At 40.1% G+C, this 935,507-nt stretch overlaps 4 protein-coding genes across 22 annotated transcripts; all 4 read left to right on the forward strand.

Annotated features, from left to right (window-relative positions):
• Nucleotides 1–46,581: 46,581 nt before the first annotated feature.
• On the forward strand, nt 46,582–572,464 carry FHIT (fragile histidine triad diadenosine triphosphatase). Of its 5 annotated transcripts, none has more exons than XM_053989336.1 (9): nt 46,612–46,661; nt 108,109–108,229; nt 110,274–110,336; nt 181,778–181,899; nt 435,152–435,297; nt 436,178–436,207; nt 488,577–488,645; nt 564,486–564,589; nt 571,948–572,464. In XM_053989336.1, the coding sequence occupies exons 4-8, from the start codon at nt 181,800–181,802 to the stop codon at nt 564,585–564,587; spliced, it is 447 nt and encodes a 148-aa protein (XP_053845311.1). In that variant the 5' UTR covers nt 46,612–46,661; nt 108,109–108,229; nt 110,274–110,336; nt 181,778–181,799; the 3' UTR covers nt 564,588–564,589; nt 571,948–572,464. The 5 variants fall into 5 exon arrangements, with proteins under 5 accessions (XP_053845313.1, XP_053845311.1, XP_053845310.1 ...); XM_053989335.1 differs by lacking the exon at nt 108,109–108,229 and adding an exon at nt 95,175–95,270 and having other exon boundaries at nt 46,619–46,661; XM_053989337.1 differs by lacking the exons at nt 108,109–108,229; nt 110,274–110,336 and adding an exon at nt 95,175–95,270 and having other exon boundaries at nt 46,619–46,661.
• A 235,649-nt stretch (nt 572,465–808,113) lies between these two features.
• Nucleotides 808,114–876,675, forward strand: CFAP20DC (CFAP20 domain containing). Of its 11 annotated transcripts, none has more exons than XM_053989328.1 (18): nt 808,114–808,276; nt 809,217–809,432; nt 812,655–812,742; nt 814,978–815,067; nt 815,535–815,628; nt 817,539–817,611; nt 827,418–827,532; nt 829,375–829,531; nt 833,067–833,225; nt 836,877–837,007; nt 838,148–838,322; nt 838,844–838,990; nt 843,215–843,546; nt 845,284–845,697; nt 851,083–851,286; nt 857,476–857,537; nt 870,675–870,766; nt 876,048–876,675. In XM_053989328.1, the coding sequence occupies exons 3-18, from the start codon at nt 812,707–812,709 to the stop codon at nt 876,149–876,151; spliced, it is 2,385 nt and encodes a 794-aa protein (XP_053845303.1). In that variant the 5' UTR covers nt 808,114–808,276; nt 809,217–809,432; nt 812,655–812,706; the 3' UTR covers nt 876,152–876,675. The 11 variants fall into 11 exon arrangements, with proteins under 11 accessions (XP_053845303.1, XP_053845292.1, XP_053845297.1 ...); XM_053989317.1 differs by lacking the exon at nt 876,048–876,675 and adding an exon at nt 872,214–872,541; XM_053989322.1 differs by lacking the exon at nt 876,048–876,675 and adding an exon at nt 872,214–872,541 and having other exon boundaries at nt 829,375–829,471.
• A 21,134-nt stretch (nt 876,676–897,809) lies between these two features.
• FAM3D (FAM3 metabolism regulating signaling molecule D) lies at nt 897,810–903,116 on the forward strand. The gene is made up of 10 exons (XM_053989057.1): nt 897,810–897,874; nt 898,601–898,663; nt 899,402–899,509; nt 899,826–899,846; nt 900,324–900,447; nt 900,703–900,761; nt 901,137–901,187; nt 902,187–902,271; nt 902,414–902,540; nt 902,749–903,116. Exons 2-10 carry the CDS (start codon nt 898,651–898,653, stop codon nt 902,836–902,838), a joined length of 678 nt encoding a protein of 225 aa, XP_053845032.1. The 5' UTR covers nt 897,810–897,874; nt 898,601–898,650; the 3' UTR covers nt 902,839–903,116.
• A 3,392-nt stretch (nt 903,117–906,508) lies between these two features.
• FAM107A (family with sequence similarity 107 member A) lies at nt 906,509–934,263 on the forward strand. Of its 5 annotated transcripts, none has more exons than XM_053989060.1 (5): nt 906,509–906,747; nt 917,535–917,598; nt 927,087–927,261; nt 930,366–930,522; nt 930,952–934,263. In XM_053989060.1, exons 1-5 carry the CDS (start codon nt 906,724–906,726, stop codon nt 931,057–931,059), a joined length of 528 nt encoding a protein of 175 aa, XP_053845035.1. In that variant the 5' UTR covers nt 906,509–906,723; the 3' UTR covers nt 931,060–934,263. The 5 variants fall into 5 exon arrangements, with proteins under 5 accessions (XP_053845035.1, XP_053845034.1, XP_053845036.1 ...); XM_053989059.1 differs by lacking the exon at nt 906,509–906,747 and adding an exon at nt 917,235–917,258; XM_053989061.1 differs by lacking the exons at nt 906,509–906,747; nt 917,535–917,598 and adding an exon at nt 918,203–918,958.
• The last annotated feature ends 1,244 nt before the right edge of the window (nt 934,264–935,507 follow it).

Raw genomic sequence — 935,507 nt, forward strand, 5'->3', positions numbered from 1 at the left:
CATTAAACTTTGTCTCAAAATCTGAGTATATTTACCAAAAAGAAACCTTTTAGTCATGCATAGAGTACCAGCCATCTATTCCTTATATCTGAAAGGAAAGTAATCCAGCATCCCTCTACATGTGGTAAGAATTTCTGTCACTATTTTAAGACCAATGGCAAAACTCATGTTGACCTTAGAATGGACAGACTGACTTCTGAATTGTTAAATGCTCTCTTTTGGTTCCAGTCCTGCAGTGTCAGTGCAGGTAAATCAGTTTCTGGAATTAGTCACCTGAGATCAGATCAAGTAGAGATTATGGATTTTCAGATCTTTGATTATGAACATTTTTCAAGTAGGCTGAGAAAAATTCTCTTTGGAGGCTTCAGAGAAACCATCATGTCAAAGGTATTTTGTTTTAGTGAAAGGCTGAGGATTTATCTAATCAAACCTGGGAATCATTCTCTTTTGTTTTGGTGGGTTGGTTTTCCTGAGCTGTTCAGTGTTCCCTCCTCTTAGATCCTTTCATTCAAGTTAATAGTTTCCTTATATTGGCCGATCTTTATTTCTGCTTTTAATATTCTCTATTGATTTTATTGTAGGGCACTTACATGCTGTTCAACAGTTGCCTATTACTGTAAATAAAATGAGATAAATAACTTGGCTTTCTTTCTGCATGCGAAATATTTGGCAGCAGCCATCCCCACCCTTAACTGAGCACTTGACAGTGTCGCTGTCAGTATGTGTGAGGGCAGCTCTGCGTGCCCTCACATGTCACCAGTGCCCATGCTGCTTAAATAAAGCTGGCTTGGGGTCTGCTGATATTACTGGCTGGCTTTATCTACCAAGCAGAGGTACCAGTGGCATCTGTGCATCTGCTGGATGTGCAGATGGAGGCAGCTGCCCTCTTAGACACTGGCAGCAATAGCAGTGTTAACACGGGCATCTGTGACCAGGCAAGATATTGCTTATCTGCAGTGTATGGCAAAGTCACTGAGGCTCCTGTTTTCAGATCAGGCAGGTGTTTTTTCTATCTATCACTGACAGACTCGGGCTTAACCGGTCACTTAAATAACAACGATAAGATCCAAACCACAGCTTCATCTCTTTTCCCCTTGTGACTCTGCAGACTCTCGCTGTCCTCAGGGAAATAACCAGCACAGTCAGAGGACAGGAGGTGCATTCCTTTGGCCAGCAAGAGTCTGTATGGCATTCCCAGCAGCTGCACTCCCTCCAGAGCCCTTGGTGTTGGCTCTGTGTCAGCTGGAGGTCCAAGGCCCTGCTGAAGGGCTGGGGCAGCTCCAGGGCAGCACCTGGCACTGATCCTCAGCCTGTGCTGGGCTGGGCTCTGGAGCTGTGCCTGAGCCTGGGCCTGCCCTGGGAGCACACACAGCTTATCCTGGCTGCTTGGGGCACTGACAGCAGCTGACTTGAGTGCTTTACTGAATGCCAGGATCTGCTGGAGGCTCTGCAAGGAGGCCAACTTCATTGTTATTTCCCCCTGCCCCAGAGAGATTGGGCTAGGTGCTGCTCCAACAGTGCCCAAGACTGGCTGCACCATCAATGGTACTGATGTCCTCTGCCCAGGCTACAGATCTCAGTCTTATTGCAGGTGATGCTTATTCCCCTTAAAGTCCTGTAGGTTTATTTCCTGTTATTGTCTGTAAGCCAGCTCTGAAGATCAAACCTGGGTGGAGGTTCAGATCAGCACTGCCAATAGGCATCTGTATTTGTTCTCCATGAACATACAGATGTATCTTCCTGCTGTACTTGTGTGGCTGCAGCCCAGATAGCCTCTAAAACAGACCTTCACACGGGGTATGTTCGCATCCAGACATGCTGAAACAATGCCAACATTTTATCTGATGTCTCAAATTTTAAAGTATGGAGTTACTGGTTTTGACTGATTTTTATTTAAATACATACTTGAGATCTAAAAAGATTGTATTCTTTTAATTTTGTTATTGCAAAAGGAAATCTATTCCAGTTAGTTAATGCAAACTGCTTTGAAAAGAGCTGCGGAATATCCTTGTAAATATTGTCTGGAAGCAAGTAATTAAAATAATCAAAATAAAAAGTAAAAATCACATGACTTTAAGAAAGCACATAAAGAGTAATCAAGCAGAGTAAAACCAAATAAGATTAATTGAAGTTACAGACTCAGTATATGGTGTATTGTATTCTTTGGACTGAACAGAATTGCATGCTGTGCAAGGGTGTTCTGAACTCCATTAAAGAGTAATCTTTGTACACAACAGTAGTGCTGTGCAAATAAATGTTGTGAGGGAAAATAAATAAGTTTTGAGAGATGAATGACTCTAGAAGGAGTTTGTCAATTAATTAGAACAAAGAGGGAAGTCTAGCAAGCAACACAAAGAGATAAACAGGGAAGAGTTCAAGTTGCCATAACAGCTTTTGCTATTTTCTTACTTTACTTTTTGCTAATTCTCCCTCTCAAAAGCTTTGTGGGATTTTCTTTGAAGGGGAAGGGGGCCAAGAGGATGCGGTGGCAATTTTGCTCACTCCTGAAATGCTATCTTTGGGTTTTTCCTCAAAAAAGGTTAATTGTAACTTGATCATTTTGTTTTAACAGGGCAAAGGAGTGTGAACTAGAATAGAGAAAGAATTACAGAAGATTTAGTTAAGTTACATGTATTGTAGACAGCAAGACCTGTTCCCCCTGAAGTGGTTAAGGAGTTAATCAGTGCAATTGTGGAGGGTAGGTCAAGTCCCAGAAAACTAGAGAAGGACAGATATAGTACCTGCTTTCAAGAAAATGGAAAAAGGAACTCTCAAGAAACCATGTATTTCTCAGCCTAACTATAAGCAGGTTAAAACTGGAAATAATAAATTAGATATTGTAACATTTGTAAATGACAGCATTTTGGAAGGAACTGGAAATACTAGAGCACTACAATTAGAACTAGTGCTCTTGGTAAACCAGGGAAATTACTCCAATTTAACAAGGTCACATTCACTCAAGTGAAATGAAAAGAGCTATATATAGGCAGGAGAAGCCAAATCTCTGCACACCAAAAAGGCAGGAGAAGCCTGGAAGATCTGAAGGTGATAACATCCACAGTAAATGAGAAGTGAGATGTACTCATAAGAAAGCAAATCTTGTAAAATGTACTAACAGTAGCATTGCTTGTAACATGACAAACATCATTACTCTGCTCTGCTCAGAAGTATTGGAGGTTTACCAGTTTACCCAGAATGTGGTTTAAGTACCATATTTTTAAATAAAAGGTTCAGTCCCACTGGACAGGGACAGGAATAAATAGAAACCTATAAACTATGAGAAAAGGTTGGAGAAACTGAGTTTGTTTCCTGTACACGATTGAAGAGGGTTTGATAACAGAGTTCCAGCATATAAGAAGCCACTAAAAGGAGGTACAAATCCATTGTCCTCTGAGGTTAGGGCAAGAAATATTGCTTTAATTTCCAAGAAAGGAGATTTGGGTTATCTTTCTAACTATAAACCTAGGTAAACACTGGAACAGGCTGCTAGAGTGTCTGTAGAATCTCTATTACTTGGGGTCTTAAAAACCAGATCAGATAAAAGAGCTGTCAGCCTTGTTGGATATATTTGATCCACATTCCTCAGCAGAGGTGGGCTACACCAAACATCCTCTAAGCTCCTTGTCAGCCCTACCTTCCTCAGCTCCTGAAATGCTGTGGTTGCGCTTTTGTTGCACTCACACACAAATTTTAATAAAAAACAAACATACAATCTATCAATGTAAAAAGGAACTTGAGAAGGTGGTTCTTGGCATTGGAAAGATCAGAGGTGAGTAAAAACAAGTCAGTATCTTTTTGCTAATTCTGATTATTCCAAATCCAGCTGAGTTTTAACAGAAGTACAGGACTTAAGCAAAGAAGGAGGATGCTGAAGGTGGAGAAGGCAGAATTGGGAAATAGCAATAACTATTCTGCTACCCATCCTTTAAGACTGTATTGTATCTCCTGGAAGAGAGGGGAAGCTGTGGTTTCCTTTTTTTCTTCTCTCTGCTTTTGCAGAGTCCAGGCAGAGTTGCATGACCAAGAACTCAATTGGAGCTGAAAGGAGCACACCAAGGGGTCACTGTGAACATCGTGGCCAGCATTTCCATGTTCTTGTCCAGCCCCACACAGCCTGTGGATTGAGACAGAGGTCCCCAGAATGGAGCCCAGGGGATGTGGGGAGGCAGCAACAGAGGAAAGCAAGAAAGTGGTTCATGCAGATTCCTCCCCCACACTGTGGAAGCTCGTTCCCCACACTTGGGTGTCCCAACTCGGAAATTTGCTGGGACAAAAGTGGCAGATTCAGCAAACACTGGGGGGTAGTTTAATATTTCTTTAACTATCCTCAGGCACTATTTTTTTTTTTCTGTATGTTCAATTAGACTGTGGATTTATTGATAAATAAATCAAGTCTCTGCTTTCAATTTTTGCACTGAGGGAAGCCACAGCTGAGTAGCAGAATTTCAGGAATACATTCATCTAAGCATGTGAAATTCTCTTTGGTCTTTGAATCCTCTTGCAGATAAACTACTCTTACCATATGTATGGAGTACCAGCTTTTCAACACTTATTTTATAATCCATAGTCCCCTGCCCTTTTGCAAATAACTTCTGTTTTGTCCAGAAAGGCAGCCTCTCTCAGCTCACACAGCCTATGTGTTCGTGCCAGTCTGCATTATTTATATCTCCACTAAAGCCATTCCTCTTTTCCATGTTCTTATAATGCTGCCTATCATGTAATGTTTGGGCAACTATTTGTTGTTGCTGATGAGACTTTGGCCCCTGCTCCCACCTTTATGGTACAAGCTTTCAGCAGAGTTTTGAATTGTTGGGCATCCAGCAGAGTCTCAGTAGCAGCAGATGTCCATTTCACAAGTGAGTTATCAGAGGTATCTAAGGATGTTTGGAGTTTGATCTCTGCTTTTCTGAATGATGCCTTTTCATTTTGAAAACTCATGGTGTTGATGCTTGCTTCTAAGCCATCATAGCTTTTAAGTTTCATCCAGCAAGACATCAAAGTCAGAGCCCACACTATATATTTCTTACTCAATTACACCAAGAGCGGCGTAGGTTTTCTTTGGACAAGTTGCAAGCAGTGGTTCCTACAGATTAAGTCCCTGTTTGAAAATATCTGTATTTCACAGCTGAGGGATGAAGAGACCAATACTGTCCTCTTTTTCTTCCTGGTGTAAATGCCTTTAACTAGGAAAGATCCCTCCCAATCTTACCCATGCTGAGGCTCAGAGAAGTGCACTGTGACATCAGGCCAGCCTTGATTCACTGATTCATGTGGATTCACCACCATTCAGGCCATTCCCTGATTCATGTGGATTCACCATTGCTTCCATCCCCTCCCAGCCCTCAGCAGCTCTGTGCTGCTGGCTCCACATGGGAAGCACAGGCTCTCTCAGGGACTGGGCTGGCAGGACGCGATAGCTGCGAGTCCTCCCAGAGCAGCTCATTCTGTCGTGCCTGCAGAGGGATTTCAGATTTCTAGCACAGCACCTTCTGCTGAGCTACTTACACATTAAAGGAATGCCCTATCCCTGCAGTGGGATACACCTGGGAAATGATCTGTTCCCAGGAGTTGCAAAGGAAAGGCTTCTGGGTTTTCAATATCAATATTTTATCAAGCTTTACACCCCCAGAGGAGGTGTTTGCTCCCCACTTCAGTCTGTTGATACTTTTGTCTGAACTAACCAACTCTGTCAATTGTAATTACAATCTATAAATATTTTATATTACTTTAAAATCAGGTTTTAAAATATTTAAATTAATTTGGGCTGATGAATTAGATACCCAGGAATTTGAAACTGAGCTTGTTTAATCCTCTGTGCTTCTCTTTTCAGCTTTTAGCTGTAGCCCAAACACTCCCACTTTCTGTGGGATAAACCAATGGGAGAAAATTTTACTTGCAATGTAGGAATGGTTTGACTCAGTTATCCACATTCTGTGTTTTCTTGCAGCTATTTCAGCTCACTGAAACCAGATTGAGTATCTGCATTGCCAAAGTACGAATTTGGATGGATGGGCACCACAGAGGGTCTGCCTGAGCCTTGTAAAATTTTACAGTATAACTGGGATTGATCTGTAAAATGTAAGCCTGTTTTGATCTATCCTGTAGTCATGCTGTGTGCTGTGCCCTGTGCAGCACGCCCTGGATTTCCTAACCTGTGCTTCAGCAACAAAAAGGCTCAGTGAACTGTCCCAAGATATCCTTTTCCACACTGTATCCAGTGACCCTATCAGTGAATTGTCCCAAGATATCCTTTTCCACACTGTATCCACTGACCCTATCAGGGTCTACAAAGGATATTTTCAAAATATTATGTGTCACAGATATGTCATCGTAATTGCCAGTATATCCCAGAAATGTGCTAAGTTCTATAGTGACTACTTGTAGGAATAATCCTACAGACTATATGCTCAAAATTTAGTTTATAATTTGGCAGTTGTGATAGATATAAAGGAAACTTCAAGAGCTGAATGTTACTAGTGTGATGGTTCATTTAACCAGAGGCTTTGCTAGTGTCCTGTTTGAAGTGAATTACCATTGAAGACAATGCTGAGGCCCTGAATTAAAAAGGCAAGGGAAATTATTATGTTTATCAGAATTGATTTTTAGGAAGGTTTCCTTACATTAAGAAGCTCAGACAAACTGTTATCTTTAATAACTAGATCCTAGTATAAATTTCAAATCAAACAATGTCAGTTTTATTCATCTACCAGTTTGTGCAGTGAATGCACCTTTCAGGAGAAAAAGAGAAAGAAGCAATCATGGATGAAGGAACATTTCTGTAAACTCCATTACCAATTATGGAGTTACTCACCTCTCACTCTTTGACCATAAAATGAAAAATTATATTTAAGAAACTTTTCTTGTGTGAAGCTCAAGATACTGAATAGTAAAGCACAAAGTACTGAAGACAAAGCTGTGTGCATGAAACTGTGTCAAGGAAGGTTTAGGTTAGATATCAGGAAAAGGTTTTTCACCCAGGGAGTTGTCAGGCACTGGAATAGGCTCCCCAGGACAGTGGTCACAGCACAAATCCTTCCAGAGCTCATAGAACACTTGGACAATGCTCTCAGGCCCATGGTGGGATTGTTGGGGTGTCCTGTGCAGGGCCAGGAGAGGGACTTCGATGATCCTTGTGGGTCCCTTCCAATTCAGGATATTCTGTGAGTCTTTGATTAACTGATACCTTTCAAATATTACAGCAGAGTTTAGGGAGGTGTCTTGCCAGTGTCTTGCCTCACACACTTGGAACTCCTAGAAAAAGTAGGAAGTTTTGGATAAGCATATATTTAGGATCTTTTCCTTAAATCTAGATCTTGCTCTAGATTATTACCTTGTGTATTATCCATAGGCTGAAGCAAACTACATTTTCCCCTATTATCCTACTTAAACCCTAGAAATAGGGTTTATTTCACACACAGTGACTAGGTGGGAGCAGTGTGATTGATTTTTGCTGTGACAAAAGCCACCTGGTTCTCCTGGAGAGAGGACAGGGAGGGGGAACCAGACACCCTCTGATGAGCTCTTCATGTGTTTCTGCTCTACTAAAGTTTATCTAAGGCCATTTTCCCCACTTTGATTCTTGGCAAGCCATACTTTGCATTCAAAGGAAATCTGTCCCAGGACTGTAATCAGGGAATTAATAGACCTATGCAGGGCTTCCCTGAATCTGCATTCACTGAAAAACCCCGTACCCAGCAGGTCTGTGAGGAGCCATTCAAGCAGCTGCCTAAGTGCATAAAGCATTTGAAAACACTGGCCTTATCTCCTCGAGAGGCGACAGCAAAATGTACGGCCATGTTGAGGTTTCTGGCAGTTCTAGAAATAGTGCCTGCTGAGCAAATAAGGTCAGAGTGGGTGGGTGAAAATAGATTGTTCTCAAAATTTGGCACATAAAACTTTAAAAGTGCTTTATGAACAGAAATCATTCTCTCAGGTCTTGATCCTGCAAAAGCTCATGTGGGTAGACTTCTCAAGATCATAAATTTAAAGATCTGTTTATGTTTTTGCAGGGTGGGGTTTTAGGCTAAATAAAAATGTGAAAGATTAGCCACAGGAGGCTTCACCTGGAAAGGAAGATATCCCTGCCTTTCTCTTTATTAGTTCTCCTGTGAGAAAAATACTTGACTAACTTATTTTTTTTTAATTTGCCTACTCTTTCAAAACTTAAGAAGCAGTTCCTCTAAGGCACTTGTTTTGATTTTTTCACTTAGGTATTCTAGGAACTCGCTTAAATCATTTGATGTTTGTGTTAATAACATAAAATCTTACTGATCTGAAATCTTTATGTAATTAAGCAAAATAATACAGCTCCCTACATGGAACTAAAGTAGTTGGGGGCAATTCTCAGTGGAAATAAGGATGAGTCATTCCTCAAGCAAGACCAAGAATAACATATATATATGCTGTAAGTTTCCAATTGGAAAATAAAAATGGGGACATTTATATAATAAAGGGCTTTCTTAATCTGCATGGAAAGATGACAAGGTATTTGTGCTGCTGAGACTTTATTCAGGAATGTGTTTACCAGTACCCAAATTTATTCTCAAGGGCAACATCCAGTGAATAAGACTATACTTGTAATTTTAAGTCTCACATGCATGTAAAGTCATTATGCTGTCAGTCCTTTCTGATACCAAAGTCTGCATGCTGTGCATTAAAGGGTTTAGGATGAAGGACAGAAAAACAATTTCTACATTTAGGCATTTGGAACCAAATAAGAGTTGGGCTTTGAGAAAAATCCAAAGAAAGAAAACCTTCTAATGAAAAAGCAGCCTTAGGTGCTATTAAATCACTACCTTCCTGATAGAGATATTTGATTTTGAAACTCTATCTGCAATTCCGAGTCTTCCTCTGGCATCAGCATCCCCACTTCATTTGTGGTCTAATCACAGCCACACCATTTCATGACTTGTGCCAGGTGATGGACATCGTAAAGCAGCAAGGCAAGCCCTTGGATGCATTTAGATCACCTCTGCCATTTGGGGTTTTTGCCTGTCTTGCTGACAGAGAGATCCCTGTGTGGAGGCACCCAACAACTTCTAATGTCATGAGGAGTCTGTTCTGAATTAATCATGTATTGGCACCTGTCTCTGCTCCAGCCCAAAGAGAATCAGTGTCCTTGCTGAAGGCTATGTGGGCCCTTAATAATCATAGGTAAGTGTCAGTGATATTGGCAACACTGTTTGGTGTCCCATAGCCATGTTTTCCTCAGCCCAGAGCAATTTGGAATCCCACATTATTTATCTCTTGTGGCATTAGACCCTGTTTCCCACTGAAATCTCATGTTCTTGTCAAGAGGTGGGGAACCAAGGCTGTGAGGAGAGACAGCCAGAGCCACAGGGAAGGCTGTGAGGGCAGGAACAGTCCTTTCCCAGAGCTCCCGTGGGCACAGCATGGCAGCACAGTGTGCCACTGCAGGGCAGTGTGAGGGGACACACAGCACTCAGGGCATGGCAGCACAGTGTGCCACTGCAGGGCAGTGTGAGGGGACACACAGCACTCAGGGCATGGCAGCACAGTGTGCCACTGCAGGGCAGTGTGAGGGGACACACAGCACTCAGGGGCATGGCAGCACAGTGTGCCACTGCAGGGCAGTGTGAGGGGACACACAGCACTCAGGGATTCTCAGGTGCCACAGGGGTGGGACTGCACAGTGATCAGAGCCAGGCAGCTCTGGGTGAGCTCTCCCCTTCCATGTAAGAACTGCTCAGCTGGTAACAACAACAGCTTTACTGAGCCCACGGCTTTATCAGCACCAGCACTTCATTCCTGCTTTCATCCCCTGTCCTCCCAGAGCTTCTCAGGAAGCCCAGTGTCCATTTTCCACAGATGAGCCTCTTCTGACAGTGAACTTCACTCCCTGTGTGTTTCTGCTTACACAACACACCCAGCTACCCTGCTTCCCTCCTAAGGAGTGGGATGTCCTTTAAACTGATACAAGCTTTGATCCACCGTGTTTATAGCGCATATTGGATGAACACTAAATTGCAGGAAGTTTTTGCAAGTGGAAAACCTTGCTAAAACACATATTATTGAATGGACATCTTGCTGTGCTTGGATCAATGAAGCTTATACTGTGGCTTAGGTCTAAGCTTACGACAATTCAGCAATTGAATCCACTTATGTTAGGCTACTGGCAATGTTGCAGGATGTATTTTGTATCTACTGATTAACTGTGTTCAGTTTGTGCTGAAAATGAAAAAGAAATCAATGAAAACACTTAGAAAACCAAAACAGAGAAAGACATGAACATATAAAAAACCAAAAATGAGAAACAGCCCTGTAAATTCTGTGGTAATGTTGACGATTTCTCTGAATTAATATATTTTTCTTTGTATCCTGGAATGATTCTGAGGAAATTTAATTTTTAAACATTTAGTGCTTAAACTCTTAAAATAACAGCAGCTCTGGACATGTGGTGACTTAATGTGGGACCACTGCAAGATGTCCACTGGCAAACCATTGACCAACACACAGGACTGCGATGTTTAAAACATAGTGAAGAAATGTTTCAGACTGCTTTCCTGGAATCATGCAGCTGTGGGAATTGGCACAGGGATGGAGGTCTTTAAGACTTTTCTACACAGTTTGTAGGCAGTGAGTAAAAGAGGTGATCCTAATGTTTCTGTTTAGGAGGAAAAAACTTCTATTACATCTCATGCCTTATTAGATATTAGGAACTACACGGAGGCAATCTGTGCATACTCCACAGAAAACCAGGCAACATTGGTTTGCTTGGGGAGATCCTCGTTATTAACACAGATCTGAGAATTCAGTTCTCCCAATTTAAGTGTTTTGGAAGTGATTTTCACCATTGGATTAATCTCCAAATGGGAAAAAATGTAGACATAACAGTCTAGGTTTTGATCTTGCAAAGCATTCCCAGGGTCTGTCATTTGGTTCTTGCTAAGTGGCTTCATGCAGCTAGGGATATATCTTAGCATGTGTATTTAATGCTTTTGAAAGGTGCTTAGCTGACAGTCTCAGAGGATGACTCCTGGGCACATTCTGCCTTCAGTTATGTGCAAGCTACTTCTCTCGATATCAGTGAGAACTGCCTTTTGCTTATGAGAGATAGAGGCAACTCACATTTTCCTCCTGTTTCTCCCCTGCTACTCTGATATATTTGTAACCTTGAACCTTCCCTTTTTTAATTTTCACTTTTAATTCTTACATGATTCTTAAATCTTACGTGATTGATCAAAGTTTTCCTACTGGAAGTCAGTGCTGGAACTGCAGCTCTACAAATGCTCTCAAGTTTGCTTCATCATTTTAATCCTTAGACAAGTCTCAGCATCCCTTGATGATTTCTGTAATTCTCCCCCAAACACCTGTGCTGAATACATTATTCTGTATTTGTCAATGTTCTTACACCTTGATCTGATGCAGAGTTATCTCACATTGGATCTGTGTTCTGGTGTCTGTTTTTGTATGTGCATCTCTTCCACTGCTTTCTAAATGTGTCTGAATTGTTAAATTCCTGTTCAGACATTATTGCTTCCCCTCTCAAAGGTCTAAATTTGCTTTCATTTCTTTGATCTTTGACTACTATTTTGGCCCACAGATCTAGCTTCCAGGTTCACTCTGTTTTATTCTGGTATCCAGTGGTGCTCACAGCACCATCCAGATTGGGCTTGGGCAAAAAAAAAAAAACAAGTATCTTGAGTGGCAGACCATCATTGCTGTCAAAATTGCCAGGCCTTGGCTGTGGGACATCTCGATTGTGCTCACCCCAGAGCCACACTGACAGCTCCTTCTGGTGCCACAGCAGAGGACAGGGCAGGCAGGATGTGGGGTGAGGCAGCAGCACCATCCTCCTGCTCCTCCCATGAAAGCAGAAGGTGCTGCCTTACTGTCTGCAAATCTCCTCTTGCTCCTCAGTAATTTCCTTCAGAAGACCAAGAACTAAATTTGTAAGTGCTTCTGAGAAACAAGGAGCTTTTCTTGATAAGATTGAAGCATTGTGTGCTCCACACTTTGCTTAATATTCCCCCTGCCACCTTCTGTTCCCATTGCTTAGGCTTTGTCATGATTTGAATCATCTGCTTTCTGAGAGTAATCAGATTAAAATATTAGTTTTCTATATCTCAGATTTTCTTTCCTGAAACAGAAAAATACTGCAAGATGAGGTGGTTCTTCAAAAAGTGCTATCACAAAGTTGTGTATTTCAACTACATTGAAATTCACATTGTCTGTACTCTAAACATCACTTCCACAGATTATTTTACCATTACCATTAAAAGACAACGTCAAGTTCTTCTTATGCTGTACTGATTTTCAACTTCTTTTCCATTTTAATTTAAGCTAAAAGCTAACTACATGTCCTAGTTTAAAGGACAGGTGTCTGCCAAGGAAGACACCTCTGCCCTTCCCAAGAGAAAAGCTCCTGCTAAGAGGCTGCAGCCAACTGCACCCCTTTCCCCCACCTTGGACACTTCTTTTGTCTGTCTTAAGTACCAGTTGTTATCATCTCTTAGGCAACAAATAGGACAAAATTTCCTGAGAGAAGGAAGAACAAAAAAAAAGGAAAAGTACCAACCTCCAGCACCATAGCATTCCCACTGTTCAATCTATTGCTTCTCTGACAGAAAATCATCTGCTGCAAGTGCTGTATTTGTTACTTAACAGAACGCAAATCAGAAAGGAATTTTTGGTTTTCAGAGTTATGCCCACAGGTTAACAACTACTGATTGTACTGCCAAATACTTTTCTCTGTGATGTTACTGTGAGCATGCAAGCAAGCCCCACTTTTCTTTCTAGTGGGAAAAAAAAAATCAGATAACTCCAAGTGAAAATTGTATTAAATCTGAAAAGATGCTAATGTGCTAAGAAGCTGGTGAAGTCATAGATGAGATGACAAAAGGCTGCCATTTCCTAAGAAATAGATTCAGGTGAAGAAGATGAATAAGGTCCTGTGGATAAAATGGAAAGTAAAGATCTGTCTCTTGTTTCCAATAAAGTGCTGCTAGAGGTTCTCCCAAGAGATTTCTGTTAGTCTGTATATTTTAGATTGCTGAAGTTTAGCTGTTTCAGCAGAAAAACAGTGAAATAATATAAACTCATGTCACAGCATATCCTTTTGCTTTGGTATCAACTGTCTGAAGACTTTAATGTTGACCAAGATACTGCATCTCATTATTTGTAGTTTAGTTTAGGTTCATTTTTCATGGAGCTAATGGATTCTTTGAGGCTTGCAAGCCTGAGTGAGCAGGACAGGTGAGGGCTGGCAAAGATCCATGACATTGGTATAACTCAACAGCTTTCCTATAGTTTGATTTTGAATATCATAAAAGCCCAACTTTGATAACAGATTAGTGCATCATTACTTAGTGTAATATTGTACAAACTCTGATTAATGCATTTACATTTTATCAGTAAATGTAGCCACATATACACAAAACTCATACATTAAACAATGCTGACATGAGTATGGTTATGTGTGCGCATATGCCTTTCCTTTGGTGCATAAAGAGTAATTTTTATTCTGTTTAATTGCAACAGCCACATTTTTATTAGCTGGTTATAAATTTCCTTAGCACAGGACTTCTCAATCCTCAAAGAAACAACACCATTAGGCTCAAGAGCTGTCTCCTTACCCCTGTACATGGATTGAGGCTGGGGAATGGCTCAGCAGCACTCAGACAGGTACAGGCAGCCCAGGGTCCCCCTCCATGGTCAAATTTATAACCAAAAAGCCAACACCTAAAAGATAAAAGGGTAGCAGAAGATTTCCTCCAGGGCTGCATCTAAACTTCAAACCACATCCGTGGTGGGGCCTTCCTCTTCTGTTCCCCAGGCAGCTGTTTCACACATCTGGAATTGTGTGAGGACATTTGATGTGCAGGGGTTGTACTAAGTGAGAGCTGGGCTGCAGCCTGGCTTCCTGCCCTGCTGAGGAATGCCCTGGTGCAGAAGAGAGAGGGCATTTGTCCCTGCTTGTGGAAACAGGAGTTCTTGGGTGCACACGGGAAAATACTCTTGCTCAGGCATCATAAGATTATAGGTCCCTGACAGCCCTGCTTTTTATCTCAAAGATGATAATTTTCAGAAATTGTCCAATAAGCAAGAAACATTCCTGAATTTTTGGAATTAGGTTTAGGTGATTTTTGTAATTCTTGCCTTTCAACTATTGGTTTAAACTTTGCCTTTCATTCTTTCAAGTTGCTCCTTGTCATGTTCTAGTTCAGAAAACATTAAAAGTAACCTTTTCCTAATGTTACAAGATATCAGGAGAGTTGTCTGCCTCAGTAATGGAAGTGTTTAATTTCAAGAGGGGGGCAAGTTATCATTTGACTAATACAAAGGAAAGGAATTATGTCTGGAGGCAAGGTCCCTGGACTGGGACTCAGGGACTGTGTTTTTAGCTCAACTTTGTGCACTTCTTTCTGCTGTATTCTGTTTTGAGCTTTCTATATCTCATTTACGTAGGCTTTAAGTTCTTTAGAGTTGAGGCTTTACCATGTACCATGAAACTATGGGGTCCTGATTTTCACTTGGAATGTCTGGGTACTCTAAGAAAAGAAAAAAAAAAAAGCTCACATCACTGGCTTAGTGTAGGAAACAGGCAAGTCACAGGGCTTCTGATGCAGACTCACTCCTAAAGGCACTCTGTTCATCATCTCAACCTTTTACCACCATCTGAAGTTGTTCTTTATATGTTTCTGCACCAATAAAGTGTATGCTGAAATTTGCATCTCCCTCCTAGGGGTGTTATTAGGTTTAACACATTACCATTTATAAGCACTTTTCTATGCCTGGATGACAGCAGCTATAGATATACAGTAATGCTCTGCATTAATGGCAAGGCTCAGCATTAATGGACTATGGAGAGGGAAAGGGGCCCTGCATACAAGATACAGCCCCTCTGAGGGCAGCACAAACCAAAGGACATCCCATCCCAGGGATGTGATGCTGGGCAAAGCTTGTATCCCTTGAGCTGGATGAGACAAGAACATGCTGGTGGTCAAGGCACACCATGGTGGGGACCGTGAGAGCCAGAAACACCCCCTGACTGTCCTTCCAAAGCACAGAACACAATCAGACAGCTCCTGAACTTCTGCAGCAAGAAGTCTAAAGAGATTTAATTGCTCCACTTTTAGAACTGGGTAATTGTAGCTGGTCAAAGTGTTTCAGCACTGCAGTAATTAACCATGTAGTGCACTGGTTCTCCTGACAGCCCTCATGTCGCGCTCTGCAAAATTGATTTCCTTCTTCTCTATTAATATGCATTTACAGCAAAATCTATGCCACTGACCTTGTATCTTAATTATCATTTGGTTATAGGAAAAGATGCAAGTCAGAACCCCAGAGGTTAAATGTACAGCAAAAAATACCAGTTGGTCTGGGAACTAATTTCAGTTCCTATGAGGAAGAAAAACCTTCATTGTCTCAGATGATTTTTAAATGCCAAGAACATCTATTTAGAAAACTCATTAAAAAGATTTTGTATATCTGAGATCCTAGTTTGGTATGGTGAACCTTTTTTCTTGTAAAAACCACTTAAAGTAGACACTAAATATATGATATGAATCTATTCAAATTTCAGATTTCTAAAAATATTCTTGAGAGAACTATGTAACTACAAGTCCCTGTGAATAAATTCCTAGTGTAGAATAAGAGTCCAGTTCCTTGAGGATTGGAAGATGCAGCAATGACCTTGGGTAGATGTGGAGCTATGATGTTTTTGAATAACATGGCTTTGAGAGAACAAAAAGAAAGAGAGAAAGGCAGATCTCATGAAGCTGCTCGGCTGTTTGGGACAAATCCTGCAGACACAAGACATTTAAAAGATGCTTTTGGGTTATGCTGTGTGGAGCCATAGTTGAGTTCAATTAGATTAAGTACTTGGAATCATCCAAGCCATTGTGAGGCACCTGACAAGTGTGTGTGGTCTATGTGCCTCCAGGAAGCATTTGGAAAGCACAGAAAGATCAAGCTGGGCACGTTTTTGCTAATGGGATTCATTTATTCAGCAGTGTCATCTGTGTTTCATAAGAGAAAGAGACTGCTCTGAAGAAGGTGGCAGATTAGATAAGTCAGAGTTTGAGCTGACCTTAGGAGTTTATGTCTTTCATAACATTATACTCTCATTTATTTTATTTCAATTCATGTGAGTCAGCATGCATAGGAAGAAATCTGCCACAAAAAAAAAAAAAAAAAAAAAAGAGTTCTACAGCAGTTGTTAGGTCTTCTGCATCATTTAGAATCCCTTCAACAGCAGACCTGGGCCAATCCCAACCTTTTTTGTTCTTGTTTGGGTCTCTAGAAGTTTGTCATGAAAAGGGCAATTGTTCTTATTTCAGCAAATAACCCAAACCCACACTGAAACCCTCCTCCAGGGAAAGACCAGGCCCTGCTTCCTCCAGGGGAAGACACTTCTGATGGAGAGTCACCTGAGGCTGCTCACCTTTGGTGGCAGTTCTCCTTTGGCAGATCTGCCAATTAAAGATGGCATTCACACTCTGTTATTGCCATTAGCAGACAATTAATATTAAAAAAGTTTGTTTCCTATATGCAGTTGTCCAGAACTCAAAGTATCATGAAATATGACAATGAAGTAAAAGCTACAGAGTTAAAACATTCTTGAAAAGGCTATGTAATGCAAATATATATACAGAGATTTTGCACAAGTTCCATCCCAGCACTGCATGTTGCACTTCTGCTTGCAAAAGAACTACTAATTTGGAAAAAGAGAACAGGAAATATCACTATATTCAGAGAACTGTTCTGCTGAGGAAAAATAATTTATTTAATTAAAGTGAATTGACTAATTTGAAGATATCTGGAGGTACCCCTGGGCAATACTAAGGTGAAGGACAAAATGTATAGTTTATAAGAAACATGGAAAATGATATTTTCTCTGATGATTGTCTAAAAGTATTAGATGTGAAATGTCTCTTAATGATTTTTTTCCCCAAAATAATGATTACAAGGAGCTTCAGGAAATATTTAAGTCTATTTTACTTTTATTTCTGGTGTTTTAGGTTAATGAAAAGCATTCCCTAGGCATCTGCACATTGCCTGCTGTGTTTTTTCTTACTATGAATCTCATGACATGAAGCATAAGAATATTAAAAAATATATACATGCTACAAGGTCAAAATGCACTTACAAGCAGGTGGAACACAGAACAACCTGGCTACTCCTCTCTGATGTCTGTGACATTAGCAGCAGGAAACAACTACATTTATTTGAGAAGCATTATCTGTGGTCTTTGTTTTAGAAAGGAAAAAAGCAGTGAAACATCCCAGTTAAGGTCCTGAATCACTGGAGAGCCATTTACCACCCTAACTCCTTCCTAGTGGAGACTTTGCTTGAAATACAGCACACTGCATTGCCCGTGCACTTTTCAAGGAACACCTCCAAAGAGATCTGTAATGCAAAGGTATCTGCATGCATTGATATGGTAATCAAGTGTAAATGTCATAGTAGGTTACTCGAGATTATGTATTTTACAACACAATTACATTCCCATTAAATTAATACAAGAATCTTGCATTAGCAAGTCACATCTGCTGGCAAATACCTACTAAATGGTTGTCGGTTACAATGCAGAAAAATGCAAATTTTGACTGATGTTGAAGTACGCGACTTCATTGCAATAGACAAACAATAGCTGATCCACTTCTCAGCCGTTTGTGGGTTTCTTTTTCCTTATCCAACTGCTGTGTCCACAACCAGGGTACCTGATACAGTGACCTGTATTTCAATACGTGTTTAGAAAAAACCCCAACTAACCCCCAGACGTAATCACTGTGAGAATTGATACGTTTTCATGTCCGAGGGGGGAATATTCAAATTATTAACGTGTCTAATGCTATGCCCTCTTTATCTTCAGCACACGCCTGTAAGTTCCAAACTTAAGTAGTTTCCTGACTTGGGATTTTGTGTTGCAAATTTAAAGGTGGCACAACTGATTGTCCTGTTTATAGCCTTGAGTATGCTGGCATGTTACAAGGTTCCTTCATTAATGATTTGTTCCTTCCAGTTGACAGTGTAGAGCTCTGAGTATTTGGCAGTGAGCACACCACCTGTGCTGGGTTACTTTGATACCAAGAGCTGGAATCCTTTATTTTTTTCTTGCTGCAGCAATGGAAATCCCTACTTGCAGCTTCCTGATTTGCCAGGAAAGACAGAGAAAACTCCAGAAGGAATTTGCCTTCTAAAGAATTCCACCCAGAAGCTGTGTTCTTTTCTCATAACTCTCCAGGATAAATTGGTCATTTGTTTAAGCTGGGCTCTTTGATATACACTGGGAGACATTGTCACTGTCTAATTTGATATGCTTCCATAAGAATTGCTGGATGCAAGGATCACATCTTCCTCCAGTGACTGAAAAGAGGCTGCTGAAAGTCATGGAGGCCACTGCAAAATAAAAACAATGTGATGGAAAGTTGGAGCCATTTCCTTGGCTGTGGTAGCTTACAATAACTTTCAAAAAGTCAATACTGCTACACTTAATTACTCTGAGTAAAAAATTTTGCTCCATATTTTCATCAGCCTTTCAGAGCAATAGAATCTTAGTCACCCACAGCACAGCCTTCATGGTGGCATGGACCAGAATTAACTCTGGCTATGGAACCGGCCCAGATCGATTGCTGAAGTAAAAAGCCTTGTTACTTACAAAGACAGACTTGCATTAAGTATGCACAAATCATAGGCTCAGACAGAAGAGTCTTTCCTGTAGCTGTTGTCAAAGTCAATGAAACAAAGTATTTGTGTAGATTCAGTTCTCATCAGAGATATTAATGCATGCAAAATCTTTCTGGATTCCTTTCTACATCCACAAACCTTAGCTCAATCCTTAATCTCATGATTTGGCCTCAAACTTACAAAAAAAAAAAAAAACAGTCATGTAGCTTTTGCAGCTGTCTGCAACATAATTCATAGTGGAAAATTCATTTCAGCTTGATTTATTGAGGGTGCTCACTTAAATCTTCTGTAGCACGATAGATTGCATCTCAGTAAAAGGGGCCAAACCAAATGGTATTTGGATGAAGTATAAAGCTTCAGACCCTGACCTGAGCACATTCCTAAGGCTCGATGACTTCATCATCCAGCCATTGCTAAATTAAAGATGAAGAGCGTAGGAAGTTGTGCGTAGCAGATGCAAATCTGTTTTATATAGAATATGCTAACTTTGACTATTTTTTGGTATTGTTTGCACACCCAAGGAACATAACATGAATTTGTACAGATTCTCTGTGGGTGTAGGAATGCACACTCATCTAATAAAGGAAACTATATATATGAAAATTCAATTTTCTTGGAATTTAACCAAATTAATCTATGTGAAGTAGACAGTATTTTTCACACACACACACACACACATATATATATATATTTTTTTTTTTTTTCTTCCAAGCACTAAAAATAATCCATCTTCATCATGAATACATTTTAAGAGATCCATTATATGAGCTCAGTAGTACCAAAATGCATAGATTACATGAAAAGTTCTGTGGTGATGTTCTTGTAGGACAAAGACTGAAAGTTTGCAAAGCCTAAGCTGAATATGTTTATAAAGAAAAGAAGTTTTAGTGTCTGCTCTTGAACTGAAAAGAATTGGGAGAAAATCTCCTGTATGCTTAGAAAGAGGCAAAATGGAAAGAAAACTTGAAAGCTGCCTCATACAGCAAGTAACACTCTCTGTGATCTGCATTTTAAGACCATCTTCAGAAAGAACTAAGTCAAAACAAGGATTATCAATACAAAAGTATCATCAGCAAGGATAGAATTTTATGGGCCTTTTCCCATGCTTAGACAAATAGAAATAAATGTGCAAGTAGGAGGCTAAGAGAGGATTATGACTTTACATGGAATGACTATGCTTTTATTTCCATAGGTAATCAAATGGAGAAACAATTGAGTCAAACTCAAGATATCCTTGCATCATTTTGCCCTTTGTCACTCCAAAGAGGAAATTACAAATTTACAAGTGAAGAAAAATAAGGATTCACAAGATATTCCTCCATCCAGTGTCAGAACTGCCAATCTCTGCCTGCTTGTGTAGGGATTGTGAACAACCCGAACACAGACCTTGAGCATGGTTTAGATTTATGAACAGACACAAAGGGCCTCGTCTCAGAGAAATGGGAACATATAAAGAATGGCTGCTAGAAGGGTAAAACATATGTGCAAATGGTCATTCATGAAAAGCAACATTCAGTGGTGAAATAGCATTGTAGTTACCCTGGCAGTGAATGGCACAGCTCTCATCTTTCTCCACATACTGCTTTTAACCCAATCTTATTTCAAGTGTCATTGTCAAAAACGCCCTGACCAACTGTTTCAAGGTGACACTGGAATGCTTGAGACAGCTTTTCCACTTTTATTTTTTTGATGTATATGTGTTAAATAATTCTTAACTGTTGCTAACAAAGAGTTGGTATTTTTTCTATTTCTGTATGAAGGCCTAGCTCTCCTTTTTTTTATACAAGCACATACACTTATTGTATTTCACCTAAACCTTCTATTTTTTTAAAAAAAATATTCATGTATAAAATTTACTATATCAAGATATTACAAGTCAGTAGAAGAAGCAGCTACATTCATGCAGCTATTTCAACCTGACTGATCTTGTTACAGCTTGTCATTCAGTTTCTTAATTAAAAGATGCAATTTTGTTTCTATAGAGCACCCAAAGAAAATGAAATTCTGAGACAAAAATAAACCAAACCTCTTCTGGAACTTAAAAAGAAATGTCTTATCATACTCCAGTGTGAAAGGTCATTGATTTACTGCCTCTGACTAATTATAATAATTTGAAAAACAAAATGTTTCTTACCTTCATTAATATTTTTCTTTACGATAGGGATAGAGGTCTGGGACTTGGACAAAACAAGAAAGGTCGCAATTAGAGCGACCTTTCAGCCCTTTGAGAATCTACTGAAGTCTTCAGAGAGGCAAGTTATTTAAGAATGTGCTTAAATGTCCCTTGTCACTAAAGAACATCAGCACATCCTTCTCTTTGCTTGGAGATTTAGGTATCTTTTTATTGTACTTGGTTGAATTGAGGAATCATTCTAAATTCAGAGATAGAGCAAGTTTGTACTGTAAGATGGAAATATAAACACAAATTCCGACTTCCTCATAAAAAGGAATCTTAGGATTATTTGTTGACTTCATGTAGCAGGGATGAAAGAAGATTTTATACAAGAATACTGCTTTGACAATGGTGCTTTGCAATGCAGATTGCTTCTTGAGCTTTTCTTTCCAGAGTCTGATACCTATGAAGACCCCACCTTTATGGTGGTAAGTTCTGAAAAGCAGCTGTCAGGGTTCCTATCAAAATGGTTTTGGGATCAGCATTTCAAGGAGCAAAGGATAAGCTACAGCTGTTTTACCTAATCCAGCCAAGCCCAGCAGTGTTCAGCAGGTGACGCCAAAGAGGTGTTGCAGATGTTGTGACCAGTTATATTGTTAAGTGTTATTACTTTCTACATAATTTTATAATCACTTTACAGACATTAATGCAAGACATTAAATCAAGCATTGCAGTTGAAGTTTAAAAATAAACTCAGGACTGTAAATGTTTACATGTGTTAATAATAATGTTGCCAAACCAAACTAAGCACAAGCAAGTGTAACATCACCTGGAATATGAAATTCCCAATCTGAATGAAAGCCCTCAGAAATCAATGTCAGTAAGTCTGTCTGCTGACATCAGCAAGCTTGCCAAACACCAAACCAAATGTGGGTCATTCTGAAAGCTGGTTTTGTCTGGTTTCTCCTGGAAAACTGCATTGTGGCACTTTTAATTTTTCCCCAAGAGTCAATTAAAAAATGAGTGCAGGAGGAAGGACTTTTTTGCTGAGAGAAGTATCTTCTTGAGCTTAGATGATTATAGATTTAATGGCTCATTTCATCAGCTGACACTGCTCCGAATGGCTTTTGTTAAGAAACTATCAATCACTGCTGGAAATTCAGCTTCAAGTATTTGCAAACAGCTAACAGCCAAGATGGATGACAGGAGATGGAGAGGAAGGACATGGCAGGAGATGCTATGGTGTTGTACAGCCTGTTGTCTGCAACCAGATGTCCATTGTTCAGCCCATTCCACAGGCTCTCTGCAGTGATTTCCTGCAGAGCACAAACCAAGGACGGGACCTTTGCCTTGGGGCTGCACCTACAAAGTTGTGAACTCTCCAATATCGAGCATTTCGTTCCAGCAAAGGGACACCTGTCACTGTCACTGAATGACATCCAATTCATCCTTGCCACTAGATGACAGCACAGCAACACACATCTAGGAAGGAACCTGTATTTTGCTATGGGTTAAGAATTCCTGGGGACACAGGTTTCAGGACTTTTAGGATTAGCCTCATGGAGGCAAGAGATGACATGGAATTTCTGTGTCTTTGGACTTCTCCATCCAACATGAATGATGAGAAGGAACTTGCATGATGTCTGTGCTGCTGAGCAGGACAAAAGCCTCACCAGCCCTGGAATGCTCTGCAGCTGGATGGTTTCCTGGTGTTTGTACAGGTAAAGCAGAAAGTAGGAGAACATAGAGGCCAGCAACCCTCAATGCCAAAACACGAACCTGGCTACTAAATCCAAATGTCTAAGGAAGGTATTTGGTACAAGAAGAAATTAGGACCCTTTTGAAATCAGATGTCTTCTGATGTTTTAGTTTCACAAGTCTTTTCTCAGTGCTGATCTGGAAACTTCAGGAATAGAGCAGACATTTACATATTGGAAGACTAGAGAACACTGCTACTGATGGATGCTTTGGGATGGAAAACACCAGTAATTCTGTCATTATTTCATGTACACTTCTTGACACACTCAGGATTTCTGGTAAAATACTTTTGTCAGATGTTCTGATGAGAAATTAATGATAACAAAGGGAAAAAACCTATGAGTTCAATTTCATGAGCATTAACTGGAGAGTTGATGCAAACAACAATCTTCCTTTTTGCTCTTTTTGTCTACTCTAAGTTACACTATTCTTCCAAAAAGAGAAAGAAGAGGGCTACTACACAAACAGGTCCCTGCTCCAAACTTCTATAATCCAGTCCACTTCCTGTGCACAGTGCAGGGAGGTGGAATACATAATCTATTGAGATCCTCTTCAATCCCAGCTTTCTTCCTTAAGTCATTGTAGTCCTTGAGTTTGAATTAATACAATATTTAGTTATATTAATTCTTCACCCCCTAAGAAGGAAGATCTAGGACTAGGTCAATATTCCCATGCCACAAGACAGGGCTCTACACCAGACTCTAAGGAGAAGGGTCTCTCATGGTAGAATAATCTAGAAGTAATTAACTGTTCCTTCAAATGACATCTTGGAATGGTCTCCCATATTTGTGCAAGTACTCTACCTTCAGGATATTCTGAGATTGATCCCAGTCTCTTTCCACTCCTCTGCCCTTTCCCATAGATTTCTGAACATAAGACTTTTTTTTTTTTTTGCTTGGCAAAAAAAAAAGTGGTACATTCCTGTGAAAACTTTTGCTTTTGAAAACCCTGCTTTTCCAAGAAACAGTCTTGTTTCCAAATTTTTTCCAATCAACAGATGGGGAGAAAGTTTATGGTTTTTTGTGTGGCAAAAAAGAAAAGAGGAAAAACTGTAGATTTAATTTCAGTGTAACATTTTAAACCACCCCCACCCCCCCCCAAAAAATATCCTGTCCTGCTTATCTGTCCTTTCTTAAAGGTGTACATGCCTAGTCCTCAATTATTAGAGTGTTTTCCTCCACGTTTGGTCAGTCCCTGATAATTAGTGCTATTGCATATATGTAGCTATTCACCACATACCGGTGGTGACACAACAGGGCAGCAATATATTAGCATTTTGTGACCAATTCTTTAACATGTTTACCATTTTTCTTTTAATTCTGCTTTCTTTTAAAGGGTAAGGAGAAATTACAACCCACTGAGAAAAGGAGGAGAGAGTAGTTGTGTGTGGGCAGAGAATAAGTGTATTACAGGATTTTGTGATTTTCTTTCATCTATTTCTTTCTATTTGATAATAGAGCTGGTTGATACCATACAGGGCGTACTTTATCATTGGCAAAAAATGTGTAGGAGAAAAAACCCCAAGCATGCCATTAATTGCTTATAAATATATGCTCTCAACACTAGCAATCAGCCTTCAGGATTTCTAACCTCTAAATTCTCTTCAATTCCTTCATTTGAATACAATTATCAACTTGTATATTTTCTAGCATGATTAAACACACTGCTTGCAGGCAGGTTATGATTAAATAGGAAAGATTTGCATTTGTGGAAGTGCAGTCTCTGTGTCTCTCTGTAGGTGTGTCTGTGCATATCCACGTCCCAGTATAAACTTGCACATGTGTGGATACACACATGAATGTGTGTGCAAGTAAATAGGGGAGTGAGGAGCAGGAAAGAGGAACCAAAGCTAAGTTACATGGAATGATCTAGATGCTCAGGCCAGATTCTTCAGTCTTCTGCACCCCGTTCCATCCAATGTGACATTCATAAGAATTCAGTACTGGTTTCTCAGGGAAGTTTAAGACCCAAGATGCTGAGCCTTTCTCATTCTTCCAACCACATAGCTTGAGGAGCTCAGCTGGAGGTTGTTATTTCTTTCCTAGAAGACCTCTGTTTTAAAAGCAAGTAGGAATAAAAAAGAAATTCTCTCAGCTTGCTGAAAGCTTTTTCTTTAGACAGTCATGACTTGCATGCATATGGTTTGCACCTGCAAACACTATAGGAATATTTGTGCAGGCCTGTTGAAAAGCTGGCCATAAAAGTAATTTTCCCCAAAGCCATGGCTATAAAAAAAATTTCCTTACCAAAATTTTACATGCTTTCAAATATGTTTTTATTTCCCTTACTTATTATTATTTACTGTCATTCTGGCTCCCCCCTGCCCTACAGAGCACCAAGGCTGTGCTTGAAAGAGACACAAACATTCTCTTGTGTTATGATCTGATGTTATAATGTGTTCTAATACTGCCATAATAAATGAGAAAATTAGTGCCAGTAGTAAAAAATATGAGTATATAACAGGAAAAACCACATGAGTGATGGCAGAAAGGAAAGTATCTCATGTCTGCTCAGTGGTAATTGGGAATAAGGTGGGCACTTCTGCTGATCACGTGCCTGCCCATGGCCACTGAGTCTGAACTTCACTTTTCCATCACTTGGCTGGTTTAACACTAATACAGCACCACTGTGGCATTAAGACCAACTGACATTGGTAAAATCGAGGGCAAAGTTATGCCTCCTCTACCTAAATATCATCCAGTTGATCTTCTTTTCCTCACAGTCTCTACCTTTTCTCTTCCTGTGGCAAATTAAGTAGGAGGCTTCTTGTCCTTCTAGGGCAGGACATTTAATTTATTGTTGCTGCTCATCTTGCAGTTACAGCTGTCAATCAGCTTCAAGCTGATTAAATGTCAGTTATGGTCCCAGAGGGCCAAAACACAGAGAAAGGCCAAGTTACCATTTGCACTTACATTTCCATCATGAGAATCAGGAGTTTATCACATGAATAAGGTAAGAAGAATGCTATCTAAGCATGACAAATTCTAATGTCTTAGGATCCACACTGTTGGACAGTACAGCCTTTGTCTTCATTCACGGACTTGCTTTACAGCACTGCTGACAGACTCTACTGTACTCCTCAGCAGAGACACTTGCAATGTAAATAGCAGGACAGACAAAAGAAAGGAAAAAGCAGAATCTTCATTCTAGTCAGGCCTTCTGGGTCTCCATGAGATTAAATGAACTGTCCAAGGCTGCACAAGTACTCTGTGGCAGTGACAGTTTTCTGTATTTCATAGTAATTTGTAAATCTCTGTGCTACACAACCAACAGGTTTTCAAGTTGCCTTTTGATCTGTATTTCATACCAAGATCTTTTGCCTCGAAATAAGATTACGACTACTCAACTCTGAGGAAGTTTGATGCCTTTTACAGTAGTTATCACACATGGGAAATGCTGAGCAGTTTCATTTTCTGATTCATCTTCCTCACAGTTCTGCCCATGTGGACTGCAGCACAGTGATGGGACACCAATTTACCCTTCATGCATTCTCCCTGGCTCTGTAACCTATTGGTGCAAATGGGATTCTGCCTTTTTTCTTCTGGCATTTGTGATTCTGATACTACTCAAGAGGAGTCAATGATCCTTTGTAGCAAAAAAAAAAAAAAAAAAAAAAATTAACCTCATCTATAACAAGACTTTTACAAAGATAGGAAGACTGATAAAGTTAAGGACTAAGAGTAGCTTTGAAAATTTATTTGGTAGACACAAAGCAAAAAAATTTCAGAAAAGTTACGTATGCTGAAACACTACTGATTTCATGAAAATTGTGCCAAGTAAATTTGACCCATTCGCTTCTCTCTCATGTGAGGAATAAAGGATACTCAAAATTGACAAAGTCAGAAAGGACTAAAACAATCCCAGATAATTCAGATGAAAGGAGCTTAACCATACAGTTGACTAGGAAGTAGAAATGACTGTAGTTGGACAAGAAAAATCCAGAATTATTTTGGTAGTTACATGGACTACACTTAGAATGTTTGGGAATAGCATCCATAAGGTGCTAAAATTCTCTAATAAGCCAAATGTGTATTTGGGTATGTCGGAAAATCAGTTGAAAAGACTAAGAAAAGGTGGTTACACATATGGGGCAATGCTAGCATGACAGATGGTATTTGTTTTATTTATGTCTTCACAACTGTGTTTATGTTCTTTCAAGAAGCCTGTCTGGGTGGAGTCTTGCAGAGAGGTTGTACAGGCTCCTTCCTCAGGGAAGCTGTTGAGAGTGTTGAGACAGAAACAATTCCAGGCTTCATGGGGCCAGCAGAAGAGATACAGAATGAAGATGATGGCTTGAAGCTCATGCAAAGACACTGCAGAGATGAGGAGGGTGAAACCAGGCAAATCTCACAATAGATGTTCCTTTCCAAGGAACAAGAGAACAGAATTGGCTCAGTGACTTAGGAAGTCATGGAGTTAACTGGGAACAACCAGCCACCTGCAAGGACAGAAGGACATGGGACAGATACGTACGAAACATTGTCGTGCAGTTCTGTCTCTCCCACCTGTCTTAAACGGTATTTAATAAAAAAGTTTCATTTCCAGTTATTCTTCAAGTAAATGTTGGCTTTTCTGAATTTAAAACCATTCTGTCTGCACTAGGTTGAAGGTCTAGGCACATCAAGTGTAGAGCTTGGTTGACTCACTGTCCTCACAACAGTCAAAATATAAAAAGCATCAAGACAACCTAATTTAATGCATTAACCTATTAAACATTTTCTGATTTCTTGGGAAAACAGAAAGTATTGGAAATTCTCAATGATAATGAATCCTTGAATTACAATTTTGGTCTTTAAACCTTTCTTTCAAGTACAACAAATTCTATTTAGAAAAGTATATATAGTAAGTAATATGCTTTAGGAAAAGACACACTCTCCTAACAGAAATTTGGTTTTTTTGCCAGATGTTGAGCTTTGGTTCAAATAAAGTTTCTCTTAGAACACAGTTCCATCGCCAGGTAAGTTTCTGAGCACATCACTAAGATATTGCTTTTTCTTTTCAGTTCTTCAGATAAATGCTTCAGGTGCTTTTGGCTAGTGTAAAATAGAGCTCCTCTACGGTGAAAAGATTTTGGTTTTATTTTTCAAGCCATTCCCAGGAGAATGGGATCATTCAGATGTCAGTTCCTGTTAGGTAAACAGCACATCTTGGACCTTAGTGCAGAAGCCTCTCATTGCTACCACTGCATAGAGGATAATGCAAGCAATTTATACTTTCCATTTATGTTAATAGTGACTTATTAAAAATTCATCTGAACAACTGAAGCTGGTAGAATCCCCCTGAACACTAAATAATTAATGTCTTCCACAAAGGTAACTTAGGCTCAGCATGCAATATGTATTTTTTTGGCTTAGCATGGGAATTTCTTGTTCCCTACAAGAGGAAATAACCAGTGTCCCTATGCCAGTGCCAGGGAATAACTAGGAATCTTCCAAAGCTATATTATTGAATAAGACACTGCCAAATGTAACTGATGGCAAATGCCAAGGAAAGAAAAAAGTATTTCTTAATCTCTATTCTCTTCTGACACTTCCCCCCCTCAGAACATTGCAGATGTCAGGGGCTGGCTCTCTGCTTCAAATCCCTTTGCACAAAATAGAGTGAGAAGCAGCAGTGGTGTTGCTACTACCTTCTATCTGGTGATCAAGGGTTAGAGCAGGAAGGATATGAAAAATACAGACTCAAATCTCATTTTAGCTTCAGCAGATTTTAAGACAGATCTTCATCCTTCTGTTTTCCTAAAGCCTGGTTGATTTTGAGAGTCAATGAGTTGATTTCAGCTTTGATTGCTATAATTTCTATTTAATTAATATACTTATTTCAGAATTATAAAGTCAGTGGAGAAAGAATCCAAGATTCCTCATTTACCAAGTAAAAAGAGAGATTTTATTTGCAGTGACTTTTTAAATCTCTCTCTAAATACAAATATATTGAATTTTCAGTTAATAATCTTTTTTTTTTCCGTGCAGTGTGCTATGAGTTCAAGAGATGAGCATTCTCTCTTAGAATAATCAATAATTGGGTTTTGAGGACAACATGATGGAATTTGCAGGGTCGAGTCATTCAATATGGATCTGTCACATCTCCAATTTATGCATTCAAATATTTCAGCAAAATTGAGACAAACTCTGAACTCTTCAGCACTGGCAAAAGGAATTTCTGATCATGATCAATTACTTCTTGGCTGTTTATGATCATGATCAATTACTGCTGGACAAGTTTTACAGTTGTAGACTCCAAGTGGTAACTGAAGAGTGAATCTGAGGATTAAATGTGGTGTGAGTCTAAGCTCTCTCTTAGTCACCTCTAAAGAGGTGTCTAAGGCCAGTGTAAGCACTTTAGAAGACCTTGTTCTTACTGAATTGCTCTCAGGTGAAAAATTAGGTCTGTAAAAAAGTGTCATTCTGTGCTTTTCATAAGCCATGTATGAGTAAATCCAATAATTCCACTTGTACCAGCTGATAAAAGAGGATACCTTCAATTCAATTCTATAGAATGGGAATTATAAATTATTGAACTTTTTAATATATTATAATTAGAACAATGACTAAAAATGCAGTAATTTTAATGAGCAATGCAGGTCTGAAGTCTGTTAAAACAATACAAAACAATACTGACTTTTATAGCTGTGAAAGTTAAATTATTTGTGCAAGTGAGATTCTAAGGTACTGATCAGCAAATCCAGTCCTCCAGTGTGTTACCTTTTCTCATTCCATAAAACTTAAGTATCCATAGTCCTTTTACAGTAATTTAAAAAATGAACATGGAAATGTATTTCCCCTTCAAAGAAGCTTCAGTTACTAATTCTGCTGGTTTGATAGAGCAAGGATGGTGAAGAAACTCAGTGATGAATCTGAGCCTGCCACAACAATCAGGGTTTTTGGACTGCCAAACAAATCAGTCCTAACAGCATATGTTCATTCCAGAGTCTTGACAAGTCTACAACGATGCAATACATATTTTCTTACTGTTACCAACTTCATGTCGATCACCAAACACATGAAATTGTAATGGTTATGTATTTGAGAGGACATATATCCAGCTAAGGAGGATTAGAATATTAAATAAAAAAAATTGTTAGCATAGGAAATTATGGCACAAAAAAAATCTGTTGGGCTGAGGGCTGTTAGAAATAGACAAAAAGAGGCCACTGGTGAGATTTTAACATTCAGACTAGCAGACTCCCCTATTATGACTTATTTATTAGGCACAGAAAGAATTTATCTGCTTAGCAAAGGAAAATAATTCTTATTTGTTCCTCATATAACCTGTTTTTTTAAATGCCTCTGTCTCCTGGCCTTGCTCCTATATAGCAATCAAAAAAAAAATTATATAAAACTATAGAACTTATATATTGACAGTGTACTGTTTCTATAATGGGAATTGCTTTGAGTGACTTTAATGGTCCCTTAGAGCTCCCTTCATCAGTAGAGTGGCCAATGGAGCTACACAGCCCAAGGGAGACCAGACAGTAACCTGGGTCCCCAAAAGAGAGGGACAGCTCCTGTGGACATGAGGAAGTTGCTCTCGTGCTCCCCACTTCAGCCCCTCTTTTAGACTGTGATCATTAGCTATGTGCTTCTCAGAGGAGTCTGGTTGTCTCTAGCTGAGTACAAAGGTAACTTTAATACCTCTGCCTCACCTGGAATTCTATTCTATTACAGTGTCCTTGAAACCTATCAGGGAAAACAAGCCTAATTCCTCATAATTGCTCTGCATCAAAGCATCTCTCATAAGCAGGAACTACCCTGACTTCCTGCACTGCACCCTTCCAGGAGTGATAGCATCCCATATCTGATAAGGTAATCAAAGCTGACTGTAATACTGCAGGTGGAACTAGATTTTATACATTATGTCTTTTCATTAGTATTCTCTGTGTTGGCATTTTCCTCTTCCTATGGACGCATTTCAGCAAGTGTATGTTTTTTTCCAATTCACTGGGATGATTACTTCAGGTAGTTATTGAAAATAGCCCTTATCTATTCTTTTTCTGGTCAGTATTCTGTACAAATTCTCTTTTTAATAGGTACTTCCTACTTCCTTCTATGAGTCCAAATTACCTGTATTGTTGGAGACCCTGAATGTCAGTTGCTCCTAATTCAAATACAGTTCATATCCCTTGGTAAAAGACTGTGAATGCCCTGTGGCTCTCCAGCTATGCAGCCTTCCATTATATACCCATGGACTCAGAAGAGTTGCACATCCTCATACTCCTGGCTGATGAGCAAGGAGACAAAGAGGAAATCATTTTACTTTGTCAGACAATGTCTAGGTCTCGGAGTTATTATTACTGAGCCCACACTCTTTCTTTCTTGCTGTGAGAGGCAACACTTTTCTTTAAAGAAACTAACATCTAAACAGATGAGATAAAGGATGGAGAAAGGAATAATATATTATCCATTTTATAGATAAGTAACAAAGGTACAGGGAAAGTAAGACACACTCCTGTGGACACACAGGAGGTCTTTGGCACAGGCATGTTCCAAACAAAGCCTTCACTCTTTGGTGAGGAGTCTATGAACTGTGAGTTGCAAGAATGTTAAAGCTCTTTTGTTAAACCACAATTTCTCTTTTAAGCAACTTACAGCAGGGCTTTTAATGGGAATCTTCTATGATTTAATTAATCATCTCCAGACTCATCATTGCAGATTCAGTACCTGTATTTTTATCAGTTTGGGAATTCAGTTTGGGATTTTTTGGGTTTGTGAATGATTAACCCTACCTGAATTCCTCCATGTTCTTTGTTTTGTTTTTATTAAACTTCCTTGCCTCCCAGTTGCTGGTCAATGTCCTTATTTACATTAATATCAGATTATTGTTCTCTGTTCCCCATATGCAGCAGGTGCTTGTGCACACAGTGAGCAGAGTAAATGCTGCAGGTGCAGACTGGCTGTGCCTGCACTAAATCTGGGATGAGCTGCGAGTGTGGACTGAGTTCCCACTGAGCTCTGTATTGTGTGGAAGGAGTAAAATTTACCCCAGCCTACACTGAGTCTACACAGTGTAACACTGCCCTTTAATCTATATTAGGGTCTCCCTGTCCAGCAAATGAATTGGTTTTCTCCAGGATGGGGTTAGGTAAGAAATGAGTGTGAAAATGGTGGGGACAATGAGGAAGCTTTGACTGAGATGAACCAACACAACAGTGCAGCTAATGCTAATTGAATCCTTGCCCTCAGCACAGGATTACTTTCAATTGGTTCTAGAATGGCCTTTTCCCCGACATACTCACAGATGTCACCAGAAATATTAGGAAAGGACAACCATGAAAAGCTGTCTAATGGCATAATTCCTCTTGCATTCCCTTCCTAGTTTGTCCCAACTTTAGAGCATGGCCTGAAATTACCTTTAGGCAGGACAAACAAATTCCCAAACACCTTCAACAATTTGCATTGTTAGACATGATCTGAGTCTCCAGGGATTTCTCTGGTCCAGAGGCCAATGCTACCAGGGTCAGAAGCAAACGTGGATCTGCTTCAGAATAGTTTTATTTGGGAAAAGGGAGAGTCAGAGATAACTGGCAACATTTGATATGAAAGAGACAAATCCATGACTGCACTTCTCAGGGAACAGTTTCTCTCTTGGATGTATGGTTAAAAATGGGACCGAATTTGCATGTGTGCTTATGATCCCCTGAGTGGGTCAGGGTCTTTCTGTACTAAACAACAGAAAAGCAGCCACAAAAACCCTACATCAGAGACAGAAATTACTTTTCTGCTTCAGGATTAAGTGTATTCATCACATCATCTTAGCTAGAATTTTTGTGGCTTGGTTTCCTTTGTTTGGCTGCTTTGGGTGAATATTAAAGGATGATTTGGGGAGGAAGAAAAAGTGTCCCTTAAGAAACAGAAACACAAAGAAAAAACCCTTTTGTTTGCAAGTGCACCAGACCTTAGAAAAGTATATAATCCATGGACCATTGGCACGATCAACTGTAATAGCTCCAAAAGAGCCATTGTGTTAATGTGGCTGATGAGCAGGAGTATTGCCTCTGCATACTAGAAATTCTCATGAAAATTTAAGAAATATGCAGATAGTAGATAAGTGAAGCATATAGTTCTTTGTAAAAATTGAGAACATAGCACTGTAAGTTTCATCAGAATGCAGAACAAACCACCAAGCAAAATGTAACTTTAGCAGCATCTGATATTTTTTTCTCTGATACAGTAACTGATTTTTTGACAAAGGAAATGAAGCAGGTCTCATTCATCTGGACTTCATAAAGGGTTTTGATATAATACCATTTGGGAAATTGCCAGTTAAGCAAGAGAAGTTGGGGAATAGTAGAGGAAATCTAAAGTAGGCAAGGAAGCATCTAAAGGAGAGATAACAATTTAAAGGAAAAGCATTGCAATGAAAAGAGCATGCTAATGGAGTTCTTCAAAGACTCATCTAATATTTTCATTAATGAGCATGACACAGAAAGGGAAATGTGGTAATGAAATTTCCTCAAAACAGAAAACTAGGAGAGATAATCAATGCAGAAGAGAACTAGAATAACATGTGGGACAACTTAGATGACTTGATGATCTCAGAAATACAAATAGAAGGGCATTTGATATTGCATACTGCAAAGTCATGAGTTCAGAGATGAAAAAGAGGATTTTTGCTTTTAATTGGTGAAGGTCTACAAAGGACACTGCAAGACAACTGTAACAACTAATGCAAAATAGAAGAGCGAAAGCTTCATCTTGGGAATGTATGGGAAACAGTATTGCATTTAGACAGTGATGTAAGACCTGATCTTGAATATGACTGAGAATCACAGGCTGAAAGAACAGGATTAGTAATGTGATTAAAGAAAATGTATAGAATTTCACTTGCCTAGTCAAAAAACCAAAGACTGGGAAAGGTTCTGTTTAATGTCTGCCAAAACCAAAGAGAGATAAACACCTGACATAGAGGGTAACTATTTCAATTAAAAGTATTGCCAATAATGGGAAGTTTCACACTGGCAATGCATTTGTTGTAGCTGAAAATTAGGAGATTTTGGCCATTGCAGGAGTGACATACTGGAACAACTTCCAATAGGAATAAGTGTTAAACACCCAGTGGTCTCTAATACAGGGCATGAACAGTTTGTCAGTGGGATGTACAGGAGATAGTGGTGGCAGCTCCCAAGATGGGAATCCACTTGCATCCCAGATGTGATCCTGGGCAATAATAAACTTTGATCAGTAATTTTACTAACTAACCTCTGAGTGACTGGTCCACGATCCTGGCATATGGTTGTGTGATTCAGACAGACTTATTGACATAAGTATCATCTTGTATCATTTTGCATGAGAACTGGTATTGCTTTCCATCTTATCGAGTTATACTGGGGCTGAACTTTTGCATACCAGGACTTCTGTGCTTTAAAACAAATGTGTAATTCTAAGTAATTTTATTTGTACCCCTCTTGATTGTTTCTTTTTATAATCTTTGTTCTTTAACTTTTCAGTTTCTACAAATTTGTAGCTAAATATTCTGTTTTATAGTGCAAATAATCTGTTTACTTCCAAATCTTAATCTGGGTTCAGTTTTTTGACACCCATTAACTTTTGATTTTATTCAGCAATGACTAAGACTGAATGACACTAACAAAGTAGACAGAGGTGGACAGAGACAGAATTTAGAGCCTCAAAAGAGTATTCTGATGTTGCTGTGCTTTAAATGATACACTATTAGTTACATTATGTACTGTCATGTCCTGTATGGCAGCAAAAAGTGGGCTTGCTTGAAATTCTCTGTTTTTTACCTTTTCCTGCTTCCTAGGATTTATCCCTCTTCAGTCCTTTGGTACCTAACCTTTTTTTGCAGAGGTCTCAAAGACGTCTGTCAGATCCATCTCAGTCAGTTCCTTAAGATCCTTTGGTTGAATATGATTTAGATCTTCTGAATAATAAATATTTAAATTATCTAAATATTCTTTTACTTGCTTTTTATTAATTCTGCTGCTAGATATTCCCAAACCTCATTAATATTTATCTCACTGAGCTCCATGCACTTCTTTTCTTTTCCATTAAATATAGCGAAAAAATGTAAACGTTGAGCAATCCTTTTTCTCTCTGGCCAGTATCAGTTGACCTTCCTTTTGATTTAGGAGATATTTGTTTTCTTTTATCCATGGTGTATTTATTTTCTTCATGTCTTCTCCCAGGTTACTCCATTAACTTGAATTCTATTTTGTCCTCTTCCATCCTTATTATTTCTATATTTCTGTATTACAAATGTAGCTGCTTGTATTTTTAGCTCTCATTTATTGTGTTCTTTGCCTTCTGTCAGTTTGTAAATGGACAGTGTTGCCATATTTACGACTAAGGGATTTTTCTATGTAGAACTTGCAGACTGCCTCATAAAAATATTAAAATATGTGCTTTATGTATTTGTCATATATGCAGCTATAGAAGAATAATGCCTTTTCAATTTTGCTAATTTGAAATAGTGGTATTAGAAGTAGCAATTTAAGGAGGGCTGTTGGATGCAGGTGTTTGAATATGAAAACTGTGTGATTAAATACTGGCATCATTGTAGCCTGTGGGAATATTGCCATTGGCTTCAGCTGGGTTAGGATTTTACTTTGATTCTGCATTTGTACATAGCTTTAACTTCAAGCCTAGAACTAGACTGATGCCTTTAGCAGAGGTTGCAACACAGTAACATTATTCCTCTGCTTAAGAGCTTGCTAAATTGGGCAGTATTTTTCAGGTAAGAAATGTTTTCACACAAAAAACAAATCCATGTAGAATGAAGATGTTTCTATTTTAGAGGTAATGAACAACTTGAGTGAATCCTTCATCTGCATTTGCTCTTAAAACAGTATCAAAATATTTATGGACAATGTGTTATTTAAAAATATCTGATATAGTCACAGTCCCATTTGCTAAGTGTTTTCCCGCAGTGTTCCATCCACAATACTCTTCAAAGAACAATTGAAACAATATTTTATTAACTATCATTAAGTAATAAAAACATCCTTAAATTGTGACATTATGCAATCCTAATTCAAAACTGGAAGGACTTCAGTTTTTATTGTTGACATGACTTGATACAGGTTGCTATGTTTGAAGTTTGGGATAATGTCTAACAAAAATGCCTAAAAATATTACTGCTAGGCTATGACTACTCCAACAGTATGGGTGTGTATGTACATAAGTGGTTTTTAAACAATGATTACTGCACAGAATCAAAACATGAATCATGGAGACATTTGGAGTATCATTAAAAATTTAGGGCTTGAGGAGGTTTTCTAATAGTAGGGAATTCTGCAGGACATGCAGCTGATGTTGATGCATGTTTGTGAGTGTGGCTGAAAGCTGTGGGGGGATTATGGCACACTACGTGGCTGCAGGCTTGGCACTTAAAGGCTGGTCTAGAAATACAGGCACCTTTTCCTCATCTGACTTCTATTTATTGGGTGTGATCAGTTCTTTGAGCTGCATCATGAGTTTTTAAGGAATTTGCTTTCTTATGTTGTGCAGTTAGAAGTCACTCTATAGCAACAACAGGAAAGTACTCACCCTTTCAAGTTCTTTGTGCAGTTTCTTATTGTCAACTCAATAGATACGGAAATTTTTAATTTCTTAAAAATTAAGGCTTGCATGGAAAAAAGGACACTATTTTAACTGCACTGAAGCCACAGTTAGTTGTAAATATCAGGGCTCTAGCTGCAGCTTTTTTATTGTAAAAGCTATCTTAATTATTTCATTTAGAATCAATAATGACAAATAAAACAAGCTCTTCAGACACTACATAAAAGGACAATATGCAGACTACATTTCAAAAAAGTCTGGTTTTACAGGTTATTAATATGGATTGAGATTACTGTATTTTTGTAATTCACATTCCATCTGGTTTTAACTTATGCTCTAAAAAATCAAAGTTTAGATAGAGATCTTGAGTATCTGTCTTACTGGCTAGAGCTGCTCGGAGCTGTAGTGCCAAAAGAATGAATATGAAAAAACTGACATGCAATGAAGGCTGATAAATAGAGATGCAATAGCATGAAAATTATAGTTATGAATAAAAGATTTATCCTCAACCCCATGATTTTTTGTATTATTTATATCATCATAGTATACAATTTTCCATCGTCATTTACTCCACGCTTCCGAGATTCTTCACAGGAAAGTAACTGATACTTTCAAGTCAGAAATACCAGCAATTGTTCAATAGCTAAAACAGGCAGTTGCAGGAGAAATGGTCATAACAATGAGCTGGAGCTGCTCATCCGGGATCATTTTGTTTATATTGATCTCTTGCCAGTGTTTGCACAGAATAAAATATCTTAGCTGGTTTGTAGTTTGGAAATAAACATAAATGTCTAAGGATGTATTGCCTTTATCCTTTCCCAAATGCTGGCGTGCCAGCAGGACACTTTCCAATTTGTTTGTCTTCTTTCTTAAGTATATAAAAGCCATTTCATACCAAGAATAATTAAAGTAATAAACAGATATTACTGGGTCCAACTAAATAGAAAATGAATATTCCTAAATATTTACTAAAGGCTTGTTGCAAAATGGCACCATTATTCAAGTAAGTCAATCAATATGGCCCCCACCATTAACAAATAAACATGTATGAAAAATGAACAGAATCCCCATTACTTTTCCACTGTTGTGCAGCTTTAACTCCATCATTGTCTCCAGTGTGGCAATGCATTAATGTTGAATTTCAAGCCTGGCAGCTGCCAGAGGTTCTCTGCTCCCATAAGGGGAAGGAGTGGAAACAGAATGCCTGCACTACTGGGTACTCCTCTGTCAGGGGCTCTTTTTCAGAGTATAATGTTTAAAACCTCAAATCAAATACTGTGCTCTGGTTCTGGACCATAATTTCTTCACCTCACATCCATCCATTTCTCTCTGGAAGTGAGATGTCTCATTGCTAAGCAAAGAGGAAAGAAACTGATGCAGGTGAATTCTTACACACCTTCTCTTGCAGACTCATATTGTATCTTACTGAATACTCAATACAAAGCAGATGCAATTTATGCTATGCAGTAAAATTGCACTAAGCACCATATTTATTGTATGTTTATTTGAAAGTGGAAAATTTCACCATGATAACCATTCTCTGATATTTAATACTATTCATGTTTGATAACAGAAACAGAGCATGTATTTCAAAGGTAAAACCCTCATTGCACTTGAGGTGTTACACACAGCTTGTTATGTGAGACACTGAACACAATTTTGCACAAAATTATGAAAATCTCCTTCCTGCATGAAATTCTTCCATTTTTTCTAAGTCATGGGGGACCATATTGGATATCTCAGAGAAAAGTGATTTTTCTAAAGCAAGTTGCAACGCATGTTTTAAAAGCCTTCCTCATATTCAAAGTACAAGTCCAAAAAAGCTAAAAGTGAATTTAACATGAAAATTCAGGTCAAATTTATCCCTCAGACTCCAACAATCTCTTTTCACTGGCTTATTTTACTGAAGACAGGTACAAATATATTAACTTACTCTAAATCTTGAAAATTATCATCAGATTCTATTTGATTAAGTAAAATTTGTTCTGCACTGCTTATGTTGATGTCAGTGTACAAATATTCACATATCTTAATATTCTTCAGGTATAATCCCCCATAGCATTCAAGTGGAATGTCTGCAGTTTTGTAATAGGGAAAATACCTGCACAGGAATAGGCTTTACATTTTATGCTAAATATATTAAAATTCAAATGATGTCTTATGGAAAAGTGACTGAAACCAGGAGCCACTTGTTAAATATCACATAAAAATTTTAGAGCAGCCAGAGCCAGATTCTGCTCCCTGTGGAGACAGATCATAACACAAGGTAGAACTGAGAATGTAGGTATTAGGAAAAAACATGGCAACCTTCTTTTTCAGTACAATAAGATGGTTATAAGTTCACCTCAGTGCCGATGTTGCGCTCCTTCAAACACTGCAGCTACAAGATGGATTAGTCTTTTCCTCAGTTTCTAGATATCCTATTATCTGTATCCTCTTCCCAACCTATCCATTGTACTGTGCTATGGTGTTACCAGATCCAACTGCTTCCTACTTTGCTTTTAAGCAGAGAGTGCATTTTGGAGACTGAGTGAGGACTAGAGAATCCTTCCCCATCTTACAGGAATCATAAAACACATCAGCTAAGTCAAGCCTTTTTGCCTACTCACTGTGTGAGTGGAATGCCAATCTAGGTTAAGATTCTGCCTATAGCTTATAGTCATTCTCCTCTACCAAATATAAAACTCTCCTCTACCAAAATAAAGGGATTTTTTCCCACCACTTATTTAGGGAAGCATACTACATTGCATTTAAATGTTCCTGTGTGGCCTCATGTCTGCGAGACTGGAATTTATCTGAATGTTTTTGTTGCCATTCTGTTGGCAATCAGTCCAGGCTTGCTGTCTTGCCAACTAAGGGATCTTAACAGCACTATCTGTTTCTTCAGTAGCACCATTTTTCTCTGTATGCTCTGTATTGCTCTATTTGCTTCATGCTAATTTTGCTTTGCTTAGAAGTTTCTTGTGATAGGAATGCAGTTTTGCTTTGCAGTCTAATATTTTTAAAAAGTATGAAAGCAAAACAACAGTTTACAGATCTTTGTGTTTCTCTATTGAATTATTATGTTCTAGAAGACAAGCGGTTTCATAATGAATCCAATTGGGAGGCATATAAAGGACTAATTTGAAACCTCAACTATCTTGGTCTTCCCCTGGAATTTAGCAATATAGCTTTTGACTCATTCATGCAGCTTGTATTTTTATAAGGTTAGTCTCAGCTGGTTCGGCTCACTTCTAAACACTTGTTAGGGAGCCCACAGCAGCCAGAGCCACGGAGTACTGATGAAGGAGAAAGCAGAGTAGCAGCCTTCAGTTACTTACTGTGAATCATCCATAAACCCAGACCCCTTTAGATTCTCCCTCTCTCCAACGAGAAGTAGTGGCACTTCACTGATACCCCAGTTTGGAATACCTTCCTTTCCCCAAAGGAGTGGTACAGCTAAGAATAAAGTGACAAGACTGTGAGACTGTGAGACAGTGAGACTGAGTGCTGTGAATTTTTGTCAGTGTTTGCAGAGGACCATGCCTGCTTCTAGTGCTGCCTTCCTACTTGCAGACTATATTCCCAGATTAATGCCAGAGAAAACTGGTCATGGTCTTCTGTTAGTCAACGAACACATATTCAAAACTCCATGGGTTTCTTATTGAAAGAAATGTAAGACAGGGTCATATGTGCTTTATTAAACCTCCCAAATATGAACAAGAAGACATATTAAAACTACTAGTAATCCTAAACCAATGTCAGCAAACAAAAATCATACTGACATCCAGTTATGCTTAAAGTAATAGTTTTGACACATTCTGAACAGGGTCGAGAAAACTGTTTGGCTATAGCTGACAAATAAAGAATTTTCCAGGCCATATTTGTGATTTATATTGGTTAAGAAATGGCACCAAACCCAAGTTTCTTAATGTCCGAATCATAATTGTGATATCTGATGTGAAGCTTCCTCCTGCAGAAGTCACTTACACAAAGTTTGAATTTGCACTGGGTATTTGGCATTTCCATTGTGGAGGCTCACTCTGCCCTCTTAGCAGTGACAGGAGATTTATAGAGACAGCCTGGCAGGTCAGAAGGGGAGGATCACTGCTGTTAGTTGTTCCCAGTGCCTTATCTTACATGGGCAGCATGGCACGGGACCAGGAGAGACTGTGCACTCCTTCCCCACGTGCAGCTCCAGAGATCAACTGTCCTTGCAACCGCTCCCAATGATCTTGAGGAACAGTGGTTTGATGACTCCCATTTACCAAAAGTACTGTAATAATACCAGTTCCTTATGACTTAAAAGGTCAGAATATGCTGCAATAAAAATTACTATGAGAGAGTATTTTAGAACAGTTTAAAACTTGTTCCTGTGTTTTCTAGCTCTTCTCCTTTGCTGACTGCATAGGTGCTCACAGAGGTAGGTGCAGACACAGTTTATGAAACCTACAGTCACTTTCAAACCCCCTTATCCCCCTGAAAAAAGCATTTTCCAGAGAAACAAACAAACAAAAAAATCTAAAACCATCAGAATATCCCTTACCTACTCAAAATAGAGCACAAAACCACAAAATATTTAAGCTATCGGGAGTGTGGAAATTCTTCAGCTTTCTGAATTTTCTGTGGCCTAGTCAAGATTGCAACTGCATTTAAGTAGCTGCTGGCACAACTGTTTCAACCACTGAATGTTTTTCACAAGCACAAGAATTGTCAAAAGATAAGTTACATTTTTGTCAATACTTTATCATAGTGTTCTCAAGGTAAATTTCCTTCGGGTAATCTATGGATTCAAAGGACAAGCTCTAAGATAGGCCAGCAGAATTTGATTTAAAACAGTAACTGATTTAAATCAGTTTTATGTGATTTAGGAAAAAAAGCTCCTTAAATGACATTATGTAAATGACACATGGAAATTTTAGAAACATTACTCCATAGCTATACTGAGTCCTTCAACCTTAGTCCACCAACCAATTTAAAATACATTTGAGCATATCTGTGATTGGTTTTGTTACTTCCAGTGAGATGCTTACAAGAGAAATTTGGTCTCTTTTTCTCTGTAAAACAGAGCTCTAATCAACTTACCTTATCAAATCTTCAGAAGAAAAAGACAATTTCAAGCTTCTCAAAAAAGCTTCATGTAAAAAAGCTTCATGTAAAAAATTTTGAATTTTCTGTAAGTTCCGTAGATCCATATGAACCATATTTCTGATCCCGAGCTTGTCTGTAAGACTAGGCCTAGTTTGTCAAAGACCAAAGATTGTAACCATGCTTACCTATGCTGCTTTAAGGGCTGTGTGTGTCTTGCAACTTTCCTGCCTTTTGTTTCTTCCTTCCTAGTAAAGCACAGTATTTTAAAAGTAATATACTCAGTGTATCTTGAAAACACTTTATCATTTCTTTGGACATGACATGTCAAACCAAGTGCCAAAACAAAAGCAATTTTTCCTTGACTTTGCAAAAATGTACTCCACTTTGATGTACGTCTTTGATAGTATAACAATATGAATATTCTTTGCATTAATATTCCCATGTATTTTTTAACAACTTCTGTAGGTAACATATGTGATGCTCAACCTTTTCCTTCATATTTAATTATTGTAATATGTATTTTAGTTGTTCTGGTTCCTCAAAAATCTGCCCAGCAGATTTTGAAGGTTAAATAAGTTTTCTGCTGTACATGAAAGTTTGGGGGTTTTTAATGATAAAGTTCTAATTCTTTTTATATTAAAATACTCTTAAGGTTTTTGTTGTGCCTTTAGTTAAACAGAAACCATATACCATCCTTTTTTTCAAGCATTGCAGAAAGAATGAAAATAAAACCTGAAACAAAGTGAAAAGCTTTACTGTTGTTTTTAGAAACAGTGATCATAAGAGTAAAATAAATACTGAAGTATTTGTGTATAAACCTGTTTGCTTTTCTGCCTTTAAAATTTTAACACTTTGTGTCCCTTGTGTAAACAGAATATCTTCAGTTACCAAAAATATTTGGTTAAACAACACATTAAGGAATTTCACTGCTCCTTAGTTCCAAATCACAAAATTATTTACTTGACAGAGAAGCTTTCCAGCATCAGAAGACAAAGATTGGTCTTCATTCAAAAGTACAATGTTAACAATCTAAGGAATTACCTAATTTATTTAGTCTATACTGATTAACTTCGTTCTTGATGGAGACAGCTGCTATTGCATGTGATGACAAATGAAACTCCCTGCTATGCTGCAAAGTTTTCTGACTAAATGGGCTGGTTTCCTACTAGTCTCAATGGCCACAGGGAGCATGAAAAAGGAAAGAGATGAAGGACTTGTGGTGTTTTTTTTTTTTTTTTTCTGTTCTTAAAATTTGAATTCAAACTATCAAGCTGTGTTGATTTGAAAATTGTTGTTTATATTTTATTAATTGTATTGTGTGCTGTGACATGCCTGTGAACCTACAACAATTAACCAGCTTATTTTTCCAAGATATGAGTGTTGTTTCAATTATTCTTTTGAATTTTTATTTGCAGTATGCTGTAATTATACCTTGCACATACATTTTGTAAAGTTTCCCATTGAACTGACAAACTGTGCATTGTGTTGACAAACCCCAGCTTGTTGTGTTTGCTGTTTTAAGCGTGCTGTGAAAGCTGGTCCCTTGTGCTCCAAATGTAAATTGGACACAGCTAATTGCACCTACAGCTGGTGGGCAGGTTCAGGGAGTGCTGATTTCTGGAGGGAAATGTGCCTCCACTCCTCATGCTTAGAAACAGCTTTGAGTCCTCCTTTAGATGTGCTTCATTATTGGCAGGGGTAGGCTTCACTGCCACTGCTTCTTATGGGAAAACAGAACATTCTGTACTTTACTTGTTGATATAAACCTGGAAATGTTTTTCTGTTTTGAATGTAGACTATTTCTCATTACTATCTGTGCAGAACTCACTTCTCAAAACCCTGAGTGATGAAACTTATTCCAAAGTAAAAGCAATCTTACACTCTTGTGCTGTTTGTAGAGTCCTTCACTCCAGAGAGAGGTACAACACCTAACACAAAGAGGCTGCAGTTCTGTGGTGAGCTGCAGCTGCCGAGGTAGGGAAGAGGAGAGTTCAAAAAAAGGATGTGGTGCTATTATTGAAAATTCAGTCACTTGTGAATGCCTTGTGGGTGCAGTTATGGGAAATGCACAGGGTGTAAACTCAGCAGACATCTGGTGGTGACAAGCTACCAGAGAGGAATTAATGACTGGCTTCACAGAAGGGGCTGTTTTGGGTAGATGCAGTATCATTTTTACTCTGCCAGATACATGACTATTGTTCATGATTTTGAGGAAAAATAACCAAAAGCAAGTCAGAAGGAAGAGCCAGTTGGTCTTAAGTAGCTGATGTGTTGACCAGTGGAAAATACATTGTGGCTTGAAGAAAATAGTTAGTGAGAGTAAGCCTGCATCAGTAATAAAGAAGTTGCCATGAAAATGAAACTGTGCATGAACGCCCAAGGCCCAGGCTCCTTAGAGCAGTGCTAATCCAACACATTACAATCTCTGTATGCCAGCTAAATAAAACCAACAAAAGATAGCTTTAGAACTGAATACTAAAGAAAGGAGTGACAACTTCTTTAAAAAGTCCTATGATAGTTTGCTGATTTTCTGATGGCTACACACTAAGATCTCACAGAAGCTTTTGGATTGTGAATTACATCATTTCACACAAAAGAAGAAGTAAACACACACTTTAAATTGCACAAGCCAGCAGAAAGAGACCATGAGAAGAATCACCTTGTTATATGACAAAACTGCAGGATTTTAATTTACTTATACAATTTTTACTTCTTCAGAATGACTATGTTCCTAATTCTTGGATACACAACAAATATTGAGGCAAAAAACAATGGAAAGTTTGTTTGAAAATATATGCTATGTAACATCACAGATCTAAGGCTTGTACTTTAACATAATATAAGACAGTTCCATATTGGAAACCCCAGCATTCACTGAAAAATAAATACAATTACCATGCATCACAGAGGAAGAGAGATTCTCATGTGTCATTTTGCAGGTAAAACATCTTTTATAAGAACTTGACTTACTGAAACTTTGAAATTGGCAAAGTCAAGATATTAAGGGTTTGTGCTCCTCTTAGGATTAGAGGGAGGAAAAATACTTCCTGTGTAAGTATAAAGTAGCTCAGTGTAAAGAACAAAGTGAACTGCCCCATTGAACAAAGAAGCAGCAGTGAGCTAAAGGAATGTTTTCCTGGGATCTCTATCAGGCTTTTCTTCAAGAGATTTCATGCTCAGCTGAATGTTAGAAGCAGATTATCTACAAATACACTTCACTTCTGCTTATGTATTATATTTTCCTGTTAATAATAGAATATTAAAGCTGTTTTCTTGGTAAGCCACAGCTTCTGATGTAGCAGTAGCCCACCTCTTTGTGTGTCTCTCACATATTTTAGCAGTTGCAAGTACTTACTTAATACATAATCTCTGGTTACAGACAGGGGGTGCAGAGGTAGAAGTGGAGAATTATGGCTGGAGCTATTCAAAGAGATTAGAATTTGCAGTTTGTTTTCACCAGTGTTGAATAACATTCAGGATTGTTTGCTGGTGTTGTTTTTTTGTTGGTTTTAAAACTTTGTGACATATTTAAGCAGATTTTCTGATGTGCTGCTTTACTGAAGTGTCTGCTTTCTCAGCATATATTTCAGTACAGTGTTTTCACAGTATCATGAGCATGTGCTTGGCACAACAAAACTGTCTTAAATTTTTATCTTTTCTTGCCGACCTTAAAAGAGGAAATGTTTTTCATTCCTTTTTAAAAATATGATTCAACAAGAGACAACTCACATAAAAGGAGTGTATTTTCATGAGGGTGTGATGGGCACATCAACTCACACAGCATCCCTTAATTTGGATGGATTTCCATCTGCAAATGGCAGTGAAATTGTCCATGTACAAGTCTGGTGGTCTTTGCTTTTGCTAATGATATGGTCTCCTTAACAATTAATGACAGTATATCATGTCAGGAAGGGAAAAGCGTGATCACTAATAAAGAAAGTGACCCTGTGATGGCAAAACACTTCATTTGTACTAGGTAAGGGAATTGCTCCCACTGTGTTTGCTTTTGTAAACAAAATGAGTGGTCAGGATGTTTCTCAGGATCGAGTGCATACAGGAGAAGCAGCCACTGCTAGATTCTCAGTTGCTTAATTCTAGAAGACAGGTGTACACACTGTAAAAGGGACATATCTAGGGTCGCTTTGCTGACAAATGTCTCAAGGGACCTGTTGCTGTGCAGTGTCACAAAGGGCTGACAAAATGTGTAACAGCAGGGGGAATTGATGCTGTCACTTCAGCACAGAGCGGTTTTTGGGATTAGACAAGGCACTTTGCTGTATGGGAAGTACAGACACTGAGACATAATGCACAGCACTGGCATCAAAAGGCAGTCTTGGTATTCTATTGGCATTCAGTAGTAATGACACTTGATACCACATTCATGGGCTGGTGATAACAATGTCTTCAGTGTGAGTTTACAGGATAAACTATGACAACTGGAGTATTGCTCATTATTTGTGGCAGTGTTCATTAATATAGCAGTAGGAGTGTCTTGTCAGTAGGAGTGTCTTCTTAGGGGTACTGGCTCCAGCAAATACATCAAACATGTCTTTCATACTAATGTTCTTTAGCATATAAAATAAAGTTCAAGGTTTGGGCTTGAGCCCAGTATATCTGATTGCTCGAAGTGCTGGAGTAACAGTAATGTTCAGCAACTTCATTGCCCTACAGTGGATATATACAAAAGAAACTATGTAAGAGAGATTTCTTGGGTACCAAACAAAACTCTCTACAACCCAAAGACCCATTGGAAACCTGGCTTTCTGCTGTAAGAGCTTGTCTTCACCAAAAAAAGCTCAGTCCAACTGAACGAAAGCAAGGCACTAACCATGCTTTTTTCCTTTAGGAAAAGAGTGGAAGGAGAATTACTTAATGGCAGAAGCTGATGATGGTGCTGGATGTGCTGCTCTGGAAGGAGCTGCTGCTACAGAGCCCTGCGTGACTCCAATACTGAACTGAAGGAGCTCCTACATCCGTGTCTGTGCCAGGGAATTCAGCAGGGACATCACTGCCTGCACGTAAGCACGGACTGTTGCTACACAGAACTAAAATTTAAGGCAAATATGAGAATAGAATGGAAGGTAGCATCGCAACTCGTCTCCAGTAGGGTGTAAACCAGATACGCGGGGCAGCAGCACAAGCACAGCAAACACTGTAACATCACTTTCCCCACTTGAAATATGAGCCAAGGGAAGCGTCCACACAGTTAGTGAGGCTTCTCCCTGCGGGCTCACCTCGGGCACGGCTGGCCCTGAGCACGGCGCTCCTGCACTGCCCAGCTGTCCCTCACCCCCGGGAGGGCTGGCACCTGCGGGCCGGCCACCGCGGCGAGCAGCCGCTCGCCCCACGATCGTCCTGTGCCCGCCACAAGCGGGGATATCGGCGACAGGCAGGAAAATCGGCGATAGGGACGAAAATCGGCGATAGGCACCAAATCAGCCGCAGCCGCTCAGCCACCCAGCCACCGTCCCGGCTGGCCCCGGTAGCGCGGCGACCCCGCCTCCGGGCCGTGCGCCGCCACAGGCGGGGCCGCGCACGCGTGTCACAGCGGGACTGTAAGTCTCCATTTTGTGTTAATTTCCCCCCTTCTCCCTGTCCCCGCTGCGGTCGCAGCAGGAGCAGTGGGCGGCGGGCGCTGGCGCTGGCGCGGAGCCCGAGGGCAGCGCTGCCCGCTCCGTGAGGCGGTGCCGCTCCCGCGCCCTCCGCGCCCGCCGCCCCCTCACGGCCCCACCATCCTCCTGTCCCTCCCCGCCGGATATGGAAATGCCCTCGTGGGGACGTTTCGCGCGAATTAAAATTGTTTTATTTGCCCCTCGTGGGCGCTGCTGTGGTCCCCCGGTGAGCGGCGGGCATCCGGTGTGTTACAGAGATCCATAAATTCCCATGCTCCAGCAAGGCAGTCGTTGCAGCAGCCAACCCATGCTTGCATCACTGAGACTGAGCTGTCGCTGAAGTTTAAATTTCTGTGTAAGGCAGTAACGCTTAAAACCATTTCAGAAACTTTACATGCTTCGTCGAAGTGATTGATCAAGTGCTTTTATACCAGTTCCTAAATGATTTTAGCTCAACATGGGTAGGCTGCCTGACAATACCGTATACTAGATAAAGGTCGCTATGTTTTTCCGAGGATACCATGTATCCAAGGGGTAGGTTTATATTGTAGTAACTCATTTCAGAAATTAATAAAATCAAGATGAAGGACAAGAAAAAGCCCCACTCCCTATCCCCTCCCTAAAATAGTCCTCTTGCTCTTGGCTGTAGGATGGAACCTAAAATGTGAGCACAGAGATTTTCAGCTAAAAGTTTTGAGACAAAAAAATATTTTAGGTTTAAATTATTTTTTGGGGGTGTAGTGTAATTAAAAATCTTACATAATTTCATAATCTTGAAAAGAGGAAAATACAAAGTTCAGTTCCAAGAGCAATTGCGCAGTATGTCCGCCCGTAAGCAGTTTTTAAAGTATTAATTTTTGAATGTTGGATTTTGGTGATTCAGATAAGGCATTACAGAACATGTACTAAGATCTTAATTTTAAATTGAATCACTGAAATGTCTAATGGAAAAATGGCATTAAATATTTTGTCTTTTTCCTCAGGCTTATCTCCAATAAATAGCAGGTCCCCTGATTTTATAACCTGCATTCACATTTCTTTTCAAATGCACTTTTAGACATTCTGAATAGTTTTAAATCTTTGAATGACAGGAAAGTACTTTTCCTATCTTTAAAAGTTACATTCTGTGTGCTGAAAAATTCTACACACACACACACACACACACACACACACACACACACTGCTTTTATCCTGTGTTAGGCAAAGTGCTGGCAAAAGCTGAGTTTAGTTTGCTTGTCAATTTCACCACTTACTACGAAACCTTTAGTTTATTTCTTGCGGCTTGTTTTTCTTTTTTTTCCCTTGTGAGACATTTCGTCAGAGGTGCTGCTAATTTCATTCAATGGGAGCTGTTACTTTTCCAAGTATAGCACTTCTAATGCAAGTTCTAATTCAATCTCTTCAAAATATGCCTTTATAATAATGCTAATTTAATTGGTATTGTAGTATTGAGAAAACTTAGAAGAATTAAGGCAGCAATATGTGAAAGCTGTGGAGCGTACTTATTTTCATTCACTTATTTATTAAACATTTAATCCTTTATTCGGATGCTTTTATTCAGCTTATAATTTCGTTTTCTTTGTTATGGTTTATGTCTCAGTCTTAGAGTGCAATGAGAAGAATGTGTTACACAAAGCCTGTAGTCATAGTAAAGTATTTTAGTTTGACAGTATTTAATAGTATTTAGTTTTGACATTTTAGTTTGAACTGTGTGTTTGCAGTTTCCATTGACTTTGCTGGTGACCAAGTGAATACTTTCACATGCTGGGAAAATTGGAGAATATAGAGATGCTATTGGAAACAATGGGTCAACTCATATAACTTAACATTGCACATGGGATTATCCCCTTGTCTTGCATATTACAACTCTGTATGTACTTTATAGGATTTGCCTTTTTATAGTTACAATGTATAATCCTCTCATTCGTTTTGTCATCTGTCACATGAATCCTATTGTGAATTTGCAGAAAATTGAATTACTCAGTTTTATACATGTCAGTCATTCTTTCTTCTCCAGTCTCTGCAGCTTCAATTATGTCAATTACATTTATTTATATTATAATTTTGCTTGTTTCTGCAAAAGTTAAAAATATTGTCACTTTTCAACTTTGTCAGCTGATCTGTGTATAGAATGTCTTTAGTGTGTAAATAAACAACTTCAGACAAATTGGCCATGCTTACTACAGAGAGCCAAATGTTGATATATTAAGTCTCCAAGAAAAATGTTGTTGATTTCTGTAACTCAGATCCTAACAGGAGAATTATTACAAACTGCAAATTGATTACTTTCAGATATTTTGGTGCTGTGTAGGCATTGTTTTATTTTGTGCATCAATCTAAGTTGACCAGTATCATCCATATTTTCTCCTTATTAAAATAATATCTCAAGTGTCTTTTTTGCCTTCCTATAGATTTTTTCTCACTTAGATTTAAGTTATTCTTACAGGGCTACATGGTTTTGTTGCTTTGTTATTTCCATAAGCTCTAGGGGGAGATGGACGCTTTAAAGAACGTCTTAATAAATTACATTCATTCTTCTTGTCTTTCTCCACTCCACCAGTAATTTATCAAGTAAAACTCTCAGACATGTTTGATGCAACGTGTTCCTTGTGCATCCTTGCAGTTTATAACTCATGTTTTCCAAGTGCAGTGTTCAAATGTGTATATAATTGTGATTTTTTTTTGTTTGCTTGTTTGGTTTTTATTTATTTATTTATTTAAAGCCTAACCAAATCTCAGTTTGTTTTGTTTGCTGATAAAATGCCTGCTGGGTTCCTTTGGGTACCAGCGAGGGAAATATGATTGTCCCTAAAGCAGCAGGATAATTCTGAGTATCCATGGTAAACAGTCAATGTCAGAATTTGGAGCCTTTCACTTTTGCATGTAAGTTTTTGTAGTGAAGAATTACCTCTCCACATAATAATGTGCACACTACGGATAAAATTGGCTTGTGTGGGAAAAGCAGCTTCATAATCAGCATTTAGAAAGCTTTACTGGTAAAAAGGAAACTTGCATTAGTTGAATGTGGTTCCTGTTGGAAAGGGTTGGATCTGGCCCTGATTGTGCCTAACCCAGCGCCCTCAGTGTCCCTGCAGTGTCACTGGGGACTGTGCAATTAGATTTCATTGGTGCTCTCAGTGACTCAGCTGTTGAAAGGGTTTCGCAGAAGCCCTTAATTAAGACTAGCTCCTCCTTCCTTCCCTTAAATTCCAAGGCAGTCTGCTAACTGTATTCCTACATGGAACAGACTGGAAAAGTGCTGAAAGGGCTCTCCTCCCCCAGTGCTTGGACTGTGAGGGGGAATCCCAAGCTGTAAAGGGCCCCAGAGTGGAGGTTCCTAAGACTGTAATCCCTGAGGGGGATATGTCAGGGTGGGAGGGCTGAGGGTACCTGCAGAGGGGAGTGGGTGTGTGCATAAGGCCCTGCAGATTGTTACAGTAACAGGGTTAGAATTATTCAAATTTAGAGAGCGCTTCTGAAGGCCTGCTCCTCTTGGAAGTGGCATGGCTGTTCTAGTAGCAAACTTGAAAAATTGTAAAGAGGTCTTGGGAAAAAGAAGCTAGTTTTAATCTTTTGGACAATGCTAAAGAAAATGTCCTTATTGTGAGATTTAAATAAGCCTTTTTATTTTATTCAGACTATGTGCTTCTCCTCTCATCAATCTCCACTGCAATACTGAATATTCCCAGTGTAGCTCATCAGATTTGCATTGTAACACATAACAACAGCTGCATTTTTCTGCTTCACATTTGTAGCTACTCCAAAGTACAGAATTTCTGTATTGGCACTGCAGTGATGTCTGTTACTTTATCAAAATAATGCTCTGTCTTACTGCATGAGGAGCCAAAAACATTTGTATCAATTCTTCTGAATGTAAAGGTTTTTTAGTATTAATGTTTGCAGAGATTTAGCAAGGTCTTAAGTCACTGAAAATCTGATGTGTCTGGTAGGTATTGGCCTTGGCAGGTGTTTTGTTGTTCAGAAGTCATTGTATACTGAATTGTTGGAATACTTTATATATGTCATTTAATTTGCTTTCAAAGTTATTTCTGAAATGTTAAAGAATAAGGCTTTAAATTGGCATAGTGTTGATGCTTGGCACTAAGTAAACATATTATTTATCCTGTTATGCAAATACTGAAAATTAAGTACGTTCTAAACTGTTTTGCTGGATTTGTGCATGAGTCTTAACTGAGAACTAAGAGATAATGAAGGCCTGTTAGAAAGCAGTAGGTAACACATGAGGCTTAAATTTGCATTTAGTTGGCATTAGGAAAGAACATCAGTGTTCTGTTAGTGAAAACAAAATAATGATTCCTTAATTCGGTAGGAAGTAAAGTGTTTCATAGAGACTTTGGATTTTGAAATAGCTTTTAAATAGCATTAATGCAGTAATGTTTTTCTAGATGGTCACTAAAATGAAAAGGTGCTTGATTTTGTTGTTTTCTGTTGTCTTTGTTGTCACTACTTTTGATGCTTTACCTGTCTTTTGCTACCTTCCCGATACTTCCCTTTCAAAAAGAAAAAAAGGAAAGAAAGGAAAAATCATTAACGTTGTGTACTTTATCCATGATCTTTTTGTCATTTTTATGAATCAAACCCAATAGCTTCATTACTTGCTCGTTTAATATACAGTAGCAGAGCAACCTAGATGACAGTCTTTAGATCCCTCTGTGAAAGGACTTTGAAATTACACTTGCAGAGAAATGTATGCCTCCTTTTTATTTCTTGTGACGGGACATCTAATGATTTCAGGCTTTCAGTCTTTTTTTAGTGCATGTTGTGTTATTGAATATTTAAGAATCATATGGTTGTGATGAATCCTATTTCAGAAGAGTAGAATTTGGTTCATTGCAGAGAAATTTTCAGGTGATACTTGTTTTTAAAACATTCAATATTAGATAAAGAGAGGGAAAGGACAGAAGAGAGCTTGCCTAAATCTGAGGTTTATGAGTCTCTTAAGTCTTATTTTTGATTAGGCAGATGTTTTGCTGAAGAAAATGTATAGGCTTCTTTAAAAATATGGTTAGGTTCACATATTTATTGGAAAACCAAAATGCAGACAGACAGAGCTTGAATGAAGACCTAATGGTCTACCTAATATTTTCCTAGAAAATTTTAGGACCCTGGACTTCAGCTTCCATTGCTTTGCAAACTATTATCAATTAAAGTGTTCAGTTATCATTATAGACTGGTGCAAGACTGGTTATTTGCCTCTTAAAAACGATTGTGAAATGTTGGTAGTGAAATATTTATATTATAAATGTAAGAAGTTTTTATAAGTGCAGCTATCATGAGTTGTCCTACTAAGGGCTGAATTGGAAAAGGGAGAATACAGAGAGTATTCTTGGCAGTCCCACTGTAGCAATGCAGCTGTTCAGTGGGGGATAGTAAATAGCTGTGGGGTGAGAATACCTGCTTGTCTGCAGCTTTGTAACAAAAATGAGGATTAGTGTTTGAAGTTCTATGAGAGGATTTGAATCAGGAAAGAGGTGTTTGGATATTGAAGCGAAACAGTGCAAAGAATCTTGGGCAGGATACAATTTGAGGTACTTGAAGGTTAGACAAAACAGTGCAGTTGAGTATAGGTATTTTGATAGGAGTAATCAAATAAATGAAAATTACTTTCTCGGGAAAACAAGTTTTTTTAAAGGTGTTTGTTTGCCTAAAGATGTAGAATATTGCTTAAAAATTTGAAAGGAAAATATGAAACTAAAAGTTCTATTCCATTTGGCAGCTGTTTTTCCTTTATTTTTCTAGTGTAATGTTAGTTTTTGATTGTGTATGTGAACATTCATTGAATATTGAAAATAGGAATACAAAGGCAGCATTAGAAATTATAAAATCATTCTACATTATTTCTTAAATGTTTTATAGTTGTTATAACACATTGTAACAGGTTCTGTTGTGTGTTGAGTCTGGATGATGTAGTTATCAATAATATTTGCCAATATTGTAAGGAGCCACCCACTGCACTCAGTGTGATTTATTTCCAGGTGCCAGGGTCTCTGTAACTCTGTTTGCAAGGTCAGAATGCTTCACACTGACTGACTGTGCAAGTGTCTGTGCACAGTGATCAGCTCCCTTCTCAGCCTTCCTGATAAGCTGAATAAATTAAACTCCTTAATAGGAATAGATGAGGATATCAGATAGCTGTTGCAGACAAGCTGTAAAATTCTCTGTGAGCAAAGGAGAGAGGAGAAGACCAGAATAGTGTGGCAGAAGAGAAATGTGGTTTTTGCCATAATCTGAAAGGGTTGGCTGGTCTGCAGCAGTTTCAGAGAATGAACCAGTGACACGCAAATGGAGGAATGCTGTTCTGGAAAGCTGTGTTGTTCATGATCCCACCTCTACGTGTGTTAACTCTCAGCAGAGCTGGTTTTCAGAACGCTGTTTCTTGCTTATTGTCTCAGAGGCCACGTCAAATAGTACCAGGTGAGCTCACAATGATCTGAGTCTGGATAAGGGGATCAAATTCTTTAAAACACGTTTGACTCATCTTACTGCTCATAAGAATTACAAGGGTAGTGCAGTCTACAAGGAAACAGCCAATACAGAAAATTCATTTGTGAGCCATGAATGCTTATAAATTCATGTAGTTAATAGTATTTACTTTATGTTTCCTTTCCAGCTGTTCTAAGTGGTTTATTAAACTGAACATCTCTTTGTAAATGCTAAGAAGTGAAGCTTTAAAAGCACCCAGGCCAGGAGTAATTTGGACTGCTGCTGTTAGATAAAGTGCATTATTTGACAAAGCTATGTTGTCCTATCACATCCCTCAACTGGGCAAATAATTAATGAGGCTCTCTGTCCTGCTCACTGTTGCTTTTTCTCAAAAGTACCAAACCCAAACTTCAGCTTTTAAAGTGTCTTTGTTTAGTTGCATTTTGCTCTCATGCTATCTCTTCCAACTTGGGCAGAATCCTCTTGTTGCTGTTGGCATGGAAGTTCTAATTCGATGGAGGTTGAAAATTGTCAACCTAAACAGGGCATTCAGCTCCCCATGCTAATAATGCTTATTTCATCAGGCACAAGTAATAGAACCACTTGCAGTGACCTGTTTTGGGGCTTGTATAAAGTGTAAGGTCTCTTTCCTTGTTTTTTCCAATCATTACAAGCAATGGTGAGCTTTGGTGGCTCTAAATGCTGTTTAACTCCTGGTGTAACATCTGTCCTTCCACAAAGGAAGGTGCTGCCAGCTAGTTCAGCTAAGGCTCATTTGTTTTTATTTCTGAGAACTTCTGCTCTTTGTAACTAGAGATTTTTTTACTAGTCAGCGCTGCTTGTCAGGTTATTTATGCTGCAGATCTTGATATTTTTTAGTCATTACTCTGAAAAATCTAAGGTAATCAATGTAATTGAGAAGCTTTAAGCAACCGCTGCATGCTAGGTGATCAAGGAGGCAACTACAGGCCGCTCCTACAAAACCTAATTTTTAAAATATTTCTGTAAATTACCTTTTTTTTTTTCCTTTTGTTGTCAAGTCTTCATCTTAACTGAGACAGAAACGTGGATAACTGGCAGAAGGGACTTTTCTGTCTAGAGCTGAGTTATGCACCTTAGCCTGATATTGAGGGAGTAGAATTTAAAATAATATTTAAAGATGGTTTTATTTTGGTAAAATGTTGTCTTTTTCTTTCCTTAAGTAGTTTTGTCATCTTTGTGTTACTACAAGGAACCTGAGACAGACTAACATTGTGGAAATCTGATTAAAATTATCTGTGCTGTTTCAAAGGTCAGGCACACTCAGTGAATTTGCTTTCAAATTATTTTGTTTATTCTGTGTACGTATGCATCTTGAGCTCTATAAAGGTCAGGAGAGGAGATTCATTTTGGAATTTAAAATAAGTTGGGTTTTTACTGCTGATAGCCCTGGTTAGTTTCATTTGAACTAATGAAAATTGTTTCCCTTTGTTGGTTTTGTTTTGCTGTCAGTTCTGTTTTTCTAGTGAAACTTGTTTGCAACTATGAAGTCTACTTGAAAATAAGACAGTATTAGTAATGCATTTTTAAAAAAAATATTTTATGTGATCTTAAAAATTAAGTACTGTTTGTACAAATTAAATAGTAGTCTTACTTGGTTTTTGGTTTCTTGACTTCTTTAATTCATCTGATAGACGAACTGTTTTCTCAACTAGAATAATATATTTAAAGGATACACAGCGTTTAACTGTCTCTTGCCACAAATGGTTTAATAAAACAGGCGTGGTGATGCAATTCCTCTAGAATTTATAAGAGTCCTGCTATTCATGTTCAGGTTGAATAATATAACCACAAAAGGATTCGTGTGTGTGTTGTGAAGCATAACTAATTGCAGTTTTTGGTCACAGAAACAGTGACAATTAGTAAGGAAGTGGGCTTCTATTAAATACAAAACGAACTGCTTTGTAAGAGCCTAATTTTTGTCCTAAACCAGGCTGTTCTACAAGCCCCCTTGCATTCCAGTTCTGTCTCTAGAATGGTTGAAATATTTGGGGTCATTTGACACACAAAAAAAATTTAATGATACTTGTAGGAATGAAGAAATTTTCAAAACAACAATAATGATTTTCACTAAAAAATGAGTACATGTTTCAAAGTTTACATTCATTTGAGAAGTCTTGAGCTGTTTAACCAAATCAGATTTTCCTGCCAAGAGCATTCTGACATACTCTTTTCTGACTTGAGGTGAAATCTGAATGAGGCAGAACATGCTGATTGAATGAATTTAGTACTAAAACTTAACAAAACTCTGTGTTTCAATGCACATTTTACTGGAAGGATGGACAAATTTTGCAGTTATATCAGAGGCTAAGAAAATTTTTCTAAGTCTTTTTATGTGTAGAAGAATGTAAATCTCATGTGGGCAGCTGTGGTGCTTTCAGAAGTAAGAAATGGATGTCGTTGTAAGCAGAGCACTCATCTACCTTTCCAAAGATTGGTTCAGTGTGTATTTAACCTGCAGCTGCTTCAGTCTGTGTGGATGTAACCAAGCTTGGCCATTAGTAGCAACACACTGGTTTCTTTTTAGTTTATGAAAAAAAAAAGTTTAAAAAATTGCTTTAGTAAGTCAGGTGTTTGCCCAGGCTGGTTGGCTCTAATTGCATAGAGCAGACTTTGGACTGCTGGGTGCCTCCTTTGAAGGACACAGAAAATAGTGTGGCCTCAACTGGGTGCCTTTGCTTCTGGGGGTTTTGCCAAGATGCTGCTCCTGATTTGAGGCTTTTCTTTTTCTTGCCTGCTTCTTACTAATTAGTATAATTTGCAATCTTCCCTCCACTGATTCATTATATTTGGTAGCAGGCACTATCATTTTTATTTACCTAAGTGTTTTCAATGAGAAAGATTTCTGTGTTAGCTTTTCCTGTTTTGCTGTTTGAATCCTAGTCCATTAATTAACTTCATTGTTTTATACCTGTTGTGAGATGTAGCCTTCTCAGTGCTGCAACTGAAGTTGTAGCTGTTAGGCCTTGACAGTATGATTTAAGAAAAATTTTAAAAAATTAAAATTGGGAATTGTAGGATACTTGAATTAGAATATATTTTATAACATTATACTCCAAAACCCCAAGCATTGTGTATACTTGATTTTCTTGGAAAAATTGCTGTTAAATAATATGTTATCCTGTTTTTCGCTTTCCCAGGTGCCAGGGAAAAAAAATGGCTTCTAGTATTGTGATATTAACACTTTCCATGTCATGATAGTTCTGATGTGTGGCTGGTTTTGGGAAGACTTGCTTAGATGGGATAAAATCCCAGTGTGATGGATGCTGTGATGGCACATCTCTGAGAGGAGAGCTTGAGGGTAAGAGTTACAGACCAAGTATCAGGATCTGAATGCAGGGGAATAGAGAAGAACAGAAAGGAAGAAATGGTGGAAATATTGTTCTTTAGAGGAAGATTAATAACACTTAACTTTGGGACCGCTATGTAAGGGGACATAATCAGGATTCTGGTTTATATAAATACTTTGGATGCTACTTGGAGCTTCTAAAATTACTCTATTATTTTCTTCCAGAACTGTGTTATAGCAGCAGCATCTAACTGTGATATAGAACCACATTCATATTCATATACTTACATGTAATAAAACATTTGTACCAGTGGAGATCTTTGATATACAAAAGAAACTCTTTTGAAAAGTTTGGGGTTGGTAGTAGATTCTGAGGTATTAGGTACTAAGCATCCTGTGAGATTGGAATCCTAGAATTAGAAATACCTAGTCTTTGAACTTTTTGTTATTATTTGATACTGAGACCAGAGCAGTGGCTTTCTGTGTATGGAAATCTGGTGTATGGTGTGACTGTGCTATTGTGGGCACTGCATAATCATGTACTTTGCTGCGTTTGCAGGTTTATTTTATTCTCATTAGGAAGCTTATAATGGCTATTTCTCTTGCAGTGTAGGAGTAACTTCCTAGATAAAATTCTCTAATGGATGGTTTCAAACTGGTGTAGCTTTATCTGAAAAAAAGATATATGTATGTATTAATTTTGATGTATTGAATCTGTTTGCTGCCATGTTGTGGTGGATTGCTTCGGTTCCCTTGGGTGCTTCTTATTTATGCTGTGTGTGCCATGCAGGCGATTCTGGGCAGCATTCTGGGACTCTTCCTTTCACATTCCTGTGGATATGGACTGCAAACAATAGAATCTCAATCTGAGCACAGCTGATGTTTTCTGAAATACAAAGCACACAAGTGCCTCGCTGTTCCTGCAGTTGTGTGTGCACCTGGGATGGCAAATATCAGTGGCTGCTCTTGTCTTCTGGTGACAGCACTGCTGCTTTTGTGCCTGTAAACTCCTGAGGCTGAAAAGTTGTGGCTGGATTCTTCCTTTGAGCATTATTCATTCTGTCCACATATATCATGTGTTTCTCTTGTTATCTGCTTAGGGTTCCATGCTCAAAATCAGCTGAATTAGTTATGCATTTGTTGAATTCCCTTTTGTTTTGGGGAATGTGTACCATGTCTTCAGGAAGTTTGAAGAAAAAGCTGGAGAATACAGAGAACTAAGTATTGTCGGTGTTGATGAAAAACATAAGTCAGAAAAAGAATTGAAAGCATTGTTTAAATAACTTCCCATAAATGTGTAAGATTCTCATTAGTCCAACATCAGAAGTCTAATGAATATTAATGAATGAGATCAAAGACATTTAGAAATCAAAGCAAGTAAACAACAATTATTTTTAACAATTATATTAGTTTTTAACTGCACAAAAATACAAATCATCTTAACAGGATGACTCCATGAGGTTTTTCTTGAAAATATTTTTCCTGAAAATTTTTGTGTTGAACTAGAAAGGCAAGTATGTAACATAAACTAGAAAAATAGATACATCAAAACCTGAAATATATAAAATGTCTTCATTATGCTGTATCGAAGTACCTAAATTAAACTGTGGAGTCTAACAGGCTGGGAATTTTTATTTGGCCTGAGTCCATGATTTGAGCTTGACTCAGACTGTCAACACAAATTGGTAAATATTGAGAAGAAAATTACTTTTGGATATCTGAGACCTTTACTGTTTCCTTCTACATTTCTAGTACTTTTGGACTAAATGTATCCGTGCTGAAACATGTACATAGTGTAATTCTGTTAAAAAAGATGGGTTTACACATCATTTAATACATTCAAGATTTTGATCATCAAATATCAGAGTATGACCAGAACTATCTTCATCTCATTATCTGCTTTTCCAAATCTTATCTAGAACCAGCATGTGGTGTGACCTGTACACAACAGTTATTTAATCTTTGAACAGTACATGCTTGTAATGTAGCATGGGGTATTCCAGCATCCCAGTATGATGTGAGTAAATCTTCCATGACTGAGGAAAATAATTGGAACAATTTATTAAATATTACTTTTCATTTATCTTTACATTTTTACTATCGTTCATTTAATAATTCTTTTATTTCACTAAAAATAAAAAGTTAATTTTTATATGAGATGGTGATCTAAACAAAATAATAGGTATAGGCATGAGTTCTGGCATCTTTTATTTTTATTCCTGCAATTAAAGAAAGCATTTTATATCTGTATAGTTTTCTTTAGAAGTCTGTGATGATTTTAATGCATTTAACCCACAAAGGCCATAATGGTGCTAAAACTCCAAAGGCCCCACTCCCCTGGTACAACATGGAGAGTGTTGTGCTCATAAAGCACCCACTTGCTCTGGGCAATAGTGACATTATTTGACAGTTTGTGATTTCTACGAACTTTAATGGCAAAGAGGATCCTTCAAATACTGTCAGAGAAACAGTTTCATTTTGAACTTGGATATAAAGCTAATGGTACCTAACAGCTTTTAGTGTCACTGAATCAAATTCCTCAAGTAGAAAGAACGGGTGACATTCTGTTTTAAAGTGACCGTATGTTTGACCCAGTTTGGCGATGGTGGTGTCATCACAATTGTATCTTGCTGCTGTAGGCCCTTGCAGCCTGACAGGCGGAACAAGTTGCTTTAGCTCACAGAGCTCATCTGTCAAACTGAGCAGCTTGCAGGTTTCTGTTATCTGAATGAAATGTGGAGCCAGGACTTCTCCCTGATCCCTGCCTATCAGCCTAGTCAGCAACCTGCTCACACCCCATTCACATGAAATTAAATGGTAGAAGAAGAGAGAATTAAAAAAAACTCTTTCCAGAGATGCAAATGTAACCCACATTTAATAATTAAATGACATGAGGTTCAAAAATAATAATTAAAAAAAAATGTCCAGGAACTAGATGGAAAGTTAATTTCCAAAGAAGAATTGCAATTTCCTTATCTGAAATGAGAGATGGAAAGCTTTTAATTGTATATTTAAAAACTAAAACTCGGAACAGTTTCATAATTCGGTAGGGCAGTGACAGGCATCTCTTTTTTTCATCACAAACACTTACTTAGCATTGAAGTGTTCAAGCCTTTATCGAGATTTTATTATATTTTCCCAAAATAGTGCATCTAGAATTTTGTACCTTAGGCCAAATCTTGCCGTAATGTCTACACTCTTTGTAGTTCTGTGATAGGAGCAATGTTAGGGCACTGAGTTTGTGCTGGTTGCTCTTTGAAGTTCATATGTGACTGACTTGACTGCTTTGTTGTTGCAATGACCAATTTTTACTTGTTTTGAGAATATTGGCAAAAGGTGCACAAACCATAATTCTTAGTAAATGCTGATTTTCCTATGTTAAGCATAGGAAGAAATTTTTCTAGTCTATGTCTAGTTTTAAAAATGTTTTTACTAGAGTAAAATTTCCAAATAAAACGTCAGCTAGTAACAACCACCAACAGATTTATGTTTGTTATTATAATAATGATTGTGGCAGTCGACAAACAAAATGATTCATATGTGACACATGTCAGAAATGGCTTCTGGTTTTCAAGAATGAGATAGATTATAGTTGGGGAGAAACCTGTTAATAATGGTTTGTTCAGAGTGATGCTGTACAACATTATCCAAAAGGAATACACCAGTTGGTATTTTCATCATGGAAATGATGAGCTGAATCACCCCAATCTAATACAAATATGGAATGTGTGGTGTATGCATGAATTAGGAACATATTTGTATCTTTGGGTTTCACAGCTTCAGTGGAATAGAAGGGGTCATTCTGTGATCGATGGATTTGTGGTGAATTGGACAAGATCTGAGAAAATGAGGATTGTATTTATCACATCTAAGGGAATGTCAAAGTGTGTGTCTGCCCATAACCCCATCAGAGGTAAAATGATGACACTGTGCCTTTGGGAGATACCAATCAATATGATTGTTGTGAAGCTCAACAATGACTGATGCCATTCTATCTGATGAGCTCTGGGGGTGGCTTAGAGGGCTATGGAAAGAGAAAACAAAAAAAAAAAACCCATCAGGTTTGTACCCAAGACCTGCTTGGCAAAAGTTTGAAATAAGTCTCATGAAAATTAAATGCAACATAATGTTCTAGGTTTGAAAAATTAGATAAAGATGTTCAGCTGAATTCTGTTCACCTGGTCGTTATAGACAGCATGTACACACTGTATAATCATTGAGAGCATGACACAGAACCAGAATGAGTGTGTAAGGAACTTTCCAGAGTGCAGTTAGTTGGGAAAACCAGTAGTTCTTGGAAGTTAAAAAAAAAAAAAAGAAAGAAGTTGATGATAATTCATTCAGGAACCTCACTGGTTTGCTCCACAGAAATAAATCCTATGATTTCTGACCAGAATAAATCACTGGCAATGTCACAGATGAAGAATATCCAAAACAAACTCAGAAGTAAAATGTAAGTGAACAGGAACATTTTAAACAGTAGAAAGCTGCTGCTTCTGTCACAAAACCTGTAACATATAAAGGCTAAAATATATTAGCCTTTAGTTCTTTCTTTTCCCAGTAAGAACTCTAAAACCTGAATCAGATTTTTTGTGGATAAGAGTGAGAGATTTCTGAGGGAATAACCCAAATGCATGCTGATAAAAACATGCATATATAATATATATAGGCACACTTAAAATCTCTCTATATATTTTCAGCAGTGGTAAAGACAAAAGCACCTGAAATCTGTGGTGTTATTTCCTAACTCTGAAATTCCTAGCAAAAAGATACACAGCTTTATTCCTTGACTTGACCTGGTTTTGTTGGAATGGGTATCTTACTCCTTATGTAGCCAGCTCTTGCTAGTCTAAATAATTTGAAGAATCATTATATTTTATGTGCAATTCTGAAATTAAAAGAGGGGAGAGGGTAGAAGTGGGAGTTTTTTTGGGAGCAGTAATGAGGTGCAGGCAGGAAATAACTCTCCATCAATTTTTCCAGGAAAACTAAGGAAAGACTCGAACAATATTGGTTTTGCAGAAATTTGTGTTTCTTTTTGTGCTAAACTTAGATAAAAATTGTACCTAGGGTTATGAGGTAGAGATTCATAGTTGTAGAGATCAGAAGAGATCACTGAAGTTTTTCCTTTGAACTCTTGCATGGGGAATGTAAATTTCTCTCATTTCCCTCGATGGAGGCTGGTACCGTGCTCAGCTGAAGTGGATCTGCTGGAAAGCTTGCCTTTATTTGCAGAGGCTGAGAGGGAATGAGTGACCACTTCCTTTGGTAGTTAGTTCTACCTGTTTGTTACTCATCTTCCAGATTAAACTTGGGGTTGTACAAATTGATCTTTTGTCTGTGTTGAGTTGTCTCGCTCACGTGCAGGGCAATCCCTTTTAATTTCTGTGGCAAATTGTCATTGGCCAAAATTGCTTCAGCCTTGGCTCCCCTCTCCATGTACAGAACTGCTGGATAAGTTCCGTGTTAGTGACCAAACAATGATGTCATTAAAGGAGTAGAGGGAAGCAACATCTCTTTGCTTTTTCCATAAAGTACTAGCTGTACAAAGTAAACATGACTATTAGTGTATAGAGGATACTCTAAAGGTAGTGTATTTCTTATATTGCAGTGACCAAGCATTGCCTTACATCCTTTGTGTTACATTCACATATCTGCATGCAGAGATTAAAGATAAAACTGACAGGACAACTTCTTTAGCTACCTGGCTTACCTATCAGACAAAAGGGCTGAGTGATAGAGGGAAAATATAAAGAAAGTTGATATGCTGAGGGTCTCCAAATCTTAGAGAATAACTGCTGACTTCTACTTTGTTCACAGTGGTTAAGTTGTGCTGGTGTAATTATGTTTGCAAAGATTAATGCCAGTGTATTTAAAAATAAATGCACTGGTCCTGTGTCTGCTCCCTAGATTAATAATGCCAGGTGGGAAAAACAAGAAAATTGAAAGTGACTTTTTAATGGTTCTTCTGAATTTGCATATCTTGCTTATGTGTGCATCAAGGATTTCGATGGAAAGCAGGAAATTAAGATCGATAAGGCTGCATAACTGTGGATTTTCACTGTGTATTGAGTGGATAAATACCTAAAATTTAGGTAGCAGAGCATAATAGTGTGTATAATATCACAATAACTTTAGTCTTTTAAGATAGTTCAGCATTCTGTACTTGCTCATAAACGTGTAACAGGATTGTTCTTTGATTAATAGCTAAAGTAGAAATAGGGTGGTCTTTTTGCTAAAAAGTGGCTGGATATTATATCAGGCAGCCTGACAAAGACCCATTTTCATCAATATGCTATTTTGCTGAGATTCAGGTATGTCATAAACTTATATTTGTTTCAGCAACTTCATCTTTTCATTTTTCACTTCATCTTCACCTTTTTCTGTTGTCACATTCAGAAAGTTGATCTGGGATAATTAAAGCAGCCTGCAACATAAAATAAAGATGTAGAAATTCAAGATAGTCACATTATGCAGTGAAATTTAAATTTATATGAATTTGTATTGTTGTAAATGACTGTGATGAAGTGCTTAAAAACTGGTTAAATACCAGATTTGTATAGCCCAGAAGAAGCAAATGTATGCTATGCTGTGGTAGGAGTTTGCTTTTTTTTTTCTGATCATGTTTGCCTTTTATGACATGGTACATTAATTTTTAATATATAGGCAGTTGAGCTGTTAATAGGTAAAAAAACATAGAAGAAAAAAGAGATTGGAGCAAGCAAATATTTCTAATAAATAAAAGTATTTTCAAAGGAAAACATTTAAGAGAAGCTAGAAAGTGGAGGTCTGTATGTGGCAGCAGCACTCTGTAGGTTTACAGCTATTTGTACCTGTCTAATCTTTTTATCTAAAGTTATTATTGTGTTAACTGTGGTGTTGCCTGCCATAGTTGTCCTTGAACCAAATAACCTCCTTATAATTATCTTTAATTTAGATAGATTTGGCTTCCGTTTCATACTCATACATGCATACGCCCAGTTCTTTCTCCTGTCTTTATTTGGGAACAGGCTGAAAATGTCCATTCTATCCCTCGCAATACCTGCGTCCTTTAGGTGGCACGTCTGCACAGCTGCTGTCAGGTGCTGTTTCCTGCATTAATTGTCAGACTTGCTTTTCCTTGGAGAGATCCTGGCAAGAGGAAAATTCTCTGGAGAGGCGGTGGCTAATTCTGCCCTAGTATGAGCACATTTCCTAGATGCTCTAGTCATGTAGATAGAAACTCACCACACCTTTGTAGTGAGCAGTGAATACAAGCCAGCTCTGTCCTGAAGCTGCTGTCTCACCCCTTTAGCTCTGAGTTCAACTCAAGCTGCTATGATTTGCCCCTTAGCATTGGCTACTGATCTGGGTTTGATATCAAATTAAGAGAATCGTGCAGCTTTTCTTTGGATTGAAGAGGCAGTTTAGGTCTGTCCTTAGTGTGTTAGTGGGATGTTAAGCACACAGGCTGGGTGAGCAGAAAATGGCAGTGAAGCGTCTGGACTGCAGAACCTTGTCCTTGGCTGTAACAGAATTGCACGTGGTGATCTCTGTGTCTCGTTGAGAGCCTGATTGCTTTGCTTTTGAGCCCTGAGCAGCCCTGGTGAACTGAATCAATTTATCTTTTTGTGAGAATGTGTGGCTTGAATTCCTGATTCTCTGGGCATATTTGTGTTTGAGCTGATATTAGTCTGGCTCCAGACAGAGGAAACAGGAGCTCTGAAGGGAACTTAGAGAAGAAAGGAATGAAGGGTCTTTCCTTCTGTAATTCTATGCTCAGTTCAAGTAATCAGCAGAGTTAAGAATTACAGCAGTTCTCTGTCTTGTTGGTCGTTTTTATAATGTGGAATGTGTATTTAGAATTGTTTAGGTTGGAAGGACCTTTAAGATCATTGAGTCCCAACATTAGCCAAGCACTGTCACTAAACCATGTCCCTAAGTGCTTCATCTGCAGTTTCTGTATTTGAATATAGAATGCTGGTGTAACCTAGAATGTATGAAATGTAGGACTTGCTTATCATGTCATTGAGAATTAATTTTATGTACTGTCAGTTTTAAAATAGTCTCAGATTTTCCAGATGGAGGAACAGTGAATAAAGTAAAAAAAAAACAAAACAAAACAAAACAAAAAAAACCCTTAATCACTGGCACATCACTATCTGGCAATAACAGTACTATTTATTAGGCATAAAGATGGAAAAATTCCATTTGCAAAGCAGCACACTATGTATTCACATTTTTTTACTGCTTGCACTGCAGTGGATCTAAATTTGACCAAGTATCTTTGTCATTGAGAGGCAATAAATGTATCCCCACTAATTGTTTCTAATGCATTTCTTTTAATTTATTGTGGACATAAGAGTTGGAAACACTGAAAGTTGCTCAGATTTCATGAAAGAGCTGGAGAAATCTTGCCTTGAAACAAAACAGGAGTGTCAAGTTCCTAGAGGAAGAAGGATGCATTTTTATAGATAGTTTTGAAAATATAATCAAAAGACTTTGAACATATAATTGCATTGACCAGCATAGATTTAATTTGTTAAAGTAACCAGCATAGATTTAATTTTTTAAAGTAAATCTGAATTTGGAAGCGGATAACTTTGGAAACCTGCTATGTCCTGTAGAAAGAAGCATGGTAGAATGGGAGTGTGTCGTTAATGTGTCCTTTTTAAAGAGAGAATATTTGTAGTACCAGAATACCAATTACGTTATTGGCCCTGCAGAAGAACTGAAAGGTGATTGCCTGAATTAAGGTGACATTGGGCGTGAGTGTGATTGAATTTAAGTTCCCTCTTACCAAACACAATTGGTAAGCCCTTAGAATCTCCAAATAAATACTTGTGCTTTAAGGTCAGTCCAGACCTCATGGATTGCTTTTCCTTTCCCTGATAAAAGCAGATGCAAGCATGCCAAATTGCTTTGCTCCGGCTTAACCCCAGCACTGTTTGAATTCATAAATGCTACAAAAGGAAAGCTTATTACCACATACGACGGTGAAGTGGGGAAATGTCATGCCTACCTAATCTATTTCCTGGGAAGGGTTGAAAAATCTTTTTATTCTTTTACTAAGACCTAGAGAATAAAGTAAGGACTGGATGTGATGCTGATAATCAAAGATTGTCTTTCATATTTTAAATTGATATCAACCTTGTATTTTCTGTTGTCTCTGATATATTTTCTCAGAAATGAGACAGTAAAGGAACTTTTTTCTGTATTGAATTATACTGATATACTGTATTTAAATGGCTTTTATTTTTTTAACTTATTTTACTTATTTTTTTACTATTAAGCAGCTGTTTCTCTGAAGCTCTTGGTTTAAGGATAAATTGTTCAAACACTGGCACATCGTTTAGCAGATGAAACAAAGCAGTGCTGCATTTGGGTTTTATATGGTTACTATAGCAGTATTAGAAAGGGCATCAATGGGAGCTTTGCTCTGAATTGATAACAAGTACATAGTTTTAAATAACTTAGACAAGAACAAAACACTCCTAAAATAGAGTGCTTGAGGGGAAAGTGGGTTTTCACACTGTAAACAGTGTTCTTTGAAAGCTGGGAGAAGGAAAAAATACTGTAGCAAAGTACAGTAAGTTAAATCATTACATTAATTGAACATTTGTCTATTTGCAGTGTTTTTGCTTTGTGGATGTCAGTAAGATGAATGGCTGAGAAAGGAAGTGAAAGGGAAGTAGTAGTGGGTAAGGTTCAAAACAAAGTAATTAACATTCATAGGGTGTAATTGTGGGTAATGTGTTAAGTTCACTGTCCTGAAGATGGTTTAGTGGTGTTGTAAACTGCTACCTGTAATTGACTTAGTAAAGCTACAAACACAAATTTTGTGAATAATATGTTCCTCAAGTTTTAAGTGAAGATGTCTAACATCTTGTATTATATCCATGAATCTTATTTTATTTCATCATAAATGTTTTGCAAAATTTTACTTCATTGTAAAGTTGAAATTCTGCATCTAACAGGTCTTGAATCCTTTTCTTTTGGAAGGTAATGCTTAAACCTGAATGCCTCTCATTGTAGTTCTAAGCCTAAAATAGGGCAGATATTTCTTAAGCTATTTGGTAGACAGTCTGTCAGCCAATGAGATATTGACAGGATTTTATAGGATGCAGATGATGGAGGAAAACGTAGTATTTCACTGTTAGCATTTTGTTTCTGATGACAATCCAGTTATTAGGTTGCTGGTTTTCTCACAAAACATAGCATGTGGCTACCTAATTAGATTGCTTTAAAGCCTGTTGGAAATGCTGATAAGTTTCTTATAATCCTTTTGCCTTGGGTTGCTGTTGTTAAAGGCTAACTTGTCAGTCTTCGGGGAAAAAGGCTTGTTCACTGGCCTAAACATGAAAAATGCATTATGCTTGATGTTCTGCTTGATGCTCTTGGTTAAAGTGTAATGTGCAACAGAATTCTTTCTATGCTGTGGCTCTTGAAGCTGTAGCTGCTGGGCAATAATGGCAAAAAGGTGCTCAGACTACAATTATAAGGACTCAATCATAGTTGGTAAGAGATTAAACTTTAATCATTCAATTAAAGCTTTTGGTGCAATTTTTTAAAAAAGAATATCAGTAATGAAAAAACTTGGTCTGGGTAGGAGTGTGTTATTTGACACTGCAAACAGCATTGTCTTTGTACAGCATACTGCACATATATTGCACTGGAAGGGTTTGCATTTAATGAGCTCCTTGAAGAAAGTGGAAGGACTTTAGTTTTTTAATATGCTTTAAATTGTCCACGAATGAAACCTACATGTCCAAGGCTTCACTGTACACTTTTAGCTATTAAAAAGGGAACCCACATTTCTGTGTGAGAGCAATAGGACTGGAATATGGTTTTAGGGAATTGCTCATTTAAAGGTACTCAAAGGCAATTGCAGAGAAATGAAGTCACCAAGAAGATTTAGTGAAGAGCTTTGAATACTTAACAGGAAAACTTGGCACATTCGAGCCCCTCCAGTTCATGTAGCCCCAAGGTAAATACAAAATTAAAGTTTGAAGCTATTCAGTTGTCTTGTGAGCAAAAGCAGATCCAAAACTGGCATGTATTTATTGTTTTATTGATAATACTTCTGAAGAAAAGCTACTGAAATGCATCTTTAACCCCACACCACATTTTTGTATCTCAATCTATTCTCCATTTTCAAATTATTCAAAGAATTTCTTGGAATCTCCGCCAATCTTCTCAAAGAAAAGATGTGAGCAAAGAAGGTGGAAAATAGCTTGTTTGTTCCAGCTGCTCTCCTGGAATACCCTGTCTGAAGGATGTCTCAGTCCCAGGTGAGCTGAGCTGAGTGCTTGCAGTGAGTGGTCAGGAGTGGCTTCACTGTGCAGAAACTCAAACTTGGGTTCAGTGCCACAAAGTGAGGATGACTTTTGGCCACGTTCTTGTTATGGAATGTTGTAGTCTTTTTGGCCTTTCAAATGTTCGTACTAATGGTTAGAACACAGAAGCTGCAGTAGCCAACTGATTCTTTTTTCCCAATATCACCATTCTGTACTCTGTGTGGGGAGCATAAATCCTTACTGTAATTCACAAGAACAGTTTAAAATAATAGGCAAACCTGTTAACCTGCAGGTAGGTAAACCTCCTTATTCTTGTTATCATGAAAATGAGATGCTGAATAAGACAGCAGCAGTCTCAACCTATTATGTTTTATGCTATTTGAGTCAATGCTTTATAAACATTTGTTTCAATAGATTCCTCTAGTAATACTAATCATTGCTGCTGTCACTGTTTAAATAATTTTGCAAACTGGATTTCTTCCAGGAAAATCTTTGCTGACTTCCAAGCCTGGGCAATGGTGAAAGGTCCTAAAAAGGACTTGCCTATTTCTTATGTGTTTAAAGACTCATTATAAGAATAAAAATTTAGTGATGAATACAGAATTCTAATTTAATTGGAGAGTAGTAGAATGCAATTTTTTCCCTCTTCTAACCTAGAAACTGAATTTTTTTTTTCATTTTTTTTCCTACCTGACAAAAGCTAATTTAAGCCAACCAGATTGCACATCCAAAATGTACAGAAAATTGGTCCTATTTACAGAGTATTGCTCCCTGGGTATATCTCTACTTCCCCTCACAGGACTGACAGATGCCTAAATGTAAGAGATTGTTCTTGTCATGGGAGGCACTGACACAAATTCAGTTGTGTGGGTTGTTGGCTCTGTCTGATGTTGTCCCTTCTAATGCTACTGAACAAATCACCTTGCACAAGGTAAGCAGCATGCCCTGTCTGCCTTTTATTGAAAGCTGTTTCTTCTGATCTGTCATGTCATGATATGCTGTTTGAACAGTGTTCTTGAACAGTCTTGTGTTCAAGCCAAACTTTCACAGCAGTTTTCCATTGCAGAGTGATCTCATATGCAGCATTTGACTGTGGATGAGTATCAAAGGGCCTATTCACTGCAACATGAAAGGCTTTTACCTGCTGTGACTAAACCATGTTAAGTTGTTACAGACGTGCAGGTGTATCGTGTGTTGGCAGGAGAGTTCAAGCATAAATACCTTTGTTCAATCACCAGGTAATGAAACCAACAAACTTGATTTGTCTCCTTCGTGTGAATTAAAGAAACAGATTGACTAAGGGACATCTTGCTGAAGGAGCATTTGCTTCTAAGGAAGTTCCATCTTTCCTTTAAACTATACTTTGTTCACTATATTTTGTGGGTCTTATAATCGCATGTTGTTCAGAAGAGGTTTACTGTAAACACTGCATAGCGTGCTCACAGTTGTATTGAAAGAGAATGTCATAAGCTACAGCTCTGTTGAACTAATTAAGTACTTCCCGGCTTTGTTAGTGTTCAGAAGACTTGACAAGAGTAGTGTTCTACTTTCTCCTGTATGTTTTGAAAAAGCTGCATTGTAAATGATACAAGGACAAATTTTTTGCTAGAGTGGTACTTTCTGTTGCACTGCTGACCCTGATGAAAAAGATAAAAAAGTCAGTTCTGGTCATTTTTCTCATTATCAGCTGCCTAATTAAGTATTTCCCTATGCACATTGTACAATAAAGTCATTTTGTAAAAGTAAGGGAAGGAAGACGTTCCTGTTGACACCAACACACAAGGTGTTGGTACAGAAATATGCTCTCCAAAGGAGGAAGAAGCATTAACAGTCTTCAAGAGAGCTTTTGGAACAAATAAAGGTATGGGCAGCCCTCTTTCTTGGGAGGGGACAGTGTGAATGAAAATTTAAAACCCCATAATGGATTCTCTGTACACTGGAGTGTCCATACTGCAGAGTGCCATGTTTTGAGCTTGAATTCTCAGAACAAGTTGGCATGGGTAGGGATGAGATGTTCACTTTTATTAGAGCTGTATTCTAGTTAAGGCTTTCCCTAGGTTTTCTAGAATAAGTAGGATGTACTTGGGGTGTGAAAATGAGATGCTGGTTTGCTTGAGAAGGCAACAATTCAGAGCATCCTGGAGGTTTTTTTTTTGTTACAATGATGATGTTTTCATGTTTTGGTAGACACAAAGAGGTGGAAGGATCAGTGGCAAAATACAGTTGTCTTCAGTAAGATGAAGTAGAGTTAATAATGTATTCCTCTACTTGAAAAACTTCTGAGAAATTTTTCAGAAGATATTTTGATGAGTTCAGAGAGAAGTTGGTAGTATCATTAAATAAGTTGACAACTTCGGTAATCAGCTTTTTGGTATTATAGCTCAAGGGAAAGTCAATAAACTTTGATTCCCAGCATTAATGTAATTATTTTTCCCCTTTTTTTTTTTCTTTTCTGGCTCCTTCTGCAGAAGACTGCAGTAATGTAATATCAGATGGCCAAAAGCAATTCAGTGTTCAGAAAGTCAGTGTCCCCTAGGATGACGTACAAATGTAGGAAGACTGGGGGTGGAATAAATCATTTTCTCTGATCTTGTTGGGGATGAAATTATTATAGAAAAGCAAACGTAATTCACTGAATATTCTGTGAGATAGAGAAGTATGAATCTCCTTTGATTATCAAAGGTCTTTTTAAAAAGTTTGTTTTCCCCTTCCCTACAGTATTTTCCTTACACAGTATACAAAAGTGTGTTCTCATTGCCACTTGTTTTGGTAGTTGTAATATACTACTTTAAGTCAGCTGCTATGCTACTTTAAGTCAGCTGCTATATTTTGGTTGATTGGGCTAATTGGACTTTAATTTTCATCTTCTCCTGACCTTGGCCTAGTAAGAAATTACTTTAAATGTTTCAGTAAGAAAACTTGCATTGTATTTCATATTATTTAATTATACTGATATTAATGTACTCAATTTCATTCTCATAAGAGAATATAGGACATTTGAGATGAGTGAATCATTATAATATAAATGCCCTGGTGAATAGTATAGGCCTAAACCCACAAAAGCTTGATCAACCTCCTGTGAAAATATTCTTTTCTATTAAAAAAAAAAAAAAGAATATTAAAGGTGATGCACTGAATCTTTAAAATGAAACCTTTCCATAGGTTTATCATCAGTGTGGTTGTTTGAGGCTGATAACAACATTCAGTTGGAAGTGTCAGGTGCAGCATTAAAGGTGTGATTTCAGGTGTAATGTAGCAGCTGTGGTCATGTAAATCTGCTTTCAGGCACATAAACAGCCAGCAACTAGTAGCCAGCAGAGCAGACTGGCTTTAGTGCTTGTCTCAATACAAGTCTGCCCTGAAGAGTCCAGCACTAAGAACTTTAACTGGGCAAGTACAGCTTTATGTAATTCTTTAATTTTTATAATCTGGGGTTTGAGATGCATTGCTTTTCAGTTTAAGCCTGAAGTTGCTTAGAATTATCGGTTATTGTTGTGAAGGAATAATGCCCCAAGTGCTTAAATATGAGGGTAAAAAAAGATATCCCCAACTGACTTAAGTGTTTATGTTCCAATTTGGGGAGAGACTTGCCTTTGAATAAGGTGGACACTTTTTTATCTCATGAATTAAATGAACAGTGAGAGACACTGAATTTACTGCTTGGTGGTTACTCTGTAGTTATTCCCTGGGTAAATATTTGTAGAGCACAACTAATCCAAGATGCTTTTTTCTGCACTTCCTCAGCTTACACTTACAGACACCCAGAGAATCAGTAGATTGTGTCATGGTTGTTCTCCCTTTTGTCTATCTTGGTAACTTCCCCAGAAAAACAGTCTTAGAGCCGTGTTAGTACAGAGGAACAAGTTTCACAAAGCAGGTACAGATTTGGATGATGCAGCTGAGCGTGTCTTATAAATTTCACTATGTGCATTATCAGACAGTGAGAGTTTGGTGACCTGTGGTAATTAGATTGTGTGATCTTGCAAAAGAAGAACCAAGCTCACATAACTGGCTTAGGTACTTTGAAAAATGGTACTTTTTGATGTTTATCTTATACAACTGATATTTTCTGGCATTTAATAGGGAAAATATTTTATTATGTCTAAAACTAAACCTGAACAAAGTAATCTAAATGTTTCTTCCTTGTGGTTTTGCCTTTTTTTTTTTTTTTCTTATTTCCCTTTTGGAAGAAACTGGTAATCAAAGTAGCAGACCTCTAGCTGATATGACCTGTTTTGTGTAGCTCTAAGTAGTGGTACACTTTGAAATGCTGGCAGGCCTTGCATAAACCAAGAGCTGATTTTTCTTGTCCCCTGGCAAGAAAGCAAGATCACGATGCTTTATTATTGAGGCAGGTCCTTGAGTAGTGTAGCTAGACCTTAACAAAATTTATCAAATGGAAACTTAATTTCTGCAGGTAGTAAAACTGTGTTGAACTTCTATTATTGTTGTGTATGCTTTGTTTTTCTTGTGTCACTTTCTTAAAGTGGTTGGTTTATTTGTTTTTTTCTGAATGCATAATTTCACCTTTCCCGAGCATTTTACCCTTTGAAGTTATCATTAGAGTATTTCCTTTGGCAGTATATTTTATTGGAGCATTAGCAATGCAGTTGAGTCACTGAAAAATGTGGAAGCCATAGGCACATGAGGCTTGCCTGGTAGTTTTGTGTTAGTAATAGGATTTTTTTAGTGGTCTTTAGTAGAGACAACTGTCAGTAACGTTTACCTTGGCAAAAACAAGGCATTGGAAGTAGAATAAGCCATAAAGAGAATATGTAGGTAACACATGATGATGGTGCTTATTAGCAGATGACACATTTGCATGTGAAACAGATTGGATAAAGAGCTGTCCTGTACACTCTAGTTCTGGAACAGCCAGTGCCAGTTGATAAATATGTATTTAATGGGCTTAATGACTTTTTGCTTGATTTCTTGAAGAAAGTCTGTGGTTACAGTTAATGATAGCATCACAGTATTATCTTGCATGGTGACTCCTATTTTCTACTTAGGTATGTGTATATAGAGATCATTAAATTTCTATTCATGGTGCAAGCATTTACATAGGTACAAAATCCTGAATGACCAAGCAAATTTTATAGTTTGAAGTAATCTTCCACAGGCAGTTGACTGTATGACTAATAGAATTACATATGCGTAAAATTGCTTTTACTGGAGAAGCCAAAATGCAGAATAATAGCTTGTCAAACTGTCATTTGCCAGTGAGAGCGTAGATTTTGTAGTCCAAATTAGGTTGTGTTCTTTTTCTTTTTGTCAGGTCACATTCTAATAACCATATTGTGCATTAAACCCTGTGATTATCTGAACACTTGACAGATGGTAGGATGTTAATTTATATGTAAGAGACAGTGATTGCCTGTGCAGTAATGGCATTCAACAAAATATGAAATGTCAAAATTCCCTTTTTTTGTTATGTCTTCACTTATTTCAGCAAGGTAATTCTAACAGAGGAGTATTTTGTGTAGCTAAACATATGCTTCATTTACTAGTATTAACAGGTTTTGGAGTTTTGAATCTTAATTTTTATATTGAGAGGTATTTACATGACGGTCTAGTGTACAAGAAAATTGTAGAGTACAATGAAAGTGAAAGAGGTTATTACATTTATGAATCTAAAGTTTTTAATATGCACATGTTTTAAGGAAAATGAGTTTACTTTTAGCCTCACTTAAGAGTTACTATGATACCCATGAGTTGGCTTTATGATAACACAATTGTCCTATCTTATACCAGAAATCCATTAATTGTTATCAAAATAAGTAGTTAGTTGCTCCTAATATCTTATTTAATTGTAATCTTAACTTTTGTAAAATGTCACGGGAAAAATGTGTTTGAACCCGAAGGATTTTGCCTTTTTTCTGGATTTGAGACAGTTGGGGCTGTAACATAGAGCTGAGAAAGAAGTGTAAAATGTGGCACAGTTCAGCACCACACACTTGATGAAACTTGAAATAACTTTCTAAAGCACATTCAAATACCCAAAGAAACAAGCTAAGGTTACAGTTTCCTTTAACAGTGCTGTTTTCACAAAAATCTTCCTACCTTTAAATCTTGTCAAGGCATTCCTTATTCCCTTCAGTTTATTGTATACAATTCCTCTCTACCTGTGGTTCACAGAATTTCTTATCTGTTACCTATTGCTTATCACTGTTACTCATGTTATCTGCTTCAACTAAATGGTAACACCTTTGAGTTGAAAAACTTTACTTTTTATGAGTCAAAATCCCCAAAATTCTTGGCTTTTGAACAAAGAGTTTAAGTTTGTTGTTTTTTAGTACTGATGAAAAGAAAAAGAGGAGGTCAAGTATTTAATTTGCTTGAAACAGTTTTCCAGCAGAAGGGAGTTGAGGTAGAAAATCCCAAGTCTTAATGATGTATTTTTGCAGTTCAATTGTCTTTGGCTTAGACATCGTGATTATGCATTTATAATAAATCACTGCTGTATTTAGGTGTTTAGTAACTCTTGACTTGTGAAAGAATATGTTCCTTATTAATGTTCCTCAATCACTAAGAAAATTAGTTTTCTGTAAACTGTTTCAGTACACCAAGAAAGGAGTCATCAAGCCCTAGAGAGTGGCAATTACTTTGCTTGTGCCACAGCACCATTGTGTTGTTTTCAGTGTGTGGGAAGTCTGAAAGGCTGTGAATTGGTACTTCCAGAGTGCAAACAGCAAAGATAATTTCTGTGGAGTGTATAAGTTATAGAAATTCCTCGTTGGCTTCCGGGCTTGGGGAAAAACGTGGTCATCAGTGTAGTCAATATGTGTTATGTAAATACTTACTATAGAAATATTAGCTCTAAAGCAAAATATTCTTTAGGAAGAACAACATGTACAAGAATTTCACAAACAAAAGAGGTTGTATTTCATAGGCTGCTATTTTAAGCTGAATGTTGTAATCTGTCAGGCATTATGAAGATATGTTCAGTCATGAATGCTTGTGAGATTTTGAAGGATTGCAGAACAGGGCAGTGTATGATTACCTGTATTTTATGTTATAATGATACTTCATATAAACTTTTCCAGACTTATGGAAAAGCATTGTTTTTCTATTCCAATAATAATCCAAGTATGTACTGCTAAAGTGAGAAATTAAAATGTAAGTACCAGCATTTTTGCAGTCATTACATTTGTCTGCAGTTTTGCCTGCAGTTTCCTATAACAGCCCTATTAAAGTGCATTTAAAATAGAAAATATAATTAAGATGAGCTTTTTCTGTACTAAATAGTAGGGGAAAATCTACAAGGCCTGTCTGTGAAGCTGAGCTGCTGTTTATGTCTTTTTTGAAAATATATTCCTTAACTTTGGAGTAAGGTAATAGCTTCTTTTTGCATATATTATTTATTGATTTTTCTATGGTGATCTTAATAATTGGGCTTGAAGATGTTGGCACACAGTCAGACAATTATTTGTATATCTGTCATTTCTGGATAAAAGTTATTCAGCTGAGCATTATGACCTCTTAAAAGAATTTTCTAATGGTTTTGTTGTCTCAGTTAATTCTTCTCAGGCTTTCTGTTGTACTGAAAAGCATTAAGAAAAAAAGAGTCCCCACTGTAGGGTAAAGAGTAACTGTATGAAACACACTAGCTAAAGCCTTAAGGTGGTGTTATAATGTGATTTTAACATAGTTGTCAATGCAGTTATTCCAATTTCATTTACAGGTGTTGTATCTAGTTTGAGTTTTGTTACCTGTTTTCTGTAGGATTGGATAAATTTAGGGGCATTATTTAAAGCCTCTTGCAGTAGCTGTAAGGTGGTATTGCAGTATTTAACTAATGGATGTATTTATATACAAGTGACAAAGGATTGCCCTGAGTGTTTTTTTTTTGTTGTTGTTGTGTGTGTTTCTTTTTTTTGTTGTTGTTGCTTGCTGTTGCTGAAACCTTTGATAGATGGAATTGTAATCAGAAGATTAAAACTTTTAACAGAGGCCAAACTACCAAGTCCCCCTGGAGTCTCCTTTGAAAAGAAAAACTTGAACAAAATTATTTTAATTTAAATAATTTTAATTTCAATAATGAATCATTCTAAATGCACTCTTCTTTATGTGAAAGCCTCTTCCATTAAATTGGTTTTTATAAAGATGTGAAATGAAGCCTTAAAAATGCACTGAATAATTCACATGCAATATCTCTGTTAGCAACTGTTTGAGGGGTGTGTGGGGAACTAGCATACCTCATGATTTAGAGACTTTTTTCCAGACCTAAATATGTTAGAAATTGTGGCTCAGTCAAACACTAGAGTTGTTAAAATAGATAAATCACACAATAAAGGAGAGAAAAATAATTGTTTTTACTGTGAATATGAAAGGAATGAACCAAACTGTGAACAAGTGAAGGCATTGGTGACTTCAGAAGTAAAAGAGCGTGTTTTAATTTAAGAGAGCAAACTTTTCTGAAAGCAATGAGGTACAAACCTTCAGGTTCCAGGGAAGCCTGGACCTGCTTTTAAATGCTATATTTTGAAGAACTTTTTGTGACATAAAGCCTGTTTCCCTTTGAGAGAGCAGCGTGGTCAGTTGAGAATTTGCCAACCATGCTAGCTGAAGGAAAGAATGTTGGTGCTCAGAACTCTCAAACTCTGCATTTTCTCAAATTCCACCTTCATTCTGAATAACCTTGGTAACCCTTTGAGTGGCCAGTTACCTCATCCACCCTGGTTTCATCTCTCACCTTGTAGGTTTTTGCAATGAACTCCTTCCTGTTGCAATCTTTTCTTGAAGGCAGATAATTAGGGAGCAAAATAATAAAAAGTACAGTGAAATATTTCAATATTTGCACTGGAGCTACACTGGAAATGAAGTTTACAGCTTTGCAATCAGAAGTAGGTTCTGTGTTGACGATTCCAGTGCACTGGCAGACTCTGAGGAACTCTTCAAAGTTGATTGTAATGTTTGTGACTGCTGGTGATGAGAATCTGAGTTCTGTAAATGCATAGAGATAATGCTGTATGTAGCTGAAAGAAGAGATGTAATATGTGACCTTTTTTTGTTATTTTTCGTGTGATTTTTAATATGTTGTGGAATATACTTTCAGTGCACCTAAAGTTGCTTGAGTACTGCTTATGAAGTGACATTTTACTTGACTGTGAGGTGTGTTTTCAAATAGGAATTATGTTTCAAAGTACTGTTCGAAATACTGAGCTTGTTTCTATTTCTACAGTATATCCATCTAAGGATCTCTCAGCATTTTGTAAGCTTTAATGAAATAAGCCTCACTGCAAACCAGGTATTATCCCAATTTCACAGATTGTAGGGAGGTTAATTAACTTGCCCAGAGTCACCCAGTGGTCTGTGATGAAAATTGGTTTCTATTTAAAAATGGATTTGCCATCTCATGCTTCAACCATGAGGCTGTGTTTCCAAAATAATATTTGTGGTTGAAAATAATGTTTGGCTTATTATGAAGTTACAATAAGCTTTGTCTATGCACAAAGTTGAGTTGAAGTGACCAAATTGGTTTTAACTCTACCTTCTTACATTCTAACTGAATGGAGTTGGGTTTGAGCTGGATTTAATCTAAAAGAAATTGAAACCAGGTGAATCGAGACATTGACCTGGCATTAAGTCCATTTGATATGCAAATTTGTAGTAGTGTGTGTCAAAGGATCAAGTAAAACTAATGTTCCTTATTGGTCTGAGTTTTTAATAGAAATATTATAATTTCACTTAATCTGGTTTAACAGAAATAGCATAATTTGAAAAGTGAGGGGAAAAGACATTTTTCAAATAACTTTAAAACTCTATCAGGCATGTGACCTGTTCAATTATTTAAGTTGTATAATCACCACTTCTAATTTAAAAAAATATAAAAAATAGTTTCCTGTTAAGTGTTTTCACTTTCATTAATGAAACATACAAATTCAGCTGGAGAAACATATTAGTTTTAAAATATAAAATGCTATTTCTGGGAGAATCCTTCTCTGTAGTTTTGTTGACTTGGTAGGAAAGAAGGTAATTTAGGAGAGAGAGCTTTATTTTTCTTGATTTATAGCTCCATTTTCCCTGCTCCTTTACTCAAGTATGCAAATCTGGTTGTAAAAGTGATGCTTGGGTCTTAAGAAACCTGCAAATTCTTCACACTCCCACTGTTGATTCTGTATGTATCCTCTGACAGCTTATTTCAACTGGTTTTGATATAGTTTCTGGATTTACAAAATTGGCATAATGCTTGTGAAATGCTTTGAAAATTTGAAATCTGTTTTGATAGGGAAAATATTAATTTTATAATAAAGTATAGGAAGGTTTTTGAAATGGAATGATCTTTGTCTTTGACTTTAGAATTAATCTAGTAAATCCCAGCTAAATGCAGTTCTGTTTAATGAAAAAGACGGGAATTCATCACCTAATTAACAGCACTTGACTTTATGCACCAAAAAGCCTGATTTTAGAGTTGTTATTCCTTTCAGTTTTTTTTTTTTTTAAGTATTTTAGTATATAAAGGTTTTTTTAAAATGCCACATAAATGTCTCCATATAATTGCTGATTACCTACAATGCAACACCTATATAGAGCATGTAATTGTGGATCTTTTCTGTGAGCATTGCTGCATCTGAGGTACTGCAGTAATACATATGTGACTGCTAAATTTAAACTAATTTTTTGCATATTCAAATGCAGTATATTTTTAATATCTAAGTTAATACATTCAGAGATTTTTCTTTTTTTTTTTTTTTAGAAATAAGATGTTCAATGAGCCTTTTGGTCCTTCCTCCTCATTATCCCTACTTTCACATTCCTTGATTTTGTTTGCAGGCCCGCATACATTTGTAGTTCACCAACTGAAGTTTCCCTCAGTTTCTTTTTTTACTTTTTTGTCCAAGCAATGAGAAAGTTTCTAAGACTGTTCTGAATGTAGTGGTCTACTTAGTGCTGACAGTAAAAATCTGTCTCTTCACTTGTGTCTAATTTCCATCAGGACACTGTGGCCTGTAAGTGCAATATAATATAAATAATGCAACATGCCAACTAGGAAAAAGAGTTTGATTTAATTAATGTTCCTCCAACACATTAGTCCTTCATTACATATAATTACTTGGGGACTCAAAGTAGGCACAGCTGTAATATGGCTGATGTTAAAGTTGAGATTTCTCAATAATGCATCTCATAGGTTACTTCTTCATGTTCCCTTCTCTTAGTGTTGTGCAGAAAATGACTTCAGTCAGGATTGGATTGACCAGGGAACGTTTAGTCTTGCTGCCACTCAGATGTCTGGGACAGCAGACCAGATTGTTCAGTTACAGGGATGTTAAATTTATAGCAGGTAAAAGCTTTCTGTGTTTGTCAGACTATTCCTTGAACACAAAGTGATTGCACCCTCGAGGCAAAGAGACTCACTGAAAAGTGGCTGTACATAAATAAAAACTAAATTCCTAGCTAAACAACTCCTAAACTTCAAGAATGTGTTGCAAAGGAGAATGCCAGCCAAAGGCATATGTCAAGATTTGTCTAATTATATTTGTACTGTACTAAAAAGAACAAAGTTTTACATTTCACCAGAGTATTTGACTTCATAGTATTTGTAGTCTTGATCTTAAACTGCATTGTTGAAAGCATAAATGTATCACTTTTTGTACATTTGGATACTCTAGCAAAGGGACTTAATGATTTGCACTTGCACTCACATTCAGCTAATGCTCTTCATTGTAAAAGAAACATTGTCCAGTCAGGTAGAAAAATGTTCTGAAGTACCTGGCCATGCTGAGAACAGAACTTGCTGACAGTAGTACCCAGATTTTCTGTGAATGGAAGTTCAGTCTCTTCTGTTGATTTATTCCTGAACAGAAATAAATTTCATGTGATATTCTCAAAAAAAAAAAAAAAAAAAAAAGGTGCCATTGCTGAGGGAATAGATATTCAGGTAACACTGTTAACAGGGTCAGGTTTGTTGTAGGCAATATTTTCTCTTAATATTGCCTTCAAATATTTTGAACATTGAGTTGGTGTTGTCTATGCCCCAGAAATATGGCATTGTGTCCCAGGTCAGTTAGATGCTGTTGAGTATATACTTCAGGTTTGTGTAGATATGTTTGAATGTCTTGTCAAAGTTGGAAATGAAAGGGTTCATTATTATTATTGATAGATATTGGTAACTTATTTCATCTTTCTTTGTATTTGCTGGTTAAATACCTTCAGTCCCAGTTTGCTGGGATTTATGGACAGACAGTTCCAGGCAGGGATGTGGGAGTTTCCTTTTCCCCCATATTTGCTACAGCCCTCAGGGTTTTCACAGGTATTTGAGCCTTTCCATATTTTCCCTCGTGTTAAAGCCTTTTGGTTGGTAAATAAGCCTTAGTAAGAGTAGTAATGTAGTTCCTCTGAGCACTTGGGCTTGGGAAAGCTAATACCTGCTGCCAGGGGAGTGAGCATCAAAAGAGACTATGGATCAATGCTTACTCTAAAAGTTTTTCTTTTCTCATTTCATCTTATTTCTAACACATGCCTGTGGCATGTCAAGAGCATAAGAATTCTTCCCTTCAAAAGTCTTGCATATAGTAAATGGATTTGTTTTATTAATACTCAAATTTGTTGTAGTTGTCTAGTGACTCTGAAATGATTTTATGAAAGATTTAAAAAGCATAAAAAATCTACTAAGAGGACATCTTGACAAGTGAAAATTTTGGAGGAAAACTGACTTCCTTTTGTCTTTATAAGAATAACAAGGAAAATAGCCTCATTCAAGTTAAGTGCTGAAGGAGTGCCTGATCAAATGACTGTTGAAGATAGTAATTTATGAACAGCAAAAATGTTTAGAAGATTTTTTTCACTGACTTGCTTTGAGCATAATGTACAGAAATCTGTAATATCAGAGACAGAGCATGTTATTAGCTGACTTAAGAGAAAAAATGAAGTTGTAGCAACAGGTTGGTTTCTCTTTTTGTGTGTCTGTGTTCAACCTTTTTTTCACCATAGCCCTGCTTTCCACTTTCCTATTACACTTTTTCATTAAATACTTCCGTGCAGGTCTCTGAAAGCTGAAGACAAAAACAGTCTGGATTTAGAACTAAATAATGAAAATCGGGGATGGGAAACATCTGACTCCTATTTATGTTTATAGTTGGAGTACAAGAAACATGTATCAGCAACAGACACTTGAAAGTAAAAATGAACAAAAAAGTTGTTATTCCTGTGCTTTGGCAGCACATGTAGCTTAATGTGGGAGTTACTTTGTGCTAGTAAGATTGTGTTTCATGCCTAAGAGTGATGTTAAACACAAATGAAAACCTTTTCTAGCTATTATAACAACTATGTGCTTCAAATTAATGTTGGTTTATACCTGCTGTGGCTGCTTTAACATAACAGCCTTCACAGTGGAATGCCTCACCTGGATCAAGTTGAGTATATGCATAAATCTTAGCAAGACTGGAGCATTTCATTAAATGCAAAACAGCAAACTTTTTATGGTTCTACACTTATGCTTTTGTAAACCAATCTATAATTTAATTATGGCAAGAGAAATTGTGTGAGTTTTATGATAAGCTGTCTAAACAATGACATTTTCTAAGTTTTTTTGAAGGAAGGGGATAAAATAAATTTAGCTTTTTAGCTTTTGCTAGCACTAAAGTAGGTTTTTTTTTTTTTTTTTTTTTTTTTTTTTTGCTGTGGTTCTTTTTTTTTGACAGAGCTGGGTGTGTCCCCACAAACCCTGTAGTTAGAGAATGTTTGTTTAATTAAGATCTCCTATACCTTGCTGCTTCTCCCTCCCTGTACCCCTGGCTCAAAGGAGACTGGCCAAAAAGCTTGTATGCTTACAGGGTCTTGGTAAAAGACTCTAATTACATTTCTCTTATCAATGTTCTTACTTTGCTATGTGATGGTTTTGGTACTCTCATCTATCATGTCATGTCTTTTGATCAAGACTCTTAACACTTCTGCCTCTTTCTAGGCACAATTCTTAACCTGGGAGAGTTTACTAATTGTCCTTGGCTCCCTTCACATTCAGGAGGGGGAGAAGCTGCTGCAGAGTGTGACTTTGAGCACCTCCAGCACAGCTCGCCAGGCTCTGCTGCCTCCGGGGACTATAAAAGGAGCCGTGCGTGACTAAAGACACACAGGTTGCTGTCATACTTTAATGTCCCAGACTTGATTTTTGTTGTAAAGCAAGGCAAATGAGATTTTTAAGAGCAGGCTCATAAGATTTTATAATGGTTCAACACTTGTTTTATAAAATATTTTTGTTCTAGTTAGAGAAACTGCTCATCAGCTGTGGGGTTTGAGGTCACTTCTGCCCAGATTTGCAGCATGTCCCAACTTAATATATTCACATAATAAGCATGATCTAAGATTTTGCATACCTGAGAAGGTCAGAACTTGTGACTTGAACTTGAGTTCTGGCAGTTCAGAGAATGTGATATTCATACTTGTTCTGAATGTGGTGGATTGTGGATTTTTTTCTGGTTTGGTTTTTCTTTTTCCTCTGGAGAACAGCAGTAAATAGCAAAGTATGTCTTTTCAGTGATTGCTGAAGTTCTTGGTCTCAAGTAAAGATGAAAATTCTCCAAACTTTGAATCAAATAACTGATGTTAATAGCCTTTCTTTTGATTGGCAGGAAATACTTTGATCATAACTTGATTGAAAAACTTAAGACTCAAAATGCTATTCTAAATGTTACTGTTTCTTTCTGCAAGGAATGAATGACTGGTGATAGAATATACTAATTATTTATTTTGAGAAAAGAAAATTATTTTTTTTGTTAAATTTTATTGGGACTAAATTTACTTGAAGTTGTGATACATGCAATTTTCTAAGACATATGTAAATGAGCTCATTAGTGCACAGTCATATTGAAATCTATTTTGGCCCTGGGATAATTTGTCTTTTCAAAGCACAACATGCCATTAGTGATTCAGAATTTTTTTTTTTCTATTTCTTTAAATGTGATATTAATTCTATTTCTTCGTTCCATCTTGAATATATATATATAGCACCCAACATAAGGGAGATGTTTTCTGTCCCCTCCTTTATATTTTCAAATAGATGTTCAAACAGACTTCAGAGTTAATCTTGCAGTAAGGCCAGTGGAGAGAGCAGAGTAATCTGTGGTGACAGGCAAAGGGATAAGGGTGGAAAGGGCCCTTCTGAGATGTTGCTAGGATAGCATTTATGGACTTATCCCAGGGGAACTGCTTGCTATCCAAAGCAAGTATGAAAGTGCGTGCAGAATTGGCAGCTGAGTGCAAATAGAATATTTTATGCGGTGCTTCAAATATTGTGATAAATTTGCTCAAAATAAATCTATGCTTCCTACAGTCATTTTAGATTTTGTTGTTGCTAAAATAAAATCTTAGTGTACTCGGAAATTTGTATTTAGCATGTAACACGTAGAGTTCATTTTCTACACTTGTAATTCTTTTTCTGATCTGATTGTACAGAAATAGTTGTATTAAAGTAGAAAAACTTGGTTGTGCTATTACTCTGCTACAGTATTTGGTTGGAGTCTTTGTTCTGGTCTTTTTTAGTTTTGTTTTTTGTTTCAAGAAAAGTATCTGAGTGGCTTAAAAAGCCAAACTTGGTACAAGTGAATTGATTCACAGCATGTTTTGGATCCTGCTAATGCCCTTCAGGGCATTGGATTTGTACCATATTTGTTAATGGTTGGGAGTGGATCTTCAGTAACAGATTAATGTCGTTAACAAAAGCAGGGTTTGAAGTTTCAAGTTGTTTATGTGGCTGTAAACAATATTGTGGTTTTCACATTTCTTTTGGTAATTGTTTAGTGTACTCTTCTCTCTCCTCCTCTGAAATGTGTTTGTGAGATAATCTGATGGATGTAATCAGAGCTCACCAAAACATTTGCTGTTTTCTGCTTAGAATCTCGTTGTGGGGGCTTTCGAGAGGCCTGAGGCTGATCTGCACTGAGCTTTTTGTTGACAGACCTTGAATTGAGTTTGCTATTCTATGACTTTCTTCTTTAGCACTTAGCTACAGGGATCGCTTTAAAAAACAGTGGCAACCAAGCCCAACAGAAACAACCCCTCAAACAAAGCCTTATGAAGTCATTCTAATCCAACATCAGAAAAAATCCCAAACAACGATGGAAATAATTAAATATTTGAGGTCACTGTAAATAACCTGTCTCTGAATATGGAGGCCTTTTATCTGCTACATGTGTTTATATAATAATATATATATATGATATATCTAGTGTTCTGATTTACAATTATAAATAGGTATTTTGGCTTTAGAGAACTCCCAAGACTATATATTTTCTTGAAACTTTAGTTTACTGAATGTGCCCTACCTTCTAAAATTAATCAGTGCTGTCATTTGAATGCAATTACTAGAAAGTGTGTTGGATGTTCTGGAGCTACTTTCTGAAAAATAACTCCACACACCCTCAACCATCAACTCCACCCTCCAAAACCAAAGTGAAATAAATCCAATTCAAACCTATTATTAACTAATTTATTTGGAAAGAAAAAGACCATTGAAGTATATACTGTAATGTATTTCATTTTGCCAGAGATCTTGACCTCTCTGACATACCTCAGGTAACAGATGCAAGATTCTTAATGAGCAGAAAAAAAATGAAAATCAAATGGATTATATAGATTATGGTTTAAGAAATTATACTGACAGATGTTAAAAATATTCCTTGGAGTGTACAATTTGGTTAATGTAAATTATTTTTGTGGGTTTAATGATCCATGGATAGTAAATGTTTCTCATTTGTTATAAATATCCTGTGTCAAATCAAGACTAAGCTGCTGTTTTGCTTTGCTTCGTATTTACACGATCAATTTAGCTCCTTTAACCCTGCTTAAAGAAATTATGAAGAACAAGTTGCCAATGGTGTTCATAAATTGTCAGAATTTCTACTTTGTGTCCTTGAAATTTCTGTTTAAGTCTCCCTTCTTTAAATTGCTTATTAAAGTTACATTGGAAGCCCAGCAAATGTGACACAAAGAAATAGACTCTGTCTGGATCCTTTTTTCCTTTTCCAAGGTATATAAGGAAAAAGAAAAAAACCTTTGTGCCAAATATAATTTTGGGAACGGATGCAATTTGAAATGGCTTGAAATGCTCCTCTTTTTTGGGAAAAAAAATCAATTAGGCTTGCTTTAGAGTACACAGTATTTTGATTATTGCAAATGGGATGTGATCTCGTGTTCACAATCTCTTAAACAGGATGAGTAGACAGAGCTGGTTCCTGGTAGTTGTTCTGTCATCCTGACCTTACCACTACTTTTGTTTAATTCTGGAAATATAATTGACTCCTTAAAGGCAATTTGATTTAAAAAAAATGTTGGAATCAAAACTGGGCCATTGAAAACCAGTTCCTGGTTGTGGTTCATGTTCCTTGTAACCTTGATGTGAAGGCCAAATTCAGTTGTTTCAGTGTCTTTTAATATGTGGTAATAGATGTTTTAGAACAGTAATTTACAGAAGTATGAATTAAATGAAAAGTACAGGGGTTTTTCTTTTTTTTTATTAAGTACATCTAAAGTGAAGTGCAGGGATTGAAAGTGCTTTATAAGATGAAATATTCACATAAATATTTGAATATTTCCATTTTGCCAAAACCTTTTTATTTCCTTATTTGCAATAGAAATGTGCTGCTGCTGACAGTGGTGACTGAACCATCCTTATGTGCCCTCTTTTGCAGCTTCACAGTGGGAAGTCTTGCAGCCCTTCCCATTTGGGCAGGGTGGCCAGTTTGAGGGAACAAGCTTTTTAGCTCCATTTTGTAGTTATCACTCTGGCCTTGATTGCTTCTGGTTGTTTGATTGCTTCCAACTCTCTTCAAGGCAACTTGCCTCTAAGCACACAAAATTGAGCAAAAAGAGTTGCATGTGAATATATTGAGGTGGCATATTGATAAATCAGTGCTACCTTAGCAACCATTGGTGCTCAAGTGGTTTAAATTAAAAAAATAGTCATTAAACCTCCAAGTAGCCTGTGGCCAACTTAAAAGCACTGGTGGAGGAAAAATAAGTTAAATGAATTAATGACTTATTTGGTGTTACTTGATAACTTTTCAGTGTTAGAAATCTCTCCCAGTGGTGACTGGAACTGGAGGACTCTGCTCATCCTGGAACAAGGTGACACATGGCCTCCTCCTTTGTGGCCATGCTTACTGCCTAAAGAATGTCTCTTTATGTGATGAAGTATAGAAAATACCACCACAGAATGGTTTGGGTTGCAAAGGACTTGAAAGATCATCTCGTTCCAGCAGCCCTGCCATGGGCAGGGGCACCTTTCCCTGGACCTGGTCATTCAGTGTCCCATCCAACCTTCCAGGGATAGGGCATCCACATCGTCTCTCAGCAGCCTGTTCCAGCTCCTCAGCACCCTCACAGGAGTAAGGTACTGGGACAGGCTTCCCCAGGAAGGATTCTATGGTAAGAGTTGGGTATTTTCCAGGGGCTTCAAAAAATACATTTATTAACTGATTGGGAGAGGAGGAAATATAAAATAGAGATATATTTCATAATATTTTTTGGTTTGGAATTTTTCTGTGGATTTTTAAAATGTTTTCCTGATGTACAGACATTTTACTTACCACTTAAGAGATGATGGATGATGTGCTTTGCATTGAGGAACAGTATACTTTTAATGTAATGGGAATCAGTTTATAATAAAGCTTTTTTCCTCCCACAGGAGAATTCTTAGCCTTCAACAAACTTGTACTCAAATGCTGACTTTTTTATAGTACAATTTAGGTTAAGCTGTTTAAAATGAGGGTTAAAAATAACATTTTTGGTTTTTATACATGTCATGGTTTAACTCCAGCTGGTGTCTCAGTACCACATAGCCCCCTTGCTTCAGAATCAATTGGAGACAAAATATAAAACTCCTGTGTTAAGAAGGGGTTAATAACGGAAACAACAAAAATATAATCATAGTGATGATGATAATAACAGCGATAATAATAATAGTAGTAATAATTGTGACGAAAAGGAGACAGTGAGGACTAAAACTGAAGAGACACAAGTGATGCTCAGTACAATTGTTGAGCACCTGCTGATGCCCAGCCTGTCCCTGAGCAACCATTGGCAGCTCAGTCTATACCAAGATGAAGCAGATTGGGTTTTTCCCTCAAAGGTAGAAGAGCATCCTTGTATGTGAAGTTTATTGAAGAAGTGATAATAGATTAAAGTGTGTGCTAGGGCATTTGGTGTGTAGAATTTCTAAAGCTGTATCCCATCTAAACCAGCTATGTTCAGGACTCAATTATTGGCATTTTAGATTCTCTTATGTGACCGTTACACTCTGTTTTAGAGTTACCTACATTTATTGATTTGGGACATATGCCAGTCCCTAATTGTTTCTTTCAAGTAGCATTTGTTGAGAGTTCTGACTCCATTATACAAATTGAGACTGTACAGTCCTTTGCCATATTGTGACAATATCCCTGAGCAATTTTAGGAACTGTGGACTTGATCAATCCTAGTCTTTGTCTTGCCAAATTCTGTCTTTCATACTTAAAGCATTTCGAAACTACTTGTCTGTTGCTAGTTGCTGTATTTCTTTCTTCTGTGTGTTAGTTTGTGTAGTTATATTGTGGATATCAGTCAGTATCTCTGCCAGGTGGAAGCATTCTGTGTGTGCCTTTACCTCCGAATCCTCCTGTGTACCATTTTCTCTCTGCATTCAAGCAGCCCCTCAATCTTTTGGACAGATTTATGCAGCTCTTCTCCCTGGAGGAAATTTCAGTTGTATTTTTTGCTGGTTGCTTATTTTCATGTGACTGTGCCCCAAGCTCCCAAAATTAAAAAAGTGCTTATTCCCCAATCCCTCGGTTTTCTTTCATTGCAGCTCAGACATTTCTGTTTTGATTCTTCTTTCATTCCATTATTTGCAAATAGTTGGGGAGGAGGAAGTTTTCTTATATAATATATATATATATGCACACATTATATACACATATGGTTTGTTAGAAGAAATAAAGGATGTCTTGCCTATTAGCAATAGTGTTAATGGAAGGTTTTTGGGGTGGTGGTTCATTCCCCTCCCCCTGATTATAATTCTGATAAATTTTTTCCTGAAATGTTTTAAATCAAATGCAGAGAAATTTCTTCTTTGGTTAAGTCTAACCTGGATTTTGGAATACATTTCTCTAATTGAATGACAGACACCTGTTTGAAAATGAAGATTATTTCTAGTCTTCAAATTAGTCCTGGAGCTGTAAATATCACAGTAGTGCTGAAGAATAAAGGAAAGCTTGGGGTGAAAGCAGTTGAATTAAGCTCAGCAAATAGGAGTTCAGTTCCTGACTCTTGCTCCTTCCTGACTTCATTCCTGGCAGTGGTAAAATAATTTTGGTTTTGCCGAGTATTTTGAGGATTGTCTTCATTATTCCTACTGACTTACAGTGTAAAAGGAATGTACATGTGAACGTAAATTATTTAGAAAAATTTTGCCTTTCATTCTTTGCTTCCATCTGAGAGATGACAGGGTTATGTGTCTGGATCTGGACAGATGATGATAACTCTGTTCCTTATCTTAGCTTATGTTATCTTCATTGAACAGAGGAACTGGTCTCCTGTACATGAGCAGCCACCATCCCAGTAGGACAGGGACATTCTAAGAGTTCCAGAACTCATAGATGGCTGTAGGGGATTCATTCATGGAAGTGCACTATGCTGTGTTGAAGAGTCTTCAAGGTCTTGAAAACTGCAAGTGAAAGGCACTTTTCTTAGTGCATTTGTACAGAAATACAGTAAAAGTTTCCATTGTGTCAGCAGATTTCTTAGCTAGGCTGATGTTCAGCATACCTCCAAAAAAAGCAGTGTAATACAGTTTAGGTGGATATGGATTCTTTATGCAAAATATCCGTGCCACTGTAGTCTCTGCATTAAAATTCTAAGGAGGAATATTTTATTTTAGCTCTCCAGTAAGAAAATTAAAACAACAAAATGCAAAGCAGCAACAAGAATTCAACTTCTCAGATAAAAAAAGTATGAGAAGAGTTTTTCTAAGTATTTGGTTGTCTTGAATGCCTTGTCAAGGGACTGGCCAGAATTGGATTTCAGTCCAAGTTAATGGCAGAACTGATAATAAGAGCTGTCAGCAAGGAGCAATAGGAGTAACTCTGATTTCTTGGCATGTCAAGAGTTCCAGGAAGTACTGTGTTTCCCTGAGACAGAGTGACTCCTACAGTTGTGTGGGAATGTATTCAGTGTCTGCAGAAGACAAATAGGTTCCAATCAAAATTAACCTGGATGATGGATAAAAAACTGGGGACTGAAATAGGCAGTTGTTTGTGCTGACTGGAAGGGTACAATTTCAGTCACATCTTTGCCCACCAACCTGTGCTGCTCTGTTTCAGAAGATGCCTTCCCAGCCACTTTCTTTTTAGAACAAAATAAAGATGTACTTTGCTTGTTGACACCTATAGAATAATTTATTTTTCAGTGTAGAAGTTACTAAATTTAGAGAAGAGATATAAAGTTTTTAATAGTTGATGAAGAGATTTAAAGCATGACATGAAGGCTTTTAGCAACAGAATAAGTAGGAACCTTATTTATGGTGATGCAGAAGAATTTTGTTTTGTCCTGTGTTGGCTGTTTCTTAGGAAAGCTGTAGTTTAGAGCTGTAGCTCTGTCTAGGTCATTTGTGCAAAAATTAGAAATGCTGCTGGATAATGCTCAAGCCTTTTGGGAATAAGTCTGAAAACCTTTTAGAGGATTTCAACATGGGAACCTGTTAATGGTGTCAGGTAATAGAATTACTGTAGTACTTCCAGGAACTCTGTATTGGTAGAATTATTAGAAAATACACATTCAATCAATCTAGTTCAAATGTTTGAAATACCATAGATGTCACAAGAAATTGAAGGTTACAAAGGTTTTCATTTGGAGAGTAGATAGAACAAGACTCTGCTGAACTTCTGAGTGTGTAGATTCTCTTCCCCTTTAACTGTTATATACAATGGGCAGTTAAACAAGTTGTAGTGGCTGTGCAGCTTTGCTGCCTGATTCATTGTGCATTTTATTTAATTCACTGAAGGTGACCCTTTTGTATTTCAGTACATTGACACAAACTTTGCTGGCTCTGATTCCCCAGGCTTACATTGGGACTTCCCATGTTAGAAAGGACATGATAACTGCGATCTGGCCTTTGAGTGTTTATTTAACTGATTTGACACAATTTGAATTTCCTCATCAGAGTTGCTCACTTTTAGGGGGCTGGCTAAAAATGTATCTCAGCCATGTCCTTACCAATTATGTGCAAGCTACCCCAAGTAGCAGCTGCTTCAGCACAGTGCAGAAAACATTTTGGACTCTTGATTGTTGAGTGTTCGGGCCTCTGATCTGGAGAGGAATAACTTTGTTATATCTGTACACGTAGACACACTCTGATACCTTTGAAGATACAATGTGTTACCTATTGTCTCCAAAGAAATGGTGAAATTATGACTTGTAAGAGGGCTTGTGTTTTTGTTTTTGTTTTTTTTTTTTTCCCCCAAGTACTTTTTTTGGAGGGGGATGGTAGTTGTAGGTGGCTGTAGTTGTGTTTTTCCATGCAGGTATCTTTTGGAAGACCTGGGAATTGATAGCTGCAGAAGGTTTCCCGAGGGATTGAATAATTGCTTAGACAAGGAGGACAAGGCTTTACTCTTTTGCCACCTCTCATATTTAAGGTTGTAAGAAAATAATTGAATGCCTGATAAGCCTTTCACTGGGACATATCTCCTGTCCAGCTCTGGATTTTCTTTGTCCTTCCTGGAAGTCACAGGTCTTAAGTCAGTTTTATAGGGAAGTCTTAATCAGTAAAATTCCGAGTTACTTTTCCTCAGTATTAAATTCCAAAAGTAAATCTAGGCATTTACTGTGAAATACAGATTTTTACTCTGCCTCTTTTTTGTTTCTTAATAAAATGTGTTAGAGTAGCAGTATTTTTTTCTGTGTTCAGCTCCAATTTAATGCTAGAATTCAATCTAATTGACGTATTTCAGTTTTCCAATAGAAGTTTGACTCTAATTTGATGTTTAGACACAGGTTGAATCTTGTATTTGCATATTAATAAATATTCTAGAAAGGTATCTGATTTTCACAGCAGTAAATTTCAACAATTTCTGGTTTTACAGTATTAGAAAACATCTGGTGTTACCAAAACCCAGACAAAATGAACTTGCTTTAGAGAAGACTCTGCTTTTCTGCTCATAATGGCCTCAGCTGTTTATTTTGCCCCTAAATAAAAAAAACAAATTTGTGTGCATGGAATAATATCAAGGCTCTTGCATTAATAGATTTTGATACTATTTAAAGCCTGGGGAGCTGTTTTTGCTTACACAATGATTTGTAATGTAGCATTTTTGGTTTGTGAGAAAGTGCAGTAAAAGTGTTTTCTTTGAACTTGTAGAGAAATGTGTGTTTTTGTAGCTCTGATGCTTCAGTTTGTCTTGTAAAACTTACCCAAGGAGCAGAGTAGTATACTGTGTAAAGGTTTTTGAAAATGCCATGGATTTTAGAAAGCTGCTATGCATGTTTGCACCTGTGCAATCCACCTGTAGGAAGGAGAAGTTATTCTCTTGAGGTTGACATTTTGTTCACACTTCTATGTGCACCAGATTTATTGTATTAACTCTTCATTAATACAGACTCTTTCTAGGTGAACTCACATTTGTTAATCTGGTTTCTACCTCTATTTAACTTTTTAAGTATGTAGTAATATTTAAAGGAGCAGGAAATAGAACATTATCTAATTTCAGGGACTATTCATGATGTGTGCCTGATCCTCAGTGTATAGAGGATGACTGATTTCTTTTTTTTTTTTTTTTTTTTCCTTCTTCTTCCTATGAAGTATGAGGATTATAGTGCAAATTCAGATGAAAAGCAGGACGGTTGTCAATAGGGTTTAATCTTCTTGAAATCCACCTAGAATAGAAGAGACTGTTATTCTACCTGAATGGAAGTGACCCCAAGGCCCAGAAGTAAAAGATATCAGGTCTGGAGCTACACACCTCTGCAGAATGGCACTCCTCATGGTAGTTCTTTCACAGAGTCATTGCAGCTTTTCAGAGCAGCAGTGACTTCGGCATTATGGAAACTTCTCAAGCAAAATGATATCCCAGTTATTAGATTTTCTTCTCTGTTGCAAAAACAAAAATCCCAAAAGGTTGTTTAGGACAGCAGCAATTTGGCTGTTGGAAGTTGAGTGGTTTGGGTTGGATCTTATCTATCTTATCTATCTTATCTGGGTGTTTATATGCAATATGTGTGTTTAAGTGTAATTTGAAGAGAACTGTGAATTGAAAGATTTTGCATCAATTGCCAAAGCTGGGAACACGTGTGGCTGTCTCCAAGGGTGTATGTTCTGGAGGGCAATATTGTAATAATAATGCAATAGTGAGTCCTGTGTAATTTAAAACAACCAAGAAGTCTTCTCCCAGTTTGCTATCTTATGCATAAGAAGATTTCCAAGTAAATTGTCTTCCAGTGTTAAAACACACTGCTGAAGTGGGTCCAAAGGGGGGCCACAAAAATTATCAGAGGAGTGGAATATCTGTCCTGTGATAAAAGGCTGAGAACTGGGGTGGTTCAGCCTGGAGATGAAAAGGCTCCAGGAGTTGTTCTTGTGGCCTTTCACTACTTAAAAGGGGCTTATAAGAGAGAACAGGGATGAACTATTTCACAGAACCTGTTGTGATAGGACAAGGGGTAATGGTTTTAGGCGAAGGGAATGTGGGTTCCAACTGGATTTAAGGAAGACATTTTTTATTATGAGGGCAGTAAAACACTGGCACAGATTTCCCAGAGGTGGAGATGTTCCACCCCTGGAAACCTTCTGGGTCAGGTTGGATGGGGCTCTGTGCAACCTGATTTAGTTGAGGGTATTTCTACTCACTGCAGGCCAGTTGGAGTGGATAACTTTCAAAGGTCCCTTCCTACTAAAACTCTGCTTTTATGATTTTCAAATATAATTTTTTTAAGATGGGGCACTGAAAGTAGATATTTATATGAAAGAAGAAATCACACAGAGTTTGTGATCATTCATATGGATGATATATGACAGTGATAAATACTACCCTAAGTTATGCTTGAACACAGCTAGTGAAGCCAAATTTCTGTTTAAAAATGTTTCCTCTTGCATTTGTTGATTTCATCCGTTGAATCATTTAATAAGTTCTTTTCTTCAGATGATATTATAGAAGTAGTCAATGGTTAATTATCATAAATCAATAGTTTGTCTGGTTCTTGAAATGTCTACCATAAAACAGCATTAGTCTTGAATCTGTGAACAAGGGGATAAATTCATTTTGGGAATTTGCACAGAAGCATGATAAAATACAAGTTATGTATGGTGAGGCAGAGGGAAGGAGGCTCCTAACTTAAAGCTGATGTGTCTGTCTCCTTTTGACAGAAGTAATGACACACCATTGTGCTGTGTTTTGGGGCTGAATGCTGAAAATAACAGCAGGGAGCAGGAGCAACTCATTCCTGAACAATGGTTTTGGTATAATTTACACTGCTGTATAATTTACATTTGATTGGACTTTTTCTCAGGAAACTGCTGATATTAATTGATTACTAAGCTAAGGAAGATACTGTTTGAACAATAGTATTTGGTGTGTAATTTGTGGAAAAGACATTCTCTTAAGGTCTTATTAAGCTTACTGCTGTGGCATCTGAGGATTTTCCAAGGTTGAGAAAAACTTCAGTTAGTTAGCTAGGTCCATCAAATAATCAACATGAAGTGGCAAGAAAAGAAATCATTGTTTCCTAGTTTTAATTTATTAGGAGCAAAAACTCTAGTTATGTTCTTTTATGTGATGTTTTGTATGCAAAATTTAAATGCTGTGTCAGGAACAAAATGTTCATTGCAGTTTAGTGTCATTACTGCTAACGATGATTTTAATTAGAATAAATTTTTTTAAAAGGAAACAAGGAAAAGTGTTTTGAGGAATAATTGAAAAGTTGCATTATTGAAACTACAAGTTATATTTTGATCTTAATTTTAAGAACCGTTCATTACCTCTTTCAGCATAGGTTTATTAGATAGACAAAATTCCTTTATATTATATTCTTTATTTTTTTAACTGATTTTGAAGAATATGTTTAAACTGTCTCCTTGGCTATAGTATGTGGAGTTTTCTTTTTGTTTTGTGGAGTTAACACTACTATATTACAGAACTTTATTTTAACTTTAGAATGATTTTGCTTTATTGCAGTAGAAGGGTAAACATCAGTCCCTAACATCAAATGTCTTGTGAAATGTTTAGTCATAGATGGAAAATACTGCAGTATCCTACAACTGTTATCTTCAAATTTTCATAATAAATGTAGTAAAGTTATGAAGGTTCATTTGCTCAGTGCAATGGTGTCAGTATTTGCAGGGGAGCAACCTAGCCATCTCCAGTCAGCTCCTCTTTTTCCTACCAATTTCCTTTCCTTTCTCTAAATTCCCCCTCTTTCCTCCCTAAAGTTTCAGAGAAACGGAACTATTCCAGTACAATTATTCCTTGTGTTCACATATTGCATTGTAGAGTCACATTAGCTCATGTTCTGTATTTCCAAATGAATGGAGTTGCTTAAATATTTCAGTAAGGTGGAATTTCATTTATCTGGAAACATGGCAAAAAGCAGGTGTGAGAGCTGAAGCTTTTTCAAAAGAGTTTAGTTTTCCTATCCAGTTTGAAAAGAAACATGTTGGACAAGCTCTTATCTGTGTCTCACTATTCCCTTAAATCTGAAGTTCTAGTAGACTCTCTGTGGAGTTCTTTTTTTCCAGATTTGATTAGTGTTGCTCACCACAGTCTTTTGTTAGCAGCTAATTATTGGGCTGGTAGAGCCACAAGAACCAGAATAAGATAAATATCAGACGTTTTCTCTCTGTAATGTTTCTGTTTGCCTTTCAGAAGTCCTGAGCTTAGCCAGGAGTTGGGGTGCTCTGAGCTGGAGCATTGTCTCCTTGTAGGAGATCAGACAAATATGTTCACTCATCCACTGACACCTTTTCAGGTGCATTATTTGCATCATGCCACACAGGTGAAACTGCCAAAGATGTTCGTTGCCATTTTTTTGCTGCTTTTGCAATTTTAGGGATTCCTCAACAGATTAAAACTGGTAATGGTCCTGCTTACGCTTCTCAATGACTTTCCTCCTTTCTCGCCCTATGGGGAATCTCTCATATCACTGGCATCCCTCACTCCCCCACAGGACGAGCAATTATTGAACGTGCTCATTCAACGCTTAAGTGTCTTTTAGCTCAACAGAAAGGGGAAATGTGGGGATGTACACCAATGGAATGACTACACAAAGCTATGTGTGTTTTCAATTTTTTAAATTGCTATGCTGATAAAAGTTCCCCCTATAATAAAGCACTTTTCTACTTCTAAAGAAATGTTATTAGACATAGGGCAAAAAGCGCGAGTCCTTGTAAAAGACCCAGAAAGTGGAAAAATCACAGGCCCATTTTCCCTCATGTGTGGCTTGTTTCCACAGATACCAGTCCTCATCGAGATCCAGTCAAGAACATCAAGCCCTTCATTGAACAACCAGCTGATCAAAATACAGAAAAGTATTAATGCCCTTGAAGAGGTGGTTTGCGTTTCCTAGAGACGTCAAAGTCATAAAAGATAAATCTTCTGTCCTTGGGGAACCAGTCGATCATATGTCCAGAGGTGGTCGGTACTGTGCTCCCTTTCCTTTTGATGACATTCTTCTTGCTCTAGACTGGCAACACCCAGACCCCAGCCAGTTTGTAACATCTTTTGAACGTGAGCTTTCTGCAGGTCTGTTAATTTCCTTTCCCTGCTTGGCCTGTCACACAGGGCATCATCAAGCATGGACTCTGTGTGAGTGTCAAAGGTGTGGGTGCCTTTGGTATTGTGCATCTCATAAAAGAAGAGCTGATTGTCGGCACTGTGACCCTTTAAGGAGCAGTCGGAATAATATACAAATTAAACAGCTGGTGTGTGGGCATCAATATGGTTTGCCCGAACATCAGGAGTTATCAAGTGAGCAATGGCTTGCCATTGTTAATAAGTTTTGTAGTGTTAGTTCTAACTCCTCCCACAGCAGCAATGGGGAGTCCTCTATCACCATTGCCTCAAGGTAGTATTTGGCTTACACTAGCAATGGCTTTTTTAGTATTAGTACTTCCTCCTAGTACTTTTACTTGGCCCGTTAATCAGCCAAAACCAAATGTATGGATAACTTTAGCCAATTTAAAAGGACAAGATACTTTATGCTTGGCTATGGCCTCTCCTGGAAAGCCATTTACTACTTGTCTCATTGGTTTACCTTTAGATATGCGGCCACATCCCCCTTCCACTCATGTTCTTCATTTTGAGAACAATGCAAATGCGTGGAACCAATGGATCCCATACCTCCCTCGTGCAGCCCTTGAGCCGCAGGAATTAGGACTTTCAGAATCTGTAAAAATGGGCCTTAGTGTTAAATGAATTATTCTGGGGCCAGCCAGTCTAAAACATGGGATGTTTCTCATTTTCAAGAATGAAAGTGCCTGGTGTAATTACACTTCCACCAACATCTCTCACTCTACTAATGCTCCATTATCATTACCAGCAGGAGTGTTTTTTATTTGTGGAGACAGAGCTTGGGCTGCTATTCCATCACATATAGAGGAAGGCCCCTGCAGTTTAGGGCAACTCTTGCTGTTGACACCCAACACATCCATGATTTTACAATATAAATTTCCACGGAGAGGGAAGCACAGTATTCATGTGTTTACCCCTGATTGCGATTATAATCTCGACTTTTGGTAACTACAACAGTGTCCGGCTGTCTCCTTTCTGCTCCAGGAGTAGCAGCTGGAAAGACTGGGATTGTTAAACAAGCTAGGCTGCTGGTTAGCTCAACAAACTAATGCTGCTTCACTCACTTTAACAGGATTGTTAACCAATATTGATTTGATAGACGTTACATTGCAGAATCGAGCTGCTACTGATTTTTTGCTCTTAGCTCATGGACATGGACATGAAGATTTTGATGGAATGTGTTATATGAACCTTTCTGATCACTCACAATAGATTTATGTGAGTATTAAAGCTTTGCAAGATAACGTAACCAAATTAAAAATAGTAGATGGACCTGATTGGTTTAACAACCTTTTTGGAGATGGGGGGGATCACTGGATGGGTTGAAAACTTGAGATAGGAATGTTTATATTAGGGATGCTATTAATTATAGTGATATACCTGCCTTGCTTGATTCACTGTATTCAGAGATTGATTAATAAATCAATAAAACAAATAATGATTGTAGAACAGAAAGGAGGAAATGTAGGAGATCACACAGCTCCAGAAGCTGAGTTGGGTAGCACCACAGACCTCCTGGCTCTGGTACAGTGGAAGCTGTGGGAGAGAGAAACTCAAGGCAAGAAGTGAAGACATCGCGTGTGATTGCTCTGGTGCAAGAGGATGTTAACAAGGACTTGATAACTGAAAAGATTATGTTGCTAAGGGAACAGGGGCAAGGGGGTCTGAGTGGAAAGTTTTGTGTGGAAGTTACAGAACTCTAAATTCTGGTGATTAGTGTAATAAACTGGCTTTGCTTGCATACAGCATGGTCTGTCTCTCTCAATTGCTGAATCTCCTGACTCAGGGGTTGGCCATGGGCTGCCCTTTGTGTTCTGACAGGAGAAAATCCTGATATAAGGCACAGGTTCCATGGTTCCAGGAAAATATTCATGCTTCCTTCTCCAGCTCTGAGTGTAAATAGCTTTGCTAAGGAAACCTTGCTCACTTCTTCCAGCCCTAGCTCTCTAAGTCACTCTTGTTTTCTGCTTTCTCAGGATTAAACTCATAATTGGTTCTTGGCCTTCTAAAGTTTTTTCCTTCTGGCACCTCTGCCGAGCTGGGGTGAGGTCGTGGGGGTTAAATCAGTGGAATGCCCCAGGCTTTGCAAAAGCATTTCTACTTCTTCAAGGTTGATTATTTCCCAAAAGGAGCTTCTAACAGAGGCCTTTAGGAGAGATCCAGTGACTTGGTAAACAGCTTCTGCCGTTTCAGCTCCGTGAATATTTTAAAAGCTTAAGTGCTTATATAATTTAGCCAAAAAAAGGATTTAGGATATTGAAATAAAAATAATGATTGCAAATTTCACAAACTACTTTCAGAGTCCAGTTAGTAACTTTTTTGTGCTAAATATCTGCCCAATTGAAACAAAGCAGCTGCTGTTTGCAGAGAAGTGGACGTTTGGACATTTGGTCTAGTTTTGTGAAAACCACCAGTACCTTTTATGAAATATATGGAAAAATAGAGGAAAATGGTAATTTTCAGAAGAAAATCCAAATGGTAATTTTCATTATTTACATATTTTGAACTTTATAATAAGATATTCCATAGTAGTTTTTTTTTTTTTTTTCATAGAGGAAGATCTAGCATTTTATTAAATACAACTTATGCTAAAAGCATTTAATTCAAGGTGGTTTTCATGGTTGTTATTGAGCACTTAGACTAACGATCCTTAGCTATTGTTAGTGCTAGATTACATTTCATTTTGACAGTTTTTACTTTTCCAGAGACTATTTTCTTTTGGAGTGAATGTGACATAAGGAGAATGGTTTGTTTGTGAATATTGTTCTGTGTAGATTTTTTGTTCCTACAAAGATGCTGTAACAGGCTTCAAGATTCCTGGGAAGAGTGCTGAAAGCATAGATTTTCATTGATTAATGTAGCCTTTGAGATTCTCACCCTGAAGATTCTGGTGTGGTTTTTTTTTGGGTTTGTTTTTTTTGGTTTTTTTTTTTGTTTGTTTGTTTTTTTTTTTTTTTTTTTTTTTTTTTTTCCCTTTGCTTCCCAACACCTTCCTCCTTTTCCCTCCAAGATACAGAGGAGTAAAAAGGTATCTATCTGCCAGGGAAAAATACGCTTGAGCATAGCAAGGGGAATTAGTCTTATTCCTAGCTTTAAAACTGAAATTGTTCCTGAGTTATTGTACAGACATAAGGCATACTGGAAAGGATCTGTGAAAACAATGTGACATAACAGATTCCATTTCCTGATAGAGCCTTATGAGGTGAAGACCCTCATTGAGGATGGGGCTTTTTGTGTGTTTTGTGTGCACAAATGTATATTTAATTCACCTTAAGGTGTACGATAAAAATTCCTCAACACTTTCCTTTGTTTGTAAGGTTCCAGCATAGACAGCTACTTCTACAAAAATATAAAAGGGCGTGAAAAATTGTATTTGGAACTTCTGGAAACTAGTAGAAGAATATGAAAAGCAGTAGGCTTAAGAGCAGGCTAAGTATGTCTTCTACTTGTATCTCAAGTTATTGTAGCTGTTGACGATCAATTTCTTACCAAACAGTTCTAGGAAATCAAAAGGTATTGCAAGATCTGGTATGTAAAATATCAGCTCTGAAACAATGATCTGAATCATTGGCTTTCCCAGGCTTTGTAGATGATTGTGGCTGATCAGTAGGTTTTCTCTTAGCAGAGAATGTGGTGAACCCTCCTCTCTTGGTCTCATTCCAGTGTTGGATAATAAGAATGTAACTGATTAATCATCTCTCTATAGTTTGCCAGTAATCTGTTATTAATGCTTGTATTGAAGTAAATAAAACTAAACCTGACAGATGTAAAAACTGTTGCATTCACATCCCAATGATGCAGTGAGGTGTAAAAAATTGGCTAGGAACTGAAAAGTATAGCTTTTCATGAAACCTAATGACAGTGTCTAACTTCCTGATGAAAACACATTTGTGTGAATGTCAGTGCACAGAGAATTGTTTAGACAGACTGTAATGATGATTGCTAAAGAAATATTGAAAGCAATAAAATATAAAATAACAACCTTCCATTGGTTTTGTTATAATTCAAATACGTTATCACTTGTGTGGTATCATTTCATATGAAGAGTCACATAGAGTGTGACAGCTGATCCTTGAAAAGGAAGTCATGGGGAAAAAGATTTTCTTCTAATATCTTGAAGACTTAATATGGATGTTGTCATGTGTTTCTTGTCTAAAGCCCAATATTATGGAAATTTGAGAGGGAAGAAACTTTGAATTAAACTTTTTTTTCTTGTGGGTGGTATTTGAGGCTCCAATTAACTTTCATTAGTAATTAAAAGATCTGCTTCTGAAGAGAATTGATTTGGAGCATAATCATACTCACTGGAAATACTTTGTTGAAGGGAGCATCTGGTTGCATCCTTTTTACCTCTGTAAATCAAGCCAGCCAAAGGAGGCTGCTCTCTAATGGTATCCAATACAAAAGGTTACATTTATGAAAGGTGATTGTTTCCTTAGGATTGTTTATGCATTGCATTTATGCTGAAGGACTGCTTATCTAATAATTGCAATACTTAGTTGTATAATTACTTTTTTAGAAAGGAAAAGTTTTTATCCTTTTAAAATAATGGGTCACTATATACATGAGTTAGTAAAACCCTTTGAGTTCCCTTGACATTGGAAATAAATTGCGAATCTTTGATCTCATTCATCTAAATTATACCTCTGCTAGGAAATCTCAATTAGAGGTTAGCAGGGTGCAGGCAGTTGAGCTGCACTGCTTTAGGTTCTTACAACGGAAAGAAGCCTTGAGGGGCGTCGTGTGTGCGTGTGCTCTGCCTAATCCCTGGCTCTCCTGAAGCCTGGAATGCAGGGCTGTGTCTGCTGCATCAGGCATTTGGAGACAAGGCCACATCCTCTGAATGAGCTCAGTAATTTGGCTGTTTTGGGGTAACTCTTAGTCCCCCATTATCTGCTGCTTAGACAAGAGGTGCTTATCCCGTTACTGTGTCAGTGTCTCCTCGAGGAGTCAGGGGCATCCTCATTCAAAACCAGAAAGTAGAACTCCTGGTTCAGATGATTGCTCAGAGCAGAAAAAATTTGCCCTGAATTTACAATGTTTATAATAATATATTCACTAGCTTTTTGTAAAATCTTCACAATTCTGGAGTCTTTCTGCCTTAGCTCCACACACCCTGTCCTTTCTGAATGATTTAGGTTGTCTTTAAAGCAAATGAAAATATTGCATTCTTAATTTGTCTGCTCCACTATAGAAAATGAATTATTTACATGATCAGCAAAAAAATGCTTTAGGATACAAACTTTTACACTATTTTTCTTTTTTATTTTAAAACAGTTGCTTTTAAAATCTTCATTCAGTATTGGTTTATGGTGTCATGGGAGGGAAACAAAAATGAAATTTGAAAGAATTGAATTTTATTTTCTTGTAAGAGATTAAAATAATGTACCTGTAGACTGTTTTGTTGTAACATTATTTATCAGAGTAGAGTCAATTTAAGCTTTTGCTCTGTTGCATTTATGGAGAGACAGATGGCTGAAAAGAATATAAAGAATGTAGTATTTTTTCAGTTCTTTCTGTTTTCAGTGCTCATTGGGTCCCTTGCCTGCCTGAATACAGATGCAGAAAACAGGAAGAGATATAGTGCAAGAAAAATTTGTATATGAAATTTTATCCAGTGAAATACAGAAAAGCTCGCCATCTTCTCCACTCCTTCAAAACAAAATTACTGAAAGCTAAATAACAACAAAATCCTAAAAATTCATATCTTAACTGAGTTTTTACATTGGTGATGTTGTGTGCTGGTACTTGGCACTGGTGAGGTTGCACCTTGAGTGCTGTGTCCAGTTCTGGCCCCTCAGTTTGGGAAGGACGTTGAGATGCTTGAGCGTGTCCAGAACAGGCAACGAGGCTGCTGAGGGGCTTGGAACAAGTACAAGAACAAGAGTACATAGCCAGGTGATGGGAAGCTGTGGGAAATAAAAGAGGGATATCTGGGAACAAGAGATGTTAAGGAATATGAGGGAAGTTCTAGACTAAAGGGATGTATTGGAATCTGCAGAAGAAATGCATTTGATATAGGAGATATGGTAAAATATGGAGTGCAGGGATGATGAGATACTATTTCTAATAAGCAGCTTGTACTTACATTCATCACTGCATTTCAATCATTGAAAAATCAAAACTTTATTTAAGGAAAAAAAATGTTCAGAAATAGCCCTTTATATAGTTAATAACCTGTCTGGTCAGTGGGCTGCCAAATATATGCCGAGCTTAGTATTCCCACTGTGATTTCTTTTTCCATAATGGAAAGAGCAGGAATGGTTTTCATAAAGACTATTTGTCATCTTTTAAAGGATGTATTGAATTTTTTATTTTTTTTCATTCTAAAAACATGGCCTTTGGCATTCACAACATGCATTTTTCATAAATGCAATTCTTTGGCAGAGCGAACTATTCTGATGTTTGTAAGAAGTAGGATTGTGTCAGGAAAAAACTTTAAGTAATTGAATGCAGCATACTATAGACTTTTCATAATGCAAAAAATGTGTTTCCTAGACAAAAAAAAATCATCAGATTGTTTTAAAGTTTTAATGAAAATATTTTTCTTTGAAAACTTAAATTATATTTGATCTCTTAAAATTTTGTGCTTTTTCCTACATTCCTACTTAAATTATGATTAGAATGTTAGTTCAAAGATACAGTTCCTAATGGCGCCTACTCACATAATTGTTGGAAAATTATGTTAGAATTGTTGGAAAATTGTTGGAAAAATTAAGTTTCCGTAACTCTGGTAATTTACTAAAGATAAACTGAATTAGAGTAAAACCACAATTCTCTTTCTTTTTCCCTTTCCCTCAAAAAACCCCAAGCCCAAACAACCAACCCCAAACTTCACCTGTCCTGTTGCTTTCAGGTATTATTTATAGGTAAACCTTTTGGTGTTAGAATATGAAGTGTTAGATTTCAGTTTAGCAGAAAATAATGCTGACCACCTCTCCTGTTGGCCTTGGTACAATTTTTGCCATTTGATGTGAAAGGAAGGAATCTGAAAAATGAACAATAACTGCCAGCAGTATGAAAGAGTATATTTTAAATTACTCTATTAAAGCTGTTTAGTTCACTAGCTTGGATAGTGATAGATAGCTTAGATATCTTAGATATTGAATAATTGCCCAATTTCTGTTACTGTAGTTGAAAAATGGTAAATCTTTTTGCCTTCTCAAAAATCTCCAATGTCTTCTGAAAAACATATTTGCAATAGTTTTTAAACAGCCTTCTTAAGTCCCCAACTGTTACCAACAGCAGTGAGACTTTAGTGGCTGTTGACTACTGAAACTGTATTTGACTTCAGTATTAAATGTTCTGTTTTACAAGGACATTTATGGAGTAAAAAGAATTCTGTGCCTCCTTCCCTCCCCATAATTAATAATTTTGTCACGTGTCTTCTCTGTGCCTCTTCTGTAACCATGACTCACCTTAATACCAGTGTTTGACATTAGAAGCCTCTCCAGAGAGGAAGAAAATCATTCAGAAATGAGCTGTATAAAGGTTATTAAACCAACACTTAAGATTCTAGTCCTGCACATTTTCCTTTGCCCCTAATTACATTCCAAGAACAGCAATGTAGAATTTTCACTATATATATATCTTTATCAGTGGAAAAGTACCTACAGGGAACTGAAAGTTTACTCCCAGCAGTCACATATATTGCTTATATATATTTGGAATGCTGTTTTTTTCAAGAATGGGGAGGAAGTCTTGGGGGTTGAGTATCCTAAAAGTACACATTGAAGTACATATGTAGTAGGATTCTTTTCTTACCCATTGTTGTATGGGTCAGGATTTTGGCTAAAGTTGTTTTATTGACTGCACTGTTACTCTTTCTTCTAAAAGTAAAGGCAAATTGCACAAGAAAGTTTGGAACATTGCGTTGATGCTGTGTAAATACATCCCTGCTTGCAAACATCTCATTTGTCACCTCCCAGAAAGCTCCAGGTCTAACCTGAATATCAATAGCCACAATACATGGAACAGTGTATTAATTTTCTAAATAACTTTGAAATGTAGGCAAAAAACCCACTTACATTAAGTTTTTCTGTTTCTAAAGCTTCTACAATCAATGTAGACTGGGAAAAAGTTAATTTTTAATCACCAGAATGTGTCATGCTCAGTTACACTGCCTTCACAGGTAGCAGGGAGTGGCAGCAGCAAAGCAGTGATGATTTGCAGTGTGGCTGTTCCAGCTTGCAGTGATCCTGGTGAGGTCGGGTCCTTTCACTTAGCAGGATGAGGCAGCGAACTCCCCTGCCATTATGTTCTTGTTGCCAGGGTCTGCTGCTGCTTTAGAGTATTGCATAGGTTGCCCATTAAAGTCTAATTCCTTCAATAACAATTTAACACAAACTTCCTTTCCTAATTTATAAAACCATCTGTGTCTTTTTCTAACCAACTTTTTCAACCTTGTGCGTTTCAAATTAATGATTTGAGACTATAAAAGTTCTCTAGATGTTTATTTTTTGTTGGCTTTTTCAGTAAAGTTTGCCTAATACTGGATAAAATTATTTTGCCCTCATGAGGGGTAAAGAGGTAATACAGCTTAGCTGAGCAAAGGTGCAATTTTTAATATTTAGTGCTTACTGAAAAAAATTCAAGTAATTGTAGCATTTATAAAAGCTTTAGAATTCCCAACCTGATCAGGCTGCTGCTGCTAATTAATAATAATAATAAGGCACTAGAAAGGCAGGTTTTAGCCAAAATGAGAATTTCCTAAATTGATAGAACTTTTAATAGAGTCTTTTCAAGAAAAAGAAAAGACAGTGCTAGAAAAAAAGAAGTTGTGAATTACGAAAATCTGGAAATTACATTTTATCCATAGACATGGTTTATAAAATAGCATAGATATTGTAGAATTATGCTGCACGTGTATGTAATTTTATTTTTTGTCTTGTTCATTGTTCACTTTTCAATTAAATACCTATTAAAAAAGGCAGTTAAACTGGGCAGGAACAATTATCAGGGGTCATGTCTTTAATTGTTGTTTTCCCACTTTAACATCTATGAATACAAATGTTGTTTTCTTAACAAAATGTACAGGGTTTTTTTTTAAGCTTTCCCTCTTTCTTCATTTCAAGAATACATCCCCATTTGTTTTGCTATTCTAAGCACATTATAGTCCTAATTTGTAAATCAAATAATTCTGTTTATTTTGAAACACTTTCCCCAAGTGAAGTTACGATGTTCTGGCCCTTGTGTCATTATTGATGTTCAGGGCAATGGGAATGGGGCAGCATTGCTGCTGCTCCTTGGCTCTTAAAATTCATGTTGTTTGCTTAAAAAATTAACTTTCATGGTGCACAAGCAGTGAGGGCATCTGTTAAGAAAAACTTCTTAATATTATTTTTAGATATGCTTCATTTCAATATGTGTTGCTTTTAATATTCTATTTCTTGGTCAAATGATGAGGAAACAGCTACACTGCAGTGTTATCACTATTGATACCTTAGGAGTGTTTATACTCAATTAAAATATGCAAAATTGAGAAATAAGTTTTCATTAAAAACTCATTTTACTTAGCTGATATGAAGTTTGATAAAGGTTTGGAATCTCTGAACTAGCATTCATGTTAATGCACCAGCATCTGTGCTGTGTTCCAGATTTCTTTCTGATATTGCCTTCAAAAGGAGTATCATGTCTCCTTATAGTTCTCTGCTGGATATTTTCTGGTTTGCCAGAAGGTGTTTAATTACAAACTAAGCTTATGCAAATATTTGATTCAAACTGAAAAAATGTTATTCTGATTTTTTGATATAATCCTTTGTGATATTTTTACTTATATAGATTGTAATATGCCTATTTTAGTAATTTAAAAATGTTTAGGTACTTTACATTTACTTTCAGGGTTGTCAAAATTTTCGTGTGATGCAGTCTGAATTCCTCACTGTTACTGGTGTGGCTTCTGTCTTGCTCACACACAGGTTCTGTGCACATGTTTGTATTTTTATACTTGTGAGTATTTCCCTATGTACCTGACTGTCTGTCTTCTATCTTGAAAAGTAATTTGGGAACATGCAATTATCAATATGTACCAAAAAATTCTTAATTGAAGAATCCTGACTGCTGCTGCTTTGTCAGAATCTGTTGTTCTGTTGTAAAATGAATAAGTAGCTTTAATTAGCAGAGTTGGAAGGAATATTACTGGAGAGAAGGAAGCATTTTGGTGCATGATTGGTGCTAATTCAGGTATTTTAGGTACAACTTTTGACCAAATGATTCCTGCCTCAACACCTGGAGGATGCATTGTTGTTTGTGTGTTGAGGGGAGGAACTGTAGGGTCACTCTTTATCTGCAGCTGGCCAGGGGATTGCAGCCGTTCATTTCCTGATGGTGGTTTTATTATCTGCTTGTTTGTAGGTTTCACTGTTTCAATCTTGTTTGAGGTGCAAGTGAGCAAAGTTCCTGCTACCAGCCAGTCAAAGCACAAGTCATGTCATGGCCCGCAGGGGTTGCCTGGTTCTCGAGCCTCAGTAGGGACTTTAAGTTCCTCTCTTGATACTTGGTCTGGAATTTAGTTATTTAAGAGTCTGACTTTTATCTTAAAACTCTATGAAATGAGATTTGTTGGAAAACATGCACAGCTTGAACTTCAGTCAAAAGCCTTCATTTAGGGAACACATTCCCTTTCATGGTCACCCACAGAGCAAACATTTAGAAATGCTTTGCAGACAATTGATTTGCTTAATCCTTTGTCAAGTTATGTTTTGGATCTCAGTTTTTAAGAGCTAATTTTGTAACACATTTTTTGTGATAACTGCATTATTGATACCTGCAGAAATACGTATTCTATTTCTTGTGTTATCCCAGGCTTTTTCCTACTGTAGTTAATTCACTGTATGTTATATCCCTTCCACAAAAAGTCAGGTGGAAGTAGTTCCCATATTTGCTTTCATCATGGGCATTATGGCATACAGGAGTGAATCAGTTCTACATTAGACCAGTAACTCAGTAACCAGCACTGAATCACTTTCTTGAATAAAATCCTGACCTCTAAAAGGTCTGATCAAATGTGATGTGTTTTGTGCACTGAGTGCGTGTCTCCCCTCCAACCATGGCAATAGGAATGGCAAACTGATAGATATTCTGGCAAGGTACAGATCAGATTGATTTACTTGGTGTACAGTTGCTTTGAGCCTGTTTGCAATGGAGACTTGTGTTACTAATGAAGGTCTTTTCTCTTGGAATATTTTCACTCTCTTAATCCTCATTTCCTCTTTTTCCTTTTTTTTTTTTTTTTTTGGTACTGTTGCACCTTCTTATTGCACAATAAATTCTGAATTTGTTATAAAGCTATAGTGTTCCATTAAAACTATTGTAACTGCTTCCTTAAATCCAGTTTTGATAAAGCAAAAAATTAATTCAGTTTCTAAACCAAGTAAATCTCTACCAACCTGTCTCATTTTATCAGTGAGAAATTGTGAGATTTTGTAGTTTCAGGAATATTCCTCCATTACTGGTATAGATCAGTGGAACTGGAGCAACTTAATATTTATGCTGAAATGGGGATGAAGACTTTCCTATGCTGAGCAACAGGGCTGACTGTTGCCTGTGGAAAAGTTGATTATAAGACTTTTTTTTTTATTGCAATGCTAATAAAACCAGGCTGTCCTGGTGTATAGTATGCATGGACACCTCCCTCGTATTGATTTATAGCAGTTCCATAATTTTTAGAAAAGGAACTTTTAAATTTCTTGTAATAAGAATTTCTTGTATTTTCTTTTTCTGTGTGATTTATAAGAAGTCTATTTCTCTTTTATACATTGGCCTGATTTGTAGGAAGATTTTGTAAATGTTCCTAATCACCAGTTTGCACACAAATCAGAATTACTGATTGCTTTGGGCCAATTTATAACACATCTCATATAACTGTACTGAGTTTAGGAATTACAATATCACAATATAGTTCTAATAGAGGCTGAACTGCCTTTTTTTTTTTTTTTCCTCATATTTATCATTACCACTCAGATAACTCACTCCAAAGTGTCTGTTGGTGTGCTGCCTCATGAGTGTTTAATGATGACTTTCATTCAGTCTAAGCTGTCAGTAGGTCAGAGATGCCTCATATCTTGGATGGAGTTATGAAATATCCTGAGTTTATTACCCTATTAAAATTCATTTTAAATGTCAAAGTTTCTAATTTGAGCAAGGAAATTTAGTTTAGGAGCATCTTCAAAGTAGCACAGTTTTCTCCTTGAGTATCAAGTGAAGTATCAGAGAAAAATAAAAAGAATTTTACAGCATATGATATTTAATTATTTCTGTGTTTTAACTTCAGGTCGTTTGCAGAGGGGACTATAAGAAATAATCATTCTGTGGTCTTTTATGATTTACTTTTTACATTAAAAGCAGTTTGCAGAAAAGGACTGTCTAACCAAAGATACTGATTTTAATAAAACAAGCCCCAACATTCTTAGCAAAGCCCACTGCAATTTTTCCTTTAGAAAATTCTGTGCTTTGCCATCCCTGGAATGCCTCATTGTTTGCTTTGACCCAGTTTGTTGTCTGTTCTGTGATGATAATTTAATTTTTCTCCCTTGCCAAGCTGTGGCCTGTCTGCACCAGGCCTGGTCCTCTTCTCATGGTCATGTTTTCCTGCTTAGGGGGCTGCAGCTTCAACAACCTGAACGTTCTACAGCAGCTGAAACATTACAGGGCAAATAGATGGCCAAGCTAGATGGTAGTGCAGTCTAAAACTGCCCAGATGAGCATGAAGATTATCAGGTAATGACCAAAAGAAATGTTTTTCTGAGCCCTTTCAGTGTGGTTCTGTTTCTGAAGCTGGACCCACAATTGTTCTGTCAGCTGCTTGTAAAACCTGAAGCTGGAGCTTTGATAAATAGTCTCTTTTCTTGTTAATAAAGAAATGTCATTAATGATATCAGAGGTACTGGCATGTTGCTCTCTGATTAATTCCTTGTGTGGAAGTATGAGATTAACAATGGAGGACAAAAGACATGATAAATTCATTTAGTGATAAGGACTTAGAGTAATCAGGAAGTAGTTTGCTGGTTTATGAAGCTCAAATGTTAAATTCCCTCGCAAAAAAAAAGTTGTGGCATTCATTTCAGTATCACTAGATCACTGTTGAGTTTTGAGGATGGCTCACGTGAAGCTCAATGAGGCAAATAGCATGTGTAATGTATCTCAAATTCTGTCAAATAGATATCATGTGGTATCACACAGGAATTTTAATTTCAAAAGGAAATTATAGAAGCATGCGAGAAAATAACTGTATTTTTTTTTTCTAATGGTAATGAATTTTGTTTGAAACAAGCCTCTTAGTTTTTGATACCTCCATCATAATGGTGTGTAACACTCTCCAGAATCCCCCCATTACTGTAACTTTCTCTCCAGGCTAATTTACATATTTGCATATGCAGAGTCTGTACAAAGAGGTATCGTTTTCAGAGATGCTGGGCTGCATCTTGAATTGATCATTGCTATACCTGTGGGGCTGAGTAGCTATCCCTGAGGTCAATAGTCTGTTTTGAATGTTAGAAGTCCTTAATGTATGCCAAAATACTTACTAAAGCAGCCTTAAATTGCTTATATTAAAAAAAGAGAATCACATTAATGGCAGTAAAAACTTAGATTTTCGTGACTTGAACTTCAAAAGTTTTGATGACATCCTACATTTATTTAGAATGTAAGTCACAGTTATTCAGTTGTTTATTGAATGTTAGCCTTCTCAGCTGAATCGGTTTCTCTGAAAAAATTTGCAAAAAATACTTGTTTCTTGTGGCCCCACAGAAAAGAGACTCTTGGTTTTGTTCTATAACATGAACAAAAATGCAACCTGTGTTAAATTCTGGTATTGATGTAAGAAGAGTTAATATTGGGAAATTGAATTACTTTCATGTGCTCTAAATATAAGTTTCAAGACAGTTAATTTCAGAATGGTGTTTCTCAGCAGATGTGTGGAATTTATAATAGATCTCATCTTCACTATGAGCCTTAATATACAATTATATAAAAATTCTAGAAATGTCAAGTAGGGGAAAAGTCTTAATGCAAATCAATAACAATTTGGCCGTATTGCTGGATCAGTTGTATTCTGTGGTTTGTAATTTTTCAGTGAATAGACAATAATGTTTTACATAAGCATCGTAATTTCTTTTTATATTGATTTGTCTTGATAGTTCCTTCTAGTTATTAGCAGGACTATTATTTGTTTGACACTACCACCTAGCGAATGTTGTTCTTGTCATAAGCTGCAGTGCAACTTCCTGCCCACACATAGAAGATACCTTGCCAATAATACCAAAAGCAGGACAAAATATTATCTCCCTTTTACAGATGGTCCGCTTAGTGTGAGTACTTACCTTGGCTTCTGGGCAGAATTGTACAATGCATGCTGGAAACTTTGCTGCCACAACCACATTGTCACTGGTTCTTTTGGGATTCAAATTGAAGCTATTTGGATTCTCTGTGTATAAACTGCAAAAAAATTCTCAGTGTATAAGCTTGCTTTGAGCTGTTGTGTACCGTGCACCTCAACGGGCGGTCATCAGTTCTCCGTTATTAAGAGCTAATAATGAGTCATCCAAGCTGTGTTTATTTAATCCTCCATTCAAAACAGCCCAGTTTCTTGGCTAATTAGAGCCTTGCTTTGGTGGGGGGCTCATGTATTCAGGGTGTTTTGTGTTAAGGTCCAGAAAAGAGTTGAGTGGAGAAATCAAGTTGCTGCAGAAGCCTGAGTCCCTGTGGTTGGAGCAGCTCATCCTTCCATCTTCTCATGCTTCTCTCTGTTGTTTCTTTGCCACAGGATTTGGGAATCTCATCACTGCTTTCTTCATTCAGGTCCAGAGGTCCCTCTTCTGCTGCACTTGTGAGTTGGTGGTAGTTTCCAGAGTAATGCAGTGATTGGATTTGGGTGGGGGGGCTGTGCTTGGTGGTGTATTTTCAGTGGTTCTTCCCTACCCTTGTGCATTGCTGGGTTCTTTACTCATGTGCATTCACACAGATGAGGACAGACTGCAAAGAATGTTCTGGTCATTCTGACCACTCCTGTGATCCTCTGAATTTTATTGATGCAAATTATCATATCTTGATATTGAAGGGCATGTATCATGTGCTAACTCAAAAAGTTCATTTGGTTTGCTCAGTTTGTGTGTTTTAATATTGTTTAGTACAGGTACTGTTGAGTGAGCACATATACTCTTAGGGGTGACACAAATTAATTCCACTCCCATCACAGAATCCCTCCCTGGATTTATCACAAATTGCTGCAGTTGTGAGTGATTCCATGCTCTCATGAGAAGCATGAGATTAAATTCTGTCACTACTGTACTGTTTTTAATTAATTTAACCTCCAAACGAATAATTTCCCAGTGTCAGTTTCTCTCTCTTTGGTCAGTAGATAAATTAGTTAATGGCAAATTAATTAGTTAATGCAGTCAATATTTAAAAGCTCCACAAAAGAGATAAGAATGACTGGTGCAGATTCTGGAAATGTTGCAGAAGTAGGGGATCATGTCTTGAACAGGAAAAACGGAAGTTGCATTTTTGCATTAGTTGTTTGCCTACTACTGTTGAATTAACTGTGGAACGTGGTCAGCTACAAAACAAGAGTGGAAGCTGAAATACTGTAGCGCCAATATCTAGATCCTGAAGTGATGTTTTTGTGATAATTTGGAGAATAGCAAAACCAAACAGGAATAACTGTGAATGAGCTGAAAAGAATCGAACTGAGCTGTGTGCTGAGGAATGGGCTTTTTTTTTCCTTTGGAACAGTAATTAAGATATATCAAGAATGAACATAATTTTTTTGAGTGTTTTGAAAGAGTCTGAAGTCCTTAACATTATCTATTCATTCATTGCTTTGTTTAGTCTGTGCATTCTTACTGAAAAATGTCTTTATGTGGTGAATAACGGGGAAACGAATACAATGAACAGAGGACTGTTGCACTTTTACTGTTCCAATGTAGAATGCTCATGCATTTGGGTTTCCTGGGAGATAAGCCTTACAAGGAAGGCTTAAATAGGCAGCAGAGCAGTGACCCTTGAAGAGCCCCATGACCTGAGTAGGCAATGTCTTCTCATCCTCAAGTCCTGGCTCTCAGCTTTGCTGAAAGTGAGGAGCTGGAGCTCATTGCAGTGTGTGAACCTGAAAAAGACAGAGGGCAGTGCTGGGGTACAGCCAGTCACCACAGTCCCATTTAGCAGTATCTCTGTTCTGAAGGAAGGTATTTTTAACTCGCTACTGGTAGGACACAGGGGGTTAAGACAGAGCTGTGTCTGCCCAGGGGATTGGGGAAATCACCATGCACAGGTCAGACAGGATGCAAACCTCTCTGGGTTGGAGAAGTTGAATATACTTGAAACAAATGGCTTCTTGTGTCCGTCCAAACAGGTGGAACCCTGGTCTCTCATATATCAATCAGGTTGTTTCTGCCTTCTGCAGGGGCTGGCACCTACTGATTGTTAACAACACAGACAAGTTGGATTTCTGGATTCTTCCAAAGAAGCCAAGATTGAGTCTGAGTGTTTCTGCTGATAATAATGACTACTGAACTGGACTTAGGAAATGTTTGCCTGCAATATTTTCCACTAAATGTGTTAGTGTAATAGTTGGGAAAATTGCATGTTGCTGTATCAAAATTAATTTTAAATCTCATTAATTATTTGAAGTAGTCTGACAATCAAATGTACACTTTGCCCTCTGTACACTGTCAGTTACCATATTAAGAATTTCAACATTTGAGTTTAATTAAAACTTGTTTTAAATTGGATTTACTGCCTTTAATATAGATACTGGCTCAATAGGGAGGATGCAATGCATGTTTTGCAAGTTTAATGAACCATTTCAAATTACACTTTGTTATTAGTTTCAAAAGTGACATTGTGTTTTGTTAAGACTTTTTCTAAATTAAATGTAAATGGGAAAAAACAGTGGAAGTTATCCTGAAGGTGCTCAGATAGGAGACAACAAAAGCTGTTTAAACTATTAATATATAGCAAATGGAATTACTTAGTGGTTGAATCCTTGCCAGTTAAATGGGTGTCAGAACAGATAATGCTTAACATGATTGGAAAAGAGGTAATTTCTTCAAAATACAGTGGCTCATATGAAACAATTACATACACAAAACTCAGTAACAATTTTGGAAAACTCCTGTTGCGCTGCCTTTGAACAGATTTAGTGTTTGTCACTATTTAGAGATACAGACTTGGACTTATTCTAACGTTCAGGGAAGACTTTCTAGTTTCAGGAGAGCAGAGGCTGGAGAAAGTCTTCTCTTAATACATTATTTGTGTGAGTGTTTTGTGTGTTCTAGGAGACTTTAGTGAAGATTTATGCCCTGTTGGGTGTATATGAGGCTAATTCTACTGTAGTTTGTGTTTAATACTTCATGGCATGCTCTGTGTCTCAGGTCAGTGTGCATAATTCGAAGGCTAATATGCTTGCTCAGTCCTTTCAGGAATCTACTCTTTGAAACTTGAACTATTTTTTTGTATTGTTTTGGGTTTTTTCTGGTTCCCCCCAACCCCCCTATGCTGCTTGCTCTTTAAGAAATAATGGTATTTCTCCTGTGATGACTCAGGTGTACTTTGAATTTTATTGGTGTTTCTTGTGTTTCATGCTTAATCTTTTCAAATGCAATTATCCATGTGATGTATTATAAGCTTCTGGGGAGAACAGAACATTACAGTTTCTACATGAATAGCTTATAAGAAAATGACTAAGTGGACCTGTTTATAGACCTAATGCACCAGGATTCAACTCCAAAAAGAATGTAAGAACAACAGGCCCTGGTTAACATTCTGTGGAAGCCAGCAGCTTTGATGTATGTATTTGTAGATGTGTGCAGAATACAGATAATCAGTATTTGAAGTGTGCAAATTAAAGATCTACTTGACCAGTCATAATTACAGCACTGTAAGGGCAGAATGGCAGTGAGAAGTAATAAAATGGTCTTTAATCTCTTCCACTGTAAATTATAATCTGTTTGTGGTCAAGAGAAAATGTTTTGGTGGCTGCAGCATCCCATTCATGTGGCTGCTAGGGGGGATTTCTTACCTTCCAGATTTTACTTTGAGCAGGTATTGCTCAGGAATTTCCTCAAAGAGGAAAAGGCACTAAAAATGTGCTTTATTTATTGATTAAAGGTTCATCTGTCATGGGGGTTTCACTGTTATTCTGACTTCCTTTTTTAGTATTGAAAGACAGTTGGGGTTTATTTTATGATGTTTTAGCTGCCTGCATTTTATTGAGATTCTGTGAGATCTTAGCATTTTGAAATTTAACATATCTGTCTTCTAGTTTGAGGAAAGTATCTCCATTTGATTGTTGTGTCAGTTTTACCCAATTATTAGTCAGAGTTTTGAGGTGCAGTACCTTTACTGTATTTTCTAACACTGCTTTTTTATTTAGTTTTTATATCCCCCCACTAAATTTTAATTAATTATACTGAATAGAAATACAAGTGTTTCTTGTACGTAGGCTCTCTATTCTATCAACAGAAAGCAAGAAATATCAGATTAAATGTTCAGAAGAAAGAAGAACAGACTGAAGTCCTACACTGCTCACTGTGCTGGAGAAAATGTACAATGAATGCAAAGTGTGGGGAAGGTCCTGGTAGATCCCAAGGAAAAGGCTGGCATTGCTGGGGCTGGCACGCAGGGACAGGTGCTCTGCTTTCATACAGAAATGTTGTACTGAGCATGCTGTACTTCACTTCTTGTGCCAGGAGTTTCTCTTGCTTTGAGCTGGGATCCAGCCTTAGGAAACTGTACTTAGGCTACTTGGACCACTTCCATAGTTCAGCAGGAGTAGGAGCCATAATTTCCACTACAGTGAGTACAAGTAAAGTTAAGTAGAAAAGATGGTCTGTCCAGAAGGCTGCAAGAGTTAATTGCACATATCTGATAACACAGTTCAGTAATTTTGGTCTGCTGGGTGCTCTAGTTACTATTACTATTTTCTCTCTATTATGAGAATAAATAATTGTTTTGATGATTGTTCTGTGAACACTTGAACAATAATTTTGTCTTGAAGAGTATTTTCAGCAGCTATCTGCATTTGTAACAATTTTGGTAACATATCTAACAACTTCAGTACTGATGAAAAGAATAAAGTTCCTGAGGTCTTAATAGTTGCACTTTAATTGCATTGATAGTAAATGAGGAATATTGTGAATTTGGAGTTAGAAACTTGGCAAGATTGAGAATTGCTGGTGTGTTTTTTCTTCTCTCACATGAAGAATGACTTTTCCATTAGTCTGCTTCATTTCTAGCTTGGCCAAATACACTGAAAATTAGGATACAGTGCAATGCATCTTGCTTGTAGGTTTGCAGTTCAGGCTATTAAACATAAGCTATATTTAAAACCTCACACAATTTTAGTAGCTTTCCCAGGAATGTTAACAGAATTGTCTCAACCTTTGCTATGTTGTTTAAAGTGCTGACAAAAAAGGAAGCCTGAACTATAGCAAATACAGATTTTTTTTTTCCTATACAGAACTGCCATTCTCTTGTTTCTATCATACTTTGATCATTATAGTCAAATAGTTTCAAGCATATTCCTTTCAATGACTTCTTTTTCTTTCAGCTAGAGTTAGTGCTGTTGCACTATTCAGGAGAAGATGAACTGATAGTAACTCTGCTGTGTCTCTCTTGTGACCACACCAAAGTACTTTAGACCTTCCTAATCTTGCACTGTGTGATAAAAGCTTTAATGTCCTTTGCTGTTGCCCTGATACCAGTGCAGCTGCCTCACCTGTGGTTCTTGTTATGCCATTACTAACATTACATTCCTTATATTGGCTAACTTGAAAAATCTGCTAAAAAAACTTCCAGTGATAACTGGCAGGAGAGGCAGCACTGTTTCACAGCAAGTGCATGTGAATAATTTAAAACAAACTCACATCTGTCTTCTATTTAAGTGAGAGTGTGTATCTGTGATTCTTAAGTGTCTTTCTTCATCTGAAGCAGGCACCTGAAGTCCAAGGAGTAGTTAGAATGGAATAAATGTTTTAAATTGGAGAGAAGGATTTATTTGCCTCCAAGTAGAATTTTACAATCTGTGAACAGATACTTTCTCACAGTTAATTCTCTCCAATGTAAACACTTCATCTGACAGTCTGGATATATTTTTTGTTGTCAGATGATCTTCCTCTGTACATTGAAGCTTCTTGACACTCTGCCTTGCTGGGAAGTGTAACTCTAGCAGGAAAGCAAGATGGAAAAAAAATAACAGCAAAGAAAATGCAGGATTCCCTTAGGGCAATAAGTTTTGCTTTTATGTAGGAGCCATTTTCTGACAGGACATATAACAAGTTACTTGTATTTTTTCCTTGTGTGACTCTCCATGTTCCACACAAGGCATACAGAGGTGTTTATGCCTTTTTCTACTTCATTAAAGCACTTCCTGGAGGAACAGTTCCTTTCCTCTCTATGGCTTTGCATGGCTTGTTTTGTATACAAGTACAGAGATGGGGGAGGTTAATGCTGTTTCTTTTTTCAACAGGAACAAAATATGGTTTTTTAAAGTACTGTATAGAAGCAGGCTTGCAGGCAGGATGAGAGAATGTAAGCAAATACAGCTCTTACAGGCATCTGGTTTATAGACAGTAAGTATTTATCAAGCAAGGCAAAAGCCATATTTATATGAATATAAATGATATCCTGAAATTTGATCACTTGTAAATGTGTACTGATCTGAACCATTCTTCAAAATTGTAGAAATTATTTATTCCTGTCTTTTGTAATGCCTATGTTTTCATCAGAATATCTCTGAGTAGAATTCTCTTCACTTTGACATAATAACATGGAAATCAGGAATTTCACTGGCAGAAGTGATGGACCTACAGTGTTTTAAAGATTTATATATATACACCATATATATTTGTTTTAAAAAACAGACTCCCCTCAAGAGACTATCAGTAAAGATTTGATGAATTTTATCCTTTGGGGTGGTGAAGTTTGAAAAAAAATGGTGAAGGGTTGATTCAAAAGACACTAAACAGTAGTAATTAGCTTAGAATTTTATGCTAACAAACCACTTTAGCATGGTTCTTTTCAGCTTTTGTGAGACAGGTACCTTGTGAATAGTATTGAAAAATATGTTAGTCTAAAGATGATTTTTATGCTGTTTTGTTTTAGATAGAGCAGTGACAGATGTCCCATATTGCTCTGTCATATAGAGAGCAGTTGAATAAACACAATTAGAAACTTGCTTTTTTTTTTTTTTTTTTTTTTTTTCCTCTTTAGATGGTTCTCTTTATTGTCCCAGAAGAAACATGGAGAATGCTTTTTAGGTTAATGTTTCTGTGAAGCTCTCATTTATGGAGTTTCAGATGGTTCAGATGTCATTCCCATGTACGAGAGATGGGTCCAGACCACTGCTGCTCTTCCTTTCAAAGCCAGATTTCCCTGGACTAAAGAGGAGATGTGGGGCACTGATGTATAACAGGCAGATAACAGAATGTAGACATCATGGTATGTGTAATGAAAATTTACTGAACAATGAAATAGATACTGACAACACAGATTTCTTAGAGAAAGACAAATGACACATGACATAATAGAAACATGAAGTGTAATGCTTTATGTTACAAATAAACAACTCCCTTGAGAAACTTGAAGCATCTTGTTAAATGGAGACATTACTTCCACTGGATTGAAATGCACATTTTTACTACTTCTGTTTTTCTTATAACAGTATATTTATATTAGGAAAAAGCTTTCTTTGATTCTTCTGAATGCAAATGCACCACTGAAAGTTCTCATGTTGGCATAATTATTCTTCCTTAGCAGTTACTATCCTGCAACTCTGATTTGTATCAGTAAAACGTATCTGTTCTATGGCTTTTATTAGTGGATCAAGTGAATACTACAGCATTAGTTAAGGTATTTCACTTTAGAAAACTCTAAATTCTTCTATTGGTGGGTCTGGATAACAGAAAGTTTGCTGTAGTATCACCCTTAGGATAAATGCAACCAAGCACTGTACTGCTGCTGCTAACATTTATCTATCACACATAGAGTGTATTGTTAGTGAAAAGAGAAATTTCCCCATAAAATTGTCTCTGCTGAAAAGTTTAATCAACAATTGCACCTTATTTATCATTACTAATGTAGCTGGGCCAGTGCAGACCTTATCTTATGTAGATACAGATTATATGATTTTGAATTCTAGTCAAAACCAAGCTTTTACACATCAATTATCTGTGTTCTTTTTTTAAGCCAGACCTCTAAGCCTAGTAATGCTTAGAAAGTATTATTTATGATATAAGAGGGTAGTTGAGAGAAAAGACTTTGGACATAAAGGTTAATAAATATAAATACTCAATATTGGTCTAATATGCTTAATTTTGAGATGATATGTAAAAGCTTTCTCCCAGTGTTTTCTGAACAGGTGGAAAAAGATTTCTGAAAGAATTTTGAAATTATTCTCACTAGTGTGAAATACCTGCTATTTCATTCTTACTCAGTTTGGCTGTGCCAAACCTCTATGAATCCTGTACTAATACACACATGCCTAATGTAGATTGTGGGTTATGTGAAAAGGTATTGGTTTTTATGGGAACTTATGAAAATATCTTAGGATAATTTTGCATTTTCTTCAAGTTTCTGGAGCTTAAGATCTTGTCCTTGGAAGAATCTTCAAGAGCTGGAGGATTCCTGAAACCCTTTGCCATTATGTTCCAAGGAAAAGGGAGAGCACTGTTATAATCTCCAAAGACAATTCAGCTGTGACTGTTGGGGTGGCTGGAGCATCCCAAACATAATCTGTAAAACGATTTGTGCGAATCCTATTCATGTAGGTACTTAAATATCTGATTGAAAAGTGTGATCTGATAATTTTCTTGGAAATATTTGGATTGAGAGAGATGCTAAAAGCAGGGAAACAGAAAATAAAGGCAGCAGTGTTGGCCTTTATTGGTGGCTCCTAGAACCATCAGGGGAGGTGATGAGGGTGGCTGGGGGTCTTGACTTCAGAGTGCAGGACATGGCAGGGATGGTTTAACATTGCTCTGAGCACCTGTCATTGTTTTGGGGGACCAAATATCTCCCTGCTAAGTGGGTAAGACCTTTTTGTCTCGTCTTAGTAACAGCACGTTTCCTTCTTTCAAACTTAAATTTTGAATACTTTCATATACTTCTTTGTAAATTATTTTTCAAACTACAAATAACATCAATAAGAAGGTTCACTAAATAGTTTGAAATTGTGTAACACCTGATCATACTACCTTGTTACCCACAGGTAGCTTGCAAGGGTGAGTGCCACTGCTGCAGACTGTTGTGAGGAAGAGTGTTGGCTTTAGCTGATGTGGAGGGAAAGGTGTGTGGAGTTACAGCCTCTTCAGTGTGTTGAGAAACCAGCCAGAAACCTCTGGTCTATGAAAAGAATGGATGTGGTAACCAGTGGGAAACTATGGCATTTCTGAGGTGAGGAGGAGAATATATTTGTGAAGGATCCTAAAATCCTGATCTTATTTTCAGTGGCTGTCCACGTACATCATTGATATCTATAAAGACTGTCAAGATCAGACCTGTTGCCTTGACCCTTAAGGTAGATCTGGAAAATCTCTGCTTCTTTAATGTGCTTTTGTTTGGATGGTTGTTGTTGGGGTTTTTGTCTGGGATTTTTTATTAGTTGTGGCAACTTTGTGTGAGGTATTTCTCAAGAGGAAATCTTTTTCTCAAGCTTATCTTGTACAACACAGTAAATGGACCCGCTCTTCTCTTTATCTGCATGTTTTCAAATGGCAAAAATATAACCAGGTAGTAACTTCTGCTCCAGGTGCTCAAAATGTCAATTTGATGGTATCTTCCCACTGGCCAATTCTGAATATATTTCCAAAATAAGTGACACAAGTAGGTGGTGCTGATGTGGTTAAAGCAGAAGAGTAGGACACCTTTTCTATGTGTAGATGTTGTCTTGCTCAGTAAGTGATAATGCTGTGTTTTCCTCACAGGTCCTTTTTGCTGGATGTAACAGCTATTATTGTTACAAAGCTTATAACATGAGTTATGACAAATTCTTAACACCTTGTACTTGCAATGGATACCCCCTTTGAAAAAGTGCATGGTATAATGTCTGTAATCTGACTATTCATTTAATGTACATTACAAATACAAGGAGCTTAGAATTATACAGCACTGATTCACAGCAATGACCATCTTAAACATGCACTCAGAAGTTGGATTCAGTTTAAATTTGTGTTTGCATTTTATCCGTGACCTACACAACACCAGCAAATATTTTTGGATAATCTGTGCAACTGAGGAATTACTTTCTTTTTCATCTATGAAACTTATTTTAGATTATTGTAATGAAGTACAAAATTCAGCTTTTGATGCATTCAAATCAAGCTGATGCCAATTCAGTGGATAATAAATGATTGGAATGTATGGGTTTTTGCTAAACTTTGATATTAAAATTAATAGTACAGTTTCATACTTAGCTGGTTTACTTTTGCATTGGAGGGAGGAGGTTATTTTAGGCTTTTTCTTGTGCAAAGCCCTGGAAGTTCTCAAGTGGGCATTCAAACCTTATTTTTGAAAACCTCTATGCTTGCAGATATTAATACAACTTTGTATTCTGTATGTTTTATGAAAAATAGTCATTGCTGACTTGGACTTGCAATAATGTTCTGAATTTTCAAGCTCTGGTAATATTCACAGGCATTTAGTGAACTGAGGACATCCCTGGTTTTATCTTTTTTCCTTCATTCCTCATATTGATATCTGAATGCTCCACAGACATCAATGAACTGGCCCTCATTAGGGCCACAGAAGTTGAAGTGATGTGTGAAAAACTGTTCTGTGACAGAGCAAAATACTGAACTCAGGTATCACAAGTCTCAATCTGCCAAAGACATTACATAAATTTGCTTTCTGAATAAAATTTGGAAAGGAATTTAATGTGAAGTGTAAATTAAACAAAATAAAAGTTCTAATTTTTATTAACAATTAATAAGTAATTTAAACAATTTCAAACCTCAGGGTTATCTGTAGGCTAAATTGAACTTACTTCAGGAAAAGGGATGGTTCAGGAAGCAAGCCTCTCCAGGGATGCTTTAAATAAAAACAGGAAGTGTTTGGTGGTTTTGTTCCCTCTGTTTTTCAAAAAATTCTATATTTGAATTATTTTTGGCATTAAATAAGGGAATTAGAAGAAGAGGAAAGGCAAAAAGGAAAAAATAAAGACTGCCCTAGAGCAGTCACTGGGGACACTATCATTTTTATTTAAGATAATTGTGGAAGGTGGTAAAAAAGAGTTTTAAAAGATTTGATGTTACTGCCTGTTTTCTCAGACTTCCTGCTGTCTGCTGATGACAGCTGCTTCATTGAGATTATTGGTTGTGGCCTTTACTTTAAGAGTTTGGAAACTGTTAAATAATGTATGAATAGACCAAATGGAAGCATATCCATGTCTGCTTCATTAGTAAACAGAATTACAGGAATATACCAACTTTTTGAACTTGCAATACCTAAAGTCAGTCTTTAATGCCAATACGTGCAACAAATTTCTTTTATGCTTTTGTCCCCAAATGACACCTCTATACTCCTAGGAGTGACTTTTCAATGGGAAGCTTTGCATGAAAATAATGGCAAATAGGTGATATGGCAAGAATCTCCAAATTCATTGGGTAATTAAAAAAATAATTATTTATCAAGTGAATATAATTTTATTTCAACTTGTAATTAACTGGTAATTCCTGTACTTTTTGGTAAGATACTGAAGACAAGAACAGTGTATGACCTCAAAATAATCATTATGTTACCTATGGCTGCATTGCTGTCTTTGTATGTGGGCTACTTGACTAGTTTTTGTTTGACTTAATATATTTATTTCCACTCTTTGTACATGTTTATGTTTTTGTTGTGTCACCTATTTGTGTATTTCTACACCTTCAGTTCATTGATGTTCTTTATGGATTTGTTTTTTACAGCAAATTGCCTTGTGTAAGGCTTAGGTCTTTCCTGCAGCGGACTGAACCATTGGAAATCCTTTTTTTCAGATGCAAATTCTTGTGTGTGATAAGTTTTTGCTTCAGTTACAAATCCATTGGATTTATAAAACTTAACCTCTTCATCAGCAGTTAACAATGTTGAATCACTGTGGGTTACCTTCCTGTTAGTAGGCTGGGAAGAGTCTATTTAGGACTAGATTTAGGTCTATTTTCTAAAATGTAAGTAACCCTTGGTGCCTTATTTATATATTTGATTCCATATCTGTTAAATGCAAAGGATGCAATTAGCTGTGATTGTTGTTGTTGCTGTTGCACTATGAAAGGCATATAATTCCCCTCTCTCCTTTCCAGCCCTGGCCCCCTAGGCCCTTCCAAAAAAACTCATAAAAACATCCCCAGACAAACTCCAAACTCCCAAGAAGGTAAAAGGACCTTGGGTTTTGGGCTGACTTTTAGAAAAACTTATTCTCAGTATCTTTTCTGAAGTTACGTGCAATCACCTGTACTGTATCATCTCCTATTTGCCTACTACTGCACAGTTCCACTGATGTGGAAACGTCTCATGGGAAAGAAATTCAAGATTGTTATCTTTTTACTGCACTGAAAAAATATCTAGAGTTTTGCAAAGCTTTCAGTAAATTATTTGCAGTCCATTTAAGGAAGCTGGCTGAGCTATCAATAGATAAGTCAGGTTTTTGCTTGTCTGAGGTATCCTTAAAAGCCTGAATTTTCTACTTGAATTTAACAGTGGCAGTTGTTCCAGAGTAAGCACTGAAAAAAAACCTGCATATTTTTATCCAGCTCTTCCTTGCTGAAATTGTAATGAAGGCTGCTGACAGCATTTATTTTTGATAATATAAAATTTTTATTTTACTTTTAAAGTAACACTCTGGTTTAGAGACCACTTTCAGATCTGAGACTTCATTTGTTACTCTGCTACAAAAATAATAGTATTTTCAGCTTTTGAGACTGAAGGTAGTTTACATCTTGCCTTTCTACTTTTATGGTTCATAATCAGGTCTTAAATTCCCTGTGGCCCTGCAGGGAAGGGAGCATCTCAAACTCTTGGTGTACAAGTTCTGTGGACCTTGTGGTTAGCCCCGCTGTGGGGAATGCAGTGTTTGTATAGGTGTGTGCTCAGGCAGGCCTAGGTCTTACTGTGCTGGTTAGGGCTGGGGTTCAGTTGATTTTCTTCACAGTAGCTGCTCAGGAGCTGGTTTGGATTTGTGCTGGAAACACTGTTGATAACATCAGGGATATTTTGGGATGTTTTAGTTATTGCTGTGCCATCAAGACCTTTACGCATTAAACTGACTTTACCTCAACACATGAATTTTCACACTTCTACTCCTCTAATTTCCTCTCCCATCCCACCAGGGAAGGAGTGAGCAAGTGCCTGTGAGGGTCTGGGTTCTGGCTGGGGTTAAACCACAATAGTCAGATGTTGTTCCTGCCCTCTGGAGGGCCCATTATCCAGATTTGGTGTTGTATAGTGAGAAAGGAAAGCTTGAGAGTTTTGTGCTGCACTGTGCACTTGACAGTTGGACTTGATGATCCTAAAGGACTTTTCTGACCTGTTTCCATGATTCTATGATTTATTGCTTGCATATGTTATTTTTCATTCCTAGGTATAAAAGGCATTGATAACAGATTCTTCTCATGAGTGATTTCTCCCCAGCTGTTATATTATTTACTTGGCTGATGGCTTTTTAAAGGCTCTAGATTTTACTAATGTCCAGAGACTGCTTTGAGGTAGAAGTGCTTCAAACCATTTTGCCTTTCCCATGCTCTGATCCAAAGAGAATAGTGAAGTGGATGAAGTCTGAAAGTGGGTCTGTGCACAACAGCAGTGTTCCCAAGGCTTTTACAGAGTTCCAGGAAAAGGCAGGATTTTTATAGTGCAAAACAGTGAATGACTTGGAGTATTCTCCTAACCTGAATCTTTTGGAGTGAATAGGATGGCTTGAAGGATGGGATGTGGCAGATGTAACATTTCTTGTGTTATCTGTTTCTCAAATAGGATCCTAGCAGTGATGTGCTTAACCTGTTGGCAGTTTGTATTCTTAAAGTAACCAACCGACACTGACATTACAATTTTGGTACTTGTTTTATGTTGGTAGAAAGAAAAAGGATCAGCTATATAATAAGTTTGCCTTTTTGCTCCATGAGATGTATATTTTTGGTATATTTTTTGTGCTCTGCTGTTGGTCCCTTTAGGTGTTGGACTTTTTATTCATGTCTGCTCTGATTTTTTTTCCCTGGTTTTCATTTTTTTTTTTTTAATCTTCCTCTGCTTTCTTTTATACTGGTTGTTCCTAGCTGTAAAATACTTAAAGATTGTTAAAGTTCAGGATAACTTTGATTGGCAATATCAATGTAAAGTGCTAACTAAGTTCAGGCAATAATAAAGAAAATACTGTGGGTGCACCCTTTTCTATTCTGGTTGATGGCATTCCCACTGAGAAAATAAAGATACACTGATAACTCTATTTAGATATTAGAAGTAATCAGGTGTTTACGAGCATCTCTGGTATTAGAAGTATGGGGAGGAGAGGGGTTCTTCAAGTTCCTTCTTCTCTTTGTATAGAGATCTAATGACCTCTCTCACTTTTGGGTTTGTGGTCACTGAGAGAAGAAAGTGATGTGCACTTCATCTAGAAGCTCTCAAAGTACAGTTATAATTCAGCATTTTTTATGATTATTTCAATGTCTATGCTCTTGTATTTGTGCTTTTTAAACTATGAATGAGAGACTTTGAGAAACAACACTGATGATTTAAAGAATCACTTATGATAAAATATCTCTTTCTGGGCATTTAGGTTCCAGTAGATTAGCATTATTGATCATTCTCTTCTCATGTACTCTCCAGATCATTTTAGAGGTCTGAAATTATTCTTTTCTTGTCTTTTGTAACTACCAGTAAAAGGAATAACTGAACTAGAAGACAACAAGGATGCATTCTAATTGTTCTAATAAATTACGTTAGTGATTTATGCTTGCAGTCATCTTTATTGAGAACTTGTTTGACAAAGTGACACCTTTTTTTATAGTGCAAGCAAATATAACTTCAGTTTTCTCAGACTGAAGACAATCTCCTTAATGGTAGTAGATTTGAAACCCTGTATTAGAGGATTTGGGGTCTCCAGGTGCATTGCAGGTTCTTAAGCATCTTTTCCCACCAGGTAGTGCCAGTAAAGTGTTCTGTGTTTGTTGCTGGGAAAATGAGGTGACTTGCTAACTTGCCCAAAGCAGTTCTTAAATAGTGCAGGAGGACAGGAGAGAGTCCTTCAGACAATCAGAACACTTCTGAAGGGTTTGGTACTGAACTATTTACTGCTGGCCCAGCCTGTCCACTGAGTCATTCCCACAGTGCCTGGGACAAAATGCACTTGGATAGTGTGCAGATGTTCAACATCTGTATAGCTAGTTTTTGTCCTTTTCATGTGTTAGAGCAGCTCTAGGCTGCTCTGCAGGGCTGTAGCGTTGTAATGACACCATGCAGGCTTCTGATGCCTGTGGAAAACTGTTAATGGCCTCGCCATTGGGATTGCATTGGGTTGGGATGGCATTGCAAGGCTCTCAAGGTGCTTACAGACCTGCCAGGCTGTGGGTAATTAACCAGGGACTGAGTTCTTTGCTTAAAATTAATAAGATCACGCTTTGGCAACATGAATGACCAATGTCCATTAAAACCAATGAAACAGAGCAATTCATAGTGGGAATGTGGAAGGGGAAAGAAGATGCCACGTGGGTTTTAAGTATATTTTACTCAAAGCAACCTCTGAATACCCCTTTTTATCAACAGATTTCCTTCTGCTGACAAAATACGTCTGACCACTTAAATCTAACAGGTGATCTTTCTCCAGAAAGAGATGGAGTAGTTCTCACTAAATTAGTCTTTGCATTAACTCTTAATTAGAAGAAATACTGAAGGTGGCATTATGGCATTATGTTTTGTGAGGAGTGCTTGCATGATCTATACTTAATGTCGTTATTGGGCTATTATAGTTGGTAACAAAGGATAATAAGAACTAAACTATTAATAAATTCTTTATTATATGACATAGAAGTATTTCCCTAGACTTTCCTCTGCACATCTATTATTGGTAATTTTTTTAAGTGGAACACAAGGCCCAGGCAGAATGATTTGAGCCATGCCTGAGCTGCTTAGGGTTGCTAAATATGCAATAAATAATTTAAGAATAATAAGATCAATTAAGACCAGTAAGAGCTTTTAAGATCATTCAAATTCCATATAAACATTTTGCATTCAAACTTTAGGCTTTACAGTTGGAAGGCCCAACCTGCATAATAAAAAAACAAATTTAAATAAACAGACTTATAGCTTTTGAGGCACTGTTACACACAGAGGGCTTGTAAAAGGATGTACTTGAAATATTTAAGTACAGACAATATTTGTAAAAGATACATCCATCCTTCTCCTGGATAAATGAAATTGCAGTGGCTTGCTGTTTGTTTTTATATGCTGTGTTGTATCTGGCTGTTAAGTCGATTTCTAACTGTGTGTGTAAAGAAATACCTTGCCCTTCATTAGTTCAATCTAAAATTCAAATTCTTAGAGTAGTGTGTAACGGCATTAGAAGTACTCAGACAAATTAAATGATTCAGTATGGTAACTTTGAAGAATCTAATTTCCATGCAGGGAATCATTTTTATCATCTGGCAAAAAGACAAAACTGTCAATTCTACAATGACTGCTTTCTTTTGTAACATTTTCTTGCATGGAGTTTGCTTTACTGTTAAATGCTCAAATCTAAACTCATAAATGCTTATCTAATGTTACAGACTTTTAATGCACAGATTTTAATCTGCCTATTCTTCTCTTTTGCACATGTTACTGTGGTCTCTGCTGGAGCAATTATTGTTCTGATGCAGTTTTGAATCATGACTTTATTTGGGATTTGTACCTACCTGTCTGTGTAGCACCATTATAATTTGTAGCATAATTATGCATGTAAGGCATTTAAAAATATATATGTGGTGAATACGATGCCTGGAAGATACCTGTGGTGTATTCAGTTTGTCAGTATTTTAATCATCTTTTGTTGCTGTGAATGTTTATAAACCAGATTAATTTATCCCTTGAAAAATTTTAGTCTCTTTCCAGTAGCAAATGTCAGGACTCTGATAACCTTTATTAATATTTGTTCTGAAATACTGAAAACTCACCAACTTGAAAATGGCATCCAGGCTGTGTGTCCAGCTGTCAATAGCTGGTATTGACTCATTGAGTTTGGGTAAAGTTGCTTCCAGGATTGAAGAGAATTCCGTGCCTGGCTGACAGCAGGTCACTGCCTCAGGCTGCCAGGGGGATGAACTGAAGTTGGAGCTACGCTTTGGAAGGAAAGTTGGAGAGAGCTGCTGGGTAAAAGAACTTTCCACTGTGCTCATATTTTCTGTCTAACCTTGAGAGCCTCAGATGTCTTTCTTCTGGTGCATTCCTTTTGGAGAAATCTGGGCTGCTTTGAAGTTACTGGTATTTCACTGATTTTAGATCTGCAGTTCCCAGCTATGTATTCCCATTTAGCTGATGAATTTGGATTGCAGAACACTATGTTTTTTGCCCATTTTTTGGTCTTCTTTTTGGTTTGGATTTTTTTAAACTTTAAAAAAAATTTTATTTTTATTATAAGGCAATAAGGAAAAGGTTAAAAATTACTCTGCTTAAGGCATCTCTCAATCTGAAGATTTTTGTAGACGTGCAGGAAGGCAATCAGGGCATTGCCAACAATCTGTTGTAAATCCTTTACATGTTCTTAGAAAGCTTGTGCATAACCAACTTTTGCTTGAAATTATTCTAAGCAGGGAAGAAACCTCCCCAGATAAGCATGAAAAATACAGTGGATCTTTCTAGGTGCTTCTTTCCTGAACATTTCATGGCTTATTCCCAAGTGAAATAGAAAACCACCAGGTCAGCAGCTGGCTGCCCTGGCAGGGACCTAGCTGATCAGACTGTTTGAGAGCTTGGGAATTCTTATAGCCTTAGATTTCACACTGGGACAAAAGTATGCTTGCTGCTTTATCACGTGTAGCAAAACATGGTCTGAAATCTGACATGGACATGCTCTTAGAGAAAATAAAAAGAAACATGAAAGTCAAAATCCATTAGGCAGATTAGGGTTATGCTCACATAAACTATGCGTATGTGAGGTTATCAAATCAAATATTGGCTTGATACTTCAGTTGTAGCCTTTGGGCAAATATTCATCGAAACCTAAAGGTTTTTTTGGCCTGGTTCCTTTTGGCTGATTCTAGTCTTTGTTTCTCTTCTGGTGATTTATAAGCTATTAGACTTTCAGGTGTTGTTAAAGCATGACTCTGGACTTACTGAAAGCCACCCTAAGTACAGGAGAAAGTGACTCATTGAAGTTTTTACCTTATTTGGCCAGAATTCTGAGCATTCATCTTTTTGGAAAATTCCCATTTCTCTCTGCTAGCTGAGGTATTTATCTTATTCTGAGGTAGACTCAGAAGGAGTCCTGGGAGCTACAAGTTCAAGGTTCAGCCTACTAAGTTGTGGTAGAGAAACTTTGTCCTCTGGGTATGCTTAGGGATGTATTGTGTGAGTTTGTTTGTTTGTTTTTGTGGTGGTGCTTTTGCACATTCTAAAAATGTGTATAAAAATGGTGACAAAGTAGTTAGAGGAACTATTTTAAAGAGAATAAATGGAGTTCCAGACCTTTCAAATGAGAAGCAAGGCATTCCCCCAAAATTGAGGGAGCATGAGAAAATGGGGCATGGATATGTCTCAAGTTGCTAAATATTTAATGTTTTTTCTTTTCTTTGGGTTTACTCTGTTTCCTGACAGTTGGCCTTGCAGCAGATCTGAGGATATGAGTCTCCTTTAGTCATCTGTCTACTTTTGGGAGAAAATGTTCTTCAAGTACAGTCTCCTTGTAAAATGCTGCAGTTTGATATCCTACCTGTTTGGAAAATAATGACCTGGGAAGTACAAGCTAAGTCCTGTCTTGCTCTAAAAAAGAGGAAGGCTGGTTGTTTTCACAGGCCAAGCTTTGTCATCCTCACACATCAGTGCTGTGAATAGGGGGGTAAATTCAGTAGGCTGTTTTGTGTTGTTGACTTTTCTTTAGAGAAACTTCTGAAATGCAAGAATTTTAGATAAAAATGTAAAATAACTGTGCCATGGTCAAGGCAAGGATCAGACCAGTTCACTGTCCCTCTAATTTGTTACTACAAGAGAGATGGAAAGAGACTACTTACAAGGGCATTTAGTATCAGGAGTAGGGGAAATGGCTTCAAACTGAGAGAAGCTTTAGATTTGGTATAAGGAAGAAATCCTTCCCTGTGAAGGTGAGGAGGCCCTGGCACAAGGTGCCCAGAGAAGCTGTGGCTGCCCCATGCCTGAAAGTGTTCAAGGCCAGGTTGGACAGGGCTTGGAGCAACCTGGAATAGGGGAAAGTGTCCCTGCCCGTGGCAGGGGGTGGAATTAGATGATCTTTAAAGGTCTCTTCCAACCCAAAACATTACATGATTCTATGACTGGAAAAATGATTAAGGCTGAAAACATTTTTTGCTTTTCTCCTGCAGATCTCTGCATTCTGGATACAAAGTGGTTCCCAAAACTTAATTGTTTTGATATTCCTCTCTTCATGGCATTCCCTAAAATTTCAGTTTCTGAAGTTTTTGTATTATCTTCAAGAATCAGAATTTTAGGATGGTTTCATAGTGACCAAATATAGTCATGTTATAAAAAGTCTTATCTTAAAGCATTGCAATAAATTATTATGAAGTCCTTCGAAATGTTTTTGAAATTTTTATATCTCCTAGCATTCCAAAATTTTCCCCAGATGTCTGATAAACACAAGATTTCAAGCAGTATAGGAGATGTGGCAGACACTAAATTCTGCAGAATGTAAATTACAGTCAATGTGCCTATAAATCTTCTTGGTGTTTTTCTCCTGTAGGCTCAGCACAGTGTAACTCCAGTGAGTTCCATTTACCAGGAGGCTGGAGTTTAACTGCATGAGATACCAGTTAAACAATCTCAAGCAGGTCACTAGAAACTCTTAATGTTACAAAATTTACTTGCTACTTTAGGTCTTCGATTTTCTCATTTGATTTTGTGTTATGGTTTGTTCTGATGTCACCAAACTCTAGAGGTAGATGTTAAAAAAAGTGTCCATCCTAAAGTCTGTTCTAGTGGAAGCTGCTCTTAAATGACTGGTTTTTTTAGCAACAGCCACTTGAAAGCTTGTGCATATGGGTTTTTAGAAAATAAGGGATTTCAATTTTCAAACAACTTCTCTGTGTTTTCAAATGACTATTCTGTGTTTTCAAATTGGTCCAAGCTCCTCGTACTCCCACGCAATGGTAGAATTTTATAAGTATTTGAATTTCTCAAGGTATTTTCATTTTTCACATTTTATAGGTTTGACAGGCCACATTCCTATAAATTCAATTACTTTAGGAAGGAGTGATCAAGCTACAAATCAGGAGCCCCTTTGAGAGCTGCCTACAGGGAGGAATTTCTCTGATCCAGGGAGCTTAAGGCCTGTAAGAGGAAGCCTGGAAACAGCCAGTATGGGCAAATAGATGTGAGTGTGGAACTGACTGAGAGGACAAATTCAGGAACCTCCCCCCATACACCCTGATAAAGGAATGCCTCCTTCTCTCTTCAACATTGCAAATGCCAAATCCCTATAAAAACTTCCTGCTAGATATATAAAATTTATACTTTCTGCTCTGACTTTCCTGTATTTCTCTTTGTGTTTGCTTCATCCTCAAATCTATGTGGTAATTTATGATAATTACTAATTTACTGCTTTAGGTTATAATGAAAAGCCCTCCAAAACTATCAAGTTTCTTGCTGCTCCTTGTTTAAAAGGCTGTCCTAGGTCCTGCCCTGTAAACCTGAGCCTATAGTTCTGAGATTTAGATTGTGTCCTCTATCCCAAGGAATCAAAATGGTGGAACTTCTAGTCAAACCACAGTATAAACCTTCCTGGAACTGAGAACTGATGGAGTTTTAATGTAATGAGCTGAAATCCTGCCTGTAACCTTTGACAGTTATTTTAAAGTATCTTTCATGTGTCAGTCTGCTTTAGTCTTAAATAATGATTCTAAGAGAGACGCTGAGGAGTGAATGTGTGTGATGTCAAGGAAGGTCAAATTACTGAAATATTGGTATAGTTCTAAAAAATACCTGAAATATGTTCAAGAATAAAGCTTCCTAATTAGTAGATGTCTGAGCTTTTTGTTAACGTTGCATCTGTCAGTCTCTTCAAAGTGTTGGCTTGAAAACTCATGCTTATACTCATATATGTATGAATAAATTTATCTAAATTGGCCTCTAGTGTTACCTTTGTGCTGTCAAAGTGCTTGGCTCAAAAATAGGGGTAGGGTCCTTTTGCAGGCTAAAGAGTGGAAGGTTTTAGCACCAGTCCTAGAGTGACCATCCTAGTGTGGTCACTAACAGTCAAGTTTACCTTTAGGAGTCCTTAAGGTAGATATTTTTAAATCCCATGTCCCTTCCTTTAAACCTTTCTTTCCCATGTTAACTTCTTGTAATACCTAATGCTGTGCTTTTTGTTGTTAACTTTTTGTTTACCATTGAGAATGATGTTTTGGAAGAATAGAAGACAAAGTATGAATTTCTCCATTTTTTCTGATTCAACAATTGATCCCAATTTACAGAATTACATTTCTGGAACAAAATATTTCCTCTTCATAAAGGCTTATGCTACTTCTGTGAAACCAAAAGGGTTTTATTGGATGACAAAAATTGTATGGTTGGCAACTAAACACTAGATAAATTACTGGCAAGCACAGAGTGGGCACCTGGATAAGAGGGATTTAATAAAATCATTAAATAGCCTTAATTTAATGGAACTACTACTTAGATCACTTTCCAGTGTTTTTAAACTCTCTGTAGACTGACAAAATGCCACATTAGGTTAGTTCTGTTCATGGTGGCTTTTTATTTACACTGAGAGAAATCTTCATGTCACTAATTTGCAATAACTCTGGATTGTTGCAGAATCTTGTCTCCTAAACACTGGCATATTTCTTACCCCAGCTTGTATTTCCTAATAACTCATTATCAAATCACATTTGGAGAAGGGACTGCTGAATTACTTAGCTAGAATGCAGTCATAGATTTGGCCTTACTCATGACCTTCACCAAATAATAAGAGGCAGCTGCATAGATCTTGTGCATGACAGGAATGTTAATCTCCATTCTCCTATATCACACCAGTGTAATTGATGGTGAAATGCATAGGGGCATATTGTCCCTTCCTTACACACTGCAAAATCACTCTAATCATGCTCTGCACTGAGCTATATGGTATGGATTTTTTTTTTCCCAGGCTTGGAGCTAAGATACTTGGGTGGCTAAAATAGGTCCTAACAAGGAGCTCCTGGCAGTGTGCAAGAATGAGAAATATCTTTGCTTTTCCTTCTCTTCAGACCATGCATTGCTTTACTGTATAGGTTTGGGAAGTTAATGTCAACATAATCCAGTCAGAATTCTGATTAGCTGTAGCTGTGTGATCTGTAAGGATAGAGTTGGGACTTGTTCTAAAGCAGATCTAATGAAAACCTGGAATTCATAATATTTGGAGTGAGGCTTAAAAGAAAACCTGAATGAAAAGAGGTAATGTTGAAGCTTCTCACCAAAGAAACATTAGGTTTTTCAAGATTTGCTTTATGACAGAATTTATATTTGGTGCTTATCCTTAAATACATTATATTGGTGGTAATGTTTTCCAATCATGATAATTTTTGCTAAACTGTCAATTTGGCCACTGGTTCTTCAACAGATAGCAGATGATTGATGCTCTAAATATTAGTGATTATTGAATAAATTTTGATGGTTTTGTGGCAAAAAAAGTCAAATACCAATTGAGTTCTCCCAAACGGAACTGTTCTGTTCTGAGGAATTCAGTAAGGCTTCCACTGAGAGTATATCTCTTCCCACACAACAAACATTTCTTGAATTTCTCACTGAATAATATTGTAACCCTCTCTAGTAATGCTCTCCAAGTTGTGTTTCTTTCAGGTGATTGAATAATACATAGAAGAGGCCTCCTGCAACCTCCTGATGTGTGCATTTCTCATATGAGCATTCTGCTCTGGTTGCTGAAACACAAATAAGACCCATCTATGATTTCTTTAAAAGGTTGTGCAGCAATCAACAAAGAAATGAATACCAAAATCCATGTGACACATATTCATTGAGTCCTTATTTAAACAGTGATTGCAAACATCTTTGGGGAAAAAAAACCACCCCAAATCAGTTAAATCATGTAACACCGACCTCTGTGAGTCTCTTAATCTACATGCCTTGTCTTGGAACTGGGAGCACAATATTGTTCATCAGAATGTTTTGGAAAGAAAATCAGGATTATTATAGATCCAGTAATGCAAAACAGCTTTAGGTACTCTGGACAGAAACTACATATAAGGCTCTTTTGAATGTGAAATGAGGCTGGACAGTGCAACCCCAGCAGGCAGAGCTGGGGTGATGGTTATTTCATGATCTCTGATTGAGCTTATTCCTCTATAGCTCTTGCAAAAATTTTTTAATCCGATCACAAGAGCTGATTTTATGAAGCTAAGAGGCTTGGCATTGGTAAACAGAGTGCCCAGCTGTACACCCTAACCCCTGGAGAGGGATTGACTTTCTGCTGAAATATGTTGTTCTCCTGCTCTCTTCTGCCTTCCTGCTTGTAGCCGTCTGCATCTTCTAATTCTTCACTAAGCTAATGTTATTTAATGGGGATCTGAATTGTGCAGCTGGTGTGCCTATGAGAATTCTGAAATTAAAGTTTCATCAAGCCGGGATATCTCCAGACATTGAAGCCTTTGGTGTTTCCCATTCAAATGCATGAGGCAATAATGGAACCCCAAGTGATCGCGCAAGTGAGCCGGTAACTGTAACCGTAATTCCCTGGAGGAATTATCTAATAAAATCAAAACCTTTCAATACTGAACTGTTAGTTTTACAGGGAGGAAACCTCACTGGTTTTAAAGCTAAAAGAAAAATCTTACTATAAATCTCCACTTCTTATAAGGAAGCTACCATGATACTCTGATTTGGAAAGTGGAGGTTTGTACATTAGAATGCTGAAGGTTCGTACATTTAGGCTTCATTGTCTTGTTATGGTGCCCCTCTTTGACAGGGTTGTGGGTTTGTTTTGGTAAATTGCAGTGGAGTGCAATGGAAATGATCCAAGAAAGCATGACACAGAGTATGTGGGTGGCACAAAATGTATTGAAGTATCAAAGACTTGGGTTTACTATAAATTAATCATCTGTGGTCTCAGCTCTTGGAGGCGGAGGGAAGTGTGATCTATTCCCACTCTGTAAATAAACTTCTTGGCTAACATAGGGGTGTCTGATTGAAGAGGAGTCTTTCTTGGTTTGTCATTTCTTGAGTACTTCTCAGCTTCTAAGTTCCCAAGAACTGAGGTTGTTAAGTTGTTTAGCACACAAGTGATAATTGCAAAGAAGGGAAATATTATTTTCCTTTTTTTTTTTTTTTTTTTTTTTGTTCCTTAGGCATAAACAGAACAGCTGAAACAGAACTGAAATTTGAACTAACTTTGAGGTTGGATAAGAAATACAAGGCTGGTTGAGCATGCAAATGGATCAGAAACCCAATAATCATCTCAATATGAATAGGTTAGGAAAAAACTTGTGTCAGGCTAACCTTGCAGCTCCTGGGTTCTTTGATCACCTTTGCAGAGTAAAATGGCAAATACAGACCTGACCTGGGTTTATCCTGCCAAAAGTGAAAATATGAATTAGATCATATGCAGGGTTGTTTGCTTGCACTTACTAAGTGGCAGAAAATGTACACGCTGCAGGAAAGTGCATTTGTATTTTTATGAAGACAAAGAATTATCATCAGTCATTTTGAGAAAAAACTAATTATTAAATATGTAATGTGAAAAAAAAAAACCTAACCTGTTACTTGAAAAGCACTGGCTACATTAATTGTTAATTTGCATTCTGTATAAAAATATTTTGAAATTGCTACTTATGCAACAGTTTAGCTCTCGAACAAACAACTCTAGCAACTGATGTATTGGCAGATATATAAAACAAATTTACTAGGTATGTTATTCACTGTTAACCAGCAGCTATTACATATGTGATATTCATCCCTCTTCTCTTGAATAAGCTGTGGATGGTCATTATTAACTCTTTATGGAAGTAACTATTGCTTTTTGATGATAGGGGAAAGGATTTGCTCTTTAATTTTGTACTTTATTGGAGGAATTTCTACTTCCTTATCTATATCAGATTTTTTTTCTTTTTGTAAACATGTCACTTGCAATAGGGAAATAAAATATAAAGTTTTAGACTTTTAACATAAATATTTTTCTTGCTTTTCTGCCATGACCTCTGCTTTTCTCCAGCAACATGAGGTCTTATCCAGCAGGAGGTTACTCAAAGCTGACCAAATAGCAGGAGACATTTTCATTCTAGTGACAGAAAGGAACAAATAGATGTGTCTTCCCCTATCCCAGCTTTGCATTTAGGATCAGAAGGAGGCAGAAAAAACCAGACTGAGTCTGTTAGAGACAGCTTGTTCTTCAAAGGAAAAAAAAAATTAGACAGTGGAGTGCTGAGAACAGTGGGGGTTTTTCTCCCCTCCAGTTTGTTTTGTTGTGGATGTTTTTTTTTGCCCCCATTCCACTTCTCTCATGGACAGGGGGTGGAAGGTGATGCAAGCACAACTCAAACGTGTTTTCCCAGGGTGCAGCAAGGTGACACTGATGGTTGTGAGCACTGTCCTTACACTGGAGGTGAGCAAGGTCAGGGCTTCTCTGTGAGATGAGCAGCAGCAGGTAGTCAGGGAGCATCAGGATTGGCTTGCCTAAAATATACAGAAAATTCCGGATAGCCAAGTATGTTTGTTTTAGTCTCTGGTTTGGGTGTGTGGAAATGAATGTTCAAATGCAGTGGCCTAGTTTGTAGTCCATTCAAATTATTCTCTTCAACCATCTTGATCTTCAAAGGTCTCTTGACAGATAAGAAATGTGCTGTTCCTCATAACCAGATCACCAGGGTACACCTGGAGTAGTATATATTTTTCTTCCATTTAAATAAATTTAAAAATTGATATTAAACTTCTAATGTTTTTTAAAATCTGAAAATAATGGTTGTATAATTTTGGATTTTTGCAGAATCATGTACATAGTATACTGCTTTTGAGACAAAAAAGTTATAAATGAACATTAGAGATTTTAGTGCATGATGTATTTGACTTTGGTTTAGTATCTCAGATAAAAGATGTTTGTGACTGTCTGCTCCCTGAGAGCAAACCAGCTGCTATTTATTTAAGAAATATTCAGAAAACACCTTCTTGTTAATGATTCATTGCATGATCTGACATCTGGTAAAGTAATATATTTAGTTTATGGTGAAAATCACCAAAAATCATTAAAGAACTATTCAACTTCTTTATGCTTTCTAAAATACAGTAATTATGGTAAAAATTGTTCTTATTAGCAACATTACCAAATGATGGCAAGCCAAGATCAATCTCACAGTAGAATCTGTTATTACAGATAATAAAAAATGTTAATTCCAGAGGTAGTTTCCCTCTTCAGCAAGCAGGTGGCTGTGGTTAGTGGAGCTTCTTTTCTGTTTTGCATATGGTAGAATACAGTGAAGTTAATTTTTAAAGGATTCTTGTCATTTTTAGCTGTTTTCTTGATCCTTTCTCTGAAGAACTGAGCATCTGGAGCTATCTTGATTTGATTATATTTGTTTTGATGAGATTTTTTATGATCAGTTATTTTTTAGTTTTGAAACTTTGTGTGCTCTTGAATGGGTAATGAAGATGATGTCAAGTTCCTTTTTGAACCTTCCTGAGAACACAGTTCCAAATGCAGCCTGGATTTCCCCAGAGGCTTGTCTGCTTTATTAAAGTCTCCCTTGTCTATTCTGCAGCTGAACTTAAGAAATATTCAACTATAGTATTAAAAAGTAGTATTCAACTTGATATTTCATAGCATGGTTTAAAAAAAGGGATTTTTCTGACATTTAAAGATGTGGGATTCAGAGTGATATCCAGATGACAGAAGATAAATTTTCAAGGTTTTTTAATATGTAACTTGACTGTATTTTTAATGGAAGTCACTTAAGATTATGCGTTTGGTTTATAAAACGCAAATGATTGAATCAAAACTTGTTAAAATGAAGACTCATTACACGAGAAATGAAGGCTCTGAAATAGATAGGGCAAGATTTATTCCTTCACTGAAACGAGTAAGTTCAGGCAATAACATTTGTAGATGGAATCTCTAAGACCCATTTCAACTGTCAGGATCTTCTTGTTAGATCCTTCAGTTCAGTTTGGTGTCAATTTTCTCTTTTAGTGAACTTCTGAGGCAGCAGATAGGGCTGAAATGCTGGTGATTTAAAGACGGATGGATGCAAAGTCTATTTTTGAAAAGGCCAGACAGCTCTCTCTCCCTCTTTCTATATTTGCACAATAACTGTCTCTCCCATGCTTGTCACCCTTTAAAGTTTATATCACTTGTTGCAAAGGTTGTCATAGCGGTTTATTTTCCATCGCAACCGCTCACTGTGTAAAACCTTTCTTCCAGCACTCCCTTTGAAGATGACCCTTCCTTAGCTTAAGTTCATGCCCTTTGTTGTTATATTTGGCACAATTTTTTATAGCCTTATAAACTATATCTTTTGTTCTTTTACAAAATTCTTGTGCAACTTCGCAAAATCTGCTGTTAGTTTATTTTTCTAAGGGTAGATCTCATTCCGCTGAGGATGTTTTTATGATCACAGATCTTCCAGCACCTACACGATTCAGTGATATCTTTATTTTTTGCATTCTTGTCCTAAAACAGTGATTGAAAATGTAGGTGTTGTTCAACATGTGCTTTCAGTCTTGTATCTGTGCAACAGATAATGTTCCTCTGCCTAACAGCACCTTCATACGTGAAACCACTCAAAATTGTATAAATAAGTAATCATTGCATTTTAACCCACAATAGTATAGGATTAAATGTTCTTTTTCTTTTTTTTCAGGATAGCTTTTACTCAAAAAATCGTTTTGTGTAATAGACAACTAAAGAAGTAACCCCATTTTTATGGGCATAATCTGCACTAGCAAAAGTCTGTTACCAACCAAAAGCAATGTAGCTTTTTATCAACTGAATTGCTGTAAAAAATCATACACCTGCTTTAAAAGTATCTGCACAGAATGGAAATTTATCAAGGCAAATCTGTAATTGGTTTAAGCTATTTTGAGTTCTGTAGGAATAAATTCACCATTCAAAAGGGAATTGAAAAAAGAATAAAAAAAGGCTAAAAAGAGTCTTCAAACAATTCCTTTTATGTGCCCCAGAATGCTATTTGTAGCTTCATTGTTTATGTTCTGAGACTGACTCAAAATTTAAAATTTTCTTGATTTTGATTCTGTTTTCCTGCATGGCTCATTGCAAGCATCTGTTGATTTCTTTTGCCTTCCTGTAAAGGAAGGGACCAATTTAGTAATTATCACATAAAATTCAGTTTTGCACTGTGCAGTATGATAGAAAACAGGCTTTCTAAGGAAACTATCAGCAAGGTTGATTAGATAATAATATTTTCTTTAGAATTCTGTAATATTTAAAATTAGCTGCATGTGGAAGGATTATGAGCTTTGTTATAAATGATTTTGTATCTTTTCATAGAGCAGCATTGGTGATGTCTATAACACATGCTGGTTTGTCAGTATTATTATTAATGACCCAGGATTATTAAATACTGTAGGATTGTGGCAGGTTGACCCTGGCTGGATGTCAGGTGGACACCAAAGCCTCTCCATCATCCCCCCTGCTCAGCTGGACAGGGGAGAGACAATAGAATGAAGGGCTCGTGTGTCAAGAGATCACTCACAAATTACCATCCCTGGTCAGAGACCTGACTTGGGAAAATTAGTTTAATTTATTACCAATCAAGTCAGAACAAGGTAAAGAGAAATAAAACCGAATGTTAAACCTACCTTCCTCTCTCTCCCACCCCTTCCCCCCTTCCAGTGCTCAACCCTCACTCCTGCCTTTCATATGGGAAGTATCCCTAAAATTTTGTTTATTTTCCAGTGTATAATAAACTTAACTAATTTTGATTATAGCTTCTTAGTTTTTCCTTATCAAAAGAAAAGTTTTTTCAGAGTATTTTAATATTAAAAAAATTTCACTCTCTATGTCTGAAACCATACTTACCTGAAATCTGCTCCCTCTGGCACAGATTGTTTTTGCAGTTGCTCACAAATAGCTGGCAGCACCTTTCTGAGAAAAACAGGCTATGAATACAAAATATTAATAAACCAGAAACATACAGTTCCAAGACAAAGAGTTTTTAAAAATTGCATTATGTATACTTAATGCCTAACTGACCTTTTCTGCTGTTTCTTAAATCTCTTAAAAATTCATCTAATTTCAAAGCCACAGTATTAGCCCATTTATATGTAAATTGCCTTTAATTCATGCATTGATTTGAAAGACTAATCCAAAAGATCCTTTACCACAGGTGACCTTTTTGACACTGTACTTCTGGGAAGACTGTAAAGTGGTTTCTTACGACCTCACATCCACCTGTAGCATAAAACATGTGCCTACTTCAGTCTGTATAAATCAATCATAAGAGAGTGGTTTTCAAGCAACATTGAATTATTAACACTGTAACTGTCTTGGTTAGTCATAGTAAAAATAAATCCTATTTAAACCAATTATTATTTTCTGTTGGCATTCTTGCATATTTTAGATGTTAAACACTTAAGGCATTCACTGATTATGCCCCTTAAATAATAAATAGTAGTATTATTATCTAGCTTTTAATGATGATCTCCAAAGATTGTAAATTTCAAAAAACATTCAATATTTATTATTTGTCAAAATTTCATTCATCACAAGAGCTGCTAGAAGAAATATGCTAAAGCTGACTTCTAAGCCCTTCCTCTTTGCAGAGGAGAATATACAAAATTGGAATGATAAAGTATTAGGATTTATAAATATATGTTTTCATCCATTTGTGCTCCAGAAAGTGACTTTTGATCCACACCTGCTGCAGAGTACATTTCATTGCACTGTGAAGGCTCATCTGGCTTGATGGACAGTCTATTATTTATTATTTTCTCCCTGTGACAGGTTTTTACTGGGGAGCTCCATAATAATTCTGCTTGAATTACTACAGGTTTTTTATTAATAATACATAATGTTGAAGAAGATAAATGCTGTATTTTCTTCTGATTTCTTTTTGAAAATAAAATTAGTTTTTTCAATCAGTTAATGCTTCAGAAGATAGATGGTACAAAGAGCTAACATTAAAGATCATTGCCTACTTGCATAGTCATCAATAAAACAAGAAATTATTTGATGTTCTGAAAATGCATTTTAGTTCAGAAATGAAGAATTCTTTGGACTAAGGAAACCCAAAATCTACCTTTTAAAATCCATTTGGGCAATGAAGTGTACCAGACAGTGCATGCCTATATTATTGTTATATAATAATTGAGGATTATTTGTGTTGAATGCTTCATATGAGAAGACAAAATATGTTACCAGTTATAATAAAGGAATAATCCCTTACCAAGGTACATACAGTCTTGGAAAAATGCAGTAACTGAAAAAGCTGTGGAGATAATGAGATCCAAATTGGTCTCTGTCTAGAATTACCACTTCTCTGTTTTATCAGGATAAATAAATACAAATGGTCTTTGTGGGGGGACAGGCCTGTCTGCTCTCTGATTAAGCAGATTTTTTTTTAGAAGAATAAGAACAAGGTGACAGAAGTAATGTTTTATCGTTTTCTCTTAACATACATGCACAAAAAAAAATTCCCCAAATTCATATGGCATTGTTTGCAGAATAAGATAAATTGTTTTAAGAAGAAGAAGAATTATAAACCCCTAAAAAAGAAGTAGCTGCTGAAAACAAAACATTTCCTAGCAGATGTTTTTAGTAATGAAGCTATCTGCTTACCTGTTGTTTTAGCCATAAGTTGTTAATTATATCCTAATGTGGCTTGTTGAGATTTCCTACCATTAATAAGCTGCCCATAGATATTGGTTATAGTATTTTCCCTTCTGAAATACTGATCAAGTGTAGCTACCATGTTAAATAGTGTTGTCTTGGCATATAAGGATCAAAAGGGATTTTATGCAGGAACACTGGCAGAATACATTTTGGTGACAAAAGAAATTGGCATTTTGATGAGACCGGGAAAGTTTGGTGAATTGAACAAATACAAGTTGAAAATGTTTCTTTCTTAAAAAACTCCACCAAAACACCTCCCCCAATCTGTTGCTGATTGTGGGAGGGCATCCTTGTGATATTTTTTACTGATGGCCTGAATGGCTGCAGCTGTGAAAATCACACACACAAGGGACAGGAATAGATATCAGTATCCTTCTCTGGTCTGTTTATGCATGTGATTGATTATCCTTGTTATTTGCTATGGTAATACAGTTGTCTGCTCAAAAATTAGATATAATTAGGAAATTGAAGGAATAGATGTCAGACAGGGTACTGAAAATTAGCTGCTCATGCCAACAACTGTGATGGTGTTTTTGGCTGCGCTAAGACCAAGCTGTGGCTGAGCTAAGACCAAGAACCAAGATGTCTAGCATGAGGTAGATAATTCTGAAAGTTTTTCTGGGTTTGAAGATGCACATGAATAGCATGAAATGGAAATATTTAATTACCAAACCCAGCAGGCAGTTTCCATATAAGGGCCAATCGATTTTCCTGTTATCATGGAGTAATATGATAAAGAGTAGGACATTGTTTCCTGTTACAGACTTTGTCAGCTTCTGGATGGTTGAGAGGAAAAAAAAAAAAAATTCAGTTTGTCTTACACTGGTGTAAATACAGACAGAAATACCTATGTATATTTGTTTGTGGACATGAGCTTATTACCCAGAGAACAAAATGCAAAAGTTGTAGTGTTAACAAGTGAATAGGAATGAGAGGGAAAGAAGTTTTGATTAGTACTAGTATTTAAATATTCTCATTATCTGTTTTCCCTGGCTGATAACTACAGTCGATATGATATGTTCTGGAGTGTACACAAGCAGGATGGAGGAAACAAAGCACAGAAAGACCCCAACTTTCAAGTGTTTTCTGAATTGGACAAAAATATGTTGCACTATGTGGAGTGCTAATACTCTTATAGCATTACTATAGTTTATTACAGCAGTGAATCTGTGCCAGTAATGACAGTGTAAAGCTGTGCATTATCCTCCTCCTGACTTGGGACTGGGGTTCTGGTTAACAGATATGAAGAATGCTGGATTTTGATACTGGGTAGTAGTGCAGAGGAAATATGCTTCAATTTTCAGCTGTTTTAAATGGTAAGGATTCTGCTTCATGATGTATGCATTCAAAGGTCTCACTGTTGTGCATACAAATATTTGTCTTATACTAACTGTGTGCTAAGGGTATAAAATTAAGAACTATTTTTTTCCTGTAAGTGTTTAATCAGTATTTTTATAAAAGTATAAAGAGGTGCTCTAGTGTGTGGGGGAGGTGATGCTGCATTAGGTTGAATGGCACTTTGTGTGGGTGTGAAAAATTAGATGGAGCTTCCAGGGTCCATGTTTTTACTCCTGTTGTTACTAAATGGTTTTCTTCACCACAGAATACAACAAATATGTCTCTCAGCAGTGCTGCTTTCAAGTAAAGCCTCTGTTGCAGCAAGTAGCGTTTAATGGGGTGGGACTTATGACTTTATGGAAGTCAATTCCTGAGAGGTGAATTTATGTACAAACCTGGGAGGATCAGGGAGATTGATAATGATATATTCACAGGGTAGCTGTCAGGAAGAACAGGACTGCAGTACCAGGGATAAATGAAGATCTTGACTCAGCAATATAATACCTCACAGAGCGACAGCGAAAATAAAATGACAGAAAAGATTTATATTGATCAAAAGAAATACTGGCCTTGGGCTAAAGGACTAAAGTGATCAACAAAAAGTGATGCAACTGGCATTCCATGTGTAAGTTTTGACAGGATTCAGTGATCACACCTTGGAATTCACATGTGGGGAGAGGCTCTGATGGCTCTCTTAGTTCTGAAGTATTCTTCAACTGGATGCAAACATAAAAAAGGATAAAGGGGCATGTGCAATGGTACCCTCAATGTCAGGAGTTGAGGAAGGGCTGCATTAACCTCTGAGTGCCACAGAGACAGCCCTGTCTGTGAGTGAGTGGGTGCATGCAGGATGGGCTGATTTACTGCCCAACAAAGGGATAACAGGACTGGCCTTCATAAAGGATGTTCCAGTTCACCAGGTTTAATGTGCTGTGTTAGTGTGCTTGTGTTTTATGAGAGTTACACATGTTAAAAGGAGAATGGGGGCCCTTTCTGTAAAGAGAGAAGGTTCCCATTATTCCCTACTGTGATTTCCATGCCTGGAGTTGCACTATGCTATAGTGATGCAATCTTAATAAAACAGGAAATTAATTTTCCTGTTGGAGGAAAGGGGCAATCCCACCTGCCACGTCCCATGGGTGTTCTGTGTTCAGCATAAATATCAGCTGCTGAGGGATGGGCTCACTGCTCTCTTTGGTCCTCTAGTAAACGGGGTAGTGCTCTGTGCTCCCTGTGAACTTGTGAAATACAGGGCTCAGGCCTCTGTGAACCATTCTGTCTGACTTCTGCTGTGCCCCAGAGGAGCAGCAGCATTGCAGTAAATAACTGTATCAAAGATAAGGTTTAGCTGAATCCAGGGAGGGGAGCTGAACAGTGCCATGGGATAACTGAGCCTGAACTGTGACAGGGAGGAGGAACACATCCATATGGAGGTAAGGAGTAGAAGGACAAGTGTGTTTGAAGTAATCTTGCCTTCCACAGAGGATACTCTGCAGTGGTTCTCAGGATGTATACATCAGAAAATACATGCAAAGTGAGATTTGCCTCTAAGCTTCTATTGCACTGGAATTTCTCTCCTTTTTAATTATATTTTTAGGATACTCTGATTGATATGGAGAGAAGCTTAGATTTTTCCATGGAATTTTCAAAGAATGGCTGTTATACCTTCTAAGGACTGAACCTCCACTATTTTCTAAACCAGTTTCAATACAAGTAAATGAATGAAACCCTATCAGTATTGCCTGAAGAGATCTCCTCTTGCAGAGGACAAGTCTCCTGAGATAGTGATGCTCTTCCAAATCCTTTCTAACCCAAGCCATTCTATGATTCTGTGACATTTGCATCTTCAGTATCAGTTTTGTTTGCATATCAGGCAGATGGAAATGTGGAGTGGAGCTGACCCACAGCTTCTTGAGTCCTATGCAAAAAATATTTCTGAGGTGAGATAATCAAAAAACATGACAACAAGCACTGACTATGAAATTTTGTTGAGAGAAATGTTTCATGTTTTGACTGTCCCACTTTTGTTTCCTTTTAGAGTATTTAAGTTGAAAATATCCCTGCTGGGATTTTTTTCCTTCCTGTGGTGTAACAGCTTCCAGAGTCTTCTGTACTCACTTTGCTTAATCCAGTTCTTAATTTCTTTAACACCTTTCTCTTTCTGTTCAAAAGGAATCACAGATCACAGGTAGGACTCCTAGCAATCCTTTACAGTCCCTTTGTTAGATGCTGATTGATGTTCTGGTATTTCTGGTCCTTACTGCACACAAATATTCAGCAAAGAACCCATGAAAATTTATATTTCTAATTTACAAGAAATAGTCTGAGAACCTTTATATCTTGCATTTCTTTTCCCATTTGAATTTTGATACTAGACCAATTGCATTGGGTATTTTTTTGATGAAGTTCAATTTGGAGCCTCTTTTATTGTTCCTCACAAACTCTCTTTCCATGAAAAGTGGATCTGATTTTCAAGATGTTTAATTTTTTGCCTCTTGATATAGATAATCCAAATACCATGAAATATTGGGAGAACATCTTTAGCCTTCTGCAAATAGCATTTTCTTGTGTGAATGCTGAAAAGCAAATTGTTTTGCTTGTCCAATTTGTCTTGTGTAATGTGCAGTTAAATTAAAGGTTAAGGGTCACTTGTTCTTCCTATCTGCAGACTATTTTATAGTTTTGATATAGTAGCTAGTTTTTGGGCTAATTCTCTGTATGTACAGAGCCGTATCCATGAGGCATACTGTGTCTTATGTTTTGTTTCATTTCTGGAAATGAAACAAAATGGAATATTTACTTGTTTATACCTCCAGCTGATTATTTCAATATCTTTACTTTGTGCTGCAGCATCTCTTTGTCATACTTGTAAGTGGTGTGCTGGTTTTGCTGGAGAAGAAAACCTTATCTAATACAAATAACTTGAACCTATTTCAATCTCAGCCCAAAGGTGTTTCATGTTACCAGGCTGTACATTCAGCATTACGTCTTGTTAGGAGATCTGGAGTATGTTACAAGTGTTAAAGATGTGCTCTGGCTGAGGAATGGTTTCGATTCCTCAGTCTTGGATTTGGATTAAAGGCACTGTAACTGTCACTATCACAGAGTGAATAAACCTATTTGGGATTGAGACAAACTCCTTTCTTCTAGCCCCCCCCCCCCTTTTTTTTTTTTTTTTGTGTTAATTACATGTTTCAGTATCAGTTTGTTTTAATAATAAATGTCTAATTTCTCCTTGATATGACAACAAAAAGAAACCTCCTTTTCTGGTTACACATCATTCCTGAAAAATTAACTTAAAACCTTTTTTCCCCCACCTTAAATAGTAAAGCAAATATCTCTTTACTTGAATTATTTCTCAGTTTTCTTTTCCTGAAGGCAGAAATAGATTTGTTTCCAAATTAAGTTAGAATTACTTAATCAGAAAAATTACTTTTATGCATGAACACCCATAATTTACTATCATTGCTTTATTATTAATAGTTAGAACAAAGCCACAGAGGTCAGTTTGCCAATGGCATGAATGTTATAGATTCTCATGTTTTTATTAGCATTAAAGGTAATTAAAGCCAGCTTTCCTATTCTAATGAAAGGTGCAGTTGGTCTCACATGCCTTCATGGTTGGCTGGCACCAAGTGCTGCACATTCCTCCCGCCTGCTGCTGCTCCAGCTTCACCTGAGGGACTGTTCAGTTCCTTCCTCTGCCTGGCTGAGTGCTGGGGGCTCAGAGAAGGCACTGCAATGTCCATAGGACCTGATTTCTGCTGATAAACCAGATGTTTTGAGCAAGGAACAAAGTTCCAGCAGGTTTGGTCATCACCTTGGAGTGTTACTCCTGTCAGGGACTATCCCTGGCTATTTTTGTCTGTGCTGGAGCTCGGAGTGGATGTGTACAGGGATGGCTGCAGAGCCACTGAGGCTTCCCCAAGCAGAGAAGTTCATACCTTTGCCTATGTTCAGGACCAAAAATAGGGAAAGATTACAACACTAGGTATTTTTATCTATCTACAGATACTGTTACTGTTTTGCTTGTTGGGTATGTTAATATATCACAGATATATTAACACATCTGTATCACACTTGATACAGATAACATGTTGTAAATAATGGTTCTGAAAAATAAAAAATAGTATAGACTGTAAATAAAACAAGGTCACTTTATGTGAAATATCCTTCTGTAGGGTTTCCCTTTGGAAAATTTCTTAGTTTTCATGAAAAAGGCTGTTCTCAGATCCTGTTCTGTGGAAAATTGGTTGGTATGCACTCCTGTGAACTGGTAGAGCCCAGCATGGTGATAATAAACCAGCTTAAATCTTCAGTGTGTTAACTAATAATCACATATTCTAACATCACACTGAGTGACTTTCTGAAGAGCCAGCCTGATTGCATTGTGATTCTGTGAAGGTCAGGACCTTGGTTTAGAAGGATCACAGAACTTGCTGTTCTCTTCAAATGGTGAACAAGAATAAACCCACTAGATCATGCAAATACTTGACATTTTTCTTCCTGAGCTAGAGGACTCTTATCCAAAACCACATCTGCCTTCATACAGTCTGAAGCATACGAAGGCTCTCTTCATATTGATTATGGTTTTTTTCTCTCTTGTTACTGATTACAGAATTTGTTTCTTGAGGAAAAGAAAATCATAAACTTCCCACGCTATTTACTGCCTGAACAACTAGACTTCTCAGAATTTTCCCTTCCAGAGGATCCTTCAGAGCACTTTTGGAAATAAATATCTAATCACTTTGGTAGTCTTCTTGCAGTAAGTGTGATGTAAATAATGGCCCAGGTTTTATTGACTTCAAAAGAACAACAGCAAAAGGAAAATTCAACAATGTCCTCACTTTGCAATTACAATTTTTAAACAAAATTATTTCAAAGGCCTTTGATTTATTTATTTGGAAATCAGTGAACTTTGGATCAAACAGAAAATTATTTCCCCTTCATCTCTTCTTACCTCCTGTCTAACAAACCTGTTTGTTTCCACAAACTCCTGATGATTTTTATGTGATTATATATATATATATATATACACATTCCACCCTATTTAAACAAAGACCAGAGCCACTCATAATGCTGCCTAGGGAAATTTTATCAGCATCAAGATAATATTAAGAGGACAAATCAAGCAATTAATTTTTTTCAAGGTAAGATCCACATATCTGACTAGATATTATAATACTATGTGTAGCAAAATTTCAAAGTTAATTTAGACTATGTGAAGTAAAGTCATCCTTTTTCAAATGCATGAGATGATTAAATTCCAGATTTCAGCGTAAATTAGCTTCTAAACATACAGGTTTGCAGCTTGAATTGAATCAAGGAGTGTTTCAGAGGTTCAAAGTGTTAACTATTTGCTGATGGCTTTGCTCAATTCATTTTTGGAAAGGATATCTCACTGGGCTTGTCCAATTCTCGGTATATAATGGATTAATGGCTTGGAACTTTATCTATAATTCCTTGGTTTTATGTTTAAACACTTCATAAACTCTTGCTATCATTTTTTCCCTCTTGAGTTCATTAAGAAAATACCATAAAGGAAAGCTAGCTCTTTCTATTCTTTGTATTTAATTATTTAGAAAATGCATGGTGATATCAATATTCTAAACCACTGTAATGTAATAATTTAAGGACTTTGGGAAAAGTAAAAGACAAACTTCAGATTTTTGTTGAGTCTTCTCTGTTAAGAAGAGCTGTAATGAACAAATTCATCAAATGTCTGATGGGTGGAGTGGTTACTTTTATAAAGCTTAGAAAGCCAATATGCCTTTTCTGCTCAGCTTTTGCAAGCTGAGTGACCATGTGTAAGGCAGTGACCATGTGTAAGGCAGGAGCTTGAATAGAAACCACTGGTTTTATTTTCTGCTTATTTCATTAACTCTTTTAACACAAACCCTAATTCTAAAATGTGTAATCTGCATTCCCTTGCAAAGGTTTAATCATTGAGTATAAAGAAACATTTTGAAGCATTTTTGATATTTCATATTTTCATGTTCCTTTCATTACTGTTTCTTACCTCTTCCATTAAAGGAAACAAAGTAAAAACAAACAACAACAACCAAAAAAACCCAACAACCTCCCCCTGCAGAAAAGCGCACTCCCCAAAACCCCCAAACCAATAAAAAGCCCAAGACCCACAGGGAGCTGACTTTGTCCAATATATACAATATATATACACCATGTTTCCAACATCAACAAGCCCTGCAACTGTGGAAGCAATTCTCCTTGAAGTGTTCAGCCCTTGGTGCCTAAGTACAGCTGATTCAAGTCAAGGAGGCAAAGGGCAAAGTGTGGTTTCTCAACATTTCCAGAAGCATAAACTCTTGCAAGGCAGTATTTTTTGGTTTGGTAATGCCAAGTATGAGCTATTCAGTGGCTTCTCTCATCTTAGTTTTCAGTTCTGGAATTTATACTTCAGCAAAGGACCCATATTATTTAAAAATTGAGAGAAAGGAATCAAGATGGATTTGTTTTTCTTGGTTCCAAATGTATTTAGCCAAATTCTCTGTACAGAGATATCTGCATTTCACCGAATAGGTTTTGCTCTTTGCACAAAAGTAGTATAGCTTTTTCTGTGCTTCTTGAGATTCTAAACTGCTGGGAAGCAATGTGAATAATTGATACCTTTTATTACTCATTACTCATTGCTCTTGCATAAAGAACAAAAAATGTCCTTTATAGTTTGCTCTCCTGTGTACTAAACTGGCTTTAGGCATGGAGAAATTAGCAGCTATAGAGACTACTATTTCTGAAGAGGTTTTCCATTTTGTCACTAGCTTGATGGACTTGCACTTTTAATTAACAAATCAACAAGCACTAATGTGGTAGCAGTAGAACTTAGGTCAAACATAATCAGCCAAACCCGTTCTAATGAGTGAAATTACTCTAGGGATTAATCTGACGATGCAAAATGAAAGGGCTAGGAAAAGAGCTGCTATTCCACTTTTATGTTTTCCTTCCAAAATATTTTAGAAACACGTAGATTTTGGATGTTACACACTCCTATGCTGGGAGCTAGTCAATATTTGAGGTTTATGTGCTGCTTGCATTTGTTGTCAAATGAAGTATAAAATAGGATATTGCAATTGTGTTAAAATGTATTGACTAATTCTAGTCCTAGCTAAATTCATCTGAAAAGAACAAGGAATTAATTTTACAGGTCAGCTTGAGTTGTTCTCACTGGTGTATACTAGAAGCAGGTTTAGAGAAGGTTTTGCAGGCTGCTGTCATGGTATTTTAATACATTTTAACTTTCCTTTGGCACAAAGATACTCTAATGCTAGTAGGCTTTGTATTTTCATGTAAATTATAGGATAAATGTGAAGCTCTGTAGCCTTGCAAGGAGGATAAGGAACAGGATGTCATATCTAAATTCTGTCTCCAGCTTTTTCACTGTTAAGACATTTGCCATGTTACTTATCCTTTTGTGCCTTGTTCAATAAAAAAGGGATAATGATGCTAGCTTAATATTGTAAAGTGTTTTCAGGATGAGAAGAACTTGCAGTTTGGCAGCATTGCTTTTCTCAGTGTGTTGCTGGTGAACTTCAGTTCTAAAAACCACTTTGATCCTTTGGGAGAGAACATTCTGTAAAGTGCTGGTACCACAAATGCAGAGGGTGATCTCTCACTATATCGCAGTGAATTAGTGACTGTTCTGGGGGGAGGGGGGTGGGGGGGTGGGTTTGTGTGTTTTTGTGGGTTTTTAAGAAATTTTTTTGGGGTTTTCTGTTGTTGTTGTTTTTGGGTTTTTTGTACTTGTATTTAGTACCCGCAGAAAAACCATATTGGACTCAGGTAAAAGAACAGAAAGCAGGAATTCAGGAATGAGCCATTTTGCAGTACAGTTCCGTCTTGTTTTCCCCACGTTATGACTTTGTAGAATGATGAAATAAAGCACAAATACTTAGCTATGATGCATTAGAAATAAGACATATGCACAAAAAGGAAAATGAACAAATTCAATACAGCATAAGCACAATGTTTTCCTTATCACAAAATGCACTTTTTTATGTCACATACTTTCCCAGTTTATTCTTGTCGTGGGAGCACAATGCTGTTATCGACATAGCATTCCCTAGCCTGCTTTCCAGAACATCTCAAGTTCATTATTCTCTGTTAAGATATTTAGGAGCTAAATTGAGCAATGCCATTTCATTACGAAATATAATGATTGGAAAGAGGACAAATGGTTGTATCCTGAATCTTGTTTATCAGTTAATTCTTTATTATAGTACAGCAGCAATTGCATATGCAAAATGGAATTCTAATTACATTCTGCATAACAGTGTAGTAGTTTTATCAATGCTATTTAGTTGCATAATGCACAGAGCACAAACTATGGTACAGCAATATAAATAATTGGTTTAATTTGCTATTAATGAATCTACAAAATGAAATTATACTAGGATTTTCAGAACAAGTGGTTAATTACAAACATCGTTTGCATATTACCCTCTGTTGCTGCTGGATGTATTTTTTGACATTGGTTATAATTATTTTGTGGAGAATTTCTCATAGTGGGACGTGCCAGGAGGTTTGTGCCAAGCTGTCTAAATTTTGGCCCAGACATCTCCCTTTAGGCTCCTGCACTAAGCTGATAGTGAAGGTATTCTAGGGGTTTGAGTGGTTTTGGTAATGGGCAAATAGAAGAAAGTGGAGGAGACATGATGGGAGGCTGCTTTTGCTCATGCACCATAGGCACGGTTTCATCTACCTTCTAGCCATAAAACAGATTAGGTCTGAAAATGTGATTTATCATTCATCCTTTGTTTTTTTTTTGCAAAGAATTTTGCTGTCAGAAGGTCACGGTGTTTCTGACTGCAGCAGTTCAGCAGTTTACTCACATGGGCAGTGTTTTATGGCTGCTCTTGCAGGAGGAGCAAAATGTAATTACCCAGTACGTGTGGTTTTTAGGAAAAGAAACTAGGGGTAGTTAAATACACCTGAAAGACTGGCCCCAGAAAGCTCCCTCCTCCAGTTCAATCAATATCTTATTACATAATAAACCATGATAGAGAGGTGAGAATTATGCATTCATGGCCAAGGCTTTGTTCTGCAAAGGTTGCTGGAATCAGATAATCAATATAATTGTTATTGCCAGATGTTATCTTGTTAGGGGAAAGTAGCACTGATTACATCTCCTTTGTGGACAAGGTAATATTTATTGCTAACTGTGGGGAAAAATTATTAAGTTTTAAGGCTGAAGTTCAGTTATGTTGACTGTCATTTGAAAATAAGTGTTTGAATGTGTTTTTGTCTGCCTTTGAGCAGGCATTCCTTTCACTGTAATCTCAAAATTCCTATTGTTGTCCTGCTTTTATTAAACTAGCTGGCATTCTGTGTTGATCATCATCTTCAGTAAACTTCAGTAACGCTGAAAGAGCAACAAGCACATTTCCTTTTCATCTTTTAGCTCTAAGTGGTTCAGTATCTTTATTTTTTAAAACTACATTGTGTTGACAATAAACTTCTAATCTAAATAACTGTTTGCTCAAAGGAGCTGAGCACCTAAATTATCCAGCTGCTTGCACATCTGTCTCTTCATTGATGTCTGAACATGAGCTGCCTGAAGGTAGATGCTGCATATCTGGGCTACCTGCATTTCTCCCTCTCCTGTTGTCTCTGGACTGAAAGTGGCATCCTATTAAACTTTCAGTCTCCACCTCTCCTGGCCTTCAATAGGTGTAGTTTTTTTCCTGTGCTGTGGCTGCTTCTAGGGATAGAGGAATTTTAGTACTTACCACAGTTGTTTGAGGTATTTGTCTCTGCAGGTCTCTTTTGATAGCTAGAGAAAAAGGTATAGAAAAAAACAACATAACCTGCTAGTGGAACTAAGAGAACAATTCAGTGTGTATCAGCTTCAACTCAAGGGACAAGCCCAACTTGCCTTGGGTACTGTTTCCTGTTCATCTATTTGAAAATGCCATCACTTCTTTTCTGGTCTAAAGCTGTTCCTTTCCTTTGTTTTCTACCAAGTGATGTTTTTGGTTGGTGATTTCAAAAATAATCCAACAGCTATCTGAAATGTTACACTTTAAACTGCTGCAGGCTATTAGCTAGCTGCTCTATTAATGTTTTGTTTAGAGTAATAATGTGTCCTGCCCATGCCCACGATGCCTCACATCTTCCATCAAGAGGAATATGCAGCAGCACTGGTATGAGCCCATGGTCTTAATGGTTCTTTCCTCAGCATCACTCATCAGTTTGCTTCTGACACTGGCCCTCTCTCAATGGAGTCAGCAAGGCATGATTTCAGATATTTTAATTCTTTGTCTGTATTTCTTGCTCCTTGATCACTCTTTTTCATCTTAGAGAGGAGTTGCAGTAGCCTGGGGATTTCAGTTTCTTCACATGAGAAGTATATGTTTGAGGGGGAGGTGAACAAGATGCTGAAACCTCTGCCCCTGCTTTTCTCTTGATTCTTACAGACTCTATCATGTAATTGTACTGAAGTTGTACTTCACTGCATTCAGAACTTTGTTCACTTAACTGAAATTTCTTTGGTTTTCCACCCTGCTTTTTCTACTCTAATAAGCAGAATAAGGATTGTTGCTGTTGAAACATGTACACCTTCTGTTAAGCCACATGAACCTGCAAATCTTTTTGCTAAGATTTGAAAAGTCAGACATTAAGGGGAATCATGGAAAGGGTACTGACTGGTCAACAGCAAGTTTATTCAATTCAATATCACAGATAGACTTATTAGGCTTCATGGTTGCTTCTCTGGAAACAGAACTGTAATTTCTTTTTATCTTCTGTGGCCGCAGACTTACAGAGTACATGGATTAACCAGGGCAAATTGTCTGTAGTTAGTTTAAGAATTTAATCTAAAACAAATCGGGAGATTTACCCTTCTTCCTGGTTTATCAGTCTTGTTTCCTGCTGTGTTCACAGTTCTTGGCTTTCCTTTCCAGCTGGGACATTGCTGCTGCCCTGGGAAGGTTGGATGAAAGTTGAGCCAGTTTGTGTAGCACCACTGCCTGCAGTTAGTGCTCTTGGGCATTCCTGATCCATGTCCTTGTGAATTTCCTGGCATTCATATCCATGCCTCTGTCTGATCAAGGCTCTTCCCTTGCTTCCAGAAAAAATTCTCCAGCCAGGATCTTGCCTTTTTTTTTTTCCTAGATCACTTTTTCTGAGACTACTGCTTCTGTTTGGGAACACTAAGCTCTCTGGTTTTCCCAAGCTAAACAGTCGATGTGCAAAAACACAACATGTCTTCATCCTCCAGGGTGGCTGTTCTCATGTGACAGGTCAATCCCCTGCTCCCTGGTGGCATTCTCAGTGTAAACTATTTTTTCCACATGCCAGAGTTCTGTAGTCAAATTGGTAAAATCAGATCTTTCCAAGAGCAAGTTATCTCTTAATAAGTTTTCTCTTATTGTTTTGTTGTTGGTATTTTTGCTTCCAGCAGAGCAGGTTTCTTAATGTGGCATCATTTTCCAAACAGTTTGTAGTGGAGGGCAAAATTTTCACCTGCACTTTGATGAATGAATGATAAAATATCTACACAGCCCCCACTGCGTGAAGAGGGTCTGTGTCACTGTGTGACAGGAGGTTTGTTCCTTTTTGGCTGAAGTATTAACTGCTTAGGCCCAGGGGCCTTGTACAATATTGATTTTTAACTTTGCAAAAAAGATATCAGTGCTTGTATTTAAGAAAAAGGAATTGGGAAGAGCTGTATCAGAGGCAGTGGAACCATAGGAGAAAGATTAATATTAGCTGCATCTGACTACTTGTAATTCTATCTCAGCATTTCATTAACATTGTAAGGTTGTTTTGCACTTGGTTTCCCAGGGAATATGAAGCTTAATGTTGAAAGACATCTGGTCTGGCAGTTCTGCCCTCTGGAGGGCTTAGAAAGGGCTTTTTCAGAGGACTTACCCCTTTCAGGGCCTCTGTTGTTGGTCCTGTGCTAATTACTCATACAAAACTTGCTTTTCCTTCAGCAGACATCAAAGGAAATTTTGCTAATTTATTTTTGAGGATTTGTCCTGGAAATAGAGATGACCACTTAGAAAGTAAGAGCTTTTTGAATTTCATCAAAGCAGTCCTGCATAAGGCCATCCTGAAAAAATGAGTCTTTCAATTATAAATATGAAATGGACATACCAGAAATTATCAATATTAAACATTTATTAACTGATGTATTCCAATATTTGAATAGTCTGATATTTCTTCTTGGGCTGCTCAGTAGATATGTGAGATTTAACTTCAATTCCACATAATGGATTTGACATTATAATGTGGATAATAGTAACTACTGAAAGTATATATTCTAGAATTCTTTAAAATATTTTAACTTGCACTTTGTTTTCCAAAATATTTTACCCTACAGGTTAAAATGTAGCATCCACAAAGTTTTCTGAAAATGCTATAGAGTATTCTACTGCATTTTAAAAAAGTAAATCTCAAAAATATGAAGAATTTGTGAAATACAGACAAGTTAATATTCTTGTTCTAATATTCCTATTTGCTAATATTGTTGATGTTTGTGCCTTCACTCCTTATGCTGAGTCCATAATTTATCTTTGCATTAATGCAACTTTTGCACTTCATTGTGAGTACAGTGGCCAAGTTTTTGTGTTGCCAAAGCCTGCTAACATTGGTAGCACTTCTATATTTCTGAAGACAGGGAATTGGATGATGCCGTAGGTGATCCAGTTCAGTGCGGGCTGAGCAGAATCATAACTCTGAAATACTTTAGAAGCAAAAGCATTTTCTGAAATCTGAGTGTCTCTTTTCTCTGTTAAATAGAAGGTTTACAAAATTTAATTCACAACGTACTTTAACGTTTGTGTTCTTAACTCATTATCTCAGAAAAATGAGAGAAGTTAAAGAAATCCAGTTTATTTGGCAACATATATAGCCCAATTTGCAGAATACTAGTATAAGGATCCTCAGATTGAATGATTTTATTTTTTTGGAAAAATAAATTTTTATCTGAATATTTTGAAAGTATAGCAAGGACTTCCTGCTGTGCATTTATTTGGTACTTGTTAGTGCTGAGTTTTGAACCAACAGTGTGTATCCTTTGTCTTCCTTTCACCTGGTGGTATTTTTACAAGGTAGTGGTATTTCTGATTTTCTTCTCAAGCAATAATCAAGGTAGAGAGCTCACTGGGTCAGGAGTTTATAACAGAAATTCTTCATCATGTTTGTAGATTCTGAATCCTTTAAAGAATCTCGAGAGTGAGAAGGAATTGTTGCTAAGGAGTCACTCCAGTCCCTCTCCTGGGAGCCACATTTTGCTCCCTCAGTGGAAACAGTGGATCAGCTCTGATCAGCTCTGACTTCGGTCCACAGTCAGAGGAGTGAGGGCTTGTGCTTTGTGGCAACCTGGGGTCAGCTTGTAGCTCCTTATTCCCAGCAGTTAAATTTCATTAAAGGACAAGCAAATCATATTGGAGAGCTTGCTAAAAATACTGTCCAGTAGTTTCACTTGAAAATGTTTATATACAAGGGTGAGCTGTGTTTACTCTGTAAGTAGTGGCAATTTTAAAATAAATTGGCTATTTGTGTTTTTGATTATTGTTGCTTGCACTAGGCAGCGTCAAGCAATTTGTGTCTCAGGTACTGTTTATAAAGTACGTACTTTCAGGTAGTATTCTATGATAGTCATCAATTGACCATGACTCCACAAGCTCATAAAATAAGAATCTTTCAGTTTGAAAAGCAGTAACTTTTTCAGCTCAGGAAGTTTGATTTGGATGTCTGAGCAGGTACAGACTTTAAAGCAGTTGACAATGACTGAAGAATTCAGATTTGACATGCTCTTTCTAATTACTGATACATGAAAACACACAGCAAGGGGGGCAAACTGGGAGAATTAGAAGTGTGTGCAGAATTTCAGTAGCTTGTTTGGTTGGTGGAGGTTGGTAGTGGGGCAGTCTCCTGGCTGGAGTGCTGGAATGTGTGGATCCAGCATTAAGAGGCTGGGAATGGTTTGAATGCAGGGAGCTCTGCTTTGAAACAGGAGATGAGTCCATGGAGAGCTCTTTGGGTAAAGATCATTAAGTAAAATGATCATCAGGAAAAATCTTTCTCCCTTACAGTGTTCTAGTTTGAATACTAAGGACTGGAAATTCTTGGCATCAGTTATTGTTTCCTAAGAACCTTTTGTCTCAGCCCCTTTGAGACTGGCAAACTTTAAGGGGAAATATATAAATATATTATGAAGTATTTGCATATAATATTGAGCAACCAGCATACTAAAATTTGGAAAACTAATGTAAGGTTTTCCTTCCTTGTCATTGCTAAAGGAAAGGCAAGAAAGAGTAAAATCATAGAGATGGGTAAAAGCAGATTCCATTCTAAGAAGGAGAGATGAGAAAAAGTAGCTTTTTTGGGCTGTGTTTTTTTAGTCAAAGATCAGTGGTGCCAGGAGGATCATAAAGTGACAAATGTGCTGTAGTATTATTGGGAAGTCCTCTTGTCCTTTGTGAGCACAGGACACAATTTCCACAGAGACATTCTTCCCATTTTGAAGCATCCAGAGGCTAATTGGTATAAAAAATAAATTTTACCTCATGATGAAAGATCACAGGGTTGAAAAGGTCTACCACAGTTTTCTAAGCATGGAATAAGCTGGGTTTGATTGCTTAATACTTTCACTTTTGGGCCAGGCTTAAAAAAAAAAAAAGAAAATTCTATGACTAAACCTCCTACTGTTCCTGTGAGTTGAATGCACTTTTCTGAAGTGTTCAGTATCCAGTAATTCTCATTAATGTTTATACAGGTCTCTTTCAAAAAAAACCACATGAAGATGATCTGTACTCTGGAATGCAACAAGCTGGAAATAAAATAGATTTTTAGCATGTTCCTTAGTAATGAGATACACTTGCTTTATCAAAATAAACAAAGCAGAAGAATAGAGGCATGTCTAGGCTTTAAAAGAAATCATAGGCCTGCCTGATAATGAAGAACTGTTCAAGAGCAATTCATCTTTGGGAAATTATTTCCTCTGTCATCCAGCCAAGGTCACTGACACATTCAGTTAACAGCTACATCAAAGGCAGAAGCATAAATTAAAAGAATTCCATAACTCCAAGTCAGTTTGAGCATAAAATCTAAAATACCCTGCAGTTTGAAGGGTCTCCCTTAGTCTTTTCAATTTTTGCATTAGCTTTTGTTGTATTTTCTGTGGTATTTTTTGTTGTTAATAATTCTCTACTGAATTGCTTCCAGAAGAGCCCAGGAAAATCAAATCTTGGTTGTGCTCTGGTACTGCCAGGATGCTGTAGACAGTAGACAATTCTCTAGGTGCCCACAGTCAGTATGTTGGTGAACCTGGAAGTCATCCTACTAAAATGAACTTGACTACTAATAGTTGTCACTAAGTAAAAGAGGAAATTTCTGTCCTCAAAGTAGAACATTTCCAGTGCTGGGGGCATGGGGCATGCCCATGCCCTGGCACTCAGACTCCACAAGTAAAGCTGTCACAGCCAATATTTGTGTATACATGAGGGTGGTTATTTTATTTGTGTCAAACACAGATGTTTTGAAAGTTAAAATATAAATTTGAAGGATTTAAATTATGCTGTCTCATTTTGTGCCCTACTGCCCCAACAGTCTACCAGAATCCCTTATCACTTCTTTTCCTGCAGCTTGATTTAAAGGTTATAAATAATTCTTCTCAATAGGTTTTGCTTTGGAGTCCAACTTTTGAACTTTAATATACACCACTATACTATATTGTTACATTGGCAAACAGTTGGCTGAGACTAGGTAATGTGATTATAAAGCTGTTTGCTCTTGCCTACTTTAATAAAAAAAAGAAAAATAACAACAGAAAATGTGACTTAAATAGGCCTGAATGGTGTTAGGGCAAGATGATTCTGTTACCACATGAGAAACCTTGTTTGGTGTCACATGGGAGTATTGGGGATGCTCTGTAGCCTTTGAAGGAAAACAAGCTGAGTGTTGTCTAAAGTTTTGTGTTCCCTTCCACTTCTTTCTATGTATCCCCCAGTCTATCTGTTGCAGGTTTTCACACTGGGGGGTGGTCTGAGGCAGAGATCACGTTGCTTTTTCTGTCTGGATGCCATTTAGTGACTCTGGGTACTTGTTTGAGAACTTAATGTAATGATAGTTAATTGCACAGTATTGGCAGGGGCTTCTTCCTAGGTATAGACCCTTCCACTTGATGTAGCATGACCTGTGGGAGTAAGGCTTTAGTTTATTTCCTCTTTGCTTTGACTTTACAAATAGCTGTTTTTAGAAGTTTCCTGCGCTTTAAGAAGAAGGTTGTATTTATTTTTTAAATTACAATGGCTGTGATGCAGCAATAGGAAGGAAATGTAGCTATGTTAATCAAAGGTGTCAACTCTTGTTACTGGAGCACTCTTTGTATCAATTTTTAAAGTGTTTAATAAAACATAGGGACCGTTTCTCCTCTTTCTAGTCTGTAGTCATCTGACTACACTGAAGTCAAAAGAAGGTACTTTTCATGTGCAGTGCAGTAATGAGAAGAGAATGATAGATTCTTTGCTGCTGAAGATTTTAGCATCTGGTTAGCAGTTTCTTTTTCTAGATTGGAAAAGAAAGCAGCAGTAGGTAGCGGCCTCTGTTTAAAACTCTTGATGCACTGTTGGCAGCTTTTCCTGGCTAGCTCTCATGTACTGGTTATCTTCCATATGAATTTTGGGTCAAATTCTAAGTAAATTTACTTCTGTAAATCAAATACAGCTCTAATTCATTTTGCTGGTGGAAGGACTGAGAGGATAATTTCGTCTCTTGGTTTTATTACATATTCTGATTTTGCAATTTCATCCATGTGTATTAAAAATATCTGAGAGTGCTTGATTTTTCATGAGGCCCAGAAATGCAGTGCCATCCTTTCTGAAGACTCCAAAGTCTATGTTGTGTGCTAAGGGCATCAGTAGTTCTGCTGGGTTTCCAGGGTGCAGTCATTCCTGAGGCAGACTTTGGCAGCCACATAATTAAGACAGGACAGAATGCACCAGTTTAGCTCTGGAAACAAGCAAGAGTTTTACACTGAATTTAGATGGAAATTATGAGGGTGCACCTCAGTCAGCTCAGGCTATCCAGCTGCTATAACTACAGGAGGGAAAGGAACTCTGCACTTCTTGCTGATGAAAAATAAAACTTGTTTCACTGTGATTCTGTAAGAGAAGACATTGAGTAAAGGCATTTCTGTAAAAGTTAGTGCTGAAAACTTTGCAGAAGGAAATAGAAAAGTATTTACAAGAATCATTTACAAACGTATTAGAATGTAAAATAGTTGTAGGTCTGACATAGTGGTGTGATGACTTTAATTTTTTTCTTCCTTCTTTTCCCATTTATCAGATTTTCATCATATTTTACATCTGCAGCTATCAGAACAAATTCTGGCAAGAGTATTCAGTGTCAGGTTTTCCCACCCCTCCTCAAATCTGTTTTCCCAGAGGCCCCACCCTTGCTGTTGATGGGCTCAGCCTTGGCCAGTTGTGGATCCATCCTGGAGCTGCAGAAATTGGCTCCACTGGACATGGGGGAAGCTTCTGGCAGCTTCTCACAGAAGCCACCCCTGTGGCCCCCTGTTACAAAAACCTGGCCACACAAACCCAACACATTCACCATGAGGGTGAGGTGTTTCCTCAGGACAGAAAAAAAAAGTCAGGTCCTATGAATTCCTGTTTCTCATACAGAGAGATGCCTTGAACACTCTATAATGAAATTTTTATATGTGAAAGAGATTGTCAACATCATCCTATACTGTTCTTTGATGTGCCCCAAAAATACTGCAGCAGAAGGTATTAAAGAATAAATCATGCATAGCCCCCCCAGCACAGTTTGTCTCTTTACTCTTAACCAGTTTGTGTCAGGGTGAATTTCCTCCTTCCCTGGGCTTATTGAATTCCCCTAGGGTTTTCTGTTTGTGTCACGGGTGTGTTAGTACCTTCTTGCTCAGCATTCATTTTCACATTATTTCATCATTTCAGGGGGAAAAGTAAACCAGTAACAATCTCGTGTCAATCTCCTCTACACAGTGGAAGCAAACCTCCTTCACCCTTTAGATGCAATGAAATGCTTTGCACGGTGGTTGTGTTTTAGTATCACTGAGCTGGTAACTGTGTGAAAAACATTAGCTCCGAGTCTTTAAGTATCAGCTGTTGCCAGTCTCTAGAGAATTTGCTGTGACCTGTGAGTATATTAGATGTAAGAAAATCCAGAAGTGTACTCATCTCAGTGCACATGACCCCCCTACCCACACAATTGCATTAAAAATTAAAGAGCCATTTCTTTTCAGTGCTGCTGTAGTTGGTCTGTGTTCCCCTCATACTGGGATGAATATTAAGATCAATGATTTCCCCTGTTTCTCACTGAAAAACCCTAAACTCCATTTCTGGATCCAAGACTTATGTCCAATATATTTAAATTTTAAAATTTGAATAATTAGAATTTTATCCTCTCCCTTAAAGACTGTTGTACCTTTCTAATTTTTAGTAATGGAGAAATGTAAATTAAACAGAGCTCACTCTAGTCTTTTTTACTGGTTTTTGTTCTTGCCTTTTTATAAATAAGATCAAGGTTCCAGCCTTGCCTAAAGGGCTGCTAATCTATTTGTTCTTGATCTTTTAAACTTCTTTCTAAGAGGCCACAATACTGACTCTAAGGTTTCTGGGTTGTTCTTTTCTTTGCTTTTCAATCCCTAAAGACTACAGGGCCTCCTGCTAAGACAGTTATTTTTATGTTCTTTCCTGTAGTAAAAAGTGTGCTGCATTTTAACAAGACTTGCTGTTTTTAAACAAGTGAAGAGGTGTCCTGAGCAGAGGTATTTGTACAACACTGTAACCATTAAAATGGTTCTCTTCAGGTAAAGTGAGACACAGTAAATAAGGTCCTTTCTTATCCTGACTCTGGAATCATTAGAGTGGGAGGCTAATAAAGTACAATTGTAAATCCTGAAGGAGTGGGGGCTTTGTGGGTGTGTGTGTGTTTGTGTTAGGACTCTTTGCTGTTTCGCCTGTTGAATGTGGACAAAGCTTTTTCCTGAGAGACCTGGCCCTCTCTTATCACTGGAGTGGTATTTGGCATTCTTGGGCCTCTGTTTATGAATCCATCGCTTCAGCTTTTGAAATTACATGGCAAATCCTTTTTCTTTCTTCATGCTGGAGCTGCTGCCTAGCATTACTGATTTTAGGATCTTAGTTTTGCTGTAGTGCTGAGAAATGACTTCCTTGTCTCCACATCCCAATGAAAGGAGCATAAAGAAAGAATGATCCACACAGCATTCTGATGGAGATGCCTCTCTGCACTAGAAAAATTTTTACTTTTCCCTCAAAAACCCAAGGCTGAAAGCAGTGGGTAGGTGAAAATAGAGACATGTAGATAATAAGAAAATCTGCAGTCTGCTAAGCGATGGTTTCATGCCAGAGATTTAGTAGTGGTACTTCTGCAACCCCTGGAAGGGGTTTGGAGCCCAGAAGCCTCTGTTACTGCTCATCCCTGCCAGCTGAAGATACTGGCAGTTCTGGACTGGTGGTGTAACTGCCATATCTTATACAAAGATGGCTATGTTTCTGGAATCAGAGAAATTACTCCCATATAAGTAACCTCTAAATTGAATTTTACAGTTTGTCAAAAGGGGTTTGGCTATTTGGAGTAAATAGCCTCTGTTTAAAACTGTCTTTCTTGTTGGAAGAGTTCCTCTTGGGTGAAGTTAGCTGGAATTGGTATGCAGGCTAATTTTCTTTTGTGAAACTTGATATTCCTTTTATAGTTGTTAGACTTACCTTGGAATGCATTGGCTTATGCAGGTCTGTAAGAATTGCATCCACCTTTCATCCAGACTAGGGCAGGATGTGGTTAGAATGTGCTAGCAGAACGTTGCAGTCAGCTCCAGTTTCAGAGGAACTTTCTCTTGGGATTCTGGGAGACCTTTAGTAGGCTTTTGGCCTTGCACCAGCCCTGTAGGATGTAGATATGCATTTCAGATATTGGAGGAAGTACACTTTTATTGGTTTGCCTCCCTCCTTCCCCCCTCCACATTCCCTCCACCCCCAAATCATACAGCTTTGATCTACATTAAGGATCAAAAAAAAATGCTGCATTTCACTGTTTGTTCTGAGTTGTCCTTCCCTAAAATTTTCAAAGGTTTTCTGTTTAGAGTAGTGCTTATAATTCAGATGCCATCAAAATACATCAGAAATTTCGACACCCTTTTGAGTGTTGTTTGGAATAGGAATAGTCTCCCCACCCCTTCTTTAAAAAAAGAAAAAAAAAAAACCTGTGCATATGTGTATTTCTGAATAAATCAAACATACAGACATATTGTGGTAGCAGTGACAGCTGAATTGCTCTGAAAATTTTGGGTCATGTTGTATGAATTTCAGCAGGAATCTCATCTTGAAAAAGACCACTGGACACAAAAGACCACTTTTCCATGTGCTGGTTCATAGAACTTCCCAAGGATTACTTACTTTTTCTGCTACTGGTTATGAGCCGTTGTATCTTGTGGTAATCTGGTAGCTGGAAGTTGATGGAATTCTAGACCATACAGACATTTAACCATCTGCCTTGTTTGTTTTCTCTTGATTTAGCTTTGCCCAGTTCAAGCTAAACAATTTTGGAATAAGGGACTGCAGAGAGAAAAAGCCAAATGTTTGTTTACTTTTTGCAAATGAAAATATTGTGCTTAGTTCACTGCAAATTTAAACTTTATTTTTCTACCTGATTGAAAATAGAAACATATGTGTGATTAGCGACAACCAGCCTTCAAACTGTCATCCTAAACTCTTTAAGTTATATTTTGAAAGTAAATGTAAATCACTCTTTTTCTTCTTGTGATGACAGTCTTTTTTGGCACTTAGAAAAGAGACTGCATACCAAGTTTTTAAAAAGGTTCAAAGATAATGTTGATTAATGTGGGTTATTTTGTAAATACTGGACCAGAATTCATAACAGAATCAAAGGTGTAATAGAAATTAAACTTCCATTTAATTTTAATTATGGATTACCTAATTTACCTAATTACTCAGCCCCCTACCACACTGCTCAAAGATCATTATCATGACACAAAAAAGCATCACAGTATTGCAGTGAGCCTGCGATGTGCAGCAGTAAGATTCCTTAAAGGAACTTATTTCTAGTTCCGAGGGGCTGGCACTAGTGTAGTCACCTTAGAGTGCCTTCCACTGTTAATGAACAAAGCCATGTGACTTTCCCAAATAAATTAATGTTGGAATTAGCTATTTCAGATCATCCTATCTTTATTTGTTAAAAATTACTCTTGATGAAAGATTCTGACCTGGGTAATTTGTTCATATAATAAGTTATCCTTAAGTGAAATGCACCAAACAAAAATGCACTTTATTTCTGAGCTCATCTCTTTTAATAGTTGTCATTTTCCATCAATAGAAGCTTTTATACATTTTTGTTTCTAAATTGCTAAGCTCTGCATGGCTTGTAGCTACTTTTGCACTCAAGACACTCCTCAAACTTCCCTTCAACAAGAGAGATAGATGGAATTCAGTGCCTTTTGGCAAAGTATGTTTTTTAATTGATTTGTTGTTTTGTGTTGCTTGAATATTCTCCAATGTATCTGCCTGATTAAAAAAAATTTATAAGTCCTTGCATGAGGCCTTATTCCAGCTCTGGCTGCACCGGTGCCAAGTGCAGAAAGTAATTTAGCATCCATTAGTGTGCTTGGGACTTCCCTGTGTGCATGTCCAGTGATGAGGCTGAACCTTTGCTGCAAAGTCTCTGACATTGATCCCAGAGACTCCACAGCACTTCTAAACTCCTGATTCTCAGTGTGTGTTCTTGATATGCAAATATGGCACTTGATAACTTGATGCTTAGCACAGCCTCTGCTTCTCTTTGCTCAGCTTTCTCAGTCAAATGATTTTCTTGCTGGGCATTTATGTTCTACTCTATATCACAGCATTCTTCAGTCTGTTATGCAAAAGGCTTATCTGCAATGATTTGAATTTCCTTTCAAATACCAGTAACAACGTTAATATGGAATTCAATGCCAAATTCTGCAGTGTTCATCTAAACCCAGATTATTCTAATTTACAGTTATTTTTAGTGTCTATTACCGATTTTAAAAAATGTATCTTGTGTATGTCCTGTTGAATTGTTCTAGTTCTTAATGAAAATGTCCTATGATGTTGTTTTTTGAAAATGTACCCTTTTGAAGGGTACCCTAATTTTGAAGATGTACCTTTTTTTATCAGTCAAGCTTTCTAATGCATTTAGAGAGAAAAAAAAAAAAGGTTAATTCCAGGTAGCTAACTTTATTTCCCATAAATCCATCTCATATGGCATTAATTTTGCCTTATTTTACTTGCTTATTAGTAAAGTCATACATCAACCATTCCAGTGTTTTGCCTGACTTGCCCAATTTATGGATATTGGTTTTGCTTGTTTGTTTTTTAAAGCTTAGCAATGTAATCTCTTTTTGACACTCTTGTTGCTGCTTGGCTAGCTGTCTCAAAATTTTGGGATGCAAATTATCCAGATCTATTTAATTTCAGCAACTATTAATTAACTTTCTCTAATAATTGTTGTAGAAAGCACTCACCCTGCAATGGCATCATCTCACTTTTTCCTGAAGACCAATACTTAGTGAATGCTTTTGTCTTTTTTCTGTATTATTACTTCTATTAATACTTCTGCCACAAACCATGCATATATACAGCACAGTTATAAATCCTGTGTTCTTAATGAAAGCTCTTTGTGTACTCTGCTGCCCCCTTTTTAAATATATTTTTTCCTTTATCAGTTATGCAATTGCTTAGTCCTGACTCATTTGCATTGCTGGGAATGGCTTTACATTCTTTCATTCATTATGTGCCTTTCACTACTGATCTATATCATGTTGGTTGTTTTGACTTTTTTTAACCAATATTACCTAATTTCTGTTTGAGTTAGGACCATCCATGAGCTTGGAACTTGTTTTTAGACAGTGCCCAACTTTATACAACCCAAATCACTTTTTCTCTGTTGACTTCTATAGTGAACAATTCACAAGTTTTTTAAATTCAGATTTCCATAATTGCAAAGTTCATTGAAGGTTGGCTTAGTTTGCTGTCACTTCACTTTGATGGTTCTTTTGCATCTTGGGGAGTTTTATTTTGTACACTTGATCTTACAGTTCGGAAGAAGGGGGAAGCAAAGGCAAGAGGGTGATGTGTTCTAAATGTTCTTCCAAGAACTGAGCCATCACAGCTTTTTTTTTTAGTCTAGGATTGGTAGCTCAATCTGGAAATCTACAAATTTGATTGTAAGAAGACACATCTGTTAGATGAAGTGTACAAGTGCTCTCATCTGGAATAGAGCTTTTGAGGCAGAAGTTGATAGATTGAATACGGAAATAAAACCATCCACAGATTGTGAGTTTAAGCTTGGTAAACACAATCATTGTATTATTATTCTGCCTCCTCACTTGAATATTTGCCTGAGAAAAAACAGCTCCTGAATCATCTTGATACAAAAGGACATTTAAGTATAGCAAGTTTTTGGATTTAGAACATTTTTTGAATATTTTTCTCCAACTGATACTTATAAAAGCAAAAATTGTGCTTTGGTTTGGTTTTGCTCTTGTATATTAACATTTGTCTTCTATAAAGCAACATAAAATATGCTCGCTGTAACAGTGAAAAAGTATATGAACTGCTGGAAGTTAATCAGAAGACACAGAAAATTAACTTGTATCATCTTAAGGTTACCTTTGATTGCAGAAATCACTCTTTGCCCTGAGTAGGTGGTTCAAATAAATTGTGCAAATAGACAATGAGTTAATGGAATAAATTAGAAGGGGATTAGTAGTAATGTACTTTATTCATCAGAGAAATGTCAGAATACTGTATATACACCATTGAAGAAATAAATTTTCCAGGTCCATATTATTTCATATTATTGTTTTGATATGAAATAATAGGCTGAATCTTGAGTGTTCTTGAGTGGATTAGGCATACCCATTTATAATCCACTTTTTATTCCTCTTCAAGTTTGGGTAACTTGATGTTATAAAAGTCAGTTAAATATGGGTCAAATATGAGTCTCACATCTGGGAGACCCATACCACTGACTGATGAAATGGGCATATAGGCTATAAATTCTTTCAAAGAGTAAAATAAATTATGGAAAATTTACCTACATTAACTTTCTGTAAGTGAAGAGGCACTAAACAACTGCAGGGAAGACTGAACCTACAATATTGGTGTGATAAGTACCATTTCTAGAAGATACTTTAAGTCAATTGAAGTGTTATGGTAATTTTTCCTTCCTGTGAAAAGGCTTTAGATTGTGCCTTTAGTAAATTAAACCACAATAAAATGAGACATTAATTTAAAATTATTTTAGGGCATATCTCAAACTTTGATTAAGTACCAAATATTTTGCTGTTGAAACTGTAATGTCCCAACTTATATCATCAATGAACTAGTTAAATAAAAAGCTAAAAAAAAATCTGAAATGATGCACAACAGTGTGAAAATCTCTGGAGACCTTCTGTAAGCAAAGTGAAATAAAAATCACTACCCTTGCAAGTACTGATAACACACAGAGAGGTTTGTCTTCATCACTAGCTGAGAATGTGGTATATCACTATGTAAATTTGATTTGAGTCCTAATTAAGTATTTAAAAGATGTTGGCTTTCTGTTGCTTTTTTGAGAAGATGGCATATTCTAGGTAGAAAACCTTCTGGCTTCTTATTCCTATATATTTATTATATTATGAAAGATTTGTTCACAAAGTAAAATGAATTTAGTGTTGATTTGAACAAAAAATGTTTGATAATTACTCTCTGAAGAGAGATATTTTAGCTGGAATATAACAGGTTTTACTTCTCTTGGGGACGCTTAAGAGCACTGATCATACATAAATGATATTAATGAGATGGGAGTATTATTTTCTGAAGGGTTTGTGCAAGTAGTCTCTGGGAAATCTACTTTATTTTTTCATACTATTTTGTATTAACAAAATTAGTTCTAGTTTGAATACATTATGTTGTTTTAGTACTTGAGTTCTAGAAAACATTTTGAGCTGCTGGGTCTGTGTCCAGTCTTCCATTTTTGTGTGTAACTCTTCTGGATTTTAAGGAGCAACTTAGATGTCAGCAGGATGAAGTCAGGGAATTGTCCATGTTCCTGGAGTCTGCTGGCTTGGTCAGGTGGCAGAGCTGTTTGTGTAGGGCTCTTTGTGGGAGGGCTGTGCTCTCCCAGGGCACTCACAGTGGCATCCATTGCCTTGAGTGTGTTTGTGCAGTCTGGAGCAGGAGGTTGTCAGCAGAAAAGCACCATCACCTACTTCTGCAAGTGCAGAGGGGATTTTTTGGATGAGGAAGAAGGCACTGGAGAGCATGTTGGGGAGATACTATTACTCTGTGATTCCCAAGTGCAGTTCTAGCTTAATTTCTGCCTGATTTACTCCCACAGGAACTAGCAAGGGGAACATGTCAGCTGCTGTTGCTGTTGAGAATTAAAATTTAATGCCTTGGATTAATTTGAAAGGACAATGCCTTGATATGTTTTCCCTTCCCAAGTTTCTTATGGCAATGCACAGTAAGTGTGAACAGAAGTTACACTTGGACCATTCCAAGCAACTGAAGAGGAAATTCAGTGGAAGCCCTGCTGAATTTACCAAGCCTAGGCAAGAGTGGTATTTTATTTTTCTAATGAAATTTTTTTAAACCAAGATTTCTTTCATTACCACTTGTGCATGGAAATCAGAGATTCACAATGAGATCTTAATTCTTTTTTATATAAATGTTACGTGCATAAACTTCATGAGGAGAGCTTTATTAAGAATGCAAAGGCAAGCGGGCACAAGAAGAGAGTGTTAAGGCTGGCATTGCAACAGAAATTCAACTTCTGTTATGCATATACATTCTGATGAAGTAATCAGAATTACCTAAAACATGTAATATTTTTAAGAAAACTTCTTCCTTGCTCAGTGCACAAGATGGACAGTGCTCAATTAATGAGCTGCCATTCGAGGTGTTGTTTTATCCTGAGTGTTTGATATGTTGCCCTAAGCCTTATTTCCAGCACATTGTTCAGACCCTGCTCAGACGTCAGAATTATTAATTTCCTGATAGGCTTTTTCTGTGCTGCTCATCAGTACTGTATCCAAGTGCTACACAGGTTTTAAATTAAATTTATCTCCACAAAGCCCCAGTGAGGGATGTGTTATTATCTCTGTTTTACAGATGGGGAGCTGACAGAGATTAAGGTCAGAAAAATTCACCAAATTTGGATGTACATTTCAGAACATAAGATTGGATTTTAGCGCCCTTCAGATCGCACAGGATGTTCTGTGTTCAGAAAACACCACTTGCTACTTCAGCATCAGGTGTGTTCTTCTTGTGGTTGGATAACTTCCCCAGCAGCTCAAGGCTGCAAACTGAACATTTACACGGCACTACTTATCACTGAAGAAAACTTTGTATTTGATATCTTGGGCAGCATCACACAGGAACTCGGAGCTTTCTCTGAAATCTTCAGTGAATCACCTGCAGAAATGAGGCACTGGGGCTTGCTGAAAACTCTAATATGACTTCATTATTAAAGACTGTTCCTTAATGCTTGCACGTAAATTGGCTTTACACACGCCATCTGAATTCTCATCCTTGTCAATTTGGCTCTTTGATTTTTGCAATGGAGAAAGATTAATTTGGAATATTGCAATTTGTGATCCAGTTAATTTGGGGAATGAGTATTAATTGAGAAACCATATTGCCTCAAAGATGGTACTGTCTTCTTTGTTATAAACATGAAGAGGATCTTGCCAAATTAATTTTTATTTATTCTCATTGTATATTCAGATTTCTTACCTCTATGAAGATATTCTACATACAGGAAGATTTGTGAGCAAGTCTAGCAAAATACTGTTTCTCTCTTTGGGAAAACTTTAATGGGTGTTTTTTATATGTTGTGTCCACATTTTGTATACTGAGTACATTTACATGATTTTCCTTGCATTCATTTTCTCCACTGGCAGTTTATTCTGTGCTAGTTTTTTGTTTTACACCTGCTGATTCTTATAGAATAGCACAGAGAATTCAAGGTAAGCCCTCAGTTCCTCATAGTTCTTTAAAAGTAGCAGCACACATTTGCACCAAGGCTAAACATAGTGATTTGTGAGTCTTTCTGTTAATTTTTGAGAACCTTGGTTGTTAATTTGACCAGGGAAAAAAGATTTCACTGTATCATTTTGTGCTCCTCAAAGTGTATCTCTGCTTTTTCTTATCTGTTAGCTAAATATTTTTTTTGTATTTTCCCAAAGCTCTTTGAAATTTTTAGCTGACAATGATTAGAGAAGTGAAATGCTTCTTACATTCATCAAGAAAGGTACCAGGATAGTGGCTTGTATTATAGAATCATGTAAATAGATAGAGAACCCCTTTCTTAAAATGCCTTTTGAATGTTAACCTACAATGCTTCTTATTAGACTACATTCCTCATGCCAAGTTCCTATCTTTTGTGGAACTGGGAGGCTACCCTGGGTGTATGGAGTTGGAGAATTTTCTTCTAGCTATGAAGTGCACTCAGGGAAGCCAAAATGTCTCTTATAACAACACAAGAAAATGAATTTTTCAGTAGTTTCAAAGTCTCTTTTGTTTACAGTTGTATTCATTTCCAGACTGCTGAGAGCCAGCTATTCCCAGAGCTTTATGGTATTGCTGTGGCATTACTTACAGAACAACTGCTTGCTATTGAGGAAAAAACGAAAGTTAGTGAGAACTTTACTTGACTAAGTATGATTTCCTACTGGGCAGCTTGGGTAGTACATGTGTATTGTGCAAATCACCTTTTAAATAATAAATTGCATCCATTATTTAAGAAGCGCAATGGTAGTCCAAAGTTTTCATTGGAAATAAACCGTTTATGCCTACCTTCTATAAAATATACTGGTACTGGGGCAGTCAGGGCTGTGGGTGCAGGGCTGTGGCACTGAGCTGCCAGCCCAATTTATGAATTACCTGTCCAGGGGAGTCGGAGGAATTCAGAAATAAATCAGAGTTTCAGCTTTGACAAATGCCAGCCAAATTCTTGGAGCTACAGAGGGGTCCCTGGTTGAGGTCTCTGCCAGTTTGCCATACTTCAGCCTAAATTTTTATCCTGCAGATTGCAGATTAAGATTTAATCATGCCTATAGATTTCTAATTACTCATGAGCATCTTATTAGAAACCCTGGCTGGCAAGGAGCTCCAAAGACCTTTCAGTAAATCATACAAAAATTTGTTCCCCAATTAGTTGCAGAACAGTCATCTGGCACCCAATTCTTGTTTAAAATGTTAGCAAGTTTACAGAAAAATGAGAACATAATGCTGTCAGCTATTCCAATCCACCATGTGACCATAAACACTTTTTAATCTTGAAAAGTTAAAAACAGGAGCACTAAAACATTTTTTGTTGATGCCTGAAGTGATACAGCATTGGAAAGCGAGCCAGAAATACAGCAAAACCATACAAAACTATTTGCTTGGTTTATGGCTTGATTATGTGACTCATGCAGTTCTCTATGGTGAGTCTAGGTTAAAAACTAATCATATAGATTGTTTTCTAAAAGGAAAAAACATGAAGAATCTTATGGTAGCTATAGATAGATGAAAATGCATATTTTTCAGGATATTTGGCAATCATGAAGCAAAAGGAACCAGGAGAATGATGTGCAGATACAGTAATTAGATGAATAAGAAAATTAAAATAATACATTTGTAAAAATAATGAGCACTTAAACAATTTCCTATGTTTATATAATTTTTTAAACATTTCTTAATCTTTTACCGAGGACAATGCAGGCCAGCATATTGAAAATGGAGGTTTAGGCTCTTTATCACATTTAGTTTTCATTTCTCTGTAATTCTCCTTCTAGTATTACAGTGGAGAAAATGCTTTATTACATCAGTGATTTTGAAATTTGACTTTAATAATATTGACAAGATCATCTTTAACTTCTCTTACTTGTGGAAATCAGTCAAAGGAGTTGATGGACTTGTCTTAAGGCCTGATTCTGAAAGTAACCCAGTGAAGCCAAAAGACTGTTTAATAGATTTTAGTGATTAATTTGCTAAGAGCACCTGTCTAGTGGGAAAGGATTCCTGAGGAGCAACTTGAGGTGAAAATGTAACCCCAAACTTCTCAGGCTTAGTATCCTACTGGAATAAATCTAATGCCTGTATGTATTACATAACAGGAACTGCAAGCCACTTTCTCTCGGCAGAAAACATCTTATGAAAAGAAGTCATATTCAGTAAATAGTTGTATTTTAATATAACTATGTTTTCTACTACCAGATATGAAACTTCTCACAAAAAAAAAAAAAAAAAAAAAAAATATCAAAGACTGTCTGTATTTGCCTAAATTTTTTGAAGTCATAGTGTTCAGAATTAATCTAACCAAAAATCTGTAAGTAGGTTCCTGTCATGCTTTAATGCTGATTTGACAGTGAGTGTTCCTTTTTCAAAATTTGCTTATTCTTTCAGTTGATTTGCAACCCAGCTATCATGCAACATTACCTTGTTCAGCAAGGACCCTCATAGAGCTCTGTACAAAAATGCAGAAAGCTCTGGTTTCTGCCACAGGTTTCTTTGAGAACGATAGGGAAGCGACCAGAAAATGGTATTGCCATGACCAGGAATGGTATTTACCATTTTCCAAACATATGGTCAAGTAAATAGAAAGCATTTGGGGAAAATCAGAGGGAAAACCTGTGCAGAGGGGGAAAGTTAAACCTAGAAAAGTGTTCTTTGCGTGCAGTCCACAATTTGACTGGTTTAAATGAACCAGAAATAGTAAGAACATGTCACACCAGATTGCATTTTTCCAGTGAGTGCAGTATAAACTTTTTCAAAAATATCTGTCAAATTTCAGCATTAGAGCAGCACTTCTACTTTGTGTAAATACAGAATTAGATATGTATGTGTACCATGGTAGTTCTGTAATTAGACTGTACAGTTGTAACAGTTCACTTTTTGGCCAGTGGCCCTGACCTGCTTTGCATGGTGAGAGCCTCTTTTCCCTCCCTGCTGCTCCCCAGGGTGCAGCCCCGGGCTGGCAGCTCCCACATGGATAACCCTGGGATCCCTGCTGGAATCACCTGCCTGGGATACACTCAGGGCTGTGGCAGAGGTCTCTTGTTCTGTGGGGGACAAAAGGAGGTGGGGGAAAGTTGTGGACATAAATCCTTTGAAATGATGCTTCATTAATTCCAATGTTCATGGAGCAATCTGGTTTAAGTGGTTTTATTTTGGAGAGCAAGCACATATATGAAGTGATAAAATGAGAACTAATGGGATTTGTCTTAAAGATTCCAACATCTAGAAATAAACATAAATGTGCTGTACATAAATGTAAAGGAGCCACTATCTAGTATTATTAGCTATATATAAATGTAAATCTGACAATAAATTTTCATTAAAAGTCTATTTTCATTCATATGCCCGAGGAATTGTTAGACTAAGTCTGGTGTCTGCATTTTCCTCTGAATGTTTGTGTTACATTTATTAATTCAGCAAGCTGAAATGCTTGCAGAGATACTCAGGTCTCGCAGGAATTGTTCTAAATATAATAAATTCAGATTCATAGTATTACCAAATAGCCATGGTCTAATAATAATAAGTTTGCATTCAGAATGAAATTCTGGGCAAAAGGACAAAAGAACAAAATACAGGAAATAAATCTTTAAAAGTGTTTACTGATTCAGGAGAGCTTTTGGAAGTGATGTAGCTGGTTTCTCAGTGAAGAAATTATAAAATTCTGGACTGTAACTAGAAACTCATCATCCAATATTTCTGGCTCATACCACACTTCTTTTTGTCTGGACTTGTTCTGGCCTTGAGTTGTGTGGGCCAGCCTTTTGCCATAGCACACCCTGTGCTCTCTCTCTCTTTCTCGGAGTGTGCTTTGGTTTATACCACCGTAAAGGTTTGGGAAGAACCATTACTCTTTTCTCCCAGTTGACTTCTTTATTCCTTGAATCTTTTCACTTAACTCCTTGCAGCTTGTCTCCTGCAGCTCTCTTTGCCCCATCTCTGCTGTCCAACACCATAGATGTCCAAATTTTGTTCACTCAGAGGAAATAGGAAGCCACTTCAGGGGAAGGCTTAGTCTTGTGGATTTCTAAAGCCTGTAAAGTGACTTTATGTATTGCAATATAAGTAATAATAATAAAAGCTAAAACAGAACAACTTTTTCTTCACTCCCTGTTTCTAAAGCCACCTTTTTTTTCCACTGAAGGGTTCAGCAAAAGAACATTCCTAGTTGTTCCATCATGTCAGCTCTCTTGGTCTGTAGCTTCAAAAGGAATGAACTTCCTCCCCCATCCCTCCTTTTGCTGGGGTAGAGTTTTCCTTGTATTTATATATCTCAAGAGATGCCACAATTTTTTATTGCTCCTCTACCATGTAATGTAGCCCTAGGTAGCCACACTAGGAAAAAGGATTTTCATGGTATAATTTCTGCCATTTAATGCATACCGTAAAGCATTCTCTTAATTTTTTCCTTTTCTGCCTTTCACCTCTCTGCTTTAAAAAATAGCATGATTGATATTAATATTTTTCCCTAATAAAAATGTATTTTCCCTTGATCTTAGTGTTGGTAATACATTATTCAGTGTTCCTTCTTAATAAAAACCATTGGTTGTTCCATTACTCACAGCAGTTATTACAACACTAAAGGTCTCGTTCATCAGAATGACTTGCAGAGGCAAAATCAAACCCCTGAGTTCTCCATGCATCAGGATAATAGCTATGGTATTTGTTTTGTTTTGCCTTTTTTTTTTTCTTTTTCCATCCTCCCTCTCGAGAAGATTAACACTAAAGAAGGATTTGTGAATATCATTTATTTTATTGCATATGTGTGGTTTTGTTTGTATTTTGTTCTTTTGGTAGAAGTTGTTGAGAGTGAATGGTTGATTTTGGTTGATTTTATCCTGTTTCACAAAACATCCTCCAAATCACAGGTATAGTCTATGGGTTTTGAGTTGTTCATAATTATCAGACTTGTCTTTGAATTCCTGCAGAATTTTTTTTTGGATAATGATAGAAGGAGGTGTAATCTTAGATAACCTCTGCTAATATCAGTAAAAATGGGCACCGTTTTTGAGCAGAGAGATTGTGAGAAGTTCTAGATCAAGTTTGGGACTGGAATTCTGTTTGAAAGATAACTTCTGTAACATTGTGGTGCATTGAGTTTGTGCATTCTGGCATAAAATGGACATAAACCTACTGCAGGATAATGCAAGACACCAATCTTATTTCATTCTCGTAATTGTAAAAGGTTTTTTAAAAAAAATAAAGTTGCAGGTCTAGCTAGGATGTCAAAACAACAACAACAACAAAGTGATGTTTGGAAATAAATCCTCATATTTGAAGTTGGCTGTTACTTCAGCACAGAGGCAAACAAGGGCTTCCACTGCCAGACTGATTTTCTCAGCATGGTTAAATGGTGTATGAGTCATCTTCTGAGGCACACAGTGTACACATGGACACTTGAAGAATGTCGAGCCTGTTTAGTGCTTTCACCACTCTTCTAAACCCTCATTTTTCTACAAGTTTAATGTATTATACAACTCTTTTGCCTCTACAAACCTTTTCATTTATTGTTTATAACTTTGCACTCTTTACCTGAATTATAAGAAAAAACCAAGTTGGCCTAATTTGTATTCCAAAATGCTTGCTGTAGAAATGAATTTGACAACTACATCTACATCATTTAAAAATATTTATGCCCTCTCCATGTATTATGGATGTTATATCGCCTTTGATGTCTAGCTTGATTCTGCATTTGCTGATTAACTTGTCAAAGTTGCAATTGCTTTACAGTGTTGCTACAAGTTTGCTCACTTGCTTTTTGGTGTCTAGATTGTTTTTGGTCAACAGAGTTCTGGGTGTCTGAAGTTTGAGCTGTTTTTCGAGGTGGTTGTGAGGATTTTGGGAGCAGGGGAGAGGTCTTTAAAACTTTTGTTTTGATGATGGACCAGAAAACTGGTAAAGAGGATATTGAGGACAGACTTAGGTACATGTTGCCTATGTGTACCCACACATTGCCTGACCAGGTGCAGTAGACAAGACGTGTATTGCCAGAAGAGGGATAATTTTGATAAGTAATGTGTATGCTAGTAGACAAAAAAAATGAGAATGCTTGTATTTGACCTGTAGCTTTTAAATAGGCTACAGTGCTTTGTTTGAATTTTGTGTGTTTTCTGCTTTAGGTAAGTTGATGGGACAGCTGGACTGGTTGCACAAAGTATTTTGAGACAGGTTTGGGGGCAATGCTGCTTTCCTGTCAGGAGCCAAATGTGAAGATGTACATCAGCTCACTGGTGATGGGCAGAATGGAGACAAAGAGAAAGCCTTGTACAGCACTAGCCAAAATATTGGTGTCTTATCAGCACTGATTTGGTTAAATAAATAAACCAAACTGCAGGACCATACCGGCTCCTGTGAACAAAAGCCCATCCCAGTCACACCCAGTACTAGGAACTGTCTGGTTTTTCTCAGGACCTCAGAACTCCCTCAGGTCACTGCTCATCACGCTGTCCATGTCCTGGTGCTGTGCTCAGGGCTGCTGCTCCCTCAGGGAGCTTTGTGCAGTCTCCTCCTTGGGCCCACTGGTGCAACCCAAAAGCCACAGCCAGGCAGGAGAAAGGACAGTTCTCATGATGGTCACAGTCATGCCCTAGGAAAACCCACTATAACAACAACATTGGGATTTTCAGGGGTGAGACTGAGAAGCAGAAAGGAAAATCCTGTCCCAGAGGGGTTGGGAAATGCTGATGCAGCTCAGGGGAAAGGGAACAGAGCTGCAAGGCAAAGGCTGTGGGATTGCAGATGGATGTCTGTGGCATCACACATGGGAAGGTGCTGAGGTGCTATGCAGCAGGCCACAGTCTATTTTCATTCTAAGTGTAGATAATTTAGCTTGATTGACCATGATAAGAAAATGGCTATCTATTTAAACAGTAATAATTTTGATGTTTTCTTCCCTGCTAGATTTAGCAGGGGAAGCCATGTGTAGTGGATTGGAGTCCATCATAATCTGTCTATGATGAGAGGAATGGGTCCTTGTCAACACCACAGGATTGGTTACATGCTTCACATTTAATGGGCTTGCTGTTCAGTAGCTCCTGTGGGTGGTGAAAATGAAAAATAATCCACACAAGCTTTTCCCTTCAACATCGTGTAGAGCATTAAATACCATCCCCATGGAGAGAATCTAGGCTATGGCTGTCAAAGATACAGGAGCACCTTTTCTAGTTTTGTAATTCTTCTTGGCTTTTTCAGAACAGAAAAGGCATAGCATGTGATGTTTTGGCTCACTGAGAGGGAGAGGAATTTTTAATTAGAGGCCATTTTCTGGAACTGGAAGAACACAAAATATGTAGTTAAATTTTGTGCAAGAGTGGGAGTGAAGGGTGCTGAGAGATAAAGCTGTTCTAGGGACATAGAGCCAGTAGAAAAACTAAGTGATTTTAGAATAAAATAATTTCTTTCTATTATTGTTTTTAGGTATTTCTTGATGAAAATGTCAAATCCTGGCTGCTAGCAACAAGCACATTTATTGCTAAGTGCTTGAGTTAAATAAGTAATATTCTGATTTGTGTGGATTTCATCCTTACAAAGTGGCAGTGAGAGGAGAGAATAAGTAAAAAATTGCAGCACATGAAAAGAGGAAAGGTAGCCTGCAGTGCAGGTCTTCATTGCACATTACTTCTTGAATATGGTGCAGAATTCAGATGTCTAAGTAGGACTATCACTTTCCCCATAACCTTTGAGAAGGAACAATGCCAAATATGAATTTAAGGATACAGGTACTTTGTTCCCTTAACTACAGTGTGTAACACAAGTTTTCTTATCTTGGTGAATTAAAAAAAAATTTTTTTGTAAGGCCTTAAAGAAAATTAGAAAGGAGGAAGTTTTTGTTTTGCCACATAAATTTGCAGTGTTTTTACAGTGAAATTGAGTATTGGAATCAGGACTGTCAACATTCATGAAGAGGTGATGCTAATATGGTAAAATAAACTTTAAAATTTAAAAATACTCCTGGGATTATTTCTAAAGCAGTCCTTTCTATTAGCACAGAGAGATAATGGTATTGTAATTGGTTTCCTTTAATACGCACATTTGAAGTTAGCAGCCCATTTTGCATTCTCGTCTTCTCCCTTTACAACCAGATGTGCAGCTTTCCTAAAACAGTGCTCAGGGGATTCTCAGCAAAAGCCTTGAGCTTGGTTCCCAGCAGGTGCTGATCTCAACACCTTGTTCTAAGGAGGAGTAATTGTATTAAAAAAAAAAGAGGCATTTAGGAGTACCAACACCATCTCAATTAAGCATCCAATGGGGAGGTCTGTGGCGGCAGGAAGAGAACATTAAAGAATTGCTGCCATCACTCCTTGTAGTCAGCAAACTTCCAGCACTTTTCCAGGTCTCTGATTTTAGCAATGACATGTTACAAGCAGGCACCCATCTGGATGTCCTATGGACCTGTTTTTAGATGAACTTACCTTCTGCCCAGAAGAGAGCTTATTTTCTGTTCAGAGTTCTTGCTGTGTACTTGACACAAATGATTCTACAGCTTATGCTGTTTAAAAACTGAAGCACAAACCAAAGCCCATAACCCCGAAACCGAATAAATCTGGAAAACTGAGTAGTGTATAGATTTCCGTTCAAAAATACATTTAATATATGAGTAGTACTTATACAGGCTGGGGAAATGCCATGTGCCTATGATGCCTTTTTCTTGGATCTAAAATGGAGCGCCAGGCATGGTTAAGGGATAAAAGGCTTTTATTTTGGCATTTAATAAGGATCCTTATGGTGCAACATTTGGCCAGGGTGGAATGCACCGAAATGCACATTCAGGGTAGATCGTGCTTACAATTTTATAGACCTTGAAAATTAGCATATTCAACAAAGATGCCCCAATGAGAGGCTTGAATGACTAGCATGATATTTTCCTATCCCAAAGTATTCCCTTCTAGATGGGCTTAATTTTAGTTTACAGGATATATTCTAGAGGGGACCTTGGTTTCTCAAGATAGCATAAGGCTTTCTGGCCCCCAGTTGCAAGGCCTTTAGGATGTTTGGTCTCTTGGCCTACAGAATAGCAGGACTATGCTAAGTTATCAGACTTAAGGAATTACAAATATATATGCTAAAGACACTGAGAATACATAAAAGTTGTATAACAGAAAAGACAAAAAATCGTCATGGCATCACCTACTGAAATTTTACAGAACTATAAAAATATTTGAAAACGTTTCAGTGTATCTGAAGATTTTTTTTTTTTTTAATTTTAACACTTTTTTTTCAGGGTATAATGTAGGTTTCCAGTGTCTTTTTTTTTTTTTTTAATTTTTTCCTAGTATGGATTATACAGATTTGAGGTCTGTTGTGGCTGTAAAATTAGTCTACTTGCTGTGTTAGCCTTTAATACTGTATTCCCACCTACAACTGCAGTAACACAGCTTGAAGGGAATTTAATTAGGAAAATGGGGCAGATGAAATAGGCAATGTAATGTATATCTGCAATATGAAGAAGAGTAAATACACTTTTCATCTGAATAGTCAGAATAGAAACTGTGTTAAACTGGGCTGAAATTTAATCAGAAATGGATTTCTTTCATTTTCTAACATTACTGTGTAATTGTCCTCCTTATTACTGGGGATTAGAAAGGCTACCATCATTAAAGAGGAAACATCTTTAACCAATTATGTATGGTTTCTAGTTTGTCTGGCACTGACCTCCTCTTTATGTGAAAAATGGAAATCCCTGGAGGAACAGACTTAGCGTGGTCATTCCAGTCTGGGAATTAGGAAGCCTTGTGAACACACCTCTGCTCTTTTGATTCCTGCTGCTTTACAGACCATGCAAGCAATAAGTGGTAGAGTTCAGATGACTAAAAACTTGCTCTGCCAGTAGCAGTTTCCTGCCTGGCAGCACTCTGGAATTTTCCAGCCTTGCTGTAGTGTGTTGCTGCACAGTCATGGATATTTCACTTGAACCCATTACTTATTTCCCTAATGCATTTTTTAGCATTTGTGTTGGTTCTGAGCACAGATGATTGTACTGTGCAGAAAAACACAGAGCATCACTAGGGCAGAAGGCAGCTGAAGTAATATATGATAGATTGTGAATAATTGTTTAAGAAAAAGTCTCTCATAATCCCTTTGCAGAATTGGAGAGAGTAGCACTGGTAAGTCTGCAATATTACACAGCACAACCGGTACAACTGACACATTACTTTGAAACACATTTATTTAGTCTGAATCAAGAGATAGAAATACATTATTCAGATACATTTTTGCATAGTAAACAAATAGAAAGAGTTTTAATACATGCTTTAATTCTATGCATGAGATTTTTTTAATGTTCTGGTAATTCTGGATCAGCCCACTTGGGCTGTAGTGTGATTTTTCAAACTATTGCAAGGAGAGGTACGATATTAGTACTTCTACTTTACTGATTTTTCTCGGTATTTTAAAAACAAGACAGGTAGTAAAGTATGTAAATATCATGTGGTAGGCTCATGATGAAAACACAGTACAGGCAACCTAATGTCACCAATCTTATTTTGCTACTCTTTGCTGGTTTTTGCTTATGGCAGCAATCAGCCAGAGGACTTCTCCAGTTAATTACCAAATCTCAGATTCTCTCCCTCCTTTAGTCAATTTTCAAATGACCATATTTTACATTTAGCATTTGTGATTTTGAAGCCTTGTTTCTGTGCTTAAGTCTGTCCTGTGCCTCTGGACAGTACCTTTATTTATCAGTGTCCTGGAAGACACAACAAGAAGTCATCAGTAGTACTTTGATTTTTGTCCATAGCATTTCCAGGTGCAAGGGCAGGTGGTACATTTGATTTTTCAGCTTCTGGAGACACCAGTTTACCATTTCCTCACCAGAGGGTAGTCCTGGCTATGGAATGTGTTTCTCTCCTTTGTCAGAAGCATTTCCTTGATCGCAGAGAGAACCATGTCTCTTTGCTGAAGTGTGTAAAAACATTCTTGCATGTTTTAATCAGAATGAAAATCCCCCATGGGAGGTTGCTGATGGACTGCTTAAGAGAAATGAGGCAGATTGATTGAAGGTCCTAATAGTTATTTTTTCAAGCATCAGCACAAGATAGCAGGTGTTTTCTCTGCTAAGCAGTTCTTCTAGTAGCTAAAGAGACTTGATTTTTGTATGTTGTCAACTTTCAAGTTTAATATATGCTAAGGGACACATCTCAGACACTTAATCTTCTGTTGTCTTTGTGTGGAAAAAAACATAGGACCTTTTCAAATCTTTGAAACAGGCATAGTTAAAATCTTCACTTTTCCATGGTCTGCTCAAGCATTTCCTTTCATCTGTGATTTTCAAAAATAAAACAAGACATGGTGCCTGCTTAGAAAATGTTTATTACATGGAAATGGAGTAATCTTATTTGTTACTGTATCTTATCTAAATATTAAGATTTATACATGTTTTTCTGGTGCAAACCCTGATTAGATGCAACTGCTGCCCTTAAATCAAGTTCTTCTGTGGAATCAGACCGCTACAAAGCCAGAAGTTCCTTTAGAAGAACAAGTATTTCTCAAAGACATTTACGAAGAGTGTGCACTTGGAGGGGGTTGTTATGTGTACTTTTTTTATGGGAGCAGGTACAAGTGTGTAGGCACAGTTTGTGGGGATTGGGAGTGGGGCTGGCCCAGCCTCACCCCCAATGGGTCCAGCTGTGAGAAGCAGGTGAGCAGCACTGACAGCAATGAGCCATGGAGTGCCCAGGGGCACTGACCAATCCCAAAGGGAACAGAGGGCACACAGGTGCCATGCATCAACATGAGGGTATAAAAGGTTCTGCTGAAGAACAAGGAGGGCAGATGCTTGCAGCCTTCTGAAGTGGTGTGCTGTTACTCTGTAAGGGTGGGTGCTTGAAGCCTTCAGATGAGGTGTGGTGTTACTCTGGGGGAATGCTTAAAGCTTTCTGAAATTGTGTGGTGATACTCTGTGTATTGTGGCTGTCTCAACAGTGATATATGCTGCAACATGAGTGGGATGATAAATCAGGATAAATCTCTTATATTAAGAACCAAGTTTAGGCCTTACTGTACATAGTAATCTTGCAAGAGAAGAACTGCAACAGAAGACCCTCCATGACTGTAGCAGTAGATTTCCCCGTCTCAGACAACATATGAAACTGAATTTCCTGATTAAGTCACTTGGTTCAGGCTGGGTAATGTGAGTATAATGCTTCCGATGCGTCTGGAGTATTGTCACATGAAATTTGTCATTTCTTCATTTTTCACCCTGCGGTACCTTAGATATTTCTGATTGAATTAAATACTTTAAATACTCTAGGGCTTAAAGACCTAAAATAGACACAGCTGGGACTGTGCCGTAGCTATTTAAGAGGGATTTTCATTCTTGTCACGAAGAGAGAAAATTTTAGTGAATGAAAGTGGAATTCTTTGAATTTCTATATGAGAAAATGTGGCAGTGATTGTCTTCACATTCCAGTTGTTCAAGCTAGAAAGTGTGGATGGAAAATGGCTAAATAAACTTTCTTCAATTTGCTAGTATTTCTTCAGTTGAGGTATTTAATGGAGAGACTAAGAAAATGTGGTTTTATTTCAAAAGTCCTGTGTGTACTGATTTGCATTGTGGCAGAAAAAATGTGAAATCCTATTTGTGCTTTTTGAAGAACATATGAACCAAATGTTTACAATGCAGGACAAATAAAAATGGGAGGAAGAAATTGCATTCCCTAGAATTTTGAAGCCCTGTGAAGATGATGAAAGAAGAGTTTAAGAAATTATATGTAAATTTTTTGCTTTGGAAAGAAGCCTTTTTCACCACTCCTTCAAAGACATGATCATTTTAAGGAAGATGAACAACCATTCCAAGACACCCAAAGCTTTGATGAGCCCAGGAGGCACTTTCTGCTAGAAGCTGCGTAGGCAGTTTGATTGTTTTATTCCTGTTCCTTGGAAAGGCAGAGTCAGTCCCTTAATTATCTTAACTATTGTCTCTTTCAGACCCTGAGGATCAACCCTGACCATGCTGAGATTCGGGCAGCACCTCATCAAGCCCTCGGTGGTGTTCCTGAGGACGGAGCTGTGCTTTGCCCTGGTGAACCGCAGGCCGGTGGTGCCAGGACGTATCCTTTCCATGGCGCTGCGCTCCTGGGAAAAGCAGGACACGCTCAGGGCGCGTGGAAGGCCGGGTAGGACGCGACACGGGTTTATTCCAAATCCAGGCACTGATGCTTGATCAGAAGATACTTGATCAGTGTTGCAGAACTGCCGAAAACAGTTGCTTAGCAACTGTGACCTTCGAGGTGAATTTCTATTGACCTTTTCACCATAGAAGATACATAAACAACCAGGTGCTACTAAAAGCATTTAAAAAGTCCATCGGAGGTGGTACTGTTTAAATTCCATATTATGCTAAATAACACATCCCGCTTCCCTTTTAATAATGTCACTTATTTCTAGATGTAACTTCTTTATGGAGGATTTTCAACTTTTCCTGGCTAAATGTACACCATTTGTCAAATGCCAGTAGAATTCTGTATGAAGTCTTTGAAGACTTTTTTTGGGGGGGGACAGATTGCTTTGATCAATTTAGGTGGGAATGGATTAAATAAACCATCTGTACAGTGCACACATTTCACAATGAAAATATGAAGCCTCACAGTGTAAGTAAAATTTTTGAGTTTGAAACTGTATTGTAACTTGATTATACAAGATGCTCAATGTACCTATTTGTCGTGCAGTGTGTTATTTTCCAGTCAAAATTCTCCTGCTCTGTGACTTGTGCTGATTTTAGTGGCTGAAAGTGCAATTTTTCAGAAATAATCAAGACTGATCACGTCTTCCATAGAGGTTCATGATAAAATTTTAGTAGGAGCTCAGGCAAAGAATGACTGTGTTTGGGAGAAAAAGGAAATTGTCTGGAGTTTATTGAAAATTTTCTTGTTAGTTTTGTAGTTTTATGTTGTTTCTTTCATAATTTAAAATCAAGTGAATTTTAATATATATTTTTAAACCCAAAAATGTATTTCCTCTAAAATATGGAATCTTCCTTTCCTCCCATCACTTCTGTAGATTATAATTGTTCAATATTGAATTTTCCTCTCCACCTATTTTGAATGGTGTTTGTGTGTACCAGAAGTCAGATCATGCAACGATGCACAGACTTCATACAAACTTTGAAGGTGTTATTGTCTCACCAATATATTTTAATGAATTTAATTAACAGGTTTTCTGATCATCAAGTTTCTGAAATTCCTGATGTAAATCCAAGGTGATTTACAGATTTGTCAGAACAAAAACCATTTTCAAAACTATATGAAGACAGTGCCACATCGATCACTGTGTGATGCAGGGCCTCTAAGTGCCTGAGCAGTTGCTGTATGCATTGTGTGGATCAGAGCATAAATAAACTGTTATCTGTTCTGTGAGTGCAGGTTTTAAAAACAATATTTGGCTATTTTTTAAAATTAATCAGTTAAGTGAACAATTGCATCTGTTGTTAAAAATAGAATATTTCAGATGAAGCATTCTTGTTTTAAAGTTTTGTGAGCACCTAGTAATGACAAGTTAAGGAGCCTATAAAACTTAATTATTACAAGATTCTTTTCTTCTTAAATAATTAAAGATTATAAACTCTTGTTGTATAATTATTGCAGACTTCTGGCAGATACATTTATTTGCTCAGGGTTTAGCTTTGTTATCCCATAATGAGTATTGCAGTGTATTTTATAGTGTCACATTGTTTTAATAGCTTGTGTTGTAATATATAATGTAGTCTTTGTTTCTCCATTGAATAAATGTTCAGGTAATAAAAACCCAACCCTTTTCCTGTCTCATTATAATAAGAAGAAATTAGGAGAGATCTTGATGTAAAGGCTAAAATACAGTATGTAAAATAGAGCAATTTGCAGTTGTAAGCCTTTTAAAGTGTCTGTATAATGCAGCATTCATCTTGAGACCTGGCAGTAAGAAGTGTATTCTCTTTGTTTTATTGCAATAATTTTATCTGCCTTGTCTTTGGCACACGTGTGACTTTTTTTTCTCAGTAGAAAATAAAATATTAATGTATGTGAATTAGAGAGACAAAGAAAATCAGTTTGAAAGCCAGATCACTCCAGGTGGTGGCTTTAATTAACTAGTAAGGTTGAAATTCCATCTTGAAACAGAACATAGGGTTGGAACTATGAATTTGCAGTAATAGTTTTAAAATAAAACAATTCTTCAGGAAAAAGTCTGCCACAATGGCCTTGTGGAGTTCAGTGTGACTTGAACAGACTTGTTCACTTAACACATTGCAAAGTTTTGTTTTGTTTATTTTGAGCTGCCAATCCTGTGAATTTAGCTTGGCATTTGAAAGGCAAATTGTGCTAACAGTCCAAAATTAGGTAGAGTAAGAATACAGTATTTATGGTAAGGAAAGGGTTCTCCTGTTCCTGGACAGATGTGCCTCATTTTCCCCAGCATTAGGCTTCTGCCCAGTGTGGGAGCACTGAGTTCACAGACTCAGGAACCTGTTTGTACTGGGGCCCGTTTGAGTGATTACTGCAGATTCTTGGATAGGAAGGTGCTGGGTACTTATTATTGAGTAAGGGATATCCAGCATTAAACTGGAATCTTCAGTGTGCAAGCCACAATGTGCACATTTGTGGGCCAGTGGGAAACATTGACCTCTTCTGGCACAAGGAGACAGAGGAGAGCTGGTGGGTGGTCAGGGTGCAGGATTAGTGCCTGTTCCCCTCAGGACATCCAGTCCCTTTGCTGTCACCTAGCAGGCAAAGACTCGGAGCTGTCGGACCACAGGCTGTCTGGAGACATTGTCACTTAACACCTGTAATAACAAGGGGTCTGTATTTACTCTGCTCTTGCCTTCTCCTCGTCTGATATCAGAGCAGAAGGCACCTGGCATTGGGGACGGTGTTGATTAATGAGATGCTGGGTTTTGGGGTGTACTTTTATGATGACTTTCTGGCATTGTTGCAGAGCCAAGAGTCTGAGTGGGAGCACAAATACTGTTATTCAGTGCACATCTGGGCTGTCAGCTTGGGAGTGGGGAGGAGGTAGCTGGGTATTCTGGAAGCTTGCTGGGATACCCTTATACAGGCACCCATCTCCTTTTTTACAAGGGTCCTTGTTTCCTCTCTGTTCTGTCAGCTTGCTGCCTTGCAGAGGGTGATTGTGAAAAGCAGTCACTTGTGGCTCCCTTGAACAGCTCTGTGGTTGTTTTGGAGGAGGCAGCTATTCAATAGCTGGGGCAGTGCAGGGATGTGTCTGCAGTCAGCAAATGCATTGTTTCTGTCACACAAAAGGCACAAGATGAACTGAATCAGCTCATGCAAACAGCATGAGCTCAGCTTCTCCTTGGCTTCTTGCTTGAATTACTTCATTCAGAACCTTGCTGCTTCCATAGTTCCATAGAGCAGAACTGTGATGCTGTTTTAAACAAATTCCATCTGCTCTTTGACATGGACTTTTTGTGCTTTAATACGGCAACAAATACCTGGTGACTGACCTACCATTTTATTGATGTTTTCTTAGCCCTTCACCAGAGCTTTACATGATTTTGCTCACATCTTCAATAAATACGAACTGGTTTTTATCACTGCCTTTCTCATGGTGTTGTGCAGGGTACTTGTTTTCATCTTGTGTTAAATATGAAAAATGAATTTCAACATTAGCAAAATCCATTTGAGGAGTAGGACTTTTTATTATAAATAAAATTATTCATTAGTTATGTCCATTTTTTTTCAGCAGACAAGGTATTGATCTTTAGATTTGTGTTCAGGATGCCATAAGAGCTAGCACAAAAGGAACACAGCAACATTTGTAAATTGATTGAATGCAATATGTAATGACAGAGACAAACAGCAGATCTATGGCAATACTACATTATACAAAGCATTTTTCAGCAGTTTATTGAATTGGTTTTTAAAAGGAACAGTCTTTCCAGCTGGGAACAGCAAACTGAGGGTTATTGGGACCAAGTAATTTTATAGAAATTTGTGGACACTTTGGCTCCCTTACTAAGGACACGTGTGTGTGTAATAAATTAGAATAAACACTTTACAACAACTTTTCATATGGGATTGATATTGAAAAGGTTTTTCCATCTGAAAAAAACCAACAAAACGGAAACAAAGAAAGAAGGCTGTTTAACTGTTATATACTGAATTTTGCTGGACTATTTTGTACTGCTCTTTTCATAGATATCTAAGTTTTCCCACCAGGAACTATTCTGTTTGTGGGGAATAGACAATGTATAAACCCCCAAAGCATATGATGTTTTCTGGCACCTTCATCCCTACATGGAGGTAATGGTCATTATTTGTTGCTGAGGCCGTGTGCTGTTCTGTGAGTTGCTGCTGCTTGTTCCTGTTATTAATGAGCAGAGAAAACATTCGTTGAACCAGATGCTCCCTTCAAAGCCTGCTTACACCCCGAGCTGCAGTGTAATTGGTCTGCTGCAGGGGTGGGACGGGATCCAGGGTCAGGCAATGTGAGAGCAGCATCTGCTCTGCTGCACAGTTTGTCTGGCATGGAGCTCCCTGTCATCTGCTGTCACAACGGCTCTATTGCTTCAGACTGATGTTTTCTGTAGTGCCACAAATATTTTCCTAATGCTTTCCTTAAAAGTTTTGCAGTTAAAAAGAAATGGTCTTTTAGAATTATTATTGTTACTTAATATATTTTCAAAGTAATTTTCATTTAGTTACAGACCTGACAGAATTTTCACTGAAGGTAGCACACTAGAAAGAAGAGTAGTCTCTCACAAGTTTGGTTGAAAACCATGGTATTTATCTTGTACATGAAATTTTAATTCTTCATAAACTTACAGAATTGCTGTTATGATTTTATTTGTACATTACACACTTATCTATATCTATGCTCTGTAAGTATGAATTTTATGGGTTTCAGCCTAAGTAAATGTTAATATTTACCATAAAACTAAGATTAAGAAAATAAAATTCAGTTATATTGCAGAATATATGTTTATATCTACATATTCCAATAATGTACACTGCATGTTTGCAACAACTTTGTTTGAGATATCTAATCTTGTAGGAAAGTACTCTTTTCTTTAGTGCTCATTACAGAAGCTTCCTATACATTACTACTGTTATTAGTTTGTTTAGCACAATTCTAAGGAGCAGTCATGTTCCATTTAGCTCTTTAGCAAAGAGTTAAAAATAAAAGGGTTTGGTAAAGACTTTGTAATTTAAATAGGAGACTGGAGATGCAAGGGAATCACAATGGAGACGTCAAAATGTTGTTTGGTACAATAAGGCCTGGACTACTTACCTGAATTTTTCAAAATGTGTAATAACTCTAGAAGAGGAGGGCATTAGGAAGAGGATGCAGTTCCTTTGCTGGTGCAGCAAAGACCTCCTGAGTGGGAAGAACTGATATAAATGATGCATCTTATTTGCAAATGGGGGAAAGTATAGAATATACCTCTTCATCAGAAATGCAGAGGAAATTCAGACTTTGTGTATTGTAAGTATCTGGAGCTGTTGTGTATTGGTGAAAATTCCTGATTTTTTTTACCCCAGATCCCAAATAAAGCTGTTCCCTGGCTCTTCCTTACTGATCCCTCAAGTAGGATTTATAAAAGCCTTATAATGTTTACTTGCACAAATGAGTGTAAGAAAAACAGTTCCTATGCTTAATAACTTTCAGCAAAATTCAGCTGTGTTGTAAAGAGGACAAGGAGTGGGACTGTGCCCTTGGCAGCACCAAGCCAACAGAGCAGCTTTGCTGTACTCTCCAGGTCCCTTCTGGGAAAAGGGCTCTCCTCCAACAGCCCAAAGAACGGCTGATCCGCTCTGTGTATGCAAACCACTTGAACTTGCTGGTGATAGAGGCCAGTTAATTATCTCAGGGCTGGAGTCATTTTGTTTGCAGTCTACAAACAAAAGGATGGTGTTTGACTCGCATTAAGAAACGCTGCTTCTGAAGATAAGAGATTCAGGGCTCTGTGCACAAAGGCTTGTCTGTATGACTTATTTGTGGGGATGGAGTTCAACTGTCTCATTTGGTCTGATAAAAATGCTTTCTCTCCCTTCAAATCTTGTCTTGCTTGGAAGGTGCTGACTGTTGAAAGAGGATGTCCTTCACCATAAGGATATACAATTCTGTTTGCATTGTTATAGTTGCATTAATATACCGGTACTGATGAAAATCCCATTTTAAATATTTTGTGCCAGTATTGTAAATAGAAAGGAAAAAAAATGAAAGCAGTGTGATCAGAAGTATTTTTTGCCTATTTGCAAATGTAGTAAATTACCAGTTAAATCACTTATTTACATGTATTCACCAGATTAGTGGTAAGAATTTCTCAGGCTGTAGCACAACCTACGTTGGAAGAGGTGTTAGAAAAGCTGTGTAAGGCCACATAAGGGAGAGCCAGAGGCTCCTAGGTTGGAGCCTGTGGCATCTTACCAGGGCTGTGGAGAGCAAGGAATCTCTTATTAGCACGTGTTGAACCAACCTTCAACCCTGACTGTGTGGAGACTGAGATCTCTGGGCTTGGAAGCAGTGAGATAGTAGGTTGGATTTATACAACTAAATTTCTTGACTACATTACTAACAAATACTAAAATTCAGCTGAAAAATTCCAATTCCATTTTTGTCTAATGGCTTTTATTCACCTGTTTTTCATCATCATTGATTGGAACTTATAAATGGCTTAGACCACATTATGCATTAACCTCTCTACTGCTTTGTGTGTTTTGGGGACACTCACTGTCCAGTTCTGAAGGTGTGTTAGTAATGTGTGTCTTCTAAAAGTGAAACTGCTTGTCCTTATGAGCTCCAGGGACATGAAGAAGGGCTCCTGTTTTGTCATGTTTACCCTCGTTATCAATTTTCAAAGCATACTACAACTGTAACTTCAAAGTAACGGGAGTGAATCTCCTTTGAGGTTTCTGTCATTGGGGTGACAGAAATGCTTGGTAAAAGACTTCATTTTAGCATAGCAAGAACCTGGCTAGATGTTTAGTGAGAGAAGCCTCAATCTAAGGAGCTGGAAGAAGTCAAGCTTAAAAAGAAGAGCAAAGCAATGTGGAAGGATATGAAATTAAGTGGTAGCAAACTTTTGTATGAAAAGTGGCAGGGATACTAAGGAAGGACTCAGGAAACATTAAATGTTTCCTTTGAGGTTTAACACAGTAATGGGCATTCTTGTTTAAAAAACTGTGAAGTCCTGTGTATCTTGCCACTCTCTGCAACTACCTGAAAGGAGGTTGTAGGGAGGTGGAGATCAGTGTCTTCTCCCAAGGAGCAAGAAATAGGACAGAGTAGTGGCCTGAAGTTGTTCTGAGGGGGGGTTACATTGGACATTAGGAAAAAAGTATTTGTCAGACGGGTTGCCCAGCCCTGGCACAGCTGCCCGGTGCAGTGGAGGGGTCGCCATCCCTGGGGGGATTTAAATGACGTGTGGATGTGGCACTTGGGTACATGGGTTAGTGGTGGCCTTGGCAGTGTTGAGTAAAGGGTTGGACTTCAAGGGCTTTCCCAACCTAACCCATTCTATGATCCTAAAAATAATGAATGCTTTTAGTCCAGCAGTTACTTGCTAGTCTAGTAGAGAGCAAATTTGTAATTGGTGTGTTTATTGAACAAACATGTAATTTTATCTCTTTTATCATATCAGTAAAACCCAAGTAAACAAATGGATGATAGATAACAAATATGAAGGAGGTGTCTGCTGCTGTTGCACTTTTGACACTACAGAAAATTTATGTACTTGCATAAGTAGCAGATAACCACAAGCTTTGCATTCAAATTCCACTTACTGTGAACTTCAGAAAAGAAAGGAGTACAAAAAAGTTTTTTTCCTCAGTATATAACTGGATTTAAGTTCAGGTTTTTTTACTTGTTTAAGTGGTTTCTGACTAATGAAGGAGATGACAGTTACAAGTACTCCTGTTACAGTTTGTGCACCTTCTGTCCTCAATATAGCCATTGCAAAGTGATATGCAGCACACACACAGTTAACCAAGTCTGGGCAAGCTATTGCATGACTTGCTCCTACAGCAGAATATAATTAAAAGAGATGATTGGAATACATGGTTATTCATAATAGATGTCACACAATTACCATAAGTAATGCAATACATGCAAAATCTCCATTTGTAATGAGAATAGATTTGCTGGAAAGTCAATTGGAAATTTCATTTATTGCTTATTGTTTCCAGCATATTGGGCTATTTTGTGCTACTCAGTGTAATACAACTATGTGCTTTCTTCAGGAACACATTTTTGAGAGGAATCTGGCATGAACTTCCTATTGCAACTCCTGAGAGGAGATCCAGTGATCCAATGTTAATCTGTCATCTCTTCTTGCTGTGAAGATTTTTCTGTTGAAACATACATTAATATTCCTTGATGTACCATAATTATAATCTAAAGAAGATTTTTTTTTGTACTTCTTATATTTTGAGGACTTCTATCATGGTTTAACCCTAGTCAACAACTTATCACCACATAGCCACCTTCTTGTTCCCCTGCAGCAGGAAGAGAGAGAGAATTGGAAGGATAAAAATAAGAAAACAGTGTTAGGTATAAAGACAGTTTAACATGTAAAGCACAAGCTGCTTACATGAGCAAAACAAACCAAGAAATTAACTCTCTGCTTCCCATGGCCATCCCCAGGAGAGCAGGGCCCCATCACATGGAACAGTTTGAACACCCCTTTGCTTCCTTCTTCCTCCCATACTTTCTTCAGTTTCCTTCTCCTTCCCTTAGCTCTATATGCTGACCATGACACCTCATGGCCTGGGATATCCTGTGGGTCAGTTGGGATCAGCTGTGTCCTCTCCCAGCTCCTTGTGCCACCCCCACAAGGTGGGGTGAGGAGCAGCAAAGCAACAGTGAAAACATCCCTGAGTTGTCAATGCTGTTTCCAGCACAAATCCCAAACTGCCCCATAGCACCCCAGCCCAAAGCGGTAAAACCTTCAGCAGCCAAGAGGGGAGTAAAGGACGTGCCATGTACATGAGAAATAAGCAGGAATGCTCCCTAAACATACCGGAATGAAGGAACAGGCCACTGTGCTGTGCCATCCTAGTGCCTTCTCCAGGGCATAGAGTGATCTATATTTCTTCAGACTGCCTGGTGTAGGGGTTAGTCTTTTGAGGGTAAAGCCAATTTACTGTGTTCCCTCAATGAGTGCAGGTGTAGAGATCTGGAGAGAGTCCAGTTACCAATACAGATTTCTTCAGATGCTACTTAAGGAAAATCTTGAGCACAATTGCTTTGCTTTGATACAATACTAGACTTCCACATGCCTGTGTAAAATAGCTTGAGTTTTGAGATGCAATGCCTCAAGTCTGTGGGGCTTCAGCTCTTCTGGCTTCTATTGTGTTTAGGTAGGGTGAAGTCCTTCCCTCCCTGGTGTCCTCCTCTCTACTGCACAGCACAGGTAACTCATACCCAATGCTGTGCTTTCCCCCACTGGCTGCTCCAGAGGGGAGCGCGTACAGGGTCTCCCACCTTCTGTGTGTCCAAAGGTGCTCACCTGTGCTCCTTCTTTTGTTCAGGGAATGTTTTCCTCTGTGGATTGAAGTGATAATTGAGACTATCAAGTACAGTGATTCCAAAAGGCACCATAATTGCTTTGCAGAGCTTCAGCGGAGGGTCAAGCACCTTCTCTGAGCAGGTAATTGGGTAAATTATGTTTTAGTAAGTTGTCTTGAGTTAAGTTAGATACCAACATAGCAGACAATGGAGGCTTTGTTGTAAAATGAGGCTACAGTAGGAACTGGAGTGCATAATTCATGGATACAGATGTATTTCACTTTATCACTCATACCATATCTGGGTTTCTAAGGCTGCACAAGTGTGCATAGTCTGCTATTCATTTGCTAATGTGTTTTACTTGTGCTGCTCCTTGTAACCTGCTGACTTCCACTGCTTCTAATCAAAACATGAAACCCTCAGCATCTCCCAGTGATCTCTCTTGAGAAAATGTTCGTATTGTACAATAAAAGTTGAATATTCTCCTTCTGATGCTCCAGTGTAACATTGTACTGCATTTAGATGAGTGATCTCTCTAAGAGGCTGCCTAAGAGCTGTTGCTTTTAGTTCAGGATTCGATGATCTTTTCCTGTTAGTAATTGGGAATGTATTGAGGTGGCTTGTTGCTGTTTGCTTCATAGAATTAGAAATTGTGTGCAATGAGTATGAGTTTAAGTAGGTAAATTTGGAAATTCTGCTTTTTGTTGGTCTGATGAACTTTGTGTATCAGAATACAAGATTTTGCTCCAATGTGTATGCAAAAATGGAACTATTTACGAACATATTTTAAAAATGTGTCATTGTTTCATTCAGTATTTCTTTTTCTGTCACTCCCACGTAGAATTTGCCTGGTTGTTGAGAAAATATATGATACAGATTATATATTTAAATTATGTTATAGAAATGAACATTGCTAGAACTCAGGCACTGTGAGCACATATTGCAGGAATGCTTTCTTAGGCTCAGTTTAGTTAATGATGTTTTAGTTGGGTAAAGCATAACTAATTTGGGATTTAATTCACTTTGCTACCTTCATACACCAAAGATAAAGGTGAGGAAAAAATACTGTGAGCACATTGCTCAGTAAATAAACTGCATTCCTGGCTGAGAAGAATCCTAGAGCACAACTGTGGAGACATTACATTTCTGGTGACACTATTGAGTTCAAAATCATGTGTGATTTGGGGAGCGAGAGGAAGAAGGGAGAATTAGAAAAAGGGGAAACAGGTTTATATATATGGGAACAAATTTTTCAGTAATAAAAGTCTTAGATTAACAATGGCATTAATAAGAGCTATAGCTGTAAATCTGAATCTGGTTTTTTTTTTTTTTAATATTTAGAGTAAACTTTGTGACTGAAACAAATTGCTGGAGATGAGGAACATTTGTTATCTGGTACTTTGAAATCAAGATTGAAATTCTCTTTAAGATTAATAAGAATCTAATATCTGTATGGAGGAATGATAATGGAATCTGGGTTGACATGGAGGAATTGAGAATAATTTCTCTTTTTCTCTCACTCACTGACTGATGTGGACTGTTAGTGGGACAACAATGAGCTGTGACAATTTTTGCCATTCTCAAGCCTTCAAAATGGAATTTCATCTTCTTTAAAAGAAAGATTGATATAAAAAGGAAGGGAAAAAGGTGTGTTAGGAAATGAAGTCAAGATAATTGGATAAGCTTTCAAAGGAGAGGTGCATCTTACTGCTGAAGGGGTATCATTTAAATTTGAAAATAGGAATGGAGAATTACAAATAAAGCAGCTTTAATAACCTCTTAACCTCATATTTCTGCCAGAAGCTTGAAAGGGAATGTAAAGTTACTCTGTTTCTAAATATCTGTTAATAGCTAATTAGAATTTGTTAAAATTCTGCATAACTCATATATTAGTGATTGTATTTCTATACATTTTAACACTTAACTTCTGTGAATTGCATTCATTTTAGGGCAAAATTCAATTAATTTGAACTGCACCTGAAAAAAAAGTCTGATGTTTTGGGTTTTTAACTGCCTGATCATGAGAACATAGCAGGGCACCTCTGCCAAGCTTTACCTGCCTGTTGAGTGTTTGGTGCAAGCACCACTAGCAATGCTGCAAACAATCTAATGCTTTCTTGTTAGAGCCAATTACCTCCTGTCTCGGTGTTCTGTAGAAAACTTTGGCATATTTGCAAAATGAAATTGCGTGTTCTTCCCCCTGCCAATTACTTTAGCTCCAGGTAGTGCAAATTAAAGACAAAATGAAGGCAAACTTTTAAATTCAATTTGCATAGCTCTGTTATGGTGGGGAGAAATTATGTTGAGAGTGAAAACTGTAAACATTTTGAAACAGGTAAAATGTATTTTTCAGATGACTCTCCTTAAGAAATTTTAGTGTGATTCTTGAGACATGGCTGCTTACACTGAGAAGCAGAGGAACTAGTAGAGTATTGCAAAAAAAGTGGGTTTTTTTGGCTGTGGTTTTTTTTCTGCAGTCATTTTGAGTGAATGCAAAACATGGAATTGCCACCCTTCTTAGGTAATGAGAAGATTTTCAGGATAAAAAAAGGAAAGCTACTTAATTAGTATCCAGTCATGTGGAAGGATACTAATGACATTTCTGCTCAATTAATGTTTGCTTACTATGACCCTATCAATATTAATAAAATAAGTTCTACTTGCTTGTCTTTCAAAAAAACCCTGAATTTGACCTGGAGAAAATTCATCAAAAAAATATTGCGGAGTTGTAAATTTCTATTTTTATCAGCAATGTTAATGGAGTGCTGCTGACTTAACATAATATTTTGCTGAGGCTATTTTAGCTTAGAAAACAATGCTTTTTTGCTCATGTTCCTTAACAAAATAAAATTAAATGCATCTAGTATCAATTATGACTTATTTATATATACCTGTGGTATTGAATGAATTTTTTAATGTGGAGAAACATCCTTCCTACATGAAAGTTTGATGTTAAAAGAAAGGACACGATGGTTTTACAACAATGATTACGTCTTTATATGCAAATCTTAAGCTTGTTTGACCCATTTTTAAACTGGAGGGACACAAAATGTCAAGAGGAGGGGTTTTTTTCTGTGTATGTGAATGATAATCTTAATCCAAACCTCCAGCAAAAGTCCAGGTCAGGATTTATTCATCCTTAAACAAGAAAAATCTCATCCATTTATTTGGCATTCATAGCAGCATTGCTTGTTTTACTGGAACCTTGATGTGTGGTGTGGATTATTTATTCTTGTTGAGGACTGGTTTTTAACATTCCTTGGTGTTTTAGAAGCCCATGGATTTATCTGCTCATTTGTATCTGTCCAGTGCTTACAGTGTAGCAGACAGTCTGCAAAACTGACTGCTAAAACCAGGGGTATTTTTGTGTTCAAATTAAACAGGTGATTTTATGTACCCGCCATAGGTAAGAATTGAGAGAATGATATGTGGGATCTATTTGGAAATATAATGGGGTTTGATCTTCCTAATTCAAACACCAGCACACATAATAATGAGTATTTTGCTATGAAACAGATGGAAAGAATCTGTCAATACTAAATGAAAGGCTAAAAGAAATACTATTTTAAATAAGCAGTAAAAATGCAAGGTCCTCTTCTGTGCAATGGTTAGATGGCTGTTGCACCTATGTATTCCAAAAATCTACTGCTTTTAGAGATATTGTTCTATTTATTCTACATGGGGGCATGGTGAGGGAGCAGGGGAAAGGCAGTGGTGTGCAATCCAGCTTTGAGTCTCTTCTCAGATCCCCCTTGATCTTTAACCATCACAGTGATGGTACCTGAATGAATTTAACTTTGTACCTCAGCTAAAGTGTTGTCCATAGGGGATCATTTTATATTGCCTGCAAGATATCAGAGTAAAGAAAATAATGTGATTTGATACCTGTGTTTTGTCACGATTGAAAAGGCACAGAGAGATGCTCTATTTGTCTTTTTAAATAATGGAAGTTGAACCAAGATTGTCGTCTGATCTGTCAGAGGATTCAGCAGCAATAACTATCTACCACCTTATTACTTCTCCTTCCCTTTTTAAACTTTTTAATCTTTGCAAGAAAAATTGTCAACTGTGGTAGATCTCCAGTGTTTGTTGTGCCCATTTACTGCATGACATAAGGATAGGTTCTTACTTCTAAAGCCTATTTCCTGGGTTGGTGATTTTGTGAGGAGATGACAGTGTTCTCACCGGTCAGACACCTCCTGTGTTCCTTATCCGTTCAGGTTTGAGGAGAAAAAACAGTAATTTACCAAATCCATGCTCTTTATCCCTGTGGGTTTGAAGAGAGAAAAATCATGATTTATCTAATCTGATTCTGGTTTTAATTTGTATTTTGGTTTAAAATGGTATTTAAGGCTTTTTCTGCCATATGTATTTGGTGGCTTTGATTTTTCAAAGCCATTGCTGAGATGATGTGTTGTAGGATGTTGTGGGTCTCCTTTGATAATTGTTTCCACTCGTAGGCAGGAGCCATTTCATTAACTCTAAAAGATCTATATTTGTCCTGCCTAGAAAGATGTGCATACTTGTTATTCTTAACACTGTACCAGTTATCAGTAGTCACAGACTGACCAAAATTGTTAATTTCTATGTACAAGGGGTAGAAGATAGCTTTAAGAGTAAGATACTCTGAAACGTAAGGAATTTGAGAATATTTCCCATCTGGAATTCACATATTTGGGAACATGTGACCATTAAAAATATGCATTTGCAAATGTTTTATTTAAAAACTAAAAATACCACTACAAATACTGAACAGAAAAGGAAGAGAAACTGTGGAGGTTCTGTGTTTCTCATGACAGACAGTGGACCTTTGACTGTCCCACTATTGCAGGGCTGAGGAGGTTCCCTGTGAGTTCCTTGTCCCATTGTCCTTATTCCTTGTATTGGAGTGCAGTGAAAGCCAGCAGACTCATCTAAAACTAATGTTATTCCAAATCTTGAATCTAATTTTTGTTGTTTGTCAGTTGTGCTGCTGCACTCTGCAAAGCCTCTGCTGTCAGAGCCACAGAATTCTGAATATCTGTTTAAGAAGGTCCTTTGTGATATCCTAATTATAGTCCATGACAGCCTTGTTTTATTCAGTAAAATAATGAAACGGAAAACTTCCAAAATTAGTTTTAATATAAACACATATTATATGCAACACAGTGATAAACCTCATGAAAGTGCCATTCCCATTGAGTAATTAAATATCATTACCTGTAGTGACTGCTGGATTGTCTGTTGTTTGTTAAGGAAAGGGAAGCATAAGTGTGCTGCCTATACTGAAAGCAATTCAATTTGCCCAGTTAGCAGCAAGGTTTAAGATTGATTTCAATTTCATGATTCATCTCATGATATTAGTTGTTTTGTGCGTTTTGATGTAAAAATATTAGCCCTAAAATGTTTTTTATTTTATATTGTTGAGGCTTAAATTAACTCTAAAAGTTGCTATGCAAATTCAGTTGAAAATTAAGTTTAAAATATCCGTTCCATATGAAAAAAAAAAAGGCAGTCATCATCTTTCTGTCCTCCTCCTTGGAGTTCTGGGCACACTGAATGCTGAGGATGTGACACAGGCTGCTGCTTTCTTTAGGGCTTCAAATCTGCTCTGTTAGACACTGAATCCCAGGGCCTGGCCTTCACCACTCTGCAGGATTTGGTAATAAGGATGTGATGATGCATTTGGCACTAACAAAAGGAAGTAGAGAAGTAATTAATTAGGTTTGACTCTGCAGATGACAGTGTAGCTCAGATCACTTCAGACTATAAAAATACCACAAAGGAAAGACATTTGGAAGTAGTTTCCAATAAGTGGGAAAATGTCTTCTTTAGTGGAAAATAATTTTAATGAAGCTGGAGAAACAGTAGGGAGTAACTCAGAAACTGGTAGACTCTTTATTCCCAGTTCCCTCCAATATCTTTTGGCGGCTATCAGAGATTTGGAACAGTGAAGAATAGGTAATGTGAAGGAAAACAATATTTTTTCCCAGTTCTTCAGAAAGCAAAGAAAGATAATTAAACTCTTTAGATCAGCTAGTCGTATATGATGGCAGTTCTTTACTCAATTAAAATGTCTCTATTTATTGTCCAAAGCTGTACTGGTTTAGTTGTTTCAGCTGTAAGTTAGGGATGCCAACAGACACACATTGCTCTGTGAACAATGATGGACTCATATGGAGAAGGAAACCCTATAATTTACTCAGGTACTGTTCAACAGGATTCTTGAATTTTGCTGAACTTCTCCAGTTTCATACATGACTGAGTTGATTTTGATTACTTAAAAGCACATTGCCCATCAGTGGTTCAAGCTAGATGAAGAACTGAAGAACATAACTGCTGTAATCTAATGAATTCTTTTCTTTTCCCATATGTAAAATACTGTAATAAATTAACAACAATCTGATAAAAAGGCTGGTTTAGTCTTTTAATATTAGACTAAGAGACTCTTTTCAGAAGTAGCCAATTTGTAGCTAAGAGGAAAGCTGGATTTTAGTAAGGCTTTTGTAATCTGGTAAAATATAATAATCAAAAAAAGATTTTGTCCTTACTTGTACTTTTTGCAGATTTTAAACATACCTTTCCTGGTATTAATCTTCCCATTTCTTTGCCTATTGTGTATGTGTCGCATTTAGAAGATTGTGGTGGAAAGGGGATTCTTAATAAAGTCACAAGGACTATGATTTCTTAAAGGGTCCACTTAAATCAATAAATAGCTACTGATAACTGCTTAATGGCTGTCTAAGAACCTCTTACTGTTTTTCTTGGCAATTGTTTTTTGGGAGAAAAAAAAGTTGTATTCATGAAAAGCAAGTCTTTTAGATTACTTCCTGTAGTAGTTTGGTAGTAAGTGTTTACACTGATAAGCTGGGCTGCGTGTAGTGTTTTGTAATGTTAGGTATCAATAAAATAGAACTCTTTTAACTCCACAGCTGAATATGGTTCTTTCATTTTTCTGATGTTGGTTTTTATCCACTGCAGCAGATTTTGAGTTGTGTTCAGGTAAACTTTAAATCATTGCTTTCAAGAAAAGGAAAATATTACTGATAACAAATTTCCTTGCATAAATGCTACATTTTTATTTTGGATCCAGACACCTTTAGTCAGCAGTTTCCTGGGTCAATTATGTCTCAGTGTTTGAGCCCTTGTTAGGATCACTAAGTAACCCATAGGACCAGCAGATAATAAGATAAACTTTGTGAGCAAAGAATGTGGTGTTTTTAGGTGTATCAGGTGAACTTGTCTTCACATCAGGATTTGCTAGAGCTGAAGAACTACTGTTTGAAGTTTCAATATATTTCTTTGTCACAAGCAAATATTTAAAATCACGATCTTTCTTTTAAATGGAGATGCATCACACAGACTCTAAAATCTAAATGATATGTGCTAGTTTAATTTGGAAGTATAATTAAGGTGTATAATGTCATTTAACTGTTTAATGAACTCTGTATAATATAATGGAATACAAATATTTGACCTTCCTGACAGTGACTGATGGATTGAAGTTGCACAGCATGATATCATTAGAATGTCAAATAACATCATTATTCATGATTATCAGGAATTATTCAGGTGAAATGGCAAATGTAATAGAAAGCTATTATTTTTGTGGGGGCCGCAGATTGACTTTCTTTGTCAGTATCAGTCTTTTGATGATACAGGGGGAAGATACTCAGATTTATTGAGCTACAAAGAATTAATGTAATAGGTTAAACAAATGTCAGTAATATCAGAAAAGTACTTTCCGTAGGTCATGTCATGTATTAAGTGCCTAAGAGTAACTACTAGAGGTAATGTTTTAAGTTCTGCTTTTACTTCTGCTACAAATTAAAGCCATCTTTAGATTACAGGTGTTTGCAGTATAAAAATATATCAATAACCACTATTTTCTGGCTGATATTTTTGATCAGCAGAAAGGAAAAATGCCATACAGCCTTTACAGTAGAACTGCAATTTCACCCTCTGTTCTCAGAGGCCTACATTTGAAGCCCAGACTTTTGTTCTCAGAGAATTTAAGCTGAAATCACAACAAGGTGTTTTTCCGTCACTTACACGCTCAGGGAGTTGATGGCCTGGGTCAGGAAGTACCATGAACTTGGAACACTCAAGTGCCTAAAGCTGAGCACACACTTCTGCAGTTTGTTGAATTATGGCCTATAGAAATAAATGCTGAGTAACCTCTTTTAATTTTGGATAATTAAGATTTTAAACCTGAGACATGAGTGTGCTGTGAAAGTGCATTTTGCCTGTTGGGACAAAAACTGTAACAATGTTTAATGATGGGCTTTCTGCTGAATGTGAGTCATGCCAAAGGTTATGTTTTGGCCCTGACCTGCAGATACCAACCATGCTGTTCTCTCCAGTGGGAAGTGGCTCAAGAAGGAGCTGAAGGAGCAGCTGCTGTTTGCAGTGAAAACAGGATGAAGTTGCAAATTATTTAACTGACTACACAGAACAGGCAATTTTCTCAGGACTCCTGGAATTTCTGTAGAGTTTGGGTGGTGGTGGTGCCTACAATGAGTATTTAATTTATAACTTGGCTTTTATTCCTAAGAGGTGATCCAGGGACAGGTCATGGTATGGGCAAGGGCAGAGAAAACAGTGATCAGGGAAGCTGTGTGGTGCTGGCTGCATGATGTGCTGTAAAAGCTCACACATTAATGTCATTTTAGTGTTGAGACAGTCATTTAGTGTTGAGCCTTGCCTTGGGGTTAGATGTTAGGTGTTGGTAGTTTAGTTAGGGATAGGTGGCCCTACTCACTTCCTAGCACAAGCACTTCTGTGCTCTGAAGCTTTAAAAATATGAATGACCATTGTGGATGGCTAAGACTAACCACCCTCCTGATTTCTATAGCTGCCTAGGTAAACACATGCTGTCCAAAGATATTAAAACTACTGCCTTTGTGAGGTACTCCTACAGATTAACCACAAACAATAGACTTTAACATGGAATTTAGTACAATTGGCTTTTATTTTACTTCCCTGTTGAATTTTGCAATTTCTGTTAAGTTCTATACAGCCTCAGGGGAAGCAGCCTCAGGGGAAGCATCCCTTCTTTTTACCCTCTTTTTCCCCCTCTGTAGATACACTGATAGTAATTTGGAGTGCTTCTTGATTTGTATATTAAACCTAAATCACAATCCTAATGCTCTAATTTTCTTTTTGTTCATGATGTGCAAGTCATAAAACCCATCTGAAGTTGGTATCTTGGGAATTTATGTAGAAGAATGTTTTCTCTTAAGTGCCTGTGCAATGTAAATGTGCTTGAATGGGCTGACAGAAGGCCAGGTGATTTCCAGTACCTATTTTAGGGTGTTAAAATCTTCTGAATATTCTTTTGCTCCTTGCTGCTCTGGGCTTCTACCTCAGTCAACAGGTTTTCAATCTCACCAGAACTCCCACTTCACAAGTTGTCAAAGAACTGCTCAAGCAGGAAATGGGAACCTTGAACACGGTGTGTATGATTTGAGGTGTGTGGTGTTATCAGGGAGTTGAAAAGTAGCCTATCCTTGGATATGCAAAAGATGGTGAGATATAACCCTGTACTGATTAGGAAAGTCTGGCAATGAGAAGGAAGTTATTGTTGTCATATTTTTTTTCTTTTTAAAGCACTGGAATACAATTACAAGACTTTGTTGGGGTTTGCCAGCTGTTTGTCCCCCAGCAGCTGGGTGGGCAGTGCCTTACATGCCAGGGGGCTGCAGCAGTGCCATGGCTTGGGGGCAGAATGGGGACAGAGTTTATCAGATGCTTCCTAGTTGAACGTTGTGCATATACAGAGTGTGTTGCTCCTCTGAATACAGAGGATCCTGGTTTGCAAAGCAGTTCCACAAGAAAAATCCCTGTGCCAGCAAGCTGCAGGCCAGAGCCAAGGGTGCTGACCAAGTCATGTGTACAACATAAACAAATTCCTTTGTGATTTTCATCATCATGTTCTGTTATGTTATTGCACTTAGCTTACAGAACAGAATAAAACAAACAGAAGACCAGTCAAAGTGGAACTGATTTGACCTCGGTGTATCTCTGTGAATAGTCCTTATTAATTTAAGGTCTTTGTACTTATTCAAATGAGGCCATTTAATAAAACTAGCTTTGAATAGAACTTTCTAGGAGCAGATGCTGTATTTATAGAGCAAAACCATAATTTTAAAGCTTTATGAAATCATAATAAAAAAGAAAATATTATTGCATATCACTATCTTTGATTACTCATAATTTATTCTAAACAAAAGGAATGATATATATGTGGGGTCAATGCATTGTTTTTTCATAGATTCAACTGTCTTTCCTAACTGACCTTGCCAGTTTGGGCTGAATTCACAAGGAAAGAAGTATAAAGGATTTTGGGTATGAACATTTATCATGTGTGTCGCATGATAACATTTACATTTTGTACTTTATCTTTAGGCTGGAAAAGTTAATTCCCTGCCAGATTTGGCAGAGGGGCAGATCGTATGTCAAAAGTAAGTAGGCAGCAGAGTGGAGGAGAGATACTAATGGTGACCCAAAATGAAGATTTTACAGGGTTTTGCCTTTTATTAGAGAGCAGAGAAATTACACTAAACTGATTACCTGAGGCATAGATCCATATGAAAACAGTTTGAGTTTGGGTGGGTTCTTAAATTGTTTTCACTGTTTTTGAAGCCCTTTGTTTATTGTATCATTAGTAAAATAGAAATGAAGAATGTCTTCCTATTTAAGAATCACATTTCTCTTGAAGCCTTTGAAATATTTTACTAAGCATATGATATTGTAATCACACTATAGCTTAAAATACATCTGAGAATGTAATTTGTATATCCAGATACTCCTGACCATTGATCAGGCATGTGTTTTATTTTCAAGAAGCTGCAGCACTAGTACAATATAATTTAGCTGAGTCCATTCTCAGGTTAGTTTGTTACTTTAGTCCAATGCTTGTGCATATGTTATCTTGCTTGATGACATAGGAAAAATTGAAATGGATTAAAATGCTTTTTAATGAATTATAATTATCTGTATTCATAAGATATATTGAAGTAAAAATAGCTTTGTGAGCCATTACAGTTACAGGAGGAGATCTAAATTCTGTAACAGTTATATTTATCTCAAACTGATGGAAAGAGAAACTGAGTTATCATATGGAAAATAAACAGGAGATTTAGGCTTTTATCCTTTCCAGTGCAGGTGACTGAGGTTTTCCATAGGAGGATACATTTGCTATAGATTTTACTTGAAAGAGGGCTAATTATGCATATATGGTGTCCTTGATCTCTTTGTGTAGAGTCTCTCAGCTCCTTTTCCTTTGACTATACAGGCCAAACAAACAGCAAACAATTAGAAAAGCCCTAATTTAATGATTGTTAGTTGCCTCAAAAAACAGTAGGGTGAAAATTGCATCTCATCAATTTTTTATGGCTGTTATTGGAGTCAGAGACTGTGTTCAGCACATACTTTGCACTTCGATTGTAAACAGCTACTATGCTCCATCTTGGAGTCTCAGTATTTTCTGCTGGCTTGTAGGGATTCTCAGGTCCCTTATAGTGAGTTTAATGTATCAATAATCAGATTTGAGCTAAAAGATACTGTTTTCCTTTATAATAAAGAAAATCTCCAGTCTCCTAGGACTTGCTTTCTTTAGTTTTCCATCCTGTCCAACCATGGATCCAAGCAGAAGTTTCACATACTTATTATAAGGCTGTTTATATTCACGGCTATTTCTATATAGAAGCAACAAAAGGAACTTTTGAGTAATACCTTCATTAAAATTAAAAAAAGCTTTTAAGAAGTCTGTTTTGATGTAAATATGGAGTAAGGAGAACATTGCTTCATCTTAAAGATACTGGTATTTGAATTCCATGTTTTTTCTTCATCTTCAGGGAATGTTGATTTTCCATCAATGTAGGGCTATGCACTGTGAACATAAGGAGATATTAGAATGATTACACATAGAGTACTTCTCATAAATATTTTTTAGTTTAGTTTAGGCACTGGAACAAGTACTGTTGTAATGGTACATGTAGTTCTCTTCCTGGTGTAGTAAATTTTAAGGGATCAATATCAGCTTAAAGACAGAATTAGTAGCTACCTCTCATGTCTCCGTATGAATGTAATGGCTGTCTTATCTGTGAGGAGCTGATGGCTATAAAATGAAATGCATTTAAATAAATGCCTAAAGATGATTAAAATATCATACAGAACCAAAGCACTTCAGCTGTAGATAGTCATTAAATTGACCATTAATAACTTACAATATAAGGGAATATTACTGTATTCATAAATTTTGTATGCAGATTTTATTAAGCTGGCATATTATATGAATTGATTCCCTGACACCTTCTGGCTGTGGCTGTATAGATAATAGTGTCTTGTAGGAGTTTTCTGTAATCTGGGAATTCTGATTGACTGTTTCCAGCTAGAAATCAGAGTTTTGTTCTGGGTGGCAATTTTTTCAACCAGCTGTTAATCAAAGAATGTGATTATAGAGTTGTCTTTAGAATGGCCATAATGCTTTGTCAGCATTTCTGTCACAAACTCCCTTTCGTCAATATTTGTAACTTAACATGAAAACATTCTCAGACCTGGCAGTTACGGGTACAATGTTTTTAACCTGCTCTGAAGAGCAGCTGTGCTGACACCTTGTATCCAGCCAGGGTCACCCCGCCACAGTTCTGTACTTGCAGAAAGTGTGCTCACATGCACAAAGGAACACAGCCTTTATATTTGTAATACCTGCCCAGCGTAGCCAGACCTTCAGTGACATTTCTTATACATGAATTAAGAGCAAATATCCCAAATTATAGAATAAGGTATATCTTTAGCATGTGATAATCATTGTAGAATGCTTTTTAATGCAGTTCAGTGACAGAACTTGGTAGGACATAGCAATAATAACCTGTAAAATTTCTCTTTATTAAAAAATTAAAAAGTAGTTGGAAATAAATCAGAATTAAAAGTTTGAATCTGATTTTTTCCACAACATAAACTTAGGTTGATTTTAAAGGCATTCAGGGAAATGCAAGATGTGGATCATAAGGAAAATGTAATTTCTGAGGTTTGAAAATGTAATTTCTCTAGTATGAAAATATCTCCTGCTGATGAATTTCATCTTTCATGCAAAGTATGTGTTTTTCTCAACTGGAATATGTTTTAGTTTTTAGAAGCATTAAAGTAAAATTAACCAAAAGGATAAAGTTGAAATGTGTTAAGCTTATCATAAGGTGAGAATTCATTTAAAAATTCACCTGTAGGAAATGTTACTTTAAGCAACCTCTTCTTGCAATATGTTTCCATTTTAATATGAGGTCTTTTTTCTGTAGAAACAAGTTTCTAAACAAAATCAGGTTGTTAAGATTTGCTTAGAAATAGCAGATTGCCAGAAAAGTGGTGAGGAAACTCCAGTTCTTTGCAAAATGCCTTTCTCACAGTGTCCCTGTGTGAAAATTTTCTGCTTACACTTTCTTCTGTAAGAAATATTCTGACTTGTTTAGATGCAAAGACTTGTTAAAAGAACAACTTTTAATGTGCAAGGTAGTGCTTATTTATCTCAACCCACAGGTAAAAGTTAAATTCATACTTCGTTCAGAACTACAACGCAGAGCAGGGCTGTTTTAGAGGGCTGGAACAAAAAAGTATGGTAAGAGAATTCTGCATTAAGGAGCTTTCTACACGTCAGCTCTTTGAAAGGCAGTAGTTTTTGTTTTCCCATTTTACACTTGTATTAGTCCTGGGGCCGAGGCTGCGCTCCTGGTCAGTGCTGCGAGCGCTCGGAGCTCCGCTGGGCGCTGAGCACACAGAGCCCAGCCAGGCTGGGACTCAGCACCAGCCAGAGGCTGCTCTGGCTGCGGGAGGGTGGCACGGTGCTTTGGCTGGGTGAGGGTGGCACCGTGCTTTGGCTGGGTGAGGGTGGCACTGTGCTTTGGCTGGGTGAGGGTGGCACTGTGCTTTGCCTGGGTGAGGGTGGCACCGTGCTTTGGCTGGGTGAGGGTGACACGGTGCTTTGGCTGGGTGAGGGTGGCACGGTGCTTTTGGCTTTATGCCTCAGTTGTTCATAGGTGTAAGATGCTCAGGGGAATTTAAAGACATTCCTAGCATCAGCTTCCTCGCACAATTTGGCTGTGGGATGCAGGCTTTTTCTCCAAGCTTCTTCAGCCTAAAGCCAACTCCTTATCTGCTAAATTTGCCCAATGCAGAATTTTTTGACACTCAAATACACTCAGAGGAATGCTCACAGACAAATTTCCATGGCAACCCTGAAGTCACCTCTCAACAGACTTTATGCTGCTTTTCTATCCAGCTCTTTTGCAGTACTATTACCAATAAATAAACTGAGATTTTAAAGTTTCTTTCAAAGCATATGTTTGGCAGGTATTTGTATGACACACAGTGACCTCCGTAAGAATCTGCTGGACTCTGAATTGTTTACCTAACTTCTTATTTTAAGTGCATTACAGTGTAGTTGTTTAATGAGATTAACTAAGAGAAATTAATGAGAAACTAACAGAGAACATTTTTGGTTTGTATTCCAACAAGCAAAAATTTAGTCAAAATTCAGTTAAGAATGCTTGAAGTTAAAAGTTTATGAAAACAAATCCCAAATACTCTCATTGTAATTCATAAAAGGAAGTAAATCACAAATGATTGGGAACCTACACCACCATAAGATGCTTCCATATATTTTTCATCTCTCTGCTAGATAGTGCCTCACCTTGCTAAGGTTAAAGTATTTATTGTTGATAATATGTGCATTGCCATAGTCCTGGTAGGAGAGTGAATGAGGTTTGAACACACAGGTTTTGGAACATAGGCAGTATTTTCAGGCTTGTGTAAGGGATAGGGGAGTTGCATATAGGGTTCTACAGGAAGGGACTTAAGAAGATTAGCCTAGGAATATTTCTTGCTTTTTTGATTCTCTAAAACAACTAGAGAATCTATGTAGTCAGTGATACATTAAAAAAAAAAGAAAATATAAGTAACTAATAAAAGGTTTGGAGTGTAACTGAATTTAGAAAAAGCTGCCTTGGCCTAAAAAACTGATTTGGTGTTACAAGCTTTTCCCCTTAGCTGTATTCTTACTTGGATATATTTCCTTTTGCTTCTTTTTCCCTGGATGAAACATTCCCACACTTGACAGACAATAACAAACCAGTCCCAGTGAGCCCAGCGGGGTTAGTCAGGGCTTGGGAGTTATATACTGAGTTTTATATCTTACACTGCCTGTGGTATATATATTTTTTCCTGATGTTGTTGTGAATGCTTGTTGTGTAGCAGCTCCACTGGAAAGGTTTAGATTGTGCTACTTTGGAACTGGTCAACCCTGCAGCTCTCTGAGCTGTTTGGGTTTGCTTCCTGCCTGGGATGCTGGGAGAGCCGAGCCCAGCAGCACTGGAGGGTGTCCTGGAGCAGCGCAGGAACAGCGCAGAGGGACAGACCAAGCTGGTGTGACTGGGGGGCTGAATCCCATGAACTTTCCTTTTGCAGTGCTGAATATTAATCAGGGAAAGGATGGATTATGAAGATTTCCAAAAAGTGCAAGAGATACATGTGTATGAAGTATGTTAGATTGAGAAGCTGATAAATATTACAAAAGACATCTGTAACTTATTTCCCTTTGATGTGCCAGAATGCTTCCTGCCATACACATAATCTTGATACATTGAACTGATATTAGAAAGTCTTATCTCTAATCCTTTCACTTATGTTGAGCTTTAGAACTTAAAACACTGAAGTTTAATTTAAATTAACTCTTTATATTCTCTTAAAAAATACACTTAACTAACTGATCAGAAATTACATTTTTGCCAGTCAAATTTATGCTTGCCTTTGAAAAATTCTTTCTTATCAACAAACCATATTGGTGTCAGAAAGGAAAAGTTTGTAGTTGCTTGATGATCTTTTTTTGTTCAATATGTTGAATTGAAATTGTGGAAACATAAGCATAAAAATGCTGGGGAGCCTGTCACATAGGGTGCTGCCTTCTCTTGCTTGCTTATTTTTGGTGCTTCAGCTGTTCCCTTGATGCCCTGTATCCCTGCTGGCAAAGCTAAGGCTGAAAAGCCAGAAGATGTTGGACACTTAAAAGAGACCTAGTAAAATATCCAAGTAGAGAAATCTGGTGACTGAAAAAATCAGGAACTAAGACAAAGCTAGCAAAATTCCTGGTCAAACCTTAGAAGGTAATGTTGGGTGGTGAGCTTAACAACGATAACCATGTGTGCTGCTTAAGCCAATTGAGTAGAAACAATATTTTCCTTCTTTTTTTTTTTTTTCCTGAGAACAGAATGAAAATTTCCCAAATATTTTTGTTTCTATTCAATCAAAAGGGTTTGTTCTATTCTTGAACATAAAAGAATATTTGAAGTATTAACACAAATATAATTTTGGTTTAAGAGCTGACAGTTATTAAAACGTTTCTTTCTGAAAAATAAGAAACATTATGTTAATAAACACTGTTTTAGTATATCTTTTTAAGGGATGCTTAAACCAACTTTTTCTTGAACTTTTTCTTCTTCAAGGGCAAGTGTTCATCTCCTTCCTTTGCTGACAGACTTCTCCAGTTAGCCATCTGCATTGAATTTCTATTCCTATGTCCTTGTGCTCTTCTTTTTTAGCATTCAAGTCTGTAAACAACTGTCTTATTGCTGTTGCATCTCTTCTGTACAGGCTGTAAGAACATTGCCCCATGTTCTCTGTAAATACTGGTGGGGAAGGGGAGAAAAAACGTACACATCACTCCTTAGTATCACTCAATATCACTCCTTGTGCAGTGGGAGGAGAGGAAGAGATTTGCTCTCCCGTGCAGTGTCCCTGTTTTCCCTTCTCTTTCTTCAAGCCCATTAATGAAAGACAGATGCATTTCCTAGACGTTGGAAGGGCAGTGAGTCTCCAGAAGAGCAGAAGCCAGAAGAATGAGAATCTCCAAGTTGTTTTTCGCCTTCCCAAGCAATTCATAATGCTCAGAGTGTGTCTTTGAGCATTTCAGCTGGAAGAGCTTGTTTTAGTGTCATTAAGTTGAATTGTGCTAAATCCATTGTTGCCTCCCAGCAGATCGCAAAAGGCTTTGTGGAAAATTTGTCCAACATTGCTGTGTATGCTTCCAGCAGGTTGTTACATGGCTTTGATGGATAGGATACAGGTAGGAAAAATCACCACAACATCTGGGAAAGCAAGAATGCAGGCAGAGATATTCTTCTGGAAGGTGACTACCTAGAGGTGCTGACAGATGGTGAATAAACAAACTTGTCATGTGATTTGATCAACTAATTATAGGTTTGGACCACAAAATGGAGTGATTTCAAGCCAAAACCAGTCTATATTTGTTGCTGATTTGAGAGTACCTGACACTGACTGAACTTAATCTCTGTTGTGTAACTTCTTCCACCTCAGCAATTATGATGGAGGAGAACATTGTTCTGTCCCTGACACTGCTGTCATAAATAGTGTCACGATGATATCAACGTGAATGTTGCTATCAAAGGAGGCACAGAGGTTATTCTTTGTGGAGAGGATATAACTTACACCCATTCTGCCTTAGACAATGATGGATTGCTATGCAATGTTCAAATAGAAAAGAAACTTTTATCAAGTCATGAAAAGTAATGTGCTGGAGATTAAGACACAATAGGGAGGGAGAAAAAGCAGCAGCAAGAAGCCTTGACTATCAGAAAGTTCCTGAGAGTAAGATGTGTAATTAATATATTTCTAGTCTGTTATGCATTGTATTTTTAAAATTTAGGGGTTAAAACCAACACCACATTATAGGACAAGGTTTCTGTGCTTGTGGAAAAGTACTATGAGATGATTTATAACTATTATTGAAATTCCTAAGAGTCTTTGACATCTGGGATATTAAGGCCTGAGGGACTTCATTGCTGAGCTTTGCAATTCTAAAAAGTATGCAGCATTTTTTACTTGTCTTATTGATGGTAACAAATTAGACTTAATCCTGATTTATCTACTTTTCCTGAAAAATCAAGACTTAACTGAGTTTTTTAATAATATGCATATATTACTAATGAAACTTGATCTACTTAATTTAACATGAAGAATAAAAGCAGACTTTTCTCTTGTATGCTTTAGCATTCAATGAGGCAAATGGTAGATGCCAGTTTTTGGGAGGAAGGAAGTAATGTTTATTCAAGCCACTTGATTTTCCTGTAATTTATGGGATATGATAATTGCTGCAATTTTAAGATCAAAAAGCCATTTCTATTCATTTGAACACTAATGTCTTTAGGGGTTTGGGACTTTCTATTAATCCAAAATGTACAAAGGCTTAAAAAAAATCCCAGATTTTAGCAATGAGTTTCAAGGAGTGCATGAAATATGATTGTTCTCTGTGTGAAATGAATATCATGGAAAGTTTTATCAGTAGGGGTGAATTAAACAAACTAGAAATCCAGGAATTGCCAATGTTGTAGTAAATAAATCTATGTGCTGTGCTTCAATATAATGGATTGGAAATGGAGGGGATGTATGTACATGTATACAGATATGCAGTTAGAGAATTTAAAAAGCTGTTATTGAGAAAAAAGTATTAGAGTATTATAAGAAAGTTTCTAATTCTAATGAATGAACTATTTAACATGCTGGTAATGCTGCTGCATTTAAATTGAAAATAAAAGATGATATGAAAATAATATTCCCCAAATGGCATCCATGGACTAGAAATAAATGCTTCTGCAGTCGGCAGAAGCGCTGTACTTTAATCCTTGTACTTTCAAGAGTCTGTGTTATAAAATGTCTCTTCATTTGTGTGTGTCACACTGGAGCACTGCCTTCAGCCTGTTCCTGAGTGAGGCTGTGCCCAGTGGGGCCACATTGGGTGACAGGATGAGGGCAGGCTGGTCACACTTGCACTGTCTGATTTGGTGGCAATAGCTATGAAAAATCCTTTCTCCTCGAGATGGTTCTGAAGTTTTGTCAAGCTGTGGCTTGTGCTCAGGACAGCTCATGCATCCTTCTTGGAAAACTGCTGTTATGCTGTGTTTGATCCAGTCTTCTCTTCCACAGTGGTTTGCTGTGTGATCTGTTTGCTGTTGGCACGGGGCAAACAGACTCTTCAGGTTGCAAATTGGATCCATATTGTGCCACTTCCTGGCACCTTCCAAAGGCTTTGTAAAAGCCAGTGATAGATTTGCCAAGGTGAGGTAGTTGGGACTGAAGTCCCTGCTCCAGGCTGCTGGGGACCATAAATACTGTATTTTATCATGAACATAGCTGCATGATAGGGCTTTAATATCTGCAGGCTTTTGTATCTATTTTTAGACAATCTCTTTTTTGGTAATAAAAATCACTGTGGTGAAACCATAGGGCATTTAATAGTTGATAAGCTTTGCCCTGGGGCGTGCTTTTGCTAATGACTGGGTCCATGGGCTCTTATCCTAGATTGTGTACCTGTTATTGTCAAAAATGGACCTCACTCAGCACAACCAGCTGGATTAGAACAATGAACTGTAATCTTACAAGAGTGAAAGCATGTGCATCCAAGTCCTTCTAGAGAGGGAATTGATACTGCAGGAGTGTACAAACTGTGTAAGTTCAAATATGACAAATTAGCAACCTAAATTTAAATCCAGTTTGTTGACTGCAGTTAACTACGAATTTTCTGCAGTATTACCTCAGAATCACAGATCATTTGCCACTGCACACAGATGCCTTTTGCACCGGCCCCTGGTACTACTGAGAGGCTCAAACATTCCTTACAGGAAGTGGTCTGGACAGACGTGTCCTTTTTGGCAGGTTCTGTTTGGGTTGGAACACTTTACTGGCTATTTACTTTTGATTGTTTGGCAACCATTGCAGGAAAAAACCCAAAACCAACCAACCAACCAAACCCCAGCACAAAATAAAAACCCCACTAGCAGGAGGATGAGTGCAACCCTTCCTGCACAAAGTGCCGCGCCCCACCCTCAGAGCCAGGCCACTCCCCTTCACCACGCTCCCCAGAACCTTCTGTTAATTGCACCTCCCTGTGCCTGGATGGCTAACGAGAGGGCCTCATCCCCATCTGCCCATTTGCCAGCATATTAAAATATCAATCATGTGAAAATTGTAATTTTCTGGTGTCCTTAAGCAGGAAGGCTACAGAACTCAAATGCCGTTCATGTTTTCTCTGAATTGGTGGTAAAACCTGAAAAGGTGCTCTAGACTGAAGAGCATTAGAAAAATTAGCCAGGGCTAATTTGGGACAAACGACATGACAAAAATTTGCCTCTCACTGTAATGACAGCATAGGACCCAAAGGGTTCAGGGGACTGGGTACCTAAATATTTTAATATGCAAGATCTCACATTTTGCAGTTATCTGAGTCATTTTTTAGTGCCATAAGATTGGGGGGGAAAAAAAGGAAATCCTTGGAAAAAACCCTGAGAGGAAGAGAAACATATCTGCTAGGCAATTGGAAAGGCTTCCTACTGAGAAGCAACATCTGGCAGGTGCCATACTTTTGATAAATTTTCTAGGAAGCTGTGTCATTACAAAACAATGGCAAATGGGCTTTCCTAGGTGTAAGAACTTCCTTTCCAGCTTAAGATAAAGCCTTATACTCCAAACCGAGGAAAGAAAGAACAGCTGGTAAGGTTTAAAATTTGATTAACACCAAAAAAAAGAGGAAGGAATGGGTTCACTTCTGACAGAATGCATCCAGGGGTTTTGGCTGGTATGTAATGCCATTTTTTCTGGAGCACGTGCAAGAATTCAATGAACACATATTTACATTTTATAATCTCAAGTTACTGGTCCATGTTTCCTTGGTCACTCTGAGTTAAGAGGGTTACAGATGGCTGATATTTAAAGACAGTGAAGCACAAGAAGAACCAAATAAACATGTGATTCTGTGGTTGGCATTAATTTTTATTATAGAACCCAAAATAAGAGTTTGGAACCTAGAAGGAAAGGCAGATAAAATGTTGTTTTTATAATTGAATTCTCTCCAAAGAACTGTGCCAATCATGCAAATGATAAATTGCTATTACCTAAGATGAGAATTCAAGTTCAGTGGCTTATTGAATTATCTCAGTTGACTGAACGATTAACTTCCCTGTTTTGTTACCAGTGCATGGTGTAAAGAGAGTATACAAATAAAAAATCAAAGATGCCATAGAGTTGATACATTTCCTCATTTCTCTTTTGTGAACTTTATTGTTTAGAGAATTAAGTAATTTTAACTTGGAAGCTGTAGTGGAGATTTTTGGGAAGAGTTAGAGTGTTTCACTTGAGTGCAAACAATTTTTATTCTCTGGTAGAAGGCAGCTGTTCTTTAGAAAACTAACACAGAAACTTTACCCAGTAGGCTTCTTGCTTTCACTCCCCCTTTAGCATGCAAAGATGTACAAAAAATAAGTCTAGGAGTTATTTTTGTTGCTACTGCCTTATATATGAAATAATGACACCTTACCTTAGACTCCTTAGCAAAGTTGTGATCAAGTAAAGGTTGTGCTGCAGGGTGTGAAGAAATGAAGGAGTGATGAAGTCAGGAGGTAAGTCACAGCCCAGATTTCTTGCTGCCTTGTGGTTTCCTTACATGCTTGTTCTCAGTGAATTCCTGCACAGGTATCGAACTGAAAAGCTGCAGGTATAGAAGCCATAAAGTACTTAATGGGTTTTGAAATTGGGAGACATTTAAAATCAGTTTTATTACCTTCTGTGATTCACTTTAGAACATATTTCTGTAGTGTCATATAAATATTTGAAAAATATCAAATGGAAATGAAGAACTACTGGTGCTTGATTTTGCAATGTGTATTTTCTAGAAGTTGAAAACAACTCAGCACTGGCTGTTCATGGCATTCTTTTGGGGAGCCAAGATAATGAGAAACACATAAGGAACAGTCTGGAAATTCTGCCTTTGGATGTTTTGAAAGATACTTCAAGGGAGTTTTTTGATCTTGTGTCATTTAGAAAGATGTGTGGCATTGGTTTCCTGTCTTCTCTAACCCTCTACACCCCTCAAAAATTTTAAACAATAAAACACACAGCAAAAATAGAATTTTCAAGAGCTGACTGACCAAAGAAGAGATTTTTTAATTGGAGATGTTTCTATATGGTGTTTTAAGAAAATAGAATATATCCCAATAAAGATAATTTTATAAACTGCTGGGAAGTGATCACAGATATCCTTTTTGAGTTTGTTCTTTTCTTTCTTTTTTTTTTTTTTTAAATTATGGTTCTAGCATACTTCCATGTACTATCAATTAAAAGGAGGAAGATTTACTGGAATTTCCAGGGCTGCAACAGGGATGAAGGAATCAATACTTCTGCTGTTTGCAAGAAGTCTTAAATCTGAACATTTCAGGTGAAGTCACATCCTTCAAAATTAAACGTAGAAACCTTTCATCTCCTTAGGAGCCATAAATCCATTCGGAAAGCTCTTCCTTTGTGAGCAGGGTTGAAGACACCTGCTCCACACCAGCAGCACAGGCAGTGAGTGGGATTACAGACTTATAATGTAATGGCCTAAGAGACTTATTTTAATATGGCTAAGAAAAAAAGTAAAGTATAATTTCTTTTTATCCTCTCATAAGAGTTTAATTAAAGGTTTTGTTTTCTTGAGGCAATTCTACTCCTGGCAGTACTGTAGGAGTAGAATAAGTTGGTGTGAAACTTGCATGGTAAAAAGGGCAAAATCTTATACATTTTAAAAATGTTTAGGTTTTGGTGTTTTTTCTCTGGAGTTGTTAAAACAAATTTCACTATAAAAGTTGTAAAGTATTAGAAACTCAAAATATCTCAAAATCTGCCATCTTTCTTAAAACCAAATTACAGAAATCTCATTTGGGGAAAGGAAATCCCATCTATCACAATACTTATTTTGATTAAATGTGTAGATATTAATGGAAATCTGAAATAAAGAAAATAAAAAAAATTGATGATGTAAATAATGTGATAGCAAATTACACCGCACTTTATTTTTAGACTGTTTTTTTTTTTTTTCTTTTTTTGAGTAGTGTTATTTGCATTAGTGTTGAATTTAAAGCAAGCAAACAGTTTGGTACTTTGAGCTCTGAGTTGTGCTGCATCTGGAATGAGTAGGTTCAGGGAAAGTGTTGTTTTGGCTGATTCTGTGGAAAGCCACACATTTTTGATCAAAACTCCATTAATTTACTGCTGTTTCCCAGCAGTACAAATATATGATGAACTCACCTTTTATAGGTTTCTGTTTGAAACTGCTGAGGTCATTTTGCTGTTGGTAGGGGAGTCCTCAAAGCATCATTACATTCAAGCACAACTGTTGTGTTACTGCAAAAGGGAAAATCCTGGGCCCAAGTGATCAGCTCGGTGTTTTGGCCAGCAGTAAGGTCTGCAGAAGGCTGGATTCACTTCCCAGCTCTGCCAGTAACTTTCCTATTCTTTTATTGTCTCAGAAGCTCAGGAATGGCAGTACTGTTCCCACAAGGCTGAGCAGATATTTTGTGATTCCAAAATGTCTGGCATTTGACACTGCAAATAGAATAGGAATGTAAATGTAAGATGCTCTGACATGCTCATTGCCACCTATGACATCATCATCATCAACATTCTTAAATACTGGGAAAAACCATGATGCATTTAAAAAGAGCACGGCAGACGGGACACTCTTTTCTCCAGCCAAAATAAGATCAGAGAGATGCAGATTTTTAACTACCTTGTGATTCATCCCCAAAGCCTAATATTAATAGTACCAGATATTTCATAATTTGTTCAAACTTTGCTTTTAGAGAAGAGAAAATTATGTGTGGGTGCCAGATAGGTTCTGCTGCTCGCTGCAAAAGTGGAGTGCTCTGCTTTGTATTGCTCTGGTTAGGTCATTCCTTCTTAGATCCATATGGTACTCTTTAAAAATTAAAAATCTTCCTGAAGAATAACTTTTAAAGTAAACTTTCACAGATGGGTTTTGGTAAGATGTCAACAAACATGACCTTTCAATCTCTAGTGCAAATGGCAATAAAACCCAAGCCTATCTAATCTGCCTGCAAATAGCTGTAGCTTCACTGATCTAGTCTAATCAAAGGAACAAGCCCACAGGGGTTTAAAGGATTTCTTGCTGTTGCTGCAGCCATTAATTTAATTGCTAGAGTACGGTGAACTCTCAGAGTACAGTAAATGTTTGGATCTGCAGGGGGATAAACAGCTGAACCCTTGGAAATAAAATCTAAAGCAAATAGGGTTTTCTCTGCAATTAGTGTTGTCTTAAAGTATGTTTTAAAAGCAGGCCCCAGTAGAGCTGACATGAGTTATCATCTGCATTTCCATGTGATGTACCACTGGTTATTCCAACATGTCCTGCAGTAACTCCAGTGAATTGCCTGCAACTGCCAAGTGAAATGCTGAGCAATAACAAGTGGCAGGAGTGCACGTGGGGGTGGTAACACTTATTCCATCATCTGCCTGGCTGCTGCCATCCTCGTCCTCTTAAAATTATAGTCTCCATTTTGAGATGCTTTCCCCCCAAGGATGAATCTTCAAGGTGCTACTGTACTTTTTAATTACATTTAGAGGTAATTACTATACAGGGCAGAGATTAAATTATTAGTGGAATGTAAAAAGCTGATGATATAGATGAAAAGGACTTCTTGAACAGACTCTCAACTGTGCAGGTCTAAAGTGATTCCAGATTGAGGAAGGTGTCTGAATTCTAATTTTATGTGGTGCTTCTCAGGGCAGAGTTGCCTTCCTTTCAATCTCAAAGATATTTTGCTTTTGGTATTAATAGAAGCATGGTTTTAGCAATTGTTGTATAAGGTGTCTTTTTGTTTTAATCAAGAACAGAAAATGAATGTTTTTTCCAGGAAAAATTGTTTCTCTGTAAAAGTCTGAGCAATTTACTGGTCAGCAAAGTTGGGTGCTTTCCCTTTTGGCAATGCATATTCCCACTTATGGAATGATGAATCGATTTCATTTAATAATGAGAATTGGCTTGAGGCAAAGCCAAGCTTAGAATAAAACAAAAGAGATCCTTATTGGGTTAGAGTTGAAATTGTCCTCTACCCACTCTCCATCCCAGCTCTAACTCAGCTCCTTTAGCTGCCCTCTCGCTGGCAGAGGAAAGTCACTGTCCAGCCTGTGGAGGTCATGGGGCAGAGGAGGGTTGTATGAAGATGCAAATGTTCATATAAAAGAATAGAATTTAAAATCACTTGTAGCTGGAAATGCAGAATCCCAAGTACAGCTTCTTAAGATGTTTGTGTGAGATTTTCAGATATTTTGATGAGCAAGGACTTACATTCATGACTCTGAATTCTAATTAATTGGTGAGCAATAACTACTAAAGATTTAAGTGTAACTTCCAGTGCTGCCAAATGTTTAGGAGAAACATAGCTTTTCGTGTTATCTTTTTAGTGAGGAGTGTAAGAGTACAAGATGTATTAAGGAATTTATGTGTATGCTTTCTTTTTAATGGAAAATTTAAGACCCCCTTTTGGTTTCCCATTGACAACCACAAACCCCACTGGAATTTCATCATAATGAAGGACAGGCAGTTTAGTGCTTCCTCCCAGCTTCACAGTGTCATGTGGGTCATCCCTTGTCATCCCTTGCCATGTACCTTAAGCAATTTTATGAAATGTATTTCTCACTGGGCTTGGGTAATCCAGCAGAATTATTAATGAGAAGGTTAAAAAAAAACCCTCTACAAGTTGGCAAATTTATTTATAGATCAAATGTGACCACTGAAATGCAGGAAATCTCTAGGGAGAACTGTTATTACCTACCTCTAACAATGTGATCCAAATTGGGGTCTTTTATAAATGTACAATTGAAACAAGCCCTGCCTTGCCAGTAGAACCTCCCCTGTGTGGAGCCCTCCATTGATTCAGGCACGTTTTTCTTTAACGCAAATGGCTTTCCAGTGTAGTTATTCAATGAGCAGCATTGCATCAGCAGGTCCCAAAATGGGGCTTGGCAGCTTTTTTTGCAGTACTGTGCAGTTCTCAGGGGCACACACTTTGTGCATCAGATGTGTGACACTATCTGTTAGCAATGTAAGAGCCAAGGACAGGCTTTAAGCAGTGCTTAGGCACTGAAGATGCAGCTGACTATCCAACAATTTCAAAATTACTTTGGTGGATATTAATTTTTAATAAAAACCTTTTGTAGCTCTGTCTGACCACAGCCAGTATTTCTAAGAAGAGAAACAAACACAAAGTATAATTTAATGCCAATTGGTAACTTTTGATCCATGGAGTGCATGAGCTTTTTGTTTGTGTTGTGCTGCTCCAGAAGGGAATGAATTTCTATATGGTGGTATTGTAATCTAGGACTACAGCATCAATGTACTTAAAATCAGTCAGGTATAGAAGTAAGAAAATTCCAACAGTGCCCTAATTTTTTTAAAAAAAGGTTTGCCCAGGCATGTGGTAATTAAACTGTCCATGACTGCATGTAATTACATCATTATGTACACAGTCCTGTTTCTGTAATTTGGATGATTGGAGGGCAAAGTGTCAAAATCTCTCTAATGATGTTTAATTCCATTCTAATATTTCCTAGAGGAATTGCTTTGAGTTTATTTTCAAACCACAAAACTTAGGAAACCCCTTGAAGTTTGTGGGAATTATGTAAGTTACAGCTGCTTTTCTGAACTGGTTTGATCATGCAATCACGAGTTGCCATACCTTCTGATCTGTCTCTTTGATTCTAACAAACAGGCAACATCTAGAGTAACCCAGTTCTCCCAGATTTTCTCAGTACTTTTAGGAGCCTGAATATGGGTTGAAGAGATTTCATTTTAACACAAAAAACATACTGGTTTTTTTTTAGTTTTTAATCACTTTGCAGAACTTTTATGTGTTAGTATGACTTTTTGAAGTGAAGTACAGTATAGGAATTGCCACTGGACTCTTTATTGAAATCTACAAAATAATCTAGATGGATTTTATTGTTTATGCTGTGCTCTCATTTGTTCTGTTTAAAAAATGAGAAGGGTGTGTTTCAAAAAAAGGGTGTACCTTGAGAGCTATAAATATAAATGTGGGGTTTTCCCCCTCAGTTAAGACTTTTTCACTTTGCAGAAATGTTTTCAAAGTAATTATATTCCTAGAATAATTATTCTGAAGGTTTGTGATTAATTACTACTGTTCTGCCATTAAATTTCAAGATATTTAAAGACACTCTTTCTTATAGTTGGATTCATCATATGAAATGAGTAACCACAAGGTGTTGTAATAAAAGATTTAATCTTGGTTGCTCCTAAGAGTCTGACCATTGAATTCAGTAGGTTTTGAATCAAGATGTAGAATAGGATAAAGAGCTGCACTGAATCTTACTGGATGTGAGGTCAACTGGTCTTTTAGTGACCAGCTTTGGTGCTGAAACAATTTTTGCCTCTTCCTCTCTCATTTTCTCTGTTTCAGCAATAGTGACACTATAATCACAGTCACTGAAAGCTCCAAGAACTCAGAGTACTTTCTGAAATGATGTTGTGGAAGAAGTGGCAGTTTCTCCATGGATGATAGAGTGTGCCTAAAGCAGCAGGAGGGCTAATTAGGCAGAATCTAAGTCCCTGTGTCTCTGTTTCTCCGTGTACGAGAGCAGAATAATTGTTCCACTTCCCACCCATGTTTTTAAAAATGCACTCATTAAAATGTAACCTTTTTGAGACAGACTCTCCCTTGTTATGCATGAAGCATTATAAGGAGCTATTTTTAGTATAAATTAATAGATAAATCAAAAAATATTTTGAGTTTAAGAAAGGAATAAAATTAGTTAATTTCTTAAGCAGACACATGCTTACTTGGGAAGCCAGAGAGATATTTTAAAATTTTTATACAAATGTTTTATTTTTAAAAGTGCATAAAATATCAGTAGTAGTTTGCATCGAGAAGAAAAGTTATCTAATATCAGGTAGTTTGATTCCTTCAAGAAGACTGGTAGCTCTCCAGAGGTCTGTCTATAATTGGCCTCTTGGGATGTCTGCTTTGTTTTTTGTGTACTGGACAGGGTGAGCATGATGCCCAATTATTAACTAGCACAAGCCAACAGAGTAATCACGTTTTAAAAAATCTTGATCTTTTCCCAGACTTAATAATAGCGTCTGTTTGTTATGTGTTGGCTCCTAGGGACACAACCTGGAAATCAGGAGTGCTATTAAACTAATTACAACACATACCAAAACATGTTCTTGCCCCAAAAGGATGAGAGTGCAGAATGTACACAAATTGCATATGGTTCCTTTAATAGTGGCATGTATGAACAGCAAATACCATTTGTCCCTGCCCTTTCTATTTATGGAGCTTTGCACATATAGAGACAAGATCTGAAAGAAAATTACTTTCCCCTACCAGATTTGAAAGGTAGGGACAAACCAGTGCTTATGGAAAGACAATTAATTGTTTAATACCAGGAAGATGTATTCATTTACTAGAACTCAGCATCAAAGTGGACAAGAGACAATGCTTGACAAACAAGGCTTCCCAGATTCCTTGTAAACACTGTAAAATGTCCTAGCAACTTGTTAGATGAGAGAGGATGGCAGCTTTCAAATGCCAAGGAATCACTGAAATGCCTATTGGCTACAGGAAGAAAAATGAGATAGCATGGGCTTTTAAAACTTGGAAAGGTTTCGACTGCCAGGCTTGGAATAATCAAAGAATTTATTTCATAGTGAACATATTAGACATATAAGAAGGCAAGAAAGCTTACGAAGACTTTATAAGGAATATTTAGCACAAAATGAGGAGTAGATAAGCCAAGTATCCCAGGAAGAGAATAATTAGAAGAAAGACAGCAGTCTAAAGACAAAATATTAGAAACTGGCATACATCCAGCTGCTATAAAGTCAGATTATTTTGGGGCAAGAAATATACCACTGTATACTGAAATTACAGTCAGCTTATCTTAAGCAGCAGCTTGTATCCAGGCAGTGTGTAGTGTTCTGTTCTGAACAAACAGAAGCCATATCTCATTGGCAAAAGAATCAAAAATAAATTTGTGTGCGGAGGTGCTACTCATCGGGAATTATGAATCTGAACAGACAAATTCTTCAGGATGCTGATATTGTGTGTATAGGGGGAGCAGGAGAGAATTTTGGGGTTAGACAAACACCATACAGCTACTTCAAGAGTGCACTTCGTAAAAATCTTAAAATGCTCTCTGAGAGAAGATCTTGTTTTCAGCAGTGTTACCTGGCATAGAGTGAGGTCTGAGCTTTTGGGGGAGCTGTCAGTAAACTTACACTGTTTCAAACTGTACCTAATGAAATAAGTACTCTTAGTACTTTCAAGTTCATTATTGACTTGAAGAACAAATTCAACAACGTGAAAGCACCTTTGTCCTTCTCTCCTGTTTCCAAAGTGAGCTTCTGGTATGATTTTATTCCAAATATATTTGGCCTCAGAGTAAGATTGACATGGCTCTTCATATTGTCAATACCTTCTTGTAGGCTGTGGGGAAGGTGAAGAGTTATAAGCATGTGATTTCAGCTGTGTCTTACAGGTAATAAAGGCTAACATGCTGCCCTAGTAATGTTTCATAGGCTTGTTCTGGATTTTTATTATATCAGTTCTTAAAATACAAATATCAGTGTACAATATACAGGGGGTGGCTGAAACAATCGATACAGGAGCTGCCTGGCAGTGATGGTTTAAAAGAATGGGTCAGCTCATGATGGATGGGAGGAAGCTGAAGAGAACATGATGGTTTAGAAACTTCCTAAGAGGCATGGCAGGTTTGAAAAAAAGTGAAAACCACATATTTTCCTCTCTTCACTTCATGCTGAATATCCATATCCACAGCCTTTCCTCTAGACTTTGACCTGAATGCTGCATATGGTGTTCCTGGAATTTCTCCTCACACAGCATTTCAGAGCATTAAAAAATCCACACTATGCATTCCCTGTTCCCTCCACCCTCCCCCTCGTCCTTCTGTGTCTGTTCTTTGAAGTAACACCAATGACAACATTTTTAACAAAAGGTCTAAAATAGAATTGTTCCAGTGGTATATTTTTCTCTTCCCCTACCTGCTCCTCTGAAAAGGAGTTGCTTCCTGAAAAGCATGTCAGGAGCAACAAGCTTGCTGTCAGGTACCAGCATTCCCTGGCTTTGTGAGTTCTGCAGCCACAGACAGCACATATTGGAAAAGCACATGCCACATCACCAAACTGCCTTCCCTCAGGGCCAGCTGCAAGCCACTTTTACATATCTGAGCTTGTTTTCAACTTATTTTCCATTCTTGTCATGGTTATTTGTATTTCACATGATATCCTTGCAGGTAATACTTTCATATCTAATAAAGAAATGGGCCATTCTCAGAAATTATTCCTGTATTTAAGAGTGTTTTATTTAAATACGACAATCTTATCATTGTTTTCCAAAAATGACAACTCTACAGAGTCCTTTCTCCCAGGTCAATCTTGAAAGTTTTAATGGTAATCTCAGCAGCAGGAAACTTGTTCCAATGCAATCAATGGAAGAATATCTGTTATTCTGTAAATCACTTTAATAACAGGGGCCTTTCCATCTTCAGTAAGTAAAGCCATTATTATTACCAGAAAAATAACACCTCTTTTTTACTGGACACAGCTTGTCATGCTGTGTGAAGTCCAAACACAACCTATGAAGACTGCAAGGAAGAGGAGTGCCATCCTCTCAGGATAACTCAACCTTGTTTGTCTCTCTATAAATACAGAAAACCTAGAACAAGACCGATATTGCAAAGTCAGTCAGGAGTTAGGAAATATCAGAATTAAAATATTTTTACAGGTTTTTTTTGTTCCTGTGTATACATACCAACTCTAATTACATCATCTAACTATTTCTTGCTTTCAGATCTCTGCATCTTTCAGTATGCAGAGACAGTGGTGAAAGCTTCAGAAGCACCTGTTGTGAGTTTTGCTTCCTTGCATAATTGAGTATATTGCCCTGGTTTTTATACACTGTTCTAGGACTACCTGCAGTATCATTTGCTTTATAGACTTTCCTGTGACACTTATCAAATCATAGGTACTTCACAGAAGTAGTGAACCTCTGCTCACGCTCTGCTGAGAAACCACGTGATGGTTTTTATGCTCATTTGTCTTCATAGAGAAACAGTGAGCGTAAACATCAGCTAATTTGGGAAACTCAATCTGAGTCATTATTTTTCAAAGCTCTGTTTCATGCAAAGTTCCTATCTTCCTTTATTTGCAGCTATGAGAAATCTGAACCACACAATTCAATAAATCAATATTTATGACAATTCAATAATTGCACCACAACATGCAGGGTTTATTTCTGTAGCCCTTTTCTAGATAGGGCACAATCCTCCTATGCCATTCACTTCAGATGGTGTCTGTCCTTCTCTCTCATGTCACTTGGCTATCTGACCAGATTTTCCCTCACTCAATCCTTTTCTAAGTCTTCAGACTTTGTTTTCCTTTCTTCACCTCTTTTTCTCTTGGTCTCTGAGCTCTTAACAGGATGAAGAAGCTTAACTGCTTATATTTTTGTGCTGCAAGGTGTACTCTGACCACTTAGTTGAATTCTCCCCCATGGTTTGGGACAGTTTTTAGTGGCAGCAGAACCAAGAAGTTCCTCCATGAGAGGTGTGGTGGGGATAATGTACAAGCAGTTGCATCTCATGAGAAATGTATGAGCAAAAGAAGGGAAAGCAGAGGTGGTCCTATAATTTAGCACTAGGAGCTGTGAAAGCACCAAACCTCAACAGAAGGAGGCTGTGAGGTGATGTATTTATTAGACTGAGGGTGTTGGAATGGCAGTCTCCAGCTTTATTGCACATCCAAATGGAGAGGGATTTTTGGCAGATGCCCAGTGAGTTCATTCTTCCCACTATTCATGCCTAAAGTGCAGGAGGGTAATCAAGGAAAAGGTCACCAAACCTTTATAATAGGTAAAAGAAAATTATCCACTGTAGAGCCCACTGACCAAAATAGCCCCAAAGGTTGGTGAAATGCCATCTGCTTGGAAACAGTGGTGTTAGGCATTCAAAGAGGATTTAGCTGGATAATGAGCCACATGCAGAAGTGCAGCACATTTTTAACAGCTCTTTGCTGAAAAGCAAATGTCCCAATGTTTTTAATTTTCTTTTTTTTTTGTGGGTTTTTTTTTGCAGTGGGGTTGGTGGGCAGTGCAAGTTCCTTTGGGTTTGAGACTGGAAAGGTCTGGTCCATTAATTCAGGGACTACTGAATAATAAAGAATGCCTGCATTTCCAGTGAAGTATCAGGACTGTAAAGTTAAATATTTTATTACAGTGTAAAATCGAGAAATTGGTAGTTTGAGGAACATGACTGAGTCAAGCATTTTAATATAGGCTTAATGTCATAACCATTAATTTGTTAAAAGTGATAGATCTTTGTAAGCACAGTTCTGCTGGATGTGTTGTGTAGTACTGTAATTGTACATGCTTCTTTAGAATTGGGATGTGAATCATATTTACCTGTAGAATAAAATAATTTGATTAGTGAATGTATACAAATAGTCCATTTTGCAAAACAATCTATACAACAACGCTTGGATTTAACCTCTTTGTTGCAGAAGGCACATTCTAGTTTGTCAGTGCATATTGGACAGTAAATCAATCTTCAGTAAAGATCTGCTTAGGATTTTTATTCCTTAGCAAATTCCTGCAGTCACTATGATATTTTACACCAGGATGGGCAGAGCAGGCAGCCAGAGTCACCTGGCAGGGCAGCATTATTTTATTAAGGGAAAAGCTTCTGGAAAAGTATCAGTATGGTGCTTGGTTTCTAAAGTGCACTCCCAAGACCTTAAATTATATCACTTAGGGTTTTGGTGCTTGGCTTTTTCCATTTTTAATTGAGGATTAGTTCTAATACTCTTGTTGCTTTGCATATTAGTTATTTAACTCATCACGATACATGGAAAATCTAAAACTTTGATTTTATTTTCTGATTCCATAATTGTGGGAAACAAATCATACTGGGCATAAAAAAGTAAGACACTGTTTAAAATAAGTTTAAAGTGAAATTTCTTATCTTGAGTGTCACGAAAATACCTGGTGCCTTTACAGGATGATGCTGTGGAGATGAGATGTAAAGTCCATTGCTTTGGGAATGATGGGAGGTGATTGACAGTCAAACCCAAAGTTCTGCCCTTCCCTCTGTCCTTTTCTCAGTGTTGCCAGAAGGCTCTTCTAGGAACCATTTTGTTAGATTGTAACCAGGAGATTGCTCTCCGTGTTGTATATCTTTGGTAAGAGAAACAGAGCATTAATCAAATATTTTTTGCAATTGACTGGTCATAGTGGGAATACTGAAGGAATAACTGGGTTTGGGAGGAAATTTAGATGATAAATTAGCTGAATGCTCATATTGTGTCTTCTAGCCCTGTTTTAATCACTGTTCTAAGTGACTCTGTGTGGGTTTTTTTTCATCTTAAATGAGGTAGGATTGTTTTTACTCTCTGCAGATGCAATTGTCTTTGGGAAGAGCATCTGCATTTATTTCTTACAAATTGCTAGTCACAAATTTTATCTGCTGCTCTATTTTTGCATATAAATAACTTTGGATTTTCTTTCTATAAAAACACAATAATGTGAAACAACTTTTTGAACTGTATTGTACAAAGAAACAGATCTTTCTGAGGTTTAAACAGGACAAATTAAATAAATTACTTTGTCATGAGGAATTTTGAGACAGTCTTAATTGTATTAGCAAAAACATGTCAGAGGCATTTTTAAGTCCTCATGTTTTATGTGCCCAAAATGCTGAACTACCACACATAAAAGCTTTATTTTAAAAATAGCCAGTTATCAAATTTGACTTCATTTGAACGAATGAATAGATGCAAGACAGAAATTAGTTTCCTACTTCTAGAACTTGATTTATTTTCAGAAGATATGTGCAGTAATATTTTCCTTCTATGTGTTTTCTGAGTTAGAGCTTCTCAGTGTAAGTAAATATGTATGTTATTCTTATTACTTGTTTTTCAGTGTATGAATATATTTAGAAATGTATATTTATATATATTAAAATATATATATTTATAAATAAATATATATATTTCATAAATATATATTCTTGCAGTTTCTCAACTTTTTCAATAATGGCACAAAAAAACATTGCTAGTAAGTAAATCTATATAGAGCAATATTTTACTTCTTTTGCTTTAATAAGATTGTGTACACTCTTATTGAAAATCCCTCCAGGATAAATTTGGTCTTTGAGTATCTGCAAGCACTGCAGAGCATTTCAGGGAATAGCTTTACACGACCTCTGCAAGAGAAACCCAAGTCCCTTCCTTGGGCTAAGTGCAATCATGATTAAGCTGAAATCCTGCTTGGATAAAGGCTGCAACTATTTTAGCACCTTTGTTTCATTCCAGAGCTGTTCTGTGTGGCTGAACATACTGAGTAATCATTTAAGGAGGGGGAAGGAGTAAATTCTTACTCTGTGGAGGACTCCTGGAGGAGCAGTCTGGCTCCAGAGAATGGAGTAGAGCAGCACGAACTGTGAGACTGACAGGACTCCACCAGCCAAGGGGTCTGTGATGCATCTCAAGGGAGTAAAGAGAGGCAAGTGAACGTGGATTTCTGGGCTTAGGGAAGGGCATTTTAAGTTGGAGCTGTATCTTTAAAAGGGAATTGGCTCTAACTTCAACTTTTTGGAAGCAGGTTCTTGTTTTCTCTTTGCCTTTCTTATAGGCATCCACAATAAATATTTGATGTCAGATTGAATTAACCATGTTGTGCTGAACTGAGAAAATGTTGTGCCACTTCATTGCAGTCTGTTGGGGAAAAATAAGATAAATAATGAAATAACTTAATAAAAGCAGTTTGGGGTTTTAGTGTGTTGTTTGCTTGGTGTTTGGAAACAATTAGTTGAAACTAATTTCTAGTTTCAACTTTCAGCTGGAAAACCATTTATTGACACTATTCCTCAATAGTGTCAAGAACTGATTTGTGACCCAGCTCACCTGCAAAGAATCCACTGCAATACTGAAATCCAAGATGGTTTCAGAAGTGGTGCCAAACTATTTTTTTCAGTGCTGTGTATCAGACAGTATTGAAGCCATTAAAAAAATAAAAAAGGGTGAAACTTGTGTATTTTGTATATTGACCATAACAAAATCTGTTGCTGTCAGGAAAAAAAGAAAAAATAATTCAGTGTATGAGGATGTGCAGTCACTTACTGTATTTCAAAAGCATTCGCTATATCTTCATTTATCATCATTAGAATGCACTTCCAAAAGAGTGAATTTACCTTTATCAAGTTGTGAAAGGCATTTGCCTTCATGCATCCTTACCCATTTAAACTAAAATGTTTTATGTTTATATTTTTGATAAATTAACATGTGCATTACTCTTCATAAAAGTCTACATGACAAAATATGGATGCAGTTTTTTAAACTAAAAATATAATAAGCAAAATTGAAAGTTTTTTATAAGAAGATTGAAGCCAAAGGAAAAAAATCAAATATTGGACATGGAACACTAAATAGAGAATAATAGTTTGTTCTATGCACTAGAGTTCAGCAGTAGGAAATGATGCATTATAGCTTTCAAATAATTTGTACAGTTTAAGACTTCATTTTAAGTAAAGTCAGTATCCAGAGTCCCAGCAGGTATGAATAATTGTGCTTCCATTTACCTTGAGGTATTTTTGTCATCTGTTAAAATGGCTGTGGAAGAGGAGAGCTGGTCTCAAGTAGAATGTTTTCCAATGCAGGGCTGGATGTGCTGGAGATAATCTCCAGAGCTGTGCAGCATCTGATGTGTGGCTGCAGACTGGAATTGTTTAACCTACCAGTTTACCCTAAAATCTATCACAGTAAAGAAATGTGTCTACAAGAATTGAAAACTCTTTCCTCATATTCTGTATGTTAAGTTTGGTGCTGAGCAGCAGAAGGTGTTTGTGGTTTGCATGTCAGTCTCTCGTGGGCCTGGCAAGAAGCCACATGCAAGCTGATGCATCCTGAGCCTCAACAGAAGTGATAAACAATCAAAATAAACCAAAAAGTGCCTCTGTCTGCACAAGCAGCTTCTTCATGCAGAAGGCAACTGATGAGTGGTGACATTTCTCCTCAGTGTGTTTTTGCAGCAGTTCCATTGGTTATAACCAGGCACAAGCTGTGATAGGTATCGAGTACATTCCTTGTTTTCATGTCCTGGGGATGCCTGTGGGCTAAAGAGAATATTTTCTATTTTTGAGTTTGATTGCTCTTTTGCTGCTTTGGGAATATGAATTGCAACTGCAAAATGAGGATGCTGTTAAGATGAGCAGGTACATCGCTGAAAAAGTGCTGGAAGTTTAAAGGGAGCAGGCTGGTTCTATAAATTAGTTGAAAATTTTGATTGTCTTTTGTGGATAGCTGCAATGGGGTAACCATATTCTCCTGGGTTTTTTTCATGTCTTTGTAACTAGTTTTCCTTTTTATTGTCTTCCCAGTTTTGTCAACTTTGCTCTCAGTCTATGACTTTTCTAACTCTATGATCCATTCAGTAAAATCTCTATTTTCCCTGACAGATTTTTATCCCATTTAGAATTTATCTATCTTCTACAGAACGGAGAAATACCCTTTGTTTTCTGTAACATAGGTGCACATAACAAATGCTATGTTTATTTATCTTGTCTTGTAACACTCAGGTGTTCCAGTGATGTTAGAGGCAGGTTGTGTCTGTTCTGCAGTGGGGAACTGCTGCTTCTGCCTCATGGAACAGTTCTATTTCATTGCCTGTTTTCAGTTTGGGGTTTGGTTGTTTTCTGGTTATTTTTTAATAGCTCCTTTGCTTGCCACTTCCTATTCATAGCCAGGTTAATACCTTGTACATTTTCTGTGCTTGGTATGCACATGATTTTGACTCAGGTAAAGTAAACAAACTTGATTTTCCTTAGCTTGCAATTCCTCTCCTGTTGGCCCCTCTGAAACCCAAGCTTTGAAGAAATGACGTGAAGGATACACAGTGCCAGTGACATCTGGGTCTTTTCAAAGACTGAGATTGAGGCTGGGGAGCAGCAGGCCATCTTCTTCACTTCTCATATTTGTTCCTTTTTTTCCTCTCCTTAGCAACATTTGCAGTCCATTTTATTCTATTTTTTCTACCTCTTTTTCTTTGCTCTATGTCCTGTAAGGCTGAACCAGCCTGTCCAATAGGTTCCAGTAGAGCTTCAGAGTTCCCATTGCATTGCAAAGCTGTGTGAGATGAGCTGTGAAAAGCTTCCAGCGTTCCCCTGGCTGCCAAAATGAGTCAGGTAACTCTGATACTCCATGAATTATGACTTTCAAAACTGTGAAAGGCAATGAGGGTTCTTTTTCTGAAAATTAAAACCTTGACAACATGAAACCATATTTCAGACCATCCTTGTAATTTTTTTTCTTGCTTTATAATTAGATGTATTTACTAATGAACTGTGCTCTCTTTCTACTAGTTCTGTCCTCCAACTAAATCAGCATGGTCCTTATTAGTCTTTACTTTCTTTGAAAGCAACATCTATATTCTACTTTTTGCCATTTTCCCTTTGTTGTGTCACATCTACAAGTGCATAAACTTGTCATGCTCCCTAATCAAAAGCAAAATTTAAAACATTCTCATTTAGTGGAATATATAAAGTTATTTTTCTCTCTTTTTTAAAAATTCAAAATATGTCTATTTCAACTAATGTGGAAAAATGAAATTCAGGATTAAAAGACAACTTTTCTGGCACAACCAATTCTTGCTTGTTTCTGATATGAATTCAAGTTAAATATTGCCCATAAAATTGCTGCCTTATGTTTCTCTTACAGATGATGAAAAAGAGCTTTCTCTATTTCTGTATTACCACTATGGACTGTTTCACATCTGTGTATTTATAGAGACATACCTGCTGTGCAACAATTATTATTTTCATAAACATGAGAATAGAAACAAGAGTTTGCCATTATTCTGAATCAGGGATAATGAGTGGATGCTTGGCAGCTTTTTTTGAAGTAGCAAATGAAGAAGACAATGACTGCTGATCCCTTGGTCAGGCTGGCTCCTGCAGGTGTCTGAATGGGAATCTGGGAGTAGCACGTGAAATAAAGATTACATTTAGGCTGACGACATTATAATTTCACTTCTTCCACTAGAGCTTGAAATTGCATCTTTTTATGTTTCTATGATCCATTATTTCTGAAAGGAACACATGTCTTGGAGCATCCTGCACTGTCACAAAGATCTTGCTGTAGGTGTGAAATGAATCTGTGCAATCTCTGTGTTTACAGACAAACTATTTCTTCCCTTTACTAACTGTGAGCTGTAAGCATGGGAAAAATGGTTCAGGTTTTGAAAGGAACAGCGAATTTTCTGTAATTGAGGTTGCTAATATTATAATAGTATAATAATAACAATGTAATTTTTAATCACAATTCTATATCTTGATGTGATACAAGAAAGGGAAAATTAGAAATATGCTGGAGTAAAGAAGTTGCCTTTGAGGGACAAGAATGATAACAAGTACAGTGTTGATATAGCTGGGGGACAGAAGTGTTTGCAGAGTTGTCAGTAAATATGTGTATATATAATGTACTATGGAAAGGGGGAAAATATAAAGCTGAAAATGACAGTCTGAAGAAAAGAAAAATATTTTGATGACTTTTAATATTGGCTGCTGTTAGTAAGTCTAGAAGAAATACAAATACATATGGCTTTATAATAGTAGTGTGATTTATTTTGTTTCCTGTGTTATATCCTTGCATATGCAGTTCTTACAGGAAAAAAAAACAAAGTAGAAAAAAAAGATCAAATACAAGTAATGATTTTGAATTTATAGAATAAATTAATTTTTAAACTATTTTCAGTTTAGCTGGTTTAAAAATGTCTATTTTCAGAAAAATATTTTTCTTTAAAACAGAAAAATTAAGTATGACTGTAGCAGCTTTATTCTTTTATCCTTCCTTATAGTCTATTCTGACCAGTTATTTCATAGCCTGAAAAAGGCATGAAGAAAGGAAGAACAGACAGTACTGATTGTGGCTGGGTAGATTCCAGTGGTATCAAGGGGATGGAATACATAAAAGGAGTAAGAAGAGATAAAAATGATTGGATATGACATTTAGGAGACTAAAGAAATACGGGAATAATCATAAGCAGTGTAATGGTTGCAAGAAGTGAAGCCTTTCATTAGATCAACTTATATTGCTGGGAAAAGAAAAACATATTTTGAGACAGAAGCATGTTTTCAGCTCTTTAGTTGTGGTCCACTTACTCTCACTGTGTCCTGACAGACTCTGCATGCCCTTCTTCCTTATTTTTTGCATGGTATCACTCAACTTTCAGTTTTGTTTAGAACCTGTCTTCAGTTTCAGGCTTAGGAACTATGGTGGCTGGTTGGAATAAATATAACAAGGTGAATTGGCTGCACAATACCTGATTTGGTAGACATTTATTTATTTATTTTTAATCAATTTTGCATGTGATGTCTTAAAGTTCACATGAATGGTTTGTGAAATTTCTTGTCAAATGCAGAAATTTTTTCTATCATTAGAGTGAGACAAGAAGTTTTGTCTTTAGAAGTTCTGTGGCCCACTAACCCTAAATGATAGCAATAATGGAATTCTAAACCTCTCCTTTCCATATGAGGTACACTTGTATAAAATGCTGCTGAAACATCACACCTTTAGTCTTATTTAGGCTGTGGCTTCAGTGATTTTAGTGTGCAGTGTCCCAGTGTTGGTAAAAATACAAGTATGGTAGACTTGCATGTGAAATAAAGCACGTGGTACCCAGACACTTTTGCATTTTGGATCTGTAGGAAATCCCTTTGCAGTTTGAAGGAATGCAGGTGCAGGCATTTGTGCAGAATGCAAGGAGCTGCATGCACTTGTGATGTGGGTGAGATGCACTTGTGATACTTCCATTAAACATTTGCATTGTACAGCATAAGAAAGTTTTCAATATGAATCTTTAGCAAATAATCCATGGATCCTAATGTCCAACTGCCCCTGCAGGGCAGTGGAGGTGCCCTGGCACGGGGACAGCTGGGGAGGAGCAGTGGGTGCTGCTGATGCTCCTGAACCTGTGTCCTGAGGCACCAATACCAGACAAAAGATGTGGAACACCTCATCTCATGGCCCATCACCTCGGGTGCTTATAAGATGTAAGGCAATGTGTGGGGCATCTCTTGTGATCAGGAGTTCAGACTACTTAACAGAAATCATTGTGTTTGTTAGGAATTGGTGTTCCAGAAAATGTAGTAACCACCAGAATCTCTTAGTTCATGGACTGTGGGGGTTATTGGTAGCAAAGTGTGGCATAAGATTATTTTTACATCTTGAACAGTACTAAAATTGGTGTGAAAGCTGTTAGTCTAAATAGTGAGAGTGTCAAGTTTGCCTTGCTAACAGCAGAATTTATATTATGGATCTCTATTGCACTCAGCACTGGGAAATATCACGTCTTTTGGTTTATGTTAGGGAGATCATGCTTGCCAAAGCACAGAATTTTGAATTTGAAATTAGAACATTTTTTGTTTGACTGCCATGACATCTGCTTCAGCTGCTTCAGTGCACATGGCTCTAGTTTATTGCACATTCTCTGGAAACAGTTTTAAATTGCAGGACAGGTGTGTATTTTGAGCATTTTATGTCCTGTAGTAAGGCTTTCCCTGCACACATCTGACGCTAGAAAGCGGGTCATATACAGGTGGCACTGGTATTTTGGATAAAAGATTTAGACCCTTGTTTTCTGGAAGATATTTTTTGGTGATGCTTAACTAAGACCTTGCGAGAGGAGACAAGCATGTAAATGAAGTCAACTTTCAGACCTCTGGGATCTGTTACAGCATGAGTTACTCTTAACAGTTAATTAGCTGGGGCTGTTAATCAAGTTTAACAGGTGTTGAGTAATGAATCGAGACAGGGCATCTGCTGTGACCCACCTCTCACTCTAATCTGGTTAGGGAACCTAATGCCAGTTGGAGCCCAGAATGCTTTGTAGTGACATCCAGCATTGCATTTTCCTGATGCTTCCATCAGTGCTGTGACATCAAAGAATGGTGACTTTGCAACAGGAATACATAAGGAATCAGTCCAAAGTTCCCAAAGTGGAAGCTATTAATGAATAGGTTCCTTTTCTTTACTTTGAAAGCATTTCTTTGCTTAAGTTGAATGAGCAGTTGAACTTTTCTCCATGTTTATATCTGTTTGCCTTCCAAAATGTAATGAAATCCACTTTAGACTGCTGCTTAACTAGGATCATATAGAGCACTGTTGTCAAAGTGGTAGGAAATTATAGTTTCAGCACGTCATTTCCAAGGCTTCTTTGCAATAAGAACTTTGCAACTTCCTATTATGTATTAAATGATTTTGCATATTTAAGAGATCCAGGCTTTGCAATCCATTGTCACTGAGTAGCCACCACAACACTTTGACTTTTCTAAAAGCTCCTGCCTGGACCATTAAGCTGCCTGTTTTTCCCAGCATTCTGTCCACAAAGTGGGCAGTGCCAGCTTGGAGCGTGAGGCCACATTTGGAGCTGGCTGACAGGATTGATTGTTAGGAGCACCCTTGGGGCTCACTTTGGGTCAATCAAATTGTTCAGGGAAGGGGAATCCAGTATGTTCTCTGTGTGTTGTGTCAGAATACAGAGTAATTTTCTATGTTTTCATATTTTTTTTTAATATCACCTAGCCTCAGCTTATTTGCTGTACCCTTTACATCTCTTTCCAACTTTTGCCCAAAAGTAAAAAGTAACTCAAACTTTAATTTCCTTCCTCTTACTAGATTAATCAGAGATGCTTCAAGCAGAAATGAAGGCTGAGTCATGTTGTGAATACTGCAATTCTGTGATTCTAACCAAGTCTGAGACTTTTAGATCTGTTTTGCCATTAAATGGCAAAACCAGTGTAATGTTGTGTCCGTGGCTATTTTGCTCCAGAGCTCTTTCATAATCTACTTTACTTATGCTGGTCATTTTGTATCTCTGTGATCAAATTCAGAGAAATGTTTCCAGCTATTCACTTTTTCAGCACAGCATGGACTTGTGTATCCAATCATTAGCATAATGCATAGAATAAGTGTGTTTATAGCAAGTGGATAATTCAAAGTTGTAACTAACATTCCTGGCAGAAGAAACAGCAATATTTCTGCTGTTGGCAGTGTTTGACATGTGTCTTTTGATTGGTGTGAGAGATTATGGTGCTCTCATTTATACAGGACTTAAAAGTCTGAGATTTTGATTATAGATTCCTGAAATGATCACAGGAATTAGAAAACCCTCTGCAATATTTCCTTACATGAAAAGTAAAATTCTCATCCAGTGGGCTTGGCAGGCAGCTCCCACTGAGCTCAGGAGATTTAGGTTATCGCCCAGGAAGTCAGGAAAAGCTCAGTAGAATTGATACACTATAAAGCAAAAAGTGAGGCAAGAAACAAGCTGAGAATAACTACATAACTACATTCTGAATTCCCATTCAGAATGAGGGAGATGAAGATATCACACAGCTACAGAGAGAGCAGGAGGAAAATTGAATATAATCAGAAATTGTGCTTGAAGGAGAAGGAGGATCACACAGACTGTGAATTTTAGGTGAGCAGAGTCTGGAGATCAGGAGAGGAATATGGACCAGCTGGTAACCTGGGGATGGGGAGAAAGCATCCCCAGTGTAGTAATGGAGGAGCAGAGTCAGAGCCAGGAGGCCAGAGAACCTGTGCCTTGCTGCTTCCTTTTCAGGAACAGATGTGTTTAAAGTCTCATGTAATTTTTCTTCTGAAAGGTTGTCAGTATGGAGTTGTGCTTGGCTGTTTAATTAGGTATATCCTTTCTGGTTTTTTTTTTTTTTTTTAGGATAAGTAATTCTCCCTAATGTTCCTGTCTATTATGTACATTAAAAATTATGGTAAAATTCCTTTGGAAAGCTCTTAATATATGTGCAAAGTAGCCATAATCCAAAGTAGCCATATTTCATACATGGATATTTGATATTTCATTTCCCCTATCCTGAAAAGTATGAAAAGTGATTAGACCCTATTAAGGACTTATCCAATTTTATTTAAAAATTCTGGTTTGTAGTGCTGTGATCCTCAAGACCCTCAGGGAAATTGCATGGAGTCTCATGACAAGAGTGATATTAACCTGTGCCATTATTGCAAGTAACAATTTTTAGAGCTTCTGGATGTGGTTTTCTCTTTCTCTTACTCATTTTGAGACCTTGTTCATCTCTTCTGCATGGTCTGTCTAACCTTAGGGAGTATTATGATTCTGCTTAACTGTTTGCCATCTTAAGCCATCTGGATAATGATGCCATCCTTTCATTGTGGTAGTAAGACACCTTTAACTTTCAGAAAGAGCAAAATTAAATTTTAGCTCTTTGTTTCTCCTCTGGATAAAAGAAAAGAAAGAATAGGTGTCAAATCTTGGGATTTCTCCCTTGATGTTAGTTTTGCCAACATATATAGTACTGGCTCCCTAGACTCCTTTCCTGCATTCAAAATTAACCTGTCTGCTCCTCTGAGCCTTTAACCTTTGCTCCAAAAGATAAATCACTTCCTGGAAATGTCTGAAAACTGTTTGAATGGTTTTTCCCCCTCAGCAATGTCTTTTCTACAAATGCTTTTGTTAAGTGAAGTATTAGTACTTTAGTAGTTCATAGTTCTGTGACTCTTTAGCAAGTTTTAAATTACTTTTAAGTGATATTTTCTTTCCCTTTTTAGATTTTTTGCACTTCACATTTTTGTTGGTTTCAGAGTGCTTTAACAACAGGCAGTACTATGTGATTTTTGTCTTTTTGTGAGTGCATAGTGAAATTGCTTTTGTAAGTAGTCAGAGTGTTCTGTTCATCTCATTTCATACATTAAAACAAATGGTCCCTTTGAAGTTAGATGGTCCTGTGTGTCACATCCCTGGAAGTTTTGTAGGCTCCAGAAAGTAGTTTTTGTTGTCCAGTCCTTGCTGCTGATTAACTTGCAGATAGAATAGAATATTTAATACTGTAGCATTAAATATAGCTGCAGAAGGCAGCTATAGCTGTGGTGTATCACCTTCAAATTCTTTTTAGTGGCAAAGACAGAGCTTTGCAGACTTTTGCAAGTTTCTCCAGAAGGACTTTGACTTTATTAATTTGACTTTGATATCTTCTGAGAAGTATGTAATGGACACAGTAGAAATTATATGGATGTGTGGCAGTAGGCTGTCATTCTCTGATCCCAAAATGCACACTGCAGTGTACATAAGGATAATGTCTTGGTCTATCAGTGCCAGGAATAGAAACTGAAGTTCTTTTGTATTTCCCCTGGATTTCTGCAACATACATTTTTGATTATACCAGTTCTACCAGGGAATCAGAACAATGACAAGAAACTCGATGTCAAAAGTACTTCCATATAAACTTTTCAAGATTATTTGAATAATTTTAGGAGTCTTCCACTATTTCCACTCTATTTTGGGGGTGCAGAGCTGCCCAGTATTATTAATGAATCAAAGGAGCAACAAAATATAAACTAGTATTAGGATAAATTAAAAGTACAAGTTTATTTATATAATAGTATAAATTTACAGTTGTTTCATTCAACAGTTACAACACTGTATAACCATGAAGCTTGTCTGTATGAATTGATCTCCTATATAGATATGGGTGCAGAGATCAACTGTCCAAAAATCACTTTCTTCTTTCCTACCAGGATCTGTTGCTGAAAATAATAAATTTTAATTTCTAAACTTGGTCTGTTTGAAGATTCGAATTTTTTTCCAAAGGTAACAGTTTCTGTGCAAACTGGGACCCAGCCACTCCATCAATTATGGTAAGAGCGTGTGCTAATTTTTATGGCCCAGTCTAAAACTTCTGCACTGCCTTGATTATATTGATATCTGACAGACAACTGGAAGCAGCGAACACCCCAGACTTAGTTGCCAGCAAGTGTTCTGGCTTTTGGTGTGGAGGAGAACAGTGCAATGGCTGTATTTTGGTTAGGATGCTGCTTCTGAGACTCTGGGAAGGAATTCTCTTTGATTAAACCAGGACTGAGAAAAAGGTTCTTATTTTCTGTCTGTATGTTGGTGTGCATCTGACAGGCGTCAGCTTCAAAGCCAAGACAAAGACATAAAAGATGTATTTTGGAAAGTCTTTTGCGAGAGCAATTCTCGAAATAAATATTGGATAGAAAAAATAGTTGTGGTGCTTCAGCCAGACGAGAATTCATAGAGCTTGACGGGGAGAAGTTGGAGGTGGCTCAGTCTGTGTTACTGAGCCTATTTCAAAGCCACTGTATTTGGCAGAGAGGCACAGGATGCTGACTGCTGTTGCAGGAATCAAGAAGCTGCCTCCACTCTTTTACTATTTGCTTCTCAGTGTGCTTATGGCACTCATGGTCTTTGGCAGTGATTTGTTTCAGAATGGTTCTTGGGACTGTCTCGAGCTCAGTGTCAGCAGCCTCAGAAGCTCTTTCCTACATGGCTGTATCTGAGTGCAGCCTTTTGCAGTGGTTACTACAATGCCCACAGCAACACTGACCCTGCACCACATTCTCCTTATTTGTACTCAAAAAATGAGTTTATAGTATGCTTACTTGCCTTCCCATTCCACTCCCACGCATCCACCAAATCACTTGTAACTGATTTGTTTTTGAAGCCAAGCAGAATCATAAATATTTAAAAACAATATTTTAGTATTTTGAGACCTTGTTCAGGTTATGAGAAGAGCAAGTGAAATTTGGAATGTAGGAACTACTGTTAATGACTGCAACAGTAGTGTAGGTTTGTTTATTTTTTTTTACATGCCAGACTTTGTTTGTTTTAGTGAAGTGAACCATATTATATTTTCCAACAGGAAGGAAGCTTCCGTGGATCTTGGTTTTTATAATTCTTATAATAGCATCAAACTGAACATTCTTACAGCAGAGACATCTGTTTTCACAGTTGCCTTCTGTAGGAAGAGACTTTGTTTTGTTTTGAAATTCATAGTTCATGTATTTTAGCAGATGATCATATTTAAGCCAGATTCTGATTGTCATCAGTACAAATTGGGAATTAACTCAGTGTATTTCACTTCATCTCTCCCAATTTATGTTAGTGTAAAGGAAAACTGAATCTAATGAATTGGCTGTTCTAGTTCTGTGTTTAATTGTGCTGACAAGTATTATTTTTAGAGAAATGAGACAATGAAATTGCAGATAGCTCAGAAAGCCCCAGTATTCTGGCAGCTTATCACATTTATTTTGTCCAATAGAGTGATTAGAAGACTTCGTTTGGGTTTGACAAACAGTGTGTGATACTCCAGCTTTCCATATGAAGCTTTGAGCATGCTGACACATTCTTCCAATCTAAAAAGATTTTGTAAATTTTACTGGAAGATTTTGTATTTGTTCTCTCAGATGCTCCATTCTGTATAGATGTTATAAAACCTTTAGATTTTGGTGTTAGGTGGAAAAGGCTCACTTTCCAGCATATTGCAGCTACTGCAGTACATTTTCTAAAACACGAATATCTGTTGTGCTCTGAAGGAGCACTGTGTGAACTCTTTCAAATTATACTTCTAAATCTGTGCAGGCAAATGTTCTGACTTCTGGACTTCTTCAAGGCAAATTGGAGAGCCATACTTGGTTTCAGTGTGTGGAAATTCAACTATAAACCCAAGTACGTTGGGCTCAAATGGATCTATTTTTCTTCCTGGTTTTATTTAGCTCTTGGAATGGAAATAGATGTCCTTAGTAAATCCTGAAGCTTTTATAGCTCTAGTTTTATCTCAGACAAATTATTGGAAAATGCATAATGCCATTGATCTGACTAGAACTAATAGGAGTTTTAAATAGCAAAGAAAATAAGACCTTTAATGCTGAAAACCTCTTCCTCTCTTTTCTTTCTTCCTTCCTTCCTTCCTTCCCCAAAACATCAGCAAAAGGAGCTAATAAATGCAATTGATTTATTTTGAAGTGCTGTCTGTCTTTTTCACTTTTCTTTTGAATAGCAGAGTCTGTGCCAGCCCTGGCTCCAGATGTCTGCGAGACAAGCTGTAATATGTTTCAGAAATCCCTGTTTGATGGCAATTGTCTGGGGAGAAAAATGAAATAAGCTTTGTCTTTGCTACAGTAACACTTGGCTCCTGAGAACAGCCTCACAAGGAGAGAGGGCATTTCTGATCTAGGATTAAAAAACCTCTGTTTGCAGTTGTTTTGGCATATTTGTAGTAAGCACAAACAGTGGTGGTGTTTTTCTGCAGCACATGCAGATTAACATCCTGCAGTTGTACCTTTCTTCTGCAACTGCTGGGGCAATATAGCAGAATGCAGTGAGCCACTCTGGAGTCTGTGGCTTGAAGAACTTTGTCCCAGACATGTTACGTAAGAGCTGTGATGTTTTGCTCACACAGAGCAAATATTTTAAGCATGAACTATTTACTTGGTGGGCCTTACATTCCTGAGAACTTGGAATACTGCACCTATCTTTCTTGGAGATGGCCTCAAATATTTCATTAGAGCAGAAAAGGCCAGAAGTCAAGGTGCTCCCATGCTGTGTTTGCTTTTCAGTTCATGTAACACTTTGCTGGAACCACAGGTTTTTCTCTGCCATCAGCACTGGTTAGTAGTCAGTTCAAACTCTGCATGTACTCTGGTGAAAAAATTCAAGACATGTATTTTCCATGCGGAGAAATTTGGGCAGCATGACTTGCGTGCTTCTCTTGCTGGCAGCATCCTTCAAAGCATTTAAAATGGAAAGAAAATGCAAGGAATTCCACCTGTGCCCAATTTTTAAAGTAAGGACAGTAACAGAATAAATTCTCTAACATCACCAATCTTGACTTCACAAAGGGATAATTTATTAATAATGTTTTTTAAGGTTAAAGTTGTTCATGTATGTCAGATATAATCTAACAATTATTAATAATTCCGTGTTCTTGGCTTATGTGCCACATTTAATTGCAGCAATTGGAATGGATTTCAGGAAACCATATTCCCAGTGTCAAATGGGTTACATTTTCTTGTTTGTTAAATATGAAAAATTCTTGGAGTTGGATCTTGGCTCTAAGAGAATCAGTTCTATTTCTCCTGAAGTGTGAGTTTATTTCCAAGTTGGTTCATTTTATTTGTCCTTTATTCAATTTTCAGTGGAAACATAGTCAGCTGTAGCCAGAAAAATGAAGCTAAAATTTCCTTAGGAGATTTTATGCATATTTGATAAGATTCTGGAAGAGATGTCTGTGTGGATTTGCTTTGGTGAAGAGCAGTTACTGAGTGCTAAATCTCCAAACAGGTTGGAAAAGTATGATACAAGATTTGGTAGACTTGCTTTCCTAGGAGAAGAGTTTGCTCATTGAATGTGGCTTTTCTCATTGATGTTTTTAGTCTGTGTATTAAATGCAGAGATGCTTCATCTTTGTTTATGGAATGCCCAGATAACATTTAGACAGGGATAGGAATGTAATCATGCTCTACTCCTGAGCTGTGTCATAGGGATAGTACAAGAAAATTAAGTCTTATGTTTGCTACTAGTGTTTGTTACTACCCTATTTACCTATTGTATTAAAATCTATTTTAAATAGATTTGGTTTTTTTTTGTTTTTTTTTTTTTTTTTTTTTTTTTTTTGGTTTTTTTTTTTGTTGTTTTTTTTTTAATCTGTGTAATAGCATTCTTTGCTGGTTTAGAAATAACAGGTTTTGAATCATATTAGACACTGGGTCTCAACCTATGCTCACCTGAATGCAGTTTCTCAAATAAAAGTGGGCATGAATTTTGTACTTAATGTAAGAAGAAATATTCTCCTTGCTGGTCAAGGAGTCTTGTTTGAGTAGTTATTGTTAATTGGAAACTCCTTCTATTCTGCTTGTCTTTGTTTTTTGCACTGTAGTTTTACTCTGTTACCTCCCTTCCAATCCAGATATGAATGTGGATCATCTGGCAGCACTGTGAGTTAGGGATGTGTAACTTTCACCACTCTGTACCTTGTTTCTGCCTCCTCTTCTAGAAGGCTTCCCAAGGGTCTTGTTAGAATTTTCTGGTTTAGTGAAATCAGTGTATGATTACAGTCACTGGTCTGTTCTGTTCTTTTCTTTACTAAAGGAAACTTGATGTCCACCCTTCTGGATCCTGAGGCCTTGGAGAACCCATTTTCCTGATACTTCTTTTGTTCTCCTCTCTAAATAATGTCTTGTATTAAATGTAAGTACAGAGACGAAATGAAAGTGTTGTAAGAGAAAGCTGGCCTGTTACAGCCCCTGATTGCTGCTGGAAGTGAAATACTGCAGAATAGACCAAATCAAAGTATTAGGAGGTGAGATATGGAGAGAAAACATTTCCTGGCTTATAAAATATCAAGGGAAGTAAACAAATGCACTCTATTTTCCTTGCTATTGAAAGCCAGAATGTCCTTTTTCCATTAGGAGTGTTTTGCTATTCTTTTGGAAATCTCTTTTAATTAAGGCTGTATAATATGTTTCCAAGGATATGAAAGAAGTAATTCACCATGGCTCCAGCAGCCACTGTTCCTTCCTGATGAAGAAAAGCAAATATTTCTTATCACTTGGAGAGGCAGCAATGATTAGAAATAGTCTATAGTCAGGAATCAATTAATCTTTCTCTGGACAGCTTCAAAATATTGTTGACCATTTTGCTGTGTAATTCTACAATACTGCAGCAAGGTGTTGTGATCCTCACTGTGCTGGGACATTGCTGGCAGTAGCTCTCCAGCAGATGAACTTGGCTGAACCCATTTAAAAATTACTGGGGTGATACAGAATGTTTGCAATATCATCACAGAAGCTACTACAGTGGATTTGACACAGAGTAAGGGCATCCAAACAGGACCAGAATTCCTCTGAGCTCCCCAGCTCATAAAGCTGCCTGCCAGCCTGGAGGTGCTGTCAGGGCACTTTTATCCAGAATGAACACAGTCCTGTTTCTGCAGTGTTAGGTGGACAAAGAAGAATGTTTTATTAGCTTCCTATACTAACACAGAACTTGCTCAGAGTAACTCTTGGTTGTCCCAAAAAGAGCAGGAGGTGAAGAGGGAGCACTGACCACTGCGCCAGTGACCCTGGAACTGAAGAAGGATCTCATGTGTGCTCCTCAGAAGTACAGCAGGGTTTCAGCTCCTGCCCATGCTGCTCCAGGACCTGTTAATGCCTGCTCAGGCACAGTCTCCCCCTTCCCTCACCTTCACAACCCGACCTGAATTCCTCTGTCTGCTTTTTGGTGATTAGCTTAGTCTCCTTCACAATGTAGGTTCATCATAGGGAAAAGCTGCCTGAGAAGGGGGAAGGTGAGCTGCTAAATATGACAGTGCTAGAAAGTCAAAGAAAGAGAATCTATCTTTCTGTATTGCTAAAGGTGATGTCCTTGTAAAAGGCTTCAGTCTGCTTTTTGTTCAACATTTTGCTGAAGAACTGTCCGTCTCATTTACTTCCTCACTGCTAACAAAGAGGAGCACTGACAGCACTGGCTCCAGGTGTCTGTCAGGAGAGCAATAAAAGTTTCAGCCATGCCCAGTGAGATTGTGTTTGATAGGTAAAAACAGACAGATGCTAATTTCAAAACTCAACTTTCAAGCAGACAATTCTCTGTATGTCAGGTAAGGAAATGAGAAGTATATGTGACTTATAGAAACAAGTGACTGAGTTTTTTTTGTGATTAAAAATATTAAATTAATCTTTCTTTTCATAGTGCTGATCATAATTTTTTACCAATAAGGCATGTGCATTTATTTTCTGCAGACACTGCAGTTTTACTGTCTTCTTTCAGAACAGAGATGTTGGAAATGAATCAAATGTGATTCACTGGCCATACAATGACTATCTTTGAACAGCACTAATGGCTCCAAGAGCAGGATGTATCTGGTATCATCTCTGATGTACAAGCCCTGTAGTCAGTGGGGTTAAAGTAGACAAAAGCCAGGCCCCCCCATATCTTTTTCTGTCTTTTCCTTTGCTTTCTCCTGCTATTCTCCCTTTTACATTTTATTTTTAACTTCCATTTTAGGTGTGTTATGAAAGTGCTTTTGTCAAATTATTACTTTATTTATACAAAGGTTAAAGGGTTGGCACGGGACTGAACAGCAGTTTTTGCTTTCCCTTCAGGGCTCCAGGAAAGCTCTGTTAGGAATTGCTGAAGGACTGCTGGACCTGTCAATTCAACAATTGTTTGGTGTGAATATGGCATCTACTTGGACATTTGAGATACCGCATTTGTAGTACAAGTAGTAAACATTTTATGAGCATGCTCAAGTGGCAGAATTAACTTGATGTGGCCTTCAAGTTCTCAATGGACCACTCTCAATGGTGATAATTTAAATAACACATCTCAACATACAAGTAAGCAGCCTCTATATAATTAGATGAAATGGTTTACTTGTAAGGGTATTAAGGCTTACATATGAGAAAGGGCAGTATTTATTTCCGGAATGCACCCTTTTCACCCTCCACTAGGTGAATTTATTGTCAATATGCTATTCTGTACCATGTAATTGAATGAAAATTTCAAGTTTTTATCTGGAAATTGCATTGATTTCCTTTTTGCTCCTTGGATATTCTTCAAAGAATTTGCTTGTGGCAAATGTCACTTTATCAACAGTCACACAATTTTCAGCTACAAAGCACCATGAAAATACTCAGAGAAGCAAATAAAAGCTCTGAAGGATTGTTAGGATGGACAACTGCAGTACCATCGCCACCAGAATTACCTTAAATTCATTGCATACTCTGTGTATTTTAATTAGTGTGTTGGTGAAATAAATGGGGACATATGTTACCACAGGAAAGTAGCAGGAGATGACAATCCATTAAGTCCTGACAGATATTGTAGGCTTGAGAATGAATAATGAAAAAAACTGACAGTAATTAAAACATGTTTACTTAAGATGACAATTACTTGAAATACAGTTGCATAGTAAAGACCTCATTATGAGCTAGACTCTGTACGTAAAAATTATCCTTATGCCAAGGGGTAATTAATTTGTTCTGGTAGGTGAGTGATAGGTCACTTGTGGTTCTGTCTCACCTTGTTTACATTTGATGGTAATTGAAATGGTATTGTACTTTGATCTCTCATATACTTTAAGGTTCAGCATGATGGTTTTATTTCTGCTTTTAAATGGAAGTATCTTTATGGATTCTGAGTGAAGACATGGTCAAGGTCTTGAAAAGTATGTGGACTTCCAAACAATGTGTTCTCCATAACAAGATTTCCTGTTGCTGAAATAGTTGTTGCAGTCTATTTTGCATCTTGTATCTCCCAGGTTTACTTTGGCAGAGTGGAACTAAGAACTGTAATTGAACGGGTATCAGAAACATCTCCCCTCCTCAGTGTGTAGTGTTGTCTCATTTTTCTTGTATGTATTAATTGTTAATCAGTCATGGCAGTGTGAAGTCTGATAAACAAATTGTGCTTTCACTGCTTCAGTGAAGAACTAACAGAGCCTTTTAATGTGTCTCGGGAATGCAAGAATTGCTTTACAGCATCATGCTACTGGTCTGTTGTGTCCATTATCTTGTTTCTCTAACAGTGCTGAAAATCAAATGCTGCAAGGAAAAGGAAACTACTAAAGCACGATGGATTGACGTGGTACTTGGGAGAGGCTGGGAAGAAAAATTCCTACACTGTGAGCTTCAGAAACACCTTATCTGATTTTTGCTTCCACCAAGTTGCTGTACCAAAATTCTGACACTGTGTCCCTCTTATGCTATGGATGAGGGGAGAGGAATTGAGGAAAGTTCTCTTCTAACTATTGCCCTTTAACAGGGAGAACATTAGACATATCTTTGCTACATTTTATGACGTCTTACTTTTGTCTTAATTAGTGGTATCTGAATGTCTGTACTCTTTTAGATAAATTTTGGCTAAAGATCATACTTCTCATCCCTATGTACTTATTTTCCTAAATAGTCTTTGGCATGGAACTTTGAGGAAAGAAATTATTTTCAAGTAATTTTTTCAAACCATATTACTTCATGCTGGAATTCATGTTGCAGCTTCATAGCAGATTAGTAGTACATTTACTCAAGTTTTTTGCTGACATGAGAATAACTTGATAAACAGATGCAATTGCCTCCATATCATGACTTTCATAAATACAAATGTTAAGTTCTGACTTCTTCTGTTCAGGCATTTGATTGCTGATTTCCTGCTGTACTGTTCACTTGTTGCAGAGAAAAACAGACTTTTCCTTCAAACCCTGGCCATCTGAAGAAGCCTCTGACTTCTAAATTGAAAGAAAAAATTGATCCCAGGGTAAAAGATAACATTCATGGTTTCCAGGTCTGCGAGGCTGACTGTAAAAAATTGGGAGGAAAGGTGCTGTCACCTTTGGTCTCTTCTGGGAGATGCACAAAATACAGGATAAGGATGGGGTAAATCAAACCTGTAGGAAATATATTTTAGTTTCAGAATATGGATTATGAATTTTGTAAACCTTTGATATAAGCTTGGATATCAGCTTTTCCACTAGGTGAGATTATTTGACCTTACTAATACTTCTAACACGAAACCATTTTTTCTGTATATTTACAGATATTTTTTCTGCATTTTTAGGATTAACAAAAGCCAGCATACATATATAATTTCTAGTCTGGAAATAATTTTAACAGTTAATGGAACAGGCTAAGCTTTTGTATTTTGTTCTGTGATTTTGCAAAACACTTTTCTTACTAAACTATTGCTCTTTTGAAAGAATTTTATATTTTCTACCTCAAAGTGTCAGATTTAGTATATACGAATCTCACTCTACTGTTATAGATAAAGGAACAATAACCTTGATCTTAATATGACAGATTTTTTGAGAAGTTTGTTGCTGGTATAGATCACATTGATTAAACTCACAGTGAATTTTCTACCACTTTGTGTAATTTCAAGCTAATATTTAGTAGAGCTCATTCTTAGCTGGGAGTGAGCCCGTTGTGGTCAGTACTTACCCTCTTTCTGCATTCACTCCTATTGATTCCCGTAATTTAGTTCAGAGATTTTGAATTCCCACAACTACTTCTTGACCTGCTATTGAAGAATAGGGTGGATTTGTCTTGGCAACACAGAGTTGGAGTTCCTTAAATACCCATTAGCTTTAAGTTTATCCTTGTTTCACTTAGACACACACACGCACATGGAGTCATTTGTTCGCTCTTAGCTTACATTTTCTGGATCACATCTACTTATAAAGACATCCTTGCAGAGAGCAAATGCTCATTACTAGCTCAGTAATTCCCCACTAAGGTCTAATTGATTGGCTTGTAGTCCCCAAGTCTACACTGGAGAAGGTTTTATCCTATTAGAATAGCTGGCAAATTGCTTAACTCCCATTGCATGACAGGCAAAACTGTCCTTCATGAAAGTAAAATTATTCTGTGACATGCAAAACTGGCTTTAATAGGAGATTTATCTATCTGTGATTCCTTTTGTCCTGTGATTCCTTTTCTTTTGGTTTGCATAATTTTTTTTTTTTTTTTTTTTTTTTTTTTTTTTTTTTTTTTTTTTTTTTTTTTTTTTTTTTGTGTTGGTTATTTTGGGTTTCCCCACTGGAGGGTAAATTCTTCATGACAATGCTAAGAATTGATAAAATTTAGTAAGCTTGATTTGAAATGAAAAAGTGCCAAATCTGTCATTGAACATTTTTCTTAGTGTTAGAAAAGTAAAATTTGACTGCAGGCAAAATCAGACACTTGGCCCAAAGTAAAATTTTGCTTTTCTCAAAGGGATTCTTCATTTAAGCAGTCAGACTGTGGCTTCTGAGAGAGAGTAAGAAAAAAAGGAAATTTGAGATAAAATTGGTATGAACCATGATTTTCATTTAGCATTTTTGAAAGCAGTTGGATTTGGTTTTGATGGTTTTTTTTCTTATAGCTTCACCAGTCATTTAAATTTCTTATTTGAATAAAGACTCTCGTGGGCATATTCGGATCTTGGTCTGTGTCTGAGATTCCCACTGACAGCGGTGGGAGATCTGTGTGTGAGCCAATGATGGTTTGTGGCCCATAGTTATTGTGCCTTAAAGGCACAATACACTTCTGCCACAAAAGATTTCATTTACATATTCATTTTACTTGGGGCCACCCAGTTCTTTCCCACAACAGTTCTTCAAAACATGCAGGAAAGGAGATTTGCTGCTGTTACAGTGCCCTATTGACCAAATCTACAGAGTGACTTGGACTTTGGATGCTGAATTGTCCCAGGGCAGAACTGGCCTTTGGAACTGATGCTGAGTTAATGTGCAGGCTCCTACAGTGAAACTTGTGGGGAGTGGGATGTGACAGCCACTGTCTCTGTGACCCGAGCTTATTCACACTGAACTCGGAAGAGTAAGTGATGTTCAAATTCAGGCCTGGGAAGGAACTTCCACATTATCTCAGGTGTGGGGTAAAGTGCTTCTGGCAGAGACCAGGACCTCTGGAGAGTGGGCACCTGTATCATCAAAAGCTGAACCAGGAATGTCCTTTTCTTAGAAAGCAGACTGGAAAGGGGATAGTGATGGTGCCTCCTCCACACAGCAGATGAGGAAGGGCTCCCTTGGTCAGGGTGGTCCATCCTCAGCTCTCGTGGGTCAGGACAGGCTCTGTGGCACTGCAGAGGGATGTTTCATCTTCTCAGGGTAGTCCATGCCTTTTGCAAATGAAAAAAGAAGTGAGAATGTGCTTATATATTTATGAATATTTTCAAGCTTCAGTCAACCAGGGAGAGGGAAGGGGGAGACTGATGCAATGACCTAGAGATTGGGGAACTTAGGGGAAATTAGTTATAGTCAGAAATCCCAGGATCCAGTTTCTGCTCCAAGGTCTTCCTATGCATTTTACATTAACTGAGCACTGCAGAAAGTGAAACTTCAGGTGATATTGCCTGTAACAGTTAGCAGCATCTGCTTTTGCTGATTCACAGGGATTTGATTGATGTGTTTTAAAATTGCTTTGAGGTAGCAAAATCCACATGGAGTAGGAACTCAATATTTATTAAACAGAAATTTGCGGCCAGCTTCACATGATGGCTCCTAGCTCTGCAAATAGCATTCAAAACTATTCTAAAATTACAAATTGCCATTTTATACATGATACTGATGTAGAGATATCCAAACCCATGATATCCCATTCAAATGTCTTGTTTTCATCTGCTTTTAGATCTTCCAGATATTATTTCCAGGGCTAAACTCTGATACAAACACATTTTAGATCTTAGGCTGAATCGTTTCATCATGTTTGCACTTTTTTGTTGATAATATTGCAAAGTTTAGGTGAAGTTATTAATCTATTTCCAAAAAGAAAATTTAGGAAAATGTTGTTTTTCAAAATGTTCTTGTGGTGTTCCCTTTGAAAATGTTTTCTAGGTTTCATGGAATTCTGATCCTGAGCTGTGTCAGCATTTCCTAAGGGACAGAGTGTTGCAGAGCAGTCTGTACTTCAAGCATTCACACTCCTCATTCTCTTTGAAAATAAAGGTGAAAAAACAGGGAGAGGAAGAGAGAACACTGAAATTAAGGGCAAGAGGAGTTGAAAACTCAAATCATGCCTTTGGACTGATGCATGAGGAGAGCATTTCTCACTGATGAAAATGCTAGAGTAGCAAAAAAGCTATAAGCTTTTTTCATAAAGCTGGTTTAAGTTTTATCCAGGCCTTGCTTTATCTATTGTATTTTTCTGCAATTTCTGTGTGCTCTCAATGTCTCCTAATAAGATAACTTTCAGACCCCAAGTGATGCTTCTATGTACAGCCTTTGGGAAAAAATCCCAAACTGGTTAATGGATTTGTCTGTGAAAGTCACAGAATTATGGAAAACTGGAATATTTATAGACAAAATTGCCAGAGAATTTGCTAAATAATAATGGAAAATTACAGACAGCAAGGTGGTCCCATATTTGGTACAGAATTAAATCAAGCAACAAGCAGAATTTGTTTAACCTTTCTGTGAAATTGTAATGAATTGCATCAGGCAGCAGCAACTCCTCTGCAGACCCTGTGGGTTTTTTTGGTTTTTTTTTAAACATAGTTCTAAAAGTTCATGGTGAAGTTTCCTGTAGACAAATACTGCTTTTAAAACAAATAACCAACCTGTTTCAAAAAACTGTAGGAAGTTTTCTCTCTCTATTTTAATTACAGAAGCCCTACTGGCATACCCCTAGTACTACAAATGAGCAGGAATTCCTTTTGCAGAGGAAAATGAGAAGTGGCATCTTTGCATTTGAAATCCTAAGTGGGGAAGGGGATGGATGGAAGGAAGCCCTATCAGTTAGTGACTGATTTCTTTTTTTTTTTTTTTTTGGTTTTGTCTGTTCAGAATACTAAATGTTGTTCATTAAATATACCCCTGTAGCCACAGATACAGTCACTTTTATGACTGTACTCAGAGATGGTTGGAGTTGTGCTTCTTTAATGAATGAGAGTCTTCAGTGCTTTAAAAATATACACACTATTAAGGAAGGTAGAAAGTTTTACACTTACTTTTTATTCTCTGCAATCACTGCAATCACTGCCTGAATGAGTTCAGTTTAATGAGAAATTGATATTGTACTATTCCAAATATATTTAAAAAAACCCTGAAGTCATCCTGAGTTCAAGTCAACTCTAATTTTTCCCTGTAGAAGACTGATGAAAGGCAATGACATCAGCCTTGATAATAGCCCTTCCTTTAGCTTATTGCTAATGATCACCATCGAATCAAATGCAGACTTGGTGGAATTCCAAGGGCTTAAATGGAGCTACACCAGAGATAAATTTTGCCCAGTTTAGATATGAGGAATATAAAGATTGAGGCCGTGTCATGCCCAATGAGCCACTTACTGCACTAACAGATGCTTGTTCTTCTTAGGGCAATGGGAATTTAGTAACTCTGTCTTTGCCTCTTAGAAACAATTGCACAAATCTGCACATTTTAATAACTTCCCTCAGCAAGAGTAGTCCATCTGTATCATGGCTTTTTTTACCTCCTTTTCAGTGTTTTGCCTATGTCAAGAGACACCCACATTTTGCAGGAATTATCACCATGCCAAGTGCATATTGTCAAAGGAACTTCCTGCTGGGACACATCTGTTGGCTTGATAAGAAAGCAGATACAGAATAATACCTATTCTACTGCAGCATGCTGTAAGGAGGTAACACAATTAACATAGGCTAATTAGTTGTATTTTACTCATGATATTTTATCATAAACATAAAACTGACTAAACTTGTGGAAAGCTTACTACAGGAGCATCCCTGGAACAAAAAACATTTATTTTTTTCTGATTCGTCTTCCTCCTTTTCCTGTTTTAAAATGCAGGGAGAAGATACTTCCTTGGCTATTTAAAACATGGTTAGTTTCATCAGCTGGAATTGTTTTTTATGATGTTATTGCTCCAGTTCCACTGGTTATTATCACCTGAATATATTCCCTTTTAGTCACATTAATATTTGCTAGAAACTGAAGATTAATCAGACGAACTCCACAAGCAGCTATTATTTACAGTTTGAAAGTACGAGGAATTGTTTGCGAGAAAGGTTATTCTGTAGCCTAAGTCTGTATTGCAGTACAGGAATAGAATGTGTAGAGCTAAGGGATCCTGAACTCTGGAATTTCCTCATCTAAGAATGCTTCACTTTATGATATTCACAATTTGAGGTGAATTTCTGCAAAATCTTAGAAGTTGTGGGTGGGAAGGGAAAGTTTTTTCAGCTCGTACTGGTGAATTGGGATTGAAGAGTTTTATTGTTTCAATGTAGAGTTTACAGTACTCCAAATTCAATTAGGTGTAATTTTTTTTTGCTGTAGTGCTCAGCTCTTCAAGTCTTTGTGTCTATTTGATGACAGTGCACTGATTAAACAGAGGAATCATGAAGATTACAATGACAAAGCCAAACTTTCTGTAAATTGAGGTGCTTACATAATGACCACAACTTACAAGTAGATTTCACACCTGTATATTAAATAATTATCTACATGACTTAGCAATTACTGCAGTTATTTGACTGTAGTGCTTTGGATAAGGAAAAGGAATGCTGAGAACTACAGTAAATGGGTTCTTTACATATCTTAATTGACAAACATTTTTGAAGTTCAATAACCTTTCAGAAAAACCTTCTTTCAGTTGATTTCGTGCTCTGCTTTTTAAGTTGTTTAAGTTTAGAACTTATGCATAATTTTGTTTCTGTGCAAAGGTTTTTTTTTAACAAATGACATGGATTTCATATTTGACAAAATAAATGTGTAGCTTTTGGAGTATTTTTGAGAACTAAATGTCATTATTATGCTTTTCCCTTTTCTTTTTTTTTGTAACACCATCTGTTTAGTAAACATCAAAATGGATTGATATGAAACTTAAAAAGTTTATAACAACAACAAAATAATGCATGACAGATTATATAAGAACAAGTCATTAAAATGGCCTATAAAAGGACAACCATCTGTAGCACTAAAATAATCTTTCTATTGAAGGCAGTAATAACTTTCTAAGTCAATGACAATTTTGGATTTACAGCATAAATAGTAATAATGTGAACCAAATAATTGGAATGTATTTTTTGTAATTAATGAACTCATTTTCCCCCCATCACTGTTGTGAAGAAGCAGAAATAACACAAAATGCACATATATGCTTAATAATGATTTGTATATTTTCTCCCCAAGCTCACGTAACACAATTAAAAGTTCATGAAATATATTATATGTAACTCTTAGTCTGAATAAAATAAGTATGTGTTTATGGAAAAAGTTTCTGATATCCTCTGTCACTCTGAAAATCTTGGCAGTAGGCAAGAAGAGTGGAAAATGCTGAGGATGCAACTTCAGTAAAGATTCAGATGCACATAGATCCCCTCTTGAAGAGGCCAGTGGGTGTTTTCTGAACAGAGAACAGCCAGCAGATGTCCCAAGAGGAGAATATCTGTGAATTATTTTAATTTAAAAAGTACCTGTTCATAATGGTTTGATTTTTTTGACCTGTTCAAGGGCATTTTATAGGGAAATGTCTACTTTTAGTTGCACACAACCTCTGCCTGGGAACCTGGCAGCTGCCTCTCACACCAGGATGCCGTGGTCACCTCTGATGATTTGTGTCTTGCTGGAGGTCTCCACCCTCTAACAGATTGATCCTGTTGGGAGTTGATTTAATTCCTTGTACATGAAAATTTATGTTCTTGGACTTAAAGCAACCCTTGTAATTCACTTTCAATGCAAAAAGGAATCCACTGAATAGAAGGTATTACCTTTACTTCTTTTATTAGGCATATAGTTAAAGCTTTTAATCTCCAAAGTACTTTAAAAATGCTAATTAACCTTCACAAAATTTCCCTCCCCTTAATGGTAGGTGGCACACGAATGACTCCCTGCTACATTATAATCCAGCCATTTCAGTAATTAGTTTTGAAGTACAGCACATGAACTAATTAGGAAATTGTGCAACTACCAGGTACCTGTTGGCCACAAATGTCTGGGAACTATCCAAAAATGTCACGTACTTTCAAGTGATGCTGTAGCTGTGTACCTCATGGAGTAATTAATTTTCTGTATGCCTCAAGTTGGGTCTCTGAGAGTCAGCACTATGGGAGCTTTCCTCCTTCCCAGCACCCCACTGGCTCTGTGGGACTCTCTCGGTGTTGGAGAGCTCTGAGGACCCTGGAGGGCTATGCCAGGGAGCTCTAATTTTTTTATTTACACGTTTTATTAATCATGTGTATTGTGCACAGGCAGAGCTGTGGCCAGGAGCCTTTCCTGACTGGGGGCAGAACAGGCTGGGGCACAGCTGGGTGGTGTCACTAAGCAGGGGGGGCAGATCACCCCCAGTTTTCAAGGAAACCTAAAGCCATCACAAGGCATGTGGAAAAGGAAGCTTGGCCAGATGCTTCAGCTTTGTCTCCTGTGAGGGAGGTTTTACATTCCTGCTAAAGGAGAGGCACAGTAGGTCCATGTTGAGTGCTTTTAGCCTCTAAAGTTCTTTTTCTTCTGCATTCTCAACTGTAAAGTAGAAATGAAACTTGCAACAAATACTGAGTACTTGGAGTGGTCATTACCTGTGTATGTAAGGGTTGGTTATAAAAACACTTCACCCTGTCCATTCTTGCTGCTGGGTCTGCTCTTCTGAAATAAAGTTTCTTGGTGTTTCTCAAAGCCTGTTTTGCTGCCAAACAACAGAGCTCTAATTTCAGTTCAGAAGTCTTTCTGAATTGAATAAACAATAGCCATGTTTCTATGACATAAATTTAATTAAAAAAAACTATCTCCAGTCAAACAGTTCTTGCCCCAGAAGATGGAGAAAGCAAACCTGGCTTCATCTGGGGGTCAGAGCTCTCAAGGACAACAATCTGCTGCTTTGTGCTTTTCGTGTTTGCTGTTCAATGCACAGCCAAGCAGGACAGCCTGGAAGTGGAAATGGAGTGTTTCACTTCTGGTTCGCTGCAGTGGCACAGTCCTCACGTCTTACTGACACCTTCAGTGCTGGTGATGCTCTGATTTTTAATAGCATCTAAGACAAACTCTGTTGTTCAGATAAACACAGCTGAATTCCAGTTACTTCCCCTGGTAGGGTAGTGAAGTTGGTTGCTTTCATCCATGTTATGGTATTGTGTACAGCCTAGGATAAATCCATTTATAGCATGGGTTGTGACATGTGGAAATGTCATATCACTGTTTTTTGTCTGAGTTGAAGTTTAAAAAGTTCCTCTGATATTCTGTCCTTTGAAGATATATCTGATTTTCTCCATTTTAAATTCAAACAGTTTTGTGTGATCATGGTTGTTATTGCTGTGTTAGTTTTCCATAATTCAACATCCAGCTGCATACAGTGTACAATGATCACTTCCAACATTTTGGCATTTCCCTTTTCTCTGCTGCCCAAACATCTCTCCAAAACTCAGTGGCAAAACAACATAAACAATATTATTTCACACTAAAACCAAAATTTTTGCTTCTGTTGAATACAGGGCTCAACTGTTTTTCCAGAATTAGTCATGTCAACTTTCAATGAATTTGTTCCGTTTTTTTTCCAAGATTAAATAATTTGACTAGTTTTGCACATTCTACAGTCCTAGCTGTGGACTTTGTATCCTTTCAGGCATATGCTGAATCTGTTATTTAATTTTGGAATTCTTAAAAAATTTTGTTAATTTTTTTTTTTTTTTTCAGTGAGAGAAGAGTCCCCATTCTTCTATGCTGGCAGAATTATGTTGGTGCCAGTTTGTGTAGAAAGATTTTGTTGTCCTGAAATTCACTACTTCACAATCAGGCTATTTCTCTGCCTTCCAGCATCTCCAGCAGGAGTTACTGGGTTTCAGGAGCTGCCCAAACTGGTCAAATCAGGCTGCCTGGAGCAGTGCTTACCCTGAGGGTAGAAGGGTTTGCTGTTGTTGTCTGCTGTGGGTTTTTCTCAATTACAGGGATTTTCTTTTCTTAAGACGGTGATTTTTCTATCTGAGAGGGTTGAGATTTCCTGTAGATGTTACATAAACTTGATACAAAATTAAGCCTTTGAAACTTAATATTTCTGTGCTTTTACTTTCCATACCTTCAAAGGAAAGAACGATTTTTTTTTTTGCCAGGAAATCACAGAGACTCTCATGTGCATTCCCTTTAATCATTTACTCTCAAACTTCTTCCTCAAATTAATGTTGTCCTCATCCCCAAGAAATAAGAATCAAAATAAATATTGAAGATAGATTTTTTTTTTTAACTTGAAATTGTATTTACCCCCATGCAGCTGTGTTTATCCACATTTGTTTTTCTATATAATGTTGAGTACCTCCAAGGTTTTGTGGACCTCAGTGTAAGACTTCTTGTTGATCAGTAGTTTTGAAAATATAATATTTTCCTTAAGTAGGCATTAGATACATATATTAGACTAACATATACTTAAATAATTAAGTAGTTTTTAATCTTTTCAGTACCAATAATCAACTATGGAGCATATTAGACATGTGTCACAATAACAGCCTTTTTAAAGTTTTTTTTCTACTTGTTTAGTAACCATAATTTTTAATTCTCACCTGCTGTGCTGCACTAATTTAATATTGTTGAATTGTGGTTGATTGAAACTGTAAACTTTAGCAGAGAATTTAGTGCTTTAATATTATTAATGAATTCAGTATTGGATTTTCTAAGCACTCACTGGATGAATGAAACAATAAATTTAGTTTAGTTCTTCAGCATTGGCTTTGCAGGGGGTTCACTGGAGGTGATTTTATGGAAAAAGGTTCTGAGCAACTAAGGTGGATTTTCTCCCTTTCATGTTTCCCCTTTTCCTTAGACAAGCTGAATTGTTTAGGGTGTTGGTCAAATAGAGGGCAGGATGATAGCAGTGGCTGTTCCTTAGGGAAGTAAAAGAATTTGAGAAGCTGTAAACCTGCTGGAACTACTGTTAATTCAGGATGTGAGTTACCATAGTCACCTTGCTACCTCTATGTCCTCATCTTGGTTGCCCAAGGAAAGTTGGGGGTTTTCATTCATGCCTGAGCTTCAGTAATGGTTGTGATAGCAAAGATTTTGAAATTTGTTTCATATTATTTATAGGGTTGATCCATCTAGTATTTAATGGATATTTGCCTGTTTAATGAGTTTTTCAGGGTGACAACTGCAGTAAAAAAGATAGTGCATTTGATTTTGTGAGAATCTGCATCCTATCAAAGTGATATACACTTTTCTTGATAGCCTCATCTGATTTCTAAATTCACGTGATCCATGAGAGAATTTATATAATACTGGTGGCTCCCAGCACTTTTGTTTATAATAATACTTGGTAAAATACTTTCTTAGGTATTCGCTGCACAAAAATAGATGTAGTGCTTGGTGACACTTGCAGACAGCACTACTCCTGTCATCTCAAGGCATACTCAGACTTTTCTAATGCTTTGTGTGATGTGTGATTCTCACCAGCTTCTCCTCATGACTGACTGGGTATCAGGACTGCAGATACTTTGGGTAAGGTAGGTCTTGAAAGTTCAAGAGCAAAAGTTGGCTGATTCATGTGTGATGAGTAATCCTCTAGCATTTGTCATCACAAGTAAAGGTTACAGGTGCCTTTTACTAATTCACAGTCTGCAGTATATTTGCCATATGAAGCTCATTAAATTTTAGCTTATCGTTTGGGTGACAGGGAAATTAATGTAAAAAATATTAATTTTTTCACCTGCAATAAGCCTGTAACTAATTAACAAATTTATTGCTTGCCTCGTGTCGTTTTCATGGTGTCTTGCAGTCTGAGAGTTCCTTTGTCAAATGTGTTCAGGCAGAGATGAGCACAGAGGTCACTGTGCCATGTGTTGCACACTGGCCTGGATTTGCTTTCTCCAGCAAATGACATCTGTGCAAATATGCAGGTGCTGACACTCCACACATTCTTGAGAACTTTATTTATTTTCTTTAATGATGTTGTTAATCAGAGAAAAAGATTAATCTGCAATAGCCTGAGGGCAGACTCAGTGAAAATGACACGACCACACTGGGTCACTCACTTGTTTTATCTCCTCCATGGTTTATTTATGCAGAAACCCTTGGGTGTTCCTGCACAGGCTGAGGCCCCACTTGCTCCCAGGATGCCCCACTTGTTCTGAGATGAGGAACATCAGCTCTGGAGCCTCGGGCAGCTGCATGCAAAGCTGGCTGTGCTGAGCAGGGCTTTCCTTGCCCCAGGCAGGAGCTGCCCTCACCCACAGCATCTCCTGGCCAACACTTGCATCACCTGGTGGCACTTGTATCATTCTGTTCTTGACTAAGTAATGTTCAGTTCTTGGCTGGCTTTTTTTTTTTCCCTTTTTTTGTAATACTCAAAAAACAAACAAATAACCACTTACTAATTTATTCTCTTACCTTACACTTACCTTTTTTTCCTGTATTGTCCTTTAGCTTAAAGGTTCTTGCCTCCTTTTGTCATTTCCTATCCCATCTCAATCCCTTATGGCAGAGATATTACAACAACTGAGATTTCTTTGTCAGCTCTTCCTCTAGTACACTGAACAAGTCCGAGTTTTCCAATAATGAGATATATTGAATAAACACTTAAGGATATGGCAATAAATTAAAAAATGAGCATTGCTTTTCTCTAGCCCAGTTAATATTATCTTGTATATATCTTGGCAAGTCACCTAGATGTACTTAAGTACAATGTAAAATGCTATAACCTCTTCCCTTGCTGCTTTCCTAAAAAAACGGAGATAACATTTTTATTTGATTAAGCAGACATCTTGGCTAAGATAAAAATGGAAATACAACTTTCCAGGCTGTGGAAGTTTTTTAGGATTCTACACTAGTTTAAGAAGCTGGTAATAGAAGATAACTTGAGCTCCACCTACTTTGGTTTTCCCTTGGTTTTGATTGAGTTCTTAGAATTTTTTTTTTTTGTCTCTCAGAAGAAAGTAAATGGTAATGCTCCCAGATATCTCAGATATGATCCAAACTATTCATAGCAAGAATACATAGGCATCCTGTTAACTGCTGTTGCTTACCATGGTGTACAGTGAGTGCTCACCTGCCCAAGGAGTGCTAAGTACTGTAAGGCTGCAAGATTCAGGGGTGCTGGAGAAAGGTTTTCGTTTTTGTTTGTTTGTTTGTTTGTTTGTTTGTTGTTTTTTGTTTTTTTTTTTTAAGATAGAATGGGACTAAGTAATAAGACAGGTGTCTTTGAAAGCTGACAATATTTTAACAGGCTAGAATGAAATCCTGTTTAAGCTCTCCCTTCTGCTTTTACATAAATCTGACCATTTTTGAGCTGAGCACCTTTTCCAATCTAGATCTGATTACAGATCTGCTAAAAGAGAGCTTTGTAATAGGAATTGATTGCAACTTTAACTCGGGAGCTGTTACTTCCTTTCCATAATGTTCTTTTCTCCCTCCTTCAGTTTACTCTTTATTAAATCATTCTCTCATGCTGCCTGTTTGACGCAGGCACAGTTGTGTAGCTGCTGGCCCATAACAAAACCTGTGTTTGTGGCACAGGTGGTTTGGGGAGAACAAGAACTCCTCTCAGTCCATCAGCTGCTTGGTGCTTTGATATCTGGAAGACAGCTTTCTTAATTTCATTAGCTAGAAGGTGGTCCAGAAAATTAACTGTGCTGACAATTATAAGCAGCTGGTTATCAGTCCTTGTAGTTTCCTGACAGCAATAATTGTTCACATTTTTTTAAAACTTAAACATTCAGAAAAGCAATGAAAATCAGGTGGAGCATTTAATATGTAATGAGATGAGGGCAGCTTTTATGCTAATATTCTGAATTTATTTTCCCTCTAGTTAGGCTAAATTTTGTTCAAAAATCCTCACCATCCCTGTCCCTTTTTAGAAAGAAGAGGAATATATTAAAATGGAGTGGGTTTTATACTTTTTTGCTTTGTCCTTCTCCAAAATTTTTCTAATATAAATCTGCCTTGGTTGCATTTATCCAGCATGATTTCAGTATTGGCCTTTTTTACCTTTATGCTTCAACAAGCCTATTTCCCTCCATTTCAGTTTCCTGCTTTTCTGCTAATAGCTGTTTCAGTAAATGAGTGTCATGCTCAAGAACCTTCACTCCTGTTTCTTTGACTGAATTTACCGTAAGCCAGACTTATGATTCCCTAACTGTCACAGCAGCACAGTCCTTAGAACCTTTGCCTGATGTACTGGAAATGCTTTTATTTCACCATGGTAGCCTGTAAGCATAAGGATGTTCTTTGATTCTGCAGTAGTATAGGGAGTCTTTTTTGATTGTGGCTTTTTTTGTTCTTGCTGTTGTTGTGTTTTTTTTTTTTTTTTTTTTTTTTTTTAATACACACTAGGAGGTGGCAATGTCTGTAGTTTTCTGCCTTTAGTCTAAGGAACTGTTACTCATAACCTTACCTTTACTGTGCTTTATATACTGAACTTCTGTATTCCCTGTGTTCAGGCACATTCTCCTTAGCACAGCATACTGACCAAAGGTTTGGGAGCCCTTGATTCAAAACTAGTTGTCACTTTTGCTTTGTGTAATAAGTTGCATGAACAGCAGTCTCTAAGCTTCATGCCTTCCTTTCTTTATGGTGCACTATATTTGTAAACATGTTTCTTAACTTACTTCAGAACATGTTTGTTCTGCCTCATTTATTTGCAGATAACTTACTGTCTCTTGGATCTTTAGCTTCTAGTTCTAATGATTGCTTTGAAATATTATTTTAATGAACCTATGTAACACATCATTGTATTCTTTTTTTGTGGTTGGACTGCTAATGATACCCATCCATTAAGTAAATGGTTTTGTAAGCAATACAAATGTAATAAATAAAGTTAGTCGGCTCTTTTTTACCACTTCTGTGCTGATAGGCATGCCACATGCTGGGGAGGTAATGTTTCATGACCAGAATATTTCAGGCTCTAGGCAGCTTGCGAATCTTTGTGTTTAGGTTCAGTCAAAGAGCTTCAGAGAACTTCCTGAACTATGATTTTTATACACTAGAGTTTATAATTTTGAATCTGGTTGCAATGTCCCTTGGGAGGTGATCCTGAAGGGCGGAGAGGTCCAGGAAGGTTAGACATTGTTCAAGAAGGAAATCTTGGATGCACGGGATCGGGCTGTTTCCATGTGCTGGAAGAGGAGCCGGCAGGCAACGAGACCAGCCTGGCTGAACTGAGAGCTTTGGCTGGAACTCAGGAAAAAAAAAAGGAGAGTTTATGAATGTTGGAAAAAGGAACAAACAATGCAGGAGGTATATAAGGGTGTCATGAGTTTATACAGGGAGAAAATTTAAAGGGTCAAAGCCCAGCTAGAACTTAATTAGGTTACTACTTTAAAAGGCAATAAAAATATTTCTGTGAATATGTTAGCAACTAAAGGAGGCTCTGGGAGAATCTCCATCCTTTGTTGGATGGCAGGCAAAACATCATGACAAAGGGTGAGGAAAAGGCTGAGATACTTAGTGACTTCTTTGCTGCAGTCTTTAAGAGTGACAGCAATTGTTCTGTGGGTACCCAGCCCCCTGAGCTGGAAGGCTGGAACAGGGAGTTGAATGAAGCCCCCCTAACCCAAGGTCAGTGACCTGCTCCATGCACCATTTGGACTCACACAACTCTGTGGGGATGGATGGGATCCACCCAGAGGCACTGAGGGACCGCTGGAAGTGCTCACTGAGCCACTTTCCATCGTTTACCAGCAGTCCGGGCTAACTGGGGAGGTCCCAATCAACTGGAAACTGGCAAATGTCACACCCATCTACCAGAAGGGCTGGAAGGAGGATCCAGGGAATTGTCAACCTGATCTTGACTTTGGTGACTACACTTTATGTAAATGGCTATAAATAACATCATTTCTTTAACCAGCAAGGGTTATCATTATGACAAGCTATCTCTTATTTTTAATATTTCTAACATGAGCACTTACAGTGATAACTCAAGGTGGATAGCAGGGGTTAATGTTTAGAATAAAGTCATTGCCCCTGCCATCCTAAATGAAGAATTTTCTAAATGAAAAGAGGTGTTTCCTTTGAGTTCTTGAGAGATCAATAACAAATGTCACTGTAAAACTTCTAGGGATGTGCCAACAGCATAAAAAAATCAAGCTGCTTATAAGTTATAAATGAGACCTTTGCTTGAACTACTAGAGATGATTCCCTAATGAGATTCACATCACTTGATTTATTTTTTAATATATTTTAATTCTCTAAGGATTTCAAAAATCTGTAAATTACAGTTCTGGAATGTAATCAGACTTAGTCATGAGAAGGCAAGGTTTAACCACGCATATGGAAATGTCATAATATTTTACCAGGTAATTATAACTGGAAAATTTAGGTTGAAAGGATGGGTCAGAAGTCTTCTTTGAAATGTTGTTAATTTACTGAAGAAATAAAAGTTACTATAAAAACTATTATTTTATCTCTTTTGGAGAAAATAGTGGCTTTGCACTACTTCCAGTGATTTAGTAAGATTTAAGTGAGATTGCACAAGCAAGTATTCACTTTCTCTAGAATTTTGAAGGTACCTGCCACTAAAGATGAAAACTGAATTTTATTTTATGAAGTCTTCTACAATCACTACTAATTTTGGGGCAGGTGTAGGGCAAGCATTGTCAGCAAGAATGCTTCTACTGCCCCTCCTTCTTTTTTTTTCTTTTTTCTTTTTTTTTTTTGAATAGCATTTTAACATGATTGCCTCAGGCATTCATTCAGGGAAAGCATAGGAGTGATGAAAAATGGCAATTTTTATGTATTCCACACATTAGGATGATTTGGGAAAATTATCCCATTTTCTAAATGTCATACCATCATGAATTGCACAGAAGATTAGGGTTTGCTTTGATGGAATGGCATTTTTCTTAGGTTTTGACTGTTCTGAACTCTAGTGTCCTCTTGACTGGGAATTGAAATATAGGGCAGGCTGAAAATTCTGGGTTAAAGTATTTGACTAGTGAAATTTTTTTTTTTTCAAACATCCTTCTACAATGTACTTCTTAAAGGCAAATACAAATTCAGGTGGCATTTCAGGTTGATGCAAATTAGATTGAAATGTTATCCTAAAACTTCTGCATTTTGGTGAAGATAGAAATTAAGGTGAAGTTAAGAAGTTAAAACAGAGTTGATAATTGTCTTGCATACTGCATGGAGATATTAGGTCCTGGGCGTATCCTGAAAGAAGAAATCATTCAGGATCTTATCTATGGTACAGAGATACAGATTAAGCACACAATGCAGAAGTTTTGGGTTGGTTAGGAGATGCTTGCTTTCTGAATTGACTTTTCTGAACCTCTGAATTCCTAAGTTGTTTTCTTGCAATCCATGAAACTCAGATTTTTATTTATTTATGTCTAAATACAATACATCCTACAGTTTCAAAGATACTATCCCAGGAGATGCATTAATAATAGAGATGTGTCCTACTCTCCAGACATCAGATTCAAACATCTCAGGAAGAAAAAAAAAAAGCCCTGAAACTATTGGGAAATCCTAAGATACTTTTAAGGACTTTTTGCTTTGAGTTTTAGAATGACCATATTTTTCTGATTCAGTTCAAAGCTACTAACTTAGAATTGCCATCAGTATAGGGATGTGTGCAGAAAAAATTGGTGTTTGCTGATAAGCTGGAATGTATGGTTAAAAGACAAAAAATACAGTTCATTGAGGACCTTTCCTAAATGACATTTAATTACTCTTTTAAGGTTTTTTTGGTTTTTTCCCCAGAGAAATGCTGAACTATTTTACAGTAATTTGGAGTTGGCAGACCATGGACAGTTTCCTGTCTGCCCTCCTTCTGCTGGCTGACTTTTGTTGGAACATTGCAGGTTTCCCATTTGGAAGTGGAGTGGGAAATGTTGTCCTTTAAATTTTAGCTGTCGTGTCAAATTAGGTCAGAGTTTACAGCGTGCCACAGCACAAAGTGATGCAGTGTTATGAACAGAGCCTGCTAAACGTGTGTGCCTTCTGCTGCCAGTTGTACATTATTTGAGAATGAAGTGACTTTCTGCTTATAAATCTTCATTGGATTCATAGCTCTCCTGAAAAGATGAATAGTGGGAATTACTGGGTCCTGCAATGTTGCAAATCACTTGTGTTTGACTGTTCTGTTGAAAAATCTATTGCAGTCAACAGCTCCAGTTTTCTGGAGGGTGGAGGTCTGTGCAGAGCACTGAATCACTTAATAAAATCATTTCTGCGCAGGAAAGTTAAGCACAACACAATTTGAAGCCCCAGAGATTTTGCAGGTGGCTTTACTGATTTACTGATCTACAGAAATGATTGAATTGCTATCAAAAAGGTGAAGAAAAGGTAGGCTTTGTACTTGCATGTAAGCAGAAGATTGTGGAGGAGAACTCCACCCATTAGAAAAACGGAGCTCTTCTGTTACCAGTCCATTGAACCAATCTGTTAAACATGCTGGCAAGAGAAATCCATAATATTGCCTTTTTTAGGCTGCTGGTTCTGTGACTGGAAAGGTCATTCCCTGTGTCAAACCTGGACAAAGGAATTCATGAGGGAAAAAAAAAAATTAAAATACATCCTGATCTACCCTCCCTGAAGCATTCATAAGATGAGAAAAATTGATTGATGTGCATTATCTAGAACTGTTTTGGCCAGACTCTCCACTGCCCTGGATATGAATTGAAAATATCCAGAAAAAGTACTGAATGGCATAATGTACTTCAGGCACAATGTCCTGGTGGAGGTCTTATGTTAGATATAGAAAATCAGTTCAGTATCCCAGTGCTGGCTGTACTAGCTGGGATATTTTAATTTGCCATACATGGTGCCAGGTGTGATATTGTCACAGGTGTTTCCTGCCACCACTGGCCGATCAGGAATTGCACAGTGCAGGAGACAACAACTCAACACAGGGATGCAGAGAAGTGCCAAGGCCAATGGAAGAGCCTTGGAAATTGAAAAGCCTATGGCTTTTCTGAGCCATATTCCTCACAAGCCAGAGTTATTGGTTAACCTGATTCCTGGTGCTTGTTGTGTGCTCAAAATAGAGAGTGTGTAACAACAGGTGTCATAAAAAATGTGATGAATGTGAGATTGCACTTCAGTGCTCCTGACCTGCCTGGGGGACAATGACCCAGCCACATTCCTTATCTTGTGTCAGGCAAAACCACTGCAAAGCTCTGGATTAAGCTCCTTGAGGTGCCAGTGAAAACTGAGAACTTGTCTGCTTGTTTGTCATGGTAGTTTAGATAAATTTGAAAGATAGCATGACAGGATTCAGAATAAGAGCAGATAAAGAAGTTCTGGCTAACAGCCTGTCGATCACTTAATACTCTGATAAACCAGCAGCACTGACTTTCACGGCTGTAGGTGAGGCTGCTGAGTGCATAATGGCTGCTGTGTTTATTTGGCAACAAGAAGCATTTTGCTCTCCTTTAGCATGCCACCTGCTGCTAAAGGCTTTGCTGTCTCTTTCTCTAATACATCCATGGCAATTCTATACCTCAAAAAGGCTATTATTACTGTTAAAGAGAAATGGAAATGTGTGTATACAGACCAGAAAAGCCTGTGTGTGCACACTTATGTTGTAGATGTTTATCATTCTACACCATGGACTAAGAAACTGCTTTTTAATTACACTGCTTTTTAATTTTTTTTCCAATTAGCACTTAGTTTCTCTGCATCCCTCTTTAAAAAGGGATGTTAAAAAAACTGACCGTGGAAATGAATATTGTTATTTATATCATGATGAAATGTAATGGTCCAAACCAAGTATTTGAATTTCATCACATTTAAGTATCTGGAAAGAGATTATCTCCTGCTCTGAAAGTCATCCCATCAGAAAGGGCAAAGTCCATGAATGACTGTGAGAGCAAAAGACCTAAGATCTAAAGGGTCAACAGATTTGGTCAAGGTTAAAGATCAGCCTCAAGACCTTCATGGCTTAAGTGAAAAGAAAATTATTCTCCCAATAATAGTGAATTTCTTTGATTTGCATGCAAATCAAGAGAATTAGAAGGGATATTTTGAACTTGATTCATTTGGCTAAGATATGCTTGGTTCCCAGTTGCTGTTTCCATTGAATTTTCAGCTGCTTCCACAGAGTGAAAAGCCTCCAGGGCAGTCATCCGGGCTCCCCTCTGCCAGGAAACCACTGACTGCTGACAACAACCACGAGTTTCCTTTGGCAGCTTTGTGATTTTAGCCTTTAGCACCTCCTGCGTGCAGGTGATACTGGTATTAGATGTGTTTTCTCTGTACGTGCAAAATGTATGGCAGGGGCTTGAACAGCATTGCTCAGCACATTCACCACAAACAATTCCCTGGAGCTGTCCTTTGACAAGACCTGACAGGTAGGGAGGATCAACAGGCTGGGAAGATAACAGCAGGTCAGCTTAGCCTGCTAGGGGCTGCTCTCCATTGTTTTTCTTGGCCAAACACAGATGGCTAAAGATTCCCAGCATTTCTCGCTCTGACACTTCCGAGGAGACTCAGTCTGTTTTGTAATTTTATATACTAATATGTTATTTAATAGATTCACTGATGAACAAGTAAATAATTCAGCATTATGTTGTGTTTGTGGAACCACAACTGCTTAAGAAGGATGTTTCTACGTCCAGTAAGCCAAAACCAAAAGATTTTGAAATATTAGCCCTGCTTTAACTGAAATTAGAATATTTGCATGTCGAGTCACCCCAAGGAGCATAATCCAGCTGTTTAGATCATGCTTGCTGTGACTGATTGACAGTGTATTGCTCTGCCTTTTTTTTTTTTTTTTTTCAATTAGGAGAAAGTCCACTAACCACAGGGAAATCCCTGTTCTTAGACATGCCAGAGTAGCAATTTGATGAAGTTAAGAACAATAATGAATAACAAGAGATGTGAATGTAGAACATCCCCCCCACTCGAGGTAATTTACCAGGTGGATGAAAGCAAAGGTCTCAAGGCCTTTCTGGGCATATCTGTCAGGCAACACAATGCAGATAATTTCAGCTACTCATGTGATTTACTGCTCTTAAGAAACAAAGAATCATCCATTGCTGGGTTGGGTTCAGATAAGTGTTTTTTATTATGTTGGTTTTGTGGTTTTTTTTGTTGTTGTGGTTTTTTTTTTTGGGTTTTTTTTTTTGTTTTTTTTTTTTTTTTTTTGTTTGTTTTTTGTTTTTAATGATTCTGATAGGATTTTTTGTCTTATTGTGAGCCGTAAAGACAGAAAAGAGCATTATAAGGCTCTGGGAGAAATGTTGTGGGGTTTGGGAGGTTAGATAATGCAGACAGAGCAGCAGACCTAGTAGGGCTTCAAATCTGGGGTTTTGAGTGCCTGACAGAGAGGTCACAAGTATTGTGTTCTCTTCAGCTAAAGGATAGGGAGGGACATTGGAACCCACTGGCTTTAGACACATCTTGATTCAATTTTCTGTCTAAATATGATGATTCAGAAGAGCATTTGCTTTAACAATTTTGCAATTGTTAATTGCAAAAGTCAGCAAAGTTTATGCTGACTTAGATTTTCTGATTTTCTAGTGAGGTGTCAGATACGTAAGTGGATTACTTACTCTTCTTCCTGGCCCTAAGCAACTGCTTATCAGCCAATGTGATCCAATTTTTTATGAACCATATTCCTCACAAGCCAGAGTTATTTGCCTTACATGTGCATGCAGTACCAAGCTGAACCTAGGCTTTCATTCTTTCCTACTTTATAGCCTTTCTATGTAGAGCATTTTATGCATGTTTTAACCCCAGAATTGGTGTCATATCTGAATCAGATATTTCAATGTAATTATTACATTTTTAAGCTATTCCATTTATCACATTATGGGGTCACAGACCAGTTCAAAGCATCCTAATTTCCAAAGGCTGCTGCCCTGGAGCGTTCATAGCTCACCACATCTAAAATAGTGTACCCAGAAAAATGACTGTATTTCTTTTTCATTTCCTCAGGATCTGAGATACAGCGATGATGTGTGATTCTGAGACTGAAATGAACACAAAAGAGGCGTTTAAGAGGTGTTAAAAGGTGTTTAACACAATTAGAAGTGTTTAATAAACCCATCTGAGCCCCATAGAGAAGGGCAGACATTAGGCAGAAGACAGTTTTTGTCTTGCAACCTGTGATGTAGGATGGCATTATCCAATTGCAAAGCTGTCGAGAAAGGCTATCCTTGAACATGCAGCTTGTAGACAGAATCTTGTAATACCCAAGAATAGCTGAATCATAGAGTCACAGAATGGTTTGGGACCATTCTGGAAGGGACCTTTAAAGATCATCCAATTCCAACCCCCTACCATGGCCAGGAGCACCTTCCACTGGACCAGGTTGCTCCAAGCCCTGTCCAACCTGGCCTTGAACACTTCCAGAGATGGGGCATCTACAGCTTGTGTGGGCAATCTGTGCCAGGGCCTCCCCAAATTCTCTCTCAAGGAGAGAATTTCTTCTTCCTATCAGATGTAAATCCACCCTCTTTCAGTTTAGAGCCATTAGCCCTCGCCCTATGGCTCCATGCCCATGTAAAAAGTCCCTCTCTCTCTCTACCTCTCTTGTGGCCCCTTCAAGTGCTGTAAGGTGCTGTAAGGTCTCCCCAGAGCCCTCTTTCCTCCAGGCTGAACAACCCCAGCTCTCCCAGTCTGACTGTAGAGCAGAGGTGCTCCAGCCTCCTCTGGACCCACTGCAACAGGACCATGTCCTTCTTATGTTGGGGGCCCCAGAGCTGGATGCAGTGCTCCAGGTGGGACCTTATGGGAGCTGAGTAGAGGGGGAGAAGGAAAGACTCTTCTAAAAGCTTGGAGTTTCATAAGGGGAACGATACCTTTCATCATGCATTTGATTTGAGCAATTTTAAGCTGATATTGATGAAGAATCCAAGGCTTCCGTAATAAAATAATGGGGAGGATGAAATAAAATATTTAATCATTCCTTTAGTTCCTCAAGTTATTTGGTTAGTGAAATTTTGTGTCATATTTAACTTGGAACTTAGATTAAAACTGAACTACATCCCTATAAACATAACACTACATATCCCAATCATAGTCTCTATCAATAAAACACCGAAGAGTTTTCAGCTGGAAGCCATTGCTGGTTTTTACCATGTTTTTAGTGCAGATACAAATGCACAGATTGCTGCTGATTTAAAGCATGTGGAAAAAGCCCATGGAGATTTATATTTCTTTCATGATTGAATGCTGGTACTTGGTGTTATGTGGAAAAGCAGTCACTTGGTTTAATAGTTGCACAGCTGGTGTTATCTGAAAAATAATCATTATGATAGAAAGCACACATTTTTCATGTTTTTTGTCAGGTCTGTCAGAATATGTTCTGTGCTAAGTCTACACACTCCATCTGACATTCCTTAAATTAATATATTAACATATAATACTTTTAAGAATGTCAGTTATAAAATGTGACTGTAATTGAAACATAACAGAGTATGGCTGTGTGAAACAAAGCAATTTGCAGGACCCATAAAGTGAGAAAGTCACTATGATCCGTGTTTAGAAACAACATAACATTATTGTCTGGAAAGCAAGTGACAAATTGCAAGAATTAAAATTATGCATAACCAGTTCAGCTTGGTAATATGTACTGATTTGAACATCGTTAAATTACAGCAAATATGAAAATATTAATTTGAAGTACAAAACAGCTTGATTACAAAATCTGGATTTCTCTTTGCTCCTCTGTACCTTATCAGGGCTTTTCAGCAAGTGAGGAGAGGCAGATCAATTCAGGCTTTAAATGAGCACATGATGTCACTCATGAGGAGCTGGGGACTTGCTGGATGTCCATTATTTCTATCTTTGGTAACTGGACAGCTGAACTTTTTATCTTCTTGCTGCCAGAGGCAGCGGTCAGCCTGGGAAAAAGAAGCTTATTTACCCAATCTTCTCTCTTTTTTATATGTTAATGGACAACCCACGGACACATAATTCTGTCCCGTGTGGACTCTAGCAGCAGGAGGAAGGATAAGGAGGGGGTAGAATGTGAATGCAAAATGATCTGCAGCAGCACAAATTATAGGGAGCTCCTCCTCTTGTCACTTTGTCAAATGGCAGAGGTTTAATCTCCCAAATAAAGGGATTGTGTGAGCTCCAGAAGGAAATGTTTCTAGTTCTGAATTTGAATTATCTGCTTTTAAACTCCTGAATGGAATGTGAGTGGCCCCCATGCTGAATTGAAACTCCTCACTGTTACAGGTGATTCTGTGCCAGGAAGGAAAGCTGGTGAGTTTAGTTCCATGTGCTGGGTCTGGTGCCTTTTCCTTGGCTATTCCAAATGTGCAGTTCCTACAGAAAACTGAAGATTTGGTGGAGGAAGAGGTTCTGTAATGGCAGAAGTAGCACACTAATTCTGTACTCAAAAAGACCTGTAGAATTTCCCTGAAGCATAAACCTTAATGTGCAAATGATATTGAATGTAATTTGCTGCTATCAGAAAATCCAAAGATTTGACTTAGGAAAATTCATAATATTTATATTGCTTGCTTTTACATTGCCATGACATTTAAAAACTCTTCATAGTATTTAAAAGCTTAACCCCACACTAAAGAGGTTTCTCTTTTTTGCCATGAATATTTCATTCCAAAGAAGAATACAGTAAGCTCAATTCAAATAGAAAAATTCAGGATTTACATGGACGTGCTCCAGCATATGTTATTGTTCTAGTTAGCTGCTTCAGGAAAAATCCTATAGAAAATTCACCTTTCCTAACATTAGTAGAACTTTCCAGGCACTCATAGCCAGGGTTCATTTGATGAAGTAGCAATGACTGCCCACTTTCACTTTTCATAGAGGTAGCAAATATAAGGATAATAGCAGAAAATATAACCTGCAAGTCACAAGAGTGTCAGCAATCCTCAGTTCCCTACAGTGCAGGCAGAAAAGAAAAAGTGTTTATGATCCAAAATGGAAGAAATCTTGAATATGTCCTTAATACTGAGGACAAATGCGCTTACTCAAATGTCGTATTCAAGAAGTTCAGTTCACAGAGATGGCTCTTTTATTTTAGTGATTGAGTGTTTCTTTGTAAAGATAAAAAGTGTTCTGCACTACTGAAAAAGTGAGGTTCAGTTGCCATGGTGGCTTTGAGATGGGTGGTAAAAGGCTGTTTGTTTGCAAATGTAACTGTTACCTCTCCCTCTGCCCTTGCTGCAATACTTGGCAATTTCCAAAGTGAATCTGACTCTTGAGCTAATTGTTGATATTGCATCAGTGGTTTTTTTCACCATGTCTACTTCACCCTCAGAAACACAATGGACACAAAAGGAAATAGTTTGAAAGAGAAGGAAAGTCCATCAGAATGAATTCTGATGTTTAAGCAGCACTTATTAGCAGTGTTGACCCCTATTGTGCTGTTTTCATTAATTAATTTGCCTTTTCACGGCATTTTTTCAGTGCCCTTCAGACCCATTTTTGTCAGAGTCTTAATTGAATTCACCAAGTCCTGATGAGTCTGTGCAACTGCTCTGACAGAAGGAGCTGCTCTGGTGCAACAAGGGAAAGGGAAACACTGTGGTTGTGTTTGTCACTAATTGTCATCTCTACTTGTTGGTGAGGGGGATGAATTGGCTGCCACTTAAATGGGCTGCACTGTGCCAGGCCCTCCGGTAGCACAGGACTATTGCTGTGAACTCCAAAAAAGAGCCTGAAGGAGCTGATCCCAAGCAAATGCGTGTTGAGTGTTGAGTTACAGTAGAGACACCAAGGGAACAGACCTCATGTTTAAATAAATGGATAGTTTTGAACAGCTGCCTCATTCCTGTATTAGTTTTAGTGCTTGTGTTTTAAAACATTCTTATTTCATGTGTTTTTGCAACACAGCGATATCCTGCTATGTGTGGATCAGTCCAAAATATTGTAATTAGTCAAGAGAAGTTTGACTTGTTTCTGAAAAGATACTTGTAAATCGAATGTGCTGTTTTTTCTTTGCAGTTAGAAATTTACTAAATACTATTCTGGTGACACAATGAAGTGCATGCTCACTCTTAGTTTTTCAGTAAAATCTCAATCAAGCATATTCCATTTCTTTATTTTCGGGACATGAGAATTTAAATACATGGAAAATAAAGAGCCAGTGTTGTTGTTTCGTATCATAAGCAATGGGAAAAACCCAGGGTAGAAAAAGCCTTTGTCATTTTAAAATGAGGTGAACCCTACTACTGTGTGTTCTGGTTATGGTTTCATGTACAGAATTCTTCTAGAATTTTCCAGGATGAGCCCACACTTCCCACCTTCTCAGCTGTTCACAGATGTGTTCAGCCAGCATGGATCCAGCTGGAAAGTTGCTTTTGCTTTGATCTGCAAGGATACTGGCGAGTACACTTCCCATGACACGAAGCAGCAGTAAGGATGTCCCCTTGCTGCCTGCTTGGCAGCAGCAGGGATGGGCTTCCCTCTCCCCATCCCATCCAGGACCTCAGGCCTCCCTTTGATCCTGACACTGGGCTTTGCACTAAAGCCTTTAATGCTTTTGAAGTGAAAGCTCTTCTCTCCCTCTGTGTTTGGGGCCTTGCACACACTAAAGAAAGAGCAGAATTTTGCCCTTTTATGTTTATATGATGGATTTTGTCTTTATAGATCCCAAATCACTTCACAAAATTTGTAGGCTGCAAGGAGACCTTGAGAGTTTATCCAGTTTATCCCTCTGCCAAAAGGGAGCCCAAATTATACCTTATTGATTCTCAGCCAACTTAAACTTTTGCAATATTTCTAGGATTCTTATCACTGGACTATTACAGTTTTTTTCAAATATGAGTGGGTTTTTGTTTGATTGCTTTAAATTTCTTCTGCATTTGGTGAAGATATTTTTATAAGGATCATCTTTCTACTCCTCCCTGTACTGGTTTAGGAATTGAAGCTCCAGATTAGAATCAAAGAGAATTATGTGCTCAGATTTACTCTAATAAGTAGTTGTTTTTCAGTAAGCGGGGTTACTCAAATATGATGTAAGTCAATCCAAAGTTTGTATACTTTGCTGGACAAGACTTCAATTTTTATTGTAATTTTTTTTCTATGCTTATAAAATTTTTAGTTGTTTATGATTAACTGTATATTATTTTCAAAGCTTTCTGGTGTCACTATGTATATAACATTATTATCTTTTATCAAATAAGGTCACTGGATCTGTTCAGACTAATCTGTCCTGAGTATTGTAAAAAGGTTTCAGATTGCTTTGGGGTTATGTGTTTCTTGTTTCACATGCAATAGTTTATTTATTTTTCATAAAGTATGGGGGATTGAAAACAGATTGATTTCCAGGCCTATTTAGTTATGGGTATTGATCAGGTTCTAAGTTTTAGAAGAAAAGTGTCAAGAAGTTTTGGATAGAGAACCTTATATAATAACAGCCATGGCCATGGGAGCCTTATCCTGCTGCTGTATTAGTGCTAAAAACAGTACAAGGATCTTGTAAACCCCCATTATTGAAATACAGCTTCTGCTTTGGTTTATCTTGCTAAATACTATGATTTATGCTTTAATATTTTGGAATATAGTCAGAAGATTTTCAACTTAAAACAGTTTTACATTAGGAAAATATATTTTATCCACTTGCTATGTAGAAATGTTTCATATATTCCTGAATTGCTTGATAAATATGCATTGTGAGAGAAATTTGGTTTGGAAGCGATGTGATAGGAATAACTTGCCTGTTTCCAAACACAGAAGACAAAACCTCTAAGGGATACATGTGTGTTTGAAAGGGACTGGTGGGTGCTAAACACAGCTCTCTGATGTGAAAGCAGTTTTGGGCTCATGGGACTGTCAGCCATCCCTCAGGAGGGCCAGGCAGGAATGATGGTTTTCTGTGGGAAACACAGCTGGAGCCAGAGGTGCTCCATGGAGCTGCCAGAGCCGGGCACTGCGGAAGATCTGGGGCTGTGCAGGTGAGCTGGGCATCCCAGAGATGCAGAGGCAGAGCTGCCTGGTTTATTGGCTTGCACCGGTGTGTACCTGAGAATATCTGCACAGGAATTCCCCAGGAAGCCAAGAGAAAACTCTCAGATAATGAGGGAAGTGCAGTTGCAAGGCAGAGCAGAGACAGGGATTGTGTAGGGATCAGACCCAGCTGGAAAGGCAAAGTTGGAAACTGATTTGCTTTTTTTTTTCTTTTTCAGTAAGTTTTTTATGTTGTAGCAGAAGAACACTTGATTTATATCACTGGCTTTTTTTTTGTCCTCCTGGGAACATGACATCATGTTACATTGGCTGACTCCTTTGCTGGGGATATAAAAAGATCCAGTCTCAAATGTACACCTGTGTATGTGCAGCTGAATGAGCAAGGAGTTCATTCTGCATGTTACAGCAACCCAAGAAATTAATTATCATGTGTTCAGCCTTTCTCCAAAACATGAGGTGAACATAAAAGCTTTAGCTGTTTATAGCAGTGCAGAGAATCTGAGCTAGATTAACTTTGGGACTGTATGAGTGTGGAATTGTGTGGTTGTAGGATGGTGTAGAGAAAGGGAGCAAACCTTTTGTGGAAGATTTTACTGAGCCAGCCAAGCCTAGCATTAGATTATCACAACACCTTTCTAGAGTATAACAGTGGGATTTTTTTTCTCTCTCTTTTTTCCTTTTTTTTTTTTTTTTTTTTTCCCCACATAGGAGCATAATTAGATATGAAAACAGTACAATCAAAGCATTGTGTCCCAAGCTGCCAGGATTGTGTTGGGTTTTCATTTCACGCTTGTAGTTTATTGTAGCTGCCTTGGTTATATGCCAGGTTATCTGAACTGTTGCAAAAGCAAATGTTTTGGGCTATTCTGAGCACTTTGAGTTTTTTGAAGAGCTCTTTCCTTTTTGTGTGCCTAATTTGGGCATGGCGCCCTGACCTGGGTTTTGAATGAAATATTTCTAACATTCAGGAGTGCTCTGCCACACTTCCACTTTCTGTGCTCAGGGGTACTCTGGCACCCCTTTCTTCTCAGTGCATTTATCTTGAAGAGCTTAAATCCAAATGGCAGAGCCTGATTTCAGCACCCAGTTTTGGAAATCTGAATCTACATTAAAAAGCAGTCTTAGTATAAGGACCACCGGCAGAGTTTTGAGAGTGTCTTAAATTACCGTCATGGCAGTTATGATTAATATATTTGTCTCTTTAGGGCTTTTGTGGCACTGATAATATTTGCTGTTCTCACTAAGTCTCGATTAAATGAGTGCCTGAGACTGACGGGCAGTTTGTCTGTAATGACAAGTGCTTTACTGTAGCAGAAAAGGATGAGCTGCCCCAGGGAGACATCACCACCCACTTGAGCGAGATCCATGAAGGGTTTATGACCCGTTTGAATCCTGATTGAGCATCACTGTCTTGACCCTCAGGGAGCCAATTGTCTGGAATACTTGCTCTGTCAGTCTGAGCGATGTGCTCAGAATCCCTCTGAAACCTGTATGTCTTGATTGTGTGTAATACACACAGTGAATTATCAAAATGGTATAAAAGATAGGGAAATATTTTGTCACTGGGTATCTGGGTGTCATTATTTAGAGAGCACGCTGTTTTACTTGCCAAGTAAAATGTACTGTGAGCTTAACCCTTTCAGGAGTAAATTATTTCAGGTCTGACATTTGATGTATGAAGGGTTTCCTTTGAGGCAAATGTGTCTGATAGGTGATTACTGAATAAAATTAAACTCCTTGAGGCAGAGAGAGTCTGTGCCTGGAGCTCTGGAGAAGCCTGGGGCCAAATCCAATTGCAGGGATGGTCAGTGCCCCTCCATGGGAGCCCAGGTGGGCACAGGCTGGTCACAAAGTCTGGCAAGTAGAGCAGCTCTAAGTGAAAGCACTTAGCACAGACATGGCTTCTGTGCTTCTTCTGGTCATGAAAGTTTTGTAAGTCCACAGCAAGAGTGGAACTGGAATCCTGTCTCTTCAGTGGGGAGTGTTGGGAAAGGGCAGTTCAGGAGGGTGTTGCAGGTCTTTTTCTCTTATTGGTGTCATTGGCCTTTTAAATCTCAAGTGCTCTTGTACCAAACTCAGGATGGTCAAGTCCGTAACCCTCTGTGGAACAGGAAAGGGGTGCTCCTAGTAATAAATAAACTGTGCTTCATCTGCTGGACAGCCTTTAGACTGTGTGTATACATAGTAGGGAAGGAGATAGTTGACTGTTGCTGCAAAAATTTTAGAAGAAAAAAAGCTTCACAGAAAATCAAAACCAGAACTCAAACAACAAGATCACAAAAAGAACCCTTCCTCCATTTTACCCTCATCCTGAAAAAGCAGAAAAAACCACCCAGTACCAGAAATGGGAAAAAAAATTCTTCTTTAAGTGTTTCACAGCCAGCTAATCTTTATTATTATGGCTATTGAAGCAATTAAACAGATTAAACAGAATTAACTGTTGTTTTCCTACTAACATAAAGATGGCCTCTTAATCCCAAATGCCCTTTTTTCTAAGTAAATTGTACTTTCAGTCCTAATTCCAAGAAGATTGTGGTGTGGGGTATGTATTTTTATCTATGCAGGTACTGTTGCTGTTAGCAACATTTTTTAAAATGACCAACTAGCATATGTAACTAAAACCTTGTTAAAAAACTCATTAAATCTTAAAAATGGTTAGATAAATTAAAGGAAGTAGTAGCAGACTCCTGTATAACTCAGTACAAGAGAACATCAATATTGTTCATTGAACAGTCTATTCTTCTAATTTTAAAACAACTATTTGTCATGGTTCCTGTCCTTGGGCTGGCAGTTATCTAATTAAATGCATATGAAATTCAAAAGCCTTTACTGAGGGACAGTAATTTTCCTTGGTTGTTTTTAAAGTCACCAAGAGGAAAGAAGAATTACATTGAACAGATAATGGATAAATTTCTCCATTGTGCATTAAGGTCTTGGATTGACTAATCATCCCATGGTTATTAATCAGTGTGTTATCTTATAGTTTGAAATTAGAGGTTCCGTTCTCATTATTGCTGACTCCAGGTAATAATACTTCCAGTCCTTGATTACCACGACAGTCCAATGTACTGCCTTGCAAAATTCCACAAAACTAATCAAAACCAGCTCAGATCTATAAGGAGCATCCTCAGTGCATTATGTTTACATGATTCTTCAGCAGGGTATTTTTCAGGTTAGGTTTTCCAGAATGCCCTCTGTGCCTTTTTAACATTGATGTGTGGCTGCCCCTTTTCCCTTATCACCATCCAAATGTGATGTGCTGGTTTATATTTGATGGTATTGGAAGATAGAGACACTGCTTGAGATTTTTGCCTAAAGGAGATGGTTCCCTCAGTCATGCCAGAAAAATTCCAAAGGAATTGGTGCATTGTTCCAGGTGCCCAGTAAGTACATGTGCAACATAGACAGAAAATAGCTTTTTAAAGTTGTGATTTCTGTACTAAATATATAGCAGTGCTCAAAGGGAATTTGTAGACACAACTAGCCCTGACTGCACCTTGTGAAGGTAGCCTGGCAAATTAGAAGGCACAGCAGTATGTAAATATATATATTTTAGGACAATTAGGCATATATTCTGCTGTTTCTGGAGACCTGTTTTTGACCACTGATTGTATCTAAAGATGAAAAGATATTAAAGCAGCAGATATGAGGATGAATTCATGGGAAGGTTTTGTTAATTTTGCCCCTGTAGTGGTTTCCTATTTCTTTACTTCTCCCCTAGGTCAGAAATCCTCAGGCTTAGTGCACTTGAGGACTTTCTCTCCTATGGCTCATACTGAAGTTATATTATTTAGAGAGAAAAATAGTTCCTGATTCTGTAATTGAAGCTTTTAAGGGCATGATACAGACGCAAAGATCTGACTATTCATGTGCAGCTGTGGAATTGGGATATTAGAACTAGATATTAGAATTGGAACAATCAAGTTAAACAAGTCTTGATCTGTACCACAATTATAGTGAACAATCCAGAGGGTGATGTTGGTTTCTTAACAGATCTGTGGTATTATGTAGTTTGAATTCAGCATTAAAAAATACACTGTAAAATGTTTCTCATCAATGTCAAAGACAGTGCACTGTTTAAGGAGCAGAATGCTGCTTCTAACCCAAATTATCATTTAGTGAACTGCCAATAATGATCTCGGCTCAGGAATTTCCAGTATTGAACCCTTTTGATGGCAGAATAATGATGCTGTGAACAGACTCCTATTTCTGGTTTTGTCTACATCAGTGTCATGTTCAAAGGCAGTTAAATAATTCTAATTTTTGGGCTTGTTGCTGTGTGAATGCACACTTCTATTCCTTTTTTAAATACTGGAAAAAGGCACTAAAAAGTCATTTCATGAATAGTGGATGTGGTTTAAAGCTAAATATTTTAGAGGTCTAGCATTCAACAGAGGTGAATAATGATAGACTTCACATTTAAAAAGTAAGGTATCCATTGTATTGGAGGAAGTCTGAGAAAGAGCAAGTCATTATGCACAAATGAAACAACCTTTCTGTGGTGTGTTGGGATTCATATCATCTACTTTAGCAGATAAGCTACGACATAGCAGAGATTAATCAGTTATTTGCTGTAATTAAATCACAAAAGTGCTTCATCAGCTTCCTGATTTCAGTGCTCTTGCACTTACTTATATCCTGGCTGTGCTTGAGCCAACATAAACACGAAAAAAAGATGAACTCTTAGAAAGAAATTATATCCCAACATGTCAGAGCTAAAACCTCCACAGTATTAAAATTATACCCTGCTGAAACTTATAATGTCCTGGAGAGATTTCATTATGCTACGTACACTGAAGTTTGTGCTGAACTCCAAAATACAGTTCACACATCTGATAAAATATTAAAGAAGGACAAATGTAGGTCTTGCCAACCTGAGGTGCTGTACACTTGTCCGTGCATATTTGGCCTTTCATGACTTCTCGTGCATCTTTATTTATTGTTTCCAAACGAAGTGTATTGTCACGAAAATGACATTGTACTTGGAAAAATCCTATCAGGCAAAGTCAACCCCTAAAATAAGTGTTATAATAAATATGCAGAAATGTCATTCTTTACATTAGCCCAAAGGTTTTGTATAGCTTAAGGATATGTGCAGTAAGCTAACTATAAAAATAGAAGCTTGACAGTGGGGATGAATGTGTGTGTCAAAATAATATTACTCTTTCTGGGAGGATGGCAGAAAAAATGACACTACATCCACCAGCATGATTTTTATAGATCTGCCTCTTTGCCAGATGTCACCTTTTATAAACTACTTTATAAAAACATGACAGCGTAGTGAAGTAGTGTGTTTATAGCTTGATAAACTTTTGTTATAAAGTTAAGATTGGCTGAAAATTAAAACCTTAGAGCCTACTCATTAAGCATTTTAGAAGCTTGCTCAGATTTAAAAAGGAAAATATTAAAGAAATATGCAGAATGAGTCACAGGGAGTAAGTGGTCTTTTTCAAGAGAGAATGGCTTATGGTTGTGTTTACCAGTATGCCATGCAATAACCTTTCCAGATATATTACTGGGATTTTAGAGAATAAAGTTTGCATTACTTTAAATGTAAACACACAGAGACAAAATATACAGTGTGTATTAAATTATATGTTTCCAAAGAGTGCTATGAGGACATACGGGATTATACTATAAATATCACCCCAGCACACAATTGTTTTATTACATAATAAAGGTCTGTATATTACCCTCTGCTGCACCATGCGACACATAATTCAGATTTTTCATGACATGTCTAATTTATACAAGTCTCTGGCTCTGGAAGTCATACAGGAAAAATATCTAATACTCAAACTGTTACTAGCCTGAAAGACTTCAACACTGGAATTGCTATCCCAGAACAAACACTGGTCTGTGGAGGCTGGGGTCACCTCTCTGTGTGCTTCACTAACTGCAGTGCAGGGAGAAAAGTCCCCTCTGGTCTGTAGGAAGGTTTGACAGACACCTTGAAGGCAGAGATGCAGAGATCTCCTGTATACCCTCTTGCCTCTTAGAGAATTCCTGTCATACCTCCCTCCTTTCTTCTTCACCCAGAGAAACTTTTGAAACTATTCCGGCAGACTTTATTCCATCCATATTAATAACTGGTGAGGAGAGACCATGGGCAGTGCAGGGTCCTGGGCATCAGCTGCCATCACAGGGAGGCTCTCCTGGACAGTATGAGCTGAAATCCTCTGTGTGCACATGGACTGCTCATAACTGGAACTGCTGGTCTGCTGAGAAGTAGAAATGCCACCACTTGAAGAAACCCACGTTTATTTGCTCAGCCACCTCTTTTTGACAGACACAACTGGAAGTCAAAATAATCTTCTAATATACAGGCTCTTCTGTACAGGAAGAACCATAAGCAAGCTGCTTTTTCACAAATCATTTCTATATCTGAGAGTTTTCTAGCAATGTGAAACATATTCAAACCAATGTTGAAAATATTATTATCCTTTTGGCTGTGTTTGAAGTTCTTAACCTTTCCCACTTCTACCCCCCCAGAGATGCACTTTCTTGTATAACTTCAAACTAAACACAGTCTTTCTCTTGGGCTATGTAGGTTTGCATTTTGTGGGGAAAAACATACACAAACACAATTTAGAATCATAGGAAAATAGGCTTGGAAGTCTCCCAAGAGGCAGTCAGTGCACTCTGCTATCCCATGGCAGTACCAGCCTGTGTTGGTTTATGCTGATGCTCTGCCTCTCAAATGTTTATTTAATCCTTTTTCCCCTCAGATCTTTGGTGATGGAAGCTCCACAATATCTCCAGGAAAATCCATTCCAGTATTATACTATTAATTTGGGGGGAGGGTTTTTTCCCAGGTGTCTAACCCAGCCCTGTCAAATTTCCAGAAGCAAACTTTTTGGGGGTTTCTTGGGTTTTCTCAAGGGTTTGGTTGTTTTTTTTTTTTTTTTTTGGTTGTACTAGGGTTTTTGGTTTTTTTTGGGTTTTTTTTTTTGTTTCTTTTTTTTTTTTTTTTGGGGGGGGGGGTGGGTGGGAGAGGCAGGTGTTTGGGTTTTTTTTAATAAGCCTAGTTAAAAAAAAGAGAAAACTGTTCTATCAAATTTCAGCAAGCCTCTTTTGTAGTCCTTGTGTATCCCAAGAAAATGGTGCAGTACAACAGCAAAAGCACGAAATTGCAGGACAACATGAAGCTGAGCTTTACTTTAGTATTGAGTATGGAAATCAATCTAAAAGAACCTTTTGTTCTATAATGCATCTAATGGATGGGAGTTCTGCTTTGGATGGCATAACAGGAAAAGTGCCTTGCTCATGTAATTAATGGTCTCTTGCAGGTATAGTCACAGTGGGTGCCTCTCTAAGTGTGAAAGCTCCCACAACAATCTGGAGGGCACAGGATACTGGGTTTTTCTGGGAATTGTTCCTAATAGCTGAGCACACATGAGCACAGGCCACTACTGGGAGGCATCTCCTGTACTGCCTGCAAGATCCCAAGTGACACCAATCCCAAAACCCCCGAGACCCACCAGGTAACAGAGCAGTAGAGGAGTCACCTCGTTGCATTACAATGCCCAAGAGGCAGGGAGGGCTCCTTGGGAGGGAGAACATGGCAAAAGCTTGAAATGAAGGAGTCTCACAGACAATAGCAGAGGATATTTGTTCAGAAAATAGCGCAGACTTCCCTCAGCCCATTCTCTCAGTAAGGAGCAGCCACAAAGGAGGTGCTTCCAGGGCATGTCCTTCCTGTGCCCATCTCCTGGATCCCAGTCTGGTGATAGCTGATGTGTGTCTGAGCACTGCTGACTATCCCCCATCTCAGGAAAAATGTAGGTTATGCTAGAGACAGATCTGCTCTTTAAATTCTCTGCCCTATGAAGCTTGACCGCGCAGATTTTGACAATGCTAATAGATTTTTGGGGAAGATATCTGACTGTTTGGGGCCAAGTGTCCCTTACATGTCCCTGAATATGTCCTATTATTTATGCAGTGCTCTAACTGCTCATGGTACTTATCAGACTGTTAAGTAGCACAGTCCTTGCCTTAGAGAGGCAAGGGAATGCTCTAATGGAGGAATATGAGGTGCTCTGGTAAATATCTCATGATTGGCTGAAATGAAAATAAAGGAAAATTACATTATGCCATTAGAGTGGGTTAGATCTTATGATATATTTTTCGTGTGATGAGGATTAGTTTTGTTCCTCTAAGACTCCATATAGCTTTAAACATGGGATCTTAGAAAACACTGGTTTTACTGCTGATCCTGCTCTCCGTGGTTTAAGTAAACAAGTTTCACTTTGTTCCCTGTGCTGAGCTTTGTGCTACTGCAGCTAAATGCAACTATCCTGAAACTAAATAGTTCAGACTTGAGGCTCTTTGGCTCGACTGCTTTTCTGCTGATTTTGTAGACTGAGTCGACTCCCCAAGGAGTCACATGAGCAGTGGAGTCAAGTGCACTGTAGTTTGTCCGGACAATTTTTTGACTGTGCAATTATTTGCAGGTTCTAATACACCTGTAAATTTCTATATTCAGGTGTTGATATTTGTAAATTAAGGAATTTCCAGATGCATGTGTTGTACTGATGGAAGTTCTTATGCTACAAGTGGAGACCTTAAACAGCACTGCCTATTTTCCTCTAACACTCTGGCTTTTTCTTGGTCTTTCTCCTGTCATGTTGCTTGTTGTTTTTTTTAGAGTCTTGGCAAAATGAAATCCTTTGTGGCAAATGTCATTTTTCTATGCCTGATTCCAAAGGGACGGGACTGTTTAGACTTTTATCTTTGCTTTGCTTACTTCTAAAGAAAAAATAGGAGTGAAACCCCTCTCCCATGTTATACTTGTGAAAACAGATCAAACTTGCTGTTACAGCACCAAAAAGCCACTGTGAATTGTGCAGCCATATCATGCATTCTCTATGTTATGAATTGTGCAGCCATTTCATGCATTCTCTGTATGTTATGTGTATTAATTTGCATGAAAGTCAGTCTAAGTGCCCTTGGAAAGGTGTAGGTGCTCCCATGTGCACAAAGTTTAACTCTGGCTGTGTGTGCTCCACGGGCTCCCAGCTCAACCTGTGCAAGTCCTTCACAGAATGTCCCAGGAGGGGCCTTGACCTAGTGGGTTTGTATCCAAAGCTGGATTTAAAGCCCAGAGGAATGCAGCAGTGTTTTGTTTGGCTCATTTCTGTGGAAGGTGCTCCCTCCCTGCCAGCACTGAATGTCAGCTGTAAAGGGATGAGGTGATTCTGCATCACACACAATGCACTGCCTTGTTCCATTCCATTTATTCAATACTTTTTCCTTTATGTTTTCACTCTCTGGTCCTTGATGGTTCTTGAGAAAACACAAAGTGAGGTTTTGTAGCTGATTTGGAAATAGAATTATGAAAAGTTCTGTCAGGTATATAATATGGTGATTTGATCTTTTGCCATATCTGCTACTTCATTTCTTCATGTTATTTTTGAAAAAAATATGAGATTTCTTCAAATTCTACTTGCAAGCTATTTTTAAATTGCTTATACACAAAATATGAAGTAAGTATAAAATGAAATAAAGTGAAAGGATTACAGAACCTTCCATTGTATGCCTAAGCATTAGGAATGAAACTAAATATGTATCTGGCCATTTCCTTGTTTGAATGCTGATTTTTTTTAATGGAATTTTATTGTACTTCTCTTGAAGTAACTTTTGGAAGCAGTAGTTTTACATGACTTGTTGCCAGTGAGAACTCTCTGAATCATTGTCAGGTCTTTGGGCTCCTCAGCTGGGGTTTCTTATGCTGAGTAAGTTCCTTCTGAAATTTAATGTCACAGTCTACCTTCTTCTGTTCCATTTGGAATATGCTGCAAAGACAAATGGAATTCAATTAGTTTTAACCCACAAGCCTCACTTCTTTTGCTCAGCAGAAAATCTCTCACCCTCTTTATCTTCTCTTGGTTTTGGAGATTTGGCAGGGAGAGGCTGAGCATGAAGGCATGGAAGCAAGGCAGCAATGAGGAAATGTAACTAATTTTCCTTCTCAGAGAAGGAAAGATGCTAGAAAAACTGTACTTTTTGTAGGAGAAAGGTGTTTGATTAACACCTTTATTGGACTTAGTATCTGACTCAAAGTAGGTCAGCAGTGAGATACTGTGTGACGGTGTGATGAGATTGGAAAGAATTATTCCAAAAGCAGGATAATCTGTGAATTAGAAAAAGCACATGGAGGAATGGATTAAGAATGGGTGTAAGTAGAGTGTTTTCCAGAATATTAATAATAAAACTTTTTAGATTATGGTTTCCGGTAAAACACACAATGTTCTTAAAACTGAATGTGGTTTTTCTGGATGAGTACTTAGTACTTTGTGGCAATAAATCATTACTTAGTTGAGAAACTCCTGTCAGAAAAAAAGAGGGATAGTGTGATAGAAGGAAAGCTTTTACAAGTGATTCATTCACGTTTTTAACTTCAAGGTGGGTAGTTATGAAGTTCATCCCAGGGATGTTGTTGTCTGGCATTGTCATTTTGGTAAATACTTGAGTGAGACTTACAGAGATGAATACAGGATTATGCAGGTGCCATTTAGTATCCATCATTTTTTCTTACTAGTTTGGTAAATAATATTTAATTATATTTAAAAATTAAAAATACAACCAGCAAAATACTTCATCTTTCTGTCTTAATATTAGCTGAAATAAATAATTTTTTTGTGCGTTATGAAGATTTAGGCCCTTCTGTTTCTGCAGTCTTTGGCAGATGCAAAGTAGGCTTATTTTAAATAAAACTTCTTAAAACCAAGAAAAAATATGTCCAGAAACTAAAAGAGGCCATGTAAATCATGGCCAATTACAATTTCAGAATTTGAGGTTCTTGGTAAATGACTTCTTTTGACTTTTGGGTTTTTACCTGTGCATGTGGTTGTTTTCTTTTACAAAGAAAATTAAGTGAAAAGATCAAAGCACCAATTTTCATTACTCTTGTTTTCCTGACTGCCCCCAAATGATGATGATTGATGTTTGTATTTTAACAGCTTCAGCTGAAGGGTCCACTTAACTGCATCTGTTTTCAATTTTATGATGGGCCAGGGTAAATAATCTTTTTTTTATATGTACAGTCTACCTTTGTTGGTTTTTTTTTGTGGGCAGAAGAAATCTACTTAAAATTCCATTAGTTCCTAAGAGTTGGTTCTTGAGACCATATAAAACCTCTCCAAAAATGTGAACCATGAACATACCAGAACTATTCACCACAGCTGTCAGAGGAATAAGTGTTATTGCTCTGTGTGTCATGGTTTAAAATACTTCATGGTCTCCATTTCTGCAGTTTCTGGCTACCCTGGAAGTGTTGTTGATCTTGGCCACATGATATGAAGACAATAATTGTTTTCCACAAGGTAATAATTATTTTCTGTTAATGTTATTGAAGTTGATTAAGTATTTTACTTGTGGAACTTTGCTTTTCCAAGTAACAGTAACTATTCCTCTGGAAATATAATATTTTAAATTTGTGTGGTAAAAATATCAAGCTCCAGTATAGGTGATATCAATTTTTTGACAGGCTTCTAAAGACAGCAACAGGGTTCACCTTGTGGAGTTGTAATTTCAGGAATGTCAGTTACTGAAATTAGTTTTCAGATAAATCCAAAAGAAATATAGACAGAGGGAAACTTTGGGATTGATTAAAAGAGTTTGTAGTTCATCCCAGTAACAGGAACTAGGCAGCCAGCTGGTTTGAACATTTAAAAAGAAATTTCAGTTCAGATTTTGATTAAGAGTCCTCTTCTCAGTCTGCAATTCAAGGACCTGTTCATATAAAAGCTCTGGAATTTCGTTGCAAACAGATTTGAAAGGGAGAGTTAAACCTCAACTTCAACCTCAGCCAGAATGGATCTTCTTAATCATTATGAACCTGTGCCATTAGTGCTGAGGTGGGTGATAAATAGCCTGCCTGATGGCTCCATCCAGCCATCCTCCTTTGTAGCTGTGGTATTACAACACTTTAAACTTCCACTTCTTTCTGGTGAGCTAGGAGACCATAGATAATCACTTAAGTTGAGTTCATATTAATTATATTGACAGCAAAATGAAGTATCTTAATTTCCCACAATCGATCAGAAGATTCTTTGTGAGGCTGCTGGGCTTAGATAGCTGTCTCTTGGACCTGGTCTTTGTGCCAGAGGTCTGCAAAGTGTCTCATATGCAGCCTTTTGCTATCCTCCATAAAATCTAATTTCTCATTTGATAGATGCTTTGTGTACTGACCAACACTGGGATATGACTTTGTGCATTAAAGGGGTCAGTCTGTAAGGCACAAAATAAAAAGTAACCCATTTTTATCAACCTGGAATGTCAGCTAAAATCTCATGAGAAGCCAGTGCAGCTGAATGTGTGTGAAACACTGCAGATGGAGCTCTGGAAAGCATCCCGGCCATGTGAACAGCAGAATTCTTTTGGTGAAGGTGGGAGGTTTTGTAACAGCCCATTGTTAGCAAAGTTCTTCGTCTATTTGTAATTAACCATGTGCTGCTCTTTGACAGCAATCACTTACTAGAAAGCAATCACTTACAACAGGAAGCAACTGTCAATTAATACACTAATACACTAATGAATCAAGTTTACCAAAGGTGAAGTGATGGGAAAAATGAAACACTGAGCTTCTGTGTGCAGAAAATTCATCCTTTAGCATTTCAGATCTCTTTTGGTGGTTTTACGACAGTGGCTCCTCCTTGTCCTTGCAGTGTTCGAGTTGGTTCACGCTAATGCTGAACTTGCACAGGTTTAAACTTCCAACGTGATTAAATCTCACCTCTATAGCTCAGAAAACCTCTGTATTTATTTCAGTGAAAATATGAGAAGGCTCTGAAGCCAGTGCTCAGTTTGATTCAGCAATGTTTTTATTATTATTCAGGTAGTCATTGTTTTCAGAAGAGTGAGTCACATAATAAATGTGGTGTTGTACCAGACATTACCTGTAGTAGGTATTCCTAATATTTGACAGCCAGACAGATTTATTGATTTGGGGACTTTTTTTCCGATATGGCATATCACTGGTACTTGCACAGAGAGTCCAAAATGTGCTGGGATACTTCTGTTTGCAATTCTGCATACTCTGCCCCAGGTAGGTGAAAACAAAAGCCTGAGACAATTCCATTTAAGAAACAGACTCCTGGCAATTTGGTATTGTGTCTCAAGGTTTCAGTAACCCACATTTCAGATTTCATTACAATGTGTTCTGTGATATTGTTCTACATTATTTTTGTTTCCTGTTTAAAAAAAGAAAAAAGAAAAAAAATGCAGTGATTTTGTGAGCCTTAAGATGTCTTTGCAGTAAGAGCTGGCAAATCTCAGCACCCTCCCCTGGAATCTAGGCATGGATACCTATCTTTTGGAAATAAATCCTGTTGAATTGGCATCAGATGCACTGTGAAAGGGATGCAAACAATGAATCTGTGAAGCTGTCAGCACTGTATATTGCCTCCTGGGCTGGGCTGTCCAGCAGTGCACAGTTCTTTCCATCTCCATGAAGGAGCAAGGCTGTGGAATGCCATATATATGGATTAATCTCAAACATGCAATTTATGGATTTGAAAGCTGTTGTAAATTTACCCCAGTGTTTTGCATTGAGGTGATTTGTATCTTCAAGCAGGAAACTGTGTGTATTTCCTGGGCAAATCATTGTGATATTTTAAGTGTCCTGGAAGCAGTCTGGCATAAAGGAATGCTGCAGGAGTTCTGCTAATGGTGTTTGCCAGCTGTGGACACTGTGGTCAGCAGTGACACCCTGGGTGTGGTGTAATTATGGTTTTGGGTTTATTTTACTGATTTAAATTCATATAGGCACCCGTGGTACTTTGGTTTTTTTTATTCTTTTGATGCAAAATAAATTTAGATGACATGCAATTATGTTTGAAGTAAAATGGACACAACCTTTTAAATTGGCTTGTAATGTTATTGCAGGAAGGGGTGTTCCTTGGGAAGGTGACATGTGGTTTGAAAATGTCAGCAAACTAGCTCTTTTTTCAGATTGCCACTGTGTGTAGTGTACATTAAAATATTTGGAATTAGCTTTTGATTTATGTAAAAAATCAAGTAAGGTTTGGCTCTATATTGTATATTTTTGAGTAGTATGTTTTAAATATTTTGCTTTGTACCTGCTTTAAAAGTAGCAAATGCAGCAAAAATCTATTTTATTATAAAATTTTGTTTAATTATCTATGCTGAACAAGTCAGCAACACAGCATAAACAGGAAATAATATTGCTTTTATACTTTAATATATATATATAAGTAGCCAAGTAGCCTTGTAAGTGGTTCTCCTGCTAAAGGCATTTGGCAGTTTACTTCTTATGTCCTGAATATTTCAAGATGTAAGCTTTTTAATGTTCAAAAGAAGCAGGGCCATAAAGCAAATTGTTTTGAAACTCCAAGATGAATGGACGATTGCAGACATCGTTCCTTTAAAGCACCAGCTGGGAGACTCCATTAAGCTGTGGCAGCAGCACACGGACCCACATGGAGATTTCTGCAGCCTGAAATATTGTTATTGGCAGGTTTCTGAATAATTTCACAAAGGCACTTCAGGCCAGGAATCTTGTTAGTGGAACCCAGTCTTTATATCTCCAGCATGTAAAACTCAGCTGTATCCTCCTAAGACTCCGAGTATTATTTTTTTATTCAATTCACTGGCTGTGATTGACAAGGACCTCTTCATGAATATGTTAAGAAAGAACTGTTTCCTGGATATTATGTCCTTTCATATCTGTCATAACTAGAATATTCATGATGCTGTTTTTAACAGGCCTTCTATTGTAAAAGAAATATCACGGAAACATATTCTAGTTTTTATAAAGTCCAGGGAAAAATGAATGCCTTTGGGGCTGATAGGTAAGGGTTTTTTTTTAACAATTTAGAAATACAATGTGACAGCTGGCAGAATATATATCAGTGAGCAGAAAACTCTTAAATATCGCAGTCACTGGCCTAGAATTGATAAACTGGTAGGGGTTGTATATGGATTTTTTGTATTTTCTGTTGGCTGTAATTACATAATAATTTCTTGTACATATCTCCACTTAAAGATGCAATTATGAATAAATTTCTTTACAACTTTTATTTCTGGTTGCTGAGAGCCTTTTTTTTTCTCTAAAATCCTGCCAAAACTTCAACATGCACAGCCATATGTCTTTGCTATACAGGAACATTGGGCTGGTGAATGCCAGCTGCCCTTTGAGGTTCAGTGCTGGCATCTCCAATGGAGGGATTCTGTGACAGAGAAGAGGGCAGCAAAACTGAAAGCCATGAAGAGCAGCCACCTCTTCCCTGAAGAAACAGGCAGATGCAACCCCCCCAAGTTTTAAAGCAGGCTGAATTAGTTGTGGGTGAGATTTTTGAAGCAAAAATATGATATTGTCAAAATAAATTTTCTGTTTAATAGAAAATATTTATTTGGTCAAAAGGCTTCTTTCAACAATAAATAGAAGAGAACATTCTAGTGAAGGTGTCCCTGCCCATAGCAGGGGGTTTGGAACTAGATGATCTTTAAGATCCCTTCCAACCCAAACTATTCCATGTTTCTATGATTTTATATTTTGATCTAACTTTGTTTTGACTTGCAAAGGTAGTCTAACATCAGTTTTTGAGATTAAAAGACAAATAAGATCCTTTTCTGTAGTCAGAATTGCAATTCTGATTTACAGTATCATGTGACTTTGATCTCAGAGGTAAACACATTTGCTTTTTAGATGAGTTAAATATTTCCCATGAACAAATCCAACTTACTTGTCTTCCCTCAGAAACATTAAAGCTTCTTCTAGGGAAAAGAAGTGTTTTTCTAGCTAATTCTAATGATTTCTAGTCCAAGAGGCATTATGTGTTGCTGAACAGCTCAGGTGTGTTACATAACTTTGTTAATGTTGATCCTGGGCACTTGTAGCATATTTCCAAATTAGTGATGGAGACACTTAGAAATGTGCTATGCACTTTAATGCAGATGAGGGGATTTCCACCACTCTACCTGAGGCTGGAATTGTTAGAATTCAGTTCATTATTTCCTGGGAAAAGATTGGTCTAAGTATTGCATATATGCAAGTAACTTTTCCCTAACTGCTGGATGCCATCAATTTATTCAAAATACATTGTTATGCTTCTATAGGGAAAGAAAAAAAAAAGAAGCATAATGTTTGTAGAAAGCCCAGAATTGTGTTTTGGAGAACCACTGTATTTTCTGTGGCTGTTCATAGCATCCTTTTGGCTGGATGTGCCATGGGCCGTGTGCTGGGGGCAGATCCCTGCGGGCTGCAGAGGCGGTGAAGGCCCTGTGCATGCCTGGTGAAAATGCATCTGTTACCGCAATTCCGCGCAACCAGTGGGGCAGCCCCGTGTTTTCTTTTATTAATGTAAGAGGAACAAAGCTGACAAGAGCACTGTGTTCCACCTGGGTGTCAGTGCAGCACGATCGACTTTCCGTCAGCAGGAGCTGGCTGCTCCCGGGGCTGAGCGCTCCCGTCCCCGCCGGAGCTCGGAGCATCCCCCGGTGCTGCGGAGCCGCCGCGGTCCCTGCGGAGCTCAAACTCCATAAACTGCGCTGAAACTGAGCACGCTGACCTGCAGGGGAAAGGCTCTTGTTTCCTGTCAGACATCTTAGTGTCGTGCAATGCCCCAAAGTAAATAAGTCCGCATCAAAAAGCAGGCAAGCAGCCCTGCTTAGAAGCAAGTGCAAACTTATTGTGTGGATCAGTGTGCTTGGGGAGGTCGTGCCCGCCTCTCTATGGGAGTGAGTACAGCTGGGTATTTGCTCTGTCAGAAGGAAAAAGTTGTCTTTCACTAGGAAGAGTGAGATGTTTGTTCCCTGCCTTTTTGGTTTCTCTTCAGATGTTTTCTCAGGGCTTTTGTTTTTGTAGGAAAGTTGTGTGGCAGTGAGAGAAGTTCCAGTTCACTTTGAATGAGCAGTGATCCCAGGGCAATGGGAGCTACTGGAAGAACTAAAAGGCACTGGGTTTTGCTGTGTCTCCAAAGAGCTTTCAGCTGGCACTGCTCTTACACCTGCCCATAAAATAAACACAACACAAGTAGTGGAGGCTTCATTTTGCTTAATGCCAGTGATCCAGGCAGCACAAGGGAAATTAGGGGTGCTCATTTTTGTTGTATTGCCTGTGTGGATGGGTTTCCCACCTTTATGTTCAGTGGGATCTGTACTAGCATAAACTGGATAAGATTGACCCAGGCCTGCAATTCACTGTTCATGTCTTAAAGATGCTCATAATAGAGATATTAATATTTTATTTCTAATAGCTAATGGAGTCCTGAAGACTTTATGGACATTTTACCCCTTTATGTCACTGGTTTTGCATTGTAAGTCACTGGTGATTCATTGAGATCTCAGCACAGGTCCACAAGATTCTTCCACAGGCATCGTTGAACTAAATATTAAATTACCTTTTTCTTGCTCTTTCTAACCTCGGTCTGTAACTCTTACGGCTAAAGGCAAAAAGAGACAACAGAGTTGGGATGAGTTAAACCTGGATGCTGTCTGCCTAAAACATGATTAAGTAGGAAAAAAGAAAAGCAATCAAAGTGGTGTTTTTATGCCAAAAAGCAGTGAATAAAGAATGCTGCTGGCTTCTGTCTTAATCCATAAAAATCCCACAGCCAGAATGTCTATGGAATAATCCTGTAAGAAAGAAACACAGGAAGAGAGAGAAGTCACATTGACTTGTTACAATCCATGGGTGTTAAACTGTGCTCATCAGCACAATGAAACAAATACAGCACCTCAAAACCAAACAAACAAAATCCTCAGCCAGACAGGTTGGCATCTTTAGTGCTTGTGGTACTTAGTTCATGTGTGGGTTTCTCTTTAGGTGTGCTGCAGCTACATTTCTGGCTCTTGATTGAAGTGGCAAAATTATGATAAATGAAAGAAATTATGATCTTTTGTGCTTTGCTTTTTGTCACCTTTGGGTTATAAATTTTTTCCTGCTTTGAATAATTAATACAAGCTAGTATTTACTGTTGCATAGTGATGAAAGAAACAAGGATGATGAGGAACTGTATGTTTCCAGTGAAGAAATTCTTGATTTCTATGTAGGTTCCCTAATTTGATTTGTTAGATATATGTAGGGATAAAACAATCTGGCCAGCTTCATAATGCTTGTGAAAGATAATGCACATCCCAGGTTATACAGGCAAATGCCCTTTTGCTGTGTCTGTAATGCACAATAATGTCTGTATGGAATGTTAATATTCTGAGATTTGTATTTATTTCCTCTTAGACCCCTGGTTTTGTGAAGCTGCAGACACCTGATGCAGTATCAATACAAAGACATGTGAGGTAATTAGAGCTCTGCTTGACAAGCAAGTCTGTGTTCAAAGTATGCAGAGCCTGGGTGGATGGGAAGTGCTGACATGAAGGGGGAAGGGGGAGTAGCTGAAATAGCAGAGAATGAGTGACCTCATTGAGATAGTGAAATGGTGAAACAGGAAAACTGGGAGCTGGGAAGAAGGGAAAAGGTATTGAGAGCTTTTGGGCAGAGGGTGATGAAACGGAAAATTCACATTCAAATGATCTTGAAAGATAAAGCTTGAAAGGCTTCTTGGGGTGGGAGCTGTTTTATTGTAGAGCAGCTTTTACTGCATCTTGCAGACCCAGTGGGGCCATGTCCCTCTCCTGTTCCCAAGGTGTCCCCTGCCTGCAGTGTGGCTGCTGTTGGAGAAATGCTGGATGCATTTACAGCTGATGTCCTTCTCCATTTTGGAGCTGAAGGTGTGACCAGAGTGATGGCAGAATGTTCATGTGGGATAGAAAACAAATAGTTGGGGATGCCAGTGCCTTGCTGACAGGTCAGCTGGGCCTCAGTTCCCACTAATGTCCTGTGTCCATCCTGAGCCTGACTCTGGGAAGTATTCTAGTGGTACATTTCTGAAAAGAGATGGTAACTTTTATTTTATTTTATTTTATTTTATTTTATTTTATTTTATTTTATTTTATTTTATTTTATTTTATTTTATTTTATTTTAAATTTTATTTTACATACTGTAGTATTTTCCTAAAAATAATGATGTGAGATTATTGGGGCAGAATGTGGGTGCAATGTAGAACACAGTGACATCTCCCCCATGTCTCTGAACAGAAAACAGGAAAACAAATCACCAAGTAACTTTTTAATCAAATGGTGTGGAGCTCATCCACAATAACAACCATCCCATAAACTGTTCACCTTAAGTCTGTGTTTTCCTGGCCACCATTTTAGGACATGTTTAACAAAGAACAGCACCTCCAATACTGAATAATTAGAATAGGAAGACTTTCAAGTTGGCTTCAAGTTTTAGGTTGTTATATAAATAAGTTCACAGGAATCTCAAATGCTTTACATAAATCTGACAGCAACTATAAAAGGCTTTTGAACATTTTTGTTGCCAAAGTCCCAGGGATTGCTGGAATCTTAAATAGCCTGTTTTAAGCTTCAATTCAGAAGCTTTTTGTCATGTTTAATAATGTGGTGAATAATTCCTTTTCTGTTCTTAGTTTTCACATTCATAATCCACAAGGATCTTTGAGGCATGGAATAGATGCTTTCCAGATCCATAAGTGTGAGGGGTCTTTCCTACCCCAAACAAAAACTTGCTTTCAAGCTCTCTTTGTATTAGTCTTTGTCTGTGTCTGGCTTCTTCTAAAGGGCTGTCATTAGAAGCTGCTAAAATCAGAAGTTGTTAGTAGTCTGCAGAATTATGTTTGAGATATCAAAGTAAGAGAGACTAACCCTGATGATAAATACTTTGTAAAACCAGCTGTGCAACATGCAGCTGCATTAGGGAAAGCTGAACAGCAAAGGGGTGGGATCATGGCTTAGGCTCAGTCCAGGGAGTCCAGCTCCACCAAGCTGCACCAATGCAGTTTTAGAGAGAATTGCACTGCAGTGCAACAAGACAATTAAAAGCAAAGAACGTGCTGGAAACACGAGGCACAGACATTCACAGAGGCTCAGAAATGCCAGCACCTGTCATCCCTGGATGACACGGCGTGTTGTTCCTGCTGTCACTGTCAGCCTGGGAGCTCCTAGAGCTGCAGGGTCAGAATTTCATTTCAGTGTAGTAGAAATGAGTAGAGCTTTGCCTGGTTTAGCTGTATTTAATGGCAGTCTGAATATGAATTATACTCTTCCCATCCACCAGCCAGGTCAAGTTTTAAAAGTGGCCTCATGCTAGCTATTGTAGTTCCTTCAGCTTTTGTGCAGGCTCTGAAATTGCACCAGTGTGTGTGTGTTGCTTTCCCAAACCTGGTTGTTAGTTTCAGGGGCAAGCAGGTAGGATCTCTATTTAATTTTCCTTTTGAAATTTGATTTCAAAAGATAGAATTGTTAGAGTATGCCTGATTTTGTGCCTTGTGAATAAGTCTTGGGAATATTCGGATTTAAGACAGTGTTTATGAAAATACATCTGTATCTGAGCTAAACAGTTTTCTTTGAAGTTCCACTTCTTCCTCTTCATCATCACCGTGAGAAAACACTATTTCTCAATGCACTGTGAAGGAATCATTATTTAGCAAAATCATTTCAGAAAGTATCTTGCTATGTAAATATGTGTAATGGCAAATGTTCTTAAAAGCATATATTTTTAGGGCTGAACATACCAAATGGTGGCTTATTTGAGACAGTTTAAGTCCACACGAAAGCTATCTACAAACTTTAGAAATATCATTCTAGCACACATGAGTATTCTGAATAGCTCTTTTGATCTATGGAATCTTCTAAACCATGGAATTTGTCACAGGCATTCATTTTGTAATCAAAACTTTAAGATTTTTTAGGAAAATGAAACAGATTTTTAAATTGCTCTAAAATGAAACTTATTTAATTAGAGAGCATGGTGTAAATTGGATTTTCATTTTGTGATCAAATAAAAAAGGTTTATCTGCCTGTTTTCATACCTTTTACTGATTCTGCCTCAATGATATTAATGCCCCACATTGTTGAGCTTTCATCAAAAGATGCAATAAAATGGTTTTCTTTTTGTGAATAGCTCTGCTGTTTTGCAATCAAACATCTCTCTGCCATTTGTCATTGTATTTACCACCCTCCACTTTCACTCTTTAATAAGCTTCTTGTATTTGCTCTTGTACATTTTCTGAGAATATTTTTCTGTTTCAGAATAGAGGTTTGGTTTACTGTAGTTTTTCTAATCTCATTTGATTTTACAGACTCATAGAGTGAGATTGTCTTTCTTTTCTCCCCATTTTATTGTATGGCCTTCTTATTACATGGTTCCTACTATTTTATGACACACTCTCCTACTTCACTTTGCAGTTATTTCCAACAGATTTAGCATTTAGCTGTCCACATCCACTTTATGGCTATGTATAATGTATGGATGGCAGTACAGTGCCATTAATTTTTAATGAATTGGCTCTTTATCTAGTGCTATCTAATAAAGATGATCATCAGAGTGCATTGTCATACTGCAGGGCCCAAGAAACTTTTTAATATTCCTTATTGCATATGCATATTCCCAGATCCTCTCTTACTCTCATTTGGTTTACTGTGGCTCAATCACATTTCCATTATTTAGTTGAAAATCTGCATGTTTCTCTCCTAATACCTTGCAGCTCGTGTTGAGCAGTAAATTGGCAGAGGATGTGCAGAAATATTAAAAGTTCCAGTGAGCACTGACTTCTCACTATAGTTTTATTCTCTGCTTTTCTGGAACTGAGAATTATTAACTTAAACTGGAAATTAAACCTAATGAATGCATCTGTGCTGATTCATTAAAGACTTGGTGTTTCCAATTGCTTGGCTTTCTTTCTGAAATTTCTCTGATGTCTCCCAGGTAACTCAAATCGGACACTGTGGTGAGGCTGGGCAGTGGAGGAGGCAGAGTTACATCTGCTGAGTTAATTGTGGCTCTGCAGATGCCCTGGCAGAGAAACCCTGAGCTCAGAGTAAATAAGTATTTATTCACAAAATTATTTTATTCTGTCTGAAAGCTCACTACATCTGCCAGCAGTGAATGAGCTGGATTTTTCCTTAGAAAAGCAATATTTCCAGTTCTCAAAGTGCATAACCTGTTCTTTGTGCCATGCAGAATGCTTTTTCCCACTGCCTCTGTACCTGTCTGTGCTGTGCCTGTGCAGGTGTGGATTTAGCACTTTTAGAGGTGTCAGTGAGCAGTTCCAGAGGAGGAGCTCAGTGCAGCCCGAACCAACCTGCACAACTCATTACAAGCTCACGTTTTCCTCATTCCAGAACCATTTCCATGAATCTTGCTTAGCCATGGAACTGCCTAAATGGCAAGAGATTGCAACTGTGCTGTGACAGCTGTCCATAAAAACATGGAGTGAAGCAGGGAGTTAATTTAACAGGGGTCATGTGAATGCCCCCAGATGGTCACAACCTTCAGTCACTCCTGAATTTGAACCAAAGATGGGAATGGAAGCATTTGTATTACAAGTGTTTGATTTCTGCACAGGTTTATACAGTAAATGTAAATACTCCATTCAGGTTTCATGTTGAGGATAGGTCACCTTTTATAATTGACAATGAGTATTTAGTATTAAAATGTAATGGGCTGATGTTGAAGTCCCTGAAGTCAATTTTACATCATCTCTCTCCATTCTGGTGTTGGTGAGAATAGTAAAAGACTTCAAATCTAAGGCTTTAATTTCCATCATTAAATGTGAACCAACCTGCTGCATCAGTTCTTGGACTGTTCTGCTGATAACTCTCATGTCTCCCATTATTTCTCAGACTTCCTCCTTGGCTGATCCAGAGGCAATGTCCCCTTGCCTCCCTGCTGTGTGGCCTGTGGAGCCATGTCTCACCTCCTCTTTGCATGTTTCTGAGGCACCCTGCACTTCTGAGCAGCAAAAGTAAATGAGACAGTACCTGAGGCATGCCCAGAGGGTCATCACCCCCTCTGTGCTCATGGCAGCACCTCTGCATGTCCCAGTGGAGGTGTAGGGCCACAGGACACAGTGCTGGCTCCTGAAACCCTCCTTTGGCCTCCAGTGAACATGTTAAGGCACCAGTGCTATTTTATTACTGTAAATGCTAGATGTTATCATGTTCTGATAGTCACATAAGTTAATAATTGATCTTCAGACACAGAGAATTCTCTTGGGAATATACTAAAAGTGTCATTTGGGCTCTGAGTGTTTCTGTAAGTATTTGAATTTGTTTCTTTTGCTAGAACTAAAGTGCCATCTGTGTGTCAGTGCATATATAAAGTCCCTTTCTGTTAAGTAAGTGGCTCTTAAAACCCAGGAGATAATATTTAATTGCTGCCTTGAATGGATGCTGTCATTATTATTAATGTTGACTGGATTTGTAGTGTTATTTGAAACATTGGAAAACAGGTTTTGTTGCTTAAACAAAGGCACTTCAGTTCTAATTTGCTAAAAGACTTTTTAATTTTAAGCCTTCTTTATAAAGAAAATAATAAGACTATTACTCTACTGGTATATTTTCTATAAGTATATCCATACCAGATCCAGCTGAAGTTGAGAACAAAGGTAGCTGTGTTCATTTACACACATGGTATGTGGGGAAGCCCTTTGGTCCTTGCTCAGGCTGTAAGATTTTGAAATACTTTTGGTTTTCTCTTATGTTCAGAGGGCTTTATGCTTTTTCAAGACATTGTAAGATGCTATGGAATGCTGCCGACTTTTTGGTATATGCTCTTAAAATAGATGTTGTGGAATAACATTTGGCTTCAAAGAAGCACTTTGTAAGTGAATCTTTACTGCTGGAACGAGACAATGGCAGCTGAAGAAAGAAAAACACTGAAATAGTTAATGGATTTCTGGCCTTCAAGAAACACAGTTTCTCTGGGAACATCTATATTGTAGTCACTTCTGTAGCTTGCATCAGACCTATGCTGGCTTCAGACTGTTTAAAGAGACCTGTGGTTGGCATGGCTGGGACAGGAGTGCCATAAATCCCAGGAGCACTGGTGGGCAGCCCCTGCTGGGCATCAGGGCACTGCAGCACCCAGCCCAGGCAGGGCTGAACAAGCTGCAATTCCTGCTGGTGATTCACAGCATCTCCCTTTACATTTGTACTTTCACAGCTACTGAGCATGTTGCTTGTGTGGTTTTATCTGGCATCTGCTGTTTCTCATCTTGGTCTCTGTTCCTGCATATAAATCATTTAGGGGGCAGTCAGAGGGAGTGGGGAACTCCTGCAGTGGTGTTGAATTACAGCTGTGTCTAAAATCACAGCCAGCCCAACAACCGGAATTTCAAAGCAAATCTAATATCTTCTTTTTTATCTATAGTTTGTCTTAGTTGTTTTAGAATGAAAAAGAACAATCACAGTTATTGAATATTGGCTTTCACAAAGATAGAGTTCTTTCCAGCAAAGCAGATAAAAGAACACTCCCCAAACCCACTGGAATACATCTCCCCCTCCTACGCAGCATTGTTATGCTATCATTATCCTCCCTTGTCTTTCCCCTTTTGCCTAATAAGGATGTTTTTATATGGCAAAAAAATGAATGCATGGTCTGTCATAATAGTAAAAAACTTACTTGGTACATGCCTGTATATTAGAGTGAATAAGAATGCTTTGAAATAGCATTTTTTTCAGTGAAATTTTGTTTCAATGGTCAAGGAACTGGCAGTCATAAAGACTCTGAGGTGATAGTGAAGCTCTGATAATGCAGCTATTGATTTCAGTGGGGCTAGGATTCCACTCCAGGAAAGAATTATTTGGCTATCGTTCTCCAAATGGGAGGAACACGTGATATTCTCCTGCTGCTGAGTATAAAATATGTTCATTTTCAATAAATAAAACCTTGTCTTGAGGTTTATATTGCTGTGTGTTATATTAATTATCTGAACATTTTCCACAGAAAGTCTAAGGCAGCATGTTCTCAGATTTCATGGATTATCTGCAATGTCTGTTTTCAGGCTGAAAGTGTTTCAGGGACCAGGAACTTAGTTAGTTTTTTTGGTACTTTGGATGTAGGCTTCTGGTGTTCTGGGAAATAAGTGGCATTATTTCTGTTTCAGAGCAATCTGCTTGGTAAATACGTGCTGTCGCATTTGTGTGGAATTCTTGCTTCCTAGGGTTATCCCTTTAGCTCAGCTGTTATCCCATCAGAAGGAAAAGGGCAGTTATTGTAGGAAGCTATGTGGAGGTTTTATCTCTCTTTAGCAAAGAACAAGTATTGAGCGAGAAAGGGGGAGAAATTCCTGAGAATGCATAGGAGCCATTTCTGACTGTGCACTGTGCCCAAGGGCAGAAACCTTGATCCAATCCTTTTTAACTCACTCCCAGAGGACACATCTACCTTCCTAGAAAAAATAAAATTAAAAGGCATAATTGTGTCACCACCTGGACAATTTTCAAAGTGAAAATAGATGATTTCATGAGAGATGTAAAAATCTCTGTTGCATGTGCTTATTTGTGTGCCTGATGCCTTCTGTCTTATCCTCTCCATTCCCTGATCTCCAACAGCAGTGACATTATCCCAGCCAGCACTCATCTGACATTTCCAAATTAGTGTAAGGAACAGCCTACATTACTGTTTTCCTAAATGTACTTTTTAGTATGCCCCATCATCCTAAAAACAACAACAGGTTATGCAAATTCTTAAAAAAAAAAAAAAAAAAAGGAAATAAGTTCATTTTCTCTGGGGTCAAGTTTCCCAAACCTGATTACTGAGGGTTTTGTGTGTAATTTGCACTCACAGAAGCTACTTTTATAGGAAAATATGTCATTAGTCCCCTTAGACTTGCAGCCAGTAGTGGCCAGCCAACTTTTAACTCAAATATGTTCTTCTTGAAAAGAATGGCACACCTCCCATTCAATCTCCCAAGGGCACAGGCTGGACTCTGTAAGGCTCAGCCAAGGTTTGTCCCTGGCTCCAAAGGCCACCTGGCTGCCAGCAGGTCCTTGGGGTGGGAGCTTTGTTCTGGGCTCCAGGGGGGCTGTAAACATCTGCCTGCACACATCAGCTTATGCTGGTTCAGTCTGAATTAGTACACTTTTCAAATGAGCTGGCAGTGTGTTTGATCAGAACAGCTGTGATTTTTCTTTTTTCTTTTGCTGTCACATATACAGACATTTCTCTTTGCTCCAGAACTTTGTCTTAGTTTGTAAATTCCCAGGAGACAAGCAAACCCAGAAACTTCTAGAGCAAGGATGTGTTGAACCAGAAAAAACAGGACTTGCAGCTTTGAGACACTGAATCTCTCTCTTGTTAAGAGCTGAAGCCCTGGGGCATACATATATATATAGCCAAACCCACAATAAATATCAATGCACAAAATGTGTCACCAGGAAAAGAACTGAGAATTCACTCTGGGAACAAAGATCTGCAAATCAATAAAAAGGGGGGAAAGAGAGATTTAATAAGAAAACATACTGTGTTTCAACAATACCACCACCTGCCCCACCCAGTGACCAAGAACAGGACTTTGTGTTAAAAGCTGTGCAGAGATAAGTTGTCCTGTGATTTGCTCACACTACTGCTGTTTTTCAAACTGTTTAGATACTGTGACTATAAAATTATCCTGATGAAAGATAATTCTATGTGAGCCTGGATACACTTACTGCAAGGCAAGCACAGTGGCAGAAATGTGTTTCTCTTACAGATAGGTACCTTCAGCACTGTGCTGAGCTTTCCTTCCTTCAGCGGCGCTGCCTGTTGTGGAAATCACGGCACATCTGATGTCAGGACCTCCCATGGTATTTTAATGGTATTATTTACAACTTGCATGCAGTTGAAGGCTTGACAAACAAGCTGCTTCACAAACAAGAATGTTGGGAGGATTGCAGGCACATGTAGCTTATCACACAGAAGGCATGGTTAAGCCAGGGCAAACAAATTCAGTGGCAATATTTGCCTGTTGGTCTTAGTTCCAAATTGTTGGGTTTATTAGTTGGGACAGGAAAGGAACCTAACTAGATGCCTTTAAGTAGAGGAGCTCTGCTCAGGAAGATATGGAAAAACTGGGGATATCTGTGTATATATATAAAAGATAGGCATGAGTGGGAGAAAGTAGAGACCTTCCTGAGTATGGAGCTGAATTATTTGGGCTTAGGAGGATGGGAGGGTGAGAGGAAATGTGTGAAGGGAGGGAGGTGATATTTGAGGGAGCAGAGTGACCCATCACACTGAGCAAATCCAAGTGTGGAAGTGTAATAGAGGGAAGGCAAGTATGTGTGTGGAAATGAACAGGTCTGTTGGGGAGCTCTGAGATCAAAACATGCAGTGTTTCTTATAGACTATCTAAAATTAGGCATATATGTAAAATGGAAGAAAAGAGCTGGAACTGACAAATACCAAACTAAGACATTTTGCTGTTAGTTGTCCTAGCAGAAGTATTCCAGATATCTGTAACCTGGTCTCCTGCCCACAAAGAATTTCCTTCCAGGTAACAAAATGTTACCTTGTTATTTGGGATCAGGAACCCACTGGAGGAGCTCACTTTTAGGGCCAGGCTCCTTACACCAAGTTAGTCTGGTTTTCCTATGGGTGATAAGCTTGCAATTTGTAACTGCTCTTGGAAGTGCCCTGGCTTTGTCAGCAGGAGAAGTGACCACAATGGACAAGTGATCTTGGCATCTTCCCCCTCTCCTTCCCCTGTGTCTGTCTTTCAGAATCATTGACAAAAACAAACAAAAAAGCACATTAAAATTGCATACTACTTTACATTTACACTTTAAAAAAATCAGATATGCCAAAATGTTAAACTAATTACAGACAACTCCTGTGCTTATCAGGATCTCTTATCAGGTTATTCATTCTTCTCTGACCTCTGCCTATGTGACCTGAATGTGCAGCCTGAGTTGGCCAAGTTCTGCACAGATCATTTGTGTAACGCTGACTTCACAAAGGAAACAGGGGTTCTGCCTTGTTTAAACACTCTTCTATATCAGTAAAATACTATCAGAGATCTAATATAACCTGATTCAGGATTTCTTTTGGTCATTGTAACCCTAGATTAAAGCTAATTATTTGATAGTATCAGTCAGTCAATCAAACAAGCCTTGTAAAAATCAATATAGCTCGTAACATAATAATATCCTTTGTCCAGGCTCTTTATACATCATCTGCCACCTTAATTGGTACTGATGTCAAGCCACACAATGGTTCAAATCTGGGCTGATTTGTTTTAGCAGTTACATGTTACCCAGCTAATGCAGGATCATTAACATCATTTTTCCAGTTACTGACCTTGGAGCAGCTGTTGATAGATTGCTTATGAAAATTGTTCATTACTCTTTACTTGTTTTTATTCTTCTACTTCTTTCTGGATTACTCTTGACAAGAAGAGTCCAGAGCTAAGTTTCAGCTGATTGCTGAACTTATTTTTTCTAGCTGAGATGAATTATTTTGCAGCAATGAAGTTCTTATGATAACTAAGCAAAATGAAATCTCTTCAGACTGTGACCTCCAAAATGATGATGCTACACATCATAAGGCTTATGGATCAGCAGCAAGAGCCTGGAAGGAGCCTATTGCTTAACTTATTCACATCTTTGCCCCTATAATGCATATTAATATAGAAGCTGACAGTTGTTGTATGGACATTTAAAAGGATGGAGGAGAAATTGTTTAAAAAAATTCTTACGAAGCCCTTTGGATTAACCAGTTTCCTGTCACCCAGTGTGCCAGATGACTGCTCAGACTATAGAAATTGCATCCTCCAAACTTTTCTGTGCTTGAGAAATTTATCAACTCTGTCACATTTAAGAAATTTCTTTCCCTGCGATATGAACATTTCTCCAGGGATTTACAAATTTAGCAAAAGCTTTGCAAATAAATGGGATAAATTCCCTAGGCCAAATCCAAGTCTTGCTGAAATCAAAGGAAATTGTGACAATAATTTTTAGAGACCAAAATGAGGTTTAACATGTAGCTGTACATACACTGGAAGCTGATGGCTACTGGGAGACAGTAAATAAGATTACCAAGAAAAATGAACATAGATAGAATTTATGTTGCTGCATGAAGATTACATGATATCTGCCAAATACTGATAAGGGTGAGCAGCAATCAAAATATGTACTGTAGGATATGACCTGAAATAAGATACATCATGCTCAGTGAAAACTCTCTGCCAGTTGTTACCTTAGAAGGTGCCATGATAGCAGGCAAAAAGTTGTTGTTGTTATTATTATTATTATTATTATTATTATTATCATCATCATCATCATCATCATCATTATCGTTGTTGTTGTTGTTGTTGTTGCTGTTATTATTATCTGGAAATATTTGTTTCAGTTCAGCTAAATGATCCTCCAGACAGAGTTACTCATTTAATACCACAATCTTTTGGGAAGCTTTTGGTTGTGTTTTAGGTTTTGATGGCTTTATTTTCTAAATAAAGACATGTATGTCATATTAAAGTGACAGTGTCTTACAGAACCTATTGAGGGTTGAAGTACTCTGCTTGTTGTTAATAGGGATAGGGTTTATACGAGATACGTGAAACATGATTTAAATATAGATATACATGAAGGAATTTTCCCTTTAGATTTCTTAAAATATTTATGCCTGCCAGCTAAACAGTAATACTATAAATAATAATAAAACAGTAGCAAGGACCATACTGGGAACATGTGACCCTCAGATCTGTTCAGGTCCAAAGTGAATGCAGTGCTCATGGGCCTCATTTTCAGCACTGCTTCCAGCACCTTGTTCCGTGCCCTCAGGCAGAAGAGCTCCCAATGTACTCCCATAAAATGATGCTGATTCTCCTTCAAAACACTCCTTAAATATCTCATTTTCAATGGTATATACACACAAATGTACTGGTTATTGGCAGAGGTTGTTTAGGAGCTAGAGACTGCTGTGGGGGTGCTGGGCAGCAGGTTTTTGTTGTGTGTTTCTGTTAGGGTTCCCTGTATTCTGCTGGATTATGAGGTTTTCAAGGAAGAGGGCTTTATATCCTCCCTGGACTGCGCTCACTCTGGGGGTTGTGGTCTGAGGCTTGTGACTTGTTTCCCATGTTCTATGTTAATGTAAATTATGAGGGTGGTGACAATCTTGGGTCCGTCCCTTCAGGGCCTCACCTGCCCCAGCCTTTGCAAAGGATGGGGCAGGAAACCTGCTGACCTCCTTGGGAGGAGCACAGCTCTGCTGTGCTGCTCTCTGCAAATGCTGCCAGGTTGCATTAGGACCTTGCTCAGCCTCAGAGAGTCACAGTGAGGAGGTTTTGCTGCGAATCTGTGAAAAGATTAAAAATTACAGCACTGACAGGGTGGCCATCATTGGTCCTTCACACTTACTTGGTGGAAGAAACCAAGGGAATTTGTTTAGATATGCATAACACAGTCCCAGGATTTAATCATGACACATAACTGAAAAATCCCATTAGATCCAAATCTGAAGAAATACAGGTATCTTACTTCATCAGTGATTAGATGTCTATTAATTAGATGCAATTTACAGGCTTTAAAAGAGAAGTAAATGTAGCTGGCATTAGTTTAACATTTAGCTGTCATAAGTAAAGAAATACAACCTCAAAATAACCTTCCTTTAAGTCTCCCCAGGCTTGTCTACCACGTTTCATTCTCATATTCACAGAGGATGGAAAAAAATAAAAGAAGGCTGAAAGAGAATATTGCAATGATTCAAACCCCTTTCATCTGAGCCTCTCTCAGCATGTTGTTCACCATATCACAACAGAAATGATCACACCCCTCAGATTTAATTGGCAAATCCCATTGTTATGAGGCCTCAACATATACTAAAGTGTCTCTATTTTGCAGTGCGCTTGCAATGTGCTATTCTCCACTGAACACAATGAATATTTATATTCTTCCACTCTGGGAGATTCAGAATTGTTTTGCAGTAGCTGCATCCTTCAGGACTCTTTCATTTTGTTTCCCATTTCAAGCCTGAGTATTTTCAGTGATTGTGAAAGTGCCTTGCCATTTCCTTCTGTCACTGTCAGGTCTTGGTTCTTTGACTGATGCTTATGGTATCTTTTTGAAAAAAAAAACAGTTTTTCTTTGATATTGTTATTTAACATAATGAGAAACTGGAAGATGAGTTGTGACAACAGTAAAAACCATCTTAGAAAAATTTTTGTTCTATGCAAAGGATATTGCCTCCTCCTCCCTGTGGTCCTAATAGTGAATTATCACAAGGATAATTTAGAATCTCACCATCAGTGTGTGATTTGTGAAACTACTTTGTTAGAGGAGATTCAAAGAGAAGGTAAGTATTTTACCTTTAACTAATCCCAAGAATTCTTAACTTTCCTTTGACCATGGGAAAAAGAAAAAAAGTGTCATGTACATGATAACATACAAAAAATATCCACAATTACAGCTTAAAGACCCTCTGTATTGTGCTTGGGAATATGATTATCTCAGAAGGCATGTTAAATACTGTACTCGTGCTGGAATAATCCCAAAGCTACCTGCTACAGACAATTTCAATTTTATTCAAATTTGTATTTTCATATGGATATCACTGTCCTTTCTGAGGGATACAAGGTTTTACTATTGATTTTATGGGTGGGGTTGTCAAGAGTATCTGTAAAGCTTGAATTGATTTAACGTCAAATCCAAATACCACATTACTCCTCTGGAAATCTAATTAATTGTAATATATGCCATTTTAACATATTTCTAGTGAATGCTGTTCACCAACACTTGTAACAAATAGTTTAGCTTCATTTCCCAAGGGAAGAGAAATGAGGTTTTCTTGGTAGGGGTAAGGAACACTTTCTAATTTGCCTCAGGATTTGCAGTGCATAGAAGTTTTATTCATGTGACTACCTATGGATGGAACTACATCAGGACACTCCAGTGTCCCTTCTCACATGGAGTGCCCAGCATGTCTTGCTGGGCTGGTTATGATGTATTATACCCATGTACTAAACCCTCTCTCCAAACAACTAAAATGGAAGCAGAAGATAATTGGTGAATGTTTTTGATAAAGTCAGTTCTGATGGAAAACTCTCAAAACTGAACAAAAATAAAAATAAAATAGTTGGCAGGCATCAGTGTCTCTGCATTGCTGTTGTGAAATCTGGTGATACAGGGACTGGAACCCTGATTCTATGTCAAACAACACTATATGTTATTGCATACCTATCTATACCTTATTTGCATTCCATAACGGATTTTTGAGACTTATTAGAAGGAAAAAGTGCAATAAGACTTAATTTATGTCAGAATCCTTGTTTCACAGTGAAACCCGGAAATTAGTGCCTCAGTAGAAACTTTTAGCTCAATAATTTTTGTGATGGCAGTTGTCTAAGGACATTTGATGTGTAATAATAACATGGTTGGAAACTGAAATGGAAATTTTTGAGATCCCTGTTCCTGGAACTCTTTGCCATTGTAGACTATGTGTCACTGTACTTTCTGAGGTATCCAAGTTATCTTTCAAATTATCTCTTTTTAGTCTTCAAGATTTCCTTTCTGCACAAAGTTAATTGGGAGAACATTTCTAATTACACTGAATGATATAATTTTAAATACTCAAAGCAGAATATACCATGCTTAAAAAAATAAGATGTTTAGAAGTTTTAGATATGTTTTTTCAGGCTGTTGCATCTAAATAGCAATCCCACAGGCAATTATTGGTGTTGTCTGTCTGCTTCTCATGGGATGCTTTGAAAAGGTACACCCCTGGCATAATGATGCAGAGATACAATAGCATGCTGTCATCATCAATAATACTTATTTTTCCTTCAGAGCTGATCATCCATACTGACAATTTAATGATTTTTTCTTGGAGACTCCAGACGGGTGGAAACTATGTATGTATTGTTTAGTTACCTCATTTGGAAGATGGCTACAAACATCAATATTCATTACCCTGAATGCAGCAGACACCCAACATTAGTTTTAGTTGGAAAAAGTGGATAGTTTCCTTTTCTGACCAACGTAAATGACAGCAGTTGGAGGGGACAGCCGGGAGAGAGCAATGCTTGGTTGCAGTGTGGTTATTTTGAGCTGTGCTCAGATGTGGCTACACTCTGGCATGCACTGCTCTGCTCCCACAGCTCTCAGCAGGAGCTGGTGCTGCTGCCCAAGGTGTGCTGGGGGCAGTGGAGCTGCACTGCTGCAGCACCACTGCTCTGCACGTGCCTGGCAACTCACTCGTGGCTTCCACAGATGGTTTCACTTCTTGGCCAATGGGAACTTTGTGAACCAACTTTTCTCTTTCTGATAACAAATAAGAAAGTAGAAACAGCTGAAGCAGCTTTTTTCTTTCTGTGAAATACAAGTGACTTTATATTACCGTGGCCACACATGCCACAGCCTTTTGTTTCTCTGTGGTTTTAATATCTTTTTCCAAATAACAGACCCATCAAAGTATTTTTATTTTTCTCCATATTGAAACAAGGTGGCTTTAAAATAGTGCATATGGAATTTCAAATGAAATGTAGATCTCATTTCCATATCACTGTTTTCTTTACTTTTTTTTTTTTCTTCAGAAAACAGTTAAGGAGTCATTATATTTTCCAGCAAGCTGTCTTGTACACCCTGAAGGGAATATTATAAGATTAAATGCAGAGTAGCATTCCTCTAGCAAGGTGAATGTTTCTCATTATAGAGATCCCTAGTTGATCTCCTAAATATAATTCCCTGTAATAATGTGAAACTTCTGAATTATTTATTTTTTCATATTAGATCAGGAGTATAATTTCTGAAAATAAATTTATTGTCATGAGCAAATCAGCTTATGAAGGTTATCCATAACCATGGAATGAAAGAGAACAGATGCTGTATTTTGCAAGACTATCTATTGTAGCCACTTTTTGGCTTTCAGGAGCAAGCTCTAAATGTGGACTTAAAAACTGATGAACCATGATTCTGTTAATGTGCGGGCTCAGAGTCATGGCACTTCGTGTCTTTACTATTGTATTTGATTGAATGAAAACATCTCAGAGTGAAGGTGTGTGCTTGGCTGTGACCCCCTCTGCCTGCCCAGCCCCAGGGACTGCCTGGGCACTCGGGGATGTGACAGTGCAGACACTTCACTGAGCACAGGGCTCGGCTCCCAAAGGGCACAAACCACGAGAGACTCAGCAATGCCACCACTTCCCAAACCAGGGAGGGGGCCACGAACTTTTAATCGAGTCTTTCCAGAAGTTACAGGTGCCTTTTATTCACACAGTCCCCACTCCTCCAGAGTGGGTTGGATCAGTGTGTCCCAAGCTCCAGCTCCATCAGGTATTGCCTTGCCTTCTGCCAGGTTCTTGAAGTGGTCTTTGATGGCCGTTCCTCACAGTGATTTCTGGCACTGCTGGATCTCTTTCAGGTTCAGTGAAAATAACAAAGGGGAAATATTGCTGAGTGTCAGGGCATGCCAGCCAAGAGCCCTGCTCTTGGTAAAGATGGACTTTGGCTCACATTGAGCTTCTCCTGGATATAGCACTCAAGGTGCTTGGGGAAAATTGAGCATTGAAGGGAGTATTTTCATGATGAGTGAAAATTTCTCTCTTGTTTTTCCAGTGCTTCTGGGTTTTTTTTTTCCCCATATGTTCACCCTCTGTTTGTGTTTGGGTGTACATTTTCAGTCTCCCCATAGTTGAGGAGTAGATGAGGAAACAAGATCTGTGCCTACTAATAGGAGACAGACTAGGACAAGTTTTGGGTTCTCCTGGCAGAGACAGAGCCCTCTTTCTGTACAGGTCTTGGCACTGGCAGCTTGCATCGCATTTCATTTTCTCAGGGGTTAAAAAGCTGCTTGTTGACAAATCACAAGTACAACTGTGTGTCAGCTCATTAGTAAAATAAACACTGGTGTGCAAAATCAAACTGGTTTTTCGTCTGACAGACAGCACTGAGAAGCCTATAAAAAACACTTCCACAGAATGATTTCTTCTGCAAATCCTGGCCTGTTTTGCAGAGCAGGCATTTACTGTTCTATATCCGATCAGACACTTAGGAAAAATGTTGCCCATGTTAGGCTGAAGGACTCAGCAGGTAAAGTGTCTGTCTCCTGTCTGGGACAGAGGTTTAAGTCACAGTTGAAGTTTCAATTAACAGGACCTCATGGTTTCCTGCTGTGACTCTAATGGATAATGGCTCACATTAAAAAGAACTAAACATAATTTAGCACATTTTGGTGCAGATGGCTGTCGATGTTGAAGAGATGGCCACCTGGTGACTGTATTATTTTTCACCCCTGAAGAATGGCTGCTGAGGTCAAGTTTTCAATCATTGGCAGGGACGTGGAGGGGAACTTGTGCTGTGACTCTGTGTGCCACCTGGCCTCTCTAATTAAGGACTACCATTGCCTGCTTTGATATCCCCTCTGCCTTGGCGTACACAAAATTCAGAATGATTACAGGCATCTCAAACTAATGAATGCTCTCTGGATCTGAGGAGGAAAAAATAGTGACTTTTTTCTTTGTTCGTTCTGTTTTGTAATTAAAAATATAGAAGTGGAGAAAAAATGTTTTGTTCTGCGCCTGCCTTGAAGTATCCTTCTGGGAATTGATAAAAAGTTGAAATCATGCCTGAATCATTGCAGTGAGAGAGAGCAGGCAACTGCAGACCTCCCAGCAGTTTCCTTAGCTGACTGTTACATTGCAAGAAATTCTTCCAGGCCATTTATGCAAGAATTTTGTTACAAAATGTTTTAATTATGAACAATTAAGTAGTTGCCTAAGAGTCAAAAATTGCATTTCTTCTATCCTTGTGCATCTATTTTATCACTCTGGTAAAGCTTTGAATACAAATTCCAGCAGAGGAGTTTACATAATGCATGTGAAAGACCTTTCTTTTTAATATTAAAAAACAAGAATTATAATTTCAGCACCAAGCTGGGAAATGATTCATTACTTGGATAATCAGAGAAACAAAGATGAGCTGGCTCAGATGTATTATGATCCCTTTTGTGAGATTCATTAAATGGAGCCCCTGACTTCCAGAATCCATATCAGTGTTCTCTGTCTTAGGGGGATTAAACTCTGTTATAGATTATATTTCATTCAACCATAGTGGATTAGTTGCAGTTTCTACCTTTTAATTAAACAGCTGCTGTAACTAAACACAAATTTGAATTATTTAAAAGTCCACAGAATTTTAGTCAACTTACAGTGCTTGGATTTTTTAATTATATGAAGCTATGCATTTTTTATGATGAAGGCTTTAGTCAGATCAATCGACAGTCACTAATAACTCATCCTTTCTAGAAGGCTACAGTGTTTTCCCAGTGCATGAAAGTATTTCAATTAAATTAAAAATATAAAGCTATCTAAGAAAAGGCTATGTCACCTAAATTTTCTTTGTGGCTTTTGATGAGATGTTTATGGTGTCTTTATTGTTTTCAAAACTATTCTATTGCCCTGGTGCGTTGTCTAATTTACAATGTCTGTCTCATTATATCCAAGTGTAAACACTGCAGCAAGGGTTGAAAGGTGCTTGTTGTGCTAGATTGATGAGCATCATGCTCAGATCAAAACGTCATGATGCTGGGAGTGTGTCAAAGCAAATATCCCTTTGGTAGTTTTGTTTGTACCAATAGCTGCTGTGAATGCCAGACTACTTCTTTATTACATACACAGGGCAAATCAGTCAAGTAACTGTTATCAACAATCATTTGTACAGCTGAAGTAATCCCTTATACATGGTTAACTTTTTACATCTAAGTCATTGCTTACTTTTTACTTTCTTGGAATAAAAACGCCTGAATAATTCAGAGTATCCATGAACCCTATATATTCTAAAAAGAGTTTTGGAGCAATTATAGAAAAACTCACTGAAGGCAAGAATGTCAAACTTCTAGGTAGCAGTGATGTGAAGGGCAGGTGTGAATCCCTTTGACCAATAAGAGAAAAATATAGTGAACCATGTGAAAATACTATTAACAAAATATAATTAAGACCATTAAAGCCAAACAAATTCCAGGTGCATGAAGGGTGCATATGAGTTAGAGAAAAAATCTGAAAACTCAGTGCTGAAGTGGCCTGATGTATAAATACTGATATGGCCAGATTTGGAAACAATGTGAAGTTTTTTGTCTACAAAGTAATTTTGTTAGGAAAAAACCTCTTATTTGATATTTGATTTTATTAATAGTCTCAAATGGTCCAAATGTTTTTCCATGTTAGTTTGTTGATCAATCAGAAAGGAAATGCAGAGATTTATTAAATCAACACTAGAAAAAAAAAATTAAACTGTTTCAAAATAATTTATGTTAAGAATAATAAAACTCATTAAAATCTGAATATTTATATGAAAATTATAATAATTTTAAATCGAGATTACCTTGTGGTTGGGATGAGAAAACCTGGAGTTTGAGAGCTGAGCAATTTATAGAATTTCCTGGCTGATCCTCCTTGTAACTACAGACAAATGAAACCCAGGATCCAGAGTCTCAGTTCAGATGTATCAATTCACTTTGCCCTTTGGGGTGACTCTGCACACCTGGAAGTTTCTGATTTCCAAGCTCAAGAACCTCAACATGTGGGTGGCTTATTACAGAAATGTGAAGTTCAATGCTTGGATTTTTCCTCATGTTGAAAAATTAACACAACAGAATTCAGGGAGTAGGATAGTCAGTCACTCCTTTTTTATCTACCAAAAGGGTTTCCACTTGCCATAGACCTCAAGGGAAGGAATTGGCTTTCCACTTAAAACACACGTCTTCCTCTGAAACTAGAAAGGTCATTATTAAAGGATAACAATACAGAGAACTGAAAAAAAAGATAGAAGTTGCCTTGGTAAGGATAACTAGAAATTCAACCAGACTCTCTGTGTCTTCTTGAAAGTGCATTGTCCTCTGACCCTCTGATACAGAGGTTGCACAGAACAGATGCATCAACTGTGACCAAGCAAAATTATTTCTGTCATCTTGTCCTTGCATGATTTCCTGCATTTCTTCTAGTTGAACCTAACACCATGTATGTGCACTTCTATGAAATGCCCTTTGCAGGCATAAACTGGTGGTTTAAGTCCTCAGGAGGTCACAGGCTGCTAATTCACCCTGGTTTTTAAGGGACATGTTGCACTGAGGTGCTTGTGTCCTCGAGGAGGATTTGTCCTGTACTGTAGCCTAATCCTTGTGGATTTTGATTGCCCAAACTCTGAGCATTCCCACAGCAAAAATGTGAATGTGCCATGATCGTTGTGGAAAGCAGAATAAGCCTGAAGCTGTGTTAACTGTACCTTGGAAAGTGTGGCAGTTTTTTGGTCTCCAGCCTTTCCAGCTGGGTATGACCAGGTCCTGTTGACTGCAGTCCTTGACTGAACTGGGCTGATTTCCACTGCAGTGTGGGTTCACTGGTGTTGGAGAGGCTGTGGGGCTGGGAACAGCTGCTGGGGCTGAACCAGCTGCCTCTCTTGTCCTTTAGCTTGGCAGTTCTGCCAGGGAAAGCACTTGGTCAAGTGACCATTAGAGGTTTGTTTATTCAGACTTTGCCTGAGAATATGTACCTCAATTCCCTCCTTGGAATCCAGCTTGGGAATCTGTTCTTGTACAATGAAAAGGGTGTTTGGGGCAGCAGTGACCTTCAGAGTGTGGGGTCTGTGTATGATCTTGGTGTCTGTTTTGGCTGAGCAGGTTATTTAGCCTTTAGGAAGGTAGCTTCTATCAATGTAGTGTTTTCCCTTGATACCAAAAAGCAGCATGAGTGTTTGTGTCTGTACTTTTGGATATAAAATCCCCATAGAGTACAATCAATGCACAATCTATGGATTATTATTTATGTATTTTTCTTTAAAACCAGTGTGCTGAGGCTCCTCAGGGCTGTAAGACTGCTGATGTTCAAGTTACATGTTCAGTTGTAGTTTAGTTAGGGTTAACCTAATGTATTACCACAACGAGTGTATTCTGAAAGGAATGCAAGAAATAAAAATAAGAAAGAAAGATGACTAAATATTGTTGGCAGTTGAATAAAGCAAAAAACATAGAGTAATAATTTCCACAGTCCCTGCAGTCATTCCTGAATTTTTAATATTGCTTTATTTATTGTACCTTTACATTGCAGTCATGTTGTTTACCAAATAATTTCAGGTCATTGTAGCTGGAGAGTGATGGCTTCCCAGAGTCACATTTTCTAGATGTCAATATGTGGTAGAAGCTCCTGGCTGGGTTCTGTTCCTATTTGATTTATTTGATTGTAGGCTGTCAAGTTTGGGGGATTTTTAAATAATTTTTTCAATTGTGAGGTTACAAATGAGTCATACTGAAGTGTTTCCCTTTCAGTGTTTTTAATGTTTGGGAAAAATAAATCTAAAAAGGTCTCCATGTTTTTTCCTCACTCTTTTATTACCACATCTTAGAAGTAAAAGTCCTTGTTACAATTACTTTCAAGATGTAATTACAGCCCCATACATATATTTAATAAAAAAATTTAAAATTCATATGAAGTTCAAGCTGCACAGACATTTCAACTGCAATATTATTGCATTAGAGTTATACTCCCTTATTTTGGCAGCGGGACCCAGAGAAGTTCATTTTAGGCTCTCTTCTGCCTGAAGGAGCACAGATAACCCTGGTGCAGAAATCACAGGCTCCAAAAGGGAGCAGCAGAACCGGGCAGGCAAATAGACACTTCCCCTGAAGTAATTTCCAGTTTCCAACATGGGGCTTTTTGCAGGATAGTGACTGAGCTGTTAATGCTGTTGAAGGAGCAAACAGTAAGGGCCATGCACTACACCTACACCTCTGAGAAAAAGGTGTTCACAGGAGGAGATGCCAGACCAAAGTCACAGACTGTACTTTTAATTTGGCTCCATTGCCTTGATGGGAGACACGGTGTTTCCATTTGTGTCTGTATGAGACATGCTTTTCCCTCAGTTGCTTTTGACACTTTCTGCTGTATTTCAGCAGTGCAGTGTGGGCAGTTTGTGTTTTATGCTCCTGCAGCCGTGTCCTTTGCTAAGAGGGATCTGAGCACGGTGGAGATGGAGAGCTAAACAGTGTAATCTCCCAGTGGCATCCTGCATCCTGCTCCTTGTGTACCAGCTCCTCTGTTCCTTGCTCAATTTTCACAGTCTTTACAGAAGCAATTTTCCTTTGACCTATATAGGTGTTTGCTTGACTGAAAAAGGAGTTCAGATGTGAGAATCAGCTCACTTGTGGCTGAGATGACAAATAGAGAATGCTGTTACATTTGGGGTTACCATGTGGGAAAGGGTGAGTCTGATTTTGCTTACACATTTAATTTGTATGCACTCACATCTAATTTTTAGAGAAATGGATATATGTTAGCCATAAGGAAAATGAGAATTGATACCCATTCTTTTCCCAGGGTATACACAGGACTGTGAAAATTATTCTACTCCAGTGAGTCTTCTGTTGCATCCATAGGTCAGGATAATTTGCTGGAATGTTTTTTGACCAGCTATGTCAAGAACCTCCAGGCTCTTGTGTCTCAGCTGAGCATCCTTTTATAATGGTGACAATGTAGAGGGCTATGCTGCAATAGTAGTTGATTCTTGGATTTTCAGACTAGAAAGGACCTTGAAGATAAGATGGGCTGTTCTTTCGAGCAACACAGGCAGTGGATGGATCACAGAATATCCTAAGCTGGAAATGACCCACAAGGATCATTGACTCCAACTCAATACCCATGGTAGCCCCTTCAGACAGAAATTGCTTGGTCTGAGCCTGTTTGCTAGGCTGGAGCACGATACCAATATCTCTTTAAAGAATGCTTTGGGCAATTTGTATTTAAACTTTGGTGAAAGAAATTGTGCATGCAAGCAGAAATCTATACCCTAGGCCTATGTAATTGGAACAGTAACATAAAGTTACACTAAAGGAGGAAATTCATTATCATGCAATGTAATCAGGTACAGCAAGCCCCTGGTCATTAGTTTTAACAAGTAAGAAGGGGAAACCACAGTTCAGGAAGATGCACAGAAAGAGTAGTCTCAAAAAGAGCTAAAATGTACTTACAATTAATCTAGTACAAATAATTAAGTATTTCTCAAAAGATAATGTATATTAAAAAAATGAGCACTGCGGGGGAGTGGTGGACAGCAACCAGGCATGAAAGTCCATCACGAATCCTCATGATAGCAGAGAATCACCCCCAAAAGAACTGGAAAATTTATTGATAAAAATCTTAAAAATCAATTTCTTAAGCATCATGGAATAACTGAAGGAAAATCAAAGTGTGCTTAATATGCTGAGGTTGCTTAGCACAAGATACGGCTGTTGCACCTGAATATAAAGTGTGCTGAAGTCTGACAGAGGAATATTCCTGTAAACCTGCAAATACATATTTAATAATCAAGACATGATGTTATACATTTACCGTATGAACAAACAGCTGCCACATAATGTCCTCACACTGCTGAAGGGAGCCTATGAATTCTTCTTCATCTTTCTGATTAAAGTGAAGCCAGACATAGCCATGAGAGCTGTCTGCAAATGAAACCTTTTAAATATACCTGCTCCTTCTCTGGCTCAAATCTTCTCTGGCTTATTTTAACCTTTATCCACATCTTGGTCAGGCAGAATAAGGATATATTTTTTATGTTATAGTTCACAGGTACTGGGGAGCCTTTCAGCTTAAGGAGGAAAAACTGACCTAGTTTATAGGATGTTATTTATCTCTAAAGTATTTCTTCTTATTTGGTATCTGCCACATAATGAAGAATTTTGCCATACATGTTATACTTTGATCAGAAGTCACAAAAGGAGCCTTAAATTTACTGTCTTTCAGGGAGATATTGGAACTTTTATTCTTGTGAATAAGGTAGGTGGTTAATACTACAATAAAAAATTACTGCGTACAGCTAGGAACTAATGCAGAGTGTAGGAAAAATAATCTGAAAGGAAGGAATAAAAGGAAGACTCTTAGCATCTTTCTTTTAGCATCTCTAGGCATTTTTAAGCCTCAGTTCATCATTTCATACTGCTTAAATAAAGGTAACTTCCAGTTAGAAGGGGGGCAGCCATTAAAAAAGCATAAGCAATGTTTTGTTGTATCTCCTTTGTAATATTTTATGTGCTTTCCCTAGGACAGTAGAAATGCATTGTATAAAATCTCATTTGACCCCAAACATGATCACTTTTAAAACTTAGAAAAGGAGAGATTTATGTGCTACCTTATTGTTTCAGTTGAATTCCAGCTGGAAATGCAAAGAGGAGCAGGTACAATCAGATATTGTCCTTATGATTTTCAAACTTATTTTTCAGAACTTGCTCTCCCTTAGGTTTTTTTGAGCCAACCTTCACCACTTTAGATAACCCACTCTTTTATTTTGCAGAACTATCAGAACAAAGAGCTTCAGGTCCAGCTGGGGAATGGTGCAGTAAGCAATTATTTTGATGTCATTCTGAATAGGCTCCATTCATAATCCTGTGTTGAGCCTCCTGCTTGGTGAGGGGCAGACAGGTCTGTGGAGAAACATATGAGTGGTTGTTGTGCCACAGATGTTTTTCCCTTATTCTGTGTGTGTTGGGGAAGAGGTATTTCTAGGTAGGAAGCTTCCTTTTTTTTTACTGAACATGTTAGCTGGGTGTTTGAGCCACACATAAATGTGAAGTTTGCTCCTGGGAGAATGTGTGCCCAATTTACTTTTTGTGTGCCCAAGCATCAAAGCTATTGAGAAGTTAATGGAATACAGTGTCAGCAGCACCTTTAGGAATGGGGAGTTTAGGAACAGCAATGACTTTACTGATGCATGTTCTCCTTCTCTCTTCAGCTAGAACGTGCTTCAAATGAAAAATTGCTGTAGGGGAATTAGGAAAGGCTATTTTTTACCCACCAGTGCATTTAAGAATATGTGTGGAGGGTCACACGTGTGGGAGGTTTCCATAAAATTTATAATAAAATACCATACCTATCAGGAAACAGTTACTATTAAAATGCTTGATTCAGTCTTTGATGTTCCTCCTAACACACAAGTCCTCAAATACGTAAGATATGGAAAGAATTGAAAGAAAGCAAAACAAAACACTACTCCATTAGAACATGTAACAGAGAGGGAAAGTTATACTTTTGTATTCACCTGCAACCTTATCAGGGGATGCCAGACAGTAATTCCTCTCTAGCTGCCACATAAAAATATCTTCAACAAACATACTGATAGCTTCCCAGGAAAAGACTAATCTTTAATACAACAATAAAAAGGGCAGGGAAGAGAGAGAGGATGGTTGATGTATGAGTAATGTGTAATATATTGTACCTGCTCAAATTTAAAACCAGTTAGGCCACAAAAGGCACATGTGCCCCATGTCCTGGGCTGCATGCAGAACAGCAGGTTAGGGAGGGGATCCTGCCCCTCTGCCCTGCTCTGGTGGGACCCCACCTGCAGAGCTGCTTCCAGCTCTGGACTCCCAACAGGAAGGACCTGGACCTGTTGGAGAAAGTCCAGAAGAGGCCACCAAAAAAAAAATCAGAGGGATGGAGCAGCCCTGCCATGAGGAAAGGCTGAGGGAATTGGGATTGTTCAGTCTGGAAAAGGCTTCAGGGAGTCCTGATTGTGTCTTTCAGTACTGAAGGGAACTTGTGGGAAAAATAGAGAGAGACTATTTAAATAGGCAAGAGGGAATGGTTTAAAACTGAGAGGGGCTTTAGATTAGAAATTAGGAAGGAATTCTTTCATGTGAGGGTGTTGCCCCACAAAGATAAGTGCCTTAATCTTCCCACTGTCACTGGGAAGCCAAGAACTATTGGCACCCTGACATTTTTCTAGCAGCTAAAACCACAATAACCATCAGTGTTCTTCCTTGACATTCTGCGCTAACAACAGTGCCCCACAGGTGGAGGGTGGAGGAAACTCTAATTCACTGTGGCCTGATTTGCACTGTCCTATCAACTGTGCACTAGAATCCCTAAATTTCTCCCTACTATTCCCTGTGATCATGGAAGCAGAAGTGCTGACCAGAGCAGGGTCTCTTAAGAGGCTGTGGTGCAGGTGTTGCATTCGTGCTTTTACTGATCTAGACTCTTCTGTGGCTTCTCAGTCTCCTGTTTTTACCACTGATATTAAAAATGCTGTTATTGCTGTGCCCAAGGTTTCACTCAGAGCAACACAACACCATTTTAATTATGTGATATTATCATAAAGTGACCCAGTGCAGAGGCTGTGGAAGAGCCTGATTTCTCTCTGATCCCTGCTCAAAACCAGATGAGGTGTCGCTGGAGCTGCCTCTCCACAAACTTAGAGACTTTTCCAGAACTAATGTTCTATTTTAAGGTTTTGAAAGTGCATTAACTTAAGGATTTGTACCTAACACTGCTTTCTTTTTCTCTAAGCACCTGTAGAAATGCTTTTATGAAGGAGAAATCTAATGATCTTATTGCAGAACTTTGAAAGATAATTGAGTTGTCTCCCATAAACTAATGTCTCTTATTCACTCCTGTTGAAAGATCACAAATCTTACTTTGGTGTGAGCTAGTTCTTATGTAAATTGTAGTAAATAATATATGTATGCATGGGCCAGCTAATGTAGGACTGTACACTGTTTGGTTTTGAAGAATTGTACACACTTGGCAGTGCAAAGGCAGAGAGGAGGGAGGAGGAGCAGTTAGTATTTCATATCCATGCATTCCAGGAAATAAAAGTTAACAGCTCTAGTAAAATTCATATGCTAGACAACTGTAGAGCTGAGGAGACAGTGAATCCCAGAGGGTTAACTCCTCCTCACCTAAGCAAAGTAAATTATTTGACTTTTTGAAATGTCTTCTGAAATGTAATAAAATCTGAAGGGGGTGAGGATCTTCATCTCATTAATACAGGGTCCCAGCAAATGTCATTTTCTAAGCTGCTTTGGGAAATGGGATTCTTTTCAGATTTCAGCGAATAGTTCACAGTCACAGTGTATTACTTTAGCAGCACATTTCTCTTCCTTACACATTACATGCAGCACAGTTTAAACAGTAGAGTGAGCTTATTTTGGCTTCATTCCTTTATATGAACAGAGAGAATTTTGATTTGCTATATATTTCACTGCCACTGTAGATTCCCTCTCCATCTTAAATGGTAGTTTATTAAGATTAAGTGCTTTCTTATGTAGATGTATTGAAAGGACCTTTGATTTGGTTTAAATTAAATTTGATTCAATTAAAATGTAAGATAGATTGAAGCACATTTGTGAAGAGAAAATGAAAAAGGCTCCATTAAAGAGACCCAAAGCCATAATAGACATGGAATCAGGAGGTTGCTCTCAGGTATGCAGGTTGTGAAAATTGGATACCAGAACATTACTTTCAATGAAGAGTCCAACCTTGTGGTACCTAGGTGGGTATACAAAGAGCAAATCACATGGTTCATGCCCTAAGAAATTATCCAAAGGACTAACTGGCTGGGTCAGGTCTTGTTAGCATTCAGCACCACTGCTTGGGCATGAAGAGAGAAAGAAGAAAAGAAACATGAAAGGAGACATTAAAGGAGGGGAATGAGAAAGGAAAAAAAGAAGGATTTGTGAAGGCATTATGAACCCAATCCTTTTTTCTTTGTACTCTTCTCCACCCATGTTAAATCCAGGCTCTAGGATGTCCTCTGGACAGGGCAAAAGAGGATTGTGTGTAGCTCATCTGCACTCAAATGATCTGCACTCAAATCACTGCTTGAGACCTCTCAGAAGTTTGCCTTGGTACCGAACCTTTGAGTGGGCTTTCACCCTCACCTGGTTGGGTTTGTGAGTTCAGGGCCACGGTGAGCAGTGGTTTTGGAGCCCAAGCAGTTCTGTCAAACACTTGTTCACTAAAACATGAGTGTCAGGCACCCCAGCTGTGCCTGAGAGGGTTTGCAGCCTGGAGAAAAGAGCTGAGCCTCTCCTGGGAGCTGGCCCTGACATCCTGCCTGGTGAGAAAACTTTCCAAGGTGGAGACCTTATCCACTCCTGCAAAGCCACTGATTTTTTCCACACAGACCATGTCACATTTAAGCAGCTTTTGGTCATTTCCAACACAGATGAAATTTAAATCTGAAGCCTTGAAATAGGAACTATTTTATTTTATTGTGAGCAACCAGAGCTGCTTAGCCCTTTGCATAAAGTTTAGAAAAGCTTTCTTTTTATCCCCTTTTTTTCTTTGCATATGTATGCTTCATTTCAGACCTGGAAATGCAAAAAGGCTTTTGCATTCAGTAGCATTATATATAGATAAGATATTTTACCATTAAGTCATTGTATGGTTATAAGTCACTATGATCAATGTAGCAGAGATGTTGGTTTAGCCATTTCAATACTAATAGGCCACCAAAGAAACCGTTCATTTTGTCAGTTATGTATAAACTCTCTTCTCATTTGCATAATTGAAATTCTTTAAAATGGTTGGATATTTTTTTCAGACTGTCAAAGTTAAATATTTAAATTCTCAGTACTGCTTTGAAGATTTTATTTTTTGCTTTCTGAGACAGTCACAAATATAGTTTAATGTTAGAATATTGATTTTAGAAACAGTCATCTATAAAAACGCCAATTTCAGCATTTGTCTTGATTAGTGAACTGCATTTAGATATTTTTCAGTCTGTTTATTGAATAATATTACACATCAGATATACTTCATTTGTCATGTTGACTTAGATCTGATACTTTTCACACGTATAAAGTTTTTTGAACTTGAAAAAGTTTTTTTCTCTGTACTGCTTGGTACCAGTTAATGAGGGTTTGTCCCTAACTTGGCATTAATATCCTAGTTTTTTAAAAAATATATTTTAAAGGAAACACATTGGGATTTGGATGTTGCAAAAGGAAAGAATATAGTAAAATTTGATTTTAAAAAGGAGTCACTAGATTCAGATAAATGTCCATATGCCTGGTGTTCTTGGAGTAAGTGCATAGATACATGACTTTCTTAGCAAATCTAACTCATAGTGTGTGTTCTGGGTGCACATTAGGAAGAAAAAATAGACTGTGGAAAAATGTATTAGGTATTAAATAGGTCGATAATATACAATGTGCATTTCTGTTAATTGATGTAGCCAATGTACAGTGTAATAGCTGCAGAGGAGCTGTTGTAGTGCATGCTGTGAAGACATATTAAAACAATACACAATAGTAATTTAAATTCTAATAAGTCCTTTAACACACAGCAGTATTGGATCCAAGAGTATCTCTATGATTTCCCTGTCTCAAAGGGACAAGCTATATGGTTTCATTTCTACAATGTTAATAGAAAAGAAATTATGAGCCCAGCTACTTCTAGTATATGGACTAAATGATGTGTGTATATCATGTTTTGATGTTGTGTAACCCGAGTTTATGTTAGGTTAAAGAAGATTGAATAATCTTTGTGCTTTCAGTAGGAGCATTTAAATAGCAGTTCCTGATAGTACAGTGCTGATAACTACTTTAAAGGGTCTTTGCTGATTAAAAAGAAGTTGTGCATGATTCTTTTAAGTCACTCTATACTTACTTGCCCATGTAATCTAATGCACTTCAAACATGTGAGATGTTCATGGTTTTTGACCTCAGTAAATGTGATAGCCATGGATAAAGAATTTTTCAATTACCAGAAAACAAAGCTTTGTGGCTAAGAAAATACAGTGATACAGTAAGATACAGTATTTGTGGCACAGAAGAAAAAATGGGCACTGAACAAGGAGAAAGGATAATAAAGGTAAACACAAAGGATGTTATTTCCCATGTATAATTCTCTGGACAATACTGTATCTTTAAGAACATGATGCCCAGAAGCAGTGATCACAAATTAATCAAATATCACCTGAACTAGGGCTGAAAAGGATCGAGTTAATAAAATAGAGGGGGAGCTAAAAGTAAAGATAGCATGGGAAGTGTTGTTTGTCTACCAGAATACAGCCATAAAGATGAGTGTTTTAAAAACTGCAGTAAATTCATATCTCACAAAGAAATACTATGATATTTTTGTAGTTCATATATTAAAAAAATAAAATAAAGATCTGCCTTTAGGGATTTATACTGTAAAACCATAGAACTAATCCTTTTATAGTAGCACCATAAAGAAAACCTCCTAATCCTTGTCAATGACTGTGTATCCAGCTATTGCATCAGTTCAGAAATTTTTGACAAATTTCCTTGCAACCAGGCTTGTCTTGGAGCAAGATATTCTTGGATGTCGTGAAACAGGCTGTAGAAAAGCTGCCTTTTCAGTATGAGACACTGTATAGACACCTTTTGAAATTTCATCTAATGAATTTTTTTTATACTAAAGAACTGTTGCTACTTAGCTGTCACCTCCCATTTGTCTTGAACGTACCACTGCAAGACTGAAAGTTCAAAGGTGTGTATCAGAATTTAGAGCAGTGACAATTGTCAGAGCTGAGTTTAAGGCAGACCTCCTGGCAAGATTTACAAACATGTCCTGGAACTCACTTTTCACACCCTTTAAATCATTAATAATTAGAGATGTTGTCTGGGAAAAGCTTAACTTAAGAATAATTTGTGCAGCAGATGATCTTTGCTGTATTTGATCCCATTTGCTTTTACTGAATGGGAAGAGTTCAGCTGGCTGAATCAATTTTAAGGAGACAAAAGATAATTTGTGCTGCAGCCAGTCCAAGGTGACAATTATAGTCCTACTCCAAAACTAAACCCTATGTCCATATTTGATTTCACAGGAAAAGAGACCCACAGCTGCTGGAAACATGCCCTGGTAATAGCAAGCCTGGACAAGAATTTTCTAGTTTGCACAAGCTAATTTTCAAGCTGCGATACTTCAGTTTGGAGGGAAGGGAAGGGACTTTGCTGCTCTGTGGCAGTGCTTGTCTCTTTTGGCCCAATAGAGGTTTTCTGCTTTCTGCAGCCCTGCTGATCTGCAAGCTGCCAAGCATTACCACCTCTGTCTCTTTTTAAAAAAGTGCTAATATCACATGTGAAGGGGAACAAGCAAGTGCCTTCTACCCAGAGAGCAGCAGAATGGAAGAGATCACCATGGCAGCAGTGTTATTAAGTGCAAAACCACTTTTCAATCATTTTCATTATATACCAGCTCCCCAGCTGGATTCTTTTCCCCTAAAGGTGGCAACTCTATTGCAGGCTGGCTGCCAGGTCCAGGTGCCCGGTTCAGAAATGCCTCACTGAGGTAGCTTTGAACCCAATAAAAACACTGCCTTGTAGGAGCTCTGCCACGGGCTCCAGGCTGCTGCAGGGACAGATGTGGACATGGTTTATGACAGTGGTGTCAGTTCACAGGACTGATATATTGCCTTCCCCTTGCTGGTAACAGGGTGTGGGTTTTTTTGCCTTGTCAGTGCCTCTTCTTTTCAGTGAGACACAGCAGGGGAGTGAGCTCATGAGTGAGACACCTTAGGAGCTAGCTACATGAAATGCACTTAGGTTCCTCATAAAGTCCTGGAACTGCAATAGGTTTGAGATAATTACACCACTATTATGCTTGATTGCTTAAATATACTTTAAGAATTCATAAACAAGCATAGACTCCTCATGAAATAATAATGAAATAAACATGGCAGATGCAAATTTCTATTTCAAATTTAGATGAGGTGCCTCTGAGTTCAGTTTGTTATTAATTTTACTGAAAATACAGTGTATGTAATTTGGCTATTTAGATGCAACATTCTTCCCTGTAGCCTCTGGCCTGCTCTGTATACATTGCCTGAATGTTACACTGAACCCTCTGCATCTCATGGCATATTTCAGGAAGGTTCTGCTGTGTCTGTATCTGTTACACTGGGGCATAGTGGTGGCTGCCCCGTCCCTGGAAGTTTCCAAGGCCAGCTTGGATGGGGCTTGGAGCAATCTGGGATAGTGGAAGGTGGCAGGAACTGGAATGAGATGATCTTTAAGGTCTCTTCCAACCCAAATAATTCTGTGATTCCACGAGGTGCTACCAAATCTGCAGGGAAGTGATGGGTCTCATTCTGCCCATGCCTTCAAAGCAAATGGGCTGTTGCTGTGGCCTTTGCTTGGTAATGAACTTTCTGTTTTAGCTCAAATAATGATGGAGTAACAGGAACTCACCTGTGCTTTTTATCCTCTTCAACAGGTTTTACATCTGTCTCTGCTTTCTGATTTCTTCTGTGGCAGTGAGTACAGTGGGCTGGCACTGGAATTTAATTTCTTCACTGCTCTCTGGACAGCAGGATTAAGTCTCTTGGGGGCTATAAAAAGAATGTAAAATGCCCTGTCTGTTGGTCTAGGAGTGCCATGCCTTCTACTGGCTGGGGCTCATCTTTCACCTTCAAATGTCTTTAAGGATAGCACCATTTTGAGCAAAAAAGGCAAAAAAATGGCATCATAACAATACCAGAAGGAAAGCAAGCACAACACTGATCAAAGAAAGTTCAAATTGAGTATTTCCATGTGAGTCTTTCTAATATCTGAGCTGAAGCAGGTAGAGAAAATGCACTGTTCTTTCTGTTTAAAAATGAACAGTACTGTAACTATTCCTTTTTATTTCAAGGAAGGAATAATTACAATGACTTAGTGTTTGAGAGCTCTTGGCAAAAGCTATTTCCTTAAAACAGTAACTGTATTGCCCAAGGAAAATAAAAAGGTTAAGTTTCTCAGAGAAACTCAATTGAAATGTGTCTTTGCTCTGACAAGCTTTCTGCATACTGGTGAGCAGAACAAACTTATTGGTTGAAATTTCCTATAAAGGACGTGGTGATGGGATGAGCAGGTATCCATCACCAGTGAGTTATTTTAGTAACTCAGTGTGCTTTGCCTCTGCCGGAAACACAAGACATGGAGTTCACCCAGGGATTCTTTAGATTTACCAGTGGTTGAGAACAAAAATTATAGGTAATTTTCCTTTCATCTCTTCTTTCCCATTTATATTTCAAGGTCATCATCATCCCCTTAATATCAGGACCCCTCCCTGGAGCAATATGCGAAGATTACTCTTATTTTCTTGGAGGTAATGCTATGAAATTACCTATAGTCTTCGGGTAATTTACACAGTCATGTGGATGAAATCATATTTTTCCTAGAGAGATTGCCATCTGCTAGTAGACTGCTTTGCTGCCATGTTGCACCAGGTTTACTGAAAACTCTTGACAAACATTTCTTAATCTTCTCTAAATTCAGTATTTTTTAATGTATTTTCATGTCTCCTTGATGTGTAGTAGTGAGCTGTATTTAGTTGTCAAGAATGAGGGCTGACTTCACTCCATGAGGATTGTGAGATCTTTTAAAAAGTTACACTAGGTTTAAAAAAGGAAAAAAGACAACTGCTATCTTTTTTAGTAAAATTTGCTAACTGTAGTTTCACGTTTTAATAGAACATTTATATCTACTTTTTTACCCTCACAATCAAAACAAACTGGTGCCAGTATTCACCTGGCAAGTATTTATATAGCAATTAGAAACTGATAGACAAAACTCTCCTCTTGCTAACCAAAGGAGTGCTATTAGATTATAGAAAATATTATCTCTGTGCAGTACATTTTGCATCTATTTACCTTCAGATTTTTTTTTTCTATTTTATCATTTCTGATTTCCTGCACTGATTTCAGGAGAAGTATGCATAACCTCATGAATGAAATGGGTATTCATGTTTAATAATGGTTCTGAGGCTATGTATAGCCCCAGCAGTGTGAAACACCATTAACAGGAAAGGTTAATAAAGGCACAGAGGAACAAATTTGTTTGCTGATGCTGCATTGCTAAGTTTAGGACAGAAGAAAGAAGTTGAAGTAAGATTGCTTCACTTTCTGTCAAATATCTTCATAATGGGATTCTCTCTTTTATGTAGGGATGTAACATAGAATACATTGCATTAACATTTCTAGGTATTGACTGTAAGGCCTCTGAACTCAACACGGTCCATAACTAAAAGCATTCAGTGGGACAGAGCCTAATACCAATATTTGTAATTAGAACAGGGCTTGTTCAGTCAAAGAGAAATGTGAAAGCCAAATAACACTGATTCATTGTCCATCAGGAACTGGACATCAATGTTCATTCAAAAAATTCTGCAAAACTTGGCAAAGAGGCCTTATTTAGTCACATTTTATTGTGGGCACCGATGCTGAGTTCTGCTGAGTGAAAGTCATTGCACATTTTTACTTTCTTATTTTAATATTTGTAACCCATGGCATGGATTGACACTAATAATGTTCATTTCTAGTGTATGTTGTCTATATTGTACATTATCTATCTCTTTTGCACACACACCCACACCCCCCTCTAGTTTTGGTTTCCATTAGCTGCCCAACCTGCCCATTGCAAGAAATCGGGATGGATGGAAATCGGTGTGATGCTGTGTAGAGGCTGTCTTGGTCAGCCCAGGCACATGGAGGATGTGCTGGCTTCATTTTAACATCCTGACCCTGCAAATCTGGTGATGGAAGAGCCTCACTAACTGAGCCAGATGTGTGGGAGGGGAAGGGGAGTTAAACAAAGTGGTAGGTAGCAGCTTCCCATGCTGTGTTACAGGTTTTTGTAACATTGGGCTTTCCCCAGTTCTAATGTAACACCCTGGGTGGGTGTGCAGGAAGTTTGTTTTATGGCTGTATTTTGCTATGTCTAAGGAAGCCTCTTATTTATTTTTTTTTAACAAGAGAATATTAAGGCCCTATTTCAGTTTTCAAGGCATTTTGAAATCTCTGAAAAGGACCAACTGAGAAAAGTCCCTAGCAGTTCAAGTTAAAAGAAGTGAAGACTGTAATTTCTGTGCCCTTACTGCTTTAGATGACTCCTTATTTCAATAGATTTAGGTATTAACAGGCTTTTGCGATACCCTTTCAGATTTTGAATTTCACTCTAGGCTTATATAAAATTTTTGAAAGTGAATTTACAAATAAAGTTTTGTGATTCCAGGGCATCCTTGGCTCAATTCACACTGGGCAAGACATCAAAGAAATTGGTCACGTTTCCAGCAATGGCACACATATATATCACTTTCCCTATAAGAATGTGATTAAAGTAATAATAATGGGGTTTTGCCCAAAGCACTCTGAATTTCTTTGATTTAGCATATCTTCACAGTGACATATTTGGCTTTCTCATCATGTCCTTTATGCAGATTGAAGGTAAATATGTCCTGAATGATTGATCAGATGGAATCTATACTCTTTAAATGTGTAATTTTAGCAGCTATAATTTAGCAACCTCTGCACGTGTATATTGATACACGTACAGGTAATTATAGATAGCACACACTTCTGCTTTTCTGTATGCCCTCCTGATGCACACATGGTAGATTCTGTATATATCCTGTCTCTCTGGACACTCTCCAACCTTCTGTCTGGTAGCAGACTGTGTCAGGTTTCTTTTGAAAATATCAGTGTACCACAGAGATTTCATCATTCCCAGCCAAGTGAGGGATTTCACTGCTCCAATGTAGTACTGAAACCCAGGTCAGGGACCAATTTAAGGTGCAGTGTTTTCCAACACACCCAAATCTTACCTTGAGTTTTTCATCACTTGAGCAGAAATTTCTAACAGTCTTTCTGTACCTGACAGGTGTGGAGAAAATTAAATTGTGTCATTTCCATGTAAAGAGATCACTTTGTGTCATTTCCTCACAACCAAGCATGTGAGATTGAAATAGTTACCAAGAGCTTTATTCACAGAGGCTCCTGTTTCTAGAGGAAGGGCCCAAAACAGCTCTGGCTGAACATCAGATCAACCTTACCAAAATCAGAGAAAGAGATTTATCAGCTGCATTGCTGTAAGGTGAAGAATACAAAACAAAGTAAAGCAAATTGATGAATAGCTGTTGTGAGTTACTCATTTCAGGAGCTTCTGCCAAATCCTCCAGCCAGCTGTGGAGGTGGGAGATTGTGCAAACCCTTTGTCCCTGAGGGATTTCCAGCTGGTGGTGCTTCTGTGAAGACCCCTGGATGCTGCATGCGTTCCCCAGGACTGGCCTCTCTGGGGCCCACTTCACAAATGCTATTGAAGGCTGTCAGAGGACCGTGTGATGGCAGCAAGAACTTCAATACTAAAAAACCTTTCCCAGATTTTTGAAGCAATGCATTTATGGGTGCTCAGTGCACTTTTTGACCAAGAGGTGCAATTCTCCTTTGGATGGAGTCACACTGGCTTAAAACCTTGGAGGTGTTGTTTGATAACTCTGTATCTCCTCCTTATATGGAAAATGTGATGTCTAAAAACACAAACTGTAGAGATACAGTGGAGTTTTATTTACTTTCCTTGAGCTACCAATGAACCCACAGTCAGAACAGTCAAAGTTTCTGATAGTAAGCAAGGCCTAGTGGAGCAATGCAGTAGTTTGAAGCTTTTTTGTGACGAAGCATCATCCTTTCATCTTTCTTTATTAGCTTCCTGAATCCCTGTAATTTGCAATGCGTTTACAGAAGAATTGGGGTTACATGATCATGGTTGGAAGCTCTGAAAATTAATTGTGCTGAGCAATCTCTGCATTTGTTTTCCTTTTGAGCCTATCATACAATGTTCTGCTTGGGTCCTCTGAACACGGCTGCAGTTGACTTTTAAAACAAATCTGCCGCCCCTCTTATCACTGTAACACATAACTGTTCAAAAGGAAGCTGACAGAACTAATTTGAGCTTTTTCCCTAGGAGGTGTCAGCTGGCAATCTTTGTTTAAACACTGTGAATGTTATTAAACTTAGTCTTTATTTCATTTTTAATGTTAAAATTAGGCAGTCCAGCTTTGAATCCATTCCTAACGAGAAGTGAAGATTAGGTCTATGTCTTGAGCAATCAAACAGATTTGTAACTTGCTGTGTGGCTTTTAATGCAGTCCAAGTTCTGTGTCGTTATTAACCATCTGAATCAAAATTAGTAACTCTGAACATAAATATACATAATATATACTAGATGTGTAATTTGTACTTCGTAGATAAAATTCAGCCAATGAAGATAGCATTTGTACTGCTAACAGTTTTAGGAGGCTATATTGTCAATTATCATAGAAATATGTGACTCTTACACATAAGATTCAAGGCAGCAATGGGGTACATGTTCTCACTTAGCAATGGAAATTCAGTATCACAGGGGTCTTGCAGTGTCATTTTAAAGAGGCAGGAATTTTCATCCTGTGTCTAGTTCATGTAATGGTGTAAGCAAAGATTAATTTGACATGTCAGAAGTTGAAAGGATAGCTACATTTAGGACTATAATCTTCCCTTATAACATATTAATGACAGTTTTATATCTCTGTCAAAAGGAAAATGTACCTCTTATTACCCTTAGTAGTAGAGTATAATTTATTTATTTTATTGGTAAGACAAAGGACACAAGATGTGAATTGGTATTTCAGCCAATTGTCTTAAAAATTACAGAGTGTAAGGGTGTAATTTCTATCTTCCAAAATGCTGGCTGGATTTCTTAATGATGCCTAAAGGTTGTGGTGCCACATGGAGCAATTACTGTTATGTCTCTCATTTCTGCCCTTTAGCATGACTGAAGCCAGAAGCCTAACTGCAAAAGTCAGAAAAAAATACCAATCCATTAAATTGACTATTCTGTTATAACTACTGGAGATTTAACTGATGTCTTTACTTCTTTGTTGAAAATAATTGATTTTCTGTAGTACCTCAACTTCTTGCAATAGAAGATAAAGGCAGAATGCTGAGATAAATTCAGTTATTAAAGAAATATTTACTTTACACTTTAATGAATCAAACCATATTTGAGTATTTCAGATGAAGGCTATTGAGAAAATTAATCCCGAATTATCTTCAAGTTTTTTGAGAAGATTTCATTTATTCTTGAATGAAGACATGTAGAATGTTAATATGACTGGCAGGAAGTCTCCAGTTCCAAGGTGCAGAAAAACATGATACTGTGAAATCAGCTTCATTTTCACTGGAACAAAAAGATCTTTTGAGATATTTTACAAAATACAAGTAATCTGCTGCACTCCAAAGTTACTAAGTGCTTCAGGCATTCCTTTGGCAGGAACCAGGTTCAAGCTACTGAGAGAAACAGCAAAGGGATTTGCAGTTAGGTTTTCTGCATCCTAAATGAGTGCTCTGGTCTTTTTTTTTTTTTTTTTTTTTTAATTTTCCTTCATTTCAGTATGTTGACTGCTGAATACATTTGTTCTACACACGGGGTACAGACCATTAAAGTTGTGGTGGTTTCCTGTGGTCCCTTGGTAACATTCAGACAAGTTTTTCAAAGTGAAGTGTGTTCACATGAACAGTTTTGCCCATCCCTTGAGGTCTTCCCTAGCTGACTTTGTTTAGAAGACTTTAATTGCCATGTGCTATGTTACAGCCACATGTGCAGCTCCCTAACAAGAGTGGCTTTGGTGGGGAGGTATTGGCTCCCTTTAGCTCATTCAGCTTCCTCACAAAGCTGCTCTGGGATAATTTGTCTTCTGGCACGTCCAAGCTGCAAATCCATGGAATCAGCTGGAGTACTGCCTCTTTCCTCTTTTGGCCTTGAACCTCTGTTTCCAAGCTTTAAGGAAAAGAGCCCCAGGGATGGGATTTTTTGGAACTTGTCAGGACACAAAAATTGCCTCTCAGGTCTCATGCTCACTCTGTGTTTTTGTGGGGAATGAGGAACCTTCTGCAATGGATGGTGCTGGAAGCTGGGCAGTTCTTGAGTAGCAAGCCAGTAATAACAAGTAAGCTGGAGAATATTTGTGTATTAGAAATGCTCACGGTAACTCAGAAATGCTTTCAGGTAACTCAGAAAGGTGATGACACCCTGATGTGAGCTAGGGTTTTTTCCCCCCTTTCTTTGTGCTACTGCCTTATTTGAAAGGAGAAAAGTGTCCCTTGTAAATACATGTTCTAAAATTCTTTCTCTGCTCTGGTCCCTTTCAAAATTGAATAGGAAATAGTTAGTAGAACACTTGATAAAATTTTAGGTTTTCTATTCTAAAAGCTTTCCTTAGGCTGCCTTATGATTTCTTAAGTGGCACATTTCAGTGACTGATTGTGCTACTGTTATGCAGTACATAACTTGCAACAGAAAAAAATCTACTATATGGCTGTAAAAATGCATATGGGCACTGCCCTTAGCTGCCATATCCATTGCAGCCATGCAACATCATTTGATATTAAAATCCTGGTAGTTTTATATTCTGTGGATTAGGTGCTGATAGTAGAGAAATGCTGAGGTTATCCAGGTTTTTTGGTTTTTTTTTTGCTTTATGGACATCATATAATCTGTGAAGAAGGAAAAACAATAGGTCAGTAAGAACCAGGACTGGCCCAAGACCTGTTTTCTGAAGTGGGCAGTGTCCAGTTTGCTGGTGCTGAGGGGCAGAGCCAGCGTGGGACAAAGTGGCACAGGACATCACCCCTCCATCAGAGCTGCAACCGCGCTCTCTGACCTAAATCAAAGCTGGAACCCCACCAAGTTACAGGCTGCACAAACACAAAAGTGATTTAGAAAAGACTGAAAGCTAAGTAAGTATAAGAAGCAAGTATGGCAGGAGAACAGGGCAGGGGTAAGATGTTGTTTGGAGAAGATGGTGAATGAATGGCAGAGCTCAAATAGACTCAGGCATCCTGACACCCACACTAACATTCTGTCCCCTTCACTGCATTGCTTGTGAAAACATCCTGCCCTGAAAAATGGCAGTAGGTGCATACTGAAGTAACCTGTGTCAAGCTAGATGTTTCATTTTATTTTCATTTATAATTCAGGAAACACATTTTGCAGAAAAATGTCTCAGTGGTTATAGTCATTACAAACAGTGTGTGCTGCAAGAGGCTCATTCTGGGCAGAGAAATATTGTGCTTGCCCTCTGAGTCTTTACTGCAGCAAACAACTATCTTAAGGTCTGAATTGAATATTTGTGGTTAAAGATACGTTTAAAACTGGAACAGGCCAGGTAAATAGAATAAATATTTCCTTTGAGCCGGACAGGTGATGCCAGTGCCATCTAAATATTTAGCATTCCTTTTCTGACATGTTCTTCTGACTGCAGTGACACCTACTGAGATGATATTGGATTCTTATTTTACAATACCCTTTTTCCAAATTAATTGCCTATCCGTAATCAGTCAACCATGGCTGCTGTTTGCAAGCAACATCTTCTGTACAACTCTGAACAAGTGAATTAATGCCAATTAATTTCCAGTTATTATTCAAGAAACAGAATGATAGTTGGGGCAGTAGTGTCTCTTGCTGTCTTTTTGAATAGTCTCTCGAGAGCCTAACGTCCAGTGAAATAAAAAGAAGCAGATAGGAGGAGAGCACCATCATATGCTTTGTGAAAAATGGTGTTTGGTGATTAAATGTCCTTCTCATGAAGGGAAACTGGAGTGCTGGGTGTCAAGAGGAAAGTATAAAGCAATAATCCCACAGGCTGAAAAAGGAGTATGACACTGCACAACATGCAAAGGCTCCCCTTTGAAAACAGAGTTCTATTAATAGCCACATAGTGATGTTGTCCCTTACTACAGGTGACCTTTTCTTTTAGGAAGATATTCCGATATTTTGAAGTTTCACATATAGATTAAAAAACAGTTATTACTTGCAGGGATTTTTATTCCTACCAGGAGATAGTCCAGTTTGCAGAGCTTTTTTTGTTGCCACTTCAGAATAGAGATGGAGTTTTAAATGGAGAATTTTTTATCTAATAAGTCTAAAATGTGATCTGTTTGGACATGAGTGGATGGTGGAAGAGAATTGTAGCCAGACCAGCCAAAAAATGATTCTGTGAGAGGGCTCAAACCAGGATGGCAAAGGCAGGAGAAGCTTTGGGATGTGTTGTGTTGGGAGCACTGCTAAGGATGGAGCAGTCTTGGGATGGGGAGGAAAATCAGTGAGAAACAAAGTCTTACTGCTGAGGATACAGAAATAATGGAAAGTGACAACATAAGGTGATGAAAATGAATATATGTACATAGGAATGTATAATTGCAAAAAGCCTTGTTAATATATTGGAATTTATTCTCATGCTGCCACTAAAAAGCACACTTAGCATTCAGAACAGTCCTCTTGCCATCAGAGATGAACTGGCTCTGGAACAATTAGACTATGCTTTTGTCTTTAGTATTTACAAGGCTGAATTAAGCCACAAAATTAATACAGCTAAAATCATTGCTGGGTCTATACTTTTTAAATATAATTTTTCTTCTGTCTGGGTGAAAACTAAGTGAGAGATTTATTTTGTAAATGCTGGTGTTCCTATATACTTACTTTCATTATTGCCCAACAGGGCATTTAAGACTGGAAAAACATCAGAATCACCCTTTGAGACCAGTGCTGAGTCATGTAGGGTTGGTTCCTTTGGATGCATTTTCCTATCTTGGCTTCAGAGACACTCTGTATTTACCTCTTTTCATGTGCTTTAAACATCCTGCTGGTTCTCTGTGACTTGTGGAATGTTTTGTACAAAACGGTCCAGAAATATGATCCTCTGACTAGAACCCATTGATAGAAACATACAAACTTGTGCAAAAATTTGGTTTTATTTCTTGTGACTCACTTGAGCTGTGATATTAAGTGGATTCCTATTTATTATAAAAGTAAAGAATACAAGAGGGATATGAGTCTTTCCCTGAAAAAGATGAAATGTAAGATGAACTGATCCAAACAAACTGAGAATAAGGCTAATATCCTTTCTGTTTCTCATTTAAATAAAAAATAATTATTGGGAAACAAATTTTGAAATGAACTATTGTTCATTCAAATGTAGAGACAGAATTTTGTGTCATTTGTTTTATTCATAGATAATAAATTACTCCTGTAAATTTAATGATTTTTAATGTAATACCTACATTCATTTAAAAATAATTTTAAAGAAAATGTTTTAGACATGTTTTGAGTTATGTGCATCTTTTTAGAGGGGTGTATAAATATATTGCTGTGTGTATTTTCCTAGGCAGACCTATTTCCTAGTTTATTGACAAGGTATTCTTTTTCATCAGGCTTTAATTTGCTGACACATCTGTATCTGTTGCTCTATGCAGCAGCTGAGTTGTTCTATCAAAATGTAAAGAGTTTTCCTGGCTCGGATGCAGAGTACAGGATGAGCAAAGTCTCTGGGGTCTTGCTCACAATCATAAGCTGACACTGAGAGCATTTTGCAGATGGTGCTTGGGTGGCCAAAAGAAGTGAACATATACAGATCTAATGAACGTGCTGAATTGGTTTCTGTTCAACATTTCTCACTGGACTACCAGAGAAAGGAAATTAAATCAACTCACGACAGCTATCTTGCACATCTCACCTGGGAAGGTATGCATGAGGTAGGACAGGCACTGCTTAACATTAATCAGTCTCCTGAAGTCATTACATTCATGAGGAAATGTAATTCACATGTGATTACTTTTTAATTTACTCTGTAATCACATTCCAAGTGAACAGGGCAAGCTTAAAATGAAATTTAAAAGTCAAATACTGCTTTGTATTAAGAATTCACAATTTTTATATGCACTTAGGTTAATAAAGATTTTACAATAACCATTTGTGACTGAACATATAATTTTTTTTGATGGAAGCTTGTGCCATATTTTGGGTAAAATGTATTTGAATTTTGTCCAAGCATTGTAGTGGACCCTAGGACTTTAAGGATTATATTTCATACCAAATTTTCCTCTTGTTTAAACTTTCTTATTTTAATAATAGAACAAAACAAAACAGATATATCCCAGATCTCATTTTGCATGAATTAACGCATTTTTAATTTCTGCTTTGTCTCTGAGGTAAATTATACACTTGTTATATCCATCATCAGGAAAGGCAGGCAGGATTTCCTAGAAACAGAACTGATTTTATAGAATTAAAAATGGGGATGTACAGTCACTTCACACTTTCTTTAAAAGTTTCTTACAATTTTGTTTTGGTCCTAATTTCAGTGAATCAGCGAAATTCCTGTTTGTCATAAGCTTGGTGCTTTTCAGAATAACAACCCTTAAATCATCTAAACTTTTCATCACTTTTAGCTCTAAGCTTATCACTTCCAAGGAATTGTTGTTTGAAGTGAGGTGGTCAGAAGATAATTCAGTGTTTCTGCAGCTGAGTATTGGAAGGGAAGGTGAGTGCTGGAGCAATGTCTGGGGTAAATTAAAACCAACTTACCTTGGTTTAGTTTAAAAGGCAAAGTGAACTCTTTCATGTAACACCAGATTTTTTGTTCTGTTGGTGCAAATCCAGCCCTCCCTGTGGGGCGTGAATGACCTTGTTATGCTTTCCCAGAGTGCAGAGCACAATGGTGTGTCCCAGAGAGCCCTGATCCCAATTTCTCTTGCCTGGGATAGGGGCTTTTTCAGCAATAGAGGGAGGACAGCACCATGAATTCACCTCTACACACTCATCAAGCTGAGGATGGAGAGCCAGATATCATACTGGCTGTCACTGGGGATTTGCTTCTCTGAGTTTTTGGGTCCAGAAAGTTGAGTGGGGCACTCTCCTTTGAGCTGGACTGCCCAACCTCTGGATGAGGAGAGGGTTGGAAGGGTGCTTAGTGGTGAAAAAGGGTTGCAATTATTTTATTCTGGTTCTGTCCCTTACAGGAATGAGAAAAAAACTTTTTTTTTTTTTTTTTTCTCATTCACAGTTGGCTCTGTGAAAGTGTTGATTTGATACATATGTTGTAAATGATCTCTTGGCAAAGAAACATTATGATTAAAAAAGGTAGCAGCCACCTACATACAAATACATGCAGTTTAGGATTTTGGTTCATTTTCTACTGCTTATGGCAGAACACTCCCTGCACTCTTTATTTCTGCACAGAGCGAAAGGGACACTATGAATTAAGATGGAGAAATTCCTGTTGCCTCCACCCTTCATCAAGCAAGAAAGCATATTCTGCCACTAGAGCTCTGCTCTCTGAGTCTCCCCGAAGTCTTGTGCCCTTTGGTTTGCTTTGCAGCATCTTCCAGAGTGAGAAAACAAACAGGCAAAACTCACCTGTGGGTCTTGGCACGTTTGGTGCAGTCCCTGTCTTCAAAGCTCTCTGGCTCTCTCAGAATGTCCCTTGCTTCAAGGGCAATTTGCATGCCCTGTGTCACTTGGGACTGTGATTTTATGTCCCTCTACCTTCCCACGTGCCCCTTGTGAGAGAGGAACCAGGGGAATTTGGGATGTTGCTTTCCACTGACACCTTTTCATAGGAGGGAGATATCTGAATCTGAAGTTTCCTCTGCTGTTCTGCTTGTGGCTCACTACTGGCTTGGGGATTCCTGTTCCCAGAGGCTGGAAGTCATCTGCAGGAAGGAGACCACGCTACTAATATGTAAAATGTGAACAGAAATTTTTAGCTTGTGAAGTATTTTCATCTTTGCCAACATCAGTATGAAATAGATGTTTTGGTAGCATTTCTTAGTTGACTAGCAAAAGCCTGGTTTTTCAGTTTGAAGGCTCATGGTGTCATGTGGTCAAACATGGCTAAGAACTGGTTTAAACTAAGGTCCTCAGTCTCCTAAAATGCAAAATAAACATCTAAAAATCTTTTTTAAAAAAGAGAACTGAAACCATGGTTGCATGATCCTTCCTGGACTCTTTAAGTCTTTGACTCCTTCATGTTTAACAACACAAAATGTTGTTAGATGAGCCTTCAGGTCAACTTCTGGATCTAAGCTGCTTGGGAAGTTTTACCTTCAAAGCAGAGATTGTCAGTTAAACCAGGCTTTGTTGTGTCCCTTGCTGTTTGTGTGACTTAAGCTATGATGATGTGTTTCAAGCTTCAGTAGTGAAAAACTTCTGTAAAAGGACAAGTAGAGGCTTTATATATTTCTAAGGCAGATAACCTTCATAAATAAGGGCACTGAGCATGCTGTTGCTAAATTACATCTAAAATATGGTGAGATAGTTGGAATTAGGTTTCCCATGTGCTTGATCTGTGCCCAGCTCTTCGTATGGGTTTATGGAGCATGAATAATGAAAGAGACTTTGTACACTAACATCTGGAAAGTCATAAAAGTGTATTTATCATGACCCAAGATAGCAAAGCTGAAAAGTGCTGCAGACCTTGTATGGGTTGCAATAGTAACTGAGGAGGTGACTTTAATTGATAAAGCTCTCCTGAGTATATTCTGAGCTATGTCTCTTGTCAGATTATTAGAATTGCAATTATGATCAAGATAATTATTGCCTTTTATTGTCAAAGACTGGGTGAAATGCAGGTCATATTCTGCTAGCCTTGGTCAGGACAGCATCTCAGCAGCTGAAGGTGGGCTGTGAAGCATGCCAGAGGTTGTGCTGTAGTTGCTTTGCTCATCCTTTCTAGGGAAAGATGTGGAAATCTTTCAGCAGTGCCAAGCAATATGTAAGACCTGGAAAAAAAATCCATCTTTCAGGATTCAACAATAAAGTCTGTAAGGAGTTGTGGTCAAAATGTAGCTGAAAATCACCTACAATGGCAAGTTGCCCATTCCTGAGAGTATACAAACAAATCACCATAGGAATAAAGAACACCAAGGCTTCAGGTCCAATTTTTTGGTGCCAGATCTTGCTCCTCAGATTTACTCCTCAGCCCCCACCTGTCCTTGCAGTGAGATCCTGCCTCTGTAATATTTCAGGGGGATGCAAGAGCAATCACCTACTCAATCACCAGAGCTTCCCTGGGCTTTACCTGGTACTGCTGCATTGGAGACCTTCCATGGGATCTCTCCTGTTCCTACATGTGCATTTCACTTCAAGTGAAATGGGCTTAATATTTTTAATCAGTTTTCTGGGGAATTGGTATCTAGAATTCAGTTTGAAAATATTAACCTGTTAACTTCAGGTGACAAACTGCAGTTTGTATGACCACAGCACCTTTTGTTTTGATGAAATTGAAGCAGTCTTTGCTCTCAGTGGAGCTGCTGAAATGATTTCCAAAGCCTTTCACTTTCTCACTCATCACATCAGGGGGCCAGTGCTAGGATACCATGCTCAGCTCTGGTGCTCACAGGACACTGAAAAACAGTGAGACTGCAGGAAAGAACAATAACAGTGAATCAAGAAATGAAGAAAATACCTGCAAGTGTAAGAGAGTAATATGTATATAAGAATAAGGCAGAAAGAGCCCTCAAGGACCAGCTTCAGGTGGGGTTGCTCATGTCTTAAGCTGTGAGTAACAAAAGCCAAAGTTTGTCCCACAATTAGTTAAGAGACAGAAGCAACAACCAAATAGTTTCATGCCACTTTAAGCAAAGATACAGAGGCTTCTACTGGATTTGTTGGGTGGTTTTTTTTGCACAAAGAACTTATCTACTGCTTAAAATGGTCAATGAAAAATATGTTTCTATGTTAGCGTGCACAGCTGTAGGAAAATATTCCTTAGATTTGATGTGTTATAAATAAATAATTTGAATTTTTTTTCAGAATAGTGTTTTCTTCTGAGGTCAGTCTGTTTAACTAATTAAGCAAGTTCCATCCTCACACATGCATCCTAACCTGGAAATAATTTAGTAGGACTTGAAGGGACATCTCTGGTTAACCTGGAATAAAAATGTGGTGTCTTATCAGATGGTTTGGCTGGTTTCTTTTTGCTTTTGTTTTAATTTTAAAAATTCCCACATTTTATATATTTTGACATTCTGAAGTTATAGGTTCTCTGCTTGTTTTTATTTTTTCTCCTGTTTAGACATTAGACAATTATCTCAAGAAGAAATTATTTAATAGGTCTAGACCTCCTTTTCCTGTTCCTTTTTTTTTGGTTGTACAAAAGATTAGCAGAGTAGCAGACAAACGTGAATATCAGCATTTTCTGTAAGACTTTCATAGTAATTGAAAATGTTGCCTTCCTGTTTTCTTTGGCCTGTCCAGGCTGCACCAGCCGGGTTTTGCTCTTTCCAATGAGCTTCAATAACTGCATTTCTTTTGGGAGCAGAAGACAGCATTCTCTAATAAAACACATCTGGTATAGCTGAAGGATCAGTCATGAGCTGACCTAAATGTGGGCTGGAAGTGCTCCTGAGGGGACACTTCTTTCTTCAGTCCTTTTAATCTTTTTAAAATCCTTAGAAGTGGCAGCCCAGCTCTATAAGTAGTTCCCAGTCCTAATTAACAGCCCTACCTTGCGGATGTGGTCGTATATAGAATTTGCTAAGTCACTCTTCAATGAGACTGATTCGTGTTTACCTTTCATTAGGTCAGTGTCTCTTCCATCACAGAAACCCTTTTCTTGGAGGGAGCAGTCACAGATAAATGTCACACAGTTTTTAAAGGAGACTCTCTTCATGCATTCAAGTTTAATTAACCCAAATCTGCTTTGAAAGAGTGTTTTCAGAGATTTCTCTGCAGCTTGGCAAGGTGTCCCCAGCAATAGGTCACTCCCAGCAGTGTGACTTGGCTGAATCCTATCAGATTTATATGCAACCTACCTACATAGGTGCTGGAATAGAGAGGGGAGCAAAGTTGTGCTGCTCAGCAGAACTGTCCAGAACTAGGAAACAAAAGCTGAAGTGATTGATTGGGTGAAGATTTCTGCAAATGGTACCAAAATTAAAACATTAAGCTAATGACTTTAAAGAAAATTACATTGCCACGTGCAATTTATTCACAAGAGAGAAAGCAAATGTGGTTTTACTTTCACAAAAAAAAAAAAAAAAAAAGAAAAAGACTTAAATAAAACTGAGCAAAGGAACCTTATTTCTCTCCTTCTTTCTCTGTCTGCTTCCCCCTGGAACTTCAAAACTGAGTGGCTGTCAGAATTTTTCATCCGTTTGACCTGTCACAGGAGAGGTCAGCAGTGATCAGTGACTATACTTTTTAACAGATGGAGGGCTGTAATTGAGAATAATTCCTCTGCAATCTGGTAGGCAGGAGTTGTTTCAAACTGGCTTTCAAAGGCAGTGCCAGAATGGAAATGTTAGAAACTGTAGGTGAATCAGATTTTATTTGTGGGGCTGCAAATTTCTTTTTCACTTTGTTTCTGGGTGTTTTTTTTTTTTTTTTTCTTTGGGTTTCCTGGGGGGGAGAGAGGGGCTGGGTTTTGTTGTTATTTTTTGGTTTGGGGTTTTTTTGTTTGTTTTTGATTTGGGGGTTGTTTTGGGGTTTTGGGGGGCTTTTTTGTTTGTTTGGTTGGTTGGTTTGGTTTGGTTTGGTTTTATCTCTAATGAAAAAACTGCAGAATGGGAGCACATTTTAAACAGCCATGTATTTTCCAGAAATTACTTGAAGTGTAATCAATTTTTACCATCTCCTGGGGTGCCCTGCAGCTAAGATGAAAAGGAGCCCAGAAATGCAGTGACAAAGAGCTGACTGGGAGGGCTCAGATGCCCTGGGCTGGACATGTGGCCCAGACAGCTGATGCACAAATGCCCAAGCAGCTGCTGCACCGTGGGTTCATGCTCAGCAAGAGAGGCACGGCTGCCAAAGAAGAATTTTAGAGCTTCTCTGAAGTACTACTTGGAATAAATGAGTTTATCTGTTGAGCACTGTCAGTCTTGATGAGAGCTAGGGAGCCCAGGTAAAGCTTTTGGAGCACAAAAATGGGTTAAGAACTGCACAGGATGGGGGGAACTGTGGCACTTCTCTGCTGGCCTTTGTCCAAGGGTGAGGCAGTGAGCACAGGGAGAAGTTTCCCAACCCAAGATTTATAGGAATTGTAAGTGAAATGCACAGATCAGTGCTGGGGGCAATGTCCAAACCCAGCAGGTTGATGTCAGCTGTGCCAGAGTTCCATGGGGGCTGATAAGGAGCCCAGGTTTGTGCTCACTCCATTCATCTCCTCAGGCAGAGCAGCCCTTGAATCTGAGCCACTCCTGTCCCTCTGCCACCACCTGCAGCCAGGGGCACACAGCTGTAGTGACCTGGATATTGCTGTGATTTTTGGGTGGCTTTTTAGATGATGAGGTTACAGTACCTTGAACAGTGCTAAAGGACACATTCTGCTAAATGCCACAATCTATGACATTTTTTCTCACTTTCTGAAAGTAACAGTTGGTTCTTTAGTTAGAAATCTGTGAAGCTTTGATGGGTATAAGCATTTGGATGGCTCAATAGTGCAACATCTCTAAAGTCCTTTCCTATTTTTTTACTTAAAGTACTGCATATGTTTGTGGGTTTTATGTTTGGGTTTTCCACAGCAGCTTGGTTCCTTGTAAGAATCCTGCTTGGAGTTGTCACAGATGTTGAAGTGCCTGTTCATTAGGTGCTGACAGGTCAGACATGTAAGAATTTTAAAAAAATAAAAATTGTAATATTTGCTTTTCTTTAATCTTTCTCCCAACCCCACCTTATTCAGCGAAGTAAATCCCTTTCTTTGTCTTGCTAACATTGTATAGAAATTTTTAAAACTTCAGGTCATTTGAATACGACTAATAGACTGCAAATCCTGAATGGGAAATGTATGTTAGTGCTGCAGTTCCATACCTTTCCTGTACTTAGACCTGATTATGTAAATGAATATGTTCAGCTTGGTTATGTAAATTGAGTTGATTTAGATCACAGCCTAGGCTGAGCACAATGACTATTTGGGGTTATTGGGCACAATACAATATTATTGCCTTCCTCTCCACTGCATATGACTGCATACTCCCAACAGGCCACAGCACAATTAATTTAGAAACATGATCAAATTCTGCAATCATTACTGGATGTTGTCCACAGTCTCCAGAGACCACTGATAAGAACAACAATAGACTAAGACATGCTAGTCCTCTCATCCAAAGTCTAATTACAAAGTTACACACTTCAGTTCTCAAAGGACAGCCTTTTAGCACAACTTCAGCATCTTTTGATTATCTTTTTGCATTATATCTATAATTTGAGCCACCTTTCTTTCTTTCCTTTACAAATCTTAAGAAACAGGGCTTAAATGTGACTCTGGTGTGTCAGAACTAAGGACACTGTCCCTTATGGATTTGCTGCTGTGATTTCTGTATGTGAGTGACTGAGAAATCTTTATTTTATCATCTGTAAAGAGACACAGAGAGAACAGGGAAGTGGTTCAGAATTCCTACCATTTCATTTCTTGTGGTGGTCCTGGGACAGCAAAACATTTATTTGACCTTGTCTCGGTTTTACTTGCTTTCTGTAAACTCTAATTATAAATTTTTATTTATTTATTTATTTAATCATCATTATTAATAATAACAATATAAGTAATAATAATAGTAATAGTAATAATGTAAAGGAGCCAAGAGCTCTGGGGCAGATAGACCAAAATGTTCTACAGAGGGATAAATATTTGCTAGGGAATAAAGGGAAAAGCTTTACTTATTGTGAAATGAGATGAAATCACCATTTAAATATCACCTCTGAATCATTAAGTCTCAGGCAGACTTTAAACTAAAAAAAAACCTGCTAACATAATTAAAGATATCTTATTGATATCTGATACATTTGTTTTCCTTAAAGTTTAGTGTTCTGAATATAAGATAGAATTTCTAATCTTTGTTATCTCCAAATTCCCAAATATGAATCGATAAAAAATTTCTTACCACTAAGTTTGCATTTCTTCATCCAGATGCAGCAATGCCTTGAAAAACAACATGGATACACATACTGCTACATTCTGATCTGTGAAAACAATTTTACTGGTTCCTGCATTCAGAATTTATACATTTTTTCTGGAATTCAGAGGTCTAATATGAACAAGTCTAATCACACAGCAAAGGCATCTAACAAATATTGATCTGCTTGACTTGAGCTCCACCTGCCCTGGTTGGCAGATTGGACCCAGAGCTGCACGTGTGCTTTTCCATGAGGCACTTCCAGAAAGGAATTCCAAAGGAATAGGATAGCCTGGGAAGCCCAAATTCCCAAGGCAGTACCTGAGTTACATTAAATGGACATTGAGGATAAATACAGCAAATCTTGACTCAGGCTTTTATCAGTTCAGGAGTAGAGGAATCCTTATCTGTATAGAATAAGTTACTCTACTGTTCTTGTATTCCAGCTGTGTTTTGAGCTTCAAAATACCCAATTAAAAAAAAAAAAAAAAAGATTAATGTCAGTGAATGTAATGATGGGACTTTTTTCAGTGAGAAAGTAAAATTTACTCTTTTTTTCTTGCTGTTTTTTCTAAGGTTTTTGGGGAGGATTAGTTGGAATTACTGTGGGGTATAATGACACATCCCAGCTAATTCTCTCTGCATTCATAGCAGGCAGTTCTGCTGTAATGCAGACTCTTAGCACACATTTTGATTGATGTGAATATAGAAACAATTGGGTTACCTGAAACAGATGTAGTGGAGAAGAGCTTCATTTGGCACAAACAGCAATTAGTGAATATTTCCATTTTGGCATGTAAAACAAAATAATTTTAAACATTTACTTTTGTCAGTTTCTAAAATAAAATATTTTCCATTTTCAGAATAAGGTTTCTTTCAAACCATCTGCTTAAAAGTTAGCACTTTACTTAATTTTTTTTTTTTTTTTAAGTTTTAGACTGAAATGTAACATTTAAATTTTGTTACAGAGAAACCTTTTTTCCATTATTTCTGATCTGCCAGTTTTAATAATTGGGGTTTTTTTTGTTTGGTTGTTTCTTGGGGTTATTTTTTTGTTTTGGGGGTTTTTTGTGTTTTTTTTTTTTTCCAATTTTGCGTGATCTAAATATCTGGCTTGATTTTTCCCTCTTACTTCTAATGTATGAGAGTTTATTTTAGTATAGACAGAAAGGATATTAATTCTAATTATGTTTTTCTCAATAGCTTTATATCTAGAATAAAATTTCACTAGGGCTTTTAAAAACACAAACCCCATGGAAACCTGGTTCTGAGGTCCTGCTGTCATGGCAAAAATATTGGTAAATATAAAACATACCATTTGGCCCATCAATATCTCCAGAAGGCAGGGAGACAAATGTGTGGGATGTCAAATCATCCTTGGGATTTTGCACTGCAACTTCATCTAAAGCTCTGTTACTTGTTCTAAGTATTTTTAATGGTAAGCTGTATGCTGAAGTTTTATTTATAGTTTCATCATCTTTATGCTGAAGTGCTAAGGGACACAGACTCAAAGATGTCATGTTAATCTTCATAAAAATCCTAGCCCGTATGGCCATACCCCTGATCTGGATTTTTAAGAGGGCTTTGGTTTGATTATTCTGGTTTTTTCACATCCCCAAAAAGAGGCACCAGTAAGAAATGACTGCTTTTTCTTTTTGCTTTTTTCATTCTCTTGTTTTTGTAAACATAAATTTTAGGGGAAAAAAATTCTGAAGTCTCATTGCCACTAAACTGACTTTACAAGTTAAGCTGGAAAAGAGCTCAAGATACCACTTGAGCCATAAATGCAGTCACTCCTTTAATGCTATTAAAAAGTCTCTGCCTAAAGAAATCCATTGATGCTCTATATTTTAATTTACAGTTCTGCGACTCACATTTGTAGCTATCAGCACCAGCTGCCTACACAGTCAATTCCAGCAATTCAGAGTATACTGATTTATGATAAGATTCCCCTGGAAGGAAGCTCAGAAAAACAGGTACTGGGAAAAAAATAAATGTTATTGTATGTTGCAAAATGATCTTGTGTTCATTCCGTTTTCCAAATAAGATTACCAAACAGGCAGGAAAATGATGTCAAGATCATCTGATTAAAATGACTATTAAAAGTTGGAGGTGCCAAAGTACCTCCTGTAATTTTTCCCTGCTGTTTGTAATAGCACCCTGTGAGGCTTGAAATTGGAATTGGATTGTCATCTGCAGCGTTACTGTCCAGTGTTGCTTTGCAACTTCTCAGCATCCTGCCTGGGCGTGCTGGTGCTGAGAATGGTTTGAAAGAAACACATTGCCCTAAAAGCTGCTCCTCTGCAGTGCCACGGGCAGCAAGGCAAAGGCACAGGCTGTGAGTTCTTCTTGCTGAGGTTCCTCAGGTGGACCTGTTGCTAAACTCCAAGAAACAAATCTTTACAAGCACCTGTTTTACAGCTGAAGCACCTGTGGAGGTTTTGTGAGCACAGTCGTTATAGAATTGTTTCCTACATACAAGAGGAGGAAACAGTGGCCATGGAAGGTCAGGTGAGCAGAGCCCTGTGTCCTGAGCAGGGTAATGCACAGCAGGAATCAGGAGTTCAAGGCACCTTGGCCTTGCACTTTAAAGAATTCCTTCTACTCAAACAGCCTTCATTTCTTCTAACTGAAGCACTTGTAGTGGTGAGATACCCTGAGATATTGAAAAGTTTATAGGATAGGAGTGGAGATAGAGTGAACCAGCCCCTTCCAGAATTGCTATTGCTCATGGCTGTCAGTGGCCAGTGGTGAGGAGGTGCACATTCCAGATCTTTTAATTTTGGGATGAATTGCTGTATCAGTAAAACCAAGGCTGGTTTTGTCCTCTGCTTCCCACTCCATATCCCCGGTCAACCTGTTCTCATGATGCTGTTTGAAAGGGTTATTCAACTTTTGCTCATTCTGATATCTTGTTTCCAGTTTAAATCTGTTTTCTGATGAGTTGTTTTGGTGAGCCTTTCTGAAACCATGTTTACTGAAAGAATATGCAGCTGTTGGGCAAGATTTGTCCTTCCCTCTTATTTCCTGCTGCAAGGTAGTTTCATATATCTCCCTTAGTCACATCCATTGTATTGTACTGGGGGAGTTACTTCCCTTCTCCACATTTTATACTAAAAAGTTGCAATACTCATATATGGGATTAAAGGCTCTGCATGTGGGAAAAGCTTTTCAGCAGGGCTCTGATTCTGATTGAGGGCTGTCTGCTGCTGTCCTGTGAACAGGGAATTCAACACTGTCACTGTTCAGCAGTGAATAATAGCTGTGTTATGGACCCATGTTTGTGGCTCTAATTCTGCAGAAATTGAGATAAACACTCCAACCCACAGTGGTGTGAGTTGTGGTAGTGCCAGTGTTCACCACCTTTGACTCACTTGTTGCTGGATTCCTGCCAGTAAGTCATTTGGGACCCAACCTGTATCAGAGGTACTCATGTGGGAGCATTTGCAGGATCAGATTTTGTGTTTACACTCTGAAGTCATAAATCTCCCAGGGAAGAGTGTCATTTTTACATGGTATTTTAGATATAAAATCTGTTTGATGTTTAGGGTAGAAAATTTGATTAAAATTTAAAATTAAAAATTTTAGTACCTCATCGTTTGATGGTACCTGTCAACTTCCAGCCCAGGCTATGCATCTCAAATTCATGGGATATTTACTTGAAAATAAATTATAAAATTATGTTGTGTTGTGGGGTTTTTTAACTTCAGAATGTAGCTTGTGCATCCCATTATAGAATATTTTTACCATCTCCTGTTAACCATCAAAAATGGATTTGTGTGTAATTGGTATAACTGGAAAATAATATGCTAAGATGCAAGTTGTTGTTTTTTGTGGTAATAGCTCAGTTAAATCGCTTTCGGTTATTCCTGCTGTTTACAGAGTACTTCAAACCCCCTGCCTGACTCTGGTTTCTGAACTTCTTTTTTTTCTTTTTATGCTCTATGCATCATTTAAATTCTGTTTTATGCTTTGTAAGCGAACACTAATATTTTTTATTTTGCAAAAGACAGCTGTGAGGCTCCTTATTTTTCTCTTCAAGGCTTTTTACAGTTTCTTTACACACATAGTGTTAGAATACTTCCCTTGTCTTCTTCACCATTGAAATGCTTCTGCTTCCAGTCTGACAATTTTAAGCTCAACTGGGCTGTTTTCCCTTTCATCAATTAATTTGTCAGGAAAACCTGTTTGTTTCCCACTGCACCTCATGAGAGATTGGTGAAGTGACTGGCCAGGAATAAAACCAGACAGATTTTGGTACATTTAGTGGTGCTAGAACCTCCCTGCACTCCATCATTAGCCACACTGATCCTAGTATCATACAACAAACGGTAGCACAACAGGGTCCAGGTGGAATAATTTCAGCTGAGACACTGCCCTTGAGCTTGCCTGAAGAGAAGCCAGTTGTCTCAATCTTTCTGTGTTACAGCTGAGGATGGATTCACATCCTTTTCTGAAAAAGTGCAACCATGTGAAAATACACATTGGGGCAGATCACAGCCACAGCTGGGAACTGCTGCTCTCCTCATAAAGGGAGTCATAAGCCTGCCTGGGCTCTTCCAGTGCAAATCACAGCAAGGCGGCCTTAAGTAATTGAAGGTGGTTTAAGTAGAAGTGTTTTCCTTTTGCTCTGAGTTAGAACTGGTTGCCTCACATGCCTGGTCACTGTCTCAGCTGAAGGGACATAGCTTAAGGTTGGGCTGCAGCTTCTCAAACTCTGCCTGAACAAGGTTATTGCCCCAAGAGAGAGGCTGCTGCAGTGTCTCAGGGGAAAGAGAAGCCTGTAGAGGAAAAAGGTTCAGCATCACTGAAGTGCTGAAGATGTGGCTTACCAAATACCAGTATTTTAAAAGTTCTCATATTAAGGTGGTTTTAAGCAGAATGACCTGATGCCTGCAGTGATGATTTACAAAGTAGCAGAAGTTCTTATAGCCCTGGTCACTTTCTGCTGTAACCTGTAGCACTTGTAGTTCTTCCTTCTACATTTTCTCAAGTCACACAATGGTAAGGAAATGAGAAAGGAGCAAATGTGTCCTTAACCTGGGCAAACCAAAAGCTTCTATGTCACTTCATGATGAATCCACTACTGGTGAGAGGCAGGAGGTTGTATTTTTTAATTTATTTTCTTTATTAGAAACAGCTCCCCATGCATCTTATCTTTATGCACCGTTTCCTTCACTGGGCCTGAACTGGTGTCACAATATTTTCTATCTTTAGGTAAAAATTAGAATTAATATATTTTTAATTAGACCTTTTAACTGATAACAGTGTAACACAACTGCAGCTAAGCTTCTCCTGCTGCTTTTGGCTTGTGCTCCTTTTAGAAAAGGTTTGTCACAGAGTGAGTAAATTTATATGTACCTGAGTGCATGGTCTATCAAGAGAGGCCTTGTAATTTGGCTTGGTCACTGCATTTCTGGTATGACCCTTTTTATCACCTCTGTAAATTCCACTGAAAAGCTTTGCATTGGTCATATATATCAATATTTATTGTGAGTACATTACACACTGTGGCATTTCTCTCTAACCTGTCAACTAAGAGCAATTAAATTGTACCCTGAAAACAGAACAAATAATCTTAAACAATATGAATATACCTCATCTCCCAAACCTGAGAGATGTTGCTTTCCTGTTGTTTTGCCTACTCGTGGCATAATCTGAGTAATATTTTTTGCTTTTCATACTTTTTATATATTTTCATGCTTTTCATATATTTTTAGAGTGCTGTTTGTTTTGCATTTATCTACATAGCAAGTGTGGGAGAGCACATAGAAGAGAGGAATGGAGTGTCTTGACCTACATTAACTCACAGCTGGGTAGCAGCAGTGTTTCTGATTTGGTCTGACAACATCTGGTTAAGTTGATGCTTTATCTTTCCTCGCTGTTACTTTTTGAGATCACACTCTGTGATCTTCCCTGCTTGTCTGTGCTCTCACCAGCCCTCAGCTGCTCAGGGCATTTTTGTTCTGGGGAAGATAGTGGATGACTGTGCAGGCCCATGACCCTTCCCCAAGCTGTGTAGGAAGGGATTCTGGAGGATGGTAGGCAGAAGTAATTTCCTTTCTCGAGTAGCAGTGCCATCTATTTGAGAGCCTTTATTATGTATGAACTGTTCTGAGAGGTGAGGAAAGACACAGAGCTCTGGCTGCAGTCCTCATCCTCTCAGCAGAGACCCCTCTGTGGTCACAAGGACTGATGGATGTGCATGTCCCTCTAGGGTCTTCCTGGATCTTTAACCCTTTCTGAGAAGGGTTTCTTGACAGCCCTTTTCCAAATAATCAGCCTGTATGTCTTTATGTTCCTAAAGATTCATTTAAGTTCCTAACTATTCAGCAGCTGTTCTCAGGGCAGCTTTACCTCTGGTCATGCCATTTACCCACAGGCTGCTTTGGAGGACTGAGGATGTCCATATTAGCTCTGAGTACCCTGGCAGAGTGAAGCTGAACACTGGTTTCATTGACAGAAAAAAAAGACATCAGCTTCACTGCCTGTGTGCTGGATGGGCCATGGTCTCAGCCAAGGGTGAGACACAGGCAAGCAGCTGAGAGTTACAGAGATGGATTATGTCAATGGCTTCTTCCTACTGGGGATAAAATGCAGGATTCCAGTTCTGATGAGTGCCCAGGGTGTGAGCACTACCCTTTGAGAATGAAGCTCAGCATTTATTCTGCAAGTGCTTAAATAGGCAGTGTATCAATCTTAATCTTGGCCTAGTTTAGCTTTATTTTCCTTAACCACATTTGATCTGTGTGAATGGGCTTTTTCTGCTCTTAGAAAAAACACCAGTACTGTTTGCCTTGTGTTGGCACATTCATGTACCTTTGACTTTTAAGATGTCCACCAGTTTGTTTAACAAAGCATCTGTCTATGCTGTTGGCACTTCTGTAAATGCAAACACCACAGAGTGCATCACAGCAGACCACCACCCTCCCACAGGGTATAAAATACTGCTCCATCTTAACAAACAGCTCTCCTCATTTCACAGCCTTAACCTGAAACTGCAGCACAGCCTTATAGCATGTCTTAGAAGTCAATTGATGTGGACCAAAGGATGGGAGGGGGATGTTGGTTTCAGCAGTCTGTCATTTGCTGCAGACCTTCATGTATGCTCATGAACCCTCTTCACCCTCCAGAAAAAGTGTGCAAACACTTCTTCTTCTTGCAGCCCCTCTTTTCTTTTTGTGGCTCTGCTATATGCCTCATTGCCTGCTTTTATTCCAGATGAATGCTGCCTCTTCAGCTCTTTGTGTGTTTCTACTCTTTCTACTTGTGTGACAGCCTCCAGCTCCTTTCAACACTTGTCTTTGTAATTCCTCCTTTTCCCTACAAAATTCTCCTTCTACTGATGTTCTGCTCCTATCTGTTGCCCATCGTTCTGCACCTCTCTCCACATATTTATCTTTGTGCTGTACCCTTTTGTGTGTCTCTTCTCTCATCTGTGCAGTGGAAAACCCAGTGCTGCTCTTCCTGTTGATAATTGTGGAAAGAGATGAAAGTTATGGAGAGATGTGATGATAAATTTGGGGATCCTCCTTGCCAGACTTGATCTGTTGGCCTCTTGCTGGTGACATGGACATTTCCTGGGCTGATAACTTTGGCATTTACCTAGTTAATTCCAGTTTCTATAGTGCAGCTTCTGTTTTCCTTAGTTTAAGCTCTGTCATAGTGCACTGTTTTGGATAGCAGAATTTCTGCCTGGCCAACACCTTTGTGTGGATGTAAGTTACAGCATTTGTCTGTGTTACACATCCACACACTCTCCCCCACTGCACAGACCCCATTTCTCACTCACAAAAACACATTTTCCTGTATGGCATCTGCCTTCCCAGATGTTTCTTCTTTTTTGGCATGCAACTGCTGGTTTGTCAAGTGTCTGTCTGGGTCTTGGGACCACAATGTAAGTCAGCACGGTCTCATGTTCAGTTATTCTGCTTTGAGCAATTTCTAGTGCTTCATTCTTTCTAGGGTGATTTTGTCAAAGGTCATCTTTGAGTTTTCCAATAATTTATATTCCAATCCAGTCCTGGTGTCTCCAAGATAGGCTGCTCAGAGTGTCTGTGAAAATGGTAATCCCTCTCCTGGCCAGTCATGTATTGTATTTAAACTGTTGTGTAATTGCTACCAGCTTAAGGCTGTGGGAGTTTGTGTCTTGCTGCTGCAGCTTCTTGAAAGATTTGTTACTGAGAATATCAGCTGCTCTCAAACTTTTAATGAAACTGTACAGTGTGTGTTTTTTCAACCTGCAAATTTCCAGCCCAATGTTCCTTACCATATTACTCTCAGTGCAGCCTGTGAAAGGGTTTCTGTATATTAAATCCAGTCCCTCTGATCTGAGCTATGCTGTGTAATTTCACTAATGTTGCAGTCAGATTCTCTAATGTACACTTAAGGTGATTAGAAAGAGTTTAGTGTTCTTTCTCTGTCTCTTACCCTCTTTATTTTTTCTGTCACTGTTACCCAAAGGAATTAAGAGCAGAATCTGTATGGAAACACTTCCCTTGTTACATCATTGCTTCACGTTGTCAAATTCCCTATATAATGTATTCAATACCCTGTAATTATTCCCACTGTAACACTGGGAACACAGCTCTGGTAATTCCGATGCTCCGTTTCACCACTGAAGTAACATTAGTTTTGTATTTAATAGGACAGTATATCCAAGTTTAGTGTATCTCACAGTTTTACAGCATTGGCATTCAGTGTACTGAGATTATCCATTTTCAACTGCTGCATATTAATGTTGGCTTTGTGTGTATGAACTTCTGTTTTATGAACATGCTGCAGTGCACTGGGCTGAAATTTGCAGATAGGCCTAACATAGCATTTTGGCTATGCAAGATAAAATTTGAGAGCACAGTAATAGCACAGCTTTCTGACAAGTGTAAATGCTGCTTGGAGAGAGTGCAGCAGAAAAGCTGAGGAGACAACCAGGACGATTTTTCCCAACCATTAGGGGAGATTGGAAAGAGAAATCCTAATCCCTGTGTCACACACTGTTCTTGCTAGTTAAAAGAATTGCTGAGAACTCATGTGTCTGTGAAAGCTCCTGCTCAGGCTGTGGTTTCAAAGTACAGGTAAATATTTAACCAAAATCCAATGGAACAATTATCCTGTGATATTGCTGTTCAAATGAATGCTGTAAATCCTTTTCAGCAGCAACCTAGTGGAGCCCAGTCTTTGGGAGGGATGCATGGGTATCATTAGAGCAGCAGGATGGAAAAGGAATAAATGTCCCTCGGGTTTCATCTTCAGCTCTATACATCCCTAGGTTTCTTCACGATTTGTTTTCTCAGAAATTGCCTTTCACGTGTGACAGCTGTTGCAGAGTGCTGAGGAATCAAAGCTTGACCAGGACTTTCAGTCTTGTAGAGTAAATGAGAATGTCCTGGGTTCCACTAATTCCTGACAATTGCATTGCTCTTCTTCCTAAGCCTACTGAACATAATGTATAAAATGTGATATCCTGGGTAAATTGTAAGTTTCAGGATTACATTCTATTTTATCTATATTCCTCCTCCTGCACTATAATTACCATATTTTTCTTAGCTTCCCACACAAGAATATACCCAGTGAAGATTTTACACAGTGGGTTTTTTTGGTCCTTGTACTGAAGATCTGCAGCCCTGCTCAGTGAGGTTTGGAAGCTCTGTAAGAGTTACTGTCAGTGAACTGGCTGCACTTTACCTGAGGGTATCCTGATTCTTCTGTGTACAGTCAGAAGAGCGCTTGAAATTAAAGGCATTATAAAAATGCAATTTGCTACTTAGAAAGCTAAGCATGTCTATAAAATCAATACAGTTTTATTTTTCAATCCATTGATAGTGTATCATTCTGGCTGTCTTTACTCCACCTGTGTTTCTCAATAATGGCTCTTTTGGGGCTCTACTACTGGGGAAAAAAAGAAAAAAAAAAGGATTAAAAAAGCAACATCCATTCCATCATTCACCTTACATTATGCTGCCCTGACTACCAGCCTAATGGCACACCCATGACATCTTACCTACCTTTCTTGTACCCAAGTGGTCTTTGACATTTCTGAAGGTTTTCAGGCACTTTTCCTGCTGAGGTGAATTGCATTGCTTTGGAGTGAAAATAAACCACTGAAGAAATAATTGTAAAATTTGATTGACAGGTCTTCCTTTCACAATTCCCACATTTCCAACTCCTTCACTGCAGGAAGCAACCATAGAGAACAATCTCTACCTGGTACTTAAAGACCTAGAAGCTATGTTTTTACCCTCACTGTAATTTCCAGTCCAGGTTGCTCTGTGGGATTTTCAAATCACATTGTGAGGGCTTAGATCACATTGGCTAAACTCAAGGATGTTCAGCTGCCACAGGAGTTGATTTAACAATTTTTCAAATGTTTCCCTGATGCCAGTTTCCTACTAGAGAGAAAATGACATCTGTTCCTTATTAAATTTGTGCATTCCTTTTCCCTTTCTGTCGAAAGGTGATGTCTAGCATGGCCTGGTCAATGGATTAAGCTGTTTTTCTCTGTTTAGGTCACATACATGCTTTTACCCGGTGTTACAGAATGTCCTGGCACAGTTTCAAGCAGTACCCAAGGGCTGGATATCTGAGAAAGTTTGTTTGATGATTCCCAGCACATCAAGCTGGTCTTCCTGATTTGATTTCTTCAGGGCTTGTGGTGCTTTTCCTTAGGAGCTTTAAAACATAATTCAGTTTTTATTTTTTAAAGGAATGAAAGAACATAACTGTTCAAACTCAAGTGTTTTCTTAGAGACAAGTAGCAGTTGTTAAAAAAGCACCCTCTGACTTTTAAATTTCAAATGAGTTTGTGTCCAATTCTATTGATAAGCTAAGGAGTACAAATGAACAGAAGTTGAACACAAATACTTCTTTAATTGGCAACAGAATAATGTGTGCAATCATTTTGCTTTATTCTTTTTTATTCTATTTTATTCTTGATTTTTTTTTTTTAACTGAATAGTCAGTAGTTACAATTACTACTAAAAAAGAATCTTTTATTGGGAAAATAACTGGGCCTGCAAAACATTCCAAGTGATAGGGTTAACACAGTGGTGCTGTAACTCCTAAGAAGAGACAAGAGGATTAGTCTGTGTTTTGGATAGAAACTGTTGCTGGATTAATGACTGGCATTGGGACAGATTTGGAGCAGAAAATACAGTTCAATACAGGTGGGTTTGGAAGCTGTGTGCTTGGCAAACATTTTATGCTTGGAATTGTGTAGAATGAATCAACCCATTGAATGGTGACTGGAGAGTCTCTCACTGGGTATTTGAGAAACATCAATTTCTCATCAGTCCTGGTATGTTTTTTTTAAAGTAAAGATCATGGCTTGTGAAAAGTTCTCAAAGTGTGGTGATGTCCAGAGAGCCAGAAAAAGACATTTTGAAATGTGTAAACTCAAAGGGGAAACAGTGATTTCCCAATGCATATAAATAGCTGTAAACATTAATTTTGTGAGACTCCTGGCAGTAAGGTCAAAAAGGGTTTCTTACAGTGTTTTGATTGTCCTCTAAGTTGTCAGTTCTGACAAAAGAAAAAAGGCAGCTGGAAATGAGAGGAAACAAAAAGCAGATCTCGTCTCAGCTCACAGTCATTAAAATGAAAGGCATGTATGCTGCAAGGGACAGCAGAGTTCTGCTCTTGCCTCCCAGGCTGCTGAGGGAAGGTGGGAGCAAACAGCACTAAGGAATGTTTATTCACTGCTGGCACAGGTAGCTCTCTGGAGGACTCTCTGTACAAGGTGTAAAATTCCTAGCAATATGACCTTTCCTGAGGTCTTCACAGAGAATTCTTCAGAAGAAAGCTCTAAAGGCAAAATAAATACATTAAAGGACTCTCCTAACACAAGCATTTCTATACCTATTAAATCATCCACTAAGTCCCCCCAGGGCACAAGGGTCGGTGTACATTATCATGTCTATCGGATGTCTAAGGCTTTCATATGATTTCTTCTTAAAGTAAATCTAGCTGAGTCATGTCATCATATGTGTTTATATCATCTTTGAGAGATATTTTTAGGTATATTGAACATTTAATGCTTACAGGGGCTCCTTAGTATCAAAAGGCTGTACATTCAAGTCTTTCTGAAATTCCTTTGTATTGAAGGAGACCCTTGTGGCACAGTCTAGTGGAAATTGGGAAATCCAGTGTAGTAAATGCTTTTTAGCTTTGCATTTATTGCTATTCAGAAAAGTTTGTAGACAAAATGAGTGCATTGTTCTGAACTTTCCAATCTCCTTTCAGCCATGCAAGTACCTGTAGAAACACACTGAAGGTGGCCCCTGTTTTGAAGTTAACAGAGGAGCTCTGGACTCATGGACTCACAAACTGTTATTTGCACTTACTGATGTCTGACTTCTCTGGCCTATGGGACTGGATCAGGGTTGTAAGTGAACTCAGTTTGGGTCCTAGAGAAATCCATGGATGAGTCTGCAACTATGAGCACCTTCACTTTGTGCCTCTAACAACAAAGCTTTTGTCCTTTGCAGTTCCTGCCAGATACCTGTGTTGTGCCTGAGGGCAGAAGGAAACACTCATTTGAGCCAGAGGCACTTTCAAAAGTTCTACACAGGACATGCCTGAGGCTCCAGGCTCTCTGAGGACACAGGGGGAAAGAGAGGTCCTGCCCAGAGGAGCAGAACAAAAATTAGCAAAAGAAGAAGTTCAAATATGTGTTGAGACTGAAATTGTTTAAATTACTGTCTGGTTCTCTTCAGAAAAGGTATTCTGGGCAGCATTTCCATGTGTGCTCACACACAGATCACAGTGAGAAAAGCACTGTCTGAAGACTCCTGAAAATGTAGCTCTTAGTCTTGTTTTGAAGTGTTTTCAAGAGCTGTGGGAATAGTTGGATGAATGTTTGAATCTCTTAAACAATGGAGGAGAGAAAGAAAAGGTTAAAAGCTAGACAGTCTTCCACCCCACTCTTCAAGCAACCCAATCTCTAAGAGGGCTGCACAACCAATAAAAAATGGCAAGATTTTTCCTCAGCAGACAGTTCATATCTCAATTTTAATTTAATTCAGTTTCTTTAGTTCAGTTCACACTTGCCTTTGACCTGGGTTTTTTTCTGGTCTTTGTATGTTGACTAAAAGCAGGAATTGTGCTTTTCTGTCATCTGGTGCCTGCCATGGTAGTTTCAGCAGTGGGGTGGCATGGGAAGAATGGCAATGAGCAGGGATTTAAATGTGGTATACAAAAGGTTTTACTTGCCTGCACTAGATGGTGTCCCACAGGTGAAGGACTGACAACTACTTAAATGTTTTCCAGAAATTTTTACTCTCTTGGATTGGTGTTTTCTAACATCAATCCAAGGGGTGAAATCTCTATAGATAAGTCCAGAAAGCCATAAAACCATGAAATCCCTCTCCTTCCCTAACACAAACAACAATATTAGACAATTCAATTAAAATCCACTTGGTTGAGAAAAAAGAAAAATAACTTGTGTGGGGGCTGTGTGGACCAAGTCTCAGCTTAGAGCAATTTTGTAATTTAAATATAAATCCTTGCAAACTGGGACTTGCACTGGTAGCAATGGTGCAGCCTTGAGCACAAACTGTTTTTTTAACATAGCTTAGAGCAGTTGAACTAAATAAAGGGAGCAAGGTCGGAGTAGACTCCTTCACTGAGTCTTTCCTTTTGATCACTGAAAACCACCCAACTACAGATGGGATGCAATCTATGTGCCTGAAAGCACCTGTATCCTAAATAATTAACATGACATTTACAAGGCTGTTTGCTTACTCTTTTCCTCTTTTTTTCTACTTTTTTCTTTTTACCAATTACTTCCAATAATGGTAGCAAGTAGGTTTCTGCTCCTGACTGAGTTAGTGATTATAATGTCAAAGGGGCTTGTGTAATGTCTTCTGTGTCTTAATAAACCTGTCAGCTGAGGTTACATTGCTTTCTAATTTTCACCAGTGTAACATGCTGCTGCACAGCTGGGGAGAAATGGCAGACTCGGGAGCATTGTAGCCTGCTGTTGTGTTTTATTATTAGATTCTGTCCTGATAAAACCATACAAAGTGGTTAAACTTTAAGTTTGCAGATTAATCCTACACTTTAGAAATTGGTCTGCTGCTGTCCCTGTGCATTTGGTTTTGAGTGTTTGATCTGTATTGTCAGCCTTTTGCATCATTTTTCTTAGTTTCCTGGACAGTGCCTCATTTTAGCATGCAGAATATAAATTCTGTTTGCAGCAGGGACAAACAATTAGTAATCAATAATAACAGCAGCTAGGAAATCCTAATGAATTGCTGTGGAATATGTATGTCTTGATTTGTCTGTGTGTGTGTGATGTTTTAGAGCAAGCTAAGGCAAGAAGTTAGGGGAGGAGAATCCATAGCTCTGCAGATGCCTGGAAATAAAAGCATCTTATTACTAAGGTGGATGCAGTGGGAGCATTAGATTAAAGGCTGCACTGTGTGAGTTCAGTCCCTTATATTTACTGTACATAATGATTTGCTTATAAGTAAGTGAGGCCTTGCAAACAGGTCTGCAGAGACAGTGCATTCAGATAATTGTGGTTTCTACCAGGCAATTCCCCCCTTTACTGAAACTTCCAGCAGATCAGCAGGGGCTGTTTGAAGGGGAACCCAAGGCAGCTGTCATCTGGGCTGCCTGTGCTGGTGCAAGAGTTGCATTCCTTCCCCCATCAGGATCCACTGCCACTGCATATTTATTTCTTGTTTTAGTCTGTCTCCTTCTTTCCTCAAGTACAATCTTGGTTATTCCCTGGCTTGTTTTCCCCACACTCTTGCCACTTATGGGTTTCCTCTTTGTTTCCTCAAGCAGGATCAACTTGCCTGACAGTGTCTCCTCTCCTGGGCTCCAAGGAGAGAGGACTGGGCCCACCCCATCCTCTACAACATGCATAATTTCCAAATTAGGACTTAATCAGCCATAGAAAAGATCAATGGTACCTCTGTCAGGGGAAGTGCAACTGTGAGTATATGACAAAGGTTGAAAGGACCTGGTCCAGTGTGCTGGACATGAATTCAGCCTGCAAAGGGAGCTGGATTCAACACTTCAGTTAATTTTGACAAACGTGAGAAATTTCTTTCCTCTTCTTCTCATTACATTTTCAAATTTGCATTTCACAGAGTTAATCAATTATTAAAAGTGCCTCAAAATCTTCTCAAGACATATGGGGATTATTGGCATCTGTGTGTTTAAGGAAGCAGGTATTTTGCAGCTTGAAAATAGCATATGCCTAAGGTTCTAATGTAACAATTTAGTTTTGAAGAGCTGCAGCAGCAACACAAGTGCCTGTAACTCACCTACCATATGCTGTGGTGTGAGGGGACAGCAATAAACACATTACATATCCTGCTTCTTTGCTGTAGCTAGCTAAAAATGTGTATTTAAATGTGTTTGGGTGTTCAAAATGGAAAAGAACATTAATTTAATTTTTTAAAAATAGATATTGGTGTTTTAATGGGCTGTGTTTAATATAGAAATGAAAACTGCCATGATGTGTCCTGAACAAGCTGGGTTTCTGCTCAAAAGCATGGAGTCCAATGGATGTCACCAGACTTCTGTACCTCGGTCACTAAAGCACTCCTGGCAATTCCATCTATTCCAGCTTCCATGTTTTACAAGGGCTGTGAGTCTGCAAACATTGATCACAATTTAAAGCATTTGTCCTTTATTTAGTTAACAAGAAGGCACAGCTGTTTCCCTCCTTCTCCCACCAATCCCTTTTGCAGCAAAGTTGTCTCAGAGGACTGAGCTTACCTTGAGTCTCTCTACTCATGTAATTCTCCGTATGTTTTGGGAAGGTGTTTTCCCAAACATTTCCCAAACATCTTTCTCCTAATTAAAAAAAATCCAGGGTATACCCTTAAATAAGGTGTGAACCAACCAGCATTTAGGATTTTATCTGATCTTAACAGGTTGCTTAAGACATTGAAGGCAAATTTGTTCACTTTTGCTTGAACCCTGACTTTAAGGTAGAAATTTGTATTTTAGTAATTTATTTTATGGCTACTTTCCTCCCAGGTCGTGTTTTAGAGAACATTAAAGCCATTGGCCCAAACATACAAAGACTATAATCTTTCCCTTGGAGGAATGCTGGCTGACAAGGCTGCTAATGTGTCACCTTCTAATAATCTGATAATTATAAATGATGCAAACAGGAGTGTGGGGTGGTGGAGCAGCAGCACACACCAGGCAGTGCTGGCCTCATCATTGCAGCACAAAAGGGAGGGGGATTTGTAAGCTACAAGTCCAAAGGCCGTACTTGAAACACCAGGGGCATGTTTAATTACCCTGCAAGGTACAGCCTGTCATGTTCTATTGCTATTACGGGTGTATTATGGGAATAAGGTGTTTTTTATACATCAGAGGACTTATTGTAAATTATATTCTGCCTTTTATGAATTTAGAAAAGAGGTTGAGTTTTGTCATCAAATCTGGTGTTCTGTTCTTCCAGAGGAAAAAAAGTATAATTTGTACTTTAATTAACATTTTTTTTCTAGATTGCAGCCTGTTTTGAAACTAAGAGAGTGTTATTGGTTTGGAATTGATTTTGGTGTCATATGTTGTCATTTGACAAAAAACAGTTTTACTAAGCTGTTTGACATTCGAACAGCTGGTAATGTCACTTTTGTTAATGTCTTTAACCACATTTTTAACAAAACAGCAGATGCTCATCACAAAAGCCATTTTCCTCTTCCATCCAAATGTGTAAAATCAGCTAACTTACTGCTTCAATTAGAGCTGAACCTTCTAAACAAGGGAACTGACCTGAAAACAGACAAGCCTTTAAGGAATGCCCTTTAGGTGTATATCTGGTTAACCTCTAAACCTAGGAAATACCTTTTTTGGAGAAATATGTTCTTCAGTATGTATGACTGCTGCGAATGGTCCCCAGATTTGCTACCTCTGAATGTTGAAGGATCTGTTTCAGTGCTAAAATACTCAGCAGTCATGGAAAGAATTTTTAACTGTGTACATAGAGCTATATGTTTTAACATCATAGAATATTTACAACTGCATAGTCGAGGAACGAAGAAGAGCTGTAGTCCAGGAGTTTGTGTTTGTCAGATTATGCCATATGTAAAATTGTTTATGCTTATAAAATGTGACTGCATTTGATTTGGTCACACAAAAGAGGATTTCCAGCCAGAGTTCCATGTCAGAGATGATTCTGACAAGCAGAACTTCCCCAGAACCTGATCCTTTCTTTTGCTGAGTGCAAATTTTATACATATTTGATTTACAGTGAAAACAAAATTTAATATGCATTTAGCAAACACAGCACACATAGGTAATTCTTTATGTTATTCTTTGGAGTTTCTCAGGCATCAAAAGTCCAATTTGGCTTTTTTCTGGGGTTTAACCTGGCAGGCAGCTCAGCACCACACAGGCACCCGCTCACCCTATCCCTGACAGTGAGAAGGTAAAGAAAAAAGGTAAAATCTGTAGGTTGAGATAAAGAGAGCTTAATAGGACAGGAAAGGGAAATGATGATGATGATTATGATAATAATGATAACAATAACTAATGATGATGATAAAATAATTAGACTATACAAAACAAGGGACGCACAGTTCAATTGCTCACCACCCACTGACTGATGCCTGGCCAGCTCCCAAGCAGCAGCCCCCAGCCAGCTTTCTCCAGCTCTGTATGCTGAGCTGTGTGGCCTGGGATATCCCTTGGATCAGTTGGGATCAGCTGTCCCAGATGGGTCCCCTCCCACCTTCCTGACCTGCCCCAGCTTCCGCACTGCTGGGATGGGATGAGGAGCAGCAGAGGCCTCGGCTCTGTGTAGGCACTGCCCAGCAATAACCACAACATCCCTGAGTTACCAACGTTATTCTCATCTTAAATCCAAAACACAGCACTGCACCAGCTACTAGGAAGAAAATTAACTTTATCCCACAGAAACCTGGACACTTTTGCTGTCAAGGTGACAGACTCATCCTCTGTGTCGTATTTTAGCAACACTTCATAAAATCTGAGCTTGGATGGTGAAGTGGGAAATGGCTTAACAAGGGAATTATTTAACTCTTCCAGGCATTTTATAGGAAGAAGTTAAAATGAACCTTTAGAAATGGTAGCAAAATAATTTAAAAATAATTTTATATTTTTAATCACGCAATACTTTCTTCTTGTCTTTTTCCTTTTTAATATTTTCTTTATTTTTAGCTGAAGGTCAGTTACAAAACTGTAACTGTTACTAGGCAACAATTAGAAATGCTATTTCTACAGCTTGTAAATTCTGTTTATTGCATAGAATATATTAAGCTTGCACATGATTACAATAAAAAAGAAATTATTGGGTTCTTTTTGTATGTGTGATGACAGCATGAGATACAACTGTCTCATGATCAAGGAACTTTTAGTTCATATTCTGAAACTGACCTTAAAAAAATAATCTACATCCATACCAATCCCTGATAGTACAAATTTGTTAAACTTTGTTACTAATTGTTACTGACATAAAATAGTAAAATTACCAGAATTTCATGTGAATGCTGTAAATTTTTTTCCAATTTATCATTTTGGTGATATTATTATAGATCTAACAGTACTGCCCTTGTAGCTGTTATACTGTGCTCCAAAATTTCTGCTGCTGTCTTCTTCCATCTGTAACCAAGTGAAATACCTGTTTGCATGTTTACTCTCTCTGTGATTATTTGAACAATTGTATGCACTAGGCAGACTGACAGTAGGAAAAGCAAGTATTTACCAGATAAGGCACAATACTTAGGGAGAGGGAAATTTATATTCCTAACAGTGGCCATTCATGCTTTGTGCTGGATTACAATAGGTACACATTTCAGTTAAAGAAAGGGAATTTTCAGGTGGCCTCCATTTAGTGGCAAATTAAAATAAACTGATCCCAAATGTCAGGTTCTGAACACTTACTATGAGCTGTATCTTACACTCTAATTCCCTGAAAAATTATATCTGTTCCACCTTCTGAAGGCATCTCATTGACCAGCTAGAACTATAAAGGTAAATGACAAATGGTTGATTTAATAACAGCACAGGCAAAATTGATTTACTGTTTTTAGAGTTTCACCCACTTAGACAAATGAGAGGTAAAAAGTTTTTTGTTCTATTCTTCGTTTATATATTACTATCTTATGCATTTTCATTAAATAGAAAGTACTTCAGCAAAGTAGCCTGCTTTAGTTGTTAAAGTGTGGCTGAGCAGGGGAAACTTCAATGTTTGCTGGCAGTATGTGATGGTCCTGTAGAAAGGGACTTAGGCCCCTTATTTTCACATTTACCTGACAAATTTCTTCTCAGTATTTCTCTTCCTTACTGGGTGCAGTTTATTCCACTTGTGTCCAAACCATCATGGCTCAGTTGCTCTTCTCTTGCTTCTTTTACCCAAATAATAGCCCTGAATGCTGACCCATATTTTCTGCTCAGTGATCACAAATTGTTCATTCCTTGCCTACTTTTCTTTTTTACCCAGAACAACATTCCTGCAAATAGAGGAGGTTTACTTGTTCCATGATTTTGGAGCTGACTTTTCTGAGTAGCTTTTTCCATCAGGTTTTAGGTGCACAGAAATCACAGTTTCTCTTGGAGTCACATTCATGACTGTTTTCCTCTGCTCCTTTAATTAATTTGGAGTGTTGGGTCAATCTCTGAGTTTTGAGTCAGTCTCCAAGAAGTGCTTCTTGTTCTTACCCTGAAGTACAACTTGCCCAAAACCTTTTAGATGATTCTCTGGTGTCTGTGGTACCTCACTGCTTCCAGGTGGTGCTCCTTCCTTTCTGCCCAGATAATGGACAGTCTTTCTGTTTGGGCAGAAAAATGCTTCAAGGAACCCTTTTATGTTTCCTCCAACTTAAAATATGCAAAATGTGTGCTATAGACCTATACAGAGAGGCTGACTCACTGTAGTTAATTAACTATAATTTTGTTAAGATCCCTTTCACTCTCTGGAGAACATGACCTAAAGGCCAATAACCAGCCTTCCACTGACTTCAGCTTGTATCAGATCAATTCCTGGTCAGTATCTATATACTATAGAATAATTCGATTGAGTTTAAAGATGGGTTTTAATTTCAATACCAGTGTTTTTCTTTAAACCTACAAATTAACGGTATTTGAAAGTGGGAAATGAAATCCCCAAAGTGCATCCTCCAAAAGAGTTGTTTATTACTGTCCTCCATCTTTTGGTAATAATAACAACAACTCAGAAGTCAGGAAATACTGAAGATTAGCAAGCCTAAAACAAGTCTGGATAATGTGTTAGTTCTGTTCAAAGTGGTTATTGAATGTAAGCTGACAAGAAGTCAAGGGGAAATTTGCCATAAATTATCGTCAGCTGTTTCTTTTGTTTTCAGAAAGTCGATCTTTCAGAAGTCAAAAGTAATTGAAGTTGCTTCTCTGAATTTTCATGATAATGCCTTTTTAAAAAGTGGTCGAGGTAATTTGGGTAAATAAATATCTCGAAAAAGCGACAGATTTCTATAAATGATAATATGCATGCATTGCATTGGTTGTTGGTAACCACCTGTGCCTGAATATAGCTGAATTGTTGAATTATTCAACTTTATCAAACATCAAAAGCCTGAACTCATTTTTTTAAACATTATATAATTGATGTAGTGCACAAAATAATTTTAGAAACACATATCGAAGTGGAGTTAGAAAATTCTGAAATTAAGATTTCCTGTGCAATTGACTGGGAAAAGCTTCTTTTGCCACTTGGATCCACTCACAAAGTAGAACCAATGGACGATGTGGGGGGTCTAGTTTTAATTCCATTTGGATGCAACCTTTGCATGGCCCATCATAATGGGATGTTGCTTGTGAAGGGATGTCCCACACAAACAGGTCCCTCTTGCAGAGTTTGTAATGGATTGAGCCACAAAACTCCAGGAAGAGTCTACTGTAAAGAGCATCAGGGAACAAACAACAGTTTTAATCTTGCTGCTTAATGTGCTGCTGGGAGAAACTGGTCTGTTTATGGGACTAATCATTACATAAAAATGGTGTGTATAGATATATATATAAAAATATACTGGGTTTGCAACTTTGAGTGTATCAGAACTTGCTAGTGTGGGTCTTCGGTGAATTACACAACAAATCCCTTCCGTAGCAGCTTGCACAGCCAGTCTGTATTACTGTCTGAGTCCTCAGTATTAAACTTGAAGTATCTGTATTTAACTGATAGCTCAGCCCACAAATGCTTTTCCCTGGAAAGACAGATTCCCTTTATCTGCTCCATTAGCAGTACCACCAACAACCTGCTATCCTTCTGCACTTCAGGAAAGTCTCATAAACTGCACACAATTTTTTGACCTGAAGTTTTCCTTGATCTGTGTGACTTTAGAGTTATGTTGTGAAATGTCAAAGTTTACCAGAATATATGCTTCATTCAGCTGAGTGTGTTTCAGCTGAACCTCCCTGGTTCAATGAACTTTTCTGCATATGCAATAATACTGGAACTGTCTGATCTGGCTGAAAAAAAATGTTAATATCACTTTCTCAACCACAGCTGCCTGTGAGCCATAAATACCTTTTTGCCAGCTCCAGTGCTGATCAAATTCACATAGAATCACAGAATAATTCAGGTTGTAAGGGACTTCACAACTTCAATAGGATCTTCAATTTGTCTAAACTTCAATCTCTTACTAGACTGCAGAGATCTGGGAATAGAAGGAAAGGAAGTTTTTCATTTGTCCTGCAGTTTGTGACACGGTTTGGGGATTTGTGGTTTTTCTTTTGTCTTTATCCAAGAACTGTGAGCATGAAAGATAAATGGAGTAGAAGATGTGTGACACCACAGAGGAACAGGAGATAACAAGCATCCTGAAGAGGAAGGAAATGCAGAGATGTGGTGGAGTGAAGGGCTGAGGGATCCTGGGATGGGCTGGAATGTGGTGTGCATTGAGGAATTAGCATTGTCTTTGGGGAGAGAGTAAGAAACCCTTCCTGGTGGCAGAGAGAAATATGAAGGTGAAGAGGAAGGTATGAAGGAGAAGAGGAATACAGATGAAAAGGCAGAAGGGATGTGAGGGTGTTTGGGACATGGTGAGCTGTCTCTGTCTAGGAAGGAGAGAAGGAGGGACAAGCTGTTCCCTGGTCATGGAGGAGAGTTTGTGGGCTGCAGGCAGTCCAATGGCTGGGGAAGGAGGACCTGACCAGCCAGGAGATCAGTGTGGAGCAAGAGATGGAAACAAGGGATGGAAGTTCTGGACTTCTGCAGAGAACTCAGTCTATGAAGCCAGACCCACTGCTATCCTATATTTCTTATGGTAACTTCACTAAAAATGCCAACCTCTCAGTACTGTGAGGGGAACCCTAATATTTCATATTCATTACAGTGAATGTAGATCTTTGAATCAGTGCATAATGAGTTTATTATGTGTTGCACCCAAAGCTGGTGTCACATTTTGCTGAATAGCACATAAGAAATTTTGACACAATGCAGCTTTCTTGTTCCAACTTTTCAGCTAAATATTGCAAAGTAATAACAAGAAGAAAATTGTTTCTACAAAGAAGCAGAAGTATTTTATGACAAAAACAGCATTTGGAGTAACATTCTAGAAGAGCAGAGACACTTTTTTTCCCCTTGTCACTCTCATTAAGGCGCTGAGACTTTTTTGTACTGTCTCTGGCTGTTGGAATACCTGTCTCCAAACAGCTTTCTGTAGTGGAAAATCCAATTTAATCTCAAAGAGTTTTATCAGTTCTGCACTACTTTTTTCTTCTATTGGAAAATAAAATAAAAAGATCATATGTCAACTAGACGACAAGGTGTAAAGCTTTTGAGCTTGCATTAATAAATGTATGCATCAGTTATATGCTTGCACATTCATATATGTATAGCTGAAGGCAGCCTCTTTGTTGGCTAAGGTTTATTTATGCTGCAGAGAATATATTTTTCCAATTTCTAGTGTTCTTGAAAGGCAGATTTTTTCCAGAGATTGTCCAGCTTTCAAGTCTTCATGAGATGAAACTTAATTTCTTTTCTAGGGATAAGGAACATGGGGAATTAAATAAACTTTCAGTCTGAGAATGCTACATGCATTTAATTAATTCAAATGTTCACTCATTTTTTCACTGTGTGCTCCAGCTGGTGGAGGAGGTTGCATGTACTCACTTATGCTGTGCCTTCTACAAACTGGGGTGGGTTTGGAGAGCTCAAAGGAAGAGCTCACAGAAGGCTTTTGTTTGAGCTCTGCAATTCACAACATATTTGAATAGAGGGATCTCAAAATTGCCACCTCCTCCTTCCCTCTGAGTTAAGACAGACACGCCTGCCAAGGCTCCTGCAGGGGTGTACAACCCATCTCCAGGGCTCTGATTGTGATGAATTGTCCCAGGACCTCCTCCCACACCCTCTTGTAGTGTAGACAAAACACTTTTAAATTTTAATATGCACTGTGCATGCTAAGAAAGCATTAGCTTTCTGCCCTGAGGTTTAAGCTTAGCCCTGAGCTGTGCTATGCTTGTGCCTCTCTGCAGCCCTGGGTGGGTTCTGGTCTCTGGTTTGCTGTTACTGGGATGGTTGAAGGACTCTGGAAGAAGCATCTTTCTTTTCTCCCCCACTTTTAGTGGCCCCACTCCAGTGACTTGCCTGTGGCACCTTGCTGCCTTAAAGCAGCATCATGGCAGCTCTGAATTTCACATCCCCCTCTGCCTCCTGGATCAGGTGTGTCCATCAGCTCCGTGGCTTTCCCTACAGCTGTGCTCACTTCTGTGTGCAGGGAATGTGCTGAAGGAGGCTGGAGGGGCTGCCTGGAGGAAAACCCCTCTGTGGCTGCTCCTGGCCTGGTTAGGGGGCAGGAGCAAACTGTTACCTCCAGCGCTGGAAGATCAGTTCTCATCCATGTCAATGTAAGAAGGGTAGACTGGAAAGAGAAGCCCAGTTTCCTTTCTAAACAGCAGCTGTGTAGTTGTACCCCTAGGAGAGAGTGCTTACCTTGGCTGTGAAATAATGCCCCTAGCTAAAAAGCTTTCGGCATTGTAAATGATCACACACTTCATTTCAAGATATTTTCCTTTTCCTTTGGGCAGTGTTGTACAACTCTATTCCTCAGAACATGATGCTAGTTAATACTGCATCAAACACTTGGAAAATAACACTAATGCAACAGTAGGAATAAAAAGTACCCCAAAGTCAGGAAATACCAAGGGTCTCGCTACTTCTGGAGCCATTTGCTTTGCTATCCTCTACCCTGTTACATATTTTATGATGCACTGAGGTATCACACTGCTAACACATTTATAAGGTCTGGGTTTGTGAGATAGCAATAGAGACAAGCAGGTGAGGCTTCAGTTAAATTTTTGAACCTGCTGGAATTTGTCAGTTCTTGTAGTAAAGCTTGCCTCAAGACCAAGTTCTTTTACCTTTAATCACCTGTTTGAGGTGGATACAAAGTCTGGAGGGGCTGTAGGATCTCGGTGTTGTAGGGCTGCTCTGGCTGGGCTCGTTGGCTCTGACTGTCTCACAGCAGCTGAGCTTGGAGGCTCAGCTTTCCCAGAGAGTCCAGGTACATGGTGGAGCTGGAGCAGCCTCAGGGGGAAAGAAGTGCCTGTGGGAGGGCTGGCCCTGCTCAGAGCTCTGGTGGGTGCAGGAGAAGGAGGAGCACTGAAAGGCACTAAGAACAGAAGCCATCCTTGTGGCTCTCCTTTGGACACCCTCTAATAGCTTAATGTCTCTGCCTGTGGCCTGTGCTCTTATGGAGATTTTGAGGGGGTTGTAGCACATGTTGGTACCCAAAACAGGTGATACCATTGTGCAGGATGGGAAATTTCAGGCCAGGAGATGCATCTGCCACACATCCCACTCATGCAGGGCGGGTCTGAGGGGACCTTGTGAGAGGGGGCTGGGGCTCACCCTGGAGATGGTGCTCTGTGAGCTGTGGCAAATCCCATGGAGCAGCTGTCAGGAACCAGAACCTTCAGCTGAGCACAGGTGTTAGGTTATTTTCACTTGGATGTTAACTGGTAGTTTGCATTTTGTGTGACCATGTCTGTAACGTGGCATGTACTGCATTTACTGAGCCTGAAAACATTGGTGGTCTTTCACCTCACCATCTGAGCTCTGCTTCACCTTTCCTTGTGTTGTCAATGTTTAATTCTTGCCTCTACTGTTTGTAAATATAATTTATAATGATCTGCTGCTGGTTATTATCAGGTATAGTATACTCCTTTGTAGAAAATGATTAGTATGATGTATTAGGGTTAGTAGTGAATCTTCTCAATAATAGGTATGTGGACATGCAGTTTGTCATTGGTTTTGCTACAAAGGGAAAAGGAGACTAAAACAGTAATGCAAATGATACAGACAAAAATACTCAACAAGGCTTAGTTGGTAGTATTTTCACATTATTTTTTTTAAATCAGGCTGTAAAGCATGATAGGTGTTAGAGCTGTGCTATTGCATATAATTCTGGAATCTGTGTGGTGCCTGATTGGAGAAATTTTTATACAAGCCTAAGCTGCAGAAAAAGCTGTTTGCAATAAGTGCTGGTGATGGATAGACTTGCAGTAGTAACAGCCTTGATTTTCACAGCTTTAATAGTAAATCTACTTTATTTATTGCTGTAGGTACTATGTATGTTAAATGATCAGTTGGGGGACTTCGATGTAAGAGCACATTGGTATTCTTTAAGGGTGATCTGAGCCCATGAGCTTTTTGAAGAAATTATTTAATATGTTTTGTATGATTGAAGTGGACTAAGCAGAAAAACATTCTGTGTAGTCCCTGAATAGAGTAGAATTTTCATGCTGATAATCTGCCTGATTGCTGGGTGTCACTGGAATATGTTTATTTTCTTTGACATGTACAGCAGAAGTGAAAAGTAACCTCTGATGTGGACAATATCAGTGTTTGGCTGTCACATCTGACAAACAACAGCTGAGTCAAACGAGGGCCTTTAGTTCAGCTAAACGATTCTGTGTGCATCTGTAGCCAAATGTGTGTCCAAGTCAGCTTCTGTTTGCTCCTTTGGCCTTCAAAGCCACCTGCAAATTTTGGCCATGACCTGCACCCTGCTCTGCATGGGCAGGTTAGAGAGGGGTATCTTACAGGAGTGGAGCCACAGTGAGGGCTCTTGGGATATCACTGGTACACAGCACTCCTTATTGCCCTCTTGCATCCTGTCTCCTGGTAATATTTATTTGATTGACCAAAATTACATTTAAGTTAAACTTGCTATAATAGCAAAAACAATCACAGGGCAAGTGGCACCTAGTTTGGGTTTTCCTGAGCTTTAAGTATCTGATATGTGTATTTAAATAAACGCAGCTTCCTCTGCCCTTTCTCTGTCCAAAGGGCTGATCTCTTTCTCTCTTTTAGCCTTATAAACATTTGGTGTGTTGGGAGATGTATACACGTCAGTGTTTAGAAACATCAAAAGAGATGTTGTGTTTGCATCAGTGACCACCACTGAGTATCAAGTAGTATTTGGGAAAGAATCTGGCATATCCCTCAGTGACTTATCTGGGAAGTGTGAATGGCATTTAATAAAACAGATTTTCCAGCAAACGACAGGCCAGAGCCTTGAAGCAAAAAGTGCTTCTGCCCCGTGCCAATCATTCACTTTCTTCCAGCTCAGTGATTTCTCCCATGTAAAACGTTCTTGTATTTAAACAGGTTTGCACACACATTGCAGCAACTGTAAGGTGTCAAATCCCTCACTGAAGCCGTATAATAAAATATGAAAACCTGACCACTAACCAGAGTTAGGTTACTCATCACTGCATGGTCTGCCTGCAGCCTGTGCCAGTGCCTCACCATCCTCACAGGAAAGGATTTCTCCCTAATATCTAATCTGAATCTACCTTCCTTCAGTTTAATGCAATATCCTCTTGTCCTACCACTACATGTCTTTGCAGCAAGTCCCTCTCCAGGTCTTCTGGAGCCCTTTTAGGTACTAGAAGGGACCTCAAGGTTTCCCCAAAGCCTTTTCTTCTCCAGGATGAACAGCCCCAACTCTCAGCCTCCCTCCACAGCAGAAGTTCTTCAGCAGCAGCTGCTGTGAGCAGCTTAGTTCTTCTCTGGACTCATTCCAACAGGTCCATGTCATTCTTGTGTTGGGGACCCCAGATCTGGACAAGTCAAAGGCATCTCTTTACCTTTCCTGCTCCCCTGTGCTTACTCTGGTTTTAGGTTTTGAGTTTTAATTTCATTACACTTACCCCATTCTTCCTTGTATTGTCCCTAGTAACAATAAGCTTGTTGCCTAGTACACCTTTCAAGCTTAAAATTGTGTTGTAGACAAGACATTTGAATTTTAATATGCACTGTGCATGCTAAGAAAGCATTAGTATTCTGTGTCCTGCTTCCTTCCACTAATAAAATTATAATAAAAGTATAGTTTGCCTTACCTAACCTGATTTTTAACACATTAGATACCTCTTAACCAATATGTTCCTTTCTTTTTTTCCCCACAAAATTGTTGTTCAATATAAATGATGCTCTAACCACCTTTTCAGAGTTTAAATCATACTGTCAGTTACATCAGCATTGTCCATGACAGAAAACAATGCCCTATTGTTCCAAGGTCCTGTGCTCTTTTTTACAGATCATGAAAAAGTAATGCATTGCAGAATATTGTGACATTAAGCAAGTTCAGTTGTGTTTTAAGGTTGTTAATTACCCTTACAAGGTGGATAAGAATTCTGTGGGGAATCTCTTAAAAGAGAAGTGCTTTGCCCTTGGGATGTGTATTACCATATGGAAAGCAGGCTTATGTTCTTAGTTAATTATCTTTGTTGTTTCAGTTCATTTAAAGGAAATGTAATAATTTGTTGGTTGTTAGTACCTGTGTGTTTTAAAATGGGAAATTGTTAGAATAATAAACACCCCAAGGGTGTGCTTACAGTGCTCCAGGAAGACACTTTCAATTATTTTTTCCCAAGGCATTAATTTTTTTTAAGTGGAACTGACAAAAATATTAAACAAAGGTGATATATGGCATCTTTGGGAAAGCTTATTTCATTATTATTGCTATTTTTTGCAGATGGTTCAAAACTTTTCTCCCAGTGATAATCACATTCTTACTACTTTCAGTGAGAGTGGAATCACACTGAATTTGACAGCTTTGAGCAACAAAATATCAGAGTAATAAAATTGAAATTGGATAGCATGATAGTACTTAGTCTTGTCTCATGGAAATGTGAAGGTCATGGAAATAGGTGAGGGAAAAGCTCAGCATTGTAATAAACAAATGGATATGGGTAGGATCCTATTGAAAGGACAGCCTGGGATTAGTTCACCTGGTTGGTAATAGGATACTCTTTCTGTCACAGAAAATATAATTTTTTTGCTCTGTAAGGTGTTAGGAAGCTCTCTGTTATTTGGGGGCAGTGTGCATCCTGCAGAGCTGTGTGGGACACTGGTGATTCTGCTTTTCTAAAAGGCTCATGTCTGTGCCCAGGACTGAGGCCATGCTTGTTTTGCTGCAATTGTTGCTGCACAGTTCTGTTAACTTTTGGCTTTATTTGGAAAAGGTTAATTTTTTATTCTTTAAGGTAAAATTAGAGTAACTTTTTCCTCTCAGTCAAACTAAAATTGTAGTTTATTGTTATTTATAATTTGTAGCTTTTGCTAGTCAAGTATTTTTTTATATAAGCTTTTGAAAATGAAGATCAAATTGAAGAGGTTATTCCACTGATTTCAAGCAGTTGCTTTGGATTTACCTCCCTGAGACTGAGAGCAAGAAGTATTATCTAAATAAAAGAGCAATTATTTCCAAAGCACTCAGAAATTAGTAGGTTTTGTTGTGTTTCATTCCCTAGAAGAAAACAAAATAATGTCTAAGCATTTCTTTCCTAAGCATTAGCTTAGGAAATCATCTTTATTCTCCCAAGCTGAAACCAACAATGGTTGGGAACTTGCTATATATGTCACAGATTTGGTGTACCCATTCCACCTGACACTGGGTTGCAGTAGGATGGATAGACCTAATTTTGGAGGAAATAAATTGAACAATTGGCATCTGTTGCTTCCCATGAACACTAGGAGTCTTATGACCAAGATGTTCTGAAATGGAAAAAAAGCCTGAAGAGGAATTAAAGCACCCCATTTGTTCCTGTGTCACCAAACAGGGAAATCAGCGCTGTGCACAGCTCCCCTGTGCTGGGCACTGGAAAAACTGATGGACCCTTTTACCAGTGTTCACAGGCATGAGTAGAAGTGTTCAAATATGTTCCCAGAGGAGTTGCTGGGAGCTTGGAATGGACTTCATCTGAAAGTCCTTACTTAGACTCTTTTTTCAAATTGCAGCAGTTTTTTCCTCTGCTTACCACAAATCAAATTGCTTTAAAGTTAGGATAGGTCAGAAAAATCACCGAAGAACGTCTTTGCCAACAAACCAGTCTTGTGTACATGCTGAGCCACGTGTGCTGCCTTTCTCACATTTGTACTTTGTATTCCAGTTCAACTCCCAGAGCCAGGACTGCCCAGGTGTAACAGGGCAGGATTTGGTCAGGACAATCTTGCTGCTGCTGGGAGCCAGAGAGAGCACAACTTGACTTTCACAGGCCTGAGGTTGAGTTTGCAGAAAGCTGAGCAAATTAGCTCTGGAAATGCCAGTCAGACTGATGCCTTAAGTTTTGACTTCTGTATTTTTCAGATCAGTACTGCTTTAGTATATAACTCTAAAACTCCACAGCCTTTCAGCTACTGTTCTCCCATCTTATTCAGACAAAACTATTTCTCTCTAGGCCTGAAACTCAAGGACAGCTCACTTTCTCAGGCCCCGAAAAATGTAAACAGCAGTGAAGTAGGGGGGCAAACTGGGAGAATGTGACTTCATTATCTGAAGCTGTAATTGGACATCTGATACACAAATAGACCAAACTTGTATCTGTCCAAAAAACCTGTGACCATTGTCCATCTTGGGTGCAGCCTCTGCGAGATTCCTGCACTGCCCAAGGTGTATCCTTTGAAGGCCTTTCAACAAATACCTGCTTTTATCTTTTAACTCTGTCTAGCCTCTGGTCTAGGTAGCCTCTCCAGGCATCAAGACCAGAGCAGAACGGTGTTTTAATTTGGTGAAATGGCCAGTTCTGAGTAGCCTGGGTCTGGCAGTGTCTAAAGGCAGTGTTTCCTTGCAGTAGTGTTGCCATTAGAAAACTGTGTCCTGTGCCAAGGCCAGACGTGTTGCTGTGTGATTCTAATTGACATTTTTGTGGGGGTGCTTCCTTTCAGCATTGGTTTGAGCCTTGCTTAATCAGAGCATTTCAGGGTAGTAAGGCATCTTTAGCTAAACAAGTTTTGTTTTGTATCTCTCCCCTCTGACAATTTGCCACATCAGTTTATTAATACCTTTCAGAAGAAGAGAACGCAAAAACATATTACGTGGAATCGAGGTACTTCTGCTGTCTTTGGGGAAATGCTTTGGATGTGTGTGGGAGTATAGATTGCACTTATGTAGTTCACATTCACATTCCCAAATCCAAGACTGCCTTGTCGGATGGAGGTGCTGCCAGGCTCGTGGGATGGCACGTGAACTCTCTATCTGAAAACAGACCCATTTGGTTCTGAACTGTAGTTTTCATCTAGTCTTTTAATTAAGTGTCTTTACACACCAAGAAGCATCCAGGCTTGCATTGTGAGGCTCTTACCTGCCTGATTATATTCCAGTTTGATTTCTGTAAAATCTACTTTGAAAAAATCAATTGAATGTAAAATTATGCTGGTAATACAGACATGATTTTCACTTGTCATGAGCTCTGATTTGAGATTGGCAGGTGGTCATTTTACAGTGCTTTCCAGATATGGTGGTAAAAGATATATTTATCTTCTGAACTGCTATTTTAAACATCATAGCAACAAATGAGAGTGACAGTAGCTTGTAGTTTAGGTTACTTGGTACATCCCAGCTTATTATAAAACAAGCACATAGGCTGAGGTTAAACACTGCCCTGGCTTTTTAGCTTGGAGGGAGCCACCCATAGTGGTGTATAAAACTAGGAGATCCTGGCTTAACTTGTCTAAATAACTATTAGCCACTGCTTTGGTCTTTATATAAGCCTTTCTTCTCAATTAGCAGGGTATAAATTTGTTTTCAAAAAGTCTTTGTTTTCTCTCTGGTGTTGTTTACTTTCACTTAGATGATCTCATTTGATCAATAGAAATGTAGCTCTGGAGAAGGGAAAGGAGAAAATGTAAACAGCATTTTCATTTGAATGTCACCCCAACATGGTGAAATGAAAGATTGGTTGACTTTACAGCCAGGAGGGAGTTTCTTTGCTGCACTATTTCATATTTCTCTCAGGTAATGTGAAGGTTGCTGTGTAACTCCAGTCAGGAGCCAGTGAGCTGCCAAATGGATGCCCAAGGAGTACCTATGTGCTATAGCGCTTCTCTGTGGCAGCCTCCTCCTTCTCCCCAGCGTGGCTGCTGCTGGTAGGTCTGTCTGGTTCATTACTGCTGAAGGAACAGTTTGCTAAACAGCCTTGGTCCAGTTGTGGGCAGCTCAGGCTCCTGGTTCAGGGCAGGAGGAGTTAGTCTGGGCTGAACTGTGGCCCTGAGTACGTGTCTAGCATGTATGGCTGGCATCAGCCAGTTGTGTGTGGACAACTTCAACACATTAAATAGGCCAGAAATAGTAAATAAGCAGGGTATAAGCTTTATTCTAGGCCTCCCAAATAGATAAGGCTTGATTAGAGATTAAACGACACTTAGTATCCTTTGGGCTACCATCCCCTGGAATCTTTGGTGTTGGAGGCAGCAGGCAGAAGAAAAGGCAATGTAGCCACCATCAGCGTTGCCCACAGGAGAGTTCAAAGAGCAAGATGGGGAAAATAACTCATACAAAGACATCCAACCATTTATCTGTGTGGACTGGAATGTGTAAGGATGTCCTGCTGTGTGCTCAGCAGCCTGCAGGTTTTTCACTGTAGAGCAAAAAGTACAGCAGCAGCTCCAGGAATTAACACTTGAGAAGTTGGTTCTCCCCAACGCTTCTTGAAGGATTACTTATAGGAGAGGGAGGATTCAGGACAAAGGATTTATCTGAGATATTAAGCTATATCACTGAAAAATGGGCAGGAAAACACCTCAACAAGCTGTGCGAGAAACTCAAAGGCCATTTAGCTGGAGAGAGGCTGCAGGGTATTCTAAGCATGGAGCACAGAGGAGCTGAAGAAATACTGTGCATTAGACTTTAATGAGCATTACACAAGATCTTCCTAAAGTATTGATTAGCTAGACATGAGGGACTTTTGAACCTTAAATGCCTGCAAAAGCATGCAGGGTTTAAAAGACTCATCACTACTCCACAGAATAAGAATCAGGTTCTGGGTAAAAGGACTGAATACGGCAAAGGCTTTGGTACAGCTATTTTGGGCTACAAAGAGCCTTTGAGTGCTCAACAATAGCATCGGTGTTCAGAGCCCAAGAAGAAAAAAGAACAGACAAGCCATATATTGTGAAAGTCATCTACATGGCATTTAAGCTTGGCTGGGAGAGAATGAAACGATGCAGATAAAACATGGTGCTGCATGAAAAAGGCTTTCTCTCATTTACATCCTCACCTCCTATTTGGAGAGACTTTTCAGAAGCTAGGGCTATGAGAAGGAAAAGACACAATGAACAATATGTATGTCTAGTGTTTTCACACCTCAGTACTTCATGTTCTTGGGGCTAGGATCATTTTCATAGCCTGGTAGTACTTTACAGTGGTGCAAATATGCTCAACTCTTCACCCCGAATGACAGCTCTGAGTATCCTTAGAAACAATGGGTCCTACAAATCAAGGGTGCTTGAGTCTGCTGAGGGCTGGGTGTGCCAGGAGGTTAAGGTAGCCCCACTGAAGAGACAATAGGAGAAAGCAGTTGTCAAAATCATAGACTTGGTATCCTTGTATTTGATGTGTTCCACCTACTATCTGGTTTGGGTTGTTTTCTTTCTCAAAAACTTGTAAAAATAATCAGATAATTTAAAGTAAATTATGAATGTTGTTATTTTGAAATTCATATAAGTATCTGTCTGGATCTAAGTATATATTAAATAGATATAGAGAAAGATATATGACACAACAAGAAGTAGAATAAAGTTCCAGCAGATGTAAAAGAACAGAATGCTAATTAAGAAATCTGTGATGACTTGGCCAAAGAAGATGAACATCAAAGATGGATTAACATTATTTGAATTTCCAAACACAATAATCAACCAGTCTTTTTCACTTCAAATATTCACGTGAGACCTGTTCCATATAGAGATGCTCAAAGAGATGGAATAAGACTGAGGTTGAAAGGATAAAATTCTGGAATTATATATTCTCTTCATAGGGAGGAAGGAAGGAAGGAAATCAACTATACTAAATAAAACCGAAGAGAATGAAGTCAAATAAGCAGAAGGTGAACCTGTATCTGACAGGGTGCATATGAACAGAGAAACACTGCAAGCCTTGCAGAACATTCAACTTTAACAAAGAGATGCTGGTGTAGATATAATGGCCCGGGGTTGGCCCAGTACTGGAAGGAATGATGCTGGGACAAAGCGTGCTTGAAGCACAGTTTGCATAATTACTATCTTTTTGATCTTTATATAAACAACTTGCCATTTAGTGCAAATCTTGTGGTTATGTTTATTACTTTTGTCCACTTAGGAAAATACTGCTCTTTAGATCTGGCTGATCTGCCATTTCACCACTGGTTAATTTACCCAACATGGATATGTGTCAGATTAAAATATAATATTTTTCCAAATACCTACTAAGTTATTATGAGAAGAGACATAATTTTTATTAATTCCAAACTAAGAAAAAGCAATTAAAGATTTTTTTTTTCTTAATTCTGTCTCTTCAGCACTTCATTGAATATTCAGGGATTTTCCTCTGCATAGTTTATTTACCTGTGAGAAACTGCACTGAGAATCAATGGGTAGTCCAGCAAAGAATTAGCACAACATCTCCCTGCCTCCATGTGGATATGCAACAGGCATGAGAAGGGCATGCAAATATCCTTTCTCAGCTGTTATTTGCTGAGGACAGTGAAAGAGGGACAACACTGCTAATGCTGGTGTATATTTGCAATTAACAGCTTTCACAGCTAATGTACATCCTTATCTTTCTGTGACATTTAATCACCTGCAGAAAGCACTTTTCCACTTGTATATTCTAACATGAATGTTATCCTTTAATTGTAAACAAACAGAAGTAAATTACCAGCAGCAGAGAAAGTCACTGCAGCAAACAGAAAAGAGAATATGTAGTCAAAAGATTTCACTTAACGACCATTACTCATTTTTCTACTAGACCTTCTACATTTCAGCATGCTCACTTTCTCCTGGGAGCTTTTGAATCCTTTGTCTGTCTGTAAAATTAGAACGAAGAGTGAGTTAAAACCTATGTAGAGACTAGAATTTTCCTATTACAAATCATCTCTGCCTGAGCAGACTATCTGCATATCCATCCATTGCCAACTGTTCTGAAACCTTTTCATCCTGTCACAATATTCTCCTCATACTACTTCAGTGCATTTAGCAACTACCCAGTTTGCCTGGGCAGTGCTACATAAGTGAATGTAAGTTCTCATGAGAGATGGAGAAAAGGTGAGGCAGGCAAAGTATGACAGGTCTGAGATGTATGCAAAGTTGATATGCAAAGTCAATTCCTACCTAAATAAACAAATGGCTGAGGAGAGATAGTGAATAGGGCATTTTAGCAGATGATTACATTATTATACTATTCAAAGAATAAAGACTCTATGACTCTGTTACTCTTCTGTACATTGAGGTCTGTTCCATTTCACTTAGATGAGATGGTACTTGGGCAGATTTATGCATAGGAAATATGTCAGTTGTTAAAGGCCAGATCCTGCAGCAGGCTCCACGGTGGGGCTGTGGTTTGTTAGAACAGGGCAAAGCCTTTCCTTTGGACATGTAAAGTGTTTTATGTAAAGGGGTAGTGGATTGCAGCTCAGCAATACTTTTCCATAAAGCACAAGACTGGATTGGTGTAGCACATGACAGAGTTCAGAAACAAGTAAAAGTCTGAGGAGGTGGGAAATTAAAGCATCAGACTGGAGCCTGTTTATAAGGATGATTTCTAAGCAGGAGCCTGGTAGTCCAGAACACTAAACATCCCACAAATCCAAACTGCTGGGACTTGTGCTGCTGCAATTGCAGCAAGGATTAGACTATCACAATAGGATGATGAATGAATAAATATATGAATATATCCTGTTAGTGCTGCATCTCAGGAGGGAGGAACAGTGAGGTGGTGAGGTATTGATTCAATTATTTTCCTAATTAAACAAGAAATATTGCAGGTAACTAAAGGCACAGAAAGAGGTAGCAGAAATGCCCTCTGTGGAAAATGCACACAATAGATTTGTTAAATGTTCCAAGGACGTGGTGTTCATTGAGTCTCATCTGTGCCCTTTGCATATGGGGACAGTGTAGAGGAGAAGATGTTTAGATTGCTCTTGATTCACTGATAAAACAATGATGGATCTACAGAAAGAATTTTCAGAAGTTTTTGTGGCCAGGATTGCTAAGCAGAAAGATCACCATGACACAGAACTTTCTGTGACTCCATATTTAATTTGGTTAGTGGTTCTTTCAGATAGATATTTTCTGAGGAGGTATCAGGGCTTGATTTAGCAGAAATACCAGTCCTTTATTTAAGCTGTCTTCTTTCTCAAATATGTATTTTAATTTGATAGGGTATTTGAAACAGTAGTATTTCTTACATGATCAGGCAATTAATTGTCCAGTTTATTCAATTTTACATGAATAAATAGTGTCAACAGGGTAATAAAGTTCTTTTGCTCAGCACTGGCATGGGGTTTGTAACATCTGAACTGTGCTAAATTTTCTAAGTTAGAAATAAACAGTCCTGTCTCAGAGGCCCTCCTCTGTATACACCAAGTACGTAAAGATAACTCCTGAATGGGGTTTAAACATATTTTCATGGAATCTCCTGTGACATCACTTGGAGGCCTTGCCCCTGTTCACAATCAGATGTGCTGTTGTCTTGGTCTGTTGCACAGATAAAAGTAGTATTGGGCAGCATGCAGAGCACAAATGGTCTGGGGGTGGGCAAAAGGAGGAGATATTTTTTGCTCATTGTCAGTTCCCACCTGCCTGGGCACACTCAAGGTGTCTCCAGGTGTGTTTTCTGTACTGCTGGCATAGAGCTCTGCCACAGCCTGCCTGATTTGTCTGAGGACTCGGTACTTATTTTCCTATCAAAAGATAATTCATGGGTATTATTAAGACAATGGATTTGACTTTTCAATGAGTTTATGTCTTTAAGAATAGTTTTCAGAGAATGAGTCAGCCATATGTTAAATCAAATTTAACATCCATTATGAAACACTGAATCATACTTTATATCTCTGTAATGATAATAAATGATCATCTCTCCCATGTTTCCCTCATTTGTACTACTGCTCATCAATCTTGCTAATATCACAAAGATTTATTAAATGAATAATCTTCAAAGTATAGCTGTTTTAATATTAATAGCCCCATTTTATGTTGTTTCTCTTACGATAATTCCATTTGTGTTTAAGCATGCTGACTTTAAAAGTAATAATCCTTTTTACAGTGAAATTTAATGAATAGAAAACCAGTAAATCAATAATAAAGTCCTTCTTAATGAGATTTTGTAATTATACCAATACATTACGAAATACAGGAAACTCCTGAATGCCCTTCACATGTAGGAGAATCACAGAATTAACAAACTATACAATGAAAGCTGAGGTAGTACTTAAATGGAAGAGATGCTGAGATCCCATTGTGAATACATGCAGATGAATAATATATTTATTCCATGTTTAAAAGTGTCCCAAGGTTGTAATGTTATGCTCAGTGAGTTATGACTCAACTCTCTTCAGAGTAAACTCTCTGCTAAAGATACATTCTGTATTATTAGCTCTCATGACTCTGTTAACACACCAGTCCTGGTGGTCGTCATAGTTGGACTGTCTTAAGTTTTGTTATCCAAGAATCTTTGGTGTCACTTAGTTTTATTTCCAGGCTGATTGGAGGGAGGAATCACTGCAGCCCTCTGCTCATACAGCAAATGAGCTGCTCTGTCCTTTAAACCCACAATGAGTAATGTGTTAAGTATCTTCTTAGTAAAGTTTCTCACATTAAAAAAATGTTCCATTCAATATCAAAGTGGTGAAATTTGAAATATATATTTTTTTAATGATTCTCATTCAAAACTAGGGAGTTGGAATTTACATGGGTGAATTGGGTGATGTCTAGGAGAATTGAGAAAGCCTAGGAGAATTGAGAATTAAAAAAATGTTCCATCCAATATCAAAGTGGTGAAATTTGAAATATATATTTTTTTAATGATTCTCATTCAAAACTAGGGAGTTGGAATTTACATGGGTGAATTGGGTGATGTCTAGGAGAATTGAGAAAGCCTGGCCAGTCTTGAATATTTTCCCTTTAGTAAAACAAATAAGTTTGAGCAGATGAAGAGTGGGTCTGTTGACTGAATTTGACAGGAGAATCCCTGGGCTCTGGGAGGGTGTGAAGGCAAATCTGCTTTTTCCCGGGGTAGGGGAAATGAATGTTCTGATGTGTAGAGCACCACACAGTGCTCAGCAAGTCCTGAACCTCTCTCTGCCATGTCATTAATAACCAAATAACACCCAGAGGGGCCAAATCTATTTCTTGTGCTTGTTGCTGGTGCAGGTGTGGAGAACTATTATTAGAGGTGGGGTTGGGAGACAAGACGTGCAGTTTGCTGCCTTGCCTGTGGTTCTTGTTTAGCTCTCAGCATGGGTGCAGTGAGTTGTGCTCACTGACAGCTACTTAATCCCTCCAGCTTCAATATTTTTGCTGCGTTGCAGTTTGTGAAGTGCCTGGTCTGGAAGGCATGTGAACAATGTGTTTTGATAATCCAGCTGAGATGTAATGAAAGCATGAATGACAGCCTAGCACCCTCCTGAGACAGCCTTGGTTGTGGCTATACTTACTATTCTCTGCAGATGTGAAAGTTTTTGTTATGTAGCTAAACTGATAATCAAAAGCTGGGCTGATATCAAAGATGACCTCCAGGTCAGGAACCTTCAAACCAGACACTCTGAAACTTCCTTGAAAAGGAACTGCAAAGGATGAAGTGAAATTCAAAAGGTATCAGGCACCAGCCAAAATAAGCTCAGCATTTTAAAAATCTAATTGTAGGGCATGTTATTCTGATACCCACAGCTAAATGTCATTTAGGTGTCTCCTCAAATAGGAAATTACTTTCTTTGGGTCACCTGTTGCAGGAAAATAAACCTGGCCTTAGCAGTATAAGAATAATTTTGAATTATACCTCTGAGTCATAGTTCCTAATAAAACCCTAGGAACACATGGCAGACACCCGTGAATTTCAGCCTGAGAGTCTCCATAGCACATTTCTGGAGAGGAAAAGAAATTAAAAGGTCTTATTCTGTCTATGTCAGTGAAGACACCAGGAAGGCCATTTGGGATGGGGCAGTGCTCTAGTGCATGGAGTTAAAAAGGAGTGGCAAGGTTAATAAACCAGGTTATAAATAAATCTGGTTAATAAACCAAGCAGGGGACTTGAGGCTGAGGATCAGTTCCCTGATCTACGTGTGTCTTAAAGCCTGTGCCACAGTTTACTTTTGCTGTTCCTTTTCAATTTGGATTTTAATGAGCAGGCAACATTAAGTACAGTGCAGCTTTTATCAGAGCTGAAGTCTCTCACGTATTCTATTGCACAAGTGATAAAATAATTCCTCTCTGCGCTGGTCTTGTTATTTTAACCTCATGTACTTTCCAGATAAAAATGTTCTCATAAAGGCAGGTATATTCCCTTTAAAAGGTTTATACCCTAATTCTGCTGTCATTTTGCTCTAAGTTTTAACTGATAAACTGAATTCCTGAGAACTAGGATGATGAGGTTACAGTATCATAACATCAAATGCCATGCTTTTGTTTTTGGTTTTTTTTTTATTGTAAAAATCTAACAGAGCATTTTGTGTATAACTGACCTTGTAGGAAACCTAGCTAACAATTACTCACAGTTTTTAAAAGCTGAAAAGTTGCTTTCTTCTCACCAAAAGGAATTTAGCAACACATAAGCTCTCTTGAGCTGCTGCACTCACAGCTCCTCACTTTGCCCTTCTACTAGCCTCCCAAGCTTCTGTAACTTCCTGAAATCAGACATTTTAGATGACTTGGGCCTCTAGGGTTCTCACATTTTAAGAAGTAATCCTTCCTTTTTTGGACCTCAGAACTACCTACTGGAAATCATATCATCCATTTAGTTCAGCTTGTATTAAAATTTGGCAATTAATTATCTGCAGCTCTAATCCAGTGAGTCTGTACAATTAACATCTGGGATTCAGCACATCCTTTTGCTGACTTTTTAATTTTAGGACTTGGAGACAGTAGATCCCCTATAGGAGAACTGAAATAAGTGAAAGTAACCTATACCTGGAATTTTTAATCCTATCTTAGGACCCATCCTGTTACTCACTGGCTCTCTAGTACCTTAATACTTCTGAGCAGTACCTTTAACATTGACAGCAAACTTGTGTGACCTGGAGTGGTCTAATGGACACAGAGAACGTGGAAATGGGGATTGCTCTGTTCTCCCTTCCATAGCCAGCAGGTGACATTGGCTTTTCTGTCCTTTTGTAAAACAGAATCACAGAATCATAGAATGGTTTGTGTTGGAAGGGGCCTTAAAGACCTTGTTACAATTCTCTGCCATGGGCAGGCACACTTTCCACTAGACCAGGTTGCTCAGAGCTCCATCCAACCTGGCCTAATCTGAATGCTCTTTGTGTTCCTGGTATGACAGATTCAATTAATAAACAAACTTATCCTGAAAACCTATTACAGGATGTTATAAATGTGGGAAAAAAACCCTGACTAGTAACATTAGCAAATGTTTCTTCAACCCTGCCAATGGAATTTAGTTACATATTCATAGAATCATAGAAAATCTTGGGCTGGAAGAGACCTTAAAGATCATCTGGTTCTAGATTCATTTAGCAATTGGGGCATTTACTATTAAACAGAAAGACAAAAGAGTAGAAACAAAAATTAAAATTCTACACGTGCCTAGTCTTTCATTCTGAGGAACAAGGGGACTTCATTTCTAGTGAACAACAGTGGAAAATGCATCTATTTGTTTCACAATAGAAAATGGTAGGTAACTCCCTTCCTGAAAGGACTATTCTAGAAATGACTGTAAGTTTCTGAGCAGTCAAGCACTCAGCCACGCCTTATTCTCAAGCAGATCATCATCCTGTCTCTTCACATCTTTTATGGGCAAAAGCACTGTTCAGTTCACAGTCTTATTTTTGCTTTATCAAAGAACCACATTCCACCTTAACTGCATCAAGGGAAAAATGGACATTTGTCCTTCATTCTCTGGGTGTGTCGATGCAAATTGCACCTGTGTTACTTAAAATCCTGCTGACAATTCTGCTGACACCTACAATCCTGCTGACAAATCCTACTTAAAATCTTGCCCACAATTCATAAATCCCTTATTATTCAGCTGTGGTGAAATGCAGTGACAACAAAATGTTATTTACAAAATGACACAGCAATGTCCTGGTAGAAGCCATCACCACTGATGACTCAGGTTTCTTGGGGTAAGGTCCTTTAGCATTTTACTTAATTTATTAGTATAATGAGCGTTTCTTTAGAAAAGACACTTAATTTCAATTTTGCATTTGTAGTGAAGCAAAAATTTTCTTTCTTATTTATACCTCTCTTGTACATCCTGCATCTATTCTTCTGAAGGATTTAGCATTTAGGCTGGACTTGAGGTAGATTATCTGCAAGGATGAGAATTGGCAGGTTTCTGTGTTTCAGTACTTCTTTTTTCCTCTTGTCTAAAATATTCTTAAGCACTATTGGAAGACCTTGTCAGAGTATGTAAAGGCACAACTTAATCAGCCCTCAGATCCTATGTGGATGTGCCACAGAAGGAAATATAAAAAATCTAGAATAGATGTTCAGTGATTTACAGGATTGTATCTAGAAGCTAGAGTATCATGTAGAAGGTGTGGATTAAATATTTAAGAGCTGAGAGACAAACTATCTTTAGTCTCTCTGTTTGGCTGCAGGCATATGGGTAACACAAGGGAAGATGAACTCTTACGTTTTTAACTCTGAGGTTTTATTGTGCAGTGATGGCTGTGAGTCATCTACAAAGGCAAAAAGCCTGAGCTTCCCCCAGCTGGTGTGGAAGGGAGTGGGCTGGGGGCTGGCTGAGCTCAGTGCCCACCCTACAGACCCCAGCTGGGGTTTAGGCTCCATGTGCTCTGAGCCAGACACAGCTGTGGGCTGGGAAGGGGCTGCTGCAGTGACCCTGTGGAAAAGAGAACAGACAGGTACCAGGCTCTGGAGGCACCTACCTGTGCAGTCAGCTTGTAATTCCTGAGCAGAACCCTAGAGATAAGAAAGAACATGGAGTATATTGAAGTTGTTTGGGGCTTAAGTTAAGTAGGGAAATGTCTTGTCTTGGTCACAGAACATCCTTAGCTCAAACATGAAAATTCCTTTGCAAAATGGGAGCTTCCCTTAAAACATTATGAAATGGGCTTAGTAGTGGGAATGACAGCCTTCAGGATCTAGGAAGCATGGGTTTGCCTTTGAAAATTCTAAAATTGACTTAATAAAGAGATTCAGAGGAAAGAGAAAGATTAACCTTGGACTTAGTATTGTTTGTGTTTCAGTTTCTGAACATTTTGGGCACATTGAGATACATTTGCAGGCTTTTCTTATCAATCAGGAAGATTAAAACATAAGATTTGTGTTTTCAGTAAAAGCAGGAATATTCAAAAGCAATTTATCCCAGCAACAAAAGAGAAAATCCAACTGTTGCAATGGTGAGCAGCACTCCTGGAAGATGAGGCGTGAGACTATTCTGCCTGTAACATCCACTGAGACAAGCTATATGAGTGGTCCAAAATGGATTTGACCATGTAGTGTCCATTTGAAAAGTGACATAATGCCAATAAAAGCAAAAGTCTTTACAGAAAACAACAGAAATCTCTCTATCAGAGAGATTCTTGCTTCTACCAAGCTCTATGAAGGAGCTGCCTCCTCATAATGACCTAAAGAATCCTGTCATCTGGCTCATTGCTTGTTCTCTTTATTTTGTCTTTCACCTTTGTGTTTTAATAAGCTCCTTTTTTTTCTTCTGTTGTAGTGATTTAGTTTACATGCCATGGAACATGCATTTGGTTTCCGTGCAGCATGGCATGCATGCAAATAATACTCGGTTAGGTACTGTCTGTTCAGAAGTTGTAGGTGTGTGATCCATTTTCTCATCTTAATCTGTTTGGAGTGAATAGATATATGTAAAACAATTAAGAAAATAACAGCAGGCCCTTCTCCAATTAGAAAGGCAGATGTATTTCAAAACCAGAAGCTAAAACTGAAGGACCTGAGGAGTACTGACCCCTGCTCCTTTTGCTGCTGTACATCTTTGAAGTGTCCTGAGTTAAATGCCTGTTTTTTGAGACAGGACTCAGTGATTGAGTTTCAGCAGCTGCTGGTTTTGCATAGCTGTGTGTTATCAAGGACTAAGAATGAAGTGCAGCTCTTAAAGGCTGGTAAGGGAAGGGTTGGCTCAACAGCATTTACCTTGGAATTTAAAACTGAAACTTCCAGATTTATAACATGCTAAGTGCAGTTTCTATTAACTGGAGTGCAGTGTGATAACATAAGCATTTTTCCTCACTCTTTCTCCAGACTCTTTCCCCTTAGCATTTACCTCTTTGTTTGGGATTAATAGAAAAACACAGGGAGCTTGAACTGAGGTCAAGAGCAAAGCCTGCCAGCATCCATATTCTGATGGTCTGAACACTGAAAGGAGGAAAGTTGGTAAAAGAACATATTTAATGCAGCTTTGAGTCTCTGTAGAGGAAAGCACTGGTTTCCATAGCATCACCAGAAACATCTCTCTGAATATGGAAGAGGATGTTTAGGCTCAGGGTTCATCTGGTATGGCAGCAGGCATGGAGTTAAGCACCTCAGTCCAGAATGCTTTTTCCATGGCCAGTGGGTACACAAGGGCCTTTCCACAGGATGAAAGCATTTCCTAATAGACTATTGAGGTCACCCGGTATGAGGACACTTCTCTTAAGAGACTGATTTTGGAGGTGAAAAGAAGTGGGCAGTTTTACAAGCATATAAACCAACTCAGATACACATATAATGCTACAGTGCCTTTGACTCCTGCTCTTTCCTCTTGGCAGCTCGGCTGTTGAACTCCTTTGCTTCATGGTTTTACAGGAAATATGCCCCATTTATTTCAGCTGGGCTGTGGTTTCACATTTAGTCACAGCTTAATGGTTTCTGTCCTTGATGTTGCCCTGGTTCCTGCTCTCCACTGCATGCCACCCATTGTGCTGTGGTGGCACAGCGTGGTGACCTGGATCAAGGGACTTTCCTGGCAGATTACAACCCTTTGTGTGGATCCCCAGCCTCACAAAGACAGGCTCAAAACAGCCAGGAGATTTTAAAGTACTTTTTTAAAATATAAAATCCACGTGAGCAGAGAGGGGGAGATAAGGAATCTCTCTGCAATGGGAGGTGCAGATAGAGGATTTTTTCCCAGGGTTAGCTGGCAGGCTGAGGCAGAATCTTTCTTCCTCTAGAACTGGAATACACAACTTTGTATTCTCATCAACTTTGACATTAGCAGTCTGTATGACTAGCTCTGGCTATTCTCTTTACACTTCCACTCATGTTCTGCAGGACTCTTGAGAATGGATTGGAATATCATTCAGTTTAAAATTACTTTTTTTCTATAAATCTCTGCTCAAAGATGTTGTGGGCACTAGTTAATCTAACATTTCCTTCTGGCTAGTATGTATAATTACAAAGTGCAGAGCATGGGAAGATGATTTTAAGATAACTCTGATTAAAGGATATTTCTGTCTGTTGCAGCTGCCATTAGAGAAGCAGCACAGCACAACTTTGGAGAGTCATAGACTTTGTGTGTGCACATCCAGCTGAGTGATTTTTTAAATTTTTTTTTTTTTTTTTAGATGTTCAGAAATTGCCAGGAAAATAGAAAGTAAATAGCAATATTTATTCTGTGAACCTCATCTTCTGGGCCCCCTGAAGGTACAGGTGGTGCTGAGCCCAGCTGCTGGCCCTTCTGGCAAGGGAGGGGGTGCAGGTCACTGAACCACCTAAAGGGGAGGGAGGAAAAGGCAGGGGATATGTATGTACACTGATATATGTGACATGCCTGCATGTGTGCATACAAAAAATAAATTGGTCTCTTGGTGGGTATTGCTCTGTGGCCTTTCATATAAAAGCAGTCATTTAATATTTTCCTCTCTGGAGAACCTTACACTTGTTTTATTAGTATGCATTTTTTAATTTATCAAGTAAATATATAAGTAACTGGAGCAGATATATTATTAATGCAGAGCACTTGTGTAAGTCACTGAAAGTCGAGATGTGTCATAAAAATAGATGGCAATCAACAGTCACAGGAAAATGTTATTTGTTTCTTGCAAAGCTGCAGCTCTAAACTCCCCTTCCTGCCAGTAGGAGTGTTACTGCCAAAGCTCTGCATAGGTAGTTCAGAACAGACTGTATCATTCACAGTTTTAAAGAAATCAGCTTCAAGAAGCAGACTTTCAAGCAAATGCAGCACTGGCCTATATTGCAGAGTAGGGCTATTTAAAAACCATCCAGAAAAAGCTGCCCAGGCTCTGCAAGTAAAGACATCTTTACATGGAGGTGAATATTGCCTCTCCTTAATATATGCACAGTTTTGGTCATTGTTTCCATTCGTTTTCTCAAGTAAGTAAAGGCAATGTAAGAGGGAAGAGGGGATTTACTGAAATGTACTGCTTATTGCTGTACAGCTAGAACTTGATTAAGCAGGCTTGCAAGCTCAGAGGTGTGCATGGTACCTAAGTTATTCTGTGACTGCGTCATTTGACAACACAAATAACACTGAGACAGCCCATCTGTGAGAAAGTTGTCCCTTTAATTTCAAAGAACAGGTATTTAAAAATCCCTTTTTACAAAAAGGAGCCAGTGCTACACCTGTGCACCTATTTCCTTCCTGTGGTCATGGGCCCGTGTGCAGATTTGAAACTGTCCATCTTCGTGATTGCTTCATTTTCCTCAGTCCCTGTGATAGGCCTCCTATAAAATGCATTAACTAAAGATTTTTTTTTTTTTGAGCATGTTGATGTGGCTCAGGTTTGATGGCTTTGATTTTTCTGAAGTGATTTCATTGTTTGGTGTCAGTGTGTCTGACACTCACTGGGTTTTTTGTAAAGAAAAGATTTCTGGTGTGTGCCCATGGAAAATAGGTGTGAGGGAGACCCCATGGAGAATCTGCAGGCACTGCAGGTGTGGGGTGCTGGGCTGGGGAGTTGATTTGGCCACACTCCAGCCATCTCTGCTCCTCTGCCAGGCATACCAGGTGAAACACAAATTGTCCCCTTCCCACTCCCATTTACGCTTAATTGTGTAAATTATTCCAGGGTGGGATTGCACAGCCTTTCTTAAGCATGGCTGGGCAGGACCTGTCTTTATAGTTTGACCCAGTCTAATTTGCTGCCAAACAGAAGTGTTGGTGTGTAGCTGCCACCTTCTTTTCATAGGTATACAGTTTCTGTGACTTAAGAATCATGAAGTATGAAAATGAAAAACCCTGTTGTGATGTGCTTTTGGCATCTTATTTCTTTTCATGGATTTCTTATTAGAATTTGACAGGTGTCTGACACAAGAAACTGTCACTACTGTGATTTAACCTTGGTGTACCACCTCCAATTTCAATGCCTAGGACTGTAAAACAATAGAACTCATCTGAGCTGTTGAAACATCAATAAAATTGCATTTAGTGTTTTTAGAGATGCTCTGTATGTTGCAGATTTTTTTTATCCTGGTGCTCAGGTAGAAACCAAATTTGTATACATTTTGGTGATTTTTAAGTTAAGTTATCTTTTATGGGAATTTTTCTCAGAGAAGTCAGCTCAGACCAGCCTGATGTTTTGCAAAGAACTCAGTAAAATAGAGACAGTTGCTTGCTACTTCCTTATATAATTGTAAATGGATTCGTCATAAATATCTAAGCTGTTAACACCAAAACAGTGTTACATGGATAAATGTGAAGCAATCCATACAGGTATTTTTTAGATAATTTATTCCCTCAGAAACCTGCTGTGAGTCAACTGCAGTCAACTTGGGTGCAGCAATTTTGTTTAATTCTCCAATTCCCAGAATTTGTGACTAACAGAAGAATGCCTCTTGGTCTGTTTGTGACACGCTGGGGGCTGTGGCAGGACTCACTGCTGGTCTGCCCTGCCCTGTGGCACTGCCAGAGCTGCTCCCCTGTGTGGCAGCAGGTGATGTCCCTGATGTGCTGCAGACAGGGGCATCGATAACCACAAACCTGGGCTCCTGAGGCTTCTCTGCAGCAGAACCCTGGTTTTATGAGACTGAGTCCAGACCCAGTTTCCAGCCTGACTTCCAGCATCATTTCCTGCAGAGTGAGGGGCCCTCGCTGCTGACAGAGGATCACCTAATATAAGTCATTAGTGATTGTGGCACTGCAATTCCTGCCAAACTGGAGTCTGGCACTTCAAAAATGTGCTGCCCTGTGTCAACCCTAAAGTATCAAAGATGACGCTGTTGTCACCGTGCAGTGCTGGTAGGTGCTGTAGAACAGGCTGTCATCTGGGCTTCATTGATCACACTAAGCAGCTTCTTTACTTTCAATTACTCACGGATGTCAGGAGGAGAAAGAGAACACTAGAGAGGTATTATACGTAGTGGCACTTCAAAGGTGATTACTCTTTCTTCCTATCAATCATGTTAAGGAAATTCTCCTAGTGCACTTAATAATCCTATTTTCCTTTGAAGAAAAGAAAAAGTCTTGATTTGAAGCTAGCCATTGAATTAGCAGTGTCATTACACATTTTTGAACTCATTAGCGTGTACTTAGTATGCCTGAGATGTAATAGATTTGAAAAGCAATTTCTCCAATGATGGCTTCAAGTGGATAACAATTTTTTCCCAAAACAAATCGTGAATCAACTCATCGTTATTTTTTTCCGTAGATTTTCACGTGCAAATGTATCACAGTTCTTTAGTTGTGTGAGTCATGAGGGGTTAAAATTATAAGGACACAATATAGCAAATAACATACATAGCATACATTTTGATTGAATGCAAATTCTTCTATGTGATTTCTTAGCCTGTTATGATGGTTCAATTTTCTATTGCTTAAATCATGGTACCTACATGCTTAGATTAAATTTAAGATTCACGTTCAGCCAATCTATACAGAGGGTTTTGTTTACTTTGGAATCAATAGATTTGATAAGTGTGGGGTGGAGCAAGATTTGAATCTTAATAAAGATAAGGGATTTATTGTCAGCCCTTTCTAATAGGTTATGCCTGTTCTCCTGGCACTTTGCAGAGAAACTGTTTTGTGAGAAAATGACACTGACTTGTCTGCAGCTGGTATATTGAGGTGATGCATGTGGTGCAGATTGGAAAAACTTTGCAAAGGACTAGTGGTTCACATCCCATGGCTCTTGTCTTAAAACAAATCTCAGCAGAGACTGCTGGGTTTGCTGCAAAAAGTGGGGTGCCTCCAGTAGGTCTTTTCAATCAAGTCTTCCAACTTCTCTCCAGTCTCTATTTCCTTTATTTTATAACCCTTTCCCAATTCATCTTACAAGTGTCAGAAAGCATGAGCCCCTTGAGCTTTTTAGGGACCACTAATGACTGTATAAGTGAGCCCATTTGATTTCCCCTTGGGCTTGATTACATACCTGACAGAGCAGAAGTTCCCAAGGGGTCAAAGAGTCTGAGGGGAGAAAAAATTCAGACAAATCAAGAGAATTTCAAACAAATCCCCCTGCTTCATCCCCCAGGCAACACATGTGAGTCCAGCAGTGTTTTGAGCTGAAAAACGAATGGCTCACTTTGAGAGATTTCATTTGTTGTTAGTTCCTCTCCACACTCAGCATGGTTTGGACACTACAGTCAGGATGTAGTGTCCGAATTACTAAGAATGTTTGCTGTTCTGTCTGAGTGTAGGTGCTGGGAAACATTTTCTTCTTATTCATGTATTAGTAATTGATGGAAAATACAGCTGAGTGCTCTGCACTATGACCAGGATCACCAAGACTGTTAGGTTTCCTGGAATACCTAATCTGTCATAAACCTCCACCTGATTTACAGAGTTAATTTATCTGTAGAAAGGTGATACCCTTTCTAATGAAGGTGGTCCTTCATTTCCAAAGCCTTATGATCACTTGCCCTTGGGAGCAGGGCATTGTGTATCAGACTGACAACCAAGGATGCTGAGACACAGATGAGATGGTTTTCCCAGTGTCACAACAGGGAATCAGGCTGTGAATAGCACAAAGTGTCCATCCCCTACTCACTGCTAGATGTAAAGACCTAAACAAAGGACAGTGTTTGGAGAGAAATCATTTGAACCAGCATTCTCGACAGCTTTTGGTTACAACATGTTGGACTGTTATAACACAAGCACATCACACCAGTTGGGCAGAAGTGTGAGTGTGAGATCTGCAGGAGGCTGCAAACATTCTCAGTGTATCACAATTATAGCCATCACAGCACCCAACAGCACTGTGAAAACACAGGGTTGTGTAACCTGCAAGTTCTCACATCTTCCCTGTGCTAGGGTAGATTTTGGGTAAAAATAGGACAGCACAGGACAAATCAAAGGGATTTGGATTGCCTCTCTCCTTCATGAGTTTCTATTTTTGACCAAAGGGTCAGCTCACGACAGTCCAAAGAAAGAATCACACCCTGCCTTTGATGCAATGGCAAAGTGCCTTAATCACTCTCCAATGTATTGAATTTCTAAAATCCATTGTTTTTCAAACTGTTTTGGCTGTCTGTAACTGCTGGGAGCAGCTGTTCCTCCAGGGCTGGGGACAAGAACCTGCACCCAGTGATTAGTGACTTCAGCAGTAAAGACTCATTCTCCACCAGCCATGGTTAATGCCAGTGCTTTGTGATCCTTTTGAAATCTTCTGCCTCTCTCTGGGGAAAACCATTGTTTTTCCGTGGTTTGATAAACACTGAATGAATCTGTTTGGGCTCTGTGAACAAGTAGTTGGCACAAAAGGTGTGTGGGGTTCAGCAGAGAGATTATTCTGCCAGTCTGCAGCAGATCAGTGCTCCCACAGCTGCCTCTGCAGGAAGCAGAGGAAGATGCCAAAGATCTCAGACTTCATTCATTTCTGTACTAGCAGATCCCTCTGTTATTCAGGGTGGTCTTTTCTGATGTGATGAGTGTTAGGGAATAAAATGTCAGGCTCTTGGCATTATACATAGGTCTAGAGGACCATTCAAACACATTTACTTTTAACAGGTTTATTTGTTTGGTTGTTTTTTTTTTTTGTAGTGACTTTCAACAGTCATCCAGGGATAGCTGACAATGAGGTATAAAATAGGAAACAAATACCTGTGTGAGCTGTCCTTCACACCCAGGGTTGGGTTGGAATCATTCCCTAAATATGTAAGAAAAGACCTGCCTCTTGATTCAGGTGGAATTTCAGAGATAATGATTATTGCTAATTGCAGGCTAATAGGCCAGGGGTGAAAAATGCTGTTTAAAGAATGGAGTGACTTATATTGCTTAAAATGATGGGGAACATGCGTGATTAGAATTATGTGTTTTGTTTTCACTTGGTTACACTTTGATAGCCTCATACCTTTGGGACAGGCATACATCTATTTTCCCCTTCTGTCCAGTGCTGAATACACTGCTGACTGTTTGCTCTCTCTCAGCAAAAGATGGGACATCCCTTAATAGAAGGCACTTAATTATGGGCTTTACTACATAAAATTCTGATTTTATCTTTTGGGCTTTTTTCCCCTACTAAAATAAGAGAGATGACAATTAGTTTGTGACAATCATTTCCATAATAATTATAGTTGCTACCTTTATGGAAAATTAATGCTTTCCCTGGAGCTGGGTCTATAGTAGTTTCTGGTTTAAGGTTAAAGAGAAATTGCATTTTAAAAATATCAGAGAAGCTTTTTTTCTCCTAGATTTCACTTTTGGGAATTAACCCAGATTGTATTATCAATATAATATATCATTAATATAATGACACTAAATGATAGTTTACAATGTTCAGTACACACTCAAGTGGAAAAATATAATTAGCACATCTCTGTTGCAACTCTTTATTAGTTGGTTTAACACCAGTGTAGATTCTGATAAGGACCCTAAACCACAGACTCTGTCACTGCAGTCCTGCTGCCAGTAGTTAGTTGCAGCCCTTAGATGAGAATTACCAAGTTTTCTGTGCCACTTGCTTTTCTCACCCCATAATCAGGGGTTGTATTTTTCTGTGACTCCTTGGTGGCTAGAAAATGTTGCAGGATTCAGGGGGAGCCATAGAAATTAGTTATAAACTGCAGTGGGAGCAATCTTCAGCTTTTTTCCATGCCTTTTCCTTTTTTCTTTATTGTCTTTTTTACCCTTGAATTACTGCTTCTTTAAAAGAAGAGACAGAAAAATGAGAGGGTGGGACAAGAAAATATTGACAGATGACAGCAGAGAAATAGCTGGGGAGGAATGCAGAATAAATGGACAGAAAGGTTCTGGGCAGATAGAAAAAGAATGGAAGCAGAAAGAAGGAGACAGGATGATGTCTTCAGAAATGAAATGAAATAAAGCCTTCTGCCCCCATTGGCCTCATGGTGCCCCTGAGCTGTCAGCCTTGTGTTGTTATTTTGCAAAGCTTGTTTGTGTGATGAGATTCACGAGCACAGGTCTGACCAGGACATACAGGAAGCAGCAGATTTGCCAATGAGATCAGTGGTTTGCCAGTGCTTGCCTGGTCCTGGTAGATAAAACCCCTACATTTCAAAAGGAACCATCACCTTGTAGCTTGCATTTGTACACATTTCTGTACTAGCATCCATAACAACTTGCTACAAAAACACAAGGAAATTGCTTGTAAAAATATATTTTCTCCTTTATCACATGCAGTTGTCATTAATGAGGTACTTAAGCACAATGCCTGGGCTTAAAATTAGCTAGAGGCATAAATCAGTAGAATTGCTGAGAAGGTAGCCAGCACCTGGAGTCTAGCAGACTATTTCCTCAGGGAGGGGAAGCTGATGAGCCAGACTGGATTTCTTTGCAGCCATCAAGTTTATTCACAAAGAAAGCACCCTGTGACCCATTTCTCCAGACACATTAGACAGCAGATAACAAGACTACTTCTCTGTGAAGCCAAGCATTTTTTGGTTAGGATTTTAGTCAAAGGCTCTGTTTCTGGTCTCACAGGGCAAATTACCAGTTCTGTTCTTAGTGCATAACTTACAGGATGTTAGCACTTAAAAGCTTAAAGGTGTTTCTGTTCTTTCTCCTTTCTACATGCATACATTATTATCTAGCAAAACATTCCTGTCCATATAGGCTGATTCCTGGCTTTCTCCAAGGTTTCTGTTTGGGTGGATGAATCAGTACTGCTTCAATTGTTCTACTTCATAACTGCTTCCTACATTTAGTCCAAATGAAATGGAGCTACTGAATGCCTTTGCTTGGGATCTCAGCCATAATCACAGAATCAGCTAGGTTGGAAATCTTGGTTGAGATCATCAAGTCCAAACTATGACCTAACACCTCCTCATCAACTAAACCATGGCACTGAGTGGCACATCCAGTCTTTTTTTTAAACACCTCCAGGGATGGTGATTCCACCACCTCCCTGGGCAGATGATTCCATTACCCAGCCACTCTTTCAGTGAAAACTTTTTTTTCCTGATGTATAACTTACACTTCCCCTGGCACAGCTTAAGACTGTAAGAGTGGCCTGTTGTACTAGTTTGAAAGCAAACCAGTGAGAGATTCCAAGTCAGAACTGCAATTTAATAGGAAAATTAAAATAAAGGCAGAAAGCTCTGTCTTAAACTGACAGAGTCAGGGTACAACCTGACACCCTGTTGGTCAGGGTGGTGGTAGCAGTCTGATTAAATGGTGGCTGCAGTCCTGTTGAAGGGATAGATGTGGTTCCGTTGAAGTGCTGATCCTGTAGAAGGGTCTCTGAACGTCCAGTGGTGGTTTTGTAGCTCTTGTCCTCTGGGAATCCAGTAAGTAGTCCTGCTCATGCTGTTCCAAATTTCAGATTATATCCAAGTAGGGATGCTTGGTTCCCCTGGGCAGAGCATTTCACAATGGGATGATGTAATTTTTTGAGTCATGCAGTGGGACTTGGTGGCTCATTAATGGAGATATCCCCAGAGGGAGTTATCAGGGATGTGTCGTGGAAGAGATAAAGAACACTGCCCCACAGTTTATGAAAACGGTAATAGAATAGATTTGGTTACATCTTACATTGTAACCCAAGACACTTGTTCACTCAGTTCCTAAGTTTCTTTTGTAGGGCAGGCATTTTCTGTGGATGTGACAGCCTGGTCAGAGAGCGAGAAAACCAGATAAGTTATCCCAGAATTGCCTTGTGAGACTTTAGGGAGTTGAAGATAAACAATGATAGTGTATTATTATAAACAACCTGCAGGTGTTGTTTTCCTACTCTCTGTTTTCCTGTTTTTCTAAAAGATTGTTTATAAGAAAGGTGTTTTGTTAATTAGCCAATCAGGTGAAATGTATTGATTAATTGACCAATCTGGTCTGTCTGTATTGGAATAGTCTATAAAAGAGAGAATTTTGAAGTAAAGCGAGATGCTGTGCAAACCAGCCTTCTGGTGAGTCTGTGTCCTTTCTTACTCAATAGTGACAATTTTCTTCTTATCAAAACATCAAACAAGAAGCAGGAAATCCATCAAAATAAAAAGGAATGTAAAAATTATTATTTCAAAGTGTGTTGCCTAAAAAGAATCCTCCAAATTGTTCTTCTTTTGTAATGAATTCAGGAAAACAGAATCATTGTGAAGATACACTGGTTGGTTGGACATTATCTCTTCCACTGAGAAGCCTCCCTTTGTCATCTTAGCATGGGATTTGGGATTCATGTCTGTGTTGGTGCAGATATTGCTCATCTGCTTTTCCTTAATGCATCTTTGAACTAGTCCCAAACTCCAGGTTTGGCAACACTTATGCTACCACCTCTTATACATTTTTGGACAATGCAGAAGAAGATGAGACAAAGCACAAAAACTGGATGGTCCTCTAATTACATGCATATGTCAGGGCTGGATTGTGCCTCTGTTAAGCTTTTCCCTACAGGATATCAATCCTGGTGTTCCTATATCCTCTTGCTGGTTTCCAATACTTCCTGAAAACCATTGAGCTGGAAATTTGATCCTTCCATTTTACTGGTGTCAAAAGAATACAGGGAGAAGGTCTATTCCATGGTTGGGCATTTCTGATTTAGCTGAGGTTCCTTTCATGGCTCATTAGGACAGCACAGGAAAAGAGGGATCCTAAAACCAAGCATAGACACTTCTATCCAAATCAATACTGGTTCTTCAGGCTCACAGTAAATATGTTGTTCCTAATAAGACGACCTTGAACCTTCAGAAATTAACTGGGATTGTACAGCCTCATTTTCTGTGTATAATAATGGGCCAGAAACCCTAATATATTCCTCAGGTCTCTTTCTGTATCATGATCACATCAGATGATCTTTCTTATTTCCCCTTTTGCATTGCAGAAAACTAATTTGAAATATAATTATGTTGCTGTTGGAGATCAACATGGCTGTTGGGCTGCAGAGTGCTCACCATTTGCTGGTGACATTGTGGGATATTATCTCCTCATCTATCACAGTCCCTTCCTCTCTCATCCTTCCACAATTCCAGCTAATATCCCAGCCTCTGCCTGGCGAGCCTGCATGGATAATGATAGCTGTGACTTTACGCTTGTATGTTTTTGTTTTGTTTCTTTTCATCCCAGGTTAGCAATGATTGCACAATGCTGCCTTAATACAGGAAGAAACACAAAGGTTTATAATCAACCCGTGGTTCTATCAGCACAGAAATTGGAGTTGTATTCACCAATGCTTTTAATATTTTTTAGGAAGGATTTTTTAAAAAGGTCACTTGAAAATGAAAGCTGATTTTTTTTTCCTTTTTAAAAAACCCCTAATGTTATATTGGCAGAGGGAGGGTGTTTTAATGAGAATGCTTCAGTGAGGGTGCCTGCTTTTCTACAGTGCATTGCCTGAGGATTTGATCCCATTTCGAACTGTGAAAGCATCACTTACTTGTCATGCTAAAAAATAGAGTTTTTTTGTTTTAAGATTGCAACTTTCTGACACCTGTCTATGCTTTGCTGTTTCCTTTTCTTACTTTATTACAGGTAAGCCTTGGTATTTCAGCTTTTTTTTTTTTTTTTCTTTGTTTTTTTTTTGTTTTTTTTTTTGTTTTGTTTTCTTTTCTGAATGAGCTTGTAAAAGGAGCACTTGCAATGCTGTTTCTGTGGTTCACAAAAAAGCAGCTGGATGGTGGTGAACATGGAGCATTGGAGCAGGAAAAAGTGGCCTGTGGATCTTGGGGGTTTCACACCCTGGAATATATTAACATATGGAGCTGTCCAATTTTCAGGGTTTCTTGAGAAAAAACAGGATACATTTTCACTTGAAATATTACTTGTTGTGTGTCCATGCTTCTTATTGAAGAGATTCTTTCTGGATGAATCTTAGAAGTAATTGGCACTGTGTTTAAGATCCTTAAATAAAGACAACTCTTTCTTCTCCTCCTCGGGAGATGAAAGCCATGCTGAAAGCTATATCTTTGAAAAGGAGTTTCTGCTTTTAATGGGTCACTTGATGTGGTTGTCCTAAGAACCAGCCAACCCTGTTCTAAAGACTGAAATGATGCCTTTTTGAAGTTGGGAAAACATGTCAATATGTGTACTAAATCTTGCAGTTGGAAGAAAACACTCTGTTCCTTTCAGCCTTTCTGGGTCTCTGTGGGGAAAAAAAATAGAAGACTGAAATCCTATCTAAAATCATGGAGAAGTCTCAGGAGTGCCAGTCTCTAGTTTATCCTCTCTACTTGGCATAACGTTCTTGGCTGTCTTGGCAGCCATGCATGCACAATGTGCCCAATGATGAGACCAATTTGACCTTGTTGTATCAAATGTCTGTTTTATAGCCAGTGACTCTAAATTGTTTTAATTGTTCAATGGAAAATGGAACATCTTTCAAGTTCTGCTCCATACCATCAAGTTTATTCACAAAGAAAGCACCCTGTGACCCATTTCTCCAGACACATTAGACAGCAGATAACAAGACTACTTCTCTGTGAAGCCAAGCATTTTTTGGTTAGGATTTTAGTCAAAGGCTCTGTTTCTGGTCTCACAGGGCAATGCATTCCTCACCTTGGCATGGGAACCATTTGCTAGGGCTTTTTCAAATCTTATAGCTTCCCCATCATGATGAATGCCATATCTGCCAGAATTATATAAAAAACATTCCAAAGACACTTCAGGTATTGTTTAATCTGTTCTCTGTCCCAGGACTCGTCACCTATGCTTTTATCACCAGTGCAAAATCCCTCAGTCTCTTTGGAAACATCTGCCCTTGAGCCCTACTTGGTAGCCCTCAAAATAAACATTTTCTTTTCTCTACTGGTCCCTTTGTGGTACAGTTTAAGTTCATTATTTTTTCTGGCCAGACTCACCAAGAACAGTATTTCCTCTTTGCAAGATATCTATATATACACCTCAAGATTGTTATGTTCACATATTTCCTTCCTTAGGTTCCTCTAGCCCATTACCAGTGATGTAATTTAAGATTTTTATCTAAAGCCTTCAGCATCCTCCCTCTAGGCAGAAGAAATTTTCAAGAGCTCAGTGGTCACTGATGTGTGACTGCTCGTTGTAAATGAACGTCACTAATAGAGGTGTTGTACATAATGACCAAAACCTGATAAACAGAAGTAGTAAAATTCCTCTGTTCTCAACTTGATTCTGTTCTTCCCATTACAGGTTTAACTACTCACATCTTCTAGATGTTCTTAGATATAGCACGAAAGAAGTAGCTGCCCTCATCGTGATTTTTTTTGCCAAGATGTGCAAGATCTCTTTAATTTTGCAATAATTCTCTCCAAGCTCATTATGTCCTCCTGTGGACAGCTGATATGTGTTGGGTTGCTTCAGCAGTGCCAGGATTCTGTGCCTGCATTAGCAGACATTGAGTTGAGAGGCATTTTGGTTTTATTAGCGTGTGCCTGCCACTCTCCTGCTTACATAATATCGTGCTTATTTGCTGTTATGCTACTGAAAACCTTTCCTACCACAAGAAGAAAAATAAAAAAAGCAGGAACAGCAGGCTCAGTATGGACACTCCTGACAGTATGGAACTCCCTGAAATTTTTGCTGCTTCAGTGACTGAGTACCTTAATATTTTAACTTACACCACATTATCTGCTATATTTCCCAGTACTGGCATCAATGGCATCAATGTATTTTTCGTTTTTCTTTTTCTTTTTCTCTTTTTTTTTTTTTTTTCTTTTTCTCCCTGGGTGCCAGCAGAGGATAATGTGCTGTCCTTGCTGTTTTTGCCTACAGCAGAGTAATTTCAATATGCCATTCTTCCTTTGGCAGAACAGGAACAGATGACACTCATAAAACAGATCTTTACATTAGTCCTGAGCCCTTCTCCCACATCCCTGGCACCAGTAAGATTTATTATTCTTTTAAATATCTCCTGGAAGGCTACTCAGAATGTTGGAAAAATTATAATAAAGGATTTTAGTCTGAGCACAAACAGCATGCTTTGCTGCTCAAAAAGTGTGGTAAACTATATTCTTCTGCCTGTTAGGCAGACACTCAGAGGAGATGTATCATAAAAGTATGGATAAATAAGATGCTGTGTGGACCCTTAGGTTTGATCTAAAGCCCTGGCTGAAATGGAGAAGAAACTTTGTCTAAACTAGGGCAGGACCTCTGCAGTCCCCAGTTATTATTGAAGGTCCTGTTGCACCATCCCTATGGAGCTGGGAATTGCCCATAGAGCCCAAGGGAGGCTGAAGGATGAGGAGATGGTGTGATGTGCTCTCCAGAGCCTCTGCTCAGCACTTTAGCCAAGACACCTTCTCTTTTCCCTCTGCCTGTCCCATGCTGCTCTTTCACTAAGGTTGGACAATTATTAACAAGTTATATATATATATATATATATATATATATATATAAAGAAGGTAATAGCCTGGAAGCATCTTTACTTTCTATAGAGTAAAAACATTTAAAAATATTATTGGAGACTCTGGAACTTCCAAATCCACAATCTGCATCATCCAAAGCAAAATTTAAAGGGTTTTTTTGCCAGTTACTTCTGCCAATATGGAAATTCTGCTAATAAATGCAGTGCTCTGGAGTTGCTATATAAATGGAGTGTATAAGCAAAGCAGTTTTGTAGACTCAAGACAAACTTTTTTTTTCCCAAATTTAGGATCTCCAGGGGTTATCTCAGTTAGAACCTAAGTTTGGTGCTTGATCCACTGGATCCTTTGATCCATTGCAGATTACTCAGAGAAAAAAAAAAAAAAAAGAGTCCAATCCTGCACTGAAGGAATCAGCCAAAAAAAAATTGCTGCTCATGGCACCATTACCCCTAAGATTTTGTCTCAGGATCACTGAAGCTGGGTTAGATTGTGTTTTTTATTTAAGCTGTTTCTGACCTTTCTGTCTTTCAAATGTGTGACACCACACGTAAGTCAAGTGATATTCAGAAAACTTATTTTTGCTTGTGTGGAGGCATAGCTGTGTCCCAGGGCTGGAACCTGTTGAAGTTTTTTTCCTCCTGAGTCTATAAGTGAGCTCAGTGATCCCCCACAACTATCCCAAATGAAGGGCAGCTGTTATGGCCATCACTCTCAGCAAGGTTCCCTGCAATGCACCATAACATTAATAGGTTGGGCTCACAGGTTATTTCCAGTGCCACTGAGACAACGTTGAGTTAATATATTAATTTAATGGGACCCCAGAGGGAAATGAGATAGGGGATGAGAAAAGCCTCTGCAAATACGACAAGATGTTGATTCCCACTAGTAAACCTCTTTTGGGTAATAGTATTAGAGACTGTAATATCCTCCCTGCTGAAATAAAACAGTTTTTCTGTTCCCAGCTGCTGTGGGTTGAAGAGCTGATGTGGCTGGGAGAGCTGCTCTGACCACAGAGGCCAGAGAATGTCTGCTCTGCTCAGACATATTTATTCAATATTGCTGCAAAATGCAGGCTGCTCTCTTTTGGCAGTGTGCAGGAGGGTAGGAGACATAGTGCTGTGTGAAATCCAGTTGTGATAAAACGAGGTTTTAAGAGCCATGCAAATATTGTCACCTTTGTAAAGCACCTTCAAAACAAGCAGCAAACAGGCAGCAGCAGTTTGCTTTACCCTCCAGGCCCTGCCTAATGGGGGGGATGGTTTCAGTTTTAGAAATTTCTTTCAGTTATGTGACATTTCAAGGGAAATCATAGAGGGAATGAGAGTGGTCTGTTCCTTTTCTAATGGTTCTAATTAGGGAGCTACTGTTGCTTTGAGTGCTTGGGGGAAGATGTATCCCTTTCTCAGAAGAGGACTATTGCAGCACTTTGCCTACTCACACACTTGTTTTCTCAGAAAGTCTGAATGTTCCCATTCTCCAGGAGTGTTGAGTATTTCTCTGTAGATCTTCAGACTCTCCAGGTTAGTTTTAGCCCTCAAGGCACTTTTATTGGCTTCTCCCAAAACCAGAACTTGTGTGATGGGGGAGTTCTCTGATCCACATTTTATATCTCCCCCTACACCTGTTTGCAGTCTGAAACCTAAACTGCAAACTTCTCAGAGCAGCAGTCTGATAATAAATGGAATAATACATGGAGCACACATCCTGTCCTACATCTCTGACATTCCAAATGTGCCAAACAGCCCCAACAGCTCTGAGGCTGTGGCTGCTGCTGTCCCCAGCCTTTCTCTCAGTGTGATGTTATCTCCAACACTCCCTTCTCCTCCTGCCAATTGCTGTGAAATATCTGTGAATTTTTATGTTGAGAGTGTTCCTTGCTGAGCTGTATCAGACCCCTCTGCTCAAGGTCAAGACATTTGGGGATGGGAAATGTGGGGAAGAGAGGCTGGTGCCCAGAGCAAGGGACAGAGAGCAGGTTTATTGCCTGGGCTTCTTCCTCTGAGGAGATCAGGAGACTACAGCTCCTCCAGAGCACACACTTAGCAGTTAGATCACATAAAAAAATCAGATAAGACTTGCAGTCTGAGGGAAGGACCTTGTTCTTTTTCTTTACTATCAGGCAAAAGAAATGGACCAAATACTTTGGGAAAAGGATGCAATTCTAATGAGATGCAAGATTCCATTCATGTTTCTCTTGAGAGCCTTGTAATATTAACAGGCAGTGTTCAACTCTTCCACAAAACTTCTCAGGAAAAAAAAAAAGTTTCACTTATTAGTAAGCAATGCATGATTTCTAGACATCTGTTAGAGTTTTCCCAGTTTATTTTGTTGGAAGTGGTAAATGTCACACTACCCAAGGTGGAGGAGACAGTGAGGATTTTTCCTTTGGAATTCAATTCTTACTTAAAACATTTTCACAGTATTTTAAGAGCATTAACTATTTAATCATATTTCTTCATTAATAATTTAAAGAGAATTCATCTTTGTAATCATATAGAGAAAAATCTTGGCTTTTGTTGTTTTGGAGTTTAACAGGATTTAAGGTTGGTGTTTGGAAAGCAAACATTTCAATGGCAAGATCATTATGAAAGTGCTTTTGCTCTGCCTTGAAACACTGTGTATTTAATAATCTCGAATTTAAAAAATATTTATTTAGTAAGATACATTCTCAGTTGATTTCAGTGAGAATATGGAGCTAACATACAAAGTAGTTTTGAACTAGGGATTGCTTTCCAACTATGTGGGGAAAAATTGTTCCTAGTTAAGAGGCTCTTCTCTGGTAAAAGAACCTCAAATATTGCTGTAATTTCACTTCCTTTAGCCCACCCTTTATGAAGAGGTCTCATTTGGCATGATAATGTATGATTAAAATTATCAGTTTTTCCCAGTATACCCTGCTGGCACCAATATGGAGAAATCTCCAGAAGGAACCCAACAGAAATAACTTATGTGCTGTGATTTGCTACACTTGCCTTCTGTAGTAAAGAAATATAGATTACAGGGATAATTCAGATATTGAAGAGGACCTTCTGTTGGAATACACTGGCACAGGTTTCCAAGTTTCTGCATTTTCACTCGCTTAAGGATTCAGCCCTTCACCTCCCCAGAAAATTGACTTGGAAAATGTTGGCACCTTTTGTGATACATTAAAGATGCATTATGGATAAAAAATGGAAAAGCAATACAGAGGAAAAATGGGTGAAGTTAACAACTCTTGTGGCCTGTCCCTGTGGTGTGCCTGTGTTTGCTCCTCTCCTCTCTCTCTGAGTGCAGCACAGCCCATTTTCCTGGGCGAACATCAGTGCAGGTTGTTTACAGCGGGCTGGAACGGGCGGCACGGAGGGACAGGGAGTGCTGAGAGGCCTCTGTGTGCTCTGCTCAGGTGCTGGGGAGATCTCCCTGTTCAGGATGGAAGGAAATGACAGAACAGAGCAAAGCAAGTGCAGCACATTAGTCATAGTTACACTCCTTCATTACTGCTTCAAATTGAAAAATGCCAACCACTGCACAGCTCGCTGGAGTAAGTTCAGAGAGAACTGCACACATTCAAAGGTCAGGAAAAGGAAAATTATAAACTATATTGTTTTACTGCCTCCACAAAATGATTTATTTTTTCTTTGTCTTTCAAAGTTTAAAAGAGAGAGGGATTGTGCTAGGGAATGAAATTTTAGAAATTTAATTTACTTGCAATGCAACAGCTCTTTTATTTGAGTAAAAAGCTGTAAAGCAGGGCTGTATTTAGAGGCATCCTTTGGGAACTGAGCCTCGCAAGGTGAGATTTGAGAAGCACTGGAGGCTGATTTCTGCATATAAGGCAGATTTCTGCATGATAATTTAGAGGATAGTGGGAGTATTTGCCTCTCCTAACTGCCTAATTTAATTTACCATTTTTAATAATTAGCTATAAAGCACTTTCATTTTATGTGATTTCCATGTTGTGGGATGACATTATTCTGCACACTTGAAATGTTCCTAATTCTTTTTACTCTAACAAATAGTGTGTGAGAAAATTTCACTATCCAAAACTTGGACTTCTTGGACTTTGTTTTCTCTCTCTCTCTCTTTTTTTTTTTTTTTTTTTAAGTTTTCTTGTTGTTCTTTAATTGGTTTTTGTATGTTTGCCTTTTTTCTTTTTTTTCTGGCACATTTTGTTTGACTGACTGCATGCTCTCAAATTGCATCTATTTATAAACCAGAACCCCATATATATGACTGTGCTAAGAATATTATGGGGTAAACATTCCTGTGTTGTTTGGATTTTCTTTTCATTGGGGACTTCTGGTGCTAATATTTTTGTTTGTACAAACTTCACAGTAATGGGTCTCAATGCAATTTTGTCTGAAATTTGCTACATATCAACAGATTTCTTTTAGTCTTTTTGAAAACAGACAAATATAAAATAGACATAAAAAGTGTGCTCTATTTCTGGTTGAGGCTATTGTGCTAACCATAACTTGTAGCACAGTCCACTGGTCTCAATGATGCAAAGATGGGCAACTAAAACATCCCTGTGGGAATCTGATATGAAGAAAATGCCAATAATTATTATTTCAGATACAGATAGCAAATAGTTTACATATTCTAGAGATTCCTCTTTAAAACCTGTTAGTTATGTCCTTATAAGGCACTTTTTATTCCTGTATGTGTGGTAGATTTTTAGATTAATATATTTTATTCTATATTTCTGAAAGTGTGGCTAATTAATGCAGCCTCCATGATTTGAAAGGTTTTAGGTGGATTTATCTCAACTATGCCCTGTTTTTTTCAGCCAGGGCATTGGAGACCTGAATGCAAGACCAGAACTTTTTTTTTTTGGCACTGGAAAGTTGCTCTGTGGAGATGAAGATTATTGATGGGGGACAACATTTAATGCTGTTGTTAAAAAAAAAAAAAAAAAAGAATTCTTCTCATGTCCCTCTTTTACCCCCTTTAATATTTTCTGAGGATGAGGTGTAAAACTGAGAGAAAAAACATATTCTAGCATGATATAATTAAAAACATATTCTAGCATGATATAATTTATTAGCAATACAATTTGAATGGCAGTGTTCTTTGTATGTAATGCAGTGAGTCACTGATAAAATAAGAGATTGAACTACACAAATACAATGTAGTCTGTTTATGAGGCTTTAGCAGAAAACAGTCAAGCCAGTTGTCTTTATAAAGTAGAAAAATATAGTGATTTTTTTTGGTAGAGTTTATTTGAGTAATTTTCATTTTAAATTCTCCTTTTATGTTAGGAGAAGATGTAGAGGTCCAATTAGCATCAAGCTCCCGGAAAGACTGAAATGACAAGGAAGCAAGCATGCATTTTATATCTCCAGTTAAGAGCATGAAGCCTATGAATTTTGTAACATGCTCTCATTTCTGACATGACTTCAATTCCTTATGTAATATATTCAGCACTGAATTTTAATTAGTTCACAATTTGTTGATTCTTATTGTGTGAATTTGTAAAAATAACTAGCAATTGTGTCCTGCATAATATAAGGATGGTATTTTCATGGATCAATAATGAAGGATTCAGTGATCCTTAGTAAATCCCTAGATATTGATTCCATGATCTAAATTCATTTTAAGTTGATTTTTCTGCAGCTGTACTGTAGTGCTGTCCTCTGAAATCTCAGTGGTATTCCTCATTTGTTTTATTAATATGTATTACACATTAAAGATATGTCAAATGATTCAAGCAATTTAAGTGACACTTGGTTGCTGAGATACTTGTTTGGCTTGGGGTGGTTATTATTTCGTTCTAATCATAATAACCAATTTGCTGTGAAACTTCATCTTTTTATTGTTCAAACAAGGTATAGAGCTTTCCAAGGGTTATTGTGCAATTTCATGTTGCCAGTGTCTGTCAACCATAAATAATTGTGACTGTCTTGATTTTTCTTTACACATCTAGATAGATTGCCCAGTGGAGCAGAGAATACCAATTTAACACTATTTAGGACAGTATTGTGAAGTATATCTCTTGAGCTATGAATTATCACTCAGGAGATGTCAGTGGGAAGCTAAGTTCAAAAAGGATGTTCCTAAGATTGTGAATTCCTTAAACACAGTTTCTGTGTGCTGATTAGTTGGGTGCAAAAGGAAAAAGGTGCATTTTTTGGTGGCCTTTTAACAGAGCAGAGGTTTTCCATCAGTGAGATTGTTCTGGGTTCTTTCTAAAGTCTGCCTGAAAGCAATTAAGTAAGAATGAAACACTTTAAAGCCACAAAAGTGTAGGACCCCAAGAGGTGGAATAATCAAACTGAGTTTTATAATGGAAAAAAATACTGTCTCAGATTAAACCAAAACTGATTAAATTTAGGGGAAACTGGAAGAAGAAAGGTTAGACACTGACTTCCAGAAAACTTAGGCACAGCACTTTACAAAATGTAGAAGTCTGACATGTCTTGAAATGGGCCACATAAGTTACATGTTTTTTTAAAATAGCTTTCATGGTATAATTTTGCCTCACAATGCTTCTATAGTCAAGTTTGCTGAAACCAATTGTTTTAATTCCTAACAGTGAGTTACCAGATACCATAAATTAATGGTGATTACAGTTGAATGAATTACTTATTCTCTTTTGGTCCTTAGAAGTGGCAATCAAAAAAACCCCTAAAACACATCTTAAAAAAAAAACAAAAAACAAAAAACAAACTCTATTTCATAGTTCCTACTTTCAGAAATGTAGTTTGAAGCTGTTTAAAATTTGACCTCTGTAATATTTAGACAAAAGTTGGATTTTGCTTATTTAGTCAATTGAAATAGTCAGCTGCTGGCACCCAAACTGGATGGAATTTTTCTTGGAAACATCTCTCCTGTAAGTGTAATCAGTCTAGTTTATGTTGCTGCTATTACAGTTAGTGAAGTATTAGGTACATAGTAGGAAATAGGTTACTTAGATAAACCTTTGAAATATAAAGTGTACTTTTTAAAAATAGTTTGTCTCATTTATATTTTATATGATATGCACAACTTTGTTATTCAGATTTCACTGTCTTGCTTCAGGGAGATATTATGAACAGCTGAGTTGTTGTTTGTTATATGCATATTATTTATACTCCCATTTTGTGACACATTATCTGCTTGATCATATAAAGTAACACAATTTCAGGAACTATTTAATATATTCTCTCCCCTGCCCCTAAAATCAGTAGGTGCAATTCCCTAGAGGAAATCTATCACTGCCTGTTCTTCATCTGTTGCTTGGAGTTGTGCTATACTCCACAAAAAACTCTGTAGGACCTGGCCTGAAACTCAGGCAATTCACTGAAGACCTTTCCAGTGACTTTGGAGAACTCTCAAAAAATTGTAAGAATTGTGGAAAATACCCTAGTTTGAAAAAAAAAAAAAAAAAAACCAAAAAACAAAAACAACCCAAACCCCAGCAAACCAAACCTGTAGTCAAGCTCTCCATAGAAAGCTCAGTCTGGGCTATCAGAATCCAGCACTTGTTAAGACACCTGTACTTATGTAGGTGTGCAGAGATTCCACTTTGGGAATACTAGTGTGGCAAAAGAAATCAAATTCTCTGGGGCAGTCAGGAAAGCCTCAGTCCAAAACATGACTTTTCATTGACTGCTGCCCACTAGACATCTGCTAAGCATTGCTTGTTTAGGCTGATTAAAGAAACCTTGGAATGATATTTGGCTGTGTATTTCCATGTATGTGTAAATATAATGAAATGGTAGAACAAAAATTAATTGCTTTTTGGCCTTCTTCCCATTTATGTGTAGTCATTGCCTAGCTCTTTGAAGTCAGCCTTGGGACCCAATATTGCTACCAGGGAAGTGTAGTAAGCTACAGATTAATAGCTTAAATAGCTGAAAGAGAGTCCCAAAATATGGAGTGAAATTAAATGTCACTGAGATTGGTTCTAGAAATTCATCATCATAGGCTTTAATTTCAAATCTGTGTCATGTATTATAAGTTTGCATTCTGGCTTTTGAAAAGAGAATTTAAAAATGTTTAGATAATCAGTGTGTTGTCTTGAGAAACCCATGTCTAAGTGTAAAAGAAAATGTGTTGTCCCTTATTCTTGACTGGAAAACCACCCTGTTTACTTCAGTTCTTGATCTGGAGTCTTGACACAAAAGGTATTCACTACTATACCACGAACAGTAATGAAACAAATTTCATTTAAAATTACATCTGGATTTGAAGAGATTGAGATCACTCTGGTTTTAGGCGTTGTGCTGCAGACCTCTATTGCTATAGCAGTCCCACTGCCTTACCAAGTAGAATTCTTTGTAAATTCTTTGTACCTGCTCAAATCCATTACTGAAATATCTGGCTTTGCTCTCTCAGCTCAAGCCAAGCGTCTTTGAACACGGCATGAAGTTACAGATGTATTTATGTGGACATGAATACAGCATCATGTAATTAGCATGATGCCAACAGTATGCTCACCACCAGCAAGGAAATGCCAAAGAGTTTCTGGGGCTGGGCAGGAGGGAAGTGTTGACCTCTGTTTTCTCTTCAAAGAGGCTGGTCCTCAGTCTTGCTGAGGCCATTCTTTTGCTTTTTTGATTCTTATTTCTTATAGTTTTATATTTTTTCAATACTTTTGTTGGCATGGCTAATTATCATCAAGTCAACAAGTACACTTTGATCTTTTTGTCCTTATTTTGCATGGCTTTAGCTCATGTTCTTGATTCCAGTTGAAGCAACAGTTTTCTCAGGAAAGCTTGACCAAGGTCACCCAGCAGTGTTGCTCCAAACTATTCCTTGGGCTACAAGTATTTGAAACCTGGCCATGGGCTGTAATTTTGGCAGAAAGAAATCCCTGGGTAGTTTAGCTGCTGTCCAGGTGGGTGCTGTGCTGCTCCTGGGCTGGGCAGAGCACCCACCTGGCAGCTCTGCTTAGCTGAGTTTCTGCTCTCAAGTATTTTATTCTGGAATAAGCAAAACTACCTGGAAATGAGCCTGTAAATACTGAGAAGTTGCAGATGTGTTACTGAGAAGGCTGTGCACAGTACAGGCAGTGCAGAAGGGGCATAAAGCTGGGTCAAGAGTGGAATTAGAAAGTCTTAAGCATAAATGGCAGCTTTTCTTGTGGTCGAGCTGTCTGGCTGCTCAGTTTCTCTCTTTGTGAAATGTTTTTTTCTGATATCTATTACAGAGCAGACAGTGAAGATTATGTGATTAATGCATTGCACAGTATTTTGTGAATGCAAAGTGCCATCTATCTTCTAGATGAAACTGTTAGAAGCAATATATAAACCTGAAGAGCAAAAATTCTGTTACAAGTTTAGTATTAGCCCTTATCTAAACATTTTAATTCAAAAAACTTGACTATATATAGATTCGTCTTCAGACAAAGGTATTTAAAAAGCACAGATCTTTCTCCCATGTCATACTGCAAATCATTTATGTTTAAAAATGGGGTTCCAATCATGTAACATCTGGCTTGATTATGTTTTTCAGTCTTTCCATCAAGTTTGTATTTTTATTTTAAAATGCAAAACCTATGCCATTCAGTGTAAAAATCTCAATATTTTTGGGGGGAGCTTTTATTTTTTGTCTATTCAAAGTGAAAACAAATGGTTAACTCCCAGAATTTTCCCTTAAAAGAAAATTTCATTTTCTAGTTCTTTAAAATATTTAAATTATTTTAATGCCAGCACTGTCCTGTCTTCCTTTGACTGACAGTTGTCTGTACATGTAGGCAGAGCAAGTCCAAGATTGTTTTCCAAGAGGCAAGGTGGGCCACTCTCAACATTGCTCATTGTGGAAAGAAGCCCAGCTGATGCAAGAAGCAGGTTCTTGTTAATGTTCTGGCCATTATATATTTTAAAGTCAAAAGAATTGATTGGGCAACATAAGTTGTCTTTGTACCAGAGTGAAGGATATTCAATAAACAAATAACTGCTTATTTTTGTACACAAAGAATTAGGGAACTGGAAGCTTATTCAATGGCCATTGTGATGGATTTCCTGGGTGTTATGGACATCTCCAATGTGTAATTCTGCTCTTGAGTCTTTGCACAAAGTTTTATTTGTTAATAAATATTCTTTTTACTCTGTAGATAGATTTCTTTATACTTAAGCAGCTACTTTAAGTATTTGTATGGAAGAGAGGAAACCTTCAGAGTAATGCCACTGGGCTTGAAGATTCATAATCAGTGTGGAGTATTGGAACTGTGCATCACTCACCACATTTCTCATCGCCTTTTCTGGTTAGAGGATTCTGTTTTAAAAGACTCTCTTCCATCTAGAGACTCATGTGTCTAGAAGAGTGTTTGACAGGAATTTTTTTCTTTTTGTGCTAAGGCAGGGTAAAGTGACAAGGAGATGCACACTAGAGATGTCAGTTCATAGCATCCTGGATCTGGAATTGCTAATGAAGTCTCTTCTGTGCCTCATAGAGGATGTGCCAGTGCATTTCAGCTTCAAGAGGATAGAAGTACAAAGCAGTCAAGGGTACCTCCCTTATCACATAAGAAGAGAGGTTAAAAATACAAAAGAATGAGACTGTAATTCTGAATGGGAATGTTCTATTATTCATAAAGTATTTTGTTTCTGTAGAGAATCATATTATGAGATGACATTCAGATCTTATTACTCCTTTTGTTACTGTTGTGCTGTGTGTCTGTTCCACATTAGGGGGCTTCTCCTCCATTTGTTTTGCAGAACAATCCTTTTTCAGCTTTTTTCATATTTTTAGGGTGTGGTAAGGCAAGAAAATTTGTGCTTTCTTTGATTTTTGGCTATTTTAAGAACTATGCATAATTTTTCTCTGAGTCACTAAGCAATATGATTGGCTATAAGAAGTTAATACCAGAATTGAAGATCAGGAATGGTAGTAAGAGATATATAAAGAAAAAAAAAATCTTCAAAGTGCAGATGAACCATGCATTTATAACACTCTTCACATGTTTTTATACCCTCCTGCATTTTAATTGTGACACTTCAGGAGGAATACAAATGTTTTCCACAGCTCATTTGTATGCAGTGTAACAATTCTCCCTAACTTTGTGGGGTTTCTGTTCCAAGTGGGGAACAAGAACTGCCTCTCTACACTTGTATGATGTAATTTCTGACTTCCAATTAGTAAAAGTAGTTGTTTTCCTGTAGAAAATTCTATTCTCCATTTCATTTTAAGGCAATTTATTTCTTCTCAATCTGGCACTGTGGTTACCCACTGTATACCTGAGCAGAAATTTGGATAAATGCTTCTGAAATATAGCACACTGTAAATCAGTACAAAATGTAGCTAATAGGTGCGTGACTGATTTAGATTTTTTTTGTTCAGGTCTTAAGGGAGATAAACACACCTCAGATTTTTCTCTGTAGTGCATCTTATCCTTATTGGTAGTAGTGCCATTTCCAACAAACTTGCTATTCAATGCTGAGTAGGAAAAAAAACCCACACTGCAATTCTGAGTAGCTCTGGTGAATAAAAAAAAAGAATATTTAGTATTAGATATTATTTCCTTTCATGGAAAGGAAAATGCCACTCTTTCCACAGTGCATCAGCTTAACAAATTCATTGTGAAGGGCCAAAGGTTGGCACAAGAGGAAGCAAGAGCTCCAGTTTCTTCATGCCACTTGTTTTTTCAGCAGAAGAAGCTTCATTTGTGGTCCCACCAGTACGCTGTTTGGATGCAGTAAAGCAAATCATACATAAATGCATGATTGTGGGTACAAAATTGCATAGATTATTTGAATAAGAAGTAATAAAAAAGGCACTCAGGATGCTGTAAAATACAGAACTCCTGGAAGTTTTCTCTTACATTTTCAGGCACACTTATTTTTTTTTCCCACAATAGACATCATATAATCTAACAACTGTGATCTTTATGTGGCATTAAATAGCTAATATTTGCAATTTATCAAGCTAATGAAATAAGGTGTGGTCTGACACGTGGCCTGTGGAACTGACAGGTTTCCAGAGCAAGAATTTCCATGCTATGGTACAAAAGCCTGAAGTTAGAAATGAGAAAAAAAACTTTGTGAGCAGGTGAGATGTAAGGTAGGAAATACAGCCTACATCTTGGCACGGGCACACACACGTTTAAGGTACTGCAAGTTTGTGGTTTTTTGGGTTTTTTTGTTTTTTTTTTAATGTGCATTAGGGTTAGAAAATCAAAGTCTAAAGTAGTAAAGGAAGAGAAATATGCTATTTTCTCAGTCCTTGTGATCTCTATTATTTGCTTTCATCCCTGGTGTGTGCTGGGATTTACATAACAGAGACAAACATACAAAAATCTCTGAATAAGAGCACAATATTCTCAATCTCCAGCCCTTTTAGAACTCTGTTCCAAAACAATAGGCACTAGACAAAGCAAGATCTTACTGCTTGCAGTGGGCTACAAGACCCTTGTTGTTTGCCACAATGTTTAACTTGTTTCTTTCTATCTCCTTGGCTGATAATTGGAATACTCAACCTATGACTTTTAATAAGCTGCCAGTCCCAAGGTTAATAGACTGAAGTTTTGTAGATGCTTTGACTTCTTGTGCTTGGAATAAATTGCCCGCAATAGAAAGTGTAGATCAAGACCTCAGAAATCAAATTGACTAATTTTAGGAAGAAATGAGAGCAAGAGAGACTGTTATTTACAATTACTGTTTCTCTTTGCACATTTTATCTCTATTTCTTTTTGTTAGATAAATGCCTATGCAGGCAGATATATTTATCAATTTAGACATGTATGTGGTTCCTGCAAATATATCTGCCATTCTGCTTCCTTGCTTTTGCTCTCTCTCCCTGAAGCTTTATATCCCAGTCATTAAAAACATAGCTAGGTGTCCATGGCAATTTTGTAACTTTAATATGGGGGGAAGCTTTAAATTTAATTATTTTCTAAACTTTAAATTACAATATGTGACAAATTGAATAGGAAAAATCAGAACTATTTCAAAGTTTCAGGGGACTTTAAATGCTCAATATTTTGTTGTAAATCAGAGCTCAGACTGGTAGAAATGTGATGTGGGAAGGATAAGGACAGGTTTTCCTGGTAGTATTATTCGTCCACTTCTACATGGTAATGATTGAACAGGAATTACCACTTAGGAACTTGAAATATTGCAAATAATTTGGTAGTCAGGGAAAAGTCAGGCATAATTTTCTTTGTTTGTTTTCAGTTGTTACATTTAATATGTAGTTTACATTCTTAAGCTTTTTAAGAGTTGACCATTAATGCTGACTGTTATTAAGGCTCTGAAGGCTTTGATTTCCAGAAGAGTAGAGCAAATCTAATGTGGTGGTACTATTAAAAAGTTGTAAGCTTCACTTTTATGACAAAATAACAGAGAGATTGATGTAAGTTTTAATTAATAATGCTGATGAAATGAAAATATGATGCTTATCACTGTACATTTGGAGCAAATGGTTCTTATGGGACTGGCTGGGCAGACTTAAATTTGATTTCAGGCTGATAAAGCTGATGATACTGCTGTAAGAGTTCCATGTATCCTTCAACTTGGCTTCACTTGTCACTTCTAGTATTTCTGTCAGTAGTGGGGATGAAGGCACTGGACTCTCACTATTCAGTTTTGCAGAGTACACAAACCAGGGTGAGACAAATAACAAAGAGAATGACTTGCTAACACTGAGCACACCTGGACACAGTTCTAAGTGTTAGAAATCAGGACCTACTCCCAGATTTTTTGGTGCCTTTGTAGCACACACTGCTGTCCTGATACACTTGGCTGTAATTCAGCACAAGTTCATGATACTACCACCATTTCTGCTTTCTCTTGTCAGCTGTTGCTCTGCTACAGTTTGTGGAAGAGAGGCATTGATGACTTTCTCCTTTGCCTGGAGTCTGTCAGGTCTGGGATTGTTGATCTTTAGAAGCCAGGGGAGACCTTTTCTTCCTTGATCAAAAAGCAGTCCTAGGATAAAACCATGAGCCAGAGACCCCTCGTATCTTTGCTCTTCCTGGGGCAAGCTGAAATCTCCATTTATTTGCTGGGCACTATATCCCCTCACACACTCACACCCTATAGTACCCAGCCCTTCCTTTCACGTGGGTCAGCACTGGTCTCTGGCAGGTATCTAGGCTGAAAAGAATCAGATGATTCCAGCAGGCAATTTATCCTGGTTGCCTGAGATAGCTGCCATAGGACAGGAAAATTGCATTCTAGAGAAATCTTGCTTTTCCCCCTGAGGGATGGCTATAAACTAGATTTACACAGATTTAAACTATCCTAATATTTAGATGGCTGAAGTTAGGTGACGTGAGCAAAAGGTGTAGCATGAAATGAGTGGGCAAGTTTAAGACTTTCATATTTTTGTATTTAGGACCCAAGGAGAATTTTCCCTCAGTTCACCCTACAGCATCTATTAGATTCAAGAACAGAATTTTTTCTTTCTTAGCATCTTGAGAACCAGCAGGAAGCTGCCTGGGCTAGAAATGTTTCTAAACTGCTGTTCTCAGGCCCTTCCCCTGCCCTCAGTAACAGAAATAGCTTTGCCATTCCAAGTGCTACTGGGCAACACTTGCAGCAGCTCTTGACTGTCTCACTGACTGCAAGAACAACATTATCTGGGAAGAACCTACTTTGCCCAGATCCTTAGGAGCCCATAACAATTCCTAGAGATTATCACTCAACAGGGACACCTAAAGAAGAAATAAAAGCTAGTTTACCTACTCCTGAAGTTGAGAGTTGCTTTCAAGCAGTGTCTAAAATTCAGTGTCAGGTAACAGGATTTAGGATTAACTCTTGGGACCCTGAGGAAATGGCAGGGACACCTGTTCTTATTCTATTCACAGTTAGGCACCTGGCTACTTGAAATGCTGCCCACACAAACGTGGCTTTACTCCAGAGTAACCCCCAGGTGTGGTAAAGGCACTGCACACGTTTGTGTATCATCAGGAGCATGGTGAGAATGATCCAAATAAGGGAGTAACTAAGAAGCCTTTGATGGGGAACTGTACTTGCAAGTTATAATTTTCCCTCTGTTCTGATCCCCATGCAATTTATTCTGAAGTCATTATGTAAAGAAACTGCAGGCTTTCTGTCAGAAAGGTGGCTGTGAGGAGCGTTCATTAGAACAGCAGAAAGTGACACTGAGGGTATTTGCCTGTCCTCCTCCTTTCCTCCCACAGAGAGCAGGAGCAAACGTGCCTGTGGCTGGCTTCTACCTTACACCTCTTCAAAGAAGTTCCTTTGAAAGTCTCTTGCACAAGTCTTCTGTAGAGAGCTAAATATGCAGATGGAAGTTAACTGAGTGCACTGTGTACCACAGGATACTGGACTTTGGTGTTTATTCTATAAACACAGAAGCCCCTGGGAAGTAGCAGCTAATTTATGTGGAGCACTGGCAGCCAAACCAGAAAAGCCCTGGCCACTCTTGTGGGCAGCACTGAGCCATGTTTGATGGTGTAACTTTGGGGTACTTTGGACTGTTAGCATTTTGTGACAATCTTCACAGCCTCTGCACAGGGCAGAGTCCTTACAAGACGGCACATGGAGTGGTATTTTATATCCCTTCATCCACAGCTCTCTGCTGGTCTCATGTGAGCATTGCTTGCTCCAGTGGGGAGCTGCAAGCGTGAGCTGCTCTTGTGGTACAGCAAGTGATCTGCACTTTGTGTAACAGGAAAAGAGCAGGTTCTTCATGGGTTTGCAAAGCAAAGGCAAGACTGTGGTGAGGTGGACACACAGCAGCATGTAAGGGCTTTCTAGACCTCATAGCTAAAAAGGAATATTCTTTCATTGAGCACAAGCTAAGTCCTTTCTATTCATTGAGGGCTGCTAGAACGTGCTTGTATGGCTACTGTGATTCAGCTGATGTGTGGTAGCTTTGTGTCCCTGGCAGTTTTGCAATTATTTGTTGTTTACATATTATAAAAACTCAGGTAATGAGCAAACATTGTATGGGTCAGGATATAAGCGTTTTGTAAAAAACATGTTTAGTCAGCTCTTGATGCTTGGTAGTCAGGCAAGTAGCAGTCAGGTAGAAAGGTGGCAAGTTATGCTGCCCTAAAGCCATGTAAACTTATGTGAAAATGTCCTACTTATGCAAATGGATCATAAAAAAGGACAGAGTCTGGCCTCCAGCACATTTAATAGCTTTCTTAGACTTTGCCAGGCAAGTGTTGCTTCCTGCCTCATGGTTTTGATAGATGGAAAGTTACTGCTAATGCATTTTTAACTCAGAGTATTGTAGTGAAAATGTCACCGACTGAAATGCATTCTCTCTTCTACGTGTGCTGGCTCCCTTAACATGTCAAACTCTGCTAAGCAGATAAAAGGTGTGGCTGCCATGTTCTGCCTGGCTTATGGACTCTGTTCTCTCCATGTCCAGCATTTCTCATGCCAGCTCCATCCATCCATCTCATTCCAGCCAGGATCCATCATGATCTGGACCCTCAGTGGTGCCAGAGCTCAGCTGGACTCTTTGAGAGCCAGAAGTGACCCAGGTTTTAGAGAGCACGACTCCAGGCTGTGGTGCTGTCTGGCTGTGGGGATGGCAGGACAAGGCCCGTGCTCAGCAGCTGCCTTTGGAGACAGAAGCCCCTGCCTTGGCAGCTCTGGCTTCCCTGGCACTGCCCGGGCTGGGCTGGGGCTGCAGCTGGCACAGCAGCCGTGGCACTGTGAGTGCTGTGACCTGTCTGTGCGCTCTGCTTGCTGTGCCTGACTTCGTAAGAACATGGGCCTTCTTATTCAAAGGAGACCAACATGTTTCTAAGGGCATTTCCTGCTAAAAACCACATGGGCATTATTAAAAGTTTATCCATGTTTGTCTCCTTTCTCGGGCAAATGGTGCAGTTGATTTTCCTATGCTGTGGCATATTTTCTGCAGTCCATCCTTTTTCTGCACGAGTCCTCACTTGTGTATCAGTTGTGAGAATGTTTCATTTATGAAAATAAGGACCTTTAAATCCTTGTTTAGGGCAGGCATTGCCGGTATTCATGATTTCCATCACTCTCTGCTTTTAATTTAGCTGGAGCAAAGCCTGCTAGGTTGTGCTGTCATGCAGGGGGCTTGTGGGGAGTAACTGTGGCCAAAGGCAGCTGATATGTAACTATTCAAACTTAAGTATTCACTGAAGCATTTTCTTGTCTGAGAGCTCTCAAATCTCGGGTATGTGATCTGTGTGCTGAAGCTGTGCCAACCAAATATTTACTATTACTCTACTGCTTCCTGAAAAATTTAGAGTTCACACATATTACAAAAAGTAGCATTTTTCAGAACAGACATCACTGAAAGATGTGCTCTATTAGTTAAAGTGGTTTGTTTTGCACTGTTATAATTAGGGTTTAGCTCAGACAATGTTTTCTCAGTAGCCGCATGTTGTTTGAATAATTCAACTATGAGGAATATTCTGAGCTAAACTCTGCTTTAATTCCAGCCAATTTATCAACCTTCATTCAAACACTCTTCAAGATGCCACCATTTTAAAATTAAAATAATTTGCCTTTCTAGTTATTGATTTCAAATATCTTCCTTCTGCTTGTCTAGCATCCTTTGTTTGACATAAAATACAAAGTGACATAGCATGTTTTTGGCATTTTTGTCTGATGGAAGTAACTAAACTTTGGTACTGATTTGCTTTTATGCTGTCTTAAAATGAGTCCACAGGGATAGGAGGGTTCACATTGCAAACACTGCCAGGTTCTTTAGTGACCTGCAGCACTGTTCTGCTGAGTTAGATTATGGAAGATGTTTAGCAGAGTTTCCCTAGGAAATTGCATTTATATTCTTGTGCTGCAGATCTCTGTTTTGAACATGTGCTTTATTTCTTCTCCTTCTGTGTTCCTGTCCCCAGTCTCTCCTGCATGGTTTCTGAGCAGGGACTATTTCTTACTTCATCTGTGCAGGACTTCACACCTTGCCTCGGGTTTAGCTTTTGGGGCCTGAAGGGATTTTATAGTGCAGATAAAAAAAAAAAAAAACCAACAAACTGATGTAGATAATGAACCATCTGCCTTGTCTGCCTTCAAACCAAGAGAAAAAATAGATTCAGATCCAAGCATTCCCTGGAACTTTGAGCCCATTGACCAGCTTTGAGAGGGAAGTGGTCTTCAGTGGTGGGAAGGGAAGGGAGAAGGGAAGGGAAAAACAAAAGGAAGGGGAATATGTTCAGAGGTTCCCTGGTGACCATGTGAGATGTTTGGATGTAGGAGGTACCTTGCTCTGAGTATCCTTTCTCATCTCCCTTGTTCTCTCAGGGAGGGCTGGAAGTGTGAACTGACAGCAATAAAGCACAGGCCCTTATAAATGGGAACCAGCAGAGAGGAGACTTGGTCAGTTTGCAACCTCCTGCACAGCAAGGGCCAGAAGTCTTTGGAATGCAATCCAAAGCCAGACTGCTCCTTTTTAAGCCTTCCTTGAATTTGTTAATAAAGCAAATTTGGAGGAATTCTTTCTCACTATGAGGAAAAATATAATTTTAGCAATCTTTAAAGAAGGTCCTTGTTCCCTTGGCCTGTAATTCCACCGTATCTAGTACTTTGGAGGAAGGTCAACATAAAGTGAAACCAAGCCTGTAGTAATTTTTAGGAGCAGTGCATACGCAGTGAATTGTGAAAAATACAGGGATTAATATATAGGTCTTAAACCTTAGGGAAACACTTTGGACTTCTATAGGCAGCTTAATCTAATCTAAAGGGTGGGCATGTTCTAAATGTATTTTCTAGTGAGCTCTGTGCTCCTGGAAGCAGTAGAGAAAATTGCTTGACCAGCTAATGGGATTAGCCAACCACATTCAAAGGTTTACAGTCCACTATGGAGCATCTAATTGAGTAAGATGGATATTTCTAATATTCATTGCTTTAATTTTTATGTTTTATTAAAGTATGAAAGGCTCAGTGCCTGCTTGTAAGATAGCTGGAAGGTCTCCTGAGAGAGGGATTTTTTAGGGTAAAATAAACCAGAAAGACAGTAAAAAGAGGCAGAGAAGAAAATGTTCTGAGAGCTTTTATTGTGCTAGGGGTGTTTGTGCATCTATACAAATTACTCAACTGGACCATATTACCTTCCTGTGATGGTGTCATTGATGTGGGAGGAAATTGTGACTTAAGAAGCTAGAATAAAGGATTATGGAAATAATAACTGTTGTTAGAATTATCTGAAAATGCAGCTGGTTCTCCCTATTTGCAGCTATTGTAGTGCTTGCAAGAAGACACAAAATGCAAGGACCACAGGATGAATCTTCCTGTGCAGGATTCCAGCTGCTGTAAGAGTGGAAGGATGGCTCTCCTTGTCCTTTCTTCCTTTCCATGTCTTCTCTCTGACCCTGGTGTCTGAACAAAATGTAGCTGTAAATGCATCTCCGTGTCCTAATTGCCTCTGGCCTAAGTGCCAGCTGGGAGGTGACAATGTCAGTGTTTCTCTGCAGGGTGTGGGACCGAGGGTGCCCTGCTGCCTGAAGCAGGCTGGCCTGCAGGCACCCAGCACAGCTGGCCGTGCTCTGACCCAGCCAGACTCCACGGCGCTGGTGTCAGACTGACACCAAGTCCTGAGGTGTCAGACCCAGTCTGAGTCGTTTCAAGTCTTTTCCAGTCCCGTAAGCTGTCAAGGGACAGGGACAGCTCTGAGTAGAGAGAAGCAAACCCCAAGCACAAACTGTTCCTCACTCCTGAGAGCAGTGCCAGAGGGGAATCAAGCATTCCCACACGTGCAGTGGGGATGGCCAGAACTGTGGGAAGTCATGGCAGGCCTGCAGGGCAAGGGGACTTCCTTGCAATTAGCTCTACTTGAGCATTCCCAGATCTTCTGGGTGGGAGAGCCACACTGCTGTGTGTGCACTGAGGCACTTCTTGCTCAGTTCTGAACAAGCAAGGGAGAGGGCACACAGAAATGCACATTTAACATCTCCAGTGGTACATTGTCCAAGGATTGAAACGGGCGTGCTACAGGCCTTAGGAAAGAAAGAAACAGACTTGAACAAAATCTGTAAGATACTTATGCCATAAAGGCATAAGAAGTCGTCCTGACAATGAACATACAGAAGGTTGCAAAGATAGTGGGGAATTAACCCCATTAACTTGAAAGGGGAAACAAAAGCATGTGTCAATAAATATTTACTCTCCTTCTGGTATTTGAAAGTGTTCTTATGTGTAGAGAAAACTGAAATATTTTCTGTGGGATTTTGTAGAAGTAATATTAATATTAACTTTGTGTCTTTGTTGCTTTATTTTATTTCTTTGAAACAAATAGTAAATTTACCATTGCAAAAATGAGATTTTTTTTTTTTCAGTTGTAAAATTTATCTCAGCTCATTTGTCATGAAAATTTGCCCCTTAGGACTAGTTTGAACAGTATCCCAGGTGTTTAATGTTGTTCACCTAATGAAGGCACAACTCATGAAAACAACTATTGAACTGTAGTACACTTCATGAATACTGAGGAGGCATTCAATTTTAAAATGCATGTAGTGGTAACTGGGTCTATAAACTGCTGCTCCTGAAGCCTCAATGCTGGATGCATATTTCTCCAAATGAATGTTTTTCACTTGCATGTTTTTCTATTTACTGAAGCAGTTTGTAGATCTCCATTTAGCTGCATCAAGCCTCAGAGAGTACAGTTATAATTAGTTTGGCCGTGGAGGGCTTGGCAGATTTTTTTGCGAAATACTCTACTTCATAACATGCCTTACTAGTCACATTTCTGTCCTCTTAAATAAGAGGAAATGAATCGTAGTTGGATGCAAATAATGTAGGAGAAGAGGTACAGAGCAAAGAAAGAAGGCTTTTATATCCAGGTGTGAGGGCCTGCTGTGCATCGCACTGTGCTAAAAGAGCACGCTGTGTGAAGAGGAGGCAGGACTATGGGTGGATGAGGAGAAACCTGCTGAAATGTGTCCAAAAGGAGTTTTAAAAAAAGAAAAAGCCTGACCCAGTTGCACCCCTTAGAGAGGAAGGGAACCATAAAAGGATCTGTGTAGATGCTGAGCACCACAGGAACAGCTTCTGCCAAGGCAGAGCAGGAGATCTCCTGCACAAATGTGCCATTGAGATGCTCCAGCAAAGCTGGAGGTTCTGGGAAGAGAGTATGCCTGGTGTGCCTACCCTAGAGGATGTCTTGGGGTGAAGCTGCTGTTGAAATGAGATGTCACCCTTACTACAGGGGAGCTGCAGCTCTGTCAGCCACAGCCTGAACACAGAAAGTCTGTATTCCAGGGAGCTGAAATGAAATAGCTGTCGTTGTCTGCCACCCTGATGACAAGCCCACTTTTCCTTTCTTTTCTCTTTTTTTTTAACCTTCATTTTGCGGTGCCTGGCCCAAAGGCGGGGGGATTTTGCTCTCTTCTCTGAGCTGATGTTGCTTAGCTCTACTAAAAATGTGTATCAGCATTTTCCAGGCACAAATCATTGTTCTTGACATATTATGCAACTTGGATTATAAAAATCCAATGTTTTTCTCTTTCTGTCTGAAAATTTGCATCTTGCCAGCATGGTGGGAGGCATTCGTGTTCTCATTTAATTCTGAGAATTAAGCATATTTTCAAATTTAGGCTGGCTAAAAGTAAGAGTTCTGTTCTGAGAAAAAATGGTTGATGTGCTTCTGTCTGTTGTTGCTGAAATGGCTGTTGAATTTCTCATTAAAAATCACCATGAGTGTGTAACGCAGCACAGAACAGTCAGAATACTCATAGCAGGAGACAGGTCTCTGTGCAGAATTACCAGGCTCCAAATAAATGCTCAAATGCCCATATTTTTGACTGATCTGAGATCACTTAGAGTCTGGAATATTTCAATTTTTCTTTTATTTTTAACTAGTAATTGTTTTGTAACCCTGAAAAACATTTACTTCTGAACCAACACTAAATGCATCAGAAAAATAAAAAAGAATGCCAGATAGCTCTATTCTTCAACTTTTACTGTATCCCAAAATAGCTCTAGACCTCATTCTGCTCTGAGATCTGCAGTGCACATCTCTGCTCCGATATGCTGCTCTCTGTCCTGTATTTTTAGGAAAACCAGTAGGAGCTCAGAGTATGTGGGACTGCAGAATCCTTGCTGACCTTAGACTAGGTTTTCTTTCTGTGTTTGAAATAGATGTGCTGCTGTGATATTAAAAATGACTGTGAAAAATTTCATTCTTGTTGCAACCAGGTGGTCAGCGTTTTGCATTTAGCCCTTTGTGTTTCCGCGTGAAGAGCAAAGATGAACTCCTGATTCTGGGGATTTATTTTACTTTTGTTTTTATATTGAGGCTGCCTTGTATGAACACTGCAGATTCACTACATGGTGTCACCTCTGCCATGATTTCTGTGGCTGAGATACAAGCAGATTTTTATTTAAAGAGCCTAAACTACCAGATTTGGTAAATTATATGTCTCATGTGTGGAAATGGTGCAAAATCAAATGGTGAGCTGGTGAAGAAATCTTACTGGCAGATCAAATTTCTTAGCTGTTGTGCTTGAAAGCCAGACACTTAGCATCATTTTAATGCAGTTTTTGTGTTTGAATTGATATAATAAATGTCAATGTTGAATAGCATAAGGTCATATTTTACTACTTTGACCACAAGTGCAATCTTCCAGGATTCAGTTTTATTACTATTATAACAGTCAAGCTGGAGAAGGTCACCAATATATCTTTCAATATGAAGTAACATATGAATGAATAGTTTATACCAACTTTATTCTCTGCAATGTGCTGTGAGCTGTATTGACAAGGACCTGCCTGGGATATATTCTCTGTAACTCTGGAGCTGCTGTAATCGTGTGTTGCTTATGATCATTAGGGCCTTAGTCTTTGCAAAGAAATGAACCTTTGAGGTTTGTACTCTGCTACTTCAAAAGAAAAAGGGCATTTTCTTCAGCAGTATAGATATTTACTCTGAAAAGCACAGCTATACACCACACAGCATGATGAAAATGATCCAGCTTTTGCATACATACACTTTGGTTGAACAACAACAGTCCCCAGCAGTGCCAGATTTCAAAGGTAATACATCAAGAGCGTGTATCAAAACCTGTGTGCACCCTCTCTGCTTATAAAGAGAAAGACTATACTGATCTTTAAAGCTGAAGAAATTGGACACCTACCTGCATATTTACATTGCCTGACATCGTGTTACAATTACTTTTTTTTTGTGGCTTCCAAGGTGCATTTGTACAAGATGCAATAGATACCCTTGATTTTTCTTTTGAGTAAAGGGCTGTGTTCCAAGTGAGGCTATCTCTGTTGCCCTCTATGGAAGCTCTAGCACTACAGATTTTCTTCTGTTTGGGATTCATCCAGGGGAGGGGGGAGGGTTTAAGAATTTTTAATGAATTTTTATCATGTGAGGATGAAATGCTACTCAACTTATTAACTTGTATATCTTACTTCCTTAGAGAAAAGTCGCCAGTTTTTGTGGAAATTGAGAGTGGAAAAAAATGAGGGGTTAAAAGGTTTAGGAACATCCAGTGCTGTACTGAATTATGTACAGCAAAAATATTAAGTAATAATATTTTTCTTATTGCACATAGCCTGTTTGGGGATTATGTGCAGCAGGATGTATGGATCCCAGGCTCCTTTCTTTATTTTTGGGGGGGCTTTAAAGCATTACTGTAGCCAAAACTGTTGTTACTTTGGAAAACTTTTTTTCCTTTTTTTTTTTTTTTTTAGTATCGCAAGGGTTAGCATTACTGAACAGTAAAACTATTTTGTAAAGCCAAAGTCCCCAAACAGTTTCTGCTTTGTGTGGTTTTGAGTGCACAACAAACAATATCAGCTTGCTGCTCCTGCTGTCAGTCAAGATCTCCTATAGCTGTTGCAGAAGATTTGTACATCCCATGCTAGAGGAACTGGGTTTCAAATCTTGTTTGACAGCTCTGGAGGTGCCTGTGCTGTGCATGCAGCTATTTTTGTGGTGAAAGCTACGTAATGTAGAATGCTAGATATTTCAGGTGGGTTTTTCTGCAGGCTGGATTTGTGCTGTGAGCTCCTGAGCACCGGGAGGATGCCCAAGGTGAGACACCCGAGGTGAGGGCTGTGTCCCACCGTGCTGCACCCTCCCTCCTGCCCTTGGCTCTGCTCCCTGGACTTGGTCTCCTGTGTGCCAGCAGCACATCCAGCCCTGCCTGGGGCTTCCCTTGCTGTGCCCAGGGCAGGGGAACAGGTCCCAATGCGCTCCCACCCACACAGGTGTAATGGGAGGATAGGGCTGCAAATGTCCCGGCTGTTCAGCCCAGCCTCTTTTCCATCAGTGCCAAGCCACGTTTCAGAAAAATATTTTTAAATCCTTCTCCTTAAAGATTATGAATCAAGGTAAATAATTTTCCTGACATCTGCTTCCACAATGTTTACTTGCCATTATGTGCAGATCTATTCTATTGCAAAGCACTTGCCAGCGTGGGAACATTTTGTGCTCTGATGTATTCAAAATTATGTTTAATGACTTTAGCCTTCACCTATTAGGATTTATATTTCTGGAAAATGTTTATAGCATTCAAACAGAGGAAGCAGGTGTGAACGTGCAGGCACACAAGCTAAACCTCCAAGAGAGAGTTTTAGTTGTTGGTAAGTTTTGGAAGTTTTGTGTTAGATCAGAAATGTTATCCTCCAAAACACAATTGTGTGCCTATGTGAGTTAAGGCAAGAAAGTAATTTTTAAAATTGTGTTTTAAGATGTTCATTACCCTAGGAATCTCTCCTGCTTTGTTAAAACTGATTTCCTTTTGTCCTGTAGATTGTCCTAGAGCACACTCGGGGAGATTGGAGATGTTTTGATATTGGAGTTCTGAACAAGGCAACACGCTATGAGTTTCAATGCACGTACACATCTATATATCTATAGCTTACACAAGTTTAAAGGAAATCAATTAGCAATTGACTATTGCAGAGCAATGGTGATAGCATCTGGAAGTGGGGATAGTTTTCTAAGTCTGAGCAAGGCTTTTGAATGTTCCAGTACTTTTTGAGGGCAAAATTACTCAAGGAGGAAGCTTGAGTAATTGCAGAATTTCATTATTTTAGGATTTCTGTAAGTGCAGATGAAAATGCAGAGGTGTAATTGGTCACCAAATGTTTCCAAATCTAAAATCCGTAAGACAGAGTTGCTCTCAAGGCATTCTCTAAGTGGCCCCCATGGCTTTGGTCTCTGTCTGCTCCTATTGACCTTTAAAGTGTGCTGGAGGGCTCATCCCTTCCCTGGGCCTTGAGGAGGGAGGCATGGCTACCAAATGTAATTCCTGGTGCTTCTTTCCTGCTCAGTCCTTGCTGCTTGGAAGGCCTAGGTGAAACTGCCCAAGATGCCCAAGGGCAAACACACTCTTCTGAGCAAACTGAAAGAAAATGGAAGTGTGTAAAGCAAAATGAGTCAGACTATTCTTTCTCGGCAGCAGAGTTTGCTTTTAGCTTTATTCAAACATTGGTTCCCCATTCCTCCTCCCACTGGAAAAGATTAAATTATTAGAAGTGATACTGAGTGTTTCGTGCATTTTGTAGTACCTCAGGTCATAGAGGTTGCCAGTAAGTGCAGTGTTTTATTTCCAAGTGTGGGGCTCTTGATGTCTTGGCTGCTGCCACTGGAGGTTTAGGTGTCAGAATTGTGCTACACATGTGGTGTCAGCTCTCCCTGTGAGCACAAGCTACAGCTCCATCTCCCAGCCTCCTAATTGCTATTAAAGGAGACAGCAGCAGCCTTGCAGCTGGCATCTCATTTCATCAAAGTAGTGATAAACTATATTCAAAAAATCCTTCTCTCACTTCAAAATCCTTTCATTTTGGTGACAAATGTTGGGGTATATTTGCATACAAATCCTTTTCTTCCAGGAAAATGCTGATTTTTTTGTTGCTGCTGTTGTTTTTTTAATGCTTTCTAAACATAGTTTGTCTGAAAGTTTTATGAGACAGTCCTCTTTTTTTTTCATACACAGCCTGATGAGCTGCTTCTGGAACAGAAGATACTGAAACAACATTAAATTGCTTGTTGGTTCCTCTTTTGAGGACAGCCTAAGCATGTTTTACTATAGAACAATTTCCCTTGCCTCTTAGAATTCTTTAGCTTCTCATCTCCATTCATAACTTTGCTTATCTTGCACATATAAATTAGTAGTACAAATATAATTGGATCTGGCATCATGGCTGCAAGGGTTTTTTTTTTTTTTTTTTTTTTAATTTTTCACTATTGGTTTATCTTTTTTTTCAAGTTTGGTTTAAAAGGTTGGGGCTTTTATTCATTAACTTTCCATTCTAATCAACTGTCCTAAGAAAACAGCAGTCAAATGGAAATTTTATTTACTCTTTCTGATGGGAAATATGGTTTAAGAGAGTTTAATTCTCTCCTACTGAAAATCTACCCTGTAGAAGCACTTTTATCTCTTGATGACTGGTTGCATGGCAAAAACATCTCAGCCTAATCTATCGTATTCTTGGACACCATTTTATCTCCTCTGCAATCGAATTTGTCTGTAGTGGAACCAACATTCTTTTTATCACACAAGGTCTGATCTTCCAGCTTTCACCTTCAAAAGCACAGCCATCCTTAGGCAGACTGGTAGCTCAGAATGATTTATAACTGTGGAGAACTTTGAAGTTCCTATAAATAACCAAAAAAAGCAGTGTTTTCTGCCTTTTTTAGTTATACTGCAGTTTGCTTGCTTATGCTTAGGCATCTCTAGTGTCTTCATCCTCTATCAGTGACATGCAGCCAGGAGTGACTGTGCCACCAGTTTCTGAGTGGCCTGATAAGAATCCTAAGATAGTAATGTAAAGCCCAGGGAAAAATGATTCTCAAGTGTTTTTCACACCAGTGGTAAGGATCAGCGTGGGGCTGCATGTGAAATGCAGACACCACATTCAAGGGGACTCTGTAGAGAACATGTTTAATTTCCAGAGCAGCAAGTCTGCACATCACTTTCGCAAGACTGAGCTCTCCAACTGCACACAGCCTTCACTGACATGTTGGGAGGTCGCTGAGTGATTCACATCCAGCAGCTTAGCAAGGGGAAGCTGAACAAATGACAGTGGAGATGCTTTCATTTGGAGGAATACCAAATGTTCCTGCTCTTTCAGCCCCTAGATATGGGATATCTACTTTGTGACCTTCAGAAAGAGAAAGAAATTCACATTTCTCAGCAAGATGGCTTTGATGGTGATCATAAAGCCCCAAGATATGCTGTATGCATGTAATTTAAGGAAGAAACACAGAGATCTGGAAATTCATTTGCAGATACCAAATTCAACATCAATTTTCTCCCTCACATCCAGGATGCAGTTGGAATACTGTCATCTTTCTTTGTTGGATTTTTTTTTTTTAATTGTTTGTTTATTTTTGGCATATATTTACTTTCTCTTTTAACACTGATAGCATGTCAGATTTAAACCATTTTTTTTCTTCCCTCCAGGGACCTGTCTACTGGAAATGAGTGCAGTGACATATTGTTGTTATCAGCTCATATTATGGTAACACAGAGAGTTCCAAACCAAAGATCACAGCCCAAATCTTTGGGGATATGTAGACATGCTGTGGAGTTCTAACAGCTACTCAGATCTTGCTCCAGTGAGACTTTTAGGTCTGGGATTAATTTGGAGTGCACCGGGATCTTGCACTGGGTCCAGCAGTGGAAAGGAAAATAGCTACTATTGAGGGTGAGGTAGGATGTAGAGGGTTGAAGGGCCATCAAATCAGATGCTTCCCTTAATGGACATCAGCCTAAAGTATCTGAAAACCTCACACTATACAGCACTTATAGGGAACTCCCCTATAATATATAGGGGATATAATAATAATGCAGGTTTTGAGGTTCATATGGGTGTTTCCATCTGGAACTTTGCAATAAAGTGGAGAAAGGAGTGGAAGGGAGGATAGCAGCTTTGAGTCTCTGCAGAGCAGAAACCACAGTCGTAAAAACAGAAGATTTCACCTCTGCAAACATCCTTTCATACCCCTTGTATGGTTGATTTTTGTGTTGATCTCACACTTAAAAGACATTCAGGGTCTCCCCTTGCTACTTGTGTGTTGGAGCATTTGTTTTTCCCCGAAGTGACCCTGTACTAGGCATGAACATCCTTGGCTACTTTCAATAGTATCAACAAAGGAAGAAAACATCAGTGGCTTTTACAAGAAATTGATGTCATGCAGGAGACCATTTTTAGACAGCTCCTCAAGAATGTGTGCATTTCTGTGCCTCTCCACAAAGGCTGGCTGCTGCTGAGACTGGCACAGGAGGATCTGCACCCAGTGGAGGTGACGGGCTAATGGAAGTGATGGGAGTGGAAATGCTCCTGTGAGCAGAAAGCCATGCCAGCTCCTGCTGCACACAGCCCTGAAGGGATTTTGTGCTGCACGTGTTGGGGTTTGGCCCTTACAGAGGGCAGAGGAGAGGGGGGAGATGCCTTCCCCTGCCCTCCATCTCCTCCATGAGCACCTGTTAAAGAGCTAAGCATACGCTGTTCTGGATTTGCAAATCATTATAATGACAGACTGTGACAATAAAAAGAGCCATGAAAATAGATCATGTAAAGAAGTCCTGGATTAAAAATCCCCTGGTACACTGGGACATGATAAAACTCCACTAAGTCAATAATCTGTGCATTAAGAGCTCCTCTGGTTATGTAAAGGAACTAAAACAGTCTGTTTTTCACAGTGAGCCAGAGGAAGCAGTAGCTTGGGTATGTAATAGGATGATAAAGAGTGCTTGCTTTTCAGTAGCCCTTACAGTCTAACCTGATTTACAGATCAGATCTCTGCTGCTGACAGTAGAAAGACTGTAATGATGCCAATGACCGTGTCTAAGAGAGTCTCAGTTGTGTCTTTATTCCAAGTCCTCAGAAAGGAAATAATAAAAACAGATAATCACATTAAAGTAATGATTTCAGATGACACTCACACAAAATAAGGTTATTCAGTTAAGCTGCTAGTTTGTCTTCTTCATCCCCGTGTTCTTGAATACTGCAGGAGTTCTGGATGAGAGTATGAATTTATGTACCTCGCATCGCGGAGCAATTCAGCAGAGCTGGGAACAATGTGCATTAATGACAATAATAGTATTAGAACACATCTACAGAGGCAATCATGACACAGGACCCTGTTGTTCTTATGCAAGAGAGCTTATTATGCAAGTGAAAAACAGGAAGGAGACCTACTTTCTGATTCCCTCCTCCTTTATAGCTTTCATTGTCTCGGGTGCTTTGTAAGCTCTGTTTTACCATCTCTGCTTGAGTTTTATTTTGTATTAAAAGGAGTGCTTTGTACGGATAGTTTCATGTTGAAGATGTACTCCACATCTGTTTTACATTTTCTCAGCTCTTAAGTATGACTTTCTCAAAACTGACTCCCCTGGCAGGTGAAGAAAAATGCACCTTTGGGAGCATTTTGTCCTGACACGCACCCTCTCTGTGAATCTTCTCATCAACACCAAGCTTTTTGTGTTAAAGCAGGTATGAAATAAGTTGTCAGAATTAAGTAGCTAAAGAACAGTGGCTTAAAATAATTTCTTTTCATGTTGAGCAACCTCTTAGTCTCTGCTTAAATGCTACACAGGGTCTTTGATATTTCCACCCCACCTTTCTCTCTGCTGCAGCTGAGTGAGGGCTGATTCCCTGCTTAGCTGCGCTTGTGGTTTTAATCCCCAGAGACATAAACTACAGAAGAGACTATTGCTCTATCCCTTTTCCTTCTGAAGTACCTCTGTCAGCCCCCACTTGCCTTTCCCTGGTTTAACCTTTCAGTGTCCTTGTCATCCAGCTATTAATGTTTGTAAGGATCTCCTGACACACAGAGGGGTGTGTGCACCTGGGCTTCTCTGGTGAATGCTGCAGAACTCCTTTGGGTGTCAACAGGGCTGCTTTCAGTAGTCCTGCTAAACAGCAAAAAATTTACATTTACAAAACCAGTAATCAACTATCTTACTTGGAAAGTCATTTCTCTACTACATCCACTTCAACAGTGCATTGGCAATGCAGTAGAGATACACATCCATTATCGTGGACTTTGCAATTTTAAGCATTCAAAGGAACTGATGAAAATACACTGAGACATTTGTCACATCAAAGATGTGATATTGCAGGGCAGAGATATTATAGTTTGCCCCTCTGTCATGCAAGTATGGGGAGGGGCTCTTTCACAAGGGAGACAGAAGATTCTCTCACCTTTTGGACTGTTCCTAAGGATGCTGATGGGCATCAGCAGCAGAGGGCTAAGCCATACCTGCAAGGGGTGTAGTAATTTAGGCTCCTCCTACTCTCATGGAATAGCTCCCTGGAACAGCATAGCCTATCCTGTTGCTTTAGATGCAATTTCAGTAACTGACTGTGCAAAATATGCCATGAGCACTTCCAGTTTAAGGCAAACACAGCTCTCCATTGAGTTTAATTGGAGCAGTTTTCTGATTGCCCCAACAGAACCAGGTAGAAAACCAATCTCAGAAATTAATGGGAATCAGGTGGTTTAGTCCATTTAAAAACTTTGAAAATCCCAGTGTACATTACAATATTCTTTGAGGAATACACTTAGTGTAAGATAGCATGAATTATCCAAATTCAGTTTTCCAAAACTCCCTGTTATTCATGTTTCTCATTATCTATAAATTAAATTCAAAATTACCTTAATTACCTGAAACCTTGGTTATCCAGACATATTTGTTGTCCCCTGTGACACTCTGGTAATTGATCTTGTACTGCACTGCTCCAGCTGATGCTTCACTGGTTACGGAATGAAGGCACAGTTGATCTGCCACGTGCTACTACAGGTTTGTGTTTCTCTGTGCTGCTCAGCATAAAGCTGGTGCAGAGCAACAAAGAGTAGCTCTACATGCAAAGCTCTTAATCATCTGCATTGATAGGTGTTTGGAGAAAGTAGAGCTGTTACCAACTGCTCCAGCAGCAGGTCTGACAGGACCTTCCTTGACTTAACTCTGGAGAAAACAGAAGAGGATGAAATGAAACTCCCTAAGCAGCAAAGGACTTCAACACTGCCAATAAAGATCTGGCTTTTCACAGTTCCAGATCCACTGGTTTGCTCTGGTCAAACCAATTTGCCTTCAAAATTAGGTGAATAGAAATCCCATGGATGTTCACCAATTATTAATCTCATTAATTTACTACTGTCACCCACCATAGATGCCCAAAACAGAAAAAAATATTGTACTTTCAAGTGCCATAGACAAAAATGTCAATAATGCTTCTGGTTTGTACAGAACCTTAATTCCCACATTCTGTACTATCTTTCTACCAGGTAAAATCTTATTTCCAGGAAAACTTATTGTCTGATATATGGCATCCAATAAATTTCAAGAAAGTAAATTTGTCATAACTAATATTTAGTAATTACTTATTCCCTCATTATAGGTCCTGAATCATGAGCTAGAATATAGCTTCATAATGATCACATTAGTTTTTGAATATGATGGTGCTGCAGCCTTAATTAAGACCAAATGCTGAGGCATTTTCTCACAATATTCTCAGGTGGAGGGGTTGGATCATGAGCTCACTTTCTCTGTTTAAAATGAGGCATTGCAATGGCATGTTGCAATGGCATGTTGCAATTCCAGCAGGGTTATTTTACTAAATTGAATTTTTCTGGTGGTGTAGGTCATTTGGACAAGACTTGTAGCTGCTGAGCAGCTTTGCATGAACATATCAGTTGCTATGACAAATGCCATTGCTCCAATATTTAGGCCAAAACCTGCTTTTTGACTGTTGCACCCCAAATGTTGTTTGGTCTCTGCTGTCAGCTTTGGGTGTGGCTATTTATTTCAGTTGTCTTGTACATGTATAATTGCTAGAGGGGCATTGATAGCTTCATGTGATTGTGACCAGTTTTGCCATCCATTTGGAAAAAGGATATATCAACTGGAGCAATAAAGATGTAGTTCTTAGCTGGAATGGGTTGCTGTACAGCAGGATTTCTTTACAGGATCTCAGAGCATCCCAGCAGTTACAGATGACATCCTTCTATTTTGGGACTTTGGCATTTCTGTGTTGGTCACTGGTTATTTATTTCTTTTGGGCCTTCCAAGATCAGAAGCTTGGTGTGACTCTAAGAATGTGATCATGATTCCTGTTACAAATGTAAGTTTAGATCTTGAGTAAATTTCCACCAAATGAGACTTGGATCAGAGGTGGTTTCTGAGCCACAAACTCTCCCACAGCTGCTCTCACTGTGGTTCCACTTAGGTACCTGCTACTGCCCGAGGCTGTCCCCGAGGCCAGGAGCCAGCAGAAAAGGACAAATCCTGCAGTAAAATACCACTTGCTATGAGGAACTGAGCTTTTAGTTGACCTACTTGACATACCCTAAAGGCATTTAAAGGGAATATCAAACATATGAAAGACTTGTTTAAATGAAAAGTGAGCAGTTCTGAATTTCGCATTTCCCCGCTGTGGCCCTGTGTCTTGTGGAGTCACTGTACTTTGTGTAGCAGGACTTTGTACTTTGCTGTGCTATCTAGCAAGATTCAGACTATAAGCCATGTCTATATTTAAATTAGATTTATTGATTTTAAAAGTAAAATAATGTTTATTGTTCATTTCTTGGAACTATTGCATGTTTCATTGACATGAAAAGTTATTTTAAGTCATTTCAGTGGGGTGGGAAGATCAAGTAGAATAAAAACCCCTCTGTATAAAAGCTGCAATGTGGTCTTCAAAGAGTGCACTTATCATAGTGTGGAGAGATCCATGTCAAAGATTTGCAGTGATTGCTCTTTGTTCTAGTGGAACCACTAGTTCTCTGATATATTGCACAAATCTGATCTTATGCATTAGTGAAAACATGTACTGAGCTGCCTTATCAAGATCAAATTATTTAGATAATTTGTCTTAATGGCTTTTTTTATTAATGCTAATATGTGGCAGAGCAATATATTAAAAAAAGTTGTATGTGGGTTTAATAGTCTGAAGCAATTGTTAAGTTTTTATTGTAACTTTATGGCATTTGCATTGGTTCTTAATCATCTTTATTGTTCAGAGCTATGTTTTTTTCCCAAACTAGCAAACACTGTGATGTAGTACTATTTCCCATATTGTACCAAGGCACTCCTCTAACATATATTTAAATACAATTCTACGTGTAAAATCCATTAAAGAGTTCTCCTTTACCTTTTCCTATTATGAGATACTTACTCTTAATCCAAACACCTCTACAGATTTCCTCCCTAAAGTCAGTCACTCCATCTTATTGAATAAAGCTTGTCTGGGCTGGGGGAAATGTCAGGTTTTGCATTGCTACAGGTTTATGGATGTCCTAATTCTGTGGATTTACTGGTGCCTTGACATATTGTTGTAATGAAGCAAAATATGTATTTGATTAATTTTTAAAGGCTTTTTTGATGCCCTCTGTGTGTACGTGTGTGTGCTATTTCAGTGTTCTCTTCCTTCTTAACTCCTCCTACAGGCAGCATCTGCAAAACCATTATTGTTTTCCTCACATAGAGAAATTGCTCCCATAGCCTTCAAAATTTGAAGAATCGTTCAAGGGCAGAAAAAAAGATAAATGACTGGCAGTTGTTTTTCAGTTATATTAATTTTATTAGTCATGCATTCTCCTGTGTTTTTTCAGAGCTCTGGGACTTTTTTCTCTTAGCAATTAGAGCTTTTGAACAAAGAAAACTTCTGCTTAGATGCAATGATGAATTTAATACCCCTGCCCACACTCCTCAGCTGAATCTGGGGACATTGTCGTGAGTTTTAATACCTGAAGCTTTGTCTGTGTGATTCTCTCTGCTTGGGGCACTCGATGCAAATTCATGTAAAACAGTGTAAGGAAATAATAATCCCTCCCGCTGCCCCCCACGGCGCATTATTTCTGCATTCCCATCAGCTTATGGGTGTGCAGAAGGGTTCTTTCATACAGACACATGAAATAGTTGGAAATAATCATTTATTACAATTTTCTGCAGCTGGTTCTTCCGGCCCCTGAGCTCCCAGCACCCACCCCAAGGCACTGTCCTCCCTGCTCAGTGAGGGCTGGGCTGGCCCCTGAGCAGCCTCCTGATGGACACCTCCCATGTCCATCGAGTCCTTCCCGCTGGTACCAAGAGATGGTGGCAGTGTCTAATCTGCATTAATCCTAAAATGAGCACAGCCCCCATTTGCAAGGCAGGAGTCCCTGTTGGGGGTTGCTCTGTGAGGCTGTTGTCCTTTAAATTACTTACCTAAGCTTATGAAATGCATGCAGGAATATTAAATCTCTGCATTGTCTCTATAGTTTGGGATAGTTTTTTAAATGAAAACCAATTAGTCAAAACCAAAATATTAATGAAAAAGCAGTTTTTGAGGTGTTTCCCAAAATTAAATAATTAAGGAAAATTTTTGCTATTAACTAAAGTAATTTTTATGTAAAAAACTAGAATGCTAAAAATAGATACTTAAGACTTTTTAAACTTTTGGAAATTTTATTAAATTCTACTCTTCATCATTAAAATATGTCTTTGGTTGGTTTTGTGGGGGGTTTTGGATTTGTTGTTTTTTCAGATGTTGACTCTTGCACTCCCTCTTGTGAGAGGGAAGACTGTTTAAAGAAAGAGGAAATGTTTCTATTCTAATGTGAGCTATGAATTCCTGACTGTGTGAAAATAAATAATTTTCCTAAGTTAAAAAATTTTGTAACAAATGGTATAGAAAGCTAACAATATTGGTGGAACCCAGGAGCTTCATAAAGTAGCAATTACCCTTTCACTTTTAGATATTTTGCCTTTTTCCCCTTGTATTTTGTGCTTTTAAAGTCTCACATATTAAGAAAACCTGTCAATGTTTTTAAGTGGTTCCTTAAAAAGACAAAGAGAAAAAAAAGAACTTTATTCCTATTGTTAGAGTGTCAGTACCTGGAGAGCCTTTAATTTTTTCCTTTTTAAAGCTTTGAATTGTTCTGTTTGAAGTTCAAATTCAGGAATAAAACAAGAGTCAAAACTGAAAGTATGTTTCTATATAGCAAATTAATGGACTTAACCAGGAAAAAGCTGTGTTCAGCTCTAAAGCTTGTCACATAAAAGGAGTTTCAACCTCTTTGGGGTTTCTTTTTTTCGGTTTTCTTTCTTTTTTTGACCCCCCCCAACGGCCATTTTTCCAACATTTCAGAACTACAGAATGTGTGTACCTTGATAGTTATGTGTGAAAATTTATAATAGGCACTTTGTGGGGTTGAGTGGAGTCCCATTGAAGCGAACAGAGAGCTTGGCCTAGGCCTTAAATACACAATTACAATAATTTAAGCTTCTAAGTCAAAATCCATATAAAGCAAATAAAAATTACTGCTGAGCCTTTGAATTTCAGCCTTCACTCTGTATGTGTTAGTAGAAGGAAAATTATATTTGAAGTGGTCACCATGCAGATGTTGGCCAGGAGTTTTGATTTTCTTGTAGAATTTGGTTCTTCTCTCTCTGATCAGCTCAAAGCCAGCGTGCAGTTAGCAGGTGCCCACTTTTTTCAGCCATGCCCCAAAATCCCCAGGGTGAGCACATCCTTCAATCCACAAATCCAAGGGGGATTTTTCCAACACAGACTGATTTGTGTATGCATATTTAGGTGTTAGAGAGAGAAGTAAGGCTGTTGAGAGACTTCTGCAGATCTAGAGAGAGAAACAGTTGTTACAGATTATAATAAGGTGTAAAGGTTCTTCACTCCATAAAATGGAGAAGCTGGCATACTAAATTGCATGTGCTCTAGTGATGTGGACTGGCTCAGAGAACTTGAAGGAAATAACAGCTGTGCACATCAAAGCTTAAAAATAGAAACTTCATCAGTCAATAGTAGCTCAGAATGAATGAAGAAATAAAAAATTATTAATTATAGTGTTTGGAGAAAGGAAAGATAAAGTTCAAACTTTCTGAAGGCAGAATGCTGTCAGCAGTGCTGCAGCACGTCTGTGCTGGGTAGCAGCCCCTTGTCCTGCTGAGCCACTCTGTTAAAGGGGGGCTCCTGTCCAAACACAGGCACCCACGGCCATTTCAGATACCCCAAGATGACTCAGGCTTCCCACCTGACTGGCAGTTATGATGTAGGGCATATGGGACACTCCTGCCCTTCTGGAGTGGCAGCTGGATGCCCTGAGGCATCTCAGACAGCAATGGATGCTTCAGTCTAAGGAGTGATTGCACATAAACACAACTACAGACTCACTTTCTCTCACATTTTTAATACATAGTCACCTGAAGTGGTTTCATAGCAGGGTTTGCAGTGGGTTATTGTAGAAAGTAATGAACAGTTTATTTAATTTTAAACTTAATAAGAATTCTGAGGTGAATAGAGGAGGTGAACATCTTAAAATTCGACCAGATGCACAATTAAAAACTATCCTGGCATCAAAAATTTTAGTTAAAAGCTATTATTTAAAGTTGCAGTGGATGGTTGTTTTCCTTATGACCTCAAATTCATGAATTCATTCTAACATTTTCCTTTTAATATATTCATAGTTAAATATAACTTGAATGTTGTCCTAATTACATTCTCATGTTAATTTAGCTCTGATTCAGAATTTCTATCATTATTCTTTGTAGAATTATTTTGAAATTATGGAAAGTTCAGAAAAGATGCTCCATTCTGTGATTGTGCCTTTGAATTATTTATCAAATTCAAAGACAGAAATATAGCTAAAATCTAGTCTAAGCAGATAAGACAGATGATGTGTGGAAGAGGAGGGACAAGGAGAGATACAGAGAACTTGCAAAATGACAGTGCAGGTTTGTGGCAAAATGAAGAGAAAACCTGTCCTGTCTTGGTCAGAACCAGCCCTCACTCCCTCTGCGATGTGCCCTGGAAACAAAAGCTTTCCCAAGAACTCTTTTACTCATATCTCCCACAACTCATTGCAGTGGCAAACACTACAGTGCTAACATCAGATTGTAGAAACCATCATTAATGCAAAAATTGTGGCTGTGGCCCTGAGCTAGGTGGAGAACAAACAATTGCTGGTGATGCGTGCGAGAGTCTGAGAGGGTGAGACGCTGCTGGGGAAAATTTGAAAGGAGAAAAGGAAACTTGTCTTAATGTAAGCAGCGGTTTTGCTAGAGGTAAGTGAGGGGAAATTCTTCATTTATAAATGGTTCATTGAGCCATGATAATAAAGCAGTGCTGCAGAAGAAGGATAATTATCTACTTAAGTATCAGATGCCCTACGGATACAAGCTTCCCTTCTCTCCTTTGGAAAAATGAACTCAGATTAAACGAATGTCCTTTTTCCTGTTTTAGTGTTGACATGGATTTGCTTTTTATGAGTAAAATTAATTAGTTTTTCTATTCCTTTATTCCTGGTATGGAAATCAGGTCTGCCAATCAACTTTGCAGCTCTTCCCTTGGGCCACAAGTTTAGCCAATAGCATCGTTTATGGATGTGCTCTGTGCAATGCACTAGGAAGACACAAATTAATTACAAGGGGTTTACTATGCCTGGTAATTTACCAAGGGACACAACATTGCAGAACTGAACCCCCACAAAACTAGGGGTTTTGTCTCCATCCAGGATTGTTTTGTTTCCAAGTACCTGCTTTCTAAATATATTTTTCTCCTTTCTTAAATGTTAATAACATAAGCTGCAACAAGCAAAAAGGAGAATAGTGGTGGCATAGCTGATTCTGTGCAAAAAAGCCCTGAGAGACAGATTTTCAAAGCAGATTAGCACCCACAGCTGGGACCAGTCTTCTCCTGTTCTTTTGGGAGCTGCTACAGGTAGAGCTTGCTCAATTCTGCTCACACTATAGCAAATATCCATTACAGACTTGTCTGTTCTCATCTGGATTTAGACAAATGATCAAAACCTGCCACTACATCCTTGCTTTGAGAAAATGTCTGGTTTTCTGTCCTGTCAGAATGATAAGTGTGATTCTTATAATATAACCTTGGTGTATGTAAACATGTTGTCTCTGTGCTTATGGAAATAATTGATCTTTCACATGTATTAATCTCTCCTTGTTTCAAATGTCTCACGTGGTTCTTGACAATCAGGTTGATGTAACCTTTTTGTGAACCTGTTAACTGCAGAGCAGCTCCTAGTTACCTTTCCTGGATTATACAGAATATTCCTGAACACCTGCAGGCTTCAAGATGCAGTAAAAATAAAGATGACTGTAATGCAATGGCATGGAACTTAATTTTCTTCAAATAGTCCTTAGAACACTTATTTTAATACTGGAAAAAATAATTTTCGTAGCCTTTGGTCATGAAAGTTCAAGTGGTGTTAAAGGTTACTTTAAGGTCTTCATTCTGCAAATTCTATTCTGTAAGTCAGCAAAGAATCCTGTCTGCAGGGAATTGAAATGAGAATCAAGTACTTGCTTGTTGGATCTACACAACTGAGGCTCCACTAAGAATTCTGGACCATATTAATAATGTTGTATAATTGACTTTCAAGTGAGAAATCATAGCAATTATTAATTACTGAGACCGTAAGCAGCATCTGTGTACTTCCATTATTTACTTTATAGCTTCATTTCACTGACTCTCAAATCGTAGTCACCAAGGTAGAATTAAATCAAAGTATATTTACAGGGTTGTGAACACTGTGCTTAAAATTATCTTAATTATCTTAATGTATTTTTAAAAACACATTATAGTTACAGCAGGTGAGCATTCCTTGTAAATTGTAAATAATGTATAGAAATAAGTGATCTGCTACGATCAGCATAGTGCCAGCTTGTCATATTTAGGTGCCTAAAATTAGAAGTGTAAGATAAAGATTTTCAAAAATATATATCACATATGGGGAAAAGCATTGTAAACTGCTGTCTCAGACAACACATCCAAAGCCCTCTTAAATTTCTTTGGCCTTCCCCCATTGTTAATCACAAAAGAAAATGTCTCTGACTTTCACAGGAGATAAATACCAGCATTTCTCCATTGAGACGGTAAATTTGAGTCTGTGAAAAATTTGCTTTTCCTTAAATGTCTCAGTATAGCACAAAAGCCTTAGTAATTTTGCTCATATCTGAGGGGTTTGAGGAAAAGAATTCTGAACAAAGCATCATCTAATTCCCTGTAATTAGCCCTATGTGTTTGGTGCTCTTGCTGTTTCACCAGAGAGGAAGAGCTCAGGCGATTCAAGGGTGATCAGAACCAGGGTACAGGCTGGGGATTGAGCGTGTTCTGGAGCACTCAGATTTGTGTTTGTGCCTTGACACTGCCACCTTCAGATGTCCTTGTTTGTCCCCTGCGGCCGGTGGAGCGTTTCCGTGACCTGTGTCCCGAGGAAGTGGCTGATTTGTTTTGTACGGCGCAAAGGGTCGGCAATGTGGTGGAGAAACATTTCTGTGGCACTTCGCTCACCTTTTCCATCCAGGTTTGTAAACCAGTCAGCCAAGAAAGGTTTAATGGTTTGTTTTATCAAGATTTCACCCTTTTCCCCTTGTCCAATCACAAAAGGACATTGGAACTTCAAGGGGCAATAACTGCAAAATAACATAATAACAAACAAGAAGCCAAATAACTGCATTGCAGTCTTCCAGATTTGCCATTGAGAAATCTAAAGAGGCAACAAGTGGGAAAGCGTGGTTAATTAATGACTGCAAAACCTCGGATAAAGCCAGCAAACACTCTCAAATGCTGTGCTTGTTTGTGAGTATTTCAGGAAATATTCTTTCCTTCAAAGTGTTTGCAGGGTTGACCTCTCAAGAAGGCAGCCACAGCCCCTGTTCCACACATAACCCACTGCATATACTTGAGATAAGTGATCCCTCCTCACAGCTATTTATATGCAGGCAGAGAGCTGTAGCCATGTAAATACATTATAAATTCTGACCTTTCAGTTGTTTGTGCTGGGTGTTTTTATACCAAAAATGAACTCTGTTTAAAGCAAACCAGGAGACTAAGCCCATTCATTAGAATCAGAATTTAAGCAAGCATAGTTTGATTAAATTCTTACTTCCACGTGTGATTTTATGTTCACAAGGATCAGAAATCTATTGCTAGCTATTGAAAAATAGAATCTGAAAAAATGAAAAATAGAAACTGTTGTTTTTGTGATGTGAGATAGTTTCCCTCTTTGCTGGGGTCTGATATGGAAAGGAGCTTTGTCCAAAAACTTAGCGTTGAATGGTCCTCAGGAAAAATATGCTAATTTAACAGACAGTGTAATTGATGTAAATGATTATTAAGATTTCCGAAGTCCTGTGTGATCCTTGTTAAATCCTCTAACCTGAGACTTTTCCCTTTGCTTACAGGATGGCCCTGAAGCTGGACAAACAGTGAAGGTGAGTGCTTATTATGCAGAATCCAAATTAAGACACAATTTTAAGAACTAATAAAAGATCAAAGCTTGTCATCTGCAGTGCATTGCTGTATTGTTACTTTATCCTTGAGATCAAAAAGTCCCAGGTGTACAATAGCAGTAAATACTTTTTATTGAAATTGCACAAGATAATGTTTACACATTTTCTTCCTGGACAAAAATTTTCAATCAAGAAAATATCTTTTCTAAGCTGCTGGGTGTATTTATGCAAGGAAAGCCTCATGAAAGAGGCATCTGGTTTAGTTTTTTTGTTTGTTTTATGGAGAAAATATTGCCCTTCCATTCATGATCTCTTTGTTTTTCTGTTTATTGCCTAATGAGTTGTAGCTAGTTGTAGGAACAGTTAAACTGAACCACATTATGAAAACATACCTTTTGTCTATGCTTTCTCTCAGTGTATTTATATCACATTCTTGTTACTGAAGTTCAAATGAAATGGGCCCAGTGAAGCTAAAAACCAGATTTTAAGTGTACTTCAAAAAAAAAAAAAAAGGTGGGAGGGTGGAAGGGAAGAGAAGGATTTATGATTATATTCTCCACTTGAGTAATAACACAGATAACATCCAAGATCTCTCCAGCCATGTTTCACTGCCTCATAATGCAAATGCAATTGCATGTGTAGTTAGATGATATGCCTCAACATTAGATAAAGACTATTTTTTACGTTTGGAATCAGAGGAAAGTCAAATATGGCTATGGGTTAGCACTTTGTAAAATCAAATTAGATGTCTCAGAGAACCTGTTTGAGTTGATTAAGATAGCTGTAACAACCAAATGATGGTGGATAGGAACATTTTACTTTTTTTTCAATTTGCTGAATTGACCTTATTTTTCCTTCTGCCTTTTGCTGCCGGCTTTGAATATTTAACAGAGAGGTAATAGGGAGAGAGAAGAAGAAATTAGAATATCATCAAGCTTGGGATGTGATGAAGGAATGTAACATGATTTATTTCTGTACTATGACAAAACAGATTCCTTGACTCGTGACTTTGAGTGCATTGGGTGGGTTTCACTGGCAGTGTCTGTTGATAGGAGAAATAATAAGTTACAATACTTTTGAAGTAAATTTTGTTATTATCACCAGTATGATTTATGAAGAAAACCTGAGGATTTATTTTAATAACTTGGACAAGTGTTTTGCTCTCTGGTAAGAAAAGGTGTATAGGAATGGTTATATGTGAGAAGAATAATTTATATGAGCGAGCAAAGGAAGATGTAAAAATTCTCATCTTCTGTGATTGTGAACAGTAACAAATGCTTATGTAGGCCTTAAGAAGGCAGGAAGTTCTGTATTGCTTTGGGTTTGTGCTGGAAACAAAGAGCATTAAGTATTTATTGCAAAATGGCAGCCACCCTTCATGCCTCCTTCTCACACTTTTAATAAACACTGAGATGAAAATGACCTGTTCTTACAACTGTGAACCCCTAGACTTTGCAATAATGAGTGTGTATTCATAAATCAGAGGTTATCAGTTTACATTTCTCTACTTTTCTGCATCATTGCACAACACTGTAATTTATCATCATCGCTTTGGGATGTTTATCATCCAAAAATGCCAACAACTATTTTCTTCAGAGAATTTAGAGCTTTCAAAACTTCAATCAAGAGAGAAATGACTGTGATCAAGATCTTCTTTTAAATGAACAATAGGGTGGATACATAAATAGCTGATTTCATTTAAACTTTTCTGAATCACAAAGCTTGAAAAAACACCTGTGTGACCTACAAATAATTTATGAACCTTAAATTCAATGTGTCGTGTTTCTGGATGTGGATTTATTTGGGTTTTTTTCATGTATGAGAATCCACAATAATCCAGTCTCCTCTGAGGGAGCTTTTAATTAAAATTTCTGGAACAGCCCAAACATTAGAAAAACATTCTAAAAGTAAAAATAGCAAAACATCACAATAAATATCCAAGGGAGTTTGTGGAGACTGTTTAAGTAGGGTAGGCAAGCGTATCTCAGGAGCTAATTAGGTGTAGCTCATTTTGCTTTGAATGGGGTTACATACCAGATTGTTTCAAGAGTCTTTTCCAGTTGTATTTTGTAAAATTCTGTATACCTGTGTAAATATGTACTGTATGTGCTATGGAGGAGCAGAAATACCGGAAGCAGGAGAAGAGTATTGACTTTTCAATTGCTGAATACAAAATTTTACTACAAAATGGGAAGAGCTATCAGCCTAGCTGAAGACAAAAACTGAGAAATTTAGTCTGAAAAAGATTAAGGAATTCTCCTTCTTTGTCCACAAGAAGAAATGGTAATCCATGTGCAAGAAAAATCTTGAACCTGAATACAGGTCTCAGGTCTTTCTTTGCAATGGAGATGCTGAAATTTATATGTGCAATGTATGCAACAGATTGGAAGATGACCCTTTGAGTGTGATTTTGGCTAGAAATCAGTGATAAGATTGTCTGCCAGTGTTACATGTCCCTTTTGGTGGTGTGAAAGCTGCTGGTGTGTGCATTTTGTGTTAAAGCCTTTCTAGGTACCTGATGGGATGCTGTTCATGATCTAATTGTAGTTTCATTATTGCTGTACTCTGTTCCTCCTTTGCATCTAAGGTAGCAGAGCCTGCAGGTCAATGTTCTAGGGCAGCTTTTGGGCATTGCAAATTCCCTCTTTACGGTGGGTTTTCACTGGATGGGTCTTTGGAAGTAATTATACCTGACCCTCAGTTCACCAGTATTTATAAGCATGGATGGGTCTTTCCTCACCCTTTAGCAGCAGGAAATATACACATGGTAAAGAATTCTGAACCCTGTCCCAAGTCTCAGACTGTAAGATAATGCCATATATTGCTTCATAATATTTTGCATTGCTTTCCATCTATTGTACCTATTCCAGCCCTGTTTATGAGAGAAACAATTGTCCTTCTCCAAAGATGGTCACAGAATTGCACATTGTTCTATTGTGAGAGGTTCTTGAACCACTCACAACAGAGAAATTGAGCATCTCTGGCACCTGAACAGTGTGTCATCAAGCAAAACCGTCTTTCAGCATTCAAGAGATTTTGAATACTTATTTCTTATTATTTGAGAAAGGGAGGAAATTGTGTTTAGGTCCTCCCTGAAAGACTGTTAATCTCTGCAATTTTGAGCTCTCTTTTTATCGGAGAACACAAAACCCATGGTGTCCTTGTGCCAGGAATGGAGGGTGCGTTTCATGCTGGTTCTGTTTGAGAATGCCTTAAATATCCAGGCAATTTCATGGATCAGGGAAATCAGCTCTGCATCTTAATGCAGGGCTCTTATTGCTATGTCAAGTGAGCGACGTTTCAAGATTTTCCTAGTATGTTTTATAGCCTTCTTTTCATCATCAAGTCAGCAAATGCTCTGGCTGCCTGGGTGGATGTATAGCTTAGTGTAGAATAAGCTCTCAGGTTTACCTTTTACGTGAGATTCAATCACAAGAAACTCCATGGATTCTGTACTCTGTAAAGGCTAAACAAATCAAGCTGGCAGGAGCATGAAGCAACTAATTTATCTGTAGAGACAAGATAATATTGCACAGCAAGTGTCCATTGCACAAACACGTATGAACACATCCTCTATTTTGCAGCAGTGTTGAAGTCTCCAGCAGCTCAGCACCTCCTCTGTTATCCATGAGAAAGGAAGGGCCTGTTTGCCAATTACAGTTCCCCTAAATAAATGAGAAAGCAAAGCTGATGGTGGCAGTGTGGGTATGTGTGCAGAAACTTATTTTATATGTCACACATTCCACTAGTTATTTTACACTGAGAAGATTGTCTCATGATTATTTTTTGATGTACATATTTTTCTTTTACAGATGTTTTTAATGCTGTGTTAAATCAATCCACCTGGCTTGCATTCCTCAGAAATCTTAACCTGAGCTGTGGAGCCCAGGGCTCAGTTAAGCCCACAGCAGCCTTCTCTTTCATCCTCTTTGTCTATTTATGTCTTGACCCGAAGTACTGGACTTGAGGTTTGAGTCTTTAAATTTAATCAGATCGCATTGCAGACTAATTGCATCGGAAGGATTAAATTCACTAACTGCAATGCTTTTGATGCCTCAGCTTTCTTTCCCTGCAGACCAACAGACACGAGTCCTGGTTTAGTGAAGTACTAGAAACCCTCTTTTGCTCTCTTAGAAGAACAAAAAAAAGCTGGTGTTTGAGAAATGCGAAGATTTTCCTTACCTGTAAACAAATCTAAAGATTCGGATACAAAAAGACAAAGAAGCAACAAATTTTTGAAAACCAGATTGTACTGAAACATGTGAACAAATCATCTCCTGTGCTTTACCCTTAAGAATGATAATTCTCTTGGAAGCTTGTGAGACATCCAAAAATGATTTGAGGAAGTGCAGCAGTGTCTTTGAATTGCTCTGAGAACCACACTAATAGTATTTGGTTGGAGACTATGTAATATTGTGGACAGGTAATTGGTACAGCAAATTCAGTAGTCTCAGGGCTGCTATGTCTGTTTTGAGCTCAAAATTTTCTTTCTATTTCAGCACTATATTTAGTTTGGGGTGGTTTGGGGTTAGTGATGTATATTTTCAAAGCTAGGATTATACTGCCCCTTACAGAGACAGAGAAGCAGCAGGAGCATCCAGATAGTTTCTCCCCCCTTTCCTTGAAGTCTTTTGCCAGCTCTATGGTTTCTATTCACTCTAAATAATAATTCGTGCTCTTTCCTTCAGGGATTTTTTATAAATCTGCCTTGTGTTGGTCTAAATCTCCTTTCAGTCCTTTGGCCAGACCTGTGTTTTCTATGATGCAAAATAAGTCTTAATAAGTCTTTGCTTTGTCAGGTCCTTACTTCAGTTCTTAACATGTAACATTTAGTTTTTGACTGAACAATAAGCTTTCCAGAAAAAACATATTGCTATTTTGTTCGCCAGGCTTATAGATTTAAGAGGCACTGGTAAATCTGTAAACCCTTCCCTAAAACAAATAATAATATACAGGGTCTAGAATGAAAACAGTTCTTTTGGCCCCCATAATTTGTACAGATCAGTTCCTGTACTTCAAACATGTAACAGCTGACAGAAGTAAGAGTTGTCTGTGTCCAGTATATACCCATGGAAAGTTTTAGAGATTGTTTTGAAGGCTGAAGAAGATGAAAAACAGCCTAGTGATTGATGGACATAACACCATCCGAGCTGTGAATACCAAAGGCCCCAAGGCACTGATAAATTGAAATGATGACCTGGATAATGAAGTCTGATCTAGAAATACTGGGTTGTGAAGTTCCCTGAAGGGATTGGGACTGAAATTTTTGAAATATTCTCTTTAGCAGTGAATTATGATAGTTCTGAATCTAGATTATTTTGAATTTCCAGTAGTGAATGCCACAGCATGCTGTACCTCTGACTTGTAAAGCAATATAATCCTCTGTCCCTGTACAAACACAGAATAGTCTGTATAGACTATAAATATAAAAAACCTAAGTAAAAACAAAACAAAACAAAACCAAACAAAAAAAAAAAGAAAAAGAAAAAACAAACAAACAAAAAAAAAAAAACCCAAACAAAACATTGTTAAAAATAGGCCAGTATAAATGAGGATAGTAAACAAAATTTCCAGAGATTTAAGTTGAATAATGGTACTGAAAAGGAACATTTTACTATTCCATGCTAGCAGTTCTACCCTTCTTTCCAGCCATATGGATTTCTTAGATGAATGTTCTCTTTAGGTAGTTTAATTCCAAAAATATCCCCAGAGCTAGTCACAGATATTGACACTGTCTAAATTAAACCATAATAAGCAAGTAAGTGGGTTCAAATGCTTGTTCAAATTGCTTTGGCATGCAGATATTGAATGTCCTGCAGCTCTGCTGGCCACATCCAGCTCCCTCCTGGCTGGGCACGTTCCGTTCCACTCCAGAGCTGCCACCGGGGTTTTCCTCTCCCAAAGTCTGGAGGGTGGGAGCTGGATCATGGAATCTGTGAGACAGGAAGGGAGTGAGCACTGCCAGGAGTGTCCCTGGGAGGGTGATGTGCCTGTCCCAGTGGCAGCAGCCCGGGGAGTCGGTGGCTGTGCCAGCAGCTGCTCCAAGTGGAACCCAGCAGCCGCCTTTGGTGACCTGCCTAATTCCCACAGGGAAGGGTTAAGCACTGCCAGGGCTCTCCACATTCTGCCCCTCTGCAGCTCCAGGACAGCCTGCTCCTGCTTTTACAGAAGATTTTTAAATATCCTTTTTTATTTTTTTTCCTGGTATATGTTCAGATATTTGCAATTTTCGTGACAGAAGAAGCTTGAACAAATCAGGTTTTTTTTTCTTCAATAAAGAGAGTTACATTTCACAATAAAAAAGTATTTCTAGAAAAAGGGTAGAAAATTTTTCCTCTGAAAATGTTATTACTGAGTATTTGACAACAAAAACTTTTTCTTTGTGAAAACAAAACCTCCTTTGGAAATGCTGTTTTATTGAATTGACATGTTTTGACCAAAAAAAAACAATAGAGGGAGGGGTGTTGAGAAATCCATGACATGCTGCTCTTTATTTGCCCCACAATGACTGAGATTAGGATCAAAAATACTCTGTTTTAATTAGAAAGTACTTTCACTTCTTTGTTCCCATGTTACAGCAATATGTTTTGCATTTAAAGCATTCCCTGTCTCAGAGTACGTACAATCAATCAAATGCCACTCTTGAGTACAGGTTCTACAAATACTGTATTGTACTTGAAATGTAAAACCTTCTGAAATCCCATGCATCAGGTCTAAAATCATTAATAGCACAGTCAAGGCTGTCTGATTAATTTTTTGTGGTTAGAGTATGAATTTCTTTTCAAGCTCCATCTCATCCATAATACTTCTTCTCTTTGTCAGTCTTGTATCTTAGAAAACTCTTTATCTAAGAGAGAATGCTTGGGTTTGTTTTGTTTCTTTTTTTTTTTTTCAATTTTGTTACAAAACATTGTTTTCAACTAAAATGTAACTTGCCAAGAAATGTGCAAAATTATTCCTGTTTAATTCAGATGTGTAACTTGATGTTTTTCTGTGTTTTGTAGTAGGTGCAAATTGTTTATTAAGCAAGTGTTGCAAAGCTAGATTTCAGGTAAATAGGTTTCTGACTAACTCTTTGTTAAAATTAATATAATGCTTTAAAATGAAATATGATGTGTCTGTGCTCTGATCTCATGTGATTTTGCACATTTGTCCTTACATTCTTTCCTACCAGGTACTGTTTTTCCCAAGATCCACAGAAAATTATTCGTTTGCTAGCCCAGATTAGGAGGGATGTCAAAAGGTCATGTGCAAAACAGACTTCTCTGCTTTATGCCAATGCTAAGCAGGGATTAACCCACACTTAAACTGTTTGGTGGTTGGGTTTATGGGGTGTTCTTGCCCCAAAGGCATTTTCAGTTGGCTCTGTGCTAAACTTTGGTGCCCCAGCTGTCTGGCTGGATGCTGTGACGGGGCAGGGTCACGGTTCTTTGCCTGTGGTGGTGACCCAGTTTTGGCCAGACAAAAGCAGCCCACCCACGAGAGCCCTGGAAGCCTTATCAGTGCAACAAGAAAGAAAAAGTTGGCTCCATGTTTTTTCCCCTGAAAGTCACCTCCTCTTCTGAAAAGGAAAGAAGTGTGTACTTAAAGCTGCCCCTGCAGATCCCCGAAGAGCCTGCACAGCTTGGAGGAATTTGCCTCTTAAAAATGTCAGCTAAGAAAGAGTGTATGTAACATTTTTACATATCATATCGAGGGAATAAAGGCCTTTCCTAGCCCTGTGCTCCTGTGCCACATGAAAGAGCCAGTGGTTAAACTGCCCTGCAATCTGTGGAAAGCACCTCTGAAACACGGGGATACCTGACCTAGTCCATTTTAGTCTGTTCTGGCAGCACCGTGTTAGCCCATGCAGGACTTTCTTAGAAAGAAAAGTCTCTGCTTCAAGTGATTTAGAAATGGAAAACTAAGGTTAAAATAATAGAATAAAACTTGCTCAGCAAGCTACAGACAGGATGACAGGGTGAAAAGTAGGTAATATTTTTACTGTTTAAAAATAAAAAAAAAGCCAATAATTCAGGATACTGCAGCATGTTTCAGTTCAGGCTCACACTGGACAAGCCAAGAGCTTCCTGCAAAACAGCAAAACCCTTCTCTCAAGCCTCATTTGCCCCATCTCTCCTGAAAGCTGCCTGGGTGCCCTCTGGCAAGGCCCTCATCTGCTAGGTTTCTGCTTACTCCCTAAAGCCAAGCTGTCCTTTGAAAGAATTTGAAATATGCCCTTAAAATCCCATCTCAGGGAGCTTTATCCTCAGCTCGTGTGCTCACATTTTACATTGACCTTTCCCTTGTGTGCAGGGATGGGGTAAAACCCTGCACTTGTGCAGTGCATCTCAGCTGGGGACCCCCCAGGGCAGAGTCTCAGGCAGGGTGGGTTTTGGAGCTCTGGACTCCCCTCTGCCTGCCTGGTTTGCAGTTTCAGTGAGAGCTGCTGAGAAATCCTCTGTTGCTTGTGCTGTGCTGCTTTTCCAGGCAAGGGAGGTGCAGAACTCCCTGCAGGGAGAAACACCCAAACCTTCTCTTTTGCAGAAATCTGTCTCCGGGTGGATTGTGCACACATGCACGTACCAAATGTTAGGAGATGTGCCTTCAAAAAGAGAAAGGAGCAGTCACAAAACATAGCCTGATTCTTCTGTAAATGCAGCTAAAATCAGGTTGAGATGTTTGGCCTCTTCTCAGCTTTGGATCACACAGAAGGAATCAACATCTATGGCTGCAGTTCAGCACAGCTGCCTGGCTTTTTCTGGAGAGAAATTCCCAGTAGATAACTTGTCAGTTCAGGATTAGGATTTTTAAAATAAATTATTCTGTGTCTGAGTTAGGTGCTGCTGCTGCTCAGGATTTTCTTTCAATATATAACCACTGTTCAGTCCCTTGCTTTTGAAGGAAAGAAAAATTATTGAAACTTCTGCATAGTGAGTTCTGTAAATTAGAAGCATCTCTGGGTATTTTAGTAATGATGCCACAATTGACATAAATTGGGGAAAACCAAAACTAATCTATCAACAATTACACAATCTCCTTAACTGAGATTACAGAAAATGTGAGGAGACTTATACTTTTTGTGAGTTACCACCTTCATTGCTACCATAAAATCTTCATTTCACATCGTCTGCCTGGCATCAGTGATCAGAGTTGTCTCTGTGAGAGGCTGAAAGAAAATAAACTAGAAAGAAAATAAACTAGACCAGATGGAATGTGCTCATGTAAATGATTGTCTTGATCTTATTTGTAAGATCATCACTCTAATGATGAATAATTTCTCTATCTGATTTCATGAATGTTGAATGTCTCCAATTTCAATTATAATTTTTAGTATTTGAAGTAAAGATAATGCCCAGAGGTATCATTTTTTTTAAATGAATCTGTGAATGAGCTTTATTAATTCTCCATTGAGAAGGTATAGAAGAGGTAATCACTGTGATATTTCCTCACCTGGCCTTCCAGCACCTCAAGTGGAGGAGATTTATCTTTAGGGAGTAGTCCATATTGCCCATATTGAGGAGTGGATCAGTTTACACTGCATTTAATCAATCCTTTTTTTTCCTGCAAATAAGTCATGTCTGAGCTCAACAAAAGCCATTCTTTCAATTGTGTCTTTTGGTGAGGCCACCCTGAGTTAAATTCAGAATTATGATCCAGCAGAATATGAATTTATAACCTGTCTTTGATTGTCTGAGCCTGAAGTAAGTAGCACAACCTTGGTGTCTGGGGCAAGATTTTTCTCTGGTATAAATGGTTCAACTCACTTGTGAAAACATGTGAAATAAATCAATGGGGCTTTTTCCATTTCTTTACAAACATTTTTGTTCCTACAATTGTAATATTTTGATTTCATATAGTGTATCATTTAAGCCTACGGTTATTAGTGATATGTCTAAATCTAATAATTCTGAATGAAAAAAACAACATTTTGAGAAAATAAGCTATGAAGCATAATTCAATATAACATTTTTTATTTTTTCTTTAAATATGTTTTACTTCACCTGGAGAAATTCAGTTTTAATAACTACAAAGTAAAAAAAAAATAAAAAAGGAAAATACCAGTATTTATTAAGTTCTAATAAACTTCCCTTAGTGCATATCCATTTAGTATCTTTCATTAACATTAATGTGAATTTTGCATGGATCCTGGGGAGAATAGGCCCTGTTGTTTTATTTCTCTTCTTTGTTTTCAGTACTAAATCTTGTCCTGCAGTCAGTTCTATAGCGCAGACAGGCATTCCACTGCTCAGTTGTTTGCTTAATACCAACAATTTCAGCACCTCCTTTAGCATAGTGAAGGTAAAAAGTTCATAAATTAAAAAAAAAAAAAAAAAGTGCTAACAGAATTTGTGGCCACACATAAAAACAAGGGATATGCAAATGAATGAATTAATACATTGCTATTGATTACCAGTAAGGCCTAATTAAATAATAAATTTTCCCCTACACAATTACTTGTTTCATGTTATTAAATGATCAAATCCATAACTAGTTTGGAAGCTCAGCCTCCCGGAATTAAATGAGGTGCTCAAGAGAGCAAAGTTGTGTTTTGGAGTAACCAAGACAGAGGCAGGGTCTAGTTACATGGATTTATGATTTAATTTTCTATGTAATCTAATTTAATGTAACTATTGAGTTTCTAAAAAAATGAACTTTGATTAGATTTTGTTGACAAAAATAAATACAAAATACAGGGTAGTTTATTCATTATCTGTTGCATAGTTAGAGAAGTGGCTCATGGGTATTTCTGTACCTTAAGGTTTTTTTTTTTTTCCCCATTTCCTCTGCTTTTAGCTGTCCAGTAACTCATCCTTCAGAGCTCATCCAGGTACAGCACATTCCAAAGGTAAAAAATCAAAAGGATACAAAACTCATTTCTCTGGGAACCTTAATTCATTTTGTATAACTAGCAGCTTCATCACTTCTCACTTCTGGATAGACATCAATATTTCACAGCATTACCCACGTGTAAGTCCAGGGAAACGCTGCATTGGAGAAGGAAAGTAAGCAAATAAAGCTCTTCAGTTTGACATACTTTCACTTAATTTGGAGCTTTAAGAGCAGATCATGGGCGCAGGAAATGAGCCTTTCAGCTAATTCCCTTCTGCATAAAAGATGCTTGGTGCCGGAGCGGAGCTGTCCGCGGGGGACTCCTGGGCTGCGGCTCCTGAGCTGGGCGCTGTGCCCGCGGTGTCCCGCGGCTCGGGGCTGCCTCCCCGCCTGCCTCCGCGATTTACAGCACAACCCGGGGCAGACCCCGCAGCTCATCCGCCGCCTCTAGAGCCGCGTTTCGCTCGGGTTTGCTGGGCTTGCCCGGCAGCAGACGGGGGTGGGGAGACAAGATCTTGTTCTGCTCCAGGACTCCGCACATCTGTGCGGCCCCGGTGTGCTTCAATCACCGCTGTGCTGGGAATGTGCTGTCCTGGGCTGGCTCCCAAAGCTGGGCTCGGGGAAGGGCTTAGGAGAGCCCAAAGGTTTGGGCAGAGCTGTTCCAGCTGGGCTCTATTTGTGTGATGCCCTGGAGACTTTGGCTGGCTGTGTCCCATCCTGGCCTGTCCTGCAGGGGCAGGACCCTGGCTCTGCCCATGGTGATGGTCCTGGAGAGAGGAGGGATGGCTTAGGGACACAGGGATTCACTCAGAACTCTCGGGGCTCAGCAGGGCGATTTGGTGCCCTTTGAACAAGCTGTGTATGGGAAAAGCCAATGTTATCCTTCCTTGAGAGCTGGAAGGGTTTGCTTCTTCAGTACATAAAATGCATGGACCCATTTTTAAAACCCCTCTTCCTTGTCTTTCCATTTTCTTATGATTAGCATATTCAATTCCTATATGAATCTTTATATTTGTTGAACACCTGGATACACAAGCAAAAAAAAGTTCTGTAGTAGCCTGCCTGGGTGACTCCATAATTAACAGCAGATTGCAATGAATTATATCCTGTTCCTTAATGGTCAGGGCTGTGTTTTGCTTTTGTTGGGTTGACTTGACCTCAGGAGGTCTGGGCTGGCAAACAGATGTCAGCTCTATTCAGTTGAATATCTTCTCGTCACTCCATTAAAGCAGGGAATATCTGTGCAGAAGTGAAAGGCAGAATATTTGCAGTAACTGTTGAGTGAAACATGCAAACAAATTTCAGTAAGCAGGCAAAGACAGGTTGCAAACTCTATTGGGAAATGATAAATTGCTGTTAAATGTTGTAATTATCCCATGACATTCAGGACTGAAACTTAAATAAATTCTGCTGAAAACTTAAAAAATAATGGAGAGAGGTAATATGATTTAACAAATTAGCCACAGGAAAAAAAAATAGAGCACAACATAAAATTAATATTAATCTTTTACCAGTATGTAACAGACTTAGTTAAAAATTGTCAGAAAGTGAAGAAGAGTTTGTTAGACAAATTATAATTTTAATTGCAGACGTAATTGATTATACACAGCATGCTCATTAGGTTAAGGGAGAATATGAGGCAACTCTCAAGGTCATTACAGTAATAGATATTGCAGGCATGTAATTTGCGATAAGCTGGTTCCTCAACATCTAATTGCTCATTCATGGCAGTGTGTCTGGCACTTTTACTCCCCAAACACCTCTTTGTCCAATTTATTTAACACCCCTTAATATTCCAGGGTCAAATTTACTACAGGAGGCATCAAGCAGTGAATTTTCAGCCTCCAAATTATTACACCACCTCACCCTTTTTGTGCCTCAAAGACAGAGCACGCATTACTAAAAGTTAGTGGTCTGGCACTAAGCAGGGTACATACAAATAGGAATACTCACCCACAGAGACGAGCTAGGATTTCTTATGGAAAACAGCTGTTCCCTGCCCTCCCCAATGGCAGTCAGACATTGCAGTAAGATGCCAAAAGAAATGTTCTTTTTTAAAATATGCACTAATTAATAAGAACTATGTGTTGTTCCCTGGAAGAACACACACTAGTGGTGCTTCGTTAACTCTTTCGTTATTTTGTTTCACTGCTTTGACACGAAGTCATCAATATTAGCTGTCTCCTTGAATGAACATTAGTTGGAATGTCACTCCTCAGTTCTTACAGGCAGACAAAATAGAAAGAAGCACTTACAATGTATATCCACTTACAGTGTATATCAACTATGTGACAACCGTTCCTCACTTTGATATAAGGCTTTGTATTCTTAGAAAGAATGAATCACTGTCCTAATTGTTGGCATGCAAATAGTTGAATCCAGACAACAGCACCAGGATAGGACTGGAAATTGAAGCCAGACATCCTGAGGTGCAGGTTGACTAATTTTCTACCTCCTCTCTCCCATCATTCCATCTTAGCACAGGATCTGGGAGTCCCAATGAATTAATCAGTGCCATCAGGTTATGTAGCATTGCAGAGTGGTGGCTGACATAAGACAACCAAATTCATTCCCCTTCGACTAAGTAAGGAGAAAATACAACTTTTGATTCATGTATCTTTGGTTGTATTACAGGAATCAAGTATTTGGAGTTTTAGTTAGGATTTGCTTTTTTGGTTTTAATAAATAACATGGCTCTCAGAGCAGCATAACTTTCCTTTATAATTATTACTTTATTTGCAAGATATTATATTCAGTTGACATGACATAGTCCATAATTCTGTTGTTTAATGCCAAGGAGTGCAGTAGATACAGCTATAGATATTTATTCATACACTAAATGAATCCCAGTATGATTTCATAGTCATTCTTTGTTAATATTATTTTTAAGATTCAGAGGCTGGAAGTCCCTCAGGAAAAGAATTCTATCTAGAAGTATCATTTTCCATCTACTGGCTCTACTCTTGGTACTATGGCTTTGCTCTTTAAAGAATTGTCCATAATTATATGTATTTGCTAAACCTCTCCTTTGCAATATAGAAATTACTCTGTTGACTGACTGATTGATAGTACAAAAAATAATCCCCATGTTCACCAATATATATCAATCCCTATAACTACCTTGTAGATTGACCTGCCCAAAAAAAATTGTTATGCAAACACACTGCCATCTGTTGTGTAGTTATTCTTCAGCAATAGAACATAAACTGGGGATATGTCAAAGTAATTTAGTAACTCCACAAATGTGAAATGAGACTTGGTAAATATAGCGTGTTACACTGAGTTTATAAACCCTTGTCATATGCAACCACATAACAGGGATACCCAACGTCTGCAAGTCTGGCTTGCTTTGTTTCATCCGTCAAATGCTGATGCCAGATCTAGTTATAAAAAACATGATGTGAATTATAATAATTAATTTTAAAATAAGGATTTCGAGAATTCTGTGGTTGATACAAAGCCACTAAAAATTCTGGGAAGATCCAAGTAATTTATAAGACTGTCAGTGAGTTCCAAGCATCTTCATTTAATGAGTTCAGAGTGTACATTCACATTTATACTGGTGGTTGTGCTACCTGTTCAAGAATGTATATGTGGATTTATCACTCATTTTAGCAGTGAAGCCAACAGTACCCAAATAAAACAGATATCTCCTAGAAATAGGTGCTGTTTCTTAATTGGGGAATTACAGTAAACTCAACAGGTTAATGGAAAAATTATTAGTTGCATTCTGGTTCTGTTAGTGCAGCTCTCAAAATGGTGTTTAGACATCGTGATAATTAATGAAGAGTTTTCAAATGAAGCATTTTCCAGTATCCCTTCCCTTTGCTAATTTCCATTTTTTTAATTAAGAAAAGATAAATTGTATCCAATTATTGAAAATTATGTAGGTCATTATCTTGAATGAAACTGCAATTAGACTCTGCTTTCACACAGGAAGAAGAGGTTATCTTGTCACAGTGTAGGTGTCAGTGTCCCTGCTTGGCTGTCACCCCTGCCTTGGGGCCAAGGCCACTGTAGGGTCAGGTCCTGCCTCAGACCAAGGAGCTGGGTTTGGCTGGGACTCTGCTGAGAGACTCTTAAATGCCCTCAAGAACTGGATCCCCAAATCCCACTGGGCACAGCCCAAGTGTTCACTGTCTCACAGCAGCTTTTGTTTAAGCAACCAGCAGGAATAAATCCGCTTTTTCCTCAGCAGAGATTCCCCTTTCCCAGGGAGAACAAACACCTGCAGCTGGGATGTGGATGTGGGGTGATCTGTCCCCTGCACAGCTGCTCCCCAAAGCTCTGTGGGATCCAGAGCCAGGCTCCTTGGCTGAGCCTGGGCACCAGGGCACAGGTTTTGTCCCAAAGGATTGGTCATTCCCCTGTAAATGGAAGGGGACAGGGTGGTGAGAGCTCTGCAGGATCCTACCCCTCTTGCTGCTGGGGGGCCCTTTGGCATCTCTCCCTTTGGCCAGCAGCCTGCCAGGCAATGGGCACAGGGTGGGAAGGTCCTGGGCTTGAAGGAGGAGGAGAAACCCTGCAGTGACCTGTGAGAGCAGAGAGAGAACATCCCTGAGGGAGCAAATCAGAGGAAAGGACAGGGAGCGACAGTGACCCCAAAAAACAAGCCAAGCAAGATTCTCCTATATTCACCAGGTCTCTAATTTGGCCCCAAATAATCTTTTTCATTTTAAAACAAACAAGCAAAGCCATCCAAGCATAAAAAAACCAGGAGAATTTTATAGAAAGAATTAAGGAGGGCTATAGGGACAAGGTTATTTAACTGCTTACATTACTCAAAATGCTGTACCTGAGCAAATGTAAAGAAACTAAATTTATTCTGTTTTCTAGCCAATTTTAATAAACTAATTTAACCCTCTACCTTATGTTAAACTGCTTTGCAGTTCTCATATTAGTTTCACCTTAGATTTAACTCTGATTATTACAGGCTTGGCTGCAATCATTGGCAATTACAGCTTCCCATCCTTTCCAGAAATATAGAATGCGAAGTGCTTTGCACTTTAAACTTTTTTCTATTTATTGTTCACATCCAGTTGGATGTACTAATAAGCATTAACATGCTTATTATTTGATATTCATATTTGATATTCATAGAGAACAAATGCTAATACAGTTAATACATCAAATATGAATGAGGCTTTTAATTCAAAAAAGAAAAAAGATTAAAAATATTAGCTTTTTATATAAAAAAGCATTTGCAATGATTATAAATTCTATTGAGCTTGCAGAAAACTTGAGCTTTGAGTTTGCAATATCTCCCATTAATGTTTAGCCTCAAGAAAGAGTTTATAATAAAGGGTTTTACACAGACAACAGATAAATAGAAATGATACAGCCAAGAGGGTTGAAGAGTCCTGGGTATGTTTGTTGTCATTCTACCATGCTGATTTCCATCAGAGGTGCTGAATATGCTAGGAGCTATGTAGAAGACAAAGTGAAATGCAATATGCATTGATAACAGCTAAGCCTGGAATGCAGGAAATCATTTTCTTTCGATTCTCCTCTAAGTTTCTTTTTCTTGTTATAACTTCCTGTGGGATGGAACAGGTTAGCCTTGTTCTTGCAAAGTCAGCTGGCTGGTCTAAACCTGCAGATCTCAGTGGAATGGTAATTGGGAGGAATCTAATGTGCTGTAAAACAGAGGTCAGTGTGGGTAATCTGGTGTCCCCTGCTGGTTTTAAAAACTGTATCTCCTGCAGATGGGAGGGGAATGCTGTCTGTGTAGGCACTGTGTGCCTTTGCTGCTTCTGTGCACTGGTATCCAGGTCCCTCTGGGTGTGACTGGGGCTTTAGTGAGGAAAAGGGATAAAAATAAATCATTGTTTTTATGGGAAGGCTGAGCTGATTAGTTTGCTCTGAGGTGGTAAAACAAAACAAAAAAAAATTTAAAAAGGACTCTACCATTTGTTGCAGGCAGAATTTAGTTTATACTGGCAGGAGTACCTGAAGTATGAGGCTGGGATGGGAAGGGAGGATGCTCAAGAGCAATGGAGAGGGACACAGAGCTGAGATTAGGTGGGAAAGGGTGGCAGGATCTTGTCTGCAGGTTGGGTTGGATGTGGCAAGAGCTCAGCAGGGAACACTGAGATATTTGGGCAAGGTGCACCACCATTTTAAGCCAAATCCTTGTAGGTTTGGGATCAGACCACTTGGAAGTTCTGTGTGCATCTGTTGAGTTGTATAAGTGTCCCTAAATAACATCTGCTAAAAGCGATCCTCAAATGAAAAATGAAAATGCACCAAAAGTATGAGCAATATCAGCACTTTGTTTTCACAGTGTTTGCAATAAATGCTTTCGGTGTTCCGAGGCTGAACTGGGAGAGTTCTTTTTCTAAATAGATTGGGGTTTTTTTATAGCTCAGTCAATAAATGCTAGTAACCGTAATCTCTTTCCCTAAGTGTCATTATGTTTTATGAATTTTTAATAGAAATTAATCACTGAAATATTTAAGTCTTAATTAATTAATTACACCAGAAATTTACAGCCAATGCAGTGTGATGTCTGTTAGAAAAAATTATTTAATAGGCTTTTAGTTCTGCCATTGTTCTGCCTTGTCAATGAATTACTTAAGTGTCATTTGTTAAAGAAGTTAGGTCAATAAAGTTCTTTAGCTGTTTTTCAGAGAGTGAGCATTATTTCCAGATAATGTATATCTAATTCTCTTTTCACTTCAGTCTATCTGTATTGGCTAGTGTGGGTTAGTATTAATTAGCCCTTCAAAGCAGATTAGGCAGGAGAGATCATAACACAGTCATACATAAAGGTTCACAGTGACAGAATTCTTTAATTAGGAAGTGTGGGTTAGTGGTGAGCAGTGTCCTCAAATGGATTGCCATCTGTTAAATTAAAGCTGATTTCCTTCATTTGCTTATGTAATGTTTCTAAAGAAAGTAGCTCTTTTTATTTATGGAAATTATATATTCCCTTTCATTATTTTCTCTTAATTAATTCTGCATTCCTGTAATTAGTAAGCAATGAAAACACAGTGCAGGAGAAGAGACACAGTAATGGACAATATGACCCTGTAGTAATTGCCATATGAACTGGAGAATATCTTTCTGCTCTAAGATGTTCCTTTTGAAGTGTTTGAATTAAATGAATGTAAATTTAAATTCCTGTTTCCAGGGGAATAAGCTGTATCAGTTTGTGTCCTTTTTTATTAGGTTACAGCAAACTCTGGAGTGGGCCTAGATATGCAGCCTTTTCTCTTTTAGCTTTTTTAGGCTAAAAGACAAAGATTCTTGCTTTCACATTCTTTCACAATTTACTGATTTGGTTTGTAAATGACTGAAATAATTAATCCTGAGTTACTTGAATAATCATAGTGTGTCAGGTGCCAACAGAAACAAGAAAATTCACATAAGAGAAATTGGTTTTTGAGGAAATTTCCCTGACAGTCCAAGGCATCCTAGAAATCTTGGTGTTTTATTGACAGCTTTGGAGTCCATAGTTTTGTGGGTTTGCTCTTTTGCACAGCAATTTTCATGAAAGAACATGTATCTAGAAAACCAAAAGCTCCTTGAGCTAAAATTCTCTTTTCCTTCTTTCTCTGGTTTCTTTTAAAGAAGGAGCTATCTGGTCCTGCAGTAATGGCTGTGGAGGGAAGACAATTAGCACTCAGCCTCTGATAGCTGTGTAGACACACCCTTTATCACCAGGGAAGGAAAACCCTGCTGCTGTTGTCAGCGGCTGCAGTAATGAACTCAGAAGTGTGGATCTAATGTTGGGCAGCTTCTGTTTGAAGCACAAGTTACAAATTATAGTTAAGTCAAGGATTATATCTCCAAGTTCTGCAGCTATTGATTGCCATGTGGAGATATAAAGAGCTCTTCTTTCCTCCCCTGGATAATATAGATAATTAGATGTGCTGTTAAGAGATATTCAGCTTCTGCTGCAGCATCTGGCGATTGCCAGTCCCACAGCAAGAGATTGGCCCTGATGGATTGCCTGGCTGGCTGGGGTGGGTGGTGGCACTTGTGGTGTGAAGGGTGTCACAGGGTGGTGCCTTTCAGGGGGCTGGTGTTAAAATGGGATCTGCTGGAGGCCTTTCAGAAAGGAGCAAGGAAAGGCTCTGAACTTAGTTAAAACTTACCTTGTGCCAGAAAATCCCAGAAGTCTCTTCCACTGCATATTCTAGGGTTTCATGTGGGCTTTCCTTCATTTGTGCAACATAGATATGGTAATGTGTGCATTATGTATTGAGAAATGGATCAATTAAAAGCATAGAAACAGAATTAATCAGATGTTCACTTTATTTACGAGCATATGTTCCATATTATATTTCCACCAGGATATCTAATGAAACTAAGTCAGAAAAAGAGCAATTCCTAACATGATCCTTATATGTTCTTCCATCTCTGCTTTCAGTTAGAAACAAAGTTGTTTCTAGTTTCTTTGAATTTCTTTTTAATGTGGTACTTGATGTAGCTTTAACAAGCAAGAAGTACTATAGAAGTCTCTACAAAGCTCAAAAACATTTCCTTCAGCAACAAGTTTAAAAGTAACAAAAGGAAAAGACTCAGAGAGTTTAATTTAAAAACTCAATGCACAATCCCTGAAGATACCCCCAAGAGGATAAAGGAATCAGTGAGGAGAACAAGTGCTAGATTGCAACATAAAAATATTCTACTTTTAAGTTATCTCACCACAAGAGGGTCTTTAAATTGGAGCAGAGAAGTTGGGCCTGTGTCAAACTATGGACAAGGCATTAATAGCTGGTTTTTGGTTTGGTTTGGTTTTGTTTTTGTCCCCTTCTTTGTTAAGATCTGATGGGGGGAATATGCAGAGACCGGATACAGAACAGAGAAAACACATGGAAAGGGAAAAAAGGCCTTTATGCCACTAGTAGAAAGAATGCATAAAATTATCTGTATAGGTAATATCTTCTCTAGCACTTATTTTCTCAATTCCAAACACACTTTGCCTTTGAAACAGTCAGGTAAACCACAGAGAGAGAAATATATTGTAATTTTCTTCTAATAGTCCCAAACTCTTCCTGAAAATGCAACAAAGCAACTCAGCAACTTTAGTGCCAGATGGATGGAAAAAAAAACTTGCATATTAAGCTTTCTTTGTTAATTAAAAATGGAATACCAAAGTTTAGGTTTATAAATGTCTCCAAACAGGGTGGTGTCTTGGGACAGGGTGCTGCTAATGCACTCAGTATTGGCCTTGGATATTGTTTTGTTTGAATGTTAACAAGGTGATGTTATACAGGAGTGAAAAAGGTACCCCAGGAGCAGATAAAACAGCATTTCTGCAGGGGTAGAGGTCCAGACTAGGTAGCTTCAGAATTTTGTTCTAGGCCTAATGCTTATCTTCCTATTTGAAGTCTATTGCATTTATGTCAATTTAATGATGCTGAAGTTTAGCATCCCAAGCGAGGGGTACGCAGAGAGAGCTCGCACAAACTCCCAGCAAAATTCAATTAGGGCTGTCTACAGTCCAGAGCCCAACTCACCCTGCAAAGCAAAGCCTCTGCTGAATTTGCATGTGCTCATCTCCATAAAAATGATTTAGCTGAGGCATGGTGTGGGTTGCAGTGTTTAACTGATGCTCCTCAGCTTTCTCCTGTAGGCCCAGAAGTGTTCAAGGTGAGAGAAGGCAGAGCTGCCTGTTTGCTGTATCTCAGATAAAAAGGAGAAGCTGTTTGATCGAAGGGAGAATCCTTATCGTGACACGCTGCTGGTCCTGTTTGTCTTGTATCTCTCACAAATCACATAAGGGCTTGGTTAATAGGGCTGGATTTGGTGGTGAGGTTTTGGTGGCAGGGTGGGGGTGCTATGGGGCTGGCTCCCGAGAGAAGCTTCCAGAAACTTCCCCTGTGTCTGATGGAGCCAATGCCAGCATTTCCAAGAGGGACCCTCCAAAGCTGAGGCCATCAGCACCAGGGGTATTGTCTGTGAGAGACAGACCCAGGTTACTCTATTCTGATCTGTTTGGCAATAAATTAAACCAATTTCTCCAAGTCAGGTCTGTTTTGCCTGTAATAATAATTGGTGATTGATTTTCCCCCATCCTTATCTTGACCCACAAGCCTTTCCAGCTGTGAAAAGTGACTTTGGTGGGCACCTGCCATCCAGGCAGCATCACTCCACCACACTTTCAGGCATTCAGGGTTTTCATGCAACTGCACGGTTCCATCTGCTGAGCTGACTACTCTGCAGTCTCCTCTACACTGTGGTAGGGAGAGAGCTTGGCAGGAGAGCATCAGGTTTTACACCAACAAATTTAGTGATAAATGCCAAAATTGTATCAGGCAGTACCAGATCAGTGTTGCCATTTTTTCCCCCTACACAGCAGCTGAGTGTAAAGAGATGAGTGGTTTTGCTTATGTTGCAGCTGCTCCCAGGTGACAGCTCTGTTACCACCCAGCAAGTCTGACACAGAACTGGCTGCAACAGATTGCCTGTTCCCACACTGCTCAACTGCTAGAGAGCAGTGGATTACTGTATTTTTAGAACAAATGAGGATAAAAGCCACATTGTCCTTTTAAAGGGCAAAATCTGGGGTTAAATTCTGCTGTTCAGTGAAATGTGTGGTATTTTTCAGTACTTTCTACTCTAAAATAAGAATGAGGAATGAACATCTGTCATATGTAAAGGAAATAATGCAGAGTTACCCTCTAAGCACAGAATAAGTATATGCCATAAGACAAATTCAGTGGATGAAGATGGATGATATTTCAGCTTCTGCCTATCAGAACTCTCTGTGTGCCTGGCTCATGTAATTTTGTCTGTTTGAAAATGTTGGCAGAAATTAATTCTTTACTAAAAAGCATAAGTACATCCATTTCCTTTACTTAAAAAGCAAAACAAAATTATTGCCAGGCATTGCCTCTGTCATAGCAGAAGTCTTATAATCATGCTTGCAATTATACAAATGTTGTCTTTATCTTAAAATAAAATATTTGACAGCAGAAGAGAATGCAATAGGGAAGTGATAGAGATGTCTGTTACAAGAGAAAAAACTTTAGTATTTGGTGTAATCAAGAGGAGACAGGGATGAAAAGAGAGAAGCAGGATGTTAAAAATAACAGGCAAAGGAAGATATTTACAGGATTTTGGGGTAGGTGTAAGTGGAGATGAAATTTGCTGTGATCTCAGCAATGCCCTGGCCTGGCAGGGCTGGCAGTGGCTGTGGCTGGGCAGGGATGTGGCTGCAGTCTGTCCCTGGGGCAGTGGGACAGGGTCTGCATGCGGGGATTACCCGGGAAAGGGAGGAGCCAAGGTTCCAGCAGAGCCGTGGAGAGGGAATGACAAGGAAAATGAAGGATTTTCTAAAGATATACTTAGAGAAAATCGAAAAGTAGAAAGTGACCCAAGAGAAGGCTGACTTTTACTGGCAAGAGAAGGACAGGATTTAAAGGAGAGTTCATTAAGAAAAGGCAGCTGGAAATACAACAGCCAAGAGCTCCTCACATTATCATATTTATGTTACAATAAACTATGTTTATGGCCAGAAGGGCTTATTAGAAACCCTGTTGCTCTGTAGGTTTGCTGAGATCTGATTTTTGCAGATAGCTGAACAGGAATCTGTCCCTGAATGTTGCATTTCTCTCCTAGTATCTCAAAGGCTTTTTGTAGAGGAACTGTCATGATGTGTGTCAGAAAACCAACCACACCAGAATGTTTTTAGTTTTACAGGAGAAAATACGCTTTTTGTTTTTGCTAAACATAAAACCAGGAACCATAAGCCTTTTAGCAAAAGAAGGAAGAAAAGAAAGAGCATGAATTATTTAAAAATAAAATCATAGCAGAAAACTTATTTGACAACATAGTTAACTTCATTTGCTAACATACAGAAATAACCCAGACTTTCACTCTGCTTCCTCTGGATATTGCCCTCCAAAGAGGTTTTTTTGTTTATTTATTTATTTTTGACATTGCCCCTTTGTTATAATACTATATCAGAACTTTGCAGACATTTTTATTTTTATAATGACAATACTGAAATTTAAAATTTGAACAGAATAATTTATATTCTGAATGTTCTCCAACAAAAGATGTTCCTTTATATTCTTACAGAATATTGATATTTCCAAGGCAAATATGAGAAGAGAGATTTGTCTGAATAGTGAATTTATTGTTTCCTCTTGCCACTAAAAGGATCAGCCTTGAGTATATCTCTGGTCCTAAGTGCTGTTTGTTCTCAGAGGACTTCACGTCAAGTGATTTTTAATAATAATCAATAACGTTTTCTACTTTTGCTGATCCTGCAGTTAGTTCACACTCTTGAACAGATATCTATGGTCCTGATGGGTTATCAACATGGCTAAAGTGGGTTTTGTCCTCAGTAACAGCATCCCTCTGTAAAGCCTTTGTGTGTTCCACTATTTTTTTACTTTATAGATTTTTAAGTTAATGTCATCTACTTAACACCCATTTGAATCACTTATTTCACACGTGCTTTATCCACATATCTGGTTTCTGGTGATTTGCTGACTTCACCAAAGCTTTTTTACTTCATTTCTGTTGTAAGATAATTTTAAAAAATTAAGATGCTACAAATTTTCTATTGTTTTCTTTGCTCAGCAAAAAGAAAATTTGCCATGCTACGTTTGTCTTTCCCGTTTGTGAAGCTGCTTTGTCAGTGCTGTGGGGATGAGGCAAAGTCTCCACTGTGAGGTCCTGTCACCTGATTTATCTGCTTTCCTAGAACTGCTCTATCTGATGTGGGTGTTATTTTGGGTTAGCAGTGTCCAACAGAGGTTTAGGTGCTGAGCTGGTGCCAAGCAGCTTCAGGGCAGAATTACTGCATTTGTTTTGCCCTCCAGTCAGTCCCAGCCCAAGGAGCCTGGCATCCAGCAAGCACTGCATTCTCTGCTGCATCCTTGGGAAGCAGCAGGGTGTAAGTGATGCTCAAGTGAACATTATGTTGCAGTGATGTAGCTGTGCTATAAACCTTTTCATCTGTCCTGTGTTTTAATTACGCTGCAGAGCTCCCTGGTGAGGCAGGTAAAATGATATATTAAAATTATTCCATCTGTCAGAAAACAGAAACACATCTTTGGAAAAATACACTGCTATAATTTAAAAGCAGCACATGAAAAGGTCGTAAGAAAAATCTGATGGCTGGTTAAAAGGTGTGAGAGTGGGATGTAAATTAGGAGAGGTATTTCTCCTTCACTTGTAATGTGCCCAGGATGTTGGTGCCAACCTGTGTGTTTATATAGAACAGAGGGCTGGGATCTAATCCGGGAAGAGCAGGAGACAGCATTTCAGCCTTGTAGCTTTGGTGAGGGTTTGCCTCTCTGCCTTTTTTCCTGCAACTATTCAGTTTCACATCATTCACCTAGCTTATATTTTTGTTCATAGAAATCTCTGGGTGGAGAGTTGGTTAATAAATGGGCTTTCTGCTTCTGTAGAAAGCTGGATGTGACAGATGTTTCACCTCCAGCCACACTGCAATCCAAAGCCCTTTTCCACTCATTTCCAGTTTGGGGGGTTTTGTCTCTTGTAGCTTATCAGTGCCATATGTAAGCTCTGGGGACATGTAGCAACCTTTCACCTTCCCTACAATCCTTTTTTGGGTGAGTTAACATTGTTCTGCATGAACAGATGAGCCTAATGAGCCTGAGTGTTTCAGGAGTGGTGACGGTGATCGAGCTGTTCTCCATGCTCTGTTTTTTAATCACTGCAGACTTCCTCATTCAATCCCCATAAGCAGTAATTGCTCCTTATGCCACTGAGACAGGCATGAATAAATGTATTTTTGGCACTGTTCAGGCAAACTTGCAGCAGTAACTCTGTGGGGGATCCCAAGAGGAATCCCACATGGTTATTGTGTGATGTGCAGGACAGCTGGAGGAACTGAGCATCTCTCTTGTGCTGCTGATCCACAGCTGTGCCAGCCCAGGCTCCATGGAGCTCCTGAATCCTGAACCTCTCTGCAAGGCTCCAGTGCAAAAGCCTTTGAGGTATGAGGGGTTGTGTGAGTGCAAGGAAAGGGCTCTGTCTGTGAAAGGGTGATGGAATCAAAGCTCTGGCTGCAGGCAGGGCAGTGCCACTCTCTGCAGCATTCCCATGGACCAGGGCTCTTTTCCTGGACTCCACAGTGCCTTGCTGCTTGTCCTCAATAAGTCAGTGGTGTGACTGTGGGCAAGTCATTCCACCTCATTATTTCCTCTCCCACCCTTTGACTGTCTTGTCTGTTTAGGCTGAAAAGAAAATGTTTCTTCAGGACAGTAACTTGTCTCTTAGGATGTATTTGTTCAGCAAGTACAAATAAGATCAAGGCCCCATGGCTGAGGTTTCCATGTGCTCCCACAGCATGAATAATAAATAATAGCAGAGGTAAACTGATTGTGTTAGTACCATTTATGTGCAGAGGTATTATTGAATGAGACAACAAAAGAATACAGTGGTAACATTCCTAAGTATTGCAGTAGAAAATGATGATTTTTAAATAAGGGTGGGGGAGGAACTTACAGAACAGATGTCTGCTTGCAACTGATGCAAAGATTGCACTGTACTTCTGTGGTAACAGCAGTGCTTTTAATCTCATATATGGAAATTCTGTTGTTACTATTTCAGGAATGGAAAAAAAAATTAAAATGCTGGTCTTCTTGAGATAAACACAAAAGGACTCCTCATCATCAAGGAGGGTTTGACAGTAGCTGAGATTTAAACCTTTGGGTATTGTGTTATCTGCTTCCACAGAAAGGCTGCCTCATTTCCCTCTGGGACTTCTGATCCCAGCCACGCACTAAAACTATGCATGGCTGGATGCTAATGTTGCTATCTATAGGCTTTGAAGTGATTGAACTCCCACCAGAACTTAGATTTAAATCATCACTTTGATCTGAGGCTCTGCTACAGGACCAGTTACAAATGTGTCTCGAATCTGTAAACCTCAAATTGTGCAGGACTACTATGTGTCACCTATTTCAGGAACAGTGCAGATGATGGTATTTGTGAATCAAAGTCAAATCCGAGGGGAAACGTATGGAAAGTTACTAGAGATTCTTAAATAATCTCTATCAATTTGTCCTGTTCTGTTTCTTTAGCTAGAAATAAGAAAATTCTAAAGACATTGTCAACTTTCTAAGTGTTTACTTGCTAAAGTAGGAGAGAATACTAAGTTCCTCTTATGGCAGTGGTCAAAGCGTTGATGTTATTGTATATTTTTTAGTAAAATGATATTTTTTTGAGTGTTTATCATCATCCTATCTCCCCTTGTCTGACTTCTGCAATTAAACTTCCAGCATTTACAGCACAGGCTGAATTAATCCAATGCTGATTATGTCCTTAAAAGCTGCCATAGAGTTAATTCTTTTCTCCACAGAAATAACTGCCAGAGACCCATTTGATGACTTCAAGTAAGTCAGAATTTTACTATTTTCATCCTACACTAATGCTAATGAGCCAAGTGGAAATTTCATACCTGATCAGCCACAGAAGTAAAACGTGAAGGATTATGTGCTCAGGGTATTGTATCTACAAAAATAAAGCCAGGACAAATACATATTTTCAGAAAACTCTTCTTAGTTATAGAAGCATGGGGGTTACTTAGCACTACAGCAGGATGAAATAGTTGAAACAGACTATCCAGATTAATTCTTCCCTTGGAAAATTCATTTTGTTGTTAACTGAGCATATTTGTGTTACAAAGAAAAATATCATTATTGCATGAAGGACCTTTCATGTTATAGTTGAAACAAGGCAGAGAGACATGAAGGGCATGCTCAGCAAAGCAGTAATGTTATTTGTTTGGGGATATTCCTTGAAGCATAGACAGAAACCGTTCTGGGTGGTAGACAGGCATGCAGTTCACTGTTTTAAAGAGGTTTCTTTCTACTTTCACAAGTATGTAATCAAAAGCTATCAAATGGATAGACATTATTTTATATATGTGTGTATATATATATATATATATGTATATTTAACTTTTCTATAAGCATTTTGATGTATCAGGAACATTAAACAAATAAATGAGGGTGGGGATCAGAAATGGAGGCTGGATCCACCCACGTCTGCCAAACACACCTGACTCAGGCTTGGGAGAAGCTGAGTGCAGTGGTGTGAAATTAATACCAGAGTCCCAAATGGCTGTGCATGAGACACTGGTTCACCACTTCATTTCAAGACAGGAACTCTGATGTGGTATCTGCATGGTTTTGGTCCAACTTGTCTGATGCAAGTTGCTTTTTTTGAGGGAGAGAAAAAAGATTGTGAGGCATTCGGAGCATCTGTGGTGTGAGCATAGAGCTCTACTGTGAGAAGCCCTTTCTGTCATGTTTAAAACTAAATGCTGAAGCTAAAAGAGAAAGGAACAACTGGTGCCAGTGTATGCTGAAAAACACCAGAGTAAGGCCTGAGTAATTCTGTTCCTTTGTGGAATTATTCTGGATTTTCAGTACCCAAGAGGCAAGATCAAATTTTGGGTCAGTCACTTTGGATTTCAACTGAAATATTGACCATAGCAAAAAAGGTAGAATGAGTGCTTCAGCTGGCATCAAATAAGCCTCCCTATTGTATAATACACATTAGAGTTCCATTGTTTTCATTTTAATGGATTTGGCATTCCTCTAGTTACAGCTTTCATGGTTTTTTTTGCCAAATCCCAGTTTAAGGTTAGCCATGTCATCTTGTTGCCCAAGGGAAGAGAAAGACAGTTTTGAGCATATTCACTAATCTAATTTTGAAGAGAATGCAGAATTGCTGTTCTTGAGCTGAGTCTCTATACTTCAAAAAAGAAGAGAGACAGAAATAAGATATTGTGATATTATAGAATATTTAGTTTTGGGAGCTGCTTCCTGTCATCTGTGACGTTATCTGTCACTATATTCATTATAGTCTTTATTTCTTTCATCAATATATTAATCACCAATTTTTTTCAATCATCATCACCAAGTAACTTTAACACTTCACTTTCCATTATGATAAAAATAATAAGTGGAAACCTGATTAGTATTAAAATTTTTGTTAGCATCTTCAAATACTATTTGCTTTGTCATTAAATTAATAATATTTTTATATTAATACTGCAGAATATTTGAAATCACTTTATGTGCTATACAGACACAGCCTCAGTTCTCTTGAAAGCTCCACTCCTGTGTCAGGAAGCACTTTGATGGAATAGGTAATTTTGGTATAATTGAGCTTAGACAAAGGAGGCACTGCTTTGTTGCTTCATGGAGGGACAGTGGGAGAGAAGGGACATGCTGAAATTTAAAGAAGGAGCCTGAAATAAATTGATATCCCAAAGTCCTGGTCCAGCACTATGCACATCTTGTCATCCTTTCCTGTTTCAATGCCTCTTGCACTTGGGAAAACCCAACGTGTGTTGCCAGGTCCTGTCCCGAGGGCTTGTGCAGCTCTTCAGGTGTCTCAGGGGCCTGCCAGAGCCTCCTGGCTGAGGGACAACTGCAGGGCTGGGGCAGCTCCAGGTACCTGTCCCTGTTCTTTCACACCAGAGGTCTCACTGCCCTCAGTCAGCCCCTGCTGTGTCTGTGCCTTTGCAAACCAAGCTCTGGTTCCCTGGGCAGGGCTGCAGCTCCAAGCTGTGCCCACTTTTCCTCTGGGTGAACTGGAGTCCTGCACAAGGCAGCACCACCAAGTGTGGAATTTCATTTGTGCCAATGCTCCCAGTGCAGAGAGGGAGGGAAAGATGACATTAATATTCACATTGCTCTCTTCCACAGACCCACAGGGAAAGCCTTAGGGCTTTTCTCTGGAAGGTGAAATGTTCACCATTCTCATTAGAATGAAAAAAAGAAAAGTGTGCTGTTTTGGCTCAAATGGTTTTCAGAAAAAGTTATACTTAACAGGAAACTGTCAGTAGAAATATGAATTCAGCGTGCCCTTATCTTCCATAATTTTATCTTATTGTATTTGTAGACTTGGAAATGAATTCTGGCTGTTGAGAATTGAAAGGCATTGCCCTAAACTTCAGACAGGGAGCTCAATGAGCCTTCCAAAAAAACAAACCCATGCATGCACAAAGAGCAATAAAGTTTAAAGGTTAAGATTTCTTCTCAGTTTCAAGGTTTCTTTGTATCTTTGCCCTGATATGATTGTGTTTCCCAGCTAACAGTGTTTTTTCCCCAAATACTCTACTTCTAAAGTCATGTGGCCCCCTGACGTTGAGGGGCCTTGCATAGATTTAGGTCTGATGAACTTGGTAAATGAACCCTGTTAAATATGAAAGAGAGAAGAGAAGCTTCTTAACAAAAAAAAAAAAAAAAAAAAAAATGAAAACCAAAAAACAAACAAAACCGAAAAACCCCAAAAGACTTTTCTGTCCCAGTTGTTCCTGTGTTGCACTCAGCATTACAAATGGGCCAGGCAGCATTCTCAAAATTGCAGGATCTCTGCCAAAATGGAGAAAACAACAAATATTAGGAGATGTCTCAGGAGTATAAAAAAAAAGCATATTGCTCATTTGGGCTGTGGCTTGGTAAAATCTCTCCAGTTCTGCTGTCAAGTATAACCAGGCTCAGTGGAAAGCACGCTGGACACAAGAGGTTGCTGCCAGGTGTTGAGGTATAAACTGATCCTTTCAGGTAGGAATGCAGCTGTGCTTGACAGACTGAATTTGTCCACTTGTCATAGAGGAGGGAGCTGTTGTGTTACAATTTCCCATCCTATACTAATAATACCTAAACAACAGCTACTCACATTTGTATTCAGTCAAATACAATCAATAGACATCTGTTGGTACATGAATGACTGTACACTGGTACCTGTTTACTGCTAATTAAGCTTCATTAGTGATTAGTTTGTCTTCAGAAGGGGAAAGAAACAACCGTAATTAAGGGCTAGCATATCATGTGGTCCCATATTTTCCCTTTTCAAAACTTGCATTCTAACAGGACCATTAGTCTGCAGTGCATTTGTCTGTATTTAAGTGTAACTACATTTCCTTGAAAAGACCATCTGTTCATAAAAACCATCTTTTTCATGCTCCCTGCAGTAAACTTTAGAGAGTGGTAGAATTAGCAAAGGACTGTATTTAAATGAAAATATATGTGGATTGAAAGTAGGTAAAGCTGTTCTGTACACAGAATAGTTCTGTGCTGGAAAGATTGTAATTATCTTCCTCCTTTACTTTTACAGTTATTAATCTGCACTGAATTTTGCCACCTTTGACTGAGTAATTTTGTTCTTTCTACCTACACCTGAATGGAAAGTACCAAGTGGCAAATTATTTGAGTAGTGATTTTGGTGAAGGTGGTTTTACTTTGCAGAAAATGAAGCACTTATATTTTCATTTTGCTTGGATTGATCATAAATAGTCACATTTCAAACCTGCAGTATAAAGGTCTGGATTTCACCCTACCACAGTTCCAGTGAGTGCTGCTTTATTGCACAAATTGTCCTGTTTAGGTAGTATTCAGTTTTAGAGTGGCCTGGATGAACAGCAGGTTGGTTTCCTTTAAACAAAAATTTCTGTTTAAATTAATACTATGCATAAAATGGGAGAGTAAACTGAATGTTGGTGAGGCAGAACTCACCACCACAGAGATTTCTATGAAAAAGTGTGAAATACCCAGCAGTATTAAAAAAAAAAAAAAAAACCAACATGGAAAATTTGTAAATGTAAATGTTTTTATATTGCACAAGACAGATCAAGTATTCCTGCTACTTCAGTGTATATTATGCAAATACAACCCTTGAAGATCTCCACAAACAGAAGAATGACAATAGAGAGCAAACAAGATAATATTCTTATCTGGAATGCAGACAAGAAGGATAAATGTTAACTCCATGAAAAAGTTGAGATAAACTTTTTTAGTTTTGTTTAACGGTTCATTTCTTATACAACTAAAGTGTGTATCCTGGGCTTTCTTAGAAACCTCAGCAAAACACACAACAACTTCAACCAGAAATAATGAACTGAGCAATCCTGAAGTACTTGGAATGTGATTAATTTTTTTCCCCAAAGATGAAAGGAAGATCTTCTCATTAGCTAATAGATTCTTCTCACACAGTAATCAGTGTAACCAACAATAAGGGAATTCTGTGGCCATAAGCTCTATTGAAATGTCTCACAGAAGTAAATTTTTGTTTAGCAGACAAAAATGGGTCTGTTTTATGGTGCTACCAAGTGACACCTCTTCAGTGTGGGAGTTATGAAACCTTCAATATCAATATGACCTTCTGTGTACTCTTATCAGAAGCATGTGCATCTCTTCCATGACAAGATAATTCTGTATGGCAGAGAGGCTGCCAAACAATCTTATTGTCTGTGTTCTCCACATGCTGTTATCTAGAGGAGCTTCACATAATAGGTGAGTTATGTATAAATGCAAAAAGAGTTTCCATTTTATTAGGAGCTTCTTCCAAAGAAAAAAAAAAACAAAAAATCCTGGGACTCTGCCTGAGCTGCAGCTCAGGGGGATGCAAGGCAGCACTGGTCCAGAAGCCCTGAGGCTGTGTTAGCCCAGTGGTGCACACCAGTTAATGAACCTGGAAATCTGGACCAGGTTCTCTCTGAATTGTGGTCCTGGTTCTTGGATCCACCCTGGCCTGCATCCCACTGTCTGCACAGACAAACAGTGAGCTCCTGTTTGTCTTCCAAAGGCTGTAGACAGACCCAAAGCTGGAGCTTGAGGGGTTTTCTAGTGAAAGAGACCTGATTTGTCCTGATTCACAGGAGGTATTTTCCCCTTTCTAATCTAGAAGCATTTTCTAAGGCTTATTTTCTGAAAGTGGGTTGATCAGCTATGGTAACAAAGTGTATGTTAACAAGGTGTTTCGGTTCTACATATATTAGGCAAGAGAGGAAACTTTAATCAGTATTCAGATTTCCTCCGTACCCTCTACCTCTCTGTCAGTACTGTTCCAGGAATGCAGGGGAAGAAACAGTATTAGAATCCTTGGATTTGTCCAGATTTCACATTCATGTTTTGAAGATACCTAAATAGGCCAGAAAAATTGGAAATTATTAGGGGTTTTTTGGTTGGTTTGATTGTTTCTCTTTACAGATGGCATAGTTGGATCAAAAGTGGAGGCCACTGGATAATAGTTTTTAAGAAGTGCAGATGGATCAACTGAAATGACAAATGTCTGTATCTGAGTGTGCAGTTTCAACACTGTGAAAAAGCTCAGGAAGTGCTAAAGTAAATTTTGCATTACAAAGATAGTAGGCCCGACTGTGGATGCTGCTGTTCAGTCTGTGCCTTCAAGGAGTGTATAAACAAGTGAGGTTTAGTAGGTATATGTCCTTGAGCTTGCTTTCAATTGCTCAGCATTACTAAAAGCCAAATCCTTTCTCTGACATGAATTACAAAAATCTAAATCAGCATAAAACAAACTATACAGCTTTGATTTCAGTTACAAAACTGTCTGTTTATTTCTCTTTATGGCGCTGCTCTGCTCCCATTGTGCTGGGGAGGATATTGAGAGTATTTTCAGTCGTGATTCTTGCTGCTGTTTGATGCCTTCTTGGTGCATCAGACTTGGAGATAACATTTGTTTAATGCCTCTGAAGTTCTGTGTCAAATGTCTCTGCCTGCAACTACAAAGGGGATTCAGTCAAAGATTGCTCCCACTTGGCTTATTCCAAGTCTCTTTTCCAGGGACCCCCTGTTTTTCTGTGTCTTGCCCAAATGGGTTGCCCAGCTTACAGTGCTTGTTTTCATGCTGCTCAGGTGGTCCTGTTACACTGTTTGTCCATGTAACTCAACTCTAATTTCAACAGCCTGCAGATGCCTTTTAGAACTCCCTAAATAATGGAAACACCCTGCTTCTGTGTTCTCATTTCTGGTCATTTTTTTTTAAACAGTTTTTCACAAAGGGTGGACAGCCTCTCTTTTCGGAAAAGAGAGGCAAGAGCTTGTCAGAGCTGTTGAAATGTTGCTTGTTGGAGTTCCCCTCACTAATTGCACATGTTTATTAGCACTGTTTTAGAGAGGTAAGAAACATAGAGGTTGTTCTGTACAAATGTGCACCAGCAGCCACCTTGTCTCTACTCTTGCTGTCACCAGAGGAGCCTCCATCTAGAGCACCTTTGCACACAGGTGAGAATTGCAATTACATGGCTCAGAAACATCTCTGCAAAATTAATCCTGTGCTCTACATATAAGCCCTCCTTCATAAGCAACTAAACAAATCCTGCCCACCATTTCTGTTTCCTTTGGAGTAGTAGTGTTGCTCAGAAAAAGTGTAACAGGAAAAGAAATCAATATAATATCAATGCAATCGTTATTAGACTCAACTTCTTAAAGCTGTCATGAGATTAACTGAAACAAATCAGAAGGCTGAAAGTTTGATGTTGGTGTCCTAAATCAAATTAAAATTGAGCTAGAATCTAGCACAGCATAAAATCTTATTTACACAACTTACATATTCTATTACATCTTATCTCGTTAGTTTAATCTTACTTGATAGCACCTCAAAATTTCTAATTTTAAAAAGATCCAATGTTCTTATTTAATGAATATAGCAATTAAATGTAATGCTATGTTATGATTCATGGGATCATTCCATTAGGATTTGCTGTGCTAGTATACTGGGTGTAAATCATTCTTGCCAGAGATGGGTGAATTACTGATGTGCAAAAAACTACTATGTTTAAAGAAAATTAGAACTGTAAAATTAAACTCTGAAGGATTAGGAAAAGGCAGAATTAAGGCTGTCTGTGTAGCTTTAATTTGGAAGATGAATGTGATACAGTCTTAAAGACTTGATCACAAGCTGCTACTTTATTCTGTGCGCAGGGTGGACAAGATCAAGTGTTTATTTTTGTCTGCATCATTCAGTGTGAAGTTCCAGATGCCATCCAAACTCTGTCCTGAATACAAGGTTATTAATGTCCTCTGAGCTTTCACACAGAGCCTCTCAGCAGAGTATCTGAATGTCTCTGAAGCATTAATACACATATTTTATACTTTAAGTAATGCTCATTCTCTTTGGGTGACAAGTTAGCTCTAGAGCTTGATTTCTTTTGGATACTTAGCAACCTAAATGACAGATTCAGCTCATGGCTCTCAGAGACTACAGTTAAACTTATCATTGCTCAGGATTTCTGCAGACTAGTCCAGTGTGCTTCATGTGGATGCCCAGAAGATGACCAACTGTGAGATGTTCTGGCTGAGGTGACTTTCCAAGTGGTGCAAAATTGTGGCAGAGAAGAGGATAGGCTCACTTCTATAAAGTGCTGATTACCTTATCCATGTATTTGTCCTTAAATAAAGCAGCCTTATGCACAATTGTGCTTTCTGAAATGTCTCTACCAGATACAGCGAGGACCATATCACAGGAAGCCTCAGTCTGCTCCTGGAACTCTAACTTTGCATGATACCACACCTTTCTTTAAACAGTATTTTCATTGTTCTTGCTTTTGATTAAATGTTTTAACTGATAATTAAGCATCTGTAATATACTGCTTATCATCATATAGACTGATGAAAATTTAATTTTCCAACGTGAAGCTGGTTCAAAGCCAGTGTGGATCCTGGTAGGCAGAGTCTCCTTGGAACAGCCCCATTATGAAAACCTCTGCACTGCAGCTGTTGAACTGGATGCTCACAAGGCTTTCTTGAAATTCTGCTCATCCCTGGTGTGAGCACCCTGAGGACATAATACTCTGTAGGATCATCTGTACCAGTTTCCCCTCTCTGGAGGTGTCTCTAAGCATGTTGTGACCCCTGGAAATGCTCTTGTACAGGTTTTTGTTCCACCATTGGTGGGCCCTGGATCTCTGTGAAAATGTGTGTCTGCTCTTTGGGAGGACAGGATCCTTTTGGCTTGCTTTCCTGCCTAGCTGGGATGCAGGGCTGGTTTTGGCTAATTTGATCTCTTATGCAGCTCAGGGGGAACTTAACTGAGCAACACATTTTTGCAGTATTTCAACAGGCAGGGGAAGCATAGTCAAAATTTCCTTCTGCAGTCTGTAATGACTGAGGTTGGGAAAACTCCAGCATTGTATTTGAGAAGCATTGGGATTAAATGATGTCATTTAAGAACTCATTAGCCTGTCTTTCAAGTGTATGCACTTTGGGGAATAATCATCTTTCCTCTCCTGCTTTGCCTTTGAGTTGTTCATGTGTCATATCTCTCATGCCTGGGAACTGCAGCTTTATGGCACTTTGGATTGGATAAAACCCCTTAGCTTTGAAATGTTAAATCCTTCAATTAGTTCGAGTTGAAGACTAAAGGCCAAACATTTCAAATGTGGGCACTGAAGTCGACGGGAGCTGGAGGCATTCATCACCTTGGAAAATCAAACCAGATCATTTAGGGAGCTAAATTTAGATGCAGATACCTTGCTTTGGCCAGCCCACTTTAATCACTGAGTTCTATAGTATTACTCTGGATCATATGCTTTTCCTCTACCTTTGGAGTTCTGCTTTCCTTTCTGTGGAGGGAAAATGCTGGAATTTATATTTAGATATTCATGTCATAATGTCCTCCTGCCTATCCCAGCAAGCAGCTCCCTGTGAAAAGCCCCATCCCACTCCTTGTGCTAAAAGCACCTATTGGGTTCAACAGTCTGAAGCCAAAGTAGGCCCCAAAAAATTGCTTAGAAAGGTCTCCATTAACCTACCAAAACCAAATGTTAGTTTACATTGTCTGGGTGAACTTGTGGCCTGTTTTGCTGTCATCAGCCACTATCCCTCCAAGATGTGCTTTCTGGCTATCAACAATGCATGTCCTCTGGTCAGGATGGTCCAAAAATATCTGTCTTTCTAAATCTTCCCTTTGAAATGTATTTGGGCACTATGAAAACTTGTATCCTACTCATAAGTTTTGATTTACTCCATACTTTTGAAAGGAAAAAGTGATTAATGAGGGTTGTGTAGTTTGGACACCTGCTTCTAACTATACACATGGAAGGAATTGATTTCTTTAACTGATTTTTTAACTGAGTGAAGTGGCAGAAGGAGTATGGACAACTGGGCAACAGTTTGCTTGTGCAAATTTAGGTGTGTAGTGATGCAACTGCCCGAAGAAGTAAAGAGAGTTTTTTAGGGATTTGTATTCATAAGATGAAAATCTTATGAAAGAATGTAATAACTCTGGGACTAAAATGCCTTTCCATTGCCATGATCTTCTGCTTCTGCTGATTGTGAATGCTGAAAGTCTGTTCTGCTTCCCCAGAGTCCTGATAGGAAATTCATTGTCAGAACTGGAAAGGCAGAAAACTAACAGAGACAAAACCCCAAACAAACAAAACTCTCAAGCCCCCAAACAAGGAAAGGAGGTTTCTTAATTATAGTTTACCCTAAGCAGATGTTAACAAGTCTATTTAAACCTGTAATCTGCTGCTGGCCTCTTGTCCTCATCCATCGTGGCATTTCCCTGATCAGCTAATTCTGCCCTGATTAGCATTTCAGAAATTGAGAGGTTTTGTCAAACAGCTTCAGGAACTGCTTTGGAATACCCCCGTGGGTGGTTGGTTTTTGTGAGCTGCAGATTACAAAGGATGATTTCCCAGCCTACTCCATTATATTTATTCTTGCTTTGATTCAACATGAGAAGGATTCGTGGCATTGAGGTGCTCCTCCTTGCTGGACCTCACACAGTTTCACTGCCCCTGCTTGGATGGTCTCAGCCTTGCTCATCATCCTGCTGCCATCCCAGCACCAGTCCTCCTTCCTTGGCAGGGCAGTCCCTGCTTCTCTGGGTGAAAATCCTCTCTAAAGAGGCAAAGAAGAGATTTGTCCCTCCTGCCTGTCCTGTATCTCCCCAGCTTTTCCCTCTTGTGGAGGGGGCAAGGATCTGGTTCCATGCTTGGAGAAGTAGAAAATTGAGGGTTTGTTTCCTCACAGAAATGGGGGAGGGAATTTCTTGTAGTTATTTTCAAGTTGTTAAACTGTTTTTTCCCATTAAAATATGGGGAAAAAACATTCCCTTAAAATTCTTGCTAGATGAGGATTTTGGTATAACTTAGTTCATTGCAGTTTTTATTTTCTTTGTGGAGAAAGAGGATCTTTTTTTTTCCCCAGCCATATTTTGTGTGGTGCTTCCCCAAAGGCACCTTCTTTTCTTGGACTTGCAAATATGGACTACTTCCTTTCTCATGCCTAAGAATATGGAATACTTCATCCTCTCCTCATCTTCTTATGCTCTCCTTCTGCCATATAAGAGTATTTTCTGTCCCTGAATATAGCATGTGCTGCTTTCCCATACCTCCTGTTAAGAGTTGCTTGTGGCAGTTCTCCTTGGAAAATATATTCTTATCACCCAAGAAGAACTTCTTTTCCCAGAGTTATCAAATTCTCTTAATATATACTGGTGTTGCTCCCTCTCTCCAGCAGTAGCAAGGGGTTTATTTGCTCAACTCAGTTTGGAACAATATAGAGGTAAATGCTCCCAGCAGCTGAGTTACCAGCGGAGGAGTCTGTGTAGTGCTATTTTTAAATTGAAGCTTGTCTTCATTTTACTTATCTGAGATGAAGGTCCTGTGATGATAGAAGATTTCTGATAAATAGACACAGTGGGATTGATCCCAGTTTCTTTACAATTTTGGATAGATTGAAGTAGAAAATAATTCCCTGTGAAAAGGGCCTTGACGTGTCTCTAAAATATTCAAAGAATAGCTTCTGAAGTGCCTAAACACCGTTTGGAAAAAAGCATATAGGTAGAAGTTTTCATGAGAGCTTAACACAGATGAAACAGGGTTTCCAGACCTGATTGGCAATAATGCAGGTGGCTAATTTCTTTGAAGTGTGCTGAATGGTGAAGTGCTTTGAAAATCTGACAAGACATGTTGATGTCAGTTGCCGCACATTGCTGAGTGAGTTTAGAAATTTGGCTTTAAATCTGGATGTTTGATGATCTGGCATAAGAGCAATGGCTACCTAAGAAGCAAATAAACCAACTTATTTTTGCTTTCTTTTCAGGTTAGATGCCCAAGAGAAAGCTCTTAAGTGAGCATTTCTAATTTCTTGATTTGTGATTTGAGTTTCAGAATATCACTTTGCTTGCTAGTTGTCACTTTACACACTCTGACTTCTAACACAGAGGCCAGCTCTGTTCATGTTGTTTAGCAGATTCCTATGTAGCAGGAATGCCAATGGCATTCACTCTCTGTGAGCACAGCTTTCACTTCAGGTTCCTCCACTGTTTAAATTTGAAGTTAAAATTCAGTTTTATTTTTGTTTACAATCTGAACTTCAAGGTTTTGTATTTATTGCATTCTTAAGCTGCTGAGATGCCAAGAGACTGCCATGACATGATTCACACAAATGGGGATTTGCTTACTTGACTATACCAAAATAATAGCAATAAAGAACGAGCCCATCCCTGATGCACCTCCTGGAAGCAGGGACCGTTCTGAAGAGTACATAGAGCTTCTTAGGAGTATCCCTCTGTAGCTGCTGCTGCTTATTAGCGAGTCAGAACTGCTCCAACCAGAACAGCACCCCAGGAGCATTACCCTTCACCTTCTAGAAATGTGCCCTCATGTAAAAATGCTTGTCTGCAGGTGCTGTTCTGGCACCTGGCTGTAGGGAAGCATTGAGCTGCTGATGCTGGAGAGGGGAACAAGTAGTTGGCACCTCTAAAATTCAGGCCTTTGCTCCTGGTGAGCTGAAAGAAAACCAAAGACTGCAGACTGATCTGGGGAGCTTCAGACTCTCAGAGATAACAGAAGGTTTGAGGGGAGCTTTGGATCAAGTCCAGTCTTAGCTGACCTGATTTGCTTATTCCCAGGCAGCACATATTGCTCCCTGAACATCCCTTGTTAGGAGTGCAGACTACATTTCTGGAGCAGCAGCTTCACACTGTACAACTAGCACCTTTTTTTTTTAATGTGTAACTGGCCTGAAAGTTTGAGTGCCCAACTCTGCTAATTACATGAAACTCTTTAATGTGATGCTGGAGGTGTTAAACAATTGTACCTGCATTAAATATGCTGTGCTTATGCAAACGTGGCACACAGATTGCAAGTTCTAAAATTTATCAGGCAGACTAATTATTTAAATGTGAGCTGTAGGTTACATAAATAAATAGCTCTCCCTCAGTAGATGGTAAGGTGTCATGGTGTTAACCACGTGGCTTGTAGCAGAGTAGAATTAATGTTAACACTTCTGTAGCTTTCTTTCTCTGATTACTAATTCCTTCGATGTTGGTAGATGAACTGAATTTATGAAAGTTTTGCCTGCCCTCTAGGTCCCTGTTTTGTATTCCTTGTGCATTGCAGCTTGCTTTTGACTCTGGCAGCAATGTTGGATACTAAAAACCATGGACAGCTCAGGCTGCCTGCTCAGCGTGTGGGATGAGGCAGACCCAGACCAAACTGGGAGCTTTACTGGGGCAAGATCTCCTCTCCCCCAGCTCCTGCAATCTGCTCCTCCAGCTACAGAAGCAGCCCAATTAAAATTAGCAGCATTTATATCTTAGAGCAATGACAGAGAACTGCATATATGCCAAGAAAATAGAGATCACTCTGGTAATGAATCAAGAGTTTGCCACGATGGGCTCCTGACATTTTGCTGTTACACGTGTGCTGCAGAAAAGGTGCATTTGTCTTCACAGAGGCACAAAGTGATAATATGCTGCCTGCAACTTTTGAGAATGGTTTTTGAGTGCAGAGTTATGAAAGCTCCAGAAAATCTTATATGAGAAAAGCAGCTCTAGCTAGTCAGAGAGAGTTTCATTAAAGTTTCTTGCTGTTATTAGTTTTAAATTCACTTATGTCTCCTTCAGTTTCATTTCCGGAGGCACCTGCTCTGGTGGTTTTCTGGCAGAAACACTGCAGAGGGTGGGGAGTTTTAAGTGACAGGTTGCATATTCCTCCTTGGTCTCCTAGAATTGCCTTTTCTTTCCCCTCCAGTCATGCTAATTTACGCACAGCTTTCATAATGAAACTTGAGCAGGCATCCTTCCCCATCTGCCCCAATTCCCAGTCCTTTTCTGCTGCACCAGCCGAGTTGCCTGATTTCACAGAAGTGGAAACCGGGTGAGTGTTTCACACTTCACCCAAGGGGAGGCTGTGGGTCTGATCCTGCCACCTTCCATAGCTGTTCTGGCAAAGCACGGGGAAGGAGCTGAGCAATGTGCTCAGCCATTTGCAGGCTCCCTGCCCAGGCAGTGCTGTGCTCTCTGGCATCGCAGGGAGCCTCTTGCTCACCCGTTTCATGGTGGATTTAGGAAGAAGATCACAGTTTCATGGCAGTCATTCAGCAGCAGTGCCTGTGCTGCCGTGTCTCCGGAGGAAGCAATCGGATCAACTCCGTTAGTGCAAGGGATTAAAAGAAGCCAGATGCTCTCTTAATGGACAGACATACGGCGAAGTTGCGAACTTGGCCTTTTGGGGAAATTGAAAGCAGTTTAGTTCAGGTTCAGCTTAAAGGGTTGGGAAAGAAATTGTCTATTAGTGTCAAGCCAGGCTGACAGTGCACCCACACCGAGCTCGCAGATGCTCCGGAGCCGCCAGGCAGAGCCTCCGTTACCCTGCCGGGGACTGGGGCCGCCGCTCCTCGGCCTGGCAGCCACAACCCGGAGGGTCCTGGGCAGCATCTCCCGAGCCCAGCCCTCAGACTGAGCAGGCAGGGCACGTGTGTGCAATGTCAGGTCTCTGCAGTCCAAGGCAAACTCTGCAGTGCTGCTGTTTGCGCCTCAGCCAGCCAGCGCTGGGCTGGGAGCGCGGCAGGGGCAGGACTCGGCCACCTCAGCACCCTCCGGCCATCGCTTCTGGAGAACTGCACCAGCTTTAGGCCAACCAAATACCTTCCCAGCCCCCAGAGAAAAGGGAAAGGAGTCAGGTTGTGAGCCTGAGTTACAAGCTGCTCGCAGCTCTGATCCCAGGGCAGCAGATCAGCATTCAAGGCTGGTGGTGGAACTGTGCTGTAACCCCTCACAGGTAACCTTTGTGTTCAGTGAAAATCCAGGTTGTTCTGCTAGTCTTTTCCTAGTCCATGGAAAGGGAACAGATAATAGTGACTGCAGCTCCTTCTGTTTTCATTTTATTCTGTGAACAACCACTGTTCACAGAACAGTGAACAATCATAAGACTGCTATTAAAGTACAGTTTCAAGTTCTGCATGAAGTTACACTGTTTAAATTTATTTAAATTCCTTCATTACTAAATCCATCCTTCCTTCCTTCCTTCCTTCCTTCCTTCCTTCCTTCCTTCCTTCCTTCCTTCCTTCCTTCCTTCCTTCCTTCCTTCCTTCCTTCCTTCCTTCCTTCCTTCCTTCCTTCCTTCCTTCCTTCCTTCCTTCCTTCCTTCCTTCCTTCCTTCCTTCCTTCCTTCCTTCCTTCCTTCCTTCCTTCCTTCCTTCCTTCCTTCCTTCCTTCCTTCCTTCCTTCCTTCCTTCCTTCCTTCCTTCCTTCCTTCCTTCCTTCCTTCCTTCCTTCCTTCCTTCCTTCCTTCCTTCCTTCCTTCCTTCCTTCCTTCCTTCCTTCCTTCCTTCCTTCCTTCCTTCCTTCCTTCCTTCCTTCCTTCCTTCCTTCCTTCCTTCCTTCCTTCCTTCCTTCCTTCCTTCCTTCCTTCCTTCCTTCCTTCCTTCCTTCCTTCCTTCCTTCCTTCCTTCCTTCCTTCCTTCCTTCCTTCCTTCCTTCCTTCCTTCCTTCCTTCCTTCCTTCCTTCCTTCCTTCCTTCCTTCCTTCCTTCCTTCCTTCCTTCCTTCCTTCCTTCCTTCCTTCCTTCCTTCCTTCCTTCCCTCCTTACCTCCTTACCTCCTTACCTCCTTACCTCCCTACCTCCCTCCCTTTTGTTTCCTGAGCAGTTTCTCTATCATCAAGGTGTTGAGCTGCAGGCACAGAAGGCCATGCAAACAAGACCAAGGCAGATGCACAAGTTTTACACACTTTAATTAAGTTGTGGGGCTTTAGAGGAATTTGGCTCCAGTTTCTGATGCTTCCATGCCCTGTCTTCTGTTCCAGTGTGGATGCTAAATTGTGCAGAAATGGACCGTGACCTAACTTTCATGCCAGCTGATCTAGCTGTAGCTGTTTTTGTGTAACTAATTTAGAAAGATTGATTGTTGGTTAATTACATTAATGAACTGAACCAACATGGGCACAGACCAGAGCTCAGCAGTCTCCTAAACAGTCATTAAGAATAGACATCTATCTTTTTACCTGCTTGTACAGCCTCCTGTTGGGTGGCAGAGTGTGTGGAATCGCAATTCTGAAGGTTAAATGACTTAGGGACGTAATCACAGACTGTTCACCTCTGCTCCCCCCTGCCCATATGGCCCTGCTCATCACAGTCAAAGTCCATTTGGACAAAGTGTCTGTTGAAAGGTCTCCAGGACAGCAAGTCTGGTGGTTTCAGCTGGCTTCCTGGCAAATGCCAGTGTGTGTTACAAATCCACCAAAGTTCCCTGTTGAAAGGAATCTGTGGATTTAAACAATTTTGAAATAACTTCTTTCCCAATTAGGGTAATTCATGTTTATCAAGGTGAAAGTGTACTAAGCAGAACAGTTCAGTCTTCTCTCTTGCCAGCTCATGAATATGAAGAAAGATTGAATCAATAATACATTTCTCTAATTAAACTGGTAAGTTAAAATGATTGAGTTCTTGTTTTAGCAGCTGGTCAATGGAAGATGCATTTCTGCGTGTTTATCAGTGTTGGCCTTGCAGCCATTCACCACACTTAGGTGGGAGCTCTGCAAATATTGCCTGCCACACAAGGTCTTACAAAAGTACTCTAGGAAGTTAATAAAATGTTTGAGAGAGGGATATTGGTACAATTTCTAAGCTAACTTGAAAATATTACACAGTGAATGAAGGCAATGGAGTGCATTTTCTGTGCATTCTATTGGTGAAGTTTGGTTAAGTCTGTGGACATACTATTATCCATCCTTTGCCATTACTAACCCATCTGTTTGCCAGATTTAGTCAAACCAGGAAGGACTTCAACTGGAGTTAATAAGTGTGTTGCCACTGGCTTGAGCAGAAAGAGAACTGAAGCAGGGCTGGATATTATGAAGGACGGTGAGAAAAATCCTAGTTATTTGGGAAGATAAGAATGACAGTATTTTTGCACTGGTAGCCTGGGGGAAGATGTTTGTCTGTAGAGGCTGTTGTCAGAATCTTCAAAGGTGTCAGTGCTGCTACCACAGTGTTCTGCAAAGCCTGATCCAACAGCTGCTGGAACCAAGGAGTTCTTGCAGGGATTTCAGTCCCCTTTGAGTGATGTTGTAGGTGGCCTAAGAAGTCTGATTTTCAAAGAGGCTTTTTTGTATCCCAAATTCAACACTGATTGGGGGAAGTAAGTCAAAGAAAAGTGGGATTGACCTGCAGTCATATGCTACAGGCTGAAAATCTGCTTTCTTCATTTTCAGCTCCCTCACTGATATGTCATTGAAATGGTTTGAGGTGACAAGGGTGGAGACTTAATGCTGAGGGGTTTTTGGAGACTGCTCCATTCCCCATTGTCCCAGAGGCTTCTGTGGACTGCTGAGGGGTGAACACCTGGGTGGTTGCACAAGGGATTTCAGGCATTGGCTCATGACATCTTAAAAATACTTTAAATGAGAGGCAAAGAAGTTGTGAAACTACACGTATGCAAATAGCATTAAATTATGGTTTTATGTAAGATCTTATATTTCAAGCTAATTGAAAGACAGGGGCCACTGCTGCAGGAGAAAAAATATGAAAAGAAAACTATACTGAAACATAAAAGTGTTTCTGATCAAGTAAAATTCTGTTTCTGTTGAATGTTTTATTTTGTTCCAGTCACATAAATTACCATCTTTGAAATACTAAAACTCCCACAATCAGCTTTTTATAACAGAAAATAATTTACATTTAAAAGGTTTAACTGAAGCAGCTAAACCTTAGTGATGAATGTGCACATTTGGCAATAAAACAGGGAAATAGCCCATGTTTTGGAACCCATAGCTGCTATATATAATTTTAATATTATAAAGAACTAAATACAGTCTAGTGAGTGCTACAGGTATGCACTGAGATATTTGCTAGTTCCTGGGAAATGTATTCTTAAAGGTATATAGTACTGACACAGAGCCTTGGAAATCTCCTTTAGCACTGATGGAATCTGTTTTGAGAAGCAGCTTGGCTTGAATGCATTTCATCCTCCACAGAAACTTATGAACTTGGTCACATTGCCATCATCAGAAACCATTTCTTTCTCAGTGCAGTAGCAGCTCTCTTCTATCTTGTGGTGGGCTGACCCTGGCTGCAGACCAGGTGCCCACCAAAGTCACTCTATCAATCCCCTTCCTCAACTGGACAGAAGGGAGAAAATACATCAAAAGGCTTGTAGGTAGAGATAAGGATAGGGAGAGCTCAATCACCAATTACTGTCATCAGCAAAACGGACCTGACTTGGGGAAATTCATTTAATTTATTACCAATCAAATCAGAGTAGGGTAATGAAAACTAAAACCAAATCTTAAACCCACCTTCCCTCTACTCCTCCTTTCTTCTCAGGCTTGACTGCACTCCTGTGTTCCCTCCCTCCTCCCTTCCAGTGGCACAGGAGGATGGGGAATGGGGGCTGTGCTAAATTCATCCTACTTGTCTCTGCTGCTCCTTTCCCCCACATGGGCAGGACTCTTCATGCTGCTCCCATGCTCCAGTGTGGGATTCCCTCCCACAGGAGACCAGTAAACCTGCTCCAGCATGGGCTCCCCATGAGATCTCAGCCTTCTTTGAGCATCTCCTGACCCACTGTGATCCTCCATGGGCTGCAGGGGCACCGCTCCCTCTCCACGTTTTGCACCAGGGGCTGCAGCAGCTCCTGCTGCTGCTCTGCCTGGAGCAGCCTCTGCCCCTCCTGCTCTGACCTTGGTGTCTGCAGGGCTGTTTCTCTCACATCTCACTTTTCTCTCTGGCTGTAGTTGCTTTTGCACGGGGCTTTTCTCACCTCCTCAAATCTGTTTTCCCAGAGGCCCCACCCCTGCTGGTGATGGGCTCAGCATTGGCCAGTGGTGGATCCATCCTGGAGCCACTGGCATTGGCTCCATTGGACATGGGGAAAGTTTCTGGCAGCTTCTCACAGAAGCCACCCCTGTGGTCCCCTGCTACCAAAACCCGGCTACAAAAACCCAATACACATCTTTAAATAATGAAAGAGGAGACAGAGACAGTATTTTCATTCTGCAGGAACCTTGTAATCATCCTAGAAGAGATTGCAGCAGTTGTCTAAAAGGACCACAAAATAGCCACAAAAATTAGAAATAATGATTTCCCTCTCAGAATAACTGGTATGTAAGGCTTGTCTTCCCCCTGTCACATACATTCCTGATTTATCTTCTCTTTGTCTCCCCTACTCCCTGCATTAAAGGAGGAGTGGGCCATTGCTGCTATAATGCTCTTATTCCCTGCTCAAGCAGAGAAGATATATTTCAGTTTTATGTTTTCCTCAAATGTACTCAGACATATGGAAGAAATACCTTACAGGTGTTTGTATTCTTGTAGAGACTCCAGAGAATTGAAAACCCTCTGTATTCCAACAATAATCTTCCCATTGACCTAGTGTGCTTTATATCTCATGTGGGAGACTAAGTCCTGCCATTACTGGAGTCGGAGAGAAAACGGGTGGAAGTCTCAGCAAAGTGGGGATGAGACCCTGGGTGTTAATTGTGGGGCTGCAGGGCCCCATGGTGGGAGCAGCTGTGCCCAGCTTTGTACAGAACTCGGCCCACTCTGACCCAGCCCTATGTTCCTTGGCAAGATTTGCCTGCGGAATTTGGTCCTTCCTCTTATTAATATCAGAAAGTGAATTAGCTTTATGTAACCCTCCATATCAGACCTTTCAGGGGTCTCCTATCCTTTTAATTTAGCCTGGGTCTCTGAGGGAAAAACCCAGTAAAAACACACCGGTGTGGTGATTGGTAAGCACATTTTATATAATTACAGTGTTGGCATCTCAGGGGGAAAATGAAAGTTTGTGCTGTCCCTTTAACAGGACAATTTGATAATCCTCTTAGCATTTTCTCTTTTGGCTGATAATATTTCACACAATTTTACTTTGTAAAATATTCCTAAAGGGAGGCTTAAGCAATAATGCACAGATTATGGAAATGACTCTCATTAAATATAGGCAGAGACTTCAGCAAAGCCATGAACTGCTTCAAAACATGTAACCCCCATTAGGAGCTTCATTTAAATGTTTATTCACAGAGCAGTAAATGTTTATTATAGAACATTTTATTGAAACATAAATTAAAGAACCCTAATTATACATATCACAAGTATTCAAAAAATATGCATTTATCAAAACTTAACTAAAGATCAGAGGTGAGGGGAAATGCAGTTGTGCTTTCATTTGCATCTCAGAAACACCAAATTTGCATAAAAATACCTGGACAAAGTGCCCCTGAGGGAAGGCAAAGGCACAGGGCCTCAAGGCAGGTGCTCTCCAGCTATCCCTGAGCATGTGCCACCTTCCAAATTAACTTCAGAGGCACCTTCACTGCCATTCCCATCTTTAAAAAAGGCTGGGGATTGGCAGGATTTTGGGTTGTTTCTGCAGAGTAATGGTTGCTGCTCCTGCAGGTCTGCCCATCCTTCCCCGTGAGTGTTGTCGAGGGGATGGACAATGGATAATGGCAGGTGATGGTCCTTGGCCTGACCTTCCTACCACCATGCGTGGACCCTCATTCCTATACTTGCAGATCAGCTTGGAGGTCAGGAAATGCAACTTCAAAGAATCAATCAACCTTTTTTTTTTTCCCAATTAGTTTATTCCTTTGCTGCCTTTCAGAGGATCTCTTAAGAGATGTCCAAAGAGATGTACATTTGGATCACCACTTCCAACAAACAGGCTTATTACCCTCATTATTGTGCCGGTTTTCTTGGGTTTGGGGCTGAAGGGGAGGGCTTGGCACTTCTCTTGCAAATGCTAAAGTTGCCTTCAGCCATGGAATTTATAAGTACAGATATCAAGTGGGTTAAAAAAATCATTCTGTGCTTGTTTTCATGAGGTCTACATCCCTTTTCTAGCTCACCCACAGCTCATTGACATATGCATTATTTATTGAGAATGCTGAATCTGCACATTTCTCAACCTACACGTTTAAAGATGCATTCTGCTGCAAGTCCCCCACTTGGTTTGACTTCTGATACATTTGCAAACTCTCTTAATTTTTGTTGCTTTCCAAAGTACCTGTTTTCTGTGCTGAGCAAGTATCTTGATAATTACTCTTCCAGAGGCAAATCCATGGCATAAGTGTTGGTAGGGATCATTGCAAAGCTTTATTTTCCTCCTAAGGGTGCATTTACAGTGTTCACAGTGTGATGTAAATTTACACAAGTGTCAAAGGGCCCTCACACTCCAGCTTGGTAGCACATGGACAGCCTGTGTGACCTTCTCTCCCAAGACTTGTTCCAGTTTCTTGTTTTCTTTCTTTGCAGTCTCTTTCTGTGCAACATTTTTGATTCACAAAATTTTGAGCACTGCCTTTGTTCTATCAACAGCTTCAACCCTCCCTGTTTTCCAGTGGCTCTTCTAGTCCATCCTCACATCTGTCTCTGCTGTTGCCCCTGCTGCTGCCTTGGGCTTTCTGAGACAGGCATGGATTTCCCTGTCCTTCCCTTGCAAGCATCAATCTGTTCCCCTGCACATCCTGCTCTCGAGCCTGGCAGTCTGTGCCGCTCTTTCCATCTGTACCGCGTCCTTATGCTTCTCACGATAGCAGAAAAGCAAACCTCAGTTTTGGGTTTAAATAAGCCACAGCCAGAGGTGCTACAGGGGTGTGCACCAGGAGGTGCAGCCTCCCTGGATTTGGAGCAGTCCTCACCCCCAGCACAGCAGAGCTGCCAGCTGGGGAGGAGATGCCCAGGGCCTGCATCTGTGCAGCCTCGTGCGCAAGGCTTTAGTAAAGCTGGAGAAGAAAGCATTGATTCCAAGAAATGGGGCAGTTTTGTAGGAAAGGAATGGTTTCAAGCAGTTTCCTGTCATGTTTTATTATTTATAAAAATTAACTCCTTTAAAGTGGTCTGTCTTTGACTAATTTTGAACTCCTGAAATGAGAAAAAAACCCACGACTAATGCAGGCAATAATTTTGAAGGCTGTGAAAATTGAGTGTTTTAATTGTCCAAAACTCTTTTCCTAATGTTGGATAGGACTTTAAAAAAATTTTAATTTGTTTCTCCATCTCAAATCAATTTAGGACTTGGAAAAACATCAAGAATACATAAATACTGAATAGAAACTGTTTTCCCACAAAGTGTCTCTGCCAGGACTTGCAGGTTAAGGGCCCTGGAAGTGGGCTTTCAGTGCCTAAAAAGAGCAGTTGTACCTCTTAGCCACAGGTATGCCTGTGGCTGGTGACATGCTGGATTTTCAGGGGCAGCAGAGGGAGAGCTTCCCGCTAATGAGCTCTGGATATACAGGCAGGGCTTTCCATGGAATAACTTTGCAACAGGGACAATTGAGCAGTTAATCAAGAATAGCAAACAAGGGCTCCATGGAAGCCCAGTTTACAGAGAGGACAAAATTGCCCTATTTTTCATGTGGCTATCTCTGTATTATGGTTGATTTTCTTTATCACCCACTAACAGTCTTACTTGGAGAATGGTTATTAGTTTGGAATTTCTACAGTTAATCTGGTAGTTTAGAAGAAGCATTATCACAACCTCCCATAGGAAGCCCCTGTCTCTGTAATGGACAGGGTACTTTGCAGCAAGTGAGGACTTATCTGAGAGCCACCATCCCTTTTCCCAGTGAACTGGCTGGTGAGTGTCTCCTGGCCAGCTGGTCTTGCTGCCTGGAGCTGCTGATTCCCTTCCTGCCCTTCCTCCTGCCTGGCCACATCAGAGCAGGTCACAGCTTTTCCTGTCCTGCTGCACCATGAGACCGTGGAAACCCACAACTGCCAAGCTTTGATGTAGAAAAAATGAAAAGTAACAAGGGGAAGGATTAAGCTGCTGAAAGGCATCTGGTTTTGCTGCATGAAGGCACAGGACAGGCATGTTCTGCTTTTGCAGATGTGGGGGGAACAGCCCTTCCTCTGCCAACGCTGTGGCAGCCCCCCCCGTCCTCAGGGTTGCGTGCCCTTTTGCCAGCTTTTTTGTATTCATGCTGTAAGAACATTTATTGCTAATAAACCCTGGGTGCTGAGCAGCTCATGTACACACTATTATCTCCCTTTCAACTGGAAGCTGAGCTCTGTTGCTCTGCAAACCAGCACAGCAGCTGAGTGAACACAACATAATGTCCATGAATTATTGCAGGCAACGCCCATGTCCTCCCCAGTGGTGTGTGGCAGGGTCATCTGCTCTTCACTATTCTGTTCTACCTGGGAAATCTCTTTCAGTGGCTATTTTTGTCTAGTATTTGCACTTTAAACCCAGTGCAGTGGTGACACATTGGTTTTTTGACCATAATTCAGTATATAAAACCAGCCGTAAGCAGGAACATTGCTTTCTGCATGGCCTTGAGTGCTGAAGTAAAACTCACCTGACCTGAATGCTTGTTTCTCCAACAACACAAGCTCCAGGTCTTTTGGCTGAGACTTTCTGGGCATTTTGGAGCCCTGGTTCACTGGAGAGCAGCTTTAGTCTTGTAATCCCACAAATGCCCGTGATGCGGCCAGATTTTGTTTGCATCTGACATATTTCAGTCAATTGCAAATGTTTTTTTTTGGATGTGCAAGTTTTTGTTTTGCTTAAAAAACAAATTAAAGGAAACAACTTTAATTTGTGGGCACCTTGAAGTTATTTTTGCTACTGCCATTTAGGGAGACTGCTCTGTAGCCAGCAAAATACTGAGACATAAACAAAACATCCAGGATGTAAATATTCCCACTGAACCAATTCACAGGCTGGAAATGAAGCTGGTGCTTAAGTGCCTTGGTGGATTGAGGTTTTAGCAGTAACAAATAGTACTAAGGAGCAAAAATCATCAATTAAAGATCTAATGAATCAAAATATCAGCCACTCTGAGTTGAGAAGGGCAGAAGCTGAAAGGCAGATTAGAGAAGGTGTGAAATCTCCCTGCTCAGTGTTTCTGACTGTGTGGTAGCCACAGCTCTGCTCTGCTTGTATTTCTTGGTAAAACTGAAGAGAAGGGAAATATGTGAGACACTGCTGCTGATCCTGTTTGTTTCTGTTATACAAACAGTGGGGAGAATCCAGATATTTATTTCTTTTCCATACACAGAATTAAAAAAAAAAAAAAACACCAAAAACGGATGACTGGAAAAATTACTCTCCTTTAAATTGTTGTTACCTCAAACCTTGGCTATATTCATTGGTTTTGTGATACAGTTGATGGATTCTGCTATGCAGCCTGGCAGTGTGTGAGAACATAATGCATGTAGTAAAGGTGACTAACCCCTGACAACATCCCCACCAATGCCAAGTGGCCCATATGCTGTCATAAACACTTTTTATTCTTTTTTTTTTTTTTTTTTCACGCTGATCATAAGAGCCCATTTTGGGTAGAAGATCACATTAGGCTCATTCATTACCTGCTGTGCTGGTCTGTGCATCTGCAGTGCAGCATCTCTGCACTGAGCTTTGGGCTCATCCCTGCGTGTTTTCTCATATTCCAAATCGTCTGTTACGGATATACACAGATCTTCTCCTGTGTGTGTCCTGGAGCATTCTGCACCACAGATAAAAATTATGCTTAAAGGTGGCTAAACTTCTGGGGAATATGGTTGTTGATAGCTGATGTTAGGTTTTATATATATCGTCAAGAGAAATTCCTGCAAATTGATACTTGTAGCAAAACTATCATTTCTTGTAGCAGAAGAGAAGGAAACTGACTGGCAGAGGAACTGACTCTATTCTTATGAATAAATTTAAAATCTAATGAGAACAACAGGTGTGAGACAGTAGTGAAATTTTATAGTATCCCTGCAAACTTGAATCTACACTTTTATTTTTCTTGAAGGTCTGTCCAAAAGCAAAATTTCAGGCCTAGGGCTACTGAAGACCATCTTTAAAGTTGCTTTGTGATTTTGAGCAATACATCATACGAGCAGTGATGTTCAAATGATACATTGCACTAATACATCACAGGAGCACTTTCTCTCTTATGATATATTAGTATAATACACTATCAGAACACTATCACTGATATATTACCCAAAAACACAGTTTCTGACCCTCCAGATTCACCCTCATCTCTAGTCTGAATACACTGAAAGCTGTGGATAATGATAAGAATAAGAAATCACATATTTGGTTTCTCTAGGGTAAAGCTGAGAAAAAAAAATAGTGTGGTATTTGGAATATTTCATTAACTGAAACATCCTTGTGTTTTCATTTTATTCACTGAGCAAATGTTATTATGAATAGAAGCTAACACAATATAGGCATGTTTGAATTTTCTTACAAATAGCCTAAGCAAACCTTTTTTGATTTCATATTTCATTTTAGACTTAAGCCATATTTTGAGAATGTTTCCATGAGGTGCAGGAGTTTCAGCTGATTTCTACCTCATCAAATTGAATCAGGTGCAAGCTATCTAAATTCTATGCAAACCATTTGGTGCTGTTTCTGATGCAGTCAATTTTTAAAAAAAGATTTAGGCACCATTTAAAAAGATCTGAAGATGCATAAATGTGATCTATCACTCAGATTATTTGCTGCCTTTCCTCACTTGGGTGTTGGGGTTTTTTTCCCTGAAGAATTATTCTCAGTTGTTTTTCTATACTCAAGAGTGAATGACAAAGGGAAAAAGAGAAAAGAATGCATTGCAATGTTGTTAGTAGCTGAACTTACTGCAGAAAAGTATTTTTCCCAGTAGAGTTTGGGTCTTGAGGACCTTGCATTATCCTTCCTTTATGGTATGAACAGAGTGTCAGAAAAAAAGAAAAAAAAAAGGTAATAGTAATAACACAACACTAAGGTGCCAAGTCATATATTTGTGTTCTTTTGTTTGTTTTCCCCAGATCTCATCAGCACTTTTGACAAAAACACGTCACTATTCACCTCCTTCCCAAACTGGGTAACCCAAATCTGCCTGTGCAGCTCAGTCCTCAGCTCTGCTACCCCGTGGGCAATGGCCCTGTGCCAGGAGAGGGACACACTTCAGGCTCAGCCAAACTGGGCTCATAATCCTTGTGCCTCACAGGTTTTGGCCACCTGGCACTCTGTCCCTGCAGGTGTGTCCCCAGCATGAGTCTTGTGCCCCACAGGCTTGTTTGTTGTATTTGGGCTACAGCCTCCAGGGAGGAAAGGAAGCATTAAAGTCTTTTTAACCTTGTGAGAGGCATTGTCCTCTTCTGCCAGCCCTTCTGCCCATGTGCTATCCGTGGTGTGGCAGCAGCTCCTCTGTCCCCAGACAGGGAGCCCTGAGCCCAGGCTGCCCACACGAGCTCTCCACTGCATCCCATCTCCAGCACCTTCTTATTCCCCCCTATTCCAAAGACACAACACTCAGCTCCAAGGGACATTGTTATTTCAAAGCTGTGGCTAAATATGTCTCTGACTGACAACTATGAATAATTCCACAGAGCGCCTAAACTTCCAGGCATTTCACTCTGAAGCTCATATAATACACCAGGGCTGCTCTCTCATGTTTTTCATCTTTTATATTCTCCAAAGCGTTGAGATACAGTTATGGAACAGGTCAATGTATTTTCCTCTGAATATAATGCTGTGGGAGCCTGTGCACGGTTACTTGTGTGTGTTGAGAATAATGCTGACAGTTCAGAAAAGAGAGTCATGAACTTGATAATCACCATTATTTTGTTTCACGTTTTCAGCATGTTCATGTCCATGTGCTGCCAAGGAGGGCTGGAGACTTCAGCAGGAATGACGATGTCTACGAGGAGGTAAGAGTTACACTCCATTTCTTCTTCAGAGTTGGTTTTGCTTTTATTAAATTGCTTTAATGGTTCCAGCACTCCCATGGGTGGAGGGATGGGATCTCTGCATTTTTATTGCTTGCAAAGATCCTGTGACAGCACCAAGATCTGTACTGGGATTTCCTTGTGAGCTCCCTCTCTGAGGGAGGATACAGTTGACACTTTTGGTACTTCAGTCTGTCACTGCACACAGGGTGCATCTCCACAAATAATTGTGTTCTCTTAGTTTGAGGGCACAGGGAAAAAGGGTGACAACATGGTCAGCCTGGCATGCAGGGATGGTGTCCTATGCCGGCTGCTCGCCTGGGGTGCCAAACCTCCCCCTTCCAACCAGAGAAAACACAGGCAGCTTGTTACAGCTGAATCACAAATTGCCTTCTGGCCTGATTTTTGTAGGGCTCTGCTCAGCTCTGGACAAATCACATTGTAGCCCCAAAGATGGAAATTAAAGAGCAACTTGCATATAGATGGAATATCTGCATGTGTGCAGATTGTGCAGCAGAGCTCGGCTCATGAGCTGTTCCAGTGTGACTGAATCACTGGCTTTTGTTTAAATGAACAATTGTACTGGCATTAACAAAAAGTTTTTCCCCAGTTTGACAGCTGTCATAATCATTCTATGAAAAAATCTCACTATTGTTAATTTTACGGCTTGTTCTTTGTGGGTTTGGTAGGATCCTCTATCTGAAATATGACATCTCCTTCTCTTTCTGAAAGTAATTAATATAAACTTGTTCACTGCTACTGCAACACCATCTGCTTGAAAGACACATCGTGACATTTTCTGCTTTTGTATTTTTTCCTTTGTGATATCTACATGATGACAAGTCCCCACTCACAAAAAAAAATGGTGGAGTGTTTTAAAGTTTTTCAATTACTTAAATATGCAAAAAATGGAGAAGAAAGCATATTACTGACAAGTGATATGAAGTGTAGTGCCTGAAAACTCCACTAGTAAGGATAAAACCTTAATGAGACTGCTGAGCAAGGAGATCCAATGAAAGTAAATGATGGCAATCTTTGCTGGTGTGGTGGTTAAAAGCAGTTGAATGAGGCAAAAGTTAACACCAAAAGGGTTGTCAGGCACTGGAAGAGGCTGTTCGGGGAAGTGGTGGAGTCACCATCCCTGGAGGTATTTAAAAGATCTGTACCTGGGGCTCTCAGGGGTGTGGGCTACTGATGGGCTTGGCAGTGCTGGGTTGATGGATGGATTCAGTGATCTTACAGGTGTTTTCCACAGAAATGATTGTATGGTTCTATGATCTTTTCCTTTTCAAACGTGTTAAGGGGTTTCAGATGCTGCATCAACCAATCAAATCTCTTTCAGTTTCTCTCATATTTACAATTCCATTTGCTTCTTCTTTAACACAATTATTTCTCCCTTGCTATAGCTAAACAGAAAGAGGCTAAAACTCTAATGAACTAGGCTGTATATTTAGTGTTGTTAGATGCAAAAGGGTGGCAAATTGGAGAAGAATTTCTTTTTTATTTTGTCATTTCCAATTACAGCAATTGTAGGTGTTGCTTTTAGCAAACAGGAAGCATAAATATTTAGACATAGATGTGATAATGTATCTTTTAGCAGAAGAATGTACAGCCTCAGAGTCTAACTAGCTATTCTTGAGCACCACAGAGCTAACATGCTTTTGTACAGACTGTAGCTGAAGAAAGATTTAATTTTTTTTAGGATGCCAGGGAAATAAAAACACATTTGCTGCTATAAAAAGTTTGGTGCCGAGTTCTATCACTGTCTGGATTGAGGATGGAGGGAGTTAAGAAATTTGCTATCACAGGTGAATAAAGCTATTTTGAAAAATGAAAAGGGGACAAATTATTGAAAATACAGCTGACTTTGGAAATAATTTGGAGCTTATGTCAGTACAGCAAAAACATTTTGATATAATGCATCTCTGTGTGATGTCAGCAAGTCATCTCCTTTTGACAAGAAGATACTTTAAAAGATTTAGGAAGATATGTAGATCATGGTGGGGCAACAGGCTGGAAATCAACAAGGGATAAAGTACCATTAGGTGAGATGTGGGTGCTGGAGAGAGCTTTAAATCTATTTTTCATGAAATTTGTACTTTAAAAATCCAAAACCCGTTTGTAAAAGATACTTCATTTCCATGTATTTGAGTGATAGATGGAGTTGTAGTTTAGGCAGCAAAGACCACCTTCTGAAATCATCCCAATGGCCTTTTCCTTGTAAAATGTGACATGGAGGCTGATCAGCCTCCCTCAAACAGTCTGTGCAATTGTAAAGCACACCGAGGAGAAATTGTGCATATTGCAGTGCTTGGTTTAGCTAGCACAGCTCAAGGTTTAACAGCAACTGGGAGCAATTTTCACAGGCTCCAGGCCTCAGCTCTGGCTCAACATGTCTTTTGCAAAGCCCTTCCTATCTGTAAGCGCCTTTGAGCTCTCCAAGCCCTGCAGTTGTCATCTGTATATGCTCAGCAGATTGCTGATAAATCCCATTGCTCTTCGTGTCTGACAGTGAAAGGAATGCCCAGATGCTGAGGCATCACTCCTCTTAGGAGTCTTCTAGAATTGAGACAACTAGAAAGTGCTTGCAGTTTCTCACTGTGTGTTTAATTTCTCCCATTCAGTTTTGGAGTCACCACTCATGTGATGGAAAAGGCAGAAGAAAGCATATCAGGTTGTTCCCTGCTTAGTCTGCTTACTGGGCTCTGAGATCTTCAGGCTTTTGGCTCTGAAGCTCTGACACAGCCCTGTCTAAAGCAGTTTTATGTGTAAAGAGTATAATTAAAGGTAAGGTATTTCTTAGCACTTGTATTTTAATCAGCTATCTGAAGGACACAAATGTCTGTTGATATCTTGATATATTTTTAGAACTGTGTTAGTCGAAAATTAATTGTAGAAGGAATAAAACAGGGTCTGACACTGATTTCACAGCACCTTCTCTAAGGCATTCCTTGGTAGAACGTGTCACTTAATATTTTAGGGTTTTTTACCTCAGTGCATATGAAAGAAGTCACTGTGTGATTTTTCCAAGATACAAAGAGAATCACTAATAGTAAAAAAACATCTGCATTTAATATTTTAGATGTATTTCCTTTGCATCTTTGCAGGGCTATTTCTTGGAAGGGTATTTCCTGGGAAGTGTTAGTTATTCACTCTCTGGGCTCACTGTAGTGGAAAGCTAAAGCTATAGTTTATCAGTTCTTACATTTCTCTGCAATTATTTGAAGCTTAATCCTGCAAGTGTGCGCCTGCCAAAGTTAAATTGGTATTACAGGATTTTTTATAGGACCAGGCCCTTCATCTTTTACTATTGCTAGATTATTTTTCTCATCTTCATCTTGAGTAGTTCTTATTCATTGATTCTTTATTTCTTGGACAGCAGAACAATAGCAGCTAAATATTAGGAAAACCTTCAGTTAGAATAACTCTTTATACCTCTGTATTTTCTGTTTGGTTTGAAAGAGATTATATTTCACATTAATTAATCAAGGAACTTAAAAGCCTCTTATGAAGTAGTTGCTTGCTTCGAAGTAGATGAGTTCTTTGCTACTATAAGGGCATGTCACAGTGACTGATAAGAATTTGGTATGAAAGAACATCTTTACTGTAGAACAGCCCTCAGTGTTGCAGTCAGCACAAGTACTGCAGTTGTTGGAGGTCATCATGTCCAAGACATTCAAGAACATTATCCTGAAAAGTCTTGGCACTTCCAGGCATTTGTGGGCAGCCCTCATTCAGTGGGTGTTTGAAAAGTCCATAGCACAGCCTGTCCCTGGTCTCCACTGAGTGGTTAGCCATTACTGCAATATAAATAACATTCATCATCCTTTAGGCTGGCAGGTAATAGCTGTACTGGGCCAGAGACAATGGGGATCTCTCAGAAAGGAAGACTCAATCAAAACTCTGCACTCCTGTTATGAGTGCTGACCTCAATAAGTTAATTTTGAGGCTGACAGACTCGGATGGGCAAGGGCAGCCTGGCCTCTCAGTGAAACCCTGAGCATCCCTGGCATGCTGAGGTGAGTTCTGTGGTGCACACCCCTGTTCCTCCCCACATTCTGTGTTTCACCTGGTGCCTGCAGCCTCCTGTAACAGATGCAGCTGCCATAGCAATGCACATCCAGGGCTGTGCACACAGGGCAAAGAGTGCCCAGCTCCTTTCCAGCCTTGCTCTCGTGCCCTCCTTGTCTGCAGTTCCCAGCCTAGACTGGAGAGCACTGGAAAGGGGGAAAGTGTGAAAGAGGGAGGTTAACCCAAACCCCTGTGTCCCCATCCTCCTCTGCCTGCCAGACCTGCATCATGGATCTCTTCTAATGAACCTGAGTGAAACTTCCTACTGTGAGTTCTTCAGTAATTTATGAAATTTTGTAAAAAGCCAGCAAAAGAATTTGCTTCATGCTATCCTCCTTCCCCTCTGGCATTCAGGCAGGCAGTGAGAGACTCACTTAGGAAAAGATACTTTGACTTAGTGATCTCATTCAGCACGTTATGCTAAATCATTTCAGCAAGAATATCTATTAGTAATCATTTCCAGTTCCAGGAAGGATGAAGGAGGCATTTTGGCATATGAGTCAAGAACCTGCTGGGCTGTTTCTTCAGGCTGGCAAAACAGGGGAACCGTGGTGAATTCAGAAGTTTAGTCAAACAAGCCTTAAGTTTAATTCTCCCTGAATGGCTTTGACTGTGACATGCCATCACTCCGAGCTGCAGACAGCATCCTGACTGCTGCTGGGCACTGAGCCTGGCACAGGGCTGGAAACCTGCACAGCTGCACCGAGCTGCTTAAAGGGCTTAAAGGTAAGGTATGAAGTAAAAAGATAAATAAGCCCTCATCCAGGTCCTGCGAGACAAAATGGAAAGATGCCCAACAGCTCCTGTGAGCATCAGATTGAGCTATTCATGAAAATTAATGGCATGCAGAGCTAATAGGCTGTTCCTTGGCCTCGGAATGATATTGTACCTTCTGGGAACATATTGTAGCCTGCTGGGACATCAGTCTGCTGTGTCTGAACTCCCTTGGGGCCAGACCCTGCTCTCTCTGCACCCTGCATGGTTAAACCCATAGAAAAGGATGGAAGCAGCACAGAATCTAAGTAGTTTTGTGGGATGTTTTTTTAAAGCTCTGGTTTTCCCAGGTACAAGTTTATTTCCTGATCTCCTGATGCAGCAGCAAATAAATTCTTTCTATTAGGCTTCAGATTTTACCCTGGTCTTGCCAATGCTGCTTTTTCTGACTGAAAGCAGCAGAGTAGGTTCTCCTAGCCAAGGAGCATGAGCCTTTCCCAGCTGATTCCTGAGTCCTGTGATATTTTAGTGACTCCAGCAGGGCAAGGCAGATGAACTGTGTGTGAATATTTCCAGCTGGGAGTATTGCAATAGAACTTAGAACTGTGCCAATAATTATGGTTTTGATCTCATAGATGGATGGACAAAAATTCATTTTTCATTAACCTGAAACAAATGTTTTTCCCGTCAAATGAATTTCCTTTTTGTTTTAAACAGGATAATTTATTTTCTAGACCATAATATTTTGTCTGATTAGGATTGGAAATCCCTGGATAATGTTGGCATGCCCTGCAAACTTTTTCCATGTCCTCAACCTACATGAGGCAAAACTGACAAATTTGTCAGTAAGGCCCAGTATCAATAGTGGGAGACATCCTATACTCACATTTATCTTCCTAGGTGAAAACCCCACTGTTTGTGGTATTTTCTGCCCTTTCCAACCCTGTGAGGTGTTTCTTAATTTGACACCTGAAATCTCTGAGACCTTCCTCTATGCTGTCTGTGTTGCTGCACTTAATTTAAGATAGCTGTATATCATAATCTGATCTGATTAAGAGCCATTTAATTCAGTGTGATATCTTCCATAGGATCTAAAGAAATGGAAACAGCTCAGCTGTTTCTTTGCTCAGCAAAGAAAGGAATTAGAAGTGGTTGAAGGTTTGCCATTAAGGCAGCCATCCCTCATGATCACACACGTGCCCTTTACACCTAGGCTTTGTCTGGAAGGAAATGTGCATGTGGCATTTTACATACCATGGATCAGCCTCATTGCCCTCTTCTCTGGCTGTCTCTCTGCCTTCCATCACTGCTCTTGATGCTTCTTGCCCTTTCCTGCCTCAGGGATTTTACAATTATTGTCCTCCCAGGTTAAAAGATATTGGCTGCCAGGAACCACTTACATTTCATCTATAATATAGTAGATGCAAATTTTTGTGGCCATTGCAAAGGATCTCTTGGCTCCTTGTGTAGGATGTTGATTGGGTTTAGCTTATGGAGTATCTGCTCTTCGGTGTCCTTGATGGTATTTCATTGGCAAGTGACTTTGTGACAAAAAACCTCCAACCAAGGACAACTTGCTGATAAGAAGATTAAAGTGAACATGGTCTCTGAGGCCTGTTCATGCTGTCAGTGCTTAGACTTGCTCAGATGCTTCTGTGTATTCCCAGCTCTGAGGTAAAACTGTCTTCAGATCTCTGCTTATCCTTTGAGGCAGTGTAGGTTGAACTCATTCTGGTGGGGAGAACATGCCCCATTGGTATCCTAGGCATTCACCTTTTTGGACTTGATGATATGGAAAGCAAACAAACCTATCAGGGAGCTGCCATTTTCTAAAAAGAGATTTTTCTTTGCCAAATTAAAATGCTGCCTTAAACTTCAAATGAAATGCTCCCCTGTTCCCTTTAAGGTTCAGGATATTGGAGCAGGTAGTTGGTAAGCACAAACCAAATCACACCGAAATCCAGTGCAGACCTGGCAAGGGATTCAGGCCAGAAGAGAAGAGAAGCTGATGGTAAAATGAGGATAGAATGAGAATGGATGTTATCTTTTGTTGCAGTGGTTTTGCCAGGAAAGCAATGCAAAGTAACCACAGACCTGTTGCTATACTGGGGGCAAAGAAAGTGTTATTTCAGTTTCAGAAAGGAAATTTTAATAATACATTGCAGCAGAGTGAGAATTTAGTTTAACACGGTGTTAGCATAATTGTGCACAATTTGGTTTTATTTAAATACATTAAGCACCATTGTTTCTTTTCCACGTTAAGGATTGACTTTGGTGCTAGGTTGCAGCAGTTTTCCTTAATTGCTTTAATCCTTGGCCTTAAGAAAATTAATACTTTAAATTCACACTTGTTAAGTACACTGCTAATGAAGAACAGGCTTTAGCAATCTTTGGTGGGCCCAAACTATATGTAAAAAAAAAAAAAAGGAAAGCAAAGAGAAAAAAAAAAGAGAGAGGGAGAAGCTAATCAGCAACCATTCTGTTAATGCTTATTTTAATCATCTTGCCTGCCCTTGCTGGCAGACAGAGCCATTTGGCTGCAGAGGCAGGAGGCAGCGATCGCCTCAAATGGCACTGATGTTGAGAATTGGGCCCAGGAGGACAATCTGACTTGTCAGTTTATATAGACATAAAGCTTCATTGTTGTGCACAGACACAACTAGCTTTTTAAAAGCCTATTTCCCTCCTGATGATGTGAGAATCTGCTCCCCTCTCTCCTACTGTTCTCCAGCCCTCAAATTTATTAGATATTGTTTGTAGCCCTGCTCAGTGTTTCTGTGGTGCCACAGGGGCAGGTGGGGACCAGCAGTGCCATGAGCAGACTGCAGTGACCAAATGCCCAGCTTTGAAGCACAGGTACCTGTGGGGGCTGGGGGAGTAAAGAACTGTGACTGCACACTGGGTGATGCCTCCTCAGAGAGTTTTAACATACTGATATCACCGACGGAATATTCTCTGTGGAATTAAGTGTGTGTTTTAAAACACACAGGATGCTCAGGAGAGAGGAGCTAACAGCATTTCCTTAGGGGCCAGAAATGAAACATCTCCAAAATTCAATTAATTACCAGAAATGTATGATCTGTTTTCAAAAACAGCTCATGCTGCTATTTTGCATGTGCAGGAAACTTTTATCTTCTTGACAACTAAGAGTTGCAGCTAGCAAAGTGAGCTTACAACTTCTTCTGGCTGCAGGGAGCCCCTGGAAGGGTTTCAAGTACCACAGTGCAGCATTTTTCCAATTTCAGCATTTGTGTCCTGCAAATTGGAGAAAGTCACAACTGGTGCCCACACCAAGCAGTGGCATTTACTGCTTCAAGGAAAAGAAAGCTTCAAAATCCTGCTTGGCTGAGTTACAACCCAGTTATAGTTATCCAAGCACAGGTATTCCAAAAAAACAGAGAAACAGGGAAGTAAGGCAGCCTTTCTCTCACTTTGCCCAGATAGCTGGAGCATTGTGTATGAGGTTGCCAAAGAATCCCCTCCTGCATTTAATTGCAGAAATTGATCATAGGTTTGTGGTAAACACACAAGCAAATCCAGCTAAACATTTATGTCTCCCTTTTGCCACGTAAATTACTTCAGTGTACTGGTATCTTGCTTCTAGGGATTGTAATCTCTGTGGAAGTGGGAAGGTATTGCAATAAGTAGAGTTTTAATGGAAGGCCTGTTTTAGAATTTCTCTTTTCTTTGAACAATGACCTTTTTCTTTCTTTTTTTGAAAGGAAAAATCTATTCTTATTCATTACATGAGTGTCTTTGAAGGGGCAAATGCACACTACTGCCAGGCCACGTACAGCATGGGCTCTATGCAGGGTTCTCTTCAGCTGAAGCATGATTGGGAGCAGTAATTGAGATTAGCTCCCTAGGAGAGGGGCCTCTGCTCTCTTCCTGGCTTTTTTCTCGGTAAAATAATTGCATTTAATGCATTTATGAGTAGACTATAAGTGCTAACATACTTTCTTCCTATACCCCTGCCATTTCTGTGTCAGGCTTACTGAAGAAATAACAATACATAAAGCTGCATAAACACTTAAGGTCTTCAGTGTCTGCTGCTGCTATTGGCACTTTCAGATTTTCTATTTGAAGATAATTTCATTTCACACTTTTACATCTGAAGAGCCTGTTTTTGAAGACCTCAGAGTATATTTTTTATGTATATAAATGAAGTTTTCTCCTGCCTCTGTGAGTACATTAAGTAACAGTACTTGCAGGTTTGATGCAGAGAGGTGAAGGGACCTTGTGAAGTTCTGGAGTGAGTCAGGGCAAAACTGGTGAGTGCAGATACACCCCTGAATCCCTGAACAAGCAAAAGGTGGATTGATCACCCATCTACAGCTACATGGAGTAATACAACATATGAAGCCCTTACTTCCCTGTATGAATGTGTGGTCCTAAGACAGCTGGTAGATATTCCAGGATGTGCTCCCCAGCATTGAGCAACATTGAAAACTGGAATGACTCTGAATAACTTTGCTTCCATTTTTGGGTTTGCTGTTTTGTTGTTTTTGGTTTTTTTTTTTGTTTTGTTTTGTTTTGTTTTGTTTGTTTTTTTGTTTTGTTTTTTTTTCCCCTGAAGAATAATACTACTGGCATTTAAAAATTCAGATTGTCACCTGGTAGTGCACTGGCTTCATTCAACCAAGGCCTTTTGAGCAGGAGCAATTGCTGCTCTCAGAAGGTGAACACCTCAGGTATTTTACCAAGAGGTGACATGTTCACCCAGCTGTAGAAAAGGGCATCTATCTTCACTGGTATGGTGTCTCCTGGCACACCAGGAGGGAAATGCTTAGGAAAAAAATGAGAAGAATAAACATATATATGAAATGTCTCAGCTTTTTGTCTCCAGAAAGGCAGATTCAGTGATCCTTTGCCATACGTGGATTATCAGGTGGTTTTGTAAAAATAGATAAGCAAAACAGCCACTGACTTTCAACAAGAGTCAGATGTCTAAATGCCTTAAAGACTTTGGAAAAGCCAGCCCTTTATCTTCTATATCAGGTTGCAATGGCAATATTGACACTCAGTAGGATGTTATTGGCATGTGATTTTCTCTTTTCATCTTGCACAAGGGCATGAGGCAGAATTGCCCTCTGCTGCTGCCTGAGCAGAGGAGTTGTGGGTTGATGTATAAGCACTTCATGTTTCTGGGTTGTTCTCAGGAGCATGTGGAGAAGGGAAATAACAGTAGAACAAGGACACTTCCCAGGTTAGATAAGGTGCTCCACTGGCATCCTTTACTTTACTTTTAAGAGTGATAAGCATAATGAAGCTGAGAACAATCTGGTGTTTTTCCACCACTTTTAGCAACCTCTTGTCATTTTAAGCTGCTGATGTTTCTTCTCAGGTGCTATCTGGTGATCCTTTTAACATGTTTATTACTGTTGCTTCTTCTCAAGAAATAAATTTGCTGAGAGTAAAGAAAGTTGCTCATTAGGGCAATGTAATTAAAGGAAAAGTAGACATCATGCCAAGTTCCGTTTTCTCTACAAAGCACTACCTTGGAGATTGCCTGAAACTCAATTACTCATTGCTATGCTTATTAGGGAGAACAATATGCTGAAATGATCCCTACTTCTAATAACCTTGTTTTCTACATGTGAATCATGTTAATACTTTTTTGCTTTAGTGCCTTAATCACCATGTGTAAAATGGGTCTGTTTCTAGAGGGGGAATAGGGAAGGTGGGCCACATGGTGGGTGTTCTCTGAATTGCCACTTTCCATTGAGAGTTTCTTGTTTCCTGCTGGTCCACAGTCATTTTGTGGTGCCTTTTTTTGGTTGTTTTTTTCTTTTAATTACATGGAACAGCATTTATTAACAGATTACATCTTGATAGTCAAATTTCCTCTGGTGAAATGAAAATGTTCATCTTCTGCCTTGCTCTCTCCCTTGGGGGAAGGAGTGTTCAGTATCTTTCATGTCTCAGTCTCTTCTTTGTTACCACATGGCTTCACCAAGACAAATAATTTCTGCAACAGAAAGCTGACATTAACAGTTGCTAAATAACCTTGTTCTTATAATCAGTCTGGTGCCAAATTTTCTTCCTTGATGAGCTACCCTGATACCTTCCTGCTGTCCTCCTAACATGAGGTCTTCAGCTTCTCTGAACAAGCTGTTCCTATGGCCCCAAAAATCCTGTGTACCCTGCAGGTGTGTTAGAGGGAGCTGTAAATACCAGTGTTCTGTCCAGGGCTTTGGAAGAGACCTGAAGCCATGAAGGAAACATGATGTACTTCTTCCATCCAGCCCACAACATAAATACCCTCCTTAGCTTCATGCTCAAGATTTCTCCTCTGAATGTGCAGGGAACCTTCATTAATGGGGTATTCCATCAGAGCTGAAGGACAGAAGTCTTAATCATGCTAGTAAGGACAGCCAAAATTGCCATGGGAATGTGGGGGAATTGCCTGAGGTTCAAGCCCACTGGTGGCCAAGTTCATTTAAGATACCAGTAAGTTTCCCTAAAACTCTTTGTCAAAAATGCCACAAGCACTCATAAAATAGTTGTGTGCAAACTTCACTTTTGATCAAAATCATGGATGAAACCATGGAAGTGGCTGAATGTTGAAAATATCTAAGGGACAGAGAGGGAAGTCATTTGTTCCTAAGCAAGATAGATTGACTGGCAAAGCTTCACTCCCAGAGTGGAAAAGAGCTAGAGAAATGTAAGGCTGTTTTCTCTTTGGTGCATGTCTCCATCCCTGGAATTGTTGAGAGCCACATTGGATGTGGCCTGGAACAAGCTCATCTAGTGGAAGGTGCCCCTGCCCATGACAGAGGAATTGGACTAGATAATTTTTAAGGTCCTTTCCAACCCAAACCACTCTATGATTCCATGATAGGAAGAGGAAACTAGTCCAGGAGATTTGTTCATGTACCACTAGTGTCTTATATATCATGTAAGACAGGTATCATCGTTACCAACTATGTCATATGAATCCTAAGAAATCACTGTTCCTAAGAAATGCTGTGTGTTCATCTCAGAAGGAAATGCATGGCTGTGCAGTTAACCATTCCTTCTCCTTCTTTCATGTCAGAATATTTCAGTCCTTTTATGCAGAGCACAGGCAGTCATGATTGAAAAGGAAAGTCTTACCCTTTGATGTTTGTTTGTTGTATTATCCACTTTTCATGGCTCTATTATTCCAGAATCCTACTGAGCCATTCATTGGCAAGTGGAAATTTCCACTGCAGTCAGTAGGGTATTTCTGCCTTTAAATCAATTAATTTGGCCCCTGATACTTAACTTGGGGCTAGATTATCAAAAGTGTTGAGCACCAGCTTTATGAAGGCTTAGCACCTCCCACTGAGGAAATATTTTCAAATTGCTCCACACAGAGCAGCTCCTGTTGTGACCCTTTAAGGAGAGATTTGCAAAAGAGCTCAGCAGTTCCATTTCACCAGGAGCTGAGTCCTTTCCAAAATCTGTCCAGCTTTGCTTGATGCCAGGCTGGAAGATAAGGACTTTTGAAAATGTAGATTTTAGCAAGCTCTCTGATGTGGAAAAATACTAAGTTCCAAACGTTGGGAGGGACTTGAAACAAATGCTTGCAAAGAGAAAAACCTCCATGTTTCAAGATGTGCCAATTTTATTGACTGATAGAGGGGCTGGAAGAAAATTTTGGATCTGAGCAGCTTTTCCCATAATTGCCCACTAGGAGGTTTTCTGCACATTCTCCTGCAGCAGCTGCCAGGCAGGATGCTGGGGCAGAGCACTGCTGTGCTGAGGCAGCACGGCAATTCCTGTGTTCTCAGAAATGCATTCACTTAGCAAAATGTGGTTTGTAAGCAAAGTAGCACAAAGCAGCCATTATTCTTCTATCAATCTTTCTGGGGAATAAAATACACAAAAAAACAACACGACAAAACAAGACCAAAAAAAAAAAAAAAAAAAAAGGAAAATATTTATTTGAACCATATAAAAATGGAGTGAATTTTACTTTTGAAATTTCAGACCTAAGATTCCCCTTGCACACTTTATACTGCCTTGTTTTCCAGAGAGCCTTTTCTGGTGTGGCTAGCAAGTCTTCACAGAACAGTTTGTGTAACCTTGGAAGCTTCTGGGTTTCTAGGTGAGTGTTGGTTCTTCACCTGAAAGTTATTGTAGGCAGGTGGCAATGGAGGATGTGATGCAGAGAGGATATTTCAGTATCTAAAATTCATGACTTTAGGCTTTAACCCTAGGCAGCACTTAAGCTCCCAGGAAGGCAGTTCTGTTAGAATTTCATGTTTCAGAAAACTGAAGCTGCACATCTTGCATGTGTGTACTGGAAGGTGGGTGTTTCCTTCCCCCATGGGAGCAAGCAAAGGAGCGCTAAAGCCTCAGCAGCCACTTTGGGACCTGGCACAGCCCAGTGCAAAATAGACATTTGATTTTGGTCTCCTGTGCTGCAGGAGCCTTGGCACATACAGTCTTCAGTCTTCTGTGAACTTAGACAGTGCTTTTCCTTTGCTTATCCAGCCCCACTTTGACATAAAGTACTTTTTAAAATAATGAAATAGATGTAAAAGAAATAAAGCAAAAGAGGAGGTGCAGGCTTGCTAAAAGCCTTTACTGCTGTCACAGGACTGTGCAGCTTCTGTGATTATCCCTTGCCTTGTTCAGCAGTGTATAATTTAATGATTGCATCCAGGGCATGCTATTAACTTTCTTTTCTACTTCTGCGACCCCAAAGCTCATTAATTCTTTTTACTATTCCCCAATTGACATGTGTGTATGTGTATGGGGAGGGCAGTGGCTAAAGAAGTGTTATGGATTTCATATCTTTGCTTCGTCTGCCGCATTATAGCAAATGACAGTTGATTAGGTCTTTCTATAGATCATTACCAATTGTTTTCTACCTTGCAAATGCTGCTATTATGACAAATCTATCATATCCTAGAGATCCTGTGCAGCTTGTTATTTCTGTGTGATTTATTACACTCGCAGTAGAAATGTTGTTAGCGAACATTGGGGAAGCAGTGAATATATTGAGAAATATCAATGTATCCTCATGTTCTGGCTTGCAGTGACAGTCAGTGATCCATCTCACTGACACTTACCTTGTTAACATTTTGATCAGATGGCAAATTTGTCATTTTTCCTGGTAACAAGTATAAGTTTGTACAAGAATTGCAGAAACATGGGGAAGATAAAGGGCCCCTCTCTTAGTTTTTTCCAATGTGATGTAATCAGTAATCTTTCTGGAAAATGAAATAATTACTCTGTGAAAAAGCTTATCCACTAGAAAATGTGCCAGTGTTAGAAAGCTCAGATTTCTCTTCATTTGAAGATTGAATGAGTTCTCTTTGCAGCCATTACTGACACATTGATTAACACACCAAACCAACAAGAAATGATAATATAGAACAAAGAGGTTTACAGTCAGATTTCCTCTCCTTGATTGTAGTGAGGAACACAAAGATCTTGCAAGTAAAAGGGAAGGCATTATCTCTGGGAACAATGGAGTACAAAATACTACAAACACAATGTTGCAAATTTCTTCTAATCCTCACTCTCAAAGCTTTTTCTCAGCTGGGCTGTCGGCTCCGCTGCTCTCCTGTTCCAAAGAGCGGGCATGAAAACTGTGCTCACAACACAAGTGGGCTACACAGGGGGAAATTACAGCCCCTAATGAAACAGAGTCACCTCAAAGAGCCAGTGACTCACCTGACAGCCCACAAACATGGGGAAGAGGACAAGAAGAAGAGTGGGATGTTGCCTTTGGAGATTTAGAGTTGTTTGCCATCTCTGTGCATGGCATTAATAAGGGCTTGTCCATGCAAGGGAATGAACATGGCAGCACTGACACAAAATCATAGAATCAAAGAATCGTTTAGGTTGGAAAATATTTCTAAGATCATCAAATCCAACCATGAATCCAGCATTGCCAAGCCACCACCAAACCATGCACCTGAGTGCCACCTCTACATGTCTTTTACAAACCTCCAGGGATGGTGACACAACCACTTCCCTGGGCAGCCTGTTCAGTGTTTGACAATGCTTTCAGTGGAGAATTTTTTCTTAATATCCAATCTAAATAAGCCTGGACAGAGGATGTGTATTTGACTCAAGCTTCAGTTTAGGACAAAACCAGAATAAACCCTACACAAATAGCCCTTATTTCAGGACTTGCATGAAAGTTTCTTTCATTCCATTGTTTTTTTCAGTTTTATCCAGTGAAAACTTGGCTGCATTATTTCAAATGGCCAGTGCCAAACGTAAGCTCTCAGTCAACATAAGGAAAAAAAACAGGGGTCAAACAGTTCTTTATTTCTGATCGATTAAAAAATACAGACTAGGTAGATCTTGAGAGTGCTTAGATGAGAGTTTAATTGAAATGATACAGCTTTTCATTCTCATCTTCACTAAATTACTTGGGAGGTCTGATCCTCAGCTGGGTTTGGTTTTATCTTGTTGCTGCTTTTCTAACTTTCTTTATAGTGTATTGTCAGGTTGTAATGCTGTGAACAAAGGCTCAGATTGTATTCAGAGAGCGCACACAGAAGCTGAGCACTGCTTCAGCTGTGTCATTTTGGTCATAACAGTGTCGGTTGGAATTGTTTAATTCTTCTGATGTTATGCATAGCAATGCAATAGTTCAGGCATCAGAGAACTCAAGGAACGAGTATTTAGTGTTCTGCATCAGTTTGAGAAAGCACAATGTCATCTTCTAGAAAGTCTAATTGTCATGATTAATATTTAGCATAGGGAAGTCTATGTGGAAGGGCACCTTGCATTGGCTTGTTGAATTGAATGAGGTACTGATTTTTCATTTCCTTTCCTTTTATTTTCAGCATCTCACTGAATAGCAGAAAATGTACAAGTACACATTTTCTGTAGCAGTATCTCTTGGACTGTGCCTCTAACAAAGGCACTCTTCAGGTGCCTGGCCCAGGGGAGCAGGTGGGCAGCAGCTGTTGGCTGAATTTTGAGTTGGGACTTTTAGCAGGGAGACATTGAGGTGCATCAAAGGTGCAGCTGCACCGAACTGCAGAGAGCAAACAGATACAGGAATGGAGATGATGAGGTGATAGGAGACAGGAGTAAGCTCTGGAGAGGGGTAAGGGCTGGCTTTACTTCTTGAAACCAACTCTGACAGGGCATCTCATAGATATATTGGACCTGATGGCACGATCTTTCTTATTTAACACTCCAGCACCATAATTGCAACTTCCTGAAAACTCTGGTCACTTAGTAAGTGCTTCTTCTCACTGAAAACAAAGGGTCATCATTAAAAATGAAGAAAAATATGAAAATTCCAGCAAGTATTTCTGAAAAAATTTGGGCAAAACATTTTCTGAGAGAAAAGCTAACAGTGAAACAGGTGCAAGGAGAATACACAGCAAAGTTTAACAGAGCTGGTTGACAAGATATTGCTTCAATTTGTCTTTAGGATCACACAGAAAGCTGACAGATTTCACTAGGTCTTGGTGACATTCATATAAAAAAGTTTCCTAAATCACCAGCTGAAATTTCAGACAATGGTTTCTGATAAAGGGATGTCAGAAAGTTTCACCTTCTGAAATTGGTGACTCATTTACTATTATCTTTATTGAACAGCTGAGATCCTTCCTTTAGGAAGAGAAATGAAAAAAATATCTTTGAATGTACCATATTGCTTCTGATTCCAGAGAGGAGAAGGGAATTAATGTTGAGGATGGTGTTGCAGTAATTAGTTTCAGATGCAAAGGGCTGAAAGTAAATCCCAACAAGCAGCAAGAAAGGGATTCACCAGCAGAGCAGCTGGAGGGTGGTACTTTTTTTTTTTTTTTTTTAGAATGTTCAATCAGCGTTGTTCATCAGTGTTTTGCTCCTTAATAATTAGAGCAAGATTAAAAAAAAAAAAGAAGAAGAAGAAGAAGAGCAGATTATTGCTGGGAACTCATTTATAGCTGTATAAGGAGTTAATGTTGAACTCTGAAGGTGCTTAGCACTCTTGGTGGAGATAGCATATGGAAGTATTCAGTGCCTGACAGTGGGAATGCAGACCACCAGCTCCTGCTCTGTGGTTCTGAGCACATGTGCTCCCACAGGCTGCTTGGAGTCCAATCCCATTCCTATTTAAACCAATGTGAAGATCTATTGAGCTTGCTTAGCATTAGGCTGGGCTCTTGAATTAAAAATTCTCCATTGAATACAAGTAACACAGCAGAACCCTCTCTTCCTCTTCACCTAAGTGGCAGAACTCCTGCTCTCAGGCTGTTGGCATCTCTCTTTTGCTGTCAGTGACACAGAAGAATTTGCTGGGCCTGAAGATTCTATTTTATCAGGTCATGGGGTCTGCTGGATCTTGGCAGAAGAGTGTTTTCTCAGACTGTGTTTTATTGGCTGGCAAATTGCAACTTGTGAGTCTCTTAGGAGTTTTGTTCAGTCATTTAGGTTTTACCTGTTTTTAAAATAGAATTTTTCAGTCAGCCCAATTTGTCTGGGTTTACAAAGAACAAACATGTTTGTCCTCTAATTTGCATTAAGGCAAATTTCATTACTCTTGCATTTCATTTCACTGCTGTGAAAACAAAACCCAAACCAAAATAAACCAGCACCATTGATGCAGCAAGAAAGAAGGTGTTGTTTAGTAAACACCTGTGGCTTTTGATGGCTTTGGATAACTGCTTGCTGGTGCCTGGAAAACCTGGCTACAGACTTAGAGTCAGGGCTCCATCCTGTGATGACCCAAAATTGCAGTTGCACTGCCTGGCAGTTTTGATATGCGTAAAGCTGAGCCACAGCCCACCTTGGGAAACAGAGATCAAAATCTCGGAGCCTGAAGAGAACCAGGAAGGAGGCTCCTTACTGGGATCTCCCTGCTGGCATTTGTGGGGAGTTTTCTTTAGATTAAACACTGCTCTCATAATAAATCCAGCTGGGTGCCTCTCAGTTTCTCAGTTCAATTCCATGTCTGCTGTGCTGGGGTTTCTCCTCACCCTTGCACCTTGAGGGTGTGTACAAGATAAAAGGGAGAGGGAGCTGGGGGCTCTGGCAGGGGATGCCCTGCTGGCATTTCCAAGCAGCAAAGTGAGATCAGCCACAACACAGTTCTTTGACTTCAGCTCAGTTTGCTGGGGTCCCTGGCTGACAGCACTCCCTCCCTGCTTCTGCTACTCCAACACTTATTTCACAGTAAAGGCTGTGAAATAAATTTCACAGTTTTGTTTAAACATCAGTATTCTAGGACTAAAATGACCTCATTTTTATTTTATTTGTTTTACCAAGAGTTGAAAGGTAAATATCATTTCAGTACAAATCTGTAAGTAGCACGATTTCTGTGATTTCTCCTCCTTCACACGTCCTCAGCCTTATTCATAGATACCTGACAAGGAAGCAGCAGCAGATGTTAAAACAGTACATCTTGCCAACAGTAAGATAGGCCATCATAAAAACAATGTTTTTGTATGCAGTTTTTTTTTCTTAATTTTATTTCTGACATCCAGTATCAGTAGGGAGGTTTTAATCTGAAGCAGAAAAAGCCTGAACAGGGTCTCCAAAAGCCAAACTTTTACCCAAGTGGGTCGGGAGAACTCTGAACTCAAATGAGGTTATAGACAGCTATTGAGTTTTGCTCATTGCAAGCTCGACAGCCCACTTAGCACAGTTCACTGGCCCTTGCTAATGGACCTGCTGTAATGTCCTGTGTCCCTCCCAGCCACGAGTTTAGTTTTTAATGGATCTGAGGTCACTTTGGCTGAGAAGTCCACACACTGACTTCTTGCTAATAGTGCTTAACATTTCTATGAAACTTAGTTGTGTTTCTTAATTTCTTTATTACGGGAATATTACACCCATGGCCCTGCTGAAATGAGGATGTAATGGATTCCTGCCTCCACCTCCAATTTTCCAGTGCTGAGCAAACCTTCCATTGGGAGAGATGGACTTAAGTTGTTGTGGGCATGAGAGGCCCACAGCAGCCCTACTTAGGTAGGATTCACAAAGAACCACAAAGGGCTTTGTGGAACTACTGTGAGGTTTATGTTTGCTTTTTTCCTTTGTGATGGGCTGGCAACTCAGTAGCATGAGCTGAGTGGCTGCCCATGTCTGTGTGGTATTATTTGTCTGCAAATGCCCAGATTGTCTTGTCAGGAGATCAAACCCCCAGAATATACTTTCATTCCCCAGAATTATGTCAATAATTCCTTTTGCTTTGGGTTTTGGGTTTTTGTTTGTTTGTCTTTAATTTTGGGGGGGTACTTTTTTCAGGTTTTTTTCTGGATTTTGTTTTGTTTGTTTGTTTGTTTGTTTTTCCACAGAATAGGAGTTCTACTTTTATCTTTGCCTTGCCAGGATCTCCTGCTTTCATTTCTATCCTGGCAGGGCCAGCCTGACTTTGTTTTGTCAGAAATCTGACAGCACTTCTGTATTGCAGAGTTGTGATCAAAGTGTTTTAATAGCAGGTGGGGAACACTGGTGCATGTCAGATGCCCAGTGCATAAACTGTGTCTGTAGGTGCCACAGAGAACCTGCAGGTCCTGTAGGTCATGCAAAACTTCAACCTTGGTTTGACTAACTTAATCGGGGATTTGCTTAATGTGGAAATACACACATTTTTCACATTTGAAATTATTTATTTGATTTTTTTGAGACTGTGTTTATTCCGCTAAGATTTTTATTAGGAATTTGGTGCTTATTTCTTTGGTGTGGTGGCCCTTGGTTGGCATTCTAGTGTGCTGCAAAGAGAAATCAATCTTCTCTGCCACTGTTTTTCAAAATATTTACCACTAGGAGATAGTACTCAATTTGAAAAAGCATTGAGGGCTTTGCATATCAGAGCATGTTGGATTCAAAGGATATGAAGTGTGTACATGGAAAATAAGGGGTTAAGTCAGAGATGCTCACTTTTGCTGCAATTACTGGGATGGCTGCCTGCATACCCAATGAATACCCCCACTTGGAAAGATTTTAAATAGACTGGGCTGGATACATGGGAAAAGCAGAAAAGAGTTGAACCGATGGGAGCATTTTGTCAGGATGATGGACTGAAAAATACAGCAGGTATTTTCTGTCTTTTAATGTACAAGGCTGTGTGATGCAGTTGGGCTCTCCCACCTGAGGGACGTGTGTGCCAGTTGGCACCAGGCTCCCCTCTGGCTTGGCATGGCTGCCTTTCTGGGCCAGCCTTACTGAAGGAATGTGATTTGCTATGAAAAATGTGTTGATCAGGCTTGGTTTTGTGCCACCAGGCAGATTAGTGAATTGCCTTGTCTGCCTCCCATTGCTTTACTCCAGCCAGCAACATCTAAGCCTTTATGATTTTGCAGGTCTTCATTAAAAATAGCTGTTTCTATATCTGATTACTGAGCCCCATCTGGGGAGAAATGAGCCTTTCATCTGTGCATTATGAGGCCATATCCAAGCACATTGATTCCATAACAGAGTAAAATCAGACAAACTTTCTGTTCAATTGCTTTTTCAGCTCATCTCAAAGTTCTCTATGAGCCCTGTCCTGTCCCCAGCACATAATGTCTGGGGTTAGGGCTTTTTTTTTGTTGTTTTAATTGCTCTTTTACTGCTAAATGCAATTTTTGTAATTGCTTACATAACTCCAGGGTTTTATTTTAAATTAATCTAACTTTGCAGTCATTCTACATATGTTGCTCCTAACATTTGCCTATTATTTGGATTAATTCCACTAATTTATCACCTCTGTTTAGATATGCATTGTTTTTATAATCCTTACAACTGAATTAAAGCATACTTGTTGGGCTAAAGGCAAAGTTTGCTTCAGTAAATCAGGTGGATATCTTTTCCCTCTCTGTTACTACATATTTATTTGGACAGGGTTTTTTTCTGTGTGTGCTCGGGTAGTTGGCTGTAAAATTAGAAAATATTCTAGTAAATAAATTCAAATTACTTTGATTATAGAATAAAATTAATGGGTAGTGCTGGCATTTATTTTTCTTTTTGTCAAATTCTAAAATATTTCTTAAGATTTAAGCACCTAATTAGCAGCCAACTTCTTTCACCTCAGGCTAGCTCTAAAGTTGGGTGGTGGCATTAATGAAAGGAGCAGAACTCATGATTAGCTTGTGTTTTTAGTTGGTGCCTGGCTATTCATCCCTTGAGTATATTTTTAAATAGTTGGGTAGGCATAACCTAAAAGCCAGTACAGCCTGTCCTCATAAGCAAGAGCTCTGCCATCAGGTGCTTTCTTTATTCACAGAGCAAACGGAGACATTTAATGGTGGTGCTCATCTCTCATCTTCCCATTTTCCCCACCAGTGCATTGTAAAGGGACCAAGCAAATACATAATATGGGACTTGTGGGTAAATTACTTTCTTAAAGGAAAATTTCCTTTGAAAATGGGCTTCCACTGTGAACAGGCTGTACTTCCATGAGTACAAACACAGAACCAGAAACGCTGAAATCTATCACTGCCTATATATTGAAGCTGTCTTTAGGGACGTGGAAGAAAGGCTTTTTTCTGAATGTGCATGAAAGGAACAGCACACAGTTTATTGTTCAACAGCCCCTGCCAAACTCTTTCTTGATGAATACATGCATATATTTCTGGAATTTGGCACGTGAAAAACCCTTGTGGGATATCTCTTTGGGTATGATATAGTGTTAAAATATAACAGGTACCAAGTCCAACGTTTTCTCAACTGAAAAACTCCTCCATTGATGGCGACACTGCAAACAACAGAAATGTGAGCCAAGGGTTTCTCAGATGTGTAGTAGAGCTCAGCTTTGCCACTGACTGTGAGCAGGCAAGGAGGATTCATATGGCTACAAAAGGATGCAGGCTGGATTAGTAAAGGGCAACTCACATTTTGTCTAAAATGAGGAACAGTCAGGGGTTTTCTCCTAACTGAGTGGCTGATCAATTCAGTACATGTGAAAAGATCTTTTTAAACAGAAACAAACCAATTCCCTTAGATTCCACTATTAATTGCATGTAATACACGGTGTATCTATTTTACTGTAGTGTTAACATTATTGAGATTGCATATAGTTATTTTTCTTCCAGCATGAGGCACTTTGATGATTTCTCACAAATTGCAATTTTTAATCTTAAATTGAAAATGTGTCCAGAAATTTAACTAGGCCCAGGCTTGCATTGTAGAAAATAAAGAAAAGGATTGCAGCTCTCATAAACTCTTATCCATGAGTAATTATCTTGTTATGTTAAAGTGGTTCTCCTGAATATTAAAATAATTAGGACCAACGATCTCAGCAATACTTTCCTCAGATGTTGTAATTGGCAGGGGGTGTTAACTAATTAAATGTATTTCTATTGCTGTCTGGCTAAAGAAAAGGATGAAGCACTTATAATTGCTGAGATTTAGCAAGAGCACTTGTTTACTAGAGTATAAACACAGAGATTATGGTGTTTGTGATGGGCTAATAGCTGGAGACAGGAATCAAAATGCTTCCTCAGGGCATTTCTCCTTGCTCAAGGGGAGCTGGAATAAGGGGGGTTGGCAGAGGAATGGGGCTCTCCCCACCAGCTCAGCAGTGGCTGCTGCAGCAGTGGATCTCACAGGATGGGTCCCGAAGCGCTGGGAGTTGCTGTGGGCTGGAGGGAAAAGGCACACGTCTCTCAGCAAGTCTGCAAGGGCTGAGCTCATGATGGAAACAGGCTGGCAGGTCAGCCAAGGCATCCATCCACCCCTGAGCAGGGTTTGTGTACCAGGGCTGGGTTAAACACCTGCCCTCTGTGCAGTATCCCTGGGATCCCGTTCCTGCCCCATGGCAGCCAATGTTGGGTTGGTCTGTGCTTCCTCCCCTCCTCTGCAAAGAACCCTCCTCTGCTGGGGTCTCACAAAGCTGGTGGTTACTTGCTCTTATTTCAAAAGTGGTTCTTTCTCTCTCTTTTTTTTTTTTTTTTTTAAGTTAATAGGAAATACTTAAAAAAAAAAATCACTCTAAAATTGGCTATTGTCTGATCTCTGAAGTAATCAATTTTGGATTCAGCCCCCTATAACAGTTTGACATTTCAGGGTCAGCAGAACAACTTTCTGGCAGATTGAAAAGCTGTGTTTCTGGCCCCAGGGTAGATTAGAGTAAAACTGGGCCAAGTAAAATGAGGTTTCAAAGCATCTCACTTCCATTTCACTGCAGTTGAAAAAGACAGTGAGGGCTGTTTTTTGGGAGCACAGATGCCAGAAACCTTGCCTCTTTCCATGCTTCCTTGTCTCCATTTCCCCACATGTGCTTCCTCCTCTTCTTTTGGAGCAATCCCAGGTGCAGCCGTTGCTGTACTGGAGTGACCCAGCACAGGCTGGATCAGCCACAGCTCCTCTCCAAAGCATCCCTAAAATGCACAGGAGGGACTGTCCCCTTGGAGAGGTGGGACATGAAAGCAGGGGGCTGCATCCTCCATTCCCAGCGTTTTTCTTCTTCCTCTCCTCCTCCTTCATCCTCTACTTCCTTTGCCCCTCCTCTCCCCTACCACTCCAGCTTTGTTCTCCTCTGCTTTTTTCATTCTCCTGCCATTTCTTCTTGTATTCTCTGCCAGCCCTCAGTCCACACTCTCATGACAGCACAGAACAGCAGCAGTCTTTTCCCTTGCTGGGGGGAAACTGGAGCCCATTAGCTGCCTCAGCCAAAATCCACATCCCGTGCTCACTCCTTGCTTTTAGCCTCCTTATCAATGAAAATTCAGTTCACTAGAAAGGACATATGTTCACAGTCCCACAGCTGGTAGGTACATGTGTAGCAGGAGCGTGTGCCAAGATTATATAGACACATGTCACTTTTATCCCAGAATCCCATTTGGTGCCTGGGAACATCTTCATGCAGTAATGCTGTGGAGGTCATTATTACTCCCTGTAATCCTCCATGAAGGTTTTCCATTTCATTTATACACAGTAATAAAATACACATCTCAGCATCAGGCATTAGGATTAGTACTGACAAGGCTTAAGCTGAAATGTTTTAAGGATGCATTTCCAATGTGGATAGAATAGCTAGCACACAGCATGCAATTATGCTGGCTTCATGGAGGGTAGGATTTATGCTTCAGCACCGTTTGTATCACAGTGACACCAACAGCATAAAAGGAATTTTTTTTAAAAAAAATGAAGATTGAATTAATTTTTCCATTGTAGTACTAATCTAGTGTTATTAATTTGTTTTAAGTTTCTAATGTTGATAAGCCACCAGAAGTGTGACGAGAAATGCCCTTTCTAATTTCATCATCTCGTCTTTATTTCTTTGAGGAAGCTGAAATCCTGGGAGGCTGCAATGTGGGGCTGGCTGGCTATGCTCAGAGCAGGGACTGGTGTGTGTGATGGCTCTGGACAGAGCTCCCTGAGGACAGAGTGAGTGCCTGGGCAAGACCCTGAGCCTGCTGTTCTTTGCTGATGCAGATTTGACCTCTTGTGCTTAAGTCTCATTGCATCCAACAGGGCTCCAGCCTGTTGTGAGCACGAGCCTGTGCCATGCTGACCTAGTGCCTGTGCATTTAGAGCCCAGCTGCACCTGCTGCAGGCAGGCCAGGGTGCACATCCCCAGTGGAGATCACAGCCCCTGAAGCATGGGCTGCACCCAGGGGAGGGACAGGGCACTGTGGGCTCGGAGAGCTCACCCCCTTCCTGTCTTCCATCTCCCCTAAGAGTCACAGCCCTGTTTTAGCAGCCAGGAGAAAGCTGTTGTCTCCCTGTCATCTTCTGCCATCTGCTTCTCCCCTTCCTCAGCTGGAAGGAATAATGTAATAATCCTCTGGAGCATCCTTGGAGGATGCATAAAGACTGGATGAATTAGAAAAGAATGGGAGATGCTTCTGGTGGCTGCTTCCACACAGCCAGTGGATGTGACAGTCCTCATGTTGCTGCCCCATGGCCAAAACATGGGGTAAAACCAGGGTCAACCCAGCAACATGAGATGCATTGGCCCAGAGGGAGTCCTGCCTCCTGAAAATTCCCATCACACACCCCAGTCCAAGCAACAGAAGGCATTAGACCTCTCCTCCCCTATCCCTGCATCACGTAAGAACAGCTGGCCTCATAACAAAGCATAAATTCCTAGTGCAGAATGAATGAAAAGGAGCAAATGGATCCATTACAGGCAATCATGTTTTGCCCAAATTTTTCTGAGAACCCCAGTTACTTAAGTGGAGGAGCCTGGCACAGGCATGGTCACTAGGTTATATATTCACTTCTGGTTTCTGGCCATTCCACACTACAATAAGCACAACTGGAGCCCAGCAGGTTCAGGCTGCTTTTACACTGATAGATTTACAGTTGCTGGCATACTGGAGATATAAAGAATTGAGAAGCAATTTCATATATTGCTGTTGCCACTGCTGGCAGTTCCCTGCCCTTCAAGATATTTGTTGTGATAGTATGGAACCACCCCCTCTGAAGGATATATATTTAAAAAGCCAAGGTGCTGAAGGAATGCTGTAGCTCAGTGTGCTTCCCAAGGTTTTATAAATATCATATATATTTAGTATATATGTCATTACTTTCTGTTGCCTTTTCTAATTTATAATTGGGGTTTAATTGCAGCCTTAAATGTCTATTTTATCAGAAATAGGGAAAAAATCACTCAGCCTGTCGTAAGAAGGAAGACAGATGGAAGGAAACCTAAGTTTGTGGTATTAACCTTTCCCTCCTGACTTCCCCATCTTTGGGGTGAAAAGATGTTATTTGCTTCCTTGCAGGATGGGTGCTAAAAAAAAGGCAAAACTTAAAGACCTGAATTCACCAGCCTTAGACACCCCTCCATCATTACCTACCCCTGACAATGTGACAGTGCTGGGCACTGAAACTGCCTGAAAATCAGTGTGTGGTGGGGAAGGCCACCCAACAAACAGCTCTGGGGCACCTCTCCATGGCTTTTGTACTGAGCATGTCCCAGTGAGACCCAGCAGCTGCCCTGAGCAGTGTACCAGTGCAGTAGCAGGAATTGCTGTAAGTGGCAGCTGCATAGTTTGGTGCTTTTGCAAAGCACCAGGCACTAGTGTCATATTTTATGGCTGGTGGAAATTCAGCCACTGAAAAGCCAGAAGAAATGTGTTTTGGATGTTGTCTCAAGTCAGACAACTGAATAGCACAAAGTCTTGTTGCAATTGGTGAATCAGGTCTCTGAGTAACTTACTTAGCTCTTAGGCTCAGCTTCCACTAGAGCATCAGCATTGTTTTACACTGTGATGTGACCAGTTTCGGTGCAGCATTGTTTGTTTGTGGTAGGGCAGCTCCCAGGTCCTGGAGGGGCTGAGAATGTCAGCCCTGTATGAAAGGCAGGGAGGCAGGGGCAGCCTGGCTCTGCAGGAGGTGCTGGCACTGTCCCATCACAGCTCTGCACGGTGTCCCCTGGCCGTGCTGCTGCTCTCCTGTGCTTTTCTCTCATGTTCTTGTCCATTTGGTGGCTGAGATGAAACCCCTCCCTGTGTAGACAAGAGCAGTTTCTGTAGCTGGAGGAATGGGGGCACACACACATCCCCTGAGCTGGGCAGAGTGTTTGTGCTCACAGCTCTGACACCCCGCAGGAGCTGCCAGCATCCTGCTTCCCTCAGACACCATTTCTGTGGATTTCAGGATTTCTGTGGTCATTTCTCCCAGGACCTAGTACCCAGACCCCAGGGCCTCTGCTCTGCAGAGCTCCCTACATAAACCCAAGCACAGGAGCAGAGCACTGTTGATCATGCATCTTCTGAAATTTAAGAATCAAAAAGCACATTATCATTGCAATTCATAGTAGTACCCTACATGTCAGCTTGTGGGACAAAGGAAATCTGTGAGGAATACTAGATAGCAGGTCCCTAGCAGAATTAATATTTTCCTGGTATAAAAACTTTTCATGATGAAATGGCCTCATCTCTGAGCAAAATCATTGTATTGTCCAAGCTGTTGTCAAAAACTTTTATGCATTGACTGCTTTTTCCACTGGATGATATTTACACTTCTCCATTCACCCCATTGATCTTCATTTTTGCAGGAAATTTTTGGGGGTAAAATACAACCTTTTTTTTTTTTTTTTAAAGGTAAACATCCAAGAATTGTACTCGAGGGAAGATATACAGGGTAGATGTAGTGACAACTTAATAGCCTGTAGTATATCAGATGTCTTCTATGCTGCCATCTTCTTGGGGAAAGTATTTCTATTCTGTGCATTAAACTATGCACACAGAAGGCTGTATAAACTCCCTCATTTTTTTTCTCTTTCAAGAATAAGCATTCTTGGCACTGGCAGAATGTGTGTGGTGTACAGGAGCTGCACAGCTCCTCTCCTGCAGGAAATAGAATAAAACGTTTATTCCATTGCTCACACATTCACAACAAGCCTGTAGATTAACTGTCCTTTCACAGAATACTATTTACTCGTTTCATAGAAAATGCATTATTTCATTGATTTAGTTTCTATTTGGTGTGCTAAAGAAATCAAATTTCCATATGGAAAAGTATACACAAAGGATATGACCTTTTAAGTTTAGCACAGAAAATAACTGAATGAATGTAATTAATGTGCCATATAAATGCCAACAACAACATTAATGCACCATAAAATCAGGACAGTTAAAATTATATAGTCTGGAAATGAAAAAGTTAACTTTCTGGTAGCTTCATTAATTTGCTCACATGGTATTTCAGTGAAAGAAGCACAATCTCCTTATCTAAAGCAGAAGAATAGATATGGAATGAGAAAATGTATTTTTGTTAGGAGGAAGCTGGATCTTGCTTAAGGCTTGACCAAGCTCCTGAGTTGGCAGCCCTACTTATGCAGTTAGTATCATTTTTCCAGTGCTTATATCCTTAAATTTTTCCTTAAAACCTTCTGATGTCTCAGATCCAAAGCCTGTCCACACCTGTAGGTCTGTCAGCAGTAGTGTAGTAAATACTTGCATTGCCATACTTATACCACTGCAATGTATTTTTTCTAGACTAAACATTTTTCCTGAAGTTGCTATCTCATACAGAAAATTTCCCTGTCATGTTCATAGTCCAATATCCTCCTGTGGGTAAGGTTTTCACAGGGGATAAATGCTTCCTAACATTCAGATAGACAGCTTGTACCTGACTGTAACAAAGACATCTCCAGGGGAAAAAGCCTGGGTTTGTTTGTTTGTTGTTGTTTTTTTTTTTGTTTTTTTTTTTGTTTTTTTTTTTTTGTAGTTCTAAAATGCAAAAATAACAGCCAAATTATAACCTAAACTTTCCAACAAGGGGCAGGCAAATGCTTCCCAGCATTGCAAGGGTGTGATGTGGCTGTCACCACAGGCATCTGTCCAGCTGTTCCAACCTTGGGTTAGTTATTAGAGGTGAAAGAAACAGTGGAGAAAAGAGGCAAAGTTTTAGCTTAAAATAAGAGGGGATCTATTCTTTCCACTGTGTGTACCCAGCTCCCATTAATAATGAAATGTTAATGATAGTTATGTGTTCACATCAAAGGCAGAGCACAGCCTTTCATCTCACTTAAATCTTATTCAAATAATTAATGGAAGTAGTTGTCTATGAAAAAAAAAAATATGAAGAAATTCCTTTGTAGAGCATTTCAAACTTTGCTGCCCCTGGGGAGCAGCTCCTAGAATCGAGGATGCTAACAAATTGCATTTAAGTGGGTCTGTCCCTGCTTTCCACCAGCCTTGACTGCATTGCATCCTAAAAAACTGTGAAACGTTATTGGCATTGCAATAGATAATCCAACCAAAATCAAATCAAAAATCCCTGACAAGGCCTATGTTATGAAAATAATCATAAATCTTCTGCTGTGGTAGCTGTGTGTTCCAGCATTAGCATTCTCCTCAGGCCTGTGTCAACATAAAAAAAAATGGGGGAAAAGATGTCATCTGAAGTTCTGATATCTACTCTGCATCTATTGTCTTGTGTGCAGGTCCTGCCCAGCACAGCCACTGCCCCTTGCTTTGGTCACAACCACAGGTCTGGAGCAATTCCCCTGGAGAGGCAAAGAGGGATAAGCCCAGTCCCCAGCTCTCACTAGCTGGCATTAGAGCCAGCCTCATTTCTGGTGGCTTTTAGACTTCCTGCAAAGGCTGACATGGCCCCTACAGCTGGGGAATGCTTTCTGGGAATTCTCTCTGGTTTCTCTTGCAGGGTTGCTTCTGGTGGTGTTGCCCCAGGGAATGGAGGTGGGAACATGCAGCCCAGCTGGGCTGGTGCTCCATCTCTGGAGGGTTCCACATTGCTTGTCCCAGGTACTCCAGCCTTGGGACTCAGGGAAAGCTCTCCATGGGCAGCAGGATGCCAGGATTGCAAGGGGCTTGAAGGAACTGCCTCCTCCTCACAACCCTGACAACAACCACACAATTTCTGCTTCTCCAGCTCCACTCTGCCTTGCATGATCCCCAGTCCAAGAGAAACTCCTGAGACATAGCACAAATATTGATTTCAGGAGGAAAGTTTGCTCAGTGTTTTGTTGCTATCTAGAGCCCTCCCTACCATGGGTCTCTGCTGTGTGTACAAAGCTGGAGCAAACAGCGTTTGCTGGAGATGCAGAGACACAGCCTGCCAGGAAATGCTTCCTTGGATATTCATGGGATAATTACTCTGAAAATGAGGCTGGTGTGGATAATGTCTGTAACAGAATGTAGTGTCCAGGGGCAGCAGTTTGGTACTTTGGCGTTAATTTATCCATGGCATATGGATCCCTGCCATTTGAAAACCATGGCTCCTTTAATCTGAGACTTCCTCAAAAAAGACCTTGAAAGTAGAGGACAGTAATATATTTTAGAACTTTAGAAATCAGAAAGTTTTTTTATACATAGATGTGCACCACAGAAGTGCCTATAAATAGATATTAAAACGTGCAATTTATAGCCTATCATTTCATGGCCTTTCAAGGCTAGAAATAAAGCCATATTTTACTGTGAAAATGAGATTTGTAGTTTTCCATGGCTTAAAGCTCCTGTTACTAACCCTGATGGGCTGCAAGATGTTGGACAAGATACTTCTCACAGGTCTGGAATAATATGTATATAAAGTATCTATGGGTGTATATAAATTAGGGAAAATGATGATGTTTCTACCAGTAAATGAATAAACTAAGAGATTTTAAGATAACTTGGTGGTGCCTGTGGGGAAATACTTCCAGTGAGAGTCATTTTTATTCCCCAGTAGTGGTAACAAAGGCAATTAATCCACTCTCCCCAGCAAACGAAGCCAACGGCATCGTAACCTCCTAATAGTGCTCCAAGGTAAAATGAGCTCTCTTAATGCACTTCTGAAATAATTTTGAAGGTGCAGCAACTCCTGTGGCAGTGGCCAAGGGTCCTGCCTGGAGGATCTGGCTCTGAGGTTGGCTCACTCCTGGATGGGATGTGCTCACTCCAAGCTTCCTGTAGGAAGGAAGAGCTGGCACGGCTGCAAAGCAAAAGATGAATTAACCAAATAAGCAAGGGGCTCAGTTTCATCCTCAGACTCGTTTCTCATTTGTCTCTGAGTGTTTCACAGGGCTCAGTGATGTGTTATATTTGTTACAGAGACCTCAGCTTGTCCTGGTGGCAGGGGAAGGGGTGCTGGGACATGTCACTTGAATTAGATGCCTAAAATCAGACTTGCTGTCCTCAAACCTCCTCCTGTTCCTGATTTTTATGTGGATGCCTCCAGAATTTTTAGACCCAGTTTTCCTTATAAAAGATTAGGATTTGAAAGAATGTGTGAACAAGATATAGATGAGCTGCTAAAAATTTTAGTAAATAATTTAAATAACTTATTCAATATATATTAAAAATAAATGACCAGCAACAGTATCCCTCTTTTAGCATTACATATTTATTAAAACAATTTGGAGATGTAAATTATAATCAGTCATAGGTATGTGCCTAACCATGAATTTTAATCTTAGCTGTTCCATCCCTCCAAATTAATTTTAAAAATGTATGATTTTTTTCATAATCTAAATCTAGCAAGAATTTTTATTCAGAAGTGTTTTAAAATATAACTGCTGTGTCCCAAACCAGGATTGCAAATGAGATTCTGTCTTTAGCTAAAGCATAGTTTCTGACCAGAGCATTTATTTTGGTGAGATGATAGTTGCACAAGTGCAAAGTTCACTGTAACCTTGTACAATGTAATAGTTCTTGAAAAAAATATTCTTACTAATTAAAAAAGGCTGGTCAAGAAATTAATTTGAACTGTAGAAGAACTGAGAATTACTTTGCTGTGGTTGGGACACAGAACAAAGATGGGAAATTGCAGAAGAAACCAGAGACATTTTTGATATATTGAAATTCAGCATCCATTGCAATCTTCTTTCCCTTTTCTTCCCAGAACTCACAGTTTTCTATGAACAGAACTTCTTCTTGGGCATATGGCATTTATTATATTTGGGCTCAGTACAGCACTGAATTTTTTGAATTTAGGGAAATTTCAGTGAAATCCATTACACCAGACAGCTTCAGGAGAATCTGCAGGACTTCCCTGGGAAGGCAGACAGAACAGATTAAGGTCCTCTGGCTGGAAAAGAGAAAAAGAAATAAACATATTTCTAAAAATCACAGGACAGCATGGAGAGGGTGAGTAGGAGAGGGTTATCCACTATTGCTCTGAAGAAAGGGCAGAATAGGACACGTGGTGGAATTCTGAAGCGGTGTATTTGATACATATTCTAGAATTAGGTGATGCATTTTTGAGCTGTGGAAGGGCAGGAGCAGTTTTGGAGATCTCCTGGCTCTGCAAGTGGGAGGTGGATGGCTGTGACTCCCATGGTGGTGAGGGCTCACACTTGTCACCCTGAGGAGCTGAGCAGCTTTGGCAGAGTGCTGGGGATGGCCATGCTGGGGCCTCGCTCTCCTTCAGCTTTGGAGAGCAAGAAAACGAGCCCCCCAAACTACAGCCTGATTCCCAAAATGCTCTCTGCTCGTTTAGGATTGTTCTGTGGCAGAGACTTTGTGACTGGACTTGGGGGAAGTCCCTGACGCTTGGATAGTGAGTGATGTCAGGGAAGCAAAGGGTTAAATCTGGAGGAAAAAAGACACAAAAAACCCCACTTTTTTCTTAATAACCTCCATTAAGCCTGGGAGAAGAAGCAAAGCAGCCTCCTGAGGGAACTTTTCAGTCGCACATTTGTCAACCCTGGCAAGGACAGTCACTGGATTTCGCAGGAATGTGTCTGCAGTGGAGTTTCTCCCTGGTCCAGGTTTCCCCTGCCAGGCTGGCACAGCCAGTGCCACACAAGGGACCTGCTCATGTACAACAGAGGTGCCACATGTTTGTCCTCTGAGGGGATCAAAGTGCCCTGACCGGCAAGGAAGGAGTTTTAATTGAAACATTAAATTAAAAACTTTGCAAATTACAGGCACATTTTCAATTTCTGACCTCTTAGGTTAGGGTACTTGCTCTGAGACTGCCTCATTAACTGCAATAACTCAGCCTCTAGGATCTCTGTGCTGTTTGATGAGGCAGACATCCTATCTTTCCTGTAATTTGGGAGAAGATATGTACCTTTTTTTTTTTCTTCCTGAGGGCTGAGGTCCTCTAGTGCTAGACTGCATCTGAATTTCAGTGTAATGTGGGAGCTCAGCAAAGTCACAGGACTCTGCTCACTGGATGATTGGTATCTCATGGCTTCAGAATATTTATTCATGAAGCTAGACATTATGAAAAAAAGGTAGATGGCAAAGGGATGTATTTGTTGTTTGGAAACTTCCTAGCAAAATCTTCAAATTTAGAAGTTTGTCTCTAGATGATGGAGTGGCAGTTTTCTCTCATTTGGATGCTAATCGTTGCTCTTCCTCTTTCATAATTTGCATGGAAATCCTGACAGCTTTGTGTTAACAGTTACTGTTACATTTTTTTCTCTGAAGCAGGGTAAGTTCTGTCAAAGAGAATTTAGTTTCAAAAACTTCATCCTCACACACTATGAGCACAGCTCATTTCCTCACCTCCAGATGTATTTCTGTGTGTACAGGCAGTTGGTTATTGAGGGATGTGGGGGGTGTTTCTCTAATTTTTACATTTTGGGAAGAAAGGCACTAAAGAGATTAAATATGCCTTTAAACTGGCAGAGCAGTATCTAGAAACTTTCCATAGTTATGTCTTTTCGAAACTTGTGGGAAAAAAAGTACTGGAAGCAGAGGATGAAAAATTAATCTCTGAAAGTGCAGCAGTACCAGTAGTGGGTGAAGCAGGGCTGGGAGACAAAAGCTCTTACAGTTCACCAAGAAGGACTTTCTTTGTACTGAAGAACACAGCTCACAAGTCCACAGAATGTCTTAGATGTACAAAGTTAAAAAAAAACAAAACAAAACCCCTCATGCATTTCTGGATGCTGTGGGAGAAGTTGCTTCCAAGGGGGGAAGACTTGCAGCACTGACTGCAAAGAGGAAAACAGAAAATGGCCTTGAGGCTACCAGAGGCACAATCCCACTTGGAGGGGGAGCACAAAGAGCCTGGTCCAGCTGAGAGGAAATGAAAATGCAAATTGAATCCAGGACTAGACTGTGCCTGCTGGGATGCAGGAGCAGGCTGCAGTGGCTCCCTGGCTGAGCCATTAACATTAGGGACAGTGTCACCATTGTCACAGCTTAGGGATTCATTCCCAGCAGCTGCTGACCTTCCCAGGGGTGGCAGGGCCAGTTGTGCCCATCCACAGCACTGCTGGGGCGCTCCACCATCCTCAGGTGTCCCCAGACCTGCTGGTCCCTTTGGATGCCACATCACCATCCTGCAGAGTGTGGCTGGAGCTCCCAAGATGTGACATTGCAGTGGCAATGTCAGTGCCTCTGTGCTTGGTTATTAGCCCCGTGCTCAACTTTTTAACCTTAAGAAGAACAAGCCTGCTCTCAACTTTCCTTATTGAGCCATGCCTGGGTTCTTTCAAAGCATAACATCTGTGCATTTGGATTTAAATTATTGTCCTCCCCACCCTTAAATAAAATTCAAAGCTGAATAAGGACCCCTAAGACACATGGGATATGTAAATAAAAGAAAGTTCACTGTAAGCAGCCAAGGTATCTCTTGTTGGTCAGAAAGCAAAGAAAGAGCATGGGGCTGTTGGGTTAACTGTGTTTGTGAAAGCAAAGGAAGTAACTTTCAAAATACTTTTCCAGTTTTTAGCTCAGTGCCTTTTTTTCCATCATCATTATTTCCCCAGTGTTGTTGAACCTGGGGTCCTTCTGATACAGATGTATTGTTTTACCCCAGACTATTTCCTCACAGCCAGTTCCATGGCAGTAAATCTTTTTTCATTCAGAGTGTGTTTCACAGTGGAAGTACCAAGCATGTCCAAAACCCATAAAATCCTGAATTTATTCAAATATTTTTGTTCTTTCCTGTTTGCTGCCTGTAAGTGAAAATGGCAACAAAATATCAAGTACGCATGGTGAATGGGATACCTGAATTCCCCCCAAAAAACACCCCAAACTTTCACTTGTTGCTAAGAGCTGAAAAGGCATATAATAAATTTAGATGTTCTAATCAACATATTTTTACTTTGCAGATATTCTAAAGACTAATTAAGATCTGAATTTAGCTGAGCAACTTAATAAATTATTAACACTTATGTTTAGATGCATAATTTATATATAAATGGAAAAAGGAATTTTGTGATGCAGTTTCAATTTTAAGTGCAGTCTCTGTGTATATGCTGTGTTGCTATCCATTTTAAAAAGGAGCTTTGATAACCATGATTAATCCATGGCCCTGCACTAAAGCTTTCCTCCAATCTCATGTTTTTGCAAATAGTTAAGAAAAGGTACAAATCTTGAGAGAGACAGAGAATTACACAAGGTGGAATACAACCTCACCATCTCAGACAGATTAGGATTTATAAACTCTACAACTGCCAGGATAAGAATGAAGGGAATGAATATTAAATGTATGAAGCCAAAGCCAAAACAGAATGGAAGGTGTAAAGTCTGCAACATATAAATTAAGTTTTTCTCTTGGTGGATAAATTCTGTGGCAAGAACACCCAAATGCTGGATGTTCCAACAATCTTTGCTGCAATATTGTTTGTGAATAGGTGATGGGCAGCATGATGGAAATGGTGTCAGACCAAGCTGTGACTCCAGTAGTAAGAGAGGAAGGCTCTGAGAGAAAAAATAAATCCCAGTTTGAATGAAAAGCACAATGAAAGCACTGATGGCAGAAGCTTGGAGGACATGTCAATTGACAAATTAATTCTTGAAATTTTTAAGGAGTTTCAGGATCCTTGGGAGCTAAGCAGTGCTGAAAATATGTATTGGCAATTCTTTGCTATGTGGCAGACCCGTGTGGAGAGCTGCAGTGTCTGATGGAACAAAGCATCATCCCCTGCATGCAGAGCTGGGGCTGCAGTCTCTCAGGGGGGAACCAGCATTGTGGTCACTGAAGATGAGTTTAGGCCTAGTGAAAGACTTAAATTTGGGAGGAGTATGGGATCCTGTAGGGGTGGAACTGGGGTTACTTGGAGCTGCAGCAGGCTGCAATGATTCATCAGTGCCAGGGCAGAGGGGCACTGGCCCAGGGCTTTTGGCTCTAAAAGGGAGAGTTTAGACAGCAGCTGAATTCAAAGCTACGCCTAATGTCATGCTGAGGTTTGCAGAAGCTATGGCAAGTTCCTGTGCAGGTTTAGGAGGATGAAATAAAAGAGATTATAGGCTGATTTTTCTGGAAAGAGGCAAGGTCTGAGAGGGAAATGAATGGTGAAACTGAACCTGGTATGAAGGGCAGTGGAGCTGCCTGCATGCAGACCTGCAGGAGGATGACTGCTAAAATGGTGAGATTTTTAAAGATAAACCAGAAGAAAATGCAGTGAGAAACTCAGTTTTAGGAACTGCTGCTGCTGACTTACCAGCTGATGCACTGCTCCTCATGCAATGTCTACAGGAGCGTCAGAGTACAGGGAGAGAACAGAAAAATCTCAAAAATGAAGGATAAAAAGGAGTTTTAAATACTGTATGTAAACATTTGTATAAACCCCAGATATCTGGTGAGCCTGGAGAAGGCTCTGAGGAGATCTTCTAGCAGCCTTTCAGTACCTAAAGGGGCCACAAGACAGCGGCAGATGGACTTCTTATAAGGGCTTAGAGTGATAGGACAAGAGGAAGCAGCTTTAAACTGCAAGAGGAATCCAGTTAGATAATAAGGAAGAAATTATTTGCTCTGAGGTTGATGAGACACTGGAATGGGTTTCCCAGAGAAGCTGTGGATGTCCCATGCCTGGAAGTGTTCCAGGCCAGGTAGGATGGGGCTCTGAGCAGCCTGGGCTAGTGCAAAGTGTCCCTGCCTATGGCAGAGGGTGGACTGGATGATATCAAAGGTCTATAATAAGATGAAATAAAAATTTGAAAAGATAAATAAATATCAGGTGTGAAATGGGGTGGATTTTCATTAGACCATGCCAAGTTTGCCTCAGAGATGAGAGAGTGCTGAAATATTTCCTAGTGCCCGACGCTCTGGCAGGATCCGTGTGCGGCCGAGCGTGTGCTCAGCAGGGCTTGGGGACACCCCGGGAATGCTGCAGCTCTACAGGGACAGGGCTGGGGCTCCCTGTGCCTGCAGAAATGTGGAAATGCACTTTACCTGCACCTGCAGCAAGTTCTGAAAGCTTGGAGTAAAGTTTGGAGTGATCTCCTCTGTAAATCAGATTATACCCACAGCACTGTATCCTTAAGGAGACACTCTTGTTTCTGTGATGGAGAGGCAAAGGAGATTATTCTTTCTGATGCAGGCTTGCTATCAGAAGTGCAGCTAAAGATGGTAATTTTTTAATCCCCTTTACAAAAAAACTTCAGAGAAAATCAGACCTTTTTTTTTGTTTTCTGCTCTGGTATTTTTATATCAAAGAGATTATCTTGAGCAAAAAGGATTTACTTTGAATAGATCTGCCCCAATACTGCTGCAAAGTTAGGGGATTCAGAAGCTGGCAGATTCTGAAAATTGTACAGAAAAGACAGGATTTTTGGGAGTGCTTTTTAATTGAGTGTTCCAGGTATTCTGCCTTGTAGGCTGAAAATCAGCAAAGCCACACTATCACACATAAAGATTTAAATGTTTAATTATTTTGTAACTTTGTCAGTAAGGGCCTCCAAACCATGCTAAGGATCAATTCTGATTTTGAACTAAAATGTAATTGCTACAAAAATACATTATATTTTATTGAAAATAATAATTTTTATAATTTGATTGTTGAATAAATATATTTTCAAATGGAAGCTGTTCATTTCCCCATTGATAAACTGCATATTTAAATGTTCATTCTCTAATATTTTTCTGATACTCTTGAATAATCTGTTGTAACAAATCTAGTATTGGTACTTGACTTGTTCTTTAATCTTATTTTTAGGCATTTAAGTAAGAGACTGTATCTCCATAAATGCCTATTACCCTGAAATTTTTTTGCCTTAAAGAACTCACAACAAGTGCCTAAGCAGATTTCCAGGAGAAAAATTGCAAAAAATACGCAGAGCACTTATATAGGGAACTTTCTGGAGTTCACAAGTGACATCCCATGGTCCAACTTCTTATTGGGAAGTTAAAATCCAGAGGGCATTTCCCCGTTGTCTGTTAGTCAAAAAAGAAAATGCAACCCCATATTGATTTTCTTTCCCTTTAAACAGAGCTGTGTGTAACCCTGTGTAATGGAATTCCAGTGTTAGGTGCTAACGGATGAAAATTCTCTGACCTCCTGTAATGTACTCAGGAAAGCAAAATGGAATAGCCTAAAAACATGGAAATAAAAATGGGCAGGGTAACACTTGAGATTAAATTGATGGTTGTAAAATAAAATTATTTTTCACATGCCTTTGCTGACAGCCCTCCAATCTGAAATATCCTGGGGGTAGGTTTTTTTTTTTTTTTTTTGGCTTCATGATGTGCTGCCCAGATTGCTGCTAGTTGCAAAATTATGCACTGATAGAAACAGTGTTTGAAGATGCACTCTAGGAAACTTCACCTTTATCTGGTCTTTTGGGTATTTCCACCATTGTTTTCACTTTGGAGTTGAGATGGATACTGACTCCATTAGTTCTTAATTGGGAGGAGAAGGGAGAGATCTTATTTCAAGTTTTTCCAGGCTGATTGGGGATGTATTTTCAACCAATGTCAGGCAAGCTTCCATCTTGCACTAATGCAGGGTTTTCTCTTAATTATTTTTCATAAATTGTAGCAGAAAGTAGCTGGTCTTTCATTACACTTATTTAGTAGTAACAATAAAAGATGAGATGAATGCATGAGCTGCATTATTTTGTGAAATAAGAAAACACATTTCCTTTCTCAGAAAGACTCCACCCAAGAATCCTGCAACATGCTTAAATAAGCAGGCTGCCCATGTCAGTCCACCTCACTGAATCAGAAAATGGATTTCAAGCAAATAAAATGCCACTCTTGTTTCTAGCAAGACTTGAAAGCTACAGTTTTATTTAGCTGTAAATTTACTGAAGAAAGATTCCTTTAATATTTTATGACTCTAGTGGATTAAACCTTGTATAAATCAACAAATTAGCAGTCACACTATATTTGTGTTCAGAAGAGGGCTGGGGAAGGTGAAGGCAAGATTACTCCTTCCTGGCAGGCTGGTCAAACTGGAAAGCTAAATTGAATGACTTCAGCATGCTTAGAGCAATGCAGAAAGTGAGGTGAGGATGATAAATAATACACACTGGCTGCAGCTAAAGCAGGTGCAAAGTAGCAGGATTTTCATTCTTCTTTGAAGTTTTCTTTTACTCCTCCTTTGGAGTGGATCAAAGGCTTCTCAGTTTTGGGGGGTTCTTTGGGAACTCAAAATCCATGACATGGTGACTTCTATGCAACTTTTTCTGCCCTGATATATGTACATCTCTAGCCAAATTTTCAACAGTGTTGATTGCAACAGCTGGCCAAAAAAAGAATTCAGTCTCCTTAAAATATTCAGAGGCACTACGCCTTCTCATAATTCCTCAAGTTTTTTGTTTGTTTGTTTACATAAATAATTTAAATCAAGAAAGAAATGCAGATAGATGAAACCAGGTGCTCCAAGTGTGGAGTGGGCATCGGGGACTGATTTGAAACAGAAGCAAATGGTCCTCGGCATCTTGTGAGAATGTTGAATGGTTTTATTGTACTTTCCACCCACCAGTGTGGTTTCCTTCCTTGTAGGTAGCAAAGTGCTGCAGTGGCAGAGGGGATGGCTCTGTGTCCAGACAGAGAGGAGCAAATGGCCTGCAGTGAGATGCTGCTGTCATATTCCATGGTTTGTTACAAACATGGTGTGAACCTGCCGAGCCTGTTGCCAATTCGGTTGTTTGAAATCCAAAATCAGAACGGCACCTTTGGGAACAAGAACCTGAGAAAGAGGTGTGCCTACAACACATGAAAACATTTGAAATACTTTAAAAAATTCAAGCCTTAAGGCAACTGGTTTTCTGAAAACAGAGTATCCTACAGTTGGTAGTTTGGAAAATTAATGCAAAAACACCATCTGCTAAACTTCAGATGTACGAATACTATTTGGTCTATAGAGAGTACAGACTGTACAGGAAACTATTGATCCCCCATCTGCCTCAAAATTATCTTTTAAGAATTTCTCTCACTGAATCAAGTACTACATTAGTAACATAACATTATACAGAGCACAGCTTCCCAGTTGCTGTTAGAGGTGCAGCAAGTAGAGATGTTCTTCTGTCATCCTTCAGCCACCAGAGTGCAGAAACACACTCTTGGCTTTCTGTAGGTTTATTTTCTGTGCAGCCAAGAAAATATGGTGTAAGTCTCAAGTAGATGCCCTTGTCTGCTAACATCATGGGTTTGGAAGTGTTGTCAGATATTCATGGGGGGAGACCACACCTTGCAGACAGTGAGCTTCCTTTGTGTCCTCTTCCTCCTAATTAATAATTAGATAATATCCAGATGGTGAACCAGTAGGAAGTCTAGTTTTTGTTACTGTACTTCATAAAGTTCTTGTCCCTGAGTGAATTGGGGCTGAGATTCCTGTTCTAAACCTTCATCCCTAAGACAAATACTCCAACTCCAACTTGTGCCAGTGGAATTGAAGACCAGCTGAGCAAGGTGCCTCCCCGAACGCTCCCTGGTGTCTCTTTCAAAATTCAGCGCTTCTTTACATGTAAATCCCTCCATATTTCTAGACACTTTTGCTGACCCTCTCATGTGTAGCGATCAAACATCTAAAATCATGTTCTGAAAAGGAGAAAATATGTCATTTGTATACTTCATTGTAACAGACTGCAAATGATTAAGAACAGTTAGGGTAAAATAAGCAAAAAATAAATTACAGAAATATGCTCCCACCAAGAATGCTCTGTGTGTGTCTGTGTGGATTCACAAGACAAGCAGATATTTAACTTGTTTCATTTAAGGGAGTACTATTTTATTGTTATAAAATACATGGGTTTAAAAATGTTAAATATTTATTTCTGTTGTTAAACTTCTCCTGGAATAAGATCTGTGAAGAAATAAAAGTATCAGGTTTTCACGAAAACTTCAGATTAATTCCGATTTTGACTTTCCAAGGAGTTGAATGTTGGCTTAGCATACTCTTCAATGCCAGCATAAACCCACAACTCTGGCTTTCCAGCCTTTTGGGCCAGCATCCATTTGTCAGTGCCCATAATTTCTTAGGGATAGCATGCAGACTCATCAAGGAGCACTAAATTTAAAATACCCAAAGGGTGTTATGTCTCTGTGGGCCAGATCAGGTTTCCAGCAAAGGCTGCACAGGCTGTCAGTAATCTGTGAACCTTAACTCAGGAAATGGTGATACAGAATATCAGTCATTCCCTGTAAGATTCACAGCCCCTTTTGCAGATCAAACTGGCTGCACTCCATACGGAGTTCCATTTATAAATTAAAGGTTAATATATTAGTGTTAGCAGTGATATATCTGTTCATCAGGGAGCCAGTTGTTATACAGCCCCACAGCTTCAAAAAATAATTATCACCATCATCTCTAAGGCTTTCTTTTGTTGTATTTAGGACCATATCTAATGCATTATATTCATGTCTCTACATGCAATAACTATTAACCATTTCTAGGCTTTTGTGAGTACCTTAGAAAAGCAGCCTGATGCAGGAAATTCTGAGTAGAAGAGTTTGGGGAAGTACCAACATATGCTCAGCCTGCTCTTTTATGCTTTTCTTGGGATCCAATACCTCTCTCTCATGGAGACAGGTCCTGGCCTGGAGGGATTTGTGGTCAGACCATTCTCCTTAATGGAACACCAATCAGGACTCTGAGCATCCATTTGAACCCTGTGAGCAGGGGATAAAAGAGCTGAAGTACTGCACCCCACGAAAATGTTAAAGGGGAGTCAGGTTGATGCTTCCACTTAAACAGAAGCTGTGAGAAATTAAATGTGTTGTGAAATGCATATAAGCCTAGGGACTGCGGTGCTCAAAGACAATTAGCAACTAAACATTTCATTAATGAATAATGATTAATTATAATTACTAATTAAAATTCAGGATTATGGTGTTGGTTTTGAGCATTAACAGGAGTAATGATATTACCATTTTAAATGAAATTCCAATAAAGAAAATTATAATACAAGTTAAAAATACAGGCAACAGCAAGATTAGGAGTTATTGTTAAGCCCAGAGGCATAGAATTTTCCCAGCTGGTGAACTTAAGTTAAGTAAATTTAGTGCACTGTAATTTAATTACTAATCACAGTTTTTCTTCACAATGGGAATTGATACTAGGTTTATGTTTTACAAGAACAAAATCAGAATTTGAATACCTGTTCTGTGATGGGTGATGACATTCTGCTATGGGCTACAAATAAAACAATATTTTGCAGACTTCTGTATAACATTTGGATTTAGATATATTAGAGTGTGATTTAAATATTATTTATTTAATGATTACTGGATTAGAAATTAAGTAGTCCCAATAGATTTTTAATACAAATATAATGCAGCCTTTGTGAAGAGAAAACTCAATATAATTTTTTATATATATGAAATATACCTTTGAATAATTCAGAGAGGCATATTAGTAAATGTCAAATTCCCACAAGAAGAAGGAATTTGACCTACATTAATAAAGCTATTTAGGATTCATTAATTGTAGACAGATGTCTTAAACTATTTGCTATTACTCACCTTTTCATGCATAATGCAATATGTTGGCTTAAATACAATTCCTAATTTACATACTGTTGGATCTGTTGCTCTTCTTGCTATTCACTGTTCGACTTCTCTTAACCTGCCTGACTTATAGGTTCTCTTACTAATTTGCCAAGTTGTGAAGTTCTCAAATATCAAGGTCAATTAAAAGCTCTGTCACAGTTGGTTGAAGCTGAGCAATGGATGAAATTTCATTTTTCCTGAATTTTCTGGGAGAATAAGGAAGGATTTAATGAAACAATTCTGATGAGAGACCTGACTCATCTTTTCCTTGCTGGTGAGGAAGATAGATTCCACAAAAGGAGATTTCATTATTTTGGATGTGCATGTTAGGAATGTAAACCAAAGTGAAGAGTTTTACCAAAACTCAGTAAATACATTTGTAATTCTTCAAGCTGAAATATGGAACCCACATGCATGCTAAATGTATGTAGGTTCAAAGAAAATTTGCCTTGAGAGATAAAAGGCTTTTTATTGTTATTGATATTTATAATGAGGTCTTTGTGCTCCAAAGAGATATTACAACCAAGACAGTGAGCAAATTGGCACAGAATGTGCCTGAGTATGTACAAGTAGATATAGAAATCGCTCTGTAGGAAATGTGTGAATCCAGTCCAGTGAAAAGGTTGATGTGTTGGCAGCTCAGGAATATTAAAATCTGTTCATTAAATTAGTCATTAGCTCTCTGGGAGGTTTGGGGCAGCCTCAGCCAGCAGAGACAAACCATTTTCTAATGAAGTTGGATATGAAGCTGCCGTGGGACAGGCAGTGTTGAGAGTTGCTACCCTAAATTAATGGTGATGTGAAAGCCCCAGGTATGCTGTGGAAGACAGGTTTTTGAGGAATGATGCTTCCTTCTTGTGTTTGGAAAGTAATCAAATCTTCCTGAGAGCAATGGGGCTTCAATCACAGCCATGTGTGTTTATGTTGGAGCGTTAGAGGGAGATCCTGTCTCAAGAGATGACAACCAAACCTCCATTTCACCATTACTGCTTTTTGCTCTTTTAATCTTTTTTTCTTTCTGTGTTTGTAATGTGGGTAAAATTCAAATCAACAAACTAATTGTTGTTGTGATTTCAGCAGGTAATTAATTTGAGGAAAGCTTAGCACATTGCCAGCTTTTCCTCCTGATGGTGCTGCTGGCACTGGCCTGTTTTGCTGTTTTGAAGAGACCCAGAAACTGAGCATATCTGTTACCATAATAAAACAACCCCATACTGTTAAGTTACATAAAATAGCATGGAGAGGCAGCAAAAGAACCCCAGTTTTGCAAACTAGGCTCCTAGGTTTTGTAATTAGTCTGCAGCCAAGATGAAGTTTGACAGTCTTGCTCTTATATTGCTCTCTGGGGTACAAGTGCATATGTAGCTTTCCGAGAAGAGCTGAAAATCAACTAGTACCTGGAATACTAATCTGTTATCTGTACCCTTCTGAATGACAAAAATGTGCCTCTGGCAGACTGGGAAATGCATTGGTTTGGTGCCTCTCCTTTGCTTGGAGGCTGTGTACAGTGGTCACCGAGCAGAACTCAATACCTGGGGAGTTTCTCCTTACATTAGCGTGTTGCCATGAAAAAATTGCACACAGGCATAAAGTACTACTAATACTTGTGACATTAAATATCAGCTCATTTGTATTCTTCTTCTGTCCCAAGAGTCCTGGTCAGGCTGCAGACATTGGGGGTAACCTTCCAGGCAGAAGAAGATCTTTGAGAAAAATAGCAAATAACTGTGACATGTCATTGTCCCCACTGAGCTGAAACAATCCATCAAAAACTGTACTTGGGTGGTGTGTGCACACATATTTGGCAGGGTAAATAAATACAAAAGGATCTTATTAGTTCTTAGAATGTAAAACTTACAATATGTGATAATTGCAAAAACTTCTAATTGGATATAATTATAATCTTCAAAGCATGTTGAACAGGGTAGTGTTTGATCGTGTTGTTGACCTTTTCACTCTACTTTCAGGAGAAACCCTTAGAAATGAGGTGTTGTAAAATTCATCAGAGAGCAATTAATTTGTGCAATTAGAGGGATATAATCTGAATTAATGCCTATGTACATATCAGAACATAAATGGACTTTAATGTGGCTGCACAGGCTTCAACTGGTAATGAGAATTCATTGTATGACAACTAAGAGAATACATGAATAGGACCTTGCTCATGCGAGACAGGCTCGGTGGTAGTCCAGGCATAAGTGGAGAACCAGAACAAATTGTCATTGACTATTTGAAACTTTTTATCCGATATGAAAAGGCAAAGCAATCTATTTTCTTAAGCCCAAGTTCTTGTCAAAAGAAACAAACCTTTAATATTTGTTTAAAAATAGGAATTTTCTGTCTCATTTTACATTTTCCAAATGTCCTATTTTTCCTTGGCCTGTGTGAATTGAGTCCACCACAGTCCTCACTTTAAAACAGGCTAAGAAAGAGCTACCTAAGCCTCCTGCTGCTGGTCCTGTGTCTTTGTCTCACGATATCATTAACAGATAGCAAAGAGCACACCAAAACTAGAACACTGCATCATTCATGTGACTCTGTTCACTTTAGAGACTCAAATCCAATCTGCAGGCACCATCTCTCATTGCACTGTTGCTCTTAGGTATAAATTTTGCTTTTCAATTAAAGGACAGGAAGAAGGATATGCGATAAAAATTGCATAAAGCTATAAATAAGAAGTAGAGGCTCTCATGAATCTGTTTTTCTTTTGTATCTCTCTGGGAAAATGTTTTATATTACTGGTAACTGGATCAAAGACACAGATTTGATGGGGCTTTTTCTGACACATGTAGCCCAGAAGCACAATTCAAAAAAATATGTATTAGTTTTAATTCAAACTTGATGCTCCCAGATTTTTTTAAAACATAATTACTCTTTAGTTATCAGATATTCCTTTCATATTACATTTTTAGATAATATTTTCAACCCACCACTCCACTTATTTTTAATTTTACTTCATTAGCTCTTAGTTTTTTGCAAAGTGTGATCATTGCCCAACACGGGGTACAAATCCTTGATATCAGCCTGGTGTGATTTCAGACTCATCAGCTGCAATGAGTGCTCATTAGAACTGTCCCTTTGCAAGCATCCCATGCTCCTCTTGTTCCCATTCTGTATTTTCTAAATTACTGAAGCACAGCTCCAATAAATAAGCCTACCTTAAAATCTGTGCCAGTCAAAATATTTTTCACAGTTTTATGTGGAGGCATACATTGTTTTTATGCAGCTGTCTCTTTCTGAACTAATTTTATTGCCATACATCAAGCTTTAAAGACCATCTCATGTGAAACTTTGCCAATGCTTTAATGGGCTTAAAGTGTTAAGTATTCTTATTTATTTCTCAGTATTTACTTATAGGCACTGTAATGACAAGCAAATGTATGATCAGTGGCACAGAAAGCAGTATATTCAGGCTGAACATAATGCTCATGAGCACGTGCATTCTGAGTGTAAGAAATGCAAACCAGGGGTAGCCCATGGCTGTGTCCTCCTCCATTCTGCAGGTTCTCATCTCCTGTGGGGAGCAGGAGTTGATAGACCCCCATACCTGCTCCCAATTCTCACTGTGAACTGGGAGGCAGGCCTGATGCCCAGCTCTCAGCCCACAAAATCCACAGAGCTGATTTGGGCTGGCAGGGGCAGAGGTGAGTGCTGAAAGCCAGGGGCAGTTGTGGCACAGCTGGGGAGCACCAGCCCCGGACACATCCAGAGCTGGAGTGAATCAGGGGATGAGCTGCTTTCTGCCTCACTACAGCAGACCTGGTGCCAGAGGGTCACGTTTTCACTCAGGCTGGGTGATGGAGTTTGTGCTGGAGGCAGGTGACCCCCATGGCATCACAGCTGCATCCTGACACAGCTGATTATCTCCTCCTTTGGCAGCTTTCGGTTTTGCTGCTGCTCTCCTGCTGTAGAGGGGTAGTTTCACTCAGCCATGGCAGTGTAAGTGGTTTCTCTCCTTCCCTCAGCAGCTGAAGGTTGGATCTGGAAATTGCTCAAAGTGCAGGTGATCCCTGTGGCTCCTGCCCTCAGCCTCACACCCAAGATTCATTTGGCATTTGAAGGGGTACTGCCCTGGTGGAAGTTGTCACATTGTAAATGGGCATTTCAAATGAGAACAAATGCAGGAGGAAAATTAAGTTGTTGAGACATTTTAACTGAAAGAGGGAAAGGGAGACTTCAGCTTGATAAAGCTGTAAAAAGCTGTTCTGTCCATCTCTTGGAAAGCTGAAGCTCACAGTCATGCTGCAGAGGTGTCCCTAATAACCTGAGTGACCCCAGGGAGCCAGGCTGAGATATGTGTACAGTACTATTCCCCCTGTGGATAAGGAGCCCCTGTCCCCTGGGGAAAGGCCTTGACTGACCTCAGCCTAATGGCTGAGGGCAATTGCATACATAGGGTGCCATTTAATATCTGGGCCAGGGAAATAAAATGTCTAGAGGGTTTGATAGGCAGAAGAAATGGTCAGAACTGTGGTTAAAAAGCAGCTGGTTCTATCTGCTAGGTGGCAAGAGTTAAAGCTTTGCAGTAGGTTGGCCAGCACACTTGTGCAGGAAGCAGCCACAGGGACCTGCTGAGACTCTCCTGGGCTGACTTCACCTGTAACTCTCCATGCCAGAGTCAAAGGTTTCTCTGCTTCTTTCTGTTTTTCTTGTACCTTTATAATATTGGTGTCCATTTTCTCTTCACCCTTTAAACAACTTCCAACATTTTCATTGCATGTCTAACTTAATGAGAAACCTCAGATGTGCCTGGAGCTGTATCCAGGGCTGTGCTCAGATGTTGAAACCACTGCCTGAAAATTGGCTTCCTATGTAATAACCCAGAGCTCAGTGTATGAAGTGTACTGTGTTGTAGATATTCTCTCAGTGCAATTTCTTTGAAGAAATAAATTACCACTGTGTTTTGTGTTGGGAGAAAGAGTGTTTTGTTGTTATAAGTGACCCATAAAGATAACAGTTCCAGAATTTTGCACTTTACCTTCGTGGGTCTTTTTCAATAGATTTAAATGATGATAAAGGATTTCTTATTATAAAGGTCTCTGAATTACTTATCTAAATTATGAGTGAGGTGGATGTTATCCTTCAAAGGATAAGCCTTCTGCTTGCTGTGTTCTCAGACAAAGTATTTTCCAACAACGTGGTCTTCAGTGTTTGCCCATTTTTGCACTGTAATGAGATGTATGCCACTACAAAACTGCATTAAAGGACTTTTTAATGCAGTCGGGAGCCACAGCTAACAGGTCTTCTATCAGTGTAAGTGCCATAGCTCAAACTGATAAAGAGCTAAATCCCTAACAAGCTCCAAGTTACAGCATGGAAATAGAAAGTAGACTTTCTCCATACACGTTTTAAGTACCTCATTAGTTCTCAATATGTCTACATGAGCTGAAAGTAATTGATCTCATTACTATGTATGTAAATGTGGCAAATTTCTTAAATTTTGCAACTTAGCTATGTTCAATTAACCGGTTTGTTAAAATATATGACTCTTCAATTAATTGTAGGGGTGAGAGCGTGAAAGGGAATGTATGCATATGTTAGGGTCTAGGGGACAGAGATTCTGAGTCTCATCCAAATCTCAGCTATGGAATTTTTGGATTTTGAAAAAGCCACCCTCCACAGAACACAGTGCACAGTAAGGGCTGTTTGCTGCTGGGGTGGGAGAGCAGTTGTGCCCTGCTGTTCCAAGCAACGGGCTGGGTGGTGACTGCTTCAGTGATGCTGAAGATGATTCTCTGTGTTACCCAGAGCATTCTTCAATTCTTCACATTGTGGTTTTTTGTTTTTTTTTTTTTTTCCTTCTGAAACGTGTCTGAAAGAGATGCTTTGAGGACTGGGAGAACCTGTACCTTCCTGTAGTGTGTAGCCAAGTCTGCACTGGTGCTTAAACTGGCTTTGGTGGGTCCTTGCAATGCACCTGTAGCCCAAGTGTGAGAGTGTTACTGAGGTGAGACCTCTGGTGCAAGGGAAGGTGTGCAATGAAAAGCCCTTGTGTACACTCTCTGCTCAGGGGATTTAATTCTCTGCATCTCAATACTAAGAGCAGGAGATTTGCAGGCTGGATTTCCCGAGCCTTCTGAACACAGGATGGTTCCCTGTAAATGCCTGCAAAATCCTTAAACAATCACAGCAAATTCCTCTACATCCTCTGCATCTCTGCAGTGCAGCAGTTTCTGCTCCCCCAGGGCTGAGATATTTCCTGTCCCCTCCAGGAGAGCCCAGCAAGAGGTGCAAGTTGGCCTAAGGTTTGTGAAAGGAGGTGTGAGGGGCTTGTTCACCTGCACTCCTAGCACTGAGCAGAGGCCTTGGAGGCAAAGTGACTTCTATGGAAGCCATACCATGATGGGGCTCTGGGCTGTGAACTCACATCTGGAAAGATCAAGGTACTTAGGAAAAAGTCCACCCAGACAAAATAATTGGGCTAGTACAAAGTAAACCATTAAAGGGAAAAATGTATGGTAGCAGTGGTTTCAATATCTGAGATATTGAAATAAATGTGATAAGACTGGGAAGTCCATGGTGGAGCCTGTTTAATACACTTTTGTAGGAGATCTGTAACTAAAATTGTTGTAGCTGTGACCAAGTAGGGTGATTTCTAATAGTCCTTGAGGCTTTATTTGTTATGTGATGCTCACTGATAAAAAAATGAGCCATAAGGATGGAACAATTGACATGGGGTTTTTATTTTTACCTTCAGAAGTTCTTGAGCTTGCCTGGACATCACATGTTACTGGCTAAGGCTGCCCTTAGGCAAAGCTCTCCTTGTCTGCAGTGAAAGCTTTGCCATGCTCAGAATTATGAGATTTGGTTCTGTGGTTATTTCTTCCTCCAATGTTCCTGACAAACTGTTTTCCCCTCCTTAGAGCTCGTGACTTCTAAGAATTTTTTGAACAAAGTGATTTGTTCAGTTAGTTGCACTACATAAACCATACCTATAAATGTTTGCAGCATGCCCTGCTACTTCTTCTTCAGCAATAAAAGAACATGTTCTTGTTCTATTAATTCTACCTTTTGGAGGGCAGGGGGTTATTTGTTTTGTGAGCAGTTTTGTGTGCGACTTTACCCATAAACCAGATGTTAACACAAGACTCCACATGTTTGTGATCATTAGACAATATTAAAAGCTATCACTCAATCACCATTTGGGAACAAGAACATGGGGGGTTCTGCTACCTGCAAAGCAATAAAATTATTATCTGACACGTTTACAATCCCAGAACTGGCAATCTCCTTTTACACAGAATACGGTATGTTGATACAATACAACAGTGTCTTGCTGAGCTGTTCATATATAACATTTGCATTAGATAATTTAATTTAAATACATAGAGCACAGTTGTAGGTCTTATAAGTAAGATAATGAGATAATCTTCAGATAGGTACTTCTGTAAATAATTGTGTCATTCTGAATTAATTCTGACATTTTTTAACCTGTTTTCTGTTAACCTTTGCCATTTTTGCCAGAGATTACAAAACACTGGATATTTGCAAACACTTGAGAACTATATTTCTATTTTATTTAACCATTTTTTTTTAACATGGAAACACTATCAGCATATTTTCCAGTTTCCAGAGGGTTTTGAAAAGAATGATAGGAAACCATAAAACTCCTGAAAGGACTTTACCTTGGCTGAAGACTTTATATATAAAGAGATCAATTTTCTGATAAGATTCTCTGGAATGAAAGGACATTTTGTAATTTTAGCAAACATGAATACCAAAACTAGGGAAGGCTGATTGGGACCTGGAGCCTGATACAAAACTCATTATAGACTACAAAAAGTTTCCTGGAACTTTTATGGCCTTTGGATCTGGTCCTTTAATGTGCCTGGTAAAGTAATGGTTGAAATAGCTTCAGTGTTCTGGCCTGTTCTCTGAATGTCACAATGCTGCCAATTTCTGTGGAAGGGCTTTAACTCTCTGGTAAGTCATTTTGGGGTGGGGGGAGAATGTTCCAGTGTTAGGAGCAATTACAATGCAATATTGCACCTCCTACCCATATCTGTTCCAGACTAACATCCATAACAAGAAGCCAAGTCTGGTTATCTCTACTGATTACACAGTGACAAATAACTTCTGCACAATGCCCTGCTTTCATGGCAGTAAGTCAGCGCTCAGATGGCACAAATTGCACAACGGAGACGTGCTCTTGTTAAAAATTCCCACTGAAGGTGCCCAGCCTGGGGGCTGTGCTGGCTCTCATGCAGGCTGTGCTTGCTGTGCTCTTATGGTCACCTCGCCTTCGCCCCTGACTGATGGGAAGGTGAGGGAGGCGTGGGTGGGACATGAATTTTTGTTCACTTTGGAAGGTGTGTGCATCTGCTAACCTGCTGTCCAAAACTAGTGCTGATGATACCTTTTATAATCAAATCTGGCATGTCAGGAAAATGGACTCTTCTAACCCAAGACCAGTGACAATGTTCATAGGTGACTAGAACTCCAAATGCATTAGTATTGATTGCCTTTGTACAGTACTTGGATATTAAATGCAGTGATTTCATCAGAAATTCATGAGTTTGTTCATTTAGGAACAGAACAGGAAATCTACTGAGTTCAGTAGGAAGGTAAAGTTGCTTCAGTACCCTTCTGTCAGGTCAGGGCTTCCCCTTTCTCCATGAACTCCCTGAAAAATACCTGCATGTGTTCAAAGCAAAATTTTTCTGTGGCTCTGTGGGTTTTAGTTCCAGGCACAGGCTGCATGGCTGCTTTTGGCCATATTAGCTGTATCATAATAAATGCTTTCTGCTCACCACCAGGAGTTAAGGATGGTGACCAGATCAACTTTGCCCCTGACCCTGGGCTTCTTCCAGTTGCACAGCACTTCCTGAACCCTCCCTTTGCCAAAAACTTGCCTCCAGTGCTGTGCTTGTGTCATTTCCAGCACTGTGGATGCTGCCCTTCAACCTCAACAGCCCTTCAAGGCTCACACAGCTCATCTGCATTGCCTGGTGGGTGTTTTAACCCTATTAGCAGGCAGAAAGTGCAATTGAAAGAGGAAGATTTCGTTCAGCTGAAAATGTGCACAGACCTTCAATAAGCAGGTAGCCACAGAAATAAGGAACATGGGATAACCTGAGATAAACCAAAGGGATAATTGTAAATGGTGAAAAGCCCAGAGAAAAAGGGTATGAGCAGATAATTGATACAATAACTTTCTCAGTTATTTGCCTTGTGTATTAATCAGGTTTCTAGTTGTTTGTTTGTTTGTTTTTAATTACTATTTTTTTGTTGCTCGGTTGCCAGGTGAGTTTAACACTTTCCAACAAGAAAGGCTCCTGAAAAGGAGGTGGATTGTATTGCAGGTCGAGGTCCTGGATTGCTGCCATGCAAAGTGGTTTAGACAGAGAGGCTCCCACTAAGTGCTACAGTAGTTGCAAGTTGGCAGATCTTGTATGTGTGGATGCCAAATAGCCAATTCCCACTTCACAATGTTGAATAATGAGCATTGTTTCTACATTCTTTCAAGAATAAATTCCATTAAGATGCTTGGAATGTAAATACTTCCTCTTAGAGAAAGTAATGATTTTAATTTGGTTTAATTCTATTATTAAGTCTGTTAATAAAAATGCCTATTTAAACTATTTAAGACATCCACTGAAATTCTACATTATTAATTTTATGGAAAACTTCCAAAGAACTCTATTAGTTTTCCTCCATTAAGATAACATTATGGACTTTTAATAGAGCTCTTGGCTACAGCAATTTTTATTGACCTAGTTAGTAAATTAATTAATTTTAGTCCCAATGTCTTCAAAATATGTGATATACTTAAAAAAATAAAGTTTAAAAACAGTATTTAATAATTTATCCATTACAGCAACTTTTACCACCCCTTGATAACACATATACATGCACTGGGTGAATTTTAGGTATGATTTAGTTTTGCTTAAGACTTTCTGGACACCTCAGGTAATGATTTTTCGTCTCTCCATAACCTTATTTTTTAAGTCAGGCAGAAAAATCAATTCTTACATGATCTCACCCACAAGTTGGTTCCATACAAATAAATCTCAGGATGGGATGTGTTAATTCTTTTAATAATGCTCTTTCTGCTCAATCAGATTGAATAAATGCACCTAGGTTGCCTACAGTGGTGGCTGATTTCTTTTTACCAAATTGTGCATGAACTTTAGCCATGGTTGTTTGCATCTTGCTTCTATTTTTGACAGAATTGTTTTTTCTGTAGTCTTGGACAGAGATTGCTCTGGTTTCCTCAGGGGTTGCACTGAGTTCCTGCCCATGACTCCGAGGAGGACCTAATCCTTTTCCAAGAGTTCAGATCTGGTCTGCTCTGACAGCCCAAGCCCCTGCTCAGTCTGGGGATCTCAGCTGGCATCTCAGCATGGTATTCCAAGCAAAGGATCATGACTGACACTATCCTAAATTCATTATGAAAACATACAATTCTTCTGGTCCTGGGGACGTTCTGTATTTCTCTTGCACAGGCATTGGACACACATGACATTTGCATGCTCTTTAAAGCACTGTGCCATTAATTAGTCAATCCAGTGGTCCACTAATGAGAATTTTACTTGAAATTAAAAGCAAAACAGACTAATGATGTCTGAGTTAATAGTTCACTGAAGCTTATTTAAAGTCTTTGTTAGGTAGGTTATAGATGAACAATGTAACTTTTTTCCAGGGGCTATTTCTTATAAAATAGCACTGTCTTATCTTCAACATGAAGCCTGATGATTTACGTTTGATTTGTTGTTTTTCAGTGAATCCATCCACATTGCATTTCATATTCTGGACTGTCATGTTCATATGAGTATGAGCCAGTAGCACATCATAGATTATTTGTGTAATGCAAGTCCTTTGTAATGACCCATCATCCTCAAATCTGAGCATAAAACAAGAGTTACCAGAAAAGTGAATCTATATTGCTACCAATTCTTTGCATGCTGTTTTGTTTGGGTACACTGGACAGATTACATTCCTGCCTTCCACAGCTGACACCAGAGAGATGGATGCTTAGCCACCGTGCAGAGTCCCACCAGTAATTCAGTAAGTGACTTGGGCTTTTCCTGAGTGCCCTCTTGAGGGCTTTTAAATTACCTGTAGGTTATTTACTGGGATTCTGCATAAGAACCAAGCTCATTTCTGGCCACTGAATGCCCAGATGTGCCACAGTGACTGATTCCATGTTGCAGGAACTTGTGGTTTGGGTCTTGATCTCTTAAACATTTGCTACTTAATTTAGCTTTATTCCTGGGCACAAAGTTGCTTCAATTTCTTTTCATTTACAGCTTTATTGGATCTGTCTGATGAATGTTAAGCACAGCATTTTTACATTTGGGTGTTCTGAGGTGAGCAAGACTACAGGTACAAGCACTGTAGCTAAATCCTGTTTTGACACACCAGGATCTTCTTGGAAGTGGGCTGGCACAGACTGCAGATGATGGGCGAGGAAACAAAGCTGAATATGGAAAAGAACAAGGCTTAAATGTGTCACTGCTGTCGTTCTCTGCTTGAAAATGCCACTGTGGAAGCTATGTGTGAGCACTAGACCTTGCTAGTCTGAAAGCCTAAAGGTTGTGGAGACTTGTTAGTAGAGGTCAAGGGAGGGATGTTTATTTTCAGCACTGTTCTCACACTGACAACTTGAGAGTGAAAGGGATCCATGGATGCGTATGCTTGGTGATTTCAAGTAGCACTCTTGCCACTTAGTTAGAACTGGGTAATTTCTGGCCAACACATCTATGCCACTTTGCCACTCATGTATCATAGCTTCAGGCCTAAGAGCTAAATTTGAGATTGTTTAGTGTTTGTTTATTAATATTTTTTAAACAGTGTAGCATAGCGCAGTTATGTTTGACTTTTCAAAATATAAAACAATATGGTGATACTCATGCATCATTTCAGTCTGTGCTAAAAACTCCTCAGGTAGGAGGGTATTTTTAGGGATTGACTTCTCTACACTGTATGTAAAATACCGGGAGCCCATAAGGCAAACCTGACATACATATTAGCATGTACTGCTGAGAGGACAGGTCAGCTCTGCACTTGGGCAAACTTTTGATGCAAAGCTTGTGTGGTAGATAAGTGATTCCTTGTGTGCATGTGCACCCCTTGAGTGGTTCATGGAGATTTCTGTGTGTGCCAGCTGTTAATCAGTGGCTGGTAGACTGTGTAATTGCCTGTTCCCTTTCCTGAACAGGGAAATAGAGGCTCCTCAGGCCCCAGAGCTCAAGGACCCTTTCACAGCCACAGTATCAGGAGCCTTTAAGCAATCTGACCATGCTGAGAACAAAAGCTGCAGTGTTTTTCAGTGCCCCTCCTTATTTCCAAAAGCAGTGATTCATCTCAGCAATGCATGCAGCCTTTGCTTGTCTTTTTGCAGGCTCTGCAACCACGCCGTGCTCCTTTGTACGTAGTCTTGCCACTCCAGCTTAGGAGCCTTTGCTGCTGTTTCTACCATCTGGAGCAGCCTCTGTGTATCTTTCTGCCTCATCAACTCCTCATCTTTTCAACTTTTGTCTTTTTATCTTGAGTAGATTTTCTCATCTGTGTATGCCTGTGTTTTCTTTTTTTTTTTTCCTCACTCTTTTATTGGCCTTGATGCTCAGTGCCTTAATTTATTCATCAAACAGTGTCTTGACAGCACTTTACATCACTGTATCACAATACACACATCTACTGTGCATTGCCTGAATTCACTTCCTTGTATTTAATGCTGTCCATCTGGGAATGCAGTTGGTATGAAAGGCAGTATAAGTTGTAAAGTTGTATTATATTGTGAGAGAGACAGCAGCATCTGCTGCTATACATATAAATACTCTAACTTTGCAATACTTCAGCAAAGCGTATAATTTGGGCTAGTTTTAAGCAGAAAAAAAAATTATGAAGTGATAAGATGTATACAATGACTTTCTAAACAGAACTTGAGACCTTTAAGAATAGGGGTCAACAACAAACAAGGTTTGTTAACTTTTGTTTTTCATATATATAATATGTACTAATATATATTTATATATAATATATTTAAATGTATATTTGTACATGTGTTTGTGTGTACATGTATATTTTTTATATAATGCAGTATTGTTAAAAATCTCTGTTCTTGGAGCTCTGGGATCAAAGGAAGCCATTGCTTTCTTCTCTTTTCCTTTGGTTCATCTTTTTGACAATTTTGAAAATTGAAGCTTTCACCAGGGGAGCTCTGCATCTGACTGTCCTGGCTCCCAGGAGTGCAGGCTGTCTTTTAGATCTGCACTTCTGTGCTGGAGTTTGCTGTTGGCACAACACCTGAGCTACTGTGAACCTGCTTGCCTCTCTTTGCAGGTAATCTGAATTCCTCAAGTTAGAAGACAGATTTGAGAAATGTACCTCATAAAACAAATACCTGTGGCTTTGTTTGTCCAAGTGAGAATTAAGTTCAAAATTTGATTTTCAGAAATCTCATCAGTCAAATAACAGCACTAATGCTGTTCTGACCTCCCAGTAGTGCATTCCTGGGGATGAAAGTCTCCACCTCTTCAAAGCTCTGAAAGCTCTGGGGTTTTCCAACACCCTCAGGATGCACAACTTGTGGATGCTGGACTTTGATTTAGTGAGTCCCCTCTACTAGCAGAGGGCCCTGCAGGGCTGAGCAGGATTGCTGGGACCAATCCATGCCCCCAAGTAAAGGCAATCAGTATTTAAGTGGTCAGGGGACAAAAGCAGATGAGCATGGTTTGTGCTCAGAGAATCCTGTTCCTGATCATCTCAGTACTATCCTGAAATCCCAAAGGCTTGTGGGTATGGCTAAACATTACTGTTTTAATGATGCAACCAATATATGTTGATTCTGAGGTTTTTTCTTCAATTATTTAATTTTGCATCCTTTGTCCAAGCTGCTGTTTGTCTGAACTTCATAAGCTGAACTAGAACAACAAGAGACAACTATTTAAAGAAAATAATTTAAACATGAGAGTGTTGGTAATAAAAAGAGTTCATCTGTGCAACAATATTACATTTGCCATTGTATTTGATTACTAATGAACACCGAGTATTCATCTTAGCAACAAGCAGAAAAGGGGAGGAAAGAGCTTTTGTATTAAATCATCTAAAGAATGAAATGAGTCAGTGGAGCCTGTTTCAGTGTTCAGAATGCAAAATGTGCAGCTCATAACTATGAAATTTACTGTACCTTTTATAAGCATATTTTGATTGTAAATGTGTGAGAGATAAAAATGCTTAGTTTTTAGGGCAAGATGGACAGCTAATTTTTTTAAAGCATGACGTTAATGGCTGGAACTGTAATGCCCTTGTTATTCAATCTTGAAAAACTTTCCTTACAGTTCACTTCTAATGGCTCTTTCATACCATTATCAAATGACTGATAGTCATTGCAAGCATCTTAGCAGCTTTCAGATCTGTTATATTTTTAATTAAATTGGCTGTGAATTGTATAAGTAGCAAAGGTTGACAAACTAGCACTCAGTGCAGCATCACTGCTTCTCAGTGAAGCTGTCACAGGACATGCATGATCTTGATTTCTTTAAACACTTTATGATTCTTTTAATCTGTATCAGATGTTCACTTGCAACAGTAAGTAAACAGCTCTGGAGAGCGGGATGGGATGTTACAGAAGTTCCCCTCAGGTGCTTTCATGGGAGCAGCCTGGTTCAGAGTGCATGGAGCAGCCTGAGCTGTGTGATGGATTTGTGGAGAGTGTGGTCTCTGTGCTCCAGGCCAAAGGACTCGCACGTGGTGCACGTGTGCATGCTGCCAACACCGTGCCCTGCTTTCCAGCTGGAAAATGTCAGTGGGGTCTCTGGGGCTTACTGTTATTGGAGCAACAGCCACTTTCCTCCCCAAGGAGCTGCACATGGACCTTAACCACCTGTGGGGCTGGTTCTTGGGCAGCTGCTTGCTTGCAGAATGAAAAATCAGAGGCTTTCCCTGTTACTGATGTGCCATTTATTTTGAAGTATGTTTCTGTTATCATTGCCTTTGTCTCTTTCTGCAAAACACCCTTTCAAACTGGTAAAGCAACACTGCAAACATAAGAGAATGTGGCTCTTCTGGTGTTAGGCTGATTTGCAATGTCTCATTCAAAACTATCTTAGACCAAACTAGTTCTGCTTGCCCAAAACCATGGGTACCGTCAATGGGAAGTAAAGCTGTGATTTTTAAGAGATTAGTAAATCCTAAAGAAAATAAACTAATCTTCAGTATTTTGTTTTCAAATGTATGGGCCAAATCTTGAAGACTTTTTCGTTTGTCCTTACTTGGTCAAAACCATATAAGAGAAAAAAGGCCTGGGGAAAAAAGATCCAATCTAGAGTCTGACTTTACGAGTTTAAGAGTTTACAATTTTTCCCCATTTCTTTTGTTCTTCTGTGTCCCTTTCTGTGTTGTACAATACATATCACTTTCTAAGAATATCCTAACATATTCTAGAATAGACAGAAAGCTTCAATTTTTAAAACAAGAAGTACAAAAATCATTGATTTTCATTGCTTTCTGAGTTTGTGCTCTTACTTGACCCTTGTATTTGGTGTCAATGGGCAGCCACAGGTTGTTTAGAGCTTTGATCCAAGAAATGTGATATTTTCATGCTTAGCAGGCACCTGATCAACTTTTCTGCTTGCCCTGGGGCAGCTGGTGGGGTAAAAGGTACTTGTTTCCCATCAAAGGGCTCTGCAGTGAATCAGCCAGGGAAAAACACTGGGGGAAGGTTCTTCAGGGAGCTGCTGTGTCTCATCTTTAGAGCATAGTGACAACCTCAGGCCTTTCTCAAGATAGCAGTGAAAATGCAGGCATATACAAACAGGGTTTTTTTTGAAGAACAGAGACAGTTGAATATAAATTCAGCCTCTACAGAGGCTGGCTTCAGCCAATGGGGTCAAATCCAATCCTGCTTCACTGGGGTGGTAGTTTGTGCTTAAATGGATTAGCAGCCATCCATATCCTCTTGTTAGCATTGCGATTACAAATTAGTACAACATAAAAGCTTGGTATAATTGTGCTGGAAATGAAAAATATCTCTTTATGTTGCACATTTCACAGCCACATTAGCCTTCCAGAGTATTGTGACAATGATTACTTTTTGCTGAGGGGGAGAGAAAAAGATAAATGACTTCTAAATCACCACATGACTCAGCCTGCAAGCTCTGAGTTTATTTGTAAGACATTTATCTCCTTGTATACTCACCAGGAAAAAAAAATTATCATTTAATTAATAAAGGTAATAGCCTGAGGTATTCTGATCAATAAGAAATAGTATGAGAACAGGGCCTGATGCAGTGAAATATTGAGTTGTCTGCAAACAAACCCATGATTTTCTTTAAAACCGATCCTACTTCTGCCTGGTTAGTTAGGGGAGCCTGTGTGGTAAAGCACAGAGCTCTGCTGAAAATCAAACTGATAGACCAGCTTGAACAAAAAAATTGAAGCAGCTCCTTGTGCCTTGAAACAATTTCCCATTTATGTTTTCTCTGCGTGACCTTTTGAGCTTTGTTTCCCTGCTGGTGCTGAAGCCCTGAACGAGCTTCCAGTGAAGCCAATGGATGCTGCAGAAGGCAGCAGACCCTGCTTGGGTCAAATTCTGCTGCCGATGGGGTCTGGCTCTCCTGTGACATTAGGTCAGAGCCCCATTACAGCTCTGCAAATCCAGATTTCCCATGCTGGCTCCAGGGCTTATCCTGGATAATGCAGAATAACCAACAGCAAGACATGCCCTGGCCTCGTGTTGGCGGCGGCTCCGACGTGAGCAGGGGGAGCTGCCTGGCAGGATGGGCTGTGCTTGCTTTCTCTCAGCCCCATTATGATTTCAGTCCTTGCCAAAGGCTGATCTAATGCTTGCTGGGGGAAATACACAAACACGTCATTTCTTTCATTCAACCCGTGCTAAAAATATGTCCTTAAAGAGAAGAGCTGTGCAGGCTGGGCTTTGTAGGCATGCAGAAACAGCAGGAATTTTTCATCTCAGTTTGCAGGGCAGCTTTACAGTGGCAGACAGAAATGGAAGCAATACACCTTTTCTCCCAGACAGATACATAGAATTAGCTCCACATGTCATTCTGACATCAGTGGTAAATGAAGTATGGGGTTTAACTTCAATGTGCTTTCTGAAAGAAGGAGAAACAATGCTATGGATACCATAACTTGATTGGGACTTGGTGGTTCTCAGTTCTTGCTTCCTGCATTGAAAATCCCAGACCCCCTCACAGTTCTCCTCTCCTCATTGCTGGATTAGATACCTTGTGCTGGGTGCTGCACAGCATCTGTTTTCAGATGAAACTGAAAGTGAGAGAAAAAGAAAATCATCATGGAGGATAGGAAAATAGACAAAGGAAGGGAAGGATGGCCAGGACGGTGGTGGATCTCCCTCAAGAGCTACAGTTATAGTCTGACAACATGCTGGCCTCAGTGTAGTTGTGGCTGACACAACTGTGGAATATCTGGAGCAGACAGGAGCACTTTCCTCATTTCCTCTGGAGCCTGCTTCATCCCTTTTGTTCTCACACTGCCTTTCTGAGGCTCCAAAGTGAGATGGAAATACTAGTCAGTATTATTCACCTTAATTTTCACAAAATTGATGAAATTTTGTAATTAATGTAAATTGTGTCAATTATGATCCACTAATTTATCCTGTATTAATCACAATATTGAGTTTAGATACAAAACTGTCTTGTTTGGATGAATGGAGGGTCCTCCCTTTCTGTGCTGTTTTTATTAGCAGTGATTGTTACAGTTTTCCAGATTGTTGTGTTAAACCTTGCATTTCCCTGTGCTGAGGGAAACAATTATGGAAGACCTGCAGACCCCAATTATCACTGCAGGTCAAAGGGCATGCTATTGAAATGCTTCTGAGTAAACACTGCAGGATGTGGTCATTCCTTGCTGGGGCTCTTTTTACCCCTTAAGCACCATGCATATTTCCTATAGTTTTTATAAAAAAGATCAACTGTTCATTAGCAACAACTGAAACATGACAATGGTGAAGTGTGATAATGAGAGAAACTTCTGAAGATGCAAGAGAAGAAACATTAACAATGAAAGAAATGTTGTTTTCCTAAAATTTGTCACAGTGTTTGGGTTTGAACTAGCAAATAATATTTTCATGAAGAATTTAATCTAATGTCTCATATTTTTTCCCTAGTGTTAATCCAGCCCTACATGCAATTTTCTGACTCACACGATGACTTAATTTCTTTCTCTGTGAGCATTCAGATGTCTTCTCTCGATCACTTTAATTAAAGCAGGAGTTCTTACTCTCATATGTGGACAATGAGTAACACAGCCAGCTATGCTTGTTAGGCTCAGAAAGGTTTTTTTTTTAATTATGGATATGCCTACTGGTATTCAGTGCAATCTCATTTTAGTATTTTAGCATTTAAGCAAGTGATCAGCTTAAGTGAGTTCAAACAGCTCTTAAGCATTGAAAGAAAACTTAAATGCCCTGCTGAATGGTGACATGAATCAGCTTCAGATTTACTGGCAAATTTGTCTAGAGAGAATCTCCTTCCTACCTAGGATCTTATTACATAAGTTGGAGATTTTCCTTTTCCTACTGGTGCCAAAATCAGCACAAGATCTGTCTTCACAGTACAAACTGCAAATTGATGCACACTATTTTGCTTTCTTTAGCTTATTGTCAGCCTTTCCCACTCCCTTTATTAAAGAATGAACATCAGATACTTCTCAATGTTAATTTTCAGGAGGTTTTTTTAGATGTGAACTGGGATTTTTTTTTTTCCAATAGCAGATTTATCCAAATTTTTATGGATGTTCCAAAACCCCAGAACTGAGTTGAAAGGATCAAAACTCTTGACTTGACCTGTGCCAGTGAAATAATCCCTAGGAGAGAATTTACAGCTTTCCTAATGTTCTCAAGGCTACCTCCTGAAATATCTCCAGATTTCGGGCACTGTCATCTGCAGCAAAATTTTAAGGAAATAAATATGAAATTATCAGCTCAGATGGTGCCAGTGAGCTGTGATAGGAGGCACTGAATTGCTGCCCTGTGGGCTCTCTCTTGCTCTAAGGCAGCTGAGAGTCCTGCCAGTGCTTTTCTGGAGGCAGCATGGCCCTGGGCACCAAAGCCAGGAGAAAGTGTGGGAAGGAGTCTGGAGGGTGCATTTGCTCAAGTGGAGCACCACACAGAGGTTTGGTCCTGAACACTTGCTCAGGGATAAAAGTGCCAGTTTCATGTAAAGAATTTCTTCCCAGAAGGAGAAAGATCCCCTTTGGCTGAGGGGATCAGAGCCACTCCAGGAGCCCAGAGACACTTGACAAAGAGTATGAGTAAAATCAGGCTTGGAGCAGGTTTTGACATAAGAACAGATTCATGCATAAATGCAGTGTGGTGTTGGTTATAAATGGATGAAGTGGAAATAGAATGTTAGCAGAGAGTTTATTTTTAACTACTATTTAGACTTTCCAAAGTGTTGTATGTGATAAAAACCAAAGGCTGGTAAAAATTCAGGTAAGGGCAAAATGTTACAATATTCAGTATTCTCTGAGAGTAGATAAAATACCAGAGAAAAATGGTATTGTGGTAATGTGATAAGAAAAAAAAAATACTCCATCTAAAAAGATTCATTTATAATATTAGCTAAATTAAGCAGTTATTGATTTTTAATATATGTTCTCCTCTAACTGGCTTTTTTTTTTTTTTTTTTTTTTTTTTTAAGCTTTCAGAATTTGTCATGGAATGCTCTCACTTTGAGTGGCATAGTGGAAGATATAGACTCTGCAGCATGCTGGGTGTTCTGCCAGCAAAGTAAACAGCACTTCAGATAAGATTTGGGCTTGCAGCTTCTCTTAATGAGAACATCATCTTTCAGGGCACGGATTTGCTCATGTAACCAAATAGTCCATGCATGCCCCTATTTATTATAAAAATTAATATACAAACCAAACTCTATGTATCTATATGGGCAAGCTATATTATGCCTGTGTCCTATCTGCATAACTGAATTATAGCAGTTCTCAGCAGCTCAGAAGGAATGGCAGTGTAGCTCTGTGGCATCATGTGGGTGCTTCAGCTGGGAAGGAAAATCCAACATTCTGATATGAGAAGGAGCCCTGTACTGTATGCCCACATGTCTCTCTGCTGGCAGTGCTCCTCTTCACAGGGAGCTCTAGATGATATGCACAGCACAAAATGTTTAGCTCTACACTGAGGTTAAAATCAGTACGGAATAGAACATAGGAATTGGTGCTGTGTGGTATTTGATGATAAATTTAAATTGGATGCCTGTAAGAGGAATAACAGCTATGCCATATTGCTGCGTGGATGCTGTTATCTTACATGTGTGTTCATTTTTCTTAATTCTAAAATAATGCTGCAAACATGGAGTGAAAAGGAAAATAACGTCAGATTTATAATCTGTTCACAAATGCTGCTCCTTTTACCACGACCGTGATGCAGAGCAAGAGCTTCCTCACCATGCTTCCCCATTAAAGTGGGAATGATATTAAATGACACTGTCTTTTTGTAAAATTCACCAGGAAAAACCAGGAAAGTAGAAGGGAAGAGCCATGAGACCCAGCAGCTGCCCTGCTATTGACACTGTCAATTCTCAGAGGCATTTGATAACTCTGTGAGATCTCTGTTAGAGATCTGTCCTTCTACCAGTGCCACACCATGAACAGGGTGTACTATACAAAAGTTTTCTTTATTTTGCAATAGCTTTTTGTGTAATTTTAGTTCCACAGTGGCCTAAAAGGCAGTGTGTTCTCCTTTCAGACCTATCAATAAATCTGCATTTTTCCATTTTTTCTTTTAAAATTAAAATAATTTAGTTGTGCCAATTGAGTTTTCTTTCCTAATATAAAACCTTCAACCAAAAAGTATTCTTTAAAAACTCTAGAGATGAAAAATGTAAACTAAACTTTAAAATTTGCTAATTGTAAATCCCTTTGTCTTTGGATTGCTGCATAGCAGATCAATTCCAAGTAATTATTATGTGAAAAATGTAGGCCTTTTTGGTTCATATGTGTATTGAAGAGATGCAAAGCCAATATTAAAAGAATTTTAATTGGTTTGAGATAGTAGCAGGAAATGATTTTCCTTCATTTGTAGAATAAAAAAAAAAATGAAAGTATCTCAGCTATTAAATTTGGGGAAGGAGTGCGTATTTCAGTACTGCAGTTACTGATGTGTGAAATACAGAAAAATGTTAATTGAGGTAGGCTTGTGAAGTGAAATTAGTTGCAAGTGGACTGTAGATGAGCAAAGGGATTCTTAGGGTGTTGCACCTCAGCCATACTTTGAGGTTAATTCATTAGAGATAATTGGAATGTTAAATAGTTTTCTATAAGGAATCGCTGCTACAGTGGTCTAACACTTTGAATCTGATTGAATGAAATGCTAATTACCAATATTCAGATTTATGCTATGCTTATTTATGTACTTACCACCCCTATTACTTCCTTGACTGCTGATAATATTTTCTGTCAAGGGTGACAGCCCTTCAATCATCTGAAAATAAGGGTTTGAATGAGGGAAGTTTCAGCAAGATCTGCCTGTCCTGTCTCTATCCATGAAGTCTGTTAAAAGACAGGAGCAGCTGAGCAGTCTCTCAGTGTTTCACAGCCGATTAAATCCTCACCAACACCTCCAGGGCAAATGCAATGCCTTTGGTGTGGGCTTGGCACCATTTATTTGCCATTGCACCCAAAACTCCAACAAATAGTCTCTTGGCATAGACATGAGTGGGTTTGCAGCCTGAGTACCCAAATGTGGTCTGGGTGCCTTTGGGACCTAACAGGACTTGTTGCACTCCAGTCAGCAGGACCGACCCATGGTGTCTGGAAGCAGGGAGAGGAGGTCTGGGCTTCCTGGCTCTGTCCCACTGGCAGAGGCCGTTCAGTGTGGTGGGACACAGTGTCCATGCCCTCAGCCAGGAGTAAGACAAATCAAATAATGCAGAATATATTCTCCACAGAACACCAAGGTGAGCTGTCAGGAATGAAGAGAAATGCTGATTTACACCAGAAAGCCAAATACAAACCCATAGCCTGTCACAGATTTTCTTTTTTCTTTCCTTTATTTATGACTGTGACATAAGTGTCCTCTGCATCTATTTACTCTTACCTGGGGTCCTAGGCTCGCATATTTCATTTGCCCAGATGGGCTGCATAACTCTGTGAAGGATGATCTCTCTGTTCTGAGAGGTGCCTGTGCCAGGTCCCATGCATGTTATCTCTTATTTATTGCCTCCCTGGCGACAGGCTGTCGCCAACAGGCGGATAATTAGAATGGCTCAGTCTGGAGACCTGTGGAAATTCTGAGTACTTTCATAATTAGCCCATAAATGCTGTAGGTTTGTGCTAGAATCCTCTACAATTTCCGCTACCAGAAGCTCAAGGCTCTTTCTTCTGTGACATATTTATCTTTTATTCTTATAAAAAGAGGAAATCCTTGCATTATGGATCTATTCTCATTTGTGCTGACTTACTTTTGATGGCTTCCTATTGAAAACAGACAGCTTTTGCTTTTGGAGAACCTTGGAGTCATTTAAAGAGAAAAACAGTCCCTCTTTCTGCTTGTGCTCCCACCCTGTACAGAAAGAGAAAAAGCAAAAGGAAAAAGTAAGAATAGGAGAAAAGTGTTATCAGAAACAGCTAAACCAACAGCATAATCTGCAAGTTCTGTGTGTACTGTTATGATATCTGAAACATAATTATCAAGCTTAAGTTAATTAGACTAATGCTTAGAAAATCTGGCATGGCAGATTGTGGTAAGTAATTATATATCCCGATTAAAAGATGTAATATGCAGTGAGCAAAAGCAAAAAGAAAATTCCATTTGATACAGCCAGTGAACACAGACAATTAAGAAGTCAAGTAGATGAGCACTGACAAAGATACTGAACTTTGTGGAAGATGATGGGCAAGATGCCAATTTTTCAGTGGAACAGATTTTGCATAGTATCAGTCAAACTTTTGTTTTATGAAAATCCATGCTACTGTTTCCTAACTGAAATACATGAAGGGCCACTTGCTTTTGCATTAGGGCTAGCTGACATGAATACAAGGGAATGTGCAAACAAGAACATGACATTGGAGTACTAGTTTACATATATATAGAAGTTGTGTAAATGGCTTTTCTTAAAAGCAATTCACAGGATGTCATATGAGAAATAAAGCTGTGAAGACAGTGTCTTCTGCAATTAAGTTTAATAATGATTATGGGTCAGGATGAATGGGGAGAGCTTGTGTGCCTTTGTACCACACAGTATGTGCACAGGAAAACCCTGAAACACACTGAGAATACATTTGGGTTTTTTTAACTTTTGCTTGAAGAAAGTTTTGCTTGAAGAAGATAATTTAAAGAAAAAAGACCTAAAGAAAGGAGAGAAATGTAACAACAGACCTGTGAAAGAAGTTCTGATTGCAACTACAAAATATGTCTAAATAAATAAAATTATTTTGCAAGTTCTCCACGAAGTGTGTGACTGTACAACTGATTCCCCAATCAACTCCCTCCTGAAGGAGGAGTGAGAAACCTGCAAACCCCATGTCTGGTAAATTCAGATGAAGCAAGTCCATGCGTGATCCATTCTCCAAGCATTTAATCCACAAGTTTTTGACTGCACTTCTGGAATAACGTACGAGTTCTTCTCAGCAGAGCCACGTGTTTTATTCATATCTGCTGGAAATTGCTTTCATTTCCGTTGATCTTGTTGTTTCCTAAGTCATGAACAAACTGATTGAGCTGAAAGCATACAAAATTACTTTTTGTCTCTGAAAATTGGGAGTGTTTGGGTTGCTTTAGGTTGTCTTTGTACCTTTCCTACCCTCTATCCTGTATGGTCATGTGCTCCCCCTGCTCCAAGCAGTGTGGGATTTTCTGTAGCTCTGGAGCATGTCCTGTGGATTATGCAAAGAGAAGGTGGTGATCTGCTGCCAGGGTATCATCACCAGAACAGAACTTGCAAAAATATTGCAAACTAAAAAAGTTCTTGTGACTTTTCAGATGCGTATTTTTAAAATGCTCAAAGCTTTTAATATTCATTCTGTCCAAAAGCAATGATACTGAAGTCTACATATTAAATAATAATTGTCATGCAAATGCTATCAGTTTATGATTTCTACATAGAAACATGGGATGTCTGGGAGGTTTTAGCATGGGCAATAGCAATTGTTTTTTCCTAGGCAGTTTAATAATATTTTCAATATATTTTCATCAAAAGCACCTTCCTACAGGTAGAAGCTATCAGCTTTAATTAACTGCCAGTCTATAATCTACCAGCTAAAACTAATTCTTCCCAAATTCACAGTCCCTTCACTTAAATTAATTTCAGAATATTCTATTCCATGGCTATTATGCCATCCTTATTTTTCTGCATGGGCATTATGTGGGTACAATTTACTCCCCAGAAGAAGAATTTCAACAGAAGGCCAACACTGCTACACAAATACATCTTTGTGACGTTTGTACAATAGGGAAAACATTACATGGGCAAAACCTCCTGTGATGTCTCTTAATAAGACAACTTCCTGCATAAGTTTTACAGCAATATTAATGGGCTGGATAAACTGGAAGAGGGGATTGTCCATGTGAAATCTCCAATTCTGCTCCCATATGGGTCTGGTATTATCCACTACCACTGGATCATTGAGATGTGTGAGCCTCCACTGGATCTAAAAACTGTTCTAAGCATCGAAGATTTTCTTCCATTTTACTGCTGCTACTTTAAGAAATGAATTTACAAACTCTGGGGCATTTGCCCTTGATAAAATTTGTTTGATTCTTGTCCCACTAGGTCAGTGGAATATCAATAGATTCTTAATGCAGTCTGTCTTTAAGAGTTTCTTTCATTTCTCAGAGCAAAAGCAAATTTCATTCATATTGGCAGGTTCTAATGGGAACATTGAGACAGTAGTTTTTAAAAATATACACAACTTCTTTCAAATAGTCTTTTCTCTCTCTTGTTTCTTCAATGTGTCTATAGCAATTACAAGGTTAGATATCCCTTTAGATGGTAGGAAAAGGTCATTTTATTGTCTTTTCTACCCCAGCCTCAGTGAAATATGCATGGGACAGCTCAGGTATTTGGCTTGGGTTTAATGTTTCGTTGCATTGCCATCTGTTTTGTTGTTGCAGTTGTTGTTGTTGTTTTTTCTCTTGGAGGGGGGTGAGGGAGCATGGAGGCAGCAGTGAGGGATGATGGCATATGAATCCAGACCTGATGGAAAAGAGGAGCAGTGAATCTGCAAGAGCAGAGTAGCTCCTTTGATCCACACTCTTCTTTTTTAACATTAAAAGTCCTTTTGGTGAAAATCTGCCATTATGCATGTGGCTCATCAGTAGTAGATGTGATAGCCTCTGTGCCTCCTCAAAGGCTATGAAGCCACAATAAAGTAGTCTTTTTGTAAAGTTCATTTATATGACAGCACAGACATTGCAGCCCAGCTCCTCGCTGAGCCAAATGGCATTAACAAGTTCCAAGGGTGGGTGTGCAGCAGAGCTCTCCAGAGTGCTGCAGTGGCTCGGTGGCAAAGGGCAGCACAGAGAAAGGATGAACCTGCAAGGGGATGCAGAGCACCAGGAGGACTTGGCAGCAGGTGCCCAAGTCCCTTGGCCACAGCCAGCTCCCCCCACCCAGCTGTCACGGACCTGGGGACACCACAAGGACACAGAGACCTGGGCAGGGAGGGTTTCTCTACAGTGGGTTTCTCACAGGTGAGTTTTAAGCTCTTTTGTGACTGTTTTTACTGTAATGAGGGTGTTTGGCCCATAATGACTTACTAGGATTTTTCAGATGCTTTTTGATCATCTAGTTCTTTTTCAGCATTTCCCTCTTACTGCTGTTGATTTAAATGTCATGACATTTTAAACATGACTTATTGTAACAAAACAGTATATAAAACAATATGCTGCATAATAAATCCAGCCGTATTTTTTTGAATAAATGTTAAATGAGAGCAATTTACTCCTCAACCTATTTTACTACCTACTTACTAGAGGGTATTGGCTGCCTAAATCCCAGGGATGCAATCTAGGTGGTGAAGTAGCCTTGCACATGCAAGGCTGAAAGCCAAAGTACTTGAGGGGTGCCTGGGGGAAAAGGCTGTCCCAGGGATGTAGCTTTATCCAGGAGTGCTGTGATGCTGAGCACTGTGGGGAAAGCAGAGCAGGCAGGATCATCCTAGGAAGGTCTGTTGGTGGGTGAGGGGTGCCCTGAGAAGCACACACAAAATCAGGCTGTGAAGCCCCTGAGGCTCACCTCAAATATGTGGTATGTGTCATTTCACTGAAGTCTCCTTGAAGTCCCCCTACAGTCAGTAGAGGGAGTGACTCAGAGTATGAGTTACTCCAGAGTATGAGTTACTCCAGAACACATTGGTGGAATGTTTTCATCTTCATTTCACAAAGTGTTTGCAAGAGTGAGGATTTTTTTTAATAGGAATAAGCTAATTGCCCAGAGGAGAAGAAATACACTCTGACCACTATGGGCTCTTCCTGCACATCCCAGAGATGTGGTGAGAGAAGTGGAATTCCGCCCTGGAGATGAGGGCATGTTCCTATTCCCCTTTGTGGTGAACTGGCTCTGTGCCAATGCCACAGGACCTGCAGCTGATATCCTTTGTGCTGTCAGAAAAAACAAAGCAAATAAACCAAATCAACCTCCTTAACACACATGTGTTTTCCTTGGCATGTCATGAATCTTATTGAGAGTATGGCAAATATTTGTCTAAAGTTAAGAAGATTACTGAGGGAAGTTTTGACTTTGAAACTCACTGCAGCAGGAACCAGAATACATCACCCTGATTCAGGCACCTCTAGGTTATCTCTGCTCTTGGAGTGGGACATACACATCTCTCCGCAGCTCTGACCTCTTGGGAAGAAGCTTTCAGTCAAGTAATGCATGCACCTGCATGAAATTTTTGAATCACTGACTCTATCCTTGATTAAAATGCTTTTCCTTGATTAAAAATAGCCTTTTTCCAAATGAGTAATGTTGCATGGCAGGCTGTGCACGCAGGATAAGGTTTCCTCCAACATTATCACACTGATGACATTGCCATTTCTTAGCCAGGTCTCTGTGTGACAATTTCTCATGTGTAGACAGCCCTCTGTTAGCCAAGGCCATTAGGAAGCTCCCCACAAAAATCCACCTTCTCTTTCCAGGCGAGGAAGACTACAGAGATGTTTCTAACATTATCTGCTAACTAGGAGGATAATGGGCATGGTGAAAATGTATCTAAATGCTTTTATAGATTCTTGCCTGGATTCAAACCAGGTTGTAAATAGCAGTTCCCCAAGTCCTTGGCAAGACTTCTTACCCCAGTGGATATTCCTTCAAGTATCTTCTTTATAATGTGCTCACTTTCCAAGAATTTTATCTCAGTTGGAGCCAAACTGGAATTCTGTCAAGATCTGAGCTCTTCAGTGTGCAATCTACATATTTCACCGAATGGCAAACGTGTTTTCTATGCAACTGTCGTTCTGCTTGTGGGCTTATTTGTCTTTTATGTTTTCAAAAGCAAATTTCTTAAGATTCCTTTTATATTTAGTCTTTTTTCCTTATAAAAATTGTTAGAAGCAGTGGTTTACAGAATTTATTTTAGCAAAGCACTTAAACATGTATGCTTAAGAGTTTTACTTAACCTTTATGTGTTTTCACAAAATTCTGTTCATCTAAGTGCTAAATAGGATGCAGTTATTCATATGTGAAGTGTAGGGTTCAAGTCTTTCCTCAAAGCACAACAATAAAACTGAAAAAATATTTGCAGTCACTATGACAAAGAGTCGACAGGAGGGTAAAGAACCACCACTCTGTAAAACACACTTTTGATAAACTGAGGTTTCCAATGGAATACATGCTTTGCAGCGATATCAGCAGCTGTGAGGTAGCAGCATATTTCATGCAGAAGCAGTAAAACAATTGGAGAAGGATTTTCCAGTAGATACTTTAAAAATTGTCTCATATAAAATGCAGATAATTTAGGCTTTTTTCCCATCTCCTTAAATAATTCCAATTTAATGCAGCATGTAAAACTTACCCCAAAATCAGGGATTTCTGATTCATGCAAATGCAGATATCTGTATGATATAGAATCATAAGCAAAGTCAGCAGATGAGAAAATTATAGGATGTAGATATTTTCTGCAGTGTTCACTGTAAATTAGAGCAATTAAATTACAGCAGTTTTGTAGCTGTAATTAAATATGGAGACGGGCCCAGAGATGCGGAAAGCACTGAACTGCCTGAGCTGCTCAGGCTGGGAGGGGGAGCTCTGGGAAAGGGGCTTGGAAAGGGGTCCTGATCCCACAGCAGCTGGTGGGGGCAGAGAGGCCTCCAGCACTGTATTAACACAGAGTCTGGTGGGTTTTCTGTATGGTCAAGGGGGAGCCAGCTGGGCTTGTTCTCTGCCTTGTTCTTGCCTTTCCTGGGCCCTGAGCAGAGCAGGGGCGATGCTCAGCTGGGAGACAAGCCCAGGGCTGGGAGCTGCTGCAGTGATTCCCCCGCAATGGTTTTTCCCAGGTAGGTGGAACAGGATGTGTGATTCCAGGCCATGTGATTCCAGCATCCCTGAGAAGCTGCTTTGTGAAACTGCTGTGTTTCATCCATTATTCTTTCATTTTACATTGCAAGTCAAGTCGAGGCTTGAGGCACAGCTGAAGGCAAATGGGATGGAGGCAGGAGGCTCAGACTGGCAGAGGAGGGAACCTACCAAAAAGATCACTCTTCTTTCAGCAAGACAGCAGAGAGTGAGGAAAGGCTGGAGCATAGCAGGAGGTACAGATAATAGCAGTAAATGCTGTATTTAATCACATTGTGCGGTGGGGTGGAAATGAAGTCTTACTCTGAGGTTATAAGTGAAATACAAAGAGAAGTGAAAGGAAAGAAAGCACTGGGGGAAAAGAGCAAGGAGGTCAAGACCAGGGGGAACAGGGGAAAGGAAACAATTCAGGAGTTAAGTTGTAAAAGCAGTAGCAGAGGAGGCTTAGATGGCTGGAAGCCATCACCAGGACCAGGAGGCTCCCACTATCACCAAAGGGCCGAGGAGCCACAGCCAGCTCAGCCCTGGAATTTTGCTCCCATGGGGTGGATGCTCCCCCACAGCTGCAGTGCAAGAAGAGGAGCAGGGGTGTGCTCCACACGACTCTGCTGCCATAAGGGAGTTGGGGGAAGCAAGGTGTAGCAGCAGCCCTGGGATAAAATTTGTCTCTAGCCCCTGGAAAAGGATTGCTACTGGTGAGAAGAAATTAGATTTTCAGCCTCCTCATGGTTCATGTGTTAATCTGATGTTGAGATATCACTCTGAATATTTCACCACAGTGTAGGATTTAACTATAGAAAAGATGTCTGGATATCCCAAGGTGTGTTGGTAATAATGAACACCAGCAGCTGGGTAATGCCTAATCTCTGATTCAAGCCACTGGCAAAAATTCATTCTTTTTATTTTTTGGTAGCTGCTGTTTTTGATAATACTATATTTTATAATTGCTGAAGCAGCTGAGTTTTGTTATGTTGCTGCAGTTTTGTGTAATTACTCTCCATCACTATAATTTTTCTTTTAGTTAAATGCATTGGAGGTTATAAACTCTTAACTATCAACTATAAATATTCATGGGGAGTGAGAATAGTTCTAGCTACCATAAAAGCTTTTTCCCAATAATTTTGGCTAGTGCTCTGTATTTACACAGGTTGCTTTTCTGATGGTGTTATGGCATAAGTAAAAAAAACAAACAATATACATATCACTTCAAGCAACAGCCAGTCATAGACCCAGGTCCCCTATAGTCTGCTGTGCTGAGAATTCTGGGCTCCTCCACAAAGGGCAAGCAGGAGAAGTCCCCCAGTGTGAATGTGCTATAAAACAATATTGTGTTTCCCTTAAGAATTGCAGTGATAAAAACATAGACCATTCTGCAGCACTAGCAACTTTAATAAAATAACATAAAGCACAGCTGTCAGGTCTGCCAGCATCTCACACTGGGAGACATGAGTGAGAAAATGAACACTTTTCACAAGCAGAAATATTCAAAGAGCTCCACTGTTTACATGTAATCAAGACTGACTGTCATAGATTATCGGTGGAGGAGCATTTTCTGCTTGAGGTGAAAGAAGAGGATAATTTATCAGGAAGCCCAAGAAGTCAGACATCAGTAATGATCTGCTTGAAGAAGGGCATATCTTAGAAATGGTGCATTTATTTGTACTGCAAGGCAAGAAGCTGTTTGGAGTTATAAACACGAGTCTTGGTGCTTGAAGAATGTTGAGCAGTTACAGTGTGTAATTTGCTGGGCAACTGCGATTAGAGAACTGACTAATGTGTGTCCCAATGCTTGTTCAGAATATTAAAAGAAAAATTTAGCATAATAGAGATTGTCTAAAAGAGCTGCTCATGCTCTCTCATCCTGTTCCCTCCTTTTGGAGTTATCCAAGCTATGCTGAGGGTGCTGCTCACTTTCCTGTTGGTGCTCAAGATTCAGAGACACTCCTGCAGTGAGTGTCTACAAACAGGTTTGGTTTCAGAGAATTTGGGGCTTTCAGGGTTTTGCAGTAAAACATTTTGTCCACCTGGTGCAATGCTTTTGCATCACCTTCCTCTTATGAAAACAGGCCAAATACCAGCTGCTTTGAAATGGTTACTAATTTGGAGCCTTACAGAAAAGGTTTTATAGACTCACCTTGCCTTGGTGTGCACTGAGTTTGCAGAATTGTTGTACAGAAAGTATCACAAACTTCAAGCTAGTCTGTGTTTGGATATATCTGAATAAGGATATCAGCTCAACTTACCCAGCTTTTACCATCTGACAGGGGTAGGAAAGATGGATAAATCACTATTTTTTATGAAAGGATATCTGGCAAATAGAGGCACTGTTTTGCCCTTTAGCTTGAGCAGAACATTGGGTGTGTTCTTGAGGTGCAAGAGAGTGTTGTTTCCTCAGTTTAATCCAAACTTTCAATACAAGTCAGATGTTTGCAAAGATTCACAGCTGGGACTTGGATGTGTGTATGAATATGAACACACTCTAAGGCACAGAAGTCCCTAAGAAACAAGTATCAACTGTTATGTTTATTCCCCACCTGAATTCTAAATCAGTACAATTTATAACTGAAATATCTATGCTCTCCTGAAAGTAGCTTTACAACGTAGCCAAAATACTACAGAGACTGTCTTAATTTCTCTTAATTAAAACAAACAAAAACATTTTACATAAAGTAAAATTTTACATAAAGTTAAAAAAAAAGTAAAAGGTAGCTTTAGCTTACCAAGGCCCTCACGGGGAGAACTGAACCCAGCTGAAATGTACTTTACTTAAGAACATATTAAATAACCAGGTGAGACCAAACCCATCCATGATCACATTCCCTTGTCACCATTAGGGATCCCTAGCAGATCCTGAAAATTGGATCTTGGGGGCTGAACAGCCCCAATTTTCTCAGCCTGTGTTCATAGAGAAGGTCCGGTCCTCCTATCAACTTCTTGGCCTCCTCCAGACTCCTCCTCTAGCAAGGTTATCCATAATTGAACTATTTTGCATCAAAGTGGCTCTCTCTATGGTTTGGCTTGTACTGGAGCTGCAGGATGGTGGTGTCAGAGGAGGGTAGGAAGCCACCAGAGGTGGTTGTCCCAATACTTCCAGTGTTAGTTTGGTAATATCAAAACTAAGTGGCTCTGGGGTGAAAATTGTGGATTGCACCTCAGAAATGACTGGCACGGTAAGAGCTCTGAGCACAGAGTGGTCCTGGGATTCTGTCTGGGGATAGATGCAGCAATTTTATACAGAAATAATACTCATCTCTAAATCAGTCAACAATGAATACCTTGGCTGTGGCAATGGTTTAAGACCTCAGGCTGTGGTTTGACATTCTCAGTGTGGCCACAAAATGTGGAGGCACCTTTTCAGTGACAGAGGCTCGAGACACCTGCACTGAGCTCCCACCCAGGCTGGGCTGCTCTGTGTCCTGGGGGCTGTGCACTGGTAGCCAGGGCTGCTGGGCTTCCAGGCACGTTTAAGGATTCATTGCTGCTCTCCATACATCTGTTTTAACCCCAAAGATTGATTATTTTTAAAGGTTAGCTGTTATGTAGCAGAAGAAACCCTCGCCTTTACCAGCTTTGAGAAGTCACTATGGTCTGTAGCTGCACAGTTTTAATTTAGACAACAACAACAGCCATTGCAGGTTAACCTTCCTTATTACTACTCACTTCAGGTTTTTTGAACAGGAAAAAAAAATCATCACCTACCAGTCACACCCCCACTTTACCAGTCTGCACATGGAGCCAGCTCTCACCTGGATTGTGCAGAAACAAGACAGCAAGGGAGAGCAGCAGCCAAATCATGTCACTAAAAACAATTCTTCTGGGTTAAACAAGGAGACCTTGAGGAACAGGGGCAGCTCTCCCTTGCCTTCCAGCTTTTGCCTGCTGTACCTCCTACCAGCATTGCCATATTGAATGACCAAAACACTGCTTTTTTTTCAGAAAACAGCTCACACCTCAGTCAGATTTACCACCACTTGCCTTGTCCTGGTGCATTCTCTTGTGAGGTGTGAGCATTCCCAGTCCATAGAAAGTACAGGATGATGGATACTCTTTCCAATAACTCATTGCCAGGTCAGCTGAGGTACCTACACACCTCGTGGGTGTGTGCAGAGGGTGACAGCAGACACTTGGACCCAGGGCATGTGCCAATAGTGTGTACACTGTACCAGTCCCTGCCTTTTAAATCTTTCTCCCTAATTCTGTGGCATTATTACAAGATGGATTTATAACATGCTTAGTACTAATGTAACAATGAAGATTAGTCTTCTTTGAGTTGAAGAGTAATACACTTGAATTTGCCTACAGCTACTGCATTGTATTGGCATGAAAGGAAGTGGCTTTCCAATGCAGCTTCATCTGCTGAGCAGGGGGAAATCTGTGCTGCAGAGTGTAAAACTACATGGGACTCTAGCCGGCAGCAAAATTCAGAGTAGGAGAAACATAGCGCAAATAAAAGTATTTGTGAGTTGGAGGTATGCTAACAATCCTAGTTTATTGCTAAACATCCCATATACAGTAATGCACTTTGCTTGGAGGTTCATGATGGCTTCATCTTTGTTTTTTCGCTGCTTCGTCTTCTATACTATCATTTTTTTCCTGGAATAAGAAGTGTAAATTCATTAGTTTTCAAAAAATTTTGTGGCATTAACGGAATTTAGTATTATGAAGTTCCTTAGAAGCACTGGTGTTATTAATGCAGTCTGTGCTGTGCTCTAAACCTAGAGAACCACTGGAATCTCAATACTTGATCTGTTAAGTAAATGTTTCTTCTGTCTGGTGTAAATGCTGCCTTCACTTGACAAGTGTCAGGGGTTCTTTGAATGGACATGTGCACAAATAGTCACTCAAATGCCAGTATTTACCCTAATGTGGAGCTCCCCTCTTCAGGAAAGCAACAAAGCTGTCAGCTTCTCCCCTCTTCTTGAGTGGCAAAGGAAGAAATTATCATGTCTGGGACAATGTCATGTAACAGTTACTGCATATGGGATAGATCGAATTTTTGTGGGCATAGTGTGCAAGTTGGACACAAAAATTATATGTTTCTTATACTTTTTTTTTCCCCAAGAAATCAATGAAATATAATTATGCTTAAAATAACAGGCTTCGTTTCTAGACCAGGGATGTGTCTTGCTTCCAACAATGGCAGGGAAGGATGAATAACTTGCATGCAGAGAAGGAATGAAAAAAATATTAATATAAACTTCTACTAGGAATCAGCTGCAACAGGGCCTTGTTATCACAATAGGTCTTTGATTGGAAAGGTGATCCCATGGGCAGAGGAAAAGACAGAGAGAAGAATTTACAGGAAATAGTGACAAGGCGTCCAGCTCACTCCACTGGTGCGGTGGGTGCATCAAAGGACCTGAGTGTTTTCCTGTTGTTTCACCTGCCAGCTTTGCATCAATGACTCACAAGGTGTCTGACCATCAGCCCACAAAGCTGAGCCTGTCCCTGCCTGTCACTCACCCTGGCACCTGGTGCTGTCCTTGTAAATGCAGCCACTGTCACCACTCTAAACCAGCAACCTTCACCCTTCCTCTCTTCATCACCAGCTCCATCCATCCTGAAGACACATGGAATAGTTAGACTGATTGCCCTAAATTTGACATTAAAACTGAAAAAAATAATAAACTACTTTTTTTTTTTTCTTTTCTCCCTCAAAAAGTTGCAGCGACATGATAAAGATGATTCCCCTGACAAGTGGAGGACAGAAGAAGAAATGGCAGCTGAAGCAGAAATTCTGAAGAAGTATTTCCAGGAAAGTTAGAGGTAATGATCTGAACTTTGACTTACTCCTGCAGCACCCAAACCTTTGCTCAAGCCTCCAGAGCCTTCTTGAGGACAACGGGGCAAATAACTAGAATGAAACAAAAGAAAACAGAGCTCTTAGTTTTGTGTTGTTTCCAAAAAATCACGGCACTCCAACAGTGGCTGAAATAACATGCTCCTTCTTGAACAAATCAGCACCATCCTAGAGCATTTTGTTTCCAGACAGCAAAAATAATGGTGTACCTAGAAGTGAGAATCATCAGCATTTACTTAGGAGGAGTCTTCAACCTAATGTATCCTCACTGTGTTTTTAGGACAGAAAATAGCCCTGGTACCTCTATAAAGAGCTAAAACTGGTGTGTCTGTGTACAGCCACATATGCGTATGCACCTATACATACAAAATTGCATGAGAATTCAGTCTATAGAGTGCATAAGCAAACACTAACCTCACCTATACTTTATTAAGTATTAAATGATTTGATCAGTTCAACTTCCAAAACTAAGCCTGCTGGAAAACTGCCTGTTCTGCTAACTTTTCCACTGACCTTATGAGAAAAAGAAAGATTTGCAGGGAGGAATAGAAAAGAGAAAACACTTGGCAAACACTAACATTGGTGCTCTAGAAATTGAGAGCTTTCCATTTTGTACCTGGAGTCCCAGAAGCCAGCTTCTTCCAGCAGAAACGAACTGGCCCCTGGAGATCAATGTGAATTAGGCTGGGATGTAATACTGCAGCAAGGATGCCAAATCTCCCTCTCCCCTGCTCCCCACATGCTGTTTGCCATCATCCAGCACTCTCACTTCTCTGTCATTTCTGACTGTTTCATGTTTTTCCTCTGAAGAACCCAAATCCCAGAAATAACCCTCCTCTGTCTGTGTGACTCACTGTGCTTTCAGCCCAGCTTGAGAAATCTTGTGAGCTAACTGTGCAATGTATGGGTGGCACATTTACATGGCAGCTCTCATCTCCTGTGCCATTCTGCCATTTGGATGGCATTTTGGATGACTCCATTTGGAGTTCATCAGACTTCCCCTTCCATTTTTTTTTCTCACATCGTGACCATGCTCTTGTCTTCTCCAGCCAAAGTAGCTGTGCCAACCCTTCTGTGGATGGGCACAGAAAAAGCCATGTAACACATGTAATTCCCATCTGTGAAGGAAACTTCTCCCCAGCAGCTGGGACCTCCAGGGTTTGGGCTACACAGTCACATTTCTGCAGTGGCTGCTGGAGTTGCATTTAGACACCCACTTTTCACCTTCTCAGAAATATGCTGCTCAAAAGTGAATTACTCAGCCAGGAAGAGCATATCCTTGGTAATGCATGTGTAAGCACTCTTCTCTAACAGAGGCTTTATGTGGTGCTTCATCTATGGCCCAGCAACCAATGAACAGTACTTAGGGGGAAATGGCACATCCCTATTCTAGTGTGATATTTTTTTTTCCTTTATTGATTTGGTAGGTTTTGGGCGGGGGGTTTTTGTTCTCCTCAGAAATGAATTGGAAATGCATTTTTTCCTAGAGATTCTCAAAGGGCTTGGAATTAAATCCCCACATATCAATAAAATGTTCTTTATCTTTTCTGATACTAAATACAAAGCTGGATAGATGGCATAAATCCTTTCCTGTAAGCAAATTTGTGTGGCTGGACATCTATTTCCATTTGTTATGAAAATGAGTCAGCGTGTGTCTGCATGGATGACCTCTTGATACGTTTCCCGTGATATTAAGGTCATTACCTTTCCTAGAACAAACTGGTAAATTAAATCTTCCTGGCCTCATTATCATGAAAGTGCCTAGTGCAGGCAGTCCTTCCAACCCTTGATTCCCAACATTAGGCATCACTGTCAATTTCTTCTCCCTAATACTGAGGTTTAAGGGTCTGAACCTGAGATAAAGGTATATCTATGCACCTTCTGCATTTCTCAGCCTTTGTCTTCTCTCTTAACCTTGCTTCTAAAGTGATGAAGACTGAAAACTTTTGGCAAATTAACAAGGTTATATGCATCCTTCTTTGAAGCTATTTTTGTATTTCACCTACAAAGGATTTATTTTGCCATTTGTGGGTTTACCTAAATGACACTTGACTTGAGGCTTTTTCATGCAGCACAGGAAAAGTCAGAAACAGCTGAATGTGGGTGTTCTGCAGCCAATAAATAGCGATTTTTAAGGCCTCATGCATTATTTTTGTACTTCATTGTTTTGTTTTAAGAAGCCCAGCTTAGCTAGCTTAGCCTGGGCAGACTGAGCTGTGTTTTAGGGCTTTTCCAGCTACCCTTACATTTATCACAAGTCCTTCACCACCTGCCACAACTCCTGTATGACTAGACAAGGTCCAGTAGCATCTCTTACCTGTATTTAGAGACTATCTAATCAAGAAGGACTTGCAAGTAACTTTTTCCTAATAAATACTTGAGTAAGGCAAGAAGCTCTAAGTTCTCTCTCTACTTAATTTGCTGGTGCTGATCCCTCTTGGCTGACTAACTACAGTTAAGTGCTTCTACATCAGTCTCCAGATGACCCAAAATATCCACCCACTTGCTTCAGGAAATGAACACATTTAGCCTTGCGAAGTTTCCACCCTTGAGAAAATGCTTATCTTTAAATATTTTATCTGTGTGTGCAATATCAGTGAGTGAATTTGTGCTTTGCATGTGTTTCTGGTCTTCCCCTGGGTGTCCCCATGCCACTGTATCCCACCTCATTAGAAGGACTTGTTCTTTCTGCTCACAGAACTGTGTCTGCAGAGCTGAAGCTCAGGAGAACTTCATTTGACTCTAGAAGTGAGAAAGAAAAGGAAATAAAAACATTCTGGGGGGTGGATATTTAATACAGAATTTCCCCAGTTAGTCACTCTCTTGTTAGTAGCACCAAGATTTGACCTCTTTAGAGCCTCTTTGGGAGCTGTTTCTCATTCTGTGTTGGCTGTCCTCTGGTCAGGTGTGTTTGGTAACTTGGATGCTTTTTGAGGTGGATCCACAGGGAAAAGGTCCTTACTGAAAGAGCAGGATTTGATGCAGCACCCTAATTTCCAAGCCTATTTTCAGATGCGTCTTTTGAATTTTCTAGCTATGTATAGCTGGCTGTTTTGATAGTCTGTTTTGAGCATTTTAAATTGCATATGCCAGCAAAAAGGCTAAAGATTAAAAGACTTTAACCTTCAGATAGTATGTGAAAAATGTTTCTCTTCAAAGGTAGCTTCACTCTGTGTTGTTATTTCTGAAGAAAGAACCAGGCTGCACAAGTTTCGGTAGTTTTCCTATTTTGTGCATAACTGAAGTAATATTTTTATGCCATTAGAAAAGTAGTCAGTCTTAAGTACAATGTCAAGATGTCCCTTTGCATAAAGAAGTTGACAGTGATATTCTGTTGCCAAGTGCTTGGAGTTACAAACATTCAATAGCTTTTAATTGCTTAACCACCTGAATATTTTGTGTCCTGCCAAATTCTTGTAGAAATCCCTTCAAATAATGTGTCCTGCACAGTCTTGCAGGATTTCTGATGTCAATTCTCCCCCTTGTCCCCAGTCTGTTTCTTGATAATACAGTCTTTCCAGCTTTTCCAGAGAGTATAAATTCTACTCTCCCCCACTCATTCTTTGAGAGCACTCATCCTGCCTCACAGCTGCCTGTTCTGCACCAAGATCTCGGCAAGTGTGAAAAAATGCTTCTATTGACTTCAGCAGGGAAATTACCACTGATAGCAGCCGCAGGCCAGGGGGAATTTAAACTGGCAATTTGACTTGCATCTGATTTTGCTCCAGCACCTCTGGAGTGTGACAATCCATGCTGCATGCGTGAGAGTGAACACCAAAGCAATCCCATCACTTCCCTTAAATTTAGGCAAGTATGACAAAATGACTTGCAACACCCATCTTTGCTTGTTTTACTGCAAGAAAAACCCTCCTATCATTTCTGGTACTTTAAACTGCATAAACCCACACAGCAATGGCTATGTCTGTGATGCACAGAGTGGATCTGGGATGCAGTGAGGACACAGTCTGCCCCAGAAGATGCACTGTGGGCCACAGAGCAGGCTGTCCCCTGGGTGGGCACCACAGGCATGGTGCAGGTATTTTCTGCAATTGGTGCTGCCTGTTGGCAAAGCAGAGTGACCAGGCAGTTTTGAAAAGCACAGCATGCTGTGTTATGGGAAATGGGAGCAGGGAAAAGGGCTGCAGCAAGCAGAGACCCTCAGTAGTTTCAGAGCCTCACTTGATAGAGCAGGGCAACCTTTTGAGTGCTTACACTGGACTTAGAGTCAGGTGGTGCCAGGGCCTGGGCAATTCCCAGAGAACATGGTCTAGGAGCTGTTTGTGTGTAATCCTGCAGTAAACACACATCCCAGTAATCTGCTATAGATTTCTCTGCACTCCAGACTTAAGTGCTATTAATTATATCCCCCACTCAGAAGCCTCCAAGAAGCATTAATTAGAAAGCAGGAGCTGGCAGTTTGCTTGCCTGTGTGAAACTATTATGACCTGAGAATGAAGTATAAGCTTCAAAAGAAACACATTTTATGAAGGTCACCTTGAAAAATATCATAAAAATCTGTCAGAAGAGAATGCAGCACTCCAAGTGTGCATTTCAGTGTGACATTATGCTTTAAGTAGTTGGAAATAGCAAAGAGAAGATGGATCAGATCACAGGGTCTGTGCTTTTCCACACAAAATTCTCTTTTTTCTGCAGTAAGTACATATAAAGTAATGTTTTTGTCATTTCAATGGGATGCAAAGAAAGTTAATTATCAACACAAATCCAACAAACATAATCTGGCCCTTGCTGGTATTTTTAAAGTGCAAAATATCCAGACTCCAACTCTGCAGCAGGGAGAAAGTTTATACACAGGAATTACATTACCTCTTCAAGGTGTTAACAGCCAGAAGTGGTGCAGTGACTGTACAGCAGTGACACTCAGAAAGCTCAGGGCAAAAGGCTTCCCCAAATAAATGTGGTGTGCTAATGCACAGCAGCCTCAGTGTTGAGGTTGATTATTTTTCTGGTTGAAGCATGTGATTATTTCTTATGAAAACAGAGCTACAGGAGTGCTAGCTAAAGTTATAAAGGAAATGTCCTCTTGTGGGAGGCAATGATGTCCTTCTCACACCCATTCCAGGGCTCTGTTTTGAGGCTGGAAGTAGTACTGTCCTGAAAGTTATACATTATTATACAAAGTCATTTCATTTCCCTATAGGTGGCCTGTTCAATTCAGCTGTCCAGTACATGAATTCCATACAGCAGTGCTTGGATCCTGTAATTATGGCCACAGTAGAAACATCAGGGCCAGAGACACAGACATGATTGTACAGCATAAATGCAAAGCAGCAAATGTGCTACTGTTGGTGAAGAAAGCTGACAGCCAAATGTTTCTCTTAACCTGCACATCCAGCAGCCTGAATGCCTACCTGGGCTGCCTGTCAAAATCAAATATTGTCAGTGGGATCAGTTCTTGATTCATCGTTGGCTTTGTGTGTCACGTTGTATGGGAGGAAAAGGGGGAAAGCTGAGCATAAGTGGTGGACATTTGTCTGAGGACCTGGGGTAAAAGAGCTGAGGTGCAGGACAATGCTGAGCTTCAAATAAGGATGATGTCAACTGCGACTAGGCATTTTTACACCCAAACCTGTGCTAAAATGGTGCTAATCTCTTGCCCCCAAAGCTGCCAGAGGATGCTCTTCACGAGCAGCCAGACCCTCCTTGAAGCAGATTCACAAAATCCGTGCCAAGTGATTCACAGGCTGCCATCGAACTGTCAGTCAGGAGGGGCTTACAATGGAAACTGTTGCTCAAAATGCCGTGGGAATGGGAAACATATGTTTCAGTGACAAAGACAATCAAACAAAGAAGTGGGTGGCTGGGGAATTGCAGCCACAGCAGCAGCAAGATCCGAGCCTCACGCGCAGCCCCGGGGAGCGAGTTCGGGGGCCGTGCCCTCATCTAACACTTGGGTAACAGCTTTGTGTTTAATAAGCCGAGATAATTTTCCCAGCTCTAAACATGTTCTGAAGTGAAGGTACAAAACTGAAGATACCAAGCCAAAAGCCTATTTCATGCTCAATTATTAGCAAAGGTTTCTATTGTGGTATCCTGTTGCTGTGGCTGCTGCATAATAGAACTGCCCAGAGAGACATTGGAACCAGCAACTCGAACCTGACCTCAAAGCTTCAACACTGCCTTTGTGTGAGTGTCACTGTCTAGGCTGTGTAGGTGGAAAGGCATTAATAACTCCTCCAGTAAGTAGTTATTTGAGAAAGGAAGGGGGTGATGGATGTTGGAAATATGTTGGACTGAGTGTACTTGAGGCTCTGTTGTTTGCCAGGATGCCAGTCTCTACACAAAAGCAGAGGTATTGCAGGAATAAACTCAAATGCCCCAGCACGTGGGGCTGCTGCAAGCCTCCAGCTACCACTGCAGTAGCAACTGTGCTGTGAGTTTGTGCTGGGATTTCACACACAGCTTCCACAGCTTCAGGCTCTCAGCATTTCTATTTCTCTGCTTCAGGAACACCTTCCACATCTGTCATGGCATCTATTACAGGTCTTTTACTAGGATGGACCACCAAGAGATGCATAAAATTGGAGCAGACATGGCAAGAAATGCCCCATTTATTCTCCCGCGTGTGAAGCTGAGGGCATTTTCTGGGTGATGGTCCCAAATCACTGGTGTGTAATTCCTTGGCATTAGGCAGAGTCCCACCATATGGTCAGGATGGATGAGGATAAACAAGAGATGATAGTCTTGAAAGATTATTTGTAGGAGCTTATATAAGAGATCATGAGCCCGAAAGAGTCTTGCATGAGGTTATTATAGCAAAATAGATTTGAAGAGTAAGAAGCTGGATTTGATGACACAAGATGCCCTTTCTAATCCTTTGTTCCTATGAGGAGCGGTCAGCAGAGCTGGGGACTGTGCTGCCTTACTCAGGGACATCAGAGGGGTGGCCTCACTTCATGTTTGGTTTTTGTAAAATGATCCTGACCTCTGTCCAAGGGTGCTTTGTGAGTTAGGAATGAAAAGCACGATGTGAAAGGCAGGCATTAGTATTATTTGCAAGTGCAGTTTATTGAAAAAGCAGATAATAAATTGGACAGATCTCTTTCTTGCTCTGGTAAATTTTAAAATAGTTGTGTGCAAGGCTTTTCTCTTTCTCTGTTGCATGGGCTGTAATAGGAGCTGCAATGTGCTGTGTGGGGGTTTAACACTGAACATTTCCTTTTGCCTATTGCTGTCAGTGACTCCTGTCAGAACACACTAATGAGCACCTAAGTCGTTAGTAATAAACAGCCTCACATTTTGTCTTACTAACAAAGATCAAAGCTGCTATTATATGTAATGATCTGTTATGTTTGATACTTCTCAGGTAACAAAGTGTTTGGAACACATCCCATGACACCAGAAAGTCCCCAGAAAGAATGACCTCATTCTCCAGTTCTCAGTGGCCCTGCAGCTGCAGCTCGACAATTTTATTATGTTCTACAAGTATGGGATTCTTCCAAGAAAAATTTTATTGGACCTTTGGATATCATCAAGGTTGAATTCCAGCTAAGACAACTAAACAGCACTGGTTCAAAATATTGCTCTGAATTGTAACTCATATTTTTCTGAATTGTGTACTTGGGAATGAATCTTTTTAAATTGTCCCTTGGCCTAAATAGAAATAAAGTCCCAGGAAAATCAGGTAGCTACTGCATTATAAAGTGTTTACTTCTTGTTGTGCTCTTTGATTCAGTTATTGTATATAGGCTATTTTATCATAGAAGAATTAGATCTTTTAGCAGTGTGGCAATTCATACAAACCAAGACTTTGTTACAGACAAGCCAAGATAAACTTGGAAAGCTGTTTTTTCTTCTATAACAATAAAGATTCAGCTTCCTGAGATCTTTCTTTTCTCTGTTCTTTTAATGCATTATGAAAAGGCTTCTGGAGTTTTAAGTGATACAAAACACTTTTGTAAAACAATTAATATGGGAAGTTGCTCATGGGATAATAATCACATTAGGGTTAGGCTGGCATGAATGGCTGCTCCCAGCCACAAACAACGAGTGGGAGCCTCCCACGTGGAACAATCTCTGGGCAAGAAATGCTGTGTTCAGAACCCTGCACAGGAAGAAACCCAGCACGGGTTAGTTGTTGACTGCTAACACATAATGCAGGAAAACAAGTCAAAAAAAAAGATGGAAGAGAGAAGAAATGAGTCTGTAAGATTTGCATGAAAAGAGGACCCATAATCCTCCTCTGGAACTGCAGGGAAGCAAATAATCAAGGTTTTCTGTGTTCCCCAAACTCAGGATGAAAAGCAAAATGCTCCCAAGTCTTTCAATAAGCGTCATGCTGAGGGAGGCCATAGGGTGCAGAGCCTACCTGAGGGCTTGAGGAGGTCACAGTCAGGTCCAAACCAGAGCCTGGCAGAGCTTTGCCTGCCTGGCAGCACAGTGTGAGCATGTTCAGAACAAATTCAGTCTGTCCTGGAGGGTTACAGCCTGACCTGAGAAGTATGAAAATGCACAATGGATGATGAGTTCTCATAATTTTCACCAAATCTCTCTCCGCTCTGTACTGCAGAGCCTTTAAGTCTTTATGCTTGTCAAATAGAAATAGAAATACTAGAGCAAAATCACAGATGTTTGATTCCAGTTTTTACTGTCATGCTATTTAAATATTGCTCCTGAAAATCACTTTGATTCAAAGAGTTACCATGACCCAGTGTGGCCCCCAGTATCTTCCATTAGCCCTTTTAAAAACTGTACAGATTGTAACACTATTTCTTTTTCTGTGCAGAGTAAATGAAGTCCATTTTGATGGTGTCTGCACTTTTTAGACCCTGAGCAAGGGCTGAATAAACAGGAAATGAAGGTCAGGGAGCAAGAAGCGACACAGAAGGTAAGGTGAGCAGACAGAATGGTCAAAGATGCTGGCAAATGGGCCAACATAAATGGTTGTCCTTTTGCACTTTAGCATTTCAAGTTGCTGTGATTTCACATAGAAGGAATACAGTCGTTGTGCTGCTGGGGAACAGAAAGAAAAACCTCAGCATCAGTTACATTTGCAAGGCATTTTCAAACCTGCTGCTCAATGGTTTCCTATTTATTATGGAATATTCTGTATTAATTCCATAGCCTGTGATGAGCAGGCGCTGCACCAACCATTTTGCATGGGGGCTGCAGAGCAGATGAGTGCTGAGCTCCATGGAAGATTTCATTTGTGTAAATGAGGAGGCCGTTATCACAGCACTAAAGGTCCTGGTTTTAAAAAAGGCCTCCTGTGACATTATGCACAAAACAACCTATTTATGCAGCATGAAAATATTTATGTGTTTCGCTCCAGCTTAAAAAGGGAATTTGCAATAGATGAGGGACATGAGAAAGGATTGGAGTGAGAGATAAGGAGAGATTAGAAAAGGTAGATCATGAAGTACATGACATCCTGCAGCAGTATGTAGAGTAACCCCTCACGTTTTTTTTTAAGATATGGACCTTGAAGACGCTGTCTGGATCATTTATATACTTCTTACAGACTTAATTTTCCACGGGCAAGGAGCTGTATGCAGGGGTGCCATTGCTGGAAGTGATGCTGTGCTGAAGACACTGATGAACCTTGTAACAATCTTTGTCCTTTTCAGCCTTCACCTCTCGCCCTCATAGGGGTCATGCCTGGGGTTTGCCTATGGGCTGGGGAATGCTGCAGTACTGAGCTCCCTCACCCAAAGCAGAAGACATGGGAAAAATCACCTTTGCAGGGGCTCAGATGGACGTGGAACAAGAGGAGTGGTCCCAATGGGGTGGCTTCACAACAGGGCAGAGCTCAGACCCTCATCCCCTGTCCTTAAACAGAAGAAAATTAGCTAGATTTTTTCAGTTCCTAAGAGTTTTTCCTGAAGCAGCAGTTCCTCTGTAGGGCTGCAAGGGCTGTGCCTGTGTGCCCCTTTTTCCATGAGTAAACCAGATATGGTTCAGCCACGGTTCTCCTCACATTTGTAGGAGCAGCCTGGGAGCTCCACGTGTGCCTTTACTGCCCTGGAACTTGCAGAGGTGACTCAGGACATGCACAGGAGAGCAGACAGGTTATTGGGAGCTCAGTCTGATGGGGACACATCAGCCCATGCATCCACTGCCATGCCAGGCAGCTCAAGTGCTTTCAGCAAAGGCTGTGAGTGCAGCATGGGGATGTTTGTTATTTGTCTTTCAGCTGTTCAGCATTGTTCTTGCTCCAGATGCAGATGTACCAGCTCCAGGTTCTCCATGGGACAGCTGATGCCACCCCAGGCAGCTCAAAATGGTTATGTGCTGACAGATCAATGGGCTGGGGATGGGCCATGTCAGTTCCCTGAAGACTTTGTGTGTTAATTCAGAAATCTATGCTGCCTCTAACCTCCCCCAGCACACATTCACCCACCCCACAGGTATCAGGCTCTCTTTTGATTCTGTGCTCAAATAAGCCAGTGTTTTGGTTTTAGTTAATGTTGGAGAGAAGGGAAAATGTTCTGCTGGTCTCTGTGGGAGCCTGACTGGGCTGCAGACTCAGGCTGATGCCAAGACAGCAGGTCCTGACTGCAATGGGGGGAGCCATGGTCAGCTCCTGGCATGTGACAGTGCCCTGAAATGTGGCCAGGAACTGAGCACTCCTGAAATAAAAATACCTGAACTCATGTGGAATCCAGGGTGATCTCATACCCAGTCATAAAGCAATAAAAATCTTAATGCCCCAGTACCCACAGAGCTAATGAAAAACTCTCAAGCCTAAATACACACATAGTGACAGCCATGAAAGTACCAAAATAATTTCAATGCCAGCTTCCTGTGTCCTCCTATCCACTCCCCACCTCTCACTGTCACTGTGGTCGATGGCTGCTGAAAAGCCTTGTCCAATTCCCGCATCCTGACGTGCAGGCCAGCAACTCTGTGAAGGAGAAAATGCTGCTGCTCATGTAAGCTGTCCTGTGTGTTGGCAGGGCTGTGAGTTTCAGAACAGAGTGATATATTTCAGCTCTTGTGAAATTTCTGAATAATCAGCTCATCAAAAAATATCATGCAGAGTTCCCTTGTAGTCCTTTCCAACTTGCCACCTCTCCTGCCAATAGCTCCATAGGGTGACCACAGCTTGGCAGAGCCCATTAGCACAGCTCTGCACAATCACTTGTGAGTAGAGCTGGCTGGAAAATACAGTCTTCCCTCCTGAAAAAAGAAGAAAGAAAAAAGATGAGGTGGGGCAGAGGGTGTGTTTCAGGATGAAGATTTTCCCCACTTCTCTCTCCAGAACCCTCTTCTGCTCCCCCATTGTACCTCACCATTTTTCCTCCTTTGACTCCAAGAAAATAAAAATTCAGCTTAACATGGCACAGACATTGGATGCTGTTTGATCTGCTGGTGACTTCTCCTGGCCCCCAGGGCTTGGACTGTCACTGCAGGATGGGCACTTATGCACTGGCACCTTCTCCACCAGACACTCCTGAGCAAGTTGTCCTTAGACCCGCAAATTTGCTGCAACTGCCCAGTTTCTTCTTTGGAGTTTCTTGAGAAGATATTCTTAAGATAGACTTCTCTCCTTGAGCAGCACAGCAGCCTGCTGCTTGGGCCTCTGGGAGCTGGTACCTTGTCTCTGTGCAGGGTGAGATGGGGAATGCTGGAAGGGCCTCAGGGAAACCTGACCAGCAGTGCTGCAGAGACAAGGGGCTGAGCAGCCAGAATCCCTTCAGCTCTCCTCACAGCCTGGGCTGCCTCCAGGCATGGCCCCCTGTGCTTTCCCATCCATCTTAGACACCTGTTTCCAAGTCCCAGTGAACATTGCTTTGGCTGGGAAGAGCAGAGTTCCTCTGTGTCTAATCCCTAATGATGCTCAGCTGCTGACACTGTGGGGAGGAGGCTGCAGGCCCCCTTAGGGCAGGTGGCAAACAAGTCCTGCAGAGGAAGGTGGTGCAAAAGTCAATGTTTAGTGCATTAGGATTAAAGCTGTGGCATGAAAGCCTTTTATGACTGAGATTATTATAATTTTTAGGTCTGTGGTAGCTGCACTGACTGTGACACTTGGTGCAACATGGGTTTAGTACTTGTGTCACACTGCAAACCCCTTGTGAGACACAACTGCATCCATCAGTGAGCAATGGCTCCAGCACAGGTTTCCTGTACTTCCTGTGCCCTCCTGGATCTGCCTTGACCTGGCTGCAGCTGCCAAGCTCTGTCCCTCTCTACTTGTGTCACCATATCTTTCTGCTCAGGCTTTTGTCATTTCTTTTGTCACCATAGTGACAGGAAAAAAGTGATGATTGCTGGAGTAATTTCCCATATTAGCTAGCACTGGCTTTTCAGCCTAAATCAGCACTTCATTTTCCCTGTGCTCTGGCTGAGCATCACTGGAGCATCATTAAGGAGTGGTGGCAGAGGGGCCTTGGTGTGTTGTGCTGCCAGTGCTCCTCAGGGACAGCTGAGGCAGGGACAGGGCCTTCAGGTCACCTCATGTCCCACCAAGAATGCAGAGAAAGAAGGGGAAGACAAAAAAAAATGTATTTGCAAAGGTTTCTCCCTGAGTGCATTTGCTCAGTCTCATGGTCAGTAAAAGCAGGAATTTGGGCACTTCCACCTGTCCTGGGGCATGTGCTTGTCTGCAGGACAATAGGAAGAGCTCCCCAGAGGTACCTGCTCGCCCTGACTGATGTAGTGAGTGGGCAAAGACCCCTCTGTGCCCCCAGTCTGTGCCCTCTGCTCTGCACAGCCCCTTGCAGCACAGCCCAAACCTGGGCTGGGACCAAACCTGGGCTGGGACCAAACCTGGGCTCCCAAGGGGGTGGCTCAGTGCAAAATCTTGCTCTCTGCCAGGCCTCATTAGCCATGCAGTGCATCTCAGAGAGACACCCAGCACACACACAAATACATACTTAAAAATCAAGATCATTAAGTAAGCAAATGTGTTTAAATAGCAAACAAGCTACTGAAAAGCAGAGAAAGGTCACAAAATGTGAAATGAAAGCAGCTCTTCTGTTCCCCGTGCCAGCAGCACTGGTCCTGCCTCAGAGGATATATTAAGAAGAGTCAACCTTCATTTTGAGCACGCTGCCTTTTGTCCTTCTATCACAACATTAACATTATCCCCACATAATTTTATGTATTTAATTTTACAATAGACTGTGTCAGTGAGCACTGCCTGTAAATATTTGATCACCACCATTCCTCTAGGATTATCTTATCAAGAGTAAAGATATTAAAATAGAAATCTTGTCATATTGCTGCCTTTATACTTCCAGCCTAAGAATTGACTGACAGAAAATGAACTGCCCGAACTAGCTGTAAAGTGTCTTTTTACTGAGAGTTTTAATGCCAGAGGCTATAGAAAAAAAGGTTAGCTAGTCATTGCAAACTTATGCCTTAGTTACGGAGCTTTTGTACCGAAGATTAAAAAACATGAATCTACTAAGGGGTATTTTTACAAGTGTAAAATGGCGTTGGTCTTTTTGTATCTTTTTGCCATCACTAATGAGCTTTAAAAAGAGCCTTTCCTTTTTTTCCTGCACTTGAATATTAGACGCAGTTTCACTGCAGCTCACAGACACAGGCTGAAGTTTTGCAAGAATAAGCTCTTGACTTACCTAACCTACAAAATTTCTTTTTGGTGATAAAATGGCTTGCAAGCCAGGACTAAATATTCTTGTCTAGCTTGGAATATCAAACCACTGTAGACAAGTCAAGGTTTCTATTTATGTCCAGTTAAAGACACACTGGTAATGCTGTTTTAATGTTACTAAATTGTGCTGAAATTGTCATGTGTCTGAAGAGCACCACACTGCAAATATACAGCGGGTCCCTGAGGGCTTACTCAGCCTGTGCTCCAGCACGGATCAATGCGAGTTTTTGCTGGAGTAAGGACCCAAGTGCCAATTCAGGAAGGTACAGCACGAGCAAACTTTAATCACAAGCTTAGAAATCAATAAAAACAGAAGCTGGCTGGGGTGAGGGGACAGGGAGGGGTGTGGGTCCCATATCTCTGCAGCTCCTGCACCCAGGTGGGCACTAGGGCAACAGCTCCTGGCATCCTTAATAAATCTGGCTTAGTCTTGTCCTGATCCTGGAGGGCAGGAGAGGCTGGTTAGTTCACAGATCTGTCCCGTTGCAATGACAAACTGTAGCCACCAGCATTAAATCACCCAAAGTCTTCCAGACATTAACAAAAGTGTTATTGTGGGATGGCTGAGGCTGGAGTGGCCAGAGACAGCAACCTGGGTCATTCTGCTTTAACAAGAGCATCCCTCCCACTTTTTTACCCTCCAACATGAACAATAACTGTATGAAATGAAACTAATTGCACGTTCAGCAGCCCATTGTTGAGCTGTCATAAAGGGATTTACATAGGTGGCTCCATTAACAGCAGTGGGTGGTCCCCTCCATGCTCTCCATGGGCTCAGAATGTAGAGAAGCTTGTTCTAACATTTCACTCATGAGAAAGGTCAAGAGCTGTGCTTTTTGTTCAGAGTGCTCAATATATTCAATTAAAATATACTGCTGTGTTCATCAGCTATTAACTGTCTTTGCAATAGCTGTAATTAAACAGGTACTTCCCTGTGAAAGAAAATCTTTCAAGACAAATTCTGACATGGGGAGAGAGGAGAGTGGGAATTTCTCCAGTGTGGGTTTGCTTTGTTTCTCCACACGAATCTCTCAGCCAGCAGGTGTTTTCCTTTCCCTGTTGTTGATGCAAGTATGGCTTGGAGGTGATGGGCTGGCCAGATCCAGGTCCTGGCATGTCCCTTCCCTGGGCACACTGGGGGTGAGCAGGACACCAGCAGATGCTTGACAACTGTGGGGAAATAAAACCAGCCAGGCAATTTCTTCAACCAGGCAATTCACTTACAGAAACATCATTTACAAAGTTCCACTTAGAGCCTTAGGGACAAGAAATGGAGAATGAGAGGAGTTGGCTGCTCAGGAGAGTTTAACAAACTCAGAGGTTTTAGAGGGTTTAGCAGCTGGTGGCCTCCAATCCAATGGGTGGAAGAGTTAAAAGCCACAAACCCTGCTTTGAAAACTTCCTCCAAAAAGCCTGAAATGAAGAAAAATCCCAAAAGGCAGACTGGAGAAAAGCAGAGGAAGGAACTGAAGGAATAAAAAAGAAATTACCTGAGCCAACTGTTCTAATTATATACACACAGCAGTCAAACAGTGATAGCAATTGTTGGCACTCTTAAGACAGATAGCAGGGAAATGGAGATACAGTGGAAAATAACACATATTAAGGAATTAGTATTCAATTATGCTAAAGAAGGGGGTGTGTATTTACATCAGTCAGAAATCAGGCATGCAGAGAGATGGGTGACAGCAGGGAGAAGTACAGCAAGAAAACCAGAGCGTGGTTGTGACAGGTTTCCCTGGTAGCTGGGAACAAGAGGGTGCTGAACCATGTGTGATACCACCAGCATTGCTTGATTCTGTCACAACTTTTTGCATCTGACAGCATCCAACACACAGCTGCAGAAGCCTCCTGGCACAGGGATGGAGCAGGGCACGAGGAAATTCAGAGCCTTGGAGCACCACATGAGATAAACCGAGCGTGCTCCCTCTTGCCATGGGGCTTTGGGGGACAGTAGAGTGCCTCTTACCATGCTGTACCAGTTGGTTTTGACTCCTGTGTGTTCATGGTCTTCCAGGTCCTTTCACTAAAATACCCCAGAGCTCCTTGAGTGTTTGCCATCATCTCCACCAGATCCCTTCAGCAAACACCCTTGTTCCTCTGCTGAGGCCTTTAATGCAGATAGAGAATGATCAATGTCAGCTGCAGCCCAGTCCTTGAAAAAGCTCTCTTACCATTACTGGGCCCTATTAGCCAATTCCTCACCTATTTCTGAGTTATTTAATTAATCCCCATCTTCTCCAGCATGACTTACACTGTTAGATATTCAGAGCACAAAAGCAGGGGATTCACTGAAATCCTGGAGGAGGGGAACTGTTGGATTTCCTTTATCTACAAGATCAGTTAGGGATTTCAGGTTAATCTTGCTTGATAAATCATGTTGCATTTTATCCCATTTGCCTTCATGTCTCTGTAAATGGTCTTTCTCTCAGAAAAATGTGACCAATCTCTGAGTACTGGACCCTGATCATTCAGCAAGCCCTTCTTAAATACCTGCACGACCTTGGACACGCTCCTTGTACACAATCCCACCCCTAAGCTTATAAGATGGCCAAGCACCCACCTTGAAAACTGCAGGAGAAAGACTGCCCAATCTCTGCTGTTGGGAACCCAAGCCTGCACCTTAAGTGCCCAATAAACCTAGCAGATATTTTATTTACATAAAATACCCCAAAAATGTCCTGTTGCAAATTCCTGCTGGTTGATCAGAATCTATAAAACCCAGCTCAGCTTGGGCTCATGTGTCTGGGATTTCATTTCTGCACATCTTTCTTAACCTCCAGTTTTCCATTCAGTCCCTTTCCCATGCTGCCTTTAGCCCATGCTCCAAATCTTCCTCCTCGCCCAAAAGCCAGGTATTTTTCCCGCTTTGAGGAAGAGGCCGCATAGCCTGTTCATATACTCCTGCCCTGTGCTTTGAGCCAGCTGCTCTCCCTCCAGTCTGCTCTCCCTGGTCTTTCTCATGCCCTGTGTTTGTAGAAGTTGTGCATTTGAATAGTCTTTCCAAGGCCTAAATCTCAGCGAGCATCCCTTCATCATTATCTTCCTGACCTATTTACACAGCTTGCTTTATTGCCAAAGCTTCTTTCATTATTCCACTTAGATTCTGCTAATTCTTGTTCTTTTTAATAGCATATTTTTCATCCAATTCTGCTTCCAGTTCCTTCCTAGAAGTTTTTTCCTTTTAAACTGATCTGGAGCAGGTGGGGACCTGCCTGCTGTGTGACCATGCAGATGGTGGAGCTGCAAAGCTCCTTGGGTGGTCAAGCACTTTATAAATTTTGAGCCAGAGATAAACAAAAAAATGGCCAAAAGAAAAGTCTTTCCAGGGAGCACAAAATCAACATAGAAGCTTTGGCTGGCTGCGTGTAGGCAAGAATGTTGCACTGCCTTGAGCTGCCCACGTGTGTGTGCCCCAGCTGAGTTTTCCAGGTACTGCCCCATCCTCAGTCTACTCCAGCAGCACTTGCAAGCCCCAGGGTCTTGTAACCAGAATGGAACACTGCATCCCAAGCCTCTCCTGATGTAAACTAGGCTGCAGATGATAAACAAACCATCAATATCTGTGCTACAGACACTAAACAGAAGATTTCTAGTCAAATCCAGCAGCTGAGAAGCAAAGCATCCCTTTCTACCCCTGTGTCTCCTCTCCAAAGGCCCAGCCACCTCTGCTGGCCCTGCAGCAGGGACCTGGCTCTGCCCTGTCCTCAGCCACTCTCCAGAGTCACTTTTGGACTAGGCTGAGACACTGACTGCCAGGAGAACAAGAGGGAACATTAACAGTGGCAAGACAGCAAGCCCTGGGTGTGTGCACACCTGTGCACGTCCCACAGGACAGACTGCAGCATACTCCCTGTTTGTCAGGTCTAAACACACACAGATGCCAGGAAATGCTCTGAGGGGGAATTGAAATCTCATTGTTTATAGAGTGGCATCGAGGGACAGAGAAACAAATACAAATGCTCAGGCACAAGCTCAGCCAAGGGTGTTTTGGGCACTTAGTCACAGTTCCCTGAACAGGGCGGGCAGCAGCAGCAGCAGCCCACAGAGATGGGGACTTCCCCCAGACCTTCTGGGCAGGTGAGATGGGCACTGCTGAGCACAGCTGAGCCAAGCACCAGAGCCACAGCCTCTGCAAAATGCTTCTATTCACTAGATATAGATGATACATAGACATAAAATGTTTTCAGGCATTTATATACAAAGATATTTACATTTCTAATCTCCATTTTTTTTATGTTTAAAATGTGTACATATATGTATATTTATGTGCATATATATGGTGGTTGTATATATATATATATATATACACTTTTTAAAAGGTCTTTATAGATACACACATGCATATGCATGTATAACATCTTTCTAAATATATGTATACATGTATATGATATGATATGATATGATATGATATGATATTATATTATATTATATTTTTACTTATGTATTAAGTATTTTATATAAACATAAGCATATAAAGGTCTTTTAGAGGGCTATATGTGACTATATATATATACTACATTAAATTATTATAAGCAATAAATATGATTATATATACATATATTATAAACCATTAAAGTATCTAATATTACCATGCATCTCAAAGTGTTGAGGAGTCAGTGCTGGGGTGTGATGGAGGGGGAGAAAAAGAGGCCAGGATGCATCTGGTGTCCTCCCACTTTGTGCCAGGAGAAACCACCCAAGTGCAGCCACCAAATTTGCACATCTTACTTTTAAATCCACGGGCTGCTGCCTTTGGGTGTCACACGTGCCCTTACACGTCTCTGTTCCTGCTGCCCCATCAGGAGCTGTCTGTCTGTCTGTCCAGGTGCCGTGTGCTGGCTGCTGCCAGAGGCCCCCACTCCCACATGCAGCTGGGACTGAGGAGCTGTCATGCTGTGACATTTCTCTCCTTCTCTGGCAAAGGGATCCTCCTGAAAGTGAGGGAATAACATGAAAACCCCAGCCGGAGGCTGACAAGCAAACTGACATTTAGGAAAAAAAAAAAAAAAAAAAAAAAAAAGTAGGTGAAGTGGGAAGAAAAGCCTGGGTGGGTAGTTCAGATTTTGTCTACAGCTGCAAATCTTTTGGGTGATCCTTTCTGACTCCACAAATGCACTTGCAGAGACTTCCAGCCCAAAAATGCCAGGACAGGTATTTCCCCCTCTTTTCACTGTCATTAGCAGCTCTCCCTGAGCTGCAGCCGCTCTCCCACACCCAGAAGAGCAGCGGTTGTTGAGGAAAGTTGGTCACCATCTTCAGCTCCAGCAGCAGAGGCAGGTGGGCAGGCAAGGGTTAAGTAACAATTTATTTAAGAGTGACAGGGGCGTGCAGAAACCTGGAAGATTTTTTTTCCAGTTTTCATTTGGTGACAGACACCTTACGGGCAGTTCTGCTGTCCCTGGGAATGTCAGTGTGAAATGAAGAACAGGTGGCATTTACAGGCTGAAGTTTCTCTTTTTCCTCAATGACAAAATAAAGTGGAAAAAATTTCAAAACTAAGCCATGAATGTTTTTAACCAGGAGTGCCTCCAGCCTGGTTTAATGCCAGCTCTAGCTCTGGCTGGTTAGACTCACTGCTTTCTGCAAAGAGGTCTGGTTGAACTGCTGGTGGACAGCACTGCTTTCCACTCAAACTGTTTCTCACTCACTCAATTATATCCTGCACTTACACTTTTACAGAGAACAGATTGAAGGCTTACCTTGGGACAGATACATTATGTATACAGCATTAACTTCACACCCATACAGTCCCCATTTTAATTACATAGCCAGTGGGGGACCCAGGATGGTTTGCTGGCAGAGCAGTTGGTTTCATCAGCAATTCCCAAGACCTCAGCTGTCTGCAGCATCCTCACTCATGCAGGCTGAGCTGCACTGGAGATCCAGCCCATGGCAGCCAAGGATGCGCTGCCTGACTTCTGGGAAAATACCCCAAAAATGTGTGCAACTGCTAGGACACACCTCTAGGCTGGTACAAGCTCCAGCCTGAGTTTCATCTTAAACAAGAGTATTTTGGAAAAACCTTAGTGTGATATGAAATGTGAGGCCAAAGGATATTGAAAGGATATGAAAGACAACTTGGACGTAGATCACTAAGGAAGTTTGTTTGATCTCTGACCCCTGTCAGGGAAACATCACTGTGACAGGTCCCTGCAGGCTGCATCTCACTGCTAATAAAAGCCTTTTAGCAGCTCTCAGAGAAGAGGTTTGATCAGAGCCTCTTGCTGGGTTTAACAGGTGGCAAAGCACAAGGCAGCGTTTGGTTTGTCACTGCATTACGAGCTCAGTGTGAGTGAACAGTGCATGGCTGCAGCAAAGGGACGCTGCAGCGTGCTGGGAGGCATCACCAAGGGCATCACCAGCAGACATAAAGCAGTCATTACCCCACTTTACCCAGCACTAGCTGGCCCACACCTGGAATACCGTGCTCAGTTCTGGGCCTGTGACATAAAAAGGATGTGAGCAGGCAGAGAGAGTCCAGAGAAAGGCTGCAAAGGTGAGCAAAGGACTGGGAAGGGCTGCCATGTGAGGAAAGGCTGAGAGAGCTGGATTTGCTCAGCCTTGAGCAAACAAGCCTTAGGGAAGGCCTTTATAGCCATGCTCCACTATTTAGAGGGTGGCTACAAAGAAGACAGAGACTCCCTTTTCACAGGAGTCACAGGGAAAAGGGAGGGAGATAATGGCTACAAATTACTTCTGGGAAGATTCCAACTATACACAAGAAAATTTTTCACAGTGGGAGCAATCAGGCAGTGGAATAATCTCCCCAGGGAAGTGGTGGATTCCCTGACATTGGACACTTCTAAGATTCAGCAGGACAGGGTGATGGACCATCTTGTCTGACACTGCTGATGCCAAGAAATGTTGGACCAGGTGATCTTTGAGGTCACTTCCATCCTGGTGCCCTATGATTTGACACATCTCCTCTTTGAAGTGACATAAGAAATGTCCTTTTGCTGATGCTACAATAAAGCAGGAAAAATTCTAAAAGAGCAGTATTTAATCCATCAAGCCCACTGCATCACACCTAGGCAATGAGACTGCTTCTGCAGTTGTTCCTTCCCAAGGTGAACTGAAAGAAGGACCATTTTGCTGCTTTCTCCTTTAAATTTTTTCCAGGTGACAAGTGGCTCTCCTGAATCCTTTCCCCACAGCCACTTCTTGTTAGCAGAGCTGCCCTTCTCACTGTCCAGAGTGCAGCCACACCATCCTCTAGTTCCAGCCCAGGAGAGAAACCATCAATATCAACGTCAGGTGAAATTAAAATTGTCCCTATGAGTTATTCTATGACACAAGCTAGCACTGGGTATATTAAATCTTATTAATTAAGGTTAAATTAATTATTTTCCTTGCCTATAAACACAGAGTGTTACTGTGGAGCACAGAAGCAATTATTATCCAGGATGCTTCAAGGTACAAGTTTCAGAGTCACAAAAGCTGCATATTTGTTAGAAATAGAATGACAAATCCGTCAGTGTTAGAGCCACTCTACCAGGACAAGAAAAATCCTGAATAAACTGCAATAGGTCAACAATTTGCCAGAAATATCAGCTGAATCAGGAGCCTGAGGTTTCATCTCACTGGAACACTACACAATATGTGCACAAAGAGCACTACCTCAGCATAACACTGTGTTACTTACCGAGGGGCCAGCAAGGCGTGGCTCATGTTTCACTATCTTCCGCTTACTCAGCCTTTATTCTTTGCTTAGTTGCTGCTCCTCTGCTTTGAGAATAGGTGAGGGAGGGCACGGGGGGAGCTTTGAGAATGGTGGGACAGGCAAACTCTTGCAGGACTCTGCCCTTTGCAGTGGCAGCTGATGGAGCACAGCAGTGGGCAAGACTCAGCTGAAGTGAGCAAGTTTCAGCAGGCACAGCACTGACTGCTCTTCACTGCCTGAGAAGTGAGGCAAAAAGCAAGGGAGCAAGTCTCTCTTTGTCTCTGCTTGCTGGGAAAATGTTCTTCCAGCTAGCAGTGCTTTTGCAGGGCTGCATACCCTTGCTGTGCACTCCCCACGTGGCTGATATGGACAAGGGGGTGGCTGCCTTATTCCCACAGGATCCAGCACCACTGGGGTGTGGTGGTATAAATGGGTCTATCAGGCTGGTGGATAACAAGTCACCAGCTATCTGCCAGCTGCTCACCAGGTCATGGCTACTCTCCTTTAGAAGGCAGAAATGCTCTTGGTCTCCATACCTCCCAGAGAGACTGTTGATGGCATTTATTCAGGTCATGACTTTCTCAGTGGTCCTAGGAGACCTGAAGGCAAATCTCTCAAACAAAAGCCTTGATGGCCTTTTGAAAAGCTCATCTCTCTGTTTCCCTGCTTGAAGTAGAAGAGGGAAAATAATACCCCTTTGCTGAAGCTGTTATGCAATGAGTCATTTGTGGCGCAGAGGAGATGGGCCAGCTTCCTTCTCTGCGCCGCAGTGATTTGACTAATTACTTCTATCTGCTCCAGCAGAAGAGCAGCCTCCTCCAGCCTTTCCGCTGGGTGAGCCCTGTCTGTCAGCAGCAGAGAAGTGGGAAGTGATGGGAAACAGCGTCCTTCTGCTTTGAGTGGTGGCATTTTGTCTGTTCCTTACTCCTGCTGGGTGACAGGTCCCAAAATCGAGCTCAGTGAAACATCAGAGCCTCCAAAGTCAAGACTGGGTAGACTGGTTATTCTGGGGCTGTCACATCCTCTCAACAGCTGTTCACATCCTCTCAACAGTCACAGTGGCCCATTTTACACCAGCCCATGTCTATGGAGCCCCTGGGCTCTGTAGCTGCTGGGGGACAGGACAAGGAGGATGCACAGCACATCCTCCTGTGGTGCTCCCAGCCATCAGAGCCTCCCCGGGGTTTAGGCATGGAGCAGCCATCAGGCTTCAAGGGAAACAGTATGGAATTTTAAGGCAGTATTTTCTTTCAGCTTGCATCTGACAAGTTCTCATGGAGGATTTGGGGGCTGAAGGGTCACAGGTCTCACTCCAAAATATCATCCAAAACATCAGGACAGAGGGCAAGGATAGGGACACACATGGGGCTTCTTCCAGCACTTCCAAAATGCTACAGTCTCCTCTGAGGGCTAAACAGGGCCCAGGTTTTCCACAGCTGTTAATTGGAGGTGAATGTTATTAAAGTATATTAGAAGAGAAAGACAGCTGCATATACAAACTAATTGTATTTTTACACTTGTTTAAAATCACAACTCTGATTTTTAATTATAGTGGATCAAAGAAAAGAACCACATTAATCCAATGTAATCACGTGTGAGTTGAGTTGATAACAACATAGTATTTAATTGGCAGTAAGCTCAGGCAATGTTAAATACAAATTAAAAGCACCGACACATTCTGAAGACTAATTAATATGACAGAGTGGTAGCAAATACATTGTTTATTAGTACTAATTTCCAGTGGCTGGTTCAACACCATTTTGTTGCCACAATCCCCAGTTCTGTGTCCATCAATGCATGATATTTAAAAGGAAAATTAAATACTATTTATTTTAAGAAGGAACAAAGAAGTTCAAAGATAATTAAATTATGCATTTCAAATACCAAATTGCAGATAAAGAGCTTTAAAATACAGGATTTTTCTCTTTCCCCTTGATATGTGCATATAATTCACATTAATGTGCTACATCAGTGACAGAAGACATTTCTTCCTCTGCACATTTTAATGCCGTTAACAAATGGAGATTTTTTTCAGGGCTGACACAACTCTCAGTGAAGTAAACAGAAGGATTACCCTCAGGACCCTGCCAAAGCCCAGCAACTCATTGGAAGAATTCCCCTTGACTCCCATGGACTCCGAATCATATTTTAAGCTTTTCAGATCAGGACCTGTTATTTTTTTTTTCATCCTTAGCAAGTTCCTAGCAGAAATGAAGACCATTAATTCAGGTAACATCTTTTACATGCAGTGTCCTGAAAGTTTTCTAAGGCTTTCCAGAGATTCGTGTGCATTAAAATTCTCCTACCTGACTGCACCACCTTCCACAGCTGGTTATGGACTGTAATGGCACATATTTGTCACACCTTGTTACAGCCTTGGTCGATAGAATAATGGAATAATCAATCATCTATATTTTAGTGTGAGACAAAATAAATACAGTGCATAATAGTCAATCAGGTCTTCACCAAGGAAAAGTTGAACAATTACAGTGGTTGTCAGTGGTAAACTGCCTATGATAAGTATGCAAACATTGACCCCAAGTGTTACACTGAGAACATGGAAATTAAAACCATCTATCTTACTTGATTCAAAGTCTCCCAGATAACAAGGGTGGTATTTAAGGGAAACCTCAGCTGGACTCGGATTGCTTCTTTCTGTTAGATTAGAATTAAATTCAGTCAAAATTTAGAGAATACTGTTTTAATTAAAGATACTTCACTAGCTCATAAATTATACATTCTCTGTCCCATTGCAAAGTGTAAGTTTGATATTAGGTGTCAGAGCTGCAGAGGATTCCTAAAGGTTAGTTCACATTTATGTGCTGTATAAGCAGACTTTTGGGGACGAAGGAGTAATTATTGAAGTTCCCAAATTGCTACCCCAGTCTGCTCAGCAAGTGCAGTCTCCCAGATTTCAGCAAGTGCAGTGTTTTCTTCAGAAGCTTAGTACTAATATGCAAAATAAGATGGTCAAAAGAGACCTTGGCCAAAAGCAGACATTGGCATGGAATCAAGCATGAAATATTAATAGATAATCATCTAGAAACTAATTACAAAATGTAAAAAGTCCAGCTATCTTGCACAGACCACTGCAAGGAAGAGTATTTCAGTTTCATTAGCACAGCAGCAGAAGGAGAATCCTTGCAAAGTAGTTTTCTTAGCTTCCTATTGCTCATACCAATGTACATCTATGCTCGATAAAGCAATATTCATTTAAATTAGCAGCATAAAAAAATAACCTAACAATGAAGGTAATAACTCACTGAAACATATTTGTCCTGGTTTCAGCTGGTATAAAGTCAATTTTCTTCTCAGTAGCTGGTACAGGGCTGTGTTTTGGATTTTGGAGGAGAATAACACCAATAACACACCAATATTTAACTGTGGCCAAGCAGTGCTTACTCTGAGTCAGGGACTTTTCTGTGTCCCATGCCCTGGCACTGAGCAGCTGCATGAGGAGCTGGGAGGGGCATGCCTGGGACAGTTGTCCTGACCTGGCCAAGGGGATGTTCCACATGCTCACTGTATTAACTGGGGAGAGCAACTGATTGATGCTTGGGTATAGGCTGAGTATCCATCTGTGGGTTGTGAGAGTTTGTCCTTTGAATCACTTGGAATAAAATCATCCTGGTTTTTTTTCCACTCCATTTTCTTTTCATAACAACAACAACATCATGTTGTTCTTGTTAATATTGTTGATATTGCTGTTAAAGTTATTTACATTATTAAACTGTTCTTATCTCAACACATGAGTTTCACCTTTTTTCCCAGGTCTCCCCATTGCACTTGGGAGGGCAGGGAGTGAACTAGAGATTGTGTGGTTCTTAGTTGCCAGCTGGGATTAAACTATGTCAATAAGAAAACAAAACAAAACAAGGAAATATTGAGAGCAATGCCTTCCTAGGAATGCTGGATTCCAGTGCAAGTATTGGATCATCTCTAGGAACACAGACCAAAATGAAATGGCTGCTCACATAAAGGTGGGAGTCTTTGTGACTAGCTTTGAACTCTAAATCTCATCTTAAAATGCACTTGGTACAAACAAATTAAAATTAAATTTAGTGGGAATTAGCTGGACTCAGATTTAAGCATGAGTCAAAAAGCCATCCCTGAACTCTCCCTGAACTGTCCTTGCATTGCTCCATCAGCAGTAGTGCCAAACTCCCCTGCCAACACCTCCACACCAGGAATTGGTTTGTGCCAGCACACACAGCTGTGGCAGTCCTTCCCCTCCCTAACTGAAGGCCAGGTTACAAAAGGCAGCCCTACCCCGAGTGGATTCACTCATGCATTTAATGTCAAGCTTATGCCTCACCTGTGCCCTGCCCATATCCTCTGTGGTGAGCAAAGGGGCACAGCCATATCCACCAGCAGTGGTCTCTGCTGAATCCACTGCCACGCTGCAAAGCCCAAAGGTAGCCTGACAAACTGTCCCTTTGAGACTGGGGCTGCCCCGGGTGACACAGATCCTCAGCAGCTTGTGGCCAGGAACAGCAGCATTTTTAAGCAAGATGCCTCCAACACACACTGGCAAGAGCTTGGCACTGAGACAGTGGCTAACAGATGCCCATCAGTGCTGAGGAACACTGCCGGAGATGAAGATGGGAGAGGTAAACTCCCAGGCTCCAGGGAATTTGGAGGAGAACTAGAGACATTATTGATTTGCAGCATTGCTGAGAGGCTCCCTCGCTGCTAGGCAGTGCTGGCACTCAGCAAGATGAGACCCTCCATCCAAAGAGTGTCTGTGATTGCCTGAACCACTGTTGAAGATGCACATCAGTGCATCCTGAAACGTCCTTCTACATTGACCCAGCAATTAGAAGGCTGCTGGTGTCAGAACAGGGAACAGAGCCCTCTGTGTATCTACCACATTGCAGAGCTTTGCAGAGCCACAAAAAATCCCTCTGAGATGGTTTCAAAAACCCAGAGCTGATTATTCAGATAAGCCAAGATGAGATAAGCTCTGATATCATCAGAAAGGGTGCAAGGCACTGTCACACAAGGGAGAGAGATGGGAAGGATGTGAACTCCATTTGAGCGGTCCCACAGTGAAACAGTTTGCAGAGAGTGCACAACTCACTGACAGCTCTCTGTGAGCAGCTCCTTTGATTGCAATGCTCTGTGAAGGAGCACTTGTCACTTTTTATTGAGGGAGAGGGAAAGAAAGCAAAGCAGCTTGTTGCCAGGAGAAAAGATGCCACTCACTTTAAGTTAAAATATAGACAGTTGCAATGCCCTGGCTGCTGGTGATGGAGGACCAGCAGAAGTGTGAAGGAAGTATCAATGCAGGGCAAGAAAAAGAAAACAGCAAGAGACTAAAGCAAGCACAGAGCAGGGAGGGATGAGGCTCAGACTCCCTGTTTGTAACTGGGAATGCCTGACCATGCATGAAGGGAAAACAGCAGCTGTATGCCCTTCAAAACCAGCAGCTCCCATCAGGCTGGGTTGGGATGCTGTTCCCACGACTCCTGTACCCAAACACCTGTGAGACACCTGGACTGGGATAAAACCCACACTCAGGATGACCCACTGCAGAGGAGCTTTTTAAATCCTCTCTAATAAAAGTGCAGAGGGTTATTTTGCATTGCCATACTGTGGCTGGTCACTCCTTACAGCGTTATCCTCACTCAGCAGGTGATGAGCTCTAATCATAATGGGGAAGAGCTGCAGCCCTGCACAGCCTGTCCTGCAGCCTCTGCCTTCCCACATCATCAAGCTCAGTGAAATCCACCTTGCAGAGCTAGAAATCCCTCACCCCAAAGCAAGAGTATTAAAGCTTTGTGATTGTATCTCTGTAACCCAGCAAGCAGAGGAAAACAACCTGGAAAAGGTACAAAAGCTCAATGGGAGCAGCCCCTTCCCCCCCTTCATTTGTCAGGATTCTGCTTGTTCAAGATAGTAATCAGCAAACAGAAAACCCTGCACAAAGAGACTCTGGTGGAGAAAGCCCAATTTCCCCTCAGCCTCTGGTGCTTCTGCTGAGAGTTACTGTGGAATATTAAAAGGCACAAGAGATGACAGAAGTAACTGCAAAGATGGAGGAAATGACTCTGCAGATATAGAAGAGAACAAAAATTCAAGGCAATATTACACTATCCCAAGTACCACAAGGCAAAGCATTTCCCACTGGAACTGGGAAAGCTGCTATTTAACAGCTGGATCCTGCAGACTAAGCAATTTACTTCCACGGTTTTCTTACTTATAGCAAAGCAGAAAATATTAATAGCTACTGTTTTCCTAAATTCAGCTTCATCCTATTGCCCTATTTGTCAACTGGTGCAATTTCTGGCAAGACTCTTAGACTGTACTTCCTCACCCACACTTTGTGAGGTGTTTTGCAATTCCAACTACTGGTCCAAAGATAGAGACGTTCCAACATCTTGTCCCAGCTACCAGGTTTTAAGGATCATATTCCTGTGCAATATAAGGGTCTGGAGCACAAGTCTGATGAGGAGCAACTGAGGGAACTGGGGATTTTTAGCCATGAGAAGAAGAGGCTTAGGGGAGATTTTATCCCTCTCTGAAAGGAGGTTGTAACTAGGTAAGGGTTCATTTCTTCTCCCAAGTAAAAACCAACAAGACAAGATGAAATTTCCTCAGGTTGTGCTGGGTGGGTGTTAGGCTGGATATCTGGAGCTTGGGAATCTCTGCTCTGGTGCCTGGAGCACCTCTTCCCTCTCCTTCTTCCCCAGCCTTGCTGCCTGTAGAGCTGTTTCTCTCACAGATGCTCCCCTCTCACTCCAGCTACAATAGTGCAGGGGTTTGGGGTTTTCTGCCCTCATTAAACTTGTTATCCCAGAGGCACTGCCACCCTCCACCACCACTGATGGGCTCGGCCTTGGCCAGTGGCAGATGTGACTTGGCTCTGTCAGACATTGGGGAAGCTCCTGGGAGCTTCTCATAGAAGCCACCCTGTAGCCCCCTGCTACCAAAACCCTGACATGCAGACCTGATACAATTGCAGGATTGTAAGATTCTAAGTGTAGAAATCACAAATGGTGTCTCTGTCCTGAACAGATAAGGGATAAAGTCTTTAAAATTCCGTATCCATTCGCTTTAGAGGCATTAAAACACAATTAACTTTCCATGCTGCAATGAAGGGAAAAGTGGAGGGGCTGATTTTTCATTGTTTCTTGTCGTGCTGTATTTTTCTTTTCTTGTGAGCACAAGGGCTCACTCAGATTCCACAGGGGTGCCACTAATGCCAGTGTGTGTCTCATGGCAGCACACAGCCGTCCATCCTGGCAGTGGAGAGCAATTGCTAAGGAATTACACGCACATTTGGCAACAGGCAATACCAATGTCACCTTCCAAACAGGCAACCAAGGCATGCAGGAGCAAACAGAAGAACAGCCTTTTCCCTGGAAGCAGAGGAAGGCAGAGGCTCCAAGTCCTGCAGTACTGGGTTGTCATCTGGACCTGGCTGCATTTCCCTGAGACTCACTTCTCTCCATCTCAGCCTCTGGCTGGTACAGGTGGCATACGGACATCATCGTGCTCCTGGCCCTCTTGCCAGAGATCACAGCTTTCTATTCCCCCAGCAGGCTGGGGGTTGCTCCTGGAAGCACTGTGGACTCTTCCCATGCTATCTGCCTTTTGAGCTCATTAGCTCTCTGCTGTGCATGACTTTGTGTGGAAGGACTTCAGGAGCGACCCTGGCAGCTTCAGAACCATGGGATATTTTCCTTCAGTAAAACCCCAATTTCTGTACAGAGCTACAGCACGCCGCAGGCACTGAGCCCTGGGAGCATCTCTCATGCCAGCAATGAATATGGGATAAGGCAACCTCACAAGTGTCAAACACAGCGTGGCAGCAGTGCCATGGCCTGTGGGGACAGGCCAGCATGTGGGGACAGCCCACACAGAGCCCCCGGGGACACAGAGCCAGAGCCAGCGCTGTCCCACGGCACTTGGGGAGCACACCGGGTGTGCCTGAGCTGAGACAGCAGCTCTGCTGTGTAAGGAAGTGAAAAGGCTTTTTTTGCTGTCTTTTGAGGTTGTTTTTTTTTCTTTTGTTTTTAAGAGAGAAGACTACAGATCTTGTCTGTCCCGGGAAATACGTTATAAAACTGCAATTTGCCTGTCTTGGCTCTTTCACCCTAGCATTGACCCTAAAGATGAACTCCCACGAACAAGTCTAATCCTGTTTTTCATGTTTCCCCAGGCTAATGAATATTTATGAATTGTTTCTCCAGAGCCAAAGCATGGCCCTTACAACCGGCCATGATAGTTCAATTTGTTTGCTTGCCAATTCTTCGAATTGTTTTTTTGTTGTTGTTCTTTTTGAAACTTAGAGGAAAAAAAGAATCTCATTCCCAGTTGGCTCTTATCAAAGTGTGTGGGGTTTTTGTTTAGTTGTTGGGTTTTTTTTTTAACTCAGCTGGTGCTTGGAGACTTTCCAATCGGCTTGAATGATTAATGTGGTGCCACTGACTTGTTTTGTGTTTGTATTAACAAAAAAAAAAGCACAATTCATGTTTTCCAAAGAGCCAGTTAGGTATCTCTGACTGACCATACCATGTAAGTTTTAAATTCTTCTTTGTATGCACAAAATATATAGTAAAAAGGAAGCATTTCCAGAGAGATGAATCGAAAATTCAGGGTTAGAGACACGGGCAAAATACCGCCTCTCAGCAAGCTGTGTATTAGACTATAATCATTGCAAAGCCAGGTCTTAATATCTTACATTTATTTAAGAGAAAAGATTTGTTCTTTTGCCTGCTATTTATTTAGCTAGTCTAAATTCAGTTTGAATAGCAAAACAGCTTTCCCAGTTTAGCTGCATTGTCAAGTCAAGGTCATTCCCCTCAGAGAAAGATCAAGATCCTCTATAAGGAAGAAAAAAAATAAATTACTCTCCCCCTGATTGATCTACTGAACATCATTAGCGAAGGGTAAGAGATATCTAAACATGCTCTGTAGTCACTGATGTGCATGGTGCTTTTTAGTGTGGAACAGAAGGAAGTTATGCAATTACCTTGAGGGAAAAAACTGTTCCTTTAGTGGTGTTTGGAAATAAAACAGAGTTGTCAAGGGGGGGGGGGGGTATCCTGAAGGACTCCTACAAGCTGCATGTTTGTGAGCCAATGAAGTGGTAAAGAAATGCAGCTCTGTTGATTTGCATTATGTGCCTCTTTGCAGGTGAGAGTTCAGCCTTTTCCAGTGCTTTTCATCCAACGTTATAATAATATATATAGAAGTTTAATAGCACTTAATAGCATGTATTCCTTTAGAAATAATAACTGTTTGTGCTTAAACTCGTTAGATTAAGATGTGCCTTTGTAACGCCACAGCTCAGAGGTTGCTTGGCAAAGCACACAGGAGCTACACCAAGCAAGGGGAAATTTCACACCAGCCAATATATATTGCATCATAAACCCCCAAACAACAAAAGTTATCACACTAATTTCTGTTATTTTATCCTTCTGTCAGAGGATAAAAAAAGGTCACTTGAAAGCCTGAGAGTGAAGGGCAGCCTTTCCCAAATCATTCTGCTGCAAGGAGACAGACCATTACCAGAGATCCAGAAACTGTTCCAGGGGTTGAAATTACTCACAACATATTATGGGGAGCTTGTCCACGTGCTCAGAACTCCCCGGGGTGTGGAGGGGGTGAGTGGGCCCTGCTGTACCAGCCTGGCCAGGGGACAGTGCTCCCCATCCAGGGGCACTGGGGGATCTCCAGGGCAGGAGCTGCTTCCTCTGATTTATTTGAGCAAGAGCAAACACAGCTGAACCCTGGAGAGGCAAGTGACCATGAGCTGTGGTTAGGGCAGCACTGCAAATTCAACACAGGGCAAGAATGCAGGGGAGGCTTGCCAGGGTGCCCTGAGGAGGTGACACTGCTGGGGTGCCTGACTCGCTGGACCCCAGCCCAGTCTGTGCAGGAGCCCTGGGCTGCCTTCCCTGGAGCTGCCAGGGACAGCTCAGGGCCTCCAGGGCACCTCCCTGCACATGCAGCACTCATGTGTTTATGTACAGACATAAAAGAGATGTCTCAGTCCCTGACAGCTCAACCAGCCACACCTCAAAACTCTCTCCTGGGAGCACACCTAGAAAAGGTCTGGGAGGGCTCAGTCAGTTTTGAATTGTAACTCCTTTTTAACAATTGAAAGTGTAAATAGCAATTGCTATGAAAAGAGCCTTTCTATCCACAGAAAGCTCCAAGATCCAGGAGGCTCAGCCCCTCTGGAGGGGTGGAGGTGCTCTTGGTGTCTCCACTACGCTCCCAGGAGTGTTGGTGGGGCAGGTCTCAGGGCAGGTCTCAGAGCAGCTCGAGGCTTTGAGGAAAGGCAGCACAGCCTAAACTTGTCTGCTGGCAGTGTCCTGCAGAAGCCACACCACAGAGCAGAAATGGGCTACAACAGTCTCCTCTGCCTCCCTGCCTGGCCACTGCTCAAGCTAAGGAGAGAACAGCCCTGCTATGGCTTGCAATTAAAGAAAATAACAATTTTTTGCCAGCTTACCTGGATCACACCCACATTCACCAGTGAGTGAGCTCACACTACCCACGGCTGGAGGAGATACTCAAAGTGGGAGTTATGATAACTAGAACCCTAATCTTAATGAACCATTAAGAAAAACATTGCAGAAAGCCCCATGAGATCCACGCAGGTTCCTTGGGCACAAGCATCAGGCAGCTCTGGCAGCACACTGCTGGTTGTCATTGCTGTAAATCAAAGCAGAATTAGCATAGTTTTTCAGGCCTGGTGTTTCTTTTTACTGAGGTCATAAACAAGCTGACAACACTGGGGTTTTTTTACACCACATTGTAATTGTGTTGGCAGCCTAATTTTCAACACTATGCTCACCTATGCTCAGTCACAACCGTGTTAATGCCAACTTTCTTCAAAAGAAAACCAAATTGTTCCAGGAGCAAATCTGAATTCAGTGATATTTCTGTCAATCCAGTGGGCTGCCTTTCCTTCTGCCTTCCTTAGGAGACAATCATTGCCTGCTGGGACTTTATGCATAGATTGCTAACTTGCTGTGCGTAAGCTGATGCAAAGAATGAGCTTTGTAATTTAAATAACAGACTGTGGAATTGGTGACAGACACACACGGTCATTCACCCAGTGGCAGAAAACTGACAATGAAGGCTCCAGCAGGAAGGTGGAGAAATATATTGCTTTTTTAGGGAACAGACACACAGCCTGCAGCCATGGACACCTCTTGAAGGACACCATATGCAAAATAAAGCAGATCCCCCCAAAACAGAAGGGTTTACACAGTATCCTGCTCAGAGCAGAGAGGCCTCCTGTTCTGTGCTGCTTACTCCCATTCCACCTGGCTGGATCTTCAGTCCAGCTCTGATGCAAAGTGAAGATGTTCCTTCTTCTTAGGAGACAGGAGAAATAAAGTGGGCTTTGGTAAAATGCTGCTGGTGGCTCTGTGGTCCCTGAGAAATGCAGCTGGGGAGGACCCATCAGCTCAGGCATGACAGGACCTCTCTGCCAGGCAGTGTCACACCCACCAACACCTCCTGCATCATCAAGGGGCTCCCTCTGCCTCCAAACTGGCCTTTTGCCCCTGGACACACTGATTTACATCCAGGCACAGGCTGAGCCACTGCTGCTGTGTCCCACAGTCCCCCTGTGCCTGCACTGAGCACCCTGGGAACCCACAGCTGGACCAGTGCATGGGGAGCACCCCTGAGAAACACCCTGTGCAAAAGGGGGTCATGCTGCAGAAGCTCTGAGAGAGCCCTCCTGGGGATGGATGAGGCTCCAGGTAAAGCAGAAGAGGATGTGAGTGCACATGAGCATGGGCCAAGGCAGGGCAGAGCCACAGGCTGCATGACAGAGCTGGGCTGGCAAGAATTCATCTTGCAGAGCAAGTCAAAGGCTCTGCAGACAATAACAATGACAGCAAGAATACAGAAAATAATCGTAAGTACCTGTTCAGGTAAAATAAACCTCCCTAATCTGGTGTGTCTCATTTGCATAACAACAAAGACTTTGTTTGTTTGTTTTTTAAGGTTGATAAATACCTTTTCTTTTTGAAAAGAAACAAAGTCTCTGACAAGGCCTTTAATCATCAAATCAGTACAAACAATATTATAATACATTAGACTTGGAAATTATAACCTGTGATTATGCATCAACTAATTAAATTAGTACTGACAGTTTTCAAAGTGTAGGAGAAAAAGGCAAAATACATCTCTTGCATTCAGGGATGATTTTTCCTCGAAGAAGTGAAGACAGACAAGCTCAAAGTGCTTTCTTTCTGGGAATGAGGATTCACACAGGAAACTCCCACACCTGAAACACAACCTCTCCTAATGCTTGCCAGGAAACCCATTTCACAAGTGGGAACTAAGGCTGGTCAGCAGTGAGGAAGCAACAAGTGAAAGTCCTGCTGATAATGAAACCCAAGGAATTTGCCCTAGAAAAGACCAGGTACAGCTGCTGTGCCACTGAGAAGAGCCACCAGCCTTCTGGAAACAGACTGAGTTTCACTGTTCAGGAAGATGAAAGCCTTCACTTGGCTGAGAAACAGCATAAAAACAATTAATAAACAAGCAAAACAGAGTGTATTTATGCATAAGTAGCATTAATAGCCTATGGAGGGTTCTAATAATTTAGGGTTGCTATGCAACACACAGGCCCAAACATGATTCCAGCAGCAGCAACTGAGCAGATCCTCTGGTGGCTTTTATAGCACCTGGAGTGACCCTGCACAGCCACTGCTGGCTGCAGCCAGCACAGTGTCCCAGCTGCTCAGTGCCAAGGCAACAGGGGCTAAAAGGCAGCATAAGCATCCCAACCACTGCTGCTGATGCCGTTTGGTTTTTGCCTTTTTTCTTTTCTGTGTCCTCTGTATTCTTCCCACATATATTTGTAGTTCTGGAGTCTTTTGTACTAGTGGCTGGTTTTCCCAGTGCTTTTCCATGGCCTTTCCCTAGGCAGAAAGACAAAACAAATTCCAGAGCTCCAAGCCCAGGGGGGTACAAGGCCCCTATCCTGTCTTGGTTCTTCCTGGGAACCGAGGCTGAGAACAACTCCTCGAGATACATCTCATGGACAAAGTACAGCCAGTGCTGAGGGGAGGCTCCAGGGAAGGGGCTTGACCTGGGGGGGAATTGCATCACCACTGTCCTCTTAATTGGTGCTTTTTATAATTATGCTAATTTTCTAAAACCTATAAAGATGTACTCATCCCTGGAAGGGGTGGGGGGTGCTTTTGTGAACCAAAATTGACTCGAGTTCCATTTCCAGGTTGGGAAAAAGGCAACACTGACATAGCTGTGTTTCCATTCCAGGGAATAATAGAGATTGTGGAAACAGAAACGCCTCTCAATCCAAACTTGTGCCACACACAACACTTGTCAACCTGTCAAGATATTACTTTATATAAATGAGCTTAATTTACATGTTAATAACACTAAAAACCATGGTGTTGGAGAGGAGACTGAGGAGAAAGTGGGGAAGCGACTTCCATTTGAAACCTTGTCAGAAATAGGAATTTTGAAATATTTCAATGAGCTTAAAATAAAATTCATCCATTAAGCCTACTTGCATTTCATGTCTGGAGTCTCCAGTTGCACACCAGCTTTTCATCTTCTGGAAACTCTTGCAGGTGGCAAGGTTTTGAAAGCTTCAATTGAGTGGCTGTATGCAGGCACAGTCCCATGATAACTGGGCTTGGGGTGAATATATGGAGAGAACTGGGAGGAGCAAAGCCAGTCAGCTCTGTGTTTTCATATGAGAGGAGAGCTGGGGGAGGAGGGAAATCAAATTGCTAATATCAATTCAAAAATTTAAAAAGATGAAAAATAAGTTTGCAGTGCAAATGGCAGCAGCCAACAGTCTCAGCCATCCCACATTGCCACAGGTCATTTTGGTTTATCTGCCCATCCATGGCACAGCAAAACCAGCAAAGCTTGCAGGATCAGTCCAACAATTCAGCTTAGGAGACAGCAGAAAACAATATTTTCTGTATTCAATTACTTTTTAATAATGGCCTGTGTCATCATTTCAGCTTTTGTGTTTGCCTGAGTGTTTCAGGACTGAAGTAAAATTAAGGTTTTCACCTGATCCTTTGTACTTGGCCGTATCATATCCTTGCAAAAATCCCTCATCTATTCATTTGTGCATGAAAGGACAGATAGAGCATCCTTCCCAAAGGGCCCCTCCTAGCACAGAGGTGACCTGGAAAGTGACAATTAAAAGAGAACTTACCCAGCACTTGCAGCCCCTGTACAGTTGCACACACTTAGAAAAGTGTGGGCAGAGGCTCCTCTTCTTCCCTCTCCCCTTTCCCAGGTCTCATGGTTGTGTGTTTTCAGAAGTGATGTAGCCCCAGAATGGATCTCCAGAGGTGCTGCTGAGCACACCCAGGAATAAGGTCCAGAGACCAATTTCCTCTCCTCAGAGCTCTCACCCGGGCTATGCGGAGATGCAGATCCATCAGGTGTAAAACATTCAACTTTTAGAGCCACTGAAGCCAACTTTCTGTCCTCTAAAACACATCAGATAAACAAACCCACCGTAGAATAAGTACAACCAGTACTAGAAAAAGTCCTGGAGCCAGCAAGTATCTCCTGCATATTTATCCTATAATCCACTGCACTAATACTTAACCACCACACCAAGCAGGTGGAAGTTTGAGGGCCATTGAGCACTGTGAATTTTCCCAATGCATCACAATTACCAAAACACCTGTGCTAAATAACTTTGCGCTGAGCCACTGTGAAAATTCACAGAGTGCTCAATAGCCCTTGAAATTTCTCATTTCTAACTGGCAGCAGAGTGGCTGACTGCTCACACATCACACGGCAGCACAGCACACACAGACACTGGATCAGGACCTCGGAAAGGCCCTTTTCTCCTCGGCAGGATGTTTTGCCATTCCTGTGATTTTCAGGCTGCTCCTACTTTGTCTCTGCAATTACACTCACTTGGAGCTGGTGAACTTCTGTGTGAGCAGACTCTAAACACAGCCAAGCTCCCCAGCTCCCCTGTCCCTCCTCCCCAGCCCAGCACAGCTGCCTGTCTCAGGACTTCTCTTCTTGCAGAGCCAGGGCAGATGCCAAATTAAAGGCAGAAAAACCCTGTGGCCATGACAGTCTTAAACCCAGCTCAGGACTGGCCTCTCCATGCTGCCCCCTCCTTTTCTTGCAGACACCAGAGAGGGATTAAGGGCTCAGCTTCCCTCTGGACACAGCAGCAGCTGAGGACAAGCTCAGCCCTGTCATGCGCAGGGCAAGGCTCAGTGGATGGCCAGAAGCTCTTCAGCTGTGGTAGAAGACATGAAAGGCTGCACGAGCCCCTGCTGCACCCAGCTGGAAAAGGGAACAAGAACAAATTGGAGGGGATTCTGCAGGCAAAAGCAAGAAGAATGGGAGGCTGATAAACCTCCCTTATGGTGGGGAACTATAGATATTCAATCAATTTTGTCTGTCCGTGGGAAGGCTAAGAGGTGACTCAAGAGTGGTCAGCAAATGCCTTCACAGAGAGAGGAGTAATAAGAGGCTCTTTAATCTGGCAGACAAAGGAATCTCGAGCTCCAGTGGCTGGAAACCAAAGGCATTTCTACAGAGAAATAAAATTGTTCTTGGTGCAGAACAACTAAGGTAATTAATTAATCACTGGAACAATTTACCTGAGGATGAGACAGATTTTCTGTCACTTCAGCTCTTTAGACTGGATCTCTGTGGAACACCTGAACTCCACCTGAGCATCTGGGTTTTGAAGACTGGAGGGGCAAGGGGAAGTCTTGCAGGAAAAAATGTTAGTGTGGGCTCTTGGGGGCTCCTTCTGCATCTCATCAGATGTCCCCAGAGCCCTGCAGTGCAGGGCTGTGTCCTGCTCTCTGCCCCTTTGCTGCTCGAAAGGAGCAGGGCAGCAGAAGAGCATCTGCTCATGGATGGGGCTGAGCATGGCCCCTCTGTGTCCCCGTGCTGCCATTCCCACTGGGGGCTGTGAGCTGCCCAAACCACAGCCTGTCATGCTGGGCTGGGGTTTCACATCCTGGCTGCTCACCAGCGACTTCCAGCTCATCTGTGGGAGTGCACAACCTCAACTTCCCTGTACAGCTCCACCACTTATTTGTAAAATGTTGCCATGATAATGAAGTTGAACTTCTATAGCAAATCTGTTGATACAAGTACTATAAACCTAATTTTCAGGGTTGCTTAGCTCATTGGTAAAAGGTTCCCTGCATCTCTAGCAACCTCCAGCTGAAATCCAGATTATTTTTCAAGAGATGACTTTTTAGAAGCCTGCGGCTTTTATGTTCCTTCTTGTATTTTAGAAAAGATATGTTGTGGAGCCCTTGACACAAATAGAAGATGAATTTCAATGGTCCCAATTTAAATGTGTTTTAAAGTTAGTGATGTTTAAATATGATTATTTTTGCTACATTAGCATAAGAATGTTGGGACAAAAGCCCAATTTTTTCATGTGCTTTTCTAGTAATTAGACACTTCTGATTATAAAATTATACAAATATATCAATTCAGTAATACTAAGTAAAATAATTTAAAAACCCAAACAAACAAAAGAGAAAGGAGCAAATCACATACACACAAACAGACAGGGGGGATTAAAACCTGGCTGGACAGGCACAACATCCCCCTTTGCCTCAGAGATCCATCACACACAGACTCATCCAAACAAGGGGCGAAAGAACCACGAACACCAAGCTCTGGAAAAGTAACTTCCTGCTTAATCCCCAGTTAATGAGGCTGCCTGGCAGATTCCCATCTCCACAAAAGCAGCTGGAAAATCCCAAAGCCCCCTGACTTTCCACTCACAGCATGCACCAAGGCCCATGAGCTGAACTCCAGATCCCACTGGAGCCCTGCTCTGTGCTGGGATTCTGCAGGGCAGCACAGGCACACTCAGCCTGCGTGGGCTCCAGCAGCCTCTCCACCAGCTGGGCTTTTCCCTGCCTCCCTCTCCTGTGGCCACAGGCACCTGTTGAATATGCTGCTCATCTGCAGACAACAGGACTGTGTGACCTCAGTGCTGCTCCATAAATTGTCAAACAACTGCCTGGGCAATAAAACAATTTACATTTTCCATGTGTTTTGGTGTATTTCTTGTTAGGTAATAACAAAAAACAAACATTACGTTGCTCTGAGTACATAAAAGGCTTATTTCACTGATTACCCAGGCTTTAATTTTCTTTAAGCAACTCTAAATGGGTAGTATTTGGGTGCAATTAGCCATCCAATAATCACAGTTTTGCAGCCAAGAATCATTGTAGGCTGTCCAGAAGTCTCATGACTTCACTATGATGCACAGAGAAGGACTAATCAAAGTCCCATTATAATTATAACAAATCCAATGGCATACTCATTAGGTCAATGTTGACAAAAGTGACTCTCAAATGTCTGTGTTGGAAGGTTCACACAGATGCTGCTGTCTCTGCAGCAAGCAAGAGACCACTCCGAATGTCACTGGAAGGTTGTTTGCTTTGTAATAGGCACCTGAGTTTTGTTTGGCTGGCTTCTAAATGATTCCCCCCTCCTTTCTGATTAGGAGAGCTTTCAGATCTTACACAGAGGGCTCTCAGGCTCTTTGTTCTTCAGGAATTCTTTTCTAATTAAAAAAAATAAAAACACACCAAAAAACCCCCCTCACATCTGCAAGCAGAAATGCAGGAAGACAGCCAAAAATCAGATCCTGAGCATTAACATTTAGCTGTGGCTGTATTTCACTGTGGGCCTGTACACATCTTGCACAAAGGCAGAGGCCCTTATGCTCCGTGTCCCCTGGAAGTCGATAGTACACATGCTCCTTTCATAATTAATGCCCAGCTTTTCCAGAAGCACTAACAACTGCATCTGCTCCTGTCTGCTGAGGGTTTGACCCTCAAGGTTTAGCTTCACCAGACTAATGCTCTGCCTGCAAAGTAGCCACCTAGGACACGCTGGAGCCAGGCTTTATCACCTGATCCCAGGTGGAACCAAGCCAGCAGCAAACATAACCACACTTGTCCTCTGAAATCAGTGCTGGTTTTGGCACCCATTTCGAGGGCAGTGAGCTCCAGCACACAGGTTTCCAAGTGCTCAGGATTGGGACTAAGACCTCCTGAAGCCTCAAGCAGGCTGAGAGCCCTCAGCACCCCTGCCAAACTGAATCACTACATGACTGCAAGCCTTTGCACTGCCCAGAGGACAGACACAGCACAGCACTGCAGAGCTGTGCCTGCACCAGGCAGTCAGCACTTCAGCTCTCTGCAGGGCAGCAGCGATGCTCCTGGCAGGCAGGCTGCTGCTAAGAGGCATCAAAAGTCACCTGGAACTGGGCTGATTGGTTTCATTGGCTTCTTACCTGGTCCATGGAGTGAGATATGCCCTGAGTATATTTGTTCTGCTGGGGTAACCAGAAAGAAAGCCTCACCAAAGCAGGCTCCCTACTGCCAGAGGACTGATTCCAGTGTGTTTTTTATTTTCAAGGGAACACAAATATTTTGGCCTGAAAACAATTCTCCATTCCTTTTTCTTGTGGCTTTTATTTGTGTTTCTCTTCACCCAGTGAGACAGTCCCCTCTTGTGGCCCCTTGAGAGGTTTCTTAACGAGAAAAATATAAATTTGGGTCCACCAGAAGGCATCAGAGGCTCTGGATGTACCCTAGGAGGGCCCCACCTGCCAGGGCCTTCCATAGCTGGAGACCCAAGTGTTGCATGGCAATATTCTTCAGTCAAAACAAAGCATTCTGCAGAGAGGAAACCCCTGAAAATAACCCACAACTGTAGAAATTAAATTTCTTTGTCAAGAAGAACCCCAAATGAGTCCAAAAGACATTGGCTGGAAGAACACATCCTGATATACTTGATCTGTTTTCACCTCGGTGTTGTCTGTTTCTCTCTTGTTTTACATGATTCTTCTGTACTTTGGAGTGATCCGTGTAAAACTAAAGGGATAACATGAAGGGAACAAAGCTGGATAAAAACCTTAGAGTACTTGCCAAACTGAAAATATAAAAGAAAGAAAGAAAAAAGGAAAGAAAACATCAAGCCAAGGCAATCCAAATATCCCTCTACTTTTGTGTGCTTTGTTACATTAAGTTTATTTTATGATTCATTTGTAACAAAGTAGGGTGGATAATGCAGACTTTCATCACAAACCTCTGCATAAGAAATCACTGACGTTCCACAAAGAAGGACTGGATAACAAAAATAGAGCCCTCTCCTTTGCAAAAGTGGTTGGTGGTCCAAGCCTGAGTGGAGATCTCTCAAGGCCAGTTCTTCAAGCAGTGCTGAACTGGTGGCTCTCACATTGAAGTGGTCATTCCAGCCCTGTGGGGACAGCCCAGCCCTTCGTATTCAAGCCTGCCAAGATGTCCTGAAAGCACATCTCGGATGGATTTGGGGCAGCTGCCTCCAGGTGGATGGCCCAGGAGACACCCAGGTGTGGGTGGGCCAAGAGGTCTCCCAGAAAATGCTGGGAGATTTCAACCCTGTCTTAAAAGTCACAGCATGGCAAAGGTCTGAGGCTGCTGAGGTCTAAGCTCAGGGATAATCTTTCAGTTCAGGGTCAGCTCTATCTCCACCAGATCACCCAGGCTCTTTTGGATGTCAAAGCCCAAGATCTCCAGGCTTTGCAAACACAAAGGAAAACATCCCCTGTCCAAGCTGCTCCTATTTCTGACTGAATGTGTCAGGTGGACAAACGCAAAGGGGAAGCAAGCAGATGGTGATACCACATAAAACAAAACAGGCTTTGCAGATGAGTTTATTGCCCTCCCAACACTAGCCCCTTACACTGCAAAATTCCAGTATCTTTCTTGTTTCCTTAACATTCCTAATATTTCACATTTCACTCACAATTCTACAAGGAGTTGGGTCACAAACATATTAGGCTTTCCTAAAAGTCAAGATTTCTACATACTAATCCATGTCTGTGCCTGCCACTTTTGTCATTCATCCAGGATCATGAAATGCCCCAGGGAAGCAGGGAATAATCCCAGCTCCCCCCGTGCTGCCCACCCTACTCCCAGGAGCTGCTCCAGGAACGATAACCGCAGTGCTGGAGAGGGCACCTCCCAGGTGACAGGCAGCTAGAAACAAGCTGAGCAAGCAGGAAAAAAGCATCCAGGACTGGATTGCAGGAAGGCTGCAGGTGTTACAATTATTGTAAGAGTTTGGCAAACCAAGGGAACAGCACACGATTCTAAAACGACAGCACAGGCTTTTATACTTTCACTGCACATCTGTGCATCGGTGTCTCAGCCACTCTCCCAGGCATTTTAAAAGTACACCAGAGCCACACAAAACCTTGGAGTGAACTTCCAAACACTCAACAAAGTGATAAACAGGATCACAACCTTCTCTGCACTCTCACACCAACCAGACCAGCTGCTGAGGATGGGAATGTGTGGCACAGTGAGAGGTGACTCAGGGGGATGCTTCATGGTGCTGTGGCTGCTACAGAGGAGAGAACCTGTCCCTGCTGGACACTTTCAGTCATTTGGCTTGGTGAATCCCTCCCAGCTATGCAGGAAATAAGAGCAGAGCATTCATTTCATGCCTTTTGCAAACTAGCCCTGAGGGAAGAAGTAGCCAGGAAAGGTTTCCACTTCTGCCAACTCCAACTCCCCATCTTCCTTTTTTGTTTATTGTTTCCCCTCATATTTTCAAACACTTGCCAATTTTCCCAAAACTTCTGTGTAAGAATATAGATTCTTTTCTGCTATAAGACCCAGCAGTAAAGGAACATTTATTAGAGCAAGTATTTCCCCATCTCTGCTGAAGCAGAATTTCTTCTGTGGAAGGGGAACCCAAGTGAGTTTACCAGCTTTTGCTTTTCTGTGCATCCTATAAACACACATTACCATTTCCTGCTCACCAATCCTGCAAAGGGGCACTTACAGTGCATTTAGAATGGTTTTCCTCCCTTACTAGCTCCCTGTGGTCCCATCCAGTTTCTGATCTGAAGGGCAATCAATAAAGAAGCCCTGCCATCCGTCGAGGTTCCCGGCTGTCCAATGAGAGCAGCAAACCCCGACGTGCTGGTTTATTACCCAACAGCAGCAGCTGGCCTTGGCAGTGCCAGTGCTGGTTTAGATGTTTGTGTTTGAGTAACAAAGCAGTGTGGGTCAGGGAAGTCAGCAGGGTTGTTCTGTGCCAAGCTACACACAGATTCACTCACCAAGCTCTGCAGTTTCATCACAGGGCGCTTTCGCCAACTGGTTGCATGGGGGTGGATGTCCATGTCATCATTTTAATTGCTCAAAACAGCAAATGGGTGAATTTCTGGCTTGTCAAGGACATTGTACAGAAAAGAGACATTATTAATCTCTCCAAATCCTAGCTGGTGAGCAGGGCCTTAAAACAGCTGAACAGAAAAGTAAACACACTCGGCAAGTGGGCAGCCTGCCACGGTGAGGGACAGCACGGACCAGGGCTCGAAGGGAAGCTGCTGCTGGCTCATGAGCTCTTCTCCAGCTGCTAATAAATAATGCTAAAAAGCTTGGCAGGAGACAGCATAAACAGAAGGTGCTGCTCCATCTCATATAGTTTTCAGAAAGAGGGATATATTTTCTTGAGGCACCACAAATGTACTTTATGCACCCCTGAACTGGCAGTGCCAGCAACTGCTGGTGCCAATGGGGTGTTGCCAGTGCCTGGCCTGCAGGAGGCAAAGGCATGCCCTGATGCTACCAGTGAACAGAGCTGCTTGGTTGGCCCAGAACTGGCCTGAGGAGACTGTGCAGAGAGCAGGGGCTGTGCAGACAAGCTCTGTCTGCCTCTCCCATGGTCACTGGAATTTGTGCTCTGCAGCATATCTGTGCTGACATGCTGGCTATGGGAAAGGAGCAGAATGTGACAGGAAAAGCTGGTTTGCAGGTAGCCGAAAAGAGGAATCCCATCTTGCCACACTGAGTGCATTTTAAATTAAAATCAAAGCAATTCTCCAAAGGTTTTGACAGGAGGGGGCTGTATGTCCCCCTGCAGGGAGGCACTGCCCACCCATCGAGGATTTATTCCTCTGTTACCTTTCTCCTTGGGTCACCAAGCTCCAGTCACTGCAGAGAACACACCTGCACAGGGGAGCAGCTCAGTCCAGGGTTCTCATCACATAAAAGAAGGTTCCAGGTTGGAAGAATCAGTTTAGTTAAGTTAGTTTAGTTTAGTTTATTGGGTAAACCACTTTACTCAATACACCCACTGGTGGAGGAAGGGGTGGGAGCCCCTGAGAGACACAGTATCCCCATTTTCTCCACCTGCCCTCATGTCACCAGTTTCACTGCCTTTAACTCACTCAGCTCAGCCAGCAAGTCTGAGCCCAGGTTGGCCTTGCTGCACACCCACTGCTGGACCTGCTGCTCTCCTGCTCCCTTTGTCCATCGCAAAACCATCCAGTCAGTCATACCAGTCCCCCAAAACAGTAACTTTTGAGCTTAAAATCAGATGCACAGCAAAAGCAGCAGCATGTTCAGGCTCCAGCCAGCACAGCCCAGCACCTCAGAAGTGATGAGCAGCCTCTGCTTCAGCAGGCAGCTAAACCAAGCAGCTGCCAAAGGTAGAGTCCTTCCCCACAGAGGTTCTAAACGTGTGTTTAGGTATTTCAGGAGCACAGAGCTCTGACCAGCACCGAGAAGGAAGCACATCACAGGGCCAAACCTCTCCCAGACAGCACACTGTCTTCTGCTAATGGTCTTAAATCCTTCTTAACCACAGAAGTGCAAGAAGCAGATTTGGAAATAAAGGATGATAGTGGTCACTCAGCAGGGGACGGCATTATCCTAGGTGAGCCTCCCCCAGGAGGGCAGCAGAGATCATTAGAGGAATTGCTTGTCCTTATTTAAGCCTCCCCAACTCTACCAGGAGCCCAACTGACCTGCTGTTATCTGGTGGGTAAGCACAGATACAAGAGACTCATTACTCTAAGCTAAGGCATTGCAGGTCACTGTGCTTCCTAAGAAGTAAAAAATATAAAAGATTCCAAATTTTCCTGCTTCCTGAGAGCAGCAGCCATTTTGCACCTCCATAAAGCAGGTCTCCTCTGAGCAATTTGGCCTATACAATAAGTAGCCAGCACTAACTAGCTGCCAGCTTAACACTAGCAAAAATGTTATATTCCTTCTTCAGTCCTATATTTAAGCACTGACATTAAAAGAAAAGACACAAGGGAATTAAATCTGTGGGAAGTCTTTAGGAGAGAACACATTTCTTCCACCTGCACTTTGCAGATAACACACTACATTTCCAGTTTTTCTGATTTATTCCCACTCATTTTTCTATTCTCCTACCCACCCAATGAGTGGGATATTAGCAGACTAGGCAGAGCTGCAGACACCTTTCACAGGTAGATAGATCATCCTACAGATGAAGGTCTCTTTTCCACAGCTGCCTTCCAGCTCACCCCCACAGTTCTATATATCTCTCTTAAGTAATAAAGTTCTTCCTCCTTCTGAGCCCTCAGGTGATGCACTCCCCACCTGATCTGTCTGTATTAACAACTTGTCTCCTTCTAATAGAAGTTTGGTTTGGTTTGGTTTGGTTTGGTTTGGCTTGGCTTGGCTTGGCTTGGCTTGGCTTGGTTTGGGTTTGGTTTGGTTTGGTTTGGGTTTGGTTTGGGTTTGGTTTGGTTTGGTTTTCCAGGTAAACATTCAGATTGGCAGCTGCAGCCAAGAAACAGTCTCAGAAAATTTGGTAGTAAACGGGCACAGAGGAGAAAATTAAACTAAAGGATGTCCTGGCAGAGTAGAGACATGCAGGAGAGCCAGGCAGTCCCATCAAAGCCGCTGCTGTCAGGCAAAGACCTCTCTGGAGGAGGAGGGTGATGGCTCCAACTTTCTTGCAGGAAAGTCAGCTGAAAGGAAGAGCAGCTGCTCTCCTTAGGTAGTGCTTTAAACGGGGAGATTTTCAAGACCTTCTAACAATTTCTGCGCTTTATGTTTGTGCTTTACAGTATTTTTGCTTGAGACAAAGCTGATGCTCCAGGCCAAACACTGCTGCCAGGAAGTGACAGCTCCCCAGGGATTTCATTTGGCTGTTTGCCCGGGCCCTTCCACAGCTCCCTCAGCAGGGCATCTCCCTCTCTCAGAGCCCGAGCCACGGGCTTGATGAGGCCTGGCAATTCCTACCCAATTGGACCAGGACAGACAAGACCCCCGGATCCAGAGGGTCCATAGCAAAGCCTAGACATGGAGTTAGGGCCAAATCACACCAGAGGTTTGCAGGGTGACACAGCTTGAGTCCCTCTGTCCAAGTTAGTGTTGAGGCATGCTAACAGGCATTTCACAAGGTCTCCCAAATTACTCAGTTGGTTAGGGTGACTGACAAGGAGGCCCCAGGGCCACCCTACTCCCAGGATGGCCCTCCTCTTTCACAAAGCCCGTGACACAGCTCTTCTTCCTTCAGTGCATTGCAGCAGAGCAAAAGTTGAAGCATAATTGAGAAGCTGCTGCAATGAGGGTCTGTATCTGCCCAGCAGTGCTGCTGCAAGGCTTGGGCTGAGACCAGAGCCTCCAAACCTGAACTTCCCAGACTTCTCTCCATGCAGCACCTGAAACTCTGGCCGTGGCTGAATCTGGTGGCAGGACAAAGGGCTCCTGCTGGCAGCAGGGCTGGCCCCACTGCTGTGCAGCAGGTTAAATAAATGCCTCACTGCCATGCTGTGAAAAGCCTGAAGCACTGATGGCTTCCTCTGCTGCTGTAATAGCCTCATCTCCCCAATTAAGCCCAAAGCCCCACGGATCCAAATCTTTACAGAACTGAGCCCTACATAAGTAAATCAATCATTCTCCAGCGTATGATCCGTCACTGCCTGCTGTGCCGCCATCCGTGCTCCCCCCGGCCTCTCTAACGGGCTCATGCTGACTTTCAGCGGGCAGTGCAGATGGGAGCTGCTGCCTGGGGTGTCCCTGAGGGGTCAGCAGGCCCTGCAGGCAGCACCCCACAGTGCCACACCCCAGCAGGAGCCTGTGGCCTCACGCCGCGCTAATGACCACGACAAATCCCCGCCAACGCTCGGCCGGTTGCACCAAGCTGCTCCAGGGTCCTGCTTGGTGCAAGCGCTGATGTGTTAGTGACAGGGCAGCATTAGTCATCCTCAGCCCACAAATGCCAGCCAAATCTTTCGCCCCTCAATCCCCTGCCTGCAGTGCAGCTGTGAGAGGGAAGATTACCCTGCACTGCCAGGACCTCCTCCCTGTGCTGAACTGAGAGAGAAAAAACCTCAGTGCTGGTGCTCTGCACCCTGCTCCACTGCAGAGGTACCTCTGTAGAGACCAAGCTGCCTTGTAGGAATACTTCATCCATGATTCATGGCTTGCAGAAAACCACTGTAAAGAACTAAGCTACATGCATGGAAATGCCAGTATTCCTCCCCCTTTCCCTTACATGAATTTCAAATACCTCAGCATCCAAAGAGACCTCAGCATCCAAACAGTCAGGCTGGAGTAAGAGCTGTCTGCTGTTAGCAGCAGGGACTTGTCTGTGCTGGTGGAGCTGATAGGCACTGAAAGCAAAGGCACGGCATTGCCACCTGCAAATTCATCCCACTCTAAGTGCAACCCAAACTTATGCTCTGAAGTGCACCAGATTTGCTAGGGGAGGCAAAATTGTGCCAGGGGCTATCCCAGACTATGAGCTGGAAGCCTGCACTGTGCACTGGTAGTGTATTAACTTCCCTATTATATTAGAATCTAATCCTAACCCTTAAAAATTCTCCTGGCTCCTGATAAGGCACTGTATGTGTCTTTCTTGTTTGCCTTACTCTCCCTCACCTAACACACTCAGTATCAGCTTTAGCATTGTGGCCACAACCACTTTATTTCTTTGTATTAATTAGTAAGTTATAAGTTTTCCTCCCCATGAGCTTATAGAAGTTCAGTCTAGATCTCCCAGAGTTTCCCAGGCAGAGAGGAATACACAGTACTCTGCAGGAGAGAGGAATACCTGGCTGGTTGGCTGAGCTCCCACTGTTTCACTGGACACAGCAAGGAACAACCCAGGGAGATGTGTTTTGTGACTTCTTTCTAATGAGGTCAGGCATCATGGTATTTTAGCTGGATTAAGGGTCTGCAATCACATGCCTGGTCTTTGGTTTCCATGAGCTGCTCTCTGCTGTAGGGCCTGAGGCTGAATCAGTCATTGCTGTACTGGAGCTTCACCTTTCATGCAATTAGCTCAGCATTTCTGGAGCAGCACCGTGGCCTCAGCAGCATGAGGTCTTTACACACATCATTAACAGGACTCAGCTCTGAAGGGCTGGGGGACAGGAACCCACCACTTCAGGCTGCCCAGGGTGCTGGCCATGAGAGCTTGGCAGAGGAGTGCAGGACTCCTGCTGCCTCTGGGGGGCTGGGCTGCACCTCAGCCAGAGCCTCCGGGAGAGTTTCAATGCCAGCAGCTGAGACCACCCTGATTTCTGGGAAATCTTCCCCAAAAATGAGGGGAGGCTGCTGTGGGAGGGCTGGGGGCATTCTCACACTGCAAAACAGAGAGTTCCATTTCTCCCTGCCCCACAGATGTTTCTGCCCCAGGGTGAACGTTAGTCACAAGCACAAAAGAAACATAAAGCATGCACATTCAGGAGGGGAAAGGTAACAGGACACTTCACGCCTAGCAAAGATGGGAGATGGTGCAAGCAGCATCCTCCAATGAGAGGTTTTAAGGGGCAAACTGCAAACACCCAAGAGCAACTTGAGCTTCCTCTCCCACACAGCTCAGTCCAAGAGGGCAGTGGCCATTTCTTAAAATCCCTGAGAGAAGCAAACTTGGGAGGGGCACAAAGAAAACTGCTGATGAAAAAGGCATGACACACTTGAGGGGGAAGGCAGGCACAGCCCCAAAGGCAGTTCTCATCTCCTTGCCCTCCCCACTGCTCCCCTGGCAAAACTCTGTGGCAAAGCACACTGTGAAATGCAGTATTCTGTGTAGTGCTTGGGAATCAAGACCAAAACAGCTTTCAAGGAGGAAATCTGAGTTAAAAGTAAGAGATAACTCAAAGGATGACACATCCTTAGTGCCTGCTGAGGAACTCCAAGGGGAGCCCAGCCCAGAGCTCTCTGCATACGGAATTGCACTGAGCTGCTCTCACGGCACTGCCTGGGCACAAACACACTCCATATCACAGCAGCACCTTAAGGCAAGAGCTTTGAAAATCCAGAATTAGATGTTGCTATTAGGCATTACAAGAGAAGAGATGCTGGCTTTTCATATTGCTTCCATCCTGAGACTGGTTTGCACAGGTAGGAAGAAATGTGTTTGCTTGCATTACTCACCAGGAGTGAAGGTATCAGGAGCACCCATTGATAGCACAGTTCTCTCTTTCATGGACATGCATCAGCCTCTGCTGAACTCCAACAGCAAAACTGTCACAGGCAGCATCTGGCCAGAGCTAGTGCATGTTGCATATAGATGGTAACAGCTTGATCCAGTTCATTTTCAGAGGAAGAAATTAAAAATCTGAGTTGTAGAGCAATTTGTGTCAGTAGACAAGAACCAGCTCTCCATATCTAGCTGGAACTGTCCTGTCTGTGCACCTCTGTCCCATGCAGGAGAACCCCCAGAGCTGCTACCCTATTAGTAATAGCAAAAAACAGAGCATTGTTCCAGGAGATAAATCCATGTTTATTCCATGAAAGTGGGACATGGAAACAATTTTTAATCCCAACATTATTTGCAAATACATGACCTGCTGGTAGATGACTCCACAGTCACTGGGCAGTGCCCTTCTCTATAAATGATCATGAATGAAAGAAGGCTGAAACAAAGGTAGTGATCAACCCGAAAGCAAAGTGTCCATACATCCACTCATTTACATATCACACCAGAGGCAAAAGTAGTGCCTTAGAGAACAATGTCAGAAAAAGAAAGTTAAACAATGTCAGAAAAAGAAAGTTAAACAGTAGAAAGGAAAAAGACTGACTGCTATGTCAAATTATCAGACTGACAAGGAACAAAACTTTGTCATATATTATTCATGCACTAAATACAGCAGTCTCACTTCTGCAGCCTCTTCCTCCCTTCCTTCCTTCCTTGGATCTCAACAATGTTTGCAAACATAAATGAATAAAACCTCTCACCTCCCATGAAGCAGGTAATTTGTTTTTATTAATACATAAATGATAGAGGAAATTAATTAAGGAACAGAAAGGTCAAGAGGCCCAAGATCACACAGCAAGAGCACTTTAATCACTACATTCTGGCCACTTAGGAGTAGTGCTTGCATGTTAATGCTTTCCTGTAGGAAGCAAGCATTTCCAACAGACCACCTTTCCTCAGACTAAGGCCTCCCCCAGTCCTGGCTAACTTTCCAGCCTTGCAACATCAGGGACATGGAGTTTTTCTTCACATTCACACCATACCTCTGTCCCCTGGTTTAATTATTATTTATGCAGAATATAAATAGCACAGGAGATGATCCTAAGATGAATAATGTAAAGGCAACAAGAGACAGAAAAACTGCTCCAGTCAGCTCATATCCTACCTGCTTTATATTAAACACATCTGAGCACTGGGTCTCTGCATACTAGAGGAGGATGGGTGAGTTTTAGGGCCATTGCACAGTATGAACTTTCCCAATGTATCACAGTTACAGAACCTCCCATGCCAAATGACTTTGTGCTGATCCCCAGTGAAAATTCACAGTGTTCAACAGCCCTTGAAATTTCTAATTTGTGTGTCCCCACAGAGGAGTGGTGCAGGGGGTGCATTTCTTGCTGCATGCCCTGCCTTGGACACGGCGTCAGGTACTCCTTGGAGCCTGACTGCACTGCCTGGAATTTGTGCTCCTATTTTAATTAATAAGCAATGTATATCTCTCTGCTTCCCCATTTGCATCTAGCGCTGTTAATGACAAGAAAATACATCTTTTTAAAATGCTAACCTAGTAAGAGGTATTAGGGAAAGTGAAAGCTATTACATGTGCAAATTCCAGAGCAATTAGTCACAGAGGCAGAAGCACAGACAGGAGATTAGTTCTCAAGTCCTCATGCCCATCTGCTTCCCCACTGGAGCCAGCAGTTTTGTGCAGACCCAGGAGGTGAAGGCCACACTCAGCCCCACCAGCACATGTCAAACCAATTTCCCTGCACCCACCTTGCTGTCAGCAAGTGCAATGCCCTGCAGTCAGCATCTCCCACAGCTTTGCAAGGCTCGGGACTGGGTGCAGGCTGTCAGAGACTGGCCGAGGGGCAGGACTCAGAGCAGGCTCACATCTAAAGAAACAGTTTTCTTTCTCCATTTTCCTGCAGCCAGCATGATCCCACTGAAGAAGAAACACTAAGTGCATCTAGAAAGAGAACACAAATAGCTAAATTCTGTTCATGTGAAGATTTCTTCCCCTGACAGTGCTATTCTGGATGCATCACTGCATATTTGCAGTGGAAGATGGAAATACTTCTAGCATTAAAGATAGTGACATTCTCAATTTATCTCACTTGTGGAAAGGTGTGTGTGGGAGTGTGAGTGACTCTTAGGAATATGTCCTAAGTAGTTTGATAAAGAATAGTACACATTTCTCCTAGGATTTTTTTTTAATAAAGCTCAAAATTGTAGTAGAAGATTCTTGGCAAGAGTTTAGAAAAAAACAGCTTTGGGAAATAAATCTCATATTGTGCTCCTTCTTGTAGGATTTTTGAGTCCTCTATTTCTCTATATAAAAATACATTAAATTATTTTTAAAATCTAATCCAAATTATTCTTATTCTACAACACTCTTGAGCTATTTGCTCCCAGTTTTAACAAATCTGTGGCAAGGGTTGTGTTGTGGCAAGGAAAATCTTGCCTGAACAGACAATGTTTGTCACAGACCTGTACCACCAAACTGCTCCTAAAAAAACCTGCTGTTGTCATTTAAAATCACTCCCCAGAGATGTGGGGAATTTTAACCCATTTGAGCAGAAACAGCCACCCCTGCCTGAGCACTTCAACCCTGACTCTCATCTCCGCCCGAGCCTGGGGCAGCTCAGCCCAGCCCTGCTCCATCACCATCCAGAGCTGGCAGGGACACCCCGAGAGCAGGGCAGGCTCCCAGCTCAGCCTCAGCACATGCAGAAGTGCCTCCCCCCACCCCCGGAGCTGTTCCAGTTCCTCAAAGGAAATTGCAGAGTAAAAGTGCCACAGGGCACAGATGGGGCTCCCGATCCGCCCCCAATGCAAGAGCTACAAATATTCTATTTTCCTCTGGCTGACAATACATTAGCAGATACATTTTTGTTGTTCATGGATGTTCACAGAAGGCCTAAAGATAGCCTAGTATTGTCAACTGAAAATGCGATTCAATTCCTTAAAAATATCAGGAACACAGGCTATGAAGAGTTTGTTTTCACCCAGTAATGCACTTTCTCATTATTGCCCTGGATTAAAATTAAATTGCTAACATAAGGACAAGCAGATGAATCTGTGGTTATGATAGCATAGAAAAATGTCAATACAATGCTTGTACACTGTATGCTCCTTCAGTATTTAAAGATTCTTATCTCCAGAATATTATAAATTGAAACACACTGTGAGGATCTCATGCTCTTAAATCAAGCAATGCTGCTCATATTGCTTCACTTCTGCCATTGGCCAGGCAGTGCATCACCTTTGGGGAGAAAATTTCAAGACTGCTTTCTGGGTCTCCTGCACAGGGAACCAGCGTTGTCATTGCTCAGAAACAGAACAGGACTGTGTTTTCATGCATGCAAATCCACTGACAAAATAAATCCCCTAGAATTTGATATCGATCCTAATCAAAACTAGCCCATACCAAGCCCTGGCTCACAGCAGCTTTGTAGTGGGGACAATGAGCTGCCAATTTTTGGTGACAGGCAAAGTAGCAACTCAAGTTCTGAAACATTTATTAATACAATGACTTAAGGAGTCAAATGAATTGCATAATTTCTAATTCCACACAAAAACAAAACAAAAAAAAGCAATATAGAAACAAACTGCCATTTCAGAAAAAGACATATTCATACATTCTTCCAAGGTGCTTTATACAGACAACCTTTGCTCTGAAAAGGTCTTTTCTCTTTCCAGGGTAGCAGCACACGCGGGTGGAAGCTGCAGCCAAATGCCACAAAACTGGATTGAATCTCATTGCCCTGCACATTTCCCAGACCAGGAGCTGGTGCTGACAGCTCCAGCTTCACCCCAGAAAAGTTCCTTTACAAACCCTGCTTCTCCCAGTGTCAGTATTCTCCTTGGATTTCCTTTTCAGCTGGTGAAGGGTGATTTAAGTTGCAAAATACATAATTTCACACATTTCCAAGCAGTTTCATCACTAAGCTCTATGTAAATACATGGGACCAGTGATTGACAGAAGAAAGTTGCCAAAACAAATCATTTTGAACCAACTAATTGGGAAACACTTTTCACTGATAATTTCATTTTTTCTTAGCAGCTGTATTTTACAAGGGTTATTCCCAGGATTCTGCACAAATGGGCTTTCCCCATGAGACCGGTGGCTGGTATGGACACTTGGCAGTCCCAGAGAGAGAACTACCATGAGAGCAGGATTAAAGCATGTGAAGCTGCATGAAATCAGGCTGTGGAGTGCCTGAACTCAGTGCAAACTGCATATTGCACATGCTGCAGGCAGCCCTGCTGGCTCCTGGGCTCTCTTAGGAGATCAGACAAGAAACCACAGCTTTGTTCTAGGAAAGGCATAAAGGGCTTCAGAAGTCCCATTACCAAAGAACTCTGCAGGCATGGGGCCAGAGTGCAACATTTTGTTATGTAGTCTCACCTTGCTGGAAACACACTGTGGGCTTCTAAGGAAAAAGAATAAGGATTGGATTTATTTCTGTAAACCAAATCCTTTCTTGCTTTACTTGCTGGCCAACTGTTGAGGCTCCTGCTTCTATATATTGCTGTTTGGAAAATATTAATCTAAAATAATATGGACAAAAAAATCTATCACTGGTTATTGTTGGAGTCTCAGGGGAAGACAAATTGGCAAAAAAAAAAATAATTCTGGACAACTTCTGCTCTCCTGTAATGAAAAAAGTAAGTGGAAGTATCAAAGTGACACCTCCATCTAGTAGAATTAAGGAATTGACTTTTCCTATCTTGAGTCAGAACACTGCAAAAAAATTCTGACAACCTCAGTTTAGAAACCTGTCACAGGGAAAGCAGGTAATTCATTCCTCAGTGCAGCCCTTTAATGTATAAGAAAGTATACTTTGCAAACTAATATACCTACTGAATTTTACTCTACATTATTTTTGTCTCACTTTTCACTTCCACGCTTTCACTAATTGAGCTTCTGTCTTTTGTTATTTGTACAACAATATCTCAGGGGATCCTCTTGTTCTCTTTATAAAAATCTAGTTAAAGTGCTTCCGTTATATAACCATGTCTTTGTATTAACTTGTATTAGTGGGTGTACTTCAGCTGCATAGCTGGAACATTTAAACATACTGGAGAGGATGCAGAGAGTATATAGAAAGCTTGGATGGTGTTTACATAGTCTTCCCACGCATTTTGGCAAAACTGTATTACTCCAAGTCCTGTGACATGCTAAACAAAAACAAATTTGAGCACCAACAAGGGCAAACCTCAAGAGCAGAAACACATAATATGTGAATACAAGTGTTATTTACCATAAATCATATGGCTGGGATCTTTAAAAGAAGCTCTTTTCCTATAGGATCTTGGTGTTACTGAAAGGAGTCACCCTTCAGGATGTGATACTCCCCACAGGAGAGCTGAACATTAGTGCTCCACAATTATGTTTCATGAGACCTCACCATATGCCACGCACAAAACTCAAGTAGTGTAGCAATCAAGGCTCTATCCTACCAGCAGCTATGAGAAAGCTCAGCCATATTCATGCAAGGAGAGAAAAAAAAAAAAAAAAAAAAAAGAAAGTAAAACTAATTATTGAAATTTATGGGCTCAGGTATTTACATAATGATTACAATTAACAAGGTGTTTATCTCTATTTTTATTCTTCATCTATGTGCTTGACACTTATATCAGTCATAGAAATTACATATTTTAAAAAGGAGAAGGTAATTCAGGTCAGCCAGGAAAAGCTTTTTGGGATCAAACTGGAGCAAGAGCTGCACAGAATGGAAGCAGCCCTTCATGCCTGTCTGCATTTAGGGTCCAGCATAGCAAATATCAGACCTGTGAGCTTCCAGAGATCTGGCCCTCAGCCCCCTCAGCCTGGCTGGAAATACAGAGGTGGCAGCAGACCTGTGTTCCCACCAGGTGAGGATGCTGAGGTGCTCAGAGCAAAGGTGACAATGGTGACAAATGGCTCCCAGGTAAACAAACAAACTTACCCACTCCAAAGGAAACCTGCCTGTGAGTGCCATACATCTGCAGCAGCCCTCAGTGCTCCATGCTGGGGACAGCTTTGGGCCACTTTGTGGGTAGAAATGACCTCCTGACCATGCCCCACTGTCTGGGTGTGCAGAGGGGTACCTGCTTCAGCAGGGCATGGGGCTCAACAGGTGCTCAGCTCCTCGCCAGCTGAGAGTGAAAGCCTGCAGGGGTGGGACATAAAAACCTTTGAAGGTGAAATCTGGAGATACAAGATCCCAGAGGAAAGCATCCTTTTCCAAAAATAACCTGAGAGGGCCACTGACTCCCAAGTGCCACCAGAAGCCACGTGTTGTGTGCCACCCTCATTCCTGTTCCCACCGCACCCACCCGAATCTGATGCATTCCTTGCAAATGCAGAGAGATGCAATAACAGTGAACACTCCAGGGTTTGCTGTGGAAAGTGCACTCTGTTTACTGCTGCTGCAGTTGAAATTTTAACTGATATAGACTGAGCCTCTTCTGAAGCAATAGTGAGAAAACACCTTTGATCTTTCTGCCCCTCCAGGGCAGATCCCAAGGAATTCATGACAGGAATGTAGTGAGGAGGCTGTGCTGGTGCAAATGGGTCACAGAAATCCTTTGTGCTGTGTCACAGCTGGCCCTGGCACAGGGATTCACAGCCCCTTGTCCTCCACCTGAATGCCCTCTCTGGGACATTTTCTGGGACTTTCCTTGGGCTGCATTCATCTTTACACAGCAAATGAGCATTTTTTGTCAACAATCAGTTCTTTACACATTTTGGCACCTGACCTACACATGGCACACCCAGTCAAGCTGAATGATACATTACACTAACACTGCAAGGAAAGATAGAGATATAGATGTAGATATAGATATAGATATAATATATATTTATACATATGCACTGTATTGTTTTTCCAAAGTGTCAGATCACTACATTATAACAGAGAGGCTATTACAGACAGGTTTAGTTAGCTGTGCATCATTTCGCACCTTCATTACAATCTTTACTGGGAAAATGGATTGCTTTTGAGCCTCTCTCCATTCTCATTAAACTTCCACTCTTGCGAGGTGTCAGACCTGTAAAATGCCTAATACAGACAGTTAATTATAACAGCACTCACCACTTCAGCCTTTTCAATTACCCGCGTTTCCAGCAGCTGAAGCAGCCAAGCTCCCATCCAGGGTGAGTCAGAGCACCACTAACAAGGGAGACCAAGGGGTGGCCAGGGGACAACACACTCTGCCAGACCATGCAGAACCTGGAAAACCATCAGAAAGCTTTTCAGTGGCAGGAAACAGCATTTCTTGGGAGGTGGAATGGGAGGTTTGTGATCAGATGAAAAGGATGAAAAATGAAGATGCAGAGTTGTTTTCGACTTCCTTTGCTAATACTGGTAACTAAATTTGAACAATATAAACATTATCAAGGAAGCTGTCCTTGGACTAGCTCAGGGTAATAGAAGCACTTTGTCAGATGAAAAATTGGCAGAAATTAGCCTGAAATTGTTACCGAAAATGAAATCACATAAACAACTTTGATTTTTGCTTCAGGACACAAGCTGCCAGAAAGGAGTTACCTCTCTCCTTGTCACACTCAGGCACATGTGGCAAGCAGAAACCTCAGCTGATTGCAGCTCCCAGGGATCAGACACTGGAAGTCTTCTCCTGCTCCAATGGGACGACTTCCACTCCCTTCTGCAAATGGGAACCATTCAGGCAGAACCTCTGACACTTACGCAGAGCAAATGGTGCCCATGCCCCTGGAGTTTGTGGTGGTATTGGGGGTATCTGGCATTCTGGGGGTGAAATGAGGCTTTCTGGGGTTTCTGAACAGCACAAACACTGTGGTGATTGTAAAGCCTGGCAGATCTTCAACAACTGCTCCACAGGGGAATGAAACACCTCTGACCAGCCCCCCTGACTCCCCTGCCAGAGTCACCAGACCAGCTCCCACCTGAGCTGGCTCCAGCCTCTCAAAGAAACCTCAATTTCAGGTTTCTCATAGCAGCAAACCCACTCGGATGCAAACCAAGATTTTCCAAGGATAAATGACCCTCCCAGATTGCGGGCACAGCACATGGCCACAAAAGGTCACTGCTTCTCTTAGCTCTTTTCTCTTTTTACAAAAACCACACAGCTGAGGATTGTCCAAGTCACACCTTGCTGTACAAATGAGAATTCCATTTTGAGCAGGGAACTCTCAATGTATTTATGAAGAGAGCATCCTTGCTGTAAAGGAACACCATGTTGTAGCAGAGACATCCCAAACACAGCAGAAAAAGCCATCTCCCTTATGAGGGATCAGAAGATCAGAGCTGTGTTTCATTAGTTGTATAAAAAGTATCTTTAGCTCTCAGTTGAAAGGAAAAATTTGCATTTAAATAGAAAGATTAATAACTCTAATACACAGAGCCCACACTGAATATATTTTTTTGTAACAGAAAATAATTCATATTTTTGTATAAATTGTTCACCTTAAGTCAAGCTACAAAAAATGATAATCATAATATTTTATGGAACAATTTTAATCTAATACAGCTTTGTTACATTATTATTCTCCAGTGTAAATAATGCATGCCTGCAATTGTGAAAAAGCCCAAATTTAAAATACCTGTCTCTGAAAATTCAGTAGGGTGTGTGCTTTTTGGTGTGTTTACACTCTACATGAGTTTTACCTATTAAAAAAAAAAAAAAATCCTTCAAAAGGATAGTAACAAACCATTCTTTCTACTACAAAGACAGGCCAGGAGGTGATGCTCATGAAGAGCTTAATGAACTTTTTTGGAAAGAAAGTTTTTCTCTAGAACACACAGATTTGGATTCACTCAAGTATTTCAACATGATACTCAATTCTTGAGTTGTTTTGGTCAGCTTAAAACCTGGTCTTAAAACTCGTAAAGTTACATTTTGGCATTGAGGAGCTGATTTTAATTTTATTTTGCAATTATTTTTCACCTACAGCTATATTTTTTAAACACTGACTCCAAGCCACAGGAAAACAACCTCCCTTTTCCCTTTCAATCTAACCAAGCCTTTAAAAAATTTATAAAAGCATTGATGTGTCAGAGAAAACTTCCAAAAAATCCTCTAGGATCATCTTGAAGCATTTCCTTTTTTTGTCTGTGTGCATTTTGCTTTAGTGCATGTCCTGGTTTGAGACAATTTTGGGAGTCACCCCAGGACATTGCACTGGTTATTTTCCCAGTGCTCGGGAGGACAGCTGGGAGAAGAGGGTGGTGTCTCCTGGCTATAGCCCCTGCATGGTCTCCTGGAGCTGTCCCAGCAGGGATATCATACCTGGGGGGCAATTTCTTCCTGCTCCATCCTTCTGGGCTGTTGGTCTCTTCCCAGCTCCTCAGCCCACCATGAGGGATGTGTGGGGGAAGCCATCAGGAAGAAGCCAGAGCTGCTGCAGTTGGGCAGGAAAGCTGCATTTTCCACCCTGTGTCCTAGGAAAGAGGCCAGTGCAGCCCAGGGGCTGCAGCAACTGCTTGAAGCAACTCTACTGTTGCTTTCTCTCTGCTGGAAGAAGGCAATTCCTTTGCTTTCCCCTCCTGGACTCGTGCCAGCAGAGCTCTACCACACTCCGAGCACTTATTTTGCCTTTACCCAAGGGGTGGCTCCTACACCCCATGGCCAGTTGGCTCACAGTGGCCACTATCCCCAGGCACAGCAAACCTGGCAGGATGCCTCGAGGCTGGAAGTGCCACAAGCTCCTGTTTGCAGTGGGAAAGGAGCAGTTTCTTCACTGGCCTCGCTGTGAGATGCAGAATCCATTTCCTGCTGCAGCACGAGCACGGCGTGGGGAACTCATGACATTTAATTTATCACTTCCTCATATATTACAGACCTTCCACATAAAAACCTTTTAATTAGAGAAGAATAGGGAGGGAGTTGCCTGGTGTTTCTCCAGTGCCACACAGATAATAGCAGAAAGCAAACCCCCTTATTCTGCTTGGAGCCACTGGCACTACTAATTACTCTCCCAAAATTCAGCTCAGGCTCCTCTCGCTGCTCATTTAATCTTTGTCACTCTTGCTGCCTTCCATTTCATCACTCAAACACCAAGCAACAGGCACAGACACAATCAAGGAAGTTTGGAAGAGCTGCTGCTGGCATGCAGTGGAAAGCCCAGCACTGCTGGAAGCGAGGGCTCGACAGCAGACAATCAGCAGAAGATGCAGGATGCTCAAAAACACAGCGTGCATCCATTAGGGAGCTCAGCTCGCTTCAGGCTCTAATGCATCTGGACTCCAGAGGCTGCAGGCTTCACTGCCACTGGGATATGTGCTACTTCCCAGCCTGCTTTTAGGTTGGATGGTAGTGCAAGAATCGAGATATTCATCTTCACCTTCCTGCTCTCACCCCCTGTGTCACCATGTGCCCAGATCCCAGTCTGGTGCCACCAGCAGGGAGACCTGGCAAGGCTGGCAGCTCCTGGAGAACCCCTCTCATCACTCATTACAGAAATACAACAAAAACCAAAGGGAAAACACTATAACTTGTGAAATGCTGTACAGACACAAATGCATCAATAACCCAATTTTAAAAGGCCCTTTAAACAGTCAAAATGAAAAGGCAAAGCAAAGCCCTTGATGACAACCAGTGAAAAGCACATGGGAGCTAATGCAGACAAGCCCCAGCATTAGCAGCAGCCCACCTGAGCAGCAGGTGAGGCTTGGGTGACCAAACACCTGACTTGCCAGTGCTGGCTGGACTCCTCCAGCTCTGTCTGCCCCCTTTGGTTTGGCAGCTCAGCCCCTCAGGGGGACACAAAAGGATGGCAAGAGATCAGGGACAGCTCTTTCCCAGAGAGTGAGCTGGGCTAGAATTTGGTTAAGGAGGTGCTTTGTCTCAGGAGATTTGGTACCAGGGATGTGAGGCAGATGGATGGCAGCAGATCACACAGGTGGAATTACAGCTTTCCTTGTCTGCCTCAGGACCTAATGACACAGACAAGTACAAGCCAAAGCATATATCCCTTTGTTCCTACAGAAAAACAAATCTTAAAAAAACCCCAAAACTGCTGCTCAAGTAGGAATTTACATTACAAGTTTTCCCTTGCTGGAAAAGGCTTTTGGAGAATCTCCATCACAGCAGAGCTGGTTTAGGAACCATCAGGGCAGTGCTGGGTCTGGGAGGTTGAGCTGAGCTGAAGGACAAGTCACCCACACACAGGCAGGGCTTGGGCAGGTCCCTCCACCCCAGGCTCCCCAACAGGTCCAACTCTTGCCCCTGCCTCTGCTCCTGAGGTGATGCAGCTTCATGGGGGTTTGCAGCGAGGGGCAGGGGAACAGTGAGCCACACATAGGGGATTTCTGCTCCAGGGATGGTGCCAGCACTGGACGGGCAAGGATGATGGACAACTGCTTTAAACTCCAGTTCTTACAGCGTGGTCCCAAGGTGCTGCTGTTACACATTGCTCTCCCGTGGCAGAGACAGCTTCAGGGACCCTTCCTCCAGCAGCTGTCATGACTTCAGGCAGTTTCACAGGCATTTGTGGTACAGTCACCTTTTTTTGCCTATTGAGAGGGCCAAGACTGATCAAATCTTTTACCAATAAAAAGAAACTAATTTTCTTGTGCACAATGTCAGTTAGCTTTACAATATTCTGTCATATATTCCTTAGCTACTCAATGTTACATCTGGAGCTTCTGAATGCAAATATTGCCTGACAAGAAGGATGAAACCAGATAATTTTTTTTATCTCAGTTATACACTCACATATCACATATCCAAAGTTAACAAGTGACTCTCTGGTGTAAAGCCATTTTATACTTTCCATGCAACCCAAAAAACAGCTAGGAAAATCCTTGTCTATTGTATAGCAAGGTAGTTTGCTGCCTTTATTTTTCTGACCACATGCGTATTGTACAAGCAGAGGACAGAGATGCTATCATCCTACTCCCTGGTAATCTCATTCTGCAATCTCTGCTTTTTCATTGCCATTTTCAGATGTTTAATGAAGCAACACTTGGATATGAGATACCCCTGATATTTCTTTTGCCCAGTCTCCATTGTTTTTAATCTCAGAACTACTGAATAAATGGAAATATATTTACCAGGCCTACCTTGCACTTCCTGAACAGAAGTCCCTCTGGAGGCAATGAGAAATGTGGCTAACATGGACAATCCAGGTGTAAGTCTCCATTTTTTCCCCACATTGCCTGTGTGGAAGAACATAAAAAGAACACATTCACAGTTAATAGGCCTTGTCTGCTCCTAAGCCAAATATTACCATTAGGAAAGAGTGTTTCCTAAATGAAGAATCTATGTTTACACTCCACCACAGCCATTCCCTTACCAAGCTTTCCCCTTGAGACCTTGTGCAAGTACCAGCTGAAGTCCAAGACGTGAATGAGCCACGCTCTGCACGCAGGTGGGGACTTGCTCAAGAAAGCCAAAGATCATTTCTCCCCATTTCCAGCTCAGAGCTGCCCCACTGACCTTTCCTTCCCACATAACCATCTCAAATGACAGGAGTGATCAGGCTTACACACTGAAGGTCAGCAACATCAGCCTTGTCCATTTTCCCCTTGCACACAAGCTCACACACATCCTTCCACTCCCTGGGATCACGCTCAGCCCACTGGTCTGCGAGAGCATACATTAGAGGGAATTTTAATGACTTGAACTCATGCTGAACTTCCTCTTTTAGCTGCTATTTTAGTGATTTGTTGACTCTCCAAGGCTCTTTTTTTTTTTTTTTTTTTGGCCTTGACAGAGCAGATAGAGTAGACATGGATTTTATGTGCCAACCTTTCTGTATTTTTGGCACTCCACTCGTCACATAGCAGGCTAGTGAAATGCAAGTTCAAGAAACAGAGGATGCCTCCCACGTATATCTGTGATGCCTTAAAGTAGCCTAAACTAATCTCTTCCTCTCTTCACCATTAGCAGTGACGCTAAGCTGGAAGCAATGGTTGAGGATGATTTAACAGCCACACAGAATCTTAATAAGATCTACTTACATTTATATTGTCCATTTCAGGCTGGCTGCCTGTTTCCTTAGCCACAGCCTCACAAAAGGAGCTGAGTGCACTGTTTCATTTTTTGTGAGCTTTTTAATTATTTTAGCATTGTCTCTGATTTTTGTATCAGCCATCTGCAAAGTGAGGCAGGATGTGTGTAATCTTCTGTGGCACTTGTTGTATTTCTCCATTATTATCAGATGGGAAAGAAAACCAAAGTTAAGGGAGATTAAGGTCAGCTACTCTCAACATCCAATCGCTGTATAATCCACTGCGTTATCACCAGGGGAGATTATCAGCCTTGATAGGAACCATTCTTCGAGCCATTCAGCTCTGTGGAAGCCCGCTTCTCTGGCAGAATGGTATTTCTGTTCCATCTGAAGGCAGAGAAATCGTACATAAATTTTCCACCACGTCCCACTAATGTGCAGCAAGTGAGTGTGCAGGACACGGGAGAGGCACTTCACTGCAAAGCACAGCTGTGCCCTGTGCTGTGTCCTGTGCTCTGTCCTGTGCTCTGTCCTGTGCCCTGTGTTGTGCCCTGTGCTGTGCCCTGTACTCTGTGCCCAGTGCTGTGCTCTGTGCTGTTCCCAGTGCTGTGCTCAGTGCCCAGTGCTATGCTCCGTGCTCTGTGCTGCCCAGGGCCAGAGCAGAAGGGACGCCAGTGCTGCCCCACTGGTCATTTGGAGACAGCCCCTCCCCTCCCAAGCTGCCAAAACACCACGGGGGTGAAGTAGAGAGAAGCTGCACTGAGCAAAGGGGCTTCCTACCAGCCAGGAAGGTGTTCCTGGGCAGGATGAGGCCTCACAAGGCACAAATCTGGTGCTGTTCCTTGCAAAGGGCTCACAGGCATGACTTTTTTGATGTTAAATGGACCAAAGAATTATTGGGGAGGGTGAAGCACAAAGTGCAGTGTGCTTGGGATGAGTGACTCTATGCCCTGCCTCCACTCTCCCAGCAGAGAGGTGTGACATTCCAAAAAAATACCCTGAAACACATTATCTCCTAGCAGGAGCGATGAATCTCTCTCTAGTAGGACTATAACTCAGCAGACACGCTTCATCTACCAAAGTTCAGTGAGGCTGGGCCCCACACAGCTTCTGAGCAGCACCACATTGACCTGCTAATGGTCTCTGCGTGTCTCCGTGTGACGGGTGGGGAGCAGAGACGGGAGCCAGCGGATGCTGGGCTCTGCCACACTCTGCATGGCTTAAACACCTCCATGGTTCAACAGCAACCAGAACACCCCATATTTCAGGATAATTTCCCTCTGTAGTTAATGCATAGAAGTATTTTCAAACTACCTTAACCCTCAGTTCGTTATCCACTCCCAACAAGCTGATGACTGTTGCTCTTCCAGAAGCCGTCTCTTAGCAACAAAGAGGCTCATCAGCTCGGAGGACTCCCTCCAACTCCATGCTGGGGGTTCATAAGGGATGTCAAAGGAAGGCAAGATGGAAGAGCAGCTGCTGACCCCGGGCAGGCAGCATTCAGCTCCAGGAAACTCCCTCTCAATTATCACATTGTGCACAAGTGAATGAGGGCTCTTCCGCCCGGTGCCCGGAGGGGACAGAGCAAGAGGCACCATCTCTTTCCCACAGGAAGATCCACCATGGATTCCAGGAGCCAATGCCTCACTGCAAGCCTCTGCTGCAGAGTCTGCTTCTTAAAAATTCCTGCAGGCCTACAGCAGGCAATGGCTGCACTTCAGGCTGCAGAAAAATGCCAGAGGGTGGTTGTAATTTGGTCAGAGGTACCAAACCAAGGACTTCGTTCGCTCCTGGGGCTTTTCAATCACTTGCAAGTTACTTTTGTCACACCTACGCCTTAATAGTCCGAATTCCACAGCTCCTTTCCATGGATTTACACTTATTTTTCATTTTCAATGATTTGGGATTGCAGTACTCATCTTCTGCATCCGTATCTTAAATACTGCGGATAACACATGGGGCAGGAATGGAAACCTCAAAACTGATTGATCTGGAATGGAGCAAATGAGAAACCAAAGCCAATACTGCGGAAAGAATCAAAATAACACAATTACAGCAAGCTACAAGCAAAGGAGGAATAAAAATTCATAAAATACTTCCACTGTTGGAAATCACAAGGCAAATAATCCAAACACACCCACATGTTTCATTTTAAAAAGTAAAAATATTTCATTTCAGCATCATCCAAATGAAGCTTGTAGCTTTTTCTCTCCAAAATCTTTTTGGTGTGTAATTCAGTTTTAAATGGGAGAATGCAAGGGAGTTTTTTTAAGGATCAGATCACATACAAAGTAGCTACAACATCCTTTGGTTAATTCAAAAATTATTTAGAAATTGCAGACATGGGTATCCCCTTTGAAAAATGAGGATAACTGGGGAGAGATGGGATCCACCTTAGGAAATGGGGCCAGAAGAAGCCAATATCCTACTGAGGACAGCAGTCAGTGAAATCCACAAGGACTGGATACTGAAGCCCGCAGGAGAGCAAGCAGACTGGTAGGGAGGGAGCAGATGTGCACAGGGCAAGAGGAAAACCCTGAAAAGGACCTGAGCTTCTAAATTATATAAAAATCAATTAAAACCACAGATAACATTTTGCTACATTGCTTTCTTGGGCAATAAATGACTGTAGCTGTCATGAGGAAGGTAAATGAGGATGATGGGAGGAGAAGCAGACAGTGAAGCAATTGAAACAAGGCTTTTTCCCAGGAGCAGGAAAGAGCTGGAGAGCTGAGAGTCAGGTTCTGACTGTGAAAGTTCTGCTTTTTTTGTCCCAGGGTTTCCTGCAAGATAAGAGATCACCACTAATCCCACAGAATATGTCACAGCTCTGCTCAGAAAACTGGAAAGAAGCAGTCATGGCTGAGAGGTGCCCAGACCTCCCATGCAAACAGGACAGGTTTCCCCTGAGACATTCCCTGGCAGAGAGGGACTGTCCTGGAGCCAGTGTGGGGAACCTTCCTGGTGCCAACTTTACAGCTAGGGTAAGGTCTTCATTCTGCTATACTTTTAAGTATTTTCTTGTATCTTTAGCATTGCTGCATCATATATAACTGTACTTTCATGCTTGGGTAGCAGCAGTAGATAGATCAGCATCAAGATTTCTTACATCTAATCTCAGGAGAAAAGGTTTTATTAAATCATTAAATAAAATTGTCACATGGTCTGCCTTTACAAAATAATAAAAAAAGCTCAGCTTTAGAACTGAAACACCAGTGGGAAAGAGTGGGAAAGTAGTCATGAGCACTGTCCCAGAGCAGCTGAAGTAGATGCTGTCTATCAAGGGAGGAAATAGAGTACACAAATTCAAGTCAAAAAGAGAGGAAAAGAAAAGCAAAAAAAAAAAAAAAAAAAGAGATCCTTTTGAATTAAGCCTTTTCTCACCTCTAACAAGGCTCTAGAAACAGCACTAATCAATCCAAATGACACTTTAGTATAGAGATCTATTATATTCCTCAATGATCATATGGCTTTATATGTTATAATTTGGTTCTGAATTATGACCTACATCAATTATAATTGAATGCTGCTTCCCACTCTACAATCAGACTGTGATGAGAACAGAAAGGCAGTGGACATTAGAGGATTACTATCAGAACAACCTAATTTAATTAAGGAGGAGATTTATTAAAATGGTAACATTAACAGGTGTTTTATGAGACTAATAATTAATAAGGTTTCTGTAGAACATTTGTAAGAGAAATAGACAATATGCACTGGCAGCAGAACTCCCTGTAATGGGATAACAATAAAGCATTAGGAACTGCAGATAAGATATTATGATAATAATCTGATACTGTAAATTATGGTTTGAAAAAGATTAAATATCATTACTGCAAATTAGTATTTACTGCAAATTAGTATTTATTTGAGCTCCAGTGGGCCTTTGCACACTGCCTGGAGGAAAGGTGGGCTGTGGACAGGCTCTCCAGCATGGACACTTGGTGTTCTCCTGAATCCCACTGCAGTGAGTTGGGATCTGCTAACACAGCAATAACGCTGCCAGTGTCCACCTAGGAAACCAAACTGGGGCTACAAGGGAGGATTTCTTGGCAGTGAAGTTCAGCACCTCATTTTTGACCTTTCTGAAGTTACCTTCAAGCTCTGGACAGAGGCAGCCCCAGGCTGCTTCCCAAGTTGCAGGCTCAGATGTGGCCCCACAGGCAGAGGTGTCCCCTGGGGCTCCAGCTCTCTCCCAGCACACAGGACAGGAATGTGTGGGAATGGCAGGGCTGATTTCTCCCTTCCTATTGCAAAACCTGCAGGTACAGCAAGAGGTGAATTTCAGAAGCATGAGGAGGAAAAGTGGGAGCAGGGGAGAAAAGCAAGAGGGAGGAGTGTGCTTTCACAACGCAGAGCAGTGCCCCAGTTCAGTACAGGGAGGAGTAGAGAGAAAACAGCCTCAGGATCTTTTCTGGAAATTAAGGTGCTGAGGGGTTTTGCCAGGGTTACTTAGCAATTTACAGCTCATGTTAACACCTTTCTTAGCTCTAGGCTTGAAAAAGTTTTATCCCAGCCCTGGTCCTGGTGGCCCCCAGGTAAGAGGTGGGAGACAGCCACAGAGCACAGAACACTTTCTCGAAACAGCTCTGATCCCTGACACAGTGATGGAGGAGGATATTAGCAGTGGGAAATTTTTTCAAGGCCAGTACTTTAATGAGTTCCTAAATAATGACTTTATCTTAGAGGCACACTCAATATTCGTTCAGCATTGCACCAGAACAAAACCACTGCCTGACTTCAGTCAACGGCAAACAAGTCCAGAGGAAACAGCCCTCCACTTGGGAAGCAGGGATGGGGCAGGGCACTCCCCCCTCGCTGGGACCAGGGTGGGAGACTTCCCTGGTGTGGTAGAAGGTGGAGTGGACTGTGTCCCCCTCCGTCAGCTGAGCGTGTGGCACTGCTCATTGCCACCTGTCCTGCACCAAGGCAAAGATGCCCAGGTTCCTGCACAGCTCAAGGGGATGTTCATGCCACTCAGTCAAGGTCTGAGCCATGTTTTTTCCACTCTTAATTGGCATCTGATGTCAACAACAAGCACAGTTTGCAGAGCAATGAAACAGCCACTTAGTGTCAAAGCAGGCGTTGCTTCCCCTCTCTTGGGCAGAGATTCTGATTTTGGACCAGACCTCAGCTCCTTGCTCGCTCAGGGGTGAGTGGGTGGGATTTGCTTTTTAATCAGGCTGAGCCAAGGGAAAAGGCCTTTGGCTTTGCTCCTAGCACCCAGTCCAGCAAACACTTTGTCACAGTCTTCTTCATGAATTGCCACCGAATGGGTTTGGGTTATTTCAAACATACCCATTCATCAGTTTGGCTTCTGTGAATTGTTCTGACTAGTACACCTCAACTGGACAGTTTTGATCAAACTTTTCCCTGCTTTTTGTTTCCAAGATGTGGACTACAAACATCTTGGAGATTTATGCCTAACCCAATGTGAAATATTGTCTCTGCCAGACCTTGGGGACTTCCTGCAGGAGACTATTTCCATTCAAATTTTCCCAGTCCAGAAACAGACTCCAGACATATAGTTTTTATGGTTCTGAGGCACTTATGAAAGCAGATTGGTAACTAACCTGTCTTGACAGAGAAACCATCCAGCAGCCTCTGGAGCTCTCATATATCTACTTTCAAGTTTTATTTCATTTTTAGCAGTGTCCTTTACTTGTGTGTGTCCACAGGAAGCAGAAACCCAAGCTGGAGTGCTGGGAATACCTTGCCTTCCCCAGCAAGCACCTCGTGGACAACAGAGACTGAGAAACGCCTCTCACCAGTGCAGTGTTGCACCCTTGGAGGTTCACAGCATGTAACAAAACCTCCACCCTATTTTCCATGGGCAAGCAAGGTGTTCCAGGCATTTTGAAGGACTCATGTCCAGCTCCCACTTCACTGACTGGCTCTGTGAATCCAAACCTCATGAGGTCCTTTGAAATTCCCACCTGTAAGATGAACATCTTTTGTGACTATTAATTAGCCAAATGTCTTCAGTTTCAAAAAATGCTCTTTTCATTTGCTTTGTATCATGAATTATGTGAAGAACAGGCTGGGGCTTGTTTGAGCAGATAGCAGCTCTGTGCCCTACACAAATAACCTGTTCCCACCTACAACCCAAAAATTCATACCTGCTTTCAAAGGCTGCACCCAGCTGTGCCAACAGCAAGAATCCTGTTAGCTTCACAGGCATAGTACAGGGCTGCAAGAAATACAGAAGACATATTTCAAAGGAAAAAGTTGCCCAATCTATTCCCTCCATCCAAGGGAGTTCCTGTGTGCCAGTTTGAGCAAAATCGTTGCAAAAGCAAAGCTTTCTTCCCTAGTACTGCTATTTAAATTACTTCTATGGGATGCCAATGTCAGTCACTGAGTTTTAATATTACCACGGCAACATTACAGGAGAATGAGTGCTGAATCAATAAAAAAATTAAGGAAATACAGTTTTTATTACAGAGTGATATTTGGAATTGATCCCTCAGGCTTTCCAGTCGCCTCAGTTTTGTTTTATATGCCCATGGATGGAGTGTTGCTCAAAGCAGTTTGAATGCAGAAGCCAATCAGTCGTAATCTAATTTTAAATGGACCACAAGCAAGCTGAGAAAATAAAGACAGGCAGGGGCATCATGTTGACAGATGTGCCCATGGTATATTGGAACTCTGCTCTGCCTAACTAGGAGAAATACTTTCTGAAATTGCTTTATCTATGTATAATGTCAATAACAAGAACAATAGGGGGGAAACTTGGTTTCTGCAGAGACATGAAGAATAAATTTATAGGAAAAATGGTGAAAAGAAAAAATAATGTCATCTCTTCATAGCTTCACTTGTAAAATGCCAAATTAACAGCCAGCAAGCACATGGAAAGCATAGAATAAGCGGTATGGATGTTTTACTTGCTCAAGTTAACAAGAATTTCTCTCTGAGACCAAAATACAATTGTTCCTCCAACTCCTCAAGTGAAGGGGCTACTGTTTGCCTTGAGGGGTTGTGGACTAAGAAAGAGATTGTGATAATCAGCAGGTAGTTACACACAGCTTTCTGCAACTACACCTCACACTGCAGTGCTAATTAATTTCAGCTGCTTTCACCTGCTATTTGCAATTATGATTTCCTCTCTCATTTCTACCACTGCCAGCTCTCACAGCTGACCGAACCCTCCCCTGCTCGATCGAGCCTGCAGAGCTCCATGGAGCAGGTCCTTGGATCACAGCCTCAGTGTCCCCAGAGCAGGGAGGCAGCAGCACTGAACTGCCAGCTCTGCTCCCCACAGCCAAACCCTGACCCCACAACAGCCCCGTCCTCAGTCTCAGCATGAGACCTTGGGTGCTTGAAGCTTCAGCCTCTGCTCCTTCCTCCGGGAGGGCTGATGATCTCTCAAATGTCCATCTCCTACCCGCCAGCCCATGAGAGTGATTTGCCCACTTATCAGACAGTGGCTCAACTTGAGCTAATTCAGATGGATTTTCCAGATAATTTATTTAGCTGGGTAATCCAGCTAATTTCAGCCGCTGGCCTTTCCTGAGTCAACAGCTTTTATTGGTCCTTTACTGAATTTGCACTTTTTACCTCTTTATCACCCATGGCTGTAATTCCTACTCTGTCCAGACTCAAACAGCTGTATTTCCTTCCTAAACATAAAGAAAACAGAATTAGAAGCATTTCTTTAAATTTAAGACCCAGTTAGTATAGGATGCTACCATGGTGCATTAAGAGTTGTCCCTCTGAGACCCCTCCAGACCTGCATGAAATACATCTACCATGATATGAGGAAAAAGTTACATTACCACAGGGGCTCAGCTTCAGGAAACACTTAGGAAACTGATAACTTTCTAACAAAAAAAAAAAAAAAAAAAAAAAAAAAAAAAAAAAAAAAAAAGCAGTGGTTGCACTGAGGTGATTCAGCAGTGAATCTCCCTGGATAAAAAAAGCAGATGAAGAGAATGAATCACCAACCTAAATATTCATCATGGATTCACTGCTAGTAATCATGGCCACATTTCATTCTACTCTGCACATACCTGCTTGACCATTAATGCTGGCTGCTGGTACTCTAGAAAACCAGCAAGGCAAAATAGAAACTGAAAATGCTTTTCAGGCAAATAAACTGAGTGAATAATAAACAGGAGACAAGAGAAACAAACGAACAAACAACCCTTTCAACCATGAAAGAAGGTTTATTTAAAAAGGAAAAATACCCAATTAAAATGAAAGCTGTAAAAATACTTTTAAGTGCAATTACAAATGGAGAAATCATGGCTATGATCTCAAGGACCGTAGATGAACAGCAAAGAAGAGCAGACAAAAAGAAAAATGAATCTAAAGGTATCAATGTAAATTCTAAAACTTGTAGAATAATAAAAATATGGAAATTTAATATAATAGCATGATATTAAACCCTAGCCAGGTTGCAAATTTCATAATAGATGAGGATGGAAAAATTGTCAGACATGATGCAGGAAATACAGAAATGTATTGCAAACATTTCTGTTCTGTATTTAAAATGGTGGAAAATTTGTTCATCTTTTACACAGACATGGCAACAATTTCTATTTCAACAGTAACATATTTTAAATAGATATGAAATATAAACATTTAAGTATGAGATTGAATAATTTGCTCTGCAGATTATCAAAATAATTGACACAGATCCCCCTGGAGCAGCCACATTTTTTTGAATCATCTGCATTCAATGAGGAAGCCTCAAAGAAACTCTAAGAAATTCAGAACCACCTCCATACTGAGCAGCAGGGTGACCACAGCACTTACCCCCCCTACATCCAGAAGCTGGGATCTCACCCCCACCCTTCCCCAGACCAATGAGAAAAGGCACTGCTATGTTATCTCTTGCCTTTGAAAACTCTTTGCTGTCAGTTTGGTTTCCCTGTTCCCCAGCCCACCTCAGAAGATGTTATTTGTTAAACTGATCCTACTTGAGAGAGTGAGTATATTTTGATTGGATTTGACTATCACATCTAAACCTCAGAGTACTTGGGCTGGTCAGGAACATAAATACAATTAGCAGCAGTAAAAAAAAATAAAGCAAAGCTGCACTTACTTAGTGCAGAATGCTCTTTAAGCCCTGGACAAACAACTGCTTTTGCTTTGCTTTCCTGCCTGCTGTTTTTGCAGCAGATGCTCTTTAGAGGAAAAGCTGTATCACCTTCACCCAGAGCCCAAGTTTGACTTTACTCCACGTTTGCTCTCTTGCATAAGTTATGCCAGCCCATCTGCAGGCAAATCTAATCCTCTCGTTAGCGAGCCACTGGTAGCTCAGCTCTGCTCTGCTGTGCTTCGCATTACACACATCAGCCAAGTATTGATGCAACATCACTGAGGAGAATCTAGATTTTTTATTTTTTCCCTGTGCTTTCTTCTTTGGAAACTTAAAATACATGCTGGAAATAATTTCAAGGGCTGCTGAGCATTGCCACTGGGGGAATGCAAGGGGCTTTCAATACTAAGACTTAAAGACAGTTGGAAATTTGAAAGCGGTTACCTTTGAAATTAGATTTTGAGGTTAAATTCAAAGAAACTCTTGTAGCCTTTCCCAATCCCTCAATACATGCAGTGCTTCTGGCAGGGGGTAACAAAAGCTCTTCTCTCTTGCTGGGTTCTGAGCCCACTGCGTCTCATGCCAGAGCCTTGGCCCAAATGACCATCTGTGTGGGGCCAGCAGCAGCGTCAGCCAGGGAGGCCAAACCAGCACTGCAAACTCACCAGCACAGCCACCCTGAGAGGAAGGTGCAGTTCAGCCCATGTTTGCTCAATGTGCTAACAAAACTCCACATTTCTTCCAGGCCAACTCGCCAGCAGAGGCAGGATGGTGAGGGCTCACCACATCTCCATCCCACCAGGTCCTGGATCACCAGGGACAAACTCCAGCCACCAAATGCTGCTGCAAGTCTTATGGTGTTATTTTCCATCTCTGTTTCAAAAGCTCCAAAGGAAGCCAGGACTGCCTCTGTTACATCCTTTCAATGACAAATCCTTTCACAAAGAATTGACACTCAAACTAGGAAAGGTAGACCAAAAATATTATGAATGCAACATTACAGACAGGAAAAAAAAAACATGAAACTTGCTAAATTGCACAGAAGTCTTCTGTGGTTCAACAACAGAAACAGAACATAAAACCAGTTATCCTCAGCTCAGACACTCCCTACAATCCATTTACCTGAATTCCCAGTGCTCCCTGGCCCTCTGAGGCACATTAGTGCCCATCTCCTGTTAAATAAAGAAAAGCACTGCTGTATCAGAAGGGGAGCTGGTCAGAGCAGTCTTTGGCCAACAAGTTGTGTTTTCCACTTGGTACTAATTTCCATTCATATGATAGAGTTTTACATTACAAATTTTCACATTTCATCTTCCCGTAACCTGAACATAGCCACGTTTGCTTCTGTGCTATCTCCACTCCATGCACTGAGTGAAGGACATGTGCTAAATTGTCGTCATGGAGAGGTCACTTAATTTTGGTTCGTAAAGTCAAATCTCCTGTGATCTCCATACTTATCAACCAATACATAAATAGCAAAATTTAGCCCCATTATTCTCATTTGCCACAAAATTAAATGAATTAATTAAACATGGGAAAAGTGCTGATGTCTGCCAAATTGTTATTTCCAACAGATAAAAACAAATTGAGGAATGATATGCAGACAGAAGAATAAAATTAGTTTTCCATCCAGCAATGCAGTGAACTATAGCAAGGAAAACTGTAAATAACAATCAGTGGGCCCGACTTCTGCATCTGAACACTGAGACAAGAGGAACACATTCTTTGTTGTAGAGGAAAAAACCACTCTGAAACAATCCCCTTGTTTTTGCAGAACAGAAAAGGCCCTGGAGACTGGTAACAACAGGCTTCAGCAAGAATGATTCTTTCAAACTCTGATTTGCAAAAGGACTGCTGCTTTGTAATTATCATGAATGGTTTTCGCTAAACATCTCAAAGGAACAAAAAAGAGTGTAAACACTTGGAGACAAGTTGTGACCACTGGAAGTTTTTGCAGGTGGCTGAATAATAGTAGGGAGAGAGATATTTCAGGACTCAGGGCTGGAAAATAGGGAAAAATTGAACCAGAGCATTGGAGAATTTGGAAACTTCAGCATTTTCTCCTGTCCTAATGAAGATGCATCAACAGGCTGGTTCTGAAGTTACAGTCATAAGACAAATGGATCACTGGAAGCAGTGTTTGAAAGACACTTGCAATTACAGCTGCTCTGGAACAATGAAATATATACTGTTCCTTAAATAAACTGAAAAAATTATAACCTCTTTTAACTGTCGTGGTGTAGTAGAGAGATCTTCATATCTTCCTTAATGAGATTTTTATTGCCAGTGTAAATTTGTCTTGAACTGAATTTTTGTCTTGGGAACTCTGAATTATGTTATACCAAGTTGTTCCTGGTAAGCATGCAGGCTTGCACACATTTTTTGCTGTGAAAATGGCTCCTTCTGGCAAACTGAAAGCAATTGAAACTCAATTTAATTAGCTGCCTTCTGTAAATATGCCATTATTCTTCTAGCTCAACGCTGGAGTTATATTTACAAAGAGAACAGATAGCAATAATTATTTTGGGCCATAGTTAGTCAGCATTAGTTAATGCCTGAGTGTAATTGAGAGGAAATTAAGACAAGTGTAGTCTTTGGGGGGGGAAAAAAAAGAATCAGTCTACAGCAGTATAGACACTGCACCTGTATGCTCCTTCTCAGGCTGGAATCAGAGAAAAGTTTGGCTAAAAGAAGCAAACATTTACTCTCTGCTCTGGGACCAGAGAAGGATAACAACAAACACTTTACATATTCATTCATTCAAAATTTGGTGGAAGTTTGAAATAACTCTTCCCAACCACCTTCTCTGAGTTTCTATTTGCTTCTGAAGTTACAACTCTGTGACCAGACACTGCTGTATTCTCCTCACTGAGGAAAGGAGCCCAGAGCCAAACAGCTCAGACAGCTCAGAGGATCCACAGCTTGAGGGGCACGAGTTGCTTGGAAAAGTTTTGCAGATGATGTCCAAGAGTCCTTACCTGGCTCAGAACAGGGTGAATCTGTTCCAAGGACATTTCCCTCCATCTCTGCAGGAATACTTTCCAATGCCCATCTTAATAGAATTCTTCAAAGTGCCCCATAGCCCTTTTCATTGTTCTGGATCTGCTGTTCAAATCAACCCTCAGAACATATTAGTTTAATAGCATCACTATGTAGATGCATCTATTTAAAATTAAAGATGCCTTAATTCAATTTACCTTTATTCACTTTCAAAGTAAATTATAATAAGTGAAGAATTTGCTAATTCTGAATGATTGCTCACACTCAGGTTAAATGCAGTTTAACTAACTCTCTTTAAATGTATGTATCTACTTAATTTTCATTACTTCCCCTTTATGTCACCACAACACATTCCTCTTCTTTTAGGTTTGCAAGTGTCAAACTATACATGTAATGCTAAAAATTAATTATTCAGATATTGCATTCCTTTATGTAGCAAAGATTCTTGAATAAATTTATGGGAACTTTTTTTTTTTTGCACATGGGTGAACAAATTGGGCCCACTGTTTCGATGCTGAAATAGTTGTTAATGCAAGTGGTAGGGTGAGGATGGGTTTGTGGTTAGCTTATTGCACCAAGCAATAGAATAGTGTTCTGAGCTTCGTATCTCCAACAAAAACTCTCCCTGTCAGACTGGACAGCCCCATGAGAGCTGAGGAACTTGCCCAGACCATCAACATCTTCCTGGCTGGGATCTTGCACCGAGAGCTGCTTTGCTAAATGGCTCCAGGGCTCACTGTGCTGCCTTGCATGATGGAGAAACTCCCTCCCTGGTCCTCATTTGCTCTAAGACAGGCCCACAAAACACCTTTTTTCACCTGCTGAATGCCTATCCAGTCTGTGGCTCAGGACACCGGGGCTCACAGCACCCTGCTCCCAAAATGCACTGTTGTCCACAGCCTTCCTTGAAACTCACCTTGAAATCAGGGGTTTCCCTCTGCACTTAATGCTTGGCTAATCAGCAACACTACAAAAAACACCACAAAGCCACTTAAGCTGCAGGGGACAAGTTAATGGGGTTTGAGTGACAAGACTGACAAGCCAGAAAGTGCCCAAATTCCACTGATGCTACTGATTCCTGTGCTATTTCCATGCCATGCAGAGCTCCACAGCAAATCAAAGGACCCCCAGGGTACCGACTCAACAGGTAAAAAACTCAGCCTTTATGCAAATGAAATGCTAAAAATGTCCTTTTGTTTCTCTGAGGTATTAGTACTATTAATGCAAGGTGCACGAACTTCATAATGAAGTAAAATATTACCTTGTGGTACTTGCAAAGTGCCAGAAGTTTATTGACACTGTCTCTAGGAGACCAGCAGTACTCATGGAGCTTTAGATGTCCTTTAGCCAAAGTTCAAACAAAAAATGTTTTCATAATTTAAAATTCTGTTGTATAGTGGGATGGGAAATGGCATGCACCTGGCATGCAGCTACTTAGAAATGAAGAGTTAGCACAATAACAATAAAAAAAGATCTAGTGTATGTGAGCACACATGGTTTCTCCTTTGTGTAACTTATGATTTCAGAGCATCTTGCCAAAGCTAAGCTGAACTATGAATACCAACTATTTTAGTCTTCAAGAGTTATAGTGCAGGAAATTCACGTCTCTGTATTCTTTCCTGTAGCTGTCACTCAGGCTGCTCCTTGTGAAAGACCTGAATTCAAAAGGCAGCTTTGGACATTAATTTGACAGCAGATGGATCAGATAGATTGGCCCCCCATTTCAGCAGTACAAAGCTGGAATACATTGCTGCCACGCATGCAGAATTGCTGCAGTGCCTGGCTGCACAACAGTCCCCCTTTGCCCTGCAGAATGGCACCACTGCTCCCTGGGCTGGTGATCCATGGGTCTGTCCCGGGCTGCTGCTGACCTACAGACTCACAGGCAGATTCAGGCACAACAGCTACACTGGCAGAATCCTGGGAATCCAGGGAGAAGCATCACTTTCACAGAAGTCCATATCAGACTACAGAGAACTGCTCTGAAGCAAGCCTCATCTGCTCTCATGGCTTCCAGCTGCTGGCAAAGTTGATAAAATATCGAAGACATACTCAGAGAAACATCTGATACTCTAATTGGACTTTCTCTCATAGAAAATACATCCATCACACCCAGAATTCCACTAATTTAAGTTCTTTCCCTGTACCCAACTTCAAACAGAGCACTCAATAACAAAATTGAGTGCTAGGGCTGCATTCAGCAAAGCAGCTCTGAGCCATCAACACTGACCCAAGCATGCACCATGTCAAAATGTTCCAGTCCACCAGGCACATTCAGAAATTTTCCTCTAATGTCCACAAAACCCTGTTGAGAGCAGGTGTCAGATATTCTAGCACAGGGACGGGAGATGCAGAGACAGGCTCAGAGCACAGGGGGAAGAAGGAAATCAAGGCATTCCATGTGTGCAGCATTTGCTTGCACTGGGGGAGACTTAGAGGAGGAGCAGCTGCTAAAGAATGGAGCTGTGGGTCCAAATGAGACCCCTGAAGATGGCAAATACAGACCATGGCTCCTGAGAAGATCACAGGCAGCTGGGGGTGTGCATGAGTTTGAGGGGCTGGGGTAGTAGAAAGATACGGGGTAAGATTTCCAGAGAGGGAGGCAAGGAAGTGGCCACAGAGTGGCTTTCAAAGTCAGAAGCATTGCCCTGATGGAAAGGCAAGAGTTCAGAGCAGGCAGTGGGTTGAACCAGATGCAGCAGAAACCTATCTGAAACCTAGATGAGCTCAACCTATCTGCCAAGAGCCTTGAAACAGCAGCAGGCAGAGAGCCTGGGAGTTGCTGGTAACTCCTCTCAGCTCAGCAGTAGATCTTCCCAAGCAATTCAGCCACAAGAAATGCTTTTTTCTATACCTCAGAGTAATTCCAAATGGAGCATTAAATGGTTATAACACAGGAATAAACACGAGTGGACTGTGAAGGACTCCTTGGGCAGTGAGTCTGGGCTTCTGCAGGACTCACCCCCATAATCCCTTTCACACCCTGAGGCTCCTCCTTTAAAAAGCCAGCTTTGGGTTTTGCCTGATGTTCCTACTGTGCCATTGTCCCAGAATTGCCCTGACCAGACATGAAGGAGCTTCTGGCATCCTAAATCAACTCAGGACAAATCTAGCCCTCTGTTCTCTGGCTAGTATTATCCTCAGATGAAACTGCTCTTTCCCACCCGCTTGGGCTTTTGCCCCTTGATGTGCTCACAGAAAACTAATCCCTTCTCAGCTTTTGTTTTTCTTGGCTAAGGAGTTCAAACTGAAGTTTAAATCTATTTGTTAGCTAAGATTTTGAAGCAGTTCCCATTAGTTTTTAAAGGGAGTTGAAATTATGTGATAGGGACCTTTTTTTTTTTTTGTTTTTTCCTGCTACAGGCACAAACTAGAAATACAGACACGAGGCAAATCAAATGCATACAGGATGGTTAACACAACGATCCAAAGCTGTTATACTACTCACCTTGTGTAACCAGGTAGGATAGCTGAAAATAAGCCAAATTTAGCCCTCCTGAAATGGAGGAAAGCCTGCCAAGCAGACATGCCTTGCTAATGTAAAATACCTATGTTCAGAGGAAACTATTTACATTCCTGTTAGGTCTGCTTTGCAAATAAAAACTTCTAATACTTTTGAAATGCAGCAGAATTAACACTGAACCCTGGGTATCTTGTACCCAGAGACAAACTGACAGCAAGGCACTGTAGAGGGAGATTTCAACAGTGCAATCTCAGAGGGGAAAATTAGGAAATGTCCAAAGGACATGCACTGGAGCAAGGAAAACTGGGAAGTAAGGATGTGCACAGACTCAGCAAGGCGAGTGTCCAGAGGCAGCTGGAAGATGGTGTTATTGCCCCATCAGTGACATTAAGAGAGAGAGATGAGAAAATCTCATCAAAGGGCTAGATTCCCATTAGCTTGCAGGGGCCAAATGCTGACCTCTTTTATTCCAAACTTATCTGGGTGCAACAACCATTCTGATGAGCAGCAGGTAGTTCAGGGCAGGCACAGCCATGAGTACATAATTGGAGCAGGGCTGTGCTTTGCATGGCAGGAGAGCTGTCTTGGTAATACAGATGAAAATATGCCATTAGACCTGTTATGCCGCTCAGCACTGCCATATATAAAAATATTTTTTGAAGATACAATTCACTACAAAAAAAAGCTGAGTACATTTCTCTGTCACAGTGAGAAAAAAATATGGGTAGTTAGGTTTAAAGGAGAAGAAAGCATGTGCCCTGCTTTCTGACCCTGGTTTTTGTTTATTGTTTGGATCCTACACTATATTTTTCTTGTTTTCTCCTTCAATTATTTATTAAGAAAAAAAGAGAAGGGTTCTCTGCTCTTGTTTGTGCCAGCCAGCACTCATGGCTGCTGCTGTGGGAATACTGCTAACAGCAGCTACTAGTGGTTTATTAAAAATAATAAAGTATATCGTTATCATAAAATACCAATGTGATCAAAAGGATTATTCTGTTATGCCTTTGTCTAAGTTTCAACTGTAAATTAGAGTTCAGGTAGAAACAATCTACAGTAAAGTATATAAAGTTTGGAAATTATAATGTATTTCTATACAAACTCTTATGTTAATCAGATGTATATATTACAGAGCACTCCCCTCACCGAAAACGGGAATTTAACATGTATTTTTTTCCACACTGAAGCTTTCATTCTGTATTTTATAGATGCGCAGGGGCCGATCGGCTCAAGCCCATTGACTTTCATGGCGCCGCTCCGGACGCGGCCCCGCTCCCCGTGCAGTGAGGCGCATCCACCCCCAGCATCCCTGAGAGCAGGAACACTGCTCCATCTGCTGGGCTCCCGCACCAGGACAAGGGCAGGGGAGGGCTGAAGGAACACCCAGCGCCAGCGACAAATCCGAGGCGTATGACACTGGCGTTAGGGCACTCCATTCATCGAGGCGGCCAAAGCAAAGCGCAGCGAGCGCGGGGCGCGCCCTCCCAGAACCAGCGCGGTCCCCTCGGCAGCGCTGGGATGCGCAGCACGGCTGCACAGGCAGAAGTGGCTGCGCACAAACACTCCTTGCACTCATCATCCTCCCCAGCTACTCCTACACGATCTCCCGTGTAAGCACACGCACCTTTGCCGGTCCCGAGGTGCATTCCAGGTTCCCACAGATTCCAGATTCCTTGCTGAGAATCACAACCCCTCTGCAACAACGTCCCTTTGGTAAAGGATTGCTTCTTGGTGGCACATAAATCTTGTTTTTATTTTCAGCCCACAGCATCGATAGTTCTCAACTATTACTAGGGAGTCTCTTTCCACTACCTGCTCTCTGTTCTTGTTTGTCATATATACACACAGTAAATTGCACAGACAAAACAGACCTGAGGCACATCCAAACACACCTTCCAGGGCTTGGTCTCCCAAATGCAGGTGGGTAGTATCTTACTCTGCCCCTACACACTCATACTCCTTCAGAAATAAGTGTGAGTTAGATGAATAAAATGGTGTCTTTCCCCTGCAACATAGCATGGCTTTGCATTGAAACAATCTGCTTAAAACCTGTTATTTAAAAAAAAAAGCCATGGTCTTGATTATTATTCAGAGCATATTCAATGATTCAAGTAAGAAAAATAGACATTTGCATTTAACTTCTCTTTTTATTTTGCTTTATTCTCTTCCTGTATTTCTAAGAGCTCAGCCAGTGCAAAATATAGGAACTGACTTTTGGCTTTGTTTTTACATTTTAACATATCATCACAGTCAATTAACTTCAGAGTCCTTTTTCATTAACAAAAAGCACCAACATCTGGATTGCAAATGCTGTAACATGATGTTGATTTATAGAAAAAAATGTTCTGCTGAAAATAAAGCAAAATAATGTAATTTCTGGAGGTGCTTTTATTACCTCAGCAGCCAGCAGAGTTTGAGAACAGTACCAAAAGAGAGGGACTGTGTGATCTGGTGACCGATCTGTAACACTCAGGGATGGTTTTAAATTCAGAAGTTTGGGATATGAATATTGCCAGACAAAGTTTTAGGGAGAAGCTCTTGAAGCAGGAAGCATTTGCAGAATGTGCTGCACCCCTTCAGCCAGTTCAGGCTGCAGGTGAGCAGTGAGCCCTGCCCACCACACCACTGGGAAACAGAGACTCTCTGGGAGCACACTGATCCACAGGAGCAGGATAACAGGTGGCAAGTGAAGGGAGCTCAGAGATGATGAAGTGAAGTGGGTTTATGCATCCAGGATGCATAGTAAAGCAGCAGTCTTATCCCCTAGCATTAAGCATTATATTGATGGAGTGACTTTTTGGTCAGAAGCCATCTGCTGTTTCCAGCGGTAGGAGTCTAAAAGAATTAGCAAAGCTGGCTATCAAAAAGGGAGAAGTTTTATATGGCTGTGGGTGTTTTCATGAGGCACCAGACTAGCAACAACATGGAGGTACAAAATAAAACCACTTCTGAAACAAATGCACAAGGCACCCTGCTGCTGAAGCCCCAGGGTGACGGGCAGTGACAGTTGCCAATGTCAGCTGCCCTTGGAGGGGCAGAAGGCAGCAGTCTGGTCTTTCTGCAAGAACTGAGGTAATTCCTAGGGTCTACACCTCTGAGATGGGCAGGGATTGGGATTGATGCATTTATGGACTTCAAATCTGATAAGGAGAGAAGGAGAAATGAGAGACAGCAAGTCAAGGACATCTTGGAGGAGAAGCAAAGATGGAGCAGGGCAGGAAAGGGCAGCAGGGAAGGCAGGGACCAGGGGTTATGAGGTGCTACCAGTGACTGCAGCAAGAACAGGAACAAGCCAACAAAGAGTGGCTGCCAACCCACACTGTCACCTGAGGTTCTGGGGGCCAAAACTCTCCACAAACCTGTGAGCAAGGACCCACCAGGAGCACTGCTGGCAGAGGAGAGGCAGGATATTGTGCACATCCTCTGGGGCTCCACTGCCACAACAGCCCCTGTGCCTCCAGGAGAGACCAGGGAGGGTATGAAGGAAGTGATGTGCTTTTTCCTGAACAGGTTCAAAATTAACACACACCACTCCAACAATCCCCCCACACGGCCAGGCTGCCAGCCCCTTAGTTCAGAGCTGAGAACACACCATGTGCCATGCTGCAGTACTTCCTGGCTTCCCTGGTGTGTCAGTCTGTCTGAATGCCACAGGTGCTCAGCCATGGATGGACAGCCAGGGCCAAGGCATCCCCTGGAGCAATCGCCCTGACCAGATGCTTGGAGCATTTATTTGTTCCTCTCCACACTCTCATCTCCACCTGTGCAGAATAAACAGCAACACTTAAGGTGAAATGGAGCCTCACAGCTGACAGTGTAAGATAAGAGCCCAAGGCACTGGTAAGAAGATGGGCAGCCTTTCAAATTTTCAAGCAGGTCAAGGCAGGGGCAGAGGGAGGGACAGGACAGGATGGTAGGAGCAGCCAGGACTGCTCCTCTGCTGTCACTCCTCTGGCACAAAGCAGCCAAATCCCTTCAGTTGTCAAATGTGCACTATGCTATTGTTAATGATGCTATTACTTACCATATGTTTAGCAGTATGGCTGGATTTATTCAGTATATTCAAATGTGGGATTGAACATTTTGGTGTAGCAAGTGGCCTCAGGCTCAGAGGGGGTTGAACTGTGGGAGAAAGCAAAAGCTACTGCAGAGGAGGAAAAATGTTAGTTACTTAACAAGGTCAATAGCATAAATTCTTATTTTGTTTACTTCAGAGAGCACAGAAGCCGGTGTTTACACCCTGTTTCTGTTAATTACTTTCAGAGTAGGCTGTGAAATCATTTACTCTCCACATAAAATTGTGCTTTATGCTGCTAAAAAGAGCCTCCTGCCATTTCACCCAGGAATGGCTACACTCTAGAGAAGGAAAAACTGATTCTTTTCCATATTGTAGATGGGGTCAAGCTTTGATATTCAGAGCCAGTGCTTGCAGGACCTGGAACATTGGCTCAGCCACTTGAAAAGTAAAGGTTATTTGTGAAATTTAGATTCAGATTCAGATTTCAAACTTGTCCAAAGATTTGAGTTAACCAAAGAGAAGACTCTGTTAAGAGCTGGTTTGCCTGGGTTTATCTCTTAATCACAGGTGCTCCCATCAATTTCATATAAATCTGTGTTCTGTATGTTCAAAAAGAAAAGCTTAATAATCACTGAAAGGAGCATAATGTTCCAGAAGGTGTGGAAACAGAGTCTTAGGAAAAATTAAATTTATTTGAAAGCAGAATCACAGAATAATGAGGTTGGAAGAAACCTCTAAGATCCTCAAGTCCAACCTATGCCCTACCACCTCAACTAGACTATACACCAAGTGCCACGTCCAGTCTTTTTTTAAATACATCCAGAGATGGTGATTCTACCACCTCCCTGGGAAGACAATAAACCCAATACCTGTTTTTCTTCCCTTTGCCTTGCAGCCATAAAAAAGATATCACCACCAGGCATCCCCACCATGTATCTTATCCATATAAGTACAACCAGTTTAATTACCAAGATCTTCCTATTACCAGAACTTATTCTGATACTCTAGAATATCCTGCAGATTTGGCTCCTTTTGCAAAAGAATGCAGCACAGTTACCTTTTTCACCCCTACTAGTGCCATATTCTGGATCTTCTTTGATATATCCAAGCATAGTTCTAAATCCATCACAGCCCAAATTCATATTTTTATTCTGGCGGGCCTGCTGATAAGAGTCAACAGAAAGGAATCATCATCCAAAATTATCTTAAAAATCCCATTTTATTGGTATTCCTCAATAAAACTAGTAAAACATAGAGCTGGAGTAATATGCACTTGGTGCCAGCTGATTTGCAGTTTGATTGGATCATGTAGTGAAGAGGAAAGAAACAGCAAAGTTGCAGAATAGTAACTGCAGCCATAGTATTTTTCAAAGTAGCAAACAACCTTGCAAGACCTCTTCAGCAATTTAAAATCAAATATTCTTCCAGATATTAACTCATCTCAATATAAACTGTTCAACGCCCATGAACTGCGCCTTCACTGCCCATGGTTTCCAAGGAACAGACATGGCAATAATTAGTGGGCATAAAAATCAATTCTGAAGACTCCAAAGACAATCTGTGATTGTGGAAGTGACTGTGCCTGGAATAACAAGGAATATACTTTGCATTCAGAACAAGACAGGCTCTTCCTTTGAGCCCAACCATGCTTCTGTGATGCCATCGTTCAAGCTGAACCCAGCCACTGCACAGAACTAGCAGGTGAAACAGCTTTCCTGAAGAATTAAAAATGCTTCCTGAAATCAGTGCTGCAAAACCAACCCCTTGCCTGGCTTTCATGAAACTACAGAGCTCTGCCTTAATATCCAAGACTGTCCCAGTTAGCACTTTCATGCAGTGTCTAACATGGTGCTCTTGGAGCAGGCTATATTTCTGCAGTAACAAGGAGATGAAGAGATGGCTCTCAACCCTCTAATCCTCTGCTTCTGCTAAAAGAGTGTAATAGGTTCTTACCTGCCTACCAGTGCACTGACAAGACAGGGAACTGAACACTCACCTCATGCAGTGTACCAATCCAAACCCAATCTGGTTACAGCACTGGGAACACCATGCCCCAACACACACTAGATAATAGAGGAGTATTTCATACCTCATTTTAGTGGATCTTCAAAACAGAAAGCCCATCAGCTTCTTCAAGACTAAAAAGTACTTTGCAGAGAAGAGTAGCCATCAAGCAAATTTGCAACAAAAAGCGTGAACAAAACCAGCAAGTTTCTCCTGCAAACAGCATCACGTGCTCTCTGTAGATAGCACTGTAATTTACTCAAAGCATCACTAGCCTGGCTGAGAGGCTTCTATTTCACAGGAACACACTACACAGGCAACCCCAAGGGGCACCTAATCAATGGATAATACAAGGATGGTTCTTGCAGTGCCAGGTCTTGGTTAAAACAGAAAATGTGTTTTTTCCAGAATGGCTGCAAGGCCAAGGTGCTTTGTGGCACATACAAAACAGTAAATAACTGGATGTCCTTACAGCTCTGAGCAAATACAGCATAATCATTTGCAAAAAAACCCAGATCATCAGTAGCTGCCTTCATTACTTTCACCTTTGCACACAATGCTGCAGATGTGGGGTCACAAGCATGATGCCAAATTACAGAGAAGCAAAAACCTCAGCCCACTTGTAATTCTATGTGCAACAGCAAAACCTCCTCAAGGGGACCACGACAGGAACTGGCAGCCTGTTTTCAGTGCCCCACTGCTGCTGGCACTGCTGGCACACCACTCCTGGGCCAGGCAGGACCAGTTCCTGCTGTGCAGCCCAGCCTCTGGCCACACTGCTTCCCAACACTGCTCCAAGCACAGCCCCATTTCCAGTACAGCTGGGGTGTAAAAGATTAATGGCACAAAGAAATCCCAGGACAAGGGTATCAAAGTAAGCAGAGAAAAAGGAAACTTCCGGTCATATAGAACACAGAAAGTACAATGCTACATGTAAAAAGAAATTTTGATAAGACATTTCCTTTGGGTCAAGATCTAGGGCCTGGCTTAGTGAAGTAAAAGCCATGAGGAAAGAACAGTAACAGATGCAAAAGCATCTGGGACTGAAAAGGAAAAAAAATTAGAAGGAAAAAAAAGAGAAACATTTCAGCCCTGAAACTTAATAGTAGCAGGCTGTTCTTTAGCACAAATACTGCTTTGATCTGTCATAGCTTGCCTATGGGTTTGCTATCTTCAGCATTTCAAAGAAATCTCTTATCATTGTATACCTGCCTCAGAGAAATCATACCACTGAAGGAACAAAAAGGTTGATTGTTATTTTAATTGAATTTGTTTTCAATTTATTTTCAAGCTGTCTGGGGGAAACCTTTTACACATGCATTGTTTGATTTGTTTTTAACTTTGGTTCCATTATCCTAATAATGAAGCTTTTAAGGCATTTTAAGAAGCCTGTTTGTCCAAAAGGGTACTTGCATTGATCAGATCAATAGCTACGTAAGCGCCTGAAAGCAGGAAATAAATATGGATTTTAAAAAGCCAGCATTATTTTACAGAATTTGGGTTTTGTTGTGAATTCAGATGCTCAGCATGAACTGCTGGCTTCATCTCTGCCAACATACACAGCCATGAGCTAATGTGCCAGGGGATTATTTTCCAGCATCCCTTAATGCAGGCTACCTGCATGTGGTCTCTTTCTCAAAGGTGCTGAACACTTCCAGCTCATGCTGCTCCTGGTGTTAAGCTCCAGGCCAAACAGGACAGAAGGAATCCTTGAATGAGATTAACAGTAAAGCCAGGATTTGTGCTACAGTAGGTTAATTAGTTTTCCAGGTAGTTAGCTAATAGCTCTTTTCCATTTTATAACAAACCAGAGTCGTAGGAGCTGTGGAGCTGCAGGAAAGGGCACTGCAGAAGGAAAGGGCTGTCAGGCAGCTCTGTCCTTCTTCTGCAGCTCCCATTGACACCACAGGCTTTGAGATGAGGCCCTGAACTGCACCAGCTCTTCTTCCTCCACCAGCCCTTTATGCTCCCCTAGAGTAATCCCCTGCTCAGGGCAGCAGCATCCTCCCACTGCCCTTCACACCCAAGCCTGTGCAGCTGCACTCTGCCGTCCTGGACCTTTCTGCAAACCTGCTTTTCCTGCAAGCCCAGCTGGAACTGCGGTGTGATGGCAGCTCCCTCACTGCCCACCCCTCTCCCACTCTAATCTATCAGTCAGGCAAAACATCCTGTTGCACAAGAAATCGAGAGGGTTTTGTGTTAACACAAAAAGGGTTTAGAGTTACCTTTAAACTTCTGAGCTTTCTTCTCTGAGTGATATATGCTTCATTCTTTAAAAGATGTTTGGAGTCTTTTAACACTTAAAAGTAGTTTTCATTAATAATGAAGATGTTTCAGCTGATGTTCTAATGATCCCTTCCTTTAGTGCAGCTTTATCTCAGTTAATAGGTGAGTTTGCCTGTGTTGCCTGATGCAACAGCAATGGCTTATACTTTTTACATTTATGAATGAAATTAATTATTTCTTTTCCATGGTGGTAAAACAGTAGGGTGGCATTAGACAGACAGGCCTCATTTTATGTTATTATTCCAGTGGAGATCTATTAATTTTTCTGAATATGAAATTTCTTGAAGAGCAGAAATGAAAGGACAAAAAAGACTTGTAATGAGTTGTTTCTGTCACTCTCTTCCCTTTCGTCTTGCCCCAAAAAGGAAACAAACTGTCAGCACCATTAAATTTTAAAATGCCATTTTAAAATTAAATATTGAGCTAGGTTTTAAAAGACAGGACAGTTTTAAAAATTAAAGCACTAAAACTAAAGTAAGTACTTTTTCAGAGTACAGAGTATTTTCTCCTGGCCATTCAACTATGGCTGCTTATTCCACCTTGCCAATTTTTCATTTTTACTACAGTTCCAAAATGTCCATGATTTACTCAGCTCTATCTTCACCTAGAGCAGCAAACCAGAAGTTTTAATAATCTGAAGAGGAATCTGTTTAATATAAAGTCCTTAGGGAAGGGCCTGCCATTAGTCACATGTTTGTTCAGCATCAAGTTCAGGTCTCAGCTCCCTGTGAGCCTATAGTGCAGTGTGTAAGAACCCCTTATGGGCCTGGGATCCATTAGGCTGTGCACTAAAGCAGGAATGCTAACATGGGTACCCTGGGCCAAACCTAAACCCAGCAATGACACCAAGGAAGTTTACCTGAAGACAGGGGGGATCTCTCAGAGCTGCAATAATGTTGTTTTAAAGTCATGCCTAGGATGAGCACAGTTTGTGTTTTGGATGCAGCAGCATGGGTGGCAGCCACAGCTGCCTGCCTGGGTCCTAGGGCAGGTCTCACAGGTCAGCCCTGGGCATGCTACATGAAAAACTGCTCCAGGCTCATTTGTTTTCATATCCCCTCATGAAAGCAGTAAGCTGAGGGGAGTTGCTGCTGCATGCTTAGATCACACCCCACCCCCAACTGTGTCAAGGAGCACTTCGCTGCTCAGGCAGTCCCACAGAGTATTTTAGTCCCCCAAGAAGTATTAGATACGCAGGAAGGAGCAGGCTGGCCCAGAGTAAACACCACTGCCACAAGAGTGTCTTTTGAAGAGGAAATCTCTACTGCTGCACCTGAGAGGGCAACTCCTTACCCAGCATCAGCTCTGTGCCAGCCTGCTGCTGGCGAGGCAAATCTCTGCTGGGGCGTGTCAGAGGGGCTGATGGCAGCACCAAGCAGAGGACGGAGGCCTGCCCTCCTCACACACATCTGGGGCACAGGGGTGTGCTCTGCAGCTGTGTGGGGACCTGGTGCTACACCCCAAGGCTTGGCTACACCCCTGCCAAAACAACCACGGACAGCCATGAGCTCTGGCAGTCATTGCACTGGGGAGTGTTCACACTCCTCCAGCTGGAAAACCTTCATGGCTCCACTCCTCCCTCACTTTTAGCAGCCAACAGAGCAGGAGGGACACGTGGCTCTGGCCTCTACAGGTGGGCACTACCATCACCCTGGTCCCTTGGTGTGTGCACAGGGAACAGTCCCAGGCCCCTGCTGGGGCCAGGAGCAGCACACCTGCATGCCAGCCTCCCCGGCATCCTCATGGACTTCTGATTTAGATGCCACCACTTTGCCCTCCCACTTCAGCTTTAATTTCTGTTCCCTACTGCTCTCAGGAGTGAACAATGATGCATTACAATTTTCAGGTGCCTAAGGCTCGCAGAGCTTTCTCAACATAATCAGCAGAAAAGAAGGATTTTGCATCGAAAGCCAGTGCCAACATCCCTGCAGTGATAACCATCCCTGTATAATTAAAATGAACATTTCACAAAATGTCATCTCCAAGCAGCATATTTTAGATTAAAAAAAAATAAATAAAAAACATTTCCATGATCAAAAGAAGAGAATCATAATTGGGAAAGGGTGGAGGTAGGGGAGGACAGTGTGACAGCCCCAAGAAGTATTACTATTATTATGAGGAAAAGTTTGCTGAAATACCAACTGCTTGCCCACAGTCAAAGGAAGCACCAGTTTACTTGTTAATCACCTTAATTAATTAACTGGCATTGTCCTGGATTTCCTGAAGCTGGGTTGACTGTGGGAATCAATTTTAAAAAGCTTCCAGAAAGAAAATTTAAATTTCTGCCTAAAGGCTTTACAGCTTAGTAAACAAGAGCCTGCTTCCAAACCATTTGGACAAAACCATAGCCATGATTTATGGAGACAAAGTCCTTTTTCCCATAGAGTCTGTTGTGATCAGCTATATTGACCTACTGCACAGCACAAACTTCCCTGAATTAATTTCTCTTTGAACTACAGCAGCTCTTTTGGAAAAACACCCCATCCTGATTACAAAACTGGCAATGAATCAGAAGCCAGTGTCATCGGGGTGGGCTCTACCAGGGGCTCCCATTGAGAGCCCTGCTCCTTTCCACCACTGATTTGTTCAGTTCCATGCTCCACCCACTGCTGGCCTTCCCTTCTGCTGGATCAAGGGCAATTTGGCAAGCCCTTGCTCCCTGTACAAGAACTTACAGATGGTGAGTGAGTTTTCATTACTAGGGTTGTGATCTTCCAGACTTTCTCATTTAAATGGGAATGAAAACAGACCATGAGTTCCCTCATGGTCCTCTGAGGCTATTCCATCTCATCATGCTTTTCAAGCTCAGGATGTAGTTGCACCCAGTGACCAATATTAGGGCAGCACCAATTTACTGAGAGTCCTGTTAACATACACAATTGTCTGCTCTGTAACTTCTGACCACAACATTGCATTAGACCTTCCCCCATCCCAGAGGTTATCTAACTTGTGCTCTAAATTTTGCTTTAATCACTGTTTCCAGGGTTAGCAATTCTCACTCTATAAACTTGACTACTGGTCCCTCTTTGGTTGTGGTAAAACAGATCCTAAAGAATTAAGAAAGCACACACGTAACACACACAGGAGGTTTCACATGTTAAACTCAACTTTTCTCTTCCTGACTTCACCAGGGCCCTTTCTTTCCTGGAGTTCTGCAGAAGACTCTGGTGTGGGGTAGTATTCACCTTGCTGCAGACTTGACCCATCGAGGCCCAGAACCCAAAATGTCCTTTGTAATCAACAGAGTGGAAAAAGTGCTTTTAGGATTCATCTCTCTGCTCTTACACATCTATTTTTTGGATGATAAATGACATCTCTAAAGTACCAGCTTCCTCTCACTGACTGTAGTAGAAACTACATGTCCAAACTAAGATGAACACAACTACATCACGTTAGGTGAGTCTCAGCCTTTGAGTCTAAATAAAACAGTGCAGATAAGAAAAGCATAATATGTATGCCCTTATTAAAGTGTTCCAGCAGTAAAACACCCATTACATAAATATGGAAGTGCATAATTCTTTAAATAATGTATTTTAAGTGCTAATTTTGGTGTCAGATTCTGCTCTTATATGCCTCTAACTAGACAAGAGTGAGTAAGGAGTTCTCCCAGCTCAGACCTTGTAAAGAATAGCTGGGTAGAATCTGTCCCTCCCAAGAAGAGGGACACAGAAATGGTTGTTTCGTTCTCCAACAAGGTCAGCAGCACCAAGTGCTGTATGTATGTATCCCTCTCACCTGTGTAAGAACATCACAGTCATTTTCTGCCTAGAGGTGCAGGAGAAGATCAGTCTAGCAACATTTCTCTATTTTGTAGAATGTCTCATTTAGCAATGACAAAATCTTTCTTAAGAAAACTATAGTCTGTGAAGGAAAGGCTCAACAGAGAAAGCTGCATGGAAGGCACACACAGCCATTTTTCATCTGTTTTTCGTAATATGCAAATAAAACAGTTCCCTACTCCTCCTGGCAGGAGTAGAGGAGCAACTAATGGAGCAACGCTGATCTCCTAAAGACAGAGAACATCTAGAAAAATGACATGGAAGAGGTGTGCCTGCCATGCTGATGGATTACACCAGGCATTTGGGTGTTTATCCTGCCAAAAAGCTACATGAGCTGCAAAGAAAGTGGTGAGAACTGCTGCGAGGAAGATGTAGAATTTGCATAAATCTGTGTATGTCTCAGCCCCTGAACATGCACTTCTACGAAGGACTGAGAGTAAGAGAGTCATCCATGTGCTGGTGTCAGCTTTGGGGTGAAATGTATCCTCTGGCACTGAATGGGGGTATTTACATAAGGAAGAAAAGTGTTGGATTTTCTGTTGTGTTGTTGATCAGCTGCAGAGAATTTTGGTGAGACCTGAGAAGGGGCAAGAGACACAGTGGGAAACAGAGGGAGAGAAGGGAAGAGGGACATGGCCAGTAGAGGGCTGGCCAACATTTTAAATCAGTTTGTCATCCAACAGCTTCCCTCACCTTAGAAAGGGCTCCTTTCTCAGCACAGCTCTTTTGCACTTGTCTGACTGTGAATCTCAAGGAACCTAAGCTGGAGTCGGTCTCATGGCAGCGGGGAGGATCTGGAACACGGCATTATGGATGCAGGGCAGGGAGCTGTGTGCTGCCAGGAGCTGCCCAGGCACTGGGCAAGGCTGTGGAACTCTGTAGTTTGGTGGTTTTGGCCCACCTGGAGCTGCAGTCCTGGCCCAGCTGCACAGGCTTCAATTGGCACACACCCAACCTCACAGCAGATAAACTGGAGCTTATCTGCCGTGGCCACTTCTCTGAATATCCAGCACTGGTCATTTCCAGGAGAAGACCTTCCTATTAACTTCTTGAAAGATTTGACTGAAGCTCTTCAGTGAACCCTGTATTATAGGGAATATTTTTGATAATCCCTAGCACTAGAAATTCAGTCCTTGTCACTAAACCAGGTGACCAGTGGGAGGCCAGGAAAGGACCCTAAGAGGCAGAAGGGAAAGTAGAACAAGGGGGTCTGACAAATGTCAGGTAAATACTGGGGTCCCAGGCAGAAACATCAAAGCAGCCCACACCAAGAGTGCACTTTGGAAGGATAAATCTGCAAAGATTGAAACAGGAAAGTTCATTTTTTGCTATAGGAAATTAAGTTGCAGTGATTGGTGCTGGGTAACCTGTTCCCAGTCAGGGCATAAAACCACACCATGAGCAGTTCCCACCCTCTCTCCCCTCTGAGGCTGTTCCACCTTTTCTGGGCACAGGAAAGGCTCACAGTGTCTTTCTTCTCCACTAAAATCTCTTTGACTCATCACTGAGCTTTTGGGCTGGATGACACACCAATAACCCTGCACAGCAGGGGAAACTTCTCCTGGACAATTAGCAGAGCACCCCAGCATTATGGGGCTTTGCTTGACTTCATCTCCAGCAATAGCAAAATTCACCTGACAGTTCGGTCTTTCCTCTGCAAAAATCCTCCAGTACCAACACAGAGGCACAGATAAGTCATGTTCTGGCCCATTGCCCAACTCAGTGCTTGGCTTGGCTTCAGCAGTTCAGCTGACATACACATTTTCTTTCATTTCCTTTCCGAAGTCCCTTCTCCTCCTGACCCACCACCTTCCATGCACACACTCCATTCACAAGCAGGGCTGCTTGTGATGCCCTACTCTGCTCACACAGGCCCCTGTTCAGCCTGTGCTCTGCCTTATTCTGCAAATTATCACACAAAAATAAAATCAAAATCTACAGAACTACTGAGTAGGATACACCAGACCTGACTGGAAAAGAGCGAAAGAGCCCAGAGAGAAAAGTGGGAGATGATCTTGTCAGGTCACATCCAGCTTTTCCACAGAGCCATGTGCTGCCTCCTGCAGCACCAGCCCAGCCCATTAGACACACTCAGCCCTTCTCTCACCTCTTTAGACACCAGTCATTGATAATCTGTGCAATTAGTGTAAGGCTTACAGTTGGACTCAATGATCTTAAAGGTCTTTTCCAGCCTAAATGATTCCATGATTAATCTTGCCTGTCAGTAAAGCTACAGCATCTCTGCACACAGCAATACCCTACAACAGCTGAATATATTGCATAAGAGCAAGAATCTTCTTAATGGATTTCTGCAGCAAGAGTGGAAAATGGGGGTGTTCCCAGCTACATATATCCTAGTGAGAGGTAATGAACGGCACACCCATAGCATTTTGCTAATAACCTCAAACAGAGTGAAGAGTTCAGCTGGGAGGGGAGAATTTTTTTTTTCTGGTAAAAGTTTGATGAGCTTTCAGAATCAAATATTTCAGAGCTTGCTCATTGCTAATTAAGGGTTAGTATACTAAATTAGCAGTAAATTAACATTCATTTCTCTGCTAGTACACTAGAGCTGCAGGAAATTACCCAAATTATTCAGGTAGTGACATTCATCACTGGGTGGAATTACTGTAGCTTAAACAAGATTTAGTGCTACTCTGTAGCTAATATTCACAGCTGCAGGAAAAAGAGAGGCAGGCTCCCTCATTCACAGCAATTTTGACAGCAGAGGTGCCAAGATCGCAGAAAATGTTCATCTGAGCTGTTGATTATTGAGACAAGAGAACAGGACAGGCCAGGCTTTGCTGAGATCACTGCATGCTTGGGGTGCAAATGGTGAGGTGGCACCTGGCTGGTGGCTGCAAGTGACCGAGTGCTGCTGTAAAATGAAAATATCACCCTAAAAATATCTTTGTGCAGTTGCCGGGATAATTGATGCTGGTGCAGCATTACTTCAAACCACTCATAAAGCTCCATCTGTAGCTGCAGCTCTATAGACATTTCATAATTATGTTTAATATTGCAATCCCCTATTTCTAGGGAGGATTTGAGGATCTCTGCACATTTGTCTAAGTGATGAGTGTTTTATCTAGGGCTTAGGAGCTTTCCTTCCTCCCTGGGGAATAGTTGGCTCAGGAAGCTGCTGACTGCCTTCAGAGCCCCTTTTTAGGTCAAACACAACTCAACCATAGCAGGCTGAAGAAACCAGACAAGTTTTGATGGTCTAGGAAAGAGGTAGTGAGCATCTCACTGGAACCACGTGCCCATACCCAAGCAGACCTTTCCTGATACATTCATCTCCAAAGCAGAGTACACCTGATATGCTGAAGCTTGGAGCTCGCTGCATTCCCAGGCCAGCTCGCTCTCAACCACTTTTGCACCATGAAGAATGTGAAACATGCACACCAGGGCTTTCCTGGGCTGGAAAACCTCCAGGGGCTCCAAAACTCTGAGGTTTTGGGCAGGCAGCAGAAAAGATGTGCAGGTAGGGAAGGTCCCCATGTGGAGGACAAGGATGGTTTATGCCCTAGTGCAAGGCAGCCAGAGGGAGGGAAGCAGAGTCCCTGTGAGAGAAGAAAGGTGGCAAAGGGGAAGATGGAGCCTGAGAACAAAGCACTGCTGCTTTCTCATTCACTAAAACTGTGTGTCAAGAACCAAACACCTATAATACTTGAGGAAAAACTCCTCAGGATACCATTTTACCGTTGACTATTAAGAACAGAGCCACTCTGTAGAATGCATATGCCTGAACAGACACAGTAACATAGACAACAGCACATATCCCTTTTGGTCACAAAGTCCACAGGCTGTCTGAAGTCTTGTGCAGAATGGCAGCAGGGGTCTTCACACTCTATTATTAAATTTTCCAGCACTCATACTAGGGGAATGAGCTGTTGCCCCCTGCAAATAAAGGCCCAATCTAAAGCAGGCATGCTTTTAAGCTCACGGATGGAGATTTCAGATGCCACCACTATTAATTTTCACTCTTCTGGCTCTGTTCCTTGTCTGCTGCTGGCAATCACAGTGGGATCTAGAATGAGTCTCAAAACAGGAGGAAAAGACAGTTGTCTAGTTGTGCTTTTTACATTCTCTCACAAGCAGCCCAAAGCAGAGATGATAATGCATATCTTAATTAACTAAGGCCCTCCACGAACTGCCTGGGGCAGGTTTTTATAGATACTGGCTTCTGGCTGGACAATTGGCAAGTAGACTTTTACTGCCTGGAAACAAAGGCATTACAAAAAGCCAGTAAGTTAAACCAATGTTCTATTAATTCATTTTTAAAGTCTTTGTACTTTAAAAAAACATTGTACTCTTTGTCCAAAAATGTTCCAGAGCTTTAACAGCTACACTGCTAGCATGGGAAGCAGAACAACAGGATCTTTAGATGTCCATGTGAGCAGGGACACAGCTCTCTTCTGTTTAAAATCCACCAGGTTTCATACAAAGCTGGTATTGGCCCACTTTTGTCATCCAGCTTGCCCTTAAGATGAACAATCACCATATTGCTGTGCTAGGAAGAAGCAAATCTCTCATCTGTGGGGCAGGGGAAGGCCCCCAAGAGTTTCTCTCCCCCTTCCTTATCCTTTATGGCACAGGATTTCCACATATGTGCCCTAATGCTAAGCAGTGGCAGGAGGAAGAAATCCACTGTCACCACTTTTCAGCCACTCCTGGGGGAGAATAATAGAGGAATCTATTTACTTGCTCCTTTGTGACCTGCGGTGGAGAATGAATTTTGCTCAGTGCTCTCAGGAGGAGCAGCTGCTGCCTCCTCTCCCAAAGGGATGAAGTTTGCTCTCCAGGCAATGTGGAGAGGATAGCAAGGGAACTGAAGTCTCCTGGATCTTTTTTAGGGACAGGACTGTTTCTCTCATTAGCCATGGCCTCCTCTGAGCCCCTCAGTATCAGCTGCCTCACAAAGCCCTTCCTGCAGGACCTCATTACAGAGAGCCTTGGTGGAAAACAGCACTTCCAAATGTGACTGTTGAGGGTTACATGGGATAAAATCTGAGACTACAGGAAGAAGAGATGAACAGAGAAGCCCAGATGTGTTATTTGCTACTGAAGCTGCACTGTGATGCTGTGAGGGGCAGGAAAGCTGGCAGCTCACAGCACTGGGGGCTGCTGGGGGTGACTGCACCCCGACATGGCCCCATGCACAGCCCCATCCTTAGAAGGAGCAGAAACCAGCTCACCCCAAATTTAGTCTCACTGTTCCCCAGCAGCTCACAGAGCCCTTTTGTGGGACTGGAGGTTCCCAATCCCCATTCTGGAGAGAACTGAGGTTTCTGCAGTGACTACCCTAAGCTCACCCAGGGGGCCTGAGCAGAGCCAAGAATAGACTGTAAGACTCCTGCATGCCAAGTTACCAGCTCTACATTAGGCTAAACTGTCCTACAAGCACAGAGTGCCTCAGAGCACAATTTTTGGGCACAGAGTTGGAACTGTACAGAGCAGAGCATCTGTGCCGGCGCTGCACCCCAGGCTCAGCCTGCTCTGACTTTGTCAATCCATCTGTACCCTCCCCTTTTCCCAAAGGGCTGTCCCCAACCAAACACCAATGCACATTTGAAGGATTTCCATCCCATGGATATTTAATATGTTTTAAATTTCTACATTTTCAAAAGAAAACAAAAAAAGCAATTAATGTCTTGCAATGGCAAAGAACGTATGCTGTGACATTGGAAAACATGCAGCATGTGATCAACAAAAGCTGTAGAACTGGTCTGTTACAGGGAGGAAGTCACAGTGCCAAATTTTTAATGCTGTTTACCAAATCAAACAGGCATTCTGCAGCCCACCTGTTCCTACTGCCTCTGACTTCACGATAGCCATTTTCTGAAGCCAGAGAAATAATTACTGGACCAGTTTATTGATGGCAGCTGGTTTGGAGTGAAAAAGTCCAAAATGTGCAATAATTAAAGACTGTAAGGGATGCAAGCCATTAAGAGGACAAAGAAAGCAAAATAAATCGATCCAGAATGGGCAAATGGACACCTTCCATGGGAAGCCAAAATCTCTCCTCAAAGCTGATGTACTCAGTCAACTCACAGGGAAGTCCAAAAGGTGGGGAGAGGGGAAACCACAACAATCCAAATTTCTGCAGTTGTTTTTTTTTTCATCCGGGAATTATTACCCAGTCCTTGTCACTAACACAGAATTCATAGTCCTGGAGTCAAGCAATGGCCTAGAGACCAACATGTGCCAGCTGCTTTAAAAGGCCCTATAAAATCCCATAAAGGAGAATTGTAGACCAGCATGCCTGGGGGATAAGCTGTGTGCAGCATACGGCCCAAAGTGCAAGGGATGGAGCTGCATGCCACCCCACTGGAGGTGATATTGCTAATCACACAAACAATGCCAATCTGTCAGTCTCAATATCCTACCTTGTGGCAATGAGCCCCATAGGCTAATTAAAACTTAGGTTAAGAGTGCTTCCTATCAAAGCTGTTCAATGCATTGACTTCAAATTAAATTTGATGTCTCTCTTTCTTATCCAAGAGAGGAAAAAGCCATGGTATTGGTGTTTTATTTATATCCATCACAGCCTGTCTCTCAGTAGCACTTCCCATGTATTGTTCTGCCTAAAATAAACAGACTTAACCTTTGCAGTCTCTGCTGCATGCAAATCTTCCTTCTAAAGTGTTTTCTATGCTTCTGATTAGGTTTGCTGCCCTTCACTGAACCTCTTCTATTTCCTGCTCTATCATTTTTTAATTAGGATAACCAAACCAAGCATGCTTCTCGAGGTGAGGCCACATCACCATCTCTAGAACAACACTGTCATATTTCCAGTGTTGTCCTCTATTCAATAAATTAATGTCATGCCATTTTATATTTATGCTTTCCTGATCACTGCTCAGACCTCAGCAGATGTTTCCCATTGAGCTCTTTGAGATATTTTTTTTTTGTTTTGACGCTCACCCCATTAGACAATCAACTGTTCCATCCAATTAAGAGTAACTTCCTTTTACTCACATTGCATTTTGTTATCGGTATTTTGATTAATACAGCTTCGGTAAATTCAAAGGAAATTCTTAGTCACACTTAGATTTGATTAAATTTTGGAGCATCAAATTTCAGCAATTTGCTACTTACTTTTTCAGATGATCATAAAATACCGAGTACAGGCTCAAGGGGTGCCTGCCATACAAATGTCTGTATATGTAATTACTGAAGCTCTCCACAGAGACATGATTTTCAAAGAATGCATGTATCATAACATAAATAAAAAACTAATTTATTTTTAAAGCATTTTCAAATCTCAAACCTCAACTTTCTGTACCTGCACCACAAGTCTACAAAGAGGGAAGTAGTAAAGCCTCTGTCACTTCCCAGGGTGCATTCACATGCACATCACCAAGCCAAACAAACCCTCCTCCTCTGGCTGCTGTAGCACAATTTTCAAGAAAAGTGAACATGACAGTCTTCAAAGGGATTTAAACAAAACAATGTCAGGAAGGTTTCACCACCCCATGTACCACACACTTCTATAGTCTGTGAAAAGAAATACCCCTCAGTGAAATTCAGACTACTTAAGGTCTTTGAATTCAGAATGTCTTTTTATAATGATATATTCATTCTTGCTGCCATCCATCAGAAAATTCCTATAGAGTGAATGCTTTTCTATCAAAAAAAAAAAAAAAAAAAAAAAAAAAAAAAAAAGAAGCTGAATTACTTTAGAGGGAATGAGGGAATCAAGTTTTTGAACATCTACAGGGAGAAGAAAATAAGTGAAGGGAATCTTCAGCAGTTTCTCATCTAGATGGATGTCCCTGTCCAAGGATTTCATCATAGAATGGTTTGGGTTGGAAGGCAGCTTAAAGATCACCTACTTCCAAAACCCCTGCCATGGGCGGGGACGCCTTTCACCCATCCAGTCTGGTCTTGAACACTTCCAGGGATGGAGCATCCAGAGTTTCTCTGAGCAACTCGTGCCAATGCCTCACCACCCTCATGGTGAGAACTTCTTCCTCATCTCTAATATAAACCTACTTTCAGTTTAAATGCATTTCCTCTTGTCCCATCACTACACTTCCTGGTAACAAGCTCCCCTCCACTCCCTCATAGACCCTTTGGGTACCCAAAACCTTTTCTCCTCCAGGCTGAACAACCCCAGCTCTCTCAGCCTGCCTTTGTAGGAGAGGTACAGCCAACAGGAATATTGCACAGCAGAGCTCTCAACACCGACCTCCAAGGAATTCCACTCCTCACTGGTCTCCACTTGGGTGTCAAGACAGTGACCAAAGGCATGGAAGCAGACAGACAGCCCTCTTCCCACCACAGAAATAGCCCCAAGTTCTTGGCAGCAGCTCCTGCAGCAAGGCATCTTGCTGTTCAGACACCTGGAGAGCTCACCACAAATCACCAGTTAGAGCTGTGGCTGTTGGCAGTGGCTTCTGGGATATTATTAATTACAGGAATTTATTTTTAAAAATATTTTCCCCAGCATATGACATACTAAGTTGTCACAAGTAACTTTCTTCTAATGAGAATTTCTGCATATTAGATAAGAGTCCATAAGCATAGCTGGGTGTTATTTTAAAAAGCTGTGTTTCTGATGGGAAGAAAAAAATCACATTTTCCAGAGATCAGTTTTCTAGAAAGGAAAAATAGCAACTTTCTTTTTAAGACAAAAGCAATAGTTTCTACCTCAGCTAAAGAATCCCATCTGCTGCAGGCTCTGAGTCATTGGCTTATTAGCAAAATTGTCTGAAAGAAGTATAAATCTGATTTGCTCAGAAACCAAATCTGCACATAGACAAAAATTACAGTCTGCCACTTCCCTGTAAATTAGGCTCCTTCCCTGTCCTCAGTTCATTTCCATGGACAATGGGTACACCTGCTGCCAGTCAGATTCCTGCAGCACTTTCCTTTTCTCCAGGAGGCTTTTGGCCAGTGCCAGCCCCCAAAGGCTGGTGCTTCCCATCCCAACAGGCAGCCCATCCACACGCTGGAATTTCTGGCTTATGCTAAAACTCCTTTTTGGCCATATGCACAGACACCCCTTTTTCCTCTCTCTGCCTCTCTATCTTCTGAAAACAACACACTGTCAGAACCCCACGCTGGTTTGTGTCTTTCCACGGCTGTCACCACTCAGCAGCTCAGTCCCTGCTTCCCTTTTAATGGCACATTTCTCCTCTGCTTTACACTGAGCCATCTATTACCACTTGGATGATCAGCACTGCACACTTCTGGGGTCAAGTATGATACTCTAAGTTTGCTGGGGTTAATTTCAGAGTTGGTTTTTTGCTGGTACTTAAACACACATTCTTAGTAAATCATCAGAGCTAATGAGGGAGGGAGTCTGAGGAGGACGATGGAGGCACAATTTACAGGCAATGTTGACAGCGCTTTTTTCTTTCCTCCATCCAAGCCTGTCATCTGGGGAGGCAGCACATCCTGATCTCTACCAACACAAGATCAAAGCTTTCCAGGTCTGTCAGAACTCTGAGCCTGTCGCTATCCCTATTTACACTTGTTTATTTTTATTATTGTTACCATTAATAGTAATTCATCTTGACAGCTCCTGAGCAGCCACATGAGTAAGGACCATATCCCACTAAATGCTGTAAAAATGCAAACCGAAATGACAAGAGCTTACAGCTCTTAGGACAAGCTTGCAACAGAGAAGCTGTTTAAATGCTGGCCTTCATTCAGGTTGAGCTGGTGCAGGCAGAGCCACACTGCACAGGCCAGCTCATCCCTGGAGTTTAGGGCACCACTTCTGTTACACTGAGACAGAATTAGGCACCCAGATGTCTTTGAAGTTCAGTCCCTGTGCACCTCATTTTCACCAGCAGTCAAATTATTGGACTGTTGGGTCCCTCACGACAACCTGCTCCAGGAACTCAATTGCTCAGTTCATCAATCACCCCACTCCCCCACAAGCATCAAAGTGCTCAAGTACCTGAGGAGTCTGAGAGCTTGCTTCAGTTTGGCAGAGTAATTCCCAAGGTGTGAGATGCCAGGAGCACAAAATCATCATGTTCACAGACGTAGAGTTTCACTTCCAACCACTTCTGTGATAAACAGCACCAAAGGAGATGTGTGCCAAATGCAGTTGGAGTTTTATGGTTGTTCCTTTAGCACCTCTTCGGATTTTGTTTAGTTCACTTCTACAACAACAGCTGGAAGTAGTATTTCCTTCAAATTACAGAAAGATTTAGTGTTACCTTAATGTGATACAAGTGTAGCCTGAATTATATTTAGGAGGAAGTACAATATGTGCTAATGAATAATAAAGACTTTCTACAAGGGTATTAGCTTGTCTCTGGCTGCTGCTGCTGCCTCAGCCAGTTCTCACCTCCTTGATGGTGCTAGCAATCACAATGGCTCTGCCACTCAACAGCCCTCTCTCACGGGACACACTGGAAACATTCTCCATTTGCTAAGGTTTCAGCTGGAAAGAGGTCCCTATTTCCAGACATAAGAATTGAGCTGGCAAACAGACTTTCTTTTCTGCTAAACACGCCCTGCAGGACTGCAAAGCCCACACCTGTAAACCAGGGCTGTCCAAATCCATCACTTGAAAACTGACAGGCACAGAAAGTGTTTGGGAAGAGGCTCAGCCCCAGTTTCACTCCAAAAACTGGCAGCAAGTCCCAGATGCAGTCCTTATTTTGCCCTTCTCAGTTTGTCCATGCACAATGCAAGCGGGCATCTGGCAGGGCATTAATGTCTGAATCACTGCTACGGACGTGTGGCTGGTGGGAAACAGAAGTTCAACCTAGTCAACAGTGAACTGACAGCTGCAACCAAGAATAGCATCAATATGGTTCACTGATTATCTGAATTACTTCAGGGTACCTTAGAAAATCCCTGCAATGTATCACAGCCACCAAAGGAACACATTATTTTATGCAAAGAACATTTTTGAAAGATGCAACAAAAAATCCACTGATACAAATAGCTGAGAAAATGCAGTGCTAATGCATATTCCTTTCCTTCTGCATTATTTATCTTTCATAAAATACTACATAAACACACTTGCTCCTACAGAGAGTCAAAAATAACATATTTGACTTATCTGTTTAAGAAATAGTGACATGCGTCAACCAAAACGTTCCAACACAGGATTTTTTAGTTTCAACAACTGTCAGAGGGCTCCTCTATTGAAAATAATCAATGCCTTTGACAGATAAAGGGAGGTAATATTATGACTTATTTTGATACAACTTGACAGCTTTTTTTTTTTGGACAGTATTTTTAACTGTCAGTCTATTGGATTTGAATTTTAGCTGGGGCCCATGAGAAATATGCTTTTGGTCTTTAGCACTGAATCTCTGCAAATCAAAAGGGCAGTGGGAGTGCAGTAGTTACCTGCTTTTTATTTGCCATTATCTATCAGTCTCCAGTTTTAATTACTCATTTTTAATACCCTTCCCAATTTCTATACTCATGAGATGTCATAATAAGGCACATTTAAACTATACTTTGCTGCTCCCTTGGCAAGAAAGGACATTTCACACAGCTAGACTTGGAAATTGAGCGATTTCCTAATGTCACAGTGTTCGGACTGACAGTTCACTTCCATCAAGAGCTCATCTGTTCTGCTCTTATGAGACTGCAGCAACTTAAAAGAAGTTATTAATATTGATTATGAAATATTCAAACACTTGCCCATGCAGGAGATTGTGGGGGTAAGGATGTCTTCATTAAAATTCAACAATGGATCCAGATCTGAATTCTTGTAAAACAAAATCAAGGCATTTAAAAGAATCACTTAAATCACAAGCCAGTCCTTCACTGCTGCAGAGCTCCACCAAAAAGGTGAGAAGTTCTAGACTTGCTGCTGGCAGACATTGCCCTGGGACAAAGAGAAGGCACATGCAGGGTGAAGAGGATAAAGGGAAATTCCTCATTACACTGTATTTTGATAATAGCCTGTGATAACCACCATTTTGAACAACTTCTCCCACTGAGCAGTCAGGCAGAGTCCACTTATTCTGACCCAAATTGTTTCTTCCTGGCTGCAATTTTCATGAACATTGTCACAATATAATTTATTTTGTCTTTGATATAAATATGTGACCTTGTAGGGTTTAGTATCTAAATATTTATTTGTTTCCAAGCCTAAATTCACAGTGTGGTGTGTGAAAATTCCCTTTGGTATAACAATGCTCAAAGAGACAAGGCTGTGAGATGACTGAAGGTACAAAGGTGCAGGAAATAAAAGGACTTCTATTCCCAACTCATCATTCCATATACTGCTCAAGACAAGAATTGCACCCTGGCTTTTGATGTATTGTTGTTGTATATGTTGAGAGCTCAGTTATGTTTAAATGTAGTACTTCAGCTCCTTTGCTTAACAACACCTGCTAACTTGCTTGACATCTCAAAGAGTTTCTTAAAATATTCTTAAACCTTTGGCATCCCTTCCTGCCCTGGGCTCCATGAATAAAACATTTATCCAGTCAGCAGCTTTAGCAAAGAGGAACAGCCAAGTTCCATCCATCAACGTCAGCAGCTGAATTACTGAGTGATTTCAGATCCTTTAATAACTCTGTTTCTTTATGACTGTGTTGGTAAACAATCAAACAGTGCTGGCACCTGGCTTTCAGTGAACATTAACTTTTTTTGCATTATCAAATACTACTAATAGAGCTCATTGCTGTTATTGTTATTTCAATTTAAAAAATGCCTGCAATGCTGTCTACCTTTGTGAGAATGCACTGAGGTTTACTCTTGATTTGTTATAAAGGTCATCAAAAGCTACTCACATTAAACCTGCTGGGACTTTGGAAAAAAAAAAGCACAAGGATAAATAGAGCCTTTACTTCACATATAATGTGCTTCATTTATCATTGGGATCACCACGTAGTAATACACTGCCCTTTTGTAAGGCTGTTAATAGAAACGAAGCATTTTGGGGTGAAAAACCAATGATATAAAGCTTCTGTTGTTGTACAAGTCCAAGGAAGCTTGGAGGTCCAAGTACTACAAGGAAATTGCCTACAGATATTCAAAAAGAAGTTCCTGGTATAAGCCTTCGTGTAAAGGAGGGGGAATGGGGAGAAGAAAAATCAGCCTTCTGAATTGAAAACCCAGCTAGAATGTATATGAGCGCATTTAGTTTGAATTAAATGGATATTCAAGATAAAAATCTTTTCCTAGGACTTTACACTAGCAGAACAGGAGAAAGAGATTTTCCACACACTTGGATGCAAGCAAAGGTTTAGACTCTAACCAGGATATGCAAATGGTAAGCCCTGGTATTCAATCCTCTAACCTCTCACAAAGGAAAACTATTCTTAGGCATGCAGGAATAACACACCGAAGGGTGTCCAAACAAGGATGAGTGGCCAGGGTAGAGCTCCTGGACTGCCTCTATTCACCAGGGATTTGTGCCTGGAATATAAACAGCAAATACCCACAGACACACTAATAGGAGAAAAACTTTTGAGTATCTGATCCTGCAAAAAGGATCCTTCCCAGCTCTGGGACAGAAAAAATTACCAACATGGAATTTGCAGAGGATGAAAAGCATGTGGAGTACCAACAAGAGAAGAGCATGAGCCTCCCTAAGCCCACCTAGACTCTTGCTCCTAAGACCTTAGGGCTCAGATGAAGGTGCCAGTGTAGGATCACCCTAGAGACAGTTCCACCGGGTTCCAATGTTCTCTCCCCTCTGGGAAGTCTCTTTTGCCAAGCAATAGTTCTTGTGCCAGGTTTGAGCAGAGCAATGTGTGCAGAAATATGGGAGGGGTTTTCTCACCTCCTAATATGCATTCCCAGCTGCAGAACCAGAGGAAAACATAGGCTGATTGCACCAGAGAAAACATGCTTTTTATAGGTTTCTGCATGTTTAAATGAGCTCTGTGCTACTGAAGTCAAGGGGCACACAGGTAGAGACCAGTAACATTTTCATTTAGAGGCATCTTAGAGCCTCTCCATAGGAAAATAAACAGACTCTTCAGTAGAATTACACCCAATTAAGCCACAGGTAAATAATTAAGCCACAGGCTTCACTATTTAAGCACTTCCCAGTTGCCTGGATAAGTGAAGTGTCACCATTATGGATTAAGCTTCTACACTCTAAGTTTTCTCTGTGGCATCTTAAAAATAAAAAGCAACACTTAGTTATATCTAACCAAAGACTGTCTCTGTTTCTTTTGTTGAAATGAAGGCAGGTACTGCTCCTGAGGAGCACAAGTTAGCTCATTCTTTGATTCCCAGGAAGGGTGATAGCAATGATTATTAACCATGAATGTGCTGGCTTGGGAAAACAAACCCCCATGGCAGAGAAGCCCAACCCCAAACCCTTCTACACAGTTGGCTTGCACAGCCATGCACACAAACTCGTGCATGTGCTGATCACAGCTCATCACGCTCACCCAAACCACCATCTCTTTTTCCCATCTGCTCCTGGATGCCCATGGTTGATGTCCTCTGGTGTCCTGCCTGCACTGCACCTCCAGCAGACAGGTCCCTGCCCAAAGCCGTGCACACCCAGGCTGGCTTGTGACCCTTTAGAGACTCCTTTGGGAACACTGCCACTGGCAAAGGACAGGAAGGAGAAGTTCCCATCAAGATCTTCTCCCACCTGCACAGAGCAGTCCAACAAGGGCAGAAGAACTGGAGCCAAGTGGAGTTTATAGTGACAGGATGCCTGCCCTGCTGTCACTGGCAAAGGTTTGGGGACAGCGTCTCAGGAATCTGCCTCCCTTGGTGAGCCAGAGACAAGAGCTCCCCCTTGACCTGTTACAACACAAGCAGAGCTGAGATCAGCCACAGCTTTGAGGCCTGGGGTATTTTTTTCTATATTTCTTTTAAAATTTGCAATTCTTCCTATGCCCTGTTGAAGGAAAAACATAGGACCCAATGGAGGTCTTTGCGCTGGCTTTGGAGTAAGACCTGTGAATTTCTATTTTCAGTTTAAAAAAAAAAATCCAAACCCTCATTCCATTTTATTGCTTCATCCCAGGCTCTACAGCTGTAAATACAAAAAGCGCCTCACTCATTTGAAATCTGCAACCTCTCCACCATAAATCAATCTCCGGAGAAATTAGTAACTACATTTCTGGGGGGATTTTTTTGTTCTGTTTGTCAATTTTAAAGATTGTGGATTACATAACCAGACATGTGGGTATCAACAGCAGCTGCAAGTGGAATGCCCAAGGCAAAGCATCCTTTGTCTTGAATTTTAAAGGAGTCTGCTCCCCCCCATATCCCCACTGAAACAAGTTTCACACTTTGCTACTGGAAACATACCCTGAAGACATTTACATCACAGGCTTTGTTATTATAAGTTATAGCACAAGACAAAAGGAACAAGGTTTTGTAACCAGAGGGCAAACATCACAACTGCTAATTTGTTAGGGGGTGACATTTCTGATAATGCCGTTTTAGTCGAGCTCCATATTGTAACTTCATCATGGTATCATATCACAGCACTTAAAAGGAGAGGTACACGTGAACAGATCTATTACCTAAAACAAACAGAGGTGTTATTAGGAAACTTCTTAGGACTGGGTTGTATATTGACTTCTGGTCAGCATTTCCAGAGAACTTCATTAAATTTATGTCATCAAAAACATAACTTATGGTCCTTCTGAACAGGAACTCGTACCAGTAGGAGTAACAATTGTTTTTCCCCATTTTGTGATTTATCATCCATCCTATTACATGCTACACGGACTGTCATTTTTCTTTAAATGTGTTTGATAAAAGACTTCTTGTTCTACTGGGTCAGGTATTATTATTCACCAACATTATGTACTAACCAGCACGGATGCCAGCAGCAGCTGCAGAGCTGTGGCTGAATATCAGAGTAAGGCTGGGCTTTTCCCCACTACACATTGGCCCCATAAACTGGGGAACGGGTGAAGGGGGAGAGCACTCCCCATTGCCAGCGGGACACAGGCACCCTGATAGCACAGCAGGAGGCTGCAGGGAGCGAAAACAGCTCTGCTTTCCACAGCACAGCGCACCGGGAAGCGTCAGGGCTGCCTCTGTTCCCCCCGCGCCCCGTGCAGCTGTAACTGCTCCATCCAGTGCCCCTCTTGCACCCCCAGCCCAGCCGATTTCCCAGGGATTTTGGAGCACGGGGGTGGCAGCGGCACTGCCATGAGCGAGGCTCGAGGCATGGCAAGTGTCCCGGCCAGCCAGCAGCCCTGGCACAGCTGAGCCATCGGCACGGGCAGCGCTGGAGCTGGGAGCCTCCTGCTCATCCTCTGTGCCAGCGACTGCTCCGGCCCCGCAGCCTGAGACCAGGGAGCGCAGCAAAGGCAGGACCCTCTTTGCACTGTTTGCCAGTGCTTTAGATGGTCCCTTCTTGGCTCTTAATTATCCAGGCTATTTTTACTCTGTTCCACCCCCCTACCCCCTTTCCTAATTGCCTGATCCTATTTCCATGATCGTTTTTTGCTGAAGATGAATTTCAGGAGCTCAGGCCATTTCCAGACGTAATTAACACCACCACTCCCCTCATTAGGGAGTGGCCTACTTTTCCTCCAGCACTACCAGCCCCACAAACGTTTGGAAGGACTTATTATCCCCCTGTAGCTCACTGGCTAACATTAACTCCTTGTTCTTCACAGGACTCTCTCCTTGTCTGCAGCTGGGAAATCCTGCCGGAGTCCTCTCTGCTTGCTGGTTTCCTTCTCAAGTCCTTGTACTGGGAAGTTGCAGCTCCCACTCCTGGATGGAGAGCTGTGCTGCCTGTCCCACCACAGATTCCCATTTGCCACCCATCAGCAGCCAGGATACACAGCTGACACGGCTCTAGGTGCTGCCCAGACACATAAGAGTGATCCCAGCCCAGAGGGTTTGCAATCAATTCAGAGAAAACAAGGGAAGATCTTGGAAATTCTGGGTTGCAAGGCACAAATACACACAGCTTACAGCAAACCTGGCTTTACAGCCGGGCTACAAACCACCCTATAAGCACCCAAGTGCAATTCCTCCTCGGCACTCAAGCTGAACTTCTCTTGACTTCAGTAGGAGATTTCCTCAAGTAAGAGGAGTTGATTTGGCACAGCAGACTGGAGTGTTCCACGTTCCCCTTCCCACAGTCCAGCATCCTGGTACTGCCATGTCCTACGAACCCATCACTTAGGAAGCAAAACCAAAAGCTTGTTTGCAGAGCTAACCCATCAAGAGCCCACACAGGAGGCGAAACTTAATTGTCTGTGGCTGTAGCAATATCAGACAAGCCCTGCAGAGGTAAACAAGCAGACTTGAGGGATTAACATTTTCTTTGATATAAACTTTGTAGGATGCTCTGTTGTCAAAAAGTCCACAGAGATTACTTGTGCTGTAGTAGGTGGCACTTCATTTTCCAGAATCTATGACCCAGCAGAAATTACTGTCAACTCCCTGACCAGCCGAGGGGTATCGATTCCCCCGTTACTACAGCAACCCATTAGTTATTCGATTGTGTCTCCTATGCAGTGACTAATCTGCCTCAGCGAGGGCGAGGGATTTTGACACTTTTTCATTCTAATCTTTAATTAGTTTATTTGATGCGGCCTGCACATTTTATTTTTATACTAAGTAGTTATTGAAAATACAGTCAAACCGAGCAGAGATCAAAGGAGCAAAACCAGTCTGCTGTCAACTAAACTAGTTATGCAAAAAAATAATAAGGAAAAAAAGAGTAGCATGCCATATCAAATGTGTAAGCCAGTTTCACTCAGCACTCCTGAAGCTGCGCAGAAATCAACCCAGGACACTCTTCCATCTCCAGACTTCACTTGACACATAAGTGCCCCTGATATGCTACCTCCTTTGTATCCCCCATTTCAGTGATTACACTAAAAGACTAGAAAGCATTCACCAGCAGCTTTATCAACTTCCTTTGATACCTGGCTTTTGAGAGGAATAGACTTGGAGAGCTATCTTCCCAAAATAGCCAGAGACTGGGCACCCTTTAATGGCTTCTCCTCTCTTTGATGTCAAGTAGTGACTGAAGGGTCTCCACAACAACCCAAACCTGGACAGAGGAGCAGCATAGTTGGCTAAGACCCACACTCATTCTCACAAACCACTTTACACATAAAACTGCAAGTTTTGGCCACAAACATAAACAATTTTAACTTTATATCACACTCATTAATAAGCCCCTCTTTCACCTGGCAAGAAAAATCCCAAGAGTGGGAACAAAAAAAATCCTCACATTTATTCAGCAAGTTATGCATATTCGAAAAAAAAACCACAAAAAATTGAGACAATGCAGTACCAATGCCAAGAAAAAAAAATTAATTTATGTTTAACTGAGGTGCCATAATATCAACATTTTACATCTCTTTGGGGCACAAACACCCACCAGATTCTTGTGTACCTAAATGGACAAACATGTAAAACCAATGCCATTCCACAGGTTTTATCTCTGCTCCATTTCTACATGTCAGGGTGTCCACAGGTCTCAGCTGCATGTTTGAGCTTACACAAGCAAGATGCACTTAGTAAAGGGACTGAATGAATCCCCTTAGTGTAAGAATGAAAAAATTTGCCAAATTTTATGCAGTAAGGAGAGGTTTTGCTTTAGCTTAATTTGATAGCAAACTATGGATTTATGCTATGACTTTTCCCCAGCTTGATGAATCATGTGGACAAAAAGGATCCTAAAGAAGAAAGGCTTAGGATAAATATCCAGACATCTAACTGCAGGCATTTCCTTTGTTTGGTATTATCACCAGGCTAGAGGGCAGCAAAAGTTACAATTCAAGCTATGGACTCCGTTTCACCAATATTCCCTGTCCCCACTATTTTAACTTCACAACACCGAAGAGATAGGAAATGAACATTTAGACCACTCACTCACCAGTCCCAAGTCACTCCATTTAGCACAATCTCCAGTGCTTCATTCAACTTTAAAAGTCTCAAATACAGATGAAATGTGAACAGACTAAAATAGAAGAGAATTTAGAGTTGGTTTAGTCTATGTGATGCAGTGTGGGACTGTACATACACACGTGCCAGCAGTTTTCCAAAACACACCCACTTTGATCCATTAGGAAACAGATCCAGTGTGCTCAAGAGAGTGGCTCGAGTTAACCCAAGTAACCCATTTGTGTTATCATCCCTGGATGTAATTCATGGAACTGCAGACCAGTTATTAAATCACAACACTACTCTCCAGAGAAACCTGACACAGACTGAGCCTGTAACAGAGAGAGTCAAGTGGTCTTGTACCACCTGTACACAGCCAAGCTGGGCATTCTCTATTACCTAAATGGAAACCTGTAGGCACATTGGATTTGGTAGTAAACTGTGCAGTATTTTATTAAGATACATTTCACTGAAGATGGACAGAAGCAGTAACAAAACACAAAAGGGGGTTTCTAATCACTGCTGCTGAAGATGCAATAAAACATTAATGTAAAGCAAGATGCATTTCCACCAACAAAATAACACTTGGAAAATTCAAGGGCATTGGCAATTGGAAACTGACATTTCATACAATTGGACATACAGTTAGGGAATGTGATTGACCAATTTACACTTTCTGACAAGGTATTTCATATCATCCATCCCTACTTTGCCATAGGTGAGACTTTCAGCTCAGCCTTTTTTTCCATAAGACTAACGTTCTACTTAGGAGTAAACCAGTGACATTTGAGGCATAGAGTGAGTTCTTAAATCTGCCCCCTGTATGCCTCCAACTCCTGTGTCCTTGGCTGGCTTGGGGAGTAAATACTGGTATTCTGTCATCTGAGATTTCCCTTCCAAGAGCTTCCATTTCATCCCAGATCAGGCCAGGAAAAGCACTCCTCAAAGCCCTTTCCTATACAAAATACCTTCTCAATTTCTTATAAAGTCAGTGGGAGTTCAGTACGTCCCACAAACTCCTGTGGAGGTTGTAGATCCAATCCCAAAGGCTCAGCCTTGTTAACACTGCAGCTGAATACAAGGCATGTCAGCCATCCCCTTGAAGTCTATTTTATTTAATTACTACTGTCAACTGTCTAAAAGGCTGTTAGTTTAGAAAGAACTTCAGGAAAGTGAGGTGAAGAAGAGAATCAGTGCTAGGAGAGGAAACTTAGAGGTGATTGTGATGAATGAGAAAGCAGAAGAGACACTGCATCTAAGTAGCTGCTCCTGAGTCTTTATACACCATTACATATGCAGTTACACAGAAATAAAGCACATTCTATGCTCCTCTCCATATCATATTTCACTCTAGCATATGGATAATTCGATATGCCTGTAAGCAGAGTCCAGATTCAATAATACTAAGAAATCGCACAGATACAGTAATAATGAAACAAAATTCCTAAGCTAGAGAAAAAACAGCTGTGTGTAATTCATTATGTCACAAGACTGTCATGTTGCTCAACAGAAAAGCCTGCTTTTTGCCTGGCCAGGAATCACCCTAAACCTATAGCAAAATATAAATTATCCTTCAGGACATTATATATTTGTTTTGCAAACATAACTTGACTTTAGGCACTTCCAAGAATAAAGGAATATGCAGATGTGCATTCACTGGTAGTGACATGACAAATCTACTGTTCTGCTGGAGCAGAACACCCCTCAAGCACGAGTTCTGGCAGCATCACCAGCAGACATGTCCACGGGCCTCACACTGGTACCGATTAGTGTAATCCCTTTACTGCAGGGCAGCTCTGCAGAAGAGCCCCAGAGGAACATGTGGTTTAACAGCCTGTGTGCTCAGAGAGGGCTAGAACCAATGGAGAGGAAAAGAACAGGGCTGTAGCAGCCAGTTTATCACACTTGAACCAAGGACTTGCTCCTCTCATATACTACCCTTCCCAGCTGCCATGGCTTGGAGGCATTTTCTCTGCTCAGGGAGAGCTGTGCACAGGAATGTGGCACCACCCCCATGGTGGCTGGCAGTGATCCCATCACTGCTGTGTGGAGCATTAAGGTCAATACGCCTGTAACCATAAATACTCAAATACATTTTGCTAATGATCAACCATCGTCACTGAGCAAAGACAAATGTGTTCACCACACACTCCAAGAGCGCCACAGCATTGCTTTTAGAGGAAAATACACTGAAGAACCTGGACTTCTTGTCCCTGGAAATAAGCCATGTCTTCATGGCCTAGTCACCTCTATAAATACAATGAAGTATGGTAAATACATCTGGGATTACATTAGACACTGAGCAATTTGGGAAGATTGGTCGACTGTGGAAATCTAAAATGGTCTCACTAAAGCAGCTTAAGTGGTACTAGCTAAGCAGGTTTGGAGCCCACATTTCAATGCACAATACCATTCTATATGGGAACTCACTTTGCAAAACTGTCCAGGCTCAATGTTCATTACTAGACTGCTTGATGATTTACTGTGTCATAAATTGGAACTTCTCCTAGTGCCCTTTGTGTTGATGATGTCATTTGAAGATCACTTCTCTTTATGGTTGGTACATGCAGTAAAAAGATTTACAGTGTTCATATGTCTCCACCAATGGCTCTTATGTACAACCTTTAAGATCCAAACCCTGTTAGAGGGTGGGATTCATCTCACCTAACCAACATCCCAAAGCCAGGCCAGCTTTGCCGTAAGGGCTGTTCTTCTATAGAAAATGAAAAAAGAGCAGGCATGTCCAGATCACGAGTCTTTCCACATAGCTCAAACATCTACTTGATGAATCCAAGCCAGGATAAAGCACATACATACCTGACAAAGCTGTAGATGTTCAGCAGGATAGGACAGAACATACTAGAGAGACCTCTGCCCTGTAAGCAAAATCATTTAGAAGGAGAGGGGGTCTATTAAGATGATATATGTCCACCTTATCAATACATTTATAACTGGTTAAATCCAACTTGCATGATAATGAGATTTTTCCTTCAAGTTTCACTTACCCTGGAAACACAGTGAAACAAGAATAACTGAAAAGACCCAAACACAAGGGATGTATAAGGCTAAATCACATCACAATTCTCAGGTTTCTGCAGATGCAAGTCCTGTAACAAGCAGAGAAAAGCAGTGGAGGTGGATTTATCCCAGTGTTCTCCAACTCCACAGGTGCACCACTCCTGCCTCTCTGAGCTTTGGGGTAAAAGTGCCCCAGGAAGGGTTTGCCCATCTTCACCAGTAACAGAGGGTTCATCACAGGCATGATGAAAATCAAGCCACAACAGCCACTGATCTCAGCTTCAGATGCAGGGAATATTTACTCCTTCCATCTCATAGGAGGAACGTGCAATTTGGACACCACAGCAAGTGGAGATATCCACATTTCTGGGTGCTGGGGTACCCATCTTCCCAAGCCATTTGTGGGACACCAGCAGGAACACCAGTCAGCATCACATCCCAAATCCAACCTCTGCACCCACAGCAAGAATTAAACCAATTGCACAACATCCCACCTCTTTAAGATCCTGTAGCAAAAATTAGTAAAACATGCAGCTACCCTATGTCATTTTTATTGTATATTAGAAGAACCCATTACATTTATTTGTTACTTTTTGTTGCTGTCACGAATGCCTAAATAATCCTTCAGTGTTTAGAAACAAGCCACTAGGGACCAATGAGACACATTTATAGTAATTACATGATTCTTCTAATTAATTTTTGTCAGGAAATTTGAAAGTAAAAATCTCCAGTTAAATGGTTCCCCCCTCCTCACTTCCCTCCAGCCAACAGACACGTTCCTGAGCCTTGTTTAAAAAGCTCGTTTTCTTTTTGCCTAGTTGAAATAAAGTGGAATTGTAATTGAGAGTGGGCAGAAAGGAGAGAACATTGTCATTAGACCACATTGTTTAAATCAACCCGTAACAAGCATTTCATTTTGTTTGGGTCATTAACTACATTTGAGTGAAAAATGTAGTTTGCCTGGCAAATTGGTTGGTGGCCAAATGCCTCTAACAGAAGACTTGTCTGGGTGAAACCCAGACACTGCAGCACAGGCACACAAATTTTACAGGTGGAAAAGTTAACCATAAAAGAAACATGTTTCAAACCAGCATTAAAAAAAGTGGATGCTTATCAAAGATATACAAAATTTGATATTTACTGATCTGTGAGGTTGTACAGCCTGGGGCAGTATTCTCATAATTTATTCTATTCTCTCCTGTAACACCGATCACTGAATGTCATAGAATAATTCAGATGAGATAGCCCGTAATTAGGGATTAATGCTATCAACTGCTGGACTCACAGCCACTTGTGACATATGACACCCAGGTGATTTTACTAAAACAGTGTACCCTATCCCTGGATAAGCCTCAAACAAATCCATTTGAATAGTCAACCTCCCTTTTCCAAGCCACACCAGGACTTGGCAATAGTTCACTTACTTTCTCTCACACAGCCCACCAGGGAACTGATCTGCCAGATGCTCAGCAGCAGTGTCATTTGCCCCACCTCTTTGGTGGTCCACAGCTGGCTGTCCCTGACAGAATTCCTGTTCCCACACCAGGAGCCTTGCAGCAGACACACCACAACTTCAGTCTGAGTCTCAGCCGCTCCCCCATGGCCAAGTCCTCCCTGAATGAGCTGTAACTCTTCTATCAGGACTCTATCCATAGGCATTTTCTACCAAGCCTTTGCTACAGCTTTTAAATTATGACACTGATTACACACAAGACCTGAAGTTCCTCCTTTGTATTCCTGGTGCTGACACACTTATGACATTTGACTGATTGACCCATTAATTTTCTTCTTGTGAGAATAATCTCTAGCCTCTCCCAGTTCTTGCCCATGCCAGTGGTTTGATGCACCACTATCCTATTTTCAATCCTTCCTCAGCAGCAGCAAACCTCTCCTCATTGTCTGCTTCCTGCATATGTGGTTCTACTGAGACAACACATAACATGGGGGCAGTGTCTAACATTGTGTTTGGTTCCTGCTACTCCCAATCTCATCTCTTGCTGCATATCATACTAACTGCTTATTTGAAACAAGCCCTAGTTATTCTCTCCTATCCTCCTATTTATGGAAAAGCACTGATTAACCAAAAGTATTTTATTTAAACCAAAAACCAATTTATATTATATAAGAAAAAAAAGGTCAGGTAGATACTCCATTTATCACTATTACAAAGGGCTGTAACACAGTGATGAAAAGAAAGAGAAATTAATTACAAGTCAGAGGCTGCAATAACTCTCTCTGTAATTGTGACGAAAAATTTAAATTAACATTTCTGTCACCAGGAGAAGTTTGATTAATTTTACAATAGTGGAGGTGCTATCACCTTAATATTGGTGGGTAAGGAAATTTTACTATTTGCAATTTAGATGTAGATCATTTCTTTAAGACTCAAAAAGTGCCTGCGAGGCACCTTCACACTTTATTAACAGCTCAATCAGTGCCATGCTAGAAATAATTAGCTAAGAGACTATGTAGTAAATACATCTAGACTACGAAACCTGCAGAATAAGAAGCACATGATAAAATCTTGAGCCCTACAAGAGGAACAGCCTCTATCCAGCTCTCCAAAGTGACTGCTGCTACCCAGCTGCCTGCTATGGCACTCTGCCTTCAGGGAAACAACACAAATATCAGGGTTTCTGACAGATTTGTTTTGTTTTCTGCTTTTAAGCCTCTGCTTGGCTGCAAAGCCCAAGGGCAGAGAGGATGGATCCAAGCAGTGGTCACTGACATCACACCCTGCCATGGCAGCAAGCCCCATGCCCTGGGTGCCATATGAGGGGCTGGCTTCCCTCTGGGGCTGACAGGTGCAAGAGGTAGGAGGGAGAAGAGCTGCTGAGGAAAGCTGCTGCTGACAGATGATGAGTGAAATGCTATAGGAAAGAAACTGAGGCAAGCAGGGATTCCCATGGTGTAGGACCAAGGGCCCTGCAGCAGCCACACGTGAGCACAGCGTGCTGCAGCCAGGCAGGCCTCCTGTTCCCAGCCCATGGACACAGGCTTTACCTTCTTGGGGTCTGATTTGTTTTCCTCAGCTTTCAGTCCTCACAAGACCCTGAACAGAGTTGGGGTCTCAGACAGAACTTGGACATGCACAACCACTGGTATCCTGGAACACCAGCAGGCTTTGATATTAAACAGCCCATAGACAGACCCTGGCCAGCCCCTACTTTCTCTGCAACTTGGGGCTTTTCTGCCCCTTCAGACAGTACAGAGCTCCATGCAGGACAGGACAGAACCCAGGCAGCCTCTCCACTCTTGCTGGGAGAAGAGGCATCCTTTGATCTCAGCCTTGCAGCTTCAGGCATTGCAGAGAGCAGCATCAGAGCAGGGAAGGGCAGCACTGCCTTGGGATCCCCTCTGGGACCACTCATGTCAACAGCCCAAATATCCTTGTCTGTGCTGTGCCTATAAGGGGAAAATCCATTATTTCTGTCCCCTGAAGACCTTCCCCACCTCCAGCACACACAGGAGCAGAGGAGGTGACAGAGAGGGAGCACAGGAGCCCTGCAGCCAGGCACTGTGAGTGACACCAGTCCCCAGCCTTTGCTACCAGAACAACCCATGCAAAAGCCCGAGGATGTAATGCAAGAAAGTAAGGATCAGACCAAAACCCTGGGAAGCTTTCCCAGTTCTTCTCTGTGCTATTTAGCAAGGGCCATTAATTTCTTCCTTTCATAAACATTGTGAATGACAAAAATCTGAGAAATAAAATGAGCCTAATGAAAATGTTCTGGTTCTAAGGCAATCAATGGCATTTGGCTTACAGAGAAAGGGAAACACAGCTCCCATCTGTACTGTGCTCCCTGTAGTCAACCAGGCTGACTGTTTCCAGCATGGATCAATGAACCATTCATTAGGGGAAGCAAACCCAGACAAACAGCATTCATCTCTCTCCTTCAAGATCAAACTGACCCACATGGGAAGTTTCAAGAATGCTCTCAAAACGGTGAGTTTAGGGAAAGTTGGAGCACTTGAAGTTTCTCTGCACACAATGGTGTCTAATAAACCATGGTACTTGCTGCACCCAGACGCTGAGCAGAAAGAAGCTAAGATTGTGCTCGTGGGGGTTGAATCACCTCCTCTGCAGCACAGAGGCAACACTGCACCATGGGTGCAGGGGCTCCTGAAAGCATTGGGGTAAGCAGAGGAGAAGGAGCTTTCTAATGCTGTCAGCTTGTAAGCAATATTAAACAGTTGATACATGATTTTCACTGAACTTCTTTAGACAGAGTGAAGTTAAAGGGGGGGGGGGCACAGGTAGGAAGGAGAAAAAAGAATTTTAAAAGGAAGGATGGAAGGCGGGATGGAAGGCAACAGTGGGGTAACACAACCAAAGCAGTGAGTTCATCATTCAAAAAACTATAGAAAATAGGACTTTGCCCTGAAGATCCTTACTAGGAATGCTATGAATAAATGTTTACTCCAGCAGTGAAGACATCCCCAAAAACAGGCAGGAGCTGGCACTGCCACAGTCTGGAAAGGCAGCTCTGGGGCTCCCAAGCATTTGTGCTGGGGGGAGAGAGAGAAGCAACTGCTCTGTCAAGTGCCAGGACCTTTCCTGAGACACATCAGCACAGCCTCTGACAAATGGTACCTCCAATGGCTGTCAGAGGCTGTCACTGGGCGTGTACCAGCAGCCAGTGTAATTCACCATGACAGTAACAGGCATGGGGCAGCACAAGGTCCCCAAACCACACTCATTTAAGTAACTAGGAAGCCAAGGAAAGCACAGGCTGGCCAAGGAGGTGAACGGCAGCAGGCACATAACAAATGTTTATTGCACATGGCTAAGGTAAGGCCATGTTCCTTCCTCCTCTTGAACTGACACAAAATTTAATGGGAGATCCTTATAAGGACAGGCTATGGAAAGAGGCACTAAAGGCTGCTTCCAATGACATTTAGAAGTAGGCAACAATAAAAAGAGGAAATTATAAAATACAGCTACCAGACTGTCTGCAAAACTTAAAGGTGGAATTTCTGCATGTTCTGAACATTGTTGCAAGCCAGGGAGAAAACAGCTGCCCTCTGAAAAACAGCTGGAAAAGCAAGATATGGAAAGCAGAGTGAGTGTAAGAGGACAGCTCCACTGGAGCAGTGTTTACTGCAGTCTGAGCTGCAGATGTCAATAGAACTGGACCATCCCAAAAAGACCAGCACTGGGAACAAAAACACAGCACAGTCCTACCAACTCCAGCCACCAAAAGCATTTACCCAATGATGGGGTCAGTATCATCAGGCAACTAAAACCAGCTATCCTCAAATTGGTTCAGTAGCTTTATGGCTGAGCTGCATCTTGGGACAAGCCATTGTCAATATCTTCCAAGGAGAAGGATTTTCTTGCTGGTCAGTGATAATCCTATTGCCAAGACAATTTGGTAGGGCCTTTCCTCTACACTAAAGCCTGCAAACACTCCCCTTTAGTGGTCTGGTAACACACAGCAGACGTGGACAGGCCCTGGTGACAATATCCCCTCCCTGCCTCTGCTCCAGTAGATGCATTTTTCCAGCAGCTGGGCACTGCCAGAGTATAACAGAAACATGAACTAACAGTCCTCCAGTAAGTATTTGACAGATTAAACATTGCCTTCAGCTTTATTTCTTCAGCAGAGTTATGAAAAACTAACTTCCACTGGAATTAACATTTAGTGGTAGCTTGCAGAGTGACTGCCTGAGGGTCTGCTTTGGAGTACATCTGCATCTGGCAAGGGATCCCTCTGACCCACCAGATCTACCTCCTCTCATGGCACTGCAAAACCAGGAGCTGAGATCTGGTGCTCCAGCTGCCCTGCAGGGATGACCATCATGAGAACAGAGCACAGTTTGTGTGATACAGAGGCTGGTTTTAGTGTTCTGGAATGAAACATTATAGCACAATTGGAGTTTGTCCCAGAGGTCTGATGGAGTCATCCCCAAGGAGGGAGACTAACAGGGGGCAAGATGCTGTACATCTACCCACATAGCAATTGAAAGAAGAAAAAAGTAGGAGAAATCATATGATTCTTTATTTGAGAGCTAAAGACACATTTAGGACTAATGAATCTCCCAAAAGAGCTACACAATTGTGTGACCTGGCAACATATGATGCTTTCCAAGAAACTTACTATCTCTGGACAAACAGATGTCACAAAGTACCCAGCTTCTCTGTTACATGTTTTCTTCATCCTCATCTCCAACAAGAAATAGTTTCTCAACTCAGGCAGCAGCCACAGAGAATCAATTGAACCTGCTTATTGAGAAAATACTTTCAAACAACTGATTCCTTATCATAAAGGATGCACTTGGGAACTACACATCTTCTGTGAATTAGAGCCAAAAGCTCTCTGAAACTTCATGTCTTTGAATGGTAAAGCCTTTAAGAGAGAAGGGAAAAAAAGAAAAGGAAAAAAGAAGGAAATCTGGATCCAATAACATTGCTAGCAGCAGTTTACCTTTGACTACTGAGAAAAAAAAAAAGAAAATCATTAAATGTATCTCTCACAGAATCCATTTTACAAGCTAATGTGACTTTGCTTTGCTTTCAATCAGAGATTAAGGTTAATCTCCAGAACTACTGGTGCACGTGCAGACACGGTAAAAAATGCAAATAATTCCACCAAGGAGGCACAGAGAAGAAAGCTCTTTCTTCACCAGAAATCTATTATACTGCATTAACATGCACCATCTGATTTACAGTCCCCGCTGGGTACTGAAGTACAGCTGGGAACAGGCAGAAGCTCTGAATACCTCACCAAGAAAGCAAACTGCAAATGGCTGCACGTGTCCAGTGAGGGGCAAATATGGGCACATGCTTCAAGTGCTTGTCAATTACTGACCTAAACACACCTCATTTTCTGCACATTGTAACAGCTCTGCAATGAGCCTGAATGAATGCAAAAGGGTCCATTTATGAAGATACAACCCTTATGGTGCCCTATAGCACAAACAAGCAGTGACCACTTCCCAAGCCCTCCATGGAGCAGTTTGACTCCCTGGGGATGAACAGGAAACCCCAGCAAGAGAATAAATGATGCACACAAAAATATCACCTCCCACGATTGCTGTATGCTAGACACAGCTCCCCTGCACTGAAGGCAGCTGTCCAACCCCATACTAGCAGGAACCAGGCAGCCACCACGATTGCATCAGTATGTTTCTCCTGAAAGAGACTGGCAGCTTTATTCCAGGACTGGAATCCACAGCACCATCCTTAACAAAAGCTACACAAGGTGCAAGGTACTTATGGGAGGGAAAAAAAAAAAAAAAAAAAAAAAAAAAAAAAAAAAAAAAAAAAAAAAAAAAAAAGTAAATTTAAAGTTTTAATTATTCCAAAACTGTCCATAAGTGCTGTAACTGTATTACAGTCCTTTCAAATACAACAGGTATCAGTCCTAAAAATGAATGGACTTGAAAGGGATGTGTAACAGGTCAGATACACATGGTGAAGAACACACCAAGGGACAAGCCACTTCCATCCCTTAATGCCAAGCTTTTCTGTCCTGCCCCTCAATAGGTTTTCAGAGACCATCCTCAAAAGCATTCCCCAGCTGGTCTGGCTTCAGCTGTGCCCTAAACTATCCCATCACTGGAGTCTGATGCCGCTGCCTATACCATTCCAAAGCTTTTTTTCCTCCCTTACTCTCTTTCTCCTCACTTTTCTTTGCTTGGTTTTGTCTATGCCTAACCAGAGCATGCCTTTACTGGCCACAGCTGACCTGGCATTTCACTGACATGCTGGTCTATTTACAATTATATTGCTGACAGAACCATACTTTCCTTTTAACTTGAATTTGCCCCTTGCAGACCCATTAACAGCCACAGGGAAGCTGGCAAATAATTGTTTTTTACTGTAGAGCAATTCCCTATATCTCAAATTTTCTTTAAAGCTGGCTGTACCACTGCAGCACATCCACCTGAGTAGAAGCACACACAGAGTGGAGCAAACCCCATTTGGGATTGCATGAAAAAGACAATCTGGAAACGTGTCAGCAAGGAAAGCCTGAGGACACTATTTTGTAAAATGTGTCTGAAAGCTGTGGAAGGTCTGTCTTGTAGTCAAGACCTCATCATTAAACTTCAATCAAGTACAGGCAGTATAACCTTCTAAGTTAAAACACTAAATAAAAGGAGATCAAGATAAATAGCAGATATAATCTGAGCCAGTCATAAGAACGGATGTGCATCAATCTCCAAAAAAGTCACTCAAGATTGATAACACAAAAAGACAACATCTTGATAATCAGTTTTACAGTGATGGATTGAGAGAAAGTTTAATGAGTCAACTACCAGACTGGAATTTCATTAGAGACCTTACCAGAGCTAGAAAAACCTGTAAAAACATAAGAAAAATCTGCCTTGTAAAATACAGTAGTGAATACATTTCTGTCCACACAGTGAATTATCACATACATTTGTGTCAGGAGGAGTTTGACTGGAATCCACTGCAGAAAATCCACTGCCTACCACTCTGTAATTTAGCACTTGTGAGAGCTGATCTAACATAATGTAATTGTATTTTAATGTCTTCTATGAGACAAAGACTCATTAGTCATCCCCTAAAGAGAAGCACAAGCTGAAGTCACGTGTCATTATACCAAGTTGTTGGCTGTGTGGTGTTCACCACTCTCTTCACACGAACCTTCAAGTCAGGCTCTGCAGGCAAATGCAATCTGATGGAAGGACCCTTAAGGATGTGGAGCTGGATTTTAGCTTCAAACTAAAATAAAACGTGTTTCATCTTCCACATTAACAGGTATCGTGGTTTAACACCAGGCAGGAGCTCAGCCCCACACAGCTGCTCACTCTCTCTCCCCCTTAGTGGGACAGGGAGAGAATCAGAAGCATGAAAGAAAATACTTGTGTTGAAATAAAGACAGTTTAATGGGTCAAACAAAATCTTCACAAGAGCAAAGCAAAACCAGGCATTCGTTACCCACTTCCCGTGGTCAGGCAGGTGTTCATCCATCCCCAGGAAAGCAGGGCAGAAATGTGGAATGGAGGTTAGAGAGGACAAACACCATTGCTCTGAACCTCACACCCCCTACTTTTTCTTCCCCCAGCTCTACATGCTGAGCATGATGCCATGTGGGCTGGGACATCCCTTGGGTCAATTGGGGTCAGCTGCTCCAGCTGTGTCCCCTCCCAGCTCCTTGTGCACCCCCAGCCTTCTCCCTGGTGGGGTGGGGAGAGGAACAGCAAAGGTCTTGACTCTGTTTAAGCACTGCCCAGCAAACACCCCCAAATTACCAACACTCTTCCCAGCACAAATCTAAAACCTAACTCCATACTAGCTCCTAGGAGGAATACTGACTAATCCAACCTAATTCAGCACAGTGGTGCTGGTAAAAAACATGCCATGTTTCTTGGGTCAAATCCTCATTTTATTTAAAGCAGCTTACCCTGGATATAGTTGATCTCTAGATGACTTCACACCCACGGGCTGTGCTAACATTGCATCAATAGAGAAGCACCCATGTTTGTAAAAACAACACTCCCCTCTACAGAATACACTGGTTGCACTCCTCCTCCTCTGGAGGCTTTGCTCCTCCATTTGTTAATCCACCTGGCCATTTTCCATACTTATCTGTGGGGTATGAATCCAGATACATATCACACATGCTGCTTCAGGAGCTGAAAGGCCAACATGGAGCTCAAAAACCTCAGAGAATGCTGCAACATAACAAGAGGGTCCCAATTTGATTGTTTAAAGTAAAACTCTAAGTTTTTAAACTTTTAGTTTAGCTTAGTTGTTGATCCAAATGCCATAAGCAATGTGAATGCTAATATCACAGACACATAGTGATTATCAAACTCTCTAGGTGCTACATTAAATATGTTGCCAACAGCATGTTTCTCACTGGAAGGCAACTCACTTCATAAGATTTTCTTCTTTTATGGCTGAAAGATTTTTCCTTATTACATTAAAAGTGTATAATAATGATCCAGCAATGTGAGCATCATGAACAAGAGCATAACCCTGTACACAAGCTATCTGTGCAAATTAATGACATAGGCAAAAACACCAGGAGAAAAGTTCAACTATCAAAATAGCTATATAGCCCCTGAGACTACCTAGCAGTGATAAAATAGCTTATTATCCCTTTTGTAGGATAGCTATTTGTGAAAAATTTACATTTTTCATGCCCTAAAAATGAATTATTAATAACAACGAGCAAATCCTTGCCAACAAAGTCCTGCCTGTGTAATCCATGTGGAGAGACAACACCACAAGGAGCTGCAGCCTGGTGTAACACTGACTGCAAGAGGGCAGAGCTTGGCTCTGAAGCCACACCTGTGCTTCACCAGAGCAGGCATCCCAGATGTTTCAGTTTGAATCCAAGCTCCTACCCCAGTGAGTGCTGGGCAGAAGGCAGACAGGCAGCAGCTCAAGAGGCAGGGAGAGACCAAGCCCCAGCCTGGCCAGGCAGATAACGTGGCATGGGCACCCTGGCAGGTGGCTGCAGAGGCTCCTCATTCCTAGGACAAAGAGATCTCGCTGCCACAAAATTCAACCCCTTCGTCTGATGCCTTAAATATTTAATTTCTATATTTTCCAGCTCCTGTACTGCACTACTGTATAACTCTGAACTTCATATAGTGTTAGTAGGCTCTCTTCACATTTTGGCCAGACAAAACAATCCTTCTGGGCCTGAGAGCCAAGGACACCCTCTACCTCAGGCCCTGAACAGTATAAAAAAAGTGAATTGGGAGGGAGCAAACTGGGAGAATGACTTCATTACCTGAAGGTGTAATTGGAGAATTAACCCCTGATATGCAAATAGACCAAACTTATATCTGTCTGAAAAACTTGTGACCATTGTCCATCTTGGGTGCAGCCTCTGCGAGGCTTTGCACTGCCCAAGGTGTCTCTATTGAAGGCCTTTAATAAATACCCACTTTATTCTCTGACTCTGCCCAGCCTCTGTTCTAGGTAGCCTCTCCAGGCATCACCTTCAGGGACATTGGCCACACCATGGTGCCCAGTTTACAAGGAGGACCACGTCCTTCTCCCAAACTGAGTATAGTCAGAACTAAATGCAAGCAAACCTGTGCTGCTTTCTCCAGAAGCCAGAGCAGTGGCCATTTCTGCAGTTTCCATTTTAAAAAAAAAGTAATATTCTGGCATGAGAAGAGATCTTCGTGTCCCTTGCAGGGTTCCCACTGCCAGCAGACCTGCCCAAAGAGTGATTCCCAGGAAAAGCTTGTCAGAGCATTGCTGTGACACTCACCAGCAAGAACAGGGCAGGAAATCTTCCTTTAAACTGTGAAAAAATGAACATATTTAACAGATGTTCAAGTGAATACCTCTCTGGAAACCAAACTGGCAGACGTTTGGGTCTTCCTAAGTGGATAATTGATCACAAGGCTATGCCAGTGATGTTACAGCAATGAAACAAAGAGGGAACTGGGACTTAAGGATCCCAAATAACCCTGTCAAAAACATGTAATAATACTGTCAGATCAATTTGCTGTCAAATACAGGTATGATGTGATAAAACCACAGAGTTTTTAGTAGATTATATTATTGAAGCAGTAATTTAAGAATACCTTCTAGGTAATAAATTACAATAAATCAGAATTTAAAACTTGAAAGCATGTACCAGAAGACACACAGTGTGTGATATGAGAAAGACAAGTAAATTTAAATCATATTCCCAAGCTGGAATAAAGCAAATTCAATTGCTTTAGAAAGATAATGATCAGAACCTATTTTTGTATTAAATCAATAAATCTTGCAACATTATAAAGAAAAACCTGATAAATACTTCTGCCCTTCACCCTCCTGTGTGTCTTAGTGCAGCATAAGCAAAGGTGATAAAGGAGTTCAAGAGAATGTCCTCAGAAAACACAGTGGTCAGTCATAAATACTGCACAAACACAATGGGTGGCATTAACAAAAAGAAGCTTTACATAAGAAAAGTCCAGTTTCTCTGACCAACATCACTTCACCAAAAAGAAAAATATTTTAGGGAAAAAAAAACGGCTTTCATTTAAAAAGGGCGGGGGGGGGGTGGGATGTTCATGAAAATAATGTTAATGTCTTCAAATTTCCCCAAAAGTGAGCCTATCCACAGCTCATAGTCCATAATTCACCTGTTTCTGTCCTCAAGCATAACAAAAGGGCAAGAAGAAAAATCTGAAGTCACAGGTTGGACCAGATGGGGAAAATGCCATTGGGATGAGCACAAAAACACGTGGCACTTAAACAGCTTAAATAAGATGCAACCAACGAGCAGGACCATATCATGTCTGATGCTGCCTTAGGGCCTGTCACAGTTTAACCCCAGCCACTCCCTCCTCAGCCTCCTCACAGGTCGGGTGAGGGGCAGAAAAGGCCTTGGCTCAGTGTAGGGTCTGCCCAGCAGTGACAAAACCATCCCTGAGTTACCAGCACTGATCCAAAGCACAAACCCATACCAGCTACTGTGAAGAAAATTCATTCCACTCCAGGCCAAACCAGCTCAGTGAAAATGAAAGGAAAACAGTGATCAATTATTGGATTGGCAGCCAGGAGAAGTCAGGGAAGAAAACAAATGAAATCATATCTAGATCAGTGAAAAAAAAAGTTCTAGCAGCCTTCAGCAAAGACCTTACAGCAAGAGATGTTTCCTAAAACCTTACAAGCACATATTATACCCTGTGCTCATAAGTTATGAGGGTATTGCTCATATGTTTTCCAAGTCAATCCATTTTGAAATTGGAGTAAATTTTAAATTCCAGAAGAAAAAAAGAAGTTACACACATGTACCCTCCCCTATTTCTTAGTGTGTTTAGTATCATATAGCATCTCTGCAACAGCCATTGGAGTTACATGGAGAAAAAGCATAAAGGAGCATATTTAATGTATTTTTAATGCCTTTCAGCATACTTCAGTACTTGGGTTCCAGGATCCAGCAGGATATGGCCAGACAGCACTCTCCTCTGAAAAGGGATCATTTATTGCTTTACTCAAGGGAACATTCTTCCAGCACAGCAGGAGCTCATGAGCTGGAGCCTGGCAGCTAATGCTCCACTGCCCAGGGATCAGAATCAGCAAAATGTTTCCTCTTTTATATTTTACATAGGCTTTCTTATAGAGAATATTGTATTTCTCTGCCTTTGATGAACCTCTTTTCCCAGCAATCATTGCCTCAGGTTTTCCCTTTAGAATTTGGGTCATAAGAAGCTTTGCTGACTTAACTTTCTGGTGCAGTATATTTCCCTCTGAGAAGCAGAGCCCAAGAGCCAGGTCAGTATTACAGCAGAGCTCCTCTTTCTGCTCCGAGCTGGAACTGTTCCACAAAGATGTGTGAATACCCAATTTCTGTCAGCACTTGCACTTAAAATGCACTGTCAGTTCTCATTTCTCACACCACCCTCTCAAATGGACAGAAAAGGGCAACTAACCTGGCAATCAGCTTCCAAAAAGAGAAGGTCAGGCTAGGCTATCTCACATGAAGAGCTGTTGGCTGCCATGAGGAGGCCATAATAGGTGCAGCCAGCAGAGCAGCACGTTTCATGAGCTCACTGGAGGAGCTCACACCTGGGCAGGCCATCCCAGGGGATACAGCATGGAAAGCACATCAATGAAGCCATCCTCCATCAGATCTATGCAGAGATACCTGCCTGGCAGGCACTGAGACCACCTGTCCTTGAACCTGCTCATGGGACACTCCCACAGCTGAAGGGCCCCAGGGAAGTGGACACAATGGCACTGAACAGCACCAAGCACCAGGCAAAAACCACACCAGAGTACAGGGACATTCAAGCCATGTAAAAACTCCACCTCATCTGCATGAGAGACACAGATATGACAGTCCTCCCTTGGCTTGGAGCACCCCTTCCAATGAATGAGGCACCCCTGTATCAGTGGCTGAGCTTTAGTAAAGCCCCTAAGAGATGCTAGTACTCAGCAATTTGGCAAGAACAAGGACTAAATTGGAAATAAGCCCTTCCTTGTTCCTGGCTGGAAATCACAATACAAAAACAATGTCTGCTTTGCCCAGGTACTGACCACAGGGCTGGTCAGTGCCCTGTGCAGCACCACACAGTGGTGCAAGCTGAAGTTAGCTGAGCTTTGTCACAAGCTCCAGCACACATTCAAAGCTGGTAGCTGTATCCCTTTCCTCACCCAGAAGATGAATTGATGCGGTGCCGATTCCTTCTGCTGCTGCAACAAAATAAAGGTCAAAAAAAACGGGAGCAAAAAACCATGGTGCTTTTTTGATTGTGATGTTTCCAGTTAAGTAGGTTTTGCCTGTGGCCATTGCCCCTGGAGCAGGTGCCAGGCAGTGGAAGCACTGCTCCAACCAATAACTTTTAGGAAATAGAAATCTGCACCTGTTTAATAGATGTTTCCAATTTCTCACATCACCATCAGTAGTCGTTTGTCACTTGGCAGGTTTTATATAGCTTCTTAGGTCCAAGCTGATTTCAAACCCAATTGGTAATGTCAATGTGACTTCAACATTTAATTATTCATTATTTTTTATATATGAGAGCAAGAGAATGTGTTAATATTTTTGCCTGCATGGGCTCAGTGATTTCCTTCTGGTTTATTCACTTACGTATCATTAAAAACAAGGGCTAATAAGTAAAAAAAAAACCCTCAATGACACATACCAAAAAGAGACTTCTTTAGTTTAAAAAAATACTATAAACATTCTACCTTTTATAAACTGCAGACAATTACAAGGGCAACAGTTCTCCATGCAAAACACTTGGAGATTCCTGGAGAGCCAGGAATATTAGGCTAGTGAAAACTCACCACTCTACACTTCAATAAAATTCACATGCACACATATGCTACAAGGTTTTGAGCCTTGTTCCTTCTCCTGCTTATTATAAAAGAGCAAGAAAAAAAACAAGCCAATACCAACAACAGACAGCTTCTGAGATAACCAGTGAGCACTGGGTGAGTTCTGTAATGATCTGTCCAATCAGGCATTTTAACCAGTATTTGCTTCTTACCCACAATCGCCAGAGTCTGGAGAGAGAATGAAGTTTGGAAGAATTCATCTAAGGTTTCCCTTTTTGCCCCAACTTTGCTGTTATGTATGGGGAAAGGAGATATTATGCATATAAAAAGAAGAACTAGAGGATTTCAGCAGCTCTGGAAAGGTGATGAATTTGGTTGTCATCATTCAGTCAATGCTGTCCTCTAAATAGCTGAGGCTTCTCATGTTTCTCCAGGGCCAAGAAAACAACAGAAGTTGCAAAGGGAAAAGTCAGAGGTCTTCAGGTGGGCATTCTGTTGGTGTGGGGTCACAGCCAGCACTACCCACCCTGTGCCACTCACATGTGACCTCCTGCCTTCTCCAAAAGGAGAAAGCAGACATGGTGCTGGGTGGATCAAATGCAGAGGGCATAGGTCATGCCAGAGAAATGTTCTTCTTCTAAAGGGTTTATTTTCCAAACAGCCATTAACATCAGCTCCTTCATGATCAATGGCTTTGGGGTCTTGGCAGCAAAAATACAGCAACCACTAAGATGTCTGCAGTTTCCCCCTCAGTATCTCAACTTCTGCAAGTCTCAGGAGCTGGGAAAGACTTTTTTCCTTCCACAGGAATCATGACTGGGACCTGAAAGCACCAGGAGGAAGGTGAGTTATACACTGTATTGGGGTATACAGAAAGGGAAGAAGGAAAATATTTCAATCAAACCTTCCTCATTAGAAGGGAATGTACTGGTTTCAGTGCAGGTAGGGATGGACTTGGAGTTGAGACAAGGCTGATGTTTCATTCAGTCATTCATTGTTTGTAGGAATTGAGAAAACAGCCAGTGCCCAGCCCCAGAGGCACCCACCTGGTGCAAGAAACTGCCCCCACTAACAGGGCTGAGAGCGGCGCTGGCTCTGGGGGAAGGAACCCGCTCACAGAGACATTAACATGCTGAATACTCCTCAGCTAAATGGCCTCATTCAGCCCAGAATGAAGAAGCAGTTTCACAGAATTTAATGACTGATTAATATTCATTTAATAATTCTTGCCTAAAACTGCAGCAAATGATTTTAAATTATGCCATTTGGGAGACAGCAGACTCAATTCAGCAGGATCACTGGGCTCAGACTGTCGAAGTCACTCCCTGGATTATTTGGTTCTTCCTTCCCTTGCCAATGACTGTCATGCATCTACCTTGCCTTGCTTATCTCTGCTTTTTTCTTTGTTTTCCTTGTTTTCTTCTTTTTTTTTTTTTTTTTTTTCCATGATTCTTTTAAAATACATGCAGCTCTAACAGGACACACAGTGGAATGGCTACCAGAGTGAAGCAAGGACCCTACTGTTCTCACAAACCTTTGGAGACAGCAGGCTGCTGCAGACCAAGAGGACAGGCCATGCTTGATCTGCTGCCAGCAGACTCCAAAGGGAGCAATAAGAGGAGCATGCAGGGTAGAAAGCAGATCTGAGCTAGCAAGCAGAGCAGCTTGGATCTGCTCCTGTTCTGTAGAATGCCTGGGAATTTAAAGGTGCTTTTTAAAAAATTCACAACCAGAACAAAGTTAAAGTCTGATGGATCCCTGGCACCCACCACTCAGCAGTCATAGTACCAGAACCTGCACCCACCAGCCCACAAGAAAGTCCAGGGAAGAGCAGTCAAGGGAGAAAAACAAAATGCACATTATATTATCTTGTCCTTGAGGAGCTGGGTCAGTGCATTGTGCAAGGCAGGAAAGTCAGGCTCTTCTGAAGCAGCGACCTCCAGCATCATCTACGTCATCTAAAACTCACACCGAGCACCAGCCCCACACCAGCTCCAGCACAGGCATGTGGAAGCAGTGTCCAAGGAGTATCTCTGGAGGCAAAGGATCCACAGAATGGAGCCAAGGCACAGCAACATGAATTTTTGTAGTTAGAGATGCCCAAACCCAACCTAACCCTCCCATTCAAGCAAAGCCCCGACAAGAGCCCAGGCACTGAGCAGCCTGTGCTGTTCCCACCTCTCCATCCAAGTGGAGGAAGGCCATCAAAATACAAAAGCAGTGGTGCAGTGGTGCCCTTCAAATCCCAGAGAACTTAATTCCCTCTCCTGTTCTATCCACAACCCCCTCCAGTGCAGATAGTATCACCTTTTCCATGCTGTACTATGCCCTGGCAGTGTGTCCCCTTTTTCCCTCGCCATTCCCAGAGCCTGGCACTTGCCTTGCTGGCACCTTCACCTGCAACTTCTTTGATGTACCTGCATCTAGACAACCACAATTCTTCCCTTTTCAGATTTTATTGATTTTTGAGGCACTCATTTCTGAGATGTATGGTATCATTGGATTATACCATTTAGCAATTTATTTGTGTCTCTCTTTATGTTCTGGGTTGATTCTTTTTTCCACCGAGTCTCAAAAAATATGCTGCCACTGTTGTTATTTGGCTATCACAACAGCTCACGTAGCCCTCAACTATTAGGCATTGCTGCTCCAAGAAATTTTGTGCTGAGGTAATTTGGAGATTAAATCAAGTTTTATCACTGAATGAGGTTAGTGGATTTTAATGGGAAAGCAGGAGTTTGCACTGAATCATTAATGTGGATAAATGGAGAGCGCTTGTTTAATACTTTCTACAGCAAGTGCTAATAATGCCTTAAAATGGTGGGGAAATATTGCAAGCTGTATTTAAACACAGAGAAGGAAGCCTAATTTGACCTGTTCTGGTGCATTAACTGTGACCATATACTGAGACCCTCTGTTAGCCTCAGCCATCTCTCTGTGCTGCTCTGCTCTATCTCCGTGTTCACATCCTCACTTTGATCAATGTTTCTGAACAAAAGAAGTACAATTGGGGCTGGGACAATATGTATTTGAGGGAAATTACTGCAAACAAACATTTCCAGGAACCTGGAATTTAAAATCGTTTTTTAAACAAAGAAAATTAACTTACAAAGAAATAACAGTAAGAGCCACGTATGACTTGCAGAACCTGCTCATCAATTAAATGCAAAATGCTTCCCACACAGGCTCATGTGTACACTGATTAAGTTGTTCAGAAGTGCTCAGAACTACTGTGACCTTTGTAATTACGGTGAGCATGAAGCAGCTGTCTGGGACATATGGCCTGACCTGTGAGTCTAACACCCAGCACTTTGAGAAGCCTCTCTGTGAATGAATGCATGGAAAGAATGGACTTGGAGAGATGCACAAAGCCAGAGCACGCTTCTGCAGCTATTTTAACAGACCAGAGCAATGCAGAACACAGAGTGTCCACGCATTTCACGTGCAGGAAGAAATTCAGTGGCTGTGGAATGATTTGCACTGCAGCTCTGGTGCTGTCAGAGTGTGCTAAAGGAGTCCTGCAACAACAGGCACTTTCACCGCCAAGCAATCACCAGGGCAATTACTCCCTGGTAATTCACACTAAGCAAGCAAAGTGAAGGTACATTATCAGAAGCAGACACACAGGTCTGAGGTCACCCACTCTGGTAAGGAACATGCAGTCTTTGTACACAGAAGACAGGCTGCAAGATGAGGGGAATATAGAGGAATACTGAAGTGCTCTTACGCTTGTAAAAGTAACACGGTATTCTCTGTTTTCCAAGAAAAAGCAACTGCTCAAAGCTTGCATTTGCTCCCTGTAACAGTAGAATGAAGCTCAGCTCACTCAGCAGCTGAAGAGACAGACCACGGCCAGTTATAAAACAGTATCTGCTAGGCTGCTCTCCCACATATAAAAAGCAAGCCCGGGAAAAAGCGAACTAGGAGAAAAGACTCCAAGAAAAAGGAAGCCCTGCAGGGGGAGAGTTAAAAAAGAAGTAGCAAGTCAAAGAGGTGTTGTTTGAATAGGGATGACCCATGCTGTTAGAAGAGCTTAGGTCCCCTTTTAAGCAACTAAATGAAACGGATAATACTCTGAATAGGGTCCCTCCTGACCCAGCAGGAGCTGAAGACAGGGCTGTTTATCACAATTAAATGTTTGCCATAGGTGAAAGGGGTGTGATCTGCCCTTCCCCAAATACAGCTGATAAATAAGCAGCTGATAATTAGATAATAAAAAGCCTCTCAGCATCACAGACCATGTGATTCCTTGCTGTCAAACTGGTCACGGAATTGCTGGTCAGTGCAAGTCCCTTTGGGATTGTCCCAAGTGCTCCATTTTCTTCGTGTCCTCAGCACTGCCTTTTCTAGGCTGTGTCTCCAATGAACTGCAATGACACCAGTGTTTTAAGGTTTCTAAAATTCTCCAGTGCCTCCAGTGTCTTGGCAGGACACAAGAAGCCTCAGATACCTCCTGAGCACAGCCATGTTCCTGCAGGCAAGGCAGGTGGATTTCCAAGGCACAGTTTTTCAAACCAATCTTCCAAATGCACCAGCACTGTTTAGCATTCATCAGCCTAAGTGGGCATCAGTAAAACAATTAGTGTGAAGCTGATACAGTGGAAGTTTGGAGGATGCTCTTAAGGACAGGCAGTTTGTCTGTCACAACTGCAACTCAGGAGAGTTTTCTGAGCTGGGAAATCTACTGAAAAAAAGACAGATGGTGAGCAGGCTTTCAGAGATGCATAGGCTGATGCTGTCTTTTGATTTTTCCTTTAGGAATTCAACTATATCTTAAGTAGCCCTCACATTTTGAAATATATTTCTTTCCAGGCTTCTCTGACTGCAGGTTTGATTTTGTACTAGAGCTCTACCAGGCCTGTGCAAATTGAACACACTTGAGAGTACTCAGGAGTGTAGAGCAGAGAGTTAAAACTGTGAGGCACCAGGGTGGCATCCTTTTCCAAACAAGAAAGGGGACAAGCACAGAGCTCAAAGCAAGTGTGGCCTGCTCCATGCTCCCAACTGGTGTAGAAAACAATGAGGCTATTCCAGGGAGATAAATAGTGAAGGAATACGTGCAAGCTACTTAATGTACATTGTGGCTGTTCAATCATCTTTGGTTGGATAGCTGCAGTGGGACTGGCAAGGGATGTGATGGAAGTCCCTGATCCCCTGCAGGGAAAAAGTGATCCCAGATGTGCAGTGGAAGGTCCTGGCTGTGAGCACCCCACAGCTGCAGCCACCCAGAGCCTGCTCAGAGAGCTGCTTCCCCTGCAAATCTTTCAATTATTAGAAAATTCAAATTGAGTTTCTCCAAAACTTTCTCAGGAGTAAGGGGTTTAACCCAGTTGCAACTCACAGATCAAGCCATGCAGCTGAAAATTTACCACTTCATTGGCTTTTCCAAGTAATAAGCTTCTGATATCATCATATTTTGCTGAATGCATTTCACAGAGTGAATTTTGAAATGCAAAGTCAAAGCCCTGCTGCCAGTGTGCCATCACCAGCCTTGTCTAAGCTGACCCAAGTAATTCCTTCTCAAATTCTGATGGAGCAGAGCACTGCAGCCATTTGAGAGGAAAGCAGCTGTTTCAAGAAAGGATGGCTAAGTTAAACCAAATTAAATTGTTCCTGTGACCTCAGTTGTTTTTTGCAGCCCTAAGTGCAATTGCAATTCATTCAGTATTTACCAATGAATGCTTCTTGTTATTTCAGAAAGTCCAGTCTATTTTTGCTGATATGTATTTACTGAAAAAGCACTGGCAAGTGCAGAAAGTGAAGAGTTAAAATGATGCTAACAGCTACAGCAAAGAAAAACACATGGGAAATGGAACATCACATAGCAACGAAAGAATGATGATGAAGAAATGATTACAGTGTAGAAAGGGCACAAAAGAACGATATAAAAGACTTAGTTATAAAAAGAATTTTGTGTAAGGGGAAAAGATACATAAGTAGGAAAGATGCAGAAAACAAAAGAAAATGCTTTTGAAACTCTGGAATCTTTGGGTTAACACAGAACTATAATATTTTACAATATTTTGTTTTGTAGAAGTTTACACTATTCTGCAAATTTATGCAGATTGAGGAAGCAGATGTTTATAGACCTTATAGAGGATCAAGGACAAAAGAGAACTTAATTTTTTTTCTCTGATTTTCTTTCTAACAGAAGAAGGACTGGAATTTCACTTTGTGAGTCTTTAGGAGACATCCCCTACTGATTTGAACAACCCACTGGAGGAAAATCTGCCATGTCTTCCTTCAAGGTGTTTCAATTAATAATTACACTCATAGTTAAAAAAATGAATCTTATTTCCAATGCAGACTTTGACACCTTTTTCTATTCTCTGCTGTGAAATAAGATTCAATTTACTAACCAGGTAAGTGAAATTTTTTAAGGCACAAATTATTTTTTTTAAATTGCTCTCTGAACATCTTTTAAAGAACAAACACTGGAGCAATGATCACAGTTTCCATTAATCCAATACAGTTTTATACATTATGAGATTTTATATCACATGTTATAAGGAGGGCATGGAAGGGCATTGCTCATTTCACAGCTTTTCCAAGCCTTTGGAACATCCCAACAATCTTTCATGTACTTGGATTATCCAGTAGCCTGCTGCCTCTCAGGAACACAGGATGAGACGTGGTGAAGAGTAGTCACTTCTTGGCAAACTTCCACCATGTCAACCCCTGCATTCAGAGGTAATAGTTGGGATGATAAAGTATTTTCAATGTGTTATCCAGCTTTCATAAAAGAGACTTCACTGCAACTTGGTTATCTGATGAGGAACCTGCTAGGAATCTGTCTTCTAGTTTCCTCTCTCTCTTCTTAAATTCTTTCCCTCTTAGTGTGAAAAGAGAACAACTTATGTTTAGAAAGGCAGGGAACAGAGAGAGATGGTTGTGGCATTGCTGCTGGAAGATTTCCTGCACTCAGACCCACAGTACACCAGGGAAACTCAGATTACTGAAAAGACAGTAGGGGCTGAAATCTGTCTGGAGACAGGCATCAGCCTCATGCTGGGACCTTCACTTCAAATCCAAGCTTCAAAGGTTAGGCTGGGTGGGTTCCAGAAGCTGAAGGCTTCCCTACAGAGGGGAATAGTGGCACAATGAGCCACAGCAGCTCCATCGCTGCAAAGGACAGAATTTTCCTGAGAATGAGGCATTGAAAAGCCACAACAATCTCTTTAGTCCTAACTGCAAATGTACCAATTTCCAAGGCAATATTCTTGGACCTGGAAAGTCTCTCTCTCTTTCACAGAAAATAAATTCAAGCAGGAATGCTACAGGGAGTGGAGGGTTTGTGGCTGGGTAGGTGTGAAAGTAAATAATTATTTAGAAGTCTTAAAACCAGGGAGAGAAACTTATTTGGAAAACACACATTTCTTCCAAGGCAAACATTACCCCTGCAGCAGCTCCCTTCAAATCAACCCTGAGCATGCTCAGGGTGACTGCAGAAATACTGCAAACACTGGGGTTGAAGATTGACAGAACAAGAAACCACAGAGGGTCTGCTGAACAATATAACTCTAAGATAAAAAATTCACATTTACTTTGTGTATCCCACTGAAGATGCAAAGGCTTTCTTCAAAGCAGCACGGCAGTCTATAAAAAGATGGAAGTCCAAGGCTCACCCCTCTTAAAAAAGCACCATTCCCATCCTGCAGCCATATAACCCACACCAGCAGTGTCCATAAAACATTCTCCTATTATGGTCCAGGACACTGCAGCTACAAAAGGATTCCTTTCAAACTCAATCTTTTTGTGTCCATCCTGCAGGCAATTTTACCACTATGGCCTTAAACCAGAGGCAGTTCCAGGGGTGCAGTGGGACCTGTGCTGCTTATTAGGAACTGGGGGAATGCAAGAAGGGAAGACTTCATGTAGGAGTGCAGTGGGCATCGTGGGTGTGGGAACCTGATGAGACCTGGGCAGGATGGAAAACTGCCACATGAATAGTGCCACTCTACACCTTCCCATGGAAAACCCAATTCCTGCTCCATTATTCCCCATTCTCTGTGTTGCCACAGTTGCACCACAAGAAATCATCCTCATAGGGATGGTTCTGCTACAGAGGGGAAAGAGTAAGAAGGCATCTGAGAAAGGGGCTGCAAGAGGGGGGATCTGCACTCACCAAGCAGGGAGAAGGCAGGGACAGATGCAGAAACCCAGCTGAGCATAAGGATGCCCATCCACAGCCACCATTTGATCCCCATTTTATTTCCCAGGCAGGTCCCCACTTTGGGCAAATGCCCGCTTAACCTGTGCCTAAAGCCCTGCTGATGGGGCCTGTCTTGTGAACTGTGGCAGTCCTGCAGGGTGGCATTTTCCCTTGAGGAATCAGGTGGGGAGCATTTCCAGGAGCTGAAGACTGTGCTGAAATCAGTCAAGTTAAATGGTGGTATATGAGAATAGGAATGAATAAACCTCGAGGGATATCATTTGTCATTTACTGTACTTGTTAAAAGTTACAAAACAGCAGTTCAGCAGAGGCTAGAGAAAGGACAATGCAAGAACACAAACTTCCAACCCATTTCGAAAGCTCCCTACATCTCCAGTATTTTCCAGAAAGGTGAAAATTTCATAAAGAAAATACTAAGGATTAAAAGGAAACTTATTTAATTGAAAAGTAATAAGCTGTTCAGATCTTTCAATTGCCAGCAACCATTGCTTTTAAGGTGAGAGATCCTGATCCAGCCATCAAGAATTTTTGGACAATAAAATATCCATGAACAAACAAATGAAAATGATAATAAAGAAAACTGCACAGCCAGAGGTCAAACCTACTTTATACTAGAAGCTGAACTCTGATAATTCACAGTAGATTAAATTCAGCAGCAGTAGAAGCTTAGTAAGAAATTTGGATGTAAGGAAGATTTAAGCTGGGAATACGTCTTACTCTTATTTTACCAAAGGCCAGGCATAGACTCATACATGTTTATGAGGAAAAAGAAAAGTGACTGAATTTCAAAGAACAGGCTGTGTAGAAAATACTTTGGGCTTAGCAGGGACTTTGGAAAATGCTGTCAAAAGTTAGAGGGCAATAACTTAAATTTTCATCAGTGACTTTCAACTTTACTTCCAAATGTCAAAAGCTAAAAACCAGGGGCAGGAATACTAAGTAAAAATTGGTTTTTGAGCAGACTTTTCATCTTCCAATGTGAAACTGAGAATTTTGAAAGAAAGCAAATGCTTACAATCACAATTTTTGATATTACTCAATATCAAGCTTTTGACTTCAAAACATTTTGAGGATTTTTTTTCATTTGTTATGCTTTTAAGTCCAATCCCATTTCCTTTGGAAATAACACAATGTTTTTTATTATAGAGGGTGTAGGAATCTTCAGAGCAAAGCAGGAGGCTCAGTAGCTCAGGGCTGACACTCCTGGGTGGTCACCAAGGCAGGCATCAGGCTGGGGACAAAGAGCAGCATCCTCCTGGATTTGCTCCAAAACAAGTATGACCACGTGTTCACCACTGCCTCCCATCCCCTGCCTTCATCTCTCTGCAGTATTTATGTTATATGCTCTTCTCTGCACAAACATTTATTTTGGCAATTGCAGACTTCACTTCAAAGAGTCCATCCTGGCACTTACTTTGAAATAAGGCGATTTTTTTTTTTGTGGGCCAAGAAGCCTCTTCCACATGGCAGAGCCCTGCAGCCATCCCCCTATCTTCTCACTGGTAGTTCAGGGATTCTGTGGGAGGTTTCTGTGCAGAGGAATTGCAGGCTGGAATTTTTCAGTGACAGCACAGAAGGGAATCTGAAGGGCAGTAGGGCAAATCTGCCTGCTGTTATTATTAGCAGGTGACTACTACTGTAGCTTCCTGTCAGAGTTAAATTACAGCCTGTAAGATCTTCAGCTATTCCTGTCCACAGTCTCTTTTTGAGAGTCAGTTGCCATTGAAGACAAGATATAATTTTGATACCTGCCTAATTTGTGTACCTATATCCTGCCTGACAGAATGATTTCCCTGCCTTTATAAATGGAAGCATGTTCCTCTCAATTGGCATTCAGTCCTCTGGCTGCATGAACATCCATCTGTCCAAAATCTTTAGAGAAACAGTTCACAGAGAGCAGTTAACTATGATCTCTCTCAAAAAAATTAGTTCCTGTTTCTCCTCTGACAAATGAAGACATTGTTTCAACAATATTTTCCTTCTCCACTGACAGTGCTAAATATTTATAACCTGTGCCTCCTAGAAATGCTGGTCTCCTCATGAATAAACACTAGGCTAACAACAAGAAGCTTCCAAGAAGAATGCAGGGTGTAGCCACCTATTCACACTCCTTCCCCTCTCCAATACCTGGTTCCCCATGACAGCCATTTAAAATCAACACCAATCCTGATACCTGACCCAGATTTTTTTGTGTTTGCCAGAAAACATACTTGAGTAGAGCCATCTTGGCAGTATGTAACAAACAAGGCCAAGCCTTGCATTGCAAAATGTTACAATCCAAGCCACATATTAAAAATACATAAATAAAACAAACACGTTGTCTGTAATCCTTGGTAAAAGCATCCCACCTCTGCCAGCTCCCAATTCAGACTGTGAGCAAGTATTGGTGTGGCATCCTTCTTTCCTCCCAGTCTTTGCAGGTTGATTTCTTTGCTGTGGAGGCTCTAATTTGAAGGGGAAGGCACCTTTCTAACCACCATGGCCTGAGCACATCGCTGTCTTGGTGAACATAGGTTCAAACTGCCAGCAGTCTCAGCTTTCCAGCTGTTTTTTCGCTGCTCAGCTTCCCAGGTGAGGCAAAGCAAAGATCTCACTCTCTTCTACATTTTTATTTCAAGTTCAAAAGAAGGAACAAAGGAAGAAAGCAAAATTATGATGTCTACTGATGTTATTTTCACCATTTACCATTTTTATTCTTCTGCAGTTTAGGACTACCTCATGCACTGGGAAACAAGTGCATCAGCTCTGCTTGTGTCCAAAGCCCCTCTCTTCCCTAGGACTTCACCTACAGCAAGGCCATTTGCAAAGATGTCAAAATAATCACACAATCACAAGTATAAGGTTCCTTTGTTGTAAAGGGTGCCAGAAAGGCAGACAGTTTACAGCAGGGAAAGAGCTTTGTATTCTAATTGTGCAAAGTAGGACTCCAGCATTAATCAAACCAAATAGGTTTTCTTTTCAGTGTATGAACTGGTGTGGAGATTTTTCCTTACATTATGAGACTGATTCAGCAACTGGATAAAGCTACAGCACTGCTCTCAAAAGGTGCAGTTCCATACTTTCTACTCACATGGCTATTCAGCCATTTTGTCCCCATTTTAGGACTGTTTTCCCTTTTGTTTGAGCTGTAGTTGTTGTCATGTTTATACAATCTCCTCTTTCCCCTTTCCTTCTCAAACCTCCTGTGCTTGTTATGAGCCTTCATGAAGTTCCCAGCTCGTGTTTCTGCTGTTAACACAGCGCTGCCCTCTTTTACCTGGCAGAGCTTTTCAGTTCTCAATCTCAGTTCCCTCTGGAACAACCAAGCAGCCTGCAGCAATCCTTCCTTCAGCTTTAACCCTCTTATTATCACGCACAACTCCCATTTGAAATTAGCCCATCAATATTTAACTTCCACCATTGCAGCTGGTATGGAGCATGCGCACTCCCATCCCTTGTTTGATTGCTCCCACTGAGCGCTGCTGAAAACGATGCCTATGATGCGGGGAACAAGCACAAGTGAGGTAAATAAAGTCCTACATAACTTCTAGAAAATAACAGAAAAAATTCCCATCTTTTCTGCACATAAAATTACAATTCCTCTGCATGACTCCAGAGAGGCGCGGAGTTTCTGCTGCTAAAGACATTTCTACTCTATCTCTTTTATAGATGAACAAATCTATGAGTGAGCCAACTCCTCCTAAAAATTTCCTAGCAAACTGCATTGACACAAGTTAAGTAACCGAAAGAATGGCATGAAGAGTCCAAAGAGGAAGAGGCTTCCTATGGAAGCCCCCTTGCACCAAGCCCACAGCAGCTGCTCAATTCCTTTAAGTTCCATTGAGTTCCATTTCTCAGTAATTCAGTACCACCTTCCTAATGGAAAAGAAACTTAACAATTCATATTTAAATAATTGCTTTATTTGATTCCAAGAATACTTACTGAAAAAAAATTAAAAACAAACATCTTTTCTCTGGACTGAATATTTTATCAGCAGTTGCCTACTTTGCCAAGATCCCATCTGCACGACATTATTTGATTCTTAAAAAAGAGGATTCCAGAAGCATCATTCCTAATGGTGTTTAGATCTCAGATAAAGATGCTTATTTATTTCTTTTCCTAAAGATTAGCTTTTAAATCCTCACAATTGCCTGACTTTCCAAAAGTCTAGTAGGGTTTTTATTTTATTTAAAGGTCTATCACCACTTGTCAGTGCAGCATCAAGAAAACCCTGGAATGTGCCATTAGTTCAGAGCTTCAGTAGGACAGATGAGCTTTTTTAGTAGCTGTACTGTATTAATGCCTTGTTAGAGGTTCTTATATGTCTCCTGATAATAGGAATTACCTCTGGAGCAATAGCAATTTATCCATACATCTAGCTCACCCTGCTTGTCACAGATAGTAACAGCTGATAACCCTCTTAGGCTGCTTTTCATCTTCTGTGGAAGCAGTCTCATTCCAGAATACATTATTTTAACCTGTCAGCGTATGAACAGGACAATTACTTAGACCAATGTAGGCTGAAAGTGTTGATAACTAAAGTTAAATCCAGCATTGTCACTCTCATGTTTTCCTGCAAAGTCAAGCCCAATGAGGCAGCATGTCTTCTCAAATGAAAACATTTGTCAAACTCATTAATTCAAAATCGACCTAGTGCAGACCTTGATTTGCACTGCTTGCGGACAAGATCAGGAAAGCAGCAATGGAAACAGTGAACTGATTACTGGGGCAAAGAGAGAAAATTATCAAGCAGAAAGAATGAAGCTGGTTTGTGTCTGTGAAGGAAGAACTCAGCAGACTCCAAGAACAGCCACCCCCACATTGCGCTCAGGTATTGTAAGGCTTGCACAAAACCCAGGGCTGCTCCACACTCCTGAGTGCAGGGTTGTGTCCACATAAGCTGCTGTAGCTGCTCTGCATCATTCTCCAGCCTGTTTCCCACCAGCACACACAGCTGTATTAACATCATCATTTTGCTTAACAGACTACCAGCAGCAAAGCTCCAGCCCATGCACTGCATGCAGTCACCTGTTCTTGCTGACCAATTTCTATGAAGCAAAAAGGCAAAAGATGTCAAAACCATTTCTTCCCTCACTTTTCACCCTTCCCACAGTGCCTCTGCCTCGTTTATCCCATGGGCACATCATTTCCTGCTAAGCAGAGCCAATGGTGCTGCTGCTCTCTAACCTTTCTGCTTTCTCCTTCAGGGACCACCTCAGTGCTCTCTCTCAGATTTGACCTTATCTTCCTCCTCTCCTTGTCCAAACCAAACACAAACTCCCCTGAAACCACCCTCTCTGAAATCTCTGCTGACCAAACCTGGGGATTTGTTCTCCATCTGCAGTTTCCTGAAGCATTCTGCTCCTCTGATGCTATTGGCTTGCACCTGCCTTCTGCACAGATATTCTACTTTTCTATTTAGCCATTAGCCCCTGCTACATCCTGGCCAGGCTGTGTTGAGACCTTGTCACTTCATCCTTCCTGACACTTGGTAAAAAGTCCTTTAAAAAAAAGAAATGTAGATCCAAGTGCCTCATACCTGCCATATCCCACCTGCTAAAAACAATCCCTGGGCTTGTGTGGTGTTCTCTGACACCAGTGCTTCAGGGAGGAGAAAAGCAACACACTGCCACTGAACCAGAAAGGAACCTGAATACAGTTTGAGAATAAACATGATAGTTTATGCTATCATGTGTAGTTTTGTATCAAATCTTCACAGGACAGTCCATATTGGCTAAAAATTTTATGCAGAGTTTCAGAGGAAGAAAAGGGCTGAGTTTCTTTGACTCTCCAGGGTGGGCCACTGCAAACAAACAGGACTGCTCATAATCCAGACCTAGGACTAAGTTGAACTTGCTTTACCTTCTATGCTATGCCTAATTTTACATTAAAATAGCTTGAAAGCCAGAAATGTAAACAAACCAGCTGCAAGTAAATTAATGTCATTGATTAAGTTCCTCTTTTACACTGTTGCCATAACACGTAGCCCAGTTTTCATTTCCCTGTGATTCTGTGAAGACAAATATTTGCTTATAGTGATCTGATAATGAGTATGAAGACTTTGAATTGAAAAGAATCTGTGTACTTATTCCTGTGTTCCTTCAATGCCCATTAATTATGAAAATTTATATGAAATTATATACCTTTCATTCTTTCCTTTTGTTTATAGCATTTTAATTTTTTTTCCCAATTGTTTTATTTTAGATTGGCAACGAGGCTTTGTAAAACCCTCACCATATTCTTCAATCTAAGGTTCAGATATTTTCATAATAGTTTGGGCAGGTAATTATAGCAATAACCATATGTACAGCTTATTGTTTGCACCTCTGGGTAAGGCCTTTAACCCACAGTTTTCAGTAAGACTGTTGGAAAAACAGGAGTGGAAACTAATGACCATATAATTTCTGTATGAAAACAACTGGAAACAGGAGATCCCAAATAACCATCCATCAAGACAGAAGGACTAGAGTTCAGCACAAAAGGGAATGCAAAGCTGATTGGGTCCCATTCAGTGTTAATATTATCAGTACCCCTCCACTGATGAGACTGATGGAAAAGATATGATTTAATAACCCATGCTCCATTTAAAGTCTCAGGTTTATTAGATATAGAGGCTAGAAACATAAATGTTTAAAATACAATCAGAAAAGTTATAGATGGCTTCATTGAATATTTCACCTGCCTGTGCCACAGAGAATGAGGAGTTTTCATACACTGCAGCTTCTTATTGCAAAATAAGACAAACACTTGACACACATGTTAATATATCCTTCCAGCTTCTCTTTTCACTGTTTATTCTTTTCTTAAGCTTATTTTTGTGTCATTTCCTTTTCTAGTTTGTAAACACAGTTTCAACATCTTAAATTTTTTCAAAGTCTTCATTGACCTCTCTATGACATTCTATGGTTCTTTAAAAGGCCAAAGTCCTTATTCATCACTCAGTTGTTCTCTTAATATCTTTCATACTATCTGTTTCTTTATTTTACTAGGGACTATACCCAAAAGTATCAGTTTAACAAGGGACAGAATGTATTTTCCATTGTGGCATTCTTCCTACTGCTTTGGGTATCTCTAAAGGTCTCTATGATCTGTTTGAAATTACAGACAGCAGTTTAGCAAACAAGGAAATAACCCCCATTCAACCTTTACAACCCTCCCATCTCCTGAACTGCAGGCTGTGGGCCCACTGAGAGAAATAAATAAACTATGGACCTGTCAAAAAACTCACCACCATAGCACCACTGTCACTGTGCTGGATAACTGTAAGAGGCACATTGTTCTTTAAACAGAAAGAATCAGTTATTTCCATTTAGTTCACACTATCATGGGATAAAGTGACATTTTCTTCTTAATTTTCTCTTTTTACTATTGATGCTAGAACCAGAGGTATTTACTTATTTGAAAATATTGTTAAGACAAAACAGAGAGAGGTCTGAGACCTAAGCACTGCTGAATATTGTGCTGAAGGTCAGAAGCCTTACAATCTTATTTGGGTGTACCACATACAGTGCATTGAAGAACTCAGGGCTGATAATTGCAAAAATACCTTGAACAAACCATCTCATTGTGACGTGAAGGGGGAGTGAAAGTAGGTAAAAATGGGGGAAATGCCAATAAATGTCAAGTGCAAAAGAGAGAAACTTGGCAGCAATGCACTAGAAGCCAGGAATGACATAAAATTAATAAGGGAAGAAAAAGGACAACTGAAGAAATCAATGGTCAATAAAGCTAAGGACAATAAAATGGAGTTTATAAAGTGTGTTGTAACAAAAGTATCTAACCAACAGCTACTGGTCCATTATCACTATGGAAATGATAACATTGTCAATAACACTGTAAGAAAGAACCATGTTCAATAAACATTTCTGTGTTCTGTGTTCAGTTCTGTGCTTCAGCTAATGCCAGTGATGGAGCTGTACAGCAGATTGATGATGATTAAATACTGCATTTTCCAGCAATAATCAATTAATAAAGATACTAAACGCTGTCTCTTACAATCATCATCTTTAATTAGCAGTACAGACAATTAATATCAAGGAGCTTAGAGCCTCTGGCTGAAGACTTCTTATGACCTTTTTCAATTGGTCTTAAACATTCACAAAATTCCAGGCTCCAGCAAAGTTATTCTTGTCATAGTATTTAAAATATTTAAGCAAAACTAATGGATTGGTTGTTGGTTTCAAAGCAAGAAACCAAATTATACAAAAAAACCCAAACAAACATAAAAAAACCCTGCAATTTAGCTAACAAAGAATTAATAGAAAGTATTTTGAGCAAGCTCTAAGCAGAAGTTCAAGAAAAACAAACACTTTTGCTTTGTGTTGCATAAGATTACAGAGTTATTTAATACAGATCATAACTCTGACTAAACCAGATTTCTCCTACCACATTTGGCATGGCCTTCCACAGCATTTTGGAAGAGAAAACAGAACAGTCCAAATTTACTGAAACAGCCATTAAGCATATGTCAAAGAGATGGAACCACTGACTGGAGAAACTCTTGGGCCAAGACAAAGACAAACACTGCCCTGCCTGGGCAGGTCACATTCTCCCATTCTTACCACCTCCACAGGCAGCACTGCCCCACACAGACAACAAAAGCTGGGGATCACATTAAAGGAAATAATTTGATATCCAGATCAATGCAGTTAAAATACAGCAGGGCCAAGAAAACATTCTCTGAGCAACACTGAATTTATGGACAGGGGCACTGGCAAAGTAAGAACAGAGGCTTTGCTGTAGGACTTTGTGGATCAATGTACAAATTGTTATACTCATTGTTCAGTAGAACAATTACTAAAATCCATTTGCCGGTAAATGTGCCTTGTCTTGTAAATCATTGGGTCATTAACCTTAACAATGTCAGTGTGTTGTCACTATCCAATTCAATTAAATTACTGACCAAGGTAATACCTAAAAGCACATTTCAGACAAAGGGATCCACTATTATATCATTATCTGTGATGACACTTAGCAGTATCTTAATTTTGTACCTAGAAATATGAATATATGCTAAAACTGAGATTATACTCTAAAAGCCAGGTGAAGAGATGCACAAACATCCTGATCAGAAAAAAATGGGTATGGAAAGGTTAGGGAAAGAGGAGAAGGGGAAGAGAGAGGGAGAAAATGGAAAATGGCACCAGTCACCTCCATGGGGTCATGTGTGCATTGTTATTTGCCATATTTCAATGTTCCGTGAGGTCAGAAGACAGGGACGCAGAATCTTCTGCCCATCAATTATTAAATCTGGCAATATGCCTTAGCAAATGTCCAGTGATGCAGTTTCTAAAAAGGGGCACTCTCTCCACCATGCCAGAGTGAGTAATACAGCAGCACATGGGAAGGGTGAACAAAGAAAGTCTCCCATGACCTTCCTGGGCCAGCAGTGAAGCACAAGCCCAGCAGTCTGTTTAACTTGGAGGGGGGAAAGCAGGCACTCATTTCCAGTTTCACTTGAAAAAACAAGTGTGTGTGCAATTCATGAGGGCTGGTGAGCTGCTTTCATCACACTAAAGGGTCTCATTTAGATGTCTACATGTGCATATATTTTCATATTTCAGGCAGATTGTCAGCCCACACTTCAGAGCAGTAATTTTTTTTTTTTTTTTTTTTTTTTTTTTTTTTTTTTTTTTTTTTAATCTCCCTTTGTTTCCCTCCAGTTTTTTCCCTGCCCCTAAAATACCACAAGCTTTATGACAGAAGGCACAAGCAGGCAGGCTCAGTGAGGTCACTTACTGCTATTGTTTATATGCCTCTTGCTTTTCCATGGCCTGAGACCTCACTGTGTGAGGTGCTGTAGAAAGCACAAGAAGAAAGAAAGGCATCAGAGAGATGCCAGAGGGCTATGGGCAGATGGCTGGAGAATATGTGGAAGCCACAAGACTATTTTTACCAGTACATCAGGCAATAAACAGCCTTGCTCCTGACTGTCTTTTTGTAAGCCAGAGGGCAAACAAGCTTGTCTTACTCTGGGGTCTCTGGTCAAGGCATTGAATTGGAGAACTCGGTCCTATATTTTAAACCTCAGCAGTCCAGTAGAGTGCCCTTGTAAGAGTCTTGCTGGGGTACCTCTGCTAAGGAGGAATGATTTACTTTGAACATTTAATTTCTAGATACCCCAGATTTTGGAGGGGTTCCTAAGGGATGTCCTTGTGAAGCAACAACACAGTGTGACCACATTAAACTCAACAAGCTCAGGCAGGAGCAGCAGCCATTGGCTTTGGAAGAACTGCTCATTCTGAGGCACTGAGGAAAACTGTGCTCCTGTCTGAGAAGTTTTGAGCTAGGTCATATTTTGTTCCTCTTTTGGAAGAATAAACAATTTCAGGCTGAATCAAGAGCTTTGTGCACCTCGGATGCACAGGGAGCCCTCAGTGCTGTATGGCACACAATGCCACATGTGCTCTTCACATTTTACAGAAAAAGTTATCTCAGCCCTCAGAGGTGGAGGGAGGAACACAGAGAGATAAAGCAGAAAAAAAACAACTTCACGCTTTATATAAAGGAAAATTTTGACCAAATAAATGCATTTTACTTTACATTTCACTCAGTACAAGTTTTATCTTGAATGGAAAAATGAAAATGATTCTATCAAATGTTTTCTGAAAAGTTATTTGGTCTACAAAGAAAGAAAATAGAACAGAGTGGAAATGAACTGAACTAAATCACCTGCGAAACTTCTCTTTTTATGGGAGACACAATGACAGGAATGGGCTTTAAGGATAACAGCATACACAAAAGGTAGAGAGCTGCTTTGTTAATGGAATTACACTATGGATCCCGAGCCAAATGGATGCAATTTTATGTGAACTGCACACACAAAAAATTCCCTCAATAAACATATGGAACATGAGGCTTCTTTTCCCCTTACTTTAACTAGGCAGCAGGGAAACATTATGACCAAAGAGTAGACATCAGTGCTAGAAAACTTATAGGGCTGCTTAAAAAGGAGTTCAAAATAAAATAGAAGGCAGACAAAATAATTGCTTGAGCACCATAAGAGATTATTGTTTTCCTTATAGGTTTTTCTCTTCTTTCAGGACGTACAAACCCGGGCACATGTACACATTTTTGGAATTGTATTTTTCTTTTAACAGCAGAAGCATCTCCTAGATGTATGAAGAGAATAATGTAACCCATATCATCTGTTACAAGAGCTTGAGGGCTTTGAGGAGGAAAATATATTTATAACAAAGGAACATCTGAATAGACAGACACAAAGCAAGGCTTAAATAATGCTTTGTACTTTCTAGTGATTTTTTTCGGGTAACATACAATTAATTAGAAACCACTGACATTAACAACATTGAACTTGTATTACTTTCCTTGCTTTGGAAGCTGGACTTGGCAGCACACTTAAGAGCTTTTCAGAAAGCTCCTGTTGATAAACTATTAGAGTTAAATCCACATCCCATTTGCAGTTAACTATCCTCATCAGATCATCTTTTAGTAGTCCCAGCTTGCATCCCTGCTGGCAGTGACTATTTGTTTTTAATAGAGCATCTCTTTTTAAAACTTACCTGACTCTAAGATGCTCATTATGTTTGAAATTATAGGAAAAGGACAACAGTTCTGGACCCAAAAAACACTGGCTGTCACTGCCCTCCTGTTCCCCAGTGCCAGGTCTTGTAAGGTTGATTGCAGTGCAATCTTTAAAACTGTTGTCTTCATCCCTCGAGCCTTGCAAGGAAGGATCTCAACAACACCCTAAAGCTTGCTAAGAGACAATAACTCATTCAAAGACAACTGCAGCAGCTTCCAGGGACAGATTTTCCTCACAAAAGTTACACAGATACTCCAAGTACTTTATTGCTGTTTGGGAAAAAAAAAAATCCTCTTAGCTGCTGCAGTTTCCAAACCCTGCTTTTAGAATTCTCTGCAGAATCAATATTTTACTGCAAAACTCTTTGCTCTTTCCCAGCTCTGAGCCGCAATTTCAAATTATAGTATCTCAGAGGTCTGCCTGAAATGGCCTTGGGTTTGTTCCCTCCAGTCTGATGGCAAAGGTCTTAAAATGTGCAAGACTTCCCAGTAGGGAATGTGAAGGGTGGTACAAGTATGTAAAATCCAATGTCCACAACCTGAGAAACTATCCAGACGTGTAACAACATCGTGATCCTGAAGAACAAACCTTGTGGTTCTATGATGCCTGTTTTCAAATCCTTTTCATTATTTAGAAGGCATTCTGGCTCACCAAGTCAAATGCTATGGGGCAACCAATTGGAAATTATTGATTATTGCTGAAATCTCCAGGCTGCTAGTAGTTCTGACACACATGTGCCACAGAGCACGGTGTGAATACCAACATGTGTAATCTGCTGTGCTGATTCAGAGAGCCTTAATTGCTACAGACCACACAGACCTCAATACTTCATCATCCTGATAAGTTCTTATCGCATGAATCATCTTATGGATTAGCTTTCACTGCTTGTTCTGCTCTTTGTTTCCTACAGAGGCACAGCCACACTCTGCCACTCGCTCACCAGCACGCTCCACACCCCGTTCCCCAACTTTCCTGAGGGTTTGCAGAGTGATCAGTGCTGAAATCACTTCACTTACACCTGTCTCGCTTTGCCTGTCATACCTGAGAAACTGTGCCACACCCTTAGGAAATTGGAATTCTCCAAAAACTCCGAAACAAGACTGCCTTTCCTCTGTTGCATACTCCTGCTTCAGGACCACAGGGAAACTAGACAGAATTTTTTTAGTACACCTCAGCTTCTAAAAAAGCTGCATTAGAAGTTCATACTTCACTAACCCACAGCTAGGCAAGTCTGTGCACAAGTCTGCTAAATTTTTAATCATGGATAACCAGAAAAACACCCTGAAAACAATACAGGAAATCCTAACACAACCTTCAAACATCAGTGCCTGGATAAGTTGATTTGCTACAGTAAGGGAAGCCTTGAGGTTACTGAAATGCATTATCTTAGCTCAACCACAATTTCAGTGTGTTTCTGCAGGTCTTCTCTTACCAGAAAAATAGCTTCTTCTCAGCAACATTTTTTACTACATAAAGTTGAGCAGCAAATACTCCAAAATCCTATGCAAGGCATAATCACAATGCAATCTCTGTGTCCAGTTGTTGCAAAATAAATAATTTTCTCACCATTTCAATGAAAATTTCTTCAAATTGAGTAAAGATATTGTACAAAAGCATTCACAAGCAATTAGGAATATTGCTCCATTTCCTAAATACATTGTAATTAAACAAATGTCAACAGTTCAGCTTTATGCAGAGATGATTTGACAGTACTTGAGAATCTCAATTGTACAAGCTCAAGACAGTTCAGGGACCTTGTTATTGTTTGCAGTATTTTTTTTTCTTATGCACTTTGCACTAAAAACCTCTTAGCCAAATTATATTAATCTTTAATAAACATCAGGTCTAACTAGGCATGGATGTATCATTATAAAATCTTGCTCTCCAGCACGAGTGAAGAAGGTAAGGTAATCCTGTTGACCACTTTCCAGATTTACAAACTCAGAAAGAACCATCATTCTGTAGATATTGAAATCAAGATTGAATCCTTCAGTGTCAGAGCCAGTGTCAGCTGCCTCTCAGGCAGCTCTGTTCCCAAGGGACAGCAGTCTTTGTTCAAAGACCTTAAATTCTTTAGCTACCTGAATCTGGCAGGAACTCCAGCCAAAAGCCACATTCCAGTGCTAGGAGACATCAAGAGAGAAATTACCACAGCATTTTTCCTCAGTGTGACTCTCAGGCACGCAGGAGGACCAGGTCTGTGTGAGTGTTAATGCAAGGCTTCACCCAGACCTGTCAGCAGAACAACTGAAGACCACAATCAAACACCATTCCCAGTGGAGCACAGCAACCAGCAGGATGTGCACAGCTGCTGCCTGGGAAACTCAGACTCTGGAGAGCAGAAGGATGAACAGGGAAAAGTCCAGAAAGCTCTACTCACATGCTGAGCTTCACAGGCAGGACCTTCTCCTCTTCCTTTCTCCTGCTCAGAAATCCCTACCCATAGACTGGAGGTAGAAAGATGAGAAAGAGGCTGTCAGCTCCATTCCTGGTTGCTAATTCCAGGAGAATGCAAGTGATCCCTAGATATGCCTCACAGAAAGACCATGCCCAAAGCTCTGTGTTTCCTTTATATCACAGAACTATGAAATCTTTAACAATAATGAGACATCCAGCAGAGAAAGGAGTTAGTACATAACAGCATCCACTTTTGTCCAGGAACAAGAGAGTTAAATCATTCCAAGCACCTGGCAGCATTTCTTTCTGAGCAAGGGCTCAACATAACTATTACAGATTCTGGATAGACAGGTAGCAGCAGAGTGCTGTTTGGTGGTACCCATAGTATTTGTCTCCTCCTGTGCTCAACTTTCTTGTGCTGACAAATGAACAGTTAGAAGCCCTTTGTTATATAAATATCAGCAGAGGCAAACAGAGTGGAAATTTGGTGGTCAAATGTAGGTGGCCAAATACCCATAAAAAAAAGATTAGGTAGCTTATAGGGAATGGTATTTACCAGCTGCATGAGGTGTCAGGTGTTGTGGAGAGACATTGTTTTCACAAGAAAAGCTTGAAATAGGTTCCTTTTGTTTCTCTCAGGCTTTTGTGCTCTCTGGAAAGGAACCCACTGATCTCCACAATGCAGAGATGATCCTTGAATGCATGGCTGCACCCCTGGAACCTCTTCTGCAGTGTTGCTGCATGATGCCTTTGTGCTGAGATTGAAATCGCAGCAATACAGCTTTCTCACAAGAAGTGAAATCAGCCACCACTGACTCAAACATCTTACCAAGCTCTTCAGTTTCTCTGAAGGAGATTTATCAAGTATTTGTAATTAAAAGTCGCCTGTGCTGCCACTTGCTTCAGAGGACAGTGGAGTCAAACACCTGCTCTCAGTGTCACGAGTTTCCAATGAATTGTAAGAAACTTCAGGCACTTTCTGTGCAGACCTTCAGGCAGGATAAATTACAACTGTTCTCTCCAGTCAGTGGAGCTGTGCAGATTTACATCATGGGAAGATCTGCTCCCTTGTGTGGGACAAGTTTAAAAGGGGAAATCGATTGTGTCTTGCTTGTTCCTTATCTTTGTCTCTAGTCTTCAGATAAAATACATTCCTTGATTATATCCAGATGAATTTTAAATTTGTTTGTCATTCTTTGGTCCTGCCCTGTCCTCTGCCATGGGTGTGGAGGATGGCAGACCCAGCTGCAGCACTGCTGCAGTGAGGGAGCAGGTAGGAAGTTGCTGAGTGCTTCTGTTTATTGAGGCTTTGCTAAATATGCATTTTTCAGTACAACAGGGCACATCCTCACCTGTCTGTGACTCAGACCCAGAGCCAGGATAGCCTGGTGGGACAGCACCTCTTGATCAATGGGTCACATTTCTTCTTTAACTGACATTTAATTCCATACTATGACTTGTGACTGCTTGAAATCCAATATAAAAAGAACACATGTGCCTAAACATGAACACTCTAATAAGAACCTCAGTAACATCAGGCACCAACTCCTCCCCATGAGGAGAGCTGGTAACTTATTAAAAGCGTGAATGAACAGACGTGAGAGATCAACAAAGTTCCTATTTGGCTGCAGTGTGCTGTGAAAACTCTGCTGAGCTGCTGCTGACAAAGCTGAAGGTCTGGTCCTACAACAAGCCCTAATTCCATGACGAACATATTTTAGCTGCTCTTTGTCACTGTTTTTATTTCAGTGATTCTTAAAGATCATTGAAGTGTGACTCCTACATTCAAGTGGCTGGTTTGGCAGCAGAGGACAGAGCACAGATTTTGGTGCATGCCTTATGATCTTAGGCATCAACACTGCATGGCAGAAATCTGATCTGCTGCAGCTTCATCACTTATTATAATTAGCAATCTGTGCCCTGTCTATACATAACAAAGAATCACATTTCACAGCAAAATGCAAACTTAACCCATCTTAGAGTCCACACAGGGATTTTGTACCAATTTTAATTAAATCATTCTCCAGAACAATTTGACTACTTTCCTTGTGTAGGCATAACCCAGAAGCAAATGGATTATGAAATTTCTCACTCTCATTTATTATTGATTTCATGTTAACAATTGTTCTTCAAGTCTTAACTTCTGGAGTCATGTTATTGTCTAGGAAATTCAACTTTGTTATTTCTTCTAATCCTGTGTTTCAAAGGGTGCCTTGAAAAGATAACCTTGTGTCCCAAAACTACTTAAAAATTTGCATGCAAATTATCCAGTATGCATTGTTCTTCCTTTTAAATAGCAGTTATTTATATGCCGGTCCCATGCTGTGCAGGAGCTGTACTCCAGATCTTTGAACCCATGAGTAAACAGAATGAAACTAGAATAAAAGTACTTCAGATACACTTAACTGAGACAGCTGATCGAGCTCTTAGCTCTACAATCTTCAAAATACCCGAGAAGATTCAGGAACCCCAAGAAGATGGTCGTGATCTCAACCATACTGGAACACCCCTTGGTGGTACCTCTCTCTCCAGAGTCTCCTTGAAAAGCCCAGGGGTGCCCTGTGAAAGGCTGGCCATTAAGCAGGACAAATTCAGCCTCTCTGCATGCACAGGAGTGATCCTGCTCTGCTCCCTCTGCCAAAGGAGGGACTGCAGTGCCCGCAGCCCCAGCATCCCTCACAGGAAGGCTGAAGTCCTTCCCTAAAATATGATGAACCAAGACTGTTCTGGGAAGATCTGTGCTGCAATCACAGCTGCAAGTGCAGTTTCTCTGCAGCCTCAGGGACACCAGGACTTAGCCTGTAAAAGGTTCCTGCCTGCCCATGCACTCCTGCAATTCCTCCTCCTCCTGGCAGTCTGGATCTCACCCCTGTGTCACCAGTTCTGGTACTGAATGGAGGGAAAAGCACCCTGCCAGACACTGGTGAATCATCTGTCATCCCACTCCAAAGCTGCCAGCACAAAGGAGTTAACAAAATCTGTTTGAGCTGAAAGTATTTATGCTTCAGCAGTTCCATTAATAGGTATCAAATAACACTCCTTTAAGCTACAATGCTGCTTCATAGGGTTTCAGCCTCATCTTTATGGATGCCTTGTCATAATTTCTAGAATTATAGAATTTCCAGCCACACACCTACATATATCTGCAAAGTTACAAAATAGTCAAAGATTATTTTTCCTGCCCACAACTAGCAGAAATGACTTTTCATTAATCAGGATGAGATGAAATTAAATCAATTCTTCTCCTTAAAGTTTGAGATTCACAAAGAGGGAGAAAACAACCCTTCTCAACCCTCAGCTCAGGAGCTAGAGTGAAACTTCAGCTCTGGGTACATCGTCCCTGGGTGGAATTGCCACACCATGTGAGCACTTGCTACTTCTGCTGGCTGTTCCTCTCCACACACTCACAAATGCTGCCTCAATTCCTGTTGACTAGACACTCTCCCCTCTTTATGTTCTTGGCTTATTCCCAAAAATTCAACCACAGCCTAATCCACATGTTCTTTCTTTTACTTTGTACACCATACACTCCCATTAGGCATCATCTCCAAAAAGGACCTTCCAGGAGATACAACTCCCCATTCCTTCAAGCAATTCCAAATGTACTCAGAGGAGCTAGAGAGGCAATCTCCTACACATCTAATTGTGTTGGAGAGTAATAAGATACCAGATATGGAAATTTAATTGTACCTGAGAAGGAGAGAAGTAAATGAGCTTCATTGTAACAATGTAAAATTCAGATTGCAACTGACTCCAGGACTCCCACTGGCCCAGAATCTGAGCTCAAATCTCACATGCATCACTTCTAGCATTTGTAAGTGTGAATGCATCCATTGCCTAGCAGGAGACTGAAGAAAAAGCAGGAGTGTGCTAGTCTTCCTCCTGAAATCCATGGGTGTTTTGGCTAGAACCTCTCTGAGGATCCCTGAGCACAGTGAGATGCTCTTTGCACTCACAGACAGCACTCTCCAGGACACAGCAAGCCTTGCTGAGCACCTGTCCTCATACCCATTTATCTCCACATATCATCAGTGGGAAGCTTTTCCTACTGACAGAGCCTGTTCTGCCCAGCCCAAAAGCATCCAGAGCAGTTCTTAGAACCTCCTGCTTGATAAATGGGGAACTTAAAAAGACATGGGGGAGGCACATCAAAGTGCAATAAAATGAGATGACATCCTCTGCTCTGCAGAGGCCCAGACAGATTTCTGACTACACTGTAGCAGCAAACCAGCATGATAAAAGAGCTAAAGCAAGAGGTTATGATATGCTTGAATCACTCCAAAGAAAGCAAGTGCTGTGTGTAACTAGGGAGATAAATAATCAGGCAGACAGTGTAGCACTGCCCCCTCACTCACTTAAATCAAAGCAGGTTCTTTTGCCACCTCTCCACCCACTTGGAACTAGCATCAGGGAAGTTTAAAAGTTGTCATTGGCAGGAACAAACAGAGAAGTGCAATTCTGGAACGGAGATATAAACCCAGAGGCACCAGCAATGCCTCTTCAGCAGCGCTAGCAGAGCTCCCACAGGCCTGCTCCCCTCCATATCAGCACCACAGCCAGAGCCACCCAAAGCTTGAAAATATTCACTGCCCTCACAAGGAGCTTGGGCTTGGGAATCAGCAAATCTGGACTGCCATACCCAGGATATATCCTGGCCAGCACATACAAGCCAAAATACAGCAGCAAACTACACGCAGGCATGCTTGGCACAAGCCCTCTTTTCTGAGATCCCAGTGCATGTTGTCTGATTAGCTGGCAGTATCTGGCCCGTGACTGACTGATGCTGCTACTCAGCAGCTTGGATTTGACCCTCAGCAGGATTTACATTCTGCCTGAAGAGCCATGCATTGAAATCAGAGGGCCATGGGAGTATATCCAAGGTCAGGTTTTACTGTAATACCCTCCACCTCAAAAGGAGCTGCATGTTTCTGACAATTATTTGAGAAGGTAATTGAACTCAGCTGTTTCAAATGTGATTTCCATACAATGTGCACTGTACTTTGATCCTGAGTTGGGAAAAGGAATAAATAATCCTGTTTTAACCTTGACTTGACATGGCACTTGCTAGGCAAACACCCTGCCTGCAGATCTCACAGCCCAAGGAGGAAAGAATGTGACATTCCAGCATGGGAGAAGAGCTACTATTTGATATTTCTGCCCTTTAGTTCATGGTGTCAAAAAGACATCTAAGCTCACAAAACAGGTAAAAAACTGAAATGAAAAATCTGCTTTGTCCTCCCACGACATTCTTGAAAAGGGAAACTGAAAACTACACATCTCACAAGGAGCAGGTACTTGATGGTGAAAGGAGAATCTTCCATTCTCTTGCATTATCTTGGTAGTGGGTAAAGCCAGAGTATTTGTTGTGCCTCAAATTAAGAATTTTTTCCCTAATGTAGGAAAAATAAAATAAAATCAAGTTTCCAAAATGCACCTTTCACATTGCAGGCAAGGCTGAGGAGGACCAGCTGTGAGAGAGAATCACAGGTTTTCTTCACATGATTGCAGCAAGAATATTGAGGAACAGGAAAGAAGTTTCCATGCAGACAGGACTCCAGGGAGCAACCTGCCTGTATGACTGTACTCACAGGGCTCTCCCCAGCAGAGGGGCATGAGATTCACTGAGTTTATTCTTGCAGCACTCCGAGGAGTTAGAGAAGTGACTTATTCTCCAGCTGGGAGCAAAGACAGAGAGAGTCCCAAGAAGATTTTGGAGGATCAGAGAGCTGACCCCAGCTTTGAGTTAGCTTAGCTATCAAAGCATCCTAGAGGAAGTCTGGTAAGAATAGAGAGAGAGAAGAGAGTACTCTGACAAAGGTATGTGTACACACCCATCCACTCTCTAGGACCAAGGGGTAATTTCACACCTAAATTACAGTGCAAAAGCACACACCTCTCTGCATGCAAAAAGTGAGGCCCTGCCTAAGAAGATCTAACTTTTGGGGTGCAGAGTACAACTCTGAGCTTCCCTTCTGTGAAACATAAGGGCATTCCAGAACTCATCAAGGTTTGGAAAGAAACATAGAAACAGGCAAAGAAATACAACAGAATTGATAGGAAAAAAGCAACATTATGATTCCCAAAGTGCCTGAGAGCACCAGCAACAAACTAGGGGCACAGCTTCCCTAGAAATATATATCAAAGGAAAACATACATGACTGCAGAAAATGAGGTGAGATACCAGCCTGGCTCAGCAGCATAGAAAATACTGACAGAAGGCACAGAGGCAGTGATGGGACAGTAACTCCCTGATATTTGCATGAAGTTGTATTTAAACATCCAGCGAGCTTTGATCTGCTACTCTTGCAAAGAAGCTGTTCTTAGGAGTCCTTCTGATCTAATCCCTGTAAGCTGCTCTGTTTACTCTGCTGACACCTCTGTACAGAAAATGCATCAAATACAGCCCTGCACATTTGGGTGCAGGTATGTGTATGCATGCACAAGAATATGCACAGGGCACGTGAAAGAAAAAAAACCTGTACATGTCTTTTATCTCTGCAACCAGACCCCTAACAGGACAGAAACCAATGCCCTTTTCATCCTCCACTGTGCCTGACTTCAGCAGAACCATTGCAGAATTAAATACTGCTCATGGTGAGGGAGAACAGAAAACTCATCTCCAAATATGTAACGATCCGCTCAGAATACACCAAGGGATTCAGTGAGTCTCTACATATGCTTCCTCTCAGCATGCAGGTGTAAGATTTTAAAATCCATATTTTTCTCCAATAAACTTAAAAACAGCTATAATACCAAGTACCAAAAGCACCATCTGTGCTTCACATATAGTGGTGATGTTTTTTTCAGAGTTGGTGCTGTTTCTTAGTATAGCTTGATCTTATTTTGTCAACCGCATCATGAAAAGTGCAAAGAACCCCTGTGGATCCAAATGTCTCTGAACAAGCTGCTTTAACAAGAGCATACAACATATTTCTGCTTCTTTAAGGCAACTATATTGTTGACTCACATATTCAGTAACATTTAAATGTGTAGAAATGTTCAACCTGATCACCAAAGTGCTCCACACACCTTGGCAGTGACTGACTGGAGGTTGCTCTGGCCAGCACGAGACAAGGATTTCTTAATGAAGAAAAGAAGCTGAAAAATGCAATTACTCACAAAGATTTATTTTCCTTCCTGTGCAGCAGCACCTCCTGTCCATCTGCTCTTTACTACACGTGCACCACTTACACACCTCCAAGAAAGTCCAGCCCAGGCACTGCCCCCTTGTACACCTACCAAGTGCCAAAGCTTTTCTAAAGTCCACTGAGGACCTTGCTGTCCAAACACACCTGCAATAGCCAGCAGACAAAGGCCTCAGTGATGGACACACGTATCAGACTCAAAGAGAGAGCCCAGGCAAGGTAAGTTTGACAAACTCCTGTCTGGTCTTCCCCTCCTTCACTTTTCCTCAGCTGCAAACTGCAACTTAAGCCTGGATCTGCTGCATCTCCTCAGAGCTGTGTTAATGCCATTTCCATTAACCTGCTCAGTTTAGGGCGATGTCAGCACCCACCATCCTTCTCAGAGGTACTGCAGGGATTTCTCACCACATTCAAATGCGGATGTGGGTGTCTACTTTAAACATACAGTCACCAATTTGACATTTGGTATTTTACTTGACTCAGAATCATAGAATCATTAAGGTTGGAAAAGAGCTCCAAGATCATTAAGTCCAACCTTTGATCAAATACTATCATGCAACCAATCCATAGCACAAAGTGCTATGTGCAGACCCTACTGCACTCTGTACCTTGGTGTAGCACCTGTCCTTGTTCCTTCTACAAGGCCTTTTTTCTCATTTTCTTTAATTCCTCCTTTTGTGTCTTGTAATGTCCATAGAGTTCTTTACAGAAGTCTTCAGCATGGTACTGAGACAGCATTTAACCGAAAAGTTCCCCAATAAATTCCTGGAAGGAAACATCAGCTTTGAGTTATTTTCCTCAGTGATGTCAGATTGATTTCTCATGTCATCCTTTGGTTGGCTTATTTTTCCTCCTCACTTTTATCTTTCCAGTGGAGCACAGCTTCATGTCTGCCACTTTCTCTCCAGCAGAAATGTATCTGAGCAAGGCCAGTGCCTTCCTCTGTGGCACCACCTCCTCCTCCAGCACCTATAACATTTTAGATGAGGATGAACCAGATGGCTGCCACCACATAATCAGGTAACACAAAGAGGGAGCACCTCTTAGGAGTATATCCTGACTGGTCTTCTCACTGTGCCTTCCTACTGAGCTCAGCATGTTCAGTGAGTAAAAAATCACATCTAATACCATACATGTCTTTTGAAAGTTCAGGTGTATCCATTTTGACCAAACCCTTTTGTCCACGTTCCCTTGTGCTGTGCTGCAGGGGATGCTCCAGATGGATTCTGCTCCAAGCAAGCAATGCCATATGAAGCAAGCATATGATGACAGATATCAAACTGCATTCTCTGCTGGTTCTAATCAGCACAGTTTCACCCATAGTTTTGCCAGTTTATAACAACACAAAATACATCCCTGCATTTCTTTTCAGCCTGTCACTATTTAATCAGTTGGAATGACAATCACTCTATTCATATTTGCGGGAGCTTACAGCCACTACTCAGAGCCATTGCTTGAATGCTGATTTTTTTAATACTGTTCTTTGTAATATATCTAATTCTTTCATAATTCTTTGCAAACATAAAAAAAGAGACTATAAATGATTTACTAGTGAAGCATATTAACATTTAAAACCAATGACCAATTAGAGATTTGAAAATGTCTGAATAGGCCTACTATTGAAAATGCCATCTGGTCTCCTGATTATTCCTTCCATGTGCTTCTTCATGACAACAACAAAAAAGATGATTTGGACCAAAAAAAATTATTGGATTAAAAAAATCACTTTTACTGTACTTAGCTGCTGTCAGCATTGGGCAGGGCAAACTATCAGCCTCCAAAAAAAAATTCTTATAGAGAGATTACTGACACAGACTTTGCTTCCACTACTTTCTTTTTATGCAGTTTCCAACCAACACCTATTGTCTTACAGAGAAAAGCAGCAAGCGTACCTAAAGCTGCACTCTAAATTCACCCCCATTATCTTTGTGTTGACACTTCCTCCTAGAAGATATATGCTGAGCTCCAGGTGGATCATTTGTAACCTTTATAATGATGATGGCAACAAATATAGCACAGTACCCTCCAACTGACACGGAATGGGTACTCAATGCTTCACTATTCTGCAATGAATCAATTGCTTGTCAACATACGTGCAGTAGCGGTTTTTCCCCCAATTTAATGATCACACAGCTATGACACAGCAGATATCCGTGTATTAGAATGATCAGGACAGTCTGATTGAAAGATTTGGAGAATGAATTACAAGCCAAAGTTGCTGCTGCCCTGGAAAGCAGCAGTATGAATTGATTTCTAGGTTGGAGTGTTGCTGCACAGCAGTTTCACCTTGCATAGGGGTGACCTTCATTAAAATCCAGTTCCTTTGTCAGAACAATAAAAGCTCTCTCCTATGAAGCCTGTTGTCATGGATAGCGAGGTGCAATACCTGTGTCTGTCCATAAATTGGGCATTTGTCCTGGCAGCTGGGTGACTGAACACCTAACTGTGCACATGGTCAATATATTGAGAGCAGAGATGCTGAGGTACCCAAAGGCCATGCTGTAGCGGATAGGTTTATGTAAAAAACTGTGAGGCATTTCCCCTCTTCTATACAAGTTTTCAACAGGAAAACAATCTGTATAGGTCTGTATAGGCAGACAGACACCTGCTGCACTGGGAGCATCTGTATCTTGGGAGCAGGATTCTTTTATGGATACTGGGAAGTACAGAATCTCTCTGGAAAAGTGAGCACGACCTACATCCACATCTCTACTGGACACCAGGACAGCCCTCACCCAGATGCTGAGCTCCCTGAAATGAGACAATGCTGCTGGCTCAGCCATGCGGCATTTCAGGATATTCAGCAAGATCTCTTTCAGAAAGAAAGTTTTGATATCAAAATTCTCAGTGATGATTCCTCCCTCTTAAATGAATTTGTCTACTTTTTTCAGATATCCAATCACAACTCTGTTTTTTTGGTTTGGATTTTTTTTTTCCCCAGCTGATCTGAGAACACTCAATCTTTGCAGACAAATAAACACCTCCAGATTTCAGATGTCTATTTGCAGTTTTACTGTTTCAGCAAAGTATAGAATATCTCTCATTAAAAGAAAAAGAAATTTCCATAGGAAAAACTAGATACCACTAATGAGTTTTATTTCCCAGCATGTACAGATCCATCTAGTACAGAAGCAAATAACTCATGACCCTCCAGCAACACCCTTAGCATTAGGGGACTGCTTAATCCCACTCTGCTTCTAACTGGAATTAGCAAAATAGAGAGGAAAGTGGTCCACTATTGATGTTAACAATCTTCATTATGAATTTACAGTGTGACTCCTTTAAAAATTCACAGAAAGCATTACACTTCGAACACTGAAGTAAAAAAATTACATTGCAATGGACTGATAATTATAAATTATGTGTTAAATTTAAGACTAATCCCAGCACAAAAGGCACAATTGTTTTAATTTAGGGATAGAAAATATTTATGATGAAAGTTAACAACAGAATTATTACCCTGCCCCATTCATCTTGTCAGCTGTCACAGGGGAGAAAGTTCTTTAAAATTGAAGGGTTTTTCCTTCATTTTGCTAAACTTTTGGCATTTTTAATGTCTTCCAGCTCCCCAGATTATGACTACATACACATGCACACCCCATACAATTTAAGCATTGAAAAGCATCGCTTGCTTGTACTACTTTCTTCACCTCTTTCTACATTTCATTGTTCAAAGTGAGACTTTCACCTCTGGGGGTCTCATTTCTTCTTCTTAATTATTTCCAGGCAGGAAAAAGTCAAGCAAGTGAGGATAAGTCATTTTCACCTTTAGTTCTACAGTGGGAGAAAACCCAAGGACTCTAGACGTGCTCTGGAGTATAACAATTAGCATAGCAATTAATTATGGTATCCTCTACCAATGAAAATTTGGTTCAGTGCAACAGCAACACCATGCGACACTGCCTCACATTCTGCATACGTTTATTTCTTCCCAAATTACACATGTAGGCCTAGAAATGTCTCACTTTTTTTAATTAGCATCATACCAGATGGGATGACTAAGAGCCCGAGTTTAAAATTCATGTGCAAAACTTCTCTTCTGCAGAAGCCTGTGATGTCATTTAGTGACACAGACCCTGCCCCACTCATGGGACAGCAGTCATCCTTCCAGGACATAAATGGTCACTGCACAAACAACTCTTGTGACCTCCAGGCAATGTTCAGAACCTTCACAGAATCATCATAAAGTCATAGAATGGTTTGGGTTAGAAGGGATTTCTGAAGATCGTCCAGTTCCAACACCCTGCTATGGGCAGGGATGCCATTCAACAGACCAGGTTGCTCAAGGATCTTACATCCAACCTGGCCTTGAACAGTTCCAGGAATGGGGCACCCACAACCTTCCTGGGCAACCTCACAACTCTTCCAGCCTCATCACCCTCACAATGATTTCTTCCTAATATCTAATTTAAATCACTAAAGCCATTACCCCTTGTCCTATTACTCCATATTGTTTTTTAAAGTTACCCTCTGGCTCTCTTGTAGCCCTTTTAGGTACTGGAAGGTCTCCCTGAAGCCTGCTCTTCTCCATGCTGAACACCCCCAACCCTCTCAAACTGTCTCCACAGGAGTGGTGCTCCAGCCCTGTGATCATCTTCATAGCCCTCACCTTCCAGCAATGGAGCCTTCTTTTGGATTCTGCATTCATGTGCGACTTGAATTCATTGCACAACTTGAAAAGAACAACTTCTGGGTTCAGATCAACTCCTTTGCACATTCCTGCAGCAAACATCAGCTCTTCATGCCCCAGGCAATAGTGCTGATAAAGGCAGATCAAGACAAGGCAAGACAAGCCACCTGCAACTCTCAGGCCAGGGTGTGAATTGACATGGGAAGTTACAGTCAACCTCCTCTTCCTCCCTCACTGTGCTCCAAGGGGCAGCTCAGCAGCTACTCTCGGATTTCCCTTCTGCCTTAGCTGTGGCAGCCAGTCTTTGAAACTGCTTGCAGCTGGTATTATATTTCTGTGCTTTTTAAAATTACACATTTCCCTTTAAATACCGTATTTGATTTAAATATTTGGAGAATGCAAATTTCTTTATTTACACAAGCCTGAAAAAAAAAACAAAAAAACAAAAAACTCTGACTGCTGTGTTCCCTGGGTAATTCAGGAATTCTCACCAGCCTCCTTTCAGTTAATTACTCTGTGAGACTGCCTGGTGAAAAATGAATCCTGCCTGATTCCCCTCCTGAAAAACATGCAGCAAGTGGCAAGTCAGACTAATTCTTGCTGCAAGAGAGCTGTGCACACAGCAAACACAGCATGTGAAACAAATCAATACTGTAATCACCAATGCAACCTATCAAACCCAACTCCAGGGTCAATCAATACTGTATCTTCCCAGATGACAACTGGGGAACAGAAGCTTTTAATACCTTTCCAAGATAAATCTCTTCCTTTACAATGTGAGACACAATTTTCCAGTATGTTCTGTAGTAAGGGGAGGATTGTCCTAGAAATTAGCCAGATCTTAGATTAAAGCAGCCAAAGCTTTCTGCATTTAGGAGACCTTCCATACACCTCCCCACTCAGACACCCCATTTATTTTTAGCAGTAACCCTTCCAGTTCCTGTACTACACACCAAGAAATGCAATCCCTCCAATTTTGCCTCTTCAGAAGAGCAGATCATTTCATGACTGAATTGTATCTGCCAAATTAAACACTTAATAGCCCAGAAACCACCATCCAACTGTGGTTTCAGGGACCAGTTTATGCAAATCCCAGATACCAATGTGTTAATGTTAGCTTGATGTGATCATGGTCTATATATGTACTTCTTCTGGGAACGAAACCCATCTGTCTCAGCACTGTGCAATGATTAATAGCTTTTTATCCCATACTACCTCCATGATGCAGTGGGCTATTAGACCCCTTTGACAGAACTGAGACAGGGGGAGATTAAGGGTCTAGCCTACATGGATAGGTGCAGGCAGACACGTGCTCCCCTGCCTGTGCTGGCTGCATGTGGATCTGTTTGGGCCTGGAAGCCACGAGCAGGCTGCTGTGCTTGGGCCATGCTCAGCTGCTCAGCAGAGCCCTTTTCCCTGGCACAGCTTCGTGCCAGTGGCTCCCAGGCAGGAGGAGCTGCCTCTTGAGCAGCCAGCCAGGGAGCAGAGGGCACAGGTCTGTCTGCAGCCAGCCCTGGGGACACATCTGCAGGGACATGGATCCTGATCAGGGATGTGCCCTGATCAAGGGAACCCAGGCATTAGCAGTGGAGGGGTGAACTAGACTGAAGCCTGAGTAGCCAATTCACAAGATCAACAGAACTTGAGGGAATTGCCTGAATTTGTGTCAGGGGAGGTTTAGGTTAGATAATAGAAAAAGGTTCTTCACCCAGAGAGTGGCTGGGCACTGGAACAGGCTCCTCAGGGAAGTGCTCCAAGTGAGACAGAGTTCAAGGAGCATTTGGACAATGCTCTCAGGCACATGGGGGGATCCCTGGGGGTGGTCCCATGTAGGGCCAGGCGTTGGACTGGATGATCCTGATGGGTCCCTTCCAACTCAGCATATTCTGTGATTCTGTGATTCTTCCTATCCTTCATCTGATGAGCTACAAATTAGACACACTAACTGCAAGGCAGTACCTCAGATAACAGGAGGAAGAGAGAACCTTTAGAGGGTGCTCCTTCCATCCCAGAGTTGGGAACAGGGCCCAGGAAATCAAGGGGATCAGCCATTGGAGCACAGCAAATTATGCACACGTTTGCAGCAGGGGACCTTCCATTTCACTGCTTTTCATTTTAGTAGAAAAGCCCTTCTGGCAGCTCCAGGAACATATCATAGCTGTGAATGACTGCTATTATTGCCCATTTTAAAAACACAGTAGGAAAAAAATAAACAACAACATATTTCTCTCTATTTAGGACAGCTCAGGTTGAGATTAATTTGGTAAAAATCCTTAAAATACACCAGCAAATGCCCAGCCATGATTCTGGCACACATTCTACACATCAAAGCTTGTGCCTTGTGGAGGACTCCCCTTTGGAGAGTCAAGAGGTGCATGAAGAGCATGAACTACATATTGGATACAAACCTGTTTATAACAGCTCTCATTAGAAAAGAAGGGAGCACCCTTGGAAAGAAGCAACTGAATGATTAGTTCTTTGATTAATTGATTTACAAGCCATTAAGGACCATTTTGGTCCTCTCACTCATTCTCCTGTGTGAAAAGTCAGGGGATTTTCCCAGAGATTGCCAGAGCTCTGCTGGAGATGATGCAATGTCTGTGGGGACAACCATCTGCCCAAGCGCTGCCAGCCTCCAGATCAGTGCCTCAATCTAGCAAGGGCCAAATTTCACAGCCTGCAGACATTTCATTTTCCATTTGGCATCCTGCTGATTTCATCAAAAGTGTTAACTGAGAAAAGACTGCACATGGACCCTAAACCAGAAGCTGGAACAGACAGCATTTTTTTTAAAGCATTTCCCTCAGCTTCTTAAACAGCATGTCAAGTGCTGTGGTTCCCTCTGCCCCTGAGACATTGTACCAAAACTCCTTTTCCTTAGGAAGCCTTTCCAAGCCTCTGATGTGCATATTTTATAGAGAGAATCCTAAAATGAAGATGACAGTCTTGTGCACTACTCTATTTCTTAGCATTTTTTCTCCCTTCTTTAACTTTCCACTTCAGCAAGCGAAGTTTAACAGAATCAATTTCTCTATGTGCTCAGTAAAATCCTCAGCAGGAGCCACTGCTCCATAGGCTTCTTTTAGTTATTTATTGGCTGCCTCCTGCATATGTTAAGAGATGTGCTACCAGCTTAGAAAACAATTAATCCTATTACTGTTTGGAACATGCATGCTGCAGAAGCAGTAACAACACCAAGGTTAACTATGTAGAAGGACTCAAATTAAAAAAAATTAGTTCCAGGGTGTGGAAATACTTCACCTCATGTGCAGCACTGTTGCCGATATTTTGACTTCCCAAAGTTTGGATATTTACACAAAATGTGACATATTTGGGTTACACTCACCTGCCAGACAATCAGCTATAAGCAGGAGCTCCAACATCCTCTCCCTGGAGAAGCCCTCCCTGAACTGAGCACATTCCTGCTACCCATTATCATTCTAACACATCTACAGTTGTCAACAGGAGTATTTTTTCCTAAACTCAGTCATTTTGAACCCAAGTGTTTCTCACTTCCACTGACCTGTTAACAGAAAAAGTTGTTCTGTGTGTGGAGATGAAGACAGGTCTCAGTGTGACAATTTGGATGACATAGGTCTGTCTGAGCTCACCCTGACCAAGCATGTTGGTGCTGCCACAGCTACTCCCTTTCAGAGGGCATAAACAAGATTTCAACTCCGGGGCCAGGAGAGATCCCTAAGCACTTTGCACTCAGGCAGCAGCATTAGCAGCATGGCCTGGCCAAGTTCCACACTGCTGTCCGAGAGTTGACCACTCACCACACTCTGCACAGGGCACCTGCAAAGGCAGCTTGCTTTGAAAGATAAAATCTGCATTCAAATCACAAGAGCCATCAGACTCTGAGGAGGGGATGCTGTTGTACAGCAGTACCCAGGACAAGTTGCCAAAGGCTCAGCACAGAGGCACCTGTGTGTGCTGCCAGCAGCGTCAGCAAGTGACATCCCTGCCCCAGAGAAAGACAAACATCAAGTGTTTGGTGGACGTGTTAGGCAAAGAGCTGCCTCTTGCTCTTCCCGTGTATTGTGCTTTCAAGTTTGCAGAGATGATGGGACTGTGACCATTTTTCACTCAGTCTCACTAAATCAATTTATCTGCAGGTTAAATCGATTCATCTCTCTTTGTCATCATTTCTACATCTAGAAAATGGGGATAGAATCAGTAGCCTTCCTCTTCAGCAAAGTATTTTTGGGATCATGATGAGCATGATATGAGAACTCAAGTTTATTGTACAGTGGCAGTTTTATTATGCCACAACTCTAACTCCAAATGAAGGCAGTGGTGCTGTGAAAAATTTCAGAAATCACAATTTTGTACTCAATCAAGACAAAACAATACATGAGATGTGGGAATCCCTTCCCCGTCTTGGGCTCCACAGCCCAGGTTCTGCCTGTGGATTCCTGAACCACACAGCAGCAAGTCCCTCTGGCTCCCTCCGGGAACAACAACCTATCTGGGCAAAGGGACACCTATGGGGGCTCCAGCTGAGGGACCCTGTCCAACAGGTCTCTAAAGGAGACTCCTGGGCTGTGGTTTCCTGGCTAAAAGCACTGCTCCATCTTCTGATTGGTGCTCTCATATCTGAATTACTTAACATTTCCTGGGCAGATTAGTACCCCTCTTTCAGACTGCACACCCTTCCTGCTCTGGGCAGAATGACAACTATTCTCTCTGATATTCTTCACCATCTCTCTCTCCCTATTCTCTCAACCTACCTCCTGCTATTTTGCCCATGTTTGCAAAGAGCTTTTGTCCCTGGCCCCAGCTCTCAGTCCCTTGGGAGCAGGGAATTCAGCAGCCCTTGAGGTGTCAGGGACACCAGTGACACACGTTCTGCCTCTCACTCACAGAGCCCAAAAGAGAGCCTGGCCCCCACAGCTGGAGGCTTCCCCTCCCCTGCACATGAAACAGGGGCAAGCAGCTTCTCCTTTGCAGCTCAGGCTCCAGGGGAAATGTTTTCACGACTAAAACATAATTCTGTCTAAACATCAGAAGGCAGAAAGCAGTGAAACAGAAATTTAAAAATAATGAAACAGCTTGGTAACACAATTCTCCACCCTGAAGTCCTCCAAAACAGCAATTCACCGCTTGAATTATGGACAGAAGTGATTGCTGAGCAAGTCTGACCACTGCTACCAGAAAGGGAAATAAAGCTTCTCTCTAGTTTTACCTTCAGCCCCTGACAGCACCAGAAAAATCAGGTGAACAAGGGGAAAAAGCAACACAGGAGAGCAAAGGGAAGATCCCCCAGCTAGGAACATCATTGCCCAAATTCCGCCTTGGTTTCAATCTTCACTTCTGGGCATTTGTGATTTTGACTCACTTTAATAATTGCTAATATTTACAAGTCTCCTCTCAATTCTGTTTACTTGTTGGTAAATTCTATATATAGCTCTTAGCCTAAGTGAAAAGATTATTAAAGTCAATGGGAGTTTTTCTATGGGCTTTTAATTCTATTCCCTAATTGCAAATAAAAAAAAAAAAAATCTGTCCAAGCCAATTTCAACAAAGCACCACCAGAACATTTACAGGACAGTTTTACTTGAGAACTTCTATTGTGTACATCTCTGCTGTACTTTCAGAACATAGACATGAAGTGAGATTTTCCCATAGTAAGGGATTGCTCTAGAACCACAACATATTCCTTCTACTTTGACAGGACCAGGACCAAACTCTACAACAAACACCAAAAATCAGCAGCTGGTACAGGCAGACAACACCATCAACAGATGTGCTTTCACTGCTTGGGAGGCCTGAATTTGGCCAAGCATTTTCACATCCACCAAATGGAGTGGTGTGTCCCTGCTGCTGCTCCCTGTAAAGCTGATTCTCCACCCACAGTCATGTACATCACCTTATGAGGAATATCTTCCATTTAAACCTGGAGCTTTATTAGCTCTGTTACAGGGACTCCTGCCACCCTGTGAAACCTGCCTGGCACCAAGCTCCCACTGATGATTTTCTGGGTGGGTTAGTACAGATAGAAGAATACTCAGTGCAATTTTCAAAGCATTATTAAAGCAATATTTTTTCTATTATTACCTAAGTCTAATACTGTTTTGAATTTGCAGTTTTGGAGTTCATTTTAAAGCACTTAATTATACTTTGAGAAGAAATAGTCTTATAGTACAAGTCATTTTTTCAAGTACACTTGAAGAAAGGATAGTCCATGGCTCAGTAAATACAACAGTCTGAAAAGTTATGAGCTATCAGACTAAGCTGAATTGACTTACTGATATTACCTGCAATGAATGAGTTTTAGATAGCCTCTCATAAATAGGCAGCTACTGAGCCTACGATTTTATGGATGTCTTGTACTTATCAATATATATGAGAAATGATGCTGTCAGGCTTTTGAGGGGATACTAGGTGAACCACACCACTGTCAATTTAATTTTTATGATTAAATATTTGGTGCTGTTAAAGGTTATTTAACATTTAATATAGCTGCTCTTCTACATAGCTGATAACTGTCATCTTTACATAATGCTGAAGCTGAAAATGGATGGGGAAGGCATATTTTTTAGAAGGTACCAATTTTTTTTTCCAATTTACTGTTAGATGTGTTCCAGTAATAGAATAATATTAGGTGAGTTTAAAAGGTTTTCAATATTCAGATGTACAAAAATTTAATGACAGCTGCAGCTGAGCTCAACATTTGATACAGAAGTTGCTGCATTTTCCTCTATGATTGAAAAACCTCTCCCAGGGTATTGGGGGATGGCAGCTCATCCCACAGTGGGATCTTCAGGGCTCATATCCAGGCTTATCAGTTTTTATATCTTTAAGAGAGATGTCATCAATTTAAACATCACATTCCTGTTTGATTTTTTTTTTATTTTTACTTGTTAAGGTTAGTGTAGCTGAGAGAAATGAAAGATAATACTATTTTTATGTGTTTTGCAGAAACCACACTTTATGCAGTGACAGAATTCTGCCTGGGCAGGCACACAGTCCCCACACAACCACCCAATATTTAGAGAGTTAAGAGAAAAATGAGACTACTCATCTCTTGGTTAGACAACTCACATGTGCAAAGGTGGGTACACAGGCATCATTTCCAGAGCTCTTGCATACAACAGCACACGGAGAAAAAAAAAAAAAAGACCATTCTTAAAACCAAAAAAATTGTCAGTAAACTGCACAGACTTAATGGAAAGATTTGGTGCTTGCAGAACTCTCAACTATTTTTTTCTTTTAACAGCTAAGTGTGTTAGCTGTGTTTCCTAAGCACAGTCCAAAGCTATTTTTTCTTTCTTCTTCACCCACACATCAAAAAACTGCAATTTTAAAAACACCTAGAGGCAGAAAATGTTTCTATAATTAAAAATAAAACCAAAATGTATAAACAAAACCAACCACACAACTAGAGTACAGAACAGGTCACTTCAGGTCCTGATCTCAATTACATTTTCTGTCAAGTGGATCCCTTTGTGGAACTGAGACTTCGTATTTTCTTCAGTAACTTACTACAGTACATTTACAAAGAAATCTTTATTGCTTTTCAGTGATGGAATTATATTTTTCTGTAATAAAAGCCTTTATGTGGACTTCCCTTACTGAAGCACTAAAGTAAAAGTGCAAGCCTTTTTAATCTTCAAAAGGTATCACTCAATTTTGCTACAGTTTAGGGTCTTTGAATGTACTGTGCTGTGTCCTGGCTCAGGTCCCACCAGCTGGCTTTGGGCTTCACCAAGGCACCCCAAAGACAGACACAAGTCATTGTTTTGCAGGCTGCAGTGTCTTTCCTGTAACAACACTCATTGTTTAGGGGCATCATCGCAATCAAAGAAACCAGAGCAAATATCACTTATCACTAATGTCGCTTATCAGTGACATTAAAACTGCTCCTGGGGGCTGATGTAGAAAAACACACACAAACAGCAAAGCACCAATGCACTGAGGGTCAGTGCAGAGAGCCCTGGGCATCAGCTGCTCCTGCAGAAGCAGGGTCAGCCCTGCCCAGCCGTGGTGCTGCCCACCTTGCCTGGTGCCGCGTACCAGCGGGATGTGCTGGGCAGGAGCTGCTGCTCAGCCCCTCCTGCAGCTGTGGTCCTGGGCATGTTGATCAGGCTGGTTTCATGCACACCACACTTCCAAGCTCTACTTCACAGCTATGAGAATTAACCATGTAAAGTAAAATATCAAGCCAAGGAGGTGGTGCAAGCACACAGGCAGGTGCTTGGGCCCAAAACACCAGCTTTGAGCGGCGCTGTCTCACAGATGGGGTAGTGCTCATTGCTTCATCTCCTCTGATACAAAACACTTAAGGAGAGATAAAATTTTAACTACTCTGAACTGCAATGATCATGTGTAACCTCTTCATATATAATTTTAGAGTCAAGCAGTCTCTGAACTTGTGGATCATTGAATTAAGGATTTTTTGGGGGAAGCATTTTTCAAATGAAACCTCTAATATGCCTAATTCTCCCATTCAGTTCAGCAGAGCAAATTCAGATATTAAATTAAATAGACACGGTTACAGATATTCAAATTAAGTTTTTACATCCCCCATATTTCATTATTTCAGGTCAAACCTGCAAAATAAATAGGGCAGAAATACAGATTTCCATATTAAAAAAAAAAGAAATGAGGAATTTTTAGCAAAAATTCTCAAACACTTGAAAGGCCTCTTCTATCTCTTTGCAACAGAGGTAGGAAGGGCAGAAAATTATGACACAGTAATTATTATGATGGATGTTGAGCCAGTCCTTTATATTAGATACAGTGCTTGTGCAGGAACCAGCACTACAGATTGCATACTTCACTAAGCAGGACACTCGAGATTATAATGGGCAATACAGATTAACAACATTAGGTTAAAGCAGGATAATTCTTCTTCTTTCTCATTTCTATTCCTTTCCCATGGAACAGCTTCTGCTTCACATTTCTGTGCTCCTTGCTCCCAAGCCTTAATCTACACATCAAGCAGGCATTTTTCCATTTCAGTAGGTACAAATCTTCAATAATTGGATGGAAATTTATAAAATTGCACTGGTGTAAAATTCAGCTATGACTTAACCTGTCTGTTCTGAATTAAAGGTGATGATGTCTTTGCTTTTGCTATCTCATGCAAACAGCAGGAAGGATTCATCTTATTCAAAAGCAGCATGAGAATTTAAGAGAAAGACTTGTCTTGGCATGGTGTAAATAATCAGCTTAGTGCTATAAAAGGGTTGATTTATAATTTCAGCAATTATTTCAGTGTCTGTGAAACCAGAGCAGCATAACACTTTTAACATAGATAGGAGCTGAACACTGTCCTGTGCTCATTCCTCCGATTTGGGGTTGCCACCAAGAAAAAGCCAAACTGTGCCTCAGTAATGATTCTCCCCAGATGTAGCCTCACTCCTGATGTTCAAGGGGAATCAGCTAAATACCTTGATCTGAGCTCTGACTCTGATCCTTGTCCCAGCAGCCCAGAGCTGAGCAGGGGCTACAAGCACACAGCACCTACCCAGCCTCTCTTCTCCTTGGCCCTGGGTCAGTACAGCTGTGCTGGGAGTATTCTCCAAGTGGGTTAACAAACTTGAAGATAAATTAGCCTGCAGATTCATGGTGACACCAGGGACAGCAAAGCAGATGTGACTTTCATTCCTTTGGCCCTAACTCATTCCCTTCTCTGGTGACTCAGCATTTCAGGTGCTAAACTTTACCCAGGAAAGGTCTAAGGTGTCATAGGTGCTGGAAGGGTACAGCTCCTATCCAATTCCAGCAGCCACAGGGACACTGAGCAGCACTGCTCCCCTTCCCACAAGGTAATGCAGCAAGTACACTTTGCTTTTAAGCCTCATATTACAGCCACTCTCTGTCATGACCAACACATTAAAAAAAGATACAGAAGTCCTCAGCACATCACACATTCGTTCCCAGCCCACAAGACAGTTCACACAGTAGCAGGCTGCTTGCTATTCTATTGTGCTGAGCAATTGCCTGTGCCTCTCTCCACAGGTCATTCCAGGCAGAGTATGGAGGAAGCCAGAATATGGCTTGGGTTCTTAATGAATTGTTGCACTCTCTTTTGCATCCTCAGGGAGTCCTGGGCATGGCATGCCAAGGCTCCCTTGCTCAGCAGGCTGTAGCTCCTGGCAGGGCTTCCAGCCAGTTGCATTCCCACTGCTTGCTCTACACTGATTCCTGAAGGACCACTTTGCCATGTGTCAGTGACCCCTCCCAGCATGTATAGGATTGGATTCCAGTCTGGCTCATGAGGAGAGCTCTTAAATGTTTAATGTTAGCTGCAGTGGAGAAACACTGTAAACATTCCTGTAATTGGTCTGCTTTAAAAAATTGATGTTGTGTGAAACAGCAAAGGAAGTTCACACTGCACTTTTTGGCTCAGAAGTGCTTGCAAGGCTTAATAGGTAAAATCAGAGGGAAGACATTGTCTTAGCAGAACTTGTCTTTCAGCATGATCTGGAGAGCAAATGTGCCTGTCCCCAGCTGTGTGCATGGTGCTGCCCTCAGCCAGAGCCATCAGGTGAGGAAAGAAGGGCTGGGGGCTACACTGGAGCAGCTTCAGGCCTTTCCTGTTTGTCCTGTGCTCAGTTCAGTGCTGCAAGGGTGGACAGAAAGGCAACAAACATCTGCAGAAGGGGAAAAGTGAAGCACAAGCATAAAGAAGGGAACTCTGCAACTCAGGTGACAAAGACTGAAAGGACTGGAGATTACTTGTGCTGTGCCTTATCAGTCCTAAGGACTGGTGATAGCAGAGATAATACAAAAGCAAGCTTACTGAATTTATGAATTGGTAAGTCACTTTGTTGTAACAGCCCTCAGTAAATCATTGTTTGTTCCTGCATTTCTGTAATGCGTTCTGTTACGTATTCCCTGCCTGCTCTCTGACTTTATCTCAGTTTGCTTCTTATTTGTCAGACAAAGAATTCAAGATTTCTCCTAAATCACCTTAGCAGAACTGACATTTTCACTCATCTTGGTTCTTAGAAAAATGAGGGGGAAAGTGGTTCATTGTTTCAAGTCCTCATTCATCTAGCTGCAATTTCTGCAGATTTGGGTTAGTCATTTTCTTACATAGAAAGCAGGGTGTCAGCACTGGATCTCTGGGTTAGAGGTGGAGAATGGCTCAGTGAGCATGACCTGAACACACAAGAATGCTTTGCTCAGCTCCTGGCTCTGTTGGTCAGTTTTTTGGTAAAGACACAGAGCCTCCTCCCTCTGCTCACAGCTGCTGAGCAGTGAAGGAATTTCCCTGCATTCAGTCGCTCAGTATTTCAGTTCCTGTCCTTCCAGGGAGAGCATTACCTATTCACAGTAGGACTTTCTACTCCTGTGAATACATACACTTTGTCTTTGATCCTGTCCAGCTTGGAGCATCTCAGTGCTATCAACCACAGGCTTGAATGAACTTCTGCTTTCCAGGATATACCAGCCTGGAGTGGGAGTGGGTATTAACTGACTGTTCTGTTCATTTTGGTATGCAGGATTTCCCTATGGTATTATCACCATGACATGGAAGAGTTTTCTTGCTTATAGGGGGTTATTCTATATCCCTTTTCTATCCTTTGTACATTGGCAGTATCACCTATATCGCTGTAGAAAAAGAAAATCCCCACAAAAACTACCTATCCTCTTCACTGAGGAGTTTGTGCTGTGTTCCCACTCATTCCTTATGTGTGCCTGTCACTTTCTCTTATTATTTACGCAGGAAAATAATTTGTCCTGTCAAAAGTTCTGTTGCTCCTTTAATAAGGAGTAATTATACATGGAAATAAACAATCTCTCTATTTTCCTCCAGGCATAGAGATTGATTGGCTTCTTCTTTAGTTGCATGTACTAGACTGTCACCTGCATGTGTGCAAAGGAGCAGGTGTGTGTGCAAAAAAGCAAGGGAAAGAAGGAATTAATGAGGGAAACACTGCTTAAAGAAATCAGATTTGCATTTAGATTGATTTCTGTCCTGAAGCCAGATTAGTGTAACTTGAGTAAGAGCAAAGTTGCCAGAAGTGACTTATGAGGTTGCACACACAATCTGAGGCAATCCCATGGCTTCCACAATCACATACCAAAAAAAAAAAAAAAAAAAAAAAAAAAAAAAAAAAAAAAAAAAAAAAAAAAAAAAATTGTTGCTCAGATTGTTGGCATTACAACCCAAAATACTCTGTTCAAAAGTCATTATTCAAACTTCATGCTGGCAGAGTTTATGAAGTGTGCAAAGAACAACCTCACAAACACAAAGCATTGCCTTGAAAGGAGAGAATTATTCACATTGATCAGGCATGTCCAGACAGTGTTCCCAAAATTAAATCAGTTCTGATATCTCACAGAGAAATTAAATAATTAAACAGTCCCAATCAAAAGGAGTAGGATATTTTGTAAGACAATACTATGCATGCCATATTATGATTTATTACTGACACATCGCAAAAGAAATAGCAAGTTCCAACATCCCCTCAGTGTCTAAAATGGTATTTTAGCTCACACTTCCAAGAAAGTTTCAGAAAGCTTTTCTTTGTACCAAACAGGAAGGAAGACACACACTGAAATTAAAACATTTTCTGAAAAATAAACTCACAAGATCAATTCATTGCTACTTCCTATATAGTAGGAACTCAATAACAGTCATAGTCCAGTCTTGCCTGGTGTAATATATCAAAGAAAATGCTCTGGCTTTTAGCAATCATTGTCTTCGAGCTGTTTTTCCCCTTGGAGGTTGTTAAACCTTCAGGCACTATTAATTCTCTTACAATGACCCTTTTGCTGTCAGAGGATGGGGCATTCCATAAGGAAATGTAATACTGAGGATGAGCAGGTGCCTATTCTTGACTATAGGTCAAAAATATTCAAGAGATTTTGTAATTTAAGCTGCTGAAGAAAGGAATATTTGCATGGCCCAAGGATTCTTGTGCTGCTGCAGAAAAAGGCCTTTTCTTGTTGGATTTCTTGGTTTTCATCACCGCTTGCTGCAGGGATTACGGTAAGCTCTTTTCACTTACAAGTAGAGTTGCTCAGGAAAAGAGAAGCTTTCTTTCCTTTTCTTAGATAAAAGCCCAAGCTTTTTGTGCTTTTAAATAGAATTCTAAATAAAACACCTCCCAGATTTCTCCACACAAGAAGAGCCAGTACACCTTTGGCTCTCCTCTCCAAGACATGTATCAAACATTCCCAACTCTTTGATAAAATGTGAATGATATAAGCACACTATACTAAATTAATACATAGTAATAAATATGTCCTGTACATGGGTGTGGGAACATCACACAGCTCTGAAGAAGAGTCAGTAGTGATGGCAAGCTGGGGTGTCAGCAAGACCAAGAGGGACAGGAGGGAAGTCCAGGAGGCAAAACTAAACCTACAAAGAGAGAGGATGCTGGAGACCCCAGAAAAGCTCCTTATCCCAGATGCAAGACAAGAGAGAGCAAACAGCCAACAATGTAGTTGAGAAAAATACTTGAGATGAAAGTATTTATTCTAGAAAATTCCTCTGAGCTGAAATGGTGGACATGTGAAGCAGGATCAGCAGCAATATTCTTTACAGAGTAACTGAGTGATGCCATCAGGAAGATTAGAGCTGCAGTAATGCTTAACTCTAAAAACAAGAGCTGCCTAGAAATTATTACTATTAGGAAACTAAGAAATTGCAGACAAAAAGGCAAGGCATTATGGGAGGCATGAAAACTATTTAGTAAACCATAGGAGCTGCTCAGAAGAAATACTTGCTACTTATTCTTTCAAAATATCAAACAAATTTTTGATGTGGTCAAACAGGATAAAAAATAAAGAAAACAGGCTAATAAGAGGTCCTTGTTTAAAAGTTCAACTCAGAAACATTAGATAGGACATTTAAAAAGGTAGGCAAAAATGCATCAAAAGAACAAAGACAGATCAACATGCCAAAGACACAAAAAGTAAATAGCAAAACATTTTTCAATGCACAATGCAAAAAGGAATCCTACCAAAGAATTTGCAGGGCTATAAGAAACTGAGCTGTAAAGAAAGATTGAAAGAAGATAAAACCATTGCAATTTTTTTTTTTTAAAAAGGGGGGAGAAAAATCCAGCCATAACTGCATTTTTTGCATCAGCTTTCTTGATGGAAGAGATTAAGGATGTTCTGATATCAGAGTGGGTTTTTGTGGGGTTTTGTCAGGGTTTTTTTTTTCCCTCTTCTGCACAGGAAATATGTCTGAGAAATTGTGTCAAACTGAAATGTCAGTAAGAGACATTTCAGAATAAATGAATAAAATTACTAGTAACAAGTTAGCAGCACCAACATAGAGCTGGATCTGAAATTGCCAAAGCACTTACTTGTGGCACGTACCCTATCCTTTACGTTCACTTCAGTATTAAAGACAGGAAGAAATGAAAAAAATGACAGCAATTTTTAACAGGCTTTTCAGAAGACTGAAAGAGCTAGGTCCATTAAATCTGACTTGTTGGCTAAAACTGCAACAAAGGAAAGGATTATCAGGCACTTAAATAAATACAATGCTGTGAGAATGCACCAATGTGCCTATTGAAAGACATCTTGGCTCACAAATAAACTGGAGGAATGACCTAGGTGATTTTACCTCCACTTCAGAAAAGCTGACCCGAATATGGGTCATATTCCTCATGAAAAACTCTTCAAGAGCTCCAGGTGTCCTGTGATGAGAGGTGGTGATGTTCTGAGCCCACTAACAGGGCCAGAGGCAGCAAACTCAGCATAGGAAGGAGCCATCTGTCCCACGGGATCTGCTCACTGCACTCCCAGTGACAGGAAAACTGATGGGAATCCTCGAGCAACCAATATTAATGAACATGCAAAACTGCTCCAGATACCTCACAGACAATTTAGGTTCTGAGTATGTCACACATAAAACAATGGGGTGATAAAATGGCAGATGAAACTCAATGTCAAGACAGGAAAGTCTTTCAGAGGAAACACAAGTATATCTATACACAACATGTTGATTGTCTCCAGCTCACCATTCTGAAATGTCTTTGCCATTCAGACAGGAAAAACAAAAGAATGATACACAAAATTCTTCCCATTTTGAAAATAAAATTAATTTGTGTGTGTTCATCATCCAGGTCACACAGCAGAGAAAACATGGAAAACAGCCTGACAAAATGAAGATACAAACTCTTCCTTAGAAGTCAAAGTGAAGCAGATCCTACTATGGTTTAGTCGGAACTAAACTCCAAGAAACCACCAACACTGAACTATGATAATCAGGTTCTTCAGCTGCTTCATGCAGCAAGCACCAGCTCTCTCCTTGCTCTGGAGAAATCACAACCTCCATTGTACAGCCTTTTTCAGTCTCAACCCAGGCTCTGTTTTGTAATACATCACCAGACTCGTTTGAGAGACACAGTCCCGTTTGGTGTGTTCAGCTTGTGATTTTTCCTTTACTTTGTACAAGTCACTTCCAGAGTAATTCCCTCTTACATGAGCAGAGAGTCAAATACCATAGAAAAAAGTCTACTGAGCTCCCAAGGACCAGGATGATGTGGAGGAGCAGGGGTACAGTGCATCCCCGCTGGAAAAGCTGCTAATCTTGATGATCTCTAATGACAATGATCGAATTGCATAGCAAACCTAGAGTACACAAGCATAATTCAGTCTTGAGAGTCATAGCACAGCCTTTCCAACAGCACTGGAATTTAAGTACTATTCTGAGTGCCCTAGCTCAATTCATTGAAGGGAACTTCAAAACCAACATTTCAAAAGATCCCGAGTTCCTTGCAATGGTCTGCAGTCCATAGTAAAACCAAGATATATTACCTGAAAAATACCCCCTTAAATAATTTCCCACAAGTTAGGGAAGATGAGGAGCAGCCCAGGCAAACCCTTTCCTTTTACTCTTTTCTAGATGCAAAAGCAGAAGCACAAACCTCTCCATTTGCACTTTCAGGGTTTTCAAGCTGTACAAATTGTGCTATATTACACAGACTTGCTGACATGCTCCTAATTCAAGTGGCAAGTAATCGTGAATGTATGCTGGAGTTTTAACTTTGTTTGGATTAAGCATCTCACCATTTTTTACCATTAATTATGTTTATCACTGACTGTCAGCTTTGTGTCAAATTGTTACAGGTACATACATCATGAATTGTCTAAAAACCAGATAAACATAAGCTCCGGGCATTTATATTTCCCAGGAATTCAGCATATTAGTCTCATTTAATATTTTGCCTCAGATAATTTAATTTCAAAATGGAAAAAAAAAAAAAACCTTTTATTGCTCTGAGATTTCAAATATTTCTACCCTCCTCTTGTGTACAGGGATTGTTTTTGCAAAAAGCAAAATCTGTTCTTAAATAGCAGCTGTAGAAATCAGTTCCTTTCAGTGAAGGAGCTTAACCTGTTTGTTTCCTTCCTTCCTTTACTTCAAGGTACACCTCTTGACCCCAGTCTTGACTTTCACCCTGTGCTGTCTGTGTGGAAGTGATCAATGAAAAACATGTTAAGGAGATGGAAGGGACTTGTCTTGCTCAACCTGAAATACTTGTTGGGGGATTTCTGCAAAATTCATTTTGGATTGATCCAGAGCATTTCATTTGACCAAAAGAAAATAATCCTAGCTTCACTAGATGGATTATTTAATTTATAATTTTTTTAACCTTGAAATTCAGGTTACACTCTTTCATGAGAAATGCTTCTTTGTAACAACGGGTTGAGAAGTTTTTCTTGATGCAGTGTGGCTGTGCAATGCCAAAATGAGATTTTGGTTTCATTTGATTACTGTGGGGAAGAGTGCATGAGGATGCTGCACTGGGGTGAGGCTCAGGCCACATCACAGGTCTGAGCCCCCATCATGGGCTTGGCAGTGCCTGCAGGAGGAGAGAGGATCTCAGCCACCTGTGAAAGAGAGCTTTGACATATTCTAAGTTTCTGTTCCTGTTTTATTTTGAGTTACTGAGAGAACTCCATCTAAATTCGTAAATGGCATACATCACACCATCAAAATCTTCATTTCTCAGCATACACACTCCTCACCAAAATAGCATCAGCTCCTTCCAAACCTTCTGGACACATGAACAAGTCACACCTGAGACAAGTTTTCACTCCATAGTTTTGCATCCCAGTGAACCCCACTCCTCCCCAGCCACTCTGCCCATCAGCATTTTCCTGGGACACTTCCCTGCTAAGCTTGGGGTGTGCTCCCAGAGGATTTGGGCAACCAGAGCCCTCAGCTGCCTGAGCTTACCCACCTATTTCCATCCACAAAACCTTTCACAAGCTACAACAAGTGGAAATACTTCATATACACAATCCCAAAATTTTATATCCTTCACTGTGCACCATCCCAATTACAAATCCCAGGAGGCACAGCAGCAGCTCTCACTGACACACCAAATTGCAGCCAATTCACATTGCATATTAATAATGTTGGATAATTTAAGTACTCTGGGGAAAACCAACACTTCCTCCAGCCAAAACACTGTCCTAATTCTTCAGTAGAAAGCCACATTCTGTGACAATGATCTGAGTTTAAATGTCTCTGTTTCCACTCATTTACACCTGGGCAATTGTGAATCAAGGAGTTCGAGCCCACTTATTCCCCCATGTCTCAAAGTATTTTTAAGAAGTAATTTCAGCCAAGAAAAGGATCTGGTTTTGCATGTTTACATTTTTTCTACTCTCAGCTCTCACCCATCTTTTGAATCTGATTTACAAGTGACAGCTCTGAAGAAAAGTGCTTTTAACACAGTGTACTAATAAATTATGAAAAAACAGATTTACAATCTAATCTCCTCATGTGCAGTGATGTGTATTAAATAAATTGTTAACAATAGAAACCACAGTAAATTTGGTGTATGCCTAAGAAACTATAATCCATATTATTAACAGCAAAAGTTGTGGTTTTTCCTCAGTCCTGCTACTAATATAAACTGGAAGCAGTCTTATTGTAAGAAAATATAATTTGCCTATCATGCTCTTCATTAGTTCAAATCAACAACAGTCCACTCAAAAAAAAAAAAGTTAATTTTTTGTTGATTTTTCTGAGTAATGTCTACTCTTTAGTCATTAGCTAGCAAAATGTTTACTCCTATAAAAATATCCATTTCCTAGGGCTTGTAAATTACACTTTATTGAGAAACAATCAGTTATTTAGTTGAGTTACCCACCCCTTTAGAAAATTAAAAGCTGAGATATTAATTTTTGCAATGAATATCTATCCAGTAATTACCATATTTACTTTTCATTTACGGGGGAATAATCTGTTTTAATTAAGCCTAACTGAAGAACTTTTATCAGATGTAATTATCCCTTTCGATAAATATGTCTCTAGTAATTACAGTTAACCATGGGATTTATAGCTCTTAAGTCATTTGGTGGGAAACATAATAAATCTTTAGTAATACATGCTAAATTACTATAAATTAATTCAGATCATTAACATAATAAACAAATTAGGAAAATTTCACTTAATTAGTTTGGGTGGTTAACTCAAAATCCCTTGTAAAGCTTCATAGCAATCAAAATTTTACCAGTATTTTTAGAGATAAATGTTTTGTAACAAACCTGTTTGAATATTTGCACAGAAAATCAGATCACTGCTGGAACCCAGAACGCACATATTCCTTTTAGATTATAGAGCCCTTAGGAATTGATGCTGGGTAACATTTTAAACGTAGTTAATTGTGCCTCACAGGTTTTCAGGTCTGTACCATTGCATAGTGAAGAACCTGCATGGTGGTAAAGTAAGATTTTAGAAGTAAGGTACTTCCTCTCTCCTTCCCTTTGCTCATTTCTGTGAGTCCTCAAAAAGGCAGGTACAGGGAAAGGTAACAGCTGAGCACTCAGAGACCAGGACCAAAGGATTCCACAGGGAAAACAAAGCAGCTTGAGCAGGCAGGGGTAGGTGCCAGCCTGGATTAACCCCCTGCACCAGGAACGATGCACTGGGGCTGGACTGACAACCCACAAGGACAATCCTGCAGCCTCTGCCCGAGGCACATCCCAGCGAGCGCTGCCAATCCAGCAAGTGCAGCTGTCTCCTTGCAAATAACTCTTGTTCCATGCCCAGACAGCACAAGACCGGTGGTGGGGCAGGGAACTGACATCAGACATGTGAGGCAGAGGCTCTCAGAAATCCCTTTGCCATCTTCTTCTTGAACTGAACTGCCAGTGTATCCACCAAAGGCTTCCTGAGTGGCTCCTGCTACACGAGCATTGTCCTCCTCCTCTGCACAGACTGGGGAGACAAACTCTACAGAATGTCACTGTGCTGGCACACAAACAGTTTACAGCTCCTGCTGACACACACACCATCCCAGCACTGTTTCCAACTCCTGCTAGCTGGAGATAAGTCTTGAGCTCAGTTCATCCAAGTCAAGACAATCTCTATATTTATATCAAAACCACTCATCAGATTACATATTCAAGGTGAGGAGTACAGATGAACACAGATGAGCTTTTTAGTCATGAACTTTTGGAGTTTAATCTTCTTAGATAAACTCAGACAAGCAAAGAGCTTTCCTGCAGGCAAAATATCCTTCATAAATAGGGAACAAAGTATTCACCAAAACTTACTATTAAAAGAACATTTAAAATCCCTTTTTCCCCCGAAGCATTATTGGATCTTTCTGGTGGGAATGTCCCCTTTATGCCATGCTGTCCTATTTTGCTGTGGTGATCTGAAAGGGACAGGGGGTATTTGGCTCAGGCTAGCTGATTTTTTCTGCTCTTTAAGTTGCAGTGTAGGTGAAGGACATAGGAAAGAGAAACTTTCCATGTCCTGGCTTCAGGACTCAGACAATTCTCTGCATGTAAAGAAAAATGACAAAACTATTTTGGGGGATCTCGACTCAATTTTTATGTACCAATTTTGGAGCTAGCATTTTCCCTACTCCCTCCCTGTCTAAACCTTTTCTTCTGGCCTCCATAGGCAGTTCTGCCCATAGTCATCCAGGGTCCATAGAATATCTCCTCTGCCTCTCCTTGCTCCAGTCCCAGGAGCGGGGCAGGCAGGAAGGAAAAGGGCTTAAGTCACAACATTGTCACAGAAGCTCTCAGGAACACAGGGCAGCAAAAGGAAAAAAGAAAGAAAATCAAAGTCATGACTTCAAACAGGTCTTTGTTTCACCCAGGAGCCCTGGCAGGACTCAGCAGCCCTTCTCCACACCAACACGGAGGCTGGAGATACTGGTCAGTTGATAGGCAGTAGTGTTTAAATTGTCCTAACATAGAGGAGTGCGCAACAGACCCCTCAGGGGAGGCAGAGCAGATCCTCCCTCCCATGAAGGCGTTGACTTTCAGGTTTCAAACTCTTTGGAAAAAACTCTCTCCTACATCCTATAGAATACCCAGGACCAGGGCAATACGAAGCATGCATCATGCACAGAGTTGGAGCTGTCCATCTGCAAGTAAATGAATTGCACCCTGAACTGAACCTTTTAATACATCAGAAATTGTCCATCTTTGTGTTTTATTTTCTAAAGATGGATGGTGCAGCTGTTTTATTTGACTTAGTGCTGGGAAACTCAAAATCCTATTTGTATTTCCAAGCTGCCATGTTAACTTTCCTCCCATTTTTACTTAACTCATTTTTTACCTTAGTCATATTAATGGTTATATAATAATATTAGACAACGTTTGCTAACCATTAACTCCAAAAATAATGGTTGTGCTAAATCAGAGCTAATTAGTGTGTCACAAACTCCAGTCTTAGCACAGGGTGATGACTGAACAAAAAGAATGTAATGTCACTTCACCAAGAATTACATATACAATTTTAAGAGGTATTTTAAATATTTTTCTTAATAGCTGTCAGCAGAAACGATGGGATGGGATTCTTTAGAGAGCATTGCTCTTTGCTAAGTACAGGCAAGTGAGTCATCACCAGCCTTACACTGGCTGCAGAAAACAGATTTAATATTAATTTATGAATAGCTGAACTTTTTCTCTTTAACATCTAACAGTGAATTATGCTCTAAAGCCTTTATATTTCACTGCACATCAGCAAGGTTGTCAGGAGCAAAAGATCAGGATAACATAATTCTTATGGCTTGTTCTCACACACCCCTCATTTACTCCTAAAGCAGCCTGAATCATCCTGAAAGTAAGATGCATGGGGTGGCAAAATTTAAATGTGAAAGGAGTTGCTCTTTAAGGGCCATCAAGTTTTTAAAAGCATAACTTCCAGCTGAAACTGTGGGAGTGGGATTTGTTCTCTCAGACAGACACTGAGTCATTCACATTCATTTCCAGCGCCCGTGAGCAAAGGAAGGTCAGGCCACTGGCTGTGCCCATGTACCTGCATCCCAGCTCTCAGCAGAGGCAGGAGGAAAATGCAGATGGCAAAGCCTCCCAAGGCTCAGGATTTTCACCTTTTCAAATCTTCTCTCTAATTCCCTTAATGATATGATGCAATGTGCAGCTACACTGGTTCCTTGGTGCCTCAGGGGTCACAGAACAGGCTGCCAAAAGAGTAACTTCTGCCATTGTAACCAACAGATCACAGCATTTTATGGATTCCATACATTTTTAACTCTCCAATATCATTGCAACATACAGCTGATACATCAGATCTCCACAGAGAGCAGAAACTACACAACAGTTTTGGTAGTCTCCACAACCAGACCCCTAAACCCAAATTTCACAACTGTGCAGGCAAAGGCACTTCAAACATGCTCATGGCATGTTGCAGAGTCACAGTATTAACACTGGGTTTCACTTTTTACTTTTTCTTGCTTTTCACATTTATGAAGCATCTACAAACATACATAAGATCAGATTCTGCCAGTGAGAAGATAAAAAAAATCAGGCCTAAAGGATGTATTTATAGAAGATATCTTGGCAGATTTTTTTTCTTCTTTTTTTCCTTTCAAATGTGAAGTCATGGCCAAGGGCTTCACAAGACCAGCAGAAAGTGTGATTCCATCAACACACAATGCAGTGTCTTGGCAAAACCCTACCCAGCTTCCTCCCAGTGCTTCCTGTGCAACATGGGATGAGGAGCAACACTACAAAAAACCCCACACAAAATTCATTGATGTCACATCAGGCTGAGATTTTTATATTAACTTTGAGAGATGACAGACCTATTTCCCTTCCCTTCTTGATATTCCATCGTTGATCTCCATAGATGTCAGCTCCTACCCTGCCTTAGGATTCCCAGAAAGCACTGAGATAATCTTAATCTCTAAATCCTTCAGTGCAAGAGGTTACAGAAAACCTCAAGAGTACATAGCCACAAATTGCCCTTCTGATGCTTCTATCATGGTATGCTTGGACACAAGCACAAAAGAACTTTGATTTTTCTGCTACTCAAAGTAAGATATTAAAATGCAAGAATTCATTATCATTTATTTTGAAATGGGCAAAAAGCTGTTAATTACAGACTCCTGGAAGTCTGGGCATCATTTTAGTATTGCCAGCAAGCGTGGAAGGAAGAGGCTTCAAGGTCTAGGGAGCAGGCTCCAGTTTAGCTGTACTCAAAAAGCTAACTTAGACCAAGGTGTAAAGACATCAAATACTTGGTACAATGTTCAAAGACACTTGGGCTGCAGCAATGTAACTTTCACTGCTGAGCTTTGACAGATGAACTGCATTTCTCTAACATTTCAGAAACCTGAGATCCTTCGATTAGACCCTGCAAGAGAGACTCTCTAACACCTGATGGAGCGGGAGGCTTCAGTTAAGGATGTGACCTTTGGTATTACGATGATTTAGGAGGACAGCAAGTCCTCCACAGGAACATCCAGAGGACACTTAATGGAACACTATTCCCTTACCAAGCAGACAAAGGAAGAAAGAAGGTGAAAGCTTTTGTGTAGAACTTTATTATGACCACTACTACCTGGGTGTTCTGTCTGCTCGAACAATCTCTGTGATCTCTCAGGTGTGGTGAAACACTGACTAATACCAGACATGAAATTGGTTAGCCTCGATGATCTTTGTAACTCTCAACACTTCCTGAGCAGTGAAATCTCAACAGGCAGCTGTTCTCTCCTCCCCAAGCTGCTTTCTCTGTGATAGTAAATACATCCAGTACTACTGCTGTATCACCCCTTCAAGTGCTGCTGGTACAAACCACCAATTATAGTTTTATAATGCCATAGAGGCTGGTTGTTATATTAGGTAATCATGAGACAGTTACAGAACTACGCAAGGAAAGTGAAGCCTCAGGCTGTTACGGTAGCTAACAAACCTGTCATTAATTACTGAGAAAAAAACCTTCTGCCTTTTAAATAATTTATATAGCTGGATCTACAGTAGCAAAAGATTAAACCTAATTAAAATGGAATCTTTAAATTCCAAGGGAAAGGCTGACCTCTGTACTTGGCCACCACCAGCAGAGCACAGATAAGGACCACAGCTAATGACGATCCTGCCCCTGGGCTGGCACGCAGCACTTCCAGCTCTCGCTCTGGGCTGGGATTCCCTTTATGAAATAATTTCAGACAAAGATAAAGACGTGGTAATCTCAAGCTTGCACATTGGATGCCTTGCTTAAGCACTTTATCCCTATGACCAGCATATCTTTGGAAGGGTTTCTTTGTTTTGGTCTTTGAGGCTTAGTGAAGAGTAATGTAATCTTCCAATAGGGTTACTGCTCTCCTAGGTCTCAATTTAATTGGGCTGTGCTGTAGTTCAATTCCTAGGTACACTCAAAAAAATCTTGGGGTGAATTCAATCCATATATATATTATAGCCCCCTAGTATGCAAAGCAGTGTGCTAATGCACTCCAAACTCATTTGCATTCTTCTTTCACAGGGAGCAGCTTTTATTATACTGTTTTTTAAAATGAAGTAAAATGTGGCAAAATATTAATCTCATCATTATGCTTCCTTACAGCAGTCCTTGCTGTATCTCCTGTTATGTCTGAAAATAGATCAGTACTGCCCCAGTTTTCTGAACTCCAAAGCTTACTGAGAGGACTCTCTTTTCCAGTCTGGTGATTCAGCTATTAGGCATCAACAAGTTCTCAGATCAAATCTTTCAAAAGCCTTGGTCACTTTGGCTTTCCAGAGTAGTTCCAGAGTTCTAAAGATCTGTCCTTCTAGCATATTATGGAAAAAATCTGCATATACATATATTTATAAATATATATAATATATATACACATACTTACACAAACATACACTGTATGTACCGTCACTTAACAGGACATAACTGTGCTAAATCCTCAACCTGTGCAGTCCATCCAGTGGGCATTCCAATCAGTAGAAATAACTTCTAGTTATGCTGGGGCTTTAGGATTTGTTTTTTAGTTATTCATTTTAATAGTACTTCAAAGCATTCTATTCTATTATCTCTGTTTAGAAAGTAAGAGACCTTTCTTCAGTGCAGGTTGAGGTCTTTTTGTACATATCCAATATGTTATTTTCAAATGAAAATTGTTGCACCATTACTTCCATTTGTGTGCAGGCTCTAGTCAATACCTGTGTTGTTTTATCTCTCTGCACAGAGGGACAACACCACACAGTACATATTTCTCACTACTACAGTGGTCTTCCTTAAAAGTACTTACCAGTTAAACTTTTTTATTACTTTTCAGTGTAAAGGTTATCTGAAAAATGTTATTTGACATTAGCATCCACCCATTATACTGAGCATTCCCTAAACCACAGTTGTTAACCTAGACTAACCTCCACATAGTTAAATTGGCCTTTCATGTCTAATTATGCCCTGTGATGGGATATATTAGTTCCAATCCTCACAGTCATGAGGGACCTGTAGTTTCAAGTGACCTCTCTACTTGGAGAGTAATCCAAATAAAAAGAGACATGAAAGCAGGATCAAGGCCTACACAAGTAGGATTTTGTACTGGTTCCCAAGGTCAGTTTAAAGATTTAAAGACTCTTGGCACTGTTCTAATTGAGAGCTCCTGGAAAATTAACCCATTTCAAAACCAACGGCAGGAAAGAGCAAAGAATCTCTGTGTACACAAATTAACTTTTTATCACATGTTTGTATCCTGACAGATACATGTGCTGTCCTCAGCTCTCTGTGCTAGCAATTCACATCCTATATTGCAGAAAATATAGAAGCACTTTGGAATGAGCTAATGGTTTTACCTGAATGATAAACTGTCATTATCTAATTGTTACACAACAATCAAAGTGAGTTTTGATGCTCTGTTAATTTATTATTTCGCAGGCGATGATCTTCCCATCCATTTACTGTCCTCATTTATCTAGCCTAATTCTGATATAATTTGATTGTTTGGTAATTTTGCTAAACCATTCAATTTGCATTTAAAGCCTATTCAATGTAAGTTAATAAAATTGTGTCATCTAATCAGTAAGGAAATGTTTAATTAGTACAAAATAAGCTTTACTTAAAGTAGATCTCAGAAGAAAAGACAATTGCTTTGCAGACTGGACAAAGCTGTTCAGACTGAAAAGCTCATGGAGCCAAGAAGAAGAGCTATATGGAATTGAGTCTCAAGTTATTGCTGTTAACAATTCTTCATTGAAAATTTAAATATATTAAAATAAAATAAAAAGCATGTGGGTCTTAGTGTTACTGTTTTTCTCACATGGCAACCATCACTCACTGCATTCCTCTTAAGGCCACATTTCAGTTGTGCAATTGTGCATGAGCAGGATGAAAGAGATGTGCCAGGAATACTCAGCCAAAAATCAAGGCATCTTGTGTCCTTATGCTCCACATCACCAGCCCAAAACTGGCTGATCTTTGCCAGCACCTGAAGCAGCTTCTCTCTACTAGGCTTGTAGACTCTGAGGGCATGTCAGGTGGAGGAAGAAAATATCACTGCCAGATGATCTTCACAAAATAACTTGTGGCTGCAGCAGAGAACTGAAGCTTGAAGTTTGTTTTTTCTGGCTGTTTAGGTATCTAGAGAGACATCTGGAAAAAATGAGAGTTTTGCCACTGGCTTCAGTAAGGTGAGGAGATTGCCCTTCAGTCAGAAGTCATTCTGACCCTGCAGTCAGCCCCAAGAGAGCATTTGTTCAAGCAGATCAGCAACTTCCCCCTCCTCGTACAGTGTTCACGTTCATCCCTTTGGTAACTTCCCCGCAGGGACACACGTCAAGTCAGCAACAAACACATCTATTGGGTGTCCTTGCTTTATGTAATCTCCACCTCATCCAAGTATTTTTGGTCCTTGTAATATGTTTTGTTACTGTTTAGCATAACATGGGGGTTATATTCATCTCCTCACTCCCTTTCTACCTCTAGGTTCAGCTGTCACAGACAGTAACAGGAGGTTTGTTTATCAGTTGTGCCTCCCAGTAATGCACGGAGGGCACAGCAGCACTGCTCTCACAGGTCACCCTCTCCCACAGCTGGCAGCCACCATGTTTGCACATCCACCATTCCCTCAGTCTCCTCTCTGCACCACACTTTCCTCTCACACACAGCTGACAGTCCCTTCCCCACTCTACAGTGCAAAACCCCTCTTGTGTTGGATGGTCACCTGGCTAAGAAATGCAGGGGAGCCTGTGCCATGGGAGGCTGTTACCTGCCCAACAAGGACACGATCCAAAAAAAAAAAATCCCAGGGCAGGAAGCAGAGTATGCCTGAGTAACCCCAGCCTGTCATGTTGACTTACATCAAGGGACACCTTCCCCCAGGCAGCCCTCTGGGTCACCTTCTGCTATCTCCAGCTCAGGAATGAAAATGCAAAATGACAAACCCTTGTCCTGCGGGGTCTTCCCCAGAGCATTAACGTTTCCTATATAGTCACTTCTACCACACACTCCACAGAAATGACAAAACCCACAAAGTTCAATGTTTTTTTCCAGCTCAGTGGCAAGCCCTCTGGCAGTTACTCAGCACATACAAAGCAACACAGTCCTATCCTACAGTCCTGTAGGATAGGAAAGATGCTAAAAATCCATGAAGTTGCTCTAGTTGTCATGAATGGAGGATCTAGACCACTGTAGTTTACAAGAGCTGGCTATGGATCAAAACACTACAAATATTTAGGGTCTGTAAAGAGCTAAAACTAACAGAACATTCATATCAGGCAGGAAAAAAAGTAGCCAAAAGCAAAGATGTAATTATGTTCTATAATTTCTTAAAGTACCTTCAGCGCCCACATCTCAGTGTATGACTTTTATTATTAATGACTTAACTGCATAAGAAACAAAGGACTGTTCTACCATTTGCAGTTCATAATTATGCCACATTTGCCTGCCATCACTGATTCACTAATACTAATTTTGTTTAACATACACTGTTGAGAACAGTGCAATAAATCTTGTGACATAAAGTAACAACCACTCCAGCCTTGTCTGCATGATTTCTCTCATTCCACCCAGAGTAATCTTTTTCATAGTCTATACACTTTTTAAATAATTAATACCAATAAACTCATGCTTTTGTTGAACAAAATGTGAATTCGGGTGGTATTGTATTTGTTGACAAGTCAGTGCAAAAAGCATCTCACTGAACATGGTATATCAGCTGGGAATCAAAGGCCTAGAAAGTATAAAATATATTACCAGTAGAGTCAGAACACAATCTAATTTGGCATTCTTTTCCAATACACACCGCCATGAAAATACTTTATTTGTCAGTGCATTTCTCCATTTGCCACAGATATCTTCTTTAACCTTATATTGGCACACTCCAATTGGTACCATTTGTTCTCTTGGCCCTTTAGCCAGATTCTTCAGTGCTTTATATCTGAATAATTGGGCTAGATTTTACATTCATTTTCACAACAGCCCACCATATTATTACATTACAGGTCTTTGTAGCTAAAATCGATATTCAAAGTTACTTTTATATTCTGCATGAAGTTTCCATATTTCTATTCTGTAAAAGAATAGTGTGCATAGTTTGTATTATTCAAAGTTCCTACAGCAACCCCATGAATATTAGAGTATTATTGTAAAATTAACTTTTATGTGCATTTTGCTGCAAGACAGATGAGCAAAGAATATAAAGACAGTTAAGTCCAGACAGAGTAACTTCTTCTGAACAAGTTTTGGAGACAGTCAGAATGTTATCTAGCTGGGGAGTAAATCAATACAATGAAAAAAAATTGTTTTACAAAGTACTTGGCTTAACGAAACCTTTAATGAATACTCTCAGTAGAGAGTTAAAATTCAGTGCTTATTCATTGCAAGACATTGACATTTCTTACCAACTTTGCTTTAGTTTTTCAAGAAATTGAGGACTAAAAATAATTCAGAATTTGTGAGTCACAATACCCATTAGTGCAAATATTATGGATATAGTAATATTCACCACACTTCTATCTCCTGCAATTGATTTTGATCTGACCAGGATTATTTCTTATCTATGGAGGACAAGAGTGCTCCTGTCCAGGTCTATGGTTGCAAAACTTTACCCATCATTCTCCAAATATCACCAAAATATCAAACAATCCACCCTGAAGCATCATCCTGAGCTAGTAGGCAAACCAGTTACAGGAGGTAACAACTCTCTTCACATCTTTGTTTTCCCTTTCCTTACCATCCTACCAGTACAATTGAATGGATAAAGCAGGACAACATGGACAAGCAGGATTTAATGACCCACTAAAAATCCAGAAGTGGAATGTGGCTGACACTTCACCTGCTGTTTATTTCCTCTAGTTCAATCCCAGGAAAGCAGTGCAGCAGTGTTCAGCTCTGGCTTTGCTCACAGTAATATCAGAAGCAAATGCTTAACTTGGATCCTGTCGCTGCTCTCATCCTGGACTTGCGCGTCACCCGGGGGCAGATGCCTTCCAGAGCAATGTCTTTATCTAAGATTCATTTACACAGATTTAATGGACCAACTCCAGACCCCTTTCTTAGCAATGTCAGCCGAGGGTCACCTGAGACATCTGCACACTATGGGCAGGACAATGCCCAGACTTCCGACAGCCACACAGCCTGATCCTACCAACTCCACCTACACTGACAAATTCCTCCTCATACAGGCAGCCCTTCCCCCAGAAGCAGCAGCAAGGGGAATTATGACAGCTCTGTCCTGCATTCAGTACTGCAATAGGCATCCACATGCAAGAGTTTCATCTCACACTCCAAAATAAAGAACAAACAAGATCATATTACTTGGCCAAACAGTATCTCTTCTTGTAAATTGATCTTTCTGTACTGTTCTGAATATCTTATGTCTTTTATGAAGTAAGAAACATACAGCAAAATCAGGGTTAATCTCCAACCCAAAAGACCTGTGGGCAATTAGCTTTTTGATTAAGGTGTATCATTTCCATAATCTTTCAGAAAAAGAGTGATAAAAAATAAAACTTGGTTATATAAGTAATCTCTCTGATGCCAAAAGTCCAGCCTTAAACCACCTTGTCTCCCAAGAAGGGGCACCAATTATCTGTCCTTACTCAAGACACAGTGTTTGATCCAATTTGAAGAGGCAGAACAGCACATTTAGATTGTATCACACAGGCAGGAAAACGCTCAACAGCAAAAGCGTTTTGCACAGAAATCTCTGCCATCACTGCTTGCTATCCTTTACACGATACCAGAGAAGTACTCCGTGCTGCAGAAAATAGAATATTATTTCGTTTGTGTATCAAAGTTACAAACCCAAATGAGGAATATTTGGAAGCTGACTACATCCTGCACAGATTTCCAGCCACACCAGGACACTGCCTGCCATGTAATGTGCTCTAGCTGGAATCTGCTTCTTTATATGCTCAGACTTTTTCAGCTACATAATTACATTCTTAATTCTTAGGGGAGGGAAAAATGTATTTGCAGTTATCCATTAAATAATTTTCCATTATTAAATGGGAAATTAGGAAGAAAGATTAAAGTCTTTATCCTTTACAAAACCAGAAGGGCCTTGACTGCATACCTTGGTATTTGACTTTCAGTACAATATTTCTGTAACCACAGAGTTCCCACTAATGAAACATATGCCATTACACAACCACGCTATTCCCTTGATAGAACTTAGCACTAGATGAACTGAGAAATCTAAAATTTTCATAATGATGTTATTAACTGCCTATGCAGTGGAAAAGTTCTGAAACACTTGTGAAAACTCTACACAAAGTACAGAAATTCAAAATTATACTTCAGCATTTCACCATAAATACCTTTTACCATACCTTTTACCTAAGCCCAACCAAATATGAATTCCTATCAGCCCTTAGAGAATGGAAAAAGGAAAATCTAGTTTGGACACAAGGGAATATCAGATTTCTTCAGTAAGTGTGAACATGGAAAAATTAAATTCTGCAGTGCCCAGCTCCTGTCAGATGGACTTCTGAACATAATGCAAAGTTGAAAAAACAGCGACTGGAGGGTAATCCTCTCTTGGGAAGAAGCCATTTAGGTAGTGGCTCTATTTTCAGACATAAGCACAGAGACAGCAAAGGAACCCCCCTTCACTCCTAAGTCCCTGACACAAACCTGGTTGCACATAAGAGCCATGACAAAGCCCCTCCTTGGGCAGCCATGGGTGAAACAGAGAAATTCTGATTCTGCTCCTGGCAAATGAGTTGCTGGAGACTGAAAACTACGGCCATAACCTGAGTCCTTTCCCTTCTAGTGACAAGCTCCAGAATGAAATAAATGCCTGTAACCAGTTTCTTGTTCAGCTGTCATGACTTTGGCCCTGGAGACCCTTCGTTCAGTCCCCTGATATATGTTCACTGCCTAGGAATAGGTGGCTGCACTGTGCTGCAGGTGGATTTCCACTGCAAGGCCTGTCATCCTGTACTGCTCACAAAATAACAATACTTTTCCCCCTGATGACTGCTTCATTGCTTTGACTCTGATGATGAATGAGCAGTAAACATACCACAAAATTAATTCAACCCTATGGCAGATTATCGTTAGAAGCTGAAAATTACAAAAATAGACTCATTCTTATTACAGCTTTAAGACTGATAGGTAAATCTCATTCACAAAAGGAAGCTATAATGACACTAACATAAATGTTAATGTGAGGTTCAAATGCAATTTTAAATATTTATCTTGCAGAGGTAAACAGCCAGTGAATATCTGAAGAGTAAACACATATTAAATCAATTCAAGTGCTTGCAAACTAATCTATTCTCAAATGCATTTACTTAAAGGCAAAGAGTCTACATTGCCAAGAACCCAGACATTCACTGATGTCAACATACTTGAAAAGCACCAGTCTCTTGTGAGCAGCCATCTCAGCAGGTCAGCTCTCTGCCCAGCAATCACATTTGCTGGACTCTCTCATCACAAATTCTCAGGACAGTTTTGTGCACTTTAGAGATTGAACATTTTTTCAAAAGGTGCACAGAGGTGTCAAAAAAACCAAAACCGTCCTAACATCTCCCTGCTGTCTTTGAGATGGAAGACAGTTTAAAAATCCAAAACATGGATCCACATGTGTATACCACTTTTATTTCACTGTCAAAATCCTGGACTAGCACCCAATTGCAGCAACAGATCTAAAACCCAAGAAACTCCCATGGGCTCACCCTCACACTGCATGGAAGTGTTGACTTTTCAATGGTTTTGAATAAGTTTATTTTGATGGTTGATGTTCTAACATCCCACAACTTACAGCTTTGGAAACATGAATTTTTGCCTTAACTTCTTCTGAACCATAGTTCTGGCATGCAGATGCCAGAACAAAGAAGGTTGGATGAACTGTGGTGGTTTTCTCTTTCAGCATTGCTGGCCAACGTAGGGAAGAACTACCACTGAAGCAGACAGGAAGTCCTTCTGAAACCTTCACCCTTCTTAACAAATGTAATGATATCCATAGAATTATGGATATCCACCATGGATATAGATATGGATATAGATATCCACCAATTACACAATGGTGTACACAATGTAACACCAATTGCCAGGTACAGGGAAATGAGCCATATGGGAAACTAACATCTCCTCATAAGGTAATTATTGTATTTCCATATAATAAAGCCAACAAGGTAAGCTTGTACCAAGACACCAAAAAAAAGCAGTTAGGAACTGTCAGATTGCTCCCTCCACGTTATACGTAAAATGGTTCCGGTATCAGTAATTAAAACTATAGGATAGGAAAGTGAAGTCTCAAAAACTTTGTATTTTAAATGAACATTTGGTCTGGACTTTTTAACATGTGCACTTTTAACCTTTCAGAATATCTCAGGACAGTAATTTCACACATTGCCAGAGGAGGACATTACCTACAAAACAGTAATTATGATATTCAATGAAAAGCAGTTAGAAAGTCAGAGCTCTTTGTAGCTTGATGACAACTTACCAACAAAAAGTTGGAAATAAGGATATCTAATTTTTTCTGCATAATGTAACTAATTATGCAACAATTCACCAATTAAACAAACCTTGTATAAACATAATGCCCTCATTTGTAGGAATTCCCTCAGTTTAGTTAAGCAATTGCTTTACTAATTCTTGAGGTATCATTAAAACCTACCTAATTTGAATAGACACAGATGTGTATCATAATACCATTTCCAAATGTAACCCTTGATACTTCCATAAATAAATGAAGGAAGAATTGTATTTTTCTCATGTACTACTAATTACTTGGTGTAAGAGAAAATAGCAATTGCTAATGACAAAATTAAGGGTTTCAAGATGTAATTCTATTAGGTTTTTGCATACAGAAACATTTCTCAAGGTGATTTCCAATTGACATGGGGCATAATGTATTTTTAAAGGAAAATAATCTAAACCCCTAGCACATTATTTAAACTTAGTCACTTCTATAGAACAGCAGGCAATTCCTTGGCTGTGACACTAAATGATGGCTGGATATGGAGACCACTGGCAGCTTGAGCCAAGGAGGAAGGCAGTTAATGGATCAACATCAGATGTTCTTAGATTAGGAAGATGCTTATTTTACAGGATGTTATTATGCTAATATGTTGTAAAAGAGTTTACAAGTACTTGGCTTTAATGTGTTCACCCCTGAAGGCGATCCAAAATCTGCTTTCTAGGCAATGCTCATGAATTCTCACAAATTTAAAAAACTATTTCTGTGGTATTATCTATTTCAGCTTTCAGGCTGTACATGCAGTAAAAAGAATGAGCAATCTAGTAAAAGAAAGATCACTTACAGAAAGAAAACACAGTAATATAAGATTGATTAAATAAAGTTAGGTATAATTAAAACCAGATAAATTAGATAAACAGACACTTTCTCAAACACACACACAAAAGAAATTAGTTTTATTCATCCAGGAACTGCAGAATATTTCATGAGCATTGGGTTGAACGTCAGGCACCAAAGTTCACATCTAATTCAGTGAGCCACTTTTCCCCCATTACTGCCAACATCTCACAGCAGCTGCTCTGTACCTGGGAGCCTCTAGCAATGCCATCTCCCTTTTTCCTTCCCAGCTGTTCTTCCTGCACGCGAGGAAAGGAAAACAGACTAAGATAGACTAAGATAGACAGATCAGCCCAGGTTGGCAGCCATCTCTGGAGAAACCCATCCAAACCAAACCTCTTTGCATCTGTTTACCAGGTCCCTTGTGGCAATGAATCTCCCTTGAAGACACCTGCCTGAACACACGTAGTCTTCACTCTGTGGCAAGTCCTGGGCCTCCTTAGGCAGACATATGCTCCCCGTTCTTCTGCCACATTACTCTTAATTTCAGAGGTACAGGTCTCAGCAGGCACTGAAAGGTGGCACACACAGGCAGCAGGTAACTGCTGGTTGAGAATGGTGTGTTTTATTTAGAAACCAGTCCAAGGGTGCCTCACAACCTCACTGCTGCAGCAATGACTAAATCTGAAAGGCTGCACTTGGCAGTAGTGCAGGTCTTGATATAGCATTGTTAGGCACAATTTATGGCTATAATTTAAAAATTAAGCTAAGACAAAGCACTGAACTGAAAAGAGCTCAATTAACATGCAGGAGGCCAAACTTCCTGCTGATATAATTTCTCCAACTTCAATGGAACCAGAACAGAAGCGAATCTGGCTCATTATTTCCTATTCTTCTGAAGACAGAGATGATACTATCTGTTATACTGTTATCACAGCATGGAAGGAGTTCTGCAATAGTGACCACTAATGCTGAATGCTGGGGAGAAGATAAATGCTATTTCTTGCTTCCAAACAATGAACAGAGAAATTGAATCAGGTCTCAAATAAGCCAATATTCAGTATAAGCCCTTATACTGTACCCTGATAGCTGCCATACTCTGGCTAAAAAATGAAGAAAGCCATGGATGCAGACTTTTGAATAAGCAAATTAAAAATGTTAAAAACTTCTTCTCATGGAAAAGCCAGGAAACATAGGACCTAGTTCAAATCTCTCTGCAAATATGAGTCATCTCAGTGATAGGAACAGAAGGTTTTTTCCCTCAGAGTTCAGACTTTACCCAGTTATGAAGTTATGCCTCAACCATAATTCTATCGTTTTTTGTTTCTAATTTCAAAACTGTAGCCTATTTTGCCTATCCTAGGCTTGGGATTTACACATTTTGGCTTTGGTACACTGGTATTTGCAAAGCTCTGTGCTGGGCTTTCAAAGCAGAGATTAACTTGTCCCATTAGCTCTTTTTATGCACAAATTTCCAGTCTGCACATAGGTTCCCTATACCTGCCCTATAAACTAGGGGTCACAATTAAAAAAACATTTCCTGTGGAATGGGACACCAGAAAAGTATGACAGCATGTTACTCTGTGCTTTTATCTTCAAGCATTTTTATTTTTTTACATATGCAAACATTGCCACAAAGTGCTAACCTAGGAACAAACACTATATTTAGCCAGGCTTGGTGTCCTTCTAGCACTTAGTCCTTTTCAGCAATAGCAACCCAAGAGATTTCATTAGTCTCATTCTACTCTAGTCAAACATTTCCACTGAGGAATGGCAACTAATTAAGCACATCAAGATTAATGAAAAATATAAGAAGCAAAGATACTGCAGTTGTTAAATCTAAAATACCTCCTGTGCCGGTACTTAAAACAATTATATATCAAATTTCATTACAGCCTCATTTGAAGAAATGCTAGGAATTAATATTAACAGCAAATCTTCATTTCTTAGCTAGTCACTAGCAGTTACAAGGCCAGATTCCAGCAGTGGGATACTTTCCTTTATTTCTATGAAAAACTAAACACAGTTGTATGCTGGACCAGAAAGATAAGAGGATGTCTCAAGAAATTCCCTGAGAAAACAGGCACTTGTAGAAGATCCCTGTGGGTCAGATTTCACAGGTAGGCCATGCTCTGCCATCTGCTAATGCTATCACAGAGTGTTATCAACTGAGACAGCATGCACCATTGCCTGGTGAGATACTGGACAGGTCTACAGCTGCTTTGGAAGAATTAGCCAGGACACATCAATTTGGTAACTTTACTGTAATGAAATGATAGATGGCCAGCTGGTGGGAAAGGCCATGGATTCCTGGACCCATGCAGTATTACATTCTGAATCAAAGCTGACACCAAGACAGGGACATCTCTCCTCAGGTGGAACAAGCCTTCAAGGAAGCTGAGGCTCTTGAAAGAAAAATATAAGCTTAAGCTCAGGAGAAACTGAGCTGCAAAGAAAAGCATTGTGCTAAGGAGTCCAACATGTCCTGAAATTGTTCTTCCTATAGCTTTTTGGCAGCTGAAGCTGTCTTTTGCTGAAACTGGTTTAGAAGAGAAAAGATTTGCTTATGATAAAATGCACCACTGTCCTATGAGTAAGAGCATTTACATAAATAAGTTGCAATTACTGTTGCACTCCTGTCTTGGAGATGAGTTCAATGTATATTTTCATGTGTATTTCATGCACAAATTTAAACATTTTTGCCATGGCCAAGGTACTACCGAAGTTTTGCACTTCAAAATTCATCTTTTCATCAGCTTCCTAATTCCCTCATGCTGCATTTTTGATGGAAAACTGAAGGCCAGGCTTATGAAATATTCTGTTAATTTACAGCCTTGTGAGTCCAACTTTCTTGAAGCCAGAAGAAGCTTGGCATCGAATTCTGGATCAGGCCATGGCTTTACCATGGGATCCAAGATGCAACTCTAGATTCCTTCACATTTTGCTTGAGCCTTTACCAGCATTTGGCTTCTAGTGTGGGTGATTACACACCAGCAACAATTCTCTGCTATTTGCTATCCCCACCAGGTGTATCAATATCCCAGTGAATTAAGCTGCAATTATTTTTCTCACACCTTTGGAATACATTACAACCAATACATGAACAGCTTGCTACCTTGTTTTATATCTCAGCCCAAATATGCTCACATTAAAACCCCTATTTGCTCATCATTAGAGGGGGCAATGGCTGACCCTAATTCTCCTGGGACTCAGAGGTCTGCCTTGGCAGATGTAGTCACACAGAAGTGCCACAGACGTGGCTTGAACATGACATGTTCAAGGCTGCTGCTCAGATACTTTTTGTAGCAAGCCCATAAAGCTTCCCATGATGTTCCTGACTAAATGGGTAAGAAAAAAAGAGTGCTTCCTGCATGAGCTAAAAATGAAAAGGGCTAATTAAATCAACTGAAATAATACTGAAATGATGCAGTAAAAGTTCCTCTCTCTCTCATGCAAATGCATAAAGTTCAGCCTGGTCTGACCCGATTACTGCAGCCCAGGATGACAAAAGCAATGACCCAGTGGAAGAAGAAATCTCTCTGGGCACTTGCTGGCATGTGGTTCTGAGCAATGGGGAGATGCTGACATGCTGTAGGTTCATCAGGAAGTCTGTGGGGTGAGTGCCACAAACCCACGAGTCACTTCCTGATGAAAGCTCTGAAACCTGTTTGTTGTGAAAAGTTTACAGTTTCTTTGGAGCTGATGGCTGGTTAATGCTGAGAGTGGATCTGCATGCAGGGCTGCTGGACCAACCATGAGAAACCACTGCTCAAAAGTGGCCCAAAAGAAAAGAATGGCCAAATACTTTTTTTTTTTTTTTGGCAGACAGAAAGACAGACTCCTAAAGCCGTTCATGCACAGCCATGGGGAGCATTGAGCTGCTGTGGTATTCAACAAACAGTTCTCCAGGCTACAGCTGAGCTTCTTTTCTCTACTCAGAAGAATGGCAGCAAAAATAGCAGTTTACCTATTTTGGAACATATTTTACTCTGCACTCACTGAGGTCAGTAACAAACCTGTCCCTTCAGCAAACTTTATTTGGTTTCTCTCATCTCCTTCTTACAGCATAAAGGAGCATGAATTGTTACTGTCCAAATTCTAAGCTCTCCATTTCCCTTTGATAAACCAGCAGTACAAGAATCATGTGGCATTCCAGAACTCCAACTGGCCTTGTCATTCTAGACTCTAGAGGACTAACAACATTTACACTTGCTGCTGCCAAAACCAGGACAGAGCAGACATAAACCAAACAAAAAGCTTTTAATCTTCAACGACTATTTTCCAGATTAAAAGTTCAATCATACAGGTGTTACACCTGTGGTGCAGAGGTGTAATATTTCAGGCAATATGATTTGTTTAGGAAGATTTTTCTTGTCTCCCACCAAAGTGGGGTGGGGGGAAGGAAAAAAAGAAAAACAACAACACACAAAAAAAAATCAAACCACCTTTCACTAGTTTTTCAGCTACACAAGGACTACACTGTATTTTTTATCTGTAGCTTGTTCAGATTTATCCTTTCTGCCCACATTGATATAAACATGCTGCTTATTGATGCTGTTGTTTGCATACAGGCTTATGTTACTTTCTTAGGGAGGAGAAAAATTACCAACAAATGTGCACTCCGGCAGACGGTGCATGCCGTGTGCTCGTTAGCAAGGTATCTTTATAATAGCAAAGCAGTTAAATATTGATCATGAAGCTGAGCAAGGGCACAAATGCTTTATCTAAATTACCTTGAGGTTTGAGGAGGTTGCTGAAGATAAACTAGTCTACAGGGCTTACAAGAAATCAGCCCACACACGCATCTGCTGTGGAACTATCAGCAAAACTGTTCGGAGACAGATTGCAGTCTGACAGGCCAGGACTCACGTACTCTGTAGCTGCTCTATCAAATACCACCAAGGAATGCTGCCAATGGCCTGTTATTCACAGGGGAAAAGGGCTGTAGCCACCTTAGCTTGCTTAATTCTGTAGGATAGCAAAGAGGGCAGGAGTGGACATGGGATCCTGAAGTAATGTCACAGCAGGAATTCAGCTTTGGTCATTACAAGGGAAAAAGGGCTGTGCATAGAGATTCCTTCTGGTCCTAGCTGTCTCTTGAGGATACTGCATGAGCCCAGCAGGTATCCACACCAGGAGATTTCCAGACACCAGATAAAACTGGGACACGTTGCAATATCTCCATTCAGTAGAAGACTTTAAATAAAATAATTTGATTACATTTTTTCCAGATCTAACCTTTTCCTACCCATGTCTACACATCTTCCCCACATATACATCAAGGCCAGACCAGCCAGAAAGGGAGAGTAGACACGAAGAGGTCTGAGAAGGTTTCACCTACAACACCCAGAAGTATCTCACTTCTAATCCACGCAGTCAGCACCAAGTTTATACATCAGCATGATTTGCAGACATGAGATCTTATAATGAGGGACCAAGAGAGCATGTCTGCTTTCAATAGACACACTGAGCCAAGCTGAAAGCCCAGAACTCTCACAGTGCTGTCCCAGGAGATCAGCCCCAGAGTGGACTAGCCTCTTCTCCAGCCCCACAGCACTCATGACATGGTGGGGAAAGCAGAGAGCTCCAGTTATCATGACATCCCAGACAGCAGCCCTCCAAGTCTTACACTAATGAGTCTGTATTCTGCTGTTTATATGCCTAGTTTAAAAGCATAATGATTTAGGAGTCAGCAGGATTAAATCAGAGTAAGAGAAAAGCATTTTGCCTCGAGGCTTTCTTTAGAAATTAGACATATCACTTTCAAACATGCCCAGTAGCATTTTAGTATACCTTTGAGATGTTTCAGCTCTGGTATGGCATCTCAAAAGCACAGGAAGAAGAAAATGCAGGTCTTCAACATCTAGACTGTATGAGGAGAGGGGGAGGTCGGTGTCCCCAGGGAAACAGTTTAGGGCTTATGTATGGAATCACTTTGTAATTCAGACTTTCTAATAAGACTCACAAAAAAGGGTCTGAAATCTCCATACCTTTTGACTGATAAAGTAGGAGCACCCCTGGGCAGAATGAGGACAGCAGCAAACATGCTTTAAATTAAAGGGAAAGCAAGATGAGCAAGATGTGACCCAAATATCTGTGTGCCAGTGTACAGGCAGCATTTCTTGTCCTAGCCTCAGGGAATTCACGAGGTACCATTCAAGCACTGCTGCTCCAGCACTACAGACACCCCAGAACAAGTGTTCACAGTCACATTCTCATGTATTTTTGCTCAGTACCACTCACTGTAGCACTGAGCCAGACAGACAAAACGGACCAAGTAGAAGAAACAAAAATTGCAGTTACAGTGGATGCTGCTTAAGTGTCTAATTTTCACCATTATGGGGCTTCAACTTTTTAAAAATAAGTCTCCCATAATTATTTCAGTATTTTGGCCTAATTCCAGTTGAGGCTTTAATGGGACTCGTTTTGACAAGAAATAGGATATGGTCCCAATGGAGTCTCATTTGGATATGGGCCACCTGCAATTACCAATGAGCAGAGCTATGCAAGATTAAAAGCACAGGCAGTGTAATTTCTACCTTGTGTCCCAGGCTCTGTGGATTTGTTACTCATACAGCCTGTCCATCTGGGGAGCAAACAGCATGTACTCCTTGATGAGAAACTCCGGCCAACCGACCAGCTGTGAAAAAATAGATTACTCTTGTCATTTTTTTTTTCTCCTAGGTAATTTGCTGGGAGTAAAAATATAATTTCTTTGAAGGTTTGCAGTTAAAAGACGATGCTAGGGATGGGTCTTATTTGTATTTAAAGTCCACCACACTTTTATTTGCTAAATGCAGTTTTGAAGATATAATGTTGATTAAACAGGTTTCCCTGTCACTTCGGACACTGGAAAAGTGAATTTCTATTATTCAGAGTACACCAAAACCAAATGACTGTTAAAGAAAAAGTTCCTTTTAAAAGCACTACTACACTCTCTGAAAGATTTTTTTTCTATAATTTTCTTAATATCTTTTGAGTAATCATACGTTCCTGCTGCACTCGGGAAACTGAACAGACAGTTTTTGTCTTATTCAAGAGGGTTTTGGGTAAAATTCCATGGTAATTCTGAAATTGAAAGTTAAGAACAAGTCAGTGACCTAGAACTGCTCTTAAAACACAGATTGCAAGTGACAGACTAAATGTCATTATAATATGAAAATTAATCTTTTTAGCTTAAGTTCCATTGTAGCCACAGCAATTCACACATCATGCTTGCTAACAGATTCAGTGCTTGAGCTAAAAAGGCAGAGGGTTTTGCTATAGATTCTACCATTTTCTCCAGAACACATCACAAGAGGGTGCCAGAAAACCCACTTTTCTGAAAACAAAGAATGAGAAACCAAGCTGGTCCAGATAGTACTTTGGCTTTTAAATGTATTCAACCAATTTCTGCTCTGTATTTCTTAGACCTTGTATCTACTTAGACACGCATGTAAGACTACTGCTTTTAAAATGTTAACATATCTTCCCAACTCATTTTAGGAAGCTATTGGTGATTAGCACAACAGCAGGATTTACTACTCAGCACCTGTCCTAAACTACACCAAGCAGTTGTAGATTAAGGTATATCAGTGCAGCAACCACCCTTTCAGGGACAGTAGTTCTGTGGGAGTAAATCATGTAAATTTAAAAGCAGTGAACATAGTATGGCCCCAAACTGCATCATGAGAAGTGAAATGCTTTATATCATCCTGTCTTCTCCCACCACCTGCTACAGTTCTGAAATTTAAAAAGTAAATACTATTACATTTTTATATCTAAAGGAATATAAGAATTGCAGAAAAGTAGTCTGAAATAGAGAAAATACTGTTCTCCTTTATGATTCCCCCATTATCTCTGTTCCTCATGATAGAAATACCTTTCCATGCATGCTGCACTTTCAATATTAGCTAATGGAAAGAGATGGATCTCAGTAATTACGAAGAGAGGAAGTCACAACAGGGGAATCAGTGCTTGCTGTGTCTGATGCAGCAATTGCTAACCTGACCTGACTGGCAGAGGTCATGCACAAGGTACAACTCCTGTGCTGTCTGATGCCTCTGACTTTATCCACCAAACTCCCCCAGAACAGAGAGAGTTGGTGAGAGCAGCATCTTCAATGTTAAAAGGAGAGAGAAGAACAGATGTGTTCCCCCAGTTGCAAAAATTCTCTGCTAACAGCTGAGCTGTGGAGAGAAGATGATGGCAGGGAATCTGCACTACAAGCAACTGTACAGACTTCCCCTATGATGTCAGACACAGAATGTCTCTGTGGACAGCACTTGTCCAGCACCTGCAGCACTAAAACACCAAAAGAGGTGCTTTAGCAGAGATGACCTCAAGAAATTAAACTGCTCTTGTATTGAAAATCTGATCCAAGGAAATAAGAGAAACTTGCCAGAAAGCAAAATTTCTTTTGTTACCTTTATCATTTGTATATTTAAATTTATCATAAAGGAAAGCAGTGACTAAATTCTCAGTGGGTTATGAGTGTAGAGCAAGTCAGATGAACCAGTTCACCTTGTAAGATTCAATCAGTCTTCATTTAAGTAAACTTCCAGTAGAGATAACAATGAAAAACACCTGCCAAGGACTTAGTAGAAATCAGTGGTAAAAATGCTACCATTTTCAAACCCTTTTCACCCTAAACTTATCCTATTCTTCTACTTTTCCATTAAAGTATATATAAAAACAGCATGGATGCACCCAAAGGTTCATATTGAAGTAGTCAAATTCAATATTAGCTCTTTCTTTCTTACATATTAATAAGCAGTCGATCCAATGGAAATCATTCCAAATAAATGTTTATGACAATTTTATTTTAAAAAGATGATATATATCAAAAATATATATTGCTTTTTGTATACTGAAGCATGAAAATTCACAAGTCTGATCATTTAATTATAAATATATTCCACGCTACACACAGAGGGATAAATATTTGAAATATATCTGCATAGACAACATATATGTATTTTCAACACAATATTTCAAGTATTCTAATCAATGATTTACCATAAATAGAAGACAGACTGTTATCCATTCATGATGTAGAGAGCTGTGGTGAACATTGTAAAATACTGACTCAATGCACATTTGTTTTGTTTTGACTGCACTGAAATCTATCTAGTAGTGAATATCCCCACTGCAAAGAGAGTCTGACACTGAATTAGGAGCCATTTAAGTCTGAAAAATTAGTCTTTATCAGACCTGTGCTCAGAACTAAGTTTCACATAATGAAGGCAACACGATTCCACTGCGCAAGGCTGTGTTTTAAATAAAATGGACAGAAGGCAACATGCCCAAAACCTACAGTGTTCTGCTGCTACATGAAACTAAAAGATATTTAGCCAAATAATCTGCTGGCATATGTCCATGCACTTGGAGTCAAAGCAGTCATAGTAGTACAGAATCTGCTAACAATTATCCATATTCTCACACAGAAATGCATTGACATGAATCCACACACACACACGCTTATTCCTCATGCAGTTTCCAGATCACTCATCTTGTGGGTACAAAAAGATACATGCTCATATTTTACACAGTACATTTGAAGTTTGAGCTACAAAAAGATTTCTGCATGTAAACGTATGGGTACATTTCCTCCGAGTGGAGAGGTACGTCAGGAGAATCTGATTTCACAGCCAGATCTGCAGCAACCACCCCCGAGATAACCTCAGAGGCAGTTTCACGGCCAGCTGTTCTGAGTTCACAAAGAATTCAGGCAGTAAGCCAGAGCCAAGCCCAGATGCTGCTATTGGGAACTTTCCAAAGCTTTACATCTGGATCCTGCTTTGCCAAATGCCCCATCTGCCTGCAAGGTGATAAATTCCACCTCTCAGAGGACAAGAAGCAAGAGAACACAGCAGGGAAAGAGAGCACCAACAGCATCAAATCAATACGAGGGATAGTTAACATTTGGTTAGAATTTAATAAAATATTTTCTCCTGCTCCACATTCCTACATCAGCTTTCCACAGAAGGCCTAAAGTCCTGCTTTTCCATCATTTTCAACTACTGAAACACTTCATATCCAGGAGACCTAAAGAAACAAGGCATATGCCAAATGTACAAGGGCAATACAAACGGTTTGTGGGGGGGATTTTTCTTCCCCGAGATACCAAGAGATGGCTCAGATAAGTCTGAAGATTGCAAGGATTTAAAACAGTCCAAACACAGAAGCATCAATATGAGTCTGCCCAGAGGCAGGACTGTCCTTGAGAAGGGTTGTAGGTTTTAAGAAGACTGATCAGGAGACATTATTAGTACTGCAAGAGTTAAAGACTTATCCCTTATGCTCATGAATAGCAGGGAGGAAGAGAAAACTGCACAGGAACAAAATATACTTCTACTAGTGGGGCAACATATCTTATTTTTGCAACTGAGGACAGTTTCAGAGCAGGCAAAAAAAGAATTCAGTCCAAGAGAAGCCACAAAGGATATTCTGTATCCAGAATTGTAAAGCAAGGAGCGATGAAAAAAAAAAAAAAAAAAAAAAAAAGACAACAAACACTGTGGAAGAGGTTTTATGTGCTTTAGGTTTTCTACTGCACCCTTTTTTGGTACATTCTCTTTTAAAACCAGCAGTAGCTCAAATCCCTCTGAATATCACAGAACTGTGAGCTCTTCTCTCACACTGAACTGCAGAAAGCTCAGCTTGGGGTGGGACCCTCAGTGAAAAGAACTCTGAAAAAAAACCCATAGCATTCTACAGCTCAAAGCCTTTGTAACATCACTATTCTTAACAGCACTGGCTTGTACATTGCCCTAGAAAACTGCAATTTTTCAATAGGGTTAAGCATTTGAGGAAAGCTTACATTGCATCCACACTTAAAACAGATTTCAGGGCCAAACTAGAAAACTACAGAGCTGTAGCACAGATAAAGATCCGAAACTCAGTGATAAGGCAAAGAACAGAAGACTATTCAGGCAGGCTGTATAGCCTGGTCCAAGAAGACTTTTAAAGGGGATTTTATGTTCAGCAAAACTTTTGTGAGTACAGCAATGAAAAGCTGTTGGGACTCAAGCTAGAAATACAAGGTACTGGAAATAAAAGGTCCAGGAATGCTTTTTAGACCATATTGTATAACACTAGTATATAAAGATTAATAAGTATAGCAATGATGGCACAATTCATAGACAAGAAACAAGTTCAGTGCTGCACCGAAGTTCAGTGATTAGCAATAGATGGGTTCAACTTGGAAAGAGGGAGAAGTGAATTGTGTTGCAATCTGGTTTTGTACAGGACCCAATTAATAAATCTATAACAGCACTGTGGAGGAAGCAACTGACCTTACTTCTTGCCTATACATTCATAGCTGGCCAAAACCTTTACCAATCCTGGAAAAACACAAAAAAAAGTCTACATTTTAAAGACAAAAAGATAATTTGCAAGCCAATGACTTACACATAATAATATTTTAACATTAAATATAACAGAGAACATAATGCTGCTTAGAAGCCTATCAAGCTGGTAACCTTGTACGAGGTACCATGTAAACAGAATAAATATCACCCCCCACTTCAAAGTCATTAAAAAATAGAAAGTACATGATGCAGTGGGTTTGACATTTCAAGAAGATAAAAACCTAATGTCAAACATGCTAAAGAATCCACAAGGAAAGCAGTCCACAGAACAAAGACAAAAACTGGAAACCAAGCAAGGGTCTGGCAGTGAGAAGCCACAGAATCAAGCAAGATTGAAAATAAGCAACCCAAAGAAACATCCTCAGAAGGCCTTGCAAAAAAGAGGTAAAAAAGGTTCTAAAGACAAGAGCTGAAAGCCAAAGATTTATGTACATTAGTGAAAAGTCAGAATCTTTTATGACAAGGCAAGAACACAGCATGGTGCCAAAAGAGCAGAGCCTCTTACTGGCAGGAATGGAACACATTTCCGCAAAGGACTGGGCACATTTTGATTTAACAGAAGAGCAATGCTGCATTTCTGTCTATCAGCCAGTGTAAGATTAATGCTTTCTGATGTCAGACTACTGCACACCAGAGAGAACTGACTGACAGAAGCATTAACTAATGTTTGTAACATGATGGTTTTACAATCACTACCCTCATATCTTATTAACTAAGGGCTCCTATAAAGCAGGAGGTGACACCACATGTCACTTTAATACATCTATAGATGCAAAATTTAAAATCTAGCTGTTTGTGCATAGAGAAATACATATGTGTGCATGTGCACATATATGTCCACTCCATTATATTTCTTTTAAGATTAGTACTTATAATTACTGGTACAGAATTGCACAAGCTGAGAAAAATTGTTCCTTTTTAAAGGAAAAAAATGCCAGCATTGTTGAATTAGGGGATTTCTAAATTTTAGGGAGAATATTTTTGGCCTTAAAGGTACTCCTCTGAGAACTCTATTTTATTTATGTTATTTTCTGTCAGGGCACATTAAGTTGGCACAAAAATCCTACCTCATTGCTAACCAAGTAGTCAAGTGGATTTACAGCAAACTTCAATATGGCTTACAAGGGGGAAGCCCAAATTCCGGCTTTGACTTGTCCTTTACTGCAAAAACGATATTGAGCAATTTTAAGGTTAGAGATGAAAGACAAAGTGCTTGTAGACTCAGGCTTCATTCTAAGAAAAAGCAAAACAAAGAACAAAATTAGTATTCTGAAGCCTGTGGTTAACTCTACTGAGCTGGAGACTTCTCATTTATCCATTGCTGGTTTGTGAAATTTAAGACATGTCCCCAGCTTCAGTAGAACTAAAATCAAAACTATTTCTACTTTTCCTCATCATTAATGCAGATTAATTCATTAAGAACTAAGCAAAGACCATCAATCAAGCTTCCAGGTAATCAATAATAAAGTCCTATAGGTTCAGACTGACCCATCTCTATTTTCACTGGGAAACAATTAGCGGGCTGTTATTAGAGTATATTGGACCAATTCCAATAGAGATGTAATGAAGGAATTAAACTGATTTCATTAACACCTGCATATTGAAAGACATACAGAACAGGCTTGGTGAAAAACCAACAAGAAATGTGAAATGTGATCCCAACCTGAATCTTCTCTTCAAACTGCTCTCCAGAAAAAGACAACCCAGCTCTATTGACTAAGTCTCTATGTTTCAGCCAGATTTTTTTTAAGCTAATTTCTCATTCCTATCCAGTTGTCCTCTTCTTTTGCTTGCACATGAATAAGAAAGCAGGGTTAAAAAAAGAAAAATAGAGAAGGATCATTTGACAGCAATGCATTCATTCTGCTTTAACTGAAAACACTGACAACTCCAGCAGCTACCTCATATCTCCAGGTTCCAGCAGACTACTGGAAGGATTGATAACCAGCCTGCAAATAATTTCTATGTCTGTGAACACATTAAATACAGATTGTTTCTCTTCTGTGCTAAAGAAGCTCTGTATCATCATCCTGGTTCTCCTTAAGACTGTTCTACTGCTGCTTTTATGTTTCACTTAGGGTAGGGAGAAAAAAATTAAAATATCTCTGTTAATCTTTCCTTGACAGGTACAGTTTAGAAGTGGCAATGGAGCAGGTAACGAGTTTGACCTTGTGGGAGTGGTGGGGGCCTCAGGGTACCCTGCTCTCGTGCTCTCTTTCATTCTTTAGGACCCTGCAAGCAATGGACAGAGGCTTATGAGGAGATGAAAAGATTCCTTTTCAGTTGCTGTTGAAATTAACTGATCAGACTGCCATCTGTAGGGTCCTGCTCTTCCTTTTCTTGTATTCTCCCTGCTGTGGGAATGAAACTGCAAAGAGAACAAAAGTGCCACTCAATTCAGCTAAAAGGAGTTCTCTGAAATAGCAAGCTGTTAATGTACATGCTAAAGATCATCTCCCATTGTGCTTGTCAACCAGTTTGCCCATCATTTAAGCTAACACTATCTCTTTGCTTTATCTTGAAAGTCCATGAGTTGCCATGACAAGTCTGGAAAAAAATCTTAAACGCTTCTTCAGATAATTGACATGTTAAGCTTGGGTTAATAAAGGCCAAGTATCAATTCCTGTTCATTTCAGCAAGGTAGGGATATTTCAGAAAAGAGCTCTGCAGACTTCACACAAAATCTAGCTACAAAAGAAGAGCTAAGTCTCCAGAAGTTTGCATCAGGGGTACTCTCATTGGGGAGCAATGCCTGGGATGCAACAGCAATAGAAGATAAACCAAAGATAAACATTCCCAAATAACTCATTTTGATAGGTAGGATCAAAACCCAAATGATACATCCACTGCATATACAAGAGGAACAGACTAGTTTTCCAGTACAAAGAAGAAGCAGACAAACTTTGGTAACAAGTGAAGGCTGTCAATGTTCTGCATAAGGGTCATCATTTTTACGTGAAATTCCTAAAAGGACAGAGATCTGACCTTGTGTTAGAGTTTGCAGGCAAAACGCAACACATAATCAGCCTTCATAGTTAACTGTTAACATAGTTAACTGAGAGACTTTTGATTAAGTCAGTAGCGACTCAAGGATATTCTTATAATGGAGAAGTAGTTTCAGGGTGGAATAAGTGTGATTTTTCTGCAGGAAAAGGGCAGGGGGCAAGAAGAAACAAAAGCTAAAAACAGCTGATGGGCTAAATCTCCATGGAAAAAGAATATTACTACAATTTTTAATTTTTTATTTGAATCTCAAGATCACCATCACAAATTAATGCTTGCCATGCAAAGATGCAATGTAGCATAAATTTGGTGAAGACTATGGTTAGATCAATATTCCTTTAGCTTATAAAAAGGTGTCATGACCTAAAAAGCTCTAAAATACCTGCTGTCAATAAAGCAAAGTACATCTGCAAACTCTCAGGTTACATTACCTAGTACCTGATGCAAAAATGTTTGTAAGAGCTCTCTACAATGTTTGGGAATTTCTGCTATCTTTATGCTAAATTTGGGAGTTGAGCTACAGTACTTGAACACAATGTACATTGTTTGTGCAAGCATCTTTCAAGCTAAGGGAATTTTAGGACACTGAAAATTCTTTGTGTTTCCTATTCATACATGCATACATTGAATTACCTGGAAACCAGATGCTTTGAAAGTGCTGGGACTCTTTTGTAGCTAAGGCAGAGAGATTTTCTAGTGAGAGTTTCTAGTTTTTTAGAGAACACCTTACTTTAAATTATCTCTTCTCTCTTTCATCAAGATCATTAATTGCATGTGTATTTGCAGTGCTATCTGCGACAGGTGTCACATATCTTTGCCCAACTCATTTGATTAATTGCCTCCAGAGTCTGCCTCTGGCTAAGGGGCATGCCACCTTTTACTACAATCCCTGCCAGTCACCAGCAATTTATTTGTCACATGTACATACACAGCCCTAGCTAAGAACAGTAAGAACTCATGTTACCATGCCCATCTCATTCAATTAATTGCTTCAGTGGCAAGCCCCTGGCCAGGACAAATTTGGGTAACCGTAGTGTTAAATCACCCATACAAACATTTTCCACGTATATACTAAATCCATTTACTGGATTTACCACTCACCCATTTTCTGTCACCATATACCCCAGTCCTTGCCACTCATTTGAAGGTTAAATATCACATGCACAGTCTCAGCTCCAGCTGTTGATCTTGACTCTGTCTTCCCTTTGCTCCATATTCTAGAGTTAGAACACACTAGGTGAGATGTTAGAACACACTAGGTGAGATGTTGTTTCTCCCAAATACAAGTAATTATTAGGTAGAAAGAAATCCAAACTATTATTAGGTAGAAAGTTTCAGCATTTACAAGGTAGATGGTGTAAAATTCACAGAACATCACATTTATATTTTGTGGAATTTACCCATAAGCCTAGTTCTTTCACAATGCCCAGAGAGCTGCAGTTTATACCAGGTGTGCAATGACCAGGAACTTACATACCCTGAGGAGAATACAACAGTCAGAATGGGGAGTTTCGGAATGCCCAGCTCAATAAACAGCATGTCATTCAGGCCAACAAAAGTATTAGATCAGGGTACACAGATCCATAGACTTTGATGGAGAGGATTCACATTTTAACTTCAGTTGTGACCAAAGCCTGTACAGTGTGAATCAGGCACAGGCATGAGGAAAAGGGGGGAATACACTACTGCAAGTTCCCAAACACAGAAAATACCAGATGAGATCCCTTCAGCAGAGCCCAAACTTCACAAAATTAGTGGAGGATATGCAACTGCAATTACCTACAGCAGTACTCCATCTTAGTCTGGCACTCATAACTGATTTTACAAAGTCAGAATTAAAACTGCTACACATTACTTCTAATTTCTTCGTAATAATGATTAATCACTAAACTCTCCCTCCCTCAAAAGTAACCCAGTAATGAAAAAGCATCATGAAAACAGGATTATAAATGTGTCTGATAAACAGTGCAGCCTGACTTCTAGTCATTTTGTTATGGTTTAAAACCCCAGCCAGCAGCCAAACACCACACAGCCACTCACTCCTCTAACAGTAGGATTGAGAGAGAACTGGAAGGGTAAAAGCCAGAAAACTCATGGGTTGAGATAAAGACAGTTTAAAAGGGAGAGCAAAAACCATGCACAAAGCAAAGCAAAACAAGGAATGAATTCACTGCTTCCCATGGGCGGGCAGGAGTTCATCCATCTCCAGGAGAGCAGGGCCCCATCACGTGTTTCAGTGTCTTGGGAAGACACGCACCATCACTCCAAATATCTCCTCTTCCTCCTTCTTCCCCCCACTCTATACATTGAGCAGGAATATCCTGCTATATATCTATATATGTGGTCTGGAATATTCCTTTGGTCAGTTGGGGTCACCTGTCTAGGCTGTGTCTCCTCCTAACCTCTCATACACTCCAACTTCCTTGCCAGCATGGCAGTATGGAAAGGAGAAAAGGCCTCAGCTCTATGTAAGCCCTGCTCAGCAGCAACAAAAGCACCTCTTATCCCATCACTGTGTTCAGCGCAAATCCAAAACAACCTCACAGTCACTGGGAAGAAAAATAACACTACCCCACCCAACACCAGCAAAATATTATTTAACTTCAATCTCTACAATAAAAGTGAGTCAAAACCATCTGAAGTATTAGAGAAAGTAATTTATGGGGCAGAAAGTAAAAATTCAGGAAAGAAACAATACTGGAAAAATCTTGCTGGCATGGGTGAGTTGGCTCTGACAAACAGGCACCTGCTGCTGATGAACCCTTCATATGCAGCAGTCACACTCTGTAACTGATCAGTCATGAAAGCACAAATTCTACCCTCAGACTGAATCAGAAAGAAGCTACATGACAAGCAGTTATCCTCCAGGTTCACAAAATTACACAAAAGGTCACATCTACCCTGGCCATTCTTCATTTAAGTGTCACCCACACAGCCATGTGTTCACAGGAGATTTATACACCAGTTAAGCAACTGCTGTTCATTCTGGATGCAGGACCATGCTCAGACTAGCTACTGCAGTATAGCTGTATGCATTGGGAATGATACTATGATTTCTCTGGATATTGTCCACATTTATGGAGCCTTATTTATTGATCTAGCAAAGGTTTCTGATACAGTTGACCGCACATTTTTGTTACAGCAATTTAAGCGTGACACAGATTTTACTGTAGCTTGGTTTAGCAGCAATATAATTGGTCACTGGGCATTATGGGGAAGCTGGCATTGCAACAGCTCTGCTGTGTCCGTGCAACAAAGAAAGGACAATCCATTCCCCCAGACTGTTGGCCTAGCACCTTCTCCAAGTATGACATATTCACTCTCCACAACCTACTGAAAGTCTGTGTCTACTGAAAAGTCTGTGACAAACACTCTGTTTTCTTCTTCAATGGGACCTATCCACATCTGGACAGATCAACAGACAACAGTTATTTTAAATACCCTCTGTGCTCCTCAGAAGAGCAACATCAGAACTCAGAAGCCCCCAACATCATCTTCCAGTCTTTCCCCAGATTCTGCAATTTAGTATTTAGTATCACTTTGTCTAACCCTCATCCTAGCAAGATGTCTGATTTTTGGGCTTGCAGAAGGATGTGTAAAATCCCTTATAAGCTGCACTAAGTGATTTCACTTCAGCTGACAGCAGTTTATTTTAATACGTATGCTGTTTTCAAAAAAGTAGAAATGCAAAGATAAATAGTTAATTCTGTGAAAAGAAGTGCTTCCTGCTTTATTTGCTGTGCTTCTGATGTACCTCACAAAGCACAGAAATACACAGGAGAATCTCAGCTACAGGAAGTCTGCATGGTGTGACATGAGTTTGTAGGAAACAGGGAAGTTCTGGTCTCAAAAGTCTGGCAGGATGAAGGCAGAGGAGAGAAGCCACGGCAGAATCAGTACAATTCCAGCATCCAGAGAAGCAATAAAGTCACCATTGCTGGCACCATAAAACACCAGAAGTCTAACTAAAGAACAGGGTTTGAACCCACTACTCAGCCTGGAAATGGAAGGGAAGAGCAGGAGCAAATCCAGGAATGCCCCTGAGCAGGCCCTCTCGCACAAAGCACAGCAAGCAACAGCAGCCCTTGATTTTCCTCAGTATTCAGCTCAACTTTTGAAAAATTGTTGTAATCAGCTCTTTCATTTCAGAGGCTGATCATCTCCCAGAGCTAACAAAGAATTTGTTTTCCTCCAGTTGAGCCGATTCCTTGAGTTCTTTAGGTTTCTCCACCTCCAGACCTAAAGCATCAGAGCACCCATGTGTTCCTGGGTGCTGCAGGCACAGGGGGGAGGCATATCCCTACTTTTCTGCCTGTGACACATCTGCTTTTTCCAAAGGCTAAATATTTCAGTCTGACTAAAAGCACTGGGTTAACAGTGCAGGCATCTGTGAGAGGAAATTATCTCTGTTATACAAAATTTACTTAATATTTAAAATAATAGTATGCCCACATATCACCTTTAACCCTATGATGATAGTATCTTAAGTACACATAGCTGATTCCTCTTGATGTTCAGCAGGAAATATCACATCATCTCTAAACTGAGCAATTAATTCACTTTTTCTTACAGAATATAAAATAAATTGAACTTTGAATGATATATAGCACCTAAGATTATGGATAAGATTGCCTTTCTAAAAATTCCTTAGCAGAAACAATGAATTGTCCAAAGAGCCAATCATTGGAGGGAGGAAGGCAGAAAACATTCCTCCACGAAGCCAAGGATATAGGGAGATGGTCTCTCTTATCCCAGTGGATCCTGGCATCCATAGCACGGTCCTTGATAGAGCTTCAGGCACGTTTGCAGTATGAGTTAAGTGTTACAACATGAACACATACAGCCAGGAGCTCTCACAACCTCACATGTGTTGTTTGCCCCATGGAAATAGCTGCTTAAATCACCTCATACCCTGAAGGAAACTGTAGTGTTTCCACTCTGTAGTATCCTTTCTTTCTATTCCAGCTCATCTCAGGTGATATTTCCATACCTTATGTGAAACAGCAAAGCTGATCTCTCTTTGACATTCTGATTAAAGGTACTGGAGTGCATTCCCTGTACACTTACACACAAAATGGCTTAGGTCCCATTCCAAATTATATGCACTTACTGATATGGGATCCAAAAATGGATAGAACTTGAGATCACACATTTTTATTAATTTTAATGTTCTCAAGATTAGTCGGAATTTTTTAAGCAAATCATTCATTTACTTGAATCTCTGTTTCACATTAGAGAGGATGGTTGTACTGAGATTTTAAATCAATTTTGGAGTCTTTTTCTACTGAGGATTAAGCTTGATGATTAAAGGGACTTCATGTTAATTTCAATAAAATTTTGCTTCCCCTTTCATTTACTATTTCATCAATTCAGTAAGAGAATTTTGCAGTCTCAGAGCTCATCTCTTGAGATCTAACACAACAGTTTCTTGGTAGGCTGTTCTTTCTCCCTTTTCCACTGACTATGATAGAGCCTAAAAATGGTCTCTCTCCCCTTTGACACTGACCTGCTGGAAGACTCCTAAGGTTCTCCTCACACCCCACTGTTCTCACTAAATGTATTTTGACAAAAGATCAAAAAGGTGAATGACCAGCACATCCCTGTGGCTGCTCTGGGTTACCCCCATAGGCTGTAAAGAGAACAAATACAAATCAGTCTGTGTGCAGAAAGCCAAGAATAACTCACAGGCAGCATTGCTGGTGCCCTTAGAAAGCTGCCCAATTATGAAAATCCCAGGAACTGCTAAACAACATGAGACCAACAAACCAATGGAAAATTTCAGCCCCATCTACAGTCAGTGTTACGGAAGCCCCAAAAGCCCCAGCCTAAAAATCACACAAGAAAAGGCAGGAAAAGGCTCCAGATTCATCAAACCCATTCTCTGTCCCAAGGCAGGAACATGCCTAGCTGTTCCTCTGAAGTATTTGCCCGTTCCACATCTCTGTCCCCTCTGTCCAGGTCTGCACAGCTAAAAAAGACCCACGCTGGCATCATCAGGAGTTCCCCTGGGAAGGAACAGTCTTCCAGCACACACATCCCCAACACTCCACCCCAGGAGTTATGGGCTAAAATGGGATCTCTGTTCCATATTCTTGTGCAATGAATTTAAACAAAATCAAAACAAGCAGTGATTGCTTTTGACAGAAGAGAGGATTTTTCTCTGCATTGTGGTAATAGTAATTTTCCACCAATTTTCTTGGCAATTTTATTAAAGATTAGATTTTTCTAATTGTAAGAGAAATATTCACAACCACACAAAATTTCATTTTATTTTCCCCACTAAAAGAAAAGAATCCTTTCAATAAACGCTGATGGATTTTCAAATTACAAAGTCTTTGTCACCATTAGTTCCTTTTTTACCAAGTACACCTACCAAGTCCATAAAATATTGTCCAATTCCAAACCTGATATCAGCTTTGCAGACATAGTACTCAAGGTCAACCCAGATGTCAAACAGCTCAACAAATGGTGAGGCTAAAAAACACACTCTCAGCTGCATGATCACCTCCACAGCACCTTGCTCCTGTGCCATCTTATCCCTCTCAGCTCTGTACTTGTATTAAGAAAAGCTACATAACTGACACCACCTACATACTGTCCATGGCTATTTTTAACACTTCAAATCTGTTGCAAGTCTCTCCCTTATCCTCTTTTAAAGAACTAAGTTCTTCTTTCTACAGAACATGGATGTTTTTTGCTCTCAAGAGACAGGATAAATTTAAGACCCAACACCTAATGACAGAGCAGAGATGGAAGAAGGAAATGTTCGGCAGCGAAAAGGGAAGAATTTCAACTTTTTACTCTGAAAAGCATACCATTTCCTTCTTCCCTAAGTGTTCCCAATAAAAGTATGTCTAGAAAAGAGATTTTAAATAATTTTTAAGGGGTTTTACTCTCCCACTGAGCCCTGTGCATTTGGATTCCTGACAGCATTACAGAAAGATTACAATGGATTCCAGTCACTTATTCTTCACCACACATATTTCAAATCCATCAAACAGGAGTGGTTTGCTCTTCCTGCTTCCAATGGAAATTACTAAGCAACATCTCCAATGCTTTTGCTCATAGGTTGAGGACTGGTGTTGCCACTGTAAATAGTTTCTTTAGGTCTACTACCTCAGATCATGGATGTCTTAACAAATGTTTGCACTAACCTTTCTCCTAAAGTGCGGTTTTACTGATATCTCAAACAAGACCACCCGGGCCTTTGTCTTGTTATTCCTCAGGCTTTATCCAAGACCTTCTCACCACTCATTTCTCCTGTCAAGGGAGCCACTCCCTCCAAGGCACTGGCACAGGCTGCCCAGAGAAGCTGTGGATATCCCAGCCCTGGCAGTGTTCAAGGCCAGGTTGGACGGGGCTTTGAGCAAGCTTGTCTAGTGGAAGATCTGCCCTGCCCATGGCAGGGGCTTGGAACTAAAAGATCTTTAAGGCATCTCTCAACTCAAACCATTCTGTGATTCCTCATCCTCACTCACAGCAAACAGGCAGATGCTCCCAAGTGTGAATAACCTCAGTGCACCCCTAGAAAATTCTCCTTAAAATTAAGTCTGGAGTGTGCTGTGCTAATCTGCTACTTAGTCCTACTCTCCAATTCCCTCTCAGGCTAAAAAAGGGTACAGAAACTGTGCTGCCCTGTCCTTTAGATAAGCAATGATTCTTATATTGCTTTCAGCAGTTTGATTAACACAGCTACTGCTCAGTACAGACTCCAGAGCTCCTTTTGGGAGCAATTTAGGCAAAAGGTTTGATTGAGAAAGTCACAAGAATCAGCCTGGGTTTAAGAAAGTACTTTAACACTCCAGTGTCGCTATTAAATGCACAGAAGCTTATGGCTTCCTTGCAGCTGTGAATGCAGAGCTGTTAGAGACCATCTTTATTATAACAAATATATAGAAATCCTTTGTGTTCATCTAGGGTTTTAAGCTGAGCCCAAGCTGAAGCCAACAGCATCTATTTCATGGTACACGGTTCTCAAGATGCCTCTGAAGCTTTTATCAGATACTTCAGCACACAGGTATTGAGCACAGGTGACAAAATACAAGAGTGCTTCCACCTTCCACGATGGAAGAAAACAGGTTCTCTGTTCTGTGCCACTGCTGCCATCCAGAGCCAGTATGAATGGCTGGTTTTTTGGGAATCCAACTCCAGCAGGCGGATATCTGCTAGAATTTCATGCTGCAACATTGCTACATTTTATTTGCTGTATTTGCAATGCCATCCTTCTTCCCCTTTAAACAAATTGACTGTTAGAGCACATCACAGAGTGAAAACAGCTCTGAGAATGCTGGCACTTTAAATGTTCTGCTGCAGTATGGGAAATTTGTATCTTTTGATGGAACAAAGTCTGTGGCTTTACTTTGCTGTCGCATTTTGTTAAGCATATGTCCAGTTTCATTTACATGGCTGTTAACATCCCTTTCTCCTTGCTTAGAAACACTCAGGCCAATAACACAGAGCTCACGCTGGAAATGGAAATACAAGAATGCATCTCTCTATTTGTACACTCACAGCTGTAATGTCAGAGACCAGGGCAGCAAGAAGAAAAATACCTGTGCATCTTACCGATGACAGCCAGGTAAAGTCTCAAATTCCTGAATTTGATGCACAAAATATGCATGTTTACTTTCTAATTAAACAAAGCTATATTTCCCATGTGCCAAGAGCTTTTTTTTTCCCTTGTTCTTCGGAGTGTTGTAAGGATGTGGAAAAGGGGAGGCATGCATCCTGCATTTTACTGCTAGATGCTTTTACATGAGTCCTGTCCATTACATTATGTTCTCTTCTACTTTCCCAATTAAGACAGCTTCACAGAAAGCTCTTTGGCATAACATTTTCTGCCAGCTACTGCCAGAAGTACACAGTATGTTACAGTTTTATATGTTGGATTTAGTTCCCAAAAGTGTCAGAGCTTTACTTGTGACAAGAGTGGACACTGGTCTTGGCATTTGTAAAGCTGTGCTCTTAGCAGAGGATGGTTATCAAACAAACCAGCCCCTCCAGGCTAACACTGCACCAGGAAGAAAAGGGGTAAGGGAAGGGCATGTGTAGGATTTAGACACAACAGAAGGGTCTTTCCAAATACGATATGATGCATAGAGAGCCTGGTAACATACAAGGGGTGCTGGACTGCATATAGCAGGTGGTGTCATTGAGGTTACTCAAACCCAGCAGTACCTGACATCACCCAGGGTGTTCCTTGGGAGGAGAAGCTCATTTCAGCTACACAGACACTCAACAGCACTGTCCTGCATCAGTCTCCCATTAAAAGGACCGTGAGCATTTAAAGACATATTAATTATTAATAAGGTGGGTAGAATTCAGCCTATAATGGCTTCAGAAAAGTTGAGTAGTTCTAGGCAGCATGGGGACTGTTTTATCAAACTGCTGAATGCAGTGAAGGCATTCACTTACTTCCACAAAATGACTGCCTGTCTCAGTCAGTTTAGACTCATTTGACAGTGTTCTTGGTAGAATCAAATATTTCTAAATTGATAAATTCAACAGGGAATCTCTCTTTGTCTGAAATTTGAGAACATTGGCATCTTCTAGACAAGTTACTACTAGCACTGCAATTCAAATTTTATTTCTTTTTTATATTTCAGTACTAATAATTGTGAAAAATGCATCAGGCCAATTTAACAACAGACAAACCCATTTTTGGGATAATTTCCAAGGGCTTTGCCTTATGACACACTTAGTGAAACAAATTTATGCTCTGAAGATGAATATTTAATTTGATTTTTTAAACCATGTTGCACCCTGTGTTCTACATAAGAAACAGGCAGGGTATGTGCCTGTGCCTTAATCAAAACCAAGACCATTTCATTAAGTCTCACATTCCCTTTGAGAAGAAAGGTGTAAGGCTGGGATTCAGCAGGTGGCACTGTTACACATAATTTAACACTTTTACAGGCTAGACATACTTTTTGATATGGAGATGGATTATGCCTATGTCAGGTTTTCCAGAGAAGTTCCTTTCTGGGGAGCAGGAAAAAAAGGACAGGTCTTCCAAAGTGTAGGAGGCTCTCTCTCACAGGAGTCAGCAGTTGAAACAGAAGTCAAGGTGTACATTGGAAATGCTGGGAGACATGATGCATTTAACTTTGAGATAATTTTTCTTTCAGGAACCAGTTGAATATTTAAATATATCTCACATCACTTTGAAGAGAGCCATCATCCACACTACTCTGCTTTCAACAGGGAGTCAACTCACAAAAATTCCTTAGGTGCAAAATCTTCACATTGAAAATGCTCACAATATTTAGTGGCAGTTATAAAAAAAAAAAAAAATAGTACCTAATACTTTTTCTTATACTGAATGTTACTTTATTGTACTGAAATTGGTCCTCCCCTCTAAGTGAGCACCAAGCAGGTCTACTGGGGTTACCAGGGGAAGAAATCTGGGTGCAACACTTCAACTTCATTCTCTTTTCCTGCCCTTTTTTTCTGGGTTAACTGCAGCCCACGTCCTTGGCTTGGTGCCCTCTATCATAATTATTCCCATCATTAGAAGCTCCCAGATGAGAGGCACTGACTTTAGTTCCACACCAAGGAACAGTTAAACATACAGAAGCCTTCTAGCAGCTAGGCAAACAAATTTGCTACTGTTTTGGCATATCCATCACTCTCTAGTTTATTCCTTAAGATCACCAAGCACCTCCCAGCCATTTGCACTGCAGTTATGAATTAGTCTTGATGGCAGAAAGCTTTTTTCTAGGCTCCAGACTTGTTTCCTAGATGTTCCTCACTCACCCACTTCCACTGTCTCTCATGACAGAATTAGTTACTGGTCTGCTCCCTCTCCAGTTCCCACAACACAGTAGGGTCTACCTCTGACTGTCCATTAACTCTTCACAATAAGTTTTGAAATAGGACTTCAGTTTCAAAGAATTGATTCTCTATCACCTTTGGTAATATTGCAAGGAATGAGATTTTCAATTGCTGCCTTTTCCTGCACAGCCAATGATGGTAGCCAACACTTTTGAATCAGATCTAGTGTTGTGTTATTTGTTTTGTCTGGGTTTTTTTTTTTTTTTTTTTTCTATCTACTTGCATGGAATTCACCAAACATGAAACAAGTGCTTTTTTTCTTGGTGATTTTTGAGTTGGTTTTTTTTTTTTTTTAATCATATCATTTAAACCGATTTGTGCCAACATCAAAAGCTTTGAACTTTTACCTAGGAGGTTGAGCTGAGCAAATAACAGATATTGCTGCCCGAGCTTTTGGGAAAAAGCAAGGATGTGAAAGCATCAAGAAAGATTTATGAGAGAGGAGTTCAGTCACTTTTGAGGCAAATCTATACTGAGATTACAACAGCTTTTAAAACAGATGTTTGAGCCAGGAAACCACAGGTGGGAAGAGTCAGATGGCATCTTCTTAGAAAGACTAAAGGACTCTGGAGAGAAGATCTATAAGAGGCAAACTAGTATCCATTACAAACTCTGAAGCAAGCAGCCTTACTGGCAGATGACATGTAGGAAAAAAAAAATGGGGAAGACATAAAAAAGGAAAGGAAATTATCAGATTGTTCTATTCTACTTGTGAGCGTGCTTATTTCTTTGTCAAGATGGTGGTCAAACACTGGGACAGGTGTCCAAGAGAGATGGTTGATGCCCCAAGCCTGTCAGTGTTTAAGGAGCATTTGTACAATAGCCTTAGGAAACATGCTTTTAACTTTTGGTCAGACAAGTTATCCCTTGAGTAGGAATGATTTAAATATAATTTGTTCCTGGATACTAGACAAGGAGACTGTACTTCCAAAGACATGCTGCTGCTTTGAATTAGCATTTGCCTTTGAACTCGTGTCCATTTGTAAAGTTAAGGCTTTGGCACCAAAAAGAGCATCAATGCTATACAAAAGCTGCCTTTTTGGGAATGAATTTTTCAGTGACCTTCACAGGACATGGCCGATTTCCATGCCTGCAAGTTATTCTGATAGGAAACTAATATATGCAATTTGAAGACAATGCATAAGCTGAGGAAACCAGCAGAGAAAAAACTCAGAGACCAGTATCAGATGGGCTCAAAGAGACTTTTAATATGGCAGAACATGCTGGGCTATTCTCTCTGTAAAACAATACCATCTGCCTTCCCCCTTTAAAAATTAAAATTCAAATAGAAGCATAATTCTGACTGTTTCAGCCTTTATCAAACTCAACTGTTCAGCACAGCATTAAATAGTATGAAATAAGGACTCTTGGAGGACTGTGCATACTGCATGAAAGCATTCATTAAGTCTAAGTTATGGTTACTTCTGCTGTCAAGTCAACAATGCACAATCAGTGGTGGCTAAAATTTTAGGCTGGTATGTTAGACTAACAAATAGCTTTTTAGTCATATAAATTCTGTTTCCTGCTAATGAGGACAAATTATATGTCACCACAGAATTAATTTCTTTCTTCGCACTAAACAAAATAACAGGAAGAAACTTCTTACAGATACAACTTTGTAAAAACTTGTGATTTTTGCCAGAAGCAGCATTTCTGTTTTCAGCATAAGTACATACAAAGATGAGGCAAAAAGAACATTTGGATTAAGACTTTTAAGAAAAAGAACAGACAATAAATTGAAAATTACACCTATACATGATTCTGCAAGTGCCCCATGTTGTCAAAAATATTTGGATTCACATGAAAACAAAGCATCTCTGAAGTTCAGGCTGTACTGAATCCAAACACAAACTTTATGACCAGGACCATGATTAGTTAGGATGGCATTCTACGGTATCACAGACCACCAACCTGAGCTACTAGATTTTATCAAACACTCTTTCTAAAGTTCATAGGCTGCTCCTTGCTGGCTTCCCAAATGCAAACTCAGAGTCATTCAAATCAGCACTACAAAACAATGTTGCCATCTTATTACTCTCTCACTGTATCACCACCATTTCCTATAAACCACTTGGCATAAAGCACAAAACCTTGTCATAGACCTATTGAATGGTTTGGATTGAAAGGGATCTTAGAGATCATTTATCTAGAAAACATTAGGTATATGGTATTTAGAGTAGGATTTGGGAATAACACCACTGGCCACGCCATCATGGATTGCATTGAGAGCATATAACCCCTCATGGAGAACAAAGCTTACGCCTCAGGGTCAAAACAGAAATCACAGAAGCATTCTACAGTTCCTCTACTTCCTCAGGATCACTAAAAAAAAAAAAAAAAAAAAAAAAAAAAAAAAAAAAAAAAAAAAAATTTACATGTTTTGCAGTCCAGACCATGCAGCTGAATTGAATCAAGATAAAATGGCCCATAACTAGAGCCCTATTTATCCAGTGAGCAAAGAGCCCCAGAAAGCAAGTGTTGTATAGGAGCTAAAAGGTGCACAAACTAAGAAAAGGACTGTTTTTTTCCACGTAAGAGATGGTAAAGCCTGCTATAGATGGTTCAGAAGAAAACACAAATAAGAGGCTAAACCTACCTTAACCTTGTGTTGCACTGGAACAAAAGGGAAAGCTTGCACAAAGCAGCCCAACACTGAGAGCTTCAAATTTCATCCTGAGGCACAAAGAGTCCACCTCCTCCAAAGTCCAAAAACAACCGGAAGCCTTCGGTTGGTATCTGCTCCTCAGCCCCTGTGCTCCTGGGAAGTGCAATTCAAGGCAGTTTAATGACAAAACCTGTGCATCTGAGGGAATTACAGACTGTGAGTTCACAGAATTGTGTATTTGTATGCAAGAGAAATCAGTAACCCCTTGATTATTGAAGACTAAATCAAGTGTTTTCAGGTGAAAAGACCTAAATCTTTGGGTCAGTGCAAGAGGTTAAATTTCTTTTACAAAGCCACATTAACAGCATCTCAGTTAAGGGAGTTGGGATAGAGTTATCCTAGGAAAACATTCCATAAACATTGATGTACTCATTGTTATATTTCATAGGAAGTTCTAAAAGCTTAAATATTTTCTATGAAGTCTGCTAATATTTTAACTAAAAGAGATCTTTTTAACCAATTTTTCCATTTCTCCAGGAGTAAGCCTGCCAGCCACAATTGATTCCTGCTTTCCCAGTACCTCACAAGGATGTCATCCCTTTCTTTTTAAATCAAATCCTTTCCAGCATTTCAGAAGACAGAAATAAAATCATCTGCTCACAGTTTTAGCTATAATAGTTCTGAATAATTTATATGTAGGAAGAGATGTACAGCATATGACTGATCATATTAGTGTAGAACAGCCCGAGAAACTGTTTTCCAGAGCAACGGCAGTCTAGTTGCATCTTTGTAAATTATACACTGAAAACTGAACAAGAAGCCACTTCCAAAATGTAAATATTTCTAATGAAATCATTGCATATAAGAGTAGCTTCCCCTAACTTTTTGCATTTTTTTTCTTATAAAGGTAGATAATTATTTGACTATCAAATTAGATTAGGAGAAGGTGCACTGAGATATAGGGCTGAGAAGCAGGAATTCAGGTCTCATCTATCCAGTTGACTGTTCTTTCAGAGGCAGTGATGGATGGAGGATTTTGCTGAAAGGCAGAAGGCAAATTCTGTTCCCAGTTCTGCCAAGTGACCCCAGACAAGACACTTGTCCTGTTACAATACTATGGTCTTCACAATATAGCAATAAACTTCTGTGACTTCTTTCTTTTAAGGTCTACAAGACATAAAAATTTGTGAAGTCTAATGAGATCAAAAAATAAAAGGAACCTTGGCACTTGTTCTAACGTGAAAGAATTAGTGAATTGCCCAAATAATTAGATATGATTACACACTCCAGTTAGCAAAACACACAAACTCTCACAAACAAAACCCACAATTCTCAGTCCAATTGGTCTACTTCCATGTGCATTTGTAGGCTGGCATCCACATTAGAACTAGAAATTTTCCAGTATATGCCAAATGAAGACCTTACTAGGAGGTGAGTAGGTCCCTGGGTATGGGAATAGTCCTTTGCTCTTCCAGCACAGCCATACAGAATTAATGAAATGGAACATTTAGAGTTTAACAGGCTCAGCAGATGATGCAAATTTCACCCTTTGTCTCTCCACAGTATTCCCTGATTGTATCATTAGCAGAACAGCTCCCACCAGGAAAGAAGGAAAGGTGGGTGTGAGTGAGAAAGACTTTATGTACTATACATATAAGGAAAAGTGCACAGGAAGAAGCTAATGGGAAATGAGTCAAATGACTGAAACAAAACAAGGAGAATACAAGCAGAGCCACTCCATAGGCTGCTGTGTGCCCCTCTGCTCCCTAAAAGGATCAATGATGATGGTGATTGCTGTGTAGATGTTGGGAACATATTTTCATACTTAAAAATCCCTTTCTACCATTGGGTCAGACTCCTGAGAGAGGAAATAGCACAAGAGCCATTTGACCAATTCTGTGGAAGGTTAAAGCATTGCCTTTTAAATTTAGACCAAAGTGACTGCTCTTCCTTTTCTGGCTCTCTATTCTGAAACTGCTTGCTGAGAAGTGACAGCTTCCTCACCTCATCCTGGGCCCCACTTACAAAGTGGATTCTGGCAGGGAAAAAAGAGGTGTTCTGCTCCTGTTTGGACAAGGCTGCTGTGAGCTGGTAACCCAGTACAGCCAACAAAGCAGGTTGTATCAGTGTCACAGCTTAGCCAGTCCCTCCTTAGCACACTGACCATGGAAAAGAGGGCAACATTCTGCTTTCTCTTGTAATAGAGAAAAACAAGTTAAACTTAATAAATCACCAGTAAAAGTGCTTCTCAAATTGATATTCAGCTTTTGAGAGACACTTTACATCCAAGGAGGTATTTTCTAATAATCTCTGATACTTCTTATTTTCCAGGCATCCTAGATGCTGCTATGAGGAAGCAGGTAATTGATTGAGGCCTCAAGATTTAATGTATTCACTGAACCTTGGTCTACTAACAGCTCATATTCATCTCAATAACAATTGAATCAGCAGGTCACACCATGCCACCAAGATAATTACAGACAGAATGTATGAGATTTTTTAAATCCACTATTTTTTGTGTAGCTTTAGTTTATATCAAGCATGAATGACAAGGAAGGTCCAAAAGGTTAAAGCAAATGCTTAGCACAAGAATCAGACAGCTGTGATATTCTGTGATATTCAGAACCAAACCTGCTATGTTTAGGGAGGTAAAACACAGTTATTTGGAAGATTGCTTTTTCAAAGGGTTTGGGTTTGGTTTTTTTCCCCAAATAACATTTGGCCTTATTCACATCTGAACTTAAAGGCACTTCATTACAATTTATAGTGAAACTCAGAGGGCAAATATGCATTTAAAAGTATTTATAAAAGCAATCACTTCTACACTCCACAATTTCCACACTTAAATTTGGATCTTATTTCTTCACATTTTGTTAGTTACACAGTAATTTCTGCTTATCCAAGAATGCACTGCTCAGATGTAATATCGCACTTTCAGCAAGGCCCTGCTTTTTACCCAATTTTTCACAGCTAAATTCACTGGAGTAGAAGAAGGTCAATAAGCAACTCTCTCAAGAGTCTTAATATGTAATCCAATTATTTTATGCATTTTTTTAACTTGACAGTGTGAAGGGTTGATAAATCGAGAGTTAGGCAGATGCACTGGAAACAGATGTTGGAGGCAAACTCTTCTTGTTCCCTGGTCTCTGGGTCTTGGCTATTGTCCAGATTATGAGATTCCTGCTCATCCATACCAAGAACACTTCATTTAGAAAGCACTTACACCCACCAACTGCATCTCAAGGCTAATGACTCTCCAGGCTAATGTCAGAGTTGGGTACCTACATGATTTTGCTGAATTGTGACCAGCACCAACTTTGCAGCAGCTCTTGTGGAGCTGCAGGTAAGTTCTGACATTTCCATTTTGAGTGTTGGGAACATACAGGTGGGAGAAATGATGCTACCAGGGCATTAGGAGCCAGGCAGAGACTTCTAACATTTCCAGGTACTCTTAGGTATCATGGAAAAAGAATTTATCCCTGAAACAGTGTTTAACATTGGAGACTTCAATGTAGCCAGGCAAAATAGTGCTTAGCAATGGGCCAGATGACCAGAGGTATATCCTACAAGAATGTGAATCCTGCCAACAAAGAAGCTGATAATTCCTCTTGGAATGACCAAGGAATGTGTTACTGGTGTGTTGATGTGGGAAGGCAGGTGTAGTAAGTGGGACAGTATGGGAGGGATTTGGAGATAGACTCAAAGACAGAAGTCACTTGTAATTGCCTCACATTAGATGACAGCAAAGGCTGTTTCCATCTGAGAACTATGCACATTTCCATGCCAGTGGAATAAGGGCTGTATAATAAGATGGGATCTATGGTGCTCTGACTGCCATAAAAAGTAAATAAGCCTATTACAAATAATATCTCATAAATAATTATGATATACATAAAAATAGAGCAGCGAGGTTAATAACTGGGCAATTGGAAGTCTTTTGAACGACTGAAAGAAATTATCACATTTAATTAAAAAATACATTTCATACTGATAAATTACTTTTAGATAGGGAAATTTCAGGCCATTATGCCGCAACTTGCTGTTTGAAAGATTCAGGATGCAAATGTGGTTGACTTAGTATCAATAGCCTGGCACAGTTAATCACTGCCAAAGTAACTGAAGTGTTATTGAAATTACCATCATAACACTTAGGACTCACAGTCAGGCATTACAAGTCCTGTATATTAAAAAGACAGAACAGAAAGACAGTACCTACTGTGAACAGCTTACAGACTGGTTCGTCATATGAGACAACAGAAGAATGGATACAAACAAGCAGGAGAAAACACACACTGGCAATGCATAAAGCTCATAGCAGAATGGCCTGCAGAGACCCCCCAAGTTTGTTACTAAGTTCACACCAGAAAACAGCAACATGTAAATGAGGTCCTACTGCTTGAGCACCTGCAATAGTCTACACTCGTGCAGGCTGAATTGTGTTTTGGTCAGTAGAAACAAAGGCTCCAGCAGAAGGTGGAGCTTTCCCATTCCCTGCAGGAAGAGAGGACCTCACTCACAAAGCGAAATTCATTTGAACTGCTGCCAGCAGTTCAGACTCAGCCCACCTCCCTTTGATACAAATGCCGTGATTGTTAACACATGCCCTTGACTGTCACTACTAAATTAGTTAAATCCTTACGATTTGTTGCCATAATTTCTTTTTCTATGATATTTTAAACAGTTGCAATCCTAAAGGTTGTCCATTCCCTCCTTATATTGTAATTTTGGGACATCTGTTCTAAAATTGTCATGTTATGGAGCACTACAGTGTGTGTTGGTGATTAAAGATAAACAAACTCCGTGTATGGTTCAAAAGTTCAGCTCCAATTTGAAAGCTCTGGAATAGAAAGCGATAAAACAGGAGAGAAAATGAAGGGAGAAAACATGGGATAAAAAATGCAGTTGAGAAGAGGAAGTAGAAAGTTGCAAATAAGCATAGAAGCAATTTAATTACTATATACAGCACACTTTTCAAATGCTACATTTCTCTGCTTTAACACCTGATCTACAGAGAAAAGCTGCTTGCTGCTCCTTCAGAGGCAGTTTGGTTTTGCTTTATTGATTCAGCAGATACCATTGAATCCTCTGCTCTTGACCTCCGCCAAATGTAGCCCAGAGAACGTCACCAGTGGATTACTGCATGGAGCTCAACAATGTCTTGTTGAACTGGGGCACAGCTTTTAGAAAGACATCTGTTCCTGACTGGATCCATAGGTGAGTTGTTTCAATTATTAATTTCCCTTGATTTAAAAAAAAAAGACTTTATTTCCCATTTGAATTTGCCCACCTTTGTTCTAACAGTCACAGGTTTGTACCCTGATGACAGCTCATCTATCAGTTCAGCATTAGACAATTCATACATGCCAACAATCCTGTCTTTGGAAGGACTTTCCTTTAGAGGGAGCAAGAAAAACAACCTTTAATAAAAACTCCTCAGCAAGAAAAACAGCCTTTAATAAAATCTCCTCTGTAACTAAAAAGTGAATCAGAAACTCCAGGGAGAAACAATACAGGGATCAATCAGTAACAGCTCTAGAAGCTAGAGTGACAAGCTTGAATGTTACAGCCTGGATGTTACAGCCTGCATTGCTGATGCAAAACTAGAACACCCTCTCAATGATTTTTTTAATGACTCAGTGGTTCTGCATTGGATTCTGCAAATCATCTCTAAAATGGAATGAAATTTTGGTGCCCAAAATTTGACCATCTTCATCACCCAGATGGAGGCACTGTAGCAAAAAGTTACCATAGGTCATCTTAAGGACAGCAAAAGGAGGTTTCTGAGTTGAGCACTATTGCTACTTTTAACTCCTCTCCAATATCTGTTGCTACTGACAAATATCCAAATACTACTAGATGAACACCAGCTGCCCAAAGCAGAGAAGTGCCAGGACCAGGGAAGGGTCCTGGTAGCACCGTTCCCTGTAGCACCAGTGAATGAAACTCAGCTGGCTGAGGAAAACAGCTGTTTTCCTCAGTGTAGGGTTAACCCACCAAAGGCAAAGGGCTTGGCCAAGGAACATGGTATTGCCAAGGCTAGCTTTGCAGAACATGCAGTTTTGACTGAAATGCACAGTCTTCAGGGGCACAAATGACTGCTTAATGCTTAACCTTCTGCCAAATTCCAAAGAGGGAAGAGAACAGAGAACTATCCAGAAAATAACTAAAGTCACAATTTTTATAGGTAGTATTACGTATTCAGGCACACAGTAATACTGGCCAGATGTATTAAAGCAACAGAATCTTGCCTATATCCTCTATTATATTTCCATCTAGATTTTCCCAGTTCTCTGCTAGCAGGTGTTCTATGTACTTTCCTAAAACCCAAAAGCTGAAATTCATGCACCCATAGATTTACTCATTTGCAAGCTCCACATTATTTTTCTCCTTCTATTACTGTACATAGATACACACATGCAAACATAGCTATATACAGTATGCATCTGTGTAGGTGCTAGTTTAATTGTAGTTAACACAGCACTTACATTTCACCACAAAAGAATTATTTCTTGTATTATGTATCTTACACACAATCCTTTATCTTGTCTCCATTATTTCAAGTCCTTTTTTTCTGGTGAGGCAAATCAAAGGACTAGAATTGTATCACCATCTGACCCAATGTCAACCAACTTTTCCTACATATTCCCCAATTCTGACATTTTCAATCTGAGAGATGTAAATGCACTCATGAGATGGAACAAGACTCAGACCTTGCACAAAGAATAGACATAGAAGAAGTGATTTTCAGCCAAAACAGTTTGCTTTTTGCTTTGTGTATCAGGCATGAAATTAAAAATCATCAGAGCCATGTTTCAGTAACAAAGTTTAAGTTTTCTTGCATGCATCTACAACTTTGTCTATGAGAGACCAGCAGGTAGATCACTGAGCACTGGAAGGGTTTGGATCAATATATGCTTCTGACTGACAGGTGCTCAACCACTGTGAAGAAAACTTCCCTGTCCTGTCAGTCCTGGAGCCACTCTGGCAGCCACATTCACACCACCTGAGCTGGGACTGAGGCCCCTCAAGAGCTACAAACCCTACAGTCACATAGTCAGACAAGTTTTCCTTTCCTGCTCAACCCAAGTTTTCCCATAGTAGAGCCTCAGATATCTCAATCTTTAAAATAATTTAATCATGCTGCAACAACAAAGTAACACCTCGAGCTCAAGCCGGGTGCCTCCAAGAAGATATCCTGAACAAAGGAAGCCATAGATTTTATACTCTTACAAGTCTAAGCACACGAAAGTCTGGGGTCATCAGCTTCTGTCTGTCATGTCTCTGAGTGTCCAGTCACACTTCCCGGCCTCTTGCCTGGGGCTCCTGTCACCTGCAGCTGCACACTGAGCTACCTGCATGGAATGTATTCCTCAACACCACACAGTAAAAAACTACTCCACAAAGAGCCTCCTGGATGCTGTAGCAAAGCAGCTAAGCAGCTATCCAGGTTAGTGTGGAAAAAGAAAATGGGAAAGTCAAATGTCCAAAGCTGTGAATAGCCAATTACTGCTCTCTCTTCTCTAGAAATCCTCTCCAAAGATATGGTAAACCACATAGGACATGTGTTGGATTACAAGCAGACTGTTGACTGTCCCTGAAGGGGACACCAAAGTAGGATGAATAGCCATCATACAGCAATTCAGCTTTTGCTTTTGCAGGCTCACAAAAGTAGTTGCATTACTATGAATTCATTGTCATTAGCAATCACAAAAATTATTATTATGAAAAAAGACGTACTAGAACAGCCTGTCCTGCTGCAATACCTCCTGATTACAGCTACCACAAGGCATGTAAAGCTCTCTAGAAGGCCACCCCAGTTACTAAATTGGATAAAATGCACCAAGACTTTTTGTCTCTGCAGTGTAACAACAGATCTTGTAACCAGAGAAAGACAGGAAAAATTTCAGTGTAGTAAGATTTTCTCAGCTGCTTGAGAGCAGTTGTCTGGTGAAGTAAACACTGAGGTCTGGGTGGCAGGAATATCTTTATGCCCTTCTTGAAAGTCTTCAGCCAGAACCATTTGCCTCCCCACAGCAACTAAGAATGTCATCTTGTGTTACTGTCCTTTAGTTCCAGCTCTACACCCCCTTATTTCAGCCCCATCCATCCCTGTTTCTATGGCTGGTACTTCAGTAAGAATTAAACCTACTCACACTTTTCTGACGTTAACTTTCAGTTTCTGCAGAACAGGTGTCATGAGGAATTAGTACCATTGCATTTAGCAATTCAGTTAATGAAAGTATATTAAAATTACAGTGGTAATGAGTAAAAAACTATTCAAACCATTAGCAGTGTAAGAACTCCCAAATATCAGTAAAAATATGCAACCCTAATGAACTAATGTTAACTCTTGAGAACAAAATTTGAACTCCTTGCCATCCAATCACATCTCTGCTGTTGGCCTAACCAGTTATTAATAATTTCTCTGCTGGTGATGAAGGCTATTTTGCAATTTCATTTCATCAATTTCTAGCAGAGCAAAGAGGACATGTAGTTTGGTTCCATTTTTCATCTCTAAAGACATGCGTAAATTTGAACTTCTGACATTTAAATAAATAATTTTCTCCTATAGAAATGACAATAAACAAAAGTCAAACTCTTATTGATCTTCATCCCACATTCGTCACACTGAATCATAGAATTGGCATCCAGAACCTGAGTGCATAATAGATATTTTTATCATTATAATTGTAGAGCTAAGCCTGAATTTTGACAGCAAAAAAGCATATGTCACTGCTGCTTGTCAGCATATGTGGACAGCTTGAATAAAAGCTCTAGAGGTGTCAGCTGCTCTTTTCTTCTCCCTGACAGCCAGGTAGACCCCACCACTCTGCAGCTGTAGCATATGTCAATTAGCCAACATCCAAATGCAATTTTTTTCTTATGAGATTTGCCCTGCCCCAGCAAGATGTGACATGACTTCCTGCCAGAACCTCTTGTACTTGCTTCAGCTTTCCACCTTTCAGAGAGAAAGGCCTGGAACAACTTGAGGATGAACTGAAGGCAATGGAGCAGGCAGGAAGATTGCTGATAAAGCAATCTGCAAATGATCACATGTAAGAAAAGGGAGATTATACATTGGATTGCTCAAAGAGCAGAATTATAGGAAAAGAATCATGAAGTTCTTCTGCAAACCATTACAGGCAACCCAATCTGCAAAAATAATGACTGACAGAAACAATCCTTTACACATTTAATGTCATCTATTATTCTCAAATATAGGATTGTAGATGTGCATGCTTTGGTGACACCACAAAAAAAGTGAGAATGACAAACATACCCTGCTAAGGGGACAATTTAAGGGAGTAAAACATTCTGGAATTACTAATATCTAATGTAGGATTGAACGTTGAATAAAGTGATTCAATTTTGCCAGAGACCTTCACTGAACATAGCAGTCACACATGAATGGATTACAGGAGCTGATTAATTTATATATTCACTTCGAGATCTTAAAAATATAGATTAAAAATACTTTGAATAAAAATGTAAAATTACATCCCATTACAAAGCCCTAGTAGTGATAAATGAAAGTGGTGGAAAGTGTGTTTTTGAATAATTCTCCACACCCTCACACTCTTTGGACTACGTAAGGCAAAAATATCTATTTTCTATCTATTTAACTTGGAAATCAATAGAATTAATGTGGCCAGGATTATAAAAAAATAATTCTTATTAAAGCTTAGCATTTCTGGAGTACAGAAAATGTTTCACAATCAGCTATATTCATTTCAGTAGGAAATTTCCCACTGATAGTTATGGAAGCAAGACTGGATCCTGAATTATAGAGAATATTTGCATTCTTCATTTTAGTAATTGCTCAAAGTTCTGTTTGACTAAGTGCCCACAAAGAGCCATGAGAATATGATGACCAAAGAGCCAATGCCAGGGAGGACTGGCACAGACACAAATGACTGCCATTCCTATCACACACAGCCAGCAAAGCTGTCAGCTATGTCAGGCTCCCTCCTCTTCCCCTCAAAAGCTATAAAACCTTTTTAAATACTTAAGAAGAGAAAATAGGCTAGTAAGCCAAGGCAGCTGAATAAATGATATCTGGAACCAGATTTTTAGCTACATAAAACAGCTGTCATGAGTCAAAGTCAAGACATGTTGAGGCAAGACTCCCTCAGAGGGACAGAGTTTTGTGCAGGGAAGAAAGAAGGGCCCACAGGGAACTGTATGGGCACTGTGTGCAACTGCATTCCTGAGCTCAGGGACTGATTAATGCATGTGTAATTTAGCAGTCTAAAATATGAACAAACTTTGCCCACCATCAGAGGCACTGCCCTTTCACAGGGCTTATGTTCTGTAAATACTGTGGATCCTCCGTGAGATTTCCAGGATATTATTTTCCTCAAAACTGTTCATAACTTCACCCAAGTATCACCCAGCAATTAGTTTTCTTAAGCAGTTTTATAACGACAGTGCCATGACCTTACTCCAATGAAATTAATTCTATAGCCCTTTTTAACTTAATCCAACAAAAACCTACTCATCTCAACATAGACTCATGAATCATTTTAATATATACATTTATACTAGTACAATTAGTGTTATTAATATAAATGAAATTAGAACCCTAACATTATTTTACACAGAGTAGTGATAGAATTATTAATGCCAGTGAGTATTAGGACAGTATTGAATATTAAATATGCTGTAGGTCATAGGTGTTTTCAAAGTACATGATCAGAGAAAATTTCTTGACATTAAAAAAATGTAGGTTCTTTTTGTTTCATTTCATATAAGTGATTTTTTATCTACACAAGTTAAAAACATACATAGAGAATGTTTTACACAATATCCCCATGTTAATTCCCTCCATTGAAAATGAAAATCCTTAGCAGCAGACACAAGTTTCATTTCCTTTACATACTTCTGCACCTGCATGTCTTCATTCAGGCACTACCTTTTCTGATGGGGACTAGGGTATGTTCTTCTTACTGCAAGAGACCTCCAGCAGAACACTCTGTGTCATTAGAAACATGAAAGTAAGAGAAGAAAGTTCTGCTTTGTCCTGTACTTATTACCTACTCAGTTAACAGAATGTTGAATTATTTTTCAGCTGTATCCCTCTTGTTTGGAGAAGTTTCACTCAACTTTTCCAGGGTCTCCAAATCTCATGTCTACAAAAGACAAACTATTTTTATCTGTATTTTTTCCCTTATATTTAAGGGACAACCGTGACTTCTTCACTTCTCCTCCAACCACTCTTCATGTAGACCCTTCCTTCTCCAGAACACCAGCTGAGAGCCACCTCTTACTTTAATACCAACAAGAGCAGTAGATCTCCAGCAATGAGGAAAGATGGACCTTCCCTATAGAAGAGGGTATTACAGAACAATATCCTCAACATTACATTTCAACAAGCACAAGTGCAAATCATTTTTCAACAAGTGAAAAATCATCATTTATTCTAAACAAAAATTCAAGTATAATATCATTAACTTTATGCAGCTTGAGAAGTTCAGAGTACTCTGCCTGGCAAAAAAAAGTCTGAAACTAGACACTAAATGTTATTAAAAATCCATTTTAATTTCATACTAATACCCAAAATAATGATGGATTTATTTTAATGTGTATGCAGATAAATTATCACACTAGAAGATTTACTGCATTTTATGTGTAAGATGAATGCTGAAGTCTTCATTTAAACCAAGTGCAGACCCTAACTATAGAATCACCACCAGAGCTTCTGGAAACCCATACGGACATCTTTTCTGGTGTGGAAAGACACACACTATTACATTAAACTCAGCAGGGCCAAGAAAGTGTTTCTGCATTTGAAACAGCTTTCTGCACAAAGTGTGACATCTTTTTAAGACGTAGACCTTTATCTTAAAGCTTTTGCTGAGAGAAATGAAGTTTAAGGAGTATGATTTCGTTAAACCAAAAAGCAAGTGCAAATATCTAATAAGTGATAAACCAGAGGTGCATGAACAGAATGAAGGTTGTCTTGTCAAGTATTGCAGAAAATGATATCTATGTTTATACTAGGGACAGATACCTCAGAGCGAAAAAAAAAAAAAAGGAGCATTTGATTTCATAAGTAGAAAACATTCATCTGACAGATTAATTATTTTTGAAGCAACAGCAGCAATGAACTGATTAATACATGGAGCTCTCTATCTCCATGCTCGTATAACCATCACATTAAATAAATTCCATTTCCCTGAAAAGATTCTGACTTACTGAAAGGTCTTTATGCACTTATAAATGTGTCAACAAGCGACAAGGAGGTAATAGTTTCCAGGAGGTACTACTGCAATGTATATTTGATAATGAAATTTGCTGGGTAAATTAGCCAAAGAAAAAGTATAAAGGTCTAATGGGCTTAGTCTACCATTCAATGAAGCACACACTGCTGGCTGTAGCAAATATATGATGGATGCTTTCTGCCATGGAGTATCATAACCAGTCAGGACAGAGAGTAATTTATCTGTTTGCAAGGGAGATATTTTTACAAATAAATATGGCCATGAGAACAAAGTCTTTTCTTTGACAAACCAACGCCCATTACCATACTTACCAGTTTAACAAAAAAAATCTATCTTTTGTCTAGATCATTGCAACTTGCCCACTCCAGGAATCCTTTAGTGGATATCCACTGAGGGTCATTGATCACTTAAATCTTAAGGTATCACTGCTCTTCTGATCCCTAAACAGATTGTTTAAGTTAGAGAGTGAGAAACAGCAAACCAGCAGATCCATTCTAAACATTTGGATGCTTTCAATTTGTACTTAAATTAATATTTTTAGATTCATGATATAAGGTGAAGATTCAGACACTTCAGGGAGCTGTTCAGAGAGCACACACTGGGAATTGTATGCCCCAAAAAATTAATATAAATCAAACTCAAAGCTTCTACTCTACCAAAATAACTTAAAATCACACTTGTTAATAGTTGATTAGCCATACCAGCTAAATAGGGCAATGAGTGCTATTTATTACACTGGAGAGAAGAGCTGCCTAAAAGCAGAAATCAGAATCTCAAAGCTTTAAAAATGCAGAGCACTGGGGAAGCCATTTGACCAGCACTCAGTCATACACTCAGATTATATGATGAGTGGCTTATAAGAAAGGATTCAAGTGTCAGAAATGTGTCATGTGCTATCACGGAATGCAATTCAATATGTCACTTTTGTCACTTCAGCTCATTGTCTAAGAAAAGGAAAAACCTAGTGGGATGTAGTAAAATGACAATGGTATATTTATGTAAATACATCCTTCTCATAAAGCTTCTCATCAAACAAGATGAAATACAGTTCATCCCCGACTTGAGACAAATGATAAAATATCAGAATATTTTACACTTACACAATTATTATCACCTGGAAGAACCCAATCTAAAAGGATGATGTGAAGCAGCAGAGAGCTCTGGGACAGGAATTCCTTTAAGTAAATACATCCCATATTTCTGTAGAGAAAAAAAATCTCATTGCAGAGTTCTATATTAATATAGAATCATGAAAAAAAATTGTAAAACTATATTGGTATGTTAATGGACTAGGTCTTCAATATAGGAGCCAGATTTATATTTCTTTTTATGAAATGCAACAAGTCCTTTCACATTCTTTCTGAAGTGAAAAGAATTAATGTTCATTTCTGGAAGTGTGAGAAATTATGTTTTATCTGTAAATATAATATCTTTACAGATTCTAGTGTGAAATTAATACATCGCTACTACATGAAATGTGTAATTCATGTACTGATAGCCAGTCAGATGTAGCAGCCATGAAAACAGAGGCTTCTGCAAATCATCAGCATACATCTGCAAAACAAGTGTTGGCAACAATCCTCTTATCGTGGACTGAGGTGGGGGGGTGATTTAATTTTCACTGCCTGTTACCTTTGCAAGTTAAGATTCAAAAATGTAAATTATACTTAGAAAAGAAGATAAATTTTTTTGATTTTTGTGTGTGTGTTTGTTTAAAATCATTATGTATAAGTAGGAAGAGAATTGGTTGGTTTAGACTCTAGAAGACAAACACCAATACACAATGAATACATTATGGCATGAACTCTAAGAGAATAGTAGGGGCATATATTGAAACAATGATGTAGCTTGTAAGTGCTGCTGAGAGCAGGATTTGGGATTTGCACAGTGAGCAAATCAGGAGCTAGTAACAGAGGACGTAGGCAGACCTTCACAAAGGACAGACCTCCCATTTACTTTGAGTCCTTCTCTGTTGTGGACCAGTGTGAAGGATCCTCCCCAGCACATCCAGAAGGTCGCAGATCTCTGATAAAGTCACCATGAGCAGATTGCAGGGGACACCATGGAACATATAACATGTACCACAGAAGTGAATAAAAGAAACGTGTCAAGTTGTGGATTAGCTTGTCAGAAATTTAAACAATGAAAAGGTAGATATCCTGAATATAAATTTATATACCAAGCAGCAAAAAAATATCCCAAAGAAGCCAGAATCTGTACAACATATTTACTGAGAGAAAGAACTGACTGGATTTGAGAGTGTGCATAATAGGTACTCAGTGTCTGATGTAGTGGATATCACAGCCACAAAGTGAAAATGAGGGAACAAAAGTGCCATGCATCTGCCATGGCTGCAGTGCCAGAGTATAGGGATCACAGCAGGAAACCCAGTGCAAAATGCCTCATTTCTGTAGCTCTTTACAGGGACCTCTTTCACATTTCAAGTCAGTGCCAATGCCCTCCACACAACCAAAATATGGCCTGAAAGACAGTTGACTTTGTTGCCTGAACCTCAGAGTATTCCCCCAAAGCATTCCTACTCATCCTTATGGGAAAATGCTGACAGGATTTGCAGGACCTTGCACAGAAGCCACAAGAGACAGAGGCCTCATTCTCCTCTCAATCACCCCAGGCCATACAAAAAATCCCTCTCCCCACTGAGCCTGATCCCACTTTGCTCGCCAGATGCCATTCATTGTTCTAATGGCTTCAAGCAGCCCTAAAGCCCATTAGCCACACACTGGCAAGAAACAGAACATTTCCAAAGCACCCCAAATGTGCTGCAGCCCCAAGCTGTCAGCACAGCCTCTACAGACACTGGCAGAGAAATGAGAGGAGAGCTTTCACCAGAAGTGCAGCAGAGGCTGGATGGCTTCAGGGTACTTGTGGCATAAAAGACGGACATTAAGTCACCTTCATATGGAGCCACAAATGAGAGTCTGGCTCTTTGCATGGGACTAAAGCATGAAAAGAATCTTTTAAAAGGACACAAGAGCAAAGAAACATTTTGTACTGGCTAGTCCTGTTCTCCCTGCTGTGATCGCCACACATTGGCACGCTGGCCTTGACAGATGCAAAGCATTTTTTGCTCCTTCACTCTCATTTTGCAGTGGTGGCACAACTACAAGAAGCACAGTGAATCCATTAATCAATTACTCTCAAATATCCAACTCCTCCTCAGTCCAAACAGATGTCCCACAAACTTGTCACTGCATGTCTCAGGATGCCTTTGTGAAAAAAGTTCTGTAGATTGTTTTACTTATATTAAATAATTAGCAGGAGAAGCTATTTGAGGAATAAGCAGAACTTGGTATCATAAAATCATAGAATGGTTTGGGTTGGAAAGGACCTTAAAAATCTTCTTGTTCCAACTCCCCTGCCATGGGGACAGGGACACAGGGGCATCTTCTACCACATCAGGTTGCTCAGGTCTCCATCCAAGCTGGTCTTGAACACTTCCAGGGATGGGGTATCCACAATTTCTCTGGGTAACCTGATCCAGTTTCTCACCACCCTCTTAGTAAAGAACTTCTTCCTAATATATTATCTAAATTTCCCCTCTTTAAACTTAAATTTTTCTTTGCCCCTACAACTCTCATGGGAAAACTGTTCCAGAATTTTACTTCATCAACAACTAAAAGTGTCCTTCTAGTTTCCAAATTTAATTGTATTTATGGTTGCTTTATGCTCATTTGTCCTTTTGCCAGCACTGCTCTTTAGCTTCAGCACTTTTGCTTCCTCAGTCATTTCCCATACACAAGCTTGCAACTTATTAGTCTCCAAATGCATGACCTTGTACCACACAGCAGTGAATTTCATCTGACTTTCACTACTCCAGGCCTTAAGTTCATCCACTTCTTCCTAGCTGACAGACTGCTCCTATTGAGAGTTCTTTCATCTGTATATTTCACATGTATACACCTCCTTTTTGGGAAAATGATATGAACAAAAAAAATCAAAAAATTAGTCAGAAGGCCAGTGCTTAAAAATTGTACTGTAACCTAGTCCTTCAATTAAAATTTTCTAGTGTCTCCTGTAGCTCCCAAACCCTCACATGATTCTTTACTTGCTTTGCAACTTTCTTTCTGATGAGCATTATCCCTAATTTCCCCAGGAAATGCCAGATCACATACACAATTACAGTCCAGCTAGAGAAGTCCAATTGCATTTTCCTATATAGAAAATGAGTTATCTTATCAACAAGGTCCCTATAGATTTATCCTCAATGCATTCCATCAAATCAGTGCTGAGCAGTGGCCAAAAGGAAAAGTTACTGAAAGATTTTTTGCAGGAGTGCCAGGTGCTGTATATTTTATTCAGCACTGTTCACCTTCATTTCTCATAAACCAAACCTCTATTAGTGGCTAATGTGACACCAGTGCCAATGTTTGCCCCTGCAAGCTGAACCAAATTACATCATGCCTGGGACCTGAGTGTCCCTATTCATATCAGCAGCCATCCTGGGGCACAGAACCTCCCCAGTCTTCCCTGTCTTTAGATTCATGTTGTATCAAGGTGCAGTATAGCCTACAGTAGCCTGTGGTAGAAAGTTACACCTCTAGCAGGAAGCTCCAAAAAGAATAGAAAGTTCGGTCAGGGAAGGGACAAGACAAAAATGTGATCTCTTCTCCCAGATTCATTATATTCATGAAAAACTGAGCCAATAAACAGTGTCACATCATCATCATGGCACTGGTGTGTGGGACTCCTGAATTATGCCAGTTTGATTTGCATCCCAAACTTCTCCAGAAGTGGAGGGTAACATAACAAAAATTGAATAGATTGAAAAACTTTTTCTATTTTAGCAGTTTCCTAAAGCCTATTAGTCCACACTTACTTTGCATCTGGCTTTATTTATAAGATCTAATGATGAAAGCATTCAAATGATATTAGCAGAGTTCTGTGAAAGCTCGGATCATCAGCGCACACAAAAGCACTGTGTGCTTTCACCTTAGCAATACATCCTGGTAAGAAGTAAATAAATGTACCACTCCACAAACTATCCTTTGTGAGGGTGTCTGCTTCACAGGTAACCCCCTGGGTTCATTAATTTAAAATGAAAGTCAGATTAATTCAAATTTTATCCTTTAAGAGGAATCAGTTAAAATCATACAGAATTCATGCTTTGGAAGGGAGCAATGTATTTATGTCACATTGCCTACTACCAAGTCTTTGCAAGCAAGAATAAAAATGTATAAAAAGAATATCATATTCATTTTGGTACGTTTAAAGTTGTTCATGCTTCCCTCATGACAGAAGAATTTGTCAGCTCCCTCTAAGAAATATACAGAAACATTTGTTTTAAGTTGTTTAAAATGAACCTACCACAAAATTATCTAAGGCATGACTCCCCTCCTTTTAAGTCTGCTTACAACAGAAAATAAAAGCTGTCTGTATCTGAAACAGGAACACAGTTTTAACCTCCCCTAGCCTTGGAGGTTTTGACAACCAGCTACTCAGTCAAACACAGTAAATATTGATTTACATTTCAGATCAAAGATATGAACAAAAGACCAAAGACAATCAACTTTCAGAATACACTGTATTACATAGAAATGTAAGACATTAGGTCAAGTACTCCAAATCTTCCTCTCAAAATCGGTGACATTTTTTAGTCTTACTACATATGGAATACCCTAAGACATTAAGCTCCTGGAAGGTTTATGAGAATCAACAGCAGGATGCAGAACAGATGTTATTGATGCTGCCATTAGTGAAAGGTGGGAAGAAATGAAGTCACTATTCATTTGCTTTGGCAGCAGCCAGGCTGACATGCACTCCCTGGCTGTCCACTCAGAACAGCTCCTGTTGGACACACCACAGCACACACTTTCTTTTCTGGCTGCTGAGCAGAAAAAAAAAAATACAGAAAGGAGTTTGGACATCTGGGAACTCTGCACTGCAGAAAGAGTTTTAGGGAAGTGGAAACTAGTCAAGATACAAGATAAATTACTAGGAATGTAGAAAAGTGAAAATATTATAGAAGAAAAAGGAAAAACAAGTGGGATCGTTGTCTTAAAGGAGTTATGAGAGACGTTAGACAGGAGGAACTCCTGGCACAAATCTGCATATGTGTCTGTGAAGACTTTTTTTCAGAGAACAATTTTGTAAGAGCAAAAATGAAGAATGCTGCATGGAATGCAGTGACTCAGTCCAAAGGAATTCATTGAAAAATGCAGATGCTCTTTATTTCTTCAAATTTGCATTTGTGTTTGTATGTTTATTTATATTCAAAATGTGCAAAGAATTTCATTTGAAAGTGCTTGTATTTCTGAAAAAAAATTAATTTTAAAAAATTAGTTTAAAAGATAACACAACAGAGGCATTTCTATGAAGTGCCTACTATGAGAAACCTTAAACCCTAACAATGTGAAAAATAATTGAATGAAAAAGCAGTATCAAAACACTAAACAGAAATATGACAAGTTGAATGAGCAACATCAAACTGTATATTGACTTCTTTTTTTATCTTGTCAGTAAAAATAAAATCAAAGGTGGAGAGAAAGGAAAATAAGCCCCACAGTTATCAGAACAAATAAAGGCTGTGTTTATCCCATCTCAGCGCAAAAGAACACGGGAAATGTCAGAATAGAAGATTCCATTTTGACCCATTGCAACCAATATCTTTCTTTCTAATATTTTATGCTGCTTCAAAGGAAATACTCCATGGCATTCTCATTCTTTTTACAAACTATGTGATGGAGAGATAAAGAAATTCCTCTGTGAGTCCAGCCAGCCATCCATTTTAACACTGGATCATGACACTGCTCCTGAAATTCCAATTTTTGTTCTTGTCTGGGCAAGTTACTATAACTTTTTAGGCACTATAAACTATCTGCCTTAAGAAGTCCCAATAATAGTAAATTACATTGGTACATTTTTTTGTATATACACACTACAGTCAATGGGATAAAGACCATTGGTCCATTTCAGAGGCAAAACTCTGTGCAGCACTGGACTGGTGTGGAGATGGTTTCATTCTGAGAACAGCTTGAAGATCATTTCATTCCAGACTGAGAACACTCTCCTCCGATTTACAATAGATAATGTGCTGAGTGCATAATACAGAAAATGTACAATGATTTCTTAAGAAATCATTGGCACCTTAATTGTGTTATAAAAATCAATAGTTTATCATTTAATGGATTTACTGGACAGAAAAGAGTGGCTATGCTATTTGAAGTTCCCAGCAGTCATCCAGAGGCTGTTTTTCTTTAATCCTATTCAAAAATTCTCTGAATCGAAGAAGCATGACCAAACTACAAAAGGCATTACACAAAATATCCTTCTGCACTGCAAAGCTGAAATGAAACAACCAATGATTTGTTTAGTTTGGGGTGTGTGAAGACTGTAACTCTTGTAAAGCACAGTAGCAGGTGCAAAGAGACCCTGCATATGTTTTTCACTCTAACTTGCCAAACTTAAGCACAGGTTGCTTCAATACTAAGGCAAACCATGGCAGGTTTTCACTTTTCCTGTATGCTTTCCTTGTTATTATATAGCTTTAATGAACTATTCTGAAGGAAAGAAGGGGATTAGCACATACACTGCATAAAGCTGATGGATCTTTCAGTTACAGAAATTCACCACCTTTCTTCAGATGATACCACATTTTTTTAATCTGTAAACAGATACCAGTTGCCTCAAAATAAACCAAACAAAACATTAAAGAGAAATAATTTCATAATCTTTTTAACCCTGTGCTAATTGTCTTTCTACACCCATGAATGCTGGCTAACTAGTTAGGCATCCTCATTGAATATATCTTCATGATTTAAGGTTTTGATTGCCTGCTCTGAACTGAAATATGGCCAACTGGTCACATGGGTGGATTCCTATGAAGCCTGACAAGACATAAGCAGCCTGTTTCAAGTATTACTGTCTGAGGACTCAATGCTTTCTAGAGTGGCACAACCCCTTTATTTTACAGGAAGACTATGATTTTTTCCATGCTTTGTCAACAGAATTACTCTGGTGATGGAGAGTTGTCTTTGCTCTCAACTCACCACTCTCCAGTGTAGTGTAAAGAACAGAGAGATGCCGAGGGAATGTCTCCACAACTTTTCCATCCCTGCTGCAGCTGTGCCTATCCCCTTGTCAGTCCCTTTGACCATGACCCTTCTGGAGTCCCCTTCCATGTCTGAACATCAGGACTACACATCAGTGAGAGGAAACTTCATGAAAGTCTATTTTTGAAGTACACACCACAGAAATTGGCCCAACTGTGTTTTTCATATCTATCCACAATGCCCAAATAAGGATTCTTACAGAATATCCATGATTAAATATATGTGTGGCTTTGGAAAATAGGTTGTGAACTGATTCTCAATTTTAACATATTTACCCAAGAAGAGTCTTCTGCAAACTGCTGTTTTCTGAATCAAAGGTGTTACTCCATCCTTCTAAAAGCAAAGCCTTAAGACGATGGAGAGATTATATGCATCTCTCACAGAATTAATTTTGTTCTAGAAGATCAAACAGACAGTCATGCTAATTAAGGAATTTCACTTCTTTATTTATTTGAACAGTATTTCTATCAAAAGACAAAGGTACAAATAAAAATGAGAAAAAATTCAGAGGTCATGTTCATGGCTGAAGAAGGAATAAGCATTCTGATGGAAATTGTTCAGAGAGCCACAAAAAGTAGTGGATACAATGGTGACTAGGCAGTTAAATTACCCTGCATGATGTAATCTTGGCAAACATACTCCTAGGAAGGTGACTGGCTGAGCAGGAATATTCAGAGGAAATGCAGAGTGGCCTGGCACTGGGGCAAGCACACCTCGGCTCCATGGTAGCTGTAACCAAGAGAAGGCAAAGCAGGCAGCAGCTCACATCATGTCTCCCTTCCCTGCACATCAAGAATGGCAAAAAGGAACTACAGAAAATTTCATAGCATGCCTGGGTGTCTTCTTTTTGTAGCTTAAGTAGCATTTATAATATATATAGATCTCAAGACAAAACATAGCATTTTAAAAAATACAGTATGAACTAGAAAGACAAGAGATCTCCAGACTACATAAACTGACAGTCTTAAAAAGCACAAACCAATTCAGAAGAATACTGTACTGAACAGACTGGCAAATGGTCATTAGAGCTGAAATAGAGCTTTACAGAGAGGAAAGGGAGACTGCTCCAAGTGGGAGCAATGACATGTAATAAAGCTAAGTCAAGAAAGGATGAAGGAAAATACAGAACTATTCCTATGAATATAAACCCAAGCTATGTCAGTGGGGGTCCTTTAAAAATGGCTGAGTTTAATATCACACATCAGATATCTAATGCACATTGAATACTCTCCTAAATTAAATCAATTCATTTCCCAGCATGATGCTCCTAACTTCTCAGTATTTTAATTTAAGACAGGAGACCTAACCACACCTTATGCTTGGGTTATTTATGAGAAAAAGGGATGTTCCTGTGTTCAATTTTCCTAGTCCAAGACACAATAGAAATCTCTTCACTGAAATATGTTCTAACATGTAAGGGGTGAAGATAAATGTATACGAGTTCTCACATTTTTTCCCAAATTATTACCCAAGAACTTGCTGAACATTCTGCCTTTCCAGGGCTTTAGTAGATGTACACTGCACAGAGGCTTCAAATATTTAACCAAAGAAAAGTGTAAAACCCAGTGGCTCAGGTACCAACTGCAGCCAACCTACAGGTGCAATCTCAAAGAATTCAACAGTGTTTCCCACATCACCATAATTCCAAAACAAACTACGGAAGTATGATGTGCTCAGGCTATGGATGGACCAGATTTAATGACACAAGATTCCTTGCCAGTCTTACATTACCTGCAATTTTTAGGTCATAAGATATAAGGTTTTATTCTGTAAAACTGGAAAAAGACAGGGAAAAGAAATTCCCCTTACAGTATGCCTAAAACCAGTTTCCAGTGGCAGCTGGCAAGGCTGGGTAGCTCAGTTTTGCTCCCAGCTGGCAGGTAGCTCTTTACACCTTACACTCACAGATGGCTGCTTCATAGACCATTTCAACTTTAGGTTCTTCAATCCAAATTTCAGTTTTTAACTGGAATTTCTAAACTACTCAGGCCTTAGCATAACTCCTGTCAGAAAGGGTGCATGGTTTTTAGATACAGTACTACGTGTAATTAATTTCAGGATGACTCCAGGTTAAACCGTATGTAATGAACTATGTCGTTTCCACTGGCTACAGAACTCCACAATGGTTTTTTAACCTTTCTTTTCCTATCATCACCTCTCTTCTGTCCTTGTTGTATTAACTGTTTTTATTTAATAACCTGTAGCTCTGCTTTAGTATTATTGTTTTCCTTATCTCCAAGACCTAAGAACTCTAATCAGTGTAATCCAGTGTATGATAAAACAACATTGGATTTCTTTGAAAATCCTAAGGTAAAATTAGAAAGCTAAATACATCCTAAAACTGATTTAACTCATTCCCTTCATTGGCAAAATCAGGATGGTACCTTCAGGACGAAAAGCGAGGAAGGTGAGCAGAGCAATGGTGAGCTGAGTACAGCAGGTCCCTTTGGCAGCTCAGCCCTTCCAGTTCATGTATTTCATTATGCCGTGATGGGTTACAAGGTTCTTAATAATTGCTCTTCAAAGAAACATCAAGACATACTTTGAGGAAGAAAATGGTATTCCAGTACTTTTCTGTGAAAAGGCTACAAAGTTTCATGAAGAAATTCAGTGATCAAAAAAAGCAGTCACTTCAAGGGACAATCTTCTTTGACTAATATCTCATTATAAAACCACAGATCAAACTGGTTCCCCATAACCTTGCTCCCAGAGGTTTTTGAAGCCGTTGGGAGGTGTTTGCTTGTACTTGTCAGTGATGTTAAACTAATGGGGCTGTCCTTCTTGCTTCCCTCTTGTAGGGAAAAATGCCAGACCTCCGAGGCCACTGTAATTCCTTAAAAACCATAGACTGATGTGGCTGCTGTAGCCCACCCTTCATCCCTCTCAAAAAAAAAAAAAAGAAAACAAACAAAAAAAGAATCAAACAAAACAAAACAAAACAAACAAAAGAAGAAGAAGGAAAAAAAAAAAAAAACTCACATTTTTGAGAATTCAGCCTTAAAGGGGAAAGGGAAAATATGTTTCATGAGTTGACATGTCAACGACATTTGAGACACCTGCACGGGCCCCGGGTGACACGGCGTCATTTCCCACACGCCTGGGGGCACCTGTGAGGGACCAGCACAGGCTCTGCGACAGCCTCGGCCATTTGCGAGTGGCTTGGTGCGGGGCCGGGGCCCGCGGGCAGCGCAGCCCGCACGGACCACCAGCACCCCGCAGCCCCGAGGAGCCGCCGCCGCCGCTGTCCCCGAGCTGGTACCGACCCTCAGGGGCCGCCCCGCGCCGCCATCTTCAACGGCCCCGCCGCCCTCACACAGGTGAGACCCGGCGGGGACGGATCTCCCCGGGCTCGGCGGCCCCGGCCCCTACCGTGACCCCGGCCCCCATCCCAGACCTCGATCCCCGTCCTGACCCCGGCCCCGAACCCCATCCTGACCCCAGCCCCGGCTCTGGCGGAGGGGCGGGGCGGCCGCGGCCGTGCCGCTGGAGCTGCGCAGGGAAGGGGGAGCCGCAGGTGGTCGCGGGTCTTGTGTCAAAGTGTTTTGCGGTCCAATTTTTATAAAGCGAAAGCCTCGATATTAAGTTATTTTTTCCCCTTAATTCTGTACGTTGTGCATAAAAGCTTCACCCGTTGGAGCACCAGTAGTCTTGCAATAGCTTATTAATGGTCTTTCTGCTCATTTATTATGGTAACTTGTATTTTGAGAAAATATATAGTGGTGTTACAAACTCAGCTTTAAATATTTAATATGTGGAATTCATTTGTCTGGGAGATACTAAAACCCTTCATCGGTGATGAACTGCTTTCCGTGGCGTGTCCCAGCCACCATAAATCAGCTCTGGCTTTGGGCCCATGATGGTGAGTTATATGTATGAACAGTCTTGGGGCTAAGCCTGTGTGCCCTGCCAAAAATAGTGTATTCGTGTCATTTTTCAATGCAAATTAGTAGTATGTGCAAATTCACTTTATTTTGCTTCACAGATATAACTTTGGAATAAAAATATCTTAACTAAACATAGCTTTTCCAACAGTGGTATATTGCTCAGAAGCTTGAAATTTTTATACTTATGTAAATAATGCCTTTTAAGATAAGGGACTAACCATGACTGTGAAGGGGTTTAGGTCTGTGTAAGTCTGTCCATCTCTGTCTCTCCTGGATTTAGAACAGTGCTTAGCACTAATTAGATTAAGAAAGCATGAATGTCTGTTTGCATTTGCTGTTTGTGAAATACTCATTTTGCTTGTTACTTTCAAAGGACCAATTGTTGGAATCTGGGGCTACGTAAACACCAAATATTATTGAAATATACATAAGAAGCTGTCATAGAATGGAGATATTTTTGCAGAGTCCTGAGCGGCTTGGGTGAATGGAAGGAATAAGGGGCTCTTTGGATACTGCTACTTTATTGTTGATGTAAGAAGCATGGTGAAACTAGTAATCAAAGTCTCTGCACAAACCAAGACATCACAAGGTAAATTCAGATAGGAATCTATTAAAAGATAAATATCTTTCATTGTTGCTTAACTTTATAAATTACATTCTAGATTATTTGTCATTGACTGATACGTTAGGCCTGTGTTTCCAGTTGGACAGACATACATAGTTCATGGTTCAGGGCAATAAAAAAATAATTTTGATCTGTGACTGAAAAATGAGAAAGCTACTAATTTATGGCATTCTACAAGGATGTCATAAAAGTCCTATTTATTTGATAACTATGCAAAAAATTGAGGACTTACATTTCAAATTGCAGTTGATTTTTTTTAAATAGTCCCTCCGGATTTTAAGTACTCTTGGATTTTAGACTTTCTGGAGGGACTGGGAAGAGGAAAGGTGAAAAGAGGATAAATACCACAACTATCAATTTTCCAGACTGTTCTCTCCTTTAAGAATAGCTTACTATAATTAAAGACAATAATGCTTGATGCATAATGGAAGCACTTTTTAATGTTACCTCAGTAATTACGTGATAAATATGTCATTCACTTAATGGTTTTAGTGGCTACCAATCTTAATAGCAAAGGTAATTTCTAGTCTTCATTTGTAGTAATGAAATTTGGTAAGTTATAATTAAGCAATATAGGAGCAAAGATGTATTGCAATGTCACTTGCAGTATTTTTCCTGCCTTAATGAAAAACAAACTGACATTTCGCTGATTTCACAGAGGGATTTACAATGATCAGCTTTGTAGTTGAATGACTACAAACAAAAATGTCCAAACAAAAATGCCTGTAAACTTTGGGTCAGTTTACCTTCCACTGAAGTTAGGAAGAGTCACCTGGTTATGAATTTGGTACCTACAACAGTCATCAGTTTCCTGAGTCTGCACAGAATATGTTCTGCAGATTAGGAGATAAGCTACCTTGTCCATATTAATATCAGTTTAAAACACAACTGCACTGATGACAAATTTTAAGCCAGAATACTGGTAGTAGTCCCTGAAACAGATGGGTTATTTTTTTCAGTCTCAGAACTTAAAACTTTCTATACAGTGAGATCAGAATCCTCACATTTATTTAGATCAGAATTCCTCACATTTATTTAGTCCTAATATTTTTCCTGAAATGTAATAAAGCATAACAGAACTGCAGAATATGTGAGGGCTGTGCTAGGTGCATGATGCTTGGCAAGTCTGAAACTGATCTTTAAAGCAAAAGTTAGTGAAAGTGCTTTGACCCAAGGAAAAAGCAGTGTATTCTTTTGCATCTCCTTCACTTAAAATCAATACTAAATAAAAACTGGGCGATGGTAAAATCCTCAGTCCTAGAATGACAAGAGCCTCAGAGTGTGAGTTACAGGGATACACTCATCAGGAGGGCCTGGCTCCTGTCTCTCATTCACTACAGGTCCTTCACATTCTGCTCTGGCAAAGGGAATCAAAACAGTAGGTCACTGAAATGAGTTTCATGGTGCCACTACTTCTCTCTGAGACATGAATCATACAATTTTGAGTAGTTCTGGCTTGTTTTAAGGCTGTAGATAATAACAAAGATAGGGCTGCAGACAGAAATATGAACAGTGATTTCAGAAATAAGTGATCTTTATGTTAAGTGAATATTTAGAGAGAATGAAAAGTCTAATACACTTGCTTTAAAAGTGCATTCTTCAAAAGGTATTTCTAAAATGTCTCATTCATAATTAAGTAGCTCAATATAACTATTAAAGTGGTAATTAAAAAAAAATGCCAGCAAGTGGAAAATCTGTATAGAAAATGGTCTAAAACATAGGATAATGCGACTGGTGTTTTAGAAGTGCAGTGACTATATTAGTTAAATTTGACCAAAATACTAATTACAAGTTTTGATAGGCCTGTTACAAATGCTGTGGTTTTTAAATTTCATTTTCCTTATAATCAAAAAATTTTAAATTAACTAATATTTCTGGCAACAGCGTGGGATAAATTTACAATATCTGATTGCTTTTCCATTTTTTATTTTATTTACAGACAACTTTAAGATTGAATTGTTATTAAGATAAACGTGGATAAATATCAACAGATTTCATCACGTTTTCATAAATGAATGATTATTTACTTTTTCAAATGGAATGCTGCCCTAATCCTTTAGATGGATTCATTCTTCATGAACTCATGCATATTGCCACTGAATTTCTAGTTCATTTGTAGTCATATATGTTTTCATAATTTTTTTAAACTTTGTTACTTTTTGGTTGTGAGAGCTGAACTGTTCATTATGAGAAGCTGTATTTATAATCACCTGGTCAGCATATTGTTCCTATTTGTTAAAAAACTAGTTGCAGTCTGAAAAAATACCCAGTAGTTAAAAATAATTTCATTCTTAAGTTGTTTGTACCCAAACTGAACATGAACAGAACAAAGTTCAGTTCATAAAAGTGAGGCAGAGTCTTGTGAAAGGATTCTTCTGTGAGCTGAGGAGCACTTTCAGTTCTCAGTGAAGGTGCTTGTTGTCTCTTGTGGCTCATTACTCCCTGTGTTTGGAGTGACAACTTCCTTTTATGTTCAGGGTCTCTTCACTTTCTGTGGATGCCAGGTGAGCCCCCAGACACTCAGTGTGATCAAAGGGGAGCTTCCAGTGCCAGTCCCTTTCCCTTCCACTGTTCCAATTCCAGAACTGCAGATATCTCTTAATTCACAGTGACTTGAGCAGCCCTCAGATAACTGAAGTGCTTGGTTTGAGTCTTACAGTAATCATCCTCAAAGAAGAGTGCTGAATGTGAAAGAAGATAACTTGTCTCAGAAGTCTCTGCCAAACACCTCTAGATGGAGAGATTTCTGTGGCAGCTGTTCCATGTTTCTACTTTTCTATATTGAATGTTAAGCTCCTCTTTAATGGATTCTAATGTTTTCCAGTGGGCACTTGAGAACAAAGAACAATAAAAAAATGTGTTAAAGATGATTTTTAAGTGTTTTTAAAGAATGAGAAAGTCTTTGTTGATTAAAAATAAGGGCTGACATAAAATTACTAGTTCTGCTTGGAGTATAAGAAAAGGCAGCCCTGGGTACTTGATGCAAAAAGCAAATTTTTTCAAAGACAGTGTCAATAATAATATTATTTTGGTGTTAATTCTTTTGCAGTAGCACTCTGATGCAGTTGATACACATTTCTACTCAGAAAAGTACTTTATAATAGTATTCACATATTTTAAAATATGGCTGGAGTGTCATAGGATTTTTTTCATGTCAAATCCTATATAAAGTTGTTTGTTTTTCAGCATAGCTTGCAAGTGTCTTTACTGATTGAGAAGCTAAAATTATTTTCTGCCTATGAAAGCTGGGAAAATGTTCAGAAACCACTATCAGGTAAAACAGAAATAATTCTAATTTTTACCCATTTTCATTTCATCTCTTAGAGAGCTCAATTAAAATAGCATATCCTGAGATGCAAAAAGTCCAGCTACAGGACTGTTTTGAAGTATTTCATAATTCAGTATTTTTATAGAAGTGTTATGAAATAGCGGGTAGCTGCTGATGCTGTCAGGTCTAGAATGGGCACAACATGAGTTTGCCAATGGCTTTTGTTCTTTACCCTTGTGGACCAGGGAAGGCACATCTGCATCCATGCAGTCATGGAAGGAGTTCCAGCTCCTAAGGTGTAGTCAGAAAAGAGGGTTGGTTTATTCCCTTGGTCCAGCACAAGCTTGTGACAAGAATAGTCACTTTATTTGGAGCTTCGTTATCCCTTTTACTCTTTCCTGGACTCTCTTTCCACCACTCTTTGCCCTCCCTTTCTCTTCCATCCCATCTCTTCTCCCATCCTGAGAGAACAGCCCACCCCAACTACATTTTCCCTGCTGATCCCAGACGTGCTACTTCTGTACCCAAAATTGATATTTCTGATGCTGTTCCCTAGGCTGTCTCAGCTTTTCATGGAATTTCTGATGCCTAGCTGCCACTGCCTTTGCAGGACTGTGCTCCCCAGAGATGCCCCATACTCCCCTCCAGTTGATTGTGGAGTTTGGCAGTTTCTTGCCCAACTTCACTGGGGCCCCTCGTAAGACCCAACCATTCTCCACAGCACCAAGTACCGTTTGTCAGTAAAAGTTACATCACTGTTTGTTTGACACTTTCTCATGTCATGTCTGGTATTTTTCCATGTCCCGTTCAGTTTAACCTCAAATCAGGACCGACTCAAGGACTGTGCTATTAACAAAATGTATTTGTAAAGATGGAAGAAAAAGCTGCTTGTTCAAGATTTGCTGCAAGCACATACAGCTTGGCAGTTAAAAATATTTTTTAACTTTTTGAAAGCTTGCTCCTGTAATCCTTAAATAAATCAGGTAACTTGGAAATTGATAGTATACCATATTAAAAAATTAATCCACTGTAAAAGTTTAAAAAAATATTTTGAGTGCAGTTTATGGAATGCCATTTTGAATTTCCTTAGAACTTACTAAGTCCAGTCACTGGATCAGCCATATGGCTGGAGCTGCTAGGTGTGTGTGGGCAGAGGAAAATACCTAATTTATATACCATGCAGAGTTGATGTTCTCTGAAAAACTCATATGAGGAGCATTTCTTTTGCTTGGCCCTCTTGCTCATTCTGACTTGCAGGCAATTGCTTGGGCAGCTGAGCATAAAGAGAATTGGAGAGTGCAGGCAACTAGAAATGAGAAGGGAATGGCAGAGTTGTAATGATTGATTAGGTCAACCATGCTGCTGAAAAATGCTTACCAAACTGTAGGCTGAGTGCATCAGATGTCACAAAAAATGCAACATCAAATGGCAAAAATCTAGAAGCAAGTAATTCCCAAAGCAGAGGTGATGAAGCCAACCTCCCCAAGAGCCTGTGTTTGGATTCCTTGATGTCCAGTAGGGCACATACTCTGTGTCAGGAGTTTTCACCTGATGGGGACATCCATAATAATTTTTTTCCAGTGGTAATTCTCTGTTTACTCATGAAGGCTGTAGCCATTACCCTTTTCATGGTGATACTGACTGGAACAGATCTACTCCCAGGCTGCTTAAGTTGGCCCAGAAAAGTTAGTAAATTTTTGTTTGGTCAAATCAGGTTGAAATTTGGTAACTAGTATAAAAGTTACTACTGAAAAATATGTAGGCAGAAACATTCACATATGTAGACAAATGGTGTAAATTCCATTTCCTTTGAAAATCAGACAAAACACCCAATCTGCAACACCTTTTATTTTTTAGCAGCATGTTTTAAAACTCACTTCATTTGGCAAATTGTAGAAATAAATCTTATCCAAATATAAATTAGTAATCTCTTGCATGGCTTTTTGAATATCTACAATAATTTTGCTTTTTAGAGAATGACATAATAGATAAAATAATTTAAGATACTCCATGGTATTCCTTCAATTCTGATCCTCTAGTAAAGCCAAATATTGGCTACATGAATTGATATGTTATAGTAGTCTAGAAGCTGTTATTGATATTCTGCTGTCTGACTGATCAGTAATACTGACTGTGGTAACAGTGTGATACAGGGGGATTCTCGGGTTCTCATCTTGACTCTTGATAATTTAGTGCTGAGCATTTGACTGGATGATGTATCCTTAAACCATTTTATCATAGGGGGGCCAGTTTGTTGAAATATTCAGTGCTCAAGGCAAGAACCCAGGAGCAAAATGGAAGATTTTTGGCAACCCATCAGCTATATCAAAAGTAAGTTTTTAAAGAAATGTATAAAACCTAGAGTATAAACCAGAAAAATGTGAATGAAGCTTAAAATTAGAAGGTAATGAGGGCTTTGACCTGACAGTGGAGTTGTCACTTGCAGTTCTGTCATTATGGCAGACTAAATGACTACTTAAATTACTTCTATATGCCTACTTGCAGACTGAGTTGGTCACAGTGTAATTTTACAGTTTAAATATTTAGAAAGTAATTTTGGTACTCTGGTAACCAATGAATTGAGCTTTGCTCACTGAATCGTGAATCCTGTTTGTCAGCAATATTTGTTCATAAAACATACAAGTAAAGGACATATTTGTGTGGATTATATTTTTGCCATCAATTGTGAACCAGTCATACTTGCAGTGCCATCTGCATTTCTAATATGTTAGTAGCATAGTTGGTTTTCAGGAGGAGAATTCTATCTAAATGCTTATGTTTGTTGTTCCTTTCTGTAGGAATATGACAAAGAACTAAAAGGTTTTGTTTTTGTACTTGAAGGAAACAGTCTAATCAACAAAATGAAGTTACCAAGGGAAACCAAACAAACTTGTGAGTATCAAAGAATTAAATGTCTGTGATGCTGTTCTGATTATTACATCAATCTTATATTGGAATGCTAACCATTATTCTCCCTTAGTTCAGGCATAATTCAGCATAGGAAAAGTGTTTTCATTAACTTTTTAGCAGGTCTGTTTCAAATAAGTAAAACCTACAGAAATGCCATATTAGAGTAAGTGCTGTAGGGAAGATCTAACATGCCTGGTGCTGCCGAGTTCACTTCTGTACCTGATCCTGCTACAGACCAATGTCTGATAAATAACCTCTGACTCCATTCAGCACTTACTGAAGTCAGTAATTCTACTGGCATTAATGAATGTGAACTAGGTTCCTGTTCCCTTTCTTAAGGTTTTTAAAGAATTTTTACTTTTGTATCAAATAAGCACTAGCGGTACAAGAAATTTATACCCAAATTTTTGCTGTGTTTATGTAATCAGTGTTTACGGGTGCTATGGAGTGTTTTCCCAGGATGTCTGTTGCACCACAATAATCCAGAATCCAAGCAGTCTGCAATACAGCAGTCATCATATTCTTTAAACTCCATGCTGTACCTCATAAGGCTTGTAGGAGTGAATTGAGCTGGCTTAGAATTAACTGCTTGCTTTTGAAGAAAAATTGAGATAGTGATTTTAAACAAATTGAATGGGAATCTTCTAGTGTACTTCTAATGAAGAGTATATAGTAAGACATAATTTTTTTCCAATAAACACAAAAAAAAAAAAGAATAAATTCTTTGGGCTGGTGACTCTGTAAGGCCTTGAAGTTTAGTCTGATTTTCATAAAAGAAATTGGCTGTTATCTTCATTAAAATAAATATTAATGCAATGTATTTTTTTGAGAAACCAAACTAATTTATTTTGAATGGTATAATAAACTAATATAGCAAACAGTAAACAATTAAAAGAAAAACAGTTGCTAACTGTTGCTAAATATTAAAATGAGGATTAAGAATTTATTGTATGGGTAATCACTGCTAAAAATAGTTTGGTTTTAAATTTACTTTACCTAGTGCAGCAATACTGCAGTCAAGTTTCCATCTGTTACCATTCTGTTTCCTTCTGTCTTGGTCTCTTCTCTTGAGGTGCGTGTACTTCAAACATTTAATTAATCAAGTATATCGTCTCCCAGTTGCACTGGAACTTCGTATACTCTTGCAAAATAAAAGATACTATATAAGCAAATCTAATTTGGAGTTTTAAGGTGTCATTTGGCCCTCAAAAGAAGTTCTGATTTGTCATTCTTTAAAGGAGAAGCCAATGTTGCTGTTCAGGCTTGTGAAGTCAATGAAAAGCAGCCTGTATTGTCCCTGTTGGAATATCTAAGAAAACAACATATGGGTCAATTCAGACAGCTTTGTACTGTTTTCCCTTGATAGGGAGCTACCTGATTTTTTTTTTGTTTTCTCTCTCAGTCAAACTCCTTTGCTATTATTCTAAAAATCAGAAGCCTCCACTGAGCAGCATTGTCATGATCTAAATTGCATTCTTACCCAAGAGTTTTGTTGAAGTTGCTTAGCAAGGTATACATTGAGTGCAAGGTATAACATGAGTGCAAATGTAACATTACTATAAGATAATCTTGATAGGACAGTATTACTTCATTTTATAATTCTTATGGGATATTTATTGTCTTCATGCTCTTGGAGTGCAAAAATTGTAAGCTAAAAAAAAGATTCCTTTTGCTTTCATGAGCATTCCACCAAAGTCACAGATGGGACTTTTAAAACAATACTTTTATTGCAGTTTGAATTGGATTTCTTCAGGTTTTTCTCGTGTTCATATGTTGTGTGAACCTTGGGAAATAGTGTTGTAGGAGCATAGCATATGGTACAAAATCGAAATGCTGGATAGTGAAACGTGCATCTGCATGCACACAGCACTTTTTTTTTTTCCTGTTTCTAGTGGGACTGGTGCAGCAATTTCTGACACTTCAGATTTTTGTGCCATTGGGAAAAGACTTCTCCACTGAGTTACTGTAAGATGCATAAAATTTCTTTGACTACTTAAAGTGAATTCTTGATTGCGGTCATTAATTGTGGTGGCATATTTTGCATTAAAGCATGGTAACTTGTCAAGTCAATAAAAAGTAATTAAGCTAATGAGATCATTATTTCTTAGATGTTTTAAATACTGACATTCCTTTGAAGACAGAACAAACTCCAAAAAATCCTGAATGAAGATGATGAAAAATCTGAAGAAATGGAGCACAAATTTGTTAAACATATGAAAATACTGATGCATGAGGACTGCCTGAAAATTCATAAGAGAATTATTCACAAGTCATAAGAGAATTATTCACAAGTCATAAGAGAGGGCCCTTTGGTCCAGGGCAAAAAAAATGCATATTCTAATAACTGGAGGAGAAAAACACAACCAAACAAAAGCTAAAAAACTAGAAAAACAAATGGAGTGCTTGATTAGGATAATTATTTCCACACTGTGAAGAAAGAGAGATACAGCAGAAACAGACATTTTATTAGTTAGGTGTGAAATTATTTAATAGAGTTTTAAACTTCGGCAGTTGTCAGGCTTTGGACAACATTTCTCCCCTAGTGACACCATCTGTTTATATTCTATATAAACAGCACAACTCACTCAGCTTTGTAGCCCATAGAATATCTGAGATTGGATTAACAAAAGAAATATTAGGCCATTAGAAGCCCTGCAAGAAAAGATGGGTTGGATGATATCAATTAAATTAGCAATTAAATTGTGTAAAGTGAAAGAATAATTTTGTTCTTGTTTGGCTTTCTGTAAGTTTGCATTTAAAGGGACAAATGGGCAAAACAAACAGGATATGTGATGCAGCACACAGAGACCAAACACCAAGTAGCAATTCAAAACCAAGACTTGCTTCTCATGGACGTTCTGTAGGCAGGAGCAGAGATTTAATGATAGGTGCAGGAATTTAGATTTTTTGTAGTGTCATCTTCAGTTTGATTCTTTTGGGTATTTGCCACCTTCTTAGCAAGAACCTCTTTTCTACTTCTACTAATTTCATTTTTCTCATATTTTTCTCATAAAAACATTTCTATCACCTGTCCCACCCTTATTTGCCTTGTCTCTTCCAGCTTACATTTAGACTTTACATTTTCTTCATCTTTTCTTTCTACTTCCTATTCCCATCTTTACTATGTCTCTCTTAAAAAAGCAAATATATGTTCTTACTGTATTCTTAGGTACTTGTATAGATTTAAATAAATGTATTTTGTATTTACTCTATATATTTTTTATGTAACATATACTATATTGCTATTTAATACATATAATATAAGCTATATTAACTATATTTTCCTGTAACTCCAGTTACTTGGAATGAAGGTGTTTATGTCTTAAAAGTACAATATCAGTTGTTCCCCACTTAGTGCAACTGTATGAAAAAGTAAATAAAAATTATTTTTAAATAGTTTTGATACTGAGTTTTGTATTCGAAATCAACAATAACTTACTTGTACGCATAAAGTCCTTCAAGACTTGCAGAATAGACAATGCAGTATTTTATCCTAGCAGACTTAAGATAATCCAGTAAATAACAAAACAAGTCCTTCTTGCCATGTGACTGCTGCTCAGTTCCTTTCTTTTCAGATGTTTTGAAAGAAATCTCTTGCTTGTTTGTGGACAAAGTGTTGATGGTGTTGTTGCTTCCTGAAGTTTAATGTTCAAAGATGGTTTCTTACACAGCCTGACTACTTAGTGCTGAATCTTTGAGCAGTCTCAAGGGAAAATTGTTAGCATGCCAAGCTATGAAATTTACTTTATGTAAAATCACTGACAAGTTTTGTAATAGCTGGGCATGAAGCTTTATGTTACATTTCTTGCTCTCCCATTCTGCAGAGAGATGGAAATAGGAATTTAGTTTGAGATTCATCTTCTTTTGCATTCTGTTCAGTGATTGATTTGGTCAGCAAACAAGAATTTCTTTAAGACCATCCATCACTGCTGGCATCAGCGGAGCTAAACTTTCTAACTTGCTGCTGTCAACCAGTCATTCGAGATTCCTGCCATGAATACTGAAATGTGCAAACCATATATTAGCTGGTTTATCTTTTCTTCAGAGGAAATCTAAATAGAATTTTAGATACTTTTTTATGTGGCATGATTAGATGAATACCACCACATTAACAATCAATGTATTGATCTCTGTAAAAATGTGTAAAATAGATTGTGGATGAAAAATATGATGAAGCATAATAAAATCACAACTAAGGTAGAGAGCATGTAATTTATGCAGCTTCTTTGGAGCAAATAATAGCAAAGCTATTAGTAATGCTGAATATAACTGTCTGCTGCAAATGCAGTAGCCAGTTGTTAAATCTTCAGTGTTATGGATTTGGCTACTTTTCTGAAAAAGCAAAGGTAACTCAATGTTTGAAAAAATATTTCATTGTAAAAGAAAACAGCATCTGGCTTGTTTTTGCTTTAATTCCCAATATATGGACATGTGGGTGTTAGTACTTCTGCTTGGCATTTTGACAAGCACTCAAACATTTATTCTTAAAGAACTGTAATGCCTGTCATGGTCATACTTTGTTTCTGATACAGTTTTTCTCAGTGTTGGGTATCACATGAAATTAGCACTTCTTGTAATGGAAAGTATTACAGCAAAGAGTAGAGCAGCTGATGTGAGGAAACAGACCTTGAAATTGTACCACAGCATCAAAAAAAAAAAAACCAAAAAAAAAAAAAAAAAAACCAAACAAACAAACAAACAAAAAGAGTAAACTGGTCTGGTGTAAGAACAAGAATGAGATGCTCAGTTCCTGGTTATTTACTGAAACATTTTGTGGTCTTGTATGAGTCCCTTTGTATTGCTCAACCTTTTTTTTCCCAGTTCAGGCATGGTACTTACTCATCCATTGCTGCAGCTCTGAAGTCATGCTGCCTCTCTCAGTGATGGCAAATTCATGCTGCTTCAAACTTGTTTAAATCTTAGCATGATAAACAACTGTAAATCCCATGTGGCACAACTTGTAGCTGGGGAGGTCTGAGTTCTCTTATGAGATCCCCTCACCACTGACATGAAAACCTGCAGAGCAAACATGCCCATTGTCAGTGAAAGCTGCTGCTGCCCCCTAGCCCAGACTTGGTGCTTGGTATTAATGTGCCATGGGGCTCTGCTGTGCTGCCACCTCCTAGAACCACTCAGTACCTTATGGACCATCTTTCCAGCCAGGATGTGCTGAGGATTCACAGGATTGCTCATTCACTCTAATGGTACCTATGTCTCTTAATTTCTTAATTCTTCCTGATGTTCCAGCCTCAGCCTCTCAACCTTTACTGGCAAAGTGCTTATCAACAGGTTTGCTCAGTTACTATCCCACTCTTCATAGTCAAATTAGCTTTGCTTGCCACTAGCCTTAGCCAGCTCCAGAAGGCATCAGCTCTTGTTATATTCTGAATTAATGCAAACTCTGGGAGTTTCAAACTCTGGAACATACCTGATAAATTTTCTGTTAGAGCTAGTTATGTGTGAAGGAATCTGTAGGGAAAAAGGGGTCAACATCTCTTTATTCCTGAAGTAGTTGTGCTTGCTGATAAAAAAATCTTATTGCGAGGCCTGTGAACAGTACAGTGGTATATATATTTTAGTACCATATTTCCTGTTTTCAAACAGTTGTTTCTATAAATATAAGCTTATTACTTTGAGATTTTTAATAACCACAACATAATAGGTTTTACAGGCATAGCTAATTTATTCATAGATACCGTAACAGTTTGAATTTATGTGAATTAGATGCTATCATAATCAGTCATCATTTTAGCTTTGCTGACAGAGATATCATAAATTATTCATGTTAACCTAAACACCCAGCATGTTTTCAGATACAGAACAATGTGAATCTTGGTTAGTCTTGCAAAACTTAGACCAACCTCTTAAAATTCAAAGCAGGACATAGATGCTAATTCTATCATGTACATCTGAAATTATTGGAAGATTTTAGATAGAGAATGAAGGTAAAATTTATTGAATATATTTAGCTAAGAGATTATTTGAAATTCTGGTATTTAGTAGCCTGAGACATGTTTGTTGATTTTTTTTGTGAAGCAGGAGTGAAATACAGAAACATTCTTAGAAGTATTAGGGTATGTTAAATTTCATAATTTACAAAGGAGATTTTAACTCATGTATTTGAAAGTAAAACATTTTTAATAACTCTCCCAGTCATCACATCTTCTAGAACTTTAGCTGGAAGTACTAATAAGTACTAAAGTACTAATTGTTTATATTTTGATTAGTTAATCAATGTAAGTAACATGAGGTAAACTGAATCCTGTTTATATTTGGTTGGTAGGGTTTGCAAGTCAGGATTTTTATATGCCAAAGAAAGTAAATTCTGTTAGCAAGAAAGTTAATTTTGTCTTTTTACATTGCAGTCTTCACAGTAATTAGAATTCTTAGTAATTAGAATAAATGGTTTAAATATGAGAAATATGGCTGTATTTTAGAGAACTATTACATTAGCAGGTGCAAGCATCCTTTCCTTTGTCTTAAAAGGATGGATGAAAGGATGGATTGTCTCTTTAGAATAGAAAATTCATGGAAAGAATAACAAAGCGGAAAAAACAACAGCCAATGAACTTAAAAAGCCAACATAACTTGCTGCAGGCAAAAATAACTGCATTATAGAGGTACTTTGTTTAGATTTTGGAAAAGAAGTTAGCACTAAACTAACATATTAATACTCATTAGAGTACTTTATACGGAAAAATTAAAAACTATTTTCTAGAATTATAGTTTCCTAAATGATTTGGCAAAGTTAGCCATGCTTCAGAGGAGCATAGCATTGTGCCATGAAATGGAATTTACTAAATAATTGAAAATAAGAGAAAGATGAGCCTATTTCAAAACCAAGGATATTAAAATATTGATAGAAGTTTCTAAAATATATGTTATGAATATTAGTGAGCACTTCCAGAATGATTTGTGAAACATGTGGGGTTGTAACATTTCCCACTAAGTTTTGCTTGGTCGGGAAAAATACCAGGTCATTTTTTTATTTGGAGAATTGATGGCAAATATGTCAGTGTCTTGTAGGGAGAGGTCAGGCTTCACCATTTCTTCATAACTGCTCATATTTTGAAAGATTTTCATTCTAACAGTCAGATTTGATGATTCGTGTTTTGTGCCTGCCACTTGTGTTGCTCCCTCTTTATGGAGGCTGGTTAAGGGCACTTTGTGGGTTTTTTCCTTGACGCTCTCCAGAAAAACACTATCAACAGGAAATTCCAGTGCATGATACAACTTGTTCTCTAGGTGTGGGTGACATATCAGTCTTCCAGATCTGTTATTTTGTAGAGATTTGATTTATTTTCAATGTAACTACTTATGTTTTTATGAGGGCAGGATACATTGCTCTGGATTGCAGATCATCAGGCAGCCACTTCAGTAATGTAGTATCTCCTACAAGACCAATTTACATATAATAAGTAGCAAGTAGCATATAAAATAAAATGTATGTGAAGTACAGAGTGCTCCTGAATAAGGAAATTTGAGAATCTGAAGGCATGGCAAATCAGCTGACAATTGGCATTCCTTTTTTTTCTATCTTTAAAATGGATGTAATGATGATGATAATGATGCTACTGTCTAATGTTTAGGAAGCACATGCCTTTTATGGAAAAATGACACTGCAATTGTTAAGTACTAATACACTAATGTACCAATAGTGAAGCATTAGCAGAGAATTCTCTCTGGATTTTGACCAGGATACAAAGAGATTTCTGTTAGTATTAAATTGCATGGGAGTTGCTCTTAGCTTAGCAACATCAATGAAATGCCTGCTTTCATGTTTGGTAAATTTCCAGGTTGCATCATTTATAAGGAGAAAAACACTTTCATTTGAAGACCATGTGATTCTGACAAATGAAGCATCCCTTCAACAGTTCAGTATTGTTTTTTACTAAGTTCATTTTTGGCCTTGAATTGAACATTAACAAATGGTTATAATTTATTATCTATACAGAAGCAAAGTGAATAGGCAATCTGAGCAGATGAGTCTATCTGTGCTCTTGGGTAGTTGCTCCCATTCACTTGCAATCTCACTATAGTTACCATTGTGAGGAAAATAGTCAATCAAATTTGAAGATGTAAAATAAAATTGAAAATTGAATTGGAAGGTAATTTTACTTTCAAATGGCTTGCAAATGTAGATGTTAAGTGTGAAATGAATGCAGTTAATGACCATAGCTGGAAGAGTTATGCACCTACTGATCACAGGAATATTATTATAAATGAGGTTGATTTTCTTGTTGACCACCTCATTTTTCTCAACATGGTCTCATTACTTTTCTATCATGTCTGACCCTTAGATATAAATACTCAAGCACAGACATAATAAAAATACATTAACTCCCATATAGATTTTTTTAATTCATCTTTGAAAATCGAGATGTGTGCTGCAGATGTCTCTTGCCATTGTAGGTTTAACATAAGTTCTGCTTTTGTGTAGCAGGAAAAAAAGTTGTGTGTCACCAAAAGTACTCTGGAGTAATTTTGCAACTGAGAGATCTGATGTTCTAGCTCCTGTTGTCTGAATTATTACTGAAAAGAGTTTCTCCAGACCTTTGCTTTATTTTTATTTTCCAATAAGCAATGTAATTGAAAAGTGTTAAAGTTGTACTAACTCTTTAATAAATATCTTTTTTCTCCTGGGAAATAAATTATTTTATGTAATTTTAAGGCCATCTTCTTTTTTTTCTTAATTTGCCTGTTTGAATGTTTCACCTACTTTTGCCTGTGGAATATAAGTATTTTTATTATTTTAAGTGTAGTTACAGAAATAAATTACACTTCTTTAGGAATGATTATATCTATGCATCTCAGGTTTGCCCCTTCCTTGTGGCACACCTATCATCATTAAAAGTCTTACTTTAGACTTATATGACAGAGTCTGATATAAATGTGTCTTTTGAGCTAAACAAATGTGTTCAGTGTTACATTTTGGAATGTAACTGACTTCTGCATTTACCAGTGGACTTTCTATAACCAAGGTTCTTATTTTTTTTCATGAGGGCGAGCGATAAACCTATTCATATAAGAAATAAATAGTAAAATTTAAAACATATTGAACTGATAGTATGGAGTGAACTTAGGTTTGATTGCCAGTTGTTTGGAGGTATGCATGACTTAATTCTAGGCTCCTGTTATAGCCTCATTTAAAGCAACATTCTCTATTGAGAATTATACAGTTTGAGGTTCAGCAGGGATAGTATTTTTGTTTCTCAGTACTCAGGTTATTGCAACTTCCTGGTTTCTCAGCACAATTGCTCAACTCTACACGTAACCAGGAAATCCAGGGAGCTTCAAGCAACCATTGCTGCACTGCTTTGGACTTCTTTGGTGCACCGATTTTTTAGCACTTCTGAACAGCCAAGATTTAGAGCAAAGAGCTTCTGGAAACTAGATTAATAGATTTTTCACCAAAGGCTATATGGGAAGTACAGTGATGGGTGGAACTATGCCTTAATCAAAGGCTTAGCTGTGTGGCCCATTTGTTGGTGATCTTCATGGAATTATTTCACATCTTGCTTAAACTTCTTCAAAAGTAAGATCAAGCACCGGTATCAGCATTGTAAGACACTTGGAGGTGTTCTGATGAAATCACTTTTCAAGGACTTGGTATAATTTGTCCATTCAAAAAAACATGTGCAGCTGATTCTGGAATCTCTCATTAACAATAGCAATAGTGAGGATAAAACTGTTTTTTCTTGGCACAGTACTGGAATTTCTGCTTTTCAAGTGCATGTGATTTATAAAAGGAACTGCCAGTCTTTAAAAATGAAACAGATAGCAGAGTCTTCCACTTTGGTTTCATTTGCCCACCAATGTTATGAGGATGAATAGATTAAAGGTCAGGTTATCTGCCAGGGAGAGGAAAAAATCAGCAAGTTCTGGAAAGCTGGTGAACAGTTTGCTTTGGATGATAGTCTTAATGACTGTGGGGGAACGAGAAGGTGCTTATGTATTTTTATTGCCTGTACTGGTAGAATTTTTTGATATTTACATACATGCAGTATATTTTGTACTGTCCTTGCTTAAACTCTCAAACTGGCAAAAATAACTAAATATGTTATTTACCCCAGAGTTAATGTTCTCCTAAGTTGACCTAAGGAAACCTATGAATGTTTTAGGGTGTTATTCTGCAAATTTTAGGTGATGACATTTCATTATTTAAGCTGCAGGTAGTCCTTAGCTAATGAAAAATTATTTTCAGTAATAAATTAAAAAAAAAAAAGTCTACAGGACAGTCTCACATTTTAAAGTAAAAACCGGCATTTGAATGATTATAAGTAATTACTTTTAGCAACACTAAGTAGTGACAAAAAGTTGTTTTTTATAAGTATTTCTCATCTTCTCAGAGGGGCTGCTAATTACAGAGGAATACCCATCTGTTAGAAATAGGCTTGTTCAAAATAATAGGTAAATTAATCACTGTTTCCCCATACATTAAGCATATTCTCCCAGACTGCAGCCTTTAAAGTAATACCTGTGCTCTGGAGTGTTAAGGGAGGACAGCTGGGGAATGTCAAGGTTGTGCTGTTGTTGTGGTTTAACCCCAGGAAGCAGCCGAGCCACAGTGGCCCCTCTCTCTCCTGGGGAAGAGAATACACAAAGGTAAAAGTGGAAAACCTTGTGCATTGAGATAAAGACAGTTTAATAAGGGGGAGAAAAAGCTGCACATGGAACCAGAATCTAAACAAGGCATTAGCTCTTTCCCATGGGCCTGCAGATGTTCGGCCATCTCCAGGAGCTTGAGGCTTCATGCTGTGTAATGGCTGCATGGGAAAACGACGTAGCTCTGAGCTTTCCCCATTCCTTCTCCTTCCCCCCAGTTCTTTCTGCTGAGCATGGCACTGTGTTTTCTGAAACAGCCCTTGGGTCAGCAGGCATCAGCTGTCCTGACTGTGTCCCCTCCCAGCTGCTGGCTGGTGAGATGAGGTGAGGAGCAGAAAAGGCCTTGGCTCTGTGTAAGCAGTGCCCAGCAGCAATGAAAACATCCTTGAGTTACCAACACTGCTTCCAGCACCAACCCAAAGCATAGCACTCTCCAAGCTACTCTGAAGAAATTTAACTGGATCCCAGCCAAAACGAGCACAGCTGCTAACAAGAAGGAAACAGAACATAAAAATGACCCTCTTTGTCAGTTTAAAGGAAGCTTTTTTTTTTTTTTTGACCATGGCTGTAGTCTGAATTTATTAGAAATGTTGAAATTCAGTGTCCTTGGTATCATTGTGAGATGACCTGAATAGTGAGCATAAAGCTGCTGCATTATAATTCACCTTTGAAGATAAGTCCTCTTGAAGTAAAACAGATAGACAATGTATTGTGTTTACCTTAAAGCTGAAAAAAATCTATATGCAGTGACAGAGGCATTTTTAGGAAAAGAAAGCAAATAATGTTTTTGTAGTTATCAGGCCCCAAGATAAGACAAGCTTAAGGGACCAAAATACTTGTGATTATTAAAGGCTACTGGTTCTTAGTTCATACAAATTGAATTCTTTCATACTTTGAAGGGCTGTGGAAATCTAGCAAAGAGTGTAGACTGTTGAAATGAAATTAGCATGTAAAGTGATTTTATATATGCAGGGATATAGCCATGGAGTTTGAATTGGAGAAGGAAATCTCACTACTCATCTTGTAAAAGAATTTTTAAATTCCATGTTTGCTGTCACTGACATAAAGGTTCTGCACATGAACAGGTTTTTTGTGATTTCCCAAAGATACTGGATTATTGAATTGACAAAGATCTGTTCCATTCTCTCCTGACTTTTCTTTTATAGGATAACTGATTTTGACAATATTAAAAGAAGATTGTATTTGTCAACAGTCCACAAGGAGTTGTCTGTAACCCCTCTGCATGCAAAAATTCCTCTGTTTATGATCAAGCGCAAAATAGTAGGTACCTTGGGAGTATTACCTGGACTGAGGTTGAAAATCTGAAATATTTTGTGTATGTTATGAACTTTTTGAAATTATTGCTTGTTTAGAACTCAGGTCCTACTGATTGAAGATACTTGTGTATGTCCCCTTTACCAGATGGCAGAAATTCACTTAGTGCTGCACCTCCTCTATCCTTCATCTTATATTAGGAATTCATTCTCATTTTACAAAATTATTGCTGTTTGTGATGTTTCTTCACCTCTCCTGTTGATCCAGCCTCTATAAATTCTCTGTGTCCCTGATACTTCTTCATGACAGTGCTCCTGCTCACATGTCCCTTCTCCTGTAGTGTCCTCTGATGACATTCACTGGAGGTAGACTCTAGCTGATGGCTGCTTTCACGTTCTTCAGGTTCTTCCAAATTCTGGCATATACAGAACCATCTCTGTGTCAAACTGATGAGAGCAAAACAAAAACCATTTTCTTCTCCTCATTCCCCTCTCCCATGCCCAGCCACAACATACGGCAATAGCTGACAGGTACAAAGCCTGATGGTTACTGTATAACCATGTAAGGATTGGAGTCTCAAATACTGCTTTAGAAAATAAACTTGATATGAGAATAGTTAGATTTTAAATATTTTAATATATATATTTGCATGAAGAGAACTAGGTAACAGTATACTAAGCAGTTGCAAATTTAAGGCTAGACATGAGAGAGAATATTTTACAAAAAAGCCTCTGAATTTATAACTTTTTTGAGATAGGTTAAGTAATAGCAACTGTGGTAACTTAAGATTGAGAGGTTTTCTGCTTTGTGGGAAGAAGTAGTTGGATTTTTTTTTTTAATGAATATGTATCAGATCATACCCCTGAAGTTGCTGTTAATTCAAAATCCCATGAAATTAAATTCTTTTTCTTCAGTGTAATTTCAGTTAGTTGGTGTCAGACTAGTACAGGTATTTCAGGATTAACGTGTGCATTAATGTACACCAAGTTAAATTCAAGCAGAAGATGAACTTCAGTTATGAATTTTAATTTAGATAATAAAGCATGAATCAGATATGTCTAGATGCTCTGATCATTTATAATGACAAAATATTTTAATAACCTTAATGCTTGACCAACCTTAAAGAGTAGATCTATATTCCTTAGCATATCTGACTGTCTGTCTCCCTTAAATGGTTATCTGACTTTTTATCATTGCTTTTTCTTAAAGGAGGGAGCATGCTGCTTTCAGTGATTAAATAGATCTTTTACATGGCTCTGATAGTTCAACTTACTGTATACACAAGCTGATTGTTATTATCATCATGAGGGGTTGTGACTCAGGGTATATAATAAGTTGTTCATTCCATCAGTAGAACATAGTTTGCATTTTCACATGCTAGCTTTCTGTATCGTATTCCTACAAATTATTCTATTTTTCAACCTCATGACTGGAAGTATCAGTTATAATTAAATACTGAATTTTTCAGTCCATTGCTTGGTGTCTTCAAAACAGGTATTACTTTCCTTCCAGTATTTCAGATTTAAGACCTGAACAGTAATGTATGCACCTAAATATTTTCTCAAAAATATTTGCTATTTGTCAATTAGAAGCTAATATTTCTACCTTGACTTTATAAGGAAATTAGGCATGTACAATCATTATGTTTTTACTTTTCTTTTCCCTTAAAATTTCAACCACTGATCAACTAAATTTTACAAATGAGTAATCATATAAAATATATTACAGTTCTGTGAATTAAATGAAAATTGCTACATTTCTTCTCAAAGCCATCTTGTTTATTTGTATAGATGGTGTGTTAGCCTCAGCTCATGGGTTTTACTAAGGAGTATTGTTTCTCTTTTCTAGTGGTGCAATATGTGTATTGACTTGGTAACGTTTACCTATGAAATATTCAGAGGAGCTCTCTTCCGGTCCTTGGATGGAATTATTATTTCAGCCAACTGTAAGCTAAGAAAGGTCTTCACTTTAAAATTCAAGCCTCAAAACACAGCTGAGGAAGATGGTGTGTTTCAATTACTATCTAGTCTTAATCATAACTGTTCATGTTATAAAATCAAAAGCTTCTCATTCATCAGATTGGCAATTTGAAGGATTACATGATTTCATAAAAATTCAAGTGGTAGTACAGCATATTAAGTCTGCTAGTGTTGGACTTAGGGCAACTAATTAAATATGTGTGTACTCCTGTGTTTTAAACACTGAATTCCTTAGAAGTATTTTATTGAAAAAAATCTGGCAAGATTTATCAAGTAGAGAGCTTGTTTTAATGAGGGTATCTTATGCTGATAGAAATCATATTTTGGCCAGGAACAGAGTATCTGAGAGGAAAGAGAAGTACTGAAAACAGCAGCATTTGCTGTTTGCTTTCTTAATTTTGGATGTTAGCAGCTGATGAAAGATTTCTTTTTGAAATAATGCAGACAAAATTGTAACAAAACATTATATGAAACAGAGCTATGAAACTATAATAAACACCTCAGATCATGTCCAGTTATCCTAATGTGGCCTTGTTTATTGGGAAAGTTATATTGGTGGTGAGCTGAAAAATGACAGGTTTTTTTATAATACATCAGGATACTGGTCAAGTTTACCAGTCTCCAGACTCGCATTGTAATCCTGAATCATCATTTTTCAAGGAGAGAACTTCATTCCTCACTGGCATTTGCAGTAATATAGGAGAAAGTTCAAAAGCACAGCTGGCACTTTCTTATTTTAAAGGCACCCCTAGGAATAACTCAGCTTCTATTTCATTGAAATTTTCATTTTGTGGCTTTTAAGGAAGATACTTGTAAAAACGCTTCTGGTTTTGGAAGGAGAGGTAGCTAACAGTATTGTAAGTGTAGCAAAATGTATCTTCCATTTGGAAGCACTAAACCAATAGGGGAGAGTAGGCAAACCTTGTGATTACTCCTCCGATTTTTTGTTGGTAAGATTGGAAAAAATATTAATTAAAAAATGTCTACAGAGAGAATATGGTAAATTCTCAGCAGGAAACTGCAGTTCAAGCTCTCACTGGCATTAATTTAATTTAATTCCATTGGTGCATTGTTTTTTCCCTTTCCATTCTAAACAGCTTCTGAAATGTGCTTAAATATTCTAAATGAGTTCCAAAATTCTAAAATGCAGCTAACATAATAGTCAACAGCTTTAATAAACTGTATGCGTAATAAAATATTACACTTTTAATTACTTCATTATCAATTCTATGATTATTACACAGCTGGTGGGCATTAGTACTTTCTGTATGCTTTTGAATTTCCTTATCTAGGCAATTCATAGAATCAGAATCACAGAATTGTTTAAGTTGGAAAAGACCTTCAAGATCTTTCGAGTCCAACTGTTAAGCCAACACTGCCAAGGCAACCACTAACCCATGTCCCTAGGAACTCCACCCACATGGATTTTAAATACCACCAGGAATGGTGACTCCACCACCACCCTGGGCAGCCTGTTCCAAGGTTTGACAGCCCTTTTGATGAAGAAAGTGTTCTTAGAATCCAATCTAAACATCCTCTAGCACAACTTGGGGCTATTTCCTCTTGTGCTGCTACTTGTTAGCTGAGAAAAGACACCAACACCTACCTCTCTACAAAGTCTCACTTCAGCCTCCTTTCCTCCAGGCTGAGCAACCCCTGTTCCCTCAGCTAATCCTCTAAACTTGTTCTCTAGACCCATCTTAAATTTTCTTTACAGCTGAAGGTTTAGCTGAATTTAAATTATTCTATACTTCCATACCAAATTAAAGAAAAAGAATGTTATCATTGCTCTTTAATAAAACTTTTTCCCTCTCAAAATGACTGGACCAGTTAGATGAGCTCCACTGAATGTAGTGACATTGCAACTTGTATTGAGAGTTGTTGTGGCCAGCAACTGAGCAGCACAGAGCCACTCCCCTCAGTGGGATGGGGGAAAGAATCAGAAGGGTAAAAGTAGGAAAATGTATGGGTTGAGGTAATAATACATTAATAATGCTAAACTGTAATGACAAGGAAAAAAAAAATAAAACCCAAGGAGGACAATTGGTTTTTTATTTGCATAATTTGTTTGCCACCAGCAGCCCCCCTCCCAGTCAGCTTTGCCTCTAGTGGATATGCTGAGCACACTGCTATGTGGTCTGGAATATCCCTTGGGTAAGTTGGGGTCAACTGTCCTGGCTGTGTCCCCTCCCTGCTTCTTGTGCCCCCCTGCCATCTGCTCCCTGACAGGGCAGTTTGGGGAGCTGAACAACTGACACACCAATATGTCATCAGCACTGGTCACATGCCAGATCCAAAACACAGCCCTCTACCAGCTACTGGGAAGAAAATTAAAGCTTTCCCAACAGAAGCCAGGACAAGGGTTGAGTTCTCTGCTTCAAACTCCTTGGTGTGGTGGAAGTACTGATTTCAACGTGCAATGAGTGTGTTACTCTTTTCAAATAACAAGTATACAGTATGTTTTGAATTTTTAAAATTATAGTAAATGCAAAGGAGAAACCACATATACGAGGAAGTTATTTCTGTATGCGATCATTGAGATAGACGAGGAAATACTTCATCTTTTCTGCCTCATGACACTGAAGCATACAAGCATAAACTATACCTAGTTTCTTGTTTCCATAGTGATGTAGAACTTATGTGTGGGTTTTTATCACTAAGTATTGCCCAACAGTGATAAATAATGTACTGGCTTGGCAAAAAAAAAAAAGAAAAAAAAAAAAAGAAACAAAAAACTCCTGTACTGAAATACAACATGGGACACTTGATTTTTTTATTTGAAACTCAATACTTGATCCCTTATTCATGTTTGGGTTTCAGGCTATGTTTTCCTCTTCTTTTACTTGGAAAATAGGCTAATTCATTTGCTTATTATATTCAAGTCTTCTAAAATTTGAAATGAATTTGTGTTGTAACATCAAGAATGATTCTGACATGGATTCCTTTCTTTGCAGAGAGCAGCTTTCATAAACTCAGTCTATACTGGTTATCAAAGGGAAAGCAGAGATAATCAGCTCACATTCTACTAGTGCCTGGTGTCACAAGAATATATAGGTTGACAGCTTTTTAGTTTATCATGAAAGCATAATGGAGTCCAAAGTTTGGAATTAAAGCTTGTTACATTCTTTATTTGCATATATGGGACTTCTTTGCTACTTCAGTCCCATAGATATGAATACCATATTTAGCCTTTCATTTTATCTGAAAATCACTGTATCAGTGTTACAATTAAAGCTGAGCTGTAATAAAAATTAACAAAATGTATTTCATTATTGTTTTGTTTGCTCCCTTGACATTTCAAAGAAGTTTAATTTCCTTATCTATTCCAACCATTAGTGTATATTTCTATAACCATATCCAAAAGTTTTGGCCTAAAATATACACAATATAATTTTAAAATTTGCAATAAAATGTGACTAATTGCAGCAAATGTTTCAAATTACTATAATCTATTTTGTTTTTATAGCCATATGAACTAAAGTATATGTAACCTACCAAATAATATAAGTCAAATTGAATTCCATAGTGTCATGAAGTAAAGCCCATGTTTTTCGATTCTAGGTACATGCATTGCTACACCTGGGCCATATGAGGCCTCAGATAATATTCCTCCAACCTGCCAGCTCAATTCTGATGTCCCACAAGTTACACAAGTGCTGGATCTAAATGAAATTCACAAGCCAAAAATAAAATGCAGGGAAAATGCACTGCAAGAAACAGGTATTCTGTTGTGTTAAAATACTGTGAATACAATCCATAGAGTACGTGTACAAACAATTGATTATTTTGTAAATGTCCATGTTCCAATGTCTTAAAATGAAACATGACAGCTCCTGCACACCTGTAGTGCCACAAGCACATAGACACATGTCTGTTCTATAGTTTGAGATCTGTGTGGAGCCGGAGCAGTTCTAATGCAAGCATGAGATTTATGACAATATTTGAGATGTGATATGAATGTACACTGAAGCATTTTGCAGTGAAGTTGTTGTATTTCTTTTTAAAGTATGTTCACATCAATGAAACTTTGCTGCCAATATAAGCATGTAGAGTCCTCAGCTTATACTCTGAAAAGGGAAATCTTATCTTATTGGTATCTTGTCTTATTTGAATTTTTCTTTAAGCTACAAAATAATAAACCATGTAATTTAGAGTTTGGCAGGATTCCATTGAAGAAATTTATTAAAGAAGCTGGGCAGTCATGTGCTACAATACAAGCTATTGACTTGGATAAAAGCTAAGAGAAAGCAAAGAAAGGATTAAATTTAAAATTATTGTTACAGCTGAAGGCTAACAGCAGGAGACCTAAAAGGTTTTTGTTCTAGACTCTGTATTGTTTATCATAGTTATGAATAATCTCAACAGAGAAGCAAATAACAGGGGAGCAGAATTTTGTTATGATACAGATACTGGTTTAAAAAAGAGTGGGACTTCAGAAAGTTTTAAGCTTGTGAGATGGGCAATCCCATATTTATTTTTTCCTGAAAAACAAAGCAGCTAACATGCAGGAAATACCACAGTTTTCAAAGCAAGGTTTTCAGTTTACTGGTTTTATGTCTTGTGGCCACTGTGTTGAAAAATTATGGTCTAGGGACCACTGTACAGGGTAAATATGGAACATGACATCACATAAAATCCAGCTTTGCTAAATGCACAGGATTCTACACTGGGGAGGAATGATGACTACAGTTAAGCTTTAAAGGATCAAAATTAAATGAATCAAGGCAGGCCGGTTATCATCACCATAGATACAGCTCAGTAGAACTTTCAGATTTTAATATGTTTTAAAAAACTAAGTAGCAGGAAATTCAAATTCATAGGAAATGAAAAAGGTATCAAACCTTTAAATCATTTTTGCATTATTATCTGAAATACTTTATACATTATCAGTTAAACCATCTCAGAAAATATCTTACAGACCAAGAAGTGATTCAGGGAGAAGGAGCATGAATGATAATCTCTCACATAAGATATGCTGAAAACATTAAAAATTTACATAAGGGCATATATAAAGTAACCAGTGATACAAAGGATGTTCAATAAAAGCTGTTTTTCTTATCTCATGGCACAAAAACAAGGCATCATTTGATGTGATGATGCAGTGGAAAATTAAAAACTCATAAAAGAAAATGCCATGTTACACAGAATATGATTAAAATGTGAAATCTACTGCTAAAAGAGGCTGGTAAAGAAACTGGTATGATTCCAAAATCAGTTGGCAATGTATATGCGTAACAGTAACATTATATTTAGCATCAGTAAAAATGTGAAGAGAAAATTCAATTTTGTACTTCCAAGTTTTTCCAACCTTACACTAAGAGCTGTGTGAAAGGCAGGTGATTTCAAAAATCCATACTGAATTATCTTGTGCTGTTCTGAAGCATTGAGTTTGGCCTTTGCAACTGAATGTTAGATTATTGGCCTGTTCTAGACTGGCATTTCCTGTGTTTTTATGTTTAAGTTGGCATGTCTTCTTGAGTAAGATCTGTAAGCCAAGAATCAGCAGAAACTGGATTGTAGATACAAATGCCAAGATGTGAAATTGCTTAAATAGACTTGAGTCAGACAATTGAGAGCTTTTTAATAAAGCTGCTATTTTGCTTTAAAACTGTGTATTGCTTCCTACCTGCAGTAAAGTCAACAGCAGAATTTCACCAAGGCAAATATATTTACTGTCCTATTGTCTTGATTCAAAGTACTGATTATCTCTTTAAAACAATTTTGTAAAGAGATAGATCATCATTTAAAACCAGCAGTATAGAGAAACATAGATTATTTATGTTCATTATTGGAAATCTGGAGTTGTAAAATTATTCATAAGCAGTAGTGGTCTTCAATCCCACATTATAAACATAGCATGTGTCCTTCCAGACATGTTTTTTAAATTTCAGAAGTCGGCCTGCTTGAAATTGGAAACTTTAGTATGTTTAGGTACATTTTAATTGGAAAATCTTCTTTTAATCCACTAAACTTTTTGTTTATTTGATAATCAAAAGCCTAAATTATTTTTAGTATCATCCACTTTTCATTATATATTATTAGTTCATTATGTCATCAACACACTGTTTTGTGTAGATGTACGTAATTAATTGCAGCCAATTAATGTGGTCATTAAGAGAGATTTTAATGCAAATCAGCTTTTCTAATTGGAGCTAACAACATCCCAAGGTAGCCAGTAAAAAAGAAATTGATGTTAAACCAAGACAGGTCATCTGATCTTGTGAAATGGCAGCTGTTAACAGCAATCAAATGTCACATCAGGAAAAGAGTCAGGTAATGGCAGAAAGTAGCTGCTTCTGTGCTTATTAGTACAGTAAATGATGATATTGGTGGCTAATGTATGATCTGTTTTTCATTTCCTTGATGCCACTGTAAATAAAGCTGATCTTGAAATAAGGTTATGAAAAATGCTCAGGGGAATAGGCAGAATATTTTGTTTCTACTTTATTGCTTTATGAAGGTGTCAAATCTCTAAACTGAGATAGCAATTTAATGCAAGTTGTAGCAAGAAAATATCTTTGGACATTGTAAATATTAAATATAAATTAACATGAAGATACCATTTTTATCAGCTCTGGAAAGGAGAATTCACTGACAATATTGGGGAATTATAAAAGGAAAATAGATAGTACATGCAGCTCTACAACCCCGATGGTAAAATTAATGTGTAACCATTTTACTGTCCTTCCTTTTTAAATTTTTTGGAGAACATTCACCTGCATTCCATATTTACTTTCTGTCTTGAAGACTGGTTGGAAATTTCCATGCTTTAAAAGACTTATAAAAAATAAATCTACAGTTTAAGCAGTAAAAAAAAAATAGTGAAAAGGGTAGAATATTTTAGCAGCAGTAGAGTGCATTTGCAATATTAGGGCTCAGCCCTGGTAATACAGTAGATTCAGTAATTTTAAAAAGCAGGGTACCTGTAAATAGTTCTCTGAGCTGTGGCTGATACCTTGACAGTCTTGCCTTCAGTTTTTTGTGTTATTATTTATTTATTCTGTTATTTATTAATTAGAGTTCTTTTTTCTTTCTGTCAGAAGTTAGGTTTTCATTGAAGTTCTAAGGAAATCCTGCAAACCTTTTACTTGTTTATAAATAACACACTTTAAAATAAATCTTTAAAGCAAGAAGATTAGAATTATGTCTCTATAATAGACCAAAAGTTTCTTGCTGATATGTTGACACACTTTTATAAAATGTGGATTTGCTATTCCTATATTTCTAGGGAGTGCACTTTAAAGGAACATAACTTTTATATATGTTTAGTATTCATAATTCTTTTCTTTTAGTTGATTCTTTAAAAATGCTACTTTTTATTGTTTGCAAGTACTGTAATTTTTTTTTTAACTCTTGGTTTTCTTAACTTAGGTATCTTGGGTAATAGAGGCAACATGTGCAACAGTAAAACTCAGGATGTATCACATATTGCATTTGGGTCAAAAATCCTTGGACCACCTCCATCTTCAAACAGAAGAACCAATGCAAAGGTACCTGGAAAGGTAAGAAGGGCTAAATTCCAACAACACCATTGACCCTTTTGCAAAGGAAGATATTGATAAGCAGAGGAGTTATACTAAAGGTTTATTCCAGAGCTGCCTCCAGAGAACTGTGATAGGTCATGGACCTCCAGTGCCAGAGATCCTGTAACATCCAGAGGAGGGCAAAGAAAATGCATGGGTGGCTTCAGCATAGGGCGTGGGTTTATTGAGCCCAAAGGACAGAAGGCTAAGGAGAATCTAGTTGCTATTTTCAATGAATTCAGGGCTGTAGAGAAGCTAGGCCTCTTCTAAAAGGTGCCCTGAAAGGCCAAGGGCAGCAGGCCCTAATTGCAGGGAAGCTCTGACTAAATACAACAAAGTGGTTCAGTACTGCAACTGAGTCACAAGAGACTGGAGAATTTCAAAACTTCTGAAGATATCAAAACTTAAATGAAACAGGCTGATTCAGCATTAGACATAAAGATGCCTCTTTCTACTGAAATTACTCTGTGATTTCTTATCATTCTTACTTTTCTGAATTTTTTGTTCTAGACTGCTGAAATTTCTGTGTGTGTAAATATTATTCCTTAAGATAAGAGCTATAATTCAGAGCAGAAATTACATTTCAGGATGCTCTGATAGTCAGCCTTACAGTAGCTCATGTGATGCTGTCAATTATAATGCCAGGGAAAACACCTGATCCCAGTCTGCCAGCAACAAATATGCAGGTTTTGGAATCTGATCAGGACTACAGTGTTCAGTTTAACACCGAGAATAAGGGATCCAACCAGCTCTTGTGTAGGAAGTCACTTGAAAGTCAGGATGTAAAATGATATTCCTTTCTTCAAAGAAGAAAAGACTCTTGAGGTCTAGAATAACAAGTTTTAGACTTTTTATTCTGATAGTGAATTCTATTTTTTTTTCCTTTTCTTGTTGTTCCATTCACTCAGTGAAAAAAAATCTCTGCTTGCTACTTGACTGTAAAGATTGAAGATACCACACTGAATAGAGCCTATCAGGAGGTTTTGTGAAAAGATAGTGTTTAAAAAAAAGATTTGGAAATATATACTAGGGAAAAAAAGTGTAATTCATAATCTGTGCTTTGAGTATTTTGAAAGCTGTTATATTTTTGTCTTTCATCAAGAAATAATGTCTTTCAAGGTAACAAAGACCTTAGGTAGCAAAACATCATGCCAACTTCAAAATTCAGGAATGCCAACTGAAACCATACCAGAAATTGAGAGATTGGAGCTACCACTCTGGCCATGCAATGATACTTTAGATCAAGGAGGCAAAAGAAGTACTCTCCAAACAACTGCAAATGAATATCAAAATGGTAAGAGCATAAAGCAAAGAATATGTAGAAATTGACAAATTTTTGCATGATTGTGCCTTTGAATCCAGGACTTAATTCTTTGTTTTTCTAATCCTTTATCTACTTAATTAATTACTGAAGACATATTCATTAAATCATGATTTATTCTCCTGTATGAGGGTGAATAAATGCTCATTCTCTCTGCAGGTATTTGTATTGTGAGTGATTGAGCCAGGGATCATCACCTGCTGGGAGTAGCTACAATTTATACACATGCTTCTCTTTCCTCATGCTGTGAAAATAGCTGAGCTGCTGCAGTGGTTCTTGATTGTTTTACAGACTTTTGCAAGCCTGTTTTTTTATAATTACTATGGTTTGCCCTTCTTCCACACCTTGTGTTAAATTTTTCCTTCCTTGTGGCTGCCCTGTTCCTGCTGCCCTGCAAGATTCCCATGCTGTTTACAAGATGTTTGCCAGTACAGTGCCCCATATGTACACAATATGAGTCTTCACAGGCATTTCATTTCTGCATTGCATTTCAGACCCTGAAATTCAGACTCAGAAAACATCTGTAAGTGGAGAAGCAGATTTTCAGCTCACCTCACCACAAGTACCATCACCAGACAAGGACAGTCATATAAGATTATCTCTAAAAAATGCAGCCAAACCCACATGGGAGATAACCAATGGTATGGTATTCATTTTATGTTATTTTGCATTTCAGTTCTATGTGGTCTGAGGGACTGTTGTAAATTTCAAAGAACCCAGAAGCAGTTCATATAAAAAATAAACATCTGTGTTGTGGGGGATTATGGAAATCAAGCACCCTGCAACAGAATTGCTTTAGAGCATTGATAAAGATTTGCAGGATTAAGCAGAGTACCAGAGCAGTGAATGAATATCAAAAGAAAAATTCCATGCTCTCATGATTAAAGGAAAAGAACTAAAAATAATTTATTCTTTAAATCCCTAATAAATTTAACACTGAAGACTCCAAATATGAAATGTACAAGAAATTTTACTTGTCCTAGATAAGAGTTTAGAATATTAACTACAGTACCTATGTAATATATCATGATGGGAGGGGGGGAAGAAGGGAGAAAGGGTTGTTTTGATTCTAGAGTTCAGGTGATTTATTTCTTTTGTTATTCACAGAAAAACACCTCAGCTTACATTTTGGGGTTTTTCCCTTTCTCACCTGTCTGCCAAAAAGTGTGAATTTTTTTTGTCATACATTGTCTATCTACTTCCTTTGCATGAGTCTGGGGATTGCATTATTGTGGCAAAAGTATCCCTTGTCTCTATGAAAAAGTAGTGTTACTTTGTATTAGAAGGCATAGTCACCAATTTGAAAAGTGGTTGGACTATTCAAATGTGCTCAAAATTGACCAATGATATTTTCCTTCACACTGTGAGTGATTTCCATTGTGTTTATTCTTGGGGGATGTTTAGAAGTGATTATATACTCTGGCAGTTTCAGTAATTCATAATTGCTATTACAAGTTCCATAATTTGACTGAAAGAGATCCAAGATGTTCAGGCAAATGGAGAATTCTTCTGGAGAATTTTTTAAGTCCTTCCTATTTATCTGAATTTTGAGAACTCTGGGGCAGGAATCACTGTCTTAACTTTTTTTTCATCTAAAACACCAAAACCTCTATCTAGTGCCAGAATTTAAAAAAAAAAATTAATCAGCACTTCTTATTTTATCAAAATATGGGTGATACGAAAAGACAGTTCTAGGGCAGTAGGCTGGCTTGTCTAAATGCCCTCTCATAAATTCAGAGGCAGAAAACTAAGGAAGAAGGATATGTGTAAACTTTGTTCTTTTGCTGTTTGAATTTGAAAGAATGAAGACTTTCTTTATAATCTTAGTTGTGTGAACAGGCAGATAAATGCATTGTGTGAGTTTGTAAGGTACAGTTCTACAAATTTTTTTCCCTGTATTTTCATTGCTTGTCACTGATGTCACTATCAGTCTGCATATTTCTGTTTCTTTTCAGTGTATGAAGTGATCTAATTTTATGTAGATGACTTAATGATTTCTTTATCCATTAGTACTGGATTTATTTTTTCTGAAGAACTTCCTATAAGACACTTCTTCATCAGGAAAGTCGCCTTCTAGGCTTTGTTCTGGACTTCTTCCAAAGGGGGATAAACTTGACCTGAGAGAAGAAATAAAATGAATGAACACTGTTTATGTCAATCTTATTTACTCAATGCTGAAGCCTTCATTATAATGTTAGGCTGTGATTAAAAGCTTTAGCATAAGTCTGACTGTGTAGAAGAGCTAATTAGATTTTAAGGTGATCATTCTTGCATTTATGTTGTTTGCTGCAATGTTGTGATTATGTAGTAGTTTGCATATTTTACTCAGAATGTACTCCAAATTATTCATTACAATTGACATGGAAATTATGAGTTAAAAAGAAATTCTAGTATAGTTTTTGTTGGAGAAGTAATGGGATTTTGTTTAGTCCAAAACTCCCTGTATCTTTCACTTGTGGACTATTGAAATACTGCTACACTGACTACAGGTTACAGAAGTTGCTGAACTCTGTAACCAGCATAAAATGTCATCTTCAAATCATACAGACTTTTTTGTCTTCCCCCTGGATATTTCATTAAGAATAAGTACTGTTCTGTGCGAATGAATGTTTGGGTTTGACTTATTCCTAACTCTATTTCTTCAACAACTCTAGAAATGAATGTAGAATATTCAGGCTAATCTTATATAGATAGTAATAATTTAAAAGTAATTCTTTATATTTCTGAACTCCTTTTGGTCTAGGCAAGACATTATAATGGTGACTAAAGTGTAAGAAATTTTTGGATGTCTGAGGCAGAACCAGTATTAGAAGTCAGGAGTTTAAGGTTCTAATTGCCACATGTTCTCTAAACACTTGATAAAAACTGTTGCTCTAGGATTTCTTTTCCAAACTTTTGAATGAAGTTTTGATACTTCATACAAAATTGACTTAAAATCTTAAAAGGCAAGTGATTCATCACATTGTTTCCTTCAGAATTCATTGCACAATTTTATCTGTAAATTAAACAGCAGCAACTGCATTGGAAGTTATTCTAGAATGAGACTAGAACAGGTGAGATTGCAGTGTGGGATGTGGGTTGTTGCTAAGTCAGTAGACAATAAAATTAAGCTACTCCTCTCTACTCTTTCCCAGTTCTATGTGCATAAGAATTAGTGAATTCTCGTGAAGTAGGTTGTACACTAAGTATATAACCATACCCCAGAGGGCTCTTCACAGTAGTCTGAGCTATTAGTGCATATTTCTAAACCACAAAGGCAGCATGAGACATGTCAAATCTAATTTTATCATGGGAAAAAGACCTTCTGAATACTGAAAGAGTGAATGTTATGTATTTTGGTGTTAGTTTAGACACTGACAGGGAAACCTAATAAAATGTGTCTAGATTAAACGGGAAGGGTGGGTGCCAGACTGGAAAGAAGACTGCAAAGTGCTGAGATAAGAAAAAATACAAAAAAGTTTCTTAGCTAGGTAACTTACGAAGATTTTTTGTTTGTTTGTTTTGAAAAATGCAGCAAGTAAAAAATTTAATATTTTTGCCTTAAGGAAAAAGGGTAAACATAATTTTAGACTTAGCAACCAAAATAGCTGGGAAAAAGATGTTATACAACATACATCAAGTCTTGGCTTTCCACTGGTTCCTGAATATTAACTGGGGTTTGGTAGCCTTACTAGCTGTCTTCAGTAAACTGGAAAAAATCACAGCAACCCAGTAAGAAGATGGCTGTTTCTCCTGGCATCTCATTCTTATTTCTTTTGCCTTCATTTATGGTGATTGAGACTTCCTCCCACCCTCCCACTCCCCACAAGCTGCTGGATGTGCCTGAAGTGGTAATTCTAACAAAACTAAAAGTAAAATATCACAGTGAAGCCCAAAATACCACGCTAAACTTACTGTCTTCTGTGGTGGCAAGCATTTTATTATTGCAGTGCTGCTTTATTATTACATTTATAGTACCTTTTTTTCATTGAGTTTTGTTAATATGGTTGATAGTAACTTTGTTTTATGGAGCTGGAAAGTTTCAATATCTAGTGAATAATCCACACCACACTACCTTTAATGAAGATAAGGGAGTATTGCATACTTGAGCAATTCTCCTTTTCTTAGATGCTATTTGAGATTGGTTGTAATCAATCAAATTGACATTTTTTTCTATACCATCATTCCAAACAGTAAAATATAAGTTAACAATAAGAACATAAAAACGGTCTTTTCATGTGTATCTGGTGCACTTAATCTTTAAATCCATTTCTGTAGTTTATTGTTTGTTTTAAAATTGTCAGATTAGTTGTGGCTATATTCAGGAAAACCTGGTGAAACAGATATCTTTATACATTTTTCATGTCACACTTTTTAATCAGAACAGTAGTTTGAAATTGAGATTTAAACTATAAGCTCTGAATGTAAAAGTGTGGAATTTCGGCAGTAAAGAAGGAGCAGATCACAATATTATGAACTATTCACCAATGTGTGATTATTTTTTAAATGTCAGATGCAAAAAATGCCTATAGAAAAAGATAAATTGCCATATTAAATAAAATCATGCTTTCCTAGAATAAAATTCAGTTGTGGGTTTCAAATATTGATGGCTAAACAGTTTCAGGTTTGCGAATGGCAGGTTTGCATGTCCCGTACCAAAGCCTGTATCCTTTTTGAGCTCTGTTTAGAAATTTTTTTATTACCTTGCTGCACTTTGAAAGCAACCTGATCTTTTTCATTGCATCCTCATCATTCTTATTCTTCTTTGATAGGCAAAATATTTCTGTATTAGAAAAACTTACTTTGCTGTCCAGCTTTCTGAGAAAATGAGAATGATCAGAGTAGCTCACAATTTACATATTTGGCATGGAAATTGTATGTTTCAGATAAATGGGTGTTTCCAGAGAGGTTCACTGAGAGTATTCAGTTGGATAGGAAGGAGCACTTGGGAGCTACTGGAAGTTCAGCCTGCTGTAATTCACCCTCAGCCCAGAGTGCCTCTGTTGAACATCACAGGAGGGAAACAGCTGATCATCAAAGGAGTAAGAAAGACGTTTTCACATTTTCATCAAAACCTCGATCTGCTCCTTACGGAAAGTCTCTGAATGTGTCACGTGAAAGTTATGTTTTCCCACTGGAACTGGAGCTAGACAGTAACAGAGAACATGAGCAAACCAGAACTGAAGACAGCTTTGAAGGAACAGACAGCAGTGAGGAGGTAGGCCACTTTGTGCATGTAACTCTTGATAAAGCAGTCCTCATCCTCAAACTCCTAGGATGAGATTCTGTCTTCAAGCCAGACAGGGAAGATAAATCATCTTTTCCCCATACACCAACAGGTAGATTTGTCTCTGTCAGGTTGCTGTGTCTAACCAGATACAGGACTTAGTGCAGGTGTACCCTGTGTAACAAGCTGACAAAAGAAACCTAACTCTGTCAGCCCCTATGCTAACAGAGAGATGCCAGAACTGTGCATCATTACTACAAAAAAATATTTTAGGAAAGCCTGCATCATAGATTTGAGTGAGATCCAAGTCCTTTATGGTTGCTCAAGACTTCAGTAAATAAGACTTCATTGTGTCTTTCAAAACTGCAAATGGTGACTGGTTTTGCTTATTGACATTGTTGAAAGTGAATTACAAAATTACAGCTTTTGAATGCTACTCGATTATTGGTATTTCTGCTGCATATCCTGTCCAAGCATCACCAACTTTAATTCTTTTGTAATGCAGAAATCTTCCAGCAATGAAATTAATGAAAGAAAACAATTTTTTAATATATCTATCTAGTATCATTTGATACTATACAGAAATTTGCTGAATTGTCAATGTATGCAATAATTTCATTATGTCATTACAGTAACTGCTAAAGTTCCTATTTTTATGAACATTTTAGTATATTTCACTTTTAACTATAAAATCTGTTTCTTAGCATTTGAGTCTGTAGCTCACAGTAGAGAAGTAAAATGTAACTGAGTTGCATAATATCAAGATGGACTGAATTTAACTGTTTTACAAAATAACTGAGGGAATCAAATGATAACTTTCCAAAATGTGTACCATTAATAAAACTGAGGGATTATCTTCTTGAACGTACATTTCATGCTGTGTAATCCTGGACTCACTGAAGTCAGTAACAATCTTGGATCACTTTCATGTGCAGCAGGATTGCACCTCAGCTGTGAGGGGCACTGCAGGTGATTCTGCCTTACATCCTCTGTGGGAACATATGGCAGAGGAGCAGCATCATGAGATGAGGATGAGGCTGCTCTCCTTTCTTTCTTGGGAATAAGAACACTGAGGCAAACACTAGATGCACTCCTGCATTATTTCTCTTTCCATCTGTTCAGCCCTGCTGATTGCTGTTGAGATGGGGTATGAGTGAACATCATACACTTGATTCATGGGATATTTTGCAGAGATTTTGTTAGAAGCATGGATATAAGGTTAATAAACTAACATCTAAAATTCTTAAATTGTATTCAAATGGTAATGAATATGATATCCAGTACCATATGATTACCGGAGCAGAGCAAGGTGATCTCAGCAGGAGTTACTGCTTCTACATTTAAGTTGAAGATGCAATGTGAAAATATGGAATATTAATAATTGAATGGAAAGACATCACCATGGACACGTTGCTTAGCTTTGGTTTGCAGCTATAATAAATGCTATTGAAATTATGATTGTCGGGTAAGACACAGGTTTTGAAGGTTACCAGCATGCAAAATCTGACCTGACAGTTTGAAAAGTGCAATCAGCTTCAGATGTAAGAATATGTTTATGGTATAGTCAGTGTATTTGCCAGGAAAAGCAGCTGTTTTTCAGAATCCTTGTAAATTTAGAAACAGGAAGCAGAGATTAAAGAGAGATTTTGAAGTGTTAAGGTTATGTAAAACCAAATTGTGTAATGATGAGAGGGAACCAACCACTCTTGCTTTGTTTCCTAAATTTAGGATGACAATAGTGAACTCATCCAGAGTACTGAGAACATTGAGAACAGCCACAGTAAACAAGGAACATCTGATTCAGCAGTTTTTAAAGAGATTCCATTAAATAAGATGTCACAGAGAAATGAATACTCGAAGAATAAGGAACACAGCAAATATAACTTTGAAGAGGCCATCTTATCAAAATCACAGAGTTCCACCACGAGAAAAACAGAATCTATTAGCTTTCAGAGAACTTTAAAGCCTATCCTTTCTCTTTCTCCAATTCAAAGTAAATCCAAATCCTTTAGAGTAATTAGAAATGTATCTGAATTAACTGAAAGATATGAAAGAGTTTCAGATCAATTCGAAAGATCTGTCAGTAAAACATCTCTCAAGAAAGTCTCAAATGGAAATTCATGTCTGACAGCACAGACTTGTGTAAGTGATTTTTACTTTGAAATTGAATTACTAGATTGTATAGAGGAGCTATATTAGATATACCCATTTGCATGAAGTGATTAATAGTACATCTTCCATTCAAATATATTCTGGCTTCATCATAACTGCATTTACTGTGCTCAGTCTGTTGAATGTTGATTTTGTAGGGGTTTGTGGCACACAAAATAATACTCCAAATAAAACAGAAATCAGAAATGTTTGTAGACAAAAAGATGTGTCATTGAGCAACTCACATTTGGGAAATAAATTAGTTAGAAAATAGTTTGGGTCTGAAAAGTTACAGAGGAAAATTGGCAGATTTTAAATTGCTGTGTTAACGAATGACCACAGAAAAAGTGTTAATTTGGGTACTTCATGGTCTCTCTGTGTCAGCCCTGAGCAGTGATAAATTATGAGACTGAGAGCCAGCAGCCAGGCAGCTTCTGTGCAGCAGTCAGCCCTAGATGGCTGGAGAGAACAACAGGGCAAGGACAGGGAAAGCATCTGGGGGTACCCCAGCAGCAGGGCCCTACAGGCTTCCTTCCAGCAGTCCTTAGCTTAGCCATTGCTTCAGGAAAGATGGAGTCTGTGGTGAATAACTGGTGGTGGAGGTTTTATTCCACAGATTTGTGTGTTTGCTTTTTGCATCTATGTGGCCTTTGCCTTGTGACAGTGAATTTCAAACTTTAACTGCTATTTGTGGGAAAAAATATGTATCTTCAATTTTTTTAATGCATTGTCTCATTCCTGGTGCTTTCTTAATCTTCTGTTATAAAAAAAACAATGATTTTTTTTTAAATTAATATTCTTACCTGTGCCACTTCCTACTTCATGGCTGTGTATCATATTCCCTAGCAGGTGTCTCTTTTACAGGTCTAGGAGTTTTATGGTACTTAGTCCCAGGATTGCTGTTTTGTGATTTTTTTTTGGATATTTTTACCCAGGGATGTTGAACTGAACTACTGCATGATCATTATTGTATGCATGGGGTTTGTTTTCTAATATCTTGGATATATCTTGAATTTCTTATAGTATCATTGGTCCCCAGATATTGCACACTTCTGGGGACCAAAAGAATAGACTTTTCTCTTTTTGGGGGGCTCTATGAAGTAGTTATGTATTGTTTGAAAAAATGTTTCTACTTTCATGTCTTAGAATATGACCTGTATCTCATTTACATGAAGGAAATGGACATCTATAATTTTTGTGTCCTTAAGGTTTGTCTCATCTGCTGTAGGAAAGGGAGTGTGCTGTGATTCTGCTGGGGGAATTTTGCTCTGTAGCATTTCTGTGACTTGTTGATACAGCAATTTTAGTTACCTGATTTGTGAAAAGGGAAGCAGGAGTGATGACTTCCATGGGACATGGCTGCTGCTGCTGGGGCAGAGCCACCCCATTGAAAGGTTCTGCCTCCTGCCTGGGGCTGCTGTGGCTGCTGAGGATGGACAGCCCTGCAGTGAACGGTGGGTATGGAAATCCAGGCACAGAGCTGCAATCTGAATTGAGCACCAGATCAAAGAATAGTGTCTAGGAAAGCGTGTTCAGCTTTCCTGTGTGTCCTTGATGGGGAAATGCTCGCCCTGCCCTGCCACAGATTCATTTTTGTGAAATGAGTCTCTTTTAGTACTGGTACAGGGGCTGGGGTTTGTGTCTCAGTGCTGTGAGGTTGTCTCTCACACTGGGGATTCTGGAAATCTCTTCCTGTATCCTGCAAGTAGTTTATTGGATTGGTGAAGGCCCTGCACTTTTCCTGATAAAAACAGAACATCTTTTTCCATGAAGGTTGTGGAGACTGGTTTCCTTTGGGAAGGAAGTGGATTAGGGGGGAGCAAGGGGAATGAAACACAGCAGTGCAAGGGAAAATCAGAAACAGTGCTGAGATTTTATTATCATGAGAGGTATCAGTGGCTGGTGACTGTAAAGACTATGAAAAGCAAAAAAAAAAAAATTAGAAAGCAAAGAAAATCCTTTCAATAGCAGCATATGTTCTATGTATTTATGATCTGGAAAAGACATTAGAATTGCCACTAGTGATGTAGAAAATGTGGAAGAAAGCAATGCATGGGTTCATTTCTATTTGGAAAGAAGATAATGTTTCTGTAATTTTCAGTGATAGGAAAAGCCCCAGTTGATACCAATAATCTGATTCTCTTTTTCTTAGAGATGGTAATATGCAGTGAATGTGTATGATAAAATGTGTTTATATTTTTCATTCCCTTACCCTCCTATTATAGTTTATAGAAAATTAATTTTTCTTTTTTCCAGTAGCTACTTATACTTTTGCAATTAAATGTATTCCTTGTTTCTTGATACTTTCAAGTTTTAGAAAATTGTTCCAATTACAGCTCAATTATGTTTATTACTTACCATAACTGTAACCTATTTGTCCATAATAAATGAAATTATACATGTATTACTTTCCTTAAAGATATTATCTGTGTTTAATGCAGTCATCAACTTTGTCCTGTAGAACACAGCTAAATGTAGACTGTCTGGGTGGATTGCAATAGTTGATTACTAATTTAGACAATAAGGTTATTACCATACTGCACTTGTAGCTGTAAATGTGTTCCACATGTGATTTGCTGCTTTTAAGTTTGGGGTTTTTTTTCAATAAAAAATCCTATTATTAATGTATAGAAATTCATTAGCTACAGATTTTGTTTTACTTCTACAAAACATAAGATTAAAGTATCTGGCAGATCTAGTTCTTACACTTACTCAAGTGTTAAAATTTTACAGAAGCCCTTCCTTGGAGTCCTTTGGCACTTCTTTTTGTGCTCATACAGGGGACTAGTAAAGGAAAAAAGTGCTTAACCAAGTCTTCTGCAATTGATCTGCCTGCTGCTTAATATGCTTTAAGGACCTGGTTTCTTGTAATGTTTTATTCATGTTTTAATAGAGTTCTCTATTATTAAGTTCAAATATTTTTAATTAAGCAAGAAGTATAGCCCTCTGGGAAATATTGCAAGCATGTAGATAGCTGGTAATTAAAGTTTTCCACACGTATAAGTACATTCAAACAATTCTGAATAAATTATTTGAACCCAGAAGAATGCAAATGTCATTATATATAAAAAAAAATCCTTTAAACAACAGGTTTTATCAATATAGCAAAAGTTTTAAGTGCTTAATAAAAATACTTTATTGTAAGGGAAAGATATTCAAATAGACAAGCTTTTAATTACTAAATGAAATATTAATTTTAGACAAATTTATGAGTATTGCAAAATTACTTCTTACATCAAAAGATTCTCCTAAATTACAAAGTTAACTTAATTTCAAATTCAGTTTTCAAATTCTCTTTCTGAAAACCAACAAAGACATAAAATTTTTGAAGAGGCTTTTTGGTAGTAGTCATCTAAACTTGAAGAATAAATATTCCAAACTATTTCTCCTTCATTAGTTTATTTTAGGGGATGTTTAATACAGAAAATGGTCATAGCATCTCTTCTCATTCCTGACTATGGTATTTTCAGAGACCATTACAGGAAAAGAAAACAGAATGACAATTTGACATAAGCTGGGGAGGGGGAACAGCAGATGTTTAGAATTATGCTGTAATAATTCCAAAAATCTATGCATCTTTCTTCATAGATGTAAAGGAAAATACAAGCAAGTTTGGGCAATTTTTTGTGCTTTTATTAAAAAGAGAATGAGAAAAAAAGTTCTTTCAATAGTTAGTGCTTTTATTCTGCAGAGCACCAGTTCATTCTGTCAGTTTAATGACTGCATACCAATTATATGAAGGAAGAAAGATAAGCCAAAGCTTCTCTAATAATAATCAAATCACTGCAGAAGGTTTACATATAGGAAAATTAACAGGAAATCAGCGTGTTCAATAAGATCAATAAAAATTACAGCAGCTGCAGATCTGGTAGAATATTGATCCATTCGAGCAAAGCAGGCTCCCCAAGCACAACAAAGAGGAGAACAAATGACTAATAATCACTGAGCTAGTAACAGGCATTCAGAAAGGGTCTAGAGAAAACTTCTCATATTATTTTAGGATTAAAAATGTAAGTAGTCATCACAGTATTCAGGAATGAAGCTTGGACCTCATTAGCAAGGCTTGTAAAAAAGGAATGGTAACTGCAAACTGCTTCTGTCATCTTATGCTTTGTATCTGCTGTAATCTTCTTGTACTTTGTGTCTTATAGGAAGAAAGCAAAGGAGTTATAATTTCACTATGAATTCTGGTGTAAGGTGACTTCTGTACCCCTCAAAGATACACTAAAAGATTACACACCACATTTCATAGGAGGAAAAGTTGTCAGTGTTAATGTCACTTGTACTGCTGACTTGTGTGTGTTCTTGAGGTCTTCAGTTCTCTGTTGCCTTCACACAGAAAAAGAGACTGAGAGATCCTCCCTTCTGCCAGTAATATGCTACATTCCTGGTCTAAAAGCTCCATTCTCTTCACTAGAATCAAAGCTCTGTCCCTCTTTGGAATACTGTTATATAGTGTCTCACAGCCCACTGGCCAGTATTCCAGTGATCTAAATCCATTCAAGTCCTGGTCACTGCCTGGATTCACTTTTCAAGCAGATATGCTTTGTACTTACATTTAGAACCAAAACTACATGTCTCAAGTACTAGACTTGTTCCTTTGTGAAAGAGCAATCTATGTGGACCCTTTAAAAAGGGGAAAACTTTTCTTAAAGGAGGTGTTCTTTAAACAAAGATAGTGCCAACAGCAGGTTGGGTGACTTTAAACTATCTTATTTAAGGTTTTGAGCAAGGCTTAAGTACCAACTGCAAAATGGTTAGTATGTGTTTGCAGCTTTTGGCCTGTGGATCGAGTTAGGTATTAGGGTTATATTAACAATTCCACCAGTGGATTTGAAGAAAAGTGAAAAGACATTGAAGTTTACTTGAAAATTCATACACTAGCAAACTGCCAGAATAACCTTTGAAATTTAGTGTTGACATGGTGTTCCAGAGAAATTTTATGCTGTGCTTGACCAGTAACTAAATGTTACATTGATGGTGTTGATGATACTGTGATACCTGTGGGATTGGCTTTAATTCAAGATTTTATTTAACAGTTGATGGATTTTTGAACTTCTTAAGGCCTGTTTTTATCTTCTATTTTTAATTGCAGCGGAACAACAACTTCACCAAACACCCTGGGTCAAAACTGCAGTTCATTACAGTTCTTGAGGTGTTCCTCCTTTCTGTAATTGTTTATAAATGCGCTTGATCTTCATAGATGAGCAGAAATCTGTCAACTAATCTTTTCTAGTAAACATTTTTGTTTCTCTTTCAGTATTGAAGCTTTTTGAAGATTCTCTGGGATATTCTCCAAGGTCTCTCTGGGTTTCATTCATCTATTCTGTTCGGTGATCCTGTCTGTATTGTTGACTTTTCCATTTTATTTCACAGGAGTATGACAGGAAAAAGTACCAGTCAAATAGACTGAGTTCATCTGAACTACAGACACTGGCCAGCATGAAGAGACAACAAAATGAAGAATTATGGGATGCTGGGGTCTCCCATGGGCTGAGCGCCGCACAGATCGATTGCTGCAATGTCAACCTAAATATAGGTGATGATGATACAGCAAACTGGAACTCTCGTTTCCCACCAGTAAGTCTAAACCCACAGTATTTTCTTAGGGGTCTTGAATACTAAATTTTCTTTGAGTAGAGTTGAAATTTAAGGTATCATTACCAAAGGCTCTTACAACTTATCAAGTAAAACATTTAACCAAGGCACACGCACTTCCAGCATGTTCTCTAGTACCACCATGGATAAAGAGCAAATCTATTATATAAATTTCTTCCTAGATTCCTGAATAATCATGTAGGCTGTACAGTTCATCACAATAGTGGCTGACAACCTGCAGGTGTGTGATATAGTACTTAAGAATAGATCCAAAATGAATGAAACCCAGATATACCAGTCAGAAGCTACATTACAGTGTGAGTAATGGAAAATAATTGCTTCTTGCAATGATAAAGTCTCATTACTGAAAAGCTAGATGTTTAAAGAACTGAAGCAGGAGAAAGCAGCAAAAAGCTAGTGCTCAGTAGTTCTGAGCACTTAGTGATCATTATGTATTTTACACCTTGGATCATTATTTGTCCTGGTACAAAGTGGTACAGAATATCACACAGCTGCACTATGTGACAGTACCGCTATAAGAAGCAGAGTATTTGTTGCATTCCACCAAAAAGTATTGAATGTATGAAAGCACAGAATAGCATTTCAGGAACTATATAAAGGTACTAGCAGGAGCTGCTGTAAAACTAGATAACCTCATACTCCATATATATATCAGCAATATAGCTGTTATTTTATTACAGTTGAGGCAATAATAAACAATGAATGTGGCTTAAATAAAGCACACAGCACAGCTCTGAGGCAAATCCAATGTTAGAAAACTAAGCACAGCTGTGTTGCCCCAGTATAAACTATTGCAGAGTAAATGCTCTAAAATGGTAGGTGCAAATTACCTTCAAGGTTCTACAGGGCCCAAATAGAGGCCTGTAGCAGCAACTTTCCATAGTGAATGATCAACACAGTGCTGGAACTTTGGAGTACCCTGTTAAATTAAGGTTTCAAATGAGAAGAAATGTGTTGATAAGTGGGTAATTGTACAAATAAGAACTTGATTTACAGAGGAATATTTTGCAGGACATCAGAGAAACATTAGTTGATATTAACTATTTGATATACATCTCCATTTACACATTTTGTTAATTTAATATTTCCAATGTATTTTTTCTGTACTTATTAAATAGGCTCAAACGTGGTTCAAATCTGAAAGACCAGACAAATGGAACTCAATTAAATATAGAGAATAGAAGTCTCATTATTTTTTTAGCAGTTTAATTATAATGAAATTGATAAGAATATTTAGACATGTCAGGTTTGGATAATACAAATTACATGACTAAAACAAAATGAACTTTTAAAGTAAAATGTACTGCTGCAGTATTCAGTAAAGCACAATGTGATTGCAAAGACTTTGATATACTTTGATCTTACTGCCTTGATCAACTTCTTAGCTTCAATCTAAAATAGTGTTTAGATATAATAGGCTAGTAATATAATTTGCAATTTAATATAGTTGTAGTTTTTCATAACAGCCCTTTATGGACATCTTTCTCTACATAATTAAAGAATAAAAAACAAGATTTTGTCTTTGAGAGAGTTCTTCACATTTCATTCAGCCGACTGAAGAGTTTGGTGTGCCTTACACATCCAGCTTTGTCAGGTTTCTCCTTGCATTTTGCAAGGTGAACATTGAGGGTTCAAGATACAATGGCAAGAATCTCATTTCCAAGGAGGGATAACTTAGGAAGGAAACCTAATCTTTCTCAGATAAAGACTAACCATTTAGTCCCTCACAAAAACAAAGAAATTCAGCTTTCGAGGTCTTCCATACCCATTTTCCTCAGCCTTTATGGAGAGCAGCACTGTACCAGTACAGGGTTGGGCAGTCCCCAGAATCTCCTGCTTCATTTCATATTTTCCTTGCTGAGATATCAGCCAGAACACCAGCTATTCATGGATATGATGGAAGTTTTTTTGAGTATGGATTTGTGTGTTTAACACTACTCAATGTAATTCTGTTCCAACATTTGGAAAAATGCGGAGTATCTATGTGAGGGTGATAATTCACTTTGTAGACCATTGGTATCTAAGAAGGCTGTTAACAACATTTGTTAATGGAGGTGATTATTTAATCACCCCACATTCTTTTACCATGGAAGCTTTTAAAAGAGTATTTGGGGGAATTGTTGGTATGATGATGTTAAATGTCAGTATATTTTGAAATGCTTGCAACGTTTCAGAAGACTTGGGAGTAACAATGCTGTGCCAGTATTCAAATGGTTAGCTGAAATGAAAGACTTTAGTCATGCATTCTCTTTCTGTAAGACCTAAAATAATGGAATTATAGAATACTTTCATTTGGAAGGGACCTTTAAAGGTAATCTAATCCATCCCTCCTACCACTGGGCAAGGACACCTTCCACTAAATCCAGTTGCTCAGTTCCCCATCCAACCAGGCCTTGAACATTTGTAGGGATGGGCAGTCACAGCTTCTCTGGGCAATCTGTTCCAATGCCTCATCACCTGCATTGTAAAAAAATTCTTCCTCACATCTGGTCTAAATCTACATTCTTTTAGTTTAAAACTGTTACCCTTTGTCCTACCACAACAGGCCCTACTGAAAACTCTGTCCCCATCTTTCTTGTAAAGCTTCCTTTAGGTTCTGAATGGCTGCAGTAAGGCCTTCCCAGAGCCTTCTTTTCTCCATGCTGAATGGAGAAAAAAATGGAGAAAAAATGGAGAAAAAATGGAGAAAACCCCAACTCTCTCAGCCTGTCTCCATAGGAGACATCTTCCAGCCCTCTGATAATTTTTGCAGCCCGCTCTGGACTCACTCCATCAGGTCCATGTCTTTCCTGTGCTGAGGACCCCAGAGCTGGACACAGTACCCCAGGTAGGGTCTCACAGAGGCAGAGCAGAGGGGCAGAATTCCTTCCCTGAACCTGCTGCCAATGCTTCCTTTGGATGCAGCACAGGATACAATTGGCATTCTGATCTGACAGGTCATGTCTAGCTCTTCATCCCCCAATACTCCCAAATCCATCTCCACAGAGCTGCTCTCAATCCCTTCATCCCCCAGTACTAGTAAACTCCTCATTTTCTCAGCTTCCAGTTTTTATAAAGAAGTGTTTCTTATGTATATATTTATTCCTTATATATATATTTCTTATGTAAAAAAATATATGTGTAGAATAAAAGCAAATTTGTTTTTATGTCTCTGATCTTTAGTACCACTATCATTTGAGTTAAGAGAATTTTCAAATGCTCAATCCTTCCAAAATCAGATGTACAAACTGCAGAAAACTTTATAGATATAGATATAGATCTGTAGCCGTCTTCCAATTGCATAGGTAAATTATTTTAGCAGTGCAGTATATAGAAAAGAAATAGAAATAATTCTCACATTGGAATTTGAGAAATTAAGTACAGCTTGAAATTCTTGTCATGATTAAACTTTCATGCTTACATGTGTTTCCAGGTTGTATCTTTCTGATTCTTCAAATCAGTAGTATCAATTGCTTTCTCTTATGTTTTTCAAAGATAAATAAGGAGTATTTTCTTACTTTTCTTCATTTTATACATTTGTGTCCTTTAGGTGGAATCTATGGCAACAGCACCACCAGAAGGCAGGTTATTGTGTATCTTTAATTTTGAAATACCTTTGATGTTTTGCAAGGCAGGGCAGGGTATAATCATGTTAGATAGTGAATTTATGTATCAAAGTAACATTCTATATATAAACTACATTCTAAGTGAGTTTAATTTTTTTCATCACTTAACCATTTTTAGCCTGATTTCCAGAATCATTGAAAAGTGTCAAGTTACTGACTTTAATGAATCTGAGAAACCCTTGTGAATGTAAAGGCACATAGATCAATCACATTATTGAGCTGCAGTTAGAACAGATGTCCTTAACAACTACAAAACAGATACACTAAAATTGTGGATTTATATTCTATGATAGTCTACCAAGAATTGAATATATGCTGTCAGGAGAAAATGTTGATATGTAAGTGGTTTAGCTGCTGTAAACTATGACAGCCAAAAAGGAATAAAATCACTTTGAATATTATACATTAGCTAGTATAGCCTCAGTTATAAATATGAAAAACTTCTACTTTAAAATGGGTTTACTTTGAAGGAGAATTGTAAACCTTTGTAAAATGTGTGTGGGGCACAGTTTCAATTCAATAATATGTGTATGTAGAGCTAAATATTTTTAAATATTTTATTTGACCATGTCTTACCTGAATGTTTTCTTAAATCTTAAGACCTATGAAAATCCATGTTAGGTTTGCAACACTATGAAAGACACAGTTCTCCATATTGCAGAATGTAATGTGAAGTTTATACTCATACATATATACACTATCCAAGAAAATCTGCAAAGCTTACAAAACATTTCTGTTTAAATGCCTTGTTTTATTCTAGAGATTTTGTAAGACTTTCTTGCCCTGTCAGAGAATTGGCCCATTCAGCTTCTTGAATAGTCGTTACCACACTTCAGACACCAATTCAGACACAACACAAACATTCTGGAAAAGATCTATATGAGAATTCAGGATACCTTACTTACATATGGTCCCTGTTTCTCATCAGAAATGCAGAGAAGGATGATTCTCCTAATTGCTCACTGATATATCCTGGAAGCTTGTAGTGGTATAAGAGTGATATACTGTTGCGTTAGCAGAATCCAAATTATGCCCACCACTAAAACATGTCTTTCAAGTAAGGAGTGCTCACAGAGAAGAAAGATTACTTGTTCCACAAGCAAATTCCTAAATATAAATTCAGTTACATAAGTCTTGATGTGAAAAATATTTGAAATAGTACTTCCAGGTTCATACCTAATTTGTGGAAGGTCTTTTGGCCTCCTTTGTGAGTCTTCAGAAAAGAAAGCCACTTAACACAGAAATGGTCTGGCAGAACTGAAGTCTGACAGACAAGAGGAGTGTTATTTAAACCCAGAATTATGCCAACTGTGAGCTCAGCTTGACAACCCCTGGAGAGATCTGTTCACATCAAGTCAAATTGCAAAACTGAGGAAGAGTATTCTTTACTATGAAATGAGACTAAAAATTATTTAGACAGATATTCTGGTTCATAGACTGACTAATTCATTCTCTGTCTTGTCCTCATCTTCCACGAGCTATCATCTGGGAATTGCACTATCCACCACCAGGCAGTGAGTCATATTTGATAGTAATTAGGATGTCTTTCATCCTGAACATATATTTTACAACATCCCTTTCCATTTTCTGAAACCATGAGGACATACTCATTTTTATATTAATTTTTGTTTTAAAAAATTCATTTCTTAACACTTTTTATTATTTTAGCATTTAATGTACTAAATTGTACAAGTATTGTTAATGTATGCTTACATTTTCACTTCTTTTGCATTTCTTTCAATGATTTGTTTAGAACTGCTTTTGAGGTGTGTGATAATGGCAGGGAGAGTCTCTTCTGGTATAACCACATATATTCTGGGAGAAAATGTATTTGTGGATTTTAGAATTCTTGAATTTTTTACATCAGTTTATTGATTTTTCTTACAAATACCTCTTTTTAATGCCATAAGCCAAATGTAGTTTGAAACTTTTGGGGCATGTACTTACAATGGGTAGGTAAGATTTGACTGGGAAATTATCATGTTTTGTATGAATATTCATACCGCCCTGTTAGCTATTCATGAACAGCTTAATCCAGGCATCAAAGCTGCAGTGCCATGGAGAATCATATGTGCATCAGTAATCTTCATTTAGGACTGCTAAAATCAGTATTATTGCTGCTTCTAACCTAGTCAGCCAGCCCTCTTACCTCTCCCTTGGTGTTTTATACTCTTAAAAATGGTTTGTTCTGCACAGATCCTACCAAGATTTTCTTCCTCATGCTTTGTACACGTGTTCAATCCAGACTCTTCTGTCGTACAAGACTTTACCACCCTCCATCTCTGAAATTTCCTGACTGTCCCAACACTCACAGGCAGCAGAGAAATAACTGTGTGATCTCCTCCTTAATTCATATGTACTTCCACCCAGACAAAAATCATCTTTAAAGTTGTACTTTTGTACTGTTAAGACCAGAATATCCATTTTTAATTTCACCTATAAGAAAAAAGACTGTAAAATTCTAATATCTGAAGCTGCAAATGTATATGCTCATACCAGATCTCTGACATACTGCTAAACAATCCATTATTTTTGTTCTCCACAGCCCGTCAGTCAGGAGCATCACTATCAGAAAGAAATGAGCCCACTTTCTCATTCCAGCCCACGGTAAGATTCCATTTATAGCCCAGGCAGTAAGGATTCAGTTAGAGTGTTCTGAATATTAAATGTGACACTCTTTGATTTAATCTTCAATCTCTTTTCAATTGCAACCTCCTCTCAGAGGGCTTTATTGCTCGTTTTAGTCATTGTCTACAGTATGTCTGAGCTGTCTGGGAACACAGAACTGAATTCTGCATGTTTTGGATGTACCACTGTGTATTTAAAGTATCTGACACAGGCCTTGCTCCTACATCTGCTTTGATGTGTGATTCAGCAAATTGTCCTCATCTCACATACATATACTGTCATCTATTTCTTTCTCCCTCTCTGCTTTGAAGGCTTAGAGCTAGAATTCTGTATGTGACTGTAGGTGTCAGGGAATCAATTGGTTCCAGAATATTTTAATGCTACTTATTAAGAAAGGGTTGTTTTTTTTTCAATAGATAGCCCAGTTAGGAGAGGGGGTTACAACACTCTGGGATAGAGCAAAAGGATCCTGTCTACAGCATATTTTGAGTGTCAGATTTTTAACTTGATCTGTTTTGTTTGGAATCAGGAACAAAATCCCTGTGAATTCAGTGTAAGGTGAGATGTCAAGAGGAGGAGGTGGCTAAGGAAAATTAATCACATTGAAACTGTTGAGACAATCAAGATTAATTGTCCAGTTCCAGACCTGCTTTGTACCTGTGAAACCTGAACATCACTTTGTCAATTTTTTAACTGCCTGAACAAGAGCTGTACTAATTTTTAAAAGCAGTCCTATTTCACTTTCACTTGGTGTCATTAATGTGGATTTTGCTTGTCCAAGTTTTAACTGGATGATGTATGTGTGTTGGGGGCAGGGATAGGAGGAGAGGACATTTCAGTTACAACTTCTTTATATTTTACCAACAGTCTGAAATGTTTTCTGAGGGTTCACTGTCAGTCAGTTGTGCAGGATAATGTGTTTCTCCTCACACAGATGTTTTCAGCCACTTGTCTCACTTGCTATCCATATTTTTATGGATTCAAAGTCTTCTGATTAGATTTTATGAAGTGAACAATCTGAAACTTTCTGTGCAAGTTCACCCAGATGCATCAGTGCAAGACACAGCCATATATTTCCAATATATTCCTCGAGTTAAAAGAATAATCCTGGATTCCTGCTCCCTTTCACATGTAAATCAAGGTACTTATGTTTGTCTAGATGACCTCTCTGCCTTGGGTGATGGTTGTCTAAGGAACCATCTCCTTGTGAGTTGTTGAATGGATGAAGTGGGCAGAGATAATTGACTACAGTCCACAGAGTACAACAGGAGGTACCTTGAGACAGAACTTTGGACTCTTTATTCCAAAATTGATTTTATAGTTCTGATGACATTATAATTGCCAGTATTTTAGTGCAAGCTACATGGTTTGTCTTCTTTTTGCCCATACGTTGGTTAAGTCAGGTTTTATTAAGTTGTTTTTATGCATGTGCTAAAGCAATTTGGTACTTGGTACATTTTATATACTGTAAAAACAAACACCATTATCTGTAAAAAGAAAGTGTTTCCTCATATCAAGTTAATATGATCAACAATGAAAACTTGTATTTCTGAATAATAAAATTTAAAACAAAATAGTATAATTTATTACTTAGTTCTTATGCTATTTTAATCCAGTATACACAGTAGACTTAAATTTCCTTAGAAATCATTTTCGAGAAATGCAGGTGGTATTCATAAAATACCTGACTTGAAAGTGCCTCATAAATTCAGTAACCCTTGTGAACTGCCAGAAAAGCATTATTGGGCTGTAAATACAGAAGATGACAAAATTATGAGGTCAGTTTGCATCATGATATAAAAACTGGAGATGATGTGACTTGAATACCATTATTCACATCGTTACCTTTCATTTATAATGGAAAACTGTAATGTTTTTCACAGAGGATGGGTACCTAAATAAGGAGGAAGTAAAATTAATGGTAATTCTACAACTTAGTTCCTAAACTGTTCCTAAAGGCAATTTTAGCAAATCCTGTATAAGCAACTAGAAAATGTCTAAAACTTTGTAACCCTACTGTAGCTTTGTAGGGAACACATGGAATATTTGAAATAGAGCCCCTTTAGGTGTGTGGGTGTAAATGCTATGGTATAAAGACAGTTACCTGGTGCATTTACTGAATTGACAAATAGTTTTTTTTGTAAAGAGGGGCAAAGAACAGGTCTTGAGAGTAATTTTTAAAAGTGTAGTGGTGATATCTTCTGGGAAATGAGAAGAGACCAATGTGGAAGCTATTGTCCAGTAAATGTAGGTTCTGTCCATAATAAGATAAAAGGACAAGCCAGGAAAGAAAGCCTGTGAAGGTAATGGAAATTCAGTCAATAAAAAGACTCAGCTTGACTCATTGTGCATTGGTTCCACTGGGTAAAGGTCATAAGTCTGCCAAGAATATTGCTCCTGCCATAGAAATCAGCCTACCTGGTGCTGCTCTGCAAGGCAGAGAACCAGTTAATGAAAAGAGACAGCTGAGGGCAGAGGCTGCAGGGCCAGGAGAGTGAGGTGATGTGGGTGTTTGGCCCTGGCCCTGCAATTCCCACAACTGATGTGCTGCTGCCAGAACTCGGGAATTGCTTTCTTCTCTGCAAACAGGGAGCTGTAACCGTCCGTGTTGCTTCTTCCTCCAGTGCAAGGACTACATTCTGCTATATAACCAGCATCTACTTAGTAAGATTTTCTCCTCCAAACTATTTGTGTGTTATAGAAGGTTTGGAAGTTTCACTAAAGGAAATCCTGGAAGATCATAAGTATTCTAGAATTTCTGCCATACTGAACTGTGATCTCCAGAGCTGCTCTCCGAAAAGATCACTTGAACCTAATTCATTAGACTTTTATACACTTCTACAGATGCACTCCAGAAAATTTATTTCTGATAAAAGATGATTTTTCTGCCTTAGAGAAAGGTTTCAACTTATTAGAAAAACCCTATCTTTGTAAACATTGCCTCACTAGATCCTGTCTTGGCATCCTACTCAACTCTTCCAAATTACAAATAAAATTTGTTCCTGTTGTTCAAACAGTTGTTCCACAGAAACTGCACTAAAGCAGGGCACAAATATTTCAACATTTAATTGAGTATCCTTTCACAAGAAGTATATTTTACTTAAATAATTTTGTGCCAAATATGCATGGCTAAATTTTCAATTAGTTTTTATCCAGATGTTTCTATTTCAGTTTCTTCTGTCTAAAATTAGCTGATAAGTTCTGCAGCCTCTGACAAATGATTAAGAGCCATTGACCTCCCTTCATGTGAGCTTGGTATGAGCTGACTAAAGCAGGTTGTCTTGTCATTGTAACCTGCATTTGTTAAGTTAGACTGATTGGGATGTCATCATTATTCTTCCCTCTGCAATCAACAAAACAAAAAAACCTAAACAATGCAATCGACCCAAAGAAAAGTAAATAACATTTTCATTCCTTTTATGGTAAACGTTATAGATTTGAGATTTGTCACCACAAAATGTTTCACTGATATGGAGAGTGGTGTGTTTGAGGAGGACAATAACTTATAAAAAAAAAAGTTGTTGGTTTTACCTTAAGAAAAAAAAAACCACGAATCCTCTGTTGCTACTTTATCCAACAATGCAATTTTCTTATTTTTGCAGTGGTATGCATGCACAGCACTTCAGGTAATGAATCATGAGATGCATAAACATGTACCATTAACTAAAAGTATCTTTTAATGATATTCAAACTTGATGACTGATTTAGGTATGTTAGTTATAAATATAAATTATCTGTAAATATAATAAACACCTCTTTCTGTGCATTCTGAACACTCTATTGGTTTTAGAGAATAAATTATTTCTTTCTCTTTCTTTGAAATTTTCTTCTAGAGAAGTCTTTTTTCAGAACCTATGGTTACCATATGTATTGCCATTATCATGGTAGCTGACATTTGCATAATTTGCATAATATCAGTGATTCCAGCATAAAAAACACATCAGCTGTAAACTTTCAAATATTAAAAATATCTTCAGCTTTGAGACTACCATTCTAGTACTCTCATCCATCCCAGATGAAAACTAAACATTCCAATAGCTGGTGCATGTGTTATTATACCGTTGAGAGATTCTGTAAAATTAAACTCACCCATGAAATGGTGCAGTAAAAGAGGGATTGCAGCTATAACATTTATTTGCACTACACCAGAACCTCTCCCTCGTGCAGGGTGTGAAATTCAGGCACAAGAGCCCTTTGTATTTCCATGCAAAAGTTTGAATAGCAGAATAACTTAGTTAAGAAACACATTTAAAGACTGCTTTTTTCAAACAAAGAAGCATATTTATTCCTATGATTCATTATAAGATCATACAACACCATTACTTCTGCAAAACAGACAATATTACATTATGAAGTAGTATAAAATTACACAACAGTTGTCAAAATAAGTGAACAAGAACAATGTATCACAAAATGTACTTTGGTTTTTATTTTACTTGTTCAGTTACTTACCCACAAAATAGAGTAATTTGCAGTAGGTCTCGACTTAATTCCAGTCGTTAATCTGAATTAGCAAAGTTCTGCTGCATTTGTCAGGCAATAATGTGCATGGAAAAGAACATGACAAAAGAATTAAATGGCACAGGAACCATCTAATTGAACAGGTTACATTTTTTTAATCATGATGCTAAAAAGCTTAGCTGCAGAAAGGTTATGGAGAACCAAGTAGCTAACATGTTAAAGCTTGTTAAAATAATCCAAAAATGGCTTTCCCTTGTATGGGAATCTAAGAACATGGAAACATGACAGCATATGCACTAAGGATTTAAATGTAAAACATGGCAAATGTTTTTTAACATGCTGTTACATCCATGTCAATGTAAGGTAGCCTGTTTCTTCTTCTTCTTCTTCTTCTTTTTTATATTATTTTTTAGCTTCAGGACTTACCGAGAATAATTTTATTTGTTGCACATTTTTCTGGGTATTGTATTCTTGGGCCATTCAAACAAAGGCCGTGCTTATATGTAAAGATGGAGAATAGGCAATAAAAGATTTTACCTCTCAGACATGTCAGATTGAAAGGACAAGCTCCCTGTTCCCAGACTGTTACAGTCTCTCCACACTCAGCTGAGCTCTTGCCGTGGGCCTTTACCCATGTGGCTTTTCCCAGGGCATCTCCATGTTTATGGATGTTATGCATCTCCATGTTTATGGATGTTATGCATCATCCATGTTTATGGATGTTATGCATCTCCGTGTTTATGGATGACAGGTTGCTTTGGTGCAGCCACAAGTCAGCACTTAAGGTCATAGCCCATCTTCTGAAAACTCTGAGAGCCCTGGGAACTGCACAGAACAGTCAGATGTTGTTGGTGGCTGGTTATGGAAAAAGAAATTACTTTGATTGCAACAAGACTTCTTAGTCACTAGATTCAGGTGCTTCCTGAACTGGTAGAAGAGTAAAACATAATTTCTTTTAAAATTTTTATTTAATTGTTAAAAGTATGCCAAAAAATAAGTACGTCCTACCTAACAGACACTTCATTAAATGTGCAAATCCATTTCATTCACTGATCAATGAGTATCTAATGTACTTACTAGAATTTACTTGCTTCGGTTAGATTAACACAAAGGAATTTTGACACACCTTTGCAAATTCATTACTTCAAATTTATACTCCTGATCTTCTGATAAATGAATCACAAGTACCAAGGAAGAAAGAGCTAGTACTTTACTTATATCAGGTGTTAAAACACTGGTTTTCTCTACTAGTGCCATTTATATTGCTAGTGAATATCCAGACTATAATCCAGCCAGCAAGCTAACATAGTGATGATCTAAAGGTTCAGTCTTTAAGTAAAATTAAATGTTCTTTCCATTTAACAGAAACTGTGATAGCAATTTCATGTATTTAACTACAAAATATAGACCAAATAGCAAAATATATTCATTATTAAGATGCTAAACCTCCAAATTCAGGTCATTTGTAATTTTAAATGTAGATGACTGTGTATGGTTTTAGTGACCTGCACAAAATTATAATTTCAACTTTGATAATGAAAGACAAACTGGAAAGTATTAACAGGTGAGATTTTCAGCCAATACCAGTCAGCATGATTATAGTGTAGATACCTGTGGTAGCACCTTACTTTATCTAAATATCTTGTTTAGTAAGTAGAATTCACATCTCCTTTGTTATACTTGAATCCAATCTAGCACCCCTAAGATAGTTAATTTAGAGATTTAAGACTTTAAGAGCAGATTCAAGTGTTCCCTGCACAGTTGCACTTGTACTTTTTATGATCTCATGGACAATTAAATTATTTGGCTTTTAAGGAAGTCCCTGCCTCCATTAGAAGTGCAATGTTTGGCAAAATGGACTTGCTGAAGTGGTTTGGAGGAAGGAAAAAGGCATTTTCTAAATATGCCTGTGATTTTCTCAATCTCAGTGCTTGGAAAAAAAGAAAGTTCCAGTAAGGCATACAGTAAATGAAGATATTATGTATTAGGGATGGAATGAATCTGTCACTTTGACGGATTGTGAGGCAGAGAACAGATTAACAGATTACTCATAGTCAGAATGCAGCTCACTGTGAAAAATGTGCAGGAAATGATAAGTGTTGCTTTGTGCTGATTTAATGATATCCTGAAACTACAGTAGCACTCCAGGAAAATAACACAATTTTAGCACATGGCTTACTTTTTTTTTTAAATCATCAATGTATTGCCAGATTGCCCTTAAATACTTTTGAAAATAGAACTTTCAATATATGCAAAGTCATAGGAAGATATATATTTATGTTATTTTTCAAGATTTTTGTTAAAATATACATTCAAAATCCTTGATTTTTTTATGTATAAGTATACTCTGTATTCTTTTGGTAGTATATCTTCTGCTTCTGTGAACTCACTCAGCTTTTCATTTAAAAAAACGCTGTTTTTCCCACCTGGAACTGAGTAGCACTGAACAGTTATGGATGTAGAAATTAATACTGAATTTGTATTCGTTTATGGAATTTTATGGAAAAACTTACAAAATTTCAAGAACTTGAATTGTTTAAAGCATTTTAGATACAATAATGGACAATTTAAAGCTCAGGTGATTTCATAATTATTACAGTCATATGTACTGGCAGAACCTGAAATTAGTTTCAACATATTTTCAAATAATAATTAAATTTTGTACATACGTCAAATAAATCTCATCATTAATAGCCTACAAAAGTAATTGCTTCACTACTGAACCTATTATTGAAGAATTTATTTCTATGGAAGTACTCCTGTTAAAAAATAAACCCAAACATCCCCTTATGCATTCAGGACTTACATGTGACAAAACAGAAACAAAACAGGTGTGTGTAGGTAATTTGCCTTAAGTTAATAAAGTTACACATGTGCCTGAAGCTGATGAGATATGGAAATAATTGAAAATTCACATCTTTTAATATAGAGGAGCCTAACCAGCAACTCATGCTCCAAAAAAGTTGGATCAGAGAATAGATGAGGGGTCTTACAAGGAGCATTATAAAGCCAGGTGACTTTTTATTAATTTATCTAAGAACTGAGGTAGTCTCTACTAAATTTTCTCAAATAGATATAATTGAAATTGAAAACAGGAGGAAATTAGGTCTCTATCTTAGGAGAACTGGAGCATGCTTTAGATGGGAGTTGGCACTCTGCATTCAGTGCATCGGGTTAAAATATCACTTATGCACTTTCAGCATTTGCAGCAGGATTTGCTCCACGTGATATTAAATACTGCTAATACAGCAGAAGTATGCACTGAGATTTAAGTTGATAGCTACACAACATGTCAGGAATTGGTCCTTTTTTTTGTTAAAATATTTTTACAGTTGATTCATGCATTGACATTTTCTGGCCCTCCACAGTTAGTCAAATAATCCACTGTAAAAACACAGTTTAGCAAATGTGTTTCTCTTACTTCACCCAGGCACAAGTCCATTCTCCTCTCAAGTTCATAAAAATTCACCAAGTAGATGCAGTTAAATGCGATCTTTTGTGGTTTTAGTGATTGTACCCTTCAGGTGCTGAATACACTGTCAATCTGATGTGTTCATAATGATACAAAACTAAGGCTGGTTTTTAATTCCCTGATTTGATATAATGGCACTTTTGCAGTATACTACAAGGCTGAACAAATATTCCTTTTAATTTTGGTATAGATTGTTGGACAAAACCATACTAAAACTTTGAAGCATTTCATTTTTTTAATAAAGTGGATTAAATGATCCCATTGATTTAAGTAATACAAATTAAATGTGATCCAAAAGAAATGTAATAAAGTATGCTACCTCAAGACAGTGCAATATTAAAAATCTTTATATTAAGTGATTTGACATTTTCTCAGTCTCCCAATCTGCAAAAGTATCTGTGAAAAAAATCAAGCTATCAAAGGTATTCATTAAGATTTCAATGAAAAACTTCAGATTCTAAGGATTTCTGTTGATGGTAGTAATTTTAATACATTGTCATTGATAAGTGCTGCTTAATAAAGCATCACTAATTTTCTCAACAGACTTTGCTGATGGAAGCCTTTTTTCTGCAAAATTTACCATTCTGTCATAAAACTGAAAATGTTGTTCATAAATCCAAAGATTCTTTTGCTTTCCATCACAGTTCAGCTGTCAGTGACATTTCACTGACATGACTACTATTATCTGAAAGTATTTTTAAAGAATTTTTAAGTCATATTTTTTTTAAGAAAAATGTAACAAGATTATACAACATTTGCATTATATTTTGGTATGGAGAATAGCTTTCAGAATAATGAAGAATTTCAGTGCAAGCTCTAAAAGTACATGATACTGATGAGTGTCTGTGGAACCTATTCTGTGTCTTCCTACAATGCAGCTCACAATGTCAAAAGACAATATTTGGCATTCCACACTGTTATCAGGAAGCTCTAGATGGTTTATTGCACATTGATTGAATTGATTACAGCTGGAGGCATTGATAGCATAAATAGAGTGGGTTTAATTAGTCAGAATGTGTGATTAGCTTTTCTGTTTTAATGAGATAAACTAGCTTCTTTAATAAAAAATATATATTCTCTATTCTCAGAATATATTTCTATACTCAGAAAAAAAACCACAACAACCAGGAACACAGAGCACAGTCTGTGTTTCTCAGGATATTGCCAGTTGCCTCCATGCTAGTCCTTGACTTTTGTCAAGGTCTAACACATTTCCCAGGGTGCTTTTTTTTTAAATTCACTGAAACCCACACCCACACACACACTTTAGTTCCTTCCTAAAAGCAGCTGCTGATTTTACTGTGGAAAGTTTGGTGTGACTGCTCAGCTGCAGCATCTGTCAGAATTCCTGCTGTAAAGCCACTCCTCAGAAGTTTATCCATCAACTGCCAGCACTTAATCTTCAGTGTAATTTAACCAGGAAGATTTCAGCACTCATGAGATTTTTTTTTAATTTCTCTTCAAGTTTTTAGGAGGTTAATTTAGACTTTGCTAACTTACAAAGTTAATTAGTAACTAACCTACTTACTAGAAGTAGTAAACCAGATTTTAATATGCATTGTGTAAAATGTTTTATCCTTCAAAGTAAAACTTAGTCAACAATGAAACCCTAATACTGTAATGTTTTGATTACATGTTTTGGTGGGAAGCAATTGAATAGCAAAACTATTTGTTTTTCTTGGACATTGAGAGAAAAAACATGAACTGAATCAAGACTGTCTTATTAGGAAATAATAAACTTTCCAACATATCTCTGTTGCTTCTGTCATTGATAAAAACTTCTTTGCCTCCTTCTAGAACCATCAAAAGCATTAGATCTTATACTTGTACCTCCTAGAAAAAGTAGTTATTCATCTACTGAGTCAGATAAATTAAAATAAATATGAATATGAAATTTAACACTTTAATATAATATTTTAGTCCAATAAATGAAGGACAAAATCAAAGATAAGATCACCTGGCTACTCAAAAAATCATTCCATCTCTGATTTCTCATACTTAATACTTCTTGCAGATCTTCCAGATATGAGACTTCAAACTAAAATTTGTCCATTTCCTGAGTAATAAGACCTATTAATATAGAACAAATACTGGTTTTAACAACATATTATTAAATATTAACAACATATTATTTAATTTTAACAACATATTATTACCTTGTTCCCTCATTGTTTTCTAAATTAAATGCCTTTTTCTTTTCCATTGGAGGTAATTACCTTACTATCTTTCCTTCTTGCGAACATCCTCTCTGCTTCACAGGTCCTATTTTCTTTAGGAATTCCCTGATACATGTTTTATATAAAAAACACAAATCTTTAAATGCTTCTGGTTTATGCCAGACTGGTAGAACTGCATATGTACTCTAAAGCTTTTATATTTTGTAACTCTGTTGGTCTGACTAAGATAATTCTCTTCAGAAGTGAGCACTGTGTTTCTGTCTCTTTGCCCTTTTATATCAGCAGTTGCCCCAGCAGAAATATTCTAGTTCTTCTCTGGATCTCAAACATCTCTGGCTGTTGCAAAAGCTGTAGTGATTGTGGAAGGAAAGGCAGCTTGGGAAGCAGAGGTGTTATTTAGCACTCACAGTACTTCCTTACCTTCCCCAAATTTGATGCAGTTTCTCTGAGAGATCACCTTTGCCTTTGCTGGCTTTGTTTCAGTGCAGTTGTAGAGAATTGGGTTCGTGCTGCTGCTTTGTGCTGTCAGCCCACTCCTGTGAGGATGGTCAGAGTCTCGTGATGTTGGGGCTGATTTTCAGGCAGATCAAACCACACATGCAAGAGACAGCAATGGAAAATACATTCTACCATGCTACTGGGTATCAGCCTGCATTTAACTGTTATTCCTAAAAACTTCCTAAGCTTTGGTGTAGACAAAGAGCCTTTGGCTGCATTCAGGGAATGCAGATAAGGTGACAAGGACAGACAGCGAATAAGGAGAAGTCTAGGCAAGAACGTGGCTCTGTGCATTGCTTGTACCAATTCCCAGTGGCCTCAGCTGAACAGCAGAACAGAAGGATTGGCTGGCCACATATGTGAAAATAATATGATGCTATAAGAAAATTTTAAAGTATGTTTTTTAGATTTAGACATGATGGAAAATTCGATATCTCTTCCTTTAAATCTGCCATGCTACTTGCTGGATTTCTACACCAACAGTTCTGTTTCCTGAGGCGGAAAATTAGTTTTTTCCATTTTGACTGCAAACAGATAGGTGATTGTCCCCAGATTCAACCCAGATTGTGCACACATGCCAACAGGAGATGATATAGAATCAATAACAAGTCCAAAATTAGCAGAAAAACTAAAAAAAAAAAAAAGGCAGTCAGCATATTTTAGCAATTGTACCAGATGACTGAGCCTTGCCAGATTTCTCTGACAGAAGCAACTTGTACATGAGATCATGAAGGCTTTTCAGAAAATAGAAGTGTATTACTTATTTCCTTGGTGTTGGACAATCAAGCTGAGACAATTACAGTCTGGAATGTAAAGAAATCTGCCAAGCTTTGGAAAAATTTATCCCTTTTAGGCAAAGCCATGGATGTTGAAGTTCCCTCTACACCTCTGGCTAATCTCCCCAGCCTGTAGCACAAGTTCACATGAATAATGCTTTTGTGCCAGCTGTTGGAACAGCCAGACATAAGATAAATCAATCCCAAACCCAGTTTAATTTACTCTTTAGAGCTGCAATGTTCCCATCAGCGTGAAGCAAACATATGGGAATTTATCCCCTTCCATACCTCTTGCCTTGCAGTGAAATAGGTTGGTCAAAAATGTTGGATTTGATTCTATCAAAATGAGGTGATTTATTGAGGTCCCTCAAATTCTGTGCTCAAGTGTTGAGTTGCAGTTGTTCAGTCTAGTTAATGATGATATGGAAGCTTTAATGTGTTACAGCTCTTTATTGCTGGAGAGGAGAGATGGGAACTTAAGGAACCATCAGCTATGCACAGTGTGCAGAGATTTATTTCATATATGAAAAGAATTACAAGATGTGGTCACCTGAACAAAGAATGTCTTTGTGACATGGATTTGTCCTTCCAGGGCTATCTTTCTCTGCTAGATAGTATTATATGAGTGACTTTGTCACTGCACTGCAGTTTGCAATAAAAAAATGTGACAACAATAACAATAAAAACAGCTGTTCTGTTTTCCTTTCTCTGAGCTGCAACATTCAATGACAGTGTTTCATAAAGTGGAGTATGTGAAAGGAACATTGACCTTTGCATGAATGTTTGATAGCATGAAAATCATTTTTAGAAGTCATGACACTAGTGTCCAGGAGAGATAATTTGTCCATGAATAGAAGAAAGTACTCTCTCCTCTGTGATGAAGATCCCATCAAAATCTTTTTCTTTACAGAAGTAAAATAGATACAGGACACCTGTGATAAGAGTCCTCTATATTCTCTTGCCAGTAGGTAGAATCATGTTATGTTCAATAGCAAATTTTTATCTATTACATACAAGATTTTATAACAATAGGAAATGGATAGAAATAATTACTTAGAATGTATTTGCCTAAGAATGTTTTTCCCTCCATATCAACAACAACATTCAGACTCAATCCAGTGTTTCCTCTTCAGAAAACTGTTAGTAGCATCCATTTTTGCCTAAGCTCAGCTCTAACTCACCACCCATCCAGAGAGGGAATGTTCTGTGTCTGTCACCCCACTGCAGGGGCACCAAGCACTGCCAAGTCAGTGGTGACCAAACCTAACCCATCTTGTGATTGTCTTTGAGCCTCTTTCTTTGGAGGGGATAAGGATTTTTAATCAAATTGACTCCCACAGGTTGTTCATTCCAAGCCTTTATTTCTCAGAAAAAGACTCTGATGGGTCCTGCAGGCTTTCAAAGGATATCTCTGTGTGTTACTTGTACACCCTGTGCTGAGAGAACCACACCAGCTGAAATCTGAAAAGCAAACCTGACTTAAACCAGAGATTTTAATGTGAACAGAAGAGGTGAAAATGCCTGAATGGAGAAAGCCTCAACATTTAGTAATTATATTAACTGTAAAGTTTATTTTTATAATAATAAAATCCAGCTTGATTTTGTTTCAGAACACTTGACAACCTGCAGTTTCTTTTGGCTTTTTTTTTTTTTTTTAATAATCAAAATAATTAGAAAAAAACAGGAACACTAACTGGTTTTTATAGATGATGTTTTGATTTATATTTTTCAGGGACTGCTTAAATGTGTTCAGTCCCCCTATCATTCCTGGAAGCCAACAACTAGAAGAGAACACTAAATCTTCAACAAAAGAGAGAACTCCAGGTAGGAATTTATGAAGACAATTAAAAGAACCTGGGTAGAAAGACACTTCTAAATGTTCTTTCTGTAGTGCTGGTACTTGCCTTCTCATTGTTTTCTAACCTACTACTTTTTGGTTTCAAGTTTCCTTGTTTATGAATCTCAGCTCAAGGTAGCAGAATTTTCCATGTAGTATTATTTGCCTTTGCTGGAAGAATAACATGCAGTTGTTTCCTGGTGTTCTGGCTCAATACAGATTAACTCATAAAAAATGCATCTTATTTGTTAAAAATAAGGAATTTATGCTAACGGAGATGGCAAACCTGCGTAAGAAAGAACACAAAGACTAAACATTCTTATTCAGAGGCATGATTATACTTGCATAAGAGATACTTCTCTTATGAAGAAAAATTGCAGATTTAGCTTTAAATGAAATCTTAGTGTGATTTCCTGAGGACTGTTGTCACCGGAGTTACAGGCTTTTGCTTATTAATGGTGTTTGCTTAGAGAATGATAAAGACCTTAACTGAAACTGGAAAGTCAACAACAGAATAAAGAAAATACCTTGTTTTCCTCAAATGCCCTTTTTCTTATCGGTTATCTTAGGAAACAGAGTAGAAGGATCATCATCATAGAGTCATCAAATCATAAAATGGTTTGGGCTGAAAGGGACCTTGGAGTCCAGATCCAGCCCCCCCTGCCATGGACAGGGACACCTTCCCCTCAACCAGGCTGCTCAAGGCTATGTCCAACCTGGCCTTGGACACTTCCAGGATAGACATGTGCATTTTTCTTCAGGTCTCAGGAAATCACTGGGAGCTCTCATAAATCTGACCCTTCTATTCTGGCTGTCCAAGGGGTAAAGATGTCTCAGTGATTTACTGTCTAAAATAAATTATGCCCCTCAAATTGGGAACATTTTCATAGACGTAGACTTGTAATTGTTTGTGACAGCAAAATACAATTTTGCTGTCAGGAAAGGACCTTGCTTTGAAGAATCAAGTAATATGTTGTGTTAAGGGTCCTAAATAAGCCAAACAGAATAGAACAGTCATCCTTGAGCTATAGGCACATTGCATCAAAATTCATGAAAGGTCCCAGAGAACGTTTTTCATTAGTATTATAAAATTCAAGGATTGCTGCAGTAAACCTATAATTTTTGTAAATTTTTAATTGTGTTACTATCTTTAAAAAGCTTTTAAAAATAAGTATATTTGTATTTCTCCTGTTATCCACACTAGAATTTCCAAACTGTTTTGTGAATTGTTCCTAAACACATTTTCCTTTAAGCTGAAATATTTTACGTCATGTGTCTGTGATTGCACATTTGGAGAAGAGAAATTGTCTATATACCATAGCTTTTTATTTTGGCTTTTTATTTTTGTACCTTCATTCAGTCAAATTCTGACTCAGGTATATGTAGGATGTTTGTAATTTTGATAACTTCATACAGAAACTTTTCTATCTCCAGATACTCAAAAAACCCCGCTGTAATGAAGCGATCATTTCTCCAAGAAACAGGAGAGAGCAACAAAGCCATTCCATGACCTTCCCTCCCCAAACAGGACAGTTTGGATTTTTTCTGAACTACTGGACACCCCTGTCTATGAAAGTAGCAGAGAAGATGCAGTGCTGTGTGTGGTAAAGGCCTGTCAGATTAGATCATCCCCATCCAACATTAGAATCTGGGTATTTTGCAGATACCTTGGTTTAAAAAAATCCCGATGGACCATGGTAACTAGATGGTTTGGAGTATCATTTTTGAAAGAGGTGCTAAATAAATTGTGTCCTGTGATATATCTCGAGGACTTTGGGAATTTTTTTTCCTTATTCACTTCACTCAAGGTCAGTAATTTGTGTGGCAAAAGAGGTGGTTTACCACTGACAGTTATATACCAGATCTGAACAACAAACTGAATGCTCAAACGCATTCCAGAAAATTCTGCTGCCCTGCTTAGTCTCATCTTTTTTGGATTTTTCAATATCACATTAGAAAATTACTTATTCTCATGCTGGGAAGTGTCCCAAGATTATTTACTCTGTCTGTGCAGTTTTCTAGTGTTTCAAGTATCACAAGATAACAAAATCATATTATCAGCCCTGAAAATCTGCAATGAATCATAATGTATTCCAGATAGGAATTTTATCTAAAAGTATCCTTAAAGAAAAATAGTATAGCATTAGTAAATTAATAAAGATTGATCAATTCTTATATTTTAAAAAAATCTTTAAGTTGAGGCTTAACTTTGGGAGGAAAAGTGATTCCTTTCTAAGAAAGCATTTCACTCTGTAGTTCCTTTCTTAACATTTACACCATCCATTAGTTAAATGGTGAGATGCAATGAGAAATAGTCTTCTATCCAACAGATTTCCCAATACAATAAAAGGACAATTTAGATTCATAAATACAATAAATGTCCATAGATTTTTCCATTATTGGGCACTGATGTTTCTGAGGTAGTTTTGTTTATCTTGACATAGTAAGAAAATCTCCACATTAAGTGACCGTGACACAGCTATAAATGTTCTGGAACTTACTTTATGGTATCTTGGTCTTAAGACCAAGGGATAAGGTTATAAAAACTCTAGGAACCACACAGTCTTCTTTTTTGGGCCACAGCTGCTGACAGTATTCACATGGTAACCCTGCAGTACATAATTACAGGATAGATTTGAGCACTGTAGTTCAAGGATCACCTTGGAGAAAATATCAGCAGTGTTCTTTCCACCACACCATCTGCTGACAGCTGATCCAGTGCATTCACTTGCATCAGAGTCAGAATATGATCCATGTATCTTAAAGTGAGATTTGCTACAAGGTGTTTTGTAATATTAAAAACTAGAATATGATAAAAATATATTTCTGTGAAAAGGGAAACTGTTTATTTTAGTTCTCCAGACTGTGGTGACTATGTAAACACTGTTGACATAATCCAAATAACAACACGGTTATTTGTACATTCATTTCTGAGTTCAGAAAAAGCTGCCACATGCCTGCCTGTTCTTTGTCATCTGGGTTTAGACATCTTGATCAAATCTTTTTTCAGAGAAACGATAGCTCCCCTGATGTCAGTGGGACAGCATTTCATTTAATATAACAGGTATTTACAGGTACTAGCTACCTTCAGTCTTCTTTCAGCTCAACAAAAAAAAACACTCATCCCTCTGTAATGTATATCACAGACCTCAGTTTTCATTTAAAATCAAATTATTTTCTCACTTAAAATACCATTTAATTTTTTAGTGATTTAGGAACAAAAGCTTTGATTTTGCTTTCACCATGAGATGCAAATTAAACTCCAAAGAGTTTTTTTCATGCAATTCTGAGCAGATTCAACCCCAAAAGTGTGGGTGGTGGCAAGATGAACAACGATGGAAATTTTCTTTGAAAGTGACCTGTTGGCCAGTTAATTTGGCCACAAGCACTTCTTTCCTATATGTGGTCAGGTTGCCCAGAATGTACCACTTGAAACAAGAAAGACATTCTAACCTTCTAACACAGCCATTACATACTATTGGAGTCTTTTAGAAGAATATAATTTAATTTAAGTAGTAATTTATCTTCTATTTAGGAAAAACAGCAATGAGATTTTCATATGTCTGCTCAGAACTGAATACTCCATCCTGCCACTGGAAATTTGTTGCAACACCTAGGAATGCCTTATAATGCATTGGGGGTCATGTGAGCTGCTAAAAGAAAGAAGCCTGACTTTAAAAACAAGATAGGTCTAGAAAACGAAGTTCTCCTTTTGGTCACATGAAAATACACACAGGGAATTATTGATATAAAGGTATAAATCCAACTAGTCCTGGATGCAATATCATCTTATTTTGGTATGAATTCAAGACACACAGGGAAAGAGGTATACCTCTGATGGGGCTGAAGATTTTCTTTTAACTCAAACCAGGGAGTATATTGAGTGGCCAGCTCCAAGGTAAAGAGGGAGGGACATTTAAGCTTAGGGGAGAAAAGAGAATAATTTTAAAGTGAAGCATAGGCACTGGAAAGCAAAATAATAAAAGGAAGAATTCAGTGGAAATAACAGCATTATTTCAGGTGAAATTGTAAGGCTGTGAGGGAGTGAGGCATGAACACCATTTGCTTGTGTACTGTGATCTGAAATGGAGAAAAAGACATTCAGTCCTTCCCCTTCTTTCTGCACTGCATCACTCTTCCCAAGAGCTGTCCAATGAAAATATCCCAGTTGACCTCACTTAGTTTCCTAGGCCTGATGAAGCACCCACAGCAGGCAGGGAAACAATTTGGCTTTACCTTCTTATCCTTGGTTAGAGTGAAGGACAGCTTCTTTCTGATGGTATTTGTTAGATGCTACTGAGGAAACAAAACTGACATCTAAAGGGATGAAGTGCACAGTTTTGTATGCATCAAATGCACCAAGTTCCTTTCTGGCCTCCAGATAATGTAACCTATATATTGCTGTGTGATCCTGGCTGTAAATGGACTCTGGGAGTTGTGAAACCATTGCTGTTTGGATAACAGGCCATTACTTGTCATGGAGCTTTAGGGTGTGCAAAGCACTCAATATTAGCAGGCTGAGGATGCAATGAACATTTATGATGAAATTCAAGATACAGATTGCATTTAGCTGTGAATTATCTCCTATCAAAAAGCTGTAGATCATATGCCTTAAATTTAGCTTAGATGAAAGACACACAGGTTCAGAAAAGAAATTAAAATATATAAAGCATCTGTAAGAAAAGCCTGTAGAGCTTTATCAGTATATTTTAGACTAAAGATTCATTTCAATTACCTGAAAATTTTCTTGCATTTTATATAACTTTATACAAGCTAGATTTAAAATTTTTATTGTCTGGAAGAATCTTTTTTCCTCTCCGATATTGAAAGCTCTTTTGCACAGATTTACCTATCCTGGATATTTAGGTGACATATTGGATACCAGACATCCGAATTCTTTCATTCTTACAGGCCTTAAGTATGCACTGACTGTATTTGTTCAAGCTAAAAAATTATTAAGAAGGTTATTGAGGAAAATACCACTGAAGAATACTTTTATCTACTATTAGTAAAGGTACTTTTGGTGAACTGCTCCAATGAATTTTGAAAAGTCCAGTTGTTGAGCAAACTCCAGCTGACCTCATTTCACCTCAGTTAAGTCTTCAGAAATAAAATAAAAATGTGAATTGCTGTTATCTTGAAGGCAACAATTCAGAAGTCAGAAGATTATACATTTGAAAGCAAAATTCTCACATCTGACAGAAAGATATTTCCATGTTATTGTTTGAGGGAAGAGTGATTTATTCTTACTTTCTTCACTTTACAAAGGTGAAGATCACCCCAGTGCTGAAGAAGATGAGGAAGTTTTGACTCTTTTGTATCTGAACTGTTACTTTGACCTGAATTCTGGGAAATACTATGAATTGGCATAGTCAGAACATCAGAGGATATTATTTTGTATTCATAGTATCTTCTGACTTCTTGCAAAATCTGACTGAGCCATATAATTTATTCTATAACTTAAATTAAACAATAGTTTTGCAACCAAATTAATATATTTGGAAAACTGTGTCTTATTTTTATAGATTGTAATGCAGCGGAAGATCACATAGCATAAAAGTTCCTTGTGTCTAAGACAGTTATTTGCTAGTCTAATTTATTTCCAATATTCACAGCTTCCATATAAAAACAAATGAAACTGAATCAAGAAGGTTGGTGGTGTTTATGTGTAAATCATAGCTTTACTCAAATAAAAAAAAATTACTTGTTTACTGTGTATTTTGTGAGGTGCTGAGGGTATCAGCTGCTGTCAGCTCTCCTCCTGTAACAACACAGGGCTGAAGAGTGGTGAGGGGCTGCCCAACACTCCAAAACTGGAGTTTTGTTTCAGGTAAGGCAGGGAGGTGTGTACGTGGTTCGTGTGGGAAGCTGTGCTCGGAGAGCAGGTCCAACATGTTTGTATGAGGTTCTCCACTACACCTTGCAATAAAATAATGCAATTCATTTAACACATCTGTATTGGGTTTCAGTATAGTTTTCAGTGAGGACCCTAAGTTCCAGCTTGGAGTTTTAAATTGCCTGCATCACTGTGCATTTTGCTTTTATGGTATGTAAATAACTCTTCTGATCATAGAGAAAGAATACAGATAAAGAGCAGAACATATGTAGCATTTGAAAATGAAATCACTATATAAAATTAATCAAATACCATGCATGTATTTTATTTGTTTTATTAATTTATGGATTTATTACTGTGCATGGATACTGTGTAGTGTTCTTTGATCTAAAATCCAGTTAACCTGACCCTGTTTTTTTTGGCTGCTGCTCAGCCCTGAGCTGTGCCCAACACTGCCAACCCCAGAGCAAGTGCAGTGCTGCTTGCCAAGAGCATCCCCCAACCAACAGGACACTTGTCTAAAGGGTAAATAAATCATTGAAACACCAGCTGCCAGGTATAGGAGAAAAGGTGTTGCTTAGGAGTTGTCCATGACACAAGAAGTCCAAGGAGTTTTGTTTTAATGGAGTTGAGTCAGTGGAAGAGCTCTGGAGTCCAGCAGTTCAGTACATAACACTTTCCTGGAGACAGCTGAAGGGAATGTGAAAGTCACATGGCAAAAGTGATCTACAGGCATTTCTAGTGATTCTTGTCCTAAGTTTCTACTTGATTATATCCAGTGCTATCTCACTGTAATTATTTTCAAGCTGACTACTCAGTGAATTTTTAAGAATAATGTATTTGAATGTCATAAAGCAAGCTTAGTAAGCTCACTGCGAGTGATTTAAAATTATATGCCTGTAAATTATATGTAATTGTAGATCCCAGTTAATGAATATCCTAGAATCAATTGAAAATGCAGTTGTTAATAGTGGCTTGGCATAAGATCAGATTGTGTATTTGGCTCTGTGGCAGGTACAAACATATCATCACAAATTGATTCAAGGAAGAGTAGCACTGAAATCCACAGGAAGACAGATACTGCACTGAGATAATTTATTTACCCTGCCTTAGCCAGAAAGATTTGTACCTGTTCTTGCTAATGCCATAATCAGTTTAAAAGTTCAATGAAATAATAATTTTGACTTTCAAAAATCAGATGCTGGCATGTACATACTTGTGCATGTCTGGCCATTTTAGCATCATTTTATGATCAGGACCACATTCCCTCTGTGTGTGGCAAGGGTATTTAAAATATGTTAATAATTTTCTTTCATAGCCACATGTCTCACAGGAGAGGTTGGGTGTCCCAGGGCACCACTGTGAGTCCACACTGGGTCCCTGATGCATCTGAGGTAGCCACTCTCTTGGGAGAAAAGAACCCAACTAAATTCTGGCTGTAAACTGGTGTCAGAGGGATTGTCTGCCAGCGCCTGTCTGTGCTTGTCCTGGCGTCACAGCAGGCAGTCACTGACCTGTCACACACTGAAGTGCATCCAAAGCTTGGGCATCCAAAGCTTGGGCAAAAGGGAGTCCTTGGAGATTCCACACTCTTATCCCCATTGCTAATGAGCTAAGGAGTCAGGTGAGTAGTGACAGTAGGTTCAGGTTCCAGGTGAGTCTGTTGTTCCCAGCTCATAGTCAAGTACAAACAGAATCTGTTTTCTTGTCATTAGCACAGTAGTATTTTGTAAGTAAGCAGCTGTAACCTGCTTTTCAAAATCAGCAGTTTGGGATCCTTGCCCTTTGTGTTCTAGTTAGCAGCTTTATGTCTGCAGCCTCCATGGGGATTGATTGCCATGATGCTGTGAACAACACCTCTGGCTTGAGCAGCACGAGAGGCTCACAAGGGCTCTGAGTTTTGCTCACAATGTTTTTCTTAATCATCATCCTGTGAACCTCAAACTAAAGCACTGCTGACACACAGCAGGTGCTTTGTTGAGCCAATTTGTCAAAGCCAGCAGTTATGGCAAGTGATGAGGAACACAGAGATTTGCTCTTAGCAGTCATGTGCAATGTTTGAGGCCACGAGAATCACACAGTTTTCACTAGAGCATGCTTTCCAACAGGTAAAAATACCTGTGTCTGGGCATAAAGTTTCATAAATGAAACTGCAGGGATTTATTTCTACAAACCTGGCATCAGTTATGATTTTTGGGAACTGAAATTTTGAAAAGCAGTAAATTTTAGTAAGGTTTCATTAGTGTTCCTTGGGCCTGCATTAAAAATAGAGGAATTGAAGTTAGCTTGGTGGAGCTGCTGGAGTCAGCAGATCAAAAGTCAACCAATTGGTCTCTCAGGCCTTTCTATGTTCCTTACACATGTGAAATGTAACTGATACCTTTGCTTTCTTTCTGCTTGCTAAGAAACAGTCAACCAGCTTTCAGATAGTTCAGAAGTAAGAAGAAATCTTTAAAATACACTTTATTGCTTTAAAACACAGCCCAGAGCAGCAGTGTGTTTCTATATTGCTGGAATGATTCTCCTCATCTCTCATTCTTTTTGTCTTACGTCCATCTAACATGGTTTTCTCCAAAGTCCACCCAAATTATCAGGTTTCAGCCTTCAGGTGTCTGTGGAGAGCAGCAGCACTGAGGTGCAGATCACTGACAGCCTGGTAGCTTGTGGTACCATGTGGACTCCTCCCAGCAGCTCTCAGACTTCATAATCCTGCAGTGCTGTACCCAAGTGTTGTCTGTACCTGAGCTTCATTATGCCAAACAAAGAACACACTCTGTCCTAAGGAGCTTACAGTAAGAAATCAATATTGATTTTTCTCCTCTGCTGCCTGTGTTACTAGGTGAGAAAATATGAAAAGTCATGCTTTATTATTCACATATTCTTCTGCCATAAAGCATTCTGTTCAGAGACTCATCCTCTAAACACTGAGTCAAGTGGCAAGGAAACACAGGCTGTAAAATCCTACAAAATAATTTTGCATAATGCATTTCATATTCTATTTTGTTTTTCTATGGGGTATTTACTTTTTTTCAAAAAAGGGTTTAATTTTTTTAAGCAATGGGCTACATGTAAAATGAAAAGACAATCCAGTCTTTCCTATGTGATATTGCTGATAATCACTGCTTGTCTCATGGTTACTATAGAAACTTGGCATCCTTATCTGCCACCTTTTTTGGCATCTTGAAAAAAACTATTTAAATTCATTTCCCTGATAAACTGAAAGCTTGGCTTCACGATACCCATGGGAATATGTAAGTGTAACAACAATATTTGTCATTTCTTCTTATTTGGTGTTTAACTTGCTCATTAGCAGCTGTAGAGGCATTTCTGACTGTGATGTTCAGGGATCCTGCTGCAGGCATTGTCACCAGCACAAATGCAGAAGTCCTGGATGAAACCCAGGAACAGCTGTGAGCTCCCAGGGGCTCACATGTAGCAGCCCAGGATGCAAAGACCTAAGTAGGATTTTGCTCCTATCACACCACTCTAAAGCATTTCTGTTTCCAAGTTTGATGGTTTTCAAGCACACAAATAATCTGTGAGCATTAAACTGCATGGTAAGAGTGATGACGAAAGTTCCTGTGGTAAATCAGTGGTGAATCAACAGCCTTGTGATGCTTTTAATCCCTTTCCAAGTATGTGCCATCCAGTCTGCATGGCAGATGACAGTGGGCTTGGGCTGGGGATGCTGAGGAGCTGAGACACATTTTTGGAGGTGAGTACAAGGCCAATGCAAACACCAAGTGTCCAGCTGAGCACGGCTCCCCAGCCGTTTCACACTTCTTTTGTTGAAAGGGCACCAGAATTTTGCTTGTAACAAAGGTTGTTCTTCTAGTTCTGTCAAAATGTGGCCCAGATGGGTCCCTCTGCTTACACAGCCCCTGCACTGGTGTCCTTCAAGAACTCTGCACAGAAATTCACTCAGCACTGGAAGAGAAAGGAGATGTCAACACCTGAACAGCTGCTTTTGGCTCCCGGCCATCAGGCACAATGGTCCAGCGTGGGCTGCAGGGGGCAGAACATCCTGCTAAAGTCATTCGGTGATCCATCCCTGCAGCTGTGGCAAATCCAGCAGATCTCAGGGTTTTAATTTGTTATCATGTTCTTTCACCAGGAGTTTTGAAGAACAGACAGGTTTGAAAGATTACAGAAACGGGTTACAAAACAGCAGAAGAAAAATGCTATCATGAGCTATTAAATAAAATGCAATTTTACTTTTCCTTGTGAGTGGAGTGCTCCTGGGGACTAACACTGTGTTCTCATCCCAATCCTCACAGGTATCCTCACCTGGCCACTTCCAGACAAGAGGTTCAGGCTATGCCAATAGTGGGTTCTCTGCACTGACCCATAGAGCAACAGTAAAATACTTTTCATAAAGAAACCCAACGAGGCTCCCAGTACAAACTCCTAGCGTACTTCAAAAGATGTTTACATTAGACTGCTTAGGGGGTTTTTTGATGAAAAAGTTTATTATTGGATGATTGTGCATTTTATCTGCATGGGAGACCAAAAAACCCGAGGTCACAGAAATTACTGACGTTATTTCAGAGCACTGCATATTTATTAGACCATCTGCTGCTGCAGCACTCAAGGCAGAAACCTTCATACAGGCAATCTATTCACAGCTACTGTTTTACCACCTGATGTGCAAAATATCAAAGCTCTGGATGCATTTATTACGGCACTGAGGAATTTTCTAATGAATACATAAAGCTCAGCAAACATCCCATGCAAGAGTTTCCTGCACATTAGGCTGCTGTTTTCTCACTGGGGCTTGAGAGGAGCCTCTGAGGAGGAATACCATTGTGTCAATGCTCTGAAATGTTAGTAGGGTAAAATTGAGTCATTCCAACTGTATGCAGGCATATCCTTGCATGGGGCTGCCCATCACACTGCAGGGATTGAGCAGAGGAAAACAGGGATGGACAGGGGCCGTGTGGGAGAGTCTGGACACCATGGAGGGCTCCTGCCATCCTCAACAAACTGCTGCTCCTCTGCAGTGCCACACAGCTCCCCCAATGCATCAAGGGTCCCAGGGTGCCCAGTCCCAGTGCTGCCTTCTCTGGGGTGATACCAAAGAGGCCAGAGCTGAACACTTGCTGTGAGACCCCCCAGATAGGAGCCCAGGGCATCATGTCCTGAGCAGCAAGCAAGAGATGTTATTATGAGGGATGTGTTTCATAAAAAGACCCTTCCCCTCTGCACACTTAGAGCCAGGCTGGGACTCTACACTCAGCCCAGTGCAAAGCATGAAGAATCCTCCACCTCTGTCTGAAACAGCTTCATCCTGCCATGGGTACCTGCCATGGCAGTGGAGTTGGGGGTGCTGAGGCAGCTCCTGGCAGCTCATGGTGCCATGGATGCATTGCAGTGCCCGTGCTGTGCATTGCACCCCATTAATATGATCTCTAAATCCTCACGTGCCAATAGAAGGAAGTGTCTGGTCAGTCTGTAAGGTGCCCCAAGGACTCATCTTTTACTGATATCTCCTGTTAACTTCCAGCTCACAAGCAAACCAACACATGGCAGGGTCTGAGACAGCCAGGAGAAGAGTGTCAGATCACATGGATCCATCATCCCATATCCTGCTGCCACTTCCCCTCCAGAGCCACCTAAGAGCTACAGACACACAGATAGAAGGTATTTAAGGTATTTATACCTTCCTCCATGTGATACAGGGGGCTTGATATCATTTTGTGCACTCATCACCTTGAAGGTCATTGTGGGAACACTTTGCCACTGTCGCAGGTAAATGATGTTTAAATGGGAATGAGCTATGTGTAGTCAAATTTACAGCTGGGCTCATAGCACTGAGTGCCAGGCAGAGTCCTGGTGCTGCACCACGGTGCTGCTGTCATTGCCTGTGGCAGGGCACTGCACCCAGCCCTGGTGTGGCTGCTGGCCCAGGGGAGCTGCTGCCCCAGCCCCACTCCCTGGGACATGCCTTTCTCCTCCTTGGGCTCTGCTGGCTCAGACCCCATCCATGTGCACCCTGAGCCCAGAAAATCTTGGTGACACACATTTGTAGGGCTCTACATAAAGAACCCAGTGAAATAAGGATAAGGGTGCTAATTCATGAATTTGCTTTCCCTTCCTGGTCCTCTGACACCTCCAGCTCTGCAGCCCTCTCAGCAATAAACTCAGGAGAGTTAATCTCTGCCAGGAGATTAAAATGTACAACTACATGGCACCTTATAAACCACATAAATATGAGCTGGCAAGGCCCTGTAACAATGAAGGGTTTTGCACAAAATGTTCAGGCACTAATTCAGTCTCAAGGCTCTCTTTCCACTGCAGTGGGTATGCAGTGCCATTATGAAACCTTGACTGAATTATAACCCTTTATTCTTCTAGGACACCTTTTCTTTCTATCTTCAACAAGGTATTGTTTTGACCCAATCATGAAAATAAAGAGCATTAGAAATACAAATTCCTTTAGTGATAGATTTGTTTTCCCTGGAAAAACATGTCATATGGTAGGAAAACACCAATTAATGTGTAGTTTATTTTAAAGCTAACAGATAATTATTATTCTGTGGAAATTTTTTCCCAGTGAAGAGTTTAGTTTGCTGAATGGTCCCTTTCCATTTGCAGCACTGATGTTTCTCTCCCCCTGCATTAACACATTACCAGATGTTATCAAAACGAATGGCTGTGCTTTTGGCTTTGAATTTTTCTTTCACATTTTTGACAATTGTTTTTTATATCTTGCATAAATCACCATAACCCATGATAAAGTAAAGCAGATTCAATGCCTGTGAATAGTTAAGACACTTCTTCTCCTTTATGCAATAGCCTGTAACTATATTTTAAAGCAGTTAAAATCTTTTATCAAGCACATTGGCACATTTGTGTAGCTGGATCACTGAGCACAGTCTAACAGCTCTTAAGAGCTCTCTCACAGTGTCATTCATGTAAATCCTTCTTAACTCACGGTTTATTGACCACAGTGGTTCTGGATGAACATCTGATGCCAATCCCCTCGTGGGCAGGCTCACACCTGCTACCACATCCCCACAGAAATTCCCAAAGTTCCTCTTGAAAAACCAACCCAGATGTTGCAGATCACCACTGCTTCTGTAGGGAAACCAAGCTGGAGAGACGACACCATTGCAGTGGGCTGGTGAGTGGAATAGCCCACAGCCAAGCAGGCAGGAGCCCCTTGATCCTGGGGGAAGGAGCTCCTGGGAAAAGCTCCGATCTTGAGTGGGACAAGGGAGCAGGAGCACCTCATCCCCACAAGGGCCAGTCCTGGGAGAACAAGAGGTGACACCCAGCGCTTGGGGACACTTGTGGCTGTAACCAGCTCGATGGCACCCAAATCTGCAAACCTCCTGTGTATCCCAAACACCCAGGACACCACTTGCTCCATGCAATCTGCAGTCTATGTGGGTGGAAGGGGCTTATTTTGCTCCTTTTATGAGATGATTTATTACTTGTTTGCTTGTATGCCTCACCCACACTAATGTTGTAATTAAACCTTGCTAAACTGCTCAGGCCCCCCTCAGGCATGTGTTGTAACATATTTTTTCCCCCTAGAACCATAATTATTGTGTAGAGGGGAGGGGAAAACCTGGGTGGTGAGGAAAGGTGTCAGGCCAGCTTGGTTGTAATAAATACCTATTTAGCAGGCAGAGGATGTTTAGTCCTAAATCAAATTGTGTATTAAAAGTGGAAATTGCTGAGATTGGTGTTTACCTGTGAAACCAAAATTGCTTCATGAAGAAAATAATTATAGATGCAGGCTCTCTAAGAAAGCAGTTTTGAACCTTTATTAAATAGTTAAAATCAAGATGCTGCTGTGAAGTACAGCATCAGCACATTGTGCAAGGGTTGGCTGGGAGGGGGCTGTGAGCTGTGTGTTGTACATACCCCACAGAACTCTATCCCACAGTTTTCCAGGGAACTGCAATGTTTTCTAGGAGATAACAACTCCCATGAAGTAATATTAAAGCAGGTAAAACAGGGCACAAGGGAGGTGTTTTAGTACCAGAAAAGGCTGATGAGTTCAGGGAATTATTAGGGAAAAAATGAAATTTATATTAATAATAGTCATTTATTAGCTGTAACAAGACAGCAAACACCCTAATGAGGGAATACAGAGGCATAGGGCTCACCACAGCTGCGGTGCCTGTTCCAAAGAAGCCCCTGGCTCCAAAGCAGCTTCAGTTCAGTGCTGGGTTTACTCAGAGCCTTCTCCTGTGAAGCAGATCCAGTAGTCACTACCAGGAGAGTCTCTCCAGATGTGTCTCTACAGCTGGGGGTGTGTGGTGCAGGTGGGAGAGCGCTGCGGTGCCCTCGGAGCTGCTTGGCCACATGAGCAGCACCAGGGAGGTGTTGGTGGTGGGTGGTAGGTGACAGATGGCACAGAAAGCCCCAGATGCCCTGTAAATGCTTTTGCAGGGCCAGGGAGATGCTTAAGTGTCACCTAAACCTGCAGTGGACACAGAGCCAGCAGCAGGGTGGCCCTTTCCTGTAACTCTCCTCCAGCACCGCATTACGAGACGGCTCTTCCAGGAACGGCTCCTTCCCGTTGGAGCTTTACAGCTGAGGCACGCTGGAAGCTCACCAACAACTGCTTGGATCTGGACTATTTTTAGTCAGTCCTGCCCAAAAGGGAAGTCTTTCCTGAAATAGGTGTTCCTCCTGGACGAGTGGCTTAGCATGGGATGTGGAGAGTCACTGGAAGGACAAAGAGCCCTGGGCTCGGTGTGAAGCTGGAGCTGCACGTGTCGTGTGTCCGGCAGCGTCGGGGCAAGCAGCAGCTCCCCAGCACACCTCACTGGTGTGCCAGGGCAGCAGCCACTGACCACCAGCTGGACAGTCTGCAGAATTAGGTTATTTGGGAAGGAATTGCTAAGGTATTCAGAACAGCAGCTCACCGCAGCGCAGGCAGCGTGAGGGTTTGGGGTTTCATAGGCTGAATAGGAGTGTCTTTAGTCTGGATTTACAATTTCCCCTTCCAAGGATGGCAGGGCTGTGGTGAAGGACCCTGGGCAGCCCAAAGGCCTTGACTCTTGCCTTCACCCTCACTCTTCCCCTCAGGAACTGCACAACTCTCCACGCAACTCCTGGATGGGTTCTCAGTAACTGTGGGAGGTGGGAACAAAATTCTTCTATATATCTCTTTATAGTGTTTTTCAGTCAATTGGCCAGTGGTACAAAATGGCACATGGAATCATTCCTAAAAATGAACTGGTCGCCATGCTGCCCTCCACAGGAGTTGATGGATATTAAAGCCATGCAGTATTCAAGGAAATACAGACAGAAGTGCAAGGAGTTTTCATCCAGCTTGGCTCAGCTACACTGTGTGTGTGTGTGTGTGTGTGTGTGTGTGTGTGTGTGTGTGTGTGTGTGTGTGTGTGTGTTTGTTAAAGGGAGTCATTAGTTCTGTTATCAGTTCTCTTGAGTCAAACACAGGAGTCCAGCTATAAGAATTCTCACCATGGTGACGTTTTGGATGCTCTGGAAGTGCCATTCATTGATGTGAGAACAGCATCATGCACAGAAAAAGGCAAACATAAGCTACTGAAATACAGCAGACAGAAGAAAGACTTTTCACCCTCTAAAACCACAATGCTTGAGCTGTTGGTCACCGTAAGGGACACTGGGTCAGGGCTCCAGCTCCAGGGGTTTCACGTTCTCAGGCATCTCCTTTGGAAAGTAAGGAAGGCACCTCCAGCCTCTCACTCATCAAATCCCTCAGCCTGCTTGTCTCAACCAAGAGTAAAGGCTAAATAAACACATCTAAACAACTGAAAAGCACGTCAACATCCAACTTCAAAATAAAATGCAGTGAAGTGTGAAATTATACCTTTTATTCCATAAATCTTCAGCAAGCGGCACGGTTCTATAACTTGTATCATGCTTTAATACTGGCAGAATTTAACACACCATGCAAAGCCCCATAAGGTAATTACATTTCATCTCAACAAAGCAACAAAATCCCAGCTCCTTCAACCCCCTCCATCTGAGGAAGGATTATAGACAGTTCAGCGCATGTTGATTTTTCCTGGTGATAAATCCAAAGCAGGTCACCAATGAAATGTGAGTGTGGGTTCCCAAGGCAGCTGATTTGCAGAGGAAAATAGAGATGTTATTTGGTGTCCTTCAAGGCAGTGTCACCCTGCTTTCTGAACCTTCCTGAGGTTTATCCTCCACCTAAAATAAGCTTAAAATGTAAAATTTAAACTTGAACAGACCACTTTGGCACTTGGTAATTGCCCCTGTGCAGGGTGTTTATGTGCTTCACAGAAGATTCTTATCCAGCACTTAAAGAGTTATTTAATTTTGCAATAAATGAGGTTATATGAGTGATGATGAAGATGATAGAAAGCCAGCAGAAGACACTCATAGCCCCACATCCTGTAACACCAGCCATCAATCTCCAGGGGTTTGAGCTCTCCAGACCCACAGGCCAGGCTGGAAATATTTGTCAGCAGAGGATGTGTTGGCTGCCCTTCTGCCAAACCAAGGGTATCTCTGTATACAACAAACCACAATTAATTTAACTAATTTATCTATTAACTGCCCTCAAATAAAGCCTCCAAACCTTAATTAGACCTTTGTGATTAAATGCAATTAAAACCCTTAAAGCAAGTCAACAAGGACTGCAGGCACTCTCATTCCCAAAGCCAGCACAAAGCTACAAACACACACAGGAATGGATAACTGAGGGTGAGGACAAAAGCATCTTTCCCCGGGCACAAAGTAACATGACTTTCTATAATCCCTTACTCATCCTCTGCAACAAGACAAGACCTTGGAAAGGAGACAGGACACAGTGGCCTCCTGAGGGATGGGGTGAGAGGCTGCAGTCCTAAAAGGGGAGAGGAATACAATTTCCTGCCATGATAGGTGTTGTTGCATCAGCTCAGATGATGATGATGCCCCTCAGCAGCCCTGGCAGTGATGGGGTTCAGTGATGGCACAGACACAAGGGAAACTTGCTGGGACACTTTTTTTTTCTTAATTCATTTCTTGTGCCTTGTTTCCTTGCATCTGAACCAAGCAGTCTGTGATAAATGTTGCACAGTGATGGGAAACAGTGGGGGAAAGCCATGACAGCTTCCCAGCCCTTGGTGCTGTTGTATGAAACTCAAGGCAGACAATGCAGAAATAACTTGCACGAGCCTTTCTACACTTTTTCAGCTTATACACCTTATGAATGCAGCTCAGTTCCCAGTTCCTTCCAAAAAAAACAAAGACTTGAAGTGGTGCATGCAATTGTGTTGCCATAGTTGAGTCTTGTGCATGGAGAGGTCAGAGGGAAACCATCACAATTTCCAAGACAGAGGGAATGACACTGAGCAGTGGCAGCACAGAGGAGTAAATTGTGCTAAGAATTACTTGAACACAGAGTAGTCTTGGTGGAAGACATACAATTTTATGGGAAAAAAGTTCACAACCTTTCTAGGAGATGATGAGCAGTGGAAGACCAAAATGAGGCAAAATACTGCAAGGTGAGCACTAGACAGGTTGCACAGGGCAAAGAATTTGGTAATTTTATCATCAATTATGATGAAATAGGAAGACAAAACAAGAAATGGCTTTGAGAAACCAGGAAATGTCACTGGGGTGGGGGACAGCAAGGAGGTGAGCAGCAAGCAAGTTAAAAAATCAGATTTCTAAATATAAACCACATCCCGGTCCCTTGTTCCAGCTGTGGTCATTTCTCTTGCCCTTTAGACTTTTTGAAAAGCTGATACTAAGCTGTAACTTGAACGACCCCAAATCATCCCTGCTAATGGCAGCTGTATTCAGAATTATATTCTGTAGTGAGCTGGAGTAGAAGGAGAGCTGCAATAGGCACCCTGCAGCTCCCCAGCCACCGCAGCTCAGAGTGTGCACGGCGCCAGGAAAAGCCCAGCAGGTGCAGGAGAGTTCCCTGAGTTATTTCCTATTCTCTGTCTGGCAGTAAAGACACAGCTACACCGGGTGGTAACTCTTAGCAGATGGTGACTTTTTAAAGTTGATTGCTGTATAAATGATACTTTCTGAGTTTGTTCGTTTTAATTCAGATTCTCAGTAGTGTGTTCAAATGTCAGAGAGCATCATATTTCTATCTTTTATTTCCTTTGTGAGCAGAAATCTTCTTTAAGAAGTCTAGGAATTACAGCTTGGGAGAGAAGATAGACTCCCTCGATGAAAGTGATCTACTTTACAAATGTTACAGAATACTATAAAAACAGGAGATGCAAAAAGCCCCACTGGCTTTGTTCTCAGTGGAGAGTTTGAATTTCTATTACGCTTTTAAAGAGACATTTTGTCTGCACTGTAATGTTTTATTGGATCTGTGAGGTCCATTAGCAGCACAAAAGCAGGATTTCCTCTGCTGGCAGCACAGGGAGGGTGGGGAGGGGGGGTGGAAGACATCTAATTAATTTACTACTGCAGATAAATAATAACAGGACAACTGAATGAGGACCTTATTTACCCCCCAAGATGCCCTGCAGCCCCAAGCTGGGGTGGCCATGTGCCAGACCCCCATATCCTGCTCTTTTGTAACCAACCAGCAGGTCTGGCTGGCCCCATGTGCAGGACTGTCATGCACTCCTTCGAATATTTGTTTTTCAATGGCACAGACATACCAGAACTGGCTACAAACAAACACCTCACTGACCCAGCACTGAGATCCATCACCCGATGACATCAGTACTCTGAAAAAAAATGGAGGTGACAAATGGGTGAAGCACCTGTGTGATTTGCACCACTGCAGATCCCCTGCCACCACAAGACAGCCCCTGCCCGTGTCCCCAGCTTGGGAAAGATCAGGTGCCACTGTGGCAAACTGGGGACATTCAAAGGGCTCTGGTACAGTCACTCATCTGCCCTCTGTACTTCACCTCCCCTCAGAGTCTGTGTCTCAGACCATTTATTTATTGCACCTCACTGGCAAAAAAAGAAAGACATCCCCTGGCCAGAGGGAAATGTCCCAATTAAAGAGCAAACGATGCAGTAAAACAGCAGAGCATTCTTGAGAGCCGTGGTAAAAGCGGCCACCTCTTGTCCTCAATTTATGCTGCTCCCATCACCCTGGGCATTATATTTGTGCTGACAAGGATCAGTTTAACCCCTGCCTGCAATCTAATAAAAAGCTGGCATGGTGCAAGCATGCATAATCTTTCTTCAGTGTCCTAGAATGGATGCAATAAAAAACTGCTGCTGCTGCTCAATGGCCACAGCCACTGCCTGGAATAAATAACTCCCTGTCTGAAGCCAGCAGTGGGAAGAACTTTGGACTAGAGGCTTTTCAGACCCTCATCCCTTTACAGAACTTTATAACCATGAGGTTGTTTAGGTCAGAAAAAAACTCTTAAGATCATCGAGTCCAACTGTTCCACCAGCACTGCCCAGTTCACCACTAAACCATGACCCATGAGCCACATCTACACATCTTTTAAATCCCTCCCATGACTCATCCACCTCCCTGGGCAGCCTCTTCCAATGCTTGAAAACCCTTTTGGTGAAGAAATTGTTCCTAATATCCAATCTAGAACTCTCCTGGTGCAGCTTGAGTTCACTTCCTCTGGTCCTGTCACTCATTACCTGGGAGAAGAGACCAACCCCCAGCTGGCAGCAACCTCCTTTCAGGGAGTTGTAGGGAGCAGTGAGGATCTCCCTGAGCCCCCCAGTTCCAGCTTAGCACCCAGCACATCTGTGAGTGCAGCACGTGCCCAGTGGCAGTCACCCACCACCCCTCAGTATATACTGGGGGCAAAGCAAAAAGTCCCAAAGGCCTTGTGGCATCGACAAACAACAGATTCTTCCCCCTCTCATCATTAATTGACCAAGGCAGCACAGCAGAGCTGGCATTACGCTCTGCTACCCTTTGTAATGAAATCACTGCCTGTGCGCAAGAAACAAATTCAACAATATGATACTAATAGGGTTAGAAATTTCCCATGCAAATATTAATAATTTATATCTACATTTTTTTTTTTTTAATACTGCTTGCAATCTGTAGCAAGGAAGTGCAGAGGTCTACCAGCCTATCTCACAGATCTTGTCTGGGAAAGGTGCAGGTGTTACCCAGCTGGAGATGGAGGCCCCCAACACGATTTCACCAGGGGTTCAAATTAGCTTTTGGAAATCATGTCCTGGCCTGTTTCAAAAAGGAGACAATGCTTAAACAGGAGCACTGCTTGCATGAACCAACTAGCAACAGGGGATGCCTGCTGAGCCTTGGTGTGCCCAGGCCCCTTCCCACAGGCATCTTTGTAACACCTGCACCAAGAGCCAGGGCTGCTGATGTCCCTGCAGCAGCCCAGGGTGAAATGAGCTGTGGCCCAGCTGTCACAGAACACACCAAGCATCCACCTGAATCTTGAGGTAGCTGGCGGCAAAAGGAGCAACCTTTGGGCTGCAAAGTCAGAGGGATTTAGGGACTGAGGAGAGGGGGGAAGGGGAGGACATTTTATTTTAGAAGTAGGGAGGGATTTGTGTTCAATGTCCTTTTTTTCAGCAGTGAAAAAAGTCTCTGAAAGGAAGGGCAGTGACTGGAAACCTGCAGGGTTGAAAGAGAAGCTAATTCCCTCAGACAGGCATAATTGCTGCAATTCAGAATGGCAAAAATGTGAAATTAGGAATAATCAATGGCTGTTTATGATCTGTGTCTATACTGTGAATTCAGCTAATATGGAGTAATTACACTGCGCTAATTCCTGGTATTTGTCATCGCTCAGTTGCAGAGGAGTCCTGCAAAACAATAAAAGCAGATTGGCTGTGCTGGGCCCGCAGACCAGGGGCTGAGCACGGCACGAGCTAATTTCTCGTTTAACAGTACAAGAGGCTGTGCCTTCGCTCGTTTCCTTCTCTCTGCAGCAGCAGAGCCGGCGGGGCTCGGGATGCGCTGCACAACAGCACCCCCAGGAGCCGGCCCAGAGCTGCGGGAGCCTCCGGCAAGGAGCGCCTGCCGCCCCCCGCGGAACTGCTGCCTCGCCTTTCCGTCCGATATTGCCATATCAGCTGTGAAAAATGCAGATTTTATGATTGGCTTTTCGCAAATTATTACAATGAATATTATATGCGTAATGTTAGAAAGTTATGCTGTATTAATTCTCTTAAGTAGTGCGTTAAATGTATTTTTAGGTTATAACACAATGTTAAAATAGAAACTATACTATGTAAGATACTTTTTAAGAGAAAGAGATGAGATAATCAAGAAATTCTTCGCACAGAGATGGCAGTGACGGGGCCCATAAAGAGTTACTGCCTCCTTATCAGAAAAGACAAACATTCTTCCACTTTCTCTCCGTCTTTATGGAACCATCAGGATTAAGGAGAAGAAGTTGACAAAAACCAGAAAAAAATCTTAATTTGCAAGGAATTTATGCATCATGTATGAGATGTATGAATATGCAACAGGCTATTGCTTTTAAGGTTATTCCTCTGTTCACAAGGCCTGCTTGTCGTGGCTTAACTGCCCGAGAGCATCCGGACGTCTGTAATTCTTTGCCTTTTATTGTCTCGTAATTGTCCTAACTCTAAATTTTTATTACTCTAATTGTATTACTATTTTTATAACCATATTATTATTATTAAACTTTTAAAATTTTAAAAACCAAGTGATTGGCATTTTTCATATCAGCCCTCCTATAAAATTTTGTCTTCACGCAATCCCTCCCATCCGGCACGCGGTAGCTGTGCCGGATGCTCCGTCACCCGTGAAAGCTCCAGGATGTGTCACTGGTTTGCTGGCGTGAGTCACTCCTTGGCCAATGGGACAGTGCTGATTACTGACCTCTGCAAAAGTGCGAGAGGAGAGGTGAGTACAGGAGGGGGATTGTTCAGTGGAGGGTGAATAACGCCCCGCAGCAGCACAGGTGGGAGGTGTGGGCAGACCTCGCCCTCGTTCACCCTCGCATGTGGCATGCGGGAAGTGCAGGTGGTGTTCAACACAAGACAAACACACAACCTACAGCTCGTTTCCTTTCACAGGAGCTACACTTAACATCTGCAGTAGTTTGGCAGGAGCAATCTGAAACCATACACCCACTGTGATTATCAGTAGCCAAACGTTTCCTGAGAGAATTTGTCATCAGTTTATCCCAGTGAGCACACTCCTGAAAAGCAGCATTTCCTGGGCACTGCAGAGCCCAACAAGGGATCTTTGGGGGAAACCTCCTCCCAGTGCTGAACTTTCATATCCTGGGAGGGACAGTCCTGCAGCCACTTTCTTGGCACCAGTGTCCCAATGCTTCCCACCACTCCCTGAGGGCCAATGCACCCAGTGTCGACACATGGAGGGAGGAGGAGAGCAGCTCCTCACTCACCAGCTCGCTCCTGCTGGTCTACCAGAGTGCCGATCACAGTGCAGTGAGTTTGCACCACTGATTATTCATTCCCCAATGTGGCAGCTTTTTGATACCACGTCTATTATTTTTTTCTTAAATCCTCTTTTTCTATATCATGCAGAACCCCCTGGGGGAGCCTGCGAATGAGATTTGGTGCAATTTAATTGCACTGCGCCAGTTTATTATTTGCTGAGTCAAAACTAAGCTAATGCCCCACTCCCAGCACTTGACACATTCCCTAATGTTAGGTGGGATTTAAAAGCCCATTTTTTCTGTGTGCCACAGTGGATGGGCAAAACCTGGGCTACCACAGGATGCAGAGGTGGGACATGAGGGCTCCCCACACCAGCATGTGCCACAAGGAAAGCCCACAGCTCCCCATCGTTTCCTGTGGTTTCAGGGAAACATCTTGGATGAAATGTTCAGTTCCAGAAAGCAGAAGCATTTCACACAAGATTTTGTTGTTGGAGGCTCATGGCCCTGCTGATGGTTTTTGCTCATTTCTTCTGCAAGCAGCAGAAATGGCTCCATCTCCACAGAGGACTTGGCCTCGGGTCCCTTGAAACAGGAGGCAAAACTCACCATGGAACAGGGTGTTACAATCCCCAAGCCGTGGGCCTGCTCCTGCAGGGGCAGCAAGCAGGGGACACAGCAGGGATGAGAGCTGAGGCGCTCCAGGGCTTGGGGCACTTTGTTATTGAGCCCAGCCAGTTATTGCCAGCAGCTAAACAAACTAATAGGAAGGATATTTCCCCAGAGAGCGAGAAGGTTTTGATTTAGACTGTGCTGCTTAAGCTCAGACTCTCACCACAGCTAAAATTTCCTTCTGAGGGCAATAATTATCCCAATGCAGAGCCCAGGCATGTGTTTGCTTTTCTGCTCCCTGTCTGGAAGGGCTTCATTTAGAGGCTGTGATTCCCCCCAGTGTTCAGCACCTCCTGCACCTCTTGCCCAGCACTGAGGACCAGAACTGGGGGGAAGCAAAGAAAAGCTCAGGGCACAGCTTTACACAGAGATCACCTTCAGGTATTAAACTAATGATCAAGAAGCAGCATTGGTCCCTCAGGGGCTCTACTCCAGCCCTGTGCAAGCTGCAGTCCCAAAGGCAGCACTGTCACTGCCAGCCGCACGACTTCTCCACTGGTCCTTGGATAAAAATTGCTTTAAAAGCTCCAAGAGAAGCCGTTTAGTTCTTCTAGTGGTAAGAATGTAAAAGTAAAAGGAAAGAAGGAATGGGAATGCTTTTGTTCTTGGATGCCAGGTAAATGAGGTTCAACTTTGGAAAAAATAGAGAGCTCCAAGTGCTAATTTCAGGAGTGATTTCTTCCTTCAGAACCATAATAATAACAATGATAAATGATTAAAAAGAAAACAGCCTAAATCTGTACCTTGAGTTAACTCAGGACTCCTTTTGAGTTCAGGACTATTGATGGATAAATACATGCTTATTTGGAAAAGGAACCTCCAGCTTCCTGTAAATAGAAGGCAGAGAAGCAAGACTCAGGGCCAGCCCACACACAGGCAGCACAGCTGGGGGGAAATCCTGACAGATCAGGTTATTCTGGTTTTACCCCACTTTGGGGAACACCACTTCATGCCCACCTGTTCCCATTGCAGCACCCGTGTCAGCCCAATGCGCTGCTTTGGTGAAAGAGCAGAAAGTCAGGCTGCTGCCCTCCCTGGGAGAGGTTTCCCAAAAAGGCAAGGGCCAAAATGAAGAAAAGCTCCGAAGGAAGCGCTGGTGGCCGCAGCAAGGAGCGTGGTGTCCCTCCCGCGGGAGCGCTGCGGCCGCTGTGCCCCGCGGGCTGTGCCCAGCCCCGCACCAGGCAGGAGATAAGGCTTGGGGAGGTGCCACGAGTCACAGAGGGCTGGGCAGGCTGGGCAGGCTGCCGAGCACATGGAGCCTCAGCTTGCCGGGATGTCGCAGCGCCCGCGGAGAGGGACGGCACGGCCCTGAGGGACGCCGAGCGGTACGTGGGCTTGTCCCATCCCCGGCCGGGGAAATGCGTCTTCTAGAGCATGACTGAAATGATGTGTTCCTGCAGCGCTTTCCTTTTGACTTACTGGCAGGTTTGGGTGTTGCCTGGGGAAGGTTTTAACTGTTCTTCCTTTACGTAAGAGAAGGGGAGAGGAGGTGAAGGGGAAGCCCCAGGCGCTGGCATCCTTTCCGTGGGGCACAGCTGTGCTGTGTCATGGGCTGAGCTAATGAACTCCCTGTGTCAACGGGGAGCTGCGATGTGCTGGAATCAGCTCTGTGATGTGGGGGCCAGATCATCACGGCCATGGATGAATTTGCAGGGTGTGCACTCTGCAAAGTGTGGGGCTCATCCAAGGTCAAGCTGCTGCTCAGGATATCATCTGTTTTCTCTTGCACTGCTGAAAGGGTTGGTGCTGCCCACACAGCACCAGTAGGGACAGAATTATTTCCTTTAAAAAACTGATGGCATCATGGAATTTTCAGAAACCAGGCTAGATGGAAGGGTAGGAGGACACAAGGTACCAAGTGCTTTCTGGTAGAAAGCAGCAAACACTGGTCAACAGCCCAGATAACTGTGGGTTTGTGCCAGGGCCAGTTTTGCCATAAGATGCCCTCTCCAGCCATTTGGTGGATGCAGAAGCTGGCCAAGCATTTTTATAGCCAAGCTGGCCAAGCAAGAAAATTTATAAGCTCTCTAGCAAACAGCACCCTCCTATTGAGCAATTAAGCAAAATTTAGTCAGACTGATTCCTTTTGAGACTGAAAATGTCACTGTAGCATCCTCCATTCTCCTGTGGAGATAAACCCTGAAGACAGGGTGGATGTGCACCCACCCTGCCAGTCCCTCCTCTGCACCCTGCATTCAGTTGTGCTGGAAAACCCTGGCTTTTTTTTTGGATGGGTGACTCAGTGGCTGTGGGCACCTGTCAGTCACCCTTTTTGGAGTTCCATCCCCACTCTGCACCAAAATGGTTTTGTTCACAGTCAGGGACCTGTTGGGAGGGAGAGGGACATGGGGAGCTCAAAAGCAGGAAAAAAAGGGGGGGGGAAAGGGGCAGGGGGGGAAAAGGCAGAAGTTTGTGGGGAAGAGAAGTAAAGTTTTCCTGCAGCACTGAGGGGAACAGGAACATTGACCTGGTGCATCCTGGAAGGACTCCCTGGGAGGGCAGGGATCTGTCTGCTCCTCCAGCAGTGACTCAGCTCCGCCAAGCGGCACTTCAGGCCAGAGCAGCCTTGGGTGGAGCTTTTGCTTTACAACACCGTGAGCCGCTTCAGCAGTGTTTGTCCAAGAACTTTCTTGTTCCTGGAATGTTTTTTTAAGCAAACAACTTTGAAGTTTATTAGACAAATAACTCTGTTTAACACCTATAACAATTCCTTCTTTTCTCCTTCTCCTGCCAGCAGCTCTCTGGGCGATGCCAGAGCACAGGTGCCGTTTATTCTGGCACAACTCTAGAAAGAAAAAAAAAAAAACAACATATAAATGCAAACAATTAAAAAACAATATAATAGAAATCCCAGGACAGGGCCACTCTCTTGTAATGTAATCAGGTTCTAGGAATTTCAGCACCCAGGGACTCCACCCAATAAATTTTATCTGGGATTAAGGTGAAGATAAATAGCCCAAAGAAATATATGGCTTCCCTAAAGCACTGGCATTTATTGGTTTATTTTTCCATTTCTCTTCCTCTGCAATGAAATCAATATGTGCAAAGAATAAAAACACAACTTTGGTGAAGGAAAGGACTGTGCAATGGGCCCCAGTGAGGCCAGCGTTCACTGTTAGGACTGGGGACCAAACAGGGAAGGTTTTAGGGTGGAGTTCTGTTCCACTCACTGTGTTCAAATCACACCCCAGGTCTGAATCTTCACCAGATCCAGGCTCTGCTCATAGCACTTGTGGGGAAAAGAAGCTCCCAAGGCAAACCAATTCCAATTTTGAAGTCTTCACAACTTGCCAAGGGGGATTGTGAGAACTGGCCCCATTTTTCAACCCCATCATCAGATCAGGCACTGGGATGGGGAGCCAGAAATGGGAAGAGGGTCCCTGTCTTTATAAACTTTATGCTGAAAGGAGCAAAAGGGAAGAGCCTCGTGCTGCCCCTCCAGATCCAGCCACAGGCAATGTTTTTCCTCTAAAATCTTTAAACTGTCCTTTTTCAGGTCTGTGAATCTTATACCAGCTCAGTGAAATGGGCTTGCTTCTGCCAACTCTGACACAAGCTTTAAAATCCATTTCAGAGTAACTGTGCTGAGGGCTGGGGTGTGGGGAAGGGCTTTGGGCATCACAGACCCCCCTGCCACCTCCCGTGGGGACAGATTCCTGCTCACAGCCAACCTTCCTCTGAGAGGAATAGCTGCAGAGAGAGGGGAGATGCTGATGGGAAGCTGTGCTCTGCTGATACACGAACAAAAACACATTGTCTTGGTACATGGGGGGACACAAATCCCTCCCAAGGCTTCCCCTAAAATGCAGGTGGGCCAGTCTCCCATGGGAAGCTGGCAGCTCCGTGCTGGAGCAGCTTTGGCAGACTGTCCTTGCTGCAGTGTCACAGCAGGCGTGGGGACAGCAGAGGGGTCTCACAGGGAGAAGTGCCAGGCTCCAGAAACATCAGCTGAAACTGATGTTCCATCCAGCCCAGGGCTGCCCCGCGGCCAGGGTCAATAACACAGCGAACCCTGGGAGGGGACCCACAGCAGGGCTGGGCAGGAGGAAAAGCTCTTCTCTCCTTCCTCATGACGCAGCAGCCTGAAATCAACATTCAGCCCAGCCCTGCTACAGCCCGCTGCTCCTTATTTACCCTTCAAACAGGAAAAGCAACTCTCAACACAGCTCGTTTACAAATTTTCTGTCAAACATTACTGCTTTAGTTGACATTAGGCTCGTGAACTCTCAGCACCCATCTCACAAGTGACAATTCGCCGCAGGGCTCCAGCGTGCTTGCCAGGACAGAGGTTCAACAGACTGCAGCCCCGAATTTCAAAGGTAGGAGTGGTCCCAGCCCCTGGGGGAGCCCAGCGTGTGGGGTGGCAGTGCCTGTCCCATCAGTCAGGGTGGCAGAGGGCAGCAGATGGACTCTCCCGGGTAGGAAATAGTTCATGCTCCAAATTACAACCACTGCCTGTCCACGGGGTGAAGACACGCCAGGATTTGGCCAGGTGAAAATATTTCTGAGTTTAAGTCAGGTGTCCACAAAGCTGGCTGCTCTCCTCAGCACAGTGGTGCTGCCCTTCCTCCCTTCTCCTTTGGATTTTAAGGAAGACAAGCTTGTTCCCAGAGATTCCCCTGACTGGGCAAAGCCAGATGACAGCTTGTCCTCAGAGAGCATTTTGCAATGCCTAATATTTGAAATCTACCTTGCATCATCCCAGAAGAAAATGCAGCAGAGCTGCGATTGAAAGTGTCCACCTCGTTGCTATCAGCAGCACAGAAAAGGCTGGTCCATGACCAAGAGCAGGCCAGGAACGAGGAGCACATGGGGCAGCAGACAGGGAGGGTTCTGAGGCTCCAAAGGGAAGTGAGCTCGGGCTGTGCAGCCTGCTCCAGGACTTAATCAGGGTGGGACCTTCTGCGTGGTAAGAATTTGTATATCTTTGATGACGTCCTCACTATTGCAAATGTGACTGAAGATAGCAATTATCTTCTCATCTAGAATCTGCCTGGCTTTGGTGGCTTACAGGCACTCTTTAAGGCATTGCCTTCTTTCCTCAGGGTGACCTGTGACTGTCAGTCCTTCCCAGCTGTGCTCTCTGCCCACCACCATGCGGGTAACAAGTAAGGAGGGACAGATATTTACTTTTCTCTCTCTGTTTTTCACTGGTTCTTTATGCCTCCTTCTCATCTACATGATGCCTTCCAAGCCCAGCAACCCTGCCCTTCCCCTGCCAGGGACATGGGAAAGGGCCTTTGTATAAGCATCAGGTTTTTACAAGATTTGTGTCGATTTCAGCCTGTTGTATTTTTCCCAGTGAAACCTTCTGTGACTGGGAAGAGATGGCTATTGAGACGTTCCTGGTTCCATAAGAGCCATTCAGCTGCAATAAAAGTACATTTTTCTGCTCTCTTTCCATGCAGGACTGGAACGTTTTGCTCTGATGAGCGCTGCTTTAAAGCCAAATGCCAATCACAGTTGTATCAGCAGCTGCTCGGCTGTAGCTAGTGACTAATTGGGGGATAGCAGCCTTCCCAGCACTGGGAACATAAGAAATATTTGGATTTACATAGCTTTCTGAGTAATTATCAGATTTACTTTAACATAGAGAGAAATATGAATAGTGCCTCCCAGCAGAGCACTAATGCCTATCTGAGCATCACCACGTACTCTGGAGATAGTAATTAAGAGATCAGAATCCATCTGGGGGGTGAGGGATTGTCAGCTGCCTTCCCGCACCATGCAAGCACTGGCTGTCACCCTGTCCTGGGGACACAAATCCCGGTAAACCAGAGGGATGATCCGGTGCCCGCCCCGTGCTGCAGCTGCTGCTCTCAGCCCGCCCCTCTCCCCCCCTGCAGGTGTGATCCGGTCCGTGGTGCTGCTCGTCACCCTGCTGGGCTCGTGGTTCCTCATGCAGACGTACTTCCAGCACAGCTGGAAAGCCATCAGCCTGCGCAGCTGGCTCGGTGAGGCACCAAGGGCTCCAGAGGGAGGGTGGGAGAGGTTCCATTGCGAGCCAGCCCCCAGAGCCGGGTATAGCTGCCCTGACCACTTGTAATTGCGGTCTCTGGCCGAGGCTTTAGCCACCAGCTCTGACCACTAGGGCAGGACGGGACAGTGTGGTGTGGTGGGAAGCTGCACTGGAGTGGGTGGGTCCAGGAATGCCTGCAACCATGGGAAGCAGTTTTAGAGAGCTGAGCAGGTGCCTGAACAGCTGCTCCTGGCTTGGGGAAGAGCCAGCAGCTCTCCAGGGTGTCTAATCCTCCTGCTTGATACCCACAGGTGCCACGAAGAAGCCCAGCAGTGAGTATTGCTCTCGACTTCATCACACAACTCCACTACAGGCTTCAGGGGGATGGTGGAAGCCTGGGATCTCCTTCAAGAGCCCCTTCCCCGAGGCAAAAATCCCCCTCTCCCAAACACAGGGGATTTTGCTACTGCACACAGCAGTGGGGTCTTTGGCAGGCCCCTGCCTTGGCCAAGAATGGGGAAACTGGGCAGAAAAGCCCCAAGGGTCTTGCCTCGGACACCAGCTCCGAATGCTCCCGGCACACACCATGTGTCACACCTGGAGCAGCACCTGGCCTTGGCACCATAAACCTCAAACAAGAAGCTGGTCCCAGCTCCAGGACAAGCCTCCTTCATGGAAGAAGCCCCAAGTGTTGCCCCCTTAGTGGGCCACTGTATCCCTGCCCAGCCCCGCTCAGCCCCTCGGGGACACGGCCAGTGTCTCCCCATGGGGACAAAGCCAGGACTTTCAGCTCCACTCCTCCCTCACAGGTGAGAGGCTGCCCCGGCACAAGTGCGGGAACCAGAAGAGCTGCCCCCAGAATTATTTTGCCTTCAAGATCATCAGTGGTGCTGCAAATGTGGTGGGACCCTCCATCTGCTTTGAAGACTTGGTGTAAGCAGCACATGGCAGGGACAAGGCAGCCGTGGCTGGCCTGGCCTCCAAGAGGGCAAGTTTGGTCTCTGCCAAGCACATCAATGGCCATCACAGAGTATTTTTGGTTAAAAAAAAAAAAATTAATTATATTTCTTTGCTACCACTTCTGGTTATTTTGCCATCTACAGCCACTTCACCCCACCACCGTTTCACTGGCATCAGCATCTCCAGAGCATCCCTGCACTCACTGGTGCTCTCTGCTTTCCTTTCCAGCCTCATGAGCAGCGTGAAAAACAACATTGGCAGAGGCCTGAACATTGCACTGGTGAATGGTGAGTCAGACAGGCACTGACCCCCTTCTCCCCACTGCCAGGGGTCCTTCCTTCCCCAGGAAAGCACAGGCCACTGAAAACCCCATCCCAGGCACTGTGGCTGAGCCAAAAGCACATCCATGTGGTGTTGCATGGGGAGCACAGCCACAGTTATGGCTGCAAGCACTGCCAGTGAGAAGGGAACCAACCCACCTGGGCTGTGCACAACCAGCTCCACAAACTCCTCCAAGCAGCACAGTGACCATCGCAGCAGTTACAACACACTGAGGGAAGAGCAAAGCATTTTGCAAGGAGCCCCAGGCTCATGGCCAGGCAAAGCCCAGAGCCACCCCAGTGCAAACTCACTGTGCTCTGTTTTCAATTTTAACCTTTCAGGAACAACTGGGCAGCTCCTGAAAACCGATGCCTTCGACATGTACTCTGGAGGTAAGCACAGTCACTCCGCTCCTTGGTGCTTCCAGCCAGGGCTCACACCAGCCCTGCTGGCTGCTTCAGCTGCTTCTCTGCCATGTATTTAATGGTAAAGTCAAGTGGGCTTTGACCAGACTTCCCAGTCTGGATGGTAAAAGCCCAACTTTCCCTGAGGCCATCAAGCGTGGATTCCTCACAATGCTTCCACATCCAAGATTGGCTTCTCACTCCTTTTACAAGCATGTAATAGCCTGGAAAACATGATTTCACTAACCTGAATAAACCAAGGCATTTGAGACTTGAGAAATGTACTTTCTGAGCTCAGGTAGTTACACTAATCCTGATACTTTGCAACCTGTAACTCAGTTTTTGCATACTGGTGGTGGCTGAGCAGCTGCTCATTCCCCTGTCTTTTGCAGCAGGATAAATGAAGGAGCTCAGGGAGACCTGGCCCCCTCAATCATTCCTTGGGTTTGCAACCTACTCTTGGTAACTCTGGAGTTTTAAGGAGATTTAATCTCAATATAATGAGATTTCCAAATTCGCGAGCGAGATGCTCGGTGGGAGAGGCACTGGGAAGAAGGCAGCAGTCAGCTCATGTGCCGCTAGATGGGGCATTGGATTCAAGCATCCCACAGATGCAGGATGAGGAGTAATTCCCCCAATACAGCCAGAAGCGCGATGGCAGGGAAAGCATCTCTGTGGCCAGGCAGGTTCATTTCTTGTGTTAGGAGGTAAATTCACACAACCGGATTTCAGAGTTAGCAAGCAAAGCTTAGGAGGAATTTCTGCCCTGCAGTTGTTCCAAAAGGAGAACATCAGTCCTGTGCACCGCAGGAGAGCCCAGGTGGGAACACAGGATGGGGAATGCATCATTTGGGAGCCCACCATTCGCCCAAATCCTGGCTAGCACCAGCACAGCCAGGTTATTTTCCACCAAACCAGAGGAGGCTCCCCCGTGCAGAAGTACCTACTAAATCCCTTTTTTCTCTCCCTAATGCTTTTCTCTCCCAGACATTACCAAGCTGCAAACCTTCCTCCAGGGGATCAAGCATGGCACCCTTGTGCTGACAGCAAGCTACGATGATGCTGCCACAAAGTGAGTTTGCCCATGGAAGCAACACCAGGCTCCCCCAAAACACACAACTGGGGGAGCTGGACATGCTGCTGCCACCAACAGAGAGGGTAAAAGAGGGGACACCCACCTGGCACCCCAGTGACACCTTCTGACCCTCTTTCAGGATGAATGACAAAGTACGGGCATATTTCAGAGAGCTGGGCAGCAGCCACGTGGGCAACCTGCGCTTCCGGGACAACTGGGTCTTCTTGGGAGCAAAAGGGCTGATGAACAAGAGCCCCTTTGAAAAGGTACATGGCCCTCCCCTGCCATGAGCTCTGCAGGCTCCACCCTCTCCATAGCACCTCCCGAGCTATGAGCTACGTTTCACCCACCTGTCTGCAGAAGACAAGGACCAGTGGCATTATCCCCCACGCCAAACCAAGCTGCAGCTTTTGCCAACTTGCCAGCTTGCACTGTTCCAACCTCCTTATTCATCTCTCTCTCTTTTTCCTGCAGCACATTAAAAATGATGAAGAGACAAATAAATACGAGGGCTGGCCTGAGCTGTTGGAGATGGAGGGCTGTGCCCCCAGGAAGATGGACTAGCATCAAACTGCAGCCTGCCATGGAGGGCAGCTTCACCAGTCACAGAGGGACACCAGCCCCGTCGTGGGGACTGCAGCCTCTCTGCTGCCAGCCCAGCAGCTGCTGCCTGCTCATGAGAACTGGCTGTTTCACAGCAGGAACTGTGCAGGGCTTGGAGAAGAGCTGTACAAGTGCCTGCAGAGCTGAGCAGACACATGGCAGACTGCAGCCAAGCCATCCTCATCTATGGGTCAATTTGGGGTATTATATTTTTCTATCTTTTAACTAAAAACTTTGTAGAAGGTTTTGTAAATTTCTTAAATGAGATTTCTAATTACAAAACACTACCTTCTCCCTTCCATTTTCAAGCATAATCAACACTTTCTCCCACAGGCACAGCATGCCAGGTCCTCTGCCACCAGTCGAGCATCACCATCACCCATCCCACAGCCCTGCACACAGGAGCTCCCCCTCCCCACATGGCACTGGGTAAAGTCATCGCTGGGGATGCTCAGACTTTGGTGGTTTCCCCTTGGAGCTCTTGCCAATGTTCTACAGTCTTCTACAGCCACAATAAGGCCAGAAGTCCACAGGGATAGCATGCAGCAATGTAGGTTAATATTTGCAGACCAGAGTATCATTCCTGGGTGTTACAAACTGGTTTAAACCCAGAAGAGCAAAGAAAACTAACTCTCTGTGTATAAAACAGAAAGAACTTTGAAGGTTCAAAATATTCCCAAAAACGAGATATAAAACAAACAAGATTAAATGTTGATGCCAAAAAATTTGATATATTTTGATTTAATAGAAAGAGTGGCAAAGAGAAAGAAAGTGAAAAGTAGGGAATAGTTTGAAAATGCTAGGGTTACTTTTAAAAGCACAAGATAGGTCACCACCTCACTGTGCTACCTTGGCTGCTGCTGAGACAGGGTGGAGGGAGCAGAGCAGGTTTTGCCCTGTTTTTTCTGCTGTTTGAAGTGTCTTCTCTGCCCTCCCTGATCTCAGGAGCAGTTTGGCTGGGATGCAGCCCCCCATCCTCGGGATGCAGGAGCCATGCCCAGTCTCTGCAGCCAAACCTTGGTCCGCCCATGGTGCTCTCTCCCTGCCACGGGACACAGGAGCAGGGTAGGGGTTCCACAACTCACTCCTGAGTTTGGTCCAGGGCTGCAGGATCAGGGTTCCTCCCCAAGCAGACAGTATCAGCTGCTGGAGGCCTCAGGGTGTCCCACAGCAGGCGATGCTGGTGAGGGGGGGTAGGAAAGGCAAAGGTCAGGGATTCTGCCCCTCGCTTTCCCCTCCACATTTTGCACCAGTTTTGCCTTCCTTTTTATGGGCCTCAAGGCCAGATACTCACAGTCCATCCCACCTGTAGTTTTCAGGTGTTCAAGAGTGATTATGATAAGCAGACATAATGACAGAGCACTTTTTGAAGCCATTCTCTTATTATCAGGTTCTTACCTTGCTTTGACCTGAGGGAGGGAGGGAGGGAGGGATGGATGGATGGATGGATGGATGGATGGATGGATGGATGGATGGATGGATGGATGTGCAGGTTTCTTGGGCAGCTGAAGTTGTGCAGCACAACCAATAGGTGGGAGCCTTTTACCGGTAGAGCCGGAGCCAGCATCGCTCTGGAGCGCTGGGCTGGCACCCACTGGGGTCAGCCACACGCCGGGAGCTGCAGCCCAGCCTGGGCCAGCCGGCACCACGGGGAGAGGAAAGATCCCTGCCCGAAGGCGAGCAGGAAAGCCCCACAGTGCTCCTAGAGCAGTCCCCACGCTGAGCAGGTGCTAGGGAGCATCTGCCCCCTGCTCCTGTCCAGATGGATCAGCCAAGCACGGTCTGTTCCCAGCCCCTCCCTGAGCCCCGGCACTGCTGGGGTCAGATGAGCTGCACGGGTGATGGCTGGGCTTATCTGTCATCAGAGACAGGGCTGAATTTGCATCACGTACAGACTTTAATTTCCGATGACTGTATCTGGTTTTTCCCCATTCTCTGAAGCAGACCAGCAGTTTTGCAAAACATGAGGATGGAGCGTTTCTCCTGGAGCATTTGGAGGTGCACAGGATAACAGACTGTCCTGCACAGTCTTCTCTGCTTCCAACAGCCCCTGCACAGCTCCTAGCAGGCAATTCACAGGGTTATGGGAGCTCTCAGGTCACCCCAGGGGAGCAGCACAGGCAGGATAAGGCCAGGAAAGGACACAGCCTGTCCTGTGCTAGCCACCAGCAGAATGAAACCCTGAATCCAAAACTCAACACCACCAATCTATCAGTTTTCCCTAAACAAGGAAAAATCCCCACATAAACTGTGCAACACCTGTAAGGACTTCCAAAGGCAGAAATGAAATAAAACCCCGAAACAGCCATCACAGAGGAATCCCCGAAGAGGTGTAGTATTTTATCCCAGCTTATCCTCCCATACTCTTAGCACACACCTGATGGCACTGAGGGAAACCTCTGCCATAAATCGATCCCTAAATCTGCTGCAACAACAGCGGTTAATCCCAAGCGCTGAATCATCCCTACCCGTGGCACAGCAAGAAATAACACAACGAGCAGACACAACAGCCCTGTGAGCTGCCAGCATAAATATGCCAACTATTTTAAGCCCCTCAAAGGATCTAGATTCACTCATAAACCAAACTGAAAACAGCCCAAGAGCTGTAAAGGTGGCTCCACAGGGTAAACCAGAGCACAGCATCAACTACAGCCCCAAAAACAACCAGCCTCATTCAGCCGCAGGAAACTCTTCCTACCCCTTGCAACGCACATTAGAAATCTGGTTTAAAGCCAAAATAAAGGAAATTTATGTTTCAGCATGCTACAGGCAGTTAAAACTAGCTCTGGATCCATCACAGAGCAGTTACTAAGGTACATCACTATTTTCAAGAAATAGGAAGAGCTAAAAATGCAATTCCTGTGCAGGGACCTTCAGTAGCAGCCAGTGCTTTGAAGAGCCATTCCTGCCAAAGTCCCTGTGTCCTGATAAATAAATCAGAGTTTTTTAAATATCCAGACACTGAGAGGCAAGGAATAAATATGAATTCGTTAGTCAAACTGAACTTGCTAATTTCTTTAAAAGGATCTGAAAAGGACAGTGGGTGCAGGGACAGCAATCGCCAAATGAGGTTTTGCAGTGCTGTGGCATTTTGAAAGCTGTATTACTGCAGGGACAGGCACCTACCTGGCTGCTCTGCACTGTGCTGCATCCCCAGAGTCTTCACCAAACACAAGCCTGAGCCGCCCAGACTCCCAGGATGCAGCTTCAGGTAACCTGGGCTCACCTGGGGTCACAGGAGGCACCAAGGCTGCAGCAGCAAACAAGCAGCCTGGGCTGTTTGTGGGAGCAAAGTTTGCAAAATCCAGTGCTGCAACAGGAGCCAAGAGCCAGGATGCAGAGAGGCAGCAGAGGGATGATCATCCTTTATTTTGGGGGGTCCATTTGGGCAAAGCACCAAAAAGGAGTATCTAGGAAAGATGCCACAGGCAAGGACCTGCGGGTGCCGGGCCGCAGCTGGGCGAATCCGCATCCTGTGACATCTTGCCCTGTCAAGTGCAATTACTGTAATCTTCCACAGCCTCTCAAAATACGGATCCCGGCTTAGAAACCGGGCATCCACAGCATGAAAGCTGCCTTTGTGCCCGGGCAGAGCCTGGGTGCGAGCCAGCCGTTAGGTGCATGAAGAAAATGAGTTCTCCACGTGCTGGAAGAAGGGAGGAAAAGCAAGCTTTCCCACCCGACCCCGCCACAGACGGGCTGGATTTCACCCACGTCTCCCCACGGCAGCGGCGGAGGGGCTGGGAGCAGCAGGGCCGCCTGTCCCCCCTGCAGTAACGGGGCCGCGACCGCAGAGCCGGCGGCTCCCGCAGCCCGGAGAGGGGAGCACAGCCTGCGCATCCGACCATGGGGGCGTCTCACGGCAAAAAGGTAAAAAGCTACCGGGGCGGTTTTCCTCGGGGCTGCGGTGGTGAGAGGCGATGGAGAAGGCACCCTGTGCTCACGTGGTGCTCGCTTTGCCCCGCGTGCGCTGGGGCAGCCGGGGATTAGAGGGAAGGGACCGCTCCTGGGTGTGGTGCCACCCAGCAGGGCCGGATTAAGTAATTCCGTCTAATGGGCTCAGCATGGGGGCCCGCCGGGGCTTTCAGGACAGCAAGGAGGGGATCAGAGCATTGCAAGCGTGGCTTTAGGACAGACAAAGTTTGGTTCTCTGGGGAGAAATGTCAGATTTGTTCTGAATGCCTCCAGCAGCCTCTAGGATGTCTCCTGTAGATGCAGAGCAGAGCAAGTCCTGAGTGTTTCTTGGCCTGGGAATTGATGCCAGCTTCCTCCCAGGACACGGAGGGGCTGGGCCAGATCCCACAGCACCAACACATGTCCTCCAAATCCCGTGGGGAGAGTGGTCAAACAGCTCCAGACAGAAACAGTTTTATGGAATCAGAGCCCTGCAGAGGTGGCTGGAGATGGTTGTGCTGAGGATGTTGCATGTCATTTTGCTTCCATGGCTGATGACATCAGTGCCTAGAGATGCATCATCCCTGTTCAGTTGCAATGCCCTGCCTGGAATAAGACTTCCATAGCTCATCTCCCAGCTCTAAGAGAAACATACTTGTGCACCACACTAGGTAATAACTTCCACTGGAATGGGGACAGCAGTGACCCTTTACCCCAACAGGGACCCTTCATGCTCAGCTGAGCATGACTGTGGCCTTGAGAGATATAGGCACTAAGTGCCTTTCAGAATTTTGCCAATTTACTGGACTTTCTTCCAAAACCAAAGCTAGACCCCCTTGCAGGGCAAGCAAGTGAAAAACTTTTCACTGGCCAGTGTGACCAAGACCCAGAAGGAAAATCAGAGCTGAAGTGGGACTAGTAAACATGTATCTGTTTTTCTGGACTTCTGACAAGTGCCAGGTGCAGGAGGTGCTGCTCCCAGCCAGCCCCGAGCTGCTCCAGCTCCCATCCCAGGTAGCAAGGCCAGGCTGGCTCCAGCACACGCAGGAGCCGTGGCTGTTCCCGTGGCTCAGGACTACAACACACCCAGAAGGAGCCATGCTCTGCCCACAGCTAATCCCCAGGCCCCTGCTCACGTGGCCCTGACCTTCAGGCCCCGGCGCATTTGTAGAGGCATTACTGGAAGCAGGGAAATAAGCTGGTTAGGTCAGGCTTGGCTCAGCGCCACCCAGTTAAGCCCCGCTGCATACAAAGCAGCCCATGCCAGCCTCCTGACCACCAGACCAGGCTGCTTTTGGACAGCTTTGCCCACTGTTCCCTCTCTCTGAAACACCACGATCCCACCACAGCCCGGCACTGAATGGCCTGGCTTTGAAACGCTGCAGGGAGCTCGGGCTCTCCAGCTTCCTGGCAGCTCCTAAAAGCTGAGACAGTTTTACTTGCATGGGTACCAAAAGGTCAGAGATGTCACTCCCATTTCAGCCTCCCAAATGTTGCCTGGGTTGACAAAAGCCTGTGCCACTGCCCAGCTGGCACCAAGCAGGGATGTCTGACTGGCAGCTCCTGGTCCTTTACCCTTAGGCTGATGCTGGTGGGAGATGAAAACAAGACAATTCTTTCTGCTGCCTTTCCAGGGTGGGCATGAACAGCAGGATCCAGCTCTCCTGAAGAGCAGGATGAGTCCAGGTGAAGGTGACAGGAAAGCTCCCCTTCCCCCAGCCCTTGCAGAACCAGGGCACAGGGACCTGCCAGGGCTGAACCCATCCGTCAGCAGCAGCCCAGAGAGGACCCACAGGGAGCACGGAGCAGGGCTCAGCACCCCTGGCCAGCACAGCCTGCATTAGCAGTCTCAGCTGCACCTCTTTTAGGCTTAGTCCAGAACAGCACTCCAAGGGGATTACAGTAGTGGATTGTGGAGTGCAAGGCAATCCCCAGCTCCACAACAAAAGGGACCGGAAAGGCTGCCAGCGTGGCTCCAAGGACATTTTTACTTTAAAAGGCTGCATCTAGTCCCAAAAAACCTGTTCTCGTATCACCAGTGTTCTGTGGGCCCAAGCCAACAGCAGGGCTCCAGCAAGACACAGATTTTTGCTGGGCTGCCCTTCTCTTGAAGGGAAGGCAAGGACTTTGCCACAGGCTGGTTCGTGCATGTTTCAGAGCTGGTGCTGATTGATGAGCTGGTGATGATTCCCTGCTGATTCCTCTGCTCTGCAGGGCTTCAGCCCCACTGGTGTGGCTGACATCCCTCTAACCCCAGCAAACATCTTTCAGATAATCTGCAAGCACAGCCTCACCAGCAACAGATCCCCAGGGTGCCAGGGCAGATGCTCCAGACCCTCTGGCAGTGGAGGAGGTTGTTCCCAGGCACCTGCACCTCTCCACTTCTTTTCTCCATGTTTTCTCAAGGCAGAGTTTGCATAGTGGCTGTTTCCCCAGGGAAAGTTCTCTGTCCCCAAATTCCCAAGAGTGTCAGTTTACACTAATGTCAGATGAGCCCGGATTAGCCCTGCTGCTGAGCAGGGAGCTTTGCTCTGTGGCTGGTTTAGAACAACAAGAGGCAGCATGCCAGTGCCAGGGAGAGAGGCTCTGCTTGTTCAGGCAAACCACAGTACCTGGCTGCCCATGCTGAAAACAGGGTTTTGAGAACATCCTTTAAAACTCCTCCATCTGAGCAGGACAGGACAATCACTTCTGCGAGCTGCTGGTGGGATTTCCCCACAAGCACAACTTGCCCCACTAGTGAGGGACCCCCACAGTCTGGCCAGAGAAGTGTTTTAGCCTGTGCCACAGAAGGACAAAGGGGTCTGAAACAGCCAGCACCTTGTGACACCCCAAGGAAGTCCCATGGTCCAGCAGCCCCTCTCACCTGGGAGGAAATGTGACTCCAAGGCAGTGAGCTGGGACACCTCTGCTCCATTACGCTCCACAGAGCTGCAGGCACAGTGGGATTTCCCTGCCTCTCCCTGACAAGTATTTCAGAAAGCTGGTAGCCAGTGTCCCTGCCAGCCTGGGCAGCACAAGATCCCTCCGAGGGACCCTGCCTGCTCTGACACTGCAGCCCCGGCCGTCCCCCCGCCATCAGCCAGGGCTCCAGGGCTGCTCCCCTGTCAGCAAGAGGGGCTGCAGGTGCCAAGGCCCCTGAGCAGAGCCAGCCCCACCGACAGTCACAGAATGCCAAAGGCTGTTTGGTGGCACTGGCCCTGGGAGCAATCCAAAAACCAGATGGCAACCAGGAGCCACAATGTTTCAGTGTCCTTGAGCATTGTGCTTCTTGGGGAGAAGGGTTTGCATGTGCTGCCTGCAACAAGCTTGCTTAGAGGGCAGGGATGAGAGCTACAGAGGCACAGCAGTAAAGTCCCAAAGTGCCTCAAGAGTGGGGACACTAATGATAAAAAGCCCATTTCTGGGCAAAAATAACACACACCCAGAAAATAATGGTTCTGCATCATGAGACAGCAAACATCTCTAGGTCCTCTCATCTATCTGACACAGCACAGTCCAGAGTGGGAGAGCAGGGCCAGGGCTAGTCCCAAAACCTCCACAGAAGCCCTGTAAGGTGACTTTATCCTGCCTCTTGCCTTCCTCTTCTTCAACCCTTTAAGGTCCCAGAGGTAGTAACACAAGGGAACTCTAAGTAGAGTTCTCTGGGCTTTTGTAGCTTTTAAAGTGAATAACATGCTGTAGCATCCCAGCTCTCAGAAGCCAAACTCATTGCAGTGGTGCTGCCCTAGCTCCTAGAATGAGATCACAGTTTGATTTCTTACTTCTCCATCCCAAGCAACTAGACAGCACCAGTAAACCAGCTCCAACACCTGACATAACCCACTCCCTGCCTCCAAACAGGCTGACATTCTGGTCCTGAGAGAGCTCGAATGGGCTCAGTGGGACAGGGAACTCACTTGGACACAGCTAGCCCAGGCTGAAACTCTGCCTTCAAGCATGACAAGCAGCACAAGGGTTTGATCCATGGGTGATGGTGCTGGGCATGACACAGAAGAGTGTGCTGCCAGCCCCTCCAGGGCAAGGGCAGAGGTTATGCAGCACTGGCTAATGCTGCCTGCAGCACTGGGGTTGCAAGGGAGTCATGGAGAGGGCTCAGACTGAAGGGAGGTGCATGATGTGCTCATGGAGAGACCAAGAACAGCAATGCATGGGAAATGCAGCTGCTGACTCTGGGATGGCTCAGCAGTCCTCAAATAAAAATGGATTAAAGTAATTAAAGGCTTCGCTGGTTCTCTCTGATCTTAAGTGGCATCTGCTGCCTCCTTCTGAACCCTGCATTAACAGGGATGCTTCATGTCTTCCTCCTCTGCCTCCTCCATTTGCAGCTCATGGTGGTACTTGCAGCCTGGCAGGTGGCATCTCATCCCAGACAACAGCCAAACTTCCTCCCTTTTGGCCCCTTCCTTCAGGGTCTCCTCCGCACAGGGCCCAGCTGGCACACGCTGCCCACAGGGATCAGACCCCACTCTGCTTTGACCATTTGCCACCAGCAGTGCCTGGGGCTGGTCGGGCAATTCTGCCCTTGCTTTTCACAAACTCCATTTCTCCAAGGTAAGGAGCAATTCAAGTGACCCTGGGCAGGTAAAGATCCCAACAAGGGGGTGTCACAAGAGCAAATTTCTGATGGCAGCTCTATCCTTGGCCCCTAACATATGGTCCCTAGTTGTGAAATGGAGTGATGATGCCACTGCAGCCTGGCAGCCCTAGGACAGCATGACACTGTGCCAGAAATAAACACTGTCCCTATTAATCATGTGGCATAAGCCTCACTTTTCACAAAACAACATTCTTCAAGGCATTTTAGAGTGTCTTAATGGTCTCTCTGCAGCATGACAACAATTCACTCCAAAGCTGTTGGAGCCCTTTTGTGCCAGTGACTGATGTTCTTCCTGCACAATCAGCAGCATCCCCAGAAATAGTGGAGCAGTCTTTCATATCAGCAGTGGTATCACATCTCCAGCACAGGGCAAGAATAAGCTCCTGAGACACGTAAAAAACTGTTTATCCATTGCAGCAACAACTTTTAACTGCTGCTGACAACACTGAGGTGGGCGATACAGGTATTTTCAGCAGTGAACAGGGCTACCATTTGGCTTTGCCCTGGTATGCAGAGGTGGTGTGTGCTCTGCACTTTGCAAGGGACCAGATTAAAAAGCACTGAACTGCAAGCGAGGATTTCCTTAGGGTCCAAGGCAGAACAGCTGGTCCATCGGTGTGTGCACTGCTCCGCTTTGTGCCAAGAGCCTCTTCATGCCCTTCTCAGTGGGATGTCAGGCTTCACAGTCAGCTCCAATGCTAACAAATGAGCCTTGTGCAGTGGCTGCTGTGGGGCTGAGCCCTGCCACTGATTTCTCTCATTAATCTGCAGGAAGTTTTCTGCTGAGGTCTGGTGTGTCGCATTCCCCCTCCCCAGCCGTGTGCTGGGAGCAGCCAGGGAGCAGCGTTAGCTCAGCCATGGTGGGAAGTTCCACCGGGCTCCCTGCCCCGGGGCTGGCAGCTCCAGCAAGCCTCCATCCCCATGCTGCTGCCTCCCTGCTTTACTTGGTTTTTTTTTTCCTTTTTTGTTGACAGTCAGTGACATGGGACTCGATTTGCCAGCTTTCACACCACAGGAGGGCTGTGCTTGCCTTCAGGGGCCACAGGGATTTGGGAGGGGGAATGACATCGGTGAAAAAGACAGGCAAGGGTCAGCACAGCACTCATCTGTGTCAAATTGTGTGTTCTTTATGAATAAAATAACACCAAGCAGTATTTGAAGCATTTACAATTTTCTACTCGACTAGGCAGCAAAGTGGCCACCTGGCTGGTGCTCCCAGATACTGGCACAGGAGCTGAGGAGTGTCAGCCTGACCCCATAGGCAGACCAAGAGCCTGATCTCCTTCTGTAAGCCTAAATTTACAAATTCCTGTGGTTGAAATATCCTTGAGGCTGCTGGCTGCTCTCGTGAGAGTGGCCACATGCATCTGCCCTCAGCTCACTTCAACCCAAGAAAAACTGCAGACTTGTGGAGGTCAAAAGACCAGTAATGAAATCTTACACCAATAACTTGATATTTCTTAGAGTCCTTTGCAATATGATAGTGAAATCAGCTATGGTTGTGGCCAGGGATCAGGAGTAATACAAGCTCAGCTTGGTTTGAAAAGCCAGCTCCCTCCGGGCAGGTGTGCATGGAGGGGTGGACACAGGCACAGGACAGGGAGCGATGGGGCAGGGCTCAGGCACACACTGGATGCTGTGGTGGCTCCAAGACCCCTTCCCATGACAAGGGCACCACCGTGGCAGCAGCTGCTGGCCCAGGAATGCTGGGATGTGCCTGGACACCGACTCCTGGGAGCCTGCCCATCCCGATTGCAAAACCTGCCAATGTAGCAGTGTCCCATAATGAGCTGTGAGCACAGGAATGTGCACAGTCAAGCTCCCTGCCAAGGAGGAACCCTCCCAAACCCGGCACTGCTCTGCCTCTGCAAGAGACAGGAACATGCAGTTTCTCACAGCAGTCCTGAGAGCAGTTTCATCCTGACCACCACCAGGAAGGCAGAGCCCAGTCTGCAAGCTCCAGAGGGAGCAGGGTGTTACACTGCCTTTCCTAGCCCTCAAGAAATTTTGGAAATTCATCAAACTGCAGCGCTTCCTTTCACCAATGCCTTCAGGGAGTTAGCAGCAGTGTGAGGCATTGGGTTGTGCTGCTGATTTTTTGTGTTTCTCCTTACCAAAAACACGGTGTCATCCCAGCAAACGTGAGCCCCAGCTTGCTGAATCAAATAAACCTTAACACCTCACATGGCAGGACTTTGCAGCAAAACAATCGAGCTGACAGATTTTTGTGTATTGACATCACAGATGAGAAAAAGTCTTACTAATCCTCCAAAGTTCCTTCCAGTGGATGACTTCATTGATGTCTGTGGATCAGTCTCAGCTGCTGCAAATGAGCAGAGATAGACCAAAATTCAGCAATAACACAGGATATTTGGGCAACAGCTCTGATGGCATCTCAGAGTCCAGGGGCATATATGAGATGTTTTCACGCAGAGCACTGAAAAGAGCAAAATGTATTTGGGGCTAATCAAAAGCAATGGTAGAGAACAGTTTAGTTAACCTCTAAGCTACGTGTTTTGTGGCTTCATCACACACAGAAATGGTGGCTTCGATCTCCCAGCCATCAATGGACCTTGTTCCTGGTCATGACAACTCCTTTCAAAGTCTCTGTGTTTAGCAATAAGACTATTTTAATCAATGGATAGGGTCATTAATTGAATGCCGATGTCAGGAGCACCTTAGGGACAAAGTACCTTTCTCTGAGTCCATCTACTCCTACAGGTTGAACAATGTCTAACCCTGCTAATGGTGTCTCCCTCCCAAACCAGACCTGTGGGACAGTCACACATTGCCCACTTTTATACCTCTTTATCACCCTGATCAGATTGCAACAATTTCTTACCTAATTCATTAGCTCAGACTTTGGCTACAGTGCAATACAGATGCTCTGATACTGCATCTTAATGGCACCTGTATTGATCTGAACCTGCCTGAAGCCATTCTCATCACCCTTCCCATGGCTCACACTCTGACCGTGCTGATGGCTCTTTTCCCTGCTTTCATCAGAGCACAAACAGAGTCCAAAATTACTGTCAGCTGTGCCACAAGTAAACATCACAGCACCCACACGTGGGACAAATAACACTGATTAATGGTTTATTCAAATTGGCTGGCTTTAAGCTCCAGTAGGAGCACTGCACTCCCCTAGTGGGGAGCCCGGGAGGAGGACAGTGGTTAGAGCTGGTGGCTCAAAGCAGCCCATGCCTGTGACACTGCCTCCGGACATTTGCTGCAGGAGCTCTTTGCTGTACCAGGAACAATCCTGCTGGGACACAGAGATGCCCAGGATGCTTGGGAGTAACGCAGAACGGTGCATGTAAAGCATGGAACTACTTTCTATTTATGCCTTGTGTTGCTCTGTGGGGTTTAACCCACTTAATCACCAGGCTAATTCCAGCTGAAGCAGTGGGTGTCCTCACTGACATGGTTAAAGCAGGATGGGGATGCCAGGCAGGAGGAGCTGGCCTGCAGGCTGGAAGCAGCACCTGCTCCCATCAGCAATGTCTCCAGGACTGTCCTGCTCAGTGCAGAGGGGCACAGTGTTACTATCTGATACTGGATGTTATTACTACTTCTTACTCCTGGCAAGATGCAGTCACACTGCACAGAGAAGTGGTTTTCACATGGAAATAGAAGGGTTTGGGAAATAGCAGGCATTTTCTGCCCATTTACTGCAACACAAACTCCCCATCTGAGCCCTCACTGTGACAAATTAAACCCTCCAACTGCAACACCTGTCCCTCAGCTGGCTGGGGACAGAGTGCCACAACCTGCTTTATCCCATAGGGAGCAGGCAAAAATCTCCATCACCTGGGCAATCATTAACTGCCCTGGGGAGGTGTGAGGAGAAGCTGTCCTGCTCTGCAAATACACTAATGGCTCCAGTGGAGATTAGCAGGCGTGTGTTACCAACCAACCTGTGCCAAGAGGTGACAGGGTACCAGGGACCCAGCATGGTCTGACCAGCCTACACATTCCGTGCTTTTGGCTTTTCTACCATCGAGGTCACCACCACAGTGCAACCAGCATGACTTCTGAGGTTGTACTGGGATTGCACAGAGTTTGTGCTGGGAGCTGGTGCCACAGGGTGGGAGGGAAGCTGGGCTGCACAGCCAGTCCCTAGCACCACAAGCAGCACCTCAGCCCACATCAAGCATTAACTCAGCAGAGCAAATGTTTAACCAGCCTCCAGGGCCTCCCTGCAGCAGGAGGTGAAATGCCGTCTGCCTTCGAGTCCAGACCTAGGTGACTTGAGCAGAATAAAGTTTTGCCTGCAGATTGGATGCCTGACATGACTGGCAGTGATGCTGCCATCCCAACCCCGTGCTGAGAGTGGAGGTTTGATAAAGATCCAGGCAGAGCTGTTTGTTCTGTCTCTCACAGCTGCAGCCAGGCTCCTCAACAGGCACACACTGTCACTGTCACTGCACTCGTATCAGTGGGCAGCATTGCACATCCAGGGAGGGCCAGTGTTGGTGTTGGGAACTGGCTTGACGCATTTGGGGTTTTTTAATACACAGGAGACGTGCACACAAGAAAGCTCCTGGTGCCACAGCAATTGGCTAAAGAGATGACAACCAGCAGCCAACATCACTAACACAGTAACTCAGCAGCTAAAAGTCCATCTAATGAACAGCCCTGGTAGCAAGAACCTGGCTGTGGGCTTCTCCAGAACCATTTTCCTGTTCCCACTACTCATTAATAACCATACAGCGCCTGCCAGCGACACTCCAGGTGCAGCATTATTTTCTCTTTATGTGCACATTGAATGAGAAAACCATTTCACTCCCCCATCACAGAGAGCCCAATTCCCAAGGGATGAGCCCTCTGTGTCACACATCAGAGAGCTGTACCAGAGCTGTTCCAGAGCTATCCCAGAACTGCCTGGGTCTGCCAGCTGCTGACTCAGGGACCCTGGGCTCGCTACTCTGGGGTGATACCTCCAAAGAAGACCTCCCCACAAACCCCTGCAGCAATCCCAGCGACACTGGGCCATCCTGTGTACAGGAGATGCAATGGGTGATGCTGGAATGAGCTCCCCATGTCACCTTCCCCTAGGACATGAAGCCACTTCCTAAGACACACAGGGCAGCTGGTGAATGACGCAACTCCTTGTCTGCAGGAGCCACTCCAGATAAATCTTGCCCAGCAATCAACCACCCTCACAAAGTAACCTACAGGGGCAGCACAAAGGCTTTTTGTTAATCTCAAAGACACAGGAGCACAGGGGAGATTGTGTACTAATTTACATAGCAAAGAGAACTGTTCTGCAAGGAGCTCCCAGGAAAAGAGCTTTGCCATGAAAAGTCCCTTGGCTCAGGACAGCACCCCACAAACCCACTTCCTCCTTCTCTCTGCAGGAGAGGAGCCCAGATGTGCAGCTGGTCAGGCACCAGGGTGCATCAGAAATATATCCAGAAAATTTAGCTGGCCTTTTTCTGATTTTACTCAGTTAAAAGCAGATGTTGATGGATCACAGCCCTTTTCTATTCCCACATCCACCAGCCATAACCACACTTCCCTGGGAACTCAAAACAGGTTTAGATTGATGTTCTTTCCGCCCTTTGACAAATCTCCAGTGAACTCACAGACCTGAAACTTGTTCAAAGGTGACCCAAGGGGAATAGCACAGATGTGTATCCATTTTCTTTTGCATTCAAACTGAGCCAAATGGTATTTTTGGAGTGTGCAATGAGCAGCCAGGCCATGGGACAATGCATGATGTGAGGGGAGTCTGCTGGGCCACTGAAATCTTGTGGGGCACACATGGGCTGTGAGGTCACAGCTTGAGCAGAAAAACTGCACAACATCCCCACTTAAAGGCTTCTCCTTTGCCACAGCCTTGGTTTAGATGCAAAAGCTGTGTGGGGTCTTCCAAACCCTGCCTGTGAGTAACCCACGGCTGGACGGGTCAGACTTGACTGCATTCACAAGCACACAGACACACACCACACACACTGGAGTAAGGACCAGCCTGCCTCTCCTCTCTTGCCTCTGAGGCCCCATGTCAATTAAACTGAACAGCTCCTGGTCAGGAGGTTAAAAATATTTTTTTTTTAGTCACTGGTAGCAAAGGACCAGCAACTTCTCCTATGTTTCATTTCCTGTGATAGAGCAATACCTGTACAGTCTTTTCTCATTTCTCTCTTGTCTTTTCTTCCAGAAAGAATATTCCCTTCAGTCCAAGGGTCCAAGTGGAAGCAAGAAGCCATGGAGTGGCAGTTCAGGTGAGTGCCAGCAGCCCATGCTGACCCTCAAAGAGCTTTGGAGGCAAACTGGGAGTGGCTGAGCCTTCGGCTCACACCTGGTGCTGCTGAGCCCTTGGCTGGGACGGGGGAAAACGATGGGATGTGGAGAGGTGCAAACTGTGAAAAGGTGAAAACCTGGCTTCTTTCTCCAGTCCTTCAGAGGACCAGGAGTGTCAGGCCAGGACACAGCCTGGACAATGCACCCTCGGGTGCCACAGAGTGTGAAGGTGACTGGGCACCCCAGTGGTGCCCCCCAGCTTTCCCTATCCCCTTCCTCCATGTGGAAATGGTTTTCCTTCATCCCTGAGTCTCCGGGGCCTGGGACACTGAGCACCTGCAGGCTGGCACTGGGCAACCTGGGCAGAACTGGACCTCAGAACCCACTGAAGAGACCAAAGGAGTTGCTGGAGTGGTTTAACCCCTTCTTCTCCCCCACCTTTGCAGCTTTTGGTTTCCCAGGCTGTGGCAATTCAGGGACAGCCAACACGGCACCTTCCAGCCACAGTGACGATGGGGACAAGAAGCCCAGGTCGGGCAGGGGCTGCATCCAGCAGCAGCAGCAGACCTGGGGCAGCGATGCTGTGGCATCACAAAAGCTCTGATGCCGCCAGGACACCCGTGGCCCCGTGTAGGGGCTGCTTCTCCCTCTCGCAGCCCTTACCCCGGGGCCGTGCAGCACTTGGTGGATGGCAGAGTGTTGCAACATGCCAGGGAATAATCACGATAGCTCGAGCGGTTGCCCTGGTGCCGGCTTGGCTGTTGCAGTGGTTGCTAAAGAGAGTGGGCGTGCGGCTTCCTCTGGGGCGATCTGATTTCTCCAGGAGCGTGGTTAAGGCACGTTGAGGAGAAATCGTCCTCCGTGGAGCAGGGACACGACCTCTCCTCCAGCAGCAGTGGCTGTGCCGAGCAGGCAGCTCGGGTGCCTGGGCACGCAGAACTGTTTGCTCTGGGGAGGAAAAGCCATCAGCGTGTTCATCTGTCCTGGGAAAACACCATCAGGCAACAAAGAGCAAAGGGAAGAAGTTTTCAGGGCGGCAGAGAGACCGGCACCGAAGAGCGAGCAAGGCCAGCGGCTGCTGCCAGCTGAGCTCAGCGCCCAGCGCGGTCCTGGTGGGGTGGCAGGAGCAGCAGGGAGGGAGCAGCAGCCACCTCCACGTGACCTTCCGTCCCTGCTGGCACCGCACAGACCTGCCAGCAGCCGGGCAGCTTCCTCGGAGCGGCCAAAAGTCACAGAGGCGCCAGGGCAGGCAGCGGCAGCCTCGGCCCCGCAGCCCCATGTCGTGGGGCACAGGGCAGCAGCTGCCCCCCGGGCTCCCCAGGGCCTCACTGCGGAAATCAGGTAAGCGCAGGGCCCCCAGGCTGCCCCGGGGGATCCCCGCTTCTCCGGTGCTCCCTTCTGCGGGGACGGGCTGCTTCATCCCCTGGGATTGCTCTGCACTGGATACACAGGTGACTTGGGACCCGGTTTTAATTTTGAGATATCATGCTACTTTAATAGTTCTGTAGCTGGTTGAGAAGCTGCCCTTCTGCTTCTGCCTTTCCATATCTTCTGCCTTTCCATATATCTCCATATTCCTTTAGAATACCCATCCTGCAATTCAAACCTTCTTGAAGAGGCACTGGGCTGGATAGGGGGCTAATGCGATCCCTACAAATCAACATAGGAGGATATTTTCTGTATTTAACAAAATACCTTTTAACTTTAAGCATTCATTACTGATTGATGTGCATCTCTGTCATTGGCAGGCAAATGTGCAGAGCAAATATTTGGTGAGATATTAAAACTAAGTTTATGATTGTCAAGAGGGACTGCTAAGCATCTGCCACTGTCAAACAAAACTAAACCAGTGCTCCACATGCTGCTTGTAAAAGGCATGGGACGTCTTGGTGATTGGTAGCAGACTAAGATCCCAGCCTTGCTATCTTTGCTTATCACAGTCCAAGGTAATTAAATGAAATTATTAACCAGCACACCCAGTCCTGCCTGCCAGCAGAGAGGCACTTGCTGCTGCCTGACAGTACAAGTATTTCCAGCTGGTAACTTCTACATGCCAGACAGCTCAGAAAGCCTCAAACCTGGTGGGATTTCTCTCTTCTAAATCCATGTGCACGAACGCAAAGTTCAGTGGATGACCATGGTGACATCCAGAGTCCTTCACCTTTGGGGTGATGGCAGGTGACAATGCGTGAGCAGCCAGGGCTGAGCCCAGCACCTGCTCTGTGCTCCCTTAGGCAGGTGCAGTGCTGGTGCAAATGGGGGACCCAGCCCTGGGGACTGCGGTGCTGGCACGGGGCTCAGCAAGGGCAAGCAGGACTGGGGACAAACTGGGGAGAGTGGCTACACCAGTGAGAGAACACTGGCTGCACAGGTGAGCAGCCCCATCCCCAGCATGTGCTCAACAGAGACACAGAGGTAGAACAGTGGTGACACGAGGCAGCAGTGCTGGGAGCTGCAGAGACGTGTCCTCCAGCCCTGTTTTACATTTCCATTAGGGTTTTCTCTACCTTTCTGACGTTGTGACCCCGTGGAGTTTGTTTCTGACCGTCAAGGCTGAGTGAAGGCAAGGGGACCTGGAGTGTGAGTGCCTGCTGCCCTGAGGCAGCCACTTGATAGCTGGGAACTGCTTTCCAAAGCAGCCACATCGAGTTACACTCACCCTATTGCATTATAAATACCAGAATTAGCCTTGCTTAATTATTTAAAACTATAGATTAAAAGCAGACAAAGGTTCTTTGACTCCTTCCCAGAGCACACAGATCATTTATCAGAGGTACGGTCGCCTGGTGACAAGCACAGGGGAGCGTGCCAGGTCTGTCGGTATGAGGTGCTCCCGAGCTGCTGGCACAGCTGGAGCCAGAGGAGAGGAAAATCACGGTGAGGGTGGGAGCTGGTGCCATCTCACCCAGGGAGGGTAATGTTTAGCATCTGCCAATCTTTGGGCTCACGTTATTACTATTATTATCATTATTATTATCATTATTAACGTCACCATCATCCATCACCAGGGCAGTAAGCCACAGCAGTCATTAGGCTAATGTGAATTACGGGTATTTTGTTCCAGGTTGTTGTAACAGCAGCACACGGATTACTGGGGTGCTAAGGCACGTTTTGTGGGCTCAGCTGTGGGGACTCACCCACCAAAGGGCGTCCAGGCACTGAGAACATCCCCACATCCAGGTGCCCCCCTCTGCCCTGAACCCACTGACCATGCAAAAGGGGCTTCCTCAAGCAAGTGCCCCACTTTGAGGTCAAACCTGATGTCCTCTGCAATGCAGGTGCACACCTGAAAGCTGCTGTCATCAGACAAAGTTTTAGGGCTTTCAGAGACTGACATGGAATTCTTTCCAGTTTTGCCAACCCTAGCTATTCCATATTTCTAAAATACAGTTAATTAACACTAGGAAAATCATGCAAATTAGCAAGTGCTATCAATTGAAGAATCCAAAACCAATGACAAACTTTCAGCTTCATTCTTTGTAAGACTTAACATATAGCATGACCTTTTCTGCCATTACTCTCTCACAAGAAAAGCTGTAGAGCCAAACTCCAGCTGCACTTCAGACACTGGAAATGCATTGACAGAAAGTTCATACTCTAAAATGAAAAAAAAGTTAAATTCTTGTTAACAGAGAAGCATGCAAGTGCTTAAAAGTAACAGAGGCTGGTTTAAAGATCCCACACACCTCAACCTGCTCATGCAAACTCTTGTGGGGACTGAGGACAGGCCCTACTCCTCTCAGCCTTCCCAAGAGGGGTAAGGGACAGTACTCTCACCCTGAGGAAAGAAGGGTTCCCCAGGGACTGGATGTTGTTCGGGTCTGAGGCCCAGAAATGGGATGGTTTCCCCCATAATTGCAGTTAAAAGTGTCAGAAACCCTCATTACCCCCCAGGCTCAGGTTACTTGTGTAAATAGCTTTAAACTCACTGTGCTGGCCCACACTGGTGTGTTGGCCTTGCAGCCACCTGACTTGCAGGACGTGTATGACCAGCTGCTGTCAGCAGCCCTTCATTAATCTCTTGGTTCTTTAAAAAAGATTCATTCATGAATCAATCCCAGGCATCCAGAAAACCAGAGGTTCTTCTCTGTAACCACAGTTGTAAGTGATCATTTCTGCTCAGGAAGTGGTCTCTTGGATCAGTGGTTTTACAAACCCAGTCCAGGGCTCTGACCCTGGACATCCTGAGGTTTTTGTCCAGCCTTATCCCTTCTACCAAGTGACAGGGTCTCACAAGGTTACAGACAGCAATGTCCTCTGAGTATAGATCTCATTCCCAAAATATTGCCTTCTGACTGTTTTTACATGGGTGGCATTTCCCAAAGGCCCATTATCTGCCCAGAAATGGATGCCAGTACAATATTTTTAACAAAAGCAGTTTGGTCATCATCTGGCCCTATTGAGAAAACTCTTCTGAGATGCTCTAGTTCAGTTCTCAAATGACACAGCAGAAATAAAACACTGGGAACTACATTTGCTTTCTAGATTTCAGCTAAAGTTGAACACTGACCTGTGCTGCAGAAGGCAGCACTGACAGCTTTGCAGTTTAATGATGCAGGTGGCATGGGAAAAGGCTGAGGGATTTGCAGGGGAAAAACAAGATGTCACAGGGGGCAGGATGTCAGGAGACCTTGGCAAAACACAAGTCAGGCATTTCACATAAAAACCTGCAAAAAGCAGCTGCTGTCCTGCTGCACCCTCCTTTCTCCTGTACAGGTGCAGGTTGACAGGTGCTGGGCAGGACCCCAGACCTCCACTCTACAGCTTTCTAAATCCAGCAGCTATGGATTAACTCCATTTCCAACCTGTTTCGTTTTTCCATCATAAAGAACAGCTGTAGCCGTGTAGGCAGCCGTAAGCAGAGCTGCATCCCTCAGGTTACCTGCCCTTTCCAGGACTGTTAATGCCTTTAACATTCCTGGGGATTATTTCCATCCCAACAGGAAGGTAGCAGAGGCTGCCAGCAGCAGTGCACAGTCCTGACACAGAGGAGCTCACACAGCAATCCACCACCAGGAGACAGGTTGCTTAATCCTAAATAAATGCTCTGTGAAGGGCATCTCCTCCTCGTGAGGGAAAACCACAAAGCAGCAGCAGCCAAAGGAAGCATAGCCCAGCTCCAGCTGTGGCCAAACCCTCATGTCCAATGCCTGTCCTTGGGCATGAGCCAGTCCTCTCCCTCCTCCTCCTCCTCCAGGAGCAAGCTAAAACCTTTCTCCTTGTTCTGGGGGACTGCACAAAAGTCACTCAGCACCCCAAGCAGCACACCTGTTTTACACTCCTACTAGAGCATATTTAATATATATTTGCAGCATTCATGCTTTCAAAAGTATTTAGTGCTGCACCAAAGCTGCCTGATACCCTGTTTCCCAAAAAGATTCTGGCTGAGCATAATCAGAAGTGGAAACAATTTGTCCCAGGATTGCAGAGTCATGATTTTATTGCAACTCTCCCAGGAACTGGGGGATTTATAAGGTTTTCCAGGTGGTCTGAGCAGGAATTTGGGCTTTGCTTTAGGTCAGAACCAGATATTAAAATGTCACTTTTCTCCTCCAGTCAGTCCCACACCCTGGGGCAGGAGGGTGTCTGGTCTCTGGGCCACCTCAAAGATGCTGAAATTTCCCTGTGTGGTCTCCTAGAAAACTGATAGAGAGTGAAGGCTCATTTCACACTACAGCTGAGGGAGGAGACAACTCCATGTGTGATGTCCAAGTACCTGCCAGGGGCCCTGGCATCCTCATCCTGGCAGTCTTGCTTTTTACTAACAGAAAAGCAGCTGGAAACACACATTCCCTAGAAAGCCCAACCTTCTAGAAATGAGGAAAGGGAAATTACCTAAAAGCAAGCAAAGCCTGAGTGTGTTGAAGCAAACAGAATTACTTTTTATAAGCAACACTCCAAAGCAGACCTATTTAAAAGGTCACATTGTCTTCCTCAGTGCAGCAGGGGGTATTAACATCCACATGTATATTTTTGTTTGTATCTTGCAAAGAACAAAATAAAAATGTCCAACACCTTTTGCTGATTTATGATGGTGGCCAGGGAGGTGCTGGAGCAGAGCCTTGTTCATTGATCTGCAGCTGAATCATGCAAAAACAGACATCCTGCTGTAAATCCACTGCAGAGACCTGGTTTGATTTACACCTCCAGCACCATAAATAATGACAAAAAGCAGCCTGATAGCACTCTGTCTCTGTTACATGGACATGCATTACCTCAGGTCTCAGAGATGATAGAGCTACTCCCTGACAAACATTTTGCACTGGGTCCTATTTGCCAACCTGCAGGAGAAAGGATGTCCCATCCTTACCCTCAGCATAACCCCAAGCTGTGCTCCAGACACGCCAGTATTTTTATATTCTCATTTTTCTTTTTTTGCTCAGTGTAAATGAAGACATTCCTTCAATTGTTCCAGGCTGGGGGCTTCTGAAGGTTTAAAGTGCTATTCTTGTAGAGAGGTTCAAGGCTCCTTCCAGTCCCAGCCAGGGCTTTGACTTTGTCCCCAGGGCAGCAGTACAGACACCCACGGGAAGCCAAACCCTCGAGGTGGGTTTCTGCACACCCCTAGGCACATCTAGTGCCATGAAAACCAAGCACAGAGGTACCTGCTGTGTCCTGGCCCCCAGAGTTTATTGAGGCAAATTGCACTCCTCATGAGGATTTTCACATGCTGGTTTAACAGAACCGGTCCAGAAAAGCTTCCAGTCCATTTCAGTTCCTCCCACTCCTTCCTTCCCAGTTTTTCTCCTAATTTGTACTAGTTTAAGGGAAAAGTTCCCTATCTGCCTTCAGTAAATAGGTTGATAAATTGCTGTTTCTTTGCAAGCCTCAGTCATGCAACATTAGATTGCTGCAGTCTGGAAATAACTACATTATCCCATCCAAAACCTGCAGGCTCACCACGGTGCTCACTCAAAATGCCACATAAGACAGAAGAGGGGCCCTTCCCTGATCATCCTGGGTGTCTGGGGAAACACCACAAGCCCAGACTGAAGGACTGGATGACACCATTCCATGGGTGTGCATTGCTGGGTGTTGGACCTATGTGGATATGGGGAATGCAAATCTGCCCAAGCAAATCTCCCAGGATATGGGTCTTGGGGTAGGGAAGAAAGGACTCCCAGTCCTGAGTTGCAAAAGGAAAACCATACATCATGGAGGCAGGGAGAAACAGTATTTAATAAATAGCAGTGCTGCACCAGTGCCCCAAGAGCTTAGCAACAGGACCCAAGAGGTAATTGGTCCAGAGAAAAATACCAAAGTCGCTTGAGTTTCAGCCATTCATACACTCAGGCTGGTCCTTCAGGCTTGGTTGGCTGCATAATCCTTCCACACTCGCTACTCACGGCATTATCCCGTGGCAGAGCACATCAAGTGGATTTAAGATAGGCAAATCCAAGATGGACATGTCCCAGCCCTTCTCCTGACATGCATCAGGAGTTGGTACCAACACACAAGCAACTGTGGGCATCTGTGTCACTGGAGGCAGCTCTGGACTACACAGGAACAGCAAGAAAGGGCAGTGGGATGACACAGTAACATTGAGCCTAGTCTATTAACACAGCTTCCAAAAACTGTGTTTCCATTAAAAACACCTGGCATTTTATTGAAGGTACTCCATGGAGAGACCTTTTTGTTTGAAAAATGAAGACATAGCTTTGCCATTTGAAATAGGAGTTCAAGCACTTCATTCATGCCAAAACAAACCTTTGCTTTTGTACCTTCCTTCCTTGTCTTTTCTCTGCCTCTTCTGTGGAGAAAGAAAAGGAAAAAAAAGAAAAAAAAAAAAAAAAAGAGAAATACAAGAAAAAAATGAAGCCATTTTACCCCAGTGAAAATCTGAAATCTGATACATTTTCTCATTGTTCCAAACCTGGCTTTCATCTAACAAAAATTAGCCATGAAATTGCACTGCCTTAACCCTTGGCTGTTCTTCAGTTCCTGCATCTCTCTGGAAGGCAAGGCTGAGCTCCCAGTTTCAGCCTGGGGAGTCCAGCCCTGCAAGGGTTTGAGTCAGCCTGGCACTTGCCACCAAACATCAAACCACACCACCTTCCCTTCTGCCAGCAGAAGGGAACGTGTGATCCTAGAGGAAAATAATGTGATACAAAAAATTACTGGTTGCAGCTTCCAAGCACCCTTTAAATATGTACCGAACTATTCACCCCAATTACACTCCTGTAATGGGCTCTGATTTGTTTTCCTTTGTTCCCAAAGCAGTAGGGCACTGGCCACATTAACATTCAATGAGAAGTTGTTTGATATTGAGTCTTTTCTTTAGCAGTATTATTCCTTACACAATTTTGTTTGATTGCAATCCACTTCACATTTTTAAGTGCTTACTGACTGTGAAAGAATGACCTAGCCTGCTTTCTCTTGGCTTTTTTTTTATTGATTTCTCTTTTAAAAAGGTTTTATTCCTTTTATACATGAGATTGAAATAAGAGAAAGAGGCAACATTACTGAACAACTGTTTTTCTTCCAGCTCCATCAACCCATATAACTTCACAGTAGGCCTCAAAAAAATACTGTAATAATGAGACACTTAAAGACATGAAGCTGCCTACACCCTTTTTCTGGGACTTTTTTTGGTTCTTACTGGTAAACTTCCAAATTGTTCAAGTGAATAGTCAGGAATAAATTGCTCTTTCTGAGTACCTGATTAGACCATACACTGAGTAATTGGAGGCAGACCTACTGTGCTCCTCATTTAAAGACACAGCCCACCACATGCAGTTTGTCTTAAAACTTGTGCTTTGCACTCACTTTGTATAGGAGTTTTTTGTAAAGAGAAAATGTAAAGGAATTGGAAAACACCAGCAGTGAGCATGCCCTGTGATTTGCCTGAAATCCAAGCTGCCATGCCTTCCAAAACAGTGGGTTCTTGTTCCTACATCCAGAGCATACAAATTATTGCAGCATGATCACAGACTGCATGGGCGAAGGATGCTTTTCTTGGCACTGGACTCAATCCTGATGAATAGGTCAGCAGGATATCGGTAAAATCTTTCCTTGACAAGAGGTTTCAGATACAGCAGGACTTCCTCAGGCCAGTGTTTCAGAAGCCCCTTAAATCCCACAACATCCCCTTGTGCTATGGGACCAACAACCTCATCCAAAACGCCCAAAGCAGCAGCTCAACACAGTCTACACCCATGGCTGCTTCCAGTTTTAGTTAGATCTATCTTGCATTAATTAATCTTTGGCACTAAATTCTGCAGCCACTGAAGTGAGTGGCTGGCAAATAATTTAAGTGATCTAATTAATATGTGTCTCATCAACAACACAAAGGGAGTATTTTTTAAAATCTCTAAAAATCCCCCACCAGCACATGAAGGCACGTGCACTCTGACACTGACATGGTGTCAAGCAGCCAGGACAGCACCAGCTCCTCTCCTCTGTCTTGCCTGGGGTTCTCACACCAAGCAGGGTGAGACTTCTCATGCAAACACCTCTTTTTTTCTTCCAGCATCGATGTACACGGAAATACAGCGGGACCGACCAGATGGTGGGAATATCCTGACTCACCCAGACTATATAGATGGAAACCCAGACCTCATCAAACCTAAAAAGCTCCTAAATCCTGTAAAAGCCTCAAAGAGCCATCAAGAGCTGCACAGGGAGCTGCTGATGAACCACAAAAGGTAAGGGGAGGTTGCAGCCTGCCACTGGAGCAGCCCAAGAGGTGCTGAGCTGTCAGAGCTCAGAAGCTGAGGCACAGGTGACAGTGAGAGACTGCAAGCTGGAACAGCAGGATCAATCCCCTCACTTGCAAACACAGTATCCTGTCCTCTTTGGCTGTATCCTTTCCTCTTTTCTCTGACGTCACCATTTCTTTTACAAAAATAAAGCAGAACGAAAAGCCCCCGCTCTGCCATCCTGAAGCATTGGCTGGCACTTTTTAGAGTCACAAGCACTGGAAGATGCAAGGCATCCCTACAGCCCCTTTTTGGTGTCCCTTGGAGGTTTTCTGTTTTTTCTATCTCCATCACTGATCTGCCAAGTCCCCAGCAATGTACAACATTCCTGTGCACTTGAAGGTCAATCCAAAGGCAGGAAAAGGTGCATGCTGGATACAGCCATTGAAAGCTGAGGTAGCAGTGGGGTGAGATCATCTGCACAAGGCTACTCACCAACTCCCTAAATACCAAATGGGTAAAGACAGGCTAGAATTCATATTCCTGACTTCCTACCCCATCACCCCAGTTTAACTCTTTGGGGGTACAGATATAACATCAGGAAAACCATACCAATGATCAGTAACCTACAACTACATCATTCCATTGCACCAGCTGTCTGAACATTAGTGCAATGAAATCATATTCTGCTCAGAGGCTTTTAAGCACAGCAAAAAAATCTGCTGGCTTTTTATTGACATTTTCTGAACACCCTGAACTACCCTGACACAATAGCTCTTTGGCTGCCTAATTAAAAGGAGCACAGCCTCAGTTCTAAAGGACTGCAGTCATCACAAGAACCAGACATGTATATTAATTCAGTGAACAATCAAGCCTGCCAGCAGGGTGCATTAATCAATACTGGCACTGGCTGGGCTTGGGTTTGATTTGATTTTCCCAGAATCAGACGAATTACAGGGACCTTTCTCTGGCATCAAGGCAGATGTCATTATACCAGCCAGATATTTTTAAAAGTCTTTGGCTTGAGAGTGACCATCTCCTCCCTAGTGATTCTGCTCAGTTTAAAGGGTCACCTACCAGCACTGTCTTTGATCTCACAGAACATTATTCCAGTCTAACCATGATGGAACAAAGGATCAAAACACCCCTGCAATGGAAGTAGCAGAGAGGAATGGCTGTGAAGGAGGTACAAACTCTGAAGCACCAGATCACACTGGCAAACACAAAGAACATCATCTCTTTGTGTTCTAGTTTTGTGCCTGCCACCATGTCACGTCCACATGTGCCACCAGGTACTGGCAGGAGGCAGCTCCAGCACAAACATCCTGCACCACCTACTCCTGTGGCCCCTCTCAAGCATCAGTCTAAACCTGTTTTGGCTCTGACTTCCCAAGTATTTTTCAGCAAATATATGAAACAAACCCTACTGCAAAAAGTAATCCATTGTTCCTGGTTTCTTGTCACTCTCAAATCTACCAGTTTTGCTTCCTGCTACATATTACCATAGAGGAAGAGAGAGGAGAAGGGGAGAGAGAAGGAATTATTACTTGCTGCTGTTTCTGCTTTGGTTGGTTTTTCCCTCTCAAGAAGCAGGGAGAAGCAACTGAAATCAGCAGCTTGTGTAACAAAATCCTTATCTTACTCAACACCTCTGGGCACTAACACAGGCTGATTAAATCAAAGAATAGTAACAAATCTACAGGCAACATTGCAAGCTGTGTCTCCAGCAAGCCAAGGCAGGTTTTCCTTCTCTCAAGCCTTGAGAAAAGCAACTTTCCAGCATCCAAGTTGTTCCTGCTTCAAAAACCATGATGAAAGCTCTGGGGCCAAGGCTATGGCTGCCTTCACTGATGTTGCTGTGAACTTTGTCCTGTCATTAAGAAAAAGAAAAAAAAAATTACAAAAATTACAATAGGAAGTATCATTAAAAGAGGTACTGGAAGGATACAAGCACTGGGCCCAGCCATGCTGTGACAGTGCAGATGTTTTCTGCACCTGGAGAGAGTGGTTCCTCTCTCCTGCCTGCCAGTTCAGCTTCTCGTGATGTGAGGTACCACCTCAGCACCTGCTACCCTGCCAAGAAATCCACAGCCCACAGGGTTTGATGCCTCTACTTTCAAACAACTTTGGCCAAAACCAACCAGCCTTTGGTCAGCAGAGACCTCCTGGTGCTGAGGAGGAGCTTTACATTAACAGCACTCCCCAGCCCAGGGCACCCTGGGCAAGCCCTTAGCACAGGCATGGGGAGGTCCCCTCCTCTCTCAACACAGACCTGCACAGGAACACCAAACACCACCCGTACCTACTTCAGCTGTGGCAACATCCAAAGTGTGAGGTTTCTGAAATTTGTTCAGGGAACCTTCCATCTCTTTGCCGCACATTTATACCCTGCCTGCATGGCCCTGCTGTGTCTCCTTTCCTGTGATCCCACCCGTCACAGAACAGGGGTTCACCTGAGATGCATCAGGTGGCCAAAGGGGAGTCAGGCACCTGTGCCATCAGCAAATCCTCCGGCTTCCAGGAGAAAAGGACATTTTGGCCTCTTGATTCAAAACTATCCATGTCAGCAGGGGGATCGCCGGCCCTCAGCTCCGAAGCAAAGCTTCAGATGAAGCAAAGTTTCAAAGCTTCAGATGGGTTGCGCGGGGAGGAAGGAGCTGCCGGGACAATTACTGCAGCCCAATGACTACCCCTGCTGGTGGGAAAAAAATCGTCATTATTGCACATGTTCTCAACGCCGCTGAATCCACACCTGCACCGCTAAAACCAGTAACAGCGGGAGCCTACGGAAAGCCCCTTTTCCACAGCCGACACAGAAAGCTGTGGTACCCCGGTGCAATGGGATCAGCCGAACTTCCAGCACCAAACGTGCCATACACGAACAGCAACATGTGTCCACCCCAAGCAGGCAGCCCAAGGCACCATCAAACAGCCTCAAACCTTGTGGATGGATTTGTGGGTCAGGGCTGGTTCATGGATCTCCCACGAATCTCATGGAACAAGGTCTCCCGTGTTTCCATTTAGGATCAAGACAAGTTTTGGGGTTGCCAGGCTGGCAGTGGTTACACCCCAGGTGTAGATGCTTTCATTTATCTGCTTTTTATCCACAGAGGTTTGGGCATGGAGAGCAAGCCAGAGCTGCAGCGAGTGCTCGAGCACCGACGGCGAGACCTGCTCATCAAACAGAAGAAGGAAGAGGAAGAGGCAAAGAAATTGCAGTCTCCTTTTGAAAAAGAGCTATTAAAGAGGCACCAGAGGCTGGATCAGGTAGAACTGAGCTTTCAGCCATCCTTGGGTTAACCTAACCACCTGACACAAGGCACAGGGGAGATGGGTGGGCTGAGGCTCAACCCAAGTTATAGCACTGCTACCCCTCCATAAAACAGGAACCAAAGTACATCTTCCACTGCTGCCCCACACAGCTGCAGCACTCTCATCCTCACACTGGGATCCACCGCATTTATACCACTTCACCCAGGACCCCATTACACACCACTCGCCCTGGGTCTCCTCTGGGTCCCACACAGTGTCCATGGAATCTTTTTTTTTTCCAGTTCAAAGCACCCTAAACTGCATGGGGCAATAATAAACTGCTTTGGGCAATAATAACTGGACCCAGCAATAATGAAGCCTTGTGTTTTAATGTAGCTTATGCTCTTTTGTCCTTTCATGTGCACAATGAATTCTTTCTTACAGCTGGAGAAAGAGCAGGAGAAGCAGGAAGACCATGCACCAGAATTCATTAAAGTCAAGGAAAACCTGAGAAGAACATCAACGGTGACGGGGGACGAGAAAGCAGCATAGCTTCTGCCAAAACCCAACGGGATCCTACCAAGGCCAACACCCCCACTGAAATCTCTGTACATGGTGGACATTCCCAGCCACGCCATTGGGGCTACTTGCAGTTATTAACACTTGCTCCAGTAGAAGGCACAGAAAAGGTTTTCCTAGACCAGGAGGGAATCACTGTGGGAAAAGTGCAGTATTCACCAGAGTACTCACACAAGTGGATGCAGAGAGAATGGTGTTATTTTCCCCCCAGACTGTGGGTGCACACTAACCACCAGCTAACTCTTGGTTAACTCTAGAGACACAGTGAATATTTCAAATAGGGAAGTCTGTGTAGGAACAGCTTGGGGGACTCCTGCTTCTTTGTGAAGGCGGGTTTGCCAGGCACAAGGGGACAAGAGGGCAGCTCTGCAGCTCTGGAGAGCCTCCTAGAAACCTGGTAACTAAAAGGGACAATCTGTGTATTACTGAGAACAGCCCAAGTGACAATAATGGCTTCCCCAAGGGTCACTGGCTTTGCACCAGTGTGCCAGTCAAGTGTGGCTGAGGCCGTGTGTCTCAGCAGCACACCCATACTATCAGAAACACCAACCTCTGTGTGCCCTTGCAGCTGTACTTCACAAACACCTTTAAACAGCATTTCAGCCATTTCAAAGTGGCTTTTTAGGTAGTTCCATGATCAGGCAGAAAATGCATTGGGCTGTTCCATCAACTCCCCAGGTGGAGGGCAAATGCTCTGTGCAGAAAGCAAAGGCTGGGTGTTCCCAGCACGAGTGTCCATGGAATAGTGCAGTGACCAGGCAGCAGATCCCTGTGGATGCAGCAGACAGACAGACAAACTGCTTCTTGCCCCTGCACTACTGAGCTTCCTCCTCTCACCCAGCAGCTAGACATGTGCTACCACAGGGACCCACAAGAAATGCCCTGTGATGGAGAGGGGGTGATGTGGTCATGTCCCACTGGTGCCAGGCTGTCCTGTTAACCACCCTGCATGCAGCTGGTACCTGTGGGCACCAGGGGGTACAGGGCCTGTAGGTCCTGATGCAAAACTACTTGTCATTGCTTCTCATCCCCTTTTCCAGAGGTCAGAGCTGCCTCATTGCAGTTGCCAGTTTACAAAGCATCTTCTTGCTGCTGGTATAGCCAAGCTGAGGTGGATGGTGCATTTGCACCATGTTTGGACAGAGCCTGTCACACTTACAGGGCACCTGTGCCCTGGGATATCCACATCTAGAGCTAGAAGTGTATTTTCAGGAATATCTCAGCCTCTTGCTTCTCACACCAACCCTGACACAAAGCTTGAACAGCATAACTCACCGACTGCCTTTGGACACTGGCTCTTGAACGGCCTCAGCAGACCTCGTCAGCTGGGCAGGTAATACCTGGTTAATCAACATTTATTATCCACATCTTCAGTGGATCTATATGTAACTTAAGGGAAACTGGGCATTTATACATATTTATAAAAAAGTTACTAATCCATTCTCTAGTCTCCTGGTCCAGTGGGATGTTTCATTTCAGAGGGCTGTTGCTTGACCTAGCAGCTTGAGTAAAACATCTGAGCTCCATCACATGTCAAGAGCAGTGATACAGGTATGGAGCTTCTGTGACAGACTGGACTATAAAAGCCCTTAGGTCAGCTTCAGTCCTTGAGCATCCCATCTCATGGCACTGTCTCTGCTGTAGTTTTTAAGGCCCTTGCTCATATGCTTATTCTAAACATGATTTTATTTCAGAAATCCAGTGCATATTGTCACTATAGGTCAAACAAAATTTGAAAGCATCTATTAAGAGCGTTTCCAACTGTGAAGTTTTTTATACAGGTTTTGATTAAAACCATAAGGAAGAAGCAGCATCCAGTATTTTTTCACAGGGAAAAAAAAGCCAAATTTCTCAAAGGATAAAAAAGTGTTGCTAAGGATGCTGTATATAGCTGTAAAGAATGCTGCATGATACTCCATAGGTAACATCAGTGTTAAGTAACAAGCCAGAATTACTGTGCTGAGGTTTTGTGAGGAATTATGGCACAGCTTAAGTAACCTTGATCAAAGAGATCAAAAAAAATCAGCAAATTAATTTGTAATTTTGCCACAGATGGAAATGCACTCCAGGAGAGGCAATCTGTCACTCCATATGCACCAGTGAAATCCATGTTATCAGCTCACTTGGGCTGGGACAGGGGCATTTATGCAAGTCCTTGGGTGGGAGCCATCCAGTAAGGTCAGCAGTGAAGAGGCAGAAAGGATTTTGCTGCTCTTCTTAAGTATTCAAATATTACCTGGAGGGGAAAAATAAATCAAGGTGTCTCCCTTTGTCCATCAAGCACAGAGAGGGGCTGCACACAACACAGTCCATTGTGGCTGGGGGTGTCTGGGTCATTTCCAGCAGAAGTCCCAAAGGGCGAGGGAGGGCTGGATGACACTGTCCTAACTCAGGCTGGGCTAGCAGAGTCATGAGAAATCCTCCCAGCAGTGGAGAGACAGCAGAAAGTCCAGACCCAGCTGCCCACCAGAACCCCACGGGCTGTGAGCTGGGACACGCCAGCAGGGGCAGCCAGCACAGGCAGCACCCTGGGGACACAGCAGGGCAGACAGAGCTTCAGCCCTGACCAGAGCTCCAGGCTCCAGCCCTCGGAGATGGCACATGGGAAATGATCCTTTTACTGCTGAAGTACTGGATTAAACATCACAGCATTTTCCAGCACAGCTCTTCTCACCCCTCTGAACTGATAACCCCCAGCTGGGCTCAGACACAGAACCTGTACAGCTTTCACCAATGCTCTTGAGCTTCATGGAACAGCAGTGAGCAGGTGGCACCCTAAAAAAATCAGTGTAGGTATCACCAGGAAGATTTTGGGGTATATTTGTGTCTCTATTTCTTTTGCATTATCTTTTTCCCTACGCCTCTAAAGCACATTCCTGAATTAAACTGGTGTATCCAGAAAGTATACATTATCAGAGTATTGATGGAAGACAATGTTTTGCACTGTGTATGTTGCTTATGTGGTATATAGTCTGTATTCTGTGTTGGTGTTTATAAATTTATATAAAACTATATGTCATGCACCTCTACTGAATTAACTCACTGTTTAATGTGGACACTTCTGAAGAAATAAACTAAATGATAATTGTATATTTTGCTCTTTTCCACAAGGAACTGAAAAAGCTCCAAGGATACAAACAGACAACAGCCAAATAAACTGAATGAACATAAAAAACAGTGAAGTCTGACACCAATCTCTTTGTTAATGTTGTGTTAACTCATTCATCAATGAGCTCTTTGCATCATCTGCACCCAATACTGTATCCACTGCTTATCCCCAGACATTATCTCAATTTGATGAAAGTATAAGGGCACACAAATTGTGAATCAGGCTTTGTGCACTGAAATTCCAATCTAATTTCTAACTGACTGTGGATGCCCACCTGCCTGGCAAGGTAAAATCCACACAAAGCCAAGGAAACACATCCTTGGATTTAATTTAAAAACATATTTTTGAACTGACAAGTAATCCTCACACTAGTGAGCCTATTTAAACATTTTTAAAGTTGCTTTAGCAGCAATCAAAGACCACAGATGTAGTAGATAAGAAAAAGAGATGATGCTTCACAGGTGCAGGTCACACACACACCACGGTTCCTGAGAGCCAGGACTAAAACTGAATGCAGCAAAGCAAATGAAAAGGACTTCTCTATCAATTAGCAACATGCTTATCAGCACAGATGCCAACAGCCCACTCAGAACTAGGCAGAAGTGGTGCTTGGATGCATTTCTCTGATACCAGGTATCTGCTGGGGTTGCCACACTGGTAGGTGTTCCCTGTGGCACTGGTGTGGTCTCATTCACTAAACCTGCTCTTCCAGGTCAGGTTTACAAAACATCTTCCCACCTCTTTGATGCTTACAATAACAGCTCCCTTGCTACCCTACCACGGCAGGTTGTGTACTTCATTTCCTGGCATAAAGCTTTCAAAGGGATAAATCTTCTCTAGGCCTTTGGTTAGATGTGAGACCAGGGCACTCATGCAGGACTTTGTAAAATGCTTTATCAACCCTTCCCAGCCCCAAGCAGTGAGGTTTCAATGGGCTGTGCCCCAAAACTCCTGACAGTGATCACAGACCTCCTTCCATGCATGGATGCCAATAGTAGTTGTTCATTGTGACAGTTCCTCTTCTGTGGAAGAGAGTAAGAACCAATCACTTCTGCTCTTTAAAGATAAAAACCTTTTAGCTATGCTCAAACTGCTCCATTGCCTGGGATTTCTCTTACTGCCAGAGTTTTCAATACCAGCTTTGCTCTTTATCCAGGTCATGCTGAGATCTCTTCTCCTATGCACTCACTCCTGAAGTGCTCCTAGATAATTTGCTGCAGTGAAATTTCCTGTCAAGGAACACTTACATTTTACTGCCTGATTTACTCCTCATGACTGCCTCAGAAATGGCAAGTTCTGGTTGTCTTCCTCA

The sequence above is a fragment of the Vidua macroura genome, chromosome 13 (genome assembly GCF_024509145.1).
Source record: "Vidua macroura isolate BioBank_ID:100142 chromosome 13, ASM2450914v1, whole genome shotgun sequence".
In the NCBI taxonomy this organism is placed as follows: domain Eukaryota; kingdom Metazoa; phylum Chordata; class Aves; order Passeriformes; family Viduidae; genus Vidua; species Vidua macroura.

Excerpts from the sequence above, each read along its gene's own strand:
- CFAP20DC (XM_053989328.1), top strand. The coding sequence starts at position 812,707 with ATGAAAGCTGGGAAAATGTTCAGAAACCACTATCAG. Across the intron at positions 827,533-829,374 it reads TTATGATCAAGCGCAAAATA|TGGTGCAATATGTGTATTGA; the intron begins GTAGGTACCTTG and ends TCTCTTTTCTAG. Across the intron at positions 829,532-833,066 it reads AAACACAGCTGAGGAAGATG|GTACATGCATTGCTACACCT; the intron begins GTGTGTTTCAAT and ends TTTCGATTCTAG.
- FAM3D (XM_053989057.1), top strand. Across the intron at positions 900,448-900,702 it reads ATCTGCTTTGAAGACTTGGT|CCTCATGAGCAGCGTGAAAA; the intron begins GTAAGCAGCACA and ends TTTCCTTTCCAG. Across the intron at positions 900,762-901,136 it reads GAACATTGCACTGGTGAATG|GAACAACTGGGCAGCTCCTG; the intron begins GTGAGTCAGACA and ends TTAACCTTTCAG.
- FAM107A (XM_053989058.1), top strand. The coding sequence starts at position 926,885 with ATGTGTCTCATCAACAACACAAAGGGAGTATTTTTTAAAATCTCTAAA. Across the intron at positions 927,262-930,365 it reads CTGCTGATGAACCACAAAAG|AGGTTTGGGCATGGAGAGCA; the intron begins GTAAGGGGAGGT and ends TTTTATCCACAG. Across the intron at positions 930,523-930,951 it reads GGCACCAGAGGCTGGATCAG|CTGGAGAAAGAGCAGGAGAA; the intron begins GTAGAACTGAGC and ends TCTTTCTTACAG.
- FHIT (XM_053989338.1), top strand. The coding sequence starts at position 181,800 with ATGCTGAGATTCGGGCAGCACCTCATCAAGCCCTCGGTGGTGTTCCTG. Across the intron at positions 181,900-435,151 it reads CAGGCCGGTGGTGCCAGGAC|ATGTCCTTGTTTGTCCCCTG; the intron begins GTATCCTTTCCA and ends TGCCACCTTCAG. Across the intron at positions 488,646-564,485 it reads ATGACGATGTCTACGAGGAG|TTGCAGCGACATGATAAAGA; the intron begins GTAAGAGTTACA and ends TCCCTCAAAAAG.